Source organism: Canis aureus, chromosome 35 (genome assembly GCF_053574225.1).
Source record: "Canis aureus isolate CA01 chromosome 35, VMU_Caureus_v.1.0, whole genome shotgun sequence".
Lineage (NCBI taxonomy): Eukaryota > Metazoa > Chordata > Mammalia > Carnivora > Canidae > Canis > Canis aureus.
Window position 1 is genome coordinate 24316795 of NC_135645.1, and position 1153433 is coordinate 25470227.

The window sequence follows — 1153433 nt, forward strand, 5'->3', positions numbered from 1 at the left end:
AAAACTCCTGATTTATTATCAGGCATACCCTATTTTACGGTGTTTTGCTTTGTTGTGCTTCTCAGATATTGGTTTGTTTGTTTGTTTGTTTGTTTTTTAATTAAAGTTGTGGCAACCCTGTGTTGAGCAAGTCTAGTGGTGCCATTGTTTTGAACAGCATTTGTTTACTTTGTGTCTCCATGTCACATTTTGGTAATTCTCATAATATTTCAAATTTTTTCATTGCTATTATTTTGTTACAGTGATCTGTGAGCAGTGATTATGACTAACTAAAAGCTCAGATGATAGCATTATTTAGCAACAAAGAACTTTTTAATTAATGTATGTATATAATTTTTTTAGACATAATGTTATTGCACACTTAACAGACTATACTTGTAAGTATAACTTTTATATGCACTGGGAAACCAAAAAGTTCATTTGACTCACTTTATTGCAGTATTCACTTCAGTGCAGTGGTCTGGAACCAAACCAGCACTATCTCCAAGGTATCCTTGTTTAAATAAGCAGAGGAAGACTTTGAAAGGCTGCAAGTAGAAGGGAGAAAGACTAGTAACCTAGGGACCCAAGGAATGAATGATGGCAAGTTCCCTAGGTGTTCTTTTTGTCTCATTGGCCCAGACTTGGAAGACTACAGACAAATTTCCTCCATAAACATATATTTAAAAAAAAAACTTAATAAAATATTAGCAAATAGAATTCAGCAATATATAAAACTATTTAATTGTATACCATGACCAAGTGGATTTTTTCCAAGGATGGAAGGCTTGTTTAATATTCAGTTGGGGTAATCCATGATATCAACAGCCTAAAGGAGAAAAATCACACAGACCTATCAATCAATACAGAATGGACATGTCACAAAATTCAGTACCATAAAAATGTTCAGAAAGAAGGGAATGTCCACAATTTGTCCTACAAAAAAACCAATATCTAGTAATGTAAAAGACTAGATGTTTCTCATATATATGTTGTGACTTTATTTCTATAACATCCTTTGCATGACAGAGACGCCCAAGTTCCCCCTTCCCATCCTAACTCATCCACTGACTCGAGTGGCCACTCCATCTCTAGCGATGCTCAGTGGCTTCCAGGTGTGAGTTGTTCAGGGGCAGCCACAGCCTTGAGTCTGGCCAAGGAGATGATTAAAGAGCTCAGCTTCTCTTAAAAGAGAGAGAGAGAGAGAAAAGAGAAAGGGAGAACAGCTTCATGATTGTCAGGGGTTAAGGAGGTGGGAGTGGGGGCCAGGAGAGAAAGGAGTATGGCATTAAAAAGGTAACATGAGGGATCCTGTAGTGATGGGCATGTTCTGTAGCTTGACTGTATCCATGGCATATTGTTGGCATATTGTGCTATAATTTTCCAAAATGTTACCACTGAGGAAAACTAAATGGTACATGAGCTGTCTCTGTATTATTTCGTACAGCTGTATGTGCATCTGCAATTATCACAAAATAAGAAAGCTTAATTAAAAAAAAATATTTTTGTGCTTTATCTCCCTTACCCCCTCCTGGTAGATCTAGTAAAGCAGTTTGGTCACTACACAAAAATGCAGCTCTCTCCAGAAAGAGATAATATCTTCCCAGCCACTTCCTGGGTAATGTTCTAGATGGAGGGGGTGGAGGGTTATAGAGAAGTATTTTTGAAAATTCAGAATCCTGTCCTGACTATTCTTGGGCATAAAGTTTCATAATTTCCCCTAATGGCACCACTAAGCCATCTGGGTTGGTACACCTTCCAGGTGGAGGCTGGCCCAAAGAGGGCCTAGAGGATTCAAATTTTATTTTTGGTTCAGCCACCTGCATTCTCTTCTTGGATTGACATGGTCCTGGATCATAAGGATAATGAGCATTTGGTTGAGTACATTGCCCACTGAGCCTCCCAAGCAGGCCCAGCTGGAGGACAGAAGGGATCTCTCCATAAGTTTTGTTAAAATGTGTTTGTCTTTCTTGCACCTGACCCTCTATACGAAAGATGTGGGAGGGAAGAGGGTATGATTAGGAAAGAAGTGAGGTTGTAGTCACTGATATGGATTTTATAGAAATAAAGGGAGAGCAACAAGAAGAGGACACCATTAACCCCTAGGACATAGGGAGGGGTGGATGGGAACATCCATGGGAACATTGTCTTTCAGAACTGCCCTTGGGGGCTTTCTCCCTCAAGGAAAATGCCATGATGCAACTCTCCAAAGCTGTCGCAAGCATCTTAAATGACACAGTGGGTATGTCATTCCCAGTCAGACAGCTCTGACCACAATTTAATAGCTGTTCCCCTTAACCTTACCACCTTACCATGAAGTATGTTGGAAACAAGAGGTGACTCCAGCTCCTACATCTTACCTGACAGGACACTTGTCAACACCTCTGAATATTTTTTTCTTCACTCCCATTCTCAGTCATCCCATGAGCTAGTGACATAGATAAACAGGACACGTTGGACTACCTTTGGGTAGTCTTTTCAAAAACAGGGACTAGCTGCAGTTATTTGAACTTAACTGGGAATCTTTAAAAAAAAAAAAAAGATTTTATTTATTTATTCTTAAGAGACACACAGAGAGAGGCAGAGAGAGAAGCAGACTCCTCATAGGGAGCCCGATATGGGACTTGATCCCAGGACCCTGGGATCATGACCAGAGCCAAAGGCAGATGCTCAACTACTGAGCCACTCAGGTGCCCCTTAACTGGGAATCCTAAGGCTTACCAACTACGCTGGAGGCCACGCTGGAGGCATTGTCAGTCTATACCCCCTATCCCACACTGATGCAGACCTCCCTGAGTAGAGACTTTCCAACAGTTTTAACAACCTGGTCTTTCCAGGGACACCATGTGCATTCCCAAGAGTGTATTTCTTGAAGTGAAGGCCAGACACTAACTTGCCTCCCTCCCCAAAACACAGAGACTTACACAAGAGACTTACAAGTGTGTAAACAAAAACCAGTGGATCATGTAACTCTCAGGCCAAGGAGGTCTCTCCAAACTGAGACTATCCTTAGTTACTTGAAGATGCTTCTTAGAGAGATAAATGACTCATTACTTATGTGGAACTTCCTGGAATCTTCTCCCACAATGAGAGTCATCTAGAAAAAAAATGGCATAGGGACAGCTGGGTGGCTCAGTTAAGCATCTGCCTTCAGCTCAGATCATGATCCCAGGGTCCTGGGATGGAGCCCTGCATCAGGCTCCCTGCTCAGCAGGTTGCCTGCTTCTCCCTCTCCCTCAGCCACTCCTCCTGCTTGTTCTTTCTTTCTCTCTCTCTCTCTCTTTCTCTCAAATGACTAAATATTTTAAAAAGGAAAAAATGGCACAAAATTTACCCTTTACTCTAGCTGAAATGATCCTGTTCCTCAAAGACATTCAGATCAGGATTATGAAGGATGACAGACTGTCTCCTTATGGGCCAAGGCAGAGTCTGTACAATTATAAATATGTCCTCAAAGTCTCACTTCTCGTTCAGGGCTCTGGTTTTAGCACAGGAGACATATCAAGGCTGCCTTTTCAGTTTCCTTTGTAGGTCTGCTAGGTTTTCTACTAAATCTTGGGCTTGATTTTCATCACCATATATTGATCTTTGCAAGTGATGAAGATCTCTTCAAACATTGCCTTTGAGATCTCCTTGCTTTTGTAGCCGAGGTCAAGCTTATGGTTGGTGGAACTCAGCCTGTCATTCTCTTCTTTGAGTCAACTAACAAAAACCTGCAACCCTATAATTCATATAACCTAACCCAATACTATTCAAGTGCTGACCCTGTGTTATAATCTAGTATTTCCTCTTCCACCTATAAGAAGTAAGAAGCTGAGTAACTGTGATGCTAGACCATGCCAGAGATTACTCTGCCCCTCCTCCACAGCAATGGGATCCTTGCTGTCATCTCATCAGCCAGTAATCCAATTCTAGAGACCCATTCTAATTTTCAGGGTTCCAGTACTATTTCCAGTAACATGTCTTAGTTTGGGTTCCCCTTCCCCAAAAATCAGAAAAATCAGAATCTCTCTTCTTGGGGTAAGAATTTGGATGCAGGTAGTTTACTTGCTAGTTGACCTCAGGAAGCAGGAGCAAGGGAGAAGAGAGAACAAGGCAAAGAAAGAGGAAGAGCCATTAATATGGTGTGTTATCAAGGTCATTCCTGTGGCTAATGGAGACTAGCACCTGAGAATCCTACAGAATGCTTCTCATAATTGTCCTCATGAAGGATGGGAGCCTGGAGCATTTATTCACCAGTTCCTGTCCTCCACTGGTTGAAAGTTAGCCCTGAAGGTATTAACTCTTCTGCTTTTCCAGACTGTATTTGCTCTCTTTTGTCCTCAGAGAAGTGTGAGGCCAAAAGTGAAAAGATCCACATTCAGTGTTTGATGTGAGAAGCTGTTCCCCTGAAGTAAGGCTGTGCTCATAAGGAATTCCCTGCTACAGCTGCATGAGAAATCTGAAGTGGCTTCAAGGGATGCGACATGAGGCACCAGGGCCATTGGCTATAACTTAGCTAATAGAAGACAGAAATGAAATAGTAGAAAATACTAAATTCTTTAAAAGTCAATGAAAGGGAGAAAAGAGGACATAGGACAGGTGGGATAAATAGAAAGCATGTAGTAATATGGTAGATTTCCATTAAGTATGGAATATATCAGAAATTACATTACATGTAAATAAACCAAACAAAAGAGGTGTTGTCAGGGTAGACAAAACACACATACACACACAACTATATGCTATTTAAAAAAAAAAAGCACCTAAAATAAAACGAAGACTAATCAAAAGAAAGCTAATACAATTATATTAATAACCAAACAAGATAGACTTTACTGCCAAAAATATTTAAAATGACAGAGATATTTCATAATGATAAAATATTCAATGCACCAGGAAGATATAACCATTCTATCACATATGCCCAATAACACAGCTTCAAACTATACAAAGCAAATATTGGCAGAACTATAGCATAGAGGGACAAATCCACAATCATACAGGATATTTTAATCACCTCTCCATGCGACTTATAAAACAAATAGACAAAACAAAATTTTAAAGATGTAGAAAATCAAACATCTGCATTATACATATTCTTTTCAAATACACATGACTCATTTACAAACAGTGATTTCAAACTAACCCATGACATAAGAATCAACAAGTTATAAAGATTTTGAAATCATACAAGTTATGCTTTCTGACCACAATGAAATAAATCTAGATATCAATAGCTAAAAGTAAATATAGTATGTCCATGATTTGAAACATTTGAAAAATATACTTTGGTCAAAAATGCAGTCACAATGGTAACAAGAAAATGTTTCAGCTGAATGCTAGTGTATGAAAAGTTTTGGGATGTAGGGAAGTTGAAAACTGATAGTATTATTAAAAATGGCTGGAAAATCGATAATGGAAGCATCTACCTCAAGAATATAGCCAAAGATGAGCAAATTTAACCCAAAGAAGGTAGTAAAAGGGAAATAATAAAAGCAGAAATATATAGTTTTAAAAATGAACAGGGAGTCTACTTGAAGAGTCTCTCCCTCTGCCCCTCCCCTCCTCTAAAATAAATAAATAAATCCTTAAAAGGAAAAATGAAGTAAATGCCAAAAGTTCAGAAATAGGGACGCCTGGGTGGCTCAGCGGTTTAGCATCTGCCTTCAGCCCAGGGCGTAATCCCGGAGTCCCCGGATCGAGTCCCACGTCGGGCTCCCTGCATGGAGCCTGTGTCTCTGCCTCTCTCTGTGTCTCTCATGAATAAATAAATAAAATATTTTTTTAAAAAAAAAGTTCAGAAACAGCCGAAGCAAAACCAGTAAGTCACTGAAGTAGAAATTAGTAAAAACTTACTGTACACATACCAAAAAGATAGTTTGCCAAACAGGACACTCAAACCAAAACATGGAATGAGGCTCAGGGATGTATTGTTATAAAACAGCTTTTGTAGTGAGAAAGCAGTGAGTGTTTACGCTTCACGGGACGGGCTGCATTTGGGTTTTCCTATCTTATAGGGAATTGGTCAATGGTTGCCTCATACCAACCTTGGGAAACAGTTTAAGTTTTGCTTATGGTCTTCAGAGGCATAAGCAAGAAATGACTCAGGTCAAGGTAGTCTTGCAAAATAGGCTAAATTAATTTTTGTATGACTAAACTGGTTTTGTCTGCTCAGGGAATTTCAAGGCTGGTCTCGGTTTGTTTTTTATTTTAACAATGTGTATGTACTGATATGAAAAGATGTTCACAATATACTCTTAAAGGACACCTGGGTGGTTCAGCTGTTGAGCATCTGCCTTCAGCTCATGGCATGATCCCGGGGTCCTGGGATCGAGTCTTGCATTGGGCTCCCCACAGGGAGTCTGCTTCTCCCTCTGCCTGTGTCTCTGCCTCTCTCTGTGTCTCTCATGAATAAATAAATAAAATCTTTTTTAGAAACCCAATATACTCTTAAATAGGAAAAAAAGTAGAACATCAGTTATTTTAAGTGTGTTTATAAATGTATAAAAATGTTATGTCAGGAGATTGGTATGAGGCATGACTTTTACTCTACTATATATACTAGAATCCTGTTTAGATTTATTTTTACAATAAGTATTCTTACGTTATATATTTTCAACTTTTAATTTTTAAATAATTTAAAAATTACAGAAAGATATCAAGATCAGTACAAAGAACTACAGTACAACTTTTGTGCAGATTCTCCAAATCGTTAACAGTATACTACCAACTTTGAGCTGTCTCTATCTCATATATATATTAACATAAATATATATACATGTTTTTCCTGAACCATTTAAGTAATCTGATGTAATGTTCCATTTCCCATTGATACTTTAATGTATATTTCCTTTAAAAAGTCACTCTCCTGCATAATCTCAGTACAACCATCAAAATCAAAAAATTAATACAAATACAATGTTACCAGCCAATTCAAACATTCAAGTTTCAACAGCTCTTCCAATAATGTACTTTATAGGTCAAGATCCAATGTAAGATTTTGTGTGCATTTGTCACAGTTCTTTGCTCTCCTTCAATCTTAAACAGTCCTTCAGTGTTTCCTTGTCTTTTATTATCCAGACTTTGTTTTTTTGAAGAGTATAGGTCAGCTACTTTGTAGGACCTCTTTCATTTGGAATTTGTCTGATGTCTCCTTATGACTTTTGCATTTTCAGCAGCAATACCGCAAAAATATTATGCTTTTCCTCAGTGCATTGGATCAGAAGGCCCACGATGTTGATTTGTCTTATTACTACTGGTGATGTTAATTTTACCCCTTGGTAAGATGATGTCTGCCAGGTTTTCTACTATAAAGTTAATTTTATATATACATATATTTAAGTATATATATAATACTTCTTACATAAGTAATTAATAATTGTTTTGTGGGAAAATACTTTGAAGCTATATATACATTTATTAGTCAGCATACTACTATAAAATAAACTTTTCCTTCTTTCCCATTTATTTGCTTATTTATTTAATCTGTATGGGTTAATGCATTCCTATTCATAATGGGTGACACTGTGACTTTTAAAATTTTGAATCATTGTTTGTATATTTCTTCACTTTCTGGTACATGATGTTCCCAGATCAACTGGCATTTTTATCTGCTTTAATACTGGAGTCAGGGACCCTAGGTGGCTCAGCAGCTGAGCATCTGCCTTTGGCTCAGGGCATGATCCCAAGATTGGGGATCAAGTCCCGCATCGGGCTTCTTGCAGGGAGCCTGCTTCTCCCTCTGCCTGTGTCTCTGCCTCTCTCTCTCTCCCTCTCTCTCTCATGAATAAATAAATAAAATCTTTTTTTAAAAAATCCTGGCATCAACTATTTCTTCAAGTATCCCTGGTTCACTGTGGTGGAAAATAGTATTTAGAAACCAAGAAAGGAGCCAGATGTGCTCACTGCTATTGCGTCATTACTTCTAGGCCCTTTAGTGGAGTACATATGTGCATGTGTACATTTCGGTAAAATATCATCATTATATATGGTAACATTTTCTATTATCATACTTATTATGGTAACACTTAATTTCCTGATTTTAATGGTTGTGCTATGACTATGTAGGGGAATGTTCTCCTTTTTTAAAAATACACATTGAATTATCTAGAGGTAGTAGGGCATTATGCCTGCCATTTGCTCTCAAATGGTTCTAAAAATAATAGCAATATATGAATTATATATAGAGAAAAATTTATGTGTATATATATGCACCTATATGCATTTATACATATATGTATGCACATATATATATACACAGAGAGACATACATATCTATTTGTTTCAGTTTCAGTCCAACACCACAGGGCTTATTCAATAGCCTCTCCCACTTTCCATGTTTGTTTGTTTGTTTGTTATAATAAATTTATTTTTATTGGTGTTCAATTTGCCAACATACAGAATAACACCCAGTGCTCATCCTGTCAAGTGCCCCCCTCAGTGCCCGTCACCCATTCACTCCCACCCACCCCCCCGCCCTCCTCCCCTTCCCACTTTCCATGTTTGAATCTCCTTCCTCGACCATGAGACAGCTGGCTCTCATGAACCTTGGTATATTTACTTATTGACTCAATCCCCATGAATGTAACTAAGTCTCCAGCTGCACTAGCAGATTCCTTATCCTAAGACATGCCAAGTGGTACACATACACACCCCTACACATACCTACGCATGCATGTGAACCAACTACCACAGGTCTAACCCTTATCCCTGAGAAAGGGAGAAAGAAAAGGAGGAGGAGAAGAGCAAAGAGAAGAGAGGAGAAACGGGAGAGGAGGAAGAAAGACTACCAAATGGCCTTTTGACTAAATTATTTCCCCATTATGGAAATAGAAGAAAAAAGAAGAGAAGAAGGAAAAGAGGAAGGGAGGGAGGGAAGAAAGGAAATATGACCACTTCTTCTATAATTTCATAAAAGATTTAAGGCTTCTTCCAAATATAAATATGAAAAAATGCCTAGAAAAGACTCAAAAACGTTGCTAAAATATTCATCACACTTAAGTCTAGGTAGTTGGGTTTTGAGTCATTTTTATCTGCTTGTTTGTCTTCCAGTTTTTCAATATGTAGTATATTATACTTTTAAAATTGGCATTTTAAGGGATGCCTGGGTGGTTCAGTGGTTGAGCGTCTGCCTTCGGCTCAGGGTGTTATCCTGGAGTCCTGAGATCGAGTCCCACATTGGACTCCTTGCAGGGAGCCTGCTTCTCCCTCTGCCTATGTCTCTACCTTTCTACCTCTCTGTGTCTCTCGTGAATAAATAAAATCTTTTAAGATAAATAAAATTGGCATTTTAAAATAAAATAATGGAATAGATCAATGGAGCAGAATAGAAAGTCAGGAAATATATTCACATGTGATATGCTTAATTGATGTTTGACAAAGATGCAATGAAAATTCAATGGAGAAAGGATAGAGTTTTCAACAAGTTGCTGGAACAACTGGGTATTCATGTGAAAAAAAAAAGTTTTTTCCAAAACCTGTCTCTGTTCATACTTTGCAATACATAAAAAAATTAACTCGAAATTGATCATAGAATTAAATGTAAAACCTAAAACTGTATAACTTCTAGAATACATAGGAGAAAATCTTTCGTGACCTTGGGTTAGGTAAAAGTTTCTTAACTATACCAAAAGCACAACCCATAAAAAAAATTTGAGAATTTGGACTTCGTTAAAATTAAGAACTTCTGGGGCACCTGGGTGGCTCCATTGGTTAAGCATCTGACTCTTGGTTTCAGCTCAAGTCATGATCTCAAGTTCATGAGATCGAGCTCCACATCAGGCTCTGTGCTCAATGCGGAGTCAGCTTGAGATTTTTTCTCATCCTCTCCTTCTCTGCTCCCCTCCCTGCTCGCACTCATTCATGCTCTCTCTCTCTCACACACACACAAATAAATTAATAAAATCTTTAAAAATTAAGAACTTCTGCTCTTTGAAAAACACTATGTTTTTAAAAGAATGAAAAGACAAGCCATCTATTGAGAAAAGATATTTGCAAATCACATACCTGATAAGGATTTGTATCCAGAATATATAAGAAACCCTTAAGAATCAAAACAAGTTTTTAAACTACCTAGATTTTTTAATGGGCAAAATATTTAAACAGAATTTATTTTAAAAAACTACTGATGTCAAAAAAGCACCCCAAAAAATGTTTAATATCATCCATTAGTCATTTGAGAAATGGAAAATGAGCACCACAGTGACATACCATGACATACCTGCTAGTGTAAGAGCACTCCAATTGGTTTTGAGGGTCAACCTGCTTTAAGCTTATGCACTCTTTGCTTGCTGACCCAAACCCCAGGCTTTCTAACAGAACTAAACTACTTCCCCTGACGTCTTGCCGACTGCTGGCCTTAAAAACAAAGGACCAAATTTTCTGGAAGGTAAGGCCTGACCACATTCAAAAACAGCCACCACTGACCACGGCATCCTCAATAAGAGATTCTGGAGGTGGAGTCTGACTGCCTTGCCAGGACGTGGTTCATTGAACCACAGTGGTAGCCTTTACCGAGAGACACTTGGGAGTTTTAATTACTGGCAGAAGGGAACAACCTGAAAGGACAAATGATCAACAGCTCAGTACCAGCTTCTCCTGAACATAGCCCTGTCACCATTTCCCACGCTTCCCTCCTTGAAAGGCCTCTTGTTACACCAGGACTGGGGAGATGGTCTTTGGGATGTTAGTCTACCACCTTCCTCGGTTCCCAGCTTCCTGAATAAAGCAACCTTCCCTTTCCCACCAACATTCATCTTGCCAGTGTTGCCTTTCAGGCAGCGAGCCACAGAATCCGAGTTTAGAACCTGAGTTCAGAAACAGTCCTCTTTCTGGGAACATTAGAATGGCTAAAATTAAAAAGTTTGGCCCCACCAAGTGCTGATAAGGATGTGGAGCAACTAGAATTCCCAAGTACAGCTAGTAGGGATGTAGACTAGTACAGTCACTTTGGAAAACAGTTTGACAGTTACTTAAAAAGTTAAACACGGGGGGTGGGAGTGAATGGGTGACGGGCACTGGGTGTTATTCTGTATGTTAGTAAATTGAACACCAATAAAAAAAAAATAAAAAAAAAATAAACAAAAAAAAAATAATAAAAAAATAAAAAAATAAAAAAAAATAAAAAAAAATAAAAAATAAAAAAAAAAAAGTTAAACAATACTTATCCCGGGGCCCAGCAATCCCGCCCCTAAAAAAATGATAGCATGATGTCTACAGAAAGACTGTTACACAGATATATAACAATTTTATTTGTAATAGTCAAAAATTTTATACAACCCAAATGTCCATCAACAAGTAAATGGGTAAGGGGCGCCTAGGTGGCTCAGTTGGTAAAGCAACCAACTCTTGGTATTGGCTCAAGTCATAATCTCAGGGTTGTGAGATTGAGCCCCACATTGGGCTCATGCTCAGCATGGAGTCCACTTGGGATTCTCTCTCCCCCTCTCCCTCTGCCCCTCCTCTCTCTCTCAAATGAAATAGATAAATCTTTTTTTAAGCAGTTGGATAAACAAATTATGGCACCTCCATATAATGGATTCCTATTCAGCAATAATCAACTTGGATGAATCTCAAAATAATTACTCAGAGTGGAAGAAGTCAGACAAAAAAATTCATTCTGTATAATTCCATTCATATAAGTTTATAGAAAATGCAATTAATCTTTAGTGACAGAAAGTAAACAGATACGGGGTGGGGTGGGAGGGTCATGGGAAAAAGGAAGGGAGAACTTACAAAAGGACACAAATGTGTACAAGTGTCAATATTTATCGAATTGGGAAATTTTACGTTTAACAATGAAAAAAAGGATTAAATTATACAGTTTAAATATGTGCATTTTATTGTATGCCAATTATACCTTTATAAGGCTCTTTTAAAATGGCATTTTCAAATAAACTAATGCTGTACAAAATATCATTACGTAAAAATATTTTATCCCAAAGGACCAGAGAGGCAAAGAAAAGCATGAGCTCTCCCCTCTTGGAAATGTGGTAGTAGCTTTCAGGAAGAAAACTTGAGATTTTATTTATTTATTTACTCATGAAAGACAGAGAGAGGCGGAGACACAGGCAGAGGGAGAAGCAGGCTCCCTATGGGGAGCCCAATGTGGGACTCTATCCGGGGACCCCAGGATCACACCCTGAGCCAAAAGCAGATGCAAAACTAGATCTATGATGTAGGGTACTAGGGGGGAAAAGATCAAGTTCTGTGTGACTGGGGCTCTTCCTAAAGGGAGATTGCAGGTTGGGATGAGAAAGGGGTTTTTCTTTTTTTTTCCTTTCTTTCTTCGTTGTTATTTATTTATTTGTTTATTTATTTATTGGTGAGGAGAAGACAGGTGGCTGATAACAACAATGTCAACTACGTGAACTTTTACCCAAGGGAAGCCTGGGTGGCTCAGTGGTTGAGGTTCTGCCTTGGCTCAGGGCATGATCCTAGGGTCCTAGGATCGAGTCCCGAATCAGGCTCCCCACAGGGAGCCTGCCTATGTCTCTGCCTCTTTCTGTGTGTCTCTCATGAATAAATAAATAAAATATTTAAACACACACACACACACAAGGGAATGGGCGTCCTTCCCAGCCCTGGCAATCACCAAGAAAAGCCTGGAACACACCTGGCAGGCCCATTGCAAGGGAAGTTCTTGATTCAAGTAAGAACTTGGATGAGACCATCAGATCAAATGATCTTTCTTTTTCCCCCACTGTTCTTGAGATGTAAGCAGCATACATCCCTGGATGAGTTTCAGATGTACAGCATAAAGATTTGGCTTATGTATATTGTAAAGTGATTCCCACAAAAAGTTTAGCTAATATCCACCATCACATGTAGATACAATAGAAAGAAATGGGAGGGGATCCCTGGGTGGCGCAGGGGTTTAGCGCCTGCCTTTGGCCCAGGGCGTGATCCTGGAGACCCGGGATCGAGTCCCACATCGGGCTCCTGGTGCATGGAGCCTGCTTCTCCCTCTGCCTGTCTCTCTCTCTCTCTCTCTCTCTGACTATCATAAATAAAAATTAAAAAAAAAAGAAATGGGAAAAAATTGTTTTCTCCTTGTAATGAGGACTTTTAGGATTTACTCAGCAGCTTTCACATATGTCATACAGCAAGGGTAACTATAACCATCACGTTGTGCATTATATCCCTACTACTTATTTATCATATGATGTTTAAAAGTCCTCTGATTTTCTTTTTCTGACTTCTCCCCCATTTTTTTTCCCTATTTGCTTCCGCAGTTTCCTGGAAATGGTGGCTTGTCATTATCTTACTCATTATCTTACTATGTTTGCAAATGGAGGGGAAAATAAAGCCACTTGTTTATAAGGACATAGTGAGAAGGCTTGAAACACATATTAACTAATGACAGGTGATGGATGTATTTCAGAGATAAGAAGAGAGATTCCTGAGAAAGCACTTGGCTGACTCTGTAATCGTATTAAAATGGCTCAGGACCAGCACAACATTATTATTACCCCTTAATGAATGGCTAACCAGTGCCCATCCCAAACGGAAAATCCAAACAAATAGACACAATAGTCATTATGAACACTTCATTAGTTTGCACTTAGCCCTCCACCAAAACACTTGAAGGCAATTTACATAATAGCAATGAAAATATGTGCAGTGAGGAAAGATGTGGAGGGAGGAAGTGGGAGGGAAGGAGGAAAGAAGAGTTTGAGACAATGTCCTCTTCATTAAAGTCTGAAAGCAGCTGGATGGGGCGTTTGATGCTGTGCTAAAAGGTTTTGATTAAATTCTCTAAACAGTGAGGAGCCTGGCAAGGTCTTCAAGCTAGAGACTGACACAATCATGTGTTTTTAAGAGTTATCTCTGAGGAAGTGATGTGTTGATTTTTGTTGACTACCTGCCTTCCTCGCTGGAATGTGAGCTTCTGGAAGACTGGGTGCTTTTATGTTTTGCTCACTGGTGTATCCCCAGCACAGCACTGGCAGTCAAAAGTTTTTCATTGAATGAGCAAATGAATCCAATGAGTAGGCTGGGAAGAGACTCAGAGATCACGAGCCAAGGCAAGGTGTGACTAGGCTTTGGGTTTAAGCCACTCAAGACCTGCGGGGCACACATGCATGCATATAAGCTGGGGGAAAGAGGCTGGGTAAAATAGAGGGGTTTCACAGTTCACTACTGCTTTTTGTTCAGATGGCTGTTTATTGAGAGATAATTGGCTTAGAACATGATGTTTAATTCAAATATGCAACATAATGATTCAGTATCTGTATATATTGGGAAATGATCACCATAATAAGTCTCCTTCACATTCATCACCATACATAGTTATAATTCTTTTTCTTGTGATGAGAACTTTTAAGATCTATTCTTTAGCCACTTTCAACTATGCAATATAATATTGCTGACTAGAGTCACCATGCTGTACATTATATCCCCGTGACTTATTTTATAATTGGAGGTTTGCACCTTTTGACTACCCTCACACCCACCTCTAGCAACTACCAATCTGGTCTCTGTATGTATGAGTTCAGGGGCTTTGGGGTTTTTTTGTTTGTTTCTTAAGATTCCACATGTAAATGAGATCATATGGCTTTTGACTTTCTTTGTCTGACTTATTTTACTTAGCATAACCCCTCAAGACCCACTCATGTTGTCAAAAATGGAAAGATTTCCTTCTTTTGATGGCTAAATAATACTCCAGTGTGTGTCTGTGTGTGTGTGTGTGTGTGTGTGTGTGTGTGCATCTTTTTTACCCATTCATCCATTGATGGACGCAGGTAGCTTCTATGTCTTGGCTATTGGAAATAATATTTCAATAAACATGGGAATGCAGACATCTTTTCACGTTAGTGTTTTCATTTCCTTTAGATAAATACCCAGAAGTGGATCTGTTTTAATTTTTTGTTTGTTTGTTTTAATTTTTTGAGTCATCTCCATACTGCTTTCCATAGTGGCTTCACCAATTTGCATTCCTATCGACAATGCACAAGGGTTCCCATTCACTATTGTTTTTTTGCCTCACACCCCATATGTGTAGATGGGTCACAACTGTGCTCAGCCAATTAACGTGGTAACTGGCTGCAAAGCTACAGCAGAAATTTAGCTGAAATAGAAATATATAATCCAAAGTTAGAGTAGTATATTTAAAACTCCAAAGACAGAGAAAATTAGAATTTACAGTCCCTCCTCACCAGTTTAAAAATTCCGATTGTACCAAATGCAAATCATCTGCGCAGTATATTAAGCCCTCTTTTTCCTTTCGTGCCCCATAGTGTGTCACCTTCCTTCATGAACATGTACCTTTAGATATATTATGTCATAAAAATTACCCACTATTTATTTTGTTTAATTCAACCTCCAAGGGTTTTGATAAGAAATGCTATAGTTCTCTCTATTTGAAAGTAAAGGTAGTGGTTTTGTCATCAAATACACACTTCTCGGCGTCCAGCATTATCTGTCCCAACGTCAGCTCAAGCCTGCCCCCTAGAGTAGAGTAAGCCAGTGACGCTGAACTGTATTAAGTTCATAGTTCTGACCCTGGGCTTTCCCAGAGGAGTGCCATGTTCTTTTTGTTCATTTTCTGTTTTATATGCTTCTGCATTATTTGAAAGTTGTCATGTATTACTTTTATAAGTAAAAAACAGTTTCCATTTCAAAGAAGAAATATTGGCTCTGAGAGAGTAATGTATAACAGTGTCTTACCTAAAATAGGCAGAAGGAACTCAAGTTTTAGGGCCTTGTTTAGAATCATACCCTCAAACCATGTATATGTATGGGTGCTACTATGTACGGTGCTGGACTCTGGGAATGCAAAGAAGATTAAGACATGGCTCCTGTTACTAAGAGACTAAGAGTTCACAGTATAATGGAAAAACAGACATGTAATGAAATCATTACATCATATGATAAAAACTACCTGAATTATATTATAACACGGAGGAGAATATGAGTGGACAGAGTCGTTTTTATTTGTAAAGGGAGGAAGGAAGGAAGGAAGGAAGGAAGGAAGGAAGGAAGGAAGGAAGGAAAGAGAGAGATATAATGTTTTAACTAGTATTAGGCCAACTAACTCAAAACCACACTGCGAATTAATTGAATGTTGATACTCTCTAAACTGAGTAGAACTTAAAAGTAAAGTTCAAGTAAAAAGAAGCTTGAGAGTTAGTCTGAGTGTATATAGGTCAATATTGTCCAGTAGAAATATGAGACATATATATAAGTTTAAATTTCCTGGCAGCCGCATTGAGAACAGGGAAAACCAGACAGAGCTAATTTTAATAATATATTTTATTTAACCAAAATATATACAAAATATCCTCATTTTTGTCGGAATAAATATAAGTTATAATGGGTCTGATATAGGGTAGTGGCAACGAGAATGAAGAGAATTGGGTGAATCCAAGTGATATTTAGAGGCAAAGTAGGCAGAAGCTGATGATTATTTGGATGGAGAAGGAGAGGAGTGCAAGATGGCTTCAAACCTAACCAGGTTCTCATGTGACAACTGGCAAATGATGCTACCATTCACTGAGATAGGGAATACGGGAGGAGTGGCAGACTGGGGACAGACAGTGCAAGAAAGCTTAGCTTACTTTTAAAATATGAGTTTGAGATGCCTGCGAAATCTGCAACCAATTCTATGTCCACGGGCCAGCTGTGTATGTGAGTGTGGTGCTTTGGAGAGAGGTCTGCACCACAGGATAGATTTGGGGATCTTACTCATGTAGGTACATAGCTGATGCCACGGGAATGTATGAAATTCCCCAGAGGGAATAAGGAGTGAGAGAAGTGCCCAGGCAGAGTACAGAGGAAAACCAGCATTCACAGGATAAGGATCCATCACCAAAGACCAACCAGGAGAGATCACGGCACCAGGAAACCCAAAAGGATATAGGTCACAAGAACCAAAGCAAAAGCTTCAAAAGGGACAGAGTGGACAGCAGTGTCAGATGCTGCCAGAAAGTAAGGAAGGGACGGAGGGCTATTTTCACAGAATTTGGCACTAAGGAGATCGTGGGTGACTTTCATGAAAACATTTCCTATAGCAGGTGGACTGCCTCTATCTATCCTACGCTACAGACTGAAAATTGCCACAGACTGAACACTGAGAAGCAAATGTAGATAAATCCAAGTTTTCTATGAAAGAGAAGATAGTTACCAGCTAAAATGGTAACTATGGGATATCAAGGATGATACCTATTGGTATATCATGAGAGAAGATCAAAGGATCTCAAGCATGTTTAAAAGCTGTAGGAAAGGAATCATTAAAATTATGCACTAGACCTACTGATTGGAAAGGATGTTAATGTTTGATTGTTAACTGAAATGACCTCATGTTTGAAAAAAGTTTGTGTGTGTGTGTGTGTGTGTGTGTATATACAGATAATACTCTGGATGGACAAACACCAAAGTATTAACCATGTATATCCCTGAGTAGGTAGATTAAAAGGTTTTAATTTCTACTCTTTTCCTTTATCTGTATTTTTATTCTAGGAAGTGTCATTTTATGATATTAGCAAAAAGCAATCAGCTGACAACTTCCCTTTCAGAGTGCCCCCTCCTCCACATGCTATGATCCTGATAATATGTTGAAAATAGACTTCCTTCCAGTTTGAGGAAATATATTACAAAATTCCTAACCATGATTTTTACAGGTATTGCTATTCTTGAGTCTAGGGAGGGGAACCTGTGTCAGCCAGCCAGCCACTCCATCCAGGGGTCTCCTTTTGCCATGGATGGGCCACCTCTCCCCAGACTTTTCTATATTCTATCAGCAGACCATCCCCAAATCTGAAACTTCATTGACAAGACTGAAAAATATATGAAGCAAGGGTAGGGAAACAACTATTTTCTTCACAACTACAGCAGAATACAGATCTTGATGTCAGGTCAGGCCCTATTCTCCCCCTCAGTGATGACAAATAACAGTCAAACAGCACCAGGTAATGGCTGAACAATCATCTTTTACATGTGTGAAAAAGCATCATACTGCATTAAAAACCTACATGAAGGTGCCAATCCAAAATGGATGGAGGTACAAGTTGCATTAAAATTGAAAATTTTCACTCAACATCACTCACGATCAGAGAAATGCCGTCAAAGCCACAATAAAAGTGGTCCACTTTCTTAGACCATAAAAAAATAAATTCAAAATAGATGAAAGACCTAAATGTGAGACAAAAATCCATCAAAATCCTGGAGGAGAACACAGGAAGCAACTTCTTTGACCTCAGCCGTAGCAACTTCTTGCTAGACACATCTCTGGAGGCAAGGGAAACAAGAGCAAAACTGAACTATTGGGACTTCATCAAGATAAAATCTTCTGTACGGAGAAGGAAGCACTCAACAAAACTAAAAGGCAACCTTCAGAATGGAGAAGATATTTGCAAATGACTTATCCAATAAAGGATTAGTATCCAAAATCTATAAGGAACTTATCAAACTCAACACCCAAAAAACTAATCCAGTTAAGAAATGGGCAGAAGACACAAATAGACATTTCTCCTAAGAAGACATCCAGAGGGCCAACAGACGCATGAAAAGATGCTCAACATCACTCATCATCAGGGAAAGACTAATCAAAACTACAATGAGATATCACCTCACATCTGTCAGAATGGCTAAAATTAACAAGACAGGAAACAACGGGTATTTGCAAGGATGCAGAGAAAAGAGAGCCTCTCATACTGTTAGTGGGAATGCAAACTGTGGTAGCCACTCTGAAAAAGAGGACGGGGGTTCCTCATAAAGTTAAAAATAGAACTACCCTATGACCCAGCAATTGCTATAAATACTAGATATTTACCCAAAGGATACAAAAGTACTGATTTGAGGGACACATGCATCCTGATGTTTACAGCAGCATTATCAATAATAGCTAAATTATGGGAAGAACCCAAATATCCATCGACTGATGAATAGATACAGAACATGTGGCATATATATAAAGGAATATTATTCAACCATCAAAAAAATGAAATCTTGTCATTTGCAATAACAGAGATGGAGCCAGAGTGTATTATGCTGAGTGAATTAAGTCAAAGACAAATATCATATGCTTTCACTCACGTGTAGAATTTAAGAAATGAAACAAAATAGGGGGGATAAAAAAAAGGAGAAAGGCAAATCATAAAACAGATTCTTAACTGTAGAGAACAAACTGGGGGTTGCTGGATGGGAGGTGGGCAGGGCTGTGGGTTAAATGGGTGATAGGTATTAATGAGGGCACATGTGATGAGTACTGGGTGCTGTATATAAGTGATGAATCACTAAATTCTACTCCTGAAACTAATATTATACCATACGTTAATTGGAATTTAAATTAAAACTTGAAATAAAAGGGGGCCTGGGTGGCTAAGTGGTTGAGCATCTGCCTTGGGCTCAGGGTGTAATCCCGGGGTCCTGGGATGGAGTCTTGAATCAGGCTCCCTGCCTGCTTCTCCCTCTGCCTATTTCTCTGCCTCAGTGTGTCTCTCATAAATAAATAAATAAATAAATAAATAAATAAATAAATAAATAAATAAATAAAATCTTTAAAAAATAAATAAAAACTTGAAATAAAAAATAAAACCACAATGAGATGTTACCTCATACCTGTCAGAATGGCTAATATCAAAAACACAAAAAACAAGCGTTGGCGGGATCCCTGGGTGGCGCAGCGGTTTGGCGCCCGCCTTTGGCCCAGGGCGCGATCCTGGAGACCCGGGATCGAATCCCACATCAGGCTCCCGGTGCATGGAGCCTGCTTCTCCCTCTGCCTGTGTCTCTGCCTCTCTCTCTCTCTCTGTATGACTATCATAAATAAATAAAAAAAATTAAAAAAATGCAATCGATTTCTGCACATTGATTTAAAAAAAAAAAAAAACAAGCGTTGGCAAGGATGTGGAGGAAAAAGGAACCCTCATGCACTGTTGGTGGGAATACATACTCATGCAGCTACTGTGGAAAACAGTCTGAATGTTCCTCAAAAAATTAAAAATAGAAAAAAAAATTAAAAATAGAACTACCATATGCTCCAGTAAGTGCCCTACTGGGTTTTTACAAAAGAATATGAAAAGTCTAATTCTGGGATCCCTGGGTGGCGCAACGGTTTAGCGCCTGCCTTTGGCCCAGGGCGCGATCCTGGAGACCCGGGATCGAATCCCACGTCGGGCTCCTGGTGCATGGAGCCTGCTTCTCCTTCTGCCTGTGTCTCTGCCTCTCTCTCTCTCTCTGTATGTGTGACTATCATAAATAAATAAAAATTTAAAAAAAAAAAAAAAAAAAAAAAGAAAAGTCTAATTCAAAACCCCTATGTTTATTGCAGCATTACTTACAATAGCCAAAGTGTGGAAACAGCCCAAGTGTCCATTGATAGATGAATGGATACTTATTCAGCTGCAAAACAATGAAATCTTGCCATTTGCAACAATATGAATGGACCTTGAGGGCCTTATGCTAAATGAATAATAGGTGAGACAGAGAAAGACAAATACCATATGATTTTACTTACATGTAAAAACAAACAAATGAGCAAATAAAACAAAACTCCTAGATACAGGGAACTGACTGGTTGTTGCCTGAGAGGAGCGGGGGCTAAAGGAGTGAGTGGAATGGGTGAAGGACATTAAGAGGTGCAAACTCCCAGTTATAAAATAGTCATAGGGATGTAATGTACAGCATGATGACTACAGTCAATAGTATTGTGTTTCATATTTGAAAGTTGCTAAGAGAGTAGATCTTAAAAGCTCTCATCATACCTGACTATGAGGAAAACTTTCTCAAAGATACTAATTTTGCCTCAAGTAATTTCAAAAAGGGATCCATACTGGGGTGCCTGAGTGGCTCAGTCAGTTAAGTATCCAACTCTTGATCTCAACTCAGGTCTTGATCTCAGGGTAGTAAGTTCAAGCCCCAGCTCTATGCTGGCCGTAGAGCCTACTTGGGGGAAAAAAGGGATCCATATTAAGAAGAGAGGACTTGGGATCCCTGGGTGACGCAGCGGTTTGGCACCTGCCTTTGGCCCAGGGCGCGATCCTGGAGACCCGGGATCGAATCCCACGTCGGGCTCCCGGTGCATGGAGCCTGCTTCTCCCTCTGCCTGTGTCTCTGCCTCTCTCTCTCTCTATCCCTCTCTGTGTGACTATCATAGATAAATAAAAATTTAAAAAAGAGAGGACTTGTATGAATTGTAAAAGTAATTAAGATATGCCATGCTTCTGAGCATTCCTGAGGAGTAAAGAAGAGGAACTGAGGATTGGTGGTGATGGTTCCATGGGCGCATATGTATGTCCAAACTCATCAAATTGTGCACATTAAATTTGTGCAGTTTTAGGATATCAATGATACCATAATAAAACTGGGGTTTTTTTAAGGGGAAAATTTTTTCTCATCATAAGAAAAAGAAGATTTTATGACTATGTGTCGTGATGGATGTTAATGAGACTTTGGTGATCATTTCACAAAGTATACAAAAATAAAATCATTATGTTGTACACCTGAAACTAATATAATGTTAAATGTCAGTTATACTTCAGTATAAAAATAGGATAAATAGGGAAAGTTATAGTATCTTTTCTTCTAGGGAAGAAAAATAGTGATAGCACATGGCCTCAATGTGTTATTTAACCCAATTACAGTAACCATTTCACAAAGCATACATATGTCAAATCATCATGTTTGTACAACTTAAAATATATCAGTTTATTTGTCAATTATACCTCAATAAAGCTGAAAATTAAGGGGGAAAAAGGAAACATTCACTTTAGCAACGCATATACTAAAATTGGAATGATACAGAGATGAGCATGGCCCCTGTGCAAGGATGACACACAAATTCATGAAGCATTCTCTATATTTTAAATAAGTCGTGGGATATAAGGTAAACATGGTGACTATAATTAGTAACAATCTATTGTATGTTTGCAGGTTGCTAAGATAGTAAATCTTAAATGTTCGTATTACGAGAAAAAAATCGTGTAACTATGCACATTCGTGGATGTTAACCAGACGTATTGTGGTGATAATTTCACCACATATTAAAAATATCAAATTATTATGCTGTACACCTGAAGCTAATATAATGCTCTATGTCAGTTATGTCTCAATATAAAACAAAATAAATAAATAAGAATATGGTCTCATAAAGTTAAAGCCCAGAGCATAAAGCTGACCTCAGAAAATCAGTCTCCACCCGTGTAATCAAAATCATAAGCTGCTCCCAGCTCCTGATTTTCTCACTCACATCCACTCATTCCATGCACATCACACACACGCACCAAGTCAGGAGCCAGTGCTAAAAGGAAATGAAGATCCTGCCTCAGGTTAGGAACATGAGCCAGAATGAACTGGGCTCCGGCCCTAACTCTTGACACCTCACTGATGGGCTCCGGGACGTGTCTAAATTCCCATTTCCTCAACTAGCAAGGGGGAGGAATAGGTCCCACTTCAGACTAGGGAGGATTCTTTTAGGTAAGGCATTAAAGAACTCAGCATAGTGCTTGGCATGCTAATTATCAGGTCTCATTAAATGATGGCGTTAGACATACTTACATAATTACATCTGATAAAGAAGTAAACTTAGAGTGACACCAATGACTTTTATTTTAAATTATTTGCAAGGTTAATGTGGAAGAAGAGTTACTGAAGATGGGTGGGTGGTTCTTTCAATATCTTTCTTTACATTTTTAAGAATCACTTATTCTGTTAAAATACCTTTTCTTCTCCTTATTCCCATAAAAAGACAACACAGCAGATCACACTCCCCACCCCCCACCCAGTGGTCACTCAGCATCTGAGGACACTTGTTCACAGCTACCACCCCCTGGCCTGGTGTTCTGAAACCCAAAAAACACAGTAGAATCTGTAGAAATGATGTGGAAACAAAATATTATTTGGACTCTTTTTCAAACAAGGGGGGCATGCATGCTTCTCCGTGTTCTTCCTTCCTAGAGCTGCTTTTTTCCTCTACTTTCTTTTGAGATCTTATCTCCATCCTCAGGCATTCCCTTTCATTTCTCTCCCTTCTGCTCTCCGGTCCCTGAAAGACAAAGGTCAGAAAAGGGTAGAAATGTGCCAACAACTGACGTGCCACATTTATCCTATCAGAAATGAAAAAATCCCTGGTCACTTAGTAGACTTCCACATCGTAGTTTCTCATAATAAATTAGCAGAAGGCCAAGGGTGTTGCTAAAAGCTTTAGTTATAAATAAAAGGGATGGGGCCTTGGGGTGTCAGCAACAGTCTATGGGGGAAACTCCACCCATACACAACTCTGACATATAGAGGGATGTGATTTCACAATGTGATATAATTAATAGTGTCTTGGTGCTTTCTGAAAAGGAACATGGCAAGCGAATCATACTTGGAATGATTCTAACCCCCCAGTGTCTACTTCTTTAAATTACATTAACAGTAGAGTTTGCACTAAGTTTTAATGTGAGGACTATGTGAAGAATGAAGTGTTGAGGAATGACATCCAACCACATTCCCCAGCTGGTACAGCACAAACTAAAGAAACTCTACTTTTCGATATTTCACCTTGGTGGACACTGACAGACCATCACTAAGCCTAAGAGGAAATAAGAACATCACAGATAGTGATTAGTGCACTGATAATGAGCAAACAGGGTGAGGTGATAGGGATGTATGGTGGGAACGGGGAAGCCTTCTTTAGTTTCCATGGTCAAAGAGTGTCTCTCAAAGGAATTACCAACCAAAGAATGGCATTGATAAATATGTAAGTAGGCACCTACTTACACTCCTATAACAAATAACACCATCACTCTCCCCCTCCTCTGTTGGAACTGGAAACACTGGGCAATGCCTGAGTGTCTATCAAGTGAACATACACTGTGATGAGTGGCAGTGAGATGAGCAAGATCACGACTCAACCCTGCAGGCCGAGTTATGAGGGTGTCTGTTTACTACGGTGGTGTCAGCTACTCCTCAGTGCTAAATTTTTTTATACCTAAATGGCTTCATTTCTATCTATAGGGGCCAGAGTCACAAAGCAAAACAAATGATGATGCTGAGATGAAAGCTAAGAGAAACTTAAAGATTGTGCTCATTCTGTAAATGTGTTTCCAGATTATTTTCATTAGACCTAGCAGTTGTATTAGATCCAGCGGTCTGATCAAAGTTCATATGTAGCAGGCATGAATATCTCTAATGCTTATAAGAATGGTATAAAAGAGAGAAAAAATAGTGATGATCCTTCTCAAAACAAAGTAATGGCTTTTCCCTTATTGGGAATAAAGACTATTTGAAAAATGATTGTAAATAGTGAACTGAAATCTTTTTTTTAATTATTTCATTATTTAGAAACAAAATGTAGGGGCATCTGGGTGGCTTAGTGGTTGAGCATCTGCCTTTGGCTCGGGTCGTGATCCTGGAGTCCTGGGATCAAGTCCCATATTGGGCTCCCCATGGGGATCCTGCTTGTCCCTCTGCCTATGTCTCTGCATCTCTCTGTGTCTCTCATGAATAAATAAATAAAATCTTCAAAAAGAAAAAAAGAAATAAAACATAAAAATTCTCAAAATAAGACAATTGAGGTTTTCAATACCAAAATGAAAGAATTTAATGTTGTTGGTCATGATCAGATCACAAAATTAGCTTCTGGATCCTTTTGATGCTAAAAGATATGAAATTTTAATCTACATATTACTTAACATTTGGTCCCCAACCAAAATATAAATCAGTTTTAGATTTGCTGATAAAAATATACTTTTCAGTGTAGTTAGCTTTAGAAAACTATGTCAGTCTCTAAGTAAGAACAAGTTTTAAAGTGTATGTATGTTCTAAATTTTTAATTTTACATTAGGATAAGCTTTATAAAAAGCTCTTTAAAATTGATATAAAATAAAATATTTATTTATTTTTTTATTTTTTTTAAAATAAAATATTTAATAAAATTATTTATCCTATAGTTTATATATGTAATAAGAAAAAAATTAATGATTTTATAAATTCCTAGCAGGTTTCTAGCTACTATATGTAACTGTGAAAAGAATTCTTGAGTCAAAAAATTGAAAATGCTATCTTGATTGCCTCGGCACTCAAAAGGAAGAGCTTGAGAAAGGAAGTATTAGGGTAGCCCGGGTGGCTCAATGGTTTAGTGCCGCCTTCAGCCCAGGGCCTGATCCTGGAGATCTGGGATTGAGTCCCACCCATGCATGGAGCCTGATTCTCCCTCTGCTTGTGTCTCTGCCTCTCTCTCTCTATCTCATGAATAAATAAATAAAATCTTAAAAAAAAGAAAGGAAATATTAGCAAACATATTTGATATTTTAGGGATGAGGTGGTGAGTATCTCTTTAAATAAGAGAAATGATTTCATGTTTACACACTGTTAGGGCTTACAATATTAGCAAATGGCATCATATAAGCTGTTCCATAAGATGTGTTGTTATGTGAAATTTTTTCTGAGAACCTCAGAAAAAGAACAGTTCAGATTAAAATTTTTTTCAAAATACATTTATCCCATAACTTGCTCCAGAAAAAACTCAAGGCAGCTATGTCTCCCAAATTAATATAATTAATGACTTGAACATGTAATTTTTTTAATTTTTTTTTTTATGATGGTCACACAGTGAGAGAGAGAGAGGCAGAGACACAGGCAGAGGGAGAAGCAGGCTCCATGCACCGGGAGCCCGATGTGGGATTCGATCCCGGGTCTCCAGGATCGCGCCCTGGGCCAAAGGCAGGCGCCAAACCACTGCGCCACCCAGGGATCCCTGAACATGTAATTTTAAAACAAGAATTCTTGCACTCCTGCTATATTCCTGCTGAAAGTTCATAATCTAAATCTAGTCATGAGGAAATACCAGATAAACCCAAGCTAGGCATCATTCTAAAAGATAACTGGCCTGTATTCTTCAGAGGTCAGTATCATGAAAGACATGGAAAGACTGAGGAACTGTTTACAGAATAAATATCAATTAGAGGGATGTGAAAATGAGCAGCATTACATAATCTGGAAGTTCACTATAGAAAATATTATTGGAACAACTGGCAAAATATGAATGAGGTCAATACTTAGTTATAAAAGTATTGTATTGGTGTTAATTTCCTGAGTTTAATTACTATACCATGTTTCTGTAACAGAATGTTTTCCTGCCCTTGTCTCGGGGCTTGGAAGGGGAGAGAGGATATAAGTAAATATACCATATTAACTTGGAGGAAATCTAAATGAAGTGTATTTTTTATACTATTCTCGCTACCATTCTAAGTCTGAAACCATACTTTTTAAGATGTCATTTATTTATTCATGAGAGACACACAGAGAGAGGCGGACAGAGGCAGAGGAAGAAGCAGGCTCTCTGTGGGAAGCCTGATGTGGAACTCGATCCCAGGACATGGATCACATCCTAAGCCAAAGGCAGAGGTCAACTGCTGAGCCTCCCAGGCATCCCCTGAAACCATATTTTTAAAAAAACGATATAAGGAAAAAGATAAAACAGTAACTTTTAATAAGATTTAGAAATGATAAGTGACAGCTGCTTTCTATTCTTCCTTCTTTATTCCTCTACTGAAGGGGAATCATACAGAGTCACTCTCTGATAAAAGTGACGTGCCACCTATGAGGCAAAGATGCATGGTGACAGTCCCAACAGCAGTCACTGCTAAGCAGAAGGTGTTGTGTTCAGATGTGCAATGAGGCAGGAAGCAGCCACATGTCCTCCTCTGTACATTCACAGAGCACAGCTCAAGAAGCAGGTGGCAATACACCTGGTCAGTTATTGTTCTGCCCACTACATGGCAGAGCCGCATGATTATTCCTGTTTTGCAAAATAGAACAAAAAAACAAAAACCCAGAACAAAGAAGTTATTTTGTTCAAGGACACTCAGTGAACATGTTGTAGAGTTGAAAACTATCCCCCAATTAATCCGTCTCTAGTTTATTACTTTATGTATTGAGTTTGGCATCATCAGTGGAGTTTCTATTCTTCCCCCGTTCCATGCCTGTCCTCTCCTTTGCTCTCCTTTGTGCTTTACTTAGACTCCCACAGGCCATTCTAAATGCCTGGACAGCTCCTACTCCTCAATACTTACTAGACAGTTGGATAATTCCTTTTGCATGTTTTTTAGAAGTACAAGGGAACATGCTACCATCATACACTATTTGCTGCTGGATTAAATGCGAAAGGATAGGAACAGTTGGGTAGTTTTCCCCCTTCTTCAAATAGTGAAAGAAAAACAAGTCACAATTATTTCTAATTGTCTCAAAAAAAAAAAAAAAAAAAAAACAGAGGACTTCGGTAACAAAAATATCCTGCCTCTGGCCCTCCAGGAATTCTTCCTACACCTGGGGTCTCCAATAAAAATAATTTAAAAATGTATACACACCTGGGCTATCTAAAACTGTCATTTGTCAAAGACCTTATCACTAAGCTGTAAATGAAGAAGTTAGATTTGTTCTCCTCAAAGTTGGGGAGGAAGAATCCATTGGGTTTCCCTTTTTAAAGTGGTTAAATATTCAACAATTCTGTTACATACCAAAGATGCAGAGCGTTTGGTTCTAAAGCACAATTGCTGCTCAAAAGACTCTGGAAATGCTTGAATTTTGGAATGGGATCTTCTTTTTGATTCCAGCGGCTCGTTGCGTGACTCGTCTGCTGAGAATTTTCTGTAATCCGGGATGTGGGAATGGCATTGAAATCCCTGGCCCTCATGAGAATGCCTTCTGGGATGGCTGTTGGATGATGGGATTCTGGGAAACACAGGAAACTGGGAATATAGAATTTAAAAAAAATGCAATATAAAGAGACTGCACAGGGACTGAATATACATACATTACCAACTAAACAATCTCATGTTGAACTGAAATCTTACCTTTTTGATCAATAGGACCTTCCTCTACAATGAAATAGAGCCAATTATTTAAAACATTAAGTAGAACATCCCAAGACTAGCTTGGTTCATCCTCTACCATTAGGGTAGAATAATGAAATGAAACATTCCACGCCTTAAATTGATATGTAAAAATAAATTCCAAGATTATATTTTTAAAAAACTTTAATGAAGCCATAAATGTTTAAGAAATAATGCAAAGGTGGATATTTATGTGATTCCTATATGAAGAAAGAATTTCTAAGCAAAAGAGCAATGGGAAAAGTCATAAGGAAAAAATTAATTTACATAAAAATAAAGCTAACTTGCATCACAAGCCATATAAACAAAATTAATGGTAAGCTGAAAAAACTTTAAAAATATTTGCTACACATTAGTAATGCTTACTAGATGTCCTGAAAATAAATAAGTATATGTTACACTCCTACTGGCAACTGCCGAGGTCATATAATACAATAACGGCAATGTTAAGATCACAATTGGAAAATAATCAAAGGAGGGACAGCTCAGAGAAACCAGTCTTGAAAGAAACATTCTCTTAATTCTTCTCACTTCCCAACCCACTCCAATTTAGCTTTTGCTCCCAAGATCAATTTTGGTCAGAATATTGAACTCAGTGTTGCCGAATTCTGTGCACTTTTGGCCTTTAATAATTCTGGAGAATTCAGTGCAGGAGCCCATGTGGCCCCCCTGGAAACAATCTTCCCTTGCCATCTACCACTGCAGCCTCAAGGGCCATCTTCCTGCCACTGTGTTTTAGACATTTTTGCTCACTTCTCCCTCCTTCTAGCTGCTCATATCTACCGGACTTCCTCCAAGTTCTAAACCAGTCTTCCTTCCCTTCCTTTCCTTTCTCACATTACACTGTCTCCCAAAGTATCTCATCCTCAGGCTTCAATTTGTAGCTCTAATCTGATTTCCTACTTTATATTGTTAGCCTAGACATCGCCTGTGAGTTTCTGCCCCTTGAGTTCCCTCTTCATAGTATCCCTCGTAGAGATTACATAAAAATAAAATCTTAATTAAAAAATATGATGAATAAATACATAATGAATGAAAGAAAAAGAAATACTAATGGGTAAAAATTCTTTATGCTTATTAGCAGTCAAAAACTACGGAAAATGAAATAATATGGGGATCCCCGGGTGGCTCAGTGGTTTGGCAACTGCCTTCGACACAGGGCGTGATCCTGGAGTCCTGGGATCGAGTCCCACGTCAGGCTCCCTGCATGGAGCCTGCTTCTCCTCCTGCCTGTGTAACTGCCTCTCTCTGTGTGTGTCTCTCATGAATAAATAAATAAAATTATTTAAAAAAAGAAAATGAAATAATATACAATTTTTGCCTTTCAGGTAAAAAAAAAATGTTACTTAATGGTACCAACACTGGCAAAAGTGCAAGGAGATAAGCACAGTCTTCCTTGCTGGTAGGACTTCAAATGTACATCCTTCCTAGAAAATTGTTGGTAATATGTGTCAGAAGGCTTAAAATATTCCCCTCCTTGGATCCATCCATTGTATGTTGTTTTTTGCTGAATTATGTTCTCCTGCCCGAAATTCATAGGTTGAACCCTTATGTGAGTACATCAGAAGATGACTATATTTGGAGTCAGGGCCTCTAAAGATTAAGTTAAAATTAGACCATTATAGTGGGTCCTACTCCAGTCTGACTTGTGCCCTTATAAGAAAAAGAAATTTGGATACATAAAGAGATGCCAGGGATATGCCCCCACAGAGGACATACCATGTGAGGACACAGCAAGAAGGTAGCCATCTGTAAGCCAAGGAGAGAGCCTTGGAAGAAATCAAGCCTGTTGACACCTTTATCTCAGACTTTTAACTTCCAGAACTGTGAGAAAATAAATTTCTGCTGTTTATGTCATCCAGTCTGTGGTATTTTGTTATGGTAGCCCCAGGAAACTAACACATATGTATTGAAACTTTCTCTCAAACAATCATCAAAAATATGCTTAAAGATTTGTAAAGCTACTAAAAGACATGAGGTAAATTTGTATATATTATTCCATTTATTATAGGTAAGACATGGTACTTTGTGCTTTGGATAAATTGGAGCGCCCAAAAAGCACAGTGTACCCCTCTTGGAGATTATGTTGGGAGATGAACATTGAACAAATAAGGCATATGCCTACAAACTTGGTCAAATGCTATAAAGGAAAAAAAATTCAAGGTGCATAAAGAGGATATAACAAGGTAAAATTATGTATGTTCAGATGAGTGTTGGAGTGGCTAGGGGGATCAGGGGAGGATTGTGAAGGTGTGATGATTAAGAGATTAAGATACAATCTGAAGGGTGAGAGGGGTTAATTAGGGAACAGGGAACACTCTTCTGCCTCAGGATGAGCCCCATATGTTCAGAGGCCCTGCCACAGAAGAGCTTGCTGATGTGGAAGGAAAAGAAGCCCATTGAGCGTGAACATCTGGGAGGAGGGAGAGGAGGAGAGGGCTTGAAGTAGGGTAATTTCATAAGGTGGGCAACCTTAAACCATACCCAAATGTTTTGAAAGGTTTTCTTTGAGCTGTGGGATTTTTTGTTTTGTTTTGTTTTGTTTTGTTTTTTATCCAAGTTTTCTGCAATGATGGTGTATTATATTATCAGGAAAAAAATGGTACTTTAAAAAAATTGAGACTTAGACACAGAAGGACAAATACTGAATGACTGCACTTATGTGAGTTAGCTATAATAGTCAAACCTGTAAAAGTAAGAAATAGAATGGTGGTTGCCAGGGCCTGAGAGAAGGGGGAAACGGGAAGTGGCTAATCAATGGGTTTAAAAGTCCAGTTATGCAAGATGAGGGAGTTCTAGGGATCTACTCTACAGCACTACACTTGTAGTTTACCGGATTGCACACTTAAAAATCTGCCCAGAGGGTAGATCTCATGTTAAGTGTTCTTACCACAATAAAATTTTAAACATAAAATTTAAAAATTTAAGGTTGGGAATGGAAATGAGAATGTTTGTACAAAATGTTCTCTTCCATTGAGAGGCCTAAAAAGAATAGCAAGAGTTTTTATCACAATATAAATACAGTGTATACTTAGTGATCTATCAGATATGTCTTTCAGTCGGTTGGTTGTGCTGTGTGACTTTGTGGGGAACAGCCTTAAGAGAGCTCTCTGATTACAGGGAAGAAGCTCCCACTTTTAATTGCGTTTACTTACCACGCAAGCTCTACTTTTGGAACTTTATATCCCCTTCCAATGTAATTTTCCTGGCAAAGACAGGAAATAGTACCCTACATGGCTTTTTTTTTTTTTTTTTTTTTTTTTTTTACCAAGTATGCACTTGTCACCCCACAGCCACTGGCCTTATAGCTCTCTCTCCCACACTGTGAGGCAGGCTCTGGCCTGTGGAACTGGATCCCTTCACTCTGAGCTCACCAGCTGGGGTCCCAGACAACAAAGCACCAAAGACAAAGTGTGCTGCAGGCACTGCTTTCAGAGCAGTGACTACCCAGTTCCCTGACGTGCATCACAGAAGAGTGTGCTCAGCACCAAAGCTGTTTCCACTGTGACCAAAGAAAACAATTCCTGTTGGAAGAAAAAACCCTGTGCATTCTGTGACCCAAGGCATAGGTTCTCATTTAAGAAAAAATTAGTGGGGCGCCTAGCTGGCTCAGTAGTGGAGTGTGTGACTCTTGGATCTCAGGGTTGTGAGGCCGAGCCCCATGTTGGACGCAGACCACTTAAAAACAAAATATTTTAAAAAACATTTTTAAAAAAGATTTTATTCATTTATTCATGAGAGACACAGAGAGAATGGCAGAGACACAGGCAGAGAGAGAAGCAGACTCCATGCAGGGAGCCCCACGTGGGACTCGATCCTGGGCCTCCAGGATCAGGCCCTGGGCTAAAGGTGGTGCTAAACCGCTGAGCCACCCGAGCTGCCCCAAAAAAACATTTTTTTAATATTTCCCCCTGAAGGGCTTAACTACTTGATACTCTTTATCCTGGCTTTAACTGCAATTACTCTTCAACTGTACCCATCCTGCCCTCTGTGTCAATGCAAGCACCTGAGCCCCCCATTAACAAGATGAGAAACGAGGAGAAAGTTCCAGGTATAATAAGGCCACGTTGAGTCATAGTGTACTAGGCTCTCTGGGGACCACATCTTTGATCTCTAACCTCAGAACAAATCCTGGAAGGGAGTCATTCTCCCCCTTTTACAGATGAGGAAAATGAATCTTTTTTTTTTTTTTTTAAGTAGACTTATTAAGTAAAAAGTACAACCTTCTCCCAGCAAGACTCCTCACCGAGTTCTCAGGGAGCAGCTGAGGTGCCCCAGAACTCTCCATGCTTCCTGGGACCTGCGTTCCGTTCCCTCAAGAACAAAAGAGTCACCTTTTCTCAGTAAGGCTTTAATTTCTCCTCCCGATGGGGCACAGTGCCAGAGCTGGCATCCGCTACTCCAAAACCACTTCCACTTTTCTTTTTCTTCTTCTTTCTTCTTTCTTCCTTCTCCTCCTTTCTTCTTCTTGGCGCTGTCACTGTCCCTGTCTGTGGGCTCATTCACACTCTCCACAGCAGCTTTGGCCTTCTTCTTCTTCTCCTTCTTGAGCAGCTGCAAGGACATCTCATCACTCTCACTGTCTCGCTTCTGCTTCGGGGCTTTCACCACTTCGGCAGCCACTTTGGGGGATTTTACCACCTCGGTGACTTCCTATGGAGCTGTTCCTGCCTTGGCTACTGCCTCTTTCCTTGCAGGGTCGCTGTAGTCCACATACTCCTGCATCCAGGTGGCAGGTGTGCTACCTGTGGGCTTGCCGTGCTTATCCAGAAGGCCCTGCTTGATCATCAGCCTCTTCTGACTTGCCTTTGGACCTAAACCCCACTTCCGAGGACACGTGTCTCTCTCCATGATTACCCTCTTGATCTTGGCTACGATACCATGGTCACAGGTAGATATCACTGCTGTGGTCATTAATGCAATGGCCATGCAGACTGCTTCTCCTTTGGTGGTGATGACGAGGATCTCCTCGTTGACCTCGATGCCATCCTCATATCGGAGAACGCCCGGGAGCATGATCTTTGCCGCATAGCAGACTGCATTCATGAAAATGTCTTTCATAACCAGCCTTTTATGAGAAGTCAACAGCTTTTCCAAAGGGTAAACAACTCGCAGCAGGTAACTCTCATCCTTGCGGCTGTCATACAGCCACTGGGCATCAAGCACGTCATGCATGTGGTCCTTTTCACTCATGACTCCAGAACGAACCCTCCGAAGTTCTTGCATCTGACCGCCAACTCCCAGTAACAAACCAACGTGCACACACAGCGTCCGAATATAGGTACCGGGCTCACAACTCACCCAAAAGATTCCTAATCTTCCATCAGGATCATACTCGATCATCTTGCTCTCATATACGGTCCGCACTCGGAGTTGCCTCTTTACTGCAGCAATGAGTGGGGGTCGCTGGAATAAGGCACCTGTCAGAGTTTCTAGGGCCCTCGAAAGTTGGGTCCCCCCTTCAATAGCACTGTGTAGCCGGACAATGCCCACATACTCTTGGCCTGCACTCTTGAGGCTTCACCAAGCGGTGGCTCGTTCTATGCACACGAGTGAACAGCCGGCCACCTTGGGATCCAGCGTGCCACCGTGCGCCGTCTTCACCCGAAGTATTCGTCGGACCCAGGCTACCACCTCATGGGAAGAGGGGTTGGAGGGCTTGTCAAGATTAATGAAGCCTGTCCTGCTGTGGTCCCCAATCTCCCCCTTCAGAGGATGTGAACCACAAGGAAGGGGTGTATAGTGCGTGCTCCTTACATTGAGCTTTTCAAAATTCTTGAGCAACAGGAGCCACTGAGATGTGTCCAACTGAGCCGCCTTGGATTCGGGTTCGATAAGAAATTCTTCAGCATGTTGTATCTCTGCTACATCTTCTCCTGGGAAGACTTTCCGCTTTTTCTGCTTAGGTTTCCTCGGCAAAATTAATACTTCGGCGGCCGCCATGTTGCCCCGCACAGCGTGCGAGCCGCGGGCGCCCCCACCGAGGGGGCGCGCCGCCTCCCGGCGCCGTCGGGTCGCGTCACTAGAACCCGCCCACCCGGGCGACGCCCCGTGCGTCCTGCGTGCTGCGCGGCGGCCCGGGGGGCGGGGCCGGGCTCCGGGGGGCGGGGCCGGGCTCCGGGGGGCGGGGCCGGGCTCCGAGGGGCGGGGCCGGGCTCCGAGGGGCGGGGCCCGAGGCGCGCGCCGGACGCCTGCGGAGCTTCACAGGCTGCTGCCGCTCTGAGGAAGCTGAACCTCAGGTCAGGTAAGTGACTGGCCTAGGACTTGGGTGACAAGCGGCATGCCTCCAGGTGGCATCTGTTTTTTGAATTAATAAGCCTACACTTTTCTCGTCAAAGGCAACAATGACTTCATCCTATTTCCAGGTGAGCTTGCCTATACACGTGACTGTTGATGTACCACTTATAACAGAATTCTGTTACCAAATTAATAATGATTTGTAGGTCTTTAGGAATTAATGTAGAGGAATTTTATGTGAGGAATATTGTATAACGTAGCCCGATGCTATCGTAAGAGCCAAGAGGGTTGTAAATTCACCAACTAGCTACCTACGGAAGCAGCATCGGAGGGAAAGAAGGATTCCAGTGGTCAACCGGTAAAACGGTAGCTCTTTTATAAATAACAAAGGTAATCCCACTGAACATCCTTTAGGTAAGCTCAAGGATGTTTTAAACTATTCAGTAAAATAGTATTTTTTAACTGGAGAAGTAAATAGACCCTGCGCTGTCAGACTCCGTAAATCAATGGGAAACTGTCATCAAGACCCCACCACTGGGGAATCCCCGGGGGGCTCAGCCGTTTGGCGCCGCCGTCGGCCCAGGGCGTGACCCTGGGGTCCCCAGATCGAGTCCCGGGTTGGGCTCCTTGTGGGGAGCCTGCTCCTCCCTCTGCCTGTGTCTCTGCCTCTCTCTCTCTCTTTCTCTCTCTCTGTGTCTCTCATGAATAAATAAATGGAATCTTTAAAAAGAAAGAAAGAAAGAAAAACACCCTACCATAAGCCATAAACAGAGGTGAGTGGTAGGAAGAACTCCTTGGAGCTTATGGCACCCGCCTCAGACACTTGGAATCTTCTCCTAGGGAACAACTCAAGAACTTGTCTTGCTCATCCAGAAACTGAAGTAACCAAACTAAGTGCATCTAAACCACATGCCACTGAGGTAATCCCAAATGACATCGAATTCAGTCTCGCACAGTATTTTCACTAGTCCTCTACCATGCAGTGATCCTCAGTTTTGGTATTGACACATCTTAGCTCAAGCTGCCAGAACAAACCACCACAGGCTGGCTGGTTTAACCAATAGAAATTTACCTCTCACGGTTGTGGAGGCTGGGAAGTCCAAGATTAAGGAGCTGGAGATTTCTCCCCAGTGAGAGGCTTCCTGCTGACTTGCAGACGGCCACCTTCTCTCTGTGTGCTTGCATGGCCTTTCCTCCGTGCATGCAGGTGAAGAAAGGGAGCAAGCTCTCTGGGTGTCTGTTCTTATCAGGGTACTAATTGTATCTGATAGGGCCTTACCTCATCTACATCTGATTACCTCCCAAAGGCGTCATCTCCAAATACCATCACTTTGGGGGTTAGGGCTTCAGCATACGAATCTGGTGGGAGCGGGGGAGACATTCAGTCCATAACAACATAGGCCATATGCCAAACGTGAATATAAGATGACCTGTCTTCTCACGGTGATATTAAATGAGAAGGAGAAACATTAAAGATAAAGAGGGAAAGGCAAAACGAAAGTAATTAACTGAAGCATCATCTGGAAAGAAATTCCCAAGTTTCAACACTTCCAATGCTTAATAATAAGAAGCATAGATGTTTATTAGGTACCAGGCAACATCCCAATTACATTAGATAAATTACTCACTGAATCTTCACTCCACCCTTCTGAGGGTTCTTTTCTTCTTTAGCAATACAAAAGATAAATATTTATTCAGAACAAAACTTTTTAACAATCAATTTTACATTCTAAGCCACAAGGAAATAGCAAAACATAAAGCAAAGGAAAAACAAAGACTAAAAAGAAAAGCAGTGTACTGTCTCTTCTACTTAACTTGGTAACACTTATTGACCCAATGCCCTCTTGCTTGACCTATTTTGCAAGCACATTTTAGAGTTAACAGCTTACTTCTGATTCCAGGTTAAAATCACCTTTCTCCTGCGAGTCAGGAAATTGTAAATGAGCTCCAGTTAGAGGCTTCTCTGGGGTTTCTAACTATTGAGGCTAAGGTGCAAATGTAAACCTCTGGTAGGTCTCCTTATTCAGGAGCACCCCCATTTCTAAGTGGTGGCAATGAACGATGAAGGGTAAGGCCCGAAAGGACTTGGCACTTTAATCCAGATATGACACCTCAGGGAGCAATGAGTGCATCCTCATTGGCACTTTTAGTGCCAATCCCCTTCTGAGATATCCAGTATTAGTGCCAATCCCCTTCTGAGGTATCCACTATTAGTGTCAATCTCCTTTACGTATGGGGAATCTGAGGCAGAGAGAGGTAAGTAACTCAGTTATGCTGCTGGGGGTAGGCCCCGGAAAGCCACCTCTGGAGCCCTCCCTTCACCCTTCCTAACCACTCTACTCGGCTGCCTTCCCAGCAACTCCTCCACATCTAGAAGACAGAAAACAAATCCATAAAACATTATGCTACAAGTGCTTCCACAGAGTTGTCACTGTTGCCTGAAACTATCACTGGTTTTCTATTGGGGATGAAGGCATTGTCCCCTATTGAAATGAAATGTACATTTAACACAAAAAAACAAGAAATCACTGCTAGTCATGGAACTTTAGGGTATCCCCTCACTTCAGGTTCCTAAGAAATCCTCCAACGGGGTCATGTCCCGCCCTATCCGTGTCCTGAGCAGCTGCAGGAGAACCACTCCTGTGGTGAGATGAGTGTGTGGCCGTACTCAGCTCAATCAGGGATAAGAATCAAAATTAAAATATCTTCTATTGCTTTAAGTTAAGAACATGAAGAGAGAATATAAAAAATGGTTAAAGGTGATTATTTTTAAAAAAGAAAAAATCCCAGACAGGGAGAGGCTCATATTATATCCCCTCAAATGATACCATATAGGCAAGCACACCCTTGCCTACCTTGGAACACAGAGGAAGCCCTGGGAAAGCCTACCTGGAGTTAGCAAAGCCCTAGGCCAGGAGACTCAGTTCCTCCTTGAAGAGTCCTTTCATTTAGCGTAATTCTCCCTTCCACTCGGACCACCAATGTTAAGAGAACCATGGTAAGCTGAAGAAGATGACTAGAAAGCTGGATAGGCTAAAGTATTAAAAATCCACTTTCAATGAGCAGAATAAATAAGGAATGCGAAACCGTTTTACCTCAAGTTTGTATTAATGTGATGCTGGAGGTAGAAGGCACATTAGTTCTTCACAGACAGACTTCATATTACTTCACTTTTTTCCACCAAGAATATTAGGACAGTAAAGTTAGATTTTTAAAATTTACTTTAAATCAGTGATCACAGATTATTATACTGAGTTTTATCAAAAGGTAGTGTTCTCTGAGCAGGACCAAGCCTTGTTCCTTATGCCAAATCTGTATTTTCTGCTAAACTGGAAGTTCCACAAACACTGAGATCCAGTACGTCTTCTGGTACCCTCTAAGCCTCTAGTGCCTTGCATAAGTAATGCCAGGAACCTCAATAAACAGGTTCAATGAATAAAGGCTCCGCCTCTATGGTTCTGCAGGAATCATGACCTGAAAGCCACTTTAGAAACCACATTCAAATGGGAAAGGAGGGGAAAACTCTTCTCTTCCTATGCCATGCAATATGGATGGATATAGGTTATCAATAGGTTGTGGGAGGGAAGAGCCTCAGATGGGAGTAGTGGGAAGAGAGGGAAAGAGACAAGGCTAAGAGCAAGCTTTTCTTTTTAAGTTAGTCATTGAGCTCAAAGCAAAACACACATAAAAAATGAAAACCTAATTGTTCTCTCTGAAATAAGAAAAATCTGAGCATGTTTTAGGGTTAGAAAAGTTAGAAAGAAAGTCCAACTTCATACTCTTGTCATAAATATATGGCATTCTGTGACTGGAGATAGAGATTCAGACTCCCGACTATTTCCCAGGACCCTGCCCACACCGCCCTGGGTCCCCTGCTCTGTGTTCTGCGCTGGTGCTCTCTCTACTCTCTTCGGTCGGGGGGTCATTTTTATTCCATGCCTTGTCTCCTTAAATAAACATACTTTCTGCATGTTAGTCTGATCATGGTGGAATTCATTGTTGACTTAGGGAATCTCACTGAACATTCAGGCAAATGTTTGACTCTAGTATGAGCAGGAAGAGATACGTGGGCACAGTTTGGAAATGCCATACACAACACAACTAACTATTGCTAGTCCCAGTAGTTTAATTCAAACAACCCTGCAACCTAAAAGTAGATTCTCTAAAAAGGGTGGATTATCTCAGTTTTAAAAGTCTAATAGAAAAAATAAAAAAAATAAAAGTCTAATAGGTGTTAAAATTTATTCAACAAACCTATATTTTATAAGTCATGTTCCTTCCTTTGTTTTCATTTCAACAGTTCTAAAGGGCTGTTGAGATAAAGAGCAAATCACATTTTTTCTCTTTGTTTCTCCCTGGTCCTCTCTATCTGGAAACTGGAAACTAATTGTACTTCTGGTTCACACACTGTGAATGCCTCACTTGAAGTGGAATATAAGAGATTAAAATGAGAGTGCGATAAACGGGTGTTCACTTACAACAGAATCATGGACGGTTAGAGCTAGAAGAGTTCCCAGAGGTCATCCAGTCCAGCCTCTCTTCTTTTTTACAAAAGGAACCTGGAGCTCAAAGAGCTGTTGACACTTGCCCTTTGTCTCTGGGTACGCATTTGGTAAGAAATCTATTTTCAAATATTTGTGTCTTAAAGAGATCTCATCCCTCAAGTTGCCTCATCACTTGGGAATAAGAGCCATCGCCATACCCACCATAATATCCCTCACAGGCATTATGCATCTGGGAACTCTGAGGCTAAAACTGAAATAAAAAACACTGTCCCAACACTTATTTGGTTCTGGGGTTGACAGAAGCAGAAGGTTGGGGATGTATTCTCTATGGCTAGAATCCTAAGTGACTTGTGGAAAAGAAAAGCTGTATTATTGCTGTGTAACTGAAGCAGAGGACACATGTCTCTGCTGTGGAGTCTTCTAGTGGCACAGCTGAGCAGAGAACCACCGCCTACACCTACGGCTGAGTCCTCACCTGGTCAAGCCCACCCCCTCCACTATCAGGAGCTTCCCCCTGCTTGCATCTTGCTCCCTAGACACTGTATGCTCTGCCTCCCTATGGAAAAGTAGTGCTGAGGGCTGAAAAATTTTGGTTCCATCACCCCTCGGAAAACCAAAGGGGAACCAGAAGAAAAAGTTTATCAAATTTATCAAAGGTAGTGATTTATTATGTGGACTCCTCAACTCTTTAGAGGTCCTCAAATCAGGACGTTATGTTCAGTATTTCCAAAACACTACTGGAAATCACACATTGATCCATACCTGATGCTACACAGACTATCACATCAAGTTTCTTTCCTTTGGCTTGAATCATACTAGCCCTCAGAACAATTGTCTCAGGTTTCTCAGGAGCTCTGAATAGTAGTTAAAGGTATGTTAGGCTACTAAAAATGAAGAAATCTTTACCTAATAAATGAAAATCAGGTCCCCAGGAGGGCAAGATAAAATAACAAAAGGTATTTTTTGGTGGGTGTAAAAAGGTTTAGAAGAACTGATTTTTAACCAAAGATGATGTATAAACCAAAGGCCTCTTCAAAAGTTATCAACTAGAAATCCCCCTCCCCTAGTCCAGCTCTCCCCTGGTTCTCTGACCATAACTCACAGGGCAGGGCAGGGAGGTTTTCCTGTAACTGGCATCTTGTGATCCACGACGGCCCCGGAGTCCTCGCTCATTCTCTTCCATCCAGCTGTGACCCCAGAAGCTGCTCATCCATTTCGCAAAAGACACATCATCATCATCATCATCATCATCTTTGTGCTCCATGTGTAGGTGATTCAAAATATCGAAGGCCTGTCCCTAAATTCGACAGACAGAAATATCATCCAACAGGGCTGACTTGATGAAACCCAGGATCTCCCCCAAAAGACAAAATGAAACTGGTATTTTCAAATGCTCTCCGATAATGGGATTCTTAAGGGAGAAAGATTTACTAAACAACCACTTCACCATCAGGCAGCCTCGGGGAATGTCTATTTATAAATTGTACAGCCCACATTCCCTCCCCTCCCCCTGTCTTTTTAAATTGAGGCTTTTTAATCCTTCCATCGCTGGGGCTTGTGCCTCCACGCCTAAGGGTGGGAAGCACAGTCCACTGGCTGGTTTTCCCTGTGCTGCGCTGCCAGTGGCATGTGATGGCATCTCCAGCTGTCAATGATGATGGAGCATGACCCTTATAATATGCCTGTCAGCTTCCGGCTAGCTCTGAAATGGGGCCACTTACAAGGGACAGACTGACTACAGCTGGCAAGATGGCCAGCTATTGGCATGTTATAGCTAATGTAGATATACTCCTAATTAATAAAATTGATATTTTTTAAAGATTTTATTTATTTAGTCATAGACACAGAGAGAGAGAGGCAGAGACACAGGCAGAGGGAGAAGCAGGCTCCACACAGGGAGCCTGATATGGGACTCGATCCCAGGTCTCCAGGATCACACCCCAGGCTGCAGGAGGTGCCAAACCGCTGTGCCACCGGGGCTGCCCTAAAATTGATATTGAAACAAAAATTCAGCTCCTGGGTTTAAGGGAACAGTTTTTTTTTTTAAATTGATGTATTATTTATATCTGTATAAATAGTACAGGTATGTGCATAATGTACAAACCTTAAATGTATAGTTTGATGAATTTCTACATACACATACCCATAGATAACCACCACCATGCAGGTGAAGACATACAACATTTTTAGGACCCCAGCTGGCTCCCCTTTTCCTTCTTCAATCCATCCTCCTTCCAAAAGGTAATGACTTCTGACCTCTGTCGCTGTAGATTAATTTTGCCTGTTTTTGAACTTTCTTTCAGTGGAATTATACAGAATGTATTATTTTGTGTCATTCAACATTAGACTGGTGAGATTTAGCCATACTTTTGCGCTATCAGTAGTTCATGCTTTATAGTACTACACTGTACGAATATCTCACATTTTAAAAAAATTCAGTCTATTACTGATTATCATTTGGGGCCATCACCTGGGCTGTTTCCAGTTGGGGCCATTATAAATAAAGCTTCTACGAATATTATAGTCTAGTCCTTGTTTTTTATTTTTTTTTATTTTATTTTTTTTAATTTTTATTTATTTATGATAGTCACAGAGAGAGAGAGAGGCGCAGAGACACAGGCAGAGGGAGAAGCAGGCTCCATGCCCCGGGAGCCCGACGTGGGATTCGATCCCCGGTCTCCAGGATCGCGCCCTGGGCCAAAGGCAGGCGCCAAACCGCTGCGCCACCCAGGGATCCCTAGTCCTTGTTTTTTAGTGGGCATTTTTTTTTTTTGAGATAACAGGACTAATTTATTAAGCCCCTACTTTGTGCCAGCTACGAAGTAAAATATTTTACATATGCTATTTTCATTATGACAACACTGTGACTGGGAGATTTGCATCACATTGTATAGATAAGGACACTGAGATTGAAATAGATCATCACTCACCCCAGGTGAAATTACTACTAAGCAGCACAGCCAAGTCTGAAGCAAGGAGTAGAAAAATGAAGTCTGGACTCTTAACAACATTGCACCAGTATTCCAAGAAACCTTTGATAAAGCTTGCATTTTTAGACAGGCATTCCTGACCACTTTCCATGAAAACTCTTCCTTGAGCTGCAAAAAGACGGGCTTAATCATTGTGACCAGTGTCCCCAGAGCATGGTACCACAATTTATAAGTTACTAAGGGAAAGTAACCAAAGCATAGAATAGCTTGCAATGTTTTTATTTCTTGTTTTAAATAGTGAGAGATGCGGGCTTGTTACTTTATAACATTTTTATTACAGAGTGCAGAAAGCCTGCTTCTCAATGACCCAGATGAGAAAGAAAAAGCTATAACTACATGCCACCACTCTTGATTGTTTCTGTTATTAAAGAAAGAAATAAGGTGACTTCCCTTGGGAAGGAAGGACCAGGTATGTCCACAAAACTTAACAATAGATAAACTTTTTTTTTCTATTTCTTGTTAGACAGAAATGTCTTTTCTTCCAATTTCAGAAACAAAAATAAGTAAATCTATGATCAGGGATAGAAAAACCCGAGCAGGTCATACCTGTTATGTCATTGCATAAAGGTACTTTGAAGAAAAGAAATATGATTTTATTTTATTTTTTAAAGAATTGATTTTTTAAAGATTTTATTTACTTATTCATGAGAGACACAGAGAGAGAGGCAGAGACACAGGCAGAGGGAGAAGCAGGCTCCCTGTGGGGACCCGGATGTGGGACTCCATCCCTGGACCCTGGGATCATGCCCTGAGCCTACAGCATATGCTCAACCACTGAACCACCCAGGTGTCCCACGATTTTTTTTTTAAAACTTCTTTAAGTGACGTCTATCTCTTGGAGTTCTAAACTCTTCTTTTAAGGCCTTATAGACAGAAGCAATTTAAATATTGGAAAATGTGCATGTATAAATTTGGAGATTTATTATGAGGAATTGGCTCATGTAATTATAGAGACTAATAAACTTCACAATCTGCCATCTGTAAACTAGAGACCCAGAAAAAACAGTGGTGTAATTCAGTCCAACACTAAAGACCTAATAACCAGGAGAGCCAACAGTGTAAATCCCAGTCCAAGGGCAGAAGAAGATGAGATAAGATATCCCAGTTTATGTAGTGAGGCAGGAAAAAAAGAGCTAATTCCTCCTTCTGTCTTTTGTTCTATTCAGACCCCCAACTGATCAGATGAGGCCCACCACAGGGAGAGGACTATCTACTTTATCCAGTCTATCATTTCAAATGTTAATTTCATCTAGAAGCACCCTCCCAGATACATCCAGAAGTACTGTTTAATCTGGGCACTCCATAAAATTAACCATCACAGGCACTAATCCCATTCATGAGGGTTCCACCCTCTCCTCTATTTACCTCCCCAAATCCCTATCTCCAAACCATAACACTGGGGATTAGGCTCCAACATATGAATTTTGTAGAATCACATTTAGCCCATATCACAGTGCCCACATAAATAGCACCCAGTAAAAAATGGGGGGCACTGTCTCTCATGAGCATGTAAATGACATTTCACAAGCGTTGCCAAAACTCATTACTGGAGGAATTAAGCACATCCCTTGAGACTTTGATGGGGAAAAAAAAAAAAAAAAAAACAAACAACAACAACAAAAATCTTTTTGGAAGCTTGTGCCTGGCTTTCTTCAGACTTCACCCAATACGCTTTTCCCCTTTTTGGATTTTGTTCTGCATCCTTTCAGTGTAGTAAATCCTACCCATAAGTATAATTATATGCTGTGGATTCTTCTAGTAAATCCTTAAACTAGGGGTGATGGTGTCAGAAGTGGAATTTATTAAAAATAACCCTGACTCATTGAAATATATCTGTTTGGGGAAAGGAAATATGAAGGGGATACAATTATGAACTTTTAGTTCCCAATAGCTACCTAGTCATCTGTGGTATGAAACAGCAGCTGAGATGTCTGTTCTGGAAGGTGAAGATTACCTATGGAATTTTAAAATGATATATCCAATGCCAGGATACTTGGATCCATTGGCTGCTTTTGGCCATGGCAGCTAAGGTGAAGGAATTAAAAAGTGCGCCTGGGTGATGTGTTTGTCAAATGCATCCAAAAGAACATTTTGGGTGAGGCAAAATGTCATATGTTTGTATTGCTCACTCCTCCAAGTGGGAGGAAACAAGACTAAGTCAGTTCCAAGACTGGCACAAACTTTAGACAAATCAGAAAAAAAAAAAAAGAAGAGGGTAAAATAACACTCTACCCACTGGTACAGCAGCCTGTTGCATTACAGCTGGGATCTCTAAGTAGTTGTAATGTTAATCCTGAAAGTGTTGAATTTATTGCTAAGGTTTGAGTAAACTTGCAAAAAAAAAAAAGTGAAAGAGAGAGAGTTTCTAAAATAGATTGTTATTTTGTAGTTAGTGGTTCTGGGTATATGATTTTTTTAATGATGTAAAATATTATAGGCTTGTAATTTCATAAATGTTAGAGGGATTATTCTAATCTGGAAAAGCCGCCCAATAAAAGGTCTTGGTAGAACAGGACTTCTTGCTTAGATGGATTATAACTTAAAATCTCTGAACATCTGAGTATTGAAATTCTCATAATTGATTATTTTTGCTATGAGAAAAGGCAGACAAAATAAAAGGAAAAGAATCTTCACAGGAAAATACACTTTTTGAGGTTTCAAAAGCAGTTCTTAGTTTGATAATAAGTTCCTGTAAATTCAGATGTCTGACTCTTAGAGGCTGATGATTTTCTAGCCCAATTGTGCCTATTTTTGAGTAGGTCAATTTGGACTCTAAGATTGACAAGATATAGAGGAATTAGAAGGACTTGGAACTCCACTATCTGACCCTGTAGTCTCTCATCTTTGCTGCTGCCAAAGAAGAAAGTCACTGGCTTTTTTAGAATCTTGAATTCAGAGATCCTGATTGCCTGGACCTGATGATAGGCTGAAACCTAGAAACATCTGTAACAGACAATTTCAATCTTGGAAATCAGACATGGGCTCATTGAACAGAACTTAGACCCTGGGACTACCAAAGACTTAAGACACCCCTCTGAGGGGCCATATGATATAAAAACATCATGGATGTTGGCTGGACCACATGGGTCACCTGCAGATGCTCACAGGGAAGAGCTCATTATCTGATGAGACCATCTGACACCAAGCTGCTGGTGGCTGTACATTTCTAATGCAGGAACTAATTGCATTTGAGATAAATGATCATAAGGAACATAACTTGTGATTCCTGTTGAAAGCTCTAAGTTGGAAAAGAACACAGCATGGAGAGTAGGACCCCTCCTGACAGAGGGAACTCTCAACCCCTCCTCAAGAATGTCTCACTGCTGTTGACTTATGTCTGATTTTCAAGATTATTTGAAATTTGCAACAATGCACTGATAATCTGATTCTACTTTACACACCTTTCTTCTAAGTTAGGCAGTTTGATTACTAAATACAACTATTCCCAAGGAGAGGTGGTCCTTTTTCGTGCTGCCTATTGAATAAATGATCAGGATGAAAAGGGTGGGGAAAAAGAGACTCTTAATCGTAGGAAACAAAATGAGGGTTGCTGGAGGGGAGGGGGTTGGAGAAACAGGGTAACTGGGGGATAGGCATGAAGGCGGGCACGTGATGTCATAAGCATTGGGTTTTATATCCAACACCTCTTGACTTCTACCTCTGAAACTAGTAATACACTGTATGTTAATTAATTGGATTTTAAATAAAATTTTCAAAAAGAAAAGAAAAGAAAAGGCTGGGGGTAATGTAAACACATTCTGAAAGCTTCTGAAAATTCAAGGTTTTGTCCTAACCAGTTCCTGAACATGCTGTGTCATTCTGGTTAAGTTGTATTAATGTTGTATTAATGTTTTTCTATGTAAATTCTTCTGTCCCTCTGTTATGAATTCATTAAATCATCACTTATTAAGTGGAGCACAGACTGTCAGATGGTGAACTGTGACTTAATGACAGACCACAAGAGGAATTAAAATAGAGAAGTTTATTACTTACTAGTCCTGGAAGAAGTACCTGGCACACCTTGACAGGCTACATGAGGAGGTCAAGGCAGAGTGCAGGCAGAGAGAGAGGCAGACACTGGGGCACGTCTTTATGAGAGTCTGTATGTGGAGTGCTTTGAGTTTCCTAGGGCTAAGGTTAGATTGATCAATTGAAACCAAGAGGACACTGTTTGATAAGCCACACTGGAGTCTTATCTAGGATGACACATGGGGAGAAGGCAGCGGGGGCAGGGGAGAGGAAGTGATAGCTGGAACTTACATGTGCTTGCGACTCTGTGGACTGCTATCTAGGGCATGTGCTTAGATGAGGGGACTAGTGCCAGTTTAAGGTCACTGATGGCCAAACAAAATGATGTCAAGGCAGCAATATCGTGGAGTAACTTAGCTAAATTTTCAATGACCTCTTTACACCCAACCCTTTTTGATAGAAGAGGAGAATAAAAAATGGGTAAAAATATAAGGTAATGATTATTAAATGAGACACACTGGTTTTGTAGTAACATGGAAAAAAAAAAAAACCCAGCACCTGGGAAATGCAGGGAAGGAAGGCATTAATGATCTCTGTTTCTCATAACTGCTCTGTTTTTCGGAACTGCTCCTGAATGCCAGTACTGCCTTCTTAGGATGCTGTGAAGTCTTGAATTCAAACCAACCACTGAACCTATCGTCACACCTGGCAGCGCTGACTATGAGACAGCAATGGTGGGCCTAGCTCCTATGTTCCCATGAAGAGCACCTGTAGATGTTGTCCACACTCATGTGGCAAATGAACTGATGTCAAAGACAAGCAAAATTGCCAAAACTACCTTCTGGAAGCCCTTCTAAAATGAAGGACTCAACTGCATTGTTTGGACTGGGCAGAGAACCCCAAGGAAGCCACACTGGGGGCCCTATTAACCTCTAATGCCTAACTAATGTTTGTCTTCATCGGATGGCCTATCAGTTGCAAACTTTTTGTTTCCAAGGGTACTCTCTGGGATTGATTATACTTCTTGCATGTGTTCGTTGACTTTCATGGATTGCCTCAGTCCTGGAAGGCATGCAGGTCAGCTTCAACTTACTAGTCAGAGTTGTACGGTGCTTGAATTAATGATTCAAGCCAGGTAAAAAGGCTAATGCAAAAAAAAAACTTTAGAGGAGAAAGCCACCTGGCTCTCTAAGATTGACCTTTCTTGTTAACAGGATTTGTTTTAATTGGCTAAATCCAGGACCCTGGAGAGCACACAGAGTCAGTACTGCAAGATGCTTTCATCCTGCCACATTGGGTTCTACTCGTAATAATTTTGCTCTAAAAAAGCCTTGGCCAAATGGAGTGGACTTTGTAGAAAAGAGTTAACATAGTAGCCTGAGACTACATATCCTTAGAAAAGCCTTCTTGCTTGACCCTTGGCTGGCATCTGGGAACTTGGCTGGTAAACAGTTCTTACAATAATATAAAACTTACCCTGACAAGTGGCCTAAACTGCTTATACAACCAATGGTTTATGTGGAACAACTGCTTTTTTTTCTGGAAGTCTGTTTTTTGCATGGGTTAGGCAGTGTGTGCCCACATGACTGGCATCCAATAAAAGCCCTGGGTCCTGAGTTCCCAGTGAGTTTCCCTGGTAAACAACACATCTCAACACGGGAAGAATTAAACATGTTCTATGTTACTCCACTGGGAAAGGGCTCATGGAAGCTTGAGGCAGGTTTTGCTTTGCTGACTTTTCTTTGTGTCCTTTCCCTGTAATAGATCTTACTGCGGGTATAACTACATGCTGAGCCCTGTGGGTCCTGTGAGTCATGGAACCTAGGGATGGTCTTTGGGACCCCCAATACAGGAAGAAAACGGAACTCTAGATCTTTGGCCAAAAATTCTCCCAAAACAACAAGAGATGAAGTTACCCCCCAAAAGAAAATGAATTTGGTCTACTGATAGTAAATCAATCCACCTCATTTTTCTCCTAGGTAAGCCCATTTCCTTACATGTATGAGAAAGAAGGCTCCCTGCTTTGCCTGGACTAGGGCTCTCATAGCAAACGTGGAGCAGCAAGGCAGCAGCAGGAGTTGTCAGGTCTCAGCAGCCAGAGAAGCACTGCTCTTCCAGCTTGTCTCAGGAGCCCTCGCTTAAGAGGAGGTCATGCCCCATCCTGGGAGCCTGGCCACCAGCTTTTCCTGGCAGATGCTTGGACACTTGCCCTGAGGAGAGGCTGCCAGGGGTGTGGGACCAAAGGGAGTTGCCCTTTTGAACCTGCTCAGTGCTCTGCTTTGCCAAACCCATGGTGTGTACTCAAATGTGTCAAGTGGCTGAGACAACTGTAGTTTCTAGAGAGCTTGAATGTGTACCTCCTTACCATGCTCAGTGTGAAAGGAATTATCTTCTCTTAGAGGGTATGAAGCCTGTGGTGTGCGTGTTCTCATAAAGCATTCAGACATCACGGGTGCCCAGGTAATCAGTGAAAATAACCCTTGGGCTGTGTACAAATGAAGTGGCCCTTTCAATGCCTTCTTTCACATTTGCTGCTTCAGGAGACTGTGATCATGAAAAAAAAAAAAAAAAGATTTTCTCTTTATTTCATTCTCTCTTTCATTTTTTTAAATCTCCTTCTATTTATTTTGATGCATTTCTTTTACTTAGTTCATTCTCCATAGCTCCTATTGTTATAGTAATTTATTTTCTCAGTTCATTTTTTTTCTTGCCTGTTAAAGGGAAGAATTATTCCCCTCATTACTTTTTAGCTTGTCTGAGCCACTCTCATTCCATATGTACAGGGGCACCTGGGTGGCTCAGTGGTTGAGCGTCTGTTTACCTTTGGCTCAGTGTCCTGGGATCAAGTCCCCACATCAGGCTCCCAGTAGGGAGCCTACTGTTCCCCCCTGCCTATGTCTCTGCCTCTCTGTGTCTCTCATGAATAAATAAATAAAATCTTAAAAAAAAGAAGAAGAAGAAATGCTACATACAGAAGAACTAAGCTGCTACTTTTCATATGTTTGTATGTAGTCAAAATATATCCGTGATCTCTACATAGGTTTCACTTGCCAGAAAGCAGTGCTTGAATACTTGAAACTGAGTGCTGTTACATTTAATGTCCTGATTGTCAGAATGTTCTTTTATAGGTAACATGTTAAAATACAGTCATCCATTTCCATGATTGTTATCAAATTACACTGTGAAGTTTGCTATCCTGTTGCTTGGTGTTTGACCAAGCATCCAAAAGTATGTATTACTTGGGGGTACGTCATCATCCTTTATTATTCTAAAAAGCTACGCAGCTTATGCTATGAAAACTATTTTTTAAATATACTATAGTTGATGTATAAAATATCTGACAGGGGAAAAGGTGTGCATTCAGAGGTATGCCTACAAGAATATTGGTTATATAAATATTTAGTTACTTTGGCAGTAAGCATCATCAAGTTCTGCAGGATTTGGGCTAATGGGAGGCTTCATAATAGTCAAAGTTTTTAGATGTTGGAATAGGCTTTAAGAAGACAATATATCATCTCTTCCGCAAGAGATCTTGACACATAGTATTGATTCTCATCTGCCAGAGATGGAATCTGTACAGCTTTGCCTTCAGTAGTGTTATTAACTGTATGGCCTCTCAAGGTCTTTTTGATCCCTGGGCAGCTATTATTCTAAAACACACTATTTGTTAAATTAACCGCTCTGTAAAAAAAACTTTACCGGTTTAGCTCATCAGTGTGTTATACTTTAGAAAAGGCTTCCTCCCAGTTATTAACTATAATTTCACAGAATCTAAGGGTAATGTCTCAGCACTCTTTTTTTAGTCTGAGTCTAGAAGCCTCAGAAGTGCCCTAGAAAAAAATTGAGGGAATTAAAGAATCCTGTGAGTCTCACTTCTAAGGGAGAAAACTTTTGCAATGTACAATAACAGAGTGGATCATCAAACATTTGAAGGAAACTGTGACAAAATACTTGTGACATTCAAAAAAAGAAATTGGAAAGATTAAAGTTTGAGTCCACAAACAATGGGTAGGAGTGCCTGGGTGGCTTCGTCAGTTGAATGTCAGACTTGATTTTGGCTCGGGTCATGAGCCACCCCCGCACAAGCTCCGGGCCCAGGACCAGCTCTGTGCTTGAGATTCTTTCTCTCCTTCTCCCTCTGTCCTTCTCCTCCTGCTCTCCCCATTTAAATAAACAAATAAATCTTAAAAAACAAACAAACAAACAATGGGTCATCTTCAGACTCTTATAAAAACTTTAACTCCAAAACAATCTTTTCTGAGGATCAAATGCCATATACCCTTAGTATGGTCTTTCTAGAAAGAAATATAGCAAGATGTATTAAGATTTGTTTTAAATATTCACGTTTTTTGACTCAGAAATTTCTCTTCTTAGTAGTTTAAGTATATAATCAGAGGTATATGCAGAGAATATTTGTTCATCATAACATTATTTAAAATAGCAGAAATGTGGAGCACCTGGGTGGCTCAGTCTGTTAGGTATCCCATTCTTGATTTTGGCTCAGGTCGTGAAATTGAGGTCATGGAATTGAGCCCCTTTCAGGCTGTATGTTCAGCATGGAGTCTGGAGTCTGCTCGCCCCTCTTCATCCCCCTCTGCCCTTCCTCCCACATACACACACACTCTCTCCCTCTCTCTCTCTCAAATAAATAAGTAAAATCTTTTTAAAAAATAGAAGAAATGTGGAAACATCTTAAAAGCACAATTGGAGACCATGCTAATAAATTATGACATATTCATACAACAGAATTCTATGCAATCATTAAAAATCAAGGGATTAAATGATAAAGAAACTTCTTGATTGGGCCATGGTGCCCCCAATGTTTGGTCAAACATTATTCTGGATGTTTCTGTGAGGGTGTTTTTGTATGAGATTTACATTTTTTAAAGTATAAATTGTTATTTATTGCAAATAAAATGAAACTTTTTAAAAATTTGAGTGTAGTTGACATACAATGAATGGTATATTAGCTTCAGGTGTACAACATAGTGATTCACCATCTCTATATGTTATGCTATGCTCCCCACAAGTGTAGCTACCATCTGCCACCATACAATGCTATTATAATATCATTGACTATATTCCCTATGCTGTGCCTTTTATTCCCGTGACTTGTTCATTCCAGAATGAGGAGGTTGTATCTCCCACTCCCCTTCAGCAATTTTTGCCTATAGTTTTGGCAACCATCAGTTTGGTCTCTTTTCATAGGTCTGATTCTGCTTTTTTGTTTGTTTATTCATTTGTTTTATTTTGTAGATTACACATGTAAGTGAAATCATGTGTTATTTGTCTTTTTCAGTCCGACTTATTTCACTTAGCATTATACCCTCTAGGTCCATCCATGTTGTCCCAAATGGCAAGATCTCTCGATGAGATTTATATTTCAATTGGTGGATTTTGAGCAAAGCAGATTGTCCTCCGTCATATGGGTGGGCCTCATTTAATCAAATAACCTGAATGGAAAATAGGATTGACCTATTGACCCAAGCAAAAGGGAATTCTAACAGCCTTTGGAGTTCAATTGCAATACTGCTTCCCCTGGGTCTCCAGCCTGCTGACCCACCCTGCAGATTTTGGATTTGCCAGGCTCCATAATCATGTGAGCCAATTCCTTAAAATAAATCTCCCTCTCTCTTTCTACATAGCGCGCACACACACACGCACATACACACACCCTATTGGTTTTGTTTCTCCGGAGAACAGTAATATACCGTTTATTAGTATGATCCCAATATCAACTATGAAAAGATTTATTTTAAAATGACTCTTGCATGTCATACTTAATGGTAAAAGGCTGAAAGCTTTCCCCCTGAGATCAGGAAAAGGACAAGAATGCCTATTCTCATCATTTTGATTCAACATAGTGCTAGAAGTTCTAGCCAGTGCAATAAGGGAAGAAAACGGGAAGGGGGTGAGGGAAGGCATACAGATTTTAAAGAAAGAAATATAATTGTCTCTATTTGCAGGTAATGACTATCTTTATATAAAACCCAAGGGATTTACAAAAATGCTCCTAGAACCTATAAGTGATTTTCAGCAATGTCCCAAGATACAGGCTCAATACAAAGAAAAATTAATTGCATTTCTATATATGCAATATATACTATATATACTAAAAATGAACATATGGAAATCAAAAATAAAATTACAATACCATTTATAATTGCCCCAGAGAAAATGAAATACTTAGATACAAATCTAACAAAATATGTACAGAATCTGTATGCTGAAAATGACAAAAAGCTGATGAAAGGAATCAAAGAAGTCTAAAGAAATGGAAACCCTTATCCATGAATTAGAAGACTCCATAGAGTAAAGATGTCAATTCTCCCCATACTGACCTCTAAGTTTAATGCCAATTCTTATCCAGGTGTTTATAGACATAGAAAGGCTTATTCTAAAATTTATATAAATTCATAGAACATGAAATAGTTAAAAACAATTCTGAAACTGAGATGTAAAGTGGAGAATCATGATATACAATGTTATGGTTTACTGTATAGCTACAATAATAGAGACAGTGTGGCATTGATAGACATACATATAGACCAATGGAACAAAACAGAGACTCTAGCAACAGATATAATTTTTTTTTTTTTATGATAGTCACAGAGAGAGAGAGAGAGAGAGGCAGAGACACAGGCAGAGGGAGAAGCAGGCTCCATGCACCGGGAGCCCGACGTGGGATTCGATCCTTGGTCTCCAGGATCACGCCCTGGGCCAAAGGCAGGCGCCAAACCGCTGCGCCACCCAGGGATCCCTCTAGCAACAGATATAGATATAGATATAGATATTTAAACTAAATTTTGAAAAATTACAAAAGCAAGTCAATGGAGTAAGGAAAAACCTATTCAACAAATGGTGCTGGAACAACTGGACATTCATAGTTTAAAAATTGAATCCAAAAAAAAAATCCAAAAAAAAATTGAATCCTCTGGCAGCCATCCAGCAGTGTATATGTGCTTGTATTCATCCTGTTACTTAAAAAAAAAAAAGCAAAAAATGAATCTTGACCTATGTCTCATACCTTACACAAAAATTAACTCACAATGGATCACAGACTTAAATATAAATTGTGAAGCTACAAAACTTTTAGGAAAAAAAATGGATAAAATGTTTGAGATCAAGAACTAGGCAAAGAGCAGTGCCTGGCTGGTTCATTTCGTGAAGACCGTGACTCTTGATCTCAGGATTGTGGGTTTAAGCCCCACACTGGGTGCAGGGATTACTTAAAAATAAAATCTTAAAAAATAAAAAAATAACAAGGCAAAGAGTTCTTAGATTTGACACTAGATGTATAATTCATAAAAGCTGATTAACTAGATCTCATCATATTAAGATCTTTTACTCTGTAAATGGCTCTGTTAAGAAAATGAAAAGAGAAGCTAAAGATTGGGAGAAAATATTTACATTTGCAAATGTAGCCAACATGGACTAGTATCTAGAATATATAATAGCTTTCAAAATTTGACATTAAAAGAACAAACAATTTAATTAGGAAATGAACAAAAGACATTAAAGACATTTCATTGAAAAAGATATATAGATAGAAAATAAGCATATAGAAAGGTATCGACATCATTATTCTTCAGGTCAATGAAAATTAAAACCAAAATCAGATATCACTATAAACACCAGAATAGTGTCAACACCAAATGCTGGAGCAGAAGCAGAGAAGTTAAATCATTCTTATGGTGCTGATGGGACTTAAAAATGGTACAGTCACTTTAGAAAATAGTGTTCTGGTTTATTTTTAAACTAAAAATGCAACTACTATATGATCCAGTAATTGTACTCTTACCATAGAGAAATTAAAACCTATGTTTAGGGATCCCTGGGTGGCGCAGCGGTTTAGCGCCTGCCTTTGACCCAGGGTGCGATCCTGGAGACCCTGGATTGAATCTCACGTCGGGCTCCCTGTGCATGGAGCCTGCTTCTCCCTCTGCCTGTGTCTCTGCCTCTCTCTCTCTGTGTCTATCATGAATAAATAAATAAAATCTTTAAAAAAAACTATGTTTATGAGAATACCTGCGCATGAACATACAGATTTGATATATACAACAATTTAGATTGCCCTTAGGAGAATTATGCTGAGTGAAAACGTTCAGTCTCAAAAGAACACATACTATATAGTTTTATTTATACAGCACCCATGAAATAATAGATAGATGAAGAACAGTTTAGTGATTGCCAAGGATTAAGGATTGGGAGCAGGGGTTTTTGACTATATAAGTTTAGCATGAGGGAGTTTTGTGATGAAACACTTCTGTATTTTGATTGTAGTGGTAGTTACATGAAACGTGTTAAAACTGCACAGAACTGTAACATACACATATATAACATAAATGACATATATAACATACAACACGTATGTAATATACATAACCTACACATGAATACATGTATAGCTGGTGAAATCTGAGTAAATTTTGTGGATTGTATCAATGTCAATTTCCTGGTTTTGATACTTACAGTTATACAAGTTGTCAATATTGGAAAAAGTGGTGTGAAGGATACATGGGACCTCCATGTGCATTTATTTGCAACTTCCTATGAAACTACAATTATTTCATAATAAGGGTATAAAGAAAAATGACTAATACCAAGAAAAAGAAACTTCTCTAAATGGGTAGATATAAGATCAAAAGGCTATTAAGCTAGAGGTATTCTGGGAAGATAATAATGAAGACAGCCTAAGTTTTCAACCTCTCTGAAGCCCCACATAAAAACCAATAGAGCAACTGTAGAGCAAAATATCCGTGGACAACTCTATAGCAAATATTGGGGACAAGATGTACTCCACTTCCAAGGAGACAGTGTGGGTTCAAACCACCAGCAGCTAAGACCTGGGATAGTTGCCCTGCAGGAGGGAAAAGAAGCAAGCAACAAGGCATCTGCCAGACCTGAGAACAGAAGAAACACAAAACAGCCAATGGTTTGGAAAACACAAGGGACCAATTTGAGAAGTGTTAATCTTTTATCCAGCAACATTGCTAAACTATTTGTTCTAGTAGATTATACTTTTTTAAATCTTCTGTGGAGACAACCATATTGTCTATAAATAATGGAAAGTTACTTCTTTCTTTCCAATCTCCCTTTATTTCCTTTTATGTCTTATTATTTTGGCTAACATTTTCAGTACTACGTAATGGTACTTGGAATCCCCAACTGGTTCTTGACTTCAAAGAGAAAAGCACTAACATTTCACTATTAGGTATGATCATTTATTTAGATTTCCAGATGATATTTATCAGGGTTCTATAATAAAAATGTTTTTCTAACTGTGTTGCAGGCAAACATGGCGAGATAGTAACTGGTTAAATCTTAGTAGAAGATGGTGGTAGATTTAAAGGAATTGCAACTCTTTTTCTATTTCTCCTATTGGGAGTCTGAATCACCTCCCTGTGAATCTGTGCTGACTTTAGTAACCTCCCTGGTCCACACAGAACGATGTTTTAGAAAATTATGCAGCTTCTGCCTAGGGTTCTTGGGACATTTTCTCTAGGAACCCTTAGCTGCCACATGAATCTGACTGCCCTGATTGCCATGCTGGAAAGGCCACAAGAAGGTGTTCCCCCTATATGGTCTCAAATAAGTCCAGTCTTCAAGCCATTTGTACCAAGGTGTGAGACACTGAGTGAAGCTGTCTTGAACCCTCCAGACAGTCCATCTGCCAGAAGAATAAACTGTTGACACCAAAGAAGAGTCAATCAGGCCTGGTCCAAATTCCTGAGCAATAAAATTTTAAGATGTAATAAAATACATCTTAAATAAAACACAAAGTTGCTTTAAGCAACTGCCACTTGGGATGGTTGTTAAGCAGCAATAAATAACCAGAACCTAGGCACAGAAAACCTTTTTTATGGTCTTACATTTTTTTCATAATATAAAAAAATTATGTCTTCTCTTCATTATTGGATTTGAGGCTAGTTTTCACTGGTTTGGAAAAACAACAAAAGGTGTTTGTTGGAAAGGAAAAACAACATAGGGATGTTTGGCCTGGAGGACTGCAGGTTCAGTGCTAGATCAATGCTAAGAACAAGGCGGCATAACCAAAGCTACTAGTCTAATAGGAATAAATTAGACAATGGTACCCTTTATTGGTGGAGACTCCACTGCAAGCCCATTGCTTAGTGATAGACCAGTACCTTTATGCAGTTCAGAAAAAGGAGCACCTTCCTTCAGGTAGACACAGCCTGATACCACACTGTGAGGAACAAAGTGTAGGCCAGACCTCAGCCCCGACTTGCTCCAGCATCCTCGGGCAGGGCACAATTCATGTGACTTATATGTAATATCCTTTCAAGTAGAAGCAAGGCAACATCTCTACATTTGCAAATGACACAAATTCTTGTGGGTGGTGATGAACTAAGTTGATGAGGATTGATGAGATGGATCTTACAAATCTGTGAGTGGGCAGAAAGGTGGGAAATGAGTGCATAAAATATACGTAATCTCGATCAGTCACTGCTAAAGAGGGAACAAGGTTACTGCAGATTGTTCCCCGAAGAAAAAGGCAGAGGTTTCTTCTGACAGCAAAAAGAACAGCCTCTTGATTGAATCATAAAGTGACATTCTCCCTGAGAAACAAAGAGGTACCACCCACTCAACTGATGCTATGATGGAAGTTGAATAAGGCAGAAACCATCCGGGGAAAAATTAACACCTTGAGGGCTCAGAAGAAGCATAAACTTCTATATATCATAAGTGGAGTATGAAGGATAAATCAATCAGATCCCAATGAAAGTAGCTGCAATGGTATAGGTGGTAACTGCCTCCAGCATGCTTGGCACTGGAAACCAGTAGACGGGATGATGGTGGTAAAGGAAGAAGACAGCAGACTATTACTGGTGATGGCAGCAGTGGCAGCAATTGAGTTGGTTTCTTAGCTGATACCAGTGGTTGGACAGCAATGGTGGCATCAGATCATTAATGTTGGCAACAGTAATGGAAATGAAGTAGCAGTCAGAGAATTGTTCAACAAACACTTTATCAACTCTTTATTCAGTACTGACCACATTTCAGGTATTACGTTGCACGGATAAACGGATAAATAAGTAATCAAAAAAACAATTATTGTGTGCCCAGCCATGTAATAGATGTGGGAGCACAAAAACAACTAGAACATGATTCTTACTCCTCGAGGACTTGGAACTGAGTATGGGTGGCACAATAGAACAAATAATTATGGCAATGTGGGAGTGGTGAGGAAAAGATTTATACTGTTGTATAGGTCCAATGCAGAAAGAAAAAAACATAGTCCTTTGCTCTGACATATAGCATGACAGGAGACACTCTGTTGGGCACTGTATAAGATAAAAAGATAAATATCAGACATAGCTTCTGCTTTGCGATGCTTATAGACTAATAGATGAGGTAGGACAAGTATAATTCTATAAAACAAGGTAAAAAGGGCTATGTTTTAAGAAAGTTCCAGAAAAGTATTTTAGGAGTTTAAAAGAAGGCTCATGATATAGTTGACAATATTGTTTTAAGTAAATGAAAACTCTACCTATTTCATTCTAAATGTCATCTTTTCCTTCTTTGATACCCTTCAATATATTTGCTTAAACGAGTATCTATTGAATGCTTATTGTATGCTTTGGACTGAATGTTTGTGTCTACACACACACACACACACACACACACCAAATTCTTAGGTTGAATTCCTAACTTCTAATGTGATGATGTTTGGAGATGGAGACTTTGGGAGGTAATTAGGGTTAAGTGAGGTCATGAGGGCAGGGCTCTGATCCCATGAGATTAGTGCCTTTAGAAGAAGAGGCACTCAAGAGCTGGCATGCATGAGCTCTCTCTCTAAAGAGTTAACCGAGAAAATTAGAGAGAGAGAGAGAGAGAGAGAGACATCCCATGAGGACGGAAGGAGAAGGCAGCCAAGAATAGAGCTCTCACTAGAAACCACCCTGACCAGACCTTGATCCTGGACTTCCCAGTTTCCAGAATTGTGAGACATAAATTTCTGTTGCTCGAGTCACCTAGTCTATGCTGTTTGGTTATAATAGCCCTAGGAAGCTAATACAGATTTTGGTACAGTGAATGAGGTCTCAGTCTTCCAAAAGTCATGTCCTCAAATGCAAAACACATTCATTTCATCCCAACTACCCCCTAAAGTCTTCTCATTCTAGCATCTACTCTAAAATCTAAGATCCGAAGTCTTACTTCAATATCATTGAAATCAAGTACAGGTGAGACTTAAGAGATGATTTATCCTGGGGCAAGATTCCTGTCCAGCTGTGAACCTGTGAAATGTTATTTGCTTCTAAAACACAATGATGTGGGACCCCTGGGTGGCTCAGCCGTTCAGCGCCTGCCTTTGGCCCAGGGCATGATCCTGGAGTCCCAGGGTCGAGTTCTGCATCAGGGTCCTGGCATGGAGCCTGCTTCTTCCTCTGTCTGTGTTTCTGCCTCTCTCTCTCTCTATGTCTACCATGAATAAATATATAAATAAATCTTTTAAAAAAATAAAAATAAAACACAATGATGTGACAGACATGTTATAGACATTTCCATTCCAAAAAGGAAAAATATGAAAGAAGGGGAAAGGGGTCCCAAACAAGGTTCAAAATTTAGTATGCAGATCCCACCAGATCTGAAGGCTCAGGAATAATCCTCTTTGTTCCTATACTCTGCCCTCCAGGCCCAACAGGGTGGCAGTGTCACCTCAGTAGGGAAGGGAAGCAGCCCTGTCCATGAGTTCTCTTCACGTGTAACCCTGCCCCTGAGGCACTCGGTAGGGCTATCCTGGTGGGGCCACCCTTTGAAATAGAGGAAAAACCAGTCTTGCCCCTCCCTCCCTACCTCTGAGTCTGTGGTGGGAATGGCCCGTCCCGATTTCTGAACAACTTTTGTGTCATTTTTCCCTTTTGAAAGATAAAGCCTTCTTATAGCAGTATAGGTCTATGGTCCCACATGGCCCCATGCCATAATATCCCCAAAGTCCAATAGCTTTCCTTTATTCTGCCCTTCTTTTTTCTTTTTTGGTCCTCTTTAGTTCCAGCTGGCAGTTTCTTCTGGTATCATCCTATCTCTCTGGCCTCTGCTGAGATGGCTGATGAAGCCCATGAGTCCCACTCAAGATCTATCAAATAGCCATTCAGCCACACCATTAATTTCTCTTAAGAATAAGTTTTCTCATTCTTTGCACTATGGATAAGCTAAGAATTTTCCAATCTCCAAGTTTTAATTCCTTTTTACTTAACAGTTCCTTCTTCATCTGTTTCCTCTTCCATTTTACTATAAGCAATAGGGTGAACCTAAACCCCAACTTCAATACTTTGCTTAGAAATCTCTTCTACTTAAAAAAAAAAAAAAAGAAAGAAAGAAAGAAAAAGAAATCTCTTCTACTAAATATCCAGTTTCATCACTCATAAGTTCTTCCTTTTAAAAGACACAAGGACACAATTCAGCCCAGTTCTTTGGCACTTTACAAGAAAAATCACTTTCCTCCAGTTTCTAATAGCCTGTTCCTCATTTCCTCTGAGACCTCACTAAAATAGCCTTTAACATCCATATTTTTACCAACATTCTGTTCGTAATTATGTATTTGTGGAAGAAAATGGAAACTTCATCTCCATCTCTTATGTTTTCTTTCTGAGCCCTCAACAGAATTGTCTTTATGTTCTATGTCTACCAACAGTTGTTTCACAGAAATCTCAGCTTTTTCTAGCACATAACTCAAAACTCTTTCAGCCTATACCCATCACAACTCCAAAGCCACTTCCACATTTTTAGGCATTTCTTATAGCAGCACTCCACTTGTGGTACCCAAATCTATATTACTTAGCATGCCCCAGAAACTATTGGAACCGTGAGTTCTGACTAGAACCAGAAACTAGGATATACATATTTATAAGATTTACTATAAGGAATGAACTCATACAATTAGTCCACACTGAGAAGTCCCAAGATCTGCAGGTGAGAGAGACTCAAGAGAGATGATGGTACAAATTCTAGTCTGAAAGCTGGCAAGCTCAAGAACCAAGAGCCAGTGCTTCAATTACAAAGGCAAGAAAAAAAATCAACGTCCCAGTTCAAGGTTGTCAAGCAGTGGAACCTCCCCCTTACTGAGGGAAAGTCAGCCTTTTTATTCTTTTTAAACCTTAAACTGATTAGGGCTACTCACATTAGGAAGAGCAATCTGCTTTACTCAGTCTATTGTTTCAGATGTTAATCTCATCCAAAAACAGCCTCACAGACACACCCAGAATAACGTGTGACCAAATATCTGGGCACCTCATTGCTGAGTCAACACATAAAATTAAACCATTACACTGACTATCTTCGGGGCTCTGGAGTACAGGACAAACAAAGTTCCTGTCTTCATAGAGTTATGTACTGTGACAGGTCACATAAATCATTTTGAACACTGTTAAGAACTATGAATGTGGACCAAGGAAATAGAAGTAGTGTTTGGGAGGAGGTGGAGATGGACAGACATTTAACCTCACAGGAAGTAGAGAAGGTCTAAAAGTTTTTGAGCTCAAGAATGAAATTGGGAGTTGTACTTTGGAAAGAGTAATCTATTATCTAAGTGCAGAGTGACACATAGAAGAGAGGTACTAGAAGCTAGGAATCTAATACAGCATTCAGAAAAAATAAAGAAATAGAGAAAAGAGGAAAAGGGGAAGCAACAACTATTTATTCAGCATCTGTTATGTGTCAGACATACTTTTAAGTATTCTCATGTATTTGAATGGGGGATGGCAGGGGACATGAAAAGGAAGAAAAATATTTATAAGATATTACAAAAGAATCAAATAGACTTCACAGCAGATTTTGTGTTTACATATGTATATGTTGGTACATTCGCTTGTGCTCAGTTAGTAGGGTTGGAAAAGAGGAAGAACCAAAAAGCCTAGGCTTTCAAATTGGGTAACCAGTAAGGTCACCATGGTATTGTGGGGGGGGGGGGGGGGGGAAGGATTTTACAAAGGGAAGAGGTGAGGAGGGAAGATGATGAGTTATATTTTTTTTTAAATGAAGCATCCAGGTAAAGATGCTCAAGAAATAGAAGGAAATTACAGGGCTAGAGGTAAACGGCTAAGTCGTACCAGGAGATATTCAGATATTGATGATCTTTGGAGAAATGGTACCTGAAGCAATGAGATATACTTTGGTTACTAATTAATGGAGAGATTGCACACAAAGAAGAGGACAAATTCTTATGGATTCCTATACTTAGGAAGATCTGGAGCTGTACTGTCCAAAGTGGTAACCATAGCCACAGGAAGCTATCTAAATTGATTTAAATGAAAACAAAAAGTTTAGTCACACTAGCTATATTCTCCAAGTGCTCATTAGCCACAGGTTGCTATTGGATATCAATAGATACCAATCACATTGGATGTCACAGATATATAAAACACTTCCAACATCACAGAAAGTTCTTTCTTAAAAAATATTTTATTTATTTATTCATGAGAGACACAGAGAGACAGAGAGGCAGAGACAAGCCAGAGGGAGAAGCAGGATCCCTGAGGGGACCCTCATGTGGGACTCAATCCCAGGACCCCATGATCACGACCTGAGCCAAAGGCAGAGATGCTCAACTGCTGAGCCACCAAGGTGTCCCCACAGAAGGTTCTGTTGGACAGCATTTATCTAGAAATTGGTCAGAGATTAGAAGAATCAGGAGAATTTAGTCTCCTGAAAGCCGGGGAAAACAATGTTTCAAGAAGGGAATGACCAATGGCATCAAATGTTTCAGTAAAAGCATATGAAGGCCACAACCAAACAATGAATTAAGTGACCTTTAAAGTAGTTTCAGACTAGTAATACAGTTAGAAAGCAGATTACAATACAATAGATTTTAGATGAAATAGATGATAAATAAGCAGAGATAATAGGCTTAAACAATTCTTTCCAGTAATTTTTCAGTGAAGTAAAACAGAATGGAAATCTAAGGAAAAGTTAAAAGAGAATCCAACTGTGAATGTATGGGCTTAATGTAAGTAAGTATGTGGACTCACTGTAAGGCTTGAACACCAATCAAGCAGCTATCTCCCAACTCCACCAATAAGGAAGTCTTTCATGTAGCAATGACAATTGAGGGGATAGAATCATATGATTTTAAAGCTAAGAGGAGACTTAGGAATCATCTAATCCACTGGTCACATTGGTGCCCAGTCACACACACAGCTCATTAGTATTAAAATATAGACTAAGAACTCAGGTCTCTTGCATCCCAGTCCATTAGATGTTCAACCTCATTTCAACTGACTCTCAAGATAGATCAGAGAAGAGGTGAAGAAATCTTCTATTGAATTCCATTAATCTAGCAAGAAAAAGAAAATGTCTACATTAACATATACATAACTTTAATTTTTTTAGAGACAATTTTACTTCTCTCCTTCAAAATGTAGATAAACAGAAAACTAAGCAGTGAATGTTTGCTATTTTGTAACGAACAATATACTAAAAAGAAATTAAATATTATCTAATCATATCTCTCATGTATAGGTGTGAGAGGTGTGTTTTCACTATTTGACAGGTCAGAAATGTATGCATCAGGTCAGTAAATCATTGAACTAATGACATTCTTACTCAATTCTACACTATAATCAATTAGGAAATAATGGAGAAAATGGGAGAAAAGAGATGAGGAGGCTAGGGAATGAAAATGATATGTTAAATCACAAAAGTAACAAGAACAAATTGATTTACTGATCTTAAAAATAAAACCAACAAGGGGTGCCTGGGTAGCTCAGTCCATCAAGCATCTGCCTTTGGCTCAGGTCATGATCTCTCCATCTGAGATCAAGTCCCCACATTAGGCTCCCTGCTCAGAGGGGCGTCTGCTTCTTTTTCTCCCTCTATTGCTCCCCCACCTCATGCTCTCTCTGATAAATACAATCTTTTAAAAAAAAAATCAACAAAAGCAGCCCTTTAGATAAATATTAATTAAAGTGTTTCAAGAAACTCTAACATTGATCACCTTTTGAGAGGGGAACTGGGTGGCTAGGGGCAGGATGACTTCTCACAGTAAACTCTTTGCAACTCTTTGCAACCATAACAATGTTACATATTCTGATAACAGTAACAAAGAAAAAAAATAAAACAACTTCAAACGACTGAGTTCCTACCAACAGTAACTACCAGCATTCTACATTCCCCTGACTCTACAGAAGAAATGGAAATATCAGTAAAGAAAAACCCTACCTCTATTCTGAAATGTCAAGGGAGAATTACATTAAGAGACAGAAGATTTTCCTTTGGGGGCTGGGAATCAGGAAGGAAGAATAGATGATTACCTGCAACAATCACTGTTTGATCAACTCAATTCTGTTGCTATTATTTTTAGCTCATCTTTATAGTGTGTTGCTGAGGAACCCTATTATCTGGAAGCAATTTTCTAATAGGAGCCTACATGAGGCAGAAGAGCAATGGTCCTAAAACCTTCAAATTAGGCCATTCTAATTTAATCCGTCTATTTTGGTGCCACTTAATATATTATCTTTCAATCTTTATGCAGCTCTATTGTGATGTTGAAAATCCTGTTATGCCCCAAAAGCAAAATGATCCTTTGTAAAATGTTAATATAAGGGGCTGCAGACCAGTACGCTTGCAATAGGGAGCCACAGCTGCGGATTCATTCTCTACTAATACTTTTCTTATTGACAATACTATGAATTCCGAACAATCCCTTGCAAGGTAAATTCTTGTATTTTAAGATGTCTGGTGCAGGGGATGGGGAAAGGATTGCACGAAGCTATTCGAGATATGGAAGCTAGGAACTGAAATTTCGGTTTAGGGGTGAGGCAAGGCGGCTGAGACAGCGCAAAACTCGCAAAGCAGGGGGCGGGTCGAGCACCGCGGGGGGCGCGGGAGCTCCAGAGACCGCGACGTGGGCTGAGACGGCAGGAGAAATCCATCACGGGGCACAAATTCGTGTAAGAAGGCTGCAGGCACGTAGGCACTCCGGGTCCTCGCATTCCTACCCGCTCCGTTCAAGAACTTCATTAGCAGCACGCAGACGTCATCGCTTTCGTAACCGGTGCAGACGGCGAACCGCAGGGACTCCGCTCAGGCCGTTTCGGCGGAACAATCTGGATCTGCCCGATGGCACCCAGTCTGATTTCTGCTACCTGCGGTTGCCCCCCCACCCCAGCCCCACCCCCACATATCGAATTCCTCCAAACTAAAACCTGGCCACCGCAGAGAGAAGGGAATCAGGCTGTCTCTGGCTTTGGTTCTCCCCTCACACACCTCTAACCGTCCTTCCACCCCGTAGGCTGCCCCGGTTTGCAGACGGACGACCAAACTACTGGCCCCGAGGCTCTAAGAAGCGCCTACGTGGCGGTAACGGGAAAACCAAGCCCAAATTCCACCAATAAACGGGGCGGCTCGGGCTAAGCCCCGCCCACCGCTCCTGCCAGCCAATAGCACCCGGAGCTCCTCCGCCTCTCCCGCCCATTCCCAGGGCGGCCGCCGCGCCCCCCGCGCTCGCCTGCGCAGGGCACGCGCCCCTCCTCCGCTCCCCGAGATAAGAAGGCCGCTGAGGGCGGAGGGAGTGACACCCGCTACCACGGGCGGCCCGAAACCCCAGGAGCGAGTGTCCCGCACAGCACCGGAGCGAAGTACAGAGGGCCGCTCCGACGCCCCGGGCCCGCCCCGTCCCCTGACCCGGAAGTAATCCCCCTCCTCCCCACCCCCGCCCCTCCCCGCCCACAGTTGAAAAGGGAGGAAAAGGACGGCCGGGTCTGGCCCGGCATGCCCTGGGCTTCCGGTGACCTCTGGCCCTTTTCTGTCGTCCGCTCCCGCTGCCTGGCGTGCTCGCTCGCTCGCCGCCTGCCTTCCCCCCTCCGGTCCTCCTTCGCACGCTGCCTGGTGGCCGAGGCGCCCGCGAGCAGCGGGGAGGCGGTGGCGGAGGACACCCGTCATGGCCGCCTCTAAGCCTGTGGAGGCGGCGGTGGTCGCCGCGGCTGCGCCCAGCTCCGGGAGCGCGGTGGGTGGCGGCGGCGCGACCGCGGGCGCGGGTGCCGGGGGCCTGCCGCGATGGCAGCTGGCGCTGGCGGTCGGGGCGCCCCTGCTGCTGGGCGCAGGTGCCATGTACCTGTGGAGCCGGCAGAGGCGGCGGCGGGAGGCCGGGGGCCGCGGCGACGCCGGCGGCTTGAAGCGCAACAGCGAACGGAAGACCCCGGAGGGCAGGGCCAGCCCGGCCCCGGGCAGCGGACATCCCGAGGGCCCCGGCGCTCACCTGGAAATGGTGAGCGGCAGCCGCGGGCTTCGGCGGGGTCCTCGGCGGGCGACCTCGGCGGGCGACCTCGGCGGGCGCGGGCGACCCTGCGGGCCCGCGGGCGAGGGGCTTCCCGTGCGACGCAGCCGCCGGGCCGCGCGGGGGCTCGGGGGAGCCGGGGGGCGGGAGGTGGCGGCCGCCTTGGGCACGTGCGGGGAAATACTTGGTGTTTTCTGTTTTTTTTTTTTTTTTTTCTCAGTGACACAGCATTTATCTCTGGCGTTTGGGGTACGGGGGACATTTGCACATGCGAAGGTTTTGTTTAACTAGTGAGTCAGGAGCCAAGTTGTGGTTGATCAGGACTTGCCGTGCTGATTTCCAAGGCCTGGAGCCTAACCTTTTAAGGAGCAGCCACCCCCGCTTACCTGGAGTCTTTCGGGGTAGGGGACAGGTAAATACAGTGACTGTTGGTCTGCGGACTGAAACGGTTCGGTGTTGAGGAGCATTCGCTTTTTTTTTTTTTTTTTCTTTTTTATCTGCGGGAGTGAATTCTCGAACTCGTTTGGGGTAGAAGTATGAATTCGTGTTTTCTGTTTTTTGTTTTTGTTTTTGTTTTTCTAATTTAACCTGAGAATTTATGTGCTCACGCCTGATAAGGGTTCTTTGATCTTAGGCCAAGCCCCAAGAGTGTCTGGGGAACCGCTTTGTACGGTTTTGTGGAACCGACTGTGAAATCCTTTTGGTATCTGACAGCGGTGGGGACTCGGCCTGGCTGCGCCCGACAACCCCGGGGCGGGGTGCGGTGCAGGGTCCTATCTGCCTCTCGGATTGTACGGCGCTGGTGTACGGTAAATCAGAGCTCAGAGAAACCTTTGGCCAGATAACTCCCAGTCCTATACCTTTGCAGGTCATTTCCACGTTGTATCCTTCAGATTAAAGACGTGATTTTACTGAGTAGTCAGATTAGCTTTAAAGGAAGTTTTGACGTAGAAGTGAATTGCCGTAATGTGACGGCCGCTCTGTGTCCGGCGTTATGCCAGGCTAGGAGAGAGCCGGGTAGTGTTTGTGAGGGGAGGGCAAAACCTTGCTCCCCCCCGCCCCCCCCCCCCCCCCCCTTGAGTGTAGAACAGACGCAGTGTGGTGTGCTGGAAGAGCCCAGGGACTGTGAGCACCAGGAGGTGGGCGCTTTGTGGGGGCTCTCCTGCTTAGTTTCCTTGGGAAAGTCACTTTGTCTCTCTGGTCTTGGGGTCATCCCCATGCTCTAAGAGCTTTACAGTAATTTAGGTCTTTTATGTGTTTTCCAGCCTTTGAATTTGGTGTTTCTGAATGCTGCTAATGAGAGTGGTAAACGGGGATTCTTTGAATTCTCCCTTTTGTCATTTTCCTATGTCTGAAATTCTGTGGTGATTTCCTATTTCATCGATTACTTTAATTTTAATCCCAGGAGGATAGTCAATGAATGAGAAATCTATGAAAGCCTTTAGTTCTATAATCACTAGAAATAAAAAGAATTTTTATATATGAAACTGACTTTTGTTTTCCTGCAGTTTCAGATACTACCCCATCTCACCCATTTGGTATTTGAATTGAGTATATCATTGGTATAGAATTTAGCAGACTGTCTTTCAGATTTTAGATTTTTCTTAAATCCCATTTTTAGTTTTTCAGCATTGCCTGGGTCAAAAGTGATGTAATTTTTAAATTTAGGGGTGTTTTGTATTATCAGAACAATTTTAAGTTGTTGCTGTTAAAAATTAGATTTTAAAATTGACTTGTGTAACTTGAACTGCTTTAAAATGATTTATTGTTTTTGGCCCAAAATAAAACTGCGCAAAAACTTACACATAGGGTTGTTCACCTTAAGGAATTTGTGAGCCTATATTCTTGCTTCAGTAAAGCAACAGTAAGAGTGTATTTGCCATTTCTCTCAATGAAATTTATGTTTTAACTGATGGTCAGTAAATACTGAAAGACTATTTTTTGTCTTCTTTATACTCTGGTCCTTAAAGTTATCATTAGATATACCATCAGATATCTGTACCATCTGTATATAACTGATCACCAGTTATAATTTATTATCTGAGGTTGGAGAAATTGCTTCATACTTGAATAGCACCTTTCAATTGGCAACCTTAGTAATAAGGAAATCATTTATTTCAACTGATGGAAAAACCAGCAGAACCCTGATGCCCTAGCTGTTCTTTGTCCACCTGAGCAATAGCTGTAATTTTTAAGGGATGAAGGAATGGACAAACAATTGTTCAGGGTTCAGTGAATAAAATTCAGTGGTTTTTGTCTCTTGGCCTACATTTGCCTCATATAAAATGAACCAATAAAATTATCTGGCTTGAGATTTTCGTGTGAAATGTAGACTGTATCCACTTATCTTTTTTCCTGGAATAAACACTGGAAAGCAAAAGCAGAAATTCATATTTCTGTTTAATTAACGGGAAAGGCATCTGATTGCAGTTGATAGCATCTGAGATTGAGGTACTTAAGTATTAAATCATGTTCCATTTTGAGCCATTGAAAAACCCACAATGATGTGCCGTTTTGTTTCAGTAATTAAAAAAAAAAAAAAAAAGCTTGAAGAATTACAGATCTCCGAAGTTGGAAAGATTCTCCATAGGGCTTCTCGGCCTCTGGGCCTGAGTTATCATCACAAGGGACCACCTCACCCACATACACACCAAGTAATGGTATTCTGGCCGCACGGGTTGAGGTCTTAGGCATTTCTTTTTTCAAACTAGGGATTTTTTGAAATGCGCATTTAGTTAAAACTTCATTGACTGTATAATAGCTTTTTATCCCGTTTTTTTTTTTTTTTTTTTTTTATCCCGTTTTTTTAATCTGATGATAAAAAATAGTTATTCTGGTATTCAGGTTTTTTTTTTTTTTTTTTTTTTTTTTATGATAGTCACACAGAGAGAGGCAGAGACACAGGCAGAGGGAGAAGCAGGCTCCACGCACCGGGAGCCCGACGTGGGATTCGATCCCTGGTCTCCAGGATCGCGCCCTGGGCCAAAGGCAGGCGCCAAACCGCTGCGCCACCCAGGGATCCCCCTCAGGTTTTTTTAATGTTACACAGGAATCATCCCATATGAAATGGTTAGGAATCATTAATCCAAGCACCCTAGAATGGGAAGGGAGAGACGTACCTAAACATTTTAATTAGGGGTAACCTGCTGTTTTCAGTCAGCTTTGAAATGAAGTAATTCTCTCCTCAAATGAGTTTCTAGTCATTTTTTAAAAATCAAGGTCACCAGTGACATTCCTATGTAACTAAATCTAATGAACACCTTTCAGTCTTTATCTCATTTGATCCCTGGAAATACTTCACATGGTCTCTTAATTTCATAACTTTTCCTGTGGCTTCTGATTACTGTATTCTGATTTTCTCTGCTTTTTAAGAATTTCGTGATCCCGCCTTTGCTGGTTGTTCAGTCTCCTTTCCAAGCTCTTTTCTCTGCCTCTCCCTTTTGGTGATCTTCATGGTTCTGTCCTAAGCATTCTTTCCTTTCATACCTTCATTGGATGTTTGCTTTTTCTACGGGACCTTTATTTATCTCCTATACTGATAGCTCCCTAATTTCTTGTCTGTAGCCTCGACCTCTTAAGAGGTGCACATTTAAGGGGAATTTTCACTTCATTGCTTCACAGATGTATCACATCTGGGCTCCTGTTTTTGTTTTTTGTTTTTTTTCCCCTGATAATAGTCCTATCAGTGTGCTTCATCTAACTAGTTTCCCAAACCAGAGACTTGGATATCATTTTTTCTGCTCCTTGCATGTTTCCACATCCAGTTCAGAAAACATCCAGCAAATTCTTAGGTCTCACTACTACCTTCCCACTGTCATTATTTCTCAACTAAATAACTGCTCCCCTCATTGTCTTCCTCTTATCTATTTTGTCACTACCAGAATAAATCCTGACTACCCCATGCTTAAAATCATTAAGTGGTGCTCTGTTTGCTGCCCACAAGATAAAGTTCAAACTCATGGTCATTTAAGACCCTCCATGATCTTGATACTGCTTACCTCTTCAACTTTATCTCTTGACATTTTTGCATGTTTTTTGCCTTTGGATATTTTGTGAACACTGTCCAATACTCCTACCTTCTCATTCAAATCACAACATGTAGGTCGTGTAACCTTTTCTGGAACTCTTACATGGGCATATCACTATGTGATTACATACATTTTGGTTCCAGAGCAATCCCTATAAGTACCGTTTTGATTTTTTTTTTTAACTTTGTATTCCACTAAATTTACTGGTACTATACTTTAATATGTTGCTTTGGTCTTAAAATGTTACTTGTTTTCCAGAGTAGATATGCCTCTGCAAAAGGTGTGGGGCAGATTCCTAGGTTTTGCTTCTTGCCTGACAAGTTCTAGCACAGTGTGCACACTTTTCTCATTGTTTCCTTTTACATTTATTACTTGAGTTACTTGTTTTTAATTCTTATGTCTTACCCAAGTTCTGGATGTGTGTGTGTATGTATATGCAGTTGTTACTTTGGGTCTAATAATTTTCTGGTTATAACACAATTTACTAATCACCTAATGTATATTTTCCTGATGTGATTTGGAGTTTCAGTTTTTTAAATTAGTGGTAATCCTTTAGGGGAATTACCAGTCTACTTGTTTGTTTCTTGCACTGCCCCTAGTATTCCTTCAGGATAAAGACTATCCTGTTGGTTGTTGTATGGTGGAGTTATATCAAATGTAACTAAAATGAATTCAGTTATAATTGCTTGGCGTAAAGAAAGAAAAAGATTTAATTGTGCTGACAAGTCTCTTTGTCTTTTCATATAAAGACCTTTTGCCCTAGAATCAATAGTGAGCAAGATATGATATCTTAATCTGTTCTCTTTTAGTTCCAGAATGTGAATGTGGGTGTGATTCTAATGATATTCTTTATAAAACATGGATGATAATCCAAGCAGTACAAAAGTAAAGTTTAGGCAACCTGGAGTCAGATTGCTTGAATTTGAATCCTGCCTTAGGCAGATTAGTCTCTCTGGCCTTCAGTTGCTTTATCTGTAAAATGAGGATAGTAATAGCATCTACCACCTCTCCAGTGGGAGACTCTGTTAAAAATTCTTCAAAAGTAATTTTGACAGTTGATTTTTTTGCTTAATGCATTAACTTCAAGATTTGCTATAAGATTTGGCGCCAAATATTTATGAATTCATTTTTTTAAAGATTTTTATTTATTTAGTCATGAGACACACAGAGAGAGAGGGAGGGAGAGAGACAGGCAGAGAGAGAAGCGGGCTCTTCGCAGGGAGTCCTGTGTGGGATTCGATCCCAGATTCTGGGATCACGCCCTGCACTGAAGGCAGACGCTCAACCGCTGAGCCATCCAGGTGTCCCTGTTGAATTCATTTAGCAGAACCTCATTAAGTCATGGAGTTGACTCTACTGGACGGTTATTCTGAAGAGATGAAACTAAGTGCGGATGGGGGAAAAAGACTAAGTTTTCTAGTAGGCCATTTTAAATCATGCTTTATGTGACCTAGGCAGATGTAAGTATCTTTTTCATAATTCATCTGTATTCTGACTGGTATTCAGTTTGAATTTATGCCCATGTATGGAAATTGAGTATGTGTCTGAAGTAGAGTAACAGAATTTTGCAGTCTTGTATGTAGGTAATGGTAGTGGGAAATTATTGGAGGGTTTTGAGCAGGGAATGACATGATACAATTTACTTTTTAAAAAGAATTTTCAAAGCGATTAGAAAATTTGTTGTAAGAAATGCAGAGATGCATTTTCACAGGTTTTTATTGTAAACTATTATGGAATGTTCAGAACCTGAAAAGACTACCCAAACCAAAAGTGATTTCCACTAAGATAAATGGCTTTATAGACTTTTAAGTCTCCTGGTAGCTTTTAGATATGCAAATAGACCGTATGAAAGATACAGCATTTTGAGATGTTCCCATTACGTTTTAGACTTGTATGTCATCATTTTTCATTTATAAAATATGCTTTCAAAATTGTCTTTTGGACCTATGCTCTAACTTCAATTTTAATTCTGAAAGTTATTATAACTTGAGAATGTAGACTGGTGGTGAGTTACTGAAAAGTAGTACAAAGGATTCCTATAGGATGGAATTAAAATCCCTCATAAAGAATTGTTAGTCATGTGTTTTCTAATATAAACTTTGTGTCCAGTGCATATACTTTAATTTCTTCCTGGTTTTGACCTCAAAGCTTATGAAAATGGGATCTAGTTCCTGACACAAGAGAAGGCTAGGCTTGTGTTAACCAGCTTTTTGTCCTAAATTTCATCAATGGGACAAAATAATTAGTTTTTCTGTACTATGCCTGTTATAATGCTGTTATTTCTCTGCATTTTTATTAATGAAGAGAAATAGTTGGACAGAAAGTATTGGGGCAGGCAGTGAGCTTAGGGTGATAGAGATGTTAACCAAAATCGTGCTCCCTGAAAATGTAGCTAAGTTGTTTTCTGGAGTGGCAGTGGAGGAAAATCTGCAGCTTGGTGGTTTGCCTATTGTAATATGATCCTTTTCCACAGAGTGTCATTCAGACCTGTGTGGCTTGTTTGTTTGTTTTTGCAATAAGGCAATTAAGCAGATTCTGATTTTGGCCTTAGGAGTTAAAGGAAAATTTTTTTTTAAGATTTTACTTCTAAGTAATCTCTACACTCAGGTTGGGGCCCAAACTCACAACCCTGAGATCAAGAGGCACATGCTCTAATGATTGAGCCAGCCAGAAATTAATTTAATTAAAAAGTAAAGAATGTTTAATAATTTTAAAAGGAGCTATTGTAAAACTTTACTAAGTGGAGGAAAATAGCTAATTAAAAGGTTCACTTGATTGTTTTTAAGTTGATATAGACCTTGCTGAATAAAAGTAAGAAGTGTCTATCCTAAGTAGAAGAAGGAAGCCTTGTGTACTCATTTCTCTGTTCTTTTAACTTGTCAGGCCTTGCTATGACTGCTTTCTCTAGTATTCTATCTGATATTAGCCTTAACTTCTAGTAAACAGGAAAGAGTTGACTGCCTATTTCTGTTAATGAAATAAGGTTATTACTCTGTCCAGAAAATGTTTTTTATGTAATCTGAAAATCTTTATTAAAAATACTAAGTAAATCTTTAGTAGGTTTGTAACCAGATAGACTTCTCACATGCTTTTAATTTTATTATTTTCTACATAAAGTCCTTAGTGTTTAAGGATGTGTATTAGCCATGTTCTAAATGACTTAGAAACATTGTAAACTTTTTGCCAGAAATTGGAAGAATGTTTTTCTTGGTGGTTAATGTCAAAAGTAACTGAATTTCATTATTTTGAAGTTCTATTAGGCACATAAAGATTTGTGATTATGATGTGTTCTTGGCATACTGTGCTTTTTATCAATAAAACCGTTCTTCTGTGTTCCATCTGAGGCTTTTTAATGGTTATTTATCTGATACTGCCTCCTTTTTCGTAGTATTTGTCTTCTGTAACTTTACTTTTTTCTTTTTTTTTTTTTTTTTTTTTTACCTATCACTTTGTTTTAGGTCACTCCTACTAGGCAGCATAGTTTTTTAATATGGAGAGTTAACCTTTTTACATTTATTGTTATTATTAATAAGTTTAAGGTTCCTGCTATATGTAAACTGCTTTTTTGTTTCTTTATCTTCCCCTTTCTACTTGTTATTTATTGTATTGATCATTTGCTCCACTTTGGAGTTTATTTTTGTGGTAAGAGAGTTGCACCACCTCTATTTCTGTTCTTGTGTTCAACCTTAAAAGCTAGTTTGGCTAGGTATAAGATTCTAAACTCAAGATAATCTATCTTCAGAACTTTAAAGTTATTACTTCACTGTGTTTTAGTGCCTCATGTTGGTGACATTCTAAGACCAGTCTGGTTCTTCTTCCTTTGTGGATAGTCTGTTTTTTGCTACCTAAAAACTTTCAGGATTTTTGTTGGGAGATTTAACTGTGATGTATCTGAAAATGTGTCATTTTAGCTCAAGGAATTTTCCTAGTACTTCCTTAAACATACCTTTCTGTGCCTTTCTTTCTAAACTTCAAATAGATGTTGGAACATCTGGATTTATAGTCCATGTCATTTAATTTTTCCTGCAAACTTTTCACCTCCCTAGCCTCTGTTTTCACTGCAGTCTGGCAGATTTCCTTGACTCCACCTTCTACTTGTTAATTTGCTCTTCAGTTATGCCCATTCTAACATGCAGTCCTAGGCTATCTACTGAGTTGACTGTAATAATCCCTTTTAATTTTCAAGATGTCTAATTGGTGCTCTGTTAAAACTCTTTTTTTTTTTCCTTTCTTTTGCTTTTAAGAGGGAGAAAGAGGGGTGGGAAGGGGAAGAGGGAGATGGAGAAAGAGAATCTTAGACACACTACACACCCAACACAACACGGGGCTCAATCTCACTAACCTGAGATCATGACCTGAGCCAGAATCAGGAGTCAGATACTCCAATCTGACTTCTGCTTCTCTTGGTGGAGTGGGAGGACTGTTGAGGTTGCTTCAAATGCAGTTTTCCAGCAATCATCTTGATAGTTGCCCTCCTATAAGTCTACAGCCATGTAAGAGATTCCTGGTTTCTATTGCAGATGTTTTGTGCTAAGGATTTTCACTGTCAAAAGTTTTGGAAAGATGACTAAGGCTTTTGACAAATGAAAGATTTTATATTCATCTTTTATTTGTGGTTTGGTTCTTTTCATCTTCCTACATGCTAGTTTTAAAATATGTTTCTTATTGATACTAGCTGGCTTAAACTGGCTGTTTAATATTCTGAACAGAGGTGGTACCTGGCTGGCTCATTGAGTAGAGCATGCCCATACTCTTGATATCCAGGGTTGGGAGTTCAAGCTCCATGTTGGGTGTGGAGCCTACTTTTAAAAAATGTTATTAATATGTCTGGACTTACATGAATGGGGTTTCCAACAAGTCTTTTGCATACTATACTTCTAAAAAATAACTATATTTGTACTAAGATGGGTTGGGGGGGTGCCTGGGTGGCTCAGCAGTTGAACATCTGCCTTCTGCTCAGAGCGTGATCCCAGGATCTGGGATCGAGTCCCACATCAGGCTCCCTGCATGGAGCCTGCTTCTCCCTCTGACTGTGTCTGCCTCTCTCTCTCTCTCTCTCTCTCTCTCTCTTTGTCTCTCATGAGTAAATAAAATCTTAAAAATAAAATGAGAGGGGGGCAGCAAAGAAAAATAAAGCAAGAGTAAGGGGAAAAAAGAGCAGATGCAAAAAAGTGTTGCTATTTCATTTTCTGTTTCTGAGTGAGATGTCCTGGTCCCTAAGCCACTTGGCTTTCACAATTCCTAGAAGTTATTTGTAAGGGCAGCTGTTTCTGCTTTGCTGGTGCTTACCTATTGAAGATATATATATTCTTTCATAATCACGTATTTGTTAAAGTTGGATGATGCTGGAACACCTGGGTAGCTCAGCGGTTGAGTGTTTGCCTTTGGCTCAGGGCATGATTCCGGGTCCGGGGATCAAGTCTTGCATTGGGCTTCCTGTGGGGAACCTGCTTCTCCTTCTGCCTATGTCTCTGCCTCTCTCTGTGTGTGTGTCTCATGAATAAATAAATAAATAAGTCTTAAAAAAAAAAAAAGTTGGATGATTCTGACAAACACAGTTTTGAGTTAAGACATGCCACAAAGCTCCTAGACTTAGTAGCTAGATCCTGAATAACTGGAATCTTCTCCAGAATGCTTCCCAAATGTTGACTGAAGTACTCATAGCTGTCCTTAGTAGGTGGTAACTACCAACTCTTCCATATTGTACACATGAAGTATGTAAGTTGAGTCCCCCAGGAAGGTTCTTTAAAAAAAAAAAAAAGATTATATTTATTCATGAGAGAGAGGCAGAGACCCAAGACAAGGGAGAAGAAGCAGGCTCCATGCAGGGAGCCTGACATGGGACTCGATTCTGGGTCTCCGGGATCACGCCCTGAGCCAAAGATAGATAGATGTTCAACCGATGAGCCACCCAGGCATCCCTAGGAAGACTCTGAAACAAAGATAGGAGTAAAAAAATTTACTGATGAACAAACAACAGATTTGGGATAACAATTATAATGAAGAAGGCAAAGTGTTTCTAGTATCTATTCTACACTGTTGACAGCCTAACAAAAATAGTAACACATATGAATAAATGGTTTTCAGAATAAGAAAACCACATGGTTAGTAAATATGAGATTTTCAGATTTATTAATAATGAGGAAAATGCAAATTAAAATAATACTGGAATATTACTTTCTGTCATGGTTTTTCAATGAACTGGACACTATTGACATTTTGGATTTGATAGTTCTTTGTGTTGATAAACTGTCCTGTGCATTGCAGAATGTTGAGCAGCATCCCTGGTGTCTATTCATTAGGTAACAACAGCAGCTACTCACCCCTACCTCCTGCAGTTGTGACTATCAGAAATGTTTCCAGACATTGTTAAATGTGTCCTCTCCAGAGATCACCTGATTGAGAACCCATTAGACTGGCAAAAATTAGCTGTCACAACTCTTGCTGGCAGGAATGGCAGGAAAGTGGATTTTTAAATTGAAAGTACTGTAGCAGTTTTTTTTTTTTTTAATTAAAAATACATAAATCTTATGGAATTTAAGGAAAAAATAAAAACATATGGGAAGGGGGGAAAGAAGAAAAGAGAAGGAAACAAGCCGTAGAGACTCTTAACAATGGAGAAAAAACACAGTTGATAGAGGGACGTGGGTGGAGGGTGACGGGCTAGATGGGTGATGGATATTAAGGAGGGCACTTGTGAGGAGCGCTGAGTGTTGTATGTAAGTGGGGAATTACTGAATTCTACTCCAAAAACTAATTGCTCTGTATGTTAACTAACCAAATTTTAAATAAAAACTTGTATTAAGAAAAAAAGATACATAAACCTTTGGCTAAGCAGTCCTCCTGAGACTTTATCCCTTGAAGTATGTATATGAAGCAGCTTACACTGTAAACCGCCATACTGCCTCCCCATTTTTCTCCTGTCAGCTTATCACTGTTTAATCACTGATCTGAATCTATTCTTGAGTATTGGTAAGTGTTATTTCCTCTCATTTTAGAACTCTCTTGATAGAGCCCAAGCAGCCAAGAACAAAGGCAACAAATATTTTAAAGCAGGAAAATATGAACAAGCTATTCAGTGCTATACTGAGGCGATCAGTTTGTGCCCTATAGAGAAGAACGCTGACCTTTCCACATTTTATCAAAACAGAGCTGCTGCCTTTGAACAGTTGGTATGTATCTTAGGTTTTTCTTTTTGTTTTATTTGCATAATGTTTCAGTTAATACCAATATCTAATAAATTGAGTTATTTTGAAATTACAGGCTTTTTGTTTTCATATCCTTTAATTATATAACATTTTTAAGAACAGAGCTTAGTTTTGCTGGATACAAATATAACCCAAAGTTATATTTACAGATTTTGTAAAATTAGTATAGGAAACGACAGTTTCTGGTGACCCATCCTTTTCAACAGTTTGAGTCAATTTTTTCAACTTTTTGTCTCCATATATGTTAATAGTAGCATATGTGGGAGAGGAAAGACCAAACTTATTACATATATTGTTTGCAACATATTCTTTCAGTTGCCACTACGACTTGTGTAGTTTTTCTTAGCACGTTTGTTTCATTCTTTCTGAAATGCTATATGTAGTAGGTGTTGTATGGTTGTATACTGAAGAACATCTTTCTATTGATGAACATTTGGATTGTTTCCTAGTTTACCTATTGCATTCAGTGTTTGAGTAAATATTTTCGTAAGTATTTTTTTTGCATACTTTTGGGAGGATAAAATTCTAGAAATGGAATATAGAGAGACAGCATCAATACCTACTCCCATCAGTACTTTATGAACATGCTTGTTTTCCATCGTTCTCCCGGACTATATTACGTCTTAATAATACTTGCCATTCTGGTAGGAGAAAAATACTGTCATTGTTTTAATTTACACTTTTTGAGATGTTGCTAAAGTTGACCATCCTTTTCTGTGGTTATTGGGCAATTGTTCTCCACACTTATTTGTTCAACCAAATTTTATAGACTGTCTCCTATATGGAAGGTTACGGTGGTAGAAGCTGGGTTTATAAAAGCAAACAATTATGCATAGAGCTCAAGGAGAACCAAACAACGAACTACTCAGTGACATTTTCATAAATGCTTTAAAGAATTAACCTGATCTGTAATATAGGAATGACTGGAGATGGGGTAGATGCATAAAACTGTGGAGAAGATAGTGTTACAAATAGAGGAAACCATTGTGTAATTGCTCTGAGGCAGGAAAGAGTTTGGTGTTATTAAAGAATTATAAAGGATCCTGGTATAAAGAGATTCAACTGGAGAGGTAGCAGAGGGCAGATGAGAAAAAACCTTGCAAAGTTAAGAGGTTTGGATTTAATTCTGAGTGTAATAGGAAATATTTAAGGGTTTTAAGTAGGGCAGGAACATCCTCTAAAATTGCTTTCAGGTTCTATCAAGAATATAGAGTGGAGGCAAGAGTGGAGACAGGGAGACCAAATAAGAATGATGTTGTAGTAGCCTAGGTGAAACATGAAAGTTGAGACCAATAACTTGCTGTTGTATTGGATGTGAAAGGTAAAGAAAAGCAGGAATGTTAGTAATAGTACAGTGGAGAAGGAGTGAGACAGCTAAGTAGAAGTTGAATTAAGAAATGTCTCTATTTTAGAAGAGTGGTTTGGGCTAAAGAGACATATTTAGGAGTCCTCTAATTTTAGATTTTATATAATGGCAAGACAATAGATGTAATTGCCTAGGGAGAGAAGAAATGAGGCCTTGAGAGTTCCACTTGCAGAACTCAGGTAGAAGGGAAGAATTTAGCAAAGGAAATTGGGAAAGGAGCATATTGAGGTAGGCACAAATCAAGTAGAGTGGCTATTCTTTGAAGGTTTGGCAATAGAGAGGAGCTGAGAAATGGGGTAGTAGCTGCAGGGAATTATGGAATCAAAGGAGGATTTTTAAAAGATGGAAAGTTCTAGAGCAAGTGTTTTTATGCTCATGGGAATGCTTCTTCAGTAGAGATGTAGATTGATGCAGAGGAGAAATGGCTAAACAGTGACGTCCTTGAAGTGGGGACACTATGGATCCAGATCACAGGTGGTGGAGGGGTAGCCTTTGATGAAGAGAGGCACTTCCTTAATTCTGACAGCAGGGAAGGAGATGACATAAGCACAGAGATGCAGGTAGGTTTATAGATTTGGTGGTAGAAAGATGGCCTAAGTAGGTCTTTGGCCTGTTTTTGAAAATCAGGTTGCTTTTCTTTATTACAGGTATTTATATGAGCTGTTATAATATATTGTGGATACTAACTCTCTTTATGTATTGGGAATATTTCTGTGTGTTGTGGAACCCTTTAATACTCAGCCTGTTAAGTTCCCAAAACTGATTTCTCTTGAACGGTGCTTCCTTTAGTGTGACTTTTTTTTTAATACTTTTAATTACAGCAAAAATGGAAAGAGGTGGCACAAGATTGTACAAAGGCTGTTGAACTTAATCCCAAATATGTGAAAGCTCTCTTTAGACGTGCAAAAGCCCACGAGAAGCTAGACAATAAGAAGGAATGTTTAGAAGGTGAGGGTATTTTTGTGTTTACATAATGAAAATTACTAAAGGCTTTGTAGTCATTGGTAAATTTATATGAAACTCTGCTCGTGAGTAGAGAAATCACTTGTATTTAAAGGTTAGATTCTTTCCCAACTGAGAATTTGTTTTCTAGTTTAAATTGAGATTGCCTGATACTTGAGTATTATTCCTTCTCAATTATGGAATTAAATTTAGTACTAAGATTTGAAGTTTACATACTATACATTTTTAACTTGGCAGTTAATGAGCCTCAGTGTAATTCCGTGATTAAGAAATCAGAAAATAGGTGTTAGCAAGTGATAGTGTTGCTAAAATTCTGTATATTTTTAGTGATTATCCTATATAACTATGAAACAGTTTTGAAATGAATCATTAAAGGAAACATGATTTTATACCTGATTGGAAATTATGCAGTCAGTACAAAGCATCAAGTCAATTTTTCATTCTCAGTAAATACTATAAATATTATTCTGTGGCCTCTAATTGGCCATATTTGCTTCCAAAACTTCAGTTAGAATATTGGCCACTGGCTTTTAAAGTACATTTTTGTAGGTGATACGGAGCTAAACCAAAGTGTAATTCCTACAGGCTAAATCTGCTTTAAAAGCATCAATAATCAGATTTTGCCATAAATAATTTTTAAAATAACATCATCATCATTTAAAAGGAAAAAGCCATTTTATTTTTAAAGTCTAGATTACCAAGTGAGGGTGATTTAGAGAACATTTTAGAAAAATTTGAGTTTTTTGTGGTGTCGTGTGCCTTGGTGGTGGGTGGAAGGATGGTTGCTTTGTAAAAGACTTTGACTGACTTTTGAGCCAATGTTGAAGTTACTAACAGTTACCAATTAGTAGAAAGGAGGTTAAGTGAATCTTAGGAGGAATGGGATGGGGAAAAAGACATTGACATTGGCATTACCAGGTTCAGGGGAACATCCAGCAGACGGACTTGTTTGGAGGAGCAAGGATTTAGAATTTTGAGCAACTGAATTCAGAAAGAGTGGGAACAGCCAGTGTTTGAGTACTCTGAAAGGTTGAGAGTTTAGGGAACCACTGACCTTTTAAATTTGAAACCAATTTATCTTGAGCTGTGGCATAACCAGATGAAAATGGTATTTTGCAGCAGATTTAATTGAGAGCTCTGTGGCCAGATGGCTTTGGACACAAGGAATAACTCTGAGGCCTATAAAAAGAATCAGACATGAGAGAGCCACATTTCATTGATTTGGCCTTTAGGTACTGGCCAGAAGAGAATCTTCCTGGATTCCTTGTTTATTTACTTTGTAGAATGTGAGAGTGGTGAGAAACATCACAAACCATGCAGTATAGTCCCTTGGATTTCACAGGTGAGGAAAGCGAATAACCAAAGAAATGGAATGAATTCCTGAGCTTTGAATTTGATTATAGAGCTTATAAAACTAAGGTGTTGAACAGATTCAATTTATTGGAAATGAAATTGATAGCTACATCAGGCTGTCAATTTGGTTTGGCTTTCGATGGTAACATTGTGCCCATTTGATGCTGCTGATCGTCTTTGTGATAATGTTACACTTTTATCTTTTCCATCATTTCTAGATGTCACTGCTGTGTGTATACTAGAAGGGTTCCAAAATCAACAAAGCATGCTGTTAGCTGATAAAGTTCTTAAACTTCTTGGAAAAGAGAAAGCCAAAGAAAAATACAAGGTAAATCTGAGTTGATCAATAGAGGGACTTTACATTACTAAGGGTCATTTTTAATTTACACTGCTTAAACTTGGATGTGATAGTAATGGTAACAACTGAAATTAGATCTGGATTATATTCCTTTTCCTGTGATCTTGGGCTTGTGTGTCTTATCTTTTCAAAATAAGAATGTAGACTATCTCCAATATGGTATCTGGAGAATACTGAAAGAATTCATCTACATTAGGGGTCACCAAACAAGGCCTATGGCCACATCCAGTCTGCCACCTGTTTGTATAAATAATGTTTTATTGGAACACAGCACTGAGATACTGTTTTTGGCTGCTTTTAAGCTAAGACAGCAGAGTGGAGTGGTTGTGACGACTATAGGGCCTGCAGAGCCTAAAATACTTATTACTGGTCTTTTACTGGAAAAGTTTGCCAACTCTTGTCTATATCATTAAAGTTTTTAAAGCAATACTACATAAATTGACACTGGTTTTATGCAGTCTATAACAGATGACTTAATTCAAGAAACATTCATTAAATAAAACTCCATGGTGAGGATTTTAGAAGGGTAGATAGATATGGCCCTTGTCCTTACAGAATTAACAATTTACTGAGAAATCCTTAATCAGTGTAAAAGGCATAATAGGGTGAAGTGTTATGGAAGGATAGAAGTAGAGTGTCATGGGAGTACCACACAGGCTAAATATCACTGGAGATCTTCTGCTAAACTTCAGTAATATTGAGGCAATTGCTCCTTTTTTCTTTAAGAATAACTTTTCTCTTAAATTGATTTTAATAAGCTGACGTGTTTTTACTTTTGCCCTCCTGAATATTCACTGAGTTAAACAGTGAATATTTCTTCTCTGCAGGACTTTAATGTGCTAGGATATATTGTGAATCTCCACCAAGAGGAATATAGCTGTAGTTGTTCTCATGTCTTTAAACTCTGGAACCCTTTTCCCTTGAGCATTTCCTAGAACTGGGGATCCTTAAAACACTGTAAATACCACGTAATAGTCTCACAACCTTGAGAGAGCCTAGCTTCCTTGTGTATATTTATATAATATTACTGTTGACTGATTATATTGGCTGGACTTAAGGTAAGAAAATAAGATAACCCACATTTACATAGTTTCCAAATCAGTTTCCATTTACATGTATATATATTTTTAAGTTATTTAAGTAATCTCTACACTCATCATAGGGCTCAAACTCACAATCCCAAGATCACTCTCCCAGCTGTGCCCCTCTACTTACATTTTTTAATCTGTTTGTATGCCACCTTTGTGGCACAAAATCTCTAGATATTTTTCACATTATTGTTTTTATTTTTACAACAACCCTGTAAGATAAATAAGGCAAGTATTGTTATTACCATTTCCGAGATGAGAAAACTGACAATGATGTGTACAAGGTTACATGGCTAATAAGTGGCAGAGCTAGAATTTGTATCTTGTTCCTTTGATACTTAAGTCCATTACTTATATTGTTTTCATTTTAAATTTGTAATTCTGTATAGTGGGTAGAGAGGTGCCTTTTCCAAACTGAAATAGTAAGCTAAAAGACATTAATGATTTACTCAGCCTTCAGTAACTGCTATTTAAAGTGGCAAATGATTACCACTGTATATTCCTATGGCAGTCTTTAGTGAAATACTGAAGTTAAGCATACTTTTCACTTGAAGTGACCATTTGATTTAAACTATTAATTTATATAATCCTAGATTAAAACATTTAATCTCTTCCACAAAAATACAGGTTTTCCCTTAGATTTCCTGTTTTTATTCTTTCCCAATCTCATTTATCCTAGATTAGGTCATTTACTTACAAAGCCAAATTCCTTTTTTTTTTTTCCTCCTCAAGTACAAAGGCATTAAATCTACCAAAATAACAGAAATGGTATTTGTTATGCATACAGTTTAAAATACCATATTTCAATTTAAAATCTTTGTGTTGAATTTTTAAGATAAAGGATCCAGATTATATGATAAGAGCCTTAAAGCTATGTTATTCCCTCTACCCTTTTTAAAACTGTATCCTAATCAGACTAAAAGGAGAAATAAAATACTTCTATAACAATGAATCAGGTTGCCATGCCAAAAAGTAGTAATTTAAACGAGAAGTGTGATTTCACTCGGACTTTCAATGGCGTTTACTGTAATGGAGATCTTCACATGAAACCCCGTGGTAAGTAGACTTAACATTACAGCACCTGCGTAAGATGTGGTCTTGAGTGGTTAATTAAGATGCTCATCTTCTAGGACAGAGACCAGAGGAAGAGCATCTTTATTTTTTTATTACATTTTTATTTTTAAGATTTGGTTTTTAAGCAATCTCTGCACCCAATGTGGGACTCGAACTTAAAACTCTAGGACTAAGAGTTGCATGCTATACTGACTTAGTCAACCAGGTGTGCTAGAAGGAGATAATTTTTAAATAACTCAGCAATGATTTGCCTCCTGTGTTCCACATTTCACCTTTAGCTTTTCGTGAGTAGTGCTAGGTTTGATTTTAATATCTTTGGATAGAATTATCATTTAATTTTTACTTATCTGAGAGAGACCACACATATCTGTTTGTCAGGGGAGGGGCACAGAGGGAGAAGGAGATATCTTAAGCAGACTCCATCCATGCTCAGCCCCAACTCAGGGCTCTGTCTCATGACCCTGAGATCATGACCTAGGCTGAAATCAAGAGTCAGACATCTAGCTGACTGCACCATCCAAGAGCCCTAGGGAGGTGTCATTTAAAACCTGCTTTGAACAGCTGGGATGGGTAGCTTTACTATTTCACTGTCTCTTGTCTTGTGGTTTGGAGCCCAATATTCTTCAGTTATTTGAGAATGAGATTCCAATTTTTACAGCAGTCATCCTCAGTGTTGTACAAATGTACCCACTTCTTTGGTCAGTGTTTTCTCATTTGGACATATTTAAACATGATTAAATTTCAGAATCGTGAACCTCTGATGCCATCTCCACAGTTTATCAAATCTTACTTCAGTTCTTTCACGGACGATATAATTTCTCAGCCCATGCTTAAAGGAGAGAAGTCTGATGAAGATAAAGACAAAGAAGGAGAAGCTTCAGAAGTTAAAGAAAAGTAAGTATATCAAGCATAATATCTACATAGTTCTACACGATATTCTCAAGAGGATTCCCACTGAGTCAAGTGGTTGACTGTTGGAATAGGGGCACTAACTTGAAAATTATCATGTAGCTCAACAGCCAGATGTTTTAGTGCAGGGAGGTTTATAAACTGTGAGGTGCTTAGGAGTACCCTGAAGAGTGATGTTCTTCAAAGTTTTTGTTTTCTGCTTGCCTAGCCATTCTTTGGGCTTCTTGTGTTTGCTTTTATAGAAAATTGAAACCAAAGTACAAGATGCTATGTTAACAACTGGAGATCAAGTGATGTGATGTAGTATATAAGTCATCCATTATCCATTATATTTATCCATTTATATTTATCCATTTATATTTATCAATATTGTGTTTTGCTGTAAAGGCTAGCTATTCTAAGAGAAGGTACAATATTATTTAGCAACATGACATTTTTAATGAGTTCTGAAAAAATAGAATATTGTTCCTGTAGCAAAGCATCTATAGCATATTGGAAAGTTTGAAGAAACATTGCTTTTGATCTGTATCTCCTAATTTTTCATCTGTTGTTGGCCACCATTCAAGGGAAGATACTATGCATAATTTTACTGAGATACTCAAATTTTAGTTAGTTGATACAAAGTCTTTTCAGAAAATTGTAGTTGAGAAGTAAATGTTTAAGACAATGCCAATAATTTCCTCTTCAGGTTAAGGATAGTCCTTGCTAGAAAAACTACAATGAAGTTAAAGTGCAGGGAGTATTAGAATGTAATTATAGGATAAATTAAGAGAGTTTATACGATTTTGGCTAATCTTGCTTAAGTTACTTGCCAATTTTCTCTACTCAGGATATATAACAAATGAAATGAGAAAGTGTACTTGAACTTATGGAGCCTTATATTTGTAAGACCCCTTTGAGGTCAGCTAGTATTAATTTCCTTTTCAGGTCAAAAAAAAATTCCTCTACAAGCATTCTCAATAAAAGTTACCATCTTAGATGACATGATACTTTATGTGGAAACCCAATAGATTAGAACCCCAAAATTGGTAGAACTCATACAGGAATTTAACAACATGGCAGCATATAAAAATTGATGTACAACAATCAGTTGCATTTCTATACACTAACAATGAGACAGAAGAAAGAGGAATTAAGGAGTCAATCCATTTAAAGTTGCACCAAAAACTGTAAGACACCTAGGAATAAACCTACCCAAAGAGGTAAAGGATCTGTATTCTTAAAAACTACAGAATACTTAGGAAAGAAATTGAGGAAGACACAGAGAAATGGAAAACATTCCATGCTCATGGATTGGAAGAATAAATATCATTATAATGTCTGTTCTACCCAGAGCAATCTACAAATTCAGTGTAATCCCTATTAAAATCCCATCAACATTTTCACAGACCTGGAACAAATATTCCTAAAATCTGTATGGAACTGGAGAAGACCCTAAATAGCCAGAGGAATGTTGAAAAAGATGCTGGTGGTCTCACAATGCCTGACTTCAAGGCAAGTTAGAAAGCGGTATGGTACTGGCACAAAAACAGACAAATAGGTCAGTGGAACAGAATAGAGAACCCAGAAATGGACCTTCAACTCTATGGTCAACTAATCTTGACAGAAAAGGAAAGAATATCCAATGGAAAAAGGTCTCTTCAAATAATGGTGCTGGGAAATGGACAGCCACTTGTAGAAGAATGAAACTGGGCCATTTTCTTACACTGTACACAAAGATAAATTCAAAATGGTTGAAAGAAAAAAAAATGGTTGAAAGACCTAAATGTGAGACAAATCCATCAAAATCCTAGAGGAGAACACAGGCAGCAACCTCTTCAACCTCAGCCGTAGCAACTTCTTGCTAGAAACATCTCTAAAGGCAAGGGAAACAAAAGCAATAATGAACTATTGGGACTTCATCAAGATAAAAAGCTTCTGCACAGTAAAGGAAACAGTCAGCAAAACTAAAAGGTAACCTACAGAATGGGAGAAGATCCTTGCCTTTTATATCAGATAAAGGGCTAGTATCCAAGATCTTTAAAGAAGTTATCAAACTCAACACCCAAAAAACAAATAGTACAAAACAAGAAATGGGCAGAAGACATGAACAGACACTTCTCCAAAGAAGACATACACATGGCCAACAGATACGTGAAAAAATGCCCAACATCACTTGGCATCAGGGAAGTACAAATCAAAATCACAATGAGATACCATCTCACACCAGTCAGAATGGCTAAAATTAACAAGACAGGAAACAACAGATGTTGGCAAGGATGCAGAGAAAAGGGAACCCTTTTACACTGTTGGTGGGAATGCAGGCTGGTGCAGCCACTCTGGAAAACAGTATGGAAAACAGCTCTAAAAATAGAGCTACCCTATGACCCAGCAATTGCACTAGTAGGTGTTTACCCTAAAGATAGAAATGTAGTGATCTGAAGGGGCACCTGCACCCCAGTGTTCATAGCAGCAGTGTCCACAATAGCCAAACTGTGGAAAGAGCTGAACTATCCATCAGGATATACACACACACACACACACACAATGGAATATTAGCCATGAGAAAGGATGAATACTTACTATTTGCATCAATGTGGATGGAACTAGGGGGTATTATGCTGAGTGAAATAGGTCCATCAGAAAGACAATTATCGTATGGTTTCACTCATACGTGGAATATAGGAAACTGCACAGAGGATCATAGGGGAAGAGGAAAACTGAATGGAAAGTCATTGGAGAGGCAGAAAAACCATGAGAGACTCAACTGTAGGAAACAAACAGGGCTGCTGGAGGGGGTGGGGGTGGGGAGCCAGGGTAATTGGGTGATGGGCATTAAGGAGGCCACAGGATGTGATGAGCACTGAGTGTTACACACAACTGAACAATTACTGAACACTACATGAGACTAATGTATTATATATATCGAATATAAATTTTAAAAAATGATGTTGCAGTCACTGTATTTTAAAACACAGGAAAGGGTGTGTGTTTTTTAAATGTCCTACTTTTAATAGAAGAATCTTCCTTTAAATTTGCTTCTTTGAGATTTCCACCTATTCTTTCTAGGTCTGTTTTTTTAGGTGAAACAACACAACTTCTGGATGACAGCCCTTGAAATAATTTTCTGCCTCCAGTCTGCTCCTATACAGTGCGTTTTTGACAACATAGAGTGTTCTCCACCAAGCACAGATTGGGTCATGTCTCTTCCCTTGGCTTTTGTGACCTAAACTTATATCTCTTATTTCTTCATTCTATTAGTCCTAAAGTAACTGTTGAGTGACATCAGTGTGCCACACGTATGAAGGTGAATAAGACCGATCCTTGTCTGCAGATCAATCAGTCATTAGTTCATCTTTTAATATATATAAACATCAAAGCCTGGGCAGTAACTCTAGGTTTCTATTGTTGACTCTGCTGTTACTTTTTTAAACTTTCCAAGACATGGAGAAAAATTCCAGTGCACATCAGAAGTCCTACTGTTCTCCCTCTCTGCACTGCCTCATTCCAGCCCTACACTGGGATGTTAAGGGGAAGTGACCAGTTGCTGAACTGTAGCATACTGAACGTGGCAAGTTTCAGTATTTGATCCTTTCTTAGTAAATAATTTCCTATGTTCACTTTTATTTTCAGTTCTGGATATTTAAGGGCCAAACAGTATATGGAAGAAGAAAACTATGATAAAATAATAAGTGAATGCTCAAAAGAGATAGATGCTCAAGGCAAATACATGGCAGAAGCATTATTACTACGAGCCACCTTCTACCTGCTTATTGGCAATGCCAATGCGGCCAAACCAGATTTAGATAAAGTCATCAGTTTGAAAGAAGCTAATGTGAAGGTACATTTAAAAATGTGTGTTAAAAATGTGAAAAAAAAAAATAATGGGGCTTTTACAGGTTTTGCTGAATTTTTCACATTTCAGCCATTTTCCAAAAGTCTGTTTTTATTTTGGAAGTAACTACATGTGATGATGATTTGGTATAGTGAAAGTGAAACATAAATATCAATGATATTTATCTTTAGCAAGGAAAGGAGTTTTTTTTTCTTTTTTCTATGGCATCTGGTAACTTCAGCTTCATTTTATAGCCATTGCCTACTGTACTAGACTATAGGGGTAAGGGTGATATAGCAATGCTATAGGTAGTACTGTAAATAACATGTAGTAGGAAGTACAAGATTATAAAATGCATTTAATAAAATAAACACATTAATCTGAAAAATTTTGTTACATGAATTTAAAAACGTTCTAAAAATATATAGAGATATACTGAAATATACTGAAAGTTTTTACAGTAGTGTTGAAACGGCTTTTTATATTCCAGGTGTTCTCATGTGTGCATAATTACTCTCATAATTAAGATTTAGGGAGATCTGTGGAATTATATGAGTTTTCTAACAAGACAGAGCTTAGCTACCAATTAAAACTAAATTCCTTACTAGTTTGTTAACACCTCTGTAGTGTTTCCTCACTGAGTAAGTGAATTCTGACTTTTTTAAAGTCCAAATGAATCATTCATGTATGTTATGGAATATAAAAGTTGTTTTCAAGGCCTAAGATTTTGTTAACACACTATCTTCTTATAAACAAAAGGAGTTACAACTAAGTACTTGTTAAAAGTTCCTTTCAAAAATGAGATTTTCAAATTGAAGATAACTTTAATAATAGGATCTTCAGGGCAGCCCAGGTGGCTCAGCGGTTTAGCCCCACCTTCAGCCCAGGGCGTGATCCTGGAGACCCGGGATCCAGTCCCATGTCAGGCTCCCTGCATGGAACCTGCTTCTCCCTCTGCCTGTGTCTCTGCCTCTATCTGTCTCTTGTGTCTCATGAATAAATAAAATCTTAAAAAAAAAAAAAAAAAAAAAAGGATCTTTAGTTTTAATTCCTACTGATTACAAATATGTTCTGTTTTATAATTGTGAGGGCATTCTTATTAGTTTCATTAAAAGAAAATTTACATGTACTTTTGCATCAAAAAAGTTTTTTGGAGAAGAAACCTATTTCTTGCTTTCATGACCATGAATTTTTGTTTTTAATGGCAAGTAGTAATGATGACTATCCTGTGCTCTGTACAAAAAATTAACTCAAAATGGATGAGAGACCTAAATCTAAGAGTTCAGACTATAAACTCGTGGAAGAAAAGATAGGAGGAAATCTTCCTTACCTTGGATTAGACAGTGATTCCTTAGATGTGGCAACAATAGAATAATCAAAACTAAAAATGTTTGTAATTAAAAGGACACCATCAAGAAAGAGAAAACACTCCCCAGAATGGGAGATAATGTTCAGTTCACAAATTACATATTTGATAAGCTGCTTATATCCAAAATATATAAAGAACTCAGTAATAGAACCCAAATTAAAAATAGGTGAAAGACTGAATAGCCTCTCTCCAAAGAATATATATAAATGGCCAATAAGAACATGAAAAGATGCTCAGCATCAGTAGTCATAGGGAAATGAAAACCAAAATCACAATGAGGTATCACTTTATACCCACCAAGATGGCTGTAATCATAAAGATGGACAGTTAAAAGTATCGGTGAGAATATGGAGAAATTGGAGCTGTCACATATTGCTGGTAGAAATGTAAAATGGTAAAGTCTCTTTAGAAATTAATTTGGGAGTTCTTAAAAAAGTTAAATATATTGAGTTACCCATATAATCCAGCAGTTCCGCTCTAAAGTATATACCCATACTCTAAAATGTATATATATGTGTATATATCAACACAAAAACTTAATACGAGTATTCATAATAGCTAAAAATGGGAGCAACTCAAATGTTCATCAACTGGTGAACAGCTAAGTTATGGTATATCTGTACAATGAAATATTATTCAGGGCAGCCCTGGTGGTGCAGCGGTTTAGTGCTGCCTACAGCCCGGGGTGTGATCCTAGGGACCCTGGATCGAGTCCCATGTCAGGCTCCCTGCATGGAGTCTGCTTCTCCCTCTGCCTGTGCCTCTGCCCCCCTCTCTTTCTCTGTGTCTCTAGGAATAAATAAATAAATAAAATCTTTTAAAGAAAAAGAAATATTATTCAGCCATAGAAAAGAATGAAATATTGGCACATGCTATAACATAGATGAACCTTATGTTAAATGAAGGAAGCTAGACACAAAAAGGCCATACATATAATGTACAATTCCATTTATGTGAAATGTTCAGATCATATAAATCCGTAGAAATAAAAAGTAGGTTGATAGTTTCCAGGGGCTGGGGATTTGGGAGGAAATGGGGAATGACTGCTAATGTGTATGAGGTTTCTTTTGAGGGTGATGGAAATGTTTGGAATTAGTGGTGATGGTTGCACAGCTCTGTGAATATATTAAAAATGACTGACTTACAAACTTCTAAAGGATGAGCCGTTGGTGTGTGAATCAAACTTCATTAAGCTGTTAATTTTAAAAACTGTATTATGGTAATGATGAACCTTTTCTCATTTTGGTTATGTAGCTTCGAGCAAATGCTCTAATCAAAAGAGGCAGCATGTACATGCAACAGCAGCAGCCTTTGCTGTCTACTCAGGATTTTAACATGGCTGCTGACATTGATCCTCAGAATGCAGATGTTTATCACCACCGAGGACAGGTAAAGTTTATTTTCTTATCAGGAGTTCTGACCTTTGGATTGAGAAATTTGATACCATTTTTGAGAATGTGGTCAGAAGTTTCCTTGTATCACTTCTGATAGCTGTGAATAAAATATCACAGTATTTTAGTGTTTGGGTTGGCATTTATTTAGTCCCATGTTAAATATTTGTTCTTTGAATTTTGATATTTGTTTATTAAAAAAAGAGAGGAGGCTACAAATGTTGGCCTGCCAGTTCAAGTTTGTTTCTCAGGTGTTTCTGGCTTCTAGGTTTTCAATGACATTGAAACATTGATTCAACATTTTGAGTTAATGCTAGAATCAACAGGATGATTTCTGTGGGCTTCTTGCTATAAGAAAATTTTGTCCTAGACTATCCAAATAGTACCCCTCCCCCAATCGCTTCTGAATGGAGTTTTATAATATGCATATTTGTTTTTTAGTAAAGATATGTAGTGTCGATAACCATTCCCTGCTTCAGCCTCATCTGGGGAGCACATGGCTTTATAATCTGTTCAACATGGATGGCTTCCAGGCTATCTATGTAACAGAAAAGCTGAAGTTCTTTATGATGGAAGAGATTTTACCTAATATTTCTGTCTGAAGGCTGAAGTGTTGAGATAACCTCTTAAAATTCTTGACATTTTGATCCTTAAGATTGCATTTGAAAGGTAATTACTGATATCTGATCTGCTTTGAAATTTTAAAGCACAGAGATGTTCCGGTTTCTAGGAAAACAGGTTTCTTGCATAAGAGTGCAATATAAAGACTGCAATATAAAAATGGTGAGTTTCTAATGGTACTTTTGAAAAAACTGGGTGATAGTTTTTAGAATCGTTCTTAAAATGATAGGATTCTCTAGTTCAGTGTTTATAGAAGGTAAGTCTATATTGAATAATTATTACATGCATAGCATTATGCTAAACCGTGTTAGGAGCCACTGTGTACTTAACTGGTGCACCTGTTATTTTTAATTATGTGTATCTGTGATTTTTCTTTAGCTGAAAATATTACTCGATCAAGTTGAAGAAGCAGTGGCAGATTTTGATGAATGTATTAGATTAAGACCTGAGTCCGCTCTGGCACAAGCTCAGAAATGTTTTGCCTTGGTAGGTTCTCCTTTGTGTTTTCCTAAACATTTTTATTTCCCATTGATACCAAAAATAAGTATCTCATTGGCTACAAAACCATCATCTCTTTTTCCTCCAAAGGGAAACTATAAGAGAAAAACGTGAAAGTTGAGGGAACTAGAAGTGTATTTGCTAAATGAGGTACTGTTCCTGTACTCCTCTGGATGTTTTGAGTTCATCTTGATAGGTGTTTGTCCCTGATTTCCTGCTCCTCTAAACAGTACTGTTCTCCTTACTTTTCTGTCATAAACTAGCACAAAAAACAAAAGCATTTTGAGGAAATAATTTTTTAATCATACTGCATAACTGGTCTCTTAGGAATATTCAGAAACACAAAGCTAAAATCAGGTAAAACAAGTCCATTTCTAGTGAAATGCAGTACTTCCAGTTAACTCTGTAGCCTGAATCCTAAAAGATTTAAAGAAATTGGTCACAAGCATATTTATATTATGGATGGAAAATGTTATTAGATGAAGCTTTATAGCACCTTTAGTAAAGTGAAAATAAATTATATCAGATTTAAAACTCCCCCATTTATATGCAAAGTTAACTTCTTACAAGTTAGTATGCCTTCTAGATTATTGAACATCTTGAAATTGTATAATGGCAATGAAATCATAGTTGTAGATAGCCCATGGATCCCTGCTCCGGAGATACTTCCTTGGAACCGTTTTAGATGCAGCAAATTAGATTAGCAAATCACCTGCTTTTTCTGGAAACATTTATGTGATTTTGTGTGACTTTCATAACATGTTAAATTCCATGAGTTTGAATTCTTGATTTGACATACCTGTTTTGATTTTTTTAAACAGTATCGCCAGGCATATACTGGAAACAACTCTTCACAAATCCAAGCAGCTATGAAAGGTTTTGAAGAGGTCATAAAGAAATTTCCAAGGTGTGCTGAAGGCTATGCACTATATGCTCAGGTAAATGTGATTTTTCATAGTTTCAGTTGGTGGTCTTTTTATTTTTTTAATTTATCTTTTAAAGGTGGGGGCAGACCAGAAGGAAAAGGGGAGAGAGAATCTTAAGCAGGCTCCATAACCAGTGGATCCCACTGCAGGGCTTGATCTCACAAACCGAGATCATGACCGGAGCCAAAGTCAAGAGTCAGACGTTTAGCTGACTGGTCCACTCAGACACTCCTTAAAGATTTCTATTTTAAGTAATCTCTATGCCTAACATAGGGCTCGAACTCACAACCCCAAAATCAAGAGTTGCATGCTCCACTGACGCAGCCAGCCAGCCAGCCAGCTCCCCCAGTTTCCAGTCCTTTTAAAGACTTCCCTTTGCCTCTTCCCCCTGCTCATGCTTTCTCTCTCTCAAAAATAAAATCTTAAAAAATAAAAATAAAAAAAAATATAAAAATCTTAAAAAAAAAAAGTCCTAATATCACTGCATTGGTAAGGACTGAGATCTTAGGGTATGAAGTACAACCCAGAAAATCTTTAAATTAAGTTTGAAATGATCTTACCTCTTTGTTTTTGGAATTTCTAGATAGGATGGTAATAAAAAAAATGAAACACTAGTTGCTGGCTATACATTATTTAACTGTGAAAGCATGTAGGATATAAAATCTTGTAGACTATAGAAATTAAAATAGGACAAACACATTAGAACTATGGCATTTTTATTGAATAAGTATGCCGGGGTTTGTGCCTTATATTTGATTAGAAACAAACCAGAAAGTGACAGCACCATTCTCATCACTAAAATGAAATTCAGAAGGGTTTTAGGCAGAGATTTCTGTAAGCAGTTAAAAGAGTAAAGGCCATTGCATAGCTTTTAAAGAAACGAATACTAGGGACATTGTCTTGAGCGCTTTTTTAATTGCATTTCTCCCTGTCACAATGCTGCCTTCAGAATAGCACTAACTTTACTAGTCTAAAATTTCTATCCTTTGGCCCTTCTTTTAATTTTTACTTCAGGAGGGATGCCTGGGTAGCTCAGTGGCTGAGCATCTGTCTTTGGCTCAGGGCATGATCTTGGGGTCCTGGGATCCAGTCCCACATCAGCTCCCCGCAGGGAGCCTGCTTCTCCCTCTGCCTCTGTTTCTGTCTCTGCCTCTCTCTGTGTCGCTCATGAATAAATAAAATTTTAAAAAAGAAGTAACTTCATGAAATAATGTTACTTTATACACACAAAAATTAGATATAGTGTAACTTTTTTACTCTCTCAAGCTTGAGTTTAGATAGATACTAGCCAAGTCTCAGTGTGAACTGGTATCCCTACAGCAAAGCCTTCCATTTCTGCCATGGGATTTGCCCCAAAATAGTTGACTGTAGCTGCTTTTTCTTTTATCAACATTTCTAAGGAAGGACTCTGATTTAACACTTAACTGAATATTTTCTTCCAAATGAGTGTTCTTTTTATAGTAAGTCCCTTATGGTAAGTTATGAATAAATGACAAGTGACATGAGTATACTTGTGAGAATCTGATATTTGAATTGGCACCAGGAGTGGGGCTTTCTTTAGTCTACACTGTACCAGATCATTGGCTATTGTATGTAACCACTTGGCAAAAAGAAAGAACAGTTAAGATTTCATATTTACAACAGTGCTTTATAAAAAAAATAAGTTGTAACATTTAACTTGGTAATGAATGGATAAGTAAATTTTAATTAGTGAACAATATACTTTTAATTGCTTAGGTTGACAGTTACCTTAATATAACAAGTATCTCCTCACATAGGCATTAACAGATCAACAACAGTTTGGTAAAGCTGATGATATGTATGATAAATGTATTGATTTGGAACCAGATAATGCCACAACATATGTTCATAAAGGGTATGTATATTTATGGTTCTCTTTGTTTCTGTAAGAAACTATTTCTTCGATGTAATAAGATGGATTTCTTCTGGTCATTAAGAAAGGAAGTGGAGGGGACTGATAGTATCAGTGAGTTAACTGATAAATTTCTTAATGCTGTAGATGCTTCATTATTAATTTTTAGAAATTTTATGTTTCATTCTTATACAGCAATTGGTAAATGTACTTTTTTAACCTTAAAGATTTCAGTTCTGAACATCCTGTCAGATGTTCTCTGTATCAAAATAAGTTTTTCCAGTTCTTATGTGAATTTGAATTACATTTTTAAAAAGCTTTATACGGGGCAGCCCGGGTGGCTCAGCGGTTTAGCGCTGCTGCCTTCAACCCAGGGCCTTGATCCTGGAGACCCGGGACCGAGTCCCACATCGGGCTCCCTGCATGGAGCCTGCTTCTCCCTCTGCCTGTGTCTCTGTCTCTGCCTCTCTCTCCTCTTCTCTTTGTGTCTCTCATGAATAAATAAATAAAATCTTAATTAAAAAAAAAAAGCTTTATACAAAGTAAAAAAATATAGCTTTTCAAGGTAAGTTAGTAATAAAGTCTACACCTTTGGACACTTTTTTCATAATAAAGTTGAAGGAAAAAATTAATGCTGATTATATACTATTTTAGATTGTTTTTCCTTGTAAATTCATTGAGGGCAGAAATGGAGTCATGTACTTAGATTCCTGTTGAGACTATACCACTGTCACATCTGACTGCCTTGTTGCATTTGCAGTTTACTTCAGCTTCAGTGGAAGCAAGATCTGGATAGAGGTTTGGAGCTCATCAGCAAGGCTATTGAAATTGATAATAAATGTGATTTTGCATATGAAACCATGGGAACTATTGAAGTGCAAAGGTAACCTCTATAGTCTGTTCTTAAGAAATTTAAGGCAGCTCCATAGGTAGTTATCTTCTCATTATAGATAGGTTGTTGTCAGTATCCATTAAATTCTTAATATGTCATGCATTTTGAAGGAAGCTTCCCTCAAAAACTATATGACTTTGATTTGCTTTATTTCATTTATTCACTTTAGAAGTCATATTTACAAAAGTTAAAAGTTGTTTAAGTATATGCAATAGAAAAGAAAATTTGATCTTTCTCTAATATTTACTCTTTTCACCTATATTATTTCTATTGGAGGAAAACACCCTCAGTGTGCTTAGGCAGTGCAGTGCAGCATAAGAATTCTTGCCAGAATACAGGAAGATCCAGATCCTGCTACAAATAAGCAACCAGCCAAGTAACTGGACACGTGGAAACATCATCCCTCAATTTTCTGAGCCGAAAACCCCTGAGTTTTCTTAAAAATCAAGGAGTTAGCTAAGATTTTTTGCAACTCTTACTGCTCATAACTTGTTTTGTGAAAAATATTTATCCAGAGTTGCACCTGGGAGCCACCATTAACAGGTGACAGCTGTTTATGCCATAGAATTTAGTAGTATGCTGTCTTAGTGGTATTGGCACGGACCTGAGCCTAGTACTGAAATTTGGGTGTTTCTCCAAATTTTATTTCAAAAGCTCTTTAGTCCTGTCCTTATAAAGGTAGGGATTATATGATCTTAACCAGAGAGTGTAGAAACTGATGCACAAAGTGGTTAACAAGGTTACACAGTGATCTAGTAGTAGAAATAGGATATTAGCCCCATTTCACTGATGCCAAAGTAACTGATTTCCTAACAGGATCAGTTGAGATTGTCTTAGCTCAGGTCATTCAGCCACTCCTGAGTCCTCTCTCTGGTCCACAGTGGGTGGAATAGGCTGGTGACATTTGTGACAATACATGTAAACATTTATTTGCTAGTTTGTTAAAGTGAATATTCATACAATAGGATAGGATGGGATACTGGTTCTTAATCTTTTTTTGAAGAAAGCTGTAAAGTTAATCATAGACCCTGGGTTAAGAGCCCTTGATTTATGCATTTTGATGGGTTTTCTTGCTGTATTAATTATACTTTAAGAAGTCCAAACTAAATCCTGCCTTATAAACAAATGTAAATGAATCAATGAAATTGATCTTTATCCTACAGTTGAGAAAATCTACTATCTACCTAATAACCAAACATGAACTCTTAAAAATAGTTTTTTTTTTTTTTTTTTTAAATGTCTGTCCTGTACCCATATATTGTGGGTAGGAGGTTAAGTGCAGTCACCCCAGAGGTCTGCTATTCTTAAGAGTTTAACTGCATATATATGGTAGGGACTTTACAAATACTTACTGTAAGAGCACAAGCATGTATGCATCAACCCATGGCTGGGTAATTTAAGACAACTTTTAAACAGCTCTTGGTTCTTGGTAAGTATGTAAAGCCTTAACCACATCTAGACTGTAAGAGGTCAAGTAAAGCATACTTTTTTGACCAAGTATATTCATCCATTTACTCAAGAAACAGAAACTAATTACCTGGCATTATTCTAGATTCTGGGAATTGAGAAGTGTCCAGTTAAGGATGTAGTAAGACTATGGTAGAAACAAATATATATTCATCCAATTTGCAGAGAATGATAGTATATCAGTGGGAACACTGGGGATGGAAGGAGAAAATATTTTTGATAAGGCTGTTGTATTTGAACTGGGCCTTAGAACAGTGAAGGTTTGATTAGAGTCAGGCAGAGATGCCATAAATAATCTGAGCATTATGTGTAGGTAGGAGAGCCAGGGGACTCGGGGGAACCTGCGTAAGCAGGGTGGAGGTGCATGGGGGTAGGGTATGGTGTTAAGAAGGTGAGTTCACAAAGATGTGAAGGTAAAGCCCTTGAATACTTTTAGTGTTCTCTGAGGTATGTCCCTGCTTTCTAGAGGAGCCTTATGATGTCGTATAGAAATACACAGAACTTAGGAAGCAGACAGGATTATAATTTTATAGGTCATTTACTTTCTCTAGCCTCACTGTTCTTATCTGTAAACCAAGAGTGTAAATGGTATAATGTAAGCACATAGTATTTAATAGTAGCTAATATTCAGTGAGTGCTTTCTATGTGCTAGGCACTATTTAGTTTCTTACAAAGAAGCATTTTATTAGAGTAATTAAAACTGGGTGGTCAGAAACTTCATTGTATTCTGCGAAATGCTTGTCGGATGTGAAACATTTAAAATTGTTCTTTTAGAGGAAATATGGAGAAAGCCATTGACATGTTCAACAAAGCTATTAACCTGGCCAAATCGGAAATGGAGATGGCTCATCTATACTCACTCTGCGATGCTGCCCATGCGCAGACAGAAGTTGCAAAGAAATATGGATTAAAGCCACCAACGTTATAAAATAGGGAGAAAGAAGAATGACCCTCTTTTTAGAAGTTTACTCCCTTTTCAACTGAACCCTAAAGACACTGTCATGAACTGTGTTGAATGGTGGAACTTAGTGTTTCTGTTTGTGCTGTTGTCATTCGTTACATGTTTCATGTTTAGGTGTTGTGGGAGTGGCTGTTGAAGGAAGTTTGCAGTGTTGCAGCTTTTATTCCCTGTGCAACAAAAGCTTAGAACCTGTTAAGGGATATTAAAGTTGCAGAGTACAGATGATAATTGGCCATGCAAATAAAAACTTTGATTTGTTGATTTGGCTTTTTTTTTTTTTTTTGGGGAGTTGGGGGGTGGGTTACATTCTGGATGATTTTGTGGGTGTGTGTGGGTGTGCGTGTAATATATGAGTATTTTACAGCATGTTGGCTTTTAAATTAACATAGTAAGTGCTGTAAAACAGGTTTCTTTTAGATTCAATTAATCCCTTTTAGTTTTTTTTTTTTAGAAAACAAAACGTACGTGGGGATTTTGTTTTGAAGGCAGCAAAACAGACCCTGTAAACCACTGTCAGCATGCCTGCAGAAGGTTAGATTCAGTGGAACTTAAGCCTTTTGGCCCCGTTCAACTCCAGTGGATAATGTATGTTGTTCTTAAAAGTCCACCGCAGCTGGCTTTCATACAGTAAATCACACAGAAGCAAAATACTCTGGTGTATATGCTGGAAGACTGAAAATTAATGGGAGAGCAAACCAGGCAAGAGGTAAGATGAAATAAAATGGGTTTATAATTGCCTGTGGCTATTTTCTGTATTAGGTACACTATTAAAGTAGTGTATTTTTGAAAGAAAATTCAGGCTGTTTGTATGTATAAAGATGAAGTGTGATGTGTGGCAGTGTTTACTTAGCTTAAAATTTGTAGTGAAGAAAATGTGATTAAAGGTTCCAAAAGGATAGAACTCTTGGAGCCAGAAGCATAGTACTTCCTGAGGTAATAAGTTTAGTGCTTTAACTATGGCTACGTGTGCTTAAAGAATATTAAACCAGTATTTTCAAAGGTGCTGAAGAAATGTGGAAATGCTTTTTAGTTTTGAGCTAACCTTGGTCTCGAGGGCCTGACTGCCCATTTCTAGGTCTTAGGAATATTGACAGATTTTTATCTTTACCTTTTTTACTTAGAAATCACTTTGGGTTTTGTTTTTCCAATTGTCACTTTTATAGATCATCCTTTTGTTTATATGTGGGATTTTTCTGGTGGGAGAAAGGTTGTGTTCTCAAGGCTGTCTCGGAGATATTTGGGGTTGGGAGAGGTTTATTTAAGTCTGAGTATAGTAAAAGAGCAAGCCTTCAGTTACATTTCAGGAAATGAAATCTAATTAGAGTTTATACATTTTTTGGTAGTAAAGGAGCACTGTGCCCCTCCAAGAGGGTGCTGTATACTAGTGAAGTCAAAAAGGTTTTGTCTACAAATGCTATCTTTTTAGAAACTGAGAAATGACCCCTTCCAAAGTCAGAGTTTGGAAAATACTGAGGAGGCTTTTAGTGGGAACAGTTTAACATAATTTAAGATGGCTTGGATAATGGAGGAACTCTGCATTTTAATTTTTAAATTATGTACCAACTATCATAACCCCTGAATACAGAAATGTTCTACATCTCTGAATAACCTCTGACTTGAAGTTTTTATTTGCATGGCTGTATTTACATTAACACTGGTATTTTCTTCTGTTCTCCCTTCCTACCCTTTGGGGTTGGGTAGAAAAACACACGAAGGAAAATTGAAGCATGTGCCATTCAATACTATCATTCCAAATCCTCATGGACTATTGCTTGTTCTGAAAAACATTTGAAACTGCACTGAAAGCTGCATCTGTCTGTATCTTTTTTTTTTTGTAAATGACCTCACATGTAAATTCACCAAATAAATATTAAATTCAAGCTTTTCTATCTGTTCTTTAAACAAAAGATAGGTAGTTTATGGTTTTACTCAATACTATGATAAATGAATAATTCTCTTGTGGGCTCAAACTATTTTCATGTTTTCAAGTTAGTATATGCAGCAAAATTAAGTTTTTAGTGTGAACAGTGAACCACGTTTCCTAAGAATATTTTTCCTTCGTGGTAAAACAAAGCTCTAAGAAGAGCTAGCAGAGCCAGCTCTCTTTATTCCTGCTTATATGTGCCTTGCCCGTGCTTGCACGGCAGCCTAGAAGTTTGCCAACCAGGCCTGAGCCTTGTGACTAACGTGATCTTCAAACTGGTTTCGCCAAGTTTTGATCAGTTTGCAGCCACTTTGTAGTCTTTCAGAAAGGATGCCTATCTATCCTTTATTAATTGCGATAAATAGGGAATACATCCCAAACAATAATAAGCTTTGGTTTAAAATAATTCAGATTGAATTTCCAGAGGCCTGAAAATTCTAATTCTAGATTAAACCATTCTGGCAGATCTCAGCTGTCATATTAAGGCTCTTTACAAATAGGACCATAGAGTGGTTAAACTTTTGAGTATAAAAGTAATAATTAAGACTGTCCTGGGTACACTGGGTTCTTTGCTATATTTATAAGGAAATAACATTGGGGGGGGGGAGTAAGAATTCTAACCTCAGTCCTCTGTAAATAAAGTGACAGAACTTTAACATCTATCACAGTGTGTTAAGGCTCGATCTATTTTCAAGCCTTAACACACTGTGATAGAATAATGTCCCCTGAAAGATACCCACATCTTGATCGCTGGAACCTGTGAATGTTAATTGATGGCAAAAATGAACTTTGCCAATGGGATTCAAATAATGATCTTGACATGGGAAGATTATGCTGGATTATCTCAGTGAGCCCCAAAGGTAATTCCAAGTGTGCCTGTAAGAGAGAAACCACAGAAAAAGAGAAGAGAATGTGATCAGAGGGAGAGACTGGAGAGAATGGCCTTGAGCCAAGGAACGCTGGCAGCCACAAAAACTGAAAAAGCAATAGTTTTTGCTTAGAGCCCAGTCTGGCCCGGCCAACAGGGATTTCAGTCCAGTGCAACTGATTTTGGACTTCCGGTCTCCAGTACTCGAAGACCAAGAGATTGTTGTTTTAAGTCGCTTAGCATCGTGGCAGTATACAGGAGTGCTAGGAAACTGACGCACACTCCTTTGGCTGTTGAGTGTAAGCTGACTTACAGTTTAAAGGAATCCTTCTGAGTATCTCCAAGTACAGCACATCTTCACATACTCTTAAATTCTGGCTAAAGGTGGTTTAGGCGATGAATGTACACTTAGGCCACAGTGTTGAGGTTTAATCAAGAACTGGGGCATTTGTGAGGTAAACTACATGTGATCATGGACCAAAGGCTGTGCTATTCAGGTAGGAGGCAAAAGTTGACACACCAAATCTCTCTGAGGAATATAGATGCAAAATTCCTCAATAAAATATTAACACACCAAATCATTTAATGCATTAAATCATCCCAATCAAGTAGGATTTATTCCATGGAGGTAAGTGTGGTTCAAAATTTACAAATCAGTGTACTATACCCTATTAATAACAATACAATCATCTCCATAGATGCAGAAGCAGCATCTGACAAGGTACAATATCCACTCATGACAAACTCAACAAAGTAGGCTTACCAGAACCATAACATAGGAGCTATTTATGAAAAAACCTACAGCTAACCTACTCAGTGGTAAAGAACTCAGCTTTTCCTCTAAGACCAAAAACAAAACAAGGATAATGACTCAACACTTCTGAGTGTCCGGCAGAGTCCTGGAACCCTAAGCACAACAATCCGACAAGGAAAAGAACAAAAGACATCAAATTGGAAAGAAGTAAAACTTCATTTTTTGTGGATGGCATGATACTATATACAGAAGTATCGTATACCCTAAAGACTCCATAAAAAAAACTATTAGAACCGATAAATTCAATAAAATTGAGGGATACAAAATCAACATACAGAAATGGTGCATTTCTATACACTAATAAGTAGCAGAAAGAAATTAAAATCTCATTTATGATTACATCAAAAGAATAAAATAGCTAGCTAGGATTTAGGATTAACCTTAACCGAGGAGGTAAAAGACATACTCTGAAAACTATAAAACAGATTAATTCCATAGCCATGGAATGGAAGAACCAATCCTGTTAAAATGTACATACTCCCCAGGGCAGTTTACAGATTAAATGTAATGCCTATCAAAATACAACATTTTGGGCAGCCCCGGTGGCTCAGCGGTTTAGCGCCACCTTCTGCCCAGGGCCTGATCCTGGAGTCCTGGGATGAGTCCCACATCAGGCTCCCTGCATGGAGCCTGCTTCTCCGTCTGCTTGTGTCTCTGCCTCTCTCCCTCCCTCCCTCCCTCCCTCCCTCCCTCCCTCCCTCCCTCTCTCTCTCTCTCTCTCTCTCTCCTCTCATGAAGAATGAGTAAATAAAATCTTTAAAAAAAAAAAAAATTGGGGGGGGGAGGCACCTGGATGGCTTAGTTAAGCTGTCTGCCTTCAGTTCGGGTCATGATCCTGGAGGGCCTGGGATCAAGCCCCACATCAGGCTCTGCTCCACAGGGAGCCTGCTTCTCTTTCTCCCCCTGCTGTTCCCCTCCTTGGGGTCTTTCTCTCAAATAAAATCTTTTAAAAAAAATACATTTTTCACAGAACTGAAACAAATAATTACAAAATCTGTATGGAACCCAAAAAGACTCTGAAGAGCCAAAGCAATCTTGAGAACAAAACTGGAGGTGTATCACAATGTCAGATTTCAAATTATACTGTACAGGTGTAGCAGTTAAAACAGGATGGTATTGGCACAAAAAGAGTCACAAAGATCAGTAGAACAAAACAGAAAACCCAGAAATAAATCCATGCTTACATGGCCAATCTACAGTGAAGGAGGCAAGAACACACACTAGGGAAAAGAGTCTCAATAAATGGTGTTGAGGAAACTGAACAGCTATATGCAAAAAGATGAAACTGCACCACTATCTTACACCACACACAAAAAGAAACTCAAAATGGATTAAAGATAAAACCTGAAACTATAAAAACTCACAGAGGAAAATAGGCAGTAATTTCTTAGACATCAGCTAGTTACATCTTTCTAGATCTGTCTCCTCAAAGGAAACAAAAGCAAAATTAAACTATTGGGAGGGACTACATCAAAATAAAAAGCTTTTGCACAGCAAAGGAATCCATCCACAAAAAGGCAACCCACTAAATGGGAGGAGAAATTCACAACTGATATATCCAATAAAGGGCCAATGTCCCAAATATAGACTTCTACAACTCCATCCCCCCAAAACAAATAATCCACTTAAAAATGGGCAAAGGACCTGAATAGACATTTTTCCAAAGATGACACAGATGGCCAACAGACATGGAAAGATGCTCAACATCACTAATCATCAAAGAAATGGAAATCAAAGCCACAATGAGTCATCACCTGTCAGAATGGCTAAAATAAAAAAGACAAAAGTGTTGCCATTACCAGATTACCACATGATCCAGTAGTTCCTACTACTGGGTATTTACTAAAGAATATGAAAACACTAATTTGAAAAGATATGCACCTCTGTGCTTATTGCAGCATTATTTACAATAACCAAATTATAGAAGCAGCCTAAGTGTTCACTGATGAAGAAAATATGCATACTTACAGTGGAATATTGCTCAACTGTAAAAAATGAAAGCATTGCCATTTGCAACATGGATGGATCTGAAGGGTATGTATGATGGTAACTGAAATAAGTTAGAAAAAGACAAATACCATATGATTGCACTTGTGGAATTTAAGAAACAACAAAGAAAAAAGAGACAAACCAAAAAGACTTGTAACTATAGAGAAATAGTTACCAGAGGGAAAGTGGGAGTGGGAGCTGGGGAGGGAGATGGGTGAAATAGGTGAAGGGGATTAAGAATACACTTACCAAGGTGAGCACTGAGTAATGTATAGGATTGTTGAGTCATTATATTTTACACCTGAAAGAAACACTGTATGTTAACTATATTGGAATTTTAAAAAAAGATGTGATATTTATGTGTGTATATAAGTAATTCCACACGATGGAATATTAATCATTAAAAAAAATGTAATTGAGGCACCTGAGTGGCTCCATTGGTTAAACATCTGCCTTTGGCTCAGGTCATGATCACACAGTCCTGGGATCGAGCTCTGCACTGGGCTCTGCTACTTGAGGAGCCTGCTTCTCCCTCTCCCCCTGCTTGTACTTGTGCTCTGTGTGCCAAGTAAATAAATCTTAAAAACAATGAAATCTTGCTATTTGCAACAATATGGATAGACCTAGAAGATACAATGCTAAGTAAAATCAGAAATACAAATAGCATATGATTTCTCATATGTAGAATTTAAGGAACAAAAATAAGAGATAAAAAAACAAATTCTTAGAACTCATGATTTCCAGAGGAGAGCTGGGTGTTGGGATGAGTGAAATAAGGATACACTTAACTTAAAATGGACAAATGTCTAGAATTGCTGAATCACTAATATTGCACGAGTGAAACACTATGTTAGTAAAGAAAAGTTGGGATGCTTCTGCCACTACATAAAAGAAATATCAAAATAAAGACACTTTCCAAATATTTTTAGGCAATATGAAAATAACTACAGTCTGGTTTATTTTAAGGGGACAGTGCACAAATTCTGTTAGGGGTTGAAAGCTCGTATTCTTAGACCATTCTAGATGGTCTTCATGACAGAGGTTTATTCAACATCCTGCTGAACACTGCGACAGAAATGGCTGTGCTGCCTGGCCCCAACCAAAGAAGGGGAGGGAGTGAAAAGTGGGAAAGGTTAAAGGACCAATACATGACTGTTGCCTTTCAGAGCTCAGACAGCTTAATTTCTCCAGTAATTTTGTTGGCACTGCAAGAAAACAGGACTTTGTGCAAGCCTTGTCTTAGAAGCCATGGGAAGGCTCTACAGAGAAGGCTCCAGAGCAATTGTAGGGCAAGAAGACCATGACTAAAACTGACTCCTGGTAATTAATTTGGAGGATGTAAAGTTTAAAGGGAACCAGAGGGGATCCCTGGGTGGCGCAGCGGTTTAGCGCCTGCCTGAGACCCAGGATCGAATCCCACATCGGGCTCCTGGTGCATGGAGCCTGCTTCTCCCTCTGCCTATGTCTCTGCCTCTCTCTCTCTCACTGTGTGCCTATCATAAATAAATAAAATTTTAAAAAAAATTAAAGGGAACCAGATAGAGCAGGTAAGATTCTTTGCAGAGATAGCCCATCATCTAAATTATCAATGAACTGCTATATTAAACAACTTGCACCCAATTTTATTTCAGTGTCTGCTTTATGTTAAGAACTGTGAAGGATCTAAGATTTTACCATTTTTGCAAACTATAGTCTAATGAGAGTGCCTGGGTGGCTCAATTGGTTAAGTATCTGCCTTTGGCTCAGGTCATGATCCTGGGGTCCTGATATCCAGCCCCGTGTCAGGCTCCCTGCCAAGCAGAGAGCCTGCTTTTCCCTCTCCCCCTTCTCCCCACCCCCACACTTGTGCACATTCTCTCTCATAAGTAAATTAAAAAAGTTTTTAATAAAAATAAATACTGTAATAAGAGATAAAGATGACCAGTACATAATGATAAAGGGATCAATCCAACAAGAGGACATAACAATTGTAAATATGTATGCACCCAACTCGAGCATCTAAAGCAAATATTAAAAGATATAAAGGAAGAAAATGATAGTAATATTGTAACAGTAGGGGACTTTAACACCCTCCTTGCATCAGTGGATAGATCATCCAGGCAGAAAACGAATAAGGAAACCATGTCTTTCAGTGGCACATTAAACCAGATGGACTTAACAGATATACCTAGAACATCTCTTCCAAAACCAGAACACACATTCTTTTCAAGTGCACAAGGAACATTCTCCTGGACAAATCATTCATTTTAGGACACAAATCTCAATAAATTTAAGAAGGCATATCATACATCATTTCCAACCACAACAGTATAAAACCAGAAAACAATCATAAGAAAAAAACTGAAAAAATGCAAACATGGAACCTAAACAACATGCTACTAAACAGCCAACAGCTTACAAAGAAAAAGGAAATCAAAAAGCTACATACAGGGGCACCAGGGTAGCTCAGTGGTAGAGTGTCTGCCTTTGCCTCAGATTGTGATCCTGGAGTCCTGGGATCAAGTCTTGCATCAGGCTCCCCAAAGGGAACCAGTTTCTCTCTCTGCCTATGTCTCTGCCTCCGTGTTTCTCAGGAATAAATAAACTTTTTTTCTTAAAAAAAAAAAAAAAAAAAAAAAACTACACGCAAACAAATGAAAATAGAATATACAGTAATCCAAAATCTTTAGGATGAAGGAAAAGCAGTTCTAAGAAGGAAATTTATAACAATACAGGCCTACCACAAATAAAAATCACAAATTAACAATCTAAACTTACACCTAAAAGAACTAGAAAAAGAAGAAAAATCAAATCCCAAGTTTAGCACAAGGAAGGAAATAATACAGATCAGAGCAGAAATAAATGAAATAGAGACTGGGAAAAAAAGAAAGGAAAAAAAGAAAACAAGATCAATGAGGGCCCCCTGAGTGGCTTAGTGGTTGAGCATCTGCCTTCGGCTCAGGGTGTGGTCCTGCAGTCACGGGATCCAGTCCCACGTCGGGCTCCCTGCAGGGAGCCTGCTTCTCCCTCTGCCTCTGCTCTGCCTCTCTCTCTCTCATGAATAAATAAAATTGAAAAAAAAAATCCATGAAACCAAGTTATTTCTTCAAAAAAATAAAACTGATAAACCTCCAGCCAGACTCAAAGAGAAAAGACATAAATAAAATCAAAATGAATGAAAAAGAAGTAACAGTCAACACCACAATACAAAAGGATTACAATGCTACAAAATATTATATACCAGCAAATTGGACAACCTAGAAAAAAATGGATAAACTCCTAGAAACATATATTCTTCAAAAACTGAATCAGAAAGAAACAAAATCTGAACAGACCAATTACTAGTAACAAAACTGGATTGGTAAACTCCTAAAAAAGTCAAGGAGCAGATGGATTCATAGGTAAGTTCTACCACACATTTAAAGGAGAGGTAATACCTATTCTCTCAAACTATTCCAAAAAACGAGGAAGGAGAGCTTTCAAACATTCTACAAGGCCAGCACTGCCTTGGTAACAAAACTAGACAAAGACACTACTAAGAAACAAAACTACAGGCCCGTAGCTCTGATGAACACAAATGCAAAAATTCTCAACAAAATATTAGCAAACTGCATTCAACAATACATTAAAAGGATCATTCACTGCAATCAAGTGGGATTTATTCCAGGGATGCAAGGATGATTCCCTATTTGAAAAAAATCAACATGATACACCACATGAACAAATAGGATAAAAATCATATGATCATCTCAGATGCAGAAAAAGCATTTGATAAAATTAAACACCATTCATGATACAAACTCTCAGCAAAGTGGGTTTTCAAGGAACATATATCAACATAATAAAGGCCATATGTGATGATGGTTGCGGGAGGGGGAGAGACTTATAGCTGACATCTTATTCAATGGTGAAAAACTGGGAGCTTTTCCTCTAAGATCAGGAACAAGATAAAGATACCCAATAGTCTTGCTGCTTTTATTCAGCATAGTATTGGAAGTCCCAACCACAGCAATCAGACAAGAAAAAGGAATAAAAGACATCCAAATTGATAAGGAAGAAGTTAAAATGTTTGCAGATAACATACTATGCACTGGAGACTCTAAAGACTCCACACACACACACACACAAAAAACTATTAGAAATAACGAATACAAAATTAACACATAAATCACTTTCACTTCTATACACTAATAATCAAATAGCAGAAAGAGAAATTATGAAAACAATACCATTTACAATTGCATCAAAAAGAATACCCAGGAATAAATTTAACCAAGGAGGTGAAGGAGTATGTACTCTGAAAACTATAAAAAAATAAAAAAAATTGGTGAAAGAAACTGAAAATGACACAAATGCAAAGACATTCCATGCTCATGACTGGAAGAACCAGGGCAATCCACAGATTCAGTGAAATCTATTAAAATACCAACAGCATTTTTCACAGAACTAGAATAATATAAAATTTGTATGGAACCACAGAAGACCTTGAATAGCCAAAGCAACTTTGAAAAAGAACAAAGCTGGAGATAATCACAATCCCAGATCTCAAGATACATTACAAAGCTGGTCAATTAATATGGTCAGTTAATCTATGACAAAGGAAACAAGAACATTCAATAGGGAAAAAACAGTCTCTTGAATAAATAAATGGTGCTGGGAAAACTGGACCACTTTATTACACCATACACAAAAATAAAACTCAAAATGGATTAAAGACCTAGATGTCCTAGAAGAAAACATCATGAGTAATTTCTCTGACAGCAGCCATAGCAACATTTTTCTAGATCTCTCTCTTCAGTCAAGGGAAACAAAAGCAAAATTAAACTACTAGAACTACATCAAAATAAAAAGCTTTTACGGGCAGCCCTGTTGGCTTAGCGGTTTAGCCCTGCCTTCGGCCCAGGGTGTGATCCTGGAGACCCGGGATTGAGTCCCACATCGGGCTCCCTGCATGGAGCCTGCTTCTCCCTCTGCCTGTGTCTGTGCCCCACCCCCCCAATAACTGAATTTTTAAAAATCTTAAAAAAAAAAAAAAAAGCTTTTGCATAGTGAAGGATACTAATAAGACAAAAAGGCAACTGAATGGGAGAAGATATTCACAAATGATATATCTGATAATGAGTTAATATCCAAAACTTATAAAGAGTTTATATAACTCAGCCACATAAAAATAACCCAATTTAAAAATGGGTAAAGGGCCTGAAGAGGCCCTTTTCCAAAGACAAACAGATGTCCAATAGACACGTGAACATGCTCAACATCACTAATCATTAGGATTAATGCAAGCCCAAACCGAAAATGAGATATTTTATACCTGTCAGATTTGTAGAATCAAAAAGAAATAACAAGTGTTGGTGAGGACGTGGAGAAAAAGAGGCCCTTGTGTGCTGATGGGAATGCAAATTAGTGTAGCCACTGAAAAATGGTATGGCGTTTCCTCAAAAAAATTAAAAATAGAAAGCCCTCATAATCCAGTAATTCCACTATTGGGTATTTACCCCTCCCCCCACCAAAACAAAACATGAAAACACTAATTCTAAGTTATATGCTCTATTTTTTTTTAAGATTTTATTTATTTATTCATGAGAGACACAGAGATGGAGATAGAGAGAGAGGCAGAGACACAGGCAGAGGGAGAAGCAGGGTCCTGGCGAGGAGCCGGATGAGGGACCCGATCCCGGCACCCCCAGATGACGACCTGAGCCAAAGGCAGATGCTCAACCACGGAGCCACGCAGGTGCCCAGTACCTCTATGTTTACTGCAGCATTTACAATAAACAAAATAAAGGAAGCAATTCAAGTGTCCGTCCACAGAGGAATGCATAAAGATGTGATCTATGTATACAACGGTATCAGCCATAAAACATGAAAGCTTGCCCACTGGGACAACATGGATGGACCCAGAGGGTATCATGCTAAATAAGAGAAAGGAGAAGACCATATGATTTTACTTGTATGTTGAACCCAAAAAGCAAAACAATGAATAAACAAAAAGAGACCCACAGAACAAACTGATGGTTGTGGCAGTGCAGGGGAGCAAAATGGGCGCAAGAGGAGACAGAGACTTCCACTTATGGGATGAGTAAGTCAGGAGGATGAAAGTAGAGTGTGGGGAGTCCAGTCCTTGTTATTACATCAGCATTGTATGGTGGCAGATGGCAGTACACGCGTGGTGAGACAGCAGGATGTATGCTGTACACCTGAACTGATGTAATATTGTGATGGACTAATAAAAAGCAAGGTAGTGAAAAAATAGTAGTTTTTTTACAGGATGGTATGGTTTCAAGGGAGAAACTCTGAGAATGAATCTACAGACACAAGAGTAATAACACTTGAGCACCAAGGAACACATTTGTAGGGTTTCAAATATTTCAGGAAGAGCTAGGAATCACATTTAGAATATTACAGCTTGCCCACCATGCTCTGTTCTTCCAGATTCTTGTTCACTTGGTGAATTATGAACCAGCTATGAAGTAATTACTGAATAAGAAGTAATGTCCTTGCATGTTTGAGTTTTGGTTATTTGATGGTAGATCTGGAGTTTAAATTGGGTTTTTTGGGATCCCTGGGTGGCGCAGTGGTTTAGCGCCTGCCTTTGGCCCAGGGCGCGATCCTGGAGACCCGGGATCGAATCCCATATCGGGCTCCTGGTGCATGGAGCCTGCGTCTCCCTCTGCCTATGTCTCTGCGCCTCTCTCTTTCTCTCTCTCTCTCTCTCTGTGTGACTATCATAAATAAATAAAAAAATTAAAAAAAAATAAATTGGGTTTTTTTCCTTGTTGTTGTTAAATAATCTCTAACCCCAAGGTGGGGCTTGAACTCCCAATTCTAAGATCAAGAGTCACACATTTCACGGACTGAGCCAGCCAGGGACCCCTGGACCTTAACTTTTTAATTTTTGATTTTTGTTCAAGACCACTTTATCCTGAAGTGCATTCTCTCTTCCAATAACTAGCTTTTACTTTTTCTTTAATCTTTGCTCAAGAATAGAACTGAATGAAGATAATAATTTAACAAGAAAGATGTGACTGCAACACAAAGGTGGCTGTAAGGCATAAAGGAGAAAAGCCCGTATGAAAGCTGCTGCACTGGCAAGGTGTGGCCACTACAGACACACAGAACACACAGCTTTTCCCTTGCCATCCGTCCCCTGGCTTCATCAGACCCACTCACCACCAAAACACACCCCACAGTCTTAGGAGGGAGCATAAAAGACTTAAAACTACTACAAGTGGAGCAGAACATTGATCTTGAAAACTAAACTCTTTTGTCTAAACCCTTTTTTACTTGGTAGACTTTGCACAGACCTAACTTGGTGGCAGCAAGAAGCCCTTCCCTAAACATCCACTTGAAGTCACAATCCAATAGTCCGTTTAAACCCTGTAATGAAAAAAAAAAGAAAAAAATAAAAATAAAAATAAACCCTGTAATGTCAGTAATTTACTCATTTGCAACCAATGCAAAACCCATTATCTGTTAGCTCTCAACCTTACAGGCGAGGCCAATATTGAGTGGCACTTTCGTAACTACTTGCATATCCTGACTTATTTCAACAAAAGACATCGGGACTCCAAGGGAGTCACGCCAATTAGTTAAATGTGCTGCCTTAGTTGAGCTGCAGGAGAAGGATTGCAACATGTATTATGCAAAAAAGTATCTTTGCTCAACAGAAAGTGAGGGATTACAGGGGAATGACCTTTGACCAAAACATTTTCATGGCCTTGAACAGCAGTGTTCTGTTGCAAGCGGACCAAATCCAAGGTTCGCTGTGATCGGTATCACTTTCTTACCAGCGGGCATGTTACCACACATTGTAGAATGAAATGTTACCTGCTAATGGAGAAGCCTCCTTCATTCATTCGTTTCCGCGTTCTAATGTACCAGAAGGCAGGATCGCCCAAATACGACACCGAAAGGACAAGATGACACGCATTTAATGAAATACCAAACAAGTTCTAGAGTCCATGTGCTTTATCTGTTATAGGAATGCTACATAAAGGTAAAGTGCTTTTCCTTCCATAGCGTCATCGAGATAGCGAGGATGGCTTGTCCACTAGTTTTCAGACTATTCTGAGCTCTTCTCTGAAGGAAATACCACAAGGTGTTCTCTGGGGACGAAGAAGGAATCCAAGGCAGAGGGCTCCTAGGCTCGCCACACCCACATCAGGCAGATCATTCTCACAGATACTGGGTTTACTGCAAGATTCTCTAACCAAAAACAGTTTCATGCTAAAATTATGAAGTTTTAAATAGTTGTCTGTGGGCCTATTAGGATACAGAGCAATCCTCAAAATGCAGTCCATGGTTACCTGAAAGTTCTGACATCCTTTAAAAGATCTGTGAGTTTTAAAGTATTTTTATAACCCTAAGAAGTTATTTGGGAACTTCTAGTTGTAGCCAAGATGGAGTTATAGGGTTCAGACTTACCCTCCCATCTGAAATAACTTAAAGGACCACATATGAGACAGTATTTTTCAGACATCAGGCCTCAGGATAGTGATCCAAGAGAAGGTAAAGGAAAGAGGTGAACCGTCTAATTGCTCGAACTTGAATTTCCAGTTTGCAGCACAGGGAATGGGACCACAGCTGGAGGTTAAGCCTCCCTGAGGAAGGAGGTGAAGCTGGAAGCTGCGAGAAGCCAAGACAGTAAGACTTCACGGGGCAGAGGGATCAGAGGAGAGAGTAGCACAGAGAGGAAGGAAGCTCAAGAGATCTGCAGAGCACATCTTTAGCCGAGTACTGATCACGCAGATATGAGGAAACTGCCTGGGCGCAGGCACTTGACAGTGACAAAGCAAAGAGAGCCACTGATATAATAAAAAATACACCAAAAACAGAAAATAGCCAAAAGGAAATACACAGGGGAAAAAAAAAAATACCAGGGTGGGGGGAGGAGGGGCGAAGACAATAGTATCATTGCTGGGACAATTTCAAGCAGCCTGATGTGTATGATTAGGGAAAGGTTCATAACACTAAGAAATCATAGCTGGTGATGTTCTAAATTTGATAAAAATTATAAAACCAAGGATGCACAAATCACAAAACTCCTAAGCACAAGAAACATGAAAAAAAAAACTGCACGAAAGCTTAATATCATAATCAAATTCTATAAATCTAATCAAGAGAAAAATCTTAAAGGCACATAAAGGTAAAAAAAGACATTATAGAGGACAAAGGATAATAATAATGTACTTTGCCTCTAGAATGCAAGCCGGAAGACAGTACAGCAGCATACTTAAAAACATTCAAAGGAAAGAAACAAGGTGAATTATATAATCAGTAAGAATATATTTTTAAAAATGAAAGCAAAATACTTTTCAGACATACAAAAGCTGAGAAAATACATCACCAGAGACCTACACTACCTAAACGTTAAAGGAAGTGCTTCAAGTAGAAAAACAAAGATCTACTCTAATGAAGAGTATCAGAAATGGTAAATATGTTGGCAAACAAAAGAGGTTTACTTGCATTTTTTTACTTGCTTTTTAAGTATCTTTAAGAGATTATTGGGGGGACGCCTGGGTGGCTCAGCGGTTGAGCGACTGCCTTTGGCTCAGGGCATAATGGGGCTCCTTGTGAGAAGTCTGCTTCTCCTTCTGCCACTGTGTCTCTGCCTCTCTCTGTGTGTCTTTCATGAATAAATAGAATCTTAAAAAAAAAAAAAGATTATTGAGTGTTTAAAACAAAAATAGCAATATATTGTGGGGTTCACACATATGCTGAAGTGCAATGTATGACAACACAAACGAAAGGGTAAAATCAAGTATACTACTTAAAATTCTTACATGTCAAGTGGCACAATACTTGCAGGTTGACTGTGATGTTAAAAATATATACTAAAATCCATAAAAGGGGCGCCTGGGTGGCCCAGCAGGTGAGTGTCTGCCTTCAGCTCAGGGCATGATCCTGGGGTCCTGGAATCAAGTCCCGCATCGGGCTACCCGCAGGGAGCCTGCTTCTCCCTCTGCCTTCGTCTCGGTCTTTGTCTCTCGTCTCTCATGAATAAAATCTTTAAAAAATATATATATACACAGCAGATTCATTTTTCATAAAGATATCAAGGCAATTCAATGGGAATAAGGTAATCTTTTCAACAAATGGTGCTCGAACAACTAGATAACCATAGGCAAAAGGGGAAAAAAAAATGGAAAGAAAGAAAAAGAGAATCTTGACTTTTTTTTTTTTTTTTTTTAAGATTTGAGAGAGAGAGACAGCACCGGCAGGAGGGGCAGAGGGAGAGAGAGAATCTCAAGCTGAATCCATTCTAAGTGCAGAGCCTGACATGGGGCTCGATCCCAAGAACCTGAGATCATGACCTGAGCTGAACCCAAGGCTTGGACACTCAACCAACTGCACCACTGAGGCACCCCGAAAAGCATCCTCTTACCTCACACCATATATAAAAAATTGACCACGTAAGAGCGCAAACTATAAAACTTCCAAAAGAAAACAGGATAAAGTTAGCGACATTGGGTTTGGCAATTTCTTCAATACAACATAAAAAAGGGCAAACTTTAAAAAAAGAAAGGATTTTTATCTAGAATATAAAAAAAAACTCTTACTAATCAATACGAGGATAAATAATCCAATAAAAATATGGGAAAAACATATGAATAGACACTTAGTCAAAAAGGATGCACAGACAGCAAAGCACATGAAAAGATGCTCAGCGTTATTAGTCATTAGGGAAATACAAAATTAAAAAAAAAAAAGGAAAGCCACAATGAAATAACACTATACACACAACAAAATGGGCCAATTTAAAGGGTCATCAAACCAAGTGAGTATTGGTGAGGATGTGGAGCAACTGGGGCACCGGCGGACTGACGGTAAGGAAGTAAAACGGCAGTCACTCTGGAAACCAGTTTGGTAGTGATGTACACAGAGGACCCCGCCGTTTCACTCCCAGATTTTTACTCAAGAAAAATGAACAACTTGCACAAAATGTTTTTAACAGCTTTATTTCTAATAGCCAAAAACTGAAATCTCAAATGTTTATTTAAATTATGGTATATCCGCTTAGTGGGCTACCATTTAGCAATTAACAAAGAAATCAGTGATACACGCAGGGATGAGTCTCCAAATAATTACGATGAGTGAAAGAAGACAAAAAAGTATTCACGTGGTAGGATTCCACTTTTAGGTAATTACAGAAAATTCAAACTAACCTACAGTGACAAAGCTGATCAGTGACGGCCTGGGGCTGAGAAGAGTACGGAGGGATTCTAGAGAGCACCGGAAGGCTGGGGGCGGGCCGAGAGGAGGGCTGCTCGCCATCCTGATTAGAGCGCTTCAGGGCTGTACACATCGGTCAGATTTCACCAAACTGGACACTTAATTTTCAAATGTCGTTCACCTTTTCACTCTTGTACTCCTCCAAGTGTACGATGCTGATTCCCAGAGGTTAAATGACACGCGATGGTGTCCCGGCTCGTACAGCTAATAGAGTGTGTGCTCACGCATTCTTCTAAGATTTTATCTTCCCAGTCGGGTGACTACGATGTAAACAGCGGGGCGCCAGAGCAGGACCGCACCAGCTCACAAGTGCCAACGGTGCTTTTATTCCCAACTCTGGTTAGACGTGTTCTACTGAGAGTTTGCACCTCGGCCACGGTGAAAGTATTTACGCCACGGAAACTGGCAAATGCTACCCAAATCAGGGCTTTCTTTGGGACGGCTGGCGGGTAAACGTTTACCAGCCCAACGTACATAAAAACAAGGTTCACTGGAATTCTTGATTTTTAATTCTGCAAAAGGATTCTGAAAACAATTAGCCTAAAAACTTGCCTTTACCAAGCTACAAAGTCTTGCCAGGGAGAAAAGCAAAAAGAAAAAGATTTTCAGACACTCATCCCATCAAGAAAACCTTTTGCAGAGACCCATCTTTAGTTGCCTTGACCAAATGACACCGGACAGTCCCCCACGGGACTCACTGTTGACACAGCCTCTCCCCTACGACCTGGAGGGTCTGGGCGTGATTCATCAGCTCCTTCCTGCATCCAAGGAGCCCCCGGCTGCCAGGAGGACTCGGGCTGCCATCTCCTCTAGCAAACACCAAGGGTCCCTCGCCTTGCTTCCCATATCTGCTCACAGACCAAAAATGTAATCCTGCTCAAAAAAGAGGAGCACCAGACCAAGTTTTCTACATGATGGACTCCAACTGCAGCCAAGAGAGAAGAGGTGTGTGACGCAAGCTGTATTTGTACCAGGCGAATCACCTGGACATCAAGGCCTGATACTTCTACCAACTACTGGGAGGCAACTTAGCATGGGAGGTAGCCCCTCTTCCTTCAGCTCTCAATGCCAGCCTGAGTCCTTTTTAACTGTGTAATATGGTGTGAAAAATACACGTGCTGATGCTCCATCATCTCATTAGAGAATTCTCAGGGAAAAATGCTGAAATTTAAATTAAAAAAAAAAAGATCTCTTTAATTAATTCAGCAGGGAGATGATCACATTGCAGAAACAAATCATCCTATTTCATGACATGTTAGGAAAATAAACTTCAGGGCTTTTTCGCCTCCACTGCATAGAGGTCTGATCGCTTCTGGCTAAAAATGGGGATTTGCTGGCGTATTTCAGCCAACTTCTTCAGGTCTGCGAAAACAGGAAAGTGTACCATTAATAAGATGTAACTCCTCCCTAACCAATGAGAATTTCCTCCCCAAATAGCATAAAAACCACCAGAATCTCAGCAAGTAATAGTAACCTCAGGCTTGTCCAGGGGCACAGGTGGCCTGGCACCGCCCCAGGAGTCATTCAAACCAAACCCAGAAAACCCACGCTGAGTGCCAGCCCCCGGGGTTTGGCCAGAGACCCAAAGATAAATGAGAAGGCGGCACAAGGGCGCCCCTCCAGGTGACAGCAGCTTCACAGCTACTCAATCGCCTCAGACTGGCGGGGACACCGGGGACCTGAGCTGTGCCACAGCGAATCTTACCTATGTCTGAATACACGACTGTCTCCTCGGCGCCAGCTTTGGCAACAACCTCCCCCCTGCAAGAGATTCGGGAGGGCGTGACATGAGTGGGCTGCCAGCCTCCGGGGTGTCAAGATCCCTGGTCTCTCCCACCTCGCAGGCCACAGGGGAAGGATCGGGAGCTGAAGACAAGAAGGGGGGCGCACAGGTTCCTGCTCTACCGTTTAGGGAGCTGCGTGGCCGTGTGGCAAGTCAGCTGCCACCTCCATTCCCCAACCTACGAGGTAGAAATGAGAGCTGTGAGACTCAGAGGATTGCGGAGTAGGCTTTGTAAACTGCCAACGGCTGGGAGACGGCAGTTATTCCGCGATTACAAGCCTCCAGGAACAGAGCTGCCGAGCCGCCTAGAACCAAGGGGAGCTCCGTCCCGTCCCTTCGTGAGCGCGTCAGGAGGGCCGATTCGGGAGGGTCCGGGCCTCCAGGCCTCCCGAGGCCAGCGCTGCCGGGACCGCCTGCCTCGGCCTGCGCTGCCTGGGGATCTAGGCTATTGGCTTTCTGTTTTTGCAGGAAAGTGGTGGAAACCACACCCCAACGGAGAGGAACCCCACGCGTAGCAATAGCAACATTCCCTCCCGAGTCTGCAGAAAGGCTGACCTGGAAACCTTCCGGTTCCGAGTCTCTTGGCCCGAAGCAGAACTCCCAAGACAGCCTAGCAAAAGGAAATTCCTCCAAAGCACAAAATAAATAAACTGATCTAACAAACAGTCTGACGTAGTAACTGGTTCTGCCTCCCGGGCGACCACAGACAAGCACAAATGACCTTGCCAAATGACCTCTGGCACAAATGACCTACAGACATGATCATTAACACCATTTAACCGAGTTCTTTTTTATTCTTTTCTATTTCTTCCCCATTTTCCCTGAAAAGAAAGCTCTCTGGGTTAACCCCAGGACCCATCCTAATGTCGATATAAGGCAGAGGCCCCCAAATCCCAAAGACAGAATACTGAAAAGGAAGAAATAAAGATAGATCTCGAACTACCACCTCGTGTCGGAAGCAGCCGGCCTGAGGAGTAACAAGCTGCCAGTGCCTCCCAAACCCTAATGTGCAGGAGGCTCCCTGGCCATCCCTTCTCAGGCCGTCCCCTATCACACACGTTAATCTTTGGGTCCTATAAAATCACATGAGAGAACTTCAGGGACCCCACAGTGAAACATGACCCTTCTCAGCTTCATTACTGGCATATTTACCTTCAAACTACAGCAATACACACCAGTGTGCTGGTGAGTGTATAATCACACAAACGCGTGAGAAGCAGTATGGAATAAATCCAAGTCCTGAAGTCAAAAGTCCAGAATCTAAACACCAGTCCTAGCTGCTTTGTCCCATGAACTTCAATGCTACCATCTAGAAACTGAGCTTAATACAGGAAAAGTCTCTAGGAGGTCACCCGGAGAGCATGGGTGTGAAAGTGCCATGAAAACTGTACAAATACAGACCATGAGCTACCACAGTAACAAGTGACTGGCCGTGTGGCTGGGCACACACTTTTTTTTTTTTTGAGTAATGTAGTGTGTTTTATTTTACAATGAAGATTTCAGAAAACAAACCACCAGAAGCAAAGTTACAAAAGAAACTGGGGAAAATATTTACATTTCATATTATGAACAAAGGAATTGTCCCCAAACATAAAGATTACCTCCTACAAACTGCTAAAAATACCAACAACCCAGTAAGAAAATGAAGACACAGTTCCCATCACAGGAAATACATCTAGGCCTTCAAAACCCAAAAGCAGTTTGGTCTTGCTCCTACAAAGATAAAGGAAGAGTACTTAGCGTCCCTTGGCTTCACTAGCACAACGCTCTTTCCTCTCGCAGAGGACAAGGCCATTTCCCTTAAATGAACTCACCCTCCTCCACCCTCTATTCAGTATCAGGGAGCAAAATCCTCACCCGGTAACTAATTCCTGCTCTAGGGCCAGCCACAGAGCCTCAGTTTTAACTAAAAGCCAAGGGTCTGGGAGCCCTTTGGACTGAAATCGCCCAACCATCCCTGCTGCCTGGTCTCCCCCACGTGACCCAAGTCCAACGGACCACAGAAGGTGCTCAGAAACTTGGAGGGCTGGGGCCAAAGACTCAATCGGCACAGCAGGACCACTTCTTTCTCACATGGCTTTCAAGCGGAAGCATCTCTTGCTGACGAGGTAGAGACGTGGCAGGCACGGGGCGGGGGGGGGGGGGGCGGCGGGGGGGGGGAATTTGGGGAGGGGGCAGGGCTGGGCGAGAATCAGAAAACCCACCCTCCCAAGTGCAATCTCTCTCAAGCTCCCGCGCAGCCTGTCCCCGCGTGGCCAACTCACCAAGGACTCACAACAGTGCTGTGTCCCCAGGCAACATAGGAGGCCTGCTCATCCCGGGCAGGAGACGCTGTGGCCACATACAGCTGGTTATCAACAGCCCTGTTGCCAACGACAAAAGAGAGGCCGTTCATACATTATAGACTGGCGGCATTTTTCTATCCCAAATGTACAGATTCTTCTTTTAAAAACTGGGACGGGACAGGCCAGCTGAGATGTGGAAGAAAACAGCAAAGCCATGAAACCTTCTCTTCAAAAAGTATCTTCTCAAATGGAGGTGATTTTGCCCCCTGGGGACATCTGCCAATGTCTGAAGACATGGACTTTGACTCTGCCACTCGTGATAGGGGGCTGCTATTAGCACCTAGCAGGTGGAGGCCAAGGATGCTGCGAAACATCCTACAATGTACAGGACAGTCCCCACAATAAAGAATGATCTAGTCCAAAGTGTCAATACCACCACAGTTGAGACCCTGGCCTGAGCAAACCTGTCAACCTAAAAAAGAGCAAGTCAAGGTGGCCAGAGAGAACAGACCAGCCTTGCTGGGGCCATAAGCCTGGCAGGGCTACCTGGCACTTCCCCACAGGGGCCCAAGTCCCATTATCCCAAATGAGGTAAGAATTCAGGTGGCAGCCTGGGTACAGCAACTACCTCACCTGGGAGCTCTCCAGGCTCGCTCCAAGCCGCCCAAGCTTCCCTTGCTTTCTACAAGACTGCGTTAATGAACATGCATGGTACCGGATGCCCATCCCCATCCTCCACCCAGCACCAGCCAAACACCTCTGCTTCCTCCCCCAGTAAGAATCACCATCATTTTCAGAGGTGAGAAAACTGGCTACATCGGGGTAGGGAAGGAGAGGGTTGATGGAAGGAGCAAAAGGGAGAATTCTAGAGATCTGGACGTGTTCCATGTTGACCTGGGTCACAGGTGAACACACATGTAAAACTTCACTGACCTACAGACAAAGTTGGTGTACTTTTAAGTGATTATACCTCAATTAACAGAATTGTAAGGAAGGAAGCTAACATTTCTGACCAATATTCCATGGTTTTCAGCATACTTTACACAGACACACACAGTCACACTCCTTCTCCCTTCAGGTTACACCCCCCTCTGGTTTCTGCCCTTCAGCACTCACCCTCCACCTTAGGGGAGGCAGGAAACAGCTACTCGGACACGCCAGACACTGTGCAACGCCTCAGATTTACAGATTAGAAAAACAAGAGCCTTTAACAAGTGTCTTGTTAGAGCATTCCAGGGCTTGCAGAATGGGGTAAAGGATGGGGTGCGATAAGCGCCCCCATCTGAACGGCACAGTCAAGGTGGTGATTCATCTTTTCCAATTGCATCTGGATGTCAAGACATGCTGAGTCAGGGGCAGCATTCTGCGTCAAGACAGTTGGGAATTCCACCAGACTGGAAATCTTTGTCCAGAACAACACAGAGACACTGGCAGGTATGCCCAAGATGCTTTCTTACCGGCCTCGTTGAAGCAGCTCCCAGTGGGCGGGTCCGGTGGTCATGTTAAAAGCTGCAGGATACACCAAAAGCTGGCAGCCTTGGGAGAGAAAGGCCGGAGAGTGGGTGCAGGTTAACAACCCACACCACGCTAGCTCCCCATCTTGATCCTCACCCTGTGGGGACCAAACTCAAACCTTCCCAAGCATAAAGAGGGCAGCCAAGCCGGACACTGTCAGGAGTATTCCGTCACGGCTCTGAACTCCTTTAGAGACACACACGCTATACACAGACACACAAAAATAGTGGTAACGATGATCAAAACCACAGTATGTGACTTCACTTAAAAAAAATAAACATTCAAATTTCTCTCAGCACCACATTTTGTAATGCTTTTCAAATGAACTGAGGTTCAGAGTAGGTGCCCTAAAGCTTACTGGGAGAACTTGACAGATCTGCCAACCCGGAGCCACGTACACCTTTCCTGCTGAGCAGGCAGTCACAATCTTTGCACCCACCCCCTTTGCCAAGTGAAAGTCAGGGCCGGGTCAGAGCAGCCTGGACAGGCTGGCAGGGATGCTCACATTTGTGGGGCACCATACGAGGAACTACGTTCTCCTGCCCTAATTTCCACAACAGGCCTATGAGAAAACGGAGATCCACACTGCTGCAAAGATTAAATAATTCAAAGTATCACGTCTATTAACGGGGAGAGTTGAAACCAGAACTCAGATCTTACGACGTGGCTCAGTGTTCTTGCAGGACAACAGGACACTCCTCTGGGCCAAAATGTCACAGACTGCCGTTGTACTGTAGCCAACATCTAGGACTACTGGGTGTACCTCCATGACAGACACGGCAGACCACATCCTTACTTCCAGGGGGCTCCATGTGACTCTTTCCAAACATAGCACAAGAGGAGCTCAAAGAGTGGAGCAGATTTCGGAACGTGACTCCTGCCTTAGCTGCATGGTGTGTTGAACCACAACCTCCGAAAAACCATATTGTCCATGTGCAGCCAGAGTCTGAGCAACCAGATGGGAATGGAGAGATGAAGACCTCCTCTCCAAGGGTATTATGCTGAGTGAAATAAGTCAATCGGAGAAGGACAAACATTATATGGTCTCATTTTGGGGGGGAATATAAATAATAGTGAATGGGAATAAAGGGAAAAGGAGGAAAAATAAGTGGAAAATATCAGAATGGGAGACAGAACATGGAAGACTCCTAACTCTGGGAAACGAACTAGGGGTGGTGGAAGGGGAGGAGGGCGGGGGGTGGGGGTGACTGGGTGGCGGGCACTTGACGAGATGAGCACTGGGTGTTATTCTGTTTGTTGGCAAATTGAACACCAATAAAAATAAATTTATTATTTAAAAAAAAAAAAAGAAGACCTCCTCTCCAGTTTTTCTAAGGGCTCCGTTTACCCACAAAGACCAAGCCAGAACCAAATCTCGAAGCACCCACACCCCACATCACACAGCTGCGGTGCTGGCCTCACCTCTCTGCGCGTAGATTTGCGCGAGCTCTGCAAAGCGCATGTCGTAGCAGATGCCGAGGCCCACTCTGCAGTAAGCTATTTTTCAAACAGAAAAATGCAAATGAAATGTTAACCTCTTGCAACATGGTGTGGCAGTAAAGCCTCCACCTAAGATCACAAAACTGATGGCAAGACATTCACGCAAGGCCATGGATGGAGGAAAGGTATACGTTTATTCCTATTGGACTCTAGCTCATAAAGACACCATTTATCTCAGATTGGAAATGAGAAATTCATTCTACTTGAATGCGTCTCTATGTGGGAGGTGTTCAATCACTGCCGAAGAGGTAAACTCTGGAAGCGACCGTGCTACTAGCAGGCGGTGACCAAACAGTAGAGCAAAATCATGTCAGACCCTCAGCATTTCATTCATCCAGCCCTTTCTAGACCTCTGACCATTCTCTGCCCTTCCTACTTGCGGCCTTGCAGTCAGGGTACGTAAGGAAGCTGGAGAAGGGACATAAGAGGGAAAAAAAAAAGAGGGAATACCTGATCCTCTTCTACTGATACTACTAAAATGTGGACGTGTCTGGTACTTACGAGTATCAAAGGTGGAGAAACTATCACCAGGAGTCAGTGTTTTAGATTCATGAAATGTAATTTTCCCAGGAATGTCAATGTCAAACAGATGGAGCTGCAGCACAAGTAATGAATTTGGTTACTTCCACTCTAGCAGGGCTCATGGCAATAGTAACACACCTCTCTCCGTGGGCAGCAACAGGGACGCTCTGCGATCAACTATGCAGACAGCAACCCCACCTGTCCACAGCCCACCCCACAAGCTGACATCCCATCAAAATGAGTTCTATTATACAAAATGGGAAAATGGTGCTGTAGGGCTTATGACACTTCTTTCCTAGGTGGGGTGTAACTGATGTCTAGGTTTCTTTTGGGAAGCAATTAACATGTTATTCTTTTACTCATTATAAATGCTAAATATTCCTCAGCCATCAGAAAGGACAAACACCCACCATTTGCTTCGACGTGGATGGAACTGGAGGGTATGATGCTGAGTGAAGTAAGTCAATCGGAGAAGGACAATCATTATACAGTTTCATTCACATGGGGAATATAAGAAATACTGAAAGGGATCATAGGAGAAAGGAGGGAAAATGAGTAGGAAAAATTAGAAAGGGTGACAGACCATGAGAGAATCCGACTGTGGGAAACACACAAGGGGTAGTGGAAGGGGAGGTGGGCGGGGGGATGGGGTGACTGGGTGATGGGCACTGAGGGGGGCACCTGACAGGATGAGCACTGGGTGTTATGCTATATGTTGGCAAATTGAACTTCAATAAAAAAATATACATATTAAAAAATAATAAAGGCATTAGAACATAAAAAAATGCTAAATGAAGTCTTCACAGAATCATAAACTGACACATCGGCAGGAGATACAGAAAGTGGGTAAGCAATTAAAAATAGGTAAAATTTTCCAAACTAAATGCAGCAATATATAAAACAGTAACATCACTTCAAAATTGGATTTATTCAAGGAAAGCCAATGTTTAACATTAGGAAACCAACCAATGTAATTTACTGCATTCACAAAATAAAGGAGAAAAGTCATATAATCAACCTAAGAGGTGAATACGCATTTGGTAAATCTCTACATCCATTCTTTTTTTTTATTATTTTTTTACTTATTCATAGAGACAGAGAGAGAGGCAGAGGGAGAAGCAGGCTCCATGCAGGGAGCCCGATGTGGGACTGAATCCCGGGTCCCCAGGCTCATGCCCTGGACCGAAGGCGGCGCTAAACCGTTGAGCCACCCGGGCTGCCCTCTACATCCATTCTTAATTTAAAAACAAAAGAAAAAACCTCTCCTGGTAAGGGAACTCCCCTAATCTGATAGAGTATGTGGGGGTGCGAGGGAGGAAGGAACATCATATTTGGTGGTGAAATATTAAACCTTTTCATTCTGAGGTCAAGAACAAACAAGGACACCGGATACACCTTTGAGTTGGAAGCAAGGTCCCAGTTGTTGCTAGGAGTGATGGTGAAAATACCTATTATCATGTTGGCCCAAAGAACCAGAGGACAGAGTTTCACAGCAGCTGGAAATTGAAAGAGAAATCCTGAAAAGAAGGAGTCCAATGAGAAAAGCCCTAAATTCTGCATATAAAAATCTATCCAAATCTCTGGCTAAGTAGTGAATTAAAGATGATAGGCCTGACTCCAAGCAGCCCAGCTAAAGCCAAACTACTTTAGATAGAACAGAGCAGCTGAAGCTACTGCCCACCTCACAAAGGAAAAAGAGTATGGTGTTTGAGTACAACCAAGCGACTACTCACTAAAACAAAAAAATACAAAATTTTTCAGAGTAATAGAAGCTAGAATCTCAACATATAATCCAATATGCAATCCAAAATTACTACACAAAGAAACAAGAAAATGTTACCCAACTTTAAACAAAAGACAATCAAGGAAGCAGGACTCAGATATGATCATTACAAAAAAGTAGCTATTGAAACTAAGCTCAAAGGTATAAAGAAAAAATATGCTTTTAATGATGGGCATATAGGAAATGCCAGTAGAAAAATAAAAGTTTATCTGAAATTTTAAAAGATTTCACTGGATTGGCATACAGAAGACTGGGGCTTACAGGAAAACGATTCTGTGAATTTGAAAATGGATCAATGGAAAGTGTCCACACTGAACAAGAGAAAGAAAAAAGGGAAAAACAAACTTGAGTCTTGGGGACCTGGACTGGTGGAACGGTATCAAAATTGAAGTCCAATAAGACAATGGAACAGAAAAATATTTATCAAGATAATGCCCCCAATATAATGAAAGAGTTAAATTTACAGATTAAAAAAGCACAAAGCAGGACAAATATAAAGAAAATCGTATCTAGACAGGTGCATCAGAGTCAAAACAGTGAGAACTATAAAGATTATGAAAAATAATTGTAGAAAAAAAACATGAATTACATACAGGATTTCAATACAAATCACTTACCAGAGAAATTTTTTTTAAAAGGCTAGAAAGTAACTGAAAAACATGGCTCAAATTGCTAGGAAACAAAAGAAAACTATCAACCCAGAATTCTATTCCACCAAAATTATCTTTCAAGAATGAAGACAAAATAAAGATATATTCATAAACGAAAACTAAGAGAATTCCTATCTAGCACATAGTCACTACAGAAATTCTAAAGAAGATCTTTCTGTCTGAAGGCAAATATACCAGGTAGAACTATGCTCCTTAGAAAGAAAAATACCAAAAAGGTAAACACTGATAAACAAAATATTTTTATCTTAATTTCTTTAAAATACATAGGATCACTCAAAAATTTAGTGTTTTGTGGGGGATTAATAATATATTAGATGCAACATGTAAGGCAACAATAACAGAGAAAATAAGGTGGGGAAGGAAAGGGTCCTATTCAACTGTGAAGTTCTTAAATTTCATATGAAGTGGTACAACATTAATTCTAAGCAGACTGTGAAAACATAGGGTGCATGTTGTAATCCCTGGGCAACAACTTAAAAAAAGGCAAAGAGGTATAACTAAAAGCCAACATAAGTTAAAATGAATTCTAAAAAATACATTTAATACTAAGCCAAGAGAATGCAGGAAAGCGGAACAAAGGAAAAAAAACCAGTAAAATGTCTAAGGCCTAAATCTAACCATATCAATAATTACGTTAAATATAAGTGGAGTGCACACTCCAGCTAGAAGGCCGAGATTATCAGAATGAAGACAATTGTAAGAGCCAACTGCAGGCTACCTACAGGAGAATCATTTTTTAAAGATGTATGTATGTATGTATTTATGATAGACAGAGAGAGAGAGGCAGACACATAGGCAGAGGGAGAAGCAGGCTCCGTGCACCAGGAGCCTGACGTGGGATTTGATCCCGGGTCTCCAAGATCGCGCCCTGGGCCAAAGGCAGGCGCTAAACTGCTGAGCCACCCAGGGATCTCCCAGGAGAATCATTTTAAATACAAAGGCACATGTTGAAAATAAGGAATTAGAAGATGATGTATTTTACAACACTATGTATAAGAAGCCTGGAGTGACCATAGCAGAGATAAAATAAACTTTAAGACAAAGAATATTATGAGAAAAAAAAATGGATTTCATAATGCTACAAGGATCAATTTACCAGAAATATTTAACAATCCTCAATGTGTCTGCATTTACTACACCTAGATTTCCACTCTCTTCAATGTGATCTCTATATTCAATGCAATTCTAACCAAAATTTTTATAGATTTTCCCTTTGCTGAAACTGATAGGCGAAGTTAAAAAAATTTTTTTAAAGATTTTTTTATTTATTTATTCATGAGAGAGAGAGAGAGAGGCAGAGACACAGGCAGAGGGAGAAGCAGGCTCCATGCAGGGAGCCCGACGTGGGACTCCTTCCCGGACCCCAGGATCACGCCCTGAGCCGAAGGCAGACGCTCAACCGCTGAGTCACCCAGGTGTCCCTAAGTCTAAAATTTATATCAAAATGCCAACATCCAAGACTGGACAAGTTGACGATAGCAATTAGTCTAATGCCCCATGTGTGTACAATATTATGAGAAGAACTAGGGAACTTTACGGCAAATTCTCAAGAAGTAATGAGATTTGCCACATTCCCTGCTTACCTTTCTGTACTTTACCAGTAAAGTTCCATCAGGCCCAAACACGGCACAAGTGTTATATAATTTCCCAGCATCCTCTTCAGGAATGGAACCTTTCATTGAGAGAACCACACAGGGAAAGAAAATATTCTGAATTTGTATATCACTGGACAAACACTTGATAAAGGGTCACTTGGGTCCAACAAGAAAGTGTACTATCTTCGAAGGGTTAATTACGGATTGTTGGTTTTTTTTGTCTTGAGTAAGATCTTTCAGAGATAAACTCCAGAGTACAGATAAAACGTAAGTCAGATACCAAAGAGAGGTTTCAAAAATAACCAAACTGTTTCTGGATTCGACTTTGATCTTGGGCTACGCTTAATCTTTAACACCAACAGGGAGGATTCACTGTGGCTCAGCTTAAATTCACCAGGTCCTGCGACAGAACTTTATCCAAAAAGGCCTCAAGGTGGAAATGTAAGCCGGTCCTGCCATCACTGAATGTAGTTCCTGCATTTCTCTTTTTCTGCTTTGTCTTTTCTTCACCTCGTTCATTTCTAATTCTTAATATAACAGAATAGTCTTGCTATATTTATTAAAGTTTTACTGTACTTTTGATTTAAGCAAAGAGAACATTTTAAAATGTATTTCAAAACATTTATAGAGCTACTTGATGTATGTAACCTCTTTGTGGAAAAAAAAAATTCTTAACGTTGTATTAGTATAATGAAGACACTCCAATACGGTTTTTCTTTCCACATTTCCACCTGCCCGTGTATTCCCATTGCTTCTCCTGGGAAAATCGTTATCAGTTTGGTGTGTCCTTATACGATATTTACTATGTGCTACATTACAAATACCCGCAAAAAAAAAAAACCCACAAAAATACATAACCTTCATTTGTGTGAGGGACTTATCTGTATGGGAGTACTTGTTCATGTCATATTGAACTCGCTTCTTCCATGTAACAGTGTGTCATAAACATTTTTCCACGTTACATAAAACCCATCTTTTTTTTTAAGAGTTTTTATTTATTTGAGAGCGCACTGAGGGAGAGGGAGAAGCAACACCCCGCTGAGCAGAGGGCCCAATGTGGGTTTGATCCCAGGACCCCGAGTTCATAACCTCAGCCAAAGGAGCCCTGAGGCACCCCCACCTCATTCTTTTCAATGCCTAATTTACAGGGTTTGCATTCCGTGGTTTAAACGTAACGCCAGAAGTTATTCAGATGTTTTTCACGTTTAGGCCATTGTACCTTGAGGGTAGGAAGTTACCTCCAATGAGATACACGCTGCATTCCTTGGCTACCTCAGAAAGCTTCTGTGTGGATTCACCAGGAATTTTCTCAGCATATTCAGGAAAATATTTCGTGCCGTATGGAGAGTTAAAGCATTCCTAGGATAATGTTGGCAGAGGAAAAGGGGAAAAAAGAAACATGAAAATATCCAACCCGTTTTAAAGTTCTGCTTTAAGGAGGCACAGCGGCCTTCCCGAGCTCCGCTCCCCAAGGGGTTAACCGGGCCTGAAGCCCAGCACCCCGGCGGCGCGGGTCACGGGTGCTCGGGGGCCTAGGAGAACCTCGGTTCCCCACCTCGATCGCAGGCTCCCCCAAAACTCGGCTTGATCACAGGCCTTTGGGTGTGAGAATGAAGCCACAGCGCAAAACTGTGTTAGCAACTGTGGAAGCAACAAGGCCTGTGTGTGGAAAAACACAGAAGCTTCGAAAGCCAGAGGCTTCCTCGTGTGTAAGTTCGCTCTTTCTGGGCTCCCTCCCAGCTCCATCGCTCTGATCCTGCGAATCCCCGCTTCCCCCAGAATCTCCCAGCAGCCTCGGACTCTCCTTCCTTCACTCGCGGCCCGAGAGCGTGGAGCAGCAGCCGGCCCCAGGCAGGAGACAGGGCACCCGCAGGCTCAGGGCTCTCACTCCGGCCCAGCAGGCGGAATCCAGGGGAGACCCGGCTGCAGGTGCAGGTGAGCCCACACCCGTGGCCGGAAGCCAGGCCGGCTTCCCGGGAAGACCCTGCGCTCGCCCAGGTGCCTCCTGCTGGCCGCGCAGGTGACCCCGACCGCCTGGGGCCTAAAACGCAAGGTGGCTCTGAAAATGCTCGTCCACCTCAGCAGGGCTGCGGAGGGCGACCCGGCCCGCCGGGGAGAGGCGGCGCAGGAGGGGCGGCCGGACGGCGTCTGCAGGTGCGCTCCCTGGGACCCTGCACCTGCTGACGCCGAGGCGGCGGCCTCTGCGGGCGCCCCTCTGAAGCCACGGCCTGGGAGCCGCGCAGCGCCCAGCGGCTCAGGACGCGGGTCACGCAGGCTTCCTGCCGATGTTGGAGGCCTAGAGCCAGTCACGGCTCGCGGGCCTGCACGGACTTGGTGACGCCGGGCGAGGAGGGGAGTGTCCAAGGCACGGGCTCCCTTCCTCGGAGGAGTGTCCCCCACAGCACCCTGAGCAGCCGATGACCTCAGGGCGTCCCATCACCAAGACCACCTTCCAGAAGGGATGACCCGGGCCGCCCGCCGCCGCCTCCACACTCACCGGCAGGGAAACTACTTTGGCTCCTTGTCTCGCCGCCTCCCGGACGAGGCCACAGGCGCGAGCGAGGTTTTCCGATTTGATGGAAGAAACCTGGAGCTGGATGAGGGCCAGGCGGAAAGCTGCGGCGAACAGAGACCCGGGGTTACCGGCGCCCGGCCGCCGAGTCCGGGGGCTCCTCGCCCGGGGGGAGGTCCGGGCCCCGACGGCGGCGGTGGGGTCCGCGCGGGCGTTGGGATCCGCGGGGGCGGGGGCGCTAACCAGCCGCAGCCCACGGCGCAGCCCTTCACCGCAAACAATTATCCCGCACCAGGTGTGAGTGCTGCGGAGGCCGGGACACCCCCCCCCCGCCCCGCCTCCGCGGAGGGCGCAGGGCCCGCCTCTCCCGCAGCTCGAAGGACAAGCCGGAGTTTGAACATGACGTTAGCACTTACTGTTTGCTCCTGGGCTCAAGCTCCGATTCTGAATGGGACTCGGTGTGCTGCCCGGTTGCTGGGGTCCCGGGGGGCGGGTGGGGGGCAGCCACGGCCTGCACCTGTGCGGGGTCACGGGCAGGGCCCCTGGGGGGGGCAGCCACGAGCTGCACCTGTGCGGGGTCACGGGCGGGGCCCCTGGGGGGGGCAGCCACGAGCTGCACCTGTGCGGGGTCACGGGCAGGGCCCCTGGGGGGGCAGCCACGAGCTGCACCTGTGCGGGGTCACCGGCAGGGCCCCTAGGCCCCCGGGAGGTTTTGCTCTCACCCCACGAATACTCCTGCGCCCCAAAGAGCACGACAGTAAGTAGCAAAAAGAAAACAAAACAAACCACCCGCGAGGCTGACGGGCTGGGGAAGGAAGGGCGCGCAGCGACTCTCCCGCGGCCTGGCCTGTGCGAGGGCTTCGCCAGCCCGCGCCCCGCCCGTCGGCAGCCAGGGCCGTCAGGGGCTGTTCCGGGCCCACCGCCTCTAGGCCCATTTTACAGGCCGGGAAACTGAGGTTCCGAGGGAGTCAATGACCTGCTGACATGCGCTGGGCAAGCCCCCGATGCCCCAGGTCTCCAGACTAGGCGTCCGGGGCCTCCCGTGGAAGAATCTGGCAAAGGCCTGCGGACGAGCGGAGCTCGCACGTGCCCCGGGGCCGGTCCAGGAGCGGGACGGGGAGCGGCGCGAAACCTAACCTCAGAGCTCAACGCCAGAGGCAGGCGGTCTGTCCCGGTTTTTCGCTCGGAAGAGCGGGCTCTCCCCTGGGCGTGAGGGGTGCGACCCGCACCCAAACCCGGGAACACAAACGCTCCACTCGCCGAGACGGGGTTCAAGCCGCAAATACCTGCGGCCGATGCCTTTGCAAAACCCACGCTCAAAAATCAACCTGAGGTGAAGCGAGCGACGGCGACCGCCCCGCCCCGCACGGGCGCGCTTTCTAACGCGGAGCCCGGGGCCTCCGGGACGCTCGGGCCGCCCCCCGGCGAGGAGCTTCCCCACGGACTGGCGGCGTCGCGCCCCTGCAGCCCGGCGCCCGAGAGGCCGCAGCGGACGGCCCGCCCGGGGCCCGGAACCTCCGGGGGGCCCGGGAAGGCCCGCGGCACGGCGGGGACACGCGGCGGAGGCGACGGCTGGGCCGGGGCCGCGCTACTCACTGGCCATCGCTCTCCCGCGGGGCAGCATGTGCGGCGCGGCGCGGCCCGGCCCGGCGCAGACCCACCGACCGATGCGGCGCACGGCGCGGGGCGGGGCCGCGCACGGGGGGCGGGGCCGCGCGCAGGAGGGGGCGGGGCCGCGCGCAGGAGGGGGCGGGGCCGCGCACGCCGCGCCCCGGCCGCTGGCCCCGACCCATTGATCCCGCCCCGCCCCGCTGGCCCCGCCCCGCTGGCCCCGCCCCCGCCTGGCCCCGCCCCGTCGGCCCCGCCCCCTCTGCCCCTGGCCCCGCCCACCCCACTGTCCCTGGCCCCGCCCGCCCGTGGAGCGCGGCCTGCGCGGGGACCGGCTGCGGGCGGGGGCTCGGGCTCCGTGCGCCCAGGGCTGCGCGGCGGCCCCGCTCCCGAGGGTGAGGGTTAGGGGCTCCGGCCGCGGCGTCACGCGGAGGGGAAGGCGGGCACTTCATGCTCTTGTGCTCTTAACGGAAATACGCTAATACTGTTAGGACTTTTGCATTTACGTTTATTAGGGTGTCTTTTTGGGTTTTTTAAAGATAGATTTGATTTGAGAGCGAGCGCGTGGGGCCAGGTGGAGGGGCGGACAGAGGCAGGAGAAGCCGGCTCCCCCTGAGCAGGATTCCAGGCCCTGAGATCCTGACCTGAGCCAGAGGCAGAGGCTTAACGGATCGAGCCACCCAGGCGCCCAGTATTGCTTTTGGATTTTTGTGTTTCGTGTATTTGTGCCTTTTTGTCAGGTTTGGGGATCAAAAATCATAAAACGGATAAAAGCTTGCTATCCTTTTTTTTTCTTCCTTGCCATTTTTTTTTTTTTAATGCTCTGGAATAGTTTATCAAAGTGGATCTAGTTTTTAAAAGGATACCCTAAAGACATTTTTGGAATAAAGACATTTAAGTATGAACCAGATATTTGATGCTTTAATGAATTTGTGATTATGCCAATGTCTTTACTCTGAGAAGAAGCATGCTGAAGCATTTAGGGGTGAAGGTCAGAATGTCTGGCTTAAAAATGTAGATAAAAGGAAAATATGTGAATATAGAGCAAATGTGGCAGATTTATTATGTCTAAGAGAATATATAGCTATTCATAGTACTGTTTTAATACTTTTTATTTATTTTTATGTTTTAATACTTTATAAAAGTTTTAAACTCTAAAGCTTCAAATGATAAAATTTTCATAATAAAAAGCTGGGGGGAAATACCTAGCAATTATGGATTTTTTTTGAAGGTTTAGCAGATTAGCTGGACCTGGCTTTGTAGCAGGAAGATACTAACCTTTTAATTTCTGCTCTGCTTATTAGCTTATTAAGTCTTGAGTCAATATTGGCCACTTACAATCTGCAAAGTCACCCATTTCCTTTAGATTTGCAAGGTCACCGGCACGAAGTTGTATCTGACAGGGGTACCAAACATCGCTAGACCTGCTAGTAGAACACCCCGGGGGAGCTGCCCAGTAACTCATACATCAGGCTGGAGGCTGAGTCATCAGCAATTTAAACTAAGACACAGCTCTGAGCATGGAGGACACCTTGCGAGGGGTCGGTGAAAGGCCCAGCACAAGAAGGGCCTGGGAAACCGGGGAGCGAGCCACCCGAGGGGTGGGAGAACCAGGAGTGACAAACAAGGCCAGGAGTCTGTGGGCGCTGCGCTCCCCACATCATGTGCAGGGAAGGTAGTGCCTCGGCTTTTAGAGAAGGAACAGTAAGAAATATGAAAACTGGTTTTGAGCTTTCCTTTAGAACTTTCTGGGCATAATGGAAAAGCTAGTCGCTGGGTTCCAGTTCTGGCTCCGCCACCGATGCCATCAATGCGGAGGCAAATCACTTCCTTCTCAGGACCTTCCGTAACCTGTAGCACAAAAAGAACTCAGAGGTGGAGACAGGCTGGAGGACTCCCTGGCCGTCCTCCGTCGCCCCACTCCCCACCCTACAACCGCAGCAGCTGCGCCTCGGGTTCCTGCATTCCCTTTCCCCCGACCCTCGGCAAGGAACGAGACTACAACCACCACACTACATGGACCCCCGAAGCCCGGGGCAAAGCCCGGTGCCCGAGTGACCTCCCCTAGGCTGGGGACTGGTCAGGTTCTAGTTTTATTCGAGGTACTTTGCCAGCAACTCCGGTGGGTAAGTCATCCCTATTTCCGTGTCTAGACATCGGTTCAAATTCAACCAGCAGGGGATCCCCGGGTGGCTCAGGGGTTGAGCGCCTGCCTTCGGCCCACGGCCTGATCCTGGAGTCCCGGGATCGAGTCCGGCGTCGGGCTCCCTGCATGAAGCCTGCTTCTCCCTCTGCCTGCGTCTCTGCCTCCCTCTCTCCCTATCTCTCATGAATAAACAAAAAATTAAAAAAAAAATTCAACCAGCCAAAATTAACTTTATCACCTCTGAAGGAGCTTCTCCCCCCCACCTTTGTTCTTCCATACAGGCACCACCATTTGTGCTGTTTCCCAGTTCTCCTGGTTCCCCGCGCCCTCCCCTCAAAAACCGAATCACTTCTGTATTTTTCAAGTGTTTTATCCTGCACCTCTGGTAAGGACAAGGCCCTTCTGACTCTTCTAAGAGCCCCCGTTGGTTGCTGCCTCCTTTTCTATTCCTGAGACCACCATTCACAGCTAGACCTTCCTCACTTGAGGAACAAGAAGCAGTTGAGGGCAACTGCTACAGGCAACCTAACTGGTCTCTTTTTCCTCAGCATCTTATCCTCCACCCAATCTTCATAGTATTAGGGAAGTTTGTCCGGGGGGGGGGGGACAGAAGTTCAATTTTGGGGGTGAGATAGATACACAAATGAGTAACAGTTGTCAGAGATGGAGGGCTGAAAATCAGAACTGGAATCATCTCCACCATAAGAGCACGAATTCTAAGAGCAGACGAGATCTTAGGAGCATGTACGATACTACAAAAAAATAAAACATCATACTCAGGAATTATACTGGGTTTAGAGCTTTGCACAAATGTCTATCAAGTGATGAAGGGATAAGGAGGCTCCTAGGAGGCTCAGTCGGTTAAGCAGCTGCCTTCAGCTCAGGTCATGATCCCAGGGTCCTGGGATGGAACCTTGAGCCTCGTGTCAGGCTCTCTGCCCATTGGGGAGTCAGCTTCTCCCTCTCCTGTCCCTCCCTCCACCACTTGTGCTCACACTCTTTCAAATAAATAAAATCTTAAAAAAAAAGGTGAATGGATGAATGTGATATATCCATTCAGTGGCATATTCTACAGCCATAAAGAATGCAGTTCTGATACATGCTACAACACGGACGAAGCTTGAACATATTATGCTAAGTGAAAGAAGCTAGACACAATTTATTGTAGGATTCCCTTTATCATGAAATGTCCAGAATAGGCAAATCCATAGAGACAGAAAAGGAAGTTAGTGGCTGCCAAGGGCTAGAGAAAGGGAAAAGGAGAGTTACTGCTAATGGGTATGGATTTTTTTTTTTTTTTAATTTGAGAGAGAGAGAGAGAGAGAGAGAATGCATGAAGGAGGACAAGAGAGGAGGACGGGGGCAGAGGCAGAGGGAGAGGGAGCAGCAGAATTCCTCCCTGACCCCAACAAGAAGAGAGCCAACTCGGGCTCCATCCCAGGACCCTGGGATCATGACCTGAGCCAAGGCAGACACTTACCTGCTTAACTCACTGAGCCACCCTGGCACCCTGGGTATGGGTCTTTCTTGAGCAATGAAATATTCTGAAATTAAATACCAGTGATGGTGGTGCAAGTCTGTGAATATACTAAAAACCACTTGGTAGACCTTCCAAAAGGTGTAGATTATATTTCAATAAATTTTTTAATTCAAAATGTTAAGAGTAAAGTTGAAACATCAGTTTCATCACACATTCAACCTATGGAGTTGGGTTTTCCTTAAGACAAACTGTGAACTTTAAATAGACCCACCAATCTCTGGCTGGTTAGTGTAGTATGTTAGAGTACCATGCTAAATAGTTAAGATCCTGTGTGAAACACACTGGCAGCAAAAATGGCCGAGTAGGTAACAGTACAAATTTATCGCCCCTGCCAGAAAACGTGTTTCATCAGTGGTTGGCGATTAGCACCAAGTCTATGTAAGAGAATTGATTTTATACCTTAATAAGCAATAATTAATTCTCAGGGAGTAGGGAGGGAAGATACCTTCATTTTTCACTCAATTTCTTTCAGCCTTCATTTTCTAATCTTGGAAATACAGAAAATAGTAACAATCTCATAATGTCGCAAACTCTGCAATCCTTGAGCATAGGTAAGAGGCAGATATCCCACAGTGAATTCTAGTTCTGTTCTCTGTGGGCCAGTTAAGGAAGGATGAGCTACATAAGTGCCTAATACAATCAATAACATGTATTTTTGTTTAATATTTGTAACTAGTAACTGTGGTGTTAAGATGAGGATACTAAAGTACAGGGAAGTAGGTCAAGGTACGAATTTATTGCACCTGGATTTAATGTCATTAGTTTTAAACTAGCTCTTTTCTCCTCCCCATATAGATGAGCAGAAATAGGAATCCAATACTTTCAATCCTAAAAATTGAACATTAAATTCCACTAGAAAGATAGCCGTCCATTTTCTAACTTTGTGTTTTCTGCAGAGATTTACAAACAGGGGAGGAGGGGAGAAAGAACGAGAGCGTCATTAAGAACAAAGTTCTGAGCAAATTGTACTGGTTTATTTACAATTGTAATTTATAAACAGTAACACAAACATCTTTACATTAATATGAAAAAAGTCCCATGGCTGAAATGGGCAAAAAATGGGAGACTTCAGGGCATTTCTAAAGGGGGCGCCAAAGAATGGAAAAAAAAGGAAAATGCAATACAACCGCTGTGGGTAGAATTATAAATATCAAGTACTGCACTAGGTGCAATTTCATGCAAATGTCTTCAACCACTCAAGTAAACTTTTTATTTAGGTATTAGAATAAAATATCTTGAACTATGTTGCCTGTTATTCACTTGATTTCCATTAAGTAAATTAAAATACCTGGCTATAAATAGGGTACATCTAAATATTTCTATCAACCCCTTAGAGATAATCCATTACATTTTAGGACATGGCAGATTGTGAGGATTTGCTACTTCCCAAAAAGATTTTATAAGGAGTCATTCCATAGCCCCAAACATGTTCCTGGATTTCTCTCACCAAATGTGTCTAATATAGACCTTAAATAAATTAAATGGAGAAAGCTGCAAAATGAAGCAGATCACTTTTTAGTTTTGTCATGTTAAAAATGGTTTCAAACCACTGGAACTTTAGAGTAGACAAAAAAACCAAAGAAGAGAAAGAAATTTCAGAAACAGATGATAAAACAACTGTACTTTATACAGCTCTCTTATTATTTGGCTTTTATTTAAGTGGATATTAGTGTGGTCACAGACCATAATCTCAGTAAGGATAAATCAATGTGTATACAACACCAGTTCTGAAATATCCTAAATCAAATATTCCACTTATAATAAAGACCAATGACATTTTTACAGATATAATTCTGTCCCCAAAATGTTTATTTTAATCTTAATGTGCCTACCTACCTATTACACTTTTAATTGCTCCTTAGAAACCATTAGGATGAAGTTTAGTATGTGAAGCATCCAGTCTTCAAATCATTAGCTAATGGTGCAAAAAAAAAAAAAAATGATTTAGAAACTGATGCTTCAACATTTCACTAGCTGGACATGTGTATTTCTGAATTGGCTGGAATCATCATCTACTTTCTTAAAAAGATTTCACATTTTTAAGAACAGAAACAAACTCTTAATCTATGTAATACTTTCGGTTTCTGATACTGCTCAGTGGATAAAACTAAATGTAGCAATTAAAGGGGTCTCTTCAACTAATTCTATTTCTAATTTTCAGTGAAGACATTGCAAGTATATATGTGTATGGGTGTTTTTAAATCTGAAAGTGATACATATTTTCTTTTAAAACACAGCTCTTCAAAACAGAACTGCATTCTGCACCCTTAGTTCATAAGGGCATAGGGTCATTTACTTCAAAGTCATCTAATAACTGACCTTTATAAATCATTTTACAAAACCGAAAATGCAAAAGAAAATTTAAGAAAAATTTTAACTGTCCAGAAATTGATTATAATAATTTACACATTTTTAGACCTGCAATTCAAGCACCCCCATGAGCAAATGAAAGGTCTTCAGTTAGTATTCAATCAGGAAAATATGTCCATGTTTCTTCTCTTGGTTGCCTTAATTTCTTTTGAAATAATTCTCTTTTATATTAACTTTCCAAAGCATCCAAAACTTTCATGATCTGTTGTTTTATGGCTTTGGTAGCATCTCCTGCATTTGGAATCAAATACCTGGGGGGTGGGGGAGATATATAGATACATATTAATATAAATTGCTTTCAAAAAATAAAAAATAAATTAAAAAAATAATACAAATTGCTTTCACTTCAGGATTCCGCTTAGATGTCACTTCCAATGGGCTGCTTCCCCTAACCTACAAAGCCAGCAGACACATCCTCATATTGACTCCCCATAACTTATTTTGAAAGAAAGAAAATCTAAATGTAAAAGTAAGGTGGTTTTTCTTACAGTGTACAGCCAGGTGGAATGAATCACAGATCAGGAGTCAGGAGGACCATATTTGGTCCTATCACAAGCTAGGTGTGAAGATCTGGAAGTCATTCAACTCCTCTGGGCTTTACATTTTTATAGGACTATAAAGATGGTTTAGTTTTGAGATCAATGTGGTCGCATGGTCCTTGGTGCCAGTCCATGAACTGTTTGTCACTGGTCCACAATAAGATGAGGAGGAGCTTGTACCAGATCATAAGTTAAATATACCACTCAGCACACTGCTTAATTCACACTTTTCCAAAGCAAGAATTTTTTTGATGAATGACTTATATTCTGAGACAAGCTCTTATTTGATTGCAAACCAGCATTTAGTGCAGCAATGGTACAGATTACTTAAGGACCCTTCTGTCCAAAAGCTTATGAAATTAGCTATGGCACTCACTGGAACCATGTGCTAATCAGCCACATATGACTAAGAATATAGCAGAAAAAGATCAGCAAAGAATGCTAACAAAAGTGGCTGACATATCCTATTCCACCATCTATTCCTAGTGATGAATTAATTCAATAATTCAGATAATATCATCCTAAGAAAATCTTACCTTTCGATTGCCAAGATTTCTATTCCTGAAGCGTTGCTGTTTCCATACTTGAAGGTAATTAGCTCAGGATGTTTTTTTTTAGATGTAATTTTAACTACAGAATTTAGTGCTTGTCGAGACTGTATATAAGCCAATCCTTTCCGTGAAAGAATCTCCCTTAAACAGTACATGTGTGTTGCAGTAACCAACAGATGACTTGAGAGGGAAAAAAAGGAAAAAAAAAACATTAAAAAAAACAAAAAGAATTTTAAAGAAATGCCGTGCAAAAAAGCAGTTACTTCAACAATAAAAGATATTCAACTCCAGATAAAATTACCTACTTTTGATTAAAGAATACAAAGGATCACACCTAAAAACAAAAAAGCTACCCAGTAGTAGTTTTTAATTTCCTTTTAGTTGTATGCAAAATTAACATTTTATTAACAGAAAATGTTGTAACTGTTTAAGAGCAAATTTAATATTTTATATAATAAAAAGTACAATACAATTAGAAATCATTAGCATAATATTTTTAGAAACTATTCTATCTGGTATATGGAATATAGTACTTTTCAAACTTTTGCAGTTATTGTCTATATTCATAAACTATTTTCATTCTCATTATACCACAGTGTATACTTTTTTTTTTTAAGATTTTATTTATTTATTCATGAGAGACACAGAGAGAGAGAGAGAGGCAGAGACACAGGCAGAGGGAGAAGCAGGCTCCACGCAGGGAGCCTGACATGGGACTCGATCCCGGGTCTCCAGGATCACACCCTGGGCTGCAGGTGGCGCTAAACCGCTGCGTCACCAGGGCTGTCCCACGGTGTATACTGAAGACCACTTAGCAATAGTTGGGCTGCCTCACATATTTTATAATATTCTGTAACTGGACCTTGATCGTAGAATGGACAAAGAATTATTAACACACCCCCTTCCTTGTGTCTCAGCTCACTTAATACAGTGATATACTATACACTTTTATGTAATTCAGTAAAACTAATACCAGACAAGTCCAGAATGCGGGACATTCTGCAGATTAAACGGCCTAGCCTTGGAGGATTCATTCACCATGTAGAAAAAGGGTAGGAGGAGGTGGTAAGGACAGTAGTACTCTTGTATACGGGGGTAAGACTAAAGAGATTAACAGGCAAATGCAATGTGTGAACCATGACCAAATCCTGAATCACGAAATAAAAAAGAGACTATAAAAGATACTTTGGGGCACTCTGAAAAATATGAGAGTGAACTGTATGTTAAATGATGTTCAATTTATGGTTTTTAAAGAGTGATAATGCTGAAGTTGTGTAAGAGAATGCTCTGTTCTTGGGTGATTTATGCTGAAGGATTTAGAGATAAAGTGTCCGTCGTATCTGTAAGATTCCCTAAATGGCTTAACAAAAGAGAATTGTGTATGTATATGTATCTATATGTAGATACATAACTGGATGGAGTAGTGCAAAAAGAAGTTAAAATCTGGTGAACCTGAAAGAGGCTTATAAAGATGTCCAATGTCTTGTTAACATTCAACACTTCAACACTTGGTTAAATTTTTCAAGATAAAAAATTACATAAGAAATATTTTTAAAAATCAAGACATATAGGGTAGCCTGGGTGGCTCAGCTGATTAAGCATCTGCTTTCGGCTCAGGTCATGATCCCAGGGTCCCGGGATCGAGCCCAAATTGGGACCCTGCTCAGTGGGGAGCATGCTTTTCCTTCTCCCTCTGTCTCTGCCCCTGCTTGTGCTCTCTCTCTCTAGCTCTCTCTCAAATAAATAAAACCTTAAAATAAATAAAAATCAAGACCGAATACAAGCTGACAAAGCAAAATTATATCTTATTGTACTGAATAAAGAAAACTTCTTCTGCAGTTCAGTTTTTATTAACTTCCCTTAATTTAATTTTACTTCTGAAGAAGGCATTTTATTTTATTTTAGGATTTTATTATGTATTTATTCATGAGAGACCCAGAGAGAGGCAGAGGCAGAGGCAGAGGGAAAAGCAGGCTCCTCACAGGGAGCCTGATACGGGACTCGATCCCAGAACCCTGGGATCACACCCTGACTGAAGGCAGACACTGAACCACTGAGCCACCCAGGCGTCCCTGAAGAAGGCATTTTAAAAAGTACCTAGGAAACATGTGTCCACTTTCTTTAACTTCTTTACAAGGAAAATGATGCTTGACATCTGGCTTGTTTATCCAAGTCTGGATGTTTACAACCTCTTTTCTGTCATCATCGGACATTGAAGAGCTGTCAATTTCATCTATGAAGAAGTATTAAAAGTGGGAATTACCAACTTTAAAAATGAGACATTTTTTAACAGCTTGAAAAAATTTTTTTCAATATTTTAATCATATGGTTTGAAAAACAAAACACTTCTAATCCTGTTGCTATATTTCCTTATGCCACTGGCATAATACAGAATTATTATTATGAAACATTAAACTACATGGTAAGAAAATCAGGTGAAAATACTGAAAATACACTTTTAACTACACTTCAATAAAAAATAATGTAAATACATTTTTAAAAGACTGAGGAATTTCAACTTTTTTGTTTTATGTTACATGACTCTATGTCTAGACTATAGAGCGATGGTTGAACTGTCCAATAATAAACACCTTGAGGGCAAAGATGGCAGGGTTCTTGTTTTGCTGGATTTTGATTTTAAGAAAAAAACAAAAAACTCTGTCCTGCGATAAATAAGTAAAATTATCTTTAGTGTTTTGGTTTTTTTTTTTCGAGTGAACTAACTCTAAGACATTCTAATTTTTTCTAACTTAAGTAAGGGGAATTACAGTTCTTAGGGTTAATAATTACACATTATTTTTAAGAAATACTTCAAAATATAGAGAGACATAATTTAAAAAAATGAAACATCACATAGCTATACTTTCAGCTTAAATAAAAAGTGAAACTCTTGTGTATCTCTCCCCAATCACATTCTGCTTCCTTGTCCACTAAGACAGTGACTGACTGTTATCAGTTCCACCCTTTAATCATACATGAATATCCCTAAAAAATATACAGTAGTGTTTTTTTGCATTATAAGTAACATTTATATAAACAGTAGGCCATTCAATTGTATTCGTCCACACTGCTTCTTCACTCTCAACATTGTAAAATTTATACATGTTGATACACACAGCTCTAGTTTTCTCATTTTCATTACTGTGCAATTTTCCATAATATAAATACATGTGTAAATATATGACACATTTGAAAATATACCATAATTTTTTCATCCATATGCCTCTCAGAGGAATGAAAACAGTTGAAATGAAAACTGTCATTGAAAGAAGTTGAAATACTCAGGGAGAGCTAGAGACTGATAACAGGAAGATAGCACAAAGTGAGTGAGGAAAGGACAAAAAGAAACAATTAGAAATAGCATACAGAAAATCTCATTTACCTAAATTTAAGATTTGGGAAGGTGATTTTGTAATATTTGTTAAAATGTCAAAAGTAGTTCCCTATAATCTAACAATCTTATTGCTAAGAAAATACCCTCTGTACACTTAACAAAAGTTCATATAGACAAATGTATAAAAATATCTACTGTCATTTGAAACAACAACAACAAAAAAAACTGGAAAACTACCGGTATGAATTGTGAGAAGACTGATTACATAAATAGAGAATAAAGGTGGAATATGGGCTGAGATGGAAAAAATGCAACATATATTACTAAATAGAAAAAGCAAGGTGAAATTTGGTTGTTTTTTTCCTTCTTATTTTGTACATTTATTTTTCCTAACCCAATACACACACTAATATTAATTATAATTACTAAGCCAAGGTAATCTTGGCATCAGGAACTAAAATAATAAATTATTTTTAAATTATTTTTAAAACTAAAGACCACCACAGAGAATGACAAATTTCCCTAGCACAATATCCCCATCTTGTGGCCCTTTAGGATATTGCCTCCAAAAAGGCTCTAGATGTCTCAACTTTGGAATGCCCTGAACTTTATTTAGTACCACAAATCTCAATCTCCTAGGTGGGTGGATCAAGGGGATTTAAATAAAATCCTACGGACTTAAATACTATTTCAACACTCATAATTCCCAAGTCATCACCAGTTTACTAGATCTCTCTTTGGCTAAAGACTCCTATAATCAACTGCCTACTCAGCATTTCTCCTTGAATTCTAATAGGCCTAACTTAAGATGTCTAAAACCAAACTCTTAGTAGAAAAACCACAGACTCTCCAAAATACAGGATCTCACTGTGTCTTTTTTTTTTTTTTTCTTTTAAAGCCGTTGTTTGGCTAGTCTCAGAATGCTCTCTCCAAGGACTCCCATGGAAAGCATCTGCAGATAAGTGTTACTACTACACCTGTGTCGTATTCTTCTTCATCCCCAATGCTGAAAACAGGCTTTACACCACGGTAAGGCTTGCCCACTCTGTCACTGCTGCTCACATGCCTATATTCAAAGAATTTCAGAGGGAGAAATCATCCGTAAGAAGTTACCAAAGATTTTCACCAAGTATGTGAATATTTAAATAAAATGTACACATGCTTTGTCCCTAGCTCCCATATACCACCCAGGTTTAGAATAGTTATGTTAGGGAAACTGTAACAAGATATGGAAATTATGTTAGCAAAAGTGGCATTATGTCTTGATAGGCTGAATGCTTTCAATCTATAAAATTTTTTAAAAAAATTTAATATTTATATTAAAACAAGTGCTTAGATCTGCACAGCCTTAGGGAAGTCATTTAACCTCTCTGTGATTCTGTTTTCATATCTGTAAGAGAGTAGTAACAGCAGTTACTGTGAGAAGTAAATCAGTTAATACTTTGTAAAGCTGTTAGGACAAAGCCTGGCATATAGCAAGTGCTATGCACATGTCTATTAGAGAAAATAGATTATGGAACCAAAGATTCATATTCCAGAAGAAGTGTTAAGACTTTCTCACATGGGGGATCCCTGGGTGGCGCAGCGGTTTGGCGCCTGCCTTTGGCCCAGGGCGCGATCCTGGAGACCTGGGATCGAATCCCACATCGGGCTCCAGGTGCATGGAGCCTGCTTCTCCCTTTGCCTGTGTCTCTGCCTCTCTCTCTCTCTCTCTGTGTGTGACTATCATAAATAAATAAAAATTAAAAAAAAAAAAAACTAAAATCTTTAAAAAAAAAAAAAAAGACTTTCTCACATGGGAGCAAATACCTTAAAGTTTTTCCTCCCATTTTTTAAATCATAGTTTCAATTGTACAACATTGTAATTCAACAATTCTATATTTACCCAATGCTCACCACATTATAATCTTTATTATATTACTTTTGTTTTAATAGAAACATGTTACTTTTACATAAATGTAAATAAACCATGAAAATTAATCTGCCTTTCTTTTTTAAGTGGCAGAAGCATAAACAACATGTAAACTCAAACTTGATTAGTTCTACAGGAAGTATGATCTCTTTTTAATATAAAAATTTCTACCTCAGTACTTTTTAGGTAATCTCAAACAAACCAAGAAGAAAGTTAAAGCGTTTCAACAAAATATATGTTTCTGGGGAAAAGCATTGGAGTATTTGTAAGATAAATGCTCCATCAAGATTATCTACAATGATGAAAAACTGGCTTTTTGGGGTCATGTATCAAGAGATAGTTCCATATGGAAGAATTCAGATTACATGTCTTTACTTAATCTTAGAATTCAATTTTTCCAGAATAGAGATCAAGCCTGTATTTTAAATAAGTTCTTAATATCTCAATAAAAATCTTATCATAACCCAATTTTGTTGAAATAGACTTAAATCTTTACATCTCCCAAAACATTTCTCAACAGAAAACTCACAAGAAAAATCAATTGAGAGCTAAGTGGATAACACTCTTTGGAATTATAAATTAATCAAACACAGTATATAGCTTAAGTTAAAACATATCTAATATAAAATTATCCAGTAAATTATCAAACTATGCTTATTAGAGAAAATGAAGTAATTCAAACACTGAAACTCAGATTGAGCTTTCTTATAAAAGGCAAAGATAATAGAGCTTTGTCTAAAAATACTTTAGTGTCATCTAGATTATAAAATTGTATAAGATTGATATTGGTTCTCTCCTGACATTTAAGTATAATTAAATGGACCTAACACAGAAACAAAGATGTTCAGTAAATGCTTGAACCAGAATGCAAGTATAAATAAAGCAAAAATTTTCAAAAACAGGGGCTGGTGGTACCTGGCTGGCTCAGTTGGTAAAGCATGTGACTGGATCTCAGGGTTGTGAGGTTAAGCCCTATATTTGGCTTAAGCCCTATGTGAGTTTAAGCCCTAGTGATCAATCCATTCATTATTGATCTAGATTTATAACACAGTGCAGTTTTTATAAACAAGATTTCTAAAGAGTACTGAAATAGTTTTTAAAAGACTGTCTAAAAATTAATGAAATTCAATGGCTGGACTCTTTGTAAAAAGCAGTGTACCATATATATATATTTTTTTACCTGAAGTAATAACAGTAAATACACTTTTAGCTGAAGTAGTTAACAGAAACATCTATAACATAGTTTGACCAGGTTTTAATTTATTTACTATGCTGAGAAAGCCGATTCTTTTGAACTTTTCACTAAATTCTGTTTTTGAAATAGATATATTTGCCTGTAGACCAGAGAAGATAATTTAAATTTTTAAAAACTTAAGAATTTGGGAGAAAACTTGGGAGTTAAAATTAGACTAATTCAACAGTTCTATAACAAGAGAAAGTAGAAAGAGGATTCACAAATAGATTATAATTTTATTTTTTTTATTTTTTTAAAGTTTATTTATTTATTTATTTATTTATGACATAGAGAGAGAGAGAGAGAGAGAGAGAGAGAGGCAGAGACACAGGAGGATGGAGAAGCAGGCTCCATGCTGGGAGCGTGACGTGGGACTTGATCCCGGGACTCCAGAATTGCACCCTGGGCCAAAGGCAGGCGCTAAACCGCTGCGCCACCCAGGGATTCCTCAGATTATAATTTTAAAAGAAGTAATTGTCTTTAAAATAATCTCCAATAAATTATAATAGAAGCTCTGTAATTGGCACTGTGCAGGAACAGTCACAGTAAATAAAAATTCTTACCAGTAAGTTAAGAGTAAACTACTGCCTTTAAAAATGCTACTTTTAAGTAACTGAAAATATTGACCAAAAAAAAAAAAAAAGGCCAACTCCATTATTTCAAAGCTTAACTTGTATTTAAAATGCAACTAAAGGGGCACATGAGTGGCTCCGTCAGTTGGACGGCAGATTCTTGATTTCCATTCAGGACGTGGTCTCAGGGTCCTGGGATAGAGCCCTGGGTCAGGGTCTGCACTCACTGAGAAGTCTGCCTCTAGATTCTCTTTCTCCCTCTCCCTTTTTCCTCCCACTTGCACACTCTCTCCAAAATAAATAAATCTTAAAATAAAACTAGAATTTATTTTAAAATGTCCATAGATATTGTTGTAACTGATATAAAGCCATACAAAAGTATCAAGTTAGTAAAGTTCTTCTGTGCATCCTAATCAAAGATCCAGTAGATTTTTAAACTTTAGACTTACAGAATCTAATGACAAGTACCTCATCTTATTGGGGCAGAGAAGAGATGGATTATACATTAACATGTCTACAATGACCTAATTTCTGTGATAGAAAACCAAAGAACTGTGGTTCTCTGGGACTGATTTATATGTTTGTTCACCAACCTAAATACATACATCTAATTAAGAAAAAAAAATTTTTTTTAAAGATTATAAAGTGACATAGCATACTTGAATTAACAATTTTGAACTATGACCTATGCCTTATCTCAGGTGCTCTGATATTCTCTATTGTTAGGGCAGAAGATAGAAGCAAATGATCTCCAAAGCTACCACCCTGCCAACTCTGAGACTAAGTATTTTCTTTGTTTCAAACACCCTTCTTTCTTTCAGAATAAAAACTTCAGGTTTTATGAAGTTCTTGAATTTGAATATACTTGATTTTCATCTGAGGAAGGGGAGATATAAAGAAGCATGCAAGGAAAAAAATTAAAATGATCAAGCAAAAAACAAATGCAGCTCAATCAATATCACACACTCTTAAAAAGCAGAATAAGAGAAGTTTAGCATTTGAAACAGCTGGATGAAATTTTAGCCAAGACACTGTGAGGCTTATAGACAGCATGAGGCATGCTAAAAGGAGAGGATGGTCCCAGAAAGCTGCTCTACTCATTGGCTTACCGCTCTGTACATGCTCTGTCTGGCCAAGGAAGATTGAAAGACATTCTATAGCAAATTGAGGCAGAGGACAGAACAAAATGATTATTAAAAACACAGTAGCCTTAAAACAAAAATATAGTATGATCACTTTTTCTAACCCTGAGTGTACATTATAAAGAAAATGTTTTGATCATCCCAAGTACAAAGAAAAATGAAAACCTAGTTTCAACAGATTTTTTAAAGACAAGTCTTTTTAAGTCACAGTTATCACTAGTTCATTTCAAAATGAAATATTAAATGTTCATGCCACAAAATACAACAGTATTCTAGTGCAGAATGCATTAACTTAAAAGTAAAAGTTACAGGTTTTTGAGAACAGACATAATTTTAATGAGCAAAAAAAGTCTCTTGGGTTTGGTAAAACACTTTAATACTATTATTTATCAGTTAACCATTTTAGATGGGCATAATTTTTTTTTGTGATTTCTGAAAATAACCTATTCTCTTCTTTTCTATTTACTAAACAAGGGAAAAAAAAATTCTTGTATGCATGTGTGCTACAATTAAAAAGTGATAAATAATAAATTCCTGACATTCAATTCTTAAGTTCAAATTTAAAAGGTTTAAATAACTTTCCTAGCATATTGCAAGGAAGACATGAAAGTGAAGTGAAAATAATATAGTGCACTTTAAAATCAGGCTTGCTTAGCAACAAATTCTGTGTTGGAATTATTAGGATAGTTTTGAAGTGCAGGAACAAGAAAGATCAACTATACTATGTGGAGGAAAAAACATTATGGACACTAAAGTTCCAGTAAGAAACATTATAACAGACATTCATAAACTTTATCATTTGTTAGCTATGTCCTTCATTTGTAATTCATGGGAAAACAGGGGTCATTTATATTCTGTGTACACAATTCTATGAAGATCTAAACTCTTAAAAAAAAAAAAAGATCTAAACTCTTAAACTTAAGAAAATGGGTTTCTGGGGTGGCTGATGGGCTCAGTGGGTGGAACATCCAATTCTTGATCTTGGGGTTGTTGAGTGTGAGCCCTGTTTTGGGTATAGAGATTACAGAAAAAAATAAATTCATTTAAAAAAAAGAAAGAAAATGGGTTTTTGCCTTATTTAGCATGAATGAATTTTCAAGGTTATAAATTCCTACAGAAGAGAAGGAGGTTCCTGCTTTGAGATTACTGCATTTAGTAAATGGTTTCATCCATTTGACATGTGGGAAACAGTCACCGTATGAAGTGTAATACATATAATGGCATCTTATATTTTTTTAATGAACAGCATAAAGGGGCAGTATTACTATCTGAGTTTTATTCTGAGCAGCAGGAGAAGAGAGAAATATTTACAGTCAAATTTTTATGGCAATAAAGGACATCTCTGCAATTATAATGAATACTGAAATTATCTAATTAAAAATGTACTTTATGATTCTTCTAGAATACATTCAATTCAACTAGTTAGCATTTACTCTAAGACATTTTTTTTAGTTACCCATCATAAACTCATACCATATAAGCAACTCACCGGTCCACAGGAGTTGATGTATTCTCAATAAAACTGATAACTTTTTCCCTGACATTAACGGATTTCGTCTTCAAAGCAACAGTCATTTTATTTACTAGCGATTTCATTCCTCGATCATTTGAGCCATTAGAAGATTCACCCTGAAAAAAAAAAAAAAAAAAAAAAAAGAACTTACAGATGAACTAACTGCTCTCCTAATGATTAGCAGAGACACTACTGCTAAAAGTTATCTAGGTGTTACTGAATTGTGTCCATATGTTAAAGTTCAATCTCCTAGGAACAAAACAGAAAATGAGTATGCAGAGATAGGGCCTATAAAGAGTAAATAAGGTTAAATGAGGTCATACAGGTGAGCCTTCATCCAATATGACTGGTGTCCTTTTAGGAAGAGGGAGAGACATCAGGGATGCACATACTTAGAAAAAAGGCCATATGTGTCCAGACAGATAAGAAGTCAGTCATCTCTAAAGCCAAAGAGAGACCTGAGGAGAGATCAAACTTGCCAACCCTTTGATCCCAGACCTGCAGCCTCCAGAACTGTAAGAAATAAACTTCAGTTGTTTAAGCCAACTACTTGGTTGTCTTTTGTTACAGTCACCCTAACAAAGTGATATACTAGGTAAAATCATTTGAGATGGGAATTAGAATTGAAAAATGAGGATATATGTTGCACATATAAATATGGAGTCTGAAACTACCTTCCTTATTCAATAAGAAATAGTTATTGACCTTAACTTCAATTATTCCATAAAAACAAGCAAAAGTATAATCAGATTATCATTCATGTAGCTAAATTTTTAAACATTTATTCCTTGTAAATTTTTAAATATTTTCATGTAGGACTTTACTTTTTTAAGAAAAATTAACTTTATGTACCTAATGTAATAGGTATAAAATTCTTTTTTCTTAAGATTTAATTTATTTGAGAGAGAGAGAGCACTGAGCAGGGAGCCTGATGCAAGTCAGAGCTCCATCCCAGGACCCTGGGATCATAACCTGACCCAACAGCAGACATTTAACTGACTGAGCCACCCAGGCGCCTCATGAGTAAAATTCTTAAACTATTTCATGGAATTGGGGACACCTGGGTGGCTCAGCGGTCGAGCGTCTGCCTTTGGCTTAAGGTGTGATCCTGGAGTCCCGGGATCGAGTCCCACATCAGGCTCCCTGCAGCGAGACTGCTTCTCCCTCTGCCTGTGTCTCTGCCTCTCTGTCTCTCATGAATAAATAAAATCTTAAACAAACAAACAAACAAACAAACACTATTTCATGGAATTTTACTCCATATTCCCTGAAGGGCAAGGTGGCAAGACGTGTCAGAAGTTTAAAAGTGTGGGATCCCTGGGTGGCTCAGCAGTTGAGCGCCTGCCTTTGGCTCAGGGTGTGATTCTGGAGTCCCAGGATTGAGTCCCACATCAGGCTCCCTGCATGGGGCCTGCTTCTCCCTCTGCCTGTGTCTCTGCCTCTCTGTCTCTCATGAATAAATAAATAAAATCTTAAAAAAGTGTAACTATCTTTTACCCATTAATTCCTCTTCAGAACTTAGGAGAAGGAAATAATTAGAAAGTGCCTTAGGATTTAGATACTATTAGATGGAAAATTATACAAATTAAAAAAAAGAAATGCTTTTAAATAAGCATTTTACAAACAGCATACACACACACACACACACACACACAGCTATAGATAGCATTTTATATATAGTATAACATAAGATTCTGGTGGTGAGGTGCCTGGGTGGCTCAGTCAGTTATGCATCGGACTCTTGCTTTCAGCTCAGGTCATGATCTCAGGGTGTGGGATTGAGCCCCACGTCCAGCTCTGAGCTGCGTGTGGAGCCTGCTTGAGATTCTCTCTCAGCTTCTCCCTCTGTCCCTCCCCTGCCCCTCTCTCAAATATATATATATATTTGAAGGAAATATCTCAAAATATGAAAATATGAATAGCAGTTATTGTTCTTTATACTTTTCACTTACGTATATTGCTAAAATGAACATGTATCATTTTTATTTTAAAGAGAAATAAGTCATTAAATAACACAAAAACTGTATTTCTCTTTCTGTATCCAAATTTGAAAACAAATTAAATTGACTATGGAAATTAAATTCCACACTTAATAATGGAATTATTTTTAATATAATAAAAATTATACTTTTTAATATAATATATAACACATCTTTTTTTTTATAACACATCTTTTTAATATAATGTATACTTTTTAATATAATATATAACACATCTTTAAGACAGTTTATTTAAAGGCCTCAGTCAGGGCAGTCCCGGTGGCTCAGCGGTTTGGTGCCGCCTTCGGCCCAGGGCCTAATCCTGGAGACCTGGGATCGAGTCCCACATCGGGCTCCCTGCATGGAGCGTGCTTCTCCCTCTGCCTGTCTCTGCCTCTCTCTCTCTCTGTCTCTATCATGAATAAATAAAATCTTTAAAAATAAATAAATAAATAAAGGCCTCAGTCATTATTTTTCAAATCTGAAGACAGGAACTTGAACAGAATTACAATCCAACACTGTGGGTGGCAATATTAATAAGAATTTTTTTAGGGGGCCTGGGTGGCTCAGTCAATGTTTGCCTTTAGTTAAGGTTGTGATCTCGGGGTCCTGGGATGCAGCCTTATACTGGGCTCCCTGCTCAGCAGGGAGTCTGCTTTTCTCTCTTCCTCTGCCCCTCCTCCCACTCTACTATAAGTGGGAGTGAGTGCTCGCTCACTCTCTCTCTCAAAAAAATACATAAAATCTTAAAAAAAAAAAAGGCTTTTTAAAGGCCAATCTGATGATAATGCAAAATTCTAAGAATTCTGCTATGTAATCTTTTGAACTTATTCTACTTCTATAACAAAGTAATTATGGCATATGTAAACATATTACTACAAAAATTAATTATAGTGGTGTTCATAACACAAAAAACTAAAAGCAGTGTAAATAATCAATAGGGGACTAACTGAATAAATTATAATATATACATCCATACAGTGGAATACTATGTAGTTATTTAAAATAAAAACAGCAAACAATTAAATAAATGGTGATCTCACATGAAGAGCTCTTAGATACCTAGAGGATTAAGTTGAAAATAAATTTCAGAGGTTTATCTGCTGGTAATTTAACAACAATATGATTTAACTTATATGGCTGAAGGTAAATAGTAATCATCCAGTGAGTTATAATTTCATGATAACTGCTATTAAATATGTGACACATACAACACCATATGTACACTTGTATATTTGATCCTCACATCATCATGAAGAAAGTTCTGTTATCATTTCAATTGCATAGAGGGAGAAACCAGAGCTGGAAAGATCTTGCTGTAGATCATGAAGAAAGTAAGTTGTAGAGACAAAACCTGAACATCAAGGTAAGCCAGACTAGTATCCTTCTATTTCGACGTGGACCATTATTTCTTACGAAAATGATTTAATGACATCAATTAACATAAAATATTTTTGAAAGAGCACAAAAGACTTACTGCCCAAATATTTCCAAAGAAGCACAGAAAAGTGACAAGTAAATATACCCACTATAGCAAAATCTTGTAGAAACCTACATCTCTATAACTAAAAATAAGATATAATGGTACTGGCAATCAGTTTCTGTCTTCTACTGCCTAGCCCATTTGCAAATATGGATGGGCTGAAGTTGTAATCCTGTCAATTTGTGGTGGGGAGGGGTATAGACATGGTCTGCAGGACCTGCAGCCATCAGCTTCAGCATTCTTTTGGCTCACAATAATTGGGAGACTCCTAGAACCAGATCACTTGGGAGTCCCAGCTAATCACAGGACTCAGTATTATCTCCACTGGTATTTAAGCTGAGCAGACAACTGTCACTAGATGATACAAACTGCAGCTGGACAGAATTCAGCAGGTGGATCTCCAGAACTCCTGGCTAGTTTAGATGTGCAGGCCTGTTCCATCATTACATTAACCTTGAAATAACAGGACTCCTCACTATGTGTGTTTGAAATATTTTGACTCCGTTTCTGTTATGGTGAGGGTTCAACTGTTAGTCACCTTTCTGGGCATTTATTCAAATCTGGTGACATATTCTACACATATACTTACATCGACAGAATTGATACTGCTCCTTGAGCCCGAGGTACTAGCAATCCAATGGCCATATCCATTTTCTGGTCCATCCACATTAATGTCTGCCAGGTGCTGCTGCAGTGCTTAAGATAAACAAGAAGAAAAAAAACCTGGCTCACATATCAACCCCCTTTTGGAAAGATTTGCTACCAGAGAATGTAAAAATCATGTCACAGCTGAATCAAAGAGGTTGCAAAGACATAATTACTGTTTTTTTTTTTTTCTGTACTTCTATAAAGGAATGAAGGACTCCAAGCTACAGAAAGCCTTCCTCTTTTTCTCCTAAAGTCCTCTGTACAAGTACAATTTTTCATAATTGACCTTAAGGATGACAAGAACTATACAAAGGCTTGATGTTTTCCTCTCTGGAAGGGAATCTTTCAAGTATTAAGAGATAATGTCAGCAACATTTTTATGGATTAAAGGAAAGGATTTAAAGAAAACCTATGGTGGCTTTTGTTTTACCATAAAGAGACATCTAATTAAAGAAGGCATTAACTGATATGGTAAGAGAGGTTATTCTTGAAAAAGAAGTAATACATAATTTAAAAAAAGCTTCTAAAACCTAGACTACACTATAAAAACCTCTTTTCAGAGGCTTTTGATGATAAGCTTAATAACCAAGTTTTGTATCATGCTGTCAAAATTCCTAATAAATCACACTGAGGCTAAGGCCAATACTTGCTTAACACCACTTATTAAAATAACTCCTTTTGGGGATACCTGGGTGGCTCAATGGTTGAGTGTCTGTCTTTGGACCAGGTCATGATCCCAGAATCCTGGGATCGGGTACTGCATCAGGCTCCTTGCAGGGAGCCTGCTTCTCCCTCTGCCTATGTCTCTGCCTCCCTGTGTCTCTCATGAATAAATAAATAAAATCTTTAAATAAATAAGTAAATAAATAACCCCTTTTGTAAATCACTCTGGGTATGAGCCCCAAAGGTTTTAGTTATCAGGTCACAATATGCAGGAATCATAGTACTTGCTAATATCAACAAAGATCAAAAGGAAATAGATCCCAATCTGTCAAAAATTCTTTTTTTTTAATTCTAAGTTATACAAGATTATCTTAAGTCAGAACTTAATCCTTATGAGACTCTCATGATTCAAACTCATGATTCTACTACTCAACAAATATTAATTTGATTTTAATATTAAAGGCTCTTTATTTCCTAATTGAAATATATTTGATCTATAGCACTGTATAAATTTAAGGTATTTAATTTATACATTATTAAATGTATGATTTATATATTGTAATATGATTTCCATTTCAGCAATAGTTAGCATCTCTATCGCATCATAGAATTAGTGTTTCTTTTTTATGGTGGGAATAATTAAGATTTAATCTCTGCAAGTTTGATTATTATAATACAATATTGTTGTCTATGTTCACTATACTTACAGTGATCCAGAGCTTATTTATCTACTAATCACAAGTTTGTACTCTTAAATAACATCATTTATTTTAAAAAGGCTCTTTTTAATCTTTTTACCCTGACCTAATCCTTCATAAATTCTCAAATATTTGCCTGCAGCAATTTTGTCAATTACTTTACTATCCTGGATTACCAGATATTCGTCTGAAGATTTGAAAACATCAGCTTATTTGTTTTATTCCAATCTATTCCATATTTTTAGCTAATACTTCCAAGTAGCTTAAAAATAAAATATAACAAAAAAGCAAAAAAGTATATGTATTCCTCCTACCCTTGTTTTCCAGTCCTATCTATTCCACGTTCTCCATAAAGACAAGTCACATAGACAGTTTTTTGTGCATTTTTACAAAAATTTTTTACAAATACGAGCTCATTAACCTATCTATTGAAATAATCTTCCATTAAATATCTGCTCATTTCACATGTCTATTATGTTTGTCTGTAATCTCTATGTTCTGTGGCCTTGCCTTTTCTGAAAATACAGAATGACTGAAGAGAGTTTATTCATTAACTGATCTGGTCACTCCAAGTCAGATCTGGTGATATAAATTCCTCTGAAAAGTGGAGGGAAAATAATTAATAAATTAAAACCTTACCCATAAATCCTCCACTGGCAATGCTCACATATTCTTTGTTTTTCTGTAGCAAAAAAAACAGAATTTAAATTATTCCAAAATGTAATTTAATTAAAACCTCTCATAGTTCTATAAGCTGACAAATGTAATATAAAGTTATACATTGACAAATGTAATATAAAGTTATACATTAGATTTCTGGACCTTTTCTTTTCTTTGACATTTTGGAAGGTGACAAAAAGATATACATTCATTTACCTTGTATATTGTATGGTCTGGTGTTTGGGTGGAATGAAGGGGACAACTTCATAGCTACTAACAAGACTATGATTTTATTTGTATTATAGTTCCAAAATGAAATAAAGAGTCAAACCAAAGCCAATTAAATTGTATTTTGGATATAATTAGAGTGGTTTTTAAAAGCTTTCAAAATATGTTGTGTCTCTCATAAAAAAGAAATATAAAAACAAATATTAGAGCTAATTATAATAAGAAATAACAGAATGTTACCATTTTACAAACTACTCTAAATAATGGATCTAATAAACAATGACAAAGAAAAAATGAGACATAAAGAAGAGAGATATCTGGGCAGTATGTACCTTCTGATGAAAGCTCATACCACCCAGGACTTCCTGGCCCCACCAAGTCTCTAGATAAAATTACCAACTTAGAGGAAATACCAGGGACAGAAGCCGATAAACACTATCATGTGAATGTAATCAGCAAAATCTATAATGTGGGAAACTCTCTATAGGACAAAGTACCAGTTTTCCAACAGATATATGTAAGTAAAAAAATTAGGAAAGGGAACCTATAAATTAAAAAGAAACTTAAGGGGATCCCTGGGTGGCGCAGCGGTTTGGCGCCAGCCTTTGGCCCAGGGCGCGATCCTGGAGACCCGGGATCGAATCCCACATCGGGCTCCCGGTGCATGGAGCCTGCTTCTCCCTCTGCCTGTGTCTCTGCCTCTCTCTCTCTCACTGTGTGCCTATCATAAATAAATTTAAAAAAAATAAAATAAAAAAAAAATAAAAAGAAACTTAAAAGATGTCAACCAAAACATCTTGTTTTGGATCCTGGGAAAATCAGGGAAACCTAAACAACATATTTTTTTTTATAATAAAGTATAATAATAATAATGTGGTTATATCTTTCTAAGGAGTTTATAGGGTTCAGTTCTACCTATTTTTGAATGTTTGAAATTTCCTATGATACAAATTGGGGAAAAAATTTCTAAAACCACATTAAGAACTTGAGTTATAAAAAGAAGTTCACAGTATTTCAAATTCTTGCCATGTGACAGGACTTACAATATATAGTTTATACCAGAGCATTTTTTAAATAGGCCAATCAAATCTATAAGTAAAATGAGTCTGAGTCACTATTTTTGTTTTTGTGTAAAATTCTAAAATCTCTCCTTTAATAAAATATAAAATTATCTTATGACCCTCTCATCCCAAATGCCTTGTTCATTCTCTGTAATTTTACCTTTCAAGGAGTCTTTCCTTTAGACTTATTTTCTCAAACCAGATTCCCAATAAAATACAACATGAACAGAAAAGGATCCAAATTGAGTGGCTGGTACAATAAATACCATGCCTGTGGTCTTTTCGATTCTATAGTTTAGGGTCATATAAAATGAAGGCTTTAATGTATTAACTATCATAAAATATCTAATAAACAACTAATTTTATAAAGAAAAGAGCCATCACCAAGTGAAGCTTTATAGAGCAGATAGAGAACAGGTTGTATAAAATCACTAACACAAATTAGTTGTGCTGAAGACAACATTCAAACACAGAAAGGTGGCTAAGTGTAATGAAAAATATACATGTATATTTATTCTATTTCAAAGTAAAGATATTAAAATAAATTATGTAGTTACTGTAAAAAGTACTAGGGAGTGAACAGACATAAAGAGCAACACAACAGAATAATCCAGAAATAGATCCTGAAACACTGAGGAATTAAGTGTATTAAAAAGGTGGTATTTCAAATTGATAGCACAACTGGTTACCTATCTGGGAAAAAGATGTTTTTGATTCCTACCTCACTTATTACACAAAAATAAATTCCAGATGGTTCAAGACCTAAACATAAAAAATAAATCACATAAGCATGTAAGAAAAATCTCAAGAAGTCCTTTCTTGGCAAGACACAAAATCTATAAGCTGTGAAGAGAAACTACATATAAATTTTACAACATAGGCAACAGTGGAAAATTACCTATAGGAACTTCTTAAAGGTGATAGCACCAACGGAGCAAAACTGAAATAATGTGGGGCACCTGGGTGGCTCAGCTGGTTAAGTATCTGCCTTTGGCTCAAGTCATGATCCCAGGGATCCTGGGATCAAGCCCCGTGTGGAGCTCCCTGCTCAGTGGGGAGCCTGCTTCTCTCTCTCCCTCTGCCACTCCCCCTGCTTGTGCTTTCTCTTTCTGTCGAATAAATTAAAAACAAAGCAAAACAAAAACTGAAATAATTTGTCAGCATACCTGTAAAAAGTGTGCCAGAACCATGTTCATGTACATGTCTTCTTCTTCTCTACCGCTGCCCATAAAACAGAGGTGCTCCCCACCAGCAATGGAGCCGGACTCGATGGACTGCTTCTGTGCTTCCAGCAAAGATTTTACTGACTGTGCAAACTCAGATGGATTCTGGAGCATCTAGATAATTTTTTAAAAACTAAAAATGTGGCATAACGGTATATGACACATACATTTCCAAATCTGAAATATTCTTATAGGGGGAAAAAAACAGTATTTAAATAGCTACCATAAAAACAAAGGAATAAAGCCTCCTATAAACAAAATTGCTGGGATCAGAGAAAAGAAATGTATATAAATGTACCTATAATACATTAAAACAAAAGTTGAAAATTCAAAGATTAAATATGCAAAGAAAATATTCTAAGAAAAAAATGTGTTTTTTAAATAAGCTATAATGTCATTAGGTATCATGAAAAGAAAAGTTTTCACACTGAGAGGAAGGGTCCATAACTAAAAACAATACATTAAAACAAGATCTATTTTTTAGTTTCCACTTCTTTGGTATTTCTTAGAGGACAGAAATAGGAGAAGACATTTTTATCAGCACTACTCTAGGTACTAAAGATAAATGGATGAAAAAAGTTAATATTTTCCCCTCAAGGAAACAGATATGCTAATAACCACAAAAATATGTTAAAACTGTTATAACAGGGCTACATAAAAAGCACAGTGAAGGGACGCCTGGGTGGCTCAGCGGTTGAGCGTCTGCCTTTGGCTCAGGGCATGATCCCACCGTCCTGGGATCGAGTACCACATCAGGCTCCCTGCATGGAGCCTGCTTCTCTCTCTGCCTCTGTCTCCACCTCTCTCTCTGTGTGTCTCTCATGAATAAATAAATAAAATCTTAAAAAAAAAACAGTGAAAATCCAACAGAAAAATGGACAAACCAAAGAAAAGCAATCTGTAAAACAAAATAAGAACAATATACTTAGAAAAAGATGTTCAACGTCACTAATAATTAACCACTGTTTTTCACCCATTATTCTTATAACATAAAAATAATTGATAATGTTCTATAATGCAGTGGTATTTTTAGATAGGCTTTTAGAAGCCTATTTTGCAGAAATACTTGCACAAGTTCACAAAACGTGTACAAGCATATAACTGCAGTATTGCTTATTATAAGAAAACTGAAAATAACCCAAATGTACATCAACTGGGCAATAAATTATGGTATATCTTTACCACAGATCACTATATAGTCATTAAAAAGAATGTACTTAGGGTACCTGGCTGGCTCAGAGCATGCAACTATTGATGGTGGGGTGTGAGTCTGAGGCCCACATAGAGCTTGCTTGCTTACATACATACATAAAATGTGGGGATATTAAAAAAAAAAAAAAAAAAAAGAAAGAACATACTTAAACGGAAAGATCCCTAAGAAACAGTTTGGTGAAAAAGCAAGTGAACTGCTGAGTGAAAAATCAAGTGAAAAAAAAAGTGAACAAGAAAGATATAAATACACAATAAAAGATCTGGAAGATTAAACAAGGTGGTAATAGTTAACTCTGGAGATATCCTTTTGAGTTTTTGAAGAAAAAAATCAAATATTCATGAATCACTTGAGCAAACTTTTAAATAAGCATAAAAGAAGGACTATCTAAACACTCCTAGGCAAATCAAAGAGAAAGGCTTGGAGTTCACTTTCAGGATACAAACAATCTTGATCTCCTTTCTTACTTAAAGCCCTCCAAATTGTCTGAGTGGTTCTACTTCTCTTTTTCGTAAGTTTCCTCTCAATACCACCTAAACCCCTCACTGTCACATTTTCAGGCTTCAATGTCACCTTTTTCAGATGAGATGGCAAGAAGGGCAAACTACATAGTCAGCAAAAAGAGTTACTCCTCTGTCTTCCCCATCCCTGAGGCTCTTATAACCCAGAATAGTTTAAATGTTTATCTCACTCTGAGTATTTCTGATAAAATTTAATTTCTTATTCATCTACTCTTTTAATTAAAGTGACCCTTAGACAGCAATTTTAACAAACGAGCACCGATATGCCAGATACCACCCTTATTAAATACTGAATTATATGCATAAGTACTCATGATGGAAAAAAGGCTTGTAGTAAACAGTTTTAGAATTACCCAAACTATAGTAAGAGCTTATATTTATAGAGTACTTACTAGATGCAAGGCACTACGCTAAGTGCTACATCAGATAACTCACAGTAAGAAGTTTAGAATTTACTGACATAACAATGGTAGGCAATAGTAAGCCATAGTTAACTGTTTGCATCTATCTTGTATCCTATCAGAAGAATGTTCTGGTGAAAAGGAAATCTGAAAACAATACTTTCGCTATATAGGCAGAGACTCCTTCCTTAAGCAGAAAGAAAATGTCCCCAGTCTGGAACATATATATTTATTTATGAAATAAAGGAAAAAAACCTATTTATTCTCTTACTTTATAAAAATTTTAACCAGCATTTATACTAACCAGATCTGAATCTAAGTGGAAAGCAGTTGATAAATGCCCAGCATTATACTGCTCTGCAGGACGGCAATCCACCACAAAGAACCGGACTCCTTCCTAAGAGGAAAACAACATTTGACATACTGGAATTTGCCATGAGGGTCACATTTCACATAATACAATATCAAATTCAGGCAAAGGAGAGGGAATAGATTTATTAAAAAACGGATCTCACAGAATTAGGAGGACCCAATTAGAAGCAATGCAAGAAATATCCTCAAGATCTTACATAACTATGCTCATTTTCAACAGTTAAAAACACTTTATATATACTGTTCTTGACTAGAAAGTCTTTAAATGTGTAGCAGAGGAATGTCAGTTTGAGCTAAAAAACTATATTGGAATTAAAATTTTTAATGTATATCATGTTAAATATATACTTAAAAACTACATAGTTATAAACATAGATCTAGGCACAATTACCATTTCTGCATATTAGTCCCAAAGTTGCCAGCAATTTCGATTCCTTAAGAACTAAACATCTTTTGGGGATGAGAGGAGGTTCTGCAATGCCAGTTTGAACCGAAGAAATTCACATGAAGGATTTAAAATGGATTACTGGTTTTCATTTATTTTTTAATACTAGTTCTAATAAGAGGCACCTAGGTGGCCCAGTCAGTTAAGCATCTGCCTTGGGCTCTGGTCATGGTCTCAGGGTCCTAGGATCAGGACCCTGCTCAGCGGGAGTTTGCTTCTGTCCCTCCCCTACTTGTGCTCGCTCTTTCTCTCTCTCTCAAATCTTAAAAAAAAAACAAAACAATTAAGTTCTATTAAGAAAAAATATGTGAAATGTTTGTTTTAAAAGAATCTATTATGAAATGCCTGTCTTTCTATGCCCATTCTTCTTCATCTTGGAAATACACCCCACCTTCCAGATACACATACCACCCATGGTTAACTGTTGCACTACTGGTAATAAAGAACATATACTGAAAAAACTGGCTCATTAGATTTTTATGCAGGAGATGCAGGAGACAGCACAGCATATCCTCAATTCTCCTTTGTTATAAGCTCTATAGCACTAGATCATGTAATCCAATTAGCTGTATAATTACTGTTAAATGCTAAATCCATCTTTTTAAGTACTTTATACAACCTCAATTGCTTTGTTAAAATATGAAAAAAGATTTGGCAATTTACAAAAATAGATGTCAAGCATAATTAATTATTGACAAGTAAAATAACACACAAGCTGGTCATTTTAAAATGAGCATGTGGGCAGAAGATTAAACACATTAACCATTCAAAAAAAGCAAAACAGCTACATTTTATAGTAAATTAACTTTGTGGGAATCAACAAAGGGAGGAAATGTTGGTTCCTTGCATTTAAAAGGAACATTCTTCTGACAAACTGTGGGTTTTCTTTACTTACCCCTTGAAGCTGATTTGCTTGAAGGATCTCTGACACCGAGATAGCCAGACAGAGAGCCTGACTCAGATCAGCATCGTCATCCTTAATTCCCAACAAAGTACTACCAAATAGATGGTGATTATCCTGTTTAAAAAGAAATTTTTATAACATTATAAACAAAATTAATCTTTCTTCCAAAGAACATTCTTAATAAACCATGATGAAACATAAAATAATTTTATAACGCTGAGTCATGTGATTTTTAAAACTGAATATTATATCATCTCGAATCTTATAGGCCGAAGGCTACAAAAAGGCTGTATACCAAGTCCCTCCCTGTCAGTACACACAAAATAAAAGACTTTAAAAAGATAAAACATTCTACACAGCTATTTTTCTATATCACCTGGAGTGAAATATTAAAATTTTAAAATGTTATGACTTTTCATATTTTAACCTAACAAAAACAAAATAAGGCAAAAATTACATAATACACTGATCCACAGCTTGACTTAATTAGCAAGTGGTAGTGCAGATTATTTACTATGTCTGAAGAATAAAAGGTGTTCCTCTTAAAAGACTGAAAAGAAAAGGGTAAGACTTCTTTTTCACTGAGCATCCTAAACCACTATCCTATCATCTGACTTGTTTGATATTGTTAGGAACTGAGGTGGTCTACATAAGGCAATTATTAAAATAGCTGAAATTAGTCCCTAAAAATGAACTTCTTTTTTAATTAATTAGTTTCAGGGGAAATGCTTTTGTCTGCCTTCTGAAACATATTACACTGAACATAATTTAACCTTATCATGTTTCAGTGACATGACCACCAATTAGCAATCATTATTACAGAATGCCTAAAAATAAATAAAGATAATAAATTCTATGCCTCCTCCACTATTAGCTTTTGATTCTTGGAGTTTTACTTTCTAGGAGCTCATACCACTCCTGTTTTTGATCTGGTGTCCTTTCACTGGAAAGCACTTAAGAAAGGTTCTAAGTCTCTATGCAGCTAAGGGACCCTTTTTGTTCATGAGACAGCTTTATATCATTAAAATTGTACAAAGCTAAACTCCAGATAAAGGAGGCATAATTACACATTCTCCATTAGATTTCTGAAATTTTTAAAGTCTAGAAAGCACTAGCTTAAGAAGTACCTCAAACTTCTCATGATCAGAAATAACTAATCATCACAGTTGAAGTGAAATAGTTCCTAGCATATTTGTATACTATCTTTTTTAATTTGTCTGTTTCTCTACTAGGGAGAGTATTTACAGTGAAAAATCCCCCAAATTGCAACACATAACAAGAAAGGAAAGAGTGACAACCTAGAGTATTTTAACTGAAGTGGACACAACATAAATAAAACAGTGTACAAAATGTGAAATACTGAAGCTGGTAATTTCTTGTCTTCTACCTTCCTAAAAGAAGCTGGTGTTTTACTGCAATAATACTGAGCCAGAGAGAAAAGGTCTTCTATATCTTCTAGATTCAAACTGGATGGAGTATTTTCCAAGAACTCTGAAAAAGGATTATAGATAGGAGAACGTTTAAAAAATTGTGATGAATACAATCATGAAAATTATTTGCATATCAAAGCTAGAATATCTTCAAACATAATAAAAACTACATAGATGGAATCTCAACAGCAATGCCTATAAAACTGCCTGAGAAGAAGTGGAGTTCCCCCAAAGGAGCTGAAACTGTTAATGTAATTCTGCAGTTAGTGAAAAAAAGTTCTGGCAATCAAATCAAATTCATTAGCTTTGATGGCAGTACTATGATTTAACAAACACGCGAAGTGCCAGGGCCCCTAGAAATAAGAAATGACTTAGAAATAGTTTCTGACCTAAGGAACTCTGTCTTGTGTGAGAAATGTAAAAATAAATCATTATATGTAGCAAGATAAACACTATATTATAGTACAAAGTGGCAGGCACTAGAGAGATTAATCTGTGTGGGTGCTAGAATGGGGAGAACCCAAAGAACCAAATTTCCACAATGGAAATAACTATGAAATCTGAGTACTGAAGGGTAAATTAAGGAAGAAGGAAGGGAAGACGGGAGAGAGAGAGGAGGCCATTTGATATGAAGAAACAAACCAGAATAATATATGAAAAAGAACTGAAACAGTGAAAAAATATGGATGAAATGAATGAAGATGGCAAAATTGAAGGAAATAGTCCTTAAAGTTTGCACCTGCAGAGTGTGTACAAGTTGAATGAAACCTCAGAGTTCTGTAGACTAATCTCTTAAATTTATAGATGAAGAACCTAAGTTTCAGTGACCTGAAGTATTTCCTCTACAGTGATACTTACGGATAACTTCTTCTTTGCTGTCAGACTCCTGTGCTAAAATAAATTCTCTGTACAAGAGACACAAATGAATTTGAGTTAAATATTAACAGAGTACCCTGAGAATAGAAAGGAGAAAAATCTAAGCAACTTGATACTTACTTTGCATTAACAAGGATTATTAACATTAAGAAATAAATAAAAAATGGATCTGCTTGTTGTAGATATCCATCCCATATTGCCTGAGTGACTTCAATGGAACAGTAACATGCAAAAAGGCTTCCAAGCTGTAATCAGGAAATGAAATGAGACATAAACCACTGGAAATGACCTGTTCTTTTAAAAGTATGAAAGCATATGTGTAAGTAACATTATATCACATTATCTGCACCTGATGCTTAATGTGTAGCTTAATTTTGCTGTATGTAATGCAAAGGCCTAATATGTGAATTCAAGGCACAATGAAGCCACTTACTGGCTGTGTGACACAGGGCACGTTACTTAACCTCTAAAGCTTCCATTTCTACATCTTAAAAAAAAAAAAAAAAGGAATACTGCTATTCTTCTTCTACCATTGTTGTGAAGAGAGAGATAGAAATATCTAAAGTAACCAGCACATATCTGCCATAGCATAACTAGCATAACTACTGCTATCAGGGTAACTGATAACCACAGGTAACCGCAATTATTATGGTCCGTAACCTATAAGGTAATGATAAGGATCAAACATAGTAATCTAAGAACACAGAGAAAAGTTTTAATGACAATATAATGGTGAACTGCTGCCAAAGCTTACTTGTCCATCATTTGAAACAAATGAAACATTTATATCCCTCAGTATGTTTCAGCTCTATGGTTTTCCACTTCAAATGAGAGTTCTTTAAGTTTCTCTAGAGCCTGTGTTTCAAATTGTATAAATTCAGTGATATTTTTAAAGTATTCAATTTTTATCAGATACAGAAACAATTCCATCTAGAGGTTTAAATTTACATTTTTAATGGCTAATGGGAACATATGCATTAGTGCATATTTCAGTAATAAACGGTCACATATTCTTATTAACTATCACTTATTTTAAATATTCTCACAACAGGCCTTCAAAGTTGACATTTTTCTCTCCCGTTTTTGGGGTACGGAAATAGACTAGCGTTAAATAACTTACCCACACTCACAGAGCTGGTGAGTGGTGGTGTTTGCACTAGAAAAACGACCTGATATTCCATAGCTAGCTGCCATTACACTTAACCACAGAGCTTTTAAAGAATATGGTGCTACTGGGCAGCCTCAGTAGTGCAGTGGTTTAGCACTGCCTACAGCCTGGGGTGTGATCCTGAGGACCTGGGATCGAGTTCCATGTTGGGCTCCCTGCATGGAGCCTGCTTCTCCCTCTGCCTGTGTCTCTGCCTCTCTCTCTCTCTCTGTGTGTCTCTATGAATAAATAAATAAACTCTTAAAAAAAAAAAAAAGAATATGGTGCTACTAATTTTTTTGTTGTTGTTTTAAAAATTACCATTACAAGTAAGACCACTATTATAATAGCCAAAGATGTAATAAAAACAAAATCACAATATATTGTCATCATTAAACTCACTTGGCAAACTACAGCTATCACTGCATTACTCACAGTTATAGGTCCTCAAGGTTTGGGAATTAGTTTTAACTGTAGCACCTCATTATTAAAAACAAAACAAAACAAAACAAAACAAAAAAAACACACACACAAAAAAACACCTCCATTCCATAGACATGATACTAGTAGCAAGAACAAACTATTTGGGACACTGAAGACAGATCAGTTGTTTTAGTACTCAGTTAAAATCTACGACCAGCACTGAGGACTGATTCAGAGACCTGGCAACAGAAATGGCATTTCTGAGGCATGTGACAGGAGAGACCTCTATTAAGATATCAAGATGCTTACAAGAAATAGTTTTTTTTTTTTTACTTCAACACAAATAAGTACATTGAATGGCAACATATGTATCTCAGAGAAAACGTAATTTTACAGTAGGGGTCCTGGGTGGCTCAGTCAGTTAAGTGTCGGACTCTTCATTTGGGCTCAGGTCACGACCTCAGCATTGAGACTGAGCCCCACGTCAGGCTCCACACTGGGCAGGGGGCCTGCTTAAGATTCTCTCTTTCTCTGTCCCTCTGCCCCTCCCTGCCTCTGCTTGTGCATATGTGCACATTCACTCTTTAAAAAAAAAAGATAAGCTTAACTTTACAGGTATTTTATTATTTTAACTCAAAGCAACAAGACTGTGGCTAAGAACTAAATAGGCTGTTGCAGTTTGAGATAATATGCCAGAGTTGAAACCAGTTAGAATTCTCTAAGTTCCATTTCTTGATTGTTTATTCATCCCTTCACCCTCTAAGATAGGTATTATTATTATTCCCATTTTACAGATAAAGAAATTGAGGTTCAGGGGCTGTTTTAAATCACACGGTTATGTGGCACAAAGGAATCCTTTCTGAAGAAAAATTAGGTTAAGACATGATCAAGGAATATGTTTAATTTCTGAACATTCTTCTAGCACCTAATCACTGTTTTAGAAAAATCTTAAAAAAAAAAAAAAAAAAAAAACCATCTTAAAAGTTACCTAGAAGAGCAGTTCTCAAAGTGTATTCCAAGGAGCTCTAGAAGTACATAGTATCATCACAGATTGAATAAAAAGCAGATATGAGAATCTACCTATCTGTGATGAAGCCAAATACTAAGATTCACAAAAATATAAAACAATGCCATTACTCTAATTTTCTTTTGAAAAATAGTTATTTTGCATTAGGAAAATAGGCTATTTATGTTAACATGTAATGGATTTATTACTTCTAAATGAATATTTTAAATTTCTTAGTTTTAATTTCTAACCAACATAATCCATATAAAATATGGATCCTCAACAAATATTGAATATAAGAGGTCTGACACCAAAAGGTCTGAGAACCACTGACCTAGAATAATAAAACTTCCCACTGAAAATATAAATGTAGAAGAATACAGCTGAGATGTACTTTATATTCCTTTATACTGATCATTTGACAATCTTTAAGACATTTTCCTCATGATTAGATATCAATTCTCATACACACCATCAATACCTAAATCACACAAAGTTTTAAAGTGAACTGATACATATATTTACATATATTACATGCATATATTTTGCACATACTGCATTTATATACCTCATGTATATTACACATATACAATATATATATAACATATATATACGTAATGTATGTAAAACAACAAAAGGCTAAACTTCACTTTAAATAATCTGAACATAATCAAGAGCTAAAAAACCAATTTTTGAAGTGCCAAAAATTTTACTCCTTTGGTTTAAATATTAATGGTCTGTAACTTAGTATTTTTCTTTTTTCTTACTTGGGGGTAAAAAAAAAACCCTAACTATAGTTTTATAGAAAGCTATTTTTCATTAAGTGTTCCTACTTTCACTTTATTACCCAGTTGAGTGCATAGGAGTCTGGAGTAATTTTCTTTGTATCAAGAAAAGAACACAGCTCAGGCTCATGGTATTGGATGAGTAATCTGAAAAGATGAAATGGTCTTCCCTTCAGAGAACAATCCCTAAAAGACAAGAGAAGCAAGGTTTTTGCATTAATGGGTCAGAAATGGTCATATTAGTAACCAGTCCTCCTGTAACACCCACCCCACCTCCTCTCCCCACCCCCAAAACACCTGAACACCACAGCATTTATAATAAGCCTATCTGAGAGAACCAGGCTCAGAACACCTAACATAACCTGACTTGACAGAAAGTTTGCAGCAACAGCAGGTCTACAGCCAACTCTAGGGAGATTCTCTCTAGGTAAACTCAGGGAGCACTCAAACAAAAGCACTGCAGGGACCACTGCAAACAGCAGGATCATTTAGGTTATTCTGATAACTTTTGGATCCCAAAAGGATTATCTAGAGAGTTCTAAAGAAGTCAAGCCCTCTTCTTCCCTACATAAGAGAAAACTCCTAGAAAGGCTTCAGGTTAGCTCCACAGTTAATATACTCAAGTAGGGATGTCCCTTAACCCAGGTAAAAGTGTAAAATGGCCACAGATGAATAAAATACTGGGCCAGAACCTTAGAAGCTGTTGAAGTAGCCTGGGTACTACTGATCAGAATAAATCCCAAGAGGTACAAAACACTTTATCAAGCAACATAACAACTACTTTCCTTCTTCCTTTGTGTCTAATGAATCAATAAAAAATGTAAACAGCTCAAAGAACAGACCATCTCAATAAAAGTATTTGTTGAGAAAATATCATGTGCTGGACACTGTATCAGGCACTTTACAAAAGTTATCAAATTTTATCTTTACGAGCAACCCTATGAAATAATTACTATTTTTTCCTCATTTTACAGTAGAGAAAACAGAGGCTTAGTTGTAGACAGGTAGTTCACCCAAGGCCACAGAGCTAAGAAGTCAGCTAAGACCTCTACACAGAAACTGTATTAAACTGTCATGCCATATTACTCTTCTCTATATATAACTCAGTATTGCAACAAGTGGTATTTTGGTATTGGTACAGTCTCTAAAAAACAAATTGTAAAGAAACTGAAATAAAAGGCTTCATGTGAAAAAACTAATGAATGTCTCAGTTTTAACACAGAAGCACTGATAAAGAATGTCATCAAATGCTGGGATCCCTGGGTGGCTCAGCGGTTTAGTGCTTGCCTTCAGCCCAGAGTGTGATCCTGGAGTCCCAGGATCGAGTCCGTCGGGCTCCCTGCAGGGAGCCTGCTTCTCCCTCTGCCTGTGTCTCTGCCCCTCTGTCTCTCTGTGTGTGTGTCTCTCATGGATAAATAAAATCTTAAAAAAAAAAAAAAAAAGAATGTCATCAAATGCTATTTAAGTGGGAATACTGAAAAGTAATTTCTATATAACCAAGATCTGAGATCAATGCCAGGATTGAATATGAACCTGTAGCTTATTTGGATAATGTAGATGACAGGGAAGTTTTGTAGAGAAAGCCCTAGGTTGTTAATTCAGATGCCCAGAGACAGAAACTGGATTCATATTGGCAAGTTTACCTCCTCCCTTGTCTGAATACTCTCCCCATTCTATAAACGCAAGGCAACTGACTGCTAAGGCAAAACACAGAAGCAGACAGTAGTGTAGGGACATAAAAATGTAGCAACAATCGCCTACTTTGTGTCCCTAGCAGGACATCTCAGGGAGTCAGCCACTGCAACATCATCTATTCATTTAACAGCTGTGTACTATTGCTGCAGCACTGTGCTCCAGAGGATTCTACCCAAGTTATATTGAATCTGTAATAAAATATATTACAATAGAGTTCTTCTGGCAGCATTTTGTGGGGCTGTGTTCTATCCAAGGGCATTAACCGCCACTGCTGGAGTGCTGTGTGACAGATGGAACTCACAAAGAGTAACTAGAGGAACCTAACAAGAGAGTGTATTACACAGCTCAGTGTAAATCCTCCCTCCGCACCACTGCTAACGACCACCACCAGTATCTTTTAGAGGAAAAGCTGGAACATCATCTTTCTTGCTATCACTAGCTCTGTTATGCTAAGTCGTGGTAAAATATAAGGAGTTGAAAGATGTATTTGAATTCCAGTCTCAAATATAAATTCCATGATCATAGTAGCCCTGTCTCCTGGTATCTCTGGGTCTGTTTTACTTACATGAAGCACTATGGCTTCAAGGTAGCACAGAGGCTCTCTACCCTGCTATACGTTAGGACAGATGCGTATTTTAAAAGTTCTTTGCCTAAACAGACAGACATTTCCCAAAAGAAGATATACAAACAGCCAATAAGCAAGTGTATGAAAGATGCTAAACATCATTGATTGTCAGAGAAATGCAAAGCAAAACCATAAAGAGATACCAAATACTCATTAGTATAGCTACAATAATTTTTTCTTAAGTGCTGACAGGGATGTGGAAAAACTGGGATCTTCATTCACTACTGGTGGGAATGTAAAGTGATACAGTTGTGAAAAAGGCTGGCAATTCCTCAATTAAACATACAGTCACCGTATAATTCAGCAATTCCACAACTCAGTACATACCCAAGAGAAATGAAATATATGTCCACACAAAAACTTATACACAAATGTTCATAGCAGCATTATTCGTAAGAGTCAAAAAGTGAATATAATCCAAATGTCCAATCAGCTGTTGAATGAGTAAATAAAAATGTGGTCATGGAGCCTGCTCAAGATTCTCTCTCTCCAGGGCAGCCCCGGTGGCTCAGCAGTTTGGTGCTGCCTTCGGCATAGGACGTGATCCTGGGGACCAGGGATCGTGTCCCACATTGGGCTCCCTGCATGGGGCCTGCTCCCTCTGCCTGTGTCTCTGCCTCTCTCTTTCTGTGCTCATGAATAAATAAATTTTAAAAATCTTTAAAAAAAAAAGATTCTCTCTCTCCCTCTCTCATTCCCCCCCCCGAAAAAAAATTCCCATAGCATTCTATATTTCATCTTCCTAATACTCAGCACACTTCTAATTATTTGTTCAGTGCTTGCATATCTAGGATTACATTCCAAGCTATAATGCCAGCACCTCACTTAAGGCAGCACTCCAAAAGTTTTACTTTCCATGTAGGCATTTAATGTTTTTATTATTTTATAAGGAAAGAAATTAAAATAGGGATACCAAAAAATTAGCATAAACTCTATAAGCATAAATCCTTAACTGAAGAATCCTTTTAAAAAGATTTATATAAAAAAAGATTTATAACCACAAAAATAAAGTCAAATAACCATTACGACTCAAACAACCCTAAAAATTATTTGAACTTCTTACTTTACCACCAAAGTAAATCTAAAAACTTCAGTTCAAAGCAAATTAGACATTTATTCATTTTTAAAACCATAATAACTAAATTGTATTTTACCTGGGAATGTACTTATTCATGATAGCATAAAAGCAGTTGTATAAATCACTGCGTGGAAGGTGAAGATGCACCAATGGCTTTAGTAGATGTATCCAGCTAAGGGATGTGCTGTATTTAATGTTACGTGATTTACAGTAAAAGGTAATTACAGATTCAATATCCGAAAGTAATTCTGTTGCCTTCTCTTCTGGCACTGAAAGCTGTTCTAGAAAAGAAGTGTCAAAATTAAGTTACCAAGTGCCCATTAGTGATGCCATTAATGCATATAACACTTATTTACAAACATACATACTACCTTAGTGTATTTGGAGCATGACAAGGGCAAAATAAAACTATATGAAAGCACATGTTTCATTATACTTATTCAGTATTTACTAGATATTCAATATTTACTAACTCAACTTAATAATACTTGACTTATATATATATTAAACATTAGAACTTCAGATAATCTAAAGTGGATAGGTAGGAAAGATAGGCTTAATCCATATTCCTGGAAAGTAAAAAGGTGTTTTCTAAACAGCAGGTTATCGTCTACCCCATGATAGGTAGCTGCCTCTATGTCTTTGTCAGGGAAGGGAATTCATTCTCTACGACCAAATTCCCTTTCCTTTGCACACACCAGCAATAATGTTTCTTTTGTGGTTAGCAGAGAAAAGCCTATCTAATCAAAACCTAACTAAAATGTGATAAAAAGAGAAACAGAAAGATACTAAGACTACAGATGAATTTAAAAGTATAAACTAAATTCATTTAATCTTGAAAAAGACCTTGTGGAGTGACTGGAAAATTTTCACCCATGACTTATAAAAGTTATTTTTGGGGGGCAGCCTGTGTGGCTCAGTGGTTTAGCACCACCTTCAGCCCGGGGCGTGATCCTGGGGACCCAAGAATCCAGTCCCGTGTCAGGCTCCCTCCATGGAGCTTGCTTCTCCCTCTGTCTGTATGTCTCTGACTCTCTCTCTCTCTCTGTGTCTCTCACGAATAAATAAAATCTTTTTTAAAAATAAATAATTTTTTTAAAAGTTATTTTTTTAATAGCAGATCATTACCTATGATGAATAGACTTTTAGAACACAGAGCCCTTTAATGTGCAGACTATATACAATGATACAGATCTTTACACACAAAAAACAATTTTAAAACTGCAACAAGACTGTACAGGTAGCTGAAGACCTGAACACACAGTTTAAAAAAAACTATAAATTGGACTCTCTTTCTTAAAAATACTAGACATCACTTCATAAGAATTTCACTTTCATAAGAAACTATGTACTAGCCCTTCACAAACTCAACATATCTCAAATTATAACAAAATGATTCTAATAGATTAACTCTTCTACCTCAAAATATTATTTTCAAAATTTTCACTGTTGGAAACAATTATTAAACTTACCAATAAACTCAAGACAATCTTTGTGAATGGCATTCTGTTCTGGCAAGTCTAAAATACCATCCCATGATGCCAAACTATCACCTTTTCCTGCAACATTTAGAGCAATCTGGAAGAAAGATAAAAGCAACTAGCTTCAAATTTCATTTCTCATTCTTGAAAAATATGCTGTAATAGTGGAAAGTCCTGAATTTAGAAATAATAATGCATACTTCTAAGATTACAAAATAATGTATTTACACTCCACCAAATGCTGATCCCTTAAGTCATATTGCAACAAACACAATTATTTTACATCTTCCCACATTAAATTTTATTACTTCATGTCAATCAAATGAATAGCATATATAAATTTGTTTATTTGAAGCAAATATCGTCAATGCTAGAGACTGAATGTTTGTGTGCCCACACAAAATTTATATGTTGAAACCTAATCCCCAATACAATGTTATCTAGAGGTGAGGCCTTTGGGGGGTGATTAGGTCATGAGGGTAGAGCCCTCATAATGGAGTTAGTGTCCTTATAAAAGAGAGATGGGTCATGGGGGTTCATTATACAGGTCTCTACTTCTGTATGTGTTTTAAATTTCTATAACAAAACATTCAGAATCCTACATACATACAGTTATTATTCCATTTCTGTTACATATATATATGTGTGCAGAGAAGAAAAATATAAAAAGATATATGCCAAGACATAATTACTTATAGGTGATAGCCAATGATTTTTATCTTTTCCTATGCTTATATGTTTTAACAAAGGTGAGTTTTTATAATCATAACAAAATCTTAGCTTAAAATTTAAAAAAATGATAATACACATGCACTGGAGAACAGCCAAAGAGGAAAATAAACAAAGTAAAATGTCGTATAATTCCAATGCCAGAGAGACCTATGTGCCCTCCCCATCCTGTCTTTAACATAGCTGAGGTAGTAATTCCAGCTACAATTATAAATCCTATTTTACTCACTGTTTGCATTTTCCCATTTCATTAAACAATCTTCATAGACATCATTTCTAATAACTACAAACAAAAAACACTGCCTTTCAAATTCTAAATTATTAAATAACCAAACATGACAGAAACATACATTTCAATAAGTTGCTCTGTTCGATAAATTCTCTAGACGCAGCATGCTCATAAGTTTTCTGCAATGTCAACAACTGAACATAAAAATTCTCAAATGTTCTTCTTAAGTGATTACAGTTTGTTTTAGTTTCCAGTTACCTTCCAAACTTTGGCTCTCTGATCAGCAGGTAGTGGTCTCCCCTGAATTATATTTCTCAAAGTTTCAAGATCACAACCTCCTGCTTCCAGAGCTTCTTCAAGATCTTTTTCCCTAAAAAACAAGTCCTTAATAGATCAATGTTACTTATTTTTTCCCATGTAAGATTCATATATAAGCATGGCTTACTAAAGTCTCTATCTATGAAAAGAAGGTTCCTTGAAAGGGAATCTCACGTTTCACGCAACTTACTCTTATTTTGCATTTAGTTCTAATAAGCTTGGTTATGTTTTCTAAGATTAAAGAAATTTAAAAAGAGAAGACAGTGCATGCAAGCTGACAGCACTGAAAAGCCACGGTAATAGTACGACTCATGGTAATAGTAATGACTAACACTTTATATAGCACTATCTTTGTGCCAGACACTATTCCAAACACTGTGCCTGTGTTTTTTAAATTCTCACAACTCTATATGAAGTAACCACAATCATCACTGGCCCCAGTTTACATATGCAACGGTTGAAGCAAAGAGGAGTTATACAGCTTATGATCACTTATCAAGAAAGTACTAAAGCCAAGATTTAAATTTTAACAGTCGGGTTCCAAAATTTGTGTTTCTAGTATTATGCTAAATATTCGTAAGGAGGAGAAATTATAAAATCTAACCAAGAATTCAAAGCACTGCAATATGGGAATACTTAGTATGTAACTTTATACAGAAATCATACCTAGAGCAGTGCCTGGCTTACAGTGTCCAAGTAATGTTAGAAGAACAAAAACACTCTAAAGGCATCACTGTATTACATATTTAAGCAAAGCAATACATCATCAAGTAAATCATCAGGCAGTTATGTACAGCCTACCATGTTTAAAGAGAGAATTAAACATGAAAACAAATTGTACATGGTTAAAAAGAATACATTTAAAAAGAAACTTTCACAAATGTTATGAATTTTTAGTCATGAAATAACAACTTAAAATAACTAATTCCTCAAAATTCTCAAAAGCTGAAATTTCATTATTTATAATTTTAATATACAATACACAAGAAATCTTTACAATAAAAATTCGTAACTCAGCCAATTTCTAAAATTCTTTGAAGCAGCCTGAAAGGCAGAGTCTCCCACTACAATCAGGAAATCAAGACTTTGTCACATTTTTGTGTGTGTAGGTGGTTTTGAGAAAAAGTTTACTCCCATTCCACATTCTCTCAATAAAACAATGTACATCTTCCCTATCGATAGGATTCCAAAAATATTAGTTTAAATGTACAGTGTTGCCCTCTTAAGAGGAAGGAATTAAATGAAAACGTAAATACTTGGGATCATATTCAACACAAATGCAGTGATCAAATTTGAGAAATTTCTTAACAAAGCTACTAAAAATTCATAAGAATAAGAAAATAACTAGTAACCATACAAGAAACATTTTGTTCTTTTGCTATATGGTCACCACCGTGTGGAGGAGAGAGTGAGGGAAAGAGGTTTCAAGTCTACTAATGGTTCAGGCCTACAGCTGGTAAAGATGGGGTTGATCTATTATATTCTGGCCAAAGCATACAAGACAGCCTGTCAGAATTTGAAAGATTGTAACCATGAAACAAAGAAAATGGAATGTGACCTTTGATGAGTAAACACCATATTTTTCACGATCAAATAGATAAATGAAGTGAAAACACCACCGTACAAGATGGAATTCTTCTACCATAGAAACGGAGAGCTTTTCCATTTCTTGGTTCCTTTTGGAAGTAATTCTGCCCAAAAATCCTTTACTATCTAGACAACAAAGTCAGTATTTTCGGGCAAAACACCCGACCCTCAACATACTTTTCAAATCATCATAATGTACGCGCACATCTCTGTTGATACAGCTGCACTGGGTCCTTTGCTGCCCCCAGGGAACCTCAGATATGGTCTCTGCAATAGAACCTTGAACAAGAAACCAGAAAATGCCCCAACTTAAGCAGTAAAAGGAATTTCTCACTAAGAGTAACATTATCTTCTGAACAAGGTATTCAAAAGTTCAGTTATCAGACTTTCAATATTACAAATGTACTTGTAAAAGTAGAAAAAGAGTTGAAAATAGTGAAATTAAATAATTTATTTAAGGATCAAGTTCTTATCGAGAGATAGGAACTCTATGGCACTTCGCTCTGAAACAGACTGTTCCTTCCCCTAAACCAAGTTTCCTTCTACTTTTGAATAAGCAATACCTAACATCCAAAAGCAAGACGCATGTCTTGTGGAATATCATTGGGTGGGTTATGGATTTTTAAATCTTCTTTGAATATGGAGGCTTCTTATTGACCTCACAGTCTAAAGGTTGGTAGAAATGTACTGCATACTCAGGCAGGTCTTAAAATAGAAAAATACAGGCCTTGTCCATTTATCCCAGTTAGTCAAAAAAAATAACTGTCTACTTTGCTCAGAAGACTCATGGCAAAGCAAATTCAAAGCAAATAACAGAAATGCACCTTTTCCTGGTTCTATGAACCGAATCCTTATTTGTTAGTATAATGCTATATGTTACTGTTGATGATGTATCAATGACCTATTTTCAAAACCTAAATAGAACACAATAGAATATTTATTCCCTCACCTGATGTTTTGTGGCAAAATCACCTAATCTAAGCATTGTAACCCAAGTTGTTTTAAAACTATGGCAAGGCAAACAATGGGACTACATTCATATGAAGTTAGTTTAATGCTTAAGCTAACAACTGAGGAAGATTTTTCCTCTTCAACCAAATGGTAACTTCTAGCACATGGAAACATTTGCACAATGAAAGTTAAAAGGGGATGAGAGGGGGACTTGAATTTCTCAAGCACTACAAATTATAGATTTCTAAATGCTTCTAGGAACAATAAATTCAATTTGAAATTCTGTACATAATTATTTTCTGAATTAGCCATACAATGAATATGTCTGAAATTATAATTTTTAAAAGCAACTAAATTACATGTGTTGTATTCCTAAAAGTTAAAATCAGAAAATCTGCTGGGGGGAGGGGGATACTGTATATTGCTTTTCTTATTTTTTTAAGATTTCATTTATTTATTTGAGAGAGACAGACAGCACAAGCAGGGGGAGGGACAGTAGGAAAGGGAGAGGGACAAGCCAACCCTCCACTGAGCGAGGAGCCCAATACGGGGCTTGATCCCGGGACCTGAGATCATGGCCTAAGCCATGAGCATAAGTCGATGCTTAACCAAATAAGCCACCCAGGCACCCCTACACTTTCTTCTACATTGTTTTTCCTCAACCATGTTCTAGAAACTTTTCCTTATAATTTCAAAAATTGATGAATTTTAATTGTACATATTCCAAACAGGAGATGAAAGCAAGGCTTAGTTCACCTCTTAATTTTTTTTATACATATCTTTTTGCAATTAAACTCCATATCCATTATTAGTCATTTTCCACCCCTTCCCACTCTGCTCCCAGCCTCTGGCAACCATTTACTTTCTGTTTCTACACATTTACCTATTCCAGACATTTATTTTTTAAAGTTTATTCATTTTTAAGTAATCTCTATACTCAACACAGGGGTTCAAACTCACGACCTCAAGATCAAGAGTTGCATCCTCCCCCAATTGAGCCAGCCAGTGCCCCAATTCTGGACATTTTATATATGAAATCTTATTTATATGGTCTTTGTGCATGAGCATAATGTTTTCAAAGTCTATGTTGTAGCATGTACCAGTACATGTTATTGCCAAGTAATATTCTACTGCATATATATATACACACACACATACTACAATTTACTACAATTATTTATTTATTTTAGAGAGAAAGAACACTCACGAATGTAAGCACATGCATGGAGGGAGGAGACAGGGAGAAAGAGAGAGAATTTCAAACAGGCTCCATGCCCAGCATGGCGCCTGACCCTGGGGCTCAATCTCAGGACCCTGAGATCATAACCCTGAGCCAAAATCAAGAGTTGGTCCCTTTACCAACTGAGCTACACAGGCACCCCTATAATACGTTTTATTTATCCACTCACCAGTTAATGGACATTACAGTTGTTTTAACTTTTGACTCTATATGATGGTCTCTTAATTTTAAACATAAAAATCAATAGTTCAACTGGTTAAGTGTATGATGCATACATATTATTTATTAACTACTTATTCTTCTTAAGAAGGCCTGAAAGAATTTAAAAATCAAGTCTATCAAAACCAGACCTATTGGGATGGCTATTATCAAAAAATAACTAAATAAATAAAAATTTAAAATGTGTTGGCAAGAATGTGGAGAAACTACCAAAAAAAGTGTTGGTGAGAATGTAAAATGGTGTAGCCACTATGGAAAACAGTATGGCTATTCTTCAAAAAATTAAAATATAGAACTATCATGATTCAGCAATTCCACTTCTGATTATATACCCAAAAGAAAACTGGAAAACTTGAACACTGAATAGATATTCGTACACCTATGTTCATAACAGCATTATTCACAGTAGCCGAAGGTGGAATAAACCCAAATATCCTTCAGCAGATAAATGGATAAATGAAATGGGGTATATTCATACAAAATGTAACATTATTCAACCTTAGAAAGCAAAGAAACTGACACATCTACAACATGAATGGATCTTGAGGATATTATGCTCAGTGAAATAAGCCAGTCACAAAAAGTCAAATACTGTACAACTGTACAATAGTCAAATTCACAGAGACAGAAAGAAAACAGAAGTTGCTAGGGACCGGAAGTAGGTCAGGGGTATGTCAGTATCCATTAGAACAAAAACCAAAATTGTGAAAGGTGGCTACTACAGAGAAGTGAGATGGATTGGACATTTACTTTGCACATAGCATCAGTCAGTAAAGCTTGAGTGTATCTTATATTTGTATGTACTACTTGAATAATTTAATATTAACAGATTCCTTTTTAACATACCCTTTCAGTCAGCAGGAATTGAGAATAAAATGACTTAGCTAAAAGCATGTTCAAAGAAGTACCTACAAAAACTACAATGTAGCAGTTTTAAAATGAGGAACTGATTTAAATTAGTGGATGAAATACTAGGCAACAATTTAAAATGCTGAAAAACAATGACATGAAAATGTTCATCATATTAATGACATGTAGTAAATCTTTTAAAAAGGGAAGCTTTAAAACTAACATACAACATGTATGTGTTAGAGAAACAGTACACTATCCCCACTCCCTACCCACTCTTTCCCACACATACACTGGGAAGCTATTAGAAAATGTTTATTTCAAGTAGAGTGCTTAATATAATTAATTTTAATATAATTAATATAATCATAAGAAAATTAATGTGTCCTTTTTTGAGGGGGTATTATTATAGTCTAAAATGAACAAATATTTGCAAGAAACAAGAATGAGTAATTCTCACCTCAAACATATATGACTTTGCTTAAAGTATTAGTAAGTAGCTACTACTTAAGAAACCATACCTCACATAATCAGTAAGAAGAAAACAATGTGGCATTTGTGCCACTTTATGTATTTCATTTTAGTTCTCCCTTCCTGAATACTGAAAGAGTAAAGATAAACAAGTCAACTCATACTGACAACAAACTTCCTTCTTTTTTAAAGGTTTACATAATCTAATAAATTTGGAAGGAAGTTAAAAGATAGAAAACCTTTGGTTCTATTTTTGAGCATGGAAGAAAATTAACTTTCTGCTCCTGTGGATGGAGTTAAAAGTAGAGAGTAGAAGGGTGGCATAAACCTGCTAGAAGAGCTTTCATGTGGTGTCATTTCTTGTCCTCTGTCTTAATTCCATGGCCTAAGACCTTAAGCACATTCTTAACACCCTAAATATCACTCCTTTGTGCTCTGGTCACACTCGGAAAGCTACAAATTCTCAGCATTGGATTGGTTAATCTAACCAATTTTGGATTCTTTTGTTCCTACACTCCGCTCAATAAAGACTTCATGGGAAGATAAATTAAGACAACTTTATGAAGCTATCATAAATTCACCATTTTCTCTACCATCAATGCTGGCTGAAAATTTCCTATTCACTTTCTTCAGAATCCCTACAGAGCCACTTTACCTCAAGTGACTTGAAAGAAAAAATATAGGTCAGCAGACTTCTCTCTTCCCTTTGATCTCAACCCCTCTCCAAAAACAAACATAAGCAACTTACCATCAGCTTTAGACATCATTTCTGTCTTCCCTCTATGCACAGACATCTACGTATCCTGTCTCTAGTCTAACACTGGTAATGTCACCTGGGGCTTCTCTCTAACCCTGAATTCCTTTGAAGCCATGTGCCACCAATTATCCCCCTCTCCTATCTTCCACTTTCTTTTTCCAATATGCTCAATATCGTCATTAGAAACAACATCCGCACTACTACAAAAGCTCCTCCAAACTTTCCTTTCCATCTAGGTATCAAGCTCTTGATTGTTCCCTTCACAGCAAAGCTTTCTGAAAGAATTCTCAACAATGTATGTCATTATTTCTCCTTCATCTTCCCCTCAATTCCTCCTCCTCTACTCTCCATCATTTCTCCTCCCTCTTTCACTTCCACCACTCCACAGGGACCACTCTCCCTATGACCCCCTCTTTCTGCCTAATATCCAAATCTTTGCCTTAATTTAATCTTTCCAAGGCATCTGATAACTCTTCTTTCTCCAAAAAAGATACACAAATGACCAATAAGCACATGAAAAGACAATCGACATCATTAGCCATTAGGGAAAGTCAAATCAAAAGCACAATAAGATGCCATTTCACATTCACAGGATGGCTAATATCAAAAAGACACACTACTTTTCACATCCATTAGGATGGCTAGTATCAAAAAAAGGACAAAGATGTGGAGAAATTACAATCCTTATGCACTGCTGGTGAGAACGTAAAATGGTATAGCCACTGTGGAAAGGTCTGTCAGTTATTTAAAAACTTCAGAGAATTATCATGTAATTTAGCAATCCCACTTCTGGGTATATACCCAAAGGAACTAAAAACATGGACTCAAACAGTTATTTGTACATCCATATCCATAGCAGCATTATTCACAATAGCCAAAATTGGGAACTGCCCAAACATGCATCAATGGATGGGTAAACAAAAGGTGGTGTGTGTGTGTGTGTGTGTGTGTGTGTGTGTGTGAGTGTATAATGAAATATTACTCACCCTTAAAAAGGAAGGACATTCTGACATATGGTACAACATGGATGAACTCTGAAGACAAATGCTAAGTGAAGTAAGCCAGTCACAAAATAGTAAAGATTGTATGATTATACTTATATTAGGTACCTAAAATAGCCAAATTCATAGAGATAGAAAATAAAAGTTACCGGGGCTAGAGAGAAGAGAGGTGAATGGGAAGTTATTGTTTATTAATTATAAAGCTTCTGTTTGGGATGATGGAAAATTCTGGAAATGAATAGTGGTGAGTGATGGTTATACATAACTGTGAATGTACTCAATGTCACTGAATTGTGCATGTTAAAATGGTAAAATTTAATGTTATATAAATTCTACCTCATAAAAAAGACAAAAAACTTGTACATTAGTGCTTATGATGGTATTATTTATAATAGCCAAAAAGTAAAAGGAATCTAAACGTCCATTCACTGATGAATGAATGAAATGTAGTATGTTCATACAGTGGAATATTACTCAGCAATAAAAAGGAATGAAGTACTGATACAAATAACACGTTGAAAAACCTGAAAACATTATGGTAAGTGAAATAAACCACACGAAGGCCACATTTTGTATGATTCCATTCACAAGAAATGTCCAAAGTAGGCAAATGTAGAGAGACAGAAAGTGCATCAGTGGTCGTCAGGGGTCTGGATGACAAGGAATGAGAGTGACTGCTACTGGGTAGGGGGTTTCTTTGAGGGGTAATGAAAATAGTCTAAAACTTACATCTTGGTGATAACTGCCTGACGCTTAAATATACTAAAACCACTGAACTGTATGTATACTTCAAATGGGTAAATTTTATGGTACCTAAGTTACATGTCAATAAAAATATTACAAAAGAAGTAACTGCATCAGAAAAAGTTTAGAGATGCTTTAATTTAAGGCTTTCAAATGAAGCTACTGTATCAAACCCTCATTTACCATTTCAATGAAGGAGTATGTCACTATGAAGGGATTGAGCCACACCTTGGGTTAAGGGGTAAGAGCTTGCCTTGACTCTTTAATTCCTCAAGTTGATAGCATTACATGTTAACTACCATTGTGGGAAAGGAACAAACTCCTCAACAGCTGACATAGCTCAATAGCAAGGCCACCAAGGAATTGAGGATATTAAGGCTTAGAGGCAACATATTATAGAGAAAGTAATATAAAATTTAAAATCAGAAAATGTGATACCAGATTCTATACACTTAACAGCTGTATGACCTAGAATACAAACTTACTCTTCATCTATAAAATGGGGATAGTACCAGGTACCAATGAATTTAAAGTATTGGGAAGTATTTATACAGCATACAGATTCTGTTCTACCAGTTTCCCTTCCATTCCTCTTTCCATTCCAACTTAATGCCTACAGCTTGCCTGAATCTGTCTTTTTCAACTTTCTCTTTCTGAATAGTCTCCATAGGCACTGAAGCCTGCACCATTTTCCAAAGGAAAAGTGTCGGACAGTAAGCTGTTCACATTAACCATTTACGGGTACATGTGACACCAATCCTGAGACAAATGAGACAATAATAAAATGTAGAAAAAGCTAAACTTTGAGGACAAAAGAAAACATAAATGTAGGAACACTAAGTCACATTTCATTTAGTTAAGAATAAATATTTAAAGACAAAACTAACACTCAATAAATGGTTTTTAAAAAGCAGAAAGCATTGGGCGCCTGGGTGGCTCCGCGGTTGAGTGTCTGCCTTCAGCTCAGGGCATGATCCCAGAGTCCCAGGATCGAATCCCACATCAGGCTCCTTGCGTGGAGACTGCTTCTGCCTCTGCCTATGCCTCTCATGAATTAAAAAAAAATCTTAAAAAAAAAAAAGAAAGCATTTATACAAAATAATGAAACAGCCCTAGAATGATGCAATTAGTAATCATTCCCAGCAAATTAGATGGTCTCTATGATTTCTCATAGTCTATTCCACTTCAGAATAACACAATGCCACTTGAGCATAGTGAGAGAAATTTCTAAAACACTTTGGATAGGATGTTCTCTGAAATAGAAAAAAAAATTAATTCACAAAGCCTCTCAGTCTATCAAGTAAACCAAATCAACTTCACCAGTTTTCCAAATTCTTAAAATCTAGTCCTTTTCTATAATTACCCAAAAAACCCCACATGGGATCTAGAATATATGTTAATCACTTAAACTGGGAAGAGTACAGATACCAGGATCCCTGGGTGGATCAGCAGTTTAGCGCCTGCCTTTGGCCCAGGGCGTGGTCCTGGAGTCCCAGGATGGAGTCCCACATCAGGCTCCCTGCATGGAGCCTGCTTCTGCCTCTGCCTGTGTCTCTGCTTCTCTCTTTCTCTGTACCTCCTATGAATAAAATCTTAAAAAAAAAAAAAAAGTACAGATACCAACCAATTACCAATTCTTTTCCCAATTTTTTAAAAAATTAATTTTGTGCCTTAAAGTGGTCAGGGTCTAAGATATATATTATTGTTTGATAAAAACAAAAATTTAAAAGCTAAGTTTAAAATTTTGTTTCCACTACTAAGGAAAAATAAAAGTCCGAAGTCTGCTATGTAAACATCTTAAACATGGTATTTCTCCAGGATACTACTCAAACTCCTGAATCAGCTAGCAGTATTAAACAGAGCCAAGAGATAAAATGGATTCAGAACTTCTAGCATTCAAAAATATAAAGACAAATATAACAAATATAAAGAATAGCCTGGGATCATTATTCTTTCCTCAAATATTTCCACATATGCTTATTCACAGGTCTTATACATGACCTACTCCCTTTCAAAGTCATCTCTCTCCTTCCTTTTACAGTTTACCTCCCTGAAAACAGTAGTCACCACTCATCTCTACTTACTCTCTCCTCATCCACTCAAACTCTCCATCTTCCTACTAAAACTGCCCAAAAAGTCATTAATCATCTATCTTTAGTCCTTGTTCTCTTTACAAACTCTGCAAAGTTATATTCTCTCCTTAAAACACTCTCCTTAAGTTTCCATAACTTTCCTATACCTCTCTCTAATATTTGCTCTGAATTTTCCTTCCCTGCCAAAAAGTACTTTAAAAAAAAAATTCATGAGAGACACAAGGAGAGGCAGAAACATAGAGGGAGAAGCAGGCTCCCTCTGGGGAGCCTGATATGGGACTCAATCTCAGGACCCCGGGATCAGGACCTGAGCCAAAGGCAGACGCTCAACCACTGAGCTACCTAGGTGCCCCCAAAAGTAGTCTTTTATTCAAACCTTCAATAAATATATATTGAACATCACTACCTGCCAGCCACCGTGTGAGGTACCAAAGATCTAGCAGTGAACAAAAAGTCGTGCTCTCATGTAGCCTATATTCTAGCTGGTAATTCCAAAGTTTATCTCAAGTCCTAATATATGAAACCCACTCAAAAAAGGTGGGAGGAGGTCCCTTTCATGTGTATATAACCTGTTTAAATTTGCCTGGAATGTACATCACTATGAGCACAAATTAAACCATGACAGGCCAGCTTGCCTATATATAGATAAATATAAATATAAATATAAATATATAAATATATACATATATATGACATATTACATCCAGGTACAAGCCTCTGATCAATTATTTAAAACTCAAAAATGACCAGCTAACTAGTTGTAAGTACCAGCAGATTGTGTAACAGTGTCAAGTTGCACACGTTAAAATTGCGGTTTCAAGACTTACTTTGTGCCACCTTATTTCTGGTTATTTCTTAATGCCCAGGTCATGAGAACATCAGCAACAAAAGCTCTGTCTGAATTTATTTTGCTACTATTGTTAACAAACTGGTTATAAATTACTACTACACCAATACTCGTTAATTAGTTCCTGAATATTTTGTGTGATATTTGGTAGAAATGAAAATCACACAACTTTGTTACATATTCACTCCTGAAATAGATACGGAATAAGTTCATGACCTTAATATGTACTGTGTAACTTATTTTTATTCATTTATATATATTTTTAGGTAAACTCTATATGGGATTTGAACTCACAACCCTGAGATTAAGAGTCCCATGTGCTACTGACTGAGCCAGCCAAGCACCCATGTGTAACTTATTTTTAAATACCAATCTCAAACCATCAAAACTTTTTTTTTTTTCCAAAACTTTTTTTATAAAAAATGTTGTTTTGTTTTTGAGAGAGAACGTGTGCGCATGTTGGTGAGCAGGGTGGCATGGGGGCCTGGGGGGCAGAGGGAAAGGGAGAGAGAGAATCTCAAGCAGGCTCCATGCCCAGTGTGGAGCCTAACATGGGGCTCTATCTCACAACTCTGAGATCATGACCTGAGCCAAAATCAAGAGTCTGATGCTTAACCGACTGAGCCACCCATGTCCCCTCAAACCAGCAAAACTTTCTAACAACAAACAGTATGAGACATATTAAAAAATGACCATGATACCTTACTGTCCATGAAAGCACAATCTGGTAATGGCAAAATTTTCAAGTTATCTGGATTTCTGTCACACTTATTACAGCATTTTAACAAGTTGTATATTTCAATGCCAAGAGAAAAAAATCCCATTCACCAGCTTTAAAAAAAAAAAAAAATTAGTGAAACTCTGTATCAGGATCAGATCCACAAAAGTAGCTTTGGGAGATTCCCTTACCAAATAATACAATCCTCTCCAGAATTTATGCTTAAGCAGGATCTTGCGCCAAGGAAAGAAGGTGTAAATCTAGTCATCCTGTGCTTAACAAGCCTAACTGTACAGTGCTATAGAGTAGTATTTCAGCACTGTACAAAAGGCAAAGGAGACAGAGATCATAGAACACTGATCTGTAAGCTACTAATATTAAGTCACTACAAATGGAACAGTGCTTTAAATCTTTAGACTTGAAAAAAAAACTCTTTAGACTTGGGACGCCTGGGTGGCTCAGTGGTTAAGCGTCTGCCTTCAGCTCAGGGCATGAACCAGGAGTCTCAGGATGGAGTCCCGCGTCGGGCTCCCTGCATGGAGCCTGCTTCTCCTCTGCCTGTGTCTCTGCCTCTCTCTGTGTGTGTCTTTCATGAATAAATAAATAAAATCTTTTTAAAAAAATCTTCAGGCTTATTTTTTTATTGGAAGAAGAAATACTTTTGTTGTTTTTTAATTTATTTTTTATTGGTGTTCAATTTGCCAACATATAGAATAACACTCAGTGCTCATCCCATCAAGTGCCCCCCTCAGTGCCTGTTCAAACTTATTTTTGGTCCATAATCCACATAGATCAAACTATACAGATAATACTAATGAAGTGTACTCCTTAAAAAATAAAAAAAGCAGCTTCTCATAACTTTACTCTATGTGTAATGTTGCAATGCAATTGCCGTAAGATTTTCCTTGCACAATGGAAGAGTATCTTCTCTACAAAAAAAAGGAAGTTGACTTTAGACAGTGCTCCAAATCCTTTCCTCTTTCACACTTCCTCAAAATAAAAAGTCTCTAACATACTCTTCTTTTCTCTACATATGAGGTGACTTTCCAGTACTTTTTTTAAAAGATCTACTTATTTATTTTTGAGAGAGAAAGAGAGCATATTCACAGGCATATACAAGCAGGAGAAGGGGCAGAGGGAGAGGGAAACAGACTGCCCACTGAGTGCAGAGCCCGATAGATGTGGGGCTCCATGTCAGGAACCTGAGATCATGACCTGAGATGAAATCCAGAGCCAGGCACTCAACTGACTGAGCCACCGAGGCACCCCAACTTTCCAGCACTTTCAATGCACAAACAAATGCAACAGGTTCCCCACCCCTCGGCCTCACCAAAGCAGTTTATTAACAATACACGTATGTCCTTTGCCCAAGAGAAAGAATGGGATGAAAACAACATAAGTCAATATAAAACAGCATTTACTTGTTTCTATCACAAGTTTCTAATTTATCCAAAATGCAATAAGGAAAGAAATGCTACCAACATTCCTTTCCTTGAAACCATCATTTTAGAAAATAAAGGAACATTACTACAAATGAGGTGACAACAATGCAAGTCTTTCCAAGGATACTTTACCAATGGAGATTAGTTTGGCAAAGAAATACATGATAGATTTTTTACAAAATTGCATTCCAATCATCAATGAGAATTTATTTGATTAAAGAGAATCTCGCTTACTTTCATGTCAGTGGTTAAATCTAAATAGAATCTACAAAATAAAACTCAAGAATTGCCGGTATTTAATTATTCAGCTATATGAGATAAATACATTCTTCTATGGGTCACTTTTATACTTCAAAACAAAGGCTAGAAACTTCTGAAAGGGGAAAGAAACCACAAGAGAGTTACATTAAAACCAGGTTTCTTGGGACATCTGGCTGGCTCAGTTGGTTGAACATCTATCTGCCTTCAGCTAGGCTCCTGATCCCAGGGTCCTGGAATGGAACCCTGTGTCAGGCTTCCTACTCAGTGGAGAAGGTCATCTGCTTCTCCCTCACCCTCTGTTCCTACTCCCCCTTGTGTTCTCTCTCTCAAAAATAAATAAAATCTTTTTAAAAAGCAACAACAAAAAACCAAGTTTCTTGTTTCTCCAATATCCCTGAATAAAAACAACAGAAAAATTACTGAGCTGATAGTTACTAAACTGTATAATTACTTATATTTTCTAATTAAATATCACTACTATGTTCTCACAGACTGTAAATAATTCTATTTTATATATGATATAGGTACATGAAATATAATTATATTAATTATTAATATACTTAACCGAATTATACAAATACATTTATTTATTTTTTTTACAAATACATTTAAATATAAACATGTAAGTACATATTATCTAAATGTGATATATAAGCATATTGTTTCAAGATCAAAAAACTTATTTTTGGCAAGGATACGAGAATACATTATGAAAACTAAAGAGATATAAAGCTATAGTATATAATGCTCTGTATCACATCTCACCATATCGATCATGAATTGTACCTTCTTGTATATATAAGACAATGTGTTACACAGTTTATGCACATCCTTACAGCTTTAGAGGTGCCACAGATAACAAATACATATGTTTAACAATGCACATCTTAGAAAATTGTGTCTTTCAAAACACAAGATTGAGTATAGGACTAGTTTATTTTAATTAAAAAAAAAATTAAGTAGGCTCCCCACCCAGCGTGGAGCCCAACAACAGGGCTTGAACTCGCAACCTTATTGTTTGATAAAAAGATCAAAACCTGAGCTGATATCAAGAGTTGGATGCTTAACCAACTGAGCGAGCCATCCAGGTGCCTCAGGACTAGCATATTTTTAAATGGGCTCTCTCTAGGTGTCTGTTATATACGTGAAGTACACAGTATATATGCAATCAACTTTAGAAAGAACATAGGGCTTAAAGAGATATAAATTTAAGTCCCAGATTTTCCGCTAACTGGATTTGTGGTCTGACCATCCTAAGCCTGTCTTCTCATCTCTAACAAGAAAACTACAATAATTCGTAACTTCCCCTTCTCATAGAATTGTTGTAAGCATCAAATGAGATAGTATATATAAGCATACATAAGAGATAAAGCCCTATGCAAACATATAATATTTTCTTATAGTTTGCTAAAATTATTAAATATCACCATGGCAACTAGTTTTATGTAACTGCTTTAAAGCAAGAAAAGCACATATTACAGCATTCCCACCCAACTATGAAATGCTATGTCAGCTTTAAGATAAGAAAAAACTCCTTTAACCCTCAAGAAAAAGAAAGGAAACTTGAAACAAAATATTTAGTGATTTTATTACTGACCATTTTCTCAGCTCAGATCAAAGGTCAAAGGTTAGACCCTTAAAAACAAATACACATGAAATTTCAGGAAATAGGGTTTTTTGTTGTTGTTAAATTGGCTCTTAGTGTTCTTGTATTTCAACAAGAGACAATTTGTTCTTGTACTAACATAAGGAACTGATTTTCCATTTATAATTCTCAATATCTAAATAAATCATTTCAAGTACTGTCCCCTTTCAAGCTAAATAATCCTATGCCACTCTGCTAGAGTGTCTAATTTCTAAAACACCAGTATGCCGGTATCTTCAGAAGATATCGTCACCTATCATCCCTAGGGCTAAAAGGATGAAAAAATGGAAGTGCCCAAGCAAGTAAGAACAATGCAACTTCTGGTTTTTAATCGGTCTCAAATTTTTTCTTAAACACCGTACTGCAGCTTGAATATAACCAGTAGTTAGTTAAGGTCTGCTGAATGCTTTGCTAAACTCTGTTTTGCTTTTTGATACATGAGGGAAGCCACTGTTTTTAGTTTATACCAAGCAGAATCCACATTTTAGCATAAGCAGCAGCAATTATTTGCCAAGCATAGTTTATCAATTCTGTTCAGAGGACACCTACTTGTAAGTTGGCTGTGTATTGGAGCACACTTAACATGATGCTCCAGAGTTACCTGACTTGCCTCTAAGATAGGGAATGCACCTGTACTCTCTATAGTAAGCACAAATAAACGAAAATAAATTAATTGTATACGTTTTTGGGGCATGCAAAAGCCAATTACTTACATTCACAGGAGCAAAATCCTAGAAGTGAGTTATTATTTAGGAATTACCTTTAAAAACTGTAAAATGTGAATTATAGGAAAAACATTCATGTAAATCACATAAACAAAATAAGTCTTAATTTCTAATCGTTGTCTGCATTCTACCTACAGTTTACAAAATCAAACAGGTGTCACTTAAAAAACCCCCAATTCAAGACAGTAAGGTTTATTTTCTCTTCATTTTCTGTAAAGTAATATCTAGTATGCCCAGAACCACAAGTTGTCAATATTCCTCTTAAACGAGTTCCATTCTCTTTCATATTAAATATATTTCTTTATTGAATATATCATGTCTGGAATTGCAATCATCCACTCCTTAAATACCTCCTCATATTTCAATGCTTATGAAATGGGAAGCACGGAGAACACTATTTACAAAGTGCACAGAACTTTCAAAAAGACTCTTTTATCTCCAAAACAATTCTATTCACATTTCAGATGAATAAAAGTTTCTTTATAAACTGCTTTTATAATTTTAAGAAAAGTTTACCAATAATTTAAGAAGAGTTTAGTAATAAAACCATGACTTTAAAGTGAATATTGTACAAAAATTTTAAACTAAACAGAATACCAACAATTTTTGCAAAATTAATATCTATATAAAAACATTTTTAAATCATGGCTTTAGATTTTTAGGCATTATGTCAGGAAGAAAGCCTCAGAAAATGAGAAACTCTGGTTCAAATCTAAGGCTAACTTAACTGCTTCAAAACTGAGAAGAGGAATTATCAAACTTTGAACTGTAAAAATTTAACATCTTTGATTTTTACAAACCCGCAGTTTGTTTAAATTTAAATAATTTCAAACTTGCTGGCACCTAGCTGGCTCAGTCAGTAGAGTATGAGACTCTTGATTTTGGGGTCATGAGCTCAAGACTCACATTGGGCACAGGGGTTTACTTAACAGAAAAAAAAATGTTTAATAATAATTTCAAACTTGCTATAAACATTTTTAAAGAATTTCTCCACACCCTCTGAAGTTTCAGAAAGTTAGAGAGCTGAGTATTTTCTGATATCCTTGGTTTTCCATAAAAAAGTGAGCATTTTACAACCAATTACATGGTTCACAAAAAGAATGAAGTTAGAAAATATATATGAAATGACAGCTTGGTATGCTATTGCACATGGTTTTACAAAAGTCATTGAGTCAATAAAATTCACTGAGCCACCTGCTATCAGCCACTGCCCTTGAGAAGTCCACTATGTACACAACGATGATAAATCATGCAATCAGATAAATTGCAATATAATGCGTTGGGTGAGAAAACATAACAGATAATATATAGAGAGAAATTCTTCCAGCCAAATCATTCTGAGACATACATCATCTAGAAACTTGCTAAAGAGTATAGTCCAGGAACCAGCAAAATAGCCATCACCTAGAAGCTAGTCAGTCAGAAATACAGAATCTCAGGTCCCAAGCAAATCTACTGAATCTGCATTTTAACAAGATCCCCAGGTAATCCTAATGCACATTTAAATTTTGAGAAGCACTGGCCTAGAACATAACTGAAAATAGGAAAGTGTCATCTTATACTTTTAAAAATCTTTGGAACCCATACTGAGCCTTTTTACAAATATATACTTAATTTTAACATAGTCAGCTACCTAGTTTCACAGATTAAGAACTGGGAAATACCACTAACAACAAAGAGAGAAAACAGAAAAAAAAAAATACTAACAGAAAGCAATCTCAAAAGAGATGGTTATACAGGGCCATTTAACATAGTAACAATCTTCCCTTTTTGCCTAGACAGGTCACTGTATTACAGAAGTATAACAGTAACTGATCTTCTTAACTGTGCCTACTCTAACTAGACCACAAATTCCTTGAGGACAGGGACCTAGTTTTATTCTTACACACTTATATCTACAAACTGAATGACCCTAAGTCACTGAGGTAAGTTCAGGTTAGGCAAAGAGATATATAACACATTTCAGAAAAATTTCCATCTGACAAAGGTACAATAAAAACGTGAAGTGGGACGCCTGGGTAGCTCAGCAGTAAGTATCCAACTCCTGGTTTCTGCTCAGATCATGATCTCAGGGTCATAAGACAGAGCACCGCGAGGAGCCTAAAGATTCTCTCTCCCTCTCTGCCCCTCCGCCACCTCCCCGCCACACATGCTCTCTTTCTCTCTCAAGAACAAACCCTCCCCCTTCCATAACAACCTCTTCACCAGTCTAAGAACAGAGGCTTTACCAAATCTATGGCTCCAAATCCAAATGTCTTCTCTGACTGTATTCAAACTCGCTCTGAGGGTACACCCGAGTGGAGTACGCAGAGAAAAAGATTACATACATGGGAATGGAAGCAGAGCAGAAACCACAGAACCCCTCCGGGTTCCTCCATTCATAAAAATAAAAACGACAAAAATTGAAAGCCACAAAAAAGATACAGCAACTGTAGAAGAGAACACATGCTACTGTTAACAACTATTAATTCCATGTTCTTTGCCTGTGAATCACTGGTATTCACAATCCTCCTAAGAGCTTCTCGAAGATACTTTACTCTAGAAACATTTCTCCTCATGGCCTCCAATAAGCTGATCAGAGTCAGTTTATGATACAATTCACCCTTCTAAGACAGCACATTTACGAAGTTCTAGTCATTACTCCCCAAACAATCATTAGTTTTCTTGCCTGTGTCCATGGTCCGGCTATTACTCCATTCAGAGCCCTTTCCCACCAGTTAATGCACTATCCAGTATGTTAGCCACCAGCCGTGTGTGGCTACTTAACATTTGAAATGTGGCTAGATCCAGTTGAGATGTAAGGTAAAGGTAAAATAAAATATATGTTGAATTTTGAAGTGTTACAAAAAGAGACGTAAAACTGTCTAATTGGTTTCTTTTAACAATATGTTGAAGTAATATTTTGGATATAAATAATTTCAACTGGTTTTGTTTTGGTTTTTAATGTGGCTACTAGAAAATGTCAAATTACAGGGGCACCTGACTGGCTCAGTCAACGGAACATGTAACTTTTGATCTCAGGGCTTTGAGTTCAATCAAGCCCAGGTTGGGTGCAGAGGTTACTTAAATTTTTTTTACATCTTTAAAAAAAAAAAAGGAAATGTTTAAATTACATATGTGGCTTACATTCCACTTCCACTGGACAGCACTAGTCTAAATCCTGTGGACTCTTCAAGGCCTAATTCAAACATCTTTGCTTCCTTGACGCTTTCTCCAATAACTGCAAGTGGAAGTCGCTTCTGTCCCCCCTGAAACCCCATAGCGCTTTCACTCACATTCCCAAAGAGCTGGATCAATTTAACTTGCTCCCGAGTGTAACTGTCACAGCTCCAATATAAGCAAATTGAGAAAAGAAACTACATCCAGGTCACCGGTGCGTCTTCCTGCCGAATCCTGGAGTGCACATGCACGCACCTAGGCGGTACCGGACGTCTGCGGATTCGGGGCTGGGTTTCTCAGTTACTATCTTATCTGAACCTTTCGATGATCCCATTTCTTTCTCAAGGATTAAAGTCCACGTCTAAAATGTCCCGTATGATTCTCAGGCCAACAGCTTAATACACGAGCTGTATACATGTCATAGGATGAAAAAGCAAACCTGAAACTATCTAACACATACAGTCAGTGTACTTCAATATAAAAATCCAAAAAGCCTCTAGAGGCTCTATCTTTTTTTTATGATACTGTCCCTAAAAACGTCTTGTAAAGATCAACTATTTCAAAATTAGGAAGGGGCCTTTCCCGAAGACTAGCGACACTGGATAAAGCCGACCAAAAACATGACGGGAGGGGCCCCCCGGATGCCCCGAGGCGGCCGGGTAGGCGCAAAGGCTGGGCAGCGGCGAGCGCGGCTCCCGCGAAGCCCCGGGGCCGCCCCGGTCGGGCTCTGGGGAAAGCGGCAGGAAGAAAAACGACTTGTGGGGCCCGAATCGTCAGAACCGTTGAAACGCAAAACAAATAAAAACTAGAATAAGAACCATCTCAAGTCTGTGGGCAGGATCCTCCCCGGCGCGTCGCTCCCCCGCAGGCAAGGGTCGCGGGGTCACGCCAAGGGCCGGGTCCTCAGATGCGAGCCCCGCGCCTCGGACGTGCGTCCCCGAAACTTCCTCCCGAGCCAACCTACTGGAACTCCCGGGACCACGGGTCTCGGCTGAGCCCTGCCCTGAAGCCAGCCTCTCCAGCGCGTCCGGGGCCCCGGGACCCTCACGGGAGCCCCGCGGTGAGGCCCAGGCGCTGGGCGACCCGCTCTCCCGCGGAGGCCCGCGGAGGCCCGTACCGAGAGGGCCCGGCCCGGAGAGGGGGCGGGGCAGGCCAGTGGACGCGGTCCAGGCGGGTCCCCGCGCTCCACGCCGGCGCCCGCCGGTGCCTGCGGGACCGGCGGGAGCGGGGGAAGGAAGAACCGAGGGGCAGCCGGAGTCAGCCCCGGGCTTTCACTCACCAGCCCTCACCGCTCGACGTTGGCCGGGGCTGGACCTCTTCTCCTTCCGCCATTGCTGTTGACGTCCACGTCACTTTGCCGAAAAGTGGACCCGGCGCCGGGACCGACTCCTGAGACTCAATGTCGTAAAAGATCCTCGGAAGTCTGGGAACGAGCTCCGGGAGAGGAAAGGAGAAAGGGAGGAGGCGGCAAGGGACGGGCGGAACGCAACGTCACGACGTCCCCACGGCGAAAGGCGGCGGGGCGGGGAGCGGGGGAGGAGACCTGGTCCGAGCCGCTGCCCTGTCAAAGACTACGAGTCCCAGGATGCCCCGGGGAGCCGGGCGGAAGGAGGGCGTGGGAGTGGGCGGGGCTGGGCGGGGAGCGGGCGGGGCTCGGCGGGGGAGCCGGACTCCGCGGGGGAGCGCGACCCGGTCCCGGCCGCGGCGGGCGTCGCGTCTTCGCGTCCTTGGGGCTTGTCCGCCGCCTTGGGCGTCCTACTAAGCAAGACCGGAATTGGGAGCCGCAGCTCGTGGAGGGCGGGGCGGGGGAGCGTCGCGGGGTAGCCGCACCGCAGCCCTTTCCCGCGGGGACCGCGGGGTCCCGGGAGAGTTGGAAGCGAGGGAAGGTTTGCGCGGCGCGGTCCACGGAGCACCAGGCGGGCCGCATGCTTTCGGCCTCAAAACTTGAAAGCTGTTGGGGAAAAACGCGCTGAAAATAAAGGAAACGGGCTCTAGACTCCCGCCTTTATATATAGCTTCCGCATAAGCTGGGAGGTCAAATCCACATTCGGGTTTCTAGAGCTCCCGGGGTTGCAGACAGAGCTGCCGCTCCGCTTCCTCCCACCGCCGTCCTCACCGTCCGTCCGTCCGTCCGCCCGCGCAGCCGTGCCTGCAGCTCCAGGCTCCGTCCGCGCGCCCGGCGCCGTCGAGGCCGCGGCTCTCGGCTCCGTGACTGGCCCCGGGGACGCCAGCTGCGGGGCTGCGTCCCCCGAACGGGACGTTAAACGCGCAAAGCAGATTGCGGAGGGTCGGAGGAGGCGCGGCGTTCGGAGACGCAGCACCGTGTACCGTACGGGCAGATGCAGGTGTGCTTTTACAAATGAAAGGGAAAAAATAAAATAAAATAAAAAGGAAGGGGAAGGACGGGAGAACTGGAATGAACGGCAGTTCTCACGCAGCCACACAGTAGCGAAGGCGGCGAGAACGAGTTTATTCAAAAACGAACTGACACCCAGTGCCCCCAACCCCCGCCCACTTCCCCTTCCGCTATCCCTGGGCGACGGGCACCGAGGGGGGCACTTGGGATGAGCACTGGTCTTAGGTTGTATGCTGGCAAATCGAACTCCAAAAAGAAAAAAAAAACGTAAAAAACAAAAACGACTGACCGCAGGGGAAAGAGCCGAGCTCCATTCCAACCGGTGCAGAGGTGCTTACATGGGGGAGGGGGACTGGGGCTCAGTAGAATTTTTTTCTTTTATTTATTATTTATGATAGTCACAGAGAGAGAGAGAGAGAGAGAGGCAGAGACACAGGCAGAGGGAGAAGCAGGCTCCATGCCCCGGGAGCCCGACGTGGGATCCGATCCCGGGTCTCCAGGATCGCGCCCTGGGCCAAAGGCAGGCGCCAAACCGCTGCGCTGGGGCTCAGTAGAGCAGAGAAGTGACAAGTCACGGAGGCTCGGCCAGCGGCTGCGATGAGGCAGCTGCACCCGCTCGCTGGCAACCTGTGGGGTCAGAACCTGCTCTCCCCCAGAGCTGGGGGGCGGCCCTGTCCTTCCCGATGATTACATTTCAAAGGGATGATTCTCAGGTCCCGGAGAAGGACACTCTGGGCTGTGAGAGGAACATACTCCCAGTGGTCAGCCCTTTCTAACAGATGCCCAAGAAAGGGAAGCCAGGAGCCTGGGGTCAGGATTGGCTGCAACAAAGAGGAAATTCCCCTGGCGCTTGAACTCTCTCAATGGGGCGTCTTAGAGGGGGGGGGGGGGGCTGCATCTCCACGGGGGCTAGAGCCCTCCTGGGGACGTGCTCTTAGGTTGCTAGAAAACGTGCGAGTTTGGTCACATGTCTTCGTGCAGAAGTTTGCATGAGTCGTTATCCGCGGAAAGTCCTGCAGCTCTCAGAATTACATTTAGGGAAGGAGAAGAAATGGTTTCAATTGTATTTTTAATATTCTGTGTTGTGCCCAAGACTGCGAATCTGAGAAAACCACCAAGGAGCCGACACGGATGCAAGTACATGAGGGTTTATTAACAAGCTGGAGCTTGGGTCCGAGTATACCCCACGGGGCGGGGCAGGGACTTGAACCGGGAGGAGGGGTACAGCTGGGTGTTTATGGGCTGGTCTAGGGGTAAGGTGGGGTTTTTCTAGGGTGGGGGTGTGAGAATCTCCAGTAAAGAGGTCCCACGAGCTCTTGCTTCCTTATTCCGATAAGGGCTGCTTTGTGGTTTTCTCTGTGGCCGGGCGGGGTAAGGCAGACTGGGTACCTGGTGACAGTGGCCTGGTCACAGTGGCCGGAGATGGCAGCTCAAGCTCCAATGGCTGGACTTGTGCCGATGTTAAACTTGAATGGCCCTAATTTTCTCGGCCTCCACATTTTGTTTAAGAGCTGGGAAGTGTAGTACAGTAGGTGTTCCATATTCTTTTAGAGTCTTTGGTATACAGATTTTCCCCCCATGATTTTAAAACTATTTGACTAAAATAAGCAGAAAGCATAGTCCAGCCATTTCATTAGCAACCAAAACCATGTTTACTCTCTTCCCAACAGGGGGATGATGCAGAGCCGCATGTTATTATACCCACTTCCAAGCCCAGGACCTTACCAGGATGTTCAGTCCTTCTGTGGGGAAAATTTCTTTTAACATGGAGATGAGGGTTTTGGTGACAACCATCAAAAAAGAGTAAAAGGCATGACTCTAGGTCAATTTACCATCCTAATTTCAAGACCTCCACTGCATCACTTCAATTGCTGGTGGGTTTTCAGAAGCTTTTCTAAAATGGTTTTAAACACTATTATTATATTGAGGTGCCTCAGGACTCAGTTGGTTAAGTGTCTGCCTTTGGCACAGGTAATGATGCCAGGGTCCTGGGTTGGAGGCCCCAGGCAGGGTCCCTGCTCAGTAGGGAGCCTGCTTTTCCCTCTTCCTCTGCCACTCCCCCTGCTTGTGTGCTCTGTCAAATAAGTAAGTAAAATATTTTTTAAATGTTTCAACTTATTAAAAAAATTCTATCAGTTATTTGACAAGCAACTGTTCACTCGCTGACGTGTTTCCAATCCTTGGGGCTCATGGGTGGCTCAGTGAGTCAAGCGTCTGCCTTTGGCTCAGGTCATGATCCCAGGATCCTGGGTTTGAGCCCCACATTGGGCTCCCTGCTCAGCAGGAAATCTCCCTCTCCCTCTGCCACTCCCCCTGCCTGTGCTCTCTCTCTCTCTGTCTCTGTCAAATAAATAAAATCTCATTTTAAAAAGGTGTTTCTAGAAGATCCCTGGGTGGCTCAGTGGTTTAGTGCCTGCCTTTGGCCCAGGGCGCGATCCTGGAGTCCTGGCATCTAGTCCCACGTCGGGTTCCCAGCATGGAGCCTGCTTCTCCCTCCTCCTGTGTCTCTGCCTCTCTCCCTCTCTCTCTCTCATAAATAAATAAATAAATAAATAAATAAATAAATAAATAAATAAATAAATAAATCTTTTATGAAAAAGGTGTTTCTAATCCTCAAGTATAATTCATGTTTAGCATAATTAGTGATTGCTTTACACTCTGTGTGGTAAAAATATTATTTCATGAAAAATATGTCACTTGACATTTCAAGCATTCTTCCCCTTATAGAAGTAAAGGCAAAGCTTCTGACTACCCCTCTTTTTACCAAGGCCAGAGCTTCATGAGCATGCAGCCTGTGCAACAGCTCAAGACCCATGCTTAGAAGGGCCTGTACTCGGTGCAGGGCTCTGCTACTGCCATCTTGAAATTCCTAATGATTTTGGACCAGGAGGTCTTTTCTTTTCCTTTTGTACAGGCCCTCCCCCCGCCGCCAAATTACATAGCTAGTCCTGGATAGGGTCAATACAGTATTAATACACACTTGATATTATTTAATGATAATATTTTCTGGAGTTAGATCATTTGTCCTTTACTCACCCACCTGTTCTGTGTTCTGCTGAGTTCACTCTGAGTTCATCACCAAGATGACATCCTTTTTTCCTCCAGTGGTAATTCTAGGAATCTGGTTGTTAGGTGAAGTCCTTGAAACTTTGGTTCCTCTTTCTTGAACAGGTTCTACTGGTTTACTTTCCATGGTGTTTGGTGTTTGCTCATGTTTGGCTTGTTAACATCGAAGCTGCAGTTACCACAGACCTCAGTGGTAGGGGAGTCCTCTGCCAAGAAGCCTCTGCTCCTCGTTCTCTTGCTCTGGCTCAGGGTCATCCACACTTTCCCCCCACCTTGCCTCATTTTCTGGCAGGATAAACACCACACTGGGTTGTTTGACTCCAAGCTTGGAGTTTGACTCCGAGCTGCTCCCCCTTGCTAATGAGTGTGTTTGTCATCATAAGCTTTTCTTCTTGCTCTGAATCTGGTTTGTCCACATTTTCCCCAATACACCTCACTTACTGAGATGACAAGGACCACACTAGGACCACAGAACATTTTCTAGATGGCTGCAAATTTTTATGGGTGTAACTTCTGAGTGTTTTGTGCTTTAAAAAAAATCTCACTGTCCTGCCATTTACCTCAATTGTTATGTACTTAAAAAAAAACTACAAGTTATTTATAAAAAAATAGATACAAATCCCAACTACATGAGACTACAAGTAGAATTTGTTAAATTTTGGTAGTGGCTCTCTGCTTTAAAAAAAAAAAGCCCTTTTCAAGAGATAGAGATGATTTTTATTATGAAATCATCTGTTTATATTTTCTTACATTTCTCCTTCCTTCTAATTTTAAGAATATTTCATCCATAAATGAGGAAATCTTTCTGCTCTTGTGTTTCTCTATATCCCTCTGGACCAAAGGGAGTTGGAATCCCCTTATTTATAACCCAGTGCTGTGCTAAGGTGCTGCTGATGGTGGTGACCGTCTGGGACTGTGCACAGTGCAGCCATTCCAAGATGCGTGTCTAAAAAAGGCACACCCGGTCATCCACATAGGATATGTTACCTGCCTGCATTTGTGCAGATAATTGTACCCCCACACCCAGATAGGAAGGTGTAGAATTATGCTGTATTATCCTTGGACAAAATCAAGTTGCAATTTTTCTAAAGGGAAAATTTAGGTCTCTCTTTTTTAAAAAAAGATTGTATTTATTTATTCATGAGAGACACAGAGAAAGAGGCAGAGACACGGGTAGAGGGAGAAGCAAACTCCCCGCAGGGAGCCCGATGTGGGACTTGATCCCAGGACCCCAGGATCACGCCCTGAGCCAAAGGCAGGCATTCAACCACTGAGCCACCCAGGTGTCCCAAATGAGAAAATTTAGGTCTCTTGGTTTTAAATGAAACTTTTATAAAAAATAAAAATATTTTCCATCTATTATTTGCTGTTCTATGCCATATAATTATATAATTTATATTTTATTATGTGTACTTAATTCATATTTTGACACATAGTTTATTCTCAATAAATATTTGTTAAATGAACTAAGGGAGGGGGTTGAAGTATTTTTTAATGAAGCCATTCACCTAGACCGCTGGTTGGGATTGAGGCAGGTAGGGATTGTGAATTCGTCCGTGTGGCCAATTGTTATGTTAGTTTGTAGAGTTTATTTCAGTTTTCATTATAATATTATTACACCATTTCTTTTAACAAGAGATAAATGATGATAGCCTTTGTTCTTTTATTCATATTTGAGCAATCTCTTCTTGATTTTCATGTATTCCTAGGTGAAGGTGAAGACCTAATAAATTGTATTAATCTATTGCCACATTAAAAATTACCCCAAAACTCAGTGTCCTAAAATACTGATTATCTCACAATATCTGTGTGTCAAGAATTTAGGAGCAGGTGAGTGGATGTTCTGAGTCAGGGTCTCTTGAGGTTAGTCAAGATGTTGGCCAGGTTTGCAGTTATGTAGTCATCTGAAGGCTTCACGGGGGCTGGAGGATCTGCTTCCATGGTGGCTCACTCACATGCCTGACAAGTTGGTGTTGGCTCAGGGTCCTCTCCAAATAAGTCTTTCCCTGGGCTACTTGAATGTTCTTTTCACATGGAGTCTGCCTTCCCCTAGAGTGAGAGGTTAAGACAGACCAAGATTGAAGTCACAATATTTTTTTGACCTAGCCTCAAAAGTTACACACCCATCATTTCTGTAATATCCTATTGGTTACACAAGTCGGCTCTGTTCAACATGGGAGGGAACTACAAAAACAGCTTGAACACTCAAAGGCAAAAAGTCACTGAGAGCCCTCTTAGAACCTGTCACTTGAGGTAACATGAAATCAGATGCATCATCATTGTCCAACCAACTTGTCCCTGAGATCCCTGCCCAGAGCATCTCAGCTCTGCTTGAGCTACTTTTCCCCTGAACTTGTGAAGGACTCTTAACAGGCCCCCTCATGCAGGCACTGAGTGATACAGACCGTGTACTCTCACTCTGACAATGATAACCACTTTTTAGTTCTTTTGTAGCCTCCATTACACCAAATGTAGGGCTGGAAGTATAGATGGAGTCCAGGAGTTCTTGTTGAATATTAAAATATTGATTTCTGTTTCAAAATACTGATTTTTGAGCTTCAGAATTCTTTTTTTAAATTTTTTAAAAAATTTTTATTTATTTATGATAGTCAGAGAGAGAGAGGGGCAGAGACACAGGCAGAGGGAGAAGCAGGCTCCATGCACCGGGAGCCCAACGTGGGATTCGATCCCAGGTCTCCAGGATCGCGCCCTGGGCCAAAGGCAGGCGCCAAACTGCTGCGCCACCCAGGGATCCCTGAGCTTCAGAATTCTAAACTTTCCCAGGAATTTTTCTTTTTCTCCTACAAGGGCAGATGTCTTCATAATTATCAAAATTACTTCAGTTATTTGTGACTTTAAAATCCCATTAGGATCTGCATTCCAAGATTCTTTAAACTACTGAAGCCCAACATTTAATTTAATGATAAACAAAACCAAGTCAATTCCCATTCACAAATGACAAATCAACGGTTGGCAACAATTTCAACATCTGCTTTTAATTCACTTAAAAGCGTTAAGCAAACAGTGATTAAAAAGAAAAACCTAGAAACTATAGTATTTCTCCATTATTCTTCTAGTAGTTGTCCTTACTAACCAAAGCTGACTTTTATTTAGTAAGTTATGTAGATGGACCCGAAATAAACATTTTGATGGAGATTGACCCATTCCTGGGTCTGGGATGGTTATGTTTTAATGTGGGAGCCTTTCCTCATTCCAAATTTGTTCTCAAATATTCCAGACAAAGGACTCTTGTTAGGGTTGAGTCACTGCTTGTTGGAAATAGGGATAGTAAACAATATATTAGCTGGAACTAGCCTAAATTTTTAAAACTTACTGCTTTTTGTGAGTTCACACGCACAACCTATAAACAGTATTCTTAGACAATGGCTGTGCTATTCTTTATGTGTGATCTGTCTCCAGTCACCTCATGCTCTTATAGTCACCCTTTGTTTTAGGTATATGTCTTGCCAAATAAAATAGTGAGCAAGGAACCATCTAAGGTTATTAAATTTAGTTACATGATATATGCTCTTTTAACAATATCTATAAAAAAATACAGGTATGTTATATTTTCTATTGAATATGTTATTTCCAGGCTGGTTTCTCCAGTACCCACACTTTAAATTGTACATTTTATCACTGTCATTTCCACATGCTAAATCCACTTAAGAAGAATACAAAGTTAAATAAAAAAGAATTCTTAGGATATAATGAATATGAAAATGGCCACAGATACAAAAGCATTTTTAAAAATTTAGATTAAAAAATTTCTTCCCTATAATTTTTCTCATACTTTTATTCTGGACAATATCAACTATATATCTGTTGTTAATTTCAACCTATAACCTGATAACTCCTATATTTGTATCTTAGCTTTAGCCTTTCTTTTGTACTTTCCATCTGTAAATCTAGCCATCTAACTAGGAGCTTACACAGGATGACCCACAAACTCAACATTTCTAAAACCAACTCATCACGTCTACCTGCTTCCCAATCCTTACCATTTCTGCAGAGGTGAGTGGTTTTATCATATTTCCAGTCCTCTAAGCCAAAAACTTGGGAACTATTCTGTCTTCTTTCCTTCTTCCTTTCCATAGGTCATCAGGGTCTATTGATTTTTTTTTTCTTCCCTAAACATAGTTCAGGTCGGGTCCTCCTTCTTCTTCACCCCCACAGATTTTCTCTTGCTTTTGTTCCTTGTTATGTTTTACATGAAGGGATCCTTAATTAGTTTCTACCTTCTCCCACTCTTCCCCAAGTAGTCACAGCCTCTACACCAGGAGTTCAAACTGGCAGCACTCAGACTGGATTTACTTAACAGTTTTTATTTTGTTGTTATTTTTAATTAAAAAAAAAACATTTTATTTTTAAGTAATCTCCACACCCAATGTGGGGCTCAACTCAAAACCCTGAGACCAAGGATCACATGCTTTACCAACTGAGCCAGCCAGGTGCCCCTCTTGTTATTTTTAAGTACTTGAATATGTTTTTCTTTTTTTTTTAAGATTTTATTTATTTTTTTTTTGAGAGAGAGGGAGAAAGAGAGAGATGGTGAGAGAGAGCAAGAGACACAGGAGGGAGTAACAGGCTCCCCACTGAGCAGGGAGCCCACCCTCGGACTCTGGGATCATGAGTCAGCTGAAGGCCGACCTTAACCAACTGAGCCACCCAGGGACCCCCACTTGAATGAATGTCTTTATATATATTTAAGTTCCCCTCCGACTCCCCTATCACTTTAGACTATACCCTGATTTACACATTTGTTAATTGCTTGGTCCTCACAGGTGTTTGAATTTGTGCCTCTTGCTGCATATTTTCTGAAATGGGAATCTACACAAATCCTTTCGTTGCTCATCATCCTCCATAAAGAATGTTCAAATCCTTATCAATGATACAATCCTGTCATGATCACAAGTAATTTCCTTTCTGCACTTATAACATATACATCAGTCACTTTATAAGGCCTCAGATATATCCTGTTGCTCCGTGACTTTATGATTTTGTTAACTGCTTATTTTCTCTTGTTACATTTTATGAACTTCTCTCAACTGGTTATGCCTAGCCTTAACCCTTGAGCAACATTTTCTCAGTAACCCTTTCTCTCAAGCAGAATTATTCATTTCTGCCTTTTGTTACCACTTCCCCTTAAATACAACTCAAGCACTGCATTTATCACACTTTAATTATGTGTTTATATATTTGTTTTCTCCAATAGTGATGAGATCCTTGAGAACAGTTTAATATGTTTATATTTCCAGAGCCTGTATAGTATTGGATACCTACCTGTGATTTGGTGTATGAGTAGACGAATGAATGGAGAGTATATATACATATAACATTATTACTGCAAACACTTAAAGAGAATTTACTATGTGAAGTATTGTTTTAAACACTTCCATTAATTCATTTAATCCTCCCTATGAATTAGCAATGAATGAATATGAAATCTTAGTTTAAGTTAAATAGGCAAGTGATTTTTCTATCTTCATGATTTAAGAAGCACTTGAAAAGTAGGAATAATTATTGTTTGTAATAAATAAGAAAATAAGTTAATGAAGATCCACAAAAGATGAAAAAGAAGGAAGACATTACTTCAGGGTCCTTATTATATATCACAATTAGGTGTGATTGTTCAGTTGGATATTTCTGCTTCAGCTTAATGAAATTCTTCCAGAGTGAGGCAAAATCTTATGCCATCATTTTTAGCTTGAAGCAAAGAATTTCTTCCTCCCATAAAAATATTATTTTAAAAATTATTGACTTGTACAAAGTATTTTATGATAATTTGTCAGCAGAAACAAAGCCTATGCTCCTACATAAGGATAATGCTTAAATTTTGCCTAGTCATAGTCTTTACAGTGTCTAATGAGGCTCTACATAATCTGCAACCCTAACATTCCCTTTATCTGGAAAGCCCTTTCCCCAGATATTTTTATGGTTCTCCTGGCTAAAGAGTATTCAGGTAGGCCAAGATATGGGAAACAAAACAGGGAGGGAGTGACCTGATCTAATGCAGGAAAGCACCAGGCATGTTGGTGGTTGGAAGAGCAAGTCAGTGATGGTACAGAGAGCTCAGCCAGGATTTAGTAAGGAATGGGGAGCCACTGAAGAGTTTCAAATAGGAGAGAACCTCAAAGAGGACTCTGAGAAGAAAGCTTCACAAAGATGCATGTTGACATGAGTTCCAGTTGGACTGAAGGTGGAAGAAGTTGAAGATAGATCAGGCCAGAGGCAGTAAGATCCTAAATGGGGATATTAGCCACAGAGCTGGAAGAAAAGTAATACAAGTGAGAAAGATTATGGGAAGAAAAAGATTATGAAAGACAAGAGAAGGAGGGGGGATGGTCCAGATGATGGTCACAGCAGAAACAGAACTCTCAGAGGAGGATCTGTTTGAGAGAAAGGTTGGATGGAAACGGGGTACGTTAATTAGGCAGTTGCAGATAAGGCCATGGCCCAGAAAGTTGGATTGAGTTTAGTAAAATTCTGATTCTTGTTCTTCCTGTAGATGAGAATTAGCAAATCAGGAGACAGAAAATGGCAACGGACACTCTTGTGCCACTATGAGAGGTGAATTGGTGCAATGTTTTTGGATGGGAATTTGGAAATGTTCATCATCCAAAATATGCATACCCTCTGAATCATTTTCTTTGGAATTTATCTTATAGAGATATTTGTACCATCGAACAAGAGTACATACAAGGATGCTCACTGATGTATTGTTTGGCTTGTAATGGCAAAAAATTGGAGTCAACCTAATTATCTATCATTGAATGTGCATCTGTTTGATGAAATAACAGGTCACTACTAAAATAGAATAAGGTAAAGCTATGTATACTGACATGGAAAGACGTCTGTCATAAAAACAAATTGTAGGATGTGCCAACTAGATGTGAGAAATCCTTTTACAATGCAGTATATATATCAAATGATCACCACATATACTTAAATAACTTACAAATCTTATTTGTGAATTATACCTCTATAAAGCTGAAAAACATTCAATAAAAAATAAAACTCTTAAACATTTCCTCCCAACCACTAACCATATTCCACTGATGTGTGTTCTAGTTCTACAGCTTTAAAAAGCTAGGTCAAATAGCAAGTCACTTCTCCCTAGGAATTGTGTTAAACATTTCATTCATTTACTTTTAATTAAAACAAAAGAATTGGGGGGAAGCAACTGGTATTTGGGGTATGTCTGGTATTTCTTTCACTTTTTCCAAAAAAATGGAGATACCCATTTGGATGTGCACATGGAAAAGTCTAAATGAATATGAAGAATATTATTAACCATGAGAGTTTTTGATGGGTAGGACTCAAGGGAACTTTCATTCTATACATCTATGAATTGTTAGAATTTTCTCCACTGAGCGTGTATTACCTTTAGTAAGAATAAAAGTTTGGAGTTTTAGAAAAACCACATACAGATTTTTTTTTTAAAGGAGGTCAGCAGTTCTTAAGGAGGATCAGTCACTGATACTAAAGCTGAGATCATAAAAGTCAATCAAAGCAGGGGTGCCTGGGGGATACAGTGGGGTAAGAGTCTGACTCTTGGTTTCAGCTCAGGTAGTGATCTCAGGGTCATGAAATCAAGCCCACATTGGGCTCTGGTCAGCTGGAGTCAGCTTGGGTTTCTCTCTTCCTCCCCCTCCATCCCTCCCCATGTCACTCTTGCTTGCTCTCTTTCTCTCCCTCAAATAAATAAATCTTGAAAAAATAAAGTAGATCAAAGCAAGCAGAAAAACATATGAGGGACCTAATGCATGAGACTACGTGGTACATGGTATATAGGTGTATGAAAATGAATGGAAAAGGCCCTGCCCGGTTTGGCATCTCCTGAACATTCTAGTCCCCTCTCATACCACATTCCCCTCTGCCTCCCACGAGCTTCCCCACTGTTCTTTTAATAAGCCTTCAACACATGGCCTTTGCTCATGCTTTCTCTGGAAAGATCCCCTCACTGTTGCACACACACAGACCTGAAAACACACACATCCTACTTTTATTTTGCATCTCAGTTCAAACGTCACTGCTCGGAGTACTAGAGCAGTGTTTTGGAATATGGCAGTCCCCTTTATTCTATTTGTCTTTAGATACACTATATGTGATCCGAATGGGAGAATTAAGAAATTAAAAATGAGACAAGGGAAGGAAAGCAGAGGATGAGGTTATATTTTGGTAATACTCATGTTTCAAAACATTTCTTCCTGCTATATATTGTCTTGTCTACTGGCTTCTCCTACTTTTAAGTTTGCTGTGGTTCTTCACAGATGTTGCCTATGCATGGAGGTAAGAGAAATGAAATGAGTAGACTGTGAACTCCTTCAGTATTATAATTACCATTTCCTTTGAACGAGTTCCTTTCTGCCATCACTCACTGAGCCTTTAGAGTCTACCTAGTTCTGTTTGAGACCCTGGGTGGAATGAGCTTATTTAGCCTCCATTTTTCCTCCCTGTAGCTCTTCTGTTCTCTTATTCAGTGCAAGCTCAGCCCATCACTGTGATTTTCAACCTCCTGAACATTGGAATAACCTGGATGGCTTAACAAACCCACACACAACGACGTGGGAACTTCACCGCCAGGGATCCTGACTCTGCTGTCTAGGGTCATACCCAAGCACCGTGGTACCCTAAAAGTTCCTTGGGTGATGATGATGTGCAGGCAGCACTAAGAGCCAACTGGCCTAAGGATGCCCGGGTGGCTCAGCGGTTTAGCGCCTCCCTTCGGCCCAGGGCGTGATCCTGGAGTCCCAGGACCGAGTCCCATGTCGGGCTCCCTGCATGGAGCCTGCTTCTCCCTCCTCCTGTGTCTCTGCCTCTCTCTCTCTCTGTGTCTCTCATGAATAAATAAATAAAATCCAAAAAAAAGAAAAAAACAACAACCACTGGCTTGAAAGATCTCTACTTGGAGAACTGGAAAACGCTTGACTTCTGGAAATCAAAGCCTGAATGGTTCCAATGGCACTGGTCTCTCAGATGGCGTCAGACCTGCTTCATTTGACAAGCTAGAGGCTGAAGGCAGAAAGCCCGAAAGGTGATAGTGGAGACATCTTCCCTGAATTAAGGCTGATGACTTTAGACCAGAGCACTTGCTTGTAGGAAATAATTTGATAACTTGTACAGCTGGATTAAAGTCAGTTGGTCATGGAGGAGAGGTGCAGATTTAATGCCCATGGAGACCTTTGCTCTCTGTCATTCCTGTCTCAAGACCTTAAGAACGAGGAAATGTTGGGACGCCAGGGTGGCTCAGCGGTTGGGCATCTGCCTTCGGCTCAGGGCGTGAACCTAGTCTGGGGATGGGGTCCCGCATCGGGTTCCCTGCGAGGAGCCTGCTTCTCCCTCTACGTCTCTGCTTCTCTCTGTGTGTCTCTTATGAATAAATAAATAAATAAAATATTAAACAAACAAAAGAACATGGAAATGTTACTTTAAGAGTTCAATGCAGGGGCGCCTGAGGCCCTGGAACATTATGCTTTATTCTTTGGCACAGTTCAGCGACCAGGACTCCTGAGTCCCAAACTCCGGGGGTTACTACCAGTTGAAACTGTAAAGCAGGCCAACCAACTGCCAGGCCTGGCTGGGCCACTCATCAGGTAGATGCGGCCTGCTTAACTCACCTGCGTGCTCAGGGCTTTGGTTTCTGTCCATCAGTGAACTGAAGGTCTAAGAGGCCTAGCTAAGCCCCTTTCAGCTTTAAAGTGACACTAGGTGGCACTCATGTAACTTCAATGGGGAGCAGTTGGTGCAAGTTGGCTGCCAGGCTCGGGTCCCTTACAGAGGCCTAGGGACAAGCTAGGTTTGACTTGGGAAATGATGCAGTTTTAGGAAAATTGTATCAGCCTCCTTTCATCGAGAAGAGCTTTTGATTCTGTGGATGCCTGTTGTGTTTTACTAGCTGCTTTCACTGGTTCTGTACTTCTGACTTCATATTCCTTTTCTTATCGTCTCAAATTTTAAAATGTCATAGAGAAAACTGTATCTATGGCTTAGTGATATTTGTAACACTGTCCAGACACACACGGTTGTGTGACATAAAAGCGAGTGTATCACCTTAGCAAGTACTATGTTCTCCCGGTCACGTGCTGCTGCACAAGTAACTCTGAAGAGAGAGATCCTCTGTCCCCACGCTGAAATTCCGAGCAAATGGGATTCTTACCTGCGACGAGCCACCACTGGACAGGGTCACGGAGACATGATTCTTGTTCAAAACCCCACAGCTGATTTGTCCTGGTGTTTCCAGGAGGTTTATTCCAGTCCAGGTCCATCTCAAGAATCCAGTCTGGCTCAACTTGGATTCAGAACTTGACCTGAAAGGTGGGGGGATGGGGGTTGGGAGCCTCCATGATCAGAACATTATCTAAAAGGTGATACTTTCAAAGGTCATCCAAGTCACCTTTCAGATGGTTTCCCTCAAGCTAGGACCACAATGGAAGTATCCAAGGATTTAGCAAAAAGATAAAAATAAACATGGAGGAACTGAGTTTGGGGTCTAACTCTGTACGATCTGAAATTTAAGAAGTTACATATTGTTAATTCATTTGGGAATAAGAGGTGGGTTTCAGTGACTTTGTCACCTCTCAATAGAAGGGACCATGGAATTGCCTGAACTTTCTGTGTTGAAGTATGGTCACAACTTCCAGGGTGTCATGTGGTGTTAAGGTTAGGGTAAGGGGATGAATGTACCCATGTGTACACACTGGTAGAAGAAGAAAAGGTCTAAAGCCAAAATACAGCAGTGGCATTAGGGGTGACCTTTATTGTCATCTGTATAACTTTCCCATATTTCTCAATTTCATTTTAATGATCATGAATCTGTTTTGTGTATTATTATTTAAAAATTTAAAAGAAAAAAGAAAAAAAGTAGATGATCAGATTTCAACAAAGGCACAGTTATTTGTTACTGTTTAACAAATTACTTTGCTTACGGTAAAACAGCTACTGTGATTTCTAAAGGGTCTTGTACTACTTGCTTTAGAAATGGAAATTACTGGATTCTGGTCTGATCACTGATGGCAAAGGAACACCTGAAAGACTCTTAATAGGTCTTCATAAATATATACAAAAGGAACCCTTAAAATGAGAGCAGGATAGAAATAATTTTTTTATGATTTATAATTCTCCTCTAATCAAATTGTACTACTATAATTATGGGATTGATTTTCTCTACAATGATGTTTTACATTTCAACCTCATGCTAATTCCACAAAGTTTGGCAGATAATCAGTTGTGGCTTCCTTTAGCATTTTTTATGACCACTTCTTTTTTTTTTAATTTATTTTTTATTGGTGTTCAATTTACCAACATACAGAATAAACCCCAGTGCCCGTCACCCATTCACCCCCACCCCCCGCCCTCCTCCCCTTCCACCACCCCTAGTTCGTTTCCCAGAGTTAGGAGTCTTTATGTTCTGTCTCCCTTTCTGATATTTCCCACACATTTCTTCTCCCTTCCCTTATATTCCCTTTCACTATTATTTATATTCCCCAAATGAATGAGAACATATAATGTTTGTCCTTCTCCGATTGACTTACTTCACTCAGCATAATACCCTCCAGTTCCATCCATGTTGAAGCAAATGGTGGGCACTTTTATGACCACTTCTTATTCTTAATATGCTCAAGGTAAAGAGCACCAGGCTTGGAAAAGATTTGGAGGAAATTTTGGCACAACTTTGGCACACCCTAGCAGTGTAAACACAGTCAGGTTATTTAAGTGTTCCAGGTTTCAGTTTTTCCATTTGTATGTAAAGCGGAGCATGGGTGCTCTTACTACCTCCAATCACCTCAGTTATTTATAAGGATAAAATAAGAATATACGCAACAAGACTTAAAAATGTATATGTGGGTTCTTTTCGGTAAACAGATGGAGTTAGGAGCACAAAAGATTCTCTTGGGGGAGTAACACTTGTAAAAGAAAAAAAGAGTAAGCAGGATTGCGCAGGTCCGACTGCGGGGCTTCCTCTGCTAGCCCAACAGGGAGCCGCAGAGCAATGGTGGTCAGTTCAAGGAGCGCATGTTGGATGGGAATGGCTAGTTCTTTGCTCCACTGCCTTGCTCAGTTGTTGTCTGGGGCCACCCAATGACGAGTGTGAACTCAGCTCCAGCGCAGAGCAGATCTTGAAGGAGCCAACAGCTGTGGGCTGTCAGCTAACCACACTTCTTGAAGCTCAGTACCAAGTCCTTTCTTGGAAAGGACTTCATATCCTATGTCTGCCACCACAGGCCCCTAAGATAACCCTACCTGGCACCACCACTTGAGACAGCTAACAGGTCAGACCTTGAGTTACGAATTCCCTTTCTCTGACCACAAACCTCTGTCCTTTGATACCATCCACTCTCTCTGAGCACTGAACATGCTCCTCCTACCCTCCATTATCCCTGTTGTCGATCCATTCCTGTCTTGACAGTTGCCTCTTTCTGATTTCTCTTGCCTCTGTAGCAAAATTCATCAGCTTGGACTCAAGATCTGGCATTTTAATGTTGCCTTCTCTTGCTCCTCTCTCTCTCTCTCTTTTTAAAGATTTTATTTATTCATGAGAGACAGAGAGAGGCAGAGACACAGGCAGAGGGAGAAGCAGGCTCCATGCAGGGAGCCTGATGTGGGACTTGATCCTGGGACTCCAGGATCATGCCCTGAGCCAAAGGCCCAGGCTCAACCGCTGAGCCACCCAGGTGTCTCCTCTTGCTCCTCTTGATCTCCTCACCGACGCTCATGTTTGTCAGATTGATTTCTAATTTTGAGTCACCTCATGGTCTGCTTTCCTCCAAAACTTGAGTGATAAGTCTTATTGGAGAAATGCATGGAAATCTACTGAATGGTAAACTACACTTCTGTGACAGCCAATTTAATCACGGCACTTACTGAAGCAATACTTTTATCCAATTCTTATTGTCTCTCTTTGGACTTATGTAGCTCGTAGGAGATAATTGACATTTATCCAATACTTCCCTGTGCCAGAGACATCTATGTGTTTGAAACACTGACGTCCACTCTTCTCCCTCCAAGTTTTATATGGCTGGTTGATACTACCCTGACTCTTGTTCAGTACCCACAACAGTGCCATAAACTTATTAAATGAAGGAAAACTAAATTTGTTATATGCCTATTGCATGCAATGGCCAGTACCAAATATTTTACGTATGTCATCTCATTTAATCCTCACAGGATTTCCGTCTTGTTTTAATAGTCTTGTTTCATAGATTTATTTGTTGCCTGTCTCTTGTCACTAAATATAAGTCCTTAAGGGCAAATATCACGTCTGATTAATTTCTGTAACTTTGTAGTTCCACTTCCCAAGCAATGCCTGAAACATGATCATGCTCGATGTAAGTTAGATAAGGGCTGAGGTAAGTGACAGAGCCAACAAAGGAAAGGTCAATGTCAAGGTTCAAACCCAAATCTGTTCAACTCTAAGCCTGTACACTTTGTGGCTCTGTCTGTATTAAGTGTTGTCAACTGCCCAAGGCCTCACAATAATTTTAAGAACAAAATTTGAATTAGAAGAAAATGATCCTCTACACCATACTTCAATCAAAACCATGAACAGTAATTATAGTTGTCACTTGCTTTATTTACTTCTAAAGAATGTACCTAATATTGTAGGAAGAATAATTGGCTAGTTCATAAATTTTTGTTTCCTCTTCAAACATCTGCTTAAAATCGTCTTCTTACCTTATCTGAGGTCATCTGTGGTTCAATAGATGGTACTGTGTTTGGGCATCATTTGGGTGTCAGTTGAATTCCATAAGCCTTCTGTTTCTTACCACAAGAAAGATATTAGCCAAATTTGCATATGCTAAAAGTTGATTCAAAATTATAAAGCGTGAATTAAACAAATGACATTTAGCAGAAAATAATTAAGGTCTTTAGTTAATCTTCCTTTTTGCTAGAATTTGGCTTTCAGTCAACCGATACCATTTCACAGTAGCTTACACTATGTGGCAAGCCCCAGAAAGAAGTTTCTGGACAGCTTCTAGTTCCCAATGGTAAGCAAATCTTTAAACCGCACGTTGAAATTGAACAATAGAGTTGAGATTTGAGATTTCCATTCCCACAACTAGTTGTAATGGAACCAAACAACTCTGAATGCGTTTTAGAGATTAATAAGACCTTCATTCATAAGGCATTTTATGAACCTTTCACTGTAAATGCCAACTATTTTTAAATCTTGTGATTCCATAATGAAAATGATTTCCTAAACAATTTGGGCAGCTCTGTAATAATTCTAATGGTTTCCCTATTCAAGTGCCTTTCAAAAATAGCCATAACATGTCTTTTAGAAATAGATGGATAAGTATTAACCAAATAAAAGCATATATTGAAAGTTTCTGCTAGAACAATGAAACCAAAATAATCTGTAAAATGAGGGTGTTGAGCTAAATGATCTTTAAGGCTGCTTTCAGCCGTAGGGGGGCAAAAAACCTATGGCTTTAACTCTGAAAAAGCTTAGCTGAAACCCTAATACAATTCACATATCTTGTTTTTCACGCTTTCCATGATAAATTCTTGCTCATTAATGTAACTCATATCTGGAAGGAAGTTAGCAACCTATGTGAATTCATCTACTTGTTTTAATAACATTTCATTTACATGTTTAATAAAATGGTCATAGTGTAACAAGAACTTCTGGTTAAAGGAAGAGGCATTTTTAGAAACGTGTTTTCCTTATGTTTTTTTTTCCCCCCAAAAGTGGCGACAGAATTTCAAGACCCAGTCTTATATTCCCCAGTTAGGTTATGCTGTATTTATATGAAAAAAGTGCTCCTATTGCAGCATCTCTCCCAATCATAATAATATCTTGCATTCATATCATGTTTTACAGTTAAACAAACTTATTTTTTCAGTTTTTAAATTTCCTATCACATTCACCTCATTGCCTCCTCAAAACCTTCTCATCACTCTTTGAGCACCTCCTCTCCTGGGCCCCTCATCCTCCATCTTTGATCACCTCAGTGGCCCTGAGGAGAGAGTTTGGCAGATATTCTCATTCAGAGATGAGCAAAACAAAACTCAGGGAAATGAGGTTATCAGCTGGTGGCTAATGATGCCCCAGATGACAATTTATATTATGTCTGTAACGTTAATTTGAATAAGGTTTTTGAATGAAAAGGAATCATTTTGGAAACTGAAAATGGATATGCAGCCCCACCCATAGCTTGACAAGTACTGGTTGAATTAATAAATGAACTTTAAATTTTTAACAGCACCTCATATTTTAGAAGCTATTTCTTTGTACAATTCTTTTGCAAAACACTAAGGCAACCTATAGCAAGAACCATAGCAAGGTCTTTGGATACGCTCTGATCCAGGAATTGCTCTTCAAATAATCTTTCATACAGAAAAAAAATCCTATAGAAGTAACATTCTCAAAGATGTTCTCCAGGTTATCAACCCCAACCAAAAGACTGAAACCACTTAAAGCCCAGGATTTAGTATCTGTGAAAGGTATTATTTATGGCTGCCCAGCAGGTTTCTTCCCTAATCATCCCCTTTATCCTTCCTAAACATAATGGTAGGCACATGACCCAAGGCAACCAATCAGACTACTCATCTCCACAGCCCACATTGATTGGTTTAGATGAGCCAGTAAAAGTCCTTTCCTATGTCTTTTCCTTAGGTCACCTCTTGCCTCTATGGTGAGGGATTGGACATATAAAACCCTAGCATTTCAGCCACACAGAGAAAGCCCAGTTAAGATCAACTAAGGCCAATACACAAGCAGAGGCAAGAGGTGAAGAGAGACAGAGCTGGCACATTCCTGAAAACATTGAGCTCTGGCTCTAGTCACACCTAACGCCTCTTCCACCCGTGCAAATTCCAGTTACTCAAGCCATTAAGTCTCTATTTTTTAAAGCTAGTTTAAATTGGGGTTCTGATATAATTAAAAGCCCTGATTACTACATGCACAGAAAGGAATGCTATGTAGCTTTAAAATAGCAATTATGAGGGTGCCTGGATGGCTCAGTCAGTTAGGCATCTGACTCTGGATTTCAGCTCAGGTCATGATCTCAGGGTTGTTAGACTGAGCTCCTGTAGGGCTTCACACTGGACTGGATGTGGAGCCTGTTTGAGATGGTCTCTCCCTCTCCCTCTCCCTTTCTCCACCTCTAAAAAATAAAAAAAAAATTAAAAAATTAAAAATAAAATAGCAGTTATGAAGACACATGGGAAATGTTTACAACAAAATGTTAAGTGGTAGCAACAAAAGACAAAATAGTAAGCGTGTGTGTAGAAGTATACAAGGAAAAAAGTGTATGTGTTTATAGTGCTTACTCCTGAGTGGGAGTGGAGAGGTACACTTCTCCTTTTCCTTTATATACTTCTATTACTTGAAAATATTTCAGGGACCATGTATAATATTGGTATTATCATTTAAAAAGAAATGTTACCCCCAAAATACATACCTTAGGATTATCATAATATAATACAATACACTTAGTCACCTGGAAGAGAATATTAAAATAATTATTGTGCTAAAAGTTGTGATTTTAGTAGTTTAAAATTTTTCAAAAACATCTTGAGATGATAATAATTATATATTGGCTTTTCAGCAAGAAAAAAGGGATTTTATTTATTATCAATTAATTAATTTGTACTCTATTTTAAATTTTCATTCCAGTTGTTAACATGTGGTGATATATTTATCCTATTTATTTATTTTAATTTAAATTCAAATTCAATTAGCCAACATATAGTAAATCATTAGTTTCAGATGTAGAGTTCAGTGATTCATCAGTTGCATAGAATACCTAGTGCTCATCACACCATGCGTCCTCCTTAACACCCATCACTCTGTTACCTCCTTCTCCCCTCCCTCCAGCACCCCTCAGTTTGTTTCCTATAGTTAAGAATCTCTCATGGTTTGTCTCCCATTGATTTCTTCCCTGTGTTCCTCTCTTCCCCTATGATCCTCTGTGCCATTTCCTATTTCCACTTGAGTGAAACCATATGACAATTGTCTTTCACTGATTGACTTATTTCACTCGGCATAGTACCCTCCAGTTCCATCCACATTTATATAAATATGATAGTATTCCATTATACACACAGACACACACACACACACCACATCTTTTTTATCCATTCCTCTCTGGATGGACATCTGGGCTCCTTCCTCAGTTTGGCTCTTGTGGACATTGTTGCTATAAACATTGGGGTGCAGGTGCCCCTTCAGATAACTACCTTTGTATCTTTAGGGTAAATACCTGGTAGTGCAGTCGCAGGATCCTAGGGTAGCTCTATTTTTAACTTCTTGAGAAACCTCCATATTGTTCTCCAGAGTGGCTGCACCAGCCTTCATTCCCACCCACAGTGTAAGACAGTTCCCCTTTCTCTACAACCTTTCCAAGATTTGTTGTTTTCTGTTTTAATTTTAGCCATTCTGACTGATATGAGGTGGTACCTCACTGTGGTTTTGATTTGTATTTCCCTGGTGATGAGTGATGTGGAGCATTCTTTCATGTGCTTGTTGGCCATGTGTTTGTCTTCTTTGGAGAAGTGTCTGTTCATGTCTTCTGCCCATTTCTTATTTTGGACTATTTGCTTTTTGGGGGTTGAGTTGAATAAGTTCTTTATAGATCTTGGATCCTAGCCTTCTATCTGATACATCATTTGCAAATACCTTCTCCCATCCTTAGGTTGCCTTTTAGTTCTGTTGACTGTTTCCTTTGCTGTGCAGAAGCTTTTTATCTTGATGAAGTCCCAATCACTCATTTTTGCTTTTGTTTCCATTGCATTTGGAAACGTTTCTAGCAAGAAGTTGCTGCAGCTGAGGTTGAAGAGGTTGGTAATTCTGTTCTCCTCAACGATTTTGATGGGTTCCTGTCTCACAGTTAGGTCTTTCATTCATTTAGAGTATTGTTGCATATGGTGAGAAAATGGTCCAGTTTCACTCTTCTACACGTGGCTGTCCAATTTTCCCAACCTCATTTGTTGAAGAGACTGTCCTTTTTCCATTGGATATTCTTTCCTGCTTTGTTGAAGATTAGTTGACCATAGAGTTGAGGGAAGAACAAAATGCATAAACATTGCTAGAGCTTTAAAAATGAAAACAAAGGGTAAAAGTAGCCTCATTTATTGGGAGTTTGTTTATAAATTTTAATTCCATTGTCAAGTTAATATTTCACTTTAACTCTACATTGCTTATAAGGTCATTCAGCACTAGATTCTTGGCTTTCCTGACCATTTCCTTACCATTCTTTTTCCTAACTCCTTTTAATGATTGTATGATCATAAAATTCATTCAAGTTGATTTATACTAGGACTAGTTGTGGAGGAAATAATTTCTTTTGTTTCATATTAGTATCAGTTCTGGTGGTTAATTCTGTAGAAGATATTTCAGCTCTCTTCTAGTCAGATTTGCTCACCTGGAAGATGAGAAATTTAGGTATACAATTTTGTATATAAAATACAGATTTCAGGGGATCCCTGGATGGCTCAGTGGTTTGGCGCCCGCCTTTGGCCCAGGGCGTGATCCTGGAGTCCCGGGATCGAGTCCTGCGTCGGGCTACCTGCATGGAGCCTGCTTCTCCCTCTACCTGTGTCTCTGCCTCTCTCTCACTCTATGTCTATCATGAATAAATAAATAAAATCTTTTAAAAAAATACAAATTTCACCCAAAGATGTGACTGGTTATTTGGTTTGGTTTATTTAATTTTGTTTAGGATAAAAATGTATCAGTGAATAATTTTAAATGGTCATCTCTTTTGGTAAATTTAGAGTACTAAATCTCTACATATTCTACTAAGAGAAGCGATATATACCTATACTCCATTCTTTCTACCTACATATTGGGGTGTATGAGATGTTGGTATAATTAGTACAAAGAGGGGGGGAAAAGCACAATGAACACAAGGCACAACATTTCTTTACCTTCAGTACAATAAAGCACTGTTTTAGCTCTGGCCAATAAAATGAAAAGTAACGTAAGTACTTTGAAAATGTCATTTATTTTCTCTTTACTTCATTTTTTTTTTCATTTATAGAGACATGATAATAGCTTCATTGACAATTTCCTAGGATTAGGATATCAATTGAGATTAAAAACAAAATCTTATTGGTGTATACCATAGAGAAAAGTGCACACAGAAGGAGTATACAGCTTGATGAATCTTGACAAACTGAACGCACTCATGTAGTAAACACACAAGGGAAGATGCAGATGTCCCCGTGCCTTAGAAACATCCTTCATACTCCAAGTCTCTGTTCCTTTGCCACAAGAACATTCGCTATCCTGACCTCTAACACCACAGATTTTGCCTGTGCTTGAACTTTACGTAAAAGGACTCATACACTGTGTATTCTTTTATGCCTGACCTGTTTCACTCAACATTATATTAATGAGATTCATCCACATTGTGTGCAGTTCTTTTTCTTTGTTGTCTGGTATGCAGTTTTATGAAAATACTGCAATTTATTTCTACATTTTCCATTGATGGACATTTGGGTAGTTTTCACTTTGGTTTACGACTTGGAAAACAAACATACTTATTTTTGTTGTGTATACCCAGAATTGGGATTGCTTTGTCAAAGCTTATATGTGTGCTTGGTTTTTGTGGATAAGCCAAGAAATTATACAAAAATACAAGTAATTTATGAGACATCTGGTTGCTACACGTTTTAAGGTGACTCGAGGTAACACTATGAATGTTACTTTATTATTCACAGCTTATTGTTAGACTGTTACTGCTCTCTGGAGTGGCCTTAATTAAGCTTTGCCTTTGTTGCGCCAAATAAACGTAAGCTCAGTAACTAAACTGAATTAAACTTTCCTGATTTTACATGATTGTTTCTCAGAAATGCTAACTATACCCCTTAATTCGACCGACAACAGACTAATTTCGCCCAATTTGGAAAGCTTGGAGGAGCTAAGCTTTATACCACAGGCCAGGAAAATTTAGCATAGAGCAAATATTTGAAATGCAAATCTAATTTCCCATGCAAAGTCAGTAACTCAAACACTAAGTACAGAATTCATCTAATTTCCCTTATGTCCACTATCTGACTTCTCCACCTCTCTACATCTGATTTTGTGGGCTATTTTGAGTAGTTCCACTACAGGTTTTGTTGTTGTTGTTTTGTTTTGTGATTTTGTTTTTGTGAGAATAAGAGAATAGAGGAGAGGAAGGAAAAAGCTTAATCTCAGCAATAGCCGTGGTATTAGCAGAGGAAGCACAACTGTGGGTGTATGAGGTTTTGCTCTGTTACCTCACTGATATCACCCCATTTCCAGTTAAGTGTTTATAAAGCACCTCTGTGTGCCTGACACTGAAAAGCCAGAGGTAAATAAGAGCCCTTAAAAAGTTCACAGCCTAGCGAAGGAGACAGGTACACATCTGGCTGTGAGCCCTAAAATAGCACTAATGAAGTGGATGTAAACATAAAAGGACCCTACTTTGTTACACAAGTGGATGGAAGTCAAATGAACAAGATAGTTTATTCTCCCTCCTGCTGCACTTTCGTTTACATTGTTAACTCCGTCGTAGGTTACAATTATAGTAATTTATTCAAGTGGAAAGTAAATCACAATCTGGCAAATACAGTTGACCCTTGAACAATAACATGGGTTTAACTGCAGACATCCACCTATGATGCAGATTATTTCACAGTATGGTGCTCTGAATATGGTTTCTCTTCCTTTTTTTTTTCTTAATATTTTCTTTTCTCTAGCTTACTTCACTGAAAGAATTCAGTATATAATACCTATACAAAATGTGTTAATCAACTATTTTATTGGTAAGGCTTTAAAAAAATATTTTATTTATTTATTCATGAGAGACACAGAGACAGTCAGAGACATAGGCAGAGAGAGAAGCAGGTTCCTCATGGGGAGCCCGATGCGGGACTGAATCCCGGGACCCTGGGATCACAACCTGAGCTGAAGGCAGATGCTCAACCAGAGCCTTCAACAAGGTGCCCCTATTGGTAAGGCTTTTAAAGAACAGTAGGGTATTAGTAATTAAGTTTTGAGGTTGTTGAAAGTTATTCACAGGTTTTTGACTGTGTGGGGTGAGAGAATGTTGTCACTCATAACCTCCACATTGTTCCAGAGTCAAATATATATGAATGTAACATCTGTGATGGAAAGTGGTTGTCTTTCTTTTTCGTGTTTATTTGCCTAGAGTTTTGTTTTGGTTTAGGGTTTTTTGGGGGGCAAGTTATTCCTGGAAATCACTTGACTCAAAGCTCATGAGCTGACTTCCACTGAGTCATTTCTAATTGATGCAGGTTGAGAAGCTCCTTCAAACTTCAAACTTCATCAGCCTCACTTTGTGTCCATTCCACTCTTTCCATCTCCAGACCCCCTATACATAGGCTTGTTACATATATTTGATAAGAATTTAGTGGACATTTTCTCTTTGTTATTCCATATGTGCAAAAATAAAAGAGTACAGACAATTAAACAATTAGGGGATTGGTACAGTGTACCAAACCTTAAAGTGCATAGGTACCCTAGAATATTAAAAATGCATATTCCCAAATCTGACTCCAAGAGACTTTGATTCAATAGTCTGGGCCAGGCCACAGGAATCTGCATTTAGCCTTTTGATGCTGATGGAGATGGCTCTTGGGTCTTATTTTGAGAAACTTCACTTTGGTTCCCATTTAAAAACGATGCAAATGCTCTCCATGATGGAGAGGATGCACATCTGTCTGGCCCCTGTCTTCACGCAGATAGCTATTGCTACCCCTTTCATCAGCAGCTTGCTCTATCTTTTTTGATAGACTTTGCTTTTTAGAGAAATTTAGATTTACACAAAAATTAAGGAGAAAGTACAGAAAGTTCCTGTAGGCCTCCTAAAAATCCCCTGTGCTCTATCTATCCCACCTTCCCTTTCTCAAACCCTTGACAACCATTGATTTTTTTTTTTCTGTCAGCATTTGCTGTTGGATTTTAGTGAAGAGGTATGCGGTGGCATCTCATCATTGTTTTAATTTGCAATTCCCTAATGACATATTGATTTTGAGCATCCTCTCTTAAGCTAACTTGCCATCTGTATGTGTAATTGCTAATATCATCTACTCCCAGTCTGTTTAAATATCTCCATTGGGCTGATGTCTCTTAATTCTTTCCAATCCCAGGTTGCTGTTGGCTTCAGGCGGGTCCCAGTAGACACCCTGTTCCTTATATCCTCCTTATTCCTATACTTCATTAGAACTGAGGGCCCTGGATTTTTCAAACAATATACCAGTACCTCTAGAGGCTTTGACTTGGGCTGCTGACAAAGAAATCTTTATTAAACCCTTGAAAATGATATTATTCAAGAGACACACAAGGGAAGTAAGTGATGAGAAGAGGAGGTACTATTATGAAAGTGGCCCCAGGACATTAGGTTTATCACAAAATCCTTTCCATGAGTCAGTTCATCTTTTCCATTTTAGTTTCAGGAAGGATATTTGACCCCATGGAATTAGGAGTCCTTTCCTACTTTTGCCAAACTGCTAAAGCCAATGAATATCCAAGTGAAACCGTATCCAAATTTGGGGCTCTGCTGACCACAGAAGACCTTCTGCCTGAGTTATTGCTCCTGAAGCTTTCACACAGCTGTCTCTAGAGAGCACAGAATGGAGGCCAAGTTTCTTGGATGAGCTGCAGTCAGTTTTCCAAGGATGTGGTTGATTCCAGAAAATGCACAGCTAATTTATAAGAGGTAGGAAGACGGCAACTGCCTTGAGAATAACATATTGGGGATTCTGGAGGTCAAGAATTGATCTCAGCCCATATGGGAAACTTTCACTAGTATGAACTGAAGAAGCTTGCATGAATCTACAGGCCATCGTAAAACCTCTGACAATGCTAGTTTATGTTTTATGTTTTAGAATGAGGTCAAAGATGAAAATCTTAAAATACAGACTTTGTCTCTGCATTGGCTGGGAGACTGATGGTATCTGAGCTGTCTGGAAGGAGGTTGGGGAGTCGGAAACTCCTTTCTTCATGTTGGTGCTAGTCCTGATCCTTGGATTTAACTATTGTTTTCAGTTTAACAGAGTCCAATATGTCTCTATATTTTAATCCTATAGGAGAATTTTTCCACAGTCTTTGAGTCTCTAGGAGCCAATAAATCACATTAAAAGAGGCCCAGAATATCTGTCTTCTTTCTTTGTGTCCTCGGCAAGATCATGCATTGTCTCATAGGATTGGTATTTGACAGATACTATTTTGGGTCTTCCAATGATTCCTTCAGTCTTTTTTGAGAACCAGAGCTCAAAAAAATCTGTGCAACTGGAAATCACCCCCAGTCCCCTGAATCCTGCAGTCCTAGTTTCAAAGAGGTCAGTGTCTTCTTCAGGGCCATGTGGAGGCTCCAGTGTATTCCTAGGAGAATGCATTCCTTGTATTAAGAAGTTATCTACAGAGCATCTTAGAGTTCTATTTGGTGATGTAGTGACATAAGATGTCTGTGGCTGAAGAACTTTGTAAGTGGTTAAATAATGGGACTGTTTCAGTGAACCCAGTAAGCCCTAGTTAATAAAATTCCCAATTGATGTGGAGACTATTCATTTCCAATGAAACTAGCAAGACAGGAATCTCACTCAGCAAGCATGCTGTCCTAACTTGTTGGAAGATACTGCAGCTGAGGGCTACAGCCATCATCACTCCATCTTTTTTTTTTTTTTTTTTTTTTGATATTTGTCTTGTTCAAATGCTTAGCACACATGTAAAAGCCACTCAAAAAGGGTTTTCAGGATCTGTCATTCTAAATTCCAAGCATGGCACACTGACCCTGAGATTTTTTTTGGTTGTGGTGGCAAAATACACATAAAATTTACCTTTTTAACCATTTTTAACTTTACAGTTCAGTGCCATTAAGTATATTCATATTGTTGTGCAACCATCTCCACCATCCATCTCTAGGATTTCCTTCCTCCCCCAGCCCTGGCTACCATTCTACTTTCTATCTCTGAGTTTGATGACTCTAAGTATCTCATATAAGTGGAATCATACAATATTTGTCCTTTTGTGACTGGCTTATTTGATGCAGCATAATGTCTTGTAGGTTTATCCATATCATAGCATGAGTTAGAATTACATTGCTTGTAAGGCTATTATAATGTATATAATTATGTACTATCATGTATTATGATAGTGTGTGTGTATTATTGCTGGATCATATTGTAATTCTACTTCTATTTTCTCAAAAAATCACCATACCATTTTCCACAGCAGCTGTACTGTTCTACATTTTCACCAGCAATGATTTCCACCTTTTTTCACATCCTTCCCAACACTTATTTTTGTATCTTTTTGGATAATAGCCATCCTAATGGTATGAAATGATCTCTCACTGTGGTTTTGATTTGAATTTGCCTAATGACTAGATATGGAGCATCTTTTCCTTGTGCTTAGTGGTCATTTGTTTATCTTCTTTAGAGATGTCTATTTTAGTCCTTTGTCCATTTTAAGTTGGATTTTTTATTGTCGAGTCGTGGTTTTTAAAAATATATCCTGGATATTGATCCCTCATCAGATATACAATTTGTGAATATTTTCTCCCATTCTGGGGGTTACCTTTTCAATCTGTTGATAGTCTTTTTATGAAAAAAATTTTTAATTTTGATAAAAGCCCAATTTATCAATTTTTTTCTTGCCTTTGCTTTTGGTGTATATCCAAGAAATCATTGTCAAGTCCAATGTCATGAAGTTTTTCTCCGATGTTTTCTTCTAAGGGTTTTATAGTTTAGCTCAAACATCTAGGTCTTTGATCCATTTTTTATATAATTTTTGTATGTGGTGAAAGGTAAATGTCCAAATTTATTTTTTTGCATCTGGAGATCTATTTTTTCTAACACCATTAGTTGAAAAGACTGTCCTTTCCCCCATTGGTCTTGCCACCCTAACCGAAAATCATTTGACCATAGAGAGGGTCCCAGCTTATGACTTTTCAATTTTAAAATGGTGTGAACGCATTTAGTAGAACTCATACTTTGAATTTTGATCTTTTTTTCCAGGCTAGCAATATGCTGTGTGGTACTGTCATGATGCTGGGCAGTGGCAATGAGCCAGAGCTCCCACTCAGCCACATGATTGCAAGGGTAAACAACTGATACTCTTGTAACTATTCTGTGCCAATGCAACCATTGCTTTTTCACTTTCAGTATCGTATTCAATAAATTGGATAATATATTCAACACTTTATTATGAAATAGCCTTTGTGTTAGATGATTTTGCTCAACTGAAAGCTAACGTAAGTGTTCCGAGCATGTTTAAGGTAGCTTAGGCTAGCCTGTGATATTTGATGGGTTTAGGGGTATTAAATACATTTTTGATTTGTGGTATTTTCAACTTATGATGGGTTTATCTGGACATAATCCCATCAAAAGTTGAGGAAGATCTGTTATGTGAGGGCTTTTTTCTGGGTTCTTTATTCTATTCTATTCTATTCTATTCTATTCTATTCTATTCTATTCTATTCTATTCGTCTATATTGTCTGTTTTTAAGACTGTATCATGCTGTATTGATTGCCATAGCATCATAGTAGGTTTTGAAATCAGCAATGTGAGACCTCCAACTTTGTTCTTTTTCAAGATTGTTTTAACTATTTGGGGTCCCTTGATATTCCATATTAATTTTAGGGTGATGTTCTATTCCTGAAAAAAAATGTTGAGATTTTTATAGGAATTGCATTAAATCTGTAGACAATTTTGGATAATATTGACATCTTATAAATATTAAGCCTTCTAATGAACATGGGATGTCTTGCCATTTACTGATGACATTAATTTCTTTCAGCAACATTTTGTAGTTTTTCAGTGTATAAGTCTTCCACCTTTTTGGTTAAGTTTATTCCCAAGTATTTTATTCTTTTTGATACTATTGTGAATTGAATTTTCTTAATCTCCTTTTGAATTGTTTATAGATTGTATAGAAACACTACTGAGGCACGTGGGTGGCACAGCTGGTTAAGCGTCCAACTCTTGGTTTCAGCTCAGGTTGTGATCTCAGGATCCTGAGATCAAGCCCTGCATCTGACTCTGAGCTCAGTGCAGCTTCTTGAGACTCTCTCTCCCTTTCCCTCTGCCCCTCCCCTGCTCAGATAAACAAATCTTAAAAAAATAAAAACAAAAACAAAAACAAAAAAAACCACACAACTGATTTGTGTGTGTTGACTTTGAATCTTGCGTGTGTTGATATTTTTAGGATTTCCTACATAAAAGATCTTGTCAGTTATGAACAGAGATAATCTTATTTCTTCCTTTCCAATTTGTGTGCCATTTCTTTCTTTCTTTTTCTTGCCTAATTGTTCTGGCTAGAACTTCTGGTACTGTGTTGAACAGAAGTGGTGAATTTCATAGTGGATATCCTTAACTTGTCCCTGATCTTAGAAGAAAGGTTTCATTGTTTTTTTTTCACCATTGAGTATAATGTTAGCTGCAGGTTTTTTATATATGGCTTTTGTTATGTTGAGGTAATTTCTATCTAGTCTTGGTTTGTGGAGTGTTTTATTATGAAAGATGTTGAATTTTGTCAAATGCTTTTTATGCATCAGTTGAGATTTTGTAACCAGGGAAATGGTTCTGAGTCTCAGCCCAAAAGATAGTGGGAGAGTTCTCAGCAATTAACAAATAGGTTTTGTTTCATAGGATGTTCTCTTTTATACTTCTTAGGAAAGCCAACCACTATTTTTAGTTGCATCAACCAGAGGTTGATATTCTCCTTCCTTCACCTGGTTATTGTTTTCTTATGCCCAGCAATAGCTAACTATAGCATCCTTTCTTTCTTGCTAACAACTAGAAGAAAAAGCAAATCAATTTAGGCTTATCAATAACTGGCTAGAAATCATTTTTATGGGATAAATTTAATTTTTAAGTGATCATACAGTAAAACTGACTTTTTCAGTAGTGTATAGTTCTATGAATAAACACATGTACAGACTGATATGACTACCACCATGACCAGGATACAGAAGAGTTCCATTGTCTCTTGCATTCTATCCCTTTATCGTCACACCCTCCCTCTATCTTGAATTCCTGGCAACCACTAATTTTTTTTTTTAAGATTTTATTTATTTATTCATGAGAGACACAGAGGGAGAGAGGCAGAGACACAGGCAGAGGGAGAAGCCGGCTCCACGCAAAGGGCCCAATGTGGGACTCGATCCCCGGACCCCAGGATCACACCCTGAGCCAAAGGCAGGCGCTCAACTGCTGAGCCACCCAGGCATCCCGGCAACCACTAATATTCACCATTACTATAATTTGGTCCTTTTGACAATGTCATACAGTAGCATGTTATATCTGTGAGTAGAAGTTAAGTGTGACTGACAATTTTGCTAGCCATCGTTTGAACAGAATTATCTTAAATCATGATGAGCCTGGTGTCATCATCATGGTAGTAGACAATTATCATAAATTCAGGATATTGTGTCATCCTCAGAGCATCAGTCTCTAGAGTTCTATCAGTCTGATGGGAAGAATGTTAGACAAATTTTAAGAGTAATAGTTGAGGACTGGGACTGATCTTTTAGCAATTGGGTCACAAGAGATTATAGGAAGCCAGGTTACCATCTGTGGCACGTGGTCATTTTATGGACTACTACGTATTGTCATCCACATATGAAGGACAGTGCATTAAGCTGAAAACTGCAGGACTGTATAAGAAATGATTTTGAACAAATCATAAAACAGTTGTGTTTTGTTTCTGCTGTGATGGCCAACAAATTAATTTTTAGTCTTTTAGATGAAACAAATCTAGTAGAATAAAATTGAAATAGTCTTATTTTATCTATTAGGATGGTTTTGGCTGAAAGTAACAGAATACCCAGCTAAAAGTGGCTGAAATAATAAGCGGGGGGGGTTTCTTACCTCACATAAAAAAGTTATCTAGAGGTGAGTGGTTCCAGGTCACTGAATCAGTGGTCTCAACAATGTCACAAAGACTCCAGTTCTTTCCATCTTTCATTCTACTGTTCTCAGTATGAAACTTTTGGCCCTCAAGAGTTGTTTCCTCTTGATTGCAAGATGTCCTCATGTCCCCGTACAACTGTATTCATGAGTAGGGAGAAGGTAAGGTGACAAATCTCTTCTCATGTCTGCTTCTTTGTTTTGGAGGAAAAATCTTTTCCCAAATCCCCCCAACCGCTTTCTCTTAAGTTGTATAGGCAGAACTGGGTCCCTTGGCTATTCCTACCTGAAGGCAAAATATATATCTAGCGTTTTGGTATTTATCATGTGGAGTGGTCTTTGACAGGAGGAAGAAAGGCAAGGGAAATACCTTCTGGTAGGTCTGCTTCATCCCACTGTCGTGAAGATTAAATGCAGCAATAGCTGCAGCAATAGCCTTACCCTAACATGGGTAAGGCACATCTGCCTGGACTGCACAAAAAAGGGCTCCATCCTTATTTGTTTTTTCCCTTTCTCCCCCTTCACTTTCCTGCTTTAAAAGAAAGGTGGAAATCCAGAAACTTTGCTCACCTTTCCTAAACAAAGGCATTGCTTGTCTCTTTCATCCCAGCCTTTTTGGAGTTCTGCAGTTCCAGTATCTGCAAGCTCTTTGGAATCTCCCTGACCTCTCGGGAAAGTTTCTGACCTCAGACTGAGGAATACATTTTTATGGGCATCCCATGAGTGTTGATTATAAAAAAGAAACTGAGATGTCAACTGTATTTCAATTAAAAAATAAACTGAGAAATCTTTGTAGAAAAAGAAAGAAAAACACAACAGAATATAAGTTATTTCTACAATGTTAGTCTGCACTAAAAATCAACTGTTTCAGTGGAGTGAAGCCCTCTGAATAAAAAAAGGAGCAAAAGGCACCCCTGTGCCTATCTGTTCTGAATGCTGGCTCTGTGAGCACCATAAGATGTTTCTTGCCATCAGAGCAATGACTTCAATTTTTCCATTCCAACTGTGGTGAAAATGAATAAGAAAACTGTATCCTGCCTCTGGAAGCAGGATACAGGCTCCACACTAATCAAAAAAGGAAGATTCATTATAAAACAATATTTTAATATCCAGGTTCTGAGTCATTTCATGGCCTGCCACAGGATTAGAATGGGGATATTGTACAAGCCCGACCCTTTGGAGGAAAGCTTTTTCCTAAATGAGTTCCTCTTGCTGCTCTCTGATTCACAAATCCAAATCTCACAATTTCACCTCCTTCTCTTTTAATCATATTACCAGATAGCTATTTTTTAAAAAAGATTTTATTTATTCATGAAACACACACACACAGAGAGAGAGAGAGAGAGAGAGAGAGAGAGGCAGAGGGAGAAGCAGTCTCCATGCAGAGAGCCCAACGTGGGACTCGATCCAGGGTCTCCAGGATCAGGCCTGGGCTGAAGGTGGCGCTAAACCATTGAGCCACCCGGGCTGCCCACCAGATAGCTATTTTAAGGGACATGGTGGGGGCTGCAGATAAAACAGGGGCCAGGGCTCATCTGAAAACGCATGAACTGAGAAGTGCCAATGAAATATTGGCACTGAAAACAGGCAAAAGGAGAGTAAAGTTTTTAGAAACCTGGTTAGTAGCAATAAAGACTTAAAAGGGCTGTGCTCTACTTGCCAAACCGAGGTTAATTTAGCAATGGACTTGTGAACCAGTCCTGATGAGAAGTACTCTGAACTGAGCCCCTGAGTGACTCCCCTGGGTCTAAGAAAGGAGAATGGGCTTCCCTGTTGTGCCCTTTGGCGAAGCCAGGTGAAATCTGCTCCACGGTGCTATCATCCATGAACATTCACAGACAAAAAATGTTGACAACCACAGACCATGCTGCTATGGGATTCTGTTGGATACACTGCAAAGGAAAACCACCAGCAGCTGTCTGAAGCTGGGTTTCTTTTATTAACATTTGGTTAATAGAACCTTTGCCGTGAAACAAACCAGATGAAAAACCAGCCTTCATTAGGAAGGCTTGAGTGCAGGCTGGGACAGATTATGTTGTTGTGACCAAGTCAGAAGGTTTTTATCAACTTGCACACTGTTCTGTGCCCAGCATGGACTTAGATGCTCTGGGATCATAGACTGGGAATTGGAAGCTGGGTACTGCCTTGTGGGAGCAGGATCGCTTTGCCTTCAGGGAGGTGTGTGTGGGGTACAGAATGACATTCAGGAAACTGGAAGAAACCTTTGTGAGTGTAGGATTCATGCTCAATTGTGTGGGACAAATATGAGCAGGTTCAAAAGGATAAAAGAATCCATGTCAGATGAGTCCCTTGAGAGCAAGAGCCCCAACTGGCTCATTTTAGTATCTTTAGCGTGTGAATTTGTCACACCAGGTAGGGGTTTAATTGGTAAATTTCAAATAAAGTTCAACTCTATACTCTTATTTGCCCATAATTTCAGTCCTACCCAATTTTATATCCGTCTCTTCCTACACACTTAGAATATATGCCTAAATAAAAGCACCTCAAAACCCCATTAAATGTTCCAAGCTGTCACACTCTCACACACACAGTCACAAGCTCTCATTCTCACTTTTATTCTTTTCTCTTTTGATCTTGTGCTCACTTTTTCTCACCCCAGAAGTGTTTCCAGGAGTTGGAGAGAGAGTAGAGTAGCACCTAGTTTTTCTAAGCCTTCACCTTCACCTAGCAGTTCACAAAAGCACAAGGGACAAAGAATAAGAAAACTAAAGGAAGAAGATGAGGAGTGGGGAGAGAAGAGAAAGGAGAGAAAGAAAACCAGAAAAATCAAGTGATGTGAGTAGGGAGTTAATTGTAAATGATGATACTTTTACCCTAACAAGGAGAAGGAGGATGGCTCCCAGACTCTATAGCAGGGTGAGCGTCTTGCAGAGACTAACTGCTTTGGCTTGCTGACTTGTGGAGAAGCAGAAAAAAGGAAGTCCACTCATATCTCCGTTCTGTCAAAAATTCCAGGGATTCATATTTCTTGAATAGTTTCCCATAGACTTAGGTTGTGAATAGGTCTTCGGGGGTCTTTTCCATTGAGACAATTCTCGTACAAAATGAAATGGGGAGTACTCTTTTGGGAAAAGTCTTGATTACATAGTGAATGCAGATGCCTTCTGTGGTAGTTAATTTTACGTGTCAAGTTGATTGGGGCAGGGTGCCCAGATATTTGGTCAAGCATTATTCTGGATGTTTCCGAAAGGGTGTTTTTGGATGAGACTTAACATTTAAATTGGAGACAAAGGAGGCAGGAATATATGATGAAAACAGAATCTCTTCAATAAATAGTGCTGGGAAAATGGACAACTACATGCAAAGGAATGAAACTGGACCACTTTCTAACACCATATATATATACATGCAGACACATACACATGCAACTTAAAATGGATTAAAGACCTAAATGTGATACCTGAAACCATAAAACACCTAGAAGAGAGTACAGGCAGTAATTTCTTTGACACTGGCAGTAGTGACATTTTTCTAGATATGATTTCTAAAAAGCAAAAATAAACTATTGGGACTATATCAAAATAAAAATCTTTTGGGGCACCTGTGTGGCTCAGTGGTTGAGCATCTGCCTTTGGCTCGGGTCATGATCCTGAGGTCCTTGGATCAAGTCCTACATCAGGGTCCCCGCAGGGAGCCTGCTTCTCCCTCTGCCTGTGTCTCTGCCCGTCTCTCTGTGTCTCTCATGAATACATAAATAAAATCTTTAAAAACAACAACAAAAAATAAAATAAAAAACCTTTGCACAGCAAAGGAAACCATCAACAAGACAAAAAGGAAACTGTCAACAAGACAAACAAGGCAACCTATTGAATGGGAGAAGAGATTTGCAAATGATATATCCTCAAAGGAGTTAATATTAAAAACACATAAAGAACCTACATGACTCAATACCAAAAAACAATCACAGTAAAAAATGGGCTGCAAATGACATATCAGATAAAGGGTTAGTATCCAAACAATAGGTGTTGGCGAGGCTGTGGAGAAAGGGGAGCCCTCCTACACTGTTGGTGGAAATGAAGGCTGATGCAGCCACTCTGGAGAACAGTATGGAGGTTCCTCAAAAAGCTAAAAATAGAGCTACACTATGATCCAGCAGTTGCATTACTAGGTATTTACCCAAGGCTACAAAAGTACCGATTTGAAGGGGCGTGTGCACCTCAATGTCTATAGCAGCATTATTTACAATAGCCAAATTATGGAAAGAGCCCAAATGTCCATCAACTGATGAATGGATAAAGAAGATGTCGTGTATAAACACACACACACCGGAATATTACTCAGCCATCAAAAAGAATGAAATCTTGCCATTTGTGGTATGTGGACTATTACTCAGCCATAAAAAAAGAATGAGATCGTTCCATTTGCAACAATATACATGGACCTTGAGGGTATTACGTGAAGTGAAATAAGTCAGACCGAGAAAGATAAATACCATATGATTTCACTCATATGTGGAATCTAAAAAACACAAAACAGCAAACAAACAAAGAGCAGAATCAGACCTATGAATACAGAGAACAAACTGATGGTTGCCAGGGGAAGAGTGGTGGGTGAGTAGGCAAGATGTATGCAGGGGGGTGGGAGTCACAGGCTTCCAGTTGTGGACTGATTAAGTCATGGAAATAAAAGGCACAGCCTAGAGAACAGAGTCAATGACGCAGTGCTATTGGTGCTATGACGGATGGTAGCTTCCCTTGTGAGCACGGCATAACCTATGCTGTTGAGTCACCATGTTGTACACCTGAACCTGATATAAGTAACACTGTGTCAACTATACTGAAATAAAATTTTTAAATGATACTAATAGAAAGTAAAATTTAAATAGAACACATTTAATACTTTTTGTTTATTTTTAATATATTCATCTATTTGGTTTAATATAAAACAATATTTTCCCCCCAAATTTTTTTTAGAAGATTTTTTATTTTTCAGTAATCTGTACACCCAACATGGGGCTTCAGCTTGGAACCCCACGATCCACTCACCAAGCCAGCCAGGCACACCCCCCACCTCAAAATTTAGTTTTAAAAAATTGATAGACTGAGTAAAGCAGACTGCCTTTTATAATGTGAGTGGTTGCATCCAATCACTTAAAAGCCTGAAGAGAAAAAAAGGCTGACCTCTCTTGAGCCAAAAGGCATTCTCCTGGACACAGACTTCAGGATTCATCTGCAACACCCACTCTTCCTGGTTCTTCCGGTGGGCCATCTTTTGGCTTGAACTACAACTCCTTCGTGAACCTCCAGCCTGTTCAGCCTCCTGCATCAGATTTTGCACTTGCCAAGGGTGTGTGTGCACACATACACACTATTTTTCTGGAGAACTGTGACAAATACAGCATTCTATATGCTGACAAACAAAACTGAGACACGGCAAAGGTGTTCATGCCTTTTTCCAATCAGCACCATAACCGAGAAGGTACTAGAAGGTGAGATCTGAGGTCAATGGTCTGGTGTAGGTGTGAGCTGTGTTCTTTCTTTGCCCTCTGCTTGGATAGTTCACCTAACTTGAGAAACAACTGCCCAGGAGACAAGAACAGTGCCAACCCCTAGTATATTAATTTTCTATGACCACTGTAGCAAATTATCACACACTCAGTGCTTAAAACCACATAAATTTATTCTCTTACAGTTCTGAGGGTCAGAAGTCTCAAATCAAGATGTCAGCAAGACTTCTGGGGAGGATGTTTCTTGCTTTTTTTCAGCTTCTGGAGGCTGCTTACATTCTGTGTGTCACAGTGCCTTTCTTTTTTTTTTTTTAATTTATTTATGATAGTCACAGAGAGAGAGAGAGAGGCAGAGACACAGGGGGAGGGAGAAGCAGACTCCATGCACCGGGAGCCCGACGTGGGATTCGATCCAGGGTCTCCAGGATCGCGCCCTGGGCCAAAGGCAGGCGCCAAACCGCTGCGCCACCCAGGGATCCCTCACAGTGCCTTTCTTGCATCACTCCAATCTCTTGCTTTCATTGCCACATTCCTGCTACTCTCCTGATTTCCTGCTTCTCTTCTAAGGACTCACACAATTACATTGGGCCCACCCAGGTCATCCAGGATGCCATCCCCACACAATACCCTTAATTTAATCTCACCTGCAAAGGCTCTTTTGACATCTAAGGTAACATTTACTGGTTCTGGGATTGGGCCATGGGTACCTTTGGGGTGGGAGGTAGAAAGGCCTTATTTGGCTTACCACACCTGGATACCAGAAGTCACAGGTTACAGATGGAAGGTGAGATAGGGGAGGGATTCTTATATTTCAGAGTTGGAACTTGAAATTTTGTCTTTTTGGGAAAGTACTAAACTATTTGGTGAATGCAGGAAGTTGCAACAAAGAAATGCTTTCTTGGCTGCTAAAGATACAAATACGTATCGGTACTGTATTTTTCTTTAACAATAAAAATTCTTCTAGAGATTTTTTCACGGAGTAAAGCTTCCTCCATCTTAAAAAAGAAATATAAACATGCTTTTTAAAGTAAAGCATTCAGATCTGTGCACACAAATCTGTGGGGACTCTTCCCCTGGCAGCTTTACCAAGTACTTTGTTCAGTCTCCTTTATAGGGATTCAAACATTTTAAGATGAACCCTGAGAAGCTCCCTCAACACACAGAATTTAAGTATCATAAATACATGTCATCATTTGCATTCTAGAATATGTCATCCCAAGTTTGAGAATTGTTTTGTGCCCTTAAATGCTGAATACAACTTTTGAGAGAAGCAGTAACTTTCAGGGCTTCCCTCTTGGTTATATGAATAACTTCAGGGAGCTCTCTGGCCTTTCTTTTTGGTGTATTGTTGTATTGTGGGTGCTCAGGGCACTCCACGATCTTTGCTTGGTATATTCTTAGCAGAGAAAACTTAGCTTTGAGTCCACAGAAAGGAGAGAACATTGAATAAATCAGTTTACAAAAATCATCCTGATTGCTCAATTCGATGCTCAACAATTGTTAGAAAGTATGTAATTTGGACCAGGTGATGAAGACTCATGAGGATTCACCTAATCCCAGGGACCCCACCTTACTTTTGTCTAATGATGGTACTCTCTCCTAGGCATTCACCTACCATTAGGCACAAGGGCTTCAAATAAATACCAGAGACTTGGTTCAGAATTCAAGGATGATTTATCTTCCCCATTCCAAGGACATTTTACTATACATGACTATGCCTTCTCCTTCTCCCCTTCTACCCTTTCTCCCTCCTCAAACTCTGAATTTCTCATTGTTTATTTATCTGGGATTGTACTTGGTCAGTCAATCCAGTTCCCCTTGATAAAATATCCTCGTCATTTTGAGCCTTGTCAGAAATCTTTGACTCTCTTAGTTACTTCATTGTCAATTTCTTTGTTTTCTGCTTTTCTTCTTAAAACTTGACTTTAGTCCTGGATGAAGAGCATTTTCTTTTTTTTCAGCATCAGGTGAATGGCCATCATGGAAAAGGCGGCCAACCATGTTACTGCTCCTGTCACTGTGTAGGCGAGACCTAAAAAAAGGCTGCTGCCTCCGCTCCATGTCAAGGTGGAAAGAACAACTGATTTTTCTCCTTTGAACCTGGTTACCGGAAAATCTAAGATGAGAAGACCTGTTAAGGATCTATTTCAACACTTCTCAGCTCTACCATTGTACATCCTAAATATATTAGACCAAACCATATAAAATCGTTGTGTTTGTAGGTAAAAAAAAAAATTGTTGAATGTTCAACTTCATATTGTCTAGTCTTTACCAAGTAGTATGTTGTATCTTGCTTGAATGAAATTAAGTAAAAATGAGCCTTTCCTCTATATAGTTGTAATCTATAAAAGAGATTCTGATGCAAATATATCAGACTGACTTACAGAGAACTAAAAACTGGACAAATATATTTAATTTCCTTTGGCAGACCCAAGGAAATGAAGAGAATACAGATGCGCTTTACAGCAAACCTAAATTTTTGTTTACCAATCAGGAGACCTAGGGCAGGCTAATGTCCCTCATAGACTAAGGTTTGCATTTCTACCATAGAGAAACTTCTTCAAGTCTAGTGAAGAGAAGAAAAATAACAAGATCAATGGCAAAACATTTTTTGGTGGGAAAGCTAAAGGTGGTGCATTCATTTGGGTTTTGAAAAGGCAAACATCCCTCACTGCTGGAGAGAGTATGTTTGAAGTGGGTTTGCTATCGTTAGCATTTTAATGATGTCATTTTGATTATGCATGTGGCCTGAGTTTTTTAAACATCTGGTGCTTTTGTAAACCAAACTAATAAACAAATAAAGACTTCTCGTAGCAACGGCACAGGACAGCAGCATTTCCCAGCAAAGCTCTTAAAAGGCCTCAAATCACTTGGCAACATGCGATTTAAAGGCACAAGGAAACTTCTTAGGAAATAAGTTCTCTCTCTTTTTTTTTTTCCATCAAAATTCCTCACTGTCACCAGGTCCTTGGGTGCCATCTTGACCCACCTGCCTGTTCTCTCTTCCCTCATCTCCATTAAGAAGGCCTTTTGCTCATACACAGAACATCTTTTTCCCTTTAGCAGCGGTGGGTGTTTGCTGCAGCTCAGATTTAGTTTTTCTCCTTGCACAGCAGTCAGGCCAGGAGGCAAGCTGGGTATCACTGCTACCAGGACTCAGTTTGGGAAGTGCAAGCATAGGACTGAAGCTCAGGATCTAGCTTCTGCCTGGAAGGTTTAGACTTGACAGTCATCAGCCGTAAAATATGACTGTGAATGAGGTCACCCAAGGAGAGCCTGTCTCCAGAGGAGAAACAGAATGTCTCCTTTGTTTGGAACATGGCCTCCCTTAAAGTCTCCCTCAACTCAAAACTTCCTGTCATGCATTGTGAGCAGTATATGATAGGTTTTTTTCTTCTTGTTTTATGATTGCAACTATAACTGCTTTACTGATAAGGGAATCATGGACAAAGTCGGGATCGGAAGGTCTAATTTGGGAGACCACTGTCAAGCAACTTTTAATCACAAATTTTTGAGGGGCTTGCTGAAATCCTATTAAAAAGGTAATATTCAAAAAAATATTAAAAAGGTAATATTCTATGGCTTACTCTTTGATCTGTATGTATAATGCTGCATAAGAGAAACCAGTTTGTAGCTTTTGTTTTCATTTCTCCCTAAATTTCATTTTCAGTTCATTTTCATTTCTCCCTAAATGTGCTTAGGGAACTGAAGGCAGTTTCATTTCTTCCTAAATTTCACTTAAGGAGAAATCAAAATGAACGAACTGAAGGCAAACTGTACTCCTGATCATGAACAAAAAGGAGACAACGGCAGAAGCAGAAATGGTGTCACATCAGTGGGGACATCTCTGACTGAGGAATGTTCCCCTTCCATCAGAATCGAGATGTCTAACTCTAGGATAGAAAAGAAAAGATGGAGCAGGGAACCAGAGCACATACAGTCATTGAGTTATTCCAAAGTATTTCTCATTCAAGCTCCCTGAGAGGTAAAGAAACTAAGGAGGTAGATAGTTTTGTGTTAAGATCCTCTGGCCTGCTAGAGGTCCCATGAACAACCCCTAGTCAGTAGCCCTGAGACGCTACAGGAAGTGCTGATGCCTAATTGGGCTGATGCCTCAAAGTTATGTACAAGCCCTGGAAGTTTCTGCCTCAGGGAGAATTAGGATGACACTTTAAAATAAAGTCTGACAATGACAGTTAGTATAAATTGTGTGTAAATATATGATTTTTTAAGGACAGTATTTGGTGTCATTTTGAAGTTAAGTCTTTTTAAGTCAAGAGTTACATTTGTATTTTTGAATTAAGTGAAAAAATTCAGAATCTCACAATAAAGCATGTGTCTCCTAACTTGGACTTTAGGTCCATAACCAAGGCACTGACTCCTACTAGCTAGCTCTGTATCAGAGGGAGGAAAGAACACAGCGTCTTCGGAAAGAGCTTCTAGCATGCCTCACGTGGGCTGGATGAACTGCACCTGGATCTTGAGTCCAGGGCTCCTTTGGTCTATACTTTCATTTAGAATAAAAGGTTCTATGGTGTCTTTCAGTTTTCATTATTTTTAGCACATATTCTAAATTTACTACTTATCAAGTTGCTCTCTCTTATTTCCATGGTCCTCCACCTCATCGCATCCTACAGAGCAGTCTTCTCTTCTCTGCTACAGATTTCTAGGCCCACTGGTATTTAATTTTTTTTGGGAGATGAAAATAGTCCTTCCTTATTTATCCACCCTACTTACCTGATACTGCAATTAACTGTTATTTCTTAAAAAAAAAAAAGGTACACATTTGATTATATAAAGTTGAGACAAACAGCTCTATGGTGACAAGTGACAATATTACCTATAAGAGAATCATATATTTCTTCTGTATATATATATATATATATATATATATATATATATATATACACACACACCCAGACCAGATTGTAGACTAGAAAAGTACAAAACGAAATAATTCAATAACAAGTACCCAGATGGACACTGATTTTCCTTCATCCTCAGGAAGAAGAGTAGTATAAAAAGATACTGTAAGTAATGTTGAAACTATAGTTACCAGCAGGCAAGCCTTCAATAAAGTACTGTATTCGATTGAGTCGACGGTACAGTTTTTTGAAAGTGGGAAAGGCGGCTGTCCGCATCCACACGATGAAGTCATCATTGAGGAAGCCATTATTTCCTGGATCCTCTTCATCTAGTTCATAGACAGGCTTAGACCAGTATGGGGGCTTTGTGGTCCCTGTGGAAAGAAAATCATTGACATGGTTGAAATTTCTACACCCTTCAGTTTTCCTTAGAATAGAGAGAATGAAATAACTTTGGCATTCTTGAGGAAAGAGAAATAAAAATGAAAACTTTAAAAAACTGTGTGTAAGCTACCTACAAATGCAACTATTAAAAATAATGGATTATAAAAGCTCTCAGGAAATGTGGGGGAAATAATGAAGATTTGTCATAGAGTTAAAAAAGAACAGAATATCAAATTATATGTATATTATGGGTTCAACTGTATTAAATGCATATAAAGCATTGAAAAAGTAGAGCAAAATGATAATAGTGGTTGTATTCAGGGATAGGATCATAGAGACTGTATTTTCATTAGCTTTACTAGTAATTTAAAGACAGGAAATTAAAACAAGATATGATCATTCCATCTAAAATTTGGGTAAGAGGTAAAGAAAAAAGTGACAATTAATGATGCAGTGGAAATAGGAACTCCTGTACACAGCAAATAGATGTGTGGATCAATAATACCCCTGGCAATCTAGGAACATGCATCAAAAGCTTTAATATATTTCACATGTATTTTGGCCTGGAAATTCTACTTCTAGAAATGTATTCTAAGGAAATATTCATGTATGTGCATGAAGATTGTGTCAAATAGATACTCTTTTCAGCAATGTGCCTAAGAGCTCAAAGTTGGAAGTAAGGAAGAGGAACTGGTAAATGGGAGGAGGCAGAGAGCAAAGGTGTTGTAAACCTGTTCTAAAGCCAGGAGGCCTAGGAGGTTTGGGTATTGAAGGAATGCTAGAAGCACAGGGTGCAGGGCCAGGGCCAGGAAATGGGTCTGTTGAGAGTTTACTTTCATTCTCACACTTTCCACTTTAGCATGATGGGCTTGTCTGTCTCTCCTACTCTGCAGCAGACTCTTCAGTTTCGTGTCTTCCTAATTTTTTTTCCACTGGCATTTAGTCTAGTGCCTGGCACATAGCAGGCTTTCAATAAATGCTTGCTAAAGGAATGAGTGATTCCAATTAAAGCTGACAGAAGTTGATAATAAAAACCATACTGAATTTTAAAGAACGAGTCAATAAGAGAAAATTGTTTAGTGAGCTTTTTAGTTCTAGACAATTGGTTCTAGTATTTGTAGAATCCAAAATGCAAAGGAGAAAACCACCCTTTCTCAACTCGATTGACTGAACTATTTTCTTTTAAAATAAATACAGTCTTGTTTTCTAAGCATGGGCTCTGGTACTTGTAAAAGCAAGTGCTAAGTTTGGTTGGATTAATCTGTTAAAGTATGTTTGTACACTTAAATTTCCTCTGGAAAAATCCTTTGCTGAAGAAACTTCCTCTGCAAATATTGGGAACTTACCTATTTTAGCCCTTCCCAAAACTTCAATCACTGTTGGTAGAAGAATTTTGATAAAAATTGAAATTGCCTTTGGTACCTCCACTGTGGACCTCACCCTCTCTCTATTTTAGCCAGAGCTCATGTCCCAAGACAACATGTCCTATAGGACATTGACAGTCTAATCACCTAGGGAGCTTGTAAAAAATGGAAGTTTAAGCATGCCTTTCCTACCAACTCCTGAACCTGCTCCATCCCACGTCCAGAGAATATGAAAAGTGTGGTGTAAGAGGCACCAACTTTTTTCATTTTCCAAATTAGGTCACTTGTATTTATCCACTCATTCAACAATAAGCATTTCTTGATTGCTCACTATGTATCAAGCACCAGGGATATGAAACTTCCTAATTTCCTCAAGGAATTCTCAGACTGAAGTGGGGATGACAAGTATTCAAATAGATAATTACATAATGTGGTAACTCTTCAGAAAAGGTAATAACAAAGTGTAGCAGGAGATGACAGAAAGGACCCTTTGCCTAGTAGGCCAGAGGTTATGTGGCAAGACGAAACAATAGAATGTTGCCAAGTTCCTTTCAAAAACTAGGAATTCAATCACAGGTACAGTGACCCTATATGCCAGTTTGTCTAAGTAGGCCCGGCTTATGTCTGTTGTCTGTTATCCCATCTGACTTAGCATTTATTCCAAACAAATAATGTACATATAATTTCATCCTTTCACCTTCCAGCCATGGTCTTAGCTAGTAGCATGTAAAATACCTATGTGCAGTGAATGGAGTGCTTGCTCTAACATGTGATTAATGTAAGATAACCACGGATCCTTTCAATCAAAACATAACATACTCCTGTGACCCCTACCAGCTGTTTGACCACTCCAGCCAGTTAGGTCACAGCCTGTCTTGGCCTGTGAGATGCATGACACTGCCAGCCTACACATTAGTGGATCAGTGGAAAACGTGGGAAATTATAGGTTATGTTATACATACGTGACATAGCGTAGGAAATAGATGTGAATGGTCTTGCTGAGAGCAGGTATGAACTCTGTTGCAACTGTGGTTTTATAATTTATTATATGGTACAAATATATAACTATTTTATTGTTTGGTATCAGCTTTTATTAGCTAGTAAGTCCTTTTAGCTATAAAAAGCTGAAAAATGGAACATGTATATTTAATGTAAAGTTAAGAACAGTTTTTTGAGAAAGTTGATGAATGTTTCACTTGCAGTGTTGGTTGACATATACCACACAACAAGGGAAACATTATGATATCAATGACCAAGTGAAAATTAAAAGACATAAATCTGCTGAAGAACAATAGAATGTACTTCAGAAGTTTGTGGCTATTTTTTAAAGAGTATATCCAAAGACAATGTTTTGCCTCAGGTAGCTATAGGAGGTCCACTTATATGTCATTATGTGAGCATGACTTTTCATCTAGGTCAAGTGAGCTTCCTTCTAGTTTTACTTCTTTATTAGATTTTTTTTTTTGTAATCAAAGAAAACCTTTAATGTGTTACCTCCATTAGTACAAAAAGAACTGTGTGTACAGTTAAATGAGGCCAGTTTTACATCAGTGTCTTCAAATGCTTCAAAACAGAAAATCAGTTAAATTAATTATAATAATGGTTTGATTTTTTGGTTTGATTTTTCATAGAATCAAAGCAAAGCTTTTTAATATTCAATCTTGAAAGATAAAGCCTCTAACAATATAATAAATATTACTATAAGTTCAGTTTAAAAATTCAAAAATCAAGTGTATATTTTTGGTTTTGTAGTGATAACATAAATACAAATTTGGTGGAGCACAACATCAGAATCAAGATAATGTTCTTAATAAATTGAGAAATTTACAGATCAATGTACTTAAACTTGGTTGTGGTACATACATAATTTATATCTAAACAAGCTACCATAATTTACTAATTAAAAGAACTATAGTTGCACAAACTTAAATATTTTTGTATATTCACAGAGAAACTGAACTGTAAAATTTTTATAATAATATGGATGGAAAATAAAATAAATACTTTAGGATGGTAGTATATGTGGTTTATCTTTGCTATGTATCATCAACTAGAATTTTAGAAAGGTTTGAGCCTTTGAAGAACTATTTTGTATATCAAATGATGTATCCTACAATCATCCCAAACTTTTTTTTTAATTTTTTATTTATTTATGATAGTCACACACACACACAGAGAGAGAGAGAGAGAGAGAGAGAGAGAGAGGCAGAGACACAGGCAGAGGGAGAAGCAGGCTCCATGCACCAGGAGCCCGACGTGGGATTCGATCCCGGGTCTCCAGGATCGCGCCCTGGGCCAAAGGCAGGCGCCAAACCGCTGCGCCACCCAGGGATCCCTCATCCCAAACTTTTTTTGGTATATGAGCTCTCTAACTTTTGGTTGAATTTTATTCAAAATAGTTTACAAATTTTAAACAGTGTTCAAAGTATGGAATGCCAAAAAAACTTTAGCTTTTGATTTAGTGATTTGTAATTACTGAAAGCCAGTCTTGCAAACAAGAAGATATTACAATTTACCCCTATGAAAACAAGGGAATAATTGAACATATTATATAATTAGAGTTCAAAATGTGGACAAATTTAATTTTTAAAATTTACAACTGTACTTTAGAATATTTCAATTTCAGTAAAAACTCTTTTGATGGAGCTCCTATTTTTAACTGGATAAAATTTTTTCTGTACCAAAATTAAATGATCTCAAGTTTTAAGATTTTGTGGCATCTAAATGTAGGAATACACTTAGAAGAATCAGAAATTCAAAAAAATGTAAAGTAAAACAACAGTGCCTATGAAAATATTTACTATTGAAATACTAGCATATTTAATACAAAAAAATTGAAAATGTAAAAGAGAAGAACGAATTAAAGGTGCCAGCAGTGTCAATTTGATTAACCACAAAGTTCAGCTTCAAAAACGACTGCAGATAATTTTGTGAAAAATCAAAAATAATATTTTAATAAAACATTTTTAAAAATAATAAAATAACATATCATTAGAAAAATACAGAGGCATGAAGACAGATATGGCCAAGAAACTGATTAAAATATGTGACTATATATCCAGAATAATTATTCTGCTTATCTTTTAATGTTTAAATAATAAAGTAGGTTTTTATTTTTTTAGTTGGCTTAATATACACAGTTATGTAATTTTAATTTTTGAAAGAGTCGCATTTTAGAATAGTTTGTAATGGAATTATTTTACAGGTCCACCAATATGATAATGCCAATTTATTGATCAATAAATACAAATTTCAAATAAATACATAATTTTCATTATTCTAGTGCTCTCATTCACTCTCAAAAGTGTACCGGTTTGGACAATAAATTACATAGTCACCCTAATTATAGATGAAGCAACACGTTTCTTAAAACACTTCCTTTTTCCTGAGGTAAACTGAAAGGAACCAGGGCACCAATCATTTTATGTTTCTGAAGGATACGTGATGGAGGAGTCCACAGGTAGGGAAAGTCAGAGCAAAAATGGAGGTCAGCATGAAAGTAAAGAAGGAGGCATCATAAACATTTCCTCACACATAAAAATTAAACTATAAAGAGAGAAGAATATTTAATGAATATATGGGTCTTACCTGCAAATGCACTAGAAAGATTAATGGAACTTGGATTCTGAAACTTGACATACTTATCTGTCCACCAGGTAATTTTACTTTTTAGCATTGGGACTTCGATGGGTATAGATGAATTAAGGTTGTATGAAAGAATAATAGTATCTGCAAGGAAATTAAAAATTGTGCTGAGATGCAAGCAAGCATTTTTGCCCACTTCAAAGTACAAAACCAGACACAGATGAAAAACAGGGTTTTAGCAGACTCTCAATATGCCTACATGCAATAGATGTTGGAATTCCAAGACTAGTCTTTTTCTTGCCAAGGCCCCAATTATTGGAAAATACTCTCAAGCTCCATTTAGCTCATGTTCCATAACTACCTCAAATGTAAGGTAAGGTAAGGGAGAGCTTATTTGCAAATGAAATACCATAAGTCAGTCGATAATGTATACAAAAAAATTTTTTTTAAATTACTACTCAGTTGCAGAGGTAGTTTTCTGGACATTTAGGTTATTACATGCTTATGAAAAGTCACACCATGGAGACAGGAAAAGTCACCTACCATTGAATATGCTGTTGGCAATAGCACCACAAGGAGCTATGGGGGTCCCATCATGGGAGTTGCTAAATGGAGCACAGTTTCCAACATCCTGGATGCAAGATGATACAGTAAAAAAGAAATGCTGTGGTAAACTCTCTTAGAATGTTAAAAGTGAGAACACTGGCAATGTAAATCAACCCACACTAATTTATTGACGCATAACAAGATTACGGACTGCTACCTGCTTTTCCCAGACTTCTGGTTCACTTATACTAGGAAATTTTTGTGTTTTGGAAATTGTGCGTGTGTGTGTGTGTGTGTGTGTGTGTACTTTTCCCTCCCCTTATTAACAACACATAACAGACCAAATATGCAGGAAGGAACTTACTTTGCGGGCTCTGCCAAATATCACACTAAGCATACGCTGGAATACATTTTTAAATCTTTTTTAATTGAAGTGTAATTCATATTCTGAAAACTATACAAATGGTGGTGAGTTTATATACTTGATGACTTATCACAGGAAATCCATCCATCTAACTACTAGGATATATTTTTAAAAGAGAAGTTGCTAAACAATCATTTGATTATCACTTTTATCCAATAATCTCAGTATAGAAAAGGTTTCCTTCTAGCTTTTTTTTTTTGCTAGCATGCTGAGTGTCATTTATTAAGAATAAAATTTTATTATCATAGGAGTGAAAGCGCATTTAATTAAACCAAAGGCTTTTAATCGATCAAGTAGGGCTCAATTTCTTTAAACTTGGCTCGAGCGAAGGCCTCAATTATAGGAAGGATAATGGTAGCTATACCAGGAACTGTACTGAGACCAAACGCTCAAGGTTACTATTAAAATGATGCATGAAAGGATAACCATTTAATTGGACAAGATTCACATCCTGTTCTGAAGAGGGAAACCACTCCTCTCAATAGCAGATATACTGAATACCCAGTCCCTTCAATTTATTCAAGAATGAAAAGAGCATTCCTTTCTTATAAAACTTAAGGTTTTTAGTTCATTTTCCCATACCCTCTTTTTAGACTTAAAGATTCACCTGTTTTTTTTTTTAAGAGTATTATACGAAATTAAATAAAGCTTTACCTTTAAGTCTGTACCCAGCAGCTGGCTATTACTTCTGGATAGAATATATTGATAGAGATTCTGATAGAAACCATACAATTTGTAGTACATATAAACATTACCCTGTAAAAGAGAAAAGCAAGAATAAGGAGTAAGAAGAATTAACTGGAATATTAACAAACATGGACAGAATTTTTAAAAAGATTTTATTTATTTACTCATGACAGAGAGAGAGAGAGAGAGAGAGAGAGAAGCAGGCCCCATGCAGGGAGCCTGATGTGGGACTCGATGCCGGGTCTCCAGAATCACACCCTGGGCTGAAGGCGGTGCTAAACCGCTGAGCCACCAAGGCTGCCCTGTACAGAATTTTTATAGTAAAAAGCACCACAGAAAAAACTGATGAGAACTGTAAATTTCTTTATATCAAGCAGAAATCCAAGAAATTATTTTTAAAAATTAGTACTGGAATATCCTCACCTACAAAGAATTATTAAAATCACCAAATAACTTTTGAATATTTTTGTAAGGGCTACGGTGCTCCTGCCATGAAAAAAAATTTAAAACCAGGTTTTGCATTCTCAATATATAAAATTGATGTTAGAAATAGTATTATTTCCTAGCAATACCAGAAAAAGTGCTTTGCCTAGGGCTTGTGGTAGGCATCAAAGTCATGATTTCAAACAAATCCTTGAACACATTTGAAGTTGGAGCCACTGAGCATATTTGGGTGCATGTGAAAGGCATGAGATTAGCTCCCTGTGGTCTGGCTCCAGGGTTTTTTGTCTTTTCCATCCCTAGGATCCAGCATAGTATCTGGCACACTGCACTTGCTCAAGAAATGGTGAACCAAAAAAAAAAAAAAAAAAAAAAAAGAAAAAAAAAGAAATGGTGAACCATTTGTTATGGACCAAAAAGAGGGAATAGAATAGTTCATGGATCTGAAGGAAAGGTGACTTTCACCTTAGCAAATAAGAAGCCTTGTTGCCATGAGAGATGGTCCTTTTCATGTGTGGTACCCTCTGAAGCTGTGTAATCATAGGCTACCATCACGTTTACCTTCATGGTGACGTACCAACGTTCTCTAGGCAGATTTGACACAGATTTTACTAACAGCACATATGATGCAAATGGAAATGCTCAATATGACTGTTTATAATTAATATACTATCTCCAAAATGATGGAAGGTCGGCATCCAAAAATATGAAGGCCTCTATTAAGTGCTCCCCATATGTTAGGTGCCATATTCAGTGCTAGGAATACAAACATATTCCTTTACAATCTCCTGAGTCAATCGATTTTCTTATACTATGAAAACATGACACCTTGGATAGTCTCATCTAGTTTTACCCCAAGGACATGTAAGAGGATGGGTATGGAAAATGTGAGCTGGTACTCAGGGTAAGCTAGAAATAAAGGTCATGGTAAGTGTGGCCATCTACAGAAAACAGCAAAGGCCAAAGAACTTAGTTGCCTGTAAGAGGAGAGTGTGTGGGACATGAGAGGGGGAGATGGTGGGTCATGACAAGGAGACAGGTTACAACATCATAAACAGGAGAGCATGGTGTGAAGACAAACCAGCCAGGCATAGCTGGAATGACTGATGACATGTCCTCACCCAATGAGGGAACCTCCACTGTTGACACATAACTAGAGAAAATATGAAACCCACAGAGTGGAATTCACCATACATTTTCTTGGAAACTAAAAAGAGAATTTTACTTACCCAAAGTGATACATTCACATAAATGACAAAATAAACAGGCAGAGAACACTCACCACACCAGGGACAGAAGTGTTTTAATAACTTTTTTTTCAGTGATTCCTTTGTCCAAGATTTAGCTTAACAAGGCCTCCCAGATCATCATCTTTTTTATTGGTCCTAGAGGCACAAGGCATTTTATGGCGTTTCTTCTCTTTAAATTCAGTGGCAGTCTGTGCAGGATTCCTGGTTTAAGGCAGTTTTGCATGAATTCATTCTCTAGCATGTGTAATGTGTGCTAACTGGTGAACCGAAGGCTCTGTGGTTGAACTAACTAGTTTGGTTGAATTTTTATGAGAAAGTCTTTGCCTGAAAGGAATGGTTAGCAGCTGGTAACATTTATTTGACTTAAAGGTTTCAAAGCACATAGACAGATGGAAACTGAACCCCTTTAAGATTTTATCTTCTGGACTTTTTCTTCAAAAATTTAAGTGCTCTGAGCCTCCAAGAAATAATTGACTCTGCTGCACTTTGATTTTGGACTTTTGACTTCCATAACTGTGAGAGAATAGTTTTCTATTAAGCGTCCCCCCACTTCTGGCCAGAATTAAACAACACTGACTTTTTTTTTTCAATTGAAGTATAATTGATACACAATGGTACATTAGCTTCAGGTGTCCAACGCGGTCATTTCACAAAGTCTATATATTATGCTGTGCTTCTCACAAGTATAGCTGCCATCTGTCACCATACAACGCCATTGACTATATTCCCTATGATGTACCTTTCATCCTCATGGCTTATTCATTACATAACTGGAAGCCTGTATCTCTTCCCACTCTCCTTCACTTATTCTGGCCATGTCCCCACTCTCTCCCCTCTGGCCACCACCAGCTTGTTCTCTGTGTTTATGAGTCTGTTCCTGATTTTTAAGCAACACTAAGTTTTACTTTTGGGGAGCAGCACAGTGAGTTGTGGAAGACAGAAAAGGGCATACCTGTGGAGAACTGGAGTTCTGACCTATAAGAACACATATATAAAACTTTCCTCATTGACTTTATGTAGCTATCCCTTATAATCCAAGAACAACTCCGTAATTTCCTTATAGTTTATATATCTGGCTTGCTCACGTAATTGCTTAGCACTAGCCATAATCAATATGGATGTATTCAGAATATTATTAATGCCAACACCCTTTCATTTGGGATCAACAGAGAAGTAAGAAAGGGTCACATAAAATCAAAGCTTCCTAGAACATAAAGCCATAACTTAGCATTTTATCTTTCCTCCATTCATTTAATCTTTCAACAAATATTTTCTGAGAATCTACCACATAAATATACTATGTTATGCACTCTAGAGAAGGGAAGATTCCTATTTTCTTTTTATTATTATTATTATTATTATTATTTATTCATGAGAGACACAGAGAGAGAGACAGAGACACAGGCAGAGGGAGAAGCAGGCTCCCTGCAGGGAGCCCGATATGGGACTCGATCCCAGGACTCCAGGATCATGCCCTGGGCTGAAGGCAGGCGCCAAACCACTGAACCACCCAGGGATCCCCCAAGATTCATATTTTCATTCAGCAAACCTACAGTGTGCCAGGCATGATTATTGGTGCTTGGGATACAACACAGAGCTGGACAATAAGCAATACATAACATATCAATAGAGCCTACACTGACTCTGAGATCAATCATAACAAGTTAACAAGGATCAGGGGCATCACAAGAGTGGGGTAAGTAGACAGGCTGCAGTATGCAACAGGACGGCCAGGGTAGGCCTTATTGAGGTGAGGGTTGAACCAACACCTGAAGTAGGGCAATTAGCCAAGTGACTAACAGGTACAGGGGGCCAGCAAGAGAATGCCTCACTTGTTTAGTGAGTGAGGAGTCCAGCGTGGTGGGTGTGTGGCTAGGGGAAGAGAATGAAGGGATTAGGTCAAAGAGGAAATAAGAAGCCCAATCATGTAAAGCCTTGTAGAGACTTAGGCTTTTTCACGGAGTGGAAAGGGAGCCATGACAGGGATTATTTTTTTAAGTTTATTTATTTAGTTTTGAGTATCTCTATACCCAACATGGGGCTCAAACTCATGACCCTGAGATCAAGAGTTGCATGCTCTCCCAGTTGAGCCAGCCAGTGCACTCAATGTGGGGATTTCTGAGTAAAGGAATAACATATGACTTAGGCTTTTAAAAGCTTACTCTGCGGCCACGTAGGTGGCACAGTCAGTTGAGCAGCTGATTCTAGGTTTTTGGCTCAGGTTGTGATCTCAGGGTCATGAGATTGAGCCCTGTGTTGGGCTCTGTGCTCAGCACAGGGTTGATTGAGACTCCTTCTCCCTCTGCCCCTCCCTTCTCAAATAAATCTTAAAAAAACCCCCACAAACCTCACTCTGGCTGCTATGTTGAGACATGAATATAAGCAGGGATACCTGTTAGGAGGCCATTTCAGAAATCTCAGTGAGAGGTGAATATAGCACAGAGCTGGGTGGTAGCAGAAATGGGAGAAGGGGACAGACACTGGATATGTTTTGAAGGTGGACGCAACAGGATGGATTGGATGTGAGGGAATAAAAGGAGTTAGAAATGACTCCTAGGTTTTTGACCTGAGCACCAGAAGGATGGAGTTGTTTTCAACGGAGATTGAGAAGTCTTTGGATGGATTAGGTTTTTTTTTGTTGTTTGGGGGAGGGCAGTGCAGTGGATAAGGGGAGAAGTGGAAACTAGAAATTCAGTTTTGGAGATGCTGCGCCTCAGATATTTATTAGACACCCACATAGGAAGACAGCTGGAAATACAAGTGTGGATTTGGAAGAGACATTTGGGCTAGAGATATAAAATGGTGTTGGTAATAGAGGTAGATGACATTTCCAAAAAAGTGAATGCAGTTAGAGAGGAGAAGATAGAGTGCTGCCCATCTCAACATAAAGAGTTTGGGGAAAACAGGAAGAACAGCCAAAGGAACTGAGGAATGGCAACCAGGGGGCTAGGAGGAAAACCTAGTGTAGTATCTTGAAAGTCAAGAGAAGAAGTGTTCAAGGATGAGAGAATGGTCACCTACGTCCAATGAGCGACAAGGCACTAAGGACTGACTGCTGAATTTATCAACATGGAAGTCTTGGGCTTCCTTGCAATTTCACTGAGTGGGAATCTTTCTGATTGGAGAGAGAATGAGAAAGGAGGACTTAGAAGTAGCCAAGATAGACAACTCTCTTGAGTTTTCCTGCTAATGGGAGGTAAGAAATGGGCAAATAGCTAGCAGGGAGATGGGGAGACTAGAAGGCCAGTTTGCTTGTTTGAAGATAAGGGAAATTGTCCGTATGCTGGGAAAGATTGAGTAGAAAGAAAAGCTAATGATATTGGAGAGGACAGAACTGCTGAGTTAGGTCCTTATAAAGGCAAGAAAAGATGGCATCTATGTACCAGTGGGGATAAGCCTTCAGATAGGAGCAGGGACAGTTTACTTATGGTTAAGGAGGGGGTGGTGCTGAGCATGTAGTGCAGATACTTGGGAGAAGGTAGTTGTGTAACATGCAGAGCATGGTTCCTGTGCTCCAGGAGGTTCCTATAAGTAGAGGAAATGAGTCCACAGGATTTTAGGACAGAAGTGATTGTAGTAAGGTAATCAGAAGAATGGAAACAGTGCTCCCAGGATACCAATGTGGACAAACCGTTGCTGAGACAAAAAAAGGAGGTGCAAGGAATGCTGAGGGATGTTAGGGGTCTAAAACAAGTAGCAGTGAGTGGGGGAGACTTCCAGAAACATAGAGGGTTGTATTGTGGGAAAGAAAATTGGTCAGTTGGCAGGAGTCCAAGGTCTCCTTCTTCCTCCATCTTTTTATGAAAAGGTAGCTGGGCCTCAGGTGGTTAAAGAGTGACCCGAGAGTGCTCTTTTGGGGGCGGGGAGGGTGGTGAATTTATTTTGCAAATAACGGCTGGTTTAAAGTAGGGGAAGCCAAAGGCTAGGAGTGCAGTCAGGTAGCTCTGATACTGGACCAGGAGGCCTGAACTGAGGCAGTGCCAAAAAAAAAAAAAAAAAAAAAAAAAAATGAAGGGGACAGGAGATACCTGGGTGGCTCAGTGGTTGAGTGTCTGCCTTTGACTCAGGTTGGGTCCTAGGGTCCTGGGAATGAGTCCCCGAGGAGCCTGCCTCTCCCTCTGCCTATGTCTCTGCCTCTCTCTCTGTGTCTATCATGAATAAATAAATAAAATCTTAAAAAAAAAATGAAGGGGACAGGGTGGTTGGAGAGATGGATTGAAGAACAGTGTCTACACATGAGAGGCTTAGATGAAAAAGGAATAGGCAGGGTAAAGTCAAAGAGGAAAGTCTGGAGTCTTGGTGAAGGGCTCTTTACCAGAAAGGGCAGTGAGGAGGGTTTTCCAGAAGATGATGATGAGTCTGGTTTGGGAGCAGCTGAGTTTGAGGGCCTCGAGTTGGGAGACTCCAGGGGGAAGCTCAAGAGGAGGCCTGCCGATGCTTAGATTGCGGAGTCATCTACGACGGGAGTCATCTACTACGGGAAAGGAGGGGGACCAACCAGGTCAGGGAGGAGGATACTGCAGGGGGAGAGGTGTGGAGTCCAGAGGACAGCTCAGGATCTTTGAGGAGTCGAAGGGAATACAGTTTTTTATTTATTTGATTAAGTCTTGACTACCAGGTAAGACTGTGGAGGCCCTGAAAAGATGCCTCTGAGGTCTCCTAGTACAGTGACGGTAATTGAGGGATGACCCCAGCTGTCATGCTCTGAAATCATCCTGTGTTTGCACCAAGGCCATGCTGCCCCTGGCTGTTTCCAATGGCCAAGCACAGCAGGGATACTGAGGCAGGCTCCTTCAGGGACTCTCTGTTCTTTGCTGCAATTTTCTGAAGAATGCACTGCAGCCTAAGACCCTTCTTCCTAACTTCCTCCCTTCCTTCTCCCCTTCCCTTTTCTTCACAGGGGTCAGAGCTGTGTTGTAGTCTGACAGCTCTCCCAGCCTCCTCTGGCTCTCTCTCCATTTTCCCTCACAGGAAGTTCCCCCAATAAATCTCTTGCACGTCTAATCTTGTCTTGGCATCTGCTTCTCAGAGGACCTGGACTAACACGAGACTTTAATCAGCCCAAGAGCGGGGACTTCTTTTAATATTTCTTTGGCATTTCTCACAGTGCCTGACAGCCAGGCCAAGAGTTGCCTTAGGGATTAGGCAATTGCAAACACAGAGTGACTTGGGGGATGGAGGTGGGAGGGGAGGATGGGGGGACCTAAGGAGAGTCCCAGCAGGTGTGTGACCCCCGACACTAACTTTGTCCAAGTCACTTAACCTCTCAGCCCATTAATTTTCTCACTATAAAATGAGTGGTTAGATTCAATGATCTCTATGGTCTCCTCTGCTGCTGACATTTGGAATAAAACCTGTCTGATTGATATTAAGAATTATGTTACAAAGCTCAGTAGGTAGAGAGTCTGGAAACTTAGAAACAAGAATAACATTCCAAAGGAAAAAAGTAGGGGGAGAGTCGTGCATGAACCCAACACTTTGTAAGGTCCCTCACCAGTATCCTGCTTTATTTTTTGTATTTTCAGTTCTGGAAAGCACTTGGTGGAAATCATGAACTTACTGCCAAGTGTGAAATAGGAGTAGATCAGTGTACAGCTAACGGAAGGCTCTTGAATTTCACTTACCTTCATTGTCTCTGAAAGGTAAAAGGGGATAGAGCAGGTGCATTCTTTGTCAAAATTAGTGGCATCTTCTCGGAGTTCTGCACAATTTGCACAGATTTTTGTGTATTTGACCTATTAGGCAGGGAAAAGAACAATGACTAATTAAAAATTACATGAGTACACATTTTAAAAATCAAGCCCTGAGTCCATCTAAGTCTTCAAGCTCTCTGTGTCAAGGGCATGAACTCTTGGACATGACTGAAGGATAGCACACTGCTGGGGACAAAGTGTTTCTGCAGATGCTTGGGAGGAATGGGCCTTTTACCAGTCTCTCATTTTGGGACCTGGCAGTATTTTGCCACTGACCTGGAATTCAGTGTTTCTATTGTATGTTTATGCAACCTGTTGTGATGTAGGCTTATGTCTAGATCATAAAGAGGTGTCATTAGGAAAGTATTAGTCAGTGACTCATGAGAACTGGGCCTACAGCCTGAAGCTAATCAGCTTTATGATGAAGTCACTTCAGTTTTTCCATTCTATTGTATGGAAAGTATTTATACTAATCAATTTTTCTACATGACATCTAGAGGAAGTTGCTAAAAAGGACCAAACACAAAGAAGTACTTCCAAAATGTAGGGCTATTGATACTTGTGGAATAATTCGGATTTTAAAATGTTACCACATTCTGCTTTTTCAAAGTTAGATTCTGTGCAAAATGGTATAGTGGACTCTACAAAAGGGTGGTGTGTTTCAAATGAGCAAATCCTATGAGCTCTGGCTAAGAGCCTCAGCTATGTAAAGATACAGCTGGAAGAAGCTTAAGGAAGGAAGGCTCACAGACCACAGAGGCTGTGCATTTCCCTTCTGCTCTTCCTTCACTGTGTTGAAGAATAATTAGATGATGGGAATGGGGAAGAGTGAGAAAGCAAGGGAGTGTCCTTCTCCTTGGTAAACTGCCAACAGGATTTAGGATTCTTTGGGAGGGAAGACTAACAAGAAAGACAGGATTTTTTAAATCCTTGCAAACCACTGGGAGTTTTGAAGCCAAATAAGCAGTGTTAGTACTAAATTAAAGATTAGCCAAAAAGTCTACTCAATTGTACTGAGATGCTTATATTTCCTTAAATAATTCTTTATTGTATGTATGTATGTATGTATGTATGTATGTATGTAGTCATTCTTTAAATACACAGCAAGGCTTGAAATGTTAATTTGGACAAGACTGATGCCCTTTCTATCTGTGAAACTGGATTCTAATTTTTAAAGAGCTTTAAAGAACAGGGCTGTATCATCACTGACAGCACACTGAACTGCAACTGAGGAACAGGTTTGGGTACAGCCAGTCTATGACCCTGTGTTAAATACTTAACCTCCAGAGCTCACATTTTGTTCATCAGCATCATTTTGTCTAGCAATTAATTCATCTTTGAGCTTGTTGTAGTAGCATTCATTGTACCCCATGGATTCCTGTTGGGGTTCTCTTACTGCATAATTAGAAAAAAAATGTGCTTCATGGTCAAATGCTTTCTAGCTCTAAAAAGTTTATGGGGTCGCCAAACTACAGAAGCAGCCCAGGTGTCCACAGACTGATGAATGGATAAAGAAGAGGCGATACATATATATATATACGAATAAATACAATGGAATGTTACTCAGCCATCAAAAAGAATGAAATCTTGCCACTTACGATAACATGGATGAACTAGAGCATATTTTTGTAAGATTTTATTTATGTTTGTTTATTTAGAGTGTGAGTGGGAGGAGGGGCAGAGGAGGAGGGGGAGAGGATCTCAAGCAGATGCCACTGAGTTTGGAGCCTGACATAATCTCACGACCCTGAGATTATGACCTGAGCCGAAATTAAGAGTCAGACGCTTAACTGACTGAGCCATTCAGGTGCCCCTGAAGCTAGAGGGTATTATGCTAAGTGAACTAAGTCAGTCAGAGAAAGACAAATACCATATGATTTCACTCATAATGGAATTAAAGAAAGAAAACAAATGTGCCAGGACACCTGAGTGGCTCAGTGGTGGAGTGTCTGCCTTCAGTTCAGGGTATGATCCCAGGGTCCTGGGATGGAGCCCTGCATCAGGCTCCCCGCAGGGAGCCTCTGCCTATGTCTCTGCCTCTCTCTCTCATGAATAAATAAAATCTTAAAAAAAAGAGAACAAGTGTGCAAAGTAAAAAAAAAGAGAGAGAGAGAGAGAGAGAGAGAGAGAGAAACAAAGACACAGACTCTTAACTATAGAGAACAAACTAGTGGTTACCAGAGGGAAGGAAAGTAGGGGGATGGGTAAAACAGGTGATTGAAGAGTACATTTACCATGATGGAAAAAATAATAATAAAACAAATAAATTTTTACAAGGAAAACATATCTCTGATCTACTGTCTCAGGTGGCCTTGTAAACCTATAGTTCTAAAATGACAGCAAAGATCACACTCTGCTTGCTCCTCATAGAATTTCGGAGAAGTGGGAATGATCATTCTTGTTCCAAGTGAACTGGATAAAGGTCACTTCCTTGTTGTGGCCCAGGGCTAAGTGAGAAGAGGAAAGCCACTCAGAACTCTTTTACTAGGTCTGTGCTTGATCACACCGGCCTGAGTAGGCACTTCATCTTATCACCTAATATAATGAAAAAAGTCCACGTGCAAAAGAGAATCTCACTATTATAGTGGTTTCTGGTTTTCCTGGATGAAAGCAAAATGTTAGGAATAGTCCTGTCTGAAGTGACCAGAAAAAATAGTCTATTGGAAAAATCTCCTTAACATGATAAAAATCATTCTGTTCAAAGTTGTTTGTAGAGTAGCCTTAGTGGACCATGGAGTAAGATTCCCTTCACAAGCATGAGGTAACATTATTTGGCAATGGCTGTCATCTTAATGGAGGCTGCACTTTACAGTGGGTGAGGCGATAACCAGAAGGAAAGAGGCAAGGAGGACATGGGAAGGGGGGAAAGAAACCAGAAAGAAAGGGGTTGGTGAAGAGGATAGAAAAGTAAATAGGATGAACTGCTTGTAGAAATGAGTACCAAACTCATAAGCCACTTAATTTTGCTAATGCTCTTCAAAAGGCAAGTTTAATTTTCTCTTGCCGTTTTGCATTTGCCACTTGGTGGGGCCTGGTGGTTTACATCTCACACTGGAGGACTCAAAAGGACTTAGGGGCATTTAATTTCTGGGGAGATAAACTGCTGGGAGTTGGGAGCAGAAAATATAAAATGGAAAGGCATTTGAGTAGTGTGGTTTGGTAGGAGGAGTGAGACCTGAAATGGTGTTTTCCTCTTTATTTTATTTTACTTACGTATTTTAAAAAATATTTTATTTATTTATTCATGAGAGACACAGAGAGAGAGGCAGAGACATAGGCAGAGGGAGAAGCAGGCTCCCTGTAGGGAGACTGATGTGGGACTCAATCCCAGGACTCTGGGGTCATGACCTGAGCCAAAGGCAGATGCTCAACCACTGAGCCACCCAAGTGTCCCTGTGTTTTCCTCTTTAAAGTCCTCACTATTTGCCCTAACCCATTCTTTCAATAAGTTTGTGCCTATTATATACTGCGCAATGTGCAAGGAAGGGTTGTGGATGTGGTGAACAAGGCAACCATGGCCGAGCTCTGTTTGTACCACACACTACACCTCACCTATCCTATCATTAGGTCAGGACAGGACTCAACTCTTACTTAACCTTATTCATTTGCAAGCCCTAAACAACTCTTAGCACTTTCAGATACTCATGGATGTTAAGTCAGTGTTGACAGACTTGGCCTTCATAACTTTGCTGCTAACCATGTCAGGAGAGGGAATAGATCAGCTCTCTGTGGCTGCCTTCAGAGTGGAGGTCATAGTTTGGGATGCCCCGTAATCAGCTCAGAGCTGATCTGAATTAAACATCTGCTTAATTTCTTAGACCAGATGTGGGCAAGGCTGATCTAATCTTAGGCCCAACTATTATGTCCTCTCTCCAGACCAGCTTCTTGGATTCTCATCCTCTAACAGCTTGTTGATCAAATTGTCAAAGTCTTATAATGGAGGCAGGGTATGCCCTCAAGCTTCAGCTCTTCTCAGTCTTGAGGAGATTTTAGTTAATTTTGCTATGTATCCTTAAGAGGCCAGAAAGATTCTAGTTCTTGCCTTTCCTAGATTGAAGTAATCATCTCAGAGGGAGTTCATTTGCAAAGGGAAAAACACAATGCTTGAAAGTGGGACAAAACTGAAGACCTCTATCTTGGTCTCTTCACTTTTTTTAATTAATATGATTCACGGGCATCTGGCAGTCATTTGACCCTGCCTCTCCTCCTGCCTCTATCAATCCTTGGTCAGTACCAAGCTTAAAAAGCTTCTGACTTTGCCAGGCTCTTGTAAATGAACAGCTGGGCGGACCAGTGTGAGAGTGATTGTCCTCAAGAGGGAGTCGGGATGAACAAAGCCAACATACACAGAGGCTGCCACCATCTGCACCGGCTAACTGAGAAAACGGATGTTCCTGTCTCATCTACTGCGGGGCTGTGTTCTCTAACTGATCACTCATTTATAGTCCCAAAGCTGAAAAGTCTTAGAACCTGCACTAAAGGGGATCCCTGGGTGGCTCAATGGTTGAGCATCTGATCCTGGCATGATCGGCCGAGGGCATGATCCCGGGGTCCTGGGATCGAATCCCACATTGAGCTCCCTGCGTGGAGTTTGCTTCTCCCTCTGCCTATGTCTCTGCCTCTCTGTCTCTGTCTCTCTCTCATGAATAAATAAAATCTTAAAAAAAAAAAAAGAGAACCTGCACTAACAATGTAAGATGGGACAAACCTCTATCTCCTTGATACTCTTTGCAGACAGAATGAGGATGATGCCCATCCCGAGGCAGAACGCTCCCGCGGCGAAGAAGCCAGAGAGGACTCCAGTGGCTGAGAGCTGGAGCCGGTAGGCGGGCAACTGCTGCTGCTTCAGGGCAGTGTTGTCTGGCAATCTGGACTGGTAGTCCTCAGATATCCTCTTCATTTTGGTCCTGCAGGTGACTGAGATATACTCTTCAGACATTTAAAACATTATGGGGAATCCCTGGGTGGCTCGATGGTTGAGCACCTGCCTTCAGCTCAGGGCGTGATCCTGGGGTCCTGGGATCGAGTCCCATGTCAGGCTCCCTGAATGGAGCCTGCTTCTCCCTCTGCCTGTGTCTCTGCCTCTCTCTCTCTCTCTTATGAATAAATAAATAAAATCTTTTTAAAAAAATAAAACATTATTATTTGTAGTAATACTGCATCACAGTAATGCTAGACTATGAATTATAGGAACTTTCCTTTGTAGTTGTAGAATTTCTGCTTCCCAGAAATTATTCCTTAACTAAACCTGATATTCAGCAGGAACACAGCTCTCTTCAATCAGTCATTGGTATATTTTACTTGAGGCTCAAAAAATGTGCGCCAAATGCTATACCTAGGAGGAACAGTCCCCGGCAGGGTCTGCAGAGACCAACATCTGGTGACATTGGGAAGCAGTTGTAACAGGCTATTTCTGGGATGTGGTGACTAATTCAAGGCAAGCCCTTCCTGAAAGGGGGAGAAAGGATTTATCTTTGAGAGCTTGCCTAAAGCCTTGGAGATTAATACGAAAAATAAAAGTTAGGGCTATTTTTTTCCAAATATGGCTTCTTTTAACATAAATATAAACTAAGTTGGAGAAATGTTCTCAGATTACAGCTAACTTTGCTACCTGTGATAATGAGGAAGAAGGAAGCAAACAGGGTTTGTAGAGCACAGATGTCTAACATTAGCAGCTGCCATTTTTTTCATCCATAAGAAAGACTCCAGTAGAAAATACACATTAAAAACATCTCCTCCAAACTTTTTCCAAGCATATGTTTTGGAGTAGCTCAAATGAGGCAAGAAAAAGGAAGAGGAAGATAGATAATTGGTTAAGTGTTCAATATTACAATATGGTTTTATTGGTTTGATTTGGGGATTTTACTCATTTATCAGAAATCTCCTAACCTTTCATTAGACTGTTAATAATTAATTCCTTTTCTTTAAAGTGTATTTAAGATATAGAATTAAGTTTTTTTAAAAAACAGCAAGTTTCTAACCCCCCTTTTTTCATTAACATTAGGCAGAGAAGCCATGCTGGACTATTTTTATTTTTATCTTATTTCATTTTCTTAAGAGATGGGGCAGAAGGAGAGGGAGAGAGAGAATCTTAAGCAGACTCCACATCCAGCATGGAGCCTGATGCGGGGATTGACCTCATAACTCTGAGACCATGACCTGGGCCAAAATCAGGAGTCAGATGCTCAAACTGACTGAGCTACCCAGGCGCCTGTGGATTATTTTTATATTAAAGAAGGCAAATGACTTTGGCAGGTGTACCTAGTTTAAAAGAACACAAAATAAATGCAAATACTTAGATTAGGTGGTATTCAATTCAGAGCAAAGCTTCCCACTTGCAAAATTGGGAAAAGCAAATATCAGGGGGGAAATTTTCAACATATCACTTGAATCTAGCTTGGAGATGGTGACAAGTATGGCTGCTGGTATCAGCCTTGTATGAGAAGATGGCAGCAAACATTTCTAATTCACATCTACTATTTGTTTTACTAAAGAAACACAAGAACTTGGATTTAAAAGGCAGCAACAGTCCACAAATTAGATTATATGTGCACAGTTGGCCTACAAAATAATCAGGTATGTTTGCCATCTGGGTGCTTGGTCCAACCTTGGGTGGGATTATACTACATAGATAACACCTAGCCAAAGGGCCATTATAGTAACAAATCTGTGAGAACAGAATTTCTTAGGTTTTTTTTTTTTTTTTTTTATAAAACAACAAAACAAACTAACCAAAATCTTAAAGTAGAAGGAACTTTCATTTAGTATATTAGTCTGGGTTCTCCAGAGAAATAAAATTAATTGGAGGTATGTAAAGATATTTTTTAGAAGGAATTGGCTCACATGGTTATGGAGAAGGCTGGCAAGTCCAAAATCTGTACAGCTGATGTCTCAGTTTGAGCCTAAGGCCAAAAGGTGCTGTAAAATCAGGAAGAGTTGAGGTCCCAGTTTGAAGGCTATCAGACAGGGAAGAGCCAATGTTTCAGTTGGAATCAGAATTCCCTCTTATGGGGGCAGGGGAGGCAGTTTATGCCGGGTGTGTAGGGGGTGGGCAGTGTCAACCTTTTGTTCTATTTAGGCTTTCAACTGACAGGATGAGGCCCAACCACATTAGGGAGGGCAATCTGCTTTATCAAGTGCACCCATTTAAATGCTAATCTCATCCAAAAATACCCTCACAGAAACACTCTGGAGAGTATCTGCTCAACTATCTGGACAACCTCTGGCCCAGTCAAGTTGACACATAAAATTAACCATCACAGGTAGTAGGTGAACACATTTCTGGGGCAACATTCTTGAGATAGAATAGATCACATTTTATAGGTACTTCTATATTTACGTATTTCTCTTCTAAATAAACCTACTTCAAGCATACAAATATACTTCATATACTCTGCTTTTCAAGTTTCTAAAACTGGATTTCCTTAACCTCAGTACTACTGATTAATATTTTGGGCCAGATACTTTATTGTGGGGTTGTTCTGTAGGATTGTAGGACGTTGAGCAGTATCCTTGGCTAAAGGGTACTACCTACTAAATAAATGCCAGTCATAACTCCCCACTAGATGTTAGTAGTATCCTCTCAGTTATGACAACCAAACATGTCTCTGGACATAGCAAATGGCCCCCGGGGGCCAAAATTGCCCCTGGTTGAAGATCCACAATTCTAGATATGGATATGACAATTTGTTAGCAGCTGTTATATTGTGATATCATTGGAAATTTTAGAGAGTGATTTTTTAAAGTCCTTGCTTTCATTTCTCTCTAATGCTGTGTAGATAGCTTCCCAAGGGATTACCAGATATTTTCTGTAAATCTGAGATTATTATAAGATAAAAAGGTAAAAAATAATTAAGATAGTTGTAGTTATGTTGTCGTCTTTCATGCATTTGTAAAGTGTTACATATATTTGCAACTGCTTCTATCACTACCACTGCCACCCTTTGCACTGGGACCAGGCTTTAGTTTAGAAAACTGTTCCATGAGCACCATCACACAGATGCCTCAACAATCCTAGGAGGTACCATTCTCATTTTGCAGCTGATGAAACCGAGGCTCAGAGAGGGAAGTGGCTTGGCTAAGGTTGCCCAGCTGCTCCTTCCTTCTGCATGGTAACATTAGAGGCCAGCTGGTGAAGGAAAAACTCAGTCTGCTCAACAAAAATCATATACAGGCTGGTGATACTTTATTATACAGAGAAGTTGGCGAAGGACAGCTTTATTTTTGTCAAAGAATCTCCACCAAAAATTTCTAGTGATTCATCTGGTGATGCAGTTAACATAATAAAACAATAGCTGATGTTTACTGAGTCCTTGCAATATTCCAGAGCTATTAAATGAGATGAAAATCCCAGCATAAAAGCTGAAATTTTCATTAGAACCCAGACTTAGAAAAGGCCCAGCTTCAAAGATTCTGATTTGCACAGACTGAGGACTCCCATTTCCAGAAGTTCAAAAACCTCCTTTCTTATCTAAATGAGAGAAAAGAAAAAAAAAAATAAAGTTAAGATCAAGCAAAGATGGTCTTGGTGAATAAATTCAGCCATCTGGACTTCCTGGTAATTGTGTAGCTGTCATGGCCATAATCAAGGAGGGCAAAAATCCTAAACTACATTTTATGCAGAATTAAAGTATTTACTTAAGTAAAGGAAGAGGTACTAAATAAAACATCAGTTTCATTAGAGGGCCCTCTTGTAACCATTCAAAATAAAATCTCATGAAAGAAATCTTATACAAAGGGGTCTCAAAATACCCAAAGTATGGCTAGATTGCACATATATTTCAATATAGGATAGCTGATAATGATGACATCAACATAATACAAATAACTATGGATGACAAAGTTTTTTTTGACACAATTTCTCATTATTATTATAATTAGAAAACTTAGAGTGGATTACTCAGATTTCACATTACAACTGAAATAATCAACTATGGCCTTATGTGCTAACATCAAATTTGTTAAACTAGTTTTAAAAAATCAGTTCAGAGCTCAGGGTGTGTGTGTGTGTGTGTGTGTGTGTGTGTGTGTGTGTTTGTGTCTGAAAAAATTGTCTTTTAACTTGTACTGATCAATCATAATCAGGTTGGTCATTCTGGGGATATAGTTTTATATGGTAAATTAATTTACTCAGCATGTTTGGAGGATTAATTCCAAATCTCTCTGATAGTTACTGCCATGGTTAATTGGTGATTGGCAGCCATTTTTATTATTGGACAAACCCTCTTCTCCCCAACAGATACTTCTAAACAGCAGGCTAGAATGAAAAATTAGCCCCATGATACATAGTAGATGGCAAATACATTTTTCACATTTTAATGACAGTGGATTACTTTCATAAGTATATAATAATCTAATGCTGTGGCCACAAAGGCATTCAATCAGTTTTAATCCATTGAGACATCAAAATAATTTCCCCACCTCCCAAAAAACAAAATAGCCCTCTATCTTAAGTGAGTTTTGGGTGAGGGAGATGTGGGCCCTGAGGCAAGTTTATGCCCCTGCTTCCTCATGCATTTATAAGAATGAAAGACAAAGATGGCTATGTCTCTAAAGCAAGGCACACAAAAATGGGCAAGTCCTCCAGGTCTTCCTGTTTCTCAAAGGTACAGCATAGATGTGGCCCCCAGTGGGGTGGAGGCCATTGGTCATTTAATGAAAAAACAAAGCTGATTCCTATAAAACACATGGAAAGGATACAGTGAGGTCTAAGGGAGTGAGATGGACTCTATAATTGTAGTTACTTCAGAGTTAAAAGCTAGAAATCATTTCAATGGCCAGAATGTGCTGGCTCCTCATGTCAATGACTTTATTACTGTGTTTGAACTCAAGTTCAAGTTGAAGAAAAAAAGATTAAAGGCAATTGCTCGTTACACGGTACCTCGGGAATGTCCATCATCCTCCTCAACTTCTGATCTCTCCAGTTCCAGTCAAAAACCAGGAACTTTAAGGGGTTCAAATTAAGGCCACCTAAAAGAAACACAGAGAGTTACTACAGCAAAGACCTCATGACAGAAGTTTATTCAAATTACTTTTTAGTCTCCTAGTTGCTTTTTGCCTCATTTGCTGTCCTCTCCCCCAGCAACTAATCTCTACACACTGAATGCAGCCAACGCTTTCCTGATGGAAAACAAATGCAGCACCCTGAGATTGCTTTCCTTATAATCTTATCACTGATTCTGAGGGAAGCAGAGAAGCTGCTAAGTTTGTCAATTGCTCAAGTGCTGGCAAAGAATCAATCCCAAGCCTCCATCTCCTGAAGCCCGGGAGGGTGAAGTGCAGTTTGGGTGTGGGCCTTCAGAGGAGCTGAGTCCAATGGAATGTGAATGATTATGAGGAGGTGAATGGACAGAGGATGAGGCTGGGGCTCAGTGGTTAATTTTATTTTATTTTTTAATTTTTATGTATTTATGATAGTCACACAGAGAGAGAGAGGCAGAGACACAGGCAGAGGGAGAAGCAGGCTCCATGCACCAGGAGCCCGACGTGGGATCCGATCCCAGGTCTCCAGGATCGCCCCTGGGCCAAAGGCAGGCACTAAACCGCTGCGCCACCCAGGGATCCCCAGTGGTTAATTTTAGACAGAAAAGGAAGTAAATATGAATAACTTTTATTCAAAGTCCGTTATCATTTGAGAAGGCTAGTAAACCACTTAAGGACTCCATTTCTACTATCTTCCTATCTATCTAGAGATGGTTATGGAATGCGGCGCTGGAGGGGACCTCAGGGATTGTCTGTTCCTCAGAGGTCTCAGAGTTGGGTTAGTTTTTCCCACTCCCCATGTTCTACCTATTGCCCCAATCTGTTTCCTGTTACATGTGGAAACATAACGAAAGCCTTTCTTGACTCTGCAGCACTTCCCCTCAACTTTTTTCTGTGATTATTTCAGTATTTCCCCTTCTGCCTAAGAGACTTTTCCTTCTTCTTCCTCTTCTTCTTTAAAGATTTATTTGACAGAGAAAGAGAGAGGGAGAGCGCACAAGCAGGGGAGCAGCAGAGGAAGAGGAAGAATAGGCTCCCCACTGAGCAGAGAGACCAACATGGGGCTCGATCCCAGGACCCCGAGATAATGACCTCAGCTGAAGGCAGTTGCTTAACTGACCGAGCCACCCAGGCGCCCCTCATTTTTTTAATAATTATAATGCCTCTTATTTATTTAAATATTTTATTTATTTATTTGAGAGAGAGAGAGAGAGAGAGAGAGAGAATGCTTGCCCAAGCGCCCAGCTGGGGGGAAGGGCAGAGGCAGACAAGCTCAAGCAGCCTCTGTGCTGAGCATGCCCTGACACAGGGCTCGATCCGTGACCCTGAGATTAAGACCTGAGCCTAAGTCAAGAGTTGGAAGCTTAACCAACTGAGCCACCTAGGTGCCCCCGTAATACCTCTTATTTAAAATTCTCTCTGCGAAATTAAAAACGATAAATTGAGAAGGACAGTGGGTTGGTAGTTTTCCCTTAAAAATAATTTACTGTTAATGGGAGAGCAAAAAGGTACAACCTATCAGGAAGGTACTTGAGCATTATCTAATAGGAGCTTTAAAATGCTTGCTATTTGGTAAAATAATTTTCTTTCCATGACATAGCCCAATAAATACATTAGAAACTTAAATATAGTTAATGGGGTGCCAGACTGGCTTAGTCAGAAAGTATGACTCTTAATCTTGGGGTTGTAAGTTCAAGACCCACATTAGGTGTAGAGAGGACTTAAAAACAAAATCTTAAAAAAGAGAGAGAGAAACTTATAGTTACTTGCAAAGATAATCATTGCAGTATTATTTATATTAGGAAAAATTAGAAATAATCCAGTTATCCTACCATAATTGAATTGCTAAAAAAACAATATAAATTGGGATAAATATCCAAAATACATAAAGAACTTCTGCAAATCAGTAGCAAAAAACACAAATCTGAATTAAAAGTCAGAGGAAATGAATAGATATCTTTCCAATGAAGACATTCAAATAGCTAACAAGTACATGAAAAGGTGCTCAGCATCACTGATTATCAGGGAAGTGCAATTTTAAACCACAATGAAATATTACCTCACACCTGTTAGGATGGTTATTACCAGAAAAACCCACAAGAAATAATAAGTGTTGGAGAGGATATGAAGAAAAGTGACCTGTTGTGTACTGTTGGTAAGAATGTAAATTGGTGCAGCTGCTATGGAAAGTAGTAGGGAGGAAATTGATAACAGAACTACCGTATGATCTAGCAATTCCACTTCTGGGTATATACTCAAAGGAAACAAACTCACTAGCTCAAAAAGATATCTGCATCCCTGTGTTACTGCAGCATTATTTATAATAGCCAAGACATAGAAACAACCCGCAGGGTCCATCAACAAATGAATGAAGAAATGGAGATATGTGTCACACACACACACACACACACACACACACACACACACAGAAATACTATTCAGCCATAAAAAGGAAGGAAATCCCGTCATTTGTGAAAATAGGGATGAATCCTGGGAACATTACACTAAGTGAAATAAGTCAGACAGAGAAGGACAAATACTGTATCATCTCACTTATATGTGGTATCTAAGAAACCTAACTCATAGATACAGAGAACACATTGGTGGTTGTCAATGGTGGGGGTTGTGGGGGAAAATGGGTGAAAGTGTTCAAAAGGTAAAAACTTCTATTTGTAAGGTAAATAAGTTCTGGGGATGTAATGTACACCACAGTGACTACAGTTAATACTGTATTGTGCATTTGAAACGTAGTAAGAGAGGAGATCTTAAGAGTTCTCATCATAAGAAAAAAAATTTATAACTATTCAAGGTGACTGATGTTAACTAAACTTATTGTGGTAATCATTTCACTATATATGTATAAAGTCATATTGTACACACTGGACTAATACAATGTTATATGTCAATTATGTCTCAATAAAACTGTAAAAAAAAGTACAATATTATGTAGAATATTATATAGCCATTAAAAATGAAAAATTAAAATTTTCATGCCAACGAAAATCTTCCTAAGATATGTTAGGTAGAAAACACAAGTTAAAAAATTATGATATACAGTTTGATCTCCACTTATAAAACTAAATATATAAATGCATAGAAAAAAGACTAAAGGAAATATATTCAATATTAACTAACAAGTGATTATCTCTAAAGTGATTTATTTTCTTTTCTATACCTTTTTGCATTGTTAAAAAGCTCTGATTGTTAGAAAATCTCCATTATTAAATCTCTCCACTGAGACCTCACAACTCTATGAAAATCAAATTTCAACAATCTATACAGCTTTGTTCCCTCTCTCTCCCTTTCTCTTTTTTAATATGGAGAAGAGTGACCTTATTCATGGGTGGCCTAGAGACACACAAAGAACCACCTGGATTCTAGGCAGGGATGAGGTGAATCTTTAGCTAAGAGCTGTGGGAGAGGCAAGGTCCACCTGCTACCCAGCCAATCTCTTCTAACTCTGTGTCTCGCAGATTTCCTATGAGCACATCTCATCTGTCCCTTCACTTCAATGCCCTCTCATGTCCCTAAGGCAAAAATCCCAACTCTTCAGCTTAGTGTTCAAGATCCTCCCTCCACACTCTGACTTTCTTTCCAGTTGAATCACTGGCTACTAAAGCCCAGGAAGTTTTCAAACAAGAAAGTTGGTCTCTTTCATAAACAATAAAAATTAGCATTGTATTTTTTTTTTAAAGATTTTATTTATTTATTCATGAGACACACACAGAGAGAGGCATAGACACAGGCAGAGTGAGAAGCAGGCTCCATGCAGGGAGCCCGACGCGGGACTCAATCCCAGGACTCCAGGATCATTCCGGGCCGAAGGCAGGCAGGCGCTCAACTGCTGAGCCACTCAGGCATCCCTAGCGTTGTATTTCTTAGGGTGTAAAACTCATTGTGGCAAACTTTTTATTGGCACTTTATTATTATACCAATCCTTTGAGGAAGATACTACCACTATCCCTGTCATTTGAGATTTGGAAAGGTTAAGTAACTGGCCAGTTGCTGGATCTGGGATTTGACTCTGAAGGTCTGAATCCATAAGAGGGGCTTTAACCTCAACGCTGTATCTCAATTATATGTATCTGCGTGCTCTTCTGATTCAGCAGTTTCACCATTCTTGATTGCTTTTCTCATATCTCCATACTTCAAAGATCCTATTTCAATCCTCATACTTCTGAGATCAGTTAAAGACCATTATGTCTCTGCAAAGCCTTCCATTCAGATTCAACCTCCATAAATTTCAACCTCTATAGGACTTGGAAATGCTCATTTGGCCCTTGGCATATACTGCCTCATGTTGTCAATCTCCTTCCATGTATATTTATTTCTACAAGGATCAGGAGCTCCTTGAGAGGGAAAAGCTGTGGAACTAGGAAGGCCTAGACTGAGAGACTGTGGGAGAGCCACTTAACCCTTCAGAGCATCAGAGTTTTATTCAGAAATAAAAATGTTAGACTGCAAGGGTGCCATGAATATTTAATGAGATACCTAGGAGTGTTTAGCGTAGCACCAGTGCAAGTATGAACTCAAAAAATATTTCCTTTCCTTGTCCGGGGCTGCCAAGTTTGTTACTTCTTTGTAATTGCAGACTTTTGTATATAGTGGGTTCATTTAACCCTGGATGATTTTCATCTGGAAGGAAACATTAGTATTTTAAGCTTTTGTTTGCTTCTTGGCAAATGACCAGCTCTATACTGAGCTATTACATTGATGAACACATTTCTTTTAGATATATAAAAAAATCTAGGAAAAGCTCCAGTTACAAAACAAAGTTCTATTAGTGTATTAAATAAGTAATTTGGAAATGATTATTGAAAAGAAATCTTTAATGGTCTGGCAGGTAAAATAGGTAATAAGATCATCAGCAGATTAACAGGTTTTAGGCTACTGACTTTGAGAGAGCCAAGAAATTATAAAAACCCGCTGGTGGATGCTGTCTGGAATACTTTCTGGGTAAAGTACTAAAAGAGAAATGCATCTGGGAGAAATATTCTAGGATACCTATATTTCATCCATTGAAACTGCATTTTTGTTTCAACATGTTTTATACAAAAGCCTTCAACTGAAATAGGAGTCTTGGGAAACTAAGATTCAATTAATTAAGAGGGAAATACTCAACTCATCCAGCTCTACAAATTCTGGAGGTTGCAAATTGGTGGAATGAATTGTGGATCCACTAACTTGCTTAAAAAGCAACTGGAACTGCAGTTTGCCACAATCCTTACTATTCCCTATTGCATTATACTTATGCTGGCCAGCTTTACTGACAAAAGACTATTTCCAACTCCCAAATTAACACAGAAGTCTGGTTTCACTACATTACAAACGCAGTTTCTTAAATTCACATGGGGTTAAGGGAAACTCCTAGTTCTGAGTAGGCATATCAATGCCTCTCTTCATACCTTGTTTAATGAGTTCTTTAATCCTCCCTGGTGTTCCGACACCCAGGTGTACAACACGCTTCTCCAGCAGCTTTACCTGCTCCTGGACCTATTTTTCCAAGATGGAAGAGTTGAAAGAAAAGAAGAGTCATTAGAAAGTGATCATAGGCGCTATATTTAAAAGTTAAGGAAGTAAAAAAGTAAATGGGGCTACCTTTGTTTAGGCCCAACTTCCAGTGCAAAGAAGGTTAATTAACAGACAGAAAAGCATCACTCTGTAAAATTGGTACATCTTCAAAGAACCCAGGGGTCAAACCTCAGCTCCTAGGCAGGAATTGTGGAGCACAGAGAAGCAACTATTGTTGGGGCAGGTGGGCATGCAGAGGCAGGGAATGTAAAGAACACCAGAACAGCTGTTAAATATGTTATATAAGGAGGCATCAAAGAAAACACCTGCTAAGGAGATAAGAAAAACCAAGGAGTGGCCCTTAGATAACTTACATTCCCCATCAGGACCCACAGGGCCTTGCTTACCTTTATGTGTTTTGCAAATAATTTCATAACTTTGCTGTCTCCTCTGAATGCTGTCATCGACCTAAGGAAAAAAAAAGATCAATGCCTAAGAAAACTTACTCATTGAGGGCCACTTTGACTACTTAAGTTTTATGTCTTGCTTTAAAGAGAGTATGTGTATTTATGTGTATAACTGAGAGCATGTGCATGTTTATATATACACAGACGCAAAAACTTCTGAGATTTTCAGGTCAGCCCATCTCTGGAAGGAAAGTGAGGAAGCCTTTAATTCAGGCACGTATCTGGGTTGGCTTTGACTTTTCATACACAAGGTTAACTCTACTCAAGTTTCCTTGATAACTGAAACACATGTATCTGCCCTTCATCTGTAATATAGGATTTCTGATTTCAGATCCCTGGCAGGGAATTTATTTTTAAACTGTGAGAGAAGAAGAAAGCCTTATGTATTTCAATCAGAGCAATCTCCTACTTTTATCTAAATAGGATGACAGTTTAGGGGACATATTTAACATTAATTCATGGTCCTCAAAAGAAAAGATACTCTTACAAAAGTTAGAATTATTTACCATTAGTATTTATGAATAGGGCTTGTTGTGCTAGCTCAGAAATCCCTTTCTGCAAATCACCTAACCTTGAAGTGGATCATAATATTACCAAAGACACAGAAGAACACAGAATTGGTAAATGAAGTGTGACAACATAGTGCTTTTATGCCCTTTGGAAAGGTATTTATGTATAGTGAAAGCTCAAATCAATGTGACGGCTTGTTTTTAAGAGGCCATCCCCAGGCCAACCTCTTTGCCATTAATATTTGAACTGAAATGAGTTCTGTGGTGGTAGTTTTTAAAACACTGAAAAGTCAATGTGAACTACTATGATTTCAGAACCAGCAAGTACAGCTACCCAAAAACAGTTGGAGTCTTGAAGATCAATTGTGTTTAGAGAGGAAATAGTTGCATGGAACACTTTTGTTTTGCTGAAAGCCTGTGTGATACAATTTAATGTGTGTGCCTCATGGGGAAAGGAGATTTTGAAGAATTTAAAAACGACTTTTCTAAATTTGTAATCAGATTAGTTTGTTTAGAAAAATAGATGCTAAATAACTACTGAGAGTCTACATTTGAACGTTAATTTATTTTCTCCAGGACTTGGATTTTCCTTTGTTTTGTCTCCTGTCAAAGCCTGGTGCAGAGCCTGGCTCTGGAAGAGGGCTAGTTCCATTAGTAAATTCCATTTTATTCTGATGTCTCTTCTCTGAAAGCTCAATGTTACCACTGATCCAGTGGAAGCATTTTCTTTTTTCCTACAAAAACTAAACTAAATGAAAGGGTATGTGAAAGCACTTAGTAAAGCACTGACAAATTATCTTTAAAACATAATTTTTATATTAAAAATTTCAGTCTATTTGAATTTACCTTGGTATAAGAAGTGAGATAGGGATCCAACTTTACTTTTCCAGATGGCTACCCAGTTGTTCCAACACCATTTATTAAATAATCCATCTTTCCCTACTGATTTGTCACCTTTGCCATATGTTAGGCTTTCATAGGCATATGGGCCTACTTCTGGACTTCCAATTCCGTTCCCCTGGTGTGATCTGGCATGCATATGCCAGTTCCATACTGTTTTAGTAAGTGAGACTTGGTAATATATATCTATTGGTAATCTGATAATACTGAAGGCATAGTATCCTCTAATACTCTTTATCAGAGTTTCTCCAGCCACTTTTCTTCTGGGTTTTCTCTTATGAGCTTAGCTTCTTTTAAAAATTTGAACTTTAGCTTATCTGGCTAGAAAACCAATTCTATTGGGGTTATATTGGGAATCTGTGAAATTTATAATTATTCTAGGTAAAACAGACATCTTTACAATATTGACTCTTCCCTCCCCACCTTTTTAAAGATTTTTATTTATTTATTTGACAGAGAGAGAGAGAGAGAGAGAGAGAGAGAGAGAGAGAAAGAGCGCACAAACAAGTACAAGCAGGGGCAGTGGCAGAGGGAGAGAGACGAACAGACTCTCCACTGAGCAGGAAGCCTAATGAGGGGCTTCATCCCAGCACCTTGGGACCATGACCTGAGCTGAAGACAGAGAGTTAACCAACTGAGCCACCCAGGTGCCTCTATATTGACCCTTCCTATTCAACGACATGGTATGCCCTTTTGTTCAAGATCTTCTGAGTCACAGAGCACTTATGTAGCTTACTGAGTTAAGCATCCAGCTCTTGATTTCGGCTCAGGTTGAGATCTCAGGGTTGTGAGATCGAGGCCCACATCAGGCTCTGTGCTGGGCATGGAACCTGCTTAAGATTCTCTCTCTTTTTCTCCCTCTGCCCTCACTCCCTCTTAAAAAAAAAAATCTGAGTTACTTATGTAATACTTTCTTTATATAGATTTTGGTAAGTTTATTACTTGTTCTATTTTTTTCTTGTTATCCTTTTAAATTAGATCTTTTCTTCCATTATTTTTTCCAATCAGTTATATTATTTCATTGCTTTTACTCTTGCCCTCTATAACATATGTTCTCCACACAGCAGAGAAAGTGATCCTTTTGAATACAGATCATAAGACTCCTCGGCTCAAAATCTTCCAAAACCATCACATCTCAGGGCCTTTTTGTGCTTACTGTCCAGTCTATCTGTAATGCTTTTCTTCTAGATATCTGCTTGGTATTCTCCTTCACTTTTTTCATGTCTCTGCTCAATGTCAATCTCCTTAGAGAAGCTTACTGTGACAACTCTTTTTAAAAGTAACCCCTCAACCCCCTCTATCCCTTTGCCATATTTTACTTTTTCTTATATAACTCAACATTATCTGACATTGTAACGTATATGTACTTGTTTGTTGCCTATCTCCCTCACTAGAAAGTAAGTTCCATGACAGAAGGGATTCCGTCTGTTTTATGCATTGTTGCATCTCTAGCATAGAACACATCAGCTTGACACATATCAGTTACTCAGAAAATGCTTACAAAACAAATAGGTGAAGTGTCTAACCTAATGAGCTCCAAGGCCCGGACAGCAGAGCTGCAGATGATCAGCATCAGAACCGATTTCTTCTCATTATGGTTTTTCCGAAGTTTTACCCACTTAGGGCAGACTGAAAAAAGACCATAAGAAAAGTTTTACTCTAAATATAGGAAAATAGGGCCCCTAAAATTGAGTATTCTTTAATTATTCTTTGTTAGTGTTTAATTAAAGTAAAATATAATAAGTACTGTCCAGATTCTATTCTCTGGCTATTCTAGATATTAGATTAAAATGAAATATCATTAACTTATAACATAAAACACATAATATGCCAAGTAGCTAAATGTGACTAGTTTTAGGACCAAGTAAAAAAAAAGGCTGGAATAATACACTTTTGATAATTTATGTTTGATGCTTGAAGGCAAAGACTAAATAGGAAAAGAACTCTGATTCAATAATGTTAAATTTTAAAGAAACACTCAAGATAAAAATGGAAATGACATTTAAAAATAGCAAGTATTTATTAAACATGAACACTGTTCTCACAATCCAGTGAGGTTGATTCTACTATTACCTATATTTATACTTGCTGAATTTGAGGCGGAGAAGGGTTTATGAACTCAAGTTGAGTGTCATCAGAGCTGATTTGAGTTTGAAAAAAGAATGTTAAATCTCTATATCTAAATTATTTCATTGTCAACCACAAATAGGTGACTACCTAATATGAATAATATTTAGCTTATTACTGGCTACATACAATATATATTGAAAAGATGAAATCAGATTGTGCAGTAAATATCCATGGTCTGAGTTCTGAGCATGTGAACAGAATTTCAGAATTTTACAGCTAGAATAGAGATCACATGTCCAACTTCCTTATCTTTCAGATAACAAAATCAAGTCCCAGAAGAGTACTCAGAGATCTGTCCCAGATCAAACAGCAAATTAGTGAGGGTCTTGGAACTAGAACACTTAATTATTCTCTGGATTCCTATATCAATACTTCTAATGTATTATAAACCAAAAATGAGACTAAAACCCAAATAATCAAAGCCAGAGCAAAACAAGAATAAGCTTAAATAAACAGAAATTAATATCAAGATTAAGAAAAACCTCCATTTCAAATCCATTTGAGGTGGAAAGTTCTGCTTTTAAATGTAGTTTTAAAAGTTTTTAAAGAGATGGATCTTATGTTTAAATGGAGTAATAACAAGTTGGTAAAGAATTTAAAAGAAAATTAGAGTTTACTTACTTTCTCTTAGGTATGATGAAAGACTATGAGTCAAATCATTGGCCTTGAGAAAACAGGAGTCTAGAACACAACAAACATGTTTTGTAGAGGATTTTGCAAAAACACACATGATCAAAATAGGTTCATTGTGAATTGTGCCTTCTTGAAAAATATTGTAAAACATTAGTGAATGAGGGCTCATTATATATTTGAAAGTGTTGTTCAGTATTTAAAGCAACAGCAGCAATAAGAACAAGTAAACTTTTAACTGTCTATAATTTCTTAGAGTAATGAAATAGAAGCTTGTTCTATCATTCAATGACTAATGAAGCATGTTTATTTTTCAAATCCATAGAACAGGCAATATACAAAGATAAAGGGGGAACAGCTAACAAATCTATGTACAGATGCTCAAACTAGTCATCCTAGAAGGGCATATTACAATGATGGGATAATACTTTACACACACATTAGAATGGCAGTTATTAGAAAGATGTATAATACTAAGTATTGTGAAGAATGTAGGGTAATAAGCCTCTTGTGAAATGTAGGTGAGGTGTAAACTGGTAATAGCTATTCTAGAAAGTGGTAAAATTAAGTTGTGTATACCCTATGACCCCATGATTACATTCCTGAGTAAAGAATGGAAAGACAGTCTTACGTGGTCTATAAGAGACATATACAAGTATATTCATCCTAGCATTATTTGTGATAGCAGGGGGCAGAAAGCAACCTCAGTGTCTGTATCTGAGAAAAATCAATGACCATATGTGCTACATAGCATTTAGAAGCAGTGAACTCCATATGCACAAGGCCATACCGGCATATCTCAAAAAAGTGCTCAGTGAGGAAAGAAACAGAATGAGAAATTCAGCACATCATTTAGATAAATTGTAAAATGTACACCCATACAACAATATGACATTTTACCATCAAATATACATATTTAAAAGCATGTATTAACACATTAGAGTGAATGCTATGGAAAAGTAAAGAGGAGTGTAGATTGAGGAAGAGTGGGAATAAGCCAATAGGATCCAACAATACATTAAGAAGATTATTCACCATGACCAAGTGGGATTTATCCCTGGGATGCAAGGCTGGTTCAACACACTCGTAAAGCAATCAATGTGATTGATCATATCAGCAAGAGAAAAAACAAGAACCATGTGATCCTCTCAATAAATGCAGAGAAAGCATTGGACAAAATACAGCATCCATTCCTGATAAAAACTCTTCAGAGTGTAGGGATAGAGGGAACATTCCTCAGCATCTTAGCCATCTACGAAAAGCCCACAGCAAATATCATTCTCAATGGGGAAACACTGGGGGCCTTTCCCCTAAGATCAGGAACAAGACAGGGATGTCCACTCTCACCACTGCTATTCAACATAGCACTAGAAGTTCTAGCCTCAGCAATCAGGCAACAAAAAAGAAATAAAAGGCATTCAAATTGGCAAAGAAGAAGTCAAACTCTCCCTCTTCGCAGATGACATGATACTGTACATAGAAAACCCAAAAGACTCCACTTCAAGATTGCTAGAACTCATACAGCAACTCGGCAGTGTGGCAGGATACAAAATCAATGCCCAGAAATCAGTGGCATTTCTATACACTAGCAATGAGACTGAAGAAAGAGAAATTAAGGAGTCAATCCCATTTACAATTGCACCCAAAAGCCTAAGATACCTAGGAATAAACCTAACCAAAGAGGTAAAGGATCTATACCCTAAAAACTACAGAACACTTCTGGAAGAAATTGAGAAGACACAAAGAGATGGAAAAATATTCCATGCTCATGGATTGGAAGAATTAATATTGTGAAAATGTCTATGCTACCCAGGGCAATTTACATATTTAATGCAATCCCTATCAAAATACCATGGACTTTCTTCAGAGAGTTGGAACAAATCATCTTAAGATTTGTGTGGAATCAGGAAAGACCCCGAATAGCCAGGGGAATATTAAAAAAGAAAACCATATCTGGAGGCATCACAATGCCAGATTTCAGGTTGTACTACAAAGCTGTGGTCATCAAGACAGTGTGGTACTGGCACAAAAACAGACACATAGATCAATGGAACAGAACAGAGAATCCAGAAGTGGACCCTCAACTTTATGGTCAACTAATATTCTACAAAGCAGGAGAGACTATCCACTGGAAAAAAGACAGTCTCTTCAATAAGTGGTGTTGGGAAAATTGGACAGCCACGCGCAGAGTAATGAAACTAGACCATTCTCTGACACCATACACAGAGATAAACTCAAAATGGATGAAAGGTCTAAATGTGAGACAAGATTCCATCAAAATCCTAGAAGAGAACACAGGCAACACCCTTTTTGAACTTGGCCTCAGCAACTTCTTGCAAGATACATCCGTGAAGGCAAAAGAAACAAAAGCAAAAATGAATTATTGGGACTTCATCAAGAAGCTTCTGCATAGGGATCCCTGGGTGGTGTAGTGGTTTGGCGCCTGCCTTTGGCCCAGGGCGCGATCCTGGAGACCCGGGATCGAATCCCACGTCGGGCTCCCGGTGCATGGGGCCTGCTTCTCCCTCTGCCTGTGCCTCTGCCTCTCTCTCTCTCTCTGTGACTATCATAAATAAATAAAAATTAAAAAAAAAAAAAAGAAGCTTCTGCACAGCAAAAGAAACAGTCAACAAAACTAAAAGACAACCTACAGAATGGGAGAAGATATTTGCAAATGACGTATCAGATAAAGGGCTAGTTTCCAAGATCTATAAAGAACTTATTAAACTCAACAGCAAAGAAACAAACAACCCAATCATGAAATGGGCAAAAGACATGAACAGAAATCTCACAGAGGAAGACATAGACAAGGCCAACAAGCATATGAGAAAATGCTCCGCATCACTGGCCATCAGGGAAATACAAATCAAAACCACCATGAGATACCACCTCACACTTTGAGAATGGGGAACATTAACAAGGCAGGAAACAACAAATGTTGGAGAGGGTGCAGAGAAAGGGGAACCCTCTTGCACTGTTGGTGGGAATGTGAACTGGCGCAGCCACTCTGGAAAACTGTGTGGAGGTTCCTCAAACAGTTAAAAATACATCTGCACTATGACCCAGCAATTGCACTGCTGGGGATTTACCCCAAAGATACAGATGCGGTGAAATGCCAGGACACCTGCACCCCGATGTTTATAGCAGCAATGTCCGCAATAGCCAAACTGTGGAAGGAGCCTGGGTGTCCACCGAAAGATGAATGGATAAAGATGTGGTCCATATATACAATGAATATTACTCAGCCATTAGAAACGACAAATACCCACTATTTGCTTCGATGTGGAAGGACCTAGAGGGTATTATGCTGAGTGAAGTAAGTCAATCGGAAAAGGACAAACATTATATGGTCTCATTCATTTGGGGAATATAAAAAATAGTGAAAGGGAATAAAGGGAAAGGAGAGAAAATGAGTGAAAATATCAGAGAGGGTGACAAAACACGAGAGTCTCCTAATTCTGGGAAATGAACAAGGGGTAGTGGAAGGGGAGGTGGGTGGGGGGTTGGGGTGACTGGGTGACGGACACTGAGGGGGGGCACTTGGCGAGATGAGCACTGGGTGTTATGCTATATGTTGGCAAACTGAACTCCAATAAAAAAAAACCCATTGCATGAATAATAAATTGCTGTTTTACAAAGAAGATTAACTCAAAAACTTCACACAGCAGATTTTAGATGTACTTCTATTAAGGATATAAATACTGTAGCATATTATAAACAAATTATTATAATTTGTTTAAATAAATAGTATTATAAACAAACAAAAAAGTGGGAATAACGTATCAAAACACAATACAACACCACAGTAAAAGACAATATAACACTGAAATAAAATATAGGGGCCTTGCTCAACCAAGGACTATCACAGTCTAGCAATTATGTAGCATTATTAACTACATCCAAGATGTATAAAAAAGCAAAATCAAGTTTACCACTCTAATTCTTTCTACAAGAAAAAGGCTTTCTATAAATACAGAAGAGTGCTCAGGAGTAAACTATTACTAAATTAAATGACATTTATATTGTGACCCAGCATATACAACTCACATTTTGTGAGTTAACTTCAAAGATGTTGCTTCCTATACAGCTGTAGAGCCTTTGATGGTCTTTAAAACTGTAATTTCCCAAGCCTCCATATGATTAACCTCACCTGGAGAACTTTACGAAAGATCCAGATTGCTGGGACGGACTCCTTTTGTTAGTAAGTCAGAATTCCTTTGGGGTGGGCCTGGGAATTTGTTTTTTAAGTTCTTGGGTGATTCAGTTGCTGCTAGCCTACAGGCATTTTAGCCCTGATCTAAATCACACTGCAGCTCTCAGGAGGACAGCTGAGTTAACTCCAAGAAATTCCTGCCTCAAAACTAATTAAGTGCCCATGTGTATGACATTAACAATGTACAGTGAACAATATTAACTGAAAAGAAATGTTCTTGCCCTACAGACACAAATAACCTCAAATCAGAACCAAGTTAGACATTCAGCAAACTAATAGGAACAGTACTTCATTATCTGTATTCACCTTATATTTATGCTTCTGCCTCTGCCTGTTTGAAATAATCCAGTGTGTCCCTCCTCTCACCTACTATGGACTTCCTCTCTGTCCTTAGTCTCGTATGTAGCAACTGGGGTCTTTTCTCCCAAACATTCTCAGAATGCATTATTCACTATGTCTCAGAAGGGCTTAATTTCTTAACTGAAAATAAAAACCTTTTCTTTTTGTCTATAAAAGTTTATTTAACATCTTCCTTCCTTCCTAAACCAACCTATGACCATACATTCTTATTTAACTACGTAACTGAACTGTAATAGAGCAATAATATAGTGTAAACTCACTATGGAACTCAAGTGACTTTTAAAGGTTTCTTCTGACCTCTATATCTCTACAATACCAGGAAACTAATATTTATAATGTTCCATAAGTATACAGAGTAGCAGCAGTCCCACGATCTCACAGAAGAGTGCTAAGGAGGTATACTTATCCTTCTGGAGTTGGAGGTATACTCTAACAAAGAACTGGAAGGAAAAAGCAACCACTGAGTCAACTTTAGTTAAACTTTGAACAGAGGCTTTGTTACAACACTTCATTCCTGCGATAGAGCAGTCAGGACATAGCTCTCCTCAAATAACTATGCCCAGAGAGGGGTGGTTTCTAACTTCTGTTGGAGCTGTTGGGCTTTGTGCCTCTAAAGCTCCAGATATCGCTCATGTGGAAATGCACTCCTTAAATTCCCTAAAGGGTATTCCTTTTGGAAAAGAAACAGATGGGCACTCATGTCTCCAAACTCAATGTGCATTTTTTTAAAAAGCACATCACAAAGGAATTATAAAAATTCAGGGAACAGGATGTTTTCAGCTTCTTAAGCCTCTAGAAGGCATATAGTTGTAATAGAAAAGGAAAATCAAGCTACCCTCGACTTTTTCCAACAGCAATAATTAGATATCCCTTGTTATCTATAAACAGCTCTCCTGGAAGAGCGGTACCCAAACTTTGTGTGGTTTGATTTTGTAACATCTCTTTTCTTTAATCTCTGCTCTGAAGAGTTAATAGGATGTATCAATATTTTCAAATTAATTCAGTTGTTTTAAGAATTTTGCAATATCTTTTTAACTTAAGTATAAATACTCTAAGGCAGTAGATGTCAAACAGTAATAGGTTTATTTAAGAGTCTTTTGGGGTGAGGTGTCATCTTTGCTAAAAGCGCAGAATTTTATTACTATCTTTAGATAGTTTGCTTGAAAAAGTCTGGCCTGGGACCTAAAACATTACCACAAAAACCAAACTGTAACTAGAAATCTGTGATAAGCACAACAAAACTAAGATGCTTATTAACACTAAAGTTGGAGTGCCTGGTTGGCTCAGTCGTTTGAGTGTCTGATTCTTGGTTTCAGCCTCCATCATGATTTCACAGGTCTCACAGGTGGTGAGACTGAGCCTGGCACCGAACAATCCCCCAACCCCCAGTGGAGCCCCTTGCTGGGCTCCCTGCTCAGGTCCCTGCTCAGCATTGGAGTCTGCTGGACATTCTCTCCCTCCACCCCTCCCGCCACTTGAACGTGTGCACTCTCTTTCTTTCTCAAGTAAATATGTCTTTTTTTTTTTAAAGCTGAAGTTCTTGTCTATAAAAGGTGAGTAAATTAATGTTTCATATCTATACTTTTGAATGTGTGCTTTATTTTAACTTCTATTCTCAACGAAGGGTTCTTACTCCTTTAAGGATGCTAAAACAAAAAAATGCACTCAGCAATCAGCTTTTTCTTTAAAAAAATGCAATTACAAATCTTTCTTTAGATTGAACAAATACCATTCAGTATCTTAATAAAGAAATCATTCGGAAGTTAAAACTATGAGGTTGAGGAAAGGAGTCTCAGCACAGGGAAAACACATTGATTCACCAGCCGAGATACCTAGGTGTATCATATGCAGTAGAGGAAAGATACACTGCTTTTGCTTTTCCTCATCAGGAAAGCTGACAGTAATAACAATGAGGCTTGCTAAAATGACTAACCCCAGAGTAGAAAGGGGAAAAAAAATAAGGAAAAAACCAAATAAGTCTGGTTGTACCTGGTAGGTTTAGTTCTTCTAATTCAATCACTGAGCGGCTGCTGCTGAAATAGTCCTTCATCAAGTTCTGCAGGTCTTCAGGGGTCCCCGGTTTTGGCTCTGATTTTGCAAGAACATCAGTAATTTTCTTCTAAAACATGAGAAAGGAAGAAAACCTCAGGGAAGATAGATTTTATTTTATTTTATTTTTTTTTAAATATTTTTTTAATTTTTATTTATTTATGATAATCACAGAGAGAGAGAGAGAGAGAGAGGCAGAGGCACAGGCAGAAGGAGAAGCAGGCTCCATGCAGGGAGCCCTACGTGGGACTCGATCCCGGGTCTCCAGGATCGCGCCCTGGGCCAAGGGCAGGCGCCAAACCGCTGCGCCACCCAGGGATCCCCGGAAGATAGATTTTAGAATGACATTAGCTTAGAATACGTTGAATCCTCTGGCACTTAAACAGCATGTAGATTTTGGCAATAGCTGAGTGTGAATGTGAGTTCTAATAAATACACTTGAAAAAACTTAATATTTTTTGGATGTATAGCTACTGATTTGAAGAATGAATGGGTGATCTAAAAGTCTCCTTGTAACTCTTGGTCTGTGGCTTCCAAGAAAACTGAAATTTCTGTAGGAGTTTCCATAATAGGGCATTATTTTCTGTTAAAAGTCAAGAAATTGTGTTGCTGTGGAAACCTCTCTTTAATCCTTTGATGATTTTTATTCCTGGGAGAGTAGAATTTTGAGAATTTTTTGCCTAACCTGGTTTTTAAGGCACTGAATCTCAGTTTGGATTTCTGGGATTAAAGTAAAACCCGCAGGAGTAATCTGAGCACTGGAGCCTACTGCAAAAGGGGGATTGTAGACTCTGAATTCTCAAGTCTTGGGAGAGAGTTGTGAGGTGGCCCTGTGGAAAGCAGAACAGGAATGACTTTACAGCATCTATTTTGATTTGAACTCATTTATGTAGCATTTACTGAGTGCCTGCAATGTATTAGGAACACTGTTCAGTTAATTTTCATCATAAACTTCCCTTCTCATTTCCTTCTAATGTTTCATCAAATATCCACAAAAGCCACTACTCACCCCCACCCTCAGCCTTTTCAACTCCTTCCACAATATCCTCATTTCTATACCACTGCCAAGAATGGTCAAAGTTCTGTCAAATGAATTAACTTTTAAAAATATGTCATCAGTAGGCACATTTTAGCATGATCTCAGCCAAGGCTAAAACTATCTAGCTAGAGTTTTGACCTTGAGCCACCAAGAACTTAACACTCCTGAAGGCCATTAGTGTACAAACTATCAAAGAGAAGTTAAAGTCACTTCTTTAAGGACTTGCCAAACCTCAGCCAATTTGGCATCTCCCATCTTTCTATTTGGCCATTTGTGAGCAAAGAAAACATATGCACATATACCCTTAACTTTCTAAAAGCTTGCTGTTAAGTAATTGGTTTGAATCCATCTTCTTTCTTCTAATCCCAATCATATTTCCTCTGCTGAATTCAGCAGTAGACCTTTTTGGCAGGGAGAGAATTACACCACTGTTTTCACAACTGTGGTGGAAGGTCAAAGCTAACCACACTTTCTCTAAGGTTGAGCCATAAGAAAGTCTGTGTAGGAGCAATACAGTCTTCCACGCACTCATAGGCAAGTATTAAAATGCAATGCTTTAAATTACGGTTCCAAATTACAGTGAGAAATACCTTATACTACTGTCATCTGGTTAAATTTTTTTTTTTTTTTTTTACTAGTACTCTAAGATATAAGGTTTAAAAAACAGAAATGGATATGAAAAGGAAATCAGTAATTTTTTTTCCTTGGGCAGGACCAGAAAGGCCAGAGGGCAGAACAGCTTTGGGCTTCTTCTAGACTTAGAAATCCATGTCTATCTTCTAACAACAATGAAAACAAAGGTGGGTAACAATAATGTCTGGTGCTCCACATGAATGAAATAGGAATCAGAAGAATTTATTTTTAGCTTCAACAAAAACACTTAATACTAGTGACCTTAGGAAAGTCACCAAACCTCACTGTATATTATAATCTCTAAAGTGGGAATTACAATAGTTGCCTCATCAAAGTATACTATACAGAAATGTGAGGTAAATCACTGGGGGTTGTAAGAAAATTTTAAGAAAAGTATTAATATACCTTTCTTCTCCTCCTTGTCTTGGTAGCATCTTCTTTTGTTTCCTTTGGTTTTATCAAGAAACATTCTTTAGGCTGTAAAGAGATACAGATGAGGAAATTTTCATCTTAGCATGATAAGGTGTCAACTCATGGTAGGAACCCCAAAGTACCTAGGCCATATACGTATTCTTCATAGTATCTTGGTAATATATAGACAGTGATGTTGGAAGACCCATAGGCTACCAGGCAGGGACTAGGCTGAGGGAATTTGAAAAAATCAGAAAGTGCAGATGATTTGAGACTGGAAAATCTTTGAACTCAGGTCAAAATGTGTGTTTGAAGTGGCGGTGCAGGGTACTAAAGATTGAAGACAGTGGTTAGGTTTGTAAAATACAGGTAGAAATAGATATGATTAAATTAAGATGTAGTAAGAAAGTTTTTGACTATTGTGACTGGCATTTTCCATGAACTAGCAATGCGTGAGCCTGTATTTCCATGTCATTGGTATACTGTTTTGTTATTAACTCCTTTCCTCTTTCAGTAAGCATTGAAAAATGGAAGTAGGACCTATTTACTTACACTTTTATAAAACCAGCTACACCAAATGCCTTACTTATCTGTAGTGACTGCAAAATGAATGTTTCTGCTGATGGTCTGACAAAAGTTTCAGCACAATGACATTCTGAGTAATCAATTTTGCCTGTTGCCTTGACCTTCGAATACCCTATCTAGTTTAGTGCTATTTTTACCCTGATGGCTTTTTTTTCAAATGTAGAAAAACAGGAGATTTGGATTAAGACCTTGATTTATAAAATAGAATGCCTTGGATTCCATATTTATTAATCATAAGCAGGAATATAGAATGTTTCCTGTGCTGGTTCTTTTATGCAACATTTTCAAATAAGTTGCCAAGAAAGATATAAAATATGAGTAAAAACTTATTCTGAGTTTTTCCTGGATTAAGTTTCCATTCCAACTAGAAAGTACTCAGTTTAAGCTGGTAAGCTACTAACTAAAACAATCTTGTCTCTACTGGCTCTGTTTTAAATGAATACAGATGAAGCTTTTTATTGAAGTTTGCAGACAGCCTGCAGATTAAGAATGCCTATGCCTTGAAGTCAGATATATACATATATCTATATAATGTAGATCTCTCTATATATCTACAAATTTCTTCAAGACATGGGGTCAGGACCAGCAGTTTCTAGACTCTGTTTCAGTTAGTAGAAAGGCAGATTCAAAGGTTTAGGATGAAAGTAACATGTGAATCTTGAGATTTTAGCCTCTTCTCAGTTAAAACGAAAACCTGCCAAAAGCAATTGCATCATAGCTAAAAAGAAAGATATTATGACCTCTCTTATTTAGAAAGTTAAGCTGTCTTGTGGATGCAGATACATGCCAATTTGATGCTGGTACATGCCAATTAGAAACTGGGCCAAGGCCACTAATATGTCACAGAAGCTGCCAGATGGTCATAAGAGTCCAATTACAGGCCAGGCTAACATTCAGCTCAGCTCATGCTCTTAAGGCAAAGGCCTGGATATGATTAGCAGATTTCTCAAGGCATACTGTAGTATCTTGTCACCAGTATCAAGCTTTTTGGGAATCAGATGTAGCAACCTGTTCCATTTTGTTATTTAGCAAATGAGGGTGCTCTCTAACAGTATGTTCAATGTGCAGGGTTGTATTTATGTTAGGTTTACAAAGTCAATTAACTCTAACATGACATAAATTAAGTCTAGAAATAAGCTTGCTTCTAGGGATATGGACTGTTCAATTCTGGAAGAAAAAATAATGTAATTCTGAATCATGCATAGGAAAAAAGAAACATGCTTGGTGAACTGTTTTAGTTAAGACACACTGCATGAGGTTAAATGTTAGGTTCAAATTCTTAGATCATCCTAAAAGAAATACAGTATACTATTTGTTTTCTGGGAGTAGTTACCTTATGTGGTTGAGTTTGGGCACTAGTAAAGAAGGTAAGTTTATGGGGGCAATTTCCATAGAGGGGTGATGGCTTTATGAAGAAGTACAAATCCATTTTGCTAAAAATTCTGAAATTTAGCCAGCTACCTTACAAATACTGATGCTTACCCGAAGAGAAACTAGGTAAAAAGATGCAGAAGACTCAGGCCAGACTAGCTAACCATTTCTGGATACCAATTTCAACAGTCTGTCTTTGACAGTTGATAAGTAATATTTCTTTACATGAAACCTAGTGATTTTTTAAAGTATAACTTAAATATGTAGTTTAAATATTTAGAAATATATATGAAATAAATTAATCGTTAAGTGAAGAATCTAAGGCATATTCTCAATTCCTTAAAGTGTCAAAAATTATACCCTGAACCATGAAATTAGTATTGAACAATTGTAGTGGAGAGATTTCAACAATATTTTGGAAAATGGAGAATGGTTGAAACTGGATGGAAGTGATTTAGCAGATAGGTAGAGCTAGCACCTAGGTTTCTGGAGAGGGGGAAGCTAACAGTAAATGACATTGACCTATTGGACTCTGAAAGGGTTCAGTATCTGGAGATACAAGATACTACAGATACAGAAGGGTTTAAAAGAAGGAGATTGGTTGAAAGTTTATATTTAGAATGATTAGCCTCCTTCCCACCTCCCACTGGGCTATATATCTCCTGCCCAGGAAGTCAAGCAACTATCTGATTACTGCTTCCTCTCATCTTACTCTTCCTGGCAGCAGACAGAAGGTTTAGTCTCTGAAGAGAACAAGAGGACCAAGAAATCTGGCACAGGGAAGATGGGACAAAGGTTGAGATTCCCTTCCTTTCCCTGTCCCTGTTTCAGAATGTCTTGAGCCAGGCTTATATATTATATGAAGGAGACTACTGAATTTTTTTTCTGGAAAAGTGAATGGACTAAGAAATACCACAAGAGAGTGACATTTGGGGGGCATATTAAATACAGCTTGCTATCCTACTACTCTACTATGAAGTTCACCAATCAACAAGCCTTACATATACAAAAAAATATTTCATCAGCTTTTTAGTGTCTCTTTTTAATATGAATAGACAGCTAAGATAAGTGTTCAACAGTGAGAGCAAATAAACAACAAAAAGATAAAAGATTTAAAACAATTGTAATTAATATTCTCAGAGAAGGGAAGAATTTCAGTCATGAAACAAAACAACAATAACAAAAAAGAAAACAAATAAGAAAATTGGAATAAAACTGTAGGAGGAAAGCTTGAAGATAAAGGAAATCTCCCCAAAAGATGAAAAATGGCAAGAATATTAGATTGAGAATCAGCCTAAGAGATTCAACCTTCCAATTAAAGGTATAACAGAAAAAGAAACCATATAAAGCAGTGGGAAAGGACTGATCAAAGAAATAACACAAGAGAAGCTTCTCAGAACTGAAGGAAACTATCTACAATATGAAACTCTAAATTGAAAACCCATTATGTCTAAAATACAATGAATATGAAAAATATCCAAACTGAAGAGCATCATTGTGAAATTTCAGATCATGGACAAACAAATATGACTAAAAATTTCCAAAAAGAGGAAGAGTAAGTTACAAAATACTAAGAGTCCGGAAAAAGAATTGTGTTGGACCTTGCAACAGCAATAAGGCATGCTAGGACTTAATGGAACAATGCTTCCAAAATTATGAGGAAAATTTATTTGAGAATTAGACTTTTATACCCAGCCAAACTATTGGTCAAGTTAAAAGTTAAATAAAGGTATTTTCAGGTATTTAAGGTCTCAAAAAATTGACTTCCTACCCACCGATACTAAAGGCTGTATTCTAGCAAGATAAAGGGCTAAACCAAGAAAGAGTAAGATACGGGATTCAGCAAATAAGGAAACTAATCCAGAAAAGTGTTGAAGGGGCAGTGAAGAGAAATCTCAATTGCTCAAGAGACCAAGAGAATAACCAATTCAGAGTGGAATAGGAGCATAGAGGCCTTCACGAAAACAATGAATGATCTATTTGAGCATATGGAAAATATTATTCATGGACAAGTGGAAAAGATGTTGGAATATATGGAAACAATTAACAGTAGGAACACAGCAAGCTAGGCAAATGAAGAAATGAGGCAATTATTAATGCCATGAAAACAAAGAGTTGTATAAGAAAGGAGGAATGATTATAGCATTCTCCCCCTCAGCACTGAACAGTAGTTCCGTGGTCATAATCGTGAGATAGTGACAACTGTTTTAACCAAAATGTGATACTCTGTTAAAAGGAGAATTAGCAGTCAGAGGGGGAATATGGGGTAGATGGAGAGCTGTGTCCTCATATGCTGCCTCAGGAAGTTAAGAGATCATGTCAGGAGCTGATAAATAAAAAAAACAGCAGTATAAACTATATGTTAGCAAATATGAAAAACAGCTAAAAGCTGATGGTGGTTGCCTCTGAAGAAACCCCTAGGATAAGAGTAGGAAAGGTGATGTTATTTTTTTATGAAAAACTTTTAATGGTGTTTTATTATCACTTCGGTAAAAAAATTAAATTACCATATTACAACAAAAACAAATATGTTCATTGTAAAAAAAAAAAATTAGAACTGGCCTTTTAGTTTCTTTTGGGTTTGGTCAAAAGTTATTTAGTATATACCCATCAAAATGTCTAAAATTAAAAGGCTTATAATTCCAAATATTTACAAGGATATAAAACAACCAAAACTCTTATACATGGATGGTGGGAGTACAAAAATGGTACACTGGTTTTGGAAAAAATCTGTCATTTTTTATAAAACTAAATATGAGTCAACAATTCTACTCCTATGCATTTTACTCAAGAGAAATAAAAATATGTGTTCACAAAAAGACTGTATATTAATGTTCAAAGCAGATTTATTAATAATAGGCTCAAACAGTAAGTAGCCCCAGGTATCCATCAATAGAAAAATAGAAAGTGTGGAGTATTCATATAATTGAATATTAAGAAGTGTTATGAACTGAATTGTAACCCCCTCCATCCCATTAATATTTTGAAGCCGCAATCTCCAATGTGATTATATTTGGAGATGGGGAATTTAAAGAGGTAATAAACGCTAAAGGAGGTTCTAATGGTGGGGTCCTAACCCAATAGGATGGGTGTTCTTATATGAGAAGGAATAAACACCAAGGAGACACACATAGGGAAAAGACCATGTGAGGATACATTGAGAAAAGTGATCATCTACAAGCCAAGGAGAGGGGCCTCAGGAGAAACCAGACCTGTTGACCCTTTGATCTTGGACTTCCTGGCTCCAGAACTGTGAGAAATAAATTTCTGTTGTTTAAGCCTCCCAGTCTGTGGTATTTTGTTATGGCAGCCCTAGCAGACTAATATACTCAGCAATTAAAAAAATGAACCACTATACATTAGCATGGATGAATCTAAAAAACACTGCACCGAATAAAAGCTTGAACAAAAGAGCATATCCTATATGATTTCATATACATGACATCAGAACAGTGGCAGGCCCTGGGGCATGGAGTTTGGAAAGTGATTCAGAGGTGGCATGAAAGGATTTTGGGGTGATAGTAATGAGGTGATAGTAATGTTTTTTAAACTGTAGGGATTTGTGTTACAAAATTGTATGAATTTGTTAAAACTCTGTGAATGGTACCTGTGACATTTATGCATTTGATTGTATGTTAACTTTTATCTCCAAAGGAAAAAAGAAGATCTTTAAATACTGAATTAAAGTTAGTGATTTACATGTGGAAGTGTCTGGAAGGAGTCCACTGACTTTACCAATTACTTTGAAATGTATCAAAAAGTAGGTGATTGATGGATGAATAGCATTTCTGAGCACAATGTTTGTAAAATTTTGTACTTTGAGGTCACTGAGGGTGAGGGCCTGAAGAAAGTGAAGAAAATCTTATAGGAAACTGGAGGAAGAGAATCTTTGTTATGTCGTGGTACAACGTTTAGCAATACTGTTTTCTGCAGTTATGTGGAAAATAGAAATGTGTCTAATGGATCCAGCAAAGGAGATCTAATGGATTCAGCAAAGGAGATCCAAATAGTATTTAAGGTTTCACCTAATTTCTTCTGTGGCTCATAGTAAAATGGAAAAGGAAGAAGTTAAATTGAGAGGACTATCAAAGAAGTCAAGGTATATGAGTACAAATCCATTAAGACCTCAGAAAGAACAAAGGTGGTACCTCAGAGTACTATTCAGTCACATAAAAGCTCTTTAAAGAAATTAAAATTGTATCTCACAGATTCTCTCAAATATGCCTCTAGGAAGCTTCAGTTGTCCCTCAGTTGTCTAAGCAGGGGCCCACAGAAAGGAAAGTTTACTGGAAAAGATTTGTGGTTGTGATTTCTGCTCAATGGAGTAAACCATAAGAAGAACCACAAGAAGACCTACAAAATTCTTAAAGGCGTTATATATTCAGAAATATATCTCTAGTTTGAGCTGAGAAGGTGAGAGGTGGAATAAAATGAGGCAAGGTCTTTGAACCCTGAGAATTCTACTGTCAAGAAGCAGGCTGAAAGAACTTTTTAATTGCAAATACATGCTACCTTCCATTAAAAAAAAAAAAAAAAAAAAGGGACACCTGTGTGGGTCAGCAGTTGGGTGGCTGATTTCAGTTCCAGCTGTGACCCTGGGATTCAGGGTCGAGTTCCGCATCTGTGAGAGGCCTGCTTTTCTCTCTGCCTGCGTCTCTGCCTCTTTCTCTCTCTGTCTCTCATGAATAAAAAAATAAATCTTAAAGACAAAATAAAGGAAGGAGGACTCAGAGGGCAACACAAGGAACCCCAAAAGTAGAGCTGAGAATCACAGAAGAACCTTAGAAACCTGGGCCTTAAGACTTAATAAAGAAACTCCCAACATTTTCAAAAGCTGTGAGACCAATGACTCCTTGTGCCAAATACTTGAATAGAAATGTCTATGAAGGTTATTCCATGCCTGTATTTCTTTTCTTTTGTTTCACAAGTTGAGAAGAAATGTACTTAAGGTACTAAACCTGAGGACCCTCAAATGTCCCTGAACTTGATTTACATAATGAAATTCTAGACACTGAGCTTATGCTGTAAAGGGAATGGACTTTTGCTTTCCTTGTGAGGGGTGAACATATGCAGAGAAGAGGGATATAAATCACAGGGGCCAGAGGTCAGACCAAGGAAGCTAGAGTCCAAGAGAGCTACCAATGATCTCCAGGTATTCATTCCCACATTTTGAATAACTGACTTAATTCTTTTCTTTTTCTTTCTTTCTATCTTTTTTTTTTTTTTTTTTTTTTTTAAAGATTTATTTATTTGTGAGAGAGAGAAAGAAAGAGACAGAAGGGGCAGAGGGAGAGGCAAAGAGAAACTTAAGCTAATGCTGCGCTGAGCAAGGAACCTGATGCAGGGCCTGATCCCAGACCGGGAGATCAAGATCCGAGATGAAACTGAGAGTTGGATGCTTAACTGACTGTGCCACCCAGGTGCCCCTACTGACTTGATTCTACCAGAATAATGCAGAAGTAATTAGATGCCAGCTTGGAGATTATGTTATAAAAAGACTGGTTTCTGTCTTATGTAGCTCTTACTTTCTTCTGCTTGGGTCACTTAGCCTGAGGAAAGCCAGTGGCAAGGTGAGGCAGCCCTGTGGAGAGGCTCACATGGTCAGGAACTGAGGCCTGCCAATAAGGAGGTCAAGTCCTCCAACTCCAGCCCACAGTTTGGCACCTGATAAGAGACATATAGCCAGAGGCACCAAGCTAAGCCATGCCTGTGAGATGAGAGAAAATATGAGATAAATACTTTTTTTGTTTTAAGCTATTAGCATCTGTGTTTGTTATGCAAGAGTAGATTAATACAAAGAGGAACAGAATTGAGACAGCAGCATGGAAAGGAAGAAGGTAAATCAGTGAGTGGGTAGGACATAGTCCTTTTTAAAAATGGTCATGAATGATTTTGTTTTTAAAAGATTTTATTTATTTTATAGAGAAAAAGAGAGCACGAGTGAGCATGAGTAGGGGGAGAATCTTCAGACTCCTCACTGAGTGAGGAGCCCGATGTGGGGGTTCAGTCTCACAACCCTAAGCTCATGACCTGAGCTGAAATCAAGAGTCAGATGCTAAACTGACTGGAGCCTGTCCCAAGAACAATCTTGAAGATGAAGAGTGGGAAAGAGATGAAATGATCAATGCTCAAATAAATAAATATTAAGAAAATATAACAGTTGAGAAAGGCGAGTAAAGAAGGAAAGGGATAAGTACTTTTACTAAAGAGTCTTTTATGATCTGAAGAGTTAAGCAAAAGGCTACCTTAAAAAACAGATGTCCAGTGTGGTCTCTGAGGGAAGAGGATGGGTCATGGAACCACGGCGATTGACATCATGGAGGCATCAATGCAAAGTCACAAAACCCCTCATAAGGAATTATATTCTGGGAACCATAATTACAAAGTCACTAGGGTTGGCTCTGAAGTGACTGGTGTTGAGGAGAGAAGAGGGTGATGCAATCTCTACAAGTAGGGGAATTCATCATTTTTTTGGAAGCAATATCTGGAAAAAAAGAAGCATTGGCAATCTTTATACTTACATTATGAAGGAGGCCAAGGATGATTATTTAGATGTGAAATGGTTGCTACAGATGATGTAGTTGCATAAGTAAAAAACTTTTATAAAGTTATAAATCTGCTGCTTGAAATACTGGACAGATGGGAGGCATGGACTCAGTAATAGAAATGTGAGGCTCAGCTACGGTAAAGGAGGGAATACCATCTAACTCAACACATATTCTTACCTGTTGATATTTAAGCCTAAACATAGATTAAAGGATTAAAGTTGGCAGCTTATTGCCAGGAGATTCCTATACAAGTATAAAAAAAAAACTCTTAAAGAACAGTAAAGCAGGGCACCTGCATGGCTCAGTTGGTTAAGCATCTGCCTTTGACTAAGGTCATGATCTCAGAGTCATGGAATTGAGCCCTGTATTGGGCTCCCTGCTCAGTGTGGAGTCTGCTTCTTCCTTTGCCTCTGCACTCCCCACCACTTGTGCATGTGTGCTCTCTCTCTGAAGAAAAAAAAAAAAAAAAAAAAAAAAACCTAAAAAAGAAAGAATAGCAAAGCAACAAAATATTTGAAAAAAATTCAAAACTTAAATATAGCACAAAATACTTTTTAAAAAAGATTTTATTTATTCATGAGAGAGAGAGAGGCAGAGGAGAAGCACAGGCTCCCTGCGGGGAGCCCGATGGGAAACTCGATCCCAGGACCCTAGGATCATGACTTGAGCTAAAGGCGGATGCTCAACCGCTGAGCCACCCAGGTGCTCTTCTTTTGTTTTGATCCAGAGAAAAAAAATTTAATAGTTACTATTAAAAAACAAATACCTTGTTACATCTGTCAAAGGACTCAAGTGCCTAGCATTGTGCTAGGTTCTGTAGTGAACACAAAAGAAACCCTGGCCCCCAAGGCACTTATGAACTAGTTGGAGACTCAAGGTCTATATATATGTGAACAACTCTAGAAGGATTCAAGAAAGGTCAGTCTGCCCATAAGAAGGTCATCCTTGGGGTGGTGAGATGATTTCCAGAGGGAGAGAAGGGTAGCTGTAGAGAGAGAGGATGGGAACCCACAGAGGAGCAAGAGCAAGAGGGGCTGTTTGGGCAGTCAGTGGCAGTGGAAGAGAGATCCCCCTCAATCAAGGAGGGTGCTGGAAGAGGGACCCTGAGTCATCAGAGTCTAAGAGACTCCTGTGGGTAGTAGATGGCTTGTAAGTGGAGACACAAAGAGCTGAGATGGGAGGAGTGGTGAGAAAACGAGGATCTTGGTATAGTTATCCATTCTTTCATTGCACAAATAATAAGTGCCAATTTGGGGTGAGGGTCTATGCTAGGTGGTGCTGTGGAGATGCACACCAGGAGCTAGATGCAGAGCACTCCTATGAGGCAGTGGCCATAAGATTTCCCTGTGAGTTCCCTGGCCAGAGCAATTAGGACAGACTTGGAGAAAGGGGTCAGTGTATTCTGTTTACCTAAGACTTGGATTCTTTAAGATAATTTGGTAGTGAATGAAATTAGAGCAAGAGGAAGGTGGTTAAAACGGGCAGTACAATTTTAAGCTTTCATAATTTTTTTTCTTGGCAGAAAGTAGCAATGGCATGACCAACAAAGCACATGAGGACATGGTGAATTTGATTTTCATAAATTGAAAGAGAAGGGACAGGTGAAAAAGGGACCAGTGAAAAGCATCCTCAGCACCTGGCTCACAGCCAGCCATCCCAGAACCCATCTCTGTGAGCCTCAGGTAATTTGTAAAATGGGGTACTCCCTACCTCACAGTACATAGGGTATCCCCTACTTCATAGGACCATTTGAGTCATGGTGTCTTGCACAGTGCATGTGGTGAGTGCTCAATAAATGATCTTTATTATTGTTGAAACCTAGGCTGGCAAAAGATAGGTGAATGCTCACAGAAACGGGGAATGTATTTCACTTTCTCCTTTCCCACTTTTCCTATTCTTCCTATGATTCCCTGCCATTTATCTAACTTGATGGTTGTGGGAATAGAAGAGCCAAGGAGGGAGCTTAAAAAAGGTGGAAGTTTAGCAATGTATCTAAAAAGGTAATAAGAAGAAGTAAAGGTAGATACTTGGGCAAATTTAGTTTTTCTGTAGTGAGTCTTGAAAAAAATGAGAAACTAGCAAGAAGAAAATTAAGAAAGAAAGGAAAAAGAAAGTCAGTGGGGGTCTAAAGAAAGATATTTGGAAACAAGTTCTGCAGGTGAGTACTACAGAGGCAAAGGTCAAAGAAGGCATGACTATGGTGTGGTCAGCAGGATAAGCTAAGGTAAGATTAAACTCCACCTTGGTGAAATAAATCAAAAGATTAAAGATGTTAACCTGTAATCCTCTGAAGGAATGGTTGAAACTAAAATGGAGGAGGGAGTCTGGGAAGGTGGCAGTAAGAAGATCACTTCATCCCATGGATATACCCCCAAATAGCAGCCACATCAGTGCAATGAACACAGAAAATGACCCAAAGAAAGATTAAAATAATATCGTACATCTTTTCTGACTACAATGGTATGAAACCAGAAAACAAACACAAGAAAAAATCTGTCTACCCTTATGTTTACTGCAGCACTATGTATAATAGCCAAGAGTGGAAGCAACTCAAGTGTCCATCCATAGATGAAGGGAAAAAGATGTCATACACACACACATACCCTGAAATATTATTCAGCCACACACACACACAAAAAATGAAATCGTGTCCTTTGTAACAACATGGATGGACCTGGAGGTATAATGCTAAGTGAAACAAGTCAGTCAGAGAAAGAAAAATGCCATATGATTTCACTCATATATAGAATTTAAGAAACAAAACAAAGGAACAAAAGGAAAAAAAAGACACATGACGGCTATATAACATGCTGCTAAAAAAGGATACAAACCAAAAAACAGACTCTCAACTACAGAGAACAAACTGTTGGTTGCCAAAGGGGAGGTGGGTAGGGATGGGTGAAATAGGTAAAGGGGATTAAGAGTACCCTTATGATGGTGAGCAGTAAGTAATCCATAGAATTGTTGAATCACTATATTGTACACAGGAAATTAATATAATCCTGTATGTTAATTATAGTTGGGTAAAAAAAGTAAAATAAAATAATAGCAAAAAGAAAAAACAAAAGCTAAAACTGATATAGGGCCTTGGACAAAAATATTTAATGGCTGGAGAGAAAACGTCAATGATTACATATTAAGTATGTATATCTTCTGTATTCCCCCATCCCGCTAGGAAAAAAATAACAAAATAAAAAAGATGAAGTGTCATTTACTATAATAATGATCACTTTGGTGCTTACTCTTTGCCAACCTGTTTGAAGTGCTTAACAAGTATCAGCTATTTAATCTCTACCAAAACTCTGTGAGGAAAATATACTTACTATCACCATTTTACCAATAAGGGGACTGAGGCACAGAGTTTAGCTTGCTCAAGGTCATACACCTTGTAGGTTAAACTGACTCTCACAATTATCTTGGGCCTGGTTACAAACTGGAGAGCATCACCCTCTTGTGGAATGAGTTTAGAGCTACTTACAATAATGATAAGACCACAAATCATTGCTATGAAGTAGATGATAATTTTAGTCTGGCAAGAGATGATCCTTCAAAAAAAATCACACATGGTTACCAACCAGGTTTGAGGGCCACACAATGTGAAAAAGCTGCAAATGGATGTGAAGTAAAATATATCAAATGACCACTGTTGGTAATATCAGGGTAGAAATCCCCTGATAAATATTCATGCAGTGGACCGTGACGCTAGGTAGACCTGAGACCTGGGGAGCCTACTGGCAGCATGGCAGAGAGGTCATTTTACATATTTTTATGCTGTTTGTCTTTTCCCAGGAACTGCACTGAAAAGAGTACTACTGGATCCTTGGTAAAAATGTGATACAAGAATCTAAGATATAATCATTGTAAAATACATTTATGTTGTAAAAAAAATATTAGGGGGAAAATAGACCTTGCTTGTTTATCATTAACGAAGCACGGTGTTTTCCAAGGCAAAGAAGATAAACGTTTTCCTCAAATTTCACCAACAACTGATGTTAAAGAACAGGGCATGTTGTAGAGAGGCAGAGGATGCTGATTCCAGATTCTAACAGTTGTGACTCCTATAGTACTGTCACCTGTTTGGTTTTCTTTGACTGGGCAGGAACTGGAGCGGTCTCCTGCTGCATCATTTCTGTGTCTCCTCCTCCTTCACCATCTGATGCTTCTAGGAAATATAAAGTTTAAAAATTAGAAAAGCATCTCTCTTTCCTTTTTCCATTGCTAGTGCAATCTTGGTACCACCTTTTTAGAAGGTTCGGTAATTCTACTTCTAAGTAGTTGAATTCATGGAAACGATCCAAAATATAGAGATTTAAGCACCAAGATGTCAGTCTTATTCATAAAACTGCAAAACTCAAGATTATCTATATGTCTAACTTTTGAGAATGTTTAATTATGGTGCACTTACATTGATGTTACTCATATTGAAATTTCTTTTTAGAGGGGTAAAGCAATTTGCCCCAGGTCACACCGCTGGGAACCCAGATCTGTTTTGAGTCCAAAGTCTTCTCCACAAATAATACTGCCTGCCCTGAAAAATGGTAGCTCTTGACACCTGGGTGATAGCCTGAGGGGGAATGTTAAGAGACCGTGGCAAAGAGATTATAAATCATGAAAAATATTTATTTTGAATTTGTAAAATCATTTAACAATGGAAAAAATATATTCATACTCTTAGAATCAGGAAAAATAAAAGTTTCAACAGTTTTTCTGTTTATAAAGCTCTACTGAAGAAACACAGCATTCATAGTCTCTTACTTCCCATAATGCCATACTGCCTTCTGGATTTTAGTGGTTGTTTTCACTTCCTCTTTTTTAAAGATCTTATTTATTTCTTTATTTGAAAAAGAGAGGGATAGAGAGAGAGAGAGAGAAGAGAGGGAGAGTGAGAGACAGAAGCAGACTCCCTGCTGAGCAGGGAGCCCGATGTAGGACTCCATCCCAGGACCCTGGGATCATTGACCTGAGTCCAAGGCAGATGCTTAACCAAGTGAGCCACGAAGGTGCCTCTAGTGGTTGCTCTCTTTATTTATTTTTGCTTTAAATCTCTATTGCGAGGTGTTTTTTTTTTTTCTTTTAATTTAAATTTTTGTCAGTGAACATACTATGCAATATCAGTTTCTGGAACAGAATTCAATGATTCATCACTTATATACAACACCCAGCACTCATCACAAGTGCCCTCCTTAATACGCATCCCTCATCTAGCCCATCTCTCACTCAACTTGTCCCCATCAACCCTGTTTGTTCTCTATAGTTAAGAATCTCCTATGGTTTATTTCCCTTCCCCCTTTTTTCTTTTCCCCCTTCCTATATGTTTATCTGTTTTTTTTCTTAAATTACATATGTGATTGAGATCATATGGTATTTGTCTTTCTCTGACATTTTGCTTATTAGCATAATACATAGCTCCATCCATTTTGTTGTAAATGGCAAGATTTCATTTTTTGATGGCTGAGTAGTATTCTAGTGTGTGTTATATCACCTCTTCTTTATCCATTCATCAGCTAATGGACACTTAGGCTCCCTCCATAGTTTGGCTATTGTTGATAATCCTGCTATAAACATCGGGATGCATGTACCCCTTGAATCTTTATTTTTGTGTCCTTTGGGTAAATACCTAGTAGTGCAATTGCTGGATCACAGGGTAGCTCTATTTTTAACTTTCTGAGGAACCTCCATACTGTTCTCCAGAGTGGATGCACCAGTTTGCGTTCCTACCAGCAGTGTAAGAGGGCTCCCCTTTATCCTCATCCTCATCAACACCTATTGTTTCATATGTTGTTAATTTTAGCCATTGTGATAAGTCTAAGGTGGTATCTCATAGTGGTTTTGATTTGTGTTTCCCCGATGATGAGTGATGTTGAGCATCTTTTCATGTGTCTCTTGGCCATCTGGACGTCTTCTTTGGAAAGGTGTCTATTCATGTCTTCTGCCCATTTCTTAACTGGATTATTTTTCGGGTGTTGGGTTTGATAAATTGTTTATAGATTTTGGATGCAAACCCTTTATGTGATATGTCATTTGCATTTATCTCTCCCATTCTGTAGGCTGCCTTTGCTGTTTCCTTCACTGTGCAGAAGCTGAAGCTTTTTAGTTTGATGGAGTCCCAATAGCTCATTTTTGCTTTTCTTTCTCTTGCCCCCGGCAATGTGTCTAGAAAGAAGCTGCTACTGTCATGGTCAAAGAGGCTTCTGCCTGTGTTCTCCTCTAGAATTTTGATGATTTCCTGTCTCACATTTAGGTCTTTCATCTATTTTGAATTTATTTTTGTGTATGGTGTATGAAAGAGGTTCAGTTTCATTCTTCTTGTATGTTGCTGTCCAGTTTTCCCAACAAGTCGTTACTCTCTTTAAACACATTTTTGAATCTTTAAAAGGTCTTTACTCGTTCTCTTTGAATTTCTCTATATATAACAATGTCAGTCCAAAATGTGAATTTGTAAGCAATCTTGGTCAGAATTCATATTTAGGTCCAAATGAACCAATCTGGTAATCCTGTGCTTTGATTTATTTATTATTTTAAAAAATGGTTAAAGATTTTATTTATCTGAGAGAGAGAAAGAGTGCACATGTGCAGAGAGGAGGGGCAGAGGGAGAGGGAGAGGCAGACCTCTACTGAGCAGAGAGCCCGAAGTGGGGCTTCATCCCAGGACCCTGGAATCAAGATCTGAGCTGAAGGCAGAGGCTTAACCAACTGAGCCACCCAGGCACCCCACTGCGGTTTTAAATGTTTGCATACTGTGGTATTTAATTTTATGTGTCATCTTGGTTGGGTCACAGGGTACCCAGATATTTGGTGAAACATTATTCTGGGTGTTTTTGGATGAGATTAACATTTGTTTTGTTTTGTTTGTTTGATTTACTTACTTATTTTATTTTGGTATATATATATATTTTTATTGGAGTTCAATTTGCCAAAATATAGTATAACATCCAGTGCTTATCCCGTCAAATGCCCAACCTCAGATTAACATTTGAATGGTAGACTGAATAAAGCAGACTGCCTTCCCTCATGTGGGTGGGCCTCATTAGATAAGACCTGAATAGAACAAAAAAGCAAAAAGGCTGACCCTCTGCTGAGTAAGAGAATTTTTTCTGCCTTGGACTTGAACTGCAACATCAGCTCTTCCTGCATTGACAGCCTGCCAGCCTTCAGACTAGAACTACACCATCAGCTGTCCTGGTCCTCAGGCCTTGTGATTAGGATTGAGGAACCTGGGTTCCAGTTTGCCAATTCACACTGCAGATGCTGGGACTTGCCAGCCTCAAAGAGTGTATAGGCCAATTCCTTATTTTATATGTGGATAGATACAGATATATAGATATAAATATGTATCTCCTATTAGTTCTGTTTATCTAGAGAACCCTGATTAAGACATGTACTTTTATCTGTATAGCATAAAAAAAAAAAAAAGATTTAGCAGGTAGATTAACAGGTAGATTAACATAATCATTTTAAATGATTATATTGGCATTAAAAGTATTTATGGAACGTCTGCTTTTGGAAAGATACTACTAGTAGTACTAGTAATAGTTGTAGTATTTTTCCCTATTCCTCCTGCTGTGTACAGCTAAAAATCCTGGACCTTATAAATAAAACAAACATAGGCAGTCTCTAAAGATAGAGAGAAGTAGGCACTTTGGGACTTTGAGGTATAAGGGACAACATATCAGTTAGCTCCATGGGTTTTCTTTTTGCTTTATTATCTCAGGCTTGGGGTTAAAGAAGTCAGTAACTTGGAAATGCCAATGGGGGCAGACCAAAAAAGCCCCAATGAACGGCTGTTCTATTTAACGAAATGACCAGGGAAGAGGCAACCTAGCAAGATTAAAATTGTTTAGATAATAACTATTTGGGGACACCTGGGTAGCTCAGCGATTGAGTGTCTGCCTTTGGCTCAGGGCATGATCCTGGATTTCCGGGATCTAGTCCCGCATCAGGCTCCTTGCATGGAGCCTGCTTCTCCTCGCTCTGCCTATGTCTCTGCCTCTCTCTCTTTCTCTCCGGTGTCTCTCATGAATAAATAAATAAAATCTTAAAAAAAAGATAATAACTATTTGACTCCAAGCACTAAAAAACTGGCCCTGCCCCCAGTAGCAGAGGCTGAGTGGGGAGCCCAGACTTCCACCCTTGTCAGGCTGTGATGAGGCACCTCAACTCTTCCTCCACCTCCCACCAGAGTGGTATCAGAGATGATCAAGCAGGGATTTAACTCACAAAGGGAATTTCATCCCTTAAAGGTAATAACAAACCTCTATTCCCCCCCCTCCCATCATTACCACTACCATTGCAGTATCAATAGAGACCACATGGTAAGCCTTGAATTCCATCTCCTCTGGGCAATAATGAAGTATACTGCTCTCTCCCCGCTAAGATAGTGTTACAGGAGGGCTAGTAGAGAGTCATCACTTTCCATTTTGCCCAGTGGTAAAAAGGCTGCACTTACCCTAGTGTTTTGTTTTTTTTTAAGGTTTTATTTATTTATTCATGAGAGACACAGACAGAGAGGCAGAGACATAGGCAGAGGGAAAAGCAGGCTCTCTACGGGGAGCCCAATGCGGGACTCCATCCCAGGACCCCAGGATCATGATCTGAACCAAAGCTTCAGTTCAACCACTGAGCCACTCTGGTGACCCTACCCTAGTGGTTTTAGAAATCACTTAAGATGCCATACAATGGGATACAATAAAAAACACTGAGATAAATCAAAATAGAATTCTAAAAATGTTCAAGTAACCCACAGGAAGGCAGGGAAGAGAAAATAGAAACAACACACATAAAAAAAAAAAACCAGAATAAAATGGTAGATTTAAACCCTTATATATTAATAATTACATTAAATGTAAATGGCCTAAAATGCAAATTTAAAGTAGAGATTGACAGAGATTAGAAAACATGACCTAACTATATGCTATTTATAAGAAGCTTGCCTCAAATATAACAACATACTAAGTTGAATGCAAAATGATGGAAAAAGTATAACATATAAATATTTTTTAAAAGATTTTATTTATTTGAGAGGGAGAGAGAGAGCGAGGGTGAGAGAGAGAGAGAGAGCACAAGCAGGGGAGAGGAGCTGAAGGAGAGGGAGAAGTGGCTCCCCACTGAGCAGGGAGCCCCATGTGGGGCTCCATCCCAGGACTCTGGGATCATGACCTGAGCTGAAAGCAGACACTTAACTGACTGAGCTCCCAGGCACCCCAACATACAAATATTGATCAAAAGAAAGCAGAGTAGCTATATTAATATCAGATGAGTTCAGAGTCAAGAAAATTACCAGAGAAAGAGAAGGACATTATATAATGATACAAGGTTGGATCTGCCAAGAAGACATAGCAATCCTTAATGTGTATGCAACAAACAACAGAGCTGCAAAATATAGGAAGCAAAAACTGATAGAAATGAAAGAAGAAACAGACAAAAGTACTGTTTAGTTCAAACTTCAACCATCCTCTATCAAGAACTGAGAATGAGTAGCCAGAAAATCAGCAAACATAGAAGAACTAAGTGATAACCATTAACCAACAGGATCTGATCAACATTTGCACTCAATATTCCATTCAACAGAATATTCATTCTAAATGTTATGGAACATATCCTATGATAGTCATATTCTAAGACGTAAAATAACAACAAATTTAAGAGAAACTGATAAACACTATGTATTAAAAAAACTTACAGCAAATATTATACTTAATATAAATGAAAGACTGAATGCTTTCTCTCTGATAGGGAACAAAGCATGGATGTCTGCTCTCACCAGAATTATTCAATATAGTGCTAGAACTTTTAATCAGTGTAATAAGGCAAGAAAGGAAATGAAAGGCATGTACATCAGAATGGAAGACATTAAACTGCTCCCATCTGCAGATGACATGATTTTTTACATTGAAAATCCCAAGGAATCTAAAAAACTTTCTCCAAAACCCCCAAACCCTGCTAGAACTGAGTTTAGCAAAGTTGCAGAATAGAAGATAAATATTATCTTTTTTGATATTTTATTAAATATTTTATTTCTATATGCTAGCAATGAACATATGAACCCCCAAAATAAAAATACAATACCATTTACAATTGCTTAAAAAAACCTATAATACTTCAGTGTAGGGTCCTTTTTTTTTTAATTTTTCTTTTTAAATTTATTTATGATAGTCACAGAGAGAGAGAGAGAGAGAGAGAGAGGCAGAGACATAGGCAGAGGGAGAAGCAGACTCCATGCACCGGGAGCCCGATGTGGGATTCGATCCCGGGTCTCCAGGATCGCGCCCTGGGCCAAAGGCAGGCGCCAAACCACTGCACCACCCAGGGATCCCACTTCAGTGTAAATTTAAGAAAACATGCATAGGACTTGCATGCTGAAGACTATAAAACACTGATGCAAGAAATCAAAGAAGAGCTAAATAAAGAAGGAGACATATCATGTTCATAGACTGGAAGACTAACCATGGTAAAGATGCCAGTTTTCCCCAAACTGACATACAAGTTTAACATAATTTCTGTCAAAATCCCATATCTAATAAAGGACAGACCAGTATCTAGACAATATAAAGAATTCTCAAAACTGAACATCAAAGCTAGACAATTGGATTAGGAAATGGCAAAAGACATGAACAGGCATTCATTGAAAAGTAAATAAGTACACGAAAATATGTTCTGTATCATTAACCATTAGCAAAATGGTAATTAAAGCTACAAGATACGAGTACAAATCTATCAATGGCTAACATTAAAAATAGTGCCAACACCAAATGCTGGTGAGGATGCAGAGAAACTGGATTTTCATTCACTGCAACTGGGAACAGAAGATATATTCCACAAATGGAAATAAGCTTGGCAGTTCCTTAAAACATTAAACATGCGACTTCTATACAACACAGCAACTGCACTCCTGGGCATTTATCCCAGGGAAACAAATACTTAAGTTTATACAACAAACTGTCCAGAAATGTTTACAAGCAGCTTTATTATTTATAATAGCCAAAAGCTAGAGAAAACCCAGATGTCATTTAATAGGTGAATGGTTAGACAAACTGTGATATATCCATACTATAGAATACTAATCAGCAGTAAAAAGGTTGGGGGAGCCTGGATGGCTCACTTGGTTAAGTGCCTTTGGCTCAGGTCATGATCTTAAGAGTCCTGGGATCGAGCCCTGCATCAGGGGAGTCTGCTTCTCTCTCTGCCCCTCCCACTGCTCATGATTTTTCTCTCTCTCAAATAAATAAAATCTTCAAAAAAAGGGGAATAAACTATTAATACACACAGCAACCTTGATAAATTCCAGAGAATTATGCTTGCTGAAAAAAAGCCAATCCCAAAAGGTTACATACTGTGTGATTCTATCTATACATCATTATTGAAATGACAAAATGAGAGAAATGGAGAACAGCACAGTGGCCTCAAGGAAAGGGTTGGGTTCAGGAGTGGGTGTGGCTACAAAAGAGCGACAAGCAGGATTCTTATGAGGATGGAAATGTTCCGTATCTTAACTGTATCAATCGCAACATCCTTGTGTTACCATTTACATATACATATAGTTTTGCAAGTTGTTACCACTGGGGAAATCTGGGTAAAGGATATATGTGATTTCACTGTATACTGTTTCCTACAATTGCATGTGAATCTAAAATGATTTCACCACGAAAAAGTTAAAAGTAATACTTAAAGGAAATCCATCCTTTTCTTCAGGAAGCCCAAAATTATTATGCTGGAAAAGCCAACAGGCATGTGGTTGGCTGTGGACCAGACCAGAGTACCATCTTGCTGCTGGGGTACCCCTTTCATTGGTGTCTTGACTAGAAGAGCCAGGAAGACAAATGGGTTCAGAGAAATGCAGAATTTAGAAATTCAACCCAGGGAGGCCATGATGGAGTCTTCAAAAATAAAAGCTCTCTGGATAAGGTTGCCAGATTAAATACAAAAATACAAAAATTACCAAATAATTTTTCAGTCTAAGTGTGACCCATATGTTGCATGAGAGATATCTATATAGTATTATAATTATTCATTGTTTATCTGAAATTTGAATTTAATGAGGTGGCATGTATTTTTATTTGCTAATAAATCTGGCAACCCCACCTGAGCAATTTCTTTCTCCATTAAAGCCACCTTTAGTTCTATGAAATTTCTTATAGTTGTTTCTATCCATGGAGTCTCCTTTCTCTTAACATCCTCCAACTCATCTTCATCTGGGATCTTGGCTGACTACATAGCCCTTCTCCTTCTTGTTGTCACAGCATTTCTATACTTACCTTGTAAATCAGCATATAATTTTATTCTTCCATATAGTGTGTGCAGGTATGGATAAATGTTAGGCTTTCTCTCTGGGGAACAATAACACTGTGGGGGTACTCATGAGTGTCCCAAGTACTTAGCCCAGTGTTGATTAAAGTAAAAAGTACTTCCCCATACCTACTGTTTCATTTACATTTTCATTATAAACATAATATTATTTCTATGTGTAAAACATTAAACCACTTATACAAATCTTCTTTCATTAACTTTAAAAGTCACTTTAAGATAAAATAGGTAAAATACAAATAAATAAATGTTGAGATCAAATCCTGAAATATTTAAAACTCCAATAATGCCTTAAAAGAAAATCCTGAACTCTTTATTCCTCCATTGCCCAGACTCTGATAACTGAAGAGCACAGTCTGTATTTAAGCAATCTAGCTGAAAATAACACATTTTTAAAGGTATGTGACTCTTATGCAACAAAAACCCATCAGAAATATTTAAAATACCTTGTTAACAAAATGCTCCAAATCTGAGTTACTTTCTGAGCCAAAAATTATTTCATCTGAAACCTTTTAACGTATAAAATGAGATCATCTCATATCACTGTAGGCTGAATAAATTAGTTGTTTCTTTTGCCTGTTATGTTTTTTGGTTCCAAAAGAGAAAAACTGCTTTTCTGGAAAAAAAAAAAAAAAAAAAAAAAAAAGGATGCTAGTTCTGTGATTTCCATTAAGAGAGTATTAAAAGAGAAGTATAAGGCCCAACCTACCCAGCCTGGCTCCAGCTCCCAGGTTCCTCTAGAACTGCTGGCATTTGAGGAGGTTAAGCCAGGCCTACGCTAATTAGTCCCAGTGGCTGACAGGGCCTGTGAAGTGGAGACAACAAGACGGGGTAGCCTCATCTCCTACTCCCTGAGAGTATTCATTAAAAAAAAAAAAAAAAGATACCACCAGATGGAACTGGTTGAATTCTTCCAATAAAGGGGTCAAGTATATTGTCCCTTTTCAACTCAAAGCAAAAAGAGCAAGCAAAATTAAAAAGCTGCACATATTTCCTCTTTGCTTCAGTCCCTGCCTTCATCTTCTTTATGAGAAGTATTGGAAGTCCAATTTCCCAGCAATTTCCTTAAGCTTCAAAGCACTTGTTTGCATGAACCCCTTCTAGGCCCTGGGAAGGCCCCTGGCAATGGATCATGTGATTATTTTTTTCTTAGAAAATTTGCAAAAGAAAGATATATTGTGGTTAAAATAAATAGACCACTGTCTATTTCTACTCAGAATTCACCTCTTTCACATACTCTGTAGTGAATGGTGTTGAAGTGGAAGTGAACGTTTTGGGAATCCAGTTACAGGAAGTTGATTAAACATACATTTAATTTTGAGTCTAATGGAGTGGTTCATAATCATGCAGTCTACAGTTAAATTACTGCTAGCTGTCCTAGTGTAGGACTGCTACCAGGAATACTCTCCTACCACCCTGTGCCAACTCACCAGACATTCTGACCAACTGTGAAGGGCCAGAGGTTGTAGATCATGGCACAAATGTATGTGTAGTACCCTTCCCTAGAACTATATGGGCACTGGAGGAGAAACCAGGTTTGGGATGCATGAAACCAGTGGAAAATCCTTCCAATTATCAAAAACATAAAACTATAAGCAGAGAATTAGCTTCCCATTTTTCCTGTAGGAAGACAGTGGATGGTGCATTTTATATAGTTTTCAAGGAACTATATATATTTTTTTCTTATTGGATGGGGATAAGTAAAATAAAAACTTTTAGAATTCCTGTGTTTGCATCAGTACTGCTGTGATTTCTTATTTAAAACAACTACTTTCATACCTAATTTTATATCAGTAATTTTGTATTCTTTTCCTAAGAGAGGGCCCCTTAAATTGTATAAGCTCAGGCCTCATAAAAACCTTGATCTGCACTGGCTAGTAACCTGATGAACTCTATTTGTTCTCACAGTTTCTCAACAAAACCAATTACAAAAACAAAAACAAACACACCAAAAAACCAAAAAAAAAAAAAAAAAAAAAGAAAAAAACCAAAACAAAACAAAACAAAAAAACACAAAAAAAACCTAACTATACACAACAGCAATGGATAAGTTTCAAAGGTATGATGATTCTAAGTAAAGGACACACCAGATTAAAGAAACTATATTATATGATTCCATTTATTTAACATTCTGGAAAGGGCAAAATTATAGGCACAAACAGATGAATAATTACTTGGGATGAAAGATGGGAGACTTCTCAGGAGTGATGGAAATGTTCTATTACCTTAACTGTTATGGCAGTTATACAACCATATTTATCAGTCAAAATTCACAGAACTGTACACAAAAAGGGTTAATTCTGGCTGAATGTAAATTAATCCTCAATCAACCTGACTTTTAAAAAATGATAGAAGCTAATTTTCATTAAACAATTTGCAACATTTATGCAATGTCATACAACTAATAACTGGCAGACCTGAAATTTAAATCCCAGATTCCACAATTTTAACACCCACACTAGTTTGCACGAAAAGATGTTTATAGTTTAATAATGTTTCCTTTTTTTTTTTTTAAGATTTATTTATTTATTTGAGAAAGAGAATGAGCATGAGCCGGGCAGAGGGAGAAAGAGAGAGAGACTCTCAAGCTTAGGGCAGCACCAGAGGCTGGGCTCCATCTCAGGACCCTGAGATCATGACCTGAGCTGGAATCAAGAGTTGCATGCTTAACTGCCTGAGCCACCAGGTGCTCCAATGATGTTTCCTTTCATTACTGGATTGCTAAGAGCTTGTTTGAAGTAATGAATAGGTGTTGAAATTAATGCAATGCTTTTTGTTTTTGCATTTATTGAGATGATCATATGGGATTTCTTCTATAATCTGATAATGTGGTGAACTGTAAAAATATGCTAACGTTAAACTGTTCTTATTATTAGGATAAATCCCAGTTGGTCATGATATATTTCTCTTTTAATAACAGTGTTTTTTTGGGGGGAGGATTTAAAATTTTATGTAGATTTAAAAAATCAAATACCTTACTATTTATGCAGACATTTAAAATCAAATACCTTGATATTAGGTAAATGTGTCAATAAAACAAGCAGAATATAGTATTCTTTCTGTGGGTATGTTTTAACAAATCCTCCAGTTTCTAATGGTCATATGATTATCCATGTTTTTCTATTTATTTTTAATTCAGTTTTGGTAAGTGATATTTTCCCAGGTAACTGGCGATTTTATCTATTTCAAATTTATTGGAATTGGTCATTGTATGCAGCTATGCCCACTTTTCTTATCTCCTAATTTTTTACTTGCACCTTATTTTTTCTTGTTCAACCACAGAGAGGTCTTAAAAAAAACGACCAAGTTCTGTACTTATAGATATTTCCTACTGCATCTTTGATTTTTACTGCACTAAGTTTTTTACTTTCTTTGGGTTTAGTCTACTGATTTTCTCACTTTTGTAGTTGGATATTTAGCCCACTAAGTTTTCTTTTTTCTGATATAAGCATTAAGGCTAAACATTTTCTCTAAATCTAACTTTAAGTTGAATACCATATGTTTTAAAGTTATAGCATTTTCATAATCATTTAATTCTAAGTATTTCTAATGTTTCCATAATGATTTTTCTTTGACTAATGAGTTATTTGGAAGTGTATTTTTATATTTCTAAACAGTTTTTTTTTTTAGTTATTATTCTTTGGTTTTGTGGTTAGAAAAATGGCTTGCATACCAATTCTCTGATATTTGTTAAGACTTGCTTTATTTTTAGCACAGCGAACTTTTTAGGTAAAGGGACATATAGTAAATAGGTATAGGGTTTGAAGAGCAATAAGGTCTCTGTCAGTAAGTACTCAAACTCCGCTGTTGTATAAAAGCAGCCTTAGACAATATATAAATGAATACGCATGGCTGGGTTCTGATAAACTATTTACAGAAACACATTCTGGCTGAATTTGGTCCATCCATAGACCACAGTTTGCCAGGCCCTGACCTGGTACATAAACAATTAAAAAATGTTTCAAAGCATTTCTGAATCGAATATATAGTTTCTAATTATTAGGTGCAGAATTCTACATAGGATCATGGATAAACTCGTTAATTATATTTTTCAAATATGTTACATGTATATACATTTTTGTTTTGCCAATTATTGACATGTGCATTAACATCTCCCCCTCTTATTCTGAATTAGTCCATGTTTTCTAGCAATTCTACCAATTTTTATTTACACATCTCATAGGTATGTTAGGGCTATGCAAATTTAGAATCATTACAACTTCCTGTTGGTTGAATTATTCCTTTTATCATTATGTTGTGACTCAGTTTTTAAAAATCCATCCTGTTTAATTTAGTTTAATCTCACTTATTTGAGGGGGGTGTTCTATATTTCTAGAGGGGTCAGCTGTTCTCTGGGAAATCTAACTATACATGATGAAAAATAATACTGGAGAAACAGCTGTACTTCAACAGTCTAAAGTATTTTGCTAAAATTACTCATCCCTAAGAGCCAGAATGTTTTATTTGGCCAAGAGAAGCAGGGCTGGGAACTATTCTTCAAGAAACCTTGTTCCCAGCTCATTAAGGGACTCCCACCAGCATCACTGAGAAAGAATACAATTCCCACATCCAAAGAACGTGACCCTGTGAAAAGTGAACTCAGTGAAGCCCTAAAGGCCACAGTGGCAAAACAGAAGACAGGGAAGGTGAGAGGAGAGGAAGGCAAGGACACACAGCGAAAGCACATCCAATGAAAGAAGGCGCTCTCAAGTGTGACTCCACTTATATTAACACTGATGTTCCATCCTTGATTGCTTTGTATACTTTTCAGAATCATTACTATAGCTATCCCACGACTAAAACATAAGGACTTGTAATCAAGTAGGTTGTGCCAAAAAGGAATTATACCATCTGTAAATATATCTCTCATTTATTATAACTGTTCAGAATGCTAGAAGCTCTTGCATTATCCTTGTCATCTCTGCTTTTCTATTAAAACTTTACTCCCATCCTCCAAAATTCAACTCAATTCATCCCCCAAAAGTAGAAACAAGACTATTTTAGGGCTATAATCTAGCAAGTAGTTGCAACTTTAACTGAGAAAGGAAAATGTGGAGAAATGAAAAAGGGGAGAAAAGGAGAACGGGATCCAGCATGCAAACGAAGAATTCAGTGATGGGTGGCAGGAGCAACAGCAAACTCAAGACCAAGTTTGTTGTGCACAATTGAGGGCACCTGATTGCTGTGGGAGCGGCTGCTGAGAGAAGCTTGGGCACGCTCGACCTTCAGTCTCCTGGCGTTTTCTGGCCACATGGTCCCAGGTCCAGCTGCAGGGACACTGGCCCATGCAAGGTCTTCCACAGGCTTGTGGTGGTTCATCAGGCTCCTTGTTTAACCTGGCACATACCTCTCCAGTTTTGTTTTGTTCTGTTTTTCCTAGCTACCATCTTTTCCTTTTTTGGCTTCTCACTCTCATATACTGCAAGAAACTGGGCATGATCTTTCTTTTCCTTCTTCAGGCTCTTTTCCTCCTCTCCAAAAGATCTTACAAAACAAATGCTTCTAAGTGTAAGTCCCTGTAAATCTAAATTTGGAATAGACTCTTGTTGCTTCTATCAGAAGTTTTCTTGTCATTCTGAACTAGAATGGGAAGCGTGCGAGGGAGATTCCTCTGCCCTTTAATTTTGCCATGTCTAGTGGCAAATGCTACAGCCTATTCTATATTCCAATAATGCCCTTATTTTCATAGCTGAAGATGTCCCTAGCAACGGATCAAAACTTTGCTTACAAAATACGGTGCCAATTCCCACAAAAAACTTTAAAGTTAGAAAATTTGGAATGAAGATGCTTGCAAAACTCTGAACTGGAGTAGGTTGATGGGTCCTGAAACTCTGGGAGAAAAAGTAAAGAAAAAGTACTTTACTTGGAAAGCAAAGTATTGAGACCATTAAGATCATCTCAAAAATGCATAACTGAAGAAAACATGTTTCATTTTCTTTTTTGCGGAGAGCTTAAATGCTACAAAATTTCTGGTGCCAGTTCCGTGTCATCAAAATTAAATCTTCAAGGTTATTTTTCAAAATTTTTAGTGGTCCAGATTAATAATACTTTTCTTTTTCCTTCCCTCTTTCCCTCCCTTTTCTCTTCCCCTACCCCTACCCCATTCCCTTCCTTTCCTTCCCCTCCCTCCCTCCCCTCCCTTTCCCTCCCTTCCTTCCTTCTAAAAAATGTACACAGGGTTCCAATAACCACCAGCCCACATCAGGGGCAAAGCACTCAGAGCCATAGGAACTTGACCTTGTGTGTGTGAACTCTCACACTTAAGCCTGAGCCATACAGAGAAAGGACCTTTAAGGTAAAAAATCATGGTGCCACAGGACCTGTCCTATCTTTAAGTTACAAAAACACAGTAAAGGTCATGCAGATATCAAAGGACAACTTTGTAGGCGGAACCAATACCTGGCTGTTGTCTGTTCAATAAGGCATTTTTAAAAATCTTATTTTCTTTTTAGATTAAAAAAAAAATATATATATATAAGTCAGGTTGGGCAAGATGGCCTCAACTTCAGTCTTGAATGTTAGAGTTACACCTTTCTTCCTTTCGAATTTAAATATTGGACATTTACATATTTGGGGGGCGATTTTCAAACTATGAGTAACTTCAATTTAATCTTTTCTGGTTAACTTCTGCAGTCAGAGTTAGGTAAGTAGAGCCAAGGGTGCTGGCTGTGGCATTTTGGGTCTTAGTAGAATTATTATGTTTATTGGATGAGCATACTTTATACATTTAGAAGCACTGCTTTATAATTTCTCTGTTCTTGGAATAGAAGCTAAAAATAATGGTAAAAACACTTACATAGTCCTTATTATAAATGCTCTACCTACTTTAACTCATTTAATTTGCATATCAACTTTAGGAAATGGGCATTATTACCACCTCTCTCTAACAGAGGTGGAAACTGAGGCACTTGCCCAAGGTTAATGAGAGAGCCAGGATTTGGATCTACGTACGCAGTGCTAATTCAGAGTCCCTTAACCCCTATGCAATACTGCTCCTCTAACTTGGAAAGCAAACTTTATGGCTCTCTGGTGGTAGTGGTCTCTAAGCAGGATATTGAAATCCATGGGGCTTTGTGGATAGAGCCCAGTTTAACATAATAATGTGTTTTAAAATTTGACCACACTCATCTAATTGGAGCCAGAGCTGATGCATGTGGTGAGCAGCTCCCCTTCTCCAAAATACAATCCAACACCAAAAATACCCACTTAGTCCAGATTATCTAACTCTTCCTCATTATCCCTGCTTCTATCCTACATAGCTGGGCAGAGAATATATCTGGTTTGCTAGACTACTTCTGGTTTATGCTTTTCATTCCCACACCCCGTCTGGTTCAGTATCTGTCTTATTGCAGGGGTTCTTCAATGTATTAGTATGCATTACTATTCTCCAAGTGTGGGAATGGAAATGAAGTCATCCTTAGGCTTATTTCACCTCTGAACTCTGCTCTTTGCAGCACAACTGTTAACAGCTCCCAGAACGGTGCTCTGTGTACACATTTTGGGAAGTGCCAGTGGAGAGGAGTGATGAAAGAGGTCCTAGAAGGCTTACATTCTAGTTCCAACTTTTGTGATCTTGGGAAAATCACTTACTCTATGCCAGTTTTCTCATTTGTGGACTTATGAAGTCATACTGCTGTGATTTATGATTCTCTTCTGGTTCAGGCCAATTTCTATTAAGAATGCTATATATACCCTGGACATGTCAAAATTTCCAGAGTGAGGTAGAATGTTAAAGTATAGAGGGATTGGGTAACATTAAAAAAAAATATAGGTGAACATGGCCTATTATATGGGTATGCAAGTTACATCACGTCCCCTGAACAGACATTTCATAAGGAAAAAGCCTATGAGGCTGCAGCTAGACTTGTTACCCACTCACCCTTGTTATAGAGTGTGATCCCAAGGAAGAGAAATGTTACAATGTAAAAGCACATTGTTTCTATTAAGACTGCCTTATAGCCTTCAGAGGCTTTACTACCTATTAGATTACTTAATGTATACCCTTAATGTGAAGCTTGTGAATCATTAAAAGTGGATGTAATGTTCACATGCCCTGAGTCAGAATGCTTAATAACTTTCTTACCTAGCTTTTCAGTGGAAACAGCCAGAAATTACCTGCCTTTTTGTGTAGTTTAGAACAAGGTACTTTATTTGCATCATCCTTATAGTTTCCTACTGGAAACTGGGCTTTACGATATTAACCTATCAACTAATTACCAACTGCATGGGAAATATATAGAAGGATTCTTTAAGAATCATAACTCTGATGTTTTACATAACAGTCTGGGATAAAACTAAGATGTAAAACAGTCTAATGGGGTGAATAAATAAAAGAGGCTAAAGAGTTTTGTCAATTCTATACTAACAATTTGGTGAGGTCATCATTAAAAATTTTTTAAACCTTTCCCCCTGATATAAAAGTAATACAGACTAATTGTGGAGATTTCAGAAAAATTTGGTACCACTATAAAAAGATGGCCCTGCTAGAACAAGAGAACCACTATTACAATTTTGAAACGTTCACTTCCACTTTTCGTTCTGTCTCTGTGTATGTATATGTATGTAGGTGTACACTTATGTACACATCTTTACATATTTTTTTTAATTTTTATTTATTTATGATAGTCACACAGAGAGAGAGAGAGAGGCAGAGACACAGGCAGAGGGAGAAGCAGGCTCCATGCACCGGGAGCCCGACGTGGGATTCGATCCCGGGTCTCCAGGATCGCGCCCTGGGCCAAAGGCAGGCGCTAAACCGCTGTGCCACCCAGGGATCCCCTGAAATTATGTATCTTACATAAGTATCTTTTCATATATCATGAGTACTTTCTCACAGTAGTCTTGAAGGACATTTTTGTTGCCTTTGTTTGCAATACTCTATTTGTTATTCTATCATTACTTACATTATTTACAATATTTTGCCTTTGTAATATATTTTTAGATTTTACGTATTTCAGATTAGATTTTATGCATTTCTAATTAGAGTAGATTTCTCAGAGGAAGTTGCATTGTAATGAGGTATGTATGTTTTTTAAGAGTCTTAACTGTTTTCCAGAAAGTTTCAGGTCAATTTTTAAGTCATCAACATATATTTAAAAAAAAAAACTTGTTTCATCACACTTTAGTAAGTACTGAATTTTTAAATACTGCCAATAGGTAAAAATGACTGCATTTTAATTGGCATTCATTTGGTTATGACTGAGGGAATATTTTACTTCTTATAAACCATGTAATGGGGCAGCCCTGGTGGCCCGGCGGTTTGGCGCCGCCTTCAGTCCAGGGCGTGATCCTGGGGAACCAGGATCGAGTCCCACGTCAGGCTTCCTGCGTGGAGCCTGCTTCTCCCTCTGCCTGTGTCTCTGCCTCTCTCTCTCTCTCTCTCTCTCTCTGTCTATCATGAATAAATAAATAAAATCTTAAAAAAAACCATGCAATGTTTCTTATATGAATAGAATATTCTTAATATTCATTCGTCAAGAAGAGTTTTGATGTTTTCCTTATTAATTTGTACTAGTTTTTTAAATTTTGAGGTTAATTTGTAAAGTTGTTAAATCTTCTTTTATTACTGAAGCATAGCTGACACACAATATACTGGCCTTAGGTGTGCAGCATAGTGATTTGACATTTATATACATTATGAAATGATCACCACAATTAGTCACCATCTGTGCCATACAAAGTTATTATATTATTGTCTATATTCCCCGTGCTGTACTTTACATCTCTTTGGCTTACTTATGCTGTAATTGGAAATTTATACCTCTTAATCCCTTTCACCTATTTCACCCATTCCCCACCCTTTCCCTTCTGGCAACCACCATTTCTTTATGAGTCTATGCATCTGTGAGTCTGTTTTGTTCATTTTGCTTTTTTAGATTCCACATACAAGTTTTGTTTTTCTAGTTCCTTTAGGTATAAGGTTATATTGGTCTTAGATTTTTGTTTCTTGAAGTAAGTCTGTATTGCTATAAACTTCTGTCCTGGAACTGCTTTTGCTGTGTCCCGTAGATTTTTGAATATTGTGTGTCCATTTTCATTTGTCTCAAGTTATTTTTTAATTTCCTCTGATTTTTTATTTTTATTGACCCACTGGTTGCTTAGTAGAATGTTGTGTTTTGTTTATGTGTTGTGTTTTATACAGTTTTTTTTTCCTTATAACTGATTTTTAGTTTCATACTATTGTGGTTGGAAAAGATGTTTGATATGATTTCAATCTTCTCAATTTATTAAGACTTTTGTGACCTAATCTGTGATCTTTCCTGGAGAATGTTCCATGTGCTCTTGAAAAAAAATGGGTGTTCTGCTATTCTTGGATGAAATGATTTCTATGTCTATTCAGTACATCTGATCTGATATGTTATTTAAGGCCCCTATTTCCTTATTAAGTTTCTATCTGAATGATCCATTGATATAAGTGGAGTGTTAAAGTCCTCTATTACTATAGTGCTGTCAATTTCCTTTTTCATGTATTTTAATATTTACTCTATATATTTACATGTTCCTATGTTGGGGGCATAGATATTTACAATTGTTATATCCTCTTGTTGGATTGATCCTGTTATCATTATGTAATGCCTTTTGTCTCTTGTTGCCATCTTCATATTAAAGTCCATTTTGTACAATATAAGTATTGCTACCTCAGCATTTCATTCCCATTTGCATGGAATATATTTTGCTCTCCTTTCACTTTCATTCTGTGTATCTTTAGGTCTGAAGTGAGTCTCTTATAGGCAGCGCATAGATGGTTTTTAAAAAGCCATTCAGTCACCTTCTGTCTTTTAATTGGGGCATTTAGTTCATTTATGCTTCAAGTAATTATTGATAAGTATGTATCTTCTGCCATTTTGTTAATTGTTTCCTGGTTGTTTTTACAGTTCTTCTGTTCCTTTCTTCTTCCCTTATGATTTGATGACTCTCTTTGGTACTCTGTTTGGATTCCTTTCCCTTTATTTTTTGTGTATCTACTAAAGATTTTGGTTTGCGGTCACCATTAAGATACATATATAACACTGTATGTATATAGCAGTCTATTTTAGCTTTTTTAAGTTGACAATTACTTAAGTTTGAACACATTTTTAAAGCACTACATTTTGGGGATGTCTGGGTGGCTCGGTGGTTGAGTGTCTGCCTTCAGCTTAGGGAGTAATCCTGGAGTCCTGGGATCGAGTACTGCATTGGGCTCCCTTCTGGGAGCCTGCTTCTACCTCTGCCTATGTCTCTGCCACTCTCTCTGTGTCTCTCCTGAATAAATGAGTAAAATCTTAAAAAGAAAATAAAGCACTACATTTTTATTTCAAAGATTTTATTTATTTATTCATGAGAGAGAAAGAGAGAGAGAGAGAGGCAGAGACACAGGCAGAAGGAGAAGCAGGCTCTATGCAGGGAGCCTGACATGGGACTTGATCCTGGATCTCCAGGATCACGTCCTGGGCTGAAGGTGGTGCTAAACTGCTGAGCCACCAAGGCTGACCCTACATTTTTGTTTTTGATGTCACATTTTATATATTTTTAAAGGATTCTGTGTATCCCTTAATTACTGTAGAGATAGTGGATTTTATGATTTTTGTCTTTTATTCTTTATACTAGCTTTATAATTGCTTCATCCACTACCTTTACTATACGTTTGCTTTTACCAGCAAGATTTTTTTCCTTTCATAATTTTTCTATTTCTAGTTATGGCCTTCTTTTCCACTTAAAGAAGTTCCTTTAACATTTCTTAAAAAGCCAGTTTAGTGCTGATGAACTCCTTTAACTTTTATTTGATGGGAAACGTTATCTCTCCTTCAATTCTGAATGATAACCTTACCAGGTACAGTATTCTTGGCTCTAGGTTTTTTCCTTTCAGCACTTTGAGAAGGTCATGCCACCCCTTTCTGTCCTGCAAAGTTTCTGCTGAAAAATTAGCTGATAGCCTTATGAATATTTCCTTGTATGTAACTAGTTGCTTTCCTATTATTTTTAAGATTCTCTTCCTACCTTTAATTTCTGGCATTTTAATATTTGCCTTAGCATGAACCTCTTTCAGTTCATCTTATTTGAGGCTCTGTACTTCTTGGACCTGGGTGTCTGTTTCCTTCCCCAGGTTAGGGAATTTTTCATTTGTTTTCTTCAAATATGTTTTCTTCCCCTTTCTCTCTTCTCTTTCGAGGACTCCTATCATGTGAATGTTAGTATGTTTGATGTTGTCTCAAGGGTCTCTTAAAATATACTCATTTAAAAAATTCTTTTTCTTTTTGATGTTCAGCTTGGACAATTTCCACTACCCTCTTCCAGATCAGTGATCCATTCTTCTGCATTCTTTAATCTGCTGTTGTTTCCCTCTGATGTATTTTTCAGTTCAGTTATTGTAGTTTTCAGCTCTTATTTCTTTTTTATATTTTCTATCTCTTTGTTGAAGTTCTCACCGTGCCCATCAATTCTTTTCCTGAGTTCACTGAGAATGTTTATGACCATTACTTTGAACTCTTTATCATGTAGATTGCTTATCTCTGTTTCATTTAGTTTCTTTTCCTGAGGTTTTATCTTGTTCTTTTGTTTGGAACATATTCCTTTGTTTCCTCATTTTGCCTGACTGTTTCTATGTATTAGGTTGATCAGCTACACCTCTTGGTCTTGAAAGAGTGGACTTATGCAGAGAGTGTCCTGTGGGGCCTAGAAGCACGATCCATTCCCCGTCACCAAAACCAAGCACTCTAGGGGTTTCTAATGTGCGCTGTGTGTGCCCTCTTATTGTGTCTAGGCCACAACTGCTGTGGGCACACTGGAGGCTGGGACTGGCCCTCCTGGGCACAAGTCACTTTGTGGGGATGCCAGTCTTTGCTGAGGGCGCCCAGAGGCTTGGTGGGAGGTGTTGGAACTTCTCTGGTAGGGTGCCAGTCCTGGCCAATTCCACTGCTGAGTGTGGTGGGGCAAGAGCTGCTTTGGAGGGGCACCTGCTAGAGTAGGTGGGTTGAATGGGGCAGTCTGGAGGGGAATGTCAGGACAAGGCAAGTAGTGCTAGCAAGGTAAATGGAGACACTCAGAATGAGTGTCTGACAGTGTCAGGCTGTCTAGGCAGAAAAAGGGCAAGAAAAATGGTGCCTGCCAGGACTTTTGTTCCCAGAGATAAGTTCCTACCAATCCTTGCTCCTCTGACACACTCTAGTATTAGCCAACAAAACTCCTTCATTTATGTCCCAGGCACCTATCAAATTGCTGCCTCTGTGCTGGGTCTTGGATTGAGTGCATCTGTGCACAGACCCTTCCTATAGACTTCCAGTTCTCCCAGAGTTAAGACCCATTTATTTTCAAAACCATATATTATGGGGGCTCCTCTTTTCAGTTCAAGTCCTCAGGGAGGCAGGGTACCCCATGTAGGGCTTGAACCCCTTGCTCCTCAGGGAGAACCTCCATCATTCCTATGATATACCTCCAGCTTTTGACTTACCATGTCAGAGGTGTGGGTCCTGACCAGACTGTCACTGCCACTCCTATCCTTCTCAGTGTGATTTTTTCTTTATATTTTTAGCTGTGGAAGAGCTATTCTACTTGTTTTCAGGTTGTTCTCAGAGGGTGACTCTATATATATATAGTTGGAACCTTGGTGTGTACATGGAAGGAAGTGAGGTCAGGATCCTACTCTACCATCTTAATCAAGATTCCAGATCCATCTTATCTTTTAATTTTTAAAATTATTTTTGATCTACAGATGTCTTAAATTATAAGGAGATCAAATATATATTTTTTTCAAAGCAATTATGCTTTGAAAAGTTCTCCCCACGCAAAGTAGATATTTTCATCTAATCTTTTTTTTTACAGCTTAATCTTTTTTTAAACATTTAACTTTAATCCTATGAAGTAGATTTTTGTTGTATGATATAAAATGAAGCTCTAATTTAGTACCTTTTCAAATATTTGATCAATTGTCTTAACATGTTCCTGAATGATTCTTCCTTTCCTCACTGTATTGTTATAGTACTTTCATTTAATCATAACACAAATCATACACATGCTAGACTCTACCATCTATTGCATCAATCCATCCATTGATCTGCCTGTGAGTCTTCTATGGGCTATCTTCCACCTACATCATGGCACTGAAATTATTCTTGCTATGGACACCAATGATTTCCTAATTGTCAAATTGGATATGGCAGAGGGATTAAATTACAGTCCCTTTAGAATCAGGCTCCCTGGACTGGAACCCCACTTCTTCCATTTAAAGTTGTGTGGCCTTGGAAAAGTTACTTCTTATTCTATGCCTAAATTTCCTCATCTATAAAATGGGGATATTATAGGGTTACCTTACAGGGTTGTTACATGGAGTCCTGACATAATGAATGTAAACTGCTTAGCACACAGTCTGGCACACAAATAAAGTCTCAGGAAATGGTCATCATAATCATCATTTTACTTGATTGTGCTGGGGCATTTGACACTGATGTCAACCCTCAACTTTCCAACACTCCTCCATTGTTTTCTGGTATGCTATGGTTTGGTTCTCAACCATCACTTCATGGACTCTTTTCTTGTACCTAACCCCTAAAATGCTGGCATCCTCCAAGGTGTTCTCCATTACCCTATTCTTTGCTGACATATACTTCTTAATGTTCCTTCTCCTAAGCCAGGAACTGGCAAATTTTTTTTTTTATTAGAGAACAAGGTAGTTAATACTTTAGGCTTGTGGGCCATATGATCTCTGTCAGAATTACAACTCGAATGAAAGTATCCCTTGAAAATACGTAAATGAATAGGCATGGTTATGTTACAAAAAAACTTTATATATAGGGGTGTCTGGATAGCTCAGTTGGTTAAGCATCTGCCTTCAGCTCAAGTCATCATCTCAGGGTTCTGGAAATTGAGCCCCACATCGGGCTCCCTGTTCAGCAGGGAGTCTGCATCTCCCTCTTCCTTTCTTCTTTCCCCCTACTTGTGCTCTCTCTCTCTCTCATTCTCTGTCTCTCAAATAAATAAATAAAATCTTTTAAAAAAAGTTTAATATAAAAACAGGTAGCCATCTCAGGCCATAGTTTGCCAACTCTTCATTTAGGGAAGAGGTTAGATATCCCTTGATTAGAACAATCATTATGTTGCATCTGTTGTCTCTACTGGACTGTAGGCTACCTGAGAGCAAGGTGTCCTTTCATCCTTATTTGCTCTGCATGTAGCACACAATCTGCAAATATATTTAATCTATAGCTGCTGAAACACTGAATGAGATGACTTCACAATATCAATCTTAAGAGTTCAAAATTTTGTTGTGCTATAAGGAAGAAGGCGTTTCTTCCACGTGATACTTTAGTAGCTACCAAAATAAATGACACTGAAGACCCCATGGCCTGTATAACATAACGGAACAACTAGTAGAATTAATCTCTCTTTCCCAAATGTGAGAGGGAAAATTCAGGTCCAGGAAATTCACAATTTCAAGGACCAAGTAATATTGCAGACATCAAAACAGAGCTGCTCAGCATGATCTATAAAACAGGACATACTTTATAGGAATTGAGAAACAGCTGTTTCCCCATTTCTGTTTTAAAAGGGGTAATAGGCTACAGGACTCAGGAGTATATGCTAAGCATATGGAGAACATTTATTTGCTTAAAGAAATGTGACATGAAACTGGCAAAGGGCTCAATTTGTAAGAGATAATGTCCTGGTGGGTGAAATTAAGAGGATAAAAAGGATATGTAGAGAGCCATTTCAGTATTATGATTAATGAAAAAGGAAACACCAATAAACACTGAAGGGAAAAAAAAGAAAAAGTTGAAGCTGAAAAGAACTAAATATACTCTAGGGAAGGCACTAGCTACAAGAACCAAGTATCACTTGCAATATTAATGGCTTTAGTAAAACAAATTTTAGATAAAGATGACACTGGTTTAGGGAAAAACATGGCAACTGAAACCTCAGTCAAAAGTAACAGTGTGAATATTGAATTTCTCTAAATATAGTGTAGAGGATCCTTATAAAGTTAAGAATACCTGGAAAATATATTAGAGACTCTGGGGGAGAGTTTTAGACTTCTGGAATATAGAAATAGGTAATAGACAAAGAAGCATGCTTAACTTTTTCCTTTTTAATTTCCATGTTCAAACTTACCAGCAGTAATATTTTTAGTATAATTAAACATTTGCTGAATTCCTTTTATGGGAGCTTACTTAATTTGTGTGACTCAAAGTATTCTCTCAAGTGGCAATCACCAGACAGCACTCTTTAGAATTTCTTGCAATCATAAAAATCATTATTCCTCTGGAAAAAAAAAAAAGGCCTAAGATTTCTTAGAACAAAGTTAATGTTGGCTTCCTTCAGCTTTCTATTTCTCTTTCCCTCCTAAGAATTATGAAAGGATTCATTATGTGGCTATATGGACATTAAATCATTCATCCTTCAAGTATTTAATAAGCATCTGGTATGTACCAGGTACTGTGCTAAGCCTCGAGGAGACAAGATGAATAAGATATGGTCTTTACTCTAACGAGCTGACCATACAGTGAGAACAACAGATATATATGTAAACAAGTAAAATGCAATGTGATGCTCTAGTGATGAAGAACAAGTATAAAGTCATGAGGGACTTGGGGCTTGGGGGAAGTGGGACTATAAAGAAATAGCAGTAGGGAGTTTTCTACGGTGATGGAACTGTCTGCTTACTGATTTTGGTGGTGGTCACAGAAGTCTGTGTGTGTGTTAAAATTCATAGACTTGCATGCCAAAAGAAAAAAAAAAAGGCTGATTTTACTGTCTAATTTAAAAATTAAAATAAAAAATCCACAATGTGATAGATGCCATCAGTAGAAAACAGTTAAATAAGTTTTGGTGTATTTGTATGATGAAATACTACTAAACAATTAAAAGATGGGCTACTGATACATGCCAACAATGTTGATGAGTCTCAAAAGCATTACTGAATGAAAGAAGCAGGATATGACAAAGTATATCCTGTATGATTCCATTTCTATGAGCTTCTAGAGTAGGCAACAGTAGCACAGAACGAGAGAAATCCTATCAGTGGTTGCTACGGTGTGGCAGGATGGGGTGGGGGGGCTGACTGGAAAGGGCCCTTGGGGAATTTTCAGATGTGACTGAAATGTGCTAGGTCTTGGTCAAAACTGATTGAATAGTACGTTTAAGATCTGAGTACTTCAGTAAGTGTAAATTATACCTCAATAAAAAATATACATTTAGCAATCTTGGCTTGTCTTTCACAACATACAATTTCTAATGGTGTTTAAAATTATAAAAAAAATGTTAACAGCTTCTCTACCATATGCTATCATTTTATTTTTAAGATAAATTGGAATTTCTTTGTCTTTTTAAAATGAAATAAACATAATACCCAATAATAAATCTTATATAAACAAAGAAAATGCAACGCAGAGTATGCAGCAGTAGGGGGACAAAGAGGACAGAACCCTACATCCTGTTAGTGCAAGGATCTGTTGGTGTCTATCAGGAAAGGCATTCAGAAGTGAATCTCATCTGAATGCTGAAGAAAGAGTAGGAGTTCAATGCACAAACCAGGAAAGAAAGAGTGTTCTAGAATAGCATGTCCAAGTCACAGACATGAGAGGGCCGGGGGAAGTCCTTGTGGGTGCACACAGGTATGCTGGGGGAAATGAAGCTTGAAAGGAGGGCTGGGCCCAGGTTATAAAGATCATTCCTTCCCTCTCCTACCTCCCAGGGCCCAGTGCTCTGCACTTTACGTGTACAGTGTAACGTAAACCTCATAATCTCCATTTTTCAGAGCCAAGATTTGGTAAGGTGCAGGGTCTGGCCCAGGACCCTCCGCCACTATGCAGGGGAGCAAGCATTCCCACACAGATAGCTCGGGCTCTCTCTCACCCTCAAGACTGCACTGCCTGGTCTATGGCCTTGATCATGATGCTGGTGGGATCTATGGGAAGCTTTGCCTGATGATTGAAACTTATTTGCTGACCAGAAACCACTTTAAAAATCTACTTTATCTCTGATAAGAATGGATCATTTGGGCTGTGGTTCTCAGTCTTTCTTTCCTGCCCCAATTTGCTTGAGAGCAGAACTATTTCTAATAAGCTCGTTAATAAGAATGGCTAGGCAGTGATCACCAAGGGCTGTCCACATGCCCTCCATTCCATAAATCTCCCCCTGCCAAGAGGTTCTAATTTTGGGATTAGGTCAACAATTAGATGATGATTCTATAAATTTCCAAGCGGGAGATGGGGTGCTCTTGGGGTCCCCAAATCTAAAAGGGAACACTTATGCAGTGAAGGGACCTGCACTGTGGAATTTTGTGTAGATGCTCACATCAACCATTTCAAAGGATACTGAAACATTAAGGTAAGTAGGATTTGCTGACCAGATATTTTCCAGGTCTTGATCAAGGTTTCCTGGTCCCTGGAATGGCCCAGGAACAGAACCCTGTCAGGCTCATAATTGAAGACAGGCTATTGCTTCTGTGTTGCTCTGAGGATTATGGTCCTTTGTTGGAGGAGACCCCCAAGAACACTCTCCGAAGCACCTGGGCTCGGGGTCCTTCCTGGGGAAGGTCTTTTTACTGGGTGGAAATGAAGATTGGGTCGAGAGCTTGGCACTACATAATCGCCTTAATTAATAATGGCTTTAAAATAATCACAACAAAGCTGCACAGAGCTCTGCAATCTATAAAGTATGTTCACATTTGTTATCTAAAGATAATTTCGAGCCCCTCAAAAATGCTGGAGGTCTGTATTTTACAGATGAGGAAGCTGAGGTTTAAGCTGCTGACATTTGTATAGTTTGCCTGCTGCTTTTTTCCCTTGGTTAACCTCTCTCTTGCTCTGCTCAACGTCTTTCAGTTTTAAAATAGAACTAGTCCACTGTGGGCCATTTTATTCTAGAAAAGGTTTAAGGCAGCTTACAAGGTTACAGAAAAATAAGGCACTATAAATTAGAAGTGGGAGCAAATATGAGAAAAATAATAATCTAAGTTACAATAAAGATGTCATAATGACCTATATGTTTGCTATGGACTGGGCACAAATATGATTCTAAGTTTCTATGAGCCAATGAGAAAAAGGAAACCTTGTCACATATTCAGAATAGCCATGGGCTAAAACAGTAACAACAGAACAATCAATTACTCAGGAGAAGTACAACCATTTTTGGCTCTTAATAATATCAATGAAGTCATAACGCGCAGCAATTTTCTTTGATAATTTGCCAGCTTTGAACGAGGCCTTAAAAGGCGATTTTGGTTTTCATGCTGTTTTTTTGGTATACAAGAGAACCTACCATGTCATGTTTTAAAGAACATGAAAAGTATGTCATTTCTCTGAACTTTTTTTTACAGAAATCAAAGCAGGAGACCTCAGTGAAGAACTTATTTGCTGTTGAAACAGTTTCAGGACCCATGGAGGCGAGCACAGTGACTTTTTCCACAATGCTCCAGGGGAAGAGACAAAACCTCACCTACTATGATACGAAAGACATGTCTTCATAGAGATGTTTTGCCTTACTTTACAAATTGTTTCAACTTCATGATAAGGACTTGGTGGCAAATATTAGCATGATCTTTTATATCTTACACTTCTTATGATGACTTTTAATACAGAAAAGCATTATTTCTGAATGTCATTTTCTGTGCTGTACATCTTGTTGCATGCAGGCCCAGGGCCAGGGTTTATTTATACTGGCTATTTTATACTTTCCTTACTCAACCCTCCAGGTTCCCTTACTTTTATGCCAGAGTTTTTCCTTTTTTATAATTTATATACTCAGAAAATACAGCCAAGTCAGGAGTGCCCCTTTCATCCACAGGAAGAGTCTGGGGCCACCTGACTCATCGACACAACAAGCCCAGAAATAGAAAAAGTGATCTGGCTGAAAGGGAGAGATGAGTGGAAACTCCTAAGCTAGCATACAGCTAAGGTGCTATGTCATGTGAAATTAATTCTCTGAGGTCAGCAATTAGAGTCAGGTTACAGCCCAAACATAATCCTGCCTGCTAATTACTGGACCCATTACAATATTTATTTCATTGACAGAGATGCCTAGCCATGGCTTTCAAGGGTGGGCTTGGGAGCAGAAGGAAGGAAGCCAACTGCCAGAGAAATAGCAATTCCTTTTGCAAAGAGATGCGTTTCCCAGGCCCCTAATTGAAATGGTTATTTCCTGCCTAAGTGAGGGATCAGATGTGCCATGTCCCTCCCTTTCCAGCAAAATGAGGCACCTGAGATCACAGAGCTCTTTAGCAAAGTGCAAAAGATGATTGAAGAAATTAACTGAGTTATGTTCTGAGAAGCCCTTAGGTGAGATGGTAACAAAACTACCCTTTGTATGAGGAAGAGGAAGAAGCCAGGGCATGAACTATGTGGCTAGAGTGACACACAGAGGTAGGTGCCTTTGGACTTCCGAAGATTTATCTCCTCCCAGATAAAGACATTCACAGTGGCTATAAGAAGGAACACCAATTACCAGATGGGAGATGTTGGAATAACAGTACCATGAACAGGGATGACTCTAAAATACGGGAGCAAATTAAGACAACAGCTCTTACTTAAAGGGATTGTCAAGCAGTGCCTGAAGGGTTGGGAGGGGTGAGGAACAGAGTGGAAAGAGGTGAGGCTGAAAGCTGGTATCTGACAGTCTAAGACTCATACACATCTAATCAATTTATAAATCACCGCCATCAAGAACAGAAGTAACAGTGGCAGCAGCTGCCATCACCATACATTGGGTGACTCCGCTCTATACCAGCCACTGTACCGAGAGTGTTATATCCATGACATCACTAGGACTACTGTCCCTTCCCTTCTCACCTGGCTCCCAGGTGGCCCTTTGCTATTTGGGGATGTGTTTCCCCTTCTGGGATGTCCCTGATGGTCAAGTAAGCAAATGGCACCCGAATAACACGACTGGGTGCTGAGGACTGTGAGGACAGGGAGAGAAACACCCTATGACTAGTTTGCTGCAAGCCTTTGATTACAAGAGGCTGCTGAGAAGGTCAGGGTCACCAGCACCAGTTGTGACCTGCGGGTCATTGGGAAGGCCCGAGCTCCCCAACCTCTTTCCCCGTCGTTCTTATTTCTTCCCCCAGATTGATACATGGTTGAAAGAAAAGAAGGGAAAGACTGGTGCCTGTAGCTGAAGTGTGTAGTTTAATGGCCAGAAACCAGACTTGTCACATGTAATCAAATCATCATAGTGTTGGTGACAGAGTTAAGACAGTTGAAAAAACAGTTACTATTCCAACCTCCAATTTTCAAGTTATTGTTGGGGCTGGGATTTCTCTCACCTCAAGAGTTTTTATTTTGGAAAATCTCCAAAGCACATTTTTAGCCATATTTGAGTAACTGAAACATGAAAGAAATAGTGATTTTTTTCAGCCACATTAAACTCTAACCAGATGCACTTAAAAAAACCTTTTTTGCATATACACAGCACCTTTTATTCTAGCAGAGAATAACTGTAGTCATCCCTGACCTATATCTACCATAGACTGAAAATACTGTTTAAGAGCCATCGTAGCCCACTGATACATATCATTTTCAGGGAGGAAGTAGAGGATCCTTTTGGCCTTTCTAATTCTCCCTCTCTATTCACTCCACTGGGAATCTAAGTCAAGTCAATTTAGCAAACATTTACTGAATCCTTTCTGTGCACCAGGAACACAGTTCAAGAACAGTGGTCAAATGGCATAAGTTTCACAAACTTGCAAAGTGAAAATGACATGTAGGATTCCAACAAAAAAGTGTTAGGAGCAGGGCCCTACCGGAATGGCTCACGTGACTGTTTGCTTCTGAGAAAAGGCAGTGCTTCTGGTATCTTTTCCTCTACTAGCCACCAGGCAAAGAAATGATTCGGGCATGTAGGGGGAAAGAATTGAAGGAAAAGTAATGACAAGTTGTCTAGAGTCCATGAATTCCTGGTCACCACCCAGGGATGACCTTGCCCCTGGTAACCACTCTGACTCCCTCCACTTGCCACATGAGATCCAGAAAGATCTTTTAAAGATATAAATAGGATTATGTAATCCTCCATCTTAGAAATCCACAGCAGTTTGCATTAATACTAACACCCATACTCCCTACCACAAGTGCCCCCCCCCCGCCCCAGGTCCTGCACTTACCCCTACAGTCTCCCACAATTCCCAAGCCACAGTTGATATCCCGTGGTTCCTAGAACATACTAATTCCTTTCTTCCCTCAGAGCCTTTACACTTACTGTTCTCATACCTAGACTACTACTTCTGGTCTAACTCCTTTCCATTACTTAGGTCTCAGCTTAAATATCAACTTGTCAGAGGTCTCCTCTGACATATAAAGTAGGCCCTCCCTTTCCTCTTCATTCTTTGTCCTGATTTTCTCTTACTTCCTACCATAGCGCTAGCTCAAGTTGTAACTATCTGGTTTATTAACTTCTCTTTATTTGATAAATAGACTTAAATAAATTTAGTATTTGATTAAAAATTTAAAATAAATAAATAAAAATAACTTATTTTTATTTTATGAATAGATCCAGATACTTTAAATTCCGAGATGGCAGGAGCCAATAACATCTGCCTTTTAAATATCATATTCCTAGCACTCAGGATAGTGGTTGGACATAGCAGACACACAAGAAATAATTGTTGAGTAAATGAATAATTACAATCGCAAATCGTAAATTGAAAAAAAAACAACATAAGAGGAATATCTTTTTATTTTGTGATTTTACTATCATAAATACTATTATTGTAAATCTTGGATTTCTGCTAGAGGTTTTTCATGTATTCATTTTAACCAGGACCACCCTGACTGAACTTGAGAGGCTGAGAGAACAGGGAACTAACTTATGGCTACAATTAGAAAGCTTCACAATGACTGTTTTAAAATACACGGTTTGGCACACAATGCATTTTAAATGGGGGTGGGGGGGTGGTTAGCCCTTTCTCTCTCTCTCTTTTTTTTTAGCCCTTTCTCATTTAAAGATATTTGTGGCTGAAAGCAGAGTTGCTATTATATATGTAGTATGGTGTTTCTTAAGCAAAATTACAAAAGAACCTTAACATCAAGCCCCCAAAGACTGAGAATGAATACTACAACGTATTCCTGGGAAGCTATTGTGAAGCCAGTCCCAGCAGGACACCCTTGTCTCCCTGCCATTTGGCTCTGGCCTGGGATGCCAAATCATGGCATTGCCTGGAAACTTGGGTGCTAGGCCCTGCTTTCCCAACCCTGCCCAGGGGCTAAAAGGGAAGATCTCAAGTCTTTAGACTGTGTCCTGCCTGGTTCTTTGAGAACCAAGTCTGATGAGCTACCAGGAGCCTGGCCACACCAGAAAAGGATGCCTAGAAATGTTTTCCTGCCTAGAGATGCTCTCTGGAGGGCTCTCTGGGTACTTGCCTGCTGGATGAACAGCAGCCTTTCTCCAATCACCTCCTGATCTGCTCAACTCTTAGGATCAACTTTCCTCCCTGGTTTCCTCAGTGTATTAGACTTCTCTGCTAGGACTGTACCTCTGCTCAGCACCTAGTTTATTTGGGGTTCAGATTCCTTAGCATAATTCTCATCTTTCCATGTCTTCTGCTCCTCATTCCATAATTGCTGCGTGGGACCTGACCTCAACCCAGGCAGCTCACTTGGAATCGTGTTGCAGCTACCTGCCCAGATTCTCTCTGCCAGGTAGAAATACCCCGTTGCCATGTATGCCACTGGTCCCCAGGCTACAGCAGCCTCCCCTATCTCTCATTCCCTCCTCTAGGCTGGCTCTGAGGTCCTAGCATCCTTATCAGTAAAAGTGCACAGAGGTGACACTCACGGTCCCCTCAGGGCACAGGGGGAATAACCTTGCTTAAACCCAGGGATGACTTTAGGGAAGCTGTTGGCACAGAGGCTTCTCTAAGGCTTTCTGTCAAGTAGAGGGCACCAAGTGGTGTGAAATTTAAAGCTGAGTCACACAATTTTCATGAGTAGAACAAGCGGCTAAAATTAGATGAGCTCTGAGTTCCTTTTCAGGTGAAACATTCCAGGGTCCCAGAAAAAGGCCTCTGGTTCCAAATCCTGTGGATTTCTTACTATACCTTCCTGTCTATAATTTTTCTGCTAAAATGTCATGGGTGGCTCCTCACTGTCCACAGGGTAGTTATAATATCTAGCATCAAAGAATCCGAGGCCCTTAACATTTTGGCTCAAATACATATTCTACTTTCCACAGTATAGAACTGGACACCATACCCCTGTGCTCCAGGCATGGGAGCCACTTGCCATTGCTGAACCCATCATGTGCTTTCCTGTCAGCATGCTTGTGCTCACATCATGTCCCCTCCCCGGGATGCCTGCGCTCTTACCCTTCCCCTGGCAGAAACCAACTACTCCTCCCCCAAGGTTCCAGTCCAAATAGCCCCACCTCCCCCCTTCACCCTGTGTACCTCCTTGACCTCCAGCTTAGGAAGACTCAGCATTATGTTAAGCCCCCCGTTATAATGCTCAGCCCATTAAAATTAGAATTTTGAGGGGCTCCTGGGTGGCTCATTTTTTTGGGTGTCTGCCTTCGGCTTGGGTCTCAGGGTCTTGGGATTGAGCCCTGCATGGAGCTCCCAGCTCAGCAGGGGAGCCTGCTTCTCCTTCTCCTTCTGCCCCTCCCCCTATTTGTGCTCTTTCACTCTCTCTCTCAAATAAATAATCTTAAAAAAAATGGAATTTTGACATGTGCCTCTCCTATTAGACTGTGAGTATTTGAAGGACAGAAACAGGGCAACATTTTGTTTCATCTTTATAGTACCAAGACCTAGCACCATGCACAGCGTATTATGGGCACTCAGGAAATATCTCTTGTAATGAACTGAAAATTGTGCTTATGGGTGTATACAGCTGCCCTTTAGCTATCAGACACAACAGTTACGAAAGCAAAATTTGAGCTGAAAAACAAGTTCTAGGGGTGCCTGGGTGGTTCAGTCCGTTAAGTGTCTGACTGCGGCTCAAGTCTTGGGATGGAGCCCCGCATCGGGCTCCCTGCTTAGTGGGAAGCCATGCCCCTCCTCCCCCTGTTCATGCTCTTTCTCTCTCTCAAATAATAATAAAAAAAAAATCTTAAAAAAAAAAAGAGAAACAAGTTCTCTGCTGATACGACATATCTATAAGATGTGCAGTCAGTAAGGAAAAGGAGACAAGGATGAAATAACATTTTTAAAGAAAAGAAGGGTTGAGAAGAGAGAAAAGCTTCAACTCATATATTTTCCTGTTCACAAAGGAACTTTCTAGCCAAGGAGAAAACGTTGGTCCAATTTGAGATGTTGTCAGAATTATTTCTTCTCTTCTTTTCCTCTAGTTTTCAGAGAACCAGTGCCCATTTGGAAAATGAATATAGATGCAAAAGTGAAGAGAGCTATGCAGTGATATACCTCGACAAGGCCACTGAGTGGTGACAGCCATGCGAAGAGAAAAGCATTACATAATGACATGAAAACAGGACACTTGAGGAATGCCTTAGAGCTAAAACAGCTGCCACCTGGTATTTGGCATTTGTAAAGTATATGAAGAAATAGCCCCTGGAAACCGAAGAGTACAAATTATTTGCAACAACAAGATTCAGAACTCAAGAACATGTTTTCCTCATCTTTCTTTTTTTAAAGTTAACTTATTAATATGATTTTCACTTTAGAAAAATGTAAAACCCTAAAATATGTGTAATTCCAAAATATTGTCCTCAAGTGGATTTCAAAGGAAGTGGAGGGAACCCTTCATTATACCAGGTTTCCCTAATTAGACTTGTTTACTTGAAAATATTTTTCTATTGTTCAATTATCCAGACCTTTCATTTTTACATGTAAATAATTAATTCCAGCCTTAGGGAACATAAAGGAAAGGATAATATGTTAAAATTTAAATCCACCAATTTTACTGCTGGTAAAATGTTTGTTAGGGAAAAAATTTAAAGTCCTGGAATTTAAAAATGACTGATGGTTTTAATATGTGTGCTTTTCTTATTTCTTTACCATTCAGCTTACTAAGATGCTGTCCTAATGCTGCTTTATTCTCGAGCTGCTTCTTCCCTTCATCCACTTGGTCAAGGTGTTTGGTGATGTTTCCTCCACCCAATATATGCTTATTGTGCACTGACTGTATATAAGGGGTGTGGGCTACGATGCTGAAAGGTGCAAGCTGCACTCTAGGAATACCTAGTCTAGCAAGGGGGAGACAAATATGTTGGCAATTATAATAATGTGGACCGAGGGTAAGGTGCCTTTAAGCCCTGGGAGCACCATGGAAGGACAAAATCCACTGGGACGGGGAGAGGACAGTGAAGAAGATGGGCCCTGGATTCTGAGTGAAGGAAAAGTGAGGTATGCCCAGGGAATATTGTCCTTTGATCCAGCTCTGCTAAGGAGAACCCCACATTTCTTTTCACAATTCACAGAAACAAACAGAAAAAAATGAATAAGCAAATCAGTTTAAACCTCACCATATTTTTGAGAACGAGTACTTTATATCTCTCTCAAGACCTTGAAGATATCAATAGTAATAATTGCTAAGAAGACTCCAGAAAACTATAGGGTTAGGGCTCCTTAATCACTCTCAAGTGTCAATTAACAGACTCACAGAATGTTAGTACTAAAATAGCATGAAGATATCATCTTTTTCAGTGCAACACCTTCAGAGAGAAGGAAACTGAAGGTCAGAGTTAATGAGGAAGTGACCATTAAGAGATTAGGAATATTTTTTTTCTTGATATTTTCCTTCTATGCTTAGTTCCTACATCACCCATGAATAGGTGGGAATATGACACCTTTAGAGACCTTGTTCTGCTTATGTATAGATCTACTCACAGTTTCTTTAGTTCTCTGTTTGGATAGAGAGCCCAGAACACTCTTCTATTTCTTCCCTATGCGATACCCATTTTTGGTAAACACTGTGACAAGAGAGCTACAGGAAGGGGATAGGGTGTCTGACTTGGGGGCTCAATTTTTGAAATTTAATTGACAGACTAATAATACCAATTTCATGGACCCAAGGAGACTTTAGTAGAGATGGAATTTACAATAATTATATTTTAGCATACACACAGGCAGAGACAATTGTGTTAGTGCGGGAATAGATGCTCAGTGGATACTGTGCAAATAGAATATTAAGAATTATTAAAACAACAAATGGCTACTATTTCATAAAGTTACTTATTTTCAAAGGTCTATGCTGCCAATATAAATTTTAAGTGAAAAGCATCCTTTTCTAACTCTTTTAAAACTGAGAGAACAGAAGGTAAAGTCTAATTTAGGCCCATTATGGTGTGTTAGAATCTTAAGTATGCGATGTGAAAAGGGAAAGTTTGATAAATACTGTACATTTATGTATTCATAAATGATACTATAGCAATGATGTGTAACAGTGGTATAATACAAACCATATATGCACTGTTACATTTTCTAGTAGCTGCATTTAAAAAGTAAAAAGAAATGATAAAAATAATTTTTAAAAAATTTGTGGTAAAATACATATAACATAAAATTTGCCATCTTAACCATTTTTTTAAATTGAGAAATTTAAACCATCTTAACCATTTTTGAGTATACAGTTCAGTGGCATTAAGTACATTCACAATGGTGTGCAACAATCAGCACTGCTCATCTACAGAATTTTTCTATCATGCCAAATAGAAACTCTGCACCCATGATACAAATAACTCCCTTTTCTCCCTTTCTCTGGCCTTTTTAAACTCTATTCTATGTTCAGTCTCTATGAATTTCACTATTCTAGGTACCTCATCTAAGTGAAATCATATAGTACTTGTACTTTTGTGACTGGCTTATTTCACTGCACCTGTCTTCAAGGTTCATCCATGTGTCAGGCTTCTATTCCTTTTTAGGGCTGAATAATATTCTAGTGTGTGTGTATATATATATATATATATATTACATTTTACTCATCTATTCATCTCTTGATGAATATTTGAGTTGTTTTTACCTTTTGGTTATTGTGAAATAAAATAAAAATAATTTTAATGTATCCTCTTTTTTTTTTTAAATAGCCAGTATTGACATTTGAACATGTAATCAACATAAAAATAATTGAGATATTTTATATTATTTTTTATAAGTCTTTGAAATTATGTATATCACAATCCCAGTATATCTATATTCACATTAGCCACATGTCTTGTACTTAATAGCCACATGTGGCTTGTGGCTAAAGTATTGGACAACATAGCTCTATGGGAGGGTTTGCATTCAAGATCTGGTAAATCATAATTCCTTCCAGATGTATAATTCCTATCATGATGGATAATTCTACCTTACTGGTTTGGTTTTCAGGTGTCTAGAGCTGGGGCTCTGGAGTCAGACCAATCTAAATTCAAATTCCAAATCTCCCACTAAATAGCTTATGGGTCTTAGAAAGTTTACTAAATATTTCAAAAAAAATATTTCAAAAGCTCAGTTCCTTCATATGTAAGGTGAGGAAAAAATCCACTATTCTTCCCATAGGAATGCCATATGAATTAAAATTAAGTAACATAAATAAAGTGCTTAACACAGCATTGCCACAAAATGTTACTAATAAATAACTATGATGAAAATAATCCACTAGAATTATACATTCAGAAGGGCAAGGACCATATCCATCTTTAACAATGTGCCTGACACATAGTAGGCACAAAAATAACTAAGTGAATAAATAATTGAACTCTTCCCTCAGCAGGTATAAACTTTACTTGTTTCTGTGACATCTTCACACAGATAGCATGATGATCATGAAAATACAGATGCTTCAAGGTACAGAAAGAGCATGGGATTCTTACCTTCCTCCTTTCCTTTTATTAAAAAAAATCCTTTTTCTCCCATTTCCTTGAGAGATTAGGGTTGATGGGGCTAAAAAGACTGGAAGGTCTGAGGAAGCAGCCAGCAGGGTTGGAAGACTGGTTACACACAAGGGCAATGAACAAGTAAGTAAATGGTTTAGGACAATAGAAGCCAGGCTATCCCTGGTTGTAAATGTGGAAAGTTATAAACATGAGAAGAATAAAAGATAGAATACCCCTGCGTCAGACCGGAGCTGAGGCTATCAATGTGATCTCCTAGTATTTAATATAGAAAGGGGGGAACAGACAGGGGGAGGGAGTACACAATAGATATGGTGACAGGTGTGTGCGTGCATGTCTATTTCTTACCTCTTTTGGCTGAGAGGGCCTAGAAACAATGGGCACTTCTAGTCCAATGGTCACATCCAATGCCCAGAGCTCGGTTTCTATATACTGTTTTCCATAATGGACCCAGATTTCCTTAAAGATAAGGCTAATTCTGGGACTGGGTAGAGAAAGTACAAGATGCATATGGTGCATTTTCTTGTGCCAGAAAGTAAGAAAGCACTTGGAAGCTGAGTGAAGTAAGTCAGTCGGAGAAGGACAAACATTATATGTTCTCATTCATTTGGGGAATATAAATAATAGTGAAAGGGAATATAAGGGAAGGGAGAAGAAATGTGTGGGAAATATCAGAAAGGGAGACAGAACATAAAGACTGCTAACTCTGGGAAACGAACTAGGGGTGGTAGAAGGGGAGGAGGGCGGGTGGTGGGAGTGAATGGGTGACAGGCACTGGGGGTTATTCTGTATGTTGGTAAATTGAACACCAATAAAAAACAAATTAAAAAAAAAAAAGAAAGCACTTGGAAAATAACGAGGACTTGTTAAAAGAACACAAGAGCCAGCTTGAAAGGTCTCCCACAGACCAAATCTGAGATCATTTTGGTATCAAAAAGGTGATATTAATGGATTATAACTCATTGAATAAAACAGAAATCTGTAAGTGCACACTGATATAAATGAATACAAAAATAGGTGGGGAAGGGAAAGTTCTTCCTTATAATAGAAAGTTTAGTTAGGAGCAATATATTTACATATTCTCAAAGTATCTTCCCGCAAAATATTTATTACAAACAGAAAATGTATAATTTATAGTAAAGATATCTGGCAGACACCACCTTAACCAAATGGTATGGACATGGTGTGTCTGTTTATGTGTCTTGTGATATGCTTATAAGAAAATAGCATTGCTTCTGTGGTATACCTGCCAAAAAATGCATAAACTCAAGTCTTATAATGAGAAAACATCACACACACCTAAACTGAGGAACATTTTTCAAAACATACTCTTCAAATTGTCACAAGACAAAAACACAAGGAAAGACCAAAGAACTGTTTGAGATTGAAGCAGAATCATGACAACTAAATACAACAGATAACCCTGCTCAAAAGAAAAAATAAATTTTTTTCCCTATGAAGGATATTAATGAGACATTTAGTGAAGAGCTGAACAGAAACTATGGGTTAGAAGGTAATATTATAACAGTGTTAGTTTACTGAATTTGACTGTTACACTGTGGCTATTATGTGTGAACTCAAATCATTATGCTCTATACCTGAAACTAATATAACGTTATATGTCAATTACATGTCAATAAAAGAAAAAAAGAAAATTGTACTTGCCTTTTAGAATAATCACACTAAAGTATATGAATTAATTTGGAAAAACTATATACACACATATAAACACACGGAAGGGAGAGGCAGAGGGAGAGGGCAAAGGAAGGAGGAGAGGAAGAAAGCAAATGTGGTAAAATGTTAAGAACTGGAAAATGTGGGCGAAAGTATATGTGAATTATTTATTTTATTATATTTTCTGTTAAGTTTGAAATGATTTCAATGTTAAAGTTAAAAATAAAGAGTATGGGTTATGGAGTAACTCAAATCTAATTCTGAATTTCCAATCTGATATTACCATCCATGAGATTCTGGGGGAAGTTACTTAAATATTTTCAGCTTTGGTCTTTTCATTTGATCACCAATATAGGACTTACTTAGAGGGATGCTGAAGATTCAGTGCCTGGATGGTGGTGGACTTATCAGGTAGAGGACCTGATACCTAATTGGTGATACAACACATACTTATGAACAAATGAATAAGCTCCTTCTTCCTGTCCCCATCTTTCCAATAGGAACAAGTAATACTATTTAGAGAAAATAGGATTCTTCAAGTTTTAGCAATGTAAGGTATGAGATTTCTCTGAACATGTGAATAATGTAAAACTTGATTAATAATAATAATAGTAATAAATACTATCCTACATTTGGATGTTGCTCTAGAGCTTCCTCAGCACTTTGTACTCACATCTCATATGACACTGAATGGAACAGGCAGGCATTCAAGTTAAAGTTCAACATGGCGTTAATAATAGAAAATCTCTACAGTGCCTTGGGTTACAACTGTCAAGAAGAGGTCATGCCCTTATTACTTAAATCTCAAAGCAAGGTTTGCATCAGTTTATGGTTGCAGGGTACAAAATGAGGTACAATTTAATGTCCATATGGGCACTTATTTCTAAGATGCTGGCACTGCTGATTACGGTTCACAGTATATTCGGGGCAGTGACAAGGCAAAGAAAGGGACCCAGGTTGTCCTTCCTGGGAGGTTTCTTCTCTCAGACAAGATGTGCAATATGAACTTGAAATTACCCAAGAGGGTGTTTCAGAGCTGCCTGCCAATGGGTGGTGTCTTCTAATCTCAAGAGCAGCTGCTGGGCACAGGCATGCAAACACATACACACATACACACAGACACACTCACAGAGCCTATACCTGCCTCTACTTGTCTGTTCTGGGCAGATGGCTCTCGGTTTTTGGGTCGCCTCATCCTGCAGCCCACTTCAGTTAGACCCTTTCTTCTGTGGAGACTGGCAAGCAGTAGGGTGAAGGATTCGGCAAGGTTGCCTGTCTTCAGAGTATGAAGGACACTGCCCGGCGAGGGAAGAGGGTTATATTTAGTGTTTGGGCCCAGTCAGTATTGGGCTCCCCACTGCCTCTCCTTTGCAGAACTGTCAGTGGCCTCTGGTTGCAAACTCTCCGTGGCTTTGAAGCCCACAAAACAAAAACTGAAAGAGTGTCCAAAAAGAAAAGAAGAAAACACTGTTGTTGGTTTCTGGATTCCACTATTGGATTTTGGTGGGGATGAGAAGAGAGAGCTACTGGGCGTAATCAAGCAAAGGTGCCTCCTGCACAGTACGGTAAGTGTCCCTATTACTGCTCAGAAGAGACTTTAGGGGGATGTTTCTGTATTTTCCAACATGCGGGAGCAGGATCTTCTGGATATCAAACACGGGAATGTAGTAAATCTCAGGTACGATTAAGAGCTTACGACAGATGATTGACTTTCAGGCTAATTTGAATAAGAGACATTTGCAAAATAGAGGAAGTGTCTTGACAGGTGAGTTTTGCTAAAATGGTAGGCATCAGAAAAAAATCAACATGAAATTTGAAATTGTTATCCTCTAAGAATAAGACAAATGGTCAAAAGTTAAAAAAATAGGTTTAGGCAAATGACTTTCCTTTTACAGCTTTTTCCTTTTCCTGTTACAGCTTGCTTTTGTAAGCTGCTGTGAATGATCAATACACAATTTTGAACTCATATCAAAATGTGAGGAAAATGGAGAAGTATACTGGATTGAAGAGGGGGAATTCTCTTTTCATGGAAAGATAGAAGAAACCAGCATCTTCACATGGCAACTGGATTTTTTTTTCCCTTTACTTTTGTTCACATTTTTTTTTTTGGATGATGGGGGCCAGAGAACAGAAGGATATTTTTGAGGTAGGGATTATAGAGGATCTTGGGAAATATCTATCAACCCAAAGACTGGATTATCTATGGGCGCTTCTCACTGTCAATGGGAAATGATGCCAGATTGTTGCCAAATGATCCCCAAGAAAGTTCTGCTCACTGTACTTGCTCTATGGGAATTTAGGGTGTCAGTATAATTTTGGATATAGGATCCCCATTCAGCACTGACACATGTTCAGCTAAAATGCTTGTAACATAGTCAAGTATTCCTTTTCTCTTAATGGCAACTGATGATCACATGTCTTTCGAATATCTGCACAAATCTCGGGAAGATTGCAAGAAGTGCAATACAAATATTGCTTGACAACACTTAACCATATTCCATCTGTGTATTAGGTTTGTATAAAGTAGGACATAGGGTAGTGCGTTACTGGAGAGAATTATTTCAATTTATGACAATGTTCCTCTAGCTATTAAAAATGCTTTTTCTATGATGGCACTTACCAAATATCAATCTTCTATCCCTTGACAACAAATATTCCAAGTAAATATATCTCCACTGTTATCAGTTAACATTATCATGAAACTCCAATTATGCTTAATTAAAAATCAGCATAAACACTTTAAGAGCTGCTTGCTATTGAATATTTCTAAGGGCAGCAATCATTTTCATGGGCTATTTCCACTTCTTTAAAAACAAAGATGTTGGACAATTAAGACCCATTACTCCGATGAGAATTTTCCAAATAATTTCTCAAAAGAATATAGAGTTTGGGTTCTTAAAATAACCAATGCAAAACTGTGCTATAAAAATTCTGGGGCAAAGAAAGTACTCTTACTAGCAAAGGTAGTGCAATTTTTCAAAGTCTAGCTTCTGTTCATGTGTAATGATCTTTTTTTGCTTAAACTGCTATTGAATCAAATAATGTGTTAGCCAAGAACTGGTCTTAGGTGGCATTGTCACTGGAGATGGAAGCATTTTATTGTGTTTTCAAACTGATGCTGTATTTGATAGAGTAGTATTGCAGGGGACTGATATTGCAACTTGCCAAGAACTGGGCAGGTTTAAGGATGGGAAAAAACAAAAGTAAAAGGCCTATAGTTCCTTCTTCAGAACAGAGTCCGTATTATTGTCTTATCCTAAAGCAAAATTTTCATTATCACTGAAATACATGCCTCACCTCTGCAGTATGTTGTATTAAAAAAAACTTTAAAGAAAAAAAATGTTAGTTCCTTTTATTCTCCTTAGAACTAGTGGCCATCAGCATTAAATGACCATTCATGCTGAGCACAGAATATTGTTTCATTACAATTAGGGGAAATATTTTCATAGTAAAGGGCTTAATTTGTTTGCTCGTTTGTTCAGTCATTCACCAAATGTTTTAGGGTGTCTACTATGTACCAGGTTTTACTGCGTGCCTACTATGTGCCGGGGTTACTGGGGATACAGCAGTGAATAAGGCAAACATGTTTTTTTTTAAAGATTTTATTTATTAAAAAAAAAAAAGATTTTATTTATTTATTTATTTATTTATTTATTTATTTATTTATTTATTTATTTATGAGAGAGAGAGGCAGGCAGAGAGGCAGAGACACAGGCAGAGGGAGAAGCAGGCTCCATGCAGGGAGTCGGACGTGGGACTCGATCCCGGGACTCCAGGATCAGGCCCTGGGCTGAAGGCGGCACTAAACCGCTGAGCCACCTGGGCTGCCCCAAAACATGGTTTTTACATGCCCTGAGTGCTGGGATCTTCACAGAGGGGTTGGTGACTAGCGATCTGAACCTGTATATTATGCATTTCTTTTACCATAGTAAGTATTTTGATCCTCATTTTTTATTAAAAGTTAAGGACCAGAGGGGCACCTGGGAAGCTCTGTTGGTTAAGCATTTGCTTTCAGCTCAGGTCATGATCCCAGAGTCCTGGGATAGAGCTTTGCATCCGGCTCCTTGCTCAGTGGGGAGCCTGCTTCTCTCTCTCCCTCTGCCTGCTGCTCCTCTTGCTTGTGTTTTCTCTCTCTCTCTCTCTCTCAATCTCTCTCTTTGTCAAATGAATAAATAAAATCTTAAGAAAAGTTAAGGACCAGAGAACTTTCCTCTCTACTTTAAAAAAGGGTTTTTTTAGTGTCTGCAAGGAATGGAGACAATTCCAGAGACCAATTTGGCATCAAATAAGGTTGATATATACATTTTAGTAGATATATACATTTTAGTAGAAATACCTGAGACTTTTTTGAAGGATGCTGACATTTCTATTCCAAACTACAGATGTTAAGCAAAAAAGGTTCACATAACTGATACTCTTTGGTTCTTCAGAATTGGGTCAGACAGGAAGTCTCTAAGGAAGACATCAGAACAAAATCTGCTTTATAGTCTCAGAGCTATCTGGGGCTCAAATCTGACAGAAGTTCAAGGTATTTCTGTCTAATCTGTTTGACAGAGACAGTACGTCATTGGAGGCTACACACGAAAGAACAGCAGGACCGTGCTTCTCACCCAGAGGAGACTTTTTATGATGGCAGTAATCATAACAATAATGTCATTTTAGCCCACGAGGTGTTTTACATTGTTAAATAATTTAATTATCAGCCACTCACTTGATCCTATAGTGGCCCTGTGTGATAGAAAAGGCAGGTATTATCCCCTGTTCAGCAGATGAAAATCAGGTTTTAGACACTAAGGGATTAACACAGCTAATTTTCTCTCTAATGCAGTCTCATAAGTAATTTCTCTAATGAAAGAACAGAAAAACTGAGTTTTCAACATGTGTATTCACAACTCCAAACTCTACTGTTTGAAGGTGATAGCAGCCAATTGGAAAGTATACTGACAGAGGGGAGCTTCAGGCCTTCCTCCAACCCTATTCTTGCCTCCATTTCCCTTCTAGGTATTCACCCCACAGGTATATATATATAATCTCCCAGGAAAAAAATTCTGTGGAGAAAAAAAAAAAAACTATAAACATGGTTAACTGAGAACTATAGCAATGTAAGTGGAGCTGAGCAGAACAGTCTTAAGTGAATGAAGAAGGTCTTTCCAGTGAATTTTGAGAGAGCACACCGATCTGCTGATAACGAATTACTGCACGCAGCAGCGTGTAAGATTCTGCACATAACTGCTACTGTTTCTTAACAGCTATGGCTGATCAAATACATAAGATTTCATTTCTTTCTTACATTTTTCCTGGAATTTACTATATACCTATTTAAGTTTGTTTTGGACACTTAGCTACCTTTCTCTCATATGTTAGTGGCTTGGAACAAATGTCACAGGTCTTCATGATGAATCTAGGGACAATCCCCTTGACCAGGAAAGCAGAATTCAGGGGATGATAGCAATGGAGACACAGCAGAGGCTGATTCTGTGCTTCTCCTTAGAGCGGATGCTCGTGGCCCTGAAACAGAAAGAGACAGGGGCAGCTGCCTCTGAGCCATGGTATTAAGCTGCCAGGTTGTAAGTAGGGAACACCAACATCTTGGTTTTCAGCTGCTCTGAACATCTTCACATGAAGCTATTTTAAGAACTTTTTGCATTTGATCAGGGAGCATGTGGGGTTAAGCCTTGTGTTTTCCATTTCAGTTTTAGATCCTAAGCAGGTGCAGTTTATAGTTCAGAATTTAAAATCTTATTATTGTATTTCCCCCCAACTAACTAAAAAAATAACTTTATGTTAGTGGAGAAAAGCCTGTGATTGAGATGGAAACTTGTTTCTTAAATAAGTTAAACGTGTATAGTATATGAATTTAAAAAAAATCGCTGACATTTTTCATCATAATTCTTGTTTGGCAAATTTTGGTTAAAATATGAAAGAATAAATAAAATTCATTTGGATACACTTAGGAAAATATAAATCTATTTGTGCCAAGGCCCATTAATATAACTCTATATTACAAATATACTATTGTGCATTAGGGACATTTAGGATTTGTCAGACATTAGGATTGTCTGACAATATCAAACTGTGGCTTACCACTTGAACTTTGACAATTAGAGAAAGGTATCCGCTAAGACTTATTTCATTTACTGGAGGTTCACAGCATTAAAAACAATACAAACAAAAATCCTTTCTTTTAACAATGTTTTAATCTAAGTATCTGCAAATTTTTCTAAAATTTATATAGCTCTTCCCTGGTTTGTTGAAACTTTGTCTCTAATAGTCTGTCATATATTCATGCATCAGAACCTAGAACTACCCATTCTTAGTTTAAAAAATGTATTTGTATGGTGTAGAGATTCAACAAGCAGAGGGGTTGGAATCTGCTGCTCAGATCCAACTCTGGGAACATAAAAGAAGTAGGATAACTAATTTCCCAGGTGCATGTGGGACTGGAGGCAGGGTGAGTAAATGGAGGATGGAAATGACTAAACTTTGCAGATGTTTACTGCTGTAGAGGATTGAGGTATAAGAAACTAAGTGCCCTAATCCTCAGCCTGGCATACTGTACACACAGCAGACTTCCTGTTTAGGGAGCCAGTGGGACAGCAAGATAGGGGTGTGGTCACAGGAATCATCTATTTACAAACTTTCACCCTTCCCAACACAAGAGAATATTTGAAAGCATGATAACAAAGTACCATCTTGAAGCTCAGGGAGTTCATTTCCCAGTGGATTTTCCCATCTTCCCACTGAAAACAATCAAAACCAAGATTCCAAGATTATAGAGATATTCCATTGTATGGGAGTGTGTGGCATGAGATGTTTTAGCTACAGTCTTCAGGTTCCCAAAACTCCCAGTGGTCTACTTGTGACTTTATTTATCTTGGCATTAGCTCTACTTCAGATGACATGTCCTCATATTTCCTCTCCAAACAAGAGTAAAAATGGCTACTTCTGTGGTCTGAATGTGTCCCCACCAAATCCATATGTTGAAATCTCAACCCCCAAATGTGGTTGGGATTAGAAAGTAAAAACTTTGGGAGATATTTAAGTCATGAGCCCTAATGAATGCCCTTATAAAAGAGGTCCTAGAGAACACCCTAGCCCCTTCCACCTTGTGAGAAAATGAGAAGTCTGTGACCTGGAAGAGGGCCCTCACCTGACTACCCTGATCTCAGTCTTCTAACCCTCAGAAGTTTGAGCAATAAATTTCTACTATTTATAAGCTCAATCTGTGGCTTAGCTATAGCTAAGCCAGTTACCAACATTCTGAAGGGTGGGTATGGGTAAAGAAGTTACTAAGGACTCTTGGATGGTGGGGGGGAGAAGGGGCGAGGTCATAATGAAACATATTTGCAGATGCAGACTACACTATTTCTTCCCTTGATGATTGTTGAATGATGTTTTCTAATATAATTTAACAACTGCCACATTGCTAACCTTAAAATGTTAAGCAACAATATTAATAGTGGTTTTGTTTCCAATTGCCAAAAACTGGGAACAGTCCAAATATTCTTCATCTAGTGAATGAATACATTATCCGTTATACAGTACATTCATACAATGAATTACTACTCAGCTACATTAATAAAACATACAACAATATGGATGATTGTGCTACGTACAAGATGCATTATGCTACATAAGAGAACTCAGACCCAAAAAGGTAAATATTGAATGAATGCATTTAGATGGTAGTGTGGAAAAGGAAAAACTAAAGAGATATAAAACACATCAGCGGTTGCCAGCAGCTGGTCCTTAGGGGAGGGGCTGACTCAGAAAGGGGTGAGAGAAAACGTTTTGGGGTGATATAACTGCTCACTGTCTTGACTATAAGAGTGGTTACATGATTGTATGATTTGTCAAAATTTGCAGAATTGTACAGTATAAAGGGTGAATTGTACTGCATGTAAATCATACCTTAATAAAATAAATGCAAGAAAGATGTTAGGGATCACCATCTGTGTGGCTCTCTATTAAAGCGTTCTACTCTAAACTTCAACCAGCATACTCTTCTTTGATGTTGACATACTGGAGTTCTTGTAGGTTCTCAGTGGGGGAAAAAAAGAAAGAAATGATATGGTACTAAAATAAAGGAAAAGGAATCCCTCTAAAATAACTGATACAGTCCACCCTCCTTGTTTTATAGATGAAAAAGGGAGGCTTGAGAAAGTTTTCCCAATTACTCAGAACTAGTCAGAGGTAGAGACATATGCTTGTTTTCAACAGATGATAAACAATGATCAACCTACAGAAATTCAACCAACTACTCTTGTGTAACACAGACTGCTAAAATTGTATTGTCTAATGAAAAAGCCATGGAACAAAAAAACAATGTAAAATATTTCAAGTAGCTGACTTCCAAATGCTGTGTTGAGAAACTGGCCAAAGACTACTGGCTTCTGACAGATATGCAATTACAAGGGAAGCTGATTTTAGTAGTCAGTAGACATTATTGCATGTCCTATATCTGCCAATACTGACAATAACCACTACTGCCACCACTACCACTACCACTACCACTACCACTATTCAGTATGAAGGGGAATCACAAAAACAAAAGAAGATGACCCAGGCCACACTTGGTAAGGACCTATATGTATTCATTTGTTTACTTGTTTATGTAACAAACAAATGCCAAGCACTTCCCTGGGTCCTACAATCTAACGGTGATCTTGGAATGATAGCAGCATCTAGGTAAGAAGCAATGCCAAACCACAAGAACAGCCTAAGGGCTGTCTGAATGGAATACATCATTACCAAATAAAACATCATTTACAACTAAACTTATAAATAGATGTGTTCATTATCATAATACATAATGCCTAAGAGTGATCTTCCCAGATGGCATCATGGTTCTTAATTCCAGTTCTGTGTGATCTTCAACAAATTACTTAACTTCTCAAGGCCTTAAGTATCCTTAACCATACTCACTATTCTTGCCTTGTTGGGTGCACTAAATGAGGAATCTAAAGTGTTAAGTACAGTTAGTGGCACATAATTAAGTGTTCATAATTAGGAACTATTATCAACATAGAAAACTCACACCATAGTGTGGTTATAGATTAGTTCTAATAAAATTCAGTCTTGAAAATGTGGTATGCCATGTCCTTCTGAGAAACTGATAAATGCTAAAAGGCTCCAGAAAACACACAGACATTAAACTTCGGATCCCCGAACCAAATTAACAAGGCTTCTAGACCAAATCTAGAAACCCAGGGAATTACCATTTAAATAATGGGTTTTCTTCAGGACCCTAAGAATCACTACTCTAGACCCTAAGAATCACATGCACAGATAGGTATGAATTTAAAATACCAAATTTTGTGCTTTTGGCATTTAAAAAATAAACCCAGAAAGCTGATTATTAAAGGCAAACCATAAGTTTCCTTAATCTATGTTAAAGAAGTAGAAATATCCTTTCCTTTCTCTGAGATTCCCTAGCCATTAGCAAGTAACTTTTTTTTTCAATTCTCTTGCTCTTTTCTCCCATAAAATTTAAAACATGGATGGAAGTTTCATACTCAGAATGTGATAATTTATAGGCCTATAGCCCAGAAGATTCTGAGGAGACAATGAAATTCCTAAATGTGTAAAAATTATTCCAGAATGGGAAATGACTCTTCCTGTGTAGCAGTAATTATTTATGTAACACTACCTTGGGAGGATGTTAACAGTAGAGTATTAAATTACTCCTTTAAAAATGAGGCACTTCTAAAGAGTTTTACTTGTTTTTTCCCTAATTTGGAAAGACAGCATTTGTACACACAAAACAACAGGTTTTACTATCCTATTGTTAAATGGTTAGGTCAAGTTTCAGAAAGACTGTACTGATGCATTAAATACCTGCCAAATGGAAGTGGAAGGAAGGCTCCAGTTCAAACCATTACACAGCTGTGGATCCATCACCCTTAGAGTAAGCAAAGTGACTAGGAAATTCCACTACCAACAAAGTGCCAAGAGGCAATAATGCCTACTGAAGGGAGAAAAACTTTAGTTTACCTCAAATTCACATGCACTTAGTAATGTTCCCAGATGGTATTATAAAACTGCAATCATGACCTAAATAATCTAGTTATTTTGGCACATAATTTTATTATTATGTTCCCTTCCACATCTGGATAGTTCATTTGTACAAGGAAGGCAATTTCAGTTGAAAAGAGAACTCAAAAGGTCCAGCTAGGTCTAGTGGAACTAATCTGTATATAAACAAGGATTTTTTTTTAAACAGTATGGAAGAACATAAAGAACACAAAGATTTTCACCTGTACTTCAAGCACTAAAACAGTAGTTCATTTTGAAATGGTAGCTACAAATTTACATCTCTTGGCTCTGTCATGAAATTGACAAGACTTTAGGGTTAGATCAGATACACATTAGTGGCAAAATGCCAGTCACCATTTTAATGGGGCTTCTGCATTTCTACCCTTTGTTCCAGTGACCATAAAATATTATTCTTAGAGTTTTCTTTAGCACATTTCTGCTATCTTATTAGTTATTAATTTTCAGTTGTTTTTATTCTTTTTAAGCAGCAAAATAACCTCCAGTATTTAAACTTTTCCAAATGTGTGAAAACTACAGGAATCAGAATATTGGCTGGAATTAGTGGAACAACCAGTCAGACACCATTTGAATGAATTAGATGGGGTTTAACTCGTCTGAAGGATTCCAAAAGAAGCTTTCAGGAAGGAAGGTGAGGAAGGTGAGTGACATACCCTAGCACAGGCAAGGATGCAAGCTTCTGGATCCTAAAACTCTCACCAGGGAAACACTATTACAGAAGATGATGCTCAGGCATGAAGGCAGATCGCCTTTTTCAACTAAGAATTGTTCTCCAGCTCTCAACAATTCTTTGGGTAAATAACCAGAGTGGGGTGACACTAGATCCTCTGCCAACGTTTTGCTATATTTTCACCAGAGTCCTTTTGCTTTAGAGGGCATATGCTATCTTGCATAATCCTGAGATTAATAAATCCAGCCAGATGGGAAGGTTGTTGGAACAGATGCAGATTAGCCAACATGCAGCATGGTGCAGGCTAGGCTGGCCTGGGGACGACTGGACTTCCAGAAAGTCTGACATCATCATCTGCTAGTACACATCCCTAGGGGTGTTCCGGAGTCTGGAAGCTTGGACTTCTGACTAGTATGGTATCCTGATTGTATCAACTTATTTCTCTGTTGTTCAGGTGTGTCTCCCTCTTCTGCTTTGCTGAAGTGGTATCTAGGTCTGACTGTTCCATCAATTCCAGCCTTCCCCGACAGTAATTTCGTATGTTCTGCATATCAAATGTAAAGCACACATAGATATTTATCTAATCAAAATCCATATGAGGTATATTCTGATTGCCTTGGTTTTTTATATCCTCGACTCCCAAGCACAACTCTATCTAAACCAATAAAATGCATTTGATGGCAAGAAGCTATGTAAAATGAATGACTTCCAAGATGGTTTTAAGAAAGAGTGAGAAGCAGGTTATTGATAAAAAGGGATTTGTTTGGTGGAAGTAGATTACAAGGCATTTTCATAAACTTAATTGCATCCCAGGAGGTTGAAAGCCTGAGCTGACGTATGCCACATGAAGGGAGAGTGACAACAGTAGTGAGTATGGGCTTACTGAAAAGGCAACTAATCTTCTGAAACATCTCCTGGGACTGCATCACCTTGACCTAGCAGTTGTTTTTCATTTCTGCTTTCCAGACTACCTTTGTGTAACGATTAACGACCTTCCCTCAGCCCATTAACTCAGACTGTCATTAATCTCCAGGAAATACTTGTCAGTACTGCTTAAAAGGTACATGAGAAATGCAGTGTTTTAGCTTAAAAATGGTTAATCTTACAGCCCTTTAACTGCCCTTTTCAATGATTAGAGTCTTCCTGGAATTCTCTTCATCCCAGAATTGTTAACATTTTAATCACAGTATTATATGTAAGCTATGAAATTGTTCGATTGCAACTGTAATTGATCCAGAAGAAATGCCTTCCTAGAGAGTGGGTAAACTGAGTTTTAAAAAGCAAGTGTCAAAAAAAAAAAAAAAAAGCATGTGTCAAAAGGATCTTACTAGCCTAAATTCCTATAATAGGTATTTGTTTCATGTACTTGGAAACTGAGTGTTGCTTTTCCCAAATTAGTATTATTGGTTAGCTTCAATTATAGTCTATTTCAGTTTTGATCTTTGGTAGGCAAAAACATTATCTACTAACTTAGCTTTGTAAAAAGGCTAGAAAAACTGATATAGGCATAAATAAATACTTGTATGCTTTTAGAGGAGTGTTTTTTTTTTTTTTTTAATTTATGATAGTCACAGAGAGAGAGAGAGAGAGAGAGAGAGGCAGAGACACAGGCAGAGGGAGAAGCAGGCTCCAGGCACCGGGAGCCCGATGTGGGATTCGATCCCGAGTCTCCAGGATCGCGCCCTGGGCCAAAGGCAGGCGCCAAACCGCTGCGCCACCCAGGGATCCCTAGAGGAGTGTTTATGAGACTTCATAACTTTATGTGAACACTGGTGAGACAAAGCTAAAAGAACAATAGGGCCAAATATAGTAGAAGAAATAACTCTTAAGTGAAGTTTTTTAAATGTATAAATTGTATCATGAGATGACAGGAAAGGCAGGTATTTTAATAGAGAAATTAGAATGAAAGCACAGGTAGGGGTGCCTGGGTGGCTCAATGGATTAAGCTTCCAACTCTTGATTTTGGCTCAGGTCATGATCTCAGGGTCATGAGATCAAGCCCCACACTGGCCCCGTGCTCAGCAGAGTCTGCATGAGTTTCTCTCCTTTTCCCTCTGCTCTACTCGTGTTCTTGTTCTGTCTCCCTATCAAATAAATAAATAAAATCTTTAGAGGAAAAAAAAAAGAATGAAAGCACCGGTAAGGTTTTGGCTGTTACAGAGAGAAGTGACTATAAAGGTATAAAATATGGAAGGGAAGAAACAAGGATGGCAACACCTGGGTAATGAAGAAGCTATGCTAAAAATGGTGGTACTTGGCTGGCCAGTCTCTGGAGTAAAGGAAAGTAACAGAGGGGACTGTTTTCATCTCCACTTTTCCTGAATTTCTCTTCTCATTGAAGAGAGATAAGCTGAGGGCATTGGTGTAAACCACCAAATCAGCAGGGCCAAATTCACTGCTATTGCTGCAAAATGGTAAGAGAATCTCAAACCTAATCTTTGGATTCCTGGCCTTTGCAAAAGCAAGCCTTAGCTCTCCACTGGATTCTTCTCTGCCTTGGTCACTGTCCTCTGGGTCTTACTAAGACAGGCCTGTGCTCCAAACCATTGTTCTTTAAACAAAGTTGTAAACTGCTAACGGTTTTGTTTAATAGTTTATAAAATGGTAACCACATTGCTACATCTCTCTGGAGTATCTCAAACAAATGTGGTTCAAATTTCTTCTTTCAAAAAAAAAAAAAACAGAAGCTAAAAGATCTTTAATAAACAAAGACAACTAATGTAGTTAATAGGCTTTGTGTGACTATAGCTATGTCATCTTGGTCTTCTATTTTTTGTTTGGGCAGAGGTTCAGAGTGAGCCATTGAGGGAAGGGGCATCCAACCAGTCCACATGGATGCTCTGCCTGAGTAAATTTCTGTGTAATGCAGCTTGGCAATACTGGTGGTGGAGGCTAGGTGGAGAAGGCTGCCTTCACTGCAGGCTGCTCTCTCCAACCCAAACATACATAGACAGTACTTATCTTCATTTCAGGGAATGACTAGGAGCCCAAATTTGGTGACCTGATCTCTGGATCTACAAGCAAATAAGAGGTGAAAATGGACAATTCTACTAACTGAAAACCTCTGCATTAACACAGCTGATTAAACAAGCAACCGGGAATCTTGGCAGGGCTGTCCATGCTCCATAGGGGTTGATCTTTATAAAAAGATAAGCTCTTTTACTGATAATATCTCCAACACTGGGTACAAAGACTCTTTTCTTTAAAGTACAAGAAACAGATTCATATTAATGCAATAATTTATTTGAACAAACATGCTTATTGTAAATCCAGTGAAGCCAAACCCAAATGTTTTCTTGTTTATACTTCCCAGGAGGCAGTCTACTATAACCCCTGGAAGTGACCATTCTAGGGCTTCTAACACATCTATGCCAGCAGTCAACATGTACCTCCCTATCCTTCACTGTCCAAGCCTCCTTTTTGCTCCACACTCACAATGATTGTGGTTACCTTCCCAATAATTTTTCAAGGAAAATCAGACTCAAGATTTGAGTAAAAAACCCCTAAGGACTCACAGAGAGGGACTCAGGCTTAGAGAGATTTTGCAAAAATTAAAATGGCTATCATGTCAACTGGTTTTGTTCCATGCTAATACCTGTGTTAGCAGCCCCCAAAGGAACAACAGCAGCCTTCAGAATGGAGTTCCACTCAGGACTGAGGGTACCATGTGTCTTCCTGGACAGCTCTTAACATTCCCACTGCTCTTGCTGCCATTCTGAGCTATTGTCTTCTTCACCATCTGAAAAGGCCACTCTTAAGAGGCCACTCACTCTGCTTACGTCATGAGTCATGAGACTTCTCAACACGTTTCCTTTTATAGGCTCTGGCCTGGGCGCCTGGGTGGCTCAGTTAGTTAAGCATCTAACTCTTGATTTCAGCTCAGGTCATGATCTTAGGGTCATGAGATTGAGCCTTGCATAGGGCTCTGTGCTCAATGCAGAGCTTGCTTGGGATTCTCTCTCTCTCCCTCTCCTTTTGGCTCTCCCCTGCTCTCTCTCTAAATAAATAAAACCTTAAAAAAAAAAAAAAAAAAGACCCTGGCCTAGGATCACAGAGTACACAGGAAAATACACAAGCTGGGGAAGGTATTTCACAAAGTCTGAATCTAAGCACCCCTGTTCAGTTGGTTGGCTCCATTTTTATAGCACGGAGCATCCCAATCATTAACGGCTATACATTTTCCTCTTCCACTGGAACCAGCACAGCCATGAGCAGAAGGCATTACAATGTTTTTTCCTCTGAACTACCTTTGCCAGTCTATTCTACTCTGGCAGAAATGGGAGGTAGGATGGAAAGGCAATTTTTGATGAGAGGGCTTAGCAACATCTCCCAAACAGAAAGTACGTCTCCTACACTCAGCATTATAAAACACTTTTTAAGAAGATTTTCAAAATTTATTTGAGAGAGAGTATGAACAGCGTGGGTGGGGGGCCGACAGAAGGGGCAGAGGGATAAGCAGACTTCCTTTTGAGTATGGAGCCTGAGGCGGGGGCGATGCCAGGACCCTGAGATCACGACTTGAGCCAAAGTCAGACACTTAACTGAACCACTCAGGAGCCTCTAAAGCACTTTTAAAATATTTTAGTTCTTGATACCAGAAAAAGGAGACAGCTGGCTTTGCAAAGTGATGTTTTTCGTAGCCAAGTAAGAAGATAACAAATTCAGAGGACTCATAGTATCCCTTGGACTCCCCAGAACACTGAGGAGCTCCTGAAGGCACAGCATTGTGGGGGATTTAGAATGGAATTGGCATTAGCCTTGCCCTTGAGGAATTATCAGTTTAGAAGTAGGAAAAACACAAAAACTGTTAAACAGTGTAGAATATGAAATGTGTCATAAAAGAGGTATAGGTAAAGTGCTCACATGGTTCAAAGGTAAAATAGAATTCCTACCTGCAGGGTTTGCAGAAATCATTTATAGTAAAGATCCAATTTCTACAAGTATCCTACACAAACTGAAGACTTTTAAGGCTACTTCCCCTTCTTTTTTCTTTATTATCCCCCTTTCCAAGGACATTTATTTATTCTCTCACTGCCCCAATACTCCTGTGATGGACTGGATCAGTAACATGTGTTACTTTGAAGGTTATATTTATTTTTATGGCACTCAAGAATTCCAAAGGAAGCACTTTAGTGAAAGCAAGGTTGTGAGAGTCATAGCTTTTCTTCAGTTGCAAACCCTCTGCCTTTTCTTTGCTTCTCCTAACCTGATCCCTCTTGAGGCGACTCTTACCAGCTGCAGAGCTAGACTACTTCTCTCCCCAAGGATCAAAGCTTGCTTCCAGAAGTCTCTAGTTCTGGCCTGTGCCCATAGTCAATGTGCTACCTCTCTGCATGGACTATGGGGAGTTGCTGTTTCATTTGTAGCAGTAAGTGTCCCTTAGTAAAGGAGAGTGGGACATTAGCTGTGCCTGAATGGTAAAAATATTTCCTTTCCTAGTCTCTGTTATAAAGCTGTCTTGGACAGTAACTGGTAAACCGCCATTTGGAAGAGGCTGATATATGTATTTTTTTCACCGTAGTCTAATGAAAATTCCAATTTGTACCACACAGCTCCAGATGTCCCCAAGTAAAAAGTGGCCAAGGTTCCCCCAAATCTGATTGGTCCCCACCATGCAAGCAAGTGAGAGCCAGTGTCAGCCCACACTCCCTTCTCTGTTCTCCATTACCTGTCCTAAAAGACTGATTACTGACACCTCAGGAGGCTAAGCCTCTTCAGAACAAATCCCTCCAACCCCAAACCTACTCTTTCACTAACTGCCTGAGAGAATTCTCTTCAAAAGACAAAGTACACCTTCACAGCAGCGCTCCACCTAAACTCGCAGCAAGAAAACTGTTAAGCTCATCAGGTCTAAGACTCCACTAGAGGTGGAGTTCACTCCAGTTCTCAGAGCCCTGGCATTCTCATACACCAGTCAAAACACAACTATCTCTGGTTAATAGTGTTCTCTTCTATTGTATTTCCATTCCCATTTAGTTCTGCTTCCTTCTTTGGGTTCTTGCCATCCTCTCTGACTTCTCTCCAAATCCTTCCCATGGTGCTCTCTCCAAAGGCACGTGGAATAGTGCAAAAGCACAGCTTTACACTCAGGTAGATCTGGGTGCAGTGATCCTAAAGTAGGTATGCTGTGTGACCCTAACTGATGTATATGGCCTTTCTTATGCCTTTCTCCCCCATCTATAAAATCCAGATGATAATAATTTGTAGTGTCCCGTGGGAATTAAATGCATAAAACATTCAAGTACAGTACCTGACAAATCGTAGGTACTCAATAAAGCACATATATTGCTGTTGTTGGAACCCTTCATCCTTGCCCTTCTCACAGCTCCTTCTCCTTTTTTTTTTTTTAAGATTTTATTTATTTATTCATAGAGATGCAGAGAGAGAGAGAGAGAGAAAGAGAGAGAGAGAGAGAAGCAGGCTCCATGCAGAGAGCCTGACGTGGGACTCGATCCAGGGTCTCCATGATCACGCCCTGGGCTGCAGGCAGCGCTAAACCACTGTGCCACCGGGGCTGCCCCTCCTTCTCCTTTCTGTTTCACCTTTCTCTAGGACATACAACCCTTCTTCACGGATATTTAACCTCTCAGCCTCCTTTTTTTTTTTTTTTTTTAAGATTTTATTTATTCATTCATGAGAGACTTAGAGAGAGAGGCAGAGACATAGGCAGAGGGAGAAGCAGGCTCTCTGTGGGGAGCCCTATGTGGGACTCGATCCCAGGACCCCGGGATCATGACCTGAGCCAAAGGCAAATAGATGCTTAACCACTGAGCAACCCAGGCATCCCTAACCTCTCAGCCTCTTCAGAAAAGACTGTTCATGCTTTCACAGCCCAAGCACCAAGCCTGAGGTGGTACCATTCTCCAGCCCCCACAATGCTACTTCTAGGCCATTCCTTTCATACTAAAACCCTTCCTCCCTAGAGGCTCATGTTATTATTGGTCCATGCCACATCTGTCCAGTTCCTACTTTTGCCACTTTCTGACCATTCCCCAACATCCATCTATTTAATAAGGACTTTGGCAATTAGGTCAAACTTTTTGGACTCAAGTTTCCCTCCTGATGTTCCCTCAACTTGAACATGGATGGTCTTTACAACAATGTGACTATAAAGTTTCTCGATTCCAAAATCCCGTGCACAGTCCTCAGTAATCCAATTCCACAGCTACACCTGGAATATTCTCATTCTGCACACCTATGATATTTCACCATATTTAAGTGGTCCACGAGTCTGTCTTTCCTTGGTGAGCTATTCGTTCCTTGCTGCTACAGATCTATCTTGTTTGACTTTTTATCTGTATCCTTAGGATAGACTCTGGTATACAGTGAGTGTTTAATAAATATTTATGGAATAGTTAGCATGGTACATTTGTATAGGTTTTTTGAGCTTACAATATGCTTCTCTATTATTTTATTCAGTGATCACTTTAGGAAGGTAGAAACAATTACTGCAATCAACATCACGTGGTTAGACCACAACAAACACCTGCAAGTCACATCATCTACAGGCCAGCTAACAGCCAGTAACAGCTCTCTTCTTCCCCTACCTCCCTTGCCTTTGTATACCTGTTTTCTGTGAAAACTGAAAAGAAAATTTGGAAAGATGATAGCTTATTTATCTTATGCACATACGACTAGTTCTGAGAGGATTATGCATCTCTGTGCCCCCAAGGGTCTTCTGTCATTAGACTATCCATTAAACTCATAATTCATAAAAGAATTATGTCAAGTTATAGTTCATTGCCCCCAGTGTGAACACTTACATGATAAATGTTGGGTCTATTAGCCACATTAAGTAGATTTCAAAACTAAAAAATGCAGAAACTCAATCTTTTGTTCTCTGATTAATTAAATCCTGGATTTAAGCTTCCTGATAAAGCCCATGAAATGACAATTCAAAACTCTCTGGGGTACCAATGAAAAATGACCATTGGCAGAAACTTGAAAACTTTCTTTTAATATATAAAGAAGACTTCTGCAATTGGCAACACTTCCTGAACCATTCCATGACACATCCTATACAGGGCTAAATCCAGTAAGTTCTTACCTGGAATCTGATTCACAGTCCCAAACTGTGAAGTGTCTAGTTTCAGGGAGTGAATAAAAAATCTCTCTTATCTGGGTCATTTGTGATCTTTAAAAATGCATTCCTAGTTTAGGAAGACATTTTTAAAAAGGGATTATAGTTAATGGTTTCTTTTCATGGTTAAGTTTCCATCTTTGTATATGGCAATGATTTTTGTGAAACTCACTTTTCTTTAGGAAAGTGCTGGTGTGCTAGATGCCAAGGGATACAAGATTTTCAGGATGATAGACATTTATACTCTAGTAACGAAGAAAGATACACACAAAAATATCCATAGTACAGGAAAGCATCCTTGCCATGTATTGACTGTTATGGGCAGCAAGAGCTAAAGTTCAATCATTATTAATAAAAATAAATGTCAATGATAGCTAACATTTACTATGTGCTTGCTACATATCAGGTATTATGCTGAATATTTTCAAGCAGTAACTTATTTAATTCTAAGAATGTTGTAAAGTAGGTATTATGATTACCTTACAGATATCTATTACAGATGAGGACTCTTTCTTAGTCTGAGAGATTCAAGAACTTGCCTAATGTCAAAGAGCTGGTAATGATATAACTGGCATTCAAATACAGCATTTTTTTTGGCCCTAAAACAAAGTGATTGTTTCATTTCATTATGTTCTTCTCCTGAGATATCTCATCATCAAAATAAAAATCACTTTACTTTCTTACCTATGGTCAGAGTGAATCTACTACCTGCTGAGGGACGCACAGGTAGCCTTTCAGTGGGCTGTGCTGTTGATAGCACAGAAAACGCCAATGGCTTGGCAATAATAAAATACAGCATAGCGAAGAGTCAAAGTAGTCACTGACCTATCATCTTGTTGATAATTTGATTTTGCTAGATTTTTCCAATAGCAATGTAGTAAATATCATTATGTCTAGCTAAACATTATTATCTGACCAGATATGCCATTTTGGATAAAATTTTAAGAATAAACGAATTAATTTATAAAGCTTTCTACTGAGTAAAAATATTACACAAAGCTATACAGAAAAAAAAAATGCAATAAAGCCACTGTAAGAGGTGCCTGGGTGGCTCAGTGGTTGAGCATATCCCTGGGCTGAGGGTGTGATCTTGGGTTCCTGTGATCGAGTCCTGCATCGGGTTCCCCGAGGGGACCCTGCTTCTCCCTCTGCCTATGTCTTTGTCTCTCTCTCTGTGTCTCTCATGAACAAATAAATAAAAGTCTTAAAAAAAAAATGAAGCCATTGTAACTTAGAAGGTAGCAAGTATAAGAGCTGAATATTTTGTTGAAATGGCAACTGCAATCATGGGGTGGGGAAAATTTAAAAACCAAGTAGTAAGCCCTTTGACATAAGCTGAATAACCAAGAATACTGAAATCCAGAACTAATTATATGAGTCAATTCAAAATTACATTGAAAAACTTAATAATTTGGAAAATATTTATAATATACATTTTATGAAAAAAAGTTGGTTTGAAACCAACTTTTAGATCCCACTTTTAGATGTAAATCTACAAAAACATGTACAGTACTTATGCTGATAACTATAAAATGCTGATGCTTTCATAAAAAAAGGTATACATCAAAGATCTAGATAAATGGAGACACACTATGTTCATGGACTGAAATATTTAACATAGGAAATATGTTGATTTGCCCCTAATTAATACATTGGCCTAATGCATTCCAACCAAAATTCCAGCAATATTTTCTTGTAGGTATAGATAGGATAATTCTAAAATGTATATGGGAAGGCAAAGGAGCTAGAACAGCTAAAACAATGTTGAAAAAGAAGAAAAAAGTACTTGGAATCAGTGTGCCTTATTTCAAGATTTAGATAGGCATAGTAATCAGGACCATGTCTATTGGTGGAGGGACAGATACACAGATCAATGGAACAGAACAGAGAACCCAGATTTAGACTTGGGCAAATATGCCTGACTGGTTTTTGACAAAGGCTCAAAATCAAGTAAAAAAAAAAAAAGATACTTCTTTTCAACAAATTGTGTTGGAGCACCTGGGACATCCAGAGGACCAAATAAACAAACAAACACCCCAAAACACAAAACCTCAGCTTAAGTCTACCACTTCGGGCAAAAACAAACAAACAAACAAACAAACAAACACCCCTAAATGTCTGTGGACTTAAATGTAAAATATAAAACTATAAAGCTCTTAGAAAATAAAAAAAGAAAATCTTTGGAATCTTGGTTTAGGTAGAGTTCATATACTTGACATCAAAAACAAAATCTATAAAAATCAAAATGGATAAACTAGATTTAATTAAAATAAAACACTTTAGCTCTGTGAAGGACTCCTTGAAGAGGATGAAAAGACAATCTTGAGATTGGGAAAAAATATTTGTAAATCACATCTGACAAAGGACAACTACCTAGAATATATGAAGAACTCTCAAAATTTAACAGTAAAAAGAAAAAAAAAAACGAACAGTCCAATTAGAAAATGGGCAAAAGGTATGAACAGATATTTCACTAGTAGATATGCAGATGGCAAATGGGCACATGAAAAAATATTCCATACCATTAATAATTAGGAAAATACAAATTAAAACCAAACTGAGACATTACTAAATGCCTATCAGAATAGTTAAAATTAAAAAATTGTGACTACATCAAATGCTGGTAAGGATTCAGTGAACCTAGATCACTTATACAATGCTGATAGGAATGTAAATTGATACCATAACTCTGGAAAAGTTTGGCAGTTTCTAAAAAGGAAAATATGATGAAGTAATTGTACTTCTGGGCATTTATACTAGAGAAATGAAAACTTTCTTCAGATAGCAGTCTGTGCACAAATGTTTATGGAAACTTTATTTGTAATAGACTCAAACTGGAAACAGCTCAGATGCTACTTAATGGTGAGTGGCATGGTTATATCCATATGTAGAATATTATTCAGCAAATAAAAGGAGCAGACTATTAATACAGACAACAACCTAGATGGATCTCAAGAGAATTATCCTGAGTTGAAAAAGCCAATCCCTAAAAACCATATACTATATGACTCCATTCATAAAACACTTGAAATGATAAAATAGAAATGGAGAACAGAATAGTGTTTGCTAGGGTTTAAGGAGGTGACAGAGGTGGGAAGGAAATGATTGTAGCTATAAAAAAAATCACCATCCTTGTGGTGATGGAAATGTTCTGTATCTTGATTGCATCAAAGGTAATATCAGTGGTTGTAACACTGAATTTATAGTTTTGCAAGATAATGCCAGTGGAGGAAGCTGGGCAAAGGGTACATGGGATCTCTTCATATTATTTCTTACACTTTCATGTGAATCTATAACTATCTCAAAGTGAAAAGTTAAAAAAAAATCTAAAGTATAAATTCTTTTTTTTTACCTAAGAAAAAGAGTGAGAAAACATGTATCAGAATCTTTACTTATAGGTAGCAGTGAATCAGTGACTTCTATTTTCTTCTTTTGGATTATCTGACTTTTTCTACAATAAAGATATATTGTTTTGGTAATTAAAAAGTTAAGGAAGACATCAGCTATAAGCATAGAACTTATGTCTAATGACATAGACCGTCTACCTCAGCATATTTGGTGACATGTTAGCTCAGGGGTCTCTGTCTTGATTTTTCTATTTAAAAGGGTCCAGTGGCTAGTCCATAAAGTGTTTAAAACGAGCCATCCCTACCTTTTAAAACTTCACATTTTAATTCTTTCCATTCTGTATTCCATTTCTTCAGTTATCCAGTAACTTCTAATCTCTCAAAGTTCTTATAAAATCACACAGATTCCCAAAATATGGGACAGTCAGCATAAGGCTGGATCCATACATGAAGTTATGTGTATCCGAGAGAATAACATATTTATAGACAGCCAAACTAAATGGAATTTGATTAGAAAGTTCCAGCAGTTATACTTGGAGTGAGTTTGTCTCATGAGAAGAATAGAATAATGATTTTAATGTAACAAATTTTTTTCTGATACTTAGTCACTTAATCCTAAAGGATGCTGAATGCAGGCAAGTAAGTTCTGACAAGGTAGGAGCTCAAAGTAGGTCTGCATAATTCTTTGTGAAGGGTGGCGTAAAAAGAATGACCATAATAAATAACTTACTTTTGCTCAATACTTATTAGATCCCAAGAATTATTCTAAGAGTTTAACATGTATTGACTCATCTAATTATCATAACTAAATCCTCTTCAAATGGTTATGTCTACTGAATCTGCGAATATTTTGCAAGATATGCACATGCAATGGTATTTTAAGGAAATTTGTCTCCAGACCTTAGCTTTCATTTGTGCTTTATTTTTTAACTGCTCGAAAACCCACTTGTATTCACATCCGCTGTTTCACTTTACTAAAAGGCAAGCTCTTCATCTAAGAGAAAACTTACTATAAAATTCATTGTCTTGTACCCTGTTGTCTTTGTGGTATACAATCTTCCTGGAATTCAAAACATATTATGATTAGAAAAACTGCTGGTTTCATAGTCAGTGTTGAGATGTTCTGAATTCTTTTTTTTTAAGTTTATTTATTTAAGCAATTTCTACAACCATTGTGGGACTTGAACTCATGACCCCAAGATCAAGAGTCACAGGCTCCTTGACTGAGCCAGCCAGGCACCCCAAGATGTTCTGAATTTTTAACAAAAGTCAAAATAGTACAGGTTAAGGATGCTCTTTCACATCTTATGTGTATGTGTTCTGGGAATGCTAATGTACTCAAAATACATGCCTAAAACATAAACCTTTTCCCATCGTTCTTTTCCAATTCTCTTTGAGTTATTCAACAAGATAGGTAAAAGTAATTTTTTCAAATCATGTCAACTCTGTCAGCCACACCAATTCTCACCTTATTTCACATTATACAGTATTTATTTCTTTCTGTCCTTTACCAAAATAAACTTTGAAACCAATGATGAAAAGTTTTAGATTTCAAGTTAAAAATGTGTGAGGAAGTATGTAGGTTTTTTCTAATTATTTTGGGAGTACATTTTTGAAGACCACTGCTCATAATAACCCTATGGGGTAGATAGTAATAGCTTATCCCCATTTTAAACATGTGGCACAAATGAGGCCCAGAGAGGTTAAGCAACTTGCCCTAAAATACACAGCTATTAAAGGTCAGAGTTAAGATTCTACTGAGAATTCTGGCCCCAGAACCGGAGCTGTTAACTACCACACTATATTGCCTTTAGAATTTCAATTAGTATTTACTTAGGCCTGCCATGGAATCAGAACAATGTATCTTTTTTTTTTTTTTTAAAGATTTACTTATTTATTTATTCATGATAGAGAGAGAGAGAGGGAGAGAGAGAGAGAGGCAGAGACACAGGCAGAGGGAGAAGCAGGCTCCATGCAGGGAGCCCGACGCGGAATTCGATCCCAGGACTCCAGGATCGCGCCCTGGGCCAAAAGCAGGTGCTAAATCGCTGAGCCACCCAGGGATCCCCAGAACAATGTATCTCTTATTCATGAAAAGAGATACCAAACAAAGTCTTTTGTTTTAAGGAAATGTTGGAAAATGTCTACAAAAATTTTAGCTTGTGTCTAATGATACTGGTAGATAATTGTCAGGTTTCCAGTATTATTTTTATTTTCTTCCAGAGATGGCAGAAACAAGAATTTGGGATGTTCACGTGGATTCAAATACAAGGATCATCTGGAAAAATGAAGAGCCAGTATGTTTTCTTAAACAGAAGTCAGGCTCTTAAGTCAGAACATGTTTATACTTCTAGTGACAGAATAACTTATGATGCTTACTATTTAGGAATATGGTAGACACTGCAAAGTATCTTTAAAACTGGATGCTTTGCCCTTGTTACATAATTTCCCACACTGTGCTTTTTCCCTTATAAAATATTAGCTCTTTCTAATTAAGTTGTTCATTTATTTAAGTTCATTTATTAAAGCACTTTGTTTTGGGGAAGAGGACACTCACATACGTGCATAAGCCTTTTGGCCCCCCTTAAAGATAGGGTTCCAAGAATGACATTTTCCACAAGACCTTGGGTTAAAAGTATTTGTAAGCCCAGGTTGCCTTTCAAAGGTTTCTTAAAATGTGCTTTAGGTTAAAAAGGAAGGAATGAGACAGGCCAACTCTGGGGAAGGTTGGAGATACCATATTTTGGGGGTGAGCCTGGCGTGGCACACTGGCACACCTACACCTGGAGACTGGTGGGGAGACAAACTATAGTTCCTTTGGATAAGTTCTCCTCAGCATTTGAGTGGCTCAGTTATGTAGCTCTCATTCTTCCCTTTGACAAAACTCATATTGAGAGTGAGGCAGGGCAGAGGAGGCAACAGGAAATGCTAGAGAGAACATGACTGCAACCCCAGGAAAGTCTACTTGGCTTTGGAAAGACTGAGGGTGGCCATGTAAGGAAAGAACCCAGGTAGAGAATCCTGGGACAGCTTCACAATTTACCAGCCTGGAGGTCCTGGGCAAGTCACACGTCTCTATGGTCTGTCTTGCTCTGAAAGTCTACGACTCAGGAAATCTGAGTTTGAAACTACTTTCTTAAAATTTATCAGAAAATGTTATAAAGTAGAATAACCTCTTCCCTGAAAAACCGCGATGAGCATAACGGAATCTCTTGCTTGCATTCCCAGCTGCACTTTTCCAAATGGTGTTTTCAATTATTTTCAGTGAGCTAATGTTCCCTTGACTATCTTAAAGACTTAAAGAGAAGGACTATTAAACTTGAATCCTGAAGAAAACAATAGAAACAGCTGCACAACGGACCCAAGCTGACAAAGATGCCTGGGGCTCTACTTAGAAGTGGCTCTCACAGAGCACTTCACCGTCCAGGGACAACTGCCTTGGAGCAAGTCCTCTATCAAAGGAGCTCTACTGAAGCAACCACAGAGATGGAACAGTGGAGCAAAGAGCTTTGAGAAAATCGGTATAAGGTTTTCTGTGGCTACAAATCCACTTCTATATGAGAAAAGCTTTGGGGTGGGGTGGAGAAGATTCTACCCTCCTTGAATTTTGTTCAGAACTATGAGACTTTATAGATCATCTAACTCAATCCCTACATTTTGCAGTTGAGGAAATGTAAAATAAATAACTAGCTGACTTGCTCTAGTTAGCTGGCCAGCTAGTTAGTAGGTGGCCAACATGGAAACTAGAACTCAGTTGTTTCTACTACACATGCTATTTACACATCTTCCTCAGTTACACACTGGGTGTCTTCTCTTCCAGATTACTAAGGAACAATGAATTCTTACTTTATATAAATGCCTAATGAAATTGATATTTATATGATAATTCTTCTGTAGCAAGGTATTTTTTTTCCCTCAAAGTTAAGATATCAAAAAAATGATTTGGTCATTGAATACCATATAAAGAACCATTAATTCCACTCTGTTAAATCTAAAGCATGATTATTTTAGAAATGTTTCCTGCTTTTGGGTTGCCTAGGTGGCTTAGTTGGTTGAGCTTCCAACTCTTGGTTTCAGCTCTGGTCATGACCTCACAGTCCTGGGATCCAGCTACTCAGCATGGAGTCTGCTTTAGATTGTCTCCCTCTCCCTTTGCCTCGGTCTCCGCTTATGCACATTTTCTTTATCTCTTAAAAAAAAAGACATCTTAAAAGACAGAGAGAAATGTTTCTTGCTTCATATGCTTTTTGCTTGACATAAGACTTCGACCTATGGGTGAATGCAGAAAAATCTTCACAACTACATCCCCCTATCTTCTTTAAGGCTTTTAATTAAGTAAATCCAGTATTTATGTAAAATTAGCAAAACTAAAGAGGAAATTTAATTTTCAAGAAATTAGCCATTATTATTATAAATAGGAAAGAATTACAAAGCCATGTAAATTTCTTGGATAGTTTAGCTTGTAGATATGCATGTAGTAGTATTAGGAAAATTCAACTGAAGCCTAATAAATAAAATAATTTCTGTATGGCAAATATAGTCAAAAAATTGAAAGCAAATAAATAAATTACTAAATTTCTTTAAGCGACTGAGAACAAGGACTAGATATTGAAAGCATTAACAAAGTGGCTATGTTTAGACACCTAATTTTAACCATATCAGGTACATTTTTAATCTGGGATACTTTGCTAGCAGGAAATGGATAAAATGGTCCTTGATGATGCTTTGCAATACGGAAGCTTTATGAAGCAGAGGTGGGAAACCTCCTTATTTCATTAACCTCCTTATTTCATTACTTCCTCTCAGGAGAGTGTCAACCATAACTGATTCACACACATGTGAACTGTGACTTAACTGGTGTTTTTAAAAAACTGAGTTACAGGACAAAAAGATTCTTTCAAATATTTTTTAAAGTTTAAATGACAAAAGGGAAGAAAAGACCTCATTTAATAACTATTACCTAGAGGAAAGAAACAGGCTCCACATTGTGATGAATTAAGGGGGTTAAAAGATGGAGAAAGAAAAATAGGAAGAAAAAGAAATTTCAGGGCAAAGAGGACAAGAAGATAGGTCAGAATTAGAGGACTAGTGGAAGCAATGAAGAGAGAAAGAAGTCTATAGAGGAGAGAAAGGGGAAGAACAAGAACCTGGTGTTCATTTAAGACTTTGGGAAACTGCTATGTCCCAACAATTTTGAAAATGCAACCATTTTCTCAGCATTTTATTATGAATTATCAGAGTATAAAATATATAAAAAATTTATTTTCCACAAACGTTAATATTTTGATATGTGAAAAAGAATGACATAGGTTTTAGAAATTTATCTTGAAACCAGAAAGGTATCTGCCCATGTATCAGTTATGCCTTGATATATTCCCTTTGATAATTAAGAACTTACTTCATTGCATTATTTTAAAGTTTGCAGGTTCTCATTCCATAATCAGATGTTTTCATTCCATAATGCCTGAAGGCTACAGTGGAATCTTATATTAATTTCAGATATGAACTATTTTTTCCCTAACAAATCAAGCTTTTGATTTAGTTAGGACATGTTCAGGGAATACACATAATGGGGGCCTATCTTCTTTATTGTTTCCTCTATCCCAACAAGCTCTCAAATTTAATTGTAAAAACCTAGAGGAATAATTCTTTAAAATTTTCAGTTGAAAAGAGGAGAAAATCTTTGTGACCTTGGTTCAGTAAACTTTTTTTAGGTTTGTCCTTTGTCCTCTCCCCAGCTCCTGCTCTCTCTCTCTCTCAAATAAATAAAAATCTTCAAACAAACAAACAAACAAACAAACAAAAAACCTGTCCATAAACATTTATGTTGATTTTACTCATAATTCCTCCAAACAGAAGAGAACCCAAATGTCCTTCATCTGGTGAATAGATTAGCAAACTGTAATACATCTATATGATAGGACTATTACACAGCAGCAAAAAGGAACAACTGTTGGTACATGCAACAATTTAAACAAATCTCAAATATGTTGTGTCAAGGGAAAAAAACAGATTAAAGGTGTTATGATCTTATTGATATCACATTCAGGAAAAGGTGAAATTAGAGGAGGAGAAAATAAAGTGATTGCCAGGGGCTGAGAGCTGGAAGAAGGGTTAATTTAAAAAGCCAGCAAGGGGGAACTTTTTTGAGTTAAACTATTCTCTATTTTGATTGTGATGATGGTTATATCACTGTATATGACAGAACTCTACACAAAAAAGTTAATTTTACTGTATGTAAATTTTTAAAAAGTGAAAAAAATGGGAGACTTGCTCCCAACTCTCCTGGGATTTTTATCAAAAATTCAAAGAGGTTTTACCCAAAATGATCCGTAGGTTATAATGGTTATAATGATCCGTTGGAATAGACACCATATTTTGGACTTTAGCCTGGTGAATGATTTTTAAATATTTAAGAATTATTTAAATTTTAAACAAGTATTGAGCATTACCTGGGGCCAGGTACCTGGGTAATGGTAACAATACAGACTTGAGTAGAGCTTGTTTTGGTCCCTATACAATGTTAGAACTAAAAGGACTTGTGCCAACAGGGAAGCTGAATCTTTCTTTCTTGGTAGCAGCACTTGAAATGATATAATCAATGATGTTGATGTACAAAAAAGCACAATTTTATGACTTTTCTGTCCCTTTATCTGTGGTGCTGATTGTTCTGCTTAATCAGCTAAAAAGGTTAACTACTTCAGATTGCATAAAATGAAACCACTATGGCAGATCAAAGCTTTCCTACACTGCCAGTAAGGAAATGCAACTATGCTATGTGCTTTATGCAGGTTTGCTGCTGAAAGGTACATGTTTATTTCATTAAAAGTTATTTTATTACCTGGGAGAAACCAAATGTCAAGTTTAGCTCTCTAACACAAATCATATTTTATCCAAATGCAGATGTACTTTTAACTACGGCAGCCATTTGATTAACTTGTCCAGTGACTAAACTTATGATCCACTATATTAAACATAGTGACCTTTATGCCAAAGAATCTAACCTGGAGCTAAGTTATCCATTAAAATCCAACCTGGGAGTATGTTACCCTTTATGAAAAAATAACCACCTCCGTTCCTGCTAGTGGAGGTCTGCAGAGAAATAGTGAATGAATAAAAAACGTATGTAATTTATTTGGCCACTTAGGAAGGAGCGCATCAACATGCATAGCTTTGACTCTCAGATGACAGACAAAAATGACAGAACACTGAGGTGGCTGAAGAATATTTCAGAAACATTTCAGTTGGAGGGAAAGTACTTAGTTCCCTCATGAGAGGTGGAATGCCTATGTTTGAGGATGTTACCTGCCCACATCTTAGGGCTGTGCTGACTTGTAGCATGGAAGAGGACCATAGGTGGGTCTTGGTGATAAGAGGGAGGAATGGGGACATTTTTTCTTCAGAGACAAAAGGAAATAGAAGATTTTTGATTGATGTGCAGTTTTGAGAAATCACAAGTACTTAGAAAAAGCATAGCCACAAATGGGCAACATATGTATAAAAAGACTCTGCTATACAGTAGAAATCAGTCATTTTTTTCCTAAATTAGGAACCTAGTAAGAAATGAATTCTTAAAGGAGGAGGAAAGACATAGAATACTAGCCGCTTTGGTGTGAAATACTCTTACTAATTTAGAGTCACTCTGTGTACTATAATAAGCTGCAGAGGTATTAATGTTTTTTTCAGGCACATGATTACGGACTGCCTGCACAGTACAATCACCTTAAGCACATTTAAAGCAGTCCCATCCCCTCTAGTTCTAATTCTATTGAGCATGGTTGTGTCCAGATATCAACAGCCTTTTCCCCAGCCCCCAAGTAGGCTCCATACCCAGCATGGGGCTTGAACTCAAGAGTTTAAGATCCAGAGTCCCATGCTCTACCTATTAGTAAGCCAGCCAGTTGCTCCCGGGCAACAGCAGTTTTCAAAGCTCCTCTCCTGGTTCCCTTGATTAGCCAGGGCTGTGAAGCACTATTTTAGGCGATAGGATCCGGTTGGAAGGATCAGCTGAGACCTTCAACCATGCATACATATTTAAAAATGTGCCACAATCCAACAAACTTGACAGAAAAATGTGAAGCTAAAGAGAAAGGGAATGAATTACTACACTGTAAAATAATTCCTAGATTCATTCTTTAAAAGTAGTTCTTTAAATACTGGCTGCTTTATAATTCATTAACTTGATGCTAAGCTGAGGTTAAATGGGAATAGGTATTTTAGCAGCCATATTTCACCTAAATTAATAAAAGGGAAGATCCAGGACCTCTGAGATGGTAATATGAGCCAACTAACAACTATGATTTGGTTTATAAATATTGTTTTCATCTGATGTTTCAGAAACACATCTAAGAGGAAAAAGTGAGGTCCACCTGTATATCCATATGCTTCTGCTTATATACCTAAGTGATCTCTCTAGTTTATGATTTAAAATTCCTTGTATGTATATATATATATATATATTAAAAACCATAGCAGTTCCTTAGACAGGACCATCATAAGATTCTTTCTTTTCATGATACTATATTGTTTTCCAGTTTTTAGTGGATACTCCCTTTAAAGAAATATTTGAATCTTTTTAAGACATTACTAATTCTCTTTGAGTTTTTCAATGTATCTCAAAGTGCACCCAAAATGTAAATCTGCAAGCAGCCTTGATCAGAATTCCTAATTAGTGTTAAATTAACCAGTTAGGTTGACCCAAGCTTATAAATATTTGCATACTTTTAAGTGTGTAACATCAAAAAATTTTCTCCCCAATGGGGTAGCGAAAAATAACAGGTGGGAGTCCAGGAGGGTCTTTTTAAATAAGCCATTCAAAAGGTTGGCATTAAACCTATTTATAATGTGCATTAAATAACAATATGAAGCTTTTGGTTAACTGAGGTAACATATGAGGAATCTAGAAGCTCAGATATGTAGTAAATGAAGGGTGGGGGTGATGTCTCACAGTCTAAGGTTTTCCTTTAAAAACAGAGTACCCTTCTGTTGGCATAAAAGTAGCAGGGTAATTAGAGTCTTAATGCAGGCACTGTGTTATTATATTCTCAGTTTTTATTTATAATTTTTTTAAAATTTTTATTTATTTATGATAGTCACAGAGAGAGAGAGAGAGAGGCAGAGACATAGGCAGAGGGAGAAGCAGGCTCCATGCACCGGGAGCCCGACGTGGGATTCGATCCCAGGTCTCCAGGATCGCGCCCTGGGCCAAAGGCAGGCGCTAAACTGCTGCGCCACCCAGGGATCCCTCAGTTTTTATTTAAATTCTAGTTACCTAACATGCAGCATAATATCAGTTTCAGGTATACAATTTAGTGATTCAATACTTACATACAACACCAGGTGCTCATCACAACAAGTGCCCTCCTTAGTCCTCATCACCTATTTCACCCATCTCCCACTCCCCTCCACTCTGGTAACCATGAGTTTGTTTGCTATTATTATTTTATGAAAGGAAGAAATAACACTAATTATCTATAACTTGGTGAAATGTTCTCTGTAAATCAATTGCAGAATACATAATTTTTATTTTGATAATTATGCTCATAATCTTAATACTTTTGATGTACTGTAGATCATCTATGGCAAGAATCAAAGAAATGGTGATGTTAAAAATATTTTTATCAAGTTAAAAACAGAGCTCAGAAATAAGTTAATACTAGTGCTTTTTTTCCCAATGTGACAGTAAATATACACCTCATATTTCAAGGGAGATTTAAAAAAAAGTATGGTTCTAAGCAAATAGTATTTTCTTCTTAGCAAAAATCATCTGCCTTTTATGGCATCAGAGATAACCATCAAATCAGGCAGGAATAAAAGTCACAATGATTATGATAGTCTAAAACAATGGTTTTGAAATTTTGGTGTGCATCAGAAGTACCTGGAGAGCTTGTTAAAATATAGATTTATGGGCCTCACTCCTAGAGTTTCTGGGGCTAGGCCCCCAATTTTTCATTTCTAACAAGTTGCCAGATGATGCTAATCCACTGTTCCAGGCAACACACTTTGAAAAAACAAATTCTGAGAACTGCCTATGCAAAATAATCCTTTGGCAATTAACTAGTTGGTGAAGGCTTAGAAAAAAAAAGCAGCTACAGGTTCTACTCTTTTAAAAACATATTTCATTTATTTATTTTAGAGAGAGAGAAAGAGCACAAGTGGGGAGAGGGACAGAGGGAGAGAGGCAGGGAAAGGGAGAGAATTCCAAGAAGACTTCATGCTGAGCATTAAAGCCCAATGCGGTGCTTGATCCCCTGGATCCTGAGATCATGACCTGAGCCACAACCAAGAGTCCAATACTCAACCAACTGAGCCACTCAAGTGCCTGAAGCACTCTAGAGATTCTGTAAAAATTCTTTCTTTGAATCATTTTCTAGACAACTTTGACCCTCTCAGGTACTGACTGCCAACATGCCTGATCCTGAACAATAAAACCCACACATAACTTCTTAGAGTTTTAAATTGCTGCTAAAGAATTGTAATTTCATAAATATAGCTAGTCAAACATATACATTCTAAATTACTAGATTGAACTTGAACTTTTCTAAACATTAAAACCACAAGGACAAGACTCCTCCATTTATTCCTATTTCAAAACCACACGCAAGCTAATTCTATAGAATTTGGAATGTACAATAGGTTATTCTCACAAAATAAACCACAAGGGGTGAATTATATCTCTTCAAACTACGTGGTGTCTTAAGTCAACAAGGTTAAGTCTTCGACTATCATGCTGACAAGCAGATTTTGTGACATTTATGGACCTCACAGAAACAGAAACATGTAACAATAAATTTAAGCAAGAGTATAAAAAAATGGGTATGTTTGTGTGGTGTCTCTAAAGCCTCTCTAAAAAAAATTTGTCGGAGCTTCACTATGTAGCTACAAAGCAGTTATCCTGGGGGACTCTTTCCCAGAACTGCATTCTTCTGACCAGAAATATGGATACCATGCTTCTGTTAAGAGCTTTTATAGCTGGCTCCTGCCTCACCCAGATATTATGGGCCATGTTCTCCAAGAGATTTCTGGAAATGAATAATATCCTACTGGTAGAAGAGAATAAAAACCATTAACTAATTGGCAGCTTTAAGCTCTAAGTTTAGTGAGTGAGTTTTCTCATTGTAATGATAAAAAAACATTCTCTGTAACAGCATAGAGGAGCTCCTTTTAATTTTTGCTCTACTGTATTTGCAAATTCTTGCCTATGAACTCATATAAGTAGTATTTATTTTTTACATGTGCAGTTTCAGAACATTAAACAACATAGATTCCATCCCATGAATTCTACACAGTACATTTTATTCTATATGATTTTAGTTTAACAATAACATTCTTTTTTTTTAAAGATTAAATTTATTTATTTATGAGAGACACACAGAGAGAGGCAGAGACATAGGCAGAGGGAGAAGCAGGCTTCATGCAGGGAGCCTGATGTGGGGCTCGATCTCAGGACCCCAGGATCACGACCTGAGCTGAAGGTAGATGCTCAACCACTGAGCCAGAGGTGTCCCTAACAGAAACATTTTTGGCTTGTTGTAAACAATATAATGAAGAACCAAGAGGCTCTTGTATTTTACAACTTCATTCTAAAGATTCAGTATAACTAAAAATGTATATCTAGAAGCCTGCCAGTCTTGTGTAATTACACTTCCAGAATGTTATGTAGTACTTTTTCAAAGATGGAGAAGGAATATCATAAGATATTGAGACAGTTCTTTTAAAAATAGTCTTAAGTCTAAATATGCCATGCCTCATACTCTAAAATGGTTCCCAATCAGAGGTATTTTGTCTCTGAGGGGCATTAGGCAATGTGTAGAGACATTTTTAATTGTCACACTGGGAGTACATAACTGCCATTTAGTGGGTAGAGACCAGAGATGATGCTAAACGTACTACATTGTACAGGAACAACTCACCCTAAGATTTATCCAGCACAAGTCATTAGTGCTGTTGCTGCAAAATCTTCCTCTAAAACAACAAAGAGAAAATATTAATAACAAAAATAATGAGATGTGATATAACATAGTAACCTAGTATTAACTATTTTGGTAAACATTCTATGATTTTCTTGTGTTAATGTATAAAACTAAAAATTCACCTTCTAGAGAACTTTCTGTGATGGTCAGTCACATTGGTAAAATCAAATTACACTGGCATGTAGGCTTCAAGGAGGCAATAATGGGGGTGCAGAAGCAAAGATAGAAGATCTCCGCCCCGATCAGGATCTTCATGAGCTGTTAATCCCTCAATTACCTATAGAGAGATCTTTCTACACAAATATGGATGGAAGATATACGGTGCCAAGTACAATCAGACTCTTTTAAGTGGCTGGCACTGGGAGATAAGATAAAGTCTGTCCAAGAGCATGACATTGGTTTTCAATGAATACTGTTAGGTTTCCAAGGACATAAATTAACCATCAGTATATTGGTTGGTTAATAATAAACAGTGGTATACAACCTGTTTTATATGAAAGGTGATCCACTGTTTTCATCTTTACTGCTGCCTCAATTGCTTCTGTCAATGAGGGAACAGGACAAGGCATTTAGCTTTCAAACTTTACCAGTTTTAGCCGTTCTAGACTTGGTAGAAGGAAATACAAGTTGGATTTCTCAAAATGTGGTCTACAGATTAGCAGTCTCTGTATCATTCATGGCATTAAATTCAGATTTCTGAGCTCTACCTCTCACTATAGAATTGGAATTGTCCAGGGGTACTTCGAGGAATCTGCATTTTAACATGGGGGACTTTTGATAAAACTCTCTGTGTAGGAATAGTCTGCTCAGGGAGAGTTAGAACTCTAAAGTTATTTTAAAAATATGGGTTCTTGTTGTTGTTGTTGTTATTTTTAATTTTTTCTTCTCAGCTAGCTTATGAGCACTTAAGAATAGTGGATAGTTTATTTCAGCAGAATGGAGCAAAAGTTAAAAGACGCTGTAAGACCAACGTTGAGACTGTGGTAATTTTTTGATGGGTTTAATTTCTCATGGTACATTCTGAGTTGCATGACCCATCTCCTTCAGTTTCTACTGTTTTTCAATATGTCAAAGCAATCTTTGATAGAGATTACATTATTCTATGTGAATTCATTATACTTTAATAAAACAAAAAGAAAAAAATGAAAAAAGCCCCCTATATCCATGTCTAATTTATTTTGTGGGCATTCTTTTTTTTAACTTTTATTTATTTATGATAGTCACACACACACAGAGAGAGAGAGAGAGAGAGAGAGGCAGAGACATAGGCAGAGGGAGAAGCAGGCTCCATGCACCGGGAGCCCGACATGGGATTCGATCCCGGGTCTCCAGGATCGCGCCCTGGGCCAAAGGCAGGCGTCAAACTGCTGCACCACCCAGGGATCCCCATTCTTTTTAAATAAGGGAGATAGCAAACCTTGATTTTTTTTCCTTAGGTTATCATAAGAATAATAAGCCATAGAATTCGTAAAATGATAGTAACCCCTCTGATCTGTGCTTTATTATGGAGTTAATTTATATTCTGAAATGTGAATAAAGGTAATTAATGTTTTGGGAATTCACATAGTATCATATAAAGTAATAGAATCCCACAATTAAGAGAGAATCAGAAGGATTTAGAAACTGTTCTCATTCCACACTCTTAAAAGAGTTCTAGTAATCACAAATGATATGGGCTGTATCTATTCAAAAATTTAAAAATCTACTTTTTTGATGATATGATAAAGTATTTCTTTTGATTTTTCATGAACTACAAAATAAATTCTACAAAGTGACAACATAAACATCACTTCAACTACAAAGGCATAAAATACTTCAAATGCAATATTTATATAATCAGTCAACAAATATTTACTAAGCAACTATATAGTGAATTAAAGATGGTGACAAATTCATTGTCATTCATTCTGTCAAGAGGTGTTGGTTATTTCCTCTTCCCTTGGATCTATGGGGGCCTTGTAACTGCTTTGACCAGCACAAAGTGTCAAAAATGACCCTCTGTCACTTCTAGGTGTAAGTTAGCCTCAAAAATGGACTGGCAGCTTTTACTTTGGTATTGCTGAAAGCAGTTACCATGCTGTAGAGAAGTCTGCTATAGACTGCTGGATGCTGGGAAGACCATGGAAAGAGGCCTTAGAAGATGAGGGGCCATATTTCATATTTCAGCCTCAGCAGAACTCTCAGATGAACCGTGATGCATGAGACTGGCTATACCATGTTGTGGAGAAGAGCCACCTAAGTACACCCAGTCATGAAACAATAAATTTCTATTGTTTTAAACCACTGTGTTTTGGAGTGGTTTGTTAAGCAGCAATAAAGAACTGAAACAACTATTATGTACTTTATTAGATGCTGTTCTAATTCTTAGAACTAAAACAGAAAAATGTAAACAAAATTTCTGTATTTGCTCTGTATTAATCAACTGTTGGCTAAAATACAAAGTTATATTTAGGCTGATATCTTTAGGTTGATATTAAAGGTTGTATTTCTAGTGGACATTTCATTTCAATAAAAACTATTATTTTCTTTCCAACATGCATTGAGACATTGAAACTTCATTTATGTTCTTTTTTTGGTTGTTCCAACTGAGTAGTAGGACCAAATACATAACTACTAGTATGATATCATGATATCTGTATCCTAAAATGCTAAGATGAAATCGTTATCAAACCAGAGTGTATTATTTTTTATTATTATTTATATTATTATTATTATTTTATTATTTGTATTATTATTTTTATTATCTTTTAAAAAGCCCAATTCTAAATTCTAAATAGAATAGCTTAACACTATTAGAATAATTAACAATCTTTTAGCTGGCCATTATACTATTGACATTCTATTTTAGAGTCTGAATAAATGAAACTGGTTTTCCCCAAACTCTATTTTAACAACTGCTTTATGATTCTTTTACAAAAACTTCTCAATATTCACAAATCAATCCACATGATAGAGCACGTTAATGAAAGAAACGATAAAAATCATATGATCATCTCAATACATGCAGAAAGAGCATTTGATGAAGTACAATATCCATTTGTGATAAAAACTCTCAACAAAGGAGACTTATTATTCTTAATGAACTTATTTTGTTCTGTATTATCGACATTCCAAGTTAAGTCTTAGTGATGAAGGTCATCTTTTAAATTTTTTTTAAAAAAGATTTATTCATTTTAGAGAGAGAGAGACACACACACACACACAGACCTAGAGTGAGTGGGAGGTGGGGCAGAGGGAGAGAATCTTCAAGTACCCCCCCACTGCCCAAGCATGGAGTCCAATGCAGGCCTTGACCCCACGACCCTGAGCTGAAGCCCTGAGATCACTACCTGAGCTGAAACCGGGAGGTGGATGGTTAAGTAACCGAGCCACTCAGGTGCCCTGAAGGTTATCTAATATATAATTCTTTTACCTGGAATGTTATTCTTCTCCCCTCACCATTTACCTAAATCCTCTTTATCTTGAATACACACTGCTTTGCATTAACTTTTTATTCTATAAACTCCTTGAAGGTTTAATTCAACCTACTTATTGTTTAACTGCTTTTAGTTTTTTGAATCTGGTTGCTATCTCAAAACACTCCCAAGAGAGGTGCAAACATTTCCGCTTCTTTGATTGTAAGAGAGAAATTTTTAGTCTTCTCCTCAGGGCCTACTTAAAAATACCATGCATCACTGGGCACTCACAAGGATAATGGCAGAGTCTCTGCATAATGGTGTGTTGCCATTTGCTCAAAACCAGGAACAATGTGTAAAAGTCTGTTTTTCCCAAGATCTTTGCATGTCAAGTAAGAAGTATTCTAGCATCCACTCTTCTTTCAAAGGATGCAAATTTCAAAACACAGCTGTCTGTGACCTTGGGAGACCTAACCAGAATTTGCAAACAAGCTTATGTAAGCGTCCCCTGGCCAGCCTTGTAAAGGCCTCTCTAAGTAAATGAGGGTTCTACTTTCTTTTTGGAAATGAGAGTTTTGATTTCTACATGTAATAGCAAGGGGTCTTCTGGGGAGAGGCATCTCCTGCCTGAACTGTAATTTGAAAAGTATCCTTTGTCTGTATTGTATCCTTGATTATAGAAGATGCAATGCTATGAAAGAAGCCATAGCACAGCTGTAAAACAATGCTTGCATAATGCCTAGTGAGAAAAAGTTCAGAAACCTGAGTAGACATTACATTAATAAGTTCCTCAAATGGCACTTTATAAATGTGGAGATGGGAGGAGACACAGAAGTGGAGCCAAACAATATTAATAGATCTGTGGAGATTAGAAATATGGATAGTAAGAGTACACACTGAGTTCAGTCTGGCAAAATACAATGACGTCCAAGCATCCAGGAAAAACATTACTCAGAAGATTGACATTTACTGGATGGAACCTCAAAAGCATGTCAAAAGCAACTGGATAGATATTGTAATCCATAGAATAGATAGATTTTGCAATGCAACAGAAAAGCAAAAAATAAAAGTCTATGTCAAGCTGCCTGTCAGAGGGCTTCAGCCAATGCTGAAAGTCGTTTAAAAAAAAAAAAAAGGTGGATAAAAACAACTCAGTTCTTGGGTCCAAGAGTGTGAGCACTTGGGCTTCTGCTTTGGATTTCAATAGTCTCTCAGAAAGACTGAAAAGCACATAAGAGGCCTTTAGAAGGGAAATGAAAAATTAATGGAAATAGGCGTATGATGAGATTCAAGGAATGAAATAGAATAAACTCTGCTGGGCAGTGATAAAAAGAGATATTTAACTCTGATCAAAATTATTGTTGGGGCACCTGCCTGGCTCGGCTGGAAGAGCTCTTGCTTTTGGGGTTGTGAGTCTGAGCCCCATGTTGGGTGTAGAGATTACTAAAACTATATATAATTAAAAAATTATTGTGTGCATTTGTTTTGTTTTCAAGTTTATTTACTTTTTTTGGTAATTTATACACCCAGGATGGAGCTTGAACTCATGACCCTACCCTGAGGTCAAGAGTCACATGCTCTTCCAACTGAGCCAGCTAGAGGCCCCTGTTTACATTTTAAGGGTGTTCCAGGAAAGATTATTAACAAATATATTTTAGTTATACATATGGCAGATGAAAAAGTGAATTTACCAGAAGCCCCAGCCTTTCACAAAGCCATGTAGTTGAGAAAAGATTTACAATCACAGAATTTTAAGGGAGTGATCTTTGAGATGACCTAGTTGGTATTCAAAGTGAGGTGTGAGGGCCAGCTAATTCAGAACTACCTGGAGAGCTTGTTACAAAAGATTGCTGAGCTCCTATTAGTACAGCCCTCCTGAATCCTAATACCTAAGGGCTACTGGCCTGAGAAGTTGCCTAAGTTTAATGGCCTCTGTCTATAGATAAGGAAACAGGCCCAGAGAGATAGGATGCGGAAGGTCAGGTACGAGAGTCCCAGTTCCTGGTCCAAGGCTGTTTTCACTAGTCTGGAATGAAACTCTTCCTAAATCTTCCCAAATTGCCTTTATATTGCATGTTTTTGTCTGAGAATTTAATCCATAATCTAATCACAGCTCCATTTAATTCTTGGGTAATAAGAAATGGAAGACAGAAGAAAAGAGAAAATAAAGATTAGGCAGGAAGTAGAAAGGAAAAACTCGGGCAGGAGCAGTAGTCAGAAATGATTAGCATCTGATTAAGATGACATAGTATTTATATGTGTGAAGTTAAATCATAGTCTGAACAGAAAGGCACTCAGTCCATTGCACTGTCTCCCCCATGCCCTCCCAAAAAACACCCAGACACTTAGAAGGAAAAAGAAGTAAACTGGCCCTAACAGGAACCTGAGGCTAGTAAGTGGGCTTGCCTTAATCCCATTTGCCTTGTCCAAGTTCATCTGAAAAGAGTGGCCAGGTGATTTAAGGAATAACTGTGCCTCTTTTGGGACTACTTCTGAATCTGCCATCTTAGAAGAGCTGGACTTGAAATGGGTAAATGGAAATGTTCTCTCTGTGCTACCAGAGTGATGGCACCATGAAGATCCACTTTCCAAATCCTAAATTATTTTGAAATATAAGTGCCATGTAAAGCAGAGAAAGAGAGAACCACAGGAATGTTCTGTATTCAAAGGTTTTTTTAATAGTTTTTCAACTCTCACAGACTTACTGCTTCAACAACTCAAGAACTGCTACTTAGGGTTTTAAATAAATTAAACTGAACCCCTAATTTTCCTATCCCCATCATCATGTGTCAGTTTTAGAATTCTACTACTTTTTAGATTCTCTGATATATAATGGACATAACTTCTGTCTTCTTTTACTTTGACTATCAGGAAAATAAATGATTTTAAAAAGTATAATAAAGTTTCCAGGGCAGCCCTGGTGGCGCAGCGGTTTAGCGCCGCCTGCAGCCCAGGGCGTGATCCTTGAGACCCAGGATCGAGTCCCATGTCAGGCTCCCTGCATGGAGCCTGCTTCTCCCTCTGCCTGGGTCTCTGCCTCTCTCTGTCTCTCTCTGTGTTGCACATGGATAAATAAATAAACCTTAAAAAAAAAAGTTTCCATGGAAAGAGAATTTAGAAAGGGAAGAGAGGGTCAAAGAATAAATTTTGGTCCTTCCTAATATTTAAGCTTCCTTAAAAATGTGAAATCTGTCTCATTATCATAAATCTTTTATTCCTAGGGGGTGAAAGACAGGGATGAGAACCAGAGTATAGGTAGTCTCAGGAACTATTTCTGTGACAGTGATTGGCATGTTCCAGGTAGTTCTCTCATCTCATGAGGAGTTTATTATTTGAAAAGCAATCATGTTGCATTGATATGGCCTCTTTTAGAAAGAGTTGGCCAGAGTGTGTTTCAGGTTGGTCATTTCTGGTTTGACAGTTTCTAATCCTATAATGGAAATATGGATTTGCCCTCAAGGGAAACCAAAATAAAACAGAACTAACATGGACCAGTAAAATAATTCATGAAAAAATATAACAGGTTAAAATATCCTTATAAATACAATTTTATTTAAAAAAACCCCATTATTATAAAAAAGAATCTACGTCTGACATGGAGAGAAAATGAGATTAAAAAAATTGGGAATTAACTTCAAAAGAAAGATGTATTCCCAAAGCACAATTTTTACTAGTTTTCAGAAAAAAGAAAGCTAATTTTACTACAATTTGCCAAATTGTAGTAAAAAATGAAACTTAGTCGCCATAGAATGGACTTCAAAAGGATTTCTGGACCATGATAAAAGATCCATAGAAAGAAGAATGGAAGGACGATTATGCATTCAAGTTACATTTTGGAGTGCAAAAGTTCTCTGGAAAACATTTCAAAGAACAAGTTAACACAAAGGAAGAACTCCCTGATTTCTTACAAAGTCACAACATGGACATTGTGTCTGTTCCTAGAGTGCAGGGAGAAGATTCAGTAGCAGAAATTTTTGCCTTGCATTTTGGAGCAGCTTTGGGAGAGCAGCAAAGAGCTCCCCACAGTCTGCCTGGAGGGCTCAGAGTGGGGCTTTCTGATTTAGGAGCTTTGGTACTCCTCTGCAGGATAAACAGCTCTGGATTCTTCTTTAATGACAACAGCGTATCAGCTCCTTTTGAGGTTACAGCATACATAAACAGGATCTGCCTCATATTTTCCAGTTGTAGAGGAGGGAAGGCAAAAATAAAAGAAAGAGCCCCCACAAATCTTTTCCTGCAGTTAACTGTGAAGACAACTTGCTTTACTCACATGCAAGACTGAAAAAAGGAAAGGAGAACCACAGTACTCCAAATGCCCCCAGAAAGAAAACAGGAAAACCACTACTTCCTGTGTGTGTGAGAACATCAGTGGGCAATAAGAGGGAAGAAAGGGAATGCTGAACTCTAGGACTTTAAAAGAAAAAGGATGCAAGATTAAGAAGAGTAAGTGAGGAAAGGGTTCTTAATAAAGTCTTCCTGGTGTCAAAACCCACAGATACCAAAAGTGAGATCTTGCACTCTGCTCTCTGCTTTAAATGTTAAAATGGACACTGGCTGTCAAGTTACTAGGGAGACCAGTAGGTTATTTCCCAGGATGCCTTGAGGTCAGTGCTTGCTACTGAAAATTTCCCTGCCTTCGCACTGCCCTAACAAAATGCACCAAATGAAGATACTGACTCACAGAATCCACATTCTTGTACCCTTGGGCCAATATGGACTAAAAGTCTAAAGGAAAACCTCAAGATTCCTGTTTTTTTCACCCTAGGTCTACAACCCCTTCCCACAATGGCCTCATTTCCCTCCCACCAAGTTTCCAGGAATCTGCAAATAAAAATTACCTCACTTGTATTTAAATGTGCACATTAGTGATTCAAAATCTTGCTTCAGTTTGCTTGGTAGGAGTCTGCAAACTTTTTCTCTGCATTGCTCAAAACATGGAGTTGACAGAATTGGAGTCACAGAAGAAAATCAGAAACCAGGACCACAGGTAGAGGAGAAGCCTAGAAGCCAGTCAGAGGAAACTCCGTTATTTGAGTTCCAACCCTGAGTCTAGGGGAGCTCTCAGGGCCATGCTCCAGTTATCCTGGGTTTGGAAATGCAGGGAACCAACTGGGGCAGGTGGCCACAAAGAAAATTGTCTTCATCAGTTCTAGGCACATTCCATTTCTGGCTGAATAATTCATGGTTAGAGATATAAGAGCTGAAGGATCTTGGTACCTCAGGTTTGAAGTGAAGATCAGTGGATCTTCACTTCAGAGCTTAAGGCCTATTGCTCAGTTCTAAAATATGGTCCATGCAATCAATACTCAAGAGAGTGGTAAATCCAACTTGTTCATCTGGAAGAATGACAGTCCTTAAGGCCATTAAAGGTGAGTTTTATCCTGACATGTGCTAATTAGCTTACAATAGGCAAAAATAGTCTTATGAACCTCTGCAGCTAAGAGTTCTCTGTATTTCAGTTTCAGTCTGTGGATCAAGACATCAAATTATAAAAATGCAATTAATTAGCTGATATGGTAAAGCCCCCTTGAAGACACCTGATTGACAGGTCATTGGTTCACACCTAAGAAATAATGTAGCTGGGCACCCACTGAGTGTGAACCTAGAGAATTTTAATTACCTCTCCAGGTTGAAAGTTGTCAGAGCAACTCTCTTCAGGAGGAAACCAAAAGCCAGGGGCAGCTAAAAGGTTAAGACACTAGGGTAGGAAAAAGGGGATGACAAGAGCTGAAGTCAGAAGGGAAAGCTAGACACAGACCATTTGGGAAGGTAGAGTCTTGGTCAGGAGAGGGCAACTTTGAAGGAGGTGATAAAAATGCCTATAGGAAGATCTGTCTAGGTAGGGTTTGCCTCCAACTCAAGTCCTAAGACATCAAAGATGGAATATAAATAATAGTGAGAGGGAATATAAGGGAAGGGAGAAGAAAAGTGTGGGAAATATCAGAAAGGGAGACAGAACATAAAGACTCCTAACTCTGGGAAACGAACTAGGGGTGGTGGAAGGGGAGGAGGGCGGGGGGTGGGGGTGAATGGGTGACGGGCACTGAGGGGGTCACTTGATGGGATGAGCACTGGGTGTTATTCTGTATGTTGGTAAATTGAACACCAATAAAAAATAAATTTATTATAAAACAAAAACAAAAACAAAACAAAACAAAACAAAGATGGAACTTGGCTGTGACTGGAATCAGGAATAAGGAAGACTCAAACCCTTGGGCTTTTCTAAACTTCCTCCATTCATTCTTCCAAATAAGTTTTAGTGGATGCTTTGAAACAAGGTGGGCTTAGGAATAGGACAATATCTACTTATACTGCATTTTTCAGGTTGGGGCCAAGTACAGCAAGATGGGAGAGGCTGACAGTCTTAGCAGGGACTGGACATGAACTGAGTGTCCCCTCCAGGAAACCGGAGATGGTGATCCCTGTTCTGACTTTCTTTTTGACCTACAAGTTTCTCCATCATATCCAAATAGCTGTGTGGCCAATGTAAGCTTTTAATTAAAAGATGGAGTGGGTGAGACAAAATCGTTTTCTTTTCCCACTTCCTCAACATAAGTCAATAGCGATATATCTGGGGAACAATTACAAAGACTTGACATAAAAAGGAAATTTGGAAGTGCCAGTCCAACCAATAAAAAGAGTAGCTTCTCTTTAAAGACAAATGAAAGCTTTTTTTTTTTTTTTGTTAAAATTTAAAAAATGGCATTGCACAGGAGAGTTTAATAAAAATAATCAGAGAGAGAGGAAACCACAATATTGCTGATATGTAATCTTTACTCACAGATAACTTTTGATAGGTTTGGGGCAGTACCCTACTATAAGGTGCTTACACCTTACTACTTTAGATTCTCCTAAATTGGCACAAGGTTAATCTATAAATTATGTACCTTGCAATGCACTTAGGTTGAAGCTTAAACCGATTAGGAAAGTAAAGAAATATTATTTAAAACTCTAAGCCTAAGAAAAAAATGAAGTATTCAAAATCAGTACTAGTGTGAAAAAATATTTTTAATTCACCGGTTAGAAGAGAGCAATCAGGGGCGCCTGGGTGGCTCAGTTGGTTAAGCATCTGCCTTTGGCTGAGGTCATGACCCCAGGTTCCTAGGATCCAGGCCATCATGGGGCTCCCTGCTCAGCGGGGAGTCTGTTTCTCTCTCTTTCCTCTGCCCCTCCCCTCTGCTTGTGCCTGCTCTCTCTCAAATAAATAAATAAATAAATAAATAAATAAATAAATAAAATCTTAAAAAAAGAAAAGGAAGAGAGCAGTCATTTCTGAATCATCTTGTCAGTTTTACTTTTATTACATTCTTTTAGTATTATGGTGACTAACTTCTCTCAAAAACTTGCAAGAGAGAAACAGCTGACATCTCCCCCTCCCCCCAGAACTAATTCCAATTAATGTACTAGAGCAATGTTCAATTTTCCCACATTAATGGGATGCATGCAAGTCTGTGCTCTGGCCATATCAGGGATAAGCAAAGAGCATCAAATGTTAGCCACTTGGTAATAATTATTCAAACCCATGGCCTCTTGGAGTGCCTGGCTGGCTCAGTCAGTGGAGCGTGTGACTCTTGATCTCAGGGTTAGCGCTCCACGTTGGGTGTAGAGATTAAAAAAATAAAATCTTAAAAAAAAAAAAGAAAACACCAAAAACTCAGAGCCATGGCCTCTTTCCTGCATACATTGTGGCAATGCTATGTGTACATCCATAGTCAAATGTTAATTTTTAATGCATGAGTTTTCTACTTGAGGGTCAAAAGCACTAAGAACTATGTTTGAAATGAGAAGGAAAAAAAAGAAAAATTTCCCAATGAATCCCAATGAATTTCCCACTTGCATTGCTCTATCAAACCTTTTTCTTTTTTTTTTTATTTATTTATTTATTTTTTATTTTTTTTTAAGTTTGCCTAACTGAGCTGGTATTCCTTTATAGCTTCAGAGCCCTGCATATCTCACATCCAGGGCAGGTATCATCTCCCTCTCTTACAACAAATCCATGATTTTTCTTTACACCTTCACAAATGGACTGGTTTGTCACCCACCCTCCACTCCAATTCAGAAAATTCTGGCAGAAAAGAGATCTGTCAAAACAGGTTACTTGTATTTTTATTGGTTCCTCCAGACCATGACGACATTTCCTGAAAGGCAGTGCCAGGAAACTATTAATGTCTGTGAAAAAGAAGTGAAAGTTCTTATGAGCATAAACTGTCTGGTGCCCCAAGAGACTGCAGCCTGAAGGAATCACTAGTTTTTAGACTATAACATTGGTTGATTTGCCTGCTGTGTCAGAACTCTGAAACATTGCTATCAGAGGAGACGAGGAAACTGTCTTTCCAAAAAGAAAGGTCTGGGGACACAACTGGCTATTTCTTCTCTTTCTCTTAATCTTTTGCTCACCCAGAGTTAGAGTAGCTGCACAGGCAGCAAACAGCTGGCTCAAGTAAGGCTGTCCCTCAAACTGGTTAATTCATTCAAGTAGTTAATGGATTCTTTCCCAAGTAGAAGGGGTAATAAGGCCAACACCTGGAAAACGAGAGTGTAACCTCCCCACAAATGGGAAAAAATAGTCCATTCTCACGTCCAGGTGCAGAAAAAGAACTTCACTTTTCCTAAGGACCACAGTGATTTTACTAATGCTAGAGTGTGAGCACTTGATGCTCCTGATCGCAAAGGAAGCTGGAGCTTTGCAGGAGACTGGAAACGAAAGAAAATTTGTTTGAGGCACTGGACCTTTAGGAGACTTTCAAATATTTCAACTGATATATATATTAAGTGCCAAAATCATGTGGGTACTTGCTAAGGTTATAACCGGGTTTGTGGAGCAGAGAGGCAGCTCACTGCACCCTTGTATCCCTCTATTTCACAGCGCCACCTGCTGGGTGAGGGTGGAGAGAGCTGAACTTTATTTCTTGGACTGATAATCTACGAATTCACAGAAAGGAGAAATGTCTTCACTCTTTCCAGTACACAGAACAGTGAAAAATAGTGCACTCTGTGCTGGCAAGTTCACAAAGAAAGGGACAACTCTGCTCATCTCTGGTGCTATCCTAGCCATCCACAGTCAGTCATAAATGTTTCTTTTGAAATGTTTAAACGGGAAATAAAAGCATTAAAATAAAGAACATAAAATATGTCCCTTGCATGAGGACTACATGTCCACTTTAGTAGCCAGGTCATCTGAATCATGACTTCTAAAAGCTGGGTGGTTTTTTCCATTATCTTTAAGAGAATACTGTAAGTGGTCCTTCTAGACGAAGTTCAATCTATTCTCATAATTAACCTTCTTCAAGGAGAACATTTACTATCTGGCCCCAACATAGAAAACACCTAACCTAGGAGCAGATAAGAAACAAGTGTGGCTAAAGAAACATTCACTGCCACATAAAACACTAGGTTCTATCCCTGACATGTTAAAAAGAAACTAATCTGTATCCCAAGAGCTGTTCATTTCACACTGAACAGATATGTTGATTTCTCCTCGCTTGGAGAGGAACTATAGGCCCCAAAATACCTCATCAGAAAATCCTGAGCCAGAGTTGTTTGAGAAGTTTTCAGATTTTAGAAAGGTGAAATGGTACAAACATTATTCATTGTATAATACTTCCAGCAAGTTCTTGGGCAGCACTCACTAATCAAACATTAATATTCTTGCAATAAGATTTATGCATTTTCATACTAAATGGTTAGACTTTAAATGAACTTGTGTCAGATCAAGTTTTGTTGTCAAATGAATTTGAATAGAACTACTTCACAAACTTGTGCTTTTTGGATTTCAGTGCTGAAGATAAGGGATTATGAATCTGCACAAGTCATTCTTGATTTTAATAAAATAGACCAAGCAGTAGCTGGCACAGAATTCTCTAAAAGGCTGAAATACTGGTGTTCATCTTGGTTGGTTGACTTTTGGAGAAGTTACTTAACATTTTTAGCCATGGTTTGCTTACTGGTCGCATTGGGGTGGGGGTGGGGGTAGGAGTGGCAGTGGATGGGGGTTCCAGGTTAGGAGGAAGGGAATATGTGGTATTGATCCAATGCATACAGAGTTCCAGCCCTATGCTAACTGCTTCTAGCTTTTTAGTATTATAAACAATAGTGTGATAAATAGCAGTAGCTAAATCTTTATACATGCCCCTTATGACTTATTTGGAATTTTAAAATGTAACACTGGGTCAAAGATATTCTATCTCTAACTCTGTTTTTCCATCCACCCATCTATCCATTTTAGTTTTATGATAACGTTGTTAAATTGTTCTAAAGGACATTTGCACTCCCAACAGCAGTGTGCAAAGCACCTATTTCCCTGTACCTTTGTCAACATCAGGTAGGATCATTAACAAAATATGCCAATTTGATATATAAAAAATGGCATTTCTTGGACTACATGTGCATTTCTCTAGTTGTCTTGTATTTTTATATCAGCTCCATTTAATTGTCCACAATTAAATTAAATTTAGCAGTTATTCCAAAATTCCCATCACTAGTTGTAGAGTCATGTCTGTTTGACTATAGAGTTTATCTTCCTTCTAGGTCACCTTGTGAGTTTTGAATTGTGTTGAGGAGGCCTTGAAGGATCCTTGGTGAGGTCTCTGGGTCATTGGTCTAGAGTGACATTAGAGTACAAATGAATTGTAGGATGTAGGCAGAACTTTGGTTTTGTTTACTATATTGTGCTTTTATATAGTGCTTCTCTATTGTACTGAACTTAGAAGCTTCCTGGATGGCCAATGAAGCCTCTTTGAAATAGCAGCTCATATGGTTTAAGGCTTGGGCAGAGGTCACACGGATTGTACTTTTTTTTTTTTTTTAATTTATTTATTCATGATAGTCACACGGGGAGAGAGAGAGAGAGGCAGAGAGAGACACAGGCAGAGGGAGAAGCAGGCTCCATGCACCGGGAGCCCGATGTGGGATTCGATCCCGGGTCTCCAGGATCGCGCCCTGGGCCAAAGGCAGGCGCCAAACCGCTGCGCCATCCAGGGATCCCCATGTACTTTAAATTACTATTCATCTCCTACTCAGCGCATAATACTCAGCTTTTAAACTAGTTAATCATTGATCAGTTTATTATACAAACTGCTATACCACTAACTTGGATGGCCTAGACAACCTTGTGAATTCTAGGAGCTCTTCCTTCACCATAGGGCTTGTATTAGCATTGAAAAAACATGTATTTGAATAACATATCTGCAAAATCCAGATGATCTCACAGCATTTTCAATGAAGTGACTTTAGGTCAGATTTCAGCTGCAAATCACTATTCTCAGTTACATATACCAATGGAGCGATGGGGTGAATCAAATCCCAGGATTCAACAGATAGTACAAAAGCCTTGGCCTTTCTTACACATTAAAACCTTCACCAGGGTGCTTAGTTACAGCTTTCCAAGGTATAAGCATCACATTCTCCCTATACTCTTACCTGGCCCACAGGAAAGGCCCAAATACCTTGAAATGTGACAATGCTGAGAAAGGGCAAGAAGTGAAAGGGTTAGTATAATTCACTCTGAATAGGGATCCCCTAATTTAGGTCAACCATGAACACTGGAAATTTCCGTTTCACAAATGAGATTTGAAAATGTAGGCAAGGCTACCAATGGGCAAAACTCCTGTATTCTATGTGATTGGTGCTTCCGGAATGTGTTTTAGCGATCCTGTAACTGATAACCCAATCACGCTCTACGTCTGCTCTTCTGTATACAGAGCACACTTGAGCAAGCAATCTATGTGGAATACACATTTTCAGTCATCTCTCTGAAGAAGACAGACTTCTCCTGAAACAGAATATCCTGAGAGAAAATAAGAAATAACTAGCTATAAATATAGTCACACAAAATTCTTTAAACTGACTCAGAATTTCAGGCATTGGTCTGGGCCCAGGCTGTTTAAGAAGTACAGCTTTCTGCATTATCCTTGCTTTAATCACCACTATCCATGACATCACTATCCAAACCATCTATTTAGTCTGTTTTCAAGCTCCCCACATGGCAAATGACTGCCTACATAAACAAAACAATTCTGTTCTATAAGAATTCTTTGCAACTGAGACCCCTGGAGAGAGAAAAAAATGTAATTGCCATCTGAAACATACTGACATTTCTGTAAGTGGTTTTATAAGTGAATGATTGACTTTCATTAAAAGAGGAAGCCAAAAACCCCACAAAGAGCTGGAAGAGGCATTTCTGAATCTTGCAGACATAGTAAAGCAAAAATCATGACAATCCCAATCAGCTCTTAACTATTAGAAATCCTAGTCTGAATTTAGCCTCTGACAAGTGGGCAAGATACAACTAACTGATTATAATCTCTTCATGTGTAAAGATCATGTCTCTAATTTCTTATATCCCTTACAGAAGTGGTTCTCAAACTTTAGTATGCATTAGAATCATCTGGATGACTTAAAAAAAATAGACTACTAAGGCCCTATCCTCAGAATTTCTGATTCAGAAGGTCCAGGGTGGGGCCTGATGATATGCACATCCTGCTGGTCCAGGAAACACATTCTGAGCATCATGGCTTTATAGTGGAGGGCATTTATAGTGGAGTATTAGGAAAATAGTTGGACAATAAATAGTTACTGGTTAAATTGAATTCAACTCCAAAAATGATGTTTTTTTCCCCCCCACCCTAAATCAAATCTGAATACATACTGACATGCTGGTGGATTGGAGTAAGAATAAGAGCATGGTCATTGGTGGTATCAACTGACAATATCATGATGACACAGCAAGGAAAACAAACCAAAAGTGTCATTTGCACCTCAGCATCACAATGATGACGGTTATGGGCACTACTAGCAGCGGTAAAATTATTAAAGTGAGTACCTTTTTAGTTAGGGAGAAAGAGAAACATGAAAAGTTGAAAACCAAGACGGAAAGCTTTAGAAAAATGGTTTTCATGGTTGACAATAATTTCTAGGATGAGACAGCAGCAGTAGAAGAAAGAATATATATTTATGAAATTGTACAACAGAACTCGGGTTGAATCTAGACTGCTATAATCTCAGCAGTATGATCTGTAGCAAGGTTACATAATCTCTCTGACTTTCCACTACCTCACTTGTCACTTAGATAATGTCCACCATGAGGACTGGAGTGGTTTGGGAACTGTGGTTTAGAACAATGGTTCTCAAACTTGAATGGCATAAGAATTAGTTGGGAGACTTTTAAAACATAAAAGCCTCTTGAAATACTGATTGCTGGGTCACACTCCTTGGAGATTTGAATTCAGTAAGTTTGGGGGTGGGGGCTGAGAATCCTCGTATCGGACACTGATACTAGTTCTCTAGTAGCCGTGGGCTAGTAATCCACATTTACTTGCCATTAACACATTATCTCAAGTAGATTCCTCAATGTATAGATCAATTATATCAATTTCAATATCTTCTATTTCATATCATTTGAGTTTACGGTTCTTAGTCCTATCAGACTTACTAGAAAACAAGAACTGTGTCTTGTTTCTCCTTATATCACACATAATGCCTACCATAGTATTCTGCTATGCATGTTTGTAAATTGATATTCCATGCATATATGAGCAGCAATAGGAATACAGGTTTATTTAATTTTTTTGTTGTTCAAATTTGTCCTCTACCAACCTATTTAATGTGTGAAAATCTAACTGCTGAATTTCTTTAACAAAATTGCTGTTTGGCATAATAAATCTTATATAGATGGCAACATGGAACTTTTAAAAGTTATGTATGAGTATGATTTCCCAACATGCCTTCAATGAATATGAGGCTAAAGAAAATCAGCAAGTGGAAATCACAAGTTTCTTTAAGACTGTAAACATTTTCCAAGCTCTCTGCTAGTCTCCCTTCCTCCACTTCAGGGACTTCTATCCTTTAGAGAGCCAAGGGGTTTTTAGGTTCTCCATATTTAATACTGGGCTGCATTTGTTACAACATATAAAAAGAAAAATGGTTTATACCATAAATTAAGCCAATAAATTACAGCATACATAATCCAGCATGGTGCTTGCAAACACACACGCCAGCGCCACATTTGATGATGTAAAAAAACAAAAATAAAAACCAAAAAACTCCACAAAAGTATGTGTGTGTATGTGTGTGTGTGGGGGGGGGGTGGGTAGTTGGAAAAAGAGGGGCAGTGGGATTGGAGAACTGGTGACAAATCTGTCTTTTAAGATATACAGGAAATAGAGGTTTTGTCTACTTTGTAAATTAAACTGCAAAGCAGAAGCTCATAAAATATTTACTTTGCTACATTCTCTGTCTTTCCAATCCACACTATCCCAATAACATTCTCAGAAGAAATTCAATAGCTCTAGAAAGAAAGAGGGCTGTTTAAGTTTTATAGCAGACTCAAATTCACTTCCGAAATGACCATTCCTCTAAGATTTCTGAAATCAGAAGCAACAAAACAAAATAAAACAACGGCTCTTCTACCTGCTTCAAGAAGGTTCAGAAAGCTGAGTTTCGAGAGGAGGATTTGAAGCACATTTTCCAATCGCAAGGCGTAAGCATTCAGTATGGGCTGTGGTTATTGTTAACATTATTTATGTGATAGTCTAGGGAAATAAGTAGAGAGATTTTAACATTTGATTAGGTTTCTCATTCATACTTCAAATAGCAAAGAAAAGTCAGTTTATCACTTTAACTGGAGCCCTCTTTACAGAGAGAAGAGATGCTTTTAAAAATTAGTTTTCAAAAAAAAAATTAGTTTTCATCTATGCCCTGAAGTCCAGAGTTCTAATGAGATTTTATGTAGGTTGACTTCTTTTCTTGGGACTTATAAATTGCAAAAAACCCTAAAACACTAACAAAACCCCCCCAAACAAAATCAAAACAAAAATCCAGTGAGTCAACTTTTTTTTTTTTTTTTAACAGAAGCAGGGCAGGTGGGCAGAGAGAGAGAGAGAATCCCAAGTAGGCTCCACGCTCAGTGAGGAGTCTGACTCAGGTTCAGTTTCAAACCCTGAGATCATGACCTGAGCCAAAATCAAGAGTCAGACACTTACCTGACTGAGCCATGCAGGTATCCTCAACTTTTTTAAAAAATGGAAATGTCAAGCCCCCAAATTAAAATAATCCTTAAAGTAACTTCTAAAAGACTGTCCGATTCCGAAGAAAGTATTCATCTCTGTACCTTAGGTGCTAATTGTTCAGGGTGGGATATAAATTCAGAAGTCTTTAAATTTGGTTTACAAACTTCCTTTCAGCATATATATATATATATATATATATATATATATATATATGGTAATTAAGATAAAATTAAGGCCACCATTCTTTGAATCAAGTAATAAGTATTCAGATAATATCTAATAATTATACTTACCATAATAATATAGCTATTCAGATATAAAGTAATAAGCCATTCACATCTTCAATGCTTTGGTGAAATCATTATTATTGTTTATTATTTTAAAATTTTCTGTTATATTTTTTTAAAACTGGGAAGACAGGGAAATAGGAGATGAAATACTGGGAGTTACCTGGGAACAAGTAGAACAAAGGTGGAGTCTTGGGGTAAAAAGGTTTTAGATAGCCACGGAGGAGCAGGTAAGGTACCTCAGCAGTAAAGAAAACAAGATGACCAGTGGCAAAATAATGACAAGGAAACATTTAATCTAGCTTAAGTTCTTTTGATTTTGCAACAATGACCTCCAAATTCCATCTTGATCTTGAAGATGTCTGAGAACTCCTAGAATCTTAGTCTCAAATCAAAAGGAAACTTATCTATTCTATGCTCCTCTCCTATTGAGCAAAAGGTCTACAGGCTCAGAGAGACTAGACAAGCTGCTCAAGATTATACGTTTCATGATGTCCAGTTTGTCCAAGAAATTCAGAACTGGGAGACGAGAGATGAGAGTAATCTAGGCTGGAAGGGTGGTAGGCTGAATGTTGAGGAACCAGGACAAAGCTACTTCACAGTGACATGTCAGCCTGGAAGACTAGATTTCCTTATGCCTAAATAAGATACATGGCTATTAAACTTTTAAGTTTTTGATATTAGGATGCATCGTATTTATTTCTTTAAGATTTATTCATTTATTTGAGAGAGAGAGAGAGGAGAAGGAAAGAACCTCAAGTGGACTCCCTGCTGACCCTGGAGCCTGACATAGGGCTTGATCCTATGACCCTGAGATTATGACCTGAATCAAAACCAAGAGTTGGATGCTCAACTGACTGAGCCCCTGATATGAGGCTGCATCTTAGAATCAATGTCAAAGAGAGCCAGAAGAGGTGATATAGCTGTTATTGCCCAAGCGGGTGCCATCACACAATATTTGGGAAGAGATAGTAGCAGTTTGAAGCTTGGACAGATTGGTGCAACTGACTGTGTGTGTCAGGGCCAGGCTATGTAATACATGCAGTGGCACACAGGCCAAGTGGAGAGTAATGGATACTAAGACTGAAAAAGTATTAAATCTTCTGTGTTAAAAGAAGACAGAACCACCATAAACAGTAAACATTTCCAGATCTTCAAGTATTGTTGAGGACACAATATAGAGTGTTGTTTAAAAGTGAACGCTCTCAGTTTGGGGAGATGCAAAAGTTCTGGAGATGGGATAGTGCTGTTGGTTGTATAACACCACAAATGGACTTAACGCCACTGAATTGTGTAGTTAAAAATGGTTAAAACGATAATTTTATGTTTTCTATATATCCCCCCCCCCCCCCCAAAAAAAAGTGAAGGCTCCAGAGTCAGTCTTCTTGAGTTCAAATACTGCTTCTGGTCCTTCTGAGACATTAGATAAATGTAATAATCTCTCTGTGGTTTAGTTTTTACACCTCAAAATTGGGAGGATAATGGCACATACCTCATACAGTTGGTGAGGATTAAATGTATTAATATGTGTAAGGCATTTAGGCAGTGCCTGGAATGTAATAAGTGTTTAAGGAGTGCCAGCTGTTGTTACTGGTATTGCTATTATTATTATTATTATTATTGCTCTTATCATAAGATAAAATGACTCTTTAAGAAACAGTTCTGGGTTGCCTGGATGGCTCAGTCTGTTGAGTCCAACCCTTGGTTTCAGATCAGGTCTTGATCTCCTGGTCTTGAGATTGTGAGCCCTGCTGTGTCAGGCTCCCTGCTCAGTAGGGAGTCTGCTTTTCTCCCTCTCTTCTCCCTCTTCCCCTGCTCATGCTCTCTCTCTCTCTCTCAAATAAATAAATAACTCTTAAAAAATAAATAAAATAAAATAAGTAAATAACTCTTTTAAAAAAAAGCTCTGGCTTTTTTTCTCTTTCTCTTCTCATTCTCTAATAGAGTACTTATAAGAAATAAAATGACTAAAATGTAATTAGAAAGAGGAAGAGTAAGGAAAACAATGGCCCTAGAAAATTAACACCCTGCACAATCAGGTCTAGAATAACTAAGAATTACTTACATTGGCCAAACATTAAATTCTAGTCTCTAAGCAAAATCATGTAGGGTCTTGATCCACCTGTGAGGATTTTCAAAAGTCCACATGTTTGGTCCCACCTTAGACTAACTCCCACTGTCCAGAGGTGGGGCCCATCATCTCACAAAGGCACTCGACTAGTACTTAGGGACGACTCATTTTTGGTATTTTAGGTACATATGGAGGATTGCTATATATTCCAATACCTAAAATTTTGTGCCCTTTCTTCTTTTTTTTTTTTTTCCTAATAGTGCTTTTCTGCTTTGATTGAAAAGAAAGGCCATTTTATTTATGCACATCTATTGGCTCCTTAAGAAAATTTTGCTAATAAATGTTATGGCAAAGTGTGTATGTGGTTTCTGACTGTGGCTACTGCTGAGCTATTCCTAAATAATTAATATACCTAATGAGAATGTAGTTCTGCACCTTCCCATCCCTGTTTTAGAGCCATACAGATATGTGGCTTATATTAGGTAGAGCTTGGTATTAGATAGATCTGGATGTCTCAGAAGCTTTATTTCTTTTTGAAACAGTGGTTTTCCTCAATGAGAGGTGGCAGCTAGGGTTTTTTCCTGCCCTCTCCCCCTTGCTACTCTAATATGGGCTGATTTTGTTCTGGTTTAGGGCACTGGCATACTTCAAAGCTACCCTGCCAGAGGTAGGCTTCCTTTTTAGAAGTGTATTACATGGAAAGTTGTGGGTCTTGGGATGTGCTGTAGGGGGGTGTAAGAGGAAGAGGAGTGGAAAGTGGGAGAAAGCACTGTAGCAAGAGGCTCCTGATGGTTTCTACTTGCATGCTACTTTGCCTCTTTACCCACCAAGAGATTTTATTTTCTTAAAATTGTAGATCAGCAAATCCTCAGTGGGTCCCCATGACACAGAAGGTAAAGCCCAACTTCTCCAGTCTGGCATTGGAGGCTGTCTACCACCAGACCTCAGTGGGTCAACCACATATCTTCCAGTTTCCTCAAGCCCCTCAACATGGCCAGCCCAGCTGGGGCCACAGCACCTGGAGCCCATCATCATCCCATCTCCTCAGTTCTCCTTCTCCTTTCTCTGAACTCTAGCAGGGACAGTCTGTGTCACTCATTATGATTCTTAGTCATATGGGCTGCATTTTAAATTAATGATTTCATACATGTGTGATTTGCCTCACTAACCAGACTAGAACTCCCTAAATTAGAGGACCATGGGTTGAATTCAGCCCACGTACATGTTTTGTTTGGCCTACACAATATTTTTGAAGAATGTGAATTAGTTGCCAGCATTAAAAAAAAAAATTGGAGATGGCACATAATAAAAATCTGGATTTCTGACTTCTCTTGACAAACTGGAAGTTCTGACATTGCTGGGCCAGCATTCCAGGCTGGTTCCAATAAGCTGGCACTGCATAATGATTGATCCCTTCAGAAGTGCTGTGTCCTTTCCACTTTGGCATAGTCCCAATCACTCCTCTGTCCTATACCTGGCCTCTCTCCACTCCCTTGTATACCCCTCTGTCTGTCTCAGCGATTTAAACATGCAATTTCTGAACTATACCTTAAGTCCTTGGAGGACATGGCCTTTGTCTTTATCTACATCCCTCACCTCCTCAGTGTTTAGCACACTGCTATTTACATAACAGGTGCTGACAAACTACTTCCTCAATGGAAAGAAGAAAGGCCACAACTGAAGAAACAGATGATAGTGATGGATCAGGGAGATGAGGATAAAAGGAGGCCAGGATAAGGACACATGAATGAAGGGTTTTTCAGTATCTCAAGAAGAATGTGAAATGTATGACGCTGTTCTTTAATAGCATCAAATGATAGTGATTTATAAAGCTCTTTCAGAAAATTTTAAGAAGTATTTTGTTTTTAAAATGATGGCTTCCCAGAAGGTGGAATGGAAACAACTTTTAGATTATCTAGAGGCTCTTCAATTCTGAATATACTTTACTGTGTCAATAGTGAATTGAGTCAGTATGACCTTTTAAAAAGGAAAACCACGAACTTTTGAGTCTTTACTTTGTACTGCTGACTAGGGAAAAGAGAAATTACACTAAAGGCAGCCTTCGTTTCATGTCCATTTACAAAGTCTCAAAAGAAATACACCATAAGAACTGCATATTACCAAGGACCTTTTTCTGAACTTGCACCAAATGCCTTCTGCATGCATCCAAGCTGCCCCTTTCCCTTCGAGTGTGAGTGAAATTCAGAAGGTCAGGAAGAACAGAGTTCCAGAATACTAAACACATTGCTCAATGATGAAATTTTAAGTTAAACTTCACAGATGGAAACTGTGGCTCCAGGGGACAAATCAGGGCTTAACTCAATGTTCTAACAGGGGAGGTTTTATAGCTTCCGCCTCCTACTGAAAAGCCTCTGCAGTTCTACTGCTGACCATATCACAAAAAATTTATCTGACTGCTCTGTTGATGCTTCTGGGTTTGAGGGTATAGAGTGAACTGAGTTAATGGTGTAATGCTGGGGGATTCAGAGAAAAAAAAGTAGAGAGACTTTCAACTTGTCCACTACGGGAGTTTGTGTTTGAACTGGAAGTCTGAGGAACTAAAGCTGAACAAAGCTTTATATTGGGATCTGAGTATCTCAAGCTGCTGGTGCAGAGAGGTCACTAATGGGAAACTTAGAGAAGCATCCAAGAACAGACATCTGCCTTACTTGACTGTTTGTCAGGTTTTCTCTGTCTGAGAAAAGAGGTGACCTCATTTTTTATTTCAAGAAATTACAACTTAAAACCCATACCCACTTATAAGCATCTGATTGTGGAAAGTTTTATGCCATAGTTAAGGAGTTTATCACAGTTTCTCAAATCACAAACTGCAGTATCGTGAGAGAGGCAGTAGAGTGGGTCAGAGCACGGACTCTGGGGTCAGACACACTTAGATTAGAGTCTTGGCTTTGTCAGTCAGTGGATTTGGGACAGATAACTTCCTTCAGCCATAGTTTTCTCAACTGCAAAAGAATAAAAATAGTACATGTTGCATGGGATTACTTTGAGGTGTGAGTGAGAGACTGCATGTAGAATACTTAGCACAGCTCCTCTCAGAGAGCCTCCAATAACAAGCTATTTTCATCAGCCTCTCAAAATGTAGAAAGATTCATATGATCATTTGGGTGGAAAGTCATCAGGATCTTTAAGGAAAACACAAATTGGCATAGCATTGTGCTCACAGTTGGTAATTCTAAACAAGGTTGAGGTCAATGGCTCTGTCAGAAGAACATGGGCTCTGAGTGATTTTCCAGTAGGAGGAATAGGTTATGCTGAGCCAGTTAGACTCACACTTCTGCCCTCTGTGATCAAATGCATGCATTTCTGAACCAGCTGGGCAAGCTGGGACTGTTCTGCATGAAGCCAACTGTCCCATATGGAGCCTGATCCCACAGCCTTGGATTTTAACCAGCTGAGCTAACTGGTAACAGATAACCAAAGGCATATTCCCTGCTTGCAGGAGGCCAGCAGACTTTTACAGGGACACATCACGAAAACTTTAACAAGATGCAGCACATAAAATGCATTTTAGTAATACCCAAGAACATGAGTTTGGAAAAACCGCAGCTACTCTGTCCATTCCAATTTATACGCAGATCCTACAGCCTGAGAGGTCTAGGCTTTTATTGGCCTTTTTCCCTGATGATGTAATGAGTATCTGAAACTGACATGCCTGAGGCTGGACAAGAAGTTCAGTGCTAGAGATCACGTCATCTTTCCTTAAAGTAATATCTCACTGCATTCTTGGTTTCCTGTAGAATGATCAGACACATGTGGAGAATGCAAAGTTGTAGAATATTAGAAAGAGTTTCTCTAGTTCAATGGAGAGGTAAAGAAAGCATACGATATGTAAAGATTATAACAGCTTGATGTTGGCTCTGCCAGCACCAATCTTCCTGACTCCAGGTCCAGAGCTTTCCATTACAGTCTGCCGCTCTGAGAAAGCCAATCATCACTTCCTCTTATAGAGCTACTCTAAAGTTGTGGACAAACCACTTGTTCATTTCTTTTTTTTTTTTTTTTTTGGTGGTCTAGAGCTGTCACCTGATTGTGTGGATGTCCAAAGCAATGAGACATTTGTTTATAGCTGCCTATATACTCAACATTAGCTGTGTTGATTATATTATGACACCCTTGTTAATCACTAGCACATAAGGCAGCGAGTACTAGAAACACTTTTCACCTAGATGGTATTTATCTCAACTAGAATATGTTATGAACTTTCCTTATCTTTGTATCACCAGCTAGTAAGCATTCAGTAACTGCAATTAATTTTAATATTGAATTACATTTGTTTAAAATAGATATTTATAGGTTATTAAACCAAGGTTCTAAAAAGCCTCTCATATTTTTTATTTTTAAAATTTAAATTCAATTAATTAACATATAATGTATTATTAGTTTCAGAGGTAGAGGTCAGTGATTCATTAGTCTATTATAGTACCCAGTGCTCATTACATCACGTGCCCTCCTTAAAGTCCCTCAACCAGTTACCCCATCCCCTGACCCTCTCCCCTCCAGCAATTCTCGGTTTGTTTCCTATGAGTAAGAGTCTCTTATAGTTGGTCTCCCTCTGTGATTTCATCTTGTTTTATTTTTTCCTCTCTTCCCCTTTGATCCTCTGTTTAGTTTCTTATATTCCACAGATGAGTGAGATCATAAGATTGTCTTTCTCTGATTGACATTTCCCTTAGCATAATACCCTCTAGTTCTTCTCTAGTTCCATCCTCTCATAAAAATTTAAAAGGTGAATGTGAGGTCTAGAATATTTAACAATACTTATGAAATGATGTACTAGAGATTCATCCATTAGTTCATCAGCTGAAAATGTTGTGAGGAAATCTCAGAGGGGAGAGTTAGACTTGGCTTCCAACTAGGGGCTTGCTACACTGTCACCCAGTAATAATTCTTGGTACCCTAACACTTTTCTACTATAAAATATATCTAAATAGTTTTCTTTTCTACTGCCTACCTTTTCCCTCTTTCAATTGAAGCCCTAGCTTAAGATTTTGGTCCATCATAGTTGGCATTCATGACTTTGAGTAAGTATGAACTTTATCAGTGTCTTCACAGTCAGCTCTGTCAAGATCTTCCTTCAATGTTGTCTTAGTTTGGGCAGCTATAACAGAATACCACAGACTGTGTGGCTTACTAAGAACAGAAATTTGTCAGAGTTCTGGAGGCTGGTCAAGTTCTGGTGAGGGCCCTCTTTCACTTCAGACTGCTGATTTCTCTATCCTCACATGGTGGAGATCCAAGAGAGGAAGCAATATGTCTCAATGATTTTTATAAGGACTAATCCATTCCTGAGGACTCTACCCATATGACCTCAGCCAATCTTAATTACCTCCTAAAGGTTCCACCTCCTAATACCATCACGCTGGGGGGAGAGAGAGTGTTTCAACTACATGAATTTGGGGTGGCAAGGTACACAATTCAATCCATGACACATGCCTAAGACTAAGCCAGGGCTCTGTACACATGGATTGCCCATGATATAATTCATCCTATCAGAAAAATGAGAGGACTGTAGAGATCATCTTTGCATTCTTTGGGGGTTGTGATAAAAAAACCCAATATTAATCATATTGTAGAAGGAGAAATAATTTAACATAAAACAAGTAGGAATGTGTACAATATTGAGAACATTATGAAATACTAAGGCTAGAATTTTCTTGGGTTATATAACTCTTTTCTCTAAATTTTTGGGATATTCAGAAAGATTACCCTTCTCTCAAGAGTGTTTGAGAACTAAAGAACTAGGACAGGAAGAGATTAAAATGTAAATGTGAAAATAAACATATCAAGATGTTAACAGTGGTTCTCTCTATGTGGTATGGTTATGGGTAATTTATATTTTTATATTTTTGTATATTTTCTACATTCTCTATAATGAACATGTTATTTTTATAATCAGAAATTCCAAGAAGCTTTAAAATAAAGGTGAAGACAGGGGTTTTAGGATTGACTACTATGAGGAAACACAAATTAGGGTTTTCCTACCATCAGGTGGTGATTGTCATAATATGATCATATGTTCTGTAAATTCTAGAGAGAATCATGTAGCCATATGAGTCATCTAGTGAATATAGTATTCCATGGGCTGAATGAATCGAGTATGCCAATGAGTGTGCCATCATTGGGCATAATGAAAAACTAAGAAGGTGTTTTAGTGAAATTGATGATTCCAAGAAAGCTAGAAAGGTACTGTTCAGGATCCTAAGGTCAGTGGTTTAGGTGACAGCCCTCTACAGAAACACTATGACAGTAAGAAGAAATTGATGTGATGAGACTAGGACAGGGAAAACTGAGATATCTTAAACCCCTGATACGGGTTGCCCCAGAGATGTTCTATAGTGCAAGACCAGTGACTATAGGGAAGATACTGGTAAGAGTCTAGATAGGAAACTTCCAGAAAGACAATTCTAATCTAAAGTCAGAATAACGTGGACCAAGGGGTAAAAGGTAGAACATAGAAGCAGAAAGGATAAGAACATAGTAAGCAGAAAGGGCCATAAGAGGATTCATAGGCTAGGAAAGCACATTTAAAAGTTTCAGGAAGGACTTGTGCTATGATTAATGAAATCCAACCTCAACAGAATAACATGAGATTGAGTTTGAAATTACATTCCACTTTTGAAATTTTTAATTCTTATATTTGAATTTAACTGTAATACCTGAGACAGTGAGAAAAAAGTGGGGGAAGACTATGGAATCCTGACACATTGTGACTGAAGGTGTGCATCTTACCATTGAACTTGGGGGTACTGGTGGAAATCTGCCAAAAGACAGTATAAACCAGAAGGAAGGAAAGCCAATGATCTGCTCTCCTTTGCTCCAGTGTGTTCAATAGTTATTTGAACCACATTAGAAAGAAAATTAAGGTTGAATTCCTAAGTCTTGACCCATCAGGGGTGGATAGCTCCAATGCTAACAACAGCCAGATTGGTAACAAAAATGAATGAAATCATTTAGTTCAAACTGGTACACCATGCAGGTGAGAGCCCATATTCTGTCTGAAGGGACAGCTGCAGAAATGTGAACCCAAAATTGATCTGAGTTTTCAAGGAAAGTGAGATACCTGGACTTCTTTGTGATATCTACTCCTGTTAGCAAATAATTCAACTTCTTTAAAAAAACCATCAGGGCAAAGAACATATCTGGGAAGGAATGTGGTTGGTGTCCGGGCTAGTCTGTGACCTTTTGCTCTGGGCCCCCTCTTCAGTAGAACTGCATCTTGGGGTAAGAAGGGGATTTAAACACTATACACTATCTTGAAAGCATGCAAATATTTGACCTTTGGCCAACCTTTAGAATACTAGGGAAACTCAAGTGGTAAAAGAATCTGGGATACTGTAGCTCTTCACAGCCAATGCCTTGGGGAGAATATTACACAAGTTTAAGTAAGCTTAATGTCCAGATGTACAGAGAACAAAGTACAGAATTTGGGAAGAAGTTAAGTGTGGCCCAGAGTCCATGCTTGAAAACACTTGCATGCAATTTACTTTGATTTTAGTAGGAAGTTGCATATGAGTACTAGAGAACAAAACTGGGCCCTGAGGGGCAATTTTATAAAATGATACAGATTAAGCATATGTTATGGCAGTGACCAAAGAATTGATTAGTTAGGGTTTCTGTGATTTTGGGTAGATTTTCAGGTAAGAGACAATATAGTGAAAATAAATATCTACATCCCAAGTGGAAGGAAAGCTCATGGATGCTTTGTTTGAGACTAGATAAGTAAAAATGTATGTTCAAGTGCAGACCCCTAAATGCTCAAGGAGGTGAGAAAATTTAACAAAATTCTTACTACCTTTATCAGGTGTGCGTCTTCTCACCTCCCTCCATTAATGTTTACTGGGAACCTGTGAATGTGACTTTATTTGGAAATATGGTCTTTGTAGATGTAAACAAGTTAAGATGAAGTCATAGTGGATAAAGGTGGGCCCTATTCCAATGATTTGTATCCTTATAAGAGAGGGAATTTGGACACAGACTACACACTAAAGGGAGACAATCATGTGAAGACAGAGGCAGATTTTTGGAGTTGCTACCACCATCACTACCACTCAAGGACTGTTGACAGCTACCAGATACTACAAGAGGCAAGGAAGCATTCTTCCAGAGTCTTTGGAGAAAGCAAAGCCCTGCTGGTACCTTGATTTTAGTTTTCTAGCTTCCAGAACTGTGAGAGAATAAACTTCTCTTGTTATAAGCCATGCGACTTGTGGTAATTTGTTATGGCAGCCCTAGGAAACTATGTCTTTTCAAGTCACTTCTGGGATGGAAGTCTTGCTATGGTGAATTATACAATGACTTACAATTATGGCCTAAATTGGAGCAATATGTAGGGTATAAGAGATAAAGGCACAGGAAGCCTACAGTCAACAGAGCATGAAAATCCTAGTTTCTGGAGAGAATAGAAATGAGGAATAATGACTGGTAACCAAATGGAGAGCAGGAGAACTCCAGCTCTAGTGGTGTTATACATAGTCATTTATCTCAGAGTTGAACTAAATTTAATTTCACTTAGGGGAAATTACACATTGCAGATTTAAAGGAATTCCAGTCATCTTATCCTTGCCCAACCTAGTTTCCTTTCTGTGAAAAAACCAAGCCACAGAAAATACCTACAGGCATTTTAGATTTTTATACATGTAAAGAAGAAGATTAAATATTTATTTATTTATAGCTTTGCCTCATTCCAAATACAGAAAGTCTTCCTTATACAAAATGAACTCAAACAACAAATTTATATGATTATTGCAGGGGAGTGCCTTCATTTTTGCTTTTGTAAAATTTTTAAGTATAACTTTGAATTTGGTTATAGGAAGAAACATAGTATTAATTTATCCATAGGTCCTCAGTGTAAATACTTTCTCTTTCATTTTGAATCTTCATATCTGAGACCCTCTTTTTCCATATTAGCCTGGAATTTCTAATTTAAGCCCACAGAAAGGGAAGAGAGGCTTCATTAGTCTCACTTAGAGGTTCAGTTAACAAAGCGACAATCACACAAAAGATGCCATCAGGCCCATCTTCCGACTGGATGCACTGAGTTTTAGTAGGATACATATATACATTCACACGTCGCTACTAATAACCATTACCACAGCCACTATCCGCCACTTACCTAGACCTTGCACCAAAAGCTCCTCCTGCAATTTTGGAGTATGTAAACGAATCTCTTTTAAATGTGCTGTTCATTAGAAAAGGTATTGCTCTGTATCAATCTTTGGTTGATTTCTGGAATGTGGGTGTCTGCTCAGGTAAAACTGCAATGAAGTACATTACTATAGCACATTTGTGCCATGGTCAATTACATGACAAGAAAAGATAAGAAAAAAAATGGGATACCTGAGTGGCTCAGTCGGTTTAATAGCCAACTCTTGATTTCGGCTCAGGTCATGTTCTCAGGGTCCTGGGTATGAGCTGAATCAGGCTCTGTGCTCAGCAGGGAGTCTGCTTGAGGATTGTCTCTCCTTCTGCCCTCCCCCAACTTGTGTTTTCTCTCTCTCTCAAATAAATAACTGAATCTTAAAAAAAAAAAAGATTCAACAACATTTTCTCACTACAAGTATATCATTGCATCCTGATCAGTTCCGTACAAGCTGGATTCTCAGACAATATGTTCTGGTCATTGGTGGCCTAATAGATAACACATATGTCATGATAATATTATAGATAACTTAAAGGTATATTGGTAAGTTGTATGTACCTCCTGTGTGATATTTTGTATTTATTTCATTTTCATAATATATATTTATGTATAAATATGTAAAATATTTTATAATAGATTTCATGTTATGAATGATTAACATAAAATATATTTATAAATATATAACATAGGAAATAAATTATACATTTGTAATAGATAAAACATATCATAAAATATATGTTTCTAGGAATGTGAGCAGTTAGTTTTTATTAATTATTCAACTTTGAGGGTAGCCTGGGTGGCTCAGCGGTTTAGTGCCGCCTTTAGCCCAGGGCCTGATCCTGGAGACCCGGGATTGAGTCCTGCATTGGGCTCCCTGTGTGGAGACTACTTCTCCCTCTGCCTGTGTCTCTGCCTCTCCCTCTCTCTCCCTCTCTCTCTGTGTGTCTCTCATGAATAAATAAATAAAATCTAAAAAAAATAAGAAAAGGAAAGCAAGTTTTCTTAAAAAAAGTTATTCAACTTTGAAATAAGATTATTTGTGACTTTTTAAAAAAGATTTTGGGTTAGTCTAATTGCATAGCATATACTGAAGTATCAAAATGAATTTTAAAAAACTGCAACAAAACAGAATGTGGTAAAAAAAGTAAGATGCTGGGGTCAACAGAAAACAATTATCAACCATTCAAATTTATGATTTATGGAAAGGGTTTCATTGGTCTCATCAACTGTCTTGATAATAAGTAGATACGTGACAATTTAAAAATGAATTTACACTTAAGAAAATATCACTTACATGTGTTTTCAATATTGAGGTTGGGCATAAGATAATTTGCAAGAAGGGATCTTGCTGCCTAAGATATTCGAAAACAATGAGTTTCATAAAAGGCATTCCACAACTGCCTCTGGACCAAATTCTGATTCTGAAAATTTTCATTCACAAGTACTTCTGTGCTTTAGGAAGCACATGCTCAGAGGTTCATGTTCCAAGGTCACAGTGATAATTTAATGAGACCTGGGAGAAGTTTATAAAGACTTATTTAAAAAAAGAAATTCATGAAAATGTGTCTGACATAATTTGGATGTGTTCACAAATAGATATATATTTCATTTTACCATTAAAACATGGTTAAAATCAATTCTAAGAGATTCTACATTTTCATACAGAGCATTTTACACAAATCTAATAAAAACACCTTTCTCTGATACTGCCCAAGTTCTCTGCCAATATAAGCTCCCAGATATATTAGAAGATGGTCATGAAATGTTGGTAAATGGATGAACAAATAAAAATGATTTGCTCCTGCACACTATCCTATGATGCCACACGATAAGTCTGGGTGATTATAATAGCAAGTTCCTTTTAATTTATGGTACTAGAAAGCTTACAGCTAAATTTGTGATTTACTTCTACAATCATCAAGAATTAGGTAGTATATATTCTGTTTTCCATTCTTATCTCTGGCTTTATATTCCAATTACCCCAATTCCCTCAATTAATTACTTTATTCTTCTGTATTGCATGTTCTTTGGAAGTTAGGTATATATAGTTTAATAAAAAGAAGAAACTTCCCTAAAAACATAACCCTCTAGGACCTTATTAACCTCCCTTACTACACTGAGTGATTTTTTTAAAAATGCTCTCCCCAAACTGACTCTTCCTTCTTTGGAAAATTCTGGAAAACCTTAAGGTTTCATGGGAAATTTAGAAAAGCAATGGCCTAATCTCCGATCTTCATTGGTTCTACTTGTCCCTTAAAAGAGATGACAGTCCTCTGAAGTAATACTAAATGCAACAAGAGATTGGTCTGTTTGCTGCCATGGCTTATACTTGCTACTTTTCTATAATGTAGAGAAGCCACATGTTCCCAAAGGCTTAACTTCAAATACTAGGGTGAGAAGGTAAAACAATTAAAAGAGGAAAAAGAAAACTGTCTGTCAGTGTCAGGCAAATTCCTACACTTTTTTCCAGTTGAATTTAGACATCAACTCTGTTTGGGCCTAAAAATTTATGCCTGATTTTTTTCTATGCTCTTTTTATTCCTTGTAAGACATAATTAATTCATTTAAGTTTGAAAATAGACTATTGTGTATGTGGTAACTTTCATTCCATGGCACAAACAAAAGTGCTTTTCAACAATTGTCCAAGTCCATATTTAAGCAATTAGTTTGGACCATCATGTCAAGCCTTATACAATTCTGTACAACAGATTTTCTTTAAAGAGTAAAATACAATTTAAGAAGCTGAAAGTAAATTTAGCTAGGAGAAAACCCTGGGGCTAGACAGGAACGCTGGAATCCCAGTCTTTGTCCATGTACAGGAGCTAAGTAACATAAAACCCACCTGGACCTGACTGTTTTCTTTAGCTGAGGCATCAAAAGAGTAGAAAAGATTCCTGAATTGGGTTTTGTTTTCCCTCTTTAAATGGCAGTCCATTAAAAAAAGTAGTGTAAGAATCATCTGGTATCTCTATTGCCGTGAGCAGTTTCTCCCTTCACACTCCACGGTGGGATGTGTCATAACTACTTTGCACCCACAGATATGGCTTCAGGGTGGCCCCTGAAACGGAGTGAGCTGTCTGTGTAGGCAGCTTGCTTTGGTTAGCTACAGCTGCAGGAAAGAGCTGGCTTTACTCTCCCTTCCTCCTATCCCCCCACCATCCCAGACAAATGCTTCAGGCAGCTGCCACACTTGAGTGGTGGTAGTGCCCAAGGCTCTGAGTGTGAGGGAAGGGGAGAAATAAGGTGGACTCTGTAACTAAACTTTGTATCCCCAAATTCAGGGATGAATAAGTGAGCTAACTTTAACTCTGCTGCTAGTTTTCCTGGTAAAATAGAGACCATGGAAGGTATGTGGTCCAGACTTGTCGGTCTTCTTCCATAAGGGCTGTTCAGCAAAGCCTGGGATCTTGTCATTTGACAGAGGACAGACAAGAATGTGGAAAGACAATGTAAGCTAAAATTGACATGGACTGCAGTTAGATGGACCATATATATCCCAGCTCGCCTGAAACAGTCCTATATTAACTATGTCTCCTTTTACTCTCAAAAGCTCTGGTCCAGTGTTTCTTAGGAGGGCATATTTACAATGTAGGGGAACAATTCTTCCTTTCATGAGTCTGCTCTGCACACTGTAGAAAATTTAGCAGACCCACCTCTGTCCACTAAATGCCAGCAGTATACCTCCGCCCTATCATTTTTTTTTGCCCACCCTGTCATTTTGACAACCAAGAATGCCTTCCCTCTTTTCAAATGCCTTCTAGGGACATCAGTAAAACCCTGATGGAGAGCCACAGAATGCTCTTTCAGTTAAGAAATGAGGAAGCTAAAGAGGCTAAGGGAGGTGAAATGGTTTGATTAAGGCCATAGAAAGGCTGAGGCATTGTTTCTTGACTTCATATGCAGTGCTCTTTCAAGGACAATTCTATTGTCCCATGACAGACAACTGTAGTTGAATCACTGCAGAGGCACCAACTTCAGGGAAAGAATTTACATGTGGTAAGAGCAGTTTTATTTGTGACCACTTAATCATCTGCAGTCAGTAACTTCATAACCCTTACTGTTTTTAGAGGCTACTAATAATAATGGCTTTTTTCAAGGAAGACCTCATACTTTAGATTTTTAAACATATAAAATTTGAAGTCTCTTCAGAAAGAGACTCATTATTTTTTGAATAAATATACCTTAAAAAGGGGTTAATAACAATAAACACAATAGCACTAATAAATATGCTTTTGAAAGACCTTTTCTTCAAGGAATTAAACATATTTTCTTTCTCCTAGTAACGTTTAAGAAGAGGCACCTGAGTGCCTCAGTCGGTTAAATGGTTAAGTCCCTGCCTTTAACTCCGGTCATGGTCTAGGGGTCCTATATGCTCAGTGGGGGGTCTGCTTCTCTCTCTCCCTCTCTCTCTTCCTCTTCCCCTGTTTGTGCTAATAAATAAAATCTTAAAAAAAATTAGGGATCTAGTATTCTCAAAAGAAACCAATAACAACACCTTACCTCTATCGTTCTTACTAGTTTCTCTTCGATGATAGGATTTAGTCCTAAAAATAGACCTAAGAGGTGGGGCAGAGAAAGTGTTATTATCCATTTTAATGATGAGGAAATTGAGGTTAAGAAATTTTAGTGGTCTATCAATGGGTCAGGTTTTCAGATCTTTAGTCCAGTCCTCTTTACATTTTATCTTGAAAACTCAGGTCAGGAACACTGTTAAGAGTCAGCTAATAAATTTATTAGATTTCAGTCTCTTTCTCCAGCATTTAGGAGAAAATATTTTTTCTTCCACATAATTACTCATGGTCATTTGTACGTGCTAACAGCAGAAGTCCTCAACTATGGGTAATGGGCACCGTGGTTCACTCACATACTCACCACTCGCTGAGCACTTTGTGTTAAGCCTGGGTGAGGGAAGCACTGGGGATGCAATGGCTAATCAGACCTGGCCTTGCCTCTGAAGGGTTCAAAACCATCTTGAGAGTGTCTTAGTATTTCTTCAATTTGACCAGAGTGACTCACTTCTATTACCTTGTGCAGATATGGCCAAATGGTTAATTATGATTGGCTGGTTGTGCCTAAGCCAGGATCTTACCCTGGGATGGCAAAGTGACTTCTTTTTCAGTAAGTAATCCCCTCAAAAAAAAAAAAAAAAAAAAAAAAAGGAAGGCCCCCCCCCCCCGCCCTGCAACAACCAACTATAAAAACTCCAAATCTTGAGGACATATTAGTCTTTATGTATACAAGTTCTAGAAATAAATGTATGGTGTACCAGTTGAACTAATACTGGTAAATTAAATAAAGGCTGTTTATTTGTTCTCCGTGACAACATTGAGAATTAGATGAAGAATGATCTGATGCCTTTAGTTACATTGCCAAAGGAACAATAATTCTGAATTTCTTTTCTTAAGACACAATTGTGGCAGAAAGAGGAGTGGATTGTCTAGAATTGGGCTTTTATACAACTCTAAAGTAGCTACCGGGATCTAAATTGCTGGAATATCCTGCACTGAGCAGTTTCCAAATATTCTAGAGATTGGATTCATAGGGTTATCAGTGCCTTGGAAATTTGATTAGCTGGTTACTGTGAATACAGATAACTGTGCAGCTTTGGGGGAAAATCAAGCTGTCACCATGTTATAGTTCCTCACCATCCTTTGCCTTTCCATTCCCTCTTCTTAAAAAATAAGTAAACTAAGCAAGCATGTGGCAAATATGTTTCTATTTTTCCAACAAGAATGCAGACATGACAGTTTCTTCCCCTCTCTTCTCTCATCTCAGCTCCATTTCCCCCCTCTCCTCCAAATGACCTCATCCCGGCGCAGAAAGGACACCAGCTGCAGGGAGGGTCTGCCTCTACCAAGCGGGATTATTATCATCATTAGTAATGCCAAGAAGCCCAGACAGCCTTGTGGACATGTGCAATGTGTTACAGTTCTGTGGTCTCCCCACACTCACAATGAAGCGGCTGTCTGGAAATGTAAAGGCTGCGCCTTCCTAAAAATAATGCTACCAAAAGAACATTTAGATATTTCTTAACAAATCCATCAGTGACTACAGCAACGATGACGAAAACCTGCCAAGATGATGAACCTGGTGGTAGCTTCACAAGTCGTTCAGGCATAAAAGTCTCACGCAAGAAAAACCAAGTCCCCTGATTTTTCATGGGGAGAATTATAGGAGCTTGTTTGCAAGAGGAGGTTGCTAAGAAAATAAAAATTAGAAAAAAAAAATCTAAAATGCTGGCACAACAAAAGCTAATGTTTTGATATAGGACGTATGCCTATAGATTCATGTTCAATTTCTTCCTGCATTCATTTACTCTTCTCCACTCTCCTGTTAGAGATTTTACCAGACACAGTAATAATAGCAATGACCATATACTGAGTGCTTACTGTGAGCTAGACACAGAGCTAGTATGCCTGTGTCTCAACCCCTTGAACAGACAAATCGTTACTTCCACGTTTTAGATGAGACAACTGAGGATCAGAGAGGAATCCTGTGGTCTCCTCTGAAAACATGCTCTCTTCCTAGGTGATCTTATCCATACTCATGGCTCCAGATATCATCTAGAAAGTGTTACCCAATTTGTATCTTCAGCCTAGATCTCTCTTCTAAGCTCCAAATCTGTTTCTACAATTACATATAACCTCGGAGTCTATTCCTGCCCCCACCCCACCCTACCACTAAGTGAGGTAGGTGCTCCTCCAAAAATCAGGAAAGAGTGCTTCATGTTAGAAAACTAGAAGTCATCAGTGACACTCTTCTCTTCTATAATGTTATCAATCCAAGCATCCACCAAGGCTTGTACACGCTACCTTTCAAATCTGTCTTGAAACCACCCATTTCTCTATTGATTCTCTACCATTATTTCTCACTTAGAAAATGGCATTAGTCTCACTGTTTTTCTACTTGCACTCCTCTAATAGATTCTGTGATGAGATACAACAGTGATTCAAATGGGAATATCATGCTTGAATCATGTCCCCCTCACCCCGATACACAAACAAAAAACAAAAAAACATTTCAGTGTCTACTCATTGCTCTTAGAAAGGCAAAATTCTTGTCAGGGCCAACAAGGCCCTACTTATTCTTGGCTCCTCTACTTCTGTGTATTTCCACTTTCTTCTCCATCACTGGGCTCCAGTCTAGCTCAGTTGTCCTCATTCCCCCTTTGCATCAAGTTCCTTTCTGACTTTGGGTCTTAAAACAGTCTACCCTTCACCCTGTGATGTTCTTACATTCCTCCTTTTTTCGCTTCTTCTTTGAGCCTTAAATATTATTTCACAGAATAGTCTTCCCTTCCATTGACTCAGTTAGAGTCCCCCGTGTTTCTTTCCTCTTATGTTTACTGTGAGGGAAATATTTATTTAAATGTTGCTTTTCTTTGACTTCCCTAACCAGGGTATAAAGTTGATGCAGTGAAAGACCTTGTCTGTCTTATAAACAAGAATACTCATTCTCTTTTAAAATTTTGCAAAGCAGAAGAGTCCTTTATAAATTCAATATACCATAATTAGTTTCAGGGATGTAAATTTCCCAAATCTCAAAGCCCTTAGTGACTCAAATAGCTTGATGAATGAACAGATGGTAGAAAGGAATGGGGTTTGGGAGTATGGTGGGATTGGGAGGAACCTGTCTCCCGTAGCATATGTGACATAAGAAACATCTACTGGCTTGCATGAGTAGTCATAATAAAGAACTGATGTGGCTGAGCGAAAGAAGACTTTAGGCACTGTGGAGCTGCTATAAGTCTGAATGAAATGAGATTTAAAAACCAAGGAAACAAATATTTAATATAGCTGTAAAGAACAGAGAGATTTTTGAAAAGACAAAATATAACCATCTAAGGAGATCTAAGAAAACTTACTGGATGTGGTTTTCTGTATATATCTTCTCTCTTTTCCTAAGTGTGTCTATTGTGTGTGTGTTGAGGTTGTAGTGCAGATAACGCAGAATGGGGTAAAGAATGTACTACTAGAAATGCTTGAAAAAAAGGTTTTCTGAGGTTTGAGGACTGGGGGTTGTTTTCTATCTGACACCTCAAAAAGAAAAAGGATGGAGGATGTTTGCCTCCATCAGTAGTACTCTAAAAACATTCCCTGCTGGGCATTCTGTCGCTGATATGAGGAGATGAGTACAGAAGGTTCGGACTATAAACTCTGAAGCACAAACTACATTAGATCCTCATCTCCGTGGTTCTGTTCATACAGTCAAGTTTTCTTCTGAAAAAGTGCAGAACTTCCCATTTTTTTCACAATGAATGTGGACCCGTTACTTTTGCCCTAGCTGTCAAGCTCTGGAAACTTTGGCTTTGTTCCTCTTACGTTTCCTTCAATCCATTTCTTTTCCTGAAATGTCCCAGCTTCTCACAAGAAACACTCAAGTATTGGAACTTTAAAAAGTTTATTTCCCATGTTACTGTTCCTTTGTGTGGATGAAATGGTAATCACAACTGGGCTATCAGCTTTTTGGCAAAAGAAAAAACAACCAGCTCTCCATTTTCCCTTCATGTTTTCCATAAAAGGCAACAAAAATCTTTAGTAAATTAAGTACCATCCAACATAGTTGGAGTTGCTCTGATTAATTACATACCCTGATTAATAGTGTCTGAACCACACAAGGAGTACTATCTTTCAAAGAACTAAAATAAAATACACGTAATAGTAAAATGATACAGGACCATAACATCACCACCTTTCTTTGATTAGCCAGAAGGAGCGCACAGGAGTTGGCTAATAAAACATTAGGTAACAGAGTTTATAGTATCTATTAGTGGCTGGTCCCAGAAGCCACTGTATTTGTTACTGATGTCTCATATGAAAACACGAAGCTTCAGTTTGAGTTTGACATTTATGGTACAAAGTTCTGTGATTAGATAATTCTCTTTCTATAGGAGTTTGGGAGCTCTTTTTAATTTCAGTGGCTAATTTTTTCCTCCAGTGTTGTAATTTTTGCCCCTTTCAGCTCCTTCAATATTTAATAATAACTTTAAAGACAAAAGTCTGCATTTTTATTGATCTGACAATGTTTTCGGGAGGGACCAAGATCCTGAATTTATGGCAAAAGAAAGACAAAGGGACGCCGGAGGACCTCTGTTAGAGGAAGAGGAGGTGACAAAGACTGTGTGACAGGAAAGAATGGGTAATGGCTAAGATATTTCATGAGCTGTAGGCTATATCTTTCTATTGTTATCCTTCTGTTGCCATTATTATTTAAGTCAAATTGTAGCTGGAGTTAGCATATGATATACTTTCATCCTGAAAGAAGAAAAAGTTGAGAGAAATCAAGGCATAAAGTGAATTATTCTTACAGTTTTAAAGATCCCTAGTAGATCTAAAATCATGTCACGTAGGCATAAAACACCCCATTTCACCCCATAACTGGGCTGTCTGCACTCAGTCCCTGCTCCCAAAACAAAATACATACAACTAACTCTATTTTCTTGGTAGGGCAATTGTTGATTAATGAATCATCTTTCCTGTAATTTTTATTTTTTGTAGACTTAGTTTGGCTAGGTTCCCTGGCATTCCTGGTGAGGTATGTAATGGAAAATTTGACCTCACACTCTTTGCTTTTTTGTAACATCACAAAACACTGATAAAACAGGGCTACAAAAAGTAGCTTGGAGATGAAGGGATGCACAGAAAGAAAAAGCTCAGTGTGGAAAGGAACAAAGATACAGTAAATCATCTGGAAAGTAAATATTTAGCCTCATAGACATGAAGTTGCATTTATCTTCAAGAACAGCTCATTTGTTACAGCTTAGGATGTCACAGGGTTTCCGTCATAATCCTGCTTTTCTAAAGAGACTGTAAACCAGACATGAAAGCCATTCTCAAAATTAACTTGGAACATGGGCAGACCATTTTGTAGATCCTATAACTTTTCCCCAAAACAGTGATTTAGGGTGGGGCAGGTAGGATAAAGGTGTCAGTAAATGATTTCTTGTATTTAGTTATATCTGAGTTGAAATAAAACGTTGGCAATCATCCTTCTGTGATCACATCCAATTGTCTATGGAAAATGTAACAGCTCACACAGAGTCAACTTTGGTAACTGTGAAACTTGGGATGTGGCAGCAAAATTCATAGTAGAATGAATGAATGACATGGTTCTTTTTTTTTTTTTTTTTTTTTTTTTTTTTTTGAGTAAATTATTTTTTTTTTTTTTTTATTTTATTTTTTTATTGGTGTTCAATTTACTAACATACAGAATAACACCCAGTGCCCGTCACCCATTCACTCCCACCCCCCGCCCTCCTCCCCTTCTACCACCCCTAGTTCGTTTCCCAGAGTTAGCAGTCTTTATGTTCTGTCTCCCTTTCTGATATTTCCCACACATTTCTTCTCCCTTCCCTTATTTTCCCTTTCACTATTATTTATATTCCCCAAATGAATGAGAACATATAATGTTTGTCCTTCTCCGACTGACTTACTTCACTCAGCATAATACCCTCCAGTTCCATCCACGTTGAAGCAAATGGTGGGTATTTGTCATTTCTAATAGCTGAGTAATATTCCATTGTATACATAAACCACATCTTCTTTATCCATTCATCTTTCGTTGGACACCGAGGCTCCTTCCACAGTTTGGCTATCGTGGCCATTGCTGCTAGAAACATCGGGGTGCAGGTGTCCCAGCGTTTCATTCACAAGACAGGGATGTCCACTCTCACCACTGCTATTCAACATAGTACTGGAAGTCCTAGCCTCAGCAATCAGACAACAAAAAGACATTAAAGGCATTCAAATTGGCAAAGAAGAAGTCAAACTCTCCCTCTTCGCCGATGACATGATACTCTACCTAGAAAACCCAAAAGTCTCCACCCCAAGATTGCTAGAACTCATACAGCAATTCGGTAGCGTGGCAGGATACAAAATCAATGCCCAGAAGTCAGTGGCATTTCTATACACTAACAATGAGACTGAAGAAAGAGAAATTAAGGAGTCAATCCCATTTACAATTGCACCCAAAAGCATAAGATACCTAGGAATAAACCTCACCAAAGATGTAAAGGATCTATACCCTCAAAACTATAGAACACTTCTGAAAGAAATTGAGGAAGACACAAAGAGATGGAAAAATATTCCATGCTCATGGATTGGCAGAATTAATATTGTGAAAATGTCAATGTTACCCAGGGCAATATACACGTTTAATGCAATCCCTATCAAAATACCATGGACTTTCTTCAGAGAGTTAGAACAAATTATTTTAAGATTTGTGTGGAATCAGAAAAGACCCCGAATAGCCAGGGGAATTTTAAAAAAGAAAACCATATCTGGGGGCATCACAATGCCAGATTTCAGGTTGTACTACAAAGCTGTGGTCATCAAGACAGTGTGGTACTGGCACAAAAACAGACACATAGATCAGTGGAACAGAATAGAGAATCCAGAAGTGGACCCTGAACTTTATGGGCAACTAATATTCGATAAAGGAGGAAAGACTATCCATTGGAAGAAAGACAGTCTCTTCAATAAATGGTGCTGGGAAAATTGGACATCCACATGCAGAAGAATGAAACTAGACCACTCTCTTTCACCATACACAAAGATAAACTCAAAATGGATGAAAGATCTAAATGTGAGACAAGATTCCATCAAAATCCTAGAGAAGAACACAGGCAACACCCTTTTTGAACTCGGCCATAGTAACTTCTTGCAAGATACATCCACGAAGGCAAAAGAAACAAAAGCAAAAATGAACTATTGGAATGACATGGTTCTTAAAACTGTCTTCTGACTTTTGATAATGAGACTTTACTTTTTAAGATAATGATACTACACTCTTTTCTCCAAGGCAAATCAATTACTTTTTAAAGGCGTAATCCAGCCTTGAGGGGACACTTACCCGGGCACTGACTATGTGGCCTGAGAAAATATCAACTTGACTATGAGGGGACAAGGGACTCATACAATTGCCTGCACCAGTCTCTCAAAATGCCACAGCCCACTGGTAGAGGGCATACAACGTGTTTCATGATAACACGGGGTGATGTCATATATGGCCAACCGTTATAGTCCCGATGGCTGTCAGAATGCATATAAAAAATGTTCACTTTATTAATCATCTAGATGCACTTGAAGAAGGAAGGGGGGAAGGAGGAAATGTGTAGAAAGTAGTACAAATCACTAGTAACTCAGGCTGCTGGAAAAACGTACAGCTGTTTCCTGATGCTACATAAGTCCTTTCTAAAACCACCACTGTCACATCTATGTACTCTTCCCTATAAAAATGCACTGTTATTAACTGGAACTATACAAATAATTCTCAGTGGAGAGAGCTTTAATATATTCCCTATGGCTGGATGAGTAGTCTTTATTTGAATAATAATGATTTTCTTCTTTTGTAAAGAAGGAGTTAAACAGGAGAACCACAAAATATGCAAATAAGCCACAAGAGAAGAATTTCTCTTTGTTGAATTTTATGTTGTAAGTGGTAACAGATGGTTACCTGTTCCAGAGACTGTCTTAGGTTCCTACTTCTCACTGCCTATGGCTGATGCAGGAGGGAAAAGGAGCATTCAAACAGCCTGGAGTGATTCTTTTTACCCACTTATAAAATGCAGGTGGATGGTGAAAGAAAGCCTTAACTACAAAGAGAACCATTAGGGGAAAAATTACTATGTGCCATTTAATATCCTGTTTAAGGGAAGTATAAGATCTTGGTGCTATATTAAAATAACAATCCCAGGGAGGATGGCCTTTTAGATTCTATTGGGTTTCTAAAAATTTCCTAGGTCTTACTTGGTTTTTGACTTTCCTGAGATACTCCTAGTATTCTGCATATTAGAGGAATGTTAAATCTTACACTATCTAATTTGAAGTAAGTTTTATCCCTCTACTTCCCATAGGGTATTAAATGAAATTGGTATTTGATAAAACTCCACTGAAATCAGCTTTTTATTTTTCCACTCTTTAATATTCCTGTGAGTCTTCTTTTCATTTTCATAAGATATACTCCTGTGATCAAGAACACTTGAGAAAAAAATGTTGATAATTTTTTTTTGAGATCAAGTTAATAAGTGAACCAGACTAACTTAATCAGATGAAATGCATTAGTTTTCATCATTATGGTGAAACATCTGGGAGGATCTTTGTGTGTGATGAAGTATCATTATAGTACAGTATACAGTAATTTCTATAGCAATAAAATAGAAGTGAAAAGATTACATTTCTACTTTCTTCTATATGGATTAAATTTAGAAGTTTTTCAACTCCATTAATGCTGAAAATAATGAACATGTTTCCCCGATGCCAAATTATCATCTCTTTAGGCAAACAATCTTGTGTGCAAACATATCTTTTCAGAGACACTTTATACATATGCAGACAAATATGTGTATATTATTTCTTTCTTTTAGTATATGCAAATGGTAGCATTCAATACAGACTGTTTTGTACATGCTTTTTGGATTTAACAATATACTTTTGGGATCTTTCCATATCAATACATTAAGACCATTCAGTCTTTGTTTTTGAAAGCATTGTATTTCCTTAATATTAACCAGTCCTGTGGAAGTACATTTAGGTTATTTCCAATCTTTTGCCATTACAGATAAAATCTGTTCACTTTAAAATTAAACCAAACTGTTATTAAGAAACTAGATTTGGGGGATCCCTGGGTGGCTCAGCGGTTTAGCGTCTGCCTTTGGCCCAGGGCGCGATCCTGGAGTTCCGGGATTGAGTCCCACGTCAGGCTCCCAGCATGGGCCTGCTTCTCCCTCCTCCTGTGTCTCTGCCTCTCTCTCTCTCTCTCTCTGTGTGTCTATCATAAATAAATAAATATTAAAAAAAAGAAACTAGATTTGACTGGTTTTACTTATTTCTACTTTCTACTCCAATTCTCTGTGAGTAGCAAAATGGTAGAAAAAAAAGGAAGAAAAAGGAAAGATGGGGTCTTAGTTTTTGGATAACCTAACTTCTTACTCATTTTTTTTTTTGTGTGTGTGTGGGTAGTAAAGCAATATTTTCTAGATAGGCTCAAGATAAATGATTCATTACTTTATCACCATTCTTACTATTTCTATAAATGTTATATTTAATAAGAGGAAAAAAGGAAAAACTCAAGAGGTTCAGAGCTAGTTTGTCGAAGAAGCAGATCTTAAATCTGGTTTTATGTGGCCTGAAAAGCTACTCAGATAATTAGAAGAGAGAAATCTGAAGTAGAGCCCCAGATCTGCACAGGCCTTATCTGTATTTTGGGAGCAGGTTATTACCATCATCATTTTCTTCAAAAACATTTACGTATAAACTCATACACAGCTCTATGTGAGAAGCCTTCCAAAGCAAGCCAGATGGACATGGCAACTCTTACCAGGATTGTGGTTAACCAAATGCAGGTGTACCTTGATTTGCAGATGGGGGCTTGGTAAATTGTGTTTCAATGTTTATTAAATTTTTATAAATTTTATAATTTTGTTTTTCATTTTTTTTTTTTTTTAAGAGAGAAAGTGAGTGCAAGTGGGGTGGGGGAGAGGCAGAGAGAATCTTAAGCAGGTTTCATGCTCAGGACAGAGCCTGACATGGGGCTCAATTTCAGGCTGACATCATGACCTGAGCCAAAATCAAGAGTTGGATGCCTAACCAACTGAGCCACCAGGTGTCCCAAATTTTATAATTTTAGCATGAAGATGGCCATTTAAAAAAAAATTCTATAGCAAATTTGTTGGGAGAAAACAATTTTATATTCCTTGGTTTACTTTTGGGTATGACTTTCAGATTTCTATATTTTGAGTTGGCTTTATTTAAAATGAAGATAACTGTGTGTGTGAGTGCACATGTATATATTTGCTTTGTTTTAGAATTTTAAATTTAATTTCGAAATAACTTCAAACTTGAGAAAAGTTGCAAGAACATCACAAAAACTTTTTAAACACCAGGGATTTGCCAATTGTTAAAATTTGCTACTTTTGTATTTTCTCTCCATCTATATCTATTCTATAGATATATATCACATGTTTTTTTAAACTATCTGATTAAGCTGTAGACATCATATCCTTTTGTCCCTAAGTGTTACCAGTGTATAGTTCCTAAGAATAAAAATAATCACTAACCCTTATGGCAGTGTAATAATCAAAATCAGGAAACTTACACAGTAACAATATTAATATTTAATCTAGAGCTTAATTCAAATATTTCCAATTGTCCCAATAATGTTCTTTCTGCATTTTTCCCCCTAGTTCAGGATTCAATCCAGGATCATACATACATTCAGTTTTCACATATCTTTGTTTTTTTTTACTCTGAAATAGCTCCTCAGTTATTCTTTATGTTTTGGGACACTGTCAATTTTTAAGGGTATCTTTTAGTTTGGGTTTGTCTGATATTTCCTTAATATTTAATTAATTATGCATTTTGAGGGGCAAGAATATCACAGAAGTTTTTTATCTAATACATAACATCCAGAGGCACATGCTGTCAGTTTGATTACTGGTGATGGTAATTTTGATCACTTGCTTAATGTGTTACTACCCCTCTAAAGCTACTATTTCCCATGGCCATTAATGAGTAATTTGTGGAGAGATTCTCTGAGATATATAAATGTCCTGTTCCTTGTTAACTTTCACTTTCTAGTTTTAGCAATCATTGATACTTCTAGCTTGAATCAATGTAACCACGATGGTTCCAAAATGGTGATTTTCTAATCTATCATTCATTCCACATTTATTAATTGGCATTCTACTGCAAAAAGAGCTTTTCCGGGATGCTTGGGTGGCTCAGTGGTTAAGCGTCTGCCTTTGGCTCAGGGCGTGATCCTGGAGTTCCAGGATCGAGTCCCACATTGGGCTCCCTGTATGGAGCCTGCTTCTCCCTCTGTCTGTGTCTCTGCCTCTCTCTCTCTCTCTCTCTGTGTGTGTGTCTCTCATGAATAAATAAATAAAATCTTTAAAAAAATGAGCTTTTTCCTTTTATTCATGGAATATCTATTTGTTTATTCTATGAACTCACAGATTCTTATTTTATATAATGAGTTGTATTTCATTATAATTATTAGTTTGTTGCTCAAATTGTCCCACATTTGTGGGAGTCCTTTCAAGTGGGTTCCTGTGTCCTTTTATTTTTTTTAAAAATATTTTATTTACTTATTCATGACAGAGAGAGAGAGAGAGGCAGAGACACAGGCAGAGGGAGAAGCAGGCTCCATGCAGGGAGCCCCATGTGGGACTTGGTCCTGGGACTCCAGGATCGCACCCTGGGCCAAAGGGAGGCACTCAACCGCTGAGCCACCCAAGTGTCCTGTGTTCCTGGGTCCCTTTTAACATTTTTTGAGCACTTCCTAATTTGCTGGCATGAAAAGATGTTTCATGGCTCATCTTGGTTTTCCACCCCCAGCTCTGGAGTCAGCCATTCCTCAAAGGAGCACGGTTTCCTTGTAGTGGGAAAGAGACTTAGAAGCCAAAATTTTAGTGCCATGTGCGTTCATTGCTACTGGGTATCATTGCTTCAAGGCCCTTTTAGTGAATGGAATTAGAAAATTTTTCATACTTTAAAGAGGTTTTCACAAAAATGGTCCCAGGGATGCATATCATACAGTTATTCCTTTTACATTAGGTTTTGCTATGTTGAGAACTGGTTCAGGTGTTTTAGTGTTTGGGTCTATGTTACAATTGACTTATATTATAATTATATTGACTACTAAACATTATCACCCCAGAAAGATCTGATGATATCTCTGAGAACAAGGACAATGTCTTATTTATTCATTTTATCCTCAAAGCCTAACAAAACTCAAATCACATAATAGACAATCCATGGAAATTATATGATGTCTAGGATTTGCTTCCTAAGAATCCAATGTGAGGGAAAGGAATATAGTTGTAATAAAGATCGCCATGAGTTGATGACCCCTGCAGTTGTCATAGGGTTTCTTTTTTCCCCTATATTTAAAGTTCTGCATATTAATGAGATAATTTAAATGGCTATCAGGACAACATGGATGGATCTTTAGGTCATTATGCTAAGTGAAATAAGTCAGACAGAGAAAGGTAAATACCATATAGTCTCTCATATGAGAATACTAAACAAAACAAAACAAGCTCATATATACAGAGAATAGACTGGTGATTGCCAGACATTGGGGGTGGGGAGGGGAGAAATGAGAGAAGGAGGCATAAAGGTACATACACACATAAATGTATAAACTTCAAATCTGTTACTCGAACATACTAAGCATGTAGAAATTTTAGCCAATGTTATATCTTAATTTATTCTCACATATAAGTGGCTTGAGAAAATTGATCTAGTTCTGTGTCAGATTTTCCTAGATACTCTTGACTTCAAAGAGAATGGAAAATTAATGGACATAATTCTATGCTGTTATAAAATCCCTGTTTATAGAAACTCAAAATCTTCCAGTTATTTTTCTGGAATCTCAACAGATGATCCCAAGTATAATTTGAAATTCAAATCTCTGGCTAGATTGTTCTAAGTACATGTGATAAGCATAGGGAAGGTTGTCATTCTCAGAAATACATAAATAATTCCTTTCCATTCTGTGTTAACTAATGGAGTGGGGAAAATGTCCAACCAATTCACATTTATTCAGCATGATCCTTTGATTAAGAGATTAATAGATGTTTAGCTCCTCAGTAAAAAAGATCCATGCTTTTTGTAGGAAAGTCTCAATATATCCTTAGAATATGCGGGCAATGACTAAATTATTTTGAAGAATATGATCATGATCTTCCCTTGGCATTTTATTTATTTTTGGTTACCCCAAATTTAAGAAATTCACTTCAATCCCATAAACCTAATTGAGGCTTTTACATATGTTGCAATAGTATCAAAATACTCTTAGATTTATCTTCTGATTTTATGGGTGTCAGAACAAATAGTTTTCTAGTTTATTTAAATCTCTCTAACTTTATAACATGTTTTCCTGAAGGAAATTATAACACTGAAGGTCCATGATCCTGCTATATTGCTTAAAATATCATGGTCTAGAGCTGCACCATCCAATTGGATAGCCATTGGTCCCACGTGGTACTGAGCATTTGAAGTAGCACTTGCTAGTTCACATTAATATACTCTCCAAGTATAAAATACACAGCAGATTTCCAAGAACAGAAAAAGAATGAAATATGTCATTAATAGTTGTCTTGAACTGATTACATGTTGAAATTATAATATTTTGATATAATGGATTAAGTAAATATAATATTAAAATGGATAAAAAAAGAGATGATAAAAAAGTTTTCTTGGAAAGCTATTACATGACAGTGATATGAAAACATATGAAACAATTTAAAGGCATTAAAGAACTATTCCCTTAATGAAATGAGACAAGTTTCTGCTTCCCCTATGGCAAATTTTCTTTATTAGTTTGGTGGGGTGAAAAAAAGTCAAGGCACCTGGATTACCAGGAACCAGAGGGCAGTATAAGGTTCATGTGAATGCCTCTTCATTTAAAATTTAAGAAAAAAATGCTTTTAGAATGCTCATTTATTTATGAATCTAATTTTTTAATGGATTTGGTCTACGGGACTTGAAAATGTCCCACTGTTTTAATGGCAAAACCACCAATCTAATCAGACACAAAAATTTGGATAGTCATTTTATAAAAGTCATTTTATAAAAGTCATTTATAACCTTTATGATATTAGAATAATCCCTAAAAAATAAGGTAAATAGGCCTTAGAGCTACTTAGAGGGAGATAAAACCCAGTATTTTGCTTCAGAAATACATGAAGATGGCTTTTCTTGACAGCTCAAGTTCTTTTCTTCTCTCTTTTGAAAAGATTTATTTATGAGAAAGAGAGAGAGAGAGAGAGAGAGAGAGAGAGAGAGAGAGAGAGAGAAAATGAGAAAATGGGGGTAGGGGCAGAGGGAAAAAACTCAAGCAGACTCCCCATCGATTGTGGATCCCAGGACCTTGAGATCACGACCTTAGCTGAAACCAAGAGTTGGATGCTTAACCAACTGCACCACTCAGGCACCTCAGCCCAAGTTGTTTTCTGATACTTAATTGATAGTCAAAATATTAAAACAAAAAGTAAAAAAAAAAATGCAGTCATTGAGATATCCTACTCTGGGGGGGGGGGGAACCTCAACTCAAACAGATATATTTACATGCATACACTGTTCACAGATGAGAGTGGACATTCTCTTGAGGCTGTTTATTTAACAGAAAGTCTTGGCTTATAAAACCATGCCTTTCCTTCCCATTAGCAAAACTGACACTGATATTCTTTATCAACAATATTTCAAGAAAGTCTCTTTTGACTTATGAATGTTTCCCTTTCCCCACAACAGATCTGAATTCACTATCTTACCCAAATAGTAGATATTTTGTCATATTAAAGAAATATATGTCTGCTCAGTTTTACTGATAATGAAATACGCTAAAGTGACCCAGAGCAGTCAATTCAGGTGGGATTTAAGACCCCAAATAATTCTCTCCATAATTTAGACAACAGAAAGAACCCTTGGGGTTACTAGAACTAAAATGACAACCTTTTAACCAATGTTGATTCAAAAAGTACATTCCTTACTAAAGCTAGTATGAAATTGCTAGTGAATTCTTTTCTATTATGTCTGGGCACAATCAGAATGCTAACAGTCTGCTGCCTGTATATTATAAATAAATACAAACCAAATAACTTCTTACTGCTGCCATGAACATATATTTCCTCCAGACAATAAGTGGTGCATTAGCATGTATTTGTCTCCTGGCTGCAGCTCTTTTTCCTCCCAGAGTTCCTGGACATACTCATGGGACAGTCTAGAAAAATCAATCATCATTGATCATTGTGATCATTAAAAAATTATCTCTTGATAGTCTTGTGTCTATAATCACCAGCATCCAGTCCTGTCAATTTCAATGGATGATGATGCAAATTTACTTTTTTTTCTTAAGTGTATTAATGGGTCATTAATGTAAGCAAAATAAAGCATGGCAGGGTGAATAATAGCAACCATATTTCTTCAATCAAACATCCATACTGTGTCTGCTTGTGGTTTCAAAGATCTGGATTAAATAACATTATTCATATCTGAAAAGGCTGCTAAAAACTGGACTTCAGTATCACTCGGTCATACACAAAATAGCCACTTTTATACTACATTTCTACATTTAGAAAAAAATAAAATTGTTTCCTCAGAGACAGGTTTACTGCATACTTGATCTCTGAGTCCAAAAAGCAATTCATGGAAAGAATAAAATTTTGATGGATAAGAACAGGGCTAAGTCACTTCATATACTCAATATACCAGGGATTTTCGTTCAATTCTGATGTGGAAAGAGGCACTTTCTGAAATTCATTAAGCTTTCCAGTTTTCTTACTGACTATTTAGAATGCTTCTATACTAATATTTGCTTTCAAGGTTATGAGGTAAGAATTTAGGGTAGGGCAGTTGATTGGCAGTAAATATTTTGGTGTACATAACTTAACGAAGAGCTCAAGTTAAGGAATTCGGGTCTTGTAGACAGTGTTTGCTATGGAAGTTTTATAAGCATTAGTCATGACCTTCAAGAAGATAACAGCAAGCTCTGTGATTTTCAAAGGGGATGTGGGAATGAGGGTTTTGATGGAAGCTTTCCAGAGCTGCAGCTGCTGAGCTTGTGGGTTTTTCATTGGTTGCCACTTGATAGAGGTAGGGCAGGAAGAAGAATTCTTTGAGGGCAAGTTCAGACAGTGAATAGTTCAAGGTTGCAGCCTGCCTACAAACTGCAAGCAACTAACGGACACACAAACCACAAATCTTAGAAGACACAACTGGTGTGATTTTTCAAGGTTTTAAAGTGCTGAAATTATTCTGTTCCTGTACAACAACCACACAGAATAAAATTAACATAAACTGACTAAGGATAGTCAGCAATATAGTTGATGATTTTTCAAATTCTGGAGTTTTTTTGTTTTTCTTTTTTGGTCAACATTTCTTATCATGGCAACGATACAATGGAAATAGCATAAACTTTCAGGTCAGAGAGACATAGATTTGGCACTGCTACCTTGCATGTATATGACTGGGCCTCAATTTCATCTTCAAAAGGAGAATAATAGATACCTTGCAGGACTGTTGAGGGAATAAATGAGATAATGTATGTTAGATGGCAGCACACAGTAGCTGCTCAAAAAGTGTTAATTATAGCACTATCACAGTAATGAGTACTCCCTTTTTATAAAGAACCACACCATCACTTATGCAATTGTTATAGGTGAGCTGGCCTACAGAACAACAAAAGCTGTATTCAACTGCATGTAAATCATTCATATTGTTTTAATAAATAAACGGTCCCTCATGGTTTTGAGTTAACGGGGTTTTTTTTAATTTAAAGTTTACCAGTATAGATTTTATATCATAAAAGGAGAGATTTTTATGGGTCTTTCAGCTTAGCAAAAGACATATTCTCTGAGAGCTTTACAATGACATGAAGTAGTTTGTGCTAAGGAGGAATATGGCTAACTGCCTCCTCCCTGCCTCAGACAAGCTTCCTAGGATTCACTGATAACGAAAACCACCAGCTGACATTCCTAATAAAAAGTCCTATTGGCTCTGCATACCATATGGTAAACTCTAGGTCACATGTCCTTTTCTTATTTCTGCTTTTCTTCTCTAAGGACAGCTAAAACCTGCCTTTCATAAATTTTAAGACAGTAAGTCAAAATAAAGAATGTGGAATTTGACCTAGTACCAATCCAGATTACCTAAAATAGAATCAATCTCCTTTCCCTGCATAGGCATACCAATCAGTCATGTCCCCTACCACACTGAAATCATCTGTCCTTCAGGTATCATATTCTCTCTCTCCATGTTTTAACACCTATGGTCTTCTCATATTTATTCCCCTAGGACAGGGGTTAGCGAACGATGGCTAGTGGGTCAAAATCTGGTCCATAGTCTATTTTTGTATAGCCTACAAGAATGATTTTCTAAAGCACTGGAAGAAAATCAAAATTAGAGTAATTTTTCATGACAAATGAGAAATACGTAAAATTTAAATTTCAGTGCCCATAAGTAGTTTTATGGAACACAGCCCTGCTCATTTGTTCTTGTATTGTCTGTGGCTGCTTTTGTGTAACAATGATAGAGTTGAGTAGTTGCTATAGAGACCAGAGGTATGAAAAAGCCTAAAATATTTACTATCTGATCTTTTATACGAAAAGTTTATCAACACCGCCCTCAAGGTCCTTCTTTTGGGATGAAATAAGGCAAATTCATATAAGTTACAAAGCCTAATCTTCTTGTCCAGTTAGCCTTGGAAAGGAAATAGAGCCTACCTTGAGTTTTCAGTAGGGGTGGAATGACACAATGAAAAACAAACAAAAATCCCTCACGCAGGATACAGGAGATGTGAGTCTCAGGTTTTGTTTTTATGTTGGTTCTAGACAATTATGTTATTATATAACGTCTCTAGTCCTATAACATGGCTTCTTCCTTGTTGGGCTCTCAGTTTCCTTCATGTTAAAAAAAAAAAAAAAGAAAAGTCCTTCACTGCCTTAGCATATCACTATTATAGTACATGAAACCCTATCACCATCTCCTCCCTCATTCCACCTCCCAAATCAATCCAGGGTCAGTGGAAATGGAGGGAATGAGGATATTGGACACTTTCCCATAGGACTTCAGGATGGAAGTGTAGAACCAAGTTTTAATCCTATAGAGATGGGCCCCTGATGTGACCACATGTCTACTACAATAAATAATTCATCCTGGTCTCCAGTGGAGAAAGGGGTTACCTTAAGGCATATAAGACTGAATCACTTATTTTCTGGAAGTTCCCTATTATAAATATGACTGTTAAGCACATAGTTTAAAAATGTTTATGTCTGGGAAATTACATTCCAGATTACAGCAGAAAGAATAGACTTTAAGGCTGGATAAAGGGATGGAGATGGCATAGGCAGAGATACCTTTATATTCAAAATACAAGGAAAAATACAGTAGTATGCAGAGATTTTCTATTCACACAGATATTATCAGTTGGCAATACATTTATTTTTTTAAAGATTTTATTTTTATTTATTTATTTTTGTATATTTTTTTATTGGAGTTTAATTTGCCAACATATAGTGTAACACCCAGTGCTCATCCCATCAAGTGCCCCCCTCAGTGCTCATCACTCAGTTACCCCATCCCCTCACCCACCAAGTGCTTTTACCATTCCAAGTCCTTGCTGTACAACAGGCAAGCTGATTGATTTCAACGCCATGGACCTCCCTTTAACTAACTATGTTCATATTTGCATGACATAGGAAGATCAGTTATTGGATTTCTGTCTAATGCAGAAGATTGAATTAGTTATGGGTACAGTGATTACCCATCATTTCAAGTGGTAAGCAGATCTTGGAGTCGTGGCCTGCTTTCTGATCACAATGTATTACTGAACAACTTTGGAACAGGTGCTGTTAAAGGGAAGATAGGTTCTGAGAAAACACTAGAGTGGATAACACTTGCATGCATGAGGGCGAACAATAATTTTTATAGTGGAGAGGACAAACAATTACCTATTACAAATGTGAAGAGAAGTATCTAAACTCTATTAAAATTAGAGTCGGAAATGCTCAGACAGCTCTGAGTATAAGTTCCCTTCATGAACAATGAGAATGCATGTCAGGTAGCCACTGCACAGCCTTTGTCTCATCACTCACTTCTGGTGGCAGTGTTCCCTACTTCACCCAGTTCAGCTAATCCTATTGTGGTACAACTCCAATGACTATGCAGTCAGAAAATGTCCAAGAAAGTACAGAAAATAATACTGAGCTAGAAAATAGGAGTTCCAAATTCCTACATTAACTCTAGTTGTGTGACATTGAGCAAATCCTTGGTACCCTCTGAATCTTGGTTTCCTCATCTGTAAAATTGGGTCTCTGTGATCCTTTCCAGTTCTGAATTTTTCTGCCACTATAATTTCCATTTAATGCTTCTGAAAATCAGGTGTGAGAAAGCTACAAAGAGCTGTGAAGTTTTTCTTCTTACAGTTCTCACTTATGTCACAGTGGGCTGCCTTTGAATGTTCCAAGACTTTCTAAACTTAGTCCTAACACTTGGTCTTTACCTCAGCTTTCTAGATTACCTATAGCTTGATTCTGCTTGGACTGTTCATATCTCAAATGTTATCATGTCCCAGAATCTGCCTTTTTACTCACCAGATGGCCAAGGCCAAGCTACAAATCCCTCTAAGTGGTTCAGTTTGGCTTGCACAATTCTGAAGTTAAAAAACAACAACACAAAACTTCAGGAATGTTTTACTGTTCTCATTTACTGAACTAAAAGAGTCTTGTTCTATCTTCTATGGAATGTTAGTAAACTGCTCAACATTTGATTCCTTTTTATGATTAAAATACATAGGCCAGAATAAACCATGAGCTCAGGGACAAATTACACCTTTTATAAAAACTGCAGTTAATGTACATTTGGTATAGTTAAGTATATATGATTATTTTTTTAGAAGCAAAGTGCTACACATTTTAACATGATAGTAACTTGGCAAAGTTGCAAATGCAACGGTAAAATGAATGGCCATTTAGCATTTAATATATATAACTAAAGTGGATACCATTGAAAAGACTGTGCCTGGAGAACATTACTTTATTGAACAATCATAACCAAAATCTATAGTCTTGTGTAACTAAAAACTTAGTTTCTATATAAATAAGTACATTTAGTTATTTTAGTAAGATATTTTATTTTTCTTTCTTTTTAAAAAGATTTTATTTATTTGAGAGAGTGAGGGGCAACGGGAGAGGGACAAGCAGACTCCCTGTTGAGTGTGGAACCTGATGAAGGGCTTGAACCCAGGACCCTGAGATCATGACCTGAGTTGAAGTCAGATGTTTAACTGACTAATCCACATAGGCACCCCTTTAGTAAGATATTTTAAAATAAACTTTCACATTTTTGTTATAAATGTGAAAATAAACTAGTTTTTCAGCCATTTAAGTCCAAGAAAAAAAATTTTTTTAAACAAAAGGAAGGCAGTCTAGGTACTGAAATAACAGTGCTAATAATTGGCTGACTTGTTTGAAAACATCCCGAGGATGTATATGTGTCATATATATATTACTTTTTATATATTTTTATTTATATATTTTAAAATATATTTTATATTTTATATTTTTATATATATAAAATAGGCTCTAGGTATATTATATATATAAATTCATATATATTATATATAATACTTTAATATAACTTTTAGCAAAAAGTTATATTAAAAAATACCACTATAAATAGTTCATAATAATAATTTCTGAGTCTTCCACTGGACTGTAACAACACTCAAACTCCTTACCTTGGCCTGCCTTCCTCTCTAATGTCTTCTCCTACCACTTTCCCCCATTTCTCCCTAGTCTAGTTTCACTTGTTCTCTACCAAAGCACAGAAGTTTTTTCCACTTGAGTGTCTTTACATATTCTTTTCCCTCTGTTTGTAGTGTTCTTCCTCCTATTCATTGTTTGTCTAACTCTAAACTCTGTGTTGTGGAGAAAGTCATATTGTTCAAATGTTTCCTACCTTTAGAGGTTTGGAAATTCACTCGGGAGGCTGAACTAATTCAAATAACATTTTCCATATTCTAAACATCAATATATTGGGAAAAACTGTTATGGCAAAGAATGATAAGCATGCATTAAAGTTCAGCAGAGTGGAAGTAGGAGGACTCAATGTGTAGAGATGACTGGAAGAGCTCTTCTGTGGTTTTGTGAGCCTGCAAGCCATATGATGTAGTCATATGCTTGTCTTCAAGCTACTAGGTGTAGCTAGGGAAGTGCTTACTCTTTGTTTTGACCCTAGGTCAAAGAGGGTATAGGATGGATATAGCACACTAAAGAGTTTTGTTTGGCTCAAAGTTGAAGAAATTGGTTTTTTAGATTCATTTATTCATCAAGCATTTACTGAGCACCTACTATGTATGAGGCACATTTCTAGATACTAAGTATACAGCAATGGACAAATAGACAAAAATAGATAAAATCTTTACCCTTTTGGAACCTATATTCTAATGTGGAAAACAGATAACAAACAAGAAAAATATGTAGTATATGGGATCATGATATGTACTAACAAGAAATCAAAGTTGAGAAGAAGAGAGGAAGGAGGTGTATGTGTGTGGCTACAAGTTTAGATATTGTGGCCAAGGAAGGTCTATGGTGATGATATTTGAGCAAGGGATTGGAGGAGGTGACTGAGCCATGGAGATACCTGGGGAAACATTCCTGGCAAGGGAAGAGCAAAGGCAAAGGTCATGATGAAGAAATGAGCAGGTTTATCTGAGGAATAGACAGGAGGCCACTGTGGCTACAGAGGTGATGTCAGAAAGCCTCATGGAGCATTGGGAGGATTTTGGATTTTGCTAAGTGAGATGGGAAGCCTTTGGATGGTTGTGAAAAGAGGAGCAACATGATCTGACTTATGCTTCAATAATATCCCTCTGACTGCAGGAAGGAGAGTATGGAAGGGAGACCAACTGGGAGGCTACTGCAGTAATCCCACAAAGAGATAATGGTGGTTTGGGCTATAACAGTGCAAGAGACATCTATAAGAAATGATCAGATTCTGAAAATATATTGCAGGCAGACCCAAGAGGATTTCCAGATAGATTAATGTAGGTTTTGAAAGGAAGAGAGGAGTCACGGACAACTCCAAGGTTTCTGGCTTGCGCATGTCTAAGAAGGAAGTTGCCCACATTTAAAAATCACAAGACTTAATAATTCAGACTTTCAACTTCTCTCAAAACACTATATGATATGCACAAATGTATACCTGTATTTTTCACATGACAAAAATCAGCTGGAGCTGGTAAGCAGCGGCCGCCTTTGGAGAACTCTCCCTGTTGTCTTAAACCAGGCCTTCTGGGTAATAAACAGCTGGCTTGTAGCTGCCTGATTGCTGTAGGCAGCTTGAGTTTGAGATCCCTGCCCCAAATTCTCTCATAAATTCACTGTCCTACAATACATCATAACTTCCCAGAAATTCTGATGAAAGAAAGTGTTGACAAAGTATTTATTTTAAAATGGGTATAAAAAGAGTACCCATTATTATAGTTTTGTCCTCCATAGTGATTTGACAACAACCTGTGACAGAGGTCCGTCCACCCTCTGTCTTCCTTCTCAGTGAAAAGAGAAGCCCCTGAAGAAAAAACCTTCTTCTGCACATTCTGACTTTATCAAGTCTAAATCTCACTCACTTGACATTCCATGTCCCCACTGCCCAATAGTGAGGAATGGTACTGGACCGTATCAGGACTGGACCTATCTCTCTATACCCATGATTTCTAAACAACAGTGCTCTGAGACCCCAGTCAATATGAAGGGACATTGGTTCCAGGCTGGTGCTATCACTAATAAGCCTACTGACTGGCAAATTACTTACCTTCTCTGGGTTTCTGTTCCGTACCAACAAAGAATGGAGTTGGACTACAATATGGTTTCTCCAAGATCTAATGTGTGGACAAATACCCTGCTCTAGATAATTATTAAGCTTCATTTACATAAGGGTCATTGGCTTAGAATGAAGTGCTTGGTGATAATATCCCTGGAAGACCCGGTATCTTTCCCTTTAGCAAATAAAAATAATGTACATTCAAATGTCTTGTTTTGTTTTGTTTAAGAGGAAGCTCAGTTGAATGCAATGTTCAACAGTAACAAAACCACTTAATTTCAGGGATTGAGTACAGCACTTCTCTCCTTTCTTCATATTCATCCTATGGTTTTTATTTTATTTTAACTGCCCAGTTCCAAGTACATTTTGACTCTAGGGAATATCAAATCTTTTCTGAAAGGGGATGGGGTAAGCACTGGAAGAAAGGAACAGGAAAAAGGAAAGTGATAGAAAAAAAGTCTTTCTGATTTGATATTAGGGAAGTCAGCACTTATCGTTTGTGAAAGAGATCATATAAATATAAACTGTACAATGCTGCTGCAAGCAGCTTTGTCTGAGGCCTGCACCCTTTAAAATTTGTGTTTTTAGATGAACAAAAGCAGCTATGAACAGTATAGAGCTACAGACTCGTAAGGAGGACAAGCCCCACTGAAAAATTCTTCCATGTAGCCTCTCTCTCATATTAATTATGGTCATTTAAAGAAAAAAGTGATAAATTTCCTGATCTGGATTAGCTCCCTGTAATAAAAGATCAGTTTTGATATTAAGAAAAATTTAAAGAAAAGTACTTTTAAACTGGCAACATAAAAACTGTGGGTAAAGTAAGCATTAAGACAGATACTTTGAAAAAAAAAAAAAAAAGACAGATACTTTGTCCAAACTGTGGAAGGAGCCTCGGTGTCCATCGAAAGATGAATGGATAACGAAGATGTGGTTTATGTATACAATGGAATATTCCTCAGCCATTAGAAATGACAAATACCCACCATTTGCTTCAATGTGGATGGAACTGGAGGGTATTATGCTGAGTGAAATAAGTCGATCGGAGAAGGACATTGTATGGTCTCATTCATTTGGGGAATATAAAGGATAGTGAAAGGGAATAAAGGGGAAAGGAGAAAAGAAGAGTGAGAAATATCAGAAAGGGAGACAGAACATGAGAGACTCCTAACTCTGGGAAACAAACTAGGGGTGGTGGAAGGGGAGGTGGGCGGGGGGTGGGAGTGACTAGGTGATGGGGACTGAGGGGGACACTTGATGGGATGAGCACTGGGTGTTATTCTGTATGTTGGCAGATTGAACAACAATAAAAAAATAAATTTATAAAAAAATTAAAAAAAAAAGACAGATACTTTGTGGTACACTCTATAAACCTGCATTCATAAAGGGTCAGAGTCAAGGTCAGTTCTCCCCTTGTACCCGGGGAAAACTCTGGCTTGAGAGTCACGACACCTAGTTTGGCTACCAACTAGTTCGACAACCTTGGGCAACTCATGTAACTACCTTGGGTCTCACCTGTAAAATGAAGAAAATGTGGAGAGTACAGATTCAAAAGTTCTCATAACTGAGCTCCACTTACCCAATTCTATCCCTTTGTTCAGCTCAGGACTGAGCCCACACATAATGAATCCTGGAGGCCAGAAGGCTGTTCTCTAGTATGCTTCATGCATTTCTCTCAATTGTTTGAACAATTATGTTTGTTCCCAAACCTGCTTATGCCTGTTGGACTTGTTATCATAATTATAATTTAATCAAATATTATGTAAAGTGATGAAATATGACAGTGAAGGCAGGAGTTGTTCTTATGAAGAAACACTGAACACTTTGAGAAGACCTGATAAGGGTAAATCACTTAAAATAGCTATTAACAGATATGGGTTAAACAAGTTTAAAAGAATAAAAAATAAATTGTTAAAATCTAGAAGGATTCCTTCTAAGTCCTATTCTACTTTAACAAAATTGAAGTGGAGAACCATAGAAAATACAATCATTAAGGTATAATTAATGCAAGAAAAATGTTAGGAAATTATAATCAGCAGACCTATAATCAAAGAAAAGGCCTTGGCCCTACATCAAGGCTTCTTATTGCAAGGGGAGGGAAGTAACAGCCACAGTGAAATGCTGTAGAAGCCCCCTGTTCTTATTTAAAACCAGATGAAACAGGCATTGATGACACTGAAAGAACTTCCCAGGAAAAGGTTAGTGAAGGAGAAGTATAGTGGAGGATGGGGTTAGGTTTGTGGAAGGACAGGCACAGCACACACACACACACACACACACACACACACACACACCACACTGTCTGGTATGTCCCTGCCAGTCTGCCAGCTGAAGGGAGAATGAATGCATTTCTGTGGAGGACCACAGGTTGGTTGGTCTCTGAGCTCTCAAGAAGTAAACACTTCTTTAACTACTAGAGTTAGTAGTCAAATTCTGCGCCTGCCTCCTCAGTTTTTTCATGCATGTATTTGATAAATTACTTAATGAGTAGTAGTATATGTTGAATTTACCTGGGCAAAGGGCATTGAGAACGAGAACACAGGATGCTCTAGTTTCGTGAGAGTAAGACATGCAAAGCGTGAGTAGTCCTAGGTAGAAATAATAGTTTTCAATGGCAAGACCAGGCCTGTAATTTTCTGCAGCACACCATGACATCATGGTTTATATGAGGCCAACTCCATAAATCAAGCTTTACCTAATTAAAGATTCTTCTGCAGATCTACATTATTAGAGCAAATAATTAAAACTGCCCAGGCAATAATAATACAAGCCAGATCTGTTTACAAAAATGTTCTTTTTTCCCCCAAACTTTTTTAATCTCACTACCACTTACAGATCTTTCACATTTAGTAAATTATAGACTTAGAGCATTTCTTTTAGTCTGACTTCACTTTCAAGGAATTCTTCAATTAACTTTACGTTGCTTTAAGCTGTTCATCCAACGAGAAAACAATCTGTGGTTTCTGACTCCTTCGCGTGCCAATGGCTGCCATCCATGTTTGACTTTCAGACACACTGTCTCTTGAGAGCCAGGCTCTGTTTTCATAAAATGAGCCAGTTGTCATAGCATTTTGACAAGCACTATAGAAAAACAAGGAACAATACTCGGTGGTGGCTAAGCTGAGAGAATTACCACTGCAAGGGTGACTGCACTGGGACATACATGACAATCCACACCCAACCACCTGGTCTGAGACAGAAGGTAACACATATTCCACTTTCATCTGTGACCTTTCCATTTTCAGGCACCATCTCTTTACCACCAATACCTTTCTTTCCCCCCGTTCTCTTTTTCATAAATGGCTAAAACACCAAAACTTGTGGAAAGATGTGGCTACTTTAACAACAGGCAAAAATACCAGTGAAAATCTAGGAAGCAAGAGATTATCCTGTTTTTGCAATAGTTACAGTGCATCTAGTATCAGATTTTCAGCCAAATGCAGTGTAATGAAAAAGCATGAGCTCAGAGGTGGGACCTCAGTCTAAAACTACGAATTTTCTCAGACTCTGGTGTAGCAACCTCAATTCTCTGCCTCTTCGGACTCACACATTAATATTTCTGAAGAAGTGCAAATAATGACTGGACAGTGGAAAATAACAATAGGAACAAATGATGTAAATAAATGATGAACACTGAAGAAATACATCTTTAAGTTTTCTACCTATTATCCCTGAGTCAGACAGAATGGAATTTCTTTCACTCTCTTTCACCTTTGCTTAGTTAGCCTGTTCCTAGGTGTCCTTCATCTGAGTCTATCCTATGGAAGCACCTGTGACTTCAACAGAATAATAAACTGATAATGATATTTTGAAGGCCTCTTGAATACTCAAGCCCCAATATAAAATGCATATGTGGGTTTTCAAAAATCATGCTCAATGCTATTCCTCTAATAGGACGTGCAACTGTTGAATACACAGGCCTTTCCAAAGCAGTGGAATGAATACCGGCAGAGCCGGTAACAATGCAGGCAAAGCCAGGGGAACCAGGATGAATGCACAGGCCATGTGAAGCCCAAGGGCTGACAGTAGACTTGCACCGGTTCAATACGGGCTGGCAACAGATGGGATGACCAAAGAAGTTCTCTGCTCGTATAACGGAACTGTGCCTTGACTCCCTTAATGCTACTGCCACTTTACTTGAATCAAAAGATCTGTAGGATTCCTGAGAGATCCAAACTTATTCTAATGCCATTCTTTTCCCCTGGTCTTCCTATTTTTATTTAAGATCCCTATGTGGATTTTATTGTATGTTTTATTTCCAAGCTATTGCAAGTTCTTTGCAGAAAAAGATTAGTGTAACCATGTTTGTCTTCTGTCTCCTCCCTCCTTCCCTCTCACTCTCTTGCATCCTCCCTCTCGGAAAGACAGACAGAAACACACACTCACACACACACGGATCTAGCAACCAAGCTATTTTTCCTTCTCCATTAAAAAGATCAGAGTTTCATAAAGTATCATTCTTTCTTTAAACTGCAAATCATTGTTTCTATTGAATTATCTCTATGTCTATTCTGCAATTTAAAAAATACCAGCAACCAAGATACTTGATATAAAATTTACTAATTTATTCAAAGCACTGCTTTATGGAAGTCCAGTACTTTTCTAAAATGGGGTCATAATGCAGATGTTGCTTCAGACTGAAGAGCTCAAGATAGCTCCTCCTCTCCTGCTTCTTGGTTCTGACACTTAAATTCTCTGAATAAAACAAAATGCTATAGAAATTTTCTGCCCAATGAGGCAATTTTGAAATTTTGGGAAGAGTTCCTTCTCTCCTGAAGCTTTTTGCGTAATCCTGTGTACCAGTAGCTTATTTCATGGAGTAAAGGTGGTAAAGATGACTAAGTTGGAAGGAAAAAATGGACCACGAAGAACATAGTTGAGGACACAAAAACTCAAGTCTCAATTCTTTTTTTTTTTTTTTTTAAATTTTTATTTATTTATGATAGTCACAGAGAGAGAAAGAGAGAGAGGCAGAGACATAGGCAGAGGGAGAAGCAGGCTCCATGCACCGGAAGCCCGATGTGGGATTCGATCCCGGGTCTCCAGGATCGCGCCCTGGGCCAAAGGCAGGCGCTAAACCGCTGCGCCACCCAGGGATCCCCTCAAGTCTCACTTCTTAGCAGCTCCAAAGATGAGCTTATTATGTATAATGTGAGTTCTGGAGTATGTCACCAGAAACTCAAGTGCTTTTAACATTTCATGCCTAGAACAGCAGTGACACTGGAATGACTATGTTCTCCAATTTTCTAGGTGAGAAGAGTAAACTGGGGAAATCTGCTTTGGGATTCAAGGTCTAGGCAATGAAGAAAGATCAAAATTATTCATAATTTTCTAATAAAATAGCTCTTTTGTTTTTTAAAAAAGATTTTATTTTCTTTTAAGCAAACTCTACATCCGAGGTGGAGCTTGAACTCATGACTTTGAGATCAAGTGTTGCATGTGCCACCAACTGAGTCAGTCAGGCTCCCCTAACACTTAGTAATAAGTAAATAGTAATATGTTTACTGGCTTGGTAAAATTTAAATTAAATCATTAAAAATGATTAAAATTTTTTAAGACTTTGTCATTATTAATTTTTTAAAAAAATTTTATTCATTCATGAGAGACACAGAGAGGCAGAGATACAGGCAGAGGGAGAAGCAGGCTCCATGCAGGGAGCCCAGTGTGGGACTTGATCCTGGGACTCCAGGATCACGTCCTGAACCAAAGGCAGGTGCTAAGCCTCTGAGCCACCCAGGTGTCCCTGTCATTATTAATTTTTAACCTGCTGTTCCTTCTGGTGAGAGTAGGATCAGAAAGGCTACCTTCCTGGGGTGCCTGGGTGGCTCAGCTGGTTGAACAGATGACTTTTGGTTTTAGCTCAGGTTATGATCTCAGGATCCTGGGATCTAACCCCACCTCAGGCTTTGTGTTCAGCCAGGAGTCTTGTGGATTCTCTCTCCCTCTCCCCTCCCACCCACCTTTCTCTTGCTCCCTCTCCCCCTCCCCCAGCTCACTCTCTTTCCCTCTCTAAAATAAATAAATAAATAAATAAATAAATAAATAAATAAATAAATAAATAAGTAAATCTGAAAGAAAGGAAGAAAAAGAAAGAAAGAAAGAAAGGAAGGAAGGAAGGAAGAAAGGCAGGCTACTTTCCCTGTCAGTTTATATTTTTATGTATTTTAGGCCTTGGCAAAAGATACCATCCTATCTGTAGCCCTCAAATAAGAATGGTCAAAGTAATGCTGGGTCTCATATGATCTATTTCAGACCTTTAAAATAACCAGAGCCTAATGAATTGATTCTGTTTTTATGCTGGTGACATCTACCTTCTTTTGGAAGTTCAGTGATTACAGAGGGAATGTTTTGGCTTTCTAGTGTAAACTTGTACAAATTTTGAACATGGGGAACTTACAGCTTTCAGCTGTAAACTTGTCTTCTACTAAGAAACCACAGCAATAGACCATAAGTGAGAGAATCCAGCTTTTAGGAAATCTGCAAATGATTTATTTGCAGAATAGCAAAGTGAATTGCAAAGAATGATATGAAATAAAAAGAGGGTGTGGGGATAATAAAATAAATGAAGATACAGGGTTTAAAAGGATGCAGGGAAATGAAGACATTAAATGCTACATAATTTTAGAAAATAAAATTACAAGGCATATGATATGCTAGCAAAATTCTTGATTATAGTAAGGCTTTCCAGGGAATAAGAAAACTTGCATGCCTAATACCCTGGGTGATTATTGAATCAGAGTTATTACTCAGAAAATAAAATTGCATATAATATATAGAGGTTTCAAGCCAGTTTCCTTATGTCACACTCCTCCTGCCCTCAATCTCATGCTAACCACTTCCTCTAAAAGACAAAGAACCACTACAACTTTCCAGGATTCTCTTCCATAAATTACAAGTGAATAAAAAAAAATCAAATGAAAGTAAGGCATGAAATTAAATGACAATATAAGGAAAATTCTTACTCCTTAATGTTGTCCTTAACAGCTTGAAAGAAAGATTATAGGGTGAGTCACACTCTTATGAAAACATGCATCAGCTTACATTTATATACAGTTTTAAAATAGAAGACTTTTAAATAGCAAAGGAAAGGAAAGATAGTCAATAGCTATATACAAGAATTCTAGAAATAGTTTTATTTTTTAAAATTTATTTTTTATTGGTGTTCAATTTGCCAACATACAGAATAACACCCAGTGCTCATCCCGCCAAGTGCCCCCCTCAGTGCCCGTTACCCAGTCACCCCCACCCCCCGCCCACCTCCCTTTCTACCACCCCTAGTTCGTTTCCCAGAGTTAGGAGTCTCTCATGTTCTGTCTCCCTTTCTGATATTTCCCACTTATTTTTTTTCCTTTCCCCTTTATTCCCTTTCACTATTTTTTGTATTTCCCAAATGAATGAGACCATATAATGTTTGGCCTTCTCCGATTGACTTACTTCACTCAGCATAATACCCTCCAGTTCCATCCACATTGAAGCAAATGGTGGGTATTTGTCGTTTCTAATGGTAGAAATAGTTTTAGAGAAAAAAAGATCTGCTACTGTCTTTAAGGAGACCAAAATGCCACAGTTTAACTTCAAATGGCAGGTAATCCAAGGATTCTCGAGTTTCTTCATTAATTGACACTTCAAAAAAAAGATGGCAATATGCATGTTGCTGGTAATACAAAGTGCATATAAAAGAATTTCATTCTTTGGTTACTAAGGTGTTTCCTTTTGCTCTTAATTGGTAAGGTAGGTGCCAGGTAGATCTAAGCACATAAATAAGACACAGAGTTGAAGAGGAAAAAAAAAGTGTTGACAGGATGTGATGAGCTAACTAATAGTTACTAGTAATGGGAGAGGTAATTGTAGCAAGGTATGGTTAACATGGTCATTAGGAGGTGCTAAAAACCTCATCTAGCTTTACTGTTCTAATCTGTATCACAGCCTTAGAAATCTTTGCTGATCCAACACATTAATTCTTGTAGATCTGTATAATGTACACAGTGGGTCACACTGTGTGTGACTTCTCTCCAGCACTCAATTTATTTTTGGCTAAACTGAAAATTAGATAAAGCCCTATAATTTAACAAATGTTTTATAAATACTGATTTTTAAGGATATTTCTAGGACACATCATTTTGACAAAGGAGAATATAAAAATGAAGTCTTTATTAAGACTATAGCCTATAGAAGTCTTTATTAAGAATTCTATTTATGAAACCAATTTTACCATATATGTTAACTAGAATTTAAATGAAAATTTGAAAAAAAAAAAGAACCTTATGGTGTGTGTGTGTGTGTGTGTGTGTGTGTGTGTGTTTGTGTATTCACAAACTGTGAATCTGAAAAACTAAAAAACTAATAAAATCCATGATAGGTCAAAATTAAACCAAGTCTCAGGCAAATATAAAATGGTTCATAAAAAAGCTGTGGACTAAATTAGAGGATAATTTTCTGATTAATATTTTAGACACAACTAATTCTGACTTGGTCAGTGGATAACATAGACTGTGGTGTTATAAAATCTATATCTGCTTCTTGAAGAACTACTAAGAAAAGGGATAAAGGAAATTTCTGCTTCCTAAGTTTATAGCAAAATTTCACATGTCTAAAGTATTAGAACAATTCAAGAGGTTTCAGAAACAAGCCAAAGGATAAAAAGCACTCTTGACCAGCCAAAACCTACAAATTTCATGTACTTCACATATTAAAGAACTTTCTAGTGTGCTCTTATTTGAATGTGTATCCACAGGGCTGGTTATTTTAGCTTCCTGCTCACAGAAGATAAGAAGCATCATATTTGGGAGGGAGGTTCAGCGGGGCACCCTCACAGGAAAAAGTCTGCCAGTCTTCACAGCTAGGAAATCAGAAGAACTAGAAAAAGTTGACCTAAAAGCCCCAAAACAGTATTCGGCAGCTACTTAGTACAGCGGTAAACAGACTGAAGTATCCAAAAGGGCTGGGGGGATTATCATATACAGGAGATGCTAAATATTCACTGAAATGAAGTGAACTGAACGATAACCTTGGACCATTGAAAAAAGTTTAGATTATGGTCAACATATGTCCTTTTAAAGAAAAGAAATGGAAATATTCTAGAAAAATTTTCACCTATAATAATACATATTTTTAAAGTTTTGGAGCTTATGATGGTATTGGGGGAATAGCCTCTAAGTGTTGGGAAAATTTTATTATCTAAAATCACCATTCGAAGATTCTAAAGAGTAGAGGTTCTCCTATAGTACAAATATTTTCATAACCTCTTTTTCTGAGTGTAATCTTTAAACTTTTAAACTTAATAACTAATGTGGAAATATCATTGATTACTTGAGAAGCTCAAGTAATCACTTTCTCTTATCATAGAATCAAAATAAAAATATTGTGTATTTAATTACATAATATAACATAATTTAATAAACTTGCTATAAATATTAACACATGTTATCATACTGTTTTAAAGTACATAAGGACTACATAATAGTTCTGTATAGACAAATTACCAGGACAGATAATAACACACACACACACACACACACACACACACACACACTCTTACACACACACCTTTCTTTCTTTCCTATTTTCCCTTCTTTCTTCCATACATATTTCTTATCAGGAGTTGGAGATAGAACAGAGTAAGAGCAGAAAATGAATGATTAAGAATTCTTAATTTCATAGTTTAGGAAGAGAAATGGAAATATAATTTAAAATAATAAAATGAGTGAATTATAACCTTCTAAAGATGTTATTACTGTTCTTAGTTTTCTCAAAAGTGTATTCTGAATTAAGTTAGTTCAGCAAAGCTACACTTGTTTCTTTCTGTAGGACATTTTAGAGTTTTTACCAGATTAACCTTATTTGCACTGTAGTTCTTCAAGAATATTGATTGCTACTAGGACACCTGGCGGTTAAGTGATAGTCCTTGATTTTGGCTCAGGTCATGATCTCAGGGTTCTAAGAGTGAGCCCTGTGTGGCACTGTGTGCTCAGTGTGGAGTATGCTTGAGATTCTCTTTCCCTCTGCTTCTGTTCCTCCTGCACATGCCCTCTCTCTCCAAAATAAATAAAAGAGAATATTTTTATTTTTCTTAAATTTATTTGACTTTTGATAGTACATCCTTCAGAATTGGTGTTCCACAGAATATACATCGGTAAACACTGATGGGCACCATAGCAGATTTTTCAAAGGCTATGATTCTCACTCTCATCCTTTTAGTTCTGAAGACTGAATTCTAGAACACATGGAGAACCTCTGATTTTGATTTTACAACTCACAAATGGTTATGATTCATGTTGTCTGTTGTTGAATCATAACCCAGGATGTCCCCACGCTAGGCATTTAATATATATTTATGGAAATGGACAGTATTAAAAAAGTATCACATTAGTCCTCATATTAGTGATTCTTGATCACCAGTGATACTGTTTTCCTCAAAACAAGACACACTGGTAGAAAGTGCAAAGTAAACTTCAAGATCAAAACAGGAAAACAAAGGACACCTTGATGCCTCAGTGGTTGAATGTCTGCCTTGGGCTCAGGGTATGATCCCAGGTTCGAGTCATGCATAAGGTTCCCTGAGAGAGCCTGCTTCTCCCTCTGCCTGTGTCTCTGCCTCTCTCTCTGTGTCTCTCATGAATAAATAAAATCTTAAAAAAAACAAAATAGGAAACAAGACAAGAAAACAAATTGGGAAACAGTCAATGTATTAAAAAGACGAGTATATTGGGGCACCTGGGTGGTGCAGTTTTTTGGACATCTGACTCTTGGTTTCCACTTGTGGTCTCCGAGTCATGGGATCAAGCCCTGTGTCCAGCTCCACAATCAGTGAGGAGTCTGCTTGAGACTCTCTGCACCTCCCCACTGCTGTTTCTTTCAGATAAATAAATAAATCTTAAAAAAAAAAAAAGATGAGTATAGGTGGCACTTTTTTTTAAAGATTTTATTTATTAATTTATTTGAGAGAGAGCGTATGGCTGTTGAGGTTGGGTGGAGGGAGAGGGAGAATCTGAAGCAGATTCCCTGCTGAGTGCTGAGCCTGACTTGGGGGCAAAGGAACACTACTGCTCCATCTCATGACCTGAGCTGAAATCAAGAGTTGGATGCGCCCCTAGGTGGCACTTCCTAATCAAAGTGATTGGTGTGATATATTTGGAATAAATTAACTATGTTCAAAAAAAATCAGAAGACTGATTAGAGAAAGCAAACTGGGCTATAAACCTTGTTAATATATCTGGAAATATTAAAGGGAGGTATGATTTGAAAGAAATCTTAGAATGAAGAAAAGGAAGTATCAGCCTGTTTTAACTTATTCCCTTTATTTTTATGTCATGTTCAAACAATTTTTGAGTTGTAATTAGTTGCCTTACATACAACTGATCAATAACAGGGAGGGACTAAAGGATATAAACAACTTTAGCTCTCAAATCAGGTATAAGATGTCATCTACTGCAAATTAACAGGGGTATCCTGGTTTGAAAGGTAGTTTTTTTTTTTTTTTTTTTTTTGGTAAATTTAGGTAGTATGGATTAAATTAAAAAACAACTATTTTTGAGCACCTGTGTTTGGGATATATATCTGCATCTATATTTACATACACACACATTAACATGTCATCTCATTATTCCTTACAGCTCTCATATGTGGTTAAGATTTTACATTTGACGGTACTTCCCCTAATTAATCAGATATTAAGTAAGTACCTACTATGAACCAGGCATTATGGCAACAGTGACAGGTATACAAATGAGCAAAAGCAGTCAGTCTCCAAATTCATGGGACTCTCAGTCCAGTGGAGGCAAATAGGACACTGAAGCACAGAGAATTTAAGAGCCAGTTTCTTTTCTATAATGTCAGTCATAGCTATAGCAACTTCTACCTCAATAATCACAGCATTCATCTCAAGGACCATGAGAATTCTTCAAACAATGAACCTGAGATTGAGAATATTTTAAAAATATGATTCAACTGCTTAGAAGGAACTTATTTTAGAAAAGAAACAAAAAAAAAGGTCATTCCATTTTCTATTAAATTTAATTTCAAATAGTCTCTGCATACTTTACTAATACAACTTATTGGCCTTGAAATGAAACTGCTGTTATAATATGCTTAGTGAATCCAGAAATCAATCCATCACTGGTGTCTTAGTTTTGACAGCAACTCATTTTATAATTGAGGAAAACACACGGGTCTGCCTTTTCTGATGACAGTTTAGCTGAGCTGAAACTAAATTGAGTGTATGAAATACTTAATTTGGCATGGGGTGGGGGAGTCTAAATTCTTCCATAAGCATCAGAATTTCTCCCAGTCTTTATAATTCTAGGGAGGATCTTATTTCCAGATGCTCCTACTCTTTACTAAGGCATATGTACTTTTCAAAAAGTTTCTTGATTTTTGGGGTGCCTGGGTGGTGCAGTCAGTTAAGCATCTGACTGTTGGCTTTGCCTCAGGTCATGAGATCGAGCCCAACATTGTGCTCTATGGAGTCTGCTGAAGACTCTCTCTTCCCCTCTGCCCCTCCCTAACCCCCAGTTTGAACTCTCTAAAATCAATCAATCAATCAATCAATCAATCAATCTTTTTTTAAAGAAAAGCTCTTGATTTTCTCCAAAGTTATAAAATACTAGAATGCTGGACTTTTCTTTGGATAACTGATTTTTTCGGAAATACAAAAAATATTTTGTTTGGTTTTGGACTTTTAATGACATTAATGAGAAAACCAGAGAGTCTCAGGAAAGAAAATGAGAAAAAAAAATCATTGAAATTAATTTATTTTTATTTAATTCATATATAGCTGACCTTATGAATGGTTGGCAACATATTAAGTCTACCAATTTCCTTCCTAGTGTAAAGATATAAAAGAGACAGAATTTTTAGATACTCTATCCTTTTGGAATATAAAAGACAGATGAGAGTGTTAGAAATCTTAACACCTGTATTCATTTAGTATTTTTTGGAATACTTTGAGTTAAATGATACTAGTTATCCCTTGCTTCTCATCTACCATTCCCTTCACAAAGGCTTTTATAAGAAATCAAATTTAGTTACATGATTATTAATATGGGAATTATCAGAATCTCAGTATAAGAAAGCATCCTTAAAATACCATATGTTGCCAAACACAAGATAATTGTTACTAAAATTCTTCACTTAAAATATCTCTAAATATTAAAATATTAAAACTTTCATTTAAAAAGTCACTCATCCATTCATTCACTCAACCAGAAGCAGAATGCTTTGCAGAATAGAAATTGTCTCCATTCTATATGCTCTTGGATCTGTGAGGTCATATCTCCGGGTAGAGACGGGGATAGCCTTTTGATCTAGAAGGAACTTTGCTTTAGCCACTGAACTTTTTGAACAGAATGCCAATGTCATCCTATCACTATTTCAACCAATATCCAAGGATTGCCAGGCCTCTCAATCAGCAGTCATAAACGCCAATGTTCCACAGTCCTAAGAGGATTTGCAAGTATAAATATCAGGTATTTAGTTTAAAAATTTAAAACTGTGGAGAGGGAAGAGATAACACTGCAGCAGAGTCAAAGGAATATGGGATCTAACTGGTTCTCTGTTAATTTTAAGCTATATCTTTTTATCAAGTTAATCTCTAGAAGAAAACAAGATTTCTAGTCAAGGAACACTGGGAAAGAGTTTTTAGACTCTGCTCAATAGATCTATCAATAGATCAATATGTACCTGGTTCTGTGGAAAGAGAAACATTCCCCCAAAGGAAAACAAATTGCTAGGATTCATAATTCACCTACCTTTGCAGAAAATGTACCAAATATAGATATCCTTCTTATTAGTGAAGAGATCCAGAACACCAGGGAAAAGCCATTTGATGTTATGATGTGTCCTTTTATCCTTCTCATTATAATCACTGTTGGAAGCTTCAATTTTCTATTATTATTATGGACTACAAGCCCTGGTACCATGTCCGTGCCACAGAATCCTGGTTTTGTACTTCTAAAATTGTATATTTTGTTTCTATTTATTAACTCTGTTTTAAAATGAACAAAGACCTGGGGACTTCAAACAATGATTCAAAAGAAAAGCTCTCTCTGATGATCAACAGATCAACAGAATGATTCTCCCAAGATGTAAAGCAACCTTTTGAGGGATGTCAGGTTTTCACCAAATACAACTGGAAGGCCACTACCTCTAAACTTGGTTGGATTCTCTGAAGTAAGCCCAATCCTTTCTAAACACAACTATACTGCAGAACCTATACATACTTTTTCCCCCTTATACATACATACATACCTATGATAAAAGTTTAATTTATAAATTAGGCACAGTAAGACATCAATAACAATAATAAGAGAATAATTATAACAATATATTGTAATTAAAGTTACATGATGTCTCTCTCACAAAATATCTTATTGCACTATACTCATCCTTCTTCTTGTGATGATGTGAGATGATAAAATGCCTACATGATGAGATGAAGTGAGGTGGATGATGTAGGCATTGTGATGTAGTATTAGGCTACTCTTGACTTTCTGATATGTCAGAAGGAAGATCATCTGCTTCTGGACTTGTGGCTGACCATAGGTAACTGAAACCACAGAAAGTGAAACTGCAGATAAGGGGGTGGGGAACTAGTGTAACAAGTCTTCTACTTCCCGAAATTCTAAAAGGAAAAATACATGGAAATAGCTATGAAAAGGTAGATTTCTTTCAACAGTGTTTTCTTGACATATAAATATATTTAGTTATATGTCCTTTCCCTTGTTTCCCAGCCCTTCTCTCTCTCTCTCTCTCTCTCTCTCTCTCTCTCTCTCTCCCCCATTCGCTCACTCTTGTTTCCTGCCTTCCAGACAGAGTATACTATGGAAGTCAGTGTTGTGGGAAAATACAAACTGAGAAATCATAAAAGTGAAAGTTTACATCATTTGATCAAAAAGTAATACTTTACCAAAGGGAAAATTCCATCAAATGAAATGACACTCCAATCAGATGACTTACCTAAAAACAAGAGAGGGAGAAGAAAGTGAGAACCTGGTATCATACTCAATTCTTGATATACTAGATTCCATAAAGACATGGCAACTATCTTAACAATGGATGGACTGTCCAAAACAAACAGAAACTATACCAGGGCAGGAAATACCAATTCCTTCAGAAATGGTAATTAATGTTAGAAAGGATATGGTAAATAGGGAGCAAAAGCAATGGGGAAAGGAAGTGGTATTTGCTTTCAATTCTCATATATATTTTTAAGAAGCCAGTTTTGAAAATGTGGACACATATGTGTATAAAGGCGGTAGCTAACCTGTGGCAGTGTAGGCATACCACTTTCTCAAGACCTCTGGCTACTGTCTTAAAGAGACTGTCAAAGCTGCAAACTCTCAAATATTTTCACCTCATATGACTGAAGAAAAAGGTGCCACTGTATCAAGTGCTACTGTAATTTCCTCTGTTGATTTTCTCTCCTCTTAACACTTAGATACTTTGACTGTTTGCTTTTTTATTTTCTAAAGTGAACACTGATATTCATGAAAGGTGCCAGATTAACAACCAGGGGAAATTAAGAGCTTGCTCTATCAAGCGAAATGGCTCAGCGTAGTAGAGGTGACGAAAGTTTCTCCTACACTGTGCTTGCCTATATTCCTTAGCTCTGACCCACAGTCACCTCAGCTCTCCAGTCTTCATGGTCCATTAATGCCTTTGACTATTCAGGTTGCTAATGTGGGCAAGAGACTTGTTCTTGCTTTTAATGCTATCAATATTATTGCTAGTACTGTGAACACCAACTTCCTCACAGAAATTATTTGGAAATTTATATTAGCTGTTAGTTTAACGGGAGAATAAGCTGCACTGAAGAGGAATCTTATATTCTGAAGTAATATTGCAGGTTTCATTAATTTTTTTAAACACAAGGCAAAGTCTTGAGTGGTCAAGTTGAAGCAAGCCTTGCTTAATACAATCCCTGCACTCAAATCTGAATTCACATTCAGGGACATTCAATATTTAATGGTCATAGATCTTTTATTTTTTTCCTTTTGAGTCTTCCATAAGCCAGTCAATTTTATTATTCATTAGCAACTATGGTAGAAGTCTGGTGGATGCTGAAGCTAAAACCTTCATAAATGAGATCTGAAAATCATTGTCAGTCAAATAGAGAAAAATATATCTTTCCTGTATTTATAGGTAGGTATTCCAGGTTTCTGAAAGGTCTGGGTACTCTGTTAATTCTTTTTTTTTTACTCTGTTAATTCTTAATCATTAATTAATCTCTCCTATGCTCAGGGATATCAGTTGAAGTTGTTTTGGTTCAACTCTGCGGATATCCAACAATTTTTTAGTATTGGTACTTTCTTTCTGTGCCCAAGCAAAACAATAATCCTTTTCCTATCTAGAATTTTTAACAATAAGGGAAGCAAATCAAGCAAACACATTAAATATTAATGGAAAAATGAAGTAAGACACCAAATTTTGCTAACTAATAGTTACTCAGTAATTATTTGGAAAGATCACAATATCAGTCTCACAATTGTTCCTTGTCTTTGGTATTGTACTTCCTTTTGACAAAGACTAAAGTCTCTGCAGCTAGAGTAAATTTCCATCTTGAAATGGCTAGCACTTCCTGTATTCTAATCTCTAGAAGTGCTGGAGAATGAGAATTGCAGGGTACCAATGACTGTAGCAACACATGGTAACAATTAGATGAAGGGTGCCCTGGCTGCATCTCACATGGAAATCTTGGAAAATTTTAGTTTGGGAACTTTGGCTGTTTTTTTCTTTGCCATACACAACCTTTATCAAGTGAGTCCTTATGGTATTAAAACATTTGGCACTGGTTCAAGTCTATGCTATTGCTGGCAGGGGATCTAATTGGGAAGCAGGGGTGGAGTAGTTAACCTTTATCAGGAAAGACCTTAACTTTATGGAAAGGCTCTTTCCTCCCCACTGCTTAAGCAGCTTTACCGAAAGACTTAAACCCAGATGTGAGAACAGAGATTATCTTCAAGAGCAGCAGCTATGTATTGTAATTATGTTAGTACAAAGATCGAGAAGGTGGAAAATATTATGCTAACTTAGTAGATGAGAAGGGCAACACCCTTTATATAGGTCCCATGGCCAGGTTGTGCTGGGGAAACGAACTCCAACCTTTAATCACCAGGGAGGCCTTAGCTTCCCAAATTGCAAGAAAAATAGACTCTCACTACCTAGAAAACTAATAATCTCATGCTATGCAATAACCAGTGAGTGACAGGCCATGAGAATCTGCTCACCAACAGACACAAACAGACTTTTGCCTCTACTCCTTCAGTAGCCAGCTCTTGCCAATTCCCTGTTATCACCAGATGATAATACATCTATCTTTTAAAGATAAAATCTTTTCCAATGATTCCTGTCAGTCCTATATTATAACTCATAACAGTGACTGTCAAAGCAACAAGACCTATTTTGCCTATACAACACTCTAGCCTCCATCAGTGATGTACTTGTCTGATTTAAAGCACTTTGAAAGTTGGCATTGATATGCAAATATAGCAATACCTGTATATATTCTGGGCCAATTCTAGGTTTCTCTGTGCCTTAGCTACCCAACTGAAAGAATATTTTGTCATTAATTCTCTTCTTCATTGCATTATGGACTTCTTATAACTGGACTATTACATCCTTTGTCATCTAATTACTCTCACTGTACTACTTTTTGTGGTGGGAGATGTAATCAGCATGGATCTCCAGAATTTGATATTTCATACAAAATGGATCAGTGAACATGGTAAAAACATTTTCATGGATGTGCCACTAAAGCTCTGTTCTATATGGCTTTCTAGTCAAATAAAAATTTAAGCAATAAGATATTTTGATCTCAGTAAATGAAACATAAAAAGGCTAAATCTGAGAGACTCAAATCATTGACTCAAATGCTCATGAAGGGAAAATAGGAAAAGTAATAAAGTCTTTTAGAGGAGAAAATGACAGGTGATTTTTCTCCTTTTCTTCCTGTTTCAAACATCTGACAAAAGGCTAATGAATACCAAGGGCACAAGAAACATTGCAAGTAAGGGAAAATTAGAGGCCACAAGATGGTGTAAATCTCATAAAAAACATCAGGGGCAGCCTGGGTGGCTCAGCGGTTTAGCGCTGCCTTCAGCCCAGGGCGTGATCCTGGAGACCCGGGATCAAGATCCACGTCGAGCTCCCTGCATGGAGCCTGCTTCTCTTCTGCCTGTGTCTCTACCTCTCTCTCTCTCTCTCTCTGTGTCTCTATGAATAAAGTAATAAAATCTTTAAAAAAGAAATCAGCTAAGGCACTAAGAAAGCCAGTAAATAAACACTGAAAGAATTGTGGAGATGGGGGCAGCCCGGGTGGCTCAGAGGTTTAGTGCCGCCTTCAGCTCAGGGCCTGATCCTGGAGACCCAGGATCAAGTCCCACATCAGGATCCCTACATGGAACCTGCTTTTCCCTCTTCCTGTGTCTCTACCTCTCTCTCTGTATGTCTCTCATGAATCTTAAACAAAATCTTAAAAAGAATTGTGGAGATGAATATGCCCAGATTTTGGATAAAGAGTACACAAAACAAGACCAAAGAAAGAGAGTTTAAAAAAATCAGATTTTTTTTTTTTTTTTTTTTTTTTTGGCAGGGGGCAAGGGAGAGAGAGAGAGAGAATCTTAAGCAGTCTCCACACCCAGTACAGAACCCTATGTGGGGCTTGATCTTACATGATCTCACCCTGAGATTGCCCTGAGATCATGACCTGAGCTGAGATCAAGAGTCAGATGCTTAACGGAATGAGCCATCCAGGAATCCCCAAAAAATGATTTTTAAAAAACTCCTCATAATACACATTAGAGATAGCTCAATTTTAAGAGCTTGCAGGGGTTTAGTAATCCAATAATTCAAGATGATGCATCACAGTCTACCTATCAAGAAAGCTTGCTTACTTTGGATGACATGCTACAATTATTAATTTGGTTATCTGATTGAATACAGAGTCAGGAACATTTGCTCTTAGCTTTAATTTCTTAACTGAAGCAGCAAATTCTAAGAGTCACTGCTGAGGGCTGAGTGCATCCCAAGTTGGAATTTTCTTACGGGAAGAGAAGATATAAGATAAACAAGCTGGATTCTCATCATTCCAAAGCTGAGTTTTAATAATATAAAAAGGGTAAAACTAAAACGTCTGGGATTTGAATGATGGATTCCATGACTATGTAGAGAAAATATTGTTTTTTAAAGGAGCCTTTAGGGCACAAAATTACAGATGATCACCTCATGGAAAAGGGTGAAAGGTGGGACTAAAGTTTATTCCTCTGTGGGTAGTAGTGATGATTACGGGGAAGGAGGAAAGCAGTATGTTGGTGAAGTACGTAACAGTATCAATCACAAAGGAATTTAGGGGTTATTTAAGAAATGACTTATACACAGAAACAATTCAAAGACAACAAAAACAAAATTTAAATAAGAACCGAAGAAAAGATGGGGGTGAGGGGGAGATTAGTTTGGGTTCGTTTCTGAAGTTACTTCAACAGGGGCAGTGGAATTGGAGCCAGTCTCTCTTATCGCCCTTACCCTTCAATTTCCCAAATACACCTACATTCCACACAGTTGATAACTACGACAAATGATTTCACCCAGACAGCTATGGCTAAGGGCTTTCTGATCTAAGGTGTTAGGTCTGTTTAGAACCCAGTAACCTTACCTCTTCCTTTTTCTGTAAAGCTTCAACTCTATTTCATATCAATTTGCTTTTCTCTTTTCTACTATTCTTCATTCTAGTTCTGGTATATACAGGTTGAAAAAGCAGTAGTAGAGGTGGCAATGAATGAGACACAGCTGTCCTGTAGCAAAGGGACTGTCAGTACCAAGCAGCTGTATTTTGAAGGCAAGTAGAACAAAGGATTAGGATCTTCAAAGCCAAGGAAAGCTTCTTTCTATGTTTTCCCTTCCTTTTTCCTCTTTCCTTTCTTGGGAAATGATAGAAATTTCACAAAACACACAGCCTTTCTCGAATTCATAACAGTCTCCTTTATCTCACATCCAAGAGTTACTACTGCTAACATTTTATATGTACCTTGTTTTTATTTTTCTCCTAAGAGCTCTGAAGAGGTTTATAAATTTTCATCAAACCAAATATGCCTGGCCATATTTTTGTTAATAAAATTTAACTTTAGAATGATGAGAATTTGATTTATTAAATGGTTACTTTTCTAGGATTTGGTTTATTATACCATACACACATTTCCTAATCCAATGACTCTTAAATTTTAGGCTTCATAAAAATCCTCAGGGTTGCTTATTAATATGCATATTATTTAGCCACATTGGATCATGGATTTATATTCATTTGGTCTAAGGTATGGCCTTCGAACCTATATTTTTAATAAGTACCTAAGGGAATTCTTATACAGTGGGATAGAGAGGCTGCACTGTGAGACTCTGTCCTAACCTGAGCACCCTAGTCTCCCAGATTCAACTTCTCCAAGGCAGCCTATTTCTTAGTGACAGTAGTCAAGCAGTCTCCTGTAGTTCACCCTGAATACAAAATACAAAGTGAGCAATCTGAGAGAAAGAAAATTATCACCAACAGGATTTCACTTCTAACAATGCAAGGTGCTATTAGCTACACAAATACAGGAAAGAAAGGGAGGTGCCTTGGTTTTAACTCCATTTCCTTGAATATGATGAGGCTTTTGTATTATGAATGAGTTGATTTTTCTATTCATGAGAGTTGAACTTTTACTGGCTCTCCATTTACAAATGCTGACTTCTGGTATTCTCTTCTGCAATCCAATGATAGCCTTGCAGAACCAGTCTTGATTTTCCAAACTGCAGGAAGATTAGAACCTAACTACTGAGAAAAGTAACAACTGCATTAAATCCAATATGGTGGGAGGATATGAGAAGCTGTCAGCCACAAGACATCAATAATTCTCCTTGCTTCTATTCCCTCAGAGGCTAGATCTTCTCCACCAGCACCAGTGGGGGAAATCTCAGATAAGCTCAGAAGCCAGAATTCTTCTTGATGACAACATGTGCCTCTGCTTTTAATCTCCTTATAAATAAATAACCTTATTTTTTATGTACTATGGTCACCAACTCCTTGTCCTCAGCTTTCAATTCCCAGGCCTCTCTTTCTGCTGCCCTTTTCTTGGAGTCATGATATCCTGCCGACTCCTCTGATCCAATATTAGATGATGTTTAACTTTTAACTCTTTGTGTCTTGCTTCTGACTTTATGATTGATCACAAGTATTGTCTCGAGAATTACCTGTGACTAAATTCAATGGAACTTCCTTAATCCTCTAGCTCTCCCTACTACTCTGTTGGGTGATCTCATCACAATTTTCCTCTTGTTAATTTTCCTCCCTTGGTTTCAGTAATAACACAGTTCTCTTATGGGCATAGTGAGTATTTGATATGCTTGGTATTAGTCCTTCCAACCTGGCACAACAAACAGAAAATGGAAGATATGTTGAGTCCCCAATACATATAATACACACAGTTCAGTTCAACCTAACAAAATTTCCCTGGCTAATTTATGCAAGCCAATGTTAACCTATAGGAGCTGCATTTTACTTGGAGTTTAAGCTTTTCAATGACTATGTAAGGAAAAAAATCAAGTTGTGTCAAAATTACCTTGAAAATCCCCTAGGAGGAAAAAAGAAATAAAGAAAAGAAAAAAGAAAATCCCGTTGGAAGGTCCCATGCTAGAAGCCAACATACTATCTCTTAAGTAGGTATAACCTAGGTGGGCTGTTCCTCTGGCACAGGTACAGATTACTGTGTCTTTGGTTGAATACAAGAAGGAATAGCTGGCTTGTGTCTAGGATACATTTTGTACAAAATAGTACACTGAACAAAGCAAGACGCTTACTCAGAGAACATGGAACAGACAGGCTGAGCAAAAAATGAATACACATTCCTTAACTCAAATTCACTCCTAGGTATGGATTCCATTGAATATAACCAGAATAGACTTGTCTGTACAATGTAAATTATTATTCCTTTTGTTTTAATATTCATTTTCTAGACCAGTGTAAATGAATTCATGCAAATTTAGTGTTTATATGACGCAACTCTACCATACAACTTGCGTGGTTGTTTTTCAATAAATATGCATATACTTAAACTCTTGACATCTAGTGCCCCAAGGATAAACAAAGGACTGAGACAGATATGATACCAAGTATTAAGATTAACCTGAGAGAAATGAACATTTTTCTTACAGAAATTCCTTGAGTACATAAATCAAAGACACATATGTTGTAGTGGAAAAAGTACTATATTTGGTGTCAAGAGACCCAGATTCCACTCCCATTTCTGACACGTATTACCTAAGTGAACTGGGCCAGTGTCGTCATCTCTCAAATGGGTATAAGTAGTAACTGTTTTGAGGTTTACAGGAGAAAGTCATGTGAAAGCATGTGCCATAGTCACTGATGCAGGTAGGCACTTGTATAGGTTTGTTTGCTGTCAGCTGTTAAACTGAAGTTGAGAGACAAATTAGCCATATAAGGAAGAAAACTATCAGCATTGATAGTAGAGGGCACATAATAGGTTCTATGTATTTACTAAAGTAAGTTAAAGGAGATATCAAGTTGATTTGATCAAACCAGTATGTAATTTTCTTGTTCTAATATTCTTTTATTTTCTCCACATGGCCATGGGTACAAAGTCCACTTATGGCTTCATAAACATTGGCTTAAAACAAAAGTGCTTCTAATCAGATTTGGCAAGAAAAGGAGAGAAACATAGGGTGAGGTAAGTGTGAGGCTACAGCGCTGAATAACAGGGATGGCAGTGCCTCAGTACATGAGTCACACAGACACCGAGCAGTACACAGCTAGAGATAATTTGCAGGTAAATGCTGCACTAGCCATTACGTCATCTCTCCTCTGCCCTTTCTTCATCAATCATGTCGCCTGGAATCTGATGCAACCCAGCAAGAATGTCTGATTTACAGACAGAAGAGAGAGCCTCAGAACACACACATACTCATCAGAGAAAGCAGTATGAACCCAAACTGAAGTTTCTGGAATTTCCCTTTGTTTAAGTTGCCCTTTAGAGGGGAGGTCATATGGGTGGAATGTGTAACTATAGATTAAGCCATCTATCTAAAGGTCTAAAGGACTAGGTTCTATCATTTTGGACAAGTCACTCCAGCTCTATAGGCCCCTTCTATATCTATACAATTAGATGATCTTCAAGGTCCCTCTCAGTTCTGCAATTTTATCATTAAAAATTCAGGCTAATCACACAGATACAATGAGCAGATAAACATTTAGTTGTACAAATCAGAAACAAAATCTTATTTATTCTCAGTTATATAGATCATTCAAATTTTCGGTTACCTCCTTCCTCACCCTGAATGTCTAGGAGGGTGTGTAGCTGTGTACGAATCTTATGAAAGCAAGGAAAAAGTGGCAGGTAACAACTGGTGGTTCTAGAAAACCTGAATGTTCATACCTGAGATTATAGGGATATTCTAAGTTATACAAGCTGAAAAGCAAATGCTCATCGGGATATAATATATTAATACTTATTTTCAGTAAGGGCAATGGTTTAAACAACAAGGCGTTACGAGGGATGCAAAATTTAACACCAGTTCCACAGGAAGGAGGGACTCATTAGAGACCAGTTCAGAGCAAAGAGGAGGTGGTCGGCCCCCAGCAAGTCTGACCTGTTATAATGCTTTCCACCTGTTATGGCAACACACCTTTCCAAAGCTGACTAATGCAAACGCTCAGAGACCTAGCACTGGAAGATTTGCGATGCAGTCTACAGAGAGGCATGTTTCCAGCATAATTTGGGATTGGGGGAGACTAGCTAAACCTGGTGGAGATGAAAACCAGATGCCTTGTGGTCCTTCTTTCACAACCATGAGGTACCCAATTTTGCACGCTGAGTGGCACTGGTGGTGGGGTTCACCCCACAGCACCTGGAGCAGCATTCACCAAGGTGCCCAGCCCTTAATTGTTCAGCCAAATGATTTATAAAGCTTGGCAGCAAAGACAGGGCAGACTGGTTTAAATTCAAAGGATCCAACCTGCAAGTATTCTGAAACTCTTGGCCACATCTTTAATGAGCACTGTTCTCCTTGGGAGGGGAGAGAATAGATAGGGAGAAGATGTGACCTGCCTGACAAGAAAACGGGACCCGGCTAGACGGAACATGCTTCCCGTCTCCTTCCCCGATTATCACTTACCAAGGCTTTGGCCGACCTCCTTCCTATTAAAAGCAATCAGACAAGTTACTTTCCACTTTCTTTAGTAATGTTAAATTCCTGAACCATCAACATATTCTCATACACTGGGCTCAGTTGGTTTGTTCTGATTGCTTACTGATGGTTTAGTGCCTTTGATCAACTAGGGTAGGAATCAGCCAACTTTTTTCGCAGAGAATAAGATAGTAGATATTTTAGATTTTGTAGACTATGTGGTTTCTTTTTTGTTTGTTTGTTTTAGAGATTTTACTTTTTTTTTTTTGAGATTTTACTTATTTATTTGACAGAGAGAGAAAAAGGGTGTGTGTGCACAAGCGGGGGAGCGGGAGAGGGAGAAAGCAGGCTCTACCTGTTCCTAGGACCCTGAGATCGTGACCTGTGCCAAAGACAGAGGCTTAACTGACTGAGCCACCCAGGCACCTTGACTGTATGGTTTCTATTGCAAATACTTACCTCTACCACTACAGCACAAAAGTAGCTATAGATTTTATGTAAACAAATAAGCCTTTGTTATGTAAACAAATAAGCTGTGTTGCAATAAAACTTTATTTATAAAAACAGGTGAAGAGTTGGATTTGGCCTGCATAATTTGCTGGCTGTTGAACTAGACCATTTCCAAACTAGTACATTTCCAGATGAAACACGATAGAGTAAGAAGGTACTACGAAATCTATCACCACTTAAAATAATTTAAATCTAAGCCACAATTTTGGGAGAACTAACTTCTGAAACAACTAATCTTCATTAATAGGCACAATAAGAATCAATTTTTGTAATGTGTATGTGAGTATGTATGTAAGGGTAAAATACAGGGTGATTCAAAAGAAGTGGAACACCTTAAAAAAAAATCTCTCAGTAACTACATTATCTTATGAAAGTATAGTTTGCACTAAATCATTAAGTTACCCTCACAGGTGTCTTGCCATAGGGCAACTCCAGGCTTTGACTACATGTTTATATACAACCTAGTTACTGTGAAATACACGTTTGAAAGTGCTCAATTCTGTTTTAACCAGCCTGTAGATTATTTGTGTGTACATTATAAAATACTTCAAATGATAAACACTAAATAACCAATGGTTATTCCTGGAGTATGGGGGGGGGGGCTAGAAGTTTCACTTTCAGCAGTCTTATTTGAATTTTTTACTAGCATCTATTACTTTGTGAATAAAGAGGTTTTTGTTTTTCTGTTGTAAAGAAGTGTTATGGGTAGGCAATCTGTGGTGCTACAATTTAGAACTATGTCTTGACTTGAATCATCTACTGAGGCTTTCTGTAATTCTCTTCTAAACACAGCATTCCTTGCTTTCAAACTTTCACCTGCTTTTACTCTTTCTCCCAACTACCTCCTCACCTCTGTTGATTCAGGCTAGCGGCAGTCACCCATATCCTTAGATTTACACTTCACATTCACTCAACAGGGGATGCCAATAAATATCTTATGAAGTTCCTAACCTAGAAGGAGGGTCAGATAATAAACTAGAAAAACATAAATACACAAGTTATCTTCAGAATGTGGTAAATTCTCTAAGTGGCAGGGTAATGGGTCTAAAGCCCTACTGAGAAAGTTACATTTAGGTACAGATCTTGAGAATAAGAAGGAAGCAGTCTTGTGAATTAAATTCCAGGCTAAGTGTAAAGTTGTCTGGTCTTGACTCTTAGTGTTTTCAATTCCTGGCTACACGTTAAAATCAACTGGGGCACTTTCAAAAAGTATTAATGCCTAGGAGCTGCTAGGAGCCAGTAATTCTCTGAAGGTAGAGTCTGGTATTCATTGCTTTTCTTTTCTTTCCTTTTCCCTTTCCTTTCCTGTCCTGTCCTGTTCTGTCCTTACCTTTCTTCTTTCCTTTTCCTTCTATTTTTTTCTCTTTTCTTTCTTTCTTTCTTTCTTTCTTTCTTTCTTTCTTTCTTTCTTTCTTTCTTTCTTTCTTTTTCTCTTTCTTTCTTTCTTTCTTCTCTTTCTTTCTTTCTTTCTTTCTTTCTTTCTTCTCTTTCTTTCTCTTTCTTCTTTTCTTCTTCTTCTTCTTCTTCTTCTTCTTCTTCTTTTTCTTCCTTTCCTTTCTTTCCTTTTCTTTTTTTTCTTTTTCTTTTTCTTTTTTTTTAGCCAGGACTGAGGATCTCTGTTCTAGTCTAGACACTTTTATATCAGCATAAACAGTCCTTCGGAGATTAGGGGGATGCATCTGTGGGTGAAACTGAACTGTAAAGTTTTAGAATGTGTGGGGCTTTTTTGTTTTAATCTAGTAGGATTAACTGAATGCATTGTTTGGTGAAGTGATGAAGCCCTGGGGATTCTCTCTTTACCGCTGAGCAAGAGACCATTGAAACACAGAGATCTTTTAATTGAGACTTTTTGCCTGAGCCTCTGGCAAGCTGTAAAGCAAATGAACCATCAAGTGACAGACTTCTCTGATGTATTTAGGAAAGGGCTGACTGAAAAGGCCAGGCCCCGAGCTCCTCCCTGACGGCTAACAGACTGAAAATTGGCTGAACCACAAACAGAAGTTCCCATGGCAGATTTACCCTACATAGTGTTGTGAGGGTACACATGTTCTCATATTTATATACCTCCATCCACCCAATTCTAAATAAAGTTGGTAATAGATGATAGGGAAATTAAGGGTCACTGGAACTGCTGATAATCTAAATAATTTTAGGCAGTTGTTGAAATTTATTTTTATTTATCCCTCCATCCATCCACCCATGATTCCAACATACATATACCATTGCACTCTACTTCCTGTTGTGATACAATGGATAAATATGCCTCCCATTCCAGTGGGAGAGAAATACAAGTAATAATCACATTAAAATGTGATATGTGCTATGAGACAGTGTTCCTCTACTTCCTCCTTATTATCCGTGTACCTTGCACTCTCTTCTATTGTGTAGCGCTTATTTCACTTTCTATTATTTGCTTAAATATTTTTTTTTCAACCAGAGGTCCTTAAAACACAAGGACTATCTAATTCTCTATCTTCAATACCAAATACAATGAATGGCATAAAGTAAGCATTCCACAACTGTAAATTGACTCAAATAATAGATATATAGGAGGGGCATAGATATATAGTGGAAGAAGGCCTATAGGAGCTCCAGGGAAGGCTAGCTCATCTGTGATGAACCAAAGGATGACCCAAAAATTTGGTGGAGGTTTCCTCTGGGTGTGTAATTTAGACTTCGTCCCAAGGCAGTGGAGAACTACTCCTAAGTTTCCAAGCTGAAGGGAAAGGAAAGATGGTGTGATAGAATCAGATTTGGGTTTAAGAATCATCTCTCTGGAAGCATCATGGGAAGTGAAAGGGAGGGTGGGAGAGCAGTGAACCTGGGGGCGAGGAAGGTGGATAGGGAGGTTGTGATACAGCACTGCTGGCAAAGGTGGATCCAGAGCAATTCAGGATGTTGAGTTAAGTGACAGGATGTAGCTGGCTGGACTTCATGGTATGTGTTTTGTACACTCATTTCAATTCTGAGCTCACCTATTTTTCTTGTGCTTATTTCTCTTTTGCTCAGATCTTCTCCTTTATCATCACTATAAGAGAAATTGTTCTGTCTGGTCCTATCATATATATTGTTGAGAAAACTTAAATCTTCTGTGAACCAACGGGGAGATATATGCATACCAATCAGTTAAATACAGCGGTCCAGAGAGAGAGAGAGAAGTTTGGGCTTCCGACAAAGATGACAGGAGAATGGTGGGATCATTAGCAAACACATGGACTAGTACAGAAAAGGGCTGGTTTGGGAGAAGAAAATGAGTTTCATTTGGGCATTCAAGAGGAACTGGGCAGGAAATCAGTTGGAAATATTGGCTGGAGCTCAGAAAGTGTGAGACACAGTTTTGAGAACTGGCAGCATTTATATCATTACTAAAGCCAGTAGTGTGCTAGTAAGCTAGTGCTTAGAAAAAACAAACAAAAAACAAAAACCCAAAACTTCCCTGATTTACAGAATTTGCTGGTTTCTGTGGCATAAATGCTCCCACCGTGGCTAATTTCAAGCTACCAACATGACAGTCAATGAACAAAGAATTGAGAAGAGAAGTGCTTAACTGGTCCTTATGAGCTGACTCCAACACACCACTGGCTGAAGCCAAGAATGAACAAAATTAAGCATGGACAAAATGAAGAGCAAAAGAGCTGGGAATAAAACTCTAGGAAGTATGGATATTTAAGAGGTGGAGAGAAGATGAGCCAGGGAAGGAGTTTGAGAAAAAACAGTCCTAGAAGTAGAGAGTAAAAGTGGTCCCAAAGGCAAGGAAAGAAATAATAAAAAATGGATAGAGTGATCCATAGTGTTAAATGTTGTTGAAAGGTGAAGATAAATGAAGGGAGAAAGTGTACACTGAGTGTAACCATGAGGATGTTGGTGGTGACCTCTGTGGTGGGAGCCCAAGTGCCGGCTGAAGAATAAATGAGATGTGGACAGGGAGGAAATCCTACCGGAGGAAGTGTAGAACAGATACAGGGAAGGGGCTAAAGACAAACTGGGTGTGAAGAGGTGAAGAAAGGTTCTCCTCATCCCTACTCTTGTTAAGATGGAAGAATAGACGTGTTTTTACATGAGTGGAAGGACATGGTGGAGAAAAAAGAGGAGGTTGAAGACACACAGAAAAGAGGGTCGATCTGAAGGTGTTTGTCCTAGAGTAATCAACAATCACAGAATTAAGAACATAGATTACAGATGAAGTGGACTGACTTTGGGTAGAAGAGGGAACACTTCTTTCTCTGGAAATGGGATACTAAGTGATTATCAGGCAGATTACTAGGTTTGAGCTTCATCTCTCCTTTATTAGCCCAAAGAAATCCCAGGAAGTTATGTGATCAAAAGGTATCTAGGAGAGAAGAGGAATATGAGGATGACCAAAGGTCAATAGGAGCTATAAAAGATCAAAGCTCTACAGAGATGTGAAAAGGCTGCATTTTTCTCTTAGAAAAGTGGTATCACCCACAAATCCTACTTCCCATGGTAACTGACCATGCTTCGTAAATGTCTAATTCCAAAAATTCACATTCATTCATAAAATGTTGGTATACATGCATTTAAACACATGCAAAATGAATTAAAACTTATCCAGTTTAAAGATGTTTTCGGTACGCAACCCTGTAATTAGAAAAAATCACAAGAAAATACTTTCAGATCCTAAATCTAGGAAAGATTTATCCTTGACAAATATGTATTATTTTATAGGACTAAGTAATTTTTTAGCTGGTAACAGATCCTGCTTATATTAAATATTTTTGGATGGGCGCAAAATGTTATCCTCAAATCTTAAAAGACAGCACACACTTCTGCAAGACAGATGTGAAAAAATACTCTTCGAGTAATGCAGTATGATTCGGACTTTTTATAACTGATTTCAATCTACAATCTACCAAGAGCTTTGAATAACTCTTCTGAAAAATTTTATTCAACTTGATCTTGATGAGGAAAGCCAGAGCCCACTTTTTCAAAGTAATTTTCTTCAGGATACATTATGTTTAATTTACATTTTGATAAGCTTGTAATAAAGGAGTGACTTATGAGTTAGGTTTCCAGATAATGGCATTTATGGGTTTTCAAAACTCTGTTACTTCACAGTATTCCTATTTTATCTTTTCATAAATATTCTCTAGTTTCATAGCTGTGTAGAAAGTTTTAAACTACTAATAAATCTATACTTCACTTCAGAAGAGGTAACAGTAAGGATTACTGAAATATTATTCTTTTGGGGAAGCACCTGCGTTATTTTCTTGCTGCCTACACCCCCTTCCCTCACCTTTCTTTCCCCTCTTCCTCCACCTATCGTAAGAACTACAATTCTGGGGGTTCTGGGGAGCTGGGCCCTGGCAATTTTGAAAAAGTTCCCTAGGTATTCTGATGTGTAGCTAAGTCTGAGAAACATTCTTGTATGAAAAAGAACAATGGACTTGGAAGACTTAAAACTTGCATTTGTCACTTCAAAGTGATGTGTGATTCATGTTCTCAATATCCTTGTGAGGATTAAATAAGATAACATGTAAAATCACTTCATATATTTTTAATAATGGGAGTATTTCTTGGAATAATTATTATATTCCTAAATTTATTTCTAAAAAATCTCCCTGGGGACTTCTCTAAGCCTTTGGAGAGGTATATGCCCCTGCAAGTAGGTATCACAATTCACAAATGGGTGGATCAGCCATTTGAAACGATCATACTTGTTTCTAATAAGAATATCCTCTCCTTAAATAAGAAATGGTCTGCTTATTTGTAAAAGAATGAGAATTTTCTGCTGCAAAACTAGTGAGTATATTAACTGCTTTACGAGTGTTAACATGCGGTGAATGATTTTCTTTGTTTTGCATCAGAAAAGCTCCTGACTTCTAAGTGTCCTTTGCCCTATGGGAACTCATAGACCAAATTATGTGGGTCTCTTACTATTTGGAGGTATTTCCTGAGCACTCTTTTATTTTCAATACTCTAGTCTTTCTGCCTTTTATTTCTGACCATGGTTTAAGCTCCTGGAGGGAAGGGGCACGCTTTATACTTTTTTCAATTCCCCTCTGCTCGTAGAAGGAGTCAACTGATACCTACTTACTTGTTGAATAAAAATATGAAGGTACTAGTGTTTGCTTATCCACCCCTTCTTTATAGAATTCCAGAAAGACAGTATCTTTTACAAATATGGATGCATGCTCGTATTTTTTTTCTTACTTTTTTGTTTTTTTCTCCCTTTGGGCATCTGATGGGGAATGAGTTTTCAACTCTGGCTGTATATCATAATTACACCAGAAAGCTCTGTAAAAATACAGGATATCACTCCCCAAATTATGATTTAATTGGTTTTAAGGGGAACATAAGCAACGGTATTTTTAAGAGCCTCATAAGTAATTCTAACTGTAGCCAGGACTAAGAATCTGTTGGAGCACCTAATAGGTTTTCAATAAATATTTGTTGATTGGAATCTGAGAGGAAGTATATATAATTGGGATTAGGGAATTGAACACTCCTTGTTCACTTAATTTTTTTTTTTTTTTACTTGAGTATGGCTGAGATACAATGTTGTATCAGTTTCAGGTATATGATACAGTGATTCAACTTTTCTGTATTACGCTATGCTTACCAGAAGTGTAGCTATCTGTAAACATATGACACCAATGCCTAACTTTTAATATTAATATATCGACAATATACTACAATATTTAAACATGATTACCTTACTCTTTGTACCTTAAATATTTTCTCCAGAAACCAAGAGTCAGACACTTAACCAACTGAGCTACCCAGGTGCCCCTAGACTAAATTGATGAGTATTTCTTAAAAACTTTGAGGATAACACTTGTACCATATAAAATGTTTCTTTATGAAGACAGAGCAGCTTGTAGGAGCAAGAAAATGCAGGAACAGGAGGATTAAGAGAACAGGGTCACAGCTTGGACCAAGGAATGGAGTCAAGAGCTGGAGTCCATTGGAGAACCTGGCCAAAACACATGTTGTGGTATTGGACTCCAGAAAAATGGGGGAGGGGCACAGTAAATGGGTTACTAGACAGGAAGAGATTGTCTTTCTATCTGGGAGATTTTCCTGTTTCCTTATTCGAGTCCCCCTCCTACCCCTGTTTGTTGCTCAGAATCCTAGTCATGTGGCCTGGAGTTCCGAGTTCCTGAGAACACAGAGCAGAACTAAGAAATGGAGCATATAAAGCAGGAATAAGAACACCTGGCTGTTAATTTCCAGGGCCTCATTTTGGACTTTGTGAGCTTTGGAGTCATAAACCTCACCTAAATTTATAGTTCATTTATCTCTAAGATAATAATACTCCCTTCATACATTTATTATGAGATCCAAACAAGATAATGTATATGAAAGTGTTCTACGAGGTGACAATCACTAGCTAAACATTAAGCTAGTTTACTCTGATTTTAGACTGAAGAGTTTGTTGAGAAAAAAAAAAACAACTAATTTTTCCTGTGTCATCCATGAGAGAATGTACCTGCTCTAAAGGGTAGATACCTTTAGTTATACCACACTTCTGACAATTCCATATAGATTTTGGAAACACAGAGAGTTCCCAATTACTTGGTACTCGGAAACAAGTTTTAATAGACGTATCAAGATAGAAGCCAGGGGAATGAAGACACTGGTCAGATTTAGGACCAAGGCAGAAATCACAAAATGGAAGAAGTGGTCTCAAGAACAACTGGCCAATGGTGGGAATTAATGCGTTATTATAACAGGTATTTCTGTAAAAACTATAAAGGCAGTCCAGACAATTACAGTTTTCCATATTTAGAGGAAGTAAATAGAATTATTTTTTTGTTTGTATCACATAGTTGCCAGTCAGAATTGTATTAAAAATGTGCAATATGACTTCAGAAATTGCTTTTATTTTAATTTACTTAAAGATAGACTTATTTATTTATTATTTATTTATTTATTTATTTATTTATTTATTTATTTAATTTCAAGAAAGAGAGAGAAAGCACAAGCTAAAGGAGGAACAGAGGAAGAGGGACAAGGAGACTCCACTCTGAGCGAGGAGCTGGTTGTGGGGCTTGATCCGATAACCCTGAGATCATGACCTGAGCAGAAACCAAGAGTCAGACACTTAACCGCCTGAGCTACCCAGGTGCCCCTAGAAATGTCTTTTAAAAGAAAGCTTTTCTTATAAGAATAATTCAGAAGACTGAAATTTCAGACTTCCAAAAGAAAGTATGGTTTGGATTAAAATCAAAGACCTCACAATAATTCTTTTAGTTTTTATTCATTTATTATAGAATAAAAAAGTTGTTGAAAGAGAACAAGTAAAAACAATATTATTATGAAGCATGTATTGACCAACAATGAGATTACAGCTTATCTTTGCATTCTAGTGTACTAGCTAGCTCTCTTTTTATTTTGATTTCATTAGCAAAAGATAGCTATTTCTCAGAAACAGAATAATGGCCTGGAAGAACACCAGCCTCAAAATCTTTCAAGACTCCAACAGGATGTGAGATTGGCAGCTCTGTTTTAAAATTATGTGCATTATCGTTTGCCAGATCAAGTTAATGAAATGTTTACTGCTAGAGTGCTATTTTTAAGTTGACAAAAGCATTTTTACTGACTTGCTCATTGGACATATGCATGCAATTTAAAATGGAATTTCAAGATACTTTTATTACATGCACCCATGAAGAATATAACTGAGGTCTTAAGATGGTATTAAACTAATTCTAATTTTTTTTTTTTAAGATTTTATTTTTATGTAATCTCTACACCCAATGTGGGGCTTGAACTTACAACTCTGAGATCAGGGGTTCCATGCTCTGCGAAATGAGCCGGCCAGGCACCCCAATTCTAACTTCTGATTCATTTTAATAATACAACTGTTGGAATTGTCAGACACGTGGCTTTCTACTTTAATAAAATTAATGCCATAGGGTTCACGCTTCTTTAGTTTAAATCTCTTGTATTCGGAAGCCTGGGTGGCTCAGCGGTTGAGCATCTGCCTTAGGCTCAGGGTGTGATTCCGGAGTTCAAGGATCCCCATGGGGAGACTCAATTTATCTTCCTCTGCCTGTGTCACTGCCTCTCTCTGTGTGTCTCTCATGAATAAATAAAATCTTAAAAAAAATAAATTTCTTGTATTTACATATTTCTTTATCCCCAATACATTCTTATTCTCTCAACTAGATCAAGATTTCTCAATCATGGCAATATACACATTTTGGATTGAATAATCCTTTGTTGTGGCGGCTGTCCTGTGGATTGTAGGATGTTTAGCAGCATCCTTGGCCTCTCTACTCACCAGATGCCACAGCACCAACCAACCCTGCCATGATAACCAAAACTGTCACCAGAGTTGCCAAATGTACTTTGGAGGGCAAAAGTTTCCCCCTGCCCCCCAACGCTGACAACCATTTAACTAGAGGAGGAACCATTCTCTTCCTCGTTATTAGAGTTCTTGGGGGCCCATATTCATCACCACTTCATTTTATCTCAATCAATTTCTCTCCCTTTCCATCTGCTACCTGTGATTCCTCTGTTAGACAAACTAACATCTCAATTCTTCCCATTAGGAAAATGTACACATACTAATCAAACTCAAGTAAGTTCTGAAACTTATGTAGTTACTATCCTCTGTTTTCTCTCACTAGGAACTTTTAGAAAAGACTAACCTTCATGAACACTTCTCAAATTGTGTTAAAAATATTCAGTGATAGTGATAGACTTTTTTCTTTTTAAAGGTACAAAAGCCACCAAGGACATTGACTGTGGCCCATGTGTAAATTGTATCTTATGAGGTCAAATGAGAATTAAAGCATTGTGATACAAATGAGTTCTGTGGTCACAATGGCTTTAGCCTTCAATGTGCTTCATGGATATATGCAATAGGACTTTAGAAATGGCCTTTGAAACAAAGCTCTTATGAGATTACTCTTACTCCCTGTGAGAAGCCTGATGCAGGACTTGATCCCAGGAGTCTAGGATCATGAGTCCTGAACCAAACGCAGATGATCAACCACTGAGCCACCCAGGTGCCCCTGAATTTGCTATTTTTAACTACATTTGTATTGCATCTCCTTCTCCTATACCTTCCTCATGGTAAAACCTTTAAATATTTTTATTTAACAAGATTTACCTTGTTCCCACTAAATCTTTTCTTCCAAAAGCAATATCCTCAATTTATTTAACTCTGGAATCCCATTTGTCCAAATTCCTTATCACTGTGGTCATCTGTTTCTTAAATATCCCTTTTAAAATATGATGCCCAGATCTAAATGTATTATGTCATAAATGCATAGAATTATGAGGCTATTTTAATTTTTATTCTGCACACAGTGCTTTAGACTGGTGTTTGACAACATAGAACATCCTCAATAAATACTAGCTATATATACGATTTTTGATTTTGTCATATACTTAGGTTCTCAATCAGGCAGGATTCTAAGTAAAAAAGTAAGAAAAAAAAAAAGCAGGTTTTTCTATTCTTACCACACAACTTTTTCCTTTCTACATGAAGCGATCCCTCCTCCATTGTGGTTTAAGTGGTTGGCCTGACAGGGGGCTTAGTTTATTTGGCAAAGGTGCTCATTCCTTCTAAAAAGCACCCTAAGGAGGAAATTCTTGGCGAAGATCCTCTGAGAATAGAAGGCCCTTGGCAGTGTGCAGAATGATTTGCAGTGACCAGGGATAGAGGACAACTGACCACATCAGAAATTTATCAGAAAGTTAATGCAAATGATAGAATTTCACAAATCTTTAGAGTTCACAAAAAAGTTATCCGGGGCTCATGAGCTAATGCAGACTAACTGGTGCCTTCTGTTTCTGCTCTGCCATTATCTATCAGTAATAAATGGTTTAATCCTAAAAATATATTATGTGGTTTTCATTCTTGGCTCTAGATTGCTTGTGGAGAAGATAAAATATAACCTTTAATTTGGTTTGACAAGACATCCTACATAATAAATAAATGAATTGCTACTAGTAAAATTGTACTTAAAGAATGCATTTTTGGCTCCCAAACAATCACATTCCAATTTCACTTTAAAAAAATCTGCTTAAGGGGTGCCTGGGTGGCTCAGTCAGCTTAGCACCGGACTCTTGGTTTCCACTCAGGTCATGATCTCGGGGTCCTGAGATGGCCCCTGCACTCCATGCTCAGCGAAGGAGTCTGCTTGTCCCTCTCCCTTCTCCTTGGCCCCTCCCTGGTCTCCCCCCATCTCTTAAATAAATACATAAATAAATAAATAAATAAATAAATAAATAAATAAATAAATAAATAAAATCTTTTAAAAAATCTGCTTAAGCCAATTTGTGATTTACTTCCAGAAATAAAGTTCAATTACTTCATACCTGAATATACAACTTAGTTTTATTTTAGTATGTGCTTTGTGCTGAACACACACACATATGCAAATGCACACATCCTTTTTTCATGCTGATTAACATGTCACAGATATCAAGAGATTAACCAACAATAAGCAAAAACCTATTAGGTAACTGATTTATATCATGGAGTACAGGCGTTTTTTGGTTTTTGTTTTTTTCCTCTTTTAGCCTTCCTCCAGCCTGTTTTCAGACCAAATCCATGTTCTCATTTCTTTTGGCAAGTTATTCTACATTCTAAAATCATTCTATCAGATGGTCTATTCTCCTTTACTCTCATTTCAATTTTTCTCAGGGACTACTGTAGAATCACATGGAGGAATACCGGTTTGTAACAGTTGGGAATGCAGATTCTAGGTAAAGAATGTGATGCTTCAATTTCTCTATATCAATGCTAGAGACAATCTTTCTTGGCTACTCCAATAACTCAGAGGAGTTAGAAAACAATGTCCATGAGAAATTCCTTTCAAAAGGCACTAAAGGCAAGTGACACAATGGCTGTACAAAAGCCCTGAATCTTCTGAAAGGCATTCTTGATATGTTCATTATTGTGTTTATCATTCCCGAGAGACACAGAATAGTATCTTCCCTCGTATCATAGAGTGGGTACAAAAGCACAGCTAATGTGGGGATACTTCAAAAAAGTCTGTATTACACAGTCTCATACAGCACTGAGTATACTATTCTGATGTAAAAAAATGCTTAACACAGATGCCTGCAGCTAGCCCATAATACATGGATTTATTTATTTTTTATTGCTGTATAAATTACCATTTCATAGGGTTGGGCTGTTCAATTGTCATCATGAATTTTATAAGCACATTTTTGAAAAATGAGGAAGGATCATTCTATGAAATACTACATATGGCATTAACAAGAGTTATGCAAATGAACAGTGCTCTGTTAATTCCATGATTAAACACTTCAATGATTCAAAAATAGCTTTAAAAATTATCTAAATGAAATTTTGCACTCACTGATAAATACACAGCCTCAGATTAAAGTGGTGGGTGCAAAATATCTAATAGGCATGATTGGCATGAGAAAAGACATCATAGTACAGCAAAGAAATGGAAAAATGTGCACTTGCATATAATATTATTAAGGAGCATATATTAAAATACCTGTATCAAAATACTTCTATGAAGTTCTACCCCAAATTTCTACATGTCTTCACAGGAATAGAATCTTTTCAACTATCCAACTATTACCAAGTAGTACTAGAATAAAACATAGAGAATTATTTGCTCTGAATTTTGATAAAGTATGAAGCATCCTAGATTCTAGAATGAATAAAATGTCCATAGAACAAGACGTCTTTTTTTTTTTTAAAGATTTTAATTATTTATTCATGAGAGACACACAGAGGGAGGCAGAGACATGGCAGAGGGAGAAGCAGGCTCCCTGCGGGGAGCCCCATGTGGGACTCGATCCCAGGACCCCGGGATGACGACCTGAGCCAAAGGCAGGTGCCACTGAACCACTGAGGTGCCTCAGAACAAGAGGTCTTAATTAACTATGATGCCCTTTAGTGCAGGATACCATATGTTCAGATGTGACATATATTTCATATATTCTCAGCCAAACTCTTTTGTTTCTATATAATAATTTCCTAGTAGTAGTAGGTTCAGAAACATACAGGAATAGCCAGGGCCAATGAATTGTCTTTTTGGTGAAAATAGAAGATATTTGCAGCTCTAAATAGTTGCTGAGCTCACTAAACAATAAAAATTTATTAGCTCATATAAATTTAGTAAATAAGGGGATGACAAAGTCTCAACTAACTAGCCAGAAAATTGTATTCAGAACTCTTCTGTAACAGTTTCATTCACTTGACAAATTTCTATCGAATGTGTACATGCTGGGCACTGCCCTAGGTACTTCATATACATCTTCAAGTACATGATGAAAAACATGTACAAGAAACAAAAAGGATATATCAATGGACAAAAAAGATAAAATCCCCACCTCTATGAAGTTGCTATTCTAGTGGGAGAAAAAGACAATAAATCATATAACAAGCAATTAAATGATATTACAGATTAGAAGGTAGTAAGTGTTGTAGGCAAAAAGGAAGAGCAGTCTGAGAGAGGACTGGAGGTGTGGGGGTAGGGTGGCCAGGTGAACGTCACTGAAACTATCAGCCCTGAGTGAGGCTAGAAGGAGTCTAAATATTAGTTGAGTGGCTCCGGGGAGAGAACTCTAGGCAGAGTGTGAGCAATTGGTCCAGAGGCCTGAAAATGGAATATACCTGGCATGTCTGAGGGTTTTTTATTTATTTATATATTTTTAAGATTTCATTTATTTATTCATGAGTGACACAGAGAGAGAGAGAGAGAGAGAGAGAGAGGCAGAGACACAGGCAGAGGGAGAAGCAGACTCCATGCAGGAAGCCTGATGTGGGACTTGATCCCGGGACTCCAGGATCACACCCTGGGTGGATGGTAGGCTCTAAACCGCTGAGCCATCCAGGGATCCCCTGTCTGAGTTTTTTTTTAAAGAGGATTACACTAAAATATAAATGTAAAAATCTCCTATTTTATTTCATCATATTCCACTTAATGTAAATTGAAAACATAGGTCTAGAATGCATGAGAAATAGCTAGAATGAAGCTCATTAACATCTTATTGGAAGTTATTTCTGTGTAGTGGATTTTGGGTCATTTTATTAATTTATTTCCATTTCACCTTATTGTTTTAGTGTTTAAGCTAATGATCATTATTAGGTTTACAGAAACAATAAGACTATTTAACGACCATAAAAATGTCATCTTTATACATATTTATAAATGACTGAAAGAGCACATTGTATTTGTCAGAAAAATACAATACAAAAATCATTATGCTTGGACCTTCACTAATATTTATTCCCTGTGTAAATAAACACCAATACACATTTTTCTTCCTTTTGGAGGAAGATAAAAATAACATGGACTTTGGAATTGGGTAGACCTGGTTTAACTCCCAATTCCAATTAAACTGCACAGTGTTCAACTGCTATTGAAACATTTCGAATTTTCCACTTGTAAAATGGGGATTTGTATATTCATTAAATCCGTATTAAATGCCAATTATGTATCAGTTGTGGGTGCTGCATACTAATGAGGATGAGGGGGGATACAGCATATACAGATTATACAGATGAGCTAGAGCAACCTGCTAATGCTCTTCCAGTGCTACAGAAGCTCAAAGGAAGGAGGGTTTGACTCTTCTAATTAATTTAAGAAAGGCTTAACTGGAAAGGTAAAATTCAACTTGGTCCTGAGGACTGGAGTTGGAGTTTGCCAGGAGGCTAGGGTTGGGACAGTGGAGGCAGCATGCTTAAATGTAAGGAAGTGTGAAAGAACCAGGGTCAGGTGTCAAAGGGCTACAAGCACACACCTCAGCACACAGTCCTTGTGAGGCTCATCAATACAGTGCATGGCACCACATTTTGACAGTGTGGGGTGTTTATACCCACACAAATGGAAGAGGTCACTTGCTCTTGAATTCTTGGAATCATCTCTACAGCCCCAATATCTTATTAACAAGGCCAATATCTTTTTCTTCTCACTGTTGTACCAGAGTTCATTATTCCTCATCTGGCTAGAAGGATATAAACATAGTACTTAGCCAGTATTGAATGCTTTCTGCTAACTGACTGTAGTGTAGTATGGCATAAGAAAGAAGCATTGGCCTGGGCAGTTCCTATCCTGGTCTACTACTGAATTGCTAGAGACACTGGACATGTCACTTACTGTCTCATGTCACTTGTCCCCAAATGCAAAAAGAATAACAATGAATACTTACCATGTACCAACCATAGTAGAAGCCCTGCACATACACTGTCACATTTGTTTCTCGTAACAAATGGTACTACTTATAAGAATGGTACTACTATAGGCCCCCAATCGCTTATGTACAATTCCAAAATCTACTGAAAAAGTACTGAAAGTCAGTAGTTTTAAAAATAAATTTGTAAAAAATTCATTTAGATAAAACTTGAACTGAATGCATATAAGAATATGTGCCATTTTATTGCACTTTTAAATTTTCTTATCACCTGCTGTGGAAATCTAAATGTGTTGTTTATGAGGCACTGCCTCAAACCTTGTTGGGTAGGTTATCTAATACATCTAATGACTATACAACATAATCTTTCTAAAAGCTGAAAAATTCTGAATTTCAGAATAGCTGATATAAGAGTTTCAGATATCATGGATGAGCAAGCTGAGATAGAGAGGTTAAATAAATAATTGTTCAAAGGCACACAGCTACAATTTAGTAGCCCCAGGTCTCAAACCCAGGCAATCTGGCTCTAGCTTCCAGACTCAACCATTTAGCTAAATTTGCTCTGAGTGTCCAATAAATGCCAAAGGCCTCCAAAGCTCTAGGGTACTGTAAGTCTCACTTAATTATTCTTATTTCTTCAGCTGAAGTAGGCTTCTCATTATTTCTAAGACATATCTTCTGCTTTCCAACTTCTAAGTAATCTTTGCTCAGAATTCCTTATCCTCCAATGCTGTTTTAAGAATTCCTAACCGTCTTTACAGTCTCAACTTAAATGTCATTATCATCAAGATAATGTTCCAAATTATCTTAATCACAAATGAATTTTCTACCTCACTCATTATAGTACTTTATATCTCTTTTTTGGGGGGGCAGGGGGACACTAGACAAATTCAATCCCTTATTATAGTTATTTGTGAACCTGTCTTGTCTCTCAGTGCATCCATGCCCTCTTTCAGGGCTGGGAAAGACCCCATCCTATTCATCTTTATATCCCTACAGCATTAGACTAGTTCTATGAATATTGTTATTGTTCCGTAAATGTTGGTTGCAAGAATAAAAAGCTAACATTGTATTTGAATGACTTTTTAGTGATATGTAGAGGTGATATTTAACTCCCCCAAAATGACAGGTTTAATCTTTCCCTTTTTAAAGCACTACCATTTTCAGGGGAATTTTCATAAAGAAAGGATTTTTCTCTTATTTCTCATGAGATTGAGCTTAAAAAAAAAAGGTGGTGGGGGGGAACAAACCATTTCTATTTATGAACGACTAGACTCTAATGCTGGCTCATCACCTTGAACTTTAGTTCCCACACACAAATTATCTTTTCAGAAGGTGAACAGGATATAGTATCTCTAGGATCTTTCCACTCTGATAAATTTGATTAGCATTTTTTAACTTTGAGCCATATATCAAAAGCCTTTTTGGTGTTGCCTCAAAAAATGACCATAAAGAGAGAACACGGTGGAATTTTGGGTCATTCTTTTTTTTTTTTTTTTCATCTTAAAGACTTTCTAGGAAATGATTTGAGACTTTTTGTTTCCATGTGGGAATTATTGAATATGACATTTTTATATTGATATACTATTCTGAGTATACAAATTCTAAATGTTTTACTATTAAAAATTTATTTGTAATATTTTCCAGAGGTAGGTTTAAAAATGTGTTTTCTTTTTAAATGTTCATTTCTTATTTTATGTAATGAATGACTTTAGGTGGAATTATGAGGGCCTTCAAAATATTAATCTTAAAAGAGGACCAGCTGACATAATAATTTGCACATGGAAAGTTTGGCCTCTATTTTTCTTGCAGTTTTTTTCCTTTTAAGTTAATGATGTATATATGCATATTATGTGCTTTGAACTGGCTTTCTAGTAATGGTTTCCTTATTAGTCCACCCACATTTGTAAATGATTGGCTAGAATTAGGCCATCAAACAAAATATGTTAACTGGTCCATAAAGAAACCCACCTTACAGTCCTGATCTCAGCAGTGTCATGGTCCATTCAAGAGATTCCATTCTATTATTTTTTCTGATAAAATGTGGAAGTTAAATAGCTTGGTTAACATATTTTATTATTTTTGCTATACATTTTAGGGTCTCTATGGTAAAACCAACTATTTGTTGTTGCTGTTGAAATGTATTCCATGGGGATACCAACAAACTGTATTCCTTTCAAAGGCCCATGAAAACAAATCATGTAGGCATATTTACTATCTTCACTTCTTATATTCAATCCATCCAACATCTTTCTGACTCCACTTGCATGGCCTATAGGCCTCCTCATCTCATACTGAACCACTGCAACATACCCTTTAATTTGTTTCCTCTGCCTCAGATCTCTCTAATTTACCCTCCATTCAGCTGCTGGAAGGACCTTTCAAAGATGTAAAGCCATTAATGTTATGTTATTTTCTGGTTCAAATCTCTTTTCTGGTTTCCTATTGTGTCTGGGATGATCAGTGGCATTGTGTGACAGACTTTCTTTCCATGCTATGCTGCTGCCTGCTCCTCTAGCCCTATGGTCCTTACAACAGAACAAACGGGGAACAGCTCATGCCAGGTTGCCTCATCTCTCCATGCCAGTGGCCATGATGTTCTATCAAGAAGACAAGAAATAGCAGAAAATCTCAACATTTCACTATCTCTCTTGCCATTTGTTGGTTGGAGTAAAAGGTGTGGAGCCTTTGGTAAACAATCTCAACTCAGGAGATCCAGGCTTTGGCTTTCCTGGACTCAGGTCATCATGGCAACTGATACTGGTCTACATTTCATCTGCAAACTCATCAGGATCACTTTCATTAGTGCTCTCAAACCAGACACTTATTTAGAAAATGACTTTTGGAGAAGTTCACCAGAAATAACAGATCCTATGTATACTGTTCTCATCTCAAAGTGACACAGGTTTTAGCACCTAGCGATAGTAATTCTGAAATGCTCTATAGTAACAAATCGTACTATCATGAAAATGGCCACATTTTTCATTCATTTAACAAGGTTGCACAATGTGGTTAGGTTTCTCTATCATTTCTTGGAGAAAAAAATTTCAGCAAAATTTTCCTATGGAAAATCATAGTCAACAAAAAGGCAAAAAATTGTCAAATTATGAATAAAGGAAAATTTCTTAAATACATGTACAGAATGTCTTCAACTTATGCCGTTTATACCAAATAATGAGGGTCAGTCTTTGAAAGAAATATGATTTTTCTAAGTATATGTTTACGTTTAATATTACCATCTGGGGGACACCTGGCTGGCTCAGTCAGTGGAGCATGGGATTCTTGATCTCAGGGTTACAGGTTTGAGTCCCACACTCAGTGCAGAGATTACTTAAAAATAAAATCTTAAAAAAAAATTACCATCTAATCCTTGAGAACTGCAAGCTCACAGTTCGCGGATCTAGTCTCCTAAGATGGGAAAATTTCAAATGTGTGTGTGTGTGTGTGTGTGTTTAAAGACTTTCTTTTTTTTCTTTCTTTCTTTCTTTCTTTCTTTCTTTCTTTCTTTCTTTCTTTCTTTCTTTCTTTCTTTCTTTCTTTCTTTCTTTCTTTCTTTTCTTTCTTTCTTTCTTTCTTTCTCTCTCTCTCTTTCTTCTTTCTTTCTTTCTTTCTTTCTTTCTTTCTTTCTTTCTTTCTTTCTTTCTTTCTTTCTTTTTCTCCTTCCTTCCTTCCTTCCTTCCTTCCTTCCTTCCTTCCTTCCTTCCTTCCTCTCTCTCTCTCTCTCTCTCTCTCTCTCTCTCTCTTTCTTTCTTTCTTTCTTTCTTCTTTCTTTCTTTCTTTCTTCTTGTGTAAGCATGGGGAGGGACAGAGAGAGAAAGAGAGATAATACTAAACAGACTCCCCACGGAGCATGGAGCCCAACACAGGGCTCAATTTCACCACCCTGAGATCATGAGGGAATGGTGAGCCGAAATCAGGAGTCAGACGCTTAACTGAATGAACCACCCAGGAGACCCTTCAAATCTATTTCCTGCAAAATATGGCTTTCTAGGAAAGTGTTCATTTTTGACTACTTTGTAATGTTTTATATCTAGGTAGACCACAGGTGACTTTCAGAATGATACCTGGAATACAGAGAGAATACATGACAGCATTAGATGCAATGTGGCTTTCTCTTCTTTTCATTCTTCCATGTTAACAAAAATTAAAGCAATAGGCACACCTCAAAAGTGAGTAATTTTAAAGTCCTTTCAAGTTCCAGTTACCGAGGGTTTCATTTAATATGATACTCAATGAGTTGACTTTTCCTAAAATGCAACTTCAAAGAAATAAAAGTCACTTGGCTTAATTTCTTCTTCATAGAAATATTAATTTTTCATTTATAAAAGGCTAAGCCCCAAACAATAACCATTAAAATTAAATACTATTGTTTAGTATTTTGCTTTTATTTTTATTTATTTTGCTTTTCTTCCAAAGCAAAGATTTTGACTGTCACTTAAGCACATACAACACCTCAGCTGTGAGCATCAAGACCTGTGACCTGGGCAGAGAATGCCTACAAGTAGGGGGTCATGTTTTAAACTACTTAATTGTTCAGTCCTTGATGTCCAGTGCCTCTAGCACCTAGAGTATGTTCAGTGAGAATTTGTTCAATGAAGAAAGAATGAAAATGTCCACAGTAGCAAGTGAAAGCAATAGAATAGAATGAGTAAGACTGTTGATGTATAGAATATCTTAAATTCACTCAGAAAAGATAATAGAAACAGACCAAAACCCTCCTGTTTTCAACAATTATGCTTAGTAGTTTGGCCTTTACTTTCTGACCCTTAAAGTACTTTTAAAAGTAGTTAACTTATTAAGTATCATTGTACCCTGAAGGGTAAATGGACACATTTATCACTTAATCTACAAGTGGAGAAATGGAAGTATAGCTAGAGAAAAGGAGAGAGACTGAGAGACAGAGACAGGGGGGCAAGGAGAAAGAGGAAGAAAAAGACACATATTGTATAGGAAGAAGAAAGAAAATTTCAAAATGAAATCAGACTTCCTCTTTAACATTTTACCAGCACAGTTCATGGTTCATGGTGAGAAACCCACACTCTGGAACCAGACTGCCTAGGTCTGACTCCTGGGTGTGTTGTTTACTAACTGTGTGATCTCACATATACCATGTGCTTGGTTCCCTTATCTGATTAATGGGGATGATAATAGTACCTACTTCATAGGCTTGATATAAGGATTAAGTTAAACAACATAGATGTAAAATTCTTAGAAAAGTATGTCAATTGTAAGTTCTGTTTAACTATTGGTCATTATTATTATTATTCCTTCTACCAAGCCAGTGAAAATTAATTTTTGGGGGCTAGGGTGAGGACATGTGTATTTTGGCAATAGAATTCTTTCTTGAAAACCAAACATTACACAGAATCTGTTTATTTAAAACAGATAAAGGTAATTTTCACTTCTAAAAAAATTAAAGCTTTTTAATTAATTGAAAGGCTTGAAACAGATATGGCAAGACGTTTTTTTTGCCTCAAAGTATAATTATTATAAATATTTAAAAACTGTTTAAATTTACATAAGTATAAATCAAGAAAAGAACAATATGTGCTCATACTTTAATGCCATGGTACAGCATACTAGCTATTCACTTGTTACTGTATAAGTAACTGGTGTGCTGTGAAGGTAGGTGTTATTGACATTGCCTGACATTTAATTGACTCCTGTGTTTGTGCTTGCCAACAGTGGCCTCTGCTTTTGCAATTCTACATGTGTGGATACACATGGGGTTGCATTTGAGGATGTAGAGCCACACCCTTCCTATTCAAGTTCAAGTTTACACTGATATTCCAGTCTACAGATAATGTGAAGTGGTGGCAGACTTCATGAGGTTTAAAACAAAACAAAACAAAACAAATTAACAAAACAACATTTTTAAGTTGGTAGCTCTCCAATGTGATGACTTAGTATTTAAGACATTTTAGTGATTTATTAAAATTTCTAGACAGGTAAAATATTTGTAAAATAACATTTGAACCACATGTTTGTAGAATTCCTGAAGCACATCAATAGAATAGTTTAATCAATTAATTTAAAAGATTTATTTATTTATTTGAGAGAGAGAGTGAGTGGGAAGAGAGATAGAGGGAGAGAGAGAATTTTAAGCAGACTCTGTGCTGATCACTGAGCCTGATGTGGGGCTCAATCTCATGATCCTCAGAGCCAAAATCAAGAGTCAGATACTCAACCAGCTGAGCCACCTGCACCCCTCAATAGAACTGTTTAAAAACCAAAGGACTAGAAATCTTATTTCATCTAGCATATCGAAAGCTGGTAAGAATGTCATATCCTAAAAAAGAAGAAATAGCTGAATAAAATATAAAATGTAACATTCCTTGAGCCCAGAGAGCTGAGTTCAGAGGGTCAACACCTGAAGTCTAAGGATCTTCCAAAGAAATCTAGAACCTGTGGACTGGTTCACCTATGGCAGAACACAGAGCAAGAGACATCAGCCACTATAAGCAGCTAAGAATTCTGCTAAATATTTAAGATATTGCTAAAGGATACTTATAGGTTATACTGAGAATACAGGACTCTTGAGACCTGCAGTCACAAGGGTGTTCAAATCCACTTTCCAGACTCTTCTCCACTTCCACCAGGTTCTCATGAAAAAGTTAGGGGCAGGGAGGGAAACCAAAGAAAACCTCTTACCAGAAGAGAACAAGACAGAAGAAATGTTTGAAGGGACAATGGTCAAAATTTTTCCAAAAAGCAATTAAAGACATTAGCCACAAGTCCAAGAAACCCAGAGTAGGATAAACAATAACAAAATCATATATCCAAACTACTGAAAACTAAAAATAAAGAGGAAATCTGAAGGTAGCCAGAAAAAGAAAGAAAAAAAGAGGAATAAAGATAAGAATTGTAGCAAACTTTCTGCCACAAACTTTGCAAGTCGGAAGACAATGATGTGACATCTTTAAGCTGCTAAAAGAAAGCCACTGGGCTGAGACTGTTAGTTTTTGGAGTAAAGCCTAGACCTAGCAATCTAGTAATCTCGCTGCAGTTCCCTTGTGGAGTTTCTGTTCCCAAGTTCATGGTGTCAACATATTTGTTTTGGACATGGGTTAATAATTTACCCAAATCATCCAATGACATCATATTATCATCCACTTCTATCTTTATGTATGCTTTCTACACATCCGCTGTTTAGTTATAGGCAGGAATGTGTAGTATATGTCGGTCACAGTATCTTTTTACTCGCTTCAAATAGACCAATAGTAGCACATATTTATTATACAGCCTTACTACTATGTTCTACTTTCTAAGAGCTTTATTACTATTAAGACACTGTATTACTGTTTGCTTGCTAGCCCAAAGAAAATATGCAATAATATATGCTATTGATTTTTTTAAATATTTTTTTTTCTAAAATTCACTGCATATTTGACTTCCACATCCAAGTAAGAATGTTACTTTTGGTATGACACGACACAAATACACTCAGGATTGCTGAAATGTCTCTTAGCCTAAACTATTCTATCTAAAATAGAACTCTCTCTTTCTCTCTGTCTCCTGGTACTGGGGTCACCTTCTATCTGCTTACTCTAGTTTATTTTTCTTTTTTTTATAGCACTCACTACTGCATGAAATATTACATTTATTTGCCTGTCCATTATCAGTCTCCTGAACTAGAATGTACAACAGTAGGGACTTTGTCTCTCTTGGTCACTAACTGCTGTACTTCCAAGCACTTAGAACAGTTTCTTGAACTAGAATGAATTCATTATGCATTTGTTGAAGAGATGCACAAATGAATGGGTGAAGTAATACCTGAACAAATAAGAGAAATCCCTCTTATTTGCACCTGGCAAACTTGGGATGAGAAGGGTAGCAGCAGGTGGAAGTTGAAAGCCTGTTAAGTAAGAAGTGTTTCAGTGACTTAACTGAGATCATCTAAGATGTCCTGCACAGTCCCTGGAACATTGGTAGGCATTCATTATTATTGATTGTAACTACTGACTGTTGTTCTTATCTCATGAGCCTGTCTTAACAAATCTGTGAGGATGCTACTATTTTCTGGTGTTGCACATTCAAAAAGGTTAAGGAACGCAGTCATGTTTACAGAGTTAGGAAGTGGTGGAGCTGAATCCACACAGGTGTGCCAGACACCTGAGCCCATGCCCAGAGGTGGGAAAGAGAACACTGAGATGTTCATTGTCTATCTCCTTCAAGCTTGCTTCATGCACTCATTATTAGTTTATCCTGCCCCCTGAGGGCTAAATTATGATCCTCAGTTGAATATAATTGAATGAGTTTTAATTATATGTCCTAAAATGATAGGCTCTTTCCTCCTAATTCAGTTTGTTCTTGTTTTCTAACTTGTTTCACCTGACAATGTTAGCCTTAAAGTTGACACACACACACACACACACACACACACACACACGCATGTGCGCACTTTACTCAAGTTTCAAAGAAATATCCAGCTTTACAAAGCTGCAGGTCCACACCATAATAAATCAACCTGTGGATGAAAGTACAAACTGTATATATTGGCACCCAATTCGGCCAAGATAAAAATGACAAGTCTTTAAATGATAAATTGTCCTCTCCATATCATCCAATGGAAATATTCATATTGTCCAATACCTACAAGCAATTAGAAAGATTGAGTTTAACTTTTCAAATTAAAAGACCATTAAAATAGAGCACAGTTCCCCAATCTGTTTCTGAAAAATATTCAGAGAACCTTCTTGGTCTTAAGCTTAGAAGGAATATGGTACTTAGTTTCAGATTTCCTTTTATCACAGAACAATTGAGCCAGCTCATTTGGAACTGTAGACTGCGGGAAACTGGGATAAAGTACAATTGTAAACTCTGTAGGATCTTTTAAAAGTTATTTATCAATTATACATTATTAATCAAGGACAGCTAAACTTTAGAGCAAATCTGTGCCTCTCCCCACCCCAGACCCCAGACACCAAGCCTAGGAAAAGAGATATTAAACATCTGACATCTGACAGGATGCCTGAATCCAAAACTTCTGTTTTCCTCCCTGCTACCCAAACTGGGGAGGAATGTACACATAAACAGAATGAGTTTAAGTGCAAATGTATTTCTCTCTTATTAAGTGTGTTGTGTGACCATTATCCTCCTAAGCATAATGGGAGGGAGGTGGTTTGATTTCAGTGTATTACTTACCTAAAGGATGTGAGTATGGATTCTGTAAGACTGGAGGCAGAGATGTTGGTAAGTTACAAATAATTAGACATTAAATGTCTGTCAATAAATTCTGGCAATACAATTTAAAATGTCAAAATAACACCTGAAACTAATGTAACATTGTGAGTCAACTATGGTAAAAAACAAAAACAAAAACAAAACAAAAACAAAAAACAAAAAACACTTAAAATGAGGGTGCCTAGGTGCCTAGCCGGTTAAGCATCCCACTCTTGGTTTTGGCTCAGATCATGATATCAGGGTGGTGAGATCTGGCCCTGCCTCAGGCTCTGTGCTCAATGTAGAGTCGGCTTGTTCCTTTCCCTCTGCTTCTCCCCCCACTCACATTCTTGCTCGCTCTCTCTCTCGCAAATAAATAAACAAGCAAATAAATAAAATCTTAAAAAAATACAATGTCAAAATAAGCAAAAAATTTGCATATGTATTTATACCTGCATATTTTAGATTTCTGTTTTATATGAATGTATAGTTCAATATTTGGAAAGACTCAATTAACATTCATATTGAGATGTGATTTACAGAACTGAGGTATTAAACCACTTTTTGAAATATGTTTCTTTGCATATACAAAAAAAATCATTGTTTACCTACTGATCTCTTATTAAAAATGAATTCTCAAGCCAGTATTTAGAAGTTAACAGATCCACTAATTCCTTATAAAGATCACAGGAAGAGAGAGAGAGAAATATTTTTGTTCATTTCCTTTATGCTGCATGTACATCATGTCCCTAATTTCTCACAAAATTCACTGAGTTCTAAACAGATCTTGAAATCTGAACTCCAACTTTTTTTTTTAATAGATAGCCTCATTTTGCCCTTCATCTTTTTAAAAAATTGTCATTCTATCCATTACTCTTATAGGTCTGCACCTAATTTTGTGACTAGATAAAAGGAAGCATTTAGTGGTTTCTGCTCCAAATTCTCTGGCTTGTTTCTGCCTCTTGGCTTTTATTGCCATAGGCGTGAAGATCAAAAGATGCTCTTTGCTGAAGTGTTTACTGCCTGTAACATACCCTCACAACAAAGGAGTTCATTATTTATATCTAACATGAAAGAAAAAGTTCTAAAGTAAAAGGCCTGCGTCGACAGATGCAAGTGATAGAATTTTCTTGCCCCACACTCATGGAAATTCACATCATTAACACCCAGTCAATCTAAATGTCTTCAAGAGCAAAAAAACATATCTTAGGGAGGGGGTACAACTCTGGCTTTCTTAGGCAGTTCCCTGGCTTCACTGGTACCTTCAATCTTCTCCAAAAGGGTGGTGACATGGGCTTATTTCACAAGCATAGAAAGATCTCGCGACAGCCTGTGGAAACATGAACCATTATTTACACTGGAAAGAATGACTGGGAGCAGCTGTGCCCAGCAGTAGACAGCACTAGAGGCAGAAAATGGGACTGTGTCGCCAATCTGTTATTATTGTAATAACTAATGGAAAGGAATAAAATGGATTACTAGTGCTAAATCAAATTGGGAGGTTTCCGATGCTGCTGCAGGATACTGGCTTCTCACGGTTTATGATATCATCAGACTTCTTGATGAATTTACAGTCTGGTAATCCTGCCATGGCATTAGTTTTCCACATGCAAATCCCTGGCATCTAAGTAAGTTCAGCAAATGAAGAGGACTAGAAGACTCCATTGGGTCAAGTTTATTTCCACCTAAGGCAAAGAAAAGACTGAATTTCTTCCTATTTCTTATCAAATTAATAAACCCATGAAAATGTTTGTTTGAATGACACCTTTCCCCATATTTTCCATATTTGTCTATACTGTTTTGTCTCTGCAATATTATTATGCTTTTCCTGTCAGAACCAGGTCGCTCTCATTAATAATATTTGTACTGATTCACTTACTGTTTAGCCAGATTATATATTATTGATATTTAACCACTTTACCCATTTGTTGAATATACTCCCTGTCAGTGTGCTATTATATGCCTAACCCACATTTCCCATTTAGGCTACATATTCTTAGGCCAGGAACTAGGTCTATATGATTCTACTTGTACAACACCCACCAGGAGATTGTACAAGTGGCTTTTTAGGATGACCTAAAACCAGAGGGCCCGAAGTAACTGATCATTCATTCATTCATTTATGCTAGGAAGCTACTCTGCTCCCTTTTATGGGAATGATACTGCAGGGAGAGGGCTGCTCTCAGCAGCTCGAGAGTCACTGAGTACCTGAGACCCTACCCTAGACCTTCCCACAACTCCACAGTAAGGCCCTGATGAAGGACCTGGCTCAAAACTATAGTCCATCTAGATCACAGTTCCCCACACTCTCATAGTCACTTAGATTAGGAGTGGCTACAGGACAGATATTGACGGGGGAGGTAGCAATTTTAGAAGTGAGGTTCAGATAGATCAAGCAACGTCAATATATTTTCATCTGTATCTCCTGTGAGACCTGGTTCTTGAATCCAAGATCTATATTTTTACCTAGATTCTATAGACATCTCATATTCAATATAAAGGAAAGAGGACTCCTCATATCTCCTTTCAAATCAACTTTCTTTTGTAGTGTGGTGGTCTCAGTTACTGGCTCCAGTAACCCACACTCTCTTAGACACCAAACCCTACCCATTCTTGCTGTTAAATATCTTATGAATACACCCCGCCCCCGCCCCCCTGCCCTGCCTTCAGTCACATGGCTGGGACCACTGCTATGCATGTATTCCTTCACATGGATGACTGCAACAGCTTCCTAACTCAATTCTCTGCCTCTATTTTTTCCCCCTTTAATGTATCTTCGCTGATATTTATCTATAACTTGTTCATGGTCTTCTGCTGCTTAAAATCTTTCAGGTGGCTGGCTATAGCATAGGGGATAATGTTTAAGTTCTTTAAAGCTGTAAAAAGTCCTTCAAGACTCACCCCAGCTTCTGACTTTACTTCTATCACTTTCTTACAAACTCTACTTCTTTTACCATTCTGATCCATATCCCACATACAGAATGTCTTATCATTTTCTGAATAAACTGTGTTCCTTGCTCTTTTCCAAAATCTTGTAACCCTGTACGTGCAATGTCTAGAATTCCCTTCCTTGCCTATTAGTAAACTCCTACAAGGAGACGAGACCACGAACATAATAGATTTCAGGCCCCAATCTTCTTTTGTCTCTCCTAGGACCTTGTGGTGTCAATTATCCTCTTTATTTCCTAAATCTTCATTCTCTGTTTGCTCTTTTCCCTAAGCCCAGAAGCCTATTTAAATCTTTTGTCATATTAATTTTTTTTTTTTTTTTTTGCTTCTTGAACCCTGGGTTGCCCCTTAGTGACCACCCCCTTCCTTCTCTTCTAAGCCAAGTGACTTGAAAGAGAGATCTGTGGTCACTCTCTAAACTTTTTCACCCTTACTATTTACCCTACAACAAGACACAATCTGGCTTCTGCCTTGACCACTGCACTGAAACCTCTCATTAGACCACCGATAAACCTGAAATGCCTTACCTGATGAACATGTTTCAAAACTCTCTTCTATTTTCCTTATTTTTCTGACTCTTCCTTTCCAGACTCCCTCATGGGTTTCTCTTCTTTTGTTTGTCCCTTGGATGTTTGTATTCCTCAAGGTTTCACCCTTGGTACCTTGCTCTGCTCATTCTATATACTCTACTTATACAGTCTCATTTGTTCTTGATTTTATTTTTTATTTTATTCCATTTTTTAAAAGAACATGATTTATTTATTCGAGAGACAGAGTAAGTGAAAGAGAGAGTACAAGAGCAGGGGCTGAGGGAGAGGGAGAGGGAGAGAGAGAGGCAGAAGCAGGCTCCCCTGCTGAGCAGGGAGCCTGATGCAGGGCTCAAGCCCAAGACCCTGGGATCATGATCTGAGTCTAAGGCAGATGCTTAACCGAATGAGGCACCCAGGCGTCCCAGTTCTTGATTTTAAATACCATTGATACCATTTCCTAATCTGTATTCCTAGCCTAGATTCTCACCTAATGCCTGCCATATTTATTTACTTCGATGGCTCATTGGGACTTAAACCCAACATATCATCCATTACTTTTTTTTAATTTTAATTTTTTTACCAAGTAGTATTTATTAATGACATATACTTCATACTAGTATTCAGCAATAAATAAGGCAGCAGGACAAGTCCTTATCTTACAACTTATTTCTCGCTACTACCCCCAATTAAACTTTAGGCTATAATAACACCAAACTTACTTTTGGTGTTGTTAAGGATTTTATTTATTTATTCATTAGAGACGAGAGAGAGAAAGAGAGAGGCAGAGATCCAGAGGGAGAAGCAGCAGGATCCATGCAGGGAGCCCAACACGGAACTCGATCCCAGGACTCCAGGATCATGCCCTGGGCCAAAGGCAGGCGCTCAACCGCTGAGCCACCCAGGCCTCCCATTATATCAAACTTCCTATAGTTTGCCATTTTCTGTTGAAAGAGGACTAAACACTGAGGGCCTCTGGATGTGCTAATTGTCCAGCCTGCAATTACCTTCCCATGTTCATTTCAAGTTTTAAGACTTTAGAAGTCTTGCCTTCCAAAGAAGCCTTTCTAAATTCCCATCCAGAGCTAAGTATCTGTGATTACGGCATTGACTAGGATGTACTAAAACCACTTATTTGTACATGTCTTCACCACCAGCTCTCCAGAGCAGAGATTAGGGTCTTTCCAATGAACAGCAGACTGCTTGGTACACCGGTAATAAATGTTTGTGATTACCCAGCTAGATATAATCTTTTCCCTCTTTAAACACCTAAAATACTGTGATACTTTTCTAACTCTCCCTAGAAATACTGCATGTACCTATTTGTAAATCTCATTCCCCTTGCTTCGCTATTGCCAGTTTAAATTTCTGCACATGCTATATGCCTCTTCCATCACCTTTCCCCAAAGTCATGTATATAATAGGCAATCAAGAAATACTGGTTGAATTGAGCTGAAATTAACAGAGAAAACATTCCCATATTTATATTTTTCTATCTCTGGAATCCTTTATTGGGGTTCTGTAGTTCACAGCTAAAATCCCCCAGGTGTCTTTATGCTACAACTGAAGTCCAAAAGAATGTTATCAAAGATGTTCTCACTGTTCTTCAAGCTCTGGATATATCATGAGAGACCACTCTAATCACTCTAATCACATATGTAGCATCTCCCATCCATGTATATGGACTCACTGTATTTCCTCAATTCATAAAACAAGGAGGAAAGTTGGAGTTGTTAATAGAATTAAAAATTCACTTGACCCAGTGATGGCTATATACCACATGCCCTCCTGCAATGTGTTAAATCCAGGCTCTTATGACCTATATTTATTTCCAAAATAATAAATGCTTATATTCATTTCTCATAAGAAGCTTCAATCTCAATGTATATAAAATGTTTTGAGCTCTCTGTGAAAGGAATGATGTAAACACAAGACATTATTACTAACATTATCCTCTAGATAACCTCATGTTGTAAGCATTCATGTCATAGGGAATATTATTTTACAATCAGAGAAGTCAGCTGATTTGCTCAAAGTCAGAGGTAATGGTAAAAACCAAGAATATACTTTTAAGAGTCCTGTGCTTGTATTCATCACCAGATCTAAGCCAAACTTTTTAGTGTCTTTCTGAGGGTATGAAGAGAGTCTAAGAACTTTATCCTTTCTTTTTTGGTCTGTTCTTGCCCCAACATTCTTTCCATCAATTTTTCCTTCTTAAAAGGGAACCAAAAGAGAATGCAATGGTCACCTAGCAGCCATCTAATCCCCCAGTTGTGCAGCATCTGGGGTAGTAGCGAAGTTCAGTCAGGCATATTCCGTGTAACTTCTACTCAGGGATCTCAATCACGGCAGCCCAGAACTCTGCCAGCTTACGTTAATTCAGTTTGAGGAAACTACTGTAGCGTCCAAGTACAGCATGCTCTTCTTTCTCTTCAGTTACATCTAGTACGAGTGATCCATACAACTTAACAGAGATCTCACTTTCCAAATAGTTGTTCAAATATAACACACTACATTTATTAGGACAAATCTTCTTTTTAAAAGATTTTATTTATTTATTTGACAGAGAGAGCATGTGACAGTGAGCAGAAAGCCTGACGTGGAGCTCAATCCCAGGACCCCTGAACCACGACCTGAGCTGAAGGCAGATGCTTAACTGACTGAGCCATCCAGGCGCTCCATTATTAGGACAATTCTAAGTCTCCAAATTATTTTGATGGGCCTTGCACAACAGCAATAATTTACAAAGAAACAGAAATCTGCTAGACTGAATTATATCTAGTTTTGTGCCCTAAAGCCTTATAAGAACAGTAGCAAAATCAGTAATCTGGAAATACTCAAGGTCTTCTGTTAAGAATAAGTGGAAGGGAAAAAAGAGTAAGAAAGTGAAGAAGATAAGGAAAAGAAGGAGAAGGAGGGGAGCAAAACTTTTCTTTGTCAAAAAAAACAGTAACTTGTTTCCTGTATTTAAGAAGAGGTGTACAAGTTTGCCACAGCTGATCTCTGATATGTTTAGACTCTATGGAAGGGTATACCACATCTTTTATTAATAACTGATAAAAGATTGATCATATAATATAAACTGGGGATTCAAGGATGGATAGAAAGGTAAACTATCACAATTTGCTGAGATACTAGCTTTAATTACTAATAGCCATACATGCAGTGGAAACAGAGGGAAGGGAACCTGAAAATTCTTTAGGTCTTTGTTTTATCTTGACCTCAGTTTAAGTAAGCAGCAAAGAGTAGGATGAAGATTTATAACCTAGAGATGACAGACTGAGTTTTACTAAGTCTGGTTGGCATATAATCATAGCTTCCAGTGGTGTGCTGGCAAATGGTTAACAACTGGCTCTCTGGAAAAAAATTCCTGACTAGTATCTGATTTTCATGGTGCAAATATTCCCATTATGACTAGTTTTAAACTACCCAAATGACATCACTGAACATGGAGCTGGGAAGAAAACTGACATAAATAACCTCATTGTTCAAGAGAACAATGTAGTAAAATAATTAGGGAGTGATGAGTTTTGAGCACTTATTATCTTTGTTTTTAAGAACTTGTTTATTTATTTGCAATTATAATAATTTAATTTTTAATAATGACTGCTTTAAAAACATTTCATAAAGTTCTTAAAAATTTACCCGTCATGAGCCAGTAAGGCCCAGCTCAAATAAACCACTGGACCCATATCCTAGTTGTGGAAGGGAAGGGGGTAGTATTCCATGTCTATGTATCCATTTATTCCCTGTTGTCCTCTTCTTGTTCTGTCCTAGACTTAAGATCAAAACAACCATTCCAGATTCATTGTGCCCCTCTCTGCCTTCTTCTCTGCCTCCAATGATCCCCAGTAACTGATCCATCCGCTACCAGGAAGAGTGACCATGCACCCTAGTGCTGAAGTCTGACAGACTGGGCTTACTGATCACTATTAACTTTATAAACCTTTGATAAATGACACTACTATTGTTACTGTTACTCAGTGCCCTTGCCCTCCATATTTACGGTTTGATTCAAGATGTCATCACATTCAGGGCAGCCCTGGTGGCGCAGAGGTTTAGCACCGCCTGCAACCCTGTGTGATCCTGGAGACCCAGGATCGAGTCCCGCGTCGGGCTCCCTGCATGAAGCCTGCTTCTCCCTCTGCCTGTGTCTCTGCCTCTCATGAATAAATAAATAAAATCTTAAAAAAAAAAAAGATGTCATCACATTCAAATGGCATTTTGAAGCTTCAAAGTAGTATCTGTATCAGCAGATTTTTCAGGCTAGGTGGGATGGGAGGTGCAGAAAGGAAGGGCTAGTTGGGGAGGAGCCTACTTTACCTGGGAGATCTGCCCAGTTCTTCCTTTCAAGCTCCCAAACCCAGCCTATGCACCTGCTTAGGTGTCTTCCCAATCTAGTCCTGAGTGACGAAACAATTTCTCTAAGGACTTATTTACCTGTAAATTGTGATTTTTTAAAAAAATTATCTGTTTTAAGAGATATTGTGAGAGATATCTCTGTAAATACCAATTTCTCTCTTAAAATACAAACAAATCCAGACAAGTATCTGGGAGAAATTCAGAGCTACAACTTCAGTTTTTACCTCAACTCTAAAGGTCTGAAATATTAATCACAACTTAGAGAGAACGTGATGCTAGTTCCACAGAAAACACAATGATGGAAGAAGCACATGCCACAGCACCTGAGTGAGCAATACAGATAAGTGCAACAGCCTGTACTGATAAAAACTTATTCCAACCTTTCATTACTGATAAAAATTATAAAACTCCCAAATATATCAAGAACACAAGAAAGAAGGTCACAAACCACTCAGCCTCAGAAGAGAAATATCTGACTAATTTAATAAGTTCATATCCTTCATCTCACAGTGGGGACTAGGACTAATTTGACATATTTGATTAGTAGGATTTAAATTTCCTCAGAAAACATATTCTCCTGGACCAGACTAATCTTTCAAGGTAATTACTAGAAAATACATTCATTTACAAATTTATTTTATAAATTTATAATTTATCATAATTTATTTATAGATACAGATTTTTGTAAACATATTAGGTATGCCAATAAATACAATAAAGAGGGTCATGCTTCCATTTTATTTGAAGAACACTGCTCATATGCGAAGTCTTATGCCAGAGAAGTTTTTATATCTGTGAACTATGGAACCTGTATCCGAGTGATGTAATGTTAACTTAGGGAAGCGATTTCCAGTTGCTGCTGGAAATGCAGTGGATGAGTGGTGTATGAAGATATGATCCCCCGGGCAGCCTGGTAGCACTAGGGACTCTGCTTCAGTTGCTCTCTAAAAATGTCCTCCGTTTACCCCAATGTCCCAAACAAATTATCAACATTTTCTCTGTGAGTCATATTAGGAAACCTGGGTTGGGGAGCACTAGCTTAGAGCACACTTCCTTTTGGTGCCTGACACACCGCACAGAAGATCACCATAAGCACCGGATTCAGTGAGCTGCACTGACCAGATATGGCAGAGGGCAGATATGGTAAAGAGCAGAGGCGGGAACTTGGGTGGGTTCAGGTCTCCTCACTAAACTAGCCTAGAATCTTCAGCAGATCATTTTGCCAGTCAGGCGTTCAACTGCTTCACCATTAACAGAAGTGGATTGACCTTGATCTTCTTAAAGTGCTGATCCAACTAGAGACCCCCACATCTGCGAGCACCGTATGCTTTATACCGGGCTGGGTAAGGGAAGGGAAACTTGGAGACAGACGCAGACGCTGCCCCTATTCTCAAGGAACTTGTAATCCAGCTAGAGATAGGATTATTAATGAAGATAAACAGTAATGAGTAAATATAAAATCTAACTGGATTGTAATGAGTTAGAGGACTGAGAATTATCATTGTGTAACTCCTCAATGGCATCTCCCACTCGGCATGTGAATCTATAGGGTAAATTTGCGTCACAGAACTAGCCTATGATCTCTGCTTTTATTTAATCATGGAACAGAATGAGCACCATGTTCAAATATTCAAACATGGGTTCGAAGATTATATGTAATGAAGAAATGAGCTTCACCTTGGTTTTACTTAGTAGCTCTGCCCTGGCCTATTTAACATTTTCATTATGACACATTTCAATTAAGTCCTTACCACATTGATGCATATTCAGAGAACACTGACTGAGGAAAGGAGGACTGCTAAGTGTATTCTCTGGAAAAAAAAAATTCAAATATTCTACTCACTCGACATTCTTTGCTAGCTTTCCAATGCTTTCTTACCATTGCTCCCACCTCACTTCTTTCTGGATCCACAGAGACCATAAACTCTTTTTTCCTCTGCTAGATCCTTATGCACCAACCCACTCCTACTTTGACTTCTTTTCCTATCTGGCAGCATACGGTCATCACTCCATGGACCATTATTTCAATTTCTCTTAGTTATCTTTATTCCTCTGTCCCCAGGAAGCATTTGCCGGCACACACTTAAAATAGAATCAATCAACCTTAGAGAAAAATCACACATGCTTGAAAGATGGGGCAACTGTACATTCACAGTTGCCAGTATTAACTGGCCTGGGCTGGCAACGCTGCTAGACAATTCTGTTTCCCTAGAAGTAAGGGTGTGTCAAGCCTTGCCTGATTCACTGTCACCCTGATTTTTCTATCCTCTTTAGGCAGGCTAAACTCTCTTTGACAGTGGCAGAAGGCAGGGAGATCAACTGAAGCTGCAAGCAGCCACCACTGCTAGTAAAACTCAGGCTAACTCCTGAAAGCCATCAGGAGTGTGGTCTCTAAATAGCAATGCCTTTGGGTAAGGCATGAAATGTGGACTGGTGAATATTTGCTTTTAGACTGATCATGCCCACACCGGTGAGTATGTGGTTGTGACCATCAACACCAGGCTGGAGCCATTTCTAAAGACATCTTTAATTTTGCAGGCTCAGTAAATGTCCTTTATCCAAAACCTAAGTCTTTCCCCACCTGTTCTTAGGAATAAATTAAACACCAGCTCTGCCACTTAGCTTTCTAACTTATGGCAAGTTATTTAAACTCTCTGTATCTGGGGACAATATTTATCTCATGTGGGTATTAAATTTGTTAGTATAATGGGGTCAGGTCCATTGTGCTATTTACCATTACTATTACTGCTGTTGTTCTATGTTTGGAAGTCACCCAAATATTCTAACAGTCATAAAAATGTTAAAACCGTATTATCTCTTTCTTCTTATTATTTCTCCAGATATATTTTTGGGGAGATGGTCTTGCTACTGAATAAGCCATGTTTGTCTAACCCTAAATAAGGATTGGATACTTTCTTTCTCTCACAACAAAACATAATATGCAAAATATTTCCAAACCTATATGACCTCATGCAGAACCTGCTATGTTTCCCATAGTTACGATGTAACCAAGAGAACCATAAATACCCTTCTTAATCAGCACTATCATTCTCTGCTTTCTTGTAATGTCTGACCTCATCTCCCACCCCACCACCTGTCAGTCTTGCTTTCTGCTCTAGACTCCTGCATCTTTATCCTCACTCACCACCTCCTCATACAGTATGTCACCCAGACTGAACCATTCCCATTTCTCTGAACTCCCCACACCCACTCTCTCATCTTCAGCCTTTCCAAAAGCATGTTCCTCCACCTAGAATACCCTCCTTCCTCCACCTAGAATACCCTCCTTTTCTCATTTATCCTGCTTCCTTGGTGACTCAAAGTACTCTTCTGGACTTTGACTATATGGTGCATCCTCCAGGAAACTTCCCTTGACATCCTCAATCCCCAATCACCAAGGCTGATTTGGGGCCCCTTTATAACCCTTATCATTCTGTTGTTAATTACACCAGAAGTTCCCTAAATTCAGGAATAACAGTCTTCTTTGTCCTCAGTGCTTCCCTTGTTTCTAGCTGCGTCTAACATAAACAAAGTTTGTACTCTACAAATAGAGAAATGAATTAGGGCATAAGATAGTTTGACAGATCCAGACGTTTGGCACCTAAATAGGGGACAAGAGAAGATTGCTGTCACTGTTTTCAAACATCTTCAAATATCATGAAAGGTGAAGAATATATATTCTACGTAGCTTTAAAAAGAGGCACCAGGACCAACAGTGTAGGCTCTGGGGAACGACATTTCAAAACAATGTGATGAAGAACTTTCTAAAATGTAAAGCATGAGATACACTGGTCAGTATTCAGCTGCATATAAGTGGAGGGGTTTACACAAGGCCTCACAAAAATGAATTGGGTGATGCCCAGTCTCCTTGCAAAGTTGATTCTGTGACTAATAAAATTCTAATTCTGAGCACCTGGGTATGCGTGTGTAGGGTAAGAGTGGTCTCAGATATAAAAAGAGAAGATCAAAGGTCATATATTAACACTACCACAGCCGACCACACCATGCAGTATTGTGGCAAAAGAATAGTCAGAGGTTTTAAATAAAACAAAGTAATCCAACCCCAAGCCCAGCATTCCAACACAGGGGACAGGACCAGTTAAGAGGCAAATCCAGGTCCCCTGGGGCATTCTCCACACTACCTCCTTCATCCTGAAGGAGGCAATTTAACTTTACAACTTTCAAGCAACTTCCCATTAAAGTGGTTTCAACTTTAGATTTATTGCATTTTCCAAGGTTACCTCATTCGGGCTATGCATAATCCAGAGGGACTCAAAGGGCCACACTGTAAACTGTTACAATAAATATTAACGAATATCGTGCCTGATAAAACCTGCAATCTGCACACAGGCACACATGCACCCACACAAAAAGGGACTTTTCACCTTATATGGTTACTTGAAAAAACTGACTCTTTTTACATTCCACTTTGTTGGTCTGCCAAACACGCAGAGTACATCTACTTTAAAAACACCAATTAAAAATATTAACAACATAAAAATACATAAACGGTGGTTCAGAGCCAAGGGCACATAAATTGACATGGATTCAGACAGTAAACAAACATAAAACGAGAAACAGAAACTACTACATCATCCAAAAGGAAGCATGAACAATAGCCCAAAATGTGAAAGCAATCCTTCCCTCCCCCATCCCAGTTTCCTAACTCCTCCACCCTGGAGGGCAAGCTAATGATTAGGAAGCAAGTACAACCATTGAAAGAGAGAGGGATAGAGGAAGGGGCCCAAGAATAATTTGGGCAAGACCTGCAGGAGTCAGGGAGGAGTGGGAGGCAATCTCATTTCACACTGTAACTTGGGACAGCCACAGGGCTTTTACACCAGAACTGCTGCATCTACAAGTGTCCAAATATTTCAAATACCTGGGCGGCATAACTGAGGAGCAGCTGTGCAAAGAGGGCTGGGCTGGGAGTTACAGTCTTTGGATTGACAGTAATATTATTGTCCAGGTCCTGCCACTTAACTTTTCTGAGCCTTTGTTTCCTCGTCGGTAAAATGGGGATCCTAAAACCTATCTCACAGCATTAATGAGAGGAATAACAAAAACCAGGTGTGGAAAGGCTACTAACCTAGCTAGAAAAACACATGGAAAATCTCAATGATTTTGTTTGGAGAGAAAAGGACTGCTTGCCTCTGATACCCAGCAGGTTGAGTTACCACTATTTTTCTGATGTTGAATTTAATCCAGGTCATGGTGGAGCCCCTCAGTGTAATAATGAGAGAGGCATGACACTGTGCACACTGTAGACAATTTTTTTAAAGATTTTATTTACTTATTCATGAGAGATACACAGAGAGAGGCAGAGACACAGGCAGAGGGAGAACCAGGCTCCATGCAGGGAGCCGGATGTGGGACTCGATCCTGTGACTCCAGGATCACGCCCTGAGCCAAAGGCACTCTACCACTGAGCCACCCAAGCGTCCCACATGTATACAATTAATGTATAAAGGAAGGAGGGAGGCAGGAAAAAATGAAAGAACTAGGTAGGCATAATCCCAACATTCTTTCTGTAAGAGGCACAGACACGCATGCCCAATGTCATCCCTCTGCACCTCCTAAGCATGGTTTGAATCTTATTACTACCACAGTAAATGAGCTTGGGGTCTCAGCCAGGGACCCAATCTTATAGTTGGGTAATTCTAAAAAAAATTTTATTAGTAGAATCTTTTCCTTTAATTGTTCTCCACACAATTATCCCATACCTTCTGGAAGCTGATTTGATAATTCACTGGAGACACACAATTGTGCTATCTTTAAAGTCTATTAAAAATAAAGTGTTTTTTATTGCAACTAATTTTGTTTCTAACTTCTCTAAACCCTCTTTACGGGCTGTAGCCTTTTGGTCTGTGGATTACCAAATCACCTTGTCAGTCAGCAAAAGAAAATTTACACCTGGAAAACCAAGATTCAGTAAGTTCAGAAAATTGATGCAACCCATAGAATGAATTAGAACCAGACAAAAGTTAAGGAAACTAATTCTTCTTGGTTTGTTTTATACACACACACACACACACACACACACACAGAACCTAGAATATTTAAAGTTTGGGTTAAATGTAAACTGCTGGAATATTTATACAATAATATATATTTTTTTAATTATGATTCCTCATAAAAGTTTAGTAATCCAAGCTCATTATCTCTGTCTTCCAGATTAAAAAAGAAAAAAGATTTGTTTGGAAACATCTGACAGCTTCCCAATACCTTAAGCATAAAGTAAAAACTCTTTACGATGCTAGATGAGTCCCAGTATGGCCCTCTCTCCAGCTCACTGTGATTTTCCCTGTCCCTCCTCCTCAGCCTCCTTAATTGCATGGCAGGCCTCACCACAACCGCAGGCTCTAGTCCTAGGGTCTGCCTGCAGGTCCCCACACCAGCCTTGCTGCTTCATGCCTCTATGCCTCACCATACCCCCTCTGCCCCCAGTTCTCCTCTTCCCTGCAGGAATAATGAGATGCAAATTAAACTTCAAGTATTTTCTGAAATGCTATCTAAGTCTACTAACTGTAGGCCACTTATCCTCTGGGGACCCCTCCTACTCTCCTGTAGTACATACAGCATGGCACAATTCTTCTAGGTTCACAAACATCTCCTTTCTCTTTAAGTTCTATAAAAGGTAGGATTAAGTCCTATCTATGTAAGCACTTTTCCTGCTGGGCCTCAGTAACACTACTTCTTCATGGTCAGTGTAACAAGCCCTAGTTCTTATCTTCATGGCTTTGCCCAAGTGACAAGTAAACAAACCACAGGGCAATGTAGCAAGCTCTATATTAGAGGTCTGTATAGGACACATAGGAGAAGAAAAAAGAGTAATTTTGCACAGGAGGGGGTGCAGTTTCCTCGTGAGCGAGTTGCTTAAGTTGTTAACAGTCCTATTTGTAAACTGAGAATGGAGAAGGGGCCGTTGGGAACTGCATGTCATTACCCTCCAGGACACACTAATGAGGAAGGTGTATAAACATGTCCCATATGAAATCAAATGATTCCACATATCAGCACTGAGAGATCTTCACTAGCGATGCTTTATGATCACCAGTGATCATAGGCAGGCAAAATTAACAGAGCTCTAGAGGAATATGACAGAAACAAAAACTTTCATGAGCAATACATCTTCTGACTGGCTGTATATCTAGTATCCTCAAGCATTTCCGGGAACTATTCTGGCAAATTGGTTTCTTGACTCAAATTGGGCCACTAAATTCTGGATTAATAATTACTTATATTCTATTATTCCCTTGCACCACGCACGAAACAAATATTTTCTTAAATGCCTTTGCTAAAAAAATCAATTATCTGGCCTTTTTTTTCCATTTAAAAATGCTGTGGGTATCTTATCTTTCCATGAGGAACAAATACTCCAAAGGCCTCACTGTTTATACTCGTCATTTACAACTCTGAAATCAAAGTCTGCACTCAGCTTTGCTAATGGGCCCTGTTCTGTCCTCTGTGTGAGCTTACCACTTCATTACTATAGAGAGTATCTGAGTTCTGACTTAAGATTTCTTAATAGAAAAAACAGCTCTTCATCACTAGAATGGTACAGTAACAGAATTGGAAGGGACCTTGAAACTACTTGTGTAATAGCTTAGGTGATGAAGGACAAATTACCCAGCACTTGATCTGACTTTTTGTTTTAAGTGAGAGAAGATATCCTTTCATTTACTATTAATATAACAGAACCTTTGTAAGACTCAAATAAAATAGAGGAATGGCAGGATTTTTCTATTCAAAGTGATTTTGCTTTTGCTGTGCTTTTATAACTAGGGCTAACATTTACTGAGGGCACTGTGCTAAGCACTTTATAAGGATAATTTCATTTCTTTACAATAATCCTAATACATTGGTGCCATTCTTCTTCTTTTACAATGAGGAAATTGAGGCTTAGAGAAGCTGACAGCCAAGTAGAGTGTGAATTCCTGTGCTGATTTTGCCATTAACTGATGTGTGACTATCATCAGTAGGTTATTTAATCTCACATGTCTGTGTGTAAACTGGGAATCATTACAATACCTACCTAACCAGGTAGATGGGAGGATTACATGAGATACTCACTCAAAGCACATCTCCCATGAAATATGTTTTTCCTTCTTAGGGGTACTGTAAGGTACTAGTAGGAACCTGGGCTGTGGAATCTGATGATGTGGGCAAAAGGCCCAGCTCTGCTACTTGTTAGTTATGTGACTTTGGGCATGTATGTCACCTCTCAATTTCTTCCCCTATAAAATATGAAGAAAAAAGGTATCTGTATCTCCTAGAGTTTCTGAAGGAATAAGTGAGATGATTCTTCATAAGGAGCTTACTTAGCCTAAGGCTGCTACAAACCAAGATGCCATCTCCTATTCCTCTTTGAGGGCCACATGATAATTTTCTTAAGAGTACAACAAAAGTATGGAATGTGACTTCTAGGAAGACTGCAGGAGAGGTTTAAGAGACCTCCTATGCGGGAAAGGAGGCACTGGTTAACCAGAGAACAGGTCAGTGTGGGACGTTTGTCTTGTTGCCTTCTGATTCCAACATGGGTAGATTATTTTGGCATCAAGGAGAAGACAAGTCCCCATAAAAGGGTATAATTGAATAACTGATTGCTCATGTGGATACTTGAGGCAGTTCTTAATCAATATAAACTGAATTCCTAGGAATGCTACCATTGTAGTTTCATACCTATGAAAAGCGCCTTCCTATAGAAATGGTGATTAAGAAGTGTTTCAAAGATATTTATTTATAGCATCTTCTTATGAGCAGGACAATTGGGGGAGGACCCTCACAAAGATACTAATCAAGTCCTCTTAGAGAGAGGTTGGATTTATTCTTTTGAATGTAGAGATTTAGAATCCCACTCAAAGGTAAAATGGTCTACTCTATCATGAAATAGAGACAGATCAATTGCTACCTTTCTGGGACACAATTTTTATACACCTTCAATATAGACAAAAAGAGGTAAAAGCATCTATATCTCAAATGGCTCTTTCAAAACCTCCCACCAACAACACTACTTCACATCTTAGAACCTCACTGATAATCTGATTTTTCAGTGCATGATAGATCTAGAAGCAAAAACCAGAAATAGGGTAGGAGGTAGAAGCAGGTAAGAGAGAAGCAAATAAATGTTTGGTTATAATTTGACATAGAGGAGGTAGAAAAGAAAATACAAAAAGATACTATTTAATAACTCAAATGAGTTTGTATATATAATACTGATCTTTAAGCAGGAAGTATGGATTGCCTTTAAAAATATCCATCAAAGTGTTACAAAAAAAATAGTTCTGACACAGGAAAAACAGTAGTTGTTGGAAAATTTACCATCATACACCAACCAGTTCAATTACAAAAACTAAATCAGTAAAATGTTATTCTGTAGTCTTTCCAAAACTATGTACAAGTCTATTGCCCATTTTGGGGATATACTTTTATAGTGTTTTCTTTGTCACTATGCAGCAGAAAAACAATTCAAAATGTAAAAATTAGCATTCTCAACCACCTCAACTTCTTCAAATTAAATACATGAGAAAGTTTCTTATGTTTCCTCTTAGGAAATAGAAAGAAACCTAGTAAGCACAGACATTATAAGGAAATCTGGGGTGGGAGAGGAAATTTGTACTTCCTCTATAGTTCTGTGTGTGTGTATGTGTTTAAAAGATGTATATCTATTTCTATAAAAACTATATTACAGTCTTTTCTAACACTAGAAGTTTGATAAACAGAATATAAATGATCCATTCCAAGTGGCTTCTGTTCCTGAATGACTAAACCAACCAGGATTCACACAGATCCTGAATTCCTTTTTTTTTTTTCCTCTCCAGATTCTGAATTCTTTAAATAGGTTCTAAGAGTTGGAAATTTCTGGGTATGGAGGTAACATCAGCCAGAAAATTCTTTTGGTTCCTGGACTGAACAAAATGAAGGCTGAAGAACAGTTGAGGAAAATATTCAAATTCCTCAGTGTAATACCATAATTTGCTCATTATAAAAATAATTTAGACATCTAGCTAAAGCTAAAAATAATTCCACTTAAATTGTCCTAGTTTAATTTAGGACACAAATTTTGTAATCAGAGACATCAGATCTCAAATAGGAATTGCTCCTTATTCCCCTTATTAAATCAATGAGGAAATCACACCTATAGGAGACTAGTCTATGCAACACTGCAGCTCTCACAAGCCCCTGGTGGTGTCTGTGCCAGATCTATCTCTTCTATTTAATTTTTATGTAACAGCTTCAGAGTTGACCCTAGGTCTTATGCATAATTCTACATATCCTTCTGGAATAAATAAGGACTTTGTAAACAAATTTCATACAGAGGAGTGGGGAATTACTCTTTCTGATCAACTTGTTCATAGGATCCCTCATAAATGCTTCCTAACAACATCCAAGGCAGGGGTCAGCAAAATATATATATATAATTTTTTTTAAAACCAATCCCATTTCCTTGAGGTCAACACTATCTATCTGTTCAGTCCCAACGTTAATGGCCTAGGCAGCCTGTGGCAAAGGAGTTTTGCTTTTTTTTTTTTTTTTTTTTAAGATTTTATTTATTTGTTCATGAGAGACAGAGAGAGAGAGAGGCAGAGACACAGGCAGAGGAAGAAGCAGGCTCCATGCAGGGAGCCTGATGTGGGACTCGATCCCAGGTCTCCAGGATCGCGCCCTGGGCTAAAGGCAGGCGCCAAACCGCTGAGCCACCCAGGGATCCCCCCACCCCCTTTTTAAAGTATGACAGATGTTTATTTCTCTCACGGTAACAGTTCAAAGGTGAGTGAGTGACCTGTGGTCGGTGAGCGCTCTGCTCTGAGGAACCTAGAGCAGCTAGTCTATTTTGGTAGGCTAAGCTACCAAAAAAAGCTAGGCTATTTTGGTAAATAAAGTTTTATTAGAACATAGTCATGTTCACTCATTTGTGCATTGTTCTATGGCTATTTTCTGGCAAGACAGATTAAGTAGTTGTGACAGAAACTGAACAGTCCACAAAGCCTAAAAATGTACTGTCTGGCCCTTTCCAGAAAAAGTTTGCTGGCTTCTGACTTAAGGGCATCTGTTGGACCAATTAGTCACTGAATGTCATTATATCTAATATCACAACCATTGAATGTCTAATATTCAATAGCTTTGTAAATATATGAACTCTGCTAGGTTAAGTCCATGTGAATTTTGCTAAGCTAAAAACAAAATCTGGCCATACTGATCTCATACATACTGATGAGACCAATTCAATGACTGATTGATTAATTCATTGTTCAAAAGATTAATTATGCATTATGTGCAAAGTACCAGGAATATAATAGTAAGCAGAGGAGGTACTGCACTCATGGAATTAACAGTCCATGGAGGAGGCTAAAATTCTTTATATAGTACAGATGTATGTAAAATCGCTGTTCTAGTGGTGCAAGAAAGAAGTCATGGTACCACTAGAGTGTATAAATGGGGTTATGGCTTAGTCAAAAAGGTCAGGGAATACTTCTCAAGGAAGTGTCTCTAGAGCTGAGGGTTGAGGGCTGGCTGAGTGGGAGAAGTTAGCTAAATAAAGGTATAAGCAAAGAGCACAACATGGGCAAAGGTCCAAGGAATGGGAGGGACAATGGCAGGTATAAGCTACTAAAAGCAGGCCAGCACATTTAGAGCAGAAAGAGTGAAGAAGAGAGGGATAGGTGAAAATGTGAGCCAGACAAGCAGGGCCTTGAAAGTCCTATTAACAAGTTTTTAGTTATTCTATGGGCAAAGATAAACCTAGTAATCCCTGGGTGACAGTCTTTCTTTCTTGGGTCACTATTATCTTCATGATTAATTTGATCTTTCTTTCCTTTTAAAATCCTGAGCCAAAACATGGCTTTATTCTGAATATTCACCTAAGTCTTCATCATTCTATTCTATGAGAAAAAAAGAAAAGAAAAGAAAGGAAAAACATTATAATAAAGAATTTACTTGTACATCTTAAACTAATAAGTCAATTATATCTAAAAAAAATCCTGGGAAAAATAAAATAAATTAAAAAAACAAAAAAGAATGTATACTTAAGTAGCTTTTTGTGAATGTATTAAACATGTATAAAGAGAATTATGTGGGCTGCTTCCATCCTTCTTTGTCTGGAGAGGTGGGTCTCAGGAATTCTGTTGGATAGGGATATTCGCACAGCCGTGGGCTGTTTCCTGTTGGGAACAGTACATTTTTAAGCTTTAATGATACTACTTGATGAATAGCATTTTGTAGCTGAAAGACAAGGGAAGGCACCAGGGGAGACTAGTGAAAACAGGAGGTAATAAAGAGAAGTGAAAAAGTTCCAAGAGCAGGACATGTAAACCATGGCTCAGCCACTTAACTGTGTGACCTTCAGCAAGTTATTTAACTGAGTTCTCGTTTTCCCATTTGTAAAAATGAGAATAATCAGATGTTTAACAAAGAGTTGTCATGAGAATTCAGTAAGATGATGTTCAAGCTCCTAAAATCTAGCAGAAACTCTGATACTGTTTTCTTCCTCTCCAATAATATAGTTTATTTCTGATGTATATGAAACAGGGAAACCAGGGTAATCAGTAATAGAAGATACAGATAAGGAAGTAAAGGTAGAAAAAGTCTTGTCTGCAATTATATAGATGATTCCTTGTTGGTTGATAGTGCTCTGTAAACTTCACTGACTTTTGTTCTCTAACCTAATGACTCTAACCAAATGACCTTAACCCCAATCTTCCTAAGCAGATAACAAAAATACTTAAGTCAAAGGTAGAGACATACCTGTGATTATGGAATAAAAAGTTATCCTGGATAATATTTAATGACATATTCAAGAGCATTTATCAATTGAAAAAACAACAGAAGTCAGCCTGACACCTCCCTCTTTTCCCAAGATGTGGGTGTATGGTGCACACCCGGCTGCTAAGTATGTCATTGGTAATCAATGCGATTGGTTTGGAGGGTGAGATTAGCAATACCAAAGGAAGTAACTCTTTCTGGGATCCCTGGGTGGCGCAGTGGTTTAGCGCCTGCCTTTGGCCCACGGCGCGATCCTGGAGACCCAGGATCAAATCCCACGTCGGGCTCCTGGTGCATGGAGCCTGCTTCTCCGTCTGCCTATATCTCTGCCTCTTTCTCTCTCTCTCTGTGTGACTATCATAAATAAATAAAAAAAATAAAAAAAAAAAGACTTGCAGTTGTCTAAAAAAAAAAGGAAGTAATTATTTCTACAGATGAAATCAGTTTCACTCTGATTCTCAGAACTCAGAAGAATTAAAAAGTAAAAATTATACTTTAGCTATCAAAAGGCTTAAAGAACCACTAAAAATGTATTCTGTAACTCTAATCAACTTTTAAGTGTGCTATTATGCCTTTTTTGGTTAGGAAATACTAACTTAAGCACCATGTACCCCTTTGTACCTTGTAGTAAAACATATAGTTATGTCAGTGCTCCCAGAAGGAGCCTAAGATTGCTATTGTTTATTTTCCCTTCTTTCACCTGATAAAAGGCACTGAAAGTGAAGTGGCCCATTTAAAGTAGTATTATAGGTAAAAATACAGACAGTCATGGATTTCTGGCTTCCCCAAATAAAGAAGCAAGCCATGCTATTCAACGAAACATTTAGAAAAACACTGAAGGGTAAATATCTAAAGGATATTCAGATAATTAAGCAAGAAGGCAGTAACCAATTATGGAAGGTCTTAAGTTATCTTATTAAAAACAAACGAAATAGTATCAATACATCAAAACAGAGTTTGGGGAAACAGACTAAGGTTTCTTTGTAGGCCTAGCCTCAGCAGTTATAGACCCAGGAACTTACAATAAGAAAATTTTGTTTAGTTGTACCCTTAATGTTAAATCACTCTGGTCATTTCCTTAGTTTGGTGAGGGGGGACTTTTCCTTGTTTCACATTTAGGAAATATTCCTCCCAAGTCTTTGAAATTTACTCACTATAATTTACATTATCAGATAGCATTCAACTAACAACAGCATAGTGGGAAATAAAATGGCAAAAGAATTTGGGACACATCTTGAAAGAATTGGCTGAGTTAAGATTGTATAGTTATGAAAAATGAGCACTCATAGAGCAGATGTGTGCTTGTCAGAGAGGTTGTGCAGAGAGGGTGCCCCTCCCCAGTGCCTGCTGGGAAGAGCCAGGCAAACGCATCTCCATGTTCTTCTAACTCTGAAGATGTTGTATGATTCTGAGACAGTCTTCCAGGCCAGTTTGGTCCTTCTCTGCACATCCTAAGCCATGTAACAATTTAACTTCTGGTACATTGTTTGGTAACCATGTTTCACAAAGTACTATCTTTTGATAACAAAGGAATATTAAAATGATAACAGAGTCACTCTAGAGATTGGAAACAGAATGCTGTTGCCCTAAAAGGAAAAAAATATTTATCATACTACCACCAACGTCTATACAGCTTTGCTTTTACTTTTGTCTGAAATATACTCCCTAAGTCTGATTCTCATCTTTTGAATTAAAGTTTACACAATGAACTAATCTGTGAATGTAATAGCAGTCTCTTCCATGAAGAGAAAAACTTTCGTGAATATAAATGTCCTTCCACTGTTAAAGATGAATTACTTGGATATGTATTCCAATTTCAATTTAACTTACCAATTCTCAACCGTTGAAGGCTTGAAGAGATGATACAGTGGTCTACTCTAAGTCTTTTATGATTTCTTTCTTTTGCATTTTAAAAGATTTATTTCTTTTACAGAGAGGTAGGGGAGGAGCAGAGGGAACAGTGAGAGAAAGAATCTTGAGCAGACTCCCAGCTGAACATGGAGCCCAATGTGGGGCTTGATCTCATGATCCTGAGAGATCATGACCTGAGCCAGAAATCGAGAGTTAGAAGCTTAACTGACTGAGCCAGCCAGCCCTCTTATGATTTCTATATTTATATTTTTTTTACTTTCTTTTTTCTCCAGTGTTATTGAGAAATAATTGACATACATGACTGTAGAATTTTAACGCATAAGGCAAGATAGCTTGATTTACATATATTGTGAAAATTTTTACCTTTTAAAAAGTGTTCAAAACAATTTCATATTTTTAATTTGGTAAAAGGGAAAGATTTTAGAGATAGAATAGCAATTATGAGCTGTGATTAAATCCTGCAGAGGCCAAAATCATGACTTTAAAACAACAAACATATTTTTCTGAGCTAAGGACAGTTCTCATTGATTCTGGCCAGTTACAGTCAAGGTAAGTGGTCAAGGTTTCTTGTTACTCTGGATCCCTTCTAGATCCATAGGGGACAGGCCTCTAAGGTGAAAGTAGGGAGAAAAGGGAAGGAAGGACCTAGAAGATGATGATTAAACATTCAGTAATAGGAGACTGGTTACATGAATAATATAGTACCTTCATACAATTGAAGTACTCTGCAGCTATTAGAAATTGTGACATGGAAGAAAAATGACAATGGATAATGTTCCCAAAACAACGTGCATATTATAAAAGACACAGAAAAGAAGCCTACAGGAAACTACAGAAAAAGGTGAAAAGTAGAAATCTCAGCATGGCTGGATTAAGGATACATTTTTTTATTCTTTATACTTGTTTCCCCACTTGCAGTGCTTCACACATATTACATATTAAGCAATTTTTTTATTTAAAAAGGGGAAATGTTGATAGAAAAGGGAGAAGCAAACAATAATAAAGCACTCATAGCAGAAGCAGGCAAGTGTTAGCACCTGTACAATGAATGCGCTGTACTCCACTGATGGAGAAAGTGCTTGCACTTGGCAATTCGGTGCTTTATATTATAGAGCCAGCAAACTTCTATTTAGAAACTATAGCCAATGGGGATCCCTGGGTGGCGCAGCAGTTTGGCGCCTGCCTTTGGCCCAGGGCGCGATCCTGGAGACCCGGGATCGAATCCCACGTCGGGCTCCCAGTGCATGGAGCCTGCTTCTCCCTCTGCCTATGTCTCTGCCTCCCTCTCTCTCTCTCTCTCTCTCTGTGTATCATAAATAAATAAAAATTAAAAAAAAAAACTATAGCCAATGTGCTGGAAGCAGCAGTCTCTATTGAAGGTTAAAAAAGAATGCTCTGGATGCAGGCCTCAGCATGTAGCCACCACTAAGGCAAACTGTAATTGTTTCTCACCTGAAAGTAATTATGGTATGTACTGTAACTTGTACCAAAGAGAGGAGAGTGGATACGTGAAGTCTCTAATGACACTAATAAAAAAAAAATGCATCCTTTAATTTATAAGATCAACCGTCTATAAAGCCAAATGCCTTCATCCCACTCCACAGCTGCAACTGCAATAATGGAGTTCTGACCCAGATATGAAACCATGTGGATCAGGGAACTTAAAGGTTCAATAACAAAAAAACAGGAGCCTCACATTTAGCTGCTATAACAAAGACCTTTGAACATTGTTTATTCATCCTTTCCAGAATGAGAATTCCTTTTCCATAACAAAAAGTTTCCTAGTTCCCATTTGCAATACTTGTAGCTTTTCCTACTGACAGATTGAAAAAAGATATAACCAAGAAAGCCTACAACAAATTCCGAAAATATTTAAATGACTTGTATGCCATCAACCACAATAGTATCCATAGCTATTCTGGGAACACATTAATATGAATGCTTTTAGAATACAGATTGGAAGGACCCTTTGACAACTTTGAGAGCTCCCAGGGGTCCCAGGTTCACATTGAGAACCATTACTGCAAAGCATATAATATATTATGAACCAAGGCTACAATCTCAAGAACTTTATCTTTCGAAAGGTTATCATTTGAAATACTATACTATCAACCTTCTGCATGCACATGCTTTGGAAAGAAATACACAACTTCATGGTGAGGTGCTAAGCAGATGAAAAGAAAACAGCTATGAATGAGTCCCCTGCTGTGGGCACCAAAGTGTGTGTGGCACTTTGAAGCCTAGGGGTTTCTTCTGTTGGCTCTGTGACAGAGGTTTAGTATAGAAGGTAGGGACACGAGAATCCTGATATGGAAGGGTGGGGGTCCTTTTCTAAAAAGTATGGGATAAAATTGCCTTCTCTTTCCTTATAAAGCTTTCCTGTGTCAACAGGCTGCCTACCCCCAACCCCAAAGAAAACAGGGGTGGCCCCTAAATGCCAAAAGAATAATTGTCTGGGCTTTGCATGCTGAAATTGACTTGGCAAGCTCTCCACCTTGCAGAGAACACAAAGAGCTTAGTTTAGTCTGTGTGTAAATGCTTCACAATCATTACTAAAACATCCAAAGCAACATACTCAAGGGAGGGTAATGAAGCTTTGTTTCTCCCCCTCAGTTGTAAGCTTCTGTCATCCATTTATTTACTTATAGCTCCTAGCAGTGCCAACTCCTTGGTCAACATGCACTCTTGGCTGCCTTGGGCACTTTCTAACAAAGGGCTATATGGAACCACACATGGTGGGTAAAATCCCCAAACTCAATCTATCCTGATCCCACAGACTCTGGAGCATGTGAAGTCCAGATCTATTCAACAGAGCTGGAAAGGGGACTCTGTACTAAATGTGCATCAAAAAGCACTTCATACAGATGAACGGGCCTAGGGGCTTCAGAGAGGGCTTGGTTGATCCTTAGAGCAGAGGACATAAGGAGAGCCCTGATGTCAGTTTGAAGAATCCTAAAAGCAATTTACCCCAAACTTACACGGTTTAGCCAAAGCCACACTACCCAGGGCAAATGTGGCTGCATGTGCTTTCTTAATGCTTTCTGATGCTTTTTGATCCTTTTCAACGTAAGCAGCCCTCCAGCCTGATAACTTCTTTCCTACCACCTAGAGTAAGTTGAGTTATGGAGAGCATCAAACGAGCATGACCTTAATTCACACGGGGCCCTCATCTCAGACCAAGCCCAGACATATTTTCTTTCTCCCTGGTGTTATGTTCTCCTCTCCTATCACCATGTCATGATGCAGGTCTTTGGTGAAAGAGCACTGGCCTTTTCAGTTTTATTGACATAGTCAAAACTGTACTATGAATACTGAGGAGATATGTCTCCCATCTTTAAACAGATCATTATTCAAATGAGAAAGAATTCAGGCAATAGAATGTAGGCTTTGCAAAGATTGAATGGGCTCTGAAGCCAATTGGAACTCCTGCTGTGTCACTTACTAGTTCTGTGCTCCAAAGGGATGGACTTAACCTCTTTTAACTCTGGTTTTCCCATAAAGCACAGATTAATAGGATCTGCCTGATAGTGCATGCAAAAACAGGAATAATGAGTATAAAGTGCCGTAGCACAGCACCTGGCCAGCAAGAGAGTAAGTTTTTTGGTGCTGCTGTGTTATGCTGTTTTAAAAACGATTTTAAAAGTCATGGTTGGAGAAGAGGCGTGCCAGTGAGAACATGGATAAGCATACCTTTTTGAATCCGTGCTCTTCATCATCTTGTGTGGAATAGTTATGGCCAGTTAGGACCAAGGAGCCAGTCACTTTCTGTTAAGTCCCTCCAAACTGCTAGGATTGTAATTCCCTATTGCCTCTCTGATAAATAACAGATACCAGTTCCTGGCCAAATCCAATTTCTTCAGCTTGCCACTCTCCATCTTGACAAGGCACAAAATTACTCACTCTCTGAAAATACCAGCTTAGCACTGACTAAAAGAATTATCCCTCTTCAGCAAGGTAAGGCTGAGTGATAGAGTTATTTTTTATCTCATCACAAGAGGGAAAGCATGTCTGATGATCCAAGAGATAAAATTGTATCATTATATCTCCACCAGGATGAGTTATACATTCCTATCATATGCCAGGCACTGGGCATAGTGCTTCACATACAGGATCTCGAATCTTCCGAACAAGACTGCAAGACAGAGTCCTAAAGAAACGGACAGCATATAGTGATGGAGGCAGTGTTGTAACTCAACCTGGCTGGCCCCAAACACTGTGCTCCTGCCATACATCATGCTGTTTCCTACTTCTTTGCTTATATTAGGATTCTAAAAAACAGCTAGAAGCTCTAGGAAACCAAAGATTTGATATGTAACTAAAATAGATGGAATACTAAAAACAGAATAAAGCCCTAAATTACGAATTCAAACATGTCATTTTGTCAAAGGTTTTCCTTTACAGAACTTATTCTGAAAGAGTGTCATGGCTGACATACCCTGGAAATGTCAAAACCCCTTCAAAGGCCACAAACAAAAGCTAACTCCATTATTTTAAGGTCACAATTGGTTCTTTGACCAAAAACAGTATTAGATGACCCAAACTCTAACTTGATTCACTAGATTTTATTTCAAAAACTTGTCCCCATTGTCAGAAGTCAAACCCACTTTCAATGGACCAGAATTTGCTATGGCTGATATTCCAAAATAAAAAACTACAGAAGTGAGGTTGTTCCAAAACTGTTCTGACTAGGATGAATGCTGTTAAAATGAGGTCACAGCAACTTTCTCCTTTTTGAAATGATTTTTCAGTCTTGGCTCCTGGGATATAGCTCACTTTTCGGCTTCCCTGTCACTGCCTGACACACAAACCTTGATGCCTTCTTGTTTTCTTTCTCCATCTTGCACTTTTTTTTCTTTTATTTTTTTATTTTTCTTTCTAAAAAGAACCATTTCTTTAAATGTTTATGTATCCAACACTATTTGTCCCTGGTGCTGTCTTTTTAAATCTTTTATTATGGAACATTTCCAAATATACCAAAAAAGAAGAAGAATAAAAATAAAGCCCATGTACCCAGCCCCCATCTTCAACAATCCTTAATACTTTGCCATATTTACTTCACTTTACCCTCTGCTTTTATTTTTTCCCAAAACCCTTTGTACCCTGGACATGATTTATAGTATTTATTGGTAGTTTGTATTTAATCTTGAACCTATATTTTTATCACACTAAGTTGTGAGCTTCTCAATGATGCAGTTTTTTTCATCTGTAAAACAAGGGGAATAATACTAAGCCCATGTGTTTGAATTTTGAAAAAGAGATAAAGAATAGAAGTATGAATCATATCATTTGGCAGAAAACTGGAGTTTTATAAAAGTCAGTTTTCTTCTTTTCCTCTAATAAGAGAAATTGTAAATGTGTCAGACTACACTTATATGCCTGGAAGGCAAGGAGTTAAAATTTCCCCCAGTTACAGAAAGATAAACTGAGCACAGGGACATGCTGGGAAAGGGGAAGTAAAATCTCTGCAAGGTTGAGTACAGCCCAGGGACTTTACCAGTTGCAACATTTTCTCCATAACAATCTCTCTATTCTAGTCATAGGTCCTTAGATAAAAGAGTAGAAAGGAGTCATGTTAAAATCTGTAGATGTGAACTCTTGCTCTCTGAGCCTCTTGTTCACCTCTGAGCTCTTTATTATGCTGGGTTGGTCTAGCAAGAGAAGGTATAAAGGCATTCTCAGGCCTATAGTCTGCAAGTGGGTAAGGATGAAGCTGAGAAAAATAACGTGTGGGAGACTTTGGACTCTGAAAGATGCATTTGTATCTTTTAGGATTCACATCTTTCTAGAGTTGGAAGAAATAGTTAAGTTTCCAAAAATGCACTGTTGCTGCGGAAACATCAACAGAGCTGTAGGCAAGACCTGGATTCTGGGGCTGGCTTTAGGCATGACCATGGGCACATCAGTTAACCTTCCCGAGCCTCAGTTGCAGAATACAGGGATCTGACAAAACTGATTCCAAGAGCCAAAGGAAGAAAAATTCAAAGAGAACAGAAAGGTTAAATGACTGGCTCAGTATCATTGTACTTCTAAGAAAAACCAGAGAGCAGAGTTGGAAAAAATATGAAAACTGATGTAGTTTAAAAACTGTTAAACGAATCATATGATTTTCAAGAGCTCTGACCTAGTGCTGTGAGTGTGCCATTTAGAAATGTATTTAAAGCTAATTTGGATTATATGAAAATAATTTTCTTTTTCTGTTCTATTCTACAAAGATCTGGAAAACATTCTCAGCACTGTGTCAACCTTAAATGAGAAAAGAATCTTTAAAGAGCCACTGATTTGTAATGGAAAATTTGGATAAATCAACTATTTATACTCAGAGATTTTTATATTTCTTTTTGTCCTCTCTTCAGAACACACAGCTAAGAAAAGCCATGATGTAAGTCTGTTCTATTAGACCTCATTGGCAGGCTGTTTATTCTGTATCTACAGTGTAGCAGCTTCTCTGACTACAGCACTTAGTGGATAAGCAACCAAAGAACACATACAAGCTTACAGAAAAAAAAAAAAAAAAAAAAGTGTGAGCTTTGATTAATCTAGCATGAGCTTGGAAAGAAAGAAGTTTCAGAACACCTAAGTTTTCATCATCTTTGGTCCAAGGTTTATTAGCCAAAGTTATTTAAACTTGCTGAATCTCACATTCCTTATACAATGCCAAATAGGACAATTATCTATCTACTGATATATCAAGTAATGTACACATGAAAGCATTATTAGAAGCACTCACCTGATAAGCTAAGTTGGAATAAGTCTTCATTAAATGTCTATCATATTTCTGAATCTACATTTAAAATTCCAACTGAAATCCAACATCAGAAGAACTATTGAGATCTTCCCTAAATATATACTCTCACCAATTACTGCTTTAGTTGTGTTTTAATATCTGGGAAATTATGCCCAACTCCATGCATTTCTTTAAGAAACCACCTATCCGGGCAGCCCAGGTGGCTCAGAGGTTTAGCACCGCCTTTGGCCCAGGGCGTGATCCCGGATACCCAGATCCAGTCCCGCATCGGGATCCCTGTGTGGAGCCTGCTTCTCGCTCTGCCTGTGTCTCTGTGCAACAACCACCACCCCCGCGTCTCTCATGAGTAAATAAAATCTTAAAAAAAAAAAAAAGAAACAACCTGGCCTAACACAGAGGAGGTAGACCTAACAGGGTATAATCAAAATGTGTGTGTGAGATTGTGTATTGGGTGACGGAGACTAGACAACTTGTTATGAGAAGTCATTGAAGAAGCTGAGAATGTTTCATTTGGAAAAAAGAATAGAGCACTTCCCACTGAAGGACTAATAGTGTGGCACAAGTAGTAGCCTTGGTTGATTTTGCTCTGGAGGCAAAGGCAGGATAAATGCAAGAAGGTCCTGGAGGTTGGATTTCAGCTCATAAGGAAGTACTTTCTGACACTTAGAGCTGCATAACAACTAAGCAAGTGATAACAGAAAACACAGATTGCTGGGTATTGTGGGCGATGGATGAGATCACACTGCCTTCTGAAACTTATATTTGATTCTTCTCTTTCTGTAATTTTGACTTTCTAGGACAGATTTGTCCTCCCCGCCCCCAACTTCCATTCCCCTCTCTGAAGCCTAGTCCATGCTCTCCCTACAAGGAAAAATACCATTAAGGGAATGTTTCAATGATTTTTACTGAAAATAGAAGAAAAAAATAAAGAGGCCAATGCTAAATTAGGTTATCTGGTTTTCAATGTGTCTTTTTTTAGCCATCAGATAGCTTTACTGCAGTTGGCTGAATATTTAGTGTCTTCAAATGTGGGTGGCTAGGGCAATAAAAGGAAAGAAACTTTTTATTTTTTATTTTAAGAGAAACCAAATAAAATACTCAACAGGATTTTTTTCCCTAATGTGGCCATGCTAGCATAACCTGGCTGTTTTGCAACTGGGCACTATTAACATCTATTTATAGCCAGTATTTTCATAGATGAATCACATTTACCATGAGACAGTTAATATTAAGGCTCAACCAGCTCTGCTGAGAACCCCATAATCTTACTAACCTCTCTTTCCATTCCCCTTTGAGGGAACTAAGTTATAGCTGAATAGTTCCATGCAGAAAGATGGGGAACTCCAAGTGGAAATGTAAAGCTAGTAGACAGCATGTTCCCTAAATTCAGCAAAGTATGGGATGTTAAACACATTCCAACATCAGGCCCTGCATCCCTGCCAGCTCTGTCCCTTGGAGATGAGCATCCTACAGTTAGCAGACTCACTCTGCATTATGTAGCCATCTTGCCATTAGAATAATTCACCCCTCAAACTTCCATCCAAATGGAGTTTAAATGACACTACTTTATATAAAATGCCACACACATATGATTGTTAAATGTGCTGTCAAATAAAAAGGAGGTATATAGTGGGTGTTCAGTTCATTGTATGTGTGTATGTGGGGAAGTGGTGGTAAGGGAGGCCAAAGGTCAAGGTATATACGATCAAACATTTTCAAAATTCAGTGACATTAACTGGAGGTTTCTGGTAAATCTTGGGGATCTAGAGTCACTTTTCCACCCAGTGTGTGGACATACACTCTGAACTTTGTATAGGCACCAGCACTACACTGATGCTGATAGTCATTTGTCTCTGATATCTTCTATAAGAGTCTCCACCCTTAATTTACCTTTACCAAGCTTTTTCTTAACAACATCTACTTCAAGCTAAAACTCTGTTAGATTAAATAAAACAATACAAAGCACTTAAAACAGAACTTGGCCTGTGGTAAGAGGTCTATACATATCGGCTACTTCTTATTAGTTTCTCAGTACAGGCACACCTCAGAGATACTGCACATTCAGTGCCAGACCATCCCAATAAAATGAATATTGTAATAAAGTGAGTCAAATAAATTTTTTGGTTTCCCAGCATATATAAAATTAGGTTTATATTAAACTGTAGTATATTAAGTGTATAGTAGCATTATGTCTTTAAAAAACAATGTATATATCTTAATTTAAAAAATGCTTTATTTATTGCTAAGAAAGGCTATCATCTGAGCTTTCGGCGAGTTGTAATCTTTTTGTTGGTGGAAGGTCTTGCCTCAGCGTTGATGCCAACTGACCAGAATGGTGGTTTCTGAAGGCTGGGATTGCTATTGCAATTTCTTAAAACAAGACAAAATGAGGTTTGCTGTATCAATGGACTCTTCCTTTTATGAAGGATTTCTCTCTAGCAAGTGATGTTGTTTGACAGCATTTTACTGACAGTAGAATTTCTTTCAAAATTGGAGTCAATCCTCTCAAGCCCTGCCATTGCTTTATCAACTAAATTTATGAAATATTCTAAATCCTTGGGTGTCATTTCAACAATCTTCATAGCATCTTCACCAGGAGTAGATTCCACCTCCAGAAACCATTTTCTTTGCTCATCCATAAGAAGCAACTTGTCAACAGTTAACAGTTTTTTTTTTAAAAGATTTTATTTATTTATTCATCAGACACACACACACACACACAGCGGCAGAGGCACAGGCAGAGGGAGAAGCAGGCTCCATGCAGGGAGCCTGAGGTGAGACTCGATCCTGGGACTCCAGGATCACTCCCTGGGCTGAAGGTAGGCACTAAACCACTGAGCCACCCAGGGATCCCCAGCAGTTAAAAGTTCTATTATGACCTTGCAGCAATTCATTTACATCTTTAGGCTCCACTTCTAATTCTAGTCCTCTTGCTATTTCCACCACATCTATTGCTACTTCCCCTACTAAAGTCTGAACTTCTCAAAATCTTCCACGAGGGTTGTAATCAACTTCTTCCACACTCCTGTTAATGTTGATGACCAATTCTCATCAATCACAAATGCTCTTGGTGGTGTCTAAAATGGTGAATCCTTTCCAGAAGAGTTTAAGATCTATTTATTTATTCATTCATTCATTCATGGGAGACGAAAAGAGAGAGAGAGGCAGAAACATAGGCAGACAGAAAAGCAGGCTCCATGCAGAGAGCCTGATGCGGGACTCAATCCCAGGACCCCAGGACCACGCCCTGAGCCAAAGTAGATGCTCAACTGCTGAGCCACCCAGGCATTCTCCCAGAAAGTTTTCAATATACTTTGCCCATATTCATCAGTGGAATCATAATATGGCAACTATAGCCTTATAAAGTTTATTTCTTAAATAGTAAGACTTGAAGGTCAAAATTACTCCTTGATCAGGGGCACCCAGGTGGCTCAGTCGGTTAAGTGTCTGACTCTTGATTTCAGCTCAGGCTATGATCTCAGGGTCCTGGGATTGAGCCCTACATTGAGCTCCCCACTCAGCAGGGAGTCTGCTTCTCTCCCTCTCCTTCTGCTCCTCCCCTTGCTCACACTTTCTCTAAAATAAATAAATCCTTTAAAAAAGATTATTCCTTGATCCATGGGCTGCAGAATGGATGCTGTGGTTAACAACATTCATCTCATTGCACATTTCCATCAGAGCTCTTTGGATGACCAGGTGCAGTGTCAATGAATGCTCCTATTTTGAAAGGAATCTCTATTTATAAGCAGTAGGTCTCAATAGTGGGCTTAAAATATTCAGTAAACCATGTTGTCAACAGATGTGCTATCATCCATGCTTTCTTATTCCATTTATAGCGTAATTCTTAAAGGCCCTAGGAATTTTTGGAATGATACATAAGAATTGGTTTCAACTTAAAGTCACCAGCTGCAGCAGCCCTGAACAAAAGAGTTGGCCTGTCCTTTGAAGCTTTGAAGCCAGGCATTGATTTCTTCTCCCTGGCTACGAAGGTCCTAGATAGCAACTTCTTCCAATAGAAGGCTGTTTCATCTCCACTAGAAATCTGTTTAGGGTAGCCACCTTCATTAGTAATCTTAGGTAGACCTTCCAGACAACTTACTGCTTCACCTGGCATTTTTATATTATGGAGATGGCTTCTTTCCTTAAACCTTATGAACTAACATCTGCTAGCTTCCAACTTTTCTTGTGCAGCTTCCTCACCTCTCTCATTCAGTCTTGACAGAATTAGAGCAAGTTAGGGCCTTGTTCTGGATTAGATTTTGACTCATGGGAAGGTTGTGGCTGGCGTGATCTTATATCTAGACCACTAAAACCTTCTCCATATCAGCAAAACAGCTGTTTTGTTTTCTTATCAATGTATGTATTCATTAGAGTGGCACTTTAAATTCCCTTCACTAACTTTTCTTTAGGATTCACAACTTGGTTAACTGTTCGGCACATAGGTCTAGCTTTCAGCTTTTCAGCTTGCAACATGCCTTCTTCATCTTCACTAAGCTTAATCATTCTATTGAGATATGTACAACTCTTCCTTTCACTTGAACACTTAGAGGCCATTATAGAGTTACTAATTGGGTTGATTTCAGTATTGTGCCTCAGGGAATAGGGAGCCCTGAGGACAGGGAGACAGGGATGGCTGGTTGGTGAGCAGTCAGGGCACACACAACATTTAATGATTGAGTCCATCATCTTAAATGGGCATGGTTAGTGCTGCCCCAAAATAATTATAATACTAACATCAGAGATCACTGACCACCGATCATCATAATAATATAATAGTTAATGAAAAAGCCTGAAATATTGCAAGAATTACCAAAATGTGACCATGAGACATAAAGAGAGTAAATGCTGTTGGAAAAATGGTGCCAACAGACTTTCTTGACTGAAGTGCCACAAAACTTCAATTTGTAAAAAGTGCAGTACCTGTAAAGCACAGTAAGTGAAGTGCAATAAAACTAGGTACACCTGATAACTGTTTTTCTAAATTTCTAGCCAGATGAATCATCTTTACAATGAAGCAGTTCCTACTCCGAGCCAACCAGCTCTGCTGAGGATTGCATGATTTAATCATTCAGCGAATCCCTGCCGATGTCCAAATCTGTTGGGCACTAGGGATACAGACATAAACAGGGGGCCTATGCTCATAAGGCATGAACAAAAAATCTGTTATACCAGGTACCATTACTTCTATTTTATATCTGAAGGCTCAAGAAGGTTTAATAATTATATGTGGCCCAAGGCCATAGAGATAACATTTTGGAGCTGTGATTTAAGCCCAGATCTATGTAATTCTACAATCTCATATTCTTTCTATTATACTATGCCTATGGGACACCCAGGTATAATAATAAGCTACAACAAATTACTTAGCACAATACCTGTATAGCAGCTATTTCATAGATGTTTGTGAATAACTTAATGTTGAACTAGGATTTTTCCTTTACTATGCATGTCTTCTTATAAGAGCCAAAGTAGACAGAGCATAATAATTTGCTGGACACTTTGGATCCAGGCTGCCTAAGTTAGGGTGTGCTACTTTTTAGCAGTATGACCTTCAGTAAATTACTTAAAAGCTACCTCAATCTTCTCTTCTGCAAAATGGGGATGAACAAAGTTTTGTGAAGACTAAATGAATTAATCAAAGGAAAGCATTTAGAATAGGCCTATATTTATTAAGTATTGAATAAATGTAAGCTATCATCATTACTATTATTTTCTAACATAAATTGGAGTTTTGATCAGCTAATTCAGTATCATATATCTAGTAAGTGATCAAGACGAAAACCAGTTTCTTTTATTGAAGTTTTTTTCCAGGTTCCTTTATACAAGTAAAATATCCTCTATTCCAATATTCAAACAGGAAAATAAACAGGTACATGGAGACTAAATTATATCTAAATAGCACCCGATTATGTATAATAAGCAATTTTTGATATTCAAAATTAGTAAAGAATGATTAAGAAAATTTAACTTTTATAATAAGGAGTTGGCTAGAAGTTTGTGTATGTTGGAGGGAGGTGTTAGGTTGAATAGCCAGTATTTACATTTGGCCATCTCCTTAAGTAATTTAAGTAAATAGCTGGATATTCTTTACTTGTCCTTCTCCTGCATGGACACATCCTTACCAAAGATCCGCCATGATTTCAACCAGCTTAAACCCAAGAAAAACTGACCGAGGTCACCGCATAGGAAAACAAAACAGAATCTGCTTCTCCGGGCCAAATGAACTGTATTTGTATCCATAGATACAAGACAACAGAGAATCACAGAATTCTACAGTGGGAAGCCCTAGGACTTCAGAGATCATGTAGTCTCAGGCTCAAATCCTGCTGTCAGGGGACCTGTTAGGGGGTTAAGAACAGGACAGAAGTCAAGAGAAAGAACCCCTGGTCCTCGTTCCATCCTGAATGACCTCTTGGGGCCAACCTAGCCCAATATCCTCATTTTATAAGTAACAACCCAGAGCCTGGCTAATTAAAAGCAGAGCTGGGATCAGAAGTCAGGCTTCCTGAATCCAGGTCTACCACTCTCTTACACTCCTGAGGGCTGCCATTCTATGGCTATGACAGTCATAGATAATGCATTGGGCTGTGTTAAACTAACAACTAAGCAGGATTTCTCCTTGCAAAACTATCAGGTGTTATGTCACTGCTAGCACTTTATGAAAATAATAAGGCATCATTATTTGGTATAAACAAAAGCAACTTTCCATTCCTTTTTTCTTTTTTTCAGGGTAACCTGAAAATCCCAAACCACTGTTGCTATTACAAAATTTTTCTTTTCCTCAGTTCACACCCCTGGGCCAAGTACAGATGCATTAAAAATTTGCCAAGAGAAACAATGAAGTCACTGATAATACAAAGCATGAAGTATCATGAAATTCATGTCTTTGTTTTCTTCCTCTCGATACTTAATTACTTCTCATTACTGATCATTTTGTGGTTTTTGGCACAGAGGCAAGGAAACTCCACCACTGTAAACATGTGGAGACATATAACACTCAGTAGACCAGAAGTCTGCACACGATGGGTCTGTTCACAAATCCAATGTGCATGCCATCAAGAATGCTGATGCCACCAATTCCAGCCCCCAAAGAGTATCAGCAGTCTTCAAAAAACCCTAATTACTTTTAAAAATAATAAAGTATTAAAATATTTCAGGTCATTCCTTTTTTATCACTTATAAATATCATCATGGTCGAAACACTTGTGGTTTCCTGGCAGACTTCACCTAACCTTAAAAGTGAGGCAAGGGACGCTGGGAAGTATACAGAATTTCATTCAAGTTTTCTGCAACAGCTCAGTTTGCCTTTAACTCAATCAAAGGGTACTTATGAGACATGCTTAGCAAACTACTCTGCTAAATAGAACCTTACATTATCTTGGAATTCTGGAAGGTAGATCTTGGAAAAAATTAATCCACAGGAATCCTTATCGATTAGCAGTAGAATGTAAATTGATTATTATCAGTAGACTATTGTTGGGGCACCTGGGAGGCTCAATAGGTTAAGTGTGTGACTTTGGCTCAGGTCATAATCTCAGGATCCTGGGATTGAGCCCTGGGCTCCCTGCTCAGTGGGGAGTCTGCTTGTCACTCTCCCTCTGCCCCTCCCCCTGCTCATGCTCTCTCTCTCTCTCTCTCTCTCAAATAAATAAAATGAAATAAAAGGGCTACTGTTCCAGATAGGAATTTGTGGGTAAGAGAAAGCACAAGAATGCATTATAGAAATCATTAAAAAAACAAAAACAAAACCCACAATACCTTAGGCTTCCAAGAAACTAAAAGAACCAAATATATTTTACCCCTTTTAAACTAGACATTTAGGGGAGCTTCAGTGGTTCAGTTGATTAAGCATCTGACTCTTGTTCTCAGCTCAGGTCTTGATTTCAGTCATGAGTTCAAGCTCTGCTCACACTCAGGGTGGAGTCTACTTAAAAATAACAAAAATAACAACAAAAACCTAGACATTTATTCAATTTTCACAAAATCTGAATAAATGTGTTGTAGACCTACAGTTTTTTTAAAAAAAATGTCTGTAGTTAACTGTTCCCAACTCTTCCCATTCCTCTGTAATGTGACCTTGCAGCTTCAATTATCAAGAGGTAAAATCTATGACTCCACTTCATGAACTGGAGTTGGCCACGTGATGTTCTCTCGCCAATAAAAATGAGGCCTTAAAATTTCAGCTCTCGTACTCTTGGAATGTTGCCCTGAGACTAGCCTACCAGAGGTTGAGAACTCATGTGGAGTAGAGATAAGATGATCAGTTGAGGTCTACTAGCCCAACTAGCTGACAGAACTGTGAATAAGCCTATCTTAGACGATCCAGGTACATTTGGGCTGCAAGATGACATAAGGGGCAGAATGAACCATAGAATTTTGAACTACTGTTGTTTAGCCACTACCTAAGTTTTGGGATAGGTCACAAAGTAGAAAGAGAAATCAGGCACCTTGTGAAATACCCAGTATGTATGAATATCTGCATCAGGTCAGATATGCCAAGGAGACCGAAATGGAGATAAATAATATTGGACAGAAGATATCAGTGGTCCGATCCTTCATGTGCAAATATATCTGTAAATAAAGTGGCACTTAATATTTATCTGTTTTATCAATTTTTCAGTATATGTGCTGTTGAAGCTAGCACAATATTTATGTTTTAAATATATCTAGTCTATGTTAAGAACCTGCCATTATTCCTACAGGCCAGAACAAGGGTTTTCCTGGATTATTTAAGACAATACAATAGGGTAGGAAAAAAATTAGATATATTATTTTTTAATTAATATTTTTATTCTTGAATGTTTTCATATGGTACATTATATACATGTTTTCATATGGTACATATGCTAGTATATAAACATTACTTATATATAAATGAATATACATATAATGGGGTTTTCCACAGTCATATCTTCCACAGATCCTCGACCTTCCATCCCTACATATACTTCTCTATGCTTTGCTTTTCTTAGGTATATCAATTCTTCAATAAATACCTTCAAGTGCTGCTTTTACAGCCTGATTGTTATGGTGAGGCTAAAAAAAAAAAAATTCTCAGCTGAAAATTATTACTGGGATTATTTCTTTAAGACCTGTCTTTTACCTATAATCTCTTTCTTGGTTTATTGTACAAGGAAATCATCAGACCAGGTTTATTGTACATCCACATGTAACATTTAGATTTCTGTGGATTTCTATAAGATGAAGATCCACAAATCCATCTCTTCTAAATATTCTATTGATAGCCTATGCTAGAAGAAAGGCACACTGGCAAGAATTATTATATGTCATAGAGGGAAGGGTCCCAAAGATCACCTCTCCATCTCCCTTACTTTGCAAATAGGTATGCTGGGCTCATAGAGGGTCGATGTCTTAACTAAGCCCCACAGCTGATTTGTGACTGAATTCTTTTCGTCTGACTTCTGTCTAGTGCAGAGCACTTCTCATAACCCCAGTTTTAGGAACTATTTCTATAAACCTTTCAAGTAAAAGTGTATCATTTGTATTAAGGGGAATAAGGAGCCACACCATAAATAAAGCAACTTTGTGCATGACACACAGTGGGCTTTCAGTAAATGCTTGTTGAAGGATGGCTGGAGAGATGAACAAAGGCTTAGCTGGCTGGCTCTGAAATCCTGAAGAAACAAACTATTCTTACGCTATTCTAAAGGACTCTGAAGTCCTTTAGAAACAAACTATTCTTACACTCAGGTCTCCTAAGTGGTGCCAGCAATTTGGGCAATTTGGGACTAGTGAGAATCACTTCTCTCTCTCTCTCTCTCTCTCTCTCTCTCTCTCTCTCTCTCTCTCCCTTTTTAAGATTTATCTATTTATCTGAGAGAGAGAGAGAGAAAGAGCTTGTGAGTGTGAGCACCCTGGAGTTGAGGGAGGGGCAGCAGGAGAGAAAGACAGAGGATCCCTAAGCAGACTGCCCACTAAGCTTGGAGCCCGACATGGAGCTCAATCCCACAACCCTGGGATCATGACCTGAGCCAAAATCAGGAGTTGATGGTAACTCACTGAGCTACCCAGGTGCCCCTGGTGAGAATCACTTCTTAGAGTACCCAGCAAAGACGCAAAGCTATTCTTTCAATCTTTTTTTTCTTTCTCTATTGATACCTTACATCTCATTAGATGAAAGAGATAATCCAATATACTTGCTTTTCTTCTTGAATTTTTTAAGGTAATACAGATTCACTGTCCAATTTTTGGGAAAAATAAAGTTAATATTAATAATAAAACATAATGTTTACTTAGGGTGCTAATTTTGTACTAGCTATGTTGCAAACATTGACATATGTTGACATGTAATCCTCACAGCAACTTTAAGTTACAAACATTCTACTACTATCATCCCCATTTTACAGATGAGAAAAGTGAAGCACAGGGATATTAAGTAACTTGCCCAAAGTTTTATAGCCAATAAATAATGGAGTAGGAATTTGAACTTAGGCAGTATGGTCTTAGAGTCTGTGGTCTTCACACTCTTTTATATTGCCATTGATCAAGGTTTGGTTTCTAATGCAAATTATAAGAAAAAAAAACTAATTTAAAAATTGATAAATCTGATAAATCTATGTATTAAAATATAAAATTTCTAGACCATAAAATACAATAAAGTAAAAATGCAAGCTATAGACCAGAAAGATAACAAAACAAAAAAAATCAACAAAATGGTAATTGTATATAATATGTAATGAATTTTTACAATCTGTGAGAGACAACCAATACAAAAGAAAAATGAGCAAAGATCATGAGTAAACAATTTATGAAGAAACACAAGTGGCCTTTTGACAAAAAAAAGGATCATCTCACTAAAAATTATAGGATGAGGGCAGCTCCGGTGGCTCAGCGGTTTAGCGCCGCCTTCAGCCCAGGGTGTGATCCTGGAGACTCGGGATCGAGTCCCACATCAGGCTCCCTGCATGGAGCCTGCTTCTACCTCTGCCTGTGTCTCTCCCTCTCTCTCTCTCTGCATCTCTCATGAATAAATAAATAAAATCTTAAAAAAAATTATAGGATGAAAATTAAAAAGTCAGATATCATTTCACTTAACAAAATGGGAAAAACTATAGTCATTAATAGGAAGTGATGATAAAAATATGGAGCAAAGAGAATTCTAATACTCTGCTGTCAATTGGTAGTCCACTTAGAGGAGCAATAATCCCTAGTAATGCTGAGGGAACACATACTCTGCAGCCCCCAAATCCCGCTCCTATGTCCTAAAGAATATTCCCGGAGAAATTCATGTACACAGGAAAAAAATGTGATGCTCATTGCAGCATTTTTACTAGTAGTGAAAAAAAAAGTAAACTGATTTATACATTAAAATGTAAATATTTATAATGTAAATCATTTAATGTAAATCTTAAAATGTGTAAGTAAAATGTATAAGATTTTAAATATCCACTGACAGTATATGTACTTATATGTATAAGTAAATGGTGAATTAATTATATAACGAAAAACTGTAAGTAATTGAAATGTATAAAGTAAAATGGAACAAGGAAGAATCTCAAAAATACAGAATAAAAAAGCATGCTTTAGTAATATACATTCAATAAATATACATTCAATATGCTATTTACATTAAGGTTTGAAAATACGCAAAGCAATACTATATAGTGCTCAGCTATATATATATATATATATATACACACACACACTACACACACACATACACACACACATATATATACATGTTCAAAAAAGTGTAAAAACATGTATGGGCACATACACATCAAATTCAAGATGGTTACTTTTGTTGGGGTGGGAAACGTAAAGAATACGTTAAAAAACTGTTTTCTAATGTATATAGTAAATTAAGATTTTATGAATTTGTGTGGTAGCATGTAGTGGTTCATGTAGTTCCGATGTGGGACTTGATCCCAGGTCTCCAGGATCATGCCCCGGACCAAAGGCAGTGCTAAACTGCTAAGCTACCCAGGCTGCCCTAGTTCTACAGATCTTTAAAAGAAATACTGTTTTTTAAAAATATATATATATTTTTATTTTTAAATAATCTCTACCCCCAATGTGGGGCTTGAATTTACAACCCCAAGATCAAGAGTCATATGTTCCACTGACCGAGCTAGCCAGGTACCCCAGAAATATTATTTTTTTAAAGAAATATTGTTTGTTATATAATGTTTGGGGGAAAAAGATATATTATTATAACTTAAAAGCAAGGCACTAATATGATGAAAGTTTCAAGATTTTAGGCGCAAAGTTAATCTGTACATCATTGAAGTAGACTATAAGCTCAATTGATATTTGTCTTTACATTAAAAATCTCAAAGGTGGAATAATTCTTCTTGCTATTATAACTTAATTTGGATAATTATATAATCAGATGTGAGCTAATGTATCCCTCAAATATGAATTTATTTTAAATTGTTTCTATAATGGCCAACTATTATAGGCAGGATTGTCCCTATTTGGAGATGAGTGTCCTAACTATACATCCTTGACATACCTAAGGATAGATCTGGAATTTTAGCAGAATGTTAGGAATACAGCTAGCCAAGGACCAAGCCTTCATTCTTTTAATATTAGACTTTGTTGTCAAAACAAAGTAAGCCAAAGTATTTTTTAGCAGTAATTCTGATGTTTCTATTTTAAAATACCAAAGACTAAGAAATTTCAAAAAATTGTTTATGCCTCCAAAGGAAATACTATAATGGGAATCTGCAGAAAGTTAGAACAATAAGCAAATTTATCATTTTACAACTATGTTAAGTAAATCTTAAGTAAACACTTAGGCTGTGGTCAGAGGTATGACCTGGATCCCTGACATGAAATACTGGGTGGATGAAGTTCAAATATAGTCTGTTTATCCATGGACATAAGTGGCTTTAATAAAAGCAGAACACCTTTTTTAAAATGTTGATTTTAAAAACAGAAGTGTAAATAAAACTGTGATTTATGAATCTGCTAATACTGTTTTCTGCTGTAGACTTCAGAAAGATCGAGTCTTGGCTGCGGCAAATACACCAAGAGTGCAGACCTGTTAAAGTAGTAATAGGTGCCCTTATTAAAACTCCACTTCCATTAAGAGGTACAAATTGTTTTCCTTCTTTCCAGGCTTTAAAGAATGCGTTCCAGAAGCAGTGACACAGAGGGCTCAGCCCAAAAGCAATTTCCAAGACACAGTAATGGCCATGGGTTCCAAGGGCCTGAGGACATGAAACAGAGACAGGAAGACAAAGACCCCACCAGTGAGTCAGATGCCATTCTTCCCTGTCCTAAGTCACAGAGTGGTATCAGTCACCATGGAGAAGACCTCTCAAGAGATGACCTATTATTTCTTCTGAGCATTCTGGAAGGAGAACTGCAGGTCAGCTGGGTTAGAATTATCCCCACATTCAAAGAGAAGGCTCCTTGTGAATTTGGTGTGTATGCTGCCATGGAAATAGATTATCTATGGTTCATACCTGTATGTACATGAAAAAAAGTACACAGAGACGGAATTCTCTTCTGCTAACTGAAAGGGCAATTAATCATATCTGAAAGGGCTGTCATTATGACATACAAATGGCATGCATCATGAGAAAGATCACATCCTCTGCCCATGCTGCTCTTGAGCTTCAGTGCACAGGCATGTATGAGTAACAGTGACTTCTAGATTGGCTTAAATAACAACAGGCACTTTTATATACCATGTAAATTGGCTCCTAGACTTGCCCTACCATTATTAACCTACATAAAAAACTAAAACCGGCTCCTACACATATAGGAGAATCTTATTTCCTTCTCCCCAAAATGCAAATGTCAGTGCACTGAAGGGTAACATATTATCTACTTGTCAAACAAGAAAAAAATGTTGGGTCCCCGCAATGTTGTATAGTAATTATGTTTAAAACATTATTTTTTTTCTTTTTTTTTTTTTTTTAATTTTTATTTATTTATGATAGTCACAGAGAGAGAGAGAGAGAGAGAGGCAGAGACACAGGCAGAGGGAGAAGCAGGCTCCATGCACCGGGAGCCTGACGTGGGACTCGATCCCGGGTCTCCAGGATCGCGCCCTGGGCCAAAGGCAGGCGCTAAACCACTGCGCCACCCAGGGATCCCTGTTTAAAACATTATTAATGTGTGATTAGATTAAAAGAAGGATGAAGGGACATAATTTTACTGTCTTTTGTAAAAGGTGCTATAAATAACTGATTTGTTTATATGTGAAATAGAAGAAAAAAGCACTCAACTCTCAGAAGAAATCACTTTCTGAAACCGCGGGTAGATAAAGCAAGCTTTCTGAAATGGCTTTTGTTCCTACAGGCTCGAGATGAAGTCATAGGCATTTTAAAGGCTGAAAAAATGGACTTGGCTTTGCTGGAAGCTCAGTATGGGTTTGTCACTCCAAAAAAGGTGTTAGAGGCTCTCCAGCGAGATGCTTTTCAAGCAAAATCTGCCCCTTGGCAGGAAGACATCTATGAAAAACCAATGAATGAGGTATGTATCACATCAGGGGTGTGCACCAGGAAGGTGGAAAAGTTCACTAGGCAGCCAAGCACTAGGCCTAGAAGGTGAGCATGACATATAATTCTTTTTTGATTACTTACAGTTTTATGTTCTCACAATCTAAAATCTACCCAAGGTAGATAAATATTACATGTTCTACAGGAAAGAAAAGGAGAACAAATCATAGCCAGGATGTTTCTGCTAGGTCTGTTTCGTGACATCAGACTAAAAGCTGACAAATACAAGAGATTTTTCTCTCTCACACATACACAGAGACACAGACACTGCCCCGCCCCCCCCCCCAAAACACAAGAGATGGCACATGTGGGGACTTGAAGCTATACACACTATAATAAAAACCAGATAAAGCTGAAGCATAGAGGTTAATTTCTTTAAAAACATGGAGGTATTATGTCATAGAAATTCTGAGCATGAATGGAAATGATCTGAAGAACTGTCCAAGGAATGGAGTTTCAGAAAACATATATTTTAGATGAGTGCTATCCTCTTTTTCCTTCCAAAGTTTAATGACAGCAAAGATCCTTCCCTCATCAATGACAAGAGCAAAGATGAAAAGTCTCAACACGGCCACCGCCACGCAAGGATGAGGTACTGCTCTTTTACTTGCTGACATTTCTAAAACTCTCTGGCATCCTTATTTTATTCTTCTATTTTCCTCTGAGACCTCAATGGAAAATTTCATAATTTTTCATTTTTATAAAAAGGAAACAACTAGGAGCATGAGTTAAGGCTAGGGAGACTGAAAGCAACTTTTAGACAAATTTCCCCCACATAAGTTCTGGCAACTTACTTCAGGACTGACCTCTAATGTCCTTGCTATTCTTGTCTTGGGTGTCTCATGAGAGAAGACTACTGTCCTGCCAAATTGTGAAGGAGTTTGGTCATATGGATCTGCTTCTCTGAGGGGTTAAGGATGAGACCACCCAAAGTCTGTTGACTTGCACTTTAATCCAAATTTTAGAAAGAGGAGCTGAAGCTGCATTCAAGTTAATAGTGTTAAAACTGTATCCTGGCTCCCAACATAGTGACTGTGAAACAGCATTAGGCACAAATTCCCCAACTCACATAAATGCAAATGCAAATTGATGATCACTGAATCAAAACTCCACAAATGGCACAACGCCTCACTACCTCAGTGTGAAATGAACAGAATGATTCCAAACTTGTTTAAAATCACTAGGAAAAGTTTTAGTTTCAAAATAATTCTATTGCACACATGCAAAACTGGAAATACCCTCTTTACAAATGCTTGTCCCTGAAAGTTACCTATAATTTAGTCCTTTGCAAATCCAGTCTTATTTGATTACTCTAACACACACATCCATACTCCTTTACACACATACATGTCTCACATTCCCACTTCTATGATGTGTCCATTTTCCTTCTCTTACCTTTTACTTCTGCCTTTTCTCTCCTTAGCTATCAGTCTATCCATTCCTTGAAGCCCACATAACTCAACATATCCAAGAATCCAGTTGTCTAACCTGTTCTTCTATCTAGGAAGTAATGGGGGGAAAGGAAAGTACCCAGAGGATAAACAGTAAGAGTTTTATATAGGATTCCCCAGACAGCATTCCCACTGAGACCATCCACGGCTGTACCCAAGTTATAGCAGGATAAGGATCTGCATGCTAAATAGTTAGTCTTCTTTTGCTTTTTCCCACCCTGGGGTGTTAAATCCCCTGAACTTTTATTTTCTTCACAATGTTATTTTTTGAAAAATGTAAAAATTTCAACCATTTCTATGGTAAACTAAAGGGAACTTATCTATTCTTAGGGCAAAATAGCATAGAAGACCTAATTGTTCTCAGTTACATCATATGGTAGGAACACTGACTTAAGATGAAAGACTGATAGAGGCCTGTGAGCTAGAACAGAGAATAGGAATGGGGTGAGGGGGTAGCTGGGTTGTCAAGAGAAAGGAAAAGATGTAAGAACTCAGCGACTACAACAGTTTTAACCTCCTATTCCTTTCAAACCTAGGGTTCTATATTAGAGGTTACCTTAAAATAAGATTCTAAGTTAATTGCCTAACATATTCTTAGTCTTCCAAAAAAGTAGGAAGGAAAATACAACATTTTGGATTTATCAAGATACCACAATAAAAGAATCTGCATACCTTTTTAGCATCACCTAAGGGCAATTCTTAGAGTACTTATTTTAAGCAACTGTATAATTTAGCTTTTAAATTTCATTTTATTCTTTTATTTAATGTTCACTGAAGAGATGATGAATAAAAATGTTGTGCTTCCTGTCTTTGGTGTGTTTATGGTCTAAGAGAGTGACAGACAACAAATGATCATACAAACAAGTATACAATTACACAGAATATTGATTTCTATGGTGAAAACCATAAAGCACTATTTCTCTTCGAGTACGTATTTTAAGCAACTGTATAATTTAGTTTTTATACAAAAAAGCATAATGGAAGATCAAATTTAGATGAATCAGAAAACTCCAAATCCAGAGGATGAATATGGATTAGTCAGGTAGACCATAAAGGAGTTCCATTTCAGTAATATCGTGGGCTACAAATCCAATGAAATTACATCACTAAAAAGTACATAAAAATGTTAAACTACCTAACCTACTTTTTAATACATGGATGAGCTTACATGAAAGTAATGAGCTTACATAGAACTAGAAATTCTGAAGCCAGGAACTAAAAGGGAAATTTTCATTGACTAGCTTCTGGCTCCATATATCTTGAACCTTTCTTCTGTCAATCCACAAACTTCCAGTACTGGGAACCAAAGGACATATTCATTTTGGGATATAATCTCTGGCCTTTCACCTTTATTTGACAATAGCTGGGTAAACTGGCATTTCCTACACCAAGATGGCTAGCAATAGCTGGCCTACACATAAAGTGTGAAGCCAAATGAATTTCCTGTTATCAACACCCCCAAAATATCCATAGCCACTCCAAAATTACCTGACATGAAAGAAATCATGATGGACGGTAAATAAACATGGAAAAAAGACAAAAGTTTTAAATGTCTTTAAAACATTTTTTTTTCAATTTGAGTATAGTTGACATGCAATGTTATATTATTTTCAGGTGTATGACAGAGTGCATCAACATCTCCATATGTTATACTACGCTCACCACAAGTGTACCTATCATCTGTCACCATACACACTTTCAAAATATTGACTATATTCCCTATGCTGTAGCTTTTATCCTATGACTTATTTATTACATATCTCCCATTCCTCCTCACCCATTTTTGCCCATCCCCCTACCACACTTCCCTCTGGCCACCATCAGTGTATTCTCTGTATTTATAAGTTTGATTCTGCTTATTGTTTGTTTACTCATTTGCTTTGTTTTTTAGATTTCACATATGAGTGAAATCTTATGGTATTTGTCTTTCTCAGTCTGACTTACTTCCTTTAGCATAATACCCTCTAGGTCCACCCATGTTGTTGCAAATGACCAAAAGACAAACAAACAAAACAAAACACACACACACACACACACACAAAGCAAACAAAAACACCTCATCACTTTTTATGACTGCATAGTATCTCACCATAGACTTTTACACACACACACACATACACATACACACTACATACACCACGTTTTCTTTATCCATTCATCTATCAATGGACACTTAGGCTGCTTTCGTATCTTGGCTAAAAATAATAGTAAATAATGCTGCAATAAACATAGGGGTGCATATATCCTTTTGAACTAGTGTCTTTGTTTTCCCAGTAGTGGAATTATTGGATCATATGGTATTTCTATTTATAATTTCTTGAGGAATCTCCATGCTGTTTTCCACAGTGTCTGTACCAATTTACATTTCCACCAGCAGAGCATGAGGGTTCCTTTCTCTCTACATCCTCGTCAACACTTATTCCTATCTTTTTTTATTTTATCCATTTTAACAGGTATAAGGTGATAACTTATTGTGGTTTTGATTTTTATTTCCCTGTCAATTAATGATGTTGAGCACCTTTTCATGTGTCTGTTGGGCATCTTAATGGCTTTTTGGGAAAAATTTCTGTTCAGGCCCTCTGCACATTTTCCAATGTGATTGCCCCCTACCTTTTTTTGTGTGTGTGTGTTGAATTGTATACGTTCTTTATATATTTTGAATATTAACCCCTTATCAAAGATATCATTTGTAAATATCTTCTTCCATTCAGCAGGTTGCCTTTTTGTTTTGTTGATGGTTTCCTTCACTGTGCAAAAGCTTTTTATTTTGATGTAGTCCCAAGTTTATTTTTGCTTTTGTCTCTCTTGCCATAAAACACATATCTAGAAAAATATTGCTATAGCTGATGTCAAAGAAATTATTGCCTGTGTCCTCTTCTAGGAGTTTTATGGTTTCAGGTCTTACTATTAGGTCTTCATCCCATTTTGAGGTTTTCCTCATGTGTGTGTGTGTGTGTGCATGTGTATGGTATTAGAAAGTGGTCTAGTTTTGTTCTTCTACATATAGCTCTCCAGTTTTCTCAGCACCATTTGTTGAAGATACTGTCTTTTCCCCATTGTCTAGTCTTGCCTCCTTTGTTATAGATTGACTCTATAAGCATGGATTTATTTCTGTGCAAAACAAGACAAATGCACATGTAATCCCCTTCACCTATTTCACCCATCCCTACCCCCTCAACTTCTCCTCTGGTAATCCTTTGTTTGTTCTCTATAGTTAAGAGTCTGTTTTTTGGTTTATTCCTTTTTTCTCCTTTTTGTTTTGTTTATTAAATTCCATGTATAAGTGAAATCATGTGGTATTTGTCTTTCTCTGACTGGCTTATATCACTTAACATTATCTCTCTATATCCATCTATGTTGTTGCAAATGGCAAGATTTCACTGTTTTTTTTTTTTTTATGTAGATACTAACAAGTTTAAAAAAAACAAATATAGGCCCTGTTTTCAGGGAGTTCATACTCTAGTAGGGAAGACAAACACATAAGTCAGGCACAGGGTGATCATTTTATAATATAGATATAAATAGGCCACAGAAACCAGAAAGGATTTGGTATTGACATTTGTTCACATTAATACTACATAACCAACACAGAATTAATAATAAGAATTTTAAAAATATGCACACACCTTGATGCATAATATGATGAAAAACAGACCACGGGATTCAATAGGTCTACTTTAGGGAAGGGTTGGGGCAGGAGAGCAGTTAGGCTGCCTCAGAATCAAACATTATGCAAAGATTTTTTGTCATTCCTCTGACAAGGTTTTTCTGGAGAGAGGGGGAAATGTCAGAAAAGGGATATGGGGAGATTATTCTGATATCTCCATAGGCATCAATTATTCTCTCTGGGGGAAAAATGACAATAAAAAGATTACATTTGCATTGAAATGCACCAAAAAGTGTCACTTGGAAAGAGTAATGATAAAAAACAAAAAAGATTAGAAACTCACTGCCAAATTATTTAGTCAAAACTTAGACATTTCTAAAACAGTGAATGAAAGATGGCAGTATTATGAAAGGTTTGCAGTTAACACACTATAAATGTATTTTATTTTGCAGTTGGACAAAGTAATGGAAAAACATAAAGAATCTCATAGACGAATCCTGGAACAGCTTTTAATGGCAGAAAAATCCCATAGGCAAACTATCCTGGAATTGGAGGAAGAAAAGAGAAAACATAAAGAATACATGGAGAAGAGTGATGAATTCATAAGCTTACTAGAACAGGAATGTGAAAGGTAAGGCTACTTTGGACAAGACAATGATTCATTCTGCAAACTCTTAGTAACCTTTCATTATGGGTTCAACATTGTACTAGAGATACAGGGAGACAAGGATGAATATGACACAGCTTCTGCTCTTAAAGATCTCATGGTCCAGGGTGAGGAAAAGACATGTTTAAAGATAATTTCAAGATAATGCAAGAATAACCAGGTATGATAAAAACTATGGAAACATAAATGTTGGGCACCTAATTCTCCAAGGGAGTGCCCCGTGAAAGCCGCACAGAGGAGAGATTTCAGGGATCTAGTCCCTGTGCAAACAAGAATGGAAATTATATACAAGGCAGGGACAGAAATAAGTGTCATAGCATGGAGGTAAGAAAATAGTACGGGTAGCGAGGAACTACACATTATTACAGTATAGACTGTAATTGCAGGATAAGAAAAGGAAAGGCTAGCTACAAGTAGCTGGATTTTATACTGTTGGCAAGAAGGGGCAAATGACAAGTTGTGAGAAGAGGAACAAGTTGATCAGTATGCTTTCTTGAAGAACCATTAAGGCAACCTGGAGTAAAGATAGGAGGTTTAGATTTGGGGAGGGTATATATTCCAATGGACATTGGGGTTAGAAGAGGGTATGAACAAGAAATATTTATGATGTACAGTAAATACTAATGAGTGACTAATGAGACTGGAGAGCAGAGGAAGCAACACAAGAAGTTTTGAGAAGCACTCCTGGCTATTCACCAAGATACAAAATATAGGAATGGTGTACAGGTTTTTGTGGTGAAGAAGATGGTTAAAAAGTAGGGGCATGTCCTGTTTTAGACATGTTGAGTATGAGATACCTGGTGTATTCCAGTGTCCAGTGAGGGGAATGATATATCTAAACAGACAACATACAGTTGGAAGTATAGGTTTGGAAATGTTAGGGTGGTGTGGATCTGCTGGTGACAGCTAAAGCTATGAGTGTTGGTGTGGTGAGGAGAGAGAATTCTGAGAAGAGAATTCTAGAAAAATCAATGGCTGGCTGTTTCCTGGAGAAAAAGGGATCAAGGAAAGAAGATGAGAAAGAATGGTAGAGGGTTAGAAGTATCAGAAGAAAAAGAAAGCAAAGAAACCAAAGAAAGAATTTTCAGAAAGAGTGAGTAGTCAAATACCACCAAATAATACAGAAGCAGAGAAGAAAATGTCCCAGGAATTAGCAACAAGGAAGATACTGGGAAACTTAATGAGCTCTTTCAATAAAATAGTGAGGGCAGTAGCCAAATCACAAGGCTTTGAAAAATAAATAAGAAATGAGAATGTAGAAGCTTAAAATGTGATTATTCTGAGAAGCTTGGCTGCAAAAAAGGAGATTGGGTGGTAAACATTTTATAATCATATGAAGGGCAGATTATTTTGCTCCCTTTTGCCCCTCTGTTCTGAATCACTTAGAAGGTATGAACTTCCACGTGAAATACAAGGACAATTAAGGCTCTATATTGATAATATAAAGACAGGAAATAACCAATCTTTGCAATGTCGAATTATACTGAACTGTCATTTCACTTGTGAAATATATACTTCTTTTATGAGTTACAGAGCTAATGGTGCTGCATTCTAACAATCCAGAAAAATGCAGAAAAAAATAATTACTGACCTCTGTTTTCTAAAATATTAGTAGTCTTAGCTGCTTTTTCTAACTACTTGTAATTCATATTTTAGCTAGGTAACTGGAGTTACACGATAGCTAGGTTAATGGCAAACTATTATCTCTTTTCAATGCACTTTATAGTAGACACTTGGTCAGATTCCCAGAGAATCCATGGCCCTTACATCCAGTTACTTTTTTCCACATTCACCAGGAAGTTTGTTTTCTACTCAGTACATTGGGGGTGGGTGGGGGAGGCTCTTGTTACCTTGAGCCTCATGAACTTGAAATATCTTGAGGAGAAGATTAAAGGAGTATGAGAAGTTTGGCACCAAGGGAAGATTTGACTCAGACATTACAATGTAAGATTTGTTATTCAATGAGACAATGTTATATTAAATATTATTTCGAACCCCTGTGGTTTGGCACCCATGGCCTCATTTGGCCTCCACACTTACTTGGCACTAACTTGCTGAACACAGACACTTCCTTTCATCTTTCATTATTATGAACATTTACTGACCATGGTTAGAGTGCTGCCTGCCATAGAACAAAGAGGTACTGGTTGTCCCTGCCCAGGGGGCTTACCACATTAACAAAGAAGGCAAGATGATATGGATTTAGGGTAGGTATGTGGAGGGCTGTCTGAGGTACAGTTTTAATATGCATTGTTGTATCTCACTATCTTCTGGTTGAAGGCTTAGGAAGACTATCCAATAGTAATACTATAATGCTGGGAGGCAGATGATGAAGATTATTTAAACCAAAGGAGAGCAAAGAGAATGACACTGAGAAATGGGAACAGAAATTCAGTGGGAATAAAGGCCGTGGGCTAGAGGAAAAGGAAAACAGTGAGATAAATGTAAATTGTACCCTATGGAATCAATAAATTAAGAACAGCATGTCTACGGTATCGAAGGGGTTTACGGGGAAGAATTTAAAAGATCATGATTTTTAGCCTTTGAACACAAAGTTTCTTTGTCTTAAAGAAAAATGAAAGTGAACATACCATTACCAAAAATAGGAAAAAGTGACCAGAGGTGATTCTCATTCCCTGTGTAGCAGCCATTCCAGAAGATATGAGAATATTCACCTATTTCTGTTTGCCAAGGAACAGCTTCCAGATGGAACTCTTTGGATATGAGAATGTTAAGTGTATTCTCAACTCACATGATACACAGACAATTCTTCACCTACAACATCACAACTCCCATATCTTGGCTCTCTTGTCGTACTGGTCATTTCTGCTCCCCTGCCTTCAACAGGGAGACTCTGGGCCTCAGGATTTCCATCTGCTTTTGGGCCATTTGCATCAAAATATTACATGAAACCCACCTAACAAAACAAAGTGGGGAAAACTAATAATTCCAGGTAAATATACACAGAGGAGGTGCTTACATAAGAGTGAAATACCACTCATTTGTTTCATTCTCTGACAAGTGGCAAAACATGTGCACCATTAGTGAGTCCTTCTAACTTTAATGAGAGTACTTCCTCTTGAGCACACAGCCACTCTTCACAAAAGCAAGATGAACTTGTCTTAAGGGGTCAGAGAATAATGTTTACTTCCTTCCCCAAACAAAGTGATGTAAGCCACTCCCAAATCAGTGACCCTCAGTTCAGAGAAACAAAGATATCATAACCCCCATAAAAAGGGAGTTGGGTACGGATAACTATAAAGGACTATCTGATTGAAACTGAAAAAACACCGTGAATGTTTCACACTTGTTATGTGTTGGATAATATCTACTTGGAAATAAAATAAAAATTATGAAATACATGATTGAGATAAGTTAAAGAGACCTTAGAGGGTGAAATAATGGATTTCAAATTTAGGCTCAATTTCTGTATTTTCTTTGGAGAATTTGTTAAATGTGGAAAACCCTAAAGGAGACTGATGTCACAGGTTGAGTGGAGGCCAAAATGTTTGCCAAGTGATGTCGTTGTCGTAATCAGTAAACAATTGGTTTTCCCACTGAGGGAGGATGGGGGCAGGGATCAACTCAGGAAACCATTCCCAAGCATGTTAATGCAAAGTTTCCTTTGCTGTAATCTGTGCAGTTTGGGCTACCCGTAAGGTAATATTATCCACATTTCATGACTACTTTCTGTTCACTGACCAGCTTCAATGTGTGGATATGTGTGTCACTGATGACCTGAATTATGTACTTGGCTGAATTACAAGTGGAGTCTATGTGAAATGTTTTATACAAAAGCAATGCCAGTAATTTTTGACCTTTCTGGATGGCTTCACAGGAAAGCCAAAACAAAAATCACTTTTAGTCAGTACAATTTTGCAAAATTTTCCCATAAGTGAAATGCCAAATTTGTACTTTCAAAAAAGCTTGCATAATTTCTTTTTCCTTTTTCAGTTTCACTGGGGGAAAAGGCTGTAAAGAAAGAAAAAGTTTCCTTTTTTTGAAACCATGCCTTCTTTTTTATTTTATTTTTAAAATGTTATTTATTTATTCATGAGAGACACAGAGAGAGGCAGTGACATAGGCAGAGGAGAAGCAGGCTCCCTGTGGGGAGCCCTAAGCAGGACTCATCTCAGGACCCAGGGATCACGACCTGAGCAAAGGCTCAACCACTGAGCCACCTAGGTGCCCCACATTCTTTCTCAGAATACAAAAACAAATCATGTATATTAAACATACATGTTACTGCATTTCAGGCCTTGAAGTAACCACTAAAGTGGGAAACAAATACTGTTATGGCAACTCTGTATAAAAATGTGGCTTCACCCATGGATTATTTTTTTAAACCTTAAATTACTTTTCATAAATAACTTGGCTAAATAGGTTAGCATTTATATTCTAACTTTATAAAGCAGGAGTTCAAATGCTGGGCTTCTCAAAAGCCACACAGTGAGGAAGAAGTCACAGGTAGAATTAATTTCTTGTTCCTGTCCTGCCCAAGTGTTTATAGATAGAACAGTGGCTCAGAGGAAGAAGGGTCTTTGGAGGAAAGTCACCAGGGACCCAGCTTCAAGCAAGGGTTGCTGCCTTGACCACACCTTGGGCCAAGCCTTTTGCTGTTCAGGTTTTAATAAAGAACAGAGAACTTCTACCTCTCCTTTGACTGAGGAAACTTTATAAAGATTTCCATCATTAACCCTTCTCTATTATGACAGGCCTATTTTGCAGATTGGCATCAGAGAAGGTGACTGAAAAACTGAGCCATATTGACCTTCCTGTTAACTGAGGGTATTTGAGGACTTTTTTTTAAAGGTTTATTTATGTAAGTAATTTCTACACTCAGCGTGGGGCTGGAATGCAGGACCCCAAGATCAAGAGTCACATGCTTCTCCAACTGAACCTGGCATCCCTATATTTGAGTACTTTTATAGGCTTTTGTCAAAAGCATCAAATCGTCTTTTTAGAGGCCTTGGATACTTCCCTCAAATATATGTAAATGAATGAGTGTATTAATTTATCTCATTTTTTAGTTTAATGAGTTAGTTAGCTAATGTGTGTTGCATGTCATTCATTCATTTAATCAGTAAAAAAAAAAAAACAAAAAACAAAAAACAAAAAAACAAAACAACAACAACAATTAATCAACTGCCTGCTACATGCCAGGTCTTGCGGAAGATAATTAGGTGAAGGAGGTAGATGTGGTTTCCACCTATATAAAACCCTGACTAATTTGTGCATTTGTAAAGCAGAGACAGGGATGCAGACTTTAAGACTTGATACAGATGCTTCTAAGGTACTATGCAATCATGATGGATAGGAAAAAAAAGGCACCATTACAGTAAAATGACATAAAAACATGAAATGTTCAAGAAAATAGAACATTCAGGAGAAATCAACAAACACATTAAGCTAGAGTACTCTACTGGAGAATTCAATATTTTGCAACTATTGCCATTAGAATTTTTAGTTTCTTTGGTCTTAAATCTCAGCTTTTAAGACTATCCCATAAAGTATGACACAACGGGTATACTGTTTAAAAAATAAATAAACTAAGCCTACTTTAAAAAAATCATATTTAGAAAGCCAGCAGTTTTAAATTTCATGCACACTAAACTATTGTTGTAGAATACATTGTACTCAAATGCAATCATTTCCTTTCAGTTTTCTGGCAAGCATTTATATGTGTTACATATTCTCCAGACTATGTCTTGCAAGTAGTGAAATAGATGCCAGATCTCCATTTGACCTTTATCATGGGTATCCAGTTCTTTGTACGAACAAAATGGAGACCAACCACAAACATTTACTTTGGTATTACAATTCTACAGAGTATTACAATGTGATCAGCCTAGTATTCATACATCCCAGACCTAACATAGGATCTGGGCAGGGATGCAGAGAGATTAATTACCTCATAAAGGTACTGAACATAATTTAGGACTGTACATGATAACTTAGCTTTCAACAGATGTCACAAAATTCAGTGCTTTTCATATAACACCATTTAATTATAGAGGTCAAAATTCAGATACAGTAATGACACTGTGTTTTGATTGCTTTTCTCTCCTAGAAAGCTGAACCAAATTTTATAAATAATTTTAGGCATGTATTTGGATGTACAATGATTAGTAAATTTACTGTATTTTGCTACAAAGCAGTCAAAGAGTAAACTTAATAAACACAGCAAGGGATGAAGCAGGAACTTAGACATAGGGGACTCTGGTCTACAAATTAGATCTGTAGCTACTGTGTAATTTTGGGCAAATTCAATTTCTCCAATCTCATGTATAAAACAAATGGGACAGACCGTATGATGTGTGTTTCTCTTTTAGATCTAAATACTTGTGGTTTTATGATTGCTCTATTAAATAAGTACCTTTTACTTTAAGCCTATCATTCTGACTCATACTTTCAAAAGAGGTCAGTGAGAATGACAGTACCTCTACCAACTTCAAATCTCAGTCTGCATTTCCATTCTTAAAGGATGGCTAGACTTAGGTGCATCCTACTACTTCTCCAGTGTCACATATTCAAAACTGAACTTAGTATCATCTTTGCAAATCCAGGTCAATTTACGACCTTTCTATTCCTGTTAATGCTACTACAAAGAATTGATCAATCAAGTAACTAGAAAAAAAATTACAGAAGTCTCTGAATCTTGAATTTAAAGTAGGAAAGACCTAACAATCCAGACCAACTTTCAGATTTTTGAATTAAGAAAAGTGAAGCCCATCAGGTCCTAGATAAGAAATCACAACATCTTGCTGCTAAATAGTAGTAGAGCCAGACCAGAAGCTAGCTCTCCTGATAATATATTTGGTGCTACTCTCCCTAATTTCTGTTACTATATGCTCAAGTTTTGTGCTTGGTGTTGTGGAGGGTCCAGAAGAATTTTAAGACTTAATAATAATACAGTTGAAAAGAGAAGACACTCACAAATAGTATGTAGATGATTCAAAGAAGATTCAAGTGTTCAGTCTGTGGTACTGACACCACTGTTGCAATATTATCAAAGGTCAGACAAAAAAGATATTAAGGACTGTAATTATTCAACAGCTAGCTTAACCCTAGGAGAATGGAGGACATACAGTAAGCACTGGATAAACACATCCAACCGGCTCACAGCTACTAGTTTAACAGCCCTACAGAACAGGAAGCAAAAGACTGATTGTGGAAAGGCAACCTCAAACTTCTGTTCCACCGGGCTATAAAATACAAAGAAAAAGAAGTCATTACACTAGGTCAAAATGGAAATTTCTGCCTCATAAATGGAAATTAAGGTGAAACATGAGAATGAACCTGTATCCTGCATTTATAACTTGCAGGTAAATTTTCCTGGCAAGTGTATTATTCCCTCTTGAGAAGATAAAGCCAAACAGCTTTGGCCAGCTATGACAATAGAGATGCCTGGTATAAATGATGAGTAAATGAGGAGTAAACTTTACTGCACAAAAAAACCTTTTCTTGGAAGGGTGTAAGGCTATTGGAGTTAAGAAGTATAAACTCTGGAGTTAGAATAACAAAAGTCTAAGCCATGGTCCCATCCTCTCAGTAGCTATTTGACCTTGAACAAAGTACTTAACCTACTTAATCTCAGTTTCTACTCATTATTTATAACTAAATGGTATGGATCTGATAGGTTCTTGGAATTACTAAATTATAAAATGCTTAGAAAGTGCTAAGTATGGTGTCTAATATGGAGGAAGTACTCAATAATAAGCATTAGAATCTTTCTTCAAATCAGCCTTTCTATAAAGTAGTTTATTTACATACTCAGTGCCACTATGGGCATTTTTTTTTTTTTATTTTCAGTAAGGCATTTAATTAGACCAATACTGACTGAGTGGTAAGAACATGATGATGAACCAAAGCTTTCAAGGGGGCATACCCTTCAGTATTGGAGACAGACATAAAAACAGTGCAATGTTGTGTTATAGGTGTGATGACAACAGAGAACACAGAGACTGCACAAAAGAGGGATCATTCTCTAGGGCTGCTTATATCTTCTTTCCTTCAGAGTAGGGTAAATGCCCTAATGATCTAACACCGTAACACTGAGCTGAGTAATACAGTGCTCAAAGAAATTTTTTTTTCTTTTAACCTATCAAGAACTATTTTCCCCTTTTGGAAATCATTTTGCTTAGAAAAAACAGAAATGTTAATGCAATGATATTATGAAGAGCACAGGCTAGCATATATGCATAATTAACTCATGTAGTATCGCAGTTTTTAAGTGCACCAGAAGATTCCAATGCTCCTCTGGCCTGCCAATGTTTAAGATCCCCACACAATCACATTTTCTGGCCTAAAATGATTGTGAAAAATCAAATATTCCCACAATCAGGTAAGGGGGGAGGGTCTACATTTGATTTGTTTAGTTCACAATTTCCCCTGCAGGGTCCACAGTATTAAGAAGTACAAAAAATATGTGTTGAATAAGTGACTGAGATGAAAGAAAAGTTGTTATAATTTCATCTATTATTTTACATCAATATCTTATTATAAATTAGCTTCTGGATTAATTCCCTTCACTTAGTCCAGCTTTGGAGATTAGTATATATTAAAAATATGTCAGTTTTTATAGGTAAAGCAGAAAAAGCTTGAGAGCTTTGGGATTGTCTCAGAGAGAGCAAATTTGTATAAAAGAAGGCAAATCCTTTATCAAAGCACTGGAGGAAAAAAGGATCTTAAAAGGGATTTTCAAAGTCGTTGATTTTCAACTGTTAAGTTGAAAAACAGGAGAAACATTAACTACAAAAAAAGCTAAAAATAACTCAATTCATACTTTTCACAGTTTTTGTATTCTATAGTCACTAATAAAAACATCATGAATGTTCTCCTAAATCACCAACTGTACACCATAATTTTTAAGAGTATGACTTTTGCTATATCATACAGACTTAATTTATTTAACAAATTCCCTCTTGTGGGCATTTAGATACCTTCCACTCTTTCACTTTTATAAGGAACACTATGACTAATAGCCTCATACTTCAATTAATTTTTACACCTTCTTAATTCTTCCCTTAGAATAATAAATCCTTAGATGTGGGTCAAAAGTTATGAACCTTGGGCAGCCCAGGTGGCTCAGCGGTTTAGCACCGCCTTCAGCTCAAGGCATGATCCTTGGAGACCCAGGATCGAGTCCCACGTCGGGCTCCCTGCATGGAGCCTGCTCCTCCCTCTGCTTGTGTCTCTGCCTCTCTCTCTCTCTCTCTCTCTCTCTCTCTCTCTCTCTCCCCCTCTGTGTCTCTCATGAATAAATAAATAAAATGTTTTAAAAAAAAAGTTATGAACCTTTTAAGGATTCTGAAAACTGTAGCTAATTTGTCCTCTATAAATAGATTATTTATATTATTACTAGCAATGAAGGAGTGTACCCATTTCTTAAGACTGTTTCTGTTTGCTTTTTCTCTGAAAGGTCTGAACCCTCCTTTCTCTAATACAATCAATCCCATGCCAAGCTTGAGAGTTCAAATCCAGGATCTTTGCTCGCCTTTCCCATGACATGATAGATTCAACAATAGTTCATAACACCTAAAGTACTGGCCTTCCATGGTCCTGACAAGTTTGATTTGTTTAACGTTGTGGAATCCAAAATTTACTTTGTCAAGTTCTGCTTCTAAAAATTCAGTTGATTTGAAGTGTGCGACAATTTCATATCAATTTCTTCTGTTTAACTCAATTTCTACTTGCAAATCTCACTTCCTCACATTTCCTATTTATTATGCGATTCATTTATGTCCACAGCCATTTCCCCATTTATTTTAATGAATTTCCCAGTAATAGCTTGAAATATTTGAAATGCCTGAACAATCGTAACTTATATTTCTTCAGAAGATGTTTCAGAAGCAGTGCCTGCATGGCTCGGTCAGTTAAGCATCAGACTCTTGATTTTGGCTCAGGTCATGATCTCAGGGTTGTGGGATAGAGCCCTTATTGAGCTCCACGTTGGGCTCCATGCAGAATCTGCTTGGGATTCTCTCTCTCCCTCTCCCTTTCCCTCTGCCCCTCCTCCACTTGTCCAACCTTCTCTCTCTCAATATATGAAATTTTTCTTTTTTTTAAAAGGGAGAAAACCTGAGCTGAAATCAAAAGTCGGATGCTTAACCAACTGAGTCACCTAGGTGCCCTGTTTTTTTGTTGTTGTTGAGTAAATATGACATTCAAGGCATATCATGCCATAACAGACACTGGAATATATATAGCAAGGGAACAACACAGAAAAAAGAGAATCACATGTGTTGTTCTACAGTCATACTTTCAAACATGATAGTTTAAGCTGTTAGGATAGCATTTAGATTAAATGAATGGTCTTTTACACGTTTATCTATAGAGACACAGATGGAGAACTCCTGTGGCTTCTTCATGCAGAAGAATTCAGTGGCTTATTTTCACCATTCTTTTGAGGGCTAAGGTTTTTATCAATAAACAAAGTGAGAGGCACAGAATAACAAAAACGTTGGAAAGAAAAAAAAAATCACTCCTTAATTTTCATCTGTGTTGAATTCTGAGTGAGTCATGCCTCAATAATAACAAAGCAGAGCAAATCAGATAAAACTTCATCACAAAAAACCTCTGGATGGCAGGAACTGAATTTTAAACTGGAAGAGTTTAATCTTGAAACATGCTTCCCTGACTCCTTGAAATAGGCCAGCATTTTTTTCAGACTTATTTTGTTTGTTAGGGAAATGTGTGGGGCAGTCACTTAATTCCTACTTTCAGTTCCAGAAAGAAATCTCAGGAATCCAAGGAGATTTGTGGTTTCAGAACGAACTTTTCTTGCACCATGGCTAAGATGAGCCCTTATAACCCAGCAAACTGTGCAAAGGACCCCAAAAAACTTGGTTAGTTTCTTTGTACTTTGAGATATATATAGATATAGATATAGATAGATATAGATATAGATCTATCTCAAAGATGGGGATGTGGAAAGACTAAATGTACAAATAGACAATCCAGATGAATCCATATTCTAAAATGTTTCAGAAACAATGCTCAAATTCTGCTTTTATTAAACTGATGATATTCATTACTAATTATTTTCATTTAAAAATATCTGAAACTATGGGGATCCCTGGGTGGCGCAGCGGTTTGGCGCCTGTCTTTGGCCCAGGGCGCGATCCTGGAGACCCGGGATCGAATCCCACGTCAGGCTCCTGGTGCATGGAGCCTGCTTCTCCCTCTGCCTATGTCTCTGCCTCTCTCTCTCTCTCTCTCTCTGTGACTATCATAAATAAAAATTAATTAAAAAAATAAATAAAAATTAATTAAAAAAATAAATAAATAAAATAAAAAAATTTAAAAATAAAATATCTGAAACTAAAAGGGTAAAGGGTAAAGGAGAGGGACGCAGTCCTCAACCTCAAAGGCCTTCTGGGGCCAGCAGGGTAAGGCAAATGAGAGGAATAGGCTGGATATACACAATAAGGGAACGGTGGAGACCTTCAGAACCTGCAAAGCTCCATCTAGTCAGCTTTCTGGAAAAAAAAAAAAAATCACTTCAATATCACCAATAAATAAGAAACAGATCCTATAACACAGTTGATCCAGAAATGGAGAAAATGGAGAAGCCAGATTTGAGAAGTCCAGCTTTGGAGAATAGGATATAATATATAAGTATATATATATACACATATATACTTATATATATATATACTTATATATATTATATATATACTTATATATATAAGTATACATATATAAGTATATATTATATATATACTTATACATATATATACATATATATTATATATATACTTATATATTATATTTATATATTATATATACTTATATATATTATACATATATATATAAAATGAGGAAAGAGGACAAATGGACAAATGTTCTTTGGACACTCTAACAGAAGATATACACTGAATCAAAAGGATAAGCACTGGACACAATACAGATGATACAAACAAGCCTGTTTATCATGGCTTCTTGTCTGTCTTCTTCCCACTTACACACTGGTGTGTAAGCTCCATGAGAGCAGAGACAGCTTGTTTTGTTTATCTCTGTAGCCTTAGCCCCTCATAGTGAGTGCCCAATTAGTATCTACAGAATAAATAAATGTATTACTCTCTCCAAATACAGTTACTAAAGTGTACACTGTAATTGGTAGCAGCAGCTTTAGGGACTTCAAAGGAGCTGCTGGTTTTAGTGGAGACTTCTCCCAAAGATGCTTGGCTCTGTGGTGGCAAGAATAGAAATGAGTTATTCTTCTTTGTGCTTCTAAGTGTTTTTATATTGACCCATAGATAGGAACTTCCTCCCACCTTTTCTACACTGATAAGTGAATACAGAAACATTAAATTTCTTCAAAAATCAAATATATGTATGTAAATATATTTTAAAAAACCCTAAAAATAAAATGATAACAGGGGTACAACCAGCAAAATCAATATTGTGAGAAGTCTGTGTAACAAACAATCTGGTTCCACTAACAAATAATGTACATAATGTGCAAAGAGAAAATACCAAGGGGAATTTATAAGTTAAAAGAAATTTAGACATTTCCATCAAGTATAATGGAAGATATTATTTGAATCTTAATTTGAAGACACTATAGAAGGAGGAAAATCTGTATCCTGGAATATTTCAGAATATGAAAGAATTATTTCTAAAGTTAGGTGTGTTAATGGTATTGTATATTTAAAAAATCCTTATGTTTCAGTCTGAAAATATTTTAGAATGATAGAATGTTTGGGACTTGCTTCAAAATAATTTAGAGTGGGAGCATAGTGTGGGGGAGGAAAAATAATTTTCCCTCTATCTTTCTGAGTTCTTGGATGAGCACTTCTGTAATAAAAGACAGGTTAACAAGAGAAAAACTAAACTGAAGTTTATTAACATGAATGCCTCAAGTATATACATGGGAAATAACCAGGGAAAATGAGTAACTCTACAAGATAACTTGAGCTGGAACTTTAAATACCATCTTCAGCTAAAAGCAAAAGACAGGTGGGAGGAGGACAACTCATTAAGAACAGTTATCAGAAAAAGCAAAAGGAAAGGTCTGTTATGCAGAATTAAGTTAGTGCCTTCTCCACTGATAAGACTTCTTTTGATTTAATCATCCTTCTCTTTGTGGCACTGAGAGGAAGATACTCTTACAAATAGAGAATTCCCCCATAAGTATAAATTTCTCTTACAAAAGGTTAACTTTACTCTTGTTTTCAGAACCTCTGCATCTGCTGTTTCTCAAAATAATCAATTCAAGGGATCCCTGGGTGGCGCAGCGGTTTGGCGCCTGCCTTTGGCTCAGGGCGCGATCCTGGAGACCTGGGATCGAATCCCACATCGGGCTCCCAGTGCATGGAGCCTGCTTCTCCCTCTGCCTGTGTCTCTGCCTCTCTCTCTCTCTCTGTGACTATCATAAATAAATAAAAATTAAAAAAAATAATCAATTCAAAATAATCCTTATGCCAAAGAGGCATATTTTGGAATGGCATATTCTGCTAACCTTCAGTAGGGTGGTACAGAAGAAACAAGACTGGTCAGGAGTTGATAATTATTGAAGCTGCATGAGGAACACATGATGGTTAATTATGCTATTATCTCTAATTTTATATGTGTTTGAAATAACTAAAAAGTAAGTGAACAAATAATACATGAAAATAGAAAATTTAAAATGAACAGAAAAATATAAAATGAAAATTAAAACCTTCCTTCCATTTCACTTCCTACTCCCCAGAAGTAATCCATAGCTAACAGTTTCCTGTTCATTTTTCTAAAAAATTATTGTAAGCCTGTATCAGTAATTCATGAAGGAGATCATACTATATATTTCCTACCTTTTTTTAAGTGGCTGCATATTATTTCATTTTATAGATGCAGTTCATTTAGCCAGGCCCTAGATATGGGCGTTAGATTATATTCCCTTTTTGGGAGGCTATTAAACATTGTTCAGTGAATTGACTCTCAATGACTTCAGATGCCTCTTAATTCCAATTTTCTTTCAGAAATAAGTCAGTCATTGATAACTTTTGTGTTTTTGCTTTTTGAATAATAAGAAACTAAAACCCACAAGGAAAGAAGCCTTTATGCAGGACCCTGCAGACATCACAGAAGATTGTAGTGGTGATGTGGGGGGGGTGGGCAGCACTGACACTTGTAGAGTCAGGTTTACAGATCCTACCCAAGTTCTTGTTAGCACCTTCCCCAGAGGCCTTCGGCTCTCTAGCAGAACAAAGCTGTAAAAGCAAAAGAAGCAGGGATTTGATCCAAGAGCACCAGTTCCTGTAGTTCAAATGAAAATTATACATATCTGCAACATTGCCTGATGAAGTGAACAAAATGACCACTAATGAATCAATGCAGCAAAAGATGACATACACTTTCTTTATGTTTCCCTAAATACAAGGGATGATGCTTATTTGGATGGAGTACTGCCACTGAGGTGAAGGACATGATCTATGAATTCCAAATTGTCCCTAAATATTTTCTGAAGAATCAGAAATCAACCAAAATAAAAGGTAAAACTATTATGAACATGTCAGTCATTGTCCATCTATGGCCACTTTCTTCTTTCAGAGAAAATTATATAGATAACTTGTTTCTTTTCTAAACTACTCTAAATTTTACAATAAGACTATAGATCTTAACAGATAAGTTTTAATATGCTAATACATACAGTTGACAGATGAAATAAATTTTGTCTTCAAAATATCAAATTAAGATAGGAGATATAAAACACATAACGTAGCATATAAAATCATCATAAAAGGGCTGACTGGCTAGCTTGGTCCATACAGTGTGTGGCCTTTGATCTCAGGGTTGTAAATTCAAATCCCATGTTGGGTGTAGAGATTACTTAAAAATCAAATCTTTTAAAAAAAGTCACAATAAAAACTTAGATCTAGGCATAGATCAAATACAATACTACAAAATAAAACTAGTGCTTTGCCTTTTAAGAAAGATGAACAATCTCTGAACATCTTTTGCTTTGGCAATTAAACTAATAGAATGATAATATTAATGGTAATAAGATCTTATGAAATCCACTAAAAAATCTACTAGAACTAATAAATGAGCTCAGCAAAGTTGCAGTATTTAAGATTGATATACAAAAACCATTTGTATTTCTGTACAGTAGCAACAAGCAAACTGAAAATTAAAGTAAGAAAACAATTCCATTTATAATAGCAGCAAAAAGAAAAATAAAATAAACATTTGGGAATAAATTAAACAAAAGAAGACTTGCACTCTTTTTTTTTTTTAAGACTTGCACTCTTAAACTACAAAACAGTGTCAATAGAAATTTAAGAAGACCTAATAAATGGCAAGACATCACATATTTATGGATCAAAACACTTCATATTGTAAAGATGGTAATACCTCCCAGACTGATCTAGAGATTCAGTGCAATCCCTGTCAGTCAAGTTATATCCTTTCAGTTTTGTTTAGCCATAAAAAAGATAAAACTATAAATGATAATGGATATTTCTCATGATATAGGTTAGCTGTTTTCCTAAAATTTACATAGGAAGGTGCTGTAATGCCAAATCATACTCAGGAACCAAGGGATAGAGACTTGGAAATAGGCTATTGGGGATATCCCAAAGGGAAATGATGAAAGGCAAATGACCATTTTGGAGGGAAGAAAAGGAGAAAGAGCATTTTTGTTCTATATAAGAAAAAGGGGTACCTGTCATCCATTTGCTCACTCATTGACATTCATTTAACTTAACACTGTGCATGAAACTAAGAACTGGGAAGAAAATAAAGAGTAGGATACAGATTCTGTCTCTGAGGCCCCCGTAGAAAGCATAAGTAGTATGAAGGTAGGTAAAAGTGAACTGCAATTGAAGCGCATACAGAGTACTCAGGGATCCTATCTGAGACATGGATTAATTAGTTCTTCATGGAGGGAATGGGAAGGCACCGCATCAGAGAGCAATTAGCTTGATGTCTGAGTAGACTCATCAGGCAGAGAAGAAGGGAAAGGATATTTCAGGCAGAAAATTGCACTCAAAAGTACAAAGGAGTGAAAAAGACAAGTCTGTGGAATTCTCTGTCGAGGATGAGTAGTTGAGGGCTAGACCATGTGCCATTACCCCAAGTTTCCTCTTCATCCTAAGACCAAGAAAAATGTGTTATGCAGAAAAGTTTCAACCCACCATTGGAAATTTGTCAGAGCACCCACAGCACACACAAAGCATTATGTTAGGTGTGTCCAGAGTCAGTTTGGAAAAAGCATAACAACAATAATAATATTAACCACAAATAACCAGAAAACTTCAACTATAAGCAAAATACCAAGGAGGATAAGGCCTTCGGAAATTGATTCCATGTTCTCTATCACGGTACCACTTCCTGATAAAGACTTACTTCACAGCAAAATGGGATTGGAGAAGTATGTGTTCATTTGGCTAAAGTAAATGGAAAAACTCATTCCATCCTAAGTCCCAGAAAAAGAGGTGTGAGTGTGCACTATGCTACCCAATGTCTTTGGCCTGGCCTAAAATTGGTTAATTACAGTAACATGTGAACAAATGACAATGCGATAGAACTAACCAGAAAAGAGAAAGGAACAGGGGTGTCTATTTATTTTGATGGTACCCTGAACTCTGCCAAGAAGACATTCCAATCTCCATCCCTTCATCCTTGAAAAGAGCTACTCAGCAAACCTTATCACCTTCTTAGAGATCCCTGTGGCTCAGCGGGTGAGCGTCTGCCTTTGGTTCAGGGTGTGATCCTAGAGTCCCAGGATCGAGTCCTGCATCGGGGTCCCTGCAGTGAGCCTGCTGCTCCCTCTGCCTGTGTTTCTGTCTCTCATGAATAAATAAATACAATCTATTTTTTTTTAAAAAAGAGAATATCATCATCTTAGAGAATATCACTATCTTTGGCCATTTTAGGAGTTGCCCCCAAATCTGTTGAGCAAGCTGGATTTAAAAAAATAACTTGAGTTCCGAACATCTGATGTTTTAATCTTCAAAATGGACAGAAATATTCTTGCTATCTCCTTGCACAAGGGCTCACTAAAAAAAATGTGAATTAACTATTTGGGCAAGAATTTGTGACCTAATGATCAAAAGTGAAATACAAGCCCAGTAAAATGTTTATTTAAACATGGGGATAATATCTAAAATTACAGAGCACTGCTTTTATCAACTGAAGGGCACAGACTAATAATATTTCCCAGATTACCTTTAAAAATTATTTCCTTTAAGAATGGGAAGGGGTGCTATTTGTGACACCATGGATGGACCTTGAGGATGCTAAGTGAAATACGCCAGACAGAAAAAGACAAATACCACAAGAGTTCACTTACATGTGCAATCTAAAATACAAAACAAAACAAAACCCAGAGTCATAGATACAGAGAATAAATTGCTGGTTGGGGGTTGGGTGACAAAATGGGTAAGGGGATCAAGAAGTATAAACTTCCAGTTATAAAGTAAGTCATGGAGATGTAATACACAGCAATGAAGGAAAATAGTCAATAATATTGTATTAACTTTGTATAGTGATAGGTGGTAACAAAACTTAACATTATTTTGCAATGTATACAAAAGGTAAATCACCATATTGTACACCTGAAATATAACACTGTATGTTAATGATACCTCAATTTAAAAAAGTAAATAGACAAATTAGGGAAGAAGACCAAAGTTCAAAGTAAAATAACTGTTAGTGGCACAGGGTATTGGGTACAGTCGCCTATGCCATTTCACCCAGCACCTAACAACTGTGAAGACACATGTTTGTTTATTTTGAAAGCTCTTAGTGATAGGAAGATTTATTAGAGAAATGAAACACTTCACCCCTAAAAGCTCACAGAACTCTGTTTTTGTTGCATTAGTCTCGCCAGGAGAATTCTGAATGTGTTTGCATTCTATCAGTCGGCAGTGTGAGTCAGCCTGTCCCAAACCGGTTTTCTAACCAGAAAACTGAGAAGTTTGATGACACATTTAGGTAAACATGCTCACTGGATGAAGTTATTTAAAATTTTATAGCTTTTTAATCCTCTCTAAGCCTCTGAAATCCATACAGGTTTTTAGAGAAGATTTAAGTTCATATGAGTCAAAGACTAGAAATTATATGTAAACCAACTCTATTAAGAATTCCATGAGTTCTGAACAACTAAGAATATCTAATATTTGAAAGAGCTATGAGGGTAATCTGACCCCAAAATGAAGCCTTTAACTGTTAACTAATCAACCTTATTTCTAATTGAAATTTCAGCTCAAAATATTCTTCTTACCCCAAGAACTGAAATTTCTCATCCATTCCGGTCAGATGACGACAGCTCTTCGTTGACAATGATAAATGAACTCTGACTGCAAATGGTTCACTAAAGTGTAAGACTTGTAGACCACGACTCTCATCACCTACTCTCCAGGCAGTCTGAGAATTCAATCGACAGTGGAATGCAAACATAATCAAAATGTGGCAAAATATAAGTCAAAGTTACTTAAATTAACTAGAACTGATAGCAGCTCTCAGGGTTAACAAAAATTTGCAGAATTATGGTCTTTTTAATCCATATAGATGAAAAGCATACAACACATGGACCCAAAGATTATTTATTCCTTTTTGACACCCTACTCTTAGCAACAATATTATTTCTTTATGAAAAAGAAGGTTCTTCAGGTGAATCCATCCATTCTTTTGCCCAGGTGAGTTTCTGCTTTACTTAAAAGAAATCTTGCCTCTGCCATGAAAGAGTATGTCTGCTCCAAAGTTTAACTCCTCATTATTTACTGTTATCTTTGGGAGCAAATAATTAAGCAAATAATTAAGGTACAGGGCATGGCTCTAAAATCTTTGGATACTATAACTTCCCCCATTCCCAGTTCTTCCCTCCTGCCCTGAGGATTCCACATCACTCTTCCTTGAATATATGAAACACAACACACATCAAAACTCAGTTTATTTTGTAGGTAACACCACCAAACCCTAGCTCAAATTACCTCTCTTCCATTCTCTGATGTTGAAGCAGATAGAGAATTTTATAAGGAGACACCAGAACTTAAAAAGTGACTCTCTGTATTTACTTTTTCCACAGTCTCAATTCCAGACCCTAAATTATGACATGTTAACTATCTAATCGTTTGAGAAATGCTGAAATAGAACATTCAGTTCTTAAATTTGCTGGGTAAGCATCTTTTGGTAATATACCACACACACACACGTGTATGCATGTGTACAGACACAGAGTAACAGTCCCTCAATAACAACAACAACAAAAAAGCACAGAATGGCTATTTGGTGTATTATTAAGGAAAAGGAACTGGGATCAGAGTAAGCCCACATAGAACTTTAAATACCTAAAACTGAGAACTCATTAAGAGAAAGACCACACACCCACACACATAAATCCTTTCTTCGCAGAGACAGTAGATTCTATTATGCATGTTCTATATAAAAACAATACAAAGAAAGATCCCTTATTTTTTTTAAAGATTTTATTTATTTATTCATGAGAGATACAGAGAGAGACAGAGACATAGGCAGAGGGAGAAGCAGGCTCCCTGTGGGGAGCATGATGTGGGACTCGATCCCGGGACCCTAGGATCACAACCTGAGCCAAAGGCAGATGCTCAACTACTGAGCCACCCAGGTGTCCCTTTTATTTTTTTTTAAAGATTTATTTATTTATTTGAGAGGGTGGGGGAGGAGCTGAGGGAGAAGGAGAGAATCTCAAGCCGACTCCTAACCGAGCATTGAGCCAGACACAGGGCTCCATCTGTGACTCATGCAATCATGACCTCAGCTAAAACCAAGAGTCAGATGCCCAACTAACTGAGCCACCCGGGTGCCCCATGAAAGTTCCCCTATTAAGAAGTTGATAATTAGTATAATATTAGTAATGGCAGTTAAATTTACTGAATGTTTTCTGTCAAACACTGTACTAATCATATGAAATGAATTATCTCATTTAATCTTCATAGCATCTTTTGAAAGTAGGTACTGTTATTGTCCCACAGAATATTCAGATAATCAAACTGAACCTTAAAGACACTATGTCACTTCCCCAAAGTTACACTGCTAGGAAGCATAGGGAAGAATTAGGGTTCAGGTCTCTCTGACTCTCCAATCTGAGCTCATAACTCTTCTCCTCCAATAGTTCAGAAAATTGAGTAAGTTATCATTAGAGTTGCCAGGGAACTATTTAAAAGTGCAGATTTCTGGGCCCAACCTCAAACATACTGAATCACAATCTCCAACTGTTGTATTTGAAGGTAGGAACACAATGGTATCTCAAATATGGTTCAAATGTTCTTTTAAGATGCCAAGAGAATCTGAGTGAAGCCAGTTGTCACATAGTTATCTAAGTCAAATCATTTGCTTCAAATAGAAAATAGCATCTCTTTTTCCATGTGAGCCTCTTCTCATTGTATAGCAGTCAGAAGGGGTGTGCTAAAAGGTCAAACGAGGTCATGGTCACACTATGTCAGTAATTAGTACCAAGATACCCAGGTGTATGAGCACTGTTACAGAAGATAAAAGTGATATAGCACAGCCAATCTGCTGAGTCAGAACTGCTGAGTCAGAACCTCAATGAAGAGAAGGCACAGAACCAATGTGGAGAGAGAACGTCTCAGGCTGCACTCATTGCATGACCAGATCAGCATTTCTTAATATTAAATGTATAGTTTTAGCTTCTGAAAACTTTACTTGTCATTGGGTTTATTTATTCATTTATTTCAAAATGCTTACCAAGTGCCTACCACGTGCAAAGCAGTGGACCAAAAAATGTTCCTTGTCCTCAGGAGCAGAAAAACATTCAGACAGTAGGAAATAAAAAAGGTGAATACTAATTAAGGGATGAGGAATGGCTTGAAGGAAAACAGTAGTATCTGAATTCCTTTATTATTTAAATAATTTTTAAAAATATTTTATTTATTTATTTCAGAGACAGTGAATGGGGAGGAGAATCAGAGGGAAAGAGAGAGAGAAGTAGACTCCCTGTTGAGCAGGGAGCCCAATGTGGGGCTCCACCCAGGACCCTGAGATCATGACCTGAGCTAAAGCCAGATGCTTAACCAACTGAGCCACTCAGGAGCCCCTATTTAAATAATTTTAAATATTACTTTTATAAACTTAAATAAGAGCTCTGTTCCATGGGATCATTCTGAGTACTGTCTTCACCAACATGATCAGATCTGAAATTCTATTATGTCTATGTTACAGTACATAGAGGGTGGAGGGAGGGTAAAATACATGAAAGATATCTTGTTTTCAAGTTGGAGATGACCATCTCTTCTATTTATATTTTATTGATCCAATCCAAACATCCAATTGATGTTTTAAAGACAACTAACAGCCTGCCACAATCTTAGAAAAAACCACTTAACCTCTCTGAGCCTCAGTTTATCTTCACAATCTTTTTTTTAAAAGATTTTATTTATCCATGAGAGAGAGAGAGAGAGTGGGAGCGAGAGGTAGAGACACAGGCAGAGGGAGAAGCAGGCTCCATGTAGGAAGCCCGTCGTGGGATTTGATCCAGGGACCCCAGGATCATGCCCTGGGCTGAAGGCTGCGCTAAACTGCTGCGCCACCCAGGCTGCCCTTATCTTCACAATCTTGAAGAAGGTAAAGATTTCTTTTCTGTTTTTTTTTTTTTTTTTTTTTTAATTTATTTATGATAGTCACAGAGAGAGAAAGGGAGAGAGGCAGAGACATAGGCAGAGGGAGAGGCAGGCTCCATGCACCGGGAGCCTGATGTGCGATTCGATCCCCGGTCTCCAGGATCGCGCCCTGGGCCAAAGGCAGGCGCCAAACCCTGGGATCCCTACGCCACCCAGGGATCCCTACGCCACCCAGGGATCCCAAGATTTCTTGAAGAGGATAGAAAAAGTGACAATCATAAAAGATTAATAAACTATACCTTATTGAAAAATTTTTAAAAGATTTTATTTATTTATTCATGATAGACATAGAAAGAGAAAGAGGGGGGCAGAGACACAGGCGGAAGGAGAAGCAGGCTCCATGCACCGGGAGCCCGACGTGGGACTCGATCCCGGGTCTCCAGGATCACGCCCTGGGCCAAAGGCAGGCACTAAACCGCTGGGCCACCCAGGGATCCCCTTATTAAAATTAATAACTTGGGCAGCCCCGGTGGCTCAGTGCTTTGGCGCTGCCTTCAGGCCAGGGTGTGATCCTGGAGTCCCGGGATCGAGTCCCACGTCGGGCTCCCTGCATGGAGCCTGCTTCTCCCTCTGCCTGTCTCTCTGCCTCTCTCTCTCTCTCTGTCTCTCATGAATAAATAAATAAAATCTTTTAAAAAATTAATAACTTTTGTTATTCAAAATGCAACAATAATCAGGATGAAAAGGCAAGTCACAGATTGGAGGAAATTTTGTGTATTTGTATAACCAACAAAGATCAACATTCAGAATATATAAAGAACTCTGAATCAATTAAAAAAAAACACTGATAACACAATATAAAAAAAAAGACTTAAGAGACATTTCATGAAAGAGGATATCCAAATAAGCACCTGAAAAGTTCAATGTTATTAATCATCAGACAAATGCAAATTAAAACTATAATGAGATACCACTATAGCCCTACCACAAAGGCTAAAACTAAAAGGACAAAATCAAGTGTTGATGAGGAAATGAAGCAAGTGGAATATGCATGTATTTCTGGTGGCAATATAAAATTCCATTTATATGAAGTTTAATTTCCATTAATATAATAATCTATTTACATGAAGTTCAAAATAGACAAAATCTATTTTATTTATGGTAATAGAGGTCAAAATGATGGTTGCCTCCTAGGAAGAAAGTGGATATCAATAGGAAGGTGGCACAAAGGAGGTCTGCTAGGAAGTTGGACATATTCTATATTTTGGTCTGGATAGAGTTTACACAGGTATATACATATGTAAAAACTCATCAATCTGTGGACTTAATATTTGTGCACATTACTAAATATAAATTACACCTGAATGAAAGAGAAAAATGGAAAAATAATGCTTATAAATTGTAAAATGAAGTATGTTACACAATCTGAAGATGCAAGAGGTAGAAATGATTGGACTCAGTAACTTTTACAAACCTTAGTGACAAGAAGATCGCTCCTAATAACAGCAACTGAAAGGCTGGGAGAGGTGGCTTTGGAATGCTATGCTTGAGAAACTGGTGAGACATCTAGGAGTAACAGTAAGATGGAGGTAGACAGAAGTCACGCAAGCAGTGGCTAATGATAAAGATGTGGGAGTTTTAGTGTAAAGAGGAAAGTTGAAACAGTAGGCATAGATTAGAGTCCTAAGGAGGAAATTGTATAGAAAGCAAAGGGTTGGATTGTCCCAGCAAATGCCTACATTTAGAGAATAAGGAGGATAAGCTATCAAGGAAGTTAGAAAAGAAGATATAGAAAAATAATTTGGGAGAGCCCAGTGTCTTAGAAGCCAAAGGAAAAATTTCAGGGAGTGGGTAAGCAGTTAACTGTGTTAACTGGCATAGGAAAGTAGGAGAGGATGAAGTAGCAGAGGATACAACCTGTTAGATCTGATGAAGTAGTCACCAATGACCTCTGAGAGAACAATTCCATCAGAATGGCAGGTGCTGAAACCAAATTTCAAGGATCCAAAGAGGGTGGTGAGCACTGAGTGTAGTTAATATTTTTTCAAGAAGCCTGTCAGGGACTGGAAGGGAAGAGGGAGGCGGGTCACTTGTAGAAACAATGACATTGAGGGAAAAGAGCCAAATGAGACTCAGGATGCTGGAATAACAGAGGACAAGTACTGCCAAATTCCAAAGAAGAAAGTGGGCATGGGAGGCAAGGAAGAGGTAGTCACTACAGACAGTGATGGGAGTTAAAATAAGCCTGAATTTCAGGTTGACTGAGAAGCAATGAGCAGCCATTAAAAAGGGGGAGGGGAGATGGGAATGCAAAAGAAAAGTAAGGAAAACTTTTAGGCTTCTAAAGTTTGGAATAGAAAGATGTCAAACTAACAAAAATTAATGTTCGGAAGGCTCTTTGACTTCATTTTAACGGAAAATCCTAGTTTAAAGGAGGATGTTAAACATATTTTTCAAAGACCCTACTTTAATTTGGTTTCTGAAAAAAAACAGTGCCAAAAAACCTGCCTTGATAGAAACTGAATAAATTTTTTACCAGGCAGGCTTTCCTACTTAAAGTACAGTACAAATACTTGATTGGAAAGCAATTTTTCTCTCTACTGAAAGATCCACTCCAAGATTAGGAACAAAATACTAACAAATGATGGAAATAACAAAATAAGCACATTGTAATGGTGAAACAATCTGGTCTATGGTCCTTACAGACCTTTGTTTATATTGAGAATAAAAACCACACATTAAGAGTAACAATAACAAAAACATTCATCACACTCACTGCTGCCAGAAATGTAGAGTGGTTGTCTGAAAACTGGGCAACTTAAACCAGGTAAATGAATTAAGGCCCACTCACAGATTCTGAAGTAGGAGCATTTGCTTGGAAAAACAAGATGCATATCTCAATAGTTACTTTTCCCGGCCAAAGATCTTGCTTAACTCAATTAGCTTGGGCTTGTTTCTATTTCTTGAAGCCATACTTTTCTATTACCAAATGAAGAGTTTTTCATTTAGGACAATTAGCACAAGTAAATGAAGCAGCAGGGGACTATAGTTTTATCCTTATTTCATTATTTCAGCCTGGGAAATAAGAAAGAAGCATTGCATAGTTTTCTGTGTGAAGCATCTTAGTAAAAAGAGAAACAAATACTTTTTTGAGTCAGGTCACTGACGCAACCAAACCAGGGTCCCTGTCTCTGAGGGTGGCAGCCAAGAAGGCCATGTAGGGGCCTGTGAAGGTACAACCGTAAAAGATAAATTTCATTTAATAGTCAATTTTGGATTTCTTCCATAAGTCTATCAAATTCTCTAAGCCTGTTTCTTTTATAGCCTACCCAAACAATATGGCAAATGCTTTAAAACAAGCACATGTGTACACACACACACACACACACACACACATTGAGTTGGTTATATACCAGCCACTGTTTTAAGTGTTTTTCACATAATCCTTAATTCTCATAACACTCCTACAAAATAGGTACTATTCTTAGCAGCATTTAACAGATGAATGAACTGAAGGTGGGGAAGATAAATAAGGTACTTAAGGACACACGGCTAGAAACGGGCAGAGGGGTGAACAGAACATAGCAGTCTGACCACTTGTCTATATGTACTCTTAACTCTAAAGTGATACAGCCTCTAGTGTATTGCTCATCGAGTACAGGCACTTCCTTCAAGGCTCTGATTCTAACAATTCTAAGTTTAGATGAACATGAATGTGTTTGCCCTGCCACACTACTTATATATCCTTCCTTCCATTTTAATGGTTACAATTAATTTTTGATTGTCTTCCAATGGAAGTCATCTCATTATCATTTTATTTGCACTATGTGAAAACTTCAACTTTGGTAATAGCCTTTGGTTATTATCTTTTTCAAGACAGGTAACTAACCATTTGCTTCGACGTGGATGGAACTGGAGGGTATTATGCTGAGTGAAATAAGTCAATCAGAGAAGGACAAACATTATATGGTCTCATTCATTTGGGGAATATAAAGGATAGTGAAAGGGAATAAAGGGGAAAGGAGAAAAAATGAGTGGGAAATATCAGAAAGGGAGACTCCTAACTCTGGGAAACGAACTAGGGGTGGTGGAAGGGGAGGTGGGCGGGGGGGTGGGGTGACTGGGTGACGGGCACTGAGGGGGCACTTGACGGGATGAGCACTGGGTGTTATTCTGTATGTTGGCAAATTGAACACCAATAAAAAATAAATTTATGACAAAAAAAAGACATTAAAAAGTGACGGTCATTCAGAAAGAAAAAAAAAGACCGGTAACTAGACTGGCAGAAAACATAAGATGTGGATATGCTACATTTTTAATCAAAAATAAGATCATACTATTAACTTAGCTTATTTTCATTACCTTTCCATGTCCTTTCATGTCCTTTTCAACTGCACCTGGAGAAATTGATTCCTTTTTTTTCTTTTTTGGGGATGGGGAGAGAGAGAGTGCCAATAAGTTGGGGGGCAGTGAGGCATAGAGGAAGAGGGAGAGAGAGCATCTTCAGCAGGCTTCATTCATGCCCCGCAAAGAGCCCGATGTGGGGCTGGATCTCACAACCCTGATCACAACCCGAGCAGAAATCAAGAGTCAACACTTAATGAACTGAGTCACCCAAATACCCCATGAAGAAATTGATTCTTGAAGAATTTCTTCATAGCATAAGCAATGAGTAGAAGAACATCTGTTCAATTCAACAAATATCTATTGAATACCTACTCTTTCCTAGGTGTGCTGTATGTGATATAGTCATGAGTGGCCCCATACTTTTGGTTGTCAGGAGACCATGTACCCAACTGCCTACTAAAAAAGTGCCACATGATACTATGAATATTTGGTTACTAATATTAAGAGTTAATTATACTGATGAAAGTTTTATTTTTAAAGTAGGCTCCATGCCTAGTGTCAAGCCCAATGTAGGACTTGAACTCATGAACTTGAGATTGACACCTGAGCTGAAATCAAGAGTTGGGACACTTAATTGGAGGAGCCCCCCAGGTGTCCCAATAAAAGTGTTTCTTAAAAACATCAAAGCTAAAAAAAAAAAAAAAAAAAACCTAACCTAACATTGTAAATTGTAAATCTCATTACTCAGGAGGTCAGTGAAAGTAAGCCAGTCATTTAAATATTTTGCTCCTGAAAAATAAAATGTGGTTAGCCTAACACTAATTTTTAAAAGGCCTAATATATACCAGCAGCCAGACCATAGGTAATTAAAAGCTACTGTTTTTTTTTTTATTGGTATCATGATCATCAATAACACATATATTTTGTGTATCTGTTACATGTAAAACACTATGCTGAGCTCTACTTGGGACAAGATATATGGTACTACTTACAAAGAAACAAATATATAAATCTTAATATATATATATATATAATAACTATTCTTTAGTTTGTTGGAATCTGTGCTATTTGTCAACAAGATAATACAGACAAAAATATCTTATCCATTAGGTATATTCCATCCAAAGTTTAACAAAGAAAAAAATCACTTGGCGGAGAGTAGAGTTAACATAAATTGTTTATCAAAAAGACTAAGCTTTGTTTGACTATTTAACTTTAGAATATACACCACTGGTACTGAAGCAGCATAAACTATGTAGTACCACTGTCAGCACAAATCACAGCTCTTGATGTGCAGTGAGTTTTCCCAAAGAACTCTGGCTAATAGCCAAGCAAAAGTACATAATTTAAAACACTCAATCAGTTTCATTCTGAGGCATTTTGTTTAGTGTTTAATAGCTTCCCCAGAGACAGGCAAATTACAAAAGCGCATTGTTTTGACATGAGCTAAAATGAGTCATCGCTCGTCACTACATTTTTGAGGATTTGGCATTAATCTTCTGAGACGATAAACCATAAACATTTGAAATAAATATCAATTTTCCTAAACAGATTAGTAAAGTCAGGCTACGCTTCTCATTGGAGCAATAAGCTCGTAACCCTAAAGGAAAGCACTATCCTAGTCCCACTTGTAGCCATTTTCTTTTTCCAGATAAATTTCCTTAGAATTTTCAATGGCCATTTAAGGCCCCAAGACTAAAGCAATGTCAAAATTTACTTGATTTTTTTTTTAAACAAATTGAAAGGATAGTCTACACAACTTAAACCCTCGGTAAACTCTGAATCCCCTGGCCCCTGGTATTTCCAACCATTTCCAACCGGTATTCTTTGCATGCAAAGGAAGCAATTTTCAACAAGAAACAATGCAAACTGGCTTGAGTTTCAGATCCTGGATACTCAAGGATCCAGATTCTACTACCTTCAAGCCCTGACCCCTCAAGTGTGTTCTAGGGCCCACACCAATTTAATTTTCCTTTAGACCAGTGGACTAAAACTATGCTAAATATTAGAATCACCAGGAATACTTTTAAAATTTTGATACTCAGTGTGCATCAATTAAGTGCATCTCTAAGACTCAAAAGCACTGAAAGCCCCCAGGCAGTTCTAATCTGCAGCCCAGTTAGAGTATCAATGCTTGGGACTTTCGTGAGAGCAGAAAGAGGAAGGACTAGGCAACTGACTAGCATTTTTGGTACTGTATGGTTATTCTGATGAGCATTAAGTGGGGAAAAAAAGATTGGACTAAATACCTATTATGAAATTATAACTTGTTTATAACAAAGACTTAAGAGCATAGATTCTGGAGCCAAAGTTCCTGGATTTGAATCCTGGTTATTTATAATCTCAGACTCAGTTTCTTCATCTATTCAATGAGGATAATAGTAGTATCTACCTTATAGATTGCTCTAAAGATTAAATGAATTAATCTATGTACTTATAAAGTGTTTAGAATAGTATTTTACTCACAGTAAGTGCCAGGTATATATGAATGGTTATTAATATCCTCATTATCAATACCTTTGTTATTCACACCTCACTAACAAAGAGTCAAATTATCTCTCTGAAATCTAACAATTGAATGGCTTTGATTCCAGAATTTAGTCATGAATTTTAAGAATGACATCACCATTATATGTGTATATTTTCATCCATTAATTCTCTAAATATTTACTGAGTATCTACTATATGCCAATGCTGTTCTAGGTGGGTATTACAGTCTAAATTTTCAAAAAGCTTTCATGCACATTTACATTTATTTCATCCTAAAATACTGCTGATTTGGATCTGACTATAGAATTAGAGTCTTTCTTTCTTTCTTTCTTTCTTTCTTTCTTTCTTTCTTTCTTTCTTTCTTTCTTTCTTTCTTTCTATTTGGATGCCTTTTCTTTCTGTTCTTTTTTCTTTTTTAATTTTTATTTAGGGATGCCTGGGTAGCTCAGCAGTTGAGCTTCTCCCTTCAGCTCAGAGTGTGGTCCCGGGTCTGGGGATGGAGTCCTACATTGGGTTCCCCACGGGGAGCCTCCTTTTCCCTCTACCTATGTCTCTGCCTCTCTCTCTGTGTCTCTCATGAATAAATAAAATCTTTAAAAATTTTTATTTAAGTTCAATTTGCCAACATATAGAACACCCAGGAATTAGAGGATTTCAAAGATCTAATACAACCAGGACACCATAGATGATATCTTAGAAATGCATAATGAGAGCTAAGTAGTTGAATCCTTTGTGTAGGTGCTTCTTTAAGTACTTAATGGCCATAACTCTAATACAACAACTGAATGAGGAGGTACTCCCATTTAATTCCATTTTATAGATGAGGAAACAGAGGCACAAAGAGGTTACATAACTGGTAAATGGAGAAATAAAGACCAAATGCGGGGAGTCTGACTCCACAACCTTGCTCATCATCCCTGGGATGTTAATGTGTATTAGCCAAAGATGTCCTGAAGCTGGACATAGTGGAGTCACATTCAAGATGGAGGTGGGCGTCCAAAATGTCCATTTTAACAATTTCAGAAACAATTTCAGGAATTTCAGGTGCAGGACCAGTGTACCTTTAGTATTATTCCTCACACTTTATCTTAAGAAATATTTTGTTGAGGAATGCAACAGGGGCTAGGAAACTGCTAGAAAAAAAGCAACAGCAGTAAATCATAATGGCTACCACACTGATTTCACAAACACCTAAAACCTTTATATACAATAACTTCTAATTATTTTAATTTTAATTCTATAGTCAACATAATTCATGGACAACTTCTTTGTATAAAGAATTAGGTGGAATATTTTCGATATGATCTCAAAATATATGATTTCCATTTTTTATCTAGTGCATTAGTAATTCTCATTAAGGCTAAAAGGATGTATCATGGCAAAAATGTCCAAAACACCTGCAACATAAAATAATTTGCCAGCAGTCTGCTTTTGAAAACTATAATCAAATGTTATGTTCAAAATAAAATTGAACAGGGGCACTTGGGTAGCTCAGATGGTTAAGTGTCCAACTTTTGGTTTTGGCTCAGGTCATGATCTCAGGGTCCTGGGATTGAGCCCAGCATTGAATTCTGTGCTCAGCGGGGAATCTTCTTAAGATTTTCTCTCTCCCTCCCTCTCCCTCTGGCTCTTCCTCCACTTGCATGCTCTCTTTCTCTAAAGTAAATAAATAAATCTTTAAAGCAAAATAAAATAAAATTGAACAGACTTTTTATATGCTCAAAATAAAGATCAACAAATACCAGAAACTACTTTCTCTTAACATACTATTTTGAGATGGGAAAAAAATGAGTTCCTCTAAATAAATGCACACATAAAATCTCCATCTAACAGAATCAAAACACATCTATTGTAGCTGTCTCTTAGGCTTTAAATAAAAGGTGTAATTACATTTTTTCTCTTTGTGTGTTCAGTCCTTCTCAGGTGATCTGAAATTCCAACAGAAATCAGATTCATTTTAATATTAATACTCGTAATAGAGTAGCTTGAAATATACCTAAACTTCCATGAGAGTTTCAGACTCCAAGATTCAGACTCAGTGTTTGTGGGATATTTCTCCCTTAATTTCACCTTCTGATATTGTGTGATAGACCAAGACACATTAAAGTAAACAAAAAACTACTAGGATAATGCGAAAAAGGTACACACACTTTTTTTTAAAGATTTTATTTATTTATTTATTCATGAGAGAGAGAGAGGGAGCGAGAGGCAGAGACACAGGCAGAGGGAGAAGCAGGCTCCATGCAGGGAGCCCGATGCGGTTTATAGTGCTGCCTTTGGCCCAGGGCATGATCCTGGAGACCCAGGATCCAGTCCCATGTCAGGCTCCCTGCTTGGAGCCTGCTTCTCTCTCTCTCTCTCTCTCTCTCATGAATAAATAAATAACACCTTAAAAAACATTCATCTGTTAGAAATTTATCACTACAAAAGAAAAATTTTGTTAGTTGACCTTTCTAGGTTTCTATTTTTAAAAGAAAAGGTTTTGGAAAAGATGAGATTAGACATAAAGAATCAGAGCAAACATAACCCCTGGGCATTGTGTAATTCCATGTGGAACAATTTATTTGAAATATTTTTCATTCCATATACCCATAACACACCTCTAAAAATAATTGTTATCTATAATATAGAAATACAGCTACTTTTTTTTTTTTAAGATTTTATTTATTTATTCATGAGAGACACAAAGAGAGAGATGCAGAGACACAGGCAGAGGGAGAAACAAGCTCCATGCAGGGAGCCCCATGTGGGACTTGATCCCGGGTCAGGGGGATCCTGATCCTGATCCTAGGATCAGGCCCTGGACTGAAGAGCCCCATGTGGGACTCGATTAGACCCTGGACTAGGAGCCCCATGTGGGACTTGATCCCGGGTCAGAGGGATCCTGATCCTGATCCTAGGATCAGGCCCTGGACTGAAGGTGGCGCTAAACTGCTGAGCCACCCGGGCTGCCCCAAAATACCGCTACTTTTTAACAATCTTTTTAAACCCTCAAAATATGCAACAGAAATAATGTATCACATCTAAACTCTCAAATAAGCAATATTTAAGCCAAGACTTCTTTTTTGAGAGTCTGATAAACTAGACGAAGTCTATTTAAAATACATTTTGAGGCGATCCCTGGGTGTCTCAGTGGTTTAGTGCCTGCCTTCGGCCCAGGGCATAATCCTGGAGACCCAGGATGGAGTCCCACGTCGGGCTCCCTGCATGGAGCCTGTTTCTCCCTCTGCCTGTGTCTCTGCCTCTCTCTCTCTCTCTCTCTCTCTCCCCCTTTCTCTATGTCTTTCATGAATAAATTAATTAAAAAAATACATTTTGATGGCTAATTCAAGAAATTAAAAAAAACCCACCCCCGAATATTGAATCTAAGATTAGTATGAGGGACCCATATAGGAGGTAGGATATGTTTTCTTAATACAGTCAGGTCTCAATTATTCAAGGTGGTTAGAGACAAGGAAAACTTCATTTAGTCATGAACACTGTATATTTATATGGCAATGTTTTGCCACATGCACTTAAGCAGAATGCTTTGACATGCTATGGTGGTGGGGGGGGTAGTGCTCTCTTACAGAATTCTCCTATAATCCAAACCACTCACTCCTGATATCCTCTTTCTGGGCAAGTTAGAATAAGAGAAAGTGATATGCCAGGTAAAAAGAAAACTAAATATAATCAGTTTAGAACCTCACTGCTTCCCATTAGTCTCAGAAACTAAACTTTGTTTTTCTATTTTCACTATTCTAAATTCCCCCTCAAATAGAGCGTGTTACTTCAGTACTCCACCAAAAGGCATCATCCATTGTCTTGGCAATAATATAAATCTTCAGATAACACAAATTATTCAAGATCTGAAAACACAAACAAACAAAACAAGTACAGAAAATTCAAAATTTGGTTTAGGCAAATTAACACAAATTAGTTGAGATATATAAAAATTGAGGCAACTTGTGGTTGCCTTTTGTCTGCTTTGTTTTAAACTGTATCTATTACCAAAGGTATAGAACAGTGGTCAGCAGGGGATCCCTGAGTGGCTCAGCGGTTTAGGGCCTGCCATTGCCTCGGGGAGTGGTCCTCGAGTCCTGGGATCGAGTCCCACGTCGGGCTCCCTGCATGGAGCCTGCTTCTTCCTCTTCTGCCTGTGTCTCTGCCTCTCTCTCTCTCTCCCCCCACCCCCGTGTCATGAATAAATAAATAAATAGAATCTTAAAAAAAAAAAAAAGAACAGTGGTCAGCAAATTTCTTTCAATAAAGTACCAGGTGGTAAATATTTTAGGCTTTGCAGGCCAGATGGTCTTGTTGCAACTACTCAATTCTGGTGTTGGAACAGGAAAGCAGCCAGGTAATAAGTAAACAAATAGATATCGCTTGTCCCAATAAAATCTTATGGACACTTAAAATTTAAGTTTTATGTAATTTTCACATATCATGGAATATTATTATTTTGACATTTTCAACTTTTTAAAATTGTAAAAACCATTCTTAGCTTGAGAATGGTGCAAAAATTGGTAGTGGGCAGGCTGTAAAACTTAGTCATGCCTTTTCCCTGCCACGCCCTGCTTTATTTTACATGTAAATATACAGTTGATCCTTGAACAACTTGTGTTTAAACTGTGCAAGTCCACTTATAATGTAGAATTTTTTCCCCAATAAATACAGTATGCTACTACAAAATATATTTTCTCTTCCTTATGATTTTCTTAATACTTTTTTCTAGCTTTATTGTAAGAATACAGTATATAATACATATAACATAAAAAAGGTGTCAATCACTGTTTATGTTATCAGTAGGGTTTCCTGTCAACAACAGACTGTTAGCAATTAAATTTTGGGTTAGTCAACAGTTATGTGTGGATTTCTGATTGTGTAGGGGATGAGTGCCCCTAGCCCTTGCCTTGTTCAAGGGCCAACTGTATGCAGAAATTTCTAACTACAAATAAAATACTGTGTTTAGATTACCTTTTAGATATCCATTTTTAAAGCATGAGACCAGATGTAAAAAATCATACCAATTACACCAGTCATAGTAAAGCTGGATATTGTAAGAGAAGGTAAAGAACAGTTGGGTTTTGTAGAATTGACACATTTAAATAATTTTTATAGATATATACATATTAACGTCCTTTGTTCATGCTAACATTATTCACTGTCAAGTCCCAAATCAATAATAACACCAATTGATTTTTCTCAAAAATCAGAACAAAAGTCTTATTAAGCAGTTAACGGAATCTTAGAAACAAAGGCTGATGATATTGTCATAATCATTTCTGAGCAAATAAAACAAAATTTGTTCTAAGAAACAAATTATGCTAACACTTTTCTGTGATATAACAATAGGCCATAATTAAATTTTAAACGCTGCAAACACATTTCCTAACTAATAGCCTTAACTAATAGCCTTGTATGACATACAACTGTAAACAGGCTTCAGTGCATTAGTATACATTAATATTTTTCTTTTAAGAAAATTATTTTTCCAAAGTAAATCATTGTGCTGGGGCACCTGGGTGGCTCAGTCAGTTATGCATCTGACGTGGCTGAGGTCATGATCTCAGGGTCCTAGGACTGTGCCCCACCTCAGGCTCCCCACTCAGTGGGGGATCTGCTTCTCCCTCTCCCCCTGCCCCCTCCCTGCTTGTGCTCATGCGCTGTCTCACTCTCTCAAATAAATAAAATCTCAAAAAAAAAAAAAAAAAGTAAATCATTGTGCTTTCACATCATGTAACAAAACAAACATGTGCCCTTTAAGGTGACTTTTGGAATCTCAACCCATTGAGCAAAGATTTAGTTACTATCACAACTAAATGAATCATAAACACTGTCACTGTAGAATTATTTAAAAGAAGAACATGCTTGAAAACAGTATTTGGGACCCATTCCTCTTTTCTTAGCCCTTCAGCGTGATTGTTCTTAAGTGTTTCCTCCCTTTTTTGTTTTTACTACTTTAATACAGGGTCCCATTTCCTGACTAGGTTCTGTCTTTCCCCTTTGAGAACCCTTCTCTCAAGACTTCTGTATCGAGCTTTAATAGCTTAATGTGACAGCCATTCATGAAAAAGCAAAACAAAACAAATCTAGAAACTATATACATTCCACACGCAGAAATGCTGTACTAATGGGGCATGCAGACTTTTTAAAGTAAAACAGCCCTTCTATGGAAGACCATATCAATTATGTGGCTAACATTAGGGCAACAAATTTTCCCTTGCCTTCCTATTGCCATATGCCTGTCATTTTCTCCCTATAGTTTCCATTCACTGTTTCAAACATATGTTGCCACTTATTTGCCAGGAAAGAATCTCTGAACTACCCTTTATGTATGATGAAATGGCAGACGGAATGGAGCCAGAGAGAGCACCATTAGCAGTTATTCACACTTCTGTTTTCTCTTAACTTCCTTTACTCTAAAGTGTATTTCTCATATGCTGGGAGGGATGTGTAATCATAAAGACATCTGTGACTCACGCTTTAGAATACCGAACCACAACAATTACCTACAGAAGCAAATGGTTCTCTCTTCCACTGAGCCGCATGTCTCCTCTCCAAAAAGCGTATCTTCACAGCTTAAAGTTTGGTCAAACATAGGTGAGGGGCTTTGTCAAACCCTCGGCAAATATCAACATTCTTTTCTTTTCTAACAATCACTGCTAGAGTTTACCCAACATTTAACCACAGTCTTTTAACAAGGCACCTGTTCCATGGGCTCAGGTTGCTTGGGGATAGATTGCCCTGTGTCAAGAGAAGAAAACACCATGGAGATTACTTCAGAGGAAGGGGTTTTCCACCCAAGATGAAGGAGATTTATGGTGATAAAATGTGGAAGTCTTGTGTTATATGTACACTAACAACAAACGAATGCTGATTTCAGTGTGCACTGATTATCCTCTTTTGACCTACTAAAACCTATCTATAGGTCAGAAATATAGGCCAGGATATTTGCTTCTGTGGAAAAGAAGATAGGCCAAAAAATAAGCTCTTATCCAGGAGCAGAAAGGAAAAGAGTACTTTGAAGAACCCACAAATATTACCAATCATGTTACAGGCTACATTAAAAAAACAAAACAAAACAAAAACAGTCCTGCTGAGCAACAGCTCACTAAATCCATGAAGCCAACTGCAAAGCTAGTTGAATTATGATTCATCCTTTATTTAAAGGGGGATGTTTTCAGCTTTCCCAGTCGTGAACATGGGTAACTGCAAGTTGCCCAAAAGAACATGCTGTCATGCTTGAAACTGGGAGAGTTAAGAATAAAATATATTAAGTTTAATCATTCTGGCCACATAAAATATATATAGGCATTCTCTTGGTTATGAACACCTGACTTGCGAATGTTCCCTCTCCATAAAAAGCCAGCCCACATTCTCCTCAAAAGGATGACACCTGGAGGGCAAGAGTATTTCCAGAGCTACTTAATTTTCTTCAGGCTGGAGAGCCAAGGGCTGCCATGGATATGGCAGGGAGGTATTCACGTGGAATCCAAAGTGGGAACCTGGAACACATTTGCTAATAAATATCATGTTTTATGTAAAATGTAGGCTCCCAGCTAGTCCACAAAAAGTTAGCTGACCCAAAATACAGTTTAAACTCTACACATTTGCATGAATATTGTTCTCCACTACATGCTATAATAATCACATTATGGATAAATATTGTGAGCTATGATATTATTGTACTACAAAATCACCACACCATTGCAGCCCCAAATACAGGTTTTTGGCTTTATTATGGGTTTAGTAAACCTCCTTGTGCTAGTGGAGGAATCAACTCTACTTAGTATAACATTGTTTCTTTGAGGAAGTATCTTACAAATGAAACTTTGAAAGTCTTTTTTTTTTTTTTTTTTTTACAAAATGGACAAGCTTCCTACATTTTGAAGATTAAAGTATTCCCTTTTTGCTGGAAGATTGCAAATTGCCCTAAGACTTATATAAATTCAGCATTATCACATGTTTCTTCCATGTGCAAAAGAAACCATAAGCAACACAGACTTTCAAAACATAAAAAACAATTAACAAGAAATGGTTATTCATGTAATGATGAGAACAGCACACCAGCACACAAGAGTAATGTAGCCAGTGAAATCTGCCCTATCCTATTTGCCCCCACTTCGCTCCCCTGCTCAGACTTGACACAGGACCAGTTTCTCCTCAGAGATGTACATCTTCAGCATCCAAAACAGAGGAGCAAATAGAGTGGAAATTTACCTGAACTCCTAAGTGGCACCTTCTCTCACACCTTTTCAGATGTAGAATATCTTCTGTGTGGGAAGGGCACTTAATTTCTTTATGCACCTTGTGTAATTCACTTAGTTTTTAACCAGTCTATCTCCCCTTCCACATTAACACCTTTCCAATCAACCCTCAGCTATAAATTCCTGGAAGCAGGTGATTTATTTCCCATGATATAGCATACAACTTTGGATATAATAGCAGAGAGGAAAGGAATTAAGTTTACTGAAGACTATTATATGCTGGTTCTATGTTAAATGGCTTTCTTCCCATCATATATATCTCATTTAATGCAGTAGGTATTTAATAAATGAATGCTGAATGTATAGGCACCCAGCTTCAACAAAAAGAGAGCTGTAAAGAAGTTAATAGAAACATCTGTGGATTCAGCAGAAGAAGTCAGGTTTTTTTTTTACCTTCAAAATGCCTTTGGGGGATCCCTGGGTGGCGCAGCAGTTTGGCGCCTGCCTTTGGCCCAGGGCGCAATCCTGGAGACCCAGGATCGAATCCCACATCAGGCTCCCGGTGCATGGAGCCTGCTTCTCCCTCTGCCTATGTCTCTGCCTCTCTCTCTCCCTGTGTGACTATCATAAATAAATAAAAATTTAAAAAAAAATGCCTTTGGGGTTGGTGGCAAAATCCAATTTTATTTTAAAATATCTATGTATTCTATGAAGGGATGCTGGTCAACAGAAATCATTTTCAATTAGCACAGAGCTATGATCTAGTCTTTGGAGGGAAGACGTGAAATTCTAAAATTGTAACATTTTTAGAATCTAGGTATTTTTTTAATGGTAAGCTCAAAAATATTGTTGTCTACAGAATTTCATAACTGTCTAAGATATGAGGTTTTATGGATTTTTTCTAGAATCATAGTTAATAATTTAAGAATTATGTAGTTTGCTCAGTAGGTTGAGTGTCCAACTCTTGGTTTTGCTCAGGTCATGATCTCAGGATCCTGGGATGGAGCCCTGGTAGGTTCCCAGCTCAGTGGGGAGTCTGCCTGCCTCCTTCTCTCTCTACTCCTCTCCCCGCTAGCCTTAGGCAGGTGACTTTTTTCTTCTAACTAGAAAGTTTAGGCTTTAGCAAAATTAGAAAACAGTGCCAGTAGGACCCTTAATAACAATTCTATCCATTGAAGCTTTTTGACTTTTTATTACTACTATTTTGTTTCCGTTCTAAAACTAATTTCTATTTTTTTAAGGCTAAAAGAGGGATAGTGAATTAAGAGCAGGGAACAATCTGGGGAGAAAGCAAATAAGTAGGTTTACTACATGAACTCCTAAATCAGAGCTATATGCACATATAGAAAAACATGAGCTAGTAGGTCAGCCATAATGATAAATTTCATTATTACTTATAGCTGAGTTTCTTAAGAAGCACAAACACCATATCCTCAAAGTTCACAAAACATTACATTGACCCTAAAATTATAGATATAACATTCTTCACATGAGCTAAATAATTTTCCACATTCAGTATTTATGGAGTCAGGGGAGTTAAAGAGGCCTAAATTCACTTTGTCAAACAGATTTAATATTCTTTGAGAACAGAATATAAATTTGCCCACAGAAAAATGCTATATTATGTCTAAAGAAAAAGATCAACACGTGACACAATATTAATACTCACTTTCCACATGAAACAATAAATTTCTGACTTTTACCAATAAAGCATTGTATCTTATGGTTCTATTCCATAGCTACTACGGGCTAAGGATAGTCTATAAAATAATGGCAAGGATTAGAAACCAGTGGGGATTTTTCCTCCCTAAAACTATAGTCATGTTTTAGTTTTGAAGACTGATAGGTTTTAATGCTGTAAAGCTTTAATCCTGATCACCCTTAATTTTTTTGGCCAGGGGGGAAAAAGAAAGAAATCATATGTCATCAGGACGTAAAAGAATTTCAAATATGAGAGTTTCCTAACTTTTTATTTTGGCCTTAAAGTTCGCTTTAATAGAATAATGGGTCACTCACTCACTCAGAACTATGTACGGTACAGGTCACTGATCAATTTAAAGAGAGCAATATGAAAGTGTAGACCTGCTGAATGAGTTTGTTTGTGCAATTCACTCAGTCTGTGAGCATTGCTGGAAAGTGCTGAGCACAGCATCTCTGCAGTTCTTTCTAGGGTTAGCATCAATGAGGGTATCCATACTCTTTACAGAGATAATTACAGGCCAGCAGCATACTTAGAATTTATACAAAAGAGAACTTATACTAATAATCTCTTGAGCCCACATGATTTACATGAGTGTGACACTATGTCCAGATTAGGGATAAAATCTAATTGGTCTATGATGTTATTCTCCTTTCTTTTGACAGTTCTAGACAATACAATAAAAGGACAAGACTTTAGAGATGGGACTGGGGACAATCATAGGAAGGTCGCTAGGCTCCTTAGAAGAACCCAGAAGAGATGGTCCCTATTCTACTTCTGGGTGATGTGTGGATCTACCTCTGGATGTCATGTCTGGAAATGCTGAGGCCATTTGCTACCAGGGTGAGGATGAAACCATCTAGGAGAAAAGGCCAGAGCCACAGAAACCAGAGAAGCAGAGGCAACATGTCATGTATAAATAAAGCCTACCCCAAGTTTGGATTTTTTGTTGTAAGATGATATATTTTGCCATTGTTTGAGGCAAAAGGAGTCCAGGTTTTCTGTTGACTTCGGCTGGAAGCATCCTGGCTAACGTATCATTTCCTTTTGGTTATTCACATCCTAGACTACTTGGAGGATCTGGGGCACTATTTTCAGGAAAGTTCTCAATGAAGGCAAATAAATTAAAGTCACCATATATTGGGAGTTCTCCCAAGATATAAAGTCATCTTACATTACATGTTATTCTATACAAAATTAGAGACTTGCCTAGTGCTCTGTGCAAAGCTCCTGAGTGTAAGATGGGGCTATCTTCCTGAGAACGGCATCATTCCTCTAAGAATAATTTCCCTTTGAAGCACCTGCAGTGCTTCAATAATATCTAATTTCTCATAGTGGTTCAGTAAAAGTATAGAGGAAGCTTCCTTTTCTTTTTTTTTAAGATTTTATTTATTTATTTATTCGAGAGAGAGAGAGAGAGAGAGAGAGAGAGGCAGAGACACAGGCAGAGAGAGAAGCAGGCTCCATGCAGGGAGCCCGACGCGGGACTCGATCTGGGGTCTCCAGGATCACACCCTGGGCTGAAGGCGGCGCCAAACCGCTGAGCCACCCGGGCTGCCCAGGAAGCTTCCTTTAATACTCTTAGACTCTCTCTTTACACTGGGCTCTAACTAGTATGTGTCCCCCTAGACTAAGGAGTAGTAACTGAAAAATCAGGAAAATAATTACATTTAATATAAATGTAACAAATAAATGCAAATGGATCTAGCCATCCTAGACAGCAGACATACGTTCCTATTAGTATACGGACCTAACAAAGACTAAAATATAAGATGTTTTGCTAATAATTATATTTGAGACAATGTTTATATTACTTGGCATCTGAAAAATCATTGATAGCAAATTAATACACTGAACAGTGAAGAGAAATGCTGAGGTAAGCTAAAACTCCATTTCTTAGCATAAAGAAACAAAGAAGTGGTTCTAATACATTAATCTGAAATAAGTACTACAGAGTTTTCAGGTTGGTTTTCACTATTAGATTATATTGTGCTAATGTCTGGTTCCAATGTTGAAACTGATTAGCTACTCTAAGCTCTTATCTCACTAAAAACAAAAAACAAAAAACAAAACAAAACAAAACCAAAAATACCACCACCAACAAAACACCCAGAATGCTAAAAAAATGAATAAAATATTTAAAAATATACATCCTTGAGACAGCAAGTTACTAAGGAATATTCAAAGGTTGAAGACTGAATAAAAGTGAAAACCCAGTAAGGTAAGTACCAGGTACTTACCTGAGCATTTTTTGAACTTTGTGAACTTATATTTTAGTTTTCATGGCATCAAAAGGTACAGAGGACAAGACCCAGGGTCCTCCCAACCCTACATAAAGGTAGGATTGCAAAAAAGCTAACCTATGAACGTAAAGGTGACTTAGGAACAAAATTAACCTCTAGAAACTGTGAGGAAAACTGCTTTCCTTGAACTATGGCATTTGGAGTAAGGGGAGAAATAAACTCCACTGAGAATTTATAATAACAAGTTAGCCCACATGAGAATTGGCAGCCCAAATTCATACTAAGTGGGTGGTCTAAAACCAAAAAACAAAACAAAAAAACCCCTGGGTCTAGAGATTCTAGGCTGAAAATACCCTCTGGCATCTGGCGAAAACAAATGTAGATCCTCTCTAGAGAAAGCCACCTTCAACCTAGGGTTCAAAGAACTCCCACAAATAGAGTTCTAATATAAATGAGTTCATATTAAAAAATCTGAAAACACACTAAAAAATAATGCATAATGATTGAAAGTCAGAGAAATGACAGCAGAATCAGAGCTGCTGATAATGATTTCAGATATTTAATAGACAGCATGTAAAATATACTTAATATGTTAAAGATAAAAAAGGGATTGAAGTTTCTAGTCAGAAAAGTAACAGACTATAAAAGACCAAACAAATTAGAAAAAAGTGAAACTTTGGAAATGAAAAATACAATTGCACATCAGCAATGAGAATTACTAAACTAGAAGAAAAATCTGAAGAAATTACGAAATGTAGCCAGGAGAGCTAAGGAGATAAAACAGCTGACAGAGTAGTTAAGGGATATGAAGAACAGAGTAAGATGGTCTAAGAAGTATCTCAGTTTTACAAGGTAAAGAAAGAAAAAATTATTCAGAAGCTATCTGACAATTAATGTTGGCTGATAGAAAGACACCAATCCACAGATTCAGAAATCTCAATGAAATCCAGTAAGAACAAAAGAAATCTGTACTTAAATACCATCATAATGAAATTGCAGAATATCAAAGACAAAGGCAAAATCAAAAAAGCGGCCAGAGAGAATAGGAATGACATGTAGATCAATGACTGACTTTTCAACAATAATATGGGAAGCCAGAGGTAACGGAATAGTATTCTTCAATGTGCTAACAGAAAATAGTATCAACCTACAAGTCTCCACTCAGTAAAAATCTTTCTAAGAACAAGGGTAAAATAAACACATTCAAATAAGCAGAAAGAGCAGACTTCCACTAAAGGAACTTCAAAAGTATGCATTCAGATTGAAGGAAAGTGATCCCAGATGGAAGTCTGAATAAAAGAAGGAATGACAAAGAAAGAAAGTGGTAAATATGTTGGTGCATCTAAACATTGGTGCATCTAAAATAACAATAGATGATGATAATCCACCTTGTGGATTAAAAGAAAAAATCAAAATATAAGACAACATACGACAAGTAATATATAAATTGGGAGGGTATACTCAGAGTTAGTGTTCTGAAACAATGCTTTTGGAGGATTAAAATGCTGATCAGCTTTAGACTGATAATTTAACTTGTGAGGCAGAATTTATAGGCTAATTAATTCTTAATAGGATAGGAATAGCGTGTAAATTCCAAAGTAGAGAAGGAGAAAATACATAAAAATAAAATTCAAAAGAAGCTAAGAAATAAATACAGCAGCAGCAGAAAAAAAAAAAAAAAAAAGGTGGTAAAAAAATGGAACCAGGGGATCCCTGGGTGGCTCAGCGGTTTAGCGTCTGCCTTTGGCCCGGGGCGCGATCCTGGAGTCCCGGGATCGAGTCCCACATCGGGCTCCTGGCATGGAGCCTGCTTCTCCCTCCTCCTGTGTCTCTGCCTCTCTCTCTCTCTCTCTCTCTCTCTGTCTATCATAAATAAATAAATCTTTAAAAAAAATGGAACCATCAGATAAGTCAGCAAAAGTAAATCCAAATAAATCAATAATCACTGTAATATAAACTACATAGCTATGTTAAAAGACAAAGATCGTCACACTGGACTAAAACAATTCTAACTGTAATAATTCCCAACTGCATGCTGTTTAAAAGTGACTCACTGGAACATAAGAATATAGTGAAACTGAAAAGAGGTTGGAAAAAAGATATCATTAGACAACTACTAACCAAAAGAAAGGTTACACAGCTATGCTAATAGGAGACAAAAAGGACTTTAAGGTAGATAGACCTACAAAGCCATTATATAATATGAAGAAATTCCATTTCTGAGAAATAGTGTGAACTTACTTGCATCTAAAAATACAGTCTCAGTAAAGCAAGAATTGACAGAAACACAAAGAGAGACTAATCCATCACCATAGTGGAGGATTATAACACACCTCTCATAGGCATTAATACATCAAGCAGCCAAAAATCAGTCAGGTTGTAGAAGATTCTAACAACACAATAAGTAAGCTTTATCTACACAGAAAACGTTCTTCTTAACTCCTACAGAATACACACTACACTTTTCAAGCACATAGGGAAACTTGTATAAAAACTAACCACCCAGTGAGACCATAAAGCAGATCTTAAAAACTTCAAAAGGTAGATAACACATGGACTATATTTTCCGACCATAATGTAATGAGTGATATAAAGATCGCTCCCTCTACCCAAAAATACATGTTTAAAAATTAAGAAGCAATTCTAAAAAAATCATGACCCAAGAGAAAAAATGAAAGTCTAATAAAATCATGAGGTAGTGGGGACAAACTACAGTTCTTAGCACAGCTATTCTAAATAATAAAATTTATGAAATACTGAAACTGACCCAAAGAAAACAATCAAAATTTCTTTCCTTAGAAAATGAAAAAGTGTCTGTTTCAATAAAAAGCATTCTGGGAAGATTCTTTTCTACACTTTATCATCCACAATCAGCAAATAAAATGGCTGATAGCTAAGTAGTTAAGAAGGTATACCTAAAACAAAGATCCTCCCTCCATTTTTAGTAATGGTTCACACAGGCACCTCTGCAAAGAACATCATTAAAATGAACGAACAAACAAACAAACAAATCCACCTATTCAGTCAGTCAGTCATATTCAGAGTTTTTGTGTATGTGTGTGAGATATAAGTAGCCTTGGAAGACCCCTACCCAATTGCCGACTTTTTTTCTGGGAAGAATCTTCGATAAATTATAATTACTTGTCAAGTTGATGGCTCAAGAGAGCCATTATTTGAACACCCATCCTAATATTTAATAAGACTAAAATAAATTATCTTATTTAATTAAAACATCATAGATCTACTTTATTTTGATTTTCAGAGAAGACCTTTAAAATTTTTCAATAAAGGCTGCTCCACACCCTCACTTCTCCAAAGACTGTACCTAAAGGAAGCATTAATATATGACAAGATTGGAGCACTTCTGTTTCTATTATATATTTATATTTATATATTACACTTCAATATACAACTGAAAAAAGAACTAATAATGTCATGATTCATTTAAAACTGTCTTCAATATATCACTCAACTGCTCAAAAGCTGCCAATGGCACCTTGTTGTCTATAATATTAAGTTGGAATTCAAACCATGCTGCTTGAATTGTAAGACCCATTTATAGTCTGGCTCCATCTTATGTGATCACCCTCTCCTCTGGGGCTGCAATGTCTACTACTTGCACAACTGCCCTTAGACGGTCAGCCCTGCTCTACAAAAGCCAATCAGTGACATCATTCAATGACTTCCTTTGCTCTGCCATTCTTCTTCCTGGAATTCTTTCATTACCCTTCAAGGTCTAGATGAACTTTAACTTCTGTTATGAAGACCTCCCAGATATTTCTAGGCTTAACTAATACTTAAACAAAAATTCTTCCTTCACCAAATTCAGCATCTTAACTTGATGTTAATTGGTTTTTGGCTTTTGTTCATTTGTTTATGTACCCATCAAAATCTGGGTAGGGTTATGCTTTATACTCTCTGCCTCCCTTGCCATGAATTCAGGATAGTCATAAATAGACACAGAAGATGTTCAGAAATAGTCATTGAGTGCCTCTTGAAAGAACATAGTAGATGCAGCCTAGGCCTAACTCTTGTATAACTATAAATCACCACACACACACACACACACACAGCAAAAAAAAAAATATTTTTTTATATTCCCTTTGAATAGTCCACCTCTTTCAATTAAGAAGGGAAAATATTTTTTTCTACCTATTTAATTACATTATAATAAACAAATATTATGAACAAAGGTGCTTTTTTCCCTCCAGGAATTTTAATATTATTTTTTCATTGGCACTACCTAATTGGAAAATACAAGTTTTTTTATCTTCTCAAGAGCATAAAAATTTTTAAATGTTGTACCTGTGGAAGCCATGCATCAATGCCAATCATCCTCTTACCCATCCTACTACTAATATATTGGCATAAATGACTGATAATTCTCATGCACAGAAAGTACTATTAGTTATTGAAGGTCACCATGACTAGATGAGAAGATATTCCACTTAGCCTTCGGGAAAGAGATTCCCATTTCTGATCTAAACAGTTGAGTTCCACTGTTTTTCATTTCCTCTTGTAATTGTTGGCAAGTGTACATGAAAGCCTACATGTGTACATGTGTAATGCATGTGTGTGCATTGAGCAAGGAGGAGGGAAAAAAGAAAAAGAGAGTCAGACATCTGTTCCATAGGTTTTTAGTAAATGATAGCCATAAAGGACAAATGGATGGATGGATAGATGGATGCATAGTTGCATGCATGGATGGAGACTGATTTTAATCAAAAGTCAGCACCTCTGAGGTGAAGTGAGACCTAAGCCACTTCCTATTTTGAGTCTATTACATACTTTAAAAAAGAAAGAAATGCCAAATGTAAGTCTATCAATCCCTGCTAAATTTTAAACCCTTGTATTTAACAAAGAATTCTGAATTTCTGCAAAAAGTAAGATGATGAAATGTCATTGGGTTATTTATAAGATAATTAGAAGATTTACTGAAAAACTAATTTATTTATTTATTTTTATTATTTATTTATGGTAGTCATACAGAGAGAGAGAGAGAGGCAGAGACACAGGCAGAGGGAGAAGCAGGCTCCATGCACCGGGAGCCTGACATGGGACTCGATCCCGGGTCTCCAGGATCGCGCCCTGGGCCAAAGGTAGGCGCCAAACCGCTGCGCCACCCAGGGATCCCTGAAAAACTAATTTATAGCACACTCTAAATGGCACAGTACAGTAATGGCACAAATTAACAATCAACCATATGATAAGCCTGTACTTCTGTCTATCTTATCAGAGTACATCAGCACTTGAAAACAAATCTCAGGTAAATTTGAGGTCACTGAGAATCAATATAAGTTTTCCAGTGCTAAATAGTGGGTTGGGACATAAACATTCTGGCATCACTAGGGCAGTAACCACCTGGAGTAATTGAAAGTCGGTTCTGTGTGTTTTAAAACTCAACTGGAGAAGTATTCATTAGAATTGATTATGTTTAAAAAGAAATCAGCAGTATTTTAAGTTATGATTTACCAAGAAGTCACTGGTAGGCCAGAGCTGATTGCTTGAGAAGGGACTTGGCCAGAGTTGATTGCTTGAGAAGGGACTCTGCTCTTGAAAGTTTTTATTCCTCAAGTCCTTGGGCTGTCAGAGTAGTATCATGACAAAGTTTTTCCCATTTGCATGGTTAAATATACCCCCAAGGGGAAATTTCCTTAGCAAATAACATTTATAGTCAAGGGAATTAAAGAAACTTGATTAAATGAAAGAACGAACAGTTTTTAGGTCAAGACTTAATATTCACTTGATTTAAAAGTACAAGGACAATATTTATCACTGTAAATAGCATCCCATAGCATCCTGCACATGTATTTCTCTCAATGGAGCTGTGAAATAAGTGGCTTATAAAAATGAAACAAAAGCTAACAGTCAATGAGTCAGTGAATGGAAGTAGTCAGGCAATGATCATTACCTCTTTTTCTCCTGCTGAATCCCAAACACTCTCTTCTATTCATTCTCATTCATCAGGTTTATGGAATGTCTGCTCAGAGCAAGGTATTGTGCTAGCCTTCATACAAAATCTCAAAAAGCAAGAAAGATGTTTGAGATATCAAGACAGAGGGCAAGGTAGAGTGACTGGCACATAGTGGTCTCTCAATAAATGGCAGCAATTCTTTTCCTTTCCTTTCTCATTCCCTGGATCTTCTTTATATAAGTGGCATACTTGAGATGTGAAACTTAAATCAGAGGATTGAGAATATATTTGATAAAAGACTTACATTTATGTCAATATAAAAAAATAAAGAACTTACAGATTCAAAAGTTGGCAATAAATGAAAAAAATTTAAAACATGGTATGACAGGATTTTAAGTGATCCTTTCAATGTGGTTTCTATTAATGTTATTATTGTTGCTTTAATGTTTATAGTGCCATAAATAATTAGAGAGGAAGACGGAAGGAAGGAAGGAAGGAAGGAAGGAAGGAAGGAAGGAAGGAAGGAAAGAGGAGGAAAGGAGAGAGAAAATTGTACAAAGCAAAAATACTTGAGAGTTCTGTAATAGAAAAGACACCATATTCTGGCCTGAGCTCTGCCCTACCTGGGTATCCCTGAACAGAATATTACACAATATGGCTTTCATTTATATGAACTATAAGATTAGGGAAGCTAACCAGATTTTGCCCCATCATCCCATAGTACAAGCCCAATGAACTAGGTGGCAGATAAGAGAGATAAAAAGTTCTATGCCGCTGTGTGATAGTGTTTATACCCTAAGTTCAAATCCTACTACAAGACACTGAATATGATTTCTACCAGAGTGTGCTAAAATCAATCTACAATTCAAACCCTGGTGCCACTATTTATTAGCTCTGTGATATTAGACAGGTTACTTAATCTCTCTGTTCCTCAGTCACCTATCCTACAAGGTCATTATGTAAATCAACTCTGATCCACATAATAAATGTAAAGCATATATTGCATGGCACTCATTAAACATTAAATATGTCATCTATTGTTGTTATTATTACAACAAAGAGTAATACAAACAAAACCAGCAGAGGATAGAAGGGATTAACTTGTATTATAGAAGCAGTACATGATGAAAATACTTAGGTATGTAGTTGGTCATTAGAAGGCTGATGATCAGTAAGCTCAATGACACAGCAGTCTGATGCGGTTACCTAAAAATGCTAAGAAAATGCAAAAGACTTTACACAAAGTCTCTAAAGGGAAAGATAATCCTGATATACTGAAGTAATTTGTTCATTCCGAGCACCAAACTTGTAGAAACAGAGTATGAAAAGACTCAAATGATAAAAATAGGAACAGTTTAAGATTCAGGACAAATGCTGTCCTTTAAAAAGCTGTCATGCCAACGCAATGTATTTATTCAATATGACTCCCCGGAAAGACCAGGAGTAGTCAGTAGAAGTTAGAGGAAGCCAGTTTTCAGTTTGGAATGGAATGGACTTGTTGGAAAAGTAAAAAATCCCTGAAACTATTTAGTGCTGACTAATGACAACTGGATGTGCAAGCACTAACTCCTGGAAAGAAAGTTGAAGTTCTCACTCAAGAGAGAATTCAGTCTAAGGGTGAACATAAGGCTTCTGACATCCCTTCCAACCTGTATTCCATGATGTAAATGCCTAATGACATAAGTTGTAATAGCATTTCTCATGTACAGAATGACCATCTGGTAAGCATGCAAGACAATGGTGTTAAATGATAGCACAGAATTAATATTAAAAGTTCAGATCTTTCCATTACATTTTTGGCTGGAGTTGTCAACCCATGGCCAATCTTAGTGGCTTAAGTTGATTACCAGCCATATACAGGTCTTCAATTTAAAAGAAATACAACAAAAATATTGCAATTTTTCACCCATAAAATAGAAAACTAGCTCATTAATACTCCAAATTATTTCTGTACTTAGGATAAACCTAAGTAAATTATTCTATTCTAATACTAATTGTAATTTCAGACATGTTCTCAGAGTTCTAATGATACTGTTTAATTAAACTATTTTTTTATTTTTCACATTTCCCAAAAGAGATATGCAGACCTGTAAAACATAGTTGGCTGGGTCACCAATTATTTTTGACCTCAGGACAAGTCCTTTAACCTCTCTGAGCTCCAATTATGTCATCTATTTAAAAAGGAGGAACAAGGGATAGCATTAAGTAGAGTAGGTATCGGGCAGCCCCGGTGGTGCAGCGGTTTAGCGCGGCCTGCAGCCTGGGGTGTGATCCTGGAGATCTGGGATCGAGTCCCACATCGGGCTTCCTGCAGGGAGCCTGCTTCTCCCTCTGCCTGTGTCTCTGCCTCTCTCTTTGCTCTCTCTGAATGAATAAATAAATAAATCTTTAAAAAAAAAAAAGGTAGGGTAGGTATTGTCTAAGGCCTTTTACACTCTAAAATCTGCTTTTATGAAAAAATTATCCTTCAAAATAAAACTCAAAGCACATTTCTTATTTCTTAATTTGTTCATCATTTTTCCCAGTGAAGATGTCTTTAGCCATAATACTGGGAATTGAAGCATTATTCTATAACACTACCAGTAACTGCTCTATGACACAGTTTTATTCTGTCCTTTTGGGGTTTGGAAGAAGTTACTTGACTGAAGGAGGGGATTTTAGAGTTAGTAGCCATCTTCATATCAAGCAATAATTAACTGTAAATAATGGACAAAGCAGCACTGGGGACAGGAAGGGAGATTATAAAATGTCTCTTATAAATATCTTAGAATGAATCATTTACTCTAACTTTACTTCCTAAATGCTTTATTTCTTCAGACCTTCTAGACCCATTTCCATAAGTTTATTTGATTAAAAGTTTATACTCATGGGTTGCTATATTTACAGTGATAAAAGAAAACGCATAGAATCAACCTACCCATCTGTTTTTCACCCTTAGCCAACTATTCCAATGACAATCCTAAACTATACCAATGATTTCCAACTAATAAAAACTGTCCAACTGTACTTTGAACCCACAGGTCTTTCTCTATAAATATTTAGCCTGAAATCAAGCTCCACAATTATATTCTGTTGAACTACTTTCTTTAAAAATGCACTACTTAAAAAAAAAACATGGGGTACAAACTATTTGACAAGGTCCCTTTAAAGAGAAACTGGACAAAGCACTAAGAACAATCTGTACTGGCAAGGGACAAAAAAGATGACCTAATAGGTCTTTTCTGTCTCTAATTTCTATGATTCGAGGATTTTTTTTACTCCTGCAGTAATACTTGTGAGTTTAACAGTTTCTCAAAACTATTATTAGTTACCAAGGAAACACAAAATGTTTGCAGAAATAAATAAGCAAATGGACTGGACCTAAATAGCAGGGTTTTCCAGCTTCCCATTTAATAATCTTATGGTGGCGTCATATTATCAATTCTTCAGTCTCTCCAAGTCATTCTGCTCACCTACTGGCATGCTCACTGGAGTCCCATAGCCAACTCATAGCATCCCATGTAAACCAAGAACAAGAGGTTCCTGGATCAACAGAAGTGTCTCTATTAAACGTAGACTTTGATGCTTCACTTGTTGGGGAACAAAAACTATAGCATGGTCCGTGGGACAGCAGGCAGTGGGTTGGCTTTGTGACCACCATTTCTAGGGACAATATGCTAATATATGCTTTTAAATGACCCACTGTCTACAGAAAAGCATTGAACGTGATAAAATATATAAAGACAGTACATACTTGGCCCATAGTATGTACTGAGAAAACATAGGGAAAACAAAGTGTTTTATAAATGTTTATGAAAAGACTAAAAGGGAACATAGTATGGTTTGGCCCTTGAACAGTGTAGGGATTAGGGGCACCATATCCTGTGCAGTCAAAAACCTGCATATAAATTTGCCTCCCCAAAACTTAACTACTAATAACCTACCACTGACCAGAAGCCCTACTAATAACATTAATAATTAACATATTTTGTATATGCATTACATATGTTATTATATTCTGATAACAAAGTATGCTAAAGAAAAACATTAATTGGGCAGCCCGGGTCGCTCAGCAGTTTAGCGCCTGCCATCGGTCCAGGGCGTGATCCTAGAGACCAGGGATCAAGTCCCACATCGGGCTCCCTGCATGGAGCCTGCTTCTCCCTCTGCCTGTGTCTCTACCTCTCTTTCTCTGTGTGTGTGTGTGTGTGTGTGTGTATGTGTGTCTCAGGAGTAAATAAATAAAATCTTTAAAAAAAGAAAAAAAATTAATAAAATAAGGAAAATACATTTACAGTACTGCACTGTAAAAGGTCTGCATAAAAGTGGACCCATGCAGTCCCAACCTGTTTAAGGGTCAACTGTATATTGAATTAATAGCTGGCAGTATTCATGTGGTAGGACTAGATGTAAAATGTCTTTTCTACTTTTCCACATTTTCCAAATGATCATGGGCACCGAACTATTCTAAAATTGATTTTTAAAGCCACAAAAAGTCGTGTTAATAACAGGCTTCCTATTCTCTAGTGTTACGGCTGTATTACCACTGACACAGTTGCTGTAAACAGCCTGAGTTTGCTGTCAAGGGTATTCGTCCCTTTTCTAAAATCTAAGTCAGCTTAGGTATGTGTAGGAATAGTTGAAGGGCTTCTGGAAACTTCAAGGACTACAGAGGACAGGAGATTTGGGTTGCAGCAAGAGGGTCTCTGTGCAAATCTGTGTTACTCTAAGCCCATTAACTGTTGGTGAAAGGCTCTGGGTGCACAATGCATGTGTTATGCTGCCCGGAGACGTGGCAGATTTTGGGCGGGCACTTACGCACATGCAGACTAGGAAGAAGACACGTGGGCAACAGAAAGAAGAGTGAAAGGAACAGGTTACAAAACTGATCGTTCAGGGTGCCTGGCTAGCTCAGTGGGTAGAATGTGGGCCTCTTGATCTCAGGGATGTGATTTCAAGCCCTGTGTCGGGCATGGAGCCTACTTAAAAAATAAAATAAAATGCTATTAAAAAGAAAAAAAAAAGAAAAAAAAGGAAACTGTTCTTGGCCTGGAGAGAAGGTACTTTTGCCCTCAGACTTCCCTTTTGGCTCCACATTCTCCAGCTGCCCACCTGTGATGCTCAGTCCCTTCCTCTTCAGCTGTGCAGCAGCAGACGAGAGATGAGCCCTGGACACAGGGCAGGCTAGCACAAGGCTCACAAAGTTGCTTTGCAAGGAACCTGCCAGTGAGATATTAGTGTTAAAGTGTTCCCTGAGGTGGAATACTTTAATGCCAAAGACTCACACCCTGGCCAATCCAACAGCAGCCTGATGTAGTGCAAGACTGCCGAACTGCCTTTCCCCGTGCCATCCTGGATTTGTCTCCACTATGCTCAGCTTCTCATATAGGACTATGCCTGTGATAAGAATTGTTTTCCTTTGCGTGTTATACTGTTTTCACATACACTATTTTATAGAGGCAAAGGAGCAAACATATCACATTCAAAGTTAGTGTTACTATCCCATAAATTCCAGCAGAGCTTGCAGGGGGCAGTGCACACCACCCTGATGAAAAGAAGCAGTAGTGAAAACTGTGGGCAACTATAAGAAAGGTGCAGTTAATTATGAATACTGCTTTTCTTGTACTTATTTGGACGACTAAAGACTTTGCCAGTCACAAGAAGAAACAAAGGCAGGGAGACAGGACATGAAAGAAATAGTCACTTCACAAAGAGAAACCAGCTGTGACATGCTTAGTAACATGTTAATGGTATTTTTAAACAGTTATATAACAACATTGTGTACATTGCTAATAACATCGGTTACTGTGGTCACTGCATCGAATTCCCAGAATTAGCTTGAGCCATAGGAAATCGCTGATATTCAACTGTTTTTGACTAATAAAAGTGATTCGTATAATTCAATTAAATTGATATGTCCTAGTTTCTACCCTTGTTGTCTATAAACCCTTCTTCCTCATTAGAAAGCAATTAGATTGGAAGATAAATTTCTTTGTACCATTTCCAAATAACAAAGCTACTACTGATTTAGATCATAAATTCAAATTACTTATTCTAGAAAGGTTTTAAATTTGTAGTTATACTTATTTGTAGGAAATTTTGGATTATTAAATCAGAAGGGACACATTGCAGTTGGACAATAAAATTTTCAGTAAAAAAGGAAGTAAAATTTTCTCAGCCAAGACTGAAGCACAGCAGTCATAACTCTATTCTTTTAATAAATATATGTCAGAAGTCAAGAAAACAAAAATTACATCTCAACGAGAATGTTCATAGGAAGGGGGAAGGAAATAAAAGTTTACTTGTTGACTCATGTGGCCAGTAGAACTTAATACCAACGGCTGGTTGGAGTTTCCAATACAAGATTCAGAGTGTTCTTGAGTCGGATAAAGATTCCCCTGGCTCAAGAACCTTGACTTTCATCGGTCAGAAAATTGTCATAATATCTAATTTTATTAGACCAAAACATGTTGCCAATACCCTCAAAAAAGTTGTCTTGGTCAATATACAAATCCATGATGTCTCCAATGTAAATGACTTCTCTATGGTCATTTATTTAGTGCATAATTCAGGTGGCTCTGGCGGGTGGTCAGCAAAGGTCAGTCTTGATTTTCCTGCTTTAACATTCAGTCTGGAAAATAAAGATAGAAACTTCTCAACTAAATCCAAGCACTTCTTTACTAACACTTCTGAGAGATTCTGAGAAAATCATTAAGAGAAGACTAAGGCTGTATATACACTCTGGGTCAAATCACTATATTTGTTACTTTATTAGCAGTATGACCTTGGTGAAGCCCTTTACCCTTCCAAATGAGTTTCTTCATCTGAAAAGTGTGACTAATACCACCTTACAATGGTATTAGTCAATGATGTAGTACTTGTAGAACATTAAGCACAGTGACTAGCATGAACTAAAAGCTCAACAAATGTTATTATTGGTTTCTGAAGAATGGTATATACCATGATCTCAGTCTGAATGCTGAGTCATAGCTGGGCTGGAGATCACTGTTCAGGGATTAACACAGCACCAGGCAAGGCACACAAGGAGGAGGAGTGTAATTCTCTTTTCTCTTGCTTCATAACCCCAGACAAGTGTTATATCCACTTAACTTCTCTGTTCTTCAGCTACTGCAGCTAAAGAAAAGGAGGAAATAATGCTGACATATTTAACAGTGGAAGTGGGAAGTCAAAAATACAGAAGTAAACGCAAAGCATAAGTACAAAAATGTGGGAAAGAAATAAAAGCTAATGTCCAATGTTAGGACACCTCTGTACCTATCAGTGGGGAAAAAAAGGCAAAACCAGTTACAAAAATGATGGCTTTGGGTAAAGATACTTTGTTACCAGTTTGAAATTGAGATACAGGTATTTCTGCAACTTTTACAACAATCCTTTTATTTCATTTGTAAGGAATCAATGCAACTTTCACAACAATCATTTTATTTCATTTGTAATGAATCAAATATAGCATAAAAGTCTCAAAGACATGTTTAATAAGTACAGGGCAAAGCACAGAAGACTAAAAAGATTCAAATATACTTCACAGCTACAAGGTAAAATAACAAAACTAACAAACCAGTATCTAAAATGTTAATATGACAGTGCAAATTAAATATTAAATTTTAAGCTCAGTTGAAGGGTATGGCATTAGCTTCTCAAAACACTATATATAAAAAGCACAAGTTTAGCAGGCTTCTCAGTAGAGGATGATCTGGAAGGACTGTCAAAGTGAGCCTACAGTTTAGCAAAGAGGATAACACGTTTGTGTGCCCCGTATCCTTTTTTCACCATTTTCACTAACTATATATTCTCTGCTACCAGCCTTTCTGTACTCCACACTAAGGAAAAGAAACAAACTATTTTCATTATTCCTGTTTGACAAAGCATATGAAAACAATAATTCTATAAACATATAGATATATCATAATTGGAAGCAATCTTATTTTAATGTTTATTTAAAAAGAGTTAAATAGACCTAAGTCATTAGAACCACTCAATTCATTTGAAAGCTTGCAAATAAGGCAGCCACGTCTCTAATTAACTTAGCAGATTCATCTAGTTGGCTAGGACTTCAGAGATTACTTCTCTCATTGATGTGCAAAATAATTAGATGGCTAATTTTTACTTCCCAGTAAAAGAATTTATGAAAGTGAATCTGCTCCATACTAGATGGTAACAGGCTTAATTCAGTCATATTTGATCAGTTTCTTTTTTCTTCTCATGTCTTTGCTGGTAGAAGAGAACACGTGGATTAAAACTGGTCCTGAAGTTCTATTTTTATACTCTGTCTTGAAAGTAGAGCAAAATACATTTATTTTTTTTAATAAATACTTCCTTTGCCAAATAAACATTAGTTTGAACTACTTTTGTTAAAACACAGACATGCAGAAATGAGGAACTAGGAGGTTCTTTCAAGAAAAACACTGAAAAACGTAAGATTTCATCTGGCCTTCCCATCATCACTTTTAGAATTGTTTGGTAGTTACATCATCAGGAAATAAAATACTATCCTCTGAGGACCCCTACTCCTTACAAAAAGGAAAGAGAAGGTTTGAAGTCTAAATCACTCCCGGGATGTCTACAAAGGGGGGGAAAAAAAAAAGCAAAAAAACAAAACAAAACAAAAAACCCCACCAAACAAACAAACAAAAAGGCTTCTGGTTCCCTCTCCCGCCTCCCCCCATGCAACCAAAAAAAAAAAAAAAAAAAAACCAAAAAAAACAAAAAAACTAAACGAAACAAACCCCTCCAAATGTAACAAAAATGTATTTACAGAAGTTTAATGAAGAATAACAGGATGTGCACTTAGGAATCTGGAGCAATCACAGGAGCTTTAAAGCCCCGGAGGGAGAAGAGCTGCGAAGGGATCGAGGCCGCCCGGCGCTGACCGGGTCAGGCGGGGGGGCGGGGGCGGGGGCGGGGGGGGGCCGGGCCCGACGGCCGGTTCACACGGGCGCTGCTCCTGCCGCCGCCGCCGCCGCCGCCGCCGCTCCTGCCGCTGTCACCGCGCCCCGCCGCCCGCGCCGCACACGCGGAGCGCCTTATAAGGCAGCGCGTGACGTAACGCCCTTAGGCCGGGCGCGCTCGGCGCCCCGCTCGCATTGTTCGGGCGACTCCCGGAGCGCGCGCAGCCCTCTCGCGGCGCCGCCAGACGCGGCCCCCGCCCGCCCCGGCCCCCGGCCCCCCGCCCCGGCCCCGGCCCCGGCCCCGGCGCAGGCAGCTCAGGTAAGCGCGGCCGAGCCGCCGCCCCCCGGCCAGGCGGCCCTCGTGGCTCTGGAGGGAGCAGCATCCCGAGCCGCACGCAGGTCTCGGCAGGCGGTCCAGTGCGCGCCAGCTCCAAGACCCTTCTCGACTCACACAACTCTTAGGAAGTTTACTCGCACGGAGAAGCAGATGTGGGATCGGACGCTTACGCGATCAGTGCCGGGGGACGACTCTGACCCGCCCCCGGGCGAGCCACCGCGGGGCTCTGCGGGCGTCGAGGACGGGGGGGGCGGGGGGGGGGGACCACCGCAGCGCGGCCGCCCCACGCCCTCGGGCGCACGGGAGCGGGGAGCGGAGGCCGAACCCTGCCGCGCACCTGGCAGGGGTGTCCCGGGTTGCACCCCCGCCCCTTGGTGAATCTTCATATAAAAGGCTAGAAAAATCCCCGTGAGAAATACATCTTGTAAGCAGGATGACTCTAACTTAAACAGTTAAACACTTTGTAAGCTTCAAAAAAAAAAAAAAAATCTTACAGACTCTGATCTGTCTTAAAAGCATTTGTCAATTTGTACATGGAGGGAACTCTCATAATTTTGAGTTCCAACTTCTTCAAATCTAGTCAATGCATAAATGACAAACTGCGCTGAAAATTAAAGATAACGCTAGTTTCCCTAGAGTAATATTTTGGAAATAGTTTGTTACGTAGAAATACTAATTTAAAAAAGTAAAGTCTGTAGAAGAATTTTGCTAATCAATGACATGTTGAACTTTAAGTTACATCTAAACCCTGAACAGGCTATTGCTATAAATGAACCCTTACCATAGGATAATGGAACACCTGAATGAAAATCTGCACATTTTACTTTACTCTTCAGAATAAAAACTAGAAGAGTTAAGAAAATATGCTACGTCTCATTTAAAACATTGATATAGGAGATGAAAAAAATCATTTATCATTCAAACTTTATTTGGCCTGAACATACACTGTAAAATAAAACTTAAGAAATGTATGACTGAATTATTTCCCTTTTTAAATATCCTCTGTATTTTATGTATCATTTGAAACGGCATTTTTATATGCCCCAAACTCAAGATTTATCTGTGTTTCAAGTAATTCCTGTGGTTGAGTATTTTAAAGCATATAATATTGGTGCCTACTACTTTTGCTTCACAGTTTTGTTTTGTTTGCTAATTTTGTTTGGACCAATGCAAGATTTTGGTTTTAGTATTTTAAAAGAAAAATTATATGTTATTTGGTCTGAAGATAGGCTATATAAACTGCAGGTTAGTATAGAAAAGTAGGATTTCCCCAAAACTATTATTTCAAATCTAGGGAAGCCTACCATAATGAGAAGAAAGAGGGGCCAACACCCAGGTCACTGTGAAGTACGAAATATGCAATAGAAAAGTTGTTTATTTGATACAGTCTGTAATTGGAAACCGAAAAATTCTCGCTTTGGTAAAAAGGTATTCCACTCTTTTGGATCTGATAGAGGAGGAGGGAAACAGAAACCATCAATTATTGTTTCAGCTATACCCAGAGTGCCATCTGTACCATAAACTATAGCTCAACTGTTGAAAATCATAAGCTTTATTAAATCTCTAACAGCTGTGTTTCCCAGGGTCTGCATTTTATTTTTTTTATAGGCAAGCATCATTTTTTTTTAAATCTTTATATGACACATTTCAATATTCCACACTTTTTCCCAATTATTAACTATAAACCATGGTTCAAATAACAAATCACCCATTAAGACCCTTTTAAAACTGAAAGTTGAATAAGATTTATTGTGGATACATTATCACACAGTGGGTTCTCTGAGCATTTCTTAGTCCTTGGGACAATCTATATGATGGAAAAAATGTTTTAGATAGAGTGAATGTAAGTTTTTACACTTCCAAATAAAGCACACATTAATTTTACCTTAATAAATTCATTTGTCCTTTTATGGCAATTAAATGTGAAGCACTGATATTTTTGTGATATTTTCCTAATGCTGTGATGGAGTCTGCAGAAAGAGCCAATATGAAAACACAGATCAAGCTTTGACTTTTTAAATTTTCAAGTCTAATTGCAATTCCCATAAATTTGCCTTCTCAAAAGGCTCTGAATTTTGTTTTAAGGTTCTTTGCTGCCTCTTCCCCTCCCCCCCCAAGAAGTGACTTTGGTAATAAATGGATTTTAGAGTAAAAAAGTAAAAATGGAGGTCCAAGAATAAAATTTCATTTTCTTCTTAGGTCATGTTCTGTCTATATCTAATGTTTCAGAGCAAAGTGAATGCTTTTACGAGGTGAACAGAGGAAAAAAAAATACAGCCTCCTCTTTAAGGGGAAAAGGAAGGGGGGCAGGAAGAGAACTATTTATAAAAGACTGGATATTGTGGCATAATAACCAAAAAATGTAAAACAATATTGGTCTCAACCTGCTTCACGTACTGAAATCTGTTGTTCACATAGCCAGGCATTATCTTTGAAAAATCTAAGACATCTTACCTTATCATTAATTTTCAATCATTTTTAAAGTTTATTTAATTTGTCTTTGACTATGAATGTAGCTTCACTGTAATCTGATTGGTTAGTCTGTAAATTATGTTTTCAATGAGGATTTAAAGATGAAGAGACATTGCATAAGCAGCCGGCATCACACACTTTAAAAGAAACATTTCTCTGGCTGCTTCTGCCATCACTACGGTATTTGTGGGCCCACCAATTCAATCACTTATGTTTAATATGTGCTGGTCAGTTTCTACTTTGAATGTTAGGTGCACTAAATCCTAGCGGATCATCCCAACACTGTTGTAAGCCCTCCTACATCCTTCTTCTTCAAAATGAGAGTTGCAATGATCTCTCCCCTGGCTTTCTTCTGTACTAACATTACCTGTAATTAGGAAAGCTGGGCAAAACAAAAGTAGAGAGGCTCTCCAAGGAAAGTCCCTTGGTTCTTTTTCAGATATGGGAAAAGCATTCCCTTTTCATGCTTGTTCTCTCAGATGCTTTAGCAGATTAAGATAGGACAGGGGCAGTTTTAATTCTGAGCTCCAAAACAGTTAGCATTAGCAGTGTTCTTTTTCCAGCCTGACCATCCTCACATTCTTATCCTTATTGGTTCCAAAATCAGATTAACTCTTAAAGATACAAGTACTATTTTTAAATGACAAACTTGAGGAATGGTGTGGGGGGGGGAGGGGGAGTTGGTGGGTGGTTGGGGATAGAAAGTATGTAAAGAAGTGTGTATGTAAGTGTACCATTAGGGCAGGTAAATGTAGCCAAACCTACACCCAACTTCTTGTTTTTGTTTATAACTACTGATTCTAGCCTAACGGACAGTTTTATCAGTAAAAGAACATAAACACTCAACTCCACAAATGTAAGTTTGAGAAGAAACTTGCTAAGTTTTTCTATATGGACAATGAAATGCCCTAGGCCCCAGAGAGTGTACACAGACTCTCTCTGTCTCTGTCTCTGTCTCTCTCTTCTCTCTCTCTCTCTGGCAAGGAATGTCCACAGAGCTTTATAGCTAGAAGAAGCTGTTTGGCCATCTGATCCAAATGCCTCACCTTACAGAAGAAACTGATGTTCACAGTGTGACTTGGCTCAGGGACAGAGTTACTCAGAGACAGAGCCAGGGCCCCCTGCATTCTTGGGCTATAGCCTTTGCTTTCTCCTTAAATTAGTGCTAGGAAGAGATGAGGGCACAATCCCCAGAAGAAGCCTTGGCACTAAAGGTGTTAATTTGGATATAAAACCCATTAAAAAAAGAAAGAGGAAAGGTTCAAAGTTCTTGTTAATAAGCATAAGCAGTAAGAAGGCCAGTGGAATGGAGGGAGGTGAAAGCCAATAGAATCCAACCAGGCTATTACAATGGAAGGGGTGATAAAAGGAAGACAAAGAAAACAAATAATAACTGTACTTAAAGGTCCTCGGGTGGCAAAGCTCACTCTGCTTGGAAGCTAAGTGGTTCCCCAGAAAGAATATATGCTCTATGTCAAAGACATTAACTTGATAACTGACCTCTTCTCAGCATCTTCCAACTAAGCATTCTGCACTCTCCAGCCTTCCCCAGCTAGCAGATTCCCTTTTAAAACTCAGTTACTCAATGCCTTTAAAACAACCTCCTCAAAAACTGCAAAGGAAATAATGAAGGCTATAAGCTCCTGGTGATACTTAATCCTGCTTTCCTTTCCTTTACACAATGCATTGCTACATGACATTAAATTACATATTAACTGCTTCTTTGTTTATCGTCTGTCTCTAGGACTATAAACTCCTTGAGGGTCAATTTTGCAAGCAACTTCATTCCTAACACCTGGCAAAGTACCTTATTATAGTTAGTAGGTGTGTCACTGGGACAAGTAGGGTGTTGGATAAATGCACAAACAAATAAATTACAACCTCGAAGCTCCTTATTTGCTAAGGAAAGTGGGCTAGGAAGGGCCTCTTTGTCAAGATTCTGTTCAGTAGCCCAAAACATATCTCTGCCACTGTCTGAAGTAACCACACAGAACTGACTACAAACACAAAAATCCGGAAACTCAGGCTCAAATGAAGTCAACGTAGCAAAATCTACTTTGTACTATATCCTATGCATTGTATAGGTAGACTAAGTCAGATGCTTCTCTGCTCTCTGCCTACTCTGCCTGCCTCACTTTAACTTCCTCCCCCAAATAATGAGAATAAAGGTGGTGAAAGAGTACCATGTGAATGGCTGTGGGGCATGGAGTGGATAGGAAGCAAGATATGGATGAGCAGATTGTAGTGGTTTTTGTCTTTAAGGAAGGGTAGGTTTGTTCCTCTGTCTTCCCTAATCTCTGTGCCTCAGTGGAAAGCCTAGAAGATGCAGTCATTGGCCCAAAAAGCTTGTCCTTGCCATAACTAAAAACCAGGAAATTACCTCTTCCTAAGCATACACTTTGATTCTGAAGTTTCTGTGGGTAGTTCAGTGCATCTGCTAGGTTTTACAGAAAAGGAGTAACTTTTCTATAGTTTCAGTTAGGTAATTTCCATGTCAACCTTTGAAGCCAGCCTAGGGCTTGTAACTCTTCCTCAGCAGCAAACGTTTACTGAGTATCTTTCAGGTATTGTGCTAATAAGCACAAGGTAGGACAACAGGCCCAGCAACTAAGTTCTCCACACACCATACCATGTCACTAACCCAGGTATACCTACTAACACTGACGGGCCCCATGTTTGTGACAATGACTAAGATCACCAGCAGCTCTTGCACAATGGTCCTGTCCCTGCTCTTTTTTTTTTTTTTAATGGGCTGATAAAAGCAACATAGGTAAGACAGGTCAGCTGTACGTAAAAATTAAGTTAAGGTAAACAATGTAGGACTGTTAAAGAAAAACCAAACCCAACCAGAATAGAGTCAGTCCTCAAGCTTACTTGCGTACTTACTAATGATACTAAATTGGCATGGACAACTAGTGTTATCTCAGTTTTAAGACTAAAGACTAGGAATAATGGTTCATAAATCCAAGTTCCACTCTTCTTGTCTCTACCATCTATTCCCTGGGTAAGCCTCCTGTAGCCTTGGCTTCCACAAACCTAAAAAAAAAAAAAAAAATGAGACACTGTCATCCACCATAAGCATCTCTAAATACTGGGGAAGGATAGAATAATGAGCAGTAACAACTAAGGGTACTCTGATTAAATAGAATCAAAGACCATATAAAAATATAATACTGATCATATCATTACAGAAAAAATAGCTAAAGAAATTGGGAGGAATGTGTGGAGAAAAGTCCACTTGTAAGCACAGAGAAAAGATGAACAGAACTGTAGTATTTGAGCCTGTGAGAGCTTCACATCATTGCACCAAGGGTGGCCTCAAAGATGAGGTCAGCCCTTCAGATGGGCGGCTGAGACAGAAGCAAATCTGCCAGATTCACTGTATCTCATGGCCCACCAGTCTTGGAACAAAAGTTTAAAGGTGAAATAAGTTTTTCTCCCTCTTTTTAAAATTCTTTTTTAAGTGAACCAAAACAAAAAACAAATCTCTGAGCAGAAATCATAAAAGGAATGTAAAACATTCATCACATTTGGGCTGACAAGACTTAAGTGACTGCTGCTGCTTGTGAAGAAAAGGAAGTGGCTGCTTGCCCTAGGAGTTTGAGAAGAGCCGGAGAAAGTTCCTTCTTGCTAAAGACAAAGGGCCATGTAGTGAGATGCTATGCAAGTCTCTTAGCCTTAGTTTGTTAGTCTGTTAACTGGAAATGGCAGAGGATGTAAATCACTCTGTGGAGTTCTGTGAGAAGTAATCCTTTGCTGCTAAAGGGAAGGTCATCTGTTCTTTAAAAATAATACTGATTCATTTATTATCAAGATAAACGTTCATATTATTAAAAGAAATACATTATGTTTGAAGTTGCATATCACCCTTCAGGCTTTCATGCAACTAGATAAATGCGGCTGACAGATCTTTCAGATAAAGGTGAGAACAATTCTGTCAAGTGATTTGGGGTTCCACTCAATTCCCCCAAAATTATGCTTCACAAGATTCTTCTTACAATCCTATAAAATTCATTGGGCTGGATAAAGATGCAAAGAATCACAGTCAAAGTTCAGATTCTCTGGCTGGACTTCCCCCATCTGGACTTTATTTAAATTTGTCTTCAAGAGAATTGCTCATTTCACTAAAGGACTGTCCCTCCTCAGAAGTGACAGGAACAAGAGGAACAAAACTTTATTTCTTTTTCTGCTCTAATAATAATAAACAAATTCTGAGAACTTTAGGTATTATTCAGCCCAAGAGAGAGTTATGCTCCCCTTAAGAAATGGTTCTTCTCACCTCTCAATCATTTGGTCATCAAGGACATACTGAACTCAAACCAATATGGGGGTTACAGAGGTATGAAATCCTTCATGGAACTTAGCTTTCAAGCACAAAACTAATATACCAAAACAAATTAGAAAGTGGAATAAAAGAATATAAAGCATTTGTGTTACAAAACTGTAAGGGCTTTGGGGACTCAGAAAGGGGGAATCAGCCAGACAAGTTAAGGAACAACATTCAAAGGAAAGATGGGAACTGAAATGGAAATGGAAGCTACTGAATGGAACATTCCAAAAAAGATGGCACATTTATTCCTTGGAAATCTACTATGGAAAGGGAATCTGAGGTAAAAAGAGAAGGGTTGAACCAGGATCCAAACACCCAAACTATAATTTTTAAATCCATTATTTGGCTTTCAGAACAACCTGGCCTTATGTAGAAAGGAAGTCATCTTAAATGATTTCAATCCTTAAAATAAATATTAAATATGGCAGTAAGGCAGTTGGCATAGAGCAGGACCCATAGCAAATACTCAGTAAATGGTACCTATTATTTGTCTAGTTATGCTACAAAGATGGTGCTCCATCATCATCTGGGCTATAAATAGGGTTCCACCAGGTTTAGGCAGAAGGGGTTGCCTCAGCACCAAAGAGGAGGTGCTCTGTAGGATGCAGTCTAGAAGAGCTCATGTTCTTTTATACCCAGCCATAATGTGATCAAGCCTTTTGTAGAGAATCCATGTGTCTAGTGCCTAACCTCAGCTGCTCTGAAAAGTGAGGGTATCTTTTATTCTGATTTCCCTGCTAGAAAGGAATCCCTCTTATGAGAAACCCACATGAGCTTTCCAAAGGGTGTTTAGTCACCTGAAATAAGAAGCAAGTTGCTGAGTAGTTAAAGGACCAAAGAGAAAAAGGATTAAAAGCTAGCCTGGAATCTCCCTGTTTTACTTTGAAAGCCCTATCATGCCTGGGAGGCACACAAATAAAACAAATGGGTAAGACCAATCTTACAACATGGGCTAAAGAGCTTATATCACATCCTAGCCATGGACAAAAAAGAATCCCTGTCAGAAACTAGTAGTCTAAGTACTTCTTCCTAGGTGTTCATTTTTTAGTTTCAATGTACTTTCAAACTTTCAATGTACTTAACATTTTAAGTGTCAGACGCTGAAAAGATTTATTTCTTTACTTTTACAGCATAGTTATAACCTTGATCAACAATATTTGGCATAACAACCAAAAATAAATCTGAATTCCATGTAATTCCAATTAAGGTTCCATGTATTTACGAACTGTGGGGTCCTCGATAAGTCACAAAATAATGATGAAACAAAATATACATTTTTAACATACTAATTTGCATACAATGCTATACAAAAAAGAAGGGAGGAAAGGAGTTGAAAGGTTGGTGGGGTTTTTATTCTGTGGAACTGAGATTTGAGCGTCATCAAAGGCTTTGTGAACCTTTGAAATCAAATTGTACATTGCAGCTGAGGTGATAGGCGGATGAGGCAAAGTCCTAGAGATAAGTCAGTAGCACATTTTGGTCCAGCATTCCCTGTCCATCAGATACACAGCTCTTTTGAAAGTGGCTTTTCTGTTGTTTGAAAATTGGGGTCTTCTTTGTTCTTGGCTATGAATGAGTGAACTTTAAAAGTGAAGAATAGTGAAATCAGTATTTTTAAAAACACCCTTTTCAACTACTGCAAATCTGAAATAGTTTGACCTTTCTTAAAATACAAATCACACAATGGAATATTACTCAGCCATTAGAAACGACAAATACCCAACATTTGCTTCAACGTGGATGGAACTGGAGGGTATTATGCTGAGTGAAGTAAGTCAATCGGAGAAGGACAAACATTGTACTCATTCATTTGGGGAATATAATAGTGAAAGGGAATATAAGGGAAGGGAGAAGAAATGTGTGGGAAATATCAGAAAGGTAGACAGAACATAAAGACTCCTAACTCTGGGAAAGAACTAGGGGTGGTGGAAGGGGAGGACGGTGGGGGTGGGGGTGAATGGGTGACGGGCACTGAGGGGGGCACTTGACAGGATGAGCACTGGGTATTATTAAAAATAAATTTATTATAAAAAAATAAAATACAAATCACAAGGTAAGATATGGTCAGGACAGAAATGGATGGATATTCATATAGCACATACACAAGGTATATGACAGCTTTTTTTTTTTAATTCTGCCACAAACAGATTCCCCCCAGGGATAAACATAAGTAAATGAATGAAACTTGCTCAGGAACAAAACAAAACAAAACAAACAAAAAAAAGCAGCAGACCCAAAGCAAAGGGAAGCTGAGTATAAAGTCGCTGCTTGCACCCACAGCACGTCCGTTGCTAATCGCTGTAACATCTTGATTGCGTTGCCCCTCACTAGATAAAGTTAATATTCTCTAGAACACATTCATCTGAAAAGAACCCAACTAACTTAGAGAAGAGAAAACAGGATCAAACTCTGTGTTCATGCATCTGTCTTCTCAATACTCAGGATGGCAGAAAAGGAAAATGTAACCCAAATGCTCGGAATTGTCAGTCAGGGAAAATTAAACAAGGCTTAGATGACCAAAATAATTTTAATTTCTACAATGCACACAAGGGGACGCAAAACACAGACCACAAGAAAAATGGTCATTTACATTCTAAGGGATTCTAGATTAAAACGCTCCCACCTGTCTATAATTAAACTTTACATGTGGTGCATACTCAAGCTCTCTAAAACATCATGGAGAAGACAGAAACCAGCCATCCTCTAGAACTAGGAAAAGCGGTTAAGGAGAGATGGAGGATGTTCACTGTGGTTCACAATCTGATTGTTTGCTTAGCAGAAAGCCAAGCCAAGCATCAGCCTTTATCCTCCCATTGCCCTGACCTGTGACCACTATTCAGTGCTATTAAATGTTCCGAGCTCCTCTGCACCTTATCTGTTGATTTACTACAGCTAAAATAGAAGGGGTAGGGGTGGAATTCTCTAAGGATCAAATGTTTCACATTTTACACTCTTGTGGCTCCTGTTTTAGCCTGTTTCTCATGCAAATTGTGTGACTTCAGGAGTCACAATAAAATATAAGTCTCTGTTGTTGTGGTTTCTAAATTTCTGAAGTTTTAATTTCCTACTAACAAGTTAGGAAATGTTTGGTTTCCCAAGCATACCACGTTAGCCACTGCCTCTGTAAAGGCAGCCAGACTACAAGGAGGTGAAAACCAGTGAACTCATCCACTCTGGCACATGACTGCTCTCTGTTTTGGCCTTTTATGTTACATCTGACAAAATGAACACCAGTGAATTAACGTATGAAAGCCAAATGAAAGAGGAAAGCCTTTTTCTTTTTCTTTCTTTTTTTTCTTAAAGACTTACAGGAACTAGGGACTTAAAAAAAACTTTTTTTTTTTTGGCTCAGAATAAGATTTGGGAAAGGGTATACTTTGTAGCTTTTTAAAGGAGAGAAAATACAAGAAAGAAAAGTAACCTACCAATGAATAAGTGTTAAGAGAAAGGAATTATACTAATCCTCCAAAATACCTATTTGCAATATCCAAGTGAAAATAACCTGTGATCCTGGAAGAGAAAAAAAGGGACTAATGGAGATTAAAAACAGAGAAATTTCTGCAGCTACATCAGAATGCTCTTCTAAAGAATCCATGTCTGTTTACCTCAATCCACTAGACACAAACATCCAAATATAAATGAATTTGAGCAAAAAGAAATACATATATTCTTAAATAAGATAAAGCACATGCACCCACACTTTTAAGGTTATATAGTATTATGCCCTTGTAGTCTGCCTGAGAAAAGGCTGCCTGTTAAAAATATTTTCCGAGAACTTTAAGTTCCTTGAAATGTTCAACGGAAATGGTATTTATGACAAACCCACCTCCTCTGGGGAACATAAGATGTTTTTACTGGCAAAGTCACAATTTTTAAACCATCTAAAAATATTTATGAATTTATGCCAAATGACTAAACTTGCTTTATTATTACAGTGATTAAGAGAATATTTGTTAATCTCATCATCAAGGCTCAAAGTAATCATGAACCTACAGAAAATACTGTAACAAAACAGATCGTAAGTGGCAGTGATTTTCTGTGCCTTTGACATGCATAATATTACAACACTTATTCACTGGAGAGGCTGGTACATGAGATATAGGAGATAGGAACTGTATGTATGTAGATGTATGTCATGGTGGTGAGAAACAAGGTTTGAAATAACTGTATTGGCATTCTGGTTCTGCCAATTAACCAGCAGAACCTTTGGCAAATTATCTAACCTCTGAGCCTCAGTTGCTTTTTTTGTGTGAAATGAGGACAATAATACTTGTTTTCTATGACTGTTTCCAAGACTAGCATGGTACATGGCATATAATAATTGCTCAATAAATGGTAACTTAGACTGTAGAGGAAAGAAACTACTTATCATGTATCTATTGCTTACATTTACACCCTTAATCCTTAACATAGTACTTAGTTCAAAAGTAGAATAGGTATTTGTTCAAATATTTACTGAATACCAATTAAGTACCCAAGTACTGTTCCTGAACTAAAAATATAGCATTGAATAAAACTGACGATTAACTGACCAGTTATTGAATAAAACACACACACACACCCCTACCCACTGGCATTAAGTTTATATTGTGGTAGGAGAGAGCCAATGATCAAATAAGAAAAATAGGGAACCCTGGGTGGCGCAGCGGTTTAGTGCCTGCCTTCAGCCAAGGGCGTGATCCTGGAGACCCGGGATCGAATCCCACGTCGGGCTCCCGGTGCATGGAGCCTGCTTCTCCCTCTGCCTGTGTCTCTGCCTCTCTCTCTCTCTCTCTGTGTGACTATCATAAATAAATAAAAATTAAAAAAAATTTAAAAAAAAGAAAAATACAATATACCAGATGGTACTAGATAAGGGAGATGAGGGGCTCCTAGGGAGGTATCTAGTACAAAATACACAGGCCCTGTTGTGTTCAGGGAACAAGGAAGGTGGTGTGCCAGGAGCAGAGTGAACAAAGACAGGAGGACTCAAAGAGCCTAAGGGGGTTGGGGTGGAGAGTACAGGAATGAACAAATGAACATGAAAAACATGAGATGGGAAAAAGAGGAAACTCTTTGAAGGTTAGTACTCTTGGCTCTCTAGCATGTAGTCTGCTTTTAAGGGGGAAAGAACACATGCTTTGCGGTCAGTGAATTTTTATTCTGGTTTGGTTATTGTGCTCTTTGGTAACTATTTAACCTGTCTACATTTTAGTATTTTGGTTTGTTACCCTTATCTATAAAATGGACATAATACTTAATAAAGTTGTTATAAGGATTAAGATCAAGTGGCACATAATAGACCTTCAGTATGCTTGTCTGTTTCTAGAAGCTAAATCCTGCACTGGATAGTAGCTGGGAATTGGGGTTTTCTAGTTTCAGGGTTCCCATAACAATGGCCTTTCATCTTATTCAATCTGCCTAGGCCTCAGTTTCTCAATTAAGAAAATACAGATGCTACACACAGGCATTTTAGAGACAGATATACTGTAATCAAGGTTCTGTTATAAAACTGATAATCAAATAATATTACTATTACAATTTATCTTAAAATGATCTTTTATGTGAAATTTATCTTTTATTTAAAACTTTTAAAACAGCAAAAGTATATGACTCCCTCTATATTATTTGATTTAAAAAAAGCCTACACATTTTAATTTCTTTTGCATGAAGTTATAAAGATTTGACTTAGCAGTCATGCTGATTTTTATTCCTTTTTCCTACCCTTGCTTAAGAATCCTGATGTAATGGAAAGATCTCCAAGAAAATGTTTAAGTGCAAAAATCAAGGTGACAGATGAATAGTTACAGTATGCTATTTCTTACATAAAGAAGAATAAGAATCTTTTTTTTTTTTTAAAGATTTTATTTATTTATTCATAGAGACACAGAGAGAGATTGAGAGGCAGAGACACAGGCAGAAGGAGAAGCAGGCTCCATGCAGAGCGCCTGACGTGGGACTTGATTCAGGGTCTCCAGGATCACACCCTGGACTGCAGGTGGCGCTAAACCGCTGCCCAAGAATCTTTATTTATATTTGTTTACTCATATGAAGACACACTAGAAGTACGTATAAAAGAAAATATGTACAATGGTTATAGGTTGGGAAAGGGAATGGGTAGATGAAGATTGAGGTGGGAGAAAGACACACAATTTACCTTTTAATATACATATTTTGAAATATGTATTACATATTTAAGAATGCTAATCTACAGTCCAAAACTAAAGGTCAAACTTGGGATCCCTGGGTGGCTCAGTGGTTTAGCGCCTGCCTTCGGCCCAGGGCGTGATCCTGGAGTCCTGGGATCGAGTCCCACATCAGTCTCCCTTCATGAAGCCTGCTTCTCCCTCTGCCTGTTTCTCTGCCTCTCTCTGTGTCTCATAAATAAAATCTTTTTAAAAAAATTTAAAAAGTTCAGACTTGCTTGAGTTAAAATTGAGCAAAATAATTACAAAGTTAATTATACAATAATATGAAAAACCCAAACGACTTGTTTCTCAATCTGGGTGTTCTTCAACCTGTCACTTTATATTTTTATCTGAACTGTTCAACAACAACAACAAAACATTATAAAACATCCTCAGTAGTCTTCTCCATATTTTTCACTAGGGAAACCATACCTGGCAGTAAGCAGCATATACAGAAAAAGACAGTTCCCTCCAGGTCTGTACCAAATCACTCAGCCCATACTGTCTCTGAGTATCCAAGCAAACAAGCAAAGAAAAGTGTATGTTCACTCTCAAGAAATGAAAAAACAGGTGTAAGATGAACAAAACAGTAGAGGGGCTTTGGGAAGGTCAGCTACTTGCATCCATTGTGACATGCTGGCACTTCACTGAATAATGCACATTTACAACATTATTCTTTTCTAGGAAAGGGAGAAGAGCAGTGGTACATATCTGTAAACCAAAGAGAAATGGAAAATACTGGCTAATCCCAAATACATTTGAGCAGCAGATGATGAAAAGGAGTATGAGGATTAGAGACAAACAACAAAGAGATCTAACAGAAGTTTCCCCCAAAATTACCTATGCCCTAAAAGAGTGGTTCCCCACTAAAGATGATTTTTGTCCCCAAATTTTTTGCAATGTTGGGAGATATCTTTTGATTGTGACAACTATTCTGAATTGGGGGTTGGTACTGGGTGACTTCCAGCATTCAGTAGGTAGAGGCCAGGGATGTTGCTAAACATCATACAATGCATAGGACAGCCCCCATAACAAAGAGTTATTCAGCCCAAAATGTCAGTGGTGTCAAGGCTGAGAAACCCTGCCCTAAAATGACATTCGGTATGGCTAACCATGTGCGTGACTGAAAAGATCCATTAATGGCCTGAAAGTAGATCATGGTAAACAGATTATATATCATAGCTTTCATTCTAGTATATACTCTCTCTCTCCTAGGTGACTCCTAAAAGATACTCCTACTTTAGGCCAGTCCTCTGTGGCTGAGGTGCTCTTCTATTTTGCTTCACCATCAGTTTCCTACTTCTAATAGTCATTAATATGTATTCTGACAGATAGTATGCTAGGAGATTTTATATGGATTGTTTTACTTAATCCTCAGAACAACACTATTATGAGAAAGTCACCATATTATCCCCATTCTACAGATGAAGAAAGTGAGACTCCTAGAAATTAAGTTGCATGTTCAGTCATACTAGGTAGGAACAGGAAAGCCAAGATGCAACTCTGAAAATTGAACCCCAGGATCTGAATTTCTCCCCCAGAACTACCCTACCTCCCATAGTATCCTATTGCCTCTTTTCCATTGGTGCTGCACTGCTGGCAAGTACACTTGCTCCCTGTCAGTTGTCCTGCCTACCCCTTGCCACTCAGCTTCCTGCAGGGTATAGTGCCATCTACTGCGGGGGCAGTAGGAAGAACATCAGCCCTATCCTAAACAAGGTTACCTTGAGGCAAAAGGGTAAGATACAGAAGAACACAAATCAGAAAGAGGACAAAATCAACCACAGAAAGAGGGAGGAAGGAATGGAAAGAATGATAAAGTGTTAGGAACCTGGGGACAGGCCCAATATTACCACCACCATCACTCACTTAAACTTAAGAGCAGCTCTGTATGCTGTGTCCCAGGCAAGGCACTCTCAGGAATACAAGAGCACACACATCTATGACAACCCAAGGCATCACATGCCTGGATAGCTTTTTGAATGCTTTTCCATAGAGAGAATCAAGGCAGCAAGAGGAAGGCATCATGGCTGTGGTTAGTTCAGATCAGGGAGATGTCCACCTAAAACTCTGTCAGCCAAGGATCCGATGTCTCGACCTGATGAAAGATAGGCTAGGTTTTGTGTGTGTATACGTGTGTTTTGTTTTTGGCATAGCAGAAATCAAAATAAAAAGTCTGAAAAAGAGAAAATGTTAAAATGTTTATCTGAGGGATCTTTTTCAAATAAGAATCTCATGCACAGTATGTGAAGGGTAAGAACACAAAAAGAAGAGTAGGCTCTTTAGTGTAGCAGTGTATTCACAGTAATTGGGTTTTTTTTTTTTAATTTCTTATTCATTTATGATAGTCACAGAGAGAGAGAGAGAGAGAGAGAGAGGCAGAGACATAGGCAGAGGGAGAAGCAGGCTCCATGCACCGGGAGCCTGATGTGGGATTCGATCCCGGGTCTCCAGGATCGCGCCCTGGGCCAAAGGCAGGCGCCAAACCGCTGCGCCACCCAGGGATCCCAGTAATTGGTTTTTTAAAAAAAGCTCCTTCTTTATAGCTATAATATATTCAAAGCAAGGCAGAAAAATCCATCGGGGTAAATGGCAAAAGGAAAAATCCATTTGAGTAGATTTTTAAAAAATGTGAATAATTAAAATGGGGTATGGGGAGGCATAAGCTTAGTGTATTAAATGAACACCTATCATCCAATGGCTCTTTCTAGAAAGCTCTTTAAATGACAACATAGCACTTAAGAGACAACACATAATTCAAGCTCTAAGTAATTATCTTTGTACGGATTTACATATGCTGTCCTTATTGTCACTTCCATGTTAGTTCCCTCTCCCAGGCCTAAACTAAAGTACCTTTTCAAGTCTCCACCTGGCCCTTTGATTGGGTGTGGAATCTTTTCTAGCCCAGATTCTATGGTCTCAAAATGAAAATATTCTATATTCTCCTTGCAGCCTTATTCCCTAAGCTCTGTGCCTGTCAGCTCTCAGAGTGGCCTTTCTCTGGTTCTAAAACCACAGGTTTCAGCAGTTTTTCTTTCTAAGAGATCCTTGGTCTCAGTCAGTTTCTTTGGTTTTTTTCCCTGTTTTTAAGAAAGAGTGAGATTTGCCCCAACCCCTGTCCCTCTGTCCAATTTGAGGGTTTCACAGGATCCTGTTTTTCTTCTAAAAGCTCCCAAGCTCCTTATTAATAGGTCATTTGACTATTTGCATCTTATTACTTCACTTCCCCTAATCCCTAGGGATCCAAACAAAATTGTTCAATAATGAAAAGTCCTGACTCACAGTGCCCCATTTTTACAATATATTCCTTTGACACCAGCTAAAACCTCCTCTGTCACTTCATGCCCCAATTCTTGTTTCACAAAGAAGGAAGTAGTAACTCGGCTTGCTGGATCTGGACCCATTTATGGTGTCTCTAAATGATCTCAGTGATGATGACAGGATCTTCAATAACAAGGACATAAAGCAGACACAGATGTACACTCATACTCAGCTAGGAGATGCCAAAAAAAAGTGTTACTGTTCTTCTAGATCTTGCTGACCAAGTCAAATGAATTGAGCATTACATTATGACTATGGTATGCTGTAGCTGTAATTTTTAAAAAACCTTTGACTTGTGAGAGAAATAAAAGGAAGCAGCACACATTGAATAAAAAAGACTGGTCATAGCTATTTTTATGAGTGCTCCTAAAAATCAGACTAAACAGTGAAAAGTCCCATTGAAAAGGGGAGTAGAGCAAAGAAACATAAATTATAGGCCTGATTATCATGAACCTATCTCAACCTAAGGAAGCTTTCCAAAGAACTGCATATAATTACTCTGCAAACTGCTTAGAGCTCTATGGTTATGAATGTAGCTGCTATCCGTGCAATGCAACAATTAAAATTCTATATTGGATAAGAATTGCTAAGAGATACGGTGGGATATAATCATAACCACACTATCAAAGTATAGCCATGAAAGCAGATATGAAAATGAATAAACAGTGTGATGCATATAGTTTCTGCTTTAGTAATTAACCTGCTAAATCAGGAAGAGAATATAATGTATTAAACTAGTTCTGGAAGAATAAAAGCAAATATAGAAATTAAGGCCTGTCAAAGTGAAGTTATACACACTTAGAACTAGAATGAGAGATACAGTATTTCATATATTTTAAGAAAAGACCAAACAGAATTTGGTATCATCACACTATGTGTTTGTTGATAGAAAACTATTGTATGTTATGACCAGAGATATACAAGTATACAGGCAGGTTTTGACAGAAAAAGGTAAACTGACAAATAACAAGCACAGTATCTTACATATGGTAGGTGATTACTGTAACTGCTTCATAAAGATCTGAAATGAATTAAATGTTGGGGTGGGACGTGACGTCCTGTCCCCTCCCAGGACCCTGTCTAATCACAGCACTGTGGATGGATGCATTTAAAAAAGCAGGCAATTCAGTGGTTTCCATGGCCTTATTTCAAATTATGGTTTCAAACAAAACACAGTGTCTTATGGAGACAGTTTTGTCATTTAAAAGGTTTCTAGAATGGAGAGAGAAGTATTGAAGGCAGAGGATCTTCCACCTACGTAATATCTAAGGTAGGAAACAAACAACTAGTTTTATTAATGATGGAAACACTTGGAGCAGTGACTAGGTCAGTGAATCTGGATGAAGCATAGGGTTCACTCAATGCAGAAGGTGACAGCCCAAACTAGAGGCTTTTCCAGGAAAAAGACCTATTTGTCATTTATGCTACAACTCTCTATCCTTGAGAGCAATGGTCCCTAGAGTGTGGTGGTCCCTTTCAAGAGCTCTACAAGTTCAAAGTTATTTTTATAATAACACTATCTTTTCCACTCTCATTTCCTTACAAGTGTACAAGGAGTTTTCCAGAGGCTACATGATGTGTTGTGACATCATTATTCTGACAGCTTACAGAATGTGTGAAAAAGAATTGAGACCAGCTGTCCTCAGTTAAGCCAGACATTGGAATTTGCAGAAACAGGAAACAATGCAGCTCTTCCCACTTAGTTTTTTGGTTGTAAAGTTATTTTTCACAAAACATGTTGATATACAATGGCTTATTATTTTTAGTGTATAAATACACAAACATTAAAAAAATCTTAGTCTGGGTTTCTAATAGTTAATATTGATAAATGTAAATCATATAATCAAAGGCTCTTTAGAGTCATCAATAATTTTTAAAAGTATAAATGAGTCATGAGACCAAAAAGTTTCAGAACTACTGCTCTGCAATCTTTACTGAATTGCCCTGGAAACGATCTGCTCATTCTTTCCCAACAGTGTACAAATGCTTTGAGAACAGGAGCCCTCCTCTGTTCATCTCAGTAGAGCCCCAGTACTAAATATAGTCCTTTGTTGTTTGCAAATCAAAGGAACAAATCTTGCCATATTCATAACATCAAAAACTTAAATTCAAGATCCATATAATACGTGGGGTACGTGTCTTCTAAAAGTGACAGATGAGAAGTTAAGCTGACTCTGAAGCTGCTCTCTACTTACAGATTGATTTCTACAGCTAACAGAAACAACACAATACCACTAATGGCTTGTGGAATTGGTTTTACTGCTGGATAATCACCCTACATTTATTTATATGGGCCAGGTGTCAGAAAAACTGGAAAAGAACCTGGTAAAGTAGAAACATAATTGATGTATTAGGGTAGTCAGAGTATAGATGAATATTTCCTTTCCAATTTCATTTGCTGGTTGCTGGTTAATGTTGCTTGTACAATAAATCTGTTTGTCTGGTTGAGTTCTGGACTGTAAGGAAAAAAAAAATAAAAGAACTGCTCCTTTATTTGCAGAGATGAAATAACCAAAGTAAAGTGAGGGGCTCTTTCTTCTCAAACAAACAAGCACATATAGTTCTAATGCAGGAATCTGAAGGTGGAAGAACAGATGTTGCAACAGTCTCAGTTTTTTCTGAAGTCCAATAAGGTACTTGGAAAACACCACTGGGAAAAACCATTTACACCTCATTTTCTTAAATACTTAAAACCATGCACATAGTAAACACTAGAGCATCTTCTTTTTAAAAAGTGAATAAAACTATTCAGGACAATGATATAGTATTTTCCATGTTTGTTCATTCCTTCCTTCATTCAAAAAACACTCAGTCTGGTAAACAAAACAAATATTTGATACCCTACATATGTAAGGGGCTTTGTGGTACCATATTTGTAGAAGAAACAAATGAATCAGACATATGCCCAATTCTTAAGAAGCTTGTATTTTAGGAGGGTTGATTGTAATGGACATAAATTAGACAAAATCAAAGGTGGTGAAAATTATAAACTATTATGGGTATGACTGGCATTAGAACATTTAGACAAACCATCTGTTTCATATGTGTTATATGATGAATATTACACTCAGTGTCTTACATAGAGGAGATAAAATATAGTCACACATGGGTGCTGACATATGTATATGTAAACAAAAACTAAAAGACCCTCTGAATGTATAATTTGTCATAAAGAACCAGCCTTATGGTTAGTACCAAAGAACATTCAAGATGACAGATGTGATATTTTTGAAAAAACAAGGCTCTGGTATTGTACATAATAATAGTGATAAACCACAGTAAGTTATAACAGTTCTAAGCCATAATAGAAACTCTAAAGAAAAATTGTAATAAGACACTGCTTTAAGCTAGTTTGGACTTAACTACCTCAATTTGTATCCATGAAACCAGCTTCCACAACCTGTTTTTATTGGACAGGATTCAGCGAATATTCCTATAATCTTGTACTATCAGTACTTGAACATGAATGTAAGTACTCCAAAACGATAGTCTTGAGAGTGGGGTGCACCTACCCTGAGGATACACAAAGACTTCCAGAGCTGTAAGCATGGAAAACTTTAAAGGAATCAATGTCTACATCCACAATTCACATACATATACTTTCCAAAACTGATTTACCAGAAAAAGTGTTTGTGTTGTGAGTTCTGCAACAATCCTTTCAAAACAGTCTTCTAACATAAACTTTTACCAAATGCATCTTTCTGGGCTGGAAACTTCTCTGGGGCACAGTACAGACAAAGGAACAATGATAGAAAGACTTATTCCTGAGTGAGGTCCATAAAAGCATAGCAGCAACAGCTTCAGAACCACGGGAGGAATCAAGCGCTTCTTTCTTCATCTGAGAACAACTCTGGGCAAGCTGCTATGCTTCATCTCTTTTAGAAATGAAATGGTTGCCAAAGAGATGTGTATTTACATATTTACTTAGGTTGAAAAATGAAGTCAGACTATTCTTGAATGTCTGATTTGGGTGACTGGTTTGCCAATGGTGACTTTGAGAGGATATGGCAAATGTTAATATATATCTCTTTCGCAGTTATTTAAACTTTGAGTAAGAATTTGAAGATAGCAGCTTTAAAATGTGTTAAGAGGTACGTCGTTTTTAAAAATCCTTTTAGAACAAACTATCAGAAAGATGAATTAAGAAAAACGGTCCCATTTACAATAGCAACAGAATGAATAAAATATTTAAGAGATAAATTTAACCAAGGAGGTAAAAGATCTGCACAGTGAAAACTGTGAAACGCTGATTAAATAAACTGGAGAAGACATGACAATGGAAACAGTCCATGTTCACAGATAGGAAGAATATTGCTTTCCAAAGCAATCTATAGATTCAGTATAATCTCTATCAAAATTCCTATGGCATTTTTCACAGAAATACAAAAACAATCCTAAAGTATATGTAAGCACAAAAGACCCTGAATAGCCAAAGCAATCTTGAAAACGAAGAACAAAGTTCAGGACATCATGATCCCTAATTTCAAACTATATCACAAAGCTACAGAAAAAAGAAACAAACAAACAAACAAAAACCTATGGTATTTGCATAAAAAGCTGACACACAGATCAATGAATGGAACAGAAAACAGGGACGCCTGGGTGGCTCAGCGGTTGAGCGTCTGCCTTGGGCTCAGGATGTGATCCTGGACACCCTGGATAGAGTCCCATATCAGGCTCCCCTGCATGCCTCTTCTTCCTCTGCCTATGTCTCTGCCTCTCTCTCTGTGTTTCTCATGAATAAATGAATAAAGTATTAGAAAAAAAAAAGAAAACAGAAGCCAGGAAAAAAAATCCTAATATGGCCAATTAATTTTCAACAGAAGAGCCAAGAATATTCAATAGAGAAAGGATCCCTTCAATAAATGGTTTTGAAAAAACTGGATATTCACATATAAAAGAATAAACTGGGCTACTATCTTATATTATATACAGATCAACTGGAAATGGATTAAATACTTGGATGGAAGACTTGAAAATATAAAACTCCTAGAAGAAAACATAGGGGGTAAGCTCCTCGATAGTGGTCTTAGCAATATTTTTTGGATTTTATGCCCAAAGCAAAGGAGATGAAAGACCTGTACTCCAAAACTATAAAAGTTTGATGAAAGAAACAGAAGATGGTACAAAAAATTGAAAAAGATATTCCATGCTTATGGAATGGAAGAACTAGTATTGTTAAAATGTCCATATTACTCAAAGCAATCTGTAGATTTAATGCAATCCCTATCAAAATACCAACATTTGTCACAGAACATTTTTCACAGTTCTTCAAGAAATCTTTTTAAAAACTACCGTATGATCTAGTGATCCCACTTCTGAATATATATCCAAGGGTAGTGAAATCACCATCTTTGAAGAGATACCTGAACTTTCATATTCACTGCAGATTTATTGACAATAGCCAAGGTATGGAAACAACTGAAGTGTCTGACAACAGATGAATAGATAAAGTAAATGTGATGTGAAAGATATATATGATGGAATATTATTCATCTGTAAAAAAAAGAAGGAAATCCTGCTATTTGCAACAACAAAGAGAATCTAGAGGGCATTATGCTAAGTGAAATAAGCCAGACAGAGAAAGACAAATAATGCATGGTATCACTTATATATGGAATTTTAAAAAGAAAAGTTGATCTTTATAAAAGCAGAAAGTAGAGAGGTGGTGCGGGGGGGGGGGGGTAGGACACAGGAAGAGGGTGGTAAAGTGTACACACTTTTAGTTATAGAGATCAATAAGGTCTATGGATATAATGTATAACATGGTGACTACAGTTGATAATTCTGTATTGTATGAGTGAAATTCACTAAGAGAGTAGAACTTCAGCTTTTTCTCACACACAAAAGCTGAGTATGTGAAGTGATAGGTATGTTAACATGGTAGGAATATATACCAAATCATCATGTTGTATGATACATCTATCTTACAATTTGTTATACCTCAAGAGAAGCTGAGAAAAGGTAGATAATATTTGCTAAAAGAAATGCTATATGAACAAACTCGTTGTACATAATAAAACTATTTTAGGAGATAAAAAATAAAATATTTAGAAACTCCTGCTATGAGATATGAACTAAAAAGAAAGCAAGCACAATGATAAAGAGAATTTTTATTTAGGTTGATAATTTCTCCAATGCAGAGAATATTTCTTGAGAACGACACTGTGTTTGGACCAGGCTGGGGTAATAGTTTATGTTCTTTCCTGGAAAGGCAGTGTGATATTGGACTTTGTACCTTTCTGACCTTTCTGAACTTCAGTTTTCATGGCTGTAAAAGAGAGATTATAATCCCCAAACCAAAAGTTTACTATGAGGATTAGAACCAATAGTAAGTAAGATGACTTACTTCAGTGCTTGGTGGTACCTCATTGGCACTAAATAAAGAATGGTGGCTATTATGCAGTCTCCTGTATTTTAAATCTTTGGGCTGGGTGAGGAAAATCACAAATTGGAACTCAAATTATTTACTATCCCTTTTAGGTGAAAATTTAGCTACTGATCCACCACCTGTGATATGTATTTTGAGTCATTTTTTCTATCAGTGTGGACAAATTTTAGCTAATTTAGTAATGGTCACCTACCTGATGTTCTCTGTAAAAAAAATGGATGGCCCTGTAGGTCAGGAGTATAAGCTATGTCCACAGATTGGGATATAATCAATAATGAACAACTGGCTGAGTTAATATTCAGTCATAGTACCATTTTTGCAAAACATTTAACATGTAAATAGTAAAGCCTTGCTATGCATAGTCCTGGCATTACCTGGAAGGTTCACATAATGCAAAATTTGAGGCCCTCCCCATCTACTGAAATGGAAGCTGGAATTTAAACAAGATTTCTAGGTGATTCATGTGTACCTTAAACTGTGAGAAGCACTTGTAAAGAACAGGACATTTGCAGGGAAGATATAATTACCAGGGGTATATGTAACTCAGGTGGGAACTTTCTGATGTACTCAATTAAAGCTGAGTAAGGCAAAATGATGGGGAGTCTAGACTGACATATATAAATGTCCATAAGCACACACACTCACTGATCAGTGGTTCTCAATTGGGGGTGATTTCACACCCAGAAGACACTGGGCAATGAATATCTAGAGACGTTTTTTGGTTGTCACAAGTGTGGAGAGGAGGGCAGCTACTGGCATCTAGTGGGTTGACACCAAAGATACTGCTAAACATTTTACAATGCACAGCCCCCACAACAAAGAATCAGTTGGCTCAAACTGCTAATAGTGCTGAGGTTAGAGAAATCCTAGCATAGATTATGCAAACATCCCAGCATAAATAGGTGTTTAATTGGAACTATTCATGAAAATAGGAGCAGTAATTTGACTACACAGTTCCAAGGGGATGAATTTTTTATCTAAACATTCTGCATCTCAAGATCTATGAAGCTTTTTTCTTTTCTTTTCTTTTTTCTTTTCTTTTCTTTTTTTTCCTTTCCTTTCTTTTCTTTCTTTTTTAAGATTTATTTACTTGAGAGAATGGGCAAAAGAGAGAGAGAGAGAGAGAGACCACAAGCAGGGTTAGGGGCAGAGAGAGAAGCCGATTCCCCACTGAGCTGGGGACCTGACTCAGGACTCCAAGATCCTGACCTGAGCCAAAGGCAGCTGCTTAACCAACTGAGCCTCCCAGATGCCCCTCTATGCAGCTTTCAAGATTACGTGTACTCCAGTTAAATGCTCAAAATCATTTATCTACTTTCGCTAGCAAACCCAGAATCAATGACAATCTGTATTAGCATATAAAATCAGTCAGCATCACTGCCTAAAACCTTATTAAGCAAAGAAAAGTAATGGAGACAGAAAATTAAGGTACTATTTTCATTTAAAACCCAATCCAACTAAAGAAGAAAGCAAGCTTAGGACCCTTAATTCATATCCTCCTTACCCAAAAGACAACAATAGTCTATACCTTCATTTTCCATATCCACAATCCCTTGTCTGCAATTTCAAAAATCTAAGAACTATGCAATTTTATTTTCTAAACTGTGGCCAAACTTCTTATCTGAATTCATCATCTGGCAGCAAAGTCTGAATAGATGTGAGGCTATTTATTACTTAATTATCCCACTCAGTGTAACTATTCATATGGTTCACTGCAGAAGTATTCAGAGGTATGCTTAGGAGGTGGTGCCACAGGCCTTGCTGGAGCTGTTATATATGATAGATGCTCCTTACTGCCTTTCTAAAATTTGAAAAACTACAATTTTAAAAACATTTGGCATTCAAAAGTTTTGGATACATGCTTGTGGACCTCGAATGTCTAAAATAGTCAATAGCAAATATTTGCTAAAACTATTCATATACATTTGAAAGAAGAAAAGACATATATACACACACATACATGTACAAATCCCTACATCAGTAATTAGCAGTGTGACAATTAGTTTCTTTAGGGCACTTTGTACAAGCCAGGCTTGCAGCTTCAAATCCTGTAAGGACCTGCTAATTTGCATAGAAATGCTTTTTTTAAGTCCATAAAGGAACCTCAAATTCAAACCTTCAAATGCTTTGGGATATAAGGCAAGAAATAGTGAATGATTTACGGTAAGCCCTTTGACTCTACCAGAAATGCTAATTCCAATTCAGTAGAATAATCAGCCTGTCCCCTCTAATTCTAATTCTCTCTCTCTCTCTCTCTCTCTCTCTCTCTCTCTCTCTCACACACACACACACACACACACACACACACACAGAGTGTAATAGCATTATAGGCACCAAACTGGCTCTGAGAAGGTTCTCTCAGGGCCTCTCTCTATCCTCAGTTCTCACTGGTTGTGGGTTCTAAACTCCTGAGCTGATGGCTGGGAGTATAACTCTTTCTGCATATAAACTCCGATTTCCCTCCCTGACAGGCCTTACCTGACTAGCCTGTTGACTGTCTTATGGTATGCTCGCTCATGGGACTGGCCAGGGAAATAGCAGGTTGTTAGGAAACTAGTAGTACATTGCTAAGAGCAAATGTACTCAAATTGTCAGTTTTATGTGCCTACCCTGTAAAATGGGGCTTGGAAACAGAGGAGATGCCAGCTGATTTCCAGAAACCATCAAAAAGATACACGACCTTGCAACCATGATGAAAAAGATGCATCATGCTTGCTGCCAAAAACAATGAACAAAGTGGAAACAATTTAAACTTTTTCAAAATCTTTTTTTGCCAGTTAGAGCTCTGCCAAGATTCACTAATCACCAGTTTTAATGCTTTTCTTATTACATTGCAAAACAATCTTCCTTCTTTTATATCCTAAGAAAATACATGTCCTTCTCCTGAAAATGAAATAGCACATGGTATTATTTAATAAGTTGAAAAAAATCCTGAAAAGTTTTTGTGAAACAGTTCTCTAGTTAAAGTCTAAGAACTGTGATGTAAAGAGGGGAAACTATTTCACTGCAGTTATGCTCAGCAAATTGTTAAATAAGATTCTAATGCTAAGGTGGGACGAAGAAGTACTTTGCCAAAGTTTCTGTAACTATTTCACCACCAAAGCAGTTTGCCTGTGGACATATCTACCAGTGGGTTGTGAAGTCTCATGACCATTCAAGGAAGGAGATGCCATCTTTCTCTTGTCAGGTGTCTCAAATAGGGAGTTGGAAAGAGCCAGAAGCCATGGGCAAGCCTCTTGCCAAGACTGTGGATGAGATCATCATCAACCCCACCCCAGCATCCAGCTCAGCTTCTTTAGAATTTTACAGGCTGCAGCCCTTGGGCCAGCCTCCTGTCAGGTTCTTAGAATAGGAAAAAATAAAAGTGGATCCTCCCCACAAAAAAATGTGGGAATTCTTACATTATACAATTATTTTAAACATGTTCGTCTGATGTGGTGTAATTAAAGAAAAGAACAGATTAGGATTTCAAGAAAGACTTTTCCAAGAAGACTCTTCCAAATTAGTTTCCTTTTAAAATGTCCTTACAAATCCTTAAACAACTTTCAAAAACAAAGTTTTATGGCAAGGATTAAAGACATGTATTGGATAATTAATTCATTCCTAATAGAAAAGATATAATATTATCAACTCTTTATGCTTGATCAGAAAACAAATATAACTTTTCAACCATGACAAGTCCTTTAGTTCAATTCTTCAGGGATTCCATTCTATTTTAGCTTCTGTATAACAATACTGCAAAGCTGTAATTACATCCTCTATAATCAGCCCATTCCCAATGTAATTAAGAGTGCCACAAATTTAAAGCTATGACCTCATTGCTGAGAAGAAACGTGTGTGGAAAAGATAATTTATACTGAATGTAAAATGACATCCCTTATGCCAACAAATTTAAAACGCAAAAGAAAAAAGTAACATTATAATAGAATCATCACTTACAAGGGAACTATTATGTTCCTGATAGTAGAGTTTTTCTTCCTCATTTCTAGCATCTGACTCTAATCAATAAACTCCTTTTCCTTTTTCAAACTCTGTGCTCTTCCAGTATGTTGTGAAAACTCTAAACCCCTTCATATATCTCTCAATTCATCGCATTCAACTGCTAGTCACTATGGGGATATGTTTATGTGTTTATGTGAAGTGATGGAGTCCTGGCACAATGTTATGCTAGTGTAAACCAGATTTTAATTGGCAGAAAGGTCCATCAGTGAAGTGTATAACTTCTAAGCAGCAATGCGAATAAAATTTTAACTTGAGAATCAATAAATTGAGCACCAAACTTAATGTGTCACATATTATAATGGTACAAGCAAAACATTTTATAAATGTAACTATAACCACATTAATAAGAAAAGACAACAGCAATAACTCTTATCAAATGGTTACTATAAAAAAAATTTAAAAAAAATGCTTACTATATGCCAGCATTAAGAGAATCTCAGATGAATTATCTCATTTAATTTTCAGAAATGGCCAGAGATAATATAATTATTGCCTCCATTTTTCATTATTGGGAAACTGAAGCTCAAGGATGCTAAAACTATCCAGGTTAATCAGCTGGTAGAGTAAGGCCAGTATTGAAGCCAGGTCACCTTGAAACTCTGTTTTTACAGCTTTCATTCAGGGTAGACTGTCTACTGGTTCTGTTACACAAGCAATTTAAACCAATTATTTTTGTCTTTATTCTTCCACTAAGGGATGGGAGAGAGGGAGTAGTGAGTGCAAAAAAAGCAAGATAACTGTTTATCAAGATTTTCCTTTCCAATCAAATTCAGGAATTCCTTTCCATATTCTGTATAGCTGATAAATATTTTTAAATTACACAAATATTTAATCACAGCTGATAAGTTGCTAAAGCACCAATCACAAAATAGAATGCATTATTGTATTTTTCAGATTAAAAAGGCTGATTGACCAAGAAACCAAGTCCCAGGAGAAGAAGGAACAAGAAAAGGAAAAGAGGGTCACCGCCCTGAAAGAGGAGCTGACCAAACTAAAGTCTTTTGCTTTGATGGTGGTGGACGAACAACAAAGGCTGACAGCACAGCTTGCCCTTCAAAGACAGAAAATCCAAGACCTAACCACAAGTGCGAAGGAAACACATGCTAAACTAGCCCTTGCTGAAACCAGAGTTCAGGAAGAAGAGCAGAAGGCAACCAGACTAGAGAAAGAACTGCAAACACAAACCACAAAGTTTCACCAGAACCAAGAAACAATTATGGCAAAGCTCACCAATGAGGACAGCCAAAATCGCCAGCTTCGACAAAAGCTGGCAGCACTCAGCCGGCAAATTGATGAGTTAGAAGAGACAAACAGGTCTTTACGAAAAGCAGAAGAGGAGCTGCAAGATATAAAAGAAAAAATCAACAAGGGAGACTATGGAAACTGTGGAATCATGGCTGAGGTGGAGGAGCTCAGGAAACGGGTACTAGAAATGGAAGGGAAGGATGAGGAACTCATAAAAATGGAGGAACAGTGCAGAGATCTCAATAAGAGGCTCGAAAAGGAAACATCACAGAGTAAAGACTTCAAACTTGAGGTTGAAAAACTCAATAAAAGGATTATGGCTCTGGACAAATTAGAAGATGCCTTCAACAAGAGCAAACAAGAATGTTACTCTCTGAAATGCAATTTAGAAAAAGAAAGGATGACCACAAAGCAGTTGTCTCAAGAACTGGAAAGTTTAAAAGTCAGGATCAAAGAGCTAGAAGCCATTGAAAGTCGGCTGGAAAAGACAGAATTCACCCTAAAAGAGGACTTAACTAAACTGAAAACATTAACTGTGATGCTGGTAGATGAAAGGAAAACAATGAGTGAAAAATTAAAGCAAACTGAAGATAAGTTACAAGCTGCTTCTTCTCAGCTTCAAATGGAGCAAAATAAAGTGACAACAGTTACAGAGAAGTTAATTGAAGAAACAAAAAGGGCACTGAAGTCCAAGACTGATGTGGAAGAAAAAATGTACAGTGTCACCAAGGAGAGAGATGATCTAAAGAACAAACTGAAAGCAGAAGAAGAGAAAGGAAATGATCTCTTGTCCAAAGTTAATATGTTGAAAAACAGGCTTCAATCATTGGAAGCAATTGAGAAAGATTTCCTAAAAAACAAATTAAATCAAGATTCTAGTAAGTCCACAATAGCATTACACCATGAAAACAATAAGATTAAAGAGCTCTCCCAAGAAGTGGAAAGACTGAGACTGAAGTTAAAGGATATGAAAGCCATTGAGGATGACCTTATGAAAACAGAAGATGAGTATGAGACTCTAGAACGAAAGTATGCTAATGAGCGAGATAAAGCTCAATTTTTATCTGAAGAGCTGGAACATGTTAAAATGGAACTTGATAAGTACAAGTTAGCAGAAAAGACAGAGTCCAGCCATGAACAATGGCTTTTCAAAAGGCTTCAAGAAGAAGAAGCTAAATCAGGGCACCTCTCAAGAGAAGTGGACGCACTGAAAGAGAAAATTCATGAATATATGGCAACTGAGGACCTGATATGTCATCTCCAGGGAGATCATTCAGTTCTGCAAAAGAAACTCAATCAACAAGAAAACAGGAACAGAGATTTAGGAAGAGAGATTGAAAACCTCACTAAAGAGTTAGAGAGGTACCGGCATTTTAGTAAGAGCCTCCGGCCTAGTCTCAATGGAAGAATCATCTCTGACCCTCAAGTATTTTCTAAAGAAGTTCAGACAGAAGTAGTAGACAATGAGCCACCCGATTACAAGAGTCTCATTCCTCTGGAACGAGCAGTCATCAATGGTCAGTTGTATGAGGAGACTGAGGACCAGGATGAAGACCCTAATGACGAGGAATCGGTGCTGTCCTTCAAATGCAATTCATCTACTCCCTGTCCTGTTAACAGGAAACTATGGATTCCCTGGATGAAATCTAAGGAGAGCCATCCTCAGAATGGAAAAATACAAACTAAGCCCAATGGAAACTTCATGCAGCCTGGAGATCTAGTTCTAAGCCACACACCTGGGCAGCCACTTCATATAAAAGTTACTCCAGACCATGTCCAAAACACAGCCACTCTTGAAATCACAAGTCCGACCACAGAGAGTCCTCACTCTTACACAAGTACTGCAGTGATACCAAACTGTGGTACCCCAAAGCAAAGGATAACCATCCTCCAAAATGCCTCCATAACACCGGTGAAATCCAAAACCTCTGCTGAAGGCCTCATGAATTTAGAGCAAAGCATGTCCCCAATTACCATGGCAACCTTTGCCAGAGCACAGACCCCAGAGTCTTGTGGTTCTATAACTCCAGAAAGGACAATGTCACCTATTCAGGTTTTGGCTATGACTGGTTCAGCAGGCTCTCCTGAGCAGGGACGTTCCCCAGAGCCAATAGAAATCAGTGCCAAGCATGCGATTTTCAGAGTCTCCCCTGACCGACAGTCATCATGGCAGTTTCAACGTTCAAACAGCAATAGTTCAAGTGTGATAACTACTGAGGATAATAAAATCCACATTCACTTAGGAAGTCCTTACATGCAAGCTGTAGCCAGCCCCGTGAGACCTGCCAGCCCTTCAACACCACCACAGGATAACCGAACTCAAGGCTTAACTAATGGGGCACTAAACAAAACCACCAATAAAGTCACCAGCAGTATTACTATCACACCAACAGCCACACCTCTTCCTCGACAATCACAAATTACAGTAAGTAACATATATAACTGACGACTCTCACCCTCATCCAGTCTATTGTGATATTATTGCAAGGAACTCAATCCTTTTTAATTATCCCTCCACATCCCCCAAAAGACTGACTGAACTTGTACTTTGGGAAGGTTTGTGCATGAACTATCCAAGAGTATCTGAAACTAACTAAGTGTTGCCTGCAACAGTCATATCAAGTGTGCACTTACTGTATATCTTTTCATTTACATACCTGTATGGAAAATATTTAGTCTGCACCTGTATAAATACATCTTTATGTATTTCATTTTCCATAACTCACATTAATTTCACTGCAACTTGTCTTGATGAAATACTTTAACATTTTAAGCAGTAAATAATTTGTTATTTTTATCATTGCTTGCTGAATTTTTTTTTTTTTTTGGTCATTCTGTGTTACATTTTTGCATGTATAATATAATTTTATTTCCTGTTCAGAAGGTCTATTAATTCTTCCTTGAAAGCAAGGAGGACCTACGTCCCACTTCCCATTTACAGTCAACTTCTGATCACATGTTATTAGAGGAAGAGGAAGTGGTTCAAATAAAATTTATGTCTCTTTGATTTTAAAGTGAACTATAAGATCTCTCAGGAGCAAAGTTAACTTCCTGCTTGAGATGTATCTCAGTATCCCTGGTGCCCAGCAAAGTGCTTAGCACATGTTGAAAACTTAATAAATGTTTACTGACACCAAGTGAATAAAAAATATTAAATAATTTGCTTTTATAAGCACATACAAGCTGATGGTGAAAGTAAAAAGCTTTGAAATGTGATAGTAAGCGAGAAAAAGCATATTTTAAAACACAAGTTACCCTGACAATCAAGAGTTGACTGTATTTCTACTGTAGTGAAAACCCCTATAGAACAAATATATTTGCATCCAAACCTGAAATCAGCCACTATGATATATGCTCTTGAATACTGCTTCAAAGCAAAAAAATGTCATTCTTGTTTTTCTTTCTTATCTGAATCCCAAAACAGTTTGAATTATTTAAGGTAGGTGTTTCCTACCTTGCTTGTAAATTGGCTATATTCAGAAGCTTGCAAGGTAATTGCATTTTTTCTCCAACCTCTAAACAAGCAAATAAAAGCTAAACATAGTTACAAACACAAGTTACAGAAAAGGCATATTTAAAAAAAATCATACATTATCTTGGTTGAGGAAAGTTTCTTCTGTGATTATTGTTATGCCATTTACAAGGTAAGTGAGAAAAACTTAACCAAAGCATCCTAAGAATTCTGATACCTACCTTATTAGGACTCTTTGAGAATGATCTATCTTTCCACAGCAGAGAACAACACTTTTCAGAGGAATATATTTTAAATACTCTGGTCCCCAAGTCACATTAAAAAGATAAATTCAGACAAAGTAGCTCATTACTAGTTTCCCTTTTCCAACCCCATAACTGTTAATTTAGTTTGGTCAGTTTTCCTGCCAATTACTGATTTTAAACACAATTCATTTAGACACCCAGGCAAACTGAAGATCTTTTTAGAAGTAAAAGAAATCTTCCACGATTATCCTCCTTTTCCCTGCAAAATCAATTTCATGATAGCAAAGCGAGGATTTGTTGACAGAAACACTTCCATGGTGATGAACTGCAACACCAATGCAATGGGCTTGCATCATCATTAAATAAATTGGGATGAAAGCTGAGGCTGGTGATGAATGAGAAAGCTTCTGTTTAAACACATTTATCTTGGGAATTGGCAGTGACCCAACTGTATTACAAAATACATGATGGTCTAAATGTTTTTCAAAACTACTTTTTAAATTTTATTTATTTATTTGAGAGAAAGAGTATGAGCAAGGTGGAGCAGGGGCTGGTAAGCAGCAGAGGGGGAGGGAGAAGCATACTGCCCACTGGGCAGGGACCCTGACACAGGGCTTGATCCCAGGACCCTGAGATCAGGACCTGAGCTGAAGGCAGATGCTTAACCAGCTGAGCCACCCAGGCACCCCAACACTATTTTTAAGTCACCTTGGGCTAGAACTTTAGAAGAAACTACATAATTTAACATATTTTAAAGTAGACATTGATAATGCTGCTGCTTAAGATGCTTTTCTAAATAATAATCAAGAGAGGGTACACATAACGTTTTAGAGTGTGACAGAAACTAGAAAGAATCAAAGAACAAAGTCTCTGCAGTGCTTCCCAACCTTTTTCACACAATAGCACAAAGAGAAAATATTCTGCCCCAACTGCTGAGGAGATATCTATTCCTGGCACATCTGTAAACTAAGAGTTTGAAAAACTCTGGGCTCAATAGCTCATCCATTTAGTAAGGATTCAATTTCTCACGTGAGCCAGAACAATTCTCTACAATAAAGTTAACACCACAGGACCTGTGCTCCATGATTATAATGCACAAAATCTCATTTCATCATCTGCTCTAGATCTTAGCTATAAATAGGCATCCCAAGTGATTAACGTTACTAGAAGTTTACTGGACTTTCAAGGAACTAAACCTTTTTTAGAGGTTCCTCTACTGGGAAGGTTACTTCAGTATGGTAATTCATATCAGCATCAGAATTTAGGAACACTGTCATATTAATAACATATATAGATTATTAAAAGTGTTACTAATTAAAATTTATGGTTGAGATGCCTGGGTGGCTCAGTAGTTGAGCGTCTGTCTTCGGCTCAGGGTGTGATCCCAGGGTCCGGGATCGAGTCCCATATCGGGCTCCCTGCGAGGAGCCCGTTTCTCCTTCGGCCTGTGTCTCTGCCTCTCTCTGAATAAATAAAATCCTTAAGAAAAATAAAATAAAATTTATGGTAAAGACAGCATCAATTCTGAAAAAAAGCATCTTCCCATTCACAAATTCTATATTTTTGGTCCTTAGTTTCAAAATTAAATTTTTACATTCATGTGTGTGTTTGAAAGTTTACAGAACCTTCTTTTTCATTTGTATATAATCACAGAAGATCCTTGAAAGCTAGGAAAGAGGAAGTAACACTGGAAAATCTTCGTATGAGATACATGAGGGTGGAGGTTTGTATTTTTGGAAGAGGGAAGCCCATTAGAGACTCACAGAAGATAGTTTTTATACACATCTGATAAAATATCTTCCTTTCATTTCATCTGAAGTGCCAGCTTCAGAAACAATTTTCATTTTACTCAGTTCCCCTATCTCTTTAATTTTTTAAACTGCAGCATCCTATCATAGCTTTAAATGATTTTCCGTATTCTTTTAAGAACAGTGGCAAAACTTTCCTGGAGGATGCCTCTGTTCCTTGGGAGCAAAAATTAAATCATCACCCTTACTAGGAGATTGTACATTACTATAGCTGGATTTTTACATATAAAGGAAAGTCTCTCTCTATATATTTTTTCTATCTATATATTCAAGATGATGACAGGATTACATAAATCTACTCAGAAGGTCTCCACAACTACACTGCACAATGCCAAGACATTAGGTTTGGGGTCTTCATGACTCTCAAAGGATAAAATTAGGTAGCACTATAAGATGGTCATAAAAGGGATATTTAATTTAAAAATTCTTAGACTTGAAGCCTAAGCATTTGATGATCATTACTGACTGAAGTAGAACTCCAGACAAAAACATGTTTTCGGTGGCTTCTTTGATTCTGAATCTTTACAGAGTGAGTCTTCTTTGAAACTTAGTAGACAAAGGCAGGGAAAGATCTTTAACAGCATTCCAGTTTCTCTATACCTTGGTTTCTGTTGTTTTTCCCCTCTAAAAATCATTTTGCTTTGCAATCCTAAGAGAATACACAATCAGGCAAAAATTCATTCCCAAAACATTAAGATCTGTGTTTCTCAAAGAAAAATCCAACACACGTGTATATTGGATACATGTATGTATCCTAGAAAAGTCATCTAATTTTTGTGAAATAAAGAGAACTGGACTTGATGATCTCTGAGGGTAGGGCCCAGGAAGCTGCGCATTCAACAAATTCCTCTGCTGATTAGCAGGCATCCTAAAGTAGGAATTCCACTGTTTTAGAAATTCCTATATTGATAAACAATAGCAAGTGTGTTTGGACGGGAGTCCTGCTCTATCAGAATTACACCTGTCCAAGGAAGTGTGACTATTCTGCCCTCTGGTGGCTGGCATGACAAATAGAAAGCTCATTCATCAGGTTTTTTTTTATTCAGAAGAAATACTTAAAACTACCACTTTATAAGGTGGGAAGGTTCCTAGTTTTACAACTGCAGCAAAGCATGTGTGCCTGAATCTTTAGCTGAGCAGTAGCAGGCTGTCTGACACCTACAAGCTGTTTCTCCCTCAGATCCCAGGCCCTCAATAACCCTACAGCATTTCTTGGGAATGGTCCAGAACACACATTAAAGAGAGCAGTTTGGATGAACCAAAACAAAGGACTCCATTCACCTTAGGCCACAATGAAGCAAATGCCAAGAAAGAGCAAGGAAGATAAGTGGTTCAACAAAGTCCCCAACCTTAAACCCCTTTAAATTCATTTTCGTTTAAACTCCAAATGCTTTCCTTTCCAACTGATGGACCTTCCACTGTGCAGTGAAATGTATCAGAGTGGGCATCCCCGAAAGCAACACTGCAGGGTAAGGAATCCCTAGGGGAGCCCAGCCAGTTAACTGGCCAACACTTCTAAGTACTTTATCACTTGATAGTGAATTTTAACACTGTTCATATAGGAGCACATATAAATCTGTCAACATTCCTTCAGGACACCAGTTTTTACACTTAAAATGGTGACATAAAAATGTACCCTGGGCTACAGTCAGCTATCCTAGGGATAATCTTTACTTGTGGCTTCATTTTAAAGTTTACTTGTTTTTTGAAAATAAAATTACTGATCAAGAGAAATAAAATTTCTCCAATTAATTAAGGCAGGCTTTGAAAGCTTTTTTAGTTTTCTTATTTTAGTAAGTTCCTTTTTCCCCCATAGCCAAATGGTCCTGTATGATATTTTTGTAACATTACCTAGGATTTTTTTTTCCCCTTGAGTTCTGTTTTGCTTTTGAAAGCCTAGTCATCTTTGCATAAGTAGGGATGTATACAAGTCCTACAGACCTACAAAGGCTGTCTCACTCTGCATTCCTTAGGCCTCTGTAAAGGTGGAATGGGTTCACTAACATGCCACTCATATTTCTCAAGGACATACATGGTATCTTCTCTTCAAAGCACCACATGGACACAACTGGTTAATCCACCGATCATGACATATTGAACTGCCTACCTTCTATCCAACACGGGGCAGGTATGGAGACAAAAGATTCACTGTCCTTAAAGAGTTTATTATTTTGAGGAAGGAAAGGAGGCAAGAAACAGAAGAGTATTAGACAACAAACAAGTAGCGAACTAAATCCATATATTAAACTAGAGATTAAGCAAGACTACAGTAGATTAACAAGGCTTCACAGAGCAATTGAAATTTGAAATTGACCAATGAAAGATTTAGGTAAGTGGAGTAATGGGGTGGAAGGGAACACATGAGGCCAGGAAACAGAAGATCAGGTTTCAGTTCATGCCTTTCCTAGTCAGCTATGTATCCTAGAAAAGTCATCTAATTTTTGTGAAATAAATAGAACTGGACTTGGTGATCTCTAAGATGATATCTAGTTCTAACTTCCAGTGATTTCTGAATTCTCTCCAAGTCTTAATACCTTTTTTTTTTTTTTTTTAGATTTTTAAAAAAATTTATTTATGAGACAAACAGGGAGAGAGAGAGAGAGAGAGAGAGGGAGAAGCAGGCTCCATGCAGGGAGCCCGATGTGGGAATTGATCCCAGGTCTCCAGGATCATACCCCAGGCTGAAGGTGGCGCTAAACTGCTGAGCTACCCATGCTGCCCTTAACACCCTTCTTGAATTGCTTAAAATTCCTTTGGGAAATAATGTTGGGCGTAAATAAACAAACTGATTATCTGCATCAGTTTCCTTTCAGAAATTAAATTTATTCTTCTTCATTTTCCTACTTGTAGGTGTCTTAACTACTAGATGGTCTCCAAAGATGTGTTTTTCTCTTTAAGATTCTATGAATTAGCCTTTTAATCCTCAATATAACAGCTCTTTTCTTATGAAAGCAAAGTTTCTCAACCCCAGGACTATTAACAGCTTGGATCGATGATTCCTTGTTATGGAAAGCTGTCCTATGCACTCTAGAATGTCTAAGAGCATTCTTGGCTTCTACCCACTAGATGCCAAGTAGCATCCCCCAACTGTGACAAACAAAAATGGCTCCTGGCACAGCCAAATGTTCTCTGGGGGGTAAAATCAGCTCCATTTAAGAACCACTGCATTAGAGAGATGGACTAACTATAAGCCAGTTCCTCTTTTACATTACTTGTTGTGGGAAAAATTTGACAGCTCATTTGAAAAGTCTTATGTCTGGTTTTTAGAGATGAAAATCTTGAATCTGACTAAATATAAGCCTCAAAGCAACTTAAAAAAAATCTGCACTGAAGACTTCAGTTACATAAGGATTGTTTCCAATAACTTGACAGATTGGATCAAAACACGTGTGTATTTGAACATTTATGTTTGTGTTAATACCCTGTACTTTTGTTTCTTTCAATACAGTATTCTAGAGTTTTCAGATGAGCTTTCCATTTCTCACATGTTTTCAGGAGAAGTAAAGAAGTCTAGAAAACCAACCACATTTGCCTTAGTGGGTGAAAAATGGGTTTCAGGAAGATTCCTAAGAACTTAAGAGATAACCCTTTACTGTGTAGCTTTCCAAAGAGTCTTCTCTGAGAAATTTCAATTCCCTCTGTAGTAGCTTATAACCTACCAGAGACACAAATATCTTCTATTAGAATACAAGCTTTCTTCATTCTTCAACAAATCACCTACAAGAATGAACTAAAAAAATTTTTTTAAAGATTTTATTTATTTATTCATGAGAGAGAGAGAGAGAGAGAGAGAGAGAGAGAGGCAGAGACTAGGCACAGGGAGAAGCAGGGTGCACGCAGGGAGCCGACGTGGGACTCCAGGATCATGCCCTGGGCCGAAGGCAAGGTGCTCAACTGCTGAACCACCCAGGTGTCCCTGAACAAAAAAATATTTATAAAGCACCTAATATTACTCATTGCTGTGCAAGGCAGTTATGCAAGTAAGATTTAGAATCTAGGGCAGGAGTTGAGGGCAACCTTAGAAGGTAGTTAAGAGCACAACACAGAGAAAGAATTCTGTAGATAGTGAGTACTATAGGAATTTAGAGGAGGAGGTTTCCCTGGGGGTGAGTTTTGGGGGTTAGGTTTCAGAAATAAATGAGATTTGAGTAGGAGCTTGGAGATGAAGAAGACTAGGATAAAGAGAGGACAAAAGGTGTTCCAGGGAGGTGCCCACAAAAGCAGAGGTATGAGGACAAGAGGGAGAGGAAGAAAGCAATGTTCAAGAAACAATGAGCAGCACAGTGTGTCTGTAGCTGACATGATTGGGGCAGGGGTGAGGCTTGAAGGGCCCTGTCCTATTAGACTGTGAAGGGCCTTGAGTGCAATGCTAGGGAGCATTCCATGTCTTCAGAAAAGGCTTCTGGGTAGTGAGATAATGGAAACAATGCTTTCTACACTGTTATTTCACAATAATCCTATAAAGTGGATATTATCACAATTTTAGAAGAAAAAAAATTTAATTCCGAGATGTAAGGAAAATTGCTTCAGGTTGTCCTATTAGTATGTGACAAGAATGAGACATTATAACACAAATCTAATTCTACCGTCCCATTCTCTTTCCAGAGCAACATACTGAGAGGCTACTGCAGTACAAGCAGGAAGCACAATAAAATGCATTTGATCCTCTCCATTACTTAAGGGCACAGACAGGTTGCTTAACGTTACATTCCTGCACTCTGTCCAGTATGTCTGCCACTTTAGCCAGAACACTTGGAATGCCCCTAACTATACACAGGATTATCCCCCACCTCCTCCCCACTGTTCTATATGGATAATTTCCTCTTCTCTTATCAAATGACCCACACTGAAAAGTCTGGCTCAAGCCCTACCTTTTTTGAAACCTTCCGTTATCACCATAGTCCAGCGGGATCTAGCTCTCCTCCCATCTCCCTAAGGTTATGGTTAGGGAAAGAACAAAGAATGAATGTGAGTGGCCATGCCTCACATAAAAGGGCAGGCATGGGGAAGATGGATGTGGGGATGGTGCTGTGGATAGGACAGGGGAGAAAGCAAGACCAAAGAGAAGCACAATTCCTCTTCCTCAGGAAAATGCCAAGCATGCCCAATGAGCTTGGACTATGATGTACCTGATTGGCTCAGAGGTGGCTGGAGAGAAAAGCATCAGAAGTAAGTAAAAATGCTCCACAGAAGGAGCATCACAACCATGCACATCAAAGCTTATAAGTAGGTAGCTGTAGTGACCTGACACCTCCAGAAAAGCCAATCAAAAGATCAAGGTCTAGCCACCATGAAGACAAGCACCACCAACTTAGCCCAGACATAGTGGGACTTCTGCCTTTGCAGAAGACTAGAAAATCTTCCTGGATGGTCTACCCTGATTTAGCGTTTCCATTTCTCAAGCAACACCATAACTTAAAAGGAAAGAATGATGGTCCTAAAATCACCTTAAAGAAAAAAAAAAAAAAAAAAAAGGAAGCTCTGTTTATCTCCCCAGCTCAGGGGGAAAAGTGTTAGAGCTCAACCTTTCAGGCTCTAAATTCCGGATTAAATAACTATAAACCAAGGAAGCATCACAAATAAAGTTGACATTTTAGAGAAAGTCTTCAAATTGGTCTTCAAAGCATCTCTCATAAACAATTAAGTGCATAAAAAACTTGATTCAATGCAGCCACTCTTCAAACTACTCACAATTCCTCAAGAACAAATTACTGTCCATTATTAGTGAGTTGGCTGCTTTTCCTTCTCTTAAAAAAAAAAGACCTATTTTTTTTTTTCTGTTCTTTGCCTTTTAATGGTGTTCTTGCCTGAATTCATTAATAAAAGTGAGTATTGAGGCTTTAAAAAATTAGAGTTGTATAGACAGGGGAGTTATCTAAAAATTGTGACAGATCCCCTAAAGGCCCATAACATAAGAAACATTTAAACACCTAACAATCCCTTCAGGGTAACAAGGAGGAGGTCAATGGGAAAGGATCTCAGTGAAGAAGGATGACATCTGTCATAGTGACACAGATAAGCAACACAGTTCTTTTTATATACATCTTTTTTCTGATTATAAGAATAATACATATTTATTTCAAAAATTTTGGAAAATATAAATGCCAGGGCCACTGATTTTAGCTTCTAAGAAGGGTAATGAGAGGTCTAGGGAGAACAATGGACAATTATTACTATTTTTTTAAGCCAACCCATCAACCATGGCCCCCACTCCTGGTTTTCTCCGGCTGCCAATGAGGAAGGAAATGTGCTCTGGGGGGGGGGGGGGCATCCTGTAATTACTGAGTGCCCCTGCGCCAAGGATGGCGGATTCCCCCTCAGAATACAAGTTCATGTAATCTGTCTGCTCAGCTCCGACATCGGCGGAGGGCCAGCCTGGTCACTGGAGGGCAGGAGCAGGATTTCCTTCCCCCTGCTAGCCAATCAGTGCCTGGATAACAACTCAATCACTGTGCATTGTGCAAGTACAGGGAAAAAATGCCTCCACAGGGGGCTGCTCTCAGAACTAGTTCCACTCTTATCAGTATGACTGGTGGCCTTGTGGCAGGGCGGGAGGGTGTGGGCACAGGATGGGGCCCAACGAAACTCACCTCTCAGGCCCTGGGAAAGGAATGTAAAGGTATCTATTGTAGAAGAGATTGGCAGGTGAAGAGGAATTAAAATTTCCCCTTGGGTTCTCAGCCACTTGACTGATGTCAACAGTTTTTCTCATGATGATTCTCAAGGCAAGATCTCCAATTTTCAGTGCCCACCAAACAGTTCCACATGGGAGGTCCAGCTACACGTCAAACTTGGCACGTGCCCACACCCCACTGCACTGCTGCTTTTGGGTTGTTTTTTGTCTCATTTCTGATCATGGTCCACTACCTTCCTTGTTACCAAAGTTCAACATCTGGGAGAGATTCTCCACTTTTCTGCTTACAGCCCTGATCTAGTCAGCCATTTTGCTCTGGTATTTTTCTCTGCTCTCCCCCTTTTATTTGTGTTACTCCCCCCCTAAGCAGATGGTAGTGTAAAGTGGTTAATCTATTGCATTTACTCCTCACATCTCTAATCCAATCTTCACTCACATTGTTAGTGATCTTCCTACAATATCTTCCCAATCATGGCAATTCTCCAGTCCTCTCCACCCCACCCCACCCCCACCACCAAAAACAGAACTTACTTTACACTTACATTACTGAGTATCCAAAGTCCAAACCTTCTATCAGGTCTCCATCTCTTACCTCATCTCCCTTTGAAACTGGACAACCTCTATATCCTCACCAGAACACTGTACTGGCCATCCTCCTACATTCCAATGAGCTTTCTTGCCTTGTATCTTGATCATACTGTTCCTAGGGCTAGAATACTCTTTTTGTTTCTCCTATTGAAATCTTACTCCTATCTCAAGTGCCAATTCCTCTGGAAAACCTTTCTTATTTTTCACAATCTTCCTGTGAGTTCCCAAAATACTTCTGTACCTCTACTATAGCACTTTATTTTGCCTCTTTTTATAATTATTTGTTATCCCTCCTATACTATAATCTCTTGAGAGCAATAATCCATTATTAGATGTTTTTTATAGTCTTTTATCAATGTTTCTCAAATGTAATCACTCAGGACTCCACAGATTTCCACATGCGTAGACCTATGGAAACCAGTGTAAGAAATGTGCATTTAAACAATCTGCCTGGTCCATTCTTGGGCTTATAAAGTTTAAAAACCACTGTACTACCTTACCCAGGACTTAAATACTGCTGGTAGTAGGTGTTCAACAAAGGCTTACATGACTAACAATATACCTGTTGGTGACAGTCTGCTCCCATATGTTCTTTTCACAATTCAAAAATGTCACAGGCAAAGGATTTCATTTCATTCTTCAATTAAAAGATAGGAAAAGAGGAAAAAGTAGAAATAGTATGTTTTCAGGTAAACTCTATAAAAGAAAGATGATGACCAGACCAAGTAGGATAAAGGAGGAAAAGATCATGTGAAGGGATCCTTTTCTGGGTCAGAATTGGTTAGACACATGGCCGAGTAAGCACAGTACTGCTTGGTCAGCTGCTTCAACCCCTATGCTTGCTAACATGTCTCCAATAATTAATTGGAGAGGGGAGAACAAGGGTAAGGCAGAAAAACAAGAAAGATAAAATAACCAAAAAAACTATGATTATGATCAAGAAACAGGCATCTTAAGAAAAGATATAAGGAAAAAGGCAAAGTTCGTTAACATTAACACAAGTAACAACAAACACTTATATGGAACTTTGATGGGCCAGGCTCTTTCCTACTCTCCAAAGACCACGCAAGTAGGTACTCTAATCCGCAGATAAGGATTACAGTTGAGGAAACTGAAGTCTGAACAGGTAAATGGCTTGCCTGAGGACACAGCTAGCTGGTGTCAGATCAGAATGCAGACCCAAGTCTATCTGGCATCGCAGCCTCTGCTCTAGCTGCTAATCCAAGCCTGGTGTAAAATGTAAGCCTGTAAACGACTGAAAAAATTTAAATGGGTGCAAATAATGAAAAATGAAAAAGGGAAAAAAAAAAAAACCAACAACCCTGAGGTAAAAAATCTGACAGATGAATAAAAAGAAAAGAGGACAGCGCCCGCCTGGCTCAGTCAGTAGAAAATGCGACTCTTGATCTCGGGGTTGTAAGTTTGAACCCCACACTGGACATAGAAATAACTTAAAAATAAAATCTTTAAAAAAAAAAAAAAGAAAAAGAGGACAAACAAGGAAGACAACAGTTCGAGGTTAGTTGACTTTACTTTTAGCATATTATTTCTATATGATGCTACGTGTCTGGGATCAAGTCCCACATCGGGGCTCCCTGCATGGAGCCTGCTTCTCTCTCTGCCTGTGTCTCTGCCTCTCTCTCTCTCTCTATGTCTCTCTCTCATTAATAAATAAATGAAATCTTTTTTTTTTAAAAAAAGGGCAGCAACTGAGGAGGATTTTTGAAAACTGTATTTCTATGTTTATTATTGGACTGTCCTCACTGCCCCTGGTGTAATTACCACAGAGAGATTGGGATGTAACTAGGTACAACCACAAATCATATTACATTATATAATAAAAGCATCAATTTCCTCTAACCTCCTCAGAAACTAGACAACTTTTTAATAGAAATCATAGCATTGTAACTCTATTTAAAACCAAATGTTTTCTCACAGGTTAATAGAAATAAGCAAATCCAACTATTAAGTTTCCTTTTGAAAGATCTCTTACCATATAAAACTGTAAAATCTATAATGGTAAAGTTTCATTGTATGGAGGCGGTTCTGAGAAAATCAAGAGAAAAAGCCAAAGCAGTTTATGAAACTCTAGGCTATGTGACAGATTCATTATCTGTTATTTCCATTTTTTTCTTTATACAAATTAGTAGTGATTTCCCAAACAATATAAAGACAAAAGAAATGAAGGCAAAAATATTTCAAAGATTTTTTTTCCAGTTTATCATTTCCTCTTTTTCATTACCACATCTATCATAATTACTTGTGTACTTTCCCATTAAAAAGAGATAAAAACAAAAATACAAAATATTGTTATTCTGATAACACAGCTGGGTCCCTGAGGGAGTTAGGCAGCCTTGAATCTGCCCCCTCCCTGCATCACCCCAATAACCACAAAGTGAAATGAAAGGAGGTCTTTGGGAACCTTGATCCTTTCAACCTCTAGAGCTAAAGTGTACTGAGGGGCTGTGCAGGCCTTGGAGTCAAGAACACTCCTGAGGGAACACTGTTTTCTTAGACAATATGTTGCCAATACATTTCCAAAAAGTTCAAAGCACTTACAAAATTAATTTCATTTAAAGAAAAGGGAACATCCTGATTCCAGCTGTCTAACTAGGATCTAATAGCTTCCCCACAAATGCTGATTTTGTTCTGGTATGCTTTCAGATGTTTGTCCTTCATGATAATATGAAAGAGCACAAGCATCAAGTAAAAACTGGGCTACATAATTAAGACTTCAAATAAAACCGAAAACATTTTCACCTTTCTGTACTTCTCTTGGTCACAAAGGCTCAATGCCATTTAATGACTTGCTGTAACCAAGGAGTCTTATAGATTGCTTGGTTTCTTTTAAGAAACTATAGATAAGCCAACATTTTATGAATTTAGTGAATACATTCCACACATATACTCCTGTTCTTTCTACTGCTCCCTAGATAAAACCAATGCGTCTGCCTCACTGAATTTGGCATCCTTCAGGCCTATAATCCATTCCAAATCCCAATCTCCATGCTGAACTGAGCTAAACATTAAAAAAAAAAAAAAAAAAAAACTTTTCTTCTATGAATGAGCTTTCCAACTTGCTTAATCTCCTCCAAGACATCTGCTTTCTGATGAAACCCAGGAGCCTCCGACTCTGAGAAGAGCATTCACTGTGTGGTCTTAAAACAGACCTATGCAGAGATTCCTCTTGAAATACGCACTCCAAATTTGGATAAAACTTTCTTGGAGCTATTTGACATAATGGTCTATAAAAAATGATCCAAGAGATGACACATCTCAAAGCTCCATACCTCATTTACTTAAATACGTCCAAGTATAAAATTCATACAGGAAAAAAATAAAAACTCACAGCATCATTTTTAAAAGATTTTGCGAAAGACATTTAGGACTGTTCTAATAAAATGACTGGCCTTTGCTGCCACCTAGAGGTAAAAACTATGTAGTGAAATGAGAGTTATCAACACAACACAAAATTAGCTTGCACCATCAATGATCTAGAAACAATGGAAGTCCAGAAACTTTTCGGTGACTGACCCCTACCAATGACCATCATCCTCACCAAAGCATAACAATATAGCTTAAAACAAACAAGCCTCACCAATATTGTGTTCCATACCAATTGGTTTATCACAGGGATTTCAGTTCTGAATAACCTGTGGTGCTCATTAAAAACTCATGCCCATACCCGACACTCTTAGACAATCAGAATCAGTAGGTTCTAAGGTGGGATGGGGTGTGGGCATCTGCTGTCTTTTAAAAGCCCTACAGGTAGTTTTGATGTAAACCTTGGAGTCATGAAGCCCTGGACTTTAGTATTAAACCTCTCATACCCAGGCAGGCCAGAGTTCCAGATGAAAGAAAACTTAAAGCTTATTTCTTCTTCCCCCTTTTTTTTTTAAGATCTTAAAAAAAAAAAAAAAAGATTTATTTATTTATTTTAGAGAGAAGGAGAGAAAGTATGTGAGTGCAGAGAGGGAGTTAGAAGGGGCAGAGGGAGAGAAAAACCCAAACAGACTGTGTTGAGCCCAGAGCCTGACATGGCACTGGATCTCACAACCCTGAGATCATGACCTGAGCAGAAACCAAGAGTTGGATACTTAACCGTGCCACGCAGAGGCCCCTTTAAGATTTTATTTTTAAGTGATTTTTAAGTAAACCCAATGCAGGACTCAAACTTACAACCCTGAGATCAAGAATCTGACCCACCACCAACTATGTCAGCCAGGCATCCCAAAACTTAAAGCTTACTTCTAAAGGAATTTCAACTATAGTAGTATTTCTCAAAGTATGGCAGGCTGACCACCTGCATCACATGAATCACCCTGAGAGTTTATTAAAAATGAGGATGTCTGGGCACATCCATAGACAAGTGAATTACAATTTCTAGGGGGAAGGCCCAGGAATCTACAATTTAAATAGGATTCCAACAGATTTTTGTACAATGGAACCAATCTGTATCTTGACAAAGTTAAAGGACATCTCAGAAACCTATCTTGGAAAGGGTATTATTAATGCTGTGGTGACAAGATCAGTCAACTTGAATTAGTCCATCACTGATTTCAGCTGCAGCCACTACTGCTCATGGTTTGGGAAATATGGTTGATGTTCACATAAATGTTCTGCTGTCTTAATTGTTTCCTTCTTCTTTTATCTCTTAATATAACTCAGTGTTACTTTTTCTAATTGTATACTTAATTGTAGAAAATCAAGGAAATAGAAGAAAAATAAAAAAAAAATACATATAATTTCACTAACCAGTTAGCCACTGACATCACTGGTATATTTTCTCCTAGTATTTTCTCTTCAAACATACATAGTTAAAGCATGTATATAGTTTTTAATCCTGCTTTTAACATTTCTGAATAAGCATTTTTCCTATATTTTCAAAACCATCATTTCAAGACAGTATAATACTTCCATGTGATTACAGTACAATACATAGTATAAACTTTTGTTATAAATAATGCAAAAACGAATGGCCTTGCCTACATCTGATTATTTCTTAGAAAAGATTCCTAGCAATGAAATGAATGAGTCATGGGCTGTGAGTTTTAGGGATCTTGAAGCACTCTACCAAACTACTATCTTAGTCATCACTGAGGTTAAGCCATCTCACTAAACCCTTACTGGGCACTGAGTTTTATTATTAAAAATCAAACAAACAAACAAACAAAGGTTCTGCTTATTTGAGAGGTAAAAATGTTGAGTGAACATTTTAGCACTGATGGTGAGACCATGAGGAATACCACTTAGATAAGGAGGAGACTGATATCAGAGTATCAACATCTCACTTGCTATGTTTAGGATTATTTTTTTTAAAATGACAATATAAGAAAGTCTAAAACCTCTTCTAGCATCTAGGCATACAGAAGACTGACTAAATGTGCCAAAAGAAAGTATATTCCCCATATGGTTTATCCCTAATTGAAGGATTCATATTTTCAGCTAAGTCTATGTACTATTTATTTAAAAATCTAAATATGGTTGCTATAAAAGCTAGGGGGCATTTTAAGTAACTAAATATTTACATAAAGAGACTTAACTGCACTTTATCAGTACAATAAAAACATGGAAACAAATTTCTGTAGAATGAAAAACAATGTAAGAAGGGTTCCCATAAAAACAGTATTAGTAACTATGATGAAAACTGCAATGCATTTTTAAAAGATTTATACTTTTTGAACTCATAGAAAAGAAAGGATGATACAACCAAAAAGGGGGAAAGTAATCATCACCACCAGCTGTGGATTATAAGGGGAGAACTACAGTTAGCTGATAACTTTTCCCCATCTCTTTACCAACAAGTAAATACTCTTATCCAAGAGTATTTTTCCTTAATAAATGAAAATAAGAGTGTATTTCTAAGTGAATGTGAACTCAATCAAGCTTTCACTCTTTCACACTCCACAACCCTCTCCCCCAGTTCAGATCATTCAACCTATCTGTAACTCCTCTCTCTTCATATTTATTACCAGAGAACAAATATTAACACAATTCTACCTCCACAATGTATCTTCCTTCAGCTTTTGTCCTTCCTATCTCCCCTTTCCCACACAGTCTATAGAATCAGGCACAATTTTTCCTATCTAAGCCCAGTATACAGTCCCATTTCATATCTCAAATACAACCTAATCTGAAGTCCCTTCATTTCTCAACTGTGTCCAATTTCCTACCTAAGGGACATTGCCAAAAATATTACCTCACCTTGCTGCCAAAAGTATTCCTTTACACCAGAATGCCCTCCCATTCCTGCTACTAAAAATCCTAAAAGTCTTTAGAGGCCCAAGTCAAATACTACTTTCTTCATGAAGCTCTCTTAGACCCCACAGTTGAAATTAACCTTTCCTTGACAATTTCATGACTCTTTGAGATTAATTTGGGACACTACTCTTGCTTATCTCCCACTATACCATGATTGCCAAGAAACAATACTGTATTTAGTATTATCAACTGTTGAGAGCCTTGCACACAGTACACACTCAACATATATTGGGAGAATTACTTTACTAAATTTTTTTCTTCAACTTGACAGCCTTTAACTGATGTATCCCCAGAGCCTAGTGCTTTCAAAGAAGCTGAATTCTCCAAGCTGAACAATATCTGCTTCTCCACAAACTGTGCCATTAACTACCTTTTGTTCTTCTGTTTAATTCAAGATCAAGGAGGTATGCAAGCAGAGAATCCCAACACGGATCCCTAAACCAAAATCTACAGGCAACACTAAGCTTTCCCCTAAAGCTCCCCTGGGGCCTATGGATAAATCCAATCACCACACTGGGTGTGGGAAGCTACACATCATAAGGACTGTCACCTCTAACACTTTTGTCCACATGGGAGGGAAAAGGTAAGTCATGCCAACGCACTGTCTGGACACATTCACCTACAGAAGTATCTGGAAAGCTAAAATTACCACTATGAAGGCCAAAGAGGAAAGGTCATCTCTCTCCAAGAAATGGTAAAGCAGCAAAATGACAAGTAATTCATTCACAGGTTGCTGGACCTGGGGAATAGTATCCTGAAAGAGCGGCACACCTACAATTGTTACTTATATGGGTGTATGTGCATATACACACAAACAAGCCCAAATCCTTCTAATTCCTCATTGTACTTACAAGCCAGCCCAAAGCTGGACCATTGGCATGGGATAGGACTGAATTCATGAGAACAATTCAAAAGTTTTCTGGTGAACTCAGAAGTAACTCTTTCATTTCACAGAACTTTACTGAATCATAATTTGCTAAGAAGATATGCTACCAAGAATTCCTAATCTGCTTCAAGAAAATCAGATTATTTCCATCAAAATGGCAGGACAACTGAAATTTTACTTTAAGGTCTAAAACTATGATTTCTTTACAACCAGAAGAAGGAAAAAAAGTGGTAAGGAACAACAAAGAACAAAGAAAGGAACAACAAAAATGAGTAAAAGGTGAACACATTCTTTATGTGAAGGACTTGATAATCACTGGTGTAATATGCACACTTAAGTGCTGGCAATTAGTCCTCTGTCTCACTTCTAGTAAGTTGCCCTTCCTATATATGCCAGGCCATGGAATCACATTGGTAGGCTTACTAGGAAAACCATTTTAGATTTGTGCTTTCTAAAGCAATCAGGACACTTAAGAGTCAAAGGTCACTAATACTGAGATCTTTTTGGGAGATGAGAATCACTGTCCTAGGTGTTTTAAAAAAAAAAAGACAACTTATCATTTCATCAGACATTCTTTAATCACATCACTTCTTTGAATCAGTGCTATAGAAAAACACAGTTGATTCAGCAAAAGACTCAAATTCCAATCCTAGCTTTTTACTCATTTGACAATAAGTTTGGCATTCATCAGTCTGGGCCTTGAGTCTCTTATATGTAAAACCGGAGAACTGAAATAGTTCTTCAGGTTCTGATAACCCATGAATGAATCCAACCAGTCATCTATTAGGCGGACTCAATCCTCTAGCAGTAGTAAGCTCAAGTAATTCTTTCCATCACACTTAAAACTCTCACATTGAATAAAGAGAAAGGTACGTCTAATCCAGTGTGGATAGAGCAACACAATAATGTTATACGACAGCAATTTTTGGCAGTTATGTTGTACAAAGTTTCAGTCAGAAAAAAAAAAAATTCTATGAAGAGCATGATTCAAGGTTCTCTATGATCCTGCATTAAGAACTGGAGACTGGATCCTGGGAGAAATTCCAAAAGGACATTGCTTTAAAGCCAGTGATCCTGGGATGGAGCCAGCAGAGTAGTAGGATGGAGCCTCAGCCTGTCATATACCACTGCCATCCTTTGCTCATCCAACCAAGCCTGCTTCAGTGTGCTTGTCATTGTACAAGTACCTCTGGATCAACTCCAAGGAGGAAGAGAAGGAGATGGAAGTCTGGGTAGCATTAAGCTATGCAAGCCAAAGAGAGGGATGATGTGCAGCAGTCCCAACAGGCAAGTGGCAGAGGAAGAAGCTGGGGGAGGTCAGGTGAATTAAAAGCCTGAAATGGAAAAGTCTAAGTTGAAAAGCAGTAAGAGAATAGTAGCAGGAAGTGAACTACAAAAGAAGGTGACAAAGCTCTGATGCAAACATACAAGAGAAACAGTTCAGAAGGAAATGCAGGGTAGTAACAGGTGGACAGTGGACAGTGTGGTGGGAAAATGTGCAGGGTGCTTAGTGTTGGGCCTGCAATATGCAGGTAATATTAAAGGAACAGAGGATGAAAGAATGATGGAGAGAAGGGCCGTTCAATCAAGACATAAGTGAGAAAATGTACTGAGAGATGGCAGTGGTATATGACAGGCTGAGGAAAAGCAGTTGTCATGTGATTGACATTTAAGACTGATAATTATGCTAATGGAAAGAAAAAAACATTGGACCTCCTATAGAGGAAACCAAACAGACTGAAAATGGGAAAAACAAGCATAAAATACTCCCAGAAAAAAACAAAACACTGGGAACATTTTTACCTTAAAGAAGAGCACAAAATATGATGTATGTTGGATATTTTTAAATTGTTTTCTCCTAAGTTAGGAGACTCCTTAAAGGACATTTTCATGCCAAGCTGGCATAAGCTCAAGAGAAGCAAGAAAAGAGGGACAAGATATTGTACAAAGTACTAAAAAAGAGTCGACAAATAGTGACACTTTTTTTAAAAGATTTTATTTATTTATTCATGAGAGACTCACAGAGAAAGGCAGAGATGTAGGCAGAGGGAAAAGCATGCTCCATGTAGGGAGCCTGATGTGGGACTCCATCCCGGGGCTCCGGGATCATGCCCCGGGCCAAAGGCAGACGCTCAACCACTGAGCCACCCAGGCATCCCAAATAGTGACATTTCTATGGCAAGCAGCAAAAACCCATATTTAAATGGTAACAGTTCTAATCCCAGTAAGACAAAAGTCTTTGAAATAACAAAGTCTATTTTAACAAGAGGATTACCAACCAAAACCCATGCTTATTTTAAAGCAATATGTAACACAATAAAAACGCATAAACAGCTTACAACTGGGAATACTATTTGGAGTTCAACAAAATGGTATTTGATCTATAACACAACTGAAATACAAAGAACCCTGTCTCCTGAGCATAATCTATTTTTGCAGAAATGTGGCCCCTCTGTAAAACAGTAAAAATAAAATAAGCTATCCTAATTCTAGACTTAACTTTATTAAGTTTTTAGAAGAAAGCAGATAAATATCCAAGTGAATAAAAACAAATCCAAGTTGTAACAAGAATTTTAAAAACCTGATAGTTTTATGCTGGAGGTTTTCCTCAGCCCTTCATTTATTTAGCTTCAGTGATTTCTGAACTAATCTCCTTTTAACTATTCGGAATAAGGTATCTGATTTTTAACAGTAATGTAATGATCCAACGTATGACTGATAGTGATGGACTAAGTAATGGAGTATTTGATGTAAAATGCAATTCCCTCTGGGATATGTTTCAAATTCCTGTTCTAGAGGACATGTGACATACAACTCAGGTTCTGACACTGAATCTGGGACAGGGGTATGCAAACTGCAGCCTGCAGGTCAAATCAGCTCACTGTTTTTGTATGTCCTATGTTAACAATTATTTACATTTTTAAATAGCAGGAAAAAAGTCAATGAATATTTTACAAAATGTGAAAATTACATGAAATTCAATTTTTATTGTCCACAGATAGTTTAATTGGAACATGGCCACACTTATTTGTTTACATATGATTGTTACACATGATTGCTTTTATGCTACAATGTCAGAATTGAGTAGTTGTGACAGTGACTGGACAGCAAAGCCTAAAATATTTACTATCTGGCTTTTTACAAAGAAAGTTTCTGATCTCTGGTCTAGTGTGAATTACACTAGCAAGGAATTCAGAAACAAGAGCTTAAGAGTTTAATCAACTAACTAAAAAAAATACTAGTAATTTAAGAACTAAGAATTCTTTGAAAGCTGATGAAAACAGGGAAACTATATTTCAAATTGTTTTATTGTAGGAAAGGGTTCAACTAAAGAACATCAGGTAAGAACAGGTCAAAGGACTTGTACCACAAAAAAATGTAATGTGTTGTTGCTGAATCTGAGAGGAGAAATGGAAGTATTTCTAGGTCTTCCAAATTCCTGGTATTTTTCAAGAGATTCATAGACATTTAACAAAATCAAGCAGAACTACTATGCACCTAGTTGGAGAAAGATGTACAAATTTGTACCTTGAAATGCTTACAATTGTTGTCAAGAACCACTTGTTAAATCACTTGTAAGAACCATGGAAATTGCATACAATAAAGTAAAAGTAGCCCATGAAGGTCTCTGTGGATCCATTTGTTACACAGTCTTCAAGTACAGAACACGGACTTCTGATGTAGCATGCCCTCTTTCTTCTTTCCTTCTTCTCACCTTTTAAAATTTATCCTGTCCCTGCTTTTTGCCCTTGAACATCTGTCTTAAAATATTACTTGCATTTCAGTTGAATCACACTGATGTATAAATTCCACAATGTAAGCATATGTAAACATCCTTTAATTCCACCACAGTGTCTAAAATAGGGCCAAACAGGAGAATTCAATAAATGATTTCAAAGTTCATTCTCTGTTGTGTGTTATCAAAATAGTCCAAGTCTGAATTCTATACGTAGCGGCAAAGTTTTACAACATCTACTACACATGGCTGCTTATAGGTAAAATTAATACTATAAAGGCCTAACTCTGGTGTGAAAAGAAAGAGGGAATAAACCAAACACTTGAAGTATTCAAGCTTAAAAGATCCAAGGTGTTCCCCTGCTTCATAATTTCAAGGAGCAGTAAGCATAGATAAAGCAATGTGATTTGAAGGAGATGCTATCCAATTATAATATAACAACAACAAAATTTAAATGCTCATTTCAACAATCTCAAACAAAATGAATAATCACATTGAGTTTAGGTAACAAAAGCTGTCACCACTAGGAATTATCAGCTCATTATAAAGCAATAGTCCGTTTTTCCCTTTCAAAACAAAATTTATAAAACTAAATTCAAATACACTTAGAATAAAAGGTTAGTAGACACAGTTATACAAGGATTTTCAACGTTATTTTCAGAAAGAGAGAAGCAGCACCTGTTAAATCTTTCAAGAGCCTGAGCAAGATTTTGCAAATCTTCCAATAAACTCAATTTCTTTAGATGTGAAACTCTTATGCTGAGATCTTCAAGATGTGGCTATGAAACATTAATGATCAATTACTTAATGAACAAATTCCTAATGAGTGCCTGCTAAGGACCCAGGTACTACTCTAGGCACTGAGAATACAGCAAAGAAAAACAAACAAATCCCTGCTCACAGGAGCTTACATTCTAATGTAGGGGATCATACCAGAATGTGATAATTTAACAAAGAAATGTAATCTATTAGAAAATGTAATCATTTAACAGTAAAAGTTGGTGACAGTGCTCTGCTGAGAATTACCATAATGTGAGAATGTAACAGAGCAGCTAGACAGCTACTCTGGACTGGCTGACCAGGAAATGCTTCTCTTTTGGTGATGTCTGAACTGAGGTCTTAATTTTTTTCTTTTTTTTTTTAAGATCTTATTTATTTATTCATGAGAGACAGAGAGACAGAGAGAAAGAGAGAGGCAGAGACACAGGCAGAGGGAGAAGCAGGCTCCCTGCACAGAGCCCGATGCCAGAACTCAATCCCTGGATCAGGCCCCAGGCTGAAGGTGGAGCTAAACCACTGAGCTACCCAAGGGATCCCCAGGTCTTAAAGTTCTAAGAGAAGGCTAGCCATTTGAAATACAGGAGAGCCCAGAAAGACAAAGGAATAGCTATTGCAAAGGGCTAAGACAGAATGAACTTGGCCTGTTGAGGCACAAAATAAAGGCCAGTGTGGGTGAAAGAACATAAGCTAGAGGGGAGTAAGTAGGAGAAGAGGTGGCAGATATTAATTATGATAGGTACCCCAGGTTGTATTATGTGTGTCAGACGGAAGCCACTGGAGGGCTTAGGCAGGAATGAGATCTGATCACTCTGGCTGCTAATTGCAGAACAGTCTCAAGAGGGACAAGACAGAAACTGGAAGCCCTATTAGGAGTTCACTGCAGTAGTTAAGGCAAATGAGGATGATAACATGCACTTTGATGGAGTTAACAGAGGAAAGAGATGGGAAAAAACCATTCAGGATGTCTTAGAGCTGAAGACAAGACTTGATAGATCTGATAGGAGGGGTGAAAGAAAAAAATAAATGAATAAAACAGGATATTCCTAGGCCTTTATTTGTGAAATTGGGTAGGTGGTAATTTAATTTACTGAGATAGAAGTCTAAAGAAAAAGCAACTAATTCAGTAGTTGGCTTACATTTGCATTTGACATTCCCAGTAAATACAAGACTTCAAGAAGACAGCCAGGTGTTGAGAGTCCTGGCTGATACCTGACAGTTCAGACATGTGGATAACTCTACTATCCAAGCCCAATGATACAACCTGCTTATTTGATCTCTGAGTAATTAATGTTCTTTAGAAGAATAAACTCTGGGAGAGTTAAGAGTGAACAGACACACTTTGATAACAATGATGTGTTAAACAAAAGAGTTTATAAACTATCAGCCTCTTTTAATTAAGAAAGGATTGTTATTTTAGAAATAGGATTTTTACCACTGATAATCAGAATAATTATCTCTGAGAAATTTAAGTGTACAGACTGGTTTCAGATTGCCTGCCTGTGAATCATAGCCTCCCCAATTGCCAACTAGATAACATCAGGCAAATCACACACTTAGTGCCTCAATTTCCTCACCTGTAAAATGGGGATAATACTAATTATGCTATGGTGTACTTGTGAAGATTAATTGAGTTAGTACATATAAAGCAATCGAAATAGTATCTGGCACATAACAACCACTCAACAAATGCAAGTTAGTATTATTATCTACACTCTCCCTGTACTGTACATAGAAGTGTGTTCACACTTCAGTTTTCTAGTTAGATGCTTGCTAAGAGATGGAATCAAAGATTCAGAATGAGTTAGGGAAGCACATGAAAAATCTTCTCAAAAAAAATAGGGGTTGAGAATTTGACAGATTGCTAAAACATCCTCTTTAAAAGTAAGCTATAGGGGTGCCTGGGTAGCTCAGTTGGTTGAGAGTCCAACTCTTCATTTCGGATCAGGTCATGATCTGAGGGTCATGAGATCAAGCCTCACCAGCATCTGTGATCAGTGGGGACTCCGCCTGAGATTCTCTCCCTCTGCACTCCCTCCCACAATAAATAAATAAATAAATAAATAAATAAATAAATAAATAAATAAATAAATAAATAAATAAAATCTCTAAAAAAATAACATAAGTAAGCTATATATATGCCAGTCATTCCTAAATCTCTTATCTGTAGCCTTGACCCAACCCTGGAGCTCCAGATTCATATATCTCACTACCTACTGGACACCTGACTTGTAACTTAATAGGCATATTATTGGAATAAAAAGGGAGGACAATCAATACCCCCTTCAGTAAGTGAATGATCAAGTGACCAACTCCAACTGCAGATTTTAGCTTCACACTGAGAAAGTGCCCAGTTTGGCCAACTACATGAAACCCTACGCATTGTTATCTGTTCACTTTAGCATTAATGTTTTCCAATTATGATTCTAATGAATATCTTGTTTACTATAAGTCACTTCAAATAATTTCTTAAGGTAGGCAGGGAATAAGGAAATAAGTAAAATGACCCCTAGGCTCTGTTGCCTGAGCACACTAGCTGCACACTCTTCAGCAGAGACAACTCTCAGTTGTCTTATCCTGGGCCATGACTACAATCACCAACAATTATGTCAATAGGGTGACATCCCAGGTAGACTAGGACAGTCCCAGCAAAATTCTAACAGCATGGCCTTTCATTCTTAAAAGTATTTAATTGGGTGAGAAATTATATGTCTAACTATATACATGATCATCAAGAACTCTGAAGCACCTGGCACACAAGCATGCATTTATTCAGCTAATATCTTCCAAACACCAGGTGCCAAGTCCCATGCTGGGCTCCAATAAAATGCAGGATTCTAGCACAAGAGTGTAAGTCCTGAATAGCCATAAGATGTATGCAAAAAAGAGTCATATGTAGATCTGGAGTTTTAGTAAGAGTCTCCGAGTTACATACCACATCTAAGACATGAGACCAGCAAAAATGGTACATTTCCTTAGACAATAAGTAGATAACTGGATATGTTAGACAGATGTTATACATAGTGTGTGCTGGTGTTTGGGAATCTATATAATTTGTATACTTTACTCTTAGAAAACAAGCATAAGAATTCATGACCATGAATGTTAAGCCTTTGTTGTAGATTATTGAATAAATGACTAAATACTTCTTGCTACCAGAAGTGTGAGTGGAAAACAGATAGTAAGGAAAGATGTTTATTTTTATGATCAAGTAGGATAGCACACAACAGAAAAAAAGGCATCATTAGAACTATCTTTCCTTTCTCTGATTTAAAGCACTATTTCTCCCTTGACCTTCAAAATAAAATATAGTTCACACTTTTTAGGCTGCTATTTCCCCCATTAACATAGGTAGAATCAGGAAATCTCAACTGGTTCAGTTGTGATTTCTTCTGAATTAGAAATACTACACAGATTATTTAGGCACATCACCAACAAATAAGCATATCTCAGGAAACATAAGCTCACTATACTTAAAAGCAGTTAACAAAGCAAATGCCCCTGATACATTTAAAGTCAGCAATTTTCAAATGTTACTCTTAGAGCTAGAAGGAATCTAAGAAGTAAGGAGACTTTAACATACTACCTTGATGGGAATCCAATCCTGGTAGCTTACATCATGGAGGCTGTAGATCCAATGTTTAGAATTTAGAACTGTTGGTTGGTTAAAACCCTTAAAAAAAATTATCTCTAAGGACCCTTCATTTTATGCTGAGGCCCAGCAAAGCCACATTGTAATAGTGGATACAATACGATGTGACTTTGAAACTCAGGCACACCTGTGTAACCTCTTCCTAGATCTCTTCCTAGATCTCTTCCTTATTGTGTTATTTTCTTTCTTTCTTTCTTTCTTTCTTTCTTTCTTTCTTTCTTTCTTTCTTTCTTTCTTTCTTTTCTTTTCTTTCTTTTCTTTCTTTTCTTCTTTCTCTTTCTTTCCTTTCTCTTCTTTCTTTTCTTTTCTTTTCTTTTCTTTTTTCTTTTCTTTGATTTTATTTATTAATTTATTTGACAGAGAGAGAGAGAGAGAGCGAGCATGCCCGTGGGTGAGCGCAAGCCAGGGGAGCGGCAGGCAGAAGGAGAGGGAGAAGTAGGGTCAGTGCTGGGCATAGGGCCTGAAGCGGGGCTTGATCCCAGGGCCTCGGGCTCAATCCTAGGACCCTGGGATCATGACCTGAGCTGAAGGCAGATGCTTAAGGGGCTGAGCCACCCAGGTGTGTCCCCTTGCTGTGTGTTTTTGAGAACATTACTGAACTTTTCGATTTCTTATCTATAAAAATGAAAGTAATACTTATCTTTTAAACATTATTTAAATTAAGTGAATTTGTATTCATGAAACTATCTGCCACATAATAGACAATACATAATAATTTCTTTCCTTCTAAAGGGTGACTAAATTGAGAGACATACGGCTGGTAGGAGGAAAGGGCCAGGGCTAGATCCAAGAAATAAGATCCCCTTCACCACTTAAAAATAATTCAATTGTTTCTAAAATGACTTCTATATTTAAACACACCAGAAAATATTGCTTTAAATACCAGAGTTGCGGGGGGGGGGGGGGGGGGTAAGGGTTATTAAAGTAAACTTGGAACACTATAGCCTGCAAAGAAAAACATTTGTGCCTTCGAGCACAGAAAGAGATTTCCTAAAAACAAAATAGCAAAAGAGTCAGGAAGGCTAAGGGAGGAAGTATTACACGGGCTACCTTTTAAAAAATGACATCTGCTCAGTTTGTACCTGAAGGCTACCCTTCCAGAAACAATACTGTAGAATTCTGCAGCTTATTGGATACTTCACAACACTTATTTCAAAATTAATGTTTGCAGCAAGTATGCATCAAGTGTCAGTCACGTGCAGTGCCCAGTGGACTATATGACATGGGTCAGACTTTGGTTTTATCCTAAAAAAAGTCTTGGAATCTGGTATAGAAGAGGAGTAGAATTTGAAGAACTAAAGAACATAACCGTATATTAAGCCTCGTGGAACTTGAAAGGTTCAAAGCCAGCCTGTGCTGAGCAGTTAATACTTAATACCACCTACTTGGAATGAAATACCCACTGCGCTGGCAGTGAGGTGTTTCAGTTGTGTTAACTAACTTAAATTCTAGTCTTGTTTCTGACACCCACTAGCCACGTGAACTTGTCAAGTTACCGGATATATTTAGGTCTCATGTTTCTCGTTTATAAAACGGTTGAGTTCAAAAGGATGATCTCTCTCCAAACGTCCGTTAGGGGCAGCCCGGGGGGGCCCAGCGGTTTGGTGCCTGCTCTCAGCCCAGGGCCTGATCCTGGAGACCCGGGATCGAGTCCCACGTGGGGCTCCCCGCATGGAGCCTGTTTCTCCCTCTGTCTGTGCCTCTGCCTCTCTGTCTATGTCTCTTATGAATAAATAAATAAAAGCTTAAAAAAAAAAACTTAAAAAAAAAAAACCCGTCCTTTAGGCTTTTTATAGTCCACAAAACAGGAGAGGATGATAGCAAGAAAAACCGCAGCTTGTATTTACCTCGCACATATTATGTACCAAGCACTGTGCCAAAGAGCATCATTTATATTGTTTAATCTTAAGAAACTGGCATTATCCTTAAGTGACCGCTGAGGATAAGGAGCCGAAGCAGTATCAGAGGGCCAGGGTCCTGATCTGAACAGGAGCAGATGCACCTAATCCAGGGGTCACCCTCAAGCACTACGCCCAAACTCTCTGCATTCACGAAAAATCCCTTATCTATCAAGAAATACGTAAAAAGGAGAAGCTTAGGAAAGAGTCCTTCCTGACAGGCAGGCAGATCCGAGGTAATGTCACGGCGTTTCACGCAGCAGCGAGGCTCTGGCGCCGCCTGCTCCGCGCCGCTGCCGTCCCCGTCCAGCTGGGCACAGCCCGCGGGGACACACGCCGCGACGGCCCGAGGCTGCGGGGAGCGGGGGCGGGGGGAGGTCGGGGGCGCCCCGCGGCCGCGGGGGCACAGGGGGTACCTGGGCTGCTGGCTGCTCCCGCAGGCTGCTTCTCCCACCACTCGTCTCCAAGATCGTCTGCCATCTCCGGGAGGGGCCAGATGGGAACGGACCACTCCGGGAAAGCGGCCGGTGTGGCAGGACCCCCGCTGCCTCCAAGCCGGGAGGCCGGAGCTGGCCGCCAGCACGCGGAGCCGCCACACGGGCTCGGTCGCCTCCGCCCCGCGGCGATGACGTCACGCCTGCGCCCCGCCTCCTCAGCCACGGAGCCCCGTCTCGTCGCAGTTTCCACACAAACGCTGACGAGCCCGCTAGGTCTGGTAACTCCAAATAAATCCTCACAAAAGCATAAAGACGAGAAAATGCAGAAGCCCCAAAGAGGGTCTTTAAATAACCTCTTTTAAAACGTTTTGTATAGTTTTCTTTTCTTTTCTTTTTTTTTTTTTTTGGCGAAAAGCTATTGACGAAAGTGTGAAACATGATGCTCAGATGAGTTTTCTCTGCTGGGTTTGAAAGGCCCGGAGCGGCGGGAGCAGCCGGAGCACGTGGGTGTGTTGTCGTCGGCGTGTCCGCGCCACACTCGTGTAGCGTGAGTGTGCCCCGGGGAGACGCGCGCAGGAGTGGATGCCCGTGAATGTTGGGCTTTCGCCGCAGAATTGTGTGCTGCCCTGTGCGCACGGTGTGGGTCCAGGGAGCGTTGACTGGTTCGGAAGGGCTCGACCCGGGAACACTAGCGGGCCCGAGCGATGCGAGGCGTGGACCCCTTCACGGCCTCCTCCGCTGCGAGGCCGCCGCGCCTTGTGGAGCGGGAGAAGCGAGTCCGTTGCTGCTTATCTGAGGTAAGGGACCCACGGGACTCCCTGTCTCAGCTCCAGCGTGAAGTGGCAGAGACGGGAGCGACAGGCCATCGAGAAGGAGACTTAGATAAGAGAGACGAGGACCGGTGAGCAGGTGAAATGATGTTCTGCCCCCCACGAACCTGGGTATAAAACAGAGACCGCGACGAGATACGGTCTTGCTGCCGTAGACGGACGAAATCACGGGAGTCCGACCTCACCAAGTTCCAGAGAGGAAATCTCTCACCTTCAACTGGTGCGAGTGCAAATTGGTGACAACCACTTGGAAAAGCGGTTTGACACCTTGTGGAAGTCAACCTGCGCGCCTTACGAGCCAGCGAGCTCCACGTCTAAATATCCACACTTGGGAAACTCGTGAATACGCTACAATAGTCACAGCTGCACTGCTGGTCCTAGCACAGAAGTGGAAACAACCGAAATGTGTTTCTATAAGAAGATGGGCAGCTACATTATGGTATATAGTCGTAAAAGTGAGCATAGGAAATGAATCAACGCACGTAATGACGTGGATATCTTTTGGAAACGTAATGCTGAGTTTTAAAATGCCGAGTTTCAGTCGCCGTTTTATAAAGTTCAGATACAGGGAAAACCACATTTGCTTAGCCCCCAAAATACATAAGTGATTTTAAGGAAAGAGAGTGGTAAACACAAAATTTAGGGTATGGAGTAACCAGCAGATGGGATTAAGAGGAACAAAGGTAAATGTAAGTTATTGGCAAATGTCCCATTGTACAGTGGAGAGTTCATAGATGTGCATTAAATTATTATGCTTTGTAATTTATAGGCATGTTACATAAATTTTTAAGGTATTTAATAATATTTATTTCCAGGATTTAAAAGATAAGGGGAAAATCCACTTATAGAGAAAAGTCATTTTCAGTAGAGTTAAATTAGGTGCTATTTAAAAACTCACTAAGAAGTCCAATTAATGACTGAATAACTTAAATGACACTCAAGTTTCCAGACGGTTCTGCTGCCTTTCCCATGTGAGTTCAATTTCCCACTGACCCTGGTCTTATCCCAGGATCAGTCTTCCTCTTGTGCCTTGGATCCCAACCCCTTTTGTCTTCTAGCCTCTTCTACTTGAGTTAAGTGGCAGCACCGTCCTCCCGATTGCATTGTCATCTGATTCACTGGTAAGTTTGGAGGCATCAATCTCCAGAATATATCCCAAATGTAACCATTTAACCAGCCTTCCCATCACTTCCACCACCACAACCTTGGTCTGGGGTAGTCATCTCTCCTCTGAGCCACTGTAATAGGCTTCTAACCTGCTTTCTCTTGCATTTTCTCCTGTCCCCCCCCCTCAGTCTTGCTACCACAAAGCAAGTAGTCAGAATCATTATGTCACTCCTCTTAAATTCTTTAGTCCTTTCTTATCACGCACCCACTTCCCAGTCACCTCCTTGGGGATTAGAATTGTGTCTCTCCTATTCACCGCCATGGCCCTAGGACCACAAACAGTACCTAGTACATGTAGACACTGATAATATATAGACTGCCTGACTGAATTTGAACTTCCTTTACTCTGATTGCTTTATTTACTAAACAACTTGTTAAGTTTGTTTCCCAAATCAGCTCTCTTTTTGGAGACAGAAAAAGTCAGCAAACTAAGGCCCCTCAGCCAAATGCAGCCTATGACCTATTTTGTTCTAGTGAGGAGGATAGTTTTTACATTTTCAATGCATTGCTTAAAGAATGACAAGATTAAATACATCAATGACCAGAAAGGGAGGAAGAAAAAAAGGAAAGAAAAGAAAAATGCAACAGAGCCAGTGTCCCTAATGTATTTATGACACTCAAAAATCCTTTACAGAAGGTCCTTTACAGAAGAAAGCTTATTGACCCCAGATTATTTTGACTAGCCAACCTAAGTTGTACATCTAAGTGTTCTGTTGATCAGTGAATTGGCATCTTAATTTATAAACTAGTCGTAAAATTTCATACCCCAGTATTTGATCATGTCATCTACCATGGAGAAGCTCAGGTGAACACAGATCTTTGTCTGTTTCCTCTTTGTGTTTGATATCTAAATGAGTATTATGAGAGTTTAGAAGAGGAAGCATTCACTTCCCGGTGCACGGGAAGCCTGTATAAAGGAGGTGGTACTTGAACTTGACCTCATCAATGTATATTGATTGGCGTGTTTGGACAAGTCATTTAACCTTACTGGGCTTCACTTTGCTCAGAAAGGGAATAAACTAGATGATTCTTGCATTCTCTTCCAACTCCAGCAAGAAGACGACTCCCTCTAAATCAGAAAGAGGGCCCTCACCAAAAACCTGACCATGCCGGTACCATGAATTTTTACTTCCAGCCGCCTGAACTGTGAAAAATAAGCTTCTTTGTTGTTGAAGCTGTCTAGTCTATGGTAATGTGTGTGGCAGCCTGAAATGACTAAGACACTGCACCTCCACTGTTCAGATATCAGGTGGAGGAGGAGAGACCAAAGAGCCCGGGGAGAGAATGGCTAGAGAAGGAAGGTGCAGAGCCAGGCAGCTGTGATGTCATGGACTCAAGGAAGAAGAGTGGTCCCCAAACAAGGGTGTACTGCTCAGAGTGAAGGAAGAGAGAGGATAATTATAGGGGTCAGGTTCTCGCAGGGAGGAACCGTTGGAGATCCAGAGCCAACGGGGAGATACAATCTGATGGGAGCAGGACTGCTTCATTACAATGAGATTTGATGGCATTCCTGTCTTGTAGCTTCTATTTTCTCAATGAATTCTGAGACCTAATATTATCTAGGATAGTAGTTCCCAATTCTGACTGTGGTAGAATTTCCTGCAAAGATTTATTAAAAATGCAAACTCCTGGGTACTAACCTCCCAGAGGTTCTGATTGACTAAGTCTGAGGAGGGACTTGAGAAACCAATTCAAGAATGCTCTGGAGATCCAATGCACTGCCAGTTAGGGGATCTTTGACATTAAATGACATTTTAGTGTCAAAAATGACAGAGGAGAAATGAATCTGGTAGATTGCCATGATATCTTTCTGCTAGTGTTTTTTGATTCATCTAGTGAACCTTTGTAGTGATTTTGTCCACAGTAAATAACCACTGAAACACCCTCTCTTCCTTCCCCATGCCACCATCTTTCACATCTATGTGAAACCAAGGGTTCCCTTGGAATTTATTTTATAACATGAGTTCATCTAGAGAATCCCTGGGTGGCTCAGTAGTTTAGTAGCGCCTGCCTTCGGCCCAGGGTGTGAGCCTGGAGTCCTGGGATCAAGTCCCACATTGGGCTTCCTGCATGGAGCCTGCTTCTCTCCCTCTGCCTGTGTCTCTGCTTCTCTCTCTTTCTGTGTGTCTCATGAATAAAGAAATAAAATCTTAAAAAAAAAAAAAAGAAACAACCATGAGTTCATCTAGATTTGATTTATGTATGTGGTGTTAGGGTTGAATCCAGTTTAACTTTTTCTGTTGGATAAGCAGTAGTCCTAACACCATTCGTTTAAACAGTCTTTCCTTTCTGCAGTAATAGCTCTATCATACACCCAAGTGATCATGTGTTTATGGGGCAGTTTTAGGACCTCATGCTCTGCTCCACTGCTCAGTGTCTTCATTAGCCTTTTCATTATTTTCTATGCCTTTATCTCTTTGTGTTTACATTCAAGATGAACTTCCAGTTCACAGTCTCTTCAGTTATAACAATGTGCAGTGCTAAACCCATTAGATTTAAAACAAATTGTATATATTCTGAGGAAAACACTCCTGTATTTCTCCTTTCCTCTCACACCAATACCACACTCACCGTGCTTCTGACACTAATGTGTGGGTTTTTCACACATCAAGCTATTCTCTCTAATACCTGTGCTTGTCACCTGTGCTTCTGACCTACTGGTTATAATCAGAGGTTTCCATGACCCCCTTGTTGGATTTGGTCATTTGCTAGAACTGAAATACTTATGTTATCAGTTTATTATATAATGGATACAGATGAACAGAAAGATGAAGATATGTATGAGGTCCAGAATGGTCCCAAGCACAGGAGCTTGGGTCTCCATGGAGTTGGGTGTGCCATCCTCCAGACACGTGTATGTGTTCACCAACCTGGGAGCTCTCTGAACACCATACTTATGGGATATTTATGGAGGCTTCATCATGTTGGCATGACTCATCATTAACTTAGTCTCCAGCTCCTTTCTCTTTCCTGGAAGATGGGGAGTGAGGCTGAAGGTTCTAGGCTTTGAATTATGATTTGGTCTTTCTGGTGACCAGCTGCCACCAGCAGCCCACCAAGTGACACTTTATTGGGAAAAAAAAAAAAAAAAGACTCTCCTATCATGAAAGAAATTCCAAGGAATTTAGGAGTTCTGTGTCAGGAACCAGAGTCAAAAACCAAATATTAGAACAAAAGGGGATCCCTGGGTGGCGCAGCGGTTTGGCGCCTGCCTTTGGCCCAGGGCGCGGTCCTGGAGACCCGGGATCGAATCCCACGTCGGGCTCCCAGTGCATGGAGCCTGCTTCTCCCTCTGCCTGTGTCTCTGCCTCTCTCTCTCTCTCACTGTGTGCCTATCATAAATAAATAAAAATTAAAAAAAAAAAAAAGAACAAAAGATGTTTCTTTTGCCCTTATCACTTAGGAAATTTCTCTGGTTTTAGGAGCTCAGTGCCAGGAACTGGGGACAGAGACATAGTCGTTTTTTTCAAACTTCCCTCTTTCATTAGGACTCTGAAGCAGTACTGTGAATGCTTTGCTCCATTTTCCCTTGGTCCATGTCTAAGCTTCCTTGCTGCTGTGGTAGACCATTTTCGTCACGCTGACCGCTTCCCTCCCTAAATATCCCTATCTGCTTCTCTGACACCATGGGAGCTTGCTGAGCCCAAGATTTAAAGAAGTTAATGCTCCCGAAGGCAACTCGCAACAAAAGGGGAATGGGCATTAGTAGATAATTGCTCTAGGTTCTCTATCCTTTGATGGGACACTTCTGAGATACACTTTACACAGCTTCTTAAAGTGTTCCAAGATGGAGACTTTATGGCCTTCTCTGTATTTCCCAACTCTTTTCTCCACTCTTACTTGTGCTTCCTGAGATCACCTCCCAAATAATCTACCTGCACCCAACTCTGCCTTAGGGTCTGCTTTGGAAACAATCTAAGCTAAGATAGTTGGAATTTGAAATACCCTAGAAAGCAGACCCTCAAGACAAAGTTTTGGAATCTGTTTACTCATTGATCAGATGGCAACAAAAGTGATTGGTAGTGGTAAAAAAATAAAATAACACCCTCTGGTGTACTGTAGCATCTCAATGACTAAGACATAGTCACTTTACCTGTGGTAGATTAGGATGAAGTACAGGTTGAACAGGAAACTTGTGTGCGGTAGCTTCAGCACTTAAAAGATATAGGGCCATTGTAATTACAAAGATTGTGGAGTTGGGTGGTTGTTGGCTGCTATAAAAGCTTTGGGGAAACAGAATGATAGGTTCTTATCAATCTGAACATGCTGAGAAAGCCAGAAATTCTCCATGACAGTGTTCAGAAAGTTCTTTGTCTTCTGAAACCAGAAATTATACTGTACTTTAAATTCGGCCCAGAATTTGATTATTCTTAGATTATTAGAATTAGATTATTCTTATTATTGTTAGAGTTATAAAGAGATTGAATGCACAGACTGACATGTTTCCTGGCTAATGTCAAGTCCTAAAGGGGAAGGAGAGAGACTCTGAGACTGAGATGAGGACATTTGGGCACATGTGCTTGAGGTCTCTAAACCTCTGGGTTCCTGAGCCTTCTGGGAATACAGAGAAGGATCTTTGCCCCTTTTCTGGAGGAAAACGGCCTCCCTAGACTCCATTCAAGGCTTTATCTTAGTTGCCTCACAAGATGATATTGAGCCCTTAACCTTCTCTCATTGGTTCTTCACCAATAACCAGGGTTAGACCTCAGCACAGTGGTGAAAAATAGAATCTCTAGTACATAAGGAAACTGTTCACAAGAAAAGTCACAGATTAGCATATCAACAGAAACCAAGAATTTCATAAGGTAATAGATCTTGAGAGTCTTGAACCCGCAGTGTGTAAGGCTGAATAAGAGAGAGGTTATTGATAGGAAGGTACTCTCCAGTGGCTGATTATTTAACTTCTCAATAAGTCCTAACACCCTGTAAGAATGTCCACGTGAAGCTTGAACACACTGGTAATCTATAGTAAAGGAGAATTCAGAGCTGCCTGGGCAGATTATTAAGGAAAGGGTCAGGAGATCTCAGAGTAGTGGGTTTCTTAGAATGGGTTTATTTTGTGTGACCTACCAGCTGACTGTTCCCTGGGAAAGCCTAGAAAACATCCTTTTACTAAAGGAGTAAGATTGAGTAGTGAGTAGGAATTAATGTAGTTATGGGCTCAATGGTAAATGGTGAATGCAGGCCAGAGATGACAGTACGAGATGCCCTAGTGTCAGTCAGTGAACGATAGAATTTCAGAATAGCAAAGGTAGTTGGCAGCACGTGCTTTCTCTCTCTAATATAAATAAAGAAATAGATCTTTAAAAAAAAAAATGCTTTTAAAAGGGCATTTATCTGGGCAGCCCCAGTGGCTCAGCGGTTTAGCGCCACCTGCAGCCCAGGGTGTGATCCTGGAGACCCGGGATTAAGTCCCATGTCAGGCTCCCTGCATGGAGCCTGCTTCTCCCTCTTTCTGTGTCTCTCCCTCTCTCTCTCTCTCTCTGAATAAATAAAATCTTAAAATAAAAATAAAAAGGGCATTTATCAAATGCCAGTTGAGTCCGGTGACTCAAGAGGCTACCGGTTTTGAGAAAAGAGGGCCCAGCAGTTGTAGGCTATGATACAAGCTTCTTTTCCACTCACTTCATAATGATGTGGCAAATCCCAAGGTGCCAGGGGCCAGGTGATGCTGTGGGGAATCTGACTGGACCTAACGGGGAATCACAGCACAAACTCTGAGGGTTCTAGAGTAAGGCCATGCCTTCTACAGCTCAACCATTAAAAAAGCAATTACTAGCATGATACTGAGCTCTAGTAGAAACTGAGCATTTGACAATGGAATGTCAAATGATTATATGAACTGCCCTTCAGGATCTGGGTTTGGTAAGGTTGGGTGCACACATCAACAGTTACTGAACACTAGAAATGGTTTTACATGAGATCACATCTAAGCAGGCCCAGAAGTTATAAGGAAAGTTGACCCAGGTCTCTGTTGTATTCCTCACCTCACACCTGTGGCCTGTGGCCTCATGGGGTGTCCCTGTGACCAGCTGATGATAGAGAAAAATACTAAAGACTGGTTCAAGCTTGGTATATTGATAGAACTGAAAATGGACTGCTACTGTTCTACCACAGTGGCAAGGACAGTGGCAGAGCTTCGAGGTGTATATTTAACCATCTCCTTTGTATGGAAAGAGAAGGTGTCTGAGATAAGGATAGTGGGTCAAGGCCTGTAAGATGTGGTATTTGAAGTTCAATAGCAAAGATACCTGGGAAGAGGCATGAGGAGGGACCCAAGGGAGTGGGCAAAAGTCTGTAGATTTTTGTGTCTCATGTCTAGGTCTACCAGAGAGTATCTACCACAGACAAGACACTGAGCAACCAGGTGGATATATGGCACATTGTATTAACCAGAGATAGCCATCACTATTTCCCATCTGGCATACTTTCCTTGCAGTGAGACCTTGACATTCCTACCTTGGGATGTTCATGTGGAACCCAGATGTCATGCTATAAGAAAGCCCAAAGGAGCCTGCACAGAGAAACAACATAGAAATAACATATATAGGTATTCCTGCCTATAGCTCAGCTGAGGTCTCTGCCAACAACCGGCATCAACAACCAGACCTGTAAATGAAGATACCTCCTAGTGACCCCAGGCCCCAGTTGTTGATTTGCCTTCAGTTGTAGTCCTAGTCCTGTGATGTCCTAGACATCACAGAGCAGAGAGAAACCATCCCCACTATGTCCTCTACAAAATTCCTGACCCACTGGATTCATAGTAGGAAAAACCTGCTAGTGGAGCTGCTGTTTCTCCTTCGCCTGTGAGGAGAGATCTTGTTCCTTGGGGAGCTGTAAGTTACTACAACCATTCTCTCTTCCCTTCCAACCCAGGTTAGGTATCTGCCTTGAGTGGCAGCAAATTGACTCTTCTCATAGGCTGGGTGAGGTCAGGTGACTGAAGTAAAACTTAATTTTGTTTCATATCTTGAGTATGTATGAATTCTATAAAGATTCCCTCATTTTTAGGAAGGAAAACCGTATCTATACCTTTGGAACCATAAAATTGTCATGCATGCTTATCTTGAAGAAGAAAGGAAACTTAATTCTAGTTTGCACTTTGGGGCCAGTGGATGAAGGTGGACTGTCTAGCAGCTAGGTCTTAATTCCCTAGAAGGTAGTATTCACTGAAGTGGAGAAGGTGCAGTTAAGTGGCAGTCTCCATAGCGGTCTGCAGAGCTTTCCTGGCAGTGGCTGGAACTTGCAGTTTCTGGACTAACATGCTTAGACTCCTCACCCACTTGGTGAGCACTATGGTAAACTTGGGAGGTAAGGGAGGCTGCTGGAGATCATTTCCAATTCTCTTCTGTATCATGAGCTATTCCTGTTAATGGGTGGTTTTCCTTCTAGCTTTTTTTTCTTTAATTACTTTTAGAAATTGTGGTAAAATGCACTTCACATGATCTTTTACTATCTTCGCAGTTTTTAAAGTATACCATTTAGTGGCATTAAATGCATTCACATTTTTATACAGCTATCCCCACCACTGAGGACCAGAACTCTTTTTATCTTGCAAAATTGAATCTCTATCCATTAAGCAGTAACTTCACTCTACCACCTTCTTCCAGCTCCTGGCAACCAACCTTCTACTTTCTGGCTATAACTATGATAGGCACCTTATATAAGTGAATTATACAATATTTGTCCTTTTGTACTTGGCTTATTTCTCTTAATATGCCCTCTGCCCTCTAGGTTAATTCATCTTGCAGTATGTGTCACAATTTCCTTTTTTTCTTTAAGACTGAATAAGAGTAATTTTTTTTTAAGATTTTATTATTTATTTGAGAGACAACACACAAGCAGGGAGACGGAGAGGAAGAAGCAGACTCTCCACTGATTAGGGAGTCCATTGTGGGGCTCATCCCAGGACCCAGAGATCATGACCTGAGCTGAGCCAACTGAGCCACCCTGGTGCCCCTGAATAACAGTCAACTGCATGGATATGCCACATTTTGTGTATTCATTCATCCATCGGTGGACATTTGGGTTGCTTCTACCTTTTAGATATTGAGAATAATGTTGGTTTAAACATAGATGGACAAACATTTGTTTGAATTGTTTCTAGTTCTTTTGAGTGTATGCCCAGAATGGAAATGCAAGATCATATGGTGATTTTACTTTTTATTTTTTGAGGAACCACATACTGTTTTCCATAGTGGTTGCCCAATTTTACATTCTCACCAGCGGTGCAGAGGGATTCCAATTTTTTCACATCCTCACTAACATTTTTTGTTTGCTTTTTAAATTTTTCAATAGTAGCTATCCTAATGGGTGTAAGATGGTCCCTTTCGGTTTTGTTTGTTTGTTTGTTTGTTTGTTTTAGATTTATTTATTTATGTGAGAGAGAGAGAGAGAGAGGCAGAGATACAGGCAGAGGGAGAAGCCGGCTCCATGCAGGGAGCCCGATGTGGGACTCGACCCCTGGTCTCCAGGACCAGGCCCTGGGCTGAAGGGGGCGCTAAACCCCTGAGCCACCCGGGCTGCCCGTCCCTTTAGTTTTTTTTTTTTTTTTTTTTTTAAGATTTATTTATTTATTTATGATAGAGAGAGAGAGAGAGAGGCAGAGACACAGGAGGAGGGAGAAGCAGGCTCCATGCCGGGAGCCCAGGACTCCAGGATCGCGCCCTGGGCCAAAGGCAGGCGCTAAACCGCTGAGCCACCCAGGGATCCCCTCATCCCTTTAGTTTTTAAAGACACATGTATCTGCTCTCATCTGAGAGACACATCTACCAGAATCTGTCACTATAGCCTTCTGGTAGCTGGCTGTTTCTCTTGTCTCTGGTAATGACAATAACTAAGAAATAACTGATAACTTGCTTCTCTTTCTCTTTCTCTTTTGAGGCAAGCTATGATCCTGAGCCCTCCAGTGGTAGTTGCTTAGACAGCTGAGAACTTTTATCCTCTGCCTTGAGTCAATATGGCTTAATAGCTCAGATTGTGGACTATGAAGCCAGATGCTTGGGTTATAATCCTGGCATTGCCATTTATTAGATCTGGGACAAGTTAGTATGGCACAGTTTCTTTAGCTATAAAATGAAGCTAATAATAGAGTTACTACGAGGAGTAAGTAAGTTAATACATAAAAATACTTAAAGTGGTTTCTGGTACATGATTGGCACTCTGTCAATAGTAGCAATTGTTACCCCTCTGTTGCACACCCTACTACTACATCCACTCTTCCAACTACTGTAGAAGATAGTTACTATTATTACTTACTATTTTATAGGCACAAAAGCTGAAATTTAGAGAGGTTAAATAATTTATTTTAAGGTGACCAGCTGTTAAATAGAAGAGTTGAGATTTGTTCTGAGTCTGACCCCAGAGCCCTTTCCTAACATGTTCTATATTGATGACTCCAGTTTGGGAGAGCGAATGACATGGACAGCTTCACTTTTGATGGGGGAAGGGCAACTATTATTACTAGTAGACCATTGGAGACTAAAGTAAACATACCATCAGTTTTCCCCCCATTGTGTCTCTCATCCCATGAATAAAGAGCAGATGTGAACGTTGCTGCCAGCCACTCACTTGTTAGATGAAAAGTGACTTGGCCATGATCATCACAAAATTAACTTTTAGGTCTTGGTGATTTTAACAGGGCATGTGAAATGTAAGGCTCCACAGGGTTCATAAACTTTAATTTAGAAGTGCTTTTGATTCTAATAAAAATCTATTTTTACTTGCAGTAAGATAGTAAAGAAAAAAAAATCTCTGGAAGGGTTCTGGATGCCTTAAAGGAAAATTTGATTAGATGGTTTTGTGTTTCCCTAACACAGATGAGAAACTTCTGAATACACTGGTAAAATGGAATGATGTGCCCCACTTTTTATTTAAATTCCATTACACTTATCTCCAGGAATTAGCAAAAAAAAAACAAAACACATTTTTCTGCTAATAAAAATCATTAAGAGTTATTTGGTATCATAAAAAGTAACTTACTTGAAGATAAAATTTATCCTGATACAAATACTGTTTTTGAAAATGGAAGAAAGCATCAAATATTCTATGTAACTCTCTGTTAAAGAAAAATAACCTTAAGTCTTACTCCATAGATATTTTGTTCTTCATGATAGGGAATAACATGAACATTTGTATTTTTAGAGTTACAAAGACCATTAAGGAGAAAGCTTTTCTGAAATAGAGTAAAACATGATTGATTTGCGTTCTTTGTTAGCCCTGTATACTTAGTATTCATTGTATTCCATATGGATTAGGATATCTGTCTTTGCTATATCTATTATGGAGGATTTGTTAAATTCTTGCAGTACGTAAAGGAGGATATTTTAAAACAATTTAATGATTTTTTGTCTGCAAATGGTGCTACTAATTTCAGGTTGGCCTTTTTCTCCCTTATGTTAGACACCATGTCTCTTCCCAAGATCCACCTTTCATCTCCCTGCCAAATGCACTTCTGGAGCACAGGCATCTTCCTCCCACTAGCAAGTTAGTCTCATAAGTCTGTAAATAAACTGAGTGTCTTCTCATTTCCTTGCCTGCTAGTGGATCACCAGTTTTTGGCCGGGGACGTCATCCTGGTCTTCTGGGTGTATCAATGAGAAGAAACCACCTTTGGGCTAAGCTTCCTTCTCCCTCATAAGACTATCTTGAGATTGGCCCTCAGGTCAGTTCAGTCTTTCAACCCATCTCCTTAGTTTTCCATTCTTCTTTATTCCATTTCTTTGCCCCTGAAATAGCTCCATTGTTTTGCAGCCCTTAAACCCTGACGACCTTTACTCATGAGACTTTTTAGGACTGTTTGCCATCAACCCATCATTCCATTTCTGGGTTAAAGCTATTCTGATTTCCTCATTGGTTTTACTACTTGTAATTCGCCTTCTTCATAGAATCGTCAAAATAACTTTTCTAAAATACTTACTTTCATACCACTTTCTCACTTAAGGACCTATAATGTCTTCTTATTGCATATTAGATAAACTATAAATACCTCTTCCTTATATGTAAAGCCCTATGTCATTTGACTCTTCTTCAGTTATTACCTTAGTTTCCTTTACTAGTCCTTGAGTAGATTCTCTGATCTAGTCATGCCATTTCTATTATCCCAGCTGGTCTTGTCCCCCACGTGTCCCAGAAAACACACACACACACACACTCTCTCAAAATACCAGTTTTCTCTCTACATCTGAAACTAATGATGTACTATATGTTGGCTAATTGAATTTAAATTTTTAAAAAAACACCAATTTCCTTCTGTCTATTCGAGGAGGAGAGCCCATTCCTCTTGGGATGTCCTTTGCTATTCAGATTCCATTCCATTAAAGTTGATTTCTTTAAAAATCATCTCCAAAAAGCTGTCTGTTGCTCAGTTTCATCCCAATGGAACTTCTCAATAATCTTGGAATATATAATCTTCTATGGAATCTTGGAATCCCAGGGCTGGATTCAGTTGTAGCTCATATCAGCTTTAAGCATTGCCTCCCACAGCAGCTTTAAGAGATTCATCTTTCATTCTTCCTTCCAACTTGGTACTGGACTAGCACTCTGATGGCTGTGAATGAAAGATAAAAGAAGGTGCCTGTTCTTAAGAACCTTAAGCCCTTTCAGATATGGGAGACAGAAACAGGTCAGTTACAAGGCCTTCTGTACAAGGCAGGGTGATCACACGGGAGAAGGTGACTGACACCGAGCAGTAGGGAAGAGGAGGTGATGCTTGAGCTGTGTTTTGAGGGGTGAGGAGGAACTATGCAGGAGACATGTCAGAGCATTCCCAGCAAAGGAGCAGCATGGAATGGTCTTTCACTTTCTGAATCTAGCGTGCGTCCAGTCTAGTGTGCATCCAGTCAGCACTACACTACCTCACAATGACCTGGAAATTAACTTCTTGTTTGACAAAAATCTCAATTTCCTCCAAACAGATGATGATTTATTTTTAAAAGGAGAAGGGTCCTATTTTCTGTGGCTTTTGTATCCTTCACATTATCTAGTAGTATTGAATACAAAGTAGGTGCTATTTTGTGTTTTGTTTTAACATAAAGGAATGCCTCAGACTCATTGTGATGATGGACTTGCCCTGCTTGTCTAGCACTCTGAATTCCAACGATTTATTCTTGCTGCCTGTGTCTCCTGTATCCATTCTTCTGTTTTCTTTTGTGACCAATACTGTGTGCATACAAGATGATTGGTCCATATTATGGAAGTCTTTAGCTGTGGAATGAAAAAGAACTAACTGGTCTAAATGGGAGTGGAAGCTGTGGTCTTGAGCTTCCAGATTGATGGTTTAAGCAAGTGAGTAAATCAGCCACAGGCTGGTGACACTTGCTTATGGAATGGTTCGAATAATTCTTTTGTAATATCCTAGACATAAGTTATGATCGTTTTAAGCTTGATGAGTCGTCCCATCGGGATTCTTTCCTTGTCAGTGATGCTTTTTAAAACCTTTAGGTTCTTGAAGCAAGTCTGCCTCTGTTCTATAGCTCTATTCACCACTATCTCCCCTCAGGGAATTTGGCACTAGCGTGGCAAACTAAATAGTATAGAGTATTTGAAGATTGGTTTCTTGTGGAGGAAGAGAGGTTTGTGGCAGTGTTTTTCTTTTATGATGGATGTGATAGTGTGATAGATGAAGCAGCTGTTTGTCCCCTAGTATCTTCCCTTCTTCCATGTCAAGAGAATCCTAATTTTCAGCCGGGCATGTTGTTACCCTGAATAAATATTCAATTTCCCTCACTCTCCTGGTAGCTTTGGGCAGTGTGACTAAATTCAGAGCAATACGATGTGGGAGGATGTAATGTAAGCAACTACTGGCTTGAATTCTTTAATTAGGGAGCCTGCCCTCCCCTTCCTGATTTTTTTCACCTTCCCACTGTGGAATATATCTGTGATGGTTAGCTGTCCTGGACTTTGGGGATGAGGGCAACACCTTTGGGATGGAAAAGCAGCTAGATAGAAGGAACCTGGGGCTCTCACTAGAACTACCACATGAGCCCTGGACTGCTGATGCTTGGAACTATTATGTCAAAGAGAAATAATTGTCCTGTTTAAGCTGTGATTATTGTCGGTCTCTGTTTCAGAGCTCCTTAGTATACCAGGGGATAGAAAAAGTATGAGGTTCAGTGTCAGTTGAGTGATATGAATAAGATGAGAAACATACTTTTAAAGATATTTAATAAGTCTTTTTTTCAAATCAGTACAAAAATTTAAATACAAAAATGATTTGCTATTGACAAGTCTCAAATCTATCATGGAAACTCAAAAAAAAAAAAGTCACCAGTTTTTTATAGAGCACCTTTCATGGTTTTCTATAAAATATTTGAGAACAGTCACCCACTATAGACATTCTTTTCCTCTGTGGGATGTCATACTGCATTAAAATTCTGTGTTTAAATAACATAATGCCAGTTTGGTCCATTTCACATGGAAAAGTTCTAGTTGATTTTGAATTAAATAGGGATTATAACACTATCCCTAGACTTTTGAGCATGTGGTTGTTTCATCTGTTTTTACACTAATGTGTTAACATGATGTGCAACACTTAAAAGGGAAACAGACACATAGATAATTATTTAAAATTCTTTTTTTAAATTATATGGAGTAATTCATTTAGCTCTGAGATTAGCACCATTGTAGAATACACAGTATCTGGCATAGATTTTGCTCCTTCCCTATCTAAAAGTTAGAAGCATATGCCTGATAATATACACACTCACGCACATTATATATATATATATATATATATATTTATATTTAGGCAATTGAGTAACAACCAATAAATAAGTTGGAAGGTATTTTTAAAAGTGAAATTTGGTCTTAACTAAAGAGGTACTGTCTTTCATACCTGGTGGAAATAAAAAGCCCATACATGTACAGATAAATACGGATTTATGGATCAGCTGATCTGACTTGCTTCCAAGCCATTTCAATGCAGCTATTCAGCAGAAGGAGCCTAATGGATCCCTGTTGCCTCCATAGTCATCAGTCCAAAACCAGCATCCTCAAGACCAACCTGAAGGATGTTTGACCATATAGATGCTGTCTGCTTTGAAAATGAAGTTTGGGTCGGAAAATGAAGTTTGGGTCAGAAATCTTTTGATGGGAAAAGTTTGTCATAGAATTAGCAGTGCCCTGGTAATGAATTCATTTCTCTTAAGAAATCGAGAAGAAAAGGTGCTCGTATACCATATAGGGGAAAGACACCTATTAGGCTGAGGAGAATTTTCTTGATGGTTAAAATGATTCAGATTTGACATAGACACATTTCCATGTGTGTTTATACCGTATTTATTTGTGTATTTTTCCACCTGTACCTTTCCCCTCAATTTCTTACTCTTAATTTTGAGGAACAGAACATTCTACTACCATAGCCCCACATTATTTCCCACAGTGGCTTTATAGTATCAGCAGCAGACTCATAGCTGACTGAAATAGTTTGCCCACGTTTTGAGACCAGATTTGAATGCCCGCAGCAGTTAGTATGTACCTAAGTGAAAACCTGGAAGGATACTTATTTTTCTCTTTAAACCTATATTGACTCTTGCCTTGCACTGAGTATGAGGTGCCCGAAGTACGGGCTCTTACTGCCCTCTGACATTTCAGATAGCTCTTCCACAGGTTGCTTCTAAAGAAAGAGTTCTTTTCCTACAATTTTAGTACCTACACTAGGAAGTAGTATATCCCATTTCTAAATTTAAAACTTCAGAAATCGTTTTTTCTTTTTTCTCTTTTTTTTTTTCCCAAAAAAACTACTTTCCTATATAATTCTGAAACTCTGAAACTTTTTTTCTTCTCAAATAAAAGATGGCTTGGATTTTGAAAATTGGCTTTGGAACCTCAGACGATATGCCAACTTGCATATATCCTGTACCAGGAAATTTCTTCAAAATTCAGTAGCTACTGAAAAATACTGATCACCCCTTCAAGAGCGAAACCTCATTGTAGTCATTTGTATGGTAGGCAAAGGAGGCGGATTTTTATATGCATGTAAACGCAATTAAAAATTGCTATTAATAATGAACATTCCACAATACTGGAAAATTATTTTTTCCTTGTGACTTCCACATGTTTTATATTAATTGGGTCATTGTGGAAGTTACATGGTGGGAAGAAAAAAAAATTACAGAAAATGAAACAAAAAGGATCCTCGAGAAATAAGTGAATTAATTCCTGCTCCTGTCTCCCACCTGGTTTTTTAGCTCTTGTCTTATATCCCCCAAATGGCTCATCCAGTGCGAAGCACACAGGGTTTGCTGAGTAAATAACACAGCAGGCAATTGGCTCATTTGTTCTTTTAGAGACACGAGATAACACAATTCTGAGTAGGACTCATGTTGATAAAAGACCTGGTCTCTGACAGGCAGGAAATAGCCCTTGGACTAACACCCTACTGCTCCCCCTGACTCCTTCCCATCGGGACTATAACACAGCAGAACTGCTTCCCCACCTTCCCTGACAAAACACCCTCCCATATACAGAGGAAATTATGCAAGTAAATACGGTATATATACTTGTTATCATTAACATTTCTTTAAGCCATATTTATAAATCTTTAAACAATGTGAGCAAGTGACTTTTCATTAGCTATGATCTTTCATACTGAAATATTTTGACTGATCTGAATAAGCAGGTTATCATGGAAGCATATAACAATACAACAGCTAATATGATTCCAGTGGGTACAACACAAGTGTCAGTACTTGATACATAAATCTATCCCATCATTTTTAATTACAGGCTGCTATGCAGAGCATTTAACATGCATCTTAGTTTTTATTTGTACATGATGGTTCAGATTTTCACTTAAATATGACTTTCCAACTATATAAATGTTTTGAAGCAATTATGTTTTTCATTTGGATCTTTTCGGTGCGTCATTTTCTTTTCTTCTATTAAATCTCTCTTTCTTTTCTTTTTTTTTACATGGGATATAATAAATATCCTGAAAAGGAGGAATGGACGTACTGCCCCGCATACAGTCCTGCAGCCTGTTCTGAGGGCAGTTGGAGGAACACTCGGTCTCCGGGCCTGAGCAGCAGCACCGCACTCCCAGATGCCTGGTCCAGAAAGCCCTTTTTGTACTCATCGTACGTGTACATCATGGGCTCGTTGTTCTTGAACAGAGCAACCCACACATTGCCCCCCTTGCAGTGAACATGGTATGCAAAGTAGTAGACCCCAGGGACCTCGCAGGTGAAGATGCCCGTTTGTGGGTTGTAGTTCTGTCTGCCGTTATAGAGCAGTTTGTCAAACTTCACTGGGGCCCCCACAGGTGGGAAAGGCGCAGTCAGCTCAGCTGTGAAGGCAGGCATCTCGTAGGCTGGCCCTCCGTTCTTGCCTTTCTTAGCCCCATAGGCATGGGGGGGTTTCACTCCATCGATTCCCAGCCCCATATCTGGCAGATACTCTCCATGGGGTGGTGGTGTCGGGGGCATCACAGCTGGGGCCCCTGGGGGCCCTGGAGGGCCTGGGGGCCCTGGAAGGCCCGGCTGGCCTTGAGGACCAAGGGCACCAGGCTTCCCTGGGGGCCCATGAAGTCCTGCTACTCCAGGCTTCCCTACTCCAGGGAACCCAGGGGGCCCTGGGATGCCTGGTTCCCCTTTTGGGCCTGGCATTCCAGGTGGTCCAATGGGCCCACTGGGGCCTGCAATCCCTGGGATGCCTGGAGGGCCCTGTAGACCCTGATCCCCTGGGATTCCTGGTTCTCCCTTTGGTCCAAGCAACCCTGGAGCCCCAGGGAGCCCTGGTAACCCTTTGTGCCCAGCTTCCCCCTTGGGCCCTATGGGACCTGGCAAGCCCCTCATGCCAGGGGGCCCTACTTCACCAAGGAAACCTGGCTTTCCTGGGAAGCCTTGAAGCCCTGGCTCACCCTTGGGACCTGGTGGCCCCTGTGGCCCTACAATGCCACCTTCTCCCTTGGGTCCGGGAAAACCAATAGCACCTGGAGGACCCATAGGACCTGGGATCCCAGGCAGGCCTGGCTCTCCTGGGGGGCCCCCCATTCCAGGGGCACCGACTGGTCCTTTCTCCCCTCTTGGTCCTAGAGCCCCAGGAAGACCCCCTATGCCCTTGTCACCCTTGGGTCCTGGGAAGCCCGGTTTCCCAATCCCTGGAAGGCCTGGAGGTCCTGGCAGCCCTGGCAGTCCTTGCTCCCCTTTGCCACCTGGAAATCCTGGCTGGCCAGGGATCCCATCCTGGCCTGGCTTTCCAACTCCAGGCATCCCAGGAGGCCCTTGAACTCCTGGGACCCCAACAGGGCCTTGGGGCCCAGGTTCCCCTGGAGGACCTGGCTTTCCCAGGGGGCCTTGGGGCCCAGGGAAGCCTGTCACTCCTGGTTTACCCACCCCGGGAAGTCCAACAGGGCCAGGGGGGCCATGCATCCCTGGAGGACCCTTTAGGCCTGGCAGACCTGGCATCCCGAAGCCCTTCTCTCCTTTCGGACCCTGAAGGCCTGGAGGTCCCGGGGGACCTTTGGGTCCTCGCTCTCCCTTTGCACCTGGCTGCCCCGGTAGCCCTGGCCCACCTGGTTTTCCAATGCCGGGAAGTCCGTGAGGCCCTGGAGGTCCTTGCGGCCCTGGGATCCCCATAGGCCCGATCTCCCCTTTGGGTCCAATGTCACCTTTTGCCCCTGGCATTCCCATGGCTCCTGGCTTTCCTGGCATCCCAGGCATACCTGGTTTTCCAATTCCTGGGTATCCCTGTGGCCCTGGTTTTCCTTTGGTTCCAGGTATCCCATGACCTGGTAAGCCGGGGGGCCCCGGGGGTCCTCTTGGGCCGGGTTCTCCACGGGGGCCTTGCTCCCCTCGTAAACTGGCTAATGGTATTTCTAGTAGGAGAGAGGGGACAGAGAGAGTGGGGGGGGGGGAAGAGAGAGAAATTAGTATTTATTATTCCTTATTGAAGAAGTCATGACGATCACTACTTAGTTCTGACACCTCAGCCCATCACTGACTGAGAGGAGAGACCAGGAACCATGTGTTCATCTTCCAGGACTCTGATATCAGGACTTACACAGCAGTTAAGCTAATAATTGCTTTGTCCTGTTTGAAATACTATTTAGAGAATGGGTATCTGTAGCTGCTCTTATCAGCACTGGTTCAAGTTAAATAAAGCTAAAAAGTAATGAAGAAACATGTTTCCAAGTACAAAACTCCCAAGTTTCCTTATGGTTGTGTTCATTATGAAGATTTTGGAAAATTCAAAAGAACGGTAAAGAAAAATCAAAGTTGCCTATAATCACCTGACATTTGTATGTATTTCCATGCCATGTGTTCTAGGTGTGTGTATGTATGTGCGTACACGTGCATGTGTGTGTATTTTAAACAATGGAGTCATTCTCCATTTTTATTACTTTTTTTTACTTAATGCTATATTTTTCCACATCTTTGATTTTTTTTTATATAATAATTTATGGCTAAATAATATTTTCTCTTGTGTTGAAATATAGTCTAATGATAGTAATTATCATGTAGATTCAGGGAAGAATAGAAGCATTTTATCTTGTAGGTGGTTTAATAACATCTTCTACATGGCGCATCTGGGTGGCTCAGTCAGTTGAGTGGCTGACTCTTAATTTTATCTCGGGTAATAATCTCAGGGTCATGGGATCAAGCCCCACCTAGGGCTCCATGCATAGCAGGGAGTCTGCTTGAGATTCTCTCCCTCTATTCCTCCCCTGCTTGGATGTGCACACATGTACAATCTCTCTCTTTCTCTCTCTCTCAAATAAATAAATCTTAAAAAAATAAAATAAAATAGGGATGCCTGGTGGCTCAAGCAGTTGAGCACCTGCCTTCTGCCCAGGGCATGATCCTGGAGTCCCGGGATCAAGTCCTACATCGGGTTCCCTGCAGGGAGCCTGCTTCTCCCTCTGCCTATGTCTCTGCCTCTCTCTGTGTCTCTTATGAATAGGTAAATAAAATATTTAAAAAATAAAATAAAAATAAATAAATAAATAACATCTTTCCCATCAGTCCTCTAGACCAAATATGTATGCTTAGTATCTTTAATGTGCTATAGGATTTCCAGAGTCTCGTGGGAATTCAAATTTTTAATAAATTATTTCTCATTTGCAAATTAGGTTTAAAACAAGAGAAGTGAATAAGATACTTTAAGTTGACAAGCAGTGTGGAGAAGGAGTTGAGCTGGAAAGAACAGAAAGTTCTTTTTGGCCTTGAAATGAGGTCTGGACTGGGCCACTTCAGTGTCTCTGCTTGCCTCTCTGTGCAGTAAGGCTAATACGAGCATACTACATGATTAGATGATAGATGTGAGAGACATTAGGCTTTCACAAATGATCAAAATACAAAGCACATCTTTCTCACTATGATTATGCTGTCTTTCAGAGCAAAACAATTCTATATAGTAGTAGTATCTTGTATACTACTGAAATGAAATGAAATGAATGATAGTTTTATTTTAACCAACAGTCATATCTGAATCTTGACCATTATATTTTTCACTGAGCTACTCTCAGGGAACAAATGAACCATAGAACTCGTATTCTTAGCAAATGCTCCCAATGCAGTCTGGTTCCCATCAGAATGAGTTCAGGAAATGCCAAAAGCCAGGCAGGCCACTTAAGAAAGGAAGGAAAACAAATAGTTGAGATAATCTCCTAAGTGGACGATCAGCTCCTAAAGAGAAGAAGATTGGGGATACCTCATTTATGCTAGGTTGATATTCTAATGCTATTAGGGTATGTTCTTTCTAAGCAGTGAATTATGCAGCTACTATATCAAGAGTGTCTGGAGCAAGGTCATATCTTCTCATCAGGAGTCCTTGGTGTCCAGCACGGTGCCCGGAACATACCCTGCTCCTAGCTAAGGTTTCTTGAATGACCAGTTATAGCAACTCAAAAGTTTGTTACTTACCTATGCCTTTGATTTTCTCAACAAATCTTAACTTTACAGATGAAGAAAAAGTAGTTTCAGAGAGGTTTGTTTTTTGTTTTGGGTTTTTTTTTTTTTTTTTTAGTTGAAATATAGTTGACATACAATATTATATTATTTTCAAGTCTTTCATTTCTGGCCTCTAGGTTTCTTAGCACCAAATCCACTACTACCCCAGAAGTAGAGCTTCTTGCTTTTTCAGGGACCAGTGGGAATGACCTATGTTTCCTCAAGGGGAATTCTGTGCTGATGCAGTTCCTTTCCTACAAATACTAGGTTTCCAAGAATCCAGATATACCTCATGAAGTTTGAAAAGGTGTCTCTCAAGTGATAAGCATTTTGTAGGTGTTGAATAATGAATATGGCAGGAAAGCCATGGGAAAAATCTTCATCTCTACCTGCAGTCCTTACCCTTCATAGTCTCCTATCAGTTTATTGACTAACAGTTGTAATAGCTTAATTAAAGTGCTCTTAAAAACACTGGCATTTGTCTAGCACCTTGTTCACAAAGTGCTTTCAAATACATATATATGTATGTGTATATATATATACACACACACACACACACACACACATATATATATATACACACACAATGTTCCTTACAACATTGTTCTTCTACCTCAGAAGACTGACTAGTCACCTTTTTAAATTTTGAGTTATCCAGAGATTTACTGAAACAGAAACAAGTTGGCCAGATACTCGCTTGGAAAAAAACAGTTTTAATGGTATTCAAAAATATATTTTAAAAGGTATTCTAGCACAAGTTTTCTTTGTACACTAGATATGCTGTAAACTTTTTTGTAAATATTTTAAGGGTGTCAGTTCTTAAGAACTAGAAGTTATTCCAAATCTATCTTGTGCTCCTGAAAAACTGCAGAAAAGCACTTGAAAGCTGTTTCTTTAAGATACGGATTTCTTTTTTTATTCTTGCTGGTAATATATTGCTGCACCGAATTATGTGCGATTTTTCGCTCAGGATCATGATGCTGCGAAATTTCATTGATAACCTATCCATCTCTAGTTTCAACCATCTTAATCAGAAGTGTCCTTTTTGAGTGAGTGTCAATCAGAGGGAGTGAATCCAGATTGGTTTTCTTCAGGTTCAGGGAAGAAAAGTTTGGAAGAACAGAGCAATCATGCTCTCCGTGCCTTCCAGCAGCTTCCTGTAAGATTGTCCCCTTTTCCCCCCACTGCTTTAATCCCCCAGCATCTGGCCCAGCTTCTGACACAAAAATAGATGCTCATTAAATAGTTGCCAAACTATTGGATAGATAGTTTGGTGGAATAGATAATGAATAAGGGAATAGATAATGAAAAAGAGAATAAATATAGATTTGTGCCATATAATGCTGTTAAAATAATAAAGCACAATGCAAAACAGTAATTTTGTTTGTATTTTTAGGTCTTGAACTTTCCAAGGATAGAGTTAAGAACACAGTAAACAATGAATGTCAGTAACACATTCTAAAATAAAAATTTCTAAAATTTAGCTTCTCCCCCTGATCTTACAGTTTCAGATTTTGGAAAGCTGCTGTTTTGTAACAGCACAGGAATATGATATGATGTTACCTTTGCCTTTCTTAGGTGCCGCTTCCTTGCCCATTCTTGGCACCGGCTGAATTTCCTTCATGTATTGGGGCAGATGTGGATACTCTTTGCCATACTGCACGTGGGGCAGCTCCTTGCCCATGCTAAGGCCGTCTTTGCCCAAAGGCATGTGAGGTACTTGCTGGCCCAGAGGCTGGTATTGTGGAATTTGCGGTGGGATCTGAGGAGGAATTTGTGGTGGCAGTGGCTTGATCCCATAGTAAGCACCAGCCTGAATGAGCCTGACGGAGCCCAGGGAAATGGTAAGCAGCACTCCCAGCAGCTGCAGAGGGCCGGGCGGCGCAGCCATCACCTGTGGGAGGAATGAATGCACCAATATGGTGAGAACTAGCAGGCCACATGACAGGTTTGGTTAGATAAAAGAAACAGTCTTTATCATCAGAACGTCACCCATGGAAGACAAATGAAAAGGAGGAGGAAGACCGTTACCTCTCAGTAGGAAACAAGCAAAAAACAGAAAGGAGAAGGAACTGTCAAATGAAAGCAGTGGGTGGGATCATAAACCATGGGAAATACTGCTGTATTGTATCCCTAAATATCAATCCTGCCTTCTTCCATAGTGTTGGAACTCTTGATTTTTAGCTGGAACAGAGCAGCCCAGGATAAAGATATTTCAGCCAGGTGTGGCGATGTGACAAAGTTCTCTCCAATTGGATGTAGTTGTAATGGGTACAACCTCTGAGAAGAATCTTGAGAGTGGCCCTGTTTTTCTTCTTCCTGCTGGCTGAAATGTGGAAATGTTGCCTGGAAACAGACCAGATGCCTTGGACCAGCAAGTGATCTCTGTGTACTGAGCATGGTGGAGCCAACAAGGTAGAAGAAACCTCAGCCTTGGTTGAATACTAAGGCCCCTAGTAATCCTTACATTTGAAATTTGTTTATATAAGAAAGAGCTAAAGGTTTATCATCTCCTTTAATCACTTACTTTGAATGTCACACATTTGCACTAAATTGAATCCTAATAGATAAAGAGTACATTGTTCCAAAGGAGGCAAACTTGGCCAGCCAGGCTTTTGTTAGTACGTGCCAAAATTCTATTCTAAGTGGAGATAGAAATTGATAGGTTTTATGCAGGGGTTGAGACTTTGCATCTGCCCTTTGGGTACTTTGGTATGGTCTCAGATAAACGTAAGAGTTAAAGAATGAGCAAACAAAACTGCAGAAGCCTTCTGAATTGGGAAGGAGGTACTTCATGTGACAGCCCCCAAATATTTTAAAACTCAGTATCATAATTATGTACATACAGGAATTACATTTCATTCTTCTACCTGAATACTCTAGGGTCATTGATTTAGAATTTGCCTAATTGGACCTGGAGTCCACTGAAGTTGGTCTTTATACTGTTAGAAAAGAAAGGAGTTTACAAGGCAAACTAGTATAAATAACATAACGATGTTTAACTACTCACTAGAATAATTTGTACAAGCCCTTTAATAGCATCCTTTGCAGTTTAACAGTTAATAAGAGAAATATTAATGGGGCTTATTTATTTGTAAAAAACAACCTGGATCAGACCTCTGGAAATGCCGGGCTGAAAACCCGAAAGTCCAGGGAGCTGCAGTGCTCACAAAGGCCCACTAGAGGGTGAGTGTGGTACACATTGAAATCTCCCTGGTACTGTCCCTACCTAACAAGGGGCTTCCCACACCTTCTTAAAGGTCTTGATGAAAATCTGAATCCTCATTGAAGGGTCATCATCATGCTGGAGAAAGAAGTGGCAAGGTTCTCACAATTTTTAAGGTAAGGACATTCTGGAGAACTTTGAATAAGCTATCTCTAAATAATTTTAATTTCCATTCTGTGAGTTTGTTTTCTTTGCTTCTGCCTTACTTGATTCTGGATCATAGTTTTCCACCCCTTAGAAAATATGTGTTGACTTTGCGACATCCTATTCGAGAGTAATGCCAGGAGTGTGAACAGGCTACAGGAGAACTGGTTAATAAAAAGCACCTAAGAAAATATTTAATGGAGTCTCTACCAAAAAATTCACTGCTTTACAATTTTTCTAAATATACTAACTAGTCATTTTTCCCCAAAAAAATCTGTCAGCAAAATGATTTATAAAGCTTTCTCCATTTCATAAATCAGAACAGTCTCAAGAACTGGTTGATTCAATTGTACTCTAAATAATACATGTGCTGGTAATTGGGGGGAGGTAGAGGCAGTTATTTTCTGTCTTTCTAAGAATGATTAATTATCATAAACCTTTTGGAAAGAGCCCCCAAATTAGTAATGACTTCTACTCAGTAATAGTTTTATTTTAGATGGGGACAAAAAAAAATCTGTTCTAAGTACTCAGTGATAAATTTATTGACCACTTACCAAACACAATGCTAGACCCATCCAGGGATTACAAAGATAAATATAATTTGGTCAATGGGCCCTGCACCCACAGGGCTTATACTTTTTTAGTAGGTGTGACAGATGTGTAAACTATTAATGAGTAGCACGGGATATCCAGAAAAAAGTAAATTTCCTACCCTCTTCTGTCCAGTAACTTAAGTCCGTTCCCTTTGAAGCAACAACTTTCCCCATTTTCCTCATGTTTCTGGAGGTGTTCTAGGAATATGTACATACACTACACACACCTTTAAAACACAAATCACAGTATACTATACACCCCACTGTTCCTTACTTTGTTCATGCAGAAGACTAGAACTTGAGACATTATTTCTAAGTTTTGTATATCTGAACAGACCCCTTAACTTCTTCATTTGTGTTAATGAGACACATTGTTCTTTAAAGTCCTTACCATTCAATGTCTAAGGCAGTCACTAGAGAGCTAAAAATGTTAATCCATACCAGAAATACACGGTAATATCCGGTAATGTATACGCTGGGACTTAATTCCATCTTTGGGAGTGACTGAATTTATTTACTAAACCCTAAGTTTGTGGTGATGTCTTTAAGAATAAGCTAGGATGCTTGGCCCTTCACCCTTCCATCAATTCAGCGATTGTGTTGGATTATACTTAATAATCTTTAAACCAGGACAATCTAATGAAACATTGGAAAACTGGAAGAAAGAGAAATGCCTGGAAGAAGACCAGTTGAATACCAAAGGCCCAGTGGGATCTACTTTACTACAATTATTTCCTCTTGTAGGCTTGGCCTTTCTCTCCTGAAAACCACCTCCTTAGGTCTGCCATCTGCCATTTCTCTGGCTCTTTATTTAAATAAACTTTGTTCAGTTTTAACTTGAATATTTATGTAGGGGCCCCGATTAGAATTTACCGCTTGACTTACCCTTACTAATTTCCCTCTTGTCCCTGAGGATATTTTTGGTGGTCAAAGTGGTGTGGTGGTTCTCCCCAAATCACTCAAAAGAACATCAGATTTGTGTAATGCTGTACAAACACCTGGCGGGAGGAAGGAGCCTTGGAATTTCAGCTGGGAAAAATGGTAATAATGGGTTTTCTTTCCCCTTTTTCTGAGGATGCAGGACACATAATGGGGTGAATTCTAGTTGATGTTTTCTTAGATTTCTATTTGATAATGTGTGTATGCACGTTTGACTATACACGAACATAAACATGTATAATGTGTGTGGACAGTGGATCTTTGCCAGTCAGGCCAACTTAGTGATGGGTCTCATGTCATTAAGGGAGAAGCCTTTAGAAGAAGCCAAAGACCTGGATTTCGGTTGTACCTCTGCCATTCATCATGTGGCTTTGGGCAAGTCCCTTATCTTCACTAAGCCTCAGTTTCCTTCCCTATAAAACAGCAACTATAAAAAAGAAATTACAATCTCGGCCTCTCCCACAGAGCTGTTCAAGGACACGAATGATAATATGAATTATTTTTTGTAAGCTGAAAAGCACCGCTCAAATTTAAGTTATTATTAATGGAGTGTGACCAAAAAGACAAATCAAAACCAACTGAAATGTCAAAGACTTTCAAAGAAGGATACTAGCCAAAATAAATGTGAGGTTAACTGCAGTAATGATAAACCTAACATGAATAAAATAATAATGACCATTAAAATGTACTTGTTAAAAATGGCAAAAAAGAACAGCTGAACTAGGGCAGTTACTCATTCTGGTGTCAGAATCACCAATGCTAATCATTCTGAACAGCCCTAAATGGTTCCCTATATTTGGGAAGGGCTGCAGTGAGTTTCAGTTTCCTCATGTGACCCGTAATGTATATAGCAGAATAATGTGATATATATTATTTTAGACGCTCCTCAGCATTTTATTTGTACATTTATCCCCATGAGATGTTGGCTTGCTGTGCAAAAGAATGTTTAAGTATTTAAACCTTCAGTTCTTGCCCTAAATCCAACTTTCCTTTTCACATGGCGCTAACACAGTGCGCATGTCTGCCTGCTACCGTGTGTTTGTGTGTGTGTGTGTGTGTGTGTGTGTGTGTGTGTGTGTGTGGTGTAGACAAGCCTCTCTCATCTGCTGCTTGACAGTCCCTCACACAGGATTTGTAGTTTCTCAAGGCCTCAGATTTTTTTTTTTAAGATTTTGTTTATTCACAAGAGATACAGAGAGGCAAAGACATAGGCAGAGGAAGAAGCAGGCTCCATGCAGGGAGCCCGATGCAGGACTTGATCCCAGAACCCTGGGGTTACAACCTGAGCCAAAGGCAGATGCTCAACCACTGAGCCATCCAGATGCTCCATCAAGCCCTCAGATTTATCATCTTTGAAGCAAGGGGAAGTTAGAATCCTACTCCTGCAGTATTCACCAGAATTGTCTTCTTGGCTTTCCTATCCATGCCTCTCAAAGAATGTTCTCTACTGTTTGCATTTCTCAGAGCAATTCATTCCTTAGCTATAGATATGTGAGGAGTGCCTACTAATTATTACAAACTGTTATGGGTACTGGGGAGAGAAGTGAATTAGAGAGATGAGGTCCATGATCTTATTGAACTCACATTCCAGTGTGGGGAGATGGGCAATAATAAACAAAGATAAATTTTATAGTTTTAGATTTGAGTGCTGTGAAAAAGAAAACGAGTGAAGGGCTGGAGAATGACTTGAAGTAAAGACACTATTTTGGAAAGGGTGATGGCGGGAGATATCCCTGAGGAAGCAAATTTTGGATAGAGATGTAAAAGTTGAAAGCCTTGTTTGTCTCTCATGATACAATACTAAAACAAACAAAAAATCCAGAAAGTCCGATATATCACAATGATAGTTATAGGTGACTTTCCCTAATGTAAACCATTGTTTCAAAGCTTTATGCTTCATCTATGTCTGTCCTCATTTTGACCTCCTTATTATATCCTTTTTTTTTCCTGGAGTTTTCTTTTTTTCTTTTAAATCTTTCTCTAGATTTCAGCCCTACTATGTAAGTTTGCTAGGTCTACCATGACCAAGTATCTTAGACTGGATGGTTTAAACAACAGAAGTTTAGTCTCCCCCCAGTTGTGGAGACTAGAAGTCAGAAGTCAAGATATTGGCATAGTGGGTTTCTTCTGAGATCCATCTCCTTGGCTTGTAGATGGCCATCTTCTTCCTATGTCTTCACATGATCTTTACTCTGTGTATTTGTGTCCTTTATAAGGACACTAGTCATGTTAGATTAGAGCCTACCCTACTGAACTCATTTTGACTTAATTTCCTCTTTAAAAAACCCCTTTTTAAATACAGTCACATTTGAAAGTGCTAGGGGTTAGGATTTCAAAATATGAATTTGGGTGGAAACACAACTCAGCCAATACCTACCGTTCCTGTAGACCAGGCCAATTCCTGCCTCTTCTGCAAAGTCTTCCCTACCTTTTAAACCATTATTATCTTCCTTGTCCTATTGAAATTTAACACAAAGTTAAATGCAGCTCATCAACCTTATGTTTTTTTCCTTTTTTTTTTTTTTGGTTCATTAAACCTCAATATGATTGTTAAGTTTGCTGAGGACAAGGAAAATATGTGATACTAGTTTGATTTTCTCAGCGTCTATTGAAAGAGCTTTATAGTCAAAACTCTTAAGGTTGATAGGGGCTTTAGAAAATATCTACTTTAGCCTCATTCTGTATTTAGAATCCTGTCTACAAGAGTTGCTAACAGAAAGCCCTCATATTTCCTACTTAGATATAATGATAGAAACATTCATAAAGCAACCTATTACCATGTCATACAACTTTCCTTTAAGATTTATTTATTTTAGAGAGAGAAAGAGCACAAGTCGGGGAGGAGCAGAGAGAAAGAATCTGAAGTAGGTTCCCTGCTGAGCATGGAACCTGACCTGGGGCTCCATCTCACGACCCTGAGATCATGACCTGAGCCAAAGCCAAGAGTTGGTCACTTAGTTGACTGAGCCATCAGGTACCCCATGTCGTACAACTTTTGTTATTATTTTTACCTAAGCAGCTGGTAGGGAAGACCCACTTTTTTTGATTCATACATGGCAGTGCCCATATAGCTTGCTTTTAATGGGAAGTGAGAAGGGGAAATTAAGAATATATCCCAAAATTGGCTAAGGCAAAAGATGAATGGTTACATGACCTGTTACTTTTATGCCAATAAGCCTACCTTAGGATCATTTAAGGATATATAACTTATTGCATAATTGATTAGCATTCAAGATATTAACAACTCTGTTGATCAGGATATGGTTTTATTGCCCTTTACTATGTTAACTAGTTTTGTATCTGACATAGCGTTATCTCAGCATTCTTTTTTATCAGCTCATTATGATAAAAATGAACCCAACTTCATAATATTTTATTTCAAACCAACTTTGTCATCATGTTAAATAAAACTTCGACATGTTCACTTGTGAATGAGAATTGTGTTAACATTTTGAAAGTTACTCTTTGATAGGGCATAAAAAAATAACCAAAAACCTAAATATAGGCAGTGTTGGATAATATGGAGAAAAAGCAGGAGAGGGTAGCTAAGGAGGTAGATGGGTATCATTTGTGCAGATGATATTCTTTGAAACCCATTTTACTATAGAAATGGAGTCTTCTGTGCTTGGATGAGCTGGCACCTGCATTTTAAAGGAAGGTAGAAGCAACTTTAAATAATAGAGGGTAGAGAAATTCTGAGGGATTTTGGAGGAGATTAAATGTGAGCAGAGTTGATTGCTGCATGGAAGAGTCCCAGAAAAGGAGATCTCCAGTGAAGGAACAGTCAAGAAAAGAAAAACTCATTTCAGAAAGGCTTTTTATATTTATTATAGGATATGTATTGTAAATCCCCTCCTTCATGTCCTCAGAGATGAAGAAACTCTAATCCTGCAGAAGAAAACCTAATTCTTTTGTGGGAATTGATTTGGGGGTTAGGTGGAAGAATGGTTCAATGCTGCTCCAGGGTGACAAGGGGCCAAATCAGTGACTGAATATGAGAAAACCAGAAAACCAGAACCAGAGCAGAGGATGGCTAGGGGAGGTGGGCCAATGAACATAAAAGTTATAATAATATTAGGTACATTTTTGAGAACTTACTTTATGCCAGCACCATGAACATACTTCAAATATATTATATTAATAATCTTGTATCCACTTACTAAGTTTTTTAAAATATTAAACCCAAATGATATCTCCCTATCCTGTATTTATAAAATTGATTATTTTACTGAAATTCAAGACTGTTCAATTCTGAGTTAAAGCTTTTAAATTCTTATTTGATTACTTTTAGGAGCCATCATCTAATACATTATCTAACAAATCTTTCTACTTTGTTTTACAAGTATAGATCTAATTATACTGTCACTTTTCTCCATCTTGTCCTCCAAATACTAGGCTACCTTTTTAATTGAAAGAGTTTCTCTGTTATATAGGATGTGATCCTGGACTGGTTCCCTTCCTTTTTGCTTCTTGGACTAGGGACACAAGCTTGAAGGCATTCATGAAGCCAGAAAGCCACTAGCGACATGAAGATGCTAAGATGAAGCCTAAAGAAATATGTTGAAATATTAGATGTTGGTCAGTCACTCCAATGAAGGCATTGGACAAGATCATCCCATAAGCACTCATTAGTTTTAATCAATCTGCCCACTTATATCTATCAGGACTGATGTAAATATAAGGTGGCTTAATTTACAGGCTTCACTGATGAATCCTCTATAACCAAGAGCAGCAAACAATCTCACCTACGAGCTATGGGTAGAGCATGATGTCACAGGGCCTACAGAAATTTGAGATGTAAATCAGGTTATATCCCCAGCTCTAGAAATGGGCCACCCACATAAACCTTCCGAAATAATCCCCACATTCCACAAATTCTCCAGAAGAGGAGATTTCACAACATTCCCCAGTAACCAACTGCAGGATTTCATAGACCTACATTTCTTAATATCTAATCTGGACTTGCTGAACTTTAAACTCATTTCCTCTTTTCCATTCTCAAAGGAGGTGGGAAACATCTGGAGAATATTTTCCTTAAAATAATAGTCCACATACTCGAAGTCTGCAATTAACTCCTTTTGTCTCTCTAAATGGAATCATGTCAGCTGCCAAATAGTTTATAAAATACTTGAGAGGACTCCTAAAAGAGAAAGTTCTAAAGTGGAATCCTTTTTTTGCTTGGTTCTGCTAGTCTCCCTATAACATGAACATATCATTGTTCTCAGAGCATAGAGCACCCAAATTCTAGTTCTGACCTAAAAAAGTTACCTATCCTGCCAAGGCATTGGTTTCCTCATTTGCAAAATGGGAACATTGGCTACATGACTTCAAGGTCCCCTCTAGTTCTAAAATTTTGTGGTAGCTGTGAACATGAATAACATATCCACACTTCATAGATAAATGATTTCATGAAAGTACATGCTCAAGCCTTTTGGATATCATAAAGTTAATTAATCTCACACTTCCAGTTATTTTTCAATATTTATCTCTCCCTTCTTACAGTTGGAGATGGAACAGGAAGATTTGAATGGTGCCCCCTCCCTGTAAGTATTCTCTGATGAAATGAGCTGCACCTGTCCAGAAACAAAAAGAAGGACCTTTTTAATAAAAAACAAAGCTTAGGAATCAAAATCTGATTTATAATTTTTCTACCATATTTAAAGACTGAATAAAAATTAAAAATTGCTTAGAGAAATCTTCTAAAAGTAGCTACAAATGATTTAAAACAACAACAACAACAACTTCTTCCAATGTGTAAGCTTAAAAATTCCCTCAAGTCACTTAGCGAACATTGATGTATGCCTCCTGTCAGAGAAATGGCAAATGAATACAGAGCTCGCATCTTGGGAAGGAGAGGAAGGTAATGAATAGTATGACAGTTATGTTTTTAGGAGGAACGACGTTCATTTTGCAAGAAAAATCGAAGATCTGAAACTTAAGGACAGTTCTATAGTAAAGTAACCTGTGATGAGAGCATCCCAAAAATAAGGTTCTCCCCATTCTGTGGGCCTGGTGATATGCAGCAAGGTCAGTTCCTTCCTGGTGATCCTGAGGAGAACTGGAGAGCACTCTGTAGAGCATCATTCTTCATTCTCTGTACCACTACAGTTTGTGTAAATTATACAATGTAAACTGAAGCTGTTCTTAAGCTGTTGCAAGGGAGAATGGGGAAGGTTCCTCTAATGTAATCCATCGAACAGGACATTGTAAAATTGCTTATTTAGAGCAAACAGTTATAATCTATTATGTAAAATATAAATTTCATGGAACGTTTGTTCACTGGAACACACTTTTTTTTTTTTCCTACTGCAAACATTTTGATCTCACCCTGAACTCTTGTCCAGGCCAATGGCATTATGGGTGAATTTCAACCAACAGAACTCAGCAATATCCTGTCACATGGATAGTTACAACTTAGCAGTTGTGTGTGTGTTTTAAAATTTTTATTTGTCTGAGAGACAGAGTGTGAGAGCGAGAAAGAGAGTGAGAGCATGAGCAGAGAGGATGGGTAGAGAGAGAAGCAGGATCCCCACTGAGCAGGGAGCCCTGATACAGCTCAATTCCAGGATCTTGGGATCATGACCTGAGCCCAAGGCATATGCTTAATGGATTAAGCCACCCAGGTGTCCAAGTTGTGTTTGAAGTACTCCTTTGTAAGTAACACATGAATTAAATAAAATAAAGTGATAAAATTATACTCATTCCCAAAATATCTGAGGTCACAGAGAATAGCAAGTCTAAACCAAGTTAGGCAAAAAGACAAGAGCATATAACATGTTCCCTGAATGGCCTTCATCTAGGTGCTAAAGTTTAAGAAGCTGGGGTTCCAGGGCAACCTCCAGATATGGGAGGGAGGGACAGGGAGGAGTAGATGGCTTGCTTATGGATTCCAATTTTCTGAGGAAGGCTGTCATATTAGAACCTTTGCCTTTTTTCCTTTTCTATAATTCTGTATGCCTTCTAGATACTTCATTATTGCTCAGCATCTTAAGAAACACTGAGAAACTAGGTGAAATTCCAATGAGTTAGTGGTTGTTCTTACAATTAAAAGTCCTGGTGTAAATCTTGAAAATTGAGAAAGTTGAAATATAAAGAACGTTGTGCTCAGTTCCCAGCCAGCATGGGCACTTCCTGGAAGCAAGAGAGAGAGCCCAGGATGTTTCTGCCAATACTTTCCTAGGATGGTTGCAAGGAAGGATTGAAAAGTATGGGAAGATCTTTTTTTTTTTTCTGTCCCATTGTTATTGGCACTTAGTACTTTATATCAGTATATCCAGAAGATTAAGTTAGCAAGCCAACTTTCTGTGTTAGCATTTTCTTTTTATTAGCAGGCTATTGTGTAGTAGATTATTCATTTTGGTATTTTTATAGGAAACTGTGAAACAAACAAAATTCCTTGAACCAAGTAACGAATCCTAAAGCCTGTATTCTCATCTGCCATAATACTAAAATATTTATTAATTAAGTTACTATGTGGTGAGTATGTGTCTTTAGGGGTTTAAAGGCAAGAGGTACAGGGCATGAGGCAGCCAATTGTTGACCTTTCTTTTTCATTTTTGAGTTGATTATTTTTTGGGTTCAAGTGTTGAAGTTTTGTTTAGCTATAATTGCTCTGAGCCACATAACCTTGAATGACTTAATATTAAAAGTCAAACCCTAGAATTTCTCTCTCACATGGGCAAAACATTAAACCAATTCAACAGCACTTGGAAAGAAAAATAATTAATCAATTTCTTCCAAAATTGCCCCCTACCCACCCACCCCCACCCCGCCCCCAGAGCTAATCTCTAGTCAAAACAGTAACTCTATTAGAGTTGTGATCTTTAGCCCTGGAAATTTCCAAATTTTAAAAGAACTAAAAAAAAAAAAAAAAAAAAAAAAAAAATCGCAATTTCTTGGTCAGTAAAAATGTGAATTTGTTCTTTCTCTGTTACACCATTCAAGAGTAGCAGAAATCATTCCACAAGACTGTTCCCAAAAGTAAATTTAAATTAAAAAATGTTTAGTTCTCAAGCTGGGGCTAAGCCTAAAACACCAAGTTGTGATAAATTGTCAGCCACAGAGAGGACCGACACTGAAATCCACCACTTTTCTACCACAGCTCCATCTAGGTAATTAGCCCATGTGGTAATATCCTGCCCTTTGAACACAGGCAGAGCACTGAAAGCAACCAAACCACAGCTATCCTGGTATTGAAAGTTCCATTTTTCTAAGGGTGGAATTTATTTTGAAAGAGAGAGAGATGGATGTGCTGTCTGGGAGGAAAAATCATAAGGTTTTCACAGTTAATTCACTAAACATTTTTCAGAGCAAATGGCAGTGGAGGGAGGAAAGGACAAAGAATTATATAATCGATGCCTTTTCTTGGGGATACATCTGTTCAGAGGCTGGGAGTGAGCAAGAGACTTTTCTTTTTATGACCAAAATTCGCTACAAGGCACAAGAATTCACAGAAACGTGGAATGTCACTGATAAACATGCTTTACCAATGTTGTTTCTTAAGGCCTACAGGGTGAAGACGAAACTGAATTGGAGATGAGAGATGGGGTATAGTCATTTCTCAGATATGACACCCTTGTGAGCTTTTCAGGGCCTCCTTTTCCTGACCTATTAAATGAGGAAAATGAATCAGAAGGAGATGGAAACCCAAGTACCTGGAGAAGCAAGGATAGGGGAGTGAAGGAGTTGACTGGCCAGAGTGTGTGATGAACTAGGGAGTCCTGCTGCATCCAGCTTCGAACCACTCACTCATACACCTAGTTTGGGCAGGTCTTCTCATTTTTCAAGAGGAACCACAAATCAGGTAACTTCTTTGTTAAAAAATTTTGGCTCAGTTCTTTTTTTTCTTAAACACTAACTGGCAGAAAAAAGAATTACTCCAGTCAGAATCCAGCCTTTAGGCTGCTGGGTACACTTTATACCAAGTGGTCTCTAACATCTCTCTAGTTCTAAAAGGCTACATGGGGGTCTCCATGCTTTTATTTGCTTCAGTTTCTAAGTACTGGCATTGTTTCTCTACTCAACATTGGTTGTTTAATTTAATTACTAAATTTAACAATCTTATATTGAAATTGTAGATGCTACCACAGTAGGGGCTAGAAATATATAAAATAAGTGCAGGTAAAACAAGGGCCTACTCTCAAGAAGTTTCCAGTCAACTGTTGAAAGTTAGATCTTGATCTACTATGAGTGTCTCACTAAAGACAAAACAGACCTTAGCCCAGGTGGGATGGATGGGTGGGTAGTGTTTTTCAGACACAGAATCCTTGAGGGACACTGTTTAGACCTAAAGGTTGAAGAATAAATAGAAATTGTCCAGTAGAAGAAGGAGAGCAATGAGTGAAGGGCTTTTTGTGTCCTTCCTCAAAATTATCTAAAAGCAGACATTGGCAACTAAAACAGTAAAAGCTCAGCTGTCTGCAGTGGGTAGGGGAGTAATGCTTAATAGTAGCAACTGTGAGCTAACTGCCTGAATTAAATCCTGATTCTATCACCTACAAGCTTTGTTATCTTAGGCAAGTTACTCGACCTCTCTGTGCTTCCATTTCCTCACAATAAATTGGGAGTGTTGATAACATTACCCATTGCCTGAGACTGAGGAGGAGATGAAGGGAATTGCATGTAAAATGCTTAGAGCAGTGCCTAGATATATAAGCACTTTATGTGTGTTAGCTGTTACTTGAAGGAGACAAGCAGGAGTAGAAGTAGTAGTAGCAGGGGGGATCATGAGCACATATTCCACGATACTTTGCTTTACTGCTGTCCTGTTTTTGAAGAATTTGAGGGTGATGATTTTTGTCCTCACTCTGCTCCAGGACTATTATGAAAATTCGTTGAGAGTCTGAAGACATTTAGGTAAAAAGAGTTCCTCATAAGTGGATAACAAGTACTGTGTCTGTGTCTCCAACTCTCAGTGCAGCCTACACCCTACCCTCTCATCTCATGTGAGCCCTAGTTCAAATGCTGGATGTCTTCCCGCTGCCCTTCCCTCCGTGAACTCACCACTGGGCAGCCTGTTTCTGTACTGACTGCAAAGGGCTTTGGCTTTGAAATTCAGAGAGCCTAAGACAGTTTTTGCAGGTGATAGATAGCAGTAGGTTGACCTTGTGGGAGTAGCTGCAGAGCTAAGCTACTGAAGCTGCTGAAGGAAGGAAAATCTGCAAGTGTAATGGTTATAGACCTTTAGTTCAGAAAAATAATCAGCCTACAATCACTTTCTTCGAAGATTTTCCATGCTATTTTTGGAGACTCAAATAATAATAATATTGCTATAGTAAGCACTCACTTAGTGTTTACCATGTTCTAGGACTTGTGTCTGAAAGATTCATGTACCCCACCCCTCACCCTAGACCCAGTAAGCCACAGACTCTAGCTTAATTCAAAACTATATTGAATTTTGTATCCAAAAAAACACAGATTCAGTTTTTTTTTTTTTTTTTTTTTTTTAAATTTTTATTTATTTATGATAGTTACAGAGAGAGAGAGAGGGAGGCAGAGACACAGGCAGAGGGAGAAGCAGGCTCCATGCACCGGGAGCCTGATGTGGGATTTGATCCCGGGTCTCCGGGATCACGCCCTGGGCCAAAGGCAGGCGCCAAACCGCTGCGCCACCCAGGGATCCCTCAGTTTAACAACACACACTGCTTTTGTAGTTAGTGCAAAGGTAACCTCAACCCAAAATACCACATAAATCCCAAACTGTGTTTAGCCATAGCACTTAAATTAAATAGAAGACATTAATTTCCAAAATAAAGAAGCAAACCCATAATGTATTTTATTATGATGAATTTTGGTCATAAGTTCTGGGAACTGGTTATGAGGAGGGAAGCTCCATATGAGAGCTCTCTCAAGGGTCTGGAGGACTCCAATCAGACTTTTATCTGGGAATTCTTTCTGCACACAGTTCATAACTGTATACAAAGTAGGCTTTATAAATGCTTGTTGCATGAATATATGAATGGTAGCATATTTCTATCCTGTCCCCTCCCATCTTTTTAAAAGATTTATTTATTTATTTATTTATTTATTTATTTATTTATTTATTTATTTAAGAAAGAGAAAGAAGAGGAGAGCATACACACAAATGGGGGGGGGGGGGACAAAGGGAGAGGGAGAGAGACAATCTCAAGCAGACTAATGGTTGAGCATGAAGCCTGAGGCACGACTTGATCTTACAACTTTAAGATCATGACCTGAGCTGAAACCAAAAGCCAGATGCTCAACTGACTGAGCCACTCAGGTGCCCCTGCCCACCCCTCTTTTCTACTAAAGTAAGATCTTGGGTAGTGAGAAGACTGAGCAAAGAACCTCACAATCTGCAGGCACGGGATCATCGTTTCGCTTCTCTCTGCCTACTATTTTCATTCATATTCTCCTGATTTGGTCCTGGCATCCACTGCCCCTCACAAGAATGAAATATCCTACTTAATAGCCATTCTTCCTTAGAAATTAATGAAGAATACTCTTTTTGATTTAAAAAAAAAAAAACTTGTAAAGAACAAGGAAGGGTTGGTTGAAGGTAAAATAACCTTGAGATGGGTGATCAGTTTCACTCATTGCAGGATGTCAGTCTCTCTGTGGCTGCTTTGTAGGTCTTAGATTTGGCTTGAGCTGAATGACTGCATGGTGGAAGTATTTTTCTGAGTCTTCGGTCTTAACATCATTTAGGACTTTAGGATTTAGACTGGAAGTGTAAATCTCTGAAGTGAATCTCTGAGAACCCATTTCCTTGTCTGTAAAACTGAGTGTTGGACTAAATGACCATTGGTATTACTATTCAGTCTAAAGACTCACTTTCCTGGGCCCTATCCAATCTAGTCCTTTCTCACTCTTCAAATCCTACCGGAGACTGGAAAGAGGCAGACAATAAATAGGTTGTGAAGTCAAGTATGACATGAAACTGGGTGGGTGGTGATAGGAGGAGGAGAGATGGGCATTTTACCATTTCATGTTCATGTGAACCCTTCAGCACTTTACGAAGTTCGATGGTTCTTTCCCTGGTGACTGCCTGTTTTGTGGGCCACATCCTTGCCATGAATTTCTGTCTCCTTGCTGTGGAAGCCAGCCAAGGACACATTATTGACCACCTGCTCACTTTCTTACACAAGACGACTCCCCAGACTTATTTTCTTTGCTTTCTCCTCCTGCTGGTTTATGGCTTTCCCTTATGTAGCAATAAAACTCTTGGAGAGTCCTCTTAGGGATGAATTAATGCCACTTAAGTATATTTCCGTTAGCTGCCCTTTGATGGTTCTGTTTAAAAATAAAGGGGGAGTTGGGGCAGCTTGGTTCTTATTGAAATTTTCCTTCCCTTTGCTTTAAAGTTACCATTCCTCAGAAACTCTTAGTTACACTCCAAGAGAACTTTGCTAACAATAAAAAATGTCTGGGAAATATTATCAGAAGAAAAACTTACCATCTTTCAGTATTTTTTTTATCCCATTGAAAGGTATTTACATTATAAAGAGCCCAGCCCAACCCAGCCCATGTGAGCTTTCTTAATATTCTTTTAAATCTTTAAATTTATAAATAATAAATAGAAAATGTGTCTGAATTCCAGAAGAGCAGAACATGATCTTGTTCTCCACCCTAATAGCAAACAGATTAAGGATCGGGTGTCATGATCCCATTTCAACTTTGTGTAGTCTGCAATTTATTTTTAATTTCCCCACATTTTATATTTTATTAATTCATCTGAATCTTATATTTAATCTGTGTCTGCTCTGAGCAGAACATCCTATGAGGTTCAGTTTCCTCTTCTCACAGTCCTAGCTCCGAGAGTTGGAAAAGACGAGTATCTGTCCTGAGCTTGACACTTGCCTTTATGTGGCCTTGGATCAGCCACTCAGCTTGTCTGGGCTTCAGGCTTCTCAGTTCTAAGTGTAATAGAATCTGGACACTGAGGGGAAAAAAAAGTAATCCCAAGAGAGAGGGATTTCAGCTACTGTCATTGAAATTACTACTAGAATAAGCTATTTTCATTTACCCTCTCTTTGGTTTGCTTAAAAAGTGAATCTACCCCAATAACATGCAATGAGGATTGGGGTAATGTCACCATGATCCATTCTACTGATTCCACCAAGCTCATTACCACACACCACTTCAGTTTTCTTGTTCAACCCGTTCACAAACGTTTTTTGAACCCCCATGCCATCAACTATGGAGGATTCAAGCATGACTAAGATGTCACTTCTGCCTCCATGGCAATCCAAGGCAAAGACAAATGTGTACAAAAGTGACAAACTGGTCCTGCTTCCCTTATCTGGAATTGTTTCCCTCTTTTGTCTCATATCTATTCCCTTTTCCTTGTCCTTTCCCAACTCTACCCATAGTTCCTTTGCTCTTTTCCAGGTTTTTGAGTCTCACCTGAAGTTTATAACCTCTTCAGCCTATTTTGAACCTGAACCCAAATAAAAACTAATGTCTTCAACGGCCACAGTGGGGTACATGGATCAAATCATCGTCTTCCTTCCTCTCTGGGTTCAAGGGCAGATTTCTTAAAAGCAAAGAAGAAATGCCAATGTGGTATCATTAGGTTCATGTTAAAAAGCACCCATCCTTATCTAGAACCAAAAATACCTCTTCCATTGTTCTGCTAAGTGCTTGAAATTTCTGTTAAAGTTTCAGAATCTGAGAAATTTAATACATTCCGAAGATTTTTTTTTTTTAACAAATGACTGATTGATAAAGGGGAACAGGGCCCAAGGATTTAGGACTCAGGGAATTTAGGAGAATGGAGCCTGGAGTGGTCTAGGGGGTCTGTGTGTGTTGACCTGGTGGCGAAAGGGTAGAGAGTAACATAGAGGAGCAAAGTGACAGATAGGAAAGTCAGAGCCATGAGATGGAGACAGGAAGCCTCGCCTTGTCATAAGTCTAGCAGCTCCTGGAGAGAATGGCTGGTCATGAGGGCATGATTAATTTGTGTCTACCACATTACTGCAGGGAGGCAAGAGTTTATGCATTCAAGAGGGATCCCCTGCAGGTTGGACTCTCAGAAAAGGAGTTGACCTCCAGAAAAGCTCTGTGCAAATTGGCTACAGCCTAGCTCTAAATTCCTGCTTAAGATGACAATCCTAATCATTTGCACCTTCCAGATATAGAAGGGCTGGCACTCTCTTTAGCCATGACTGATGAGAGACCTGGAGAGGGCTGGAGCCAAAGTTTTGCCATACGATAGTGGTATTTTATTGTAGCCTCTGATCATGCCAGGGGAAGGGCTGGTGCTTCCCTAATCATACAGTTTAAATGCCTGAGGGCCAAAGGGCAAATTCCTGCTCCTGGAGTCTGACTGTAGGATATTTGTGCATGATGCTAGTCTGGAATGTGCTAAGGACAACAGGGAACCCTCATACCTGCTACCGCTTCTCTCTCTGTAAACTTTCCCTGATAAATACTGCTTGGCCATTTGCCTTTGTTTGCACAACTGCCTCCAGGTCTGACTTCAGTGCTCTTCTTGGTGATTGGAGTTCTCAGATATAAAGAGTGCAGAGAAATGCTCTCCCCCACGAATTGATCAATTCATTGATCCATTCATTCAACATTGTTCAGCACTTAGCAATGTGCCAGGTGCTGTAGACACAACAGCAAGTGGAGAATGAAGTCCCTGTCTGGACTGACTCCCAGGCTAGAGGGGTTGACTAACTGAGGAATTGACTACTCAGACTCCTTTCCTGCATCAGTTTCCATCTCTGTGAAATTAGTCACAGGGAAACATTCAACTCCTGTTCATGTGCGTTGGGCTGACCGACTTACTTGTATCAAAGTTGCCAGCATTTTTACAATCTCAGCCTGGCTTCCCTCCATCTTCCAGCATGTGATTAGGCTTTTTCTGCGCTCTAGTCCTTGATGTGTATCCAGAAAAAACAAACTTATTTTAATATCAGTCTCAACAAGACTTGCAAAGAATGCAAATGGAAGACATTGGATAGCAAACATAAATAACTTTTGAATTATCTCTACAAGCATCTGGTCTTATACAGAAGCACATTTAAAAAACGAGTTATCCATAAGAAGCCTGAGGCAAGCAAAGCACTAAACCTATATGTTATTTAGCATATAATGATATTCTGGATTTTTTAGAGGAATCATACTAGATTCCTACTGCTAAACTATACTTCATACTTCCACTATGCAAATCAAATGGTAACAGAATTTGTGAAGAAAAGTCCTCTTTAGATATGTCTACCATCTCCCATCACTTATTTATCTTTCGGGTTATCATTTCCTTCTCCATCTACCTGTGAGATGCAAAGGTTGACTGTTTGCTTGGTTCTGAGCTGCTACTGCATATGGAAGTGAGTCTTTCCAGCATCTGTTAAAGGATCTTTTGGATTAAACACATCAAATATAGTTATGTGTTACAATTTATGTGAGGCTTTTCCTTCAAAGAGCTCAAGTTTCTACAAAGTAACTTTTAAAGAAAAGATCCTCAAGGAAAGATCCTTTGTGAATAGTAATTATAATAGCCTGGATTTTCATTTATTTTGTGTCCTGTCAGATTCATGAAATATGTACGTGTAGAAAACAATGAGAGCAGAAGCATCATGTAAAGTGCAGCCTGAATCTTATTATAGGAGGGTTTGACTCACTCTTGGCCACCACTGCCCTCAACATCTGGGGTAGCTTGCTCACTGAGACATGGAAACCAGGTATTATCCTTTGCCTCTGACACTGGCACTATCAGAGGTTAATTGAATTCTTATTCGTAATTCATTGAACACATATTCCATGAGGGCTTTCAATGTCTTAAGTACTGTTTGGCCCTATTAATATTAACAATATCAAGAGTAACAAACTTTGAATAAGTGTATACAAGTACCGGACACTGTGAGGTGCTTTACATAGATGATGTTATTTAATACAAGTGGGACAACTCTGGGAGGCAAATGCTATTATATTCATTTCATAGACAGGAAAATGAGGACCCAAAGACTTTAAAGTTTAAAAATGCTTAAGGCCATTACACAGCTAGTAGGTAGCATAGCAAGATTCAAATCTGGTGGCCTGTCTCCAGTGGCTTTATTCTTTTGGACTACTCTGGATTAAAGCCACTAGAAGAATCTGCGCCATCAATGCCTAAGGAAGGCCGTCCAACTAAGTTAAAAAGTATTCTAAGATCACTGTTATGTTTGGGTTGTTTGTTTCCATCACTACAAACACTGCCAGGAAGGCTGGAAACACTGCTCTCCACAAAGAGAAAATGCCTAGGAGACATTTATTCACTGTCTAGCTCCCTTGTTACGACTGCAGACTCTGTCAGAAGAGGGCCTATCTTGTCCACTGTGGTGTCTCCACAGGTGCTGACACAATTTTTAATGCTGACTAAAAATTTGGAGAATGAATGATTGAGTAGCTGACACAATGGACAGTACTCCATGTTCTCTGAGTACAGTGCTGTCTTGTGAGTGTGTGTGTGTCCATGTGCTCACCTCTAGAGGGAAGCCCTTCTTTTCCATTCTCTTTTTTGTTGTCACCAGCTATCAGGTAGCACATGGTGGTTCATTGACCACTTTTATTTCTGCAGTCTTGAGAGCTTAGCACAACATCTGGCACATAGTCATTGGTGCATACATGTTGTTGAGTGAGTGGGGAAGTCTGTAGGCATGCTGATCAATCTCTTTAAAGAAACAGGTTATGAAAAAAAAAAGAGAAACAGGTTATGCCCTGTTGGCATATAATCCAACACAATGCCAGCATCACGAACACTGGTCTCTAGCAAAGCTGTAGTTTCACCAGTCTTCCAAAGTCTCTGCTGACTCATTTTCCTTTTCCAGCAAGTGCCTGAATGGAAGGCAGGCTGCCAACAAGGCGGAGAACATAATGTGTGCCCATACCAACAACAAGAAGCTTTGTCAGTCTGGTTTCTCCTGTAAAATGATGGTAATCTATGGGAAGGGTTAATCTCATAGTTCTAGTGCTCCAGAAAGTGCTGGAAGGATAGCATAAGGACTGACATTGATCAAATGCCTGCAATGTACTAGATAGTATGTTAGGTGCTAGACGTACAGCCTCTTATTTGTTATCATACTACTGTAGAAAGTTATTGCCTTTTTTTTGAGTGGATAAGAAACCAAAGACTCAGAAGATTGATTTGCTTGCCTAAGTTTATATAGTTGATTTTGGCCCAACTAGCATTTCAACTTCCGACTCCAAATGCTGTGCTCCTTATGCCATAAACACCATTAAAAAAAACTCATGGAAGTTATGATCCCATGAGAAGTTATGGGTAGGAATGTAGGGCTGGAAAGATGGGAAATTTCTGAAGATGCGATCCCTCAAGGGTAAGACCTGGGTGGAGGATGAGGCTTAGGGCAATGAGAAAAGTAAGAGCCGTGGTCTGGGGACTGCACCAAGCTGGGTCTACACTACCATTTTTATCAGGTATTCAGAAGGTGGTTTACTGGGAAGCCTGATGGGTAGGCTGACTGGCTGATGGTGTGGAGCACAGCCTAGCAGGGCAGTTACTGTATGGAATCTAAACACTGCCTCTGCCACTCAGTCTGTGTGACCTTGTGCAAGTTATTTATCTCTCTGCATATCATACCTGGCTCTATATTGAAAAATCTCAGCTAGCGATCCATAAAGGTCAGCCCTTGGTGAGCAACACCCATTCCACCTGAAGGTCTCCCTCTGCCACCAGCAAATTATAAGTAGTGAGTCTTATGTGGTCATTTAGAAACTGATAGAATCAGACCAAGTGTTTTGGTGCTTGATTGTAAGGACAATTACACACATTTAAAAAAAAAAGAGAGAGAAGAGGAGTCTCTTTTGGAGCTTAGCATTTCTAGAGTTTGGGTTTGTGGTGTCCCCATATCCAGGACTGTAAATCTTTTCAGCTAAAAGGAATATCCAGTATGCTCTTACAACTCAACTAATTTATCATAATGTCACCAATAACTTTTTTAGTTTGAAAAACTAAACTTTTCAACTATTTGTAATGGCGTATCTCATTTGAATGAGATTCATTATGTGCCAGTCTCAACCAAATTTTAGTTATGTGCTGATGGGTTTCACTGCATTTTACAGTTTGTGACAATCTCCTTACATCACATTCAAAAGGAGAATGTGACAATAATCTTTTCACAGGTCCCAGAATTTAAATCATTCTTGTAGTGTTTGTTTCTCATGCTCACTAATTCTCATGATTATCACCAGTTTTCTTTACTTCTCATTATCTTTACTTTTATTTATCTTTATCTTTACTTTTCATTCCTTTATTTTGGGACGTTTTTGTGTTTTAAAAGCTCATGCACATCCATACTGTACATTAGGATTTAGAGGCCCAGTGGCAGAATGTGTTATGTGTCAATCTGCTTTTTGATAATCCACTGAAATGGTGATGATGGGCTGCTACATAGCTGGGTTGGAACAAAACGTTCATCCTAATGAAATGTGACTTTTTGAAAGGAACGTTCCTAATTCTCTCCAGGACTAAGCCAGGTCATCACGGGTAAATGGGAGGTATTTGAGCTTGCTTGCTCACTTGCTTGCTTCCTTGTTTCCTTGCTTGCTTCCTTGCTTCCTTGCTTGCTTCCTTCCTTCCTGTCTTCCTTTTCAAAAAAAACATATTGGGTCTACCAGCTGTTTACCAAGAGAATTGTTAAAAATCTTGTCAGCTCAGAGTTATTGCTGTTCCTGAAGAAAAGATAAATGTATGAATTTTTAAATCTGGACATATGAAGGTTTAAAAAATATTGTTGTAGAGTTCTCCTGGCTACTTTTCCTTAGCTCTTTTCCAAGTTTTGGGATGGAGAAACTTGAATATGTCTCTGTGCCAAAGCTAAATATTAAATGAAAACCTTGTGTCTGAGCAACTCCAGTATTAATAAACTGTGGTAAAATAGGTAGGATCCCAAATCATCAGAGAAAAACATCTCTGAGGGAAATGGGGTCATATCATACACAGTGTCACATTCTGAGCTATGGGATAAAATCTACAGGAAAAGATGGATCATGGATTGTTTTAGGCTTGGAGGACACACCATCTCTTTAAGGGCTTCGTGGTACTACGCTTACTGTTAAGCTAGTGCACACACACAAATATTTGGAAGAGCCAAAGCAGTTAATGCTTTGCACAAATGTGTAATGCAGTGCTGTAAGGATTTTTTTTCTCTCCTACAGGACATCATCTCTAACCATCGGTAGCACTGGATTCCAAAAGTCCAATCCAATTATTATGGTATTAATATTAATAGCACCACATTTTCCCTTGAGATTTATTATCTTTCTCAAGAAAAACACTAGAGGAAAATGAAATATTGTTGAAGGATTACACAATGAACCAGGAATATATAAAGTTCAGTTCTCATTTCTAGGTAAATTTTTGTGATCCTTTGCTTAGCCAGGCTTAAATGCACACAAGGATTGAGCTCTTTGAGTTTCACTTCTTCCTTCCCAAGTGTGTTGCAGTGATTGGGGAAAAGATGCTAACAAGTAGCCTGCAAAGTAGAGACAACCTGTGGGTTGTGAGGTCAGGGTCCCCTGGATTTGGATCCTGGCTCTGCCATTTATCAGGTGTGTAACATTTGGAACCTCCATCTCCTAACCTAGAAAATGGGAGTGATCATTTTTATTGTGATTTGTGATTGCTGTTGTGACTTATATGTCTGATAGCTACCTGGAAACTAGCAGAAACTCAATAAAGGGTGGCTACTGTAATAAACATTTTGTAGCTCTACATTCTTGCTATTACTGTAGTTCCAGGAACCAGTAAGACATTAATGTATCTTTTACCAACCAGTTCTGGTACCTTAGGCTAATCCATAAACAAAACAATCTTTAAAAGAAATAATTTTCTCTGGGTTTGCTGAACTAGCATCTGATATATAAATGCTTGCTTTGAATGATGTTTAGAATACTCTGCTGAAAGAAAAATGTAACTTTCATGCTTTTGAGTAGGCATCAGAAGGGAAATCTGTTGTGTTGGAGAAGAGAAGGATATTAAGGATCCAAGTAGAAATAAAATGAAATGTTAGTAATTTAGGAAAAACTATAATAGATCAATGAGAGTATATGGAGAAATATACAAAAGAAATAGGAGGAAGCTATGAAATGTTAACATTCTTAGACTGGAATCCAAGCACATAGACATGACCAAAGGATATAAAGGACCAACTGAACATTACTGTGGTTGCCTTGCCAGCAAGAACCCCCTGACTTATGCTAATGATATTATAATGAGAAAAACCACATGCCAGTGAAGTAAACGATAACTAGGTATAATACAATAAGTGCTCCAAGCTTCACCTTAATGAATGGCCTTGGAAGGAGTTTGGGAAAAGTTTGTATAGCAGACTAAGTTAAGGTCATAAGGAAAGGAATTTGGGTTCAAAAAAGGATTTAAAGTGGTGTGTATGCTTTGGAACATCGTGGATATTGCTGTTCTACTGGAATTCCATCTGGCTTCACTGTGGAGAATGTAAACAAAAAAGTACATGCTTGCGGATTCCCATTGTATTACCTGTCCCCCTAGATACCCCTTGCTGAATGGATGGGACGTTGGTCTGGTAATGGTGGAGTTTATCCCTTTGGTGTTTATTGATGTGAGTTGGAGCAATTGTAGCTGATTGCAGCTAAGATTGACATCACTGCTTCTTTAAAAAAAAAAAGATTTTATTTATTTATTTGAGAGAGAGTGGGAGTGGGAGTGGGAGGAGGGGTAATGGGAGAGAGAGAAGCAGACTCCCTGCTCAGACTCCCATGCAGGGCTTCATTCCAGGACCCTGAGATCATGACCTGAACCAAAGGCAGATGTTTAATCCACTGAGACACCCAGGTGCCCCGGTCCCTACTTTTTATAATCTCAGAAAGGTGAAGACTGTGAAGAGTATAGAGGATAGGGAATCAGCTGATTCTGTGATAGCCAAGACCAGGTCTCTGTGAGCCATATTTTTATGACATAACTTATTATAATTCCTACACTTGGTGGCTAATGCAGCAGGTATTATATTCTGTTATTTCTGGTTGTATCCTGGTAACTATTGTTAATAGTAACTGTTCTCTAATAACCATAAAGAGAAAATATACTTAACTACTTTATTAACCCCTTAAAAATATAACTATTTATTTTACTAAAGGTTGGCATTTTTGTGTTTAAATTATGGGGTGGCTTGGTATGACAGCTAGCATTCATAGGTCTTCCTGTTTGCCAGGCAGTACTGAAAGCACATTGGATTGATTAATTCATTTAATCACCTTGTGTTGATTAGCTTATTTAATCTTCAGAAAAATCTCCCTGAAATGGAGGCTGTTATCATAGTCATTCCTATTTATCTATGAAAAAACTGAGACATAGTGGGGTTTAAATAACGTATCACCAGTCCCAGAGCCAGTAAGTAGCAAGATTGGAATTTGAACTCAGGGAGGTGGCCTCCAGAGTCTAGGCACTTAACTACTATATCACATCACCTCTTTGTGTAGGAATTTCAAATATAGAATAGATACTGGCATATATGTACATTTTCCATTTGTGTGCCCAACTGCAATGATTGAATTTGGATTTTTTTTTTTTTTTGGAAGTGGAGGAAGGGGAGAGGGAGAGAGAGAATCTTAAGCATGGAGCCTGACACAGGGTTCTATCTCACGACCTGAGATCATGACCTGAGCCCAAATCAAAAGTCAGATGTTTAACCAATTGAGCCAACTGGGCATCCTGAATTTAGAATTTTTATACATCCTGAATTTGGAATTTTTCTGCTCTTTATATTCATTGACTTGACAGATTAAAATTCAGGGTTATTAAGAATACACCAAGCCTCATTTATGTAAGCCTTTCTGAACACCTCTTGCATACAGAAAGCTCTAATAAGAACAGGATTAATAAAGAAAAATAAGACACAACCCCTAATCTTTTGAGGACCTTAAAGACAAGAGAATAAGTAACTTCTCACGTACAAAGTTCCTCTTTAAAAGTCCAGTTAGGGGCCACCTGGGTGCAGTCAGTTAAGCATCTGACTCTTGGTTTCTGCTCAGGATGTGATCTCAGGGTTGTGAGATTGAGCCCCCTGACAGGCTGTGTGCTCAGCATGGAGTTTGCTTGAGTTTCTCTCTCCCTCTCTCTCTGCTCCTTTCTCTTCCTGTTCTGATAAAAATAATAATAAAATCTTTTTTTTTAAGTCCAGTTAGATGCTGAGAGAATTTGGGGCTGTTACAGTTTCTGTGGCCTCTGGGGGGTGATGGCCATTGGGCCTTAGAAGAGGGAAGCTGTCCTTATCCCACAGGAAATGGAAAGTTTCAAGTCAGCCAATGAGATAAGTGATCATCCAGGTCAAACCTCTAGCTACTACGGGCAAATGCACATTTATTGGAGAAACAGGGCAGAGTGGAGGGTGACTAGTGGCTGAGCTGGCCAGGCCCTGGGTGGTAGACCAACTCAAGAAGTAGTAGAACATGTTGCTGAGTGCACAGACTCTAGGGGTTCTCTTGTGTTCAAATCTCAGCTCTGAACCTCCTATAGGACCTTAGGTAAGGTTTTTTTTTTGTTTTGTTTTGTTTTGTTTTGTTTTTTAATCTTCTTATGCCTCAATTTCCTCTTATATAAAGTGAGAATAGTAATAGAAATACCCATCTCATAGGGCTTTCTTGCAGGTTAAATAAGTAAAACAGGTAAGGTGCTTAGAATGATGTCTGGCACAGAGTAAGTGGGATGTATTAGCTGTTAGTATTGTTGCTATCATCACTGATAGAGGTAGGAGCCAGTCCAGGGAATCAGATGCACAGGGAGAACCAGAGCTTACCTCACTTGGAAGAAATATAAACCCAAGGAACCCATCCCTCCCTCCCTCCCTCCCATCTCACAGAGTACATTCTCTGATTCCTACCTGTTTCATCTTCTAAAGAAATGTGTGACAATGAAATATGTACATGTACTCTCTCCTCTTAATTAAAATTATTTCCATGTCAGATAATAATTCATTGTTAATGTGTCGCCTTTCAAATATTTAACAGATTCTGTTTCTTTGTTGGCCTTGAACCATGGAAACTGGAGCAGCAAGTCAGATGACTGCACTTGTAATTTAAAGAGAAAATTGCATAATCCTCAGTGGTACTGGGGTAGAAATGCCTTACCTTATGTGAAAGTATGGATCTTGTGCCTCTGGTTCTAAGTCTTCCGAGAGGCCTTTTCACTCTTATGTGGAAGCTATGGATGAAAAGTGCCCAGTAAATAAGGTTAATTCTCACTGAGCCATTACAACAGGGGGCATGAACTCCAAGTACCATTCAGCTAGGGCCAGCAGAAGCCTCTGCCCTGACCTTGCTGAAACTGTGCCTACTCCAACTGCCATGGGGTGAGGAGCCAAGGGGTTGTGCTGTCCAGAGCCTACACTGTTCTAGACCCTGCTCTGAATATGCAAGACCTTAGAACTCTCTACCCAAATGATTCTGAGCTCTTACCAGTATCTCAGGGTTTGCCCTCCTGAGATGAACTGTCCTCTTAGGGTGTGCAACCTCCTGGTCCAGCACGATGCTGGGGAGTAGCTGTTTGTTAGGGATTGTGGATGGAGTTGGCTGTATCGATAGGGTGTTCACATGCATGGTTGTGAAACTTGCATGGTCTATGGTTCATAGCCTAGGACCAAGCTGGAGTTGGGAACAAATGAACCAGGGAGAGGCTGATCTCTTTGAGCCCCTATGTACTGGTGTTGCACTTCAAAGAGTCCAAGAATTCTAAATTTAAACATGGCCTTCCAGGTCGTTATGAATGTATTATTTACCAAGGTGGAGGGATAGACTATTTAACAGTTGGCTTGATTCATAACTTTTAAGATTTCTTTTTTTTTAAGATTTTATTTATTTGTTGGTGGAGGGATAGACTATTTAACAGTTGGCTTGATTCATAACTTTTAAGATTTCTTTTTTTTTTTAAGATTTTATTTATTTATTGACGAGAGATAGAGAGAGAGAGCCAGAGACACAGGCAGAGAGAGAACTAGGCTTTCTGAAGGGAGCCTGATGTGGGACTCCATCCTAGGACTCCAGGGTCATGATACTTAACCCCAAAGGCAGATACTTAACCACTGAGCCACCCAGGCGTCTCAACTTTTAAAGATTTCAGTGTATAGTATGTGGGCTTCCATTTGTACTCTTGTGCAAAGCATCACAAATATTAGGGGTGGATCTGATTAATGTAGATACATATAAAAAAATCCCGCAACCATTATTGTCTTTACCCACACAGACATGGCCAAGAAACAGCAGATAATTCAAAAGCAAGAGCTGAGAAGAACTAACAAAATACCACGGATGACTATCCATTACTATTTTTATTCTTCCTTTGCCTTGCAAATAAGATTTATGGGGGGAAAAGTATGATTATAACTAATAAATCAAAGCCAATAATGGGACAGTTTCATTGGAAGAAAAAGTAGAAGAAAGAGGAGGGAAAATCCCCAGACATTGGTTGTATCTGTTCTCTGTCAGCCAAAGCTTGGTGTCTGAAAATTATTGCTGGAATAGCTGGAATTCCTAACAAAAGTTCCAGGAAACCTGGGGGCTTCTGGACAGCATATGTGAGGTTCAGAGGAAAGGAATATTTCATCTTCTGTGAAAGTCACAAGTACGAAGAACAAGGTGTTAACAAGGTAGCAGGTAGGTGTGGCAGGGTGAGCCTGTTTTCTTCTTTTCATGTTTCTTTTATTTTCTCTAGGTGCCTGAAGCCAAGCTTATCGCAGAGAGGAGAGTACCCCTTCCTTCTCCCCTCAGAGTTCCTGGGGGAAAGTTCCAGGTGCGTACTTGGCATGGTGGCGTTCCTGGCAGGCACACAACTGCCAACTATTCCTGACCCGGTAGTTCCAACTTCAGCACCAGTGGCCAATTTATTCCTCTAGCACGCACCAGGAGGTGGACGCTAGCAATTGCTAGTGTAGAAGAAACTTAGCCTCAAAAATCAGATTCTTTCCATGTGGATTTCTGTCCTGAGGATCAAATGGGGAGTCCTTTGGTAAGTCCATCTCAGCCTCCCTGTTGATAATCATTGTGGCCTCTGGCAAATCACTGAATCTCAGTAAGCCTCAGTTTCTTTGTGGGTACCATGACATTAATAAGATACCTCAGGGGGTTATTGTGAGATTGCCAGCACGGTGCCTGCTTCACAACAGATGCTTCTTGAAATATTTCAGATCCTCTTCCAAATAACATGGTATTTTAAAATTTGGTATACATTTCCATCAAATGCATATTGTTTCTTTTTTAATTTAGTAAAATTAATATGCAAATAAATTTAAAATTAAATTATTTTAAATAAATTTAAATGATTTCAAAAACAAGTGTCTACTTGTACCCCTCCCCAAGTTTATTCATTCATTGTCTCTACCTCATGTAGGATGTATAGTGTGGAGAGTAAATCTAGGAGGAGGGCCAAAATGAAACTGGAGGATGTTGTTTGATTATTTTCTGCCTGTCTTCCAAGGATCTCCTGAGTTAAAAATGCATCTGGCTTCCATTTCCTGCAGAATTTTGCTTATTTGAAATGTTCAAGAAATCAATTGATCCGACTTCAAACAGACTAGGTTTTGCTGGCTGTGTAAAAACCCAAACCTCCACTTGTGTCACTCCCAAGTCTGGACTTCACAAACAGCCAGTTCCTTTCGTACCTTAGTAAAGGACTTCTTTTTGGCTGCTTACCCTTTGTGCTGAGAGCCAAGTGTCAGGCTGGGAATTGAGGCAATAAATCTCTGTGATTCCTCATATTTGGAATTTCTCCTGTTGCTCCTGATAAGGAAATGACAGAGTCTCTCAGCTATATGCATGAACCTCAGAGAAATTTGTAATCCAAATCATGTTTTGCTCACAAAATGGAAAGCAAAATGTGCTAAACCTGGCTTTGAGTTAACCCAGATGGTTTTGAGAGCTTGGGTAGTGAGCATAGAAATCATCTTTGCTTTTGACTGGATTGCACTTGGAAATTTTTAAAATGAAAATAAATTCCTCTTTATCTTTTAAAATATTTTGATTAAATCTTTCTTAATTATGAGGGAGAGGGTAGTGGCAACAAAATTTGTCCTAGGTGAAGTCTTTGTAAAGGATCTTCACCTTTCTGTAGTAAGAATAGACTTCACTGCTGGTCCTATTGCTTCCTCCACCCCCTGCCCATATCTAAGTACTTCTAAGTTTCATACTAAGCCTCAATGACTGGTGGAAATGAATGTGATTTGGGATCAGCAATTCTTCAAAAATGGAAAGTTTTTCCCAAGACTTATCCACATTCTCTGAGATGACTACTGGAGCCAGCCCAGGTCTGGCTAACTCCCGGCATGATCATAGCAAAAGGATATTCCCAAAATTTAAAAAAAGAAAAACTATTTTTTTTAAGTTTCTAGTTGCTTTTGAGCATGTTCTATCCAACAACTTCACCGACAACATTCACTCTCTGGCATTTTAGTAGAAGTGGTAAAAATTTTACTTGGAACAAAAAGCTTCATTCAGCAGCAATCCCTCAGCTCTAGCTCTTCTTTGCCGGAGACCCACACCATACTCAAAGAGGAGATTGTTTTGGTCATCTGCGGTCAGAACCCTGCACAGGCTTGGCTAGCATTGATATGAGGTCAACTAGCAAGTGACTCCTTTCAAAGAACTATGGTTTTGAGCCATACTGTATGAGGAACTCATTGAAAATGAGTTTCTTCCTCAGGACTATGGTTTTGTGCCATACTGTATGAGGAACTCATTGAAAATGAGTTTCTTCCTCTCTACTTAGTCTACAGTCAGTTCCTAATTTGGATTTTGTTGGCACAGGGTAAAATCAATGATTCTGACACATTTGCCATTTGGAATGAATTGGTATATCCATTCTTTTTACCATCGAGGTGATTGGCTTGAGTTTCACTGATTTAACTAACTCTTTTAGTGTCAGGCAGATAAAGGTTTCTGAACTAGTAAAGCCAAGTCATTGTGTGGCTAATAAAAACAGGTTAATCTAAAAAATATCATGTACAATTCATTTTGGAATGTATTTTCTACTTAAGTTTGCACATGAGGGGGTCTAATGTCCTAAGAGTTCATTTCAAACAAAATATTTGAAGCCATAGAGTGAGAAATCTATCCAAACTTTCCATTTTCACCCTTACTTAGTTTTTACTTTTCCTCATGTCCATGCTATGACTTGGGACAGGAGAGATTAGGGAATTATTTTGCAGACATTTTGGGGTTAGAATTCTTTCTTTTGCTTTTTGCACTTATTATGATAAAATTTGGAAGCTCTGAGAGAACTAAGGAGCTATATAGCAAACACAATTCCTTTATTTTGGATTTATTATATTATTTCTTTGGTGTCTACTGTATATTAGGCATTAGAGATGCAGTGACAAAGAATTGCCTGTAAGATTCTTGTTTTCATGGTGCTTGTATTTCAGTGGAGGCAGCCAGATAATAAGCCAAACCAGATCATTTTAGATAGAGGCAAGGACTAGAGAGAAAAGGAACAAGATCTTGTGATTGGATGGGAGTGGGATTGATGCAACTTTAAATAGGCAGTCGAGGGAGGGGGGTCTTCTGAGAAGGTGGAAGCTGAATATAATGAAGGATCCAGCCATGTGACCCTGGACAGTGGCAGGAAGAATGCCTAGCAAGTGTCAAAGCTAATTGTAGTCTCTATATGTGAGAGTGAAATGAGTTAATATGTGTAGAATGCTAAGAACAGTGCCTGGCATCCATAAATGCTGACTGCTTTTCATTTATTAAACAATTCATTGAATACCTACCAGGTGCCAGTGTCAGTGCTAGGTGCAAGGAATTAAGAGTTGCATGGAGACAGTTGCAACTCCAAGGCCTTCACTTCAGACTGGTTCAGTGATTCTCAAACAATATGGTTTACAGATCATCCACATCTTACTCACTGGCATTCCCTTTTTCCAGTCCTCTCCCCAACAGACTCTAACTAGAAAGGCTTGGGGACTGAACCAGAAATCCACATTTTCTACAAGCTTGCTCCAGTTGATTCTTAGGCCCATTAAAAGTAGAGAACCATGTCCTAACGGATGGACTGTGACCAACTCGAGGTTCCCTTTAATACAGCATGTGTTATAGCATCAAGTATAACCAATTGTCCCATTTCAAGGAGTAACTCTTAATATGCAAGAGTAGCTTTGCCCAGTTTATGGAGCCATAAATACCATGGAATTATATTTCACAATTAACATTCTGTCATGGTTAGGACTAACTTCTTTGTTGATCTTGAGCTGGCTGAGGATGTTGTGTGTTTTGGATAAATCTGCTTTTTGGCGATGGCTTGGAAAGTTTGCCTGACACTCTTAAGTGTCATTTAAAACCTGCCAAAAAAAATGGCTTTTACCTTTTAGGAAGAATGTGCCAGCCAATGTTTGCCAAAGGCTCTTGTATCCTGGAAGAAATTCTACTTGTAAGTAAGTTTGCCTAACTGAAATTCCTCCTGTGGGCTCCTCCCTGTACCTATTTTTAAAGTGTAATGTCATGAAAAAGGGAGATGGGAAAGTTTTATTTTATCATCTCTCCTTGGTTTTCTACTAGAATGTATCCTATTCATTTTCTCACTTTATAATGGCTTCTATACATTTCTAAAAGGTCTTAGATAGAAGGATCTCAAAGAATATTTGATATAAGAACAGATTCATGCTCATTTACTTGAGACTGAGTGCTAACAGTCTCTTACACCCGTACTGGACCCCAGGCCAGTTTAGCTGTGTAGGTGAGGCTTCCAGTACTTTTCCTAAAGAAGCCTTGGTCTGGGAATGGATGTATCCCATTTAGCTCCATTTTAAGTTCTTATTTTCCCCCCTTTACTCATTTCCATCCGTAGCTATTCAACAGCTATGGCCAGATAGAATGATGACAATGGAAAAAAGGCTGCCCCTGAGGATGAGGTCAAAAGTGGTAGGGGTGAATGAACTGATGTAAGCTTAAGGCAAATTTGAATCTCAGACATGGATCTGAGAATCTTAGAATTGAGAGGGTGATAGAAAAACAAACAAACAAACAAGTTTTAGGGCCGCATTCAGTTATTCAGATTTTTTATTTAACTCTTCAGGTTGGTAATCCTCCTCACCAAGAGTATGGAGAATGGGTAGAAAATGTAGATGATGATGATAATAATAATAATAATAATAAATAAAAAAGAAAATGTAGACCACATAAAAATCAATGAAAGATCAAGATCCACTAATACCCAGTCAATGTCTGTGAATGATATCAATAAGTAGGGCAGTGACAGCTCAACTATGACACCAGAGAAATAGTATATTTATTAGACAAGTCCTGTTCCTTCAGAGAGAAACTTTTCTTGTTATTTTGATTAGGTTTCACCCAATAATATGGCTTTTTTTTTACACAAATAGAAAAGATTCATTTCCTTTCTTAGATTTAATCATTTATTCAGGCTTTTATGTATTTATACATGCAGTGAAGATTTACTCGGTCGGTGCTCAGTGTGTGCCAAGTACAGTTCTAATTGCTGGGGACGCAATAATAAAGAAGACAGAAAGGTCCCTGTCTTTACAGTTTATACACCATTAAATTTCATTTATTATATTTCTTCTACAAAAATAATCATAGCTAGTTACTATCCATCAGACAAGTGAAAATGTTGAAAGGAGCTGTTCTCTGTGTAAATGGAGACCTGACAAAATGACTATAGTTCTAATTTCCTTGGAATTTGGTGTCCTTTTAGTGTTCTCTGAATATGAATCAAATAATTTCTGTGTCCATTTAAAAACTCCTGTTTACTCAGTTTTGGCTCCATCCCAGACTTACTGGTGATTTTGGCTAAGTCTTTGAACTCCAAAAGTGTTTTCTTGCTCTTATCAATCATGCATGGGTGATGTGATGGCACTGTCCCCAAACTCTGAGGCCAATCACAGTACAACATAGCTGCCTGACCCAGTTCAAGACTGTGGTTCCCACAAAGGGGCCACTGGCTCACAAACCCAGCACATTTCTTCCCTGATTCCACTGTAACATTTCTTTCTCAAGAGTATAAACCTCAGGCCGATATTTAACATTCCTTTGAACTGAACCGTAGATTTGTACCTTGTACTTCTTGAGAGCCTGGAGAGCTATGCTTCCATTATTCATATTTATAAACATGTCGTAAACAGAAGGCATAGTTTTATAATTCTCTAGTCACGGGTCTTTGAAACTATTTGACAAAAGAACATTTAGAAACATCACACCAGCTGAGGCTGATCGTCTGGCTCAGAATTCTGTGGGTGGGATTCCACATGATAGCAGAGTATACTCGTTGGTATACATGGCTCATTCTTTAAAAAGTGGAAATGTAGCTTAAAGATTCTTGAATTTAAAAATTCTGAAATTAGACTAATTAATACAATGAGAGGGTGAGAGGGTTACAAGTTTTGGAAAATGATGCTACTACTTATCCAGTTGCTTAGGCTCAAAGTTTCAGAGACATTCTTTTTTTTTTTTTTTCCGCATCAAACATTGAGAGGTTATGCAGCCCTTTTTCAGATTTATATTTATTTTGATAAATGCATAATAACATTCCAGATTTAAGTTTTGAGGTAAGCTATGATTACATGACATTGCATGACTCACAAAAGATAACGTTGAAAAACTAATTTTATTTCTCTAAAAAATAGTTTCTCAGAGTTATTGCAGTTTTTAAAGTCTGATATTATTTGGGTAGCAACAATGCTTTTCCCCCCCTTCCTTTCCTCTCTTTTCTGTTTTTTTTTTTTGTTTTTTTTTTTTTTTTTGTAGTAAGAACAGGTAACATGGGAACTACCTTCTTAATCAGTTTTTAAGTGTATGGTACAGTATTAGCAATAAGCACAATGTCAAATGGCAGATCTTGGGAACTTAGTCATCTTGTACAACTGACACTTTATATGCACTTAATAGCAACTCTCCATTCCCCCTCACCCCCACCGTCCCTGGCAACAACCATTCTATTTCTGCTTCTATGAACTGGACTATTTTAGATAACTAGGAACTGTTCTTGATATGTCCTTTTCTCACACAGCCAATGCATCAGCAAGTTTCAGGACCTTTCCAAAGACATGCATTTTGAGCCACTATTACTAAGGCACCATCATGTTTTTCCTGGATCATTGTTTTAGTCCCTTACTGGGACTGGGAGGAGGAGGCCCAGCCTCCACTCTCACCCCCCGTCTGGTCTGATCTGCCTGGAGAAACCAGACCGATGATTTAAAGACGTAGACGGGGCCCTATCAAAACCATCTCATGTCACCCTACTGAAGATCCTAGGAACTCTGAGTTGCCTCATAGCCTGTAAGGCATGCATACTATGGTACTGGCCTCTTCGCAGACACCATCTTGTTAGTCATCGTGCTCCAGCCAGTGGTCTCCTTGCTATTCTGGAACAGGCTTGGCTGGCTCCCAACCCTAGGACTTTCTGCTTGCTTCTCTCTCTGCATGAACTCCCTCCCACATATCTGCACAAACTCACCTTCTTTGGACTTCTGATCAGATGTCATCTCCTCAGAGAGGTCTGCCTGGATCTCCTGATTCAAAACAATGCTTGCAACTCCCCTGGTAATGGTCTTCCTTCATTACCAGACACAGTATTACATATTTATTTGTTTTCTTGTTTATTGTTTTCTCTTCAACTAGATAGAATGTAAGCTCTGAACTTGGAATGTCATTTCTGACGCCATTCGTTGCTAAATCCCCTAAACTTAGAATGGTGCCAGGCACGTAGTAGATTCTCAACAAACATGTGTTTGTAATACTTTTTACTATGCTTAAGGTCTAATTAATCTTTTACCTCTAATCATATTTATACAAGGGACTTATTTTTAATTCAGAGTATCAGAGGGTAGTCACCTTGTGTCAAGATTTTATTGTTGAAAGAAACTATAATTGTGGGGCAAGCATAGATCTAATAATTGGGATATGGACCTTCAACTATTCACTTATTTCTTTGAAGTTGATTTAAAAAATCTGTGCTTCAATTTCCCTTATTTCTCAAATAAGTTTGTGATAATAAAATTTATCTAACTTGATTTTGAGTTTGCTGTGATGATTAAATATATGTAAGTACTTGGAATGACATAAAAATTTACTAAAGTGAGATAGTGATATTTTATTCTACTCTATTTTAATTATTATCCTTTATTTCTATAGCTCTGTCCACATGTTTATTTTCCTTCTTTATAGAGAATATTTATATCAGCAGATCTTAGCATATTATAAATACACAATACAAAGAAACCACTAGTACTTTATTTTGGTAACCATTCTGTAGTGTTTGGTTTATTGAGGTAAGAAATAGTTTAGTAACAGAAGTCTTAGATAAGAAGCCAAAAGAATTAGCAAGGACTGGGCTTTTAAATCCAAGCAAATCTCTGATAAAAGTATGAAGTGAAGGAGGTTGAACTTCAATTCCACCAGCAAAGATGTGAATTTTCTGCAGAAGCCCTTTGGTGAGGACTCCTGGGAGTCTGGAACTGGCAGGAGTGCACAGTTCAGGTGCACAGGCCAAGTCCAGCATCCAGGAAGACAAGGGAAATGTAAATCTCCCTGAGTGAGCTCTTCACTCCACTGCAAATGCCATGAGTATTATTTACTGCGCTTCTAGACAATAGACCAGAAAATCAAATCCTCTGTCCTGGCTCTTCTCCCACATGTAGGACCATTTAAGACAAACCAATATGAATACTGCCCATCATCTCTGCATTTGCTCTTGGGATCACATACACTGGATAACTCTAAAATTCAATCTGATTGTAAAGAATTCTCAATGCAAATTACATTCTAATTTTATTTCTACTGTATGAAAGTGGAGCCCAGAAACGTTAAGCAAGTTGTCCAAAGTTGCAGAACAAGTTGGAAGTTGATTTCAAGTTGTTGCTCTTTTTTGTTGCATTACAGTGACTTTGTGTAGATAGAAGCATGTCTTTATGTACACGTATTGATTTCATTTGGAAGAATCAGAAAAAACTCATTGCTTCAGTATGTATTTTATGAGATTTTTTTTCAGATACTGACCTGGGACCTGATAACTATTTATAGGTAATAATTGTTTTGGTGACTATTTTAAATTGTCAATATGAGAGAGGCTGGCTAGACTAATCCCTTTCCAGGAGCTGTCTAGGTTCAATTCCAGCTGTATCACTTTACTGGTTGCACAACCTCAGTCAAGTTTCTTAAATCTTTTTTTTTGTACATTGCAGTTATATTCCCTTTCTGGTAAAATGGGGATAATAATTGCATCTATCTCATTGGGTTGCTGTGTATAACTGAACATATAAAAAGTATTAGCTCTGTGCCTCATGCATAGTGCTATATATATATTTATTTTTAGAGCACCTAGATACAAATGAAGACAACCAGAGCACGTTAGAGTTTATTCTTAGGGTTCTCATCTTGAACATAATTTTGTAAAAAAAAAAAAAAAGAAAGAAAGAAAGAAAACAAACAAAAGAAAGAAAGAAAGAAAGAAAGAAAGAACAAATGAGCAGTGTCCAAAAGAAAGCACTTCATTGTAGTCTCTAGATGCAGTAATTCAAAACCATCACTAGATGGCAATTGTAATCCATTGTTACTTCAGCGGCAGTGGGTTTTAGTGGATGGGTCAAACCCTGGAATCTATTTTCTGTGCTCAGGCTGCCTCTTCCCCATGAGGTGGGCCTTTAACAGGACTGTTTGCCTTCTGTGGCCACTCTTAGGACCTACCCACAGGCTCCCAGTCCTGTGGCAACCTCACTGAAGCCTGGGTTTATCTGCCTCCATCCTTTTGTGAATTTGCATATCAGAAGTGCTCTTGGCCAGGGGACTACAGGACAGTGTCACAATCTTGTGTTAAGATTAATCAGTGAATCTCAAAATGCGATCCTTCCACTGGTAGCTTCAGCATCACCTGGGAACTTGTTAACATGCAAATAACTTGGTTCCCCTCTCAGACCTACTGCCCAGAAATAAGTGTTTTAACAAGGCCTCCTGGGATTCTGAGGTCTGCTAAAGTTTGAGAACCACTGAGAGGAACCAATGTTTAGCATCATATAAATGTTGGCAGTGGCAGATCCTCAGAGAATATTTTGCACAACCCGCTCATCTTGCTGAGAAGGAAACTGAGTCCAGGGAAGTTAAATGACTCACTGAAGACCACAGGGTAAGCTTGTGGCAGAGTCAGGTCACAGGGACTGCCAAGTTGCATCCCCCAGCTTTTCCCACCCTCATCCAATTTCCCCTTCAAAACTAAGACTACCAAGTACACATTCTAGCCTGATTCCTACTCATGAAGAGCGAAAAACAAAAAAAAACAAAACACCTTATCTTTTGTACAGGAGGCGGTTCATTCATTTCAATTGACCTTTCTGCAGGGATAAAAAATGGAATGTGATGCATTTTCAGTCCTAGGTGTGTGTGTATGTGTGCATGTGTGTCAGAAGTGAGGAGGATCAAGTAAAAAAAGAGTCACATCCTCAAATGCTAGGAAAGGCATATATGCAGGGCACCCTGGGAAACAGGTGAGCACAGTTAAGACAGGCAAAGGGATTAGAGAAGCTGTAATAGGAGGAAGCTTTAGAGCTGAACTTTGGGGGTTGGTATGGAGGAGTTCACTGGGAGAAGCAGGGAAAGGATATTCAAAAAGAAAGATCGGCATGTGCCAGGGCGTGGGGTCATGAACCAGTGTGGGGAACCACAAGAGTTTGGTCTGATGGAGAGGAAGTGTGCATGTGGAGGAATTACCATGTTATAAATAATAATGATATCACTATGACTACTAATAGCTGACACTTATTGAATACTATGCACCAAGTATTGCACTAAACATTTTATATCTACTGTTAATTTAATCCTTAAACAACTTTGTGAGAGTCTACTCTTATTCCTATTTTACAGGTGACAATTTTTATAGATGACAACAGAAATAATTTTCCTTAAAATCAAGTGTTACTATTTCTTAGATAGACATTGAACTGGGAAAAAGAGCCTTAAATACTTACTTGTCCCACAATGATCTCCATAATGCATAGTAAGTATATATTTTTGAAGTAAGAGGAATATGTGTTCAATAAATATAATTTTATTGTAAGCATATTTTTCATAAATGCATAAAATCAGGAGGATTTCGACAGCCTTTCTTTTTTAATTCATGGAATGAATGTCCCATTATTCTTTGGTCTATCAGAAACTGGAAGTAGCCAGTTTCTCATCATAATAGATGATTTGTGTCTGAAAAACGGCAAAGAAAGCTCATTCAATTATTTGACTCACTGAAGAAAGGAAGCTAAGTAATGAATGAGTGATCTGGTCTGAAATCATTGGCTTTGTTATATTTTTGGTTTTTACTGTATAAACATTCACTGTGAATGCACTTTTTACGTATTATATGGATATTAGTCAATATAGCATCTCTTCTTCCTTGCAGAGCAGTACCCACAACCAAACTAAAAACTCAAGTTGCAAAGTTCTTGGTAGGATTTGGAATACCTAGCTCTTTCTAGGTAAGCTTCCAGAAATTCCTGGATTCTTTGGGATATTTTTCAGTATTTTCACTTTTTACCTTAGAAATTAATTTTTCTGCTCAGTTTTCTCATATGCAAAATATTGGTATTTGATGAGATAATCTAGAAGGCTCCTTTCTGTGGATTTATGACTTAATGATTAAATGGCCCAAAGAACTCATTTCTGAGTTTTTTTGGTAGTAATATTTTAGTGTTATTTCCATAAAGGAGTTATCAAACCAAATATTCGTTCATGAATTTTTAATTGGGATGCCTAAAATACTCTACACTTCACTTTTTAGGATCACTTAGACCTTATCCAGTTCAAAGATGTGATTATATGATATAGTCCCACAAGACATTTTGTACATCTCCAGGGCTAAGAGCTAGGGCCAGTTTTAAGGAGACACCATTGGAAATGATGGATGGCCAATTTATTTCAAGGTGGAAGGGTTGCACTTTACATGATGATGTTCTTTTCTGATGGCTGCAATAACCATTTAGACCTTCAGGGCCCATATTATAACCTTGATCTTTCCACTTGTGTTCACAGCTGACGATAAATGACTTTCTCAAGAAAATCCAGAAAACCTAACCCTGTTTACCTTTCTTGTCTAGAGAATTTGAATAGTCCACAGGGTGCTTTATCTTGAACCAAAGGAAGGGCGATAATGCCCGAAAGGAGAACCTATAAAATGTATTCTTATTTCTAAATTTTGTGATTGAGAACAAAATTTGCATTTTACTCCTCTCAGACAGTTTTTGCCTTTCTCATTTATAGGTAGTTTTGGAGTCGATTACAAAAGTTTTTCTATTTACTTATTATAAAAGCAGTGCATGAAACTATTACAGAAAAGTGTAATAACACAGAGATGTCTAAGATTCTGCTACCCACAGTTGGCTATTTTCCTTTTCCTTTTTCTTTATTCTAGGTGATCAAGGACATTAAGGAACTGGCAACAAGTTCTACATTATATTTTAAACCTGCTTTTAAAAATTAATATATAATTAAATAATTTACACAATTTTTAATATCTACCTTCAAAGGTAACATACGATTATTATTGTATTAAAAATTATAAAACTCTTCAATTTTCACTGTTTTGTGATTTTCAGTGCCATTCTGATTTAAGTCCCTTTCTGTTTGTTTTCGTTCTCCTTTTTCCAGAAAATATTTAAAATTATTTCAGCCCACTTTCCTCCAAGTGGGTATATATAATATGTACAGGAAAACGCACCTCTGAAATTCATACCACACTGTTTTTGGGTTTCTGTTTTTTTGTTTTGTTTTGCCTTTTTAACATGAGACTTTTGCTTACAAACAACAGGCACATGTCGACACACTGGGAGAAGCATCATAAAGATTTCTGTCATAACATAAAGAAAAATATTGTACACAAAGAAAATAACAAAAAATTTTGTTGAAATCTTTAGAAAGTGAAGAGTAACTCCTCCTTCATATAGTCTTCTTTATAAGTATGTATTTTTCAAAAACATATTCATAAGCCTACCAGCTTTGAGGGCAGAGCTCTGGTCTTATTACCCAATATTCCTTCAGTGTCTAGAAGCTTCCTGATCCATTGTATTTGCTGGATAAACCCTTGTGGAGTTGAAATGAATAGAAATAGAATAGATTCCAAATGTTTTAGTATTTTGTGATAGGTTGCATTGTGATTTCTAATAGCATTGCAGTGAGAGGCAGCAGTGGTGAAGAGCTTAGCTTCTGTTCCCTGCTGCTAATTTTCAAATCCCCAAATGAAATAATCTTGATCTAACTCTCAGCATAGTGCTGAGTCCACATGATGCCAAATAGATATTAGCTTTAAATTATTTGAACTATTTTTTTGCTATATATATTTTTTTCTCCTAAGTGAAAACCCATTTTTTCCTGAGAACTTTCAGTTAGGTTTTTCAAAACAGGAATAAGCTCCTTCTTTAGAGGTTATATATAAAATGTCTTAAAGAGTTGGTAGGGGGAATAAAATAGGCCATATTTTATAATAAATTTGTATATAATTACTATTTTACATTGCCTGTATCACCTAATACTCTAATGTTTCATTCACTCATAATATTTAATGGGAATGTATTTTAAAATAAAGTGTGCTACAGAGTCATAAATATAATTTATAGTTCTTTCCATGGTACTTTTAGTCTAAGCCTTTCAAGCATTCAGCAAGTATAACATGACTGCTTTTAATGAGTGAACAATTTGCGGCATCAGCTAATGGAATCTGACATTTCCCCTGCATGCAGAAGGTGTATAAGAAGGACCAAACTGCAACTATGAATCTGCATTGCTCTCTGTTTAACAGAATCTTTGGAAATTTGTCTCAGCCACATCAAGACAGGTGCATACAGTTTTCACAGTGTGAAACAAACAATGTAAACAATGGAATCCCCTAGTCCTCTCTGCCCAAAACAAACAGTGTGAACCATTCAGACAATAGAAACAAAGAGAAATATAGATGACTTCACATTTTCTAGTAGCCACATTAAAAAAGTTAAAAGAAACAGGTGAGATTAATTTTAATGTTTTATTTAACTCAAGATATCCAGAACACTATCATCTTAATGTGCAATCAGTATAAGAGGTATTGAGATATTTTACATTCTTCTTTGTTTTCATTCAAAGTCTTAGAAGTCCCACATGTATCTTACATTCACAATACATCTCAACTGGGACTAGCCACATTTCAAGAGCTCAGTACCCCCTGTGGCTCATGGCTACCTTATTGGGCAGTGTTGCTCTATTGGTTTCAGCTCTGGAGGCACCAGAGGGTGGTGGTGTATAGAGGTGAGAAGACAAAGACCAGCTTGGAGTCATGTGTGCCTGTTCCTGGCTCTGACATCTGATATAGAAATGGCTGTGAACAAGTGATTTAGTGTCTCTGGGTCTCAAATTTCTACTCTCTGTAATGGTGGTTGTTAGTTAACTGCCATATTCCTCTTAGGAGGCTGGGCCGGGTGGGAGGGCAGGGGGCATGGGGAAAAAAGATTAAATAAGATATTGTATGTGTAAGTGCTCTACTAGATCATAAAGCACCATACATATGTAAGGCATTATTGCCCTTGTTATTGTAGATTTACTCTCAAGACTTGCCCAAGGCCACATTCCCAGTTGGTAGGAGAATCAAAGATAGAATCTGAGGCTTCTAACTTCCAGCCATCTGCTTCAACTAAAGGCTGTTCGTACCAAGCTAGCTTTAAAACAAAACAAAACAAAACAAAACAAAACAAAACAAAACAAAAAAAAAACCCTCCAAACCTTTCAATTAAAAAAAGAAATAAGGAAGAGGGTGTCAGTAACAACCATATTAAATAGTTAGGGTCTCCTTGACCACTGTTATATGTTCTGAAGTTAAAATTATACATATAGGATATTTATATACTTATATATCCAAATTACAACCATCAAGGATTGGACTTTATTGCTGTCATATAACATAAAACCCCACGTTCTTCAGTGTTTCAAACAACTTCTAAATTGAACTGTGGTTTCCCCATTCTATTTACCTCCAAATTATAGTACAAGAAAGCCCTTCTGCAGTGGGCTTGATTAATAAAACAGACATGGATCAATTCAGCAGGTTTTCCATGGCTATTTTCGGTTACAGATGTACCTCCTTAATTCCCATGTGTGAGAGACACCTCTCTAGTGTGAATCTAAGAGACACACTAATCTCTGAACAGAAAATTGGAATAATTCAGTTCAATCCATACTATTTAAGTGCTCATTGTGTATAAGGCACATTAGGCATTTTAATGAGCGAAAGGAGTTTATTTCCATGATAACTATCACTTCTAGATGTATGTTATTTAACTTGAAAAAAATATGGAATCTGTCTACCAAAATGTCTATGACATATGACTCAGCCATCTATATTTTCAGAAACTAAGAAAGATGACTAGAAGGGTAAATCAAGATTACTCAAAAATAATTTTAAAAGTTACATTCTTTACTTTTGAAGGTCACACGGAGGATTAGTTACCATGACCTATTTCCATTTTCCTAACTGTAAGTCTATCATGTTTTTCATATTTACAGTTTTTATTTTCTACATTCATTTCAAATGAATTTCTTCATAGAACTTTAAAGCCACACAAAATATCTAGAGCTTTATACTGTGTGAAATTAGGCACAAACTAAGTTCGTTTTCACTAGAAGAAACCCATTCAAAAAGTTCTTTATTCTTTCTTCTGTCAAAATTCCTTCATAAAATGACTTTCGGCTGGTTATTTTTATTAGAAAACTATCATATACAAGCTTTGGGCCTGCCTGAGTTGATGACCGTGTTGAATTAATGTAATTTTTATTTTCATTTGCTGAATCATTGCTGTTGACTATTGAATGAAATCTTTTTTTTTGAGTAACCTTCACGTTTTATTGCTTTTGCACCCTAGTTTAAAAACAAAGCTTAATTTTTTAAAAGTCCAGTAAAATGTATTTTTGATATTTCCACCATAACTTTACAAGTAGTTCCTCTCCTCTACCCTATAATAACCACCTCCTGCATTTTTATGATTTAGTTTAACATTATTATTGCAATTTTTTACTGGGTGAGCCCATCAATGTCCTTGGCAGCAAGATTTTGTTACAAGAAATCCAGAAGCTAAGCCTGTAGTTGATTGCGACAATTATAAAATTTCTCTGGATTGAGTTCAGAGCCTTATCCTGACATTATGAATGTGACAGAGTCATACCTCCTTCATCAGCTTTTCCAAAATACACGATTGGTTTGAGTCCTATAAGCTGTTGCTTAAAAGGACATCTATTTTTTATTCAATGGTTTTGCATTATAAATATTTCATTTGATTAACATCTGGCTTTGATGGAATCCAGCCAAAACAATTAGAGGTACCTGTCGTAAAAATGTGATACTTCAGGAAAATTACTAATGTATTTGCATTTGCATTCAAAAACTCTGAATGAATTCATTTAAGACAGGATGTGGTCATGTGGCATTAGCTGTAGGGCCCAATGCTACACTTTTCTTTTTGTTCAAGTGCACCTTGAGTGAGAATGTAAAAATCTGAGGAATCTTAACTATTCATTCTTCAAATTACTAAATAAAACGAAATTGACTATGAAAAGCCATTGTACTATCCATATTAGGAAATATGGAGTTGGGTGTCCAAAAGTCACACTTAAGACCAGGCAGTGGTAATAAGCAGAGGATGGCTGCAAATACTATGAGATAATGTCTACTCGTCAGAAATAATGGTGAGGATTTTTTTTTTCCAATCAAAGTTCAAAAATTAATGATGTACTTTATATTTTAATTGCTTTGACTAAGAGATCAGTTAAAGAATTATTGGCATGCTGTTGTTTTTTAATTGTGGATATATTCAATATTGCGAATGTATAGAACTGTATTTGTTATATTATGCTCTGTTTCAAACATCCTAGATTGCCATTAGGAAAATTCAGTACATGTCACCAGTCATCTGAAAGGGATCATTTCTTCATTACAGCTCATAACTTAAAACTATAAAGTATCAACCAGAAAAAATAAAAAGACACAAAACGTGGTCCAATTAAGAGAAACTTGATAATGGCATAAAAGCACATACAGACATGACTGGGAGATGATAAGATTATTTCAATTTTCCCATTTGCACTGGAATTATTTATTTTACAAATCTCCAGATCTTTTATTACTTAAAACCCTCTGCTGAATCATGAAAAGAAGCTTAAGTTAGCAATTTTCCTCTGCAAAACCTAGCTGCTAGCATCTGGTGAACACTTGGATACCTAGTCGGGTCCTATGGAAATAATTATTTTAAGACTATTCAACATGCCTGGGCTTAAAAATCAGCTAGAATCACACTCTGCACATGTATTGTACCCTGGGGGATTTTAAAACCTGGCATTAGCCATGGTCTCAAGGCTTTTGCAGCAGTGAAGATGGGGATGGGACACAGGACCTGCAGGCAAGCCGGATACCTCTGTGCCAACCGTCCCCCATGCTCTGGGACCGACCACCCAGGGCTGGCCCGCTGCACCACCCTCCATTGTTTCTCACACTTACATTTAGACTTGGCTGGCCAAGAACTGGTGTCCTTGCTTATGCCTTCCTGTGGCACACCTGGAGCTGGTTTCTGTCTCTGCACCAGATGCTGTTACACTTCCAGAACAGCTTCTGAGATAGAAAAAAGAGGATACTTTGACTCAATTGGAAGACAACAAGAAAGCTGAATTATCATCAAAGTATATTATTTTGGGATCAAAGGAGAAATCGTATAATAGAAATGCATAAATACATACTTCAATTAAAAAAATGCTATTATTGACCAAAACGTAAGTGCACGTTTAGGAGATATTAGAGATCCTTGTATACTGTTTAGGAGAGAATAATCTTTTTGTGTTTCTACATATGCAAATATGCACTTATTTGTTTTAACACACATGCTATAGAGAGTTTTTGTCTAGATAATCTATTGTTCATCTTTATTCCTTTTCATGGATATTATTATGTGTTGTCATTAAATTATTTCTCATTAACACAGATTTGAGGTAATTTAGAAAGGATTTGGCATTAGCTACAGAGGAAGCAAATTTTTGAAGAAATAATGCCTAGGGGAGAAAAGTTAGACTTATTTAAGAAGAGTAAACTTTCCCAGCAACATATTTCCATCTAATTTGCATACATCAGTATTTGAGTTAGAAATTATTCCTTGTTATTTATCAAGTCAGATCTGATAGAACTTTAATTTGGCAACACTTTTAGGTTTTCATTTGAGCTTTGGATATAATTTAATTAAATATATTTTATAAATCATCTGTAATTTGGACTTTTTACAAATCATATGGGATTTCTCTCCACTTAACTTCAAATTTCAGAAATGTAACTGTGCTTTGGATAATAGAGACTCTCTAAGTTATTTTGGTATATTTCATAGACATTTGGTTAGGAAATATTCTCTACATTTGTTGCTCAAAAATTATTTAAATAGGAATAACTTCAGACATTCAAATAAATAAAAAGATTTAAAATCCATGATTGATTGATTAAGAAGTAGGTGTAGAATCAGGTATCCAATTTAGATTTTCTGCAATGCGATATAAGTGATATATTCTAGAGCAGTAATATTCAGTAAAACTTTCTGTGAAAATGGAAATGTTACATAGTCCACTATTCAATCTGTTAGCCACTGGCCACATAAGATTATTGAATTCTTGAAAGGTGGCTAGTATGAGTGAGGAACTGAGGTTTTAGTTTTATTTCATTTTAATAAATTTAAATTTAAATATCTACTTGTGGCTAGTGGAGAGTAGAGATCTAGAGTTTTTCTGTATTCTGCATTTAACATGAAACGAAGAAGTACTTGAATGTCTTCTAGTTGCTTAAATGTCTGTAAAACACAAGTGTCCCCAAAACACAAGGCCCGAGCTTGAATATGTGTGCACAGGCCTGATGGCTGGATATACCAACACTCTGAACTTTGGCTTAACTTGTGAATTCTCAGGCATAAATATAGTTTGAGATCACCATAGGTGATTTGAGAACCTTTTGTCTCTAGAAAGCCATGGGATCCCAAATGATCTCTAATAATTAAGTTCAATGATGGTAAATGGACTCAGGGGTTTGACTCTTCCAGTTCATTCCTCGTATGGTGTGACTGGCATTTAGTAAGACGAAGTAAGATGAAGGAGATACTGCACAAACAGCTGCCTCCATGAAAAAAGAGCCTCTTCAGATTCAGACTGGACAGGAGAAACAGGCTGATAAATACTGCTGGGCTTATGCCCAAATTTTTCTTCAACAAATACTGAGCACTGCTATGTGCGAGGCACAATGCATAAATGTTGGGGAAAAAAGTACAGACCCCTGCCCTCATGGTGGTTAACTGAATCAGACAATACAACTTTTTCCAATGTCTTCTTCCAAAATTCATTCTTTCCAGCATGTGGTGAAAATAAAATAGAAGAAAGATACACAGGATAGCTAGAAATGCTGAGGATTGCTATCATGTGTGTGTCATACATCTTACTCATTTTACGACTCTCTGCATAGCTTTCACGGTTCCGCACCCAGATAGATGACAAAATCAGTTTTTGAAATGCAACACTGGAAGCAGAGAAAATAACTGAAAAGACCCCAATGACATTCTTAGAACAGGAGGTGAGTATCATCATTTAGTATTTATTGAGTGTTTATAACATGTTTTAAATGAGTTCTTTCCTATTAGCCAGAAGAATGTCCTTTAAAATAACTGCTACTTTTTTTGTTGCTGTTATGGGATGATGCTTTTTTTTTCTTTGCCAATTAAGACACTGTAAGAGAGAGTGCTACAATCACCACTTAAAAAATAAATCAATTATTCAATATTCAAATATAATCGCAAGACCTGAAAAGAATAACTAGCTATATAGGCCAAAAGTATTTTAGTTCATTTTGGAAGAGTGAGCCAAAAATGTGGCAAAATACTAAGCAAGAACTATTTAGTTAGACTTCTTCTTCTTTTTCTTTTCTTTTTTTTTTTTTTTTTTGCCTCCACACAGCAACCTGCATAATTAAAAGTATGGTTCGACCTGCATATTTATATGCATTTTCAAATGTGTGTTGTTCATGGCAATTTAAGGATGAAAAGGGTTAAGAATTAAATTAAATGAATTCAACTACAATACATAATACTTAAAGTATCTAAAGACCTGAAAGTCATCTCTCTAAATATATTTTTTAACTTTTTAATTGGTGTTCAATTTGCCAACATATAGCATAACACCCAGTGCTCATCCCATCAAGTGCCCCCCTCAGTGCCCGTCACCCAGTCACCCCAGCCCCCTCACCTCCCTTTCCACTACCCCTTGTTTGTTTCCCAGAGTTAGGTGTCTCTCATGTTTTGTCACCCTCACTGATATTTCCCACTCATTTTCTCTCCTTTCCCTTTATTCCTTTTCACTTGATAATGTCCTTGATTTTATAGACAGACACTTTGAAAGTAATTTAGACAATGAATCACAAAGTAATGGAAAACATCACAAAGAAAAAGCGATAAAGTTATATAAATACTTAAAAACCAGTTGCAAATAAACACATTATGAACAAAATTAATAGTAAAGGGGAGTTTTCTTTATTCTTTAAACAATTTTGTACCCTACCTAGAGTTTTGAAAACATCACCACAAATTCTTTGATCCTCCTCTGTATTCCCTCCCATCAGATCTGGGAGGACTTGTGACTGCTTTACCCAATAGTGCACAGTGGAGATGTCACCACTGTAACTCGAGAACTTGGCTCATACAAGGCCACAAAGTTGTTGCCTTATTTCTAAAATACTGTCTTTTGGAGTCCTGGGCCTTTAAGTAAGAAGTGTGACCCCCCCCCCACTCCGAGACCACGGTGTAGGAGCAGCCACATGTTGGTGCTCCAGTTGGCAATGTGGGCAGAACTTGGTCTTTCTTCTATCCTTACCAGGTCACTAAACATGCGAGTAAAGCCATTTGAGGGCTCTTTAGTGCAGCCAACCTGTCAGGTAAGTAAAGCCATAAGAGCAGAAAAAGTAACTAGCCAAGACCCATGTGAGATAAGATCAAATGTTTGTTGTTTGAAGCCACTACATTTTGATGTGGCTTGTTATACAGCAATAGATAAGTGGAGCATACATACCCTCTTCTATGTATAATATTTTTATAGTGAAAAATTGAAAATTAAGTGTGAAATACACTCTGGGAAGTTATTTGCAAAAATTCATAAAGACTGTTTTGCTGATTTGCTATTACAAATCATCAATAAAAAAATAGCAACACCATGTAGGAAAACAGACAATTAAGTGGACATAAAATTCACAGAAGAAAAATGAAAAGGCTAAGAAATGTATAAAAATGTTCAATCTCATTAGTAAGTAAAGGAATTAAACAATAGAATTAAAAGTTTATCAAATTGGCAAAGATAAAAAATTATACTTAATGCTGGTTTGGGTTAAGTGGCAGTTAAAATGGCACAAGTTTTCTGGAAAATAAATTGATATTACATGAATAGAGTTTAAAAAATATCCTATTCTTTGATACTACTAGGATTCTAGGAATTCAAGTGAGAAAGTAACAGAAATCAGGTAAAATAATATATAAAATGTTTATCACAGTTTATTTATAGGAGCAAAAATATAGAAACAAGTTAAATGTCAATCAGTACCATTAAACTATGTATTTTATATTACAGAATATTATTTTATTATTTAGAATGAAATCTCAAAGATATTTTGTTAATTCTGATCTAGAGACATCATATTAGAGTAGAAAAATACCAGGGCTTTAAGTCACATAGACCAAGCTTTGAATCCTGGATTTCCCACTTGCTTTTGCTGGATATTTGGAAATTTGATTTATCTCTCTCTGAGGTTCAGTTTTCATATAAGAAAAATGGGGCTAAGTAACTATAACATTGATGGTAGTAATAATTAAAAGAGATTACGTATGTAAAAATAAGCATAATTGTTTCTCAATAAGTGTTGTTTCTTTTCTTACAACCCAAAGACACCATTTGAGCTTCATATCCTAATTCACATCACTTTCCAAATTCACTAAAATTTCTTCCACTCTGACTCTCTCTATTTATCCCTTTCCACAATAGTCTAGTCCTTACACCTTGGAGAGATCTCAAAAAACAAAAGCAAACACAAACAATTTTCTTACCAATTTTCATTGGTTCCAATTGCATTAAAAATGTACCTATTCTTGCCCCACTCTCCAGACAGCAGATGGGGTGAACTTTGAGAAAGTCAGTCAGATCATGATATTCTCTTGCTTACTGCCCCACCTTCCTTGCACCTGATAGCTCCTCATAGCCCCTTGAGCAGACTTAAACTTCTCTGGCTTGTGTGTGCCATAGGATTCCAACTTTGCCTACCCCCCGATGTTAACATTCTCCCCCTTGCCTTTTACTCTCCAGCCACACTGACCTTCTCCTTATGGAAAACATTATGTTGGGACCCAACCTCAGGCCTTTGCTGTCCCTCTGTCTAAAATGCTCTTCCCCCAGAATCATGCATGGCTGGGCATTTCGCCACTTAAATCTCAATGTAAATCTCGTTTCCTTAGGGAGGGTTCTCTTCACCATTCAATCTAAAGTTAACCGCTCATCTTCAATTGTCTCTAATCTAATCCTCTTTAATTGCACAGTAGCAGTTATATCTTCCTTACTTAATTATACATTTTACTAATTTATAATCTGCCTCAACACCAATGTTTCCTCACTTCCCATCCCTCCTTGACAGCAGGGAACTTGTTTGTTTTGTTTATTGTAACATTCCTTGCTATGAGAACTAGGCCTGGCACATGGTAGGTGTTCCATAAATATTTGCTGGATGCATTAGAAATACATCTTATACTTCTGAAACATATCTTAGCAGTGCAAAAGAAACAGCATTTGACATCCTTTTTAACAACAACAACAACAACAACAACAACAACAACAACCTAGGGATCCCTGAGTGGCTCAGGGGTTGAGCACCTGCCTTTAGCCCAGGGTATGATCCTGGAGACCCAGGATCGAATCCCACTTTGGGCTCCCTGCATGGAGCCTGCTTCTCCCTCTGCCTGTGTCTCTGCCTCTCTCTCTCTCTCTCTCTGGGTCTCTCATAAATAAATAAATAAAAATTTAAAAACCCCAGAAATTCAACATTATATGGGCATTTTTAAAAAAAGCTTTGATGGTTCTGATTAAAGTTAAGTACATCACTTCAATTTTGAAAAAGGAAAAAAAAACACAAACAAAATCATAACAGCATAAAATTATTTCAGGAGTGTGATGAGAGCTCCCCTGTCAAATCAGATACTTTTAAAACCATACCACCATTCAACAGGCTCCTTGCTTTGAAATGAAGAATATGCATCTCTCACCCATATTTTTACTGCTGTAGACCATGTGATTTATTTACTGGATAATGAACAAGTCTTAGTAAAAAAAAAAAGATCCCTTTTCAGCACTGCAAGTGTCGAAAACAGGGTTTCTGTTTTGAGGCTGGTTTAAACCCCTAGAATGAGGAGATGTCATAATTACCCCATTGCGTGGATGGGAATTTAAGCCGTTCCTCTTGTCACTTATGCTAGGGATTGCAGGCCTTTACTGGTTGGGCCTCAATGTCCAGGGATGATCACAAGATTCTATAGTAATGAGATCCATTTCTATAAAATCCATGAGAAAAGTATGAATTGCTATTTATAGATATGCCATACTATTTCAGAAATTATGTAACATTCAGACACTCAGGCGCAAGTTTGAGTAAGTATTTCAACATAGTCTGTCCTCACCAGTTTTGAATTTCCTCCACAAAGCAGGCTGGCCACATTCTTATGATTCTTGAAGAGAAAGGAAATACATGTTTATTAAACATGTCCTCTGGGCCAGTCTTGCTAATTGTGTTATCTGTACAGTTTCATTTAATCCTCATAACTGTGCAACAAATGAGTAAAGGCAATGAGAAGACAGGTTCTATTCTTTCACACAATGTGGAAGAAGGTCGGTGAATAAGGAATCAACAAGATGAAGGAACATCCTATTCTTATTCCACTGACATTATCCCAGAGTTTTTCCACACTGTATTTTACTTTACTGATTCAGGCAGTTGTCTGGAGCATGGTAACTGTTCATTGGTTAATAATGCTATTAAATTAGGCATCTGGGTTGCTTAAAACTGTGCATCTGAATTATTTTAAAATGCTGAGATTTAGAAGAACATAAGTGGGCAAGGCAATTTGAGGTTGCTGGAAGCTATTTTTTTCATTTTCTCTTTCCCTTTTTTTAAAAATTAAATTTAATTAACATAGAGTATATTATTACTTTCAGTAGTAGAGTTTAGTGATTCATCAGGTGCATATAACACCTCTCATCTTGTCAAGTGCCCTCCTTAGTGCCCATCATCCAGTTACCCCATTTCCCTATCTACGTCTCCTCCAGAAACCCTCAGTTTGTTCTCTATAGTTAAGAGTTTCTCATAGTTTGTCTCCCTCTCTGATTTCATCTGGGAGCTATTTTTTATCTTCTCATAGATAGTATGTCTGATTTGGCTTCATAAATAATTTGGAGAACTGGAGGGAGGGATGTAAGGCCTCATTTCCCCTTTTTCCCCTTTTTCCCCTGTCCTAAAGAATGACTTCATCCTTCATCTGAATTTTACAAAAATGTAAGGTTGTACTGCCTAAGATAAAACTAGGGTTGAGAATTCTATTTCTATGAAAACAGGATCAATTCTAAACTATGAACAAAGTCCTGATAAATTGGAAGAGAGAGAGAGAGAAAAAAAATAAATCTCTTGAGGTTGTCGTAAGCGATTACTGAAAGTCTGGATTGCTGGATCACTGGCCTTCTTTTAAGTACATTATGGTTAGAGAGACATTAATTTTCCTTTATTTTTAAGATTCACATTATGATCACACAGTTCGAATAAGCCTGATCTAAATGATCTGGTAGACGAAAGGACGGGAAAGATCTACATAGTTAAAGTATATCTGAAATCTTTGGGGTCTATTAGTTTGGAGTCAGAAAAGTAGAAGTGAGAAATTAATGAACATTTCAATATGTGAATGAATTTGAGAAACAGTGACTTTAGTTCAGAGAACCAGGGAGTCGCAGCTTCACGGGTTGAAATCTAAAATTAGGCCCATGTCTTACAATTTAAGAGGTGATATTTGACAGAAAATAGTCTTTGATATTTTCATTCCAGATGCATTTTTCTCACGCTTTTGAAACAGATAGAAATACATGAAATGTTTCCCAGAAGTTCCTCATCTTGCCGACAGATTAAAACCCTTTTCAAATGAAACCACTGATGAATCTTCAGGCAGGATAAAATACTGGTACTATGATGGTGATTCAAGGTGTGGTGATGTATGAAGTACATGTATGAGCTCTCCTAGCCTGAAGTCTTCAAATATCCAGATATTTGGCACTCTAGGGTATGGCTTAAACTGAACCAAAAAATACAAAGCAAGTGGATTCCTTTGGGCTAATCATGTTATGCCATCCTTGGATTCAATCATCTTGTCATTTGCATTATGATCCATTCATATATTTATCTATACAATTAATTGAGTAATTGATGAATTAAACATTATACTTCATCAAGATGACCTGTGAAACAATTTGTTTTGGGCAAGTTTTAAAAAAAATGTCTTGGGTAAATAAAATTTGACTTAGTTTTACCTCTAGTTACAAGTTGATTTATTGTTTTCCTTCTTTTAAAAAAAGGATTTTATTTATTCATTTGAGAGAGAGAGCACAAGCAGGGGAGGGGCAGAGTGAGTGGGTAAGTAGACTCCTTGCCAAGCAGGGAGCCCAACACAGGGCTCGATCCTGAGATCAGGACCTGAGCCAAAAGCAGACGCTTAAGGGACTGAGCCACTCAGGTGCCCCAAAAGTTGATTTATTCTTATCTAAGACTAATTGATGCTAATTCAGTAACAGCCAACTAATTAAAGTGATGCTCTAAAATAATCGTATTATGTACTTTGAAGTAAATGTAAATAATTCAAGTATATTTTTCTGGTCATTTGTCTTATGGAATAACTATGATCCAAACCATGGTAGGAGGAAGAGGAAGGAAACATATATGCTGTGTGCATTTGGGATATGATTATGGTACTAAAAAACTTCAGAACCTTCTTGGGAAAAACAGGATGAGAACCAGACTCTCTCTGGACATCAGAACATGGCTGAGCTCCATTTTTCGTGAAGACACATTTATTTCCATGTTCTGGATGATGGGTTATTTTTGCACTTGAATGTGATGGCTCCCCTAATCCTATAATAATCAAACTGTATTGCTCATAATCCAAGGTTGAATTCAGTTTCCAAAGGAGATGTCTTAAAAAAATTGCTCTAAAAGAAGCCATAACTCAGTAAAAATAGTAATAACTATTACTTGTTGAGCATGTCTTTTGTGGCAAGCTCTGTGCTAAGTACATTTTACATATATATTCATATATATTACATCATTTAATCCTCACCAAGATCCTAAAATAAAGCAATTCTTATATTTAAGATTGTTTAAACCTTAAATTAACTCCCTTCTCCCTCCCTAGCCCACAGCAAGTGTGCCTAAAAATAATTGGTGCCTAGAAAATATTTGTTGAATTAAACAAAATGTCATTTCCTGTGGTTCCCCTGAGGGAAGGGTTTTCATCAATCATTTTGTCCTTTGATGTAACTTTGAGACTCTCAGGAATGAATAGGCACTGGAAAATTTTTAACCCAACTAAGAATCACGGATCGACTCATCTCTGTCCTCTTAGGTCAGTGAGGAAGACTATGTAAAGGAAGATCAGAGGGGGGTTGTGCAGGGATTGATAGGAAGGAAGAATTATTAATTATGGTGAAAATGATTTTATTCTTTTGGGCTGTAAACAAAGAAATAAGAAGGCCAAGTTACTGTGAACTGGGTAGTCTTCTGTGGCATGTCAAATACAACCATCTCCTATGGCAGTGGGCACTGGTGCATGATGCTCTGAGCTGAGAACTCCAGCAAGACTGGGCTTATACACCAAGAGAAAGGAGGGCTATAGTGGAGGACAGGCTCCCAAATAAATGTAGTCTTGTTTTTTGTGCGTTTCAGACCCCAACTTAATAGATTGTTCAGGTGTTGATTGGACCTTTGTCCACACTGTTCAGTGTCTAATGGTCCCTGATGCCCATTAAGACTTTAGTGTACTGCATATGGCAGGACCAAGGGATGACACAGACTCTCTGAATTGAGTCCTCTCTCTCCAACTTCGATTAATCCACGGTATTTTAAATTTTATCATTATTTTTTTTGCAGCATCTAGCTCTGCCAGGAACTATCACTGTCAAGCACAATCACATGGTGTCCACCTGTGTGCACACGCGCAGCATTGTGCAAAGCAAATTAAACAGATCTCATTCCTTGCCTCCAGGAGCTCACAATAAAAACCAGACAATAGATGTGGTTAACACAATGGGGCAAAGAGATGCACAGCTGTATAAACAGAGAACTACAACAAATGAGAGAATTTTGGTATGAACCGCGAGGGCAAGCGCTATTTGTGTGCTGGAAATAAGGAGAAATTCTGTAAGCTGCAGAGAATTGGCTGGAGTCTGCGTGAGAGTGAAGAAGGTGAGGGTGATAGCAGTAGTGGAATCATCTGTTCATCTGTTTCTTTCAATTTGGAAGGAAATAAGTTTTCTTCTAGAGTGCGGGGAGAGGCCTTCTCCTTTGGAGGTGTTTACTCCGAGGGCACTTACATTGCTACGTAGGCTAGTTTCTTCTAAGAGATTTGATTGTAACTAGTCTAAAGAAAAAAAATAAAAAATGTATTAAGCAGGGCATAGACTGCCAGAGAGGTTTCAAGAGGCTTCTTTCCACTGGAAACCAGATTAAAAACAAAATAAAAGCCAGAATGTATTATAATTGTACATTCCACTTATAACCAACTAGCACACGCCAAATGATTTTCCAAGGAAATGACTACTTTGGGTGAATTTTTTTTTTCTTTTCTGTTTTTTTGTTTGTTTGTTTGTTTTGTTTTGTTTTGTTTTTTTTAAGGGACAACATTTCTTGCTATTGCATCTACTGTCTCTGACATCTTAAACGCTGTCAGGAGTTAATCTGGATTTACAGAATTCAGCTAAAAGCGAATTCCAGGCAGGTTTCTACCTCAACCACCCTGGGCTGATAGGTATCTCTTTTCTCTTAAATACATCCAGATAGGGAATTTGAAAACCTCCCCAGGAATCTTTTCCAGGGTTCATAAAACCTTAACTGCCAATAAGACCTTTCCCTCTAACTTAAATTCCTTTGGTTGTAATTTAAATTCATTTCCTCCTCTTCCCTTGTTGGAGAAGAGTACCACCCCCAATAGCCATTCCTCTAAACACAGCTGTCCCATACACACCTCAGGCTTCCTTCCTGGGCAGAAAGGAGTTTGGTTTCAGATGCCCTCTATTTATAATGCCTTTTTTATGCTGCTTCTTTTTTCTCAAGGTAAGATAAGCTGCTATGATCCCCTAACGTTGTGAATTTCCATAGCTGATTTCGTGAGGTTCATCCTGCAAATATTGACATGTTAAGATGTCCCATTTCTATAATTCCAATCAGATCTTGTGAATCAGGTCATGAAAATCTAAAAGAATATTGAAATTTATATTGTATGCTTTCTTGGAATGGGTGAGATGATAGTCTCGATTGACTCATTAGTCAATCGTCTAGGATTGACTTCCTAGCCCTTAGCACCCAGGCAAGCAATTTACCTCTAGATATAGTTGCTTTTAACAACTATAAAATAAGATGAACAAAATAATTTTAAAGTTTTAATCACCTTTGATGTTCAAAAATTCTATGATTATGTCCTAAGCAGTTACTTGGCCAAAAAGGGACAGCTATTTCCCTTTAACTACCATCCCATGTGCATCATCTTATTACTGATTTCTCAAGCAAGAACCTCTAATTTCTATTAAATTTTTTTTATTAAGGTCTTACTTACATATCTTAATATAAGTCCTCTTGGGTACCTACTCCTTGCTTATATGATACGCTAATGTCAAAGGGTACAAGTCTTTGGCTGTGATAAATCATTTTTCAGTTTATTATAAACTTTTGCAAGGCCACTGTTACATATGAATGTTTTTATTAAATAGCTTTCAGTCCACTGGAAAGGAGTCTGTAATTCTCCATCTTTATCCACATGGATATATTCCCTAACTTTTATGCCCTCGGATCTTTTAAAGCACATCCAACAAAATGAGCATTTTGAGAATGTGATGACACATCGAGTTCCCTTTAAAAGATAATTCCTTTATTTCAAACACTTAAGTGGTATGAAATTCTTTAAAAAATTATATTGTTGAAAGAATTCTTGAAAGTAGGACATTGAAAAAAAATTCCATGTCAGAAATATTTTTGGGGCGGATCTCTTTCTCCAGTGATTATATACCGAGTGATCAATTTTCACTTCATTTCCTTTTAAACTTTTGCTGAACTTTGAATTAAGCATCAGAAGGCACATGAAGGTTAGCCGTATCAACTCCTTTCGTTAAATAACCCACTGTCTGCTGAAATGTTCTCAGGGGTTTTATACTAAAGGTGGATATTTTCTTTTGCTCTTTTGCCTTTTCATGCATCAGCCTGGCCTTCCCTTGCCCCTTCTCTGGCAGACACACCTTACTTTTTTTGTCATTTCCTATGTGACTTGAAAAATGTTCTTCATCAGACCTGGTGGCTAATTAAACAGGAAAGTCTGAATTTTATCATATTCCACATACCAAAATAGGATAAACGAAATTGTACAAGTCTGAGCCACTCTTTCTATTATAAGATGGCCAGCAATTTATTGCCTGCCTCAAACAACACATCTACTTGGGTTTTGTGCCACTGCCTTCCCCCCACACTGACATCACACTGCTCCTTTCCTCAGGCCTCTTGTGGCCCCGTCCACTCAGGTGGTGGCTTTTGTAGCAAAGGAGCACAGAGCGAATGCTCTGGACTCGCTGGCTGGCTGACTGGTCTGCTCAGCAATCAGCTGACATTTCTACTGGTTCTTTTCATGTTTCATCCTGTCTTGCACCACATAGCTGACGCTACTTGTCCCTGAGTGACATTTGTACTTTCCACCAGTAGGCGTGCCTCCTGGCTTGGTGTTGGTGTTGGTGGTGAGCAAGGGGAATGGCATGCTTGCGCTCCCCTAGTTTCATCTCAACTCCCTAAATTCTGAGGGTTTAGAGAATGCTCTCCACCACTCCTTTCATCTTGTCATCCCTTTCTTTACCTCCAGCTCCCTACCCTTGCCTCGTTTCCTGTGTCTCCCTCCCCTCATTCCTCTCACTGCACTGAAATCAAAGCAACATAGTGAGGGGGAAGTGGGGCTCAGAGCATCATCAAGAGGATCTTTCTCCTTATCTTTCTCCTTACAACAAATTTCTCTGTAAGTACTATTATAATTCCTACTTGATGGGTGAGGAAAGTAAAACAGAAATGTTAAGTAACTTGCCTGTGCAGTTACCAAGTTACAGACTCAGAATTCAAATTGAGGCTATTTAACTCTTGCACTTTGGCTCTTAATTTTTTAATTATACTTATTTAATACTTAATATTCTATGATTATTATCATAAAGCAATCAATAAATACATACAAAATAAAAAGAAGCTGGATTAAGAAACCTTTTCCTGAGGTGTGCCTGATACTACTTCATGCTTTATTTAATAAAGCTGTGGCATTCTGGTATGAATAAGTACACTCTGTTTGTTTGTTTGTTTTTACTAATTTTGACTCAGAGCTCCATGTTATTCATTTTCTATCACATGAATTCATAAAGTTTTTCTTACCCCAGAAAAAAAAAAAGGTACATTTCTAAGGGCAAGACTTTTTGCCAGAAATTGATGATGCAGAACTAGACACCTCATTTAGAAACAACTATCAAAATCTTGGGCAGTCTCAAGTGGATTTTCTCTGCATTTCAAAGAAAAGATTGTAGGATGGGATTATAAGTAGCCTTCTGCTGTCCTTTCCCATTGTTGTAATTACTTCGAAACCTCAACCAAACTTAGCTGTTTTAAGCTTATCAAGAATGGTTACAGAAGCAAGAAAATGTCTGTTCTCTTTTCCCCCTTCTCCAATCAACTGAATATTAATTGAGTACCTACTGTGAGCAATCGTCATAGTGTCCTGCTCCACTGCAATTAGGTAAGCCTAAACCATGGTACTTTTCTTCAAAGGGCTGCCAGTCTAATTGGGAAGGTAAGAGGTACACAAGAAACAATGGAGGGGAATATTTACACAATAGATAATTATGTTGTCAGTTATATGGACTCACCTTGGAGACTGTAGGAGTTCAGGAGAGGATGATTCATGGAAGCCAGAGAAATGAGGAAAGATATTGGGGAGGAGGTGGGAATCTGGGCCTTGCAGAATGAATAAGAATTGTATAAACAGAGAACAAAGGGGAAGCCATTATGCATATGGGGAAGGATTTGGTGATGGAATAAAGTATTTGTTGGATCATAAAGACAATGGTCTGGCTAGAAGAGAAAAATATTTTGGAGGCTGATGAACAGCATGTGTCCATGTTGTGAAGGGTATCCTTGAATAACAAGCAGATGAATAATAAACTATTTAGAGCTGGATGAGCCCTTGGAGAGTATCTGCATTGGGCAATTCCACTGATAACAAATGATTTAGCCCCAAATTTATCATTGATTTGTAATAACTGGGCAAATCAAGCTCTCTGAAAGATTATCATTAGGCTAAAAGAGTAGGAGAGGTTTCAAGTTATAAACCTAACTGGGACTTGGTCTTCTTCTCCTATTAGCTCACCACTAAGTTGCATGATCTTGTGAAAGTTGCTTATCTTAGTGGGTTCTCAGTTTCTACATCTGTAGATAGAAGGTGTTGAACCATTTGATTTCCACTGACATTTTGAACTCTAACATTCATGACTTCATGATTCTTTTTGCATTTTTGTATTCATATGATCTTTTATGATGGATGAACCAGGATAGATCTTCACACTACACTCAATCATTTGAATTTCTCTTAAGCCCATTGTTCTATGTAGCATATTGGATGTGTTATGACTTTGTGTGGCCATGAAAAGTAAAATCATAATGTCAAAAATTTTAAGGCTAAAATAAACCTTGCCAGGCTGAAATGGAAAATCATGTTCAGTCGGCTCCTACTTTTACTAAATGGAGTGATGTAGTGATAATCAATAATATGTGTTATTTACTGAATGCTTATTTTGTGCCAGGAATTTTACATCTACTATATATCACTTATATAATAACCCTTATGTAAATATTATCTTGTATTTATTACACAAAACAGAGGTTTGTTACTTTCACAAAGTAACTTAACTCATTGGTAGCAATGCTGAGATTTGTTTCCTGGGATGTCCACACACAAACCTCTGCATTTTTCTCTTTTTTCAGTGAAAGATTAAGGGGCATACATTGCTAAAAGCTATGTTCCCAGTTCCATATGGAGCTGGGATAATTTGAAGTATATAGAAAAGATGAAAGAATTAGTCCCCTTAGAAATAATTAGGAGTTTCAATTCCCTTTATTTTTAGGTCAGAGAGTCAAATACCATGGCTGGAATTTAAGTTACTGAACAATCTTATGACTAATAATAGCATTTGTAGTCACGAGGATTGAGACAAAAAAGGAGCAAACAGTAAGCCGTTAGGTCAAACATTCAGGACCAAGGGGTTAGCAAAATACTCTTTTTCCTAAGTTCAGATGTCATGCAAAGCAATGCTGAGGACTGACTGCAACTGTGGTTTGTGCCTTTAAGAGGTGTTCTGAGGAGGGGGGTCATGAGTCATCTGATATGACAGAAAGGCTACCTGTTAAATTTTCTTTTTCTCTTTTTTTTAAGATTTTATTTATTTATTCATAAGAGACACAGAAAGAAAGAGAGAGAGAGAGAGAGAGAGAGAGAGAGAGAGGCAGAGACACAGGCAGAGGGAGAAGCAGGCTCCAAGCAGGGAGCCCTACATGGGACTCCATCCTGGGACTCCAGGGTCATGCCCTGGGCTGAAGGCAGACACTAAACCGCTGAGCTACCAGGCGTCCCCTGTTAAATTTTCTCTCTGGGTTTCTGTTTTTTACAAAATTGTTGACAAGGTATGTAGATTGAAGTTTATTTAATAAGCTTTCTTTTTTGTGGCACATTTTAGAGCGTGCATATAAAAATTCCATGTCAGTATTATTAGATGGATCTAGGTATTATCTTCATGGAGTCAATGATTTTACATTTTGGTTCTAATCATTCTGATGGAATGTTTGTCTTAGAAGTAATTTTTTCCAGTGCAACTCCCTGGGTGCTTATTCAAGATGCTGGTTTGATGGATGAACTTTTGCTGGCTAAAGGAATTCAGATAAACAGGGTGCTCCCAACCAACAAGAGAATTTAGAATGCTCCCAGAGAAGTCTTTTGAACATACTCATGCACCAATCGGTTGCAGTTAATAAGTCTACTAGAGAACTGTTACCAGATTCTGTACCAGGTTACTTCTGGCCTAGAGATACCAACGTATATATGCCAGAGTATGGTAAAGTGGCACATCAGGGTTTAATTTAGATTCAAATGGGTATCACATAGTAAGGAGTTGTCTGACTACAAATTCTTCCACCTTTAGAAGAAAGGGGTTTTACTAGTATAAAGGGTAATTATTTTAATAAAGGCAATTTGAGAAGTGCTCCCAGAGTGAATGCGTAAGACCTTCTATATTCTCTCTTAGACTACATGAAATATGGAAATCTAATACTGTTCAGAGAAGTAATCTCTGGGAGTCTCTTAGGCTTTGCGATTTCTCCAGAGGAAAAAAAAAATTCAGGTCCTTATCCAAAGCCACTTTTAGCATTTCCACTTACTAATGACTCAGTCAAATTGTTTTTCTCAAGGAGCAAAGGAAGACTGCAAAATCAGAATGCCACCCTTTGTTTATTCTCTGATTTTCTCAGATCCCAAGAAAAAAATATTTTCTCTTTGCTGACAGTATATGTTGCTCTGGTCCCGACAAGTTTTTGCTTGGTCTGAGATACACACAGCAAAGTGTTGCTTTGGAAGGCTTTCATTACGGATACTAACTGCTGGAAGCATAAATAGCCTTTTGCATCTCAAGAAAACATGGAATAAAGGGGAGAAAAGTTAACAGGACTCATTCTACCTACTCAGCTTAGGAGTTTTGATGGGGAGCTACAAAATGGCATCACCATCTACCCAAAAGCGTAAGCCCAGTACTTCAGTCATTCTTGATTCTCTTCTTGCTTCATCTCCTATATCTAAACCATGGTAAGACCTATCAGCTCTATCTTTAAATCTATCATTAATATATTCATCTCTTATTCATCTACTACTACAAGTTGCTATCATTTCTCACTTGTTTCCTCTAATAGTCTCTTAGTTGTTCTTCCTACAACCACTATTGTATTCCCATTCCACCTGACAGCTCCATACTCCACCTACCAGTCATATGGATTCATTAAAATTATAAATTAGATCATATCATTCCTCTACCCCCAAACCTTCTAATAGCGTTTTGATGCACTTAGAATAAAATACAAACTCCCCTTAGCCTAAGAAACCCTATAAGAATCTCCAGCTCCATTTTATACCCGACTCAACTGTGCTAATTTTCCTATAACCATGATGACCTTCTTGCTGTTCCTGTAACTCACCAAGTTTATTGCTGTCCCCAAGAACTTTGCATTTATAATTCCTTTGGCCTGTAATATTCTTCTTTCAAAATTTTAAATGATTCAAGTCTGAACCCAAATCTCATTTCCTTAAAGAGACATTCCCTATGTAAAGAGGTTCTTTCTCCCCCCACATCATTCTCTATAGCATTTCCTTATTTATTCTTTATGGCACATGTCATCTGAAAATATTTTCTTATTTGTTTTCTTGTTTATTGTCTCTCTACTAGACTGTGAACTACTTTAGAGAACAAATTTTGACTGTCCTATTTTTTTATTGTACTCCCAGAGCCTAAAATCATGCCTTAAATATTTGTTGAAAAAATGAATGGATGGATGGAGGGAGAGATGAATGACAGACAGATGGATGGAAATAGATCCCTGGGACTATGGCCAACAAACATAAAGGGAGCTACTCACAGGTGGCCAGGAGGATGCAGGAGTGTATTTAAGTTGTAATCGCCCCAGAACAAAGGTCAATTCCTCAGATTCCATTTCATCATTACGTCTGTGGAAATTTTAGGAAGCACTAGATACCTACACCAAGAGCTCTATGAGTCATTTGTTTCCTTGAGAATCTGGAAACTTTATGACATTGGCTTTAGAAAGTGTTTCTTTCTAGCCAGCTGGTCCTAATGTGTATGCTTTACTTTCATAGTGGAGGGTGCCCTTGGGGGAAATAGAATGTCATGACTTTGAGGTGGGTCAAGTTTTAGGAAGTCAAGTAGAGCACTAAGTCAAAAACAGATGGTCTGGATACAGGAAAGAATAGAGCTACTTGCATTACAGTCACAATTGTGTGGTGGTGGTCTCTGGCCCACGAGTCATAAATACATGTGTTTTTAGACACGTTGAAAGAGAGAGAGAGATGTTAAGGGCTCTCATTTAAAATGTGAAAGTCTGAATTTGTCATTCAAACGTATCTATGGTTAGACACCCGGTTGGATGGGTTTTCCATTTGCCTGATTTTAAGTGTTAACCTGGAGAAACGTCCAGACTGCCTTTTCTCCACCTCTCCCATCAGAGCCACAAGCTCCTGGCATTCTGTTTTTATATAGGAAACCAGATTAAGTAAAACAGCTTCTCTCCATAAGATAAATCCTCTGGTGGCCAGTCTGGGGCAAGCCGTCTCCTCCTGTGGAACTACAACACTCTGTATTTGAATAGAACACTGTTAACATTTCTTTTAATTGTATTTTCTTCACAAATCTATTTCAAGAGCCAGTAATACTCTTAAACGGTAAGCCAAGGGATTATGGTGGCAACTTTATTCAAACAATACCACTGCTCCTTGAGAGAGGGATTAAGCAGGGCTCCCAGGCAGCCGTCTGGCAGGGTACTTAGCTCTCAAGAGGTTGCCCAGTGCCCAGGATCAACAACTGAAAGAATGCTTTAGAGAGAAGGTACTGGAAGGTCTTAACTGATGCAGGACTCAAGTAACCTTGCTGTAAGCGTTTACAACTTTCTTCCATAGAAACTTGTGGATTCTGTTCTTTAGGGAGCATCTGGCATTTAGTAAGTTCCTCGGATAGCCAAAAAACAGAAGAAATATGTCTGCTCTAATTCCATCTTAATGCTTAAACAGGCTGCACATGGGATGTGAGGAGACTTCGGGTTTTGGAAGGTGGGAGGGGTGACTTCTGGTGAAGTTCAATGTACTTCTGATATTCATTCTGGCTCTATCCTTACTGTTTGTGTGAACATGGGCAAGTTCATTGATTTTTCTGTTCCTCAATTTCCTTATCTGTAACATGGGGACAATAATAAGTAACTCTCAACGATGTAATCAGAACTACCTGAAATAATATTTACAAAGCACACAGCAGAAACCTGGTAATTGCTATTATCAGAGTTTTTATTTCTATTTTCTCCTTTGCTTGGGTTGGACAAATTGTTCTCAGTACTGCTAGGACTCTTCTTTCTCAAGCAAGAGACACAAAGGCATCCAGAGGCTCCTATTGGAGCTACTGACTGTCCCAGTTTGCCTGGGACTGAGGAGTTCTCAGGGACACTAGACCTCTGGTGCCAAAACCAGGGGACCCAGGGCAAACTGGGCTAGGCAGTCTCTACCTTTGGAAAAGTCCCATGCCAGATTCCCAGTTCTGTGAGGTCTTCCTTAGGCTAGGCAATGTTTCAAAAAACAGTCACTTCTGATGCTCTTTGAAATTCACCTTGTTTCTGGAAAATCTTTAGATCTTTTCCCTTACATCACCCCTGCAGACATGGGGTAAAAGGCAGTGCTGTGTTTCACAGGCCAAGGGAAAAGCGGGGTTCTCTAGGCATCTTCAGTGGCTTGTTTTTCAATTCAGGTCTTATAAATCAAGGGCCCGGATGTCCGGCAGGCTGGGAGGTGGACCATGGAAAGGGATCAGGGTAAACTGAAATGACTTTTACCATTGGCTTGCCAAAAGGTTTTTCCCTCAATTTTAAACAGATCAGTGTTATAAGGGGAAATGTACTCCATATGTTGCTCATGCCTTTTCCCTCAATTCACAAAAATGCCATCTTCTTAGAGAGGTAGAGTTTCCAGGAATTGTTTGGAATCTTTTTCTTCAAAGAAAGTACCACTCCAATAGTCGCAAATAACTTCAGTTTTTCTTCACGGTTGTAGATGGGGAGACTAAAACCTGATTTTGGTTTCTCCTCTAATGGTCCTAAGAGCATTCTCTCCTAACCTTTTAAAACCTCTTGTTCCAAAGTATAATTTGTCCCTTTTCAAAGAGTATAGATTTTCTGTTTTGTTCACTTCCAAGTTTACCTGAATTTAATAGAGGTCAACAAAAACCTGAAAGGCTTAAGGATTTTTATTAGTGGAAAGAGAAGTCACAAACCAAGAACATTACTTCTATTTATTGATAGCATCAAATGCTGTTTTTTTTTTTTTACCACTCTTAATTTGAAGACATAAATCATCATTAAGTAGTTAGATAGGTAGGAAATATTACTCCTAGTTTGCTTGTTTTTTTTTTTTTCGTTAAAAAAAGATTCTATTAAAAAAGAACCATTCTCTCAAAGCAGATGAACATGGTGGTGGTGGGGTGGGGAGGATAGGCAAACCAGAAAACAGATTCTTAACTACAGAGAACAAACTGATGGTTACCAGAGGGGAAGTGGGTGGGGAGATGGGGGGAAAAGGTGATGGGTGGGGATCCCTGGGTGGCTCAGCGGTTTAGCATCTGTCTTCGACCCAGGGCATGATCCTGGAATCCTGGGATCGAGTCCCACATCAGGGTCCCTGCATGGAGCCTGCTTCTCCTCCTGCTTGTGTCTCTGCCTCTGTGTGTGTGTCTCATGAATAAATAAATAAAATTATTTTAAAAAAGAAGGAAAAGGTGATGGGAATTAAGGAGGACATTTGTGATGAGCCCCAGTGTTGTATGAAAGTGTCGAATCACTATATTTTACACCTGAAACTAACATTACACTGTATGTTAACTAATCAGAATTTAAACGAAAACTTGAAAGAAAAAAGAACCATTCTCCTTAGCTTAATCTTATAATTTTCTTTAGCCCATATTCTCTCCTTCTACTTTGAAAGTAAAATTCACCTGGTTTTCCATGACCCTGTCAAATTGCCTCTGAGCTCCGATGTGGTTCAGTTTGTCAGTGGTCTGTGGACCAGACAGTCCTGACATCCTTTGGGGTTTATCAGTAAGGGGCCCCACCCCTACCTCCCCCAGGTATTAGGTCACCTCCATTTGTTTGTCTGGCAAGAACTGGCTTCCTTTTCTGAGACTGGAAGCCAGATTGGTTCATCACCAGAATAGGAACCTGGAACTGACATTGGTTTTGCAGATGTGCAAAAAATTCCCAGGAGTTTTGAAAAAAATAAAGACAGGGGAAAGGGTTTTGAGAAGACAAGACAAAGGGTTTTTAGAGGGCTGAAAACAAAACAATTAATCATATGGTGACTGTTACACTTGTTTCTGTTGAGGTGACTCACTTTCTCTGCATTTTTAGACTAAAATTCAATTCCATTTTTATGTAACGACTGAATGGCTATCACAAGTTTTTTTCTGTTTCTCTTTTTTATTATTGTTGTTTCTCAAAATCAAAAAAGATTTTTGAATTGGCTTCTTAATCCTGAAACAGAAAAGGAAGTGATTTCATGTGTGAGATAATGAAGTGAAAAGGCAGTGCTCAATCAGTTCCCAATCAACTGCAAAGATTTGCGAGTGGGGGAAAAAAAGTCTAGAAAAGAGTCTTAGAATTTTCACAATAAATTGCCTGGACAATCAAAGTTTCTCAGGACCCTTCACCATTTCTAACGAGGACAGGTTTGCCTTTTACCAGAAAGAATTCCAAAATGATGAATTTCATCTCCCATAGGTGAGATCCCAGAGTAGGGCCAGAAATCATGTAAGAAAATATTGTATTTTTTTTCTATCTCACATTTCCCCAGTTCACCAAGAAATTATGACTTAACCTCAGAAGTTTCCCAAGTCTTGAACAGTTCTGGCAGCATGGGCCCTGGATTCATACAGCCAGGATGCCAATGTTACCACTTTCCGTGTGTGTCACTATGGCTTAGTTACTTAGAGTCTCTAATTCTACTCTCTCACCTATAAAATGAGAATAATTGCAGTAGTAGTAGTAATCATGATAATAATCCCTGTTCCTAGCATAAACATTATTATTAAAAGTCAGCAGTCTGATTGTTCCTCCTGACAATAGCTACCAAGTCGATTAAACTCTTGGAAGGTCAGTGAAAACCTCTCCCTCTATGCTTGCATTTTTTCAACTTTGGTTCATTCAGTGTTTTTTGGAATTTTGTTTATGGGGCACTGGAAACTTAGCTTAGTTTAACAATGTCCCATTTATTTGGACATAACTGGCATTTGAAAAAATAGTTATAATTTTATTATCTTTCTGTATTAAATCCTGTTATTGGTACTTGGAGACTACATGGAAGTAACAGGTCTGGTTTATTTTATATGTACTGTGGTTTTCCAACTGTCACCATCTGCTCCTCCCCCATGGGTGCCACTTTCCTTTTGGGTGGGGTAAGGAGAGAGAATATTTGGGGAGTAGCCCGGTCAAGGTCTGGGAATTATTCCAGATTCATAGATGACAGGGCTTTGCTCCAGGATTCCTTGGTCATCTCTCTGCAGTTTAACATATAACCCAGAATTTTGTTTCTGGGCTATGACATTTTTAGTGAGTTAAATGGCTATTTAAATGGCTTCTCCTCACTCAAGAGAAGGTATTTGGGTGTGTGATTAAAAGGAATTTCTTCATGTATCATTGTCATTCTTTGACTGTATTTTGCTTTAAAAAATGCTTTAAGCTTTGTTCTTAAAAATATTTCAAAATGCATTACAACAAAAGCCTTATCTTCTGGGCAAAAGTTACTTTCTAATTGCCAGATAATGCCTCTGTTGCCATTCAGAACATTGGTGGTGATCACACAGACCAAACAGAATGGATATGATGTCAGATTCAATATAGAAAGACACATGATCACCCTATGGGTTGTTGTGTCTGACTAAATTACTCATATCAAATTGTTTTATTCGCTTTATCATTTTTTGTTAAAAATGGAAGTAGATCAATTCCTAAAATTGAGAATTACTTAAAAAAAAGTTCTAAGACATTGATTTGCGTCAATTCAGCTCAACAAATATTTATTAAGAGTCTACTATAAGCTAGAAAGTGTCAAAGTCTTAAAATTCAGTGATGTCTCTTGTTCTGATGGAACTTAGAGTCTGATGTAGAATATAGATGTTAAACAAGTCAGTTACAAGTATGATGGGGGAGGAGATAGGGACTATGGGAGAGTAGAACATGGGATTTAATTTAGTATAAAGCAGAGATTCTTAAGCTTTCATGTGTATATTAATCTCCTAGGAATTTGTTAAAATTTGGTTTTCTGGGCCTTGATCCTTCTTCTTTTTTTTTTTTTTTTAAGATTTTATTTATTTATTCATGAGAAACACAGAGAGGGGAGAAAGAGAAGCAGAGACACAGGCAGAGGGAGAAGCACGGAGCCCGACATGGGACTCCATCCCAGGTCTCCAGGATCACGCCCTGAGCTGAAGGCGACACTAAACCACTGAGCCACCCAGGCTGCCCGGCTTTGATCCTTCTAATGTAGTGGTACATGGGCCACACTCTGGGAATACTGGTCGAGTGGCTCTGGAAAGGCTGCCTTGAGAATTAAAGCTCAACCAAGGTTTAAAGGATGAGAAGGAGTTGCCTTTCTAACTGGTGGTTGGAGATGAGCTGTCCAGTCAGACAAGAGCAGAAAGAACTGTGTCAGAGATAGAGCAAGAGGGATACTGAATGATGGACTTCCTTCCTAGGGGGCCCTGAACCCAGTGTGTCCAGAGAAAGACTTCTAGTTCCATTGTTTCCAAGTATTGGTCTGAGGAAAGTAACAGTTTTGTAGGGTTTCCTTCTCAGGTGAACACTTAGAAAGCAAAGCCTAGTTTTTCAGGCAAAACTTCCTAACACCAAAATGGAAAACACACACACACACACACACACACACACACACACACACCAAAAACTGACAGGGAGAAAGGAAAGGAAAGTATGCACCCTGGGTCTAATTTCACCCTCAGACATTCCCACCACTGGAAATGAAGTGGTTGGAAACTGCCTTCAGAAGAAAAATTTGGTGGTGTAATTAGAAAATTATCTCTTCCTAGAACATTTTGTGAAATTCTGCCGTGAGGTGTCAACAGGTCTTTGTGGGGCTCTCTCCAGCAGAGATCGACTGACATGTAAAATCCAGTGGGGTTCCAAAAAAGCCACTGTAAAATCTCAAATATGTGGAAGGAGCTTAGTGTGTTTGCCAGTATGGGTTTTCCAAAAAAGAAAAATTCTGCAGAGATCAAAGAAGGGTGGAGGAAGTAGGCTCTCGCCTCAGGAGGAAGGTTTTATCATCAGAATAATTCAGGCTGGTGAGTTTCTGGCGAGACAGGTCATTGGGCCAAGAGAGAGAAGTGAATATCCGAGTTTCTGATGCAAGGATAAGAGGAATGGAGACCCACTGATGAAGGAGAAATGAGGAATTAGGATAGCCACTCTCATCTGAGTTACGTCCCTGACCACAGACTGTCTCGAGGTCTCTGGCATCTTTTTCAGTTTCTAGTTCTAGAATAGAACTTGCTCAGTGCTTCCTCAGATGCCTGCTTACCACATATCACCAGCAGCCATATCTTTGAGGAGAATGTTGGAGAAAATGTATGTGCAGCATGAATAATTCTTCAAAGTTTTCTTGTAACACTTTTTTTCCTTTTTTAAAAAATTAAATTAAAAAAAAATTTTAGAGGGAGAGAGAGCATACATGGGTGGGGAGGACCAGAGGGTGAGAATCTCAAGCAGACTCCTCACTGTGATGTGGGGCTCCATCTTATACCCTGAGATCATGACTTGAGCCAAAATCCAGAGTAGGAGGCTTACTTCCTGAGCCACCCAAGTGCCCTCCTTTTTTTTCATGTTGGGGAAGTCAGGCTAACCCAATGAGAAAAGAAGTCCGAAATGGTAGTCCTGGGAATGTGTATTAAAGGGTGAAGGATGAGGAGACATGGATGTTGGAGTTCACAGATGGAGAGCAGCTCCAGAGTGAGACCGTGGGTTTAACCCTGACTGCACTTCTTACTAGCTATGTGATTTATGGAAAAAGCCTAACTTCTCTGTGCCTCAGTTTTAGATCTGCAAAACATGCAATAGTATCCACCTCACAGTGTTGTTGGGAGGATTGAATGAACATAAAACTCTTAGAGCAGTATGTACATAGGGTAAGTGATTGACACTAACTATAATTTTTAAAAACATATATACATTGATGTAGACTAGCAGGTATTTATTTGTTTTTATTTTATGTTTTTCTTACTTGGTGGCACTTTCTCCAAATATCTCTCTCGGAATAACACCCCAGGTTAATCAGGGCCTGGGCCCCCTCGTGTGGATCAGTCTGACTTTCCTACATCCCTGTTTAATGTATCAGGACCAAAATAACATGGAAGCAGAAGACAGCACAGGGACCTCTTTCTGAACATGCTCACAAGGCTTGTCGAAGAGGTAGTTGTGCACTTGCCTTCCCTAAGAAGTGGTGGGTTGTTACACGGTAAAGAAGGAGGATAAGATTTTGAAAAATTTTGGTTTTACCAGTAACATGAAGAGGAAGGTGCTCTTCCATTGGATGTGAAACTGAACTGGCATTTGATGTCATCTTAGGGCTTGAGGGCCTGCTTATTCTGCCCAGATTGGTGCACCATAATCCTACTCCTCAGACTAGCACAGCTCTACCTCCTGGTGTCAGCAGTGGTGTAAGGAGAAGGTTAATTTCATGTGTGTGTGTGCATGTGTGCACATGTGTCGGTTTTTATAATTGATCATGTTTCCCTTTGCGCTTGACCTGCTAGGAAGATCCAGGCCCGAGGTATGACCTGCCCCTTACAGCTGTACAGCCTGTCATGATGTGTGTTTGGTAGATCTTCTTTCTCCACACTCCATTTTACTTTTCTACCTCTAGTTCCTCTCTGACTCCTCTTCTTCACCAGTCTCTAACCTGTTTGATCTTACTGCATTGTCTGCATCATTTTAAGATGACCTAAGGAACAGGGAAAGTTAAACATTTTAAAAACACATATTATGCAAATCAGTCCAAGGCATTGGTCATTAAATGAGATTGGTGCAGATCCTGGCAACTACCTTACATAAATTTAGCTCTTTTCTTTGGCATTTTAGATGAGAATGTCCTGTTTGCAGTGATTCCAAGAAAACTCAGATATTACTAATGGACAGCCAAGTTTGTATACCTTCCTTAAGTAGTTATTTAATCTACCAGTGCAGAGGTGTAAAGGTCAGGTCTGACTTAATTATTTAGAAGTAACATGAAAATATGCACATTTAGGTGACGGAATTGATGTAACTTGTGTTCTACAAAGAAGGCAGCTGACAAACTCCAAACTTAACTGTCTTAATCAGCCAAGAAGTCAGAACTGTTCATCATGATCAAACAGAAAGGTCATCTTGTAGGAACACAAGGCCATCAGTCTGAAAATATGTTTAGAGTTTTGGAATTCTAACTGGAATTCTGTGAGGAGTTCAGCAATTTTTCTCCATTTTTCCTTGGGAGAATGACCATATCAAGTATGGTTAAGCACACTGTGTTTTAAAAAAAGAACTCTGAACTTCCAATTCTTCTAACTGGGTTTTAACTAAGGAGGAAAAAAAAAAGAACAAGAGAAGAAAACCACTCTGGAAACAAAGCTAGTTTTCATTGAGAAAAATTTCCTTGCTCTTTCAAATAAGATTATGTTAGAAAAACAGAAGACCTGAACTGGAGGTTAACATCTTTTCTAATGTTTTTCTCAGGAGTTCACACTGTCACTGTTTTTCTAGTACTAAGGAGGGCAACTGCAAACACAAATGTGTGTGGGGTTTTGGGGAGTTGTAGAGAGAACAAGCCTAGGTTGCCCTTTGCTCTTCTGAAGTATGTACACAGCTCTTCTGAAGTATGTACACAGTATGTACATATTTTTCCTGATCTAACAGTAATTTACTCACCTGTCACTCAGTTCACTGTAGTTATGATAAAGAACCATACAATTCTAACTTTTTCCTAAAGTGCCTAACACATTTATAAAAACATAGAAAGAGATACAAAAATACAATGTATGTTGTGAAAAAATACACTGACATTTTAAAACAGGTGTTATTATTTATCATAATATTTGTTCCATGCTGGAAAGATGCAAAAATTGGGTGAATTGAATAAACAAAAAATTATTCATCTTTTACTTTGTTCATTATGGGCTCAAAGAGATTATACCTGGGGGCAGGAGTTTTTTACCCACAAATCATAATGAAGTCCCACTACTTCTTAAGAAGAAATGAACTTTTAATTCTCCTAGTTTTAAAAACAAAAGCCATGTTCTTTATGTGCAGACTATTGTAAATCAAATGATCTCCCTTGTATTATAGTTTTCTCAACCCCTGCTGTAATAGATCTCTCTCTTGAGACCTTTAAAAAATGCTGTCACATGAGCTTTTCCCAGTGTGCAAACAATTCAAAAACAAAGGGAGAGAAATAAATAAAATCAAATGATGTGTACTCTTCTTCTGGATGTTCATGCTATCCTTAAATTAAGGAGAAGGCAGTATGTGAACTCTAATGGAGAAATATATAAGGAAACCCTCTAATTACTACTGAGAAGAGCTCCCAATGGTGTAAATCAGTGGTTAGGTGCTCAGAACATAGGTTGCCTCTAGAAATGTTAGAGGTTGAGTTCCAATCTGGTTCTCAGAGGCACACTTAATTCATGATAGAGGCTGCGTAAATTTGTTAAATGAATAAACTTTCACAGTGAGTCAGTACATTAGAACTACCTGAGGATTATAATGGGAAACCAGGTTTGAGAATCAATGAACTCTACTATTAGCTTGTTTCGTGGGGGCCAGGAACAGAATAACATATAAAGTCGTCATCTGTTTCTTAGGTATAAGGCCCTGCCTGTCAAATCTGAAAGAACACCCAGCTATATGGTGGGCAACTCATCTTTTAATATCTTCTTTCCCAAACTCCCAACATCTAGTACTGACCTTCTTGCTATCATAAGCCGCCTCCTGGGTACCTTGCCTCAGACTATCATGCATACCTATTCATGGTCTCCATGTTCAAAATTACCTGGCTTAGTCTTTCTACTCTCAAATCAACCCAAACTCCTGCTCTATCAGTGGAGGGGCCCTCTGAAGGTGAGAGGAGGAGAGCCCCTTCACACTCCTAGAGGTGTATGTATTGTAATTTTCAGGATTCAGAAGGGTAGTACAGAAGTGTAATAATAAAATGTAAAATGACCCAGGTTCATAATCTGGAGGGCTCAGAGAGAAAATGGAAGTTGTCTGCCTGGCAGGAGTGAGTGAATGCTGAGGCAGGGCAGAGCTGCCTGGAAGCTGAGTCCAGGACTGCTCTGAGGAACAGGGACAGCCGCTGCGCTACATATTCAGGACTGTTATTAACTACTATCTTTGGATTTTTTTTCCTCCTTTTTTTCTTTTGTTAGAGAGAGAGAGAGAGAACAGGAGTGCAAGTGGGGGGAGGGGCAGAGGAAGAAGAAGAGAGTCTTAAGCAGATACCCTGCTGTGTGCAGAGCCCCATGGGGGGATCAATCTCACAACATATTGATCATAACCTGAGCCAAAACTGAGAGTTGGATGGTTAACCAACGGAGCCACCCAGGTGTCCCTCCTCATTTTTTATATAATATGTATATGCCTGGTCCTATGACCAGATTGTGAATTCCTTGAGTGTAGGAGAACCCATGTGTAGTACTTCCTTAGCTTTCAAAGTGTTAAGGCGCTCAGTAGATTCTCTTTGAGCTGAATTGGGTTTTGGTTATCTAGAAGGATTTACTTAATTGGCTTGGCAATCTCTAAAAAATCAATGAGAAGAAAATGCCATGCTTGAAGTACAATCTTTATTACATAATTATTTATGTATGTGTCACCACATTTTAATCTAATGATTTAGATAAACATTTTACATAATTATTTATGTTAAAAAGATGGCTTTTTACTAATATAGTGCATTCTAATTTTGAGAGATCTAAAACTCTGGCACATCACAGAAGGAGCTAATATTTCCTTGTGTTAAAAGGTGGTGGTGAAAAGATTTAATGATAACTTTCTCTTCAAACTTTTGACAGGTGTCTAACCTTTAAAAGAATTGTAGAGGAGATTTGACAGGATTATATTACAAATTTTGTGAAGAATTTCTTTACAAGTTTTAAATAATTGGAGACATCTGAGTTATCTGGGAAAGAGTGCTGAGAATCCCTCATGAGTAATATCGACCAGAGTGATCATTGAAAAGGAATCTCGGTTCTTTCTGTGTTTCCCTTAACTTTGGATTGTGCAGGCAAGGGAATGGACATGACCCTCTTCCACTCTTGTCGCTAAGAGGTCAGGTACATGCTAAAAAGTTATTATTACATTCTGCCAACAATTCCTATATTCCTGATTTGTAATAGACTTAAAAAAAAAAACAATTTGACCCAAGCATGTATTTCCAACTCACTGTCTACACAGTGCAATACAATCCATGAGATAATGGAAATGGAATGAGGCAAAATGATGCTTTTCTCCTCAATTAGGACTACCCCTAGTGGTCTCCATTCAATGACATTAGCATAAATTTTCCTTGCCTCAGCCTTTGACATCTTTCTTAAGAAGCAGTAGAGTGTGGAGATGAAACACATGACCTTTGGAGCCAGGTTGCCTGGGCTGTTATCCTGGTTCTGCTATTAACAGCCTGCGTGTCTTTTCTGTTTCATCATGTGCAAAATGGGAAATAGCATAAATCTCATAACTCATGATATTTAGTGAGTTAATACAAGCATCTGTCGTTGGATCTTTAAAGTCTAAACTAAACAGAGTGGCCAAAGTGATTCTTTTTAAAACATGAGTCAGATCCAATCACTCTTCTACTCAACACTCCCACAGAATCCTCATCTCTGTTAGTGTAAAAGCCAAAGTCCTGATGATGGTTTATAAGGATCTGCTTGGACCTCTCTGGCTTTAGCTTCTAACATTTTCCCTTTGCTTTCTAAACTCTGGTTTCTTTGAGTTTCTTGCAGTTCTTCAAACACACCTCCTGTTCAGGGCATTTGTCCTTCCTATTCCCTCTGTTTGAAACTCTCTTCCCTGGAAATATTCATAGCTTCCTCCTTTGTTTCCTTTAGATCTTTGCTCAAATGTGACCTTACACTGGGCCTTCCTTGACTATGTCTATAAAAAAGCAACTTCAGGTTCTGGTTTCTGAGCTTATCTCCTCCAGACACACTGAGTCTACAGCTACAGATGGGACAATTTTCTCTTAAAAAACCTCAAGCAGACTGATTGATAACTATCCCTTGGGCTAATGAGAAGAAAAGCACATCAAAGAAGGCCAAAGAGGTTGAGATACAATCTTGCCATAAACCCCATCCCCACTACAGTCACCTACAACCAGGAGGGAACCCAAAACCTGGAGCTTCTCCCTGCAGAGGAAAGCATTTAAACCTCACAGTTGGCACCTCAACTTTTAAGACATGTATTTGAGAAATGAGGCCCCAAAACATCTAATTTTATTTATTTTATTTTAATTTATTTTGTACTATTTTTAATTCCAGTATAATTAACACATAGTGTTATATTATTTTCAGGTGTATACTCTGGTGATTCAACAATTCTTTACATTACTCAGTGCTCATCACAATAAGTGTACTCTTAATCCTCTTCACCTATTTTACCCCAAAACATCTAATTTTGAAAACGAATGGGGCAGATGTGCCAAGATCCACAGGATGATGGCAATCTGGAAGACAGATCTAAAAGGGCCCTGTGCTCTCAGACTCACCCACTCCAGGGCCTTGCTCAAAGATAGCAAATCCCACCCAGAGCTAAAGCGAAGGAGGTTCACCTGCTTATATTAAAACCTGACAGGCAGCCATCTAATTTGACACACATGTCTAGGAGCCTGCTGGAGTATCCTCCAAGATAGAGACTGGTTGGTGGGCACCAGTTTTTCATTGCCCCTTTGTCACACTCTGCCACTATCTCCTAGGAGAGAGCCTTGCATGTGTGTAGTATACTGAGTTTTGCAGTTGCTGCTCAGAGGATGCCTCTTGATTGCCTAGCTCTGGAGGCCAGGGGAGCTTGTGTTCCTGGTCACATGGGATTGTAATAATTGGTGTCATACCCCTGTCTAGTATACTGAGTTTTATGACTGTTGCCTTTATATCACCTCCCTCTTGCATCACTTCCCTCTTGTGGCCAGTGGGGCTTATGCTCCTGGGTCCCATAGGACCATAACCAATGGAGAGAGAGTTTTTTTTTTTTAAAGATGTATTTATTTATTTATTCATGATAGAGAGAGGCAGAGACACAGGCAGAGGGAGAAGCAGGCTCCGTGCCGGAAGCCTGATGGGGGACTCGATCTCAGGACTCCAGGATCGCGCCCTGCGCCAAAGGCAGGCGCTAAACCGCTGAGCCACCTAGGGATCCCCAGAGAGAGAGTTCTTAAACAGCTAGCACCCTTCCAGGACACAGCAATATTTCTGATGAAAGTCACAAAAATCCTCAGCAAAATATTAGCAACCCAAATTCACCAATATATTAAAAGGATCATATACCATGATCAAGTGAAATTTATTCCATTAAAAAATTGTTAAAAGTAATAAATGAATTTGATAAAATTGCAAAAAACAAAATCAACAAACAAAAATTTGTTGTGTTTTTTTACATTAATAAACTTTCAGAGGAAGAATTTAAGAAAGTATTCATCAATGAATGAATGGATAAATTGTTATGTGTGTGTATATTTATCAGTCATATATACATTTGTGCAAATGTATGTACACATATACAAATGTATATGTGTATATGTATTTGTGTGTGTGTGTGTGTGTATATATATATATATATATATATATTTCAGTCATAAAGAAGATTGAAATCCTGCCATTTGCAATAACACAATTGGACTTTGAGGGCATTATACTAAGTGAAATAAAGTAGATGAAATTTTTTTTTTTAGTTTAAATACATTGAATAAAATTTTTTTTTAGTAATAAAGCCAAAAAAAGCACCTAACCAAATTTAGGAGTCTTAGGATACTTGCCTATTGTCTGTTCCTTCCCATAGCTATCCAACAAATCAGTTAATTAAAAACAAAGATTAAAGCAATTCCATCTCACAACACTTGTTCCCTTTCTTTTCGCCATAGCACTTTAGACCATCTGACATGGTATATTATGCATCTTGTTTGCTATTATCGGACTCCCCATTGAAATGCAAGCTTCATTAAGGTGAGAGCTTTCTTTTTCTTTTGCCACTGAATCCCCAGCATCTCTAACAATGCCTCTCAGGTATATGCTGTACCCTAGAGACACTGAAACACTCTCCTCCTAGAGGACATGCTTCTCTTTTCCGATTAGGGAAAAGTCTTACCCATGAAGTCTAAGGAGATTCCTAATATTTCTAAGGGAGGGTTCGAGTGTGCCTACCCATATCATATTATATTTGGCTTTGGTCAGCATCCTATTTCTCTGCCTTTATGTTTTTTTTTTCTGCCTTTATGTTTTAAATTGGATGAAATTTGCAAGCTAAAAGGAAAATGGAAGCACAAGATCTTTCACTACATAAGTATTTTGTGAAACGAAAATTGAAACCAAATGAATTCAAGGCTGATATTTTGCTGTCTAGACTAACTGAAAATGAGTGCTCTGTTTCCCAGATCCCATACTCAGGTTCTTGCTTGCTATGGTTTTAGATGCTCTCCACTGAGCTTGTCCCCTGGTCCTTATCTGAGGAAATGAAACGTATAGTATTGTCTGTATATTCCTCTTATTTTACCTTTCTTTATGTAATAACGTTCTTTTTGAACTTAGAAACCTGATGCAAAGTCATGACTCTATGGTGAGAAGGGTAGGAAGGCTTGTGCATAGGAAACTATTAGAACTTTCTAAGTGTAAGACAATCTGCATGTGTGCAAACATGGAACTTCCACCAAGTACACACAAAATGTGGTCCAGCACATACACTGCCAGGGGTAGGTCTGTGTGCGTGTGTGTGGATTCAAGACCGTGTACACAGGACACAGCTAAAAGCATGCCTCAGCAACATGGCTTGGTAGTGACAGTGTGCCTAATTCTGGGCCTCTCAGATTTCATGATCAGTTGACTTAAAATTTAAAAAGTCATATTTTCTCTCAGGGTTTTGGCAAAGCTGTGGTGACAATAGAGAAAAGGCATCCCAGCTAATCTGGCAGAGTTAAGAATATTCCTTCTGCTTCTGTCTTTTGTGGGTTGGAGGTTAATGCTAGTAGGTGAAAAAGTTGAGATCTGAGGATGTTATCTCCTCTCACAGTCACAGGTGGTAAGTAACACGCTGCTGCTCTTGCAAAAGTGTGACCTCTCATGCCATGTGGGTCAGATGGGACAAGGGTGCATGGCTGCACTCTACAGTGGCAGCATGGCATTGGGGAGCCTGCCACCCCGAGTAGGAGGTCATGTGCCTGTGCTCGGCCCACTGCTGTAGGGACTGGACACCCTGTTTCACCAATCTAGGTCTCAACTTCCCTGTGGAAAGGAGAAAGTTTAATATGAAAATCTCGAAGGTTCCCCTTGTTCTCACACCTTGTCGCCAGCACCTTGGTTCTTGGAGCTGCAGCATCGACATCACTTGGGGACTCATTAAAAGCACCATCTGCGGCCACAGCCCAGACTAAGCACACCTGAATCTATCTTTTCACGACACCTTTAGGTGATTCATGTTCATATTAATGTTTAAAATGCATCGCTCTGATGTTCTTTTTTATTCATCTAATTATTTAATCAACAATCATTAGTTTCACCACAGTATAAGCATGAATATATTGATCATTACTAGATTGTTTACGCTTAAAAGGAGTAAGAAATAATGTGTGTGTGTGGGTAACAGAAAAATGGGGGAGAGATTTTTGTGTAGAATGGAGAAGTAGCCAGGTTATTCAAAATTAGATTTTAAAGTTGTTTAACTTGATTTTTTTTTGCATAGAATGAAAAGTTGACTATGTTTTTAATTTAGAATGGAGATAGCCCTGTGCTTAGAGTGAGAATATATTTGAGAAAGTAAAATAAAGCCTAGGAAAGAAATGTTTAAAGGGTCTAAGATAATTTTTCAGCAGTATCTGAAAAATACTACACAATTATATGAAATTAAATAAGCTTCGTGCATTCCTTCTGTCCAAAGCATGGTGCTAGGTCTGCAGAGGAGAGATATCCAAGGATTCTAAGATTCTAAGGTGTGAGAATAGGAAGGGATAATGGAGATGTTCTAGTCTATTGCAGGTCCTCTCTGTACAGATGAAAAGGCTGATTGGTGCTCTCTATCCAGTGTCACGCAGTTAGAGGCCAGAACTGGGAGATATATATATATATATATATCAGGTCTTGGGAAGTTGATTGGAGGTTTTGAAGACGAGCTCAAATAAATGCTAATGAAGGCTTGATCAAGATGTTGGCAGTGTGAGTGGAAGAGGGCATAGAGAAGAATGAGAAATAGCTGGAGTAGTCTCCTTAGAACTTGGACAGCCCTTGACTGTAGGGCAGTAGTGAAGGGTGGACAGGAGTTGTAGGTGGCCACACAGTTGTGAGTATGTGATGTAAAGAATGCCGTATTTAAAAAGCAGATGGATACTGCAAGGGGGGGTGGTTAATACTGAACACTTATCACATGGAGAAATTCAGGAGCTTATGTTTATCCTACCAGTAGTACTTGTTTTTGTTTCTAACTTCCTATCTCACTTTGACAATGGTTCTTCTCTACTTCTTGAAATCTGATTCATCTTAAATGGCTTTCTTTTCCTCTGTGGAGTCTTCCTTGACAACAAAATCTCATTCGACTCTTAAGCCATAGGTTTGAAGCTCTTATTGCCCTTATCACTCATTAAGTACTTAATGATGTACAGCTGCGGGTGATCTGTTTTATTCATTATTGGTACACTCATTCAACTAATGTTCTGTTCCCAGGGCCTGGGAGCACAGACCGTGTCCCTCTCCATATGAAGTTTACATTCTTGTGGGAGGGACACATCATAAACAAATAAAAATACAATAAATAAATATACAAAGCAACTTCAGATAACGACAATAAAACAGTGGTGTGACAGAGACTGGGGGGTACAACTGAATTTTTTTAATGGAGTGCTTTAGCTTGTAGCTGTTTTCTCTCCCCAACTAGATTGTAAGTTCCTCAAGGGTAGGCCAGTTTTTTGTTGTTGTTGTTTTGCTTTTGTTTTTTTTTTTAGATTCACTTATTTATTTGAGAGAGAGAGAGAGAGAGAGAGAGGTGAGGAGGGGTTGAGGGAGAAGGAAAGAGAGAATCTTAAGCAGACTCTCCATTGAGTGTGGATCCTGATGGGGCTCGCTCTCAAAACCCTGAGATCAAGGCCCTGAGATCATGACAAGCAGAAACCAAGAGTCAGATGCTCAACCACCTGAGCCACCCAGTTGCCTCTAGGGGTAGGCCAGATTTGTGTTACTTTGGCATCCTTCATAACACAGTGTAGCCTACTGATGAGAGTAAGACTTATCAAATTTCTTTTTTGAGTAAATGGTGAATGCTTTACTCTAGATCCTTTTCTATCACTAACTCTGGTATTTCCTTTTTACTAATATTTGCATTTTTTGCTGGCCAGGTAGGAGTAGTGCTATCAGTATGGAGGAAAAATACAGTTTGGTATGTTAGGAAGTGAAGAAGAAATGCACATATGTGTATTCACAAATCTTCCCAAAGAAATTGGCCTTCCAGATGTAAGCAGTGCATGATTCTTGAGTATCTCAAGGCTCCTTTGTCTGTTGTCAGTGAGAATTTATAACCCTTATTGTTAGAATTGTATATTTTTCAAGCTAGAGTCACTCCTAGGTGGTGAAAGATTCTCAAACCACTTCTCTTGTGCCAAAGTATTTTTAGTTAACTCCCTAAAACATGCTTTTTATCTCAGCTTTCCTGATCTTTTTAGGTAATGCCAACATTTTAAACAATTTGGTTGTTTTCCTTTTAACTTTCTAATCTGACTAATTTAATTCTGAGTCATAAACCTAAAAAGTTTATTAACAGATCTAATCATCCCAAAAATTTGTTTAGAGCAACTACTCCTTTTATTTCTCATGGAGTTGACAGGAAATATTTCAAACCTCAAATAGGCCTGCAAATTTTTGCATGTGATTTTACATTTTTGTATATTTCGGGTAGGGATTATAACAAACTGATTAAATTACTACATAGGAAATTTTTTAAATTGAAAAATCTCAAGAAAAAAGTGGGTTAGAGAAGAAGATGGTGAAAGTATGAGAAAATAGATCTGAATCAGTTATGCCAAAATCTGTCACAGGAATTCCAAAATAAATAGCCCTGTCTCTACCTTGGTTACCACCTTAAGGTCTGGTAGTCATAATCTGGTATGAGTACGGCTGGTGTTAGTTTCTGGTATCATGGTACACTAATCAGGTCACCCTGGGCCCAAGGACAGACTTCTGGGTGTCTATGCTGAGGGGCCTGGCAGGTCTAGTCTCTGGTGAGCCGCTGGCCACATGCAAACAGGCCCCTAACCATTCCAGACCTTGTGCCCTCTGCCTATCTTCTCAGATGGATTTTTGGATGTTCACTCAGCTCTGCTTTGGTTCCCCCTTTGACCTTGTTTCAAGGTTTCTCCCTGACTGAGCTGCCACTGGCTGCTCTGGGTGAAAGTATCCCAACTCTCAGAACTTTACTCCTCAGTCCAGGCTTCTCATGTAGGTGTCCCAAGCAGATCCTTCCTAACTTGGAGATGGGACCCAGATAAGCTTTAAATCTTGTTAAGTTTGACTTTTGGGGGAAGAAGTTATCTTAAAATAGCCAGGAATGTGCTATAGAAGTTGAAATTTGTGATACATTGACTCTGCTTTTTTTTTTTTTTCCCATCCAGATACTAGGATAAGTAATAGAATTCTAGGCATGTTATCAATAAAACACAATTTTTGCCTTTGTACTGACCTTCTAGCTGATGTTCCTAATTTTTTAAAAAATTCTTTTAACAAATACTGAGTGATTCTCATGTGCAGGCAGGAGGGCAGATACCTGTGGTTCCTGCTCTAATGAGTTTATATTCTATTGGACACACATGGAAAAGGAAACCAAAGAATAAATGAAATCTTTAATAACTGTCATCTTGCTATGATGGGAACAAATACAAGAATGAGAGAGTGGAGGAGGGAGGAAGAGAGAGAGCATCCAACTGGTCTTAATGAGTGTAAATTATTTTTATTTTTAATTTTTTTGATGCAGAATTTGACCACTGGCTGCAAATCGCACTCCTAGAATAAGTAATTAGTGAGGAGAAAAACCTTCAGTTTTCTTTATTGATACAAACAGAAACAAAAAAACCCCTAACAAGAAGCCATTACAACTCAATTATCTTAGGGCTTATGTTGGTTTGTTATTGAGAATGTTTTTTTTTTAATTGCTTAAAAATCATTTATGCTTTTTTTCTAAATTATAACTGTTTTCTCCCCCAATCTTGTAAGATTAACATGCTATGTTGAGACTACCATGACTAATGTGGAATATCTCATTAGTAATTTTTAGTTCTGATTACATGTTGAAATGATAATATCTTATACATATTAGGTTAATAAAATATATTAATAAAACTAATTTTACCTTTTTCACTTTTCAAATGTGACTGTGAGAAAACTTTTAATTACCTATATGACTCATATTTATATTGAGTTGACTACTATAGAATCTTGGTATAAACATTTATTATTTGGATGGATTCTGGTTTAAGATGTATACTCTTAATAATTACTACTAAAAATGGGAAAAATATATAATCTGGAGAGGAGGTTAATTATATTTCCTATATAATTTTCTTTTATAAAAATCCACAGCCATTTTTACTTCTGCCAGTAGTCAAAAATTTCTCAAAAAGAGGGAATATGCATTTTGATCTAGTCTTTGCTTCCTATCCATATTCTAGACATGTGTTTATTTGGCTACACTTTGTTAGTGACCTAATATTGTCACACTCAATGCTGCCAGTCTATCAAAAAGTTTCATGATTCTGTATAAGAAAATGAGATTAAGAACCAAAATCCTCTGCATTTACAAAGATTCATAGATAGTAAAGAATTGAAGAGTGAGAAAGATATTTTAAATTTATCAAGCATGAAAGAAATACTGAAATTAACTTTTGGTTTGACACATTTGGCTTGGCATTTCTCAGATGATATAATGGTATGAGGGGGAAGGAAATCAAAAGACCATTTTCAAAGGGTAAACATGGCACCACACAATTATTTTTCTCCTTTGTTTTAAATATAATTTCTGGGACTTGTATTCCAAGCAAAACCCAGAATAGTCTGGAGGCGAATTAAAGAAAGTATCTGACAGTATTACTAAGGCCAAATACAGTATGCTCAATTGCTCATTCAAATGGTTTTGTTATTCTTCCTGGCTTTGGTAGCACTAAAACATCCTTTGTGTCTAGGTCACCACGCAATGAGAATAGTGAAAAGAGGAGTGGGAACAAAACAGAAAAGAAAAGATTGCCCCAAAGGTGAAGAGAGACATTAGTCCTAGGAGCACACCCAAATGCCCTTTAAGTAATCCACCCTTCTCCAGAGTTTCTCTTCCTGCGCTTTCAGTTATCCACCATCCAGAAGCAGATGGTTCTCCTTCTGACATATCATCAGAAGTCAAGAGTAACCTAAGGCCACATCACAATGCCTATGTCATTGACCTCTCTTGGTCTCACCACATCGGCATTATCATGTCATGTCTTCACAAGAAGGGTGATCCAGTACAATAAGATCTTTTGAGAAAGAGACCATGTTCACATAACTTTTATTATAGTATATTATAATTGATATATTTTATTGTTGTTAATCTCTTACTGTGCCCAATTTATGAATTAAACCTTATCATAGGTGTGTACGTATAGGAAGAAACAGTATATACATATGTAGGATTTGGTCCTATCTCTGGAATCTTGGATAAGGGGGGACTACAAAGACCCCGAATAGCCAGGGGAATTTTAAAAAAGAAAACCATATCTGGGGGCATCACAATGCCAGATTTCAGGTTGTACTACAAAGCTGTGGTCATCAAGACAGTGTGGTACTGGCACAAAAACAGACACATAGATCAGTGGAACAGAATAGAGAATCCAGAAGTGGACCCTGAACTTTATGGGCAACTAATATTCGATAAAGGAGGAAAGACTATCCATTGGAAGAAAGACAGTCTCTTCAATAAATGGTGCTGGGAAAATTGGACATCCACATGCAGAAGAATGAAACTAGACCACTCTCTTTCACCATACACAAAGATAAACTCAAAATGGATGAAAGATCTAAATGTGAGACAAGATTCCATCAAAATCCTAGAGAAGAACACAGGCAACACCCTTTTTGAACTCGGCCATAGTAACTTCTTGCAAGATACATCCACGAAGGCAAAAGAAACAAAAGCAAAAATGAACTATTGGGACTTCATCAAGATAAGAAGCTTTTGCACAGCAAAGGATACAGTCAACAAAACTCAAAGACAACCTACAGAATGGGAGAAGATATTTGCAAATGACATATCAGATCAAGGGCTAGTTTCCAAGATCTATAAAGAACTTATTAAACTCAACACCAAAGAAACAAACAATCCAATCATGAAATGGGCAAAAGACATGAACAGAAATCTCACAGAGGAAGACATAGACATGGCCAACATGCATATGAGAAAATGCTCTGCATCACTGACCATCAGGGAAATACAAATCAAAACCACAATGAGATACCACCTCACACCAGTGAGAATGAGGAAAATTAACAAGGCAGGAAACAACAAATGTTGGAGAGGATGCGGAGAAAAGGGAACCCTCTTACACTGTTGGTGGGAATGTGAACTGGTGCAGCCACTCTGGAAAACTGTGTGGAGGTTCCTCAAAGAGTTAAAAATAGACCTGCCCTATGACCCAGGGATTGCACTGTTGGGGATTTACCCCAAAGATACAAATGCAATGAAACGCCAGGACACCTGCACCCCGATGTTTCTAGCAGCAATGGCCACGATAGACAAACTGTGGAAGGAGCCTCGGTGTCCAACGAAAGATGAATGGATAAAGAAGATGTGGTTTATGTATACAATGGAATATTACTCAGCTATTAGAAATGACAAATACCCACCATTTGCTTCAACGTGGATGGAACTGGAGGGTATTATGCTGAGTGAAGTAAGTCAGTCGGAGAAGGACAAACATTATATGTTCTCATTCATTTGGGGAATATAAAAAATAGTGAAAGGGAAAATAAGGGAAGGGAGAAGAAATGTGTGGGAAATATCAGAAAGGGAGACAGAACGTAAAGACTGCTAACTCTGGGAAATGAACTAGGGGTGGTAGAAGGGGAGGAGGGCGGGGGGTGGGAGTGAATGGGTGACGGGCACTGGGTGTTATTCTGTATGTTAGTAAATTGAACACCAATAAAAAAATAAATTAAAAAAAAAGGGGGGGACTACAGTATACTTAGTGCTGAATTAGTGAAATTTGTTTAAGCATAACCATAATATCCTCTTAACCTACATATCCATCCATTTCGTTGTGGTTATTTGAGATCCATTTGGTTTTCAAGCCACGGAAGGTTTCAGTCGCTTCAGACAAGGCTGCTGGTTGCTAAGAGTCATTGACTAAAACTGGACTTGTGAGCATCCTGGATCGTGGACTCATGTGGTTTCTGCAGTTATTCATAATTGAATTATACGTCGTCATTGTGAGGTCTGTATGTGTGTGTGCGCGCACACGGGAGGGGTGAGCGGGTGTTGAGAGAGGGAGGAAAGGGAAAAGTAAGTGTCTGGCCTGAGTATAGAGACCTTCCTACTGCCTGGAAGAGGAATGAGACACCCTGTAACTTGATTCTTCTGTAAGTACCTCCAGGAAAAACATAATTTCATTAAAAAGCAGTCATTTTTAACTTGAAAAAAGTGTTTTTTTTTTTTTTTTTTTTTTTCCGAGAGAAGAAAAGCATTCCTATTCATTTGTTGTAACATTAACACTTGGCAATTTAATCCCACCATTTTGGTAGCATTTTTGTGAAGCAGTACAATCAACTATGCTGGAAAAGCTAATAAGGAAATCTGCATTCTGCCCCTAATTGGCTGTGTGGTTTCAGGAAATCTGCTTTACCCCTCTGGGCCTCAGTTTCCTTGTCTGTCAAAGGAGAGGGTGTGGAGCTTTTTAAAAAATTAATCCTTACAGCTGATTCTTCCCTTTGGTTCCCTGTCCATGAGGGTAGTTGGGTGGCAGAGAGTGTTTGTAGAGAGGGGTGGTTTGAGGTGCTAGGAACAGAGTTTGAGGTGTATTAGTTCATCTGGAGATCTTGTCAAAATGCAGATTCTGACTCGGTAGATCTAAGGTGACGCCTGAGTTTCTACATTTCTAACAAGATCCCAGGTAATGCCGATGCTGCTGGACCACACATCACACTTTGAGGAACAAGGTGCTAGAGAATTCTCTGCCACCTACTTCTCATTCAACAGGTGAAAGTGGGTCCTATGCAGGCAGAGCAATTTTCCCAAACTCATAAAATAATTAAGTGCTGCCACTAGCATCACTAGCAGTTTGATGACGATGTCATTTTCTCCATCTCTGATATCCTTCCTAGTACTAACACTCTGGGTGATAGTAATTTGTGGCTTCTATATTTCTTGGGAGCCACTCTGGGCTCATTGTTTTGGCCACACTATCTCATTCAGTTTGTTTCATGTCAAACCGTATGTAGTAGTGGCTAGAAAAATTAAATTTGACAAATTAATTTCCAATTCATGGCCTTAATCTCTATTCAGAATGACCCCTGCGTGTTTACATACTGTACATGGAGAGAATGTAAGAGCCCGCTAAGGAAAGTTCTGTGTGCCGATGCCATGAATTTTAACAGCTGTCCATTAATGCTCTTCAGGTGTAATCAGCTCCAGCAAAGGTTTGTTTTGTTTTGTTTTAGATTTATTTATTCATTTGAGACAGAGAGAGGGAAGAGGAGAGAGAACCCCAAGCCAACTCCAGGGTGAGTGGGGAGCCCAGGTTGGGGCTTGATCCCAGCACCCTGAGATCACGACTAGAACTCAAACCAAGAGTCAGACACTCAACCAATTGTGCCATCCAAGTCCAGCAAAGGTTTTCAGATGATCAGGGCCCATATTTTGTGGAGCTCTATGAGTTAAGATAAAAAGAAGTTAATTACTTCTCAAAGCAAAAAAGTAGCCAACATAAACCATACTAGAAGCAGCAAAAGAATTTCCATGTTGTCCTTTATGTTCATTTATCATTCATATCCAGTAATGGTTTTTTGAGTCCTTGAGGGTGCAAGGCTGTAATTAACAAAATTAACCCAGGAAAGAGTCTGTGCTTCTATGTGCTTTAGAAAAATAAGATAGCATGCATTTAAAAATATCCATTACCCTAAAGTTTGTTCTCCTTCATCTCTGGAAAATAAAATTTTCTCTAATCTGGATAGATCAGCATTTCACAAAATACATTCCTTAGAACGCTAGCCCCAAGCAATACTAACTCCTAGAAAAAAGAAGGGATTTTGTCACTAAGTAAATTTAGGACTGTCTGTTTAATACATGCTTCTCTTAAGTTTCACAAAGGACATTAGAATATGAAAATGTCTAAGAAGCCTTACAATAAAAAATTTTTCATTCTAGTAGAATTTCCCCAAATTATTTTACTTTAGATCTTCTCCAAACTCCCCCCCCCCCATTTTTTTTAATGCAATATGTATTAAGATTTTGTAGAACTAATGTTTTATGGATTGCACTTAGGAAAACACTGGTCAGGTTTATCTTTCCCAATTTTTTTACTTTGCTTTTTCTGCAGTTAGCTGGCTAATATCTTACATTAAATATATCAGTAGAAACTACTTGGTGCTACTGTTTTCTCAGCTCACATATTTTAACTATTATATATTTTTTTAAAAATTAAAAGGAAGATTTTTAGGAAACTGTATAAATAGTAGCCTGAGGTTTTATCTCTGGTTGTGAGAACTTGCAGCATCTCTGTGAGTAGTTTGGTTTGTTGTACTTTGATGGTCCCTCATTTGTGAGGAACTTGAACAGATGGGAAAATATCTTTAGAATTAGAAATAAATGTTAGCTTTTGCTGTGGTTGGTTGTCTCCAGGGCAATGGTTTGATTTTTTTTTTCTAACTGAAGAATAACCGACATACAACATCGTATTAGTTTCAGGGATACAGCATAGTGATTTGATATTTCTATATACACATTATGAAATGATTATCATAGTCTGGTTACCATCCATTTACCATACAAAATGTTATAACCTTATTGACTATATTCCCTATGCTGTTCATTATATCCCATGTCTTATTTATTTTATAACTGGAAGATTATACCTCTTAATCCTCTTCCACTACTGGATTGCTCATTAGGGCAATATGTCTTGAAGTGTCATAGGAGTGCTAAACAGTGAGATTCTTTTAAATGGTGATTGGGCAAATATGAAATATTTTAGAGTTATGGACTTAATGCATTTTAAAAAGATTATAATAGCATTCTGAAACATGATTTCAGGTATAAAATTGCTGAATTTGTGTTTATGTTTGAGAAACATGCATAGATTTGAAGACAAATACCAAGTAAATAATGGCAAAAAGAAATTGTGAAAGGGGTGTACAAATGGTTAAAGCTTGGGAATCAATGCCTGGGAGATCAGCCAAGAAGCAAATTCTGAGGCCTGGCCTGTATCCTTCTAGAAAAACCAGCACCTCTGTGTTTGAGAAGCACTATAGTATAATGAAAAGGTTGCTGGATGTAGGTTGAGGAGATTATGGTTCATGGAAAGAAGCGTAATAAGACACGGTTCCTGCCACTGATAGGCTCACAGCTTTTCTAAGACAGGGTATACTAAACGCCACTCTCAGCGGGATAGCCAAAGAATCAAAAGCCTCATATATAACCCACACTGAACACGTTACAGAGATGAGTTAGTGCCAATGAATAAGAATTAACTCTGAAGTTTTTGTCTTTCAGACAAAGTGGTGAATATAGTCTACCATGCCGAGATAAATAATCCATATTTGGCCCCTTAAGAGTAGCCATCAATTAATACTACCAGATCCTTTGGGGCGCCTGGGTGGCTCAGTCAGTTAAGTGTAGGACTCTTGATTTTGGCCCACGTCCTGATCTCAGGGTCCCAAGATTGAGCCTGCATCAGGCCTCCCACTCAGCGGAGAGTGTGCTTCTTTCCCCTCCTTCTTCCTCTCCCTCCCTCTACCTCCTGCTCATGCTCTCTCTCTCTAAAATGAATGAATAAACCTAAAAAATATATACCACCAAATCTTCTGCATTCTGTGAGTTGCTGCCTTTAAAGAGGCTATTACAATAATTTGCTGCTTTCTGTTAGATGAATACTTATCTACTGAGGGTGATTTTTTCCCACCCAGGGTACAGTTGGTGATATATGGACACATTTTTAGTTGTCACAACCACAGGGGCAGTGCTACTGGCATCTAGTGGGTAAATGCCATGAGGGTTTCTAAAATTCCCAGAATGTACAGGACAGCTCCCTACAACAAAGAAATAGCTGGCCCTAAATGTCAGTAGTGCTAGGGGTAAGAAAACTTATGCTAGACTGAGACGGCAGGAAGAATTGGACATAATGATTGCAGAGCTCACTCACAGGCTCATTGGACATATTTGACCAAGTTTTTAATGCTCCCAACGCATTATTTTCCTTCAGGGAAAAAGTAATGATAACACAATAAACTATCTATGGTATGCTGGATACTGGACCCTCAAAATGTCCAAGACTTAATCCCTGGGGCCTATGAATATATTATTTCACATAGCAAAAAAGGATTCTGCAGATGTGATTAAGTTAAGTATCTTGTGATGGAAAGATTATCTTGGATTGTCTGGATGGGCCCAGTCTAATTACAAGGCTCCTTAGAAACGGGAAGCAGGAAGATCAGATTTCAGATTTTTTAGTGTATTAGAACACAAAATGCAGTTAAACCTATAGTTATTTGGACACTTTTTTCTCTGATGGTATGGGTAGCAGTTAGGGATTTTGCATAAACATTGATGATCATACTGATGAAGATGTGCTGGTGAGTGTAACGCCTAGTTGATAGACTCAAGCTACTTCAAGCTTTCCTTCATAGGCAGTTTATGGGTAACAGAATTCATCAGGTGTTCTGGAAAATGCAGAACACAAGAACTATTGTGGCTGTGGCTGTGGCTGTGCAATTATTCATGAAATCTCCAAAATTACAAATATTTGTTCTCCTCTCACTTAAATTATTTCATTAGTTTTTACAACAACCATATTAAGTTACTCATTAAAACTATTTATGTTTCTTACCGAAGCCTCGCTGCAGTACTGCTTTTCTTTTTTTTTTTTTTTTTTTTTTTTTTATTGGTGTTCAATTTACTAACATACAGAATAACACCCAGTGCCCGTCACCCATTCACTCCCACCCCCCGCCCTCCTCCCCTTCTACCACCCCTAGTTCATTTCCCAGAGTTAGCAGTCTTTATGTTCTGTCTCCCTTTCTGATATTTCCCACACATTTCTTCTCCCTTCCCTTATTTTCCCTTTCACTATTATTTATATTCCCCAAATGAATGAGAACATATAATGTTTGTCCTTCTCCGACTGACTTACTTCACTCAGCATAATACCCTCCAGTTCCATCCACGTTGAAGCAAATGGTGGGTATTTGTCATTTCTAATAGCTGCAGTACTGCTTTTCAATTTGAATCCCGAATAAAGATGGTATCAGGTTTTTTTCTGGTTCATATCAAGTATGTTTGTAAACAATTAGATGGCATCCAGAGTGCAGAGTGGAGTCTCATAACTCTGACACACAGTATATGTACTCAGTGGTGTGCCTGCACGCACAGCTGCAGCCTCCTGCCCAGGCACAGAGCCCCACACCCGGCCTCGGCACACGGAGTGCAATTCCCTCATCTTCCCTCTCCATTTGTGAAATCTAAGAGTTTTAGAATCATCTAGTCTACAATACACACAAACGAATAAGCATAACTAACATTTGCATAGTGTTTAGTAGACCACAAAGTGCTTTTCACATCCATTGTTTTACAATCCTTAGTGTACATTGTTATTATCAATATTTTACAGATTAGGAATTGGGAATTTCAGTGAATTGTCTAATGTCAAAAAGGCGATGGAGACAGGCAGGCCTTGACTTGGCAATCAATGATCCGCCTGCTGCTCGGTGCCTCCATTGCATTTGGACTTTCTGAAAGGGACAGTTCTATAGCTCAGCCAAAGTCATCGTGGTGGTCACACTGAGCACTTCTAGCAAGAGAGCCCCACTATGTGGACCAGACTGCTGGCCTCTAATGTTCTCCTGCCTTTAGACTTTTGGAGATCTCCTCTTGAGATCTTACTCAAGATCTTTGATTTGTTCTTAATCTTTCTTTGTTCTTACCTTGTGGACCCTTTAATGGACTTACATCTCTGAAACCTATTACATAAGCCAACATGAAGTGAAATAAATGATCAGCTACTTAATTGTTCTCTTTCTTCATTTTCATATACTGTAAAAAGGTTTATACTAAATACTAAAGATATAGCACTAGTATTATATGGTATTATGGTAATTCTATTAAATCTCAGTGCAGGTCTTTGGTAAAAAATACAACCCTTCATTCTACTATCGTTGTAAAGATGCAACATGTTCTTTAAATTTACTTTGTCCTTTCTGGGAAATTGTAGGATCAATTTAGGGCTACAAGTTTAGTTCTAATGAAGTGAGATTGTGAAAATTTTAAAAGTAGCTACCTTTGGGGGATTTCTGCTCCAGCATTTGATGAAGAAGAAGGATATTAAGATTTATGAGAGGCAAAACTGTTTTATGTAATATTGAAAACAAAAAAGACAAAAACAAAAACACAAGTATTATTCAAAAGGTTGCCAAGTCCCTCAGCTGAGAACCTTATAATGTGTAAGGTAGACTCTTACAGCCATATTTTTTTAATCACAGAAAACTGCCATGATAGATGAACTAGCACTCTTACTAAGAACCTATTCAGTTTATTACCATATTACAGACTTAAGCAAAATCAACATGATTTGGCCATCAGCTTTTAGTAACCAGAGGTAAATTCTGCATGTTTAGAATTGAAAGCAAAATCTTTTATTCTCAGCAGAAGGTCATCAGCAGAATTATAAATGGAAAACAGAGACAAGAGAATTTTTAAGAAGACTCTAAAGTTCTACAGCATAGAGAAAAGGAGAGAAGAAATGCATATTGGGCATAAGGTATGGCATAGACTGTGTAGGGAAATGTTAGTCTTATTTCTTTTCTTCACATTGACATTTTTATTTGGCAAATTTTTAAGTTCATTAGGAAACTAAGAAAGAAAGATTAGTGATGATGGAAATAATAATATACTAATATTATTTCATGGCTATGTCTATAAAATAAAAGGCTGAAATGTGTGGCATTTGGAAGATATTCATACTTTGGGCACAGCAGGGATATGCATATTCTTATTCTTTCCTCTCAGCACTTTTGATAATAGCAAGACAGTGTGAAACAGTATCCCTGCCCATCAGCGTTGATGCCATACTTTGCATTATTTGCATTTGTCTTCTTACTGCCTGAGCTTTCACTTTAGTTGATTGACACTTTTTTCTCAGAGTCTTTATTACATTAAGAATAAATATATTTTTTCCTCAGAGTGAGGCATCAAATTAGTACATTAACATTTTTTAGAAGATGGTAAAGTTTGCAAATACCCGGAAATATTTTCTTTATGAATAGCATAATTCAGCTGGAGGTGTCACTGGAGAAAGTGGGGAGAAAAGTATTGCGTTTTCTTCTCCCCTTCCAGTTGTAGTTATACCAACAAATAGGATGACGATCTAGTCCAAAAATATTTCCATTTCTTTTAAGAGGGAGACCTTGAGGTCACTTGAATTCTTGTATTGCCTCCCCTTCCCACAGCCTTTTAAAATTTTGGCAACTTTTTGCAATTAGGTAATGGAAGCACAATTCCCGTTCAGAAAATTATTCTGCAAGGTGCCAAACTCAGACATTATAAAGCAAACACACAACTCTACCATAAGAAATGATTCTATCATAAAATAATACTGACAACTTGGAAATAGCGTGGGAACCGAGTTATTGAGGCTTGACAATTCTCCATTTCAGTAGGAAAAAGATGTACAACTGGTTTGAACCAAATGACAAACTTATTAAAGAATAGTGACGACTCATAAAATAAGATTTTGTGTCCAGTGGTCTGTCTTCTCACAGCATTTAGGCTCAAATGCTTGTAAATAATCCAACAATCTGCCAAGCCTCCTAATTTAGGAAGGGAAGCAGAGAGATACATTAGATCTGAATCCCGAATCTAACTTTGTAGCTAGATGGCATGGGGCAGTTTATATAACCTCTCTGAAGCTCCATTTCTCCAGATACAATGGGAATAATTACCTTGCCTTCTAGGATTGTTTTTAGGATTCTAGAGAGTATATGTAAAATGTCTAGTACAGTGCCAGGTACCCAAAAAGCACTTGATACCCAGTGGTTGAACTTGAAAAAAGAGTCCTTCTTCTACGTTCATACTCTGAGTGTGATCCCTATTGACATGGCTGGCTTGCATCATCTGCTGCTGAATGGCCTCTGTGAATGCAGGATGACTAGAGGATTTCAGATCTGATGTCACTGATGACACCCTCCTGGGTGCCTGGCATTGTACTAGACATTTTACATATACTCTCTAGAATCCTAAAAACAATCCTAGAAGGCAGGACTCCAAACTGTTTGACTGTTCTGAAGAGTTTACTTCATCAATCCAGTTAAAAAAAAATTAGTTCATTTCAGATCTTGGCTCCCAAATCTGGTTTCAGGTTTGATTTTGCAGCCTGTTTTGATCTCCTAGAGACAAAGTCACAGTCTCTCCTAGCCCACATTCATAGCACTTACACTTGGCTGAGGGATTTCACTGATGTAAAAACAATCTTTGTGACACGACAATATTGGGTTAAGTATTTGGGTTCTTTCGATGTGAGCTTGTTTAAGGCCCAGTCTGAGTAACTGGAAAGAATCATTTGATTGGAAGGATTCCTGAAGGTTCATTTGGAATTACTGAGTCACTGAAGCTCAGGCTGGAAGAAATCATGTGGTCCTATCACCTGCTTCCCAGCAGGACCACCCACTCCTTTCACAAACTTGAATTTATCCTGTTCCCCCAAACACCGCTGAGAAGGGAGTTCTGGAGGTTTCAAACACTCATGAAAGACACTTTTTGCTTAGTTACAGCTCTTCCTACATCAAAATAAAGCAAAACCTCCGAATGGCCTACTAGTCTTACTACGTGAAGTAAGTTTCAATTTATATTTTCTCTCCTGTGATTTTATTCTCATTTTTTCCAACCAGGAACCTTTATCTGCCATCCATCCATCCATCCATCCATCTATCCATCCATACATCTCCCAACTACCTACCTACCTGTTCATTCAATCAATAAATATTGTATGAGTGTCATGTCCAGGGCTTTGTATGACTTTTGGTAAATACAGAAAGGAGCAAAGGATAGACTTTTTCTTTTAGAATCTAGAGTCTCATGGAGGAATAGATATGTAAGAATAATTTAAATATGATAAGCACTGTAATAGAGGTATGAAAACACTCTCTGCAATACAGAGGAGAAAGGAAATAATGTTGCTGGTGATTTTTTGCTCTGGGCTTTTTCTGGAAAAAAGCACCTTTTGCTCAGAAGATAACAATTCTCTACTCCCTTATTCTGTATTTAGAAACATATTTCCCAACACTTAGTGTCAGGAAGTTCTTCCTTCTGTGACATAAATCCCTGGGACAGGAGAGAAAGTGGCAAGGGAATTCACAGATGTAATGGGAAACACAGCAATGTTGTGGGGGTAATTATTATTTTTCCCCTTTTCCAGATTTTATTCACCACTGAATTTCTGTAAGTAGGTACTCAGTGAATAGCGTTGAATAGATGAAAGAGAAAACCAAACATCAGAGAGGTTAAGTGACATGCCTGAGGTCATAGAGCTGGTAAATTCTCAGGTTCTGTGGTCTTTACACAACTTCAAGCAGCTCAAGCCTTTCCCAGTGATTTCAGAATTGGTGGAGATGGAGAACATCAGGTTCTATTTCTTTGTATAAGAGGTGTTCCTACATTTGGTCAGAACCAGTAGCTTCCTTTTGTTATTTCCAATCAAGCTGCAGCTGACTAGATGAGAGATGATCCATTGCAGAGGCAGTAGAGCCTAATTCTGAACAGAGCAGGCTCTGGGTTCAAAATCCCAGTGCCTCTGCTAGCTAGCTATCAAAAACACTAGTTTTCTTATCAAAAAAGTGAGAATACTGGTAACACTTCTCTCCTGGACTGTCGTGCTGATAAAAGTAGATAGCAAATGCAGTGTGCTTAGTGCAGAAGCTGAATGTAGAAGCCCCTGAGCACACAGGGACTAATACTCAGTTATGGGTGTCCTTAGTCTCATGGCATCCTTGAGGGTGGTGAAAGATCTCCCTTAGTGACTTGTTTCAGAGACCTAACCAGGAAATTCTTTGGGTCTAACTCGAAGCGCCGCCTTCTGCTATAATTGAAAGCAGTTTCCTCAGGTTCTAATCTCTGAGGAAATATAGAGCAGCTGGTCCTCCATATTCTTGATGACTTTTACTAAGCCAGCTACACTTCAGAGTTTTTGTTTCTGGACTAAATACACTCCCAAGTCAGAAACTCTTGCTACATAAACCTTTTCCCCCCCTCCCTCTAATCTTTCAGTCTCCATCGGACCCTTAAGGAAAAGGCCATTGGTGTGAAAATTTTGCAGATGGAAAAAACAGAGATTTTTCTTAGAAAATAGAGTCTACAATTGCTGACCTAGTGTTAGTGGAAAATCTCAGCCAGGGATAGGTGAAGTAACAGTTGCTAATGAAGTAATTCAGGGATGGAAATTTCTCTGGATATTAAAAATACAGCCAATCCATATTTATGTATCTTTTGGCCACAGTAATTCATCTTGTAAATGTGTTGGACTATTTTTCTCACTATCCCGAATAGAGATTCTGACTTGGTCATTACTGTGCCAGAAACAGATTGAACCTTTTCTGCAAATAGAAACTGATTTGGAAAATGGACAAAGCAATCCTAGAAAGACCTATGGAGATAATCTATCTCATCTTTTTCATTTGACAGACAGTCAAGCAAAACTTAGAGAGGTTAATTGACTTACTCAAGGTCACACACCAAGTTAGTGAGACTAAAGTATTCTGACTCCCGTTAAAGGCTCTTTATTTAATAGCAAGAAGTGTCCTTTATGTTGTTGATTTGAATAAGCTAATAAGCTACTATTGATATGTGAAATGAAATTGCCTAAGAATAAAATGAAATTACGTTATAAAAAGACATAGGGAGACTTTCCATAACATATTGAACGGATAATAAAATATTCCCACTTTCTGGGCAATAGAAAGAGCAGATAGTAATAAACTCTTACAAAGAGAACATAGGTAGGAAGGTAGCTCCTTCCTTCTCCTTTTCTTTGCTATCCTACAAATGTCACCTCCCACGTGCCCAGCTTCCATCTGGATTGAACATGGGAAAGGGCAGTCAGTAGTAATATTATTTCATATTCTTAAGCTGATTTCCCTTGGCTTTTACAATTACCTAATGACTGTTTTCAAGCACGTCTTGGACTTAGAAGATTGCAACCTTGGCTCAGAAAGGAGCAGTCTTATTCCTCAGGCTATTTTCTTAAGCTCTGCAAGCTTTAGTGAAATAATGCATTATTATGTCACATATGGTGCTCGTCTCAGAACACTGCTCTACGCTGCTGAGTTCTATATCTGTAAGACATATCCATATGTTAGTAGAGTGAGTATGTATGTTAACATTTATATGGAGAATGATCTGTACTTTTCATCCCTCAATATTTGGGGCATTTTCATTTGTAGTGGGAAAAAAAAATCCAAACATATCTTTAAGAATAGGAGATCAAACATGAATTCTAGGGAGTTGGTTTTTGGATAAATTATTTTGTATTTCCTAATGTGAAAAGTACTTTCCAATAAATTTTTGTTGGCATACTCTTCTCTTTCCCAACGACCTTTCATCAACATTACAATTACTAGTAGCTGTTTTGATGGAGAATTTGAACAATTCTGCACAGATTTTTTTTTTAATCACACATAAAGGAGGAGTGAAGTTTCGAATGGTGATATAGTTACAGAAAGAAACCTCAATAACAACAGAAAAATGAAGATCTAGGTTACTATTTGGGAGAACTTCTGAATGCCCAATTATTTACTTTCCCAGGGTCAGTCTTATCTTCTAGAAGAGCATAGTGCTAGCAACATGGCCTCTAGTGCAAAGGTGTAAAGTGCTTCACCTTCCATTTCACTATTGTCTTCCCCTTCCATGGAATGAATATCCTGGGAATAAAAGGCGCGGCACAAGGAATATAGTCAATGATAGTGTAATAGTATTGCATGGTGATAGGTGGTAGTTACACTTGTGGTGAGTACAGCATAACACATGGAGAGGTTGAATCACCATGTTGTACATCTAACACTAATGCATTATTGTGTGTCAACTATACTCAAATAACAACCATAACAATAATGACAACAGCAGCAGCAGCAGCAGCAGCAAGGAGCTACTTTTCAGAAAAAAAAAGAAAAGCCTCCTTTAGGCCAACAAGGAAAATTTCATCCCAGCCACTTACATTACATGGTGTATTGAATCCAAGTCAGCAAGGCCAAACAATGATTGAGAAACAAACCAGCAGTTGTTTGAGAATTATCACTGGCCAGTGACTCAGTCCCCAACCTTTCAGACAAGTTGTTTTGGGAATTGTGTGGCCTCAAGCAGTGGAAGGCAGACTTGTTCACCCACATGTTAAGGGGCCAGAAAGCAAAGAAGATGGTAATTTGTTCCTCTGTATAAATGTGTTCCACCCACTCTTAGCCACAAGTGGGAGTGAAGGATGGGACTTCTGGCCTAAAGGGTGGAGTCACACTTGTCCCCCTCATTTCCTTCTAGGGATGTTGGGGAGACCAGTGAGATCATGTCTATGAAGTGGATTGACTGGAATGTGCTCCTGTGGTCCAATGTAAATTATGCCAGCAAGAGTTGTTTTTTTTTTTTTTTTTTTTTTTAATTTCGTTTTTCTCTTTTCACAACGCACAAACCATTGGCAACCTGTGCAGATTGTCCTACGTCCTTAAGTTCAAATCTATCTGCCAACACACTCTGGGTAATTAATTTATGCTCTGTGTGTCAATAGCCAAATCCTAGATCTTTTGTCTTTCAGGCCCTTCCCATAGACAGTTGGAGCTGTTCTGAGTGCGGATCTGTATGGAAAAGTACAGAAGGCCCCAGTGTCCAGTGTATTCATCAGAAAGTCATATACTATTTGAATACTCTAGAACTTGCTCGAGATGGTATTCAGAAGTTCTCTATTAGCTCAGAATTGCTTCTTTAGACACCTTGTATATTTTCATGAGACATACTATAAGATGTTCTGTATGAAGAAGCTATCTGATTAAATGGAAAATTATACTTCTAAGAGAGCCAGAGTGACCTGTGCCTGTCATGGATTAATTCAGTCTCTTTTGGGACTCTCCCTGTAAGACATGAAGCCAGCTTAAAACCAGTGGCTTCCATGAAAAGTTTCCTGAAGTCTATTTCTATTTTCTGCAATCATTAGGGAGTCACTGGTGAATTTTCAAATAATCGTGATACCTTGCTTTTAAGAAACGTAGCAGATAACAAAAGAGAGGAGGAGGAGAAAATATTTGGCCATTGGTTTTAGAAAATAATTATTAAAAATTAGTTATGTTTACAAGAACTTTAGATCTGTTTTGAGGCACTGGTCCCATCATTTCTCGATGCTTATTCTTTAAATTCCTTTGCACGTACCTGCTAAATTGATGTTTTCAATGCTATTGTGAACAGCATCTTTTAAAAAGTTTCATTTTTTATTTGATTAATGTTTGTATATAGAAGCTAGTCGCTTTTTGAATATTGGACCCTTGCACCCAATGAGCTTGATAAATGCACTTCTTCATTGCAATAATGAATAATGAAAATTTTTTACTTTTCAATTATTTATTGAAGAGTATGTATTTATTTATTTATTTATTTATTTTTTACTTTTCAATGATTGTACCTTTTATTCCTGTTCCTTGTCTTGTTGTACTGACTAGGACCTCCAGTGTAATTTAAACAAAAATAGTGATAATGGACATTGTTGTTTTGTCCCCAAAGTCATAAATATGGATATTTGCTATAGAACTTTTGCTAAGTATGCTATCTGATTAAGAAAATGGGTGTTGAATTTTATCAACTGCTTTTTCTGAATTTGTTGTTTATTATGTAATTTTCTTCTTTTTAATGTTAATGTCATAAATCACATTGATTGGTTTTTGAATCATAATCCACCTGGTATTCCTGGAACAGAGGCCACAGGGTCAAGCTAATATTGCTTATGATTTTTGCATCTATGTGTCTGCTATTTTTCTTTCTCATAACAACCTTGTCAGGTTTTGGCATCAAGATTATGCTGGGCTCATAAATAACACAGATGTGTCTCTTATCCTTTTTTTCTATCCCTGGAAGTGTTTGTGTTAGATTGGAGTTATTTATCCTTTAAGTTCTGTGATAATTTACAGGTGAACTATCTTGATGTGGAATTTTTTTTGTGGAAAGGTTTATAAAAATAAGTTTGATTTCCTTAATGATATTGAACCATTCAGATTTCCTATTTTTAATTTGTCAGTTTGGCAATACCTTCATATACGTTGTCTTATTTACTGGCACAAAGTGTTTTATAATATCTTCTAATGATCTTTTTAATGTCAGCTGATAGTTTATAATGCTATTATTCTTACAACCAGTAATAATGCCAAAAATGATTCTTTATTCTTTGAAGCTTGCCAAGCTGTTTCATATTGATTATCACATTTATTTTTGTCGTTAGATGAGATAAATAATACTGATGTGAATCACACATTCTTTTTATCTCTGTGATTTCAAATATTTCCATTAATGGAAGTATTTCTTTAGCCACAGGGGGAGTTAAACTACTAGTTATGTTTGTGTTTGGAGGCTGTGGCTTGGGTGAACTGATTACACCTCCAATATCTCATTAATGCTTAAGATATTACCTTTTCAGCTGCCTTTTGTTTCTGAGATTATTCAAGGATGGGTTGGTGAATGTATGAACTCCTTGAGTGAATAATGTGACACTCAGTGGGGACAACAGGGGAAGTTATCAACTAAAATACCTCTGATGTCAGACACTTCAACATCAAACAGCATAACTTAGTAACTCTGTCATAAAATTCAGCATCTTTAGCTTCATTAGTAACCAGCTGGATGGCTTGGGAAAGTAACCTAACCACCTTATGGTGCTTTCTCCCCAGTGTCTGAAGAAGAGTTAATACAACTTTCCCTTTGTGCATCTCTGGTGCTCATGGCAAATAATGAAATATCATATGTAGTATATTATGTTACTGGGATCAGCCAGAAAGAAGGTCCCAACCTATGAAATTGTTAAAGGCACTCCTGATCTTTACAGTTTTGTTTCGTTTTTTTTTTTTCCATCTCTGGGCCAAAAACAAAGCAGGAAAGATAGCCATGGAAGGAGATTTTGGAGGGAGCTTTAGGATGTCAGCTTATCATAGTTCTAATTCTCTCTGTCATGTCCTCAAGGCATTTAGGCCAGTGAAGTATCAGGTGGAGCTGTCTGACTAACTGATAGAGGAAAGCACAAACTCCCCCAGACTACAGAGCAAGTGATAACTCAGAAAGAATAACCAAATTAAAGGACATTCCTCTAACTAGGCTGCCTTAGGAAGACTGCATTTTGAGCCTGAAGGGACTTGCAGAGGCTGCTGAATCTTGTGCCTGAATATTCCCCCAAAGAAAACTGAGCACCCAAAGATTATGTGATACCAACAGTGGAGAAACTAATGTCATTGTCACATCATGCTTTAAAGGAAAATCAGATTACAAAACTCTAAGCATGAAAACAGATAAACTAGGGTACGAGTACTTTACAAGGGAATTTTATTATTCAGTAAATAGTCTTCTGCAGTATTCATTAAGCAGAAAATTCTTAATGCATTTAAGAAGTGATTTAACTTACATTTTATTTTCATGCAGTTGTAGCAATAACTTACATTTTATTTTCATGCAGTTGTAGCAAGACATTTGTTGAAGAAAGCAAGGTGTGCTGATATTCTTTCTGTGATTGGCTATTGGGAGCCCAGTGATACCCCTGGGTGTTTGCCAGGGCACACATGACTGGGACAATTTATGGCATTTTCCCAGGTGGCGAGGTATGTGAATGTTGTTGAACAAAATGTGGAGCCTGAGCTGTACAGCCAAGTAGAGAGGGTGGGCCATGAGCTGGTGCTAGAGTGCCTTTCATGTCTGAGGCAGTGGCAGGATATTGCTTTCCTTTTGGTCAGCCACACCTTCAAGACTTTTTTTTTTAAATGGATACAATACATTTTATCACAAAGGTATATTAAAAATGGAACATAAGTTGGGTGGAGTAGCAATACCACAGTTCAAAACCTTCACCTCGGAGTTGACAGGGTGGAGTGAGCAAGGCACTCCTTGCCAAGCATGTTTATCTTGGCCCACAGGACCAGTAGGGGTGGGGGTGAGGGCCCTCTCTGGCTATAAAGCTGAAGGGTTCTTCTGTTGCCTCAGCTCCCTCCATGCCCGAAAGATTTCCTGTAAACAGGCTCAACAAAGGGTTTTGATGGAAAAAAAGGCAGGTTTATTTGGATTCATTACCTTTAAGGAATCCATTCATGAAAAAAGCAAGAGATCATGAAAAGTGATAGCATAGGATTGTTTCTATAAGTCTCAAGATACGGTGCCTTGAGATTTTCCCATTAAACCATGAAATCATTAGGCTAGGTTATGGCTACGAACATCTTAGAGATGCTTGTGCAAAAAGCTTCATGGAAATTTGAAATATAATAATAACAATAACATAAACTAAGGGCTCTTCTAAGTGCTTTATGTGTATTGATTCATTTAGTCCTTATAAAACAACCCTATGTGGTGGGCACTATTATCATCAGCAGCATAATCCCTACTGTTCAGATGTAGAATCTGAGGTACATAGAGATTAAAAACCTTGCCTATGGTAACACAATTCATAGTAAGTGGTGGAGGCTGATTTGAAACATAGGCAATCTGACTCCAGAAGTGGGAAATCTATTTATTTATTTATTTATTTATTTATATTTTATTTTTTCAGAAGTAGAAATCTTATTTATTTATTTATTATTTGTTTTTTCAGAAGGGAATCTTAACATATATGCTCTGCTACTTCTTTAAAAATGGCACATGAAATGAGATTTTTAAGAGAAATACATCCAAATCAATAATTGCCTCAAAACCAGAGGGCAATAAAATAAAATAATAATAAAAACAAGAAAATATATTTTCTCTCAAACTAACGTTTTTCAAAATTTACTTTTACATATTTTCGTTAAGGACTAATAATAAGGAAGTTGATTAATATGGTGATAAATACACGTTAGTCACACCTAAGGCAAAAATTATTTTGATATATAAAGATATTTAGAATGACTTAGACAGTTTCATGGGTGGTAGTTTCATATGGCTTTTGAAAGGAAGAAGGATGTGCCTAATATCTGAGTCTGAAAATTCACTCAGATCTCTTTTTAGTAGAAGATTTAAAGATTTTAACTTTTAAGAAGAGTAAGCAAGCCCTTCTCCCTCATATTTTATCTGCCAGAATAAGTGATATTAAACTATGTGTTGCCCATCTACTAATCACATGTAGTAAGTTAAATAGACTTATGATCTTATATCATTTTTCACAACAAAGTATTTCTTAAATGTTAAAAAAAGTTTATGAAAAACAGAAGAGTCAACAGAAACAAGAGTTTGATATTTCAAAGAAGTAAATCTACTTCTCATTCACAAAGCATGACTTCAATAAAGTATTGAGCAAAATCCTACAAAAATCCCCGAATTTACTTTTTCACCTATAATATTGATTTCTGGAAACGTTGGTTGACTAAGCAGATGTAAGAGAGGTATCTTCTAACTAGAAATACATAATAATGCCAACCACAAAATAAATTTAAAAATATTAGCTATAAAGCTGAGTTCAAATGCCAGAACTGAGTATCTCTAAGTAGCAGGAAATGGAGAGAACTTAAGTCATTGTGATGAGTGGTGGTTGATGCCAGGCAGGTTAAAGGCAGTTGCACGGATACAGACAGCTAATGTCTAAAGCTCTTTGTACAATGGGGAAATATATCTGGAAATAGTTTGTTCACTTCATGAAGGGAGATAGCACACTCTGGTCCAGAGACAGGCCTGGTAGGTAGCATGATGATGTAGCGTGGAAACAGATCATCTACTCTGAGCCATGAGTGGAAGGAACTGTGGAAATTGGAAGTCCAGTCTAGGCTGCATGTGGGCCCTGAATTTGAATGATCCAAGTAGTGCAGAAACACACCTTTAGTGTCTAAGGTAAAGCTGGGGTAGAACTGGTGAAACTTGTAGAGCTCCAGCAGAGGAAAAGCAAAGCTATTCTCCAAAAGGAATCTCCACACTTCATGTTATAATTGGCATGGACTTGAGAGGCAGCTTTCTCTGAGGTCCAGTTCACAGATGGAAATTACAAGTCACAGGCAGGAACTCACTACTTAAGAGTTAGTTGATGCAGCTAATGGAAGAATTCTATTAGATAAACTATTGATAGCATAATTATCTAAAAGAGGCTTAAAATGAGTATAGCAGGAAGGATAAAATCATAAATAAAAATAAATGATAAGCATAGAATTTGCTACCTTTGGGAAGAAGAGAGAGAAGAGACCAGAGAGGCACACAGATTGAATTTGGCTCCAAAGCTTTGCATTGGTAACGGTCCATGTTAAAACTAGATATTTAATATATGGGTGTTCATGGTATTATTATTCTTTAAGCATTCTTACACATATGTTATAGTTATTTTTATGTGTTATTAAAATAAGAGCTCAAGAGATGGGTTAAACAAAGCACTAGGTAAACCAAAGGCATGAAGAAAGCACCCAAAATGGAATCTGAAGACAGATTGAAGAGATGGAAAATAGGAGTTAAGAAAACATGGAAATCAGGGATGAGCAGTTTTAATACACATTTAATGGAAGTACCAAAATCTTCCCTATGAATCGAAGTAATATTTTTTCCATAAAAGAAGTGATGTTGTCTAGGAAATTTAGACAGTGAAATAGTGAATAGTTTTTCAGTAATCTTTTTTTGAAAATGCAGGAGTTATTAAGTAAATTTCCTGCTCTGAGCTACGGAGACTCCCTATGGATTAGTTCGTTTCATATTTGCTTCTCCAGAACCTTCTAGGTTTTACCATTTCTAGATTACTTACTTGTGTCTTTTCTCTATTAAAAGCTCTCAGACTCTAAAGTGGATAACTCCATATATTTAGTTCACATTAATTCATTCACACTAATTAGTTCACACTAAGTAGTTCATATAATTCACACTAATTCAATTAATGTGTTTTATAGAAAATCAACTGAATAACTAAGGTTCCCCAAATCCTGCTTTTTTCATTTGTAGCAAGTTTAGGAGAGATAATCTAGATGATAGAATGCATAGTTCTTTCAAAATTTGGCGGACATAATCAAAATGTCAGTTTGCTACCTTAGAACATCCTCTCATTGAAACAAATTTAAAAATGTTTCTGAACCTTAAAGCATCTGAAGATTTTGTCTTTTCTATAATACTCTCAAAGAATATTTTGATATCACGTCTTAATTATTACCTTTATTTTTTCATATTTTAAAAATAATGTTATTCATATTCCTTTGACATTATCTTCCTTCCCACTGGTCCATGCTCCATATTCTTGAAAAAATTTTTGTCTTTAAGGATTTTGGTTCTGTTGCACATGTGTAGAGAATTGGCAGAAAGGAATTATACTTTTTAAACTTCTCTCTACACCCATTTACACAGTATTTCTCTCTCTCTCTCTCACGGCCACACACATACACACACACACCAGAAAAGATTGCATGTGCCACAACGGATGAAGGAAAGAAGGCAAACAATCCAGCATCCCAAGAGGCAGTAAAAAGAGGGTGTCTTCACCAATGGACTCTTTGAGCCCTCTGCTTTCTCTCTGAAAGCTGGCACCAAGTGTGATTTTCTATCACCACTGGACAACAGGATGACCAACTTTGACTGTTAGGTCTGACTTTATATGAATGGAAGGGTCATAAATGTGTAGTCCCACTCAATATATTGAATGTAATCATATTTGACATGCAAAGAGATATGGTCATTATCATTCAATTTTTGGTTCAAAAAACTTTCTATAATCGCTATGACTTAAAAATATTTGTCTTTTAGGTAATTACTGCTAATGTAAGTGCTGATACTTTTTTAAACCTCATTTGAAAAATGTGCTCTTCAACTGAAATACAATCTGTCTACCTCTCTATCATCTATAGCATATCAAGGCAAAAAAGCTAAGTCTGACTTAAACAAGTGAACTATAACGATCTCTTGTCTTGGGTTCTAGAAATGATGTATTATGTTTTTGAGTCAGAAACTGTACAGGATTTTGGTGAGCTTGAAAATGGTCTGGAAACTTTTTTTTTCCTCCTGGAATGGAGTGACAGAACTATTTGTCCTTCTTTTTTTTTTTTTTTTAATTTTTTTTTAAATATTTATTTATGATAGTCACAGAGAGAGAGAGAGAGAGAGAGAGAGAGAGAGAGGCAGAGGGAGAAGCAGGCTCCATGCACCGGGAGCCTGACGTGGGATTCGATCCCGGGTCTCCAGGATCGCGCCCTGGGCCAAAGGCAGGTGCCAAACCGCTGTGCCACCCAGGGATCCCAACAGAACTATTTGTAAAAGTTTCATTATTACCTTATGTTCCTGTAAAGCATTCCACCCCTCCCCCCTCACTGCCCCCAAAGAGCTAATATGACATCACAGCAATTTCCTTATTTATTTTTATTTCTTTACGTAGATACTAGAGACCAGATAGGCTCTGGTCTTAAAATTGAAATCTAAGCTTTCTGTTTCTTTTCCATTTGTTTCTGACTTTCTCTAGAATTCTTCATACTATAAAGCATATCTTCCTTCTATCTCCTAACACTTGTCATTTTCTCTTTCCTATCTTTCTTAAAGAGATGGAAATGGACTTATACGGTTATCATGTGGCATATTAGAGTGGAATCTCACTTCTAGTGCTACAGAGGCATTTTATTCATTCCTTCAATGTTTATTGAATATTTACCATGTGCTTAATGTCTCTGAGCCTTACTTTCTCCAAGAGGAGTCTATGCTATGCATTTATAGAGCCCGTTCCTGTCCAGAATCACTTTCATTCCTTCTTCATTGATCTGATAACTCCTAATCCTTTAAATCCAACTCAAATGAAGCTCAGCCTCCTTAGTCTGGTTCAGAGCCTAGTCCCTCTGGTCCCACTGCTCCTGTGCCTTTCTCTTTCACAGCATGTATCATGTTTCACTGTAGAATTATGTGGCAGATAAACTCTAGGATAGCCCCCCAATTATCTGTCAATCCATCTTGTTAGCAGACTTTCTCTGTTACCTTTTTGACTTGCATTCTTTGACAAAAGAAGCAGCCTTGTTGGGAAGATATTTAAGGTAGCCTTTGGATAATAGTCAACAAGAAACTGAGGACCTCAATCCAACAGCCCACAGGAACTGAATCCTGTCAACAACCCATTGACCTTGACAACCTAAAAACTTTAGGTAACAATCTTAAAACTTACTTATCATCAATTTATTGATTTACTCTCTCATTAGATTATAAGCTTCTTCAGACTGGACGCCCCGTGTTGTTTACTTTTGTACCATCAGAACCTAAACACAGTATCTAGCACATAGTAGCTGCTTAATAAATATTTTTTGAAGAGTGTAGTTGTGAAGCAAATCCACTGGCTTTGCAGAAAGAAACTCGGCTCCCTGCCACCAACCTTGTAACTTCATTTCATTCAAGTTCTGAGCTTTGTTTTTTTTTTTTTTTTTTTTATGTGAAAAATTAGAGGGTTAGACTTAATGTAGCTCAACTCAGCTCAAGCAGTCTCCATATCTTTTTTTTTTTTTTAAATTAAGTACTAATGAGATGTGTGAAGCTGTGTTATATTTTAGTAGATGACTTAGTCCTCAATGTATTTCTCTATTAGGGTATTTTTAAAACTCTGATGTGTAAAAAGTAATTATGGCAAGACTAGTGTATCTTTGACTTTTAAAAATGGTGACTTTACTTAAAAAAAAAACCATAAAGGATTAAATGTGAAAACACAAAACTGGAATGTACTCATGAAAAATTGAAATCAGTTTTAAAAAGGGCATTTGATGACATGAAGCATGACATTTAACAGCTTTCTTAATTAAGTGGACTAAAAGCCAGATAACACGATAACACAATTTTAGACAGGAATTTCTTTTTCCATACTGACAGGAAACATTTGTTTTGCTTTAGCCAGACGGTTTTAAAAAATGCTATTTATAATAGCTTTGCCAAAGTTAAAAAAGAGGTCTACAAATTCTCATTCATTTCTAATTTTTAAAAAAATTACTGTACTATCTTTACAAATGTTTCTTCCCTTTCACTGAGTGTTTAGCTGATAGGAAAATCATGATGGACAAGACATGTTTCATTTTCTGGGGCAGCACATATGGAAAAGATAATTCTTATTAATAAGCACATTAGATAATTTGCGATTAAATCAGTTAATTATCAGTTTGAGCTACCTTTCCTTCCTCTCCACCCTCTTCCTTAAGTGTTATTTCTCCAAGGGCAAAAAAGCAGGCACAGATTATATTGAATTTTTGTTATTTAAAAGAAGAGAAGAAGGCATAGCCAACAGAGCACAGATTGGTGGTTGCCAGTGATGGGGGGTGGAGGGTGTGCTAAATAGGTCAAAACGTACAAACTTCAAGTTATAAAATAAATAAGTCATGGGATGTAACGTACATGGGATGTAGTTACTAATACCATACTGCATATTTGAAAGTTGTTAAAAGAGAAGATCTTACAAGTTCTCATCACATGAAAAAATTTTCAAAAAAACAAGAAGAATAGATAATGAAGAACACTTTTATGTAAGACTTGGGCTCCTCATCTGTCCATCTATGGACATTTCATTCCTTCTAATTTTAATCTGTACAGACAACCCCTTAAACAGTGATTGAAAGAAGGAATTAACATTCCTTGTGGTGTCTCAATACAATATTTTTGTAATTCCCCCTAAGTGCATCCTGTTCTACTATTTCCCCTCATGAGAGAATAGGAAACAATGATCAAATACACTCTAAAGTACTGACAATTAATCAAAATAGAAGGGAGCCACAGACGGATAAAAACTTTCTCCCAAGAGTAAGGATGGTCTTCTGAGGGAGGCTGTACACTCTCTACTTGGAGGGATCTTCAAAATAAGAAGAAAACCTTTCTTTTAGTTAGAAAAATCTTTGGAAGAAAAAGTCAAAGAAGATGAAGCTTCTTGATATTTTTTTTCTCCACCATTCACAGCATAACAATTGCTACAAAATATTAAGAAATACTATTTTTATTATGTATAAAGCCAGCAATAACAATTTACCAATGATGTTCTTGCAATGAAATGAAATAGTTTCATGGCTCAGAACTAGAACCTGAAGGAATAGTAGTTTAGGGAGCACAGAGCTCAAGTAGGTGATAACATATCATGGCACATAGAACGAAGACTTTAGAACAAATGAATGAGGGTTTGAATTCAGGTTCTATCATTGACTAGCTACACCACGTGCTGGGCAAGTTACTTCCTGTATCTGCTTCTTCATCTATAAAATAGTTAGAATTCCTTTCATACAGCATTATCGCGAATACAAGGTAAAATAATAACATATGATAAATGCTCTCCATGGAACCTGGTACAAAATAAGCAATCAATGGACAATCAGTTAGCCTGGCCTTACATTGACAGATGAGGAAGATGAAGACTGGAAGTGAAAACATGCCAAAGATGTCAATTGCAAAATTAATTGCAATCTTAATTAATTGTAAATTTTTTTATGTTAACTGCAAAATTTTTGATGGAACCCAGAGGATTTCTTCCATATACTCAAAGTTTTGTTTGAAAACTAGTTTTCTCTCTTTTTTGAAAAAAAGATGTATTTATTTACTTATTTATTTATCTATTTATTTGAGAGAGAGTGAGAGAGAGAACACAGAGAGGGAGAAGCAGGCTCCTGCTGAGCAGAGCATTCCATGCCGGGCTCCATCCCAGGAACCTGAGATCATGACCTGAGCCGAAGGTGGATGCTTAACCTAATTGAGCCACCCAGGTGCCCCAAAACTATTTTTCTCTTTAGTTGCTATGGCACTTGTTTGAGAAAAGAAGATGTTATCCTTATTACTGGGAGAATGAGAGAAGTACAGAGAGGAAATTTGGTTTATACAAGGATGTGAAACAAGTTTTGATGGAAAGCTGAAATTAGATAAATTAGATAAATTTACCAAAATTAGATAAATCCACTCCTCCCCCAAACCTTCCACGCTGATCTGAGTTTTTGTTCTCTGAATGGATATATTACAGAAGGATGTATCTAATGTGTTCAGTGAGGATCCAAAAAAGTTTGTTGAAACCATGAATGTGAAAGTAAAACCACATGGACCTCCATACTTTATCTGAGTTGAGAAAGGGAGAAGACCCAGTGAGAAGGCCCACAATATGAATCAAATTCCAAGGAGGAGGATTCTTACTTGTGAATTATGAGTTGTGGCAAAATGTTTCCCATCTGGGACTCTGGTGACATTAGATTCCAGGAGCTAAGGAAACATTTTGAAGCTTAAGGAGCTTGCTCAAACAGAGATAAAAGTTGGTCTCATCAAATACTTCTGTTTTTAATTTCTCACTGAGCATGCATTTCATTTTTAAAGCACAGCCCCTGTTTTTTCTCCATATGGGAGATTTTCTGATGATTAGAGCATTGAGACAACCCTGTGAAGAGTTTAGGATTTAGGAATTCCCTCCCAGGTGTGAGGTCTCTGTGACTGCATCAGGATTTGTGACATGATACCTACAATCGTATTTCAGCAGGTTTCAGGTTGAAGTCTAGAATTTCTGGTCACTGTCTCAAGTACCTAATTCCATAGTAAGAATACGTATTTGTTGAGCGTTTCCATCATTGCTTACAGAACAAGGCACTATGCAAGGCTCTGAGTGATGGGAATAAGAGACAGACAATCTTTTCTATAGGACAAAGAACAAGATGTTGATGGGACTTGTCTGTTGCACTGAAACTGATGTGTAGGGTCCCAGTTGGAAATAGAGAGGTGGTAAATCTAAAAAGATTCACCAATTGATCCTCACACCCCAATGTGGCCTTATTAAGGTGGCCCCAGAAGTATCAGCTGTGGAGTAATCAAACTTTCATTTCTTCTCCTTCTTGTCAGCCCTCATCCCAATCCTACTCTGAGAAAGTGCAAGAAGTTGGGAAAGTAGGAACTGAAAACATCATCAGCCCATGGGGAAGTCAGTGTTCATGGTGATAAGCTTTTCCTGCATGAGAGAAGAAGATGGTGGATGCTTTCCACTCCCCAAAGGTCAGTGAGCAGGGGCCAGAGAGTGAGGGGCCCCAAGAACCTCATGGGAAACTTGAGAATGTTTGCAAGAAGGGAAACCTGGAATTTTCAAATCAATGAATTTGATGCGATTTGCACTGTTTATAAAAAACTGGTAGATGAATTTATAGAATGGAAGCAAGATTTGGAAAAAAAACTTAAGCTAATTATTTTTTTAAAATGTGAGTGGGAAAAATTTTAAAAATATTCTAAATTTTTAGAAGTTCCAAAGAAACCTGGCTTCTGTAAGGGAGCCAAGTGTATCCCTTTCTGTGGGGGCAAAAAAAAAAAAAAAAAATCTTAAACATCTTTCTCCCTTTCTCACCAAGCTTATTTCCTCTAGTATAAGTTTTTCATGTTTTAAAAAATCAATTATGGAAAAAATGACAATGGTCATAGCTGGAAAATAAGAATTAAAGGTCAAAGACTCAGACATCCACTTAATTGGGATTTGGTAAGTTTATAAAGCATATTGCAGTGAAAAGACAAAATAAAACATGGTCACCACCACTTTGATCAACAATGGGGCGCCTATTGGCTCAGTTGGTTGGGTGGCCAACTCTGAATTTCAGCTCAGGTCATGATCCCAGGGTCCTGGGATTGAGGCCTGCAAGTCAGGCTCCCCACTTAGTGGGAAGTCTGCTTGAGGATTCTTTCTTTCCCTCTCTCTCTGCCCCTTCCCTGATCCAGTGCGCGCTCTCTCTAAAAATAAATAAATCTAAAAAAAAAAATCAACAACAACTGTATTTACTTGAGCTCTGTGACTCAGTGTTAGAAAAACATTATGAAGACAGGATACAAGAATTCTGAGGGGACTTCGAGAAAACAGAGAAGGGATGTGAGCCCTATCACCTTGGTATGTGCTATGCCTGGAGAAATGGATAAACATGTGGTCTGAAGACTTTCAAATGGATGCTTTGTGTTTAATGGAATGGTGAGTAAAAATGAGGCATAGTTTACAGTAGATACTAACTTTGATGAGGAAAGAATTGGTATTTCTCATTATTCTCAGGTCTTATGGTCAAATACCTGAAGCCCTTTGTACCTGGATTCAGCAGAGAAGAGTCTCCTTCCTAGAGTGAAAATCAGCTAGAACACATTGGTCACAGATGCCATTGTTTCTCTTTGAGCAGCTGAACCACAGTGGCTTGGTTACTCCCTGCTTGAGCCATGCCCTTCTCCAGCAGCCACAGAGACAACTGGAAGACAGACTTGTTGGAAAGCCAGTGAGTAGTAGGTAAACTTACCCCATGATTTCAAAGGTGAGTTGATGCCATTCTATGAAGAGAAGCCTTTGAAAAATATTTTAAGTCTTCGTTAGAAGCTCCTTACACAGAAAGCAGACAGCTCCCCCACCCCAGTACACTGTATAATTCCTTTACCAAAAACACATTTCACATTGTTTTCTTGACCTTAATGGAACTGAATAAGGGCATTATTTGTTATTCTGATCATTAAGTCTGAGGGCCTGGTATAGTCCTGGTTTATTATAGTGAGTACTTAATAATCATTTCCCGATTGAATGGAGGAATGAAGAGAAGCTCTAGAAGAGTGACACAGGTTTGAAGAGTTCAGCTCTGTTTGTCATATGGGTCTGTGGTGGAACTTGCCCTTCCCTTAGCAATAGTGGAAGTGGCAAAGCCTCTTTGCAGAGGCAGAATGGAAGAGTAAGTCTGCCATCAATCAGGCTGATGATTGGATAACATCTAAACGCTGTTCTTCAAGCACACAGATCAGATCAATGACCTCCTATGTCCAGGTCATTGTCTAGGAGAAGTGATGGTTGGCTACTTTTAGGCTCAGTCAAATGCACAACATACCTGTTTCAGTCAGATCCGCATAAATGTAGGACAGGTAGTGCAGGTCTGAAATTTACATACATATTTAAAGATAAAAATACAAATGCCAGTGTAGTTAAGAACATAAGGTCACATGGCTAGCTAGTGCCAGAAATGGAACTCCATCTGGCTCTCTGGACCCCTAGTGCAATGCTATTTCCACTCTGCCACTGACTCACAGCCTTTTTTAGGTGAACATTACTGCTTTGTACACTGATATGCCGAAAGTATTCTAAGAATTTTGGGTCACCCAATTGTTGCTGTTCCCACTTATCTCCAAGGCAGCCTGATATATACCTTGATGGACATCTGTAAGGTGTCTTAAAAGCTTTTAGGTTGCTTTATTGAATTTGCAATAGTTATACATACTTGTTGAACACTTTTCAAGCCATTCAAAAGTGTGGAGATAAGAGGGTAAGTACTGCTCACCCACTCTCCTCACTCCCCATTTCCCAGGGGGCAAGTCAAATTAGCGGTTTGATGTGTACCATCCAGTCCTGCATATAATTCATATACAATGACATCATTGTTATGGGTTGACTCGTGTCTTCCCCAAATTCATGTGTTGAGCTCCTAACTCCCAACACCTTGGAATGTGACCTTATTTGGAAATAAGTTTGCTGCATATAATTAGTTAAAATGAGGTCATATTGGAGTAGGGTGAGCCCCTATTCCAACACAACTGGTGTCCTTATTTATACAAAGGGGAAATTTGGACACAGAGTTCAACATGGACACAAGGAGGATACCATGTGAAGATAAAGGGAGAAACTGGGATGATGCATCATCTACAAGCAAAGGAATGCTAAAAAATTGCCAGAAAACCATTAGAAGCTAGTACAGAGGCATGGAACATGTCCTTCCTCACAGCCTTCCAAAAGAGCTAACTTTTTGGACATCTTGGTCTTGGCCTTCTGGCCTCTAGAACTGTGAGACAATACATTTCTATTGTTCTGAGTCACTCAGTTTGTGGTACTTTGTTATGGCAGCCCTAGCAAACTAATACAGTCATTATAATCATGTCCTAAAAATTGCTTTTTGATTCAAAACATAGATCCTGTATGTTCTTTTTTTTTTTAATGTTTATTTATTTATGATAGTCACAGAGAGAGAGAGAGAGAGAGAAAGAGGCAGAGACATAAGCAGAGGGAGAAGCAGGCTCCATGTACCGGGAGCCCGACGTGGGATTCGATCCCGGGTCTCCAGGATCACGCCCTGGGCCAAAGGCAGGCGCCAAACCGCTGCGCCACCCAGGGATCCCCCCTGTATGTTCTTTTAAGTTAAAACCTGTATTATCACAACCTCTTCTCAATGGTTTCTATTACTATAATCAACACATTTTTTTTAAATTGTGGTAAAATACAACATAAAATTTACCACTTTAACCATTTTTAACTGTTTAGTTCAGTAGTATTAAGTACATTCATATTGGTGTGCAGTCAATCAGAACTCTTTTCATCTTACAAAACTGTTGTTTTATACCCATTAAACAATAACTCTCCATTCCCCATCTTCTGCAGTCCCTGGCAACCACCATTCTTCTTTATGTCCCTATGAATTTGACTATTTTAGGTACCTCATATAAGTGGAATCATACAACATTTGTCATTTTGTGGCTGGCTTGTTTCACTTAGCATAACGTCTTCCAGTTTCATCCATGTTATAGCATGTGTGAGAATTTTTTTCCTTTTTAAGGATGGATAATATTCCAACGTGTGTATGTACCACCTTCTGTTTATCCTTTTATCCCTCCATCAATAACTGAGGTTACTTCCATCTTTTGTCTGTTGTGAATGAATAGTGCTGCTATGTAACATGGGTGTAAAATGTATCTTTGAGACCATGACTTTAATTATTTTGGGTATTTACTCAGAGGTGGAGTTTCTGAGTCCTACAGCAATTCTAGTTTTAATTTCTTGAGGAACTGCTATACTGTTTTCCACAGGGGCTTTGCCATATTACATGCCACCAAAAGTGCATAGGTTCTGATTTCTCCACATCCTCACCAATATTTGTTATTTTCTGTTTTATTTTTTTGAAAATACTAGATATGCTAATGAGTATGAGGTGGTACATCACTGTGGTTTTGATTTGCAGTCTCTTAATGATTAGTAATGTTGACCATCTTGTCATGCACGTACTTGTTGGCTATTTGTGTCTTCTTTAGAGAAATAACTATTCACGTCTTTTGCTCATTAAAAATTTTATTGTTTCTGTGGTTGTTCAGTTGTAGTGGTTCTCTGGCCAATAGCCCCTTATCAAATATATGATTTAGAAATGTTTTCTCCCAATCTATAGGTTGCCTTTTCACTCTATTGATTCTATCTTTTGATGAACATCATTATTCTTATGTCTTAAAGCAAACACATGAGTATTTTCTGTAGGATAGATTCTTGGGTGGAATTATCATTTCAACTTCTGGAAATTGTACTGAATTAGGCTCTTACCAATGTATGACTCTTCCCTCATCTCCATTCCCTTGTCAGCACTGCCTAAGAGATTTTAAAAATTGACATGGACAGTGAAAAGGGTATTTTTATACATAGCCACTGTGTTCTTCAAACAGTAAGGGCCTGTTACATCATGGTTAGTGATTCAACAAATTTGGGTCAAATCATGTCCCTTAGAACTTTAACACATACATACAGTAAAAAACTATAACTCAGACATTGGGTTCTGCCCCCAGGCCTAGAGTTAAAAGCTTTTACTTTACTTTGACTAAAAGCTCTATAATCAGTTCTTTTACCTCAAGTGATTTATTTTAATGAATGGTGCCATTTTATAAATTGAGTAAATAAATCCACTCCAATTCATAGCTAGAGAAATTATAGGAGAAGCTAGTATGCCAGATGATTCAGTGTATTCCAAGGATTCAATGTCTTAGCCCAGAATCCTTTCTCATTGCCAGCCCCACTGTAGCACTATTGACTTCTAGTTTCAGGGGCCAGAAAGGCCAACCTTACTGAAATATCTGATATGGGATGAAGGGCAAGAGTGTCCCACAGATTTGGTGGGACTTGTGTCACTGCAACTGAGGAAGGGATCTGGTCCAGGAGGCTATTTCCTTTGTAGTTATATTTTTAAAAATACTAATAATAGGAAAACAATCAGGGTTTTACATCTGGGGACCAGAGAGGGACAAAGGCAGTGAGGTTCTCCCCGCTTCAATCATACTACCTGTATGACATTAGGAAGGTTAGAGAAAGTCATGGTGCCCTTACGTGTTTCCTCTTCTTTCCCTGCTAAGCTTTGCGCAAAGCACTTGTGACAGATGAACCGTGTTTGTGGAGGAGCACTTCCCCCTGTGTGATTCTGTGCTGGAACACAAGTGTCTCACAGTTCCTAAGGATCTCTACTTCACTTTATTAAAGAGCAGAGAAGTGGGGCCTGGTGCTTCCATACAACTTTTCTAGTTTATTGGCTCTATTTGCTTGTAAAAATATGTCTCAATTATACTTAAAAAATTTGATTCAAACAACTTTGGGAAAGTCAAGATGTAGTTTATTTTCTGCCCACATCACATACATTTTGGTTTATCAAAGACTTAAGGTGCAGTGTACTGACATCAAATGGCCAGAACAGAGTCTTGGGAGAAAGGTGAAGAGTAATCTTAAGCTATAAATAATAGAATAGTAACAAAAATCAATGCTTATTCTGGACTCGTTGTGAGCATGACAGATTACAAGCATGCCCATAAATGACAAAACTGTATGTAAAACCTAAAGGAAAAAATGAAACTGCTTGGAACATAAGATCAAAACAGGAAATGTTGGTTTGAGGTGAGCCTCTTTTCCTCAGATAGAACTTTCTAGATGTTTTTTTTTCAGTCAGCCATATCTAATTATTTTTCTTTGACAATAATGCATAATTGGAAAGGGCTTTAAAACCACAGGCTCAATGGGGATAAAAGGGACATTTTTGTTTTTCTCAGGAGTAATAGCTTACAATGAATTTTTCATAATTATTTATTATTAGTGCTTTGTCCAGGTCATGGATGAGGAAATACTGTTTTATTGAATGTTGTTTAAATATTCATTAGTCCAGACAGAATGCATAGATGGATTCTACTGGGCTATGCCTCAAACAGGAGAAGGGAGGTCACAGAGAAAAATTAAGTGGGAAAATAATGAGTAAAGTGCCATGAAAACAGCCCTCTCCCCATTCATATGATTCTTACTGGAACTTCTAAGGGCCAACAATGAGACAGCTATGCATTAGCTCATTGTGGATGAGCCAGGTCAAAGGTGTCCTTCTACATGATTCATATACCACACAGAGAGCAACTGGGGGCTCACAGTACTGAGTTAGCCACCACTGGGGAAGGATTTTGTTTCTTATTCTTGTTTTCCCTATTCGACTAGCTATTGTAATTATCCCGACTTCAAGCCTAGAACCTTAAGGTGCCTAAGTATCCCCTGGGATGCTGTTTAGAAATGTACATTTCTGGCACCCCGAGATCCAGAGTCAGTAGGACTGGTTGAGGGGTGTGGAATCATGATGCAGGTAGTCCTTGGACCATGCATGACAAGCTCTGGGAAACTTTGCCCAAGATGAGGATGAGAGACTGGCCAGGGATTGTGACTATCAGTTTTTGCTTACGGTACATTATTGCTAAGGGCCTGTCTTAGACCTTTTATTCCTACCTTGCAATGCTGGTTGCTAAAGACTTTTTGATTTCTGACTTCTTTGGCCAGACTTTTGACCACTCTTCTTTTCTAGAACTCTGGTTGATACTTGGATCTGCTGCCTTGCCCCTTATCTGTGCTTCTCTATCATTTATGTGTCCTTCATTCATTCTTCCATTCAACAACTATTGAATATCTGTATTCAAGTTTCAGACTTCTGTGCTGGGGACACACTGGTTAGAAGACAGATGGGCTCAGGCCATAACAGCCTTTACAGACCAGTCAAAGAGACAGTCAGTTAATGAAACAGTTGCAGTGAGAGTGTTAGGTGCCATAGAGAGGCGTTGGGACAATGTAAGAGTGTATATCCAGGTCAACTAATCCAATTCGGGGGTCGAGGAAGTCTTCTGGAAATGATCAGGTTTGGGAGGTGATGAGAAGGCAGAAAGAACGGTGTGGATGAAAGCCCTAAAATAGAAGAGCTATGGCACTTTAGGAGAAATCTGACTGTAGAGTGGGGTTGGTGACAGCAGGAGGCAAGACAAGGAATGGATCTGGAAAGATGGGCAGGCCTAGACCACAAGAGACATTGTAAATCCTGTGATAGAGTTTGGGCTCTAATTTGAGGGCCATGAAATACCTCTGAAAGATTTTAAGCAGAGGTGAGTCACAATCTGGGCTGTGTTGAAAAAGAGCACTGCAGCTGCACTAGGCAGATGGTGCAAATGATTCAGAGTGAAGTCCCCAGAAGGCAGGAGGGGGTGGATGAGAAGCACCCAGGGAAGATGTGAGAAATATCTCTTCCACTGTAGCAGGAGGGAAGGAGCAAAGGACAGGATGGTCTGCAGGTGAGATGTGTAGTGGGTTTTTATGGAAATTTCCTCCCAGGGAGAAAAGAGTGAAGACACCCGATATGTCCTTCAAGCGCTTTAGGTGGTAAGATTTTAGTACTGAGATAAATTCTTCAACTGGATGATATGTAGGATAAGCCAGCTGCTCAATCTTAGGAGCCAAAGAATGGTGCTAGCCGCTTAGAAATGTACCAAGACTTACGTACCTACGTATTTCAGATCGTGAATGTACTTTCGTAGACTATGGAGTTACATGACTCTATTAGATGGTGACAGACTTTAAGAGAGCAACATCCAAAGAAAACAGAAAGCATGACAATGATGGAATGTAATAACCAACTAGGGTATCAGAAATCCCCACGGAGACTCTCAGGGCACCTTTAGCTTTCCGAACCATGTAGAAGTTTTCCTCCCCAAGAAGGATGGAGCCAGCTTTTCCAGGCACCAAATTACACCATTCTCCCCTTTGTCCTAAAGGCAAGTATGAACTGAGAAATCATCTTAAGGCTCGAATGAGTAGCATCTGACGGGACAAAAAATACCCGACTCACCATTTCATCAAAAGGCAAAGTTCAGCCCCTTCTTCTGTCAGAAAGTTTGATAGCAGCAAAGGCTTCGATGGGAATTGCACGCCCAACGGACTTTCCTAACACTGGACGGATTTGGAATGTGCCGTTCTTGCTGCTAAAGACGTTTTTCCACTCTTGGCCTTCCAAAACCCAGAGTTCAAAGCTGCACTACTAGTTTTTTATGCGGGAGCAAATTGACCACAACACTATTAGAAAAAGACATGAGTCAGTGTGTTTGGCTCTTTGTTTCTTTGTGGTGATCTTTGGAAAGGAAGGCTTGTAAGGAAAGAAAAGCAAGGAAAGACCAGTTTGCATCTTTACCTTGAGGGGTGTTTGCTTAAAAAATAACAACCCCAAAACCAGGCTATTATTGGGATTTATATTAAGCATTTCCAAGCTTTGAAACGGGAACAAAGTCCACCAGACCCTTGTGAGGTAAGCTTTTGTTTTTCTCATTATACAAATAGATAAATTGAGTCACTAAGCAGTGATGTAATTTCCCTGGTCTCGGCTGCAGTAGATGAAAAGAAAGCATTAACTCAAGGTTTTGGATTCCAGGTAACCACTTTGATCATGCTTTTATTGGAAGCTGACAACCAAAAAGTTAATAATCCGTTATACTGCATGTTAGGGACATGAGGTTTTCTAGCTTAACATGAATTTCTACTTCATATAATTATATGCATAAGTGTGTGTGTATGTGCTTACACACTCAGGTCTATTAGAATAACCTCAACTTTCCCAAAACTGGAGAATGAGAGAGTTTGGATAATTAAATGTTTCCAAAAGCTGATATTTTTACATCTCTGAGGAGCCAAATATGTTTTAATATGATCTATTTAAAAATACGAAATTTCCTTAATTCTTAAAAGACACTACTAAATATGTCAATAATTATATTCAGCCTTGATTCAATGATTCCCTCAGAAACTTCCTAAGGCTATATGGCTACTTGGCTCCTCAGTGAATGCCATCATGCTTTAAAAACACTTCTGTCTTTATAGTTTCTCCTGCTCTCCCTTTTATTGCTAGGCTCCATGCTTCTATGGATGTGCATTTACTTGTTGCAGTCCCTCTCCCTATTCTAGTTAGATACCTCATGTCAGCTCTCTTCTCAGTACTCGGAGAACCAAATTCATTAGAACGATTTGTAAAGCGGAAACAAAGAGTTTTGAAGTGAGGAGTTCATGTGATGGATTATGAGTATGAACCTTCATGACCACTCTCTTTTAACCACTGAGTATGTTTGACTTACTTTTTGTCTTTTGTGGTGTTCTGTAGGCTGAAGTTTTCAGAAAGTAGAATTCTAGGTTATGGAAATGTACATTAAATATATTTCAATTCTAAAACTCAGCTCAGGATAATTTATTTTTTCTCAGTGATTCAGAGACTACTCATCCAACAAGCATTTGTTGGAAATAAAGTACCTGACTCTATTCCAGGACCTCAGGATCTCTCAGTGTCATTTCTAGGACCATCAGTATCAATTGCATCTCTTTGGCAACAGAGTTAAAATTTCACAATAATTTTAGTTGAAAGAATACCAGTTAAAAGAGAGCTTACTGTTTTTTACATTTATATATATGTGTTGAATGTCTGAAATATGTTTATTAATGTGCTGACTTATCACTTTTTTGGCACCTAATGAGTGGGATGGGTTCGAATTTATTATCCTTGTGTGAGAACCTTTGCTGAATGAAGATGGGCATATTGTAAGAGGACACTGGCCCTCGAGGAGACTTGGAACACCTTGACCGGCATGAAAAATGCACAAAAGTGGCTTCCCTTTTGAAGCTAAAGAAGAAAGGGGGTTCTTAACATTGTTCATACATTTATACTCCAAATGGCTTTTCACTGGTTTCTATGCCTTTCAGCTGCAGGTCATGAATGCAGGAGTGTCAAGCACAGGACTTGGCACATGATAGATCCCCAATATCTACATGCTGAAGGAATGAACAAGTGAGGCTGAGATTGGTGTCCTAAACAAAGAAAACGAGGCTAATTGAAGTGGAGGGACAAAGTCTTTTAAAACTCTTGTGGTTCTTCCTCTGTTGTCTTTATGAACTAAAATGCCTTCCGCTATAACTTGCAATTTTCCTTATTCTAACATTGGGCTTCTTAGAGCCTTCTTTTTTTTTTTTTTCTGAAAGAGTCTGGATTGAAAGATTTCTTGATAATTAAGACATAGGAATAAAAAAAATACATTTTTTGTCAGGAAAATAAAGTTCATGTAAGGAAAGATTTTGATGTACTGGCATTGAGCGTTATAGGCAGCATGCATTTATTTGGCTAAGAAGGCATACTACTGCATCGAAATGCAGGGGCCAAGATGCATTTGAGACACTGGCAGCCTCGGTGGCAGGACTGAAGGCTATAGCAGCACGCAACCCCAGAAGCCTGTAGGGTGAGTTAAGACCTTAGGTGAGACACCCAGGACAGCCATCTTTCTCCTGACGAGGAGCTCTCCACAGCTGTCTACACATTATGTGCTTTGCCATGAGAGGGCGATGGCCTTGAACTGGGAAAGTACTGTGCTATCATGGACTTTCCTCCTTTGGGGAACACAGAAGACTGATGCAGTGCCATTTAATGGAAGGAAGCAAACAAACAGCAATAGCAAAACAGAAACCGACCCCTCTGCCCTCCTCAAACCAAAAACCCCAGAGACCAGAAATGTAAACCAGCCCATAAATAGCCCACACTGCCACCATTACATGCTCACAGCATCATCCTGGAGGAGTCCAGAGTTCATCAGATGAACTACAAGGCAAAAAGATCCTTTGTGCCCTTATTTGCAATCTGTGGAAAGCAACGCACGAAGCTTCTACTCACCGAAGTGGCTATTACTGGTACTTAACTAAGGACTCAATAATTGGCAATGATTATTATCAAATGACCTTTACTGAGCATCTTCTAAGCACCAGATGTTTTCTCATATATTATCTCATTTAACATTCATTACAATCATGAGAAGCAAACATATTTTAGAGGAAAGAGAGCCTCAGTGAGACTCACTGTCTTGCCCAGGATGGCTGCATGGTTAGGTGGCAAAAGTGCAATTTGATCCCATGACTTTTTATGTCAAATGCAGTACTTTTATTCATGACACTACAATGGCTTGTCATAGATGATTTAAGATATTTATTTTCTTCCCCCATAAATGACATACTTTTTGGTGTTAATCAAAAAACAGCTTTAGAAATATCCTTCAAAAATTCCAGACAAATTTAAAATGGATGGTGTGTTGGGGGCACCTGGGTGGCTCAGTCAGTTGAGCAACAGACTCTTGATTTCGGCTCAGGTCATGACCTCAGGGTCCTGGGACTGAGCTCTGCTGTTGGGGCTCCACGCTCAGCGGGGAGTCGGCTGGAGGATTTAATCTGTTTCTCTCTGCCCCTCCCCCTGTTTGCACTTGTGCATTCTCTCTGTAAAATAAATCAATAAATTTTTTTTTTAGAAAATGGATTGTACATCCTTTAAAATCATAAACTGTGTAGAAGACAACCTACAAAACTATTCCTGCTGATCATCAGTGGCATTTCTTTTGTCACTGGTCCTTCCACCACTGAAAATCTGTGTGCTATAGATCAGTAATAGGATATTGTGAATGATTCTTTGGGGATAAAATGTCAATGATGTAGCAGTTGAAGAAGAAAGCTCAGGAATTTGATCTACTGGTTTTATGTTATGAGTCCGTTACTCATACCTATATGACTTTGAGGGAGTTCTTTAACTCTCTCACATAGTTTCCTGTCTTTAAAGAAAGTGATCAGGATAAAATGCAAAAAAAAAAAAAAAAAAGAAAAAAATCTTCAGCATTCTGTTTGGCACAGAGTAAATCCTCAATAAACATTAAGTGCTTTAATTGTTGAATAATATCTTATTTGCATTTTATCTTCTTGAAAAGCACATTCTTATTCACCGAATTCTGTTTACTAACTCTCAGATCATTCTGCTTTCCTTTGCTATAGCTTCTGATTTATGCTGCCACGATGCTCTGGATGTGATACAGTTAAAGTTCAGCCTGAATTAGTAGAAAGAAGAAGACTTCAGGAGGAGAACAATCTAGGTTCATAGTCTAGCTCCAACATTCACTATTAAATGAGATTTGCTTACTCTTTCTAAGCCTCCACTACCTCAGGTGTAAAATGTAGATAAAATCTTCCTCTATCTAATTCAAATGAAGGAATGAATATACAACACATCATAAATATATAAAGTCTATAAACAGTAAATTTTTCTACAAAGTTTATTATTGTCAGTATCATTCTCTTAATTTTTAAAAGTTCCCAAATTAAGATACTTACTAATGCTTTTGCTGATGTGGTGATAATGAATTCTATTTTATAAAAACAAGGTACTAAGCCTCTCCAGTGTTCTTGCTCTGTTGAAAAGGAGCCATGGATTCTTTCTTTAGTCACTGGCTCACGTCTGCAGATGAGAATTTTATTTATATGTATTCAAATGTGATTTAAACACATGGTGATTCTTTTATGGCTAAATATAAAAAATTTACAAGTTAAATGTTATTACTATCTTTACCATTTACTTTAGAGCTTGCTCATGCTATAATTTGTAAATACTTTACAAGGCAGGGGAAAATACACACCCATAATTATTTCTCGATGTTGTCTGGCTCATGATAGCTGGGTAAATTCTTTTATTTTATTATTTTAAAAAGAGTTTTCATTGAAAGTTTTTCCAGTCACTCCAAATAAACTTAGCTGTAAATGGAAAAGATACAGCTGATTGCTCTGGCTTCTTGAGCGTGTCTTCTGCCCCTGTCCCGCTCTTCACTGAGTCAGAAGGAAAGCATGTGGTGTGGCCGACTTCTGAAATCATTAAATATCTCCTGTAAACTGTTGCTGTTAAAGACTCAATCTGGTTTATTTTCTGAAGGCTTATTAATAAGTTAGAATCTAATCTGCAACTAGACTGTTTGATCACTTTGCTCTTGGCTTTGCCAGGCACAGGATTTTATTGCATGGTTGGCCTGTTGGCATGATGATTCCTGAAGGGCCGTTGGTCAGCCAGCAAGTGCCAGGGGTGCATCACTGTTAAATTCCAAAGACATGTGACCTCCCATGACCTTCTGGTAGAAGTTTTACCTTTCTTCAAAGAGCCTCAGGTTGTTCACTAGAAATAGAGACAAAAATGCTCTGGGAAAATCTATGATACAGAACTACCTTCCTTCAGAGAGTCATGGGGTTTCAGGGAGACAGAAAAGCAAAAATCTCTTACTGAACTTGTTTCAGATTCCCCAGGACAGTCTTTCTCTGTAGAAACAGTCATATTGAAAATTGAAGCAATTCTATGACCAGGTATTTAAAACATGTTTTTCCCACAAAAGGGAAAAGAAAAGAGATGGCAATGAATAATGGAACTTTCTCTTTGAAAGACTCAATTCAAATCATTCTTTATATCATTTTGTTTATATAGTGATAAAGGATCCAGATAGCAATACAGTGCCATTCTGTGTGAGTTAAAACCAGCAAAAACAAACAAAAAAGAAATACCATCTGTAGTATTTTATTAAAATTAAATATGTAGGGAAGAAGATTTCTTTAAGATAATATAGAATTAGAGGCAGGTAGTGAAGCAATGCACTGAACACAATATTTAAAGAACACTACTGTGGTCATGGCATTCACTTGGGATACATAAATGCATCTTTTTCAATTTTTTCCGAGGTTTATATGCTCATCAAGGGATACAAGACATGGCACACGGAAACTTAAATATTTTGTGTTGTTCAATACACAAAATACTCCAATACTCCAAATACACAAAATACTCTAATACAGTAGGCACTATCCACGTGTGGCTATTTGATTTTAAATTTAAGGAGATTATAATAAAATAGAATTTAAAAATTCAGTGTCTTAGTTGCATTAGCCACATTTCAAAGGCTCAGTTGCCGCTATGTGATTGGTGGCTATCACACCAGCGAGCTCAGATAGAGCACATTTTATCACTATGGAAAATCCTAGCAGACAGCTCCGATTTCTTCAACATGATAGTGTACAGGCAACATGTAAGTGACATTTATAGCAACTGCTTGTCAGTTGAGAATAGAGAGAAGGATCAATGAAGGCTACAATGTTTGGGAAGACTTTAATAAGACCTTGAATTTATGGTTATTTTGACCAGTATAAAGAACAATGGGGGGACATTCAGTAGAGAAAAGGAGAGAGGATGTTTGGGGGAATAATGACTCTTGTGGCTCAGGTCAGATTCCTGCTATAGACTGGAGAGGGATGAAGCTGGAAAGATGGATTGGGCTGAGAGAGATTGAGGTGCTTGACTGGCAAGCTAAGGTGTCTGTGCCATGTTTCATAATGTCACGAATATTTCAGAGCAGAGTACTGACAGTCCTGGGACAGTGGCACCACCCAACAAATAATTTTTCCTTATGTGATTTAGTAGAGAGAAGGCCAGTATTTAATATTAGCATACCAATGGGAGTTCATCTTGTGCACCAGGGTTCTAACATTGTACAGAAAAGTGTAACCCTCGTAACACTATATGTATGGGCACAAGTGTAAATAGACTTGGTAAAATTGTGTTTTCTTGGAACAATCTATGGGGACAGAGAAAAGTATATGTAGAGACTTCTCATTTACCGATCACTGTTTTCTATTCCCTGGTCCCTTTTTTTCCTTTCCTCCCTTTTCACTTTTATTAGGTTCCTCTTATGTGTTAAGTACTGAGGATGCAGAGATCAACGAGGCCGGAATCCTTCTACAAGGAGCTCACAGTCTTGCACGTAGAACACGTCCACTTCTACAGCATGGCCATGGCCATGCCAGGGCTGTGCCCGGAGAAGGAGGGAGCACAGTGGAGGGACACAGTGCCACCTGGGGCAAGTGGGTTGGAGACACGCCTTCTCAAAGCTGAAGATACCTGATCTGAATCTTGGAGGAGGAGTACAAATTAATTCAGTAGATTAAGTAGGGAATACTACAGGCAGAGAGGGGAGATCAAGTACAAAAGCAAAAAAGAAAAAGAAAAAAAAGGATGCAGAATGTGACCATATGAAAAGAACTAGCCCTTGTTTCTTCCTTTGTCTTTGGCGTGACACGAAGGAAGGGCTCAAGGTATACTTATTTTCATATAGACCCTCACTGCCGGTTAAGCAGCAGGTGTAGACAATATAGACATTTTTCTAGGTGACTCACACGGCCTGAGGGAATCGCTGAGGTTGTCTTGCCTCTCATCATCTGGCTATGGATGATAATAAAAGTAACGCCAAAGAGAAAGATCTGACAAGCCAGCTTCAAGTTCGTTTAATGTGCTGTAATGCCTTTGTTCCGTCTGTTCCTCATATCATCATGGGAATTTCTACTGCCTCAGGAATGACATGCTAGGTTGTCACTCTGTCTCCTAAACTGATGCCAAGCAACTTGGGATCACTTTGGGAGAATTTATGGAGAAACCTTAGCCCTTACAAATTACTCGAGGGAGAAATGATAGCCTTTTTTTTTCTTTTTTGGTTTTGGTTTTTCTAGTTACAGAGCCCTTACTTTTTTGGCTCCAAAATGACAGCATGCTTTTAGGAAAAAATACAGAAAAGAAAAAGAAATTAAAATCACAGTATTAAACAAGAAACAGAGCCAGTCGGCAGTGTCTAGGAACAGAGCCACTGGAATTCTCTCACTTTCTTTATGAGTCAGAGGCATTGTCACAGGGAATTGATATTTTTTTCTCTCTTTTATGACACTAGAAGACACCACAAAGGCAGTGTGAGGAGCAGGAAGGGTATAAAGTTTGCGGTGTGACTTCAGTGGGAACGCTAGCTCTGCCACTTGCTGGCTGTGTGACCCTGGGCAGGTTGCCTGACCGAGTAGAGGCTCCATTTCTCTCATCTTCAAATTGAGAATAATACTACTCTTGTAGGGTTGATTTAAAGAATAGAGATAACGACATAATGTCTCATCCTGTTAGACACTTAATCAATCATATCTATTATTATAACTACTAATGATGAGTTTGAGTTGCTCCTTTGGATGACTGTGAGAAGAGGATGCTCCATTCTGACACTTTTAGGCATTACCCCTGTGAAAGGAAAAGAAAATTCCCAGAGTATGGCCCTAAAAGAAATAGGGAATTTCACAGGAGTTGGAGGTCTGAGTGTCATCAAAAAACCAAATAATCCCTTATATAAGCAAGATAGACTAGAATACCAGTAAGTGTGATCCTATTATAGGAATGAGCTCCCTGTTTATGATGAGAAAGTAAATGCTCAAGGAAGAAGTCTGGCTAATGACCTTAGTCATTAATAGTGGTTAAGGTGAAGCAGAATTATCAGATCGGAGATTGTTGAGCTGATTTGTGAAGTTATGTAGGCCCCTTGTTTACTGAATTTATTGCTTATTATGGTCATTTCTCTATACATACTCTCTAGACAATGGGAAAGAAGAAGGAAGAGATCATTTCATATCTGTCCAATCTTCCTTCCTTCCTTCCTATCATCTACTTATCTTTTTAGATTTTTAAAACACTTAAATTATTCTGGTATTTCTGCTATTTTGTTATGAAGAACTGAGTCACTGAACATGTTCATGATGAACGTGTTCATCTTCTTTTGTTCCTCTTTTATGTGGGTTTGGAAATTACACTGAAATTGTTTCTCACTTTATGGTTTGACATAGTACATAACCTACACTGACACCCAATGTGTTTTACATAATAACTAGCAACACTGAAATTACCATGTCCTGGTAGATCTTAAAATAATGAAGTAGGACACTGATTTCTAAACTGTTCCCAAGTTGTTCCATAGAATACCAGTCCCAAGAGATGCTCTCAGGTTGGCAGGTTTATCAGCAAATAAGTTTAGGGCACACACTTTTGAAAAATGAAAATATTAGCATATTAAGGTCTTTGTGACACTTGCAGTGAATTAAACTGATCGTATTGTTTCAATGAGTATTTCTAAAATTATTTGACCATAGAAGCTTTTTCTGTATAAACACATATTAATATCTCAGGTACTACTGTTTTTGAAACACAACTTGGGAAAATTCTGAAAGAGCAATATTTCAGGTTTTACATAATACAACATCATTATTAAAAATATCATCTTTCTTTAGTTAAAATATAATTTTATTTATTTATTTTTAAAGATTTTATTTATTTATTCATGAGAGACACGGAGAGAGAGGCAGAGACACAGGCAGAGGGAGGAGCAGGCTTCCTGCGGGGAGCCCGATGCAGGACCCGATCCCAGGACCTGGGAATCACGACCTGAGCCAAACGCAGATGTTCAACCACTAAGCCACCCAGGCGTCCCTAAAATAGAATTTTAAAGACACAAAACCTTTTTTGTGTGTGGGGAATTATCTTTAACTAATGTCAAACGATGGACAAGTGAACACAGAGGCCCTTTGAGACTCTTAAACCATAATTTAATAGTTTCTTTTCCTTTTCTACTTACCCTTGACCTTGTCTGGCTCTGTGAGACATGAGGAATTGTCTTTAGTTTTTTTAAGGAACAAAAATGCTCTTGCTACATCTTGAAAGGTTACGTGCCTATTTGGAATTTTATTCCATTTTGACTTGATTCTGCAAAAATATCCTGAGCCATTACCAGGTGTTTTGAGCATAATCCATTCACTGTGTAAGTAACAGTAACAATGCATGCTTAAGTAGCATCAGTCTGCAAAATAATTGGCAAGACCTCAAGAGTCTCTAAATGATAAAGAGAGTGGCTATTTGAGAATTGTTCTTCTATTTAAGATAAATAAATTAAGGCACAGAGATGACTTTAATGACTTTCCCAAGACCCCAAAAAGAGTCAAGGTATTTTTGAGATTAAAACACAAGATTTTCTCAAATGGGGGCTTCTTAGGCTACATGCATACCAACTTCATAGTTTCATCTGTACTGACATCAGAAATAGAAAGAGGATTGCTCTGTATTCCTGTGAATGTCATAAGTTGTACAAAGCAAGCAGCCCTTCTCTGGTGTGCCAGGGATTTTTCTTTTATGGTCCTAATTGATCTCTATCCCCCAAAGGGTTCTGAATTATGCAAGTGTCTCAAGTCTTAACAAGCCATCCCCAACACAGCTGTGCAATGGAAACGTTCAATGGAAAGGTATTCACTTCGGTCTAGGCAAGGCCCTGGCTGCTCCCTGGAGAGACTCAGATCCAGGAGTGCAGGTTCTGGGCCATCTCGGAGAATCCTGCTTGGCCCATTTCTACCTCCTTCTTTTCCCCAGCTCCCTTCCTGCTCCTGTTAACAGGGGGGTCTAGTCATGGCAGGGCACCAGGATTTCCTTTTAAGCTCATGAAATCTCAGGGTTTGAGCTTCCCTGTACTTCTCTCACTGACCCCCAGCTGCCACGGTTTGTTTTTTACTGAGTTGAGCGTTTAGTCTTGAGCATTTAGTCTTGGCTGGTGGTGGCCTTGGAAAGAACATTTTCTAAGATTGCTTTGGTTTTCTTTCAAATAAACCTCTATAAGCCTGGACGTTTCTGGCATTGCTGAAATGCAGGTGATTTATTCCTAGAGGCTTAAATTGGTATTCTTTTTTCTTTTTAAAGAAAACCAACAATGTGATACACTCCTATAGTATATTTTAGCCACTGGTTACAAAGGACACCTGGCTCTGCCTTGTATCAGAAAAATTCAAATCTAAAGGCCCTCTCTGGGAAGGTCAGTTTGTTCAATTTTGAGACACTCAGCCCCGTGGCTCCCTCTACTGGTCAATGACTCTGTCCCCACTCATTTGAACAGAATAAACCAGAAGCTAGAGGGGGAACTAGACATTGTTAAATTAGGAGTTATGGATCCAATAGCAAATTTTTGCTGCAGATTTCTTTTTATCTCTTATTCTTCCAACCTCGATTTTGGCCACCTAAGCCACAGGTTCTTAGCTCTACCTTCATGTAGGTCTTCACTTCACCTTGTGTCTGCCTTTTAACAAGAGGCCACTTGTTTGGATGTATAGCACTGATGAACACCATGACCTCTGGACTTTAAGACTAGATTATTGCTAAGTAAAGATCTTTAAAGAAATCTAATGATGTACAGTCATCACTTTGAATTTATGAACCGAGTTTAGGTTTATCTTTTGAGTGCATATGGCATGATGGTTGGAGGAACATACCAAGCACAATAATAGCTGCCAAGATGTCTCCCCGCGGCCCCGGGACAATGCTCTTCCAACAGTTCTTAAGATTCACTGTCCTCCTGTTGAACTGAAGGCAGTTGTGACTTACCCATTCTGCTCCTGGGTAGCATAATTTCTGCACAAACCAGCCAAAGTTGCCCTGGTACATGAAGTCTGAATTATGGAGGTCATTGGCCCAGACATTCAGAAAAACAGCTGTTTTATCTAGCTAACAGAGAGGACTGGAGAAGCGCCCCAACAGGCTGGACACATTTTATTTCCTGGAGAAGCCAACAGCTGACACCCACACCCAGGCCTATTCAGCTAGAGTTGGAAAAGTAGCACATGAAGTGATTGTCTTTAATCTCAGCACATCAAATGATGCCAATGCCTAAATATCCTATGATGTAAACACATCAATAGAGAGCTTAAGAGAAGGAGTCTTCAAGAGACTTACTTAAAAGAATGTTTTCATGATGATGCTTAGTCAAAGACTATGTATATTTTAACATACAATAAATCAATTTCAGAAACACAAGTACTATTTCAAAGATATGCAAACAATTGTCAGGCTTTAGAGGAAAGTGAAGAAGCATCTGGGGTAACATCTGTCCACTTATTCAGGGTAAATTATTTCCAGAAATGATATAAGAATATTCTTTTCTACCTTCATCATTTTATATATTGGAATAACTTTATGTATTACCAAAAACTGTATCATTACCTTAGCAGGGAACATTTTGATGACTTGACATTCATGGAGTTAGTATGCCAGGTCAGTCAAGTCAGAGGTCAAATGAGGCTCTCTTCCTAGTGGACGTGCAATCAAGGGTTAAGAAGAATTTTAATAAGATGTCATGCTTGCTTTTTTTTTTTTTTAAGATTTTATTTATTCATGAGAGACACACAGACAGAGGCAGAGACATAGGCAGAGGGAGAATAATGGGAGCTGGATGCGGGACTCGTTCCCAGGACCCCGAGATCAGAACCTGAGCCAAAGGCAGATGCTCAAGCACTGAGCCACCCAGGTGCCCCAAGAGTAATACCTGTAAGACTTTTACCCATGTGCGTCGGTCCCCAAATGGCATTGTACTGAAAGGAGTCTGACCCAAATAGGATTTTATCTCCCAAACATTTGAGATCAGACATATTAAAAATCTTTTTATCTCTTATTCTTCCAACCTCGATTTTGGCCACCTAAGCCACAAGTTCTTAGCTCTACCTTCATGTAGGTCTTCACTTTATCTTGTGTCTGCCTTTTAACAAGAGGCCACTTGGATCAGACATATTAAAAATCTCTTCTCCAGCACCTCAAAACTATGGTGTTTCTCTCTTTTCTAAGATGGAATGAGCCCTCTTAGGTGCACTACCTTGTCTCTATACTCGGGCCCTTGACCCCTCTCCTCTGACACGACACATTTCATGCTTACACCCCTCAATCCGTTTGTGTCTCAAAGTTTCCTCTGGTTGTTCTTTATGCATATTTTGCTTTTTTTCTCATTAAAGACCTGGAAAGGAGTAAGGTCATATTACCAACACATTTGTCTATTGCTGGGGAGAAGAAGGTTATGCTATAAACCATCACAAGATAATATAATTATTTTGTCACATAAATATTGGAATCAGATTTTAAGACATCTTTGATATATACTGTATGGGGAAAACACAATTTTAGTTATCTTAGTTATCCAAGATAGAGCGCTGTTCAGAGTTTGGCTACCTAAACTAAAGCCCTAGTTCTGCTATAGACGTCTGGCTGACCTTGGGTAGGACATCAATTCTCTGAGCTTTTCTCATCTATAAAATTAACTTTAGTTAAAATTAGCTCCAAAGATCCTTCCAGCATTTATATTCTGTGATTCTCTAAGTGTAATACTCAAGAAATTAGAATAGGGACTAGATAAAGCATTTAGAAACGTCATCTCAGAGGGGCCTGCTGGAGTCGGTAGCAATTTTAAATTACCTTTCTTCGAGATAGATGAATTAAGGTTTACAAAAATGTACAGCATTTTCACTTGTTGGAGTGAAAATGCTGTACATCCCGTTTAAGAGAAGGAGGACACTTTTGGTAATGAGAAAATCCACAAGTATGAGTGGTACTCTGGAAACTTGATCTGTAATAACTAAAAAGAGATTTCTCCTACTGAAAGAAATAAGAGGGTACCAGAGGAGGGCGAGGGATGCGTCTGCAAATCTTGTGCTGAGGGAGAGAAGGGAGGTTTTCATTTCCTAGGAAGAACCATGGCAGTGAACCCAGAATTACTAGAGGAGGTTACAGGTGAGCCACCAGGTGTGTTGCAGTATTGTATCATCAGCTATAGGTGCTGTTAGGCTACATGGAAGTTAGAGTTCAGTAGTATTTTAGCTGATTACTCTCTATAATCAGTTTTCAGGAACATTTTTGTTTCAATCACTTCAGTTTGATTACATGCAATTTCAGTGGCTTTGAGGATTTGTGTGCACAGGGCCCCCAGATTATACACATTCCGACCCTGTGTGACTCCCTCTAACCCCCTTCCTGCAAATCTATTTGCTTGAGGACAGACTATTCCTTCCTCAAACAGCAAATACAGTTACCAAAGCGATAGTGGAATGTCTGATTAGTGGCTTCTCTGCTGGTGCTGAAATGTGCTTAATTTTCATTCCCACTCTTCACTCCTTGCCTTTCTGGAAAGGGCAAATTTAGCAGAGCTCTCATTCAGTACGGTGGGGTGTAAACTGCTGTTCATGACCACCACGCCATTGGAAGATCTTTTTCATTATAACCTCAGCATTTTGTAACAACTAGTGAGCTGGTCTTTTTTAAAATTTAGAAATTTTTTTTTAAGTTGTAGATGCTTCAGGTAGTAAGAGGCGCATTTCACAAAATGCTAAAGTAAAACATTCTCTAAATTCCAAAGAGCATTCATTCTCCCCTTAACTTCCTCCTCCCCTCTCCTTTAATTTTTCCTTTCACTTAGAAACGGTGCGTCTCTCAGAAGCCTGGATTCTAGTCTCAAGATCTGTACCTTCTTTAAATTATGCATATATTTGTTTATGAAGACTTGGTGGAAGAAAAGGAAGCCAATGCATGAAGAAAGACCTGGTTTTCAGAGGATTAACTGGCAGGACCAGGGGTTGGGAAATACGTCCGCATCTCAATCGGTCTGCAAGTTACCATACCGAACTGGGGGACCATAGGTAAGGAGTAAACTGTTGCTGTTAACTTCTCACTTGCAAATAATTACACAACACTGGGTCCTTTGGGAAAGTTAGGGGTGGGTTTGTTAATGTGAACCACTCATTAATGTCCTGATGGTTTTTATACCCATAATATAGGTTTTAAAATTGTTACCTGGCAAAGTCCTATGGATTTTAATGGGAGGCAGACTTGAAATCGTTTTGGTCTTTAGAACTGGTCTACACTCTGTTAGAGAAGGGCACAACAGATGAATCATAACGTATTAGTGGAAATACTCTTACTGATTTAAGACAAAAGCCAAGATCGCATATGAATATTTGCCCCTCTCATCTCTTCATGGCTCACATCGATAAAGGCAAAAAGAATTTGCATTTACAACGGAGATTCTGCTCTTTCTCTCCTCCTAGGGGACTTCCTAGGAGAGATTCCTCCTGGCTTCATTCTCAGTTCTCATCCCCATTCTCTTCTCTTGGATTTTTGTAGTACAAATGGCACAAAACAGTGGGATACACTTTCTGGTCATAGAAAGAACAGCGTTTTAGAATTGTGAGAATTGTAGAAAATTTCAACTGTGTGTTTCCCCAGATGTAGCAGGCCCTCGACGTGGCCAGAAGTGTCTCTGGTGAAACAGGCAGTGCTCCTTCGGACTTTATGAGAAACACTTAAAGGAGTCGGGCAAGCCTGCTAGGATGGTGTCACTTTGGTATGGCCACGAAGCTAATCCAGGAGCAGCTATATAATGGCATAAAGAGAAGACTCCTGTGGGGTCTCCGCACCTGGTACAAAAGGGATATGTTGGGGTAACCACCTCAAACCCCAACACTGATTTTTTTTAAAAACTTGAGAAGAGTCATCATGGCTGATGTGTACGCGACAGGGGAGAGAATCACTTTAAGAGCCCAGTAAAGGGCCTGGGAAAGTTAGATCATGAGGGATCTCCATGATCTCACCCAGTTATTTAGGGTGTTGAACTTGATGGCACAGGGGGAAGTGGTTCATAGCTGGTAGAGTGGATCAGCTGCCAGGAAAAGCAGAAGCAAACTCTGGGAGAACACTTTTCATCCCCAAATTTAGGAATAACAGGAGTTCTTTTATGTTGGGAGCACTTTCTCTCTCTCTCTCTCTCTCTCTCTCTCTCTCTCTCCCTCTCCCTCTCCCTCTCCCTCTCTCTCTCTCTCCCTCTCTCTCAGAAAAGATAACTTCCCTCAAGGGAAATCTAGTGAATGAAGTAGTGTATTTTCACCCTTGAGACGATGGCATGAGTCAGGCACCACCTAAAGAGGAATTAGTGTGGACACGCCACACACTCGGCTTGGCCTTCCCATACCTGTGCTCTTGTCCTGGTCCCCTACCCACTCCCATCAGCTATGAAGCAAGCAGTCTGCACTGTGGCTCGAGATGAAAGGTATTTTAATATGCTCAGGTCGCACACTATCAGCCAATAGTAATTTTATATCATTTTCTTTAAGGAAACCACACTCCCTGCAATAATTTTTTCCAATGAAGCAAAATTTTGTATGACAGAAAGCTTTCCGGGTAAGTCTTTCATTTGAATAATAGCATTGAATTCCCTCCACGCCAATGGAATTTTAATATATCTTGATTATCTCTCTCTCTCTCTCTCTTTTTTTTTTTTCTTTGCGATGTAAACGATACGGAGAAAAGCTTTCAGAGACCCTCAGTTAAACTTCTGATAATTTCGCTTTGTTTGATAGCGAAGAATTATTTACAGTTTTAGTGAGTTTCCCCTTTGGAAGTGAACAGAGATAAACAAACCAAAAAAAAAAAAAAAAAGGTGAAACTTTTCCTCTTTTCCTTTAAGAACTTTAAGGGCTGAAATAGTGGTTTGGTTTCCTGCCTGCCAGCTTTGGTTTGCTGTCTCTAAGCCGTCTTGTGCAATTAAATCCCCAGAGGAAATATCTGAAGAGCGTTTTTCTCCCACATGAGAGAGTTGCATCCCACACAATCCACAGATTTTGACAGCAAACGTCGTGGACCAAGTGTCTGGGGTTACAGAAGTAGCTGGGAGTCTGTTTTTTCCTGTCACAGGTGCACTGTCCTCTTTCCCCGACTTGAGAACTAGGAAGAGAGAGTGGTCTCTACAAGTGATGGTAGCTCAACCACCCGCTAGCTCTGAGAATCGGGTGCGGAGAGGGTGGATTCTAATTCACTAGACAGGGGGAAAGAAGGTGGCAAGCAGGGTTCAAACTTGCAAAGCCTTTGAGCTGATCTCTCTTTACGACCGTCTGGTGTACACAGAAGAATTGTATAATCTGGCCTGTGTTTTCCTCTTGCTGTGAAACATATTGAAACGCTTTATGTTTAGGTGTATGTATAGAAATTCATGAAGTTCTTTTATGCCCTTTCTTGGTTCCAACAGAATTCTCATTTCAGAAAGTCTTGAAAAGATAGCTTTGTGAGAACACATTTTGCCCCAGCTTGTAAATTTGGATTTGTTCTTTCCTATCTACCAGCCACCTGATTACCGTCCCTGTGCAAAGGGCACCCGTTCACATCATTTTTTCCAAGCACTTAAACCTGGAAAGATACTTTTTAAAGGACTCACAGAAGCTGTCTTAGGGGGTTTGGAAAACATCGCAAAATTGTTAGCAGACCTTTTGACTGTGCTATTTTTAGGAAACTAATTGTGTTCTTTTCAAGTATATTTTTGACAGTGGGACAAAGTCTTCCTTGCCCCCACTGATATATGAAGTATTTACAATGAAAAACGTCAGTAAAACACCCCGGACGGATACATTTTGACTTCAGCAAGGCAGCAAAGGGGGGAGAGTGATTTTCAAAAGAGAGAAGGTTTTTGCAGTATTTATGCCGCTGTTTCTGCCCAAAATGAACTTTTATTTTACCGTTCAAACAGAAGTTTGTTTTCGAACCAGTTGCTAGCTAAGGGAGCAGCTGATCTGGCATCCGTAGGAAGCTGCTCAGGCGAGCAGTAAGCCCGCGAGCAGGCGGCCCGTCTCCCACCCGCCGCCGCACCCCGGAGGTCGGCCGCCGGCAGAAGCGGGCGCTTACCTTGAGCTCGGAAGGTCCAGGCGAGGCCGGGGGCTCCGCGGAGAGGACCGGGAAGGCGCTCTGCCCCGCGCCCGCTAACATGCGCTTGGCTTTTATGGGCAGGTGGGCGGGGCGGCCCGCACGGTAGGTGGGCAGGAGCCGCGCGGCCGGAGCAGCGCAGGGGCGGGGGGGCCGAGCGGCGGCCGGAGGGGCGGGGGGGGCGGGGGGGACCGGCGGGAGGGGGCAGAGCGAGGGAAGACGGACGGGGAGAGGCACAGGGATGCGGACCGCAGGGGAGAGGCTTGGGGAGGGAGTGCGTGGGGGACGGAGAGTCCCAAACACGCAGGATCTCGAAGGAAAGGGGCATTGGATTATTTTCTGGTTTTGTAGGACTCTTTTTTTTTTTTTTTTTTTCTTTTGAGGACGGGAGTTGGGGGTGACTCTTAGGGCTAAAGGTGTTTACTGTGAATTTGAAAACCTAAATAACGGTTCCTAAGCGAGGCCCCGGAGGGGCGGCTGGGCGTCCGGGGAGCACGGCCCAGGTGCTGGCGGAGCCGGGGGCGCGGGGTGCGGGGGCGCGGGGCTCTGGGTGGTGCGAGGGTCCGGGGTCCGGGGGTCACGAGAGGGCGCGGGGCCCGGGGATCCAGGGGACGCGGGGGAGGGGGTCCGGGGGGCGCGGGGATCCGGGGTCACGGGAGGGCACGGGGGTCGCGGGAGGGCACGGGGGTCCGGGGACGCGGGAGTGCGAGGGGCGCGGGGGTCCGAGGTCCCGGGTCCACGGGGCGCGGGTCCGGGGTCGCGGGGTCTGGGGGCGCGGAGTCCGGGGGCGTGGGGTCCAGGGCCCGCGGGTCGCGGGATCCGGGGTCGCGGGGTGCGGGGGCGTCGCGGGGTCCCTGGGGCGCGGGGTGCGGGGTCCGGGGGTCGCGGGGTGCGGGGGTCCGGGGTCCGGGGTCCGGGGCCGAGCTGGTGCCGCCCGCCCCGGGGAGCCCGCCGGGGCCCGCGCTGGTGGCCGGAAGGGTGTCCCGGCGCTGCGGGTGGCGCCGCCCCCGAGGCCCCTCCCGAGACCCGCGCGGCCCGAGGCGGGATCCGGGGAGGCTGCGGCGGGGGGCGGGGGGGGGGGTCGGCGGAGACCGGCCGGTGCGGAGGGGAGCTCAGAAGCAGAAGCAGCCTGGGTCCTCAACATCTGCTTATGTAACCGGACTCAGGGCTCGGGCCTTGGCTATTTTCGGTATTTAGGAGACCCTGATTCCTGACCCGGGGAGACCGGCTCGGGCCGCGACCCCTCCCCGCGGGGCCTGAGCCCCAGTCCAGGGGGCGGCGGAGATTCCCAGGGAGCACCTTCAGAGGAAGAAAAACAAGCTCCTTCAGCTGCTGAGTGGTGACTCACCTCCCAGCCCAGCTTGAGTTGTGCCACCAAAGGGATGAAAACACTTTAAAAAGAAAGAACCTGAGCCTTAAGGATGGGGGGGGGGGGGGGGTATTGAGGGGGGAAAGGAGGGGGGGGCAGTGGGGTGAGTGGCCTGGGAAGAATGAGTGGACTTTTCTGACTAGGTCTTTACATAAATATATCTATATAGAGGTAGATAGAAAACTTGATTCAGTGTTTACACAAACAACCTTATGAGGTAAGTATTGTGTAGATTTTTTCTTTTAAAGAAGGGGCTCTTAAGGGGGTGAAGCAACAGCTCAACCCCCAAGATGGGGAGTGACAGCTGCTGAGCTGTCAAAGCTTGGGCACTCTGTGCACCAGGCTGTCCTAGGAAACACCTAACCTGGCCTCAGGGTGGATCCTGGGGTTGCCAGGCTCCAAGAGAAGGAAAAATGATGGTCAAGAGCAGGGTTTCTCAAACTGGGAACTGTGATATCTTGGGCTGGATAATTCTTTTTTGGGGAGCTTCTTCTGTGCACTGCAAGATGCTGAGCAACCTCTCTGATCTCTATGCACCCCATGCCAGTATCATCCTTCTTCCTAAGTGATGAAACTCAAAATGTCCCTACACTTAGCCAAATGTCCCTGGAGTGGAGGGGCAAAATTCTCTTCTCTCTGTAAAAACCATTGGTCTGAAGAAGGTCACAACTATAGAAAAGGATTCAAAGAAATTCATTAGGAAGAAGCCCAAGAGTGGCATTTGGGTAACAATAATATTAGTTGCCACCTGTGCTAAGTTTACACTGGACTTGGTTTTTTACACACCCATATTCCGACCTGTCTGCCCCTGGAGCCCAAAGCTTCCATTGTAAGTAAGCTTGTGCTCAATTGGATACATGTGGAAATCAATAAAGTAGAACCCCATGTGCCTGGGGTGTGGACGGAGATTAGTGATATATCAGATGAAAAAATTTAAATTTATCATCAACAAATTTGACATTGGAACAATTAGTCCAGATGGTATGACTTTTTTTTGGGGGGGGGATTTGCTTCTTTGCTTTAATGTTTATAGTTTTTCATACCTCCTCCCATTTACTTTTTGTTCAGTAACTTTTAAGCTGCAAAGAAGTATCTAGTGGTTAACTAGCTAGTAGAAAATAAGTACTCAATGGATATGTATAATATAATCGAATAAATGGCACTATGGATCACTGACACATAGAAAATGGACACTATTTTTTAGTTTAATGAATGAAAATAAGAATTAATGCTTAGGAAGCTAGAATTTTTACATTAACTTTTCCTATTTGCTACTTGGTTCTACTCTTTTCTCATCCTCCATAACTTGGTTATCCTCTTTCCAGGATGATTGCCTTTAAGGATGCAGCCAAACCCATTAAACTGTCTATGAAATGAATAACCCTTGTTACTAGACCTAGAAATAGGACTGCATTGGCTATTCTAGAGCTGACCCCTGAAATCACATGTCATTTTATTTATTATTTATGATTTTTTTAAAAATTTTTTTTTCACATGTCATTTTAGAGGCGGGGTACCACTTCTGGCACTTTCTTTAGCAAAGAAATGTATTCTGGACAAACTAAACAGGACCCAGTTAGAGGAGCATCTGGCTGGTGAACATGTTAGTAAATATCCTCATTAGATTATAGCAAATTGTCTTTTCAATCTTAATCTTATGCCTTCCAAATATTCCAGTTCCATCACATATTTGTGAAAAAAAAAATAGAAAGAGAAAAGGCAGGAAAAGTACGTTTGAAGTGAAGGCAATTGATGGCTGTATTTTTCTTCTCCCCTTTCTTCCTTCACTCCCTCCTTTCAAACCTGACTATCCCGCCAACATAACAAAAGAGCTCCTTTCATTTTGTTTGGATGGTGCTAATGATTAGTTCATTTCTCCAGTTCACACTTGCCCGAATCTGATTCAGTAGCAGATCTGGACAACAAGCAAGGAATCCAAGAATGTGATTCCTTTGCTGGTTCTTACTGTGCCCTTCTAGAATCTCTCTGAAGGTGACTGAGGTTTGAAATGACCTAGTTTGGGCTTCTGTGGAAAGAAAGGAATCCAATGACAACATCCTAGACTCTCTGAAGTTTCCATTGTGTGGATAATATAATAACAGAGTGTTACCTTATTTTAAAGAGCTTTAAATATAGACCCCCCCACCCTACCCCCCCTTTTTTTGGTTTGCTTTGTTTGCTTATTTGGAATTAATCAATTAACACATATTTATTAAGAGTGGATACCAGACAGTGTGGGGTATTCAAAGCAGAGGATAACAAGAATGTAGATCTGTTCTCATGGAGAGAAAAAAAAAAAAAAAAAAGCATGAAATCATGTTAGCTGGGTAGCAAAGAGGAGAAGGTGACAGTGAGTTGAGCCAAAGAGGAGAGGGTAACAGTGAGTTGAGCCATGGAAAGTAGCTTTTGGATACATGGGTGATGAACAGTAGGGCAAGGAAGGGAATGTGTTCAACTGAGGAAGGCCCAGGAGTATTTGGGGGATAGTGAATTGGCCCCATGATTGAAGGGGAAGGGTCTGTGTAGCAGAATAAGGAGGCTAAGACACAGGAAAAGAGAGGTGGGGCCAGCCTTCGGGAGGCCTGAGATGTCAGCTCGGTAGTCTGAACTGTGTTCTGTAGCCGATGAGAAGTCATTGAAGACTTTTGAGAAGCAGAATGGCATACTATCGAGATTTTACTTTTCTTTGAATAGTGTCTTCACTATTTGCCGATAAATGTGTGTGGGGTGTCTAGGGCCATTAGTGTACATAGCAATAGAGGAAAGGGAAGGTCTCTGTCCTGTGGCCTTGGAGGCCTGGTGAGGTGGCAGAGAGAGGAGTGACTGTTTTCATCAGTGCTCTGCGTGGTTGTTAGGACAGAGAAAGGCAGGGCTCTTCCAGATGACAGATGCAATTAATGTGAAGGTGTCTGCTCTGTGGGTCATTTACTGACAAACTTTTGGAATATAGGTGAGATCCAGAGCCAACAACCGAAAAGGAATTCCTGAAAGGTCTTTGGTGCAAAATGGTAGTTTTATTAAGGCCGGGGCACAGGACCCAGGGGCAGGAAGAGCTGCTGCCCCCGGCCTTGAGGGGTGGCTGATTCTACACCTTGGAGTTGGGAGGGGTCTGGGGATAGCCTCCTCTCTAAGGAATTTTGGAGGCCAGGTTCCCAGGACCTCGACGGGGTTAGATAATGTTGGGAAAAGTCACTTATTACCATCCAATAAGACCTGAGTCATGGGACCCTTCAGATGGATATCCGTGGGCCATGTGCTTGGGAGACGATCCCCAACATCTATCTTGGGGATTTAGAGATAAAGGAAATTTCTAAAGGCATTTTTATATGTTAAAGTAGACTCACAAGGTCCTGGGAGTCGGGCTCACAGGGTCCTGGGAGTCGGGCTAAGATTGCCTTTCACCCTCAGCAAAGTATGAACATTGAAGCAGTTGGGCCTGTAGAGGAGTGTCCCTCTGCCTGTTTCAGGGACTTGTCAATGCACTGCCCTGGGCTTGTGCTTCGTCCTCAGCTAGCCCTCTGTCCCCCCATCATTTACCTGTGGTAGATTTAAGGTTCTCAAAAAGTATCCGCTCCCAGGTAGTAGTGGGTCTGATGAATGAGATCATGGAGTTACCAAGGGTTCCTGGGTGAGAGAACAATGGATCCTGGCACCGACAGCTATACCTTCACACGCACACTTTTAAACAGCTAACTTGCAATGACTCTACATGTGTTACCCTCGGCAAATTTCAGCCTCTCATTCTTCCTGCCACTCCTGAGGGCTTCAGAATGCAACTGAGCATGGCTTTCAGTCTCAGCAAAACTCGTTGACAATTTGAAGTTTGATGTACAGACATTTGCTCTCCATCTATCAAATGATCCATCGGTTAGTTGGCCTAAGCCTGTTCTAAATATCACCAAATATGATCTTGGCCCGCAAGGCACTCACAATTGCCAGCTCTCCCAGGGCATTTAAAATAGGGTTTTATTTACAGAAATTGAAAAGGCTCAGAGCATAGAAGAAAGGCACACCTCTCCTGCATTCCAAAGGAACGCTGGATTCTGTGAGTCACTGTTTTCCTGTTGGCCCAGATGGTAGAGAGCTGACTCGGGTGATCCTACAGACAACTGCCTCACAGCTCCTTCTGGCTTTGTAAAGAGCACTGGACAGGGAGTCAGGAAATTTGGGGTTTAGTCCCAGCTAGGCCACTAACTATCCGTGAAAACTTGGGGCTGATGTTTTATCCTTTTTGGATTTAGTGTCCATATGCAAAATAAGAAAGCTTAACCAGACGTTCTCTAGACCTTTTGCCGCCCTTCAGATGCCTACTCTGTGCCAGTCAGATAAATGATCCTCTTACTGGTCTCCATGATGTCAATCCAATGTTCAATCATTATGTGGGAGTAAGAGCTCATAATATATTGATCCAGTTTTGGCTACAGGGCATTACACCCCAAAATCAAACCTTGGCTGTACTCTAGGTACAGAATCCCGAAGTGGGGTGTACCCTCATCACTTAGCTCGCCCTTGACTGTGAGCGCTGCCGCCCTAAGCCGTAGGGCCTGGCGGAAGTCACCTGTATTAGCTGCCTGCCTCTAAACCTGGGAGCCTTTTAATTCTGTTTCTCTGAATCAAGTAGCAATTCTCATTTTGCCTGATGGAAATGGGACCACACCATACCTATCCCTGGTTTCTGAAAACTCCCTCCATTGTGTCAGATTTCCTTGATGTCCAAATTAATTGATTGGATTTCCTAAGAAGCACTCTACTGGGCTCCCACTGGAAATTCCTCCCTCTCTCCAGGTCCTCACCTCTTGATTTCCTTAATGGGAAAAAGTGTGGTTGCCCCTTTCCAATTAGTCTGAATTGTTATAGTTCCTTTAGATTCCCAAATGATTGGACTTTTACTAGGGTCTCCGAGCCTTTTTCTGGCTCTCGCTTTCCCCATAACCAGTGACAACTAGAGTCACTCCATTCTTTTTTTATACCTCAAGGAATTTCCTTGTAGGAATTCATTCATGGGGCCAGGGCAATGAAGAGGGGGAAATATAGTCCAGGGATTATTTCTTAACTCAGGAGTGGAAAAGTATAGGCCTTCTAGGGTGCTAATAAAATATACTTCACCTTTACTCTATGGCACCGTAGACCCTTTCTACTGCCTGGGAACTGTCTTGATCCTAGGATTCCCTTGCTAAATAATTCTTAACTCTGCTTTATCTTCTATCCTCCATTCTTCCTGATTGTGGTTTACCCTCTTAGCTTCTTGTTAATGTTTACCTCATGTTCAGTTGTAGTAAATCCTCTATTTACTGTTCACAGTTATATCCTACACAACTTCAGATTTCCCTGAAGAACTCCAGTTTGACAGGGAAAAATGTTTATCTGAGATGAGAGATCTAACAAGTGCCCTGGCCTTAGACTGCCATGTCCTATCCCTAAGTCACCTTGCATGTTGCCTCGAGGACACTCACCCTAAACCCAGCAATGATCGTGTCATGCCTTCGTTCAGACACCTTTAATGGCAGAAAATTATTTGATTTGTAAGAAAATCTGAATTTGTATTCTGGCATTCAAGGCCCCCCTCCATGATTCAAGCCTAGTCTTCATTTCCAACCCCGCTCACATACCCTATGCTTCTGTCAGGGGGGACGATTTGTTTCTCACAATGTCTATGCCCTTGACTCTTCATCTATGTGATGGTGGATGAAGCTCCTGTTGCCAGAGCCACCTATGGACACATGCTCCCATCCTTTATTCCTTCAATACTACCTTCTTCAGGAAATGTTTTCTGATCTTTTTCTGAAGTTCCCTGGAAAGTTGGTACTTCTCTTGAGACATTTGTCACTATCTTATAGTGTTTTATACATATGGTCACCTCTTTTCTCCTTAATTTCACTGCTTTCTCCTGGAAGGTTTATCCCTTTCCCTGACACTAGGCCTAGCACAGAATGGGTAGTCAATATATGTTTCTGGATTGTGGAACTTAAAAAAAAATAAATGATCAAATCGTTTCCTACTTTTCTCTACTCTTAGCCCCTCACACCCCATTTAACATAACAAAACAAAACAGAAAAAACTAAACAACAACAACAAAAACCCATTTAGAATGGCTAGTATGTTTCTGGCGGCATTGTAGAAGCTGAAGTCCCAAAGACCAAAGTGGCTCGGTTCCCATTTTTGAGGAATTTAAACAGTCTTGTCGGGAAGACAGAGATAAATAGATAATTTTTATCCAAGTGGCAAATTCAATGGGCAAAATAGGTACTGGGCTCTATGACAGGAGCTCAGAGGAGATCTTTACTCATTAGGGGGAGCTTGAGATGGTAACTCAGAATGCAAAGTGTAAGTCAGAAGACGGAATCAAGAAACAGAAAAGAAAAGCTTGGTCCTTACTTGTTAGGGTGAAAATACAATGATATGCTTTATGTTTTTTGGCTGCGGATCAAGAGGCAAACTGAGTTTTTCTGCCTGGTAAGCAAGTAGAAGTACAAGGGCTGTTTGAGCAGATGTGTGAAATAAAAAGGGCCCAAATGCACTCCATCACACTCTAAGACTTTTGACTGAGTGAATGAATGAACAATAGGCTGCAGTTAATACTGAATGCACTTGAGAACTGTGGCCACTTATTTTTGGACTCTGTGAGGGCTGGATATCACCTCATCGTATCTCATTCTCATCTATTTCCTTTTAAGGGCAAATTTTTACAAGATGTACTTATAGAGCCTCCATGACAACAAGGGGAACAATTTAGAGTCCTACATACCTTGGCTTCTCCGTTAGTCATGAATTTATTTCTTAAATGTGGACATATTGGTTAGCCCTTGTCACGTCTGCTTAGAGCCACCGTATGGTTTGGTGAGTACATTCAGTATGCCAATACCAGATCTCTTCATCTCTGGCAGCTCACTTGTTTTCCTAGAAGGAAAGTCACAATCTTGGCGTTTCACTCGATGCATAAGGAAATAGTTAGGTCTATTTGCAAGAAATCTTAAAAGCATCACAGCTATTGACACGTGGTTAAACGGGCTTTAGATTACTATGTAAGGGAGGAGGAAGAGAAATGGCCTGTTAATAAGTGAGACTTAAATTTCTGTGCAAAACGTGGCTAGATCCCTTGAAACTCTTGTAAATTGTTACTTACAACTTTGTTTCCATTGGACTTTAGAGAAGCAGTGATTGCCACTCCATTTTGGCCTCATCTTATTTTTCCTGTCTTCATCTCCTCCATGTTGTAATTCTTCATTCTCTTAGTTTTCAATTCAGTTTTATCTTGTTGTGTATATTTTATATCCTTCCTGGGAGTTTCATTTTTTTAAATATATTTTTTAAAGATTTTATTTATTTATTCATGAAAGACACAGAAAGAGAGGCAGAGACACAGGCAGAGGGAGAAGCAGGCTCCATGCAGGGAGCCCGACGTGGGACTCGATCCCAGGTCTCCAGGATCATGCCCTGGGCTGAAGGCACGCGCCAAACCTCTGAGCCACCCGGGCTGCCCCTGGGAGTTTCATTTTTATTAGACTTCCTGTGCTAGACTTATTATCAGAGAGTTTCAGGTGGCTACTGGGATCACACCTAGCCATGTGGCACAGAAAGAGCATTGTTCAGGATCAGATGGGCTTCCCCATTCTCCACGTGTAATGATTAGACCCAGAGAGTTTCTTATTGGACATTTCTGAAGATAATGCATATTTATATCAACACAAATGAATATCATTTGCATTTTAATTTGTGTTATCTCATGCTAAAATCTACCTCCTAGATTATAAATTCCTTAGATTGAGAAGTCAAAAAGACTCTGAGTTCCTTGAAAGCAGGAAACTGTCACTCAAAAACTAGCATAGGGCTAACTGCACTGGTAAATTTTTGTTGTTTTATTTCCATTTTGAGACTATGAAGACTACTGTCTTTAAAATCATGAATATATTTTCATCTGAATATTCCTTGTATGACAAAAGTATACTTTTCAAAGTATATATAGGCCTATGCATAAAAAAGATGATAAATTGTGGACATTTGGGACAACGGTTTTAGGTCCCAATCTGGGTCTTAAGTTTTGAAGAGGATGTCTGTATCGCTTGTTTCACTCATAAATTAAGAATTCCACCTATCATGTTGTTAGCATAGGCAAGAATTTGGGGTTTCATGAGGGGAAGAAGTTGGCCTATTGAGTGAAGTGAAAATCTAATTCTCTGTTCCTTCTAAATAATAATAATAGTAATGATAATAATAATAGTAACACTCTGTGGGAATCTAGTGCCTAGGAATATTTTTTAAAAGATTTATTTATTTTAGAGAGAGAGAGCAGGCAAGAGAGCAAGCACAAGCAGCAGGAGGGCAGAGGGAGAGGAAGAGAATCCTCAAACGGACTCCCCTCTGAGAATGGAACCCAACATGGGGTTGGATCCCAGGACTCTGAGATCTCTACTGAGCTGAAACCAAGAGTCAGATACTTAACTGACTGAGCAACCCAGGCACCCCTAGTGCTTGGAATATTAATAGATGTTATGTAGAAAACAATATGTCCAAAGCATTTATGTCTCACAAACTTTGTATTATTAAAATCAGATAGATTTCCTCATTGCAGGGCTATTCCAAGCCTTCAATGGCTAATGTGCTTTTTCAAATCTGGAAAGGTAGACATATTATACATAGTGTTTTCTAAGATTATTTGGTTACAGAACCAACCCCACACTGAGCTGCTTCTCCCAGGGACTTTTCACAGAACTAGTTATCTATATGCCCAAAATTGAAAAACCCTGTCAAAGAGATTGCTACTTTTCCATCTCTGGACCACCACTATCACCACTTCCTATTAAGTATGGGTAGCATTTGAGGCTTTTCCAAGCATTTCTACATGTATTATGTCATTTCATATTCATTTGCTGTGATTAATGTAGGGCAGCCTAGTAGATGAGGAAAGAGATACATTATTCCCAGTAGTTGCTGCCTTAGTGTGTCAGAAAGTTACTGGGTTAGGTAAAGAGAACACAGGTCTAGAGAATCCTTGGAACTGGAAAGGGTAGAGTTCTTCTCTATTTTCATTTCTCAAACATTTTGTTCCCTTTAAGCATTCTGCCCAGAGAAAGCTTTTCTACTGTGTGCGGTGATATCCACATAATTTCAGATACTGTCCTATGTGGAGGGAGATAGACTTCAGATAGTTTGACTCCATGTCAATGCACCAAATCTATTTGCCTGTGTAAAACAGACTGACTCAATATTAGACTGTCATATAATTGGAAGAAAATTAGAGAAAAAGTTTCAAATATGACCAAAGCATTTTATTTATAGCAGAGGATTTTGCAGATTTGTTAGAAATTCTAAACACAGACAACTCATTGGATGGTTTAGAAACTTCCCTCTGACTCCAATTTGTATTTGGAAATTCCTATATTTTTAATGTGTGTAGTTTGTACTAAATTTCCATTACTGTTTATGATTTTTTTTCACTTGATACTAACGTAGGCTACTTTCTTGGGATGGATGTAAACGTGTTGTGGGTAACCAAAAGTTAAACAGCAATTATCGGAGTCTGTAGACTTAGTTTAGTAACCAGAGTTTTTGGAGTTCTTCAACATAGTTTAGGCATTGACTTTTGAGAAGTTGCAGGGTGAGTGGCTACAAATGCTTTGCAGCCATCTGCCTTGACATCAAAAAGAGACAGGACGGTGTGGGCTGCTGAAGTGCCAATCTAGGGCAGAGGCCCTGACATTACGCAGGTCTCCTCTATGCCCCTGTTGGAGGGTCAGGGGCAGCTTGGTTCAGATGATTGCTTAATGATCAATGCCAAGATAGTGGGGTCCTCATGGGGCATTGAACTATTCAGTATATGGAGGGACCATAGGTGGAGGAATCAGGTTAAGAATTGATCTGTTAGGGAAAGCTGACAGTCAGACATCTGTGTCTTGTTCTCCACTACATTTCCAGTGCCTGCCATGGTGCCTGTACAAAGTCTTTTTCAATAGATATTTATGGAAAATTGTGGATCAGCGAATAAAAATGGCACAGGCACCATCCATGAAAGAAACAAGACAGAAATCAAGGTGTTTTTCTATCAGTCTTGAGAAGGCATCAAAGATGAAAAGATGAAACCACACTGTACCAAGTTTTGCTTGGATTAAAAGTGACATAGTGTTGGAAACAGAAACGGAAGAAAACCAAGGGTATGTTTAGAGTATGACATGAGCTGCCCTTATCAAAGGCTTGATGGATTGCTGGTAAACTCCAGGTAAATACTCATGTTTGTATGTTGTATGTACACATACTTGCATGTGCTCGTTAACCCTCCCACAGTAGGGGGTCAGTTCTCCTCGACTAGTCTTTACAAAATCCTCAGTTAGGCAAATTCCATTAGATACTGATAATGTAGGAAAAAGACCCCATTGGGAAATCCAAATCTTTTTATCACCTATGTAGATAGTGCTCCTAGGTAAGCAGCAGTGTCATACACAGATGCCCAGGAAACAAGTGCGTATTGAGGGGTAAGAAAAACCAGCATAAGGTTAAAGTTTAACCAGAAACAATTTACGTTAGTAGGATAACGAATGTCGATGTCTGGAAGAACTCATAATTGAAGCGACAGGCCAAATTGATTCTTTCTGGTTCTTGTTTTATCAGTGTTTGTCAGTTCTCTAGACTGTTTTGGGAAACAGGTTTAAGACTGTGTCATTCTCATCAACTCATATTACGTTAGCGATGGCTATAGCTCTGGTTTCTATTTCTACCATGGGACTGTTTTTAGCAAATCTGCCTTGTGGCAGTTTGCCCATTATTTACATGTTGCTTTAAAGCACATTGGTAATAGAGAACGAATGGCTTGCTTTCCCTGAGATGAGAATAGAAATGTCTGGGTTATCATGGGACTGACCGTACACGCACTTCACTTGTCACCATCTTATTAAGTCAATTTCCCAAAAGGAACTGCCAGACTTCTTGGCGTGCACATCTATCATCCCTACATGGGAATCATTAGACCATGTACACGCTGCCTTTTTGGAGTCCTCTGTGCTTTATGTTCACTGGGTGGAGTTACTCAGTAATATAAATAAACCACAGACATAGTCTTAGACAAAAAGTTCTTTGGACTGGGGAATAATATAATTTCAAAAAAATGTGTTTGTTGCTTCCATGTGAGTTTTTGTTTATGTTTTGGGTTACAGCCATTGCCACCATTGTGCAAACGCCAGAAAGAAATTTAATCCGGTGTTGCCCACAGGGGTTGTGATTTATTATAGTTTTCAGTTTTCACTACATGTTACTGAGTCGATAGACCCAGACGCGGAATACCTTCACTGGAGAGATCTAAGGCACATGCATTCGGATACATTGTTTTATAATTAAAACATGGTCCTATCTCTTTCCATCTGTTTAATGATAAAATCTCTTTTAAAAATGATCCTGCTCTTCTAATTAGAAGTTTCCCCAATTCTTTCTCATAGATATTATGTCCAGTTTTGCTTTCCTGGGAAACATGTGCCCAATAATCCTTTTCTAAACATATAATTAATATGATTTCTTTTATTTCTCTAGCTTACATCTATTTGCCAGCATATTTGCTCCTTCAGCTATGTAAAAGCTGAAAATTAAACTAAATCCTGAAAAACAATAAAATTTTCAGAGCACAGCTGGGAAGAAATTCCGTATAATTCTCTCCAATGTTTTCTTTAAAGTCTAGCCTTGTACCTCTCCTAGTTGCTTCAATGACCGTCAAATATTTTTTATTCTTCTCTTTCTTGTGCCTTCTGTATCCAGATTATTGTCAAGTCCTGTTTATTTGGTCGGCATTTCCTTCACACATCCTTTCATTCAGCCTATATTCGTTGAGCCTATGTGTTGTACAGGCCGAGGCTTAACCTCAGGGCATCATGGGCACTGCTGTCTACACTACACATTCCTTATCACTAACAAAGTACAGGACTAATCACTTCTCATTCCAACCATTGAACTTGCTGTGTTGGGACCTCAGAACAAGAGCCACTGTGCACAGTGGGCTGGCCTACTGTCATGGAGCCATTGTCCTGTCTAGTACCACACTCTTGTTTCTGGACTCTTCCTCACTCTTAAAAATTGGTTCCTAGAGTGGTAGAATAATGGCTTCCCAAGGATGGCCAGGTCCTAATCCCCAGATCTGTAAATAAATTGTCTCGTGTAGCATAAGAGACTCTATATGCTCATTTAGGACGTTGAGGTGGGATTACCTTGGATTATCCCAGTGGGCCCAATCTAATCACAAGTCCTTAAAAACAGAGAAACTTTTCTAGTTGTGTTAAGAGAAAAAGATGTAAACAAGAGAAGGAAGGTCAGAGAGATGCTACCTCGATGACTGAAGACAGTGCCAAGCAATGCAAATGGTGGCTAGAAGCTAAGAAAGCTAAGGAAAGGGATTATCCCCTACAGCCTCTGGAACAGAATGAAGACCTGCAGATACCTTGATTTTAGACTGTGAGATCCAGGTCAGACTTCCAATTTACAGATCTGTAAGGTCATAAATTGGTGTGGTCCTAAGACTCTAAATTTGTGGTAACTTGACACAGCAGGAATAGACAATTAATGCACCTCTATTTCCAGCCATGGGCTGTTGTACTTCTCAGATCAACTTTTAGCTTCTCCTGCTTAGTGGCCACCTTCTCTCCTCCACTATCTCCCTTCAGCCCTCCTTGGCTCTCAAAGCGAAGGCATCATCCATGTCTTGATGTCTGCTACTGACTGTGTATTCCTCTGCTTTTAGTTTTTTTTTTTTTCTTTCCTGTCAATATTTCTCTGGGCTTAATGTGATTATTTCTCTTGTAGTACTTTCCTCCTTCAAAATACCTTCTACCTTAGTCTGAGTTTCAAGGCTTTGTATTATCTGATCCCAAACTGCCTTTCTGATCCTATCTTCTCTAGTTCTTCTTGGTCAAGGATGTTCCAGTTAAACTCACTGCTCACTCTTCTCATACATAATCTTGACTTCAGAAACTTGAAGCAGTCAGGATGGGCTAGGTCATGCTGTAGAAGCAAAAACAACCTCAAAATTTTGGTGACTAATGAAATCTGCACATGGGTCAGTTGGAGGCTCTGTTCTATAATTCCTTCTGTGCCTGATGGAGCAGCTACTATCTCAGCAGTTGCTGAGAGGTGTGTATGAGATCAGGAGTTATGTTCAATCCACAAGTAACGTCTGTTCCTTTGACTTTCAACCTATTCTCCAGAATTGGCTACATGGTCCCACCAGAGAGGACTAAAAGATATAACCTTATCATTTATGTGGAGATTACTTCCAGTGTTAAGATTTTATTGTTCTCAGCAGAATTTTGGATGAATTTTATACCTCCTCTTTCCTACTGAACATCCTTGATGGAGGTGCTAACAACCAATGAAATGTCCCCAAATGCAAGTAGTAGAAAGGTACAACTAACATTGTTTATTACATTTATTCAATATTTTGATATCAAGGAAACGTGAGGAGCATTAGCTACCTTCTTTGGAACAAATATCTTTCTTACATGGTAGGTTACTATTGTTTCAGAAATCTGTGAAGTCCTTAGGAAAGGGTATCCTATTCTGAGATGTTTCTGCTCCCAACATCTAGCAATATGCCTCACACAAAGAAGCCATATGGTCACCGTTGAATGAGTTAATTAATGACACAGATGTCATTAATACTATGGGTTTAAAAATTATTTTAAATTCTTGTATTTATTTAAAAATTTATTCCTGTATTTATTTAAAAATTATTCCTTTTTTGGGGGATCCCTGGGTGGCGCAGTGGATTAGCGCCTGCCTTTGGCCCAGGGCGCGATCCTGGAGACCTGGGATCGAATCCCATGTCAGGCTCCCGGTGCATGGACCTGCTTCTCCCTCTGCCTATGTCTCTGCCTCTCTCTCTCTCTCTCTCTCTCTCTCTGTGTGACTATCATAAATAAAATAAAAAATAAAAAAAATTATTCCTTTTTTGGAAGTATTTTTGAGAGGTCTGTTGAGTTATAACTGATTACAGTCACCTGTACATATTTACAGTGTACAATTTGATAAGTTTAGACATCTACTCTCATGAAATTATCATCACAATCAAGACTGTAAATGTATATGTTGCCCCATAAAGTTTCCTCTTGCTCCATGTAATCACTTTCTCCTGCTCCTGTCCATATAACTTCTCCCGAGGCAACCCCTAATATTTCTGTTATCAACTAGATTTCATTTTATAGAGCTTCATATAAGAGGAATCATACAATTTCTACTGTTTATTTTTTATATGTCTTTTTTTATATGGCTTCTTTTACTTGGCGTAATTATGTTGAGAATCAGCCATGTCGTTGTGTTGTTGCATCTATCAATAGCAGAGGAAGATGTATGTCAGTTATGATTTTGGGAACAGCTTCAGCAGGGAGACGGTAGCTCATCCCAGTAACTCTTCTCCTATTAGATGTACTGGAAATTGTAGCCAACTAGAATCCTGGAAAAGCAGGGACCAGATGGAGTACATTTAATGTGAGAAGCAAGTGGACTGAGCTGGGCAAGGGGAGTACCATTTGAAGATGCTAGTGGTACCCTGCTCAGATCCTTGTACAAGGAGTGTACACCAGTCTCCTGCTGCTGCAGATACTGACTGCTAATGGCTTACACCTGCACATGGCTCCTTGCACAATGGTCCTGAACTGAGGTAGATGTCACTTTTCTTTCTCTGCCTGGGATAGCCCATGGCCATGCAGTAACTATGCGGGGGTGTCTTTCTTTCTGAAAGCCCAGTGTCTTTCTTTCTGGATGGGATGGCCTTTTAATACACTTTATCCTCCAGAGCTCTCTGTGGGATCAGGCTGGGGCTAGACTTCCTCTAAAATCACATGGTTGACTTGCCTTTTCTTCTGCTTTAGCTGATTCCCTCATTGCCCTTACAAGTTTCTCTTGTGAGTACCACATTAGTAAATTGTTTATGCAGGAATTCCTATTTCAGATTCTGCTTCTAAGGAACCTGACTTCTGGCCTTCCTTAGTAAGCACTTCATATTGTAGCTAATTTAGTTACTACTCCTTCATCAGTTATTAATTACCATTGCTCCATCAGTGTTCCAATAAGTTGTTGAACTCTCTCATGCTCCATTGTTTTTCCCATTATTTTTGTTCTTCTAATATGCACATTTTAAAATTTCTTTACTGACATTTTTATCACATTTTTGGATACAGGAGTTATATGCATATGGCCAGTCTTATAAGGAAGCTTAAATGTTACAGATATTCAGGTTCATTCTGCATCTTCTACTAAATGTGACATTTCCATTAGATATTAAAGATTACATTGAAAAGTATTTGCATGAAAAGACAATAAAAATTAGAAATTGTAATGCTTTAATTTTTAAACAAGAGTGTCAGGAATTCCACGGAATAGTGTCTTGGGGGGGAGTCATCCATTTTGCTTTTAGTTTAGGGTTTCCAAGAAATATTTCACTTAATACAGGGACACATATGAAATGTCTGTCTACCCTGGACAGGTTTATTGAACTCTGCTAGAACAACAAATGCCAACACTTCCATTAATGAAGTAAAACGGGTCATTAGGGTTATAATTACATGTCCCACTCAATTTTCCCCAAGTTTATTCAGCTCAATATTGTTGTTTTAAAAATATTTAATTATAATGGTCATATTTCTTGACTTGCAAAAACTATGTGTGTGTATAAATATCATTTATGTGTATGTGATATATGTCAAAGTGACTTGATGATGAATAGCCAAAAACCTATTTCGAGTTCTTGGAGAATTTGTATCAGTTATTTGTGGGTAAATCCCTACTACATTGTGCTGTATCTATTTGTGTTTGTCTTAGCTCTCTATAGAGTTGAAGGCAAGAGCTGTTCCTTATTTATCCTTCTATTCATATGGAATCTGGTATATAGTAGATATTCAACTGGATATTTGAAACAAAATAAGACAAAACAGAAAAACCTAGCAGATGTCTCTGTTTGAGAAACTTCATAATCACCAATGACTTGCAAGTTAGTTGTGCTATCGCTCAATCTCTAATCTGTGACAGGTAAATAATCTCTCTTGCCTTTCCTAACACTTTCTTGTCCCAAATAAAATTGGATGAGAGATTGTGGCACAGCTGGTTTGAGTGCAAGGCACCAAAGCACAGCTCAAGTGAAGTCACTCTTGGTGCAGCTGGCTGGTTCACAGTCATTCAGTTTCACTTCACAGAGGCACAGTATTTATGGTCTTCCTTCCACATCTGCAGAACTCCTTTCAGAGTCGATGAGAATCACAGGCTTTTAGCACATTGAGACATCGTATGAGACTTTATTTTGTGCTTTTTTAAAAAAAAAATTTTTGCCAAAGGACAGGACTAATATTTGGGTGATACACAAGTAGTGTTATAATATCTACATAATCAAATAACTTCACAATTGGAAGGGACTTTAAATTTCATTCACTTGAGCACCTTCCACCCTGTTTCACACATGAGAGAACTGAGGCTTAAAGACTTTAAATTATTTGATATATATAATATAATTACCGGTAGAAGAGGAATTAGTGATGTCATCTCAGTGCCAGCATATTTTAGGGAACTGACACTCAGTTCTCAGATATACAAGTCCTTTAGCAAAGCAGGTTGTAATAGATTTCCATTGTATTCAATATTTAAAAATCTCAGCTGGAATATTAGAAGTTGATGTCTATTTAATTGATTTTTTTCTGAAAAATTAAGGGATCAAACTTTTGGTATTAAATTATTTCAACACACATCAATGTCTGCTACTATTTTATATCTGCATGAGGCCATAAGCCCATTTTAATCCTAAATCAATGAAGAGAAGACTGTCGTTGCTCCTGCTCCAGGATAATTAGTGTGAGATTCTGAAATTGACTATATAAAATGCAATAGATCATTCTGAATATATGCTGACCTTAGACATACATCTAGGAGGAAATTTTTAGACCAAATTCCTTGTGTGAGTTTGTTTTAATGCCTTTTAATTTTTCTGACAAATTGTTGAAAATGTTTCAAAAATATTCGGATTGTTTGAAAGTCAGAGTTATGTAGGTTCTGCTAATTTATGGGCAGTTCTAAATGTCGGTGAGTGACTTTTGATCATGCTGGTGTCCCAAGGGTTTTCATCTACACCTTGATATTTTTTAATACCTCATTTACATGTCTTATTTGTCAACAATAATTTAGTTCTAAAATATCAAGAATAGAAGATACTGGAAAGTGAGAAGAGTCTAACAATGACATTATCAAGGTCACCATTGGTGAAGTCCAGAGATAGCAAGTAAGTATCTTGAGCTAAAGTCAGTAAGAAGTGGGAGCTGCAGAGACAGTGAACCCAGGCCCGGAGATAGAGAGACCCTTAAGGACTCAAGGTCCAGGTAATATCAGAAAATGCAGCATTAGTAATACCCGCCAAGAGTCTGTACAAGAGGTTGAGGATTTGACTCAAAAGAACTGAAAAATTAGGACCATACACATCAGAAACAAGAATGAACTTCAGCGTAGATTAAGCATTTGGAGGAAAAATTTGAAGTAAAGACTGCTCTTTATATGTTTCCTTCCCAACACCTGGGGTATATGTAGTCCAATTCAAAAGATGAGACACTTGTTTGAAGGCAGGTGCATTGAGGGCTGAGTAAAACGGCTTCTTCTAATACAGAGACTGTGCTCCCTTGTTTCTTCTCTAAGTCCCTCTATTGTGCACATTGTAGTTATTCCACAAATTCTCACTAAGTGAACGTTGTGTGTGTGCATGTGCATGTATACATGCATGCTTCCTTCAAAGGAACTCTGTTTTTTCAACGTTCCTCTGGCGATGCCTGACTATATTACAATGCTGTGACCATCAAGACAGCATGGTACTGGCACAGAAACAGACACGTAGATCAATGAAACAGAATAGAGAACCTAGAAATAGATCCTCAACTCTATGGTCAACTAATCTTTGACAAAGCAGTCAAAGACTATCCAAAGGAAAAAAGTATCTTCAATAAATGGTGTTGGGAAAATTGGACAGCCACGTGAAGAATGAAACTAAACCATTCTCTTACACCATACACAAAGATAAACTCAAAATGCATGAAAGCCTAAATGTAAGGCAGGAATCCATCAAAATCCTGGAGGAAATCACAGGCAGCAACTTTTTGACCTTGGCGGCAGCAATTCCTTGCAAGATATCTCTAAAGGCAAGAGAAACAAAAGCAAAAAATGAACTATTGGGACTTCATCAAGATAAAAAGCTTCTGCACAGCAAAGGAAACAGTCAACAAAACTAAAAGGCGACTTATGGAATGGGAGAAGATGTTTGCAAATACATATCAGATAAAAGGCTAGTATCCAACATCTATAAAGAACTTATCAAACTCAATGTCCCAAAAATAAATAATCCCATCAAGAAATGGGCAGAAGGCATAAACAGACATTTCTCCAAAGAAGACATATAAATGGCCATCAGACACAGGAAAAAAATGCTCAACATCACTTGGCATCAGGGAAATACAAATCAAAACCACAACGAGATATACCACTTTACACCAGTCAGAATGGCTAAAATTGATAAGACAGGAAACAATAAATATTGGCGAGCATGTGGAGAAAGGGGAGAATGGGGAACCCTCTTACACTGTTGGTGAGAATGCAAGCTGATATAGCCACTCTGGAAAACAATATAAAAGGAACTCTGGACCAGACTTGAGACACATGTGTCTATTAGTGACTGGATTAGTTGGATTAAAAAATTTGGACACAACTGCATGTTTTACTAAGTCTAATTTACCATAATTTTTACTGGTTAGAGTAAGAGTTACCATCTTTCAATTATTACATGTAGTTCTGAGGTTTCCCACTCAGACTTTCTGTCTATGCAGCTCTGTATTCACTGAGGTCACTATTGACTTGTATGTTCTTTTATGACTCTTTTAGGACTGTTAATAGAAAATATTTCCTAGGACTTTTGAGGTCAGTGAGAATTTGAACAATGAAAAGAATAAAATAATACATTGGCTCTTTAGAGTTGCTTTTGTAGAGAATATTAGGAAGATGAGCCATCAATAAACATTTTCAAACAGCATAGATTTTTTTTTTTTTTTTTTTTTTTTTTAGCTAGAGGGAACCATGTAAGTTTATAAGGAAACATTTCTGGGTTATAATATCACAGAATTTAAGTTGTCATTGTGACTAAATTGGAAGCCCCATGAGCACTTGAGAGCCCAGCAGTTGTGATAAGAACTGTTTTCTTGTTTGGTCCCACCACGGCATTGTAAAATGATTTGAAAAAATTGCTTCTCTGGATCCATTTTTTTCTTTTTTTTAATAATAAATTTATTTTTTATTGGTGTTCAATTTGCCAACATACAGAATAACACCCAGTGCTCATCCCGTCAAGTGTCCCCCTCAGTGCCCGGATCCCTTTTTTTTTTTTTTTTTCCATCTGAGACATAACACTTTCAGACTGAAGCTGGTCCTTTTCAGCTCTGTCCATGATGTACATCTTGTTTTTCTCACAAAGTTTTGGCAAATAGTGGGTGGTCATTCAATTAATACTATCTTACTGATGTTGGCCCTCCCAAAGCCATGTGCTTCTAAGAGAGAGTTGTGCCATGGGCTGGGTAACCAAGAGGAAGAAGATACAAATTGAGTCTCTAATGAATCTACAAATTGAGTGTCTCACTGAAGTTTATCATAAGGATAATCCCCTGGGCTCTGGACATATGACAGCATGCACAACTTCTCTTGACAAGTAGAATTGCTGGTGACAAAAATGTCAACATCTGAGTGAGGCATAGATTAGCAGCACCTGACTTCTTGGGGAGGGCTGATAAGTGAGACACAAAGAAAATAAGATCAACAGAAAGGGCATCCAAGTAAATTGGAATGAAGTCCAACCTACAGAATGTTCCAGCAGAGGTATAAGACTTTCAATTGTAATTGGCAGGGACAGTATTTGCTCTCTACATGAGAAGAACCAGCGAGAACAATGGAAGGTATCTGACAATAGAAGTGAGACATTCCAAAAAGATGGAAAGACTGATGCTCTCATGCAGCACAAACAGACCTCCTCCTCTTATGCTTTATAGCATCTCACCTCTTTTCTCGAAAACAGTTCCTTTCTTTTCCTTATTCCTTTTGTCTTTCTGTCACCTGTTGCAAGACTTGTGACTGAAATTATAGCCTCTGTATACCGATGAAAATTTGTACTTGAATCATTAAGTTGAAAGATGCTTATTCAGAGGGCTCTGAGAGATTCTCACAACAGAACTGCTTCTGGGGACTTGGGAAATGACCAGTCTCTTTGATTTCCTGGGGAAAGCCACCACAACAAAGTCCTCAAGGTCAAAGCTCCACTTTACACTGAACAAGAAATTGCAAATTTTGACTTTTTGGTGGGTTCACAGAGAGGTCACCAGGACTAGCTCCTACACACATTGCCAGTAACAACAGACTTGTCCACAATGAAAAAAAACAAAACAAAAAAAAAACAACAAAACAAAACAAAACAAAAAACTCTGGGATATTTTTACAAAATCTCTGTGGATGAATTTACAAAGTTGATGAAATGATTAATCAAGTGGCTATAAAATTTGATTAAATGGCTTGTAGTATAACAGCAAACATAAACTTAGGTGCAGTAAGACAAGATTTCTCATTTCTATGGCTTTTGCAATATTAAATTCTTAGTCTCATTGTTTTTCTAGGAGAGGCACAGTGATCTCAGGCCACTCCCTGTGTCCTCTTTGCCCTCAAATGTAGTCTGATGTCCTTCGACTCTCTTGAATCTCTTTTTCACTCTTCCCTGCTATTTCAAGCAGTAGTCTCAATGAACCTTGGAAACCATGTCTAAGCCTGCGTAGACAGACTGTCTGCAAAGCTCATAACTTTGCTGCAAGTCCAGGTCATCACTGTTAAACTCGGGGCTCTCTCTTAGTCTGGCAAAGCATCACAGCTATCTCTGTTTAGAGAAGCCAGGTTGTCTGAAAGGAAGCATTGTTCATTTACAGCACTGGGTTCAAAGCATCCTACTTGGAAAGGTTGTACCAGGGGTCACTAGACCCTTTCTAACTACAACTCTTGGGCAGGAGGCTAGAAGTTTCATAGGTAAGGACGTTTACATTTCACCCGAGAAGAAATTCTTTATCTTCTAAAAATAGAGGGGCACATCTGAAACAAAAAAGACTTTTAATTCAAATGTAGTTGGCAAATCTAGTTTTATAGCAGTGAGGAGAACTTACCAAAAGAAAAACCAAGCCCTCTTGGGTTGGAAAGCAAACTACCTATGAAAAGAGCTTGTGCTCTTTCAAAGGGCCTGATCCCCATTGGCTTAAACGCCCTCCATACCTCTCAGTCACTTTTATGTAAGTTATGAGGAGAAAAAAATCTTTGCTTTTGATCTTAGCTTTTAGGCTCAGTGTTTTAATACGTCACTGTTTTTAATGCAAACATTTTTAAAAATGTTTAAGCCATGTCTGAATCCCTAGAGCTGTAAGCTCATTTTGTATCGATTAGGGGCTGAAGTCTGTGAGTCCTTGGTTGTATTTTTCCTTTTGGTGAGGCTGTAATAAACTGTTCTCCACACTTTAGACTTTGGGAGTTGTTCCACAGAGCTCCACAGCCGTGAGCCCCTTGCTTCCCCAGGAAGTGGGGCAGATAGCACGGCTGTGGAATGCACAGGACTGCTGAGAGCCCCAGAACAGCCTGCTGAGAAAGCCCTTCTGAGGGTCAGTTTGGAAGGGGCCACAAGAAAAAAGGGTGACGGTTAATGACTCCCTTCGTGAGGCTTCCTGGCACTGGTACTTCACCTCAAATGGAAATTTCAGAAGTTTCTGTACCGTTCATAAGAGCATTCCTGGAGTTGAGTAGCAGAAAGTTAGGCCAAGCATAATGTAGTGACTCTGCCGAACACAGCCCTGTCTCCAGGAACTCATCATCATCATCAAATAGCATTTATTAAAAGCCCACACGCATATGGTGCAGAACAAACCACATTAAACAAGCACAGTTGGGTTGCTGGTCCTCTGGAGGGCCACAATTTTAAACACTAAAAAACCAACTCTTGCTTCTGTTATGCTGTGTTCTGATAAACCAAGAACACAGGTAAAGGAGGTTTCTTTTACAGTGACTAGTATTAAGCAATAATATATAATTTAATAATAATAATAAATTAGCATAGATATCATTAATTAAAGACTTTCTAAGTGCTAAGTCCGGTGCTATTTGCATATATGCTTTTGCAAAATGATCTTTATTGCACTCAGTGAAGTTGGTATCATTAATGTATCTATTTTATGTAAGAGGCAGCTAAAGCTTAGTCAAGTTAAATAATTTGCCCATCAAAACAAAGCTACAAGGAAGCAGCACCAGGACTCGAACTCAGATTTATTTAAATCCGAGGATCATACTGGTCCATATTGCCAGTTCTCAGAGTTTAAAGTTGGCTTTGGATGGGTTAGTAGAATATTTATATATAAATATAAATATACATAAAATATAATAACTTCTATACTTTATGTAGCATGATAATTTATCCACGTCTTTAATAAAGTTCAGAAGCCACCTCATTCAGCTCTCTTTATTTAAAATTGTCCTGTTTCTACCATTAATGGGGCTAAGAAATTTCTCTGGCACGGCAAACAGAAATGGGGTTGGTGGATCTCAAGAGTCTCCGATTAGAGTAGCTGACACACCAAACTGAATGAAGAAGATTGATCCAGATAACTGGTCAGAATTTTGAAATGCATGCCTCCCATAATAACCTATGCTGATTAATAACCATCAGATTGGAGGGAGCGATTGGATGGACTCAAGTAATTTCAATATCTTTTTGTGGGTATTTATCTTCCTTGGTGTTCTCTGAGCTTACTGGATCTGATGGTTTGGTATCTGACATTAATTCAGGGAAATTCTCAGTCATTGTTTCCAGCATTTCTTCTGTTCCTTTCTCTCTTCTTGGTATTCCCGTTACACAAAAGCTGCGCCTTTCATAATTTTGAAAAATTATGAAAATAGTGCAACATTAATTTTGAAAAGCTGCACTTTTCATGATTTCACAATAATTTCATAATTGTCACACAGTCCTTGGATATTTTTTTAAAGATTTTATTTATTTATTCATGAGAGACAGAGAGAGAGAGGAGGGCAGAGACACAGGCAGAGAGAGAAGCAGGCTCCATGCAGGGAGCCCAACGTGGGACTAGATCCCAGGACTCTAGGATCACATCCTGGGGCAAAGGCAGGCGCTAAACCCCTGAGCCACCCAGGGATCCCCGGATATTGTTTTTTTTAAGTCTTCTCTTTGTTTTTCAGTTTTGAAGATTTTTTTTTAATTTTTATTTATTTATGATAGTCACACAGAGAAAGAGAGAGAGAGAGGCAGAGACACAGGCAGAGGGATAAACAGGCTCCCCAAGGTGGGAGCCCGATGGGGGATTTGATCCCAGGACCCTAGGATGACAATCTGAGCCAAAGGCAGATGCTCAACCGCTGAGCCACCCAGGTGCCCCAGCTTTGAAGATTTCTATTGATATCCTCAAGCTCAGAGAATCTTTCCTCAGCTGTGTCTAGTCTACTAATAAACAATCAAAGACATTCTTTTTTTTTTTTAAGATTTTTATTTATTTGAGAGAGAGCACGTGTGCACCCCAGTGAAGGGAGGGACAGAAGGAGAGTGGGGAAGAAAATCCAAAGCAGGCTCCCTGCTAAGCATAGAGCCCAATGGAGAGGCTCACTCTCACGACCCTGAGATCATGACCTGAGCTGAAATCAAGAGTCGGACACTTAACTGACTGAGCCACCCAGGTACCCCAAAGGCATTCTTTATTTCTGTTACAGTGTTTTTGCTATAGGAGTATATATACATACATATATATATATATTTGGTTCTTAGGACTTTCATCTCTCTGTTTACATTGCTTGTAGGTTGTCTACTTTACGCATTAGAATTCTTAGCATGTTAATAATAGTTTTCAATTCCTGGCCTGATAATTCTAATACCCCTGCCATGTCTGGTTCAGATGCTTGCTCTGCTTCTTTAAATTGTGGTTTTTTGCTATTTTGTTTGCCTTATAATTTTTTCTCTGTAGTTGGACATGATGTACCAGGTAAAAGGAACTGATGTAAAATGAGTGTTCAGTAATGTGATGGTGAGGTGTCAGGGGAGGGGAAGTATTCCACAATCCTATGATTAAGTCTCAGTGTTTTAGTGAGCCTGTGCCTCTGGACTTTGAACTTCACAAGAGTTTTACACGTCTTTTTTTTTTTTTTAATCCCTCCATAGGTGGTACAGGATGGCTAGAGTGGGTTAGAGTTGAATATTTCCACTCCCCCATGTCAGGAAGAACAGAGTGCTCTGGGATATCTCAAAATGGTTCCTTTCTTTCTCCTTAGGCTGGAAGCAGATGGGGATTTTTCTCTTGATGTTTTCTGAGGGAATCTGATTGGTGCTCATGGAGGTGAATCTCACAATATTGTGGGGTCTCCCTATGACTGGGCCCCTGTGGAGTTTTTAACTCAGACTTGTCTGTGTGGAGCCTCCAACAAACAATTCATCCATTACAGTTCCCTGTGTCCTGTGCTGCCTTCCTAAGGTAAGTCTCTGTTCCAGGAAGCCGTGACTCCCTCAATTTGCCTCTCTAATTTTGGAGGGCTGTGGTTTGCCCTGTGTCCTCTCCTATTACATATACAAGATGAGTTGTTGATTTTTAAGTATGTTCAGCTTTTTGCCTGCTGTTGGGACAGAGTGGTGGCTTCTGAGCTATTTGCATGAGGAACCAGCAACTACATCTAGTTGATGCCCCTCTCCCATCTCTTTGCTAGTTTTTCCCAAAGTAGAGAGCTGACTGAATAGTATTAGTTGATGTAATTGCACAGAACAATATCTGTTTTGGAATCAGACTTCCCACCATTACTGCCCTGCCCTTGAGGCAGAACACAGTGAGTGGTAGCAGGGAACATAGGCAGAGATTATTGGTTTAGATCCAGTGCACCAACTGGAAGATGGAGATGGTGTTGGGGATGGGGAGGCTGTGTGACCAACACCGCATCTTGTGCCATAAGAGCTCATCTCAGCCTGAGTTTGTTTGGTCGCTTCCTATTTTTATATACTAATGACTACATGATATTACTTTTTCCATTTATAACAGTTGTTCCCATACCTGTTCATCATGTGGACTTTTACAATTATCGGAAAAACATTCATAATATTCAAACTCCACTTTTGCTTGAGCATGTTGAATTCCCTACTTATAACATCATTTGTTTCTCCTACCTGACCATTACATTGACTTTTATAAATATCTTATACAACTACAGTTTTGTTGCTGTTGTGGAAGTGTGTAACGAGTACTGTAATGTATCATCCAGATTCGTCCTGTAGGTCTGTGGCACCCATTCCCACACCTATGGGGGGTAATGGCTGTGGACAGCTTACAGCTGAGTATCTCTGGAAATTGCTCTAGAACAAAGGGAGCTGCCTTGTTCAAGGGTACCTCTCTCCCAGAGATGGGTCACATGAAATAATTGATGTAGGGGATACAAAGACCCTGCCTCCTTGGCTCAATTCTAGAAAACTCTGAGTAGCTATTCTAGCTCCAAGGCCTCCTGCAAGATTGGCTGAGGCCCTGGTTACAACTATATTGCAGCTCAACTTGTTTAGGGGTATTGTTCAGCCTGTGAATCTGTTTTCTGAGAGACCCGGCTTAAATACTAGTTGGTCAGTAGTGGTCTGAGACTCTATAATGAATTTTGAAGCTAGATCAGAAACTGCCTGGAGGGCAATAACAACCCCATCCCTAATGGTGGGTTGGACACCAAGCGTCCAACATGCTGCAGCAGTGCAGTTAGAATAATTCTCAAGTGGTGAATTGAGATGGAATACAGTGGAAAGGAATGTTCTGGTAGGATCAATATCTCAGGCATTTGAGAAGTTCCAGTAAATTAGTGATTATTAGGCCAGTAGAATCAGTTGGCTTTTGCTATATGCAAGCAATGCATGGAAAAAAGACAATTAGAGGTTAAGGATGGCTAATTACAATTTTAAGGTAAAGTGTGCAAACCAGAGGGCTGCCTTGGTAGCATACAAAGAAAATTTTCTCTCTTCTAACCAGGGGAAGAAAAATGTGAGGATCAAACTCAGAGTTTGTGAGCATTTTCAACCCCAGCAAGTCTACTTTAACAGGATTAAGGCCCTGGTTAGAGAGCAGTAGGACCTCAAGCCTTGAAATGGAGACATCTGTGTTTATGTCTTTAGAAACCTCAGATCTTCAGATCTTCTTAAATTCTGGACCCACAGAAGTGGCCCACTCCACACTGTTAAATGCTTGTCCTCCTTGCTTCTTGAAGATGACACACAGGATTTCAGAGACAACACATACTCCCTTCAGAAACTATCCTTACCTACAGTCCTGGATGCCAGATCAAGTACTAGGGTTAATTCTCAACATAACCCATACAGGGAGCTCTGGGCCTGCTAAGGGATAATATATACCCAAGGAACTATAAGGCCAGGCAAATATGTACTGGTAGGAGGGTTTGTATAATGTATTTATATCCCAAGGATCCTGGATCAAGGAATGGAGTTAGAACATCAAATTAGAGAAGGGGGAATTTATCTACATTAGAGCACTCTTCCAGGTTATAGGATTTAACATCCTATAAAGAACCCAGGAGACGGAGCTAATATGCTGCTCAGATGGCTCTTGGAATCTTGGGAGAAATGAGAGCCCACGTCAAGTGAAGTAGAAATGTCCAGATCCTTGTAGCAGACAATAGAGGAAAGGATCAAGGCTAAGAGACCAGGGGCTGCCTGAGTAGATACCTAAATAAGTTGAACACCCACCAGCTGACTACGCTCCACAGGAAGGCTGGATAGGGATGTTATTTACTGAAGTGGTGAGGAATTTGGAAGACCTGCACCTGCATGACTGAGAGGCTGATTGATCATTGTCCTGTTTAAGTTCAGGCTGGTGAAAAGACCATGTGGTAACACTTAACTCTAAATAAGGTACATGCAGTTATCATAATAAATAACATGGTCAGCTTGGAAGCCGGGGTATACCTGACCTGTATAGAGCTCTGGCAGTGGTTTAAAAAAGTCAGTGTTCCTAGGGAGAGGATAGATGGGAAGAATATTACTTATAAGACTATTCCTTAATTTGTACTAATAAATCAAGAATAAATGATCGGGATGCGAAAGCAGATGCCCGAAGGAAAGCTGTGCCTTCTGGATCCACTGACACAGGGAGAAGCCTGGTCCCCACGAGGAAGGAGCCTATAGCACGATGGCAATTATATACAGCAGTAATTCCCTCAATCTTGTCCCAAAGAGACTTAGAATATTTGTCCAGGTAACTGTCCACTGGGAAATGGGTAATACCTAGACATTTTGAGGACTAGTGGACACAGTGTCCAGGCTGATGTTGATACCTACGTACCTGGAACCTCACCATAGTACCCTTGTCAGAGTGAGGACATGTGCGGGCAGGTAAGAGGAGTCCTGGCCCAAGACTAGATCACATGGATTTACTGGAGCTGCAGACTTACCCTGTTGTTATTTCCCCAGTCCCTGAATGTTTAATTGGAAAAGATATGCCTGGTAGTTGGCCACATTTACATACTGGGTTCTAAGCCTGTGGGGGTAATTGTTATTACAGTTCTCACTGAGATGATTTAGTGGGAGCATCTAAAACTGGGATCCACTCCACTGTCAAAATAATGAATTAAAAACAATGTATATCTCAAATACAAGGGTGGTGACAGGTATTAATGTCACCTTTGAAGATTTGAAGGATCCAGACAAATAGTTCCTTGTCACATCTTCATTTAATTCACTTGTCTGGCCCCTACAAAAGCCAGATTGGATCTTAGAGGATAGTAAATTCAACCAAAGGGTAGTTCCAATGATAGCTTCTGTATTTTTGCTAGAACAGAACCTCAGGTACAAGGCTGATCTGAAAAATGCATTATTTTCCATACCTAATAGGAGGACTGAAGCAGGTCTCAACCACATGAGAGAAACAACAGTATCCATCTAAGGTCTTACCCAAGGCCCTGTTAACTTTACCACCTTCTGTCTTAATGTGGTCCAACAGGACCTGGACCCCTGGAGGTCCCATAAAATATCACGTTGATTAATTGATGATATGATGTTATTTCGACCAGACAAACAAGTATGTTGGAGGTCTTGGTAAGATACATGATAGGAAATAAACCCTTCAGATTCATTTTCTCAGCACATTAGTGAGGTAACCAGGATACCTCCACAGTGTGAACGAAACACCTACCATTAAGAATGAAGCACGGTGCTTTGATGGCCTCTGTGGTTCAGAGGCAGCATATTTCACACTTGGATATACTACTCTGATAACATTTCCCAGCTCACACAGAAGATGTTGGCTTTGAGTGAGGCCCAGAGGAGGAAAGGCTTTAGTGGCAATTCAGGCTATTATATAAGCCCGCCGGTTGGGGCTGCAGTTCGGCAGAGTATCTGGGGTGGGAAAAGATGTCCTGTGGAGATGACAGAAAGCTCCAGTAGGGGAATCACAATGTAGACCTCTATGGTTTTGAAATAGTGGCGTACCATCTGCAATTATTGTAATGCAGTAGACATTGTAATGCATTTTCAGTAGAGAGCTATAACCGAGTTGGAAATAGCTCTTGGTTTGCTGCTGGGAATGAGTGGAGGTGGAGTGTCTTACCTTGAGACACAAAGTGATCTTGCAGGTAGGACTGCTCGTCATTAGCAGAATATTGTCAGGCTCATGAAGCTTTAAGGTCGGACAGCAAACAGTAATCCATTTGAAGAAAGGAGTGGTGGGATCCCCTGTATCGCTCAGCAGTTTAGTGCCAGCCTTCGGCCTGGGGTATGATCCTGGAGTCCCGGGATCGAGTCCCACGTCCGGCTCCCTGCATGGAGCCTGCTTCTCCCTCTGCCTGTGTCTCTGCCTCTCTCTTTCTGTGTGTCTCATGAATAAATAAATAAAATCTCTTTAAAAAAAAAAAAAGGAGTGGCATACCTAGGATGAGGCATGAGCTGGTGGTCCATAGACAAATGCCATCTAAAACCGTATACCAGAGCCTCTCATTTGCTTTACAATCACGGGGTGTTCCTTAAGATCAGCCAATGGAGGAGAATGAGAGCAGAGCTTGTTTCACGTATATGTAGGCTTGATACATAGGGGCAAGCTATAAAAGGATCCCTGCTATCCCACTTGGGATAACTCTGAAAGAGAGTAGCAAGGGAAAATTCTCCCAATAAACAGAGTTTTGGCTATTCACTTTGTATAGAAAGAAAAGCAGCCAGAGATAAGAATGTACATGTACTTCTGAGTCATAGCTAATGGTCTGGTGGTTGGACCAGGGTCGGGGTGGATATGGTGAAAGAAGAGATTGGAATACTGGAGAAAAGGGACTCTGGAAAAGAGGAACATGTGGGGGAAAAAAGTTTGGAAGTCTCTTTATGAAATGTTAACTCTTATCAGAGGGCATCGCCCAGGGAATAAGTACTAAATACCAGTGGACACAATGTCTTGGCCAGTTGTCAGCTAGCCTTTGCCATTGGTCTTCCAAGTGCTGGCACGATGAGCTATGGTGGCAGGGATGGAGGTTTTACGTAAGCCCAATAGTATAGGGTCTCCCTTACCAAGGTTGTTGTCACTGCAGGATGTCTAACACCCTGCCAGGACACTTTTTTCCTACATCCTCTATGAAGCAAAAGCCCTCATTTGTGTGTAGGGAAGGGTAATGGTAAAAAGCCTTTGCATCCATGACAAGTGAATAGAAAAAAAATCCTGTATCTCTGAGGGAAGCATAGGTATATATTTTTCCCAGGTCTAGAACTACAAGGAGGGGTGGCAACACTGCAGATAACATACTCCAGACCCAGTGGCACAATAAATGTCTAACACTGAGTGTTCAGCAGAGTAGAGGCTTGCATCCCACCTCTCTTTCCCAAACAGGGCAATTGCCAAGTAACAAATCCCAGTTGAAAACTCTTGGGGGGAGTAGCAACAGTGTGGAGCCACACCTTCTCTGAGGTAAATGCAGAGGGTAGGTCTAAGACTGAGGGATGATGAAATGTTGAGAAAACCCCTCGAGGAAATAGGTCTCTGCCCTAAACACAAGATATTGCTAGAGTATTTGGATAATCAGGTGTAATGAGGGTAACCATAGCAACAACAAACCTCTGAACACACCCTTCTCCAGAGAAGATATACAGATGGTGAATAAGCACATGAAAATATGCTCAACTTCATTAGTCATTAGGGAGATGCAAATTAAAACCACTTGGTATTTATTGGAATGGCTTAAAAAAGTAACTGACAATACCAAGTGCTGACCAGGATTGGAGCAACTGAAATTGCCAGGCCCTGCTAGTAGATATGCAAAACTCTAGTCACTGGAAAAACAGTTTTGCAGTTTCTTACAAAGTTAAACATGAACTTACCATATGATCTAGAAATCCTTCTAGGTATTTATCCAAGAGAAATGAAAACCTGCATTCACACAAAATCTGTATGGAAATATATAGTACCTTCATATTTGCCTCAAACTGGAAACGACTAATATGTCCTTCATGTGGTTAGTGGATAGACAAGCTGTGTTGCCTTTGTACCATGAACTACTACTGAGCAATGAAAAAGAATGAACTATGATTAACACAACAAAGATGAATCTCAAATTTGCCTTTGCTAAACGAAGGCAGCTAGACCCCAAAGGTTTCATGTTGTGATTCTATCGTATGACATCCTAGGAAGAGTGTATGAATGGAAAACAGACGAATGATGGCCAGAAATTAGGGCTCAGGAGTGGAGGGGGCACATGAGGGAACTACTGCTGTGATGAAATTGTTTTCTGTCTCAACTGTGATGGTATTAAAAGGGCTCCATTTATTTTTCGATACCTCTAGAAATGTCCATCACCAAGAGTGAATTTTATAGAATGTAAATTGAAAAAAAAAAAAGAAAGAAAATCTCAAATTGCAAATAAGTTGAGGTGACCAAAGGGAAGCTTTGATAAGTTTAATGAGACAAAAATTTAAAACTTTAATAAAACATCTTTAATATGAAAAAACCCCTCAAAAACAAAAAGATGAACAACAAACTGTTAAAAATATTTGCAGTACATACAATAGACAAAGGATTAATATAATTACTATGTCTAGGGTGAGTATGTCTCAAATTAAGAGGCACAAAGTAGAACCTGAAAGTTTTCAGGAAAGGAAAGACAGTGGCTGTTAAAAATAATAAATCCTTTTGTTTTACAAGTAATAGAAATGCAAGTTAAAAGGAAATGTAATATTTCAAACATAAATTTGGATAGGCTTACAAAAAATATTAAAATCTAGTTAAGGCTGGACTTGTAGAATTGTGAATGGTGTACCTTTTTAGAAAAGGAATTTTGGGGATCCCTGGGTGGCGCAGCGGTTTGGCGCCTGCCTTTGGCCCAGGACGCGATCCTGGAGACCCAAGATCGAGTCCCACGTCGGGCTCCCGGTGCATGGAGCCTGCTTCTCCCTCTGCCTAGGTCTCTGCCTCTCTCTCTCTCTCTCTCTATGTGACTATCATAAATAAATAAAAATTAAAAAAAAAAAGAAAAGGAATTTTGCAAAGTATGTTAGTAGTCTTAAGCATATTTTTATGTTGATCCAGAAATTCTCCTTATAAAGCATTCTAAAGAAATACATGTATATGTGTAGGCTACATGTGTATATATACAAATATTTATATAAGAAGTAATTCTATTTATGTACACACAAAAATGCCAATGGAAGAGATATTTATAATAGAATACATTTGAAAAAACCTAATTTTTAACAGAAAAATGTCTAAGATATATTGTAAAAAGGGGTATTATGCAAATACATAGTGTTCATTATAAAGCACCTTAATAATTATAAAAATAAGATAGAATTAAATATCATATGTCATCTTATGATAGACTTCACCAATGTATTAAAATTTGTTATCTCCATCTGGTAGAGTCATAAGTAAATATCATTTTCCCTTTCTTTTTAAAATATGCTTCAGCCCTGCCCCAAAGAAAAAAATTTGATTTTTATAATCTGAAAGAAAATTATTTTAAAAAGCACCTTGGGGTCTGAAGAATCTTACAAGAATCTTTCCGGTCCTAAGCTACATTGATGGAGGTGAAAGGCAGATTAAGTAGTAGTAGCTCTTTTCCCTAGATGTCCTAGGAAAAGGCTGGTTCTTTAAGTTAACCATTTAGCTGCTTTGGCTAGTACAAGCAGGATCTAGGATCCCTTCTTGGAAATCTCACTCAGTCTCACAGTTGTTATCTCAAACCGGGAAAAACATGAAATTATTGTGTAGGACTGAATTGTTTACTCTAAGGATGTGAAAATAGAAAATATCTTGTTAAAACCATCTGGGGTGAGGTCTGGCAATATCTAACAAAATAAAACAAACAAAAAAAAGCACAGACACAAATCTGTCAACCCGTCAATCTCTATCCTGGAAATCTAATCCATAGGAATGAAAATGCTGGCATCTAAAGATACATATGCAGTCACTTCTGCTATAACGCTTTACTTTAAAAATGTGAATTTGTTCCAATGCAATTGATATATTAGGGAACACTTTGAGCATAACATGAATTTTGCTTTGGCTTATGCACAATTTCCTTTGCTAAGAAATACTAAGGGATGGCAGGAAACTGCACCCAGCTGAACCAAGCTGCCTGGGAAAACACAAAACACAGACCCCTCATGCATCTCCAGCTATCTCAGTCCTGTATGTGTTAGGAGCCACACCCATCCACATCTTCTCATCCAATTCCAGAGAACACTCCTTCTACCTCCATACCATAACTCTCAAACTATAGTGCTTCTGATGCCCATTTCCTCAAGTAAATTTTAGGTCTTTTTTGAAAATCGAGTGTCTCTTGTATGTATATATTTAAGTGCTTATGTATACAATTGTCCCACTATTGCTTTTTAGGTTCCTATCTTTTTTATTGTTGCCTTTTTTTTTTTTTTTTTTGGTATGTTGTGCCCCTAACCCCATACCATGAAAAGCCTGTAATTTTTATTGCACAATTTTGCATAGCTAGGTGATTTTTAGGGTAAAAGGACATTTAATTAATTAATTAATTAATTAAAAAGATTGCAGTGGGAGCTTTTAAAAACAAACATAATCCTAGATAATGAGGGCTCCTCATTTGTTGCAGGATCCAGATTCATAAATAATTCACTATAATACAAATCAGATGATGACTTCACAAGGGTTGATGGGCTTCCCTATGGCACACCCAAATGGTGTGCTTTAGGGGCGTAACTGAGGGAAAAATACTGGACTGACTTAACCTCTAAGTGTTTTAGACATGGTGTGGCAGATGAAGTGCACATAGGAACAAAATAAAACAAAAAAGCACAGACACAAATCTGAAACATCACTACAGAGAAGCATGTGACAAATGCTAAATAAGAGGGGTGACTGGGATATCCTAGGGCTTAGAAGTTTCATTTTCTGGTTGAAGCCTGTAGGAAATTGTCATGGAGGAGATGGATATAGGAGATCTTTAAATTATAGGTGGGACTTTTATGTGAAAGTTTTAAGAGCAAAGTTTCAGAGTTTGTTTTAAATAGTAATATCCTAGAGGAGTTGAGTTTAGGTTTATTTTATAAACATATGAATATCAACTCAATGTGGTAGTTGAATACCAACCGGAAACCACAGATGAAAAGATGTGAGTATACATGGAGGTCACCTTCTGATTTCAGGAGGAACCGCAATAGCCATTTCACTCATGTTCTCTCGTTGCACTTATCAGTCAGAAGAACTACAAGGGTAGAGTGGCCTTCAGAGTTCTAGTTATTAACCGTATTTTATTGTTTGGGGCATTGAGCCTGGCACCTCTCCTCTCTAGCTGGAGGTTTCTCATCTTTGAAATAAGGATGTGGAACAAGATGGTCTCAAGTTTAGAATCCTGCAGTTCTTTGACAAATAAGTTTCCATGGTTTTGCAGGAATCATGCTGTTTTGTATCTGCCCTTTAACTTCACTGAAATAAGGGTTCTTAAGATCTGGATTTATTTGGCATAACAGAATAATTATCAAATGGAGTCTCTTATTTGGGTGAAAGGAGATCCATGAACTGGCACATTCTAATATGCTGGCTGACACCCACCAATTCAGTTCATTCTCGTTGCAGCAGCAAGAAAGTATAACCAGTTGGTGTAATATCGTAAGTTACACATTCACTATAGCTATTCAGAAATTGTGGAACTTTTTCCCCTTGAAATGTCACAATGATTTTGATAGTGAGAATTCATTACATGCAACCATGAATATTAATTCTTGTTCTCTTCCAGAGGCCACAGAGAGGTATCTACTCAAGTTTCCTCTGTGCCCATGATATTTCTTAAAGTCCTACACACATATCCTGCTCACAATTTTGAGAAGAGTATCTATCTTAAGGGATAAGAAAATACAAATAATATATGAAAATCAGAATTATAAACAGTTTGCTGTGTATACATGGCTTCTTGTATTTAGGAAGCAAATCACAAAATATAAAATCTGACTTCTTTTTTTGGAGTAAGTGAGAAAGGATTGGAACCAGCCTTTAATGGAAGAGTAATAGCATGCAATTTGTTTTAAAAAGTCGTTAGCAATGTCTTAAGAGATTTATTTTCTATTTGAAACTGTCATGTTGAAGGTTAGGGTTTGGCCTATTAACCCAGTCTCCTTTCCTGTTGAGGGGATTGTAGTAGGTGGTCTCCAAAGCCTTTTAGCTTACAAGCTTATGATTCTATGCCCATTATAAACCGTTTCCTTTCAAAAAGTTATGAATTTGTAACAGATGGAATATACATGAACACATAATTTCTTTGAGTGGCTCCCGGTTTAGAAATAGGTCTAGGAGATGTATGAAATTTGGTTTTGCATAGTTCAATTTGCTCCGAATTCTTGAATGATTCAAAACATACTTGGCCACTCAAAACATTTCCAAAATGACTCCTAAACCGAGGAAGAACTTGTCACTAATAATTACAAAGCAAACATAAAATTATACCTATGCTGTAACAAACATTATTGAAGGGCAGGGGTGGTATCTTACCACTAGCAAGTGAGGATTTTTGTTTCCATTGCTCTTAGTTTTGCTGACTTGATGACTGATTCTCCCTTTATATTTTTGAGACCGAAGTAGTCTATCAACTTTGGATTTAAAAAAGAAGGCTAAATTCCTAAGTGCACATTGCTACCAGTGCTGCTGTAAGAATTAATAACTTTTGAATCAAAGTCTAAGGGTACTTAGCAGTAGCCACAAACCAAAGAATCCTCAAAATTCAATCTTTTCTTGTTCTTGTTCCAAGTTCTCATTCTAGAGTTAGGAGAATGCTGGCTTAGCCTGCTTTCTGCCTATGATTTCTGTGTTCCTTTTTGATTTTCTTGTGCTTTCCCTCACTCTTATTTAAATGCAGGTTAGGGGTTGACTGCCACTTCCCTTTGGAGCCAGTACACCCCAGTTCACACTGATCGGTTAGAGAAGAGGAAAGGATAGGTTACCCTGGGGTTTGCTGCCCGATTCAGAGAAGAGAGCTGGTCTGCAATTATTTTACACTGGAGCTTAGTGGTTTGTTTTGTCCAGGCCGGATTGGAAGCCTCTCATGACCATTGTTGTTTGTTTTGATTTATGTTGGATTGAGAGAAATGTTGAAGCTTTTATTTTATTTTATTTTTTTCTGAACGGTTGCATGTTTGCATTTCAGAGTTTTACTGTTGGAATTATCCTGCAGCCTGAGCCAAGGTTATTTGGTCCTATTGGCTTTTGATTTCACGTATGCCAGTTCGAGGGAGTTCCAGCAGACAATTTGTTGTTTTTCAAAGCAGTTAGTTGTTTGTCAGAGTTCTGATCATGCCTGGAGGAAGATCTTCTAAGGCAACTTGAGAAAACTATTATAATAAAAGGAATTTGGAAACATGAGCTCTGTTGTTGGACTCAATCCCTGAATATTTTTAATTAAAGTCTCCCCTTTCTGCCTCAGTTTCTCCATCTGGAGCATGGGAATGTGATACAGTATAGGCTGGTGTTGTGATAGGCTATATGTTTGATTTATAAGGTCTTGGCAAAAGGTCCCTTTTAAAAGATGCATATTTGAAGCTACACTTAGGTAAGCAAAAATTATTTAAGATATTCACTCTGAGAAAGCACCGTAGGAATATATAAACCAATAACCATGCCTGAAATGTTATTCTAGAAAGCCAGCTGCAAACTGTATAGAAAACATAGTCAAGAATGATGCACATGGAGAATTCTCATCAGACAATTGAATTAAATGGCAGATGGACATGTAAAATCTTGGGATGTGGGAGATTTCAAATGTAGGTGTTCACATTTATTCTAAGGAATAATTCTGGCTAAATTTTCCATTGATTGGGATTAGTGCAAAAACACACAATAGCTACATTTCTCTGCTTTTTGCAGAGTTTCTCATAAAGACGTTTTCTCTGATATGAACAGAAGTAAATTAAGTTTGGGGCTAGAAATGTGGGCCTCGTGTTATATGGAATTCTTTACAGGAGTCATGATACTCGTTTGGCTCTTTCTTTTGCATGTGCTTTGGTTTCATGAGCCTTCCTGCTTCTTGATCTGACCTTTTCAGTACCACATTAAACTGTCAGTTTCTAGTGCTTATTTGGAACATTTTCAGAGTGAGCATATGGATTTTATAGTAAGTCTTTATAACACCATTTTGACTCTTTGGTAACTTTTTCTCATCATGATATTATTTGCATTATATTGAATCATGTATATTTTTCTGGGCCAGCATGAGATTAGGATGTAATATAGAGAACGTGTTTTAAAACCATTTATGTAAAAATGAGAAGCTGGATGAATGCCATTGCAGTCTAGCCATTGACTGGCAGGATGTATAATGCACACTATGGGCACGGAACATAATTTGAAGTGATTTAGTAGGAAGAATAAAACATCTTTACTGAAATCCAAGGGGCAAAGACATACTTTTCACTACAGCTTTTTAGAACTCGAGCAAAGAACATGAATATTTATGTACATTCTTACGGAATACATAAACTGATATCATTTAGTTTCGGATGCTACAAAAATAATTTAATGGAATACATGAGACAGACAATTCCCTATCGCCCAGGGACCTAAAACCATGTGATTTTTATTTCTATTATAATTCTCATCTTTGAAAACAATTCTGGAATGCTAATTACCAGGAGGTCTGTCAGGAACAAGCGGAACACAGATTTGATTTGGTTTCAATTCATTCATGCTCCACCCAATACTGGATTCAGACAATGAAAGGTCTGCCTGAGGACTGTACAGTGGCCAGGTCAGGACCACCCAAATATTAGATGGTTAGTGGAACTCAAGCAAAGATCAGCAAAGGACCCCCACTAACAGCTAATTCATTTAACCAAGTGATTTAGAATTTGTAAAATGCTTTCACATCCATTTCCCCTTTTGAAAGCCTTACAAGATAAAAAATAATAAACAGATAAAAAATAAATCCAGCTTCGTAGGTGGGGAAATTCAGGTTTGAAGAGGCTAAGCAATTTGCCCAAGTTACAAGATCATAAATGGCAGCAGGGCTCATTTGCAGTTCCTGGGACTCTGAGTCTTGTGCTCAGCCTGCAGAAGACACAAATAAGACAAGGCAGGGAATATATCTGTGAGTTATGGAAGCAACTTATTATTATTTTTTTGGTCTGTGCTTATTAATAGACTGAAGCACTCTGGGCCATCTTAATTACTTAAGTATCCAGATGTTCTGAATTCTCTTTAGTGCTGCCTAACTGATGTGGCCATTTCTGTTTTTTGTCTGAGGGGTTGGAAAAAATCTTCCAGTATTCTGGGTCATTAGGAACACCACATGTGCTCGCAGGAGCATATGATAGCTTCCTGTTACAGAGTGCAATTCTGGGCAGGTGAAAATGGCCCCTACTGTATTTGTGTGCAACAAGGATTATGGTTTGTTGCTGCATTAAGGAGACATAAAAGGAAGAGAAAAGCCACTGGCGTGACAAGCACCTTCTCTCTTCCTGCACTGCTTCTCCTCTTATCAACTCGCCTCCAAAAATTCTGGGCACAAAACAAAAGGGGGTAGACTGGCCCCTGCTGCTTGTGGAATCAGAATTGCTTCCTACATGGCTCCGTCAACTTTGATCAGTGCTGCCTCAGCTTTTAAATGCTTAAACCTTGCTTCTAAAATCTTGACTCCTTCCAACCATCACAGATGGGACTTAACCACCTTAAAATGCCATGCCCTATAACCCTGGGAATCGCCTCCTAAAGCTCAGCTATTCCTCTTGGGATTCTTATCTTTGACCATCCTGGCCACTAAGTGTTTCCCTCCAGGGGGCCGTCTCCCAGAAGGTAGGAGGTCCACAGCCTTTGGATCCAATCTGAAAGGGAAATTTCCCGGAAAGACTTTAAGGAAAGAAAATAAGCTGAGAAAGAGAAAAAAAATGACTCTAAGTGACAAAAGTAACCAGTTAACAATTCTGTGGTCACATAGATAGTTTTGGTCATAGACATTTAAAGAGAAATATCCTTCAGTTTACAAATGTCTGTGTGGATATGTATACGCACACGCGCGCGCGCGCGCACACACACACACACACACACACACACATATATATATATATAATTTTTTTTTTACAGGAAAGATCTTTGTGAATTTTTGAAATATTTCTCTTTTAATTATTTGGTCATCAATCATTAATCCAGAAAGTTAAAATACACGTGAAGGCAAAAGTAATTGATTTATTTTTCCTAGGACATCCAATTTTCATTTCCTATTTATTGGTTTATGTGCAAATCACTTTGCTGGGTACTCTGCTGGGTGGGCTGGATAATGGGGAGAGGCCAGGATACTGCTGATTCCTACCCTAAGGAACTACATTAAAGGAAGAGAAGAATAGCTCACTTAAAACAGATTGGGTCTAAATTACAGTAGCTCCCACCCCCTCTCAGTTACCTGCACTCCGCTTCTGTCTGGAAGGGGTGATCCTTCCACTGACTTATTTTTAGGTCGTTAGTAGCATAATGCTACATCACAATGCCTGGGTCATTCACCTCGCTTCATCTCCTGTAGGCATCTTCTCATCTCACGTCCTCCCAGGAAGGGTGAGTGAATACAATACAATAAGATATTTTGAGAAAAAGAGACATGCTCACCTAACTATTGTGTTTTCAAACTATATCCATCTTTATTAAAGATACTTTTCATAAACAATCATGGTATTTCAGGCGGGACACAGGCAGACAACTAGTGAGGGTTTAATAACAAAATTCACTCCTCTGTGGAACTTAAGAAACACAACAGATGAACATAGGGAGAGGGAAGGAAAATAACATAAGGTGAAAATTGGGAGGCAAGCAAACCATAAGAGATGCTGAACTCTATGAAACAAATGGAGGATTGTGGAAGGGAGGTGGAGGGGGAAGGGGTAACTGGGCGATGGGCATTAAGGAGGGTGCTTGATGTTATGAGCACGGGGTGTTACATGCAACTGATGAATCGCTAAATTCTACTTCTGAAACTAATAGAAAGAGTATAGAACAACCTTCAAACTCCCTTCTTCAGTGGACTATCCAAATCAGAAAGACACTATAAAACCCAGTGATGTCTCCATGTGATACTCTGAACAGGGAACGTTTGAGGGTCGACAGTCCACATTTGGCGGGTCGTCCAACATTTCGCAAGCCAACTTTGACTTCCAGGAAATGAAGTGGAAATGGCAGAGTTATCAGTCGGAAGGTCCCCTAAGCTAAGAAAAGAACCCTTTTGAGGGGTGACATCTCCATGTTGACACTGTGAAGTCCAGATTGCCTGGCACACTGGGAACCTTCTTTGGGGTCGGGCTCCCACAGGTCTCTGGGTGTAAGGGAGTCCAATCTACGCTGAAGGCAGAGAGGGAGAAGAGGACATACAACATGAATTTTCGTTTTCCACACCACAGGCGTTTGTGCCAAGGTGGTGAATGTGAATTGACATCCCTCCTCTGGGAACCAAGAGGAGGTTTCTCAAGACCAGAAAGGAAAGGTGTTCCCCATGCCCTGGATCAAATCAATCTAGCTTCAGAGATATGTTAGTGACATATGCCCTTCCCCCCAAACAACAATGAAGTGTTCTGGTGCTAATACAGCCTAAATTTTTTTTTTAAAACTACATTTTTGTAAAACTTGATAAAAAATAGAATTTCAAACTATAGTCATTGGAAGTACACAGTTATCCAAATTGCACTTGCCTCACTTGGCATCTCCACCATCAGCCTTCTGCGCATGAGCTGTTTTGGCATCTCTGTTTTGCAGGGTTATTCCCATCCTTGCCAGCCTCAACTGTCCCCCTTTTCCCTTTGGGTCCCTTCTCTCCCTGCTTTGAAGAGGCCATTTTAGGCTTGGGCTCTGGCTTTGGAGGAGTAGGTTTAGGAGACAACCTTGCAGATCTTGTCTGTGGCTCATCTCCTACCTTGGCTTTGCCTCCTCTAGCAACCCCTTTTCAGTCTTTCTCTTGGGCATTGTGGTGACAGTGGTGGATGTTGGCACTTGGACAGGGCATGTGGGCTTTGCTTAGTCTGGGGGTCATTCTCGCCTGTTCTTTACACTGCTCCACATACATTTTATTCTAGTATATTATAGTCATCCTTTTATCATTATTATTAATCTTCTCCTAATTTATAAATTAAACTTTATCATAAGTATGTATAGGAAAAATCATAGTATATGTGGAGTCTGATACTATTTGAGGTTTCAGACCCTCCCAACTGGGGGTCTTGGGAATTAACCCCCACAGATATGGAGGAACTACTGTATGTGCTAAGACCGTGAAAGTTCACAGACCACAGAGAAGGGAGAGAAGGTTCTGTAAAAGACATTGGCTTTTCTTGAGACCTAATAAAGTTCATGAAATTTCATTCATTTCATTGAGTTTTCAACACTCTCTCATTTTTTCTTACACTTCGGTCAAGAATGATTTTCAAATAAGGGTAATTGTGAAACATAAGATAGAACAATTTTGCTCCTTCAGCTGAATAGTGTCCTGAATGCCAGGCGATTGACAGAGACCTCTGATTGGTCAGGCTGGTGAGCTATCACTTGTGATCCTAGTTGAAGGGAAAAGAGGTTAGGACCCATGTTTCATTGAGGACCCGTCAGAACTCAAGCCAGGATTCTCAGAATCCATAGGATACCACGAGTATGATAGCTAAAGACCTCTGGCCAGATCATTTAGAGACCTCTAGAAAAGCAGAGACTTTCTCCGTTAGCCTCTTACATTTGGTGGGCTGTTTTTGGTATAAACAGAGGTATCCCAACAGTTGAGAAGACCTCTTAAAATTTGGCTTCCTCTCCTTTCAGTAGTTTGACTAAATTTTTATGTTTGTGTTTTAAATAACATATTAAAGGTGAGAAATCACTTGAACCACTAAACTAGAATTCAGCATAACTAGAGCTTACTGAAGTGATCCATATCATCCTTCATCCTGCCTCCAGAATGATTCCTCGGTTATTATAGATTCCATGCCTGTTAAAAAGGCGCTTGTTAGTTTTTAGGACTTCATGGCTATTTTTTTTTAAAGAGAAGTCCATGACTTCCCTTCAGCAAGAAAATGATAGAAAATTGGAATTGCCATTCATTTCTTAATTCTCAGACTCAATAAGAGAGGCAACTAGAATTGTCTTTCTCTTTTTCTATGTGCTTCTGGTGTGTGTGTGTGTGTGTGTGTGTACATACATACACCCCCAAAATTTTTTTTATGAGTAAAGGAAAGAATACCGGTCAAATATCGACATAAGACTATTTCAGGGAAAGATTTTTCTCTTTTTTCTTTGGGTGGGGGAATGCACATAAGTAGTCTTTTCTATAAATAAAAAGAATGCTTTAGGTCAATGACTTTGCTTCTACCTTCGTCTACCTCAGAGGAGAGGAGGACTTCCTGAGTACAAACATATTTTGTGGGGTCTTTGTTGAGGAAAAAAAAAAACAGTGGAAAGAATGGATACTTGGAAAATACATATTTCAAACAGTTGGACAGGGACAGCTGGTTCATTTTTTTCTTCCTGCCAAGCCATTTCCACTTACAATTCAAAAAACCACAGTTTGATATTGGATTTAGAACCAAGTTTTCAAAAAAAAAAAAAAAAACACATTGCCAGGGAACATGCATGGAATTCCCACTGATAATAGCATAAAACACAAAAGGATGGAGTCTGACCGCCCACGATGGTCTCTCCTTCTGGCATATCAGGCAACCCGCTAACAGCATTTCTTTGGACATACCAAACGTATCCCTCGATTGTAAGCTACTTGTGGATAGGCACTGGCTTGATTTATCTTTTACACAGCTCTGTAAATAACAGATACTCAATAATTATCTGTAAAACAGTGTATTTAAGACTACAATTTCAGTGAGACTCCTGTGTTGGCAGGGTCTGCTAAGAAGCAGATCTGCTTTAAAAAAAAAAAAAAAATACCAAGACAGAATTTAACTTGCAAGAAAATTTTCAGGGAAATGTCTGTGAGGAAAAAAAAAAAGGGAGAGGAAGTTGGGAAAGCCTGGGAGAGACTTCAGACTATAATGTAGGTATGACCCCAAATAAGGGAAGGAAGGAAGGAAGTTTGGGCAAAAATATCTTAGACTGAGGTGCAATTCTAAGAAGAGTTTAGTGAGGCCACTGAGGAATCTTCAAGTCAAAGTTGTTTACCAGAGCAATCTCCCACCTTCCAGGAAAGGGCCTGATTTTAGTGCCCCTGTTGCACTCACTCATTGATTGGGAGTAGCTGGTGGAAATTGTGACCTCAGAGTAAAGACAATAATGAGATTTCAGAATGCAGCCCTGGGACTCTTAGTCAATTCTGATCTCTGAAGGAGATCCAAGAGGCATATTTTTATGACCAACATAGGTAGGCCTTGGTAAAAATCTGAGCATCTATCCACTGATAAGTGAAATTTTTCTTCTTGGACAAGATCTATTGATGGTTGTAAAGATTAACTGAGATAATATATATAAAGGGTTTGGCACACCACATAGCGATTGCTTGATAAGAGGCAGTTCTTTTCTTATCATTAATGGTCTTACCTGTCAAGTTACCATGTACTGAATCGTGTTATGTACGAGACACAATATTGGGTACTTAACACGCAATAAAACATACCAGAGAGAGTACCTGTTTTGGTGATAGGATGAATTTCAAAACCAGAATGGGGCAGTTACCAGTTGTGTGACCACATTGGGAAAATTATTCACCATGACCAAGTAGGATTTATCCCTGGGACACAAGGCTGGTTCAACACCCGTAAAACAATCAATGTGATTCATCATATCAGCAAGAGAAAAACCAAGAACCATATGATCCTCTCATTGGATGCAGAGAAAGCATTTGACAAAATACACATTGAGCAAGTTATTGAAAGTCTCTGAGCCTCAGTTTCCACATCTCTAAGACAGATATAAGATGCCCATAACAGAGGATGGTGGATGGGTTAGAAGAAATAAAGTAGGAGTACCTGGTACGTGTGAGGAATGCCATGCACTGTTGTTATTATCATTTCCAAGCATCACAGAACCCTGCAAAATTATCAGCCCCGGGAGGCTGAGCTGTATGGATTGTACATCATGAGGGCTCTCCAGGGTTGCAAGGCTTGCTTTCAGGTTTGGCCAAAGGGAAGCCCTTGTAGGAAGCTGTCGAGGAGGATGACAACTCAGGGATATACTTCCTTGTCCCCTCCCCTGTGAGGCCTGGCTACATCCCTCTACCAAAACTCACAATTCTTCACAAGATAGTGGGCTTCACCCAACTCTCTCTCCTGCTGAATTCTAATAACTGCTTCCTCTCTTTTCTCTCAGGTCCACTGGCAGTGAGACCTCAGCTGTCACTGTCTCCAGGTTATTGCACTCTCCTTTGTAGCTCTCCTAAATCCACACGTTATTGAACAATCTTGCTGAAATACTTGCCTCTGAGTTATTCCACTTTGCATAGGTCTTCACTTTCTTGCTAGGACCACCAATGGACTTTAGTTCTTTTTCCTCAACCTTATATCCTCTCTCCATGAAATATGTAAGCATCCTTTTAGTTAAAAATAATAATCTCTTAAATAAGGAAGAGAAAGATGAAAAGAGTTGTGAAGGGGTCCCGTGTTTGGAATCTGGCACCAAGATAACTGGTCTGATTTATGAAAAAACGTACAAGTTCTTTCAAAGAAAATAGCCTTTGTAAACAACCATGCTAAGACTCAGGGAGAGTAGCGTAGACAGGAAACTCTACCCTTGACTGCTGGACCCCTGAATGATTTAGGGTGCATCCCTTAAATTCTCTGACCCTTAAATCAGAATGTAGGTAAATGTGTGGCTGAGCCCATGTTGGCTGTGACAATACTGGCCCACAAAATGCTATCTATGGAGGGAGATTCAATTTTTGGGCTCTTGGAAAGGTGCTTTAAAATTCTTGGTTGAAGGACAAATGTATCAAGGCAGATGGTTGTATCTTCTGTGTGTGCTTGGGATACACTTGGAAGGGTCTGCTGGCTGACATTGAGGACACTGCCAGACAAGATCAGAGTGATTCCTGGTGAGTTCTTTGGTGGATTTTGGGCTTGTAGAGGAAATGTTGTGCCCAGGAAAGGTTTGCCTATTTTTCTAGCTGGAAGGAAGCCTAGCAGCCTCAGAATAAAATAGAAATCAGTGGTCCTAGGTAGGAAAACGTTATTAAAGACAAGAGTGGAAAATCAGACACCATCAGACACATCAGCATGAATGTGAAAGCTCCAGCCAGCAGACAATTTCAGACAGATTTGCAGAAAATTTTTCAAGAACTTCTCAGATGGATTCTGTGTCTTTTCGGACCTCAAGGAGCAGACAAGGGGTCCATATGGTACCTATGGACTTGAAACAAATGACCTGTTCTCACTCTCTACTTTTTTGGCATCGAGAACAAGCAAGGAGAGCTCTCTCCCTGGGTGGGAGATGTTTTCTTAATGGTTAAAGGGAAAGTTTTGGCTCCTGATTTGGAAGCGGCCACACACCACCCTCATTAATTATGTTTTAAAGGATGTGAGTGAAACTTTATAATTGAAGAGAAATTAGATTGGCTTTCTTTTTGCTGGGGGAAAGAAACTCAGAGTGCTCAGCAGCTGAAACAATAGACGCCAGGAATTAGAGGAGAGCAACAATAAAATCTGACTGAGCTGTGAATGGGACAAAGTTTTCCTTGCTCCTTCGTATACCCCTGGTTGCTTCATCCCCTGCTGTCTTCCACACATCATTTAGGCATCCTCTGTGGCTTGACTTTATGCTGCTATTAATCTCCTTTTTGAAAGAAGTCACAGACTACAGAGCTCCATACACTTTGTCATCATCACCGTCTAGTCACTCTCTTTCATCTTAGGTGCCAAGAACACCAAGTATAAGGTCCTTTCTGGAAAAATACAAGACCATGTAGGTATGTGTGGGTAACCCCCTTTGCCATGGAAGTTGTACTCAGAAATATAGGATTTGGAGCAGATGTTCTTGTTAAATGTTTACTAGCTTTGCTGTTTGGGCAAGTCTCTGCCTTTCTGAGGGTATTGTTAAAACTCAACAATAGTGGGGCTATTGTTAAAACTCAACCTTGAATTATTGTTGAAATGAGTAAATGAGACGTATGTAGATATACTCTGTGAACTGTAATTTGTTAGGCAAATGTTAGTTGTAATTAATATGATCAATGAGAAAAATACTTTCATTCCAATTGGTCTGTTTCCACATTGTCTTTTGATACAGTAATCACTTTGGGGAATTGGCCTTTGTGAAATTGGTCTGCTCCTATTAATTAAGCATCTGTCTTGTTCAAGGCCTTGTGCTACATGCTCTGGCAGATAAAAAGGTGACTAGCACATGGTTCTTGCTCTCTTGGATCATACAAACTAGTCAGAGATTTAAGACACTCAAAAGTAGTTTTCTCACCACAACTTGTTTTTTCACTTTATGTGGCCCTCATGGTGGTGCGATCCTGAAGAACTCTTTCCCCTCTTTCCCCTATTCTTAGAGTAGTAGTTGGAGGAATTCTGTTCTTTTAGGCAATAGAAATGAACTCTGGCTGAGGTGAGCAAAAATGAGAATTTGGGTGGGACATTAAGACAATTGGAGTCAGGAGGTGTTTTGGTAGGTTCCCTAAGAGCAGAGCCTGATGCTGGAATTGAGGTGCCCGTGGTTTATTGAGAGGTTGCTTTTCAGGAAAACTTGTAGAAACTGAGGGAAATGGTATAGGTAAGAACAAAGATCTATGCAAGGATATGGTCTTAGGTAAAGTCTAGCTAGGAGGTGTATATTTTAGGCAAGGAGGCTGAACTTTCATACCTCCCTATCAGTCCGTCATTGGCTGCTTTGGAGTAGGGGATATTGAAACCTCACAGGCATTTCCAAATGAGATATTCCAGTCGGGCAAGGGCAATGTTCTGGAGAAAGTTGCAGGTACAAACTGTTAGATGCAGCACACACCGAGGCTGGGTAGTAGAAACACTAGCTGTTAAAGGGGACATACATGGGGTACTACTGTGTCTACCATAGGAGGGCAAGAAGGTAAGAAAAAGTCATGACCCAGAGTGCTCCTAGGGATATAGTGAGATTCAGTATCAAAATGAGTTATCATGGTATTAGAATGAATGAGCACCAACACCTTTCCCATTACTGGAATACTCTCCTTAAATTCAAAGTCCAAAATGTGGGGCTCTTACCGGATATTAGAATAGAGAAGTTCCCTTTTTTCTGTGGGTCACTGATCTGGGAACGTGCAAAATAGGAATTGAAGTAAATCTATCTATAGTAGGAAAAAATGAGACCACTCTCCCCAGACCTGCCAGGGGACCAAGCTGGGAGATGGAGTCTGAGATCTAAATCTTCAGGCATGGCTTCACCCAAGATGAAGGCAGCATTATTCCTTAATTTCCCAGTTCACCAAAAAGCTCCCTTTTGGCTTAAACTACCATTTATATCACTTGGAATCAAATGGTTTGTGGAACGCAGAACATCTTGGCACTCTGAAGTTACTCCTGTGAATGTTATGTTGCATAGCAAAAGGGACTTTACAAATATAATTAAGGGTACTAATCCAGCTAGATTTACAATAAGGAGATTAGGCCTGCCCCCAGATAATTCAGGATAATCTAACCACATAAACCCTAAAAAGCAAAGATCTTTCTCTGCCTGCTACCAGAAGAGTAAGTCAGAGATCTCAGGTGCTGTTGTTGGATTGAAGATGAAAGGGCCACATGTCAAGGAAATGAGAATCCTAGTCCTACGTCAGCGGGGAAATGATTTCTACATCAAAGTGGAATCTTCCCCCAGAACTTCTAGATTAAATCCTAGCCCAGCTAACACCTTGATTTCTGCTTTCTGATCCCTGAGTAGAGATGCCTTGGGAGACATTATGCTTGGACTTCTGACCTATGGAACTGCAAGATAGCAAGTATTGTGTTAAGCCACGGAATTTGTGGTTATTTGTTACAGCAGCAATAGAAAGCTAATACATGGGCCAAATGAGTGATACTTTTTCATTCAGTAACATTCATGGTGCCCCTGCCTTGAGAGTAAATGTCTAGAGCCACATGGACCAAACACTAAATATGAAAGATAAGAAATCATGCAAGGCTCTTCTGGAGGCTTTATGGCCTATTGATAAAGAACGTTTGCTCCAATGGTAAGGACCACGTTTTATTTGTGTGTCTTGGGAAAACTTCTGGCACACAGTAGGTAGCAACTACTATTCTATTAAACTCAATGGTTTTACAATACTGTTGGCTCAACAGTACACAGTACAAGGGAGTAAAAAACTAAGGACTTTATTGTGTATTGGAAATCATGCTTTAAAGAATATTTTATGGTTCCTGGTTTGACTTTCAATTTATATTATAGGTGAAGATGAAAAAAATCTATTGAATGTATAGGTTTTTTCCCCCTCCCTTAAAATATAGAATTTCTACTTTGGTTCTGGAACTAAGATTAACTGTGAGTCTTTATGGCTCCTGATTCAAATGCCCCAATTATCAGCGCATGATTCTGGTGTAAGGCTGGGAACAGATTTAAATATCAGCAAACTCAGCTTCTCAAAAATCGAATATAATTATACGTAACTAGTGCTTTTACCTTAGTGTGACTCATAGTGGTGTCTAATCTGGTTACCAATATTTGTTCTCCTGTAATTGTTCCAGATTGTGTAGGGTGTCCTGGTCCTGCCTGTGCATTTTGATGCTCTAGAATACAGTTCACACTCATCCTGGGCAGGTGTCTGAAGCCTGCCTCCTCACTCTTTTGATCTCTACTAGTTCCAGTTATCAGTTCCTCTCCTAGGGCTGGTTTTGGGAACTTGAAAACAACTGGTCCTGTACACTTCACACTATCTCCAAACTCTCCTAACTGGCTTACTTCTCCTCCTTTTACTGCCTGTCTCTCATTTGAGAATGGAGATGCACCTTACATGACCCCAAGCTCTCTTTCCTTATGGTTCCTGTACTTGTGAGGAAATATCCAAGTGTTCATAAATTTTTGTATCCTTCCATAGGCTAGCTAATGACAATTTCATAATTAAGAGCTGTCAGAGTTTAGGATTTCAATAACTTTGGTCCATGTAACATACCTGGGCAAAACCAAACAAATAAAACAATTATTTTATCATGATTGATTCTGTTTTTATAGATGAGCCATTCTTGAAGTACTGCTGTCCTTGGATTCGTAGCTTTGCATCTGGAAAGGGGCAATAGTATTAAGTTAATAGTTTGGGTCTCTCTTTGACATATTCCCTTGAGAAGTGTTAAATTTTGCCATTATCTTGACAGTTCAAAAACTAGTCCTATGGTTGATATTTTACCAAAGAGATAAATGTAGAGGAATGTCACTTTTCTTTTAATTAGTTCTGTCAGTAGAAACTTGGCAAGAGATCATAGTAAGGAGATATTGGCCTTTAGGCATGTTCATATTTGCTTCTGTGATTTAGGATTATGATGACTTTCATGTATCCGTACAGTGACCCTGTCTGGTTTAGAGGTTCTGAAACTATGGTATCAAGCCTTTCCTATTCCTCCAGACAGAGACAGTAACATTCACCAAACACTGGAGGTTTTTTTTTTTTTTTTTTTTTTTTTTTTTAAAGATTTCATTTATTCATTCATGAGAGACAGAGGGCGGGGGAGAGAGAGAGAGAGAGAGAGAGAGAGAGAGAGAGACAGACAGACAGGCAGAGGGAGAAGCAGGCTCCATGCAGGGAGCCCGACATGGGACTCAATCCCAGGACTCCAGGATCACACCCCAGGCTGAACGGAGACGCCAAACCACTGAGCCACCCAGGGATCCCCAACACTGGAGTTTTGATCAGGTACAGTCACACAGCCATAAAAGACATTTAATTTTATATTAACCAGCTAATATTTATGACTTGAACTAATATTTAGGACTTGAAAAATTAATTTTTTAATTTTCATTTTTTGAAAATGCACAATTTGATGTGTTTTGTTTGTTTTTTTTTTAACCCTTCACTATGTTTTACATGATCAAAGGTATTGTTTTCAAACCTAAAATAAAGGGAGCTGGTTCTTTTTTCCTGTCTTATCAGAGAGTCTTTGAACACTATGGTTTTTTACTCTTCTGGTTCAAATTACTAGAATTCAGAAATTAACCTTGGCATTCTATTACTAGAAAAACCAATGAAGAGTTAGTTCCTTACTGATTTAAAAACATCTAATTTAAAAAAACTGCATGATGATTCCATGGAGGAAAGAAGGTAACAGATACGCTAGTTCGGCTAGGAGAATCAAGCTTAACAGTAATAACAGCTACTTTTTTAATTGAATTTCTTGTCTGCATCCAAAAATTTACGTGGATAATTTTACCTTTTGTTTCGTTAATATGGTGGGCCAGGTACTCAGGCAAACCCTCCACTGAAAACCACTAAAAAATACTCTGTAATGGTGCTTAAAAACAACAATGAGCAGGTGATAAAGTCAGGAATTATCAGGCTAAAATCAAGGCAGGTGAAGATAGAAATCCAGAGAGCTAAGTGACCTCTGAATTTTAGTTTTGTCTTGATGATATTTACTGAACCTAGTAACCTTCAGCTCAGCTTCCTCATAGAGTTACAAGACAGGAAACAAAACTCAGGTGTGAAGTCTGGTAAAGGAGTCTCAGAAAGCTGAGACAGGAGCACTTTGCCCTCTGTATAAAGGTGAGCTGGAAAAATGCTACCCCCCCCCCCACTTAGAGACAAAGCATGGAGCATATGAAAAAGATTAAGAGGCACAAAAGAGACAGATATCTGCTACAAGATTAATTTGAGTTTCATAAAGAGATAATAAAGAGAACGGGGAAAATTATCCAGAATTGAAAGATGCATAAAAGCCAATGAATCCAAAGCAGATATTAAAGAAGAAACATGCACGGAAACACATTAGCTTGAAACCAGAGAACACGAAAGACAAAATCAGAAGGAACAAATGGATCGCTAACAAGGGATGGTTGACAGCTGATTTCTAATAGCAATAATGAAAGCCAGAAGCCAGTAAAATGGTATTTTTAGTTTGCCAAGAAGAAATAATTGCCCATGAGGAGTTATGTTTTTAGTGTGCAGATATTTAATTTTCTATAAATGGAAGCATATATAATGCCTTTTAAAGTCATTTTTTTAAATTAAACTTTAATTTTCATGTGATTATAGATTCACATGCAGTTGTAAGAAATACTAGATCCCATATATATTTTTACTTTGTTTATCCCAATGGTAACATTGGGATAAGACTGGATGATAAAAGGAAGATGGAAAAATGTATCAGGCAAAGTCTAGCCAAAAGAAAGATACTATACTTATTTTTAATATCACACAAAATATGCTTTAAAGCATAAAACATAATCTCTTCCCCTAGTAATAGAACATTTAATTTACTGGGAAAATATAATAATTTAAAATTTGTGTGTACCTAATGACATAGCTCAAAATAAATAAAACAAAAATTGACTTAACTAATAAATTCACAACTGTAGAAGATTTTAATACACCTGTCAGATGATACAGATAGGACATCAGTAAGAAAAATGAATATTTAAACAATATTATTTAAAATCATGTCCAAATGGGCATATATAAATCATGCCCATGCAATGCATAATATGATTTCTGTATAAGAACCCAAAGGACATTTGCATAAATTGACCATATAGCAAGTCTAAATAATTTTCAAAGTTCTGTATTGTTCCTTGAACACAGTACAGTTAAGCTAGAAATCAATAACCAAAAGATAACCAGTGAGACTCCATATATAGAGAAATTAAGAAATACATTTACATGGGGCACCTGGCTGGCTCAGTCAATAAAGCATCTGACTCTTGATTTTGGCTCAGGTCATGTTCTCAGGGTTGTGGGACTGAGGCCTGCCTGGGGCTCTGAGCTGAATATGGAGACTGCTTATGAATCTCTCCCTCTCCCTCTGTTGCTCACTCTGCCACCTCCTACCCTCTCCTTTTCTGAAAAATAAAATAAGAGGAAAGGTATTGCTGCAGAGCTACTCCCTCTATTAAAAATATATATTTAAGTAAATCACAAGTCAAAGAAAATACAATGAAGCTAGAAAACATTTAGGATGGAGTAATAATGAAAGTACTGCTATAAAAACTTATGCCGACAAAGCAGGAGTTAGAAGAAATTTTAGCTCTTGATTGTTATATCAAAACAAAAACACAGATTGAAAACCCAATAAATGATATATTCAGAGGATAGGAAAAGAAGAGCAGAATATATGCAAAGAATCTGCAAGAAAGGAAATAACAAAGATCTGGGCCAAAATTAATGTAATGGAAAAGAAGCATTTAGTAAAAAGAATGAACAAAAAATTTAGTTGTTTGGAAAGTCTAATAAAATTGACAAAATTTTGTCAAGATTAATCAAGAAAAAAAGAACTGTTGCAACTAAATGATGTGAGGAAGGTAATTGTAATCGCCAGCAGTAGGAGATAATAAAAGGATAGTATGAAAACTTCATGCCAGTTAACTTGAAAATTTATATGAAATGGATAAATTCCTAGGAAAATGTAACAACGAAACTGAGTCAAGAAGAAATAGAACACATGAAAAGTCATCTAACCACTAATGAAATTGACTCCAGGCCTTAGATGGTTTGACCATGGAGCCTAACCAAACATTCACAGAAAATATACTTCCAATTTTACAGGAACTATTCCAAAATAGAGTAAAAGAGGGAGCATTTTCCAATTCATTTTATGCTGCTCATGTAACCTTGACACCCAAAACCTGATGTGAACAATGGAAGAAGGAAAAATTGTCAGTGAATCTCATTCAGGAGCATAGATACAATAATTAGCAAAACTAATTCAGCTATGTCTAAAAAAAAATAATACATCATAGATGTTTAGTTCTGTTTGTCCTAGAAATACAAGCTTTTTTAAAAATAGAAAAATCAGTGTTATTCTCCACATTAACAATTCAACAAAAAAAATAATGTTGCTGTATTAATACATATTGAAGAATATTTGGATAGAACTCAACATCCATTCATTAAAAAAAACCTCTCCGTACTAGAAATAAAAAAGGAATTTGTCATCCTTTAATTAAATTGAATTTTTAAAAAGTCTGCAGCACAAAATGAAATTCAAATAAAACACTGAAAATTTTCCCTTCAATATTAGGAATAAGACAAGTGTACCTATTTTTATAATTCTATTCAATGTTGTACTGAAGGCTCTTGCTAGCACAGAAAGTAAAATTGAAAAAAGGGCATTGGGATAGCAAAGTACTAAGTGAAAGTCATTAACAGTTAATGATAATTTGCATAGAGGATAAAACTATAGATAAACTATTAAAATGAATAAACCCTAGCAAGTTTGCTGTATATAAGTTTAATTGCATTAACAAGAGAAAGATTCCACTTATAGTAGCATAAAAATATAACCTATTTAAGAAGAATAAAATATCTAAAAGGGCTTTTTTTTTTTGGAGTAAGTTATACATGTTCTCTAATTTTTATAGCAGCTCAGCAAGGGTACTAATATCATCCATCAAAGAGGTAAAGCATCTTACACGGATGCCACGTATGTGGGAAGTGGAAGTGGAGGGGGAGGGAAATGAACCTAGGCTTTCGGACTCTAAGATCTGTGTCTTCCCCCCCCCCCCCCCAATATAGTAGCTCCTGATTTGGGGCTTTCCCAGATGCGCTCAGCTCTACATGACTGCTAGGCCTTGGCTGCCCAACCCACTTCCTGGCTACAGAACAGTGACGACTTGTGTCATCTCCGGGTTCTTAAACACCGGCTCCCATAATCATCCCTTCATCTCAGGTTATTTCAGGCTCCCTTGGGGATAAGATTGGGTGTCAGCATCTATTCCATGAGCAGGTGCCTCAGCAGCCTCAGCATGAGGTCTGACCTTACTGGAATAGATTATGCCCTGGAAGAACTGGATGACATAACCCAGAAATGTGGGGGACATTGAAATGGGGCAAATTTTAACCAACAGGAGAATACACATGGAAAGGAACTAGCTGTTAATAGTTTGCCTTCCTCCTTCACCCTCCACAGACAGCTCCATGCAGACATCCTGGAGATAGATGTCTGTCCTTTGGGACCGGGCAGCCATCTGTGATCTCCTATGAACCTGTGGCCAGCTTAGGAATGCACCATTTTATATGTGTTCTCCCTTTTTCCCTGACTTACTTTCCTTTCCTCTCCACTCTTGCCTTCCCAAGATAAAATTTCCAAAGCACTAAAGCTTTGCCTTGGAGTCTGACTTCCAGGGAACCTGGACTTTGACATTTATGAAGGTGCAACTTCTCCAAAACTCTAATAGGTGTCCCAGTCTATTAGTGGGCTATGAAATCATTTTCAGTACCTTGCTATCAGCATTTGAGAACATAATGAAATAGAAGAGAAGCAAAATATCAGAGTACATCATATAGTGAGGTCAAGTACCATTTCCTAAAACTGTTATTCCAGTTGCGTGTATATGGTTGAGGGTGTGAGTATGTATGTATTGAGTTGTGGTGTTAAATGTATGTTTTGCAGTGTGTCACAGTCAAGAAAGCGTGAAAGCCGCTGGTCTAGGCTAATGGGTACATAGGGTGGTAAGTTCACGTTATAAACATGACCTCTGGTTGCACTGTCACACATGTCCTGAGGAATTTTTTGGTGGCCTACACCTTACTTTAACAAATATTAAGATGTCAAAATAGCCTTCATATAATTTAGCTGTATAGGGTGAGCTTATATTTGTAAACTGCCATGTTAGAGGAAATATTTTGAAACATTTCCTTAAAGCTAGGTGGGATTCTGTGTTAAGAAAAATAAAGGAGATTATCTATAGAATGAAATTCAATGATGTCTAGATGTGTTTATGGTTACACAGGCAGATCCATTTTTCTAGTAATTGATATTCTGGGCAACTAGCACAATGTGCATCATATTTTTCCTTGATAATGATTACGTCTTTGAAATATATGCCTACTGTCAGTGCAATGACCTAATTGATCTCCTTGGAACATCCTGATTTGGAGAATGCTGGGGGTGGGGGGCAGTGGGAATACAAGTCTCAAAGTCATGCATGCACTTGCTGACTTTAAAAACAAATACCCCAAGCAGGTTTTATTTTGCAGTATGTGTACTGATTTAACGTGAAGATGTTAACTGAGAACAGCTGCTGAGTTGCACTTGGTTAAATATTCTGAGATAAAATATTCTGGCAAGACACATAAAAGAGAAAAACAAGAAAGTTTGTGAAGACACAGAACAATATTTAAGGTATGATCCAAAAATCAAAGTAATGGCAATGTTGTCCTAATTCCTCTATGACTCTACAAAATATTACTAGAGGAAGCCAATTTGAGTGGATTCACACACTGTTCAAAATTCAAGGACATGATATTAAGTTGCCAAGATCCTATTGAATTACATTTAATTTTATAATAATTTCTATGTAGCCAAAGGATAGACCTAGCTTTCTCACTTGGTAGTCATAACACAGTAATTTCTACAATTACTGCCAAGCCTACTGAGAATTTAATGCATTTGGAAGTCCCTGAGGAGAAATTTCAAAGTTCATTCTATCCACACCCAGATGGTTGGATTGTTAAAGCCTGGCAAACACAGAGAGGTTGTTCATTTTCCATGTAATTATTGTACAATAGTGAGTACCACTCTGTGTCTAGATAATAAAGGATTTGTAAGGCATTTGGCATATTTTTACTTATTCACATAAATTAGTGGTATGCTAAGTGAATTTAAAGAATGATGTTTAAGGGGAAGGATGAACACCATTTCACTCTTGGAGAGCTATTTTGGAAGCTACGCCTTGACCAGAGGAAATTTAATTCCATATTCATTCTTCTTGCTCTGAAATCAATAGTAACAAAGGCCAGGTATCATAGGAAGGGAGTACATTTTGCAGAAGCAGCCCTGACCTAGGACAGCAGGTCTGCTAGTAATCTTCACCTCTGTGCAGAAGTCCCTTTGTGGTCAGCTTATGTGGTGTGCTTGTTGGTCACCTTTGCGGCTGATCACCTTCATCTTTGCGATGTAGTGGTTCAGTTTCTCCTATTAAAGGTCTACAATTTGTCTTTCTGCCCCCCAACTTTGGGATTGGTCATGAGACTTATTTTGGCCAATAGTATCAGGAGCCAAAGCCAGTGTGCCAGGTGCAGGCTTGGGCCTTAAGAAGATGTATCCACTTGCTTTCCTGTGCTTCAGCTATATTCATCAGAAGAACATTCCCAGACTACTGCCAGTCCCAGGAGTGTGTTGAGAGACATGTGGAACAGAACTGTCCAGCCAAGTCCAATCTGAATTTGCTAACCTTCCATCAACTTGCATTGCATGAGCTAAATCAGTGCTTATTGTTGTATGTCCATGATGTTTTGTGAGTTGGTTATGTAGCATTATTGTAGTATCAGTTGACTGACCCTCCAAATCCACTTAGGATTTTCAAGAAATTTCTTAGCCCTGTCAGATTTTGGAAACTTATGTTTTGTGGATGAAATGAGAGATTAAATTAGAGCTCTGGTTTGGATCTTGAGCTCTAAATCCCTGTGTCTCCTCTTTCTGAGGTTCATAGGAACTTCAAACAACAGTTAAGTCTGGCAGAGTATCAGTTGACATCTAGACACTTATAATTCTAAAATAAATGTGTTCAGCTGCTCTGGCCAAGACTTGGTCTATAGTCAGTTTCCATTGGGTGTACCTTGACTCGTTCCTGCCCTCCCTATGTCTGAACTTACAGATGAGCTCATGTGGGAACCCAAATGAGTTGTAAGAACATTCAAAGACATCATTTCCTCAAGGAATTTTGACATATGTAGAAGTTATCATTGGGTTCTGGAAAATATTGGCACGATTAGCATAATTCCTATAGGAGAAACTTTTTCCCCTAGGTAGTATTTCTGGAATTGTCTAGGAGCAGGGCCTAAAAATCTAGGATCACAATCACTATGTTTTACAGTCCCTACTTCATAATAAGTTCATGATATCTCACAGAGGAAACTCACATGTGAATGTGCCATATCTTGTCCGACCACAGATATGCTGCTTCAGTAAAAGTACATGGAAAGGGAGACCCTTCTCCATCTCTTGAATCCTCTATAGCTGACAGCCTGCCGACCTTTCCTATGACCCTTTTTACCTCAACTTTCCCATTAAGCAGAAGTGGGTGAGTTTAGTGGTGGGACTGAATATGTCCTGGAGTCACAAAGGTACCTCTTGAATACCTGCAGAACATTCACATCTCTCTTAATTTGATTTGACACATTGGAGCATAAAATAAGCTCTCATCAGCACGAAAATGTATAGATATTAAACTAGAGTAATTTCATTGTTACAGATCTCTGCAAATTCCAGACTCAGGATGGAAAAACACTATCACATTCATCATCCAGTTGACTGCCTTGAGACTGATATGCTCATAAAAATTCATATTCCTTGCCAGTACTTAGAGTACTCTCTTGAACACAGGTTCTCTAAGGGTAAGATACTGGCTGTCCTCAGGGGAAGAGGTTTTTCCAGTGATGACCCAAAGACAGCTAAGCATATGCCACTGTACCCTTTACCACTGTGGACTAATTCAATCAGGCCCTAGTCTGAGGATGAGAGATCAGTTCAGTTCTACCCCTAGAAGATGAATCCAGTAGTTTTCAAACTACAGACTACTTCAGATTCACCTCATAGGACGTTTGATAAAAAGTAATTCTAGTGCCCCACTCTAGGAGGTGTATTGAATTAGTATCTTTGGATAGAGGATCTAGAATATGCTTTAAAATTTATTTTTCAAAGTTTTACTTCTTAGAGATGAGAATGCCAGAGACCATCTAAAATATCCACCAAAACATGGGATATGTCCTGATACATGCTCAAATAACTCTAGAAATGCCAGTTTAAGCTTCTAAGGTTTGCCCTACCAGTACTGGAGCTGGATATCCAGTCCTCTTGGAAGTTTATAGAAGCATCAGCAGAACTTGTTGAGGCCCTAGAAGCAGTGAGGTAGGTATTCCAGGAGGTCAGCCCAGCGGATTTAACTCAGACTGAGATGAACTCTGAAACACTGATGCAGACATTATTATTTTCCCACCCTTTCCATAATTGTAAGTGTACCCAAGCAACCATCTGAGACTTATTAGATTAACAAACAGCAGTGGAGAGTCGTTGATTTGCATATGCCAGTTGAAGCCTGGATCATTCATTTCCTGTTTCTACTGACTCTGTTTATCTACCATTAGACCTTGAGAACGCTGAAAATATTATAGCAGATAAACTTAACAGTTCAACCAGACTCTGATATTAAGTCACAGTAAGGATGGGAGATTGGAGAACCTCCCAGCTTCGGACTATCGCCCTGCAGTAAAACCACAAGTGGGAAACGGGCTGGGAGGCCCCAGGGAAAGGAGCTGTCCCGAGTTTTGGTGCTGACTGCCCACAGCATGTTTGCCCTACAGGGAACAGGAGGAAGTGTGTTAATAAGCTGGTAGTCTTGGTGAGTCCTGTCTAGAGACCTCTTGAGGACAAAAGAGAGAGGAGAAGAAAGGAATGGAGAGGAACAGCCTAGATCTACATCTGAACTCGGTAAAGATGTTCAGTTTGGTGGCTGTGTTTCTAGCCCCTTTGCCTCTAATCAAGGGAAAATTCCAATACCTTCTTGACTATGTGAGGGAGACCAGATATAACCTGATCCTAGAATTTTTTTTTCCCCTATATCCAACAACCATTGAAAGAAAAAAATTTTTGAGAGGTCAGAACCATAATCAAAGGAAGTTTAGTTACAACTTTACAGTTTCAAGCTACTGTCCAATTTAAGAAGAGAAGGTGGAGGTTGTGCAAAAGGTTATAGGCACTGAGAGGTTTACAAAAAAGAAGGCCATGCCAGCATAATCTTTTGTGTCTCATCTGGAGCCACTAGTCATGTTGCTGCTAAGTAAACTCAGCCAAGCATATCCAGACTCATATCCTACATTGGTAGCCATCAAGTGCTAATCAGTGGAAAGAAAGTAAAAAACCTGCTGCTTATGGGGAAGGTCTCAATAAATCTTGCCATCTTATGGATGGTGCCCTGGAATAGATAGTGCCAGTCCTCTTTTGATTCTTTTTTTTTTTTTTTGAGGTCTGTAACTGTCTGATGTGTACCAAGTCATTTTCTCCACCAGTTAGACTTAAGATTCAGGGCATTAAAGGGAAGATCTCTTCCCTCATATCCTATAGTTGAAGCATTGCCTGCATGTCTATACACTGCTTTGAAGTTTTATTCTAAGAGAGCTGGACACTGGATTGCGTTTGTTTCGCCTAAAGATTCTTTCAGTCTTTCCTGGCTCTTGGCCTATTGTCTGATGTCCATTTATGTATGAATATTTCATGTGTAATAGCACATACTGCGTATACTGGGTGGTAAAGTTGACTTCTGCCTGTTATTATTGCTGTTGCTATATTCTCCTCTTCTAGCAACTGACTGATTCTCATCACAGTTTTAACTCCAATTTCTACAGACCTTTCAGAACCAAGAACTATGAGAAACAGGTTAATATAATGGTTAGGACAGACTCCAGAGCCACACTGTGCCTGGGTTTAGATTTTGTCTCTGACTCTGACTAGCTCTGTGTCCTTGAGTAATTTACCCACACTCTCTGTGCTTCCATTTATTTGTCTATAAGACAGAGATGGTAATAATGCATCGAACCTTGTAGGACTGTTTTGAGTATTAACTGAGATCCATTCTATGCAAACAAGCATAACACATGCCTTGTATACTAGTTACCTTACATGAAACATCTTTTTTTTTTATCCTCATAAGTATTTGAAGTGAGGCCATTATCCTCACTTGATAGTTAATGCCAGAAAAAATTAATACATTTTAAAGAAGAAACATCCACCAAATTGATGCCCTGATGCCAAACACTAACCTTTTAACATTGTATGACCTTGGATTATAAGCCAATTATCTCAATCCAGGCCTGTTTCTGCAACTCAGTTGGATTTGTAAACTTTTATCTCACCTAGCCCTGGTCCTCTCAGATCCCTGGTCAGCCCTGAGACTGTGCAATTTACTTGATTACAGCAGCATAGATAGAGGTCAGTGATCACAGCAGGAGTGAACACTGTAGAGCAATAATCCTTTTGTCTTTTTTGTCCAGCTCATTCAAAAAAGTAGTCACCTAGCCATGGTCTTGATTGTGTGGGACAAGTGGACTTCTACTTCACCCAAGGTAATCCAGATGGATATATGAAGGCGCCGTTTTGTGTGTATAGTGATGTTCTACTAGAAACGCAATGTGAGTGTGGATCAGCAAAATAGGTAAAAGAAATTTAATAGTGGAAGTTAAGGAGACCTTTCCTTTTGAAAGGGAAAAAAAATTCAACTTAGAATATACTGAGCCACTTTGAAAATATTCTATAAAGACTTATGTTAAGGCACAATGCAAGATGCTTCAATTAGGAAGCTCATTTTTAATTCAGAATAAAAATGAAAATAAATTATGAGAACATTTTCTTGCAATGAAATTTAAAGAACAGGGAGTGACATTTGAGTTTGGAAAAAAAACTGTAATGGGTGTGGTGTGTGTGTGTGTGTGTGTGTGTGTGTGTGTGTGTGTGTTACGGACTGAATATTTGTGTCTCCCCAAATTCTTATATTGAAATCCTACCTTCTAATGTGATGATACTAGCAGATGTGAATTTTGTCAAGTAACCAGGATTAATGATTATATCATGAGGATGGAGCCATCATGATTCATACCTTTATAAAAGAGACCCCCAGAGAGCTCCTTCACACCTTCCACCATGTGGAACAACCATATGAGAGGACCCAGCAAGAAGTCAGCAGTCTGGATCAGACACCCAACCACACTGGCACTCTGCCCTGACACTTCCTGGCTTCCAGAGCTGTGAGAGAGAAATGGTTGTTGTTTAAGCTACCCGGTTTGTGGTTTTGTGGTATTTTTGTTATAGCAGCTTGAAAGAACTAAGACAGTATAGGTGTATGTGTGGGTGTGGTTTGTTTTTTAACAACAAAGTGCGGTGAGAAGCCAATTTGAAAAAGGCAATGTTATGGTTCCTTTATCCCAAAGAAGGTCCAAAATTGCTAAACTATTTATAGTGCTTTTTTTGGATCTCTCACAGTGGAACTTATGTGTTTTAAGTGTTGAAGGAAAAAGGAAACCTTCAGACTACTCAAAGATTTGAATTGCAGTGTTATCTAAAACTGTACTTGAGAGAGAGATTTATAAAACAGTAAAAGGAATTAATTAAAACCTTCCATGAAAAAGCAGGCAGCTAAAATTAAAAACTACCATAGAGAATAAACAATAGAACTCTTCAGATTAAATGAGTGTTTCCAGTTCCTACACTCTCAAGCACTCTGCACATATAATTCCATCACTATTGCTATTATTATTGTTAGATAATTGCTTCAGTTTAACAAGTGATTAATCTTCTGGTCCTGTACAGGATGTATTACTGCATAATTAAATATCCTAATATGTACCAATGGTTGTTGGTTCAAAGTGCAGGTCTGTGTTATTTCATTATAAGTTCATGAATGGAAGAACTAATGCTTTTAGGTAACAAATGTTTTCCTTTTGAATTTGGAAAAAAATAATTTATTACTTTTTATATTTGCATCTCCGTGAAAAGCAACATTGATCTATTCCATCTTGATGTTCTCTTTGAAGTTTATAGGGCTGCTATAATATTGTTTAAAACACCTCGTGCGGCCTCTTTCCACATGTCTTTTTTGCTTGGAGCCACTCCTTACCCCTTAACTGTGCACGCCTGGTTCTGCCAATGTTACTATATATATAATATATATATATATTATATATATTATATATATACACACATGTATATATGTTATGTGTGTGTGTGTGTGTGTATATATATATATATATATATATTTTTTTTTTTTTTGCAACTGGATGACTGTTAATATTCTCTGATGTTATTCTCTTCTGTGCTGGTACCACACAGAGTATCTTGCTGGGAATCAGTCTCCTACAGATGATACTTCATCTCTTTACATTTCAGACACCTCTTTCTTCCCCATGTTCTCAGTGGATGACCTCGTTATTTCACTGGAGGGGGGGGACCCAATCAGAATAGGACTTGCTGTCTTTGGTGCCACCAAATCACATCTTCACCAGCACCCTGCCTTTCCTCCCTTCCAGATTAACTACATTTGCTCTGTTCCAAAGCTAAGATCTCCGCTTGTGTAGTGGAGCTCATCTTCTTTTGTCTAACCCGGACTTTTCTCTTGTAGGTATTACTGTTTCTGTCCATCAATTCCTCCCTTTCTAATGGATCTTCCTACGGCATACAGGCTTGCTGTAATGACTCTCACCTAAAAAATAACCCCAGACCTTCCTTTGATTCCCTCATCTCCAAATTATTCCTCATTTCTTCACACCTTTTATGGCAAATTACCTAGAAAGATAATCTATTCTTGTACCCTCCACTTCCTTTTCTCACCTCTCCTCTTGGACTCCTTCCAGCGAGGGGCATGTCTCTATCATGCCACTGACACTTGTTAAGTGTCACCAATGATCTGTGTGGACAAATACCATGATTAATTATCAGACCTCACCCTGATGTTTCAGGGACAACCAAAACAGTTTATTACTCCTTCCTTTTGAAACACAAAATCCTTCCCTTGCTTGGCTTCTAGGACACCTCAGTTTCTGGTTTTCCTTATTGTTAGGCTTTTTTTTTTTTTTTTTTTGACTGTACTACTTCATCTTAGTCCAGAGTCCTTTGTTGGTTCTTTTCCCACTACCACCCAGAAACACTGGAATGTCCCAGGCTCCTTGGACCCTATTAGTTCCCCATCAAGATTTATTCTTTGGAGGACATTGTAGTGTTCAGTGGTTTTCAATAGTATCTACTTATATCTCCAACCTTCATATCTTCCCCAAGCTCCATACACTTCAACTGCTTGCCCAACAGTATTTCCATTTGAAAGGCTAATACGTAGCTCAAATGTAACATGATCAAGACCGAATTCTCAATTTTTCCCACTGAATCTGTTTTTCCCTGGGAATTCACCACTACTCACCTGGAGGGCCTAAGACAAAAAACCTAGGAGCTTTGAGTTTTTTCTAAGTAATACCTATCCAACCTTGAAACTTTTTGTTACTTATCTTTTCAAAACATCACCTCATTCTACCCATTTCTCACTGTCTCTACTTCTGTTATCCCAATCCAAGCCACTGTCAGTTTCCCCCTCTATCTTACCGCTCAGGCTCCATTCATTTAGCAGACCCCTCTAGGACCTCGATAATGTTTCCAGGCACTATTCTTGGTGCTGATGTTGCAGCAATGAACAAGCTACATAAAAATCCCTGCTCTCAAAGAACATAAATTCTGCCGTGGGGAAGTGCCTTCTTATCTGACTCCTTGGTCTCTTTCTCTCTCCCTCTCTTCAGTCTGTTCACATAACAGAATAACCTGTTGAAAAAAATCTAAGATCAAGTTGTTCCCCTGCTGAAAGCCCTCTAGTGGCCTCTCTGACTTCACCCCTATGGTTCCCTTTCACTTAGTCCAGGCATACACCCCTTCCCTGCCCTACCCCCAAGCACACTAAGCTCATTCCAGCTTTCTGGACTTTGTACATGCTGTTCTCTTTGCCTGGAAATTTCTTCCCTCAGCTGTTTGTGTGGCTGATACCCTAACTCCATTCAGAATTTGCTCAAATAGCACCGCTGAGGGTTTCCCCAGTCACCCTCTCTTAGATAGCTGCCCCTTCTCTATCCCTTGACCTTTGTTTATTTTCTCTGAAGCATTTGCCACTATCTGACATGATATTATATGTTTATTTGCTTATCTGAATTTTGTTATCTCTCCTGCTAGAATGTAAGCTAATGGAGGTAAAAGATTTACTCTCTGTTGTTCCTTGTTCTTTTTCCAGCACTTAAGACATGGATTGTCATATTTTGGGCATTGAAAAAATAGTTGATGTGTAAATGAATTAAGGAGTGCAAAAATTTCTATGTCGCAATGGGAGAAAAACCCACTAAATTTGGTGTCAAGAGACCTGGGTTATAATCCTGATTCTGTCATTGAGTAGCTATGAGACATTTGGCAAGTCATTTTGATCTCCTTGGGTCTTAGTCACTGTCCAAGGAGAAGTTTGGACCGTGAGCCTTAAGATCCCATTTCTAACATTCTCAAATTCTGTGTGCATGGTATCTTCACATGAGGGAACAACTCCTGTGCTTCAGGACTGATGGCATTTTTTTCTAGAGCTCCTGGGAAGTAGACACTGGGATTTTTCTTTTCTCTGTATCCTGTCAGGGTTGAAATTCCTGCCAGGAGGGAAGTCACAGCATTTGCATCTGCACAAACATTCAGTCAAGTACCTCCCACAAGTTGCCTACTGAAAGGAAGGAGCCAGAGTAGGGAATATCACAAGGGAAGAGAGTCAATGGTGCTTTGATCAGAAAGTTCATTACATTTGCTTTCGATCACAATGCATACTCACTCAGGTCTGTAATCACTTACTCTGTTAGGCAAAAAATCCTAGTTGGGAAAAAAATAACATGTGTGCACAACTCCATCTGTGTGAGACCCTGCCAGAAACATTTATGAATCACTCGTCTCCTGATAGACAACTTGCTTTCCTAGTTTGCAATCATATTTCCCACAGATGTTGCCTTTGAATTAGCCATTGTCTCATTTGGTTTTTGAATGCTTTCTCCTATTTGAGATGTAATATGGCCAATCCTACCTACTATCAAAGTTGGCAGTCCCTGTTCAACATTAAAGGGAGGAGACATTTGGGGCAAGCCAGGGAGCTGGAATCCTGGATCAGGGATAGATGCTTCTCCACAAGTTTAGAGTTTGGTATTTCTCAAGTCCTGGCGTCAGGGATGTTTACTCTCAGGTTATGCAAAGTTCCAGCTTGGGTTCTGGAAAAAATGAGCTGACAACATTGTCTGAAAGAAGTTTCTTGTTAATTCCTGGGGACATCTTGCTTTCATTAGACCATAGCTATTGTCATATGTCTATACTGAGCAATGAAGATGTGATGTCACTCATTGTGTAGAACTCATACCTGTTGTGGCCTCTATTGTCTGGCAATTTACATTTTGTTATATATCAGATCTGCTTATGGTTATACCGTCTGGATCTCGGATATTGCTGAGAAATTTTGGAAGGTAAATAGATTTTCTTTGGGGCATATTTAGAAGTTAGCACATTATATTTACAGAAATATATCATCTTCACTCCCGAGTCACCCTGTCATTTAACCTCTCTTGATTCTTCATTAATTTAAGTTAGATTTTCCTCCTCTTTTCCTTTAAGAAAAATCCTATATACCAAGTGTTATTCCTTTATAAATACCGTGTCTGAATGTGCTAATGGTGTGCCCAGCTTCAGACACATGAGCTTGAGGTTAAATGCAAATTTTAATTTCCTTTATAAAGGAGCTGATGAAAATCCATTGTGAAAAGGTTATGAGAACAAGCTTATCTTATAATTGCAGCCAAGATTCAAGCCATTATTTAAGACGTGAAGCATTTGGCAACAAAAAGATTGTTGTCATTAAAAAGGAAGCCCAACACATTACTCTTGGGCTGAGAAAAAATAATTTAGCTGTCATTGTTACTTAAGAAACGACACAGGAAGATGGCAGAAATTAAAATGAGCAGCTTTACTTCAACTAGTGAAATATATATATTTTTTCATTTGAGAAGCAGAGATAGTTAACAAACATTTGGTGATTGGTTTAAGCCCATTAGAGAGGAATTCACTATTGGGTCGTACTTGACATTGAGCTAAATTTGTATTCTTTAATGCATGTAACTGGAAGGAAGCCAGTAGAACTTTACCATAGTTGTAGTAAAGAGATAAGAATTTCTTCTTTTCTCACTATACTATTAGCAGCCTAATGTCTGTAACTTAACAAAATTGTTGCCAAATTGATAAGTATTCTTATAAAATCTTCATTTTTAAAAAGAAGGGTTAGAGTGAGGCAACTGAGATCATCCTGGACAGGTTTACCTTAGCCTGGATGAAAGGGGAAACGAGCCCTGGAGATGTGCATAGGTGAATACTTAGAAGGTTTTATTATTTTAGGGGGCTGCAGAAAAATCCAGCATCCTTATCAATTCCTCCCAAATTGTTCCTCCAGGTGTCCCATCCCTTGGTGGTTATCCTAAATGACTGTCTAAAAACGGTTCTGGCTGCCTCTTTTCCCATCTCCTCCTCGTGCACTTTCTCTCTCTCCTTGCTATGGGGTGGCGGGGGGAGAATTTGATGGATATACTCCAAAGACATTTTCAAAAAGGTTTCTTGCTATAATGTACTATTCTCATAAATACACCTTTTTCTTGTTGATCATGCTTTCCCTAAGCTTGAATTGCACTTCTGTGTGACTATACTGTCTTTTTCCAATTTGGGGGTGGGAGGGGGGAGAGAGAGTACATTCAACTTAAGCCAGTAAGGAACGATTAATGAAGGCGCTATTTTCAAGGTGTGAGCAAGGTTAATAGAAACCAAAGAGTGGTGTCAAAGCACCTCAAACTCACTGCTCCCTATTCTATGATCTCCTACTAGTGCCTCCCATTGATCACACCTGACTGAAAACTGAAGGGAACTCTTTTGATGCAGGTCAACCTCTGAAGCACAGAGCAGGGTGGAAAAGATCGATGTGTGTAACTAGATGGACAGATAGAGAATATTTAGCACATGAATTACTCCTGGAAAACTATCATTTTCCTTTTCTCCTAGCACTCTTTGGGCTTCCTTCTTAACCTGTCACTTGGTGTCCTTAGCAATTCAGAACTAGTGCTTAAGTTCTAAGATATGAAAAAATAAAACAAAGCAAACCACTAATTCCTGTGTGAGTGTTAAAATGAATTAATGAACTGGTGTACCTAGTAAAGGAATGAAATAGGGCTTCTAGTGTATTGCTTCTCACCCACAGAGCTTAACAAACCTAAGCAGACAGTAGGAAAGTAACTCTACGCTGTATTTATTGTCTTCTCTTGCAGTCCCACGTACAGTATAAAAGAATAGAGAATAATGTATTTTAAATTCTTTAAGCTAGCGGTAGGCAACTGAGAGCTCATCATATTAAATTTTTAAACTCTTCATTACTGTGGTCTATTTCATGTAGGGTATACCTTCCTTTTTCACATCCCTAGCTCAATCATTTTTCTTTTTCTAACTCCATTTTATCTTCTTATATATATACATTTTTTTTTTGAGAGGGAGAGAGAGAGCATGCACATGCATGGTGGTGGTGGGGGGTGGGGGCGGAGGTTTGCAGAAGGAGAGAAAGAATCTTCAGCAGACCCCATGCCCAGTGTGGAGCCTGACATGGGGCTTGATCTCACCACCCTGAGATTATGAACTGAGCCCACATCAGGAGTCAATCGCTTAACCAACTGAGCCATCCAGGTGCCTTCCTCTCATGTCCTTTGAAATGATTACCTCCCCCCCAACACACCTTTTCTGACATTAATGAAATTGCTGTTGTAATTAGCTAAGAAACAATCAGCGTGTTTCCTTCACTGTCCTTCCAGAGTAAGAGAGGCATATGCTAGTTCCTTAAGAGTGTGGGAATTCTTGGCTAAGAGAAATATTTTAAGGATGGATTCTCTATATCCTCTGAACTTCCACCCTGGACCCTGGAGTAGATTATGGAAACCTCCTCCACCTCCTGGAGGTTGTAGATACTCATTCAGGTTTGTGAATGACCCCATTTCTGCTCCTCAACTTCTCCTCTGAGTCCTCATGACACCTCTTCATCAGATGAACTTCTGGCATTCCTTCAGGTTTCATCTAAAGGCCACTTTTCTCAGGGAGGCTTCCTCTAATTCCCAATACTGGGATAAATCCTTTGTTGTGGAACCTACTGCACTTTAATTAATCTCCTGTCTTTGCCTTTAGGTCATAATAGTCTCCAGAAAGGCAGGAACAAGAAGTGTCCTATTCATCTCTATATCCCCCAACACCAAATGTGGAGTAAGTGCTCATTAAATTCTTCTGAGTAGAAATTAAATCTGGTAGAGCCAAAGACCAACCAGGCTGCAACTAGGGTGGTTTGAAAACCCAGGAGCTTTATCAGTCATGGTAGGCCACCCCACACCGTCAGGCTTCTTAACAAAGTCCTCTTTATTTTCTATTTTAATAGCTTTTTGTTTATTTGTTTGGTTTTTTGGTCGGCAGGAGAATTTTAAGTAGAATTTTGCATTTAGCTGCTAGTATAGTGGAATTGCAACATTACTGCAATTTACAAAAGCTCCAGCAGATTTGGCAAATATTTTTGCCTGCTGCATTTTTCTAAGTATTTATTTTGGGAAGAGGCTGCAAATTTAACTTTCTTTTCATGGTCCCTTTCTTGCTTTATTTCTGTCTAAAGAGAACTGATATGAAATGAACTGGAAACTTTAGCATTCTCTTTGTTCTTTTTTAACTCTATTATTAAAACAATGTGGAAACAACACTGGACTTGGACTTCTAAACCTCAGATTCCAGGCCCCAATCAACCATGTGTTTTTTGTTTTTTTTTTTTTTCATTTTTAAAATGGAGATAATAGTAGCAGTTGCTTAGGGTGGTCATGAGGATTAAATGAGATAATCGACATAAACCATTGAGTGTACAACTTGGCACACACATGGTAAGTGCTCACTAGATGATAGTGGCGATGGGAATGGTGACAGACGCTAAGTTACTTGACATAACTAAGTAATTGACATGACAGGATTGGGAGGGTCATGCAGAAATAGGAAAAATATGTGAGAGCACTTAGTTAAACTATTTAATGTATGACATTAATAATAGAAACAATGGTAGTAGGAAATAATAGTAAAAATAAACGTACGTGTTTAACCCCTATTCCAAGTAGCACTCAGTTCTGTTCTGAACACGACACTTTTTTTTTTTTTTTTTTTCCTGTTTCCTTGCCTGGAGTATCATTAGTTATGATTGGGAATGGAGTTTAAATGAGCCGGCCAAACAGTCATCAAATGATTTATTTTTCTAAAATTGATGAATCAGTTTCAGAACCTGAAAAGTTAATTCCACAGGCTCTTTTACCTACAGTGTCATGATTGCCAAGAAAGTTGTTGATTTAACTTTATATTTGTGAAAAGTAGCACTTAGTTGGCAAACAAATAGTCCTGAACTGAAGGAGATAAGCTTGCTGTAAACTTGCAAGTCATTGCTTCTGGTTTTGTTTTGCTCTTTAGAGGAAAGACCATTGGTTGCTTTCATTCTTATCACAAACAGCACGGATTTCCCGATTGCCAGCTATGGTAGGGTCTCTTGCAGACGTTGATTGCATTCTCTACCGGATCTTTCCTTCAGAGACACTTTTGCAACAAATCTGTAGGCATGCTAGAGTTCTAACCCCAGCTAATTCTTTCTGCTGGATGCCACGGGAGAAAGAGATATTTCCGAGAATTTAAGTATGTAGAGAACTCTGTGGGTAATTTCAGAACTTCAACTTTCTATTCCTTTCTATTTGACTTATCAGGACTCTTTCTTTCCTCTTTTATTAGCCGTATCAGGGAGAAATAAGTGCATGATAAAAGGCAGGAAGAAAAAGAGATAAAACAAGAATATGGAGTACTAAGAATTGATAATCAGCCTTTGAAGGATTTTGAACCTTCTGTTAGTAGTAGATGCCTTCTGAAAAGTTGCCTGCTAATCAAAGTCATAAAATGTTAGTTCTAGAAAATGCCTTGAAGTCCATGAGTTAACTTCCTTCCTTTGCCAAGGAGGAGTCAGTTCAGTTGCTGATGGGTGCCCCTTACATGTGAGTGTTCTGCTCATTGTCCTTCTCTGCATCTCTTGTCACGTCTTGGTTATCACATAGACACTTGCCAGCAATCAGTATAATCAGTGTTGGCAAAATATAAATGTTAATGCCTTCTAATCAGCGTGGCTTTTCAAAAACTTGGGCTGAAAGCCTGGAATAATCCTACTTAGCTGTAGAGATGAATGGTGCAGCAAGTTTTAAGAATTTTTATTCTAATTAATGATGGTGATAGAAATGGCATTCATGTTCACAGTGATAGAGGAAAGTGCAAAGTCATCTGTTGTGTGGGCATGTGGGACTATGTGTCCTGACCTCACCACATGTTTTACATTCTCAACTCTCTTGGTGCATTTCCTTCTAGCTTCTGTATTATTTAGCAATAAGCCTGGGTGGAAGGCAATGCCTCTGCTACTAGACGTTACTGGAGCAAATAAACCATATCACTGTAAAAACTGACCATAAATATTTCCTTGCCACATGAGGAAGTGGGGCATCCATGCAACCTGTCCTTTCTGGATGCCCTTGTGTACACCGAAGTTGACCAATTCTGTCTCATAACTAAAACTTATTTTTGGCTCTGGGCCTACCCCCATTCCCTCTCTTTCACAGATTCCTGATAAAAAGTATGGGATTTGGTTCCCTGAGGCCTGAGAGGGTTAGGATATTTCTGCTGACAATCTAGGTCAAAGTAGTTGGAAGCTAGGCTTTTAGAGAGGGGAAAAAGCCATTTGGCCACTTAGCCTTTGATTTTATACTGAGTGTGTGATGAGTCATCAAGGTGAATATTAAAATGGATTTTATTAAATGTAAAAGAACTGCATTTCAAGAACTATGTTAATCTAAAAAGAAAACATCCACAGTAGGTACATTTTGGATTTTAGTCTCTCACAATGGGGCATGTATTGGTGATTGCCCTAAAAACTTTTCCACGGGCAGAAACATGCCCATGATAAGCATGAGCACTGCAGGGGTGCCACTGTCTAGTTTTAGCCAGGCACTACCCTGGGGCTTTTCCTCCATACCTCTACAGCCTCTTTGCAGTACAAGAACTGTAAAAGACTCTCTTCAAGGGGAGCTTAGTTTCCCAGGCTATAGAACACAAAAAAATATCTGTGACCTGCCTTTGAGTTGGGTAAAGGGACAGCAAACTCTGTGCATAATTGAGCTTTACTTTGCTGGACATTTGCAGTGTGGCCTGCAGGCAGCTGATGATGGATGGAGTTTTCTGAGAGAGAAGAGCAGCTGGTGTGACTCCTTGGCTTAGCACGGGGAACTCACATCTCAGGGTCACGTGAGTGAGTTCCCCATGGCTTTACTCTAAGTTCCTAGAGGGTTCCTTGCGCTAGACAAAAAGGCTGGGCTGTTTTTCAGTATGCCAGCTTCTTGTGTGTCCCATCCCTACTTAATGTTTCCCCAAGGTCGCCCAATTGCCGTTCTTTTCTTCTTCTTCTTTTTTTTTTTTTTTTTGTTTTTTTTTGTTTTTTGGTCCAATTGCTGTTCTTTAAGATTTTTATTTTATTGAGACTACGACCTTTTCCCATTTTTAGTATTAAAATAGTGGTGATGATAGATGGTATTGTTTTGATCTCCCACTTGGCAAAATTGGTACTTTGGCAGTCTTCTGACATTTCTCCACGTTATTTTTGTATTTAATTTACAGGTTCTTAAGGTTCCAAAGTCTGGAATACCAGGATGTGTAGGCCCTCACGGGCAGTGGTGGCCAGGAAAATTTGTGTGAGAAGGAGGGTCTTGCAGGCACTGTAGGTAAGGTAGATGGGGATACTGAGTGCCAAAGGGGAGGAAAGAACAAGCAGATACTTGACAGGAAGGAAGTTAGAGGAAATGTGATAAGGAAGGAAGGGACCATGTAAAACCCAGAGCATTGCAGGTGGGAAAGAAGCAACCTTAGGGGTGGGTGATGGGCATTGCAGAGGGCAAGTGATGTGATAGGCGCTGGGTGTTATACTCATGTGATGAATTATTGAAGTCTACATCTGAAGCTAATGATGTACTCTATGTTTGCTAATTGAATTTAAATTAAAACCTGTGAAGATATTTGAGAAAAAGAAAAAGAAGCAATGCTAGAATCACAGCATAAGTGTTTGCTGTTAGGGGTACAGGGCCCTTTCCCTGGAGTATGTTGGTCACCCTGGGCCTTGAACAGATACCTTGTAGACACAAAGCCTGAAATCCCACCCTGCCTTGCAACGATGATGGAGAAGTGGGTACTGCTAGGGGCTCCTGCTGTCTGTCTGTGTTTCAGTAGAAAATCAACTCAGGATCAATTCCAGTATCTTCTTTCAAATTAGAACGCAGATAGAGGAGCTAGCTACAGGAATCTGTGTGTTAGCAGAGTGAGGGAGCTGTCGTAACAGCGCTTCTGATTGGCAGGACAAGGGGAAGCTGGCATCTCTCCAGATACAACAGGAAACAGAGATTAAAGAATATGGTAAATGAGAAGTAAGTACAATTTAGCTGATGGGATCCTCATGATCCACTCTTTAGTCTAAATGTCTTAAATTACATGAGGATAATATGACTATATTCTTATTGTAAAAGATTAAGATAACCAGAAATACAGAGAGTAAAAATGTAAAAGAACACATAGGGAAAATAGGTAAACATTAAAAAAAAAAATTATCCTTTATAACCATTTCAATTTTTTCTTTCCATCCAAAATTTCAAATGTCTTTCTAAACAGCAAGCATTGAACTTCCTCTAAAAAAAAGAAAAGTCTTACTCAGTGTCAGTCTTAAAAGGCATAGGAGAAAAGCCCATCTTCACCTAAACCAGATATTAATGTTTTTAACTCTTGCTTCCAAAGTAATGAATGAAAAGACAGATAATAAATTGCTGTTTCAGTTTGCATTTTTCCTTATTAGTAGAGATTCAACATCTTTTCTCGTGTCCAGTGTCCTTTGACCAGCTTTTGAACTTACCTATTTGAAACTGACCATTTAAGTTTTCAGTCTTACATAGAAGTCAGTTCCTGGTACTTAAGTTTTATCAAAGTATAGAATGGGTCTTCTTTTTTTGACTTACCTACTCTGAGAAGATAAAATCTTGATCTTGGATTCACAGAGCTTGGGTTCAATTCTTGGCTTTGTTGCTTAGTGAGTGATTTGATTTACCTCTTAGATCTTTAATCACACCATCAAAAATGGGAACCTATTCCATAGAGTTTATTATGAAAATGGAGTGATGAAATTCCATGTGAAGGACTTAATACAGAATTTGGTACATGATATAAATGATAGGCTTAGTAGTTAATAAGAGGAATTCCAGATAGTTAATTATAAAGGAGGCCAACTGCACTCCTCCACCGCAATCAGCATGATTCTTCTTTTTCGATCTCAAACCTACGTCAGGTTTAGATACTTTGGGGATTCTATTTTGAGTTGGCCAAGTTAGTTAGGTCGTGTTTCCTTTGCACCTGCGGATTACCACTTGTAAACAGTTTAAAAATTTGAAATTTACTATCAAGCTAAAAGGTTTGGAGATTGCTTCTGTGTGGACCTTGATTAAAGCAAAGCACAGAATTAAATGAATCACAATAATTATTCTGGGTTGTATATAGTAAAAGCAAAACTAAAGTGAATGAAGATCTGAATATATGAGAAACAGAATGAAGTTCCACAGTTTTCTGCTAAAATATTCTGGAGAATTATTTTTCATTATTGTCAATAATTATAATCTGGGTATGATATATAATTAAATATAATTAAATACTACCTTTACAGAATGGGTCATGGTTAAGGTTATTGGTAATTTCTCATGGGAATTTTTTAAGGAAATATGCTATTCTGAATAGTTATGGGAAAAAATATACAATATTTCTTCCTATTACTGAATTATAATGTGCAAAACCAAAAAGTGTTATGTAAAGGACTTGGAAATGTCATTCTAGGCTCCTAACTATAACATATGGCCATGAGCATGCCTACTATCTGGCCATCACTGAGGAACACCAGGTATCTGTAGGCTAGACGAACAGGAACACGAGTGGAGATAAAGCTTATCTTAGTGGCCTGATACCATGACTGTCAACCTGCCTGACTTGGGGATTGATGGTTCGATTTAGATCATATGATGAGGAGCACCATGGAAATCAACTGCGGCCTTTACAGCTCCCTTTACACTAGGGTTTTGTCTTTCTGACTCTGATATGAGCTGCTGTATCATAGATTTGGTGAGATCCATAAGAAGTAGATGAGATATTAAAAAGAAAAAAGATGTGAAAGAACTAGCCAGAGGGGAGTTTAAGAGGTTTCCTTTCAGACAGTGGGTAAATATAGTAAATTTGACTATCCAGGAAAAAACACATGCAAAAAAAGCTGAAATTATTTTAATTTAATTTTAATTAAAAGTTGAAATTTATTTTAGGTCAGTATCTTAAAGAACTCTTTCTATTATATAATAGCACAAATTAAACATGGTCATGTTGTGGATCTGACCCAGGGTGTCACAGTGAATGATAACTATAAGGAAACTAAAGAAATCAAACTTCTACATATTGTTCAATGTCCAGGTGATGGTGCTGGTGACAACTATAAAGAGACCCCAGGATACTTGGTGCCAGGTTTCTGGGGCACTGCCTTCTATCTTTTTTTTTTTTTTAAGGTTTTATTTATTCATGAGAGACACAGAGGCAGAGACACAGACTCCCTTCTATCTTGAAGTAAAAAGCAGTCCTAGGACTCTAACTGGCGGCTGGGTATACCAAGCCACTTAGCAATATCTTGTGAGGCTGGGACAGTGTAGCACTGCAGCTAGACAACCTAGGACAATAGAAAATGTCTGGACTATACACAGAAGACCTGGGTTTTAGTCTCAGCTTTGCCCAGTAGGTCTGAGATTAGGGATAAATCATTACACTCTTTATACTCTAGTTTCTTTGCCTGTGAAAACAGGAAATGGTACTAGGCTATTTCCAAGGTCCCCATTTAGCTCTAAAAATGTTAATGGTTTTCTAGTTTTGACAAGCAATAATTACTCTTTTTTTTTTCAGGAAAGATATCTATGTTAAAGTGAAGAGATTAGATGTATAATGTTTTCTGTTGGTTTTAGGTACTTTTATTTCACAAATGAAGAAATACATTTGGCCTTTAAACATCACTGCAGATATAGTGTCCATCTTTCTTCAGGCTATAGTTCTGTAGGAATAAAGAATATCCTTTGATATCTGGAATATGACCAAAATTACACAGAAGTGGGACAAAACAGCGCTTAGCCTAGTTGCCAGAAGATTGGCTTTCATTAAATGCATAATATTTTTGATATTTTTGATCTCAAACTGCACCCTGCTGCAAAAATGGAATTGGGGCCAAGTACCACATCCAGGGATGAGGTAAATTTAATCTCTTTTTTGTTCTGGATGACATACAACTGATATATTTTTTACTATTTTGGTGAAGTCTTCAATGGGGATCATTATCCTCTCTAATTGACTATATTTTTCAAAATTGTATTGACAGTAAAGATGGTATCATAAAAGTGATATCTGCCAAGTTAAATCTTTCTAATAAACAGTTGGCAGATATGAATTATAATGAGAGATGAGATTCTAATTTATTTTGGGTCCCTAATTTATTAAAAGTGATTTAAGGAGATATCATCTATATTTTAAACCATTTTCCATCAATCTATGTTAGGCTCATTTCAGTTAGATTTAAAGCAGACATTCTTTCTCCTTTAAAAATATTATGTTCAAAGTCTTGTCTGCTCCTACTTGGGCATCTCACCAAGTATAATGTTCATGTTTTCTGAGAACTCACAATCATCTAAAACTCTCTCCATAATGAAATAAAGATAGAAGTACATGATATAGTCACAGAGGTAATCACATGTGGCATCCGTGTGATTTATATACATGTATGACTAAATTTACTCAACAAACAGTGACTGAATGGCTGCTGTATGTCAAGAACTGTACTGGACACTGGAGATACAGCAGTTGTGATGATTAATTTTACATGTCACTTGGACTGTGCCATGGGGTGCATAGACTAAACATTTTTTTTTTTTGGTGTGTCTGTGAGAATGTTTCTCGATGAGCTTAGCATTTGAACTGTTGGATTCAGTAAGCAGCTTGTCCTCCCTAGTGTGGGTGGGCAGTGTCCAATCTGTCGAGGACCTGAACAGAACAAAAAAAAAAAATGGAGCAAGGAGGAATTTACCACTTTTGCTTCTTGTCTGTGTGGGCTGGGATATCCATCTCATGCCTTTGCACTGGTATTTGCACCACCAGCTCCCCTGGTCATTGGGCCTTTAGACTTAGATTGGAATTATACCACTGATTTTCCTAGATCTCCAGCATGAAGAAGATAGACTGTGGGGCTGAACAGCCCCAACAATTCCATGAGCCAATTCCTCATAATCTATCCATATTTTACTAGGAGATATATAGATATATATGTATATCACATATATAAAGAATAACAAGAATTTAAAACAGTTGGTTCTCTGTATTTTTGAAATTCTTTTATGTTCTGCCTTTATTCTCCTTTCCTTTTATAAATTCTCAAGGTGGAGACCTATCATGGATATATCTATATATATATAGATATATATAGATATATATAGATCTATATATCTATAGATCTATATATATCTATATATATCTTATTGGTTCTCTGGAGAACCCTGACATACAAAGAATGAACCAAAGAGACATAATTCCTAACTTACATAGCTTCTTATCAACAGGAGAATGATTGCTCCAGCTGCATGTTAACCCCTTCCTTCTCGATCTTGCACAAGCTTAGAAAGCACAATGAGAATTGCTGTGGCCCAACAACGCTGAGTCTATAAAAGAGAAGGAAACTGAGGATGCCTTCAGCACTGTTTAGTTGGCTTGTGTACCTATCTATGGAGTCCTGGATATTCACAGATTCCTGGGGAGTAATTACCAGTATGTAAAAATTAGGAGGCTTTTAAATCTCTGAACTTGATTTTTATTTCTTTGACTTCCTATGCTTTTGTAAGTATGAAAGGCGGTATGATCAAATAATTAGGCATCTGGATGCTGGAACCAGCCTACATGGATTCAAGTCATAGCTCTGCTACTTTTAGTTCTGGAACCTTAGACATGAGACATCTCTCAGTTCTCTCACCAGTAAAAACAGACGATACTGATATCTACCCAACTAATTTACTGTGGCTTATTGTGGGAATAACATTGTTCAGCCTCATAAAATACTTACAATAGTGCTTGGCATATAGTAGGCACTAACAATAAATGTTAGATGTTATACATAATGCAATTCACCCCTCCACACACAAGAGATATATACGTTTAGGAATAATTTTTATTTATATTTCTGTTCTAAATTATTCTGGAGTTTCTTTTTTTCCTTTTGGTGTTTAGAAGAACTTGAGTCAATTATAAAAACTGTGACCTAATTTTGGTAAGTGGTAAGACGGAGGCTCTATTTTGGGTGCTTCTCTCCCTAAGACTCTCCATGGCTTGGTTCCTGGCCTGTCACTTTCATTCTGAAGGCTTCTGGTTCCCTATGCAACAAAAACACAGAGCAGATGTTAGGAGGCTGAGCTAATGGTGGCCCATAACACCAAGTTGGGTTCAAAAGCTTTCTTCTAGCAATTCGAGAGTGCCAGGAATGAGTGAGCCAAGAAGGAGAGTTATGGCTCTTTGCAAACCCATAAGGAGTAGTTCTCAGTCTGCACTTGACAAGTCTGAGGGTTTAGAAGACCATTTTGTGGTACAGCTGAATCTCCAGTGTGCTGTGTTCCCAGGGAAGAAAACCAATAACAACAGATCCCACAACTCATACCATTTGCTAAATGGGCTTCCTCGCAAGTGGGGCTCTGAGAGGAATCTCACAATTTCCTGCCGCTTTGTCTCTGAAGGGTAAGCAAGGAGAATTGTTCTCATTTCAACTGCTTTCATTTCTTGAGTCTGTGGAGAGTGTGGAAATGACTTTACTTTTCATTTTTGCTTCTATTCCATGCATGCTTTTATCAGCTTTGCCTTTGTGTTGCCCAACAACTCTCATACTTGAGATAAAATTCAAGTCAAATTTCTGTAGTTCCCCAATTTGGGGTTTGCGCATGGAAAAATTCTCACTTATCTTTTAGTCTCTAAGAATACAGAAAAATGGAGGGGGCATGGTGACAATGACCAAAATAAGGCAAGATTCCTCAACCAGCTGATGTGCTGCAGAAGTACTACAGACTCACATGATTCACACCCAAGTCTCTAAAGAACCATTTGTTACCAGATTTTACTAATTTTTCCCCCGCTGGAATATGCTTTCATGTGAATAAAAGCATTTTTATTCTCTAGAATAAACAGAATTTGATATTTCTTTAGAGACCAGATTCTGATTTCTGGCAAGATTTTCTAATCAAGTCCTTAAAACAAATTTTGTCTGACAAATACTAGTGTTCTAAAGACCTCACTTGTGAGATTTTTGAAGTTCAAAATGGCCCAATTTCATCATCAAGATGCAGAAGTTCATACTCAATAAGCCCTTGACCCTAACCATCTGATCTTTGATGTCAGTTTTAATATTTTTGGGTTCCCTTCATCATTTGAATGAATCCCTGTGGCTTGCTGACTTACCCAGCAGGGAAAATACTTGGAGTCTGAAACACTTGAACTAATGATTGTCTTGGCCTTGGGAGTATAATATCATGATTTGAGTGTTCTCATCCTTTAGATTCCCAGTGTTCTCTTCCACTGATGACTGAGTCATCATTCTTAATAAATCAGGACCATAATGTATTAATGACACTGAATTTTAGGGGAACTCTTTTAATTTTTTTTAATTGAAATATACTTGAAATATAACATGCAAATTTAAGGTGTATAATATGTTAATATGATACCTTTGTATATATTAATATCATTGCCATTGTAGTGATAATTAGCACCTCTATCATGTTACATAATTAACCTTTCTTTTTAGTGTTTGGAATGACTAGGTTTAGTCTCTTAGCAAGCTGCATAATTATAATATTGTTGCCTATATTCACCACACTGTGCATTAGATCTCTAGGGCTTATGTACTACACCCTGCAAGTTTGTACTCTTCGACAACATTTTTGCTATCTCCTGGTAACTACCATTTTACTCTATGCTTTTACAAGTTGTTGTTGTTTTTTCTTTTGTAGATTCCACATATAAGTGATATCATGCAATGTTTGTCTTCCTCCGTCTGCTATCTCATTCAACATAATGTGCTCTAGGTCTATTCGTATTGCCACACATGGCAAAATGTCTTCCTTTCTCTTGGCTGAATAATATTCCATCATATAGAGTTATACTGAATCTTCTTTTTCTATTCATCCATTGGTGAGCACTTAGGTTATTTCTATATCTTGACTACTGTGAAAATTTCAATAGACACAGGAGTGCATATCTCTGTTCAATATCCTGCTTTATCTCTTTTGGGTATGTGCCCAGGAGTGGAATTGTTGAATCATATGGTAGATCTATTTTTAATTCTTTGGAGGAAACTCTGTGTTGTTTACCATAGTGCTTGAGCCAATTTACCTCCTTTTTTTTTTTTTTTAAGATTTTATTTATTTATTCATGAGAGACACACAGAGAGAGGCAGAGACATAGGCAGAAGGAGAAGCAGGCTCCAAGCAGGGAGCCCCATGTGAAATTTGATCCCAGGACTCCAGGATCACGCCCTGAGCTCAAGGCAGGTGCTTTAACCACAAAGCCACCCAGGTGTCCCAACTAATTTACCTTCTTACCAATAGTGTGCGAGGGTTCCCTTTTTTACCCATCCTCACCAGCACTTGGAATGTATTGTCTTTTTGAAGGTAAACATTCTAACAGGTGTGAAGTGATACCTCATTGTGGTTTTGATTGGCATTTCACTCATGATTAATGATATTGAGTATCTCTTCATATACCTATTGGCCATTTGAATATCTTTTCATGTACTTCTTGGCTATTTGTGTATCTCCTTTCAAGCAATGTCTATTAGTCCCTCTGCCTATTTTTTAATCAGATTTTTTTTTGTTACTGGGCTGAATGAACTCTATATATTTTGGATTTTAACTCCTTATCTAGTCTATGGTTTGTAAAATTTTTCTCCCATTTTATAGGTTGCCTTTCATTTTATTGTTTCTTTTACTGTGCAGAAACTAAAGTTTGATGTAGTTCCATTTGGTGATTTTTGTTTTTGTATTTTTGTTCTTTTTAAATTTTTGTTTGTGTTTTTGATGTCATATTCAAAATATCATTGCCAAGGCCAACATTAAGGAGTTTCTTCCCTGTATTTTCTTCTAGGAGTGTCATAGTATGAGGTTTTGTGTTTAAGTCTTTAATCCATTTCAAGTTAATTTTTATGAGTGGCATGAGATAGAGATCCAGTTTTATTGCTATACATGTCTTTCTCCAGTTTTTCCACCACTATTTATGATGATCCTTTTCCCATTGGGTATTCTTGGCTCTTTTGTCAGATAATAGTTGATCATATGTGCTGCGACTTAATTCTGGGCTTTCTAAACTGTTCCATTGTTCTGTGCCTATTTTTATGCCAATCCCATACTGTTTGTATTTCTATAGCTTTGTAGCATAGTTTGAAATCTGGAACTGGGATACTTCCAGCTTTGTTCTTTATCCTCAGGATTGCTTTGACTATTTGGGTTTTTTTTGTGTTTCCATAAAAATTTTAGAAAAGTTTATTTCTATTTCTGTGAAGAATGTCATTAGTATTTTGATGGGATTACATTTAATCTATAGATAGCTTTGAGTAGTTTGGACATTTTAACCATATTCGGATTCATGAATATGAGATGTTTTTCCATTTGCTTGTATCTTTGATTTCTTTCAGCAAAGTATCATAGCTTTCATTGTACAGATTTTTCACTTGATTAAATTTATTCTTTGGTCCTTGGTCCTTTATTTTTTGGTGCTATTGTGAATGGGCTAGTTTTATTTCTTTTTCAGAAGTTTAATTTTTAGTGTGTAGATATGCAGCTGATTTCTATATGTTGATTTTGTATCCTACAACTATACTGAAACTGTTGATATGTTCCAACTGATTTTGGTTGAGTCTCTAGGATTTTCTATGTACAAAATCATATAATCTGCAAATAGTGACAATAGTGACAACCTTTTTTTTTCTGATTTGGATGCCTTTTATTTCTTTGTCTTGCCAAAAAATTCTTATTTATTGCCAAATATCTGAAAAAAACTAGTGAAATGATTGTGAAAACTTCTTAGGTGAGAAAAATGAATCATAGGAGGCTTTTATAATGGTAGAAATAATGCTTTTTCAAAAAAGTCTTAATTTTAGATATATATTTTTAGGACTTTGAGATTACCAGGGAAAAGTTTGAGTTCACTGAAGGATAAGGAGTGTTTGAAGAAAAAATTGCTATCAAGGAAATAAGGAAACATAAAGATATTAATAAATCCAGTGAAAGCATAATAGAAAGGATAGGGGAGGAAGGGGATAAGGCTGCATAAGACTGAAATCAGTGAAGAGGAAAGTAGTAAGCATTTGCTCTAAACTCTAGAGCACTGATAGCTCTTAGCACAGAATTACATAAAATTAATTATCTGAAGCTCTTTCCAGTGATTGGTATCTTCTCAGTGTTCAGTATAGATTTGCTCCATCCTCTTGTTTTACCATCACCACGTACCATCAAACACATTTCTTGCTTCTTATACATGCTCAGTAATGCTCAGGCTAAGGGGAGAGGAATAGAATTTAAACAGACAGAAAGGGTAAAGAAAATATTGAGAATGGTATGAGCACAGAATTTGGCAAAACCCAGGATATGTATGGGCAAGAGTAAATACACCAATAGGTTAGGGAAAGGGGAAAATATAACTGGAGAAAATACACAGAGTCTTAAAAAAAAAGTCTAAGCTACTTTTTTTTTTTTTTTTTTTTTTTTTTTAGAAGCTCAGAAGCCCTAAAACATTGAGAGTTCTGGGGTTCTTTAGTGCTGTTACCTACATGGATGTAGTTCCATTAGCCATTGTAAAGATGTAGAAATCTACAGGATATGGATTTAACAACTTTTATCCCACTTGTTTTCATACAAAATTTAGTGTTTTTTAAATGTTAGAATAGCTGGGTTTTTGCTTATATGATGTAAAGAAAGTATGCTCCCAGAAAATATTTGCAAATGACAAAAAGGTTAGTATCCAAATTCTATGAAGAACTTATCAAACTCAATGCCCCAAACTCAAATAATTCAGTTAAGAAATGGGCAGAATATATGAATAGACACTTTTCCAAAGAAGACATCCAAATAGCTAAGAGACACATGAAAATGCTCACCATCACCCCTCATCAGGGAAAATACAAATGAAAACTATGACAAGATACTACCTCATACCAGTAAGAATGGCTAAAATGACAACACAAGAAACAATAGATGTTGGCCAGGATGTGGAGAAAGGGGAACCCTCTTGCCTTGTTGGTGGAAACGCAAACTGGTGCAAGCCACTCTGGAGAACAGTTTGGAGGTGCCTCAAAAAGTTAAAAATAGAGCTACCTTAGGATCCAGCAATTGCACTACTGGGTATTTACCCAAAGGATACAAAAATACAGACTTGAAGGGATACATGCATCCCGATGTTTATAGCAGTATTATCAACAGAGAGAGTCCAAGTGTCCATCAACTGATGAATGATGAATGGATAGAGCTATGTGTGTGTATAGTATACACACACACACACACACACACACACAGAGGAATATTACTCATCCAACAAAAAGAATAAAATCTTGCCATTTGCAATGATGTGGATGGATCTAGAGTGTATTAAGGTAAGTGACATAAGTCAGAGAAAAGCAAGTACAATATGATCTCACTTGTGTGTGGAATTTAAGTAAGAAAACAGATGAACATATGGGAAGGGGGAAAGGTAAAAAAGGAGAGAGAGAAGCCATAAGGGACTTTTTAAATAAGATTTTATTTATTTATTCATGATAGAGAGAGAGAGAGAGAGAGAGAGAGAGAGAGGGGGGCAGAGACACAGGCAGAGGGAGAAGCAGGCTCCATGCCAGGAGCCGGACGTGGGACTCCATCCTGCCCTGGGCCAAAGGCAGACGCTGAACCACTGAGCCACCCAGGGATCCCCACCATAAGGGACTTTTAGTGATAAAGAACAAACTAAGAGTTGATGGAGGGAGGTAGGGGATGAGCCAGATCGGTGATGGGTATTAAGGAGGATATTTGTTGTGATGAGCCCTAGATGTTGTAGGTAAGTGATGAATCACTGAATTCTATTCCAGAAACCAATATCACACTGTGTGTTAACTAAAACTTAGATGAAAAACAAAACAAAACAAAAAAAGGGAGAGAGTGTACTCCCAAGAGTCATCTTGCCTGCTGGTGCTCTGAAGACTGAAATAGAGAATGTTTGAGTCATTGCCACAGCTGATGGTTATTTTCCAGTTTCCTTTCTAACATGTGGCCATTAATGTGCTATTATAAAACATATGGATCTATAGTTTAGCATGGTTGCTTGTTATTAACGAAGTCAGGGTGTCTGTGCATACCTCAAACTCCACCATGCGTTATGGTCCCACCATCCATTCCTGCATTGTCTCTTCCTGCTGTACACATACTCTATGTTCTAGAAATTATACTAAACTTTTCCCCTTTTCTCCAAACATTTCTCAGTGCCTTTGTACCATTTTCTCTTCCTGAAATGTCCTTCTCCTCTTCTATGACTGGGAATCTACATATCATCCTTCAAAATATATTTAAAATTTGGCATATTATGTAGAAACTTTGTTGACTCTCCCGGGCTAAATTAATGAATCACTCCTTTGGGATTGCCAACTCTATGTCCTTAATGTATTTCTCTAGGTTTTCTAGCTCAGTAATATGCCACTGGAGCATATCTTAGCTAATTGTCATATCTTCTCAACATAAATGTGTATTTAATATTTCTAGGGAAAACACTATAGTTAATGTACACACAATTTCTAAACCAAGAATATTTTACTGTTAAAAGTAAATCTACAGGGATCCCTGGGTGGCGCAGCGGTTTGGCGCCTGCCTTCAGCCCAGGGCGTGATCCTGGAGACCCGGGATCGAGTCCCACGTTGGGCTCCCGGTGCATGGAGCCTGCTTCTCCCTCTGCCTGTGTCTCTGCCTCTCTCTCTCTCTGTGTGACTATCATAAATAAATAAAAATTAAAAAAAAATCTTTAAAAAAAAAGTAAATCTACAAACCACTTTTTTAACACTAAAAAAGTGTTAACACTTTTTTAACCACTAAAGTTTATTCTGTGTATTTCTCATATTCCTAAAGATTCTATAGGATTGCTTTTGCCAGTGGTGCTTAAGTCATGATGACATTGTTTTTCATAACCCATGCTGGTAACTTAGACATTTATACCTTTAGAATTGATTGAATGATTTTAAAATATGTTGAAGGCTACCAGAATTGGATCTTAATTTCCTGTTTGAAACTCATATTTTTGTATTTTTTAATTCAATTGTACATCACTGGAAATTAAACAACTTCCTGAAAGCTTTAACTATCCAATTGTTTGAAATTTCCTGATAATATGTTGGGATCTATATATTCTCTTAGAATCTTAGCTTTGAAACTTCTATGATGTTTTCTGAAATTTGGCGATTCCTACTGCCTTAAATTCTGTATAGCCTGCGTGTGACAGCAGTTGACTACATATAGAACTTTTATTTAAGGCCGCATTATACTTTATTCTTTTGAAGACCATAAAAGCAATAGCAATCAAAAATTATGGTAATGTTCAAGTTTCACCCTCATGCTCTCTCTCCAACATTTTATTCTTTTAATTTCCTTCCTGGGAGGAGATTTAAAGAACCTCTAATGCTTCACAAGGATCAAGGGGAGAATACGGGGATTACAGATAGAGGCCAGTGTAAAAGTCCTAAAATATTAGGGAATCAGTTCCCAAGATTTCTTCTCCTTAACTCTAAAACTTACTTCCTCAAGAAAAAAAAAAAAAATAGAAGAAAGAAGGCATTTCATTTCTTCTTTACTCTTTAAAGTCTTTAACAGTGGGAATCAAAAACCTAAAAATTTTCAGAGGCAAGTGCATTGGCCTGGCCAAAACAGATGAGATCAGATTTTATTTAGTTTTGGGAGCATAGAGCATTGGTATGTGTAATTGCCCTGGGGATAAAGATGTACATATTGGTTACATCTGCATGTCCTTCTAAATACTCCCATACATATGGGTATGAATCATAAGTAACACTGATTGTGAGATATATATGAAATGAGCTCCATGTTCCAGTGACTTGATTTTAAGTCTCATATTCCACTTAAGTTCTACTTTTAACTGTATTGCCTCTGGCCCAACATATGCTAACTGAATTGGTTCAGGTACCAAACATGTAAAGACAAAAGCTAAGCAGTTTTATCAGCATTCTCTCACTCTTATATTGTTCATGACAATAAAAACCTAGGAACAGCCTATTTATTCATGAAATGGAGACTTTGAAAAGTGAATTATGACAAGGTTTCTGATGTATATTGTTAAGTGGAAAAAAATCAGGGGAAAAATATATATTGTGCTTCAGGACATTTAAAATATTCATATAGATGTATGGAAATTTTCCACAAGTGTGCACAAAATAATTAATGGTGGCCACCTGTGTGGAGAGATACTGCAGATATGGAACTTCCTCTTTGAATGGAACCATCCCTTTAGTGCTATTTGCTGAATAGCAGTTTGAGAAAGGGCTGGGGGACTAAGCTGAGCAGAAGATAGCTTTATTATGCTTATGCTGTCTCAGTTCTCTTTCTAAAATTCTTCTAGAGGAGAGAGTTTTGTGTGCTTCTGTCAGGGATGTGCCTGTTCAGTTTGTTTATCTTGCCCTGAAGCAACGTCTTGGGATTTGGTGTAAATTTTATGTGATTTACCTTGAATTAATGTAAAATATATTGATTTTACTTTGCCAGTTTTCAGTAGCAACCATAAAATAGCGACTGATTGTCAATCTCTCTGCTATATTGCCAGCCTACTTGTTGCAAAAATGGAGTGGACCTCATTTTCATTTGGTCCCACGTTGCCTGTTACTCTCCACCACTTGCTATTTCAAATAAAAAATCACTAGTCAGGTGCCTCAGGGCTGTGTCTCCTTCCTTTGTAGAATTCCATGTCCTGCCTGAGGTCTGTTAAGGTATGCATCTATTACGCTCAATTGAATTCAAATCTTACTGTATTCCTCATAGTTTTTGGTTTGGTATTATAGGAGCTATTATCATTTAAGATGGAATTTCCTTCTTTTTGTTCCTTTTTGTTCTTTTCGGCTGGTTCCAGAGAAGAGAATAGAGGTAGAAGCACTCTTACTTTGCAACCTTAACTGTATGTCTGCAAACCAGTGGTTGGTAAACTTCTTGTATCACAGCTGAGCTCACCCCCAGAGCTTCTGATTCAGTGAGTCCAGTGTGGGGGCCCTAGAGTTTAATTCTAACTAGTTCCCAGGTAATGCTGAAGCTGCAAGACCATGGATCACACTTCTAGAACTGTGGGTCTAAGCTACTCATTTAATAGTAGAGTCCTCTCTGGGCTTACCTAATAGACAGATTTGAGTCCCAAGTCATGAATGTCATGTCAGTTGGAATTTTGCTAAATTCTTTATGTAAAAATGGAAATAGGTGATATTGCTGTGTAAAGACTTCTGAATATTCAGTGAAAATGTTTGCCTAATAATTTTACAGTTACTCAGTGAAGACAGTTTTGTTCATTTTTTCCCCCTAAAATATCCATTCAGCTTTACTCAGGATTAAGCTAGCTCATTTTCCAGTTGGCCTCAAGTTTTCTGAGTGTAATTAAGATATGGTCTGATGTGCTCACTTTATACATCAACAGATACTTCTTGGCCCTGGACTCCTATCCATAGTTTTTCACCTTGAACTATTCAGTAGATATCTGAGATACTGAACTGATCTTCACCAGGTAGCTAAAAATATCCTACCTGAAAGCTTTTCACTCTGGCCAGTATATTTTCAGTTTGACATTTTGATGGCTTTTTCATCTGTATTTTAAGTTCTCTCTCCCTTCCCGGGTATAAGACAGACATCGGTCCAGTAAATGCGATATAGTTCATTTGGCAAAAAGCTCAAACACATTTGAACCTCTGTGATTTAGGGTCATATGGAGGAAACTACAGGTTTGATAGAGATAATAATTTTTTGATTACATATTAATCATGAAACCTCTGCAGTTGTAACAAACCTTACAACCTTGGGTGAATGACTCATTTAAAACCTGAAAACTCAAGAAGGAGCATCTGGGGAAATAATTTCCAGTTTTATTTGTGGTCTAAGGTCACCTTTCTCAATAGTGTCATTTCTGCTGCCTACAAATTATAAGCTGCTATCCATATAATGTTCAACTGTGAACCTGTACTGGGATCTTGAAGGATCATTCTAGCACTTGTTAGTCTATACCAGAAATGCTGGTCTGTCATAATGGGAAGCTTTAATGACTGGAAAGTAACATAATCCTCTTTCTAAAAAATTGTAATACTGTCTGTTAGAAAAGGGCAGAGTGGGTCCTTTATTTCAGCAGAGGTTTCAGAAGCTTTTATTGAGTTTAAATTGAGTTCAGGCCATGTGCCTGGGAAAGCTATTTGAAGATAAGCACACTTGTCAGAAGAGCCAAAGGAGCAAGGATGTCCTAGCACTTTCCCACTTGTTTCCTTTACTTACAGTCCTTGTCTAATAGACACAGCCCATGACTATGCACATAAGTGTTAAGTTATTTATAGGACTACTCATTAAAATCAGTAAGAAAAAGAATTACAAGTAGGAGGGTTGCTTTAAAAATCAGCCAAAGCAAATAAAAACAAAATAGTGGTTAAATAACGAGATGATAACTGTTCTCTCAAAATATTGTTCTTGTGAGACCCGACTCGTGCTTCTTGATGTAGTCTGGAGTGTGAATGCTGCTGTGTGTTTCTTGCCAGGGACCTTCTCCAACCCTGATCAGTCATTACACTCTCCATCACTAAAATGGGAAAGACTCTTTTCTCTCTTATTCAGTGAAAAGCTGCTGTTGCACCCAGTCAAAGCGGAGGCTAAAAGTGTCCCATAGCATGATATTCACACCATCTTCAACAGCGGATCATTCTTAGGGTATCATTTCAACAGCGTGTTCTTTGCATTTCCAGGGAAGGCTGTATAGACTTTCCAAAACATGGGCACAGAGTTTCTGCTGGTACCTGGGTGAAGCCTGGGCTTTCAGATCTATCTGCTATGTGTTCCCACCTACATATTTTGTTTACTTGGTCATGCCATTATTTGATAGAAATCTGTTTATTTTTTCCATTCAAAAGTAATACTGCTCCTACTAATAATAGCAACCATTTTACTTCGTTTTTACCTTAACTTTCCTAAAAATTTTAGTAGTGCAGGTCTTAATATGAAAAAGTGGACTTACTCAGAGTTCCAGAGAAGGCCCTGGGATGATTTTTCAAACACCCCAATCCAAGTTTATGTGATGGAGAATTGAGCTCACATAAACCCACCAGATAGAAAGCTGTCCACCGTTTAAGTGGCCAATTTTGTACAAGGGACCTGACTCAGAGCTTGGAATAAGAACATCTGACTCCATAAAGGGGCTGACCAGTTGAAAAAAATCTACTGTCTTTACAAATCTCAGAGATTTGACCAGGGAAGTAGAAAGCGGATTTAGCTTGGCATGTGAAGCTGCCGATTGAAAACATTTCAAGTATGCAACCTAGACTTGTTTTTCTCCCCCCCAAAAAGGACTAATATGGAAATCTAGGCTCATAGAGACCCCTCCGGAAGTTCCTCACATTACTATGAGTATCATTCTTTTTCATAAGCTAAATGTTCATGCAGCTAAGGAATAAAGCATTCTAGCTATGTGTTTGTTAAAGATTATGCCTTCATCGGAATTTTACAGCATCAGTGGGAACAATAATAACAAGAAAGAATTCATTGGATCAGAACAGGTAGTAGTTTGTGAGTGCTAAATCTTGTAATTAACTGGCTAGTTGAAAACGAGGACCAACTGGGTATGAAAGACCTGGATGTCCATGCTATTGTATTTAACTAACACAGCAGGGGTTAGTTATAAATATTGACAGCTTTATTTAAAAAAATAGTGGAAAAATCCACCAGAAGAAAGGAAATCAGAGCATTTCATTAAAGCCTTTCAAAAATATAAATGTATATAATTAGGCCCATGAACCCAGAATTAGTTTCTCTTTACCAGATCATTTGACTTTGTAGTACTTCTCACAACAAGAAATACTGGCAATAAGGGTATCCGTGCACAGTAAATATACTTCAAATTTTTCCATAGAGCTCAAGTTTTATGAAAAATAAGCACAAATAATGACAATAAAAAACCCAAGAGAGAACTGAGAAACATAGACGAGTAATTGGATTCTTTAAAACCTTATGTAAATGAGATTATTAAGTAACCATCAGGCATGCTCTTTTTTTTTAATAGCTAAAACATTTTTTATTGAATTGGAATACAATATTATGTTTCAGGTATGCGACATACTGATTCAATATCGTTACATTATGAAATGATTACTTCAAATGGTCTAGTTACCATTTGTCACCATACAAAGTGATTACTATATTATTAGTTATCTTCTGTGTACTGTACAGTACGTCCCCAGTTCTTACTTATTCTCTAACTGGAAGTTTGTACCTCTTAGTCCCCTTACCTATTTTGCCCACCCCCCAACTCCCCTCTGTCAGCCACCAGTTTGTTTTCTGTATCTATGAGTATGTTTTTGGTTTTTAGATTCCAGATGCAAGCAAAATAATAAAGTGTTTGTGGTTCTTTGGCTTATTTCACTTACAATAATATACTGTGTGTTTGTCCATGTTGTCACAAATAGCAAGATTTTATTTTTTATGGCTGAGTAATATTCCTGTGTGTGTGTGTGATATCTTCATCCATCCATCTTTCAATAGACACTGAGATTGTTCATATCTTGGCTATTATAAATAATATTGCAGTGAACTCTTAAGCAACAAATATATATGGGGTACATATATCTTTTTTTGAATTGGTGTTTTTATTTTCTTCAGATACATACCCAGAAGTAAAATTGCTGGATTGTATGGTAGTTTTCTTTTAATTTTTTGAGGAAACTCCATACTGTTTTCCATGGTGGCTATACCAGTACATTACCACCACTGGTGTATGAGAGCTATCTTTTCTCCACATCCTTGTTGCTACTTGTTATTTCTTTTTTGAAAGTAACCATTCTGATAAGTGTGAAGTCATATCTCATTGTGGTTTTGATTTTCCTTTCCCTGATGATGTTGAATATCTTTTCATGTGCCATCAGCCATCTGTATGTTATTTTTGAAAAACTGTCTATTCAGGTCCTTCGCATATTTTTTATTGGGTTGTTTTTTTTTCTGTTATTAAGTTGTATGAGTTCTTTATATTTTTGGATGTTAGCCTCTTATCAAATATATTGTTGGCAAGTATCTTCTGTTGGTAGGTTGTCTTTCCAACTTTGTTCTTTCTCAAGATTATTTTGGCCATTCAGGGTCTTGCGTGATTCCGTGCAAATTTTAGAATTCTTTGTTCTAGTTCTGTGAAAAAAGCCTTTAGTATTTGGATAGGAATTGCATTGACTCTCTACACTGCTTTGGGTAGTATGGACATTTCAATAGTATTAGTTCTTCCAATCTGTGAGCACGGTATGTCTTTCATTTATTAGTATTGTCTTCAGTTTCTTTCATCAATATAATATAGTTTTCAATATACAGGTTTTTCACCTTGCTTAAATTGATTCCTAGATATTTTATCCCTTTTGATGCAATTGTAAATAGTGTTGTTTAATTTCTCTTTCTAGTAGTTTGTTATTAGTATATAGAAATGCAACTGATGTGTATATAAATTTGTATCCTGTAATGTTACTAAATTTATGTATTAGTTCTAATAGTTTTTTGGTGTGAATCTTGAGGATTTTCTCCACATAGCATCATGTCATCTACAAATAGTGTCAGTTGTACTTCTTCTTTTCTAATTTGAATGCTCTTTATTTGTTTTTCTTGCATAATTTCTCTGGCTGGGATTTTAAATATTCTGTTGAGTAAAAAAGACAAAAGTGGGCACATTGGATTTGTTCCTCATCTTAGAAGAAAAGCTTTCATCTTTTCACTAACAAATATAATGTTAGCTGTTGACTCTTCATATATGGCCTCTGTTATGTTTAGGTACCTTTCCTCTATATCTACTTTATTGAGATTTTTAAAATCATAAATGAATGTTGAATTTTGTCAAATGCTTGTTCATCTATTGAGATGATTATAAGATTTTTATCCTTCATTTTGTTAATGTGATCCATCATGTTAATAGATTTGTAAGTGTTAAACTATCCTTTATCCTTGCATTCCCAAAATGAAAACCAGTTGGCCAAGTTATATGATCCTTTTAATGTAATGTTGAATTTGGTTTGCTAATCTTTTGTTGAAGATTTTTTGCATTATACTCATCAAGGATATTGACCTTTAATTTTCCTTTTATTTATTTATTTGTTTGGTTTTAGCATTTTTGTCTGATTTTGGTATCGGCACAATACTGGCCTCAGAAAATGAGTTTGAAAGTGTTCCTTACTCTAAGGTTTTGGGGGAAGAGTTTGAGGAGAATAGTCATTAACTCTTCTTTAACTGTTTACTGAATTCACCTGTGAAACCATCTGAACTTGGACTTTTGTTTGTTGGCAGTTTGTTGTTTATTTTTTAAAGATTTATTTGAGAGAGAGAGGGAGAGAGAGAGAATAGGAGTAGGAGGGGCAGAGGAAGAGGGAGAGAGAATCCCAAACAGACTCCCAAGCACAATCTCATGCTTAGTATGGAGCTGGATGTGAGGCTCAGTCCCATGCTCTGAGATCACTGACCTGAGCTGAAACCAAGACTTGAATGCTTAACCAACTATGCCACCCACAGGACCCTTGTTGGTAGTTTTTTTATTATTGATTATTTCATGAATAGTAATTGGTCTATTCAGATTTCTATTTCTTCATTATTCAGTCTGGAAGACTGTATGTTTTTCAGAATTTATTCATTTCTTTTAAGTTGTCTAATTTGTTGGCATAATAATTGTTTATAATATTTTTAATTTTGGGGGGGGATGTCAATGGTAATTTTTCCTCTTTCTGATTTTATTTATTTGGGTTTTCTTTTTCTTGATGAATCTGGATAAGGGTTTGTCAATGTTGTTTATTTTTCAAAGAATCTGCTCATAGTTTTGATGATCATTTCTGTCTTTTTAGATTCTATTTATTTCTGCTCTGATCTTTATTATTTCCTTCCTTTTACTAACATTAGGCTTTGTTTTTGTATATCCTTTAAAAATAAAGTTAAATTGCTTATTTTATATTTTTGTTTCTTAAGGTTAGCCTGTGTTGCTATGAATTTTCCTCTTGGAACTGCTTTTACTGCATCTCAAAGATTTTTGGAACTTTGTGTTTCTATTTTCATTTTTCTCATGTATTTTTAAATTTTCTCTTTGACGTCCTCATTGGTTCATTAATAGCATGCTTTTTAGGTTCTTTGTGATTTTTTTCCCATTTTGCATTGTGTCAGTCTCATGATTAAAAAAGATGCTTGATATGATTTCAGTCTTTGTGAACTTATTGAGATTTGTTTTGTGGCATAACATGTGATCTATGCTGGAGAATGTCTAATGTGCATGGGAAAAGAATGTCTATTCTGTTTTTGGAATGAATATTTTGTATGTATCTATTAAGTCAATGTGATCTAATGTGTCATTTAGGACTGATGCTTCCTTATTGATTTTCTGTCTGAATGATCTATCCATTGATGTAAGTGGGGTATTAAAGTACTCTACTATATTTTATTACTATTTTTTTATTTATCTCTCTCTTTTTAAAGATTTTATTTATTCATGAGAGACACAGAGAGAGAGAGAGGCAGAGACATGGGCAGAGGGAGAAGCAGGCTCCCTGCAGGGAGCCTGATGTGGGACTTGATCCCAGGACCCCAGGATCATGACCTGAGCAGAGGAAGATGTTCAACCACTGAGTCACCAGGCACCCCTATTTCTGCTTTTATTTCTTTTAATATTTGCTTAATATATATGGGTGTCCCTCCCTATCTTAGGTGTATAAATGTTTACAAACATTGTATCCTCTTGTTGGATTGAACTTTTTATCATTATATAAGCCCCTTTTTGTTTTTTTTGTTACAGTCTAATCTAAAGTCGATTTTGCATGGTATGATCATTGCTATCCTAGCTTTCTTTTAATTTCCATTTGTATGGGATATCTTTTTTTAATCTTTTCACTTTCAGTTTGTGACTGTGACAGGTTTGAAGTGAGTTTCTTGTAGGCAGCATAGAGGAGGATCTTGGTTTTACTTTAATTTTTTAATTTTTTTTTTTAATCAGCCACCCTATGTATTTTGATTGGAGAATTTAGTAGTTGTTTAAAGTACTTATTGATAGGTAAGTATTTATTGCCATTTTATTAATTGTTCTCTGGCTATCCTGTAGTTTTTCTTTATTATTTTTTTCTTATGCTCGCTTTGGCAGCACATATACTAAAAAATTTTTTTCTTTTTCTCTTCCCTTGTGGTTTGGTTGTTGTTTTTAGTGCTATGTTTAGATTATTTTCTCTTTATCTTCCGTGTATTTACTATAAGTTTTTAGGAAGTTAATTTTGAACACATGCCAAAGCTTTTAGTTTTACTTCCCTCGCCCCCAGCCATGTTTTATATTTTGGATGAAAATTTTTTCATCTTTTTATTTTAAATATGTCTTAACTAATGATTGTATTTTTAATTAATTTTACTATTTTTGTCCTTTACTCTTCATACTTCTTTATAAGTGACTGATCTTACTACCTTTATTATTATTCATTTGCCTTTCCTGGTGAGATTTTTATTTTCATACATTTCTTATTATTAGTATCCGCTCATTTTAGCATAGAGAAATCTCCTTAACATTTCTTGTATGGGTGATTTAGTGGTATGGAACTCTGTAGCTTTTGCTTCTCCGGAAAATTCTTAATCTCTGTCAATTCTGAATAATAGCCTTGCTGGGTAGAGAATTCCTGGTTGGAATTTTTTTTCTTTCAGACTTTGAATAGGTCATGCCACTCCCTTCTGTCCTGCAAAGTTCCTGCTGACAAATGTGGTAGCCTTATGGGATTTCTCTTATACAGAATAATTTGCTTTTCTCTTGTGACTTTTAAGATTCATTCTATCCTTGACTTTTGCTATTTTAATTATAATGTATCTCAGTGTGTTTGTCTTTGGGTTCACCTTATTTGGAACTCTCTGGGCTTCCTGGTCCTGGATATCTGTTTCCATTCCCAGATTTGGAAAGTCTTCAGCCATTACTCATGTAATTTTTCTCACCCGTTAGCTCTCTTTTCTCTTTCTGGGACCCCTATAATGCAAATGTTATTTTGCTTAATGTTGTCCCAGAGGTCCCTTAAGATATTCTCACTCTTTTGATTCTTTGTTTAATTTTGCTGCTCTGTCTGGATGTTTCCCATTGCCTTATCTTCCAGCTCACAGATTCTATTTAATCCATTCTGCCATTGAACCCCTTTTAGTTTACTTTTCAGTTTTGTTATAACTTCTATTTGGTACTTTCTTATATTTTCTCTCTTTATTGAAGTTCTTACTGTATTCGCACATTCTTCTCCCAAGATTTGTGAGCTTCTTTATGACCATTACTTTGAAGTCTTTATCCAGTAGGTTGCTTATCTCTATTTCTTTGGTGGGGATTTGCCTTGTTCTTTGGTTTTGAACATATTCCTGTTTCTTCATTTTGCTTGTCTTTATGTGTTTATCTATGTTTATTAAATTAAATGGCCATCTTTCTCTCGAAGCAGTGGTCTTGTGTAGGAGTTGTAGCCTGAGGCCCAGAAGTGCAATTTCCCTTGGCCATCACTCTATGTTCACCCTTTATGTGACTGCATATGCCTGCCAGATATGATAGGGCCATGTCTGCTGTGTGGGGAAGTTTGGGCAAAACACTCACCAGGCCTGGTTATGGTTTGGTCATTGTGGGGAGAACAGAGTTCAAGCTACTTTCCCATCCTGGTTGCAGCTCAGTGTCTGTGCAGGTTGGGTGGGGCTCATTTTCTGTATAGGTTGGCTGGTGATCAGGGTGTGGACCTAGTCTGGTTGGGAGTTTACTGCTGTGTGGGGAGGGCAAGGCTGGGGGTGCTCAGTTGTCCTGATTATAGGCTACTCACCCAGTTTTGGCTTTGCTGCTGCCTGGGGTGGTTGGGGCTCAGAATGCTTGCCTATCCCAGTTGCTGTTTAGTCTCTGTGTGGGCTGGGTGGGGCTCTGAACTTGCCTGGACCTATTGTGGGATGAGTGGGGTATATAAGCCTTGAGGCACTTGCCCACCCTGGTTATGGTTTGGGGTCGGGAGATCATACCTTCTGGTTCTAGCAGGCTAGAGAGAGAGGACACCAAACCTAGTGCCCATGGGCTCGGTCACCAGCAAATTAGGATGAGATTGTAAAAATGGACTCTGATATTGTTTTGTCACCGGATAAAGTCCCTGTAGGTCCTTAGCTCTCCAGCAGTTGATATAAAAATAGTAAGTGGGTCTTCCTTGCTTATGGTCTAGATGTTTTTCAATCTTGCTTTTCCCCTGGATCTCAGGGTGCATGGATTTTCTCTCAAGCCCTTTGAGAGTAGAATGTTTGTTCTCTATGGTTCTATGATTCTCCTGGTCTTAATCCCTATTGATTTGCAAAAAACAAACATTTAGGGAGGGGCGATTCTCTTTCCAATGCTGGATCCCAGGGTTGGAGCATCTGATGTGGGGCATAATCCCTTCACTTTTCAAGGAACGGTCCCATATTTGGGGGATCATTTCTGATTGTGGGGTCATCACATCTGGAGTGGGGGCCTGGGAAGGGAGTTTCTTGCATCTTTTTTGTTATGTAGGTGCTGCTTATCTAGTTCTCAGGTCCTTTTAAGAGGAAAATTATTCTTTATCTAGCTATACATTTATTTTGTCTTTCTACCCCTTTGTCTTGAACCCCTGCCTCCAGACATTCTGATATTCTCTGATTCCCCAGTGTTTACTACAAGTTAGCTGAGGCAGGGGCAAGAACAGAGGCCCACCCTCCCTGCCTCCACAACAGACCTGGCTGCTTCTTCCATGTTGGCCCAAGACATTCTGTACATAGAGCTCTGTCGGCATTTACTACTCATATTTATATGTTCCTCTCTCTCAATATGCAGCAATATATGGAGGTCAGAGACTGGCCCTTAAATAACCTCAGTTGCTTATTGCTACTAAGGAACTCTTACATCTCTTGATATCTCCTGTCATTTTAATTTTAGGGAGAGCATGGTGGGGAGCAAGAATTGGTAGGCCCATGCATGGGAAGTGGGGGAGCAGAGGAGATGAGGATCATCTACTTCCATTCGGTTTAGGGGACTGTTGCAATCTCTATAAGAGGAGTACTGAAGAATTGGCTGCTCAAAAGTGTTTTGAAGATCCTGGCTGGCAGAAATTCCTTGGAGCCCAGGTAGAAAGTGAGATGCAGAGTTAGGGCAAGAGAAGTCTACAAGAAAGCAGGAGGGAGCTCCCTTATCAGGCATATTGGAGTTCTTAGAGTTGGCAGTGCCACAAGTGGGGGATTACCTCCCAGGATATCATGCAGTAGCTTTTTTTTTTTTTTAAGATTTTATTTATTTATTAATTCATTCATCCATGAAAGACAGAGAGAGAGAGAGGGAGGGAGGGAGGGGGAGAGAGAGAGAGAGAGAGAGAGAGAGAGAGAGGCAGGAAGAGACACAGACAGAGGGAGAAGCAGGCTCCATGCCGGGAGCCTGATGTGGGACTCGATCCTGGGTCTCCAGGATGATGCCCTGGGCCAAAGGCAGGCACCAAACCACTGAGCCACCCCAGGATCCCCTCATGCAGTAACTTTATGCGATGGAACTTTCCCTTGAAATTCCTGAAAAATTTTTGGCCACTTCAGGTTCTTCTTCACAAGAAGAGGCAAAGCAGGGCTGGCTTCCCACAAAGAACTTCAGGTGGACCAGCCAGCCCTGTCCCTGTCTTTGCTGTGAGAAGTGAAATTTTGTGGGTACTTTGTTGGGAGCTGGATTGTTCTGATTATAAGAAGAACAAGGGAAATCTGTAGTGGAGGTGGAGGATGTTATGGCCAGTATCAGCCAGACTTGTTTCCATTTTGGAGTAAGTGATAAAGAAATAGAAGACCCAGATAGTAATCTCTCCAGAGAACAACACTGAACTCCATGGAGGCACATGGGAAGAGAGTTCTCTCCTTTTATTCCCTTCCCTCCTCTCTGTTCTCCTCCTTAGTTTCCCCTTCTTTTCTCCTCTTTCCTTTTTCTCTCCTCCCCTTTCCTGTCCTTCTCTTCTTCATCTCTGGGTCTTGATTTCTATGAAGCCTACGTGGCTTCAAAAACAGTGGATTATAGAGAGCAGTGGTTTATAATCCCTGTCACCTTTAATCTAGAGTGTTGCCATCCATCACTATTCAGCCAGAAAAATACAAGCCACTATAAGAGAGACAAAGGGAGAGTTTTTTAAAATTGAGGTATAACTGACATAAAACATTGTGTAAGTGTAAGGTATACAGAGATTGATTTGATACATTTGTGTATTGCAGTATGATTTTTGTTGGATCCTAGGGGTTGGGGTCATGCAGTGGAATTTAAAACTACAACTGAACTTTTCTTGCCATAAAGCCGTGTGGGAGATGCAGCCTGAGGCAGAAAGAGGTAGAAACGCCCAGGCTTTTTCCTTTTCTCCTGCTCTCCAATCTTCCCCCAGGTTGCCTCTCCTTAGCTAAAGCCCGAGTCTGCTGAGAGCTCAGGGAATGCAACCTGCAGGGGGCAGCACCTCCTTGTTACAGAGCTGAGTAGAGGAAAGGAGAGGAATAGATGTGAGACAAATAGACCAAGGCTTAGCATACTCTTGTTAGAGTCGTAGCCTTGTGGGTGATATGAGGGAGGGAAGGGGTATGCGTGTGTGCGTGTGTGTTATAGGGTAGAGATGGGGGGCGGTGATAGTCTGAAATTGAGAGAAATTCTTAACTTTCCTGCCAGAAGAGTTGGAGTTTATGCTGGCTTGATACTCAGTTTTCGGACCAAAGGATCATATTCAACATGAATTCATTTCACAGACTTTAATAAAACATTAGATTTTGCCACCAGTTCAAATAAGCTAATCTAAGACTGTATTCCAAATGAATAGTAACAGATAAAATTTTGTTCTAATACATACAAATAACCAAACAATTAGGTACTGTTCAGCTTTACACTGAAATATTACTATTCATTTCTTACTATAGTTATGGAACAGTTAGACTTAGAGGAGGCATATATGTTTATTTTCATTTATTCATGATGTTGTCATCACAAATGGGCAAACTTATTTATATAAAATACAAATTGACCTCAAGGCTTAACTTAAAAAATCAGCTATTTAAGGGCTGAAATTTTTTAATTAACCTTTTTTCCCTTTTTCATTTTTATGTGTCTCTTGCTTTTTCTGTTTTCAGCCAAGAGAGACAGTACTGAAATGTCATTAAAAAAATGTCGATTTTGCAATATTTCTCTGCCCTTGGGAACAGGAAATACCTAGAATTCTGTTAGTAAGATGGTTCTTATGAAATTTCTCTTGTAATTTTTATAATGAAGGGGATTAAATATGTTTGGATGAGTATCCAACATTGGGAACTTTTGTCACTCTGATGCTCCAGATCCATTGACATTTTCCCAAAATGTTCCCTCTTCCATATGTTAGGGAATTACATTTAAGATCAAGTAATGAGTGTAATTGAGTCTGTGCTGGTTTTGGATTACTTACGCCTTATGAATGTGAAATAGATTAAACAGGGGACACTTGAGAAGTAATGAATTCCAACGATAATATCAACTAGTATAACAAAGAAGCTGAGCAAGTGACTTTTGACAGTATTAAAGTGATATTGACATTTTCTTCTCTCTAGAGGAGAGAAGTTGGGGCTAGGTAGTAAATGACAGCTTTCTTAAGGCCTCCCAGGCTACCTAGACAGCTGCTTGGGTTGCATGGTGAACTCCTAGTTACCTGAGCTACGGAACTGATTTAGCAATAAGTTAATAAAAAAATGTCACTAAAGGCCAAAATTTAAAAAAAAATTTTATACTGTTCTCCTATCTTCCTTGAATCAGGAGAAAAAATCACCTCATTTTTTGGTTACTCTACCTCTATGTCCATAGCTATAGATAATTTGATTGGCTTAGCCAACATTAGAGAAGAAAGCAGACTATTTGTCACTAAGCGCCCACCATGTTCCAATGGCTGTGTGAGTTGCTTGGCAGAGCTTAGGAGGAGAAACAGGCCTAATCAATTGACGAATGGATGATTTTCATAGCCTCCGGCTGCACAGTTATCAGTATCGGATGCAAATGATTAGAGGCAGCAGTTGTATCTTAGTGAAGTTAGTATGGACTTGGGAATCGGTTGTCTGTTTATTCTCAAATCCATTTCCTGTCCTTCCTCTGCTCCCCTCTCTGTATTGCAGAAAAGCTATCCTTGTTATATCCAAAACTTTGCCATTGAGCCCCTCCCTAGGAGTGGTACTGGGAGGCACTAGCAAGAAATAGGAGGGCTAGAGCAAGTGATAATCCAAGATACTTACCTCCACCTCTCTTTAGTGAGATCTCTTTAAAGAGATCTCTCTGGGGGATCCCTGGGTGACCCAGCAGTTTGGCGCCTGCCTTTGGCCCGGGGCATGGTCCTGGGGTCCCAGGATCGAGTCCTGCATCAGGCTCCCAGCATGGGGCCTGCCTCTCTCTCTCTCTCTCTGTCTATATATATATATATAGATAGATAGATAGATAGATAGATAGATAGATAGATAATATAGATATATAGATATATATAGATATATCTATATATCTCAAGAATCTCTTTAGTAGTGACTCTGTCCTGAAGCTCCAGCCTCTGCCAGACAGCTTGTTCTTCCATGTTTCTAATTCCCATTGTCTGAGCCTGCTGGGGTCCAGCTTCTGCATGTCTTCAGCTCCTGAGTTCTGGCAACATCACTTTCTCCTCCCTTTGCCCACCCGACTCTGGGGATAATTGCAGTCTCTTGTAATCCCATCCAGTGTTTTCTCTTTGGGCTCTTCTAATGACTTTGTGGCAAATATCCCTTAGAAAACTCCTTCTATTAAATTATCAGGTACAGGAATTGGTCCTCTGACTGCACCATGAATGAATCTGAATCTGAGACATGTAGGTTAAAGTTTACTTTTGACCCACCTTTTGAGCAATCTTCTTGGGCAAGTCATTTAATTCTCTGAGAATGTTTTCTTATTCATACTGCAGGGTTAATATGGACTTCCAAAATGAGATTTCTGTCATGGCACCTAACACAATGTAAGTATCCAATAATCTTAGCCCTTAAGTCTATGATTTAAAAACCAGGGCACTGCTCTCTCAACTAATATAGAAAATCCTACGGAAACAAAAGCATCATGATTGTATGAGTAAAACATTCATTTAAGAGGGTGTGTGGGTTGTTGGAAAGGTCACGGAATACAAATTGGAGTTGTTTGGACATACTGTCTATGGAGAAGAACAGATTATCTGGGAGCAAAAGATGAGACTAGGGTGTATTCCAGGGAAGGGGTCAACTGGGAGACTAAAGTTGGCTAAAAGACCTTAAGGCGTGACTGGAACAAGAACAATGGGCAGCAAGTAGTTACAAAAGCTGAGGGCACATGAGGATAGCTTCCGGCTCTGAGAACCATCCAGAGATCCATGCAAACCCAAAGTATTAAAGAAGAATACTCCCTTGTGTGACAGAAGGCAGTGTTGCTTATGTCCTGTTGCTATACAGTTTTTGCTAATCTACATTGAATGTGACATCAGCGCTCTCCTGTGATATATTTGGTGATTGGCAATGGGCAGTTGCTTCAAGCAGAAAAAGCTCGTAAGCTTACTCCAGTTTATTGAACCATATAAAAAAAAATCTTAGTCATCCAAAGCGTAATTGATCTAGGTATGTTCATAACCTCCTTTCTTTTCCTGGAAATATCATATAGGGAAGTATAGTTTATTAATGTGGTAGACATGAGATTTATGATATAATGGATCCGCTTGTGTAAGGTTGTAATGGAAAAACATTTTGGTTAATTTTAGTAAATGTCCTTAGAGTGTGACGTGGGCTTGGAAGATAGTAGGTGCTCAATTAGTGCTTGTTGAATTAAATGTGTATTAAATAAAACATTGGCAGCATGAAATGAGACATTTCCAAAAATTTAACAAGGCAATCACAAAGGAACAACACATTGCATTTTGAAATAATGTGAAACTATAAAATGTGATACAAATGTAAGATGTTGTTATTCTAAAAGAATCCTGTGTAACATAAGCAAGAGTTGTTGGTGTTAAATCATGAATCATATTTTTAGTCTTGTAAAGTAGGGAGTGTCAGGTATTTGTATCTCTGATTTATATCTCAGTAAATCATGGTAGGATGTAGTGGGCCTGGAAAAGAAATCTAGAACAGACTTGAGTCTGCTTTTGATGGTACTACACTTGGGTGGAGTGCAAATAACCTAGTTTAAAGGTATCATGACAGACTTTATTATCTACACAGTAAGATGTGTAGGTTGAGTCCTGCTCTTTAGAGGGCTCGTCCATTTCCTGGTTACTGAGAGCAAGAGAATCACCCTGGCTCTGCCCCAAGCTGGCTCACAGTATCTTCTGGCTAAATTTATTCTCAGGCTAAATCTGGTACCAAGGAGACTGCACATGCAGTTGCTTTCTGTCCAGTGTTTGACGAGAGAAACAGTTCTTTGTGTACAGAGACAGATAGTGCTTCTCTCAGCTATCATGGGAGACACTTGTTCTCTTTGCTGTTGGGGGATACTGGAGGAAACTTCCTTCCATATAGTAATCACCATGAGGATATACTCTCACAGTCTTCAAAAACATTAGAAATATGTAGAAATACAGATTTGGGGGTGAGGCCTTGGAAACTTGAAGTCAGAAAAAAAAATTGCAGAGATTCAGTCTTTCTTACACTGCGGTTAAAGTTCATAGCATTTTGTTAACCATTACTTGACATAGTCTTCCTTTAAATGAACTTCAAGGGAACCCTTTGTTGGGGTCACTTTTTCTTTTTCATGGGATCCCTTTGCTAAATCTCCTTACCAATATTCTCATTTTCAATATCTCATATTAACTTCCCTTTAAAATAGAGATTAAGACGCTGCCAAGATACAGCTGTTATTTTATGTTAGGGAAAACAACAACACAGCCCTAAATAAAAACAGAATGGCATTCCTTTAAAATATATCAATATGCTGGGATTTTTACTTTCAATAAGACTGCCCTAAAAAATAAATACAGTTTCAAATAGCTACTCTAAATATCCTAAAATGCTCTAAGACATTTTGGCACCATTGATAGAAAATTAATTTGTGGTTTATTCAAATCACTCTGCATGAGGAGAAAATAGCTCCATAAATGAATGGAAACCAATTTCTTAACATTTCTCATTTGCCTAATTGCTTTCCCAAGGAATAAACAATCAAATAAAAAGTTCATGAAAGGTACAGGATATGCTTATGGTGGCCACAGGGTTTCCTTCCATGCTTTCATAGTTTTTACAGGTTCTTTTTCTTTTAACCAGTCACCTATACTATCACCTCCATCATTATCAACATTCCAAAAACACAAGAATCAACCATTTCCAACTGTTTTTGTTTCTCCCCTTTATTCTTATGTCCTTCTCCTCCTTCTTTTCTTCCTCTTTCCTCAAATCTCCTTCTCTGCCTTCTCTTTTTCAACAAGAGTCTTTATTAAGCATTTTCTGGGCATAGGATACTTTGGATTTAAAGGTAGGCTATAAACTGTGCATTGAAAGAATGAAGTGAGGTTTAGAAATTTAGAGTTCACTGAAGAGTCTTTGGGGAAGAGGGATTGTGGAGGAATGTTCAAGAAACAGTCCATCAGTCCAGCCGGAGGAAAAAGAAATAGTGCAAATAATGTGGGAAGGGTAGGTGGGGGCCAAATTGTGAAAGCCCTTGAATGGCAGGTTCCAATTTCATTCTGTAAGCAAAGGAGAACTCTTGATGGTTAAATACAAATATATGCTAAGAAGTGATTTTGGAAAATTATCGTATTAGTGAAGGTACGTGTTTAGCTGGTCAAAGAAAACCAACAATTAAAATGGCTTAAAGAAGATTAAAATTTATTTCTTAGTCTATTAATATTCTAGGCTTAACGTGATCCAGACTAGTAGGTTGGTTGCACAGACTGAGAGCTCCAGGACCCTTATATCCGGTTGCTTCACCATCCCTAAGACTTGTCCTAGGGACAGTCCACGTGGTCCATGACAGCTTTTCTCCACTTCCTCATGTCTGCTGCAGAAAATGGGAGTGGGCAGGATGGGTAAAATACAGAGATTCTATTGGTGTAAAAAAAAAAAAAACAATACTGGAGAAGTATCCAACCTAGCAGGCAGCACTATGCAGAATGTACTAGAATAAGGTATCTACCTTTGTCTCTGTAAATTCCCTAACTATCTGAGCACGAGCTTACATATCTGGAGTTCTGAACTGCATGTATCCTGGCCCCTTAGGATAATATAAGACTGTTCCTTGGAGAGATTCTTACACCAAGGAGATGCAAAATGGTACCTGGAAGAAATAGTAAACTAAGTGTAAAGGGAGTTGCGTTTAAATCTCAACTTATTATTTGTAAGTCGGATAACTTTAGATAGATTTCCTAAACTTATTGGATCCCAATTTTGTTGTCTACATATGAGGTTATTAAAAGCTACCTTTTCTTGTGATGATGTTTGTCATAAGAATTAAACAGCAAGGTACTGAGGTGGGCACTTGACGGGATGGGCACTGAGTGTTATTCTGAATGTTGGCAAATTGAACACCAATAAAAAATAAATTTATTATTTAAAAAAAAAACAGCAAGGTACTGTTATTGCCTGACAGTAAGTGTCAGATTTAGGTATATCTGCGTGTGTGTGTATGAGATAATTAGATGGATAGTTGAAAAAGAATAAGAGAATAACATCAGAAAAAAAGCATGAAAATGACCATGATTATGACTATGATCTTTATTCATTTCTTTATCTCCAGTGCCTGCCATATGGCAGGCCCTACACATGTTAGTTGGCTTACTTTCTTAAATTGCAAGTTTACCTCAGAACATCACATCCAAATGCTTTTAGGGAAATTGTTTATATTTATTTGGAGTTTGTCAAACCTTTCTTTGTCTCATTTTTATCCACTTTTTAGAGTAGACCACATAGTAGAGAATGAAGGTGTGGTTTAACATAAAACTTGTGTTATTTCTTATTTTATCAGGAAGAGATCTAAAAGTGTGTCAATATTTTGAAAAGATGTAACAGTTGTATTTTATCATTCCTTTTATTTTTTTTCATCATGATAAGTGTGCTCTTTAATCCCTACCCCACCCCCACCTCCCCTCTACTAATCATCAGTTTGTTCTCTATCCTTGAGTCTGTTTCTTGGTTTGTCTCCCTCTCTCTCCTTTTGCTTTTGCTTGTTTATTTTGTTTCTTAAATTTCACATATGAGTGATATCATTTGGTACTTACCTTTCTCTGATTGATTTATTTCACTTAGCATTATAATCTCTAGCTCTATACATGTTGTTGCAAATGTCAAGATTTCATTCTTTATGTTCTGAATAATATTTCTGTGTATATGTGTGCACCATATCTTCTTTATCCATTCATCTATTGATGGACATTTGGGCTGCTTCCATAATTTGGCTTTCACAAATAATGCTGCAATGAATGAAGGGGTACATGTATCACCTTGGACTAGTGTTTTGGGGTTGGGGGGGGTGGTAAATAACCAGTAGTGCAATTACTGGGTTATAGTGTGGTTCTATTTTTAATTTTTTGAGGAAACTCCATACTGCTTTCCACAGTGGCTATGCCAGTAAGCATACCCAATAACAGGGCAGGAGGATTCCTTTTTTTTCACATTCTCATCAACCCTCGTTTCTTGTTTTAATTTAGCCATTGTGACAGGTGTGAGGTAAAATATCATTGTTTTGACTTGTATCTCCCTGGTGATGAGTGATGTTGAACATCTTTCTATGTGTTTGTTGGCCATCTGGATATCTTCTTTGGAGAAATGTCTATTCATGTCTTCTGCCCATTTTTAATTGGATTATTTATTTTTGGGGTATTCGGTTGTATCAGTTCTTTATATATTTTGGATACTAACCTCTTATCAGTCTGTCATTTACAAATATCTTCTCCCATTAGTGGGTTGATTGCTTTTAGTTTTGTTGATTATTTCCTTTGCTGTAGAGAAAACTTTATTTTGTTGTGGTACCAATAGTTTTTGCTTTTATTTCCCTTGCCTCAAAAGACATATTAGAAAAATGTTGCTATAGCCAAAGTCACAAATATTACTGCCTGTGTTCTCTTCAAGGATTTTTATGGTTTCACATTTAGGTCTTTAATCCATTTTGATTTTTTTTCCATTCTTTTTTAAACCATCTTTACTTGAAGCCCTCCTATAAGATTAAACCATAAGGATTTTTGCCTTGGGAATGAGTCTTTAAGATGATTTTTTGAGGCCATTGTAATAGACTGGTTTTGAAATCTTTTTTTTTTTCTTTTCAAAAAAATAAAAGAATTTATTAAATTTCCAGTTCTCCCTCATGATAAATATCCAAACCAAGCCTGGCATACTTGATTCATAGAGGTGGTGTTGTTGGTGTTGGTGGTGGTGGTATTTGTGTGTGTGTGTGTGTGTGTGTGTGTGTGCGCGCACGCGTTTTACAGAAAGAGCTCATATGAGTAGGAGAGCCAGGGGCAGGAGGGTGTGGTAGTAGGAGGGGTGGAGGGAAATGGAGACAGAGAATCTTAAGCAGGCTCCATGCCCAGCTTGGAGCCAATGCTGGGCTCAGTCTCACAACCCTAAGATCATGACCTGAGCCAAAGCAACAGTTGAACACTTAACCAGATGAGCCATCCAGGTGCCCCTGTAGAATTTTATTATAAGTCATTGTATAGAAACGTTAGTCTACTGTAAGGATGTTTCCCATTGGGGTACTTAGATTTTGTTTTTGGCTTTTTGTAAAAAAAAAATTTGTTTTCTTTTCCTGTGGTGTCTGGAAAGCAGGAGGAAGAGAGAAAAAGAGTAAGAGGTTATTGCCCCAGTTTAATTCTCTTGGAGAAAACCCAAAAAACTGGAAGTGAGAAGTGGAAATTCATAGAGAATTTTGGGAAACTCCCGTGAAGGGGGCTTGCTCCTTCTCCGACAATATTAGAGCCAGTCCCTTTTTGAGAATTTCTTCATATGCTGAAGCATTATGGTGCCAACCAGGTAAGCATTTTGAAATGGTTCTATGTCAAGGCAGGTAGGCTAGACCCAACATGCTGGTAACCTGTAGGTTAGGTGGGGCCTTTAGGGGATCTAAATACTTCTGTATACTTTGGGTAGGAGACATCTAAGCACTGAATCAGGACAAAAAAATCACCAGAAGTTGCTAAACTGATGTCATGCCAGGGATCAATTAAATCTCAGGAGATATCAAGGAAGCATTCCTAGTGGTCTTGCCAACCACTGTGTACTAGGGAGGGAAGAAAGCAGCAAGGAAGGGTATGGAAGCCTCTCCTATACTCAGATGCCATCTTTGGAAGGTAGATCTGGGGCAAGGAAACACCTAATGAAGTAAGAAACTTAAAGTTAACCCAAGGAAATAATTTTAATTTGGAAGAGAAGGGATTTTTCCTCCTGCCTTAATGGAGTTCTATAGAAAGATGAGATAAGTTATAGATAATGGCAAAAGGTGTGGGATATATCTGAGTTGTTGCATACACATTTCAGCCCTACTATAAGGATTTAAAACATCCAGTACTATCCCAAAGTAAACATTGACATTCACTGGTGCTTAAAGTATATGCTATTTTGGTCAGCGGTTGCATGGTAAGATATTCTTTTATAAAAAAAAGAAGCCATTGATTCCAGAATTTTCATAACTTCTAAGTTTCTTCATGACTAGGTGGTAGGGTGGAGAAATTTAAACCTTTCAGGAGAAATCCAACTGGCCTCCATGAGCACTTGTCAAAGAACTTGGAACTTCCAGGGGTGATCATTGAGCATCCTGTGAAAGGCGTAAGAAGGAGGGAGAAACGCCTATTGCCAATCAAAGGTAGGAGACTGAGCCAGGGAACCCGCTCCATTTGCTTTTGTGCCTGCTGTTTGGCTTGGCAAAGGCAGGCTCCATTGCAGGAGGGAAATGGTTTCTACATTGGTCTGCAGACTAAGAAGATGTAGAGTCAGTTGTTCAGATTTTAAAAGTTTGATTCATTTCCCTGGGACCTCCCCAAACACATTGACATTTTTACAAGAATGAAATGAAGGCAGTGATGACAAAGAAGACATTATAACTGCTGCCTAAATTGCCAGTTAGTATAATATTGATTTGTTAATGCTTCTGAAATGGTTTGTGAAGAAGGAACACTCTAAATAAGTTATCTTATCTGTCTTTCTGGCGGTGTAAGAGTACCACCTACTATTTATTAAGGGTTAGGTAACAGATTTAAAAAATTTTAAGTTATGAGGGAAAATGATTTCATATATTCTAAAGGAGATACTTTGAAGAAAATGTCACTGCTGGGCAGCCTTGTCTTATAATTAAATGTATTTTCCAAGGAGCTCACAGTCTAAGGAGATAGTCAAGGAACATGCACTTATAATGTAATAAGTTTTTTGGTATTTGGTCATTCATATAGCAGAGTGTTATCAAATGCCATCATTGTGCCAAGTATTGAGCTAGATGTTGAGAATGTAAAAGTTTGCTATTTAACTGTGGTGATAAGTCTGAATGACTTATTAGAGTAAAGGAATACTAAGAGAGAGGCTTACAGAGCCATAAAGGAACATGAACAGTGATGACTGGGGAGCAGATTTGGGGAATTAGAGAAGGCTTCATGGAGGAGGTGTTATTTGTGAGAATCTTTTATACTAAGCTGCATGAAATCACTTCTATAACATAGCAGGTACTTTGATGAATAAGCAGTTTGGGGGTTTTCTTAAAAACAAAAGGATTAATCAACAGGAGGGAGTTTCTTTTGTATGTGCCTTAAGACAACCTGAAATGAGGAGCTCAAGCCATTGTTTAATCTTTTAAAAAAATTTTATTTTGATCATTGTTAAAGTAAAATCACCTCTACCACGTTGCATTGTGCTAGAGGACTTGGGAATGGTCATTATGAAAGCCAGCATCTGTGAAAGCAAAAGTGAGAAGAAAAGTAGTTTGTCAAAGGCATCTTCTAACAACTTCACCTTATGCCCTTCCTTTCTTGGCCCTTCCCCTCTTTCCTTTGACTGTTGTGATGGGTATTTGGGGTTATCCCATTCTTCTTTGTTCCATTGCTGGATAGGAAACCATTGTCATTGTTAGCCTGTATGGCTACAAAATCCTAGTCATGGAAAACTGATAAGTAAATCCTATTACTTGAAATATACATATATATGTGCAAGTTCTCCATTTCTATTCCCAGTGTAGATTTGAGTGATGAGAGGAAAGGAAAAGGGAATGATAGGAAAAAGAGTTTATATGTATACACATTTATAATATAGACATATGTATATGTATATGTGTGTTATATCACGTAACATGTTATTGTGCTAAATGATGTTGATTGTGTTGCCAAGAATCATAAAGTCTGGAAAATTTTAATTCAACTTTTGATCTTCTCCTTGTACCTGGCACTGTCATATTCTACCCCCAGAGCATGTCAACTTTTCAGCTTCTGAACTGATTGCTTTTAGCCATTTAACTGGTTAAACTCTATGAACCCAGAGTTAAACTGATTCTGGGATGATTTCTTGATAGTACTTAGTGCTGATTGTCTTTTAGAGAAGGCATGTGATTGTTATTGGTGAGATTTTGATGGTTTTAGTTTCTTCATCAGGCAGTTTTGTGTGTTTCTGTTGCTTAGTTATAACCTCATAAATTTTCCTTTGTTATTTAAGCTTATTATTTTGTATTGTATGCAGCCTGTTACATAGTTAAAGACGATTCTTATTCACCTCAATTCCCCACTGATTATTCTGGAAATTATTACTATATTTGTCAATACTTAGCCCACTATAGAGTATACTCATTTTTTCCCCTTCTAAATGTTAATTCATTTTCTCTTTAATTTCACCAAAACTCTAAAAGTCTCCCACTACATCTAATTAAAAAATTCTTCCTTACTTAACATTGTATTTGTTTATTACTTTCATTTTAGTTGCTTATGATTTCTTATAAATGTCAAGTGTAAGAAATAAAAAATTTAATATGTCTGCAACTCATAAAATCTTAAAATCTAATTTTCAGTTTGACACAAAATTCAAAAACAACTCAAACTGTTCAAATGCAACTTCTTGGAAACGTTTCCAAATTGATTCCAAATATTCTTTTGTAGTTATGGGTCTTTTTTCCTTCTGCATATTTGTTAATTTTCATTGTTTTGTTTTTAAGAATTTCAAAAAAAATTGAAAGTTCAAACAACTACCACATGATCACTGAAATACATACTCATTAGATTGGGTAAGACCTTCATAGTTATTTTATACACAAACTCATTGCATTTTAAAATCTTTACATACATGCTCTCCAAGAGATAATCTGGCTTATTCTTGAATGCTTTCTTTTAAAAAAAGGAAATCACTAACTTTAAAAGCAATATATTCCTTTCATGTTTAAGCAACTGTGTCAGAAATTTTCTCCTGCCAGGACTTTTGTCCCCTTGTTCTTCATTCTGGAGTTTTCTTGAAGTTATAACCCTTTTGGAATTATCTTGAGTAAGTATGGTTCTTCAATCATTGTAAACTTTTTGCTATTTTATATCAACAACTATAGGGTCTCAAAGCATTTTTTTCCTTCCCTCACAGATTCATCCTGTTCCATTTTCTTGTGATTGCTTACATTATATGTTTGGCTATTGCTCTCAGATCTTGCTCCAGTTTGTAGCCTTCCTGGAGAGTGTGCCCCAAATTTGGACACAAAGTCCAGATATGCCCAAATAGAACCATCATCCTTTCTCATTGTTGAAATGATTAACTCTGATAAATACATCCTAAGATTGCATATTAGGATTTTTGAATATTTTATTTTTGATTCAGATCAGGCTTACTATTAATTTAACATGCTTTCACCTCTATGATGAGTTCCATATCCCTTACTACCCAGAACTCAGTCTGCATTTTGGGCTTTACAGTAGGTCTTAAAACTAATCTCCTTTAAAACTCATCTTGGTTCTGGTTCAAGATGGTAATATACAAAGAGCCCAAACTCACCTCCTCCCACAGACACACTGAATCTATAGCTATGCATAGGAAAAAAATATATAAGTATGTATAAGAGCAATTTCCTCTGTAAAAAAAAAAAAAAAAAAAAAAAGTAAAAACTGGCAGAGTGGCCTCTTTACATTAGATAAATAAGAGGGAAACCACATCAAAGTGGGTAAGGAAAGCTGAGCCACATACTTGCCATAAACTCCACCCTCAGCATGGTGACCCACAATGAGGGGGGAAATCTCGAAACATATCTGAACTTCTCCTGAGAAGCAAAGGGGTCCTACCCCACATGTGCACCCCAACTTTTAAGACCAACACCTGAGAGATAAGCACCCAAAACATCTGTCTTGGAACACCAATGGGGCTCATGCTCAACAGACCCATGGGGCTATGGCAAACCAAGAGCATCTCTTAAAGGGCCAACATATAGTCACTCATCCGAGGGCCCAGTCCAGAAACGGCCCTTTGAAAAGTGCCCAGATTTTATGAGAGACTCATTTTCTAATTTTGAAGCATTGGTCTAAGGGGTAGGGATAATGCTAGGATACTTTCCAGGGATGGAGACTGGTGAATGGAATCTTCCCCCTGGCCTCCTGCTTTGCTAACGCTGGTAAATGCTATATTTCTTATTTCTTATTTTTTTCTTTAAAATTTTTTTGCTTTTTCTTCTTTTCCTCCCCCCCCCGCCTTTTTTTTTGTGTAAGTACCATCTCTGCATGACCCCTCTGCCTTGTTCCAACCAGTGCATGCCTTCTTCACATTATCTCTCTGCTATGCTCCAGAATATAAATATCTCCCAGAGGGGAGCTTTTACACATGTCTAGTATCCCAGTTTTATGGGTGATTTTTGTGGTCATCACCCAGGAGATATTCCTTGATCACTTGGCTCTGGAAAACAAGGAGGCTTATGTTCTTAGGTTCCATGAGATTCTAACAATCAGACAGACAGTTCTTGGCAGAGTACTACCCCCAGGGCACTGCAGCAGACTAAAACACATCTCAAGCTGTTCCATGAAAGAAGCCTACTTGCTAGTCCTAGAGCTTCAGTTTTAGGGACAGGCTTCAGGTGTAGCATACATCTAGATGCTGTTGGGATGCTGTCAGGGAACATGGGCTCATGAACATAATCTTTACATTGTCCTTCTGCCTTACTATGACTCACTGGTATCTCCAAATGATTGCTACCCAGGAGACATCTCTAGATTGCTTATTCTGGGAGCAGGTAGGACTAATGCTTGTAATCCTAAAGGATTAGATATATTTGCATTCTTTAAAAGCTGTTGCTTAAGGGCCTGGCTTCCAATCAGCCTGAATCCAAATGCTGACTGATCCTCTCCTTTGGGACACTGATTGGTCTTGGCACACCCTCGACTGTTGGGAGCTATTAAAAATTAAACAGGCTTCTGGGACAATCACAAAGACTTGAGAGATAGCCAAGAGGTAGAGCAAGGTTGAACATTAAGTTTCATATCCTATACAACCCTTCAAGAGTGGAAGAGATGGCTGTTCCATGTGATGTATAGAAACAAACACAGGCAAAAGGAAAAGGAAGAAACCTAGGAATATATTCTAAATGCAAGAACAAGATAAAAACCTTTGGTGGGGGAGTGGAGAACCTTAATAAAATGGAGAAAAGTAATATGCTTGGTTCAAGGAGTTGAAAGTAATGGTCATAAAGATGCTCACCAAACTCAGAAGAATGGATGAATATGGCAAGAATTTCAATAAAGAGAAAATATAAGAAAATGCCAACAGAACTTACAGAGCTGAAGAATGCAGTAATTGAACTGAATATACTCAAGAGGTTCAACAGCAGTCTAGATGGAAACAAAGAATTCAGTGAACTTGAAGACAGAGCATATTCATCTAATTTGAGCAGCTAAAAGAAAAAGAGGGGAAAAGTGAAGGTAGCTTAAGAGATTTAGGGACAACATCAGGCATACTAACATTCACATAGGGGCTCCAGAAGAAGAAAAGAGAGAGAAAGGGCCAGAAATATTATTTTAAGAAATAATGGCTGAAAACTTCCCTCATTACCAGGCACCTATCTTTTTATGTCTTTAGCTCTTAACTCATTATTTTTATAATTTTTGTCTTTTAAGCTTCATACTAGCTCTATAGGTAATTAGGCTACTACTTTTACTATATATTTACTTTTTCCAGGAGATTTATACTTTTATGTTTTCTTGTTACTAATTAGTGCCCTCTCTTTTCAGCTTAATGAAATCTCCTTAACATTTCTGATAAGGTGAGTTTAGTGGTGATGAACTCCTTTTGCTTTTGCTTGTCTGGAAAATTCTTTATGTCTCAATTCTGAGTAATTTTGTTGGATAGGGTATTCATTTTTCTATCTAATTTAGGTAAGAAAGAGACATCTGGATCCAAGAAGCCTGGAAGGTTCCAATTAAGGTGAATCCAAAGACAACCACAACAAGACACATTATAATTAAAATGTCAAAAGTTAAAGCCAAGGAGAGACTCATAAAAGCAGCTAGAAAAAAATATCTTATTATGTATAAAGGAATCACTATAGGACTATGAGCAGATTTTTCAGCAGAAACTTTGCAGTCTAGAAGAGAGTGACACTCTTTCAAAATGCTGAGAGAAAAATGAATACTTTGAATATCCAACAAAATTACTCAGAATTGAAAGAGACATAAAGGATTTTCCAGACAAGCAAAAGGAGTTCATCACCACTAAACTCACCTTATCAGAAATGTAAAAGGGATTTCATTAAGCTGAAAAGAGAGGGCACTAGTTAGTAACAAAAAAATATATAAAAGTATAAATCTTGCTGGAAAAAGTAAATATATAGTAAAAGTAGTAGCCTAATTACCTATAGAGCTAGTATGAAGCTTAAAAGACAAAAATTGTAAAAATAATGAGTTAAGAGCTAAAGACATAAAAAGATAGGTGCCCGGCTGGTTCAGTCAGTACAGAATGCAGCTTTTAATCTCAAGGTTGTAAGTTTGAGCCCCATGTTGGGTGTAGAGATTGCTTAAAAATAAAATCTTATAAAAAAAGATAAAAATGTGACATCAAAAACATAAATGTAGGGGGGATAAAAGTATAGATCTTTAGAATTTAAATTCAAATTTAAGTTCAAATTTAAGTTATCAACTTAAAATGTAATGCTATAAATATAAGCTGCTACAGTAACCCATATAGTAACCCATAAACAAGGATCTATAGTAGATAGACAAAAGATAATGAGAAAGCATATCATGAAAGGAAGTCACCAAGCCACAAAGGAAAGGGGCAAGAGATGAAGAAAGGAACAAAGGAACTACAAAATAGCCAAAAAAAAAAAATTTTAACAAAATGGAAATAAATATATACCTAGCAATAATTAGTTTAAATGTCAATGTACTAAATTCCACAGTCAAAAGACATAGAGTGCTTGAGTGGATAAAAGCAAAACAATTCAAAACCCAAATAGGAACCGTCTATATGCTGCCTACAGGAGACTTCAGAGGATACACTGAGTGAAAGTGAAGAGATGTAAAAACATATCCCATGTAAATGGAAACAAAAAGAAAAGCTGAGATAATTATATCAGACAAATAGCTTCAAACCAAAGATTGTAATATGAAACAAAGAAAGGCATTACATAGTGAAGATAGAACATTTGTATATATTTATGCACCCAATATAGAAGCATCTAAAAATATAGTGCAAATAAGAACAGACCTAACAGGAGAAATTAACAATAATAAAATAATGAGGGATTTTAACACCCCACTTACATCAAGAGGTAGATCATCCAGAGAGAAAAAAAGAAGGAAACATCAGCTTTAAAATTGATAAATCTTTAGCTAGACTCATCAGGCAGAAAAAGGCTTCAAAATCAGAAATAAGACAGTAGACAAACTGATAATGAAGAAACACAAAAGTATTTATTTGTATTTTATGAATGTTATGAACAATTATATGACAACAGATTGGGCAACCTAGAAAAAAATGGACAAACTCCTAGAAACATATAACCTTCCAAGACTGAAACATAAAGAAATAGAAAATCTGAATACTTACTAGTAAGAAGATTGAATCAAATTTAATTTAAAAAACTTCTACAGGGATCCCTGGGTGGCGCAGCGGTTTGGTGCCTGCCTTTGGCCCAGGGCGCGATTCTGGAGACCCGGGATCGAATCCCACATCGGGCTCCTAGTGCGTGGAGCCTGCTTCTCCCTCTGCCTGTGTCTCTGCCTCTCTCTCTTTCTCTCTGTGTGACTATCATAAATAAATAAAAATTAAAAAAAAAAAAAACTTCTACAAATGAAAGTCTAGGATCAGATAGCTTCACTGGTGAGTTCTACCAAACTTTCTGAGAAGAATTAATACCAATCCTTTTCCAACTCTTCCAAAAAATAGAAGAGGAGGGGACACTTCTAAGGCCATTTCATGATGCCAACACCACCCAAGGATACCACAAGAAAATAAAATTAGAGGTCAGTCTCCCTGATGAACATAGATGTAAACATCGTCAACAAAAGATTAGCAAAACCAATTCAATATATTAAAAGGATCATGTACCACGACTAAGTGGGATTTATTCTAGGGATGTAAGAATGATTGAACATCTGCAAATCAGTCAATATGATATATCACATGAACAAAAAATCATATTTCAAAAGATGCAGAAAAAGCATTTCACAAAATTCAACATTGATTTATGATGAAAACTCTCAACAAAGTGGGTATAGAGGGAATATACCTCAATGTAATAAAGGCCATATATGGCAAATCAACAACTAATGTATTCATTGGTGAAAAGATAAAAGGTTTTTCTCTGAGGTCAGGACAAAGACCAGGATGCCCACTTTTACCAACATAGTATTGGAAGTCCTAGCCAGAACAATTAGGCAAGATAAAGAAATAAAAGGTATTCAAATTGGAAAGGAAGAAGCAAAACTGATTCTATATGCAGACAACATGATACTATATATAGAAAACCCTAACAACTCTACCAAAAAACTATTGGAAATAATAAACAAATTCAATGAGTTTTCTGGATATGAAATCAATTTACATAAATCTATTGTTTCTATACAATAATGATAAACTATTAGGGAAAATAAGAAAGCAATTGTGCTTACAATTGCGTCAAAAATAAGAAAATACCTAAGAATAAATCCAACCAAGGAAGTAAAGGACCTGTAAACTAAAAACTGTTTAAGACATTGATGAAAGATAACAAAGATATGTATCTATTAGATAGTCAATGTTTATGGATTGGAAGAATTAATAGTGTCAAAATGTCCTACCAAAGAAATGTTTGGATTCAGTACAATTAATTTTAATGGTATTTTTCATAGAAGTAAACCAAACAACTCCAAAATTTGTATGGAACCACAACAGACTCTGAATAGCCAAAGCAATTTTCAGAAAGAAGAACAAAGCTGGAGGCATCACGCTTCCTAATTACAAACTCTATTACAAAGCTACAGCAATCGGGATCCCTGGGTGGCTCAGCGGTTTAGCGCCTGCCTTTGGCCCAGGGCATGATCCTGGAGTCCCGGGATCGAGTCCCACGTCCAGCTCCCTGTGAGGAGCCTGCTTCTCCCTCCTCCTGTGTCTCTGCCTTCTCTCTATCATGAATAAATTTTAAAAAAATCTAAAATCTACAGCAATAAAAAAGTATGGTATTGCCATATAAAGAGACATGTAAGCCAATGAAACAGAAGAGAGAGCCTAGAAATAAACCCATTCATAAATATCAATTATTTATAATAAAGCCAAGAATATGGAATGGAGCGGGGAGGGAAGACAATATCTTCAGTAAATAGTGTTGGCAAAAGAGGGCAGTTGCAAAAGAATGAAACTGGACAACTGTCTTCCACTATATATACAACTCAACTCAAATGGATTAAAGACCTGAATGTAAGACCTGAAAACATAAAACTTCTAGAAGAAAATGTAGGTTGTAAGCTCTTTGACATCCATTTTGGTGATGATTTTTTTGATTGACACCAAAAACAAAGGTAAAAGAACCAAAGATAAACAAGTGGGACAACATTAAATTAAAGGCTTCTTTATAGCAAAGGAAACCATCAACAAAATGAAAAGACAATCTACTGAATGGGAGAAAATATTTGCAAATTATATATCTGATACGTAGTTAATATTCAAAATATATATGAAGAATTCATACAACTCAATAGCAAAACAAACAAAAAACCAAAACGTATTAAAACAAATGAGCAGAAGTTCTGAATAAACATTTTCTCAAAAATATGTCAGTAGCTGGGACGCCTGGGTGGCTCAGTGGTTGAGCATCTGCCTTCAGCTCAGGGCGTGATCCCGGGATCGAGTCCCACATTGGGCTCCCTGTGAGGAGCCTGCTTCTCCCTCTGCCTGTGTCTCTGCCTCTCTCTCTCTGTCTCTCATGAATAAATAAATAAAATCTTAAGAAAAAAAAAAAAACACATGCCGGTAGCAATAGGAATGTGAAAAGATGCTTGACATCAGTGATCATGAGGGAAATGCAAATCAAAACTACAACGAAGTATTACCTCATTCCTGTCAGAATGGCTAAAATAAAAAAGACAAGAAATAAAAAGTGGTCTGAAGATGTGGAGAAAAACTCACATGCAGTTGATGGGATTGTGAATTGGTGTAGCCAGTATGGAATACAGTATGGAGGTTCCTCAAAATTTGAAAATAAAACTACCATATGTCCCAGGCTTTCGGGTACTAGGTGTTTATCTAAAGGAAATAAGGAAACTTTTTTTTCTAAAGGAAAAGTTATATACGCTCCTGTGTTCGTTGCAGATTTATAATAGCTAAGATATGGAAACAATGACTATGCGCCCAACAACAAATGAATGGGTAAAGAAGATGTAGTATATACACACAGTGAAATATTAGCCATGAAATGAAATCTTTCATTTGCAACAACATGCATGGACCTTGAGGGCATTCTGTTAAGTGAAATAAGTCAGAGAAGACAAATACCATATGATTACACTTATATGTGGATTCTTAAAAAAATAGGAGAAAGTAGTCAAAAGATACAAATTTCTAGTTATGAGATAAGTCATTGGGATGTAATGCACAGCGTGGTGACTATATTAATGATCCTGTATTCCATATTTGAAAGTTGCTAAGAGAGTAAATCTTAAAATTTCTCCCCTTCTCCCCATCATATTCTGTAACTATGGTGATGGACTATGTAGGTTGACTAGATCTCTGGCGATCATTTCATAATATATACAAATATCAAATTAAAAAGTCATCTTACTGTATTTATCCTGACTTGGAGAGATGCTTTTAGCTTTTATTATGTCCTAAATCATTCATTGTCATTTATAAATTTATAATCCTTTTCAGATTTATACAAATTTATCATTCTTACCTCCTTTATTTTTATATAAGTCATGGATAAAAGTATTTAGTATGAGGGAATCAAGGTAACTTCTGTCTAGGTTGCCACTGACCCGCTGGTAAATACCCATTATATGTATTCCTTTAAAAATTACAGATGCAACAATCTGATCATTTCACTCACATTTTTTCATATTATCTTGTAAATGACACTTTGTAAAGTGTAGAAATGATATGTTTTGTATATACTACATTTTCTTTGCCTGCCAGAGCAGGAAAGGTAAGTTAATCTCTTTTGACCTATTAATGAAGCCAGGCTAACTCCTAATAGAAAATATTAGCTATCCTTGGCCTCACAATATTCCCTTTTCTGGAGTCTGCTGGCGCTGACACGCATTTCCCTCTCCTTTGGCATGTGCTATATCCATCTCCTCTGTTTTGAATCTAAGGCATTTGGTGGGTCTGCAGTTCTCCAGCTCCACTACTAGTCTTACGGTTTCCTTACTGGCTCACCTCACATTTGCATTTCTCTTAGCCACAGGAGAGGAGATTCTTCTAAAAGAATGATATGTTCTTGTTTTGAGAACAAGATATTCTATAAAAAATTATTCAAATATACAGAGGTTTCAATCCCCTCCTGCTGGTGTTGATAGCACACTTTCATTTTGGGGAACATTCACAACAGAGACAAGGGAGATCAAATAAGAAATGTGGGCTTTTTCTGTCTCTTCACTACCTCTTATCCCTAAATTGAGGGCTTCCCAAGTAGGCCTGTCCCCCTTCAAAATTCACTGTCAGGAAAATGAAAAGACAACCTGGGGGAATGTGTTTTCAAATCACATATCTGACAATGGACCTTTATCCAGAATATGAAAGAACACTTCAAAGGCAGTGATAATACAAATGAGCAAAAGACCTGAAAAGACAGCTCACCAAAGAAATGCATGAATGGCAAATAAGCATGATGATCAACATTATTCATCAGGGAAAAACATATTAAAAGCATGTGTAATATCACTGCACATTTATTAGAGATGCTTAAAGAAAATACTGGGGGTACCAGGTATGGGAAGGATGTTGAGAAACTTGAACTCTAGTACTGTAACTGGTGGGAAGACCAAGTGGTTCAGCCGGTTTGGAAAGCAGTATGGTAGTTTCTGATAAAGCTAAACATGCACTTCAGACACGAACCTGGCAATCTTACTCCTAAGTCCTCAACAGACATGGAAATTCACATCCATACAAAAATCTCTATGGGGATGTTTATAGTGGCTTTATTTGTGATTGCCAACCACTGAACAATGGCTCTCCACTATGGGGTAACCAGACACTGGAATTCTACATAGCAGTAAAGAAGGACAAACTGTTGAAACGTGCCACAACATGGATCACTCTCACATGTACCCGTGCTAGTGAAAGAAACCAGGTTAACAAGGCTGACTAATTTCATTCTTTCAAACACAAATCTGCAAAGACAGAGAACAGATAGTTGCCGGTGGTTGGGCAAGGAGGGAGGGATCGACTACAAAGAGGCGTGGACGAGGGCTTTTGCATAGTAGATCTCTTCTCTAATAGGATTGCTGTCTTCAGTATGACCATCTATCAGTCAATTCACAGAACTGTGCACGAAAAAGACTGATGAGATTTTCCTGGAAGTGAATGAAAGCTTAATTTAAAAAAATGTGTGTGTAACTTATTATGCAAGTACATTTTAATTTTTAAAAGATTGTATTTATTTGAGAGAAAGAGAGCACGCTCAAACAGAGGGAGGGGCAAAGGGAGAGGGAGACTCCTTGCTGGGCAAGGAACCCAATGCAATATGGGGCTCCATCCCGGGCCCCTGAGATCATGACCTGAGCTGAAGGCAGACACTTAACTGACTGAGCAACTCATGGACCCCTAAGTACCTTTTATTTTTAATAAACAAAGCCATTTTATTTTTTTTACCCTATGGTGAGTCTCAACCAGAAATATCACTAATAATAGCTGGCTGAAACTTGCAGACTCACTCACCATCTGAGCTCTCTTTCCAACCTTTTCCCTCAAAAACTTTCCTCTCTTCATAGAGTCCTCCAGTAGAGAGCTTATATAGCCCTTAGGATTATAGCCCTGTTTTAAGAATGTCTCAGAAACTGCACTGTTTTTTTTGTTTTTTTGTTTTTGTTTTTTGTTTTTTGTTTTTGTCCATAGGTTAATATAACACAAACCCAGTAGCCAGAACCCTACTGTGACTTTTTTTTTCCAAATGCCCTTGAACCCTAGCCCCAATTTAATATTTGGGGAGGGCTCAGCGATGATGAAATACATACAAATTAAATATGTCTGGTATGATCACATTTTCCTGGTGCTTCATGGAATCGTGAGGTTTCAAAACCCACCAGTCCAGATCAGATTTTCCTTGTTTGTTGATGAATATGGAATGTGGGGTGGAATCAGAATCACAGAATGTTCGAGCTGGAAGATTCCTAGAGTTGAGCAAGTCCAATTCTTTATTTTACCGAATCAAAAGTTTCATTGCCTGTTGGCCATTCTCTGGTAACTTCAGGCATTCTCTGATCTTACATTCCTTGGGTTTCATCCAGACCCAGGTCTGAGATACACTGTGCTCCTAGAGAAATGCATTCCACTTGGATAAAGCAAAACAAAACCCCAGCCACCTATTTTACTAGCAGACAGGAGAATAAATATGTAGTTCTGAGGGTGCATCAGCAATCAGCTATGCTGTGGTTCTCTAAAATGAAGTTTATTTAAGTAGCCTTGGGTTTTTCCCTAAGGTTACGCATTTGGGTTCCTTTAAGATTTCTGTCAATGCAGTAGTAAAGACTCTTGATTTATTTCATGTATGCATGTATGTGTGTATTGAAATTTAACTGAAGTTCAAGCTGAACACCCTAGATGTGGGGAAGTCTAATTTTTTTAAAACACCTATTTTTAAGCTTGCCTTACTTTGTTTATCCTTAGAAAATTTCCATGAAGGGAAATCCAAGGGTATCTCAGAAAGAAAGAAAGAAAGAAAGAAAAAAGGAAAACATGCAGTTAGATTTTCTGCTGCTCTTGGCTTCTCAAGAATAAAGTTTTGTGGCAAAACTACAGAACCGCCAAGGTTTGGCGTTCTCACCACGGAAGAGGAGTGGGTGATATTTGAGAAGGTAGTCTCAGTAGGAGGAAATCAAGGCCACTCAGCTCACTTATTTATTTCCTTTCCTCTCAACCCATTTACTAGAAGTTTCTGGGTCCTCAGCGTATTTGCCCTCTTGACTAATTTCTTACTATGACGTCTCTTAAACTTGAATCTTCGCTTTTAATTTTCAACTTTTAGCCACATGCAGGAGGGTAGTCCCATTTAGAATGCCCTTCCTTTCTCTTTTAGGGCCCAACTAAGTCATTATCCCTGGTGAATGAATTTCTTCTTAAATTGGACTGGCTGAAGTCCTGGTGTATAGGACCTCTAGTTGCTAAGAAAACAAAACAAACAAACAAAAAGAAACAATGCATGGTTTGTCTGCCTCTTTAAAAATCTCATCAATTCTTACTCCACAGTAAGTGGAAGAGCTAAATTGTTAAAGTGATATAGATTTGTTTCCTTTTAGTGTTTTCTTTGTTTTGCTTCTTGAGAGTGAGGATAACTTCTTGTTTGAATAGAAAAATTCTCAGAACGTGTTGGGGGCTTGGGCCAGGCCTGCCAGACAGCATACTGGGTGGGGTGCTCTAATTAGCAGGTAGTGAAAGCAGCTTGCCATATTTCTCTCCTGAGCTCCCTTTAGGGATTCTTCCTTGATGAACTTCTCCAATTCCTCCCCTCCAGCTCTGGTTGGTCAGCCCCCTTCCCCCGCCCGGCATGTCCTGGGGGTAGCCGTTGAGGGTCCAGATTCTGGGAGCCTCTGTCACCTACATCCTGTCAAGGTCCCGTCTGACTCCCTGCAATCCTATTCCTTAGACATGGTCTCATTTCCTCTATTCTTTCAAGGGTTGTGGCCCCATCTGATAAGTAAATGTGAGGTAGGAAACACTGGTAGATTTTAGCAGTAGCCATGTAGGTAGCGTAGAGCTGCTCTTGCTCTCTGACCTCAAGGGGAGTCACAGTGCAAAGTAGGGAAAGCTGAGGAGGGCATCCCACGTGGTGGGCAGCTCCCTTGCCCAGCTTAGCCCTATGCCTGTGATGTTTTGGTCCAGAGCAGTAAAACTTAGACCATGCTCTTGGGCTGCATGTGGCTTTGTGTGTTCATCCGGGACTCTCATGTCTGCATGGACATCCCATTATCCTGGGGCCCACGGGGCAAGAGCAGTTTTGAGGCATTTCTGGTTAATGTTGCTTATGAATAAGCTTCTCAAATCACACACCAGAACAAACTCTCTTTCAGGGAACAAGTTTTTGTCGTACTGATTTAATTCCCAAAGCCACTTGGATTATGTGTAGGCTTGGCCTTAGGAAATTGAAGTAGAACAAGAAGTTGTTTTTTAAACATTAAAATGAAGAAGTTAAAGTGGTGGTTTATTAGCATGTTCATCTCCCTTTCTACCTTTCCACAAAGAGAGGAAGCATTTATCCTACAGTGGTGCTTGCTTGAATGCAAGAACTCCATCTAATGGAAATCCCATGCTTTAGGCTGAGCTGGAGGGAGCATCTCCAGTGGCTCAGACCCAGACCTTCGAGGCAAGGGATGGACACTGTGGTACTTGGTTTGTGGTGGAATATCTGGAAAAAGCATTGGTTACATATTTGTTACCCTTGGCTAATGAGTCCCAGTCGGCGGAGGCTAAGCTGAACACCACACAGGCAGCAGACCATCAGCTTGCTTCTCGTGAATGCAAAGATGTCAGTGGAATCAAGCCTTGTCTTTTCATGTAACCTGGCAGCTGATTTCCCCCTTAATTAGTTACAACACCATTAACACAAAACAAAGGATTTTGTTGTCTTTTTTTAAACAAAATGGTGCCAGACATCTAGAATTTATTTTCTAAGTGTGTCATTAAGCATATTTTTTCTTATAAAACAGGCTTGAAGGTCAAAAACAGAGATTTTTTTTTTTTTTTTTCTAGTGGAGATTGTTTGCTGCCCATGCTCTTAAGGATTTCTTAAGAGGAAAACATGATGACGGAAGAATGTGTTCCATCTCCCCCTAGGTCTTGCCCTTATATGTAATAACTAATAATTAATTTGGTATTTTGAAGTTTACAAAGGATTTGGATATGTAGACCCTTAAGGGGAGGTCCTCACAAGGATTAGAGGAGAGAAAAAGAGACTCAGAATATTACTACTTGTAAGGCTCTGAGAGTCTTAGTATAACAGTTCTAAATTGTGCGCAGTAGAATACTGGTTCTGAGAAAGGATATTTGAGAGTCAGTTTCCAAGGTTATATGTTTGGGAAACATGAAAATTTTTTTCTTATTCTGGAGATTCACAATGCATGTTAACATAGTCCCTGAGGAGTCCTAAAATGGAAGAAAACAATTAACTTTGCTTTAATGTAGAATTTCCCACTTGTATTTGGTTATATAATATCTCAATATCCCTTGCCTCCTTCCCCCCCCCCCCTTAAAACACTTAGAGAAACCAAAGTTACACAGCTAAATGATGGCAAAACTTGATCTCAAGATTCTCAGGCTCCAGATCATTACATATCTTGCTAAGATCTGTGACTTACTCTCTCTGACTCACGCCTTGTGGAGTTATGATTGGGTCAGGCATCAGTGGGCTAAGATTTTGATTTGCCAAGTCTTTCTTTGCCTTTTGTCCTCAAGGTGCTTTACCTTCAAGAGGGGACATTAATATGTTCATGTAAACAAATAATAATAGTGTGGTGATCTTTTTTCTAATTTTTAAAATTTAAATGTAATTAGCTAACATATAGTTTCAGATTAGAGTTCAATAATTCATCAGTTGCGTGTAATACCCAGTGCTCATCTCATCACAGTGCCCTCCTTAATGCCCATCACTCGCTTACCCCATCTCCCCTCCCACCTCCCCTCCAGCAAGCCTCAGTTTGTTTCCTATAGTTAAGAATCTCATGGTTTTTCTCCCTCTCTGATTTCTTCCGATTCTGGTTTTCCTCCCTTCCCCTATGGTCCTCTGCACTGTTTCTTATGTCCCTCATATGAGTGAAACAGTATGATAATTGTCTTTTTCTCTCTGTTTTTTTAAAAAGATTTTATTTATTTATTCACGAGAGACACAGAGAGGCAGAGACATAGGCAGAGGGAAGGAAGGCTCCCTCCGGGGAGCCTGATGTGGGATTCAATCCCAGGATCATAACCTGAGCCAAAGGCAGATGCTCAACCATGGAACCACCCAGGTGCCCCAATAATTCTTTCTTTGATTGACTTATTTCGTCCTGCATAATACCCTCCAGTTCCATTTACATCGATGTAGATGGTAAGTATCCATCCTTTCTGATGGCTGAGTAAGATTTCGTTGTGTATGTATATATATAACATCCTCTTTATCCATTCATCTGTCAATGGGCATTTCAGCTCTTTCCATAGTTTGGCTATTTTGTACATTGCTGCTATAAACATTGGGGTGCAGGTGCTCCTTTGGATCATTACATTTGTATCTTTGGGGCAAATACCTAATAGAATTGATGGGTTGTAGGGTAGCTCTATTTTTAACTTCTTGAGGAACTTCCATACTGTTCTCCAGAGTCACTGCACCAGCCTGCATTCCCCCTAACAGCGTAAAAGGGCTCCCCTTTCTCTGCATCTTCACCAACACTTGTTGTTTCTTGACTTGTTAATTTTAGCCTTTCTGACTGGTGTGAGGTGGTATCTCATTGTAGTTTTGATTTGTATTTTCCTAATGCCAAGTGATGTTGGGCACTTTTTTATGTGTCTGTTGGCCATGTGTATGTCTTCTTTGTCATCTTTATAATGAGATCAGTACCATCCCTAGTGGGAGTGGATCTTCATGTCAAGGTGTTTTTAGCTCTTCTGATAATGTAAATTCCATCTAATAAGAACTTCTATAGAACAGTTTTGCGCTATTCTTCAGGCCCTTAATCTAAGTCAAAGTCATAGGTGGTACTTAAAACATAGATCAGTTGCCTACATGATGTGGTGTATGAGGTGTAAAAGGACCTCTTCTATATCATAAATGGCACAAAGTTTTAAGGTGATGTGTATATAGGTTAGTCTTAAGTTTTTGTTTGTTTGTTTTTTTTAACAGAGGTAATACATCAATTTAGGGGAAATGATGGATTTGAAAGATAGTAAGAATTACTTAGCCAGCCAGCAACTTCTGAGTAACATGAAAGAAAGGCTTTTAAATTAAAAAAAAAAAAAAAAACTCTTTTAAGCAAAAAGACAGTTCTTACTGCAATCATTAGGCCCTGACATCTCAGTTATCTTCTTACCTTGCTAATCCCTGCAACTAAGGTACTAACATTAGTTGGAATTAAACATATTAATCAAGTACATCATAAAGAATTGATACAAGAGGATTCATCTTAATTGTTTTGATTGGGGCTGTATGGAGTATATCAGTTATGCAAAACTCTGGATGGGTTATGCAGGCAGTGCCTTCAGGAGTTGTGCAGTGTGAGGATATTACCTAGTCCATGAGAGTCTTGGTTTACTCTGTGTCCTTCTTTCCATTCATTTGCCATACATCTGCTTATACGTTGTGAACTCATAGACCATGAGGTTAAAGAGGAGAATTCTCAAGATATAAATGTCATGGACTCCCTCTGAGGAGCCATACTGGGGACAGCTTTGAAGCAGACATTTTTGGTGTTGAACCATTGCTCAAGCACTAGCTATGTGATCTATGAAATGGGAAAAACAGCATTCGAAACACAGTGAGATCATGCAAGTGAATCCCTTAGCACCTACCGCAGTATAAATGTACAAATAAAAGTAAATTGTTATTGTAACCTTCTCTCTTATCCCTCCATTAAATAAAATAGTTTGTGCGTCAGCAATGTAAAATGACTTGTCCAAAGCCCCAGAGTCTCATGGCTAGTCAGTCAGTAATAGAATTAATTTAGGGCTGACATTACCAGAGCCCTGGGATTTTAATATTCTGTTTTTTGAAGTCTGTTGTCCATAGAGTTAAACCCACAGTTGATTGCATCGTGATTCAGCACAGATCCTCTGAAATCCCTTTTACTGTTTATGTCTATGAGCTTCCCTCTTCTGTGTGTTGGGTTTTCTTCTAACATTCCTCACTTGAAACTTTCTTCTGGAGTCCCATATATGCAGCCAGCCAGCAGTACCTTGGTTTATGTTCCCTGTCCCCTCCATTCCCTTGAACCCTTGGCCATGATGAGTGAATTCTAAGGTAAGCACTTCTTTAATCAGATGGTTCACTTCAGGATTTACGTCTGGTTTAAAGTTGATTGAGAGAGATTTGCAGATCACAGCAAAGCTGCAGAACTGAGACAAGATGCTGTTACCCTGGAGGTCCCAGGCACAGCCCCAGGAGTGCCTGGCCACATGGACTTTGGCAGAGGGCCCTGGGACTACAAGTGACACTTAGCACATAAGAGACTTCTAGCCCAGTGAAATAGGATTTTCTTTGATTCTTTCCCAGTGTTTATCCAATTGTAAACTCTGTACTCTTATTTGAACAATTGTTATACTTATTCTCAGCAAACCAAAATGAAAAGTTCCTTAGTAATCCATTTGGTACAAAAAAAAAAAAATCACTGTTGGAATGTATAATTGTTATTTTGGTGAAAATAAGTATAAAACAATTCTATTTCTGACAGCAGCCGTAGTTCATCTTTTCTCGCATTTTGAGCTTATAATTCTGGCTTTAAATCCCAGATCAGTGTTCCCTGCCAAAATGTACAGTGTCTGTGACTGAATTGGTCAGAATAGTGTTTTCAGCATAAAGGAGAAGTCCCCTGTTCCATCCAGGATTATAGGACCTCAGCGTGTATCTCGCTGATGAGCTTGAGCACCTTAAAAGCCAGTTTGGGTTTGCTGTGACTTACCTGAGGTTTCTCACAGCATCCAACTCTACCCTTACTTGGTACATATTCTCAAAAGTGAGTGTTTTAGGAGAGTGCACATGCCATGAACACTATTTGGTAAAAAGAAAAAGATTTAGATCATCCGAAGAGAAACCAGAGTATCATGAACACTATTTGGATGGGATTGTCTTGTAGCCCCTAGGCATCCTGAAATCCTCAGAGAAGACTGTTTTTGAATTGCATGGGTAGATTTTATTGAATTTGGTTCTGATTTCTTGATGAAGAACCTCATCTGTATTGTATTTGCCATAAGCAATGCAACTGATACCCTTTGGACACATCTAGACTGTAGTGTATGTGATACTGGCTTTTAGGTAAGTCAGAATTAAAATATCCCATTTCTCCACTGAGGCATATCTGGCTCCAAGCTCTTGGCACAGAGCTTGATTAATCAATTAGAGAGAGGGGTGATGGTCAGAGGACTGCAGTCACTTGTGGACCATTGTGGGCAACCTGAAGCCATAAGCCAAATGCAGCCATTACATATTTGTAATTGCTATCTGGATTTATAGAAATTCATAACATGGTTCATCTAGTAGCCCAAAGCCACACATGCATGCCTCAGCTATCTGTTAAATATAATATCATCAGAATACTCACGAAAGAAGAGTCAATAGAGGAAGTTTCTATTCTTACATGGGGTGGGATTCAGAGGGACATGCCCTCTTCTGGCTTCCTCTCCTTCTCTATAGGTTTATCATGGATACTAGAAAGAAACCCAGCTGTCATGAAACCTTTCCTCATCCTCAGCAACACCACTGGATCTTCAATAATACAGCCCTCTGCTGTCTCTGCTTAGTCAAATATTGAGGGAGGCAGAGAGTAAAGAGGGAAGGAGGCTGTCCGCAGAGACAAAGAGCCCAATATCAGGTTGGAGTACTTATGTCATCTTCTGGCACTGGAGTTTCCCTTGAGTGAAATGAGGGCACTGAGCACATTCATGCAGGAGGCAGAATAGACAGGGGAGAAAGATAGATCCCCTTGGGTTCATACTTTTGTTCCACCATTTGCTGTTCTTTGACCTTGTGCCACTTTCCCAGAATCTCTGAAATGAGCAAGGAACATTTACCTTGTAAAGCTAATAGGATTAAAGATAGCATACATAGAGCATCAAATTTTTTATAGTGGTGGCTAGTATTTTTACTTACCTACTGTATTTGTGCTACCAACTGTGTGCATCCTACGTGACATCACATTCTCATTCCTTTGAGTGCCTATCTGTTGAATTACTGGTGTTTCGCTTACATTAGTATCTCCTGTTATCTTTAGAGAGAAGAGCGTATGGAAAAATGGGTCTGATTGGGTTTTTTTTTTTTTTTTTTGCCTCTCTATTTGGAGTTTGGTTCAGCCAATATTTTTTTAGCTTGAGTTATGTTTATTAAGTCTATTTTGTGCCAGGCAGTGTGCCATGTACTGGGAATACAAGGATGACTGGGTGCCTCTGTCTGCCAAGTGCCATTAATTCTGGTGGGAGGGGAGACAGAGACCAAAAGAGAACATTTCAATGCAATTTAATCAGTGCTATGTACAGGGTGTGGCACACGCTGTTAGCTGCCTCCCCAGTAACTATTCCCTCTTCATAGTTGACAAAACTCTGATTTTGTTCAAACCGACAGGGTATCCAGCTAAATTCCAGGTCCCTAGGGTCCTTTTATGCTAGGTGTGGCTGTGTGATGGAGATCTGATGAGGGAGACACACACACAGAGGTTTAATGGGGATTTTGATGGAGTTGCTGTCCTGCTAAATAGGGATCATCACTGGGGGCACTGCCCTTCTCCATTTTTCCTTTGAACATGAACATAATGCCCAAAGATTCAGCAGCCATATTTAAAAAAATAAAATTGTGTACATTTAAGTTCTACAGCATGATATTTTGATAAACATATATGCATAGTGATTACTACAGTCAAGCTAATTAACGTATTTATCTTCTCACAGTTACCATAGCTTTTGGATATTAGAGCACCTGAAATGTACTGTTGTAGCAAATTTCTAGTATACAATGCAGCATTAGTAACTGTAGTCATCGTGTTAGCTATATGATGTGTAGACTTGTTCATCCTACAAAACTTTGTCCCTCTGATCAACATCTTTCCATTCTGCATCGTTTCCCCAAAGCCCCTAGTAACCACCATTCTACTCTCTGCTTCTCTGTGGATTCTACATCTAGTGTTCTTTCTGTGCCTGGCTTACTTCACTTAATATAATGTCCCATCTATATTGTTGCAAAGAAGAGGATTTTCTTCCTTGTTAAGGCTGAATAACATTCTAGTTTGTGTGTGTGTGTGTGTGTGTGTATACTACAATTTTTAAAAAATCTATTCACTCATTCATCAGCGACCATTTTGTGACCATAAAAGAAACCAGCATGAGGGAAAAGGAAAGATAATTCCAGGATTACCAGTCCTGATGTCACTGAGCTCCTGAACCAATTGTAACTATCCTCTAGATCCAAAATTTTGTTATATGAGGAAAATACATCTGTGTTTGTTTGAGCTGCTATAAGGCAGGTTTTCTGCTACTTGCAACCAAAGACATTCCTAAATAAAACAGCTCCTATGAATGTGAAGAAAGGAGATTATATTTCTTGAGGAATACTACATAGCTAAGAGGAAGCACTGTGGTTCCAGACAGAAAATAGGCTCTGTATTGCATGGGATGAGTGCTTGAAAAAATGCCTCTTTGTCAATGAGGACGTTCTCATCTATCACAGACACGTCAGAACACCACTCAGGCTACAATCAAGAAAGATAAAAGACTTGGATGGACCTGCCTCCTGGGAGATTCCAGTCCAATCTGAGATATGTTCCCCTAGAGTCTTCCGTGAACCAAAGGCAGCCTGTAAGTAAGGGCCAAACTAGTCATGATATCATGTGATTGACCCCATTTGCTCAGGGACCTAGGTTGGGAACTCACAGTTCCCTCTGACTTAGATTTATCAGAGCCATCCACAGTCCACATTTCAGGTTAAACCCTTGCCACGTTTTCCAGAAGCAGGGCCTTAGAAACCCTGACCGTGGCCAGAATTATAGATCTGCGTCTGCCAAGACTAACAGACTGGTAGACAGTCTTTTTTTCTGCCCTTGCAACTCCCAAAGAGATACCTACTTTTTCCAGTAATTCACTTTTCTGTTTCGCCCTTTTCTTTCTCAGGCACAAGTTGAAAGTCTCACAGATGGCTCTGGGGAAAATAATTGCTTGTTCTCAAACAAGCTGATGGAGATGCATTCCTGCTCCTTCTCTTCCTCTTGCATAGTTCTTAGCCTGCCTTGGCCCTATCTCTAGCAGATAGCAATGCTACTGCCTTAGTCTATAAGTCCCCATACCTCCCATCAGTTCTGCTGGCAGCCTGGGCTGCTGGCATTTACATTCTTCTTCTAAGTAGTTTGGCAAAGAGGATACTGCCTCTCTATCTGAAAGTCTGGCTTTTAATTTCTGGGCTAAAGGTTGCATTCAGCGTTGTGCCTAGAAATTCACAGACCTCAGAGAACGTTTCCACCCCTTTTTCTTATGCCTACCTACAATCTCTAAGGTGTAGCTCATGGTGCAAAGCAAGCCACTGGAGTGAGCTGGTTTGAACTGGAACCCCATTTGTGGGGAGATGAGGCAGCACAAGTTGGGCACCCATATGGCATGAATTGGCATTGCAGGCTGGAGGAGAACTCTTCAAAAAGCTGTGTCTATGATCCAAATTAAGGACAAGCACACTTTGAGTTCCCAGGTTTAGTTTTGATAAATTGGAGGCAGGTGAAAAGATTAGGGACTTTAAAGCAATTGCTCAGGTAAAGCTAATACAGATGTCAAAACTGAAAATAACCATAAGATAAAAAAGCAAGCGATATCTGACATTTAAAAGAGACTAGGCATGGGTTAAAACATGGTCTTGTCTTTTGGTTTCTGAAGGTCTCATCTTTGGGTTTCTTTTTCCACTGAATCAGTGGAAATCACCCCTGAGTAAGAGTTACTTCTGCTTTCTGCCCTAAATTTGTTTTATGTATCTTTCTGAGTTTTAGTCTCTTCACTGCTAATAAAGATTGGAGATATAATATATATAGTGCTGATTCGGGATCATTGGCTGGAGTGATGGGAGACAGTTGAGACACACTCCCCCAAATATACTCACGTGTGTGTGTGTGTGTGTGTGAGAGAGAGAGAGAGAGGTGTTGATTCTTCTAAGGGTTTTTTTTTGTTTGTTTGGTTTTTTTTTTGTTTTTTTTTTTTTTTTGAAGCTCATATGAATTGATGTCTTTGGAAAAAACTTTTTAATTTCACAAGTTATTTTTAAGTTATCTTCTCCTTCCCTCCCTCCCTCTTTCCTTTCATCTCCCTCCCTCCCTCCCTCCCTCCCTCCCTCCCTCCCTCCCTCCCTCCCTTCCTTCCTTTCTTCCTTCCTTCCTTCCTTCCTTCTCTACTCAGAAACCAATTGAGAAAAGTCATGATAGGGCAGGGTGGGGGGAGTGTGTGTCCAATTTGGTGACATGGGAAGATCATAAACTTACCTCCTACCATAGACACATCAAATCTACAGCTACATATGGATCATTTTTTTTAATGTGAAAACTAGAGGAATTGCTCTTTACAACAAAGGACAAAAGGTATACATTGAGATGGGTATGAGAAGCAGACACATGTTCTCATACCACCATCCCCTTCCCCAACATGACAACACACAATAGAGAGGAATCTCATCAGGTATTTCTCCTAGAGGAGTGAGGGTTGGTTCCTCTGGTACCTCAGATCTGCACTGGAAAGATGAACTCCAGAATATCTGGCTCAGAAAGCCAATGGGGAGGGCTGATGTCTGAGGGGCCCAAAGTACTATCGGAAACTAAGATTCTCCTCTTAGAGGGCTTGCATACGGTCTTGCTCATCCCAAAATCAGTGGGAGAAAAAAAGTTTAAAAAGCACCTAGAATATACATAAGGGGGAATCTTTTGCTGATTTGGGAGTTTTGGCATGGGTGATGGGAGACAGTTGAGATACTCCCTCAAAACAGAAGTGCTGGCAGACATCACTGTTGCACTCTCCACATATTCTATTAGCACAAGTAGGTGACTTTAGATGTGGCAGTCTCTCACTGCTTTGCTGAACAGGGCAGGGATAAGGAGCATGCCACTTGCTGAGACCAGAGGGCATGGGCAATTGCATAGTCCCTGTTCCCTAGCTGCAGTGGGTGAGTGTGAATGGTCACAGGGTTCTCCTGTTCCCTGGCTAAAGTCTATGAACATAGGTGGTTGTGACACTTAACTGCCCCGTGGCTGGGGGCCGGCCAGCATGAGCAGTCATAGCATTCTCTCATTCCCAGTCTACAGCCAGCATGTGCAAATAGTACAGTCTCTTGCTGCATTGGTAAAGCCCACAGAAACACATAGTTAAAACATTTGCCTGCTTTTGTGAAGCTGGAGAGCATGTCTCACCCACTATACTCTCTAGTTGCATAAAGCCAGCAGTTGGGGAAAATCTACACAGGGGACACCCCTTGATGGCCTGGCCCCAGTGGCCAAGAAAGCCAGTGTTCCAGAGCTGCACAGGAATGTAACAACTGGAAAGATAGCTCGTGGCAGGCTACCTCCTCTAGGGCTCTGCACAGACAGCAGACTGAAACCCAACCCCAGGCTTCCTGTGGAAAAGACCTATTTACTTAGCCTGGAGCTTCAGTCTGAGGGACAGGCTTCAGATTTCCCACCCATCTGGAGGCTAAGGAGACACTCTCAGAGAGTGTAAGCAGGGAGACCCCATCCATGTTCACTCCCTTGGCCTCACCTCAGCTTGACAAGAATTCCCAGGAAAGAACTTATACACTCATCTGGAGCCCTGATTTCTGTAACTATTACCCAGGGGACACCTCCAGATACCCTGGTACGGAAGCCAACAGGCATTACAATTGTGACCCCATGAAAATGTATATATTTCCACTCTAAAAGCTGCTGCCTGACAATCTAGTTTCCATAGCCTGAAACTAAGTGCTGAGATTTATCCTTTTGGATTACTGACAGGTCTTGACGCACCCTCAAAGACAGGTGTGTATCTACAATAAATTAGGTTTAGACAATCACAAAAGTCTGAGTTAGGGCAAGGTTAAATTAGGAGGATCAATACCTACACAAGGCCACTGCTTGAAGACTGAGAGTAGTAGTTGTTTCACCTAATAGATAGAAATAAACCTAGAGATTTCAGCAAAATAAGGAAATAGATATGTTCCAGACAAGAGAACAAGACAAAACCTCAGGAAAACACCTTAATGACATGGAAATAACTAACCTACCTGATTAAAAAAAAAAAATCAAAATAACATTTCTACAGATTCTCACTGAACTAGGGACAAATGGATGAACACAGAACAATAGTCACAGAACTGAAGAATAAAAAAACAACTAAAACTACATGAAAACATTCAGCAGGGTAGATGAAGCTGAATTATGGATCACTAAACTGAGAAAGCAATAGAACTCACCCAGACAGGGAAGAAAAAAAAAAAAGAAATATTTAAGGAATGTCTGGGACAACATCAAACAGACTACGATTCATATTTTAGGGGTCCCAGAAAGAGAAATTGAGAGATAAAGGGAAGAAAACTTATTTGAAGAAATAATGGCTGAAAACCACCTAAAAGGTAGGGAAGGAAACAGAAATCTGGCCTAGGAAGCCCAGAGAGTTACAAATAAAATAAACACAAACAGAAACATACCAAGACACAGACATTAAAATATCAAAAGTAATAGAGTCATTACAGCACCAAGAAAAAAATTGTTACATAGAAGGGAAACCCCATAAAGCCATCAGCAGATTTTTCAGTAGAAACTTTGCAAGCCAAAAGGGAGTGAGATGACCTATTCAAAGTGCTGAAGGTGGGCGGGGGCGGGGTGGGGAGACTCCTAACCAAGAATAATCTACCCTGTAACTTTATCATTCATATTTGAAAGAGAGCTAAAGAATTTTCCAGACAAGCACAAGTTAAAGGAGCTCATCACTACTAAACAGGTCTTATGAGAAATATTATAGGGACTTATTTAAGCTGAAAAGAAATGGTATTAATAACAGGAAAACACATGACACTAAAAAATCTCACAGGAAAAGGAAAAGGCAAATGTACATAAAGGTAGTGTATTAATCACTTAAAATGCTAAGAAAGCTAAAAGGCCAAAGTAGTAAAATTAAAACTACAATAATTAAGAGAGAAAATATATAAAAAAGTGACATGTAAACTTGGTAGGGTGGAATATACATGTAGAGTTTTGGGAAATATTCAAATTTAAGTTGCTATCAACTTAGTTATACATAGGATGATATATGGTACCTCACAGTAACCAGAAAGCAAAACTTATAGTAAATACACAAAATAAAAAGATGAAGGAATCTAAACATAATACTAAAGAAAGTCACCAAAACACAAGGTAAAATAAGAAGACAAAAAGATAGAGGAAACTGCCTATGGCTCTGCCTCTCTCTGTCTCTCATGAATAAATAAAATCTTTAAAAAAAAAAAGAAGAGGAACTACAAAAACAGAAAACAAAGTAGCAATAAACACATACCTATCAATAATTATTTTAGGTATAAATGAACTAGATTTTCCAATAAAAAGACACAGAGTGAATGGATAAAAAATAAAAATAAGACACATCTGTATACTGCCTTCCAAAAGTGTTACTTCAGGACTAAGGACACAACAAGACTGAAATGTAAAGACAGACACAAAGTAAATCTAAAGACAGCTGGTGTAGTGATACTCAGACTTTAAGACAAAGGCTATAATAAAAGACAAGAGGGGCATTACATAATGATAAAGAGATCAATACAGAAAGAAGATATAACCTTTACAAATATATATGCACCCAACATAGTACCAAAATATATAAAGCAAATACCAACAAATTGAAAACGAGAAATTGACAGCAGTACAATAATAGTAGAGGATTTTAACATTCCACTTACATCAATGCATGTATCAGACTGAAAATCAATAACATTGACCTCAGGTGACACATAAGACCAGATGGATTGGGCAGCCCCGGTGGCGCAGCGGTTTAGCGCCGCCTGTAGCCCAGGGCATGATCCTGGAGACCCTGGATCGAGTCCCACATCAGGCTCTCTGCATGGAGCCTGCTTCTCCCTCTGCCTGTGTCTCTGCCTCTCTCAGTCTCTCTCTCTGTCCCTATGAATAAATAAATAAAATTCTTAAAAAAAAAAAAAAAGACCAGATGTATTTAATAGATATATACAGAACATTCCTTTCGAAAGCAACTGAATATATATTCATCTCAAGTGCATGTGAAACATTCTCTTGGATAGGTCACATGCTAGTGATCTAACAAGTCTCAATAAATTCAGGTAGATAAAAATATCAAACATCTTTTCCACCCACAATGGTATGAAACTAGAAATCAGTTACAAGAAGAAATTTAAAACCTGCAAATACATAGAGATTAAACATATTGCTGAACAAACTACCAGATCATAGAAGAAATCAAAGGAGAAAAAAAGATACTGAGGAAAAAATAGAAATACAAGACACCAAAATCTAGGGGATGCAGCAAAAGTGATTCCAAGAGGAAAGTTCATAGCAATACAGGCCTACCTCAAAAAAAAAAAAAAAAAAAAAGAAATTTCAAATAATATTATACCTAGGGAAACTAGGGAAAGAACGAATGAAGCCCAAAGTTGGTAGAAGGAAAGAAATAATAAAGATTGGAGTAGAAATAAAATAGAGATTAAAGAGACAATAGAAAAGAAACCACTGAGGGGATGTCTGGGTGACTCAGCAGTTGAGCATCTGCCTTTGGCTCAGGGCATGATCCTGGAGTCCCAGGATCAAGTCTCATGTCGGGCTCCCTGCATGGAGCCTGCTTCTCCCTCTGCCTGTGTCTCTGCCTCTCTCTGTGTCTCTCATCAATAAATAAATCTTTTTTTTTTTTTTTGAAGAGAAGTAACCACAAAAGAAGGCTCAAATGGAATCAGAAGTGAAAAAGATGTTATAACTGATACAACAGAATTATGAAAAATATAAAATAAATAAATAAAGACTACTATGAATATGCTAACAAATTGAACAATGTTGAAGAAATGGATAAATTCATAGAAATTTACGGTCTTTCAAGAATGAATTATGAAGAAATAGAAAATTGAAATAGAACTATCGCTAGTGAGGGGTTGAATCAATAAACAAATACTTCCAACAAACAAAAGTCCAGGACCAGCTGGCTTCACTGGTGAATTCTATCAAACATTCAAAGAAGATTTAATAGTTCTCTTTCTCAAACTCTTTCAAAAAATTGAAAAGGAAGGAAAGTTTCCAAACCTATTTTAGAGGGCTAGCATTACCATGATATCAAAACCACACAAACATACCACACACACACACACACACACACAGAGAGCGAGAGAGAAAATTATAGGCCAATGTCTTATATGAACATAGACCCAAAAATTCTGAACAAAATGTTAGCAAACCAAATTAATACATTTTAAAAATCATACACCATTATCAAGTGGGATTTATTCCAGGGATGCAGGAGATGCTTCAACATCCACATATCCATCAACATGATATACCACATTAACAAAATGAAAAATTAAAATCCTATCATCTCAACAGATATAGAAAAAGAATTTCACAGTTTATAATAAAAAAATCTCAACGAAGTTGGTTATCAAGGAAACATGCCTCAACATAATAGAATCTATATATGACAAGTCACAGCAAATATTATACTCACTGGTGAAAAGCTCAAAGCTTTTCTGGTAAGATCAGGAATAAGACAAGGATTTCCACTATCCCAGCTTTTATTCAACATAGTATTGGAAGTCCTTGCCAGTCCAATTAGGCAAGAAAAAGAAACAGAAGTCATCCAAATTGGAATGGAAGCAGGGAAACTGTCACTATTTGCAGATGAAATGGATGCTATATATAGAAAACCCTAAAGCCTCCACCAAAAGACTGTTAGAACTAATAAGTGAATTCATTAAAGTTGCAAGATACAAACAATGTACAAAAGTCTGTTGCATTTCTATACACTAATAACAAACCATCAGAAAAAGAAATTAAGAAAATCATTCCATTTACCAAAAAAAGAAGTAAAATACTCAGAGATAAATTTAACCAAGCAGTTGAAAGACCTACACTTTTAACACTGTAAGATACTGATGAAAGAAGTTGAAGATGACACAGATAAATGGAAAGATATTCTGTGCTAATGAATCAAACACATTAATATTGTTAAGATGTTCATATTACTGAAGTAATCTATAGATTCAGTGCAATGCCTATCAAAATTCTGACATTCTTTACAGAACTAGAACAGATAATTAATTCTAAAATTTGTATGGAACTAAACAAGAACTTGAATAGTCAGTCTTGAGAAGAAACAAAGCTGGAGGTGTCACACTACCAGATTTCAAACTATACGACAAAGGTATAGTAACCAAAATACATGGTTTTGACATAAAAACAGACATATAAATTAATGGAATAGTATAGTGAGCCCAGAAATATACCCACACTTATATGGTCATTTAATTTTTGACAAAGGAAACTTGACTGTACAAATAATGAGGAAAGGACAGTCTCTTCAATAAATGGTGTTGGGACACTGAAGAGCAACAAGTGAAAGATGGAAACTGGACCACTTTCTTATACCATATACAAAAATAAACCCAAAATGGGTAAAGACCTGAATGTAAGACCTGAGACCACAGAACTCCTAGAAGAAAACATAAGCAATAAGCTTCTTTGCATCAATTTTAGAGATATTTTTTTGGATCTGACTCTAAAAGCAAGGAAACAAAAGCAAAGATAAGCAGCTAGGACCACATCAAACTAGAAAAGTTCTGCACGGTGAATGAAGCCATCAACAAAACAAAAAGACAACCTACTGAGGGGGAGAAGATATTTGTGAATCATGTATTTGATGAGAGATTAATATCTAAGATATATAACGAACTTGCACAATTCGAAATCAGAACAAAAACTCATCGGATTAAAATATGGGCATTGGATCCAAATAGACACGTTTCCAGAGAAGACATACAGATGGCCAGCAGACATATGAAGAGATGCCGACCACCATTAGTCACCAGGGAAATGTAAATCAGAACTACAATGAGATATCACCTCATACCTGTCAGAATGGCTAATATCAAAAAGATAAGAAATAAAAAGTGTTGGGAAGAATGTGGAGAAAAGGGAACATTTAATGCACTGTTGGTGGGAATGTAAATTGGTACAGCTGCTGTGGAAAAGATTCCTCAAAAAATTACAGATAGAACTGAGCAGCCCAGGGGGCCCAGCAGTTTAGTGCCGCCTTTGGCCCAGGTCCTGATCCTGGAGTCCTGGGATCGAGTCCCATGTCGGGCTCCCTGCATGGAGCCTGCTTCTCCCTCTGCCTGTGTCTCTGCCTTTCTCTCTCTGTGTCTCTCATGAAAAAATAGATAAAATCCTTTAAAAAAATTACAGATAGAACTGTATGATCCAACAATTCTACTACTATCTGTCTGAAGAAATGAGGACACTGAACAGATACATGGACTCTTATGATCATTATGGCATTATTTACAACAGCTCAGATATAGAAACAGCATAAACAGCATCAGGTGATGAGTGGGATAAAGAAGATGTGTGTGTACACACACACACACACACACACACAATGGAAACTACTCAGCCGTAAAAATTAATGAAATCTTGCCATTTCCGGCATTAATGGACGGAACTGGAGGATATTATCCTAAGTGAAAGAAGTCAGACAAATACCATGTGACTTCAGTTACATGTAGAATGTAAAAACAAAACTTGGACTCATAGATGCAGAGAGCAGATGGTGGTTGCCAGAAATAAGGGGGTCAGGTGTAGCAAAATGGGTGAAGAGGATTAAGAAGTATAAGCTTCCCGTTATAAATGAGTCATGGAGCTATAATGCACAGTGTGGGGAATATAGTTGGGAAGATATTAATTTTGTATATTGACTAATGGTAACTAGACTTGCTGTGGTGACCATTTCACAATGTACACGCTACGCACAATCTATCAAAATGTCAGATCACTATGTTGTATACCTGCAACTAATAAATACTATATGTCAGCTATACCTCAACAGGTTAAAACATTTTTAAAATAAATCCTAAAACAAGAGGCAGAAGGGCAAAGCCCAGTGAGACATAAGTCACTATCTCCTTTCAAGCATTACAAGCTCTCAGTGTGGAGAAGGGGGCAGAGCTACTCGAAACTGTTAGACTGTGATGCAGTTTTGGTTACCTCTGCCTTTACAGACCTTTAGGGAGGTAATTATCTGCTTTCCAAACTCACAGGAGAGATTATGGATTTCCCTCCTCTGTCTTTCCTTTGGGAGGGAGACTGGAACCCAGAGTCCAGAACGAAGACAGCTCGGCCTCTCAGAGTGGCAGGTACACCCTCTGGGAAGTTGAGCGACGTATAACTAGAACTTGCTTTTAAAGTTTCAGAAGATAAGGACGTGTGGTCATCAGCATCTACTTCCAGATACACAGAGACACAGGCAATCCCATGTTCTCTGAAGCTGGACATTGCCTAAAAGTGACTAGAGCTGACCAAGGAGGTGTGAGCAGACGTGGCATGTACCCTTGTAGTCTCAGGGACCGGTGGGGACTCTCCTGCTCTCTGTCTCACTGCTGACCAGGGGGCCACGTGTCTGAGATCGTGCAGCCAGAGAGCAGAGACCCTGAGCCTGGATTGCAGGAGGGACGCTGCCCTGCAGAGTGGCCTGGACTGCAGGTGATTTTTGTGTGAGTGGGAATCAACCTTCGTGGTGTTGGGTGGGTGCACAGCAGCCTACAGCCCATGCTGAACAGTACAGCGCACGTGGAAGGAAGCCTTCTGCTCCTCTTGGTGGCTTCTTTCTACCCTGCCCACTTCTAAGCAGCCAAACCACTGCCGAGCGTCCCACTTCTCTCCTGTTTTTCCTCTATCCCAAACCCAGAGTAGCAGCTGTGTGGAGGGTTGCAGCTGTTGGAATTGAAGGAAGGAAATGGTCGCTCCTCTTCCCTTTGGAATTAGTTTTGTCACATAAGTGGTTTGCACACTGGTGGTCTCCACAGATGCCAGGCATGTGTTCTCAGGTGCTTCCCCTATTTTACATGCACCCCACCCTACCCCCATCCCAAGGCATAGGCAGGAGCCACGGACCCCCCACAGAGCCAGGAGGCACTGTAGCACTTCAGGAGGCCCAGGTTCCTTTTTGGAAACTAGCAGACCTGATGTGCGCCACCCACACACCCAGCTGTTGCACAACTGATGTAGCCACAAGCAAAGAGAATCTGAAGAGCTATTTCCTGGCAGGGATGATGAATGTGGTTTGGTCTTTTTTTCCCTCTCCTGGAGTATGAAAATCATATATCTCAAGTGACTTAGAAAGGGATAATATGCCTGAAAGATAGTTTAAGTTATTCCTATGGGTTTGCTTACCATTGTTTCTTTATTCTGTGTTTTCCTCACATATGCTCTATCCCTGAGGCTTCTAGCATTTGTATCACAGTCTTGATAGGGACATCATTTTGGTTTCTTTAGTTGGATATAATCATAGTTTAATGTGATTTTTCATGACATTTATTTAAAAACCTGTCATTTAAAAAAATATGTAAAATATAATGATTAAAATTTGTAGGCTGGTTAAAATATAACATTTTTAAAAAGTCCAAATCTAAAAGTGGAGCTTTTAAAATATATTACTAAAACACACCTTCTCAGAAGTTGTGATCTAGCTTGCTTGCTTGCTTGTGTTTACTATACAAGAGGTCTATGAATAGGGGAAGTGTACTGTGGTATGCTAACATATCTAAGCCATTGCCTGTTTAGAAATATTGGTCTTCGTTCAATTAATTAAAAATATAGACAGATCCTACTGAAATCATCTTCAGTTTTACATTCACTTTAATCCAAAAGAAGGGAAAATTTTGTCACATTTATTTTATTTGAATTTACTCCTATAATAATATATAAAGATTTTTGTTTCCTCCTACTAACTAAATTGCCTTTTTAAAAATAGTACAGAATTCTAGCTTCACATTTCTGACCTGGGGGGGAAGAATCTAACTGCAAATCAGAGGACAGGGACCATTCTGAATAATTAATTACATTTTCTATTATCTGTGATAACCCAATATTAATTGTGGTGATTAGCACAGTCACTGTGGTAGGGTTTGGATATCATTTATGTTGTTATCATTTATGTTGAACTTAGAGATGTAAATATACATCTATGTGTCCAGTCCTTGTTTATTCAAAGTTTTGTCTTTGGAAAATCAGTTCTTACTCTATAAGGGTAAATTCCAGATGAAAATTATAATACAAGTATTAAGTTAAAACACAGATTTTGGCCAAATCTACTCTTAGCTCTGCTCAAACAGCCTTTGTGGCTTTGATAGGAAACCTGGCCAGCACATGTGTGGACAAGATTTGGCCCGGCCCGAGGTGGCTAGATCTGAGTGGTTGTGATGTAGAGATGCAAATTGCTTAGTCCATTAATGAATTCTCAGATCATTCACTGCAGGGATTTTTTGCCTGGGGCTGACAGTTGAGATGAAGAAAGCCCAAAGGGACTCTGAAATCTGTGAAATGAAGCACCCAACCCCTGAAGCTGGATGAGAATCAAGGTGCAATAATAGAGTACGTCTTAACCTCTATTTATTCTTAGAGAGTTTGCCAGCGATTAATACTTCTCTGAAGTCTCTAAAGGAAGGATTAGTCTTAAAACTGTGACCTTTAGAGGCATTTGAGACTGAGGGAGGAGAGGAAAATGAGAAGGTTCTCATAACTGCAGCCATTCATATCCCTCCTCTTAGATCTCCTTACACAGATGACTATCCATGAAATTGTTTCTTCTACTGGTTTATTTTTTTGTGTCATAGACTGAAATATTTGTTGAAAAGCTTATTAGCAATAAGCTGCCAATGAGCCTTTGAATGTTTAAATAGTAGTCTTGAGGAAAATTCTTAATTAAGAGCAGCCTGTACTAAAATTTCATAGATTCAAAAAGACTCTGTTGACCTATTCCATTGAGTATTAGTACTGGGTTGGAATAACATAAAGTAAGCCTACTAGTTAAGGTAGTCTGAGTTATACTTGGTAACAACAAACTATAAAAGTTTAGAAGTTTAAAACATTTGCTCACAATACATGTCTACTGTAGTTTGGTTTCGGGGTGATGGTGGTGGGAAATCTGTTCATTGTCTTCCATCAGGAAACAGGATAGCGGAGATGACATGTTCACACTGCCAGATTGTCAAATTAAAAAGAAAAATGGTGGGAGAAGGAAGCAAAAAAGAATAGAGCAGAACATGCACTGATTCTTAATGCTTTTTAGTACCAACACACAACACTTCTGCTCACATTCCATTGGCCATAGATATTTAATGGCTACCCCTAACTAAGAGCAGGAGTATAGCCCTATGAAATTCCCAGAAGAACTAAAAATATTTGGTAGACAACATAAATGTCAACCACGCTGAACTTTTATCCATGCTGATCCACCTAAACCCAGTAAATGATGAAGCATGTTTTAATTAGGAACATTTCCATCAGGTACTTGGGTCTCATAGATCTATCTAGACTTCAACCTGTACTTCTGGAAAGTTGGTCCTTCATAGGCATGAAAAGGACCTTAGATGTAGTAGTGGAGTTTAAAGGAGTGTATGATTAGCCAGCACTAGAGGTGGGGTTGTGGGGGCATGCTGAAAAGGGGCCAGGGAATAAGTATGTACAAGAAAATAATTCTAGTTTAGTAAAAAAAAGGAGACAGTATTTGAAGTCAGAAGACCAGTTTTAAGCTCTAACTTTGGAATGTACTGGCTAAGTAATGTGTCCATTGTTTACCCTTTAGAAACCTTAGTTTCTCTGCCTGAAAGATAAATAACCAAATAGATCTTACATGTTAAGTACTTTGTGACTCATAAGCACTTTGTAACTATCATAGAAAGGAAGAATACTGTTATTCTGAGCCCTGGGCATGTCTGAGCTGAGTCCAGACTTTAATGAGTCCCCAATTTTGTCTCAAACTAGAATTGGTATTTGGCATGGCACTGACTGATGCCATTTTTATATGTCAGCAACTCCAGTTTTAAATCTATAAAATGTAATAAAGATACTGCTTTACAGAATTATTTCACACCACAACACTCAAAGTTCTTATCAGTTGCCATCACAGAACAGAGAAAAAGACTAAGAAACCAGGTGAGTAATAAACAGACCAGAAAACAAAACCGGAACAGGAAATTAACATAAAATGAACTTCACTGGAGGAAGGCAAAGTAAAAAATAGACCAAAATGTGAGTTGCTATATCTTTGCATCAGATATTATAATATAAGCATATACATTATGTGCAAAGTCCTTTCCTTATTTTATTGCTACATTTTGAATACGTAGAGGGTCTTTGCTTTTTCAAAATAGTATTGTGGGATGACTAATTGCAAATTTAGGTTCTGGAAACATTTTTGGGAGTTATATTTAAAGTCTTCCTTTCCTTTTTTCCCCTTTTGCTCTCCTCTTTTTTCCTTCTACATTTATTAACTATAGCTTATATAGTTTCATATAAAGTCCTGGCTGGAAATGTCATTGTGGTTATAATATTTTCCCTACCCTAGAAGGATGCAAAAGCTAGAGAGGGTAATGAGGTGGCGGCTGTAATACATGCATGAAGAGTATGCTACAAGAGCAAGGAAAAGAAAGTGTCTCACTTTAAGGAGATCAGGAAAGGATTCATATAGAAGGTGACATTTGAAGTGGGTTCACCATGTAAGAAAGTAAGGTGGGGACAGAACTGGTAGGTAGAAGAAACAGCTTGTGCTAAAGCACAGTGATGAGAATTAGCATTATTCATCTTAGAAATCAAGTGACTAAAGTTCTTGAGAATCAGGATGTTTGTGGAGAGGTAAAGATTATAAAGGTAGGCAGGAGACTGACCGTGGTGGACTTTGTAGGCCATGGCCAAGGAGTTTTTGGTGTATCCGAGGTGGACTTTAAATAAGCTGATTAAAAAAAGGCTAACATTTTTATTTATAGGACCTCAATATCACCCACAAATAGAGGAAAAATAACATTTACTCTCAAGTTTATGAATTTGTGAATTACTATATTATTCTATGTATTGGTATCTAAAATTAACTCACCACATTGGTTCATTTCTGTGATCAGGATGACCTGCATAGAGTAGCAAATCCCCTGTTCTGATCTTCAAGTCATTTCATAAAACTACTGGTCCCTGTGAGGGAACCTAGTCCACATAGTCGGTATTCTAACTGTAAAGCATTTGAGCACAATTCATTTCTTGAGTTGTGTTTGACTTTCATGTAATTGTCACAAACACACAGACATAGGGAATGTCCTTGATGTTTTTCCATTGTGTGACCCAGTGCTGAAAGCTTTCAAAATGAATGGAGCTGGCATGCAGTTTCTTTTCCTTTTTAAATGTCATCTCAGTATTGCCAACAACCCTAAGTGCTGAGCAAGCTAATTTTTGATATCAAAAACCAAAGGTACTATTGTCTTTTAACTTTTCAGAGTAAGTTCAATTTGTCACATGTTATGATAATAAATACCTTTGGGAAAAAGCAAGCATAAACTAATGAACAGGATCCAGAATCCATTAGCAAGCTGGAAACATTTTGTTCATCGTAGCTGGATGCTTTAAAAGAGAATTTAGAAATACATGCTCTCTTTTCTGTAACTGTAACACTAGGCAGACTTTTTATAGGCTAGAATATGCTTATGGTGTATTTAAATTTATTATAAGTTATAAAAGGATATTTTTGAGAGTATACAATTTTGATTATATGACTATAATTCATATTCTCTTTTCATTAAGAATGGGTAAGACTATTAAGATAGGTAGTGTCTTCTAAGTAAAATAATCTGACTGTCCTTGTATTCTGATGTCTCTGGGACATTATATTAGATTCTGTAGGAGGGTAAATAAAAAAGCAAAACTTGAAAAATGGTTGCTAGATTTAGTGAGTAGAGAGGGAATCCTTGAGACTGAAGTTTTACTTGAATATAGGCAGGAGCCAGGTAATGCTGTAGAGTGATGAGGAAAAGATCAATCTAATTTCTTCTTATCTTTGTAAACTCTTTGTTTACTTCCCTCTTACCCTATTTTTTTTTTCCTCTTACCCTATTTTTGTTAAACTTGAGTTTCTACTGGCCATAGCTTATGTAGAAAATGACTAATTCTCAGCATGTGAAATTGTAAGGGCTTGGATTCTGGTTTACATAATAGATTTGAAGAAATACTTGGCTAGTCAGTTCACTCACTCCCAACTCATCTCCTCTTACCTACGCATAGGGAGAGAAGATAAAAAACTCTAAAATGATGAGAGAATTTCTGAGGTGAGCTAAATTTATTTCTCCTATGAACATTTGCTGGGTCCTGGGAATTTTTCCCTTTGTGGGGATTTAACTGACTCAGGGAATGACCTGCAGATTGGACTTGATTTAGGCATTAAGACACTTATAGGGAAGAAAAAAAGCCATCAAAGTGTTGTGTGTTAGCAGTGTCAGAAGGATGGAGAGACAAATTGGAAACTTTAGGGGCTTCTTCAAATGTGTGGCTAGTTCACTCCATGTGACATTGGCTCAATCTGAGATCTGTAGCAGCCCTGCCTGGAGATGAGAAAGAAAGTCCAAAAGCCTCAAAAAGACAGAGTGACATCTAATGGGGAAGGATCCTGCCGTATGTACTCCATTAGTCTTTCAATCATGTTTACTGAATGATCAGGGTGCCCAGGGCAGGGAACTGAAGATCTGGGCTAGAAACATATAAATGAGCTGAAGCCCTACAGTATTTTAGGATTGGGGAGAAAGAGACCAATTTGTTTCTCTCTCCGTAAGCTTGAGATGGTCATTCCTGAGGCCATCGGTGCACATGTACACTGAGACTTTGAAATCCAGCTTTGACCTAGATCAGTGTCTTATTAGATAGAATTATCAGTCTCTTACCTTAGCTGCATAACAGAGAAAAAATGTGTGCATGGGGGGAAACTTTCTGGTGAAATACAGTCATAGAGACCCTCTTCATTTCTTTTATACTCAGTGTCTGACACATAATAAAAAATTACTTTACATACAAAAATACATGAAAATACAATTGATGATCAAGAGGAAAAAGATGGAAACTAGTAGCAGACCAATAGATGATTCAGATATCAGAGTTATCAGTGTATTCTTTGAAATAACTATGATTAATATATTAAATATATTAGAAAAGTTGAAAAAATAGATAAAAGTATGGAGAATTTGTTCAGGGAACCATACTGTTTAAAAAATGGATAATCTAGAACAGAAAAAAAATAATATCTTTTTTAAAAGATTTATTTGTTTATCTGAGAGGAAGAGAGAGAACACAAAGAGAGAGATAGGAAGAAGCAGACCCCCTGCTGAGCAGAGAGCCTGATGCAGGGCATGATCTCAGGACTCTGAGATCATGATCTGAGCCAAAGGCAGACACTCAACCAACTGAGCCACCCAGGTGTCCTGAAAAATAAAATATCTTGAAGAACTCAATGAGTGGATTTAAGAGTAGATTGGAGATAGCAGTATATAGGAAAAGTGAAATGAAAGACAAGACAATAAAAATATATAATATAAAGCATATAGAAAAAATTAGAAAAAGTGAAGGGAGATGTGTAGGATCATGGAAAGGTCTAAAATATATATAATAGGAGTCACAGAAGGAAAATGAGAGAAAATGGGGGGAAATCATTATTTAAATTTTCCAGAGCTGTTGAAAGATATCAACTAAAAGATTCAGGAAAATCTGGGAATCCCAGTTGAAGATAAACAAAGGAAAGCATGCCCAAGTATATCACAAAGTCTTCTGAAAAATAAATACAAAGAAAAAAAACCTTAAAATCGGTTACCTTTAAAAACAATTCACCAAGACTTAAATCTAAGTTCTCATCAGAAATGATGAAAGCTAGAAGACAATGAAATAACGTGTTTAAAATGTTATTCTCAATGGAACATAAAAATACAAGAGGAAATCATGAACTCCAGAGGATTAAATATGTGGACCAAAAAAAGAGGGGGGCTACTGACTATATATATATAAAGAAATTAGTTGTAATGTTTTATACACACACATATATGTACATACACACATATGTATGTGTATATATATATATCAAATGAGTTATAATGTAAGTACATGTCAAAAGTTATATTGCTGTAGTTAATATAGTGCTTAAAAAGAGTTGTAGCAAATAATTTTTGAGATCTTTCCATCATAATTCAGTTCAAAATGATCCCTAATTTCTATTTTAATTCCACTATGGTCAGAGAATATTTCTGTATATTGGAAAAGAAGACTGAAAATCACTTTACTTACAACTTAAGAGCAAATCAGAAGTAAAGAATATATAAGGAAAGAAGCCATAAAGAGCAGAAATAAAAAATAAGAATATAAAAGAAAAATCAACAAGTTAAGTTTTGGTGCTTGATAAAATTTATAAAATTAATAAACTTCTCACAAGAATGATCAAGAAAAAAATTTCACAAATTTTCAAAAATAAAAATGTACAGATCATAATACATCAAATTAGATATTATGAAGAGTTTCTCAATAAATTCAATGATTTGGATGAGATGGATTAATAATTCAAAAACCTAACAACTTAATAAATTTGCCATAAGAAAAGGGGGAGCCTGGCTGGCTCAGTTGGTGGAGCATGTGACTCTTGATCTCAGGGTTGTGGGTTCAAGCTCCAGATTGGGTGTGGAGATTACTTTTAAAAAAGTCTTAAAGAGTTACACACACACACACACACACACACACACACACAAAGTTTCACAAATCTTTGGGGGCACCTGGGTACCTCAGTTAAGCATATGACTTGAGTTCTGCTCAGGTCATGATCTCAGCATCATGAGATGCTCTGTGCTGGGGGAGGAGCCTACTTAAGATTCCCTCTCTCACTCTGTCCCTCTCACTCATGCTCTATTTCTCTGTCTAAAACAACAACAACAACAACAGATAAACAAAAACGGGAACCTGGGTGGCTCAGTCAGTTGAGCATCTGCCTTCTGCTGGGGTCATGATCCCAGAGTCCTGGGATCAAGCCACGTGTCAGGCTCCCTGCTCAGTGGAGAGCCTGCTTCTCCTTCTCCCTCTCTTATTCCTCCTGCTTTTGTTCTCTCTCTCTCTCTCTCTCCCTCTCTCTCTCTCTTTCTCTCTTTCTGTCAAATAAACAAATAACCTTTAAAAAATAAATAAAATTTACCTTTAAATTTGACATGAGAAGCAGAAAATGTAATCAGATATATATTTTAAAAAATGGATTCTTAATTAAGATGTTCTCATAATCAAATTCTTAGGCCAAGATAGTTTGGTGAATTCTTCCAAACATTAAAAAAGACATAACAGCAATATTCCAGGGAACAGAAAAAAGGAGAATAATTTCTAACTCTTTTTAAGAGGCTATAACATGGATTATAAAATTATGAAAGATATAATGAAAAGTCTAAACCAAGTGGTTTCCATTAACATTTATGCAAAAGAAATGTGCATAAAGTCAGCCTAGCAATACATAAGAGAAATGCTATATCATAGCCAGGAAGAGTTCATTTTAGATATGCAGGGATAGTTTAACATTAGAAAATCACTCAAAGTAATTCATCACATCAACAAACGTTTTCTAAAATTTTATTCATTTATTTGAGAGAGAGCCAGAGAGTCAGAGCCTGAGCAGGGGGGAGGAGCAGAGAGAAAGGGAGGGGGGGCAAGCAGACTCCCCACTGAATGGGGAGCCCAATGATCTCAGGACCCTGAGATCATGACCTGAGCCAAAGTCAAATGCTTAGCCAACTGAGCCACCCAGGCGCCCCATTTTCTTTGATTAAATACCCAGAAGTAGAATTACTGGATCATTTAATAATGACCCAGAAATAATGATATTTCTATTTTTAATTTTTTGAAGAACCTCCATATTGTATGTGACCACACCATTTACATTCTCACCAACAGGGCGTGAGGCTTCCCTTATCTCCACATCCTTGCTGACACCTGTCATTTCTTGTCTTTTTGATACTAATCATTCTGACTGGTGTGAGATGACTTTGGATGGTGGTTTTGGTTTGCGTTTCCCTGATGATAAGTGATGTTGAGCATCTATCCTTGTTTTTGTTGGCTGTATATCTGTATATCCTCTTTGGAAAAATGCTGATTTAGGTCTTCTGCCAATTTTAATAAGATTAAGTTGCATAAGTTGTATGAGTTCTTTATATATTCTGGATAGTCTTTGTCATATGTATCACTTGCAAATATCTTCCCCCATTCAGTAGGTTGCCTTTTTGTTTTTTTGATTATTTCTTTTGTTGTGCAAAAGCTTTTATTTTGATGTAGTCCCAATTGTTTATTTTGCTTTTGTTTTGCTTGCAGAAACAAAAACTTTTAAAACAAAAATGATCATTCAGTTCATATCCAAATCAAGAGCCTCTGTAAGAACCTCAGAATATTTGTGTCGAGAACATAAAAAGAACTCTTAGAAATCAATAAGAAAAAGGCAAATAGACCAATAGAAAAATGAACAATAGAAAAATGAAAAAGGCTTGACCAGACCAGACCATTTACAATAGAAGATACTCAAATAGCCAATAACCTTATAAAATCTATCAACCTTATTTGTTGTCAGGGAAGTGCAAACTAGAAACCACCATATGACAATGCTGTGCATCTACTAGAATGGCTAAAACAGAGGGATGGAGAATACGGAGTGCTAGTGAGGATGTGAAGCAGCAGAAATTGTTTGCTGTGAGACACTGGTGGCGGGAGTACACATTTACAGAAGCACATTGGAAAACAGCTTGTGACCTATTCTAGGCCATATCGTGTGTGTGTGTGTGTGTGTGTGTGTGTGTGTGTCTCTTTCTCTCTCTCTCTCTCTCTATATATATATATATATTTAACCAACTGAAATATACACAAAGCTTTATCAAAAGCTATGAACCAGGTAATTTTAGTAACACTACTCGTAATAGTAAAACATGGAAAGAGCCTGCCAAGAGTAGAGTGATCAGTGAATTGTAATAGCATCACAGAACAGAATGCTGTCTAGCACCCTAATGCTGATAAGTATTCACCTCAGGACTTCAGGAATGTGTAGTTGCTTTTAGAGTGTGTCCGATACAGTTGAAACACATGTTTCAGAAAGAAATAAGAGGCCCAGTCTGGGTAACTCCGGGAAGGACACTGTTCACCTCCTGGTGAGGTGTTTGGCCTATGTGAGATCCCAGTAAATTGCCAATTTTGCCTTTATTATTCACATGTGTCTCACCAGTGTTTGAGTAGAGTTTGGCCTCATGTCAGCTGAGACTTGGGTAATATGTCCCTTTAGTCACAGAGGGACCAAAAGTGATCAATCTCTCCAACCACTTCAGTGATGTTTACCCAATGGGTTTATTCAGTAGGATCGAATTATTTTTAATTTGAAACTTTTTTTTTTTTGGATGGAGAGATAGGGCTGGAAAACATACCCTCAGACGTTTGAAGAAAGCAATCTAGTGTGAGGAGTCTTACATTAAAAATCTGTCCCTGAGGCTGAAATTGTTATTCTGATATGCTTTAATGTGGCATCTAACAGGCAGCAAGAAAAAAAAAAAAAAAAAAAAAGGATTGGTTTCCTTCTGTGACAATGATTTAGACACAAAACCTTGATCATTAACTTTAGTCTGCAATCATACCAAGTTTTGTAGTGCCTTTTTAAGGGTCAGGAAATTGTACCACCAAATAAAATATTTTTCTTTTATCCACGTTACCATACTACTGACAAGTCTTCACCTCAGAACTCATCTTTCAGAAACGTGTAGTTGTTCCAGAGTGTGTCCAATACTGCTGGAACATACATTTCAGAAAGAAATGGGAGGCCCAGTCTGGGTAACTCGGTGGAGGGGGCGGCGTACCTCTCTAGTGAGGGTTTGACCTGTGAGAGGCGATGATGTTTCTGTCATTTGCCAATTCAGCCTTTGTTATTCCCACATGGCTCACCGGGATCTGAGCAAAGTTTGGCTTTGTGTTAGCTGCAGACTTGGGTGGTGTGTCCCTTTAGTCACTGAGTGACCAGAGTGATCAGTCTCTCCAGCCACTTTAATGTTGTTTTGATACTTAAAAAAAAAAAAAGTTTTTAAGGACATTAATCATATTGACTCATTTTCTTAAGCATGTTTTTTTCACAGTCCCTGGCCTAGAATGGCTATGTCACTACTGGGCATCAGCAATCACAGACTTGGCTATTTTAGCAAAGTTGGGAGAAAGTAGCGCTGGTGGCCAAATGAGTTGCCCGAGTTATTAAGAGTTGGAGTGAGTCCTGTTATAGTCGGGGTTACGTTCCTTTTACTTACCACTGTTCCTGGCAGCGCCACTCATTGTGGCTGCGAGCCTCTCTAGGACTCAGGAATCTGAAACTGTAAGGGGAGAGGGGAGGTCCAGGTCCTCGCAGAGAGGAGATGTCTCGGAGTAACCTCATGTGGCCTACATGTGCCTGGCCCCTGTGCCAGTCTGCTCTCAGCTAAAGTACCGCTTAATCCTTCCCACGTCTGCGTGGAGTTGCTTGCCCTCCAACAGGGAAGGTGCACTCAGGACACTGCAGCTATTTATCATGGTTTCAGAGGAGGTTCAGCTGTCTTCACTTCCCACGTATTATGTAACTCCCACAGAACACGCAGAGAGTCTCCAAATAGAATAAGAAGACAATGGAGGAGAAACAGAATTTTCCCCAGGTAGGCTGCTGTTGGCTGGGAATTAATCACAGGAGGTCGAAATAGTCTAGAGATGGAAAGATCTTACATATAAAATCCTCTCAATCTTTTAGTCTGTATGTATAAAAGCAAAGGCCCAAATAATTGAAGTGACTTATCCAAGGTCAAATGGATAGCATTGTCAAGAGTAAGATTTTTTTTTTCCCAAAGCTTAAGATTTCACTCTTTCTCTTACTCTTGCCTGTCTGTATGTACGATACACACCTACCTGTAGGTTTCCATTAAGGAAATGATATTATTCTTAAAATCCCCTTTATTTGCTCATGGTACTGAGATTATGTAATATTGAGTACACTTTTCCCCCCCGTGCTTATTTGTTAGGTCCAAGGATTGTTTCCTCTTGGCTAACTGCAAATCCATCATTCTTGAGTTTCTCCACCTTAAAAATTAAGGATTTTTTTTCTTCCCTGTCTTTGCTGGCAGAGTCCTCAATCGAAAACAAACAAGCTGTTAATCGGTGAAAAAAAGGAGAGAGAAAAATCTTCAGAAATTATGTTTAGCCCCATCTGGCCTTAGAAAAACATGGGACTTGGTGATCAAGTACATTCGGCAGGATGGCTGCCTTTCAAGGGAAACAATATCTGGATATTTCTATGTCTAGACCACAGAGGAAAAATGCTTCCTTGGTAATTAACCCATTGAAAGCAGAAGAGGCCCACGTGGCTCTGGGAAACACAGGGATGCGTTCACTGAAAATTCAGCCCACAGATGTGAAAGTCTGCTCCCTAGTCCTTATTTCAGCATTTCAGTTTCAGAGTTTATATAAAGAGTGAATAGGGAGGGCAGCCCGGGTGGCTCAGCGGTTTAGCGCTGCCTTCAGCCCAGGGCGTGATCCTGGAGACCCGGGATCGAGTCCTGCGACGGGCTCCCTGCATGGAGCCTGCTTCTCCCTCTGCCTGTGTCTCTGCCTCTCTCTCGCTCTCTGTCTCTCATGAATAAATACATAAAATCTTAAAAAAAAAAAAATGAATGAATAGGGAAAGGTAAGTTTGTTTTTGTTTTTGTTTTTATTTTTTTCTTAAACAGCCAAGGGTCCTTTTCACTTTACTGTTCCCTTTTCTCTCCGTATTTGCATACCACTGCTAAGGATCTTGTGACAAACCTCCACTTTCCTGGAACACAGAGTAGGGACCCTACAGCCCAGGCCTTAAGGATATTTCATTAAGAATGAAAAGATAAGGTTACTTAGAGAAGTGGTTTGTCCAGGTCCTGGAGGAGAAATTTATATGAATCCTGGTGGGATTCTTAATCTTGATTGGATGTAATAATATCAGCCTTTAAGTTCCGTTTTATCATTTGCAACAGCTGGATATGAATTGATGTGCATCATTTTACCCAACTATATGATTTATTTTTTTAAGAATACTTTGCAGGCATAGGCCACAGAATAACCCAGATTACAATGAGATATTTTGAACTTCTTGTGTGCATATTACACATCACCAATCATAGAAAGTGAAGGAGTTCATTTCGCATTCAATTTCCTCAGTATAATCTTGCGTATTCTTTCCATAAGCATTTACTAAATGCTGCTGCTTACTTTAAAGGTGTTTAAAATCAAAACAATCTGAAGAGAAACACACAGTTGCCTACTTTTAAAGTGCGGTCTGTACAGAGAAACAAATTAAATACAACAAACATGTACACTTTATAATTAATATCATATAAATGATTTTTAGCAATGCTAAAAAATATACAACAGAAGCATTGGTCAGTGTGGGTTGAAGATGGTTGAAAAAGGGTTTTTTACAAACTTCAGTTAACTAATGAAATAATGATATATGGAATGTTCCAATACCTACAGAAGTATTAAAAAATGAAATAAAATCATTCAAACTAATCTCCTAGTACATTTTTTTTTACATTCTTTTCCAAGATCTTTCCATATCCAGTCGTAATTTTAGGAATCTCCAATAGAACATGAGTTCATTCATGATGTAATCTCTGCCTTTCCAGCCTCTTCCCCACCTTGTGTCTTTTCTCCTGCCTACCTTCTATGAAAGGCACCCCCCTCTCTACCAGGTAGCTCTTCACTCTGTGTTCTCTCACCCTTACCTGGAGTCTTCTTTTTCTACACCATCATCCCATCTTTCTCCTTTCACCTGTCAAACTCTTGCTCACACTTGCAAGCTTTGGCATTGCATCTTTCAAGAGTTCTTCCTGAAACTTCCATGACTCCTTCCTTTTCCTGTTTCTCTTTTTCTTAGTCTCCCTTCCTGTCTTCTTCCACAGATTAGATACTCTTCCTTGGTAAATTTATAAGAACCGGGCAGCCCTGGTGGCTCAGTGGTTTAGTGCTGCCTTCAGCCCAGGGTGTGATCCTGGAGTCTCGGGATCAAGTCCCATGTTGGACTCCCTGCATGGAGCCTGCTTCTCCCTCTGCCTGTGTTTCTGCCTCTCTCTCGGTATCTCTCATGAATAAATAAATAAAATCTTTTTAAAAATAAATTTATGAGAACCTTTGACAATTTTTATCCGTGTACTGACTATATTGGTTTTTAATGACCCATTTCTATGTCTTTCTCTCTGAATCAGATGTAAGCACTTTGAGAAGAGGAAGCATCTTATTGATTTTTATATTCTTTAGTGCCTGTATCAGTGTCTGTCAAATAGAAAGGGTTCCATAAAGTTTGTTGAATGAATCAACAAGGAGACTATATATATTGCTGAATGAAAAATACAGACTCTGCCCCCAAGGAGTCTATCATCCAGCAGAGAAATAGATGATACACACACAATTAGAAATTTTGCTAATGCAATGATGGAAACAAAAAGTTTTAAGATAGAGAATAGAGCAGATGTGCCCCAGGTAGAAGATTATAAATGTTAGGCTTTAGTTACAAACAGTGGAATACATTGTGGTTGGTTCTAGTAGAAAAGGAATTTATCAACATCTGAAAGATAGCTCACAGAGTCTTTGGGAAAGTTAGGGAGCCACGAACAATATCCAACCACACTGCAGGAGGCTACTACTCTAGCAAAAGAAGCTGAGCCAACGTCATTTAGCTCCCAAACTACAGTTTTAACAAACCCCACCCTCACAATGATGCTCAGGGTGGGCTGTCAGAATGTTCACAATTGCTGCCTTGCAGAGCTTGTCACTTCTGTCACCTGCTTTCTGATGAGTGAGTTGTAGTGACACACTACTGTTGTTGTTTTTCTTTTTTCCCAGTGGAAGACTAACTCTGTATAAGTGACTAGCAGATTCTGGATCACAGACCTGCCTTCCAGCTGCCATAACTGCTGGGAAGTTGAGTTCTGATACCTGCCTTGGAGGGGCAGGATTGATAATGTGGGAATCACTTTCATTATGAGAATTTCTATTGATACAAAAGAATATGAAAGAAATGTTAAATAGCCACAAATATATAGTCACTTCCTATCAAGGAAGAGCTCTATGAGACGGGAACGTTAAAATTGATGACCTGAAGTATGACAAAAACTCGTCAGGCAAAAACACAGAGATTTGAAGACAATGGAGAATGTTTTATTTATAGCAGGGAACTCCCCAGCAGTAGCCAAAAACTGAAGGAATTCCATTTAGGCAAAGGTGGTGCCTAGTGGAGAGAGGGAGTCATGATGAGATTGGAGAAAGTACCACTCACTTAAATCCTGGTGGAAGATGTGAAGAAGTTTGTATTCAATTCTAAATTCAGTAGGAAGCCCTTAAAGGTTTGAGGGGTTGAGATGATCTAAGTTATACTTTACAAATTTATCCTGACTTTTATGTGGAGAATAGATTGAAAAAGGCAAGAGAGGGAACTGGAAGACTAGAAAGGAGGTTAAAGGAATTGTCTAGGTGAGAGATGACTATGGCTTAGACTGGGGAGGTGGCAGTGGCTCTAGAGACAATATACTAGGGGGAATTCAACATATAATTTGGAAATAAAAATGTCTGTACTTAATTCTAATATATATTATGAGTGGCTAGTGGTAAAGAAGATATTAGGAAGGACTCCTAGATTTCTAATTTTGGAACTGTTGGATAACTTCCTAAAATGGGGAAAACTGGAGTGGGATTACATTTGGGAGAGAAGGATGTTGGTTGAATTTCAAGAACGTGGTTTGGAACATTGTAGTGGACACTGAGATTAACTACCCAGCTCCCCCTCAATGAAGAACTTGTTTCCCCCTTGAGAGAGCACTCTCAGAAGACAGTCTTTAGCTATTGGCGCATTTAGGGATTGTTTCAGAAAGACTCCTCATACAATGCCCTGCTGCTTCTGGGGATGTGAAGGTGTGCATATCCAATGACTGACAACAGTCTGGCCATCTTGCTCCAATGGTGGACAACCTTCCACAACTCTTCATGGGCTTGGCCAATGCTGTAGCTAGTCACTTCCATTTTTCATACTTGCTTTCTACAATTACTGATTCCAAGGGGCACTATGGTACATGCCCTGTATGCCAAACACTGCCTTGTAATCCACTTCCCAGAAAATAACCACCTGTAAAGTTGGCACCAAAAGTGGTTAAAGATTGAGTGATCCCTCCACTGGCTGAAGGTAGAGCACAGAGAGTTCCGATACAACCATCTAGTTGTTGAAAGCATACTGGTGGTACACTGGGGTCGTGTAGCTGTGTAAGGGCATCTGTTGGCCTCATATATTAGGCATTTGAGAAACATGTGGGAAATGAAAATTAAAAAAACATGAATTGAGTGGCTTATTGCTGAGTTCAACTGATGCTCTGAATACAGACAACAAAAACTTAGAGCATTTCAGAGGGCTTCCTTGGAGATATACAAGTATACAAGTTAGAGGTTTCTAACTCTTATGGGGAGAGGGTGGAGAAACCAGAACCTAGCTGAGGGCTTAATTGGCTGACCCCAAAGAAGAGAATGTTAAACCCCCAGTCAAGATGAATCTGCTCTGCCAGTCAGTGCACTGGTGAGGAAAGAATAAGACCTCAGTCCCTCGAATGGGGACATCCAGATTGATAATATGAAGATAAAAAATTATGACTTGTTAGTATACAGGTAACACTGGAAATCATAAGAAAGATCATTGCCACCCTAGCAAGTGAGCATAGATCTAGAACTGATGGGATGTCTAGGGCCCAGGACTGATGTCTAGAGAAAGTCAAACTATAAAGTTTGATTAGAGAAAGAGGGTCTCGCAAAGGGCACTGAAAAGAAGTACCGAAGAGCTAAACGGAAAAATGGGGATGTGTATCACGGAAATGGACACAACAGCGTTTCACAAAAATATGAAAAGTGAGGAAGTCTATGTAATGCTGCTAAAAGGTGGATGATCTCAAATACGCTTGGCTAAGTGAAATAAATTATGCTTAAAATGCTCTATGCTGCTCAATTCCATTACATGGCATCCTTGCCGAGGTGAAGCTACAGGGACAGAGAACAGATAAATAAATGATTGCCCGGGTTGAGCATGAGGGAGTTTACTGCAAAACGGAGAAGGGATTGGGAGGATGACAGGACTATTCTCTATCTTTTTAATTTTTTTTTTTTATTTTTTGGATTCTTCTATATCTTAACTGGGTTGGTGTATGTGTTTCTCAGGACTTGGAGAACTCTACTACAATCATACCTGTAGTGTTAGTAGTTTGATCGTTTTGGGTACTCTGTTGTATTCCACCGTAGGGATAGATCACAGTTGGTTTGTCCATTCCCCAGTTGAGGGGTTTGTTGGTGGTGATCGTGAATAAAATGATTTGTGTGTGGGGTTTGGGGTACACACCATGTTACTGGGTCATGTGATAATTGTACATTTAACTTTATAATAAACTCCCAAACTATTTTTCATTCTGAACTATTTTGCATTTCTACCAACAAAGTGTGAGATTCCCAGGTACCTTAAATCCCTGTCAGCACCTAACATGGTCAGATTTTTTGGAAATTAGCCATTTTAAGAAAAATGTATGTTGGTATCTCATTGGGGTTTGAAGTACTCATAAGACTATGAACATTGTTTCATGTACTTATTTGCCATAAATTTATCTTTCCTGGTTGTATCTATTTTGCCCATTTTTATTGGATTATGTTCTTAATATTTCATTTTGAGAGGGTTTTTTTTGTAATTTAGATCTAAATCCTTTATTTGATATGTGATTTACAAATATTTTGTCCCAAATCTATAACTAGCTGTTTCATTCTCTTATCTGGTCCTTTAAGGAGAAGTTTATGATTTTGATGATGCTTATGCTGCATATAAAATTCCTTGTAGACAGTTTTTCTCTTTTGCATTTTAAAAACGTCACTCAATTGTTTCTGGCTTTCCTAGTTTTTAAATGAGAAGTCTGATGTAATTTTGTTGTAATTCCATATGTAATGTGTCTTCCCTGACTCCCTCCAGGATTTCTTGCCAATACGATGCCATGTCACTTCTTTTAAAAAATCATCTGTGGTGTTTTTAAACTTCTTTAATATGTAGTTTGGTGGTTGTCAGCAATTTTGGAAAAATTTCAGCAAATCTCTTAAAGTATTTCTTTTTCTTTTCTGTCTTCTGTTTCTGACATTTCAGTTACATTTATTCAGACCTTTTGGTTTGTATCACAGGTCTGGGATGTTCTGTCCTTCTTTTTAAATTCCCTCTTTATAGTCTTTGTGCTTGAGTTTAGATAATTTTTTTAAAAAGATCTTATTTAATCATTTGACAGAGAAAGAGCACAAGCAGGGGGATGGGCAGGCAGTGGGAGAGGGAGAAGCACGTTCCCCACTGAGCAGGGAGCCGGGTGGAGGGCTCAGCCCCAGGATCCTGGGACCATAACCTGAGCCAAAGGCAAACGCCCATCCAACTGAGCCACCCAGGTGCTCCGTAGATAATTTTTTATTGATTTATCTTCATGATCATTGATTCTTTTTTTTTTTGAAATATAAATAAATTTTATTTCAAACCTTTGTGTAGGCAAAGCCTAACATCCTCTTTGCACCTCATGGTCTCTAGAGAACCGTTTTTGCCAAATTCCACCCAACATGTGACATAGGAAACACCCAAGAGTGTACCTAATTCCTGCCACCCTGACCCCCAAGGAGATTTTAGAGCAGATGATCATTGGTTCTTTACTGAGTTGTGTCAGCTTGACTGATGAGTCTTTTGAAGGTGTTTTTTGTAGTCATGATTTAGATTTTTCATTAGCTGGTATATTGAATGTAATAATGTTCTCTCTATTACTATTTACTAAAAATGAGATTGTTCTAATACTTTCTTTGCTTGTGCTGTCCTGAGGTTTGTTATTTAGCTTTTCCTAGCCTCACAAAATAAAATGGCAATTTTCTTTCATTCAAAGAGCCAGTGTGTATATATATATATAGGCTTTACTTGCTCCATCGAATTTTCCTAAATCTTTCTTGTAAGTTTATCTTGTCCTGGTGTTACTTTGGGGAAGACTTTTTTTGAGATGAAATTCATGTAATATAAATTAAGCATTTTAAAGTAGTATTCAGTGGTATTTAGGGCACAAGTCGGTAGTGTTTAGTATTCACACATTTATACAACTACTAGCTCTTTTTAGTTTCAAAACTTTTTCATCACCTCATAACAACATCTCATGTTCATTAAGTAATCACTCTCCGTTACTCTCTCCCCACATCCCCTGATAAGCTCTTTAGTGTACCTTCTTTCTTGATTAATTTGCCTATTCTGGATATGTCATCTAAAGGGAATTATGTAATGTGTGATCTTTGTTTTTTTTTAATAATAAATTTATTTTTTATTGGTGTTCAATTTGCCAACATACAGAATAACACCCAGCGCTCATCCTGTCAAGTGCCCCCCTCAGTGCCCGCCACCCAGTCACCCCCACCCCCCACCCTCCTCCCCTTCCACCACCCCTAGTTCGTTTCCTAGAGTTAGGAGTCTTCCATGTTCTGTCTCTCTTTCTGATATTTCCTACCCATTTCTTCTCCCTTCCCCTCTATTCCCTTTCACTATTATTTATATTCCCCAAATGAATGAGACCATAAAATGTTTGTCCTTCTCCGATTGACTTATTTCACTCAGCATAATACCCTCCAGGTCCATCCACGTCGAAGCAAATGGTGGGTATTTGTCATTTCTAATGGCTGAGTAATATTCCATTGTATAATATGTGATCTTTGTGTCTGACTTCTTCCACTTAGCATAGTATTTTTGAGGTTGATCCAACTTGTAGCATGTACTTCTTCCCTTTTTATGGCTGAATAATATTCCATTATTTGTATATACCACAATTTTTTAGCCATTTATCTATTGATAGACATTTGGGTTATTTCTTCCTTTTGATGCTTATGAAAATGCCACTATAAAATTTTGTTTACAAGTTTCTGTGTAGACATATTTCTATTTCTCTTGAAATGAAGTATACCCAGAAGGGGAACTATTGGATCATGTGGTAATTATATATTTAAATTTTTGAGGAACAGCCAAACTGTTTTCCGCAGCAGCTGCACCATTATACATTCCCACCAACAATCTATGAGGGTTTCAATTTCTCCACGTCCTTGCCAATACTTGTTATTTTCCATTTTCTTGATTAAAGCCATCCTACTGGGTGTGAAGTGATATCTCATTGTGGTTTTGATTTTCATTTCCTTAATGCCAGATGATGCTGCATACCTTTTTATGTGCTTTCTGGCCATTAATAGATCTTTTGAGAAATATCTATTCAAGTCCTTTGTTCATTTAAAGTTGTTTAGCTTGTCTTTTTGCTGAGTTGTAAGATATCTTTATAGAATATGGATATTAAACTATTATCAGATATATGATTTATAATTTTTTCTCTCATTCTGTAAGTTATAGGAAAGATTTTTGATTAATGATTAATAGCTAAATTTCTTTAGTCATAGAAGTATTTTCAATTGTATGTTCTTGGGATAGCTTTATTTTTTCTTCAAGAATAAACTTATCAATCATTAAATTTTAAAAATATAGTTCTATAAATTTTATATTATTCTCTGGCAATAGTATTAATGTCTTCTCTGTTTCAGTGACCCCTTACTGTTGTTAATAATTTTTATTTCTATATCTTTTTGAGTAACACATTCTTGGTTTTATAAATTTTCTCTCTTGTGTCTTTGTTTTCCACTTCATTATCCTCTATTCTTATGTTATTTCTTTCTTTATGCTTTAAGTACTCCTTTTTTCTTCTGAACTCTTAATTTGATTAATTAAACCATTATTTTCAAACACTCTTGTTTTATAATAGATATATTTCAAGGCTTGAGGTTTATATGTACTGCTTCAGCAACATCCTGAAATTTTATGAGGTGCTTTTATTGTCCCAGTCATAATAGTTTGTCACTTCCAATGTGATTTCCCTTTGAGCCAATAAATTACTTGGGACTGCAGTTCTTAGGACACAAACACAAAGGTTTAAAAACTATTGTTTTGTTCTAGTTTGTTTGTTTCATTGTTAATTACTAATTTCTTTTAATTGGGTTTAGAGAATGTAGTCTACGTAATATTGGATCTTTGATAATTGTTAAAGCATCTTTTGTTACTTAGTGTGTTGACTTACTCGATTTGGGAAAATAATATTGAAAAGACTACATACATATTCTCTATTGATTGGATGCAGAATTTTTAGGTGATCAATTAGATCAAATATATTTTGTCACTCAAAAATTCTATAACTTGGGACATCTGGGTGGTTTAGTGGTTGAGCGTCTGCCTTTGGCTCAAATGGTGATCCTGGAGACCCGGAATCAAGTCCCACATCGGGCTCCCTGCAGGGAGCCTGCTTCTCCCTCTGCCAGTGTCTCTGCCTTTCTCTTTCTGTGTCTCTCATGAATAAATAAATAAAAATTTTTTAAAAATCTGTAACTTTACTACTTTTGTATGTGCTTAGTATATCAATTTTTGACAAAGTTGTTTAAAATAACTCATGATATGGGTAGCCCGGGTGGCTCAGCAGTTTAGCCCTGCATTCAGCCTAGGGTGTGATCCTAGAGACCTGGGATGGGGTCCTACATGGGGCTCTCTGCATGGAGCCTGTTTCTCCCTCTGCCTGTGTCTGTGCCTCTCTCTCTGTGTCTTTCATAAATAAGTAAAATCTTAAAAAAAAAAACCTCATGATTTTAGATTTGCAAAATTCACCTTTAATTTTGACACTGCTTAATGAAATTTTAAGCTATATATTTAGGTTAATATTTATGATTATTATATCTTCTTGTTAGATTGATTTTTTAGTCATATAGTATTTTCCTTAATTTTCAGTAATGTTTGTGCCTTTAATTTTATTTAACATTAAGTTATTATACCAGCTTTATCTTGGTCAGTAAATAACTGGAATGACTTTTTTTCCTATGTGTATTTTCTGTGTGACTTTACTCCCTTTTAGCAGCATATAGGTATATACATATATATGCATATGTATATGTGTGGTCATCTCTGTGTTTCCTGAGATGAGATTATTCCATTTACATTTATTATTACTGATATTTTGGACTAATTTCTTCCATCTTTTGTTTTCAATTATATTTAAGGCTTATTACTTTTGTTTCTCTGTTTTCCCTTTTTTCTTCTTCGTGAAGTCTTTTTGTCACATATAATGGATTGATAACATTTAAGAAACTTTTTACTTATCCTGCTATTTTTATTTTCAAGTAATATATTTTTAATATTTAATGGATATAGCCTTACATTTTAAACTTTCATATATATCAGGCTCCCCATAGGAAGCCTGCTTATCCTTCTGCCTATGTCTCTGCCTTTCCCTCTGTGTCTCTAAGGAATAAACAATAAAATCTTAAAAAAGAAATACACTTTCATATGTAGCTAGAAAGTTTTCTAATATATCTATAGTTAGCATTTATATCTTTTTCCTTAATATGACAAGATCTATTTGTCCTTTAGCCATCTACTATACCCTGACCCCTCCAGATCTATTTTTCTCCATGGTGTTTTCACTTATTTTAACCAAAAATGCATTACTTTATAGTTATTAGTTTATTAAATATATCAATATATTTTATTATTGTGTTCAATATGTAGTTTAACTTTTGCTTTCCTTATGTGTTTACTTTTCTTAGTGCTTATTTTTTTTCTTATTGCTTAATCATATCCTAATGTGATATCCAAATTCAGTAATGATTAGAAGAGGGGTAGGAATAAAGACTTTTAATTTTTGTATTTCTGAAGTTGTCTGTATTTTGCCTTCACAATTAAAGGTATAACTGAAACCTGTTTTCAATCTACATGTGTTCAAGCATCTAAAATTATTCTTCATATATTTTAGCAACTTTTAATTTTTTTTTAAGTATGGAGCCCAAAACAGGGCCTGAACTCATAACTCTGAGCTCAAGACTTGAGATAAAATCAAAGTTGGATGCTTAACCAACTGAGCCACAGAGGCGCCTCACAATTTTTAATATTTTTAAAGTCTCCTTATCTTTCTGTTGTGAATTCTGGATAAATTCTTCAATACAATCTACAATTTTACTAATTCTCTCTTTGATTGTGTTCCATATAAAATTCACCCCATTTATTGAGATTAAAAGATTTTTTTTTCATTTTTAAAAAAATATCTGATTCATCCTTTTCCAAAGTCATGCCCTGTTTGTAATACTGTTTTATCCAGAATGAATACATATTGATTTTTTTTGCTTATCTTTCTTTTTCACTAATAAGCTTCAGATGTTTTGCAATTTTGTTTTGCAGGCCCTTTTTAAATAAGAGTATTTTATTTTCTAATAATCTGCAATTTTTTCTACCTGTCTTTCTGAACCCTCTTTCAGAACTAGGTCTTATAAAGGCATTTTGGTATTAATTTTTGGTGGTTAAGATTGCAATATAATTTGCAGTTGTTGTGTCTAACGACAGCAATCCTTAGATTCAATTCTATTTAAGATATAGCCTTAGGCTGCTATTGAACAACATTATTTTCAGCCTGTTCTTACAAACAGTGCAGCCCCTCCCTAGTCCTTGGCATTAAGTAGTAAACCTGACTCAGGTCCCCTATAATTTTGTGTGGAACATATTTTATTCCTGTTTCCTACAGGGCCAAATACCTCATTCTGAATGCCTGCTTCCAATTATATTGTATTCAATAGGCCTTTGGCTCAAACTCTTCCCAGTGCTTTGCAGATAGGTAAGTTCTGTTTCTGATCAGGAAGGATGTTTGTTTTTATTTTGTGTGTATGTATACATATACATACATAATTTTTAAAATATACATTCATATAGCATGTGTATGCACACGTATATATATAAACATATACATGTGAATATGTATTTTTCAAGTATATAATTTAAATAAATACATTTTGGAAATCTCTTATTAATACATTATCAATAATTGGGTTAAAGTTTAAGCATACAGAAAAAGTAAAAAGAAATAATTTATAACTTGACTCCTCTATGTTATCATATTTCTCTTCCAATTTCTCAAAGTAGGTATTATAGATAAAGCTAGTGTTTGCTTAAAATATGACCCTGGGCTGATTTCTCTTCCCCGATTCTAACAACAGCCACTAACATAGATTTGGTGTATGCCCATCCAGTTCATATATATATATATATATAATAAAATATTTTTTTTATTTTTAAGTGTATAATAACTTCTTGTCTTTTCACACTTCTAATAACTTCTTGTCTTTTCACACTTAATTTTATGTTTCTGATAATCATGCTTACTGATAGTTACTTTTAGATTTATTATTCTATTCCAAGATATTAATACAATTTCTTTCTCTTTAACTTACACGTTTTTTTTTTTAATACAGCACGCTACAATTAATAGTCTTGCACTTGTTTCCTTATGACGATGTTTTTAGCTTCTCCAGAGAATATACCAGAATATATCTGGATTGTGGAGTACATATCCTTATAATTTTATGAAGAGCTGTCTTCTCCAAAATGATAGTAAAAATTTACTCTGTCAGTAGTGATATATGAATAAGTTATATACCCAATATTTTCCCCAAAACAGTATTGTCAGATTTAAATGTTGCTAATGCTATTGTGAAAAAACTTTTGGTTTTGTTTGCATCTCTTTGATTATACCTGAAATTAACATTTTTTCCAAATATTCATTAGAATTCCCTGTTTTATGAATTTCCCATTGATATTTTGACCAATTTCTATTGGGTTATTTGCTTCACCTTATTCGTGTGTGTGTGTGTGTGTGTGTGTGTGTGTAATATAGTGCAGGACTATCTATAATAGCCAAATTATGGAAAGATCCCAAATGTCCATTGACTTTTGAACAGATAAAGAGAATTGGTATATACACAATGGAATATTACTCAGCCTTAAAGAAGAATGACATCTTACCATTTGGAATGATGTGGGTGGAGCTAGAGAGTATTATGTTAATTGAAATAAATAAGAGAAAGACAAATGCTATAGGATTTCATCCGTATATGGAATTTAAGGGAGAAAACGTGATTATAGGGGGAAGAGAGGCAAATCAAGAAATAGATTCTTAACTATAGAGAACAAACTAATGGTTAATAGAGGGAAGGTGGATGGGGTTATGGGTTAAATAGGTGTTAGGTATTAAAGAATGTACTTGTTGTGATGAGCACCAGGTATTGTATGTAAGTGTTGATCACTAAATTGTACATCTGAAACTAATCTGACACTGTATGTTAACTAACTGGAATTTAAATAAAAGCTAAATAAAAAGAATATAAATACAAAATAAGTACATTTTAAAATTAAAAAAAGTAAAATACTTGGATAAATTTAACAGAAGTGAAATATCTGTGGAATAAAAAAATAGGACTTTACTGAAAAATATTTAAAAGACACACAAAAATGGAAAGGCATTCATGATCATGGAGGAATTAATATGTTAAAGTGTCTATACTACCCAAAGTCATCCAAAAATTCAACCCCATGTCCAGCAAAATCCCAAAGTCATCTTGGCAGAAGTAGAAAATACAATATTAAAATTTGTGTACAATCACAAAAGACCCTGAATAGTCAAAGCAATCCTGAGAAAAAAAGAACAAAACTGGAGGTCTTATATTTCCTGATTTTAAACTATACTACAAAACCGTAATAATAAATAGAAATGGTATTGGCACAAAAATAGATGCATAGACCAATGAAACTGGAATAGAGAACCCAGCATTAAATTTCAGCTTAAATAGTCTTCTAATATTTGACAAGAGAGCCAAGAATATCCAATGAGGAAATGATAGTCTCTCCAACAAATGGTGCTGGGAAAACTGAAGGAAACACAGGCAGAACAATGAAATTAGACCTTTACCTCATACCATTCATAAAAATTAACTTGAAATGGATCAGAAACTTAAACATGAAGCTTGATACCATAAAATTCTTAGAATAAGCTCCTCAACAACGGACTTGGCAATGATTTTGTTTTTGGACATGGTACCAAAAGCACAAACAAAAGCAAAAATTAACATGTAAGATTACATCAAACTCAAATGCTTCTGCACAGGAAAATAAACAAAATGAAAAGACAGCCTAAATAATGGGAAAAATTTTTGTAAGCCATATATTAGCTAAGAGGTTAATATTCAAAATATATAAAAAACTCACAAAATTAAAAACAACAATAAAGAACTCCCAATCTGACTAAAAACCAGGCAGAAAAACCAAGTAGGCATTTTTTCCAAAAAGGATATCAAAACATCCCATTAAAAGATGCTCCACATCGCTAATCATCAGGGAATTGCAAATCAAAATAGAAATGAGATTTTACCTCACACTCAATAGACTGGCTGTTTTTAAGTAGACAAAACAACAGGGGTTGGCAAAGATTGTGACGAGAGCCGTAAATGTTATTGTTTGTTCAACCACTGTCTAGGACAATATGGAGATTCCTCAAAAAATTAAAAATAGACCTACTATACAATCTAGCAATTCCGCTCTTGAGTATGTACCCAAAGGAAAGGAAAACAATATTTTGAAGAGATATCCGTATTCCCATGTTTGTTGCAGCATTATTCGCAATAGTCAAAATATGGAAACAGCTTTAATGTCCATCAATGGATGAGTGGATAAAAAAGATGTGGTGTTTATACACAGTGGAATATTATTCAGCCATGACAGAAGAGGATATCCTGCTTTTTGCAACCTTGAGCACATTATGCAAAGTGAGGTAAGTCAGAGAAAGAAAAGTACTGTATGATATCAGTTATATGTGGAATCTAAAAAAGCCAAACTCATAGTAAAATGGTATTTACCATCAGATGAGGGGTAGGGAGATAAAATCATGGTATTTAAGGATATTTGAATGAGTAGTCAATAAGCCGTAGAGAATTAATGCACATGTAGTGAATATAGGCAGTATTGTACTATAATATTGTAATGAGATAAATATTGCTACTTTGGCAATCATATTACAATATATAAACATGTCAAAGTAGCATACTATGCACCTTAAATTTACTTAATGATATGCCAAATATATTCATTAAGAATCATTTAATTTTAATTTGAATACAACAATGCCACCATGAACAGTAAATACTATATTACATGCCAAATATTTTCTTTTTTAAGTTTGTCATAAACTCCACTCTGGAACAAGTGATTTTGCCTTTTTGGTGTTATATTTCCCCATTTATAAACTAAGGAGTGCTGAATACAGATTTTTGAAAATTCCTTCTTACTACAAAATTGTATGGCTCTCAATGCATGTAGGGGTAGTTTAGAGCTACATCAAAATGCATGATCTTTGAAATATTTTTTAGTAATATATATATAAATAACAAATTCAGTGTAATCTAGTAGCAAGGACCTTTCCATCTTTTGAGGGGAGGACACCTGATGACCTCTGTCTCATACCATTCATAAAAATTAAGTTGAAATGGATCCTTATTTGCTAAATGCTCCTTATTTGCTAAGTTGTTTTCCTCTATGCCCCTCCCTAGGTCCTTCATGAAATGTTCCTTCATTTTTAGTATCTCCAACTCTTCACCTCTAATTCTCTCTTAAACTCATTCCTGTCAAGCTGTCACTGTCCCCAATCCTCTGAACTTGCTCTTACCAATGTCACCAATAATCTCCACACTGCTGAAAGTCTAGTCAATTTGCATTTCTTATTTTATGTGACCTATCCTAATGATCATTCAATTTTTCTTAATACATTTACTTCACTAGATTTTTATTTCCCAGAATATTTTTGTTTTTTGTTTTTTAAATCTTATTGGTTTTACTTTCTCAGATCCCCTCACCAGCCCCTCCTTATCTTCCAATCTCTTAATGCTGGAGTATTGCATGTCTGTCATTGGTCCTATTCTCTTCTTCATGTTTGTTGACTTCCAATGCAGTCTCATCCAATCCTGTGTCTTTAAATATCACCTCAGGCTGAAGATTTCAAATTTATATCTCCAAACCAAACTTCACTCTAGAATCCCATACTCATATATACAACTATGTACCTGCCGTCTCTACTTGGATGGCTAGTGGACATATTCAACATGTCTGAAACCAAACTCTTGGTTTTTCACCTCCTATCTCATCTATTTGCAGCCTTCCCCATTTTGGTTGATAGCCTCCTTCAAGTTACTTAGACTAGAACTTATGAGCTTTTGACCCCCTCTTCTTATACTCCTTAGATATCAAGAAATACCTGTTGGAATAAGCCTCAACATGCATGTAACATAACTACTTCTTACCACTTCCTTTTCTATTGCAAATGTCTGAACTATTATCAACTCTCACCTGAATGGTTACAGTGGCTTCCAAACTATTTTCCTACTTCTGTCTTTGTCCCTTTGCAATTCATTACCAACACTGACTTCAAGAATATCCTTTGAAAGCATAAGTCAGGTCAATGGCACTTTTTGCTCAAAATGTAATCATGTATCCCTGCTTCCCTTAGATAAAGCCAAAGTCTTTAAAATTCCTACAAAGTATCTACTTGACCTGACCCTCCTTTCCCATTACTTCTCTGACCTCCGTCTTCTATAATCTTTGCCCCTGCAAAGATAGCAAAAATAATTTTGCTCTAACCATACTGACTCTCTTGATTTCCTTCCAAGGTACCATTATGCTCCTTATAAGGCATTTGCCTTAACTATTTCTTCTGCAAGGATACATTTTCACTAATATTCACCTCTTTTATTTTACTTATTTATTTTTAAGATTTATTTATTTATTTGAGAGAGAGTGCAAAAAATGCACATGAGAGGAAGGAGTACAGGGAGAAGGAGGACCTCAAGCAGACTCCACACTGAGCATGGGGACAAGGCAGGGCTCCCTCTCAGGACCCTGAGATCATGACCTGAGCTAGAACCAAGAGTTGCATGTTTAACTGACTGCACCACCCAAGGGCCCCAATATTCACCTTTTTAATGTCCCTATCATGATGTTTAAAATGTATGTTATAATATCGAATGTCTAAACTAAAGTTTTAAGAGAAAAGATGGACATTCCATAAAGAAATTTAGATATGAGAATTTCTCATCAAATATTACTTGAAATGTATTAGTTATAGAGCCACACATCTTTTTATTTCTAACAATAATTTGTTATAAAATATAGTATATACTCTAATCTTCCAGTATCCGAATTGTCCATAATATTATTGAATTGGTGTTAATGTTATTTAGGAGATTGCTTTTAATTAATCCTTTTTTTTTCCCTTCTGACTCATTGACCCATAGAAAGCAGTATCCTGCTGAAATGCATTTGTTTTCCTTTTTACACTTTTGAGTAAAAGTAATCAATGCAGTGTTCCCTCAAGTTTCATTTCCAACATCCCTCAAAAATGTTTACATATTCCCTTTCCTCAGCTTACAACTACCTAAGAAAAGCCTTTCTGGGGAAAGAATGGGGAAATTGCTGTGTTATTTACTTGTATTCTATTGCAGTGTCCTTTCTTAAGGGACCTGACTTCTTTGTGGTTTGTTTTTGCTTTTTTTTTTTTTTTTTAAACAAATTAGCATGCATCTTCCCTAGTCCAATACTGTAAGATTCAGCCTTATTCATTCTCCTTCAAAGCTATATAGTGCTTATCTCAATGTTGGAGTGTTTTATTCATCTTTAGGATTGAAAAAGTGAAAAAATTAACATTTAAAACTTGCCTTAAGGACCTTGCCTATAAGAAATGTTACTCTTTTAAAGAGAAGTTAATGCATAATACAAATGACAAAATTTTCACTTTATGATGTTGAGTTTTATGAGTTTTTAAATTACATTAAGTTTTAAGTCTAATGACAGTCAAGAAAATGTAATTTGCATTTGCTGTTCTGCTTTCTGTGATCCCATTCATATTCTTCCTTTCTTCCTCATTTTTTATTTTATAAATATATGAACACCAAATATGCACTGACTATAGGCGAGGTCCTGGAATGTTGATACACATCTGGACAAAAACATTCCTTTCCATAAATTCAACAGGTTGGCAATAAATTTCTGCAGCAGACACTTGTGCAAACAGAATCCCTGAAAGGAATGGGACCACATGTCTGGGAAACTAATGATGCTTTAGACAAGATACATAAGGTTTAGCTTTTAATATTACTGCCTAATGCATGGTTATTTAACAACCAGCCAACAAAGAGAAATATACGCACTAAACTGTGAAAGAATATTTTATAAACAACCGTCATGCCTCTGTATATATGCTTGAGTCTAGGCAAACACACCCAGAGGAGAATTCCGTAATTACCAATGCACTATGTTCAAATATGGATCCAGGAATGAACCAATTAGAATTGCAGAAAAAAATCAAAGAGAATACAAATACAGGAAATATTTTGCCTAAATTTTCTCCTCTGTTTCAGCCAGATGAACAAATTAATAAATCCAACATGTATACTTATTAATATAAAATTAGGTTTTTGCCTTGTAAACAAGTATTTTAAAACTATAATTTCGAACTGGCACTGTGATAGGCAGAATGGTGGTCCTCAGAAATGCCTGTGCTCTAATTCCAAGTATGTTTAAATATGTTATATTACAGGGCAAATGAGACCTTGTAGACATGATGGAGATTACAGACCATTAAGTGAGGAGATTATCCTGGATTATCCAGCTAGCCTTGATTTAATCAGAGCAGTTCTTAAAACCCAGCTTTCTCTGGAAGCAGAAGAGATATGCAGCACAAGAAACACTACAGGGAGGTGATAGGAGAAGGAATCAGAAGAGAATTAAGTGTGAGAATTCAGCATGCTTTTTCTGCTTTTAAAAATGACTGGGCAACATGCAAGATCTACAGAGAAGCTTCTCAAAACTGAGGGCAGCCCTTGTCTGACAGTCAGCAAAGAAGCACGGACCTTAATCCTAATTTGCAAGAAATTGAATTCTGCCCACAACCTAAATGAGCTTGGAAGGAGATTATTCCCAGGGTCTTCTGCTAACAGCCCTGCTGGCCAACACTAACAGCCCTGCTGGCCAACACCTTGATTTTGACCTTCTGAAACATGGAGCAGAGTAACTAGTGTGATAATAGATTTGTGTTTTTCAAGCTGCTACTATAGACAACAATTCTTTAGTGTTTCTAAGGCACCTAGCTTGGTAGAGTTCCAAATATTCAAATTTATGTCCATTTTTGTTGGTCTTATAGTCTATCAGAGAGAAAAAAAGGCTTACTGAACATCCATGTCCCTAGACAAGCTCATAAAGTCTTGATTTAACCTATATCATGCCTTACGTGTAGCACTTGTATTTTAATCATGTCTATCCATTCTGTATGCCATTATTTCTATCAATGCCAAGTCTCAATATATCTTTTTTCTCTCTTAAGGGCAACACTTTTGGCATTAGAGAGCATGATTTGTGTTAGGAATCTGCTGGGGTAGTAACTCATGAATACCAAAAGAATTTCATTAGTGGGTATACCCTCTCAGGGGTCTGCATTGAACAATAAAGGAGATTCTTCTGCATGAGAAATTTATTCCCTTGATAGTTTTTAATTAGGTATTTATTAACCATCTATTGCATGCTAGGAATTATCTTAAGGGTTGAGGTGTATTAAAGATCATGTTCATGGTCTTTACCTTCACAGAAGTCACAGTCTGGATGAGAGAGATATAGAAAGAATAAAAGCTTAGGAGGAGTTGAGACTCTTGGAATTGCTCATGGAAGGCTTCTCAGAAGAGAGGGCTATTGAACTCATTGAGGCTCATAGAGGCTCTAGAGAAAGGACATATGGATAAGGAGGATTTGGATTTGTTCTATTTAAGGTGTACATCATGTTCAAAGATATCCAGAGGAGAGGTACTAGAAGCAGTTCAATATTTCTGGAGTGTAAGGAGAGGAAGTGGATGAGTTAAGAATGAATTAGTAGGAAGATGCCAGATCATGAAGAATTTTATGTGTTATGCAAAAGGCTTGGTAGGAGTTTGGAAGTGTAGACGCTAAGTTCTCGTAAGTTTCTTTATATCTTTGTAAGCCTTTATATCCTCAGGTATGCATATGTACACCTGTGTATATAATTGTATGCTTGTGCTAGTGTGCAGAGTAGATGCTTTACACCATTTTTTAAAAATGAATGATTGGGAACAAAAATAAAACAAAGCCAGAAAGCAGGGAAAAGGAAGAGAAAAAAGTTAAAAACTGGAACCTGTTTTTGAAAAGAAGATGTATTTCCTGAATCAGAGAAACAATTCAGGGAGAAATGGGATCAGAAGCAGATTTTGATTAGGTAGTCTCAATGTCAAAGAGAAAAGATCCAAAATAAGTCATGAGAACTGGCTTTAACTTTATCATTTCCTGACATTGGGTACAACAATGTATGCATTATTTATGTAATCTTAGAAAATGAAAATTACTTGTTACCATACTCAGTAAATTTATAAAGTGTTTGTATTAGACTCATTTAATTTTTTTGGGAATGTGTCATTAATAAAAATACTGTTCATAGGAAATAATAGACAATGAAGTAAATAATCATTCTTTTCAAGCTGGTAGGCAATCACCTCATTTTCAAATATGGTAGAGTTTTATGATTTTGCCTGAATGTAAATCTTGGATCCAATTTATTTTAACACTTAAGGTAGATTTAGTATGCCAGAAATCAAACTATTGCTGAACAAAGTTAAACTGCCTGAATATGATGATTTATCTCATCTGACCTAAAAGAGCAAACTAAAAACAAAAATTATAGCCAGTCAGGACAGACATGCTTATGTAAGAGTAACTTCCCTTCTTATCATTCCAAAAGCAATTATTTCTTAGTGGAAAACCTGTCATTTTACCCCTTGGGGAGGGTTCTATAAATGTGGTGTATTACCTCAGCCTAACATTCCAGGAAAACAAAGGAGCATTTTATTCTCTGAACCCAAATCTGACTACCTCCTTTTTGAATCGAGCTCCAAAACAGCTGGAATTGAGACAATGGACAGAGTAGACAAAAACTGATCTTGCTTCAGTGACTTGGATATTTAGCTTTGAAAGAGAGTCTACACAAAGGCTTTTTGGTGTTAAAAATATAGTGATTTTCACTTGAACTGTTTCCATAATTTGGCTATTGTAAATAATGCGTAAAGATTGAGGTGCATGTGTCCCTTTGAATTAGTATTTTTTGTATTCTTTGGGTAAATACTTAGTAGTGCAATTGCTGGATTATAGAGTAGTTCTATTTTTAAGTTTTTAAAGAAACTCCATACTATTTTCCAATGTGGCTCACCAGTTTGCATTCCCACCAGCAGTGCAAGAGGATTTATCTTTTTCCATATCTTTGCCAACACCTGTTGTTTCTTGTGTTGATTTTAGCTGTTCTGACAGGTGTGAGGTGATATCTCATTGTAGCTTGGATTTGTATTTCCCTTATGATTGTGATGCTGAGCATCTTTTCAAGGGTCTTTTGGCAATCTGCATGTCTTCTTTAGAAAAATATCTATTTGTGTCTTCTGTCCATTTTTTTACTCATCAAATGATATGTGGTACATATATGCAATGGATTATTAGCCATAAAAAATAATGAAATCTTGTCATTTGCAATGACATGGATGGAGCTATAGAGTATTAATGCTAAGTGAAATGACAGAGAAAGACAACTACCATAAGATTTTACTCATATGTGGAATTTAAGAAATAAAATCAATGAACAAAGAGGGGGGGAGAGAGGCAAATAAAAAAAACTAGTCATTCATATGACTTTCCCTCCCAATATGTTCCTCTATAAGAGGAGGAGAATCTTCACTTACTTTTGCTTTAGCATTTCCTAAAGACAGCCCCTACCAGGTCACCATCTTAGTGTGAACTCTGACATTAAGGATGGGTACAAATCAAAGTGGGTAACTTAGGTTGCCACAGGTTCAGCAACTCAGTTATCCCATGTTAGTGTTCTCTTTTCAGAAATATATCATTCATAAAAATGTATCTCTTTTTAAGTTTGGAATGAAGAAAAAGTCAATAGAGAGAGGAACTAATAGGAAAAAGCGTTAGATTTGGTTGGCAAAATTGTGGTGTTCAAAGAAAGAGGGCTACTCTCTGTTAGGCTATTCTGCTATGAGGACAACATGTTTGGGGTGTTCCACCTTCCTAATTGCCATACTCCTGGCACTTCCCTCTGAGTTTTTTAACTATGCTCCATTCCCAAAATTGGGTGCAGCCTCCTTTAACTGAACTTGGAACTTCACCTCTCTGAGCCTCCATTACCTTAACTGAAAAAAAAAAAAAAAAAGTCTTATGTCTTCTAGCTCTATGAGTTTTTGTTTACTTATAATCTTTAAAACTGAGATCTTTGGGTACTGAAGCAAATTCTTAAGAAATGAATCAAACTTTTACTTTCCTCCCTTCCTAATAACATATATCTATCTACCAGGTATCAGACATTGTATCATCTTATTTTTTCTGCTGCTTTAAATTTTATGCCACATATATTAGATTGCTAGGGATACCATAACAAAGAACTACAGATTGGGTGGCTTAAAGATTGGAAATTACTGTTATGGAGGCTAAAAGTTGGAGATCAAGGTATTAGCAGAGTTGGTTTCTTTTGAAGCCTCCCTCCTTGGCTTCTCGATGGGGATTTTCTACCAATGTCTTTTGTACATATCTGTGTCTTAATTTTCTCTGCTTATAAATACACAAGTCATATTGGAATAGAGCCTGTTCTGATGGCCTAATTTAACTTAATTACCTCTTAATGATCTATTTCCCAGTACAGTCACATTCTGAGGTACTAAGGGTTAGAATTTCAACATATAAATTTTGGAAGGACTCAATCAGCCCATAATACCACATATAGATTCTATACACCTTGTTCTCTTTTTGTATATCTCAAAGCCTCTTAGCTAGATCCATACTGAATACTGTTTGTAGAAACATTCGGTCTGTCAATTCCTAAGATATTTGCATGAATATGATATACATAAGGACCTTTGTAGATTTTGCTGACATAGAATTCGTGTGTGTATATATCGGAATGCCTAAAAAGGAAAATGTGGATATAGAAAGGGATACAAGAGATAAAGATAAATTTTATTCCTACCCTATCCTCAGCCCTGATAAAGTGTTCTTGATCGCATAAAAGTTTCAGGTAAAAATTGTTGTAAGGCCCAGATAACATCATCTTCTTCGGAAGCTATGAAGACAAAAAATGCAACATTTTTCTTGAAGAAATAGTGTTTTTTCTTTACGGCTTCCCTTACACGTATCCTGACTACTCTGTCACAGATCACAGGACAACTTTGATATGCTTGGGATTTATATAGCCCCAACAGCAGATTGCTATGAATCACTGATGGAGAGAGGGATCAAAAAGAAGACTCAGTTTTGAGGCTGCTGGATGAGGAGACCACAGTAGAAGAAAATGGAAACCAAATGAAATTTCAGGCAGCCTATAAGGGGATGAGGTTGAAGTCATTCTTGCAAACTTTGGGATCTACTAAGAAACATGTAGTGCTTGGTATTTATGTAAAAGACACATAATTTACACCCACAACTGGTGAAGCTGTGGCTATTTGGGTCACATTTATTAATCATCGCTTATTTCAACCATTTTTGCTTCCTCTTTTTTCCACATTGAATATTTGGTGAAAGATCCATCACCTCCAAATTCTGTAGAGCTGTCAGAAAATAAACTATGCCTTTCAATAACTTACCTACTCATTCAATGTTTTCTTTAAGTCATTCCTTACACAAGAATAAATTGAAATCTTAGTACAGGGTAGATCTGTTTCCTTATTTTCAAATCTTATAGTTTTAATTTTAATAGATTCCTTTAGAAGGGGAACAGATATTTAGGTATTTGCAATGTTCTAGAAACTGCTCTCAAATTAATTAGTATCAAAGAAAAAGTCTAAGTTATTTCATTATTAGTCACTGAGAATCAGGAGGCAATATGTATAACCATGATTTTATGGTAGGCAATCACCTTATGATGTTAACAGATGCATTTTTAGCCTAGACACACACAGGTGTTAAAACTCAGAGACAATTCTAAGAAGGAAATATCGGAGGGAAGAAATTTTACTAAATCTCTATGTTAGGATGCCTGGTTGGCTCAGTGGTTGAGCGTCTGCCTTCGGCTCTGGTCGTGATCCTCGGGTCCTGGAATCGAGTCCCACATAGGGCTCCCCGCGGGGAGCCTGCTTCTCCCCCTGCCTATGTCCCTGCCTCTCTCGTGTCTCTCATGAATAAATAAATAAAATCTTTTAAAAAATCTCTATGTTAAATATCCTAGAAGGCCCTCAAATGAATATCAGATGAAGAATATCTTTTCTCCCACTTTCTTTGGTGGGTAGGGTTTTTGTGTTCACCTGACACCAATAGAAAGCAAATGAAAATAGCTAAATTTAAGATAGACAAAGCTTGATGTAAAGTTTTGTATATTACAAATGCACTACTAGGTAGTATAATTTTAGAAACATGATGAAGGAAGATATTTTCAATAAGTGATAGTGGGTCTCTGTTATTGAAGATTTTAATGAAAATCCCATTTTTCTAAATAAGAAAAAATGGAGAGCTAGTTCTTTTTGCATGTTATTCAAAAGAAAATGTAAGAGGAATTAACTGAATGTACATAATCTGAATATACCATCCATCTGATTGGAGAAAAGATTCAGATATTCTCAAGAAATAAGTTTTTAAAAAGTAAGTCACATCAGAAGTCAAAATACAAGCTTAGGATTTGTAAGAACTTTCCAAACTGCATATGTGACCATGGAATTAGGATGTTTTCAAATTTGACAACTAATTTGTGCTAAAGTGGGTTATGGATGCCAGACCCAAATAAGTAGAATAGATTTTAATGTTTGTTTTGAGTGAGATTCAGCACTTTGGACAGGGAGACCAGTATTGTCTGGAAGGTTTTATATAATCAACTCCTTATTATGGAATAAGAACTAGAGATTTTGAACCATTAGGATAGATTAGGGAATCAGTAAAGAAAATTATCTCAGTTTAAAAAGGTTTTATTGGGAACAATAGAATTTCTATTAGTATAAACTCAACTAACACTTTCTAAACTAGACCTTAATGGTGTACTACACACACTGGAATTTTCCACTTTTTTTAGTTTTTATTTCTTTAAGTATGGTTGTTTCCACATGCATTGGTCTGAGCATACTCAAATTATTTATCTGTACTTTTATGTCTTTCAGTTGTATTTGATAATTTATTCATTATTTTCTCTTTAATTACTATTAGATGCTGACCCTGTAATTTTTACACCATTTTTACTCTAATATTCCTCTTCTTTGAATTTTAATCCTACTTTCTGGATAATCCTCTTGCCTTATTTTGCTACATATTTTACCTTTTTTTTCCCTTTAAGTTTCAGCTATTTGATTTTAATTTGAGAGTTCTTGTTTTCCTTTTTCTCTTTTTTGTAACATATGTTTTTATTTCATGATTACAACAACATCTTAACTATCTGAAGCTATTAAATATTAATTTATTTAAATATCTCTCTGCATTATCTCTGTTTTCTGTTTCTTTTATTAGATTTGCTTGGTTTGCTTTGGTCTCTCTTTTCTATATTGGAGGCTTTGAATATGTGTTGATCTTTGCTCTCTACAAGACTATGAAACTCAACGCTGACTAGAGTTCTGTGTGCCATGGGTGTGGCATGCCAAGTAGTGAGCTTCCTTTAATAACTGGATGAACAATTGATATTCCCATCTCAGATGCAACAGATGTCAGTGTGTGTATATCAGTTTTCTAGCTCCTCTAACCTTATGCCTGGGGATTGTTAGCCTCGCTGCTAATGATCAGGAGGCAGGTTTGACAAAGAGGCTGGGATCTAACTACTTAAAATTCAGACTTACACTTAATGTCTTTATCTTCAGTCTGGAATCTCATGCTTGCCCTCCTCCGTGCTTGGTGTTTCAGTCTCAAGTCTCGCTAACTCAGTTTCTCTGAAACAAATTCCTTCAGGCTCCTGGAATTGAAGAAGGGAGGCAGTCATCTGATGCTACAGAGTAGAGTAGACACCTAGGGCCTAACAACTCTGTATACAGGCTTTCAGATTCCTGTTTTCTGCCTCCTACCTAATCTCCACTTCTTGCTCTTTCCTATGCTCCTAATTGTTGAGCCTTCCTAAAATCCTCAGAGGTGGTTTGGTTCACTTTTTATCAGTTAAATCCACTTCCTCCACTATACCAGGTATTTGAATTTGGCCTTTCTCTCTCTGCTAAGATTTTCATAGTTCCTCTCTTTTCTTTCTTTAAAATATCATAATTTAGGATTGTAGATATATTTGAGTTTGGTTAAACAAGAAGCTTCTATTTCTATTTCTTTAACTTTCGTTTTCTTGTGACTTTCAGTGAAAGAGAATGGAATGGTTTCTACACCTTGAAACTGGAAATCTAATGTAATACCTTATAACTCTGATGATAAAATAATAGAAATATTTGGGAAAAGAATATATAAATTTAAGACTAGGCTATTTTAATGTAGCCAGCTCATTCTAATATTTTCACATTGTCCTGAATATCCAGACATGAGTCTTGATTTTGACCTGAGCATCATATTCTTGTCTTTGTTCTTTGATTTTTTTAATTGAAAAATGGTTGCATGCTCAGTCCTAATAATAGAATTTCCATATTTCACTGGTACAATCACTAATGTGTCCTTTTCTCCTCAAACTTGTAGACTTGCCATCTCCTCATTTAATTACTTTAGTCTTTAAAAAGATTTTATTTATTTATTTAGAGAGAGGGCACATGTTGCGGGATGGGGTTTGGGGGAGATAGAGGATCTCCAGCAGACTTTGCACTATACATAGAGCATATAGTGGGGATCTCATAACCCTAAGATCATGACCTGAGCCAAAGCCAAGTGTTGGTCACTTAACCAACTGAGCCATTCAGGTGCCCCTGCCATCTCCTCATTTATGCTTAGTAGATAGCATCACTTTGGACTTTTGAGCCATCAAGTTTCTACTTCTTCCACTTTCCTCACACCAAACTTTTGCCTCCTTTCTTACTATGGTGAAAAAGTAAAAAAATAATGCCTCTGCCTAAGTCCTGGATTTCATCTTTTACTACTTTCTCAGGGTCCTGCTCTTTTTATTATTTCTTCTTTCTCCTTTTACTTTCCATTGTCCTATCTTGTCAACATTTTAACATGAGTTAAACCTCTGTCTTGAAGAAAAACCACCTTTCTGAATTTCACATTTCTAATTTCGAACTTACTCCTTACCTTCACAAAAAAACCTTTTTGAGTTTTCTGCAATGGCTCTGTCCACTTCCTCACCTTTCACTTACACCTAAACCTATTGCAGTATGGCCTCATATGTATCACTCTATAGACACTATTCTCATTGAAATGAAAAACAAGTTTAAACATGGCTTTCCTGTAGCCTAATACAGTGGACATTAGCTCTTACAGTGGTTAACTATGGTCCAACATTTAGCACTATTGATCAATCCTATATTCTAGGAACACATTTTATTTCATTTTCATGATAACCCAGTATCAGTCAGGATGAGTTAGCTTTTGCTACAGAATAAGACATCCTTTATATTTGTAGCAGATTGAGTTGGGCTCTGATCTGCCTTGTCTTTAGTCTTAGACACAAGCTGATGGAGCAGACATTATCTGGAACATGGTCAATTATTAAAGAAAATGGAAAAAGAGAGCATGATAAATCAGATACTAGTCCTTTTAGCCTCAATAGAATTAATATATTCCACTTCTGTTCACATTCCATTGGCCAAATGGGTTTTGTGACCCCACCTATCTCTAAAGGAGCAGAGAAGTGCAAGCTTACTAGGTGCTTCCTGGAAGTAATTTGGGAAAAGCACTGTAAAAGACCATTACCACCTTTTGCCATAAAACTGCCTAAAATATTCATATCTATGCAAGCAATATAAACCAAACTATACATTCTTTGAAGTGTCATTTCAGCCATATTATCAACTGAATGAATCAATCATGATTAATAATAGCCACATATATTAGAAATAAATATATTTAAAATAACTACCTAAATTGTACTGAAATAAAATACATACCTCCCTTTCTTCTATTTCCACTATATACTTATATACTTATACTTAGAGTATAAGTATCTACTATATACTTGGCACAGTGAAGATTAAACAAAATATGACAAATAAGGGGAAATACTGTATAAATCTTGTAATTCTTGGTTTTGCTCCTTATTCGTCAATGAATTCATTTCACTTATAAAAAGTGAACCTGAAAATATAGTTATTGTTGCCTACAAGATAGAAATTTGAATAGTGACTGGAAATGTGAAACTCTAGACATCAAGAACAGAGAGCATTCCAATTGTAAAAATTCTTCACAGTTCCTGTTTAAAAAAAATCATACTTTTTTTTTTTTCCAAATGCTTCTTGAAAACATGCTGAGATGGAAAGAAAGTTAGATCAGAGATAGTACTGGGAGTAGACAGCAAATCAGAAGTCTAGTTATAAATTACTTTTTAGGTGGAAAAACCATGCTAGCACTTCCCAAATCAGGCCAAATTCATTTTAGCTTATGCAGTTGTTTCCTACTGAGTCAGTGCACTATAGAAGGCAAAGACATCCAACACTTCTGTAATAGGTCAAAGAAAAAAATGTGTAACTGGAAGAAAGAGTGTGAGGCTCACTAGAAGCAGGTCAGTGCTGCTCCAAGATCACTGCACGGAGACCTTAAAGGGTGACTGATTTTTATATAGAGTGTAGGAAAAATGTGTATGACTCTATGTATATGGATAGGCACTCATTTAAACAAGTTTGTGTTTGGTTACTTTTTGGAGGTTCATGATTATTTTAGTTGGATCCTTAGGAATACGGGTGCCTTTCAAAAGGAGGACATTTGAAAAAGTGAAACATTGACATTTATTAAATAAAAAGTGTAAATTGAGTTGGAGGATGCATATACATCATGGGGAAATGCAACTGTTATCAAGATGTTTTGTGGTTGTGATATTAAACATTCAGCCGATCCACCAGCAAGCTCTCCAGTCTGCTTTATCTAAGATTCCCTTGAAGGCTCACATCAGCATTCTATGTAAAAACAGCTAGTTGGCTGGGTAGCATAAAGAGAGCTCTGGTGGATTTCCTTTACCAAAGCAAGTCCCTAATCTCACATCTGTCCTTTATTCTGGAATATCCTTGGCTGTTTTTATGTAGCTCTTCAGTAGACCATCAGAGTTGGCTCAAGGGAACCAGAGGAAAGTGGCAAGTGTCCCACCTAGACCTACTTCTTTGGTTATTCAGTTGTTGGGGAAAGTGCAAAGGCATGATCTCCTGTGGAGACTTGGCTCATGATAAGTAGAAGAAAATATCCATATTAGGAGAGTTGTTGCAAAGTCCAAGTTAAATATGACACCCTTCCTCCCCTCGGGTTCCCATATGTGGATATGCATGCTTGACAGAAGGATTAAAACATTTCTGGTTTCATCTGGCTTAATTTGGCACATGTCAACACCATTTCTCTTCTTAGAGTGGTTGCTTCTCTCTGGCCAGGTTCCAATGATCTCACAGCGGAAATTTTCAACGTTAAACTTTATGTGCGTGAAATATTTTAGAGATTTAAAAATTTTTGTTTATTTTAAGGAGAAAATGTCAACATGAAATAAAGTACTAGGAATTCTATTAACAAATTGAACTGAATCATACATGTAGTAGAGATGATATCAAATTTGAACAAACATAGCCCCTTAGCTACTTACTACTAGTTTTGCCACCTTAGACAAGTTATTTCACTATCTATGCTTCATTCTCCTCTTCTGCAAATGAGGATAATGTAACTGCCCCGAGTTACTGTGAGAATTAAATGAGTTAACATATGTAAAAAGTGCTTACAGCAATGCCTGGCACATAGTTAAGGCTCCATAAATTTTGGTTATTGCTGCTGGTGGCCTATTGCAAACATTGCCCCAGGTACTGTAGGACAAGCAGTGGTAAACGAATGATGGTCTTTACCTTCAAGATGTGGAAACCTAAGAGGTACACATGAATTATAATTCAACTCAGGCTTCTATAAGAGCTATAACAGAGACACAAATGCAGCTGGCAATACACAGGAAGGGCAGGCTAATGATGAGGGCTGCATTTGATTTGTCTTAAATTATGTGTCAGATTCTGACAGGTAGAAGGAGAAAAAGAGGTAATCACCAAACATTCTAGTCAGAGGATACAAATAAGGATAAACTTATAAAGATAGGAGATAGACTACAGCATATAGTATCCATGTTACTGACATTTTCTTTTTCCTGTGCCTAGTGGCAGCCATGGCTAATCTATTTCAAAATTCTTTTCTGCTGAGCCTGCTTTGCGTGAGTCCTTCTTAACATAGGGCTCAAGAGAAGTTCCTGGGTGGCTCAGTTGGTGAAGTATCTGCCTTTGGCTCCAATCATGATCTCAAGGTCCTGAGATCAAGCCCTGCATCAGGCTCTCTGCTCAGTGCGGAGTCTGCTTTTCCCTCTCCCTCTGTGCTCAATTGCTCTCTCAGATAGATAAAAATAATCTTAAAAAAATCCCCTAACATCTTAAAACAACAACAAAACCCAAAGGGCTCAAGGAACAACAACTTCTTGACCTTTTTGGTAATGAAATCTGTTTGCCACCTAAGGTATATGATAGCTTTGTGGTAAGGATGAATGTAGTAATAGATAAATTTGAAAAAGAAAACCAATAATGATTACCATATATTGAGTATTCATTATGTATGTTCACATGTGCCTATTTAATTCTTACAAATATATAAGATATGTATTCTTCTTTCCATTTTATATGTAAAGAAACTAAGACAAAAAGGTTAAAACTATTTCCAAGGTCATTTAGCTAGAAAATGTCGGAATTTAAAACCAGAGCTTTTAAAACTTAAAAGCTGTATTCTTAATCACATTATAATATTGGATCTCTTAAAATAAGGAGTCAAGCTGAAGTTAATCATAAGACAGCCTTTAATTTCATGTTAAAATAAAAAAAATCTATTTTGCATATAGAGGGAAACTATTGAATGCTTTTGTGCTCTAGGAACAAAACTTCACTGGCAGGATGAAAAATATTGGCAATAAGGATATTGGAAATGGGATGACCAGTTTATTGAGAGAAAAATGGGGCTATGCATGGAAATGAGATAATAGAATCAAAGTATAGCTTCCAAGTGAAAGTCATAGGATTTGGCTGTATGGAAAGAGGGACATTTCTGAAAGTTTACATGTGGCAACTTGACAATTGATATGGGCAGAAAGATAGTAAATTAAATTTGAGATATTGGTGGAATATACAGATGGGGATTTTCTATCAGACTGATTCTTTCTTTCTTTCTTTCTTTCTTTCTTTCTTTCTTTCTTTCTTTCTTTCTTTCTTCTCTTATGTAAATAAGGTTTAAGATGTTAGGTTTTGTTCTCATCAAAAAATAGTGGACACTGTGCTAATGAAACTAAATATTTTTAATCTATATCAAGAATGTGTACATCCTTCAGTAATATTAAAGAATGTGTGTGTGTGAGAGAGAGACAGAGAATAGAGTTGTAGGATTTAATTTAAAATAATTGTTTGATATTATCAGAGAAATTCTCTAAATTTCTCATTAAATCACTTCTTTATAAGCAACAAGTTAGATTTATTATGTCGTTGTCATTCTTCCATGGCAGAGAGTCCTTGCCCAGTCAGAAATAAAGTCAGTGCCAGGGCTCTCGGCAGTCTGACCTACTTAGCTAGGATTTTTATTGGGTTTGTAGCTGAATTCTACTGAGAAGGTGTCAGAATGGTAGCTCCTGATGCTGACAGGCAGTACAATAACAGTGTTGTTGGAAAGCATGCACATGGAAGCTCAGCTCCTCCCTTTCTTTAGCCATATTGGAATCCCTTGAATTCAGTAGAGCATGGCACACTGTAAAGGATGTTTATGTTTTTCTGTCATCATTAAACATCAATTAGAGTTTATATTAGAGTGATGCCCAGGAACTTTACCATTCTACATAGTATTTCCATGTAGCTGATAGACAATATGTGGATCATCTTGTAGAAATTTATGTTAGTAGTCAACACAGATGAGGAAGCATTAAGGTGAGAGCAATCATATGCTAAAACCAAAAGCAGCATATAGATATAAAAATATCAGATCGTAGGAAAACAACCCCGACTAATTCTTATACTAAAATCAAGATGTGGTCTTTAATAAACTTTTATATTACAAATGCTAAAATTCCTAATAACTAAAGATAACATTTTTTATTAGAATAATTAAAGTCTTTTATAATTCAGTGAGAAAAAAAAAGCAGTTTGTCTTTCTCACAGATAACTGTTAAACAGCCAATGGACCTTAGTGTAAACTTACTTACAAAAAGTTTGATGTGTTCACGGAGACTTGGGGCCCATAGTAAGAAACATGCTCACTATTCTTAAGGAATTTAGAAAGTAAAAAAAGTCATGGGAGATAGATATATAATAACCATGTTATACATTTTTGTAGAACAATAATTAAAGGGATTTGGAGACACAGAAGGCAAATTATTTATTTAGAAGTAATGCAAGTATTCGTTAGAAAGGAAAATCTCCCCTGAAAACAGCAGGTCCTCATCTTCAAGCTGAAAGGATTAAAGAAAGGGGTTAGTCATTCACATCCTAAAGGACCAAGGTTTCAGAATTGATTAGTGTTCTTAGTGCTATTGAATTTCTATGTGATATCAGCATAACTTGAACTGAAATATCATTAGTTTAGGAAATTTAAGCAAATTAATGAGTAGAGATTGAGTAAAATATGATTGGCAATAATTTTTTGAAGATCTCTCTTCAGAGGAATACGGTTACTGAATCAAAATTGCAGGGAAAAAGTGACAAATAATCAGGGTTTTTGCTGTAATTTTCATATTTGGGTTGGGAGCCAGCTTCCTCAGAAATCAGCTTGATAGTTCCCTCTCCTTCCATGTCCTTGGCACACAGAGCAGCTGCTTGTCTCTGGAGTCCAGCTGTGAAGAATTTAAGGGAGCCCTCTCCAGGAGTGCCAGCCCCAGGAATGTTCTCCATGCAGATTTCTCCCAGAATCTCAATATGGCAAAGCTCACCATGGGACCATCTTTTTAGTTAGACTTGCCAACAAATGTAAAAATATTTGGCATGCTCTTTCCACCTTTGCTACTATTAATTTAGTCTTTGCCTCTGAAAAGTATTGCCAAGAGTAAAGTTTCCTGTGTTTATTTTATTTCTAGCATGACATCTTGCTTTGAAAACTTTGAGTATGTGTATAGGCTGGGAAAGAAAAAAATAGGCTCCACTTTTTCCCTCTTTGCATTAATACACAGTCTAAAGAGGAAATTCAGGATAAATGATGAAAGTCATGGGCTTTATAAGATCTGTGGAGAGAGTTTATATGCTGGCCTGATGATAGACATTTCATTGTACTTTCAAAGGCACCTCGATGGCAAATAACCTTTGAGGGAACCTTAGTAAATCATTAAAAAGCAAAACAGACAAAGAAATTGGAAATTGGAAAGATGTATGTGCATTTATTCATTGTTGTTGGAGGATATGAGGGGTAATAAGTATTAGAACCTTTATTGTTTGTTTTAACTTTGGTACCCAGAAGATTATGGTCCATTATAGATAACAAGAGAAAGCAATAGGTTCTAAGGTTGAATAATCTTACGGAGATGAAGGACTTGGATATCTTGATGCGGAGTGAAGGGAGGATATTATCATGAAACTGACTTATCCCTGGTGTTTGACATAGTAACTATATCAGAAAAAGGTGGTAGATAGAAATATAAATTGGTGAAGAAAAGGCATAGCAAGGCTTTCAGATACCACTTAGTTTGCCTCATGGTGACCAGGGAGCTCTACATAAGAGAAATGCTGTCATCTCGCTAATTATAAAACCTACAGTTTTAGAAAACAAATGGATTTTAGTGGAGAAATTCATACCTTAAGAAAGTGACAACCACGATAAAAAAAAAAATCAGTTTTCCTAAGGCAGTTAGCATGGACTCTGTAATGAACTAAAAAATGGGAAATTTAATTTGAATTTTCCGAACTGTGTGCCCAGACATGTAGGACTGAAACACATTTTCAGAAAGCTATAAAGCAACCATATTTCTTGACAAGGACTGATAATCTGCTTACACAAAGAACTTTTTTTTTTTTATCAGAGGGCTTCAAAGAATAAGTATAAAATTAACTATCATATTATCATTTACAACTAGGGAAAATGAATGGGTGGTAGGGAAGTGATTAATATAAAAGTTCCATGAGTCAAAGTTCATATTTTCTATTTTTAATCTAGAGTTACTGTATTCTCTTTGTTATTTTAAAGTCAAAAGAATTTTATTATATTTTTTCCAAAGATATACCATATTTAAGAGCATTCGATATTTCAAATAATAAAAATATTACCAAGTTGTTTTTATTTTGAAAATACTTGGCACAATAAAATTTCAAGACACCAAAATGATTCCTCTCACTTTCTGGATATCAAGTCTGTGATCCTTTGTCACTCAAAGATTTTGTCAATGCAATAAGGAAAGAGAACAGAACATAGCCTCAGAGCACTGATTAATTTATAGGAGTAGTGGCTGGTATTATCACAGAGAACCTAAGGAAAGTAGAAGACACATTTGCCAAAAGAGTGAAGGTCCAGAGAGGATGGTAGGACATGCCACATGAAACCTCAATATCAAAAAGAAAATGTGGAGAAAGGAATCCTGGATATAAAAGCTATTTTTGGAAGGAGCAGGACAAGAACATTAAAGACAAATATTGTCTACTTTGGAATCCTGTCTAGTGCATGGCGTGCCTAGGTTAACAATATAGGAGCCAGAATAGACTGGATGTCACAGCTTTCATATTCCACATCATTGCTCTGAGGAGATTCGAAAGAATGACACTAATCCCTGATCTTTGGCTGCTGAAGGGCATGGGCAGCCGTCATCCCCTGAGCCCTTACAACTGTCAGATGTAGCGCTGAACCCTTAATTCTCCATCTCATTTGATTCTCATACCAGCCTAATTATCGTGAATAATATCGCCCACCCTGGTTTTGTTGGTTTTGTTTTTTTTTTTTTGTTGTTGTTGTTTTTAGCAGAAGATCCTGAAACTCTTCACTAAATGACTCTAAGTTCAAACAAAAAATAGCAGTACAACCAGGGTTTAAACCTGAAGCCATCTGACTCCAAGACTCTTGCTATATATCCGGGTGTCTTGAGACAAAGGAACTCCTCTCAGAGAAATGTCTGGGTAACTTGATGCTGTTTGGTCTCCGGGCTCTGAACTCAGCCCAGAGCAGCAGACCTCTCTAGCTGGGGCAGGAATTGAAGGAAAATTCCTGGGACTTTAGCACTTCCTCTAGCTAGTCTCAGGCTCTCCCTTCTGTTCTCCCCCAACAGATTCTAAGATGCAAATATCCTACCTCTGCTCCAAAAAGAGAAAATGGAAGTTGGAAGGAGAATGCGAGTCTTAGAGAGGCAAGGGACTGAATGCCTGTCCAAGTTTCTCCATTTCCTGGCCTCTCAGTCACCACCTAATTCCCAGCATCAAAGAGGATGTAAGGAAAAGCAGGCTTTGGAAGGACAGGGGCTCTTCACCCTCTGCAATTTTTCCCTCTGTGTCCCTAATTCCCCTTGAAATCCATTGTCCCTTTCTCTAGCTGTGACATAGTCCTTTAAAAACAGACCACTTGTTCTTGGAATTTGGCAGGGAAGAGGGCAAGACTTCATCATCGGGTGAGTTAATTGTTATATCCTGTAAGGATGTCTACATGGCAGTCCTAATTGTGCCTTTCGCTGCCTATAAAGTAAGGTGGTTTTTTTTCTTTAATTTTTAATCAAGCCCCTGAAAATCCTCAGGGCAAAGAGAGTTTATAAATTGCACTAATTGGAATGGAGCTATTTCTAAAACATGCCTTAACACAGAAGGGTTTTTCTTTTTCTAGAGCATCCAGTGCTTTACCCCAGATAGATAAGATAGTTAATCCTCCTTCACTTATTACTCTTCTGTCCTGTGTCTGAACACACTGACTAACCTTTCCCTGCGGCCTTGGCATGCACCACAAGTACAGGCGGTGATGTGGAAGGATAAAAACATTACTCAGACACTTTACGAAAGTTTCTAGCACTTGGCAATACTCAGTCTGACCTTTATGTTGGATTTTGCCATCATTTTAATCACTTTACCATCACTTGCAGGAGAGAATGTGTCTTTAAAAGTGCCCTATTTAGGGAAGGCGTCAGAGCCAAGACTAAGTGTACATTCTCATTATTTCACATGTTGTCAAAGTAACCAGCACAGTGCAATGACAGCATTTGAAGAAAATAGGTTTGTGAAAGCTCTTTGTTCAGGTAGGAGGGCATTCTATTGCAATTATTTATATTTGGATATAATCTTTTTATTGATATTTTTATGCATATTCAATAATACAAAGAATAGTTGTGAGGTTATTGCATCCAAAATTTTACTTTTAATTTTCTGGGACTATTGGCAAAACCCTTATAAAATTCTATGTCTTTTGTAAGAGGCTTCAAGAGTTTTTGGGCTGTCTGCTGTATTCTTTGTTTCTGTGTATTTGGCTGATTTCTATAACTATTTTACTGTAACTGTATATTTGGCCAATTATTTTACTCTATTTCACTTGCAAAAAATTAATTCACACATAGCATGTTGAAAGAATTTCCAGTGTGATGTCTAACACCCCCAAAGATAAGGCATTTGATTTTAAACTGATTATTACTACTGTCAATTCATCTTATTTACTTTTTCATTTTTCTATTTTAAAAAATATCAAGCCTACAGAAAAGTTTCAAAGAGGACTCTGGGAGTTTAATTGTAGACATTGTGACACTTAGTCCAGTACTTCAGCATTTCTCTCCTAAAATTTGGGACCTTCTCCCATAAACTGCAATACAATCACCATAAGAAAATTTAACATTGAGATGAAACTTTTATCAAATAAACACTGTTCATATTCAAATTTCCGAAGTTTTCCAATGAAATTCTTTATAATTACTCATATACCTCCTTCCAGGATCCAATGAAGAAGAATCATGCATTGCATTTAGTTATCAAGTGTCTTTATCCTCCTTTAATCTAAAACAATCCCCAGTTATTTTATTCTTATGGCATTAACATTTTTTTAAAGAGACCAGATCATTGTTTTGCACAATATCCTTAAAAATGACTATTTTCTCCTAAGTAGATTCAGGTAGAGTATTTTGGGCAGGACTACAACAGTTGTGATGTGTCCTTCACAGAGCATCATATAAGGAAGTACATGATATCAGTGTATCCAAGTTTGGAAATTAAGTTTGATTATTTGGCAAAGTAGTGTCTGTTGTGTTTCTTCATTGTACAGGTACACTTTTGTGATTAATGAGTACTCTGCAAGGTGATATTTTGAGACTGTATGAATATTGAATAATTTTTTTTCTCCAGTAATCCTTCCCTCAATGGTTTTGGTATCCATTAATGCATATTGCTTGGATTAGTCATTACTCTGGTGCCAGAAAGATGGTGATTTTCCAATTTTATAATTTCCTCTGCATTTGTTCATTGTCATTTTCTGTAAAGAAGAACTTTGCATTCTCTACCTCCCCAACACCTGAAATAATTATTTTTGGGTATAATTATGAACTGATGGACTCCTTTTTTTCCCAATGTATTATAATTTATTCCACTCATTATTTGTTATACTGCTCTAGTTATTCCAAATTAGGCTCGTGGAAACCCTGCTAGGCTCTGTTAACCATCTCAATTGTCCTATTCCCTTAACTTGCTTATTATAAATAAACTTCGAAGATAATTAAAAATAATTTTTAGCCCAGTTATTTGTAGCAGTATATCAACTCCCTTATCACATTTGTTTTCACCTGTGAAAAATTGTGTAATGGCTCATCTTCAATAATATATGAAGAGCTTAGAAGTTGTCACTCCTCTTTTCATAAGAAAAAAACTGAACATACTGAAAACCAGTGATCTTTCTTGAACATAGCAACAAACTAAGATCTCAGGTCAAGCTGCTACCTCAAAACCATGCAAATTCAGAGAGTTACAAAAATGGTCTGCCCACCTGGAGCAGAAGTCATGGGAGCCATAAACTTATAGCAAGAGTTAAATGGTAATTTTTATAATGAATTTTCAGATGCTGAGTGTGGACTCGGATGAGAATGAGAAACTCCTGGGGCATCCATTCTGAGGGGGAACCCTGCACTTTAATGGCATTTGCCTCCAGAACCCCACCATCTTCCTGGTGAAGAGCCAGGAAAGATCTCCTGTACCTCTGGCAGGGGGAGGGGAAAAGTAAAATTTAAAAACCATAACAAAGTCCCATCCATTCTTCAGGGTTCAAGACTTTACCAGAGCCTTATTCCACCTAGGAGACGGCCATACATAATACTCTGGTGCCATCTCGGTTCACCAAAGAGGGGGAGTAAAGCTAAGAAATATTGGTGAAAATTACAGCCCGGTGACACAGGCCCACTAAAAGACTGAGATCTCCCCTGACACACACACATACCACTAAGGCTCCAGTGTAATAGTGAGTTAAAGCTGAAGAGGCTGCAAGACAGACTGTCATTGAGCAGTTCTTAGGGAAGTTGAAAGTGATAGCAAAGACAAAAACAAAGGCAATAAAGGTATTTGAATCCTCTAGTATGTACAACTATATAAAATGTTGACCACTGCCCAACTTCTAGGTAGAATAACATGAAACTTCTGTGAAGTTTCTAAAGACTGATTTACTTAAGTTCCTAGTACCTAATTCCTTTGTTATGTTTGTGTTGTAACATTCCATATGTAATCTGTGATTTCTGCCTATAAAAAATCAATATGGTAACACATATAACATGAAGGAAAACTTAATTTTTGATTCAGTATTAGACCAAGTTATATGTATAATTAACGAAGTACAATTACAAAGTAATATTAAATCAATAGACACCCCCAAAAAAGGCAGACTATTTTCCTTAGGAACAGAGAAACTAAAGTGAAATATTTGCATTGTAGGGACCTGCTGGTTTTATGGTCACATCTGCTAACCAGTCTGTTGTATCCTTGGCTCACAGAGATCCCCATGACTGCTGAAAAAAGTGATTCTTTCTGAAACATTTCCCCTTCATGTACCCTAGCATATTTCAGCAGTTTGTATTCCCAAAACTCGTGGTTGAAAAACAGCCTCATGCCTACATTTCCTGAAAAGAAGATCAGTCCAGAGGTGATTCAGTAACACATGAAGCTTGCTCTCCAGACATAAATATGAAATACAAATCAGAACACTGGCATAAAAATGACAGAAACCTCATCATATTGAGTTGGGAAGTCAACCTTATTATTAGTTAACAGGGATTGAGTGTTCTTTGGCAGTTGGTGGTGCCAACAAAGGGCTAGGTGCTGTAGAGAACACAGACAAAGTTCTTGCCCAGGGGGCTCATAATCAGATTAGACAAACCAGACACTCACACAGTCCAGCAGTCTGGAGTGGAGAAAGTTGGGTTTATATGGGGAACCTAAGGTCACTCTGTCCATAAGCATACTGTTTGCCTCCAACAAGCTTGTTCTCTTGTGTTTCTTCCAAACACAGAAGAAAACCTTAACATTCTTCCTCATGATTTTCATTTCAACACCACCCAGGAAGTCTGTTTTGCAAGTACTGTTGGGTTTTCATTGTCAAATGACAGGATTTAGGATGAATTCTATAAGCACATGGTCTGGTTTACTGGAGAAGGAAGGGCAAATTCACAAGGCCAGAGTCACTAAAAGAGAAGCAAAATGATGTAGGAGAACATTTTTTATGGAGACCATCAGAGCCAGTTTTCTACTGAGGCTGCAATACACAAATTTAGAAGTTCAAATTTTTTAGATTCCACATGTAAGTGAAATCATGCAGTATTTGTGTATCTGGTTTATTTCATTTAATCCATTTATCCATTGACAAACACTTTAGGTTGTTTTTGTATCTTGGCTATTGTGACTAGTGCTGCAATAAACATGGGTGGGTATCTCCTTGAGATACCGGTTTTGTTTCTTTTGGATACATACCCAGCATGGGATTATTGAATGATAAGGTTTTTAATTTTTTGAAGAAACTCTATACTGTTTTTAATTTTTTGAAGAAACTCTATACTGTTTTCTATAATAACTGTACCAATTTTGACCTCTACCATCACTGTACCAGATTGTTGAAGATCAGTTGATCACATATATATGGATCTATTTCCAGATTATTTATTCTGTGCCATTGGTCAGTGTGTCTGTTTTGATATCAGCACCATACTGTTTTGATTACTATAGCTTTGTAACATGTTTTATAATCAGAAAGTATGATGCTTCAGCATTGATTTTTTTTTTTTTTTTGCTTAAGATTGCTTTGGCTATTTGGGGTCATTTATAGTTATATATGAATTTTAGGATTCTTTTTCTATTGTGAAAAATGCTGTTGTAATTTTGATAGATATCTGTACATTACTTTGCATAGTATGGATACTTTAATAATATTGATTCTTTCAACTCATGAACAAAGGCTATTTTCCCATTTCTTTGCATTTTCTTCAATTTCTTTCATCAATATTTTATAGCTTTTAGTGTAGAGATCTTTCACCTCCTTGGTTACATTTATTCCTAAGTATGTTATTCTTTTGTAGTACCAAAATTGTAAATGTGATTGTTTTCTTAACTTGTTTTTTGGATAATTCATTGCTAATGTATGCACATGCAACTGATTTTGTATGTTGATTTTATATCTTGCAACTTTACTGACTTTATTAGTTCTAAGAGCTTTGTGGCTGACTCTAGGGTTTTCATATATAAGGTCATGTTGTCTGCAAATAGATGCACTTTTACTTTCTTCTTTCTAATTTGGATACTTTTTAATTCATTTTTCTTGTCTAATTTCTCAGGCTAGGCTTTCTAGTACTATGTTGAAAAGAGGTGATGAGAGTGAGCACCATTGTCTTGTTCTGATCTCAGAGGAAGAGGAAAAGCTTTCAACTTTTCATCATTAAGTCAATGTTAGCTGTAGGATTGTCATATATGGCCTTTATTATGTTGAGGTGTATTCTTTCTATACCTAATTTTTTGAAAGTTTTTACCATAAAGGGATTTTAAATTTCATCAAATTATTTTCTGCATTTATTGAGATGGTAATTTTCCTTTATTCTATTAATGTAGTATAACGCATTCCAGAGATAAATCCCATTAGAAAATGGCATATGATTCTTTCAATATGTTGTTGAATTTGTTTTGCTAGTTTTTTGAGATTTTTACATTTATGTTCAACAAGAACATTAGCCTGTGGTTTTCATTTGTTGTAGTGTCCTTGTCTGGCTTTGGTATCATGGTAATACTAGCCTCATAAAATGAGTTTGGAAGTATTCCTTCCTCTTCAATTTTTTGGAAGAGTTTGAAATGAATTGGCATTAAATGTTTAATTCCTTCCTTAAATGTTTGGTAAAATTCACCAGTGAAGCCATCTGGTTCTGGGCTTTTTAATGGGAGATTTTGTGTTATTGATTCAATATTCAGTATTCTTTTCAGATATTCTATTTGTTTGCAATTCAATCCTGCTAGGTTGTGTATTCTTAGGAATTTATCCACTTCTTCTAGGTTACCCTCTTTTGATTCTTTTTATTTCTGTGTATTAGTTGTAATGTCTTCTCTTTCATTTACAATTCTATTTCCTTGAGTCATCTCTTATTTTCTGGTTCTTTCTAGCTAAAGGTTTGCAAATTTTCTTTATATTTTCAAAAGCCCTCTTTCATCTTTCATATCATCTTTCTAGTCTCTATTTCATTTTTTCAGCTCTAATATATATTATTTCATTCCTTCTGCTAATGGTAATGAGTTATTCCTTTCTGAGTTCCTTAAATTGGAAAGTTGGGTGTTTTATTTAAGATCTTTTTTTTTTTTTTTTCTTAAAGTAGACATTTGTCAATATAAACTTCCCTCTTAGAATTGCTTTTGCTGCCTCCCATAAGTTTTGGCATGTTGTGTCTCCATATTTATTTGTCTCAGGTAGTTTTTTATTTCCTTTTTTTTTTTTTTTTTTTTTTTTAGATTTTATTTATTTATTCATGAGAGACATACACACAGAGAGGGAGAGAGGAACAGACATAGGCAGAGGGAGAAGCAGGCTCGATGCAGGGAGCCTGACCTGGGACTCCATTCCAGGTCTCCAGGATCACACCCTGGGCTGAAGGTGGCGCTAAACCGCTGAACCACCTGGGCTGCCCTTTTATTTCCTTTTTGATTTTCTTTTTGACCTATTGATTGTTCAGGAGTATGTTAATTTCCATGCATTTCTGAATTTTTCAATTTTCTCCTATTATTGATTTCTAGTTCCTGCATTGTGTCCAGAAAAATTACTTGATATGATTTTAATCTTCTTCAATTTGTTAAGACTTCTATTTTTGGCCTAATATATGGTCTATCCTAGAGAATGTTCCAAGTGTGCTTGAGAAGAATGTGTTTCCTGCTGCTGTTGAATGAAATCTTCTGTACCTGTCTGTTAGGTTAATTTGGTCTATAATTGTATTCAAGTTCTTTGTTTCTTTATTGATTTTCTATCTGAATATTCTATCCATTTTTAAAAGTGATGTATTAAAGCCCCCTATTTTATTTATCACTATTTCTCCCTTTAGTTCTGTTGATATTTGCTTTATAAATATAGGTGTTCCAATGTTTTGTACATATGTATTTATAATCATTATATCCTCTTGATGAAATTGATCGCTTTGTTATTATATAATGACCTCTTTGTCTCTTATAACAAGTTTTGACTTAAAATATATTTTGCCTGATATAAGTATAGCTACTCCCATTCTCTTTTAATGACCATTTCCATGTAATATCTTTTCCACCCCATTATTCTCAGTTTATGCATGTCCTTATAGTTAAATTAAGTTTCTTACAGGTGGTGTATAGAAAGGTCTTTTAAAAAAAATCCATTCAGCCACTCCATATCATTTGATTGGAGATTTTAATCCATTTACATTTAAATTAATTACTGATAGGTAAAGCTTACTGTTGCCATTTTGTTCATTATTTCCTAACTATTTTTTAGTTCCTGTTTTCCTGCATCCTCTCTTGCAGTCTTCTATGTGATTATGATTTTTTACATGAAATTCTATCCTCCTTATTTTTTGTGTATCTACTAATTTTTCTTTGTTCTTCTCATGAGGCTTATAAAATCATAGTCATAACAGTCTATTTTAAGCTGATAACTTCATTCACATATGAAAACTCCATACTTTTACCCTCCCACATTTCATGTTATTCATGTCATAATTTATATCTTTTTGTATCTGTTATAAATACTATAGATATAGTTATTTTTAATACATTTGTCATTTAAGTTTTATAATAGAGTTAAAATTATTTATGCACTACCATTACAACTTAAGAATATTCTGAATTCTTACCTTTACAGTGAGAGATATATTTTTATGTTGCTAAGTAGCAACCTTTAATTTCACTTTAAAGAACCACTCTTCGAATTTCTTATAAGGCAAGTATAGTGGTGATGAGCTCCCTCAGGAAGCAGACCCTTTTTTGAGTTCCATACCCTGGTTGCTATAAGCCCCTGTTCCTTTTTCCTTAGCTGCCCCCAGATTTTTCACCTATGCTGAGCCAATCCCTTCAGTGATCAGAGGAGGGTGAGAAATAAGTGGATCTCTTAGGTAGCATCCTGCATGGCTGGGAAATCTATGTGTCCACTGTGTCCTCATTTTCCCCTGTAGAAGTGATTGCAACCAAGATCTCTCATGGCATTGAGCTGTGCCACCTTAGTGGAAGGGCTACATGGGTAAAGTAAAACTAATCTTACCTTCTTCAATGAATCTTGGACTTTCTGATCCAGTAGAATGCTGGGACTTCTCCACTGGACTCCCAGGGTTCCACAAAGGTATTTTCATCTGTGGTTAGTTATAAAAAACAATGATTTTCTATGTGGTATGGCTGGAAAGACCTCTTCTGCCATCCTGTGATATCAATCTCCAAATTTGGAAAATTTTCACAATTATTTTTTCAATACTTATTCAGTCTTGCTCTCTTTTTCCTCTCTCTTGAGTATCTTGATGATACAACTGTTACATCCTTTGTTATTATCCCACAGGTTTAGGAGGGTATGCACATTTTCTTCTCAGTTTACATTTCTTGTGTTATCCAGAATAGGTGGATTCTATTGATAACTCCTGAAGTTACCTAATTTTATCCTCTGTACATTTTCATATTAGGTTTTGAGATTCTGGACCTTATTCTATTTTCTGTTTTGCCTAGCTTTTTGGACACCACTTTGGTAGAGGAGAGGAGGACTGCACTTCTTTATTATTGCCAAATGGAGGTCAAAGTACAGGTTCCCCACTTGGTTTCTATTGGCACTTGGGAGAACAGGTACTGCTTATTTGAGTTGCGTCAAGTGAGAGTTCTGGCTCTCCATATGGTCTCCTCTGACACAGAGGTGAGGTGGACTTATTACCAGTGGGTGATGGCAAAAGTCCCGATTCTTTACTAGGCCTTATCTGATACTGCCCTAACAGAGAAAGGGAAAGGACTTCATTACTGTTAAGGGTGGAAGTCTAGGCTCCCCACTCAGCATTTGATGTCATAGCTGTGGGTAAAGCCATAGTTTTTCCGTGTTGTTTGTCTATAATAAAATGGCTATTATCTAAAAGCTTTCTGTCTTGCCACTTTGCCCTTTCCCTAGTCCTTTGGCCTGACAGAACTTTTATCAGAACATTTTACTTTTTGTTTAATTTAATGTAATTCAATTTTATCTTGTTTTGTTTTAGATTTGTGTTCATCAGCATTTCTAGGTTTTTGGCTTCTTCAACTCCAAGTCTAGGATATATGTGATGAAAAGAAACCCCAGGTAATTCACTTCTGTGTTGTTCCTTCTGTCTTGAAGTCCTATATCATCTTTTTCTTCCCTCCACCCTTCAGAGTCATCTTATGTTGTTTTTCCTATGGTGTCCACAAATTTTAGTTTTACTTAGTGAGAAGAATAGGAAAAAATATACCTACTGCATTTTGCTAGAATTGGAAGTTCTGCTCTTTCAAGTCAAAATGAGGCATGAAGTAGCAGTCAGTGGGAGTTGTTGCTTGAAACAGTAATAAACCTGTGACACCTCTATTGTTAGCAAATTGACCTCAGAAATATAAAAAATTTGGGTCTCTTCAAAGTGAACCAATCTTCTTCTCAATCTGTTCTTTCTAGGAAGTTGCTTTATTACAAAAAACAAATTCCATGGTGAGGATTGAGGTAGGCGGGTGGGTGGGGTGGGGAGGAAATATAGCTTTTGCCTCTTTCTGGTTTATTCATTGCCTACTACTGCTATAGGTAGGGTAGTGTAATGGTTAAAACCAAGGCTCTGAAGTCAGACTGCATGGATTCAAAGTCTGGTTTAATCATGTGCTATATTATATGAACTTGGGTAAGTCTCCTAACTTCTCTAAGTTTTCTCTACTATAAATGGAGATAATAACATTATTTCTCTCACCAGATTATATATATATGGGATCAAATGAGATTTTAAAAAGCACTTAGCAGAAAGCCAGACATGCCATAAGTGTGCAGCAAATGATAGCTTGTTGTTAATATATGAATATGCTACGTATATGTAATATAGAAACATTAATAAACACTTGTTGAATAGATCTTGTCTCTTTTCCATTATGCCTTAGTTTTAAGCATTGCCTTATAATGTATTTAAGCCTTATTTGGTATTTCTTCTAACAGAGAACTCACATAATCTTGGGTGTTGAAGACTTGCACTATGTCACCATATTCTAACGTGTTATTTTGGCCAACCCATTCCAGCTGGATGGTGGATAGGGAAAACAAATCCAGTTGGTTTCCTAAAATACAAAGACTTTGTCAGAGAGGAAACTATTTTTATGTACAAATGAACAATTTCTGATAATTCAGGTAATTCCAGACAGACGAGGCAAGTTTTTATGCTTAGGATTTTCCAGAGGAGCTGTTTGTATTACTCGGATTTATCCAACTTTCTCTCTCACTTTGGCAGTATAGACCTGATTCTAAACATACCATGCAATAAGCTGTACATTTGGCTGAAAGTTTATTCTGTTTGGTCCAAATGGCATTAAAATCATTAACTAAATACACAGTGACTTGGAAGGAAGAAGAAAAAGAACTCAAATGAAAAATTATTTTTATTGCCAAAAGCTGAGTTCTCAGGCTGCTACAACCTGACTAACACCCAAGACAGGCAAGAGGCAGTCATCTTTTATGTTCTAGGTGTTAGTGATGACATGAATTATAGTGGGAAAAAAATACAGTATTTTTTAAGGTTCTGGCTGGTTTGAAAAATTAATGAATTTTCAATATTGAATTTAAAAATTATTCATTTGCAAGTCTTTCTATTTTTTCTTCTTTGGTTTTGAATTAAATCTTTTTTGTTGAAATGGCAGATTTTCAGAATACTCTCACTACCATTATGCTTTCTATTTACATGCTTCCAATACATTGGTGTCATATTTTATCCTTTATAAGTTTCCAGAACACTAGGTGACTTTTCTTGACAAACACATTGAAAATAGACAAGAAGACTCCCAATCAGTGCTGCACCACTGTATTCTCTACCTTGCTATTTGGTCAAACCAATATTTTGGTCAAGTAAAAAGAGACAAGAAAAAAAATTAATAACATACTATAAATTGTCCTGATAAGGCAAAGCAAAAAGTGACTGTGGACTAGGTTCAGCAAACACATGCTGATAATACTCTAAATAAATAACCAAAAATCATTGATGTTTTTTAGAACATTAATTTGTAATGTTTTCTTTTTATTCCTTTTAAAAATTATTTGATCTATCTATCTATCTATATCTCAAATATCTAATATCATGTTTGTAAGCACAGGAAAATATTAACTGATACTTTTTATTATTCCTGCCTAAGGACCTCAATATAATTTGAAGGGCCTTTGTGTTATAAATATTAAGGTCTAGGTACTACTTCTTTATAGAAAGTTTTTGATCTATTAAATAAAAAGAGAAAGCAGACAATAAGGAATGTAGAACCAATAATTACATGTAGCCCATATTAATATATGTAAAAGTGAAATTGGACATTATAAAAATGTTTTAAAAATATAAATGTATGAATAAAGTTAAACTATAATCCTGTCACCAAATGATAACCAAAGATAGTGTTTTGTAGTATATCCTTCCAAGCATTTTTCTGGTCATATATATATAAATATTTCTTTTAAGGGGAAAGGGGTAGAGGGAGAGAGAGAGAGAGAGAATCTGAAGCAGGCTCCATGCCCAACAATGAGCCCAATGTGGAGCTTCCCTTCCTCTATTTCATCCATTCCCCCATCCACCTCCCCTCTGGTAACCATTTGTTTTCTATAATTTAGAGTGGGTTTCTTTGTTTTTTTTTTTTTTTCTCTATTTTATCCTTTCCTTCTTTATTTTATCTCTTAAATTCTACATATAAGGGGAATCATATGGTATTTGTCTTTCTCTGACTGATTTCACTTAGCATTATATTCTCTAGATCTATCCATATTGTTACAAATGGCAAGATTTCTTTCTTTTTATGGCTGGATAATATTCCATTGTATATATACCACATTTTTATCCATTCATCTATGGATGGATGGACACTTGGGCTTCTTCCATAGTTGGCTATTATAAATAATGCTGCAATATACATAGGATTGCATGTATTCCTCTTAATTAGTGTTTTTGGATTTTTCACCCAATAGTATGATTCCTGGATCATAGGGTAGTTCTATTTTTAACTTTTTTTTTTAAGTAGGCTCCACATTCAGCGTGGAGCCCAATACAGGGCTCGAACTCACAACCCTGAGATCAAGACCTGAGCTGAGATCAGGAATTGGATTTAACCAATTAAGCCACTCAGGTGCCCCCTATTTTTAACTTTTTGAGAAACCTCTGTACTGTTTTCCACAGTGGCTAAACCTGTTTGCATTCCTACCAACAATGCAAGAGGGTTCCTTTTTCTCCACATCTTTACCAACATCTATTGCTTCTTTTTTTATTATTTAAATTCAACTAGCCAACATATAGTACATCATTAGTTTCAGATGTATTGTTCAGTAGTTTGTCAGTTGTGTATAACACCCAGTGCTCATCACATCATGTGCCCTCCTTAATGCCCATCACCTAATTACCCCATCACTCCACCCACCTCCTCTACAGCAACCCTCAGTTTTTTTCCTATAGTTAAGAGCCTCTCATGATTTTTCTCCTTCAGTTCAGCCTCTCATGATTTTCCATTCAGTTTTCCCTCCCTTCCCCTATGATCCTCTGCCCTGTTTCTTATATTCCACATATAAATGGAAGGACATCTTGACTCTTTCCACATTTTTACTGTTGTGGACATTGCTCCTATGAACACTAGGGTGCAAGTGCCCCTTCATTTCACTACATCTGTATCTTTGGGGCGAACACTCAGTAGTGCAATTGCTGTGTTGTAGGGTAGCTCTATTTTTGACTTCTTGAGGAACTTCCATACTGTTTTCCAGAGTCGCTCTACCAACTTGTACTCCCACCAACAGTGTAAGAGAACACTGGCAGAAACCTCTTTGGCTTTGGTCACAGCAACTTCTTACTAGACACATCTCCAAAAGCAAGTGAAACAAAAGCAAAAACGGACTATTGGGACTTCATCAGGATAGAATAGCTTCTGCACAGCAAAGGAAACAGTCAACAAAACTAAAAGACAACCTACAGAATGATAGAAGGTATTTGCAAATTATCTTATCACCTAAAGGGCTAGAATCCAAGATCTATAAAGAACTTATCAAACTCAACACTCAAGAAACAAATAATCCAGTCAAGAAATGGGAGAAGACATGAGCTGACACTTCTCCAAAGAAGAGTTACACATGACCAACAGATACATGAAAAAATGCTCAACATCACTTGGCATCAGGGAAATACAAATCAAAAGCACAATGAGATACCACTTTATACCAGTCAGGATGACTAAAATTAACAAGATAGGAAAGAACAAATATTGGCAAGGATGCAAGGAAAGGCCAACCAACATCTGCTGTTTTTCTCCATGTACTTTTTGATTTCTTCTTTAATTTCTTTGTTGTTCCATTCCTTATTTACAAACATATGTAACCTTACTGTATTTATGCTATTTTTCAGACTTTTCTTGCAGTTTATTTCTAGTTTCTAGTTGCATAAAGTTGTAGTCAGAAAAGATGTACGATTTAACTTCCATATTTTTTAATTTGTTGAAATTTATTTCATTGTCTAATATGTGATCTATTATGGAGAATGTACCATCCGCACTTGAAAAGAATGTGTATTCTGCTATTTTAGGGTGGAATTTTCTGACTATATTTGCTGGATCCATCTAATCCAGTGTGTCATTCAAAGCTACTGTTTCCTTGTTGATTTTTGGTTTGGATGATCTGTCCATTGATGTGAGTTGTTAAAGTCCTCTACTATTATTATTGTTTTATTATCAATTAGTTCCTTTGTGTTAGCCATTAACTGTTTTATGTATTTGGGTGTTCACATTTTGAGTGCATATATTTACAATTGTTATATCTTACTAGATTGTCCCCTTATTATTATATAGTGTCCTTTTTTGTTTCTTGTTAGAGTCTATTTTGTCCCTTCCCATTGATTGCTGCTCTAGTCTTTTAGTGATATAAGCAGTTATATACATGAGAGAGAACAGTATTAGGGTGTTGCAAAAGGAGATGGGAGTAACCATTTCATCTCTTCTGTGAAGTCCAGACATTGCTTTAATGTCTGAATCATGCAAGCAGGATTCAACCAAGGTGCTTATGGTGAATATAGACTTACTTTATAAAAACATTGATTTAAGAATTTTACTTTACTTTTTAAAATAGCACTAAATCTCATACATCTGCATCAATTATCTTATCTGAGGCAAATGATTTCATGTGTCATAAGATGGAGTGCTCTTTACATGATGCTCTTTGTGTTTTGAAGAGAGTTTTGGGGTCAAAATCCGTGGTTCCAGGTGGGATACTATAGAAGCAGCCCCTTCCATATACCTTTAGAACTACAAAACCAGATGAGGCCTCAGAAACAGCTTGCTATATCAGAGTTTGCAGGATCTCTTCTTATTTTTTTCTAACACACTGGCAGTTAATGCTGCCCAAAATTCCACAGACCTAGTTGCAAAGTTAAGAGCTTTCCATAATGAGGGACAAGGTAACCCAGAACACAAATTTCGTAAATGAATTGGTCTTGATTTCATCAATGGTAAACCTCAAGACAACAAACAAGCAGGGGTATTTGAACCAACCACGGTGAAAGTTAAGAGTTTAAAATTTGTGACAGAAGCTTCAATTTCTATTCTTCAAATTGATGATCTTACCAAATTACACCCAGAAAGCAAAGATGATAAGCATGGAGGTTATGAAAATGCTGTTCACTCAGGAGTCCTTGATGACTGATCTGATTTCTCTTTTATTTGTAATAATATTAGATGCAATTATCTTGTACCTTGAGTATCACATATTAAAAATAATGAGCTGTCAAAAAAGTCTAGTTTGTCCGTTATTAGTATTGGTACCCCAGCTTTCTTTTGACATACATCTGCATGATAAATGTAAATCTCCATTCCTTTACTTTCAATCTACATGTGTCTTGAGGTCTAAAATGAGTCTCTTGTAGGCAGCATATAGATGGGTCTTGTTTTTCTGTCCATTCCATCACCCATGTCATTTGATTGGTGAGGTTAGTCCATTAACATTGGAAGTAATTATTAATATGTATTTATTGCCGTTTTGTTTCTTGTTTTGTGATTAATAGTTTTTCTCTGATCCTTTCTTCTCTTGCTCTCTTTCATGATTTGCTGGGCTTTCTTTGCTGATATGGATTCCTTTATCTTCTTTGCATATCTTTTACTGGTTTGTGATTTATGGTTGCCACTAGATTGTATATAACATCTTCATATAAAGTCTATATTAAGTTGATGGCTGCCTAAATTTGAACCCATTCTTTATTCCTCTTTCCCCATGTTTTAGGTATATGGTGACATATTTTACATCCTTTTATTTTGTGAATCCTTTGACTGATTTTTATGGAGATATATTTTATTAAAATATATGTATGTATATATACACATATATTTTTATGACTTTTTGTGTTTTCTGCTTCTCATAATCTTTCCTTTCTACTCAAAGAGTACTCTTTAAATTTTTTATAGGGCTGGTTTAGTGGCCATGAATTCCTTTAGCTTTTGTTTGTATGAAAAACTCCTTAACTCTCCTATTTTGAATGATAGCCTTGCTGGGTAGAGTATTCTTGGCTGTGGATTTTTTCCTTTCAGCATTTTGAGTATATCATGCCACTCTCTGGCTTGCAAAGTTTCTGCTGAAAAATATGCTGATAGCTTTATGGGGTTTCTCTTAAATGTAACTGTCTTTTCTCTTGATGCTTTTAAAATTTTCTCTTTATCATTACTTTTTACCATTTTAATTACTATGCATCTTGATGTGGACATTTTCAGATTGATTCTGTTGGGAGATCTCTGTATTTCCTGAATCTGGATATCTGTTTCCTTCCCCAAATTAGAGAAGTTTTCATATCTTATTTCTCCAAATAAATTCTCTGCTTCCTCTTCTCCCTCTTCTCCTTCTGGGATTCCTATAATCTTGATGGAGTTGCTGAGTTCCCTAAGTCTATTATCATTTTACATATTTTTCCTCTTATCTATTCAGCTTGATTACTTTCCATTATTCTTACTTCCAGGTCACTAATTTGTTCCTCTGTTTCCTCTAGCCTTCTGTTTATTCTATCTAGTGTATTTTTAATTTCATTTATTGTGTTAATCTCTTATTGGTTCTTTAAACTCTTGTTAACAGTCTCACTGATATCCTCCACTCTTTTCTCAAGTCCAGTGAGTATCTCTATGATTATTACTTTAAATTCTTTACTAGCATGTTATTTATATGCATTTCATTTTGGTTTCTTGCTGAGGTTTTGTCCTGTTCTTTCATTTGGGACATATCCCTCTCTCTCCTCATTTTTTCTCAGCCTCTTTTCTATAGCCTAATTGTTAAATGAATAACATATGCCTATTTTAATGCCAATGTATATTTACATTGTCATTCTTAGTGACTACAAAATATTTATCATAATTTAGCAAATCTCAAATAAATGGACTATCATGTTTTCGGGGGGAGGGGCAAGGACTTTTAGAAAAATTCCTAAAATGAAATACTCTTGTATATACTTTTATGTAATTCTTCTACTATTTCCTTAGGATAAGCTATTGGGAATGAGATGGCTGGATGAAAGAGGAATCATTTTTTTAAAGATTTTATTTATTCATGAGAGACACAGAGAGTAAAGAGAGAGAGACAGAGACACAGGCAGAGGGAGAAGCAGGCTCCATGCAGGGAGCCTGACGTGGGACTCGATCCCGGGTCTCCAAGATCACGCCCTGCACTGAAGGCAGCACTGAACCGCTGAGCCACCTGGGCTGCCCAGAGGAACCATTTTCAAAGTGATTGGCATATATTGAGAAATTGTTCCCCAGGAAGTTTGCATTTACTTATGCTTCCAGCAACAGTGTACCTGTTTCTTTACACACTATTATTATTAAAAGTCATCATTCAGCTTTTTATTCCTTGCTAAACTGATGAGTGGAAAATAATAGTACATTGAATTAGAATAAGGTTTCTACTTTAATTCTAAAATTATATTTATTCATTCACCGATTATTGCTTTTAATTAAATTCTGCAGTTCATGTTTGACTTCGAGGGCATATCTAGACATACACATATTTTAGATAGAGAAAAGTTATTTTTTCTAGCCTCTCAATTTCTTTCAAATTCAAGACATCCAATAGACTCTTTGTGGAGAAAATTTACATTTGTTTAGGACATCTTCTTTATCCATTGGAAGAAAAAAAATTAGATTGGATTGTATGGTAGTAGTAATAGTAATTTTATTTCTTGTTTATATTTTATTATTTATTGAGAATTATGTGTTCCATGTGCTGAATTAAACTTTTTAAATGAATAGTCTGTTTTCCTTACCCATTTTTGTACTAGTAATAAAGTATCCCCATTGTAAAAGGTGTCATGGCTCCAAATGATAAAACCATAATTTGAGTCCAGATTTGTGTGGGATTAGAGTTTGAACTACTAGTAACTGCAATATACTACATTTTCTAGAGTAATCTTATGCTAATGATAATATGAATCAATTCTGTCCTGATGATGGAAAAATGAGATAATTAATGTCATCACATGCTACATCTGGTAGCAATGTTTTATTCCTGCATCAGAAACTTAAAGAATGAGAGGGGAGCGGATTGTCTTCTATTTTTTGCTTTCTTCAGTTCCCTTTCTTACTGCCAGATTTCTTTTTAAGCCAGCCATCCGGGGCACAGTGGTTTGTGTGAGAGCTAATACTCTTCTTTTCCCATGGGCATTTGTCCATCCCTGTTCTGTTTCTCTTCATCTCTTCTTGGGGCAACATGTAATCTGCCAGGCCTCACTCATTACTCACTGTCAGGCCTGTATATTTGCCAGAAGTCAGAACACTGGCCTGTGTGGTTCTGTGGTCCTTGGTCTCTGCCCTCTGGCAGACTAGGGCAAGAGATCTTGTCACATTGGAAAGCATTAATCTGCTATATCTCAAGCCACCAGTTCTGTTCCATTGGACCACAAACTGAGTTTTCTCCCCATTCTATAGAAAGCAGTAGCATACCAGCCAAGATGTGGCTTGGGCTTATGTTGTCTATAGACTTGCATAGCACATTGAATGGGGGCACAACTCTCCACAAGTATCTCCAAACATTTCTTACAATTCAACCTTTGTTTTCTTTTATGGAAATAAGTTTTCCACTGTGCAGATCTGGATCTGTAGCAACCCTCCACAGAAGTATGGTTTTTACCTTCATATTTTCCCACCTCTGAGACTAGTAGAATGAGAATTCTATATCACCAGAATTATATTGATTTACACAAGAGAGACATTGTTCATTTGCTCCTTTCACAAATATTCAGTGGGTACTGAATGTATGCCAGACATGAGAAATGGATGAACCAGACAGAGTAGATGCTCCCTTCATGAGATAGCACTGGGGAAGGAAGCAGCAACAAGCAAATAACCAAATAAATGAGATTTTTGATACATGCTATGAAGTAAATAAAAGTAAGATGTTGTAATAGAAGGTAATGGTTTAGGGGGTGGGAAAGGCTACTTACAATTGAATGTCAGTGAGGAGGTGACGTTTGAGCTGAGACTGAGTGACTAGAAATCACCAGGTATGCAAAGATCTAGAAACAAACAACTCTAGCATGAGGGAACAGGGGCAGAGGCTCCAGGGAGGGAAAGATTTTGGCCTATTCTAGGAAGGCAATGTGACAAGACAATAGGGAATGAAGAATAAAGGTGGGAGACATCACAGATAAGGGTGAGTCAGATTGTGTGGGACCTAATGGGCCATGAGATTTAGATTTCATTCTAAATGCAATAGAAGACTACTGAAGAGTTTAATGTGGGAGTTTGAAAAAAAATCTGTTTCATATTTTTAAAGCATTATTCTGGTTTTTAAGTGGACTGTAAAGGAACATTGGTAGAAGGGAAACAACCAGCTGAGAGACTTTTGCAGGAATTAAAGCTGGGGATAATAGTGACCAGGATGAAAATAGTGAAAATAAAGAGAAGTAAACAGATGTGAAATATGTTTTTTTTGGTGGAATGTGTTTCTTGATGGATTGTATGGTAGTAGTAATTGTGTTGAGGTGAAGGACAAAGAAGAATCAAAGGTAACTCTAGATTTTTCACCTGAGCAATTGGCTAGACATTTACTGAGACAAAGAAGATTTGGGAAAGAACAATTGTCAAGGAGTGGAAGTTAAGACCTCTATTAGGCAGAATTATAATTGATATGCCTTTTAGATATCCAAGTGAGAATGTTCATCATGTAGTTGGATTATGTGGGATTTAGTTAAGATTAGAGTTAAAGAATCATCTCTTAATTAACTGAATCTGAAATTAAGAGAGCCTCAAATGAAAATATGTGGTTTTGAATGAGAAAGAAAATCCTTCAGTCTAGCATCTCTATTTCTGTCAGTGATACCATTTTTTTCTCACTATGCAATGCCTTAGTCTATTTGGGCTGCTATAACAAAATGCTGTAGACTGGGTAGCTTATAAACAATAGAAATGTATTTCTCATAGTTCTGGAGGCTGGAAAGTCCAAGACCAAGGAGATTATATACTAAAATACTTCATTAGAGCTTAAAGCAAAACAAATGAAACCTAGGTGGGGATTGAATGAAAGAAAGAGCATGGACTATGGAGACAGTTTTTGGGGACTTTGTAATATTTCACTAAGAGAATATGTATAAAAATTCCTTATCCCCTATAAAGTACCACCTGAAATCATTCTTAACATCAGAAATTTATAAAATGAAGCACTATTAAAATGAAACACAGCATTGCAAATTTTCATGGCTTGGCTATTACTATATCTTTGTCTCTGGCTTCATAGACTTTTTCTGCTATTCTGAAATTCTTTATTTCTAACCAGAATGTTTAGAATTAAAGAGCTGAAGTTTGTCACTACTGAACTAAAGTTTTATATTAGCCCTTTGGGTTTTTTTTAAAAGATCTATTTATTTTGTTCACCCTTTCTGAATTGGAAAAAAAGGACATACAAATGTGAATTTATGGTGAGCACATTTATACTCCTCTGAAGTATGCATCCTTAGACTTTTTTTCTGAATCAATCTACCAAATACTCTCAACCAGCGTTTGAAGAAGCCTGATTGAAAACACTGACAGTCTGTACCCTTAGAATCACGGCAATTCACATGTCTTCTCAGCCTCTTTGAAGTTTTCAGCAGAAGCCAGAGAAAGAAAAAAAATCACGTTTCATACTTTGTTGTTTATCAACAAGAAATAAAACATTTAAGAATTTAGATAACATACATGCTGCCTTGAATTCATGCTGACAATTTATGCACAATGAAAGCAAAATATACAGCATCTGTGTGAAGAATGTACACCAGTACTTAGACAATGGGCAGCCAGACAGAACTTGACAATGTGGGCCAGATGAGCCAGTGTCCTGCAGGAGGCCCTAACAACATCTACTGCTCCAAGCGCATTTCACTTTCAATCTGCTGCTGTTGGACTAAACAATCTCGTAAAAGTTAATGGCCCTTTTCAGGGCTGGCAGTGAAATTGCTGGTACTGTGGAAGGTAATTTTTTAAAAGTCATTATAGCACACACCAGTAGAGTCTATTTCAGGTTTTAGCCCTGTTCCTAAGGGACAAAGGTAGCTTTCAACAAAATGAAAGCACAAGTGGGAATACACCCTGATTTTCAGCTTATAGATTTTCTGAGAATGTGTTAAGTAAAACACTTCACATAGTTTTTGGTGAAAAGATATTTCTTTCTATAGTCTCCTGCCTGCCCTACCTACCAACCTAGAGGCAGGAGTCAACTTTGCTGTCATCAGACCGAAGATTATCTTCTGATTATTATCACAAATGTTCTGTTTTAGCTATGGTGAGGAAAGGGCCTACAAATAGACCAAATAGATTTGGCAAGTTTCCTGAAGCTATTCTGAATTGCAGAAGAAAATAGTCCCAAATTGATGAAACAGTTAAAGGCAAAAAATTTATTTTTATGGAAAAATAATGTTTTTTTAAGGAATAACAGACTTATTACTAATATCATTTTATAACCTCAAGCAAATAAACAGTTCTAGGTAATGATCCACAATGACTAGTAACTAGTAACTTCATAAAAAGAGAAAAAAAAAACCTTACATTATAATACCTATGAGATGTTTTGCCAAGAATAAGTTTGAATCTGTTCATGCCTCTACATGTAAATAATATTATATGGCAAATATATAGAGCAGAAGAACATGTTAATAACAGCATGGGGATGTGATTAGCAAAAACAAAACTGTAAAAACTATATAGAAAAACAACCTACTCTCTTCAACAAATAAATTGGAAAAAACCCACAACCACCACAAAAAACAACCAGTGAGGAATTTATAGATTTAAAGAGGCTTATATTGTGACATATAGACTTTATTTACATTCTGATTTCAACAAACAATTTTAAGAGATGATTACAAACGGAGGAAATTTGAAATCTGACTGGATGATTGTATGACCCTGTGGGACTATTACTAGTTTTTACCTAAGAGTGGTATTGTACCTGAGAGTACTTGCTCTCAAACTTTTGGGTCTTAGGATCTCTTGCATTTTAAAGAATCATTGAGGACTCTAAAGTTATTTCATTTTAGTTGTTTGTATCTACTGATATGCATATATTGTAAATTAAAACACAAAAATATTAACCCATTTAAAATAACAGTTACATATTAACATATTTTCATAAAAATAACTGTTTTTCAAGACAAGAAAAATAGAAATATGGCATTATTTTACATTTTGCAAATCTTTAAAATAACTTTCTTTATAGAAAACAGATGAATTCTAATATCTGCTTTTGCAGTCATTCCTTTATGATATCACAAGTCAAATAACCTCTGGAAAACCTCGCTGTCCACTCATGAGAAAGAAAAAGTCAACCAACATCTTAAAATTATTTTGAAAATAAATTCCTTGAAAGGTGGTGGCGACCACCAGGGCTCAACCAGACCATACTGTTAGAACTACTGTGTTAGAGGTACCTTCTGATGTATTCAAAAATGAAAAATAAATTATTATTAACTTCGTCATCTAGGGATGGAAAGTAGCAAGTGACTGTATATTTGATATATTATTTTCTGTAATTTGATAGTTATTCAAAGTGGATGAGAAATACATCAGATACATGCAGATAAGCCTTTTCTGATGTTTACCATAATGAAAAGTAAAAAAAAAAAAAAATTAAAAAGTCAAGTAAATAACAGTACAAGTGTTTTGTAAGTGGGGCAATTATTTGACTATAATACAATTATAATTACAATATTGAAAATTTTGGAAAAGTGAAGTAGTAAACAAAAAGAGAAATAATAATGTTGGTCTGCTAACATTGTCCTTAGAAAAAAATGAAAATACTGTGGATGAGATAATATTTTAACATTAAATTTTTTTGGAAAGATACATAGTTTTCATCCTTTAATTGACATTGTTTGATATTTGTCATCAGAGTGTCAAGGTACAAAGTTAATCTAAGTTTTTAAAGTCAGATAAAATAGTTAAGAAATTGTAGGTGTTAATTTTCTAAGTTAGTTTCTTGTACTAGAAATAAAAAGTTAACTATTGGTAACAGTTTCCCCACAGAGAAAACATCAATTCTAAATAATTTTGTAGGGATGCCTGGGTAGCTCAGTTGATTAAGTGTCAGCCTTAGGTTCAAGCCATGATCCCAGAGTCCTGGGATTGAGCTTCATGTCTGGCTCCCGGCTCAGTGAGAGTCCTTTTCTCCCTCTACAATCAGTCAAGGGCAGAAGAAATGAGAGGTATTGATTGGCCTGGGAGATAGGTGCAAATATTCTAAACAGAAAATTAGCAAACTAAATATATAATAGTATGCCCAAAATATATATGATGAAGTTTTTTACCTATGAAATGCAAAGAAGATTTAATATCACAAAAAATCTTTAAACATCATTCATCATATCAATAGATTAAAAGAGAGAGCCTATAAGACTACTTTAAAGATGTAGAAAACAAATCATGATAAAATCCTTAGTAAACTAAGACTGGGAAGGATATCAGCAAGACAGAAGAATAGGATGTCTCAGAACTCATACCTACCATAGAAACATTGATTTTTAACAACTAGTCGGAGATTAGAATACCTTTGTAGGAGGCCAGGAATACATCTGAGAACTTCTATCTACTTTTATGAACCAAAAATCTGAGACTAGATGCATTGAAGAAAGAAAGAGAAGTTTCACCTCACCCATATCACCCCTCCCCCAAGGAAGCACAACTCGGGAGGAAAAAAACCCTTCAGTTCTTGATATTTCCCAAGGGCAAAGTGAGAGTAAAGTGTCCCCCCACTTTTCCCAATCATTTGGTTGTCCAAGAGGTCCATTTCTATCTTGCCCCACCCAGAACACTGAAGGGATTGACAGAGCTAAGAAATTTCAGAACCACTAGAAGCAGAGAGAAATGTGGGACTCAGAGCATCCAGAGGATCTTAACAGCAGGCTGCAGATTCTATAAACATGCTCAAGGTCTCCACCAAGGGCTCCACCCTCACCTCTGCAGGACCTTCATTTAAGGATACCACAGTAAGTAGATGCACACTTCTGGCTCTGGGTGTGTGCTCCTGTTGACTGGCAACCTGCACTCCCTTGTCAACTGAGCACAAAGGAGCCTCCCTGGCTGGCATATGGGAGCCTTCACAGACCTTCCAGAAGCTCCCACATGCAACACACAAACATCAGCAACTGGCTCAACTCTGTTGCATTGGGATATGGCACACAACTTTGGCACTTCAGGGGACTTCCTTGGAGAAAATAAACAAAGACTCTCAGTACCCAGCCTGGCTTTGCAGAATTAAAGGGAAGCACCAATTCTAATCTTCCATCCAAAGAAAGAATAAGAGTTGTGGAGTAGATGCACCATTAGAAAAGTTCTGATAGACAACCAGAATCTCTAGGCTGACTAGTTATGGTCTTCCTTGAAGCCTGTCAGTAAGCTTAGAGAAGGTAACTCCTTCAAATGTGAAGAAAATGATATGAGGCTTTAAGGATATGAAAAAGTAATGAAAACTATCAAGATTGAATCATCTAATAAATAGAGAAATTGAACAGACCAATAGGTAAGAACATTGAGTCAGTAATCGAAAACCTTACAACAAAGAAAAGCCCAGGATCAGATGGCTTCATATGTAATTCTGCAAGAACTTAAAGAAAAATTAATACCAATCCTTTTCAAAGAGGTAGGAACATTTCCAAACTCATTATATGAGGCTAGTATTCTCTGATATCAAAGTTCAAATATTAAACTACAAGAAATGAAAACTACAGGTCATTGTGCCTGATGAATATTGATACAAAAATCCTCAATGAAATACTAGCAAACCAAATTCAGCAGCACATTAAAAAGATCATACAATATGATCAAACAGGATTTATCCTTGGATTCAAGGTCTGTTCAACATACGCAAACCAATCACTGTGATGTGCTATGTTAAAATGGAAGATAAAAATCATATAAATATCTCAGATATAGAAGAAGCACTTTACAAAGTTCAACATCTTTTCATGATAAAAAACTCAATAGGTTAGGTACAAAATAACTATATTTCAACTTAACAAAGGACATATATAAGTCTACAGCATATTATACACAACAGTGAAAAGCTGAATGCTTTTCTTCTAAGATCAGGAATGAAACAAAGATGCTCACTTTCACCACTTCTCTTCCAGTATTGTACTGGAAGTCCTAGCCAGCAAAATTAGACAAGAAAAAGAAATAAATGGCATCCACATTGGAAAGAAAGAAATGAAATTGTCTCTATTTACAGATGACATGATCCTATGTATAGAAGACACTAAAGACTACATCAAATCTCTCTTAGAATTAATAAATAAATTCAAGAAATTTGCAGGATACAAAAATCAGCATACAAAAATCATTTGCATGTCTATACGTATACAATTAACTATCTGAAAAAAACTTAACAAAAAGTAATTCCATTTACAACTGCATCATATAAATAAAATAATTAGGAATAAATTAAACCAAGGAGATGAAAGATTTGTACACTGAAAATTATAAAACATTGGTGAAAGAAGTTGAAGACAATGCAACTCCAAAGATATCTCATGTTTATAGATTAGAAGAAATAATATTGAAATGTCCATAGCACTCAAAGAGATCTATGGATTCAATGCAATCTCTCTCAAATTCCAATAACATTATATACACACACACCAAAAAAACCTAAAATTCATATGGAACCATTAAAGACTCCAAATAACCAAAGCAATCTTGAGCAAGAAAAAAAAGCTGAAAGCATCATATTTTCTGATTTCAAAATATTACAGAGCTATAAAATATTATAGAACTATGGTACTGGCATAAAAGCAGACATATAGACCAATGAAACAGAATGGAGAATCCTGAAATAAACCCACTATAATCATCTAATCTTCAATAGGGGCACCATGAATACAAAATGAAGAAAAGACAGTCTCTTCACTAAATGATTTTGGGAAAATGGAATATCCACATGTAAAAGAATGAAATTGGATCCATATCTCACACCATATATAAAAATAAACTCAAAATGGATAAAAGACTTTAATGTAAGACCCAAAACCATAAAATTCCTAAAAACAAAACAGAGAAAAAGCTCACTGAAATTGGTCTTAGCAATTTTTTTTTCATATATAACCCTAAAAACATAGGCAAGAAAAGCAAAAGTAGACAAGTGAAATTACATCTAACAAAAACTTCTGGACAGCAAAGGAAACATTTAACAGAGTGAAAAGGCAACCTATAGAATGGGAGAAATATTTGCAAACCATATATCTTATGAGAAATTAATATCCAAAATATGTAAGCAACTCCTATAACTCAATAGCAAAAGAAAGCAATACCACCATCAAAATTATTCATCTATTCCATATAAGTGTTCAAAATATTTATGGTCCATTAAGAGTCATGATTCTTGTGAAGATTTGCAAACAAATGCAAATGCTTGGCAGGGTGAAAGACCATGATCAAATGATATAATCAGCTTAATTTGCATAATTCATGTTTTTTAAAAAATTTCTGAGTCATCTTCTCAAATACTCCTGACTCTATTAATATTATTAATAAATAATATAGGCAGAAGTCAGAATTACCAAGTCATTAAAGCCACAAGTTTTCCAAGGAAACTACCCAGAATTGAATGATGTCTCTTATTACTAAATGTGTGACTTGGGACAAGACATTTAACATCTCTGTGTTTCAGAATCTTCATCTCTGAAATGAGAATAATAGTATCATCCTCACAGAATTTTAATAAGTTGTATTATGGTTTGCATATTGATGAGGAATATGGTTCTAGAGCCCGAAAAACTTTCAGTGCTTCTTCTGTATAGAAAGATGCCAAGCACTTCTATCCTTGGGATGTGTCCAAAAAAGTTTAAAGCTTCTACATAGTCTCAAGTGATTTCTTGAATATGAGATCCAGAAGAAAAGTGTTAAGCATTGGCAAAAAGCAGTTCAATGGCTTTCCAACTGTAATACATTTTCATTTTCCTAAATGTATGGCAAGCACCAAGGGAAGAATGTACTGTATATAAAACCAATTTCCCTGAGCTGTTCATTATTTATAAACAATTTAACATGAATTCACATGCTGATACTTATTTCCTTATGTATGTTTTATATTAATTGGTTTTCTTAAATTGTATTTGGATTAAGTCTTCATATTTTAGCATTCTGAAAAGTATTTAAATATTGCTGACAGCTAAAAAGTTCAGTGCTCTGTTCAAATCCTTTGACAAGTTCTTATGGTTTACTGATTAACAGCAATGCATGATTGATTTCTTCTTCCACCACAGGCAAAGTGTCATGTAAGTATCATCAGAAATATGGTACTTCTAGATATTGGGGGCTAACTATTCACTTTGAAGACTGCATGAAGACTGCAGGGATTTGGAGCTAAGTTAAACTGAATTCAGATGTTGAAGTTAGACCAAGGAATTTACTTCTGAACCTTATTAATTGTCTAGTTTTAGGAAGTTGATATGTCAATGATTACTATAAGATTTCTTATTGACGATAAAAATGCATAATGAAAAATCAGAAGTCACATTTAACACATTAAATGCTGATGAAAGAAATTGCATATTTTACTTTTGAGAGTCACCAATATTGCAATAGCTCATTATCTTATAGTTCTTGTCAAGGGCACAAAAGAATTTAACAAGCATTTTGACTGACTGGATGATGATGATGATTTGTATATAGGATATTTTTTGGTAAAGCACTCTTGGAAACAACACCTACTAATGAAGGAAAAGCAATATTATGTTAATAAAGCAGATTGTAAAGACTTAACACAAATTCTTATCCTGAAAAGTTATATTGCACAGGCTCATAGATCAAACTCGGAAGATGGTGAGAGGGCTTTGGCTCTGCTGGCCATTTATGCACAGGAGGATCACTTTAATAAGTTTAGTTGTAGGGTTGGCTTTACTAGAAGCATACCAACTCTTTCTATTATTCTAAATATTATGACATTCCTTCCTCACTCATAACATTGGAAGAGATTTTCTTGGGAAGAAATAAGTAATTGTCTTGGATCTTTAGAAACAATTGTGGATTATACTGAAGGCAGCTGCAGTAATGTCAAACTCTTGGACACTTGAGATGAGCTATTTTTTTTGTCAGATTCCATTTTCTTGAAGTGTCTGCTTAATCATAAATCCAGAAACTCTCTTGGCTCTTTGTTTCTTTGCCACCAGAGTGGCAGAGGTCTAGGCTAACCCAAAGATAGAGGTGTACAGAGGTCTAGGCTAACCCAAAAATAGATTCAGTAGTGGTGGGTATAGTGAATGCTTTGGTATGCAATCCAGATACTATCATTCTAGAACCACAGCACTCATTACCCCAGGTGACAGAAGTGCTCGCTACTAATAGCTCTTAGCGAAGTCTTTCTCTGGAAATTGCCCTTACCTAGAGGAAGCTAACTCATCTAGGTTTGTTCCCTTCCCTGGAGCAGCCTGGCATCGAAATACTAGTCATTGGAGAAGATACAAAGGTCCAACTTCATTGCCTCCATCCGAAACTACTTTAAAGGGCCATTCCCAGTTCCAGAACTTCCCAGAGGATGGCTAAGGCTTCTTCTGGAGGAATTTCAACTTGTCTATCTGTCCGACTACTTTTTTCCCTTCCTCAATGGGTGTTGTTCCCAAGAGCACTTTGCTAAAATATATCCTGCGTACAAATCTTCATTTCAGAATTTCACAGAAAATGTATCCTTTGATGGTTGATTATATCAGGAGTGGTTCCAGGAAGTAGACTGTAAAGTGAATTGGATCTCCCTCTGGCCAGTTGGTAATGACTCCATTATTGTTGGCAAGTAGAGTACTCATAGACCTCAACATGTTGTAGTGGTATATTGTTAAAACATTCACCAATAGTGAACTGAAATGGGATGCTAGTGAAAGGAAATGCCCCATTAGGAGAATATTTTAGTCATTTGAAAGGTTCCTGGGGATCGTAATTATAAATACTATGGGATCAGACAGCCTTTGCTCAGTCTATTGGTACATTTAAAAAAGACATCAAAATGCTGAGAGTCGTAAATAATTAGTTAAATGTGAGCTCTGAAAGCCAAAGGGCCTTCTTAGTAACACGCACACACACACACACACACACACACACAAAGACTCAATTCCTGCAGCTGGAAGGAAAGAAAAGAACTTTATAAGAGTGATAGAGGTCCAAAGAAAGTTGACTTTTTAACTGCGGCAAATCTGATATGCTGTGATCAGAAGCCTATTGAAAACACATGGAATCTTGGGTCTAGGGATGTGGCCATCTGGGTCAATTTGTTAAAGAATCTTGAATTTCTAGATCCTCTAGATCCCTCTGAGCCCACAAAAGTGGTCCAAGCATCCCTACTAAAGGCTATGGTTTCTCCCTTCTGCTTTGTAAGACAATATACATTCCTTTCAGGATCTATCTCCACCTCTTCTCCTGACCATCAGACAAATATCTAGGGTCAATTTACAGTATAACTCAGCCAGGGAAGGGCTAAGTTTGCTGAAGAAGAAGAAAAAAAATATTTACCAAAGACTCAGTAAGACCCAGTTAATATATAGTATTCCTGAGGTGCTGGATCGGGAGTATAAAACATAAAGTTGAATAAATAAGAGTTTATTTGCCACTCTTCCAGAATACAGGATTTAAATCTTTGACAATACTTTAGGAAAATATGGTGACATACTGCTAGGATGATCCATGGTAGCTTAGGAAAAAAAAGTGCCTTTTCTAAATGAAGTGGAAATTCTTGACCTACTGTGACTTACAGTTGAGATAGTGATCAATAGGCAGAGAGAAGTGAAAAGGGAGGGGATGCACTATGTATACCTAGAAAACCTACCAGCTGACAGTGGGAGATTTGTAAGAGAGCTATGGAGACATACTGTTTACCAAAGTAACAAGGATTGCATTGGTGAGAGAAATATCCATGTCATTGAGAAGCTCAATGATGTCTTTCCCTGCACCAAGGAATGATAGGAGATATGGTATTGCTGAACTGGAAACAGGAAAAATGGAGGCTGGGAACTTAATCATCAGAAACAAGCTGTGCATAGTTATTGTTGTGAGACTGGAGTGGCACCCCAGGGTCCGACCTTCAGAGCTACAAAATGATGAACAAGGCATAATATTACTAGGGGAAAGATAAATGAGCAACCAACAATGGTATGGCTTAATTTATGCAACCAAAAGAAATGCAAAATCTATGATTAGGAGGCTAATGGCACCAATGCTATATGAACAGTATGGCAATCCCTTGTCCAGTTTCCAGACCTGAGCCAAGTCTCAGGCCCTTAACCTACTGACTAAAGGAGATGCTTAGTCCACAGAAGGAAGGACTCTATGACTCCATGATGAATGGGATGGTAATAATTCCCTCAATCCTTCCCTCAAAAGAATATATCATCATTTACTCAGCTAACCATACACTGAGGAAAAAAGAATATCCAGACGTTTCAAGGACTCTTGAATATAGGGTCTGAATTGACATTGACACCCAGAAATCTGAAGCATCACCATGGACACCCTTTATTAGAATGGGGATTATAAGATAATAAATGAAGCAACAGCTCACATGGGGTGGCTCACATGGGTTTCCCTATCTCCAAACATATAATTGGCAAATGGTACAACTCCCACATTGGTTCCTTGGCCTCGGGAAATAAATGCTATAGTAAGGAAGGTTAGGTGGAAGTCATTGAACCTAGTCAAGATTGTAAATAAAAACAATACTGCATTCCAGAAGGAATGGCAGAGATTAAGACCTAACAGAGGCATAGATGGTTGTCCCTATCATTTAATTTCCCAGTCTTGCCTTCATGAAAATTTTAGATAGTTCATGTTGAGTTTGCACTACTGCAAACTTAATCATGCAGTAGTGCAAACTCAACAAAATTGCAGCCACAATTGCAACTACTATGCAGGTGTGCTAGAGAGCACATTAACATAGACTCAGATATATGGTTTGTAGCCATCGGTATAACAAATGTTTTGTTTTCCACCATTGTCCAAAAAGGGTATTAAAACCAGTTTGCATTCACATGAAATAGAAAATATGAAATATGTTTGGTCTTGATTCAAGCTATGTCAACTTTCCAACTCTCTCTTAAAATGTAATTCCAAGAGACCTCAAACATTTGGATGCTCTGCAGTATATCACATTAGTCTCCTATATTGATGACTCATGTTAATTGGAACAAATAATTAAGAAGTGGTGAATATGTTGAAGGCTTTTATAAGATGTGTATGTATGTGCTCCTTGATAAGATATGAGTTATTTAAAAAAAAACAACTTTTACTAAAGAGCTTGGGTGGGTCAGTTGGTTGAGCCTCTGACTCTTGATTTTGGCTTAAGTCATGATATCAGGGTTGTAGGAACAAGCCCTGCACTGGGCTCCACACTGAGCATGGAGCCTGCTTAAGATTCTCTCCCTCTCTCTCTCTTTCTTTGACCCTTCCACCCCTACTCACTGAAAAAATAAAATGTAAATATAAATAACTTTTACTTATTTCATATATTTTTTTGAAAATAATAATTATAATTTTATTGACTTGCCTGCCACATGTCAATTCTATGCTTATCACTATATGTGTATTACCACATTCAATCTTACAACAAACCTACTATTATTGTCATTTTACCAATGATGAAGCTGAAGCTCAAAGTAGTTACATACTTTGGTCAAGTTTATGCATTGGTAAGAAGATTCAGAACCAGAGTTCAGGTCTGTTTGACATTAGAACTCATGCTAACTTCTCTGTTGCTGCACTACTACGCAAATGGTTCCCCAAACCTGTTGTTCAGAGTTGATTCAATAATACTCTTTTCTGGTCTTTTTCACCTCTTTTTCTTTTTGCCTTGTCACTAAACAGGAAATAACTCATTATTTTAGCCAGATGGCATCCAAATCATACCTCTTTGAGAAAACAAAACACAAAACAAAACTGCCTTTAGTTTAAATGACATATAAATCATAATGTTTAAATCACCCTTTCAACATAGTGCCAGGAAAAAATACAGGGGAAATGGTTACTTTTTTTCAGAAATAGTCATAAATCCCTTAGTATGGACAGAATTTAAGCTTTCAAAAATGGAAAGGATGTATCAGGCTGTTAGATGTCTTCCTTCAGACTGCTGGTTGAAAGGGGACACCTCAAGAAAGGTGCACTTGAGGAGTCTTAGAGATTTTTCAAAAAGTCATAACACCAAATTGAATTGGGAACCTGGCCAAAGCAGTATTTCCCCTGGGCATTAACTTTTATTCTCCTATTTGTCATCATGAATATATATTTGTTCCATAAATGCATGTATAATGCATGCTTTCTAATAATGATGATTACTCCCAAATAACATTCTACTTTCTTAGAGCTATTTCCTCTGTATCTTTTGGACTCCTCTGTAGTCTGAACTACTATCCTTTTGGAGAACATAGAGTATATCTTTATAGCCTGGATTTTTATCAAAGAAGTCAATCAAAATAGTTATAGAATTACTAATTCAATTTAAGGCTTAAACACAAGACAATATCCTTTGTTGGCTGTTATCACTGTTGTAGTGACAGAAACCAGAAAAGGAGAGATGAGAATTAATGGTTAACTCTGCTTCTTAGAAATAAAAGTACAGGCAATATGCCAAAGAGGCTTCTATTTATCCTCTAAGAAGTAAATGGAAAACTATAAACGAAATAACTTTTGTTATTTGAGTTTTATAAAGGTTAGGCACTTAAATCTCACTTAAAGTGAATTTGCTTCTATGGGGACCAGAAGTTCACATTTCACAATGAACAAAAGGTTTGCTGAATTTTATATTGAAAACTAGAACTAAAAATTATAAAAAATATATTTATTAAACCTAGTACTATAATTAGGTTATTATATCAAACATCAACTCTGTTCTAAAATTAGGAAGAAATAAAGTATAAATCAAATTCTCTTTATTTGCGGGGAAATCAGACAAAATAATTTGTTATAATTTTATAACATCCTTCATTTTACATTTGACATTTTGTAGAACATAAAAGGTCATTTTTACAAAGAAATATGAAAACTTTATTAATTTTTCCCAATGATCTTTTATAATTTGTTATTCAAAACTATTCTCTTTTAAACTGTTTATTCTGACATCATCTTTGCCATTGTTTCCTTCTTCTAGCTCATTATTTTTCAATAGCTTTGCCTGTGATTCTCCAGCATCATTTTTTAATATTTATAAAATTGGATAATCATTGATAAACTGATAGAGTTTCATATAAAGGGAAAAGGATTATTGATGCAATTGCTAAACAGAGTTTTGAGGGGAAACTAATATTTAAATTAACATTTTTGTACTTGGACTTTTGCTTTCCTAAACAATAACATGTCTGCAGAGACTTAGTGAATGAGAATTCACAGAATAGAGGAGAGGTTTAAAGAAAAGGCTGTAGAATGAGATAACATATGTATCATTCTGTTTAGGTTGCCATAACAGAATACCACAGGCTGGGTAGCTTATACACAGAAATCTACTTTCTTATGGCCCTATAAGCTGTAAATCCAAGATCAAGATGCTCTCAGGGTTGGTTTCTGGTGAGACCTCTCTTCTTGGCTTGTAGATCAACCCTTCTCATTGTTTCCGCACATGGCATTTCCTCTCTGTAATGAGAGAGAGAGAAAGAGAGATCTAGTGTCTCTCCCTTAAGGATGCAAATTCTAACAGATTTGGACCTTCCATGATGATCTTATTGAAACTTAATTATATCTGTAATGCCCTCCCTCTCTCTAAATACAATCACATTAGGAATTAGTGCCTCAGTATATGGATTTTAAAAGACAAAATTCATCCCCTAGCAGCATGTGCTCAATTATAGCTCCATTGCTTTCTTCCTGTTTAACCTTGAATAGATTATAAGCACTACTTAGCCTTAATATGATAATCTATATAATGTGGAAAATGACTCAATTCATAGGATTTTGACATGGATCAAAGAAAAAGTGCATTTTAATGACTCAGCATAGTACCTGGCATAGAATAAGTGCACGATAAATATTGGTTGTTATTTTGGGTTCCTGCTGATATCCTGTGCTGATTTAATTTGAAAAATGAAAAGGGATTGTCTTCTTTCCTTCATGACACTAAGAAATGGTGAACCTGAAAGAGATCAGAGAAGATGGTGGAGAAGGAGGATCCTGAGATAGTTTTCTCTCACAGATGTACTAAAGCTACAATTATGCAACAAACTCTGAAAATGAGCTGGATATTGACAGAACACATCTTCCACTGCCAGTCCTAGAGAAAAGGCTACACAGAAAGGGGTATATAGAGGTGGAAATAAGGTCAGGAACCCAACCTCTGGTGCAACTAACCACAGGTGGGAGGGACATCACAAGCATAAAGGAACAAGGGGAACAGATTCCACATCAGGCACTCATGGCCTTGGAGACCTACATGGGAATACACATTCCTATAACATCTGGCTATGAAAATCAGTGGGGCTTAATTCCAGAGAAGCCAGAGTGCTTTTAAGAAACCAAACCAAGTCTTTGCCCTTAAAGGGCCAGTACACTAAATGACTCAACCTGACACACAGCACAGAAGCAGTAGTTGAAAAACTCCTGGGATATATGTGAAGAAAATTTCTTGACTATAATTTTAGAATGTTTGCCAGAAAGGCAGAGATCTGCAGGAAATTTCTCCAGGAACAAAAGTGCTAGTGGTACCATTTTTCTTGCTTTCCCGGTAGCCAGAGGCTTGCAGCAGTCAAGTGTAACACTCCATCTACCTTGCTCACACTATATGCCTTGCCCTAGTGTTTCCCTGCAGATCCACCCCATACAATCTGCCTACCTCTGCAGGTATCCCTCCAAATCAGCTCCTGCCTCACCATAGACTCTGCCCTTTGGTGCCCCAATAGCTGTCACAGCAGCTAATTGCAGACAGCCAGACTGAGGGCCAGTTATTCTTGCTATTGAGCCCTCAAAAGCTTCAACTGGGTCTCTCCAGAGTATGGGATCAAACCCTGCCATTGAACCCACAATAAGTGAAGTGGGTCATTGCAGCCACTTGGGTTGAGGTCCAGCCCCTCCTCCCCCAGCATGTTTACAGCAATTGCAACTCAGCCACAACAAGAGGGTACACGTAGTCCACATGAGGGAAACCCCTGGAGTGCCTGGTTCTGATGACTGAGTATATGGAGGACTTTTCTACACAAGGCCACTACTATCAGGACCAGAAGATGTAACTTACCTACCTAAAACATAGAAATAAATACAGAGGATTAAAGAAAATGAGGAGACAGAGGACTATGTCTCAAATGAAAAAATAAGATAAAAGCATAGAAAAAAATAAAGATAAGCAATATATCTGATAAAGAGTTCAAAGTAATGTTCATAAAGATACTCACCAGACTTGAGAGAAGAGCAGATCAACTTGGAATTCAACAAAGAGATAGACAACAAAAAATAATCAGAGCTGAAGAATACAATAACTGAAGACAAAAATACGAAAGAAGGAATCAACACAAGATTAGAAGTGGCAGAAAAATAGATGAGTGATCTGGAAGTCTGGATAATGAGAAGCAATGAACCTGAACAGCAAAAAGAAAAAAATAAAAAATAAATAAGAATAAATTCAGGGACCTCTGTGACACCATCAAGGATAATAACACATTATCCCAGAAGAAGAAAGAGAAAAGCAGAAAGCTCATTTGAAGAAATAATAATAGCTTCAAACTTCCATAATTTGAGGAAGAAAACAGACACTCAGGTCCAGAGTCAAAGAGAGCCCCAAACAAAATGAACACAAGTAGGTCCACACCAAGACACATAATTAAAATGGCAAAAAACAAAGATAAAATGAGAATCTTAAAAACCAACACTAGAAAAGAAAACGGTTACATACAAGGGGAAACCCCAGAAGGTAATCAGCTGGTTTTTCAACATAAACTTTTTAGGCCAGTAGAAAGTGACATGATACATTCAGTGTTAAAAAGAAAAGCCCTACAACCAAAAATACTCTATCTGACAAGATTATCATTCAAAATTGAAGGAGAGATAGAATATTCCAAACAAACAATTCACCACTAAAACAGGCTTACAGAAAATGTTAAAGAATGTTCTTTAATGGAAAGAAAAGATTAGAGCTAGAAGTAAATTTATGAAAGGAAAAGATTCACTGGTAAAGCAAATATATAGTAAAGGTAGTAGATTAATCACTTATAAAACCAGTGTGGAGGTTAAAAACACAAAAGTAGTAAAATCAATTATAGTTACAAAAGTTAGTCAAGAGATACACAAAAATGAAAAGGTGTAATATACGACATCATATACATAAAACATGTACATCTGCTTTTAAGTGTTTACAGATTTAAGTGACCATCAATTTGATATAAAATGACATACACATAAGATGCTATATGTAATCTCCATGGTAACTGCAAATCAAAAACCAATAATAGTTACACAAAAAGGAAAGAGAAAGGAATCAAAGCACAAAACAAAACAAGCTGTCGAACTACAAGGGAAGAGAATAAGAGACAAAGAAAGGACTAGAGAACTACAAAATAACCAGAAAACAACCCATCTATATGCTGTCTATAAGACAAGCTTCAGACTGAAGGACACATACAGACTAAATGTGAGAAGATGGAAAAAGAAATTCCATGCAAATGGAAGAAAAAAAACTGGGATAACAATACTTATATCAGACAAAATAGACATTAAAACAAAGTCTATAGAAATAGGGAGGGTCACTATCTAATTATCAAGGGATCAGTCTAACAAAAAGATATAACAATTGCAAATAACTATGTAACCCAAATAGGAGCACCTAAATACATAAAAGAAGTATTAACAGGGATAAATTGACAGTCATAACCTACTTACATGGATAGATCATCCAGACAGAAAATAGGAAAGTTGGATTTAAATTAAAAAAAGAAAATAAGAAAACAGTGGCTTTGAACAACTTATTAGTTCAGATGAACTTAACAATTGTATACAGAGCTTTCCATCCAAAACTAGCATAATACATATTCTTTTCAAGTGCATATGGAACATTCTCCAGGATAGACAAGTTAGGCCACAAAATAAATCTCAATAAATTTCAGGAAACTGAAATCATATAAGGCATTTTTTCCCCACTAAAAACAGTATAAAATTAGAAATCAAGTATAAGAAAAAACTGGAAAAATACAAACACTTAGAGCCCAAAGACTATTACTACGTAACCAATGGATCAACAAAGAAGTCAAAAATAAAATACATGGAGACAAATGAAAATGAAAACATAATAGTCCAAAATCTTCCAGATGCAGGCAAAGAAGTTCAAAAAGTAAAGTGTATAGCAATACAGACCTATATCAAGAAATAAGAAAAAGCTCAAAACCATCTAATTCCTAAAGGAACTAGAAAAAAAATGCAAAATTAGTAGAAGAAAGAAAATAATAAAGACCACGGTGGAAATAAATGAAAGAGAGAGAGAGAGAGAGATGAATAAAACCAGGAGTTGGCTCTTTGAAAAGATAAATAAAATTGATAAACCATTAGCCAGACTGATAAAGAAAAAAGAAAGAAACCCAAAGAAATCAGAAATGAAAGAGAAGTAACAACTGATACCACAGAAATAAAAAGGACTATATGAGAATACTATGAAAAATCACATGCCAACAAATTGAACAACCTAGAAGAAATGGGTAAATTCCTAGAAACACACAATCTTCCAAAACCAAATTAGGAGGAAATAGAAAATTTGAACAGACCTATTACTAGTAACAAAATTGAATCACTAATCAAAAAGCTCCCAACAAACAAAAGCTAATACCAGATGGCATCACAGGTGAGTTCTACTAAACATTTAAAGAAGAGTTAATACCTAGTCTTCTCAACCTATTCCAAAAAATAAAAGAGGAAAAAACTCTATCAAGTTTATTCTATAAGGGCAGCATTACCCTGGTACTAAACAGACTAAAACAAAAACAAACAAACAAAACAAAAACAAACAAAACAAAACAAAACAAAAAAAACCAAACCCCCCAAACAAACAAAAAACCCCAAACTATAGGCCAATATTCTAAGGAATAGATGCAAAAGTCCTCAACAAAATATTAGCAAACTAAATTCAACAATACATTAAAAGGATCATTCACATAATCAAGTGGTATTTAATCCAGGGATGCAAGAATTGTTGAATATTTGCAAATCAACCAATGTGATAAATCACTTTAACAAGAGGAAGAATAAAAACCACATGATCATCTCAAAAGATGCAGAAAAGGCATTTGCCAATATTCAGCATCCATTCAACAAAGTGGGTTTAGAGGGGAACATCCCTCAACATAGTAATAGCCATATATAAAAACCCCACAACTAACATAATCCTGGTGAAAAATTGAAGACTTTTCTCTAAGATAAGGAACAAGACAAGGTTGTTCACTATCACCACTTTTATAACAACATAGTACTGGAAACCCTAGCTGTAGCAATCAAATGAGAAAAAGAAATAAAAGGCATCTAAATTTGTAAGAAAGAAGTAAAATGGTCCCAATTTGCAGATGCCATGATGCCATTTATAGGAAAACCTAGAACACTCCAACCAAAAATCTTTTAGAATAAATGAATTCAGTAAAGTTGCAGGATATGAAATTAATACACAGAAATCTGTTGCATTTTTATGCACTAACAACAAAGTAGCAGAGAGAGAAATTAGGACACAATCCCCTTTATAATTACATCAAACAATGAAATACCTAGGAGTAAATGTAACCACGGAGGTAAAAGATCTATACTCTGAAAAATATAGGGCATAGATGAAGTAGACTAAAGATGATACAGACAAATAGATATGCCATGCTCATCAACTGGAAGAATTAAAGTTATTAAAAGGTCCACAGTACCCAAAGCAATCTATAGGTTTAATATAATCATCAAAATACTAATAGTGTCTTTCACACACCTAGAACAAATAATCCTAAAATTTGTATGGAACCAAAAAGACCCCCAATAGCCAAAGCAATGAAGAAAGAACAAATTTGGAGGTATCACAATCCCAGATTTCGAGATATACTACAGAGATGTAGTAATGAAAACAGAGTGGTACTGACACAAAAACAAACATATAAATCAATGGAACAGAGAGCCCAGAAATAAGCCCAAGTATATATGGTCAATTTATTTACAACAAAGGGGGTACACTGAAGAAAAGATGCTCTCCTCAATAAATAGTATTGGGAAAACTGAACAGCTACATACAAAAGGATGAAACTGGATTGCTCTCCTACACAGTGCACAGAATAAACTCAAAATGGATTAAAGACATAAATATGAGACTTGAAATCATAAAATACCTAAAAGAAAGCATGGGTAGTAATCTCTTGGACATTGGCCTTAGCAACATATTTATGGAGATGTCTCCTAAGACAAGGGAAACAAAATAAAAAATAGACTATCAGGACTACACCAAGATAGAAGGCTTCTACACAGCCAAGGGAACCATCAGCAAAACAAAGGCAACCCATTACTGAACGGGAGAAGATATTTGCAAATTATAAAAGTGATAAAGTGTTAATATCCAAAATATATAAAGAATTTATACAACTTAACACCAAAAAAATAAATAATTGAGTTAAAGAATGGACAGAAGACCCAAATATACATTTTTCCAAAGAAGACACACAAATTGCCAATAGATACATGAAAAAAATGGTCAATATCACTAATCATTAGGGAAATGAAGATCAAAATTACAATGAAATATCACCTCACAGTAGTCAGATTGGCTGGAATCCAAAAGATAAGAAATAATGAGTGTTGGTGAGGATGTGGAGAAAAGGGAATCCGCATGCACTGTTGATAGGAATGTAAGTTGATACAACCACTGTGGAGAACAGTATGGAAATTCCTCAAAAAATCAAAAATAAAAATACCACATGATCCAGTAATTCCACTACTAAGTCTTTTACCCAAATAAAATAAAAACATAACTCTGAAAAGATATATGCACCCTATGTTTTTTAGAAGGATTGTTTACAATAGCCAAGGTATAGAAGCAACCCAAGTGTCCATCCATAGATGGCTTTAGATAGATGTCTTTATTTACTAGATAAAGATGTGGTGTGTGTGTGTGTGTGTGTGTGTGTGTGTGTGTATACACACAATGGAGTATTACCACAGCCAGAAAGAAAGAATGAGATCTTGCCACTTTAACGTGGATGGACCTAGAGGGTATTGTGCTAAGCAAAATAAGTCAGACAGAAAGACAAATACCATGTGATTTCACTTATGTGTGGAATATAAACAATAACAACAACAACAACAACAACAAAACCCTAACAGAAACAGACTCCTAAATACAGAGAACAATGCAAGTACAAGGTACTTGCCAGAGGGAAAGAGGATGGGGGTACAGATGAAATAGGTGTAGGAAATTAAGAGGTGCAACCTTCCAGTTATAAAATAAGTCAAGGAGATCAAAAATACAGCACGGAGAATGCAGTGACTAATATTGTGATGACAGTGTGGTGACCAATGGCAACTCTACTTATCACAGTGAGCGCTGAGTAATGTGTATAATGCTTGAGTCCCTGTGTTGTACACCCGAAACTAATATAACATTGTATGTCTACTACAATTAAAAAAAAAAAGAAGAAGAAATGGAAAAGGTAGGGTTCGTAGAGAGCAGATAGAGTGGGAAGAAATAACTACTAAGAGAAGAGAAAAGCAGGCTGAGTCCCTGAGATTTTCAACAGTAGTACGAAAAACATCTTTGTCCAACAGGGAGCCTTGATGCTTCGTTACCCAAAGATCTATAGTTTCCCCATCTGTCTGTCCCAACAGACTCAAAACTCAAGGAGAAAAACGACCAAGTTTTATGCACTTACGGATTCCTGACACTACTTGATGTGGATTATGTTTTACCTGTAGTCAATTGTCAATATGTCTTTATAGAATTTCTATGATACTTAATTATTTCACTATACTTATTTATGATGAGTGTAGCTCTTTGCCTAACCTGTCTTTTAGGGGTCTAGCTGCCTTAGATGATTGATTGGATTATCCAGATCATTCTGAGATATCCCAATTTCCTGGGGTCCCAGAGCTAAAACAACTGTGTTAGTCTAACTCAGAGATGATCATGATGATCCTTAAATTACTTAAGAGGAATGTTGAGATAAGTTTAATATTTTATTATGGCTAGAAAACAAAAGTCACTAAATAAATACCCAACTTCTCTTTGAAATCATTTTCTCTTTAGCCTAAGGCTTTAAATTTTTTCATAATTATTGAAATTGCTGTGTTTTTATTATTTTTTTAAAGATTTTATTTATTCATGAGAGACACAGAGAGAGAGGCAGAGACATAGGCAGAAGCAGAGGGAGAAGCAGGCTCCATGCAGGGAGCCCAATGCAGGACTCGATCCTGGGTCTCCAGGACTGGGCTGAAGGCAGGCGCTTAACTGCTGAGCCACCCGGGCTGCTACTGTGCTTTTAAAAATATTTTATTTATCTATTTATTTGAGAAAGAGAGGGAGTGAGCATGAGTGAATGAAGGGGTAGAGGAAGAGAGAAAGGCAGACTCCCCACCGAGCAGGGAGCCTGACCTAAGTTTCTGTCCCAGGACCCTGAGATCATGACCTGAGCCGAAGGCAGACGCTTAACTGACTGAGCCATCTAGATGCCCTGAAATTGGTGTGTCTTAGTGGGATTACTCTCTCATTTGTTCATTTTGCTCATCACTGCTATTCTGTGGTTTCTAGATCCAAAAAAAAAAAAAATCGTTTCAAGTTATTCCACCAGGTTGCTCTCTTAGTTTTCCTCTTCTTTTTTTCTCTTCCAAAACTATAGAAACTAAAGATGAAAGAGACAGATTGCTCACCAAGTCCCTCTTCTTCCAGGGTTGAATAGTCCTCTTTAATAGAGCAATTTTTCCACTTAGCCAAAAACGATTCAAGTGGTGGGGTTTCCACCACGTCCTGTGAATGACTATTCCACAAACTGACGGATCCCATTACGTGGTCATTTTCCTGCTCATGCTCTGCCTACATTTTTCTTTGCTCAATTTAATCCTGTTTCTGTTAGTTATACCCCTTTGGAGAACTTAAAGAAATTCCTCTCCCCTTCTTGGTCCATAGTTCCCTCAAATATTTGCAGATGGTTATTATTTCTCCTTAGTCATTATTTGGCCCAACCATTTGAATTAGGTCTTTCATCTTTTCCTGTTATCCAGTGCCTCTGGCTATTTCAATTTTTAGGTATTTGTGTTCAAAACTTGTCATTTAAAAAATGTTCTAAATCTTTGGGGATGGGAAGATCCAAATCTCCACATGAGACTTTTCTCTCAGAAACTTCAAGGTGATATACACACACCATGCAGGACACAGATAATTCAGGGCCTCTTATACCTGTAGCTTAAGTTGTAACATTCAGCAATGTTGCTTCTTCTTGGTTCAAATGCTCCTAGTTCAAGTCCCATCTCTTTCAGGAAACCTCATTCATGACACTTGACACCATTAGAAAGAGGACGAACCCTGCACTGTCTGAGGGAAATGGATTCTTCTGTTTCAGAATATTTAGAAACATCCTCAAAGAGGCACCAGTCTCCTAAAAGAGTGTTCCAATTTTTCAAAACATAAAATTTTAATTAAAAAAATTTTTTCCTTCTAAAATTCTTTGCAAGCCTAACTTATTCCCCAATAGACCTGCAGATCTCCAGGTTCATTTGCGGCAGGGGTCCTTCCTAGCTAGTGCTAGAAATACCATTTTGAACATGATGTTTTAAGAAATGGATTATTTCTTTAGAACTGACATAGAGCTGTTACATAGAGCTGGTGTAAAATATATAAATATTTTCAAGCCAACTGGTGTATATATGCATATATGTTTTTTCAAGCTGGATGGTGTATGTATTTATATGTACATAAATCAAGCTGACTCTTGATTTCGGCTCAGGTCATGATCTCAGGGTCATAAAATTGAGCCCTGCATCAGGCTCTGCACTGGGTGTGGAGCCTGCCTCAGCTTCTCACTCTCCCTCTCCCTCTGTTCTCCCCCCCACCTCCTCTCTCTCCCTTTCTCATATCCAATGCATTTTTCCTTTGGTCAATGACTACTGCCATGAAATGTAATTTCTGTTTCTTTTTCGTTTATTTTTGTTGCTATTCCTTATATTTTACAGTGCCAATTGAAGCTATGAGGGTGAGTCGTTAACATTTGCTTTGTTCTTTAACCTTAGGAATGATGAAAACATAAGGTAGATTCATTAACTTGAAATATCTTCAGTATAGACCTGTTAGGACCATAGATGAAAGCCAAATAATAGTGTAGAAATACACGGGGTTTGGAGCCAGATGGCCATTTATCTCTGCCTCGCTATAAAATCTAAAGCAGGTAATTTCTCGTTGTTTTTTTTTCTCAAAATTTTTTTTCTCCCTCTGACTTGAAAAATATGACTAGTGATTTGCTAGTGACTGCTTTCTTATTTTCAATAACTTATTTGTAATAGTTATTCCTATAGAGTATATCAAAACAATAATGTTATGATCCTCACTCACTGCATTTGTTTGGCTAATCCTGCCCATCATCCTCATAGAAACCGGACCTATAGGATGGTTATATTTCCAAATAAATCTTAAAAACCTATCTTCCAACTCCTGAGTTTGCTTGACGTTAGTATTTTTTCCTGACAAAATGTCAGTTTTATGGCATAATTCTTGCTTGTTACATATTATAATTTTCAATTAAAACAATTTATTCAGATTTTACTATGATTATTATCATTTATGGCTTGCAATTGTTTTCTATAAACACTTGCTCTATCCAGAGAGTTAACACATAATTTTCTCGGTTAGAGTGCTTTCTCAGGTAATTGCTTCAGTGATTGAATACATGGAGACAAAGAGCATGTAATTTTTGAATCCTTATGAGATAGGAGAATGAGGGATATCTTAGAGAAGGATAAGGATCCTTATAATAGTAATTTTCACATTAGTAACCTATGGCTCTCTCTTTTTTTATTTTCCATTGTTGTAGAGGGAAAATCTGATGTGGGATGGGTAGTGTCCCCAAAGTGCATGATCCAGGAGCAAGTAAGGTGGAAGCTTCAATGTCTTTTATGACCTACATGAAGAATGAATGATGCTGGCTAGCACAATACTTTACTTTTTTTGTTTAATTGAGAGTTTTCTGAGATAATTATAAATTTAAATTCAATGACGATACAGAAAGATCAGTAAATTTCCTTCCTTCCTTCCTCCCTCCCTCCCTCCCTCCCTCCCTCCCTTCCCTCCCTCCCTCCCTCCCTCCCTCCCTCCCCTCCCCTCCCCTCCCCTCCCCTTCCTTCCTTCCTTCCTTCCTTCCTTCCTTCCTTCCTTCCTTCCATCCATCCATCCTTCCTTTCCTCTTTTGTTTGAAGAACTTCTTTAGCTAATCTTTAAGAGTAGGTTTCCTAGGGAGAAGTTATTTTTATTTTTTTTTCACTTGAGAATGTTTTTATTTCCCTTTAATTCCTGAACAATAATTTCCACAGATACAGAATTTGCAATTAATGCTTACTTTCTTGTAGCATTAGGAAAATACTGTGTCACATTATAATGTCCTCTGTGATTTTCAATGAAAAATTCTTTGATTCTTATATAGATATATGTAGTTTCTGTCTGGTTGCTTGCAAGACTTTTTTTTTTTACCATTAATTTTCAAAAGTTCATGATATGTCTTAGTGTAGGGTTTATACGGTTTTGGAGGTTTGCTCAGCTTGGATCCATAAGTCTGTCTTCCACCAAATTTGGAAAATTTTCAGACGTTATTTCTTTTTTCTTTTTAAGGATTTATTTATTTATTTGAGAGAGAGAGCATGGGGAGAGGGGCAGAGGGAGAGAATCTACAAGCAATTCCCTACTGAGCACAGAGCCTGACACAGGGCTTGATCTCACCACCCCGAGATCATTACCCGAGCTGAAACCAAGAGTCAGACACTCACTCAATTGACTGAACCATCCAGTGCCCCCAGACATTATTTATTCAAATACTCTTCCATTCCCACTTTTTTCCTTCTTCTTTTGGAATACCAAATGATATGCGTGTTGATTTTTGTTATCTTCCAGATCTCTGAGATTCTGAGATAAAGATTCTGAGATTAAAATTTTTTTGGTCTATTTTCTTTCTGTTGTTTAGTTTAGGTGAACAACCAGCCAATCTGCTATTTTGTCTTCATTCACTGATCCTATCCTCAGTCATCTCCCCTCTACTACTGAACACATTCACTGAGTTTTTATTTCTGTTACTGTATTTTCTGCTTCACAATTTTCACTTGATTTTTTAAAATTATTTCTATTTCTTAGCTAATGTTTGAAATTATTGGTTCATTTGTTTCAAGAGAATTTGTAGTTGATTGCTGGAGCATTTTTATGAAATTTCTTTATAATCTTTGTCAGATAATTCCAATATTGAATTCCTCTTTGTTTTGGTGTCAGTTGATTGTCTTTTTTCATTCAAGTTGTGGTTTTCTTGACATGGTGAGTGATTTTCTTTTATATTCTTAACATTTTTGTCTGTTGTTAGGGGACACTGGACCTTATTTCAATCTTTTATTTTTCCAAGTAGTACCCTGTTGAGATTTATCACATGAGGTTTGGCCTACTTTGTGGGCTATGGCTCCAATGGTAGTCTTATTTTTAGAGACTTTGTGGTTTTAGTTTAGTCTACTTGGTTTACCTGGTGATGCTGGGGCACCGGTTGTTCCTACTAGTGTTGCCTAAGGGCAGAGAAGGAATGTCCTAAGGTGAGCTACTGAACGTCTCTCAGTAAGGAAGGACTGATGCCTCTGGATTGTCTGATATCTCTGGGCAGGGATAGGAGAGTCTCACGTGTCTGGGGCAACGAGTTTTCCAGACTTGGCTGAGTCTCTTTTACCAGTTTCACTTCATATCTTCTGTGGAAGGAGAGACTCAGGCTCTTAAAGAAGAAAGAACACTTCTGGGGGCTACTTATTTTAGGTTGGGTTCCTAGTGCTTACCTAAGGAGTCTGGCCCACTGATGCTGTCAGGGAGACTTCTGTTCAATCTATGGGAGGGAAGAACCTGCCTCAGCTGTCTTCCTTTGCTAGGTTAGGTATCTGGAAATATGACCTGGGTAATCTTCCTCTCTATGCAAGACTTCCTGGCATTGTGCAGTTCCACCAGTCCTGGGCCCCCAAGCTAGCTCATCTTCTTCCTATCTTTTAGAGTTCTCTTTCCTTTGTGCCTTATACCATTTCCAAGCTTTACAGTTGTATTTTCAGGAAGAGGGGGAAATGGCTCTACCTCATTTATATGTGTAACTTTTAAATCCTCACTCTAGGTAAATTTTCTTCTATTCATTTGTCCTTCATTTGTTCATTGAGCACCTACTATGGGTTTAGCACCATTAAAAATACTGGCAATGATAAAGAAGTACAAGATTTCTGCCTGCATTGAGTTTACATTCTAATATTTCTATGATTATCACTTTTACCACATCTATTTTTTCTTCTTCATATCTCTGTGTTTTCACAAGAGATTCTCTTATTTCCTTTCTTAGTACTTTGTGATGTGTATTTTAAATTATAAAACCTAATTTTCAGTGGTAGCTCACTTATTTTCAATTTCTCTAATTTTTAAGTTTGTTTTTGTTCCAAAAACTCTTCACAAGGATGTGCTGTAATTTATGTTCTTAATATGATTAAGATTTTGATTACAGTTTTCTTCTGTTTCTGCCATTAGTTATACTTTCACTCTTTCTTGATGCCATCATCTTTTCAGAAGTGATCAGAGTGCCTTAAATAGCCCCATTACCTGTTTTTATCAACAGATAGGAGTGGATAGTGAATGATGCCATAAGGAGTTTTTCTCCAGGTAATTGGTGATGATAAGTTTGGCAAACTGAAACTTATCTGTTAAGGAATTTCAGAAGAGCCCTTTTTCTATTTAGGTGAAAGTAGGAATGGCTTGCAGTTTCTTTCTGGGGCAGTGATATTGAGGAAATAGCTTGCTTTTCCCAGAGCTGCATGTAGCAAGCCATATTTTCCCCCATACCTTTAGATTTATTTTAATGGCTAGCCATAACCTGTGTGATTCCCATCCCACAATACATAGAATTGGTGGGGTTTTCGTTTTTGCTTTAAGTAAGCTTAATGCCCAATGTGGGGCTTGAACTTAACCCTGGGTCAAGAGTCACATGCTCTACCAAATGAGCCAGCCAGGCACTCCTTGGTGTTTTGTTTTTGCAGAGAACCTCTTTCTAAGACACTGGATTCTCAGTTACACTCCATACATGTACCTCATTCATGAGGATATAAGGACTAAGATATGTCTGCATTCTCCTCAGCCATGGCCGTCTTGGTGGTTATATCTTTCAACAGGGAATTGTTGGGAGAGGTTCCATTTAATTAATTGCCCTACCAGTTGATGGAAAGAGAGAGGAAAGAACTAGAGCATCTGTAGGTGATGGCTGAATTCACATTGGAGTGTACAGAGAGTTACCAGAAGGAAAAAAATGAATATTATAATAAGCATGAGGAAATGGAGTGTGACTGCTTATACAGACAAGGCTTAGAGCATTTATGTTTAGAATATGTAAGGAAGAGAGACTTGATAAATAACTTACAAGCATGGGGGTTACTGACATCAAAAGAGGCAGGAAAAGATATATAAGGCTTTACCTTGAACTGTGATTAGAAATTCCTCTCACTCTGGAGTTTTCTTGAGAGACAGTGATATGTATTTAATCTTTAAAAAATATGTTTAAATGTTGTATTAAAGTTTCTTTGAATATAACATCTAGTCAAGATAAGACCACCTATGTAGATTAGAAAAGAGGCCATAAACAAAAGGGTAAAAATCATAGATTTTGAAGACAGAAAGTACTTGTTTAAAAACCTGGCTTGATCAGTTATTTGCTGGGTAAATAGGAGCATATTTATCCTTTCTAGGCCAGTTTTCTTATCTGTTAAATGAGGATAATACTACTTATCTAAGGACAGTATAGGATTTATCTTAAGATAAATTCTGAAGTCTTATTTATACTTTGAAATGATTTTCATATTATGGCCACTGCTTACAACCTCTTCTTATTCTCACATATCAAGTCAAGGAAACCAGGACTCATTTTAGTTCCTTAAATATACTACAATCTTTCTTTTGGTTTGTGAGGCTGTTTCCATTACTTACAAATTACTTCTCTGTTTCCATTACTTACAAATTACTTCTCTTGACTCTTGTCTCCTGCACAACTCTCTTCATCCTTCAGGTCTCAACTTAAACACAGTTATCTCTATCTTCAGGTCCCTTAGCTTAATTCTATTTCTATTCTCCCAGAGGGCCCCGTTTCTTTATTATAACATTCAAAACATTTTATGATTATATGCTTGCTTTTTGTTTTGGTTCTGTCTTCCTTTACTGGTTAGGAATTAAATCTTGACATTATAGCTTCAACATTTAGGAAAGTATCATCACATAGTAAGTATTTCATAAATATTTATTAAATGTATAAATGAATGAGCAAGTTAAAAAAAGTAAGTGTCCAGTGAATAGTATCATTATAGGATATGCTCAACTATATAATTTACATGAGTATATTAGTGTAAAGATGGCCATAAAAAAAAGAAAATTCTAGAGTTCCTTTAATTTCCATATATCCTTTGTTGCAGACTCCCACAAAGTAAAATAAAAAGCACAGTATTTTTTTTCATTTAACACAGATAATAACCCACATATTGTGTAGGAAGTGAGCAGCTCTTTTGCTAAAATTTATTCCACGTGTCATATCAACAGTAAGTCACACATCAATATTTTCTAATAGACTTAAAAGAAAACCTAGCAGTTACTTCTAAACACCATGAAATTGATAATGTGGAGAGAAAAGCACTACTTGTCATACTTGAAATCCCAGGAGTCAATCAGATTTGTTGTTACCATATAATTTTTCCTTCGCAATCCTTCCTGTCTACAGCGCCCACACATATGAAAGAAAATAATTCTCTTTTGTAAGAGTGCACAAAATAACCATAGAAAATTCTGCTGTTTCCCACAAACCAGAACTAAGGTAGCTAAGTCACATTTATCAGACTACTGGGTAAGTTGCCAGGAGTCAAAGTACTTTCCAACTACTTAGCTCAAAGGGCAAGTTCAAGAGCCCACCAGATCCTCTTGAGATGTAGGAAAAATAATAAATGAAGACAATTCCTGTCAAGGTTACTTTTGTTCCAGCTCATCACTCTCACTGCTGAATTAGAAAAGAGATTGAACAGCTCCTTAGAAATCTAGTGTGAAGAACATTATTCCTTCAGGACCATTAATCTTTGAATAATGTTCTGGCCGTAAAGATAGATCTGGACATGCCAGAAAAATTAAAATTAAGAGAATATTGCTTAAATAAAAAGAACAAGGGCCTGGATATATTGTGAATTGAAAATTACCTTATGCAAGCAAGGTACTTAATCTTTCTTGCAGACAGGAGAACTGGAAAAAGCTTCTAAATTGGGTGATAAGAACCCATGAACTACATATTCCATGTAACCAGGCTCTGACATCCAGATGATTCAAAGGCTCATTTCAGTAAGTCTATTTAAATCTCAGACTCACAAGTATCTTTTGTAATTATTATTTGCTTTCTGTCTTTTCCATTGTCTTGTAAGTTTCTGTGAGGTCATGGGACTGTCCATTTGCTGCTGTAACCTTGCAGCCTTTTCAGGCCCATGCCTAATGAAACTCTAGTGTCCCCATTTTGTCTTTGGCAGGCCTACCAGAAGTCCAAGCACTAGTGCTCATCTCACTCTCTCATTTAGAAATTATTTTTGCAGTTCACAGTGATTACAGAAGAAAGCTTTAAGTCTTCCCATTTAAGCCCTGACTATTCCTCCAAATGGAGGACATGCAATGTCCTTTAGAGAAGACACAAACCACATCTTTGTACTGTTTCCAATGTCTTATAGTGAAGAGATCACAACCAGGCTCTTTTAAAAACTGAATTTGATTTATGAAATCAAAGGATTTCTTTGGATTCCCCTTTAGATTTTAATGTTAATAGAGATGAATATTACTTTAACATGTTCTTCACACAAGGACTATATGCAATGGAGAAGAAATACTTAAATTATACAGAAAAAAATAAAATATATTACACAGAAAAATATGAATAGATTTTTAAAATTAATATTGAGTGAAGAATATTGAAAATGTGATATTCAAGATATCATACATTTGCATGAGCACACACACATACACAGAGTCAGTCTGAATAGCTATTCTAAGAATACAAAAAGGGGTACCTGGGTGGCTCAGTCAGTTAAGCATCTGCCTTGGGCTCAGGTCATGATCCTGAAGTCCCCAGACCAAGCCTTGAATGGGACTCCTTGCTCAGTCCTCCCTGCTCAGTAGAGAATCTGCTTCTCTGTCGGCCCCTCACCTTGCTTTGCTTGTGCTCTCTCTCACTCTTTCTCTCTCAAATAAATCTTTAAAAAAAAAAAGAATACAAGTAAACAAGGAATAAACAAAAAAAAAATGTTAGGATGGGAGCCCATGGAAAAGCAAGAGTAGTAGAAGTGGGAAGTTGTGATAAATGGGAATTTTTAAAAAAATAAGTGAAAATTGAAATGGTTCTTGCTAGAACCAATGGAAATGATATACTATGAAGAAATAGAATGAACTCAACCTGAATTCCTCTCTCCATCTGAACAATCCATGTACACACACACACACACACACACACCATTTAATCCATGTGTGCAGGAATTCTGATAATTTCTCAAGACTCATAGCCTCCTAAAGACAAATGTAATAGTTAGAAGCTTTTGTGGAAACCATAGGCATCTAAAGGGAGTGGGTGAAAAAGGTAGCTCAAGAAAAGCTCATAAATAAAAGTTGCTTAAAATCCATTTTCTAAGCTAAACTAACTGGCTTAGTCACTTCCTCTCTCTCTTAAAATCCATAGGTTTTTCTTTTCTCATCTACAAAAATGAGCATATTTATACTTACTGCATGGGTAAGTATTAATGAGATAACATTTATAAAGACTTTAAATAGGGTTTGGAACATAATGGGCATTTGAATAATATGAATTTTATCTCTTTCTTTTCTTTCCATCCCTCCTTCATCCTTTTTTTTTCTTTTTTCTTTTCCTATTTAAAATGAAAACCTGCCCTATGATTTTTTTTCAAATTGGGATACTAATGACCAACTTTTGAATACTCTCATATTGTCACTGTGCTTTATATAGAGTATTTCATAAATGAGACATAATATCCTGAGAATCCTGCAATTCGATAGTAATATTATCTTTCTCTAGTTGACAATACTGAGGCTCAGAAAGGTAATGAACTTAGCCAAGGTTTAAACAGATATTATCTAGAAGAATTCAACAATACTTTCTTATCCTTACAGAGAAGCCAAAGTGTCTGAGCATGTAATTCTTTTGAGTTATAATCCTCAAATTTCAGCTACTCTGTGTGTGACCAAAACAGTGGTATTCAATGAATACAGTGCAACTTTGATTTTTTTTTTCCTGTTTTTGAGTGGGCCAAAAGTGGCCACAAGCTGAAAAAGTCATGGAATGAGAGAGAAAGGGAAGAAAGAAACTCATCTTTGTATAATCGTGTAAAATGCAGACTCAATTGTGAGAAATGTATGAGGCAGCTTTGAATATATTTGTACTCCTTTCATGGGTTTAGACTATATAATCCTTAAGAATAATTTATCCTTGGGAGCCATGCTAACATGTCTCAACATCTACTCATTGGCCAATTACAGGAGGGAAAGGATTTGTCTGAAACCCATACTGGTGGACAGATCTCAAAGAAAACTGCTAGAAGGGCCACTGCTCCACCTGAGCTGAGATGCAGGAACTTTTTCAGCAAAATGCTTCTCCTCCATTTCATTCTTTGGAAACCAGAGTATGACAGCCATTCTTGTATTCCTTGGCACAGTGCCAGGCACATAGTGCATACTCTTGAAATATATGATCAAGTGATGGATTACAAATATTGATAATCCTCAAAGTTTTCTTTTTTTTTTCTTCAAAGTTTTCAAGGAAAGGAAATAAAGAGCAAGTGAGACAGATTCCCAGGAGGAAATATGATAAATAATTGTCATGTTAAACTTGATAAATGGGATCTTTTTATGGGAGTGGCATCCTTCCAGTACACCTGTGCTCAAGAAATGTGTAATCAGATTATAAGCACAAGACACCCGCCACCAATTTAGCATTTAGACGCGACATCATTTTTTCCTATGATTCAGTAAGATTATTTGACCATTCAACAATCTAAGACTGTTTATTCCAGAGTTGTTTTTTTTTTTTCACTTTGTTTAACCATCTCCTTGACCTTCTCATTTAAAATCTGCAGCTTTGATACATTCTCTTCTTTACTGGAAATTCTAACTTTAAATATCCCACTGCAAATCTGGAGTTTGAAAGAGAACTTCTGGGGCATTGAGATAATTTTTCCCTCCTTCCCAAGAGCCAAGTTTCTTCCTCCATATTTTCCCAAATGCCACAGCCAATTATGACCTGAATACCTCAATGAATTCCAAGGAAAAATGCCACTTTGTTTAACTGACCTCATTGTTGGGACTGTCTCGCAAAAAGGCTACTTGAACATTTGTTTTTCTCCTTTTGAGAAAATTCTACCATTAGACCACTTAAAATAATTTATTATTACATCAAATATTTTTCAGCTGTAATTTCAAAAAAAATTTGTTTTGCTTGGTGTGTGTGTATGTGTGTGTGTGTGTGTGTGATACTACCTTCCTATATTTCACTAGTTCCTTTCTTTTTATTTAGGTGAACTAAGAAAAGTGGCTTCATTAAACAATGAAAAGTGTTGTGGATTCAAGACTCATACCTATCCTATGAAGGATTCAATGAAATATTGGCCACAGTTCACCTATGTGGGGATTTGAGGTTTTGATTACAGAACATTGGTCATCAATTCTGGTGTCCATCCAAATGACCTATGGACCTCTTTCAAAAATCTCTGTGTCTGGCCCATCCTCCTGAGATGAACTTAAGAAAACTCTGCACACCATCAGGTAACAATTTTGTCTTTTTCAGAAAACAGATGAGTTCAATAAACTGTGACCATTGTTTTTAACTAACTCAGATCTCTGTACCCCTTTTGCTGAAAATAAACTACATGTTATAAGAGAACATTTAGAATTATGAAAGCTCATCATTTTAAGTTTCTATTAGATAATACAAATAAACAAGGCTCTCAGAGTAAAGAATGAGATAAGAAGATTATGGTATATTATTCTCATAAAACTTCAAATTCTGACTGTACATACAAACATATAGACCTCTCCAAGAGAAGAACAATTTTTCAATTTCCCATTGTTCTTCCTCTACTAACAGAATTCAATTGTCAGCTCTGAGCAAAACTACTCTGTACACCCTGTTGTAGGGAAATCATATCTATTTATGGTCCAGAACCATAGTCAAGTCAGGAGGCTGGAAAGTTTTGAGCATCATTTGTTTAATTACTTAATATCTTGTTTAATTGGGAAAAAAGGGAGCAAAACCATTTGGCTTCTGTTCTTTCATGTCATGTGTTTCGATGAGATTTAAAAATTCATAGTAAAATGTAGTCTAAAGAGGGGATACAACAATGTTTTACAGCAGGGGTCCAATTTTTATTCAATACATTATGAAATGGCCACCATAATGAGTCTTGTTACTGTTTGCCACCACAAATACTAATTGTATTATTATTAACTATATTCCCTATGCTGTACATATATCCTTATATCATATATTTTATAACTGGAAGATTGTACCTCTTGATCACCTTCACCTATTTTGCCCATTCCCCCATCCACTCACCTCTGGCAACCACCACCTTGTTCTCTATGAGTCCATTTCTGTCTTGTTTTGTTTGTTCAATTTTTAAATTTTTTTTAGATTCCACATATAAGTGAAATATACAGGTTTTGTCTTCTTATATAACCTGATGCACTTAGAATGATATGAAGTTCATCCATGTTGTTGCCCACGACAAGATTCCTTCTTTTTTATGGCTGAGTAATAGTCCATTGTGTATATATACCATATCCTTATCCATTCCTCTATTTAGGACATTTAGGGTGTTTCTGCATCTTTGCTATTATAAACAATGCTGCATTTGACATAAGAGTACATGTCTTTTCAAATTAGTGCTTTCATTTTCTTCAGATAAATTCCTAGAAATGGAATTTGTGGATTGGATGGTAGTTATACTTTTAATTTTTTGAGGAACCTCTATACTGTTTTCCATAGTGGCTGTACCAGTTTACCAACCATGCATAAGGGTTCCCTTTCTTCCACATTCTCACCAACATTTTTTTTTTATTGGAGTTCAATTTGCCAACATATAGCATAATACCCAGTGCTCATCCCATCAAGTGCTCCCCTCAGTGCCTGTCACCCAGTCACCCCCGCCCCCGCCCACCTCCCTTTAAACCACCCCTTCTTCCTTTCCCAGAGTTAGGAGTCTCTCATGTTCTGTCTCCCTTTCTGATATTTCCCACTCATTTTTTCTCCCTTACCCTTTATTCCCTTTCACTATCTTTTATATTCCCCAAATGAATGAGACCATATAATGTTTGTCCTTCTCCGATTGATTTATTTCACTCAGCATAATACACTCCAGTTCCATCCACGTGGAAGCTAATGGTGGGTATTCGTCCTTTCTAATGGCTGAGTAATATTCCATTGTATACATAGACCACAGCTTCTTTATCCATTCATCTTTTGATGGACACCGAGGCTCCTTCCACAGTGTGGCTACTGTGGACATTGCTGCTATAAACATAGGGGTGCAGGTGTCCCAACGTTTCACTGCATCTATATCTTTGGGATAAATCCCCAGCAGTGCAATTGCTGGGTGGTTCTCCACCAACATTTATTATTTCTTGTCTTTTTGATAATTGTCATTCTGATAGGTGTGAAGTGATGCTAGATTGTGGTTTTGATTTGCATTTCCCTGATGATTAGTGATGTTGGGCATCTTTTCATTTATGTGTTGACCATCTACATATCTTCTTTGGAAAAAATATCTATTCAGATTCACTGCCCATTTTTTTAAAGATTTTATTTATTTATTTGAGAGAGAGAGAGAGAGAAATCGTAAGCAAGGGAGAAAGGCAGAGGGAGAGGTAGAAGACCTGCCCTGAGCAAGGAGCCCGATAGAGGGCTCCATCCCAAGACCCTGAGATCATGACCTGAGTCAAGGACAGATGCTTAACTGACTGAGCCACCTAGGTGTACCCACTTTCCATTTTTAAATAAGACTATTTTTATACTGAGTTTAATCAGTTCTTCATATATTTTACATGTTAACCCTTTATTGGATATAATGCTTGTGAATATCTCCTCTCATTCAATAGAGCCTGTTTTCATTTTATTGATGGTTTTCTTCACTGCGCAAAAACTGTATAGTTCAATGTAGTCCCATGTATTTTTACTTTTGTTGTCCTTGCCTGAGAGACAGATCCAAAAATACCACTAAGACTAATGTCAAAGATCTTACTGTCCATGTTTTCTTCTAAGAATTTCATGGTTTCAGGTCTTACTTATAAGTCTTTAATCCATTTTGAGTTTATTTTTGTATATGATGTAAGAAAGAAATCTAATCTCATTCTTTTGTATGTAGCTGTCCAGTCTCCCAACATCATTTATTAAAGACATTGTCTTTTCTCTGTTATATATTCTTGTCTCCTTTGTGGTAGATTAATTGATCATATAAGCTTGGGCTTATTTCTGAGCTCTCTATTCTGTTCTATTGATCTATGTGTCTGTTTTTGTGCCGGTGCCATATCATTTTTGTTTTTATTTAAATTCAAGTTACTTAACATATAGTGTTATTATTATTTTCAGGATAGAATTCAGTGATTCATAAGTTGCATATAATACCCAGTGCTCATCATATCAAGTGCCCTCCTTAAGGCTCATTAACCAATTACCCCATCTCCCTACCCGCTTCCTTTCCAGCAATCCTGTTTGCTTCGTATAGTTAAGAGTCTCTTATGGATTGCCTCTCTCTGTTTTAATCTTATTTTATTTTTCCTTCCCTTCCTATATGTTCTTCTGCTTTGTTTCTTAAATTCCACATATGAATGAAATCAATGGCATTTGTCTTTCTCTGACTTATTTTGTTTAGCATAATATACTCTAGTTCCAACCATGTTGTTGCAAATGGCAAGATTTCATTCTTTTTGATGGCTGAGTAATGTGTATGTACACACATGGATACACACACATGGATATATGAATGGATAAAGAAATGTGGCATATATATATATATATATATATATATATATATATTCTTTATCCACTCATATATCAGTGGACATCTGGGCTCTTTCCATATTTTGGCAATTGTGGACATTGCTGCTAAAAACATGGGTGCATGTGCCCCTTAAAATTACTATTTTTGTTTTCTTTGGATAAATACCTAGTAGTACAATTGCTGGGTTGTCAGGTAGTTCTATTATTAACTTTTTGAGGAAACTCCATACTGTTTTCTAAAGTAGCTGTGCCAATTTGTATTTCCACCAACAGTGTAAAAATGTAAGACAGAAATCTATCAAAATCCTAGAGGAGAAAAAAAAAATCCTAGAGGAGAACACAGGCAGCAATGTCTTTGATCTTGGTGACAGCAACTTCTTGCTAGCCAGTACCATATGGTTTTGATTACTATAGTTTTATAGTATAGTTTGAAACCTGGGGAGATAAAACCTCCAGCTTTGTTCTTTCTCAAGAAGATTGCTTGAGATTGCTCAAGATCGCTTTGGCTATTTAGGGTCTTTTGTGGTTCTATACAAATGTTAGTATTATTTATTCTTGTTTTGTGAAAAATGTCATTGGTATTTTGATGATGATTGCATTGAATCTGTAGATTGATTTGGGTAGTATGGACACTTTAACAATATTAATTCTTCCAATCCATGGGTATATATTTCAGTTTATCTGTGTCATCTTTAATTTCTTTCATCAGTGTTTTATAGTTTTCAGAGTACAGATCTTTCCTCCTTAGTTAAATTTACCCCTAGGTATTTTGTTGCTTTTGATTCAATTATAAATGGGATTGTTTTCATAATTTCTCTTTCTGATAGTTTGCTGTTAGTGTCTACAAATGCAACAGATTTCTGTATATTAATTTTTTATCTGCAACTTTTCTGATTTCACTTATTAGTTTTAATAGTTTTTTGGGGTATAAGCTTTAGGGTTTTCTACATATAGAATCTTGTCATCTGTAAATAATATCAGCTTTAATTCTTGCTTTTCAATTTGGATGCCCTTTATTTCTCCTTCATGCCTAATTGTTCTGATTGTGGCTTCCAATACTATGTTGAATAAACATGGCAAGAATGAGCATCCTTGTTTTGTTCATGATTTTAGAGGAAAAGCTTTAAACTTTTCACTTTTGAGTATGATTTTGGCAAAAGGTTTGTCATATATGGCTTTTATTATGCTGAGGTACTTTCCCTCTTATATCCACTTTGTTGAGAACTTTTATCTTACATTAGTATTGAGTTTGTCAAATGCATTTTCTACATCTATTGAGATGATTACATGATATTTATTCATTTTGTTAATATAGTGTATCTCATTGATTGTTTTGTGGATATTGAACCATTACATTCCTAGAATAAGTCCCATCTGATCAGAGTATATGATTCTTTTAATGTATGTTGCTATTGTATTAGTTTGCTAATATTTTGTTGAGGATTTTTGTATCTATTTTCACCAGGGATATTGGTTTATAATCTTTTTTTTTTAATAGTATCTTTGTCTGATTTTGATACCCAGGTAATGCTGGCCTTATAGAATGTTGGAAGTATTCCTTCCTCTTCAATTTTTTAAAATAGTTTGAGAAGGCCAGACGTTAACCCTGAATGTTTGGTAGAATTTACCTGTGATGCTGTCTGGTCCTGGACTTGTGTTTTAGGGGAGTTTTTTGCTTACTGATTCAATTTCATTAATAGTAATTGGTCTGTTCATATTTTCCATTTCTTCCTTGTTATGTTCTAATTCTTGGTATGTTGTATGTTCCTAGGAATTTATCCATTTTTTCTATGTTATCCAATTTATTGGTGTTTAATTGTTAGCAGTAGTCTTCTATGACCCTTTGTATTTCTGTGGCATTTGTTGTAACTTCTTTTCTTTTATTTCTTATTTTATTTATTTAAGACCTCTGTCTTATTTTTTTCTTGATAAGTCTGGCTAAAGGTTTATAAACTGTGTCTATCTTTTCAAATAACAAGCTCTTAGTTTTATGAATCCTTTTTATGGTCTTCGTAGTCTCTATTTCATTTGTTTCCATCCTGATCTTTATTTCCTTCCTTCTACTAACTTTAGGATTTGTTTGTCTTTTACTTTAGTTTCTTTAAGTATAAAGTTAGATTGTTTATTTGAGATTTTTCTTGTTCCTTAAAGTCAGCCTATATTGCTATAAACTTCCCTATTAGAGCTACTTTTACTGGGTCCATGGATTTTAGAGCATTGGGTTTTCATTTTCATTTGTCTCTAGGTATTTCTGGGTTTCCTCTTTGATTTTTTTATTCACTATTGATAGTTTAGTAGCATGTTTCATGTTCGCATGTTTGTGTTTTTCCCAATTTTCTTCTTGTAAATGATGTCTAGTTTCATAGCATTGTGGTTGGAAAAAATGCTTGATATGATTTCAACCTTTTTAAATTTATTGAGGCTTGTTTTGTGACCTAATGTGTGATCTATTTTGGAGAATGTTCCATATGCACTTGAGAAGAATGTGTATTCTGCTGTTTTGGGATGGAATGTTCTTTATATATCTATTAAGTTCACCTGGTCTAATGTGTCCTTCAAAGTCACTGTTTCCTTATTAATTTTCTGTCTGGATGATCTATCCATTAATGTAGGTGGGGTATTAAAGTCCCTACTACTATTCCATTACTGTTATTTTCTCTGTTTGCATCTGTTAATATTTGCTTTATATATTTAGGTACTCCTCTGTAGGGTGCATAAATATTTGCAAATGTTATGTCTTCTTGTTGAATTGATTCCTTTATCATTATGTAATCCCCCCTTTTTTTTTCTCTTGGTATAGACTTTGTTTTAATGTCTATTTTGTCTGATACCAGTATTACCATACCAACTTTCTTTTCATTTCCATGGAATATCTTTTTCTATCCTTTCACTCTCTGTGTGTGTCTTTAGATCTCAAGTGAGTCTCTCTCTCTCTCTCTCTCTCTAAAAGATTTTATTTATTTATTCATGAGAGACACAGAAAAAGAGGGAAAGACACAGCAGAGGGAGAAGCAGGCTCCTTGCAGGGAGCCTGATGCAGAACTCGATCCTAGGACCCTGGGAAATGCTCTGAGCTGAAAGGAGACACTCAACCACTGAGCCACCCAGACATTCCTCAAGTGAGTCTTTTTTAGGCAGCATAGAGATGGATCCTTTATTTTATCCATCAGGGTGTCTGGGTTTTAAAAGCTCCACAGGGGATGTAGATATATCTGAAAGTTTAAAACCTCTGGCTAGAATGATTTGAGTGTATCAAAATGTATACTGTCTTATGTTCTTGTCAAGAGCTACATGGTGATGGAACATACAGGGAGAATAGCATTCCTTCATTTCACAATTATTTTTGAGTTGCTCTTATTGCAGGCATTGTCTTTAGTGCTGAGTATGTAGTAGTGTTACTAGCATTCCCACCCCTTGTCCTCCAGGGACCCACAGTCTAGTATCTTTTTCTTGGATGGTATTAGAAAAAAGATGTATAAATTTCTAATTACTCTTTGATTTAAGTCTGAGCATTGCTGCTTAGTAAAGCCATTGAAACCATGGGACCTTTGTTTCAAATGATAAGAGCTTTACAGCATTGTAATAAATATTAAGCATGATCCTACATAAATATGCGTGTATATTAGTACAAGGTATCATTTTTATTAAGTCCCACTTGGATTCATTTTTTTTCCTTCTTTCATTTTTTGAATCGTTTCCATTTGGTCAGAAACATTTTAGCAATTACAACTTCATCCTTGACTCACCATGCAGACTCCACCAAAGGTGTTAATATTTAGACCCAGTTTCTTCATCTTGCTAAGGACTGCTAAGGACTGCTATATGAATAAATTTTAAAGTGAAAACAAGGTTTTATTTTCTTAAAGATTTTATTTATTTATTCATGAGAGACATACAGAGATAGGCAGAGACACAAGCAGAGGGACAAGCAGGCTCCATGCAAGGAGCCTGATGTGGGACTTGATCCCAGGACCCCTGGGCCAAAGGCAGAAGCTCAACCACTGAGCCACTCAGGCATCCTGAAAACAAGGTTTAAATAGCATGGCATTTGATATCAGTAGGATTCTATCATGAATCTATCATTTTGATCCCAGAAACTTACTTTTGGCTTAATCAAAGTTTGGAAACTATCTCTGGAGTGTAAACTTTGTTCAGTTCAGGGTTAGCCAGTTTGCCAGCTTCTCATCTTGTACAAGTCATTCACTCCATATGAATGGTCCTCTTAGCTTTTTGCTGCAGAGCTCCCAGGTAGATAAGGAAGACACTATATTGCTATTTTGAGATGGGCATTATTTTTTACAAATCCAAAAGGAATACAAACCTGTAGTTAAGAATGACAAGGGTAAGAGAAAAGATGAAAATAGTCAATTTTGTCATGCTAATCTTCATTTAAGATCTTATTCATTGTATCTCTTCTATAGCAGTTGGCACTTTCTAAGTTGTATTAAAATTATGCATTATATTAGCTTCCTACTACTAGTCTAACAAATTAGCACAAATTAATGACTTAAAACAATATGCATTTTCTAGCTTATACTTCTGAAGGTCAGAAATCTGGCATGGCTCTCACTCAGCTAAGGTCAAGTTGTGGACAGAACTTTCTGGAGGTTCTAAGGGAGAATTCATTTCCTTGCCTCTTCCAGATTCTCGAGACCACTCAAATTATTTGGTTTATGGCCCCCTTTACCTTCAAAACCAGCAACATGAATCATTTACATCTCCTTCTGACTATAGATGAAAAAGTTTCTCTGGTTTTAAGGACTCATGTGATTAGTTCAAGCCCATTTAAATAATCCAGGATAATCTCTCTCATGACAAATGCAAAGTCTCTCTTTTCATGTAGGGTAACATATTGACAGGTTCTAGAGATTAAGGAGTGGACATCTTTGGGTGGCTATTAATCTTCCTACCATGTGTATGTCTGTCTCGTTTCTCCTACTCAATTGTAAGCATTTGGGATTCAAAATGTGTATCTGATCTATTGTATTCTCTACAGAATCTATCCAAGTATATTACACACAACTAAGTGTTCAACTAGCATTTGTTGAATGATCCCATATAACTCAAAATATTTAAAAGATTTATTGGAGCAAATGGTAAACTTGCAGTGTTTCAAGAATTCCTGTAAGAATATTTATTTAAATATATCCAAAACTACTGGAAAATTCATGAACACTTATATAATTTTGCAAGCATTAGGTTACAAAAATTATTTTTTTATTTTCAGTGCTTATACATGACTACAGTATATTATATATTCCAGGAAGCTCCGACTGTGTTAATTTCCAGCTGGATTCCTGTCTGTTAGTAGAGCTTATGCCTGAATGTTTTGCAGTGATGATAAGCACAAGTCAACAATTAGAAATCAGGTGCCTCAGGAAAACTTTCTGGAGCTGGCTTGGATTCTTGCCCTAGACAATTAACTTGCTGATAATTTGCAGTGTTCATCTCTTGTAGACTTGAATGTGAAGTGTTGCTAGACTCCCCAAAGGAGTAGCTTTTAAGAAATGTGTCTTGTATGGTTTGTATCACATAGAGTTCTGCAAGTTGTGCAAAGCAGCCACAGACTCTGGAATCTACAGCTGGCAAGAGAAATAAATATTTCCGTATTGCATTTAGCAATTGCTATGTATTAAGGCAATTTTGTTTAAAAATTATTAAGGGCTTTGTAGCACAAAGACCCTGTTAAATTACACAGAAAGGATTAGATTTAGGGGGTGGGGTAGACTGGGGGATATTGGATATGCAAGCACAGATGGTCTTGATTGACTCATGAACATATCAGAGCCAAGTGGGAAATATAAGTTTTGTGTGGTTATATATGTTATAAAGAAAATTGCCCCTGGTTCTTTCCTGTAAGAAAGTATGAGAAGGGAAGAGAAGGGGAGAGAATAGGATCATGTGGGGAAAGATGAAGCAGACACAAGACCAGCATATGTAGCAGATGTCTGGCAAAGAGAGGGTCATGAGACAGGAGAGCCAAATTCCTTCCTTGGAATGTGAGTGACTGATGAGGGGAGGGATCTTTGGTGCCAAGGATCAAGGTCACTGAGTGGGTATCTATTCTATAGATAGTTGCCTTGGAGTCTAGGTGTAACTCTCCAACCACTCTGTCGGGGTTAGCGTACAAACTGTCTTATTAGGAATGGGTTTGTGCAGAGTTGTTTCTGATCCACCCAATTCCTTCCTTTTCCACAAAGACCTCAGACACCTGGGAAGGATGTGGGCAATTTCAGTTATTCTGAAGTCTGTTCCAAGCCCCTTACAGGCCTTACCTCATATAATCCTCACAAGAACATGAAGTGGTGGTTGTAGAGTGGTGCCTCATTTTACCGATTAGGAAAACCTAAGCACAAGGAGGTAAATAACTTGCCCAGGGTCATACAACCAGCTGATATTAGTACAGGATTTGTAAATACACAGTCTGGCTTCAAAGTGCCCAATTTTAACCCTTCATTGCCTTCATCAACACTATATGGTTTTACCTCTTTAAACTAATGGACCCCTTGAGAAGGTAATTGAAGATTTCACCTTTGTAGTCTTCATAGAACTTGTCAGAACATCAATCTACAAAATAGGTGCTTCATTTCATAGTAAATGAATTATTTACTTAGGGTTCTTATATTACTTATCAGAAACTGGAAGAAGCCTGATTCTTGTATTCCTGTTAACAGAGATGTGTTGCAAGAAGGAGTAGAACCAGTCTCAGCAACACCAGAGTCAACCTGACAGAGAACTAGAGAACTAATCAGAACACAACAGTATTTTTAGTAATCTGCAGCTCTGGTGATACATGGCAACCCTAATGATGTGTTCATGGTGCAGTTTCCCCTCTGCCCTGTTCTCTACATATTTTTTGCTGCCTTCAGGCTTCCACCCCTTGATGTGTCTTCTACTTTCTTTCATTTATTTCTCAAATTCTTTTCCACTGCTGACTCTGACTTTGTACATCTCTCAGTAAAATTCTAAGTGAGAGTTTTGATGGGATTAGTCATTCCACCATTTTGCTGAGTGGAGTTCTCCAGCTAGACCCCTTCTTGCCCTCACCTAGCCTATAGATGGCTATCTTTGGGTGAGACACACATTCTTTTGCTGGAGAAACTGCAGTCAGAATTGGGGGAAGGGTGAGGATCACAGGATATAAATATCTATGGATGGAGAACCACTCTGAAGGGAGCCATGGGTTTGGCAGGGACTTCAAGGTCTCAGAAGGGTACATTATTTGGCTTTCCTCATAGAGTCCTATTCATGAAAATGGGCAAAATTATAGCCACAAAAGTTTGAAAATCTAAGAAAATATGGTGTCCCCAGTGTATATAATAAAACAATAAAGTAGATTAGGAACAACTTTGGAAAGAGTGCTCTGAGCCCTAGACTTCAAAATTGTGCTAAACATGCTTGGAAGGTGTTGAGATGAAACAGATGATTTAACCTTCAAAACTCATTTGTGGAATCTGTCAATCAAACCTAGAAATGTAGCAAAAGATAAAAACTAAAAGCCAACAACATACCATACATACAGTTATTCCAGTTGCTAAGGGAATATATATTTTTTTTAAATCACAATCCTAGTGATAAACATGGTATTCAGTTCTTGGAACAATATAAATCAAATTCATTTAAGAAGTTTAGAAAGTAACGGAAACAGTTACAAAGAGCATTCTTTTTTGTCACAATCTTAAATTTGTAATCCCCTGTTCTCTTTTAGAATGCCATATGGAAAAGAAACAACATTTTAAATGGGTTTCTGAAGAACTGCAGTTGACATGAATACCAAAAAACTTCATAAAACCACTAAATATTTGGCTAGTGTGGAGTCTACTTGAGGTTTTAAAGTCTGAAGACAAATTGTTATGTTAAGAGAAAAAGTCTTCAGACCATGGCTGACCTATCAACTGACCAATAACTTTTCCCACTGAGCATTTAAATCACCCAACCTTCAGAACTACAGACTTCCCTAATTAAGCAGCTTTCCACCCCCCAATGGTTTGGAATGGGTCAGTGTATTGCTTTGGCTTCCTTGGCATGAGCGTGCACAATGTCTGGTCTGGTCAGCCATCCAAACCGCTTTCCCATACATCAAGGATCCAAGATAATTTCACCAGACACTCTAAAGTGCAATTGCAATTTGCCAATTTCCATCTCACGTATCTTCCTAGAAAACAGAGATCTACACACAACCCATGATATTTTTGCACATGGACTGAGATATAGATCTTGGTAGATGTCTCAGAAATCTGAGAATGGATATGCTGCTAGCTATAGTAGTAAATGAAGCATCTTTCATTTTTGGCATTGGGGCACAATTACAAAGTGAATAATAAAGAAAAAAGGGGTTTATATTTGGAATTATGGTTTGAACTGTTTTGAAAGGGCTTCTAAATGTAAGAATATAGTGAATTCAGAGTCAGAGGACAATATGACCTTAAAGTAATAGGGATGCAATAGACTTTCCTGAAGCCGTAAGTCCTTATAGCAGTCTCAGGTAAAACATCTTTACATTCAAATTCCAAGTCAGCAGTTTCAGTAAAATTGTGTGTGTCAAAAGAAAATATATCAACAGTGGGTTCATATTCTGATTTCCTTGGACTTTGCAGTGCTGGAATTCTGCTATTCTCCTTATGCTGGCCAGGGCTGAAAAATACTTGTTATAGAATTTCAGATTGGTAACAAGGCCAGTCTGGTTTATTCATAACAAGTGCTGTGAGAGTTGAAGACAGGCCACTTCAACTGAATAGAGAAAAATGGGGCATCTTTCTGAACATCAGTGGAGAAATCTGTAAATACTTAGCTGCTCTTCAATCTGAGGTCACATGAGTACCTTCGACTTCATTCTACTTAACATGAAAAGGACTGTTTGTCTTTTGAGCATGGAGGGAATAAGCTTCCCCTCAGCTTCTCTCCCTTTCAGAACCAGATCAATATCTGCTGGTCACTTTTATCCTCTAACTTCATCGGGGCTGCTGAGAGTTCACCTTCCCTTATGCTCCCAGGTCCATTGATGAAAGCTCAGGCTCAGCAGTTGGCTAGAGGATGGAAGGGTCAAGGCCAATGTCAGATCCTGCCTGTCTCTAGTATCTTAAGCCCCAGGCTTGTCCCTCATGGATCATTGCCTTCTCAGTCTCTGGGAGTTGTAAGTACCGGGCTTTATTGGCCTGCTTTGTATCTGACAGTTCTAGCACTGTCATCTTTTGGAATCTAGCTATATTTCATGTGGCTATTTCTATGGTATGAGAAGGCTGTCTATATGTTGAAGCTAGTACCTAATAAATTATAGGGCCTCACTAGTGTTTGTGGAGGAGTATATGAAGTTTATGTGATAGCTATTACTTTTGTAAGCCTAGAGGGGAATGGAGCTTGTTCCTTGGGGGAGAACATTCCTGTCATTTAAGTCAGTAGCCTTGGATAATCATGTATAACATAAAGAATACACTAGTGGCAAAATATAGTGAGGAGGACAGCTGGGCTTTGGAGTGGGGATGATTGGAAGGATAGTAATGGATGAAAAGTTTGCAGAAATAATTTTACCCTATCTTATGGCAATTTGTATTCTCCCAGTCAGTCCCACATCTTGAACTGATAAAAGAGCCCCAGAGTGGAGGGGCGCAATGAGAGGAGATTGGTGAATCCCTCTCCATTCTGCACTCTTCCTGACTTACTGTGTGGACACTGAACATTGGAGATACAAGTACATGTGTATGTGTGTCTCTAATAGCGACCAAGGCAGAAGACCACCATGCATCTTATTCTATATTTCAAAGCTAGGTTTCTTGTCAAAACCTCTTTTTAGCACTATCAACCCATGATTTCATAGTTCTTTGTGCCCCCAGTGCTCCTTTATTTTGTTCATTTGTATTTCTCATAGCATCCTGGTGATCAGTACTATTATTTCCATCTGGCAGATGAAAGTTGGGGTTGGGAAAACCATATGACTTGGGCAATCCATCCCAATAAGCAGGGACAGGACCAGGAAGCAAGCTTAGTTTTAGAACATATCCAATTATATAAACTACTAGGCCCCAGAATAGCCTCCTTTTCCCAGTTCCTACTTTTTTTTTTTTCATTCGCATTCATTCAAAATCTGTCTATCTGTTGTGTGGGTCCACTGGCCTGTTGTTATTCTGAAATGGGAAATTTTAAGCCTTGCTCTTCTCTCTGAGCTTGGCAAAGTGTCTCTGGGGAGTATCTTAAGAGAATAAAGTATGCCCTGGCATGTAATTGTTGCTGAAGAAGAGACACAAGACTCAGAACCAGAAGTTCCTTGCCATGCATAAGCTTCATGACCTGGATGAAGCCTGTTGGTGTCTAAGCTTCTCCATTCATATTCCCTGCCTACCCCAACCCCACAGGAATATTACGTGACTAAATGAAAGGAAATTATCATGACCTACTTGGATTTGATGAGTTCTACAGTCTCTTCCAGTTCTGAGATTCTATTGCTCTTTACTGTGGGTAGAGAAGTTGAAAAAAGGAACCATAAGAGATTTTTAGATGACCTATGATTTTGACTTCTACTTATTGACAAGTGAAGACAGTTCTTCAGCTCCTGTCTCATCCTCATCACTAGGATAAATATCTCTGGTCTTCTCAGTCCAGGTACCAATGCTGTAGTTTCCATGCATGGTAATGCTTCAGTTGAGAATTTGAAGCAGAATCTTGGGCAATTCCACAGGTTCTTCAGGGAAAATCCTTTTGTTCTGTTTCTTAGTGTTGATTTACCTCTTTCTTTTCTTCTTCTTTTCTCTCACCCAGTGAAATTTCCTTGTTCTTTCCTGTGTAAGTAGCTTATTAGAGCTCTTTCCAATTGAGTTCAGCTCACCTGTAAGATCCATTGTCTAAAGATCACTGGCCTTTTAGGCCAAATTCTTCCCAAATGGCATTTGAATAACTTAATTGAGTCTTTGGATACTTCTCTCTCTCTCTTTTTTTTTTTTAAAGATTTTATTTATTTATTCATGAGAGACACACAGAGAGAGAGAGGCAGAGACACAGGCAGAGGAGCAGGCTCCATGCAGGGAGCCTAATGTGGGACTCGATCCCAGGTCTCCAGGATCACTCCCTGGGCCAAAGGCGTCGCTAAGCCACTGAGCCACCCGGGATGCCCTGGATACTTCTCCCTCTTGGGATATGGGTCCATTCTGGTTGGAATCAGCTATAGGAGAAAGAGGGCCTAGGAAGAAAAGGTAAGTGTGGGCTTCCACTCAGGGTCCAATGAAAGACCTCTTCCACCAAGCTCAATACTACTTTTGGTTATAGATGATAAAACTTTTACTTTGAACACACGCTGTTTTTGGAGTCAGGAAGTCTTTGTTCATGATCTTGGCTCTGCCTCTTACAAACTATGTGAATTTCTTATTACTTAACAATTTTACCATCTGTAAAGGGGAGAGAGAGTAATATTAGTATCTTCTATTCAATTCACAGAACTGTGTGAAGAAACTATGTCAAAAATGTTTATGTTTGTGAATTTAGACAATGTCATGCATTTTTATGTATTTTTCCAGTTTTATTGAGATATAATTGACATACAATACTCCTTTAGTTTTAAGTGTACAATATAATGATTTGAGATATATATATAATGAAATATATATATATTGAGATTTTATATATATATATATACATATATATATATATATAATGAAATGATAACCACAATAAGTTTCATCAACATCCATCACTTCAGTTACAATTTTTCTTCTTGTGATAAGAACTTTTAAGGTTTTCTCTCTTAGCAACCTTCCAATACACAATACAGTATTGTAAACTATAATTACCACATTGTACATTACAACCCCAGAACTTATTTATAATTACAAATTTGTATCTTTTGACCTCCTTCACTCATTTATATTTTTTAAGTTTTTGTATTTTTAGAATTTATGTTATTTTCTCTAATAAAATAAAATTATACTATGCTCTTAATCTTTATTTGATTATTTGATTGTAGAAATTATTTCTTCCACACACCCAAGCCAGGGAGACTTTAACAATACAGCTAAAGAGCGCCTACATTGTAGCTTCTTTTTCTGCTTCAGTACCCACTTCAGCAATTATACTATGTGTCATTCTATCATACATTTATGTATTTTAGAATTTGAGCTCCTGGAGGGCAGGGGCTTTAGCTGTCCCCTTCATTTCTGTATTCTTCACACATAGTAGTACTTTCTCTGGCATATAGCAGATGCTCAGTAAATATTTGTGAGCAAGTATTTATTAATATGAATGAATGTCCAATAAATAATAATTGTTGACTTTTTACCTCTGGTTGCATGTTTTTTGGCTCAAGTGAAGTATTTTTATAGAAATATCAGTATGTACTAAAGCAGCACACCATTCTACAGTCTAAATACATTTAGAGGAAAAAGGTAACCAAATTTTGTGAAGGTGAAATATAATTTAAAAATCCATTTTGTCTTAGATTTTGAGAACTTGACCCTATAGGTCCTGGTTTTACTGCCAGGGTCAAATCCTTTCCATGATAAAACTTCACCACCATCTCCAAGTTTATAGTTCTTATTCACTTCATGTGAGCATGTCAGACTCATGGTCTGGTGGTGAGCAATTGAAATTCATGTTTCACACATGTAGCATGTGATAAGATTTCCCTTTCTATCAAAGTAAATGCCCAGAGGAGAAAAAAGCAATTCTTTGGGTTCGGGGCATGAGTAGTTTCTTTTTTTCTGTTTTTGCTATGCATGTTAGAAAAATGTGAAGAAAAATCAAAGCCACATTGTCACATGCAATCTGTTCTAGAAGTGAAGCAAAACAAATACTTGTCCTGCCTTGAGAACTTGCCATATCTGATGTTGGCTTTCTGCCATTTGAGACCAAGTATCTTAGAAGGTAGATGCTATGAAAATCATTTATAAATATAAATGAAACAGAAAAATCTAAACTTCATGAGGTCAGTTTTGTCCAAGGAACATAAGGAATGCCAGACTCATTTATCCATGATAGTTTTTCCTTCTGAATCTGATAGATGCCCAGTGTATTCCATGATGTTCTGTGACAAGTCTCAACACAAGGACAATAATAAAACATGTTAAAAAAAAAAAAACCTAAATGAGAAAGTTGTTTTCTTGTAAAAGGAAAAGAACAGTAACAACCCTTCACTGAATACAGAAGAGTAGGATTTTTCTATGGCTGTCTTTAACTTTTCTTTTTTTTAAATTAAGATTTTATTTATTTATTCATGAGAAATGTACAGAAAGAGAGGCAGAGACATAGGCAGAGATAGAAGCAGACTCTATGCAGAGAGCCCATTGTGGGACTTGATCCTGGGACTCCAGAATCACACCCTGAGTCAAAGGCAGACCCTCAATCACTGAGCCACCCAGGTATCTCCATCTTTAACTTTCTTCTGCAGTTGCATTTTCTCTGCCTGCTGAGAGCTGGAGGTCATGTAGATTTTAGCAAGCAGCTCTGTGGACTCATTATTCTCTGCTCTGAATGGAAAATTTACTCCAGAGCACACCTACCATTCTGAACCCATCCCTGCTACTCAGCCCCCAAGTGTAACGACTGTCACTTGCATTGTTTAGTACTAAGGTATAGTAAGTATAGGCTACCATGCCTTACACATTACACAACAGGTTGTGAAGTTAGAGTGTTCTAGAGTTTGCAGTGCATGAAGCAAGGGGTGGTCAGAGCTGAAAGCTGCACCATTACCTGAATACTGGGGAGAGCAGAAGAGGATAAAAAGAGTCCAAAAGTACATAGAGATTTCTTGTTACTTGTGTTACAGATCTCTTTGGCATTGTTGATTTGGGGAAGGTCCCAGGAGACCAGGGCTCACCCATATCTTCTCCCCAGGAAGCCTCATGTAAGTGGGTCAGGATAGGTAGATTTCTGAAAGGTCTCTAACCTGCCAGTGAATAATTCTGGTTTCCTCAAGGCCAGTCTCCTTGATAATTATAGGATAATTATAGTATAATATATTGACTTGATTTAGTTACTCATTTTATTATAACAGTTCCCAGGAGATCCTACTTGCTGATTGATCCTACTACTTTGGGAGACAATATTATAAGAGGGAGATGACTCTATAAAATATTCAGCTGGAAGCAAAAATTACCACTTGACCAGGGCTGTTTTTCTTGTTATTAGGTCACACTTCTGGTATAGAGATGATTCTAAGGAGTTATTCAGAACATTTAACAATCTGAGCGGCTGAAGCACATCAATCAAAGTGGAAGTCTGACTAATCAGAATCGAAAGTTGTTGCCTATAAGAAAAACCCACTGGGTTATACTGGGATAGGAAGATGGACATGTTTATTTCCCACCAGCAGCTCAAACTCTTGTCCTAAGCTTCTAAACCCTATCCTACCATAATTATCATATACTACGGGCTGCTAATCAATAATTGCAGATATATCATGTTAAAAATATTTGATTACTTTTATCCTTAAAATTACTCAATGTCAAGAATTCAGCTAACAAAATTCGACTAATGTAGACTTATCTTTCACCTCCAGTTCTTTGTTCCCAACATTCTAATTAAAAATTAACTACTTCTCCAAAAGAAATACCACTTAAACATCTCTCATACTAACTTTCCCTTATAGATATGTAGGTGGGGCCTCAGGCTAGAACATAGCCTCAATTGGATGCCCCTCTAGAATTCCCCTCCCCGCTCTGCTGAAACTGGGATATACTTGGAATTTTCCTTTTACACACACTTTAACACAACCAGACTCATTCCTTTATCATTCATTATCCTTCCCCTGTTCCGTTCTGTTAGCTCTCTACTCCAGACCACAGTCCTGTCAGGGTCCTGTTTATAATGCTAAAACTACTAAAGCCATTTATTTATTCGTTGCTTTATTTATTGTTATTCATTTATTTACTTGTTGTCATTGAACAGACAAGAGATTAAGAGATGTTTATTTGACTTTTTTTTTTTTTCTTTCTGGTATCTCTGTTAAAAGTCCCCTTCTGGGAGGATGTCAGAATGCTTCAAAAATAAAAATGGAAAAGAAGAAAGAAAAAAGCAAAAGAACAAAGAAAGATAAAATCCTATCAACAGTAAACCAAGTAAATCTTGTTTACCTGTGCCAACTTTTTAAACTCAATTCTTGCTTCCTAAAAGTCTTAAACTCAAAAAAAAAAAAAAAAAAAAAAAAAAGTCTTAAACTCTTAAAAATAGCAGATGAAAATAACACTTTGAGAGTCTTTCTATTTGTTTCCTGTCTTCCCCTCTGTTGCTCTTGACCAGGGCCTAACCTTTCTTGTACTTGGTATACTTTTTCTTATCACCCAGGTTTACTGATTTCTTTGTAACTTGTCCAATGAATCTGGAAACACGTGTGGTGTGGGGCTGAAGTAGTGAAATGGATGTCCACGCTTGCCTCGGGCATTCCTTCCCAGAACTCCAAGGTGAAAGTTGAATGGAAGCCCCTTCCTGTCCTACCCATTTATCTTCAGCTTGCCTATTGTATACCTCTTTTCCTTCAAAGCTATCAATGCTAATTTCTTCTTTTAAAAAAAAAAAAATTAATTCATTTTTTAAAACGTTTTATTTATTTGTTTGAGAGAGAGTGGAGAACACGAGCAGGGGGAGGGGCAGAGAAGAGAAACAGACTCCTCACTGAGTGTGGGGTTTGATCTCAAGACCCTGAATCATGACTTGAAAGAAATCAAGAGTGGGGCGCTTAAGCACCTGAGCCACCCACATGCCCCTGTGCTGATTTCTTCTATATGAAGGCATCACTGGATGGGAGAAGAGGAACACCAATGCTTCCTAGCCCTTATTTTCTACCTTTCCTACTCAAATAACTTGCAGTGGTTCTGGTGGCATTCAGTGGAAACAGATGTTTCCTCTTTCTGAAATGATCTTTTGTATGTTAATATCACTCCCCAGGAAGCCTTCCTTAGACACCCCAGAGCATTTAACCTATAGCATTGTAATAAAGCATTGCAATTGGGATCTCCTACTGGACAGAAGCTCTTTCAGCTCTGGTTTTATTTCATTTCACTTTTTAAATTTTATTATTATCTTTTAATCTATTTTCTCAGCACTTATTCCAGAGCTTAGCTCATCAAGGGTTCTTAGTAAATATTTTGTGGAAATACAAATAAGTTAATTACTCAATAAGAAAGTGGAATATGAACATTTTCTACCAGCTCAGGAAATTTCTTGGCACTTACTCCTCTTTGAACCGTGATTACGAGGATTTTTTTTTTTCTTTATCTGGAATATGGGGAGGAGTGGAGGAACTAGACACCACTTTTATCAGCTACGTGAGACTAAGATCCAAGAAATAATGAAAAGGAAGTTCATGGAGACAGATAATATAATTTGAAGTTGTATGTTCATTAATAGAAGAACCGTGGGACTCTTCTTTATGGGACAGGGTCAAAGGGACTTGGGAGAAAGAAAAAATAATTATTTCTCATTCCATTTGGATACAAATACACTTGGGTAAAATATAAATCAGTAAGCCAGACAAAGACCTTTTGTCTAAGTAATTTAAACTGCTCTTTGCAGTTTTATTGGCATATGTGAAAAGTCAAGTTTTCAGTCATGAAGATTAGAAAGAGAATGGAATTAAGGGTTGGCTAAAAAGGGATCAACGCCATTTTTGGTGTGAAAGGGTGATTGGATCAAGCATTTTATGTCTTTAAGTCACAATTTCCTCATCAAAAGTGAGGATAAAGACAATTGCTTTCTCTACTTTTTGAAGACACAGGCAAATAATATATGTAAAACTGAAAAAATACTTTGAAAAACATTACAGAAATGTAAAACATGCTATTTTCTGAGACATTGTTATCTTCTATTTCAAGGCTAACTTGGGCACTTTTCTTTCAGCCGCAAATGTAGATGTGAACTTTCTGACTTTTCATTAGTGGTAAAGGGAACACCAGGTTTCCCTGTGAAGAAAATGAAACAAAGAGCTGAATGACTTGAAGAAACATGGTTATCATGTCTAATTTCCTACTGCTTTCCAGCAGTATGGCACCGATAACAATTATCTCTGAAGAATTTCATGATACTGAACAAATTCATCCTTATGGGAGAAAGAAGCAGTGACACACATAGGCCTGCCCTGGCCAGTGGAGGCTCAGATAGAAAGGAAGCCAGCCATAAAAATAGCACACTGAGACATAGTTGGAATATTTTGATCTAAGTTGTCAGCCTGTGGATGTGAAGTCTTCTTAACTCCCCAAGATAGCTATTTCCTTACTCAAAGAAATGGGAGGATCAGGCCAATTTTGTCACATCATATATTTCTCTGCCTTCTGGGCACACTCAAGCTATCTCTACCGTGCTAACCTTGGATTCTTTCATTCAGCATTTATAAATTTCCAATTGTAAGATACTGTGCTGGTCTATTGTTCCCAAATTATATGTGATGTTTTGAGGAAGGTCAGCCATGTGATGGTAGAAACCAGAAATAATAGCAAATACATAAAGTTCACCATCAGGCACTGTACTAGAAATAAGAGTGAATGCTTATTTGGTGCTTACCCATGGGCACTGTACTAAAAATGATACGAATTTTTTTAATCCTCACTATAATCCTATGAGAAAAATTCTAGAAATATTTCATTTTATGAATATGGAAATCGAAACACAGGGAGGTCAAGTAATTTACTGAAAGCCACATATCTAACAAAATCAAAACATGAGTGCCAAGAGCCCAGCTCCAGACTTTGGTTGATGATTTTAGTTTTAGCTTAACAAGAAAGGTTTAAATCTGGCAGTTTGAATAAGTAAGATGATTTCTTAGTAAAGTGCTTAAGTTTCCAACAAAGATTGAATTTGAATGTCATCCACAGGAAAATCAAAGGTAACTCTATATAATAATATAACACAATCTATCCCTCTTTTTTGAATGTCTGTTACACTTAGTATAAATATCAGTGTTGATTGTACTTTTGCTCTTTCAGGTGGGTAAATTTTGCCTCTCCATTAGATCATAAACAAGTGAAGAAAAATAACTATTTTTAAAACACTTATCTACCTATTATCTACCTATCTATTTAAGTCATCTTTAATTTGTCCATTTATACTTCCTGCACAGTGTAGGACACATAGTGGGCACCCGTTAAAAACAGTGATTAGCTCAGCCACATTTTTTTCCTTTTCTTTCAATTCACTTACTTTTTATCTTCTTACATTGAGAATGTTGACAGAATGTAAAAGTTTTAAAGAATTGTCCTCCCTGCACTCTGTATTCATCCCATGAACAGCATTCTCTTCCAAATAAAGAACACCTTGGCTTCCTTTAGAAACTGTACTACCCAGAAAAGAAAGAACTAAAAGGCAACTTTGGGGTAGTAGTGGAATTAGGGCAGTCTGGACAAGCCACAATGGCATACGTTTCTCACATGTAAGGGATCAAATACAGAAAGATAGATAGCAACCCCCTCCCCACCACAATAGCACTCTGTAAAACTGTTGTCCATAGTTGTCAGGACAACTATGCCTGATTTTTTGGGGGTTTCCTCTTACCTGAATCATTAGTGTAGCCTGGAATGGCTCATGGAAGCCTGACTATTCCAAACGTTAATTCTAAATATGGAAAAGAGTAAAATCATATGGGATCTGGAATGAAAATGACTCCTTAAGCTATAATGTTTTCCCTCCAGGCACACCATGTCTGTGTTCAAATTTATGAGGACTGCAAAGAAAAATACACATAACACAGGCAAGTCTAAAGGTATTCTGTTTATAAGCTAGGATAAATTCCGTGTGAATTCCTAGATTTTATATGAAAAAGACAAGAGATTTTTCATGAATGAATTATAAGAGGTTTAAGACTGAAATAGAAAGTACATTATCCCTCTGGGCTTTTCTTTCCCTCATTTGTAAAAAATAAAAAAAGTACTTTGAAATCTCTTGTATTAATAATTCCACCCCTACAGGGGATTTCTTGATCAAAAGGAGCAAGCCAGTATGGGAAGTTCAACTTCAATTTTTCAAAATAATCTGATTGTAATAGATAATAAAATAGATTACAATCAAGAGATGGAATTTAAATTCATGTAAACTTTTAATTTGTCATTGTAGGATCACTGATTTGCTTATTAAGCAGACATACAATAAGAATTGTGCTACACGGTGAAAATACAGCAATGAACACTTGTTTTACGCACATACCTCCAAATACCGATTGAATGTTAACCAAAGGAGATTAGGTTGAGGAGCAAAAGCACTAAAAATACAGGTTTCTGCCTGCTTGCCTGTGTTGATGCTTTCTATTCCTTCAAACATCCATTTGTGACAGGTATTTGATTTAGCTGAGGAGATTCTATACTCTGACAATGTTGTATGGAAGGGAGAAATCCCAGGCTGCTTTTGGGAGGCTCACCTATGACCTCAACACAAACATGGTCAAAGAGGATGGTGATAACCCACACTTCATGGAGGCTTTAGTATGGGAAAAGAAGAGTAGGGTTCAACTCATGACTTCCAAATAAGCCAAACTGAGCCAAAACTCTCTTAGACATATCCAACAAATCATGTGTGAACCAGTGCTCTCCGGCAAGGCAGAGACGTGTGACCTTTATGTGTGCTAAATGTAGTTTCTAGGGAACTATAATAATATGGTCACATGTTGATTAGAATGAGATTTATTTCATTGCTGAAGATACACTGGACCTTGATCAAGGGAGCTTGTCAGTGGATTATTAGGGAGAATGGAATGTTGTGGAAGTATTTAGCTAACATTTTAAAACTAACTCTTAATTAAAAGCACTTGTGATGTGCTTTAATAGTGGTATTTGTTCTTGGGCTGATTCTTTATTTCAATTCTAACCAAGTAGCCCAAATAAGTGTTGTAAATATACATAAATGTAACAAACATAGGCCCATGCACCAGTGGTATACTAAACTGTATTTATGTATTATTTTTCATTGTGTCCATTCATCCAGTCTTTGAAACCAAAAGAAGAGGATTAACATTGCCTGGGTGTTTATTTTTCCTTTGGCTATGCTACGAAATACCTGATCCTTCCAGAAACAGATTAAGCAAAGGTTTAAATGTTGCTCTTCTCTTTACTGAGCTTTTTTTCATTATAAGCACTAATTGCATATCTCTTAAAAAGTTTACATGTTACATTGATTAGCATGACCATGATTTATTTTTGTTCATCTTTTGTGTGCATAGAAATGGGAACCTGAGGTTCTAGTCCTGAGTAATTTAACTTTAATAGCAGAAAGAAGGCAAATACACAAATAACATTTTGTAGAAGTTCCTCCACCTACTTTTAGTTAAATTTTTCATTTATTCTTCCAGAATGACCACAAATACTAGAGACATTAAACAAGGTGGTTTGGTCTTCCAAGTCCTAACTATAAAAGAGGTTTTGAGCAATCTTTTGAATGAAGAAAAATATATCAAAGAATGAGGTCAGTAAACTGGCCCACACACCAAATGCAGGTCACTGCTTATTTTTGTAAATAAAGTGTTATTGGAACACAGTCACACATCTATTTGCTTATGTATTAAATATGACTATTTTCTCACTAAAACAGTTGGGTTAAATATTTGAAACAGAGACCCCCTGGCCTACAAAGTCTAAAACATTTCCTATCTCAAAAAAGTTTGTAAGCTCCTGTATAGAGAAAGAAGGAGACGGTATTCCAGTCAAGAGCATAACACTGCATGTATCAAACTTGAAAGCAGTCAGGTAATCAAGGAACAATTTGTAAATGACTTTGAGGTTAATTGCTACGACCATTGATTTGAATAATAATTGATATCTGGGACAGAATTCTGAGAAGGGAAATAAAGTCTAAGTGATTCTTGCATTCTGGGTAGAATGGATCAGAGAATCTAGAAGCTAAGAGATAATAAAGAATTTCAGATAGAACTTACTGAACACAAGTTACCATTATAATCTCGTATTCATTTTTAATTGTCACCTCCTATAGGTAATAGACTGATCTGGAAATTATGTTTTACTTTTGATATTCTCAGTTTTAGATATTGGTAGAATTACCAAATTGGGGTGAGATCTAGACATGGAAAGTCATTCCATGGATATGGGGAAAACTCTAGTCTTGACTCAGCTTATCAATAGTAGAGAAGATATATTTTTCTTTTATGATTCATTTGCTGAACTGTTACCCTGAATGGATATTGAATTTTATCAAATGTTTTTCCTATATCTATTGAAATGATTAATGGTTTTCTTCTTATTCTGTTAATACAGTGAGTTATACTGATTAATTTCCAAATATAAAATCAATATTGCTTTCTTGAAATAAGCTCTACTTGATTATGCTATATAATGATTTTATGTATTACTAAATATGGTATCCTTATATGTTAAATGAATTTTTGAGTGTAAGAGATATTGTTTTGTTGCTTTCTTTCTATTTTTTTCAATTGAAGTATAAATGACACACAATGTTACATTGGTTTCAGGTACGTGACATAGTGATTCAACAATTCTGTAAGTTACGCTACCTCACCGCAGATGTAGCTATCATATGTCACCATTTCTGCTTTGTTGGGTTTTTTCATTTATTTTATTTTTAGATTCCACATACAGGTGAAATCATGGGTTTATCTTTTTCTATCTGCCTCCTTCACTTAGCATAATACCCACTGAATCCATCCATGTTGTTAGAAATAGCAAGGTCTCATTCATTTTTAGGGCTAATATTCCACAGAATATATCTACCTCATCTTCTTTGTTCATCTATCATTGGACACTTAGGTTGCATTCATATGTTGGCTATTAGAAATAATGCCACAATAAATATAGAGGCGCATATATCTTTTGGAATTCGTGTTTTTGTTTTCTTTGGGTCAATACTCAGTAGTGGAATTATTGGATCATATATAGGATTTTTTTTTAATTCTTTGAAGAGCTTCCATACTATTTTCCATAGTGGCTGTACCAATTTACATTCCCACCAATGATGCACAAGGGTTCCTTTTTGTCTATGTCTTCCTCACACTTGTTATTTCTTCTCTTTTTGATACTAGTCTTATGACAGGTGTGAGGTAATATCTTGTTGTTTTGATTTACATTAGCCTGATAATGATTAGCGATATTGAACATCTTTTCATATGTCTATTGGCCATCTGTATGTATTCTCTGGGAAAATATCTGTTCAGGTCCTCTGCCTATGTCTTAAGTGGATTATTTTGGGGTTTTTTGGTATTGAGCTATATGAGTTCCTTACATATTTTGGATATTAATACCTTATCAGACATGATTTGCAAATATCTCCTCCCATTGGGTACGTTGTCTTTTGGGGCTTGTTTGTTTGTTTGTTTGTTTTGAAGGTTTCTTTGCTGTGCAAAAGCTTTTAATTTTGGTGGAGTTCCAATGGTTTATTTTCACTTTTGTTTCCTGCCTGAGAAGACATATCTTGTCTTTGTTTGGATAATGGATTCGTAAGCTTTTCTTTCTTCTCTATTTTCTGAAAGAATATGTGTGATATTGGTTTTATTTCTACCTTAAATAATTGGTAGAATTCACAGTATAAGAATCTTTCTTTCAATTTTCTCATGGGAAGATTTTGAATTACAAATACAATTTCATTTACTTGTGTTTTTTTCTCTTGGTTTTGTTAATTTTTATCTATCAATGGATGTTTTTATTTCACCCAAGTAATTGAATTTTTGGCAGTAATTGTCTATAATTTTTTTATTATTCTAATATCTGTGGTATCTGTAGTGATACCCATTCTTTCTGTCCTAATATTGGTAATATGTATCTTTTCTGTTTTTCTTGAAACTAGAATGTGAATTTTCTTGATTATTTTTTCTCAAAAGCTCAAGTCTTAATTTTATTTATTTATTTATTTATTTATTTATTTTAATTTCCAATCATTCTTTCTCACTTTGTCTCTATTCTTACCTTGGGTTTAATTTGCACATTAAAAAAATAAGTTTTATAAATTCTTAAAGTTTAATATTGATTATTGATTTTAGACCTTTTATTTTATGTTATAATCATCTAAAGAAACAAATTAGCCTAAAAAAACTAATTGTACTCACTGATTTTGACATATTATGTTTTCATTTTCACTTAGTTCAAAGTATTTTCTAATTTCCTTTGTGATTTCTTCCTTAATATATGTGATATTTAGAACTGTGATTTGTAAATTTTTAATTTACAAATATTTGAAGATTTCCCTCTTAGCTTTCTGTTATTATTTCCTAATTCAATTCCATTTTAGACAGAGAGTATATTATATATTTTCTGATCTTCAATTTATTAAGACTTATTTTATGTACTGGGATATAGTTTATCTCAGGGAATCTTTAGTATGAAATTGAAAAGAATGTATATTCTTCAGTTATTGGATGGTAGGTTCTATGAATGTCAGTTTGATCAAGTTATATGATAATGTTGTTCAAGTCAATTAGTATTTTTTGCTGATTTCCATTTACTTCTATCAACTACTGAGAAAAAGATGTTGAAGCCTCCAACTGTAATTAGATATTGTATATTTTTCCTTTTTTGTTCTTTCAGTTTTTGCTACATGTAATTTGAGACTTTGTTATAAGGTGCATACCCTTGTAAGATTTTTTTTTTGATGAATGGACACCTTTATCATTAGAAAATATACCACTTTATTCCTAGTAATATTCCTTATTCTGAATTTACTTTGTCTAATATTTATATAGCCACCCCAGGTTTCTTTTGATTGGTACTTTCATGGTGTATTTTTCATCCTTTTACTATTAATCTATATTTTTAATATTTATGTAGATCTTTTTTAAGTTAAACTTTTAATAATCTGTGCCTTTTAGTGTTTAGACTATTTGCATTTTTTAAAGATATTTATTTATTTGTTTATTTATTCATTCATTCATTCATTCATTCTTGAGAGACACAGAGAGGCACAGACATAGGCAGAGAGAGAAGCAGGCTCCATGCAAGGAGCCCAATGCAAACTCGATCCCAGGACCCTGGAATCACGCCCTGAGCCAAAGGCAGACACTCAACCAATGATTCACCCAGGGGCCCTAGACTATTTGCATTTAATGGAATTGTTGGTACATTTGGGTTTAAATCTACCATGTTGAATTTATTTTCTAATTATTTCATTTGTTATTTGCTTATTTTTCTCTTTTCTTACCTTCTGCAGCTTAATTGAATATTTGAAACTGAATATGCCATTTTATTTCCACTGTTGGCTTATTAGCTATACCATTTTGTTCAATATATTATTTTTTCTTTAAATAGTTAATTATCTTTTAAGGAAATTTAACAATTCGAAAAAAAAGTCTCATTCATTTATTTGGAGTTCTATCACTTTGTCAAAATAGTTTATTTTGTTTTTTTAAGGCATTTAGCATGGTTAGACTCAGACTACAAATTATGCCTCTAGGATAACTACTTAACCTTCAGTTTGATTTTTTTTTTATTTTTTTATTCTTAGCTGAGTGACTTAAAGTCAACACCATGCCTTCATAGCTCAAGCGTCACCCAGAGATTTAGGCAGAATGTGTACACAGAAACTGTGGCACTCTCTCTTTAGTGTCTTGTTTTTTTGGATACCCCCTCACTTTCCAGCATTTGTTCTCTGGGTTTTCAGGCCTGATAGACATGGTGTGTTCTACTGAGTTTTAGCCATCTCCATGATGCCAAGTGTAGTTTGCTCTCAAGCTAAAAGCTGTATAAAATATTTACCTTCTTCCAATTCCAGAATCCACCTGATGTTTTGTGCTATCCAATTCTTTCAGATAATTTCTTTTGCATTTTGTCCAGAGTGTATGGTTATTATTTGCAAGAAAGTCCCTCTAATAGAACATGTTTATCTATGCCACAAGGAGACCTACTTCTATGTATAGTAGACCTAGTAGCAATGAAGACCTATGGGACCCCTATGGAGACCTTTTTTTATTCATAGCTGTCTCCTTTTAGGAACTTTGTTCCAAAATTTCTAGCTGCCTCAATTTCCCCAGGTTTGATCCTCATCTCTTCAACTCAGTGTCACCAACTGAACTTTCTCTGCATTTCCCCCGCCCTGTATTTATTTTCATAATTGACCCCAAGCAGAAAGCCAGAATGAATATAAAGCTCAGCTTTCTTTTTTCCATTCTCTTAGGAATCCCAGTCCTGCATTTTCTGTTTTCCCATATCTGAAAGTGGTTGTTTCTTATATTTTGCCCATTGTTTACAGCAGGAGAGTGTTTAGTTTTTGTTATTTCATTATGGTTGGAAGAAGTTTTGTGGCTTTATTTTTAAAATAGTACTTGAGGAATGTAATAAATAATTATGTCCACTTATATATGTTTTGAAGCATTGTTCCTACTTTTTAAAAGAATACTTACTGTAGAATATTTGGAAAATATAGGAACAAGAAAATAAAATTATTCTGAAATCTAACCAACAATAGACAATTGCTATAACATATAGATGTATATCCTAGAGTTCTTACAGGTTTTTTTAAAGACTTTTTAACATTATAAATGTGTATGTGTAATGTACATATAAATATGTGTAATTATTCTATATTAAATAACATAAAGTATAATAATTTTATATATGACTTATGTAATATATACAAAATTTTAAATAGTTTTTAAAGGATCATTTACAGATCCTAGGTAGAAGATAATAGATCCAGAGTATGATGATACCTAATATTTGTCCTTTAGTGGTTTATTATTCTATCTTCATTAAGCATTAAGCATATTTAGTCAAACTTTTGACTATGCAAAATATATTTACTCAAAACACTTAGGTAGATTTTGCTCCTTGTGTCTCTATTTTATGGGGATGGGTGAAGAAAGTTTCTTTTGGCAAAATGTTTTATGCAAACAGGTTAGATACCTTTTTTTTTAAATTTTTATTTATTTATGATAGTCACACAGAGAGAGAGAGAGAGAGAGAGGCAGAGACACAGGCAGAGGGAGAAGCAGGCTCCATGCCCGACATGGGATTCGATCCGGGGTCTGCAGGATGCGCCCTGGGCCAAAGGCAGGCGCCAAACCGCTGCGCCACCCAGGGATCCCTAGATACCTTTTGTAACTGCTAAATAGAAAGAACAGAAATATTGTATTTTATTATTAAAAATAACAAGAGATTCCAGCTCAACCCTGAGATTGACTATTTGGTATTAGGCACCACACCTGGACCCGACAAAGTAACAGATTCCAAAGAAAAAGTTAGAAGAAAGTACTGCAAGGGTGAGTTTACCTCCTGGGCTGCAGAGTTTTCTTTAAAGATTTTATTTTTGGGACACCTGGGTTGCTCAGTGGTTGAGCATTTGCCTTTGGCTCCAGGATCCAGTCCCGCTTCAGGCTCCCTCCAGGGAGCCTGCTTCTCCCTCTGTTTGTGTCTCTGCCTCTCTCTCTTTGTGTATCTCATGAATAAATAAATAAAATCTCTCTCTAAAAAAAAAAAAGATTTTATTTTTAAGTGATCTCTACACCCAATGTGGGGCTCAAATTCACAATCCCAAGATCAAGTGTCACATACTCCACCAACTGAGCCAGCCAGACACCTGAGCTACAGAATTTATCCATCAACACAATGTATTCATCAATGATCCATTAACATCAGCCAACTGGACCTCAAAATATATTATGGGAGACCTTTTTATGTTTTCCTTTCAATTGCTGATTTATCTTCTGCCTTTTTAAATTTATTCCTTAGTACTGTATTTTAATTTTCTTTCTCTCTTCTTTTATTTCCCTTTCCCCTTCTCTTTCTTTTTATGTTTCTCTCATTTAGTCATTTCAGATTTTTCTCTTATGACTTTCTGCATCTGCAGAAAACATGTCATATATTTTAAAGAGGAGACCAAAAAAATGTTATAACATTTTATTTCCCTTTCAATAGTAGGTTGTTTTCAGAGGTTTAGTCTTCCCTTCAGAATCGAGGGAAATTTGTCCTTTCCCTTGTATTGTTTTCCCATGAATCCCATGTTGTTATCTTTCTGTTTACTTCTTCTTGGAAAAAGATATCCAGAATAGTATTTGCCAACAGACCAACAGGTAAGTGAATTGCCGTTGGCTCTGCGTTTTCTCTACTTAGATATGGGTATCTCTTCTCAGATCTACAGCCAAAGTCAGATAGATGGTCAATTTGAATCACAGTCCAATTCCTGTGTTTTTCAAGTTTTGCTTGAAATATATGTATAATATATGGCTAAATGGATAAAAACTTGAAAAAAAGCATACATTTTGCTTGAAATATATGTATAATATATGGCTAAATGGATAAAATACGTAAAATAGAAGAAAAAACTGCAGTACCCAGCTTGCATTGTTATAAGGGCTCTTCTCAATGGGGCTTAGACGACAGTGTGGTTTTCAAATTGCACTCATGAGCTAATCAACGTCAGAACGCAGAGTTTTGGACCCACTCCCAGACTCCAAGCATAATAGTCTTTAGTATTAGGAGGAGGAAGGCCTGGAAACCTATATTTTGAACAAGTCTCCTAGACAAGTTCTCCTGGCACAAAGCACATCTACCATGATGCTTTACTTGTGGGGATTCCATGACCTGGAATGCAACTCAGCACTGTGTATCTATCTCTACTTCTCACTCATTGTGGCCTCTCCGTAGATGAGACTTACTGACAGTGTAAAGAGAGTCCACCTTATGGTCATCATAAAAAACAGTGTCAGAGATAGAGGCTGCCAAGCATGCTGTCTGATGAGGTTTTTTGTTCCCTCTCTAGACCAATGACCAGACTACAGGGAGATCTAAAGGGATTATTTAATTACTTTCTGGGGAATAGATTCACTTTGTTTCAGTTCCACTACATAAACAGTCCACAGATCGTTATCTCTTCTTTAATTCCTTTGGTCTGAAAATTAAATTTCTGCCAATATTGTCACTGTGTTGCTGGGAGCATTTAGCATTTTAAAACAGAATTCTTGTAAGTACACACAAATTTTTGCAAAAAAAAAATTTGCTTGTCTTAGAGTACAATTATAACAAATTTATTTATGGTTCTTATAATTTTGTTTATATTTAAAGATCTTTTTAAAAATACAGAAAAACAAAAAATAACAGTGTGCTCATTAAGACTGACATTTATTAACATTCTTCCTTATTTAATCAATTTGTATGAAGTAAATAAAACATTAGAGACAAAGTTGAATTTACTTTTACCCCCCATACACATTTTCCATTCCCTTCTACTCTCACCATACACAACCAGTGTTAAACTTAGTAACGATTGTTCAAATTTATTTTTAAAATATTTTAGACACCCACATATATACATATGTATGCTGGAACATGCTATTGTTTTGTATGATTTTTATTAGCATATTTATTCCATTTTCCATATTCTGTCAGTTGCATTTTCCTTTCAAATTTGTGGTTTGAGATCTAGCCCTGTTGATATTGAGATGTTTAATTTTTTTACCTGCTTTATAATTTTCACTCTTATATATATATCTGTCTCATATATATCAAGTCCCTGATTGCTTTCAGCTTTTAAAATATTATAATTTACAATATATTATATTGATAAAATTATATATAAATTGTATTGATATATTTATGTATAAATTATATTGATATATTTATATATAAACTTATATTGATATATATATGTTTATATATATTTATATTATAATATATAAACATTGAGTTTCCTTGCATACATGTGCAAGAGTCTTTCTGGGCTATATATTTGGAAGTGGGATTTTTTTGGTTAATAGGATATGTACATTTAATACTACAAAATATGATCAAGGATTTTCATCACATTTTTGACTTTTTACAATTATCAGGCATGAAAATTTCTACTCTAAATTTTTGCCAACTGTTGATAGGAGAAAATATCTTTTTGCTAATACAATGAGTACAAAAGAAATGCCTTCTTACAATTATCTTACCTCCACATGCACAAGCCTTTTTATTTAGTACACTCATGTATCCCAAGCACTTAAAACAGTGCCTGGCTCATTTAGAGACTCAAAAAGTTATTTGTTGAATGTTAAATACATTTCTTAGTGATACTGAGTGTCTTCTCACATATATACTTGCCATTCAAATTTCTTTCTTTCTTTTCTTTTTTCTTTTTTTTTTTTTTTTGTATATTGTCTAGCTTATTTCCTTTGACATTTTTCTATTGGGTTGTATGTTTTCTTCTTCTTGATTTTAGGAAGTTCTTCATATATTCCCCCTACTAATCTGTTGCTCTATATTTTTCAGACATCTTTATACTATTGTCCTCTCTATTTATTACTTACTAGATTTTATTCTTAAGACAATTTTAGGTTTATAGAAAAATGAATGGAAAGTACAGAGAGTTTCCATATACCTCCCTCCCCACCCTCACGAACAGTTTACCCCTACCGTTAACATCTTGCATTAAAGTAGTAGATTTGTTGTGGCTGTTGAACCATTATAGATATATTATTATTAACTGAAGTCAATAGTTTACATTAGATTCATTTTTTTGTTATACAATCTATGGGTCTTATAAATGTATGAAGATTGTGTCTGCCATTACAATATCATACAGAATAGTTCCACTACCCTAAAAATCACCTGTGCCCCCACTGCTTCGTCCCCATTTACCGTCCCTGAATCCCTGACAAGCACTGATCTTGTTATAATCTCCATAGCTTTACTTTCTAGAATGTTGTATAATTGAAATCACACGTTTTTTTAGTCTTTTCAGATTGCTTCTTTCAGTTAGCAATATACATTTAAGTTTTCCCTATGTCTTTTCATGGTTTGATAGCTCATTTCTTTTATTACTGAATTATATTCCATTGTATAGATGCACTAGTTTGTTTATCATTTATCTATTGAAGGATATCTTGATTACTTTCAAGTTTTGGCAATTATAAATAAGTATTTATTTGGCAATTGTGAACAAAACATACATGTGCAGGCTTATGTGTGACCATAGTTTTCAACTAATTTGGGTAAATACCAAGGAATGATTGCTGGATCATTAAGTGAGAATATGTTTAGTTTTGTAGGAAACTGCAAATGGTCTTTCATAAAGCTGTATCATTCCTTATCTTAGTTTTTTATAATATAGAAATTTTACATTTTGCTTTAGTCAAATGTATCACATTTGTAGTTTGTAACTTTTGTTTCTAAAAATACTATAAAATCATAAAACATTCTGTGAAATCTCTGTGAAAGTTTATTTTCATTTTTACTTTTTAAATTATTTTTGGTTTTTTATTTTTATATTAATTTCTTGAACCTGGCATTTTTGGTCTTCTACATTCTGTTCCAAATCTAATTTTGCCTCTTACCTTCACCATAACTACACTATTCAGGCTAGATCAGTCTGCCTCTTGACTCCAAAATGAGTCATCAGCAGACTTACATCCATGCCTTTGATCATGTTGGTTCCTCTGCCTCAAGATATCATCTCTGTCCTTGTCTTAAGTTTAAGTTCTACTCTTTCTTCAAACTTAAACTAAGTTCAACTTCCCCAATGTGGCCTCCTCTGACCCTTTTTCATTTATTTTTAGGACCCTTTTCCCGTTTTTCATATCCAGGATGTAGTATTAACACTTGGGTCAATAATTTATGGGTATCTTATTAGCAGCCTAAATATAAGAAAGGACTGGTCATGGAAGAAAATATCACATCTTAAGGATTTTTTAAATGGTATTTCATTTATTTATATATTGTGGGAACTCTTAATTTTTTACACATCTCCTAATTTATTCCTCTGCTGTAAATCATGGGGTGTTCTATTTGTCTTGGAAAAGCAAACTCCGTATTTTATTTCTTATTAAAAAGTTATGCTTGGTTTGGACATTTATAAGATGAAATGATAATGCTTTGTGGTTACAGAATATCTTCCATTTAATATATATCACTACCCAGTGTTCAGTGGATAGTAGATTCAAATATCAATATATATTATTCTTTCCCACATCAGTGGCATTTCACACATGGTGTGAGAATCTGCAGCCCAGATAAGCCACAGTAGGGCAATGGCCAACATTCCTATTCTAGAGAAGCTTGAATTCTTGGCCTGGGTGTGGCTTATAACTTTCAATTTAGATCTGATCTTTTTACATATCCCAACAAATTTCCTAACCAAGTGCCATTAGTCAGACTTTCCCCATCATGATCTCCCTACACCCAGACTTTGCCTTCTACATCCAGTGACTGAAGACATGCAGAGCCATGTTATCCATTAAGTGTTTATCTGGGTGGAGAGAAAGATAATTCACTAATATCAGTATGCTTGATATTTAACTGATTTTCCCAGCTGTGATAGGCTTCTCTGCATGAATGTATCACTGTAGAAGTTTAACAAATATTTATCAAAACCACCCTGTTGTCTTTAAAACAAAAAGGTTGGAGATTCCTCCTTCTACCAGCAGAATGTCATGGGTCTGGATAAACTATGAAGTTTAACCTTTAAAGATTGGATACCTTCAGGATGAAAACATAAGATAGGCTACAGTCAGGATGGCATAAATGACTCCATTCACCAAGGTCAAAGAACTTGAGATATTAAAGAGCAAACTCTACCTCATCCAACTTTTGCTATAATATTTTATTGTTTTCCACTAAAAACTTTCCTTTGGGGACGGCTGGGTGACTCAGTGGCTGAGCATCTGCCTCTGGCTCAGGTCATGATCTCGGAGTCCTGGGATCGAGTCCCACATCAGGCTCCCTTCAAGGAGCCTGCTTCTCCCTCTGCCTATATTTCTGCCCCTTTCCCAATGTCTCTCATGAATAAATCTTTAAAAAAATAATAAATAAAATCTTAAAAAAAAAACTTTTCTTTGATGATGAAGCAACTGCTACTGCCTTTTAGACAGGCAACATCTGATTTATTTTTTTTTTCTTTTGTGACTTGCTTTTTTATTTTTTTAATTTATTTTTTATTGGTGTTCAATTTACTAACATACAGAATAACCCCCAGTGCCCGTCACCCATTCACTCCCACCCCCCGCCCTCCTCCCCTTCTACCACCCCTAGTTCGTTTCCCAGAGTTAGCAGTCTTTACATTCTGTCTCCCTTTCTGATATTTCCCAAACATTTCTTCTCCCTTCTCTTATATTCCCTTTCACTATTATTTATATTCCCCAAATGAATGAGAACATATAATGTTTGTCCTTCTCCAACTGACTTACTTCACTCAGCATAATACCCTCCAGTTCCATCCACGTTGAAGCAAATGGTGGGTATTTGTCATTTCTAATAGCTGAGTAATATTCCATTGTATACATAAACCACATCTTTATCCATTCATCTTTCGTTGGACACCGAGGCTCCTTCCACAGTTTGGCTATTGTGGCCATTGCTGCTATAAACATCGGGGTGCAGGTGTCCCGGCGTTTCATTGCATTTGTATCTTTGGGGTAAATCCCCAACAGTGCAATTGCTGGGTCGTAGGGCAGGTCTATTTTTAACTGTTTGAGGAACCTCCACACAGTTTTCCAGAGTGGCTGCACCAGTTCACATTCCCACCAACAGTGTAAGAGGGTTCCCTTTTCTCCGCATCCTCTCCAACATTTGTGGTTTCCTGCCTTGTTAATTTTCCCCATTCTCACTGGTGTGAGGTGGTATCTCATTGTGGTTTTGATTTGTATTTCCCTGATGGCAAGTGATGCAGAGCATTTTCTCATATGCATGTTGGCCATGTCTATGTCTTCCTCTGTGAGATTTCTGTTCATGTCTTTTACCCATTTCATGATTGGATTGTTTGTTTCTTTGGTGTTGAGTTTAATAAGTTCTTTATAGATCTTGGAAACTAGCCCTTTATCTGATATGTCATTTGCAAATATCTTCTCCCATTCTGTAGGTTGTCTTTGAGTTTTGTTGACTGTATCCTTTGCTGTGCAAAAGCTTCTTATCTTGATGAAGTCCCAATAGTTCATTTTTGCTTTTGTTTCTTTTGCCTTCGTGGATGTATCTTGCAAGAAGTTACTATGGCCGAGTTCAAAAAGGGTGTTGCCTGTGTTCTTCTCTAGGATTTTGATGGAATCTTGTCTCACATTTAGATCTTTCATCCATTTTGAGTTTATCTTTGTGTATGGTGAAAGAGAGTGGTCTAGTTTCATTCTTCTGCATGTGGATGTCCAATTTTCCCAGCACCATTTATTGAAGAGACTGTCTTTCTTCCAATGGATAGTCTTTCCTCCTTTATCGAATATTAGTTGCCCATAAAGTTCAGGGTCCACTTCTGGATTCTCTATTCTGTTCCACTGATCTATGTGTCTGTTTTTGTGCCAGTACCACACAGTCTTGATGACCACAGCTTTGTAGTACAACCTGAAATCTGGCATTGTGATGCCCCCAGATATGGTTTTCTTTTTTAAAATTCCCCTGGCTATTCGGGGTCTTTTCTGATTCCACACAAATCTTAAAATAATTTGTTCTAACTCTCTGAAGAAAGTCCATGGTATTTTGATAGGGATTGCATTAAACGTGTATATTGCCCTGGGTAACATTGACATTTTCACAATATTAATTCTGCCAATCCATGAGCATGGAATATTTTTCCATCTCTTTGTGTCTTCCTCAATTTCTTTCAGAAGTGTTCTATAGTTTTGAGGGTATAGATCCTTTACGTCTTTGGTTAGGTTTATTCCTAGGTATCTGATGCTTTTGGGTGCAATTGTAAATGGGATTGACTCCTTAATTTCTCTTTCTTCAGTCTCATTGTTAGTGTATAGAAATGCCACTGACTTCTGGGCATTGATTTTGTATCCTGCCACGCTACCGAATTGCTGTATGAGTTCTAGCAATCTTGGGGTGGAGACTTTTGGGTTTTCTAGGTAGAGTATCATGTCATCGGCGAAGAGGAAGAGTTTGACTTCTTCTTTGCCAATTTGAATGCCTTTAATGTCTTTTTGTTGTCTGATTGCTGAGGCTAGGACTTCCAGTACTATGCTGAACAGCAGTGGTGAGAGTGGACATCCCTGTCTTGTTCCTGATCTTAGGGGAAAGGCTCCCAGTGCTTCCCCATTGAGAATGATATTTGCTGTGGGCTTTTCATAGATGGCTTTTAAGATGTCGAGGAATGTTCCCTCTATCCCTACACTCTGAAGAGTTTTGATCAGGAATGGATGCTGTATTTTGTCAAATGCTTTCTCTGCATCCAATGAGAGGATCATATGGTTCTTGGTTTTTCTCTTGCTGATATGATGAATCACATTGATTGTTTTACGGGTGTTGAACCAGCCTTGTGTCCCAGGGATAAATCCTACTTGGTCATGGTGAATAATTTTCTTAATGTACTGTTGGATCCTATTGGCCAGTATCTTGTTGAGAATTTTTGCATCCATGTTCATCAGGGATATTGGTCTGTAATTCTCCTTTTTGGTGGGGTCTTTGTCTGGTTTTGGAATTAAGGTGATGCTGGCCTCATAGAACGAATTTGGAAGTACTCCATCTCTTTCTATCTTTCCAAACAGCTTTAGGAGAATAGGTATGGTTTCTTCTTTAAACGTTTGATAAAATTCCCCTGGGAAGCCATCTGGCCCTGGACTCTCGTGTCTTGGGAGGTTTTTGATGACTGCTTCAATTTCCTCCCTGGTTATTGGCCTGTTCAGGTTTTCTATTTCTTCCTGTTCCAGTTTTGGTAGTTTGTGGCTTTCCAGGAATGCGTCCATTTCTTCTAGTTTGCCTAATTTATTGGCGTATAGCTGTTCATAATATGTTTTTAAAATCGTTTGTATTTCCTTGGTGTTGGTAGTGATCTCTCCTTTCTCATTCATAATTTTATTAATTTGAGTCTTCTCTCTCTTCTTTTTAATAAGGCTGGCTAATGGTTTATCTATCTTATTAATTCTTTCAAAGAACCAACTCCTGGTTCTGTTGATCTGTTCCACAGTTCTTCTGGTCTCGATTTCGTTGAGTTCTGCTCGAATCTTTATTAACTCCCTTCTTCTCTTGGGTGTAGGATCTATTTGCTGTTTTTTCTCTAGCTCCTTTATGTGTAAGGTGAGCTTTTGTATTTGAGTTCTTTCCAGTTTTTGAATGGATGCTTGTATTGCGATGTATTTCCCCCTAAGGACTGCTTTTGCTGCATCCCAAAGATTTTGAACGGTTGTATCTTCATTCTCATTAGTTTCCATGAATCTTTTTAATTCTTCCTTAATTTCCTGGTTGACCCTTTTATCTTTTAGTAGGATGGTCCTTAACCTCCACGTGTTTGAGGTCCTTCCAAACTTCTTGTTGTGATTTAGTTCTAATTTCAAGGCATTATGGTCTGAGAATATGCAGGGGACAATCCCAATCTTTTGGTATCGGTTCAGACCCGATTTGTGACCCAATATGTGGTCTATTCTGGAGAAAGTTCCATGTGCGCTTGAGAAGAATGTGTATTCAGTTGAGTTTGGATGTAAAGTTCTGTAGATATCTGTGAAATCCATCTGGTCCAGTGTATCATTTAAAGCTCTCGTTTCTTTGGAGATGTTGTGCTTAGAAGACCTATCGAGTATAGAAAGAGCTAGATTGAAGTCCAAGTATAAGTGTATTATTATCTAAGTATTTCTTCACTTTGGTTAATAATTGATTTATATATTTGGCAGCTCCCACATTCGGGGCATATATATTGAGGATTGTTAAGTCCTCTTGTTGAATAGATCCTTTAAGTATGATATAGGGTCCCTCTTCATCTCTCACTACAGTCTTTGGGGTAAATTTTAGTTTATCTGATATAAGGATGGCTACCCCTGCTTTCTTTTGAGGACCATTCGAATGGTAAATGGTTCTCCAACCTTTTATTTTCAGGCTGTAGGTGTCCTTCTGTCTAAAATGAGTCTCTTGTAGACAGCAAATAGATGGGTCCTGCTTTTTTATCCAGTCTGAAACCCTGCGCCTTTTGATGGGGTCATTAATCCCGTTCACATTCAGAGTTACTATTGAGAGATATGAGTTTAGTGTCATCATGATATCTATTCAGTCCTTGTTTTTGTGGACTGTTCCACAGAACTTCTTCTTAAAGGGGAATTTTAAGAGTCCCCCTTAAAATTTCTTGCAGAGCTGGTTTGGAGGTCAAATATTCTTTTAGTTGCTGCCTGTCTTGGAAGCTCTTTATCTCTCCTTCCATTTTGAATGAGAGCCTTGCTGGATAAAGTATTCTTGGTTGCATGTTCTTCTCATTTAGGACCCTGAATATATCCTGCCAGCCCTTTCTGGCCTGCCAGGTCTCTGTGGAGAGGTCTGCTGTTACCCTAATACTCCTCCCCATAAAAGTCAGGGATTTCTTGTCTCTTGCTGCTTTAAGGATCTTCTCCTTATCTTTGGAATTTGCAAGCTTCACTATTAAATGTCGAGGTGTTGAACGGTTTTTATTGATTTTAGGGGGGGATCTCTCTATTTCCTGGATCTGAATGCCTGTTTCCCTTCCCAGATTAGGAAAGTTTTCAGCTAGAATTTGTTCAAATACATATTCTGGCCCTCTGGCCCTTTCGGCGCCCTCGGGAACCCCAATTAAACGTAGGTTTTTCTTTCTCAGGCTGTCGTTTATTTCCCTTAATCTATCTTCATGGTCTTTTAATTGTCTCTTTTTTCCTCAGTTTCCCTCTTTGCTATCAACTTGTCTTCTATGTCACTCACTCGTTCTTCCACCTCGTTAACCCTCGTCGTTAGGACTTCTAGTTTGGATTGCATCTCATTCAATTGATTTTTAATTTCTGCCTGATTAGCTCTAAATTCTGCAGTCATGAAGTCTCTTGAGTCCTTTATACTTTTTTCTAGAGCCACCAGTAGCTGTATAATAGTGCTTCTGAATTGGCTTTCTGACATTGAATTGTAATCCAGATTTTGTAACTCTGTGGGAGAGAGGACTGTTTCTGATTCTTTCTTTTGAGGTGAGGTTTTCCTTCTAGTCATTTTGCTCAGTGCAGAGTGGCCAAAAGCAAGTTGTATTGGGAAAAGGAGAAAAAGAGAGGAGAGAAAGAAGGAAAAAAAAAGAGAAAGAGAAAAAAAAGGGAAGAAAAAAAACGAAAAAAAAAAGAAGAAAAAGAGAAAGAAAAAGAAAGGAGAAAAAAAGGGGGTGGGGGAAGGAAACAAATCAAAAAGCAAAACAAAACAAAACAAAACAACAACAAAAAAAAAAAAAAAAAAAAGAACCACGGGGGAGTATCTTCTGATTCTGTGTACTTTAAGTCCCTTGGCTTCTCCTGGAAGTTGTCAGTCTAGCTGGTGTTCTGGGGGAGGGGCCTGTTGTGCTGATTTTCAGGTGTTAGCACTTGGGGGAGCTGCTGTGCCCCTGCCTGGTGCAGGGCTCAGTGGGGGTTGTTTACCCCGTGAGGCCCCAGGAGCAACAGCCCTAGTGGTTGCTGCAGCTCTGGAAACCTGGATTCAGCCCCCACAGGAACTACTCCGTCTGCAGGGCCTGGAGGCTCCGGGGCGGGGCCGCTGATCTGCTCAGCTGGGGCAGGAGCGTCCTCGCTGTCCTGGGCCCTCCCGGCCTCTGCCTGTCCCGGGGGAGGCGGGATCCTGGGCTGTGTCCCGGCGCCCTGTGCTCCGGAGCCTGCGCTGGTGGATTCGCGCTCCCGCCCCGCAGCCCCCTCCGCGGAGCCGCCCCCGAGCCCCCCCGAGCTGCTCCCGCCCCGCAGCCCCCTCCGCGGAGCCGCCCCCGAGCCCCCCGAGCTGCTCCCCCCCGCAGCCCCCTCCGCGGAGCCGCCCCCGAGCCCCCCGAGCTGCTCCCCCCCGCAGCCCCCTCCGCGGAGCCGCCCCCGAGCCCCCCCGAGCTGCTCCCCCCGCAGCCCCCTCCGCGGAGCCGCCCCCGAGCCCCCCGAGCTGCTCCCCCCCGCAGCCCCCTCCGCGGAGCCGCCCCCGAGCCCCCCGAGCTGCTCCCCCCCGCAGCCCTTCCGCGGAGCCGCCCCCGAGCCCCCCGAGCTCCTCCCCCCGCAGCCCCCTCCGCGGAGCCGCCCCCGAGCCCCCCGAGCTGCTCCCCCCCGCAGCCCCCTCCGCGGAGCCGCCCCCGAGCCCCCGGAGCTGCTCCCCCCCGCAGCCCCCTCCGCGGAGCCGCCCCCGAGCCCCCCCAGCTGCTCCCCCCCGCAGCCCCCTCCGCGGAGCCGCCCCCGAGCCCCCCCGAGCTGCTCCCCCCCGCAGCCCCCTCCGCGGAGCCGCCCCCGAGCCGCCCCCGAGCCCCCCCGAGCTGCTCCCCCCCCGCAGCCCCCTCCGCGGAGCCGCCCCCGAGCCGCCCCCGAGCCCCCCCGAGCTGCTCCCCCCCGCAGCCCCCTCCGCGGAGCCGCCCCCGAGCCCCCCGAGCTGCTCCCCCCCGCAGCCCCCTCCGCGGAGCCGCCCCCGAGCCCCCCCGAGCTGCTCCCCCCCGCAGCCCCCTCCGCGGAGCCGCCCCCGAGCCGCCCCCGAGCCCCCCCGAGCTGCTCCCCCCCCGCAGCCCCCTCCGCGGAGCCGCCCCCGAGCCGCCCCCGAGCCCCCCCGAGCTGCTCCCCCCCGCAGCCCCCTCCGCGGAGCCGCCCCCGAGCCCCCCGAGCTGCTCCCCCCCGCAGCCCCCTCCACGGAGCCGCCCCCGAGCCCCCCGAGCTGCTCCCCCCCGCAGCCCCCTCCGCGGAGCCGCCCCCGAGCCCCCCGAGCTGCTCCCCCCCGCAGCCCTTCCGCGGAGCCGCCCCCGAGCCCCCCGAGCTGCTCCCCCCCGCAGCCCCCTCCGCGGAGCCGCCCCCGAGCCCCCCCGAGCTGCTCCCCCCCGCAGCCCCCTCCGCGGAGCCGCCCCCGAGCCCCCCGAGCTGCTCCCCCCCGCAGCCCCCTCCGCGGAGCCGCCCCCGAGCCCCCCGAGCTGCTCCGGGTCCCCCGTGCGCGCTGCAGCCCTTAGGGAGCTCGGCGCACTCCCCCGGGGCGCAGGTGCCTGTTACTGTCCCCGGGAGCCCGCGGGCCTCCCCGCCCTCCTGGTCCTGCTCCACCTCCCTGAGCCCCTTTCCCCCGGGAAGGTCGGTGCAGCTCCTGCGTCTCCGGGACGGGGCTCTCCTGTCCTGGGGACCCTCGCCCCGGCCTCAGCCCGGCTCCTCGCGGCCCCTCCCCCTCGGAGGCCTTTGTTTCTTTATTTCTTTTTCCCGTCTTCCTACCTTGATAGATGCGCGAACTCTTCTCACTGTTGCCTTCCAGCTGGTCTCTCTTTAAATCTCAGGCCGAATTCATAGATTTTCAGGATGATTTGAAGGTTTTCTAGGTAATTTGGTGGGGACAGGTGACTTGGGGACCCTCCTCTCCCGCCATCTTGCTCCTCCCCCCCCAACATCTGATTTAATATTCATTAATATTAAATACCAGTTCGTAGAGGTGGAGTTATTGCATCATCAACTCTTTTGTCTTTTTTCTCAAAGTTTTAATTTTGGTTATTAGAATTAGAAAAGACTTATAAGCAGAGTACCATGAAGTTACATTTTCTCCCAGATTTAGAATCCAAAGTGGAGGATGCAGAGGATGAAATTTGTATGGAATCAAAATTAATCCTGCATCTCTTAGGAAGGTACACATTAAAGATCAACATAGCATTCCTCAAGTAGTCCAGTGCAGCTCATTTTTTTTTTCTTCAGCATTGGAATAGGTCATTTATATTTGGAGCAAGCACCAGGTAAAGCAGTTGACTTGTATTTAGGTTGTATTAAAAACTATGTTTTTAAATGTGTGCATTTTTACACAATCTAGTTCTAGTAAGGATGTATACTAAATATGTAAGAATATACATTTTTCCGTATTCTTAACCTAGTTAAGAGAGATACCCTGTGAGAGATGCTCTGGAACTGAGATCAACAGAGGAAATAGTATAGTCCAGACTCTCATATCATGCTCAGACTATAACATTATTATTAAGTGGAAGAATGGATGGAATTGAGGAATTTGGATTTGGGTTGCATTTTTTGGTCTCGTTTTGGCTTCTTATAGAGCCTGTATTGTAGTGCTTATATGGTAAATTTGCGGAAGTTAGATACTTAAAAATATAACTTCACCATAAAATTGGTAAAATTGTCACAATAGTTTAGGAGTATAAAAATGTCTTTGATGTTTAGTATATGCTATTGGTATCCAGCAACACTAACAGAATATATGTCTATATGTTAGAAATTGGCTTGAGATACTTACCTATGACCTACTTCTCCAACATATCTTGCCAGCTTCCTCTCATCCTTAAGCTCCATATTTGCCAAATGACTTTGTGCAGTTGCCCAAAAGACCATGGCTTTTCTGGCCCCAAGTGCCTTTGTATATGCTGTTTCTGCTACTCAGGACTTGGCAATATCCTAATTCTGCTTCATATTCTTAATACCCCAAGCCCACCTGGAGAAATGCTCCTCATCTTTTTAAAACTCAAACAAGCATTGCCTCCTCAGTGAAATTTTCCCTGATTCTGTATTATCATTACATGTAATACATGCTTCAATTAGTATATTTTTTGCCACATTTACTTGTATGTTCTGTTTCTTCGATTAGATCATCCATTTAAAAGCAGTGTTTGTAATATATGACTTTGTATCCTCTGCATTAACATGAACATATGATCCAGTCCATATATGATTATTCAGTGAATGAGTAATTCATAGTTATTTATTCTTGTGGTGTTAGGTACAAAAAAAAGACAGAAGAGGCTGATTCAGTGTGGGTTATTCAAATACCTTTTTTCTCAGTTTCTCAGTTACGTTGTCTCTTGCGTTTCTTTTACACCCCAAATGCAAGCCTGGCTATAATACCCATAGGAGCTGATGTCTGTAAAAGAAGAAAAACTACCATATGCTTTCCAAGAACATTCCCTAAAGACTTTTTGGTGTTTCTGCTGCAAGTCCTGTATACTTTGGCTACGCCAGTGGCCTCGCATTTATCTTACCTATCAGGTGTAACACACACTTTCACTCACAATTCAGTGAAAAGCTAATTTCCCACTCAAACTGGGATGTAAGCTTAGTACCAGGAGGGAATCTAGAAGGAGGGAAGAAGTTCTGTTGTCTCCTAAAGTCACAGGAAGGTGAAGCAGACTCCATGAACCTACTAAATTTTAAAGGTAGAACATTGTATGATGAGGGAACATGTCCTTCCCTTCCCCACATCTAACCCTACCCTACATCCTCTGATATTTCTCATCAGTTTATGAGCTAGTGATTGTAAAGTTAATATATTAGAGATGGGTTAATTTATTCCTAGGCATTTCTATAAGTCTTTGAAATTGCAGTCGCTGTTTTTATTCACTTGAATTTTTTAAAAAGTAAATGCTGCTAAAATAAGAATGTACATGTAACTAGTATTGAAAGAGCCTACTTTAATTGTAAGAATATCCTAGTTGGGAATGGTTTCAGAAATAATATTCTTCAAAAGAATCCTACTCTTTAGAGCCTCTTTTGACATATAAGGAAAAGCAGCCAGCCTGAAAAGATGTTATGACTTTCCTCAGGGTCACCTAGCCATCATTTAATTCCTGGACTTCAACCAGCTTTTTGGAGCTTCATATAATGTTCTCTATTTTAAAAGGTGATGAAATTTAGGGTGAGATTGAAGTAAATACCAATAATTTAGTATAATAGAGGATTATTTAAAATAATTTTGGGCTGCAAATTAGGAAGGATAGACATTCTCTTCAAAGAATATGTGTATAAATAAAGTTGACTAAAGTTAGAAATGATACTGGTGTGTAGCCAAAGGAAAATTACTATCAAATGTACAGTGGTGTAAGTGAAATAAATGAATAGAGTTAAGATGGCTAGGTCTTTAAATGGCAGCGCCAGTTACAGTTTTTTATAACTTTTTATTAACTCATTAATTATTGAATAGTATATAAAGAGAAATGGCCAAGAATAAAAATAGATGAAAGTAATCTTCTCATGAAGATATTAATTTTTCCCAGGAAATAACCATTCTTGCTAACACACAGAAATTCTTTATATGTGTAAGTCATGTGGAATCTCTCCACCCTAGATCTTAAAATCCTAGACTACATGGATGATTATAATTTTGGGCCATGAGGTTTTATTCCCTTGTCTTTTATAGAATTTTATCCTAAAGTTTCCAACCAAGTCAGATATGTCTTAGTAATTGTGTTATAACCAAGGAGAGTACTCTGTTGATTCTGTTCCTAATAGCTTGACTTACCAAATAAAACCTGACCAAGAGAAATAGTTCATGTCTGAAAAATGTATACAAAAACATTAAATGTATTGATTTCTGGGACGCCTGGGTGGCTCAGTTGCTAAGCGTCTGCCTTTGGCTCAGGGTGTGATCCCAGGTTCCTGGGATGGAGTCCCACATCAAGCTCCCTGCAGGGAGCCTGTTTCTCCCTCTGCCTGTGTCTCTGCCTCTCTCTGTTGGTCTCTTACGAATATATAAATGAAATCTTTACAAAAAATAAATGTATTGATTTCTTCTAAAAGTATGTGTAAACTGGACATAGGTTAAAATTATCGGTGGATATTTTTTTTAGATGGTCCAGTCTGAGAAAAAAAACTGATGACCAGAAGTCTTTTGAGTGCCTTTTATACCCTTCTCAAACACCTCATGCTGCCCCCAGGATTTCTTGAAGTTTGAATTACAGAACCTTACTGGAGCCTGATTTCCTCCTGCACTAATCCTCTTCAGGCCTTCCACATCCCACATTAAACTCTACTTCCTTGTATCTCATCTACTTAAAGCTCTGATGATAAAATAAAAATTATTCTTGATTAATGTATTATCTTCTCATGTAATTATTATGTAAATGCTCACTTAAGCAAAGTTTCATGGAGGTACAGTTCCAAAGCAGTATAGGCAATGGCACTGATATATGACAAACCAGAGAGGATATGATATATTTGGGATATCAGTTGCTCTTACATTAAACTCCATAGGGAAATCCCTACCTGAAAACTTTTATGTTGTATTAGTTAGTTTCTCCAGAGAAACAGAACCAATTGAATATATATTTATAATAACATTTATTATAAGGATTGGTTCATGGAATTATGGAGGCTGGGAAGCCCCAAGATCTGCAGACAGCAAGGTAAAGGCTGAAGACCCAGATACAGTGGTAGATAGTACTGGTCTGGAAGCCGGGAGACTCAAGACCCTAGAAGAACTGAGTTTTTGTTTGAAAGCAGAAAAAGACCTATGTCCCAGATCAAGTAGTCAGAAAGGAAGAGTACCTTCTTATTCAGCCTTTTTGTACTATTCAGATCTTCAGTTGATCACATTAGGTCTACTCACATTAAGATCAATCTACTCTATCCAGTCTACTGAGTCAAACAAATATTAATCCCTTTAGGAATAGCTTCACAGAGACACCCAGAATAATGTTTGATCAGGTGTCTGGGCACTTTGTGGCCCAGCCAAGTTGACATATAAAATTAATCACAGGTGGACAATGAATAGTTTTATCTGCAAGATTCTAGAGAGCAGACTGAGAAAAATGGACAAAATTCATGGGCTTATTATAGGAAGAAGTTTCTAACAGGTACAATTATGAAAAAGAATGACTGTTTTGTTAGAGAGCTTCCAGATCTTCAGGCTGAAGCTGGTCGGTAATGGATTCGTCAGAAGGAGTTCCTGCTTCGAGTGAAGGTTGGACTACATCCCCCTCTCCGCCACCTCCAAGATGTTTCTACTGCAAAGATCTGTAATATGCTCAGTATTTAGGGGCCAGTCTTATTTTCCTATAATGTGAGCCAACCCTCTGTTCTCTATATTATAGCCAGAAAGACCTCTTCAAAATACTTATCTGATTCTGTAGTCAATTTGTTAAGGAAGTTCTTCCAGAAATGGATAAGGGAGTACAAAGGAGGAGTCAAGCCTAGTCCCAACCCCAGCCTTTCTCCAGTGTAGAGTAAAATAAAAACTACATCCTAGAGATGATCCCATAAGCTGTGAAGTGTCCCAACAGCTGATCTCTCCCAGGTACTCCCTGCTCCCTGCAGCTGTGCGCAGAGCAGCTTCAGTCACCCCAAAACAGACCCCTGAAGCATGGTGCTGGAGTAAGCCATTAGGAGCACAGTACAGACTAGCTGAGGCATGGACGTACAGAAAGCAACCATAAGAGGGTTCTGAGGTGATCTAGGCAGATAACTGACAATGTTCCTATCATGTTTCATTTTGGTTTGTAATGATATGTGACCCCAAATGCCAGTCATGCTAGGGTTAAGAAACCCTGAGGATGACATGAATAAATCAATTAATGAAATGATCAACCTCTCAAAATCTTGTAACAAAAACAATTCCTATATTTCATTTTATAGGAAAAACATTTTTTTCCAACATATCAGGCAGATTCTATGAATAATTCGTTTATTCTTGAAATAAATATAAACTAGGTCCTGCACCATAAGAAACTTCTATGTTGCTAAGTTTTTTGTTTTTTGTTTTCTAACTACCTGACAGTTGAAAAAACTTGGGAGGTGGGGGAAATGGGCTTCCACTCAGTTCTACGTTTTTCAGGAACAAACCAGTGAGAGTGAGATTGACGTCTTGCTGACTGTTTAACAGCCAACATTGCCACCTGCTACCTTGAAGCAACAAGCAGTCTGTTGGCACCCTTGTGCTTGATGAGAAAACCAAGGGATGATGAATAGCCAGTCCCCAAAATCAAACAGGGCGCGCAGCAGTAGCTGGCACAAGATGAAGTGCTTGCTAAGGAAATAGAATGGCGAGTTGAAGCTCCCAGACCATTGATCAAACTTGTTTGTAGCCAACAATCAGTGTTTTGCTTTTGGCTGCTAAATCTCACTACCCTTCCTGGTTCAAAAGGAAGCCAAGGACCCTTCATCTGTTTATACAGACCATGTGTAACTACAAACAGAACTGCACAAAGTTATTCCTTTGGAGCCCAGGCATCCATGTACTTCCCCTGTATATAAGCCAAAAAATGAATGTGTTCACTGTTTTTTATTGCCCTGTGGGATCTTGCTACAGATTTACTAGTGGTATGACTTAACCTATATTTCCAACCTTCAAATGGAAGAAAGTTTAAAACCAGTAGTTCCTTTTATTGTTCATAGAAACTGGGACTTTCTTTGACCCCGTTTATGAATATTGAAAGACCTCTCCATGGACTTCTCCATTTCACTTTATAAACTAAACTAAAATAGTTGATTAACCTATGGAGTAAGTAGCCACACCTAGTAAAGTGCACCTTACTGTTAAACAGCATCCATAGTGTTATATAAAAACAAACTAATATCAGTAAGGAAAAATACATCTCCATTATAACTCTTTCCATGAAAGTCTCAAGATCAAGGCTGTGGACTCAGAAGAGTTTGAAAACACCCATTAATACACGGAGTTTTGCATCATTTTCACAATGCCATCTGGCCCTTTTAAATGATTGATCTTTCCTTCTGTGCTGAATCTTCAGGTTTACATACTTCTTTTATTGCATTATCATACTGTTTTTTTATTACTATTATTAATCAAAAGACATTTTCTAGATGTTTAGATCTTGAAGGCGATGCTTTCTGTCTTATTTACTTAGTTTTAGCCTCTAATGCAGTGCACATATAATTAGTGCTCAGTATACATATATTAGATGAGAGAATTAATGAATGGAAAATATAAAGCAAAAGATAGGAAGAAATGAATCCTTCAGCTCTTTTATTGCCTGTGGACAGAATTCTAAGATGACCGCCAGTGACTCACTCTTATATAATCTTTTCCTCTTTAGAGTGGATGAATCTATGAAGATGATGAGTTATCATTCCTGTGATTATGTTACCTTATATAGCAAAAGGGAGTTCTGAAGATGTAGTTAGGATGATTAAGTTTACACATTTAAATACTGCAGATTTTGCTTTTAGTTACTAAAAATGTTACAGATGTACTTCCAGTTACTGAGCAGCTGACCTGGGATTAACAAAAGCAGAGATGATTTAGATGGGCTGAATCACATGAGCACTGTAAATTTGAATTTAGAGGTCCGAGATAGATGTCAGAGGCTGAAAGCAGCAGAGATCTGATTTTGCTGACCTTGAATGTGCAACTACCATGTTATAGAGAGGGCCATGTGTCAGGGAATGGTAAACATCTACTAATCTTAAAGTTATAAGAAACTGTTTTCTGCATGAGGGTTGGAAATTTGCCTCAAGGCCAAGAATAATGTAGACTTCTCATAAATATTTATTGAATGAATCACAGGTTTTTATTTGGGTGGAATTGCTTGATATATATACATATGTGTGTATATATATATTCTGTTGCTATACTATTGCAATTGTGAAGAGTAGGGAAAGTATAAAGTAGGATTGTTTTCCTTGAGGGATTTATATTCTGTTGCTTTTCTTATAAAATAGAAATTAGCACATAGAAAAGGACAAGCTGAACAAACTTTTTTCTTTCCTCTAGTAGACTTTTGAATGCTGTTGAGGGAATACCATAAACATTGGAGTCAGACAAATTTGAGTTTATACCTAGGTGCAGTGACTTACTGCTGTCATTCTATTGAAAACCTCCATTCCTCATCTGTTGGCAGGGATTAATAATATTTACCCTGTAGACTTGTTTCAAGAACTAAAGGCAATATAGAAAGCAAGTGGAGGTGTTTAATAAATAGCAACATCAGTTTTGGACTGACTTAATGACTTCTGGTACTTTATTCCTCATTTTTCTTACCCCCTTAACTAAATAAGTCTTTAATGTGGATAGGCATTGATCAATTCCTCTTGGAAATATTTATGTGTATTATTTATGTTTAAAAGATCTATATTTAAAATATATTCTTTATAATAGATACACATAAAAGTTAATTTAGAGTTCAATGTTGAACACAAATCTTAATAAACAATAATAGGTACAGGGTGTAGTAATGGAGGACATATTGAACTAGGGATGTGGAAATATGGATTACACATTCAGCAGCATGACCTTAGGCAAATGATGCTACATTCCTCTGCAGAAGACTCCTATGACTCCCAAAGGCCTTAGAATAAAATCAAAATTCCTACCATAGGTCAAGATGGGCTCCTGCTGTTGGCCCTGAACTCTAGATCTCACTCTGCCCCTAATTTATGCCCTTTCCCAATGGGCAATGTGTTCGTGAGCCTAAATGGATGTGCCCACCTGGAAACCTGTCTACCTTTGAGATCAGATCAAGATAGCTAGAACCCAGATCTGTCCCTGATTCAAACGGACTTGAGTCCATTTCTGAGGAGTACATTATCTTTTACCTTGGGGTGATCTTATATGAGACCACTACCAACCTCACAGGAGGCACTTCCCAAACACCTTCCTTTCTCTGAGTTTGCTAATGTTTTCTCAGCTAGAATACCTTCCCAACTTCCACATTTCCTTGATTTGCCAATCAGAACGAATACTTGTTCCTCAACTAAACATATTTTATGTCTCTGCATTTTATGTTGGCTGTTTGTCAGTCTTCTATCCTAAATTATAAGTGGACGGTAAGCAAGCCTTTCTTGTTCATGTTGTTCTCTACAGTACATATTTCAGGGCCCTGCACCCAGGAAACATCTTGCAAATTAAAGAATTAACATTTCCTGAGCCTCGGTTTCTCACCTCTAAAAAGCAGAGTCCTATAAAGATTATCTCTAAAGTTTGTTCCAGGTTTACTATTTTATAGTGCTTCATATGAAAATCTTATAAGATTTCAGTGACCAGAAAAACAATATTGAAATGCATAATATAATGGAGTCCTAGAAATAATTTAGACCAGGAAAGTAGGAGTCAGTATAGGAATTCTTCCTATGACATCCTGGAAAGATAATTACTCAGCCTACCTTGAAGATCTCCAACAGTAAGGAGCTTACCATCTTATAAGTCAGCATTTTACTTCATTTTCCTTGAAATGTGAATGATCAAAGAATGCTTTTCCTTATATGGAACTTAATGCAAATATTCTATCTGAACCAAACATTTTCAGTTTTGTGTTCCTAGTGTGACATGGCATCCAGACACCTTGTCTTTCTTGTGGTCCTACACTGAGCACATTCCAATCTCTAATTCCACCTTCTAAATGAAGACAGTTAGGAATGCCTGTCTAGCTGCTTTTTTCATCTGTGAAAACATCCCAGTGTAACAGTTTTGCTATGTTGTTTTTGTTTGTATGAGTCGCACAATACTGGCTCATACTGAGTTTGTAGTCCGGTAAACCCTCTAGATTTTGTTCATAGAAATTGCTATTATGGCAGGTGTCTCCTATCCTATGAGATAATCTAGGAAACCAATAATATCTTGTTAGGTTCAGCCCAATATTTCAACCTGTCATAATATTTTTAAAACTTGATTCAGACATCCATCATATTAACCATCCTTCCAGCTTTGTGCTGGCTGCAGATGTGATAAAAAAAAAAGGGGGGGGGGCTCTCTTGTCTTCATTTAAGTTACTAGTAAAAGTGTTGAACACAAGAGACCTAAGTACAAAACTTTGTAGCATGCCATTAGAACACTGTTTTCCAAATTATAACCTTCTAAAATGCTAGTTTTGTGAGATGCTAAATGGAAAAAAAAAAAGGGAAAATTTTCCGTTATCAGATAAGCTTGAGAGACACCACATACTATAAGTCCTTCTTGGGAAGTCTCAGTACATGCTGCACATTATAGACTGAGGAATCTTGTAGTAACAATAAGTCTCATTTGCATTCAGTTAACCTAACATTTCCCAAGCTTATTTGTATATGGAAATCTGGGTAGTAGTTGGTGTTTTCGTTTGTTTTAACATCCTGCCATGTTCCTGGATCATGGAATACACTTTAAGATATACTCTCTTTCACCCCCAACACATGCTTTCGAATTTTACCATGAAGGACTCAAATTAATAAGTTTGTAGTTCCAAAGATTCATTTTACTCCTTGTGAGCTTTAAAATGAGGCTCTCCACCCCTTATGGTTCACTGGGATTCCTTTAAGATTGTGTGATTACAAATTGTTTTAATATTCTGGTTTATATTACTCTCCCCATAAATTTATTTGTCTTAATCTATCCTGTGCTTTATTTTCTTTTTCTCCAAGTTTCTTCTTTTTTCAGTTCAAAAATAATTTCTCTTGATACGAGAGTTAAAAACAAAACAATAACCAAGAGTTTAGTCTTTTGCTAACGTCACTCTGTCTCACCTAATGGATTTGGCTCTTCGTGTTCTTCTCACTTTGGGTTTTAACATAGATTATATTTCTTGTACTCCATAGTCCATTTTGGACTTTGACTAAGACGGCTTTATGGCACTCTTGTTTTCATTTTGGTTATACACTGTTTATTCTGTCTTTTGTGCATGTCTTTTTAAAATATGATCTCATCCCAGACAGTACCTAAGGCTCTATTTTTTTTTGTTTTAAAAAATATAATCAATGCCTGTATTATCAAAATGCCATTGTTATTGTTCCATTTCTCTGAAGCAATTTTCCCTTTCAGAATCTCTGGCCATGTGGTCATACCTAATTTGTCTTATACTTTTTGAGATGTACTTTCCTGAAGTCCTGGGTAGATGTCTGGCTGTCCCCCAGAAGTCCTTTCCATGGCTTTATTTTTAATTCCAAGAACATTATTCATATTCTCCAAAGTTACTATCACCCCCATTGACTCAATCAAGGTTTTTTTTTGTTTGTTATTATTACAAAGAATTAAGTTCAAAGTAGCAGTTCCTTTTGCTTATTTCTGGATGAATTGAGACCTGAAATGATAGACAAAGCAATATTGAGTTAGGTAATACTGATTTCTTTATTGAATATATATAGTGGGTGCCTACTATGTGCCAGGCAAAGCTCTTGCTGGAGGATATAGGGCAGAGAGCCAGACTGAGAGAGGATGCAGGAGGGTGTAGTAAACAACAACAACAACAACAAAAATCAAAATAACCTCAGCTAATAACAAGTAACATAGATAAAGTAAAATACCATAACACGGTAGGAAGCTATGGATCAGGAGTGCACTAATTTAAGTTGGATGCTGAGGAAAGGGCTCAGTAAGGAAGTAGCATTTGAGCTGAGCTCTCTCTTGAGAGAGAGCCTATAAAATATTTCTGGATAGAATATCCCACACCGAGGAATAGCGAGTACACTCATCCTACAGAGGAGATACTCGTGGCCTATTCTAGAAAAAGGAAAAAGGCAAAGGGGCTGAGCATATGGAATAGGGGCTGGAGTGGTAGGAAACAAGATACAAAAATCGTCAGGAGATGGAGATGCAAGCAGGTCAGATGGTGTCCCTGCTAGACAAACTAAGTCATGTAGGAATGACTCTGTGAGATTTTAGTCAGGGTGGCAACATGATCTGGTTTATATTTAAAACAAACAAACAAACCTTTAACTCCAGTGTGAGAAACAAGTGTGAGCATGACTGAACAAGATGGAAGTAGAGAGGGACACCTGAGTGGCTCAGCGGTTGAGCACCTGCCTTCAGCCCGGGGTGTGATCTTGGAGTCCTGGGATTGAGTCCCACGTCGGGCTCCCTGCATGGAGCCTGCATCTCCCTCTCCCTGTGTCTCTGCCTCTGTCTCTGTCTCTCTCTCTCACGAATAAATGAATAAAATCTTAAAAAAAAAAAAAAAAAAAGATGGAAGTAGAGACCAACAAGAAAACTATCAGAGCCTTCAAGAATAGGAGGCTCAGGTCCTTCTCACTGCCAGAGTTGTCAGTTTTGTGATCTTAGATATGAATATAATTTTGTCTCCCCTGACTGGACAGTATTTAGCATACTTTCCAAACTAAGTAATTATTTCATCTCTCCCTCTCTCTTTTGTCTCATTAACATGCTCTTCTTTCATCTGGGTCAAGGTTTTTCATATAGTCCATGTTCTTGACATATCATATTACCCCATTACCCCCTCTCTCAGAATTAATTTTTCTTTGAACCAGACTAATAGTCTAGATGTTCCATTTGTGTAAAAAAAATGTTATAAATGATGCTGCTGGAGTTATTCCATGCAGAGGCCCTGAACATTGGCTAAAATATGTTTAAACCATGAGTCATATACCATGTTCTATTCATATTTTATACTTTGGAGAGATTTTCTTGAGTTTTTCAAAATTATTAAAATGTTCCCATTTTAATAGTTGTGTTTTGGATATAAGAAAGGAAAGAAACTAACTGTTATTGAAAGAAGTCTGGGGAAGAAATAACGTATCTGGGTTCATTATTTAAATTAGCTAAGCAGTTTGCTACAGCAAAGTATTTCAAGTGAATCATACAACTTCAATAAAGAAACTGCAGTTGTTAGGTGAAAGAAAATACATGCTTCAGATTAAACACTGCTTTGAACTAACCAAAGCTATTCAGATTTTCTACGGACGCATCAGGACCAGTTAAGGAACAAACATATTTCCAGACTCATGTTCCCATTGCTCCATGTTCCACTATCCATAGGATAACACTAAATTTTAACAAAGATTACAGTTCCTTATGCTTATATGACTCTAGAGAGCAGCTGAAACACAAGCAGGAGCCGTGTTCATTTGCTTTTCTCTGCTGTGTCTGGCTCCAGGATCACAGTATTAGTGAGTCTTGCCTGCAACCAATTGCTTTAATTTCTCACCAGAGATTATTGCTGCTATTGCTAGATGAAGGCAGTGGTAATTTTCCAAACTGCCTGGGATGGTTTTACTGGATGGAATTTCACAGCTATAATGGGGAAGAGAAGAAAGCATTCTCTGCTATTGCCAATAACATTAAAAAAATAACTTTATGTGTCAATAAAATAAGCAATCCTAAGATGGTCCTCTTAATGCTGTATCTATAAAAGAACTAATAGCACTGTATCACCACTGATATTTTTTTTAATGTGCAAAACAGGGATTATGAACTCTTCGGATATGGCCCCAAAGTTTTCCATTACTTACATCAATCCAGTAACAGTATAGTTTAAGAAATAAGAATGTTAGTGTACTATCACAGTTTCTTTCTGAGTGTTCTCTGATATTTCCTGACTCATCTACAACACAACAGTAATAGGATTAAGACTTAGGTTCCATTTCAAGTTCCATTACCAAAAAGCTGTGAGAGCTTTGACAGGTCACATTATCTTTTGGGGACTCAGTTTCCTCATTTAGAAGGAAATCTTGCCACTTGTGACAACATGGATGGAACTTGAGGACATTGTGCTAAGTGAAATGTCAGAGAGACAAGTACTATATGATCTCATTTACATGTGATTGCCAGGGGCTAAGTACGAGGGAAATGAGGAGATATGGTCAAAAGATAGTCTTTCAGCTATAAGATGAAGAAGTTTGGGAGATCTAATGTATAGCAGGGTAACTATACTGAACAATACTGTATTGTATATTTTAAAGTTGCTGAGAGATTAGTTCTTAAGTATTCTTATCACATACACACACAAGAATAACTATGTGAGGTGATGGATGTGTTAGTTAACCTTCTTGTGACAATCATTTCACAATATGCATGTACCAAATCGCCATGTTGTATATCTCAAATTTACACAATGTTATTAGTCAACCCTATTTCAATAAATTAGAAAAAAATAAAAATAAATAACATAAAGATGTTGCATTAGAAAATAAGCCCAAATATCCCTTCCATTCTAAAGTTACATTTCCTTTTACCAAGATTTTTTATTAAGACAAAAATATAATAAAAACAGTTTGGGGTATTTTTTTCCTTTTTAATTTTTTTCCTAGCACAGCAGAGCATGAAATGAAAACCTCAGATTCTACTGAACTCCTTTATTTAAAATTAGAATTTGGTCCCTTGTTCCAGGTTTAGCTCTATTTCCTTATCTGACCAAAGTACTCATTGCTTTCCAGCATTCCAGCATGTCACACATCAAAAGGTTTAGTGGGTGTGTGTGGGGTGGGGAGATTATGAACATCTGGAAGAAGGAGCAAAGGATAGATGATTACTTGTAGCTCATACAGGAAAAGTTAGATTTATTTTTTTTTTTTTTATTGGTGTTCAATTTACTAACATACAGAATAACACCCAGTGCCCGTCACCCATTCACTCCCACCCCCCGCCCTCCTCCCCTTCTACCACCCCTAGTTCGTTTCCCAGAGTTAGCAGTCTTTACGTTCTGTCTCCCTTTCTGATATTTCCCACACATTTCTTCTACCTTCCCTTATTTTCCCTTTCACTATTATTTATATTCCCCAAATGAATGAGAACATATAATGTTTGTCCTTCTCCGACTGACTTACTTCACTCAGCATAATACCCTCCAGTTCCATCCACGTAGAAGCAAATGGTGGGTATTTGTCATTTCTAATAGCTGAGTAATATTCCATTGTATACATAAACCACATCTTCTTTATCCATTCATCTTTCGTTGGACACCGAGGCTCCTTCCACAGTTTGGCTATCGTGGCCATTGCTGCTAGAAACATCGGGGTGCAGGTGTCCCGGTATTGCACAGCAAACAACACCAAAGAAAAGTTAGATTTAGATATTCCTCAGTGCCCAACCCTTCAACTGTCATGAACTAACTCTAAAAGAAAGGATGTTGCTTTTGAGTTTAGATTTAGGAAGTGAAGCATAAGTTGACACTTGGGGCAACAGATTTTCCATTATATAATCATTACATATTCAGAATGAAGTCAGCTTCTGAGAGTGGAGCTATGAAATTTATCAATGAGAAGGAAAGAACAAACAAGTGATAGGCAAAAACTTTGTTAACACCTCAGAGTTTGCTGGATTAGCCAATCTATTTATAACATCCTACTTTAATCAACCACAGTCCCTTTTGCCAGGTACTTATATGAATATTTACATTTCAATGTGACAAAGCTTTTGTTAAACTCACAGTATATGTAGGAAGTCATGATTTTCCCCTCATTTCTTAACTGGAAAACAATACCTTATTCAAAAGGTGAAGTGTAGGGGGAATCCCTGGGTGGCTCAGCGGTTAGGCACCTGCCTTCCGCTGGGATCATGATCCTGGAGTCGCGGGATCGAGTCCCACATTGGGCTCCCTAAGTGGAGCCTGCTTCTCCCTCTGCCTGTGTCTCTGCCTCTCTCTCTCTCTCTCTCTCTCTGTGTGTGTGTGTGTCTCATGAATAAATAAATACAATCTTAAAAAAAAAAAAGGTGAAGTGTAGATAAAATTATTTATGAGTGGTGGGGATGATTGGGAAACAGATTACTTGGATATGGTATTGGTAGGTCTGTGATAAAATGACACTTATAGTCTGTCATATATTTTAATTAATTTTATACTGCAATAGGACAAATAGAAGCAGGACTGATGTTTTAAAGTTTATGTTGGCAATTCACTGTACTCTCATGCTATCTTTTTTTTTTTAAGATTTTATTTATTTATTCATAGAGATGCAGAGAGAGAGAGAGAGAGAGAGGCAGAGACACAGGCAGAGGGAGAAGCAGGGTCCATGCAGGGAGCCCGACGTGGGACTCGATCCCAGGTCTCCAGGATCACGTCCTGGGCTGCAGGCGGTGCTAAACTGCTGTGCCACTGGGGCTGCCTTCTCATGCTATATTTTATATGTGAGTAGATTTGTGTGTGTGTACATATATAGCTGGAGGTTAGGCAGAGTCATTGAGATATTAGGTTGGGTTGTGTACAGTTGATTCTCATTATTCGTCAGAGTTATGTTCTATAAAGTAGCCACAAACCCTGACTTCCTGATTACTGAATCATTGTTCCCAGGGGAAATACAATATGAAGTTCTTGCAATCTTCTGGTTACAATATTTTCATCAACCAATCAATACATAAATTTGTTTATTTATTTTTTTCATAAATTTGTTTAATATGTTTCTGTTTTAAAATATTTATTTATCAAGGATTTTATTTATTTATTCATAAGAGACATAGAGAGGCAGAGACACAGGCAGGGAGAGAAGCAGGCTCCCTATGGGGAGCCCAATGTGGGACTCAATCCCCGGACCCCAGGATCACGACTTGAACCAAAAGCAGACGCTCAACCACTGAGCCACCCAGGGATTGCAAAAAGATCTTATTTAATATGTATTGTTGTTTCATTAACAATGAATTCAGGCCAATGATATTACCATTTATGGCTGGACAGAGATCACCTGACAACATATTCTCCCTATAAAGTACATCGAGGTCTTCTTACACTTTAGGACACTTCAACCTGATGCTCAGAGGTCCTTTTAAACAGCAAATCACCAACAAAAAACACAAAATTATAATAAATGTGACACTGAATAGACCACAAAGAAGGCCCTTGTTTATAGTAAGAGAACTGAAATAAGAAGACAGGGAACTGAAATAAGAAGACAGTGTTGCCTTGTTCAGTCTTAGCTGGGAATGTATATCACTAGGCACGTCCTCAGTGACTGTTGGTATAGGGTTTACAAATAAATATTAGTGAGTACACAGATTTGCAAATGCAGAGTCTGTGAATAATGGAGATTGACTGTACACGCATGCATTTCTATGTAAGTCAGAATCACTGAGATACTAGGTAAGAATAGCTCAGAGCCTATTTGGGTATAGAGAGCAAAGAGGGCCCAGCCCCACCTTGTGACATTACTTCCTTGATCTTAATCAAGCCAAACTGATGCCCTTTGAATATGTGCTTATTCTGTTATCTTTTGATGCCTAACAAATCACCCAAAAGTTAATAGCTCAAATAACATCAATACTTTTTTTGCTCACAAATGTAGATTTTTGCAGGATTTGACAGGAATAACTCATCTTTGGTCCACAAGGCATCTACTGGAACTTGAAAGACCCACTGTTAAGACGACTCATTATGACTGGTAAGTTGGCACTGACTTGCACCTGGAACTTTGTAGAGATATGCGCCAGAGCCCTTGGTTTATCTTCCTGTGGGCTCTTCCATGAGTTGATTGGGCTTCCTCACTGCATGTATACTAAGAGATAGGAAATGGAAGTTACCAATTTTTTTGTGGTCTGGAGCTGGAAAATTGCACACTATGACTACTGACATACTCTATTGCTCAAGTGATCACAGAGCTCTGATTTAAGGGTAATGGACATACGCCCCTTGAGAAGACAGTGTCAAGAAAATGTTGGGACTTGTTTTAAAACCACCACAATGTCATTGATATTACCATGAAGCCTAAATAACTTGCCATTCTACCCTACTGGCTATGATAATATTAATTCCTTATGACCATTTGAGTATTATCTTTCCCTTAATTATTTTCCTAGATCTGCTTGTTATTATAATTTATATAGCACATACCCAAATATCAAGTTGACTGGATGTAAGCCTTGTAACAAGCCACCCCATCTCTCAAAAGTCATGGTGGATTTGGAAATACCTCCAACTTGGCTAGAGACAGATATTAGACTCTAATTCAATGCAGACAGGCTGCTTTTCTACAGAAATGTTGAAAAGGAAATCACTATGTCCTATCCTCTCACTACGGGACATATGAATTTAATGAAGGTTGCTGACATGCTCAAGTTCCAGATGAGTTACATAACCACAACCTATCCCCTTTAAAAATTTAGCCTTTGATATAAAGTTCCAGGCTACTCTAGAGTAAGGGGGAAAAATAGGAGGTTGATATGAACTCCAGTGAGAAAAGGCTTTGAGGTTTGAGGGAAATTAACTGAGAATAAGAAGTTCAAGATTGGAGGGTATTAGCGGATGAATAAATTACAGAAGGAAAGAGAATCAGGGAAACAGAGGAAAAGCTGATAAGAACTTAAAATAGAAAAGGGAGGGATCCCTGGGTGGCGCAGCGGTTTGGCGCCTGCCTTTGGCCCAGGGCGCGATCCTGGAGACCCGGGATCGAATCCCACGTCGGGCTCCCGGTGCATGGAGCCTGCTTCTCCCTCTGCCTATGTCTCTGCCTCTTTCTCTCTCTGTGACTATCATAAATAAATAAAACTTAAAAAAAAAATAGAAAAGGGAGATAAGAAGAGAGAGAAACGAACATTGAGAACATTAAAAAAGTTTTAAGAATATTATTCAATTCTTGAAGATAATCTCATTATGCATTATTACAACTTTTCTTATGGATGAGCACACTGAAATAAAGTTAAATAATTTACGGAAAATTATTTAAATTGACAAATGCTAGAATCCCAAGCTTAAGAAGGTACAGATACAAAAAGTCCATGAAGCTTGGTCTCTTCTTTGGAAAAGAAATCTCTTGTTCAGTTTTATATAGTAGGGGAATAATATACACAGGTATTGAGTAGCAGAGATCTGTTTAGGATTAGTTTAGAGATTTGCCCCTTCACTGTGGTCTTTAATAAGACATGCTTCTGATCAGGGAAATATCTTGTGGTTTAATTTTATTTAGAAAATGTTAAAATAAAAAAAAAAAAAACTAAAAAGGACTCTTAAATGAGCTAATGTATGCACCAGAAATGTGGAAATGAAGGAGTGTTATTTACTATATTATTTTTTTAACTAACACTCCTCATGTGTTAAACTATTAGTACGCATGATAGATGCTCTCCCAAGGCATTCTGTGACCCACGAGAGGAAACGAGAAAGAGAACTAGATGAAAAATAGAAATTAGTCTCGTTACCCTCTAGTTAGACAAACAAGAGGAGTCTCGTTACCCTCTAGTTAGACAAACAAGAGGTCCCTACTTTTCTAATGTCCATCATGGTAACTACTGTGAAAGTGTTCGAAGTTGACAGAGGCAGGTTGGTGGTGGAAGCAAAATTTTAGGAAGAGCTCTAGGGATATAATCACCAGCTGAGAACGATTTGAATTTAAAGAAGAGTGAAGGGATCTTGAAAGCAGGTCTAGAAAATAGGAAGACTTGGAAGTTATGCTTGAGTTCAAGTCCGAGCCCATGGTTATCTGAGTCTACCTCAGTTGATTACTTGAGTCTCAGTTTTTTCTCATGTAGATGTTGGCATTTATATATGCCTCACAGGGCTTGAGGGGAAGATTAAGTGACATAATATTTGTAAAGCACCTGGCACCTAAGCCCTGATCAGATTTTGTTTTACTTTAAAAACATATCTAGGATGATTAACACTGGCTTCTGAATAACACATTTCCTGTTTCAGAGGCTTCCTCTCTATAGCTGAACTAGTTTCAATAGGAAACATTGATTTTCTTCTCAAATTTACAGCTTCCATGTGTGTTGGTCATTATTAAGTGTGTGTGCCTTGGGTATACCATTTATAGTTTTCTCCCTGAGGTTTTTGTTAGGCGAGTTGAAATGCCACAGAATTAAAAAACAGATGTTGTATACTTGAAAAACGTGGCAACATTCTCATTCTTCTCTCATGTTGGACTGTCTTCTCTTTTGTTTACATAAGGAAATGCGTAAGCAAATTATAAAGGGGAATGCTTTGGAGTTAGTTTCTGCACAATGGATTCTTTGGGTACATGGACATCTGTGATGTAAAATCTCCTGGCTTTGTTTCAGAGAAAATATTATTGTTTAAAGCCTGTCATTCAGAATGCAATTTAAAAATGTATTTTCAACAGCTATAGAATTATAGGCAGATTCTGAACAGAGAAATATAAAACAGACATGTGATGCTCATCCTTTTCACGCAACTTTAATAATCACTTAATAGATAAGTCTAGAAGTAAAGTATTGTGCATGCATCTTCGTTTCATATCTTTTGCTTTTGAGCAGTTCTTTCTCTGACTCATAGCCTATTTATTATTACTTATTACTCTAAATTTCCTTCTAATATCTTTCATTTTTAAATTATGAAAGCAAGTGTCCAGTATTCTCCTTAAAGCAGGAATTGTTACATTTAATCATTTGTTTAACAAATAATTACCAGAGGCCAACTATGTGCTTGGTACTCTGTCAAGTCCAATAAGATTTTATTTATTTATTTGAGAGAGCGAGAGAGCACACACATGTACGTGTGTGTATGTTGGGGGGTGCTGGGTGGGCAGAGGAAAAGGGATAAGCAGATTCCCTGCTGAGCAGGGAGCCCGACAAAGTGGGGCTTAATCCCAGAACCCTGGGATCATGACCTGAGCCAAAGGCAGTTGTTTACCTGATTGAGCCACCTAAGCACACCAATTTCTTTGACTATAATGGTGAGCAAAACCAATAAGGTCTCTACCTACGAGGAACTTAAAAATATTGGTAGAAATAGAAATTATTGAAATAATTTCCAGATGTAACTACATCTGTAATGTGATATAAGTAATAATTGCAGAGTACTCTTGAGAGCATAGCAAAGGGAAGTGATCTAGTGATTGTGAAACAGCTCTGAGTGGAGATGTGAAAGATGAATGCAAGTTAGTTGAGGAGAGGACAGAAGGATAGTCTAGACAGAGGCATTGACATAAAGGTATCACCATTTTCAGGAACAGAATACCTAACATGAAGCTAGAACTGTAGGGCTGTGTTAAAGATTGAATCTTTACCCAGAAAACTAAAAGAAACTTTTGAAGAATTTTAAAAAGGGAATGAAACGAAAAGACTTGGATTTGTTATTTTTTTTTTTTTAAAGATTTTTTTTTTTTAATATATTTATTCATGAGAGACAGAGAGACAGAGGCAGCGGGAGAAGCAGGCTTGCTGCGGGGAGCCCAATACAGGACTGGATCCCATCACCAGGATCAGGCCCTGAGCCAAAGGTAGACGTCCAACCACCGAGCCACCCAGGTGTCCCAAGATGTGGATTTTTCTAAGATCAGTGTTTCCAGGGCAGTAGAGGAGGAGAGTAAAAGAAAATGGAGGAAAATCAGAATGAAATAAGGAGGGTTTCAGGGATCCCTGGGTGGCGCAGCGGTTTGGCGCCTGCCTTTGGCCTAGGGCGCGATCCTGGAGACCCAGGATCGAATCCCACGTCGGGCTCCCAGTGCATGGAGCCTGCTTCTCCTTCTGCCTGTGTCTCTGCCTCTCTCTCTCTCTCTCTCTCTCTCTCTGTGACTATCATAAATAAATAAAAAAAAAAAATTAAAAAAAAAAAAAAGAAATAAGGAGGGTTTCAGTTAGTGGTGAAGGGGATAAATAGGCAGATCGAAGACCAAGGAGGGAAGAGAGTGTTTGTTTTATTTATTTTTTCCCTATTGTTTTTCTTAATCCACATAGTCCACTGCCTTTTTCTTTCCTACCAGAGGCAAGCATCCAAATGGTTTAATGTGTGTCTTTTTGCTTCTTTATGGTATTGCAAAATATTGCTTTGTAAGTATATATTCTTAATTTATGTAATATTGTATTTTGGATTTTGCTTATTTTGAGATTAAATTCTGTTGCTGCATGTATCTAACCATTATTTTACTTTCTGCCTAGTTCTTAATGGTATACTTCCACTTTCCCACTGAAAGTCATGTAGGTTGCCTTCAGCTTTTTACCACACTCATAAAGTTGCAAAGAATATCCAGGTACACATTCACTTGTGGCCTATGTGAGATTCTGGGGAGAGCTTACAAGCCTTCTACTAATAATAAATTGGAGTATTTCTTTATGAGTTGTTAGCCTCTTGTATTTTCTCTTTCAAAAAATTACCTGTTTGTCTTTTATTCATTTTTCCCTGGGATTGATGTGTTTTTCTTATTGATTGACTAGTGTTTCCTGTGTTGCCTGGATATCAATCATCTGTTCTCATTTTTGTTAACTGTCTCTTCACTAAGTTTCATCATTAAATGAATATCTTTTTTGAATGTAATTTATAAATGTTTTAGGGAAGAGTTTTGGGAAATGGCATAGTTAACAATGCCCTGTATTGCCAAGAGATTAAGGAAGGAGGGGGCTCAACTGATCAGATAGGATGAGATATAGTGGTGCAGGCAAAGGTCAGGCAGATTGAATCTCAGCTTTGTATCATCTTAAATAAGAATATTAATATCAGTGCTATTTGTATCTATGAGGAACAAAAAATAATTTTGTAAGCTAAAAAGATTTTCATAAACATTTGTAGGTTTTATGATAATTACTTTAATATATGATCTGGATCTACTAATGGTCTTCAGATGATATAAAGGCTGGGTTAAATATATTTTATTTTTAAGGCTGGGTTAAATTTAAATGCTACAAAACACAGAGTTTATGTGCGCTTTTATTTAATATCCAACTCTGCATGAAGTAGTACCTCAAAATTAAATTTGAAATATATTCCCAGTAACAGTATTAACTAGATAATTTTGGAGAATATATGTAGTATTAAGTTATAGAACACAGAATCTGGGTTCTTGCTCAGAAATCTGAAATTTACAGAATGACAACAATTTGCAGCACTAGATTTATTTCTGGAAGATATATTTCTGAAAGCAATTGCTTTTATAAATTAATTTTTTAAAATAAATTGTAACTTGTTAATTTGAAAGAATGAAATTTGAAAATTCTTCTATAACTTGAGTAACCAACAATGTTGTCTACTTAATAAACCCAGACTTTTATAAGTCAAACCCAATACTGCATACATTATGTTCCTGAAAAAAAAAATGTTTATATTTTTATACTGTAAAACCAGAGTAATATTTTACAAAGTGTATTCTGCGAAATACATTTTCTAAGCTACTTTGATAAGACCTGTATTGCAAATTTTCCATGATCAAACAAGTCTAAAAAACATATATGCTTCTGTTGTTGTTTTGCTAAGAACGACATTATTGAGACAAATTACAATTTCTTTTATTATTCAAGTATAATTAACATAGTGTTATATTAGTTTTAAGTGTACAATATGATGATTCAACAATTCTCAACATTTCTCAGTGCTCGTCAAGATAAGTGTACTCTTTATCCTCTTTACCTATTTTACCTATTGCCCTCACTTACCTCCCCTCCAGTAACCACCAGTTTGTTCTCTGTATCTAAAAGGCTAGGGATCCCTGGGTGGTGCAGCGGTTTGGCGCCTGCCTTTGGCCCAGGGCGCGATCCTGGAGACCCGGGATCAAATCCCATGTCGGGCTCCCGGTGCATGGAACCTGCTTCTCCCTCTGCCTATGTCTCTGCCTCTCTCTCTCTGTGACTATCATAAATAAATAAAAAAAAAAAAGTCTATTGGTTTTATTTTTTTGTTGTTTGTTCCTTTTTTTGTTTCTTAAATTCCACCAGAGAGTGAAATCATATGGTATTTGTCTCCAACTGACTTATTTCACTTAGCGGTGTACCCTCTAGGTTCATCCATGTTGTTGCAAATGGCAAGATCTCATTCTTTTTTATGGCTAAGTTATATTTAAATTTTATATATATTATAATATATAAATATTACATATATGTATTATAAAATATATATTTTATATAATATATTTTAATTATAATTTACAATTATAAATTATATATTATATAAAATATATTGCCTATTGTAAATAATGCTGCAATAAGCGTAGGGTTGCATATTATCTTTTTGAATTAGTGTTTCTGATTTTTCTGGGTAAATACCCATTAGTGGAATTACTGGATCATATAGTAATTCTATTTTTAATGTTTTGAGGAACCTCTATACTATTTTCCACAGTGGCTGCAGCAGTTTTGCACTCCTACTAACAGTGCACAAGGGTTCCTTTTTCTCCACATCCTCGTCATCACTTATGTCTTGTGTTTTTGTTAATTTCAATCTCTGCTGGTATTTTCTACCTCTTTATGCATATTATTCACCTTTTCCACTATATCCTTTAACATATTAAAGAATTATTTTTTAAAGTCCTTATCTGATAGCTCCAGCAGCCAAGCCATCTTTGTGTTGGATTCTGTTGACCATTTTATTGCTTAAAGAGGAAACCTAATTTCTGTGCTTGTTTATCTCTCAATTTTTAATTGAACGCTGAACGTTGTAAAAATAAAGAGTAGAACCTGAGGTAAGTTATATTTGTGCCAGGAAATAAGAAAGCATCTTCTCTGTCATGCCTTTAGGGTTAGGACTGAATAAATCTAAAAAGTAATTCAGCTGGGCTCGGGTTTTGTTACTATTACGGTCACCTTCGGTGCAGTGTAGGCTTCAAGTCCTCTGGCAATGGACCCAGTCTGCCTTGTGCTTACTGTGAAACTAGAGTTCTAGGGGATCTTTCTCAGTGTTCCTGCTCCAACAACAGCCTTCAATAAGCTCTGCAGGTCTGTGTGATAGAGGGTCTCTCTTCCTGCTCTTGTTTCTTGTTACTTTGGTGCAAAGTTCATGGCGTGTTTTCTTGATTCTTCTGTTCTAGTGTTAGTCTTAGGCAGGGTCCTAGTGCCTGAGCTCACCTAGGGGTGAGATTTGCCAGGCTCTCTCTCCCTCCCTCCCTCAGTGGCACACAGCCTCTGCTTCTTATTCTTTGTAAGGGAGAGTCTATAGGCAAGATTTTCTTTCCATCCTCCAACTAGCATTCAAACCCTGTCTCTTATGATGAGGGATCTTGGGTGCAAGTGAGTTCTTCGCTTCTTCTTGCCTGGCAGCAGACGTGTGCTTTATGTCAGTACAGGATTCTGGGAAGACTGGGTATCCTTCCCTCTATCAAAAGCAGATCTCTTTTGCCTATTATTAGTGAAGGGTGTTAATGGGCATATTTTTGACCCTTCCCCCAGTATCACCTTTCCTGGCATGAGGTGAATGAGATAGTTTCTTGACCCTTCTCCAGAGACCAATTAACTTTTCCCTTGTTTTTTTCAAGCAGAATCAAGTTGAAAGTTATGTGAGGTTTTTGCACCTTCCCCTTTTCCAAATAGCTTTTGCTTTCATCAGAAAAGGGTCAAAGATTAGTTTTGTACTTGTCTCCTTGTAGAGGGTAATCACAACTTTGTACTCCAGCAGGACTGGAGTATGGATGAGCTTCTCCAAGGACTCCCGCTTCACCCTCAGACTTTGGAGGACTGCTTGCACCTCTAAGGGTAGCTCTCTCAAGTCCCTTCCTTGCCTTAGTCTTTATGAGCACCTAGCAGAGGCCCCTTTATAAAATTAGCCCTTGTTTGCAGAATCCCCTTGTTTCTAGGATCTCAGAGATTCCCAACTGTCACATCAGCCCACTCATGGCCTTTAAGAATTTGTTAAAATTTTAGTTGTTTATTTTTTACTCACCTTTATGAGTGTTATTTCTCTTATTTTATCCCACAAGTGAAACAGTGTCTCCTGTCTCTAGAGACTTTTTATCGTTGATAATCCAGTTCTTTGTTGCCTGATGACCTTAGCTCTCTAATGTGCAAAAACAAATTTATGATTTTATAGATCCCTTGGCTATTTCTTCAATTCAGGGGCAAAAAAAATATCACCTGATATTCTTGCCCAGCTTCCTACACTTTCTAAGCCACAGTGGAACTCCCAATTTGCTTCCATTTTTCAAATATTTCCATTTTCTATGTTTTACATAGAATGTTAATGTAATGTTAATGTTCTATGTTTTACATAGAATGTTTCCATTTCTTCCATTTTCTATGTTTTACATAGAATTTAAGGGTGTAGGTATTTTCCTTAAAAGATATTTAAGTACTTAAAAGACATTAAGTAACTTAAAAAACATTTCACTGTTTTGTGGCTTGTTTTGTTTCTGTCAAGAAGTCTTCTGTTAGTCATATATTTGCTACTATTCAGATAATGTGCCACTTTATCTGAATGTTTTAGATTTTTTTCATTGAATTATTCAGCAGTTTTATAATAATGCACTTAAATTTGGCTTAATTTGAATTATCTCTCTCTTGAAGTTCACTGAACTTCTGAAAGATGTAGAGTGGGGACTAATCACTTTACTTCAACAGGGATCAAATTTGGTGGATTCTAGATACAATTTGGGTAAAACTAAATTTTTTCTCTGTTAATTGGGCATAGCCCAATTAAGAATGCCCTGTTAACTGGGCAATGCTTTCCAGTGTTTTCAGCTGAGAGTCTATTCACCTGAGACTCTTCTCACTATATCGCCTCCCACAGTGGGTTCTTAATGCAGATTGTTGTCTCTTTGGACCATCAGTATGCCAAACCTCTGCTCTGCTCTTCACAAGTGTTTTTTGTTTTGGCTCTTTTGCCTCTTTCCCTATGAGGCCTCAGAAATCAGCAAATGTCATGAGGGGGAAACTGAGTGCAAAATATTCTTTAAGTATTTAACGTTGTCACTCTAGTGTGAGCCTATAAAGACTGCAAGTTTCTATTCTGTAACAGTGCCTTTCTGCAGGACAAGGCTCAGATTCTCAATCTCTTGCCCCCATCCAGACTGACATGAGGCCCCATGAGAAAAAGTTGCTAAGGACTGTCAGTTTATCTCTCTATAGTTTAGTCCTTTCTGAAATCTTAGCTACAACTAGCTTCATTGCTTCAGCAGATCTGTTTATGCTTTAAAACAGTTAATTTGACCAGAACACAGGTGTCGTGAAAACCACCACTAAACCTAAACCAAAATGGGAAAGGAAAAGACTCACATCAACATCGTCGTCATTGGACACGTAGATTCGGGCAAGTCTACCACTACTGGCCATCTGATCTACAAATGTGGTGGGATCGACAAAAGAACTATCAAAAAATTTGAGAAGGAAAAAAAAAAAAAATTTGAGAAGGAGGCTGCTGAGATGGGAAAAGGCTCCTTCAAGTATGCCTGGGTCTTGGATAAACTGAAAGCTGAATGTGAACATGGTATCACCACTGATATCTCCCTGTGGAAATTCGAGACCAGCAAGTATTATGTGACCATCATTGATGCCCCAGGACACAGAGACTTTATCAAAAACATGATTACAGGCACAACTCAGGCTGACTGTGCTGATTGTTGCTGCTGGTGTTGGTGAATTTGAAGCAGGTATCTCCAAGAATGGGCAGACCCGTGAGTGTGCCCTTCTGGCTTACACACTGGGTGTAAAACAACTAATTGTTGGTGTTAACAAAATGGATTCCACTGAGCCACCCTACAGCCAGAAGAGATAAGAGGAAATCATTAAGGAAGTCAGCACCTACATTAAGAAAATTGGCTACAACCCTGACACAGTAGCATTTGTGCCAATTTCTGGTTGGAATGGTGACAACATGCTGGAGCCAAGTGCTAACATGCCTTGGTTCAAGGGATGGAAAGTCACCTGTAAAGATGGGAATGCCAGCGGAACCACACTGCTTGAAGCCCTGGATTGCATTCTGCCACCAACTCGTCCAACTGATAAGCCCTTGTGTCTGCCTCTCCAAGACGTCTACAAAATTGGTGGTATTGGTACTGTACCAGTGGGTCGAGTGGAGACTGGTGTTCTTAAGCCTGGTATGGTGGTCACCTTTGCTCCAGTCAATGTTACAACTGAAGTAAAGTCTGTTGAAATGCACCATGAAGCTTTGAGTGAGGCTCTTCCTGGGGACAATGTGGGCTTCAATGTCAAGAACGTATCTGTCAAAGATGTTCGTCGTGGCAACGTGGCTGGTGACGGCAAAAATGAGCCACCAATGGAAGCAGCTGGCTTCACAGCTCAGGTGATTATCCTGAACCATCCAGGCCAAATCAGTGCTGGATATGCACCTGTGCTGGATTGTCACACAGCTCACATTGCTTGCAAGTTTGCTGAGCTGAAGGAAAAGATAGATCGTCGTTCTGGAAAGAAGCTGGAAGATGGTCCCAAGTTCTTGAAATCTGGGGATGCTGCCATTGTTGATTTGGTTCCTGGCAAACCTATGTGTGTTGAGAGCTTCTCTGACTATCCGCCTCTGGGCCATTTTGCTGTTCGTGACATGAGACAGACGGTTGCTGTGGGTGTCATCAAAGCAGTGGACAAGAAGGCAGCTGGAGCTGGCAAAGTCACCAAGTCTGCCCAGAAAGCTCAGAAGGCTAAATGAATATTATCCCCAATACCTGCCACCCCAGTCTTAATCAGTGGTGGAAGAACGGTCTCAGAACTGTTTGTGTCAATTGGCCATTTAAGTTTAATAGTAAAAGACTGGTTAATGATAACAATGCGTCGTAAAACCTTCAGAAGGAAAGGAAAATGTTTTGTGGACCATTTGGTTTTGGTTTCTTTCTTTCTTTTTTTTTTTTTGTGCATGTGTGGCAGTTTTAAGTTATTAGTTTTTAAAATCAGTACTTTTTAATGGAAACAACTTGACCAAAAATCTGTCACAGAATTTTGTGACCCATTAAAACAAAAGTTTAATGAGAAAAAAAATAAAAAATAAAAAAATAAAACAGTTAATTTAATTTTTTTATGACTTTTTTGTCATTAATGGAAACATTGAAAAATTATAAGCATGTCCCATTATATGCTACACATTATAATTAAATTGTATGCTAGATTGTGTTTTAAAATTTCTTAAGATATTTAAAGTGACATTTAAGAATCCAAATTTGGGTGAAGATTTATCTTTGCAGGATACTACTGCTAATACAAAAGACTCAAATCTATGAAGTATTATATTCTACATGTTACTGAATCGACACATCCACAGGTAATGACAGTACATTAAAGTCTACTTTAATGCTAAATGATAGCAGGCAAATATCTTTTAAAATCTATCATAACAGAAATATGTAATAATTTCTGAAACCAGAAATAATTATTAAAATTATGAAATTTATTTTTCAATTGAGGGAATGGTTTTGTTACAGAATTTTTTTCCTCCGGTGCCCATGGTTCTTGGTCACACCACTTCAAAGAATGAAGAGGTTGACCACACAGAATGGTGGGCAGCAAAGATTAAAAAAAAAAAAAAAAAAAAAAAAGCTTTATTGAGTGATAGTGAAGCAAAGTTTATTGAATGATAGTACAAAGCTCCCAAAGAGGGAGGGACCAGAGAGGGTTGCCACCAGGGTTTCTAAGTCTAGCAGGTTTTATGAGCTTATTGGTGGCTGTTTTAATCTGATTAACCTTCCATGAGCCTGTCATCCAATCAGGTTTTTATCATCTATCTACCATGTGGGAACAGGTGGAGGGCTCCTTCTAGAGTGGTGTAAAATCCTCTTAGGGCATGGAAGGTGGGGAGAGGGAGGGGAGCTGGCATTGTTGGAGCTTGTCCCTGCCTGCCTTCCAAATAACCTTCCACAGCTATACGCATACCAAGGCACACCATTTTCCTGTCTTGTTTTAATTTTTTTTGAGAGACCAGTGAATCACAATGTTCTTAGACTAATGAGATTCTGTACAATTTGTTTCTTGTGGCATTCTTACTGGCCTTGATTTCTTTCCCCTGTACAATGCATCCCTAAACTTTTTATTTTTAGTTTGTAATATCTTTCTATTATTCCAGATAGTTCCTCAAATGTCTTGCGATGAATTAGATTATATTCCCACATTTATCCAGATCTTATCCATGTTCTTATTTTTGACAACACGATTGCTACATTTCTCTAATCTAAACCAGGGTTAACAATGGATTTCATCTTATATGGCAATTCTAATCAAATAGAACTATATTAAACTGTTTGAAAAGATTCTAAGGGGGGATCCCTGGGTGGCACAGCGGTTTGGCGCCTGCCTTTGGCCCGGGGCGCGATCCTGGAGATCAGGGATCGAATCCCATGTCGGGCTCCCGGTGCATGGAGCCTGCTTCTCCCTCTGCCTGTGTCTCTGCCTCGCTCTCTCTCTCTCTCTCTCTGTGACTATCATAAATAAATAAAAATGTAAAAAAAAATAAAAAATAAATAAATAAATTATAAAAAAATAAAAGATTCTAAGGGGACATCCAAGCCCAGTTAGAAAATGTAGAAAGATAATTTAATGAGGTGTTTCATGCATTGGAAGGTAGAATAGTAACACGCAATCTTATTAGATCTTGAGTACTTAAAGTTGGACACAAAGTTTAAAGTCCACAAAAATTTGTTAATTGACTAATTTCTTTACTGAAAACTCATGAACTAAACTCATGAAAATAACTAAAAATTATTTCTGGTTTTATTAATAGTTATTCTACTTGAAGAAGAATCATCCCATATGAATAGCTTATTAACCTCCTCTTTTGACCTCATGTCTAATTCATATTTATATTCCCCTGTAAAATTTGTCAATGGCAAATTCCCACTAAATATTTTTTAACCAGATGTAATTGATTATATTTTAAAGTATAAATAACCAAAGTATAAATAACCAAAACCTCTGGAAACATTTATTATTAGTGTTTTACAACAACTTTATGTTTGACAAAGAATATAAGACTTAGCTATGGAGAAAACTCTTAGCCCAGGGGAGATGGGTGGGAGGATGAGTTAAATATGTGATGGGAATTAAGAAGGTGGGAATTAAATAGGTGATAGGTGACTTAACTACAGAGAAAACTCTTACTCAGTGGGAAGATGAGTTAAATAGGTGATGGGGATCCCATCAGTTTGTTGTCTATAGTTAAGAGTCTGTTTCTTGGTTGCCTGTCTTTTTCCTCTATGATCTTGTTTTGCTTCATAAATTCCACATATGAGTGAAATCATGTGACATTTGTCTTTCTCTGACTTATTTTGCTTAGCATAATACACTCTACTTCAACACACATCATTGCAAATGGCAAGATTTCACTCTTTTTTATGGCTGAGTAATATTTTATTGTATATGTACCATATCTTCTTTATCCATTCATCAGCTGATGGACATTTGGGCTCTTTCCATGATTTAGCTATTGTTGTTAATGCCTCTATAAACATCGGGGTGTATGTATCCCTTCAAATTAGTGTCTTTGCATTTTTTTGGATAAATATCTAGCAGTGCAATTGCTGGGGATCTAAGATAGTTCTATTTTTAATGTTTTGAGGAAACTCCATACTGTTTTCCAGAAGGCAGAACCAGTTTGCATTCCCACCAACAGTATAAGAGGGTTCCCTTTTCTCTGCATCCTCACCAACATCTGATATTTCTGATTGCTAGCAGAATTTCTGATGAGAAGTTCACTGTAATTCTTTTTTTCTTTATTTTCCCTTTATTAGAAAAAGTGTTTTTTGCCTCTAACTTTTTAAAAGATTTTCTCTTTGTCTTTCATTTTTTGCAGCTTGCATATGATGTAATAAATTATAGTTGTTTTATTGTTTTGGGGTTTTTTAATATTTTATTTATTTTTTATTTATTTATTTATTTATTTATTTATTTATTTATTTATTTATTTATTATAGTCACAGACAGAGAGAGAGAGGCAGAGACACAGGCAGAAAGAAAAGCAGGCTCCATGCACCGGAAGCCCAATGTGGGATTTGATCCCGGGTCTCCAGGATTGTGCCCTGGGCCAAAGGCAGGTGCCAAACCGCTGCACCACCCAGGGATCCCTGTTTTGGGGTTTTTTTGTATGCTTTTATTTGGGTGGTTGTTTTTGTTTTGTTTTTAGTATTTGTGCTTGTGTTGTCTGAGCTTCTTGGGTCTGTGGTTTAGGGTCTGTATTAATTTTGAAAGGTCTTGACCATTAGTACTTCAAATAATTTTTGTTGTGTCATTCTCTTTCTTCTAGTAATCCACTTATGTATATGTTATACTTTTTGATATGATCCCACAGTTCTTGGATATTCTATTTTGCTTCTGTCATTATCTTTTCTCTTAACATTTCAGTTTAGGAAGTTTCTATTAACCTATATTCAAGTTCACTGATTATTTCCTAGACTGTGTTTAGTCTATTGATAAGCTCAAAGGCATTCTTTACTTCTATTACAGTGTTTTTGATTCTTTCGAGGCTTTATTAGATTTTCTACTTTTCTGCTTAGCATTGCCCATGTGTTGCTGCCCATAGTTTACTTTTTCCATTAGAGTCCCTAACATATTAATCATAGTTATTTTAAATTTTATGCTGAACAATTTTGACAACTGTGTCATACCTATGTCCAGTTCTGAGGATTGCTTTGTTTCTCGAGACTGTGTTCTTCCCTTTTAGCATACATTGTAATTTGTTGTGGTGTGGTTGAAACCTCAACATTATGGGAACTTTAATTCTGATTAATTCTGTCTTTCCAATGGGTTTTTGTCCTTCAGGGTGGTGTCTGTGACCTTCACAGGTGTTTCTTAGCTTTCTTCTTTCTTAGGTGAAACAGAAAGGCTAGAAGGAGCTGGAGTGGGAACAGTGCTATTACTTCAGATGTGAAAAACTTCTAGTAAAGCCCTTTTCCTTGAAAAGAGCTTTTTGTTATGGAAAACCTTTGGCACTATTTCATAATGATCACTTTTCCCTGCTTTTGCCAAAGCTATGAGGATATTTTTCTTGATTCTTTATCAAGAGGACCTAATGGGGTTCTTTTTTTAAAAATATTTTTATTTATTTATTCATGAGAGACACCGAGAGACAGAGAGAAAGAGAGAGAGAGAAAGAGAGAGGCAGTCTCCATGCAGGGAGCTGTTGTGCCCAAGATTGCGAATCTGAGAAACCACCAAGGAGCCGACACCGATGCAAACACACGAAGGTTTATTTACAAGCTTGAGCTTGGGTCCAAGTATACCTGACACAGCAGAACAGGGACTTGGACCCCGAGGTGGGTTTCAGCTTAGTTTTAAGGACTGGTCTAGGGGACCTCCAGAAGGGGTGGAGCAATTCCTCAAGTTCTGTTTACATTTTGATATGGGGCCTTCAAGGGCATTGAGCTCTGTTCTTATTCTAATAGGGGCTTCCTGCCACTGGCTTGGGCTCTGTTCTCATTCTAATATGGGGCTTTCTAGGACGTTAAGCTATAAGCTGTTTTCTTCCTGTAACTGAAGTAAGGTAAAGTTCAGCTCTTATTCACCAGGGGCCTGGGATGGCTGTACTTGTGATAACGCTGAACTTAAAGTGGAATGGCCTTAATTTTCTCGGCCTCCACAGAGCCTGATGTGGGACTCAATCCTGGGACTCCAGGATCACGCTCTGGGCGGAAGGCAAGCACTAAACCACTGAGCCACCCAGGGATCCCCCCCTAGTGGGGTTCTTGAAGGTAAAACCTCCCAAATTTTGCCTCCACCCTCACCCAATAGTTGGGTTTCTCAGTCTCTTGCTGGTCCACATTCAGTATCTAGCAATTTATAAAAATCACCACCTAAGTGTCCCTACTAGTTTATGGCTGCTGTGGCTTCTCCTCCAGATAAGCAGGTCTTGGCTGTGACTCTCTGTATTCACCTGTCTTTCCAGATTTCAGGGTAGAGGTTTACCCTGTAGCATGGTTCTCTAATGGGTCCAAGAAAAGCCATTGATTTTCTGCTTGTTTATCTTTGTTTCGTTGTGAGAACAGGAGTAACATCTTCCAAGCTTTTTTCATGAATGAGCAAAACCAAAAGTCTTAGAGAGAAAAAAAAAATTAACATAAGTGTTTCTGAAAAAATATGTGAAGATCTTAACCTGGTGAGAATAGGAATGGAAATCATAATGAATTCTGAATGATTTCTATTCTTTCATTCTATGTGTCTTTGATTGCAATATGCATTATAACTATTAAGATATTAATATATGTCCAATGTATCTCAAGTTGTGAAATGGCTGGTATGAGAAAACTTACCTGACCTTTTTGGCATTATTAGGAGAAGGAAAAAATAAACTAGGGGAAGAAATTGTTTTTTTCATGAACTCAAACTCAGTATAAATTCAAGGTCCCTACCCTTATAAATACTTAACATGCAACACATGATTTTGCTTGAGTTTGTACATATGAAGTGTGGTTTTTCCAACATCAGTGCATCCCAAGTTACGTTGAGATATTTTATGTACAAAGATTTCACCATTTATTTGTAGCCATTTTTCACAAGACCTTTAAAAATGAACACCAACAAAAACCATTCTGTTCTTCTCTTAACAGTTATCTCTGTCTAGATCCTACCAAGTTATATCTGGTATACAATATATGTCTGATGAGTTGACTATTTTGATCTTATATCCAGATTTCCAATATTAGATTCAATGTTCCTTCTAAGAAATGAAGAATCCAGGCCCCTTTACATATGAAAAATTTGGGAGACTTTGACCTTACTTCAAATTCTCCCCATCACTTAATAACAAGTGTCTTCCTCCTGGCCACTCCTGAGTGTATATCTTCCTCACAGAACAAAAAACTAACTTCAAGTGGAAAAAAAAAAAAAAAAAAGATTTGTTTCCTTTATTCTCAATGGCAAGTTGAAAAATTATTCAACAGGGAATTATCTAGTCAGAATTATTAAACTGATCAAATTCATCTTTGGTAGCACTTCATCATTCTTTCTGCACCATTTCCTACTGGCTGCATTTCTTCTTACTAGCCCCTCAATACCAAGAATGTTTATTTGATCCAATAACTTAGGTCTGATCTGAAATTATTACTTAGATCTTCTTTTTCTCTCTGACAGAGGTTTTTGGTTTTGTTTTGTTTGTTCATGTAACTCATCTTGATTAGATGTTGGGTAGAAAGAATACAATTTTAATTCATACTGACATATAAAAGACTGATAGCTTTCCAAGGTCTATTTGCCCTAGAGGAGTTGGTAGTTAATGAACCTCTGATTGAGTTTTAAGGGACCATTTGTTTAGTGAAAGAGAGATCATTAAAATTTCATTTTAAAGCTGAAGCCAGGGCCAGGACAGAGATCAAAACTGGGATTGAAGTCAAGATTAGTCCCAGTTATGGTCTCTGCTTTCCCCTCAGAATGGGATAGCATTGAAGAACAGAGAAAACAGTGTCTATTCTTGGAGGATATGATATCCTTGAATTCAGGGGATGAAGTCACAGGCCAGAAAAGGAGCAGAGAGTGACAATGACTAGGGTCCCAGATACTCTACCAGTACCAGGTGCTGAATATAGCAACAGATTATCAGAAGCTCTTGAATAAACAACACTCTTGTAATTGATCTAGATGCCAATCTTTTGTTTTGTCTTCAGATTTGTCAAAAGAAAAAGAAAATCAATACCATCTGAGAATTATCTTGATTTATTAAGATTTGATGAAACTACCATCTATATGGATATAAATCTGCTAATAGTTGAAGAATTCTTCATGGCTAAGATAGTTGTGATTTCAAATTTATAGTTTATGACTCTACTGAAATAGCAGGATATGCCTTTAGTAAAACCCACATGACATGTCCTGTTGGATTCAATACAGTAAGAAGTCTTTGTGTCAAAGCAATGATTATTCAAAAAAAGTTCATACTATGGAAGAGGAGAGGGCAGTGCCTGCATGGTTACCAAAAATGGAATAATCTCATCAGTGAGCAAAGCAAAAAGAAGTGTAAATAATCTTGAGATTGTTAAAAACATACTTTTAAGAAAATCCTAAAACACCTTTGTCCTTCTTTGACTTTGTGACTGATCCACATTTGTTTTATGCACTTTGAAAATGAATGTATTATATTCCTTCATTTTTAGAAGCAGTTCTGCAAGAGCAAGACTTGACCGAAACAACCCGTCAATAAAAAGCCTATTAATATTAACCAACAAAATAGGGAAGTTGATCTAAATATCATAACTAGGAACCAAGAAGTGATAGTTTTGAGTTACTGGGATTAGAAGGAAATTGTGAGGATTTTTTAAATTTCAGTGCTTGTGATAACTTCAGATCAGAGTCAACAGAGACTAACTGCTAAAGGAAGGCTAATATTTCTTAAAGAAGCAAAAATATATTGTTTATATTGTATAATAAAAACTTTTCCCCCTAAAAGAAACTGTTTCCTTTATATAATGAGCATTCTGATAGAAAATGATTTTGTCCTTTTGAATCCTTTTTGAGTAAAGGAAATTCTCTGCCATGTTTATTTAGAAACAAAACATTACTCAGAAAAATGAAGCAAACTGATTAAGCTACATAATCATAGTTTTAAAAACCCCTCAGAGAGTTGAGAATAAAAATAAATCAAACGAAGAAACTTATAGCTGTTTTCATCCAGGAAAGACCAGTAAAAAGAGAAGATATCCATCATAAGAAGATTTCAGGCTATTATCAAATTTCTAATCGCCACCTATGGTCTGGAATGATACATTAGAATGCTAGGGACCTCTAGCCACAAAAAGAGCCTGTACCACCCACCAATCCATTACTTCACCAACTGTACCAAAGACCAGCAGGAGAACCAGACAACAAAGAAACTAACTTTCTCTCTCTCTTCTTCCCTCCTTCCCCTAGCCACCATTTTTCCTCTTCCCTTTTTCCCTCCTCCTTCTTCCTCTGCACCTACAGCCAATTCACTAGAGCAGGCTTTGAGGGCTTAGACCAGGGACAGGGCAAAGGGTGATTCTTCGAGGACAGGACTGTAGAAGAAAACAACTTAAAGAAGTGGCAGCTGAACTCTATCTCTCATGCTTTGGAAAACTAATGGCCAGACTGACATAAGTATAATGAGATCTTTAGAGTCATCCAGTTTTCAGATTCTAAGCCCTACTGAAGAAAAAGCTTTAATCTCACATTCAAAATATTTAAAGACAAAATTAATTAGCTACCTCTAATGAAAGCTATAATAGAATAAGCTCAAGACACAAGATGCAACAAAATTAAAATGCTAGAAGAAAGCAGATTTGTTTGATAGGGTTAGTAGCAGACTGTATAAAGCAGTGGAAGTGACAAGTGAACCTGAAAACAGAAAATTGGAAATTGTTCAAACCAAAACACAAAGAGAAAAAAAGATAAAAATAGGAATAGATCATTTAATATCTGTGGGAATAAAATTCAAGCAGTTTAACATACATGTAAACAGAGTCCCAGGAGGAGGAGAGTAAATAAATGGTAGAGAAGAAATATTTGAAGACATGATGGCTATGATTGTCCCAAGTTGATAAAAGATATTAACCTATATATCTTTGAAGCTCAGAACATTACACAAGATAAATACAAAGTAAACCATACTTAAGGAAGTCATAGTCAAAATGCTGAACACCAAGGATTAACTGAAATTCGTAAAAGCAGTTAGAGAAAAACTCTGACAACCCACATACACACAGGGAAACCAGAAATTGATGGTTTATTGATGGCAAAACACGTTTACTGAAAGTACTATAGGAAAATAATAACTGTCAAATAAAATTCTATCTTCAATGAATATATGCTTCAAAAATAAAAGCAAGGGACACCTGGGTGGCTCAGTGGTTGAGCATCTGCCTTTGGCTCAGGTTGTAATCCTGGGGTCCTGGGATTGAGTCCCACATTGGGCTCCCCACAGGGAGCCTGCTTCTCCCTATGTCTATGTCTCTGTCTCTCTCTGTCTCCCATGAGTAAATAAATAATATCTTTTAAAAAATGAAAGCAAGTTCAAGAAATTTTCAGATAGATAAAGGATAAAAGCTGAGAAAATTTTCCCCAGCCAACCTGAATTACAGAATAAGATGGGCTATTCAGCTAAAAAATGTGACACCATTAGGGAGCCCAGACTTGTAAGAGTAAATATAAAAGGATATACACAGTCACACACACACACACACACACACATATATACGTGTGTGTATATATAAATCATGTACATAGGTTTTCTATTATTGCCATGAACTTAATGGGTTAATAAGTGTGTACATTTATTATCTCATGGTTCTTTTGACTCAGTTGGTTTCTCTGCTCTGGGTTTTACAGGGTGTCAGACAACTGAGGTCCCATTGAAAAGTTCTGAGAATAATTATCAGAATCCAATTCCTTGTGGTTGTATTACTGAGTTCATGTCACCCCACTAGCTGTCAGCCAAGGGCTATCCTTACCTCTTAGAGACTTCTCTAGTCCTTGCATGTGGGCCCCCATCTCAGAACCAGCAATAGTGCATCAAATCCTTTCACACTTGGAATTTCTGACTGCTCCTTCCGTTACCTCTCCCTTTTGCCTCTTGTGCTTTATCTCTCTTTTGGTTCTAGTTGAAAAAATTCTCTAATTTTAAGGGCTCATATGATTAGAATTGACCCACATCAATACTTCGGGGTAATGCCTCTATTATCAGGTCCATTTTAATTACATTTACAAAATCCCTTTTGCCATGTAATATATCATATTCACAGATTCTGGGAATAAAGGAGTAGATATTTTTGGGAAACCATTTTATTTATATGTATATATAATATGTTGAAAATCAACAACAATGTATAATATATTCTGGAGGCATGTGTCTACCTATATCTGTATCTATGTATAAAATTTGTAAGAGAAGCACGAAGGATAGAAGGAGAATAAAATGAAAAGATATCATTTGAAAGATTTTTATATTATTTAAATTACTATGATTTGAATGTAAACTTTGGTAAGTTAAAGATGCATATTGTTATCTGTATAGTAGCCTATCCAATAGAACTTTTTACAGTGATGGAAATGTCCTATATCTACACTATCCAATATAGTGTCTCTCACATACAAGTAACAACTGACCATTTGAAATGTTGCTCCTGTGTCTGTATGACTACATTTTAATTCTATTTCATTTTAATATATTTAAATTTAATAGCCATATGTGGATACTATGTTGGATAGTACAGTCTAAAGTAACCATTATAAATGGCAAACAAGCAAACAGCTAAAAAAAAAAAAAAAAACACAATTGGGTAGATAAAAAAGAATACAAAAGCATAGTGAATAATACTTCTTCTTTCCAAAAGAATACGGAAAATGAGGCTGGGGAAGAAAAGAGAAAGGAATATTTTTTTTAAAGGTTTTTTTTATTTGAGGGAGAGAGTGAGAGCAAGCATAAGCAGAGGAGGGGAAGGATAGAGGGAAAGGGAGAAGCAGACTCACCACTGGGCAGGGAGCCTGCTGCAAGCCTCAATCCCAGGACCCAGACATCATGGCCTGAGCCAAAGGCAGATGTTTAACTGACGAGCCACCTAGGCACCCCAAAGGAATATTTTTTTTAAATGACAAATCAAGCATATAAAAAACTACATCAAATATTAACTGATAAAACATTCTAATACAGATTATTAGAATGGACAAAAAAGCGAGAATCAATTATATGCTGTTTATAGGAACACACCTTTCAATATAAAGGTATGGACAAGAGGAAAGTATGAAAGTAAAAAAAGACATTATTCAAAAATATGCATTAAAATAGTAGGCTATCTTATTATTAGATAATTTCAAGAAAAGGGTAGAGATAAAAAGGGACATTTTATAATGGTAAAATAGTCATAAAATAGTCATAAAAAACTAATTCTGTATGAACCACAGCTTCCAAATTCATAAAGCAAAATCAACAGAACTAAAGGCAGAAATGCATTCTTCTTTCAAGTACATGAAAGAACAAATGACACAAAAATCATTAAAAATATAGGAGATCTGAAAAACACTATCAACCAACTTGACATGATGGACATTTACAAAATCTACATAAAATACCTGTAGAATACACATCCTTTTCAAGTGCATATAAGAATTTCTCCAAAATAGATCATTTACTGGATCATAAAATAAGTTTCAATAGAATCTAAAGTTCAGAATCCAGAATCCTATAAGATAGGTTCTGTGACCACAATGGTTTAAAATTAAATATGAATTACAGTATCTAGAAAATCTATAACATTTTAATATTAAGCAAGAAATTATAAGTAACCTATGGTTTAAAAAGATATTACAAAGAAAATAAGAAAATGATTTAAACTACTAAAAATATACATCAATAGTTTTGGAAAGTAGATAAAGCAGTCCTTAAAGGGAGATGGGTGGTTTTAAAGACTTATATTTTCAAAAAGAAAAAGTAAAAACAAAACCTGAGATTCTCACTTAAGAAACTAGAAAAATAGAAGCCAATTAATTCCTAAGTAAACAGAAGAGAAGAATATTTAAAATGAGACAGTGTCAATGAAATAAAACCCCCAAATAAAGAAAAAGAAAAAAAAAAACCCAAATAGAAGAAAATAAATGAAAACCGTAAGTATTTTTTAAAAGATTTTTTTTTTATTTGAGAGAGAGAGTGGGGGATGGGTGGAAGGAGAGGAAGAGAGAAATTCTCAAGCAGACTGTGTGCTGAGATCATGATCCTCATCTAAAATCAAAAGTTGGATGCTTAATTGACTGAGTCACCCAGTAGCTCCTGCATCAGGCTCCCCCTGTTTCTCCCTCTGCCTATGTCTCTGCTTCTCTCTGTGTTTTTGATGAATAAGTAAATAAAATCTTAAAAAAAAAAGAAAGAAAGAAACATGACAACTTAGATGAAATTCCTTGAAAATCCCAACTTACAAATTTTTCTTATGCATGTAGACACTAGGAACTCAACAAAATATTAGCAAATTGATATTAGCTAAAATATGAATAACTGAGCAGAATAAAAGGGTGATTTAACATAAAAAAATCATATTAAGAGTAAAGAAGAAAATCATATGACCATCTAAGTAGATACAGAAAAAGCACTTGACAAAATACAATATTCATTCATGTAGAAATCTGTAACAATTAGGAATAGAATAGAGCTTCTTAGATATGATAAGTCAGTGATGAAAAAAATCTACTGCTAACAATATACCTAATGGTAAAATAAGTACTACACTTTCCTCCTGTAATTGTTAATAATGTAAAGAAGTTCATCCTCATCATTTATATTCAGCATTGCACTGGCAATCCTAGCTAGTGCAATAAAGTATAAAAAAGGTGGAGGAAAGATTTTATAAATGAAAAAGCTGAAGTAAAATTATTTTTCTTGTAAACAGTATCAGTCAGTTTTACATTGAAAATCTCAAAGAGTAGCTCCAAAATTATCAGAATAAGTGGTTTTAGTAAGTTCATGTAAGTTACTGGTCAATATAATGAAATCATTTGTATTTTTATATAACTGCAATGAACATTTAGAAAAAAAACTTAAATAGCATCCAATATAACATAGAAAAACAAAAATTACTTAGAAAAAAAATAAGAAGAGATGTGAGACTTTTATACTAAAACTACTAACCTTCTCTCTCTGCAGAGAGAAATAAACAGCAACTTAAATAAATTTTAAGATAAACCATGTTCATGGATTAAAATGCATACTATTATTAAGATGTTCATTTTCCCAAGATTGAAATATAGATTATGCAATGTTAATCAAAATATTAGGAGTTCCACTTATGCTTAAGATGTAGTAAGCCTCAAGAAAAATTTTTCCCTCCTCAACAATGAGAAAAAGCCAATGTACAAAATCACAACTTTAAACTCATTGTAGAGCTGAAATTTCAAAGTAACCATGTGCACTGAATTCTGAATAGTAACAAATTTCTCCCAAAACAGATAGAACACACAAACTACTTCATATTTGGAAGAGGATAGAAGGCTGCCATGAAAGCAGGTAAGAGAAATCAGCTCAAATTTTAACAAACTGAATTTAAGTGTGGCCTACTGTGTCCATTTAGAATAGCCAGGAATCCAAAACATAAGGACAGTTCAGGCAGTTCATATTCACTTATAAGCTTTTGTTTTTGTTTTTGCATTTTAATGAATCTTTATCAGGTCCTTACAAGAATATTTGGGGGAAAGGGCAAGGATAAAATCTTCTTGTGGTGTAGACATGCAGCTGAGAAATGTCTTGGTGACTATCACTAGGAGACAAGCATGAAATGCTATATATGTCTTTGAATTCTTCTTTCATAAGAAACAAAAATCTTAAAATACTCTAGAAGGGGGAAAGAATGTTCTTGTCCATAGGGCCCAGAGAAAGATCATTTCCAGGGAAAGAAGTAAAAGCAAATCCAGTCTGTCCATGTGCAAAATGCAGAGAACTCTCATTTCTAGGGAAAAAAAAAAAATCTATTGCTTCTGGAGTAGTATGTATATCTGACAAAAGACTTACACAGAGAATATATAGAAATGCCTCCAAATCTTCAATAAAAAGATAAATACCATGAAATGGGTAAGAGTCTTGAACAGGCACTTCAGAAAGGAAAATAAATGAATCGGCAATAATATATAAAAACTGTTCAATATGTTACTAATCAGTGAAATGCTAATTAAAACCACAATAGTCTGGCAGCCCGGATGGCTCAGCGGTGTAGCGCCACCTTCAGTCCGGGCGTGATCCTGAAGACCCGGAATTGAGTCCCACATCAGGCTCCCTGCGTGGAGCCTGCTTCTCCCTCTGCCTGTGTCTGTGTTTCTCTCTCTCTCTCTCTCTCTCTCTCTCTGTGTGTCTCTCATGAATAAATAAATAAAATCTTTTAAAAATAAATAAATAAAAATAAAACCACAATAGAATAGCATTTAATACCACTATAATGGTTAAATCCAGGAGGATTGATAATTCCAATATTGGCAAGGCTGCGGAGAGACTGGGAGTGTAAAACATGGGAACATAGATTTTTTTTAAATGTCAAATAAACAAAACCAAATCCAAACAAGCAATATATTAAATAATTCTAACATGCAGAGTTTATCCCACCAGTTCAGTAATTACTGAACTTCAGAAAAATAATTCTATAATTTACTGCATTACCAAATAAAAGATAAAACCATAATAGCATCTCAGCAGATGCAAAATGAAAGGTTCGATGAAATTCAAAATCCATTTCTAGTGAAAAATTTTAGCGAACTAAGAAAAGAAAGAAATTTCCCAAACATGATGTTATTGGAAAAATCCTAAAACAAATCCTATTAGTTGGAAATAAAGATTCTCTTTATTATTGTCTCTACTTAACATAATTTTGAAATTTGAGTCAAGGCAAGGAAGATAAAAGTGTTATGAACAGAAAAAGAGTAACAAAATTGTCATTGTTCAGAGAGATCTTATCGTATATATGAACTAAGGAAATACACAGACTATTAGCACTATTGAGAGAATTTAGGGAGATACATTCCTATTTATGACCCAAAACAATTTAAAGTAAATAAGGATAAAATAAAACATCAAAATTAAAAGGGTATAACAATAAGTTTGGAGATAAAAACATAATGTAGATTGTTGAAATATATAAAAGAAGATTGAAATAAATAAAAACAGTATACCACATTTGTGGCTGGGAGTCAGAAATATTTAAAAAATCATGTCACCAAAAAGTATAAAATTTGTGCAATTCTAGAAAAAGCTAATAAAATTTCTTATGACAAGTTGATAACTAAACTTCTAATAAAAGTGCAAGTGTTTTGAGAAAAAAGATGTGGAGGGGAACTCACCATACCAGATATCAAAATGTATAAAAAATCTATTTTTATATACATTATATATGTTATATACATTAATATATAATATAATAATAAAAGCAGTGTGATACTGATACATGAATGGAAAATCAGCCAATGGGACAAAAAACAAAAGGCCAGCTACAAATGAAAAACACTTAGTGCAATATTTAGTTGACAAGGGACTTATATCTGCAATCTATAAATAAATCCTATAAATCAATGAAGAGGAGACATAGACATTGCATAAAACATATAAATACAATCTTCATAGAAAAAGAAACTCAAATAACTAATAAACATAGATATCCAAACTTACTGAAATGAAGACTGGTTAAAATGATTGAAAGACTAGATAATGATGATGAGAAAAATCTGACACCAAGTGGGAGATTGATGATTCAGGGCAAAGCAGAGGAAAGTGAAAAGCTTCAGAGTAAGTAGGTTGGTGTGGGAGCCCAGAGCCCAGATGGCTAGAAGAAACACTTTAGGCCATAGGGTCACCTCCTCCAGTAGCACAGGAAGGAGGAGGTGTATGCAGATTCAGGTAGGTCTGTGGTTTGGATGGTCATGAATTTAGTTGATTCTTTTTGGGTGGATTTTTTTTTTTTTTTTCTGTGAAGTAAGTGGTAATAGCATCAGCTAAAAATAAATAACTATGGTATTAGATTGAGACAGAAGCTATGGTTTGAGTGTAGAAAACAATTTTGAAATAATCTTTGGAGAAAGTAGGAAGGCAAGTTGACTGAGACAAAGATAAGGTTTGCAATTCCAAATTTATTGTGAGATCTGTGTTCCAGAGCAGATGAGTGAGTTGATAGGGGATTAGAGGTTTTCTGGGAGAAAAAAAAGGAAAGAAAATATTCAATGGTTTTATCAGGACAATTACAGAAATTCTGGATCATGAAAGGAGAGAAGAAAAGGTGATAAGAAGATAGAAATAGAAGAGTCAATGAACTGGGGAGCCCAGAAGGGTAATGTCCTCATAGAATGAACTAGAAAGATTAGAGAATGTGATAGAAGTGAAGAACTTAAATCTGTAATTTTTAGGATTGGAGCAATTTGTGTGCTGGCATGTTCTAGGAAGTAATTGATGGGGGGAAAGTTGTCAATTATAGATATATGGGGTTTGGATAACTTGTCCACATGAACATTTTGGGTTGGAGAAGAAAACCACAAACCTGGGACCAAATTCCCAAAGATTAGGGGTAAACAACAGGGAGATAGATAGAATGCAGGGACAAGAGACTGCAGATCATTATACAGTATGTGGAATACTCGCTCCTGAAATAGAGAATCATGGTATATAGATGAAGTCATCACTTCCACGGGTCTTTGGGAATATATACATGATTGCAAACTATATTCTAAAATATCAGATGTACAGAAGCAATAAACCCAGCAGCGAATTTAAATTAAAACATAAAAATTCCACATAGAAATGGCTTATGAGAATGTGGCTTCGGCACTACCGAGAAGGAGAACAAGAATCCAATATGTTCTTCTTTTAGTTATTAAAACGACATGACGGGTCCAATATCCGGCTGGAGTCTTCTACTGGCTTGCAGCAAGCAAGAGTTCTGAGCGTTTTTTTGTCCAGAAGAACTTGGCTTGAGATAGTTTTTGGCTGTGCTCAAAGTTGAGAAACTGGGACATGAAAGTAGGGCTGCTCAAAAGAAGGCCAATGAGCCCAGCCTGCTGCCTTAGGCAATGCTGTCCCAGTCAGAGCCCTACTCAAGAATTTATGTCATCAGAAGTAAGTGGTTTGTTCTTATTGAAGAAGACATTGCTTGCAGAGGCACGCCAAGTAGTGTCCAAAGAAATGAATCAAGGTATAAAGTCTGGGCGGTCCTTAGAGTTGATTTTGCACATAAGACAAAAGAAGCATTTGTGGGACGGCAGGGCATCTGTAACGGGAATTCTTTTTTGCAATCCAAGGGCCATTTTGGCATAGGCGAGGAGATCCATCAGTAACACTGGGATTTGTATGGCCACATTTTTTTTTTGCCAGGAAATATTTACCCCATGGTCTAACACTGTCTGTTCCTAAATTAGGACTGGCAGTTACCATAATTCTATGGCATTAATATATTTGTTTTGGGAAATAAGTGTTGTGGAGATGTACTATAACAGCACACCCCTGAGCATATTCTCCAAGGAGATCATATGAATGAGCTTCGTTCTGCAATAGCCACAAAGAACAGGATTCAAATTCAAAGTTTTATCCATTTTGGGTTTTTTTTTTTTTAAGATCTTTATTTATTTATTCATGAGAGATACAGAGAGAGAGGCAGAGACATAGGCAGAGGGAGAATCAGGCTCTCTGGAGAGCCTGATGCAGGACTCAATCCCAGGACCTGGGATCTCGCCCTGAGCCAAAGACAGATGCTCAACCACTAAGCCACCCAGTGTCCCCCATGTTGGTTTTAATAGTTGCACACCCCCATCCCAGGTCTGGGGCTATCACTAAAAGCCAAAAAACAAACAAACAAACAAACAAAAAAACTGGCTGGATTGATTTTAAGCAAAAGTCAGGAATTGTGGAAGGTGTGTGTATATGTACAATTTCCTTGGGCATGATCACTAACTCAAGGAAATGTATTTTGTCAAACAAACCATATTTTAGTGATAAAAAAATCAAACTGTATGTAAAAATCATCAGACAGGCTATCTTATGGTCAAAAGAGATTTAAAGAGTTTTGGTTTAATGTCCTCACTTTTAAGATGGGGGAACTAAGATCTGATTGTGTTTAGTAACTTTCTCAAAGTCACAGAGCTAGTAAGAGAGCCAGGAATAAAGCCCATCTTTTGATTTTCAATCTAGAGTTTTTAAATTATATCAACTAATGCAGGCTTAACTCTGTCCTTTCTTCTCAGGCTTTGCTCCTGCTACAGGATGCTTTCACGGAGTTCAGTGTCCTCATCCAAAAGCTTACCAATCTTATTGTAAAACTCATCCATTAAAAAAAAAAAAAAAAAAAAGCCTAGAGAGTATTTTAAGGAAAACACGTGTACCTACCCAGCTTTAATGAAGGTAAACATTACACTTTACTTGTGTGTCTTCCTCTCCCTTGCTTCCCAGAAATAACCATTTTACTAAATCTTGAGTTTATTAGGCCAACTCAAGTAGTTATTTTCTGTATGTATCTATACACACACACTCACACATACATAATTCTACATTTTTATTTTGCTCAGTATCATGCTTTTAAGATTTATCTTAACCCAACACAGTATTCCATTGTATGGATGCGGCAATAGTATTTATTCATTCTCCAATTGATGAATATGATTTTAAGATTCTTCTGTAATAGACACAATATTCCAGTGAACATATTTGTGAATCTCTTTTTTTTTTTTTTTTTTTTTGAGAAAGAGAGAGAGAGAGAGAGCATGCGTGCGTGCAGGAGCGGGCAGGAGAGGGAGGAGAGAGAGACTCTTAAGCAGGTTCCACACCCAGCAGGCCCCATGCCAGGCTTCACCTCACAATCCCGAGATTATGACCTGAGCCCAAATCAAGAATCAGAGGCACAGCTGACTGAGCCCCCAGGCGGCCCTGTGAGTATCTCTTTGAGCATATTTGCAATAGTTCCTTTAGTCCTCAGAAGTAGAATTGCTCATTCAAGGAGTGCAAGTACATGTGATACGTAGAATCATAGTCCCCACGAAGATGTCCTTGGAACCTGTGAATAGATCACCTTACATGGCAAAGGGATTTTGTACTGTGATTAAGGTTAAGGATCTTCAGAAGGGGAGAGTATTTCGGACAACGCAGGAGGACCCAATTGAATCACACAAGTCCTTGAAATTGGAGGAGACGGAATAAATACCACCTGAAAGGAATTCAATCACCTGTTGCTGGTTTTGTAGATAGAGGAAGGGGATTGTGAACCAGGAAATAGATGGCTTCTAGAGGGTAGAAAAAGGGAAAATGGATCTGTCCTAGAGCCTCCAGAAAGGAATGCAGCCCTGCAGACAGATGCTTTGATGCTAGCCCAGTGAGATCCATGACAGATGTCTGACCTCCAGAACTGTAAGCTAACACATTTTCATTGTTTTAAGTCATGAAGCTTGTGGTTATTTGTTATGACTGCAAAGAACACTAATTTAGCATATTACATTTTATCAATTATTGCTATATTTCCCTCCACAGCAGCTATTCTGTGCTCATTATCAATTTATACTAATTTCTAGATCCCTTCATAAGCCTAGAGGATAGCCAGACTTAAATTTTTGTCTCCTGAGTTTGAAAAGCTACACAGCTCTAATTTGAACAAGGTTTTAACTTTCATTTCCCTAATTACTTGTGGGGTTGAGGATTTTATTCTATTTTATTGGCTATTTGGACGTGTCTTCTCTTGAATATCCTGCTTGTGTATATTGCCCTTTATTCATATCGGGCTGTTATTCTTACTTATTTGTGATCATGTACACATTCTGAATACAAAAATCTCTATTTGTGATACTCCATGCAAATATAAATTCCCACCTTGCAGCTTCCTTTAACTTTGTGGTATTTTCTTAAATAGAAAGTTGTGATTGTAATATCAATAAATGTAACACAGTTTTTACTTAGGGAGCTTTGCATTTCAGGTCTTATACCTTCTTCCAAACCTCAAGATCATAAACATATCCTCTATTTTCTTTAGAAGCTTTAAACTTTTGCTTTTCATATTTAAAGCTTTCAAATATTTGAAATTGTTTTTTTATTTGAGTACCCAGTTGTTCTAATACTATTTATGAAAAATCCATTATTTTCTTAGTGATTTATAATGCCGCTTCTCTCTCATACTTCAATTTATGTATGAACCAAATTCAGGCTCTCTTTTCTGACCCCTGGTCTATGCTTATTTCAGTTTCTGCTCTACACTTTCACTAGCTTTATTGCTATATATTTACTGAGGTTATTTTTTTTTTTTGCCATTGATCTACTCATTGATGATTATTCATATGTAGGGATGCTATTGATTTTATATATTGATCTATCTGGCAAACTTGCTAAATATTCTTTTAGTCTCACTCATTTGTCTATAAATTTTCTTGGATTTTATAACTAGTATTTTCTCAATAAAGATAATTTTGCTAGTTTTTGTACTTCTTATATGTCTTTATTTATTGTCTGCTTTGATTTTGCAATGCAATGTTTGTTAGAGGAAGTGATAGAAGACATCCTCATATTGCCTCTGAGTATAATTGGAAATGCTTCTGAAGTTTCACATAAAAGTATGATGTCTACTACAGATAAGTTCAGGGATTCTCCTTGTATTCCTAATTTGCTAAAAATAGTCATAAATGAGTCTTGAACTTTATTGGATTTCTTGGTATCTACAGTATTTTCTTTCACTCTTCGTGTTCACTTTGGGTATGAAGATATGTATTTGCCTCATAAAAGTAGTTGGGTAGCTTTCTTGCATTTTCTATTTTCTGAAACATTTTCATACAGTTTTAGGTAAGGTCTGATTGTATAATTTATTACATTTGTTTAATGATTATTATTTCAGGCAATTTTGCTAACATATTTGCCTAGGAAGTTGTCAATTTCATATAAATCTACCAGTTTATTGCCATAAATTTCTTCATAATATTTTTGACATTAAAAAAAACTTGTGGAAATACAGTCCTTTCCTCTTTTACAATTTCCATTCTCTTTTTCCATTATTATTTTTGATGCTTTTTCTCTGCTGTTGATCAGGCCAGTCTACTTTTCTTTCTTTCTTTTGAAGAAATAGTCTTTGTTTTGTTGATTTTATTTACTATTTTGTTATTGTCATTAGTTTTTCTTTGCTCTCCTATTATTTAGCTTATTCTACTTTCCTATCTTACTGATTTAGTTGTCTTAGTTGTTTTTCAACCATTATTTTTCATAAATGCATTTATGTGTATAAATTTCCCTCTAACTACTACTGTACTAGCATTTAAGAAATTTTGATACATATTTTTATTGAGTTATAAATATTCTCTAATTTCTATTGTGATCTTTTTTCTCATATTTTACTTATGAAAATATAACTTTCTTAAGTAACCACTTTTACTTTTTATGAAATAGTTAATTATTGTGTAAAGAAGACACAATTTGTTTTCGTGATAGAAATTATTTGAAAATAGTTCAGACATTACATGTGACTTAGTATGTGGTTAATTTTATAATATTCTAATAACTTGAAAAATACATAGTTTTTATTTTTTGGAGTTAGGGTTCAATATATATTCTTTGTTAGAGGAAATCCTGTACATGTTATTATATTTTGCCTGATTATCAATTTTCACATTGTTATGGGAAATCAATTCTTATAATTCTCTCAATTACTAAAAATGAATGCATTTATTTATTTGGGCACTGTTATGTGTTCCATGCATATAAAATTTTATTTTACCCTTACAACTAGATGAGGTGAGCACATTATTTCCCCAATTTATAGACAAGGAGGTTACAAGAAATTAAGTTCACAAAGCTAGTAATTGGTAGTCAAGACTTAAACCCAATCAGTCTGATGGCATTATCCACATGTTTAACTCCAATACTACTGCAGCTGCCAGTTTTTGCTTTATGTGTGTATGTATATATATTTTCTTGTCAACACTTGTTATCTCTTGTCTTTTTGATACTAGCCATTCTGACACGTGTAAGGTGATATCTCATTGTTTTGATTTGTATTTCCTTGACTAGTGATGTTGAGCATCTTTTCATGTGTCTGTTGGCATTTTATTCATTTTGAAACTATGCTATTAGAAATATACAAACTTACGCATGTTATGATTTGTTACAGAATTATTCCTTCTATTATGCATTAACTCTTCATTTCCATCAATACTTTTTGCCTTTAGATATTTCTGAAAAATAATCTATCTTTTCTTCAAGGTCACTTTAAAATTTTCTCTTTATGTGTAGTGCTTAGAAGTTTTATTAAAACATATCTAGGAAAAAAAAATAAAACATATCTAGGTATGTAATTTTTAAATATCCTGTTTGCTATTCAGATACACTTTGATTTAATAACTCATGTCTTTCTTCAACTTGAAAATTCTGGAGAAAATGTAATATAATGAAAGAAAACTAAACCAGGCTATGTGATCCTTGGAAGAGGACCTAATCTCCTGAAGTTAAGGGTTCTCATCTCCATCCCAGGGTTGTAATGATAGTCAAATGAGAAAGTAGGTGACAATAATAAAGGTTAATATTGATCAAGAATTTTCAATATGTCCGGCATCATGGTAATCTATGAATACATACGCATGCTTGTACACATGAGCTTGCTCATGTACACATTCTCATTTAACCCTCACGGTACTATTTTAGTTGATGAGAAAACCAAGGTGGAAGAAAATTAAATACATCTCCAAGAAAATGCAAAAGCATAACATAAAGTAGAAAGCTTTGAACAAAGTTATTAATGTATTTTATCTTTCTTACTCCATCCAAAGGTACTTATGAGCAAAGCTTGTCTTTTATGTAACAGAGACTTATCAAATGTTTGAATGAATGACCTTACATTTCCAAAAGTGGATGTATAATGCACAGAGAAATATAACTTAAAAATTTTATGATTTGTTCACAATAATGAGTATATGTTCTTCATCTGACTGCTGCTCACTCAAGGGAAGTTATCTAATTTATTTTTGTATCCTTAGTTTTGACTGCTCAATATTTATTAAATATTTCAGGTGTGCCAGTGGGAAAGTTTATTAGAGCATGTAAGCTTCATGATGGAAACATTTAACTCTTACTCTAACTCACCCCCACACACCCTCATCTATATATAGAGTGAGGGAGTAAGAGGGAGCAAGAGGGAGAAGAAAATGAATTTCTTGTAGAAATCTGACACCTAATTCCAGGCTAAGAGAGACCCTTCCCTAGATAACAATTAAAAATAGTATTTTTTTTGAAACATCAGTACCAAAAGTACCATGTGAGAGAATTTGTGTTTCCTCTGTGTTTTTTTTTTATTATTATTATTTCTATTGGCAGAAGGTGAAATCAGAAACATTATTGTCGTATTACAATTCTTTCCCCCTTAAGGATTCTTTAGAAATGTAAGTCTGGAAAAAACTCCAAATGTTCCCTAATAGCTGAGTAAAGGCAAAATTAAATATAAATTAATTAGTTTTATTTTCTTTCCTGATTGCTCCATTTATATTTTTTGAAATCAAAATGACTTTCTTTAGTTATAAACAGATTCTGTTTGCAACCCACATTTTAAATTTTGAAGTACTCTAAAAGGCCTCTTACTCTGGATTAAGAAAATATCCAAGTGGCTCTGTAGGTCCATAAAAGGATTTAGATTTAGGAGTCAAAATATTATCTTTTGGGAACCCTTATGGCAACTGGGAGGAAAAAAAAGAACCCACTCTTTGGCTCAACCCCTCCAAAGAGTCTTGAACCTTCTAAAAATCCACATATAATACCTTAGAATGCAGCTTCAGGCATGAATGTGAAACAGTAGCTATGAAGTGTCTGTGGGACCTTAGGGCTCTGGATCCATAGTTGAAAATGAACTTCTGCCCTAGTTTTTCCTTATTATTTCTGGCATAAACAGATTTTAAGGGATTTTTTTTTCTTATTTATTTTTCTGGTATATATTTACTGAACACCTACTATAGTCAATACCTCTATTATGACTGGCTCCATGAAGACCTACAACACCCCTGCCTTCATGAGGCTTCAATCAGCTTATTATTTAACCATCATATGATATAGAGACTCAAGAATATTAGGTTGAATGGAATTCCCAGAAGCCACCTAAGCCATTCCCCTACCAAAAAAAAAAAAAAAAAAAAAGATTTAATGAACTATTTCCTAACAGATTTGGCTATTTGTCATACCTGAAGATTTCTGGAGAGGTTTCTCCAAACTTTCAGTCAGAGTCAATATTCTTATATGTAATAAAAATACATGTATAGAATCTTATTTACACAAACTAAGGTAAAAGGTGGCCTGTGGTAGTACCATTGCCGGGCAAGATACAAGTTACCCAGTACATTTTGAATTTTAATATAAATATGACCCAGATGTTGCATAACTTAGACTAAATACTTACCTGTTGTTTATCTGAAATTCTAATTTAACTGGGCATCTTTTAATTTTATTTGTTAAATTTGATAACTCTGGGGCACTTGGGTAGCTCAATTGTTTAAGCATCTGACTCTTGGTTTCAGCTTGGGTCATAGTCTCAGGGTTGTGAGATCAAGCACCATGTCAAACTCAGTGCTCAGACAGAGTCTGCTTGAGATTCACTCTCTTACTCCCTCTCCCTTTGTCCCTGCCCCCACACTCTCTCTCTTTGTCTAAAATAAATAAAATCTCAAAGGATGATTGCTTTAAGAAAAATCCGATAACTATATGGTAGAGAAAGAAGAAATGTCAGGCAAAAAATATTTGAGATATTAAATAGTGATATAAGAAATAATTCAGTGGAGGTACCTAAATTCCTCCTCCATTATGGTCTCCAATGCTATTTGAAAGAAATTCTCTTAGGTAGGCTTGCTTGCTCTATTTTGAAATCTTTTACAAATCCTAGATGAAATCAATGGGTGCTGTAGGTAGAACATTTTTTTCAGATCATTTATACAACATGGTCACTTTTTTAAATGAAGGAATGCATACCCAGAGAGATTACAGAGCAAGTTCCAGATCACACAGGTGGAATTAAAACTCTTACCTGTTTATCTTCATTTGGAGTCCTCTGTTCTTTTCACTACATCTCCAAGTTTTTCTTTGGAATTTAAGATTTTGGGGCCTTAAATATAAAAATATTTAAATATGTTTAGAAATAACAAAGAGCAAAGGTGAAAATTCTAATTTCTTGGTCTTACATTTGCATTTAAACAAGCTGTTTAAGAGTTTGCATTAATATTTTTTTATCCTTTTTAGTAACACACATAATGGACTTTAAGGAAGTATTTACTTTCTTACAACGTGGAAATAATTCCCTATTTCTTCAGATTGGCCTGGACAGCGCCTAAGTGGCGCTGTCCTGAGGCAAGAACAATGCAGGTTCTCAATTTGATGTGCTGGTAAGGTTACCATCTGAGTTTCCTCTGGAAAGTCTGAGAATAAAATGTCTAGGCTGATTTTCAATCCAGAAACTCAAACTTCAAGAAGCTTAGGCGGTCACAGTAGCCTGAGGAGATGGAGTAAACCCAGCTTGGGCATGCATAGTCATGCTTTAGACTTTAGAGTTTACCCCAATTCCAATTTTTCCCTCTCCAGCCAAAATAAGAATCAAGTCATTTTTCCCATGCTACCTTCTCACCAAAATCTTTTTTTTTTTTTTTTCCAGTTTCTTTCTGGTCCTGTCTTGGTTCTCATTTCAACCAAATTTCTTCCCTTTTCATTCCTTGCTGAATTTTTGTTTAGATTTCAGAATATAACCATTCTTTATAACTTCATTTTCTTGTTAACTCTGGGCAAATCAGACTAGATACTTCTCTGGTTATCTCATTTGTACCATGGACATGTACTAAGCACTCATTGCACATAATATACAAAGAGAGAGATTAAGCTCACTCTCTTATATAACCTCAGTCAACATCACTCATATAGTGGTCCTGCCAGAAGTTGTAGTAAGAATTGAGCCATCTATTCTGCTGAATTTTGCTTTGATTTTCCTGCTCTCCAACTACTAAATCAGGGAACTTTGCTATTATTAAGCAAAGCCTTATTAGGTAACCTTGGTGGTCAGGAGGCCAAAGTAGGGCCTTTACATTGTATAAGGGCTGCCCTGTCTTGGGGCCAGCCTGGTATGGAAGTGGATACTTCCTCTGGCATTAGAGCTATACTCATCATGCCTTGGGTGGCAGGTTGTGGACTATGCCTAGAAAGCAGTGGCCCAGGTCAACCTAACAATAAAATACAAAGCCCATACCAGTGACCAAGAAGCACAAACCATAGAGAAACTCAGATACATCTACTAAGAACGGGTCCAGAAATGACAAAGAGCAAAGGTATAATGGGAAACCAAAGAAAATCTCTTGACCTGGGGGATAGGCAAAGACAAAAACAGGGACATCTGGGGCCACCAGAGAGCTTAAGAGAGATTCCTAAATCTCTTGTTTCATCTACTTTTGTTTTTTTTTTAGCAACTCTGCAAGAGTCCCAGCCACCATGATCTCTGGCCTATGGCAATACTCAAATTGATCTCTCTTCTTCACTTCTAGTCTTATCTCTCTCTCTTATAGCCAAAGTGATTAAAAAAAAAAAAAAAAAAAAAAAAAAGCTAACAGCACACAAATTTGATTGTGCAACATGTACTCCTCATTCTCCTTCAATACCTTCCCATTTTAAGGTAAAGCAAAATTCCTCAGAGTTTTACCTTCATGGTAAAACTTTTAACACTACATTTTCAGCCTCCCTTCTCAATGACTGTCTTGTTCCCTCCTGACTTACCACCAAACTGCCCTCTTATAGGCCCCAGCCTCTTCCTGACACAGAGTATTTACATAAATGGTTCCTTTGGCTGGAATACTTCTTTGTCCTATCTTGACTAGTCAACTCTTTCTCAACAACCAGTTTCAGGTCAAGTTTATTTCCCTTGGGGAAGCTTTTCACAACTCTGACTAGATCAAATACCCTAGTCAATGTTTTCATGTACCTCTCCTTGATAGCATTTACCATGACTGTAATTTCGCCTCTCTTTAATGGACCATATGATAAATATTTGTCACCTCTACTCTATTGCAATGTCTATGGGGGCAAGAATGATGTCTTGAGAAACCTTTGTGTTCCAACTAGAGCCCCATCATGGCCACTATATGCAATCAGTGAGTGTGATAAGAAGCAAGGCCTATTTGTAATTGTTTCTTTTAATGGACTTTTGTTGTGCTCTTAATACTTAGTATTCAGGAGCTCTTGGATCTCCAGGTTTCTGGGTAAGGGATCAAGCCAAATTAGGTGAGAATTCTGTGAAGTAGAGGGTTGTGCACCCTTTATAACTATGACCCCAAGCTGATGACAGAAGTAGCTGACTTTCCCACCACCATAGTTCCCCACATACTTCAAGCTTGAAGTGTGAAAAAATTTCTGTGCATCACCAAGCTCATCATATGTATTGAGTAATAATTATTTGTGTCTTTGGGGAAAAAAAAGAAAATTAGTAGCCAGCTAGAGCTGTTAGTTAGCATAAGCTTACAGTGTTAGCGTACTATGTTGATATTCTTGCAAACCAAAACAATGCCTGTCTCCTGTGAGACTTCAAATTTCATTAGAAATAACTCTGGGCTCTTATTTTTGTGTTTTAACGACTGATAGAAATCTAGGGCCCTCAGAATGGCAACCATTGCACTAAGTACCATAGGAACAGGACAATGAAAACTGGGGTGAGAAGAATTTTCTCTCTGTTCTGCTACTGCTGTGTCCCTTTCACAGGATTGTGACCTGGAGTATTTGGTAATAGATATATTTACTATATTTACTTAGTGTAAAACTTATGGATGTTTTAGGCAGAAGCACCCAGCTGAAGACAAAGCAGATGGTGGTCCGTGCCTTTACTAGGAAGGACATTTTTGAAACCTCAGCATGGCTAAGGTTTTCTTGGTTGCAAACTGGCATTGCAACCTGAGGGTTACATTTAGTAATAATTCCAGACATACATGGCTGGTTTCTTAAAGCCAAATAAGTATTTAGATAATAGAAGGAACAAAAGGTCAGACACAGGCCTGCCAAAGCTTGACGGTGATGCATGTTTTCAGGAAAAGAAACAGTGATTTCCTTTATTCTGCTTTGAGACAATATCTTCGAAGTCTTCACTTACCGTAAAATAATAGCAAATCATCTGTATGAAACACAAGGAAATAATGAAAACTTGACTCTAACTTAAATTATAGCAGTTGGGTGAAGACCAATGAAATCTATGAAATCTTATATATAAAGTGCTTTGAGCTCCTAGGAGGAAGGTTTTAATACAAAACCTGAAGAATGCTCACTATAGGTGTTTCTATGAGTAAAAATTACATTTAAATGACATATACTTCCTTTTCATGAAATCTGAAGCTAACTCTAGCCATAAATAGAGCAGTTGCAACATTATCAGGGAAACACTGCTATAGGTATTCTCTAAAACGCTCCTGTGACAGGTAAGCATAAAATTCTGGTGCTGACTCCATGAAAACTGAGACTGTGGCTAAGAGGTTCATTTAAGGTGAGTCAACAGTAGAATTCCTCTGCTCAGATCCTTTTTGAATTAAGTGAAAAATAGCACTATTATACTTGTCTCCAAAATGACCTCTAATACCATTCTCCTGCACCATTCAAGCCACACCCACCACTAAATTGCTCTTTAAAACCACTAAACGGCAGTCCTGTCTAAAGGTTAGTGATGCAAATGCATAACAAAACATTTATAAACAAATAGTTTTAGAAAGAGAAGAAAAAGTCTTAACCAGCAAGCAGAAATAATATTTACAGTATCACTGTTAAGTGCATGGAGCACAAATAACAAAGGACATCCCTTCATTTTTTTCAGTAAAACCGATCAAGGAAGACCTGTGTTATGACTCAGAACTGACTTTTCCTTTAATCTGGTATTTAGACCTTGGTGATGGTCTTTTTATGTTGAAATTTGTCTACCGCTTTGGATGGAGTGTCCTAAAATAGCCTTTTCTTACTCTTTGGGAAATGAAATGGAGAGAGTGAAGGAATGAGAAGAAACCCCCTGCACTCAGATCACACCTAAACTGGACTTCAAGTATAGGAGCCAATGCGCAGAACCTACTCTGGCCAATAGATTGATGAGCCAGGAGTGAGATAAGCCCAAAGGAAGCTACAGCTTTTGAGGTCTGTGCCGACTGTCTTCAACCACAGGGTTCCCAATGGTTAAGGGGCACCATTGCTCTGTAATGTAAGATGAAGAGTTACCAACCTAGTTGCAGCTCCTTGGAAATATTTCTGGTTGGATTTTCTCAGTTTTGATGACAAAATAACCAGCCAGGAGGCCCTTATTAAAGCATATGCCACTTCCCAAAGACTATGAGGCTTTCATGAACAAAATAAAAGCTATTTTTTTCTTGGTCCCTACCTGGCAAGAACAAGGGACCACTGAGCTACATGGGCAAGAGGCTATACGAACCCTTGTTTCTCCTAAGTTGTATAGAAGCCCCTTATACTGTAGGAGCGAGGAGAGAAGGGAGCTGAAAATGGAAAGGTCACCACCTGATGATTTTTCATGGGAAATCAGAATGTATGCTAATGTAAATGACTGGGGAAATTGGAAAGAAAAAAAACAGGGACTATGTTTATAATCAGCTAGAGTGTATTTCCCAGGGCTTAACCAGTGGTCCTGCCCACATACAACTGTTTAGGGTGTGTACATAAGCAGGGGTTAGTTTAGGAAGGAAACAGAAGCTTACCTGTTCCCCAGTGATTTACATGAATGAATAACCCAAAACAAACTAGCTATTTAAAAAAATAGCCAAAAGCCACATTCACATTTGTCTGGGAATTCATGTTGGAGAACAGCCTTTTGGAATTGTAACAATGAAATGCTAACATTTTGATCATTTTAATCATCATTCATAAATCTCTAATGGTTTTGCCAAAGTAAATATATTTGCTTCGGGTTAAAATGTACCGATTTTGTACTTTCAAATACTGTTTTCCTTTTTTCAAAAAGCCAGATAATCAACACGCAGGAATTTGAACACAACAAAGTGTACCCTGGGCTTCAGGGCCAAAACTATTTGATACTTAAAATGATGGATTTCATTTTGCCTCCTGCATTTAACAAATGCTAACATACTGCCATATTTGCTTCTTTATTAAAAGAAATAAAATGTGTGGCCATCGCTGATGGCTCCCTCACATGTCATTCCTCTCCTTTTCCTAAAAAAAACCATAAAGTCCTGAATGTGAAACACTTCTGAGGGATACCAGCCATGTACTGTGGAACTCCACTTGTGCCATGGGACAGCCCAATAACCACCACATAAAGTGCGCACATGTATTTTTGACCACTATTGATGTTTGTGTCTTTATACAGTATTTAGTATGTTTTCAGTGCTTTAAAAATACTTATGAAGACACAAAAATGCATATCCTCTGCCACCTTGCAATATTTTTAATTACAGTAGAGTTAGTGATTGCTTACCCACTAATTTATTTCCTCCCTATTCCTTGATAGTTTCCATTCCTTAGGAAAGGAGAGCCTGAAACAATTGATGCCCCTGCAGCAGTATATAGGAGCATGTCTTTCTCAGCATTATTGGCCTCTATTAGACTTTTACGTTTTGGTATTTTCATACTTTTAAATGTTGCCTTCATGCTGAAATGATGTCTTCTTATTGCTTTTACTTCCATCTCCACGTTTACAAATGAGGTTGAGAAACTTCTATGTAATTGTTAGCCCTTGAAGCTTCCTTTCTTTTTTATTGTTTTTTTTTAAGTCATTTCTATATTTTTCCATTGGATCGTTTGTGTTTTTTATTGGTTTCTAGAATTTTCTAGTAGTCTAGCCTTTAACTCTTTATCAGTTATATGCACTATAAATACCTTCTCCCTGTGTATTACTTGTCTTTTATTTATGGTATCTTTTGTGACACACACATTTATACTTGAGTGTAGTCAGATTCAGCAGTCTTTTCATTTACAACTTGTGATTTTTATGTCTTCCTTAAAAATTCATTCCTGAGGTCATAATAAAATGACCCTAAATTTTCTTGAAAAGTGTAGTTTTGCTTTTCACATTTAGATTTTTAGTATATTTAGTCATCTTTGTTTTGCTTTTTAATAAGGTGAAAATGTCTAAGTTTTCTTATTGTATAAATAAATATTGTATAAATTATAAATTGCATAAATTTTATAAATTATATATTAATTATAAAATTAAATATTGTATAAATTATAAATCGTATAAATTATAAATAAATATTGTATAAATACCCCTTGTAGCAGTTAAGGTATAATCAGAACCATGCTAGGTATCTCAGAAAAGGGAGTTTAATATAGAGAATTAGTTTGTAGGTATTGAAGGAGTAAAAGGACAAAAGAGGAATGCTTTGTCTTAGCCCAAAGAAAACTGAAGAAAAGAGATACCAGCCTTAGGTCTGGGAGAACAGAAGGCAAGAGTTGGGATTAACAGATCCTAGAAGCTCAGAGGATGTCCCTGATAATATGTGCTTGGACCTTTTGGACCTCTGTCTGGCTCCTGCTGGCATCTCTGATGGCCACGGTGAGGCTGACTCTGGGAAGTGCTGAAAGAACTAGAAACTGGAGTGAACTAGAGACTGCTGGGCTGACCCTTGCTGCCTGGGTGAATTGCTACTGCTCGGGCAATGCTATTAGGAAAACAGGAAAAAGAGCAAACTTCTCTTCCTGCATTCCAGTCTGCCTCTATTACTTCCACTTGGCAGAACCTAAGGGGAAGCCAGGTAGCAAAGGAATCTGGAAAATGTAGACTGTGTTTTCCCAGTTGCAACTTTACTGAACAGAGTATAGGAGGATGGATTCCATCCAAGAGACAACATCGGAAAAGAAAGAGCTCATTAGTAGTGTCCACAGTGAGCCATATGTACCCAAAGGGGACATGCAACCTGATTCATGGGAGTGTGAAAAGAAATTCAATTCTGCTTTTATTTAGCAAGACTATTTAGAGTTTACACACTACACTGTCGCTCAATCTACATAACCATTGTTAAATTTAAAGATAAGCTAAACACTGTTACCAAAAAACCTGTATTCCAAAGTAGACCTTTGATAAGATAACAAGTTATTGTTGGTAGCATGCTACCTAGCAGACATTTTCTTAAAAACAAACACCATTAATTTGACCCTTCAAGATAACAGTGACATTTTAACAAGCAAGAAACAGCTTTTCAAAAGAAGCCTCATATAAAGAGAATTTGTGGGAGGGTGTTTCTATTATTGTGTTACTTCATTGGCAAAGTTGACACCTATCAAATGTTTTCATTTGCACAAATAATCTCAAAATATGCTAGTCAAAACATTTTCCAAATGAAAAATTCTAGTGTATTTTCAATGTGTTTTGTAAAAATATAAATATATCTTTTCACATTTTTCAGGAACAATGGCATTAGAGAATATGGAACTTTACTAGCTGAATTTTGTCAAAAAACACACGTAGTTGATGGATAAAACTAAAAAAATCAACCTCAGGACTTAAATGTAACCCATGGCACACTTATTTCATTTGGACCAATGGATTATTGTTAGTAATTTTTAAAAAATTAAAGCAGCTATTAGCACAAATGAGACATAAGTTGAACCTACAACCCAATTTTTATATCACTATATATAACCTATTTTATTTTATTTTATTTTTTATTTTTTGTTTAACCTATTATTTTAAAATAAGAAAGAATATTTGCTTTTAGAAAAAAATCCTTAAGTCAAAGCTAAATACTTTTATATTGTTAGTGAACATATAAAGTATTCATTTCACTTTAGTCTTAGTTTTAATTTCTCTTGTTTATAATTTAAACATTAGTTCAACAATATGTAAATGTAAATTATGAACACAAAAATACTCAAGGAGGTCTGTGTGAGCAAATCTAGTTATTTTAAATCTAATGAGCTGTACACTAGGATGTATAACCAAAAGTGTCTGGAGAGAACTGTTAAAAACTAAATAGGCATATTAAAAATATTGTTTATTTGGGTAAAAATTGATTTGATTGGGCAGCATCCAATGTAGCAGATAGAAAGTTGCTCCAAGGAGCTCTACAAGACGAAAGGCTTTTATAGGCAGAAAGGAGCAGGAAGAAAGACAATAACTAGGCAAAAACATGGGATGGTTACTGCAAGGTCATTTTCCTTTAGGAGATGGGAGAGGTCTCTCAGCAGATGAACTAACCAGTGCTGGTCAGGCAATTCCTGATTAACCTGTTTAAGATTTCATTTCTGGAAGAGCTGAACTATAATCCTTAGTTTGGTGACATGGGACTTAGCATAAGCAACTCCATTTAAGGCCTGTTGTCTTGTTTCTAAAGCTACTTGTTCATGTAGTTGTGATGCTCTACTTGTTTTAACTCCCAAATCAAAATTATGTAAGAACCTAAAATATAGTCAAAAATAAGTAAGAGTCTATTTCCTAAAAAGTTACAGCATGTAACGTACTTTAAGACTACCTAGGCTAGATATCTTTATGGCATGAAGTGCTTTGATGAACAAGTGACTGACTTCAGCCATTATTTCATCTTTTTATGAAATCAGTCATAGTCCGATTTTGATTTTCTAAATTTCTCAAATTATATATATATATATATATATATATATATATACATATGTTATAAAATTTAGAAAAATGTAACTTTCTATTAGTCAAACTTTATTAGTAGAATATGTATTCAACTTCATATATTTTCATGTTTCCATTTAACTGGATATTTGCATATTTGTTCTTAAGTAGCTATAAGACCTTAGCAAGTCACTCTACCTATTTGGACTTCATTCTCGTCACTTGTGCAATGAAGAGGTTGGCATAGATAGCAAAGGACCCTTACAAACCTCAAATTTTTGCTATTACATAGAAAACTAATCTAGAATGGGACTTTTCAAACTATTTCATTAAATTTCAGAATTCCATTGAGTTGACTTTCAGAGTTTTAGTAGCTGGCAGTGTTCCCAGGGCCTGCAATAGATGCATTAACTTTTCTCCCAGTCAGTTGAAAAGATACTCTAAAACAAAACTTCACCACTGTTGCGTATTCCTACAAGCCTGGAGAGGAACTCACAAGACTGGTTTCTAAGTCTTGAGAAACTGTTTTACAGTGCCCTAAGATGCCACATGCCCTGAAATGGCACCATTTAGACCTATGTATGGCAATTTGTGCTCACTTCCACCTATTTCATATACAGACCATGTCAGCTTGCCTTTTTCCTCCACCATCCTGGGATTGTCTCTGACTTTGATGCTTGTACCCTTGAAGGGTTTAGATCTAGTCTTCCTTCCTGTCTTTCTCCCCACGCTAAGAATACCCTTGCGGGTTCCTTGAAAGAGAAATAACATGGCCATTTGGAAGATGTTTGTTTTGTGTCTGCTCCACCAGCAGCTGGCACTGCACCAATCCTGCAATGAGAGTTTGGAGTCTAAGGCATGAAAAACAGCTCATAAGAATTTCAGGGACTCATAAAATTTGTAAACTAATGATCTAGGACTTTCATTTTCTTTGGAAAGGTGGCAACCCAAAGTTGCATGGAGCCAAAAGGAATTTTTAAGACACAAGGAAATGCCTTTATTTAGGCTTTCATTCCTTGAAATGTTAGACAACTTGTCACTCTTCACTTAAAAAAAATAAAAAATAAAAAACCAAAACACCTCTATGTATGGGATGAAATGGCCTTCAAAGGGGCAAAAATAAGACCATCTGATCTGTGACGGGTAGAATGACATAGCCACGAGACCATGGCAGACAACCGCTGTGAGGAGAGACAGGATTGAATGGGGACAGGACCAAAAAGACAAAAGAGAAACACCCTACTGGGGGTGGGGGGAAAAACAGAAACACCAAGAACTCAGGAGACAGATTTAGATTGAAAATCTATAATAATAAAAGGCCAAGTATATCCACACTCTGGGTCAGCCTAGGGGATAAACCATGGTCTGCTCCCAAATATCTCACTCCATTGCTTTGGTACTTAAAATGTCTACTCTTAGTCACTCACTGGCATGGTAACATTATCCCAAGAATGCAAATATTATAAATTAATTAAAAGAGATTAGAGGAAGATTTTAACAGAAAAACATGGATTTTTCAAATTATTTGCTATTTTAGAAATCCAAGAATGAAGTCTTAAGAGAATCTAGTACAGGAAGATGTATTTTAATGGAGCCACCTAATCACTTACTAAAATATAATCCTATTCGATTCTCGTAATGTCACCTACCACTTTTCTGTAGTTTCCTTTTTTATTTTTGTCTTCTATTCTTGACTATTCCCATTGATATCCATAAATACAGAATCATGTCTTGCTTACCTCTTTATACCCAGTGCCTGGCACAATGCTGAGCACATGGTAAGCTCTGAAGAAATATTTGTTAAACATCTGATGAGTGAATGAATGAATAGTTTAAGGAAAGAGTAATATAGGAAAATATTAGATATGTGTGTTTGTGTACATTTGAAAAAGATATAAGCCTAGTTGCTAGCAACACAAAGGGAAAAGTAAGGAGTTGGACAAATGGCTACCTAAAGTCAGAACAGAGAGAGGGTTACCAAAAGTAAATGTCCCATTTTCCACAATATTGGTCCTGGGAACAAATATACTTACTATGTCCTAATTAGGAACTGTGGGGTATTAGTATATTCCAGAACTATTGAAAAACCCTCGGAATGAGGCACAAGCAGCCCTGCTTTTGTGTTTGGCCTGGGCCTCTACCAAAAACATCCCTTGTGCTTTGCAAGAAATGCTACAGAACTGGGTGCTCTGAAATGCCTGCTTTTAATTTACAGAAATAACAAGCATTTTGCTCAACACCATGGTGGTCCTTATTAAGCAAGTGTAAGTGTTGGATGCTAGTAAAGCCCTGTCTATGTGTCTTGGTGGTGCTTTTCATGACTGGCTCCAAAGTTCCTGTATAGAAAACGGGCAGAAAGAAACCTGAAAATCTCAAATTTAGTAACAATTTCTTCATTTACTAAAGTATTTCAAATAAAGAGAGGGAAAAAAGCTAGTTTGGGAATACTTTGACTTGCCTATTTTACCTTCAAAGAGCTTGGATCTGATCAAGGGGTACAGATAATATAAACAGCCCTGAATGTTCTGAATCTTCCAAAGATATAAACTTGTTTGGTTCATTGTTTTATTTTCTTTTTCTTCTACCCTCTACCTTTTTTTGTTGTTGTTGTCCTGGTGGTGTTTTTTGTTTTGTTTTGCATGCCGGAAGGAAGAAATGTAGGCTTACCCAAAAACAAGATGAAGATTTAACACATACACTCATTTTATTTGAAGGGAAATTCTCTTTGTTCCTTTCTATCTATATCACTTTCTTTTCAGAATTAATCTTTACTATTTATTTCAAAGCTAAACATTTGCCATCTACTTTTAAGTTGCATAATTATCCAGGAATACTTCCTAATATTTTTGGAGGAAAAATTTACTAAAGGAGGAAATAGTATTCATGGATTTATGAAGGAGAAATAAAGACAAGAGGACCTCATTGGACACTGCATTTTCTGCTTTTATCAAAGTTGTCAGGCAACATCTCAAGGCTAGGAACCTACTTAATTAAAGACTAAACTTTCTTTTTTATGTATTGTCATCACATTTCCCAGGGTAACATAAGGGTACTGTAATGACTCCCCTTTAAAAAGGCCCAGGGTCTCCAATTATGTGTATCATACTCTTTGTGAGTTAGATGTTCATTGTTGGGAGATGAGAGAAGTCTGTCTCCTTTGAAGGCTCATAAGAAGTTCCAGTAATTCAAAAGACATTTCAACAGAAAGTCTTAACCAGATTAAGTCAAGTTCTGGAAAGTACAATAGGAAGATCTGGGTTTCTTTTTGTTCATACTTCAGTATATTTACACACAATTAGAAAGAATATGAGTTTTAGGGCATAACTGTCAAGTGAGTAATTTTCTGGAATGGGTTAATTATTTAAAATAATTCTATTCAAAATGATTTATTTGTTCCATGTCAGTGCCACCAGATACTGTATCAAGTAATGTCCCTATGGCTCAATCTAATGAAATCATGCCAGTTCCTACCATACTTTACCTAATTAATAACATCTGTTGACACAGTTTTTTTTTTTTTTTTTTTTTTTTTTACTACCTAAGTCTGGACATAGTCTCTTTCCTGAGCTTCAGAACCACCATTCTCTGTTCTTCCTCTTCTCTACTGGCTGCTCCTTTGGTGGAGATTAGTCTCTTTTCCTGGGTCGTCTTCACCTTCTTGGCCGCTAGGTCTTGAATGCCTCAGGGTTCATTCAGTCTTTGAACTTTATCTCTTCTTTGTTTCACTGATTCTCTATTTTCACCTCACTGATCTCCTTTGGTCTTCTAATCATTTGTACCTTTCTGATTCCCTAAGCCCCAGACTCTAATATCCAGCTGATTCTTCAAAAGAGCCCCTTGAATTGCTAATATAATAAAGTCCAAGCTTACCATGTCTAAAATGGGTGTGTAATCTCCCCTAAAACATTTTCCCAGCCCATCCCTTCCACAACTTCCTTATCTCAACAAATACCATTTCATCCTTCCACTTACTAAAGGCAAAACTTTTAGAATCATCGTTGACTCCCCTCTTTCTCGAATGCCCCACATTGATCCCATCAGCAAGTGCTGCCGTTGCCTCCCTTTGATTTCTTCCACCACAGTCCAGCCCTTCATCTTTACTCACTTGTATTTTACCAATAGCATTCAGATGGGTTCCCTTGTCCCCATACTTGTTCCTGTGCTAGTTTTGACATGGTGCCTGAATGATATGTCTTAAAAACGAGGTCAAATCATGTTTTCTTCTGTTGAGATCTCACAAATGACTTCTAATCTCAGCAGGAAATCTGCACTCCTTGTCGTGACTGTGAGTGTGGCCATTCATGCATAACATGATCTGGGTCTCTGCCGCCTCTCTCCAAGCACATCCTCCTCTTGTCTCCTCTCCTACTCAAGATAGACTGGGTTCCCTGAAGTTTTGGTGATGGTCCCACAATAAAACCTTTGTACTTGGTGTTCCCTACACTAGAATTAGTTCTTCTACCAGATTTCCACATGGCTCACCTAATCATTTCTTTCAAGCCTCTTTTCAAATGTTATCTTATCAGAAAGTCAGTCCCTTCTACCTTATTCAAAAGTAGTACAAAGCTCCCCTATTACTCTCATTATCTATCCCCCTTAGTTTGCTTCATTTTTTTTCATTGAATTTATCATCACTTGTACATAAATTTTAAAAATTTGTTTATTTTGTCTCTTTAAAACAGAGGAGACTATTAATCATGGTTGTGAAGATTATTCATATCCAATAGAAGTTGGTATACAACAGATGGTATTAATGCAGCGATAGAAGTGATAGTTAATAGTTTTTCCCTAACTCAAAGAGTATGCAAGTGCTTCTTTAGAGACTAAGCATTATAAGAGTTTCAGCAAGACATTTAAATGGGCTTCCCCAAAATCCCAGCCTGGACTAAGACCTAAAATAAACAGAAATGGGGAGGAGAACAGGATAGATGCCAAGACCACTGAGGCCACTACAGTCCTAGAAATCTCTGCAGACATGAGCGTCATTCTGGAATACCCTAGGAGTTTCACTTTAAACCACCCCATTCAAAGAACACTCAGGAGACCAACTCATTCCCACAGCAAGCCAGAAATCTACCAGAGAGGATCTAAATCTCAGGGGAGAACAAGAACTGATGCAGTCCTCCAGTGCCTCTCAAGGGCCTGGATTATATTCAGTGAACATTAACTGACTGATCAAATAAATGGAATATAGTGTCTACACATGTGAAATAGTGTCTTTGATATTCATACTCAGGAAATATTCCTTTCCAATAAACATATTAAAGCAAAAGATGCACGATTCTTCTTAAAGTTAGTGCTTACTCCTTTATTTCATTTGTCATCATTGTTTCCCATCTTGGACCCTCTTTCTCTTCCTTTAAATTCTTATTTCACTAATGAAAAGGAGAAGGCTGCAGTCCAGTACTTGCAAATGCATATACCTTTTAGAATGTGTTTTTTTTTTTTTTTCCCCTGTTAGAGAGGTAGTATGTCTTTTAAATGAAGAAAAATCAAGATCCTAGTTGATAGTCAGAAAGAAAATGTCCGTCACTTCTCTTGACCTTTTCTTTTCCCGGGAACAAAGTACCAGCCATAGTCAACAAGTGTTGATCTGTGCTAAAGGAAAGGCCAGGGGAGTTCCAAGTAACCTTACAAAACTCCAACTGTTCAGGGAAAGAAAGTAGAGACATAGGTGTTGTTGGTTTGATTGGATTTTAGATGGGACTTGTGTAGAGGTGGAGAACCAGTCACTAGGCAGAGCTCAAGGAACCATCTCATTGAGTATAAATAACCCTGGCAACGGTCACAAGAACTCCCTGGAAGAGCTCACCATTGCTGCCTGCCACCCCAAAGCCAAATACTTTTTTTAAAAATTAAAAAAAAAAAAAAAAAAAATATATATATATATATATATATATATATATATATATATATATATATATATATAATTGTGATTGTAGAGTTATGATTTGTACAGTGAGGCTTCATCCAGTCATTTTACCTTCCTGAGCCAGTCATTGGAAGGCCAAAAATGTTCCAACTCCAAGGCGATGTGTAATACTGCTTTAGGCTTCACAGGACTGCCCAGGATCACCCTTGTCTATGAGCCAGACCAAACTTTACCTGGCCAAAATCTCACAAGAATTAATGGTTTTTAAGAGAAGGTCACTGGCAGGACCTTAGGAAATAAGATCCCAAGACATGGAACTAATTGTCCAACAGAAGAGATTTCACATAGGGAAAGAGGTACTTCCTTGTTTGGCTAGTAGGATATGGGGAGGAACAGAGCCCAGGAATGCTCAAACGTTTCTGAAAGTCCTTTATGTGGTTTGGGTTAGGTGAAAGAGTTTTTTGTCTCTGATCACTTAGATTAAAGAAATTTCTACATGAATTTTGTTTATGAAATTTCATTCTTTTTTTTCTTCAAAGAGGTTTCGTATGTTGACTGAAACTTTGTACCCATGAGAAAATGCACATATGGAAAACTCACTACAATTTTTTGGTTAAAAGGGAGAGCAGGAACCACTTTTACAACTGGGTAACATAAGTGTTTGTTTACTTGTTCTTACCATATTCTGTTAGGTATATAGGTCACAAATAGCCACCTGGTTTTTCAATTAGGACATCAGAGTTACTAATTAGATCACAAGTTCCTTGAAGGTAGGGCACTCATCTTATGGCTTTCTGTAACTCTTACTTTTCCTATTATGATGTATGAACATGCTAAATACCCAGGATATTTTTGATTAAGTAGATTGGCTAGTAGGTACATTAAACTAATGTATAAAAAATCCAAAATTCTTTTGACATACTGATACATGAAAGAAGAAAAGGTCCTCTTTTTTTTTTTTTTTTTTTTTTTTTTTTTTCAAAAATAGAGGTATCTTTTGTTCAAAAGAGATATCTAGGCTGCCTACTCTGTCCCAGGCATGGTGGTTAAGCTAGGAGCTAGGATATAAGCAAGGATGACACATTTTCTGCTCCGAACAGTATAGTCTGATGGGGAGCTGGGGTTGAAGTGGAGAAGTAGTATATAATCACTTGAAATGATAACTCAATATAAGAAGGACTAGCTTAGAGATGTTAAGAAAATGCTGGGAACTTCAAAAAGCTTTGCCTGAGGGGAAAAAAGGAAAATCTTCATAAAGAAGTTACCTTAGCTCTTAAAAGACCATTGAAAGTGTGTGCATATTTAGAAAGTGCCCTCTTATTTACTATTTCCTTTTTAACTAATTCCATTCCCTACTTTTTAAGTTAAAATAAAAGGAGAGCAAAGAAAGGCAGCACATTGCAACACACTTAGGACTTTGTTGTGATCTATAGACTCCCAGACATCAAATAGCCCAGAATACTACATTTTACTGAGACTTCTAATATATTAAAAACTTTAAAACATCAAAACAATGTTCTCAAAATTGTGAAACATTAACAAATATTTAAGAAACTAATATTTTGGGTAGCCCAGGTGGCTCAGCGGTTTAGTGCTGCCTTCAGCCCAGGGCCTGATCCTGGGGACCCGGGATTGAGTCCCACGTCAGGCTCCCTGCATGGAGCCTGCTTCTCCCTCTCCCTGTATCTCTGCCACGCTCGCTCTCTCTCTCTGTCTCTTGTTAATAAAAAAATAAAATTTTTAAAAAAGAAACTAATATTTTAATACAAATATACTGTGCAATGTAATCACAATACAAAAAGAAAATTGTAAGAGTTATTATAAATATTTTTCCATAGTATGCCCTTGAAACCAAGGCCCAATTATGAGCACAAGTACAACATTCAATGCTAAGTATGTTTATAACCTCATTTGAAGATTACCTAAGAGCCTAAATTTCAAATGCCTTCATGAATATAAGGCATGGGTCACATGGCCCTTTTGATCCATCATTATTATAATTCCAAAATTCACAGAGGGGACCTAGTGTGCAGTTTGGAGAAAATAACTTTAAGGCAAGGATTCAAGCATAGATATGAGACCAAAAAATTTCCAGTAGAAAATGGAAGTTTACAGAGTTTTAGGTATCCAGTGTTACCAACTGGACATTACCAACAGCAGTTACCAACTGCCAACATTATGGTATAATATATTATGGCAGAGGAGGCATGCTGAGTAGAACATACCAGATTGTATATAGTACACTAGATTGGTAGTATGACAGCTTCTTAACATTAGCAAGGAGAGTTCAGGTGCACACAAGTAACCGATATAGTATCAACGATCTGAATATGGTGCCCTATTTGTATACTCAGTTGATTAAAACAATGGGAAGGAGTGAAAGAATAAATGACACAATAGGCAGTTTTCCCAGTGAGCAAAAGACTTCTAATGATCATATCTCTTCAAGGATCAGAACAGACCTCATCAAATCTAAAATATTTCAAGAAGTAACATCTCCTTTCTAAAGAAAAAGATCCCCATAACTAAACTTAGGTCTCATTTGTTATACTTTTTATGAATCCTTGCCCTTCTAGGGATAAACAATATGGTCTTCCCAAAGCATAATTGACCTAAGAGAAAAAAATATTTCTAACTTCCCGTTGGTCAGTACACCAGTTTTTCGCATTAATAAAATACATGAGTTTTTATTTCTGTATAAAAAAAATTACCCCAAAACTTAGTGATTTAAAATAATACACTTGCTTTACTGCAGTTTTGGTGGACCAGGATTCTAGTTATGATTGAATAGGGTGCCTCTGGCTCAATGCCTCTCACAAGGCTAAAATCAAGGGATTAGTAGAGACTGCCATCATTTCAGGGCTACTGGGGGAAGATTCTCTTCCTGTCTCACTCACATCACTGTTGGCAGACATTAGGTCCTCATCGGCATCAAGTTCTCACCACCTAGGCCTCTCCTTTGGACAACTCACAACATTGGCAGCTGACACGCTTGAGAGAGGGCTGGAGGGGGTAGATGTGTGCCCAAAACTGAAGCTACAGTCTTGTAACCTAATCTTTGCTTACTTTTGTAGTATTCTATTTATTAGATGTAGTAGCCAGGCTGTACTCGAGAAGAGGGGATTATACAAAGTCATGATTACCAAGAGATCTGAATCATTGGAGACCACCTTAGAAGCTGCCTATTTACCATAGAGAGGTAGAAGTAAAATACGAATGGTACTGCAACTCATTAGATTACCACAGGAAGAGACCTCGTGAATCTCTCCATCTGAATAGACTATCCTCTCCACTTCCCACCCAGAGTTATGTAGTTGTTTGAAATAGAGACTTGTCTTTCCATTATGCCACCTGCAAAAGAATGGAACTTTTCAAATTCAATCCATGTACTAACACCTTGACCCAAAGGCACATGTGTACAAACAAATTATACTTCTAAATGCAAATACAGAAAGTAAAACAGTGCTAGACTTGTGTTTCTCATGTTTCACACCATTTTCTAAAAAGCATGATTTTGACTATTAAGTTAACTGCTGGGGAATGTGCACCATGCTGCAAAAGAAACTTGGTTTTTCACAGTTCTTGGCCTGTCTGTATGTATGTCTGGAACCTAAACGCTGAGCAATTTCAAATTGTTACGTCTTATTTCCTCTTTGATAAAGATCGAAGAGTGAAAATGAAGAATATATTTCCTCAGTTTTATCATGTTTCCCTATTCATGTCTTTGCTATTACTCCTCCCTGTCTGCTGATCCATTCACCTCAGTAAAGTTCAAAGAGATTGAGCTTCTATTGTTCCGTTTAAGGCAGTTTTATGAAATGACCTTGCTTTCTGTACAAGGTTGTTTTCAATGGTAACAATGACTTTATTAAGTAATAAATTCCTCAGTGATAACTTGACACCTATGAAGTTTCAACTTTTAAACTTTCACTATAAGCAATCTACCAAAAGGAATTTTAGATCCTTTAACAATAGTAAAAGATACTTTTTCACCTGCTTCTAACTCAAACATAGTTTAACACATTTGCATCGTTTTTTTTCCAAAAGAAATACACTTTTGGATATCACCCAAATGTAAACAATTTCCTGCCAACAGGATAGTTTTCCACAACATTTTGCTAAATTAAAAAAAGGGTCTGAATGGTCTTGAGTTCATTTTATTTTATTTTTTTTTTAATTTTTTTTTGAGTTCATTTTAAATAATTGACATTGCCATACGTTCTAATTCTGAACTCTTGAGTTTTATTTGTATGTTAGACATCTGATAGATACTCCACAAGTTTCTCAAACCTGAGATACTTCAAAATGAACTCATCCTTCTCCCCCTGTTAAATCAACTCATAGAACTGTATGTGTTAGTAGCAATTATTTAATAATCCCAACTCAATTTATAGGAGAATTTTAAGGAGACTCAAACAGTTTAGATGACTTGACCAAAGTGTATGAGCTTAGAGACCAGCTAGTGTCCCTCCTGGTTCTTCATTCTTTTGATTCCTCTGTTTTTTTTTTTCAATAGCACCATTAAAAACTGCTACTCATCTCAAACCATCAGAGCCAAATTGAGCTCCCCCAACTTCCCAAAACCAATCACCTGCCAATTCTTACTACCCACACCTTGATGCTTCTTTCATTCCCTCTCTCACCAAACTCATTCACGTCCTTTTATACTCTCCCTCTATGTCTTTGCCTCTCTGTGTCTCTCATGTATACATAAATAACATCTTAGAACTAGTTTTTTAATAAGTTGCCTTAATTTTAGTCTTCATTCTAGGCTACACCAGGTGACAATTAAACTGATGTTTTCCTTACACTCAGTTTTGGTCATATTATGGAAGGGTGCTAAAGCCTTGAGTGTCTTTCCATTGTCAACTAGATAAAATATTCTCTACATTTTAGCATTCTGGGGTCTGCATAGTCTAATTCCTATAAACATTCTCAACCATATCTCCTATAATTCTGTCTTCTCTGGCTAAACTGATAAACTCTATTTCTAGAAAATACCTCCTATTTCTTCAATTGTGTTTACATCATTTCTTCTGCCTGCAATAACACCTTTTTTCAATGTGGTGAAATCCTGCTAATCTATTCAACTAACATGAGCATTACTTTATCTGAAGCTCCCTTGGAATTGTCTCTGCCTTATTTGTGGCTCTTTTTATATTCTTTCTAGCTTTAGAGGTCTACAACTACTGCTTTAACCTTTCCCATATTATGTTTCCTAAGGACAGTGATCACTTGTTTTCTAGCTGTGTTCTCCCTATGTGTGACTAATGTGGTTCGAATCCCCAACAAGACTCAAGATTTATTGGATTAATAAACTTGACCTATTTATGTAGTGAAATCTAAAGCTTTCAAAATAGATAGCAGTCAACTTTGTTTTCAAGCACCTCCATTATAGATACCTTGAAAATATGACAAATTTGGTTCTAGACCACTGCAATAAAGTAAATACCCCAATAATGCAAGTCAAATGAACATTTTGGTTTCCCAGTGTATATAAAAGTTATGTTTTCACTTTGTCATATGCTGTTAAGTTTCTAAAAGCATTATGTCTAAAAAAGGGCATATATCTTAATTAAAAAATACTTCATTGCTAAAAGATGATAACCATCATCTGAGCTTTCAACAAGTCATAATCTTTTTGGTGATGCCTTGATATTGATGGCTGCTGACTGACCAGGGTGGTAGTTGCTGAAGGCTGGCATTTCTTAAAATAAGACAATTAAATTTGCTTCATCAATTGCCCCTTTCTCCCATGGATGATTTCTCTGTAACATGTGATGCTTTTGACAGCATTTTACCTACAGCTGAACTTCTTTCAAAGTTGGAGTCAATCCTCTCAAACGCTGCTGCTGCTTTATCAACTAAGTTTATGGAATATCCTAAATCCTTTGTTGTCATTTCAACAAACTCTATAGCACCTTCACCAGCAGTAGTTTGCATCATGAGAAACTACTTTCTTTGCTCATCTGTACGAAACAACTCTTCACACGTTCAAGTTTTATCATGAGACTGCAGCAACTTAGTCACATCTTCAGGCTCTACTTCCAATTCTAGTTCTCTTGCTATTTTCACCACATTTGTAGCTACTTCCTCCACTGAAATCTTGAACCCCTCTGATTCATCCATGAGGGTAGGAATCAACTTCTATCAAACTACTTTTCATGTTGGTATTTTGAGCTCTTTTCATGTATCACAAATGTTCTTAATCTCATCTAAAATGGTGAATCTTGGGGCACCTGGGTAGCTCAGTGGCTGAGCGTCTACCTTTGACTCACGGCATGATCCTGGGGTCCTGGGATTAAGTCTCACATCAGGCTCCCCGCAGGGAGGCTGCTTCTCCCTCTATGTCTTTGCCTTTCTCTCTCTGTGTTTCTCATGTATAAACAAGTAACATCTTAAAAAAATAAAATGGTGAATCTTGACCAGAAGTTTTTCACTTGGCATTGCTTAAATCCCTCAGAGGAAACACTATGTATGGCAGCTATAGTCTTATGAAATGTTTCCTAAAAAGACTTAAAAAACAGTGATAATTCCTTGATCCATGGGCTATAGAACTGTTGTTATGTTAGCAGACATGAAAACAACATTAATCTCATGGTACGTCTCCATCGGAGGTCATGGGTGACCAGATGCAGTGAATAGTGATATTTTGAAAAGAAGCGTTTTTCCTGAGCAGTAGATCTCAACAGTGGGCTTAAAATATTCAATAAACTGTGATGTAATCAATGGGCTATTATCCAAGCTTTGTTGTTCTATTTAGAGAGGATAGGCAGAGTAGATTTCACATCATTCATGACTTTTAGAATGGTAGATGAGCTTTGGCTTCAACTTAGTCACCAAACTGCATTAGCGCCTAACAGCAGAGTCCATCTGTCCTTTGAAACTTTGGCACCAGGCATTGACTTCTCCTCTCTAGCTATGAGAGTCCTTTTTCTGGTAGAAGTCCATTTCATCTACATTGAAAAATCTGTTGTTTAGTGTAGCCACCTTCATGAATTACCTTTGTGAAACCAGGATAACTTGCTACACAGTTTCTATATCAGTACTTGCTGCTTCACCTTGTACTTTGATGTTATGGAGACAGCTTCTTTCCTTAAACCTCATGAACCAGCACCAACCTCTGCTAGCTTCCAGCTTTTCATCTGTAGCTTCCTCACCTCTCTCAGACTTCATAGAATTGAAGGGAGTTAGGGTCTTGTTCTGTATTAGGCTTTGGCCTAAGGGAGTGCTGTGGCTGTTTTGATCTTCTCTCCAGACCACTAAAACTTTCTCCATATCTGTGATAAGGCTGTTTTACTTTCTTATCATTCATGTGTTCACTGGAATAGCACTTTGAATTTTTTTCAAGAACTTTTCCTTTGTATTCACAAGTTGGCTGTTTGGCACAGGGGTCTAGCTTTCTGCCTTTCAGCTTTCAACATACCTTCCTCACTAAGCTCAATCATTTCTAGCTTTTGACTTAAAATGAGGGATGTGCAACTCTTCCTTTCACTTAAATACTTAGAGGCCATTATAGGATTATGAATTGGCCTAATTTCAATATTGTTATCTCTTAGGGAATAGGAGACCCTAGAAGAGGGAGAGTGACAGGGGAACAGCATGTTGGTGGAACAAGCAGGACACACACAACATTTATCAGTTAAGTTTGTCTTCTTATATAGGCATGGTTCTTGGCACCACAAAACTATTATAATAGAAACATCAAACACCACTGATCACAAATCACCATAAAAAATATAATCATAATTTTGAAATACTACAAGAATTACCAAAATTTGGCACAGAAACATGAATTGAGAAAATGCTGTTAGAAAATCGTACCAGTAGATATGTCAGATGTAGGGTTGCCACAAACCTGCAATTTGTAAAAAAAAAAAAAAAAAAAAAAAAAAAAAGGCAATATCAGCAAAGCACAATAAAACCAGATATGGCTCATTAGAAACTTCCCTTGTAGCCATCTTAAAAGCCTCCTTTGAAGGGAGTCATTCTTTCATTTGCCTCTGTCTTATCCTTGGTTTTACTCAAGGGAAGGTGATGAAGGCCAAGGCTTGCAAACCAGTGAAGAAGACTGGTGGTATTACTGTCCTAGCGTACTATGTACCTTCCTCTCACTTAATACTGTGATGAAGGTCACATCAAGCACAGCACTGAAGGAAAGGTGTTAAGAAGCTATTTATGTTCTCTACATTTTGGGTTTGGTTTTACTACCATCTGGCCAGTATGTTCCTTCTACATTTAACAACCTCTCAGAATTTTTCCAGAGCTGTCAATCACCAGCACAGGGCCTCCTGGGTCTAGACTCAACTGTAACTCTACCATCCCATCCACTGCTCCAAAGGATTCGTTAGTTCTGTTCCATCTAATTGAATTGTCTCTTCTTACCCCTCAGTGCAAGTAGAGAGAGTACTTGATCACTAGGTTTTAAATCTCTTATGTTTTTCTCCTCAATCCACAAGTAATCATTTATTATATCATCCTTTTTCATTTCCCAAACCTTTTAGAAACTTCAAAAGGTGAAACAATAGAAATGTCACAGATGAATTTTTTAAGATTAAAAAACATTCTAAACATTCTTATTGGAGGCCAAGAATTATATCTTGTCAATAGCATTTCATGGTTGGGTCATCCAGCCAAGCCACAGGCAAGTCTTCCCTCATAGGTTTCACCCCATTGCATTTGGATTTATTCAGAGTAGAATAAATGAGGTTGAACTGTCCAAAATGTTATATGAGCCTAGGAGAAGAAAAAAAAATGCATCTCATATTAGCACAATTACCCAAATTCAAGCATGACCTTTACTTCTATTTTAGTGGTACGTTATATTGCTAGTCACCCTATAATGCTAAATATATTTCATTTGTCTTAAGCCATGAAGCATTACTAGAGACCATCCCACAATGATTAGATGCATTATAAATACATAACTAACTTCAGTTGGGCTTTCAACACTGCTCAACAGCTTTTTTCATTTTTAAATTACCGCTGTATTGATTTGCCTACATATAGCAACACTTCCAAATGTTTTACATACTCTCAGAGCCCTATGTAGTCCTCACTTCCTATACTCAGATGGTTACTTCACTATTTACTGTGAGCCTCAAGACTACTTAATATACTCTTAACCATAACTTTAATAGGAATCTCCTCAAATTTTCTTTTCACAATTAATGCTGTTCACAAAGTTTCCTTTCCTTTTGCTTACCCAGTAGGAGTGCATTCCCCACTGCCCCTCTTTGAAGTTAGGCATGACCATGTGAAAAGCTTTGGCCAATGCAATGTAAATGGATCTTTTCCAGATGGAAGTTTTAAGTCAGTGGATGACTTGACACATCCTCCTTCCCTCAGCCAGAGTTCTTGACACAACTCCAGATTCTGACTGTTCTGTTTTGCCGAGTCTTAAAACCGAGGTAGAACAGATCCCTAGTCTATGCACGTGGGCATGAGTCATGAGCAAGAAATAAGTCTTTGTGGTATTGAGCCACTGAAATTTGGGGTTTTTTTGTATTCCTAACAAAAAATCTCAGAGTGGTATTGGGGAAAATGGTGGAGCAGGGATCCCCAAACCCTTGTCCTTCTACAAAAGTGGTGAATACACTGGCAAGGGCCGTCAAAATCAACTTTATCAGAACTCTGGCAACTGACCAACAGTTTATAGCAATGAAGTAAATGCTTAACAACAACAACAAAATCTGAGTCTCAATAAGGAGCTTTGTAGCATTTTAACTTACCCTTTCCCCATTCTCCACTCCCGGCTCAGCTTGTTGGAGACCAGCCACATTTCTAGCACAGGTTTCTGGTACCAGAGGGAGCAGCACAGAACTCATTCTTAAAGAATAGTGGCTATTCTGACCTGTCTGGTGGTTCCCTGAAGGACCACCTCACAGGTCTTAACCTTAGTTAGCCTAAATTGGAAAAATTCACAGCTGAGGTGACTCCTCAGAGGGCATTTGTCAAAGCCTTTAAAAGGCAAATGAATTGGAGCTTGCCACCGAGAGCACGGACTAACAGGGCAAATAATAAACTGAAAAGCTTGGCAGAAAGGCTGAATAATAAAATGATTGGTAGAAGAAATCCTAAATAAATGGAAAGATATTCTGCATTTATGGAGTACAAGACTTAATATTGTTAAGATGGCAATGCTCTCCAAATTGATCGATAGGTTCTATGCTATCCCCATCAAAATTCCAATTCCTTTTTTTTTTTTTCTTTTGCTGAAAGGGACAAGCTGATTCTAAAATTCATATTGAATTGGAAGGGACCTCAAATAGCCAAAACAGTCTTGAAAAAGAAGTACAAATTTGGAGGACTCCCACTTCTTGATTTCAAAACTTGATACAGAACTACAGTAATCAAAATAGTGTGGTATTGGCAATGGTAGATATAGAGACCAATGGAATTGAACTGAGAATCCAGAAACAAACTCCTACATCTATAGTCAATTAATTTTTGATAAGTGTGCCAAGGCCATTAACCGGGGTAAGAATAATCTTTTGAACATATGGTGTTGGAACAACTGAATAACCACATGCAAAAGAATTATATTGGACCCTTACTTCATACCATATATAAAAATGAACTGAAAATGGATGAAAGCCTTAAATGTAAGAGCTAAAACCATAACACTCTTAGAAGAAAACATTGGTGTAAATCTCAAGTATCGTTGATTGGCAATGTATTCTTAGATGAATGCCAAAAGCACAAATGACAGAAGAAAAAAAAGCTGGAATTTGTCAAAATCCAAAGCTTGTGTATCAAAGGACATACCCAATAAAGAGAAAGACTACCCACAGAATGACTAAAGTATTTGAAAATTTCATATGTGATAAGGGTCTAGTATTCATAGATAAAGAATTCTTACAACTCAACAACAAAAGACAAACAATTAAGAATGGGCAAAGGGACTTGCATAGACATTTTCCTAAAGCAGATATATAGATGACCAATCAAGTCATGAAAAGATGTGCCACATCATTAGTCATTGGGGAAACAAAAATCAAAACCACAGTGAAAGACAGCTTCACAGCCACTAGGAAGGTAATAATAGTAAAAATAATAAAATGGAAAGAACAAGTTTTACTGAGAATGAAGAGAAACTGGAACCCTCCTACATTTGCTGGTGGGAATGTAAACTGATCCAGCCACTGTGGAAAACAGTTTGGCAATTCTTTTAAAAGTTTGACATAGAATTACCATATGACCCAGCGATTCCACTTGAGTGGAATTCAAGAGAACTGAAAATAAGAGTTCAAACAGAAACTTGTACATGTTTATAGCATAATTTTCACAATAGCCAAAAATTGGAAACAATCTAAACATTAATCAATTGGCAAATGAGTAAACACAATGTGTTATATCCATACAGTGCAATATTATTCAGCTACAGGAACAAAGTAATGATACAAGATACAAAATGGATGAATCTTGAATATATTAAGCAAAAGAAGCCCAACACAAAAGGCCACTTATTGTGTGATTTCATTTGTATGAAATGCCCAGCATTAATGTCCAACATTAATCTGGATTAATGTTTTCCAGGGGTTGAGAAAAAGGAAGTTTGAGGAAATGACTGCTTAATCGACCTGGAGTTTCTTTTTGGAATAATGAAAATGTTCTGGAATTAGAGAGTTGTGATGCTTTTACAACATTGGGAATGTACTAAGAGCCACTGAATTGTGCCCATTAAAATGGTTGACATAATGGGTTTTACCTCAGTAGGAATAAAAGATTTTTAAAAAAAAAACTTAGTCTGTCCTTATAATTTGCCTATTTTTATCCTCTTGTCTCAGAAAAAAAAAATACATGCACACACAATCTTTCTTTGCAGAGCTACTCCCTTTGCCAGCACCTCTGTATCATACCTGTCTAATCTGTCCTCTTGTACAGTCATGCCTCATTTCCAAAATCTTGCTTCAACTACTTCCCCTACACCTATAAACAAGCATACCCAAATCTTCCTTATCTTAAAAATTAGAAAACTAAAACAATCCCTCTAGTATTTTTCTCTCCAGTCATCCTGCCATTTGCATTCCTTCCCTGCCCTACCAAAATATTAAAGGCCAAGTCTGTACTCTCTAATTCACTGCCTTTCTCATTAGTCCTCAAAACTTACCTGGCCTCTGAACTTTTCACTAATCTGATGAGATGTTACTAATATATTGGCAAAGACATCCTTCTTACTTTTTAATCTCTACTGATATAACTGCAGTGTTTGAATCTATATCCCCCTCCTTTCAACTTTCTTTTCTTAGTCCTTATGACCCTGTGCTCGCCTGTTTCTTTCTTGCCTCCCTGAACTATCCTTCTTGGTTTCTTCAGCTGACCTCTCTTTCTCAACCTTCTTTTAGGTTCTGTCCTTACCTAGGTTCTGTCTCTAGCCAGGTACATGGCCACTAAATGATCTCATTCTTTAAGGACTTAATTAAATTTTGCCCTCTCCATGAGGCATTTCCAAACCTCCTAAATTAGACTCTGTACTTCTATCATAATACTTTTAATGGTGTATTGTCTTACGATAATTGTGTCCTACACCGTAGTGTGTGGTTTTAGAGAGTGGGATTTTTTTTTTTTTAATCTCTACATACCAGTTACCACCTAATGTAGTGCCTAGAATGTAAGAGTATTGGATAAATTATATTTTTACTTTCCTCTTCTCCAAGAACTTGACAACTACAATGTTAAAGCAATATCAGACGTAAGTCAATGAAGTGTATTAGGTATGTGTAAAGGTAAACTTAAGGAATCCCTGATCACTCTTCCACAAAGTGCCTCAGTGGATTCCCTGAAAATATAATCCATGTATCTTCATCAGATTTAGTATCTGATCAACTATGGATTCTATCCCAGCAGTGCTCTTTGAAGATCAGACTATCGATATAATGAAACATATCAGAATGTATTCACATTCTCTGAATACTTTAAAAACACTAGTAGAAAAGACAAGGAAATATTTCTGAGAAATCTCATTCAGAGATCTAAACTTGCACACTGTGCCAATCTTTTAAATAGTCCTCAGAATTATTTATTATCCGTGCCTTCAAGCAATATTACTAAGCACCTACTGGGAGAATAGAAGAAAATAAGTACTTGAACAAGATCATTTTGGATATTATTGCTACAAAGAACATAAAGTTGGACAAAGAATAGAACAAGATGGAACGGAAGGTTCATTATCTTTTGTGATGAGGAAATTCTGTGGATGTAGCATTTAAACTAAGATCTGAGAACCTAGAAAGCAAAGATCTAGCAATTGAGTTGTCTTAGCAGAGGAAACAACAGCTGTAAAGCTATAAGGCAGAAAAGCTTGGCTTGACTTATGCCAGGCCAGGAGACTAGCTGGAACGTGGTGGGGTTGTGGTGTTTGGTGAGGGAGAGCAGCTGGACGGGGACAGGACTGTATTAGGTCCTGTAGGTCACACTGTCGTGTTGGGCTTTTATTCTCTAAAGAAGAGGAAGCCATTGGAGGGATTTAAATGGGTGATTTGATCCATCTTTTTAAAACTGAGTTTTGGCTGCTGTATAAGGTGGAATGAATCGATGTGGGGGAGCAGTTAGAGCACCACGGCAGACCAGGAAAGAGATAACAGCGCATTAGGCAATCATAGATGTAAAGGCAAGGATTTGGTTGTGAGAAATCTGCACTTATTTTCTGATTTCCATTTCACCTACTTCCTCCTTCATTTCTTTCTTGTGTTTATCTCACATTAGACAAAGAAAATAGAGGCTTTTGCTCCTAACAAACGCACAGAGAATGCTCATTTAAACACAAAGACCCAAGAAATTTAAAAAACAGAAAGGATGTAACAAGGGAACATGCTTATATTAGATTTCCTTTAGATCTGGTGATCTGATTTCTTTAGACAGTGGTCATATGGACTAGAGCTTATTTTCATGACTGGATTACAGCCTTATAAAACAAAGCACACTGATGTATATAATCACTTTTTCGGCAATTACATCTTGTTTATAGTGCACAGTTAAAGGCCGTTCCTTAATTATGTTAATTGGACATTTGTCATTTAGAACAGAAAAATAAAAGCACAAGTAGCATCTAATTCATTTCAACAGCTTTGTTATTTGGCAGATTTCTAAAATCCACATATGCTAATGTTTGTGTTAATTGCCTAATACCAGGATACTTGTCAGAACCAAATACTTTTGTAATTAATTATTTAAAACCCATCTAACACTACACCATGAGTAGAAGCATGAGCGGTTTGCAATTTTTCCTGTGATATTTTCGTTTTCTCTAATCAATGTATTTTAGTAGTAATAAATTTGGAGAGAAACTGTTTAATGACACATTTAAATAGCCTACCAATGTGTAAAATGATTATTTACTATGATGAAGATAATTATCAGATAATTAACAAATATATATTAAGCATTTACCATATTCCAAGACATATGTCCAGAACATTATAACTGGGGAAAGACACCACAAATACACAACATCTTGTTAGCTTTAAAGTACATGACATTTATTTCCAGCAATAATATTTTTTCAGCGCAAATGACAATCCAATGTCCAATTGATATATATATATATAAATATATATTTATGTTTTGCCTTAATTATTTTAAAAATACCTACAAACTCTTCTAAGACTTATGAGTACCTCATATCCCAAGTCCTCTAATATTTATTTCTTTTCCTATTTGAGAACTTCTTCCAACAAGGTTTTCAATGTAAGTCA

At 38.0% G+C, this 1153433-nt stretch overlaps 8 protein-coding genes, 8 long non-coding RNA genes, 2 other non-coding genes and 1 pseudogene across 69 annotated transcripts; 10 read left to right on the forward strand and 9 right to left on the reverse strand.

Moving 5' to 3' along the window:
* The first annotated feature begins 21658 nt into the window (after positions 1-21658).
* Positions 21659-21762, forward strand: LOC144305646 (U6 spliceosomal RNA). The gene has a single exon (XR_013372664.1). It is a non-coding gene; the product is annotated as a U6 spliceosomal RNA (small nuclear RNA).
* Positions 21763-22482: 720 nt separating this feature from the next.
* LNP1 (leukemia NUP98 fusion partner 1) lies at positions 22483-64801 on the reverse strand. Of its 4 annotated transcripts, XM_077883791.1 has the most exons (5): positions 63703-63900; positions 63435-63548; positions 39621-39815; positions 27402-27632; positions 22483-22942 (listed from the first exon to the last, which is right to left on the reverse strand). In XM_077883791.1, exons 3-5 carry the CDS (start codon positions 39780-39782, stop codon positions 22793-22795), a joined length of 543 nt encoding a protein of 180 aa, XP_077739917.1. In that variant the 5' UTR covers positions 39783-39815; positions 63435-63548; positions 63703-63900; the 3' UTR covers positions 22483-22792. The 4 variants fall into 4 exon arrangements, with proteins under 4 accessions (XP_077739917.1, XP_077739915.1, XP_077739916.1 ...); XM_077883789.1 differs by lacking the exons at positions 63435-63548; positions 63703-63900 and adding an exon at positions 64694-64801; XM_077883790.1 differs by lacking the exon at positions 63435-63548 and having other exon boundaries at positions 63703-63899.
* Positions 31478-33536, reverse strand: LOC144305155 (H/ACA ribonucleoprotein complex subunit DKC1 pseudogene; annotated as a pseudogene).
* On the forward strand, positions 33952-46690 carry LOC144305156 (uncharacterized). Its single transcript, XR_013372192.1, has 3 exons — positions 33952-34141; positions 41789-41917; positions 46119-46690. It is a non-coding gene; the product is annotated as an uncharacterized LOC144305156 (long non-coding RNA).
* TOMM70 (translocase of outer mitochondrial membrane 70) lies at positions 64196-97576 on the forward strand. Of its 2 annotated transcripts, none has more exons than XM_077883786.1 (12): positions 64196-64441; positions 75738-75911; positions 78135-78261; positions 79848-79957; positions 82895-83043; positions 86671-86878; positions 89496-89630; positions 90632-90739; positions 91573-91689; positions 93456-93553; positions 94311-94433; positions 96684-97576. In XM_077883786.1, exons 1-12 carry the CDS (start codon positions 64376-64378, stop codon positions 96835-96837), a joined length of 1569 nt encoding a protein of 522 aa, XP_077739912.1. In that variant the 5' UTR covers positions 64196-64375; the 3' UTR covers positions 96838-97576. The 2 variants fall into 2 exon arrangements, with proteins under 2 accessions (XP_077739912.1, XP_077739913.1); XM_077883787.1 differs by having other exon boundaries at positions 64216-64702.
* Positions 97577-113389: 15813 nt separating this feature from the next.
* NIT2 (nitrilase family member 2) lies at positions 113390-129548 on the reverse strand. Its single transcript, XM_077884308.1, has 10 exons — positions 129442-129548; positions 127831-127949; positions 126572-126692; positions 125322-125410; positions 121264-121357; positions 120685-120759; positions 119205-119283; positions 117727-117825; positions 115385-115440; positions 113390-115041 (listed from the first exon to the last, which is right to left on the reverse strand). Exons 1-10 carry the CDS (start codon positions 129467-129469, stop codon positions 114950-114952), a joined length of 852 nt encoding a protein of 283 aa, XP_077740434.1. The 5' UTR covers positions 129470-129548; the 3' UTR covers positions 113390-114949.
* Positions 129549-134091: 4543 nt separating this feature from the next.
* Positions 134092-190818, reverse strand: TBC1D23 (TBC1 domain family member 23). Of its 4 annotated transcripts, none has more exons than XM_077884159.1 (19): positions 190613-190800; positions 170565-170676; positions 169340-169445; positions 167944-168148; positions 164532-164655; positions 161229-161353; positions 161091-161137; positions 160190-160293; positions 158794-158916; positions 157386-157478; positions 154893-155063; positions 152417-152459; positions 150358-150464; positions 146283-146422; positions 144761-144805; positions 140911-140999; positions 138697-138832; positions 136585-136779; positions 134092-135760 (listed from the first exon to the last, which is right to left on the reverse strand). In XM_077884159.1, exons 1-19 carry the CDS (start codon positions 190663-190665, stop codon positions 135679-135681), a joined length of 2100 nt encoding a protein of 699 aa, XP_077740285.1. In that variant the 5' UTR covers positions 190666-190800; the 3' UTR covers positions 134092-135678. The 4 variants fall into 4 exon arrangements, with proteins under 4 accessions (XP_077740285.1, XP_077740283.1, XP_077740282.1 ...); XM_077884157.1 differs by lacking the exon at positions 190613-190800 and adding an exon at positions 189450-189476; XM_077884156.1 differs by lacking the exon at positions 144761-144805 and having other exon boundaries at positions 190613-190818.
* Positions 190819-190999: 181 nt separating this feature from the next.
* Positions 191000-217850, forward strand: LOC144305376 (uncharacterized). 4 transcript variants are annotated; one of them, XR_013372402.1, is made up of 4 exons: positions 191000-191678; positions 193360-193563; positions 198668-198769; positions 217139-217850. It is a non-coding gene; the product is annotated as an uncharacterized LOC144305376 (long non-coding RNA). The 4 variants fall into 4 exon arrangements; XR_013372401.1 differs by lacking the exon at positions 217139-217850 and adding an exon at positions 199540-201248; XR_013372403.1 differs by lacking the exon at positions 198668-198769 and having other exon boundaries at positions 191009-191678; positions 217139-217849.
* A 10512-nt stretch (positions 217851-228362) lies between these two features.
* LOC144305383 (cell cycle control protein 50C-like) lies at positions 228363-254311 on the reverse strand. Of its 6 annotated transcripts, none has more exons than XM_077884173.1 (8): positions 254149-254311; positions 252014-252222; positions 247237-247347; positions 239889-239990; positions 238808-238895; positions 238268-238408; positions 233096-233305; positions 228363-230182 (listed from the first exon to the last, which is right to left on the reverse strand). In XM_077884173.1, exons 2-8 carry the CDS (start codon positions 252203-252205, stop codon positions 229992-229994), a joined length of 1035 nt encoding a protein of 344 aa, XP_077740299.1. In that variant the 5' UTR covers positions 252206-252222; positions 254149-254311; the 3' UTR covers positions 228363-229991. The 6 variants fall into 6 exon arrangements, with proteins under 6 accessions (XP_077740299.1, XP_077740303.1, XP_077740301.1 ...); XM_077884177.1 differs by having other exon boundaries at positions 228363-230173; positions 233123-233305; positions 252014-252212; positions 254149-254310; XM_077884175.1 differs by having other exon boundaries at positions 233123-233305; positions 252014-252212; positions 254149-254310.
* A 1157-nt stretch (positions 254312-255468) lies between these two features.
* On the reverse strand, positions 255469-631364 carry CMSS1 (cms1 ribosomal small subunit homolog). Of its 12 annotated transcripts, none has more exons than XM_077884185.1 (11): positions 631004-631207; positions 412337-412401; positions 288716-288801; positions 276133-276204; positions 273996-274125; positions 267425-267484; positions 266200-266302; positions 263205-263265; positions 262692-262779; positions 257186-257274; positions 255469-255775 (listed from the first exon to the last, which is right to left on the reverse strand). In XM_077884185.1, exons 2-11 carry the CDS (start codon positions 412341-412343, stop codon positions 255692-255694), a joined length of 780 nt encoding a protein of 259 aa, XP_077740311.1. In that variant the 5' UTR covers positions 412344-412401; positions 631004-631207; the 3' UTR covers positions 255469-255691. The 12 variants fall into 12 exon arrangements, with proteins under 12 accessions (XP_077740311.1, XP_077740309.1, XP_077740315.1 ...); XM_077884183.1 differs by having other exon boundaries at positions 288716-288804; XM_077884189.1 differs by lacking the exon at positions 412337-412401 and adding an exon at positions 361407-361458 and having other exon boundaries at positions 631004-631206.
* On the forward strand, positions 275804-316474 carry LOC144305391 (uncharacterized). Its single transcript, XR_013372428.1, has 3 exons — positions 275804-275894; positions 286165-286324; positions 316231-316474. It is a non-coding gene; the product is annotated as an uncharacterized LOC144305391 (long non-coding RNA).
* FILIP1L (filamin A interacting protein 1 like) lies at positions 328455-624147 on the forward strand. Of its 10 annotated transcripts, none has more exons than XM_077884161.1 (6): positions 328455-328909; positions 509941-510193; positions 511132-511305; positions 516842-517020; positions 600280-603055; positions 620034-624147. In XM_077884161.1, exons 2-6 carry the CDS (start codon positions 509951-509953, stop codon positions 620223-620225), a joined length of 3564 nt encoding a protein of 1187 aa, XP_077740287.1. In that variant the 5' UTR covers positions 328455-328909; positions 509941-509950; the 3' UTR covers positions 620226-624147. The 10 variants fall into 10 exon arrangements, with proteins under 10 accessions (XP_077740287.1, XP_077740286.1, XP_077740289.1 ...); XM_077884160.1 differs by lacking the exon at positions 328455-328909 and adding an exon at positions 504184-504304; XM_077884163.1 differs by lacking the exon at positions 328455-328909 and adding an exon at positions 504184-504304 and having other exon boundaries at positions 619910-620205.
* LOC144305389 (uncharacterized) lies at positions 569687-572334 on the reverse strand. The gene is made up of 3 exons (XR_013372426.1): positions 572233-572334; positions 570420-570593; positions 569687-570090 (listed from the first exon to the last, which is right to left on the reverse strand). It is a non-coding gene; the product is annotated as an uncharacterized LOC144305389 (long non-coding RNA).
* An 11588-nt stretch (positions 631365-642952) lies between the features above and the next one.
* On the forward strand, positions 642953-664637 carry LOC144305388 (uncharacterized). Its single transcript, XR_013372425.1, has 3 exons — positions 642953-655325; positions 656171-656252; positions 663315-664637. It is a non-coding gene; the product is annotated as an uncharacterized LOC144305388 (long non-coding RNA).
* COL8A1 (collagen type VIII alpha 1 chain) lies at positions 646169-789894 on the reverse strand. The gene is made up of 4 exons (XM_077884170.1): positions 789735-789894; positions 699241-699351; positions 654474-654804; positions 646169-650836 (listed from the first exon to the last, which is right to left on the reverse strand). Exons 3-4 carry the CDS (start codon positions 654799-654801, stop codon positions 648930-648932), a joined length of 2235 nt encoding a protein of 744 aa, XP_077740296.1. The 5' UTR covers positions 654802-654804; positions 699241-699351; positions 789735-789894; the 3' UTR covers positions 646169-648929.
* Positions 678118-777589, forward strand: LOC144305387 (uncharacterized). Of its 10 annotated transcripts, XR_013372416.1 has the most exons (12): positions 678193-678352; positions 682456-682749; positions 692604-692736; positions 693133-693208; positions 694141-694255; positions 697180-697226; positions 701227-701334; positions 746056-746167; positions 764359-764508; positions 765539-765752; positions 772318-772844; positions 774284-777581. It is a non-coding gene; the product is annotated as an uncharacterized LOC144305387 (long non-coding RNA). The 10 variants fall into 10 exon arrangements; XR_013372417.1 differs by having other exon boundaries at positions 678118-678352; positions 746053-746167; positions 765539-772844; positions 774284-777589; XR_013372415.1 differs by having other exon boundaries at positions 678118-678352; positions 765539-772844; positions 774284-777589.
* Positions 789895-830119: 40225 nt separating the features above from the next.
* On the forward strand, positions 830120-1119714 carry LOC144305386 (uncharacterized). Of its 8 annotated transcripts, XR_013372409.1 has the most exons (13): positions 830140-830180; positions 834903-834941; positions 850684-850755; positions 890607-890657; positions 896416-896619; positions 897299-897448; positions 953591-953680; positions 956506-956665; positions 986639-986718; positions 1029809-1030056; positions 1088634-1088729; positions 1112803-1112860; positions 1116195-1116411. It is a non-coding gene; the product is annotated as an uncharacterized LOC144305386 (long non-coding RNA). The 8 variants fall into 8 exon arrangements; XR_013372410.1 differs by lacking the exons at positions 1112803-1112860; positions 1116195-1116411 and adding an exon at positions 1098136-1098318; XR_013372412.1 differs by lacking the exons at positions 1088634-1088729; positions 1112803-1112860; positions 1116195-1116411 and adding an exon at positions 1075553-1075759.
* On the reverse strand, positions 898444-910326 carry LOC144305390 (uncharacterized). Its single transcript, XR_013372427.1, has 3 exons — positions 910221-910326; positions 907177-907293; positions 898444-898524 (listed from the first exon to the last, which is right to left on the reverse strand). It is a non-coding gene; the product is annotated as an uncharacterized LOC144305390 (long non-coding RNA).
* LOC144305659 (small nucleolar RNA SNORA20) lies at positions 991477-991606 on the forward strand. Its single transcript, XR_013372672.1, has one exon. It is a non-coding gene; the product is annotated as a small nucleolar RNA SNORA20 (small nucleolar RNA).
* Positions 1119715-1153433: the final 33719 nt, after the last annotated feature.

Coding starts and splice junctions, on each gene's coding strand:
- LOC144305383 (XM_077884172.1), bottom strand. Junction 238,896..239,888: donor TGCTGGGTACAGACTTAAAG/GTAAAGCTTTAT, acceptor TCTTGCATCCAG/GATGTTGGAAACTGTGCTCC. Junction 238,409..238,807: donor TGCCAACAGCATATTCAATG/GTAGGTGACTTT, acceptor ATTTCCTTGCAG/ATACTATTATTCTTTCATAC.
- CMSS1 (XM_077884178.1), bottom strand. CDS start 302,229: ATGGGCCAGTGTCCCTGCAGCTGGACCTGGGACCATGTGGCCAGAAAA. Junction 276,205..288,715: donor AGTCAAAGAAAACCAAACAG/GTGACAGTACTA, acceptor ATCTCTTTACAG/CCTAAAGAATGTTTCTTGAT. Junction 263,266..266,199: donor CGGGCCTTGGAGCTCATTAG/GTTAGACACTTC, acceptor TTTTTTCCTTAG/GTCGATGACAGCATTCAGAG.
- NIT2 (XM_077884308.1), bottom strand. CDS start 129,469: ATGCTGCCCCGCGGGAGAGCGATGGCCA. Junction 121,358..125,321: donor TACTGGTAAAGTACAGAAAG/GTAAGCAGGGAA, acceptor CTTGTGCTGCAG/CTCCATCTGTTTGACATTGA. Junction 119,284..120,684: donor GCAAATCTACGCGCAGAGAG/GTGAGGCCAGCA, acceptor TTCTCTCCCAAG/GCTGCCAGCTTTTGGTGTAT.
- COL8A1 (XM_077884170.1), bottom strand. CDS start 654,801: ATGGCTGCGCCGCCCGGCCCTCTGCAGCTGCTGGGAGTGCTGCTTACC. Junction 650,837..654,473: donor GGCACCTAAGAAAGGCAAAG/GTAACATCATAT, acceptor CTCTCCTACTAG/AAATACCATTAGCCAGTTTA.
- LNP1 (XM_077883788.1), bottom strand. CDS start 41,568: ATGCAAGCTTTATCAAAGGTTTCTTGGAATACTGGTGCAATGTTGTTA. Junction 39,816..41,448: donor TAGTAGTAATTTCACCTGGG/GTGAGTGATGAT, acceptor TGTCGAATTTAG/GGACAGGCCTTCGATATTTT. Junction 27,633..39,620: donor AAACCTCCCTGCCCTGCCCT/GTGAGTTATGGT, acceptor CTATATTCCCAG/TTTCCTGTGTTTCCCAGAAT.
- FILIP1L (XM_077884161.1), top strand. CDS start 509,951: ATGCGTTCCAGAAGCAGTGACACAGAGGGCTCAGCCCAAAAGCAATTT. Junction 511,306..516,841: donor ATGAAAAACCAATGAATGAG/GTATGTATCACA, acceptor TTTATTTTGCAG/TTGGACAAAGTAATGGAAAA. Junction 517,021..600,279: donor CTAGAACAGGAATGTGAAAG/GTAAGGCTACTT, acceptor TGTATTTTTCAG/ATTAAAAAGGCTGATTGACC.
- TOMM70 (XM_077883787.1), top strand. CDS start 64,376: ATGGCCGCCTCTAAGCCTGTGGAGGCGGCGGTGGTCGCCGCGGCTGCG. Junction 64,703..75,737: donor CCGGCGCTCACCTGGAAATG/GTGAGCGGCAGC, acceptor CTCTCATTTTAG/AACTCTCTTGATAGAGCCCA. Junction 91,690..93,455: donor GCTATGCACTATATGCTCAG/GTAAATGTGATT, acceptor CTCCTCACATAG/GCATTAACAGATCAACAACA.
- TBC1D23 (XM_077884159.1), bottom strand. CDS start 190,665: ATGGCGGAAGGAGAAGAGGTCCAGCCCCGGCCAACGTCGAGCGGTGAG. Junction 161,354..164,531: donor ACTCCTATGCACTCAACTGG/GTAATAAAGTGA, acceptor TCCTGATTACAG/CTTGGAAGCCTTTTTGCATG. Junction 161,138..161,228: donor ATAATCCTTGTTAATGCAAA/GTAAGTATCAAG, acceptor TCTCTTGTACAG/AGAATTTATTTTAGCACAGG.